Raw genomic sequence first — 1,153,433 nt, 5'->3', positions numbered from 1 at the left:
CCTAAAATAAAACTTCCCAAAGTTTTGGGTGATCCTCCTCATATACTTTCACTCCTTGATCACAATAGTTGAAGAATTTCCCAAACCCAGCAAGAAGCTCCAAACATTTTTTGAAGAGTTTAGAATCCTTACCAGGGCTTACGACCCCAAGGTGCCAGCTTCATCCATTTGTGCACTTGAGTGGGACCTGGTAAAGCCCAAAAATGGATGTTGGAAGCAGAATGGCATAATGCCAAGGTGATATTTGAGATCCTCTCTTTCCTTTTTTTTTTTTTTTTTTTTTTTTTTTGAGATCCTCTCTTTCCAACACAAGTCCTCTTTTGGACCAGGAAAAGCTAGCAATATACAAATAGGTTTTTTAAAAGCCATTCCTGGAGCCTTCCCTGCCCCCGTGGACTAGCTTAGGATTCAACATGCAAATCAGAGAAAGAAGAACCAGGGCACACTTAAAAGTCCTTTTGGAAGTGCTTTTCCTACACATTCTGGATTCCATACATAAATGAGGCCACCCCACCTGCACTAGCTGCCCTGTTTGTAAATGAATTATCTCCTAAGATTCATAGGTTAATAAAAAGACAGAAAACAGGATGGGAGGCCATGGGCCTGACTGAACTCGTGACCATAGTAGAGCATTTTGAAAGGACTTTGGACCAAGATTATAACCGGAAGTCTACCAAACTAATAGCCACACCAGCTACGACAGTTCAGGGCTAGAGATCAAAGTAACACCTAGGCCTCCCACATCACATCCTCTAGGGCCCCATCATCAAAAGTCTATCCCAGAGGCCGAAGTCTCTTTTGTAATCAACTGGGACACCGGAGAAAAGGTTGTCCTCAAAGATCCTGTGCAAACTCCTCAGTGCCCCCCAAGGAAGGGCTCCCAGATGGACTCCTCCCCAAATCGATGGGGTTCTGAGGCACCTTCTGGTAAACCACTAATTAGAAATACCCTTACACAGCCAAGGCAAAACTACAATGAACTTGCCAAATTCTGGTAGATACTGGAGCTACTTTAAACCCGTCTCATAGAACAACAAATCCCTGTGAGTGAAGAAAAAGTTTCCATAGTGGAGGTATCAGGTAAAGTCCAGAGGGTTTTCTTCCTCAACCAGTACAAATGATTCTGGGACCTTGCACTGAACAGCATCCTTTTCTGCTGTGTGATACGGCCCCTCCCAATCTATTGGGCAAAGACTGCCTTTCTAAACTAAGAGTGGGATACCTGGGTGGCCCAGCAGTGGAGCATCTGTCTTCAGCTCAGGTCATGATCCCAGGTCCTGGGATCAAGTCCTACATCAGGATACCCGCAGGGAGCCTGCTTCTCCCTCTGCCTGTGTCTCTGCCTCTCTCTGTGTGTCTCTCATGAATAAATAAATAAAATCTTTAAAAAATAAACGAAAAGAGCTAATACACTTTATTTACAAGGGAAACGTCACCTTAGAATTTCCTGCCAACCTGACTCTGATCTTTTATGTTCTTTACAATCTGTCTGTGATATAGAAGGGAAAGGATTCCAACCAAAAAAATCCCCTAATTTAATTAAGGTGCCCAAAACTCTGTGGGCTGATTCTAATATTGACACTGGGAAAATAGCAAGTTTAGAGACTATAAAGATTCAGGCGGATATGACTACCCCTCTTGCAAAATTGTCTAAATATCCATTACAGCCTGAGGCCACACCAGCCCTCACACCAACAGCAGAAGCCCAGGGTTGACCACTTCCTGTATCAACCCCTGTAACACACCAATTTTGCCAGTCAGAAAACCTAATGGTCAGGGTGGCCATTTGTCCAGGACTTGAGAGCCACTAAAAAGAGACTTGGTTCTCATTTCCCAGTTGTCCCAAACCCAGACACCCTCCTGTCACCAATTCCACCAGACTCAGAATGGTTCACCATGGTGGACCCTTGTTCAGCCTTTTTCAGCATTTCTGTGGACCCTAACAGCTAATATCTGTTTGCCTTGACTTGGAACAATCAACACTATACCTCAGGAGCTCCAGGAGGCCCCTTCTTATTTCTCCTGAGTGCCATTGAGAATGAAGCATCCCCAGTTCCCCAGGAAATCCACCCTCTACAGTACAGGGACAGCTTCCTGCTGTGCTTGGCTTCCCCAAAACATCATCTGTGAAGGATTCCACGTACTTGTTGCAACGCTCAGCTAAAAATGGACATCAAGTGTCTAAAGAGCAATTGCAATGGTCTCTAGACACTGTTAATTACCTAGGTCATTATCTAAGTGATGAAGATATCCAGCTGTCCCCAGAAAGGATTCAGCTAATCCAAGAAAGTCCAAGGCCTATGACTAAGTGACAGCTCCATGAATTTCTAGGCCTGGCTGGCTATCATAGATTATGGGCTCCTGATTTTCCTTGATTAGCTTCCCCACTCTTTGAATTTACTAAAATTCTAGTCCCTGGAGCCCTTCCATGGGAAGATAAGGAGGAATAGGCCTTTTTAAGAGTCAGCTAGAGCTATAAGAGCAGTCTACCCTAGGGCCACCTAACTCTTCAAACCTTTCACCTTATTTGTGTGTGAAAGAGAGAACCTTCTCCTGGGGATGCCCACATAAGAATGTGGCAGTGAACACCAGTCTATTACCTATTATAGCACACAACTGGGCTCAGTTGCTCATGCTTATCCCAACTACCTTCAGGCTACAGCCACAACCACAAAGTGGTAGGAGCCTCAGTGGATCTAACCTCAGGAAATGACTTTATTCACAGTTTGAAGGCTTCTTAATTCTGAACTGAAACCAGTGCATCTCTGCCAGGACACTAACCCTCTAGGAAATCCATCTGCTCTCACCACCTAAGCTGCATCCTACATGGTGCAATGTTTAAATCTTGCCCATTACTACCCCTGCCTGATAAAGGCGAGCCCCATGACTACCGGCTAATGACGTCCTGTTTTGTGACACGACAGCTTGATTTACCAGACACTCCTTTGACTAATCCTGATCTATTTGGTTTGTTGACGGGGTTTATTGTAAAAAATAAGAAAGGGAATTTCCAAGCTGGTTATACTGTTACCACCCAATATAAGCTGCTTGAGAGAGGAAGTCTCCCACGGACTGAATCAGCCCAATATGCAAGCTCTGTGCCCTTCCTGGAGGGTGCCAAGGATCAGAAGAACAAATTGTTAGTACTTATGCTGATTACACAGTATGTCTTTGGGGCCACTCATAATTTAGGGATGTTATGGAAACAAAGGGACTTCTGTCCACTGGGATCCCAATAAAAAATGGATATCAAGGAAAGAAACTTCTTACTGCCATTCTTTTACCTTCTGAAATTGACGTCATAAAAATTGAGGCTCACACTAAAAAGACTGAACCTGAGCATCACGGAAAAACCCTAGTGGATGGTCATGCAAAGGCAGCAGTGACAGACTCTGTGAAGGTTGTATCATAAGTGGATGAAGTCCACTCTGCTTCTTCAAAAATGGCCTCTCATTGCCAGACCGTTGCCAAATGGATATCCTTGCAGCATGTCAACAATCTGCTCCCAAGTCAGAGAAGTCACAATAGACCCACAAGATTTGCCAACTTCATAAACAGCCAGGGTTATGGGAAAATCAAGACAGCTGCTTGGTTCTTTCTGGCTCCCTGGCAAATGCTACTTTTCGGTTTTTGCATTCCTTCACCCATCATGATGCATTTAAGACAACTCAAACTATAAACATTGGTGGAGAGACTTCTATAAAATTGCAAAAACAGTTTATCATCCATGTCTGACCTATCAGTTTCATAATCCTATAAACATTATTTTTGTCCCCAGAGGCCTCAATCCCCTTCCCTCTGGACCCTGGCCATCTGCAACTATATCTCATCCAGTTGCCCCCTCCTGTGAATTATCAGTAGCTCTTGTTACTGTAGGAATGTCTTCTGGAGGGGTTGGAACCTTCCCTGCCACAAGGCCCGTGCTCTCTCAGTGGTAAAGAAATTGTTAGAAAGTACATTTCCCACACCTGGTATACCTTCCTCAATCTCCAGCCATGGAGGCACCAACTTACCTGGGCAAATCATACAATCCTTAATAAAAACCTTGCAAACTCCTTAGAATTATTACTGCCCCTACCACCCTCCATCATCAGGCAAGGTTATGAGAACTAATGGGATCCTTTAACTTAAAATCTCTAAGCTTGCAGGAAATACTAGTCTCTGGACTCCTCTGGCCTAACACATCATCTGTAACCTTGTGGACTACTCACAGTACCGCCTTGGGGAAACATAAACTCACTCCACACTAGATAGTCAGACCACTATCATCAGTATACAACCTTCTGTGGATCCCTGTTGTGTCATCCTAGTGTGAGACACTGCTGTAAGTCTTTAACATATTATGCTAAAGCCTATCATCAACAGGTTAAAGAAGTCTCCCCAGATCCCAATCAAGGATCCTTTGGGTCACAGTCAAGAGCATGATGAGTGTGGTGAGTGGGTATTCTGGAAACATCATCAAAGGAAAGAGGAGACATCATCAGAGGAAAGCAGCTCTTGAACCCTGGTGGAAGGGACCTTACCAAGGGCTCCAGAACACTGACACTGCTGCAGAGCCAAAGGACATTGAGCCCGGGTACACATCTCATGGCCAAAGAAGGATTTCCCTGACTCCTGGTCCAGAGCAGACCCTGGAGGCCTTGAGGCAAAATTGACAAGGTAGAGAAGTAGCTGACATCGAAGTCCACAGCTTCTACCAAAGAGACCAGTTCAAGATCTCATACTGGAATTGAACATGAAACCATATTGTCCTCTTTCTCTTTTCCTCTGGCATGGACTTGGAGAGATAACATCTTCATGCACATCTCTCAGAGCATTTTAAGGGGAGTAGCTCTCAGACTGCTGGATTTGCCATCAAAGGTTCCGATGTATCCATGGTCCTGGAGACCCCTGGTTTTCCCTGGAATCAATTTCTCTTCCATCCCCAATGTCACTGTGAACCATAATTCACACCCCTTGGAAGTTCCTTACCAAGTTCAACTCTTAGAGCCAGAACATCCTGTGACTTATTTTTACCATTCTCCAATTATATCTCTATGTGCCTAATCAGACACAGACACCTATGTAAACCATAGCATGCTTGCTCCTCGCATTGTTCTGATTACCTAGTATGGATGAGTTCCTTTGCACTAAATGATCTCACCAGAAGCACTCACCTCTGCATGGTATTTAGAATGACTCTTTATTTCAAGCTCGGGGATTTTCTTCTCATATGTGCTGCAAACCTATCTGACCCCTGGCTTGAGCAATAAATGCAGTAATCCTTAATGGCAGTACCTTAGCTGAGGTGGCTTGTGACCTGATTGGGTTTATCTTTGTCCATGGTAGTTACCATGGGCCTGTGAATATCTGGATAGTGGGCTCTTCCTACCCGTGCCCCCAACTTTGCACAATGATCTGAGTCATCTCAGTAGCCAACTCCCCTGGATTTTACATCATTAAGTTAAAAGGGAATTCCCAGGAGGCATTCATGACTCAGGACTCACTCCCTTTGGCAGGGCCATACTCCTCTGGTTAGGACTAAATGTAAAGGAGAACATGATCAGAAATGTCTCATAAGTCCGGAAAATATTGCAGAATTTGTTGCTAAGACGATAGCTGCCCAACAAAGATCCTTAGACTCTCTGGCTCAAGTTGTTCTTGACCATAGGATAGCCCTCAATTATCTTTCAGCTGAGCAAGGATGTGTCTGTCCATGGCCAACACCACCTGCTGCACCTGAATTAACACTTTTGGGGAAGTTGGCACTCAATGACAGAAAAATACTTAGCTGCTCCAAGTTATTTGGTTTTTAAAAAGTGAATCCATCAGAAAGGTCTTTCTTTGACTTATTTTAAGAGTTTGATTGGCTTGAGTCTTGGGGACTTTGGCTCTGCAGTATACTCCAAACATTGGGAATTATCTTGACTGTAATAACCATGGTCATCTCCCTGGTGTGTTGTATTCTCTCAAAAGGTTTAAATGTGTGTTCATACCAATAATCATCAAGCAAATATCTCCTTGAGGACTGAAACACCCAAAAAAATAAATAAATAGAGGAACAAAGAGAATGGCCAAGTTAAAAACTATGACCTTAAAAAAAAAAAATCTATGACCTTGACATTGTGATCTGTGACTATCACAAAAATCAGGCAAAATGTGCCAGGACCTGTGGTCACCATACAGAGGATGGACAGAAGTTGTGAGTACCACAGAGCATAGCTGAGAGTGGCACTAATGCCTTCAAAGTTGATCATATCTCTTAGTTAAGCTGAGAGTCTGATCAAAAGAGGGGAATTGTTAAAAAGGAGACAATAAGCCCAAAATGGAGTCACTTGTGCTAAGTCAGCAACCAAGACTTAATACCTATCCTAACTGCAGTTTCAGCCTCACCAGGAATGTGACCTTTAGCTCATAGACCTAGAATTACCTGGTCAGCACCAGTGAGGTAATCTACCCTGTAAGCCCTTCCGCTCCCCTCAGTAGGGTGACCTTGCCTGAAACAACACATTCTTTGCTAATAATTTCCTTTTTCCTCCCCTGTTCCACCTCTAAAAACCTTCCTTTCCTACAGCTTGGCAGGGCTCCCTTCTACTACAAGATGGGATAGTGTCTGATTCATAAATCACTGAAGAAAGCCAATTTGATCTTTAGGGATACTCAGCTGAAATTCTGTTGTTTAACAAGTGCAACAAAACAATTATAGAATTCATCAGCCCTGGGGCATTTGGCAAGCTCTGCTTTTAAGAACCATGACACAGATAAGGAAAAGCAGGAATGGTGACTCAACCGAGAGGGTCAGTGTTGCAAGCAGTGTGAGATCAGGCTTGGTTGTTTTTTCCTTCAATCTTCACCCATGAACTTGTGTCTTGTTAGTCTAACATAGCTTCTAAAGAACTGGATGTATGTCCCCAGCATAATATGGAAGAAGATAAATCTCCTCCTTTCTGCTGATGACACAGTTTAACTGCCATGAACCAAGAATGACCTCTAGGATTTAACCACAACCAGGAAGAATGACTCCAGTTGAATTACCCCAGACCTACAGTCATTGTCTTAGTAGACACTCTCCAAAACTCAATGGGATGCTGCTCTGTAAGTTCATGAGCAAGTCAACTTATAAAACTCAGCCATCCTGGCTGGTTCCTCAGGGTCCTTAGCTTCTCCAACCACATAAAAGGAGGGGTCTTCAAGGTCTTCTTGGACCTCCCCAGTGACAGCAAGCAGTAAGACTTTCTCTGAAGACATTTCAGACCTAGACTGTCTGGCAGACTCAATAGAGCATAAAACTTGGGCTCTCATCAAAGACCACATTTAAAGTTATTCCAGTTTCAAAGATACTTCCTAAGAGAAATCTTAGATTTTTTTCTTCAAAGGCCTCCCCATGTTGAGGACACCAGCCTCCCCCTCCTTGGCATTGAGAGGCAGGATTGGTCCTGCTGCCCTAATCTCTGGACTCCCAAGTGCATGGACTTGTTCCCTGTCAGATACATGGAGTTAATTATTAATTAAATGCAGAGCCCAAGTCCTTCTCAGGAGCACAGACAAACCTCCACCACTGAGAGAACTAAGGACTCGTTTTAGACACAGGCTGCCCCTTCTTCCTCGTGCTCCTTTTTTTTTTTTTTAAGATTTATTTATTTATTTATTTATTTATTTATTTATTTATTTATTTATTATGATAGAGAGAGGCAGAGACACAGGAGGAGGGAGAAGCAGGCTCCATGCTGGGAGCCAGACGCGGGACTCGATCCCGGGACCCCAGGATCGCACCCTGGGCCAAAGGCAGGTGCTAAACTGCTGAACCACCCAGGGATCCCCCCTCGTGCTCCTCTTATATTTAATATTTGTGTCAAGTTAGAATATCAGGCTACATACCTGAATCACGTAAGTTTAACTTCATCCAGAGGCCTCACTCCTCAGTTACGCTTTCATGCCATGCCTAGTCCTTTCATAAAGGTCTACTATAAGAAATAGTCATAAGAACCCACAAAACAAATAACCCAATTTAAAAAATGGGCAGAAGACATGAACAGACATTTCCCCAAAGAAGACATCCAGATGGCCAACAGACACATGAAAAGATGCTCACCATCCTCATTATCAGGGAAATGCAAAGCAAAGCTACAATGAGTTATTGCCTCACACCTGTCAGAATGGCTAAAATCAATAACACAAGACGCAACAGGTGTTGGAGAGGATGTGGAGAAAAAGGAGCCCTCGAGCACTGCTGGCGGGAATGCAAACTGGTGCCGCCACTGTGGAAAACAATATGGAGAGTCCTTAAAAAGTTAAAAACAGTTATTGCATCCAATAACTGCACTACTGGGTATTTATCCAAAATACACAGAAACACTAATTCAAAAGGATATATGCACCCCAGTTTTACTGCAGCATCATTTATAACAGCCAAGCTATAGAAACAGCCAAGTTTCCATTGACTAATGAGTGGATAAAGAAGATGTGGTATATGTAATATATAATATAAAATGGAATATTGGGCAGCCTGGGTGGCTCAGTGGTTTAGCACTACCTTCAGCCCAGGGCGTGATCCTGGAGACCTGGGATTGAGTCCCACATCGGGCTTCCAGTATGGAGCCTGCTTCTCCCTCTGCCTGTGTCTCTGCCTTTCTCTCTCTGTGTGTCTTGTGAATAAATAAAAAAATAAATCTTAAAAAAATAAAATGGAATATTATCCATAAAGAATAATGAAATGTTACCCATTTGCAACGACATGGATGGAGCTAGAGAGTATAATGTCAAGCAAAAGAAGTCAAAAACAAATACTATGATTTCACTCATATGTGAAATTTAAGAAACAAAACACATGAGCAAAGGGAAAAGAGAGAGAGAGCGAGAAAGGCAAACCAAGAAACTTTTAACTGTAGAGAACACACTGATGGGGGGCCGGGGGGGAGTGCACCTGTCATGATGAGCACCAGGTGCTGAATCACTATATTGTACATCTGAAACTAATATTACATTGCAAGGTTAATGATACTGGAATTAAAATTTAAAAAATTTAATAATAAAAAAAGGGAACAGTCATAAGAAAACAGCCCTGGAGTTTCTTATAAAAACACTGTTGAGACTTCATCTCATGTTACAAACATTCTCCCACACTTGAAGTCCAAGACAATTTTATTTTAATAATTAACTGCCAGAAAGCATTTGGTCAATCCCAAGGAATTGAAATAGTTCCTATTTTCTGATAATGGAGACCATGACATAATGTTCCCCCATTTTTTTCCTCCATCTTCTGGAATGCTCAGAACCAAATTTAAGACTCATTCCACAAGTGTTGCCTATTCTCCTGCACATGTTTTCTTCTTCCTCTTTCTAATTTATTTTGCTATGTGGTTAACTTTGGGGCATAGAGGCCCTACATCACAGACCATCTGTTTTGAAAATAGATACTGTATTTTCAAAAGTAGTCATTAACAGATGCCCGGGTGGTGCAGTTGGTTGAGCGTCCGACTCTTGGTTTTGGCTCAGGCCATGATCTCAGAGTCATGAGATTGAGCCCCGTGTCGTGTTGGGCTCTGCGGGGAATCTGCTTGAGATTCTTTCTCTCCCTCTGCCCCTCCCCACATTCAATCGCACATGTACTATCTCTCTAGAAAGAAAGAAAGAGTCATTAACAGTAACTTTGATGTACCCAGTGGGAAGAAAGAGGCAAATGAGATAGAGGAACCCCCTGCTTCCTGCAGTACATTTGTCCTCTGCCCACAAGAGATGGCTCTGCCGCTGTCAGGTCCTCCTGCCTCTGCTTCTCTCCCCTCACCTCCTCTTGCCCTATCAGTCCACCTTTTTATCACTGAGGCCCAAAGCAGAGCCAAGGTCATTTTCGTTCCCTGATCTAAATTCACACTGGAGAACATGAGTGCACGTTTGCTTCCAGAGCGTCCCAAGCCAGTGGCCCAGGATGCTCACTCCATCAGTGGCTCCCGTGGATCTCCCCAGGGCTAGTTGTGCCTCGTCTCCCAGGGGTGTGCAGACAGTCAAATGGAAGAGTGGGCTTTTGTCGGGGCTTCCTGGCCAAAGCCCTTACTCAGGTGCAGCAGCCCATCCTTGCCCAGTGTGAGACCAGTCTGTGGGACACACTGACGTTCCTCCGTAAGATACTGAAATGTCTTACCCCTAAAAGGTGACCATTAGCAAAGGGCATCATGATAGATGGTGGAACATCTCGGAGCTAACTGTGTAATTACAAAGTCCTTTCCAAAAAAAATAAAAAATAAAATAAAATAAAATAAAAAAAAAAAAACAAAGTCCTTTCCAAGAAAATAGAGCGAGTCTCTAATACAACCTCTACGAACATTCCAGGAAATATGTTGGAAGGTTCTAGGCAAGGGGGCGGGGAGGTAAAAAGCAAACATATCATTACCAGAAAAACAAAACAACCCACTAAAGGATCATAAACGCACTCGGTGGCTCAGGCTTGCCTCGCCTCCAAGAGAGCTGGTGCGTCTGGAGGAAGAGGTCACAGAGCCTGGTTTTGGTTGTTCCACAAACCCAACCCCATGCCGCCCCCAGGACTCAGTAAACAGCATGACTTGGAGAAGGAGAAAAGCAAAAGTGGGCGTCAGTCGTTTAAGCAGAGGGGAAGGAAGGGCAAGGTCACTGAGCGCAACGGAGTTGACGCCGGAGATGCCTAACGCTCGGTCTCCACTGCTGAAAGGCAAGAGAAATGCAGTGTAAAATCACTCGGAGGGGGAAGCCCCCTCTCGCTGGCAAGAGGCTTGAGGGGGCCTTAGGGGGCCCAGCTCCAGCAGCTTCACCCCGTCAGAGGCTGTGCAGGTCGGTACACGGTCTGTACTGAGGGGTGGGCAGCTTTGCAAATGGAACTGCAGTTCTGCAGGAGAAGAGCCAGAGCCCTGGAAGGAAGACCCCCTGGGGCCTAAGGGATGAGGAAGTCCCTGAGGGGTGAGGCCCTGAGGGCTCACCCCTAGGCCCAGCCATGCTCCCAGCTGCATCCACCTCTCTGGCCCCTTACCCACCTGTCCAGGTGATCACTGAACTGCAGCCTCAGGGGGAGCTCCCAGGCCAGGCGGGGAGGGAAGTGGGGCCTCTGGGAACACCTCCCTCCGCCTAGCAGGCCGGGCTGGGCTGAGCTGGGTGGGCTGGGTGGGCTGGGTGCTCTGGCTCGGGATCCAGACCCAGGCTGATTCCAGTCACAATCAAACCGAATGGATTTGACATCTTTCCTGCAGGCCAGCGTGACCTGGACCAAGTCTCTTTTAATGGTCTTTGGTTTCCAAACACCTGCCTTTCCTCAAAGTGACTTCATAAGGAAAAGAGAGAGGAAAGAACAGTAACACACAACAAGAGATTACTTCATAATAGCAATAATAACAGAGGTCGGGGCTCCTGCTAAAACCTACATCCCTCCAATGGCTCCCCTACCTCACTCAGAGAAAAAGCCAGACCTTTCCAAAATCAGCTCCTCTGTCAGCCCCTCACCCTTTCCTATTGCTCTCCTCCCACTTTTCTCCAGCCACACTGATTTCTGCTGTCAACCTCACTTCATTTTTTAGAAAAAGATTTTATTTATTTATTTGAGAGAGAGAGAGAGAGCACGAGAGGGGGAGGGACACAGGGAGAAGCAGACTGACCGCCGAGCAGGAAGCCAGACGCAGGACTCAATCCCAGGGACTCCAGGATCATGACCTGAGCTGAAGGCAGATGCTTCTCCCACTGAGCCACCCAGGCACCCCTCAACCCCACTTTCTAGGCACTTGAATTTGCTCTTCCTTCTCCCTGGAATGCTCTTCCTATAATCTTCTCATGGGTCCCTCCATCACTTCCCCTCCCATGGCCGCTATGTCTAAAATTGCACACACACCGAGATCCTTCCTTCTTACCTGTTTTTCTCCTCAGCCCTCAGCACGATTCAACACTTTACCTCTTACTTGTTTATTTTATATCCCCAACCCCACCAGAGCACAAGCTCCGTGAAGAAAGGGATTTTGTCTAGCCTTATGTTCATTTCTTTCCCGTTGTTGAATTCCTGGCACCTGCAACAATGCTCAGAACATGGTAGCACTCAGGAAATATTTGTTAAGCAAATGAAGACAATTATTATAGACCTTAAATATGAGGGCACATTCTTATCATCGTGGTATCTGGCCACTTGGAGCTGTTTGTTTTCTTTGGTTCTAGGCCATTGAATATTGTTGCCCAGAGAGCCACCATTGTAGATTGGAAAGTCACCGCCTGAGAATCAGAGAGAGCTTGTTTCTCACGATCTCATTGACTCTGTGAGACTCAGGTAATCCCCTCAAACTTCCCTGGACAAATCCTCACTCAACTGTAAATAACAATTATAGAAACAGTAACAGCTATCACTTTTGAGCACTTGCTAATGTCTCAGACACTGCGCTGATTACCTCCTGAGGTTCCTGTGGGAAGCACAGGAGGCAAATACTGCTATTATGTCGAACTTGCAGATAAGATAAATGAATTCTCAGAGGCAGTAAGTCCTTTACCAAAGAGTGATAGCAAGGCCGCCAGAAAGCTGGGGTTTAAAGCAAGATAGTCATACTCCACAGTCCACACAGTTGTTACTAGATAACATGATTTCCCTCGGAAAGAGGCATTTGAGCTAATAACCCCTGTTGCTGTAAGACTTTCTCTCTACCCACCAATTCATCTATCCATCCACCCACCCTCATATCCATCCAATCATCTATCCGTCCACCCACCTACCTGTCCATGCATCAGTCTATCTGTTCATCCATCCATCCATCCATTCATCCAATATCCACCCATCCATCTGTCCATCCATTCATTCTTTCACCTGCTGACCTGAGGGCCATGAGTTATTGATGATTTAGTAAAATACATCCTTCCAGTCAGAGAAGCCACTCATAGTGCATGCTCTACTGGCAGTCAGTTCCTGGTGACATTTTCGTACTCAAAGAACAGTACTCGATGACTCCATTAGCTATACCAATAACTTGGAATTTAAGATGACAGAAAACTGGACAGAAAAACAAACAAACATAAAATCCAACCAGACAAGAAACACAAGAGCTAACATTTGGTGGAGGGGAAGCAGAGAGGAACTGTCACATTTTCAAGCACAGAGAGTTTGGGAATTGGCCATGCCTTCCGATATATTCCATGTCTGAATTTCTTTTTAAGTAAAGATTAGTAAAAACACAAAATGTAGTTTGAAAGGACAAATAAAAACCATTAGCATCCTCTGCAGATGTTTATTACAGGCAGTTACAAGCACATACTCTTCTACGTCATACTGCATGCTCGGGGGAACCCCAGGAAAGTAAAAGCCGTACCCTGGAAGAGCTTTCATATCTTGAAAGGAGATAAAACATATTCTTTGGCATAAAAAGTTGGTGGGGAAGGGTACCAAGGAGTGGTACAGACATCAAGGGTGGAGAAGTTTACATGTCAGGAAGATTGCACGTGGCAGTGATAGGTCTATACGGAAGGGAGAAATCATCTGACTTGGTCCCTCAGAAAGGAAAGCCTGGCTCCCCAGGGGCTGATGGTCAAGTCCTGCCTGGATGGCATCCCTGCCAGCCTCATCCTTTCCTATAGTAGCAGGCTCAGCAGCCCGGAGAACTGTCCCCTGGAAAGCTCCCTGTCACCACACATTCAACCCTTAAGGCCAGGGGCATGAAAGCAGGGTGCCTACTGCATCTGCATCCCATGAAGCTGAGCCCTGGCCTGAGGGTGCCCCAGGAGCTGCCCTGAACCAGGAGTCCTGGTGCTCACACCAGAGTCCAGGGCCCACTCCGAACCCTGTGCTTTGCGTACATTAGCTGGGATTCTATTTCACTTGTTTTCCAACCCCTCACCAAGTTCCCATTATATCCTGCCAAAAGAACACAGTGGAGTTCAAAATAACACCCTCACCTACTTCCATGAAGACATTTTTTTTATTATTTCAGAGTAAATGAAGCTATTAAAGGATGTGGTAAGATGTTTTTCCTACCAGACTTAGATTCCTTTAAGGGCTGGTATCTTCATGTCTTCTTGCAGCCCCTAGGCCTGATATATTCTGGCCATTTGAGGGCATACTGCAGACATGCGTATTTTTGTTTGTTTAGTAAAACAGCTTTACTGAGATTCACATACCATATGATTCACCCATTTAAAGTGTACACTTCAGTGTTTTTTTTTCTTAGTGTATTCATGGGTAAATGCAAACATCACCATAGTGAATTTTAGAACATTTCCTCCACCTCAAGGAGAAATCCTGTATCCTTTAGCTATCGACACCCTATCCTCTTATGCCTTCAGCCCAAAACAACCACCAATCTACTTTCTTTCTCTATAGATTTGCCTATTCTGGACATTTTGTACAAATGGAACCATGCAATATGTGGGGTTTTATCATTGACTTCTTGCAATTAGCATGTTTTCAGGGCTCATCCATGTGGTAGCAAGTATCAGTGTTTTATCCTTTTTATGGCTGAATATATGCCATTGTACAGATGGACCACATTGTGTTCATCCATTTAGCAACTGATGGACGTTGTTTTTTTGCTACCTTTTGACAATCGTGGGTAATCTTGCTATAGAACTAACACACAAGTATCTATAAGGACATTTGTTTTCATTTCCCTTGGGTATTTACCCAAGGGTGGAATTGCTGGGTTGGTATGGTAACTCTGAGTTAAGAGTTTGAGGAACTGCCAGACTGTTTTTTGAACCGGCCGCACCATTTTACCTCCCCACCAACCGTACATGGAAGTTCTGATTTCCCTACATCCTCACCAACACTGGTTACTGTCTGACACATAGATATGTCTTGAGTGATGTCCCAGGGATGACTAAGGTTGAGAGACTCCCACAGGATATATGAAGAAGTGGGTTCAGACTCAAGGTGGGCATCATTCCCACAGTCCTCAGCCTTCCCTGTGTCTCCAGTGTGGCTGCGTGAGAGTGACAGCCCACCTGACTTCTACTGTGTATTGGTCCCCATCTTGAGATCTTATCAGGCTTTGCTTACTTTCACCATTCCCCATTTCTGGACCCCCTCCTCCTCGTCTGTCCTCAGACCTCAGTTCACACCTCAAGGCTTCCTGCTTTTGAAACCCCCTTTTGTGCATTCAAGCCTGGGGCAGCCCTGACATTCCCCTGATTGACACACTGAGGACACAGACAAAGACACGCACAGTTCTACCTGATAAATCAGCAAGGTGGGTCTCCCCATTTGACTCCTACCACCCCAACCCCCCTGCCACACACACCCTCTAGTGGAGACAGAATGAGCAATATGGGAAAATCAGCACATGTTTCCATCTGAACAGGAGATGGCTAACAGCTCTGTAGCAGGATGAGATCTGAGCAGATCCAGGAAGAATGAGAAGTAGAGGTTACAGGGACTCACAGCCAAGTGCACTCAGTGTCTCCATCTGCCCATGAAATCAGCGTGTGGCAGAGGACTTCAGGGTAGGTGAGCACTCTCAGAATCACGTACTCCACTGTAGCCCACCAGGAGGAGAGTCAGCAGAGATTGCTGAATGTATTATTTTGCAAAAGGAATTCAAACTTTCGGGATTTTAATATCAACTCATGTTTCCCTTTTTAAAAACCATTAAGGCTGATAAATTTTTTTAATAATAGTTTTGTAATTGATCTCTGGTTCTATTAATCTCTCTGTACTAACAAAAGTTACAAAGAAAAGTTGGCTGGCACTCTCATGCACCGTCCCACAGTGACCAAGGCCGCCTGCAACCTTAGCTGCCCTATGGAAAGTGAGCAATCTGGAAACAAAGAAGACGGTCTTAATCCATGAGAAAATTTTGCCACCAAATTTCCCATGAAATATCCCTTAGAGTGGTAATTCTATAGGACGGTAATAGGTATGAAATAACAAAAGAGCCCTCTGCGCAAACAAGCTTATAAATCACAGATTAAAAAGTTTGAATAGGCTTATTTACTGCAGCATTTTTTGTAACTTTTAATACTGCAATGTGAATTATGAATCTCCAGAAGGAGAATATAATATGTGATAGTTCCCAAACTCACAGAAACCATATTTTATTTTATTTTTATTTTTTTAGAAACCATATTTTAAAGCACATCTAGAGGTACATTTCACAGAGCACACCTTCAGTCTATGGCATACAGCGGTGCACAGAAAGCACACATGGTTCAAGTTCATGACGCCTCCCAAGTGAAAGGATGGAGGATGGGTACTCCCTGTGTGTGGGGCTCAGCTCGCCCGTCCACTCTGCCTCTATAATATGATTGCAGAATACATATTCTGTAATTCTATTGTTTGGAGGGTACTGATTCACTGATTTTGTTAACTTCACGTGGCACGATTTATACTCATGTATTGCCTTTTGCTGTTGTGTTTCAAACACCCGTTGTAAAGAAACTTGGATTTGTTTTTGCTTTGCTTCCACAAAGCATTTGAGAGTAATCTCCCCACCCCTGGGATCTCTACAGGGCCATTCAGAGTTGGAACACTGGATGGTGACATTGAACTCTGTGCCCAGTCACTTGGCCGCTGTGACCTTTACATGTCATTCCCAGGAAGGCATGATGGGGAACTGTCAACACCCAAGAGAAGCTTCGTTTTTCTTAGTAAAGAACAGAAGGCAGAGTGGTGGCTCTAAATGCTAATTGCCATTATGGTAGCATCAGACCAACTCCACTGGGCCCCAGCCTATGAGGAAGAGCTTCCATTTTGATGAACCCAGAGAAATCCATGTGAAGAAACATGGAACTCGTGAAACTGGTAGAGGGCACAAGCCTGGGGAGAGAGTTCAATACAGTAAAGGACTGTCTTACTGTCTTACTTTCCTGGGGCTGCCCTGACAGAGTGCCAGGAACTGGGTGGCTTACAACAGGAACATATTCTCTCGCAGTTCTGAAGGCCAGAAATCCAAAACCAAGCAGTTGGCAGGACCACCCTCATTCTGAAGGCTGACAGGACGATCTTTCCTTGCCTCTGCTTAGCTTCTGATGATTGTCATCAGCCTTGGCTTGCAATTATATCACATCTATCTCTGCCTCCATCAACATATCACATTTTCCCTGTGTCTGCGTCTGTGTCAAATTTTCCTCTTCTCTAATCACTGGTAGGATTACCAGTGATTAGATTGAGGCTTACAATATTCCAGTGTCACCTCATATTAATTTGATTGTATCTTCTAAGATTCGATTTCTGAATGAAGTCCCAGTCACCAGCACAAAAGGTTAGGACTTGAAACTATCATTTGGGAGGATATAATCCAACTCTGTGCAATGGCCAAGACAAGGTCTATAAAGAAATGATAACTAGAGCAAGTGTCAATACACAGAAATAAATTGAATAGTGATCATTTAAAAGTAATTACTTGGAAAAAAAATAAAAGTAATTACTTGGGTTCAGAAATGCATCTAAATATGTAGATAATAAGAAAGATATAACCTGAAGAAACATGTATGTGAACATTCTTAGATCTTCCTGAGATTTTGGAGGACTGCAAAGTTCCTATGAATTAAGTCTACAATGTACTTGCTAAAAGTGCCAGCTTGACATGAGCACAGCATCTAGATTAAAGGGCATTGTCCCTTCAGTTCTCCCTCAGAAAGTGCAAATTCTAAGTGCCAGAAATGTCTAAGAACACCAAGCCTTAAGAAAGACACTGGCAGGCTGGAGGGTGTTCAAAGGGCATCTCTAGGAAAGCCCCCAAACCCATGATTCATGAGAAACAATAGAAAGAACAGGTGAAAATATGGGAGGGAAATACTTCAGGAGAACAAGAGAGCCAACTTCAAATATTGGTGGGCAAACATGCGGGGCGGACTTTGGACTAAGTTCTTATGCCTATAGAATAATATATAATAATAATAATATAGGCTCAGTGGCAGCAGGGAGGTGGGTGTGGGTTCGATATATTACCCAGTTTGGAAGCTGTTGGCATAGATAAGCATTCAGGTGGAAGGTGGGTGAGCCTTCATGTGAGATTCATGTGAAAGAGAGCCTTCGTCTCTAAGATCCTGTCATCATTCTTGGTTTCAGGAGAGAATAAAACATTGCTGGAGCTGGGATGTCTACCAACTTGGCCCATTGGGGCTCCTGGTACTTGTCGCTCACACTCTGGGCTCTCTCCCCAGAGAACCGCTTTGGATGACAGCCTGTTGGTTCAAGGGGCCCAGAGGAGCCAGTGTAATTTAGCAAGACAGCCAAGTCTCCTACTTATTTGAGTCTTTTATCAACAAAAATGAAGGTGAGGGAGCAGATCGATAACCCAAAAGTTCACGTTTAATACTGTGGATGTTGGGAAATTCAACTGAATTTTGTTAAAACCAATCAAGTGCCCCTTAAGGACTGTATCTCCAGGCTTGGGGCTAAACATTCTGCTAAAATAATCAGTATAAGCTCCCCCCAACCCTGACTGATGAGGAAGGGATGAGGATGGGGGCTCAAGGGAGGGATGTCGGAGGTAGGGCGATTTCCAGCAGTGCCCTCACAGACGGCCAGGAGCTCAAGAGATCTGGAAGCTACGAAGATTCCCAAAGACAGACTGACGACATAAATGCATAAATAATAAGCTGGATCCACCTGAATGTTATCACCTAGCTCTTATCTGTTCAACCTACTGGGACTTAAGAAGGTTTTATTTTTTTTAATTTTTTAATTTTATTTATTTTTTCCTTTTTCTTTTTAATTAGTTCATTTATTTATTCATGAGAGACAGAGAGAGAGAAAGAGAGAGAGAGAGAGAGAGAGAGAGAGGCAGAGACACAGGCAGAGGGAGAAGCAGGCTCCATGCAGGGAGCCCGATGTGGGACTCGATCCCAGGACTCCAGGATCACACGCTGGGCTGAAGACGGCGCTCAGCCACTGAACCACTGGGGCTTCCCTCTGAGAAGGTTTTAAAAAGTCATTCCATCCTAGAGAAAGGGACTAATCCCAACAGTCTGAGACATCATAGGGGCATAAATACATGATCAAAGGAAATGAAGGAACGAGAGTGAGTGCGTGAATCCCTCCCTCCATGGGCTAGAAATGGTGGAGGTGGGAGCATTGAACTGAAGAGAAGAGGAGGCTGAGTCTCTGGGCTCACATAGGACCTGCCCGGTGGCTGCCTGGAGCTAACACGTCCCCTCGGTGACCTCTGGCTCGGACACCAGATGTGCAGAAGGGCAGACAGGTGACGGACAGGAAGTCGGCAGCCACTTGTAGTTACTCCCTCTCAAACAAGACGTCATGGGTGGGCTTTGGTGTATTTAAGACAGGGAATCTACACTCGTGGGCTCCCCTACTTCTCATTGTCATTTGCTTGTTCTTGTCTCTGCCTTTTTTAAACTGTCTGCCCCCTTGCCCTCCATGCGCTTCTTTGGGCCAAAGCAACAGAGCTTCTCTCTCTTCCAGGTGGACAGTGAACCCACTGAGGAAAGGCTGCTGAAGGCCTCCCCAGGGCACAGGGCGGGTAGGTCCACTGTGCTTCCCCCAGCTCATAGTTATATTGCCTTTCAGTCAGAGAAGGAGGAATGATAATATTCATGACCTGTAGGGTAAAGAGAAACAGACCCTGGCCTTGCTGGGGGTGGTGCCCTAGAGGGACACAGGTCTCTGGGCAGACAACGCACCAGACGCCCATTGTCCCAGTGATCTGGCTCCTGTGCACCGACCTCAAGGAGCCTCCTGGGACGTGGGCACTTGGGGATGGTCTGTCTTCTGTGACTGTGACTGTGTCTCCGGAGCTGGATTCAGAGGCTGGATTGCCAAGACCCTGTCTTACATCTAGGTTTTCTTCCGCGAAATGTTCACCCCAGTGGCTGTTCATTATTTAGCCCTCACCTTGGGGCGGAGGTAGATGCCTGGGATCTGGAACCTGAGAACAGTCCAGATCACTCACAGGCCGCATGACCACCCTGGACAGTGAACCAGTCTGCCCACCGCACTCACCCCACTTGCCGGTATCAGCGGTCCTGCCCGAGGCCGCTGGCCTGGGCGTCCCAGAAGCCTACTTTAGATTCTCCTTCTCTCCTAGGGTCCGTGCACAGGACAGACAACGAGGAGAAGAATGTCACACTGGGCCTGAATGTCCTACTCTTGGGCTGAGGCTGCCATTGGAGGTCACGAGCGATCTGGGAAGGAGCTTCAGAGAATGGAGCCTGGGCTGGTGGCGGCAGAGACCTGAGACCGTGCTGTCCAGAGGCAGAGGGAGGATGTCCTGATGTCCTCAGCTTATATCCGCAAGTTGGGTCTCTGAGATTTTGCCCTTAGAATTGCCCTGTGTCTTGAGCTAGGACACTGACCTCCCTACACCTCGGCCCTTCTGTTTTGGAAAGGATGAGCCTGAGAGGTAGTGGGGGTGGGAGGGGTGGTCATTGCAGCCCTGACTCAGTGTCTGGAACAGAGCCGGGTCCCTGTGGCTGCCCTTACCTCCTCCCATTGATGCTCTAAATGTGGGGTCAGCACACATTTTCCGTTAAGGGCAGACGGCACATATTTCTGGCTTCCGGGACCCTCTGGCCTCTGAAGCAATTAATCATCCCTGTCATTGCAGCGTGAAAACAGCCATAGACAACCTGTAAACAGCTGAGTGTGGCTGCATTCCAATAAAACTTTATTTATAAAAACAAAGGATGGGCTGGATTTGGCCCACAGGCTATAATTTGCTGACTCTTGCCTTAAATGAACTCTACCTCTCCCCGGAGTGGGTATTTTTTCCCCTTCGCCTTCTAACCACATGCCCTGCGGTGCTATCTAAATGCATCTCAAGCAGGTGTACTGGGGCTACCAGGTCAAGTACAGGGCACCCAGTTAAAATTGGATTTCAGAGAAGCAACCAGTAATTTGTCTAGTAGCCCCATAACCCACATCTCGCGTGGGCCACGCTCAGACATTCGGTGTTACCTGGGCACCCTCTATTTTTATTTGCTAAATCAACCATCCCCTAGGTGCATGGGACGTTGGTGTGGGAAGCAGCACGCAGTGTGAGCATGGCTGCAGAGGAGCTTTCTACCAACACCCCAGGGGGTGCTCTCTCCCTCGGAGCCTCGTCGTGGGTTTAGTGGGGCTGGAGATGGGGGGAAGGAAGTGTCAGCTGGGGAGGGCAGGGCTCGGCCTCCAGCCCCTGTGACTTCACAGGTCATCAGCCTGGGGACGTGAGCCAGGCCGGCCAGCCCAGCTCGCAGCCTCGAATGACCCCGACCCCCCCACGGGCCTGCTGAGCCACTGTCCTCGCTGCCCAGACGGGCAGGGCCCATTCCCTGGCCAGGTTCACAGTCCAGCAGCAGCTTCCGACTTACAGATCCTCGTGTGTGTAACAGCCGTACCCGTGTGCTCTGTTTCTGAGCCACGGAAGGGTCACGAACCCTCTTACCACCTCTGCTTATTCTTCTCCATTAGTGTTGACCTAATGATTTCAACGTGCCATGCGACTGGTTGAAAACTGTGATGTTTAAAAAATAACGAATTATAAATACGCTGGTGAGGAGACTGGAAGCCTAACGACACATTTCAGTGATGCCACAACTCACCTCTTCACTGGTACAGCAAGGTTGCCGGGGAGATGCTATTATGATTTCCACTTTTCAGTTGGGGAAACTGAGGCATGTGTCCATACACAGGTGCACACAGTCAGCAGGGGAGGCAGGCCTGGAACTCACCGGGTTCGCCACACTACGCCCTCAGAAAGTTGCCTGAGCACACTCACGGTATTTTTCTATACAGTATCCTGCTCCTGATAGTTTAACTGTGGCATTCGCTTCTTTGTATTATTATACAAAATGCTTAAAACGTAAAAGGAAAAGGTTACCACCAAATATAATTTTTAACTTCATGGTTTATTACCTCATTGCTGTTCTTACATTCTGGAGAGACTTCTGTGCCCATATGTGTCTATATACGTAGGTAAACCCTTGGCAAATATATGTATTTAACAAAATTGAGGGCAGCCCGGGTGGCTCAGAGGTGTAGCGCCGCCTTCAGCCCAGGGTGTGATCCTGGAAACCCGGGATCGAGTCCCACGTCGGGCTCCCTGCGTGCAGCCTGCTTCTCCCTCTGCCTGTGTCTCTGCCTCTCTCTGCATCTCTCTGTGTCTCTCATGGATAAATGAATAAAATCTTTAAAAAAATTAATAAAATCGAGACATGCCCCCTTAACTTTCTGATTTGCAATCCGAAGGCCTCCTGCTCGTTAGCGGCCCAGCCCCCGGTGTACGCACAGCTCCACGAGGCTGGGGTGCGGCCTGTCCGGTGCGGAGCCGCATTTACACCTGCAACAGAGTCCGCGGGGTGGAAGTGGGTCCTCCCTCCTCTTCCCACGGTCCGCAGTGCGCCGGCCCCGAGGAGCTGCAGGCAGGCCGGGCCCCGAGACGGTGCGGCCCAGGGCCCACTGCGGTCATGCCGCCACCAGGTCCTTCTGCGATCGGTGCTCTGGGCCCACGCGGGCAGTGGGACCCACTGCCGCCCCGGCTTCCTCGGCCCACTCCCATTCCCACTCCCACTCCCACTCCCACCCGCTGGCTGCTCCCTTCAGGCCTCTTTCCTCTGTCCCCAGGGTCGGTGTCCCCTCACCGCACAGGCCTTCTCTGACCTGGACCACAAGAAGCAGGGTGCCACCTGTGTCGGCCTCGCCACCACCTGCCGGTCACCCCCGGCCTGGCCGCCCAGTCCCCAGAGCTCCCGACCTCCCCTTCTGCCTCTTCCTCCACACGCCATCTCTGCACAGGAAGGTCAAGGTCCCAGACGCTGCACCGGGGCTGCGGCCCGTCCTGCACTCATGGGCCGCAGGTCACAGTGACAGCAGCGGCCGGCGGATGACAGGAGCCCGGGGAAGCACCAGTTCCCAGGCCTGCTGTTCGGGTGCTGTTCGGGGTCCTCAATCACAGGGGCCCCGCTCACTCGCCAGAGTAGATCCCCCGACAAAGGGACTGGGGGTGCGAGTGGGAGAGGAGAGCCAGGCAAGAGGGAAGGGAGTGCTCAGCCCATCCGGGGGCTGGGGGGTGGGGGGTGGGGGGAAGCTGCTCCCTGTGAAGGGCTCGCAGGACAGAAGCACAGGAAGGGCTGCTGGGCCCTGGGCCCAACCCGTCCGCACCCGCCCGCTCGGCCCTCGTCCAGGGCTCTGAGCTCCGGCGACAGCGGCACAGGCAAGAGCAGGGCGCCCGGGGCCCACTCTGTACCCGGAGTGTCCGCGACGCCCCAGCGCCCGGGTCTGAGTCCCACCCAAGAGTCGCCGCGGGGGAGCAAGAGCAAGCTCCGTAGGCCCTCAGGTCGCTGCCCCCGCGCAGCAGGCGGGAGCACGAACCTCTCCAGGTGCATTAGGTCACGACATAATTGACAAGGCCTGTCGGTTTGCATCGTGTGTTCGCACCTACTCCCCCAGCCCCGTCTCCATCCACTTCTCTGCACTGGCGACTTCTTCTTGTTTATGCCTAAATCCTAGTTCAGGGCTGGGAAAACAGCTCAGTTTTGCTGAACCCCCGGCCACATGGGCGACAGCAATCTCGTGCCTCCATCCAGGCCAGAAACCCACACTCCCACAGCACCCCCACCCCCGCCTGCCTCCATCCCACCCTGTGCTCCGCAGACCCCGCTGGGAGGCTGCACGAAGCAGGTGACACTGTCACCAGGCCACCCCAGTAGGGCCCGTCCTAATGGCGGGTTGGAATTCGCGGTTTAGACAAAGCTTCTCCTTCTCCAGGAAGGTGCCTCAATCACAGGGGCCCGCTCACTCGCTGAGAGTAGATCCCACGACAAAGGGGGTGGGGGTGCGGCATTCTCAGGGGTCCCCTGCACCCCCCAGCCCAAATCAGGGGAAAGTGCCTTCCTCGGCAGACCTCGCCCCGAGCTGCCTTCCTCGTCACAGAGCACAGGGGCGCCTTTCCTGGAGCTGTTTGTTTTCTCCAGCGCGATGCTTATTGAAACCAGCATTTATTTTTCTGACGGGAGCCTGAAAGACGGGAGGGGACCGTGGAGACCACGAAACATGTCGCAGTCACAAAAGCTGCAGGGCCGCCTGACGTGCTGACTATACAATCAATCTCTACGTGGTTTACTCCATACACAGAGTCTGGAACAAATCGCAATATTTAATGCACAATTATGGTTTTCAATAAATTGCTCCCAGATGGCTCAGGAAAACAGCATTAAGCAGAAAACAAGAAATGATCAGATTTTAATGAATGTTTGTTTCCTTTGCCTTGTTTCCTTCATAAACCCTAGTTGAATCTGTGGTTCAAGAGTGAATCAGCTGCAGCGACGTGTGTGCGTGTATCTAAGCAGAAGGCGTCAGACACACGTGTGTGTCTAGTCCCCACGAATGCAAATGCAACGAGCGTACATGGGTATCGTGCAGCTACATGTATAAATTTCATTTATTTGGCACGTTTTATGTATGAGGCATTGCGCTCGATCATGTGAACCACATTCCGCCCCACGGGGCAAGAAAGAGGAGAGTGTTCCCATTTTAGAGACGAGACCGTTGAGGCTCTAAGAAGTTGACCTGTCCAAGGTCACCACAAAGCTGGTGCTAGAAGTAATACGTGACCCACGGCCTGTGCCCTCTCCACGGTGTCACATCGCCCCTGAATAACAGTCAGTAGATCGGAGGGACAGAAGGTGTGGCATTAGACTCCAGGGCAACACGCCGCGCTGGTGCACGCTCTTACGCCTTTGAACTCTGTCCCTGGGGCATCTTGTGCTCCCACACCTCTGCACGCTGCACCTCTGCACGGCCAGCTGCCTCTCATCGCACTGAGTTTAAATAAGTTTAAATGTCACAATGTCACATCCTGAGCACCAGCCTCCTCCATCACGTCAGCCTGTTTATTCCCTCGTCACAACTGTATTCCTACTTAATGATCATCCCGCCCACCTTAAAACATAAACTCCATGAGGTCCGGGTCTTATCTCTGTGGCTCATTGTTAAAACCCTGGCACCTAAATGTTTACTCAATAAATAAGCTGGAGTCGCATTGGTCTCTCCCGGGCCGTACACTCCACGTGCGAGGCTTCTGGGGACGCATACAGACACCCCTCCCGGCGGCCTCTGGGCCCCTCTGGTTGAGGCAAGGCTGATGTGAGCCATGCCTCCCTCTCCACGTGGGTCTTGCGTCCAGCATTCTGGGCCCTCTGTGTTTTTCTTGCCCTGAGAAGTGGGCACATGTGGGGTGAAATGCTGGCAGTGAACACCTGTGCCAGGATGTGAGCAAAACCCTGCTTCTAATCATGTCAGATTGAATCAGAGGGAGAGGCTGCTCCCGTGCAGACTCGTGCCTCCTCCTAGCTGAGAACAATGCCTTAGCCCCCCCATCAGCAGCACACGTGTTTGTAATTAAGCACCACATGCATGCAGGCAACGTGTGCCAAGCAGCCTGGATGGGGTGATTCCTACCACACAAAACACCCGAGCTCAGGTGAGTGCTTGTGGGCATCCTGAGGGCAGGTTTTCCAGGGTCACATGGACATCTCTGGGGGTGTTTTGCACTAACTGTGCCAGGTCCACGTCTGTCCCCATGGTGTCTTCTGGCACCCGGAGGACAGGTACAGATGTGACCCAGCAGCTTCATATGACAGCTGGTGTGGCAGAAAGAGCAAGCTCTGGGGGCCTGATGAAACCAGGTGTATCTTGACCCTGCCACTCACAGGACGTGTGACTTCGGACACTCTCTTCACCTTCTGAGAGAAGAACTTGCTCCTCTGCTGAGTGGGTGACACAATTACGCCCTCAGAGATGTGCGGTGAAGATCATACCACCCAGGGCCTGGTACCCATGACAGGCCGACTCAACCCTAATCCGCTCCCCCAGGTATAAAGCACCTGTGGAAATGCCAGGTATGAGCAGGTCCACAAACAACCACATTTCCTCTCTGTTCTTCGGAGTTAGAAACTTGTGCTCTGTCACAGAGAAGGAGCCCAAAGGCCCACACAGCGTGACGGTCAAGTGACTGCCCATTCCCTGCTGAGTCCCCAGCAGAGAGGACGACCACCCCCTCACACAGCCAAGGAGCCCAGTGCCTCGAAAAGAAACAGAGAATCAGGCTGCTTTGCAAGGTCAGGGGTCTCCAGACTGTCCCTCGAGCCACCAAGGAGGGAAGTAAACACAAGTGCGTTTGCTTTCTATGCTGACTTCCACCCCAGGTCCCTCCTGGGAGTCTGGACTCTGACTCACCTCTGCAGCCTGTCACCTCTGCTCAATGATACAGATGGATGGCTCCAAGCATGCTCACCTAGCAGGCTCTCTGCCCATCAGCTGCTTCCAGGACTCAGTGGTGAGCCCCCGGATTCCAGAACCATGAGAAATCTGAAGGCAGGAGAGGGCAAAAGGCTAATGAGGGCCGCTGCTTTAGAAAAGTAAGCAATAGGAGCGAACCTGGGTGGCTCAGTGGTTGAGCATCTGACTTCGGCTCAGGCCGTGATCCCGGGGTCCTGGGACCAAGTCCTCCATCAGGCTCCCAGCAGAAAGCCTGCTTCTCCTTCAGCCTATGTCTCTGCCTCTCTCTGTATCTCTCATGAATAAATAAATAAAATTAAAAAAAAAAAAGAAAAGTAAACAATAACAGGAATAACTATTGTTTATTATAGCCATGAGAAGGTATCAACATATGATTATGGATCAACTCTTACTATGTGCAGGAACGTTCACCATCATTCTTAATCCTTGCCACGGTCTTCTGAGGGAGGTGCTATCATGGTTATTCTCACTTGATAATGAAACCAAGGTCAAAAGAGGTCAAACAATCCACATGATGTTGTCTATGTAGCAGGCAGTAGACATGGTAAGATTTGATCTTGGGCACCTTACCTCTCCAAGCCCAGTCTTCAACCAACAGAAGCCATGTTTTGTGGAAATTTGTTGGAAACACAGAGTCTTGGGGCCCACTAAGACCCACTGAATCAGAATCTGCCTTTTGATACGATGCTAGGTGATTTGTGTGCACACCGTGGAGGAAGAAGCTGCCCCAAGAGTCAGACTCCAGAATCCATCCTCTGAGCCACTCCCACGCTGGGCTCCCTCTTGTACACACTCATCCACGTACCAAGTCCCTCAGTCATTCCTTCTTCGGTACATGGTATTGAATGCCCACCACGTGTGAGATGTTCCGCTGGATTCTGGGAACACGTATAATGTGAAAAAAAAAAAAAAAGCCTTTAGCCTAGAATCCATTTCACTCCAAGTGAGGCAACAACAGAAAATCCTCTCATCTGTGAAAAAGTAATTACCTAAGAAAGTATAATGACATTCTACTCGGAGACATTGTTACCTAACTTAGTTTAAATGCTATGAAAAATGCCATATTGTCTCATCTTAATTTATTTTCAACCTATGGTAGCACCAGCCACAGATCTTGAAATTATAAAATACATTTCACATGAGTGCTAAAAAGAATGATAAGAGTTTCATGGAAAAAAAAAAGAGTTTCATGGAAAAAAAACAAACACAGGAAAACAGGGCCACCATCTTGAAGACACTTCCAACAGCCAGATCTGGAACAGTGTGAGCAAAAAAATTAATGATATCGATGACTCATAACCCACAGAATAAAACAAATATCTGTTGGCTCATACTGATTTAAAGAAATAATTACAAACATAATTAAGTGGGAGAAGACCAGCTCTTCCTTACTCTACAGTTTGAATTAATGAATGCAGAAGGAATAGAAGATAGAAACAGGAAATCGCCATTTTGCAACAACACAGGAATAATTGTCACACACACAAATCGTTGATGGTTATGAATACTAGCGGGCAAAAGGATAATGAGAAACAGGATATTGAGTAGTCTCGAGTTATCCCACACAAAATACCTACTAAATGCACGCATACCAATTAGTAACTTGACGGTGGAGAAACTTGGCAGATACCACCTTAGCCAAGTGATCCAGATTAATCCCACCAGCAATGAGACGTATCGACGCTGTGTGCCTCCTGCTATGATTCACTGCAAAGGACCATTAGCGTTCTTGCAGTATTCTTGCCAAAAGTGCGTAACCTCAATCTAATAACGAGGAAACAGAAAAACCCAAACCGAGGAACACTCTACAGAGAACAAACAAAACGAATAGGCCAATACTCTTAGAAATAATACTGACATAAAAATGTCATAAGAGACAACGAAAGGCTGAAAGAAATGTCCCAGATTGGAAATGGCTAAGGAACATGGTGATAAATCCTAGATTGGAAAACGGATCTCTAGGGACAGTTAGTAAAATTTGAATAAGCTTTGCATATTAGTTAATAGAGTTATATCAACAGTAAGTTCCTGGTTTTGATAACTGCAATATGATTTTGTAAGACCTTCACATTGGGGAAGTGGGGAAGAGTATTCAGGAACTCTGTGTACTATTTTTTACCATTTTGTCGTCCTAAAACTTTTTAAAAAATAAAAAAAAATAGTTTTGAATATGTGCTTCATGTGAGTAGACTCAAGAGCTGCCAGACTGAGCGGCCTGACAGGAGCCTCGTTCATGGCAATTGGGAAGACGCCAGGCAGAAACGCAGAACGGCTCCAGGAGCTTTTACAGAATCGTTGGATATTAATTTGAATTATGCCATTAAACAGATGTGCTCTGTGGGGCATGGACAACTTTTTATTTCGTAAATGTCTAACCTGCTGCTGCATCAGATGGCATCAAATTAATTATACAGAGTTATCAAGGGACGTGACATAACAAGCCATGGCACAGCCATACATCATCACGAGTCACGGCAGAGGTGCTGCCAGAGTGGGGATGCTTTCTGCTGCTCTGGGACCAGACCCAACCTGACGGGGCGTCCGATGACTCTCCACGCAAGCCCAGAGCACATTCCTATGCATCTGAGAACTTAAATGCGAGCTAAAAGTAAAAGCACCCCAACAGAAGACTTTTATCTAAAGTCACCAGAACTGGATCTTTGATAAAGTTCAATATTCACTCTTAAAAATGCAAAGTACATATGTGGTATGCTTTATACATACATATTATATATTTAAATACAGTATTGTGTATTTAGAGAACAATTATGTGTGTGTTTTAATATTTTATGCAGCATATGAAGGAATAAGACCTGTGTGTCTATAAATGTGGGAAGCAGCAGTCTGGCTGGATGGAGGGAGGGAGGGAGAGGGAGGGAGGGATGGATGGATGGATGGATGGATGGATGGATGGATGGATGGATGGATAAATGAGTGGATGGATGGATAGATGGGTGAATGGATGGAAAGATGAGTGGATGAAGAGACGGGTGAATGGATAGATAGATGGATAGAAGGGTAGATGGATGGATATATGGGTAGATGGATAGATATATGGATATATGGATAGATGCGTAGATGGATGGATAGATGGATAGATGGGTGAATGGATGGATAGATGGGTAGATGGATGGATAGAAGGGTGGATGAATGAATAGACAGATACAAACAAATAGAAAAAATAAACTACAAAGAGAAAGTACATTATGCTTTCTAAAAAAGTTAAAACAATGAAATGTGTTCTATTATCTACCTTGTTCTATTAGGGTGACAGTCACTCTCTTTCAAAAAACATTGCTTTATTGAAAATCTCTAAGATGCCATGAGTCCCTCCTATCCTGAATGTTAACCCCTTAGAGAAAGCGTAACACAAAATTAAATTCAGACCAAGCTTCCTTAATGGTTCATGCTCAGGTGCCTCAGTCAAACAATAGAAGCACTAGACGTACGTCTCAGCAAATATTTGCTGAATGAAGGCATGAATGGATGATTCAGAAAAATAGTATCCATCCTCATATTTGAAATGAGGGTTAATACAGAAGGAACTCACATAAAACATAATAAAAAAAATAACCTTTCATGCAAAGCGGACCATGAGTTCTCACATCAACAAATAAGGCTGAATGTTTTCCTAATCCAATTTCTATTTACACGTGGTCATCCCCCGTCCCTCCGTCGGTTCATCTAGTATCCACCCATTCTTTCAGTGAATGCTGAGAGACCGCAGGCCGGTGGCCCAAGTGCTGTCTAGACTAAGGGAAACAGGGCATAAGCCCTTTCCAAGGAGTTCAATGACTTTTGGGAAGACAAATCTGTGCATCCACAGCCCTGGCCATCAACCACTGTAGGGACTGTAAGGGGGCGGAGCAAGCCAGACACAGGCCTAAGGACCCGGCTGCACAGATGCTTCCTGCCTGCTTCTGGTTCAGGGCTGCAGAATCTTGAGTCTCATCCGTTCATTCACCCCACAACTATTTTGGGGGGTACCTGCTACTATCAGGTGCCCAGCAGGGGCCTGCAAATCTGCTACGGTTGGTTCTGTATGGGAGAGGCAGCAATCACAGTAGGATGAGTGCTACGGGGCACATAGGGGCCACTCGTCCAGGTGGACAGACTCACCAAGGGAGCTTTGCCTGGATGCCTCTTGGGATCTTTAATTACCAGAATGAGGCTGATTTCAGAGCTGCTAGTGACCAAGGACTGCAGGACTGTTGCGTCGTCTCTGGGAGATACACCCTCTCTCTGTGCCGCGAAGAAGGCCACAGCGCACTACAGCTCTCTGGGGGTGGGATAAAGCGTCCAGTGTCCTTTCCCCTCCCACCCCCACCCCCCACCCTGCATAGTGCCCTGCAACTTCCTGAGAGATATTCCTCACGGGAACAAGGGCTGATGAGCTGGGCTGCATTATCTCTTCCTGCCAGGGGGCCACTCCAGCCTCTCTTGGCAGTAGACACCTTGGGGAGGAGGTCTCTGCCCAGCTCCCAGCCGCCCCCCTCCTTTGGGGTCCTTCAGTCATCGGCGTGAAAACCCAGCCAGGCTAGACGTGCCGAAGATCAGGCCGGTCCTCAGACTGTGCTGTGCAGGCCAGAGGAGCTGACGGAGCCCGGGAGCACAGGGCCGGGAGCAGGGTGGTGGTGGTAGGGAAGACAGGATACGGAGGTAGAGGTGGACAGACAGACGGAGACACACAGACACACAGAAACAACAGCAAGGAGAGCCTTCCCGCTCCTGGCCGTCGCCCTCCCCCCAAGACCTGGCTGCAGCGTGCCTGGGGTGCTCCCGACACCCCCACCATCTAATGTGAATGTGGGTTCTTCACTCATAGCCCAGGTGGGCTTTCCTTCCCGCCAGCCAAGAGCCCATGGTCGCGCAGGCCTGGCACAGCTCCCGGCGGACTTGCCCTCACCCAGCTCCACGCTCTACCCTCTGGGACCAGGGTAGCAGGCCCTGGGCTGAGCTTGACCCCGACTTGACCCTGACGTGACCCCGCTGCTGGGCTGAAGTCTGGCCCGAGGTTCCTCCTTCTCTGGCCCCCACCCTTTACCTCGTGGGCTGTAAATCGGGCCCCGATGGCCTTGACTCTGACCTGCCCCTGACCCACTGACCGGAACCTTTGTTGTCAAGTGAGACATGCGCCTCCCCCTGTAGCCCAAACTTTTGGGTTTGTTGGGACCTGGGGCACAAGAGGGCCTGGTAAATGCGTGGTTCCTTTTGCAAACCCAGGCAGCCTGGCTGATTAATGCCAATAACCGAGGCCGTTTTAATGAAACCTTTACCTCCCAGGAATATTTGCACAAGCTCCGCTTCACAGCTGAGCAACAGCAGACACACATGCTGGCCTGGCGCGCGCAGCCCCAGCCCTCTTGGAACCCGGGCCAGGGTTTGAAAACCAGCAGAGGCTGCAAGGGGGTGAGCGCCAGCTACCACGGTGCATCCCGGCTCCGCGGGCCCTGCTGAGTCCCAGGGGCTGAAGTCACAGGGGAGGCAGGAGCTCACGGAGGGGAAGCCCGGGGAGGCTGGAGTCACCGCAGCGCCCTACCGGCTGCGGGAGCGACACAGAAGCCCACAGTGCTCCGCCCTGGCCTCCCGCAGCCGAGACCCTCCACTTGGGCACGTTCAAGGCAACACAGCTTCCTGCACCCACGTTGCTCCGGCTGTCCTGTGTGTGCAGAGGACCCCTGGGAGCCTAAGGAAAATGGGGATTCCCAGCCCCGCTACCCCCACCCAAGGATTCTAGTCCTCGGTGCAATTCCCCCGGGATTTGTCACAATCACAGTCAGATGATTAGGCTGGTGCTCAGGCTAAACTTGCAGAAACACTGCCCTGAAACACTGCCCTGTCAACACAGCCTGGAACGTAAAGGCAGAGTCCCAGGGTCCCGGGGACGCCTGGCAGGAATCCCGCTTCCTTAGGTTGTGCGTATCTCAGTGACTCCAGCATGCAGAAATTCCTAGTTCCAGCCTGCTGATGGCAACCTTTCTATTTTCCAGGGAAGACACAGGGTTTCTCCTTTTTCTGTATTGCTCTGACATGTTTCTGGGGGACGAGGGTGAGCAGGGCGGAGCCAGGTGCTCCTGGAGCCACATCCCACCTTGCAGCGGAAGCCCAGCCCCGGATTTGAGACGCCCTAATGAAGGCGTGTCAGGATCAGCCAAATTTGGGGCCTCCGGTCTTAATTCTCAAATAAGACAGTCAGGGCAGCTCGCAAGATGATAAATGGTCTTATCAGCATCACCAAATTGTACAGAAAGAATGCAGGAGGGCCCTTAACAGGCTGCCTTAGGAGGAAGCGCACATCCTGCAGGGAGTCCGGGATCTCTGGGTTTGAATCCATTTTTAATTATCCTAAAAAATTACCAGACTAAGCGGGGGCACCGAGCAGGCCATTGCTTCCTCCATATTAATGTAGATCCACCCCATGTATCCTGGCTTTCTGTCCTCGCTGCCTCCGGGCCGAAGTCGGATTGCAGAGTCTCTGAAACTCATACAGCGTTTCAGCAAAGCACACTCCTAGATTCAAGGAGCACAAGGCAAATCCATTTATTTTTAAAAATTAATTGTGGAGGCAGGATTTTGCAGAGCAAAACCAGACCCCGAGTGCTTGGATTAAAATCCCAGGCCGGGTGGTGTTATTTGGCTGGGCAGGCTCTTTGACCTTGGGACTCAGGCTCCTCATCTATGACATGGGGATCAACACAGCCCCCACCCACCGAAGCATGGGAGGAATTGCAGCAAGCGGTGCTTCCAAAGCACCCCGCACGGTGCCCTGGGCATGCACAGTGCCCAGGAGCGGTGGCCCCGTGCCGTGACCTGGGTGCGAGCCGGGACTTGGGGTGCCCCCCATTGTTTTACTTCCTCCAAAAGTACCCCTGGGCAGCAAGACTATCACGGGCACGATGGGAAGGGCTGGAATGAGGCCAGGGAGGACGAGATGCTGCAGAGAAGCCGCATAAGCTGTGTTGCTAAGGTGTCCTGCTCGGGACGGAAACTGTGGCCTCGGTCGTGCATGGGAGCCTCTGAGAAAGTATGGAGTGTTTCAGGAATTGTCCCCCAGGGATTCAGGCAAAGGATTCGTCCACTGGCTCTTTCCCTCCCCGCACTGTCCGGTTGAGAGTCAGGGCCTAGGACCCTAACTCCTAGGTTACTAGCCTGGCCAGTCAGGTCCTGGCAGAGTCTGCCCACTGGGGAAGCCTCAGACAAGAAATGAAAGATGCTCCATAAACATCGGGGTGCAGGTGTCCCGGCGTTTCATTGCATCTGTATCTTTTTGAAAACTGTATGGAGGTTCCTCAAAGAGTTAAAAATAGATCTGCCCTATGACCCAGCAATTGCACTGCTGGGGATTTACCCCAAAGATGCAGATGCAATGAAACGCCGGGACCCCTGCACCCCGATGTTTCTAGCAGCAATGTCCACAATAGCCAAACTGTGGAAGGAGCCTCGGTGTCCATCGAAAGATGAATGGATAAAGAATATGTGGTTTATGTACACAGTGGAATATTCCTCAGCCATTAGAAACGACAAATACCCACCATTTGCTTTGACGTGGATGGAACTGGAGGGTGTGATGCTGAGTGAAATAAGTCAATCGGAGAAGGACAGACATTATATGGTCTCATTCATTTGGGTAATATAAATAATAGTGAAAGGGAATAGAAGGGAAGGGAGAAGAAATGTGTGGGAAATATCAGAAAGGGAGACAGAACATAAAGACTCCTAACTCTGGGAAAGGAACTAGGGGTGGTGGAAGGGGAGGAGGGACGGGGGTGGGGGTGACTGGGTGGCGGGCACTGAGGTTGGCACTTGACGGGATGAGCACTGGGTGTTATGTATGTTGGCAAATTGAACACCAATAAAAAATAAATTTATTATTAAAAAGAAAGAAAGAAGAAAGAAGAAAAAAGAAAGAAGAAGAAAGAAAGAAAGAAAGAAAGAAAGAAAGAAAGAAAGAAAGAAAGAAAGAAAGAAAGAAAGGAGCTCCATGTGCCGGAGGCTGTCAGATAAGGTCACCTGCAGGTGAACATCCCACAGGGGGTCACGGGGATGTGAGTCACACAGTGCACACTCAGGAAGCCCGGGCCCAGGCTTCCTAGACTTCCGAGACTGTGAGAATAAAATGATCAGAGCTTGCAGTGGATGCCCTGAGTCAAGGTGCCAAAGATGTAGCCGAGGGGAAGAAGGCAAATACCAGGAACTCACATCATGCACAAGACAAGGGCGCTGATGGCCATCAGGGCACCTCAGGGTCATGACCACGCGGTTTCCTTCCCCAGGCTGGACGCTCACAGCCGGACTCCGAAAAGCAGCCGCACCTCGTAGCTGGTCTAAGGTGCTTAACCATCCCTGAGCGATTTAGATAACGCGGCCCCTGGTCCCGGGCGGCGGCTCGCCACTGAGGACTCATCTTACGACTTGAGGTACCGTCCACAGCAAAACGTCGATGGTACTGGACCAACAAAGGAAAATGCTGGAAAAAGACAAGGATGCTGCGACACGCCCACCGGCTGTGTTGCTCCCTCCGCCCTCGCTGAACACGCGTCCCGACAGGCCCGTGTGGGTTCGTGGTGCACGTTCAATCACAGCAACGTTACTGAGAGTCCAAGATCGCGGCCGTGATTCGCTCAGCAAGACCCCAGGGGCCTGGTGACGATCGTTTCCCGGGTGTCACTTCCATCTGTGCTGCCATTCGTCTTCGTCTGGGTCCAGATCCGATCCTCTCGAGCTCTGGGCGCCAGCTAATTTGAATAAATGAGACCAGCGCCGGGGACAGGTGGGCGTCCCCGTCATGCTGCCCGCGTCCCCCGGGCATGGATGCCACCGCGGCCCCGGCGGGCCACCCTCGCTCCCGCGCGGCCACCAGACGGGTGCAGATGCCTGGGCCCCCGACGGCCAATCACCCAACAATTAAGGGTCGGGTCCGGCCTCAGCGGCGCCTGATTCCCTCGAAGTCTCTGTGACGGATTAAGTGTTTATGGCTCCCCACGGCCGTCGCAGCCTCTTCTTCCTCGGGCCTGCTGTTAAGCTGTCAGGATGAACAATGGGCCCGCCTCGGGTCGCCCTCAATGTCCGTCAGGCTCAGAAAAGCAGACGGCTATTGTCCCTCTTGGCTCGGCGCCCATCCGAGGGCAATGCTCCTTTTTCCCCTGTGTGGTCCTCATCTGGCTGAAAACAACTTTCCAAAAAAAGCAATTAACTCTCCATTGAGATCCGTAAACCAACCTCTCCTCCCGTCCTCTCTCTAAAGACGCTTCCAGTCCGGCCCATCCAGTGCGTTCATGAACCGATCCACAGGAGCGGATTTGGTTCTAGAAGATCTCACGGTCGGAGAACCCAGGACCTCAAGCACAGCGGGGTCCCTTAGCGCCCAGGACCCCACGCGGCTGGTGGAAAGATGCGCGGGTCTCTGGATCGCTGCCACCCTGTCACTCCAATGTCTCTGCTTTGCTTGCCCGGTCGGGCTGTTACTTCTCAAGAGCATCTTTGTTTGCTTTTTGCAGGGCCCCCGCCCCGAGCCACAGCCACACAGGGGGGCTTCCTTGGAAATACTTGCCAGCGATCGCCGTCAGGGGCCGCGTCGATCAAATAGCAGATCTGAGGGATCCAGAGTGATCAAATCAGCCCCGGGGGGGCCACCGTGCCGTGGCCGCCTGGGCCCTAACCTTGGACCGCGCAGCATGGAAGTTTCTCGTCCCATGGTCACCAAGCACCTGCGAGGTGTTGGGTGCAAATCGAGACGAGCTCTAAGTGCAAGATGTACGCTGAATTCAAACACATAATACTAGGAATAATAATATAAAGAAGAATGTAAAATATTTCGCTGGTAATTTTTATACAAAGGATGTGTTGAAATGATCATATTTTGGATCTACTGAGTTAAATAAATTATATTATTAATTGCACCTTCCAAAAAAGTATCTTAGAGATTCCAGAAAGCTTAAGGTTACATAGGTGGCTCACATTGTATTTCTTTTTTTTTTTTTTAAGATTTTATTTATTTATTCATGAGAGACACAGAGAGAGAGAGGCAGAGACACAGGCAGAGGGAGAAGCAGGCTCTGTGCAGGGAGCCTGATGTGGGACTTGATCCCGGGTCTCCAGGATCAGGTCCTGGGCTGAAGGCAGGCGCTAAACCGCTGAGCCGCCCGGGCCGCCCTCACATTGTATTTCTATTGGGATGTGCTGCTCTGGACCTTTCCTGAGAGCCCATCTTCTGCCCCAAATGCCTCTCAGAGTCAAGTAAGAAAGGTGCCCACAGGTTTGTGCATCCTCTGGGGCAGAAGAGAGTGGTCCATGGCTGACTGGCCATGGACGAGCCAAAGGGCAACCAAAGGGTATTTAGCTCAGCCAAACCTGCCCAGGTAAGAGCATAGAACGGCCACACCTGTGTAGCAAAGGCCTGTGCATGTGTGTGTGTGTCTATGTGTGAGCAACAAAGTAATTCAGTCTGACTATCCTCCCAGGGAACCAAGAGCTTTGCCTTGTTTCTAGAAAATCGTATCCACAGCCCCTTGGGTGTCATTTCTGGATCCAGCTCTGGGTTGTGTATTAGTTTTCTGAAGCTACTGCAATCAGTTACCACAAACTTGGGGCTTCAAACAATACAAATTTATTCTTTCACAGTTCTGGAACCCAGAAGCCCCAAATCAAGGCATTGTCAAGGCCACACTGCCTATGAGAAGACCAGGAGACAACCCTTCCTTGCCCCTTCTAGACTCAGGGGGTTGCAGGTATCCACTGGCCCTGGCCCTGGCCCTGGCCTCCACCTGCGCCAGGCCCCCTCCTCTTCTGTCCCTGTTGTCTCCCTCTGCTTCACCGTCCTAACGACACTTGGCATTGGACTCCAGCTCCTCCTCTCAGGATCCTTGACTTAATCACATCTTTTGCCATATAAGGTAATACTCACAGGTTCCCGGAATGAGGGCATGGACATACACCTTCCCTGGGCCACCATTAAGCCCATTACAGGGAGTGAAAATGGACCATTGGTAGGGATCCCCGTGGAGAAGAGAATTGCTGACTCCTCATTGCCTGAGTCTATTTGGGATCCCAGAAGTCAGATAGCATATTGCCCCTCTTACCTTCAGGCGCTTTTTAATGCATTCTGCATTTTACTTAGCTCCTATCCACTTTAAGTAAAAGATCTAACAATTTCTCATTCCAGGAATTCAGCAATAAAGTGCTTCAAGCCAAACTCATTCTTATAAATAGATGGAATTATGTGCACATTTAAAGCGTACAGATTACTTTTCCAAACCATCCCTGCAAGAATGAAGCCAAAATGCTCCCTCAGGTTGGTTGGGAGCTACTTAGGTTGTTTGGCTGGAGGCTCTTCCTCTGGGACTGTGCTCTTCCCAGACCCTTCATGGATCAGGCCTCAGCCATGCTCCTCAGAGAAGCTGCCGCCACGTGCACGAGAAAGCCCCAGCACCTGGGAACTGGGTCAGCTCCCGACCTGCCGGCAGATCAGAAGCCCTGGAGATGGGAGTCCCAAGAACTGCACTTCTAATAAACTCCTCTGGTGGTTTCTATTAAAAGAATGTTTTAAAAACCACTACCTGGGGCGGAGGCCTGGGGGGCTCAATTCATTGAGTATCCGGCCCTTGATTTTGGCTCAGGTCATGATCTCAGGGTCATGAGATCCAGCCCTTCATGGGGCTGCAAGCTCAGTGTGGAGTATGCTTCAGATTCTCCCTCTCCTCCTGCCTCTGCCCTTCCCCTTGCTCTTTCTCTCTAAAATCTATAAATAAATAAATTGTAAAAAAAAAAAAAAAGAAAGAAAGAAAGAAAGAAAGAAAGAAAGAAAGAAAGAAAGGAAGAAAGAAAGAACCATTGCCTGGGCTTTTCCTGACCTCCACCTTTGAGGGAAGCTGAAGCTATAGGGCCGGGATCAGTCACAGCTTCTGCCAACGCAGGAGAAGCATAGGCATGAAATCATAAATCACATGGTGAGAACTTTACTGGTGCAGCATCTCTCTTTGTTGCTAGTCTGTCTTTCACACCCAACATGTGCTAATCTCCCTACTTAACAGAGAAAGAGAGCAGGCCTCTGAAGCTGAGCCCACACCAGCCGTAGTGACAACCCACAGGGCACAACATTCTTTGGCGTCTCCTCATGGTAAGTGCAGAGCAGATGGTCAGCTTTTCAATTTCAAGCACAGATACCGAGTTCCCTTTATAACCTATTACAAACATAAGCAAGTCAATTTAAAGGAAAACATTAAGAAGACAATAAAGAAAGGTAAGATGAGGAAGGTGGCAACTGAGGAAAATACTTATTAACCAAGAATGTCCAGAGAAACAGAATCAAATACACACACACACACACACACACACACACACATATCTACATCTATGTACATATAAACACACAGAGGGACGTATGTATAAATAAGTTATTATAAGGAATCAGCTCACGTGATTACAGAGACTGCGAAGTCCCAAGATCTACAGTTGACAAGCTGGAGCCCAGGATGGCCAGTCGGTAGTTCCAGTCCAAAAACCAGCAGACTCAACACCTAAGAAGAGCTAATTTTCACTTTGGGTTGAAAATCAGAGAAGACTGATGTTTGATTCTAGGCAGTCAGGGAGCAGGAGCTCCCTGTTATGGAGCCTGTTTGTTTCCTTTGGGTCTTCAGCTGATTGGCCGAGGCCCACCCACATTGTGGAGGGCAATCTGTTTTCCTCAGTCTCCTATTCAAATGTTAATCTTATCCAGAAACACTCTCACCAACACATCAAGAAAAATGTTTGACCAAATGTCTGGGCGCCCTGTGGCCCAGTCGAGTTGATCCATAAAACTAACCAACACATAGACCAATGTAACACAAGCAATCTGCTGTGTCAGAAGAGTGTGTGTGTGTGTGTGTGTGTGTGTGTGTGTGTGTGCATGTGAGCATTTAGGGATCAGCAGCTTGGCCCTTGGGGCTCACTCTGGCAGAAGTAGTTAATTTTCAGGTTGACCAGATGGTCAGACTGAGATGTTCATAAACGTCTCTCCAGGACAACCTGGTTCAAGAAAGTAATGGACACTTTGGTTCTGACCCATAAATATCACCTTAGTCCCACTAGGCTGGTGGATCCATTAGACCAAACTTCCTCCCAAAGCTCTACCTTTCTGACTTGCACCCAATTCAGCTGTGTAACTGGGCTGAGCATTGGGGACTGTTAGGCGAAGAGTGTAATCTTTTAAAACCACAAATCCACTCCTTTCACTGCTCTGCTAAAACCTTCAATGTCTCCCTCTTGTTGCTCAGGGAAGGATCCAACTTCCGCCTGTGGCCTCCTGCACCTGTAAGGACTATTGGCTCACTCTTGCTCTGTTGCTGGGCTAGTGGCTCCTCACTCCCTGTGCCCCACAGACACTATCCCATTTTCTCCAAAGGTCAAATTGTCAGGCCTTTTCTATAAAGGGCCAGATAGTAAATATTTTAGGATCAGTGGCCCATGGAGTCTTGTAGTAGCAGACAAACAGCCACAGACAATACATAGGCATATGGGCCTGGCTGCATTCCAATAAAACTTTATTGACAAAAGAGGCAGTGGGCCAGATGTGGTCCACCAGCTGATGTAGTCTGCTGATCCTGCTCTTCTGACTCTGGGCATGTGTGTACTCCTGCTGCTGCTGGTGTGGCCTCTTTCTTCTTGCCTGGCTAATTCTTGATCTTCCCTAGGTTTCAATAAATATTCCTTCCCCAGGGAACTCTTTCCTGACTCTTCAGAAAAATCTCTTTTAGGGCAGTTATCACAGTTGTAGTCGAAGTGTGGGTGTGCATGCACATATGTGTGCAATGATCCAGTGTCTGCCTCTCCAGGAGTCTCCAGGGACAACCTACTTTGCTCACTATTACGTTCCCAGCCTGGCACCTGGTGAAGGCTCAATTAATATCTGTCAATCAAATTAATAGCTAAATGAGTCGTTGACCAGAACAATGAGTATATACATGAAAGCTAGGAAGATTTGCATTCTTGATCACCAAGCTTCACAAATGAAAAATGGATACATCCTTACTTTTCTCTAGTCAGCTCCCTCCTCAGGCAAGGCTATTGGGTCAATGCAATTGGCTTTGCTTTCTTTCCTTTGGATGCGATTTCCCCCAGGGAGCGTGTGCATGGCTCTTACCAAGTTTACCTTCCACTCATCAGCTCCAAGGCCTGGAGTGAGTTATTGAGAGTCTCTGACCTTCCATTTGCTCATCTGTAAAAGCCATCATCACACTCACCTCACGGGGCTACAGTGAGGATTAAGGCGGTTGACCTTCAGTGCCTGGTCATTGTTGTTGTTGTAAGTGCACTGCTTCCCGTGATTTAGAACTTCGGCATTTCCCCTCTGCGTGGAAAACCTACAGCAGTCACTGGAGAGCCCAGGAAGCTGCCGACACCGTCAGATGACAAAGGCAGACATGTGAACAAGTATTTTCTCTGGGAAGAATGTAAACATCCCATCTCTCCCTTCTTATGAGCAGCATCAGACCTAAGTAAGATGTTTTTCAGGGAACATGTTGGGAGAATTTGATATCAATCACACCAGAGAAAATTCTGGAACAATCTGCAGTCCAACATTATGGGGCTGGGTGGATAGATCATTGACCCATATAGCTAATGCTGTGCAATGCAGATTTGTTTACCAAGTGTCTTTAAGACCAGAAAATATTTAAATTGTAATGTTAGACAACAACAACCCAAAAAGATTTTAAATTACCTATATTGGGGGATCCCTGGGTGGCGCAGCGGTTTGGCACCTGCCTTTGGCCCAGGGCACGATCCTGGAGACCCGGGATCGAATCCCACGTCAGGGGTCCCAGTGCATGGAGCCTGCTTCTCCCTCTGCCTGTCTCTGCCTCTCTCTCTCTCTCTCTCTCTCTGTGACTATCATAAATAAATAAAAAATTAAAAAAAATAAAATAAAATTACCTATATTGGGACCTCGTTTAATGTATTCAAGAAGACATTGCAGCAGAGCAAGATATTTATTAACCAAGTCTCTGCTCTGGTTAGCGACACTGCAATTGGTGTGTGTGTGTGGCTGTATGTATTCATTTTTCTGTATTTTCCAAATTTTCAAAGCAAGTATGACATGAGTGATCAAGAGAGAAAAAGTTTGACTGATTTTCATTTATGGTTCCCTGGACAAAATCATATGAAGATGCACATCTTCCCAGTCTTTGAAGCCTACCTTAGGCTTTAAAAGGTTAAAATTTCTGGCATCAGAACCCCACCTTGACTTCAGCCTGTGAAAGGTCCAGCCACAGCCACTGGCAGATTTCAGACCTGGCTGCCAGGCACAGGTGAAGGCGTCAGTCCACAGTCCATAGCCTGATCTCCGAGAGCCACTCTGCAGGGAAGGGCAGGCCACCAACAGGGACCTTTGAACTGCTCTGTTCCCAGCTGCCTGTAAAGGGTGTGGGAGATCGGCTGCCCTATTCCAAGTTGCAAAACTACCCCTTCATAGTCGTCATTATTCAGGTCTTACACTCACCACCTCGCTAAACTCTCAAAACCCACCAAGGTCTGTGCTGTATTGTCCCCATTTTATAGATGAGGGAATTAAAGATCAGAAACCTTCAGCAAATTAACCAGGAGTTGGATCTAGGCTCCATTCCCATTAAAACACTCAGCCGCTAGGCAGAGACAAACGGACCCTCTCCCCTTGACCTAAAGCCTCCATCCCTCTGCTGGACTCCATATCAATTTCCTTAATTACCACCTGGATTCTCTTGATTGGATTTGTCCTAATGTGGGGTCTTCAGCCCATCAACAAATATGTGTTGCAAGCCTGTGTTCCTTGTGACACTTGGCTAGGCCGGGGGTTCTAGAAGGTGTTCAGTATGCATTATAGCTCCTAGTCCTTGCACAGTGGCTAGTGGACCAGATGTAAAGAGCTGTGTCCAGAGGTGGTAATTAAGTCATGATTCCTGCATGAGCTCAAGAGGGGCTGGCAGCCCGCAGGTCAGATGCAAGTTCAGCCTCTTTTAACCACAACTGGCCACAATCTATGCCAGGCAGACAGGCTCCACCTTGACTTGGGAAGAGCCACCACATTCCAGCTGGTGGGAAGGGCAACAAACAGGAAGTGAAGCAGGAAAAATGCAGACAGTGTAGGAGGAAGGATGACCACGAGGATGAGTGAGGAGACCTTAGGGGAGCGGGGGTGCCTGGCCAAGAAATGCCGATGGGGGTGCTCAGTGTTCTTCCCACGCCACCTGTGGCCTCTAACCTAGGACACGCTAAATTGTGAGACAGCTGAGCCCGGGGCCACAGGCCTGTTCATTCGGGAACATCCTTCCGGGCATTTGCTCCAGCTGTCCTGCTGATTCTCTCCTCTGTCAACCACACTCCAGGTCGTGGTGGGTGGGAAATGACTCATTAATAAGCATGGAGGGCTAAGCCAGTTCAGCCCGAAGGCTGTGGTATACAATGTGTTTGAAGAAACCACCAAACCAAGACACCCAACCCCGTGCTCAGAAACTTAACCCATTCATCTCCACTTTGCCCCACTGCCTGGTTCCAGATGTGCTCCCTGTTGCTTCACATAAGCTGAGTCTCCCTGTGGGTTGATGGCTCCCTTGCCATCAGTATAGCTGCACCCAAGGACCCCCACAGGGCTGCTGGGCAGGGAGCTCACAACAGCTGGGAAATCAGCCAGATCCAGGCTTGACTCCTGTCTCTGAAACCATGGCTGAGGCCACGGGCCATGGAGCTTGGCCCCTCGGTGACACAGTTCTCATCTGTAAAACAGAATGATTGTTCATAGGGGATGGGGTTGGGTTAGTTGCAATAAACATGGTGCCTAGAGTACAAAATGTAAGGACCTACCCTCAGGTCTGCAGGTGTGGAGAGCGAGCCTTTATTTTGTAAGCCTTAAATTTTATATCTTTAAATTAGGCAGCTTTCTTGCCTCATCTTAGTCTGGGTCCTGCTTGTGGCCACCGTTGCATGAGGCCCAACCACTTGCATACCCTCACTTCATGCCCATAAAGCTGGGCTGAAAATCCTTCTCTAGTCTCCTAGGTAATTGCCTACGACATTATTTTGCTAATGGAAATTCTCAAGCCATTGATATAAATTGATGTGAAATCCATGTAGAGAGCCACGGCCAACATTTGAAAAATTGAAATAGACATCTAGACTTGCCTGGAGTGGAGTAAATAGAACTGAATACCAGTTTATATGCTTTTCATAAGATGCTTCCTTCAGGTGTACATACGTGTGCGTGTGTATGTGCACTAGGTTGGATGTAAATTGTATTTCTTACTACGGCCTAGGACACACCTGCTCCTCCTGGCCTGCTGGTCTGCACCTGGCCAGTCCGCATCTCATCCCGAACTGCCTCCAAGCACACGATGTGCATCAGGGGTTTTTGTGTGCTTTCCTCCCCTGCGGGGCCTCATACCCTCAGCAGCCTGTTTCTGGGGGATGATCATGACCTACTGGACTTCACCACTGTAGGTTCTGGCCACAGTCATGGCCACAGCCCAGCCCATGGGATGGAAGAGTCAGACCTGTGGATGAAGCTCAGCCTCCAGGTGGGTTGAGTGGGATCCCTGTTGTGGTCCAAGCCCTGGGGGAGGCCATAGTGTGGGACCATGGAAGGTGAGTCTTAGGAGTGACAAGGTGAGAGCCTTGCCCCTACCCTCGCTGCCTTGAGGAAATAAGTGGAGCTGGCTCAGGAAAAAACATCTGCTTCCTCATGCAGCTGGAATTATGCCTGGAACTCCCACTGGGGAGGAAGGAGATGCCAACCTACATGGTGGGACACAGTCCCTCTCCTGGGGATTAGATACAGTTTCTCACCTAAGCAATAGTAAAATACTGTATGTAAGACACCAAGGTGCTGAAAGCAGCCAGGACAGGAAGCCTATGTTTCCTGAGTGCCGAATGCAAGCTTGTGTCCCTGCTATTTCATTCCATTATCAGAAGAATCTATGGTATGAGCGTTGTTACATCCATGACACATAAAATGGAAATTGCCCTACATTTTTAGGAGTTGGGAAAGGGAGTCGTACATTCATGCACGCTTGACGCATTCCTTTATTTATTCAACAAATAAAGATGAAGCAAGTATTATAATCATGTGGTAGGCAAGATACAAAATATTTCAAACATTAAATGCCCTCAGGATGTTCACAGTCAAGTTTGAGAAGATGGGTGTGTAACATTTAAGTGTATTCAAGTCGTCGATGTTCTTTTGACTCAACGTAGGATGTCCCCTGGGGGAGTGAGAAATTCTGTCCGGAGAGGGTGGCTGGGGCAGGGAGGGAAGAAGGTAGGACTGCAATCCTCATCTGGATGAGATCAGTTTTGACTGGAGAACCAACCAAAATAGGTTCACGTAGCAAGGGCATTTGCAGAACAAAATAAGCAAAGAGGTAGGAGGGTGAAGGGAGGATCAGCCCTACAGAAGGAGACCATCTCCAAGAGATGGGTGAGCAGCAGTGCAAAGTGGGCCAGGATCCCAGAGGAAGATGGTGGGTGGTGGGTGGATGGGAAGCAACTCACAAATCCCTAGGTAAGTAGTTTTATGAAACAGGCCCTTCATCCTCATCTGCCAGGGTCTTAATCATAGATGTCACATTTTCCTTAATATCCAACTCAGAGGACCACCATTCTCAAGTGTTCCTGAGAATCCAGAGTTCAGTGAAGCCTGAGAAGTGCAAGGGGGCACCTGAGCTCACCCTTGCAAGACAGAAGGTGTGATGCAACATCTGTGGGTGCTACTGGCTTTTGAGGACTGTGGGGATCATCCCTATGGAGAGTGTCTGCTTGTTCCATTTTCCTACAGACACACCTGCATCCATGGGGCCTAACTACAAGCAGGGGAATGCATTCCTGGGGCAGGCCAGTGGGGGAGAGCCAGAGAAGTCTCCCAAGTAGGTGAGGTGACCAGGCACCAAAAGCAGTCATGGTCACATTCAAGGAACGGGGACAGGTTTCCAGGAGGCAGAGAGCGTTCAGCGCCTTTAGCTCCTCTCCACTGTTGAACTGTTCCAGACGCAATCTGATTTTTATGCTAAAGACTCGTGCACAGAAAATGATAGGACTTCAGGCACTCATTAAAAAGTTTATATTCTTAGGGGTGTGTGGGGATGTGTGTGTGTGTGTGTGTGTGTGTGTGTATATATATATATACTCGAGCTGTTGGAAATATAAACATCTTGCATATTTTATTTGCTTTTCTTCCAACTCAAAAAAGGCCTTCCTTTCGGTTTGTAATCTGTAATCCCCTTGGAAACCCACGATGTAATCTGATAGAGAAAACTAAAACCCAGCAAGGTTTCACAGGATCCTGACTTGGCTTTTCTTGGAAAATGGCTTCTCCCAAGATTGCTTTTGTGCGTTTTTACAAGGCCATTTTGGAATACTGAATATGACATTTGATTGGGCCTTCCTTTAGAAAGGTCAGGTTTGCTTTAATAATGGTACATGTCATTACTGTGCGGAATAGGAAAATACTGGCCAGTTGACAGACCTGAGGCAGAATGTATTTTTTCAACCATTTGATTAAGACCTTCTAGAAATGGCAACCCAGCAGTGTACATAAATATTGGAATGTGGTAGTAATTATAATGTGTGAACAGGACAGAAAGGTTAATTTGGCTTCATTTTGACACCTGAAGGTGTCCAGTGAAATGTCAGTTTAAAATGTCCATATAAAGCCATGCTCCCTTCAACTTCAAGTAAGACATACACATCTGATATTAGCCAAAAAGCCAAAAAGCCAAAAAGCCACAAAAAAAAAAAGAACAAGATAACTCAAACCATATTCCATTATCTACTCTCCAAAGACTGATATCCTAAAGAAACACCATGTAAAAACTCGGATTATTCACAGAGTTCCGAAGTGAGATGACTAAGTTCGTAAACTAGACCCAAAGAGCATCCAAACCCCTTGTTGTTATGCAAGACAACACAGTCTCGGTGGCCAGGTGGTTGTGTGGTTGTGTCTTCCTGGACACTGAGCCCCTGGAGCCCGAGTGCCCCTGGCCTTGAAGCACTCCATGGATGCTCTACCTGGGGCCACCCGTCAGATTCACTACATTCATTTCGTGGCTGCATGCCCACTCTGTCCTGGCATTCCCCTACGGCTCTGCATGCTCCCCTGTTCCTGGAACTTGAACCCCAAACACCCATGAGTTACATTCTGGCAACCAGAGAAAGTGTAGGCCTGAAAAATGCATGTGGTTCTTAACTCTGTGGCTTTAAAGGATGCCTTTCCCTCATGACTCCATAAAACTCTATGGGCCGTGGCCTGCTCGCTGGCCAGCGCCTGCCTTGTAACACAGATCATGAGGCCTCAGCAACAAAATCATTCACGGTCCTATCAGAGGCATGAAAGTCTTATACAAGGCACACCCATGTCTTTTTCTAGCCCTGACCAAATCACGCACTTGGCTTTCACCAGGAGTCACCCCAAGGAGAGTAGAACAAGGACAGCCTAGATCAATGGCTGCCTTCAATTTGTCTTTAGAACTCCTGTAGAGCTCCCAAATCCATCAGTGGGCCAGCCAAGAGCAGCCAGCTTGCCGTAATGACCCCCAGGTTCTTCTCTCCTGAAGAACAAGTGTTCAGATCGTGTGTCTGTGGAAGCCCACCATCATGGGAGAGACGAGAACTAGCACAAGGGGAACCATCCTCAAACTGCAGGGCCAGGCAGCCTGCCCCTGGGGTGAGGGACTTGTCATCTGATGACCAGGGAAAGTCATAGCCATACTGTGATACTGTGCAAAACATAGGGACTTGGGACCCACACATTCCTGAATACTGGTCCCAGCTCTTCTATTTACCAGTCATGTGACCTAAGGCAAGGTGCCCACTTCTATGCCACAAGATGGGAAACTCTAGCCCTTACCGGGCTTTTGTGGAAACTAAATGAGAAGTTAAATTCAGTGATGCACATACTGGTACTCACCAAATGTTTACCCTCTTCCCCGTAACTCCCACTCCAAAATCAAGTCTCCAACGCACCGCTCACCGATCTGCGCAAACACCGTCGCACCGCCAATCCTATGCAGGTAACCCTAGAGAGCATCTCCAAATTGCCCCATGAAGAACACAGATCCACACGCTTACCACAGCAGGCAGGACACTTCTGTGTGTTTGCTTTGTGTGTACAGAGCACTCGAGGCCAAAGAGGACCGATCACCCACCGCTACCTTCCCAAGCAGGTAGCAGGACGCCTGAGTCTCTGGGGCACTTGGAAAGAGAATTTAAGAGAATTTCACTTGAGTACATAGCCTTAGAATGTGCAATTTGCTGTGCAAATATTTGCTTGGAGTCTCCCTAGAGTGGCGTGTTAGAGAGGGCGGCTGAGCAGCGCAGGCATCCTGCTCTGGTTTTCTTTCCTGAGCAAACACTTCGCAGTTGTCTGACACTTTGAATTGTGTAAACCATAAAATTAACAATGGCCCAAAGATCAAAGACCAAATTGGACTTTGCAGAGCAAGTAATAATACACAGGCCTCGTTCTTAGGGTGGCAGATAAATCTCTCCATCTAGGCACAGAAAAGAAGACCGGGCTTGATACATCTCTGCTGACTCCTGAGCAAGAGTTGCTCCCCAAATTTTGAGAAAGTATAAGGAATTGTTGTAGGTATTCACTTTTCAAAAATCAAATTTTCAAGTAACATAAAAATAGAAGTAGGTGTATTATTTAAGGACCTGAAAAAAATCTTTGTTAAATCAAAAATTATACTAATTTTCAAAAAAAAAATTATACTAATTTTCAATTACAAAATGCCTAAGGGGATAACAAAAGTAATAATAATACAATTTAATGTAACAGTCCATTATTTGACATCCCCAAATTCCCAGTTTTGAAGGGATTACATATGGTGTGTTTACCTCTGCCAACTTTCAGTACAATTCTAGGAGATTTTATGATTGGAAATCACAGCATGTAATAAGCAAATACATGATTAAATTAAGCATGGCTCTGGATGCTTACTGCTAAGGAAAAAACTCAAATAAATAAAGGGAGAAATAATTTCACACTAAATAAAACATTCGACAAACTTTACAAATCCTTTCCTCTGCTCCCAGAGAGCCCATTCATTCCTGGTTCCAGCACCCCCGAGCCCGTTGCGCGCCCCAAGACTTGCACACGCACACGGGGCTGGCCCTGCTCTGGGGCTGAACTGCCGCCAGGGTCACAGCACGGCAGGAGCTGTGCTCACGCACCAGAAGGACCAGATGTGCAGACGGGAGCCAAGCTAAGGGGGTCCAGGTCACTTATCCAGTCATCCAGCCTGGCTGAGTACTGGGAGCTGAGGGGAGTAGGGGGGGTTGCAATGAGATGCAGCTCACAGCTCCTACCCTCAGGGATCTTACACTCTATCAGGCTGATAATGCATAAATAAATAAATAAAGGAATAAAGTCAAGACAACAGTAAGGAATTGTGAACATTCACGGAGATTTCTCTGTGCCCACCCAGGGTTGAGTGTTGTGCAAGCATGAACCCATTCAGGCCCCCTCCCACAAGCCCTGCAAGGCAGACATTTCTCCTCTTCAGTTCTTCTCTCTTCAAGGCCAAGAGAAAAGCCTTAGCTCACCTTTAGAGACCTCACAAGCTTCGTCCTGTTCCCATAGCCCTGGATTCCTGACTGCCTTCCCTTGTATAACATATATTTTAGAAAGCCACCTTAAATCACTTTTAGAATGTGTGATACTTTTACAAGAACTTGTTTACCAAATTCAGCATGTCTGAACTCAGACTCTTTACTATTTCCCTCAAATCTGCTTCTTTTCTGGATTACCCTCTTTTGGTTAATGGTAGCTGCCGTCCCCAGAGCTCAAACCCTGCTGGAGTCTCAAACCCATTCTCTCCCTACTATGTCTCCCTCCTCTGCCTGAGTAGACCCGGTCACTGTCCGGTCCTCCAGCAGCACCTCCTGACTCGCTCTCATACACTTTTGCCATCCTGGGTAGTATCTAGACCATTATTAACCTGGGAAGGGGACATGTTTTTCCAAGTCCTCCTCTCTACAACGTTTTGTACACTGTTGCCATAATTAGTTTCCTGAAGCAGAGTTCTCATGACATCAGCACCCATATCTAGCTTCATGTAGCTTTGGAGCCTGTCCCGTACATAGACTCATCTACATAAACACCCTCCCGGCCTCCCCTCCATTCATCCGTCCATCCAACCATCCACCCAACCATCCATCCATCCATCCATCCATCCATCCATCCATCCAACCATCCAGATGGATCAGGAGCCCTTTCTCTGTGTCAGCTTAGCATTGAGTGTTTTGAAAGCATTAACCCATTCTGTCCCTACTTCCCAATCTTGTGAAGAGGAGGTTTCTCCTCTCCTGAGGTGGCAAGTACTTTATCAGATTAGAGAGATAGGGCATGGAAAGTATGAGGGACTCAGCCAAGGCCACTGGCCACAGGGTTTAACCTCTGTGGATTGGAGCTGCTATTAACTAAGATAGGGTAATCCAGAAGAGAAGCAGATTTGGGGGAAATGAAAAAGAGTTTCAGTTTAAACGTGTTGAATTTAGTCAATGAGTCTTTGTATGTCTGGACTTTGAGAGCAAGGCTGAAGTTTAGATCTGGAAGCAAATTAACAGGGTAAAAAGTAATGTTGTCATGTTAAAGAGACCACCAAAGGAGAGGCTAGAGAAAGAAGTGAAAAAAGGCCCAGAAGGCAAATTCGGAGGCATCCCAAATGTTATGAGTTTAGAGCAAGGGTCGGTAACCTTTTTCCTGTAAAGGGTCATATAGCACCTATTCTAGGCTTTGAACGCCGCGTATCTCTGCCCCAACTACTCAACACTGTCACTGTAGCGGGAAAGCAGCCACAGACAAGGTATAAGCAAACGTTTGTGTTCCAATAAAACTTTATTAACAAAAACAGGCAGTGGCTCGATTTGGCCTGCGGGCCATAGTCTGAGGACCCCTGGTTTATGGGATGAGATGAGGCATATAGCCATGAGACTCAGGGGAGGGGAGTAAAGGGAGGGCTGCAAGAGTGGGGACCACCGTGCATTGGGCACCCCCTCACTGGTGCTCTGCACACCCATCTGCATCTCCATCTCCTGCGTGTCTCACACGGGCCCTGCCTTCGTACAGATGAACAAAGCAGAATTAAACTGCATGAGATCTAACTGGGATGGTGTGTGGGGTCCAGGGTCAAGTCCACTCTGTCCTCTGCTAACGGGCAGCAGGATGGTGCAGAGACTCAAAGAGGAAGGACTAGAGAGGCAGCAGGAGATGAGATCCTGCTGACCAGAACAGAGAGAACAAGGAGGGCTTCCTCTCTGTGTCCACAGAACCTGCTCCTCCTGGGCCTTTCCACGGCCCCCACAGTTCTGGGGGCATTGCATGGGGCTCCCCTGCACAGGAGCTGGATTTCCTTGGGGCCTCCCAAAAGAACTGCGAGGACAACATTGACTTGCAGACACTTCACTTCCTCTTTCCTTGCCTCAGACAAGAATCTTGTATCAGGGAGGACCAAGCTTCTCCACTTAAAAATACCTTGCTAGGGACACCTGGGGGGTTCAGTGGTTCAGTGTCTGCCTTTGGCTCAAGTCATGATCCCTGGGGTCTCGGGGATTGGGGTCCCACATTGGACTTCCTGCAGGGAGCCTGCTTCTCCCTCCGCCTGTGTCTCTGCCTTTCTCTCTGCTTCTGTCATGAATAAACAAATAAAATCTAAAAAAGAAAGAAGGAAAGAAAGAAAGAAAGAAAGAAAGAAAGAAAGAAAGAAAGAAGAAAGAAAGAAAGAAAGAAAGAAAGAAGGAAGGAAGGAAGGAAGGAAGGAAGGAAGGAAGGAAGGAAGGAAGGAAGGAAGGAAGAAAGAAAGAAAGAAAGAAAGAAAGAAAGAAAGAAAGAAAGAAAGAAAGAAAGAAAGAAAGAAAGAAAGAAAAACTCGCTAGAGGGACCTGGAGCATGGCACTTATGGGCTGGAAAGTCCACACTGGGGCCAACAGAGAGGTGAGCCCAGGCAGCCCTGAGCCACTGGCTGCTCCAGACCGTAGCGTATTGGGTGTCCGGGGCACACAGCAAAGGGTGTCAGAGTCAGCCTGCCCACAGGTGAGAGGTAACTAGTCACCTCGGGTCACCCTGGGCCACAAGCCCACCCCAGAGCCCTCTCTGAGCCCCTATGGGACAGCCCAGTCCATGGGAGGTACCCTGCCTTCCTTCTAGCAAGTTCTTCTCCTCAGCCACCTTCCTGCCCAGCAGGCACTTTGATGCCTCCTATGCTGCAAGCCCCTCCCGAGCCTACAGGGTAATAAGCAGCTGTCATGGTAGGAGCGTGCCCAGCGACAGGGGTTATAGGCACCTGGAGGGGACCATCTCCATGAGTGGGGCCAGAGGCTCAGTCACAGTGACAGTGGCCCACCTTTTCTCTCTGACCAAGTGGGTCACCTCAGCTCCTGGCCAACTCAGGAAGGCTGCTGTAGAAACGTCCATTGCGTTCTCGTCCATCTGGTTAAAGCAGGGGCACCAGGGGAGGCCCAGAGGCAGGCTCCAGGGAGGGAGGCGCCAATCCCAGCCCTCAGAACTCCCCTCTGTGCAATCACAATACAAGAGAAAAACTGATTATTTTTCAAGGCCTGGATGAGAGAAAGGAGAACGATGCTCTGGGCCGTGAGGCCTCCGCTGGCTGGGATGTGCCTCAGATGTCGGGGCTGGCTGGGTCCTCCTCTCCGCAGAGACCGGATGGACCCACTCCCCACCCAGGAAGCTGCAGTAACCCCTGGGTGAGGATGTTTCTGATCGAGTCCACAATAGCCAAACTGTGGAAGGAGCCTCGGTGTCCATCGACAGATGATGGATAGAGAAGCTGTGGTCTGTGTATGCATGGGATATTCCTCAGCCATGAGAAACGACAAATACCCACCATTTGCTTCGACGTGGATGGAACTGGAGGGTATTATGCTGAGTGAAATAAGTCCATCAGAGAAGGACAAACATTATATGGTCTCATTCACTGGGAGAATATAAAAAATAGTAAAAAGGAATAAAGGGGAAAGGAGAGAAAATGAGTGGGAAATATCAGAGAGGGAGACAGAACAGGAGACTCCTAACTCTGGGAAAGGAACAAGGGGTGGTGGTAAGGGAGGTGGGCGGGGGGATGGGGTGACTGGGTGACGCGTACTGAGGGGGGCACTTGGCAGGATGAGCACTGAGTCTTATGCTGTATGTTGGCAAATTGAACTCCAATAAAAAATAAAAATAAAATAAAATAACATGCTTTAAAAAAAAGGATGTTTCTGATTGAGAATCAGGGGGGTTAACCGTAGAAGCTGAAGGAGATAGAGCTGAATCCTGACCCCAGGTGAGGGAGGCAGGTGCACTGTGTCTTCACGGGCCCTGTGAATCTGGAACGTGCAGGAAGATAGGGGTTTAGAAATTATTCTGTGCTGTCCCGAGAGCCGATTCATTGGAGAACACAAACTTCCTCCCTCCAGGGGAGAGGGTGTAGAGCAAGAAGGGAAAAATAGATGAAATTTCGAAGTACTTTATACTGAGGGGTGCAGATGGAGGAGAAATTCCCCAGGCTTTGCGGTCCCCGAGACGGGCTCAGCGCATACTCACTTAAACACACGAATGAACAATTGAAGGCACACGTGAGGGGTGCACTGGAGGGGCCTCCATTGAATCTAAGCCCAAAATTGACCACCTTTCACGGTGGGCAGGTCACTCCAACTCACTGGTACTTGCTTGTTTGTTAACCTGCAGAATGCAAATAGTAACTGCACCGGGTACGAGAAGGAGAGAAAACTGGACCCTGGGTCGGGGTCCGCTGCCTGCCTGTGCCCCTCCTGGGCCGCGCCTTCTCCAGAAACGGGGTCTACCTGACTGGGAGTGTTTGAGGTCCCTTCCCACTGACATTCCGGGGCTCTAACCCCTCAGAGGAACTCGCAGGGCCTTGGGGGTGTGTGGTCGGTGGGGAGGGCCAGTCCCGCAGGAGGCGGCCTGGGGAGGCCGCAGGCAGGCCTGGATTCCCGTGTCTTGGCTCCAATCCGAGATAAGAGAAAACATTCTTGCTTTTCAATCCTGACGGGGACTGACAGGTTCTGCAGGGTTCCCTCTGCCCATGTGGAATGCAGAAATGTCGGCGGGAGGCATTCCAGAACCAGCCCTCGGAGCCGAGAAGCTCCTTCCCCTGCTAACTGCGTCTGAGGGCGCAGCGCCTGGGCCGCGGCTCCTCCTGGGGCTGCTCGAGGAAGGAGCGTCCGCCGCACGCTTGCCCTCTGGCCAGAGGAAATCTCGAAGCTTACTTCATGCAATCTAAAGCTAGAAATACAACATTGAGATTCTCTACATCCCAATGCGGTGCTTATCTCCTTCTACACGAAAATCCTAGATAATGGGACTTACAACGGCTCGTAGATGAGCGGACTCAGACTTCCAAGGAAAACGTAAGGACCACCTTTTCCAACCACACAGCCAATGGAGGAGGCAGGACACTCCACCAAAATTTAGAACTAGAGAAGAAAAACGAATGGTCCCCTAAGAGCGAGACTATAACATTTACACACATTAAAAAAAAAAATTTACACATAAGAGGACACGCCTAAGTGTTGTGCAGAGCCCACGCTTGGTGGGAGACGGGCCCCGGTCGTCCTCGCCTGTGAAGCCCACTGTCCTTCCACCTGAGGACAGGACATACATACAGCAGATGTCGGGGGGTAGCCTCAGAATGCAGAGAGCCACCAGTGGGGAGAGCGTGTCCCTCTTCAGAGCAGGACAAGCCCCGGGACCCACTGTGGGCATGGATTGTCGGGATCTCTCAACCCAGTGACGTGAAATACAGCAGGATTGTGACGGGCGAGGGCCTTGGGCTCAGACTGACCCTGTGTGCCTCCGAGTTCCAGCAGCCTTGGACCTGCTACTTCATCTAAGTCTCATTTTATGTATATAAGTATTATATATATGGATATTATATTTATGGATGGTTGACCCATATATGTTATATGGACGGGTCAACCATCCATAAATGTTATTAAACACACACACATACACACACACACACACACACACACACAAGGCTCACATCATTAGCCACTTGGTAAACCACCTTCCAGATTATAAGTTGGCCTCATCTCCAGGAAATGAAGGCATGGTCAGGTGCTCCGCTCCGCAAGCCCCACCCTCACGTGACCCCAGGAAAATATCTTGCTTCTACTTCTACGTGGAGCCACATTTCAGAGAGGCACAGGGCGTCCTGCTTGCGGGGCTGGCCGGGGCTCCGCTGCAGCAGGGACCTCTTCCACTCCGAACCAGCTCGACCTGCTAGCGCAGAGATCCCAGGTGCGCGGTCCTCCTGCCCCCCAAAGCCGCCTCGGAAATGTCCTTCTGCAGCCTGACGGTCGAGCCATCGGAGAACCATTCCATGCACGAGGGACAGGACCTGTGCAAGCCCCTCAGCGGCACAGCACCCCGTGCCCTCAACCCCCCTGATCCCACAACCTCCCGAACCTCCCGGAACCTCCCTTCACCCTCGAGGAATTGCTTAGAGTTTCAGGCATTAAAAAAAGTTTAAACTGCAACTTTGGGCCTAAGTAGCCGATGTCTCGGCAAGATCTCAGATTCTGAACCAAGTGCAGCAGAGCGAGGGGCGCCCAGCCAGGTGTCCTGGGCCCCAACGGGTGAGTTATAAAGGGCCACGTGGTTGCTTTCCACTCGTGAAGAATAACTTGCTTCCAAGGGGAACATTCTAAGCAGCTCCCCGATTCCCAGCATCGGAGACGGGAGCTGGGAAGTGAACGGAGCGTCAGCTGCCTGCTGCTGGTGGTCTGCCGGGTGGTCCCACAGCTCCTGGGCTTGCCCCGCGTGGATTTCTGTAACAAGAATGCCTGTCATGCTTTGGATACGCCTTCATTTGGATTCGGACCAGTTCAACATGCTCAACCGCACATCAGCATTCCTGGGGTGTCTTGGTTGGGGACACGACCTGCTTTCCCCCCACAGATCCCACAGAGCCCACCCGGGAGCCTCCCTGGAGGAGCATCCTTAGCACCCACAGTTCTGTGGGCAGGGTAGGGCCCCATTTCCAGCTTGGGGCCCACCCCCAGGTCTCCCAGGTCCCCTGGAGCCTGGGCATGCAGGGGAGAGGGCAGGGGCTGCGCCAAAAGCCTACGAGGCTCGGGAGGGAGACGCACCTTGGAGCATCAGGAGAAACACACTACAGCTCTCCATCAGGTGCAGCTGTTTCCTCCTGGCGAGGCCACAGCTGAGGCCCCTGAGAAACTGGATCGCCTCCAGGGCCTTGCGACAACACCCTACCCCAGCCGCAGTCAGGGCCCCTCCCAGCCCGGACATCGCCCTGGAAACCGCGATGATTCCCCAAACATCATCCCATTCCCACGGCATTCAGGAACTCTCTGCGGAGGTAGGTGGGGACCCCGTGATTATTTTTACAGACGAACGAGCTGCAAGACACGGCGGGCACGTTCTCCGCCGCAGGCTCCGCGATGAGCTGAAGGACAGCTACGGCTCTCCCCCCCGCCCCAAAAAAAAGAAGAAAATAAATAAACGGGAAGAGGGAAAACCCAAATTCTCAGGGCAAATTAGATGTTTATTAATCATGTCGTGGAAGGAAGCAGCAGCGGCCTCGTCTCCACGGACGGCTTTCCTGGTGCCCGTGCGGAGGCCAAGCACCTCCGGGCCCGGGATCACACCCGCAGCCCCGGCCCCCACGTCCTGGAGAACGGGCCAGATAAGGAGAGGGCGGCAGGCGGCAGGCGGATGTTCAGGTCTGATACAGGCTGTGGGCAGGAGCTGGGCGGGGGGAGCAGAGGTGGGGGTAGGGGGGAGGGCCCCCGAGTCACAGATAAGCCCACGGTTCTGATGCCAGCACGTCGCCAGTGAGGAGCCGAGCCTGCCGTCCCCATTGCTTACTCACTGCACATGCACCGTGTGTACTTACGCCTTGCGGACATGAAGCCCCAAAGGGAGAGCACCCTGTTCTGAGACAAGCTCCCCGGTAGGTGGGTGACCCCGCCAGGAGGTGCTTTTGTCACCAGAGTGTCGGCTCTCAGGGCCTCGGGGTCGGAGCCCCAGGATAGTGGCTGCAGGAGATGGGCCGCCCACACCAGTTACACCGACGGGTCCCCGACCTGGAACCGAGGCCTCGGCCCCGAGCCTTCCACCTGAGTCCTCCGTGCTGGCCGCCTCGAGCCCAGAGGCCCCGGGCCTGCAGCCCGTCCTCCTCCCTTCCGTCCCCACACACACGCGGGGCGAGGCCTGCTGTGACCCGCCACGGAGGGGCCTGGCCTGGCGCTGGCCTGGGCTCTGCACCAGGGCTTCCACCCGGGCCTCCAGCTCCAGCCAGCACCCCGTGACATCAGGGCCTGGTGAGGGCACCCCAGCTGCCCCGGCCCCTGTCCAAGGAAGGGAGAAGAGCCGGGGGGACCCCAGAGACTTCCCCCTCTCCACTTTCTGTCTGGAAAGGACTTCACACCTACCCCTGGAGGGAGCGAAGAAGCTTCCATAGCAGGCTAAGAAAGGACTGCCTGGAGCCGGAGCAGCCGCGGTATCAAGGGCACAAAGGATCGAGCCCGGCTCATGCAGTGGGCAGCAGGGACTCAGCACAGCACCCGCAACATGTGCAAAGGTCCTGGGGCAGGAATGAGCTTGCCAGGGCTAGTGGTGAAAAGAAACACAGCAAGTATGGGAAGAGGGACCCATGGGTGTTCAGATGAGAGTGGGGGTTGGGGTGGGGGGACCCGGTGGGGCTGGGATTGGCCATGATGATGAGTCAGGATTTTATTCCATTTTATTCTAAATGCAAGGTTGACATTTTAGAGGACTTTAAGGAGCGAGAGGACAGGATAGGAGTTTTTTAGAAAGCAGTACTCGGGCTGTTGTGGGGAGACAGGATGCAGTGGGTCAGCTTGGGAGTGGGGAGCACAGCTTCGCACCAGGGTCCCCGGCACGTGGAGAAAAGTGCAAGGGCAGAAGCACGCAAGATGCATTTGGGAGCGGAGGCCGGGCAGTGGGGTGGGGGGCAGAGAGGTCACAGGTCCTGCGACTCTAAGTGGAGCCACTGAGTGGGCAGGGGCTGGGGAGACACAGGGGGATGAGGCAGGAAGCCGCAGCAAATGTCCCCTGTCCTGGGACTTGTACGGAGCAAGGAGGAGGAAGACGGCAGACGGTTGGCACCAGGAGCTCCAGGCCAGAGGCTTGGGCCAGGGTAGGCTCTGGGCGTGGGCAAGGTCAGGAAGGGACACGGTACAGGGAGCCTGGCTCCTGCTGGGTCCTGGACAACCGGGTGGCATCGCGGGGACACCAGGGCCGGCACAGGTTCTCCCTCACGAGGGCACCGAGGGCGGCCGGGCCCACCAGGTGCATCCCCGGGTGGAGACCGAGTGACGGCAGAAGGAAAGGACCTTGTCCTCATGCGTCGAGCATCCCAGGTAGGGTCGTAACTGCCTCACCCTCCGCAAACATCCACCCTCAGAAGCTTCCAGAACGAGGCTTCCTGTAGCAGGGCAGGCAGGCTTCTAGTATCTCCATCAAATAAAAGGCACAGAGAGATGGGCTGCCGTCCACCAGCCTGACTCTTGGGCTGGCCCAGCTGCTTACCGGGCTGGAATGTACCGGAACAGCCTACCACCAGCTTCCCCTACGCGGGGGCGATGCCAGGGCCGCGACTGGGCCATGCAGCTGTGCCACAGCAGCACGGAGATGGCCTTACTCCGAGAGTGATACTGAGGTCCCTCCGCTCACACGCGGTGCCTAGTGCCCACAGGCCACACTCAGAAGGTCTCGTAATCCTGGTAGAGGAGAAAGGTTCAAAGTGCAAATGTCCGCTGGAGGCGAAATAGTGGCGGAAATACAGGAACATTGTTAAGCCAGTACTATCATCACTAATCTACTAAATTCTGAATTCCTGCTATGTGCCTGGCACAGGCCACCGTCCCCAGAACGTTCTCAGTCCATCCCTACAGACACCCCGAGGGGCGGACAGCATGACCTCCCCCTACAGAGGAAGAGGAAGGGCAGCCAGAGAGCTTGGACACAGTCTTCTGAAGGGAAGGCAGTAGGTTCAAACACCTGCCCCGATCCCCCGAGCCCCACGCTCCTCACCACGATCCCCCGGGCCCCACACTCTTCACCACGATCCCCCAGGTCCCACGCGCTTCACCACAATTCCCCGAGCCCCAAGTTCTTCACCATGATCCCCCGGGCTCCACACTCTTCACCACAATCCCCCAGGCCCCACGCTCTTCACCACGATCCCCCGGGCCCCACACTCTTCACCACGATCCCCCGGGCCCCACGCTCTTCACCATGATCCCCCGGGCCCCACACTCTTCACCAGGATCCCCCGGGCCCCACACTCTTCACCACGATCCCCCGGGCCCCACACTCTTCACCACGATCCCCCAGGCCCCACACTCTTCACCACGATCCCCCGGGCCCCACGCTCTTCACCAGGATCCCCCGGGCCCCACGCTCTTCACCACGATCCCCCAGGCCCCACGCTCTTCACCACGATCCTCCGGGCCCCACGCTCTTCACCACTCAAGGGAAATGAATAACTTGCTGAGGTCCCCAAGCAGTGACAGCACAAGAACCTGGATTCTATTCTCGTGGGAGAGAAGGTTGGGGAGAATGGGCTGCAGGGCACTTGGGTGGGCAGGATTCATAACTACAGAGAGATTTAGACTCAGAATACACATATGCTGGCTCACTTTTTGCTTCTAGACCCTCTGAGAGTTGACTCCCAACCTGCCATTCACAGCAAGCATGAATCAGGCAGGCGGCGTCACCGCTCTGGCCAAGTTTGCTCATCTCAATGCAGAGAGGGTGATAACTCCACCCGCCTCCAGTCCACGCTGACCAGAAGGTCCTGGCACATGGCGCTGCTGGTGGGGAGCAACTTGGTCCTTCCACGACAAGCCCAGCCCAAGGGCCAGGATTTATGAAACTGTTTTGTTTTCTTTTTGAAGCAAGGTCAACTTAGTTTTATAAGCACTTGCTTCTCAGAAACTGGCAGATCAAGGTGTCTCTGTGTTCACTTTTTTTTTTCTCTCAAGTCCATGGAGACAAGAATAAAATCCCCTTCAAAAAGGATCCACACCCACTTTCTTCTTCATCAATTCCAGTAAATCAAAACCAAATAATAATATGCCCCAAAGTAGCAGTGCCTGATGGGCTTGGAAGTGTAATGGCCCGAAAGTCCTCTTTGTCTGGTTATCTCTCTCATTGGTGCTTCCTAGAAGTCCATTTGCAGAATGTTCCTATTGCACAAACCATACCATCAGCAGGTCTCTGGGGTCTCTGTGGGGTTGGAAACCCCACCAGGGAGTTTGGCAGTCTCAGGATGGAGAGCCACAAGGATGTGTACTCCAGCCTTCTTGCTAACAAGCAGCAGCCTTGATCAGCCCTTGACCTATATCATCCTGGTCCTCACCCCCGAAATCAGCCAAAGAGGCTGCCAGCGGGGTTGGTGTGAGAACCAGGTGCCCCATGAGTGAGCTCCCCTCACCCCTTGTAACTGCTCAGGGAGGACAGAGGACCTGAGAGCAACAGCTCCGAGCCTCTATTTCCTCAGCTACAGACTGCATGGGGAAAACACTATAAAGTTTCCAATATCCCATGATGCACCAAGTAATTCCAAAATCGCTGACCTGAGAGTCCCAGAATTTTGTGTAGCTTAGAGACAGAGTTCTGGCCACAGAGCTGGAAGCCCTCAAGCCTGACCTCTCTGAGCAGTGCCACCCGTGGAAGCCACCACGTTCCTTAGCACCAAGCTGCATTGCCCACCAGGGGATGCTTGATCCTTCAGCTGATTTGAAAAAGAACGAATAAGAAAAGCCAGAGTTGCTGCCACAAAGTTCTGCACCTTCCCCCTCTAAACCTGTCTTCTGGCCTCAGGAGATGGGTTCCCATCCTGGTGGCGCTTCTCAGCATCATGCCCCATGCAGGGACCTCCAGCCCAGCATCTGTGATGGGCGTGCAAGGCGTCTGGATGCCAGGGAAGGGACATGAAGTGTCCTTGCCTGGGACACACAGTTTGGTAGATGTGAAGGTACAGAAGGGAGACCATGTACCCCAAACTCTTAAACCAAGCACCTCCTTCACCACATTGCATGGCCTGGAGGAGCATATTTTCCTGCTATATTATAGTATTGCAGCATAGGGTGCAATTTGTAGCACCAGCCTTGCCCCCCCAGGCTCCAGAGACCTGGCTGGCGTCTCAGGGCCTACAGCCAACTTGGGTACAGTCAAAGAAAAAAAAGGAGCAGAAAGGCACAACAGTCTCTTTACATAAAATAATCCCACTATGGTCTCCTAGTGCAGAGATGGTGCAGAGACGGTGCAGAGACCAAGTCCCCATAGGAAACTAGTGTGCTAGCCCTACTCACTTCAGCGCAACAAGTCAGGAAGGAGCCGGGTTACTAAGGTGGCAGGTCCCCACTACATGGGACCAAAGACCAACAAAGAAATGGAAAATGGTTAGATGGTGTTATCAATATGTAAATTCAATAACTAACCTTTGCGGGGTATCTTATATTTGAGTTTCTTATAAACTTGGTTTTGCGATGGGAGAGTATTTAGCAAAGTTTCGTCTTGGCTCACTCATCCTCCCAAGATGCTCATGCACCTCTGCCTCTAAAGGAGATTTACACACGATACCAAACATTCAGAAACTGGATTACAGGTGCTTCCCATTCGACATACCAGCATCGTCTGCGATGCCAAGTCATACTGCGTGAACAGTATTGCAATTCTCTTGACAGAAAGCACATTGCTGAGGACATTGCTTGGAGGGAAAGGGATTACATGAAACATATTTATGTAGGTCAAGAATGTCTTAAGTGAGAGCCAAAGGCAATTCCATGAATATTGTTTTTGCAAACCAAGTAAGACGTTCTGGGTGGGAGAGGGGGGAGGGTTGCCAGATAAAATAGAGGATGCCCGCTTAAGTTTAAATTCAGATCATTAATGAAGTTGTTTTGGCATATTTCATGGAATATTTAGGACATACCCACACTAAAAAAATAAAAATTAGTCAATGTTTATGTGAAAATCAATTATCTCCGAGTGTCCTGTTAGTTTGTTTGCCAAGTCTCATGACCTTAAGTGGAGGCCCTGACAGTTGTACCATGGAGTAACCTCCTTTACCCCGATCCAGCCACTTCGTTGCTTCTTTTAGGAACAGGTGATCTGTTTCTCTGTTTGAATTACTACCTCTTACACATTATGGTTCCAAACTAGATGCTTTGGTTGTCGACATTTGTGCTTCATGACCCCACTCTCCTATGGATGTTTCATTGACTCTTCATTGCAATCAGGTCCTACAAATAATTGTTGAATTGCATAAACCCCTGGATCTACCCTAGTATTTTGGGGAGGGAGTTGCTTTATAGAAATGTGGAGTTTTTTTTTTCCCAATTTGTCCATAAGGTTTGTATGTTGTTATATTTTTCAGAAGAAAACTTGAACAGGGCTGACATGTCACTGACGTGCTAAGGCTGCTGCACGTTGCTTAGTGTTTCTCAACATGAAAACTGAGTTTGTTAAATTTCCAGCACAAAATATTTGGCCTAGCTGTTAAGTTCTTGGTTACGTGTAACAGAATCCAGACCAGCCTAGACGTACAATGGGCGAATCCACTGAAGTGTCGACAGCCAGAATACAAGGATTATTAAAACAAGGTTGGAGGCGGCACATAGCTTCCAAATCTATCTGAATCACCTAATCTATCAGTCAGAATCTCTGGCAGTTAGATTCTTGACCAAAGCATATGTTGAGGTATCTTGGGTGATTGTACCCTGAAGCCATCATTCAGAACGTGGCTCAAAGCAACTTGTCTTGTCTACACAGGCCAGAGCATTCCTGGAGATAAGCATTACCAACTGGTTTCAGGATCCTTATACCATTACCAGTTGGTAAGTAGCGTGCAGTCATCCTGCAAATAGTGGAAATCATCAATCGGGATTTGTTTGGAAGTCCGTAAGGTTGCTCATGAAAATGCATCTAAGTGAGTGTACGGTAAGTATAAATTCTCTGAAGATTTTACACAGGCAAAGTCCACACAGTGAATTCCGTACCGTCACAGACCCTGAAAGTCACGGGCTGTTTCCCTCGGCTCTTACTCACCAAATCCTCACCTTCGTCCCCCCTCTCGTGTCTATACATGTTTTGCTGTTTGGATACCCGATTAATACACACTCATCAAGACAGAGTGGAAAACAGCCATACGCAGAAAGAAAAAAGTGTGTGTATGATCCTACCGCCCACAGATAAAACATAACCACAGTTTAAAAAAGTGGGATGATTCGATAGCCCTAGATTTCTTACATAAAACGTGGGCATCTTTCCATGCCAGGTAAAGATGTTTTCATGGACACTTGGCATTTCATCATAGGGAGAGCCGTAATGCCTTTAACTACCTCCTCATTGTTGAATATTTTGGGACGTCCCATTTTTCACTGTCGTAATCAATGCTGTCAAAGGCATCGTTCATCACTGATGCTGAGTCTTTGCAAAACATCAAATATTCTAATAGTTTGTAACTATGGTTTTGATTTTATCTCTGACCCCCATCAGTCATGTAGGAATATTTTATTTGGTCTTGCTTAGTTTTAATTTTCCAGGGCCTGCAGTATCCTGTTTATATTTTCATTATTTCTCTCAAGTTTTACTAAATTGTGGTCAAAGAATGTGGATAGTTCTGTTTCTCCTCTTTGAAATTCATTGAGTTTTTTTTTTTTTTTAATAGTTAAACATTAAGTCTACTTTTGCGGATCCAGCTTATTTAGAAGGTGCTGGATTCTCCCTTCAGAGAGCACATCTCTTGACCCTTAGGTCCCAATTCAGAGTTATTAGTAGTATTCAATCCTCACTCTCATTTTTTTTCTTCCATGATCTCTTAAAACCCAACAAATGGTCTCCTACTTCTGTTTATTTCTGGCAAGCCCTAATATAAAGTCAGAGTGCTCTGCTGCTGCCGTTGGGTATGGCTTGAAGGTCCAAGGCAGGCGACCTCTGTCGTCTGCATGAAGCACATCCTTCCAAGGGTTACGAATCTTTCTTGAGGAACAAAAGTCACCCACACACAAAAACATCACTGTGTCTCCTCCATGGCAATTCTAATTGTTCTAACATTGCTCTGCCATGTTTTTTACCTCATCCTACAAACAGATTCTAAACATCACCTAACTCAGTTTTTGGAATTCTGATTGACTTTTACCTTTTATGACACATTTTAAATTCTCTTACGGTTTTACTTTTCTCTAACCATTTCTTCTTAAATCTGCCATTTCCTTGTTCATCTCTGCCTGGCCATGTCCTAATTCCCTTCAGACTGGGCAGAGTCTGTAAAAGGGGAAAGAAGATGATGTCTACATTTCCCTCCTGTTTCCTGTAGTAAATTCTTCAAAATGTGTTCTTTGCCTGTTGGTTGCAACATGAGTTTGCCTCCTTCTGTGACGCTGCAGTCTTCCCACGGGTAAGGACGCGGGTCTGGGCCATCACAGAAAGCTGTCTGACCAGAACAGCATCCCTGGGAGTCACTGTCTGGGCCCCTCCTCCCTGCGGGCACATCACTCACCCCAATCTTCAGCTGGCGAACAAGCCTCTGCAGATTTATACAGATGGTGCTGGGTCTCCGGGCTGACAGCGAGTGTGGCCTTGCTGGGTCCTTTGGTCTCTCCCTGACGTCTTTGTTCATTGATGAAATCCTCACATAGAGACCCAGGTGTTCGTGTCTGGCAGTCTGTCCAGCCAGGCCAGCACTCCAGCACCCAGAGTGGCTGTGGCTGGCTTCCTATCTGCCAAATTGGAGGATTACTATTTCCCACCTCGAGTGAGACTATGGATCATGAACGTGCCCCGTGAAATCAGAGGATCCTCCTGGGTCTGGAGGAATGGCTTGGAGACCAGCTCCACATCAACTGGCTTTCCATCTGGCCTCCCTGAGGGTCGCTGTGGGCAGGGCAAAGGAACACAAAAGGTGACTCCACCTGGGCCCAGTGTCACCTGGAGTGCTATGTCCCAAGGCCGGTTGTGTTGAGCTTCCCTCAAAGACCACCTACAACACCCACAGCCCTCACTGACTTCTGGGGAAAGATGACGTGCCTCCCAGGACCTCTGCCACCTGTCTCACCTACACCACACCCAGCAGTAAGCCCTCAACATTCAGGGCCAGGGAGCCCCCCACCTCCACGACTCTCAGCGCTGGTGGCGTTTGCCCGACCTCATTTTGTCTTACCATCTACCTTGGCCTCAGAGAGAGAAGCTGCAGGGTTGGCCTTACCCCCATGGCAGTCACGCAAGCTTGAATTCTGGCCCTTTCTAGCGATCTCAGAGCAGACCCTTGGTCCTTACATCAGCTGTAAGATACATGATGAGATGAGCACTGGGTGTTCTACTATATGTTGGCAAATTGAATGTAAATAAGATCTTTTTTAAAGAAATAAGATAAACAGTTGGCCAGGACAGGAGCTTCCCCAGCTCTGTGGTTATCAGGGCAAGTGCGTGACACGGCCTTTCCACGCTGTGCTTCAGAGAAGCTTTTGCAGAGTTACTGCTGCTCTGCTGCAGGTGGAACACGGCCTCTTCTTGGCCTGGCGCGGGCCCGTGAGCGAGCGCTCAGACCAGAACATTGCTTCTTCTTTTAATCATCTTCAACAGGCTCGACGTGGCATGTTCTCCATCCCAGGCACGATATAAAGTTTAACAGAAGTATAACTTGGCAAACGTAAGAAATGCGGAGAAAATGCTAGCTAGCCGTCTCCCAGCCAGTGTCCGAGGACAGCATGTGGCTGGATGGCAATAACATTCGGGTTGGTGCCGTTACGAGCTGGCGACGTCACCGAGCTCTCTCTGATACCATCCGCCCCACAGCCCTGTGATCCCTGATACACACACAAGGCAAGTGCGAATTTACTCTGGAAGCCATGGAAAAATCACTACTATTTCTTTACCCAAACGGGACACCTCTCAAACTGTTTATTCTCTAGCTACCAAAATGCTAGCTTCACCGCCAGAGAATCAAAGCACTTAAAGGATACTCTGCCAAATTGATGCTATGACATACAAACATAAGTGTTGTGGGGTTTTTACTTTCCTTAATTAAAGATCTCCATGGAGAAATAAACAAATACTTTCTATTCAACAACATTTAGATAAGAGGTTGGGAATGCATCACCATCTGAGCTACAGGAACTTCTAAATGTCAGGAGGTGTGTGATTAATTTGGAGTATTCCTCGGTCTTCCTGGGTGATCTCAAGCAAGTTTCCATGCCTCAGTTGACTTTTCCAATCTGTAAAATCTTGCAGGGATGTTAAGATCAGTCAAAGAACGCCTATAAAGTGCTTTGAACTCCTCGAGTTAGACATTAAATAAATACTCAGTGTTATTAGAACTCCATTGGGGCAATAGAATGTTCGAAATGGGACTTTATTATAAATACTCCCTGAAGTTTGCCAAGAATAAATTGAATGGGCAAAGCCAACATACTTGGCTGTAACTTAATCCAAACTTGGCTTATTTGCCAAAACTTGGCATCACGATGCATGAATAGGGAACTCCGCAGTGAACATGAAAGGGTTCTATTATTTGGAGCCAACTGTTTAGCTGAATTTCCATACCGTTCATTTATTTGTTCTAGCCTTTAAATTGCTGCAGTACAGAGGAAAGCAAAAGTATAAAATAAAAATAAAAGTTCCATGGGCCTGTTTGCATTTTCCTGCAGTTAAAGCGACAGGATGTAAACTGGTTTAAATATCACAAAATCAACCCCCATGTTGATTGACGAGGATGGATAAAAACCAAGATCCCCTTTTCTTAAGTTCCCACAGCAAAAGCTACAGCAGCACTAAACTGCCTTTGCATGGTAATAACTACGTCCTCTGAGTTGATCAGAGAAAGCTATGTGTACAATCAAATTAGATGTATTTTAAAGTCTAATACCTTATAAAGAAATCGTGATTTTCTGCGAGTTGGAAGGAGGTTTAGAATTGCAAATTCAAAACGTTTGCATTGCCTCAAAGCGTGCATTATGATTTTGGAGTCTTTATAAAGACACAACATGAGGCAATCACCATTCCTAAGAAACAGGGTATTCAGGCTCTGTCAGGAGATCAATCAGGGGAGATGGCGGGGTGCACCGAAAACCCCAACCGATCTTGGAGTCAGGATTTTTCCAGAGTCTGGCCTCACCTCTGTCTTGAACTAATTGTGTGGGAGAGTCAGTCTCCGCCCCGCACTGCCCTGTCCTCAGCTGTAAAAGGACAGCACAGATGCAACCACCTCTCTTGGAATGGCCACTTCCCTCAAAGGCATTCCGAGTAAGGATGCGGCTGAAAGGTACGTTCCAGGAAGGAAACAGCCCCCAGACTGATGCTCAAACCTCCACATACCTGAGAGTGAAGGTGTGGGAACAACACTCTCTAATCAAACCCAATGTCTAAGTTTTTCCTTCCTCACCTGCTCACGGGGAAAAAGAAATGACTTTATGGTCATTAGACTCTATTGGCCACTTCCAGCAGCAGACCTCAGAGCCTTGTGTCCCCGGTTTTAATTCTTGCATCCATGATACACACTTGGGGGTGTTTTTCCAGATATGCTTACCAGGGGATTGGGTTCCCCCGTGATGGATGGCAGAGGTGACCAGAGAAGAACCTCAGGATTGAAAATACAAGTCTCATAAGTCCGGGGTGGGTAAGTGGGGGGGGAATACCAGGTCCCGGAGCAGCCCATCAGGGTTTCCGTCTTGAACACATGCTTTCGGCAAATGAGAAGACCATCTGAACGTTCTTACTAATCTTAGGATGGAAAATAAACACCCGCCAACACAGCCTTCAGCAAAATACGGGAATTGGAGCCACACACAGCCCCGCAATGCATCCTCCCACCTTTCCAAGCTGCCTTCCCCCGGCCCCCGGCCCCCGCCAAGCCTCAGGAGAGCGGACGGAACCCAGAGAGTCTGAGCTCTGCCTGGGGTCTGAGCCTGGGCCGGGCTGCCGGGTGCAGCAAAGTCTGCAGATGCACACGGCCCTCAAGAGAAAATAGACACAGATGCTGGAACTTAGGAAGCGCCTGGTCCCCCGGGGAAGTGAAGCTGAGGTCTGAGGAGGCATCACCGCCCTGCCCTGCCGGAGGGGAGGTGAAAGAGCGGAGTGTGGCCCACCCGGGGCCCGGTGAAGGAGAGGGGCCTCGGTGTGCCCCAGCCCTGCCCAGCTGCCCAGGCCAGGCTGCGGGCTGGGTGCCCACCCAGCTCTGCTGGCTCAGGGGTGCTGGACCCAAAGCCCGTCCAGGCAGCTCATTAAACACAGGCTCGCCGTGAGGACTGAACGAGATCATACCCCAAACACGCAGCACCGGGCCCCAAGGCGCCCTGGGCGGGTGTTGCCTACTTCTCTTGCAAAAGATGCAGATTCCCACACCCTCGGTGGTCCCACGCCCACACTCGACCATCGTGCACCATTGCATCGTGCAGGGCCTCCCGGCCGGGCTCCATACAGCAGCCGCACAACACTCTGGGAGTCCTGTCTACTCAAGGTCATCCTACCCACCAACGTTTAACATCGAATCATCAACCCCGGTTCCTTCGTGGAGCTTTGCAATGATGCAGTAGCAATAATAGCTGTAAAATAGGAGGGGGAAGTTGTTATCTGGTTTCATTTCCCCGTGTGAACTAAGGCTTCCCGACAGCATCCTGTCCTCAGGCCGCCGGAGGAAACGTATAACATCCACCTCATTGTTCCAGCCGGTCCTGGCGGTGGGCTAATCTTGGCATAAATACCACTCATCCCCTCTTCCGCATCCTTGCCCAGAAAGGTCAGAGCTCACTGGTGTCAAAGCCGAGGCATGGAGATTGCTAGCCCTCGTCTGAGCTTGGGGGGGAATGTGAGACACTAAAACCAGGAATGTTTTTCCTTCTTGCGGAACCAGTGGTGAGATGTGACAAGGATGACACCCAACCAGCTCCCTCGTGCGCACGGCACACACTCACTCCCACGTGCACGATCACAGACACCCAGGTTCACACTCAGGCATGCACTGGCACGTGCTCATACACAAGGTTGCACACCGAAAAGTTGTGCTTACAAACACATGTGCACACCCATGCTTGCATGTACTCACATATATGCACACTCAAAGGTGTACACAGACTCACACTCAGAGACACGTGTGCAAACACAAACTCACCCACGTGCACACGGACAGGCTATAAAGCTGCATGCTGACAATATGGGGTGACGGCCCGAGGAACCCTCAGGTCACAGAGGAGCTTATTTGGGGATGCCCTTTGTCAACGAGATATGGGTTTGTTGGGCAAGAAATCCTCCACCCTGTCCCTGACCTCCCCAGACTTTTCCCACGGCTACGTGTGGCTGTAAAGGACAGAAGTCCTGCAGGCAGGCCACTGGCAAGCGGGCCCAGCATCACTGTGGCTGCAGAGGGTGAACCTGACTGAGTCCTGGGACACCGAGACCTGGGTCCCCACCCAGCAGAGTGCACGCACCTGCATGCACCTGTAGGCACATGCACACACCTCCACGCACATGCACACACATGCATACACATGCATGCCTGCACGCACACACACACAGAGTTCTCAATCGCATTTGCTCAAGCCCCAGGCCTGGACCTCGGCCTTGGTTTGCAGAGTTTCAGCTGCATCTGGAAACTTCCTTGAGTCCCAATCCACTTGGAGGAGGCTCGAGTTCCTTGCCGTTCAATGAACCTCCTTTTTTCTTAAGATAAAACTTGGCAGCACAGTAAACACCTAATACTTTTATTATCTATGGAAGACTGACGTTCCAATTTCAAACCCACGTTACAAACTTTTAGGCAGCAGATTTTTAGCATTTTAACGGTGAAAGGAATTCCACTGTCCTGACACAAAGGGCTATCGACTTACTCCGGATCAAACAGCAAGACTCGTCCTGAGATGGGCTGTCTCGCCCAGGCTGAGTGTTGTGTCTGCGCCGGTGGCTTCTTCCCTGACCGGCTGGCCGCCACTGGCAGGCCCTGGCTGCGCTCCCTGCCGGGGTCCCAGGGCACAGCCACCACCCTTGGCCTCCACTTCAGTCAGCGTGGGCATCAGAGCCTCCACGTCCCGCCTGGTTACAACGTGGGGCTCACATGGGAAGACCATCCAGAACCCAATACTGTTCCCACCAGCCTCCAAGTGCAGCCACCACCACCCCCATCTTTGTGCAGCAGAGACCCATCTAGCACCCACCGCACTGGCCTAGGACCAGGGATGCAGAGCAGTGAACCGGCAGCGATGCGATTCTGTGCTGACTGCCGCCGGGGGCGGGGGCCGTGGCGGAGGGACACATGGGCACACGGTGCCCACAGAGGGGGGAGGAGGGGCCGTGGGGAGTGAGGGCATGTGAGCGGGTCCTGGCAAAAGAGCAAAGGTGCACACCTTGCTCACGCAGGCGTGGAGATGCTCTCATGGGATTATCTATTATATGAAAAGGTCTGCATCCCTTTGCTAGGACGGACGGCTAGACCCACAGACCGGGGGCCTCAACAACAGAACTCATTGTCTCTGGGTTCTGGAGGCCAGAAGTCCAGGACCGAGGCGGGTGGGCAGCTGCCTTCTCCCTGAGTCTTCACATGGTCTTCACTTCATGTCTCTGTCTCTGTGTCCAAATTTCCCCTAACACTAAGGATGCCAGTCCTTGGGTTTAGGACCCATTGGGATGACCTTATTTTAACTTGATCATCTCCGTAAAGACCCCATCTCCAAACAAGATGACATTCTGGGGACTGTGACGCCAACATGTGAATCGGGGGAGACACAAGGTAACCCATCCCAATGTCCAGTCGTGACGACTAGACAAGTAGGGGTAAATTACGAGCTGTTAAAAGGTGGCGAAGAACACTCAGGGTAGACGTGTGTGGGTTGCGATACGGAATGATGATGCCCAGGAGAAGAGAGCTGAGGGCAGGGTGTGCACTCGGGGCAGAGGTCCCAAGGGTTATTTGGTGCGGCTCCACCACGTTCATAACACGCGGTGTCACCACTGCGCTAGACCCTGGAGCTCCGGCCTCTGCCCAAGCACATGTCAGGGCTGCACAAACATCCCGCCCCGTTCTCTGGAAGCTGCAAAGGCCACCAGGTGTCCACGGGTCCCAGGGTCCCCGGGCTGCAGATGCCCTGTGCCTGATCCAGCGCCCCACCTCCAGCCCGCAGAGGAGCTGGTCTCCCTACAACCCAGACACCTGCGCGAGGAGATCCGGGAGGTCTCTGGGCTGCTGTCCAGCACCTGCGTACCTGGCCCGGGGGCAGGACGTTCATCCTCAGGCAGCGTAGAATGTGCTGAGGGGAACAGGGCCTGAAACTGGGCACTCTTCCTCCGGCCCAAGGGTGTCCTGTCATGAAAATCCAGGCTCTCCAGGGAGTCACCAGCCCAGTGTGAGGGACAGTGAGCCGTGCCATGAAGCCATCAGCGTCCACCTGACAACAGCAGCAGTCTGGTGGGTTGGGGGACCCCGGGCTGCGGTCCAGCCATGAGGGAACACTGACGTGACTCGGGGAGGGGGACCCTGGTGTGATGGGTGATGCAGGCGAGGGGACGGCCAGCCCCTACAAGCTGGAGAGGTAGGGCTGCCATGTAAAGTGGCAGGACATCCTTGTCTCTAGAGCTGGCCATTTGGCTTCATCTTTGAAGGCAGATTGCTACTGTGTTTTAGGAAAAATAATAATAGGAGACTCCGACGATCACCGTGCAAGAGAAAGTCAGAATCCTTCCCGGGGAAGGGGTGTGGGAGACACCAGGGCCCGACTGTGGTGTGCGCAAGAAGTGTTGAAGGCTGCCTTTGTTGCGGCCTCATTCATAAACAGGGAAGATGTCAGGACGGGGGCACCAGTGGGACCGTGGGGGTGGGGAGGAAGCACGACTGCCCCCCGCAGTGCTTGGGAGTGTGGACTTTAGGGAGGAGGGCATGGTCCCGGCAGTAGGAGGCACCCCAAAAACACGGCAACAGAGGGAGAGCTGAGGGCAGATCGAGCCAGTGGGCCCCGGGTGTGGAAAGGAACAGCTGGAAGTCCCCGCCGAGTTGACTTTCCTGCATCACAATCTCCCTGCTGGCCTGGCCTTCCGTCAAGTTGTGTGGACGATGGCAACTCTGTCTTTGCTGTGCTCTGAGGAATGAGTAGAAGGGGCTGTGGGCTTGCAGCACGGGCTGGGGAGAGGCCCGGTGTGCAGGGTGGTGAGCAGCCCGTGAGAAGTCAGACTCGAGATGTTCAGATGGAACCTGCAGAAGCGGTGAGCCCAGGCTCAGGGGCTCCAGAGCAGTGACCACCCGGATGGTGTTGGAACTTGAATCACCAGGGGCCCCCAGAATGCAGTGGGTGCACAAAGGGTGAAATTCTTATGATTTGGTTGTTAAGAGGCCACTCGGGCGGCCTGAGCATGTGGTTCTGGGAACAGGGCCTCCAGGAAATGGGGAGCTCTTGCCATTGTCCAAAGTGCTGCTGGCCAGTGAGAGCTGGGGGCCGTGGACAACAGAGCTGGTGCACGTTGTCTGTCGGGATAGACCAGTGATAAGCCATCCCCGCACTTAGGAGCCTGAACAAAGGGTCACGTCTCACATACAGGCAGGTCCACTGAAGGACAACGGAGGGCTCTCGGTCACTCAGAGCACCAGGCTCATGGAGCAGCCTCCACGTAAAACTGGGCTCAGGGACAGAGACACCTGGCAGGCCCTGCCCTGGCAAATGCTCAACTTGGAAATGGTGCAATTCCGCTCACACATGGTTCCCCCCCGACCGGGAGGGCGGCAGGGGTGCAATCCCACAGGGCTCTGGGAGGGGGCGGGATGCTGACAGCCCCCCACACCCCTGCTGCCTTCCAGCCAGGAGCTGCCCGGCATGTACCTGGCCACCTAGCTCCTCCCGGCGGCTCTGGAGAGGAACAAGGTGACGCCAACCTCATGCACCCCCTCCAGCGGCTCGCTCCGTCTGAATGGGCAGGAAGGTGCCCCAGCGGTGCAGAGCTCGGGTTCTGCCAAGAACACAGGGATGTCCACATGGTCAAGCTGTGTGGCTGACTGGCCTGGAACAGAAAAACCTGCTGCCTGAGTCCTGGAGAAGCAGGTTCACTCGGGACCTCGAGACCTGCCGTGACCCGCAGATCCCTCACAGCAGCACCTGAACTTGGGCTCAAGAGAGAATGACTCAGCTTTGATTTCCTAAGGAGAAGTCCTCAAATGAAGAACCAAGAAAGATCTCCTTCATTTTGAACCGTTCCTTTTCATGCTTTCTACTGAGAAGAGCAACCCAATTCTGACGGTAAATGTGGAACATCTCTGCAGAAGCAGGACTCCCAGCCGCGCAGTAGCGTCTAGACCCCCCGCAGAGGGTCTGCAGATTCCACCCAGGCCGGGCACCCAGGGCCTCAGTGCGTGCCAACCACCCCCCCTTCCTCCCGGGGACCTCTACAGTTTGCTCCGGTGTAAACCAGCTCCGACCAGTGCTCAAAATTAGTAGCTGCCACTGGGCTGAAACCAGCCCCCCAAGGGTGTTCTGGGCGCCTCGGGTATTTTAAAATTGAGTTGGCTGCCAATATTTTAAACGTCATCTTAATTTTAAATATTTATAAAACAGTTCCCGTTTTCAAAATTCCAGATAGCTGGCTTCCTCTGAAAACCCCAGTGATCCAAACTTACGAGGCCCGCAGCCCAGCCAGGCAGCAGTCAGATGGAGCCTGGGGCCCATGTCATCACCATCCACACCACCCACCCCTTCAGGTTACCCAGCTGGCCCCAACTCATCGAAGGCTGTGGCCCCCGGATAGAGGGTGTGTGTTGTGAAGACGAGGGAATGCAGCCGTGCACCTGAACCCCAGCTCCAGCACCTAGACTCATGTCCAGCCCTGGGGAGCCCAGTGATGCTCGTTGAATGAATGAATGAATGAATGAATGAATGAATGAATGCTGACATTGAGAAACATATTGAGCCTTTGAGCCAGGGACCTGGGCTAACCCCTTAGCTCATCCTCTTCCTAGTTTTCTGGGCCATTCGCTTTATAATGACATACATCAAGTCTGCTGGGACATGAGGTGAAACACAGGTGGCAGGGCCCAGCTCAGCAAGCCATGAGGGTCATCCCCTTGTGACTGGGGTCCTCCATCCATCACAGCCCATCCTTGGGGTCAGTGGTGTCAGGGACCCCACTTGATCCCGTCCTCACACCTGACCCTGGATCACCCTCCTACCTTCTTCTTCCACTTTGTGATCACCCCAGAGCCCCCAGGATAATCTCCCTGTGGTCCCATCTGCCAGCTAGCAACCTTAATTCCCCTTTGCCATATAACCTGGCACATTCGCTGGTTCTGTGGAGGACGATGGGGACACCTGGGCTGGGGGGGGCTCTCTTCAGGTGCACCCCGGGCACCCCCCCCAGGGAGGGATGAGATGACGCGGAAGTCCTGCCGCCGGGTTTCCATTCTGGTGAAGCTCCCCGCTGAGCACAAGCGGTCACGTGCGGGCACAGCTTGCGTCACAGCAGAGCAGCCAAGGTCAGTCTTCAAGGGCACTAGGATGCCATCCGCTCACCCAGTGGGAGGTGCTGTGACAGGGGCTCAGGGGAAGAGGATGCACGGGCCGAAGCCACCCTGAGGGCTGCCGGGGAAGCCGTGGGGCAGCTGCCCACGCGGTGCTCCCCCGTGGCTGGCATGGAAAGAGCACAGCTCCCGGAACCGTGGGTCTGGGCAGATTATTTCACTTCCCTAAAACTTCACTCAACTCGGCAGCAAAATGGAGTGGAGACCGGCCACCTCGTCGGGGTGCGGGGAGGGGGACGAGATGGGGCACGTGTGCACCTGGCCGTCCCCTGTCCCCGAGCTGTGCCGAGTGCACGCCGGTCACCAGGGTCGGCTGGCTTTCCACAGAGACCACGTGGGAGCAGTCCAAGCGTAGCCTCCTGTCTTTCCGCCTGGGGCTTGCTCCCCCGCGTGCATCCCCGAGGCACAGACCACTCCCCACCCCACTGCTCACCACGCATCTTTAAGCTTAAAGGAAGAGAAAGGCGGCCTCCCTTCGGCCTCCCTTCGAAAACCATCGGAGGCCGGTGTTCCAGGCCGCGGGAGGTTTCTGAGGCCTGCACCTCTGCGGGGACCCCGAGGCCAAGAGCCCCGGCAGCCAGGCCCGCCTCACTCCAGCTGTGTGGCTCAGACACCCGCTCCACCCCTCTGATCATCGCCGACGGCACGGGCTGGACCCCACGGCTCACCTTGGCCCTCGCGCGCTCCGCGCACCACAGGACACCGCTGGCCTTTGTGCTCTTCCAGTTCAGACCAAAGCCTGGCCTCCCGGAGGCTCGGCTGAAACCCTCGGCTCCACGCCGTCCCTGATTGATACCCCATTGCTGTGTGTGGCCAAAACAAAAAAACAAAAAACAAAAAACCATGATTCACCCAGAAACCACGCTCCATGATAGACAAGTTCAACTGTTATAACTTGTTCTACTTACTTAATAAAGCTTGTAGAATGCTTAAACCCATCTGGATGAAAGCAGCGTGATGAATGTAAAACATGATTATCACGGCAACGCGCACACCCTTTAGCCAAAATTCCGGGGTCCCACCCGCCGGCGAAGAGCATCCCGCGGTGCCCTGGGTGTCCAGCCGCTGGAGGCTGCTGTGCAAACAGACGTCCTCCCGGATGGTGGGACACCTGCCCGCAGGGGGCAGGCCGGGGAGGGGGGAAGCAGCGCGGCTCTCCGCAGGGACACTCTTCACCCCGCGTGGGGTCCGGGAGAGCGCGGGGCCCGGGCAGGCTTTGCGCGCTCGTCAGCCACGCGCCTTGGCGATCAGGGCCGCGGTTTGGGCAGCCTTTCAAAGCCGCCCCCCGGGAGACCCTCAAAGCCCTTCTCAGCCGCGAGCAGGATGCTCCGTGTTTTTATTGCAGGGCGATCCAGAGTTCCTGCGGGATCCTGTAAGCCAGGAGCGCGCGCCGTCCCCACTTGTGTCCTAAACTTTACAGGCCCGGCCGCCTGTCCCCCCCTTGCAGGCGAGCTTCCTAGGCTTGGCCGCGATCGCCGGTCCCCCCCGACAGGCCGCTGAGGCCGTTCCAGCGGGAGGACAGCCAGGGAGGCCTGCTCGTGGCCTGGGAGTGTCCCGCAGGTCCCCTCCTGGAATGTCAGCCCCCACTGGCCCCGCACGCCTCCCACCCCAGCGTGAACTTTGCTGGGGCCAAAAACTCAACTACACAGGAACAGGATGAAGCGGGGGCTGGAGACGGTAAGTAAACAAAGAGCACGATGGAAACCTCAGGATGTTCTCAACTGTGAACCGAGGCAGTGCCAGCAGGTGTGGGGGGGGGCTCCCAGGAGCCCTCCCTCGGGGAGAGCTAGCAAGTCGTCCTCGGGGAGCCAAATCCGGCCTCACCGCAGCTTTCGTGTCACCGTGGCACACCTCCCTCTGCAATCACAGACTAAGTCCCATCTCTTAGTGAATGCATGCCCTCCCGGGCTCGGACGACAGCCACCGCACACCCGGGCTTCCCTGCACGCGGATGAGTTCCCTCGGTCCCCCTGGTCCCTCCCGCTCTGGTGGCTGGCCACCTGCCCATGAAGATGTGGGGTGAGAGGCGCTTCTCCTGGGCACCGTGGCTTGAGCTGCTCTCTCCTTGGAGCTGTCTGATCTGAGACTGGAAGAGATTCATTAGTAGGAAGGCGCTAAGTGTCAACCTCGGGACCATGGATGCTCTGGGCTGGATCGTTCTTTACGGAGTTGGGGGGGGGTGCTCTGTGCACCGTTGGCTGTGTCGCAGCCTCCTGACTACCCACCAGGTGCCAGCAGCCCCTCCACCCAGCAGGGACCAACCAACCACGTCTACAGACACTGCTCATGCCCCTTGGGAGACAAAGTCACCTGGGTGAGCACCGCTGGGGCGGGATGTGGACTAGGATCCTTCCACCTGCAAGGTCCTAACCTTAATGATTCCATGAATCTCCTACCTTTTCCCGGATCATCTGCTCAGTTCAGACTGTGAGACTACTAAGAGCAGGAGACTGGTTCAATTAACCAGGACAGCAACAACAAGAACAACAAATTTGGTATTTTGAGTGTCCTCCGCGAGTAGTACAAGGATTGTGATGGGTGAAGATGAGGGTGTACCCACGCCCAGTCGCCACGAGATGCGGGAGCAGGAGGGTAGTGAGCCGGGCGGAGGGGAGGCCACGGAAACAGGGTTCCTTGGGGATTTCCTTTTGGCCCGAGAGCACTCACAGCAGACGGCCTTGTAAATGAACTTCACAAACTGTTCTTTGTACCTGGAGATGATGGTTTCCGGTCATTCCAGTCACAGGAAGGGGGAGGAGCTAAAAGGGCCAAGGTTTATATGAAATGGGATCACTGGGGCTTAGACTTCTTCAAACAAATGGTTGGTGGACTAAAAAACAAGGGAAGATTTTTAAAAATTGACAGCCAGCCTTCAGATGCCTCACTGTTGGTTTGAGGATGCCCAGGAAAGCCTGACCCAAGGTTTCAGCATCTGATTCTGATTTGCAGGGAACTCAGAAATCCACAGGAAGAAAGCACGTGCCCCACGTCTCCCATATCATGGAATTTCATTATCAGAGCCCTGAACACAGGATAGAAAGCCAAGGATGTAATTCCTTCCTCTCGTTGCCTGCCTGAGGTTTCTCAAACACATCTTTTTATGTCGACTTCTTCAATATGGGTAAGAATGGTGGCTAGGATTGAAATGAGTGATTTTTAAAATAAGTTTCTGCACTGTTTTTATTCCTAAAATCGATGCACCTGGACCTTGTCCGTGACAGCCACACGGGTGAGGGAGTCAGGTCCGAGTGTCAGGACTGGGTGCCAGCCAGCTTCCCCACCTGCTGCCCCCAGGGGCTGCCTCTTGTCCCAGGAGCTCACTCGTCTCGGTTTTAAATGCCTGTTGAGTCTGAGCACAGAAAGCAAGAAGCTTCTGGGTTCCCAGAGCTCAACGGAACCAGGGTGTGAATGAAAGAATCCCAGCTGTGAGTGCTACTGATAAAACAATGCAGACCCCAGCCCTAGATCTACCCCACCCCAAAGTCTCAACGTGTTCCCAAGCCCCTGAGAAATGACCCACTCTTGCCATCAGAGTCACTAGTGGTGGAGAAGGGCTCCGCACCCAGACTATGGTCTATTCTAGATGAAGCAGTGGTGCAGCGGCATAGGCTAACAACCTCATGGGTGGTTGGTGTGAAGAGCCCCGATGTGTAACTCTTGCCAAATGAATAATCCCACCGTGGCCAACTCCAGGCTGCCCACATGAAGTCAGCTACCTCTCCCGATGGCTGAAACTTTAACATTCACCTCTTGGAAGCAAGTATGAGCCACCTCTGGCACGCCACTGAGTCCGGGGCTCTTTCTCCTCTGCAACACCACCTCACTTAGGGCTCCTATGTACCTTATTTACTCTTGCCTCATAAATGCTGAAGAATCAAAAACATTTTTTGGCAACAGAACCAGACAACCTGGCTCTGGGAAAAGACAAAGGGGAGTTTGAGCAAATTTGAGTTGGCTTTTTTATATATATATATAAGAGACATGGTAGCTGCAAAAGAGTGCAAGGAACTTTAATGCTCTCAACTGCGAGCCCCAAAGAACACACACTGTACCCAACATCAAACGCAGCCAGATTTTTATCTCTCAGAAGAGGGAAAGGTGATTTATGTTTCTTTAACTCTTCTGAACAAGGGAGTAGCCTGCCTCATAAAATGAGGCTAATCTTTATTATATATCAGGATTGCTTTTACCCAGTAATTTTTTATTATGGTTGAATAATGATAGTGTCTCCAAAAACAACTGACTCTACTTTACCTGCCTTCATAAAATGATTTTATAATTTTAGATTTCTCTTTAGGGACAGGAAGAAGGGGGGGGGAAAGTAACTTGGTAGATTGATGTGCAATATTAGGGTCATTGTTTCTTATTTAAAAATGACCGACCACTTCTGATGATGACCACAGGTTTGCAACATATAACCCATTAGAACTCCCCAGGGCAAAGAGAGAGTCTGAATAAATGGGGGAACTCCAGGACTCACCTTTAGGAAGAGAAATGGCTTTGTAAATGCAAAAGAAACTCAGTAATAACCTAGAAAATTTAGAGAAAGACCTTTACTGTAACACACCCGATAACTTCATATAAACATCCAAAGCAACCCAAAGCCCCTTCTTACTCGTGCTGTGCATTCATGGTTATTCCAAATGGCAAACAGCTGGAAAGAATTGAGGAGAAAAACAATGGCCATTCATTCTTCAGGATTTCCGAGGAGACAATGTGCACAAGTTTATCTTGATGGCCATTCTAACTGGGTTAATTTGTAATCCCTTCACTTAACCCAGGGCCAGGGCAGGGGGTAGTCATGAGGGGTGGGCAATGGGACTTGAGAGTGACTTCAGAGTTAATTGCTGGGCTCCTTCTTAAGCAAACTCACTGAGCACTCATAACTTGGAACCAGTTCAGGTCACTCTAATTTGCTAGACATGTCCGCTATTATCCATACTTTAATGTACAAAGGCAGCACAAGAGCCAAAACAACAAGGTGGTGCCAAGACTCAATCACCATTAATGTGCATATGAAAGGTCAGTGGGCTGCATAGTTCAGATACACCGAGCAGTAATCCGTCATGTCTAGTGTAACCCAAGGACTCCCCGAGACAGCCCGTAAAGCCATCTAAATTTGACTGTTTATGAAGGTTAACCCAAGAGCACTGATTACAGCCACGGAGTTGACACACATAATTAGGTTAGAAAAGCTCTCTAAGTGAAACCGTAGACAGAATCTTATAGAAACAGATGTTTATCCAACTAATGCTGTTGGGTGAGTGCCATGTGGCCATGGCCGTGAGATGCTCGAGTCCGGAACATCCTTTTAATGTCTTGCCTAATTGTAACTCAGAGGTTTTGGTTTAATGGCCAACAATTGCACTGCCCCGGGACCAGCCAAAGGCAGCATGAGAGGCCATGTCTGCCTGGTGCCCTGTTCCTCACACCTCTTTTGCGGCCTTGGACTTAAACCAGGCAAAAGACAGACCGGGGTCTCCCACAGAAAGAACCTGGCAGAGACAGCATCCGTTGCAGGGAAAAGAGAAGCAGCCATCCTGATATCAAAGCAACATGGCAGTCAACCCACAACTCCAGCCAAAATGCCGCTTTCTCCTACACAACTGGAAGAAGAGCAAGTCACGGGGGAGGACCCCTAAGCTGGGGAAATGGGATAAGCCAGAGGACGCAATGTTCAAGACACCGAGTGAGTGGGCCCCCTTATCTTCTTACCCTGGGAGGGAAAAAGAAGGGAGTGGTGACTGATAACCAGGATAGAGCTCAGAAGGCAATACCTGCCCCGCACCCTCCCACCACTGCCAAGGGGTTTTCTTTCTGAGTGACAAATGGGAGAATCCCCAGCCGCAACTCAGCAGAGAGGAAGCCCTTTCCCTCACCAAGGAACACATACCGGTAACCAGAGCAACTTGAGAAGCAGCACTAGTCTGTGCATGTGTCCCTGAGGATGTGTCCCTGAGGTCCTCGAGAAATGCAAACTCCCTTCCCATTCTGATTCGTTGTCTTCCTCTCCCTGCAATTTCACAGATAACAGAAGTCTAGTAATATTAACATAAAGTGTGACACCCATGGTTGCTCTTCCCCTTCCATCCCCAAACTCCCTCCTGCATTCCATTCTTTCCTTGCTAACTGGCCATCCATCGGACAGTCTCTGCGCCCTCATCCCACTACTGCACCACCACCAATTCCCATCGGTTCTACTTTCCAAATCGCCTTGAGTCTGTCCTCCTTGTCCCATCTCCTCTGCGGCCACCTGCTGCAGGCCTCTGCACTGGTCTCACGCTTGGTGTCCCTCCCCCCATGCTTGCCTGCTGCACTCCATTCCCCATGTGACAGCCAGAATGATCCGCTTAAATCCTTATTCAATCAGGTCATCTCCCTGCCAAAACCCTTTTATGGCTTCCTACTGCCATTTGGATGACATCCAAAACCCCTTTCATGTCTAAAAGCACGATGGAAAGTAATGAAAAGTAGTACAATTAGAGACCATCTTAAAGAAGCCGAAGGGGTGGGCGTCCCAATATCCTGATACGAGCTTATTATAACAAGTTAACATTAAATTGAGGAGCAATAAGTGTCCTAAAAGCTAGTCAAAAGTGGAACACTTTGGGCATAATTGGCATTTTTAAACAAAAGGTGCCATGAAAATATATCTGGAGAGAGCTCCCAATGCTAAACCCAAGGATTTAACTCAACCCTTGTCTAATGATGGGAAACCCATTCATCATGATTGGTGTGATAATGAACCTCTCTGCGCGTCCACGGGGCATAATATGGACTAATACGTGGCTCAAGCAAGACACTGTTGTACATGAAAGTGCTTTGTAAACTGCAAAGGGCATTAACCAATCTTAGATAGTCTAAACTGAAAGCTGTATTCCATTTCCACACTGTTTGTATTGCCCCTCTGTTCTCAAAACTGAATGGAAACATGTCTGGGGGAATAATTGAGGTCATCGTGGTCAAGGTATTTTGCTTCTTGGTGATCTAAAAGTGTTTGGTGAGTTTGCTCATTCTAAAAAAAAAAAAAGAAAAAAGAAAAAAAAGAATATACAAGATCTGTCTCCCAGATATCCCAGTTCTTAGGCAAAGCTGAGGCACGTGTACGGAGGGGGATGCTGCAAATCAACGGAGCATGAGCTATAGGTTTTACAGCAGACTTGTAAGTGGGGCAGCATCATTCTGTCATGAAATTGAATACGGAGCTCTGTGAACTTAGTTCTTTGGGAATAATGAATCATTGATCCTTCCATCAATTCAGAAGAGACATCCAGGTAATGATCAAGGGTCTACTTATTGCTTTTGGCCTTGAACACAAATCAAGAGCATTTACAATGGAAAATGGTCAACTGTGTAATGAAGCCAAAGGAAGGACTTTGTTTCAACGTTGTTGGAAAGTGATGGTGTGTGTCCTTAATCCAAACCCCCCTTCTTTGGCCTCCTGACTCTCTTTCACCCTTCTCAGTTCTCTGCCTCCCACATCTTGCAAGTAGCCATGAGGGTCTCTACTCCTCACCTGCTCAAAGCAGGTGCCCAAAGACACTCTGGACATTTGAAACTTTAGAACGTTGATGTACAGGTAGGTGTCCTAACCCAGGGCTACCTGTGTGGTCATGCAAGTCTGTACAGTGCACATTCCAGTGAACATCATGTTATGACGAGGGATTTTCTACTGCATCCTGGACATCTGGGTAGTATATTAGGTAATCTGGGTTTTCTGTGAATTTCCTATTTTAACAGCACACACTCAGTCTACATTTAGTACACAGGTCCTGGCCTATACATAAGGGATTTAGCTCCAGTGACAATTTGGATTGGATCCCTTACAGTGCCATTCTGGTCTACTTTGTACACTGCTCAAAGGTCATGTCCTGCTCTCAAACCTTCTGGTGTGTTTATTCAGGTCAGTTCCATGTTTGAACAGTTAGATGTCTGCCCAGGACTTCTTATGCAGGGTTTAAAAATCCCTTTCTTCAGCTCCCTCTCATTTGAAATTCTCCTTTCAGTCTCTAAGTTGGGAGGGTGAGGGGCATCAGCTTCCATGAGAGAGGAAGCCTAGAGTCTCCTGTTTGTGTTCAATGACACTAAAACAATGAGGAAAGGAGTGCATCTCCAGGTCTTCAGTGGCTGTCCAGCGTGGGGGACAGAGGTGGGTATCTGCACTCCCCTCTCAGGCTCAACTGACACCAACTTGGGGTGGGAGGTGGGGGGGGGAATCTATGGTATTGGGTTGGGGCACAGGGATATTGCCAAAAAGTTTTCTGTCCTCCTGGGATATGTTTCCCAGTCTTTTGGCCAGAAAGAGCAAGATTGTCTTGGTGTTTTTGTTGTCTACTCCTCCTGGCAGTTCTGAGTTTTCAGGATCCTGTAGCATGCAGTCTGGGATATATGGGACACACACACACACACAAATTTTAATAAAAAAATTTTAAAAGCCAGAGAACGTATCACCATGTTATTCCTCAGCCCTGAGGGTCCTAGTCAGTCCTTTTTTTTTTTTTTTTAAGGTAGGATAAGAGATTTTTGTGCTGGAACTGTTATGTATCTTTTTATCTTTTAAAGATTTTATCTATCTATTTTTTTAAATTTATTTTAGAGAGAGAGCTAGTGCGAGTAGGGAGAGGAGCAGAGGGCTCATGGAGCCAACTACAGTGCTGGATCTCATGACCCTGAGATTGTGACCTGAGCCAAAAAAAACAAGAGTCAGACATTTAACTGACTGAGCCACCCAGGTGCTCCACTAGCCAGTCCTTTTGACATTCAGAATCATCTTGGGATCAATTACCTATTACCTCTGTCCAGGGTTTTGTAGTACTTAGCAGGACCAGCAAAGAGAATGAATATACACCATCTTTTCCAGACTCAGAAGTCTAACAAACTTTTAATTTTGAAGTAATTTTAGATTTACAAAAAAGGTTGCAAAATATACAGAGAGTTCCTATGTACCCTTCACCCAGTTTCCCCTAATATTAACATCATACATAACTAAGACACACTTGTCCAAACTAAAAAATTAACATTGGTACATTACTCTCAATTAAACTCAGATTTTATTGGATTTCACCAGTATTTCAGCTAATACCCTTCTCAGAAATGCTTTTACTCATGTCTCTTTAGTCTTCTCTGATATGTGATCCTCTGTCAATACCTCTTTCCTTTCTATGATCTCATAGACTTGAGGAATGCTGGTCAGGGACTTTGCAGTGCCCCTTAATTTGGGTTTGTCTGATATTTTCTCATGATTAGTCTGGGATCATGGATTTGGGAGAAGAATCCATGGAGATGCAGCAACCTTCTCATATCAGGACTGACACAATATCAGTGTGACTTATCACAGGAGATTCTAATTTTGATCACTTGATTAAGGAGGCATCTGTGAGGCCTCTTCACTGCAGCGTTGGGATTTTTCCTTTCCATACTTTATTTTTTGGAAGCCAGTCATTACATCTGCCCACTTAAGGGTAGAGGATTTTCAGCTCCATTTCTGCGAAAGGGAGTTTTATCTCTCTGATTTGGAATTCTTCTGCAAGGAAGACTTGTTTCTTCTTGTTTCTTCTCCCCCATTTATTTATTCAATTCTTTATTTACACCATGGTAGAGTCATATGTCCTTACTTTCTGCTGTATGTTATAATTCAATATTACATTATCTATCAAAATTATTCTAACTTTGGGCACTGGGGCCTCTTTCAGGTCATTCTTCCTCAGTTCTAAGGGCGAAACTGAGGAAGAAAGTCCAAACCCTTTGTAGGGTCCCCCATAACCCTCCCCACACCCTTCTCCACATACACCCTAACATTCATAATGCATACTGAAGTGGGGATCTTTGGCCATATTCAAAGTTTCAAAACTATCTTTTAAAATCAAAATGTATTTAATCAATCTTATAACTAAAGTGAATTCTTCCCTTGGTAAACAGAAATCAACTTTGACTTTCAAATACCTCCAAACATGAAATTATCACTACACTCACATGAAATTATCACTACACTACTGCCATGAGCTTTGTTGAGCAGCAACTGAAGTACTACCCTTACACCAATCAGAGGAAAAAGATGGTGCAGGAAATTTGCTTTTATATAAGTTACATTTATAAAACATTATCCTAAGGGTGCCCAGGTAGCTCAGTCAATATAGCAACTGACTCTTGGTTTCAGTTTTGGTCGTAATCTCAGGGTCATGAGATCGAGCCCGTACAGGTGTTGAGCACAGTCTGCTTGGGACTCTCTCTCCCTCTCCTTCTGCCCCTCCCCCCTGCTCTCTTTTGTTCTCCCTATAATAAATAAATAAATATTTTAAAAATAAAAACATTTTCCTAAGAATTATAATTCTACTGAGCTTCCATTTGAGCATTTGTATAATCACTTAACTATAGCATCAAGATCAAATAAGGCAAAGTCAATATTACTCTCGAAGAGAGATAAAACTTTACTGTTTCTGGATCAATAGAAGATATTGTTAAATAGCACTAAGATAAACACTGTTGTATAATCTACAAACAAGATGGAGTGAAAACAACAAAGATTCATACTTGTATAATACATATTTATAAAACACCATCCTAAAACTTATGAGTCAAGTCTCCATTTGAGATGTTATATAATTACTTGACAACACTAAAAACAAATTTAAAAATGTAAAATTATTCTAGAAGGAAGATAAAATTCTTGCTATGTTTTTGGATGATCCCAGTGGACTTGTTAACAACAGTAAAGATACTATAATTGCACTATCTACAAATAAAATAAAACAGAATCAAGTAATTTATGAGTCACATTAAATAATCTGTGGTTATAAAACATTATCTAAAAATAATAAAATCCTATCAAGTTTCCATTTGGGCCAATAAAAACTAGTAGTAAGACTAAAAAGAATAAAATAAAAATTATTTGAGTAGAGAGAAAAGTGCCTCGCTGTGATTCTAGGTCTTCAGAAGCAGCCTCATTGAAGGTGGAAGCAACTCAGAATCAACTCATTTCTGCTTTCAGGCTGTGTGGACAGTGTTTAGTGTAGACATATTCCTCTGCACCTCAGGAGATGTACTGGGCAAAGTGGGCCCCTCTGCAGGAAAGACCCCTGGGCACTTTCTCCCTGCTGTTCTAGAATCTGGAGAAGGATGGAGTCCTCTACTCAGAAGCTGTCTCCCATCTCAGGGCTCCTGGAACCTGTACCATCTGACAAAGGAGGATGGAGCCCGGGCCAGCAGCAATCCATTCTTTGGCAAGGCTGGATCAAAACCATCCTCTCCTCCTTTTCAGTGAATGGTTGCCATGTGGAGATGGAACTGACCTAGTGGAGGCTCTTGCCCCAGGGCCCTGAACTCTGGACCCCCACCAGCCACAGCTGAGTGCCAAATGCCCCTTCAGCAACAACAGGGACAGATGGATACTTTAGAAACCTTTGAAATTCTTCCCTAATATTTTTGGTCTCAGATAAGCACTCTCTTTTTTTAAGTTGTGTGGGGTCTTTCAGCCAAAAGAGCACTCAATGCATTATCCTGAGCTCTTTGTCTCTTGGAAAATAAGCTGTCTTGGATAATAGCCAGTGAGTGATTCCTTCAAATTTTTACACAAGAACTTTGGCTTGTATTTTATACATGTTGTATGTGACACCTTCACATGTGTGACTCCTCCTATCATGTGCTTTGGAAGACTCTCCCATACCCTGTCAAGGTATGGGAGATTCTCTCCAAATCAGGTAATTAGTGAACATTCTTTCTTTTCCATGATGCAGTTCAGGAAGGTACAGCCTCCTCCTTCAGACTGTGATTTTCTAACTGTGGCCAAGTTTTGCCAGGGTAGTAACCTCTTGTATGATCTTTAAGGGTATCGATTATTTCATCTGCTTCAGTTAATCTAGTACACATTTGGATTCTTTTTTCCTCAATACATAGGTATTTAACTTGGCCACGTCAATCTCTGTCTTTAGGATCCTTTCATTTACCTGTGACAAATCCCTGTAAATCATATCCCTGTAAACGACTCACAGGAGACTTACCCCTATGAACCCTGTCGCCTTCCTCCTTCAGTCCCAGAATCCAGCTCTGTACACAGATTTGAACCCTGGAATCAGTTTTCCTCAAAGTGCAACCCAGTTTACCAAACTAGTTTCCCTATAGCACCCTTTTCTGCCCCAACATCCATGACTCTGATTAACATCTCTCAAAAACAGCATTTCAGGGCACACATTGGGAAAGGTAGATATGGTGAGATACAATCATTGTAGGGTTTAACAAGGCATGTGAACTTGGATTTGGGTACCTGCCCCATCCATGTAGAGGACATAGCACAGCACCTGACAACCAGACAGTGCTCAGTCTTGGAGAATGGGTCTGCTCTGTTCCTTGGCTTGAATATCCTGTAAATGCTCCCAGCCTTCTTAGGGAAAGATTCCTAAGATCTTGTCTTTGTCAGGGAAAGATTCTAGCCCTTCTTGAATCCTTTGGATCGACTAGAACCAGGTTGTTTTGACCTTCAGTTAGTGGCTTTCCACTTATGGCCTCACTCTCTCTGTGAGCCCTACAACCAGGAAGTTGACAAAGAAACTCCAGCATGACTTTGCTGAACCTCTGGTGTTAGCTGGGCATGCAAAGTTCTTGAAAGTCAGCAATCCATCCCTGCAATAAGAAAAGCTGGATGTACTGAATATTGACTACTTTTCTTGGGGCTTGAACTCATGACTCTGAGATCAAGACCTGAGCTGAGATCAAGAGTCAGAAGCTTAACCAACTGAGCCATCCAGGTACCTCTGAACAATTACTTTAAACACAAATGGTCCAAATGCAAAAGATAAGGCAGAGACTGTGAAGTAGATTAAAAGGAAATAAAGGGACTCAACTATATACTATCTATAAGAAACACATTTTAAATATAAAGACCCAAGTACAGGGATGCCTGGCTGGCTGAGTTGATTAAGTGGCTGACTCTTGATTTTGGTCAGGTCATGACCTCAGGGTCATTAGATCGAGACCCACATGGAGCTCTGTACTCAGTGGGGAGTCTGCTTGAGATTCTCTTTCTCCTCTTTCTGCCCCTCCCACCCCCATTTATGCACACACATGCACAGTCTCTCACTCTCTCAAATAAATAGATAATTTTTTAAAAAGACTCAAATATATTAAGTGTTAAAGAATGAAGAAAGATATACCATAGATATAATCTAAAAGCTGCTACAGTGGCCACATTAGCCTCAGACAAAGCAGAATTCAGAATAAGGAAGATTATCAGGAATAAAGAGAGACATCATATAATGATAAACAATTCTTATGGAAGACAGCAATCCTAAACATGTATGCACATAACAATAGGATGGCAAAATCCACAAAGCAAAAACTTATGGAACTGAAAGGAGAAATAGATAAATTTACAATTATACCTGGAGACTTCAACACTTCTCTCTCAGTAGTTGATAGACAAAGCACATAGAAAATAGGAAGGAAGTAAATGACCTGAATAGCACTATCAATCAACCTGGTCTAACTGACATCTGACATCAGAGTATACATTCTGTTCAAAAACACATAAAAATATTCACTAAGATAGACTATATTCTGGGGCATAAAACACACCTTAACAAAATTTAAAAGATAGAACTCACACAAAGTACATTCTCAGACTATAACAAGATTGAGCTGGAAATCAGCAACAGGTAGATAACTGGAAAATTCCCAAATAATTGGAAATTATACAATACTCTTCTAAATAACTGATGAGTCAAAGACGTCTCAAAGAAGTCAGAAAAAAATATTTTGAACTAGGAGAAAATGAAAATTAAATAAAAATTGTTTGATGCAGGGAAATCAATGCTTAGAGGAAAATGTATAGCATTAAATGCATACTTTAGAGAAGTACATTTAAAATCAATCATCTAAACTTTCATCTTAGTAAAATAAAGAAAGAACAAACTAAAACTAAATGCAAGTAGAGGAAAGAAATAAAAATTAGAACAGAAATCAATGTGATTTACAATAGAAAAATAGTGGAAAAAAACAGGAAACCAAAAGTTGGTTCTTTGGAAAGACCAAGAAAGTTAATAAAACCTCTAGCCAGGCTAATCAAAAAAAAAAAAAAAAAGATAGAAAGAGAGAAGAAAAACTAATACCAAGAATGAAAAAGGGATAAAAATAAATAGACATGCAGATCTATGAAACAGAAGAGAGAACTCAGAAATAGACCCCCATGAATTTGATCAACTGATTTTCAACAAATGTGCAAAGGCAATTCAAGGAAGAAAGGATAGTCTCCAACAAATGGTGCTAGGAAAATTTGACATCCATATGCAAAATTTCAGCCTTGATCTACGTCTGCCACCTCATATAAAACTTAAGCCACTCAGTCATAGACCCAAAAAAAATGTGTAAAACTGTACAGCAGTTAGAAACAACACAGGAAACAAATCCATGGCATGTGTTAGGCAAAGAGGTCTTAGAAAGGACAATCAATGAAAGCACAATCCATAAAAGAAAAAGGGAAAAAACTGGACACCATCAAAATTTCAAAACACTTGTCCTACGACAGAGAGAAGACAAGCCACCTACTGAGAGGAAATATTTTTGAGTCATGTAACTGACCATGAACCTATATCAAGAACATATAAACAACTCTCAAAATTCAACAAAAACAATTTTTTTTTAATGGACAAAATTTAAACAGACTTTTTGCCGAAGAAGATACACAGATGGAAAATAAGCACATGGAAAGATGCTCAACATCATTCTTCCTTAAGAAAATGCATATTAAAACCAGAATGAGGTATCATTACATGCTTACCAGAATGATTACTTTTTTTTTTTTTTTTGAACTGACAATACCAAGTGCTTGCATGGATGCAGAACAACTGGAACTCGCACAACATCGCTTGCGGGAATCAAAATGAGACAGCTTTCCAAAGCAATTTGACATCTTCCAATAAAGTTAAACATACTCTTCCCATATAACTCAGCTATCCACTCCGAAATTCTTACCCAAGAGAAATGAAAACATATGTCCACACACACACACATACACACACACACACAATGTACAGGAGTGTTTATGTGTTTATGACATCTTTATTTCTAATTGGCAAAAGCTGAAAACAACTAAAGTTTCCCTCAGTGGGCAAATGGGAGAACAAATTATGTTCTATAAAACGGAATATTGTCCATCAGTGAAAGGATCAGGCTAGTGATACACAAAACAACACAAATGTTCTATACTAAGTGAAAGAAGCCAGACTCAGAAAACTACCTACAGTATTATTTTCTGTGTTTGCTCTTTTGGCAAAGACCAAAATGTAAGGACAGAGAACAGATGGGTGTGACTACAAAAAGCAGCTGGGGGGATGTGGGGAAGGGGCCGATGGAGCTGCTCTCTATCCAGATTGCAATGGTGCTTGAATGGCTACGCATTTGCCAAAACACATAGAATCATACAACAAGAGTGAATTTTACTTTATGTAAATTTTTAAATAACTTTTGGAAATCAAGGCCCTTTGTAAGTGTCCACTCACTTATGCACTGTTTTGTTTTTTAAAGGTTTTATTTATTTGACAGAGAGGCAGAACACAAGCAGGAGGAGAGGCAGAGGGAGAGGGGGAAGTAGACTCCCCACAGAGCAGGGAGCCTGATGCAGGCTCCATCCCAGGACCCCGGGATCATGACCTGAGTCGAAAGCAGATGCTTCACCGACTGAGCCACACCAGCACCTCAAACTCGGTATCTACCAAGTGACTATTCTTTAACGCAGACTTTGCTGGATTCTGTGCAGTGGCAAACAAGATAGATATGGTCTCCACTCTCTAAACGCATGATTTGGGAAATTATAGTTGGTAAATTACAGCCCAGGGGCCCACTCCGGCCCCCCACTTATTTTTGTAAATAACGTTTTATTGGAGCACAGCCATGCCCATCTACGTATGCATTGCTATAGCAGAGTTTGGTTGTCACAGAGGCCTCTGGCCCACAAAACCTAAAATATTCACTAGTTAGCCCTTTAAAGAAAATGTTTGCCAACCCCTAATATAGGAAGCCTCAAACTTTATATTAACCTCGTGTCTTTTTGGAGCCTGTTATAGTCAAGTTCTACACAGAAAATTTCTAATTGAGTAGGTTTACAAAGTCTACAGTTTTCTGGATGGTTCTAAAGCAAGTGGTTCTGGACCTCAGTTGGAAAAAGCTACTTGGGAAATACAGACATGAAGCCAAGAATGGCAATTGAGTGAATCTTGTTTGCAGAGTTAAACTACAATTCATACGTTAAACTCAAGCTTGACAGCCCGGCCCTTTTAGAAGTTGCTTCAACTATTTGAAGGTGGCACCCTCTGGGTAAAACAATATTTTGAAAACAGATGTTTCAGAAGAATTATGAGCATGGGGTTATTTTGCTCACCTTATCTCTCGTTATGAATACATATAAAACTGTTCAAGAATTTGGTAATAAAACCACACATTATTTTCAGTTTCAGTCTCAGTCCAGCCCAGCCAGGGTTCATCAGCGAGACAAGACAGCCCCTCTGCAGGGAGGGTAATAGATGTCTCCACCTGTAACCCTGGGAGAGGAGGGGGCCCGGGGGAGGCAGGAGGCTGGGGCAGGGGTCATGGGTGTGCTGTGTGGGGTGGGGGAAGACATGTTAGAGAACCAGAGGTAGTTTGGCAGAGACTTGCCAACAACGCTCACTGCACAACTACGCCCACTTCTAGAACTTTCCCCAGCAGCCCAGCCTACGAAAGCTCCCTGTCCCCGCTTGGCCTGCTTTACCCCACCCCTCTTCAGAGCATGAAGGCCAATTCCTAGCTGGGCCCAGGTGTCCCCACACTCTCGCAGAACATTCCATGAAACAAAAGATCAAAGCAGAAGACTGAGCATCTTCAAGGAGCAGAGGATGTGGGTGTGAAATCGTCACTGCCCACGCAAGTAAAGGTGCTTCTGAGTTTCCTAAAAGCTAGAGTGGAAAACAGAATAAACAGACCACAAACTACTGATTAGCAAAACGCCCAGGTCATGAGCAGCAGCTTGTCGTGAAATGGGAGAAGGATCTGGAGCAGAGGTAGTACCTGTCTTCCTGGATGTGCTCACCCACCTGTCTCCACCAGCAGCCTCAAGGGGATCTGCTACTAGTTGACATCCATTTGCTTCAAAGGACAAGTCTGGCAGTCAATTTTGGGACTCTGCAGTCAGCCCAGAGTAATCCAGGGAATTCTGTAGGCTTTAGGGCCCTAAGAATAACTCTTCGAGAGCATTGCAAGATGGGAATACAATTGCTTTTATTAGTAATTAAATGACATCATGGCTGGGAAGATTTTATTTTGAGAGTGAAGCTACCCACAATGAAAAGTGAAATTATTTTTGGTCTCTTGTAGCATCCCCTTGATGGCTTATAATTCTGAAGTCTCACAGAACGTAGGAACTATGTCCAACACATAAACATTAACTTTTTAAATACTACTTACTTCGTGAATATATTTATCTTGAACTCGGCATCTGAAGCCAAGATGGCTTTGCTCTATAATTAGTAATGAATTCTTGTCTGTCTTCTTCCAATTATTCTCTTTCTGGTTATTATTTGACAGAAGTTGTATGTCCCACAGGTGTCCCATCTGACCTTTCTCATCAGAGCCCATGACTGGGAGCAGTCCATCATGATGGATGGGGAAGAAGATGAAGGGAATGCATTTAGTGCGTCCAGAAAATCCAAAGATGAATTTCAGACTGGAATGAAAAGAATCCCCATTGCTCTGTGGACAGTAGGGCCCTAGTGAGGCTAACAGAGATTGATCCTAGGCCCTCGCACAGGAGCTGAGAAAATCAGAACTCCAGGAATCCTCTTCTCAATTAATAATGGTCATGATAGGAGCAGATGTGAAGACAGAAAAGAGAATGTCAAACTCTAAACGCTGAGAGATAAAACAGCGGCAGCATGATTTCTCGATATTCTCTCTGTATTCTAGATCACACTCATAGTCACGGTGAATTTAGAAATGTTTACCCTCAGGACAACGTCCAGAATATATTATTAGCTGTATAAATGTGCTATAGCGTTTATGTCTTCAGTCTCAGAAAAGAAACACTGGCATCTCCTATGCTGTAAAACAGTCACCGTCTCACATCAACACACTCACCCAAAGGAAAATAAGAAAAAAATCACCCAGATTCTCCATTAAAATCCAAAATGGCTCAAATCATCTTGAGAATCCAAATGATAAAGGAAGGAGTCACTGAACGCGTTTCAAGGAGAAAAAATAGAAAGTCTCAGAGGACAGCTGTGTGACAGGGACGTGTAGTCGATGAGACTTCAGGGGTACAGAGGAGCTGGGGTTCCTCAGGGGCAGACACAACAGGCCAGCTGAGCTGGTTCCAGAAGGAGAAAGATCCTGGACCCCCAGGAGGGTGGCCCCCACAAGAGGCCGCCTAGGGGTCAGGGTGGTGGACTTCAGACCAGTCAGCTGCGCCCCTGCAGCCATGGGGGTGTGCTGACACCCAGAACTGAGGGCAGGACATCCCGGGACAGTGACCAAGAGACGGAGGCTGAATAGTGGGCCTCTGGTGGGCAGAGAGCAGGGCCTGGATGGGAGGGAGGACCAGGTCCCAGGAGGAAATGATCCTGGTGTCAGCTGGGCCATCCATCTTCATCTTAGCTGCCCTCTGGCTTCCATCAGGAGGCCAGCCCTTGTGTGTGTAGCCTGGGAGGGTGTGTATGCGTGTGCACGAGCGTGTGCACTGTTTTCATTTCCTGGGGCTGCCATAACAAATTACCACAAACGGGATAGCTTCAAACAACAGAAACTCTTGCAGTTCTGGAGGCCAGAGTGTGAAGTGAAGGGGACACCAGCTCAGGATGTGTACCCTTCCTGCCTCTTCCAGCTTCTGGTATTCCCGGCCTTCCCTTGGTGTGTGACCACCTCATCCAGTCTGCCTTCGAGGGGTCTCTTAGGAGCACACTTGTCACTGGATGTAGGGCCTACCACATAAACTAAGATGTTCTCTTCACCTCAAAGACTCTCCATAAATCTATTACATTTTTCTTTTTTTTATTAAAGTCACATTCACAGAGACTTGTGATTAGGGTGTGGATGTACCTTTCGGAGGTCGTCGTCATCCAAACCATGCACCTGTTTAGTCCATGTTTGTTTGTTTGTTTGTTTGTTTGTTTTTAAGATTTTATTTCTTTATTTGAGATAGAAAGAATGAGAGAGAGAGAGCAGGGGGTGGAGGGAGAGGGAGAAATAGACTCCCCACTGAGCAGGGAGCTAGACGTGGGGCTCTATCCCAGGACCCTGGGGTCATGATCTGAGCCGAAGGCAGACGCTTAACCACTGAGCCACCCAGGCGCCCCTGGTTAGTCCATGTTTTAATGACACCTTTTGCTCTACTTCCTCATGAATGTCAACAGAAGCGACAGGCTCCTGTTAGGGGGGCTGCATCTCAAAAGGTGAGGGGAAGATCAACTGGGAAAGTCTGGAGACCTGCGTGGGGTCCTGTGTCCTGATGCTCCTGTGATCTCTGGAGTCACTTGGTCTCCTGAATGACACCTCCCAGCCCACCTGGACTTCTCGGAGAAGGGCCCAGAGAGATGCTCCGTGTTTGTCTGAGATGCCAGGCAGGGAACTACGAAGAGCTCAATAAACGTGTTCTGGGGCAGCTAACTATTTGGGCTACAGGATTTTAAACTAACAGAATCATAGAAAAAAAAAAATGAGGTCCAAACTCCAAGGAATTCTTAGGAAACCAGCCCATAACACTTCCAAGACTGTTTTCTCTCCTGATTTGAACAATTCATCTTTGTGTTGAACACACAAAAAAAGCATGTTGCTAGGCCAGGCTCAGGCTTTTTCTTGGAAAGGGCAGGATTCAAGTGAACCCCGAGGCCGATTGTGCAATACTGCTGAGCCAGCGGTCATGACTCAGCACTCCAAGCAAAGCCGGGGCAGGAGGACCTCCCTGCCTCCGTCTGCAAACACATTGCTTTGAAATCAAGCCCATTTGTCATCCCATCGGCTATTTTTCCTTCACTGCACCACTCAGGTTCAAATGACCCTTCAGAAGGCCCGGGCCGGCCAGGGAACGTGAAAACATCCCTCCCCGATGTGGAGGGGGTGGCTCGCATGGTGGGGGCAGATGTGGCGCAGAGCAGGAGCTCTGGTGGGGCCCGGCCTCACTGGGGAAGAATGTGCACGACCCAAGCACTGAGTCACTGCTTCGGTGTTGTTTTTCTGAACCTCTGAGACATTTTGGAAGCCACTTACCCGCCCCTCCCCTGGAAAGAGTCCTGCTGGACGTCATTCTGGTCGGGTGGGTCTCCAACGGACACACGTGTGGGAAGACTCCGAGAACTTTCTGAGAATTTCTGAACTTTCTGAGATGTATGCGGGCCCCACCCGGACCTGCCGAAGAAGAAACCCCAGGCTGGGGTGCCCCAGCCATGTGTTTGGTGGTCTTGATTTTCATTTTATTTGAAGGTTTTTATTTGAAGGTTCCGCAGGTGACTCAGATGTTTGCTGCTTGCTCAGAGACACTGAGTCCCCAGACCCAAGGTGACCCTCCAGGACACGGAGCCCAAGGGCACACAGCGAGCTCACAAGGATCCCAATCCTTAACCCCCCCCACCCAAGTCCTCCTTTCACATGCCCACGGACAGCCCCTTAGGGGAGAATCCAGCCCCATATGTCTGAGAATCCAGAACCCCTGCCTCGTCCTGGCACGTTGGTCCAACCCCGACGGAGGAATCAAGGAAACCGTGCTGTTTGGAAAAGAGGAAAGCACAACCAGCTTACACGTGAAGGCGTTTTATGAGGCGGAAACTCACCTGCTGAGAAAGCTGTGGCCTGGCCAGGAGGAGGTGGACACACCAGTAAAATCTCCTTCCATAGATTTCAGGGACCTGGGGGGACAGGTTATGGGACAGCTGAATAAAGCGGATTCATTCCGCCCACCAGAGCTGGAGCAAAAGCAGGGAAATGACCTGGTCCCCCTCAATTAGGCAGGATTACGGGCAGCACAGCTTGACATGCAGGGTGCCAGCAGGCTCCCGCCAGCGCTGGGACGTTATGGGCTGGTGGGGGTGGAGGGAGCCCCAGGATGCCAGCAGGCTGGAGCCTTAGTCCCGGGAGCACCGTTCCCAAGGCGACCAAGCTGCGAGCACACCCACAAATAGAAACCAGAGGGCAAGAGCCCTGTCCACTCTGAGGCTCCCTTCACACCCCCCCAGTTGTCCCAGCATGCCTGCCTCTTACAGGGGTTTACACTTTGCCCCAGGATCCAACTAAGCTTCTTTCACCACATTTTACTTATTCATTCATTTTATAGATTTTTAAAATTTATTTATTCATGAGGGACACAGAGAGAGAGGCAGAGACACAGGCAGAGGGAGAAGCAGGCTCCCCGCAAGGACCCCAATGCAGGACTCGATCCCAGACCCAGGGATCACACCTTGAGCTGAAGGCAGATGCTCAACTGCTGAGCTACCCAGGAGTCCCTGTTTTCTTTTATTTTAGAACAGTTCTCCACCTACCACCCTTTGGTTTGCTTGTTTTCCACAGCACTGAGCAGAGTCTAGGCTGGTCATCTGGCATTCCGGATTTGCCAGATCATTTCCTCTTTATTAACATTTTGGGGAAGACCGCCACGTGGGTGTTGTGGCTACACATAATCTCTGTCTTGATAGACAGTCTGCTACTGGGAGCCCCTCCTTGCCTGCTCCTGTGCCATCTCACATGTTCCTACCAGCCCATGAGCACCCCCTCGGCTTCTGAAATTAAATGTTCCCAACTTCACTATGCCTCCCGGCAGGCAGCACTCTCCAAAAACCCTGGTTCCCTTTAGCAGAGAATGGTATTTAGAAACCAACATTTGGGTGCTAGGTGTGCCCATCAGGAGTGCCATGTCACTGCACCTTGGCACTGTTGGTGACAGGTAATAAATAAATACACATTCTACTCTGATACTCTAACTCAACCCAACGCCACAGGCTCCTCCTCATCTCCCCCATTCCACATTTGTGGCTCCCTCTTCCACCGTGAGAGCCCCAGACCCCAACATGAGCAGATTGACTTATATTGTCTATCCTACAATACTTACAAAGTAATTTAAAAATTATGTAACTACAACAGTCATGCCATTATCAATAACAAATCTAATTAGCAAAGTTCAAAGCTATTTATATTGAATTTTCTCTTGTATGGTTAGAATTACCAATTTGACACACAGTTAAATTAGTTTATGTCTTTAATACTAGAGTTTGCTTTTTTGTTGTTTACCATTTTGTATTAAACTCTATTTTTGAGGGGTGCCTGGGTGGCTCTGTTGGTTAAGCATCTGACTCTTAATTTTGGCTCAGGTCATGATCTCAGGGTTGTGAGATTGAGACCCACATCAGGCTCTATGCTGGACGTAGAACCTACTTAAATTCTCTTTCTCCTTTTCCCTCTGTCCCTCCCTCCACCCTCTCTAAAAGAAAACAAAATGACAACAACAACAAATTAAAAATTTTTTGAACATTAGAATACACATGGTGCAAAAATCACAATTATATACAAAATTATACTCAACCTATCTTCATCCCTTCTCTCTACCCCATTCTTACCCAGTCCCCAAAGATCACCACCTTGACTACTTTCTACTGTATCATTTCTGTGTCTCTCTTTGCACAAATATGCAAATTCAGTCATCTAATCTTATTCCTCCTTTCTGGCAGTCTTTTGCACCTTTAAGATCTATCCTCACCAAATCTGGAAGTCATTCCACATCAACTCCTGAAGATCTTCCCCATTATTTATTTTACTGATGCACATTATTCTGTTGCTTGCTAAGCCATCCCATTTCCTTGCCTCCCTCATGTGGAATTCCCACCAAATATCAACTGGGAAGGAGATCATGGGGCTAGATGCGGTTATGGAAAGGGGGGTTAGAAGGGAGACCAGAGAATAAAGGCAGGTCAAGTAACTTGATATCTACCTGTGATAAAATTCGACACAGCATGCCCTCCCTGTGGAAAGATGGTTTCAGCAAGACAAAAATGAGAAGGGGCCCCGTAATGTCCAAGCATCAGGGTTTTTTGCAGGCTCAGGAGGTGTCCAGAGAGCACCATTGAGAAGAGAGGTTTCAGGGGCTGTGCCAGAGACATGGTCTGACTCAGCAGATTAATCAACGCCTAGATACAAAGTCAGTTCTGCAAATTAGAATGTTAAGGCATGTGCATAGGATGGCACACACAGAGCCCACAGTGACAGGTTAAAATGACAGTCACAGAAGCAGCCTTGCCCTCAAGAGCAGGGATTCTCAACCTGGGTATCTGTGAACTCTCTGAAACTCCCTCCAAAATGTATGCGTGGGTTTTAGTGGGGAGGGGGTCGGAGGCAGGCACGGTTTTCATCAGGTTTTGAAAGGAGTTTGTGACTCACGCTCAGACGTTCAGTTTTGTTAAAAAGTTAAGAAACACTGCTGTGAGGGCCAGGAAGCTAACGGAGGAGCAGATGGCTGCAGCCATGGCGTTGGCTGTGCTCAGCCGATGCAATCAGTGAGCACGAGCGTCCTGGGCTTCATCTGTTACAACCGTGGGTGCTCTTTGCATACATTATCTCAGGCATCCTTATAATTTTAATTAGCCCTGTCCAGAGGCATCAATAACAACCCCAAGGCCATGAGCTTGGCAAGTGGTAAAGCGGGGCTTTGAGCCCACACATGCCTTATTCCAGAGGCCACATGCTGAAGCCAGCAGCATATGGCTTCTCGCCAGTCGGGCCACTGCTGACGCACCGCACCTAGTCCTGTGTACTTTACTTAGAGACCAGGTGGGAACATAGCTAGAAAAGGGCAGCCTCATGGCATGAGCGCTCACAACCCCATCACTGCAAAGACCAACCAGGTGCTCTTTCACACTCACCTCTCCTCATAACCACAGCAGGCTGAGCCCCCTGCAGCCCCCACCCCACTGCCAGTGTCCACATCACCAGGCTTCCACATGCAGAGGAAGCTGCTCAGTCTTCAGCCCACCCGGCCCTGGTGGGGGGTGAGGGGGCTCTGCTACAGCCTTGCCCTGGGCAGCTCCAGCTTCAGCTCTCCTGTGGCCAAGTCACCTTGAGAATCCAGGTCCCCTTGTAGGTCTACATTCTGCTTCTCTTGCCCTCTGCCCAAGGCAACCCACCTGGCCCTTACTCCTGCCTGCTGGTCACTCCAGGAAGCTTCAGCCTCTCCATGTTGTGCTGGCCCAGATCCCTGCCTCCGTCCAGAGTCCTGCTCTTGTACACACATCATCTCCAGCACCGACTCCACCACACCACTCTGCCCTCTGGACACACCATGTTTTCTTCCAGATGGAATTCCTCCCAGAGCCTCCAGCTGGCTCTGCTGTTCTCAACAGCACCTGCAGGTTTGTCTTAGACACATAATGTCCTCAAAGATTGTGAAATGAGCTCTTCTTGCAGAAATGCATCATGTTAGCAATCAAGAAATTAGTGCCAAAAGTGGAGTTAGAGTTTATTATTTTTTAAGTTCATTCTAAAAATATATATATAATATGCCCACATTGTTAAAAGCATTGCATCCTGCAGAGGAGAGAGTGGGGCATCCCCGCATTGCAGGACTGCCCAGCCGGTCCAGAGTGCCTCATGAACACTGACACCAGTAGGTAAATACACATGATTGATACTGAGGTGTCCAGGGAGAACACAATTAACATCAAATGGAAAGAATCCACTCATTGGAAATTATAGCAAAATGTTGTAATTCCACTTTCATTGGACTGCATTTTTCCCGAAACTGGTCTTTTTCCATGGCTTTTCTCTAGGGGGAACTTAGGAATATTTTCCAATATTTAATAAGGACTCATCCCCTTCTTAAAGACATCCTTGTGTTTCAAATCTGATGTTTGACCTCACTTGAACAGATGAGATTTTCCATTAGATCCTTTAGAAAAAACTTGGAACCCATGTGTCTGTCATCAATCCTGAGATCCTACCTCTTCCGATAATACCGCCACTCAGCTAGGTGGTTAGCAGACCCATGTACAGCCCTTAGCATGTGCCATTTCTAAACATGGCAAAGAGTAATGTCTATGGCACACACCCCTAGGTAGAGGCATGACCCTATAGAGTTAAATCTGTGAAGACGGGGTTCTACGTGTAATTTAAAATTTTCTAGAAGTAAAATTTGTCTCTTATTTTATGCTATCTCGAGAAAAAGAAAGACATACAATGCTATGGTGAGAAGTTTAACAGCATGGGAAAAAGCTGAGTGACAAGTGACAGCTAGTGGGTTTCTTTTGGGAGATGATGAGAATGTTCTGGAATCAGAGTGGTGATATCTGCACAGCTTTATGAATATTAAGAAAACACACACTGATTTATACAATTGGAAAGCGTATAGTTTATAGCATGTGAATTGTATCTGGATTTTTTTTTTAACAAGATAAGAAGATAAGAAAAGCCACAGAACTCTTGCGCCTTCCCACGTTCTCATTGCTCTCACTCCAAGCTGCCCATGACTTTTCCCCCTCTTGCCTGGGACTCAGATGGAGAGAAAGGAAGCAATTACACCGAGGAAAGAGAAAAAAGCAAGGTAAGAAGGTAAGACAGTGTTGCAAGAGGAGCCAAAGCAGCCGTCATCGCTTGGAACTGGAGAAGAGTTGAGCAGAAGGTGAACATCCTGCCCCCTCTGCCTGGCCCGAAGCCCTGCCTTGCAGCTTTTGCATCCAGCAGCTTTCACCAGGTGGCCGCCACGCCGGGGCCGGTGCACCTGCCCGGGCGCTGGAGCGGGGCAGTGGGGACGGGCAAGAGACCAGCGGATAAGCCACACAGTGCCCATGCCCTGGGGTGCACCATCTGCGGGGGGAGACCCTGAGGACGGAGGACGGAGGAGCCCGCCCAGGGAGACGCTACTGAGACAGAAGCAGAGCTCAGAGTGGATGGAGCAATGGGTTCTGCTGGGGCCTCAGGAAAGCTTTCCAGAGCAGGTGCATCTGGGCAGGGTCTTGAAGGATGATTAGAAGCCCTCTGGAGGCCAGAGGACCCAGGCAGAGGGCGCACTGGAGAAAGAGAGGAACAGAAAGCAGGATGGTGGAAGAGGTCTGGAAGGACAGGCCGAGAAGGGCTTGCACCCCAGGCTGAGGAGGGCATCCAGCAAAAGGCTTTCAGGAGGTGTAAAAGGGGGGTGCTCCGATGCTGGATCGGGGAGGAGGGAGCAAGACGCCAAGGGAGAGGACTCCGTCCAGCTCTCTCCCGGGGCTGCTGGCTTCACAACAGGAATCTCCTTTTGGAAAAGAGGAGTTTCTGGTGGCCGTGGAGACATCCCGAGGCACGCGTGGGCTTGGAGCCCAGGGGACAGGACAGCTGCACAGAAACAGTGGGCTCAGCCTGCCAGGAGCGCGGGGCCTGTGGCGGGGACGGTGGGAAGAGAGCTCGGGACCGACCCGCAGAGGATGGAGAGAGGGGGGCAGGCCACAGAGAAACTGCAAACGGGAGAAGGAACGTCCCCAGGCGATGAGGGGAGGTGGAGAGGCGGGGAGGGATTGCCCCGAGGGGCGTCCTCCAGAAAGGGGGGCTCGCGGGAATTACATCAGATGCGATGGCAAGGGGGCCTCATCTAGGCTGGACGCCGCCCCCAGTGCTAAGGCCAGCTCTGATCTCTGTGCTCCCCAAATACGCTTCAGCTCCTCCCAGAGACAGGGTTTGCCTTCCCCTTCCTCAGTGTAAAGGATGAGGCCTGGACAGACTCCTCACCTGTCACCCGTCGGACACGGGCCGGGCCGAGCCCCGCACGCTCGCCCCCTGCATTCTGCTCCCCACACGCCGAGCCCGCGTCCCTGAGCCAGGCTGGTGCTCCCGACTCAGGCTGTGGAGGACCAGGTGGCTCCAGGGCTCCGGGCCACAGGGAGCCCCTCACAGACAGCGAGCTGCATGGGCCCGAGCCTAAGTCGCAGGAGATGCTTTCCGGGGGCCCTGGGCAAAGGCAGGATTTTCTGCGTCTGGCAAAGCATCTGATGAGGGAAAAGATGAGTCCACACACGCACACATGCACGCGAGCCGTAACCTTCTTGCTACCCCTCGCTAAGCCCCAGTGGTGGACTCGCTGCTCTGGCCTGGATTCTTATTCCTCCAGGCTCCAGGATCCCAGACCACCTGAGTCGTTCCGGGTTTCAAACCTCACTTGCTGGGGATGCCTGGGTGGCTCAGGCGATTAAGCACCTGCCCCCGGCTCAGGTCATGATCTCAGGGTCCTGGGATGGAGCCCCGCGTCGGGCTCCCTGCTCAGCGGGGAGCTGCTTCTCCCTCCCCACTGCGTGTCCTCAATCTCTCTCTCTCTCTCTCCCAAATTAATAAATACAATTTTTTAAAAAAATAAACCTCATTCACTATTTGAACAAATTGGTTAGACTTTGGTCTGAAGCTCTGATCAGATCCCCACTTAAATTCATTCTTTACTTGAAGGTCTCTGCAAGGCCCGAATCTGCCAGAGAACTTTCCACAACGGAGGTTTCCTGCCTGCCCTGTGGGCTCAGAAGTGATGAGTGGTTGGGATGACAAGCAGCCCTGCAGCTCCTTTCTCTCTGCTCTGATGTCCCGTCAGGGCTCGCCCTGCTGAAGGGGAGGCAGCTCCAGTCCCCCTCTGGAGCCTCCGCTGAACGAGGATCCCTCCGGTGGAGCAGATCATGGATGTGTCCAGGCATTACGTGGTTCTAGAGAGTTCCGGTGACCTGAGCATATGATCAACCTCACCTAAGTTCTCAAAGACTCCCAGAAAGCATTTGAAATCCAGAAGATTCTGACTCAGTTGGTCTGGTGAGACTCAGGAGGCCACAGTTCTAAAAATGCCCCATTTGTCCAGCCAGGTGCCCAGGAAAAGTCGTTGTGACCCCAACCATGACCGCCGGCCTCCCTGGGCGCCTCAGCTCCTCCCTCTATCACATCAGCAAGACAGAAGCTGATGTCAAGGTGCCAGTGGGGTGCACTGTTTCAAACTGCCTCCTAGTTTGGGGGCTGAACTAATTACCGTATGAATCTACACACACACACCCGCCCCGTTCATCCCACAAGAGTTGATGGGACTTGCCCAAAGTCCCCCAAATTTTTTACAATAAAATAGTAAAATAGCAAAGGATTAAATAAGTTTCTCCTCCCTGGCTCCGAAGAAGGTCCACCCCCTGGTAGAGATTACTGAGATTCTGAATGAGCAACTCCAGAAGCGAAAGCCAGAAGGGGGCCCCCAATGGCTCCATAAAGCTGCAGGTAGGGGGCAAAGCACTTATTTGGGAGCAAAGGGGAGGGAAGATTAAAAATAGTAGGAGCCAGGAGGGTCAAGGCCCTGAGCCAGAGGGACTCTCTCCCTTGGGCTTCTCATCATCCCAATGGGGGATGGGACGGTGTGTATGAGCTTCCAGCAGCCACTGTAACAAAGCACCACAAACTGGGTGGATTCACACAATGGTGATTTTTTTCTCTCTCTCACAGTTCTGGAGGCCAGAAGTCTAAAATGTAGGTGTTGGCAGGGTCACGGGGAGAATCCTTCGTGTGTCTTCCCAGCACCAGGAGGCCCCGGGCGTTCCTCAGCTTGTGGCCACCTCACTCCCATCTCTCCACACGGTCTCCCTCTGCACGTCTGTTTGTCCTCTCCTCTTCCCATAAAGACACCAGTCCTTGGGTTTAGGGCCCACTCTAATCCAGGATAACCTCTTCTCAAGATCCTGAACTAATCTCGCCGGCAAAGAACCTAACTCCAAATAGGGCCGCATTCCCGGGCACCAGGAGTTGGGGTATGAACCTGTTTGGGGGGACGGAGGAGCCACTATCCAACCAACTGCGGGGGGATTACCAAGCCACCCCTATTTTAGAGATGAAGACACAAGAGGAAAAGCTCAGGAGCTGATAAAGGCACACAACTGGCAGGAAGCAGAGCCCAGAGCGGCCGTGTGCGCAGGTGTGAGCGTGTGTGGGTTCTGGAGACAGAGAAAGACGTCTTCCACTTCCGATTATATCCCCAAAGCAAAATCGAGCACCCAGAAATGGCACGGGTTTTGAGCCTTCTAGAAGCAGAGTGCTTGGGCAGACCGTCTATCCCTAGACCACAGGCCACCCAACCAGAGTGCGGCCCACCGACCCCGACCGCGCCCGCGACGCCAGAGACAACCGCCACGAAATGGGACGACACGGTTGCAACGAACACACTCCCCGGCTTTTCTCCCTGAGCGAGCAAGGATGCTTCCCGGGCTAATTAACAAAGACTCCCTGGCGCGGGTCTCACCTGGGGCTCCCGAGACACCCTTAATTTATGAGGATTGATCATAAATCCTCATTTAATGCAAATCATCCCTCAGCTTGTGGGGAATATGTCAGCTGTCACAGGCGCCCAGGGGCTTCGCCTCCTCCTCTGCTTGGAGAGGAGGCGCATGAACCAACCTCTGGAAAAATCACAGAAATCCAGGAAGAGACGTCTGAGATTCCAGACCACTGGTCCAAGACTGAAGGAATGACAGCAGGAGACATGGCAGTGGCAGGACCCTCGTCAGCCTGCACGTGCCACGTACTCAGAGGAAGAGGGCGGCGGGCGAGAGAGGACAGTACGGAGAGTTAATTAACCTGCCAAGTGGATAATCCGTCACCTGCATTTCGGAGCCAAGAAGAGAATGACGGGGAACAAAGGAGAGCGAGCGCTTAGGAGCCGTCCCCTGGACGCGCGAACTCGAGACCGGAGAGACTGGGAGGCCAGCGGGAGGCCAGGCCCCCGGCCCAGCTCACCCCAGCTCGCCAGAAGCACAGGCCCCCCATTCCGGGAGCTGCCGAGATGCCCCTGACTGTAAGCAGCTCAGCCAGGACCGCTTCCTTCCGAAAGCGGTAGCCGGGGGCCGCCGGGTGGGCCGGCGCGGGTTGTCGTACTAGGGGGCTCAGGCTACGCTGGTCGGGCCGAGGGGTGTCACGCAGAGCCCGGGGCGGCGCAGTGGAAGTAGCACAGCTGCTTCTGCAGAGAGGCCCAAACATGAGGAAGCATAGATTAATGCATTGGAGTTAGCCTCTGATCCTCCCAAATGAAGGTTCCAGAAATGTAAAGGTGTGGTTATATTTATCTCCAACACATGGCTGGCACGGTTGCAAATTTGCAGAGCTTGTCGGTTCTCCGTCCTTCGGGCCTCAGGGACCCTGCTCCCGCCCGGCTCCTGCACTCACGCCCTAGGACCCCCCCTCCGGGTCCCCCACCCCCCCCCACCACCCAGAGCGATGACCTGCAGATTCTAAGCCCCATCCCACTCTGGCCGCATGGATCCCACTCTGCAGACGGAGCTGACCCCCTTCTGCCTCCTGTCACCTGGGAGCCCATCCCTGTGGTCCCCGGCAGGGATAGCAGCCCCGCTTCTGGCTACTGCTTCCATGAGGGCAGGTGCCTCCCTGAGCCCCCTCCACAGCCTCTGAGCCCAACAAGCAGGCCCAAGTCCTGGTGCGACCCGCAGGCCCTCCACAAGCCACGTCCCCACCCCAATCGGCATGGTACCTAGCAACCCAAAGCCACCCCCATTCCGGCCCAGCCCCACTCACCTGCCGAGCCCCCCATGCACACCCCTCCCCACCGCCTGCCTGACCATCCTGTAAAACCCTTTCCGACGTCATGTCTGGAAAGCCCTCTCTGCCAGCTTCCAGACACGGGGTCAGCTCCTTCCCCCCTTCACACCCCTCCCTGTCTCAGGCCCCTGTGCCTGGCACCAACCCTGCCGTCACCTGCCCCTCCACCACCGTTATCCGCACGTCTCCAGCCCTTCCACACCTCGGCCGGGAGCCCCTCCACGGAAACCCATCTCATGCCTTTCCAAATCCCAGAGCCCACTGCTCTGCTTGGCCTGGGTGTGTGGGGCACAGTCCCCGCCGCCCAGCCTCGGGAACATGTCGTGTCGACAGCGATATGCGTGACAAGAGGCGCCCTGCAGCTCTCTGGGCTCCCTCTGAACCCCACAACCCCCGTCAAGCCACAAGAACAGCAGACAAACCCAGACGGAGGGACAGACGCTCTACGAGCCACCTGACGGCCGCCGGACGGCACTCGTCACACACCCCTGCCCCAGGCAGATGTGAACCACTGGAGATGACACCCACAGCGAGCCTTGACCCTTGTTCCGTGGCCACGTGGGGTGTCTGTACTGTGGGGCCAGCTGGCTATGGGGACTCTCGGGCACAGGGTGGAGCCCAGGAAGGTGTGGCCACCCCGCCACCCCGTGTCCCGGCCTCCCCGGTCTCCAGCCCGAAGGCGCGTGGCTGTTTCAACAGTGACTCGCGGCCCTTGGAGAGAAACCCGGAGTGTGCACTCGGGTCTGGAAGACTCTGCTCGGTGTGGCCCTGACTCCCCCACCCTCCTCACCGCGGGCAGCCACGCGACACCCCTTGCAGCCCCCAGCACCCCAGACTCCGCCCCGTAGGCCTGCCCTCCCTCCGCCAGGCCTCCTCTTGAACCCGCCTTGGAGCAACCGCCCTGCCCACCGGGAAACCAGCATCCCTCCAGCAGGGAGGGGGCTCTGTCACCGCACCCATTGTCGCCCTCAGTTACGGTGTCCTGCCTGCTGCCTGCCGCCCCCTCTCAGGCCCCTGTGAGGCAGGGATCGCCGACGACAGCCCCCACGCAGACCCAGGGCCCAGCGGCTCCCTAAGGCTAAGGGAGGCGACGGACGCAGGATGCTGTCTGGAACGCAGCGTCGCAGGGAGACCGTGTAGACTCCGGGGGCAGATACACGGGATCTGAAGCGGGACTTTGAGAAAGTGCATGTGCTACAGAGCCTCCTTCCCCATAAAACTGCAGATAAAGACGCCACTTAGTGAGGTTGTCAGGATTAAATACGACGGCGCGTTTGAAGAGCCAAGGGCCGTGTCTGGCACCGAGCGAGATGCTCATTATCCCCTAATTTTTTTTAAAGATATGGCTGAGCCAACAGTGTGTGTTGTTGCCATCCCTTCCCAAACCAATTTCATTGCTCTCATTCTTCCACACCCACCAAAGGGCCTCGCGTTTTATCTCCACCCCAAGTCACCAGAAACAGCACATTCTTTAAAAAAAAAAAAAAAAAAAAAAAGTCAACTTTCTGCCTTGCCCACATATCCTGAGGTCCAAAAAGATAGAATTGACAATACTCTTGGGAAGCAAATGTGTCTTTTTTCTGCTGCTTGAAAATAAAAGGCAAGTCGTACAGCTGCCCCCGAGGTGACGGTCGCCGGCCTCGGTGGCGTTGCCCGAGCAGGGCTGCTGTCAGGGGTCGGGGCAGGGCGGGAGGGCGCGGACAGGCCCGCCTGAGCGGATGACAAAGGCGGAGAGAATAAAAGCACGAAGCCCAGCCGGCAATCCCGTCGTTGCTTTTAAGCTTACCCTGGTCAGATTATAAAAAGAACAGAATCCTTTCCCTGGTGATAATTATAACACTTACCCCCAAAATGACACAAAATGGGGGAAAAGGCATAATTTATTACAGTGAAGACAAAGTCCGTCGGGGGAAACAATGAGCAGAAAGGCGAAGAGACTGGACTCCCCCAACACACCGCGCGGCGGAGGCAAAGCCTTGAATAGGGCCGCGGGGCCTGGCACCAGCCTGCCCAGGAGGGAAGGGGGTCACACAGCAATTTGCCCCAGAAGAGGACGCATAAAACAGGAGAGAAGGCAGCCCTGCCGGGGACCCCTGTCACGGCTTCGTGTCGAGGTGCTGGGGAGTCCGCGATGGATCGCCGGGGTGCGAGGGGCCGTTGTGCAGGCGATAAAGAGACGTCTGGCGACGTCCCTCCCCGCGAGGGTGGGCCGGGCCCTTCTGCCCGGCGCTAGGCCAAGCCAAGCCTGAGCCCGTATTTCCCGAGCAGAGTCGGGGCACCGATCGTGGGAGTGGCAGGAACACTGGGGTCTGTGCTTCTAACACCCGGGCTGCAGGTCCAAGCCCCAGGTCCGTGACCACGCTGGGCCCGCGCCGTCGGCCGGACCACGCTGCCTGACTTCTGAACTCAGACGTGCAAAGAAAGAACCCAGTCCCCTGCCCAGAGCCTGGACTCTGGGAAGGCAGGCAGGACAGCGGGGGACAGCGGGGGACAGCAGGGGACAGCGGGGGGACATGGGCGCTCCGGCTCCGCGGCATGGTTACAGCAGCTTCTGGTTTGGGCAGGCTCAGCGGAGCAGGCTCGGCCCCAGCCCGAAACACCTCAACTTCTGCAGGAGGCTGAGTGTTGGGGGTCGAGTGGTACCCCCCCCAGTATATGCCCACGTGCTGGAATCAGAATGTGACCCGATTCGGAAAAGGGATCTTTGCAGCCCTCCCAGGCCCACGTTCCTACAGGCAACGGTTCCCTGCTCCCGCTCCCCGCACGAAGGCCCCCCGGCTGCATCCGGAAGCTCTGGGTCAGCCCTCGGTTGCCTGCTCCAGGCTGGGGGACGACCGACAGCCGGGCCAGCCCACGGCTATGGGGTGGGGGTGGGGGGGACCAGGACACAGGACAAATTGTTCACGCCCCCTGCAGCCTTCGTGGAGGGTCCAGGCCCACAGAGTCTGAGAGAACGTCTGCCCTGAAAGTCACCTGCCCTGGGTCACCCCCCTCCCCCGCTGACCCACCTGACACAAACCCTCCCCAGGCCACCTTCCATCATCTCCCCAGGCCCCCACATCCCAGGACGAGCATCGAGGGGACAAGGGGTGAAAATGCCAGCAAGTGTTTCCTTCACACTAATGTGCAGACTTTTGCCTTCCGGAGCCTCCCCACGGCCCCCAACACCAGAGCTTCCTATTGACCCCGGTCTCTTGACGGACCCTGTACCTTCGGGGTCGTCAGCACAGGGACAGCTGCAGACACAGTGTTGCTGCCAACCCCTTTCCCACCACCGTCACGTAGTAAGCCAGCTCCGTCTCCCCGGAACGCGACACCAGGGATGATGAGACGGGCACCGACTTTGCACAATCCTGCCTCCTTCCCGGGGACGGGGAGGACCCGCTCTGAGGGTGGGGAGGCACAGGCGTGCAGATGTCAGGGGGCCGGAGCCACAGCAGGAGGCATCACAGGCCAAGGCAGGTCTGAACCATCCCTCCCCTCTGATCCCAGGTGGCTGGCCCCAATCCCCGTTGTATGACACCAGCTCCCTCCTCAACAGAGGGGCGCACAGTTGTTTTACCCTGTCCACGCCCCCTGGGGTAGGGGTTTGCTTCCCAGGACCCACCACAGAGACATGATCTTCACCCCTCGTCAGCGAGCCTCTACCTGGAAGCCACTTTTCCCTTGGCTTTGTGGGCCGTTAGCCAGCCCTAAGGCGGCTCTTGGAGACCAAAAGCAAGATCTCACATAGGCTGGGGAAGCCCTTGCGCCTGGGCCTCCTCCTCCCTGAGACCCCCCAGGCCACCATAAAGAACGAGGAGGACAGAATGGGGACTGCAGGTGCATCCAGGTAAATGCTCAAGATCGACAGACGGGAAAATAGAACAAAAGCCGATGGGCAAAGTTCACGTCAAGTGGCCCCGTCGCCCTCCTTCCAAGCGTGCCACCCCATTGAAAGATGACCCGGGATCCTTGGCGTTGTGGGTTCCAAAGTCTAGGCTTCAACCATCTATACAAGGAATCTGCCAAAGCATCCCTCCGACCCCGGCAGTGGGAGCTGGTGGCCAAGGGCCTCGCTCCGCTGGCGACGGGTCTGACCTCGGGCGGCCCCGGGGAGGCTTAGTCCCCTCCCGGCTCACAGGCAGTGGCCCTGGGGAAACAGCTGTGGATCCTGAGGATGCTCCTGGGAAGCACAGAGACAGGAGAAACTGCCTCTCGGCCTGACCTGTGATGTGTCCCCCGTGTTGATTCATTCATCGTCCACTGTCGCCTTTTCTGTGACCTCAGACTGAACTCAGGGAGAAACTCGTCCCTGTGCCTTCGGGGTCATCCAGAGCACTGGGGACACCACTCCCTGCAAGTGCAGAGCGTTCGCTCCACTATTACACCCATTTTGCAAATAAGGAAGCTGATCCTCGGGGCGCCTGGGTGGCTCGGGCGGTTAAGTGTCTGTGTTCCGCTCAGGTCATGATCTCAGGGTCCTGGGATGGAGCCCCGCATCGGGCTCCCTGATCGGTGGGGAGTCTGCTTCTCCCTCTGCCTCTGCCTCCCCCCCTCCCTCTGCCTCCCTCTCTCTGTCAAAATAGATGAATAACATATTTAAAAAATAGGAATGCCTGGATGGCTCAGTGGTTGAGCATCTGCCCTCGGCCCAGAGCGTGATCCTGGAGTCCCGGGATCAAGTCCCACGTCGGGCTCTCCGCAAGGAGCCTGCTTCTCCCTCTGCCTGTGTCTCTGCCTCTCTGTATGTGTCTCTCATGAATAAATAAATAAAACCTTTAAAAAGTAAAAAAAAGAAAGCTGAGACTCAAAGATCTGAAATCACTTTGTCAAGATTTGTCACACAGTGGGGTCAGCTTCCTTCTTGGGCATCCTGACTCCTGTTCCAGAACTTATTCAGTTATTTGACAATGTCCATCACGGGCAGACTGAGCCAGGCACAGCCTCGGGGGGGGGGGGGCACATACCAATGTGCAAAATGAGCAGAAGCTCCTGCCCCTGGAAGCTCGCACCCCAGCCGGGAGGGCAGGTGCTGACGGGACGTGAAAGAGCAGGCCGGACGGTGGTAACAAAGGACGCCCAGGCGGGCGCTGAGATGCCCTGCCTGCTACCCCGAAGGTCTGTAACGTTCCTTAAGCAAAGATGACTTAGCCCTGACCCACCAAAAAACTTATGCAGAATTGCAAGAAGTGCAACTAATCGGGAGGGCTGTGTAGCTGAAACGGGAGAGGAATGGTCCCGTCAGCGCTCCCTCCTTGCACCCCAGGCCATCCCTCGCCCCCAGCCGCTGGGGAACGTCGGCCCACCTGGGGAGCACCAGGATCTGTGGATCCCAGAGGAAGACTCAATGCGGTGGCTGGGGCTCAGCTTGGACACTTTGGGCCACTCCACGGGGCCCCCACCGCCAGCTGCCCACTGAGAGCCTGGCCAGGCGCAACGGGGAGGTGGACGGCGCCCGAGACCCACCACCATGCAGAGCCGCCTCCAGAGCTGGCCAGACTCCCTAAAGAGACCCCACAGGGGCTGCCCCCCTCCCACCTTCCCCACCACTCCGAGGCGCCTCCCTATTAAGAGAGAGGTCCTGAGACCCTGGCACCCCGTGAGAGAAGGGGGCCCCTCCAGGGTGCTTTCCTGGAAACCGATGACGGTGACAAATGGCCCAGGCCATGCGCCACATTAGCAAGGGTCCTGAGAAAGGGGGCCGCCCGGACGGCCTCCCGCCACCCCATGCACACACCCATCGTCTCTCTGCAGCGGAGACAGAGGGGACCCTCCGGAGGTAGGCGAGGCGGGCTTCCGAGCAGCGGGCCGCGGGGACCCTCCGGATTCACGGGACGCCTCTGATTCTGCATTCGCAGGAGGCCGAGCCATGGACCGGGACCCTGAAATGCGGGGCTGGAGCTGGGGGAGGCACCCGAGAGCCCCCCTGTCTTCCGACACGTGTGCACCACCTGGAGGAAGCCCACCCCCACCCGAGGGCGTGCCCCACCCGCGTCTGCCCGTCCCGGCTGGCTTGTGCACACCTCCCTCCAGCTCAGGCCAGCCCCTCGCCTCCTCCGCCCCCCTTCCCCGGGCCGAGCCCCTTTCTGGGCTTGCACGAGGGGCTCGCTTGCGAACGCCTGACAAACTGGATTAAAAAGCTGGAAACTGTTAAAGGCAAATGGGCATCAGGAAGCCTGGTCCCGTTTGCACCGGTTTCCAGTTGCGAACAAATGGGGAGGCTGAGGCGGCAGGCCCCCGGGGTTAGGGAGGCCGAGCATCCGTCCCTCTGCCGGCACGGTGGATGCTCGTGCCCAGGCCCCCAGCTGCCTGGATGGCCCTGACGGAACCAGGTGTCGCCTCCTATCTGTGACCCCAACACACACAGGCTCAGGGCCCTCATTCTGTCCCTACCTCTTCATGCCACACCTCCCCCCCAATCCCGGCCCCTGGGCCTTCCACACGGCACAGCTCCAGGGCACCTGTGATGTCATGGGGCAAGTAGGTGGCACCTTGCAGTTATCTGGGAATGCATCTGCCCCCCTCCCCATCCATGGTGCCCCAACCTGTCCACTGGGGCCCCTTAAGCACAGGAGTCCCAGCTTATTCATCCTGCACCCCAGGACCCACCTGCGCTTGGCACCCAAGGGGAGCTCAGCAGGGCTCGCCTCGACCCCCCAGCCCCTGACATTTCTCCTGTGGGGTTCCTCCTCACTTCCGCTGTGGTCCGCCAGCCCCAGGCGGCCTCTCCCCCGAGGACGAGGGGCTGTGGTTGCCTTAGCTGCGCACCTTACGAGCTCAATCAGCGTCTGCGACAGTGAGCTATGGAACGGCACATGTCACAACGTCACCATGAGACATCCCGGCTGCGTCTCAAGCCCTAGACTCCCAGTCCTGAACGCAGCACGCTCCCTCCTCGTCCCCTAAATGCGGCAGCTGACAAGGCGAAGTCGCCGACTAGAACAGGCCAAAATATTGTTAAACCAGGAAGCTGTGTCGGAGGCCAAAGCCAACCAGGAGAAGCCTGGGACAAAGCTGGAGAGCACGTCCGTGGTCCCCCGTGCCAGCAGACGGCATCGCCATAGGTCAAGAAGGCTCAACTTCAGAAACGGGGAGCCGGCACACCTCCTCCTGCCCGCAGCATATCCTGGGATGGTTTCCAAGTCCTCAGCCTCCTGCTCCTCCTCCAGAACCTGCTCCCCAACCCACACCAAGTAGGCTAGCAGCAGGCTGCAGGGCAAAATGTCTATTCCCCCCCCAAAAAAAACGGAGAACACGGGGATGTGCTAGACCCTGGGACCTCTCAGAGCTGGAAACTCAGCCCCACTTCATGCACATCATCTGCACGGTCCAAGCTAAGTGGGTGAACGCCTCCTCTCGGATGCCTCCTCGCCGGTGACGGGTGACTGGGACCTCACCACCACCAATTCACGTTAGGCACCGAGGACCCGAGACACCTCTACACTGGGTCAGTCTCTGGCTCCTCGCCCTGGACCCCCTCATCTGGGAGGGCACAGAATGAGTTAAACCCATGCCCATGGGTACCACCTCCAGGCAGCCCTCCCGTTCCCTGACCAGTCCTGCCCATCAGCCCGACACACCCGACCTGTCCCCTCCCCTCTTCACCTCCGGCCCTGGGGATCCAGGGCCACACTGCAAATGTGATCTGAGCAGGGCATGGCTCCAGGAGCCTGCGCGTTGACGTGATGGGCTATTTCCGTCTCAAGGCCCAGGGACATTTGGGCAGCCACCCCACTGTCCTGACTCGCTCTATATTTACAGCCTGCTGTCCCTCTGTCATTTGTGAAACCAGCTCTCTCAACTGTCCTTAGCCAGTGGGGCTTTTCTGTACCTTAGTGTGAGACTTTGAAACAACCACCGTTGTCTATCTCTCGAGATAGCTGAGTATCGTAGATCGAGGACACACACGGACAACACACACACAGGCGAAATGGAGAAGCTACCAGCACATGAAGGACACGCACAGCCCATTGCCCCGATTCCTAGAAACAAGATGACTATTACACTCGAGCAAGCTTTTGCACAGAGCCTCCTAGAAGACAATGCAAAAAGGGGAAGCATGACAGGTTTCCACGGGCAGCTGGAAGGAGGCACAAGAAGCCTTGAGTCAAGACCAACATTTTCGTGGCAGGAATTCAAAAGAGACGTATGTGTCATGTATTTGCTTACGTGAGCGCCCTTAAGAACCATGATGGGGAAAATTGGTCACAGGTTGGCCTTTCTCCCAATCAGATGAGGGGAGGAGAAGCCGTCGGGCGCTCACGCTGGGATGCAGAGGCCGCCGCCCCGTCCAGACCACAGTTTGGTGCGTTCGGAGCACTGGGTGATCCAGCCCCCCGGGGCTGCTTGGACCTGGAGCTGCTTCCAGCAAAGTGAATGCCCGGCACGGCCCGGGTCAGGTGGGAGTGCACACCATGGGCAGCTGGAGTTTGCATCGGTGACGCTGGCGGCAGGGCAGAGCGGACGGGAATAGGATGGGGTCAGAGGGCACTGCGCTGCGTGACGCGGACCACAAGATGTGGGCTTTGCCCCCCAGCCCGAGCGGCCTCCCACTGACCGGCGTCTCTGCAGCCAAGCACAGAGCCCCCGGGAGAGGGAGGCGCCTCGAGGGGCCAGGAGGGGAGGCCAGGCCTGTCCCACCCTCGGGACCAGCTGCCACTGAGCGAACAAGCCCCTGGCTGGCTCCACACCCCACCAGGCGGAGGATTCAAGGCCCCAGAGGGCCCCTCAGACCAAGTCAGAAAATTGATTAGATCCTAGACGACGGGCGGCATCTGTTTCCATCCTTTCTTCCTGGCCTCCACGCTGCCTCAATCACGGCTTTTCTTTCTGGTTTATGTTTCTCGTTTGTTTTCCCGAATATTATTTTCTACTTATTTGTATTGGTTTCAGGCCTAGTTTACAAATAAGGTAAGCGGGAGGCAGGGTGAGGAGAGTCTCCACCTTCGGCCCCGGGACGGCCTTCCGTCCCCCTCCTCCCAGGAGAAAGTCTCAAGCACCTCCAGTGGTGGATCCCCACGAGATGAAACGCCCTTCTGGACCCTCCAGGACTCAGATCCGTGAAAGCGAGGGTCCCGCAGGCCAGGGGTGCTTCCCGTCCCCGATCTCGAGCTGCTTGGTCTCTGCCTCGAGCTCACGGAGGTCCCTCTGAGCGCCGGCAGCGGGAAGCCAAGAAGCCCCAGGTCTCCGGGAGGAGCCATGAGGATATAAGGGAGCACGAAGATCACAGGATCCAGGACTGGAGTATAAAGGCCCCAGGACTTTCAGAATGAAGACGTGACTGGTCGGAAGGGAAGAGAAGGGACTCAAGATAGACGGTGGCCTCCTTGTTGGGTAAAGAGAGGACAGGGCGGTGGCCAAGGGAGCAGCCCCTGGCAGGCCGGAGGTGGGGGGCCATGGAGCTGAGTGTCTCACTCCCCTGACAAGACCTGCGGCTGTGCCATCCTCAGTGGCTGGCTCCCCCTCACCCCCTCTCAGCAGTGACATCACTGGTGTCGCCCCATCTTCCTGCACGATTCCTCGTCCTCTGAGCCCCTGCCCCTGGACCACCGCCCCCCACCCCAGGCTCTTGGAGTGCTCCTCCTTGGTCCATTTCTGGGACCTTACACCAGCCCCCCATGCTCGCCCTAAACCCTGCACCCCTCCTGCCACGACAGAGGCCCAGCCCACGGCAGTGTCCACGACCCGGGGCACCCGGGAGGCTGAGTGTCCCGAGTTAAGCTCCCCTGAGGCTCCGCGGCTAGCAGGGGGCCGTCTGCACCCGAATCTCCTCCTCTTACCAGGACACCCCACCGATCGGATCAGGACCCGCTCCCAAGACCCCGTTGTGCCTCGATGACCCCTTGAGGATCACCAAACACAGTCACGTTCCGAGATCCTACCTTCAACACACAAATTAAGGGGGAGACAGTGCAGCCCCGAACACAGCCCCTGAACAAGCACCTGCAGAGGCCGTCCTCCCCTCCTCCCCTCGCTGAGCAGCGTCTTCCCAGCACCGCCGGGGGGGGGTGGGGGGGGCGGCGGGAGCACCTTCGCGGGCCTCTCATGCCCCCAGCACGTGGGTCAGGCTCCTCTCTGTGTAATTGTCCTGCTCCCACCCGGTTCCTGCAGGAAGCAAACACTTAAAGCTCTTCCCCATCCGCCCCAGCTCCTTCTCCCCTCCTCCTGCCCACCAGGGGCCCTAAAAAGGTGAACAAACTCTGGGGCCGAGGCAGGGGCTGCTGCTCTGGCCTTGGCCCTGGGCCCCAGTCCCCACTCGCCCCTGACGCCTGGAGAAACCAAATCGCAGCTCTTCTTTCCGGATCCCAGCAAATGCCCCTCCTCCTGGGCCTCCCGCACTGGCTGGGGTTCCGGTGGGTCCCTCCTTCCCAGGTGCACCAGGGGTGCTTGGTGCCCACCTGGTCTCCCCCGCGGCCCCGAGCAAGGCGGTGCGCACGCTCATCACCCAGCAGCTCGGCCTGAAAAGGCCGCCCGGTTCACCTTTGCACGCACAGCGCCTCGGGGCCCACGGTAGACCCCCACCCCCCACCCCTCACACACACCCCTGCCGGGTACCGGACCGGCAGACAAATGATGGGTTCAACGAGCAAAGCTGCAGCTTGGGGTCGCTCCTGCCAGAGAGTACAGAGAGCTTATTTTGCACTACCTTGCAGGGCCTGAAAAATAAATAACTTTCTCAGGAGCCTGAGAAATCTGGTATCAAAGCCCTTCCCGGGGGAGGGGGGCGCCGACACCTGCAGGTTAGCGACCTGGCGGCAGAGTTGTAAGGTGCCCCCAGTCCCCGCACCCCCAAAGGCCCCGCCGCCTGCTGCGGGGACAGGGCCGCCCCTCGCGGGGCCCGGGCTGGACCTTCCACTCGGCCTTTATTTGCAAGCAGATGCGATTAAATGTGAAGGGCTCGGGCGGCCCCCGGGAATGAACAGCCTGCAACAGAGCCGAGCTGGCTCCCCGAGGCCCGGGCTGGCCCCTCCGAGGCTCCGGCTGCAACCGGGGGACCCTCCAGTTGGCTCGAGGTAGGAAAGACTCCGGGAGGACGGGGACTGGGTCCTGAATGATAAAGGGCTCGCTGCTTGGCGGGAGTCTTTGCAGGAACGAAGGCGCGGGCCTCCGTGTCTCGTCTTCTCCTCCAGAAAGTGGGATGAAGCCCAAGCCCTCCGGTCGCGCTGTCCTGCCCCCCGCCTGCCAAGCCCCCATGAGTAGGGGGCTTTTCATAAGCAAAACTGGCTTGGCTTCAAAAAAAAAAAAAAAAAACCCCAATGACATAGGAACAAGGAGGACGTGTTTGATGACGGCTGGAGTGTGAGGGGCCGGGGTTCCTTCCAGGAGGGTAATGGGATGGATTCAGGGGAAGCCCTTGGAGCCCTTGAGTGATTCCGCGGCAGCCGCAGGAATCCCCTCCAAGGGCTTCGCCTTTTCTCCGGGCTCAGTGCAACCTTGCACAAAGCTCCTGCTCCAACGGCGGCCCCGGGGCCTCCGAAACAGCAGGTGGAGGGGCCCACCTCCCCGGGAACCCGTTCCCGTCCCTGGCACAGGTCATGCCCAGCCTCTGGCCCCGATTCCCACAGACATTTAAAGACGCTGACCCCAGGGCCCCCGGGCAGCTCCTCTGTCATAGGTGGGAATCTTTTCATTTCTTCCTTCCTTCAGAAATTGCTTGAGGATGCGCTTGGCGCCAGGTGCTATATCCAGGAGGCCCCTAGGGTACCCCCCCGTCGAGAAGTCAGGCCAACCCCTGAGCTGTCTCCAGCCCAGCCACCTCCTTCCCCTCTGACACCCACCGGCCGCACCCCTCGGGATGACCAGTCACCATATGGTCAGGGACCCTCTGACTTCCCGGCTTCTGTCCCCTGCCTCTCCCACTAGCTCTCCTTCTCCAAACACAAGGTTCCCAGCCTTACCCCCTCCCACCTGGCAGCAAGGTGGTGACATAGCACACCCCCGCCCCACCCAGGAAAACACCCAAGCCCTAATCCCTGTAATCTCTGTCTCTGGACATGGAGGGGTTCTCCTGGAGTGTCTGGGAGGGCCCTAAATCTCATCATAAATGCTCCTACAGGAAGGAGCCAGAGGAGGTTGGGCCCCAGAAGGGAGGGGTCACGACCGTGACATCGCAGGCAGACATGGGAGGGACCATGAGCCAGGGAACAGGGGTCTCTAGTAACAGGAAAGGCAAGGAAACAGATTCTCCCCGTTAAGCCTCCAGAAGGAGCCACCTTGAAAACACCTTGATTCTGGCCTAAGGAGACTGACCCCAGGTTCCCGACCCCCCAGAACTTTAAGAGCATATTGTTTTGACCACTGAGGTCGTGGAAATTTGTTCCAGCAGCCGTACTGCCCTAACGCGTGCCTCTTCCCTCGGGTGGGGCTCTCAGGGCACGCGGGCCGCCCCATATTTCCCCAGGTCTTTAGTGTCCATCAGCTCCCTCCATGGGCCAGTATCGCGGCGTGAGCCTCCGTCAGGCCCGGGGCCGCCGCTGGGAGCAGAGCTGGCAAGAACTGCCCTGGGGCCTGCCCCGTGAGGTTGTCTCCCTGCCACGGGGCTGCTTGCACGTGTGCGGTAACAGGGAGCTCAGCCCCATCCAAGGGATTTCCATGTTATCCTAGGTCCGATCTTGCTGCTAGAAAGTTCCTTCCTTGAACAGAAAATAACTGCATGGGAATCACTTCTTCTAACGAGCCCTGAGGAAGTGAGCCGCCCAGGGATGAACGCCACACTGGGTCTTCATGCCTCACTCCTCACTTGTGTGAAATGCGGCTGCCGCGGAATCACTCACCCCTGAATCCATCCCATTACCCTCCTGGAAGGAACCCCGGCCCCTCACACGCCAGCCGTCATCAAACACGTCCTCCTTGTTCCTATGTCATTGGGTTTTTTGTTTTTTTTTTTTTTTGAAGCCAAGTCAGTTTTGCTTATGAAAAGCCATCTTTTTATTTAAAAAAAATTAATATTATATTTATTTATTCATGAGAAACACAGAGAGGCAGAGACACAGGCAGAGGGAGAAGCAGGCTCCATGCAGGGAGTGTGACGTGGGACTCGATCCCGGGACTCCAGGAGCACACCCTGAGCCAAAGGCAGATGCTCCACCGCTGAGCCCCCCAGGCGTCCCGAAACCCCATCTTCTTAGCATGTCGTAAGTATTCTCCTCCAACTATGGCATCGATCCCATCCATACACTCCGCCGCTGCGTGTCATCAGAAAAAAAAAAAAAAAAAAACAGTTCTTCTATTTTGGGGCAAAGTTGCAAACCTCAGGGATACGTCCTTGCACGTGACACCTGCTACTCCCAGGCCTGCCCTGCCGGGGGCCGCTGGACGCACATCCCCACGCCCTGCGGCCCACGCCTGCCACCACTCCTCGCTGTGCCTCAAGCAGCGCCGGCTCCCCAAGCAAGAAGCGGTTAACACATCCCAAGCCTCGTCACCTGGAGGCCCAGATATCAACCCCCCCGTGCGTGCATTCCACGAGCATTAGGGTACCAGGCAAAACCCTCCCACAGGGATTCCGCAGGAGACTATGGAGGCGAAGAGCTTGCTAATCAGGACGCCGGCCTGCACCAGGGCCGGTGAAGCTTTCCTTCCTTATCGCTCTCGGGAGCACGCACTCACCCACCAGCAGAAAACAGACCTGGGGAAGTAGAGGCCTGCTGCTCATTAGACACAGCGCCTAGTACCGCTAGGAAGCCAAGTGTGGGAGGACTGAACGGAGACTCAAAATATATCACTGGGGTGTTGATCCAGAAGGGGGCCCTGAGATCCCTCCAGTCGCCCCCACCGCCAAGCAAAGCACCTCTCGCCCTTCGGGTCTGCTCTCACTCGTCGCTCACGGGCTGGTCCCAGCCCAGAAATTAGGAGATGAGCCTCCCCGAACCGTCGTTGGCTGAGGTTGGTGGAGCTCTACCCATGAGCGGCACGGGGCGCCTCATGCCCCATCCTGAGCACGCGGGACGTGGCCCCGCCGTGACCTGGCGGGATGCCCTCCGCACACCCTGCAAGTCACCCGCCACACCTGCGTCCCCGCCTGCGCCCTCAGCCCCCGGGGAGGTCTCTGCTGAGGCCACCGAGCATCCTCCCAGGCAGAGTCCGTTGCTCCCCGTCTTCAGAACACGCCCCGCTTCCTCGTACTCCTTTTGCCCCCAGCACCTGCCACGGTGCCTGGGATGTGCAGGTGTTCAGTAAGTATTTGCTGAATGGATCTGAGAACAAATGAAACTCATGTGAACTACAGCAGATGTGGGACTTCGGCAGCCCCGGGTCCCCCACGTGGCACGCAGCTCACCCTTGGGCATTGCCAAGGGTCCACACATCTGCGTTTCCGAGTTGTTAGCAACCACCCCTCGATGCCATGGCCCTGCGACAAATGTGTCTTCCCCTATTCTGTCCCGGCAAAGCCCTTGGTGGAGCAATAAGGAAGCAAAGGGAGCTTTTCGAGGGCCGCCGTGTGCCGGGCACCGAGGTAGAGCTTTCAAGGCATCATCTCCCTCAGTCTCGTCCAGGAATTCCCAGTTGGTCTGCACTGGGTTGGACAGTGTCCCTCAAAAACCCATACCCACCCAGAACCTGTGGACGTGGCTTGGTTTACAAGTGGAGTCTACGGCTGCAGGCCAGTTAAGCCGAGGCCACGCTGGGTAAGGGTGGGCTCTGAAGCCCATAGGGGAGAATTGGTGTTAGGGACCGAATGCTTGTGCTCCTCCCCCTGCAAAAAAATTCGGATCCCAAAATCCTAATCCCCAGGAGATGGTGTGTGGACGTGGGGCCCTTGGGAGGTGATCAGGTCATGAGGGTGGAGCCCCTGTGGATGGGATCAGCGCCCTGGCGAGAGGCAGCCAGAGAGAGCGAGGCCGGAATTGTCAGAAATAGATGCGGGACCTTTGTAGGCCCGCTGGTCTGTGGGTGCAGTCACAGCAGCCCCGATGAAGACCACGGGGATCCTCGCGGGGAGAAGAGGCCCGCAGAGCCCCCGGGGGTGGGAGATGGGGCGGGAGGGGCTGCCGCCTGGCCACCCCAGGCCTCTGCATCTCCAAGCCCAGGAGCTCTCGGGGTGACCAGCAGCCCCCAGAAGCTGGGAGAGAGGCAAGGGGGGGCCTCTCCCCCGCAGGTTTCAGAGGCCACGGGCCCAGAGACACCTTGCTTCAGACATCTGGCCTCCAGACTGTGGGACAACACATTTTATTGTGTTAAGCCGCCCAGGCCATGGCCCACTGTTACTGCAGCCCTCGGGGACGAACCTTCCTTCCTTCCTTCCTTCCTTCCTTCCTTCCTTCCTTCCTTCCTTCCTTCCTTCCTCCCTCCCTCCCTCCCTCCTTCCATCCTTAGTAGTGAAGGCGGGGAAGCTGGTTACGCAAACTCGCACCACTCAGCAGCGGAAACCGTGCCACCTGCGGAGCCCAGCCCGAAGCGAACGCGATCTCTTCTCCTCCTCCCTCTCCCTCTACCTGTCCAGGTGGGTTTATTTGCTATTTATGTCATTCTCGCTTGGGCGCAGGGATGCGAGCCAGGTGCCTGCAGACCTGCACAGGTGTCGGACCCACCGCCCAGGCTCCGCCGGGGATGGAGCAGGGTGGGTGAGAAGTGGGACCTCAGGGGGTGCACGCTCCATCGTCCCATGGGACTTTGCTGACAAAACACAGATCCAAAGGTAAAACAGGATTTCCAGTTCCAGATGGCGAGGGCAGAGCACTAAAAGCCCAAGTGCAAGCCCCGCTGAGCGCAGGCCCTGTGACGAACTGGGTCCCACCCCTGATGACACCAACCCAAGGCCGCTCAGGAGAAGGGCAGGAACATCTGAGAAGCCTTCCGTGTGCCCAGCTCTGTGATTTAAAACCCTTGCCTCCCATTTCCTCCAGGCCCTGGTGTGACTATAGTCATTTTCCCAGATGATCCCACTGAGGCTCCCAGCAGCCAAGGAAGGCGAGCCCTTCCCGGACGCTGGCATCGTCTTCCCACAAGTGCTCAGCTCCCCGTGACGGCCCAGCCACCAGCCAGCCCACGCAGCTGATGGAGAAGAAGGTGGCTTCCTTCCAGAGAAGGTTTGGGGGAATTTACACCAAGAAAGATGCAACAAATCCAAAAACCACTGAAGCATAAATAAAAAGAGTCACAGAATACGGTGGAGAGGCAAATATTCGCACCAGAAGACCTGAGCGGAGAGCAGGGACCTCGGTGGCGGCTCAGAGCTCTGCTCCAGGCTCTCTGGCCGCTGTGACAAGGGGAGGGCATGACGATCCCACAGCCTTGGTTCTGGGACCGCCCGCCCACCAGGACAGAGAATGTTTCTCCTATGGCAGAGCCGCAGAGAGGACGTGCCACCTGCGTCTCCACGGGAGGGGCACAGAACAGCAGGATGGACTTCTAGAACTGGGGGATGGCAGTTTGCAGAAACAGGCAGAGGCTCCCAGTCCAGCTGTTTCATAAAACCACGCTTTGGGTGAAAACGGAGGGCCCCACGGCAAGGTGACGGTGCAGTAGAGAAACAGTGACCAAGGGGGATCAGTCTGCCAGGCCGGCCCTGACATCCTCAGCCCTGAGACCCCGGGGTGGAGGGCCCCTGGGTGGACTCGGGAGGGAGTCAGCACGGCCTCTCTGCCCTGGACGTTCTCTGTCAGCGGAGAGGAGACGGAGACGCCCGAGCCATCGTGGGCTGAGTGACGACACCCATGGACAGGTGGACCGTAGGTGCCTCTCCCCTCTGCTGCTCCTGCATAGACACCTGCACCCACTACCTCCAGATGGCAAAAATCTATTTTCAGCACAACAAATGGTTTCAAAATACTCCAAATATTATTCCCTTCTTTGAAAGGATGGTGGGTTTTTGTTTCAGTTGAGATAAGGGTATGTTGCTGACATCATTTCATTGCTTTTTTTTGTTTGTTTGTTTTTTCTGGGTAAAACGTGGCAGGGAGATGCTCATTTGGTGGCCTTGGCCAATGCCAACCTTGGACAGACCTCTGGAGAAAAAAAATCAACCCAGCAGGTGGTGTGAAGGACTCGGATCTTGCAGTCAAGCGTGGAGAAGTGAAGGAGCAGCTGCAGTTGGGTTTGGAGAGCCAGTGGCCTCTGTGCGGGCTTGAACGCTCCGGGTGGCCTAAGCAAGAGGCGGGGCGGCAGCCAGATGGGCAGGGCCCCTCCCCGCCACCGCGGGCCAGCGCTGCGCCCCCCACGCAAGCCCAGCCTCCTCCTGTGTAGATCAGACCATAATGGTTAGAAGGCCCTGAGGATAAGCATCGAGGCCCCCACCTGGAGCTGGAAACACATCCTGCTGGACATCCCTTCCCTCCCCACCCAGCCGGGCTTGCCCCCACCGCACGCACACTCACGGGCACACACCCAGTGATGCAGACAGAGCTCTGGACCCTTGGGAGAAGGCAGCGAGGCAGATAGGAAGCTCTTTGCGGATCCATCTCAGCCCAGAGTCTCGGCGTATGGAGCAGCTGTGGGTCACAGGACCCGGTCTCCTGATCCAGCTACAGGGCGCAGAGAGCTGAGACCAGGAGGAGGAGAGCAGAAGGCAGCAACCTGCTTCTGCCATGCGGAATAAGGCCCGTCTGCGGTCAAGGGGGAGCCCCAGGGTGAGTGGCACCAAGGATTCCGGCCACCCAAGGGCTTCCTGTGTGAGCCATGAGTGGACACAGCACTAAACCCTCCTCAGGGGAAAGGGAGGTACAGGCAAGAACTAAGGGGTTTTTTTCGATCTGTGTAACTGATCCCAGAGCCTGGAAGCCTCTGGATTTGCTTTCAGAGATCTGGACGTTTCCAGGACCCACACCAACCTTAGCTACAGAACTTCCCCATGTCGGACTAGGTCCCTTGCACAGAGGTGGCTTCAGAAAGGTGGCAGGTGAGCAGTCCCTTAGCTTCTGTGCATAAGGCCATTCATAGCAGAAACCAGTCGTTACCCTCAAACCATCCTTCCAAGAGATATAAAAGAAAACTGGAACTGTTAATAAATAAAGATCATTTGCAGCTTTCCCTTGAGTAAATGGGTCACCTCATCTCTCCTGGGCATCCTGCTCCGGCCCAATCACTCAGCATCCACGTCCGAGAACTCTAGGCCCCATGCAGGTGCTGGGGCTGGTGGAGAGGGAGGTTCCTCAGGGGACACGCCGTCTGACACAGAGGGAGAACCACAGCAGGTGCCCACCACAGTCGGACACTCTGTTAAGGAGCAGTGAGCTCAACCCTATGGGCTTCTAATACCAGACTTCAACACGACCAGCAGGCAATGGCCAAGCTGTCTGGTCCCCAATTCCCCATGACTATGTGACCCAATGGGAGCTCCCCCCAATTTCTGGCTTCTTTAGTGCTGGACCCCCAGAGTCAAGGCAGCTGACAAGTGTCACCTTCGGAGCCAACCCTCTGCTGACCAGCAGAGCGTCTGTGAACACCGTGTTAGAAGGATTTCAAGCCAAGCCTGCAGGACTCAGTGTCGGAGGGAAGCCGGGTGGATAGGCCGTGCCTGCCACCGCCACCACCAAAGGCCTTAGCGATGCCCCACGTTCATCCCCAAACCTACAGATATTTCTGTTCAGCTGGCTTCGCCTCCCTAGCTTGACCCAAGCAAATGGCCCAACTCCTAAAGAGCTCCTCTGACTCGATACCACAGCGACCTTGAGAGCAGGGCGGCCTCCACCCCTCCCGACTCACCGCTGGGTCTGAGCGTGCAATAGGAGGCCTGCCTGGCCCCGGGGTACAGCTCGCCTGAGACTGTTAGCAAAATAAATTTGGACATAATTAGTTCGCTCAAGCCGTCCACCGCCAAGAAACAGGCTAGAAGGTTTGGGCTGATTCATAATTGTTACTGACACAGCAGGTAATTAGTGTATAACGTTGAGCAGCTGAACCGTAATTCCACTGAGCTTACATCACAAGACCGAAGCATTAGGAAGGATTACTTTCAAAGCGCTAGTAGCTATCGCTGAACTTCCACGTGCTCTCACCTGCGTTTGAACCAAGTCCAGGACCAAAGGCTCGCTGCCACCCTGACGTGGCTCTACGAAGGCCTGGTGGGACCACAACTCATGAGGATCGCTTTAATGAAAAACCCCAACGCTGAGCCCAGGACTGCGAACACCTGCATCTGGGAGTACCCTTTCCCCTGCTGGCTTCCCCCACCGTCCCTCTATGAGGGTCTCTGGTTGCAGCTGTCCTTGCTACCCTCTGCCCAAAGCATGGCTTCCCTCCTTGTCTCCTCACCATCAAGACTGATGAGTCCATGGGGCTTGACTTCCCATATGCTGTTGTGGTTGTCAGTACCTTTTATGAGAGTGACCAGAAGAAAGAAGCCCCTTCTTCTGGGGCTTTAGGAAGATCTGGTCTTCCTAAATCTGCCCCTTTAAGACCACAGATGGTCCGTGCATTCTATTCGTGTACCTTTGGGGTGTGTTCTGCTTGTAAGAACATGACATCTGTCCCCTGGGCACTAATTTCCAAAATAAGTGGGTACGCTACAGGATTAACTCCCAAGTTCCTGAACAGCCCTGGACATGCATCGTGAAGAGTCAAAGACACCCACTTCTGTTCTGCTCGCTTCATGGGCTAATACAAGTGGTGTCACCCCAGGAGGAGCTGGTTCTGCTCTTGCATTGTGTGTGTTCATACCTAAGGCATGTAGACAAGTGCCTGGCTGTGAGTAAGTGCCCTGTGAGTCTTCACCTTCACCAGCCAATCACAAACCACCTCTTTCTAATTCATCCCAAGTCACATCAAGGAGAAAATCCATCCTACTCGACCATAAAGAAAAGAAGGTCTTGGAATTTAGCAGACTGGAGCTCCAAGGCTAATGGCATTTCCCTGGCCTTGCTGGTAGGAGAGATCAGAGGCATGCCATCTTGCAAAGTGGACCGAGAGCCTGAGGGACAATGGATGACAAGTCCTCATCACACCATGGGCACCCCATGAGTTAGGCTATTGTCCCCAGGGACCTGGTGGCACAAAGGAACAGCACCTTCTCCCATATCTTTATGCCTGGAGCACAGATCTTTCCCACCTCACTCAGGGTGCATCTCTCATTTAGTGATATCTCGTTAAGGAGCTGTCACCTAAATCCTTCATTTTATTTTGAAAATCAGCATTACGCAAACAAATGGGGGGGGGGCATCATGGCTCCCCTTTTCATTGTTTTCTCACTTTTCTGTTTCTTTCCACAATAAATCCAAAGTAAATCACAAACATAGACAATAACTTGATTTTTTTTTTTAAGTAACAAAAGTGAGAAAGGAAAGAAGTCAGGTGAGCTAAGAAGGCGGCTGCAATTATCACTTGACTCTGAGTCTTGCATTTGAAGACGGCAGTTGGAGGCCGTAGGCTTCATCCCCCTCCACTCTTAAGAACCCCCCATTGGTTTTTCTTTGAAAATAGAAGAGAAATTCTGTAGCGGAACTGGAAAATAATGCTGGTGTCACCGTGGGTAATAAATAACAAGGACTCCCTCCCTGTAGGTATGTCGCTGATGGGACAAGGACCCCGTTTGCCATTAGGAGTGTGACAAAGTCATGCGGCAAAAGAACAAGGGCCGGAAGACGTTACTGCAAATATCTTTGGAAAATCCAATCTGTCATCATACTATTGACTATCTTACCATCGCCTCTAGTATTAACATTTAAGGAACTAGTTCGAATACGTGGTATGGAGATAATTGTTTAGGATTCATCTGTATTTCAAAATAAAATTAATGAGGAGCCACTGGGTGACTTTTTATGAAGTATAAACAGGAGGTAGCCCCCCGACCAGTGAGCAGCAACACGCACAAGTGTGAGGCTGGCAGCTCGACTGGGTCTTAGACTGGTCCTGTGGTCTTTGCACCATGTTCTATGGCCGTGCCCTGGGGCTCGCTGGGTAGAGGCAGGGAAGAAGGGAGCCTCCTTCTCCTGACTTACACCTTAACCAGAGTAGCTGTGATTTTTCTCTTTTTCTCTGTATTTTGTTTCACCTGAACCACGGTCATGTATCTCAAAAATGTTTCAACACCATGAAGCTAATCCAATCTGCCTTGTTTATAGACAAGGAAACTGAGGCTGGCCTCCATGGGACCCGCTTAAAGTCCCAGAGCTGCCTGAACACCGAGCAGATCCCAGGGCTCAACTCTGTACCCTTATCCGGGGATCCTTGCTGAAACATCGGGCGGCCCCCACACCCCTGGGCTTCCCCGCATCTCTGTAATCGGGGTCGGTCACATGGTCCACTGTGGGGCCCTCACCACACTTCTGAGTCAGCAGGTGCTTTTGTTATCACAAAACATAAGCTGGAATTAGAACAGCAGAGTCACACAATGCGGCCAGACCTGACATTTTCCTCATAGGACTGGATGGAAAAAGGAGAAATTAGATCATTTTAGATTATTTCAGAAAATAAAATGCAAAACAAACAAGCCTGAGGATAAGCACGGCCCTTGGGTTCTGTTGGATCCTCAGAGGCCTTTCATTTCTGCTCGACTTGCTAAACAATGTCAAGACCCAAGAATGTCAGTGACATCTATTACTGGAGACTACGATGGGTTGTTTTCTTTTTTTTAAAATGGTTAAAACCTGGATTGTTATCTCCTGTTTAGCTTGCAGAAATGTCAGGACGTGCACCACGTGAGAGCCAGCCAGCCCGACACACGCCTCGGACAGGCTCGCAGTCCTGGTACTTCAGATCTCTCATCTGGAATTCATTAAATGGTAATATTATTAAGCTCCTAGTCAAATGGAAAAAAGAGCTGTATTCATTGGAAATGCGAAGGTATTCGAATGTCAGCAACCAGGCCGTACCTCCAGGGACAAGGTTTTCTTGAGAGAAGTGTTACCACAGCAACAAGTCTGTTTTTCTGGTGATTTCACCATTTCCGCATTGTTGTCACCAAACCTCACCGTCAAAAATGATGTGGGATATGTAACAACTCTCTGTGTGGGTGCAGCACCTTCCCCCCGCGGTCAGCCATGGCACCCCAGCCCCCAGCCCCAGAGATGAGCAGGGCACCTCTCGGCAGGTCAGACGGGGTGGATGGACACGGCTGAGGTCACCCAGGTGAGAAGTGGGTGAGTTCCCTAGAGTTGGTTCTAGAACACTGCTCCTCGGTCTCCTGGCTGAATGCACCACCCTGGGTTCCCCCTCCATGACCCCTGGGCCCCAGATGCTTCTGCTACCGGCTGAACCGGGTTCCCCAAAATTCACGCGTTGTAAACCTAACCTCCGATGTGGCTGTATTTGGAGGCAGTGCTTCTAGGGAGGTCATTAAAGTTAAACGAGGTCACAAGTGGGGCCCTAAGCAGATAGGGCTGAGGCCTCATCAGGAATGAGGCCTCTCTCGCTCCCTCCTCCCACCCCACGTACACAAAAGAAGGGCCATGTGCGGACACAGAGAGCGAAAGCGGCTGTCTGCAAGCCAGGCAGTGGGCTCCCACCGGAATCCCTGTTTGCCAGCATCTTGATCTCCGACTCCTGGCTTCCAGAACTGTGCAAAAAATAACTACCGTGTAAGGCCCCTGGTCTGAGAGCTTTGCAGTGGCAGCCCAAGCTGACCAGGAGCTGAAGGCCTTCGAGGGCCAAGGGAAGGAGCCCAGGAAGCAGGGCAGGGGCCCTTCCTGAAGAAGCAGAGCAGGTGGGAGTGCAGGTGTGAGTGCGGCCTGCAGGGGCGGGGCGTGCGGTCACTGCTCTGCGCAGGTGGCCTCGGGGCCTGAGAGCAGGGCCAAGCATAAAGCCTGGGCCACGGCGCTCCCCAGCTGGGGGCAGAGTCCGCTGAAGGGCAGCAAGGCAATGGGCCCCACTCCTGCGGGCGGAAATGCGGAGCTGCAGACCCGGTGCTGCTCAGCGATGCCGTGGGAGCCGGGCCAGCAGCACCCCCCCCCGGCCGGAGGCAGTATCAGAAGGCAGCCAGGGCCAAGGGCAGAAGTGGCATCCCAGCAGCCTCCCTAGGCAGTCAGGCCCCAGTAGGTGTCCCTCCACTCCGGCCAGTGCCAGGAGGATGCCGAGAGGGCCATCTCGACCCCTGGGGCCAGGGCAGGTGGAAGGAAAGAAAGTTGGTGGGGGCAGGCTGCTTTGTGCAAGCTCCTGAGAAGACACCGGAGGGTCCAGAGAGTGGGCAGGAGCCCAGCCCTAGGGCTCAGGCGGCAGGTCTGGACCGGACATGCAGAGCAAGGAGCGCACTGGCCCACAGAAGGGATGGGGACCAACATGTGACGAGGCCAGCTGTCACGGTGAATTGCACCCCCACCCAAATCCGTTTGTGGAAGCCCTGGCCCCGGACCTCAGAACGTAGCCACACTGGGGACGGGGCCTTTGCAGAGACGCACGAATGAGGCCATTAGAGAAGGCTCTGCTCCAGTGCGACTGGTGTTCCTGCGGGAAGAAATGTAGACCCCCGAAGGACACCAGGAGGGGCAAGCACAGGGGACATGCCAGGTGAGGACACCGAGGGAAGACGGGCATCTGCGCGCCGAGGAGAGAGCCCAGCAGAAAGCAACCCCGCGGCACCCTGACCTCCGAGCTCCAGGCCTCCAGAACTGGGAGGAAGTGAGCTTCGTCAGGGAAGCCCCGTCGGGGGCACCTTTACCGCAGCCCCGGGGCAGGGCCACATGTCGCCCAGGGACAGTGGGGATGCTGCAGGGGAACACGCAACGGACTTGGAGACAGTAAGCCACAGAGAAGGGCCACTGAGCAGAGCCCCCCACGCCCTGCAAGCTCCGCGGCACCTGCTCATGTAGACACGCCCCAGGGCGGGCACCTGCACACGTAGACAGGCGCCCAGGAGGAGGCAGGATCGGGTGGGGCCGGTTCCCTGCAGAAAGCAAAGGCTGTTTCTGTGAGCAGGAGGCGAAGCCAGGGCCTGGACTGGGGGCCGTCGGGCGAGGGCCGACTCTGGACACAGCAAGAGGACGTGCTCTTCCCGAGGCTTCAGGGTGAAGGGCAGGCGTGACAGGCAGCGGCATCAGTGCAGGGCAGGGGTCCAGGGAAGATTTTACAATTTTATTTTATTTTATTTGGGGTAAAGAGCATGCATACGGCGTGGGCAACTCGAGACTGCTCTTGTGGAAGACGGGGAAGCAGCGCGTGGCTGGAATGGGATGCATCCTACACCATCCGCAGAAAACACCTGGCCTGCTCCGCCAGGACGCCAAGACCCCAAGGACAAAGCCATTAAACACTCAGACCCCAGCGGATGCGAGCCAGACACGGTGATGCCCGCCCTCCCCATCAGGCAGCCGTGGGAATGTGGATGGAAGGTGTCGAGCGTCAGAGGGGCCCCAGGGTGGCTCAGTCTGTTAGGCAGCTGACTCTTGGGGTCGGCTTAGGTATGATCTCAGGGTCATGAAATCGAGGCTCCTGTGGGGCTCCATGCTTAGTGCAGAGTCTGCTTGAGACTCTCTCTCTCTCTCTCTGCCCCTCCCCTCTGCTCACTCTTTCTCAAATAAATAAATGAATCTTTAAAGAAGAAAAAGAAGAAGATGAAGAGAAAGAAAGTCACCTGGGTGGCTCAGTGGTTGAGCATCTGCCTTTGGCTCAGGTCGTGACCCCAGGGTCCCAGAATCAAGTTCCACATCAGGTTCTCCACAGGGAGCCTGCTTCCCCCCTTGCCTGTGTCTCTTATGAATAAATAAATAAAATTTAAAAGAAGAAGAAGAAGAAATCGTGCTTCAAAGGACGTGATGTTTTTCTCAGAACTACATCGATGCAGGAAGGGATGGAAAGAAAGGCTTGATGCCTATCTCCTTTCACCTCTGATCTGGAGATCCGAAGGTCTGAAGACCAAGGGCAAGAATGCGCCTCGAAGGAGCCAGGCCACAGGGGTCATGGCCTGGGCTGCAGAGCAGAGGGACTCATGAATTTGGAGGCTGTCACGGGTGGACCGCGTCTTCCCAAAAAAAGATATGTGGAGGTTCCATCCCCAAGCCCCTCAAAATGTGACCTTTCCTAGAAATGACTTTGTTGCAGATGTTCTCAGTTACGATGAGGTCACACTGGAGTAGGTGGGTCCTCGGTCCAGCAAGAATGACCCATGTCCTTAGGACAAGACAGCTGCGTGAGGCCAGAAACACAGGGAGAACGCTGTGTAAACACAGGGGATCTGAAGGATGTGCATTCAAGCCCAGGAACGCCCAGGACGGCTGCCAAGGATTGAAGCCGAGGGAAAGCAGGGCAGGTTCCCCATGGAGTCTCCAGGGAGCGCACGGCCCTGGGGCCACCTTGATTTCAGACTCTCACTCTCCAGAACTTTGAAACCACAAATCAGGAAACTGCTGCAGGGAGATGGGCTGGCGAGCTGGCACATTTGGGCAACAGCCATGAGCAAAGCCCCGGCCAGAGGGTCAGGAGCAGAGGCAGTGAGTGAGCTTCCTGGGAAGACGGAAGGGGCAGGGCGGTTGGGGAGTGGTGGACATTCCAAAGGGGATGAAGGGCATGACCTTCCTGCCACCCCTGCAAGGTCATCTGCCTGGATGTAGCTGTGGGGGCTGGAGTAGGAGTTTGAGGAGCCAGAGGAGAGCCAGGGACATCTGACAGGGAAGGGAGAGGAAGGTTCTGAAAAAGGACACAGTTTCGAGGGTCTGTATTAAAAGGCATCCGTACACTTGGCACCAGTCTACATGGTCTTGGGATTTTTCTCCAGGAGGAGCTATACTGGGATGGGACGGGATGGGGATGTGTGTATCAACCCTGGGCTGGGAACCTACAGTGTGGACTCTGTGGAGGAGCACGACCCAGCAGGATTTTCTTCGATGAAGGAAATGTTCTCTATTTTTTTTCTTCCATTTAAATTCAGTGAATTAACATAGAGCATATTATTAGTTTCAGGCGTAGAGTTCAGGGATTCATCAGTGGCACTGAACACCCGGCGCTCATCACATCCCATGCCCCCCTTCATGCCCGTCCCCTAGTTACCCCATCCTCCCACCCACCCTTCTCCAGCAACCCTCATTTTGTTTCCTATAGTTAAGAGTCTCTCATGGTTTGTCTCTGATTTCATCTTATTTTTGCCTCCCTCCCCTATGATTCTGTGTTTTGTTTCTTAAATTCCACATCGGAGCGAAATCATGTAATTGTCTTTCTCTGATTGACTTAGTTCACTTAGGATAATACCCCCCTAGTTCCATCCACATCATTGCAAATGGCAAGACTTCTTCTTTTTTTTTTTTTTTTTTCCTGATGGCTGAGAAATCTGCAGGGTCCAGTGGGAGAGCCACGAACCACACATGGATACTGAGTGCTTTAACACAGGCTGATGCAACTGACCAACTGAATTTGCTTTATTTTCACTGACATAAAAGGAAATAACCACAGGTAGCTCTCGGCTGCCACGTTGGATCCGGCATGCCGTAGGGCAGAGAGGGAAGGCAAGGCTGGTTCGAGCCAAGGAGCACGCTCAGGGAGGTAGGACCACAAGGTCGGAGGCCAAGTTGGACGCTCATCCGGGCAAAAGGACAGTCTGGAATCACTACATTGTTTCTTTATTAAACGTCTCAAGGGGGAAATTGGTGAGGGCCCAGAAGTTGGTGGGCAACGCCTTGGACATTTTTAGGGGTGACAGCTGTGTTGAGACATAAATGCTGGAAACTATAATCTTTCTCTAACACCATGGTTCTTTCCTCATTTGACACAGGCCTCCATGCCCTCCAAGCATCCTGGGCTTCTCTTACTTGTGAGCAGCTTTCTGAAATGTGTAAAGCCTTCCCAGATGTGCCAAGGAGATGTGTCCCAGAGAAACTACAGGCAGGTATTTTCTTTTTTTTTTTTTTCTTTTATTTTTTTTTAAATCTTTTTTTTAAAATTTTTATTTATTTATGATAGTCACAGAGAGAGAGAGAGGCAGAGACATAGGCAGAGGGAGAAGCAGGCTCCATGCACCGGGAGCCTGATGTGGGATTCGATCCCGGGTCTCCAGGATCGCGCCCTGGGCCAAAGGCAGGCGCCAAACCGCTGCGCCACCCAGGGATCCCTGCAGGCAGGTATTTTCATGGTGCTTCATTGTTTCATTGGATCCTTCCCCCAACGTTTTAAAGAAAACCCTTAGGAGGGATAAGATGCCTGTTGATTAATTAAACTGTATAATAAGTCATTTGGCCTCTCCTGGGCCTTATAAAGCTACAGATATTCCATAAAGGAGCTCCTAAAGGAACTACAGTGTCTGGAGAAAAATATTTAACCACCCCGAATCCTCTGCTAAGTTTCTCACTGGTTTTCTTGAGGACAAAATGCATTTTTGGAAGCTTGGCAGTTTCCCTTTGCTCAACCCCCTCCCCATAAATTCTTGGATCCTTAAATGGGGGAGCCATGCTCCCTAGGCATATTCCAGAAAAGCAAGCTGGAACACGATCTCCAGGCAGAAAGCACCCAGTCCAGACCTCCAAACTCAATGCAGAGTCTCTTCCCCTACATAATGTCATCTCCTGAGCACCACTGACCCAGAAAGAAGCAAAAAATTCACCCCTCTGGATGCCTGGGTGGCTCAGTAGGCATCTATCTGCCTTCGGCTTAGGGTGTGATCCCGGGGTCCTGGGATCGAGTCCCATATCAGGCTCTTCACACGGAGCCTGCATCTCCCTCTACCAGTGTCTCTGTCTCTTTCTCTGTGTCTCTCATGAATAAATAGTCTTTAAAAAAATTCACGCCTCTTCTCAAAGCTCCCTAAAATGTCCACCATGGTATTTACCCAGACACAAGGAGGAAAAAAGAGCTGTCTTACAAACAGCCACACTAAAGAATTCTAAGTACAGAAGAAAAATAAATGTTGGGAAATCGATACTTGTGCCAATAATGGAAAGATGTGCCTGCTGATATGTTTGAGAACAGCTGACACACTGTCCTATTAAGAGAGGAGGACACGGGGATCCCTGGGTGGCGCAGCGGTTTGGCGCCTGCCTTTGGCCCAGGGCGCGATCCTGGAGACCCGGGATCGAATCCCACGTCGGGCTCCCGGTGCATGGAGCCTGCTTCTCCCTCTGCCTGTGTCTCTGCCTCTCTCTCTCTATCTGTGTGTGACTATCATAAATAAAAAATAAAAATTTATAAAAAAAAAAAAAGAGAGGAGGACACGGGCCACAGGGCCAGGCACCAGGCTCACACAACCCAGGGGGATGATGCTCTGTGCCCCAGATGCCAGTCACTGGCCAAAATAAATCTACAAGTGTAAAAAGCCCGGGAGGAGGGAGTAGCTGCCAGGTGTTCCCAATGAAAAAATTCACAAAATGGGGACACCTGGGTGGCTCAGCAGTTGAGCATCTACCTTTGGCTTGGGTCATGACCCCAGGGTCCTGGAATAGAGACCCACATCAGGTTCCCCACAGGGAGTCTGCTTCTCCCTCTGCCTGTGTCTCTGCCTCTTTCTGTGTGTCTCTCATGAATAAATAAATAAAACCTTTATAAAAAAAAAAGAAAAGAAAAAATTCACAAGATGAATGAAAACTCACCTTGTGTAATATTTTTCCTGGATTGACAAAAGATACCCGGTAACCCTGTGTTGAGGCCGGCTGTGGTCTCTGCTAGTGCCAGAGCTGGGGTGCGTCTCAGGGCCCCGGGACTGTGTGACCCACGTGCCCCCAGACCCCCACGACCCTGTGCCCCACCCCGTGCTCCCCACCCCAACCGCTGTGGCTCAGGGAAAGAGAACCCTTTGTGGGCAGCAGCTACTCCTCCGCTCTGTGGATTTTTCATACCTAACCCCTCAGTGCTCTACTTTTGCTGCTTCCCCTTTATTCAAACATAATTGACCAAAAAAAAAAAAAAAAATCATTCAGCGAACCCTCATTAAATACCGTCGTTTTTATTCTAACGTAGTGGTGATGATGTCATTTGAGGACTTTTGAAAAACAACTTTTTTCCCCCTCCAAACCTATGAAGTCGGCCTCGCCTCTTGAAAGGCTGAGTGTTATCTCAGTAAAATGAGTATCCCCAGGCGATGTTTTCAGAGGCAACGGGCTGGTCAACCGTACACAGGTGACCAAAACGGCAATATTTCTCTCTAGCCAAACAGCCCATGAGGTTTCTCTTACTAAAGCAACATCCAGAGCTCGCCTTTGGCTCCTGCTGGTAAAAATCAATTTTAGCGCCAGCACAGACCGCGGGGTCTAGTGATTAATGGAGTCATTCTGGATGGGGTGTTTGGTAGCATAGCTAACGTCTCTCATGAGCTGCAGGGCTAAACACAAGTCAGTCACTCTGGCTTGTGAGTTCTGTTCTCAGCAGGAAGACGAGACCGTTCAGGAGGATGTTGGGTGGGGTGTGCCCCTCTCCTTCTGCAAGTCACCTGCCAGGGCCTGGGGGGAGGTGGGAGTGCAAAGCAGCCTGAGGTCGGTCAGGAGGCTTCCCCATCACCCGTCTGGAGCAACGGCCCCGTCGCACCGCGTCCCCAGGCTCAGGAAGGCACAGCACCGACGGCCCAGGTTCCGTAGCGACCACTGTGTTGTCTGCAGATCTGTCCAAGGCGCGGCCCCCCACCAGCCAAGGCTGCTCTCCACACAGACCCTGCAGGTAATTTGAGAGGAGCCTGCTTCCCCCTGGGACTGTCGCCAATGAGTCCTGGCATGATTTGTGTTGTTTGGTTTTCATTAGGGAACAACCTGCAGATAGTCGCTTGCAAAAACGCAGCCCGCCCCGAGGATGGATGTGGCAGGTCTCGGCCCACGTTCTGAGAGCTTCGTGAAGGTGCATAAAGCAGGCGGCTGGGTGGCAATGAGTGAAGTCTGCGGTCTCTCAAAGGGACGGGCCTCTTTCGTTCATTCCTTACCCCAGCAGGTGCGCGTGGCCCCTCTGGGACTTGGGCACCTATGAGGATGGGAAGACGTCAAGATGAGCCGGACGGTCTCCTGTTTGCTGTCCATCCTCCCAACGCCTTCTAGGTGAGGAACACGGCAGAAGCTGGAGGACACGCAAGTGAAACAAAACCCAGACCATTTTCCTGTGTGTCGCGGCCGCACAGGTGGACACGGTGCCTCGCCCTTCTCTGTCACACCTGAGATCGCATCAAGATGGAGCATCAGATGCGCTAGAGGCTCAAGGACCAGTGGTTAGTGTGGACAGTGTGAACAGGACCAGTGTGGACAGCGGCCTCGAGAAAGCCTGTGGGGTGCATTCGGATTATGACCCCTCAAGGAATTTCACCTCTTCCAGGAAGCCGGGGGCAAGCTGGAGCCCCATGCCTTTGTCCAAACCGAACCAGCGGACCTCAGGGCATGCTGCCTGCCCACCATCACTTCCTCAGGCCCTGGCGAAGACCCGAGGGTTACGTGAGTTGAGTCATCATAGGTGGGGTCAAGAATTTGTTTTTTATTTCCCCCACTGTTAACAATATTTGGAAATACATGAATTCCCCAAATATTATGCATGTAACCACAGGGTGGGGCTTTAGAAACGAATCACAAGGGGCTATGAAAATGGAAAAGAACTTGACATCTGAAATGTAAGAACAAACAACCTCTAGTAAATCTGTATAAAGAGAGTGATGATACGGAAAGAATTCTTCTTCGAGGGGGCCAAGAAGAGCGCAGGGCAATCCGCCGCGTCCGGATGAAGTTACACCTGCCAAGTGTGCTGATGGGGGAACGAGCTAATCCACGGATGCGGTGTGACGACCTCCGAGGCCCGCCTGCAGGCACAGGCATTCCCAGCCGTGTCCAGGCCTGCCCCTCACAGGCTTCCTCACCCCTGCCCCCCACAGCTGTCCCTTGACGGGACTGTCACACATGGCAGCAAGAGTGAAAGAAGAAGCCAGTGGGCGAGAGGACGGGGAGCCGGCGCTGATGGACAAGTGGGAGCGCTGGCCTGTCCCAGAACTATCTTGACCACCTCTCACTTGGAGAGGGAGGCCAGAGTGGAGTCCGTATTCTAGAGGAGAGAGTCCAGCTCAGAGGGGCTGACTCGCTTGTCCAGAGCGGAGAATTTGAATCTAGATAGGTCTGACTCCTAAGCTCTGATGCCATCTCCAAGCCAGAACGGGCTGGAGAGAAAGCAACAAGCAGTTGGCAGGCAGAGGAAGCCAGCTTTGGGGGACGGGCAGTACTTGATTCCAGAGCCCCACTGTGAGCTCGGTGGTCCATCCCAGGGAAATCCCAAATCAAAGTCTGACTCATTGAGCTCCTGGCTTCGAAGACTCGAGCTGGTGGAGGAATCCAGTGAAGACTGGTCCACTGGTGTCACCTGGCCCACCCTAAAGCCCGGGACATTTGGAGAAAGGCAACCCAAAGTGGAGGCGAGCACACGTCCTGTGGCCCAAAGCCAGGCCTGACCTCCATGATTATGACCCTCTCAGTCTTGGCCAACTTCTTGGAGCTGCGTGAACATCCCAATGGATCCGCTCAGTCTGCACGTTCCCTACTGGAGGGAAGGGCTGCCAAAGAGAACAGTCATTCAATTGTATAGGAAGTCAATGAGCCTCTGCGGGGCCGGCGACGTTGCCAGGCACCGTGCGAGACCCCGGAGCCACAGAGGTGCAGAAGCCGCTCCCCCCAAGAGAGGCCAGTTCTTGCAATATGATTGAATGAGAAACTGTTAACCACGGAGAAATAGGCAAACGCTCCGGCTGCTGACCATTCGAATGTATGGGTATTTTCTGGATCAATTAATCTAAAGTAGACACCACACATGAGTGAATAGCTCACCATAGAAATGACTGTTGAGGCAAAGCCAAGCTTTCTGATCAGAAAAGCAGCTAAAAGCTTGGCCTCCCTTCTCTATAAAGGATCTTCACCACGGCGTGCAGCCTCTGATTAGCCTTCCCTAAAAACGCTATCAAGTTTCAGAACTTTTGGGATTTTATACCAAAAACGAGCCACGTGGTTTGGGGGTTTCCGCCTACATCGCCTACCATATCTTTATGGCAGCGACCCAGCCTCTAAGAATAAGCTTTTCATCCATGTGGCGATCAATATTATTTTTATAAGTTGTCAGGAGAAAGAATGAATTGCCAGCTTAACAACCTCTGAGTAACCTTAGAAGACCGAATCTAGCTATCCGAGAGAGAGGAAGGGAAAAATGAACCTCCAAGTAGAAATTGATGAACTTGGCCTGGTTTTAAACCTACTTCTTCATCTGCCCTTCCTTTTGAGCAGAACCCCAAAGGCCCTATTAAACTATTTTCAAACGCTACTCCTGAATGGCAATCTTGTTTGGCCTTTGGATAACTTCCGACTTTGGCCAATTCTGTAAAATAAACGTGCATTTCATCAGGGTGCCTGCTCTTGGAAACGAAGAATCGAGGACTTATTTTCAAATCCACAGCTCAGAGGGAAGGGAGGAGAAACAGAATTCTTTTGTAAATTGGGTTTGGGTCTCTGGCAGTGCTGGCCTGGCTGTCTCAGAACGCCCCCTGGGTCCCTGACACAGTCTGCGGAGACCGAGTCCTTCTGGAGGCAGCCTAGGGGAGCGGCCCCAGAACCCGCCAGGGAGGGTAAATGCATGAGGCTTAGGTTCCGATTCAGGCCTCATGCATTTACCCTCCTCGTGCCAGCACCTTTATGCATGAAACAAGGGTGATAACAGCATCTCCCTCCAAAACCCAGATGGAGACCAAGTGATAGGCTTAGCCCAGCACTGAGCACCTGCACTGGAGTCTCCTCCTGCCACCTGCTGCCAAGAGCTCAGACCTCAGACCGTGGTTGGGCTGCGTCCACTCCCCCGTCTCCAGTGGTGGCTCCCGTGGCATTCACTGCCGAAGCCACCAAAACACCTAAGCTGGAGCAAAACTGCCAGGAACTCCTGCTTTTAAATGCTAAGGAAACAGTAGTTTTTTGGGTTTTTTTTCAATTGTGTGGGCCTCATACTACCGTATAAGTCAAAACACATGGAGTTACTTCTTGTGCCTTTTGCACAGAGAAAAGAAAATCCATATACAGTTTGGTATCTTAGTGTCCAGGTCTCTGAGCAGGAAACCATTTGACACCGTGGGAAGCCCACATCCGAGGCCTCCTCCTGCACAGATGAACGTCTGTGGACTGCGATGCCCTATCTGCAATCCCCTCCGAAGTAGCCACAGATGCACGTGCGTGAGACCGTACCTTAATCCGTCCAAGCCGATGGTGCTCCTGCCTCCACTGTGACTGTTACCGCCGCGTCCCCTCTGCAGGCAATGTAACGGAGGGCAAGCTCGGAGTGCCGCCCATCGTCCACGTGTCGGTTCACCAGCTCCGCACTGAGCCAGGCTCGGAGCCGGGCCCTGGGCGAGCAGGGACGGTTCCCCATCCAGGGCCCTCGCGTCTCGCTGGGGAGACAGGAAGTGAAGGTGGGCAGGATGAAGCACGAGGGAAGCCCAAGGGGGAAATAACGTCTGCTGACGGCACCTGCCCCATCGTGAGGGTGCACGTCTATCAGGCATCGTGCCATGAGTGTATACGCTGTCTCTGGTGTAATCCTCACAAGCCCATGAAGAAGAAACCTCCAGTCTCTACCTAGTAGAGTCAGAGAAACTGAAGCTCTGAGAGGTTATGTAACTTTTCTTGAAGTCACACAGAGGTTAAGTGGGGACTAAAACCCAGCTCTAGTAGAACAGAGTTGGGAGTTTTGACCATTCTTTGCTTTGTTTTTAAATATTTCACTTATTTCTTCATGAGAGACACACACAGAGAGGCAGAGACACAGGCAGAGGGAGACGCAGGCTCCATGCAGGGAGCCCGATGTGGGACTCGATCCCAGGACCCCGGGGTCATGCCCTGAACCAAAGGCAGATGCTCAACCACTGAGCCACCCAGGCGTCCCTTGACCGTTCTTCTACACGCCATCTGTTTCACCTATGACCTCTGCGTTGCCAGCCACACCTTCTTCTAGGTTGTCTGCTGTTCATAACCCCTGAGACACTTGATGGTAGAGGGTGGGAGGTAAAGGGAAATACCTATATGTGAAGTATTATCAGTCAACTCCTGAGCTTTCTCTACAAGGAAGTGCTTGGTGAGCTCAGCACGATTTGGCGCTCTGAACAACCCCGGAACTCAGTCTGAGGAGGAGATAGGGTCACTTATTAAACATAACCTATTCAACTCATTTGCAGATTCTTCTGTGCAGCCAAGCTTAACCGCGCGAGGTTAGTAAGGGTGGCGCGGAGCCCTGCCCAGCCTGGCTCCCGCTCGCTGCGGGCTCCACCCAGCACAGGGGGCTTCCAGTTCAACGGGAATCACCACTCGCAGGAGCCCTGGTCCATGAGAGCCGGAGAGCCCCGAGTTTTGCAGGTCGCCCTGTCCTGCCTGGTGGTCACGCCCTTGCCGTTGGATTTGGCGGCCAGGCCCGCTGCTCAGGCTCCCCTCTGTGGAGAGGTTTGTGCAGCCTAATTGCCTTCCCGGGGACTAAGAGGCACTTTGTGGATCAGTTCTAATCCATGGCCTTGGGCTCTTCCTAAAGTAGTTCCGAGTGGGTCCACACACTTCTCAGATGTCTCCGATGACTTGATTTTTCCATGTGAGGTTGAGCACGTGATACGTTTCCCAGGTTGGGTGGAAACGTGCCACACGCGTTTGCCGGGATGCTGGGCAAGCCGTTCACGGAGGAGACCATTTCCTCCTGTTGCTTCCCAAAGGGAGAGCTGCTGATTTAGCCGTCCAGGCCAGAGCCTCTGCAGGACACGTCTTCCTGCCACTCAACAGCAGTGCTAGCCCCTCGGGTAAAATCAGCTCCCCCACAGCCGTGCCCAGCCCTTGAAATGCAGGAAAGCTCTATCAAGGTCCCCGAGACGACATTCTGCAGGAGGCTCACCCACGGGGTGAGTCTGGGGACCGATGGATGTGCCAAGGCTGACTTCCCTCTCGTGCACCTCCGGGATGCTCACACTTACATCAAAACAAAGAAACAACTCAGCTCTTGGGCTCTGCGGCCCCTAAAAATCCTCCGTGGGCCTGTGAGTCCAAATTCTAATCTGAAGGATGATCAGAATCACCTGGAAAATTTTAGAGTGTGCTTTGTAGGGTTCACTGTGGAGCTCCTAAAGCAAAACAGCCACAGGCGGACCCCAGGAGTCACTCCTGTTTCCAGCCCTCCCCAGTGGGCATCCCTGTTGCCAGGCTTGGAAACCCTGCCAGGTTCAATATTAGTGCTGCAGGCTAACCCAGCCAGAAATACATGTTCTGTAAAGAATGGGCTCCACACAGCCACCGAAGCTAAGAAGGTTTCTTTGCTCCAAGACTCCCTGAGCCTCGGACCCTCTCAGGGGCAGGTGAAGTTCCCACCAACACAAGGCAGCACATCCTAAACCTGTCTGATCTGACCCCAGAAACCTCTTTCTCAAGGAACGCTCCAGGACTCTGGTGGGGCTGGGCACCCCTGGAGAAATGTCGCCAGGACACAAAGAAGCAGACATCCCCTTCATTCGTCATCCTCAGCATTAGTCCTGGAGCTCATGCTGCCCGGAGCTGAACGCGGCTGAGACGCGTTACCCTGAAACCAATCCCGACGATCCTGCCGGCCGACCTCAACCAGGACACCTGCGCTTGCTGCATCTGTTTCTTCCCCGTGCAACAGAGCTGCCTGAACCCCACAGTCTCGCATCTGAGAAGGGGGAGTCTGTAACCTGTGAGCGTCCCGCCTGGACATCCATGCAGGTCTGGTTATGAGGCCGGTCGGTGACCAGGCGTAGCAGCGCGGACTGAGCAGCCCAGAGATGATGAACTGTTGAAGTCAGCCTCGAGGCAGGCCACCCGTGACCACACCTCATTACTCACTGGCCACTCGGGGCCTCCCTGGCTGGATTCCGCTCAGGCCACCGGGGCGTGCTTCCTTCCGCAGCACGCGTGTCACGCGCCGCCCCAGACCGCTGGGTGCCTTCTGTTAGCACCACTGCCTTTGGTCCCCATCAAGCAGGTGTGAGCTCCTGAGTCCCAACAAGGAGGTGTTTGGGGTCGCAGGGGTCTCCATGGGCAGCATTAGAAATAATGTGATGTTGGACCCGTGGTGTGACAAATACTGGAATTGACTCAGAAAAAAAAAAAAAAACAGGCAAGAAAAATTTTGAGTGCAAAGAGGAGGGACGGGGAGTGAGAATCAGGGCTGCTCCCACACCCGCCCTGCCCTCGACAGGGGACTTGGTCAGTTCGAGGAAGGACTCAGGAATGAGGAGGAGACCGTGCCAGCCACCGAGGGACAGTACACAGCTCGGCAGCCTTCGGAAAGGTGCCGACAGCACTGAAAAGCCATTCGAGGACAATGAGGCAGCCCAGCGCTCAGGATCGGGGAGGGGACACCACCCCTGGGCCCACGGGGCCATTGAGGAGGTGGGTTCCCCAAGCCAGCAGGTCAAGGCCACCCGGCAGGGGCAGCTCCGAGGCCCGGCACCATGCGTGCCAAGGAGGAGCACAGGACGGAGCCGCTGCAGAGCCGCTGACCGGAGCAGGGAGGGAGGACAGAGTGCCCTGGCTTCTCCCTCCTGCCCCCACTGTCCTGCTGGGGCCCCTGAGCGGCCCAGGGTGGGGCGGAAGCCAGCTACCGGGGGTCCCCGGAGTGCAGAGCACCAGGGCCAAGTCTGACGCTTGCAAGAGGGATGAGTTGGTTGGATAGAGACCAGGTAGGGGACCAACCAACCGATGAAACCGAGCTGAGGGCCCCCGTGGGAGGGTGACGGGTGGCGGCCGATACCCGGGGAAAGCAAACCCATCAGACGCTTGCCTGCCCTTCCCGTGGGACGCAGCAGGCCCTGACTTACCCCCCACGCCCCCGCCATCAGTCAGGGTCCACTCAGGAGAAGAAATTTGAACAGAGGAAGTTTAATACAAAGGGTTGCCAACCATAGCAAGGCTTCACTGGCATATCTTCCAAAACCCTCCCTAGGGCGGCCTTGGAGAAAACTCAACCAAACGTAAATAGACACATACGTATCGTCTTTTACTTTCTATCTCCCAAGCCCATAATGAAATCCGACGTCCTGCAGAGAGAGAGAAACCAATAAGAAACAAATTTATTTATGCCACAAACCCCAGAAAGCCTTAGAAACGAGCTGCCGGGCACCAGCAAAGAGGGCAGGACGCGCGCGGCCCAGTGGTGCGGCCTGCAAGAACCAACTGTCGCACTTCCAGAACTTTTGTCCATCAGTCACTAAACACAGCCCTTATTAAAACTAAATCATATGAACTTCAAAATGAATGCACCGTACGAGAAGCAGAGGTAATAAGTACTCAGGACGCGCCACATCCCGACCCTTCTGTTCCGTGACCGACGGGACTGCGTCCACCCGCTGGAGGCGCCACGGACGGACCCTCCCTCCTCCACTCTGCCTTCAGCGACATCCCACGGGGAGCGGGACATCGGCCACGGTGGGAATATTTACCCCACGGGAACCAATAGATTCTAGACATCAGGACCTTTTTCTTTCCTCCCAGGAGCCAATTCTTCGACGTTTAGCCAAGACACCCCTGGGTGATGCTGAAAACATGGTGATCTTAGACACCCCTACTTCGAAGTCAGGAGACCACCCCTTCCCATCAAGAGGGAAAACTAGGTGCCTCCTGGGGAGACACTGAAGCGGGGTCTGGGCCCCAGGGCGGAGCAGCAGGTGGTGAGAGACAAAGGCTGAAGCTGGGGCAATTGAGCAAAAGTCATGATGGGGTTGGGGACACTCCCCCAGCCCGCTTCCCTACCCCCTTCTTCTGCTCCCCTTCTAGAATGCCACAGACCAGGGCTACGCCTCCCAGGCAGACGGGGCGGGGGTGGGGGGAGGGGGGGGGCTCTGGGCGAGGAGGCCAGGCTGGGAGGAGAGCCCCGTGGGCTCTGACATTCAGGTGTCCTCCCGGCCACGTGGTTCTTCTGCGAGGTCGCTGCCACCAGGGCCCTCCTCGCCACACAGCGCGTCCCGTCGGGCCTCCAGCAGCTCCTGTGAACCGGGAACAGATCGCCAAAGACCTGTAGCTGTTTGAGGGAAAAACCTGGATGTGAAACATAGAAACCAAAACCTGCAAACGGGGACATAGGAGGAGAAAGGTGTGGCCGGAGGAGCAGTGCACAAGCCCTGTGCACGCAGGGCTGGGCTGGGAACCAGGAGCCGGGCTGGCGCTGTGTACACCTGTCTGCCCACCTGGTGCGTGGGCAGGAGCATCCCTGCAGGGGGGCCGACTCGTGTCCCCTAAACAACACATCCACTCAGCTCGCGACCGGGGGCTTCCTTGAGAAGGATCTTCTCAGATATCATTAAGGGTCCTAAAGGCAATGACGGGGAGAGGGAGGGCCTGTAAGGACAGGGGGAGACCCAGAGATGCGGAGAAAAGAAGTCACGTGAAGCCAGAGGCCACAACTGGGGTCATGCAGCCCCAAGCCAGGGAAGGCCTGGAGGTGGAAGGCGTGACCGTCCCTCAGATCTGTCAGGAGCAACCGAGCCTGCCAACGCCTTGATTTCAGACTTCAGGCCCCCAGGAGTGTGAGACAATATGTTTCTGTGGTTGCAAGCCCCCCACTATGTGGCCCTTTGTTACAGCAGCCCTAGAAAACGGCCTTGCCATCAGCCCGCAGGAAGCCGTGTGCACCAGCCGCCTTGCCCGGGCTGTAGACGCGCTGAGCCGCGTTCAGATTCCAGATCACGGCGGGAGGGGCAGGCCGGGGGCCCCCACAAGCTCCCTCGGGCCCCGTTTCCTGTCTCCGAGAAGGGAATGCACACACGTGAGCATCCTCCCCAGCACCCACCTGGCTGGCTGGGGTGGGGCGCGGCGGCACACAGAGGTGTCCTCCCGTCTCTGCGAGGGGCCTGCACACCGCAAGCGCTCAGGAAGTTCATTACACCCTGTGGGCTATGGACTGAGTGTTCCTGCCCCCTGTCCTGAAAAAATTCATATGCTGAAGCCCTAAACCCCCACCCCCACTCCCAGTCTTGCTGTATTTGAAGACAGGACGTCCGAGGAAGTGACGAAGATGAAATGGAGTCATAGGGATGGAGCCCTGGTCCGCTGGGATCAGTGGCCTTGTTAAGAAGAGATGCCAAGGGCGTCTGGGTAGCTCAGCGGTTGAGCATCTCCCTTCAGCCTAGGGCGTGACCCCGGGGTCCTGAGATCGAGTCCTGCATCGGGCTCCCTGCATGGAGCCTGCAGTGTGTGTGTGTGTGTGTGTGTGTGTGTGTGTGTGTGTGTCTCATGAATAAATAAAATATTTTTTTTTTAAAAAAGAAGACATGCCAAGCACTTGGCCCCATCCCCGCAGTGTATACAAAGAAGGGGTCCCGTGAGCACCCAGCGAGAGAGCCGCTACCCATACACCAAGAGAAGCCTCACCATGCCAGCTCCCTGCTCTAGGGTTTCCAGCCTCCAGAACTGCGAGAAAATGAGTTGTTGTTTAAGCCCCCTCGGTATCTTGTCACAGCAGCTCCCCCGCCCCCGCCCCCTGTCGCCCTCGCCGTGGTTGTCAGTTCTCCCCATTGAGTGTCGAGCCCCAGGGAGGGAGCGGGAAGCAGGAGGGGAAGGGAAGACGCAGATGGAGGTGCTCTGGTCTCTGTCCTGCCTGAGCCATCGGGGCTGCGCCCTCACGTCCCCACGCTCCCTGGCTTTGGCCCTGTGACCTCCAGGACATTTCCAGTCCTCTTCACCGACCCGGAGCCCCCCATGCCCAGGACACCAGCTCAGGGGCGCAGGTCAGGTCTTTGGCAGGCCGGTGCACGGCCCAGGTAAGAAAGGAAGGGGCGGCTGGGAGCACTGCACGGGGGCTCCTCCTGCCACCCCGGGCAGGGCCCCGATTGCGGTTTGTAGGTAGCAGATGCTCGAACCCTCGGCCTAAAGACCGTACGTGAGATAGGGGGGAGAGAAGACCACGCAGACGCAGACTCTGGGCGGGCTGGGGGAGCTGGTGGGACGCTGGCACTTACGGCGTGGTCTCCGTCCCTCCGCAGCCACAGCAAGGACCCGTCGGGCCACCACGCGGGACAGCCAGCGGGGTCTGGCTCGCAGAGAACCGCCTGTTCCTTTTGGAAACGGGGCTCCCAAGGTACATTCTGGAGCTGCTGAGGGCGGAGTGCAGATTGCCCGAAGCCTCACTGGCCGCTCCCCTGACTTGCTTGTCCTCAGGCCTCATTTTCTGTCCCCGGGACAGGGGTGGCCATTAAGATGTCTAATTCCCACTTGGAAATATGCTCCTATCACACAGTCGTGGGCGATGCCAGCACTCATGAACTTCTGGCCGCCCCTCAGATGCCTTCACCTCCCCATAACACATGCCCTCTCAAGCGTGACGGCATCCCAGCGACATGCCGAGGCCTGCCGAGCCCCCTGGGGCTGCCTGCTGGAGCCTGGCCGTCCTCAGGCTGGGAGAGCAGGACCCCTTCTTCGGAAGCTCCCCCGGTTCCTTCTGTAAAGCATCACTCTCGGGGATCCCCGGGGCCTCGGCAGTTTGGCACCTGCCTTCGGCCCAGAGCGTGACCCTGGAGACCCGGGATCGAGTCCCACATCGGGCTCCCTGCACGGAGCCTGCTTCTCCCTCTGCCTGTGTCTCTGCCTCTCCCTCTGTGTCTCTCATGAATAAATAAATAAAATCTTTTTTTTAAAAAAAAAAAAAAAAAGGATCACTCTCTCCGGTGGGCGCTGTTTCCAGAACAAGACCACTGGATCCTTCTCACCGCGCCGCCCTCTAACGATCCCCCTCGACGTCTCATTGTCCACCTCTCCCCTTCCAGGCTGGGAGCGTATCAAAAGGAAACACAAAGCCCTGGCCATCTCTGACATTTTAAAGACAAGCACAGTGCCTGGCACACAGTGGGCCCTCGGTAGAGCCCGTCCGATCTGCGACTGAATGAACAAGCGCATGGATGGATGAATATATTAACGGGAACAAGTGTGGGATAAATTGCAGAGAAAGCCGTCCATCGGTTGCACAGCTGGGCCACTGACGACTTTTCATTTATACTTCAGGCTCCACACGAAATTCAAATTCTCATTACAGTACCGCATAAAACACAATCCGCACTTCCAACAACGACCCTGAGAAATGCGGCGGCGGCGGGAAAACCTTTAATGCGTTCTTCCTATTGATTACAGCTCTGCGAAAGGGAATGAAAAGATCAGCTTCAAACGCTTTCCTGTGAAAGGCTAAAAGGAAGCAAATCCAGCATGGTATAGCGAAGCCCGGGGCCCTTTCAGACATGCGGCGGCCACCGACACGTCGTGTTTGCGGCTCGCCCCATGACATGTTGCCGTGCCAACATACATTCTGAGTCACCCAAGCAGATTTAATGCCATTGCCACAATGACTCGCTCTTTGCTGTTTCTCCTAAAACTTGTTAAAGGGAAGATTCCGACCTACCTAGGAAATGATTTTAATCAGTTTAGTTCCGGAAATAACTATGGAAATTCAGATTTTTTTTTGTTGTTGTTGTTTTTTTTTTCTGTTCCATTCGGTTGCTTCGGAACATTATATTGTGACCAACCGCTGACGGTCACCGCGTTTTCCCGAGAAATGACATGATTGGCAGCCGTTCTGAATCCCACATGGAAAGGTCTGAGTGAATAAGCATATGAAAAGCCAACCAAGAGGCAGCTTTTGAAAAAAATAAGAGAAACACCAAAATTGCCCATCGCTCTTCTCATCCCATACAGATGACCGTCCCCTCCTTCAGTAAGAGTCCTCCCCCGGGGCCACTTATCTCGGTCCTTGGGAAGCAGGGCCCTGGGAAATCCAGACGGAGGCCGTGTGTACGGCCACATGCAGCCACACGCAGGTGAACAGAGAGTCACCGGTGGCCGTCAGACAAGCCTGGAAAGACGAGAGTGCGCCAGAGTTCTGATCACGGGCCTCCCCGGCTTAGGGTGGGGTTACATCCCAAGAAACTATAAAATCGTGGCAAATGCAAACTGCCTACAATATGTCAGTCAGTTTCCTATCACGCCTGACCCAAGCCGCTGTCATTCCGTATCAAGGGCTGTTGGTGTCGAGATTCGGGGCTGCCGGCGAGCCCTGCACATCTGTGCACCACCCAGGACGTAAGGGGCTTTTCCCTGGCAGTTCCCAGAGCAGGACAAGGGGTGGGAAGTGCTTTCTTTATAACAGTGGCAGGTCTTCTCAAGCATTTAGTACCCCCACCCCCGGGGGACCATCACCCCAGATGGACTGAAATCTCAGGGCCATGCATCCACCCAGAGACGTCCCTACGGTTTAGGAGCAAAGCCCAAACCCCTAGGAGGAGACTGTGGGGACCCCCCTGCACTCATCAGCCCTTGCACTCAGCCCCATCTGGTGAACATTCACAGCTCCCCATGTGTCTGTCCACTGGGGATACTGGGCTTAGCGTGGATGGGGAGTCGCCTGGACCCCAGGGAGGGGAGGCCCAGGGAGACAGAACCACGTGCCTCCTAAATAGACCCCATCCTCAAGCAGCTGCCTCCTGGGGGGCGCTCCAGAAGCAGCCAGCCTGGCGATTTTCAACTTCTTGTTACCCAGTAAGAGATCTGAACGCAAGTGTCCGCCGGCTCTCGGGCCAGGTTGCCCTGAGTCTCCCGGGAGGGCTGAAGCCGTTATCCAGGGGACAGATTTATTCCTTGATGCCCCCAGGATTTTATGTGTGGTGTTTTCAGCTGCAGGTCCCAGGAGGCTGCTGATACCCTGGCGCACGTGGAAGGGGTTCACTAGCGACGCGAGCTGCCGTCTGCTCGGGCCCCCGGTGCAGGCCTGTTGCTGCCTTTGGAGCCCGGTCCGAGGGAGACGCTGGAGCCAAAGAGCCTTCCCCCGTCTCCAGGGAGGTGGGGGCTCCAGGTCGCTTCTCTCTCCACCCCACGTCCCATCCTCTCCTGCAGCCCAGCCACCTTCCTGGGTCCAAACGCGTCGTGCGCTGAATTACTAACAACTTCACGACCGTCTCGCGGGGCTGGCATTTTCAGGGATCTCTCCCTCCGAAACGATGCCAAACGAATGAACCTCAAAAGGGAGAAATGTCAGCGTGAGGCTCTCTGGACTCTGAATTTGAGGAGACCCAGGGATCTTCTGCCCCAACCTTCCTCCCCCTAGAGCCCACCTCATACCCCAAACCTGGCACACAACTCCTCCCAACTCCACACCCACATCCACGTGGGTGGGACAGGATTTCTTTAATATTAACGGATCATCCGTTCCCCTTCCACGGAGTTTTGTGCCCCTTGACCTGCGCCTTCACCTTCCACCTGCAGTGCCGCAGTCCAGCGCCGTTGCTCGTGGGAAAGGTATGAGAGCCAGAGATCCAAGGAAGGAGGGCTTTGGGGTCCGGATTAACCGGGGTGATCTGGGGCAAGTCTTCAAGCCCCAGGCAGCACAAAGAAGGGGGTTGCTAGGAGCAGAGAGAGCTTAGTCACCGCAGCTTCCCTGGGATGGAGCTTGCACCGCAGAGACCCCACAGAGGTCGAGGGCACCACGTCCTGGGGTCTGTGGGCAGATGGGCAACCCCCACAAAGCAAAAGGTGGCTGCGTGGTAGGTCTAGAATCAGTTCAGCCTCTGCACGCCCTCCCTCCCTCCACCCCTCAGTGCAGGAGGGGGCAGCTGGGTGAGTCAGAAACCAGAAAGGGGCCAGGGCAGTCCACCATGGACCCGAGGACCCCACGACCCAACGTGAGGCTGGAAAACAATAGAAGGAGACACTGCGATAGGGTGACACAGAGGAGCCCTATGGCCGTGCACATTTCTGAAGATGATGGCAGGGACAGACGGTGAGGGCCACCCCCGACTCTCCTCCCCACATCACCCCCTGCAGAGCTTGCCCAAAACCCCAAGGTGATTGGGCAATTGTGGGGAGCATCTCTGAATTGAGTCAGGGCCTCGAGATAGAAATCGAGTTGAATGACTTTCTCTATCACACCTACTGCACAGCTGAGCTTAGGGCTCGAATTTACTATGTGGTGAGTGTGTTTCCCTCTGAACTTAGACCCCCAGGAAGCTGGGAGCAAGCTGCAATCCCTTCCTATGGTCAGGAACACGTGTCTGGGGGCATGACTCACTGGTATCCTGCTCTCGCTCGTCCTGGCTCTTGGGATCCTCACCTGTGGTTGGGCTGCTGTCCCACTAACTACACTACTGTCATCCAACCGGAATCCTATTTGGAACAAGGCAAGGCGCACACGCACCTGAGAACACGTGTGTGCATCAAGCAGATATTTAGATATTTAATTTATAACCCTGGTTTCAAAAGTGTCAGCTACAAGCCCTTTGAGGAAATAGGAGCCCCTCCCACCACCACCGCAGCAGGCTCGGTCCGTGGGCTCTGGGGGGCTGCTGGGGGGGGTAGCCCACCGCGAGTCTATGGGTGAGCCAACATGCACAGGGACTTTCCTATACAGTAGCAGCCCCCAAACCCACAGGGGAGAGTGGAGCTCCTGGCCGGGGTCCACCCTTGTGTTGGCAAATAGCTCTCCACCTGCATCAGTCCCATCGGAGGTGGAGATGCTAAGGGCAGCTTTGGGGAGCCGGGTCCTCCCCATCAGATCCCGCCCGGACGCACCTGCCCGCTAAGGTCTCCACCACTCTGTGGTCCCACAGAGGGTGAGTGAGGCCACAGCAGAATGGGCCATTCCCAAAGTGCTCTTTCCAGCCACTCATCAAGGGGGAATTACTTGGTAATGCCCAGGCTGCCGATTCGCTCACCCCATGGCCTCAAGAAGAGGGTCCCTGATTGGTTTTATCTTTTAAATGAAGAGTTTGTCCCGTATGCAGAAAGAGAAAGCAGGACTTATACCACAGGACCTTAGCAGGGGAGCATCAAGGGGCTGTGACATGTGGCCCTGGGAGCACACAAGGTCATGCACAACGACATGAGTCCTGAGCCCTGAAGGATTCCGAGCCAACAGCAGGTGAGAACCTCCCAGCACCAATGTGGTCTTGAAAGCCACACCTCCCAACCACCTCTTCCCTGCAAATACATTGCATGACATAAAAAAAATAAAAAATTAAAAAAAATTTTAAAAAGCCAAATCCAGGAGGCCTGGGTGGCTCAGTGGTTGAGCATCTGCCTTCAGCCCAGGGCATGATCCCAGGGTCCTGGGATCGAGTCCCACATCGGGCTCCCCACAGGGAGCCTGCTTCTCCTCTGCCTGTTTCTGCCTCTCTCTCTCTCTCTCTCTGCATCTCTCACGAATAGATAAATTTTTTTTTAAATTCAAAAATAAATAAATAAATAACCCAAACCCTCAATACGTTCGAATGTTTTCCCCTTTATGTCATTTCCACAAGTGAACCCCTGGGGTTTTGCCGTTATGGTGGCGCCCTTCTCTTATACATATTAGGACAACCCATCGTGCCGTATATATTTGTACTGTTATTACCACACATGCCACCTAAATGCCAAACATGCTTCTAACACTGAGACGCAGATGCCTTTTTTAGGAAAAACAAATCTTTATTAAAAAAAAAAAAAGAAAAATAACTTACAAATTGAGAGAACTCTCCGAAATAAGACTGTTCAAAACTTTGTGCGCGGCGCTGCAGCCTGGAGAGGTTCCGCTTCGTTTCGCATTTTTAATGTAACTTTAAGATACAATTAATATCACAAACTGCTTTACAGCGTCCTTCTTGTCCCATATCCCATGCAGGTAGCAAAGCACCACACAGATATAAAACTATCGTAAATAAAACATTTCAGCCCAGACCGGCATATATTTATATATTTATATATTTATATTTATATATATATATATATATATAAAATTTCAAAACAGCTAACAATTAATGTCATCCTTAGTCAAAACTGAAATCAAACTAGTCTTAAAACTACAACGCTCTGAATATATGTCAGCGTATGTATATGTATCGTATGTGACAGCGCCCATACGATTTTTATAAAATATATTTAAACTTTCAAGTACATTTATAAGGTACGCCGATAATGAGAAAATAAAGTCTTAAAACTTAAATACAAGTCACCAAGTAAAACCTCCAGGGAACACAGAAAGTCCTATTTTACAGAAGTGCAGGCGAGCCCGCCACGCAACCGGCTTGGACGAGTAAGTAGTAGGGTCACGCAGCACGGCCCATGCCGTCAGGACGCACGGCCCCGTGACAGCCACCCCGGCAGCCGGACAAAGAGGAGAAGGGCCCACGGTGGCACCTGCTTCCCCACTTCACGCGACTCAGGCCTCAAGCCCCAAGGCGCCTTGCTTGAACTCTTGGAGACGATGCAACCCAGCGCCGTGTAGGAAGCGCGCACGCTTGTCCCCGAGGCCCCGCGGGGCCTGTCACTTGGCGTTTTGCTCCAAGGCGGAGTACTCCGTCTCCGACACCCTGGAGGCATCGATGAGCTTGGTGAGACCCGTCTTGGCAGAGTACTTAAAGATGAAGGCCTTCATCAGCTCGTATCTGTAGTTACGGTTGATGAAGCTGTAGAGCACAGGGTTGACGCAGCAGTGCACCAGAGACAGGCACTGCGTGACGTGCAGAGCCGTGAAGAGGAAGTTCTCCAGCTGGCAGGTGAAGGGGATGTAGTGAAGGATGGAGAAGATGTCCAGGAGCACCACCACGTGGTAGGGGAGCCAGCACACGAGGAAGACCACCACGTAGGAGAAGATGATCTTTCGGCTGCTCTGCTTCTCCTGGTCGCTGGACGCGGAGATGGCGCGGGCCAGCAGGCAGTAGAAGACGGCGATGACGCAGAAGGGGATGGCGAAGCCCAGGACCACCGAGACCAGCTCCATGCTGATGAGCCACTCCTTGACGCTGTGCTCGGGGTAGAAGGAGCGGCAGTAGGTCTCGTTGTTGGACGCCGACGTGACGGTCTTCAGGTAGTAGGTGTCGGGCAGGGACACGCAGAAGGCCAGCAGCCACACCAGGACACAGACGGCGCGGCGAACCACCTTCTTCCTGCGGCTCGACGTGCTGGCGAAGTAGGTGATGGAGAGGTAGCGGTCCACGCTCATGCACGTGAGGAAGAAGATGCTGCCGAACAGGTTGATGGAGAAGATGAGGTGCGTGATCTTGCACGTGAGCTCCCCCATGGGCCACTGGTTATGCTGCACGAGGCTGACCACCCAGACGGGGATGGTGACGACCACCCACAGGTCGGCGATGGCCAGGTTGAGGATGTAGCAGTGAGTGTCGTAGCCGGTGGTCTTGGCCTGGATGTTCACCCAGACCACCACGGAGTTGGCGATCATGCCGATCACGAAGATGAAGATGTAAATGAAGGACAGCGTGTACAGCAGCACGCTTTTGTTGGGCATGTTGGGGCACAGCACGGTGTCCACGACGATGCAGTCGCTGCTGTTGCACGGCCAGCTTATGTCGGAGAAGTTGCCTGGCTCGGCGTAGTCGAAGAGGTGCAGATCCATGGTGCTGCGGGCAGCCGGCGAACGGCCTAGGCAGGAAATGAAACAGAAAGGACGGAATGGAAAAGGGGGTTCACCGGGGAACACGGCAGGCGCCCTTGCAGCGCTCCACACGCTCAGCCGCTCTGCTTCGCTCGTGGCGTCTTCCACCCAAAGGAGAAAAGGAAGCAGCAGGACAATGACAGGACACACGCCCAGCATCCAAGCCCCTGCGGCGCCCGAGTGAGAGGGGGACCGCCCTCTCTATCTTCTTATGGCTGTGTTCTCAAGACCTCACCAGCCCGGCTGTGCCCGCAGCGTGAGATCTGCCCAGACCAGGGGCAGGGGGGGACGTCTGACAGCCACAGCGACGCTGACGCCCCGCTCATTCTCAGCAGGGGACACTGGAGCCACCTTCCCCATACCCCAGAGAACGGCAGCAGCGACCATCTGTTCCTGGCACTGCTCTGGCCCCGGTGTCCTGCTCTGGTGTCTTAACGAGAGGGCCTCAGATTCCAAGGGTGCATCCAAAATGTGACTCAGTGCTTTTTTACCTTCCTGCAAAACGTGCATGTAAACCCGGGTCGAACAGGCCACCTTCAGTTCGCCTTCACGAAGACCACGTGAGACGTGAGACGCGGTCAGCCCTGCAGCCTGGCTGCCGCCGCACGGCCCCCCGCCCCCCGGAACCCGGAGACCCTGGGTTTGCCGTGGGATTTTCAACTAAGGGCAACCAACCAGCTGTCTGGCACTGTGGGCCACTGCCTCGTGTCTCCTTCTTTCATTAACCCAACTGCTTCAACAGCAGCTTGTGCCAAGACCCAGGGCACAAAAATCGCCACCTGCTGCAGTTCTGGAGGGGCAGACAATTGTCTCCACTGTCTTTCCTGCTGACCTGACGTGAGGCCAACACTCTGAACTGTCACCATTTTGATATTAACAGAGAAATCAGCTCCGAAGTACCCCTGTGCCTAGAAATGATCATTTCTCCCCAAATGCACCGGCTAGGAGAGCTTCCAGGGGCTGTCTTCTACTGCTGCCCCAGCCACTGGAGGGCCCCGAAACCCCTCCAGGACATGGCCCTGGGTGGGCAGCCCACTGTGCGACCACGGGAACAAGGACGCCCTGCGGAGAGCGACCTCGCAGAGGAATGCTGTTGTCCTTCCTTCTCACATGTCACAGGTAATAACTGACCCCAAGTCGAGCTTCTGCGCCAAGTTCATTTAACGTGGATTCCAGGTCACACAGAACTCCCTGGAGGATGGGCCACACGGGTCCACGGGTCAGCGCCCAGGTGGCTACGCTAACGGTATGAGGACACACAGCCGGGAAAACCAGCCACCCCGAGACCGGACCTTCCTGGGTGGGAATCCTGACTCTTTCCTCACCGGCGTTGAACCTGAGACTCGCTAACCTGCCTTTGGCTGCATCCTCGAGACACCGGCACCATCTCCCAGAGGCGCCCAAGAACCGAAGGGTCCAAACTGGAATCTAGCACACAGCAGGTGCCCTGTCGCTCCCTCCCACCCCACCCCCATCCCTTTGGCAAAAAAGCACAGCCCCCCTTAATTCTTGCTCCACGTTTGAAGCCAAGTCTCACTGCCTAAGTAATACACGTCCCCGCCCGGAGGGAGACGGAGGGGTGTGCAGAGACGGGCAGTCTGATACGTTGGCCTTCAGGATAAATGCACAGGAGCCCTGACAAGTGAGATGCTCCCTGGTCTCCCAGGACCGGCTCCTGAGCCTCGAAACTCACAGCAGGTGACCTAATCCTAAATCTCAGGTAGCAGGTAGCGGACATCACCTGCAGGCTTCTTCTGGGCAGTTCTCCTCTGGGGGTTGAAAGTGGCCACTGGTCCCTCTCCCGGGGGGAACCTCACCAGGTCCCCGTGGCCCCGCTGCTGAGGGGAGGAGGCTGGGCCTCCCCGGAGGTGCCCGCAGCAGCCGGCTGGGCCCAGAGAGCACCCCACCAGGAGGAGCCCATGCCCTGTGACCACCGCCTTGTGCAAGACCAGACACACCAGCAGAGGAGGGCACCCAGGGAGACTCAGCATGACCACGTTTAGGACAAAGGAAACTGTCACGTTATGAGACTTCGGACCGCCTCGTCCTAAGTGGCAGCTTGAAGAGCCCCAAAGCCCATGGGTCCAAGGGGCAGCAGAGGACACCCTCGAGGATCCACGGCTCCCTGACCCCCTGGACTGGCCTCAGGGTGGGCAGCCAGCCCCAGCCCGTGCTCTGAAGCTACTCCTGCCACCTCGCCCCCGCCCGGCCACTAACCTGCCCGCAGCTGGCCCTCCCCTCCCCATCCCACGAAGCCCCCAGCCCCAGAAGAGAACAAAGCAAGGATTTCAGCTCCGCTCTCCTATATATGGCTCAATGTGGCGACCCCCTTAATCCCCCCATTTCCTTAACATGAAACACATCTGCAGCATGGGCTGCTTTATAAAGCACTTTGGCCTCATGACCTCACCTGACTCCACAGTCCCTGTAGAGCGGAGGGGCTGTGCTGGAGGGCACAGCCCGGGCCAGGCAGGGCCCCTCCCCAGCCCCATAAGGCCAGGGCAGACACAGCCACAGAGCCATCACGGGGCCGGAGAGGAAGGAATGCCCGCCCCCAGGGCCCCAGGACCCCCAGCCCTGTTAGCCTGACAGGGTCCAAGCACCCCCAGCTCTTTGCTCACCACGAGGAGACAGGAAGTGAGCTCGGGCCTCCTGTGCTGCTCAGCGGAAGGCGCCGGGCACTGTTCAGTGTGGACAGCCGGACCCCTGCAGGGCCAGGGTTGTATGAGAAGTTACATGCCTCTCACACCCCACCCTTTTGGAAATTACTAGGTCAAGATGTCCAGATTGGGGCGCTTGGGGGGCTCAGCGGCTGAGCATCTGCCTTCGGCTCAGGGTGTGACCCCGGGATCCCGGGATCGAGTCCCCCATCGGGCTCCCTGCATGGAGCCTGCTTCTCCCTCTGCCTGTGTCTCTGCCTCTCTCTCTCTCTCTGTCTCATGAATAAATAAATAAAATCTTCCAAAAAAAGTAGAATCAAGTTGTCCAGACCGACCCTCTGGAGCTGCCAACCGCTCCAACCATGGCGCAGGGAGGGCTCAGGGCCCATCCTTGGTTTCCTCCTCTGCCCTCTGGGCGATGGAAACCTGAATAGTGATCACTGGGCCTCTGGCTCCCCTCCCTCCCGGGGCCACAGTGGGGCTCTTCCAGCCAGGGCCGAAGGGGAGGGCAGAGGCTTCGGGGCTCCCGGGTGGAGCGGGCAAGCCCGCTGGCCCAGAGGTCGGTGATCTTCCAGCACCCATCAGCCCGGGAGCTGAGGGCCGAGGCCGGGGCCCTGGCCACCGCCTCCCCCAGGGAGGACCCCCGGCACCCCCTCCCAGGGCAGGGCGGCTTTCGTGGCCAAGAGGAGGAGGGAGACAGAGAGGAGCTGAAACAAAGCACAGTCTTCAGAGGCCCTGCAAATCCAGACAGAGGATTTGGATTTGGGAAACCAAACTCACAACAGCTTAGCCCCCTGCCCCGTCATTTCAGTATTTTTCATGCATTTGGTTTTGGAAACAATCAAAGGCCATTTCCAGAGAAGATAAGGTTTGACAAAGACAACCTCATCTTATGTCCCATGTGGTCTGCAGCAAAGGCCCGTGGGCTCGAACCAGGGTCCAGGAGGGCTGGGGCCGTCCCCTTGGTGCAGTCCCGCCGATGGTGTGCGGCCGCCCCCGAAGAAAGGACCTTCCTAATCTGCTGGCCGAGATCTTAACAAGTGGCCCTCTCACAGCCACGGATAGGGCAAGCTACGGAGTGTCTACCCAGGCCCCCCTGGTTTCCACAGGCTGGCGACAAAACCCGAGGGTGGAGGGGTGAGGGGGCGGCCGGCGAGCGACAGCCCAGAGCGCCCAGCACCGGAGGCCCAGCTGCCCTCCAGCGAACGCAGGACACAGCCGGCGGACCGCACTCCCAGGGAGTCCAAGCCGACTGAAGACCACCCCGACCTGGGGACACCCCTCAACCCAGCCGCTCCGGTCCCCTCTCTGCTGGAGGAAAGCCCCAACTCCACCCCGCCAGCCTGGGGCCAGAGCTTGTAGATTCTACTCTATAAACTTCTGTATTATTTATTTGACATCAAGAATGAGGGAGATTTTAGATTTTGGAGGGAGGGTTCACAGAACAGTAACGGATCCAGTTCCATCATCCTAGGGCGCTGGGCACCCCTGTCTCCCCTGCATGCCCTGAGCCCCGCCGACTGCTCCCCTCGCCAGGGCTCCCGGTCTCTCGACTCCCCGTCCCGCACCCGGACCCTGGGAGCATCGCCAGGACCACGGCCTACGCCTGGGGTCCGCACAGGGCCTCAGCCACCCTCCCGTTCCCGGGGGCAGAGGGGCTCCTTGTGGTCACTTGGAGGACCTTTCCGGGAGATGTGCCTCTCATTTCTCAGGTGCGTGTGCATCTGCCAAGGATCCCTGACAGCGACTGGAGTGCAGCACGTGGTGTGAGATTTCGCTGCCTCCCAACGGTGGCCTGAGCTCACCGGGGGCTGGGGGTCAAGCCAGAATTAGAAGGCCCCGAGGTCAGTCTGCACGGGGGGCAGTCGGCCTGCAGTAAACCGCCCGCTCACGGGCCCAGGGACAGGCCCTCCGTGACAGAGACTGCCAAGCAGTCAGGCCTCTGGCTGGCCCACACCGTAACTGCCTTCGGCATGTTTGCAAATCCACATCGCAGACAGGAAGATTATTCTGCACCAGCCCCTTAGCTGCTCCTACACCAATCAACGCATCCTGTTTCTCCCCCTGGTCCCCTACCCAGGCCACACAGCTCTATTATGTGTCACTGCTCCCCCACAGCTGAGACCCAAAACACCAGCGCCTGAGTCCTGCTGCACAGGACCACCGCAGTGGTCTGGGGGCTGCGACCTCCTGCCTCCCTGGGTCCCCTGAGTCCTGCACCCCCAGCCAGCATGGTGCTCGGCGGGGCGCTAATAAAGGACAGTGGAGTGCAAAAACAAAACAAAACAAAACAAACAAACAAAAAAACCACACTCCATGTTCTTCCTGCCCAAGCCCTGCACCCCTACGATGTCTTCATCTTTGCATGAAGCCAGCACAATACAGGGGTTCAGGGTGTCCACAGTCAAGAAGTCAATAGTGATCATCAGGCTGCACCAAGCCCAGTGGTCTGAGGCCATCACTGGAACAGGAGTCCAGAAGAGACTCTTCCGAACTCCCCCTCATCGAACTGAGACAAAGATCACCCTTTTCATGCCCCAAATGTCTGTGGAGCCTCCCATGAGGGGACCACTGCTCTGGAGGCCAAAGAGCAGAACCGCCATGCACCATCCTCAAGGACTCACCAGCCAACTGAGAAGGGCAGGAAGGCAGCAGGGCGGTGGTGGGTGCCCCTGGAGCAGGAGGGTGAGGAATTCCCACTCACGTGGTTTATGGGGGTCATCAGGGAGGAATGCAGGGGTGAGATGATCAATGATAGAGACCATGGAGAGGGTCACCGGACGAGGCTGAGGCCAAGCTCCCCACAAAGGAAAGGTAGCAGGTGACAAGAGTCAGGGGCAGGGGTACAGGGAGTGAGGGAGTCAGGCTGGGCCTGCCCACACAGAGCCGCAAAGGTTTTGAGCAAAGGAGCAGCTTATGGCAAAAAAAAAGGCTCTTGAGGGTGTAGGGGGACACAAACCTGGTAGAAGGCATGCAGTGGGGGCCTCTGGCGGCAGGGTGCAAACAGGCCTCAGGAACGTGCTTGCTCCCAGTCCCCACTGGTGCAGATAAGATTACATGGGACCAGGCGACCAGGACTAGGTACCAGGTCGCACAGTGAGGGGCCTCCTGGGCCTTGGGGCTCCTTAGGACCTCTCCTACAGGTGACCTTTCTTATTGGCCTTCTGTGGTTTGGGACCTGTGTCCTCCCAGGATGGAATTTCCCGGAGCAGTTCACTGTTGTTCAAACTGGATCACCTTGCTCAGCCTCCCGCCGCTGCACACCTGCACACTGAGGCCAGGCCAGGAGAAGAGAGCCGCGTATCTCGGTTTGTGGCTAACAACGGCCCTCCTCACTTCCCCAACTTTTCCAGACTTCACCCAGTGGCAGCCATGCTCTGGCCTCTTTGCCAGTCTAGTTGGCATGCAGTTCAGGTCACGAGAACTCACACCACATCTAAAAAAATCATTAGGCAATTGCCCATCACTGGGGTCAGGGTTTTATTTGTTTGCTTTTTGGTTTTTTGGGGTTGTTTTTGTTTTTGTTTTTACAGATGCTGCATTAAATCTATGGGCAAGTCCAGAAAAGCTTCAGCCCTGGCAGGCTCCCTGCAGCCATCTGCTAGGGCTGACAGCAGACTGGGGAATGGTCTGTCCTCCAGTGCCAAGCAAACAGAATGTGTCTTGACTGCACATTCAGTTGCAGACTACGAATTATTTCACACAAGCAAGGAATGGCTCTAAATCATTAGAAAACTCAAAAAAATAATAATAATAATAATAAAGAGAGGAAAAGAGGGGAAAAAAACTCCCTACCCTGAGTCATATATAGGTCACTTATCCCTGGAGTCCTCAACCTACTTCCTGTTAACACATGGGGTGGGACATCCTCGCCCACTTTTAAATATTTGGGGGAGAAAAGGAACCCCACATCCAGAAACCCGATCTGGTCTATTGTGCTCAGCTGCCCACAGGGAAGCAGTGCTGTGCCCAGAAGGGCAGATCCAAAGATCCACGTCACAAAGGCTGCCGTCTGGGTTGGCCGGGTGTAACCAGAACCCCAGTTCCCACCCAGCTCAGGACCTGGACGAGGCAGTGGGAGGTCAGCCAGGCTCTCGGCCAGACACAATAGAGTTCCCAGGAGAAGGCTACTCAATCTTGGACTCTTCTAATAAAACTCGGGGAAGAGCCCCACAAAGGTATTTGTTACAATTAGAAAATGTGAAGATGCTGGCTATCTGGCTGACACAGCCCCCCCCCACCCCCACCCAGGGTCCTCCATGCTGCCCACTGCTCCTCTAGCTGTCCCTTAGCCACCCGGGTGACTCCCAGTCCCTCCACCCTTCAAGCACTAGGAACAAAACAGAGTCGGCTCCAAACCTACCTGTGGCTCAGCAAAATGTTCACAATAAAAATATTTACTCCCCTCCTCACTTTCATCAGGAAAGCATCTACTTTTTTCTCCAATTCTAAATCACTAGATTCTTCGGTTAAAAAAACAAACAAACATCAAATATTCCCTGTAGAAAACCATCAAATACAGACTCAGATAATTCTCCTATTTTTCCTTTTCTTCTCTCCCTCCCTCCCTCTCTTTCTTTCTTTTTTTTTTTCTTGTTTGTTTTTACTCTTAATAGAAACTGTGTGTCCCAGGACTACAATTTTCTGGACTTGAACAGCACTTTCCGTGACCTGGCCTTGAGTTTCTCTCTAAACTCTACCTACGTGCGTGTAACTCGACTAGAAAGGTGCTCTAAGACCGTTCTTCTTCCTAAAAGTAAAGCTAAGTTCAAACCCTGTACATTTTAGTTCCAAAATCCGTTTGCGCCCTGCAAAACCACCGAAAAAAATCTAAAGTCCTGAAATCCTGAAGGTTTTTCTCCCCCTCAGTTTACTCTTGGGGTTTCTAGAGTGACCGTCTGCCGGTCTCAGGTTTGAGTAACTCCAGCCAGCTCCCTCACGCCTCCCTGAAAACAGAAGCCCCTCTGCCTAGATGAGCACACAAAAAGCCACTGTTCCTGATTAAGTAGGTTTTTTTGTTTGGATTTTTTTTTTTTTTCACCCAGAAAGCCTATACTTTGCCTGTTCTGGGTCTGATTAGAAACCATAATACCTTCTCAATTCTCCCAGGACTTGCTGTTAATAAGGGGAAAACTCACCTCCAAAGTCCTGACTCAGTTAAGCACCAGCATGTTGCCTTGGCTATACTCTCTGGAACTTTTTTCAAACTATGATTGCAATGCATGCCACTTTTTAAAATTGGACAGGCAGCAAAATGCAGGCATTTCTCAATTTTCTTTTGCTCTATCACCCCCACCCTTACCCACCACCACCCCCATCCCCAAGAGGCTGGGGCATCCAGCTCAGCAATTGTGCACACATTCAAGTGTTTATTGCACAGATTGGGGGGGAAAAAGAGCAAATTGTTTCCAAGCTAGAGCTCCCATGTGCAACTTTGCTTTAGAGAAAGGCTTTGCATCTGGGGAAGCTCGTGCGCTGATGGGAGGAAGGACAGGCAGTTTATCCATTTAAAATCTATAGAAAGTTAAGCACAGACCCCAGCAGCCTCCACTTTCTTTTCTAGGCAAGCCTATTTGATCTCCGCATTTTTGCTGGAATAAATAAAAGGACACAAAAGCAGCATCTGCGTTTAAAAAGAAAAGAAAAAGTTACCACATTGAGACTTTGCAGAATGAAGTTTCAGGGGATGTCAGCGCACCAAATACCCCTCCAAGAGCTGTAAACCATGTCAGGGGCCCCTCCTGCACTTCTGGAAAACCTAATGATCCCGTCGTGAGCAAGTGAATTGAGAGAAAGAAAAAGAAAGAAAAGGAAGGAAGGAAGGAAGGAAGGAAGGAAGGAAGGAAGGAAGGAAGGAAGGAAGGAAGGAAAAAAGAAGGAAAGAAAGAAAGAAAAAGAAAGAAAGAAAGAAAGAAAGAAAGAAAGAAAGAAAGAAAGAAAGAAAGAAAGAAAGAAAGAAGAAAGAAAGAAAAAGAGGAAGAGAGACAGAAAAGGAGGAGGGAGCCGCAGAGGGAGCCAGCCAGTCTGACTTTTACAACTTCTCATTCTCTCTGGAAGTTACAAGTCTTGGCTAACCACCCACCCCTGACCTCACTCCAAAGTTCTCGCTGTCAGTCACCCCTCCAGTCTTTCTGCATGCTAACGAAATCCAACAAAAGTCAGGTTTTACCTGAAGGGTATATTTAAATTACAAAAATCCTAGACTTGTGCCTGTGCCTTTTTCCCCCCCAAACTGCCAGTTACACTTACCTTCCGAGAGCACAATAAATATTCAAATCAGATTAGCCAGGAAGCCATCCAAGACCCAAGACCGAGCTGCCTTTAACACTCACCCTTAGAGCTTCCAGGCTCCCAGGAGCTGGTGCTCCCTCCCGCCCCAGAGCCCTGGATTCAAATACATTCTGGAATCACAAAGATTCACAGCACCCTTTAGGGGGGGCTTCCCTTAAGGATGCCCCCTCAAGCAAGCTTAGCCCGTCCTTCAATGACACCTGTACTGGCCAGTCCATCTGTTTCCCCTCACCCCAAGGACCCACGCGTGGAAGAGGCAAGCAGTGAGTGGTGCCAGGCGTGCCTGATGCCAGCTCCGGGCCAGCAGGATGGACGGTGCGCATTCCTGCTGAGTCCTGCACTTACCCGAGCTGAAAGGCGCACGGCTCTGGGTGCCTAAAGCCAACACACTGCACGAGCGCTGGTTCCACGCGTGACTTAAGGCCACCCGGCCTCTTGCTTTCCGCAGCAGAGCGCGGTGGCCCCGGCTTTGCAAGGCGCTTTGCAGCGCGCAGCGCCGTGCTCTGGGGAAGCAGACCTGCAGCCACCAGCGCAGCGACTCAGGAGTCCGGGCTGGGGGGGTTGGGGGGGGGGGACCACTTAGCTCCAGGCTGGAAGCCCTGACCTCCGTGCACCCCCCCTCGGTGCAGGCCGGGCTGCGGGGAGCAGTCGCCTTACCTCGCGGCGGGGCTCGGGCTCGGGGCTCCCTGCGCGCTGGCGGCGGCCTCGGCTCCCCGCCTCGGGGCTGAGCGGTTTGCAGCACTGAGCTCCCGGCGGCCGCCCCGCGTTATATACACCGCAGGCAGGCGCCTCTAGGTGGCAGCTTTGTAACCCGCATCTGCTCCCTCCCTCCCCGCCCTCCCCCCTTGCACACGTGCATACACACACACACACAAGCATGCATGCACGCGCGCACACACCCACGCACCTCTCTGTAAACCCCGATCTGTCCTCCCCCCCCCCAGCTCTGCACCCTCACAAAGCGCCCTTGGGGGAAACCCCAGCCGCCCTTGGCTCAGCAAAGGTCTGATGAAGCCCCAAGGTCCGGCCCCCACGGGGGAACATGTGTCAGCAGAAGAAAATCTGCAGAGAAACCCTAGCGCTTTGCAAAATCATCAAATATTTATCTGGTCCCAGGTATATCTTTAATAATCCCATTACCACCCAGAGTCCCTTTGAATGCCTCTTAGCTCCAGGGAAGACTTTGTTCCCAAGACAAATTGCTCTGACCTTCTGAACTTCGGTGTTGATTTATTTGGCCTGGGTTTTTCTTTGTCAATTCCTCCAAAACAGAAGTAACTGTTTTGTTTTTTTTTGTTTTTTGTTTTTTTGTGGTTTTTTTTTTTTTTTTTTTTTTTTTTTTGGTATGAGTGATGGATCGGCACCATGTTATGTACTCCGACGGGGGTGGGGGAACACCTTTGGAAACATATTTTATTATTATTATTATTATTATTATTATTATTATTATTATATTTTCTTTTATTTTTTGGAAACGGATCTTAAGATTTTATTTGAATACTTTTTTTGTAAAGGATTTCAGGTCCAAAGTCCTTGAAAATCTAAATGATGCAGTGTTCTCAAGTGCCTGCCCAGTGCTAGGTGCACTTGAGAGGTATCATAAATGCCTTTTGATACGGTCCTTTTTTTTTCTTTGAGATGAGTTTAGCAAATGTTTTTATTTTTATTATTATTATAATTACTATTATTATTATTACTGAGATCTACATTCTTATCAAGAAGTATGTACCTAAAAGTTCTGCCCACTGTGCAATTCAACCTAAGAATGTGTTTTCACCTCGAACACCCTATTTAGAAAAAAATCGACCCATAAAACAACGGATGTGAACTTTCACTTTTAAAACCGTGCTCCCTGAGCTTTCTCCCCTAGGGTGACCTGAGTGCACCGTTTGGGCTCTGGGCTGTTTTCTGCCTCTAGTGGGGTTTGGATGGGGCGCATATGCCTGGAGGCACCCGCATGGGCCCACTTTCTCCCCAGCTCAAACTTTTTGAGATTCTTTTTATACTTCTTGCTAAAAATAACAGCAGACAGCCAAATGCCAAGCCTGGAGGACTGCGGAGGTCAAACTCCCCTGCAGGCTGCAAGGCCCGGGTGTGGAGAAAGCCCTTAACAAAAGAAATACTCTGCTGAGATCAAAGCTTCCCATTTTTCTCCTGCGGCGGGACACCAAAGGCGAGCTCGGGGCGCGCACCTGCTGCCCCGGGGCTCGCGGAGGGAGGGGGCCCCGCGCCCTGCCCTGCCCTGCCCTGCGCCCCGGTCCCCGGGCACCCAAACCCCACCTCGGGGCGCGCGGGGCGTGCGCTGCGGGCAGCGGGTGCGCACGCCCAGGACCTAGGGCGGACCGACTGCAAGAGGCTTTTCCATGACTTTCCCGTCCCGGTTTCTTCTGGTGCGTGACCCTGTGTCTGAGCCTGATGGAAACGTGCGCCCCGGCCCGCGAGCAGGGGTCTCCTCTGTGACCCTGATGCAGGCGCTTCGCTTTCTGGTTTCCATGAACTTGACGGTCCCTCCTCTGGAGAGCGCGCGTCTCCTTGGGCACCCTCGGGGCGCGGGAGCCAGCACCCAACCTGCCCGAGTCCGGAGGAAGGGAAACCCAAAGTCGTTGTTAAGGAAGAAAAAAAAAAAACTCGCCGGGTTGAGAGCACCCCGGACCCCGCCCCAGCTCGCTGCGTGCGCCCCAGCCCCGCCCCTGCCCCGGGCCGGAAAAGAGTCCCCCCCCTCCAGGGTCTGGAAGCCCCGCTTTGTAAGGGGACCAGATCCCAGGGTCCCAGCCCCTAAAATATCTCTTGGAAGCTTCTGTGGGTGGAGTTCCCCCAGCTTTGGGGAAGGAGGCTTCTGGAAGGGAGGCATTGCACAGCACGGGGAGCTCGGGAGCTCGGTAGGAATGAGTTTGGTTACTCCATCCCCCATCCCCCCCTCCAGGAAAGGCTTAGCCAGGACCGGGCAGCTGTCCCTAGCATTGTCCCAGCTGCCTCAGGACCCGGTTCTCTAGCCCTGAGGACTGGCTGCGACCCAGGGCAACGGGATTTTCAGCCAAGCTCGCCCCTCCTTCCCCCTGTAAACCTGCACCTGGGAGTTTGGACTGGGCCCAGCGGACTCTCGGCCTCTGACCTGATTTCCTGCAGATAAAATCCACACCAATAAAAAATAAATTTATTATTATTTTAAAAAATCCTTATAATAGAAGCCTCTATTCTTGCCTGGTTTGGGGCCGCCCAATGGGCCTGCAGCCTGAGACCCCCCCTGCCCTTTAGAAGCGCATGCACCCTGGAGAGCCAGCCAGGGCCCTGCTAGGCTGCGTCTGGGCTCCTAAGGGAGCCCACTCCGAAGGGGGTCAGCGTGGATTCTGGAGGCTGCAACCGTGGCTGAGGTGCCCAAAGGCACCATCGGCCTGAGGACAGAAGGCTCACTTTGCACAACCTTGGGTCTTCACTCGCACCTCAAGAGTATCACAGGAGGCATGACTGAGGCCTGGAGTCACGCCCCTGGAAGAAGCTGCATCATCCAGGCCCCCACCTGGTGACAGTCATCTCAGCTAGCCCTAGACATCCCCTCCTGAACAACAGCCCAAAGCCCCTTCTGGGGGTGGGGGGGAGGGAAGAACCTAGAAGTTAGAAGTGAGACGGAAGCCCCCCCCAAGGAGGTAGGCTCCCCCAGCCTGGGCTCCCTCCTGACTTGGGCTCCAACTTAGACACCACGCCTCCTTAGGCAGCTTGGCCTTTTTGAATATGAAGTTCCCACCTTTAAAATAATTATAATAGGGGTGTCTGGGTGGCTCAACTGGTGAAACCTCCGATTCTTGATTTCTGCTTAGGTCATGATCTCAGGGTGGTGGGATGGAGCCTGGCATTGGGCTTCAGGCTCAGTGCAAAGTCAGCTTAAAATTCTCTCTCCTTCTCCCTCAGCCCCTCCCTATCCTCTCTTTGTCCTCAAATAAATAAATACAATCTTTTAAAAAATAAGAATTCTAATAAAGCCTTCTATTCTTGCCAAGTGCTTCTCAGGATTAAATGAAAGAATGCACATTAGAGACACCTCACAGGTCCCAGAGCCGCTACTTCTCTTTCTCCTCCCAGGCCCAGCAGGAAAGCAAATTCCAGTGACACAGCGCATTCGTTTTTGTTTTTTTTTTTTAAAGGAATAAAAGATATATAACCCAAGGCTTGTAACATTTTATGAACTCTTTGGTAGAGTCCAGACAGGTTTCATAATAATAGCTAAATCTGAGTGTTTGCTCTTTGCTGATCTAAGTGTTTTGCCTATACTCTTTCATTTAACCTCTACGGTGACCATAAAAGTGGCACTATTTTTGTCCCACTTTTGTAAGTGAGGAAGCTACGGCCCAGAGTGGATAACCTGCCCAAAGCTAGTGAATGGACGGGATTCAAACCCACGTTTGTCTGACTTCACAGCACGTGCAATCATCTGGTGCCACAGGAGGACAAACTCTTAAAGAGAAAAAAAGAAAAGCCATCGCAAAATATAGATCAGGCTGTCTTAAGTGGGGCTTCCTAAAAGCAGCACCGCAGATGAGAATTCGGGGCAACCCATTTATTAAAGAAGTTCTCCAGAAGAAACTAGCAAGGGAAGGAAAAACACAACCAAAGGTTCAATTCTGGCCAGGCCTCAGCTGCAGCTGAGCCTTCGAAGCCTGCAGGACACCCTGACTTCACCCCCACTGCAGGCCAGGGTGCCGGCTTTCATACTCCTACACCCTCCAAACCCTGGATCGGGGCCTCTGGGTGAGAACGTAGCCTCTCTATCTTCCTGTTCCCACCCTGTGGGAACCTGAGGTCAGTCTCTCAAAGATACATTCCACTCACAAGCCTGGGCAGTAAACCCACATTAAATGGACACACAGACACACAGGGAGGTCCAATGGATCCAAGAGCAATGCCACTAGTGTCCACTGTCTAATCATCAACGGCACCTCTTACATCAATTTTGACCCAAATAAGAGAATACTCCCTAATTAATACTCAGATTATCTTGTTTCTGCCTCAGGAACAAGTACTTGACATTTTCTCTACCTAGAATGCTCTTCCCAATGATTGCTGTATGGTTATTTCCTTGTAATTCTAATGCTGACTTAAATATAATTTTTTTAGAAAAACCTTCCTTTACTGCTCTGGCCCATGACAGTTACTCTGTCATTATCCTATATACTTCATAGAACATATTGCCACCCAAAGTTTCCAGTTTATTATTTGTCTTCTCCCCACCAGCATTCCTTGAGGGCAAGAATGTTGCTACTCTGCTCACTGCTATACCCCCATTGTCATCAAACAGGGTGCTTGGCACACAGTTGGAGCTCATAAATATCAACTGAATGAATAAACTTAAAAGAATCTCACTTTTGAATCAGGTTCTTATCCACCACCACCCCCATATTTCACTCACTTTCTGCCTCATAGAAATGGTTGAGAAGAGCAGTTAGGAAAGGACCCCAAAACATGTTTTAGAAAGACCTAAAATATATACATTGAAATAGGCAAAAAATGTGAACAGGTGCTTACACAAGGTTATGACCCCTAAACATATGAAAAGTGTGCCATTTCCTTAGTCATGGGAAGAATACAAATTAAAACATGGTGCCATTACAACTAGACACCCCCAGAATGGCTAAGATGAAAATTAGTGAATGTTAGCAAGGCTGTAGAGCCACCAAATTCTCCCACACTAGTGCTTCTCAGACTATTTGGTGAAGGACCAGCGTTGTTTTTTTTTTTTTTTTCTTTTCTCTCTCTCTCTCTCTCTCTCTCTTCTTTTTTTTTTTTTAGATTTCCAATGCAATGCACACCAAAACATTGTCCAACTGAGCATGACTAGGGAGGAGCTCCTGCCACTGTGTGTCATCAAGTAAGTGCAACACGTGAAATGTCTATACTGCAGCCTGTCACACAAGGTTGCTGACCATGTTTTTGCATATCACAGGGATATCACATTTCTTTAAACTTTTCTAAATGGTTTCTCACTCTCAATTTCAAATCCTACTTCTCTGAAGACTAGCAGCAAATAGCTCACAGCCCACAGTTCAAGGGATATACGCCAATGGTGGAAGCATAAATTGGCACAACCATTTTGACAGTATTTACTAACGTTGAACATACACATACCTATGACCTAGCAATTTCACTGCAAGGTGTCACTTCAAGGTATATACATTGCACCAAATGAAAGACACAAGAATGTTTATAGTAGGATTATTTATAATGACTCTAGACCATAAATACCCAACATTAGCAGAAAAGACTATAATAAATCAATATCCCTCATGAACATAAGGATAAAAATCCTTCAAAAAAATAGCAAATCAAATATAATATATACCATGACTAAATGGGGCTCGTCCTGGAAATGCAAGACTGTTTTAACATTTTAAAATCAATATAATTCACTTAGTTCACAAAATAAAGCATTTGAAAACTTCAAAATCAATTTGTGATAACAACCTTCAGCAATCTAAAAGTAGATTTTTATTTGATTTAATTCTTCACTTTGGTATAAGGACATGTATGAATTTGAAATAGGGCATTGTGAATATTTAAAACTAACATCATACTTAATGGTGAGAAGAAGGAGAAGATATTCATTTTCACCACTTCCTTTCAGCATTATACTGGTGGGTCTAGCCATTGCCAATAAGGAAGATTAAAAAAAATGAAGACATATGGGTTAGAAAGTTGTAAAATCGCCTTTATTAGTGTTGATGTGATTATTTACAGGGAAAATCCTGATGAATCTGCAAAAGAACTTTAAGAACTAAATGGTAAATTTAGATAAGACTCAGAATACAAAGTCAGCATACAAAAGCCAATTGCATTTCTATGTATCAGCAGCAAACAATTAGAAAATAAAATTGTAAAATTCTTTTATAATAGCACCAAAATCCAAAAAATATCTAGGGATAAATTTAACAAAAAACACATGAGACCTCTATCACCACAGTCCTCAGAGAAAGAAGAGTAAAATAAATGGAGAGATATACCATGTTCATGGATAGGGGGATTCAATACTCTTCATTTGCCAATTTTCCCCAAATTGGTCTATCGAGTCAATGTCATTCTAATCAAAATCCCAGAAGATTCTTTTGTAGAAATCGGCAAGTTGATCTCTACATTTTTATGGAAGTTCAAAAGAGTTCAAAATAGCTAAAACTGTCCCAAAATGGAAGAATGTTGGACGATTCACTTTGTGATTTCATGACTAACTATAAAGCCATGGCAAACAATCTGGCGTGGTATTGGCATGCTAGGCAAATAGAGCAAGGGAGCAAAATAGAAACTCTAAAAATGAACTCACGTGCAGTTTATTGATATTCATCAAAGGCACCATAGCAATCAGCAAAAGTTAAGAATGATTATATTACTATATCATAGTAGAATCAAATAATTGTTGTTAGAGGGGTAGAGATTAACTGGAAGGGAATTTAATGGGGTGATGGCAATGTCCTATCTATTGATTGGGTCAGTGGTTACATTGGGTGTATATATTTATCATATCACCTGTTCACTGAAGAGCTGTGCTTTTCATTAAATTTTACCTCAATTTTAAAAAAGTTACACAATGTAAGCATAGAGTAACACCATTTATTTAAAGTTTTAAGGCGCTGACATAAAGTACATATTATTTATGGGACTATGCAAAAAGCCTAACTAGAGGTAAGAAAGGCTGCACACCAACTTGAAGACAGTGGTTGCTCTGAAGAAGGAAAGAGAAAGGGGATGGGGTGTGATACATAGGAGTACCTACAGTCTCTACAGTATTTTTTATTTCTTTAGGCAAAATATTCACATTTGTTAGCTCTTATTGGTTGAGAACATGGGTATACTTTATATTACTTGCTGTTCTCTGTTTGAAATTTTTCATTTTAGCTTTTAAATTTTAAGAAAAGGGGAAAAAATTGAATTGAAAGTTCTGAGTGAAGCATTGCTTTCTCTCCACTTCGTTGTGAAGTTTGACACAGAGAAGAATGTTTTCTGATCTCTGAGTGAGTACAGGAAACTTCTGCCATGAGAGTATATCAAAGTATGGAGGGCCTAATGAGATACCAAGCATCTCAGGTCAAAACTAAGTCTCATTTTTCTGAAACTTTGGCAACATTCTAAAGTACTGTGATTTCACACTCCTCAACTTCAATATATAGATTTTTAGCTTCAAAGCCTAAAAATGATTCAGCCCAAAAATATCTAACCTGAAGATAAAGAAATATCTGAATATAGCTAATAAAAATTATTTTAGCTGATTCGAGTTTTGAGATTACAAATTTCATATATGCTAATAAAGTCACATGTTTTCATTTCCACTTATGTTTGAAAATACCCCTAAAAACCTTAAAACACCATGTGGTGTCAAATTAGCAAAAGAGACTATTGTTCCTATCTTCTTTCTTTCTTTCCTTCCTTCCTGTTTTTATTTTTTTCGTGTATTTCAAGTATTTATTTACTTGAGAGAAAGAGAGAGAGAATGGGGGGAGGGGCAGAGGGAGAAGGAGAGACAATCTCAAGCAGACTCCCCACTGAGCACGGAGTCCCACGTGGGCCTCAATCTCACGACCCTGAAATCATGACCTGAGCCGAAATCAAAAGTCAGACACTTAACCAACTGAACCACCCATGCGTCCCTATTTTTATTTTTAAATACTTGAAAACTTGCAGAAACTATTCAAGTGAGGGGCAAAAACTCTTTCTCCATGAACCAGTTGAGCCTAAGTTGTTGACACGGTGCCCCATCACCCCCTAAATACTTAAGTGTGCATGTCTCACAAACAGGGATATCCTCTTTCTTTATCCAAATGCAACCATCAAAATCAGGAAGTTAACACTGATGCATTCCCACCTCCAAGTCCCATTCCAGTTTTGCCAATTATCCCAATAATCCCTTTTGCAGAGAAAGGATCCTCTGAATCGTGTTGCTTTGAGCTGCTACGTCTCTTCCATTTCAATCAGTCCAGCACACTTTCTTAGACTTTCCTTGATAATTATAACCTGGAACTGTCTGAAAATAACAGGCTGATTATTTTATAGATTGTCCTTCCATCTGAGTTTCTCTGATGGTTCCTTTTGATTAGGTTCAGGTTATATGTTTTTGGTGAGAGCTTCACAGAAGTGAGGGTGTGTTCACCCAAACAGTGAACAGTGTCAATTTGTTCCATTACTGATGGTGTTCACTCCGATCTCTTGATTCAGAACTGTCAGGCTTTTCCACTAGAGTTACTCTTTTCTCCTATGTAATTTTGAGGGTAGATCATTTGAATCTATGCAAACACTTCATTCTTCCTCAAACTTTCCATTTATTCATTCATTTATTTACTCATATTTGTACAAGCTTGTGGTTTCCTGTCTCAGTGAGTTATACTCCATTACTCTCAGTGTTTATTTTGCAGCTCAGATTTTCCCTGACTTAGCTACTGGGAGCTGCATCTGTGTCCTTTTACTATACCTCCATCATTTTTTGAAACTTCCATTGTTTACTGGCACAAGAAGATGATCCAGGCTCAACCTGCACTTTCTCTAACCCAGCTGGGAACCAGCCTTCCAAGGAGCCTTAGTAGTGGTATTTAGAAGCCAAGAACTGGGTGCAAAACGTGCTTACAGCTAATGTGCACTGCAACTCCCTTCTCCTCAGGGACAATCCTGGCTTCCATTGCCCTTATTATGGTAATTTATTTGATCATTCCCCCTGTTGCTGCTGTAACAAATCACGTTTTCTTACATTTTTGGACATCACCAGCCTGAAAGCATTGTTCCAGTGGGGATTCTTCCCTTTTGAAGGCTTCAGGGGAGACACCTTCCTGCTTTTTCCAGCCTCTAGAGGCCACTCACAGGCCTTAATTTGGCCCCTTTCTCATGTTGTTCCAACCTTGTGTTCTGTCCTCCCATCTACTCCTACTCCTGACTCTCATCTCCTGTCTCCCTTATATAAGGACCCCGTGATGATATTGGACCTACCTGGATAATCCAGATAATCTCCCTATTTTAAGATCCTTAGCTCAGGGAGATCCCTGGGTGGCTCAGCAGTTTGGCACCTGCCTTTGGCCCAGGGTGTGATCCTAGAGTCCGGAGATCGAGTCCCATGTCGGGCACCTGCCTTTGGCCCAGGGTGTGATCCTAGAGTCTGGAGATCGAGTCACATGTCGGGCTCCCAGAAAGGAGCCTGCTTCTCCCTCCTCCTCTGTCTATGCTTCTCTCTCTCTCTCTGTCTATCATAAATAATAAATAAATAAATAAATCTTTAAAAAAAAAGATCCTTAGCTCAATCACATCTTGCCATAGAGGTAACATTCATAGGCTTGAAGGAACAAAAGATGTGGACATCTTTGGGAGGCCTTGTCATCCCCCTTCCCCTTATGTGGACATCCTCCTCACTCTTTCTGGACCTCAACACTCACTACAGGACTGACCTGTGAGAATGCCCTGCTCATCCCATCCTGAGTCTCCACGGCTTCCCACTGTGGGAAGGACTTAATTGCTTTAGGATTGAATTACTCAGGAAGAAAACGGAAGAGATGAGGAGGAACAAGATCTTATTTTCTTATACACTTTTTCTAAAAATCATTATTAACAACAAATTCTCAGAGTTACTATTTAAAATTATATTAGCTTGGGATCCCTGGGTGGTGCAGCAGTTTAGTGCCTGCCTTTGGCCAGGGCGCGATCCTGGAGACCTGGGATCGAATCCCACGTCAGGCTCCTGGTGCATGGAGCCTGCTTCTCCCTCTGCTTCTCCCTCTGCCTGTGTCTCTGCCTCTCTCTCTCTCTCTCTCTCTCTCTCTGTGTGTGTGTGACTATCATAAATAAATAAAAATTAAAAAAATAAATAAAATAAAATAAAATTATTTAGCTTCTACAGAAACCCTGTATCAAAGAAATGAGACAATGACACCCTTGCCTTTTTTTCTTTTTTTTTAAGATTTTATTTATTTATTCATGAGAGACACACACACACACACAGAGAGAGAGAGAGAGAGAGGCACAGGCACAGGCAGAGGGAGAAGCAGGCTCCATGCAGGGACCCCGACGTGGGACTTGATCTCGGGTCTCCAGGATCACGCCCTGGGCTGAAGGCGGCACTAAACCACTGAGCCAACTGGGCTGCCTTTTTTTTTTCTTTTTTTCTTTTTTAGTGTCAGGAAATGTGGAGTTGGTACTCTTTGTTGGTGGTTGCCAGAAACCCAACTTGAACTAGTTGACTCCTATAACCAAGCCAAGGCAAAGAGGCACTGGGGCTGGCCTCAGGGATGGTGGTCACCAGGGACCCCAGTAGCACCAGGTGCTTTCTCTGTGTCTGCCATCTCTGAGTCCCTCTCAACTTGGAGGCATTCTCTTTGGCTGGAGTCAGGGCTGGATGGAGGCAGCTTTCTGGACTCATTAGATCTTAGCTTCATCATCCAGTGTGAAAAGAGATTTCCCTTTCCCACCACCATTTTGAAAAGTCCCATTTCTGACATAGATCCGAAGTCACTCCTTAGATCACTCACTGTGGCCAACAAGACAAGTGCTCCATTCTGTACTATCAGAACACATTTGGAACAGGTTTCGGGGGAGAGATGACCAAGTCTTGAAAAGAGACCCAGATCTGTGACAGTGCATTCATCCCCATGCTTGGTAGAGTGAAAAGGCTCTGAACTGTCAGAGAAGTCATAAGACGTGTCATTTACAGGAGACAGAAGCTTTGGGGAAGAAGCAAAGCAGAAAGACTGGCTTCCTGTACTTGAAGAGCTTGTCTTCTGTTGGGTGACAGACATAAGGTGAAGCAGAGCCAGAACTGGAGCTGGAAGGGGGCTCAGGGCGAGGAAGGGCCGTCTGACCAGCCCAGGTGGTAGGCGCCTTGCCCTGGGTGTCTCACAAGCTTGACAACCACTCAATGGGGATGCAAGGATTGGGATGCAGTAGGGCTTAGAAAGTCCCTTCCGAACCTGACACTCGGTGAAACCCTGCTGCAGGCTTACCGACTCACGGTCTCTCGGCTGCAAATTCACCCTTTTTTTTTTTTTTTTTTTTTGCTCTTCTGTAATGGGTCTGAGCCCCTTAAATATTTTTACTGTGTCAGTTGGCATGATGTGTAGTTCTGTCAATGGAGGAGGCCAGAGGGGTGTGGCTTCCTAGTTTGGGTGTGCCAGTTACGGGGTTCCCTAGGGCCAGGGCAACCAGCAGCAGCCAGCGGCCTCCCCCAGCACCCTACGTGGTTTTGTCGCAGAAACTTGGTGGGTTTTTTGGTATAAAAACTGGGCTGCCTGTAATGAGACATTTCCTCCAGAACTGCCCCAGAGGAAAAGAGTTCTGGTTAAGTCCTGAGACTGAGTCACCATAGCAACATCTCTGGCGTCCAGGAAGCCCGGGCCAGCCGCCCTCTGCTGCGAGGTGCTGGGGGGATGGTTGCTCTTACATCCGCCAATCCTGTCTTCCTTAGGGCTCTCTTTACTGCTTGCCGGCCCTTCTCTCCCTACTCTAATCCTCTGTTGTTGTTAATAATGCTTTTCTTTTTAAAGATTTTATTTATTCATGAGAGACACAGAGAGAGGGGGGCAGAGACACAGGCAGAGGGAGAAGCAGGCTCCACGCAGGGAGCCTGATGTGGGACTCAATCCCAGGACCCCAGGATCATGCCCTGGGCCGAAGGCAGACGCTCAACCCCTGAGTCTCCCAGGCACCCCATTAATAATGCTTTACATGACACCTGCCCTGTTGAGGTCTCTGTGTGGTGTCTCTCCTGTTTAGACCCTGATGGATGCACCCCTCCTTGGTTCTTCGTGCCTCATCTCTCCCTCCCTTTCAGAGTGTATCACCCGCTCCTGGATCCAGGGGCCCGTCATACAGATCTGAGGGCAAAGGCCTTAATCATAACTCATATTATTTATGTAAAATGTTACAAAGGGTTAACAACCCCTCAAAGGTAAGGGAAGGTGTCATAATCACTTATCTTCCCAGCAGGGGAGAAGGGACAGGTCCCCGGAAGCTTGTCCAAACTCCACTTTCCCGCTGTGGAAGTAAGTCCCACCCAAGATTCAGTGCAGCTCAGATCCCCAGCCGTGCCCCGGGGTTGCTCCGTGGGACACTGTGTCCCACCCCTGGGAAGCAGAAACGTGCAAGCCCCATCCTGGGCCCTGTCTAGCAACGCTGCCGAGGGCAGGCGTCAGAGACCGACACGCTTGGCACAGCAAGGCGGGACGAACCTCCCACGGCGGCTGCTACCTGTTGAGATGAAATCATGAAAATGAAAGAGAACACTTTCATTTTCTGAAGGTCATTTTTTTTTTTTTTTGAGACTCTTTCCACTCCCTTTGCTGCTACAGATGCTTACAAACCAAACCGCCTGGCTGCACAGGCCCAGCCCCTGCTCTTTCAGAACCGCCCTGAGCACGGGCCCAGGCCCCCACATGAGCATCCTCAAGCACATCCATGGGCGAGGGCCTTCCTCATCCATCTCAGATGTTAAGCAGGAGCTTCTCTATCCGTGCCTCAGTTTACTGAACTGGGGATTCTGTTGGGAGCCACCACTGGGCCAGACTACAGCCGGGCGGGGTTCCCCGTGACTGAGACCCTGGGGACCCTGGGAGCTCCCTCTCGCTCTTCTCTACTGGCTCCTCCGCATCTTGGGCTCATCCACCTCTAGGCTCTCTTTAAAGGGTCGCGAGAATGAATATGCCCAAAGGTCACCGGTGGCTATCTGCACGGGGAGGCGGGTGGGTGTCCAGGGCTCCCTTTGCCCTTTGGATCCACGCCCTGCCCCCGTCCCGCTGGGAGGCTGAGCTGGCGTGGGGCCCACGGGCTCAGGGTGCTCCAGCTTCTGGGGGGATGAGGCAGCTGGCAGGAGGGGAATGTCACCCTGCTGCCACCCTCTCCCCAGGGCGCCTCACAGAGCCCCAGCTCCACGCAGCTGGACCCAGCTCAGGCCGCCCTCTTTCAGAAAAAGAATCCACGGTTGTGAATAGAAAACACCTGGGCCACTGTAAACCCCCAAAGGTGGGGGGGCGGGGGCGGCACCAGAGAGGACTTGAAGTCAGAATGGGAAGAGAAATGTGTTTACCTGATGGCCATTGGAATGTGTTACCTTGGGGGATCCCTGGGTGGCTCCTCAGTTGAGCATCTGCCTTCTGCCCAGAGTGCAATCCTCGGGTCCCGGGATCGAGTCCTACATTGGGCTCCCTGCAGGGAGCCTGCTTCTCCCTCTGCCTGTGTCTCTGTCTCTCTCTGGGTCTCTCGTGAATAAATAAATAAAAACTTAAATAATAAAATAAAATAATAAAATAAAATAAAATAAAATAAAATGTGTTACTTCTACAAATGTTCCAAGTGATAGGATGCTCTGAGCAGCCACAAGGGCCTGGCCTCTCCTGGTGCCCAGGAAGAGGCCTGGGAATAGGCCCCCATTAAGGCTCCCTGACTTTGCCATGACCCCTGCTTCTGGCTCCGGGGACCACTCGGTGTGGCAAGCTCTGTGTCACCCACCGTCTTGCTATGTAAGCCCTTTGTAAACCCATGCGCTTCAGATTACCCTGTTCTGATGATGTCATCATTGTTTCTGTTTTCTTTTTTTTTTTTTTAAGATTTTATTTATTTATTCATGAGAGAGACAGAGACAGAGGCAGAGACACAGGCAGGGGGAGAAGCAGGCTCCCTGCATGGAGCCGGATGCGGGACTGGATCCCAGGGCCCAGGGGTCACGCCCTCAACCACTGAGCCACCCAGGTGCCCCCATCGTTTCTGTTCTCTAATTTTTTTTTCATTAGGATATTTTTTCTTAATTTTTTATTTAAATTCAATTTAATTAACATAACCCGCTGTCTTGCTACGTATGCCCTTTGTAGATAATGCACTTGGGATTACCCTATTGTGATGATGTCATCATCGTTTATACGTTCTAATTTTTTTATTAGCATTTCTTTAGTTTTTTATTTAAATTCAATTTAATTAACATAAATTCAATTTAGTTAACAAATTAGTAGTTTCGGGTGTAGAATCCAGCGATTCATGCAACACCCAGTGCTCATCACATCATGTGCCCTCCTTCATGCCCATCCCCCAGTGACGCTATCCCCCACCCCTTCCCCTCCAGCAACCCTTCCTTTGTCTCCTAGAGTTAAGAGTCTCTTATCTAATTTTTTTTAAGATTTTATATATTTATTCATGAGAGACACAGAGAGAGAGGCAGAGACACAGGCAGAGGGAGAAGCAGGCTCCATGCAGGGAGCCCGATGCGGGACTGGATCCCGGGTCTCCAGGATCAGGCCCTGGGCTGAAGGCGACACCAAACCGCTGAGCCACCCGGGCTGCCCTCATCTAAATTTTTGACCAGAGCAGACATTTATAATTTCCTCCAAATAAAATAACCTCTCCAGCACCGACACAGAAGTTGCTTTGGGAGACTGCAGCTCGTAGCATCACCGGGGTCAAAGAACAAAATAGAGGAGGAAAAGCCTGGGAAAACACACCAAAACTCTCGAGGTGGTTTTCCTGGGGGCGGGGGACGAGGTGGACATTCAGTCACTTCTGGGTTTGCTGATTTCTGCAACTGTTCACCCTGTGAAATAGAAACAAACTGAATGAGCTAGATGGCCGTGGGGCAGGTGGAAAGGGCTCCTTCCTCTGCCTGCCTCTGACCCTGCGGCCACCGCACACACCAGAGGACAGAGTCTCTTACCGGGAAGGCCTCCCTCCCTCCTCACTCCTCCCCTTGGGGTTTCGCTGAGCACCTTTACCCTTAGAAGATAATTGCTGCTTGTTCTGGGAAATCCCCCGGACTCCCCCACAAAAACGTGAATGCTCCGAATCAGGGTATCGGACAGGAAACCCAGCAGAAAGTCCCCGCAGGGGAAGAGACCCATTTCCATTACTAACAGGAGGATAGAAAGAAGAGTTTGATAATAAGAATCAAAGCCCGGGTCCAAATACTGGTTCTCCGAGTCCCAAAGCAGGTGGGACTGGGGGCCCCCGAACCCTGACCCTGGGCGCCCAGAGGGGCCGGGACAGGGCAGGTGGGGACCAGCCTCCCTCGGGCCTCAGCTGCCGGAGTCAGAGGACCCGGGGCACAGGCTCCAGGGAGACGGGGTCTTGGAGGTCGTGCTCAGGTGTGAGTCGGTGCTGGTGGACCCTGAAAATGAAGGCAAGCAGCCCAAGGCACGTTTTCCTGTTGCAGACCTTCCGTTTTGCCTCTTAGAAGCCGTCATTCCGGGGATTAGTGGGGCAGGGGAAGCAGGTCCCCACACAAGCTGTTTTGACGTGGGGTCAGTGGTACGTGAACCGGCAGGTGCCTGGGTGCCCTCCCGCCGCAGACACGGTGCACTTGGAGGGTAAGCTCGCGGGCCCGCCCCCGAACGTCAGCTCACAACAGTGTGCGGGGCTCCGTGAGCCCAGGCGCCTCTGAGACCAGCTCTCGGGTGGCAAGAGACCTGGGGGGCAGGTGCATCCTCCTGTGCGGGGGGCAGCGGGGGACCAGGGTGGGAACTCCCGTGGCGGAGGAGACATAGTTCCCGAACCAGGACTCAAGCACCAGGTAAGGCTTAGCAATGAGACCTCAGAAGCCACAGGAGGGGGCAGGGGCTGATGACTGCAGCCACCTGCTGGGACAGCCAGGTAGGGACTACACGACATGTCAAATTGGTTTGTTTGTTTGTTTTTGTTTTTTTTTTTTTTAGCAATAAACGTTAACGACCATAACAATAAGTAAATATCGAGTATTTACTCTTGGACAGAGACTGCATTTATCTTTGAACCTGGTAACCGCCCTGCAGAGGGTATCAATACCCTCATTTTACAAACGAGGAACCTAGGCTCAGAGAGGGGCCTTGTCTTGCCCAGAGCTGTGCACAGCTGTTAGGAGTCATTCAGCCCCCAGCCTGGTTAGGGAGACTCGGCCCTTTGCTACGGGAGGACTGATCTTGCCTGGAGCTGGTCTGGGCTTCGGGCTCACCCTCGGCCTCACTCTTAGCAAGCCACACTTGCTTCGCCCTTAGCAAAACAGTCATACTGATGTGGATTCCCTCAGAGGTAATGCCATCAATCAGCACAGATTTCACTGCCCCGTGATGCGGAGAATGTTGACTCGGCTGGACACCGACACACTGTCTTTAACCTGGTCCAGCCAGAAAACAGGTGCGGAAGCAACAGGGTGCCCATCCCACCCCCAGGTCTCCTGCTAGGGCCTCATCTGGCAAAGATACACTCTGGCATTCCAGGCCCACTCCTCCCCACATGGAGGCATGAGGATGGTGTCATTGGTTTCTCCTCACACAACGCCCCCAACACCACACAGACTGGCCTGGGAAAGCTAGCCCCTCCTGTGACCATGGGTATGGGAAAAAAATGAGGTATGAAGAAGGAATCCACACTGCTGTGGTCTGGCTGGCAGCTGCAGAGCCGGAGCCCCTGATTAGCCACTTTTGAGGAGCACTTGTCAAAGGGCCAGTGGGCATCCCTGATAGACGGCGCTGGATCGGCAACAGATGGTCCCTGCCAGCAAAGTCACACTGTGCAAGATTTCATCAGGAAGGCCAGAGAGGTGGAAGCCCCTCAGGCACATTAGAGAAATCAGTGATTGGCAAACATGATCTGCCCATGGATCCTTAGAAATAAGTGGATTGAGACATGGTCTATAGCCAATTTTCTTCTACCAAATGTAAGACATAATGTCCACATTCAAAAAGCACCCTCAAAAAAAAAAAAAAAGCACCCTCCAGGGAAGTACTGGTCACTACAATAATTTGTAGCTGCCATTACACAAGGGCACATCAGAGGTGGCTCATTCCCTTGCCCTTGCAGCGTGCACGGGGGGTCATGAACCTTGCACCAATTCCCCCCAGCCCTCGCTTTCACTCTGTTCCTATTCTGACATCCAGAAAGGCAACCAAGGGGGAGGAGGCTGCCATGATGAACATCTTCACCCCATTATAACTTAGTGAAACATTAAGTCACCTGAAAAACCTGCTGGCAACATGCCTCCCAGTGATCCAGATCCAACCGTTGGTCAAGACACCCCAAGGAGAAAAGTCCTTGGGAGGCATGGACATGTCAGTGTGCCTCCAAGGATGAGAGCCTTCTCATTGCAGAGGAACAGAGGGTACCTGCAGTCCCCCTCCTGGCAGGTGCAGGGGACAGATGGGACACTCAGAAGGGTGGCTGAGCGGGGACCCATGAAGAATTATGAGCAGCCTTGCAGAAACCAGCCAGGGACTGCAAAACAGTCTGGGGCCAGCAAAGGTGGAAACACCCCCTTGGCACAGCCCCCCAGGCCTGAAGAGTAAAGGCAGGGATGAGAAAAGAACCTGAGCCCAGCAGAGCTAGACCCACAGGAGAGGCTTGCTCCATAGAAGCTGTGGGCTCAGACAAAGCCCTGTCAGACAGGAAGAGAGCGGGGGCAGAAACACCTCAACCTTTGGAAACATCTCAACTAAATGGAAAAGAGAAGAGTGTTTCTCATTTTAGATAAACAAAATTTATCAGTCTGTGTTGGGTTCTTAGTAACTCACTGAAGCAGTCTCAAATTCCCCCAAAGTTGAACTATGATAACTAAGGTTCTAGATTTAATTAAACAATCCTAATTTTTAACCAAAAGATGATCAAGTTAAAGTTCTAAGAATAGCATAAATGTGTGTGCCCTTGTTGTTTGTTTAGGAAATATATTCCAGAATGAGGATATGTCTGCTTTAGATACATGTAAATGAGCTTTTAATAAGCTCCTTGGCAAGAAACTCATCCAGTAAGTATAAATTACAATTAAATAAATACTGAACTGGGCTGATGTGAGTTTTTATTGGCTGTTATGTCAGAAAAAGCTGAAGTCTGCAATTCTCAACAGTACTCTCTGATCTTCCCGTTCATGAATCACACGGGGCCCCCTTCTCCAGGTGAGCAGTTCCTCCTGTCCAGAGGTTTGCAATGTCCACTCTCTGTCCTCTAGCTGGATGATTTGTCCAAAAAAGATGGGACAAGGGACAATGCTGGGAGGTTAGACCAGAGTCCTCCACACACAATGCCACATGCTCTGTAGAATGATTAAGAAAGATGGTGAAGAGGGGTGCGTGGGTGGCTCAGTTAGTTAAGCATCCAACTCTCGATTTCAGCTCAGGTCGTGATCTCAAGGTCATGAGATGGAGCCCCACGTTGGGCTTCACACTGGGTGTGGAGCCTGCTTAAGATGCTCTCTCTCCCTTTCCCTTTGCCTCTCCCATCCATGCTGGAATGCACGAGCACACTCTCACAAGAAGAAAGAGAAAGAAAGAAAGAAAGAAAGAAAGAAAGAAAGAAAGAAAGAAAGAAAGAAAGAAAAAAGGAAAGAAAGAAAGAAAGAAAGAAAGAAAGAAAGAAAGGAAGGAAGGAAGGAAGGAAGGAAGGAAGGAAGGAAGGAAGGAAGAAAGAAAGAAAGAAAGAAAGAAAGAAAGAAAGAAAGAAAGAAAGAAAGAAGAAAAGAAGACAATGAATCTCAGGCCTGGTTAGAAAGGGATAAAAATATATTCCTTGACAATTCATCATAACAGCTCAGACTTTATGCAGGTTTGTGACCTAATTTCTCCCACCCTTGTGGCCCAAAAACATCTTGGTTGAGAAGGTGGTATGAAGTAGACCTTCCTGCAGCAGGCAGAGTGAAGCAAACACAAATGCTCCCTGGAAGAATATAAGCCAGGCCTCAGAGCTCCCTGAGAAGAAGAGCACTGGTCTAGAGCTCACAAGCAAAATAAACTTAGAGGGGCATCTCGGTGGCTCAGCTGGTTAAGCATCTGCCTTTGGTTCAGGTCATGATCTCAGGGTCTTGGGATCAAGCCCCAAGTTGGTGTGTGTGTGGGGGGTCCCTGCTCAGCAGGGAGTTTGCTTCTCCCTCTGCCCCTCCCCCCATTTGTGCTTTCTGTCTCTGTCTCTCTCAAATAAATAAATAATAAAATTTAAAAATAAAAATAAACTTAGAAAAATCACAAAGCTCATGAGGAAACAACATACCATGAACACTGAGTCAGCAGAAACAACAAATGGCAGACCCAAACCTGCAAAGACACAGATACTGGTCTTACTGGATACAGACTGGAAAATAGGAATGAGGAAAACCAAAGATGTGGAAAATGGGAATGGCAGATGAAAAGATATGGGGGGCGCCAGTGGAAGCGGCCACTACATGTCTAATGGAAAATCCAGGACAGATAGAAGAAAAGCGATGACGTACTAATTGGGGGCAACAGATCTGAATTTTCCAGAACTTATGAAAGACACAAATCCACAGGGTCGGGAAGCACGACGGATCGCAAGGAGAACACACACAAAACGCTCAACACCCAGATACGTTATGAAGAAATTTCAGAACATGAAAGTCAAAAGTGAAGATCATCAGGGCAGCCCCAGAGAAAAGACAGACTAGCACAAAGAAATGGCAATCGGGCTGAAATATGACTTTTCAGATGCCGGAAGAACAGAAGCCAGAAGTCAGGGGAATCATATCTTTAACATGATGAAAGACTGTAACTGTTAATCTGGAATTGTCAACCCAGGACAATTTTCTATTAAGAATGAGTACGAAATAAAACTTGCTGTAATTGCATTTGACTCATGTGTTTAAGTGCACAGTTGAGTGTTCTCTAATATATTCATAAAGCTTTGAAACCATCACCAAAATCCAGTTTCAGAACATTCTCACCATCCCAAAAGATGCATTTAATTTTAAAGGTTAGTTCCAAGTACTCCTTTTCCCAAGAATATTTTGACAATAGCATATCACACACACACACACACACACACACACACATCTAATGTCAAAAAATGTCTTTGGGGCTGTCAAAAACTGAGATTTCTACCAACAAACCTCCTTTAAAGGAAGAAATAAAATTATCCCCACCCCCCAATAAAGTATCTGATATGTAAGAAGAAAGGATGAGCAAAGAAAATAAAAGACTGTGTATTCAAATTCTGATCATGTGTTTGTGGAGCTTATTCTTTATGGATAAGTAATATGTATTCTTTTCTAGATAAACACAGAAACAAACTGCCTCCTTTCGGAGCATCTCCCATTTACAGCCAGACTTTAGTAACTATATTTATATATTTATGGTATGATTTGAAATATAGTAAAATGAAAAAATATATAATATTTTAGAAGTGTCACTATCTTAGCATGGAGATACTCTGGGCAATTTTTATTTCTTTATTTACACTCTAATAGTTTTTCTGTATTTTCTAGAATCATCATTGCTGAGGTCTGAAACGATGAAAGGAGACATCCTGTGCCGTCCATGTAAGTGTGTGTCTGTGGCCAGGGAAGAGGTAGGGCAACACATCCCACCAACACCCAACTTCCAGGCCCCAGAATCTGCACCTCCAGAACCACTGCATGGGTGGGTCTACCTTTTGGGGAGCAGGCTCCTGTGTGAAAAGTCAGGGAACCGATGCAGTGTTAATTTACAGTGAGAATAACCACCTCCAGGGTCAAAGCACTTTCTCTCCCTGTGAACAACTAATGGAAAGAAGCCAAAATACAATAAGAAGTTCTCCTTATTGGGGTGCATTCAAAACAAAGGGAGGAGGTTAAGAGACCCCACTGCATTCTAGCTATAGATGAACATAACTATGTGTCCTTCTCAACACGGCACCAGGTGACCCAAAGGGTCCCATCACCAGCTCCCTGTCCCATGCACAGCATCTGCACGTTTCCCCCACCCCCAGCGAACTCCACCTACCCCAGGGCTGACCAATATCCCCTCTTCGGTGAGTGTGTAACCCTCACTCAGGAGGGTGGCCACCCTGGCAGGCCTGGGCACCTTCACCAGGAGGGCCAACGGCGTTGCCCAGCCTTGCACTTCACAGCTTAGATCTCAGAGGACACCTTTACTCCCTTAAATCTAGGTTCTCACTATGACCACCCAGGACTGACGTGTCTTATTAAATTTGTAGTGGAAAAGTTAGCTGTGTGTTAAAACAACACGTGGAATAGCCCCACCCGGGCACACAGAGACTAAGAGACGGAGAGGAGATGACTGGCCCCTGGAGTCAAGGCCTCCAGCAGATGGGGCCCAAGGAGCCATCCTTCCAGAATGAGCTCTGACCCAGGCCGAGTGCCCCTGTGGGCGTGCCAGTCATCAAAGGACCCGTGTTACCCACGACTCAGTAAGAAATAGCCTTCGTGTGGCAAGTTCAGCACAGTTGACCAGGTACCTAGTTTCTCGTGAGACCCACGCAGATTCGGGTGTGACCCTGAAATGTGCCTGCCGGGTGGCGCTTCACAGGTCACAAGGGGCCGCCACGCGTTTTCTCCTGCGACACATGCAACGCATCTCCGAAAAGGAAGCAAAACTCTTGTGGTCAAAGTACAGCTCCCTCCTTTGTAGTCGTGCTGAAAAATAACCCAGAGAACAGCTGCTCCAGAGCTTCATTTCCTTTCTCACATGCTATAAACCCGAGGCTGTGCAGTTCTCATCACGCCGCGAGCTTCAGGCATATGAAATTCAGCAGTGATCGACTCCGCCATGCAAATCACTTCATACATAAACATGGCTTCTCTTTCTAGTAACATACAAGTATTTGGCTTGGACAACGCCACCAACTTGCCCCGGGAGAGCTGTAAAATCTATTCCCAGGGGTCTTAGTTTCCATCCCCAGAGACAAGAGAGCCCATATCACATGCCATGAAATCTTCCTGTTGGAGAACCGAGCTATAAAGTGGAGCCTTAAAGGTGGGCTGTCCTGAGGCCCCAGTCTCCCCGGAGCCACCCACCCCCCCATCCGTCCCCTGCTCACTGGAGGAGACAAGTGTCAATGGGGGAAGGGGAAGTGGAATCTCAGGCCCCACTGAACTTCCTGGCCTTTAATGGTTTGACTCACACTCAGAAGAGAAATTTTTGTTTCAGCTGGCCCCGATTTGCATGCATTCCGAATATTTTGTCCATCCTGCCTACCACATCTTGAACATCATTATCAAAGTATTCATCATATGGCTCCAGCACCCTGGTTTCATGACTGCGGGGTGTCGAATGAATGAAGCAGCATCCTCCTCTTTAACAACAGTGGGGGTTGGTTTCCAAGGACCTGCAGACACGCACAAAACGATAAAGACACATCACATCGAAACACTGAGTATGGGTACAACCTTGAGATGGTACATAAACCGGAAGACGTGGCCGTTGTATTTCCAGACAGGGTGACAGAGGGGCAGGCTGCGAAAACCCAGCAGTGTGGGCATTCCGGAGCTGAAGGATACTACACACGAGCTCCCTGGTTTGTGGGGGTGGTGGAGTCCCTGAAGACTGGGGTGTCTCTCTCACATCCTTCAGTTGCAAGAAACAGAGGTGCTTTCAGCCTCTTTACGCTTCCGTCAATGAAGAATGTATAGAAAAGACCCAGAGAAGCCCCTGGAATTCAAAGGAAGCCAGCACTAGCCTCCTTAGGGACTGCAGTGGGCAAGGAATGCCAGCCCTGAGGTGCTGGGCCTCCTAGAGGGCCTATGTCTCCCCTCCGCTCTGCTCTGGTGGCTTGCAACCATCTGTAGACCAGATTCCTCTTCTTTGGGGTGAAAACCAGTGGCCCCGTTCCCCTATAAATATGTCCAAATGTCTCCAATTAAAATAAAACAAAATCCACATTGTGTCTTGTAGATTTCTGCCATAATTTCTAAGTTCCTTAAAATAATTGCCTACACGCCGCGTCTCTACTTTCTTCCAAATCTGGCCCAGGTCTCTTTCCTGAGCATCAAACCCACAGGAAAGGGGTCTCTCTTGATGTACTTCTAATTTGTGGTTGAGCCAAAAGTCTTCCCCCTAAAATCTGCTCCGCCTCTTCTGCTCCCCCAGCTCAGTCATAAGCCCATCATTCATCCAGCTACACACGCTGGGGTCACCTTCGCCCTGTCCCCTCCATGTCCACTGTCTATGCAGGCCCTCTTCCCATCCATCTGGCCTTCCCTGGGTCTCTCTTCTCTGGCCTCAGCTCTATGCTCCCAGTGGACTGCCAACCTGCCACCCTGCCAACAAAGGAAGCCATCAAGTGACAGAGCTCTCCTGTGATGAGCCACAACACAACTGAGTGGCCTCCAGTGACTACGGCAGCAGTGAACACCTCCCCACAGCCTGGGCCCCTCAGTGTCTATATGAAGCTATGGACCCCGCTCCCAGGGGATGAAAAACTCATGCCCATCTGTACCCCTTACATGAACAAGCACAATTCATGGATGGAATAATACGGCAATTTTATTTCGGGTACCACTGTCTCTTCAAACTGACTTTGGGAGGCTGATTCTTTCCCTGCCCTTGGATGGACTTTAGGTCATAAAAATTTAGGGCCATCACGATTCTGGTCACATCCAACCAATAAAAGTGCCCATACCGGTCAGGAATTAAAATGTCTGGTGTGGTGATTTAATCAAAATGTGGGATTTCATCTCAAGTTACTCCTCCTCACCAGGCTACGCCTACTCATGGCTGGGCACCTACTTGGGAGGTTGGGGGCTTCACTCTCTTCCCACACAGTGTGTGTTTACCCATCCACCCCCTGGCGGCGGGGTCCGGACACACAGCACATGAATAACCCCGACATCTTCTCTTCATCTCCAACCCCTTTTCTGTAGCCTCAGTGTGGCTGAAGAGTTAAGAGAAGTAAGACAGCTTTTGTCTTCACTGCCTCCTGCATGGTGGCTTCAGAACCCCATTAAGAAATCGGGCACCCATTTTTGGGTCATAGTTGAAACTGAAACAAAGTGGTCCCATCTGGGACACCTGGGTGGCTCAACGGTTGAGGGTTGACTTTGGCTCAGGGAGTGATCCCAGGGTCCTGGGATCAAGTCCCGAATCGGGCTCCCCGCAGGGAGCCTGCTTCTCCCTCTGCCTGTGTCTCTGCCTCTGTCTCTGTTTCATGTATAAATAAATAAAATCTTAAAAAAAAAAAGTGGTTCCATCCATCTCACAGAGTCCACACCACATGAGCCCTGTCCTTCCAGATGGGCACCTGCCACTGCTCCACATGCCGAGCCCTGGTGAGATAGATCCCTTAAGGCACAAGGCTCCTTTCATGCACTTTCTCTCCCCTCCACCCAAGCAACCCCCTTTCCTGTCCACTAGGATAACCCCCCTCCTCGTTTTCTACCCCAAGCAGCACTTCATCTGGAAAGATTTCCTGATTTCTTTGTTGCTTTGATAAAGCATTTATCACACTGGACTGTGCTTGTTTTATTTCTCTCTCTCCCGCAGAAGACTCATATTCCTGGAGACCCACAAGCATCTTCCTTGCAGCTTCCGCAGTCACCACGCGGTGTTAGACAAGTAGTTAACGAGGCAACAGAAACCTTGGCCAAGAGTGCAAAGAGGCAAGGCCTGCTCTGGGTTTTTACAGGACTCTCCTGGGAGGTTGGGGGAAGAACCCCACTCCGATGCTCATGCACCAGCGCCATCCCAGGTCGGTACCGCTGTCCTTTCAAGTTTGCACCATGTATAAGAAACGTCATGTATTTTCTCATTTATCTGGAAGCTTAACTCCGACTGCAGTGGGACTTCTCTTGAAACACCACAATGCCGCTCGCCACTCCTTCCGAGCCCAAAACTCCTGTAAAGAGGATTTTAAGTTTCTTACCATTTATTTGCTTCGATGGTATAGAAGACCTAGGAAGTAGCCCAAACTCTATAAGAAGATAATTATTGAACTACAGCTGGTGGGGGGATCTCCAACACTTTTTTAAAGATTTTTTTTTATGTGTTTATTCATGAGAGACACACACAGAGAAGCAGAGACACAGGCAGAGGGAGAAGCAGGCTCCCTGCACGAAGCCCAATGCGGGACTCGATCCTGGGATCCTGGGATCATGACCTGAGCCAAAGGCAGACGCTCAACCACTGAGCCACCCAGGCGTCCCTCTAATACCTTTTTTTATAGTGTGCCTCAGCATAAACAGGCATAGCAATTTTGAAAGCAGAGGGTCCTTATCTTTTGTGATTGCTGGAGTAGATGAGCGGTGTGAAGGCGGAGGTGGATATCTACAGCCCAAGGGAGGCAGCGCTGGCCACGGCCACCAATTAGATGCCATCTCTGGAGGATCCCCCTTTACAGACCAGCTCCAAGGTTGCTCTGGGGTTAGACCCCATCACAGCGCTCTGAGAGTGCGAATAGTGCAAATTGATATGGTGTATCCTATTAATACAGCGTGCTCCGGCAACTCTGTCTCAAGCAGTAGATGTCCATTCCTAAGACAACCCCCTGAGGCAGTGTGAGCCTTTCTGCACCACATTCAATGGCCCATGTGAAAACTCAGCCACTGCCTTGTCACCCCCCAGCAGGAAGGTGGAACCCAGTGATGTGCTGGTAAACGTTGGTCAACTTTGGGGGGGAAAAAAGGCCTAGTCTGTAGCTCTTGCCAGTTTCCATGGTGTAGATGCTCGCGTCACTGCTGATTGCAAGCTGCCTGCATGATGTCATGGTCTGTAGAGCTGGAAAGAGAGGAGGAAAGGTGACTGTGAATTGACTGCACAATCCTCGTTGGGCCCTAAGTCTTCATCACCAACAGGTGCCAAGGGCTGGCCTGTCACTCATCTGTGTCGTCTATGAGCCTTGGGCCCTCGGTGTGTACGCGGTACTGTACTGAGTCTCACGGAAGTCAGAGCAGCAGATCTTCCCTGGGGGCTGAGATACAAGTAATCTCTTACAATAAAGTATCAAGGTTTTCAAGTATTGACTATAGAAAAATAGAGATTTTCCCGATCATAAGGAAAGTCTGTGGTTTTCATTCAGATGCACATTTCCGAGCAGGGGAAAGCAGGGTGGACCCCTCACAGCTGCAGGGGAGTGGCTCGGAAGGCCAACAGGACTATGGAAGCATGTCAGACGCGGGACACCACCGGCCCCGCTGGCCACGTGCTCTGTGACAGCAAACCAAGGCTGACAACTGGGGGGACTGACACGGACCACCTGGCATTTGTCTGCCGTGGCGATGTTTTTGCAGCAGACGAGAGAGAAGACTGGGAGGTAGGAAGTTAAAAATGCCAAGTGCATTTTACTTGTAAGAGCTTCCAACAGCTTTTTATTTTTCTAGCACATAAAGAGAACAACATTGACTGCAGGGAGGGAGGATAAAGAAGCAGCATTCTGGAGCGACCGTCCTCAAGAAGGCCAGAGTCTACGCTGGTTATGCAGAAGCCCAAGATGCACGCAGGAAAAGAGGTGGGTTTCAATAAAAGTGTAGATGAAGCCATAGGTAGGCACCCATGAGGAACTGTGCTGAGAGGTTTCCTCCCATTGTCCTGCTTAGCTTCTCCCGGAAGGCAGAGTCATCTGGGATCCCTACTCAGGCACCAGGGACCTCAGGACTTACCGTAAGGCTCCAGGAATCAGGGCAGGGGGCATGGCTGTAAAGAGATGCATGAAGCAAAGGAACAGAACATGCCAGAAACACACACATGCTCCATAGATTTTCACCCCAGACTGCAGAAAAGAAGGCCTTTTCAGAAAAGCGCTGGGGAGAGAAGGAAGCTCCCCACTCCCTTACTTTACACCAAACACAAAAAGGAATTCGAAATGGAGCATAGGCCTAAATATGCAAGATCAGCCTATACAACTTTTATAAGAAAATAGGAGGAAAATTACGTGACTCTGAAGTAGGCAAAGATTTCTTAGAACATAAAAAGCACCATGCAGGAAGATACTTGACAAACTGGACGTAATCGAAAAAGTAGAGCCTGCTGCGTTCCCATCATTAAGGAAGTGAAAAGGCAAGCCATGGACCAGGAGCTAGCATCGGAAAAGGACTAGTATCCGGAACGTACAAATAATTAATGACTCAGTAAGAGGACAAACAATCTAACAGAAATGGGCAAAAGAATTGGGCCGTTCTTTTTGGAGACAAGAAGGACCATGAAGCACAACCAGATTAGCATCGGAGAATTGCAAATCAGATACACGATAAAATACCATTTGGCAACTGCTAGGGTAGCTGAAGTCTTAAAAGGACAGTTCCAAGTGGTGGCCAGGGTGTGGAACAGGTGCCGGCCTCACGCGCCGCTGGTGCTGCGGTCTGCGTGTCCCCACCCCGGGACGTGCATGCGTGAGTCCTCGCCCCGGTGTGATGGTGTTAGAGGAGGTGGGCCCCCCCCCCCCCCCCCCCCCCCCAGGCCAGCAGGTCCTGAGGACGCAGCCCTCCTGAGTCACGCTCATATGAAAGAGGCTCCACGGGGTTCCCCAGCCCTTCCCATTAGTGGAGGCCACAGGAGTAGGACCTGCCTACAAACCACTAAGAGAACGCTCGCCCGAGTACAACCACGCTGGAGCCTTGATCTTGGCCTTCCAGCCTCCTGAACTGTGAGGAGGAAAAAAAATTCTGCTCTTGCTAAGCCACCCAGTCCGTGGTCGTTGGTTGCAGCCGCTGGAACGGACCAAGGCGGCTGGTAGGAGTGCAACGTGCCACCACCGTTTTGGAAAAACAATTTGGCATTTTCTTACAAAGTTAAACTCCCCCCTTAACATTGGATCCAGCCAATCCACTCTTAGGGTTTTACCCAAAAGAAGTGAAAATATATGTGTCCGCCAGGAAGTGATGCACGTCAAAACACACAGCAGCAGCTTTAGTCATTATCGATGAGAATTGGAAATAACTCCAAGGTCCTTCTCTCAGAGAGAAGACACGAAAGTTGCCGTATGGCTTGATCCCATCTAGGTAAAGTTCTGGAACCTGAGAGCTTACTAAAGATTCCTGCAGACTTGATCAGCGAGGAAAGCCGGCACCGCCTGCCTGGGCTCCTTTGCCCTGCGCCCTATAGGGTTGCCCAGTTTAGCAAATAAAATCACGGGATGCTTATAATGTCGTCTTTCGACTTCAGATAAACCACAGATAATTTTTTAGTGTAAGTATGTCCCGTGCAATATTTGGGATATACACCACACACACACACACACACACACACACACACACACACACACATCGGATATACTTAGACTAAAACATTACTCATTGTTCATGTGCAAATCCAAATTAACTAGACATCCTGTTTTATCTGGCAGCTCCACACTGTGGTTTCCTGTGGCCTTTCCAAGGGCAGGGCATCCACGGACCCAGAGGTCCACGAGGCTCCGGCCTAACCGCAGCCACTTCTCAGAGAAGAGGCCAGAAAATGAGCGTGCCCCAGACCCCTTTCGGCGCCCAGGCCCCTGCCCAGGCTGTGTCGGTTTTGCCCTGGATTTCTCAAAAGCTACAAGGGTGGCAAGCCTTCCTTCCTGTCCCTGCAAGCCTCAGGTGGGGGGCCTGCCCTCCGACCCCACCCCTACCCCACCCCGGGAGGGCACAGAGCTTCTCCTACACGGGGCCGAGCCCAATCTCTGGCCTAAATGGATCCTTTGGACCACTTTGTCGTTATTTCAAATTGTGACAATGTGTCATTACTGTGTCCCCATTTTCTGTGGGTTATTTGGGTCTGTTCTGCTTTTCTTTTCCGGAGACGTCTAAAGCTCCCCGTTACCTTACAGAACACACTCAAACACAGTTAATCAACTAGAGGACTACGGCACACAAGGTTTTTAGCCGGTTTCCAAGAAGTCAAATACCAGGTGTGACAGCCCTGATATTAACTGCGCCTCACAAGCAGGGGAAGTCTGATCTGTTTATGCTCCCTTTCACACTAGTAACAAAAGGAACCCTTTGAAGGAAAACCTGTTAAGAGTTGTTTGGGGAATTATTTTTTAAAGTACCTTTTTTTTTTAGAATACATGCTTTGAACATAAACACTTTCTTAATACTTTTTTTTTTTTCCTTTCCCCTCTCCTGGCAACTAAAAGAGGGCATAATTTGCAAGAGTTGATTCCCTGAAAGAAGCACATTCACTTGCTTGAAAGAACATGAATATATATCAGTGAGAGAAAGGAAATTTGACAAGAAAATTATACCTTTTGGGGAAAGCACAAAAAAAAAATAATAAGGTGGTGGAAGGGAACCCTTTGAACATAAAATTAATATGCATTTTCCCTCCCCCTGCTCTTCTCTATGAAAAAAATCTCTAACCCTGGCTCATAAATAATAGTTGCAAAAAGATAAAAAAACATAAAATTTGAAAGTAGGATGCATTAAAAAAGCAAAAGGAGGAATTCAAGCTATTGCAAAGGCCGAGTGGGACAGGCCTCACCGTCTCCAGGGGTGCTCTGGGCTCCAACCCCCGCCCTGGCACCTTTGGAAGTGACATTGGGATGGCCCAACCAAAGTGGGTCATGGATCATTAAGATGCTCATAAAAATCATGAACCTGCTTCTTGAAACTGCACACACCTTCCAGACCACTGCAAGAGGTGCAGACCCTAGCCCCATATTTCCTCACGGAGCCCAGGTCTGGAGCTCTGGCACAAGGCATGACCCACGTCTCTCCCACTGCCTGCCCCCTCCCACTGGCCTCCCTGGCATCTGGCTCTTAGGGCTGAGGGGGTGCCCCTGGCGCCTGACCACTGCCCCCCCTTGCAGCCGCAGTCAGCAGCCTGGGCAGCCCCCTTGCTGTTTCTAGTGTGAACGGGAATCCTAGGACGTTTGCTGCAGTGTCACACCACCCGGTGACACCACATGGTGAGAAATTTGGGGCTGGAAATAGAGACGGGAGTGAGAAGAGCCCCACTGTGCATTCAGCAGGCGGCCCTGGGCAAGGCCCTGGTCTCTGAGTTTCTGCAGCCTTGTCTACAAACGGGAGTGATGGTGGCAACGCCTGTGCTGAGCACTGACAAGCACTGGGTGAGCACTGGGTGAGTGAGCACTGGGCGAGCACTGGATGAGCACTGGGGAAGCACTGGTGAGCACTGGGCAAGCACTGGGTCAGCACTGATGAGCACTGGTGAGCACTGAATGAGCACTGGGCGAGCACTGGGCGAGCACTGGGCGAGCACTGGGTGAGCACTGGGCACTCAGGGAAGAGCCTGGTGGGCGGCGGGCGCCCCAGAACGCGCAAGAAGCCATCTGTCCCGCTGCCAGGCAGTTCAGATTGGCTGACATTCGCCCGGGACGACCAGGGCACATTCGGACGGCGTGATTTGCAAAATGCAAAGCATCCCCCTGGGAAACCCACTCTTGTTCCTTCATTACTACCTCGCAATACCCAGGAGGTGGGAAAGTCAAAAACATTGCCCCCGCTGTGAAGATGAGGAGGCTGGAGTCTCCGATTTTCTTCGCTCCCTCACCTGGTGCCTTGCCCTGGGTCCAGACCCCGAGCCGAAGCCCAGGACCGACGACGACGGCACCCCGGCGACCCCACGTGACAGGCACAGGCCACCCAGGTGCTACCCGTGGACTTCCCAACGGCCCGGAGGCTGCTCGGTCCTGACACCAGAGGCCTGGCTTGGGATCGGGCCCCAGAGCCGCACCAACGTCCCCTCCTGGGACCCCGCCTCTGCAGCCCTGTGGCAGCTACCGGCTTCCCGCGGGTGCCAGCTTTCAGCACTTGGCTTCCCCAGGCCTACGACACCTGCCTGTCGCCCATGCACAAAGCCTGGAAGGACCGGGGCAGCGACACCCGTGCGGTGGCCCCTGACAGTACGGAGCAGGGGCCCCCGGTAACTGCTCCCTCTTCTGTCCACGGGGAGACCATCCTCCGAGGCAGAGTCCACGCGGCTCCCAAGAGGATCCCCGTGAACGGACCCCACGGCCCACACTGCGGTGGGGGCCAGCGCGGGGAAGTACCTTCTGTAACCTTGTCTACTTGTCCCACGTCAGCCCCATGTCCCCGCACTGCCGTCCCCGCTGCACTGTGCCCACGTCCTTCCCCTGCCCAGCAGGGAGAGAAGGTCCTTCTCTCGGAAGGAAATCCAATGAAAATACTTCCATGTTGTCCCTAATCTTCAAAAGTCACAGGGTAATGGCTGCATCAGGGCTGTCAGTGCAATGCATCTGTTTTCTTAATATTGGATATTGCTTCTCTACAGAAAATAAATTTGTTTGGATAGGGGCACCTGGGTGACTCGGTCGCTGAAGCCTCTGCCTTGACCTCAAATCATGATCCCAGGATCCTGGGATCAAATCTCGCATCGGGCTCCCTGCTCAGTGGGGAGTCTGCTTCTCCCTCTCCCTCTGCCTGCCTCTGCCCCTGCTCATGCTCTCTCTCTCTCTCTCTCAAATAATAAAATCTTTAAAAAAAATTTTTGTATGGTTAGATTTTCCCTTTTCAAGAGAAATTCCCAGGAGTAAGCAAACAAACAGATTCAGTATTCTAGGTCCCTTCCCGTGGGGGATGAGGGATGTACTCACGTCCCTTGACCACTCATGGGGGTGACCATTTCTCCATTTTATTTACAAACGGTACTTATCCTTGTGAGAATGTGCACTCACCGTCTTGCCCATTTATTCACCAACTGCTTGATGCTTCCTATCAATCTGTGTGGGTCGCTGCAACCTCTGCCCACCTATCGAGTGTGAGAGCCATTGGTGGGTCCATGTCTACGGTGTGCGTTGCACACGCGCGTCCTGTGAAGCCTTAAGCAAGTTAACTCCATCATCTCCTGGTTGGGTTCAAGTGTTCTAACCCACAGGACAGAGAACTTTGGGACATGGAAGCCCTCGGTCCTGCGGCCTGTCCTCATTTTGTAACCCCCAACAATACCATTACCGTGTTCTAGTCTAGTTTTTGTGTAACCATTACATTTCCTCTTATAAAAAAGACATGGCCCACCCATTTTTGATGTGTGGGTTACGTTTAACATTCAATGTTGAGGATCAGTCATCATTCCATGTACTAGAAATCCTATGTTGAGAAGATTTTATTAGAAAAATTTTAAGTAATGCAGATGGCTATATATATATATATATATATATATATATATGTATATATATACATAAATACACACACACGATATTTGGTAGGAAACACTGGGTGAGAAGTAATTTTGCCTAGTTGAAAAATGACGAGCTGTTTAAACATAAAACATAGCAGTTCCCCTTTTGTAACGTAGCCTTGTGTTTTTCTTCAGCGCACAGTGTATTAGAACATATATTGTATTTTATCTTGCGTGTACTTACTGGTGACAAGACTTCAAGTGTGACAAAAGAGACCAGAGTGAAGGACAGAACGGATCTGCGGAGGGAAGCATCTCCTTGGAGAAACTGAGCTGATGGGGAAGCCAGCTGTCCCTTGCTCCTGGCAGCTTTTCTGGAACTCTGGCCCTTGTAAGATCTCGCTAACTTTGGATTCTGGGTATGTCCTTGGATCTTCTTAATAACAAATTCCTCTTTTGGTGTAAGTTAATTTGGGTGAGATTCTTTTACTTTTACGGTGTGGTTCCAGTGGGAACTCTACAAGGCTTTCTCAAATTCAATCTTCTATCACGTGAGGCTCTGTATAGAAGTCAGAGTATGGGCTGGCTCTGCTACTCACTAGCTGCGTGATTTTACAAAGTCATACGACCTTCATTTTCATATTTACATGGTAACAATGATAAAGCTTGCTTCATTATGAGGACCAAATGAGATATATGTGTGTGCGTGCATATATACACATATACATACATACATACATACATATATATATATATAATGCTTATCAACTATAAAACACTACAAATAGCCATTTGATATTATTTTGTCCTCAAAACAACTCTGAATTTTTTTTTTTTTTTTTAAGGAAACTACCATCTCAGCTGTTCTCTGGATGAGGACCTGAGTGGTGTGGTGCCGGGGTCACAGACCAGTCCTGGCTCAGAGCTTGGCTCATGGAAGTGTGGGCAAGTCCTCACTGGTGGAATTAGAAAGGCAATGCATACCATGAGCATGTCTGAAGGAATTGAGGGCTTTCCTTTCTGGAGAAAACACAGGTAAAGCAGTAGGTTGTAGGCAGGGCCTCAGATTCCCTCATCAGACCCATCCGGGAGGAGACCCAAAGCATTTCAAGGCACTTCTAGCCTCTTCTTGGCCAGGGTGTTTAGACAATTTGTGTTTAGTGCAATTACCGATATGGTCGGGTTGGAGTTTGCCATTTTGTTCTTGGTTTTCTATTTTTTTCCACATTGTGTCTTTCCCCCTTCTCTTCTTGGAGAGGTCTACAGACCAGCAGCAGAATGGAATCCCATAGAGAGATACCCTGTGAAGAGGCACCATCTCAAGAAGGGAAGACCAGGAAGAGGTTGATGCACCTCTCAGATTTTCAGGACACAAGAAGACACACAAGACCAATATTTAGCCCTTTGCCACCTGGACTATGTCTATTTTACAAAGCTAAAAGAGATATTTTTCACTTTAGTAAAAAGAATGGTTTTAATTATTCAAACTGTGGGTGTCAGCTCTATTTTTCTGGTTGCATGGGAAAAAAATGTTATTTTGGCAAAGGCTCCAAACTCTTTTCATCAAACTAAATATTCCTAAAAATTCAACAGTGTGAATTATTTCTTCCTTGAAAAATGGGGAAAAAAGGCAATCACCGCCACAGATCAGGTGCTATAACTGCAAATACATGAAGATACCACACCACTCAGGTTTGGAAAGAACCCAACACCAGAGGGTTTTTTTTAAAATATTTTATTTATTTATTCATAGACACAGAGAGAGAGGCAGAGACACAGGCAGAGGGAGAAGCAGGCTCCATGCAGGGAGCCCGACGTGGGACTCGATCCGGGGTCTCCAGGATCACACCCCAGGCTGCAAGCTGCGCCAAACCACTGTGCCACCAGGGCTGCCCAACACCAGAGGTTTTAAGACTCCAGCCCGGCTTATGTTTCGGAGTGGTGGTGCTTTGTCCCTTTTTCTTGCCGTGCAGTCGTCAACACGCACATTTGTGACCGACACATAACAAACAACTCGGTGCATGTGAAAGGGCAATGCCAGTCCAGGATGATTCAGGGACAAGATGCAGGAGGCACAGTCCTGTTGAGCTAAGTCAGCTCAGTAAGAGATGGGAGGCTCTCAAAGAAATGCAACAACGTCCAATTAAGGTGTTTTCTGTCTGTCCTAAGCACTACGATAAGTCAGTGTGGCTTTGGTAGTAACATAAATACATAAATCATTAGTGCGCTTCCCAGGGCTGGAGAAACAGGAAAGGGACCCTAGGCCTCAGACCCTCTGGCCACACGTAGAGCAAGGCATGTTCAGTCACACGCAGACACAGGTCAATAGTAAGGGGAGAGCGATCCAGAGGGAAAGATTCTGGGCCCTAGAACCTTCTAAAGTATTTGACTCGGGGGGCACCTGGGTGGCTCAGTGGTTGAGTGCCTGCCTTCAGCTCAGGGGGTGACCCCGGGGTTCCGGGATTGAGTCCCGCATTGGGCTCCCCGCAGGGAGCCTGGTTCTCCCTCTGCCTGTGTCTCTGCCTCTCTCTGTCTCATGAATAAATAAAAATAAATAAATAATTAATAAAAAAATAAATAATTTGATTCGGACAGAACCACGCTGACGAGACAGACTGAGGGAGAGTCCTGCCCCGTGCCACCAGGCAGGGCCGGAGACACCAGCGCGTGGGAACAAGAGGACAAACCCAGGCTGGCTTGGGGTGAAGGCACGGCTGCCCCCGACGGCCTCAGGTTTGCGAGCCAGTGAGCATCCCTTCTTGCTAAGCCAATGTGAGCTGGCTTTCTGCCATTTACAACCTAAATAAATAAATAAATAAATAAATAAATAAATAAATAAATAATGAACAACAGCCCTGCAGGAGTTCCAGTGAGGGGGCGATTGTGTGAGGGAGCCAGTCGGAGGGGCTTGTGGCGACCGTGGGGTTCACCAGGTCCCCTAGGAATGGGGTGAAGAAGGGGGAGGCGGAGAGGGGCAGTGAGGTTCAGCTGCCAAGCCACGAGAGAGCCAGACACTCGGTTATAAAACAAGTCACGAGGATGAAAAGTAGGGCAGAGGGAAGATAGTCAAGAACGTTGTCATAAGGACATCTGGGGACAGATGGGAGGACGCTCACGGTGGCGGGTACATAGAACTGTCAGATCACACCCTGTCCTGCACCTGAAACTAATACAATATTATATGTCTATGATGCTTCTAGTACAAGATTTTAAAAACAAACAAACAAAAAAACCCCACAAGGAGTCATTTATGACCTTAGTCAGGCACGTATCACTCAGGAGAAGGTACTTTGGTGGAGCAGAAATAGAATTAAAATTTCGTTTTCTAGGGGGGTCTGGGTGGCTCCATTGGTTAAGCCTCCGACTATTTTTTTTGTCTATTTTTTATTGGAGTTCGATTTGCCAACATATAGTATAACACCCAGTGCTCATCCCATCAACTGCCCCCCTCAGTGCCCGTCACCGACTCTTGGTCTCAGCTCAGGTCTTCCTTTTTTTTTTTTTTTTTAAGATTTTTTATTTATTTATTCATTAGAATACACAGAGAGGAGAGAGAGAGAGGCAGGGACACAAGCAGAGGGAGAAACAGGCTCCATGCAGTGATCCCGACGTGGGACTCGATCCCGGGTCTCCAGGATCAGGCCCTGGGCTGAACGCAGCGCTCAACCGCTGAGCCACCGGGGCTGCCCAGCTCAGGTCTTTCTTGATCTCAGGATCGTGGGCTTGAAACCCCGCCCTGGGCTCCGTGCTGGGCGTGGAGGCTCCTTAAAACGAATTGTTTTTCTTTTGTTTTCTAAGAAGAAGGCTTCAGCATTGAGAAAGAAAACGTGGTAGTTCCGTGCATGTTTTGGTTAATCTTTCATTGAGGAGATTAGAAAAATCCCTCGTCTGATAAACAGCCTGAAATTCCAAGTACTCAATCCTACAGGAATTCATGGTACAAATTTAGTCTTAATTATAGCATCAAAAAAGAAAAACCTAACCAAGCGGGAATTTTTAGCCTAAGCTGAGACAGGGCTGAGGTTGTTATTAAAAGCGTTCCTAGTGTGTTTACATTTAAGTAAAAGGTACCCCTCTCTGAACCCGGAGAATGAGAAAAGCTATCAATAAGGCCTCTTAACTTGTTACAAGTTCAAAGCAGGTCAATGTGCAACTAATAATTCCATCATTCCTTGATTTATGCTGCTCCATCACCAGTGTTTATTGGAGGCCGGGAGCAAGAGCCTTCCTGCCATCTCCCCGAGCCCGGGAAGCAGCCTTTGCTCTGCTGATGGTACCTGAACCCCACTCCACTTGCTTTGGTCAAAAGACCATTGCACCCCTAGATCTATCTGCACCCCAAAGGTTACCTCCAGCAGTGAGGTCAGCAGCTAAGGATTCCCACAGGTCACCCTAAAGGCCACTGGTCACTACTGTGGACTTCTAGATTATGTCTGATGTCTGTGTCTTTTTTTCCTTTCTTACTGCAAAGCAAACACAGTCTACAGAAGTGTCTCTGAGAAGGCAGAAAGCCTGGAGAGCCCCCCACTCTGCTGACACCATTTCTGGTTGATCTCAGGCGCTCAATAAATGTTTCATAAAGGAATTTGGCCCAACCTGCTTAGGAGGGCCTCCCGGGCACCAGCAGCCCGCGCTGCTGCATGAGGATGGCACTCAGCCTTGTAATAGGTGGCACTTATGGTGGATCATCTTCACTTTATTTTTTGGTGAAAAAAAAGTGAATTTGCAAAAAAGGCAAACTCTAGTTAGAAAGTTTCTAAATTGGTGGGCCAGCGAAGTAAAGCCCAAAAGATTATAAGATAAGCTGGAACCGGTTAACTTCCTACAAGAAGCAAAGGTGCAGTGTGGGCTGGGCAGGTGATGGGCTCACTTCTGAATGAGGAAGAGGGAGATATCTGATGTGGGACGTTTTCCTGCACACACGCATGTGTATCTGCACGCATGCACACATTCACATACTAAGCCTCTTACACCCCCAGAGCAGTGTCCGTTCTGCAGAAGCTTTCCATATGCATGACTCACATAAGCAGTGTTGCAACAACCCCAAGGAGGACCCAGATTTTGTATAGTATCTGCATGTTTTCAAGCTGGACATGAAGAGGTCTATCTCTCAAGTAATGACTACAAATTATTTTTTCTATTAGCCAAAGTGGTTTTTTCCTAACTACCCAATTTAATAACCTGGGGCAGGTTGAGTTCTATAATAAGGACCCAGAGATGCCCACAACCTTGGTTGAAATGGCTGCATCATCCCCTCCCCTTGGTGGATGGATGCACACCTGCGATGGCTTAATGGCTCCCTGGATCAGGGTACAACCTAGAAGCTCATCCATTATCGTCCACTGTGGTTCCCTGGTGGCTGTGCAGAGGGGAGCTGCGATGTGCAGCGACAGAATGAGCTTGCAAGAGGAGGCCGACTTCCAGAAGGGAATGCAGCCTAGCCGGCACTCAATTTCAGCTTTGCGGGACCCTGACCAAAGAGCCCAGTTGCCTGTGCTGGGATTTCTGATCAACAGAAACTGGGAGACACTGAAGGGGTCCTGTTCTAGGCCCAGGTTTATGACAATGAGTTATACAACAATAGGAAATTAATACAGATTCATTTCCTATGATTTTTATCTAGTTCTCCCTTTTTTTGTCGTCTTCACCTCTGACCTCTTATTTTCTCCACTTACCTCTGCCTGAATCCTGCACCCATTACATTATTTAATGGTAATACAGTCCCCAAGTTACAAGAAAAGGGAAAGAGGACCTTAGTTCTGCTTCTTGCTAATTCATCCAGGCCTTGAAACAAGCAGAAATAAAGGCAATCCCACTCATTTCTCAACAGGTGAACATATAGGATTTGATCTGGCAAGTGATTGTCCCAAACTCACACACTGGCCAGTCTGAAAGAGCAGAGGGGCAAGGCCTTTGTGCTACACTCTGGCCCGGAGCAAGCCAGGGCTTCTTTCAGAGTCTGAGGACATCTGGCATCCAACCTCCAGCCAGGGAAAGCAGGTGTCTCAATTCATATCAGCAGCATGGAGAAAAGAGCAGTAGAGCAAGGCCTCTCCTGGCTCATCTCCTGTCCTCTGTAGCTGTGTCTTCAGGCTTCTGGGACATCCCTTCTCATCCGTCCCAAGGTCTCAGGCATAGAGGAATATGGATAATGACTCTACACTCGAGCCATAGGTGAAAGGTTTGGACATTTGATGCTGAACCTTTCTGCACAAGAGAATTAGAGATGGACACATGTTTCCAATGACTTCTTGATGGGAAGTGGAGAATTGCAAGGAGTACTTGTGAACAATAACACCAGTAAATGGAGAAAACGTGAAAAAAAAAGTTTAATGAAATAACTGAAAATGAATTTGAGCATACATCATTCATTTAAGTCCTAGATTAGAATGATTTCATAGCACGGTATCTCATGCATGACCCACCACTTTTCAGAAATGATTTTCTAATCCAATCTGTTACAGTCACAGAAAGGTTATCAGTACTTCAAACGTGGATGCTGCTGTTTCTTATTAATTTTATGTTACTATTATTGCCTGTGTCATTAAATCTAGATGTAGGTAAGGCAAGAAAAGAACAGATGTTAAGAAAATGGTCCTGAAGCAAACAATATAAAGGAAGAGTATCTGTCAAAGAAGTGATCTATCGGTGCTATGGAAGAGGGAGCCTGAAAGTTAAAGGCAATTATTTATTAAAAAAAAATAATCATAGTTCTGTCCAGCCCTGATGAATTAACTAGTACTGTGCCAGCCCTCCTGCTGTACACAACAAATTGGAAACAAGTTGTGTTCTAACCGTTTTTCAGGTGTTTCCAAACAATAGGTGGTACAGAACCCAAGAGAAGACAAAGGCAGAAGTGATGCAATCATCTGCAGGAGGAGGTTGAGGAAAGACTCGGGCTGCTGTCCTGCCCACACTCTCTCGCTTGCTCACTCTGGCAGAGTCCAGCTTCAGTTCTGTGAGCTGCCCAGTGGAGAGGGCCATATGGGAAAGTACTGAGGAAAGCCTCCAGACAACAGCAACCCAGGGCAGATTCCCCAGTCCAACAGCTCACAATGAACTTAGTCCTGCCAACAGCCTCCCAAGTAAGGGAGGGACGTCAAGCCCACCCCCAACCCCACAACTAAGCCATCGGATGAGGCCACGGCACAGCTGACCCCATGAGTGCAGCCTGTGAGGAGCCTATGGGCAGAGATACCACTGTGCTGTGTGCAGATTTCAGACCCACAGAGATGCTGAGACAATAAATGTGTATTGTTGTAAGCCACCGAGTTCTGGGATGATTTGTTGCATAGCAATAGATAGCTAATATAGAAGACAGAAAATAAAGAGAATTAATAAAACCCAAGGTTGCCTCTTTGACTATATTAATAAAAACGATAACCCCTAGCAAGACTAATCAAGGGGAAAAAAAGAGAGAAAACACGAATCACAAACATTAGGAATGACAAAAGGAATATCATCAGTGATCACACAGATATTAAAAGGACGGAATGGGAATATTACAACCAATTTAACATCATAAATTCCACAAGTTGTATGACATGATCAAGGGTCCTGAAACATACAGCTTGCCAAAATTGACTAAGAAGAAATGGAAAATCCAAATAGCCCTCTATGTATTAGAGACATCGAATTCTTTAAAACAAACTTCCCACAAGGAAAATTAGGTCCAGAAAAATTCTAGTAAATATTTCAGAAAGAAGTAATAACCGTCTTACACAAACTCTTTTTAAAAATACGGAAAAAAGAAATATTCTCTAACTTATTTTATGAGGCTAATATAACCTATGATAGTAAAAACCTCACACGGAAATCAAGAGAAAATTAGGGATGCCTGGGTGGCTCAGCAGTGGAGCGTCTGCCTTCGGCTCAGGGCGTGATCCTGGAGTCCTGGGACTGAGTCCCACCTCGGGCTCCGTGCAGGGAGCCTGCTTCTCCCTCTGCCTGTGTCTCTGCCTCTCTCTCTCCATGTCTCTCATGAATAAATAAACAAAATCCAAAAAAAAAAAAAAAAGAGAGAGAGAGAGAGAGAGAGAGAAAATTAAAGACTGACAACCTTCATGACCGCAGATGCAAAAACCCTCAACAATGTCTTATATACGTAATGTTGCATTGTATAATAAGGATAATCCATCCAGTGGGGCTTATCTCAGATATCCATTCAGAAATCAAACAATGAATTTCCCTATATTAACAGAATAAATGGTAAAATCGTATGATCGCCCCAAAGATTCAAAAGACACCCAATGAAGTTCGACACCCACTCGGAAAGACACCCACGCTTGTACAGACACTGGATTCCTGAGAAAGGTGTCACAGCAGGGCAGGAAGAAAATAGTCTTCTCATGAACAGTGCTGGTAGATTTGAATATCATGCAGATAAAAACAAGATTTAATCTCTACATCAGCCTTCACAGAAAAACTAATTCTGGATAAATTATAGACCCAAATGTGGAAAAATAAAACAATGCAGTTTCTGGAAGACAACGTAGAAGAATATTTCATCACCTTGAAGCAGGCAAAAAAATTCTTAAATAGGACCCAAAAAAGCACCAGCTATAAAGTAATACATGAATATATTAGGCTTTATTAAAACTAAGAAATTCTATTCATCAGAAGATACCATTAAGAGAGAGAAAGGCAAAGCATGGGGAGGGAGGAGTTATCCTCAATAAATATATTAAACATGGATTGTGTCAGAATACATAAATGTCTTCTAAAAATCAACAAGGAAAAGAGAAATTCTAATAAAAATCAGGCAATGGTTTCCACTGGCGTTTCACAAAAAAAAATAATAATAATGATAAATAAAAAGGATATCCAAGTGGCCAAAGAGAGGCACATGAAAAGGTTCTCAGTACCGTTACTCACCAGGGAAATGCCAAATTAAAACCACAATGAGATGATAATACCACAATTTCAAAGAAAAAGAAAAAGATAGAAAATTCCAAGTATTGGTAAGCACATGGGGGCAGCAAGAAAAGCTGAAGAAAATGTTGGTGCGACCACATTGGGAGCTATTGGGGCAGCATCTGCTGAAGTTGACCATACCCGTACCCTGCCATCTGGCGAGGGGCGTGCTTGTGTACTAGAACATGCGTGCAAGAATTATTCACGCGGCTCCTGGGTAGTTCAGTCAGTTAAGCATCCGAGTCTTGCTTTCGGCTCAGGTTATGATCTCAGGGTGGTGGGATCGTGCCCCGCATCTGGCTCTGGGCTCAGTGGAGATTCTGCTTGTCCCTTTCCCTCTGTTCCTCCCCCTGGTCTCTCTCTCCTCTCTCTCTCTCTCTCTCTCTCTCTTTCTCAAGTAAATAAATAAATAAAATCTTTAACAAAGAAAAAAAAGAATTATTGATGATAATCTCAGCCCGGGAGCACCCCAACTGTCCGTCGGCAGTAGAATGGATAAACTGTAGTCTGATCGTACAGTGGGATACTACACAGCAGCGAAGACACGTTGCATCTACGTGCAGAGACGGGGATGCATCTCACACTCACGAGTGGGTCCAAGCCTGACCCGAAAGAGCACACGTGGGCTAACTCCATTCACATAAAATGTATACAGGAAGGCTTCCTTTATAAGGGAAAAAGGAATCTTTGGCATCAATCGGGCAAGTGGCTGGGGGAAAGACATAGGGTGAGCTTTGGAAGGACACAGAGGAACTTCTGGGAGTCTGCTCCTTTGGGTCTTATCTATGTACTTATTATATGACTATTTGCAGATTGAGAAAATTCATTACTTAAGAGTTGCACCCTCTTCTGCACTTGCTACAATAAAAAGTATTTTAGGGACGCCTGGGTGGCTCAGCCTTTGGTTCAGGGCGTGATCCTGGGGTCCTGGGGATCGAGCCCCATATCGAGCTCCTTGCATGGAGCCTGCTTCTCCCTCTGCCTGTGTGTCTGCCTCTCTCTTTATCTCTCATGAATAAATAAAATCTTTAAAGAAAATTTTTTTAAGTATTGTAAAGGCTGTAGCTCTTACTGTTTCTATCCACATATCACACGTTAGGACAACTAAAAAGTCTGAAACAATGTCCTTGGCATAGAAAAGCAGAAGCCAACAGCTCCCTGGATGGCTCTTAAGGCTTAAGCTCAGCACGGCCTCAACAGGCTGCCCTGGGGATCTGAACCAGACACCATCCCGGGGCCCTGCCCTGGGACAGGCCAATCCCCCTTCTCAGGACTACTGCTGCACTTCTAGGGTGAAGGGACAAGCCAAGAGATGACCGGAAGACAGATGGAGGACGAAATGTGCATGTGAAAATCTTATTAGCCCTTTGCCTGATTTCTTTTTTTAATGGAGATTATATTTCTATTAAGTCTAGCAGTGAGCTGCGATAAATGAAGAGATTAAATCACTATGTCCTCTGCTGCGAAACTGCAGCCAGGGCCACCGGCAATTCCAGTCTCTAACTACCTCCCGTTAATGTATCACTTTGTTTTACGAACAATGCAGCTGTTATTTGCAATTAGCTTTCTACCCTGGGTATCAAGGACTATTGTTTTATTATAAGCATTGTGAAAAATCCGCACAAGGGGAGGGAAATGGTTTGAGAGTCCAACAGAAACAAAACAAAACAAATTGGACAGACACGTGCTGGTTATTCAGAAGGATTTTCAAAATACGGGGAGACAGTCATTTCTGAGGCGGTTTTAAGGCTGAATTTGTCAATGGCTTGTGGAAATCATGTTCGTTTTGAAAGACAGCAGGTGTTCAAACAATGAGAAGTGACCTCCTTTGCACCTGGGTTACAAAAGCTGCCTCAAGTGTTTGTGAAAAAAAAAAAAAAACAGGATAATAATAATAATTTCTAAAAAACATCCTGCCTTTGGCTAGTTCCTTTTTACTTTTTTCTCACACTGGACAGTTTTATTTATAGATAATAAAGCAGCTTATAAGAAACACATACACACACACACACTCATTTCCCCGTGGAAGTGATGTTTATTTGACGTAAAATAGCTTTGCTGTTTGTATCAGCTGTTGTCTTTGGAATTTCATCCAGAATATAATGTTCGGATTACTAATATCCACTTTAAATCTGTTTACTAGCATAGGCTCAACACAATCCATCAAACAAGACTCATTTCCAGTCCAATATCCTTTGATATGTTATTATAATGGGCTGGAGAGAAGCCAAGTTTCACAACCCCAACGTCGTACTGTTTGGGCGTCGGAGCCGAGTTTATAACTAATACTGTTATTAAGCCAGTATCTATGCTATGAGCGCTCCGCTGAACAACCTGTATGGAACAGATCCTTGACATCCGGGATTTCTCCCGAGATCACTGCAAACTCCCAAATTAAGAGTACTGCTAATTGAGATGTGGATTTTGAGCAGACATCTCAGCAACCCTAGGAGCTTAAGGGATTAGCTGCCACAGAACAGCAGGTGGGTTCTAATTTGTGCCAAGTGCCCTGCATCCATTATTCATTTAATTCTTATAATAATCCTTTGAGGGAAGTAGGACTGTCCCTGTCATCAGTTCTAACACGTCACTAGCACGGGAGGTTGGCGAGGAGGAGTCAAGAGTGCGAATGCCGGGTCTTGGGACACCGAGGGTCTGCCGACGTGCACTTTCCTAACTGGGAACCAATGAAACGAATGCTCTATTCATTTCCGGTTACGCCTGCAAATGTAACAAGCTTGGCACGTCACGGATGTGCTTTTGTACCGACGTAACACCAGACATGAAAGGTGATGTGTCGCAGCAGAGGGTCTGATATCTGACATTTTAAAATGCAACTCTTGGGCCCAATGACATTCTACACTTAGAAGCATAGAAAATGTTTCTCACATCTAAGGTGAGGAGAAAGCCTTCGGATTGGATTTGAACCTGACACCTTTCCGCGTTTATCCGTCCGGCCTGCACGTCCTGCAGACCCCCGGGCTTACCCAGACTCCTGTGGGGGCAGCGGCCAGAGCCCAAGGCTTCCTGTCCCATTGAACGGCGGCCCGCTGCCAGCACTGCCCCGAGTCCAGCACTCACGCCGCGACAGCCTCTTCACAGGCCACCTACACTCATCTCAGAAGAGAGAAGCGCCGACAGTGCTCAAGTGCTGAGTTTTCGGGAAAACGTTTCATGAGCTACATCTCCCAAACGCTAAGTACACAGCGACACACCACCCAGCTCCCTAGCACATGGCAACTTAAAACCATCCCAGCAGCCACGCTCTATGCTCTGAATGATGGGGGGCGGGGGGGTTGTGGGTGATAAGCACAATCCTCACTCGGGGGTCGGGGGGAGCTTTTGGGGAAATCCCTAAATGGGTGAGGGCGGGAAGAGACACCAGTGCCACTGGCTGGCTCCGGCTGGAGGAACGAAGGATGTGCTGTCTTCCGTGGGATGTTACGGAGAACATGCCAAGACTTGCCAAGACTGTGCTCTGTGCTGACGCCACCTGGCCCAGGAAGTGCCAAATGCCACCAGCCCGAGTCCCAGGCAAGGCCCAGTGTGCTGCGAGAACAAAGGGAAAGGACTGGCACCCGGGAGAGAAAGCAGGGTGGGGGGTTTGAAGAGCCGTCCAGGCACATCGTGTCGGGGGCCAGGGGAGGAGAGCCTTCTAGACCAGGGTTTAAATGTCAAGTGCATGCATTTGGCTTTTTTTTTTTTTTTAAGATCTTATTTATTCATTAGAAACACAGAGAGAAAGAGAGAGAGACAGAGACAGAGACACAGGCACAGGGAGAAGCGGGCTCCATGCAGGGAACCCAACGTGGGACTCGATCCCGGGTCTCCAGGATCACGCCCTGGGCTTTCTTTCCATTTATCCTAAAAACGAGCTCACGCCTCCCTACTGTGCAACAGCTTCCGTGTCCGGTTATCCCTTTCGGGCTGCTCCCCTGTCTTCTCTCCCTCGCTGAGCTCGGCTAGCTGGCTAGTGGCTGCTCCAGCTCAGCGGGCCTCAGCGCCCTCAGCCCTCTTCTTGCAGAAGCGCTTCCTGCGTGATGCACCCAGCGCCACCTCCGGTTCTGCTGGTGGCCCGGGCCTCCTTCCCGCCCCCGGCACCGAGCCTGCAGCATCACCCTTGATTTTCCCTCTCAGAGCCACACCATGCAGCCTGGGAATCATACTTTCTCACGTCTTTACACCTTCTCCTCCATTCTCAGCCTCCTGCTTAAAAAGTCCAACTAGGGATCCCTGGGTGGCGCAGCGGTTTGGCGCCTGCCTTAGGCCCAGGGCACGATCCTGGAGACCCGGGATCGAATCCCACATCGGGCTCCCGGTGCATGGAGCCTGCTTCTCCCTCTGCCTGTGTCTCTGCCTCTCTCTCTCTCTCTGTGACTGTCATAAATTAATTTAAAAAAATTAAGCAAAGATGGAGCTGCTATTGCTAGAATAGAGAGTAGAAGAGGAAAATTAAAAAAAATAAATAAAAAATAAAAAGTCCAACTATATATATTATAAATATATGTACACACACGCATATACAAACATATATACACATTTATACGTGTATATATGTGTACACAGTGCTAAATATATACACAGCAAGTTTGATGTCATATATATATGCTATTCCAAGTGTGCAGTTTGGGGGCATTAACTATATTCTGGATGCTATGCGACCATCGGCACTATTTCCAAAGTTTTTCATATGCCGACCAGAAACTCCATACCCACTAGGCAGTAATACCCATGCCCTCCTTCCCCCAGCCCCTGGTGACCTCCAATCTGCTTCCGTCTCTATAAATGTGCCTGAAGAGATGCCATATTAAGTGACACCACACAGTATTTGTCCCTTGGTGTCTGCCCTATTTCACTCAGCCTGCGGTCCTCAAGTCTCGTCCACGCCGTAGCGGGTGTGAGCACGTCATCATTCCTTCGTGTGGCCAAGTGGCGTTGCACAGCACGTTCACTCCACATTTCGAGTATGCACTCTCTGGTGCTCCCTGACCTTTAGGGCTCCATGATCACGTCCTGTCTCCTGCTCAGCTGAACCTCAGCAGCTCTGGAGCAGCCACACACCTCGGGCCAACCTGCTCTGCCCGCCGGTGAGCGCACACACTCCCTGGCCCCAGTCTGTGACACCAAACCTGTTCCCAGGCCAGACAGAAACATCGACTCTCCAATGGTTGTACCCCCACACTTCTGCTCTCCCCATGGGGTTTCCTTTGCCTGGAATGTTCTTCTGTTTCCGCAGGCCACAGCCCTGCTCATCCTCGGCGTGGCCAGCTCAGGCCCCACCTGCTGGGGGAACACGTTCCACTTTCCCAAGGGCACCTAGACTCACAGACGCCTTGACGCCGTGGCATAGGGCCCCCTCTGACCTTACTTCTCCTCTGCTCTACTCTTCGAAGGCATAATTCATATCAGGGTCAGCTTTTTCCATTGCACAGCGTCGAGTGCGGGGCTTTGTAGAGAACCAGCACCAATAAGCATTTGCCCAGGGGCGTCTGGGTGGCTCGGACGGTTAAGCATCTGCCTCTGGCTCAGGTCATGATTGCAGAGTCCTGGCATGGAGCACTGACTCGGCCTCCCTGCTCAGCGGGGCGCCTGCTTCTCCCTCTCACTCTGCTGCTCCCCCCACCATGCTCACTCACGTGCGTTCTCTCCTTCTCTCAAATAAATAAAACTCTTAAAAAAAAAAGAGCATCTGCCCAATTGATTTCATACATATCAAGACGGGTATGAAGATAGATGTCCCCAGATACCCAGCAGTCGGATTATGAGGCTGGGTAAAAAGACATTTACATTTCATATGGAAGAAAACATCAATTGCTAGGACAAAACACAGCAAGTGTCAGAAAGACATTGATCAGGTTAGAGGAAATTGCTGGAAAGGCGAGTTGGAATCACGATTTGGGCGTTGGATGTCTAGCAAAGCACAGAGTATGGTCACTAAATAAAATGGACTCAAGCATTTTCACGGGGGAGAGAACCTAAGACCATCGAGGCGTGGCAGGATGGGACTGTGGGATGGGACTGGGCAGGCCAGAGCCCGGGCTTGCTCTGGGACACTCAGGGAGCTAACTCCCGGGGGGCGGTGTCGCCAGTGTTCCTGGGCTGGACGCTCGGTCCAGCTGGGCTTGCCGGGGACAGCTTGATCTTCGGGTGCAGCGCACGCCTATCTTGCTCTGTTTCAGTCTGGCCGTCCCTGGGAAGGATGTGGGATGGGGGGGGCGTCAGCGAAGGAGGAGGGCGAGAAGGCCGGGTGCTTGAGAAGGCGCTTCTGGACGTGGTGAGCGGTGCCCCATTTTGACGCTGGGTCGCCAGGAGCTGCTGTGGGGTGCTGCATGTCAGATGCTGGCCTTCAGGGAGACTCGGGTGGGAGTGAGGAGCCCACCCCCACCGGCGTAAATCTAGCTGGGTAGTCCCCGAGCGCTGAGAGACCCGGCCAGCGAGTTCTGCCAACGGGCTCCGAGCGGCCGGTGACTCGCAGAAGAGAAGAAGGCCAGGCGCTGGGCCAGGGGACTTCATGTGGATCAGCAAAATGACGTGCCTTAGGGAAGGCACCAGAGCCGAGCGTCACCTTCCTGAGTTCCCTAAAACACAGGGCACAGCAGCCGAGCCTGATCCTAAACTCCCGCCGTTGCTCCTCGCCCTCGAGGGCGGTGCCGTCGGTACAGCGGAGCTGCGTGTTGGCAGATCCTCGGCTCACGGAATCATCGAGAGACCCGAGCCAGATGCCGGGGTGGCAGGGCAGGTTTATAACTTGCCAGCTGACGGAAGTTCAGGCACGTCTTGGGTGCCGTGCGCGGGCTCCCTGGCTTCCTCGTAGTGAACATTCCACCTTGGAACTGGTTGGGGAGGCGAACACACTGGGCGACACAGGTGGCTCAGCGGGAGGGAGACACGTTGCGGGGGTGGGGGGACGCCGGGGGACCACGAACATCCCTCCCGATGGACAGCGTGATGCTGACCACCTGGCCGGGCAGCCACCACCTGGGGGTCCCGTGTCCCTGGCTTCCGTCTGCAGGAGCTGACCAAGAGCTGCGAGGCAGAGACAGCAGTCACAGGGGAGCAGGACATCTCTCGCGGCCGAGGACCTGAGGGTGCCTGCCCTGTGTCGGGGGACAGGGTCGGGGGCCGGGGGACTGACGTGTTCACAAGGCCCTCCCCTGAAGGACGGCTGTTCTGCTCTGCCCGGGGCCTGGATGTAGAAGGGGAATGGTGAGCCCTACAGAACCACAACGAACTTTCTAGAGAGACCGGGCGGTGCCCCGTCCCCGGCAGTGTCGGCTGAGAAGGGGCGCTTGAGAGAAAGGAAGGTCCTGGGCCTGCAGCCTCTGACACGGCCGGGTGGACAATGTCTGAGGCCGTTCCTCCGGGACGTGAGCCCGTGGTGAGGAAGCCTGAGCTCCAGGGATGGCCACCGCCGCGACTCCTGAAGGCCCAGTGCAGCCGGCTCTGTCGTCTTCTCCGGCGGCACCGTGCGGGGACTCGAGCTTTCTTTGCTCAGCACGACCATCAGCAAATATTGGCCCCAATGACTTGCATGTGTGAGAAGCTACATCTTCCCAGACACCTGGCAGTCTGCTTCCGAAGCGGCCGGAATTATCACCTACTGAGGACCGGGTCACCTCCTCCACTCCAGTCTACCTAAGAAGGCAGCATTGATCTTTTTTTTTCCTTAAAAGATAAATGATTTGAGAACCACTGATTTTAATAACGTTCGCCCCCTCCGGCCCAGAAAACAATTTTTTAGCAGGTATTAATTAAGACAGTTGTTGCTGCCAACAAAACAATGACAGACCGGGGTAGAGTCTTGCAAGTGAGATTACTGGGTGGTTCGAAGGCCAATTCCACCATCTGCTGGAGTGTGGCGTTGGACGTGCTGAGCCTCCCTCAGCCTCGGCCTCAACGTGTCCAAAATGGGGATGAAATCCGTCTCGTAATGTTAACAGGAAGGTGTCGTGAATGAACGTGTATGTCAGGTGCTACAGAGTCCCCGGCGTAGGGTAAATGGTCCATAAGTGTAGCAGCTGCAAAGCTCTTGGGACATAATCAGAGAAAACTAGATTAGTTCTCCTGCTTTGCAGACTTTGGGACACCTCGTTCCACTGTCTTCCCACACCGAGGACTTGTTCACCGACTTCCATCTTTTGGTTGCTGGATTTCACCCTCGAATCGAGCTATTTTCTAGAAGCGCGTGAGTCATGCCTCTTGCTGAATGTTGCCTACATAGCAGCCTGCTTCCAGGCTGGCAGGGGCCTGACTCGGTTCCTTGCTCCACTGCTCTCTCTCTCTCTCTCTCTCTCTCTCTCCTTCTCAGAATGCAGGTAAATCCTGATTTCTCTAAAACAACAACAGCGGTCACATTTCCCAGCTGGCCCTTTTGCTATCTCCTCGAGATGTCACAGAGTGAGGTTGTAATGTCTGGAGTCGCAGCAGGCTTTTTATGACCATGAGGGCAGTCACCCCACATCTTAAGGATGACAACTCCAAAACATGAAAAGACCATCAAAGACGGGTGAGGCCACCGAGCCACTGAAATAACCGGCTCCCAAACTGTCTCGCCCCTATTCTCGTTAAAGGAGACTATACCTCCTCATTGTTTAAGCCGTCAGACATTGGGTTTTCTATTACTTGCGTTTGAAAACATGCCAGTTCATACATGAGTGCTGCATCCCCTGAGGGCTTTCATATCTGGGAATATTAACTTCAGGGAGTAGGAATATCTTGGGTCACATTTTTCCCCAAAAAACCTTTGTAAATGTTGCAACCTTTTCATCTGACGTTGAAAGCTACCGTGGAGACATCTGAGGCCACCAGGTCCCCCTGCCACTCCTCCCTGAAGTTCAATCACACATCCAGGAGATCTTTGGTGTTGGTTGTTCTATACCAGCTTTTCCTGGAACACAGTGAGCACGTTTGATCTGCAGATTTAGTCCTCTTCTTTCAGAGATGTTTCCTTACATCTTTGGGAAAAAAGGACATTAATATTGGAGGACTCTTTTTTTGAAGGAATATCAACTAACCTCTTCCTAATTGCTCAAATGACACAGTTTTCTTCCTGTACATTCACTGTAGCTGATCCAAGCGTTTCCTGTAATGGTCTTTGGTCTTTCCAATTTGGTTTCTCTACTGGACATTTCTGATTTTCATTTGGTTGCCTCAGCTGTATAATCTCTCTCTTCCCATTGTGCTGTTTTTATCTTTTCTCCCAGCCCTTATTCTATTAAGTTAGTGTCCTCGATTAATTTATTCTATAACACAGGACACATGTGAAGAGTTTTCTTCTATTGGGTTACATTTTCTTCCACACTAGATTCTTCATCTCCCTCAACCATCATGTAATTCTTTTTTTAAAGATTTTATTTATTTATTTATTTATTTATTTATTTATTTGAGAGAGAGAGAGAGCACTCAAGTCCAAAGTGGGGGTGGGGAGAGGCAGAGGAGGAAGAGAAGCTGGTTCCTCCCTGAGCGGGGAGCCCTGATGTAGGGCTCGATCCCAGGACCCAGAGAACATGACCTGAGCCAAAGGCAGATGCTCAACCACTGAGCTACGCAGGCGCTCCTCTTTTGTTTTCTTTTTTTTCCCTTCTCTGGTTATCAAAGTCTTAGATTTGGATGCTGGATTTGTTGCTTCCATCTTATTAATATCTAACAGGGATTTGCTTTTTGTAAATTTTCTGTTCAAATACAACGTGAGCAAATTCTCCTTAGCTGCTCTCTCGGTATATTCAAAGGAGCTTGAGAGCTGGAAGCTTGCACTTTGATCTACTTTCCAATGACCCGTATCCACAGTGTGGATTAGGATTGATCCAGTGGATGTGTGCAAGCCCTGGGCTCTGTTTGCTCCTAAGATTCTGGGAAACTTCTACCACCACCCCCGACCCTTGTTAGAAGCCCATCCTGTTTCTGTGGCAAACTGTCCTTGGATTTTGAATCTTTGCCTCTTATACGGTGCAAAGTCCTAAAAAAATGGCAAGCCCTAGTGATCTGTTCTCAGCTCTGGGCAGGTCCTGTGGGCGGTAGGGGCTGTTCTCTACTCCCAATAGTTTCATCTCCCCTGGATTTCCCCAGGTGGCTTCCTTCTGTGCCCACCTTCCCACCTCACTTTGCAGATTCATGTCTTCTTTGTATCAAAAAGCATTCGTGAGAAATCTTGGTATTTTCTCTCCTTGGTTTCCTTCCCTAGTGGAGATTTTGGAGGAACAGGGGTGGGATTCGGATGCCATTCTCCGCTTCTATTTCACCGAGTGCCATTTTTTGAAGTTTACGGTCACAAGGTCCTACTCGATTTTTTTGTTTGTTTCCTTGCTCCTTTCTCTTGTTATTGTTGTGGCTGCTGATTTTTGCTGTTCTTTTGTCCATTTCATTAGTAATTGTGGGAGAGAGGCTCTGTGATCCATCACGCCGTCATTTTCATGCGGATGTCTCTTCTCCGTGCTTTTTCGACTGCATGGGCTCTGAATATATTCCTGTAGGAATCGCACGTTAAAAATTGTTGTGTGTGTGTGTGCAAAAACAATAAAATTGCAAATGCATCTCAATCATTACTAAAGATGAAGAAAGGACGGCAGTGAAAGCAGACACTCACAGCAGCTTGCTAATAAGGAACTTCCACATAGCGTCTTCCATTTACAGCACACTAGCTCATCTCACTTCCATTTCGCCCCAGAAGGCGCCCTGCATCCCCAGAACCTAAGTCTGCGCTTGGGCGGGAGAAGTCCTGGCAAGTCCCGAACAAAGGAACGACTGTTGTGTCATTTTACAGATGGGAACACTGAGGCTACAAGCATCAAGGCCGCACATGGGAAGGCGGATGAAAAGGGGGCAAACGGGGACTCGGGGGGACGAGGCGCCGGCGGAAGGGACCGGGGCTGGGCCCCGTGCTGGTCCGCGCGCAGGTGAGCTCCTCCGCATCCTGGTCCCTCGCTGGCGCTGGACCAGCATCCCGCAGGCGCCGCGCGGTGGTTGCCATGGGAACCAGGCCGCCGCGCAGGCGCGTGGAGCTCGGGGGGGCGGGGCGGCCGGCACTGCGCAGGCGCGGCGTCCCGGTTGCTAGGTTCCGCGACGCGGCCCGCTGAGCCCGGCCTCGGGTGGGGAGGGAACGTTCGAGCCCACCTGGCCGAGCCTGCGCGCGCCTGCCGGCTCTCGCCTTGTCCTGCCCGGAGTGACAGGCTAGCCCCGTCCCCCTCCTCCTTCTGGACGCCCCTGGTGGCGTCCCGACGCCTGCAGCCGGCCGCCCGTCAGCGGGAGACGGGGGAGCTTCCAGGCGGGCGAGGGAAAGAGGGAAATAGCAGCCATGTCGAACGCGTAAGTGATGGGCGGCCGGCTTATGGCTGGGCGGGCTTCGGCGGACGGAAGGGCGGCCTGGCCCACTTCTTGTCCTGCTCTCCTCCCCCCTCCCCTCCCTCTTTTTACATTGCAGCAAAGAAAGCTGGGGCTCCGGATAGAGTATCAGCCTCCTGGGGACCGGGAGGGCGTTCGCCCAGGCCTCCCAACGCCCCGTCACTGCCTCCCCCCACCCCACCCCGGGGGTGAGCTCCCGCAGGCCCCTGGCGGTGCCCTCGCTGCCGTCTTTTTGGAAAAGCAGCATCTCCAGGACGCTCAGTCCTCGCCTGCCCTTTAGTCCCTCTTGCGCAGCGGCATAGGGGCTGCCCTGTGGGAACTCCCAGGTGCCCTGTGAGGTCGAGAAGGAGCTGCAGGACGCCCCCTTGCACCACGTGGCTTTCCACCAGGGAACCCCCATCGGGTGGCCGGGGTACAGGAAGGAGAGTTCCCCGGGTGCTGTGCTGTCCTCATCGTGCCCATTGCACACGTGTGGTGGGGCTGATCTGTGGGCGCTGAGGGTTTGAAATAGGGCAGGACACCTGAGCTTCACAGCACCCCTCTACACAGGGCCTGGTAACATTGTTATTCCCATTTCACAGCTGGGAAACGACACAGAGAGGCTAAGTAGCTCACACCCAGCCAGCAGACGGGCCAACCAGGCGCCGCAGCTCCAGCCTGCAGCCGCGCTATTAACTAACCGCAGGTTTAGGCGACAAAGTAAGAGCAGAGAGGCCGGGGCACCTGGGGGGCTCAGCCATTGAGCCTTCTGCCCAGGGCATGACCCCGGGGTCCTGAGATCAAGTCCCACGTCGGGCTCCCTGCAGGGAGCCTGCTTCTCTCTCTTTCTGTGTCTCTCATGAATAAATTGAAAAAAAAAAAAAAAGCAGAGAAGTCAAGGCCTTACTGAGATTTTGCAGGTGGGGACGATCCCTCGGGAGCTCGGTTTTGGACGTGTTGAGTTTGAAGTGCCCGTCGGAGATCAAGTAGGCACTTGAATATTCAAGCATTGAGTTCAGGAGAGAGGTCTACTAGGTATGAAGTATAGACTCGACAGGTGTTGGTATGCAGATTGGCTTTATGGACACGGAGTGAGCGTAGACAGAAAAAGGGTCCACGGATGAAGGCTGGTGTCATCCGGTGGTAAGAGACTGGGACGCAGGCACCAGCAAGGGGATGAAGGTGTGACCAGTGAGGAGGAAGCGAAAGCGCCGTGTCCTGGAAGCCAGGTGAACAGGAAGTAGTGTTTCTGGGAGGGGGGGAGTGAAGGATTCAAACGCTGCCCAGACGAGTCAGAGGAGAACCGAACTGGGCCATGCATTGAGCAACATGGGGCCCCAGCGTGCCCTTGACCCTTGTGGGGGATGGGGTGGGAAGAGTGCTGAGAGTGGGAGGGGACATTTGGAGAGACCCTGTAGACCCGGGAGCATGGCCAGCTTTTTAAAGGGGTTTTGCTATAGCTGGTGTGGGGAAGCGGGGCCAGGAGACAGATAGGAAGCAGTGACATGTAGCTTTGCTAAAGGGCAGGACTTGGAATGGACCGGGGGTCAAAGAAATGGGATAGTGTGGAGGAGGAGGGGGGACTGGGGTGATGTTGCTGGTGGGGGCATGAGCCCCAGCCAGCGGCTCCAGGTCTTGGCTTCTAGGGAGGAACTGAGTTGTTTATCACAGGGGAGTGAGGAGGGTAGAGTCTGTCGTAAATGCTCTTCATGGGGTAGACACCCCGTGGGGGCCTGGAAAGATGCTGTAGGAGGAGACGGTGGTGACGCTGAGGGGCGGTGGTGATGCCACCCGGTGAAATGGGGTTCAGAGCTAGGGGGTGGGGTGGGGAGAATGATCTGGAAGTGGCAGTGAGGAGCAGGGACCTTGACCCTCCAGCTCCGCAGTCGTCGGAAGAGTCTGGTGGAAAGGGAGCCTCTCCTGTGAGGGCTGCACGGGAGGGCAGCTGGGCCTCCCTTAGGCAAGAAGGCCAAGGGAATATTCTAGAAAGAGGACAAACAGCTGCATAGTATTGGGAGAATCTGGAGATTTATCCTGTATAAAATATCTTGGGAAGAATTCCCACTTTGCGAGATTTAGATATTTTTCATCGAAGCCCATGATGTCTGAACAGTCCGGTCTTCCGCTCCCTCACCCACCCAGCCACAGAAAATCTGCCAAGCTATGGAAATCGCAGGCTGGCCGTGTTCAACTGTCACGTTCAGTGTTCTCCACCCACGGTCCTCCTGACTTCAAACTCTGAAACATTTCTTGGTCATACGCCCAAGTCTGAAACCAATCACGCACTTCAAAAAAAAAAATTATAAGTAACCTCATGGATAAAATACCACCTTCTCTTTGCAAGGTGCACTTGCGATCCCCAGAACACTTGCACATCTGTGATCCCAGCCCGCAGTCATCCTCGGGGTGTCAGAGAGGTGCCGTTAGCCAGATTTGCCCCTTGAGGAAGTGAAGGCACAGGACGTTGTGGCCTGAGACCACCCACCCCAGGAGACGATGCTGATGCGAAACTTACAGCATCTTACCTTTAAAACCCTCCTTGCGGGACCCCTGGGTGACTCAGCGTGGGACCGCTGGGTGGCTCAGCATGGGACCCCTGGGTGGCTCAGCGTTTGAGCATCTGCCTTCGGCTCAGGGCATGACCCCGGGGTCCTGGGATCGAGTCCCGCATCGGGCTCCCTGCAGGAAGCCCGCTTCTCCCTCTGCCTGTGTCTCTGCCTCTCTTTCTCTGTGTCTCTCATGAATAAATGAATAAAATCTTTTTACAAAATTAAAAATCTCTTTAAAAATAAAATAAAACCCTCCTTGCTATGCCCAAGAAAAATAAAAATACGCACACAGGGATGTTCACCGTGGCCTCATTCCCAACAGCCGCAGAAACAGCCCCACGTCCATCAGCTGGAGTGTGGACAGCAGGCTGTGGTGTGTACATGTCGGGAACATACTTGGCAGCAAGGAGAGGCACGTGTGCACTTTGGAAGGGTGTGCTGAGTGCAAGGAGCCAGAGCGCAAGGGCCACCTACTAAGTGGGGGGTCCATGTATGTGAAATGCCCGAGGTAGGCAAATAGAGTAGAAATGAGGTTAATGGTTGCCAGGGGCTGGGAGGAGGGGGCGGGGGACGGGGTGACAGCTGGTGGTTACTAGCTGATGCGTGATGATGCGGGCTTGGCTGGCTCACACGGCTGCCTGATATTTCCGTCAACCAGTCACCAGCCCCTGGTGCCCCCAGCAGGGCCCTCTGGGACAGCGGCAGGTGCGGGAGGAAGAGGCTACCACCCAAATGTGGGACTTGGAAGGCTCGGGCCTCCGGGAGAATCGTGGCTCAGAGTTCCAGCCAGGGCTCCGCGGAGCCACGGCCCTGGAGGGCTTCCTGCCTTGACCCCGAGTGGAGCCCGAGATCGCGCTGAGCTGGGGCAGCAAGGCTTCCCCGGGCTGGGTCTGCCCCCAGGCCGCGTCCACACATTCCTAAATTCTGGGCATGTTCCGTCCATCAGTTTGGGTGTTGTGGCCGCTGGTGGAAGCATCCTGTACCCGACATCCCTCATCATGATTGGTGTGGGTCTTTGTGGGATTCAGGCCGCCCCGTCTGCACCCCACGAGGCAGCCTCCCTGGGGTCTTGCACAATCTTAGTGCTTCCTGGCTTTGAAGTCTGATAAATGCCCCTGATTTATCACTACGGATCCCACCCCCACTTGTAGAAATCATGGCTATGATTGACATTAGTCCCAAATTCTCGGTAGTATTACATCTGCATGCCAGTCTCAAGAGTCTGCTTTTCTGTCCTGTCTCTCCGGCCTCTGCCTGTTGTGATCCTCCTTGCAGCTAGCACTCTAGAATTTTCTTCAGTTACATCTTGTGTGGCTCCCACCGTATCCATTCTTAGATATTTAATCAGTACGAGAAAGAGGGTTTCGTTTTTCGTATTTTTCTCTGTGACTTTTTTTTTTTTTGTGGCCTTTATCAATGTCTTGCAACTTTGCTGTACAGTTGACTTCTTATATCTTGTTGCTGATTTCCTTGGATTTTGCAACTGTGTCATTGACAAGCATTTTCTGAATTCTTTTGTATTAATCCCTTTTCTGTCTGCTTCCTCCTTTCTCATTGCCGTCTTTTAGGTTTCTGGTGTGCCTCCGGAAAGTATTTTTGGTCCATGGTGTTCAGCATTTTGAAGGGCTGACAGCGTCCGTCCTTTGGGGGTATGTGGACGGTATTCTTAATCAGGCCTATGCCATAAATTAAATTCATTGAGCATTTTCTTGGCATCTGTGGAAATAACCTTCAGTTTGTGCTGTTCTGTTGCTGTATTTAGCTCAGCTTGTCTTTCTGCTGAATGCTCACAGATTCCTGGGGCGACCTCTTCCCCGGTCAGAGGGAACCACTCTTTTGATCCGGCTCAGTGTCCTGTTTGCCAAGTGGAATTTTCAGATCTGAGCTCTAAACAAAATTAGCCTGTAATTTTCTTCTGTAATGCTGTCCTGACAGGCTTAGGCCAGAAAACAAACCACATGGTTTTCTGTTTTATGTGAACATTGGTTTCACAGCTGGTGTCATTCGCCAGGTCAGGGGACACCTGGGTGTGCCCCGTCCCCCAAGTCTGTGCTTCAGTGAACCAGGCACACACTCAGTTTCTTTTTTTTTTTTTTTTTTTTTAACATTTTATTTACTTATTCATGAGACACACACGGAGAGAGGCCGAGACACAGGCAGAGGGAGAAGCAGGCTCCCTGCGGGGAGCCTGATGTGGGACTCAATCCCAGGACTCCGGGGTCACCTCTTGAGTTAAAGGCAGGTGCCCGACCACTGAGCCACCCTGCTGTCCCCCCACACTCAGCTCTGGGCACCCTTCCCGGCTTCACCTCCGCCGCTGGGCAGATATCTTGGTTTCAGCCTTTCCCAATCCTGTCCCGTTCACCTGCTTTCTGAAGGCGCAGCCGGCCGAGTCGCCACCGTGATGCCACCTGATGCTGGCACGAGCCAGAAGGTCCTGTGATGGGGTCGTCTCTGAGAGCCGCTTCGTCTGCGCCAGATGGCCTCTAACATCCCCCCTACAAACGTTCCCTCTGCCCAGAGTCATCTGGCAGCACGCTCTTTCATTGGCAGTAGTTTTTAAAATATGTCCCAAGCTTGGAGACCCGTGACTGCTCGCAGCCCGGGGGCCACCCGGGGCAATGCTCAGGATCCGAACCCAGCGGCCTCAGTGGGGAGGGGAAGTATGTCTTCAACCGCAGATCTTTGCCCATCGTGACTGTGCCACGTGATTTGTCACCCCATTTGCTCCACCCTGACAACAGCAGGCCCCCAAGTGGCTCGGAGCGTGAGCCCTGGAGCCACCAGACTTCCTGGGACGCAGGGCAGCGTTGCTGTGTGTGAACGGCAGTGAGGGCAGCACCTGCCTCTCCAGGGGTTGGGGCCACATGAGCCGACAGCTGTCAAGTACTTAGGACGGTGACCGGCCTTACCTACTCGCAGCCGCTGCCACCACCATCATCCAAACCCAAAAGGCTCTTCATGCACCAAGAGAAGCTTCTAACCCTTGGCCAAGGACATGAAAGTCTTTCGTCTCTGTTCCAGGAACATAAAAATAAGAGATGAGAAAAAAAATTTTTTTTAATGTCTTATTTAAAAATTTTATTTTTTAGCGGCACCCAGGTGGCTCAGCCGGTAAAGCATCAGACTCTGGATTTGGGCTCAGGTCGTGATCTCAGGGTCCTGGTATGGAGCCCCGGGTGGGGCTCTGAGCTCAGTGGAGAGTCGGCTTGTGCCCCTCTCCCTCCGCTCCTCCCCGTGCTCATGCACGCACGTGCTTCCTCTCTCTCTGAAATAATTAATAAATCTTTTTAAAAAGTTTTTAATAGTTCTTTTAAGTTTATATTGACCACACACTAATAATGCATTTATTATATTTAATAGTGTAATATCCCATTTTAAAATAAAATGAAAATATTTTAAATCGAAAAACTAAAGATTTGGAATTTTTTTAACGCAAATTGAAAATCTCTGCACCAGGAGCAGAGTGGGAGCACACAGCAGTGAGCAGGCCCATGCACAGGCATGGACACTGTGCTCTGGGATTGCTGCCCCTGGGGGACCTGGCTCCTGACTAGCCCAGAGGACTGCAGCTGGACCCCCACGAATCCCAGTGAGATCACCCTTCCCAGCAGGATGGAGGTGGAGCACAGGTGCCCACAGCCTGCCCACAGCCTGCCCTGGGCCATGGTAAGATACCAGCTTCTCAGATGGAAGGCAAGCTGAGGAGCCCATAGGCACCCAGTTTATATAAAGAACCCCCATAGATTTACCCCACAGATACAGATGCAGTGAAACGCCGAGATGCCTGCACCCCGATGTTCTTAGCAGCAATGTCCACAATAGCCGAACTGTGGAAGGAGCCTCAGTGTCCATCAAAAGATGAATGGATAAGGAAGACGTGGTCTATGTATACAATGGAATATTCCTCAACCATGAGAAAAGACAAATACCCACCATTTGCTTCAACGTGGATGGACCTGGAGGGTATTATGCTGAGTGAAGTAAGTCAATCAGAGAAGGACAAACATTATATGGTCTCATTCATTTGGGGAATATAAAAATTAGTGAAAGGGAATAAAAGGAAAGGAGAGAAAATTAGTGAAAATATCAGCGAGGGTGACAAAACATGAGAGACTCCTAACTCAAAAAAAAAATTTAAAAATAATAAAAAATTTAAAAAAACCCAAAATAAAAAAATTTTAAAAAATCTAAAAAAGAGAGAGAGAGAGAGAGACACCTAACTCTGGGAAATGAACAAGAGGTAGTGGAAGGAGAGGTGGGAGGGGATTGGGGTGACTGGGTGACGGGCACTGAGGGGGACACTTGGCGGGATGAGCATTGGGTGTTATGCTATATGTTGGCAATAAAGAAAATTTTTAAAAAAGATGTTTTGAAGATAATAAATAAAGAACTCCCGTAAATTAATAGAAAGGCAATCCAATTTAAAAACAAGGAAAACAAATGGATAAATAGTCTGAGGAAGAGAACTTGCAAACAACCAACATGCAGGTGGGTATTCAGTCCCACTTGCAACCAGACGAACGGACATGAAAACGTTGAGATCAAATTCCTCACCCATCATCCGGGTAGGAGTTATGATGATGTATTTTCTGGTGGTGGTGGTGGCGGTTCTTTCATTTTTGGTCAAGGTTGAGATGGTGGCACAGTGCTGAATGATGGTTCTGAGCTCGGAATCACATGGACTGGGTTCAGACACTGACCCCGCCCCTGAGGAGCAGGCTACCTCCCCCCACCTCAGTGGGAGTAACAGGAGCCCGGTTCATGGAGCATGGCGAGGACCTAGCACACTTAGCACAGGCCGCAGCGTGGGGTCGATTCCAGTACGTGGTGCTTACAGTTTCTCAGAGGGAAGCGTGGAGCATGAGTGAGGAAGGACAGGTCGTAGGACCAGAGCAGAGGACCTAGAGGGGACGCCTGGTAATGACCTTGGGAAGGTCAGTGAGGGACTTCCAGTGAAACAGGGTGCGTTGAATGAGCATCGTTATTTCCCGCTCTTCCTGAATCACCTCCAAAATAGAGGCAACAGAGGATGTCAAAGGCTATAAACACACAAGGGCCAAAGGGACATGAGAGCCTTTGACAGGAGATGCCATGAAAACGGAAAGAAGGAAAGCAGATAAGATGAGGGGGACGAGGCAAGCCAGAAGACGTGGGACCCGTGGGCCAGCAGAGGGGCAGCGAGGATAAAGCCCACCTTCCAGCAGAACCCTGGGAGAGGGGGGCAAGGTCCGGTCCTTTTGAGGTGGGGTTGAAGGTGGTAGGTCTGCCTAAGGGGCATTTCGACCCCAGAGAGCAGGTGCCCAGCTGCCCCCATGCCAGCAGGCAGCCCGGGTCCAGGGATGCCACACACAGGTGAGGGTGGGGTTGGGAGGCCAGGCTGACAGTGAAGAGGACACGAGAGCCCTCCCTCCCCTTGACCCACTGGCTGCATCCAGGCAGAGACTGAGCCCCCCTGACCAGCACAAGATAGACCTAATGGGCTGTGGGCTCCCCCCTCATTCCAGGGAAGCAGCCAGGATCCTACCCACCCACGTCCCTCCCCCCGGGAGAGTTAATAAGCCTCTTCCCAGACACACTGAACTTTCCAGTAGCTTTTCATCTGGTTGTTGGATATAAAGAGAGCCAAAACATCACCCAAAATGTCAACACCACCAAAGAAGTCTGCCTTGGATATATTGCTCAGGGTCCGGGCAGGAAAAGGATGGCAGGCTCAGCAGGACAGTTAATAGAGGGACCGGCCGAAGGGACGTGGACAGGGTTCCATCGAGGAACCAACGAGGGGTGGCCTGGCGTCCCGGGGCTGGCAAAGCAGAGCAGCCACCACCCTGAGCACTCCCAGCCGGGTGCTCACCAGGGAGGCCGTGGGAGAGGACACCCTGCATCTCACTCTCCTCCGACTCGACCGAGGGCGCGGACCCCGCTCATGCGGACCCGGGGGCCCGTCTCCAGGGCCAGCCGTGCCTCGCCTCTCCTGCCCTGCGCCGTGGTTCTCGGGTTCGTCGTCGCTGCGTAGAGCTGTGAGCCCTTCACCCTCCCCACTCTGGGGCTAGTCCACTGCGAATACACCGCGGTGCGGTTGTTTGTTCTTTTACTCCTAAACAGTTGCGCTGTTTCCCTGTTTGGGCTATTATAAAGAAAACGCTCTTATGTTGATTCTTGATAGAGATTTCTAAGAGTTTCTCTGGGGTATGGTTGTTCGTTCACAGGGTCGGCCCGTGTCTGACTTTACAAGGTAAGCGCAGAATCACGTTCCAACGTGGTGTTGCTCTATCTCATGCCCCACCAGCTGTGTGTATGGACAGGTCAGTGGAATATTCTGGCTCACAGCTTATTCATCTCTGAAATGGGTATGATCAGGCTGGTCTTACGGGTACGGTGAGGACTCACTTTTGTCATTTAGGTGAAAGGTATTTTTCAAGCTACATATTTGATAGCAAGAGCGGTAGTCTTGTGCAAAAAGCACACGCAGCTCAAAACAAGACGTAAATGGTCTAAAGGGAACTACATGCCGTGTTCTCGGTTCACGCTTGATGCTGTGTCATGGCAGCTATTCCAGCTGCCCGTTTTGTATGGCTCATGAAGGAATTTATGCTTATTTTCTGTCTCCCCCCCTTCCCCAGAATGTATAATAAGATGTGGCATCAGACCCAAGAAGCCCTCAATTCTTTGCTTGATAAAGAGTCCCAGAACATGATGGAATCACAAAGAAATCAAGTTTTCATCTTCCAAATGCTGGCCACCTTCTACATAAAATATGTGCAGATCTTCAGAAACCTGGAGGATGTCTATGACCAGATCGTCCACCCGCAGAAGCGAATACTGATCCGAAAAATCCTGGATGGAGTGATGGGTCGCGTCCTGGAACTGAAGAATGAAATGGTTGAATTGGAATTAACCGAGTTTCACTACTTTGATGACATCCTACAGGATCTAAAGTTGGCTCCTGTAAGTACTCAACTTCTTCTCTTCTCAGTTTCTTATTGTTTTAAATAAGCTATGGAGGCCTGGGGCCAATTTCCTAGTGACTCTCTAGACGTAGTTGCCAGTTGTTGGATGAAAAGTTGAAGCATTGCCCTTAGTTGGACCATGCGGCCATGGACAAGCGTTGGATTCCTGTAGTTTTGGGCATAGACACACCTTCACACAGACCTTGGGTCCATCGGACACTGAAGATGTTGTCTTCCTTGTCACCATGGTATCTGCCCAGGGATGTTGGCTGGAGCAGGCCAACTCTTTGATAAATACCCTGTGACACAGTCCCTCCCGAGTCCCAGTCCGAGTGCCCACTCTTCTGCTTCCAAATGAGATCTCCCTCTGGACTTTGTTGCCCATCATCTTCTTCAGGATGAGCAGTCTATTGGTTGCCAGTTCCTTACTCCCAGGTGGATGCATCTGCTCCTCTGCTTTGGGTCTCTGGTGACTCAGGCATTTTTGGCAATAGGCCTTTGAGACTCAGACAAGAAAGAAGGACATCCTGCCTCTCCCTGATGCCCTGGAGCTGTGAGCACTGTGCCCCCCGACCTTCACTGCCAGACACCCAGAGTCTTCTGATGCTCTGTCTGGCCGAGTCTGCCAGCGGCCAGTGGACAGCTCACTTCAGTGTCACAGTCCTATGAGCCCCGTCTTCATTCTGAAAAGAACATTTCCCTAAAATAAGATTAAAAGGAGACAGTGTTCAATTTTCTACCTGGCATTTTAATGCTTCTTCTTTTGAACATACTCAAGATTCTATAAAGGTTATGTTTCTTTCTGGAATAGACTTTCCTAGCGTTATTATTGCACTTTGTTAGAATGGACTATAAAGAATAGCTAAAATGATTGCAAATGTTGACAATCACTCTGGAACTTTTATGTTTATTGCATTCAGTTATAAGAGCGTGGATTAAAGCACCAGATTTTTTTCGGTCAGGTGTACTTTACTCACCCATGTGAGTAGATTGAGAACAACTGAGGATAAACATGAAATAAACAGTCATTAAATCATATCCCTAAGTTGAATTAATAAAGCAATATTAAGTGTGTTAATTTAATTCAGAAAATATTAAATAAGATTCTTGAAGTTGAAGAAGACATTTATGAAATTTGTGTCATGGGCTCCTTCAGATTTTCTTTTTTTTTCTTTTTTTCTTTTTAAAGATTTTATTTATTTATTTATGATAGACATAGAGAGCAAGAGAGAGAGAGAGGTAGAGACACAGGAGGAGGGAAAAGCCATGCCAGGAGCCTGACGTGGGACTCGATCCCGAGACTCCAGGATCACACCCTGGGCCAAAGGCAGGCGCCAAACCACTGAGCCACCCAGGGATCCCCTCCTTCAGATTTTCTGATTCACCTAGATCATTTTTTCAGAGCCCATGAGTACTGAAACGGGTGACAAATGAGTGACAGTGTCCAAGAAGCCTTCCTGCTGGGAGACTCTCAACTGTGTTTTCCACCAGTTCTGGAGCATGCACCCTGAGCCACGTGATGACACCTGGGCCCAGGTGGTTAAGGGAGTGTGTCCAACAGCAGCAGCATGGACTCCTGGGCCATGCTGGGCCAGGGAGACACACATGTACCAGCCCTGGGAGCTCCTGCAGGGCTCAGTTCTGCGCTTGAGGGTGGAAGCCTGACCAACCAGCACCCCTGGGTCTGGGCCTCTGTGGCCACCACCCACACAGTGCACAGCTCCCTTCTGTTTTGTTGGGCTGGCCCCCAGCTATCTGTACAGTATGACCCGCAGTCTGACCACAGCTCGTCAGTCCAAGGATGGGTCCTGATGCTGCACCAGGCAATCCTTTCCCAAGAGATTCTGAAACCAAGACAGAGAGGCGAGTGTCTGTCTTGAAGTCTCAACTACAGTCTCCCAAATTTGTAAGTAGTTGGAGCCTTAGCTCTCAGATGCTCAGAAGAATGAAGAAAGCTGCTCTTCAGAGTGAAAGAGGGAGAGAATGAGAGGGAGAGAGAAAGAGAGAGGCACGGAAGAGAGAGGACAAAACAGATTCACCAAGAGGAGGAGTAAATGGCAGCGTCCTGAAGGCATCTTCATCCCTGGACACGTCCTTGCTGATGACAGACTCTCTGCTGTGTTCCTGTCCCAGATCCACAAAGCCATAAGTCTGTCCATCGTGTACCCTCAGCTACACTAATCAGAAGAGCGTTTCTGCCGCCTGCCATGTAAGGAGCCTTCCTAATGTCGAGAAACGTGTAAGGGAGAGAGAGGGAGTTCCTCTGCTGGAACAAGTTTCCTTGATCTCACCCTGCAGAGGATGGGAAACCACCAGGTATCCGAGATGGACACAGAGTGTCACGTGGATGGAGGCCTAGCAGCCGATACAGGTCCTCTCTCTTCCATTCTCAACTGTTATATTTCCTCCCCCTCAAACTCTTAGCTAATGGACCAGATGAAGCCATGTCAATAAAATGTCTTAAATGTTAGAAGAGCACATCATTTTAACACACTTATTAATAAATAAAATCTCAACATTAAATAAAAGTAGAATCATTCTCTTCTGACTGCCCTCCATTCGCAGGCCACACTCACTCTGTGGACCCTGGAAACTCACCTGAAAACTCCCATTAGTTTAAGAAGGTTTGGTTTTTAAAAACAATTGCCACCTAGTACTGATACTGTCTCACCAAGTCCTAAAAAAAGACACTCCTTTATGGTTATAATGCTTGTTTAAGGGAAGGCCTGTTCAAACTCCCCTGGTTGGGAGAGAGGGTGTGGAGAGTCATGCGAAAATGGGAAGAAGGGGAGTTGACCCTGAAGACCAGAACCTTTGCTTTGCTGGGCCAACTGGTCTACCAGAAGGCAGCCAGGAGTGTCTGAGAGTCTAGGACAGTGTTCCTCAATGGGGGTGGCCAAGGGCCCATCCCACACGCTTGAATAACACTTCTACACCCCCGATAGTTGACCTCGGGCTGATAAATAGTTGTGTGACCTCTGCTAAGTGAAATATTGGTCATATGCATAAATGAAACATAGAAGTTTCTATTTATGGCATAAAAAGCAAGCTTCCTAATAAAGCAAATGAACTTTGCCAGTAATTTTTGTAATTTCGGGTAATTTAGGTAAAAATAAAAACAAATCATTAGGAAAAAAAAATGTGATCATTTACATGCAAATAATTAACGATGCTGATGATAAATTGTTATCAGGCTTAATTCAAAGATCTCTATGTCACAATACTTTGCTATCTTGCATTATTATTTTAGGTAGGCTGAGATGGTATTATATTTATTTAAAGACATTCATTAGGTTATTAGTCGATTGAGGATTAACTGATGTGAATTCTCAAGTTTTACTGAAATGATTAAAACAGGCCAAGGTGATGGTTTTTCCCCGTGATTTTGTGTCTCCTTAGCAGTAATGAATCCTCTTCATACCACTGGCCTCATCGCCTCTTAAATAAAGATGGGAGATGAAGCACATCTCTTTGATGTGCAATCCTTACTGTATATTATAAATAGATTTGAGTCCTGGAGTTGTGACAAAAATAACAATTGTGACAAAATTGTGCCTTTTTGCTTATTTTTTCTCCTCTCTAGCAACAATTAGATATTCCCATCCCCAAGTATTTTTTGAAGGAGAAATTGGAAGTAATCAAAGGAAGGGAGAAAATTCTTGCTCAAATATTAACCAGCACTGGATTAGATATACCCAAAAAGGTTTGTATATCATTTTAATAAACATCATTCCATAATCTATAAAACCTTTCTCTGTGGCTCCTAATTGTGCGAGAGACATTATTTTCAGCAGGTGGAAACCAGCACCCACGCCTCCTGCTAGTCGGCATGTAAGAAGTTGCTTACCTTCTGGATGTATTTTTGATGCTTCGTGACCATTATTTTTCAAGAACTTAGACATCAAAACATAATGCTTTGTTGGTTGAGTCGGTATCTCCAAGACTGAGCAGATTTATCAGCTCAGATTCATTTTTCATCTCAGACACCTTGAAAGTCAGAAGCAGAATGTTTTCCTGTGAAATAATTGTTAAGATAACGTACTGGTCAGTCTTTTCCTTCCAGATTTTTCCATGTGGCACCTCCACACCCAGCTTCTGGCGAGTCTGCTTATGCATTTCGGTGGCCCTCGCTGCCTCCCGCATCTGTGCCTCACATCCCCGGCTGGTCATTGCCCAAGCAGGGAGGCGGCAGCTGGCCGTCCAGGCTGGGACGATTCAGAGTAATTATCCATCAGTGACTCTGCTGAGGCCACAGGTGCAGCCCGGTGCCTGGGGAAGCCAGCACGTATGGGCTTCCTACAGATAGGGTATTGGCAGCCTGGGTCCTCATGCCAAGAAGATTCTGGGAGCCACCAGAAGGGCAGTGGGGAGGGAGAGGATGTGCCCTGTCTGCCTGCCGCAGGAAGCAGGTAGGGTGCACGACTGTATGAGGTGGCTCTGTGCTATCTCTTGTGCACAGGCACACTCCATGCTGCAGGGAGGGCTTGCTCTTTTCCCTACAACCCAGCCTGTCAAAATGGTACTCACTTAGCAGAGCCCGACTTGATGCAGCATCCCTTAGGAAACCTGTCCTGACCCAGTAACTCAAGAGGGCCTCTCCCTCCTCCGCCTCTCCCCTCACTGACCAGCCCTCCCTCTGCATTGCATTCCTGGAAGTTGTCTGGGGCTATTTCGGGGAGGGGGGGTCATCTAGCCATCCTGGCACCTCTTGGTGTCCTCAGTTCATGCATCACGCAGAAGGAAGCACTCAGCACTTGATCCAGCTCCCCCAAAGGAATCCCCTGGAGCAAAGCATTGATGAGCAGTAGAGAATTCATGGCGGATTTTATGGGGGAAATGGAGGAGGGAGGTGACATTGTACACACTACAGTCAAACCCCCAAAATTCCTCTTTGCTGCTTCTCCTTTCTGGTGTCCCTCTCCGCTTGTGCAGAGTTAGCAGCAGGAAGCTTGCTTTCTCAGCAGCCAGCCCTAGCCGGCTCCACTAGGTAGAGAGCCTCCCACCCCTATCTCAGCCTCTACTTCTGATAGGCCTAACGTCAGCAAAATGCTGGGCTCTGGACAACCACCTTCGACTTCTGGGTGACCTTCCCATGCCCTTCAGTGCCTCATGAGACTCCACTTTCACCTTAAGCTGCTTATTTCTTGATGATATATGCAGCATATACCGCCCAAAAGAATTTTGAGATGCGATTATTACCATCCAGTCCTACATCTTTAATGCTTAATATTTACTCTAAGGCCTTCCATAAATTTCAAAAATCTTTGTCTTTTTGAGTAGACCTCTCAAACCCTCCAAAGTGCTCGGTAAGGGCTGTAATGATTTTCAGAGCGACAACATAAAATCTAGAAGGAAGTAAGTACGATAATAACTAGTGTTTGCAGGACACTGGCCATGCGCTTGAGCGCTTGTACGTACCTTGTCTGATCCAAGGCCAACATGATACCCATTGCACTCTAACACGCCGAGGGAATTCTTGGAGATGTGCGCTCACAGCATATCCAAGGTGACAAGATCCCACGGAAAGCCAACGTCTGAGGAATCGTTGCATGAAAGAGGGAGCTCCTAGTGATGGTAGATGCACCATGGGGAAGAGGGTCAGTCTTGCTTCAAGCTGGCTCCACCCCTTACTGACCGGGGGAACTCGTGGTGACTCTGTCTCTTGTGTCAGCCACAGTCTTCTTCTGAACTCTTGACTGGTCACAGGAATACCTGCCTTGGAGGTTGCTTTGTGAATTTGCCAAGATTGTCTACGAAAAGCATCTGGCTTCTGTAGGGTCTCGGTAAATGCCCCTTGCCTTTCCCTGGTCCTTCCTGTGCACTGTCCCCCCCACCAGCACCCCGGGGCCATTACAGAGGAGACATCATCCTGAGAATCAGGGACCCTGGTGATGAACTGGAGCACCCCGCACTCGGGATCTCAGTGTCGGACATCATGTCCTGATAAGGACATCAGCCTATGACTTTCTGATTCCAGAGGCCTCTCACTTCTGTCTCTGTCCCTGCATGAGGCTCCACTGAGCCAGGCCCTGTGCCCAGCTTCTCCCTCGCCCTGGGACAACAGACAGGCCCACTGCTGCGCCCACTCAGAGCTCTCGCAGGGCTCTGAGTGGCCCAGCAGCCTTGCTCCTGACCCTCCTCAGGAAATGGCACAGCCTCACACCTGGCCCTGCCTCCCCATGGCCCATCTGACATCTCCAAAGGCAGCATTTTACTGCACCAGCCCTGGTTTTTGTCCAGTCGTAATCTTCCCATCCCATCTGGATGTTTTGAAATGCAGATTTGTAATTAGTTGAGGACATTTCATGTATAAATTGAATATGCCTAAAATGATGTTAACATTACTCATATTTACTAGATCATCCCGCAATTGATTTTGAAGTCAGCATTTTACTTCATGTGTGTTTTACTTTTTAAATTCTCATATTAAAGATATGCTTTTAATTTATATGTTGCTACTATTAAGTTAATAAAACATGGGTAGCAATTTTGAGCTTTATTGAATCCATTTTATTGGCATTCCCAGTATAATGTGCTGCCAACCTAAAATATTGTGGAACTAATTAGTATTTTGTTTGAAATGGTAGAGGAAAGCTTATGGGGTCCTTAAATATGGAACCAGAGCATGAGCATGGCACGTTATCAAAATTCACATAATTAATGAGGAGTGTGGTTAGTATTAAAGCACCGTCAGACTCTTTATCAACGGTTTGGGAACTCTTAGCAAGGTTGCCTTAGAAGTAAGCATGTGATGCTTCTGGGATCAACCGATGTAGTTAACGTGTTTCAACACTGATTTAACATGAATGTTTCCGCAGAAATACAGCGTGAAGAGTATCCCCCTAGAAGAGGCTGTTAAGCTAATCCAGATCTCCGAGAGAGCACGGCAAGGTCGCCTAAGAGCGATGTTCATGAAGCAAATCTTCCTTCGAGAACACAGATCAAAGCAAGCCAAGATACTTGGCGAGAAAGTCGCCGACGTGGGAGCCGCCGCGCTGCAGATTCAGAAGGTGCGAGTGTGGTGCTCATGGAGCTGGGGCACAAGTGTGTTGACTCGGCCAGAGATGCACCCCAGGGTCGGGGGTGAGCTCTGAAACCCCAATCTCCAAAACCCTACCTTTACTAGAACAGGATTTTGAATTCCAGGGAGATTTATTATCTTACCCTGGGGAAGCTGTTACCTAAGCTTGGTCCGGTTTTGGTTTTGGCTTGTGGTCGTTTGGGGGTTTTGGGGTTTTTTTGTTTGTTTGTTTGCTTGTTTGTTTTTAGAATTTATTATAAGTAGGTATAAAATTCTGGGCATTTGGTTCAAATATTTTTAAAGATCACTGATAATTGTTGGAAAGAAATATAAACCCTCATGAATCTTTACAAGTGTATTCACACACAGACGCAATCACAGAAGGGGCACAGGACCAACACCTGCTGGCTTGCGTACTGTTCACAATGCCCGTGGCCATCACCGAGCGCCAGGACGTTGGTGTTCCCTTTAGACGTGGGCCTCACGGGTCCTCCCCAGATGAGCACCATGGGTTTGCACCCCTGAGGGTTTGCACCCCGTCTTTTCCCAAACGGAGGCTAAGGTTGCTTACAGGAAAATGAGGAAGCTGGCCGTGTGGGGGAAATTAGAATGAGATGAGAGGGAAGGAAGGCACCAGGACGCAGACCCCAGCCAGAGAGTCGTGACCACCCCATCCCCGCTGGGGTCTGAATGGGGACGGGGGGCCGTGGGGGCAGAGAGGCCAATAACAAACCATTTCCTTTCAAATTTCTGTGAATATGGGAAGTTCTAAACCAGCGTCTTGAGTTCAGAGCTTGAGTTGTACCCGTCCTGGATGTGACCGTGTTAACCTTTCCCCACATTACAGTGGAAACTTTTCTTTGAGAGCTATGAAGTGCTGCCCTTAGATCTAGCCCCACGGTCCTGAAATCTGGAAGTTTCTCCTTTTTTTTTTTTTTTTTTTTTTTGGAAGTTTCTCCTAAAGAAACCCAAGTAGGGGACTCTGGCTAATGAGAATTATAAAGTCACTTCTTTCCTCGCCCCACCCACCTTCCTGACATATGACATGGTGCATATTTAAGATGTACGTTGTCGTGATTTGATATACGTGTCTACTGCGAAGGAATTATCACCATAAGGGTGACTAAAGCATCCATCACATCGCATAATTACCAGTTGTTGTAATGAGGATGCTTACGATCCACTCTCTTAGCAGCTTTCGAACACACAACACGGTGTTGGCTACCGTCACCATGCTGTGTACGGAAATCCCCAGAACTCATTCATCTGGTAGCTGGAAGTTTGTACCCTTGGGCCACTTTCACCTGTTTCCTCAACCCGCCCCCCGCAGCCCCTGGCAATCCCGAATCTGCTCTGTTTCTGAAGGTTCAGTATTTTAGAGTCCACGTGTGAGTGAGATCATACAGTAGTCGTCTTTCTATGACTTTTTTCACTTAGCGTGCTGCCCTACAGTTCATGCATGTTTCACAAATGTCAGGATTTCCTTCCTCTTTTGACTGAATAATATTCCATTATACACACACACACACACACACACACATATGTATATCACATTTTTTATCCATTCACGGATGGTTTGTTTCCATGTGATATGTTGTAAATAATGCTGCAGTGAACATGAGGGTACAGATATCTCTTCAAGACGGTGATTTCATTTCCCTCAGATAGGTATCCAGCGTACGATCCCTCCGTCATAGGGTAGCTCCATTTTTAACTTCTGGAGAAACCACCACAGTGTTTCCACAGTGGCTGCTCCAGTTTGCATTCCCAGCAGCAGTGCACGAGGGTTCCCCTTTCTCCACATCCTCCGCAACACCCATTGTCTCTTGTCTTGTGGGTCAGAGCCACTCTGACAGCTGTGAGGCTGTCGCTGGCCCAGCAGTGGGTTGCGCGGTTGGCAGATGTGCTTCCATGGTCTTGGACGAGTGTGGATCCTGTCTGGTCCCCAGGTGGATGGGACAGCCTCTGGCACCCCTTGTTTTTTCTTTAAAATCTTTGCCCATGATCACAGAAGAAAAAATATTCCATCAATGCGCACATACATGAACGGCCTTGACTGTGTAGTCATCGCACTGTTTGAAATGGGAGAAATCATAGGACAATGTTTTCCTTTTTTATTTTTTTTAATACATTAGTCAAGTAACCTTTTATTTGTTTTTAGGTTTGGCGAGGTTTCCATCAGTGTAAGAAAACCAAAAAACAGAGAGAGGAGGAGATGATATTCCTGGGTATGGTAAGTTCCCTTACAGGCTGGATATGCGTATGGTTAAGTCTTGTGTCTTCCTTAGAGAGTTTTTGTGGGAAGAGAGGAAAGAAAAATAAGTGACCAATGACTTAAGAGAACGGGATCACCTGTAATGTACGGGCGGAGCAGGCCTGCGTCCGTTTACACGTCTCTTAGAATATGTGGACTGCTCTGAATGTGGAAACGAATAGGACGCCGCCCCCGCGTCATGTCTGCACTGCCCTCTGTTAGCATTCGTGGTCAACAGAATGGGCTTGCACCGAGACAGCTGGCTTTTCTCGGGTGACCTCCACGGTGACTGCTCCGCCACAACTGGAAGCGTGTGTGTTCGTTATCTGTCGCCGTGGAACAACATTACCACAGTTTAGCAGCTCAAACACACACTCACATCTCAGCTTCTGTGGCCCAGGGTCCAGGCTTCGCTCCGTCGTCCACTCGGGATCTCGCAAGGCCGAGCGCAGGGTGACCCCCGAGGCCCTCCCAGGTGCAGTCCCCGTACAGGCTGGTGTGGTTGTTGGCGGGACTTGGTCCCTCATGGGCTACAGGCCACAGGCCTGCTTTTCGCCAACTGTCAGCTGGAGGCAGCCCCCAGCCCCGCGCCCCGTGGGCCATTCCGTGTGGCAGCCTGATCGGTCCGAGCTAGCACGGGAGACAGAGACACCTGCAGTCTCCAGCTGCGTGCTTCGCCTTTCCCTCTTTGGGTCCCTTAGAGGCAAGCCACGGGGTGCACCCTCACGCAGGGGTGCGCACTAGCAGGGGGATGATTGGGGACCCTCTTAGCACCTCTTTCTGTGCAAAGGAGTGTTTTGCATTCCCTGCCCCATGCGAGAGGCCCTGTCCCCACCCTCCCCCACCCCCAGTCCCTCCTGAACACCAGCCCCAGCTCCCCAGGCCAGCCCATTCTCATCCCTTTTAGAAGCTTCTGCCTTTCATTCCACCGAAGCCCACCCACCTGCAGGCCCCACAGCCGGGCTGTGGCTCTGTCCCCCGGGGCAACTCAGAGTGTGTCTGCTTCCCCTTCCCCTTCCACCCACGAGCCTCACGGACGTGCAGGCAGCTCTCGGGCCCACGCGCCAGCGCTTCTCAGAGCTCATTCCTGCCACAGATGGCCACCGTTCTGGCGGGCCTGGTTTCCTCGCTGCCTTAAGGGACATCACGATTTAAAAGAAGGCCTGTTCTAGCACTGAGTTGGTGCACTGGCATGATCTACATTATTTAGCGCCCCATGTTTAATGCCAGGGATAAAAACACTGCACCAGTGACGTTGATAGACACTGTGACCAAATCTTTGCAAATGCTGATCCCATACCAAGCTCTGCTGAGGCTAAAAGAAGAAAAGCAAATGTGAATACACTGTGTGTAATCACAGATACCGATATGTTAAAAAAAATGATTAGACAGTATCATGAGTGACTAAGGTAACAAATTAGAAAATACTGAACAGAGAAGATTATCTAGGGAAGTCTAAATATCAAAGCAGACCAAAGAGATAAAATATCCCAAAAACCAATCACTACAGCGAGTGCCAGAGATTTTTTCCGAACGCCCACGTTCGTTTGGGTGCTATGAGGGGCAGGTGCCAGGCTGGACTTAGACACGCAGAATATGGGGTCCCTGGGTGGCTCAGCGGTTTGGCACCTGCCTCCTGGAGTCCCAGGATCAAGCCTCACATCGGGCTTCCTGCATGGAGCCTGCTTCTCCCTCTGCCTGTGTCTCTGCCTCTCTCTCTATCTCTCTCTCTCTCTCTCTGTCTCTCATGAATAAAAAAATAAAATCTTAAAAAAAAAAAAAAAGACACGCAGGATATTTACTGGGAGGAAGAGAGGGAGGAGCAGAGGGGCCAGGGGAGCTCCACCAGGAGGCAGGGGTGAAGGAGAGGGGTGTGGTGGAGGAGCCACTTCCAAAACAGAGGCCAGCACCATCTTTAAAAATCTATGCTGTGGATCCCTGGGTGGCGCAGCGGTTTAGCGCCTGCCTTTGGCCCAGGGCGCGATCCTGGAGACCCAGGATCGAATCCCACATCGGGCTCCCTGCATGGAGCCTGCTTCTCCCTCTGCCTATGTCTCTGCCTCTCTCTCTCTCTCTCTCTCTCTGTGACTATCATAAATAAATAAAAATTTTAAAAAAATCTATGCTAATAAAAGAGAAGAGAGGGGCACCTGGGGGCTCAGCAGTAGAGCGGCTGCCTTCAGCTCAGGGCATGACCGCGGGGTCCTGAGATCGAGTCCGGCATTGGGCTCCCCGCATAGAGCCTGCTTCTCCCTCTGCCTGTGTCTCTGCTTCTCTCTCTGTATCTCTCATGAATAAATAAATAAAACCCTTTTAAAAAGAAAGAGAAGAGAGAATCAGGAATGGGGATGTCTGGGCAAGGACCCAGGGCCGAGGGCAGCTCAGAGACCACTAACGGGGATTTAAGTGGGCACCCACCTGCCTGAGGACCATCTGTCTCATCACAAACATTAAAACCCTTATTCCTGTTTGCTCAGAAATCCTGACCCTTTGCAAACTTCTTTGCTGAAAAAAAAAAAAAGAAGAAGAAGAAAGTGAGCAAAGTTTACAGTATGTCAATATTCCTATCAGAGTAGTTTTATAATTGTAGATTGATGCCCAGAAATAGTTCATACAGTTAAAACATCCCACTGTGCATCTTTCAAAGTGATGTTCAGAGTTTCTCTGTGTCGTGCAAATTGTGAACACGTAATCCTATTTTTTACACTTTGACTTATTCTTACATCTTTCTAACATAAACTACATAAATACATAAAATGTATTTTATGTCTAAAAACTTACAGATAGGGGATCCCTGGGTGGCTCAGCTGTTTAGCGCCACCTTCAGCCCAGGGCATGACCTGATCAATAGTCAGTTAACCCACTGAGCTACCCAGGTGCCCCATGGATTTTTATGATTGAACACATTTGCTGGGTGGCATATTATTTAGTCATAAAAAGAAAGAAATCCTGTCTCACGCTATATAGCATGGGCAGATTTTGAGGCCATTATGTTAAGAAAATTAAGCAGTCACAAAAAGATAAATACTGTGTGATTCCACTTATCTAAGACACCCAGAAACTAAGAGAAACAGAATGGTGGGGTCCAGAAATCGAGTCCCACATCGGGCTCCCTGCATGGAGCCTGCTTCTCCCTCCGCCTGTGTCTCTGCCCCCCCCCCCGTGTTTCTCATGAATCAATAAAATCTTTTTAAAAAATAAATAAAATACAAATTTATAGATAAAACACATGTTCAGAATGTTATGGGGGGGGCAGATAGGAATCACAGTTTTAACAATTTGTAGCTCTTTTAACTGAAACTTTATCTAAAAGACGCTGAGCTCTAGGAAACAAACTGAGGGTCGCTGGAGGGGAGGTGGGTGGGGGGATGGGATCACTGGGTGACGGGCACTAAGGAGGGCACGTGATGTGATGAGCACTGGGTGTTATATGCAACTGATGAATCCCTGAACTCTACCTCTGAAACTAATAAAAGAAAAAGAAACTTGAAAACTAAACAGTATCAATTCATACTACCTTTTTCCAATTCTGTGTACCTGTTATCAAATGTGTATCTCAAGAGGAGAAAAAAATCAGGATTGAAGATTTTTCCTTTCTTTCTATTTACAACAGTTAATGTGCTCAGAGAATAATAGAAGAAATGAAAAAAAAAATACTGTAATTTGTACTTTTTTAACCAGCGTAGGGATGTGGGTTTCATCGTATTACTCTTTTCTTTCTATGTGTAAGTTATAGTCGCTAATACTGCACTCGATCTTCTCGCTTTTAGAAAAGAGAAATCAAGGGGTCACCAGTGTGTGGTGGATCCAAGAGTAGGGAGACACGTCAGATCCCGTTTCTGTGATTGACCACGAACTTGTCCATTTAGGCCATGTTTCCATCAGGGCTCCTAGTATGAAAATGTTAGATTTTCTTTGCGGAGATTTTAGGATTTAATTCAGTTAAAAGATAGTATTGGTGATATTATTAAATATAGAAAAAATATATATAATTTAGTCCCATATTCATGATATTGCTGTGCAGCTTTCATCAATTTTATGACAGCGCGTCCTAAGTAACAAGCGACATGGTAAATACACTTCTTTTAGGAATGTCTTCTACCTCCCTTCGGCCCCACATCCTGGACCACTACACCTACAGCTGTGGCCTCTGTGCATCTCCTCCCTTGTCAGCACAGAATAGAAAATATGAATTATTTTGCTTGAGGAAGGAATTCAACTCTGTGTTCTAGATGTTTGGAAGGGCATGGTCTCCGGGTGAAGCGGCCTGGCATCCCTGCACATGTTTATAAAGTCTCAATCGTGACATCCAGCCTTTATTATCTGAAAAAAAAAATGTGGTAAATCACCCCTGAGTATGCATACATGATTTAAGAAACGCCTTGGTCTTGATCATCTGCATTCTTGATTTCCCTTTGGTCTTTGAATTTAAAAAATAAGTCAACATTTATTTTTGGAATTGTGACCCCTGGGGACTGCAGCCCATCTTGGACCCGGCAGTTGTTTGGGCATGCTCTGAGAGCCACATGGTGGTCTCTCTTCCAGCTGTCGCAGATCGGTTTTTTTGTTTGTTTGCTTGTTTTTTTAAGTAGGCTCCAAGCCCTGTGGGGAACCCAACACAGGACTTGAACTCATGACCCTGAGATCAAGACCTGAGCTGAAATCAAGAGTCAGACAGTTAACCCACTGAGTACCCAGGTGCCCCATGGATTTTTATGATTGAACACATTTGCTGGGTAGCATATGATTTAGTCATAAAAAGAAGGAAATCCTGTCTCACGCTATATAGCATGGGCAGATTTTGAGGCCATTACGTTAAGAAAATTAAGTAGTCACAGAAAGATAAATACTGTGTGATTCCTCTTATCTAAGACACCCAGAAACTAAGAGAAACAGAATGGTGGCTGCCAGGGGCTGAGGGAGGGGTGGGGGGCAGATGTTGCCCAGTGGGTATGGAGTTTCAGTTTTGCAAAATTAAGAAGTTCTACAGATCTGTTTCACAACAATGTGAATACACTTAACACTGCTGAACTGGATCTTTTAAAATGGCTAAGGAGATAAATTTTGTTGTGGTCTTTTTTACCATGATTTTTTAAAAAATCTTTTAATTCACCGGGACATTGAAATGTACACTGAAATGTACTGAAATATTCGCTAGTGGTCAAAAATACAAATTAAAGGGATCCCTGGGTGGCTCAGCAGTTTAGCTCCTACCTTTGGCCCAGGGCATGACCCTAGGATCCAGGATAGAGTCCCACACTGGGCTCCCTGCAGGAAGCCTGTTTCTCCCTCTGCCTGTATCTCTACCTCTCTCTCTCTGTGCCTCTCATGAATAAATAAATAAAATCTTTTTTAAAAATACAAATTAAAAATTAACTGACATACTGCATTTCCTTAAATCCTGGTGTCATCGATTGTAAGATGCATCATTATTTTTATGTGCCTTTAAAGAAAGAAAATACTGTCAAATAAACCAAAACATGACCTTGATTGTAAGGTACATCCATCCCTAATTTCGGATATATTCAACTATGAAAACTATGCATCTTAGAATTGATGGAATAGGGTAAGGTCTTCCTATCTATAAGAAAACAAAAAAAAAGTTTTTTCAGGTTGTGATTATTGCCAACTTGAAATAATTGAGAGTGAGAGGAGACACTCATTCTCCTGCACCATGAGTTACATCAACTCAGCCTTTCTAAAGGACCATGAGCCAGGTGCCACAAGATCTTTAACATATTTATTTTTTTAATAATAAATTTATTTTTCATTGGTGTTCAATTTGCCAACATACAGAATAACACCCAGTGCTCATCCCGTCAAGTGTCCCCCTCAGTGACTGTCACCCTTTCACCCCCACCCCCGCCCTCCTCCCCTTCCACCACCCCTATTCGTTTCCCAGAGTTAGGAGTCTTTATGTTCTGTCTCCCTTTCTGATATTTCCTACCCATTTCTTCTCCCTTCTCTTCCCTTTCACTATTATTTATATTCCCCAAATGAATGAGACCATATAATGTTTGTCCTTCTCTGATTGACTCATTTCACTCAGCATAATACCCTCCAGTTCCATCCATGTTGAAGCAAATGGTGGGTATTTGTCGTTTCTAATGGCTGAGGAATATTCCACTGTATACAAAAACCACATCTTCTTTATCCATTCATCTTTCGATGGACACCGAGGCTCCTTCCACAGTTTGACTACTGTGGACATTGCTGCTAGAAACATCGGGGTGCAGGTGTCCCGGCGTTTCATTGCATCTGTATCTTTGGGGTAAATCCCCAGCAGTGCAATTGCTGGGTCGTAGGGCAGGTCTATTTTTAACTCTTTGAGGAACCTCCACACAGTTTTCCAGAGTGGCTGCACCAGTTCACATTCCCATCAACAGTGTAAGAGGGTTCCCTTTTCTCCGCAACCTCTCCAACATTTGTGGTTTCCTGCCTTGTTAATTTTCCCCATTCTCACTGGTGTGAGGTAGGATCTCATTGTGGTTTTGATTTGTATTTCCCTGATGGCAAGTGATGCGGAGCATTTTCTCATGTGCGTGTTGGCCATGTCTATGTCTTCCTCTGTGAGATTTCTGTTCATGTCTTTTGCCCATTTCATGATTGGACCCTCAAGTTTATGGTCAACTAATATTCGATAAAGGAAGAAAGACTATCCACTGGAAGAAAGACAGTCTCTTCAATAAATGGTGCTGGGAAAATTGGACATCCACATGCAGAAGAATGAAACTAGACCACTCTCTTGCACCAGACACAAAGATAAACTCAAAATGGATGAAAGATCTAAATGTGAGACAAGATTCCATCAAAATCCTAGAGGAGAACACAGGCAACACCCTTTTTGAACTCGGCCACAGTAACTTCTTGCAAGATACATCCACGAAGGCAAAAGAAACAAAAGCAAAAATGAACTATTGGGACTTCATCAAGATAAGAAGGTTTTGCACAGCAAAGGATACAGTCAACAAAACTAAAAGACAACCTACAGAATGGGAGAAGATATTTGCAAATGACGTATCAGATCAAGGGCTAGTTTCCAAGATCTATAAAGAACTTATTAAACTCAACACCATAGAAACAATCTCTAACATATTTAAATCCGTTGCCCCTGCATTCTATTTCTGTCTTAAGGAAATCGTCAGAAATAGAGATTATGTACATGGAAATCTCCTACAGCGTTCTTTTTAATAATGAAAAATTGGGAATAAAATCAATTCAGAGTAGGGAAGTAGTTAAATAACTTCTGGTGGACCTACATTAACACAGTAGTATGTCACCATGGAAAAGCATGTTCATAGCTAATTTTTTATGACATTAAAGTGCTCAAAGTGAAAATTCAAGGTGTAGAATTACACATATAATACAATTTCAACTAAGTATAGTCACACATCTATGCACATGCAAAGGGAAGAAAAGATACCAAGTTCAAATAGCGCCCTTTTTTTCCACATGGGACCTTCAGAAGATTTTGTCTCTCTGTATTTGTATTTTCCAATATGCTTAAATTTTACGTCAATAACTGGAAGCAAGCACACATTTAAAATGAAAGCAAATGGCTGTAGAATCATATCTTTTTTTTTTCTCCTGAGATCTCCACACCATTTGGTGCATATGGATGGGGAGACAGACATTGATATAAATTTGTTTCTCTGTCCCACCCTTCAGAGGCACACAGATGCAAGATGTCATGATAAAAAAACGGTGGTTAACTCCAACTTTGTACTTTCAAAACCAAACTAGCAGTCAAAAGATTCCATCTGAGATCATCTAAGTTTGACATGAAATTTTACATTAGTAGTTTGATTCAACAATTTCCTTTTAATTTAATTCAGCAGCCATTTACTGAACATCTATGTGTAGCATGCCAGAAACCCAGGAATGGCCCAGCACCCTTTTTCAACCTGAAGTCTTAATTGCTTACACTGATAGCACACAGAGATAGAATTACATGTTTATTACTGTAATTTTTCTGTTTTATTTTGGAGTTTATATTTACTCAGCTGAAATCAAAGAAGTCTGTATTAATTTTTTCAGCAGTACAGGGTTTGGCTAGTATAAAAAGACCACGTTGTCTGTTTTGTGTTAAATGTGACTTTCTTCAGTTTGCCTTTTTTATCAAGTATGTCTCCTCCTGGTAGTGTGCATTCTATTGAGATTTTGCATCATTGAGAAATATATGGATTCAATTTATAAAAGAATGATATCTTCTGTTCTCTGGCTGATAACCATAAAAATCCATTATCCCAAATCCAAGAAATGTTTTCAATTGAATATATTTTCCACCATATCACTAATGAAGATATTGTCCACTCACTTTAAAATTTCATTTTTCCATTATTTCACTTCGTGACATCATGCCAATGAATAAACCATTGTCTTATCTGATCAAAACAGTATTTGGTATGTTTGGGGAATCTTGGCATGTTTCCAGGTATTTAGTAACTAAAACCAGAATTAGAGCAAGAGACAATATTACGCCTTCCATTCCTGGTTTCTTTTACCATTGTCATATAAATTATTTTTTGATATTGCCATTTTAAATATTTATATTCTAAAATCTACAAAAAAGAAAATAAATAGCACTCTAAAAATTCCTGTGCAGTTATTTTAATTGGCAGAGCCAATGGAGTGGATCGAGTGGAAGGAAACTTAATGAATGTAATACATTTCCTTCTGTGGATCTCTTTGAAATAATTTGTCCTACGGTCATGCCCATCATATATTTTATGTTACCCTGGAGCTAGCAATGTTTTCATTATAATAAAGAACACTGGGGGACACTTATTAAAGGGGAAGAACTGTCACTTTGAAATGAGTCAACTAAGTCCTCAAAGCACCATAAAACCCAGCTCACCTTCAGATTCTAACATCCAACAAACTATATTATAGATTATTTGTTGGTCAATTTGGTCTTTCTTTTTAACAAATATCCCAAAGCTGGAGCTTGGGCACCCAGTAAGCTCCCAAAAGGCAGGTCCCTCAAAGGCTCCCCTTGGGAAGGCGATGCTTCTGGTGTCCTCAGTGGTCATGGGCTCTTCTTTGGGAACTGTTGTCAAAGCCAAAATGAGTGAAGAATCAAAATGAAGTGCTCCTTATGGTCACACTTTAGTTCCAACCAAAACCCACGTCATCCTTTATGTTATCATTAAGAACCCCCTGTTACTAAGATTTCCTCATATGTTTTCTTTTAGAAGGGTTATAGTTCTTACATTTAGGTCTTTACTCCATTTTGAGATCTTTAAAAAAAAATATGTGGTATGAACTGAAGTTCATTATTTAAACAAATGGATGAAAAAAAAAAAACAAATGGATGGCAAATTGTTCTAGCACATTTGTTGAAAATATGGATTTTCTTTAGGGGCACCTGGGTGGCTCAGTGGTTGAGTGTCTGCCTTTGGCTCAGGGTGTGGTCCCGGGGTCCTGGGATCAAGTCCCATGTCAGACTCCTTGCAGGGAGTCTGCTTCTCTCTCTGCCTATGTCTCTGCCTCTCTCTCTGTGTCTCTCATGAATAAATAAAATTAAAAAAAAAAAAACCCACGTCATCCAACGCGGTCATGTACATAACTCATTACAGTTGTCTTCAGATGACGTTTGTTTCTAGAAATGAATTTATTCCCCCCAAATAGGATTTGTCATCATATGTGGGGTTCTGTTTTGCCTTGTTTTAGTTTTATTTTGCTTTTTAAAGGCAAATGAGCTGTTCCTTAAGTGTCCCTAGGGGAGGCAACATCTTAGAAATGAATGCATGTCTTTAGGCACCAGCTTTGGAGGGTTTGCTCTGCCATGTTAATAAGGAGCCAGGCATCAGGGGTGGCCAGCTGGGAATGTGCACCCAGCTCTACCACGGGGGCTGGTGGAAGTCATAGAGCAACATGCTTGTTACCCTCTCCCAAGCCTCAGTTTCTTCTTCTGTAAGAGCAGGATGATGCTACCTATTTCACAGAGCTGTTAGAAAAGCTTCAAGAGAAATTATAGGTAGAGGGCCTGTCCTGGAGCTTGGGATGGGATATGCCTTCAAGGAATCGTGGCCAACACCAATCATCGTGGAAGATTACAGTACATCGTCACAACAACTGAATCGTGAAGAAACGTGATAACTTTTCCATGGAACAAAACAGAATATATTCCAAAATAAGTTGTTGGATAAAATACACACGCCGCCGATTTCCCAATACAAACTCTCTTGGCCTTTGTTATTTGCTGCTCAGATTTATGAACTTGAAATTAGTGTGTTAAAAGTAGGATCTCAAAAACAGTGGAGTTGGAGCAGCCCGTGGGGTCCAGGTCTAATCCGCAGCCACCTCCCCACATCAGATAACTGTGAGAGGAGAATTCTGAAGACCCCCGAGGCAGTGGGTGCTGCCCACACACCACCCACGCTATGTGTGTTGCACCAGAAAAAAATTTCACAAACCAAGAAAGGCAGTGCCCCCACTACAGGTGTGCATGAAAGGCTCTTAGGCAGAGCATGGAGGTCAGAACTGGAGGCAGGACATCGTTTTCTGTTAAATGGGATCTTCCAGTCTAGTTACTTGAGAACTTTTAGTTGGATTTTAAGTTGTTACTGTTGTGATTCTGCTTTACTCTTGTCCCGGATCCCCAGATCATCAGAAATTACATGATGAAAAGAGTTCTTTTCCTTACCCTCCCTTTGTTACCTGATCCCAGGATTCCTATACCTCCATCCTAGGACAGGACGTTTGTCTGTATCTATCTTGGATTAGGGCCCATTACATAGTCTGTTAATGCAGCCAGTAGAGTTGTTAAGGCTGAGAACTCTGGAGCCAGCCTGCCTGTGTTCAGATCCTGGTTCTAGGATCTGTGGGATCCTAGCTGTTGGGAACTGGGGTGGCGACTTGACTTGTTTGTGCCGCGATTTCCACATCTGCAAGATGGAGATGGTCTTAGCACCTTGGTTGTAGATTTGTGTTGATTCCTCAAGAAATTGCTATCTGTAAAGCTTTTAAAACAGTGGCTTTCACATTGCACATGGGGAACACTAGGTGAGTGTTAGCTGTTGCTTTTCCTCAAATGGTTTAATATCATGGGTTTATTTGTTCACATCATTCATGATCCAAAAATACTTACTAATTGCCTTTTTTTAATCTATTTAAGTCAGCAAAGACTAAAAGGGTTAATGTCACCATATTGGCAAAGTGTCGAAAGACAGACTCTGTCCTACACTGTTGGGATAATAAATCTAGTAACATGTTTGCGAGGCAGACTGGCAATATCTATCAAAATTACAAATGCACATTTTCTTAAAAAGTATGATCTATAATACCCATAAAAAAACCATTTTCAGACAAGATGCATTAAGCCAGAAGACAAAGCCATGCATAGAGGGTAAGAGCAGAGATGCCAGAAACAGCCCTCGGGCCAAAGCCCCAGTCTCCCACGGAATGGCTATGTGATGCTGGACAAGCTCCTTGACCCTCCAGAAACTTCAGCTTCCTCTCATATAAAATGAAGATCAGGGACATCTGGGTGGCTCAGCGGTTGAGCATCTGCGTTCGGCTCAGGGCATGATCCTGGGGTCCTGGGATCGAGTCCCCCATCGGGCTCCCTGCATAGAGCCTGCTTCTCCCTCTGCCTGTGTCTCTGCCTCTCTATCTCTCTCTCTGTGTCTTTCATGAATAAATAAATAAAATATTTTTAAGAAATAAAATAATAAAATGAAGATCATAGTGCCACCTACTCATAAGTTTATTAGGAGGAATGAATTAGTTAATATTTGTAAATCACTTAAAATCATGCCTCATTCCCAGAAGTGCCATCATCAAAGTGTTGATTTTAAAAAATATTTTTTTAAAAAGTAAGACACAAAAGTAGCAGCTGAAGCTTCCATCACTAATCAGTTGGAAACTCAACTTGACCATTCCGGCTCCGCTCCTAATTTAGCACATCTTAAAATTACTAAACCATGTTTAGAAGTTAGGTTCGCGGGCTGGAAAAAAAAAAAAGGAAAAAAATTATTATTTCATAGTTTTGCACTCACTAAACTTGCAGCATCCTAAAACCAGGACCTACCATCACCACTCTGAGCAGAGGACCCAAGAAAACCATTGGCTGTGGCTCTGCGTACAGTCTTTTCCCCACTTGTGCTGCTGGGTTCGTCTTTACAAGCAGGTATATTTGTATAAACACAGACGTGCAAATAGAGATGCGTTGCTCTAAATGAAATGATGGGACACAATGGCTTATTTTCATAAACTAAGGAGCACCCCACACACCGTCTTGAAATGGCCCAACCGCAGAGCAGCTCCCTTCACAGCGTGAGGCATTCATTCCGTGTGCAAAATTAGAGCAGGAAACGCGTGGTGGGAGTGGGGAGCCCACCGAGCTGCCTCTAAATGCTTCCTAATGAACCCCAACCCACGCTGCGTTCAGTAGGCCTGGCGCTAATTAATCTCTGCGTGGACGACAGCAAGAGATTTCACAGGATGGCCATTTGCTTGGAGGAGATGCTTCCCCTTCCCCTCCTCGCTTTGCCCTCAGTGACAACAAAGCCCCACAAGGAAGCCACACCGACCCCCACGCCCAAGACGATGGGCTTCTGGAGAAAGTTGCCGGCGTTAAATCAGTCATCTGCCCATATATTTGTGACTGATAAATTGAACAGATCTTCATGTGGACAAATGTCCATTTTATCTGACTTAATTTGAACAAGGATTTTTAAAGACAAAGCCCATCAAACATTAGATAAGCATTTTAAGTTAATGGACCGTGGCGTCCTATTTCCCCACAAACCCGGGAAGCATCATCAGATGTCCTATTTTAACAGCAACATCAATTATTAATATGTATATTTTTGCTGACAGAGGACCTTGCTATCAACGTAGGTTTCGCTATCCCGTTCCGGGTCATTAACTGTGGAAAGCTTGTAAATATAATGGTTTATTCACATGGGAAGCCTTCATTAAGATGCATTATTCTACAGCTGATGTATTTCAATATATAGTGTATTATCATGTTCTCTATTTCCCTCTAATATTCGTAATTTATTTTTAAATGAGTTGCTGTTTACGCGGTGAGTTAACAAATTTGAATTCCATATGACCAAAGTTGCTAACGAGGAAAAGATGTTTTAGCCCAAAGGAAAAGCTGCTCATTAACATAGGACCTAAATATATTATAACCTTTAAATTCAAAAGCGACTAGAGAAAGAAGCTACAAATGACCCCAAATGTATTTTTTTTTGTGGGAGAAAGTCTATATACCAAGAACCATGCATGAATACACACATATTAACGGCACAGCATGGTGTAATAGGAGAAACATAGAACGGAAAGAATCTGGAAACCTTCCTGCCAGCTTCTTCATTAAGGTAGAATGACTTGGGAGGGCCACTTAGTTACGATCCTCAGTGTCCTCATCTGTTCAATGGGATGGTCACGTCCTCATTTCTGCCTCCAAAATGGATGTGAACATCAGCAAGGAAATGTAGAAAGAGAATGCAGAGGACAGAGCACCACGCCACTAGCATCGCATTAGAAAAATCCAGCAAGAGCTGAGAGATTTCTCTGCCCACTCGGAGATCATGGAAGTGCTAGGAAGTGGGAGGAATGCTTCATAGTGTCATAGAGCTATTGCCAAAACCCAAATCAGAGCCACTTACTCATTGCTTCATTTTTTAGGGCATGAAAGGGGGAAAGACCAGCTACACTATAGTTTATCCATGTACATCTGCCAAAGAAATCCGCTCTGAATTACCATAAGAGCAACGTTATTGGGAATAAAGCAATAGCATGCGATTGGTTGACAGAGTAGAGGATCAGAAAATGGATGCAAGACCTCAAAACACTTTTGCACATTCATCACAGACAAAGAAGAAATTTGGGTCATTCATAGTAGAGATCTATTTTAACATCTTCATGAAAACCATGAACTTTAAAATAATCATTGGAGAGATCCGATAAAAATTGCTCTGTGCATTATAAACTCCCACTTCATACATTTAAATGCAAACGCTATCACCTGGAAGATATAAGAGTTGGGTATTTTTTTAAATGATTAGATAAAGAAAATTTCTCTCTGTGTGTTTTGGCACAAGATACATAATATAGCCATGCCCTGAACACCTGCATAGGGAGGGAATTTACTTCATTTGTTCTTAACATTGTTCTTTCAAGTGATCCTATAATTTTCATTCTAGATTCACTTTTAAAGTGGTTTTAGCATTTTTTTTCCTACCATGAATGTTGTACGTTTTCATTATTCTGAACTCAGATCATTGGATTAGTTCCTTAGACTTTCTAAGGCATATTTTTAAAATATTATATGTATAATTTTTTTCATCTTTTTCACCGACTTTGTGTTGTTAAGTGGGTGCTGTATTCTAATGGCATCTCAAGTGTGGTTTCTAGTCGAGAAATTATTCCCAGAGATTCGTAAGTATCTCTTGGAAATTGTGTGGTGTGTGACTGTGTGTGCGTACATGCATACTTGTTACAATTATGTATTGCATTCATGTGGAATTCATTTTGATATAGGGCATCAATTGAGTCTTTAAGAATATCTTTTTTCTAACTAATTGATTTCAATTTATAATTTTGTTAGTGTCCTTTGTAACTAAGGCAAAATTTTGTCCTATACTTGAATTTTGTCCTATATTTGTTTCAAAGCTTTTGAGATGAACTTTACTGTTTTTCTCTTATCCTTGCAGTTTTCTTTGTACAGTAGCCCCGAGCATCCCTGGGTTCACGCGCTTAGACGTTAGCACACCTGACCTTATGGTGACAGTCGCCATAACAACGGCAGTAAATGCACTGAGGGGTCCCTCTGGGCCAGGCTCTGTAGCAGAGCCTCATGTACAGTGTTCCACTGAGTCTTCACAATCTGATGCTGTACTCGTCAAAGACGAGGAAACTGAGCCACGACCATGTCACTGACTTTTACAAGGTCACAGAGGTAGCAGTTGGCTGAGCCTCATCTTGCACCCAGGCTTCTGTCCCAAACCCCAGAGCATGGCTTTGGGTCAGATAAACCAGGAGTTGTTTCCTGCCTCTGCCATATGAATTTGGGAAAGCTAATTAGCCTCTCTGGTTCATTTCTTTGTATTATACAAATACCTGCCTGACAGGATTATTTAGGGATTGAGGGTTCACTTCTGTAGTGTGAGTCTGTACTTCCTCAGCAAACAATATCTACATCTTCTGTGATTCTTCTATTAAACAACTCCTCCCTTTCTTCCTCCTCCTCCTCCTCCTCTGCCCCCTTCTCCTTCTTTGTCATCACTTAGGCTTTGCAGGCCAGACAATCTCTGCCACAACCATTCAACACTGTCCTTCGACTGTGAAAGCAGCCACAGACAGTATGTAAATGACTGGGCTTGGCTGGGATCCAGTATAGCTTTATTTACAAAAACATGCATTTGGGTCCAGTTCGACCTGTGGGCAACAGGTTACTGAACCCTAACCTGGATAATTATCAGAATCATCTGAAGATTTTCCAAAACTACTAGTTTCTTCATCCTTCCTCGCTCCCAGGATAAAACTGGGAATCTATTTTATTTTTAAGCTCTCCCAAATTTTAAGAAAAAAAAAAAAGAAAATTTGGAAAAAATGACTCACCAGTGTATTTGAGGATATGTTGCATCTAAAAAAAAAGTCCCCAAACAAAATGACTACTAAAAACAAGAAAGGAGCAAATATATTATAAATAAGATAGAATTCCAAGGAAATGAAAAGAAGGCTCGCAAAGGCAAAACAATAACCCCTCCCCCAAAAAATATTAAATATTAATCCCAAATAATAAATGGACATAACTGAAAACGAATTTTTTTAATTTTATTTATTTATTCATGAGAGACAGAGAGAGGCAGGGACATAAGCAGAGGTAGAAGCAGGGCCCCTGTGGGGAGCCAGGATAGGGACTCTATCTGGTGACCCTGGGATCAGGCCCTGAGCCAAAAGCAGATGCTCAACCACTGAGCCTCCCAGACATCCCTGAAAACCAAATTAGTTCTGGAAGATAAAGCTCAAGAACCCACCTATAACATAGTGCAAGTAGGTAAAGGGGAGATGGGACATATAAGACAAAAGTTCAGAGTTACAGGAGATTATTCTGGTGGCCTGGCATTTTATCTAATATTTGTTGCAGAGAGAGAAGTAGGGGGAAAGGAAGTAACAGAAGGGAAATCTTCACAGATGGAAACATAATTTTTTACGTTGAACGGACCCACCAAAGGGAGAATATGGTGAGTGAGGACCTGCCCACACCTAGACGCATTTCAATAAACGTTCAGAGCTCTGAGGACAAAGCAGGAGCAAGTCACTGGGGGCTCTGCATGCTAGATGTCCCCTCCAAGGAAGCTGCCACGGTGCCATTCAGGTGGGAAGGGCCCAAGGAGCACGTCAGAAAGGCAAGCACTGAGAAGGTTCACGGCAGTGTGCATCCACTGTGACTCTTACACTCATGGGCACATTTCAGCAAAATGAAAACAAGAAAGATGAAGAGTAAACTGAGAAATCAGAATGACCTAGGGTTAAATTTAAATAGCATCTGCTAATTTCCATGGTGTAGATATTCCCATGATGGCCCATTCAAGCTAGTAGCGGGAATAACCCCTTTGGGAAGATAGGCATCCTGGCACACCATCATATAGTATTTTCGCCGTAGAGATACAACAAACATAAAGAACATCAAGAACATTGACGATATACTAAGACCCAGCAAACTAATTAGGAAGTAATGAGTTTGGAGTATGGAGAACTTTGTAATATAATTTGCTTGATTGTAAGTTTATGCAACTTAGCATTTTTAAAATGGCTGTATTTAACTACCAGCTTGCAAAATTCTAGAAAATGTGTCAGTTGGCTCTCATGAGCTGTCGTGGGCTGGCTCCAGCACACCACTCAATATGCCCTTCATTTGCTAAAGGGCCGGGGCTGACTCTGTTCTTCTTAGAGCCCAGATCCTTTATCTGTGAAGGAAACAGTCCTTAAGCTTGCAGAGGCACCACCACCTCATACTTGTTTGCCTTCTCCAAGTCCCTTCCAGTTCACAATGTCCATCCAAACCCATGTTGTGGTTGTCTAGGTTATCTGACCTTGTTCCCTACTATGTGGTACATTCCTCTTCTCTTGCCAACTCCATTTCTTTGGAGATTCTAGAGAATGAGAATTATGTCTCAAAATGACTTGGATTGTATTTTTGTTGTTTTTGTTTTGTTGTTGTTATTTTTAAGTAGAAAATACCCAACGTGGGGCTTGAACTCACGACCCTGAGATCAGATCAGGAGTCCCATGCTAGACTGACTGAGCCAGCCAGGCGCCCCTCAAAGTGATTTTGTGTTTTCTCCTGCTACACGCCTAGAGACGTTTGGTGATAGACCAGTGCTGTGCATTTGATTGGTGCTTAATAGCCAGCTTCTGTTGACTTGCTAACCAACAGATTTTGAAGGAAAACATTCTAACAAAAAGATGTTAGCACCGAATGTGCTGAATGTGTGGGGTCATCTGAGAATTTCCTACTTGGGAGAACTTTAACAATAGAAAGGATGTTTGCAGAGTTGGGTTGGAGGTAGCTTTTCTTGAAATCAGAGCACCCAAACTTTTCACCAGTCTCACTTCAAATACTTTCTTCCTCTATATTCTTTGCTCTCCCATCAACCTTGAAGATCTGCAAAAGCTTTACTTTCTGGAATTTGAACAGTATTTTTTCATCATGTATTGACTATACATTTTTCAAGCTAGCTTCCGCCCCCCAGGTTCTGGGAAACAGTAATAAGGGATCTCCATCTTTCCTCCCCATGGTGGTGAATCGCTTCCTCGGATTTAGATCTGATTCTCTTGTTTTGTATGTATTTCTCGTAGGCCTTGATAAGGCAGCATCAAAGATGTTGACATACTTCATTGGTGTCCGATGCCCTTTACCAGCACAATAACCTTTATGATCTCAAACCTTTTTTGCTTGTGTTTTCAGAATCCACCTCCTCTGTTTAATGAAGTCAGTGCTACAGTCATCCAGGCTGAAAAGGTGGCCTCTCTGAGGAATGAGATGCAGATAAAGCACGAGACGAACTACAAAGAAGCCTTGGTTACAATCAAGGATGACCTGAAATTACTAGAAGGTCCAGATATCAAGGAGAACCTTCAAGACCAGATCCGGCATTGGTTCATCGAATGCAGGTAAATGCCAGCAGCACAGAGCTGTATCCTGACCGTCTCCTCTATAGAGGTTGAGGCTCTTATATATTTTCAAGCACCGCAGCATGTCCATATAGATTCATGGAGCTTTGGGCTTTGTGTTAATAGAGTGAAATGTCAAGGCTAAGCATTCAGGAACTAATTTTTTTTTAATGAGATTGCTTTTTGGGCTGGTGTTTGGTATTGGTATTTTTAAAAATAAGGGCCATAGGATGCTCCTATTATTGCATGGAATTGAATGTCATGGATGGATTTCATGGGTCAGGGTCTGTCTGGAGCCAAGGGGTCCAGGCACAAGCTGGTCCTGTGGCCTTCCCCTCTGGGGTCTGGTCAGCCTCTCCACTTGCATGAGCCTTGAGATTCTCAATCACAGCTCTGCTCTGTCAGAATTCTCTGAGACAGGTGCTTAATCTGTGACCTGTCACAGAGGCCCTGAGCCTCCTTGAAATGTTGGGTGGATAGTAGTTCTGGGGACAAGGCCCCCAAGCCTTCCTGTATGAAGCATCTTTTTTAATGCTCCTAAGTGAAATGTTAAGTGATTTAAAGCTTGCTTACAAAAGAGCATTTTTGGAAAGTATTCATTTTTAGAGAAGCGCACATAGTAGAACAAACACTCAGGGAACACAGAAATTTCTACACAGTGGGACAAACATTTTGTAGAAAATTTAATTAGAGAAATTTTTTAAATCTATTTTATTTCAAGAGGGGAGACAAGAGGGTGGATTGTAGTGATCAATCCCGGGAGCCGTGGGGCCCAGACCTGGCCATCTGTTCCGTTTAACGGGTAATGTGCCACATCCCGTTGGGCTCAGAGATGCTCAGATACCAACTTTGGTTAGCTTATCAGAACTGGAGAATGTAACTATCTGCAACAAAAAATGAAACTTCTTCTCAAAATATTACATTAAAAATATTCATAACCATGGTGAACAGCCTCTGAGATGACCTCCAGTGACCTCACCTTTTGCTCCTTGTAATGTCCTCCCCTTGAGTGTGATCTAGACCCAAAACATCCTTCTGAAGGAAAAACAGGGGCAAAAGTAATGGAGTGTCACTGCCTTCTGGCCTGCCTCTCTTGCCCCCCCCCCCACCTCCCACTCTGAGAAATTCGGCTGCCCTGCATTGAGCTGGCCAGGAGAGAGACCCATGAAGGAAGGAACCAAGGGCCTCACTCCAGCAGCCTGGGAAGTACTAACTTTTGTTCACAGCCACGTGATGACCTTGGTTGTGGATTCCGCCCCCCCCCCCAGGTGAGCCTTCAGATGAGACCACAGCCCCAGCTGACACTTGGTCTGCAGCCTGGTGAGAGACATAGAGGCAGGGGAACCCAGTGCATCCACATCTGGTCCCTCCCCACAGAAACAATGACCACATAAACGTGCATTGTTTCTGTCACTAATGTGTTCTGATATAACATGTTATGCAGCAATAGATATCAACTATCTATCAGTTACTTTTAGAACAATTTAGAAACATCTCAGCCATCATATACCCTCTTGCGGTAACTTTGTATGGGATTCAAATGTCCTGTTCCCTCAATCACACTTAAGTTTTATCACAAACTTTATGAATGTTTGATATAGCAATTAATCACTTTCAGCTGGGGAGTTCTGTCCTTTATTATACAAATACAATTTTAAAATCCTGATGATTTTTAAACCTTCAAAATTGATTAAACTGGTGAGCTTTTCTTTTTATATCTTTGTTGTCAAGGATATGTTATAGCAAAATGGGACATTTTCAATGAAAAGATATTTAAAATGCTCGTATTATTTCTGTGCCAAGAATGATCATAACGAGGTAAATAAAGCTCTTAACAGAGAGGGAGGCATATATGTGCACATTGGCTCTCCTTTCTCCATCTTGTTCTGTCTGCCCTCCATTCTGGTCACAGTTTCATGGGTATAGTCAGAACTTATCAAACTGTACACTTTATGTGTCTATATATATATATTAATTATATATAATCCCATTAAAATGTAATGGTGTTATATCAGCAAAGATATCAGTGTTTTCTAGTTCTTAAATAGCTTGTTTTTCTGTTATCCAAATATCAAAACCCAGTATTCCCATCACTAACTTCCCATCCTTGAACTGTCCCCTCTTCTGCTCACAGACTAAGAAAAACTTAGCTTTGCCCATCATAGGTACTCAGTGTCTTCTGGTTTGAAATAGTCCCTTTCAGGTTAACTGTCTGTTTTGAGTATATTTGGAGTCAATGCAAATGCCTCTCAAGAGTACTGTACCACTCTTCTCCTTATGGCATCTGACGACAAAGGGAAATTAAGCCCTCACGCCAACCACTGGGGGCTGGATAATGAGTGAACAATGTCTGGGCACGTGCTGTTGTCCATGCCCTGGCCAGGTCCCACAGGATTGCGGTGGAGTTATCTGGCCCAACACAGGGTGGCCATCCCACCTGGTCCTTGAGGGCTTCCTTCTGTGATTTCTGCCACAGGCCCCCAGTACTGAGCACCCGCAATCCTGGCCTCTTGTTTCTGAGTGCACCTTTGCGGGGATGCTGGTTCTTTTGGGAACCCCACGTCCCCCAGGAGCACAGGTGGTGTCATGCCCAAGCCTTGGGGCATGGGCAGGCTCCTTCAGACCCTCACTGACTGAGTCCCCTCCTCCTCACTGCCATCCGACCAGCTCCAACCCCATCCACCATGCTGCCCACAGCAGGAAGAGAAGCACAGCCCAGATGTTCCTAGATTCTACTCAGCCACTCTGGGAGTTCTGCTAGGGTCTCAGCATTCACCTCCTCCCTCATCAAGAGCCCTAGAGGCTGAGGCTCAAGGACTCAGGCAGTGTCCTCACTCATCCATCTCCTCTTGCTTCCTCCTACCCCTCTTCTGCCTCACTACCTTCATTTTCAAGTTGAGACTCTTTATGAAAACCGTCCCTGAAGAGTCTCCAGAATTCCTCCCTGTCTCCTGCTTGAGTTCCGACTAGCCCTGCACCCACCATTCCTGCCCCTGAACGTTTGCATAATGATTAAGAACACAGACTGGAGACCAGTGGGTAGCCTTGGGCAGGTCATGTAGTTTCCCGGTGGGTCGGTTTCCCATCTGTACCCTGAGGACAAGACTCACACCTACCCCCCAAGGGGCTGTGAAGAAACACAGGTTGCTTAGACCTCTACACTAGGCCTTTACTGTTTCTATGGTGCTGTAGCCACGTGCTCACTCACGTGTCCCTCCCCCAGTCAGTGGCAAGCCCGGTGAGGACAAGCCTGGAGCCGAGAAGGGAGTGGTGTATGAACTCCACGTGTAAGCAGTGAACCGCCAAGCCACGGTCTCGCAGCGTTCCACTCTTATCCAATTACATAATTGTGTCCAGAGGAAATATACTTGGGGTGATTTGGGGGCGATCGTGGAAATTTAGGCGGAAAGGCATAGTTTCGAAAGAAATGAATCTTCTGATGAAATCACATAGTGAGAATGATACACCGTGTGTTCACGAACCCCAGTCATCAGGAAGGTCCCTCCCCTTCTCTGAGGGCTGCAGAGAATAGGTTTCCACAAATACATTTCCTGTAAACGAAACGATGCTTTACGTTTTAAAGTCCAATTTACTGGTAGGTGACAAAACCAAGTCGAAAGCACCGTGTACAGTTATAACCCCGAATAAGCTGAAATCTATAAAATATACCCACACACACCCACATATTCATACACATGTTTAACTTATTAAACATGTTTGTATGTGCATGGAGAAATTTCTGGAAGGATACACTGGAAACTGTTAGCATGGCTACGTCTGGGGACTGGTGTGGTGATATTACTTTTTATTTTATATTCTGTGCTATTGGGAGTCTTTTCTTTAAAAAAGTATTTTTATAATAAAAAAAAGCCTCATTACAAATATATTAGAAAGCAAAGAAAGAAAGCAATCCATTTGAGATAATCCAAAATAAATATTTAAAATTTTAAAACCCTAATTTTCAAAAAAGTAGGCTAATGTGATGCCTGCATTATACTCTTGGAGATCATCCTTGATAAAAGAATAGGGAGACATGAGGCTCGCAGTAAATGTGAGGTGTCTTTGGAAGGCTCACGGGAGACCCAGGCAGGCCCTGGTGTATGCTGGGGGGGCCCCTTCCATCGTGCCAGGGGCTGCAGGCTCCCCTGGAGACCCAGGCCTCGCTGGCCAGTCCCTCGAGAACACTTCATCCCAACGTCACTGACCTGAGGTTTGGAGGCCAAGTTAGAGCAGCTCCACAGGTGTGCTGGGTATCATTCGCAAAGACATAAAGATTCCTCTTTTTTAAAGTAACTTCGCTCAGTGCTCATCCCATCAAGTGCCCCCCTCAGTGCCCGTCACCCAGTCACCCCATGAGCACTGGGTGTTATGCTCTATGTTGGCAAATTGAACTCCAATAAAAAAATACAAAAAAATTTAAAAAATTAAAAATTAAAAAATAAAGTAACATCGGGTCAAAGGCAAATTTATTTTCTTTTTCTTATTTTTAATTTTTATTTTTTGCAAATTTATGTTCGTAATTGGATTACATTCATCTGATGGACTTTGATAAAATCCTTTTCCTTGCTTTTTCAAATCAAAGACAAATAAAAAGCCAAAACCATCTTTTGAAACATAAAACTCAGTCCTCAGGCTAAATTCTGAGAGGACACAATGACCGCTTGAAAGGTTACCAGAAGTTACAATTAATCTAGGCTCCCACCATTTAGAATACGTATTCTGGGCTCCTTTAATCAATACTTAGAGCTGCCAAAGTGGACTTGGTTTTTAAGTCATTTTTTGAAATACTTTAAAGGAATCGTGTTTTGCCAATGTTAAAAGCAGCACATGCTTGAGTAGAAAATGCATGAGACAGGAAAGGGTTTAGAGAGGAAAATTAAAACCATTCCTGATCTCGGCAGGCCGAGGTCGCTACTGTAAAAGTTCTCGGTGAATCTCCTTCCGCATTTTTGTGTCACGTAGGTACTTAATTTCACTTCTATGAATCTTTTTTTAATTTTTTGAAAATTAACATTGGGTCTTCTCATGCCCTTAAAATATTTTCCAGAAGATGTTTTTAATGATTGCTTAGCCTTCTAGAGCACAGGTGTACTAGTGGATGAATCGATGACGGTCTTTTTCATCTTTTGCCAAATTGATAAAAGAAAAATCCTCTTGGTAATCTTTCCATTTGAATCCATCTTATTAATGGGGGGGAGGGGACGGACTCTTTTGGGTTTTGTCCGTAGCATCTCTTCTGTGAACCGTCTTGTCCTGTATGGTTCGCTCTGTGACGTCACCCTTTTAAGCAATTTCTAAAAGGAAGTCACCTGTGTTACTGATACTAAAGCTGTTTCGGTTACATTATTACGATACTGACTTCTCAGTTATCGTGTGCCTTTGATTTTTTCACTGGCCTGAAAGAAAGCCAGAAAAAAAGAGGAAGAGAGACACAGAAAGAGAGAAATCACACGGCAGTTGAGAAGCCATCGCCCACTTTGCGTGCCCTGGGTGCCTCCGAGCCCCACCCTGGCCACGTGCACCGGGCGGTCACCACACCTGCCACCTGCGGTGGCTGAGGGTGGCTAATGAGGCAGTGCAGATGGAACACCTGGGCCCCAGAAATTCCTTGTTGACGTTATGATATTGTAGGTATATTCCTATTTTCAATGAGATTTTCTCCAGATACCATTTTCTGTTATTATATTCTGTTATTATGTATTTTACTTACATACATATTTTTTTATTACTGGAATGTAGTTGACATAAAATATCATGCTAGGTGTGCAACATAGTGACTGGACAAACCTGTCCATCATGCGGCGCTCGCCACAGGTGCAATCCCCCTCATCCCCCGCCCCTCAGAGTTACTACAATATTCTTCACTGTACTCCCCAAGTTGTCAGTTGTACGTTGTATAGAATTTGCACCATCAGCTACATGAACTCTCAGGTTATTTCTAGTTAGTTTTTACATGATTCTCTTGGATTTCCTTGGATATGTAGTCATGGTAAAGATGTGGCTGATTCTCTCTCCCTGTCGCCCTAGTTACTCTTCTGGCTCCTTCCCACCCAGGGGAGTGGAGGACAAGGGGCGGGGGAGGCTCCAGGCTCCCTGCTGTATTCACCTTGATGCTCCTTCCTGTGCTCTTTTTCCCTTCGTTCAACACTTAGGCTCCAGGAGCTGAGAACCTTCCGGATAGTCAGAAGGTTTGTTTATTGGGTCCTTTGGTCCAGGCTGAACTAATCAAAATAGCTGTTTTTGTCAAATATTGCCATCTTGGGAACACGGTTTCGGTAGGTGGGTGCTTCAGTTGCTTGTCAAGGAAGCACCAGCTCCTTCTACCTAACTTTCCATCCCTCTTCATACCCTCCAAGCCCCTGCTCAGATGTGGCCGCCCACTGCCCTAGCTCACCACTGGCCTCCCTTTTAACTAGAACCATTTGCAGACTGGATACATTCAGTGTGTATTAATCTCAAATAATAATGATAACATTTATTGAGCATTCGGTGCCAGGAGCTCCCGGTGCTTCACACGGTAATTGAACCCCTGCATGAATTTGCTGTTGCTGCTGTAACAAATTACCACAACCTTGGTGGCTTAGACCAAAAGAAATTTATTTTCTCCCATTTCTGGAAGTCGGAAGTGTGAAATCAAAGGTGTGTGTGGGCTGGGCTGGGACTCCCCACCCCACCCTGCCCCCAGAGGCTCTAAGGGAGAATCTGTGTCTTGCTTCTCATAGCTTCTGGAGGCGGCCAATGTTCATCACAAGATGAAGCTTGTGGCTTCATCTCTCCAGGCTCTGCTGTGTGGTCACCCTGCCTCCTCCTCTTCTGAGTGTCCTGTGTTCCTGTCCCCTGAGGGATGATTGCATTTAGGGCCCACCCAGATAATCCAGGATAATCTCCCTGTCTCATGAGCCTTAATTTAACCACATCTACAAAGACCCTTTTTCCATGTAAGGTACCTTTACAGGTCCCAGGGATGGCGACCCCATATCTTTGGGAACCGTTACTCAGTTGACCATAACCCTCAACAGCTATGAGAGAAGCAGTGTCCTTTTCACCAACTGTGGTAGCATTCGTGATGAAGGAGGGAGCTACACAAGTTTGCTCTAGACCAGTCCTGGCCCATCGGTCTTTCTGCGGTGCTGGAATCGGCCTGGCTCCTCATAGTCCAGGTAGTAGCCCTAAGCCACGTATGTCTATTGAGCACATGCAAGGTAATTAGGATGACTGGGGATCTGCATTTTGTATTTTATTTTATTCTAATTAATTCAGATTTAAGTTTCGATAGCCACACGTCATGAGTGGTACCACATTGGACAGTGCAATCATAGGGACACTGGCCTTCAGAAAATACCTTGCTATCGTTGGCATTTCTCTTGGCGTGGGACCTGTCATAAGCTGTCATTACATTTCAAAATCCATCAATAAGCTTGATTTGACAGTATCATCAAGGGATCTTGGAAGTGCCCTCCTGCAACCCCTCAGGATTGCAAGTGAGAATGGAGCCCTTGGGCCCATGGGCTCCCATCACCCGAGATGCAGCTCTCTGTGTCATTGGCCTCAGGGGCATCAGGACACCTGAAAACTAGGGCTGACCCCAAGCCTTCGGGTCTTTGCAAATTGTCCTGTTAAGGAGCATTGCCACTTCCTCTCCACCTAAATTTTGTTACGCAGCGTGTGGAAACTATGCCTGACGTCCAGCTTATCCTTCAGTACAGAGAGTAACACCCCAGACAGAGCGATGGCTCTGGGATCAGCCCAGTGCCACTTCTCGGATTAAAGCAGACTCCTTTCAGTCCACATACTCCTAAGGGATCTGGAAGAGATGTAAATTAGGTAGACTTAGTCCCTTTTCCAGGCCAGCACACGGTCAGTTGGAAGGGAGGGTTAAGAGGGAAGGCTCTGGGGGCTTGGGATGATCTTGGTCCTCAGCAGGGTGGGCCTGGCTGGGAATGTAGTAGACACAGTCACTGTCTTAATGTTATTATGTGATCTTACCAATGATGAACATACACATTATAAATCACACACATGGGGGTAGAGGTTGTACAGCCAGGCAACATGGGTTGAAACCCCAGCTCTAGGACTTACAGGCTGCGTGACCTTGCTTGAGCCAGTTACTTAACCTCTCTGGGCCTCCCATTTCCTCACCTTAAAATGAGGATTATTAATAGCGCCTAACTCACAGGTAGGACGACAGAGACTAATTCATATAAAATCCTCGGAGCCTTGTGTGGTGCACGTCACACCCTCCGTGATTATTTCAAGCACAGAGGGAGGCCTTTATTTTCTACACACAAAATTTGCAGTTTTCCTTCCTGGGGAGCGGGGCCGTCATATTCCCAGCTGTAAGCATCTTTTCAAAACGCTGCATTGCAGATCTCCAGAAAGAGAGACTGGCTGGCGGGGGAGCGGGGAGAGGCGGGGCTGCCGGGGGTGGGGGTGAGGGCAGAGCCGAGGGGTTAATAACAGGGCAGGCAAACAGAAATTAGACAGCATGGAATGTGCTTCAGATCCCCAGGCGGAGCAGTGACACGTCTACAGATCACCAGCAAATGTGCATTCTCTCTGGAAGAGGTCTTGGAATGCTTTGTTTTGGGGCTGGGGGTGGGGTGGGGTGTTGTTTCTTTGCTCATTTCATTTTTAAAATTAAGATATAATTGAAATGCAGTAAAATTCGCCCTTTGGGGCACAATTCTGCAAGTTAAGCTTTGTCGCTTTAAGGTATCGGGATCCAGAGGGACCCTTCTCTCGCTCCCCCGGTTAATGCCAATCTGGGCTCCGGGAGCTCACATTGGAGGGGACTCTAGAACCTGTGTGGCCATACCCACTGCCCAGCAGAGCCCTGGGCCATGAGCAGAAATTCGCTGAGGGTGAGTGGTTTGGATGGAGGTAGAACACTGGTTCCCTGTTGGCGTGGGAAAATCAATGTCCTGTCCACACGCGGAGAGCTGTCTGGGTCCCTCCCCACTCTGGCCTCCAGCGGTCTCGGGCCCATACTAGCCTCCACCACGACCCTCTCCTTCAGAAGCAGGTCCATTGGTCCCCGCCCACGTGCCCTCACCACTGCTCCCACACGAGAAACTGCTCCAGGATCTCCCCATGGGTGCCCTTCGGGGATCCCAGGGCTTAGAAAGCCTGCAACAGTGGCTCTGTCGCATGGCTCAAGAGAGGCAGGGCTGGAATTCCTACTCAGGTCTCCGGATTCCAAAGGCCATGATGCTCCCACAACACCAAGCGTGTCTCCTGGTTCCGAGCATTCCAGAAGCAGGAAGCTTGTCCCATGTGTCTTGACTCCTTTGTGCAGCGTCATTTTGTAGGAAAGGATGACGGTTGTCCGAGGCCGCCTGGCTCGTCAGACACCACCTGGAAACCCAGGGCTTTCCTTATTTCTGGTTCCTTCTCTCTCCCCTCCTCCTACACATCTGCACAGTGAGCACGCTGATGGTTCTGTGCTGGGAGAAGGAGGGAGAGGAACCGTGGGATTCTAGAGACCTGGGGTGCCCCGGTTATTTTATAGATTCCAGAGTGGGCTCAGAGAAGCGAGAAGTTGGCTAAAACCTCGGTATTTACTGGCAGAACTGAAACCCGGCTGCATGAAGACTTGCAGAAACATGAATGTCTTGTAAAACCAGAACTGGTTTCAGGGCAGGGTTCAGAACTGGTGCCTCTGAGGACTTTTAAAGACAGAGAACAGAAATCACTAGAAGGTGCAACAGCAGATCTCGGCTTGTTCTTTCCTTTATACTCCAAGTTTCCTACACGGAGCATGAATGACTTTCAGAATGGACAAAGAAGGCTCCGGGGGACGGGGAGAGGCTCGGTCACGTAGGGAGGGGAGTTTGCATCCTCGAGGAAATCCTCAAGAGCAGCTGTGGTCTGGAGAGGGGATGGGAACACGGGCAGGTGACTCATACCGGAAGGTGCGTGACTTTTCTGCGTCTGTTTTGGGTGCGAAACACATCAGGTGGAGCCCAGGACGTAAGAAGAGGTGGGATGGGAAAATAAGGGCCCGGCGTTACCCACCGAGGCCCCGCGGACAGGTGCACCGTCCGCCCCGCCACGTGAAGTCACACGGGTTGTACCAGCCATCCCGCTACAGCAGATTCAGAGCACTCAGCATCCAAGGGTGCTATCTGGTGGCCTATCCGGTGGCCCATCCAGTGCCCATCCGGTGGCCCATCTGGTGCCCAGCCAGGTTGAAAGGCAGGCCTTGAGGCTCTCCGGTGAGTGTGGTGAAGAGACGCCCTTTCCGTGGGCCGGGGACCCCTCCAGCTTAGACCCCTGGCCCCCCGGGCCCTCCGCTCTGTGTGCTGCTCTGTCTGTCCGACTAGACCACAGACTTTTCAGGGGGGACCACAGGCTTTCCTGGGGCACAGGGCCGTGATGTCTTCATCTGGTCCTTTCCCGACCAAGCACGAGGCCTGGGATTCAGCAGAGGGAATACGCGAGTCAGAGCTGAGCTAGTGGGCAGGGAATGGCTGAAGGTCCAGCTGAAGGTCGTAATTAATATTGGGCCAGACTGGGGATCCCTGGGGGGCTCAGCAGTTGAGCGCCTGCCTTGGGATCCGGGTGTGATCCTGGAGTCCCGGGATCGAGTCCCGCGTTGGGCTCCCTGCGTGGAGCCTGCTTCTCCCTCTGCCTGTGTCTCTGCCTCTCTTGCTCTCTCTGTGTCTCTCATGAATAAATAAATAAAATATTTAAAAAAAAAAATATTGGGCCAGACTGTAGTGCCTCTCAAACTGGAGCCTGCATCCGAATCAGCGAGAAAGCCTCTTAAAACACAGGGTTGCTGGGCCCCACCCGTCAGAAGGTCTTGGATGGGAACTGAGAGTCTGCATTTTTTTTTTCAATTTTCAACACCTCTCACTCTTTTTACTTTATTATGTGTGTGTGATAAAGACACTTAAGATAGGATCTGCCGTCTTCGCAAATGTCTAAGTATACGGCGCAGTGTTGTTAACTGCAGGCCGAGTGCCGCGCGGTAGATCTCTAGGACTTGCTCATCCATACAACCGAACTTTCTATCCTTGGACTGAAAACCACCTGGTTTCTCCCCACCGCCCCCCGATCCTTGACAAGCACCATGCTACCCTCTGCTCCTAGGACCTTGACCATGTGAGATTCCTCGTGCAGGTAGAATTTTGTAGCATTTCTCCATCTGTGTCTGGCTCATTTCACTTAGCATCATGTCCCCTAGGTTCATCCGTGTTATTGCAAACGGCACGATTTCCTTCTTCTTTACGGCTGAATAATACTCTCTTGTGTGTTTACACCAGCTCTTCTTTATCCACATACCCAGTAGCAGGTGTTTAGGCTGTTTGCGGATCTTGCCTACTGCGAGAAATGCTGCAGTGAGCACGGGCGCGCTACGAGAAACTTCCTCCCATGTTTCTTCCCTGGACTCACACTCGCCTGCCACACTCACAGTAGTTCACAAGTTCACATCACCTGTGCCACCAGGTGTGTGCATTTTCCGCACGTCGTGCAGTCATCCTCGCCACCAGCTGGGTGCCCCATAATTCAGCGTGGTTCTGACACGACCCGGAGATGCACCGGACCCCGCAGACTGAGGGCCGGGTCACACGAGCCTGCTTCCCCCACCGCAGATGCCATTCGCGAGTCTCGGGGTGTCACCTGTACTTCCGACCCATCAGCTATCAACTGGGGTTCCCAGGACTCCCCCCTTCGGTTCAGTAATTTGCTAAGACAGCTCACAGAACTCAGGAAACATGCTCACCAGTCTGTAGCAAAAGGAAGACAGGATCATCCAGATGGAAGAGCTGCGCGGGGCAAGGTATGGGGGAAGGCGCGCCACCCTCCCAGCACCTGCGCTCCTTCACCAACCCCGACTGCCTGCAGACCCCGTACTTTGGGGGTTTTTCCGGAGGCTTCATCGCATAGGCCTGATTGATCATTAACTCAATTCCCATCCCTTCAGAGTGGGATTGAAAATTCCAAGCTTCTCATGCCTCCGTCTCCCTCGGGGTGAGCCCCAGTCAGCAGCCCACCCGACATCATTTCAGTAGAACAAAAGGCGCTCCTCTCACCCAGGGATTTACGAGCCCCTGTGTGAGGAAATGGGGTCAAAGAACAAACACTAGAACAAAGGATGCTCCTAGGCGCTCTGATCACTTAGGAAATGACAAGGGCTTTAGGAATCTGTGTATATATATTTGTTCTATTATTTCAGCGTGCATACAACTCTGAGGTCCTCATTTCATCTCCTTTGGGTATATACCGAAAAGTGAGAACGTGTTTTTATAATGGCCGCACCAATTTACGCTCCCACCAACAGTGCACAAGGGTTCCCTCTTCTCATTATTTTTCACCTCCGGTGCCAGGCATGCTGACAGGTGTGAGGGGATAGCTCACTGCGGTTTTGATTTGCATTTCCCTGATGATGAGTGATGTTGGGCATCTTTTCATAATACCTGTTGGCCCTTTGTGTGTCTTTCTTGGAGAAATGTCTATTCGGCTCCTTGGCCCATTTCTTAAACAGGTGATTTTCTTTTTGATATTGAGGTACAGGAGTTCCTCGTATATTTTAGATGTTAACCCTTTGTCAGATACATGGCTTGCAGATACTTTCTCCCATTTTATAGGTTGGCTTTCATTTTGTTGATTGTTTCCCTTTGCCATACAAAAGCTTTTTTTTTTTTTTTTTTTTTTTTTTTTGGCTTAATATCCTCCCCCTTGTCTATTTTTGCTCTTGTTGCCTGCATTTTTGGTGTAGACTTTGAGTTTCTAGCAAGCCCCAGGGTGATGCTGATGCCTCCACTCCCAGGGCTGTACTTTGAGTGGCCCTGGGCCAAAGTTACTGCCACCCTTTGCACACCGTCTAGAGAAGGGGAACGTGTAGGGAATCACGTGAAGGAGTAGCAGAGCACCAGTAAAACAAAAACCAGTATTATCCTGGGAATGTGAAAGCCCCCAAATCTACTGACTGAGGTCACTAACTGAGAAAGTCAGATGACGTTGGACCATATGCTTTCTAGTGCTTTCATACACAGTGACGGAGGACAAGCTGAGTGTTCTTTGGATCGAGAGCCTCTCTGTTCTAGCTAGCTCTTAACTTCCATGTCATATGGTGACGTATGTCAACGTGTGTGTTGCTTCGGACAGAAATCATCCTGCCTTTGTGCTTCACAAATCTGCATTTGCCTGGGGGCACCTGGGGGGCTCAGTGATTGAGTGTCTGCCTTCGGCTCAGCTCATGATCCCAGGGTCCTGAGATCGAGTCCTGCATGGGGCTCCCTGCAGGGAGCCTGCTTCTCCCTCTGCCTGTGTCTCTGCCTCTGCCTCTCTCTCCCTCTCTCTCTTTCTCTCTCTCTCTGTCTCTCATAAATAAATAAATAAGATCATTTTTTAAAAATCTGTATTTGCTACTTGACCAAAGAAGTTCAGAGAATCTTCAGAATTAACCTTTATGCCCTAAAGCTGCCCTTTTCTGTGATTTCTTCTGTTGCTGTTTATAAGTGATTTTTTAAAATGGCACCTAAGAAATGAGTTTAAAACATACACATCTGTTTTGGCTAACTTACACTTTTCCTCCTATGGCCTACCCTCCTAGGCTTTCCAGAACCTTGAGATAGACAAGGGAACACTTTACTCCTTTAAGTGAGGAAGGGTTGGTGGAGGAAGACGCTGGGGTTTTGAAGTATGAGTGTGTGAACAGAACCTGATGGCAGTCTGTTTGAACGGGAAATCTCCACATTCCTTCCTAGAGTGACCAGCTCTTGCCTAGGTATACATTTTTCTTCACAAATAATTATTTAAGACAGAAAGGTGAAATATATGACATATATAGGCTATATGTGTCATTTTCTCAACTGAAGAGTAAACCAGAATCAAAAGAGTAAATTGTGCAATCACTCGCATATTGCTTCTTTTAATAAAATAAGAATGGGCAGAAGGTAGGGCGGGGAGGTCCCCATAGGATTCAGGCATGAGCAAAGGTAGTGCTTTCCAATCAAGAAGGAAGCTTCCGTCTTGAGTGATAACTGCTTATAATATCCCACTAATAAGTAGAAACATCAGTGAATAAATCAGATTTTGTAATGTGCCACCATGAAACTGCCCTGCTTTTTGCACACTACTTTTTCCTCCTCTCCTTTGAGAAACGGTGAGCCCCTCCGTCTCCCAAGGAGGGCCTTGGTAATTAAGTCCATGTGCAGCCAATTGCCTTTATGGAGTGTAAGTGAATTTATAGGCAGCAAGTGACACTTTTGGGGGGCTTCTGTGCAGTGGCACAAGCTGCTTTCTTTAGAACACAGGAGAAATTTATGAGTCTGCTGACATTAATGGAGGTAGCTGGATGACTTGGTGGGGGGACCAGCCGGAAACCCCTCCACCCATATATTTTTCATACTTGATGAAACACAGATAAATCTCTGTCCTGGGAGTCTGAAATGGTGGGACCCATTGAAGCACAGTGTCAGACCTCAAGGGAAATATTTATCATTTTATAGTTCTGCTTTCTAAATCACTTCAGACTCTAGAGCTGGTCATTTTCACGTTTATGCAAGAATTTTTGACAATACGCATAAATTTTTAATAGGCCCTAACGTTACCAAACGCTCGGTACCTCACATTTGCTAACCAAACGATATAATAAGGCACGGGTGTTTTTCTCCACAAGCTTCCTCAATAAAAGCGTTATAAAGTCAGATGGCTACGTCAAATATATTTTTATAAGAAAGTAACATTAATCACTGAGTAGATTCTGTAAGAAACTAACATTGCCTTTCCCCACCAACTTCCGCCACATATAAATCTTAGAGTGTCTAGAGCTGAAAGGAACTTTGGAAATGGTCTAATAGCCACGCCATACTTATTTTTTAACAACTGAAGGAATAAACCTAGTTCGACTACACCGTTTGGCAGAAGAAAGTGAGCTAGGTCCCCACAGTGACCAAGCACTTCGCTTGCACCACACAGCTAACCAGCGGCAGAGACCTGGCTTTCTTCATTTCCAGGAAAATACGATGCTCATGATACATCTAGCCACCCAATGCTTCTCTATTGCGTCTTGAGCTTTATTTTACATTTTTATCACTGGAACCTCAACCGACAGTTGCTTCCGACAACTATCGGCTCAGTTGCACATGAGTCCCGAAGGTTCTGGAGCTGCTCCAGCCCAGGCTCTGCGTGGGCAAGTCACTGAAACTTGCCGAGCCTCAGTTTTCTCCAAAATCCACTGACAACAATACTAGTACCTACCATGTAGGACTGTTGGAAGCATTACACGGGAAGATGGTATCAAGTTCTGAGCACAAAAGTGTTAATAATGAGTATACTATTATGGAAGGTTCTTTGCAACTCATTTCAATACATGTACTAGATGAGGTTATTGAAAGATTACACTGCATTTTCAATGACCATGAGTCATCACACCGAAGATGTTCAGGATACAGGCAAGAAGCAGCAGCCGATGTAGGGAATGGACCTGTCCCTGGGACCCAAGGACATCGCCCTTTCCAGCTGGAAAGGCCATCTGACTTGTAGTAGTCTCCCCTGGTTCTGTGGAATCATCAAGTTTGTCCAACAAATGCCCTATCTTGAGGCTGACTTGGGTTACATTGTATAGAAGGCAGTGCAATCATCTGAAAAGGGGTGGGGGGGAAAATCCTGGCTGGGAAGTGCTGATAGAAGCTCCCCAAATGTGCTGTTGGTCCCTCCTATTCTATCCCACCTTCTGACAGCCAGAGGCCCAGAGCCCAGGCCTGCATTCCTGGGTCTTCTCTGTCTCATCCAGGCTTCATTGACTCCCAAATATGAGTCCCCAGCCCCGAGAGACCTGGAGATTGGCAGTCCCCTCGGTATCACTCGGATGTCCAGGGGACCTCATAGGCTCTGCACGTCCAGACCCTTGTTCCCTCAGAGCTGCCCCACACAGCTTTTCCCATCCCAGCAGATGGAGACCCCACCCTGCCCATGTCCTAGCCACAACCCTGACTCTGTCCTCTCAGCCCAACTTCTATTTCGTCAGAAAATACCATTGGCTTTACCTTCAGAATATGCCACAAACCCACCCACTGCTTAGTCCTCCGTCTTTGCTGCCACTGGGTCTGGTCTGAGCTACATCAGCCCCCACCTAGACTGCGTGGCCTCCTCACTCATTCTTGCAGTCACCCTTGCCCCCCAGACCTGTTTCAGCGTATTCACGATCTATGGCTGCTGACAGTATCACTCCAGCTTACAAACTTAGAGGCCTCAAACCACCTCCATAGAAGGTCTCACCATTGCAGTGGATCAGGAGTCTGGGCTTAGCTGTATCCTCTGTTCAGGGTCCCCCAAGGCTCGTCGGTTTTCAAGCTCTGTGGCTGCCAGCAGCACGCGGTTACTAGTGGGACCTCGGAGCTAGCCGGAGTCACCCCAGATCCTTGCCACGTGGGCCTCCCAGTCTGGCAGTGTGCCGCATCAGAGCCACCAAGGGAGAGAGTCTGAGAGCAAGGTGGGAATTACAACCACACAGAACAATCAGAGAGGTGACATCCGGCCGTCATGCTTGCTGTATTCTGTTGGTTACCAGCCAGCCACCAGTCCCACCCACACTCAAGGGGAAGGAAACACACAATGGCATGAACACAGGGACTGCGGACAATCTGTCCACCACAAGGAAGAAGAACCAGCCTTTAAAACCCTAAGGCAGGTCATGACCTTGCAGTGGCTTCCTTTTCACTCCTGGCCTCACAGTCCTGCAGCATTGATTGTGACCTGTCGCTCCCAGAGGCCCAGATCAGCCCAGGGACCCCTCCCTCCTCACAGCAGGTGCTGTAGGGACTGCAGGAGCCCCCTGCCCAGGAACTCTAGCTCCCAGACCGGTCCCAGGTGTGTGCTTACTTGCTTGCTGCTTCCCCAGGGTCTGGGAAAAGGGAAGTCAGAAGCATGTGATTATGGAGCTGGATCTTTATTCTGGACGATTTTTTTTTTTTTAATTACATATCGTGGGGCACCTGGATGGCTCAGTCAGTGAAGTGTCTGCCTTCGGCTCAGGTCATGAACTCAGGGTCCTGGGACTGTGATCAGTGGGGAGTCTGCTTCTCCCTCTCCCTCTCCCGCCTTGTGCATGCTCTTTCTGTCCCTCAAACAAATAAATAAAATCTTTAAAAATAAATAAGTGTAAATAAAATTACATGTCATGATTTTCTTCTTGTCCATCTCTAACCTGTTTGCATTTGGACTCTTGTCTCTGGCTCAGTCATTATTTCAGGGAGCATGTTTAGATTTCCAACTGGCTCGAAATCAGACCACAAATGTTTATTCCCAGAAACATAAATAGTTAAGTGGTAGGAAAATTCAATGTTATGTGTACCAATAAAAGCGATATGATCATCTCAACTCATGCAGGAAAATCATTTCATAAAATCACCCACTTCATATTTTAAAACTTAAAAACAGAAAGGCAAGGATTAATTTTTGGCATAACATAGTGCAAGCTGAATAGAAATAAAACCTTTACAGCTTCTACTTACTGCTTTTTTTCCAAGTGCCTCGAACAGTGTCTGGCACATAGTAGATACTCAATAAATAAGCTCTAAATCAGTGAATGAATGAGTAAACAAATGAGTGATAACATCCAGTATTTTTTAAAAAAACAAAAGAAAGCCCTGCACTTAATGAAGAAACACTGGGGGCCCCTGGGTGGCTCAGCAGTTAAGTGTCTGCCGTCGGCTCAGAGCGTGATCATGGGTCCTGGGATCAAGTCCTGCATCGGGCTCCCCGCAGGGAGCCTGCTTCTGCCTCTGTCATGAATAAATTTTTTAAAAAATGAAGAAACACTGAAGGTGTTCCCATGAAATGAAAGGGCGGTATGGATGGCCTTCGCCCCTAATAGTCATCTGTGCCCTAATAAAAATTGTTTTCAGTAAGATGACATGAGAAAGAAATAAGAATAAATATTTTAAAGAAAGTGGCAAGATGTAGGTTTTAAAAATCAATGTTAGACTAAAGATGGAAGAAAAATATGCAAAAATTTAAGAAGTCTATAAATGTTAACAGGATGGAATAAAAAGAGACATGAATAAATGGCCAGATATGCCACGTTCCTGGTTAAATGGAAAGAGGACACATCTGCTCTAGGTAATTTATAGAGAGAGGTTTATTCCAATTAGAATCCGAATAGGCTTATTTATTGAACTTGAAAACATAATTATTAAAGCCATTAGGATTAAAACAAGAGAAAAACGACAGAGAAGGGCAAATGGCAGTGTGTTTTCAAGTATGTTATAAAGAAAAATAGGGACGCCTGGGTGGCTCAGTGGTTGAGTGTCTGCCTTCAGCTCAGGGTGTGATCCCGGGGTCTCTGAATCGAGTCACACATTGGGCTTCCTGCGAGGACCCTGCTTCTCCCTCTGCTTGTGTCTCTGCCTCTCTTTTTCTGTGTTTCTCATGAATAAATAAATGAAATCTTAAAAAAAAAAAGAAGGCAAATATAATATACTCAAATGAAAGCATAAACATAAGATCAGTGGAGCCAAGTAGAGGGCCCAGGCCTGGACGAGCAGATGGAAATTCATAGCGTATGATAAATTAAGTAAAGAGAAGTCATGGGAATACAAACAACATAGTTACGATAACTAGATTGATTTAATCATTAAGACCAACAAGGAGTAGAAAACAGAATGGAGAATTTAATCCTCCTAGAGACAGGTCACAATGTTCTAACTTAAAGAAACAAAAATACTGTCAAAGAACATTGGACTAATTCTGTTGTAGAATTTACGAAGTCTGTATAAAAATCAAACCCTGAAATAAGACATAAAAGGAAACCAAAAGAACAAAAAAAAAAGAAAAAAGGAAATCAACCAAATATGACATTTGTTTTTATTGTAATTTATTTTACTTGATTGTTTTGTTGAACTGCCAACGTAATTCCCATATGTCATGGCAAGAAAGCTCTACTAACACGTGCAGAGAAGAGCTTCATGGCCTTCCTCCGTCCATTCCCACCGCCGTGAGCGAACCCAGCTGCACCTCGCTGGGTCTCAGCTGCCCGGTCTCCACGCACCTGCAGACAGAAACACACCCGGGAGGCTCTCCTATCCCCTCTTGTCTCCAAAATGCATGTCACTTCCCAGCCTGGTCTTTCCCCTTGATGTCCTATGAGCAGATTAGTCTCTGTGACTGCTGAATTTACTCATGCATACGCGCGTCTACGCAGTGCCCGCAGCAAAGAACAGATGGAGTCAGGTCCAGGAGCGGAGTTCCACCATGAGGCTTTACCATGATTATATAACCATTCCCCAGAGGGTGATTATTTGCAGGGTTTTATTGCAGTTTTTTTTTTATTATTATTTACAGTTTTTGCCAGTACAAACTGCACCACAGAGTACGTCTGCTTTCATTTCTGGGAGGCGTCCCAACAGTGGAACCACTGAGGCAGGCAGTGTGTGATTGTGGAAAGTGTTCAGGGCACACGTGACAGCGAAAGTGTTAGGAATCCTTTGTGTAAGGGTGGGTGCAAACGCGGTAAGCGGTTGTGGTGAACAGGGGCACCCGGGGCATCCAGGCACAAGTCCAAGTCAGGATCTGGGCTCTTCCCTTAAGGAACCATTTGTCTTGGGAATAAGTCGCTTGAACTCCCACGTTTCCAAATTCCCTTCTTTGCCAAATGGAAAGAAATGCTTATCTCGAACCATGTCTGTAAGGATGAAATGAGAAATTACTTTGTGAAAGGCATGCGTGAAGGTGCTCTGTAAGCACTCACTCAGCAGGCGTGTGAGCGATGAGAATTTCTGCGACACGAGTGGATCCAAGAAACGAGGAGACACAGATGCACGTGGCACATCGCAGAGCGTCCACCCCATTAGCAGCCCAAGAAATACAAACTCACATCTGGCTTCCATTTTTATACTCAAACGGGTCAAAACCCCAAAAGGCAATATGGTGAAAGCATCAAGGAAGGAAGAGAGCTAACGCATCGGGGCATGAGGTGAGCGGCTCGCCGGGGACGCCGGGCCCCACGGAGTCGGGCTGGGATCTCCCTTCCTGGCCCCTCGGCCAGGGCCTCCCGTCAGCAGCCCCGGGAGATCTTCCGGAGACCCGGCAGGCGTCCAGGAAGGCCGCACCACCCATGCCCTGGACTAACCTCTCTGATAAAATTTAGCATGAGGAAATACCTAAAAGAGTATTTGTGAGATCTGTCAGTGCACGTCCTGCGGCTATTCCACGTCTGGAAAAAGCACCCAAATGTCCTGCAACGGGAGCTGAGACAAGGGCTCAGTGATCATATTTTCTCAACAAACCGGGCTCCGGCCTGACAAGAGATCCTTTTTCTCTTCCTGGTGCGGAGGAAGCGGACTGCACAAGGAGATCGGAACAGCGTGGCATGTTTGAGTGTGAATTCTCTTCTTTCGGAAAGGGTCCAGGGCTGCCACCACCCCGCGTCCCCCAGAGCAGAGGCGGTGGCCCGCGGCGGGTGGTGGGTATGCCCAATTGTAATCTCTCCCACTGAAGCTAAGGCGACGTGGGCAGCCCGCGTGGGGCAGCTGACCTCCCAGAACGCGCTGCTGCAGGTAGCAGGAGACACCCGGGATGTGTGACCTGGGCTGGCTCGGGGTGCGTGGCAGCTCCAGACAGGCCAGGTGGGCTCCACAGGGTCCTGAGTGCGGAGGCAATTTCTCTCCCCCAGTTCCGGCCTCCACCTCCTGACCATGGAGCCCTGGTGGAAGCAAATCTTAGGCACAATAAAGAAATGGCCTTGTCACCCTGCCGGATACAGGGCTGGGATACTTCCCACTTGCCCCATGAAGCTGGAGAGTGGGCAGGAGTGGCCACTGGCCTCGGGGCAGAATGGGGCCTCGGGTCCCCTGTGCTTCAGACAGGAGCTCCTCTCTTAGGCTAAGAGAAGCTCAGAGCACCTGCCGTACCTGGACAGCCGGGGACAGGGATTGGAAGTGGGATCATGGACCAAGGATTTGGATGCGGGTGGGGGCCAATCAAGTGAGCATGGATTAGGACCAGTGGGATCGCTTTACTCATGTGAAGCCCATAATGGAAGCTCAATTAGAGGAGAGCAGGTGTTATGGGTGCAGACCTCGCTTAGGGGCCAAAAGGTTGTAGACTGTCACCCTAAATAACTGATGGTGCAACAGGATTGTTAGAAGAGACTGGAAGGAATGTCAGACCACCACAGCTATCCAACCCTGGCACTGCTAGAACATATCATCACCTAGAAGATTAGTTCTCTGGCAGGGATGCAGACTCAGTGGCTCCTCGGCTTCCTTCTTTGGTAATATTCCAGGAATGATCAGTCTCAGTGATACGGAAGTGTCGTTTATTTTTGAGAACTATTGAACAGCCTCTAGAGTTTGATATATATCGCACAGCGTTCCTACATCTTTCTAAATATTTTTAGAGAAAGGGTTACATGAATAACCTCAAATAAAGCCTATCTTTTGGAACTTGGACTTAAGACAAGTGAAATTTTGTTCCACAAAGCTGAATTCTTGCTTTAAAGCAAACGTGACCGCGATGGGATGTGCCCGCATTTGTTTGCGGGTGACTAAATGCTAAGACTCAGAAATATCTGACAAATCCATTCATCCCAAGCTCCTACCTGCTTCTCAAGCTTTGTGTTCTCGGACAGTTTTCCCCTTTCTTGCCTCTACTTTTCCGTTTTGTTCTGTGGACTTGGGTGAGAGGAGAGAGGCCTCGCCTGCATGGTTCAGGTGATCTTTCATGCAGCCATGTGACGAGTTCCATTATCTGCATCCTGTGCTCCGTTAGGTGCTACACTGAAACACCTGCTCTGGCCTTGCCTGTTGCAGTGATTGGAGGACAAATGGAAGTTGGGGTGGCAGCAGTTGGGGGGGGCATCCAAGAATAGGCATCGTAGCACAAGCTGTGCATTCACCTGGCCAATCAGCAAAATGATGAAAGTGCAAAGATAACCCGATGCCTCTGGACTCAAGATTCGAAGTATAATTGAGGGAAAGCTGTGACTTCAATAATTATGCACAGAGACCACATATTTAACACAACAATTTTGCAGAGATTGTTGTGTTAAAACTTAAGTAGAGAAGATCCTGGCATCTATTTAAGGGTTTTCCAAACTGCAAAGAGAAACTAAAGTAATTATCCAAAAACATCCTTGTTCTTCTCCACCCCAGATACACCTACCTCAGCTAGGCCTTTGGCTGTCAGATAGGAGGAAACAGGTTTTGTTTAGCCAAAAATTCTCTTTTATACAAGATAGTCAGGGAAGAACTCTCTGATACAATGACATTTGAGCGTGTGTGTTATCTCCTCGGATGAGCATGTCTCTGAGGAAGGACAATCCAGGCAGACCAAGGAGCAGCTGGGAGTAGGAGAGCAGAAGGAAGGTGGTGGGGCTGAGCCAGGGAGGTGCAGAGGGGCGTTTCTAAGGCCACTGCAAGTGGAAGAAGCATGTAATTTAATGTCCAAACCAGGCCTCTTAAGAATGAAAGGGGGTGCTGTTATTAATTGCCTATGAACCAAGCCTGTAAGCAGGGACATAAAGTTAACCTGTCCAGACACCATATAGACATTGATTTCACTTTGAGGGAGATGGCTGACTTTGAGTGGAGACAGGCATGTTATGGCTTCAGTTTTGAAAGGATCGCCCTGGCTGCTGTGAGGAGCGTAGTCAGAACAGGAGCAGTGGGCTGCAGGGAGACCAGTTCCTCATAGTAAGGCAAGTGGAAATGGTGGTGGCTGAGACCAGCACAGGCAATGACAGGCAGTCAGACCACAGGTGTGGTCAGAAGGTAGAGCCAGCAGGGTTGGCGGGTGGACGAGGTATGAAAGAGGAGAGTTCAAGAGCGGGATTCTAGGTTTTCACCCTTGGAACCACTAGAAGAACAGTTCGCATTTTCTGAAATGGGGAAATACAAGAACAGGAAGAGGTTTGGGGGGCAAGGTGAGAATGAGGGCTGAGTTTGGGCCCTCTGAGCATGAAGAACTCACTGCACTTTGCAGGGGGATCCTGGGCAGGCAGTTGAATGGAGGCCTGCAGTCCCAGGGGACAGATGAGCAGGAGACGAGGTGTTGGGAGAGGTGAAGCATGCGGTGAGGTTTGAAATCATGAAACTGGATGAGACCCTGATGGCCGTGCACAGAAAAGAGCCTAAGAATGGAGGCCTGGGTCCCCCGGCACCTTCAGGTAGGGGAGACGAGGAGGACCTGGCCCAGAAGGCTAAGCAGGTGGTCAGCAGGGACAGGAGAGCACAGAGGGAATCCAATTAGCCCTTCATTTCAGAAGGAAGGGACAGTGGAGAGCTCAAATACCGATTACAGACCATGCAGTCTGAGCTCCTTCTGTGTGAGGCAGAGGAAGGGGCCCTAAAAAATGGAAGGTCAGTGAGAGAGGCAAGAGGAAAGGAAGCCAAGGAAGAGAACCTTCCAGAAAAGAGGACTCGGCCATCTGAAAGATCCACGGAGAGCAGAATGGAGTGGTAGAGCATCAGGGGAAGTTAGCAGCAGCGAATTCATCGCCAAACTCCTGGATTAGCTTCCTAGGGCAACTGTAACAAGTACCATGACCGGGGCAGCGGAAACAGCGAGAATTCACTCCCTCACAGTCTGGGGCTCCAAGTTCAAGACCACTGCTGTGATGTTGATCCAGTTGCTTCCATGAGCCGACTGTGAGGTAGGCTGTTCCAGGCCTCTCTCCTTGGGTGTGGTTGACCGTCTTCTCCCTGTGTCTTCACACAGTCCTCCTTCTCTCCTCACATGGTCCTCCCTCTGTCCTCACACAGTCCTCTCTCTGTGCATGTCTACCCTGGGGTCCTAATTACCCCCTTTTATAAGGACACCAGTCATATTGGATTCACGCCAACTCTCTCCATCCAGTATGACCTCTTCTCAACTAATGCTATCTGCAATGGCCCTGTTTCCAAGTAAGGCCACATTCTAAGGTCCAGGGAGTTAGGACCAAGCTAGCCCATCATGGAGAGCAGGGAGTCCCTTCCACCAGTGACAGAGGAGACCAGCCATCTCTACCTGATGGCAGTGCCCCACTCCCCTCCCCTAGGACACATTCAGACAACCGGTTGCAGATCCTGGAGAGAGGTGGGTAGGAGAACTTTCCAGGCCAAGAGCCCATCATTTTGCAATTCCAGTTGTTTGAATAATGTCAATGTTCACACCATGAGTCAGCCCTAAGCACAGCAGTGGGTTTTCTCTATGGGCCCCACTGGTGTTCAGATACCGTGGGTGGTGAACATACACGTCTGCCCAGGTGAAAGGACAGCCTCCGCCCCTGGTGATCCGGGGACTGCGGAGAAGGCAAAGATAGGAATGAAGTGCCCATGCGGGGAGCAGCATCCAACAGAAACCAGATACGTTGTTTCCACTTGTAATCTTTCCTGACACCATGTCATTGGAGGTCCTCAGTCACTCCCTCGGAAGTCCCCAGATGGACTGTCACCTGCAGCCGATGCTGTCAGCGCCCAGCTATTTCTGCCAGGAACACGATGGGGGCCAAAAAACATCCTCTCCCCTCTCCCCAAGTCTGAGGTTTTACAGCTCACAGGGTGCTGAGCTCAGAGCGCCAAAGCCCTCATCACCTCACAGCTTCCTTATGATGCGCAGCAGGAGAGATCAGCTGTGTCCCGGCTCTGGCACCCTGACTTGGGAGAAGGAGGCCCTGGCCCCATCTGTGCCATAGCACACAACTGAAAATGTGAGGCTGAAACCCAGCAGCCACGGAAACATAACATAAAATTCAAAACGTGTTTTGTCTCAGTGTGCGCTAGGTGACTAAGTCACGGACAGGAATAAGAGGAGAACCCCAATCAGTGCGAACCCAGGGCGCATCCGGAATATCCCAAAGCAGGGAACCCACCGCTATGGGGACAGAGGACTCCTTGCCAAGGGAGGGAGAACATGTGGTGGTGTGAGCACAAGGAAGTGTGTGTGTGTGTGTGTGTGCGCGCGCGTGCATGGTGCATGTGTGTGCATATATGTGTGTGTACTTGCATGTGTGTGCAAGTATATTGCGTGTGTGCATGTATGTGCATTATGTGGTTATGTGTGTACATGCAATGCACACACGCAATGCGCATGCACACACATGCACACACACAATGCACAGACGTGCAAACACACACATGCACACACATATACAATGTGCACATGAAGGTGAGACAAGCCTATCAGGCTACACTATCATTTCTAGATGTAAATTTTAAAGTTAATCTTTTACATGCAACAGTTGTTGCATTCTTCAGGGTCAAGACATCCAATTTCAGATTATCATGAATTACTTAACCTAATGTGACCAAAAAAACTAAACATGTTCTTTTATCTGTTAAAAATAAATATAGTTAATGCTATTCTCGCAAAAAAAAGTACTACGAATCATGTAATATTAAATCTTACTATAACGATTGATGTGTAATATAATTAAGAATTCTACTGTAGAAATGGCACAGGGAAATCCTCTCAGTTTTTAGTTTATGTAAGTTTCTAGGTTTGTTCTGCATCCTCAAAAACACTCAAGCTTCAAAGCGTGGAAATAAAATTAGACAGTGGAGCTGCCTGTAAAGGGGGCCGTCAGGGGAATGGGTGGGTGCACAGAAGAGAGAATGCTCGCGCTTTTAGTCCCAATGTGTTCATAGTTTTTATCCAAGACCTGTCAAGGCCAAGTGAGGCACAAAACCAGACTGACTATGGTCAGGCAATTTAATAAGAGTTGAGATTTGAGTCTTGTGGACAAGCAGTGTCTGAGGTGAGCTATATGTACCAGCCGTGTGACTGTGGAAGGTGAGGCATCGGGCCAAGGGCTGACGTTTTAGTCTTCAGATCACTCTCTCACATCACTGCATCCAGACTCTAGTTGGTACTAATCAGGTGTTTGTTGATTGGATGGATGGATGGATAGATGGACGGACAGATGGACGGATGGATGGATGGATGGATGGACAGACGGACAGGTAAATGAGTGCATGTGGCCACCAAAGTAGCTACAATGATGGTCGCTTCATCGACAGAAGGGCACACTTAGTGTGAGGTCGCCTCCAGCGTCCTTGTCCCTGCATTTGTCCACACATGCCCCATTGTGTTCAGTTCCCTTCAAGACAAAACTGGGGACCTATGTCATGTTCCTACCGAACGAGCCACAGGAAACCCCACAGACGGGGCCTGCTGGCTCCTCGGCACGAAGCAGTGGCCCCAATTCAGAATCCTTGTGGTCTTCACCATCATCTGCCTTTAGCAAAAAGTTTAATTTAACAATATCCTTGAGGACACTGTGAAATATAATTGTATTAACTCTTGACCCTTGACCACACAGCTTTGTAGTATTCTATGTGACATAACTGGAAGTGCACCTGAAAGCCTCGGGCTGCACCCCGAAGTCCGATGGCCGTGAGGAAGCGCTCCTGTGAGGTCATCTGCTTTAGGCTGACTTAGCCACTTTCCGTGGGGAAAATAACTGACAAAAAAAATAATGTTTTTGAGAAATGTTTTTGCAAGAATGAACCAAATGAGCTTGAAAGAAAAGCTCCGACATAGCAAAAATTAAAATTTTAGAAATCTTGTAATCACCTCTGTGAGCCTGAGAGCTTCTCATCACTTAGACTTTCGGTTTTGAGAGCAGGGGAGTTATTAATGAATGTGATTTTGATATGATGAAATGTGCCAAATGTGAGGACAGATTTTCTTCCCAAACTTCAACCAAAACAGCATATTGCAGCAGAATGAATACAGAAGCACATATGAGCGTGCAGCTAACTTCCATCAAGCCAGACGTTAAAAAGACTTCAAAGATGCAGAACAGGAACGCTCTTTCACTACTCTTTTTTTTTTTTTTTGGTTTTGGAAAATATGCTAAAAATGCTATTTATGTGAACATATAATGAGCTTATTATTGTTATCTTTAAGCGAAGTTAAAATGTGTACGTTAGAAATTTCTTGGTTTTAATATCTGTTACAGTAAACATCAATAGCTATAAATCACATAAACAAAAGCTCTTTGAGATATTTGGAAATTTTCAAGAGCATAAAGGGCTCCAAAGGCTGAAAGTTTGAGAACCACTACTGTGGTCTCATCTTAATCCTTAGATTCTCTGCTTCGGTGGATTCGTGGAATTTAGAAATCATTAACTACCCATCCCTCCTGAAATTCCTCAATATTAAATTGCAAAGTCTGCTTTTTAAAATGTAGAAATTAGACGGTGGCACACATGCACAAATTACTACCTGGACCCCACAGGCGATGGAGCCTCAGCCCTATGGAAACCTCAAGCGGGCCCGTGCGTCTCACGCACTGTTACTAAATTTGTCTTCACCAACAACTCCATCCTTCTGTTTAGTTTCAAAACCCTGTGTTTATCTTAAGTTTTAAACAGGAAGAAATGATTTGTGCTTCTGTCTTCATTCCTAACTCAGGCACAGAGTACCTCAATAATTTAAAAAGAAAAGGGGGTGGGAGGAAAGGGAACAATCTGTTCTAGAGAGAGGGGTGTCTGTCTCCGAGTCACAATGACCTGGAGGAAGCAAACCTCTAGGAACGTGACCGGGTCCTGCTGCTCCTTCGAGGCAGGGTGTCCGGCCCCATGGGGCAGGGAGCCTCCCCCGTCACCGCCCTCGCCCATCTCAGTGACCATGCGCAGAGCCAGCCAGTGGGACTCTGAGGACAGAGTCCATTCCTACTTAATTTCCCTCTTTTTCTTCCTCAGGAACTTAACTGGCATGTTTCCTGAGTACCCTAACGTGGAAGAAGGAGGGTCAGCAATTATCTTTTCCAACAAGACTCCGCAACAGGTACGGAGATGCTGGAGACATAAAACACGAATATACTATAATCCCGTTTCTGTAACTGTACACCTGATGGGCTCCTAGTGTTGGTAGGTTTGGGTGATTCTCCTGCAAATATTTGCATGGAGATATTTTGATGTCTCATCAATTATGTATTTTTAAATTTACTTCAAAATGAATTCATGCTTTCTCCTGTCTTACCTTTGAGAGAGATGTGATAACAGAGTATTTATCACAGAAACCAAGAGAAAACTTGCATCGTGCTCAACAGCAGAGCACTAGAAGCATTGCTATTAAAATTATCATGAAATTCATGCTAATATACTCCAGCTGATATACTGGACTACACAAAACTCAAAAAACAAAAAATATCATAATTGGAATTAAAATCATGTGAGAACTGGAGAAAATATTTGCAACATATGGGATGATAGCTATCTTTCATATATAAAGGGTTCTTAGGAAATATTTTTTATTTTTTATTTTTTATTTTTTATTTATTTATTTATTTTTTATTTATAATAGTCACACAGAGAGAGAGAGAGGCAGAGACACAGGCGGAGGGAGAAGCAGGCTCCATGCACCGGGAGCCCGACGTGGGATTCGATCCCAGGTCTCCAGGATCGCGCCCTGGGCCAAAGGCAGGCGCCAAACCACTGCGCCACCCAGATATCCCCGGTTCTTAGGAAATATTAAGAAAAATCTGAACACCTCAGTAGAAAAGGAGGCAAAAAAAAATGTTACCTTGATTTTTAAAACCTTTAAACTCACTAGCAAAAAACTTAAATCTCTCTCTCTCTCAATAAATAAATAAATAAATAAATAAATAAATAAATAAATAAATCTTAAAAAAAAAAAAAAGGGCAGCCCTGGTGTGCAGCGGTTTAGTGCCTCCTGCAGCCCAGGGTATGATCCTGGAGTCCTGGGATTGAGTCCCACACTGGGCTTCCTGCATGGAGCCTGCTTCTCCCTCTGCCTGTCTCTCTCTCTCTCTCTCTCTCTGAATAAATAAATAAATAAATCTTTTTAAAAAATTTAAATATAAAATAATGTTCCTATAGCTCTTTTCATCTATAGGATTGGTAAAAATTTTAAATCCTGGTAATCACTAGAGTTGCTGAGCATGGGGAGAGAAGTCATTCTCCTACATTGTGGCTGGATACATAAATATATAAATTAGTGTGACCTTTTTGAGGGACATAAACCAAGTAAATATCAAATGTGTATATTACTTTATCCATAAATGCTATTTAAGGAATTTATACTAAGAAAATAAGACATGTGGCCATAGACTAGAGACAACAAACTTTTTCCATGAAGGGCCAAATAGTAAATTTGTGAGGCTGTGAAACATACGTTCTCTGCCATAACTATCAGCTCTGCATGAACTACTCATTCTAGCATGAGTGTAGACACAGACAGTAGGTAATGAATGAGCATGGCTGTGTTCCAATAAAACTTTATGTACAAACTAGGCAGCAGGCCAGATTCGGCCCATGCAATATGACTTGCTCACCGACCCCCTGCCGTAGATGATTGAAACAGCTGTTGGTGGCTGCCCCGTTCATCGCATTGACAAAGAAAGCAGGCTACTGTTCACGAGGAGGGAACTAGTTTAGGAGCATGAAGCACTACACAGCAGTAAAAGCTCTGCTGCAAGTCAGGGTCTCTCCATCTCAGCACTGCTGACCCCACGGTCAGCCTCCTGACCCCCCACAACCCCATGCACCCCTGAGTGAGCTGTCACGATTAGAGAGACGTGCTCTTTCCCCAGCCCCCTGTCAGAAGCTGATGTCAGCTCCTCAGCCCCCACTCCACCCTCTGGCAGACTGCTGTCCTCCTCAGAACTCAGTGACCATGTACTGTCCACCCTACCATTTGGTAGTTCATCAAGCCCTCTCCTGAGTGACTGTCATTTCAACTCGATGTTATTTCTCTTTTTTACATGGTTAGGTCTTGTCCCTGCAGCTAAATTGTCAGACACAAGTTGTGTCTTGAAAGCCCAGGACCAGAAACCGAATGCATTCCGTGTTAGTTTAGAAAAGGTAATGATTACAGAATTGAGAGTGTTGGTGCAATTTCTGAATTGTGCACAAGAAACATTCAAAAGTAAGGTTAGTCTACTAAAAACAAAAGAAGATGAAGATGTCTGGCTAATACTTAAAATAAAACAAAGAAGGCCACAAAGCAGCATGACTTGTAAAGACAGGTGATTGAAGAGTACGAACAGCATAGCAGGATGAACCAGTCCCCCCACACGCTGGGTCTGTGATTTAGATGAGCTGACTCGTGTACTGTACCTGCAGCAATAGGCATGGAAATCCCAAAGGAAGTCATGATAATTGTTACTAGTGGGAGCAGGAGGATGAAGAGACAGACCAAGCATGACCATTATGGCATGTACATAAATACTCAACTTTATGTTTGTAAAAAGCAAGCAATACAAACACCTTTTACAAAGTGAGCATAATCACGTCGATATCAATGCTCCAAAAGAAGACCAAATACAAATAAAATCACAGATTAGTCTTCCTTACAAGTATTAATGCAAAAATCAAACTGAAATATTAGCAGACCAAAACCAGCAGCACACTAAATAAGCAAAACACTGCAGTCACATGGCATTTATTCCAGAATGCAAGAATGTCTAGGGTTGAGGATGTCTGTGAATACACTGCTTCCTGTAAAATGATCCAAAAAAAGAAAAACATAAGTTCATCCCTGTGGATGCTGGTGGGGCATTTCACGAATTCAGCATCCATTCTTGATTTTAAAAACTAAAACGAAAAAATTAGAAGATAGGGATAGTTGTTTAACATGACAAAGTATTTCTTAGTTCAAGGTCCAATATTATGCTTAATGAAATTTGCTAGAAACCATTCCACCAAGGTCATGAAAGATACAAAGATGGCCATTGTTACTGCTCTCCCCTAGGATCCACTGAACACTATTGGACACGAGCAAGAACATAGAGATACAGAAATTGGAACAGAGGAAGCAAAATGATCACTCTTTATAGGTACGCTCTACACCTAGAAAAGCAAAGAGAATAAACTGAAAACTAAAGAGTGTGAGAAGGAAGATGGGGAGTAAGTTACAGAGAGCAAAAGCTTTTATGTGTGCAAACAACAGCTAGATAGAAAATACAACAAAATGGTCCATTTACAAACAGCAACAACAATACAAAGATAAAGCATCTAGGAACAAACATAATAATAAATGTGTCTTCTCTGTGAGGAAAAGCTTTAAAAAATGTGAGGGATGCAAATGGAAAGAAGGAAAAGCATACTGTATTCTTGGGTAGGAATACTCCACACACATCTCATAAATACATCACATCTCCCAAACATCAAATGCACGTGTGATATGATCCAAACAAAAATACCAAAGGCATTATGTTGGGGGTGGAGGCAGGCCACATGGAAGGTGACCAACCTGATTCTAAACTTCAGGTGAAAGCAAATACACAAGAACAACCAGTAAAATTCTGAAAACACATGTAATGAAGAAGAACTAGCCCTGCCAAGTATTGAACCATGCTATTAAGAACCCATTGGCACAGACAAATCACTATAAAGACAGATCAGTGGAAAAGAAAAGAAAATCAAGAAATGTACCCAAATACAGTATGTCAATTTAGTACATAGTAAAGATGGCATCTTACCTTTCTTGGTAAGGGGAATGTGTAGAATAACCACATTGTCATCTGAAAAAAAAAGAAGAAAAGTAAATCTCTATTTCTTTATACCTCACCCCAGGATGATTCTGGATAGATCAAAGATTTAAATGCCAAACAAAACAAAACAAACAAACAAACAAACAAAAAAAAAACCTAGAAGAAGCCAAGGAAGAAATGCTATACCCTTAGAGTGGGAAGACATTTCTATGTCTGTTGCACAACCCAGGGCTCATAAGAGGCACAAAATGAAATTTTAAATGGCACACACAAAAATTTTCTAACCTGCATGGCAAACCGACCCCAAGTGAAGTCAAATGACAGATGACACAGTAGGATAATTACTTGTAATAAGCACCACAGACATGAGATCATTTTTCTCATATATAAAGAGCTCCTACAGCTCTATTAAAAAAAAGATCAATAACCCAATATTTTTAAAAAGCCAAAGGATATGAACAGACATCTCTCAAAAAAGAAAATGTAAATGGGTTTGAAACATAATAAAAGATGTTCGACATATAAAAAGATGATCAACCCCACACATAGAAATGCAAATTAAAACTATACTGACAGACAAAATTGATAAATTGAACCTCATCAAAATTCAAAACTTGCACTTCAAAAGATACCATCCAGAAAATGCAAAGACAAAAACAGACTGGGGTAATACCTGATAAGAGATTTGTATCCAGGATAAACAAAGATCTCTTGCATCTGAATAAGAAGTACAATTCAATCAAAAAATGGGCAAAAGACTTAAATAGACAATTCACAAAGGAGAGCTAATTAGCACATGAAAAGATGCTTGGCATCATTAGTCTTTCGGGAGATAAAACTACTGTGAGACCATTTCATTCCCACTAGGATGGCCATAATCAAGAAGATAGGCAGTAAAAAATATTGTGGGTGTAGAGGAAGGGGAACTCTCCTGTGGTGCTGGTAGGAATGCAAAATGGCGCAGCCACTTTGGGAAAGGCTTGTCCATTTCTTTAAAGTTAAATATAAACATACCAAATGAGGCAGCAGCCTGCTGTCAGTACTCTATCCAAGAGAAGTGAGAACATGTCCACCCAAAGGAGTTTGTACACGAATATAGGAGCATTACTCGTAATAGCCAAAAAATTGGAACAGAATAAATATCCATCTATCAACCAGTCACTGGATAGGCAGATATGGTGCATCTAGACAATGGAATATTATTTGGCAATAAAAAAGGAAACACCAATTGAGATACGCTACAACGTGGGTAGACTCAAAACCATGATGCAAAGGGAAAGGAATCAAACATGAGAGACCACACATTATATGATTCCATTTACAGGAAACATCCAGACAAAGCAAATAGAGGCAGGGAGGAGATTAGCCATGGCCTGGCCAGGCGTGAAGGACGAGGAAAGGGACTGATAGTGGACACGAGGGATCACACTGGGGTGATGGGAATGTTCTAAAACTGATATATGGTGATGGCTGCGCAACGCAGAAAATGTACTAAAAATGATTGAATCGTACTCTTGGAATGGGTGAATGTATAAAATGTAAAATATGCCACAATAAAATTATAATAAATCATTATGAAAGAAGAGAGGTGGTGGGCCAGATTTGGCCTTCAGCCCCCACAGTTTATTGAAAATATGGTGGCTGGTTTAATAGGGCAATATAGTGCACTTCTCACTTTGGGAGGTTTTGCTATAGCTGAAGAGCATGAGCAAAGTTAATTCAGCACTGGCATCTAAAAAAAGAAAAAGAACTAAAACAACCACAGTGACATACCATTTCTTCAGCCGTTCCGTTGGCAAACATCACACACTGTGTCACCCTGTGTCAGAGCATATGGGGAAACAAGCACTCGCCCGCATGGCTGGTGAAAGTGTAAACTGGCACAGCCCAGTGGAGGCAGTTTGACAGTATTACAGCTGCACATACCCTCGGTCCAGCAGTTCTCCTCTTAGGAATTTATCCTGCAGATATGCTCACATACCTGCAAAGTGATTTTTGCATGCATTTCTTTGTGCAGCATGATTAGTAACAGCAGACGATTGGAAACAACCTAATTCCACCGGTAGGAGAATGGCCAGATAATCTACGGGACACCCGTAAAAACAGAACAAGGAAGCCCTTTAGGTACTGCTATGACAAGTGGCCAGGGACATTATTAAGAGGAAAATACACAACAAGGGCAATGTGTACGATACACTGACATGGGTATAAAATGACCAATCGATGGTTACATCATGTATTTGTATGCATGCATGTGCACATATTTGTGTGCTTTGGAAGATTTTGCTAGAGTTGAAAATCAAGAGCAAAACAAATTCAACACTGGCCTAAAAAAAAAAGAGACAAACTCCACACACTATTTTCAAGTGTGTGAATAGCAAGCATAACACATCGGAGAGTGTGTGTGTGTGCGTGTGCAGTACACGTATATTTGCATATAACTATATTAAATATCTCTGGAAGCACCTCCAAGGTATTGAAGCTCCTTTAGAAAGCAGATCTTGCTGGTGGGCTCACAGCATGGGAGCAGAACATTTCACGACACGCTCTTTTGTAAGTTTTGAATTTGTGGATCAGGTGAATATATTTATCAAAGTCTTAGTAAACTAAGTCAGGATATAGAGGAAATAAGTAATACAATGGAGAAGGCTTTAAAAGATATGCTGAATTGTGCCACAAATGAGGATTCCTTTTTTTTGTGTAGCTGCTCACATTTTATGCATCAGGTCATTTTTTAAAAATTGTCTGTATATTTTTCTGAAAGCTTCCAAACATCCGAAGGGCCAAAAAAAAAAAAAAATGTTCATGCTCCCTACATGCTCCAAACATAAAAGTCCTGAGTAGCCCCAGTTTGGTTCTGAGTTGAAGTGAGCTTGATCCCCAAGGAAAACACTGCCACTTGAACAAGGGACTTTTAATTCCATCTAAAGACACGCTTTTTATTACCAAATAATGTACGCAACACATACGTCACTTCTTACCCTCGCCAGCACCCTCTCTGTGCCTCACCCCACCGAGAGCTTCACTGGAGCCTTGGGATGGGTTGGCCTCTGGACAGTGGAAAGGAGACACATGACTAATGACTAGAGTGTTGTTTTTAAGCCCAGATGGGACCAGAATATCCTGCTCTTGTTCACAGTAAAGCTATCTGTTATATTTTTTAAAGTGCGAACTAAGCTCCTAAGAACAACATAGGTATAAATATAAAAAAATGTAATACTAGAAAATAAACGTCTGCGCGGTAGTAAATCACTAATAAGCCGTAACAAGTAGACTTGACCCCAGGAGGGTGGTTAGTTCGACGTAGTAAAGGTGAAAGGATACTAGCCCTTTTGTTTCATTGCATACTCTGCTCTCCAGAGATTACCACTGAATTTGGTGTTTGTCATTCCTTCATATTTCTTTGTTCTTTGATTACATATGTATCCTGAAACCGTAGAGGGTAATTTTTCTATTTAACTGTATGTATCTTGTACGATAGGATAAATTTACGTGTGTCATTCCGCATCTTGCATCTTTTCTTTCTCCGTTGTGAAGGTCATCCTGGCTAGCACCTGTTCGAATCCCAGTTCAGCATTGGCCAGTTGTGTGTCCTGGGCCACATGGCTGACGTCTCTGTGCCCCCTTCTCTTATCGATAAAACGGGCTGGTATCAGCTCCCATCCGTAGGCCGCATTTAGCAGTAGATGAGTTCATCTTTAGTACCGTGCTGGGCTTACCGTAAGTCCAATGGATGGAAGCACTGACTTGATTTTAGGAAATGAAACTAGGAAACTAGAACCCAGAGAAGTTATGCTACTTGTCTTGGTCACATGACCGGTGATGGGCAGAGCCCCGGGGTCTAACAAGAAATGGGTCCCATCACCGTCACCCTCATATCTCCCAGAAGTCGTGGCTCCCCACCACAGCAAATGGGAGCTCAGCAAACATCCTTGTACAGAACAGATCATATGGTTTTTCATTATATGGTTTTCATTATATGGTTTTACTAATTCTCCAGTGATGCTGATCCGATATGAACCAGGTATTTCTTAAGAAATATTTAAAATTTGGGGAGCATAAGTGGGATTTTGTCACTGCAGGACATACAGATTTAATCACAGGTGAAAGGAAGCAACCCTGAGAAGAGATGCATGATCATTTACGGGAAAGCAAAGTTACTGTAAGATCAACTGTCACGCAGAGTCCAGGCAGGAGTCACAAGGTGTCCTCAGCTCCTCTGGGGAAGAGGCGTGGGCAGGCCTGGCACACAGGCTGCGGCAGAGACACCAAGGAAGCCATGACCTCCCTCATGTTTATATTCATAGGAGCCCTGGGGACCAGAGCAGCTCTGAATTGGGGGGCAGAGGGGGCTGGGTTCAGAAATGTCCAACCTCCCTCAGCCTCCCCATCATCTGCCCCCACCCCGAGATCTGACTGCGGCCTCACTGTTGAATCCAACCAGAGGCAGGTGGCAGGAGGTGATGTCCCCAGAAGGGTCGGCCTCAGACCCAGAGCAGGGCAGGGAGGGAGCAAGGACAGGTCAGCACAAATACGTCCTCCAGACAGAAAAGGGGTCCTCATCTTGATAGGGGTCCATGAAAGTGAGAAGTTGATTTTGTATTTCTTGCCAGGTCACTGAAGATATTATTGCAACCCAAGAAGAGGAGGAGAAAAACAAAAAGAAAAAGAAGAAGAAGGCAAAGAAACCCAAGAAACCTAAAAAAGAAAAGGAAAAGAAAGAGACAAAGGAAAAAAACAAGGTAAGGGATTTGGAATTTTAAAAGAAATTTTTTTTTCTTTTAGGTGGATTTCTTGCTTTCAATCAATGCCATCGCCTCAAATCTCCTGAGATTGCAGTCATTTGTTTCCTAGGAAACCGTTCTACCAACTGTTATTCAATATTTTTTTATGTTCCTCGATAACTGGTCATCCTCTTCTCTGTGACTTATAATAAATACCTATTAGCATAAAGGTGGTTTTCGTGACTTCGATACTTTATGCATTTATTCACATATGGGATAGCTTTGAATTTTTATTCCTCAAAATAAATGATCCCCCTCTTCTTTCCTCAAGGGTAGAGATCAGAAAAAATGCTCGCAAACCAGGTGACCACTACAAAGTCAACATAATCTTAACTACTTTAACCAAAATGTGTTTGTTCAAGTTTATCACTTTTTGTTGACATATTGGATGTATTTTAATGGAAGTTTTTGTTTCTTACTACCCAAAGGATAAAAGGATATCAGATTTCAAAGAGTGTCACTTTGGGCCAGGCCTCCCCTCCTGCAGTCGGGAGAGGATGAGGCGGTGGGTTTACCAGGTGCTGCTGTCACGGGGCAGGAACTGGAGGAGTCTTCCTCCAAGCTCGTGGACAGGTGCGCGCTCCCTGGACAGCGTTCTCTCAGCAGAAACTCCTCCATGGGAGATGGCTGGAAGCTCGCATCACCCTAAAGCATGATCATGTTTCAAGAGGCATTTCTGCACAGACGGATCCTCCTTCACAGCTGACCAGAACTCTGACCTGAATCGACTCGGAAGAATGGATCCTTAAGGGGTATGTCCGTGTGTGACTCTGTCCAGAGGCAGAGATCCATCTCTTGCTCAGGCCGTGGCAGTCACACTCCTCGTGTTCCAAGAGGTGCGTCCGGGAGAGAAACGAGACAGGCTGTGTCATCAAAGACAAGCGACTGGACCAAGGAGTCAGGAAATTGTGAGCAGGGGAGAAAGGAGGATGGTGGATATACAATGGCAACACCCAAACTCCACAGAAATGCAACATTTTGCTTTTATGAAAGCCAACATTTTGTGATGAAAGCCAACATTTTGCTAAAAATCTCTTGCATGAGGGCACCTGGGTGGCTCAGTTGGTTGAACATCCGACTCTTGATAATGGGCCAGGTCATGATCTCAGGGTCCTGGGATGGAGCTCCAAGTCGGGCTCCGTGCTCAGCCTGGAATCTGCTTCTCCCTCTCCCTCTGCTCCTCCCCACCCCCTCTAAAATAAATACATAAAATCTTTAAAAAAAAATCCCTTGCACTATTGCAGGCACCCAGCTGGAGGCAACTGCCCCTTTTGCAAGGCTCACCTCCTGCACCATGATAAGCAGAAATCTTCCAACTTCCCCCACCTGTCTTTGTCCCTTTCCTTAACCATGTACCATTGCTGTGAACAAAAGAAGAGAGACCTCTTACTGCTCGCTCTGGACACAACCCACTCCACGGTAGTCCCCAGCTACCCAGTGTGTCATGCTGACCCCTCACCTAATTCCTCCCCAGGAATTGTTCCGGGTCTAAAGGAGCCGCTCCATGCAAAGTCCCAGCACCCTGCCCAGGGAACTGCATCCAGGGATAGCCATGTTTGGGTACAAAGACCCAGTCCCCTCATGGGACATCTCTGAATGGTTCTTCTAGGTCCTGGGCTCCCCGTGGGGTCAGCTGACAGCTCACATCCAGTCATATCACATCTCAGTTGCATCAACTTCTCTGTCCGGTGCTGCTTGTCTCCCTTCTTCCCTGTGGGTGGTGTTCCCAGTAAACCACCTGCACAGCCTCCATCTGAGCATTTCCAGGGAATCCAGCCCATGAGGCCACCTGTTGCCCGACTGCTGGCCCCAATGCTTCTAACTTGTTGCAGAAAAAAATAAGACGGGAGCTTACCTGATACGGTTAATTTTTAAAGCCCTCCTCTCACTTTGCAAGATAATTTTGAAGCAGTGCCTAAGAATAAGGACAATTGGAAGAATTTCAATTTTATTCTAAGCATTCTCTTCCACTAAATATGCATTAGGGAGTTTGACACTTGCTAATTAAAAATTCACTGTTAATGAAGCTTGTTCCATAAAAAATCTGAAATTATCAGCTACACAATCTGGTCTTTGTTGAGTGAAGGTATTTTATTAACTAGCTATTAAAGAGTCATTTAATGATGAACAGTTTGGGACAAAAAGCAAAGTTTGAGTGTATCAGCATTTATGAAGTAGTTGCAAATGAAGGATTAAATCCTTCAGAGTTACTTAGAACTGAATTTATTCATGAAAAGTACAAGTCTACACGGTGATAACATAATCAATGAAAGAATAAATGGTAATCGCTAATGAAAATTGATATCATCACATTATGTTCCTACTCATTACTTAGAGGTCAGATCATCTTTTCTGTTGACTTTTTAAAGTCTTACTCTAGAAGCAATCCCAAAGCCTCCAGAAGCATTCGTGAGATGAGCTATTCAAATCCTTGTATGAGAATTGCTATTTGACCAGAAGAAAAAGTCATCTATTATTCACCCTGGTTAAAGGGTAATGCAGGGGAGACAGAAAACTAGTTTTGTTTAGCTTGCATAGATACTGACCCAACCCCAACCCTATTTCCCACTGGTGGCATAGCTGGGAGGTTATCCTTCAGGTATTTTTATAAACTTGGTCATTTCTCAATTGCCAGTGCATATATAGTCAGAAAACTTGGGAAAGACCTCATATTAACAAAAAACTGAGGATTCTCTGGATATTTCCACTCACCTCCATAAATGGAAAATAGACGCTTGTTAAACTATCACCCAAGTACAAGCTTCATCAATCCGCAAGATGGCTACAAGTGAGCATAAGTGGCCGAAGACAAGGCGTCGACAAGGGTCAGGCAGTGAGGGGATCAGAAGGCTGGACGGGGACCGGGGACTCCAGGCAGTATTCCAGGCAATGGGTGAGCCAGAGAACCATAGGACCATGTCAGGGCAGGGATAACAGAGGCCAGGGAGGGTGTGTGGTGTGGGGCTGGGAAAGAAAGCTTGGAGCAGCCATGGATGGGGCCTTTGGGTGCTGTGCAGAACCTTCCAGAGAAGACAAGAGTCATCCTGGGGGTAGTGACTTGAGCAGACCTGAGTTGTGTGAGTTGTAGTCTAAGGCCTGTGGTTTGTGGCCAACGTTGGGATGGTCCGTGGGTGAGGAAGTGACCGAGGCAGGGAGACAGGTCCAGGTGGTGACCACCATGAGACAGGAGGCAGGCTCAGTGCAAGCCCAGGGCCCACACAAGGACAAGTGTGGGCCAGGGGTCGGAGCACCTCAGAAGTCTGCATCTTTCCACATGGGAGGACGCATTGAAAACCAAACATCATTCACAAGGTGGAGAGCGAAGCAACTGAGTTCTGTTTCCCTCGATTTTTTCTGAAAGTAATGAAGAAGGAAAGGTACATCCAGCTGGTGATGCGAAGATCTGGGCTTATAGTCACCAACACCCGTCCCTGGCTCACAAAGACCCACCGTCACCCTTTTAAGATTGCTTCTCTTCACACTTCGACCCTTGCCTGGGGTCACCTCTATCAGCATAAATGTGTGTCAGAGTGACCTGCCCAAAGCACCTCTCTAGTGCAGCGGGCACGAGCCCCCCTTAGACACTCTGTTATTCAGAATTATGAGAATCAGTGAGTACCCCTGGGTGTCTTGAGACGTTTGAACCTGGAGATGCCTGGGATGAAGTTTAGGGGTGAGAATTTGTAAGTTTTGCAGTCCCTGCTTGGATTTCCAATCTTCGGTGGGGCTGGCAGCCTGAGAAAAGAAAGGGCTGTTATGGTGGGTCTCCATAATCGTGCACAACATTTTAAAATAAAATAACTGTGGGAGCACCTGGGGGCTCAGTTGGTTAAGCGTCAGACTCTTGATTTCAGCTCAGGTCATGATCTCAGGGTCTTGGGATCAAGCCTCATGTCGGGCCCTGCACTGAGTGGAGTGATTCTCTCTCTCTCTCTCTCTCTCTCTCTCTCTGTCTCTCTGTCTCTCTGTCTCTCTCTCTCTCTCCTTCCCTCCCTCCCTCCCCGCCCCTACTCACATGCACTCATGCTGTCTCTCTTAATTAACTAATTAATTAACTGTGGCTGGTAATCTTACATTCATTTGACCATTTCATCAAAAATTTTGCAAACAATTTAACATTGAAAGCATGAAAGTTTTCAATTTTGTATCTGGATCCATCTGGAGACCTCTATTCTGAGATGCTGAAGGAGAAAAGCAAAGAGATTGGTCTAGGTGTTTTCACCTCACCAGAGCTAGTAAAGGAAAAACATAGAAACACCCTAAACACTTTCAAAGATGAGCTTCCAGGGACACCTGGGTGGCTCAGTGGTTGAGCATCTGCCTTCAGCTCAGGTCGTGATCCCGGGGTCTTGGGATTCAGTCCCACATCAGGCTCCCTGCGTGGAGCCTGCTTCTCCGTCTGCCTGTGTCTCTGCCTCTCTCTGTGTCTCTCATGAATAAATAATTAAAATCTTTTTTTAAATAATAAAGATGAGCTTCCAAAAATTAATCATTTCATCCCCTAGATGAGAAAATGAACATCTACCTGTACCTTATATAAAAATTCTCTCACCATGGATCATGGACTTACATGTAAAACTATAAAACTTTTAGGGAAAAACATCTTCAGGATCAAGGGCTCAGCAAACAATTCTTACACTTGACACCAGAAGCATCCATAAAAGGAAAGAGTGATAAATTGGACTTCATCACAATAAAAATTAAAAAAAAAAACCTTATACTCTGGGAAGAGGATGAAAAGACCAGATACAAACTGAAAGAAAATATTTGCAAGCTATAGATGTGACAAACGACTTGCATCTAGAATATATGAAGAATTCTCGAAATTTAACAGTAAAAAAAAATTCATCTTTCTTTTGGATCTTTGGTTTGCAAACCATCTCTAAAAGATAAGGACATCCTCTGTTAAGAATATGTGATGGTTACCCTACAACCCAGCAATTGCACTGCTGGGTATTTACCCCAAAGATACCGATGTAGTGAAACACCAGGACACCTGCACCCCAATGTTCACAGCAACAATGTCCACAAGAGCGAAACTGGAAGGAGCCGATGTCCTTCGATGACTGGACAAAGAAGATGTGGTCTGTATACACAAAGGGATATTTCTCAGCCCTCAGAAGAGATGCATACTCACATTTGCTTCGACATGGATGGAACTGGAGGGTATTATGCTGAGTGAAGTAAGTCAATCGGAGAAGGACATTATATGGTTTCACTCATACAGGGAATATAAGAAATAGTGAAAAGGACCACAAGGGAAAGGAGGAAACTGAGTGGGAAAAATTAGAGAAGGAGACAAACCATGGGAGACCCCTAATTCTGAGAAACACACAAAGGGTTGCAGAAGGGGAGGTGGGTGAGGGGATGGCGTGACTGGGTGACGGGCACTGAGGAGGGCACTTGATGGGATGAGCACTGGGTGTTATACTATATGTTGGCAAATTGAATTTAAATTAAAAAAGAATATGTGATAGAGGGGCGCCTGGGTGGCTCAGTTAAGTGTCTGCCTTCAGCTCAGGTTATGATCTCAGTCAGGGTCCTGGGATCGAGCCCTGAATCAGCCTGCTTCTCCCTCTCCCTGCCTCTTCCCCCTGTTTGTTCTCTCTCTCTCTCTCCCCGTCAAACAAATAAACAAAATCATTTAAATATATATATATGCTAGAGAAGAAAGCTAGCGTCAGGAGGACATTCTCTGCCAGCCAAGAGCCATCTCTGCAAATGTGCTTTCGGTATCAAAGTCACAGCCCTTGTCTGACAGTCGCTTTAGGAGCCAGAAGAGGAGCCCCATGCGATCCATCCTTGCACCTCTTTTCTCTTTGTTGTTTTTCAAGCCATGTGTTGAACCACTTGGGCCTATTTTAGGTGGATTGTCTCTGTCCGGAACTCGTGATCATGTGAATCCTAAAGTCTTCTCTACGTCCACCTAATGTCGTGCTAAATCCTGGCAAGAGCCTGGCACCCAGATCCAGCACCACGAGCTGTAAAAGGTGCCGTTTGTCTGCAGCGCCACCCAGCCTTTCCGTGACCCCCACGCCTCCCCTCCCGCCGCCTGGCCCACGGAGGTGCTGCTCCACGCTGGATCACTGAGCCAACCACGTTCTCATACCATCTTAGGGGGTTTGCAAACTAAACTTTGTACCACTTCACAAAGAGGGAGAAGCACGCGTTGCGGATTTCCAGAGGCTGTTCTCAGGAATGAGGCCATCATCGTAGACACGTCCTCTCCTCCAGCCTCTTCTGACATTCCAGCCAGCTTGACGTCCCTACAAGGACTCAGGCTGGGATCAGCTTCCAGAGCTAAGAAGGAACCCGATTGTCAGACAAGCCCAACGTGTGGGGTACCCCCGGAGAGGCAACTGAAACGGGGGTGCCACAGTGAACCTGCAGGCAAGGCTGAATTTCTAGAACCATCCATGCCCTGGATGGTGGACACAACGCTCCCTGCTCAGACTGGCCAGCAGGGAATCTGCCCGGGTGGGTGGCCAGGGGCTGGACCTTTGCTCATAAGCCAGAAAGAGCACGTGTGCCTTGGCACAGCCCAGGCATGAGGATGTGTGCGTCTCGTAACTGTCGCATCCGGGTCAAAGTAGGCCTGTAATCAACAAAAATATCATTTTTCCTCAACAGGAAGAAGATGAGGGATGGAAAATGTCACCGAGTGTGTTCCTTCCCATGATGGAGGAAGGAAACAACGTGTACAAAGGTTGGTGCAGGAGAATATGGGAAGGCAATGGGTTACCCGTCCGCCCAGGGTGACCCCTGGCCCGAGCACCCGGCCTGTGCGGGGAAGAATTAGGTGCTCAGCCAGGAGAGGCTGCAAACGTGCAGCTCATCGCCAGCACCTTCTGTCCGTCTCTATTTTAAAATTCCTTTGAGTCGCCGAAAGGCACAGAATCAGTAAAAAAAAAGCCAGATATGAATAGTACGAGGACGTGATCTAAACCTCCATTCTGTTTTTGAACCCCTAGGACCTCAGCTGAACATTCTCTTGCTGGGAATGAAAGGGATTGTCCCGGATTGTTTAAATTAATAAATCAATGCCTTATGGACAATGAAATGTTTTAATCCTGTCAGACCAAGACAGGTGTCTGAAAACCCACACATGATTCTTCTGTCCATTGTTCAGCATAATTAGCACCGTGGCTATCATCTGAGTAGAGCTGCAGGTGTAGGCATTGGTCTTTCGGGCATTTCTATTACAATTTACTGGAACAATTGTCCACGTCATCCCAACACAGAATGACCTGCCACGATGACCCTGGTTATCGGTACTCTTCGGTAATCCCTAAAATATGCGATTAGGACGTGGAGTCCGCCTTGCGTATCCTTCCTTCCTAATTCTGGTCTTATCTGGGCAGCAGGCATATTTTTTCATTGACTCATGGTTTTTACCCTAATGAATTGAGCCTCACCCTAAGCAGCAGTATCAGCGTCATTTCAGGTTTGAGATGCTCGCTGTATAAAATGAAAATGTCCACGTGCCACCGAAAATGCTTCCACCAAACACTAGTGGCAAGCGTCCCACCCTGCATGCAGTGCTGAGCTCGGGTGGAAGCCCAGGGGGTAGGTGACCCAGCAGGATTTGGCAACCGCTGTAGTTGGGGGAAAGGTCAAAGCAGTGACCTCCTGTTGTTAGATGCCCAAGACACGCAAGCCTTTGTATTTCTCATGCTCATCTCGTTTGATCTTCAGGACAACTGTGCGGGGCGGGGGGCGGGAGGGAGGGGTGAGTAACAAAACTATACCCCTATGGCAGGTGCTGGTAGAGTATTTTTTTTAACATTTTATTTAAATTCCAAGTTAGTTAACATATTGTGTATTATTAATTTCAGGGGTAGAGTTCAGTGATTCATCAGTTGCTTACGACCCCCAGTGCTCATCCCATCCCGAGCCCTCCTTGGTGCCGGTTCCCCCAGTGACTCCATCCCCCCACCCACCTCCCCTCCAGCGACCCTCCCTTTGTTCCCTAGGGTTAAGAGGCTCTTACAGTTTGTCTCCTTTTCTGCTTTTATCTTATTTAATTTTTCCTTCCCTTCCCCTGTGTTCATGTGTTTTGCTTCTTAAATTCCACGTATGTAAAGTCATATGGCATTTGTCTTTCTCTGACTATTCCACTTAGCATAATACTATCTAGTATCTATATTCCATGATAGATAGATAGATAGATAGATAGATAGATAGATAGATAGACCACATCTTCTTTATCCAGTCATCTGTCAATGGACATCGGGGCTCTTTCCATAGTTTGGCTCTTGTGGACTTTGCTGCTATAAACACTGGGGTGCAGGTGCCCCTTCGAATCACTGCAAACCACAGTGCGGAGCAATCACTGTCAGACACACTCACTCACTGGTGTATTCATTCAACCACCATTGTGTCCAGTACACCAGGCGTAAGGCTACTGTGGGGATACCAAGGTGGCACGTGCCATCAACATGCTTACAACATACTGGGCGTGGTGGAGGTGGATGGCGTGGGGACAGTGGCATAAGTTGAGTGCTTTTGCAAAGTAGGCTGGCAGCAACAACATCCAAGGTCCAGCTAGGAACCACATGCATCACACTGTAGGGTCATGGGCATGCCATGGATGCTACTAGAACTCAAGTATGTCTGCAACAAGAAGGGCCCCTTATTCAGACCTGCTTTCTGCCACATTTCTTTTGGTCTTTACGGCCACCGCATGGCTTCATATTCTACTGGTCTATCACCAGCTTCCCAGGTTTGCACCTTCGAACCCATCAGGTCATTTGCCAGCTCATGTTCTGCTGAAGTCCTCCCTCCTGGAGCCCTATCACCTGTCATCCCTGGGCCTTCCTTCATCCTTCCTGATTGTCAGTCCTTCATTTTGGTGGAGCCCGTCCTCCCCCAAGGTGTCCTGAGAAAGAGCTACCGCAGGGGAGCTCTAGACGCCAACACACTTAAATATGGTCTCAGGCTTATACTCAGGTCATAGTTTCCTTCGGCATTTGGAAGGCCTGGCTCTCTTCTCTGAAATTACTATCAGGAGAGAATAAGGGGAAAGACAGGAAAAGCCCTCCTCTGCCATAACAGGGAGTCAGATGCTCACGTCTCAAACTCATAAATCAAGAAGTAGCAGTATGGCCGCATGACGAGCATGGAACAAGAGACAAGCAGCTCGAGGAGCGCTCGGGAAGCTAGACGGCTTCACACCCACCTCCCATGGGTGTCCTGTTCCACCAGCGAGCCAGGCACTCTCACCTCAGGGACCTGGTGCTGTCTGTTCCCCCTGCCTGGAGTACTGGTCCCTGCAGGCCTTCCCTGAGACCCTTGTGGGCTCACAGTCTCCAGCCTCACTCTGTGCCCACCCTGTTTTACTTACCTCGGTCTGCAGGGGATGTGAGTGTTCCCAAGGGATTGCCAGGGATTGCCAGGTCCCAGAAGGCAGCGCCTCGCACTGTCTGCCCAATCTGATAGCAGCACCTGCCCTATAATCAGGCTCAGTCAAGTCATGAACTAAGTAACTTATGAATGAATCAGATTTGCAGATAACTCTGAAACCATTCCATGAAATTTTATTTTAAGAGTTTTATTTATTTATTTATGAGAGACACACGAAGAGAAGCAGAGACACAGGCAGAGGGAGAAGCAGGCTCCATGCAGGGACCCTGATGCGGGACTCGATCCCAGGACCCCAGGATCACGCCCTGAGTCAAAGACAGACGCTCAACCGCTGAGCCACCCAGGCGTCCCTCCATGCAATTTTAAATGAATGAATGAATACAGGAATGAATGCCATTGGGCAATTTCACTGCAAGGCAGAGTTAGACAGTTATGCTATAATCCTTTCCATATTCTCCAACTTTGTCTAAAACAATGTGCATGTATTATTTTGGTAAAAACAAAAACTAACTTGGGGGAAATCTAATGTTCCCGTGGGAAGCCGAGTCTTGCAACCTGCTGATCCACTCAGGAAAGCTCTTGAGACTTTCCACACCGTCTGTGTAATATGTTTCCATTACGCTGTTTGTATAATATCTGTTTCCATAAAGCCTAAAAAAAAAAAAAAAAAAAAACAAGCAGTGGTCATTTGGGAGCAGAAATCGTGAAGTGCCATTTCCCTAGCTGGATTTGTAGCGTTTCCTGTGTTATCTTGCCAGGTTTCTGGTAATTTAAAGAAATTAAATGTCTTCATCTTAGCATTTTTTTTTCCTCAAAAATCCAAGGTTTTCCTTTTCAAATAAAACATTAGCATTTTAATCACTGCCCCCCCCCCCCACGTGAGAAACTGCCCCAGCCTGCTTTTCACATTCTCGGGATGAAAGCTTGTGGGGCAGTTGTTGTGCTTTGAGGGCCCTGAAAAGCTTCCTGCATTTGTAAATGTCCATGAAATTCTTGAAGGGATTGAGAGGTGCCCTGTGCAAAAGTGTCATGAGAAAAGCAAAGTTTCCTCGCAAAACCAAGACCATTCAAATGGCGGGAGAGGGGAAATCAGCAAAGGCCACCAAGCACTGCTTTATTCGCGGGACACAGTTACAACTCCAGAATGAGAATGTGTTACGAGGTGCCATTGCTTTTACATAAATAATCGCCTCGTGTTCCTTTCTGTTAAATATTCTGTGTCCCTTTCTTTAGGAAATGCACTGTTTCCAGATTTTAGTAAGTCTGTCTGGTGAAAAAGCAAAGGAGCTCCCTTGCAACAGCAAAGGATATTTTTTGCTTTAAAATATCTTAATAAAAACAGGTGAGTTTTGCTGTTGGAGATAGAATGATCGTTGCAAGGGGGAAGCCTGCTAGACAAGAGTGATCAGTAAATGGCACCTTTTAGAGACATTTAAACACTCCGTAGTATTTTCAAGGGAGAGAGTTTACAGCTTCAAACACATACGGAAAAGCATTATTTATACATGTTAAAGTTTTCCACAATTTAAGCTCGTGTGCTTTTCAGCAAATGAACTGAGAAAGAACAATTACCCTCAAATGAGTGAAGTGCAAATTCGCTCTTCCTTGGGTGTACACGCACCTTACACAGCGACCGCAAAATCCACCTGCCAAGGCGGGGTGGTTCGGGGCCAAGATAAACTTTCAAATAATGACTTAACACGTGTTTTATGTCAGTGGGCTGGTGTAGACAATTTGTGCAACGCCTAGTTTTCATTCCCTGACTCGAAAACACAGGATAGGCCTCTCTGGCTGGCACTCAGTCATGGGAGTGATCGTTTAAAATAATAAAAATTCAGGTCCTAGCTTTCTGGCAATTACCTGTGTGCCCACTCCTGCCACGAGTGGCCTTCATCAGTCTGATCACCTGCCCCGCCCAGGTGATGACATCCTCACCTCTAGGGTCATCTCCGACAGGCAGGCACCCAGGAGAGGTCAGCAAGAGAGACCAGAGGTGCCACATCCACTCCCAGCCCCATCATCCGTCGCCATCATCTCTGCCCCAGGGGCAGGGTCACCTGTCACGTGGCCACCCCAATGGGGAAAGCCACATGGGTGAATTGGCTCTATGAAAATTGTACCATGTTTGTGACTTGTTTCCTGTCTATTTCTTATAAGTCTACAGTGGCCACCCCAAGAGAAACTGGCGTCCTTTGATAATCCTCGTTTTCCAAAATCTGTTCCCCCAGACTTGCGTCACCATAGGCTGTGACCATGGCAGAGACCCTGGCTAGCCAGCCCCTGGCACAGCCCTGCCCAGCCACACCCCCTCAGTTCTCCAGTGTGAAGCCGGGGAAGGCTGAGAGCCCTCGCTGGACCTGGATTCCAGACAGACTCTATTCTGGCCAACATCCCATCCCATAGGGAGTGAGGTGGGCCTGCCTGACTGTGTGGCAACACCTTGTGGTGACCATTCCCAACTCTGGAGATTTCCATGCCAACCACCAGGAGCATTGTAGGCTCTTCAGCCTGGGGCTCCCACACTTTTGGAGAATTGGAGCTGCATTTCCACATCCCATCTTCCTATAGTTTTCCTGTCCACAGGATCCTGACTGATCACCTTGAGACGACAGCCACTGGCCCTCAGGCATCCATCGCTTCCACTTTGCTTCCACTTTTGCTGTGCCCAGAGCAGACAGGTGTCTGCTCTGGGCACAACTGTCCTGCAGAGTCCCTCTCCCCTGAGGAAGTGGGGATTGTCAGTAAGAAGGATGAAGACCATAAGACCAACAGTCAAAAGCGGTACAACGAGGTTTCCCCCTGGCCCCACCACGGGCTGCGTCCTATGGGCTGGCATCGGATGGCCAAAGACCTGCCCATTGGCCAGCTTTGAGTTGTGCATCAGAATCTCCTTGCTGTGCTGTCCATCTGTCCAGGATCTGCAGCTTTTCCTGGGTCACAGCACATCTTGTCCCTTCTTCATCTCTGGTCCCTCTTGCTGACCTCAGACCCTGGGATTGATTTGGCCCTCCCTTCTCATCTGTTTGCCAAGGCGTCTCTCCAGGAACCTTCTCTACTCTCCGTCTTCACGGTTGACACTCCTTGCTCTCCACAGCTCCCAGACATGTGTTGGTGACTGTGACTGTCCCTCCCTTCTCAGGCAGCTGCATCAGGAGGACTCATTCCTGGCCGGTCTCAGGATCCCCCTGCTGAGCCCATACGGGAGGCCATGGTTGAGAAAGCTCTGCCCATTCACGTGTTCACCTGCCCCCAGCTGCACCTTCTTCCCAGGTGTTAGCCTCTGCCTCAGACAGGTGTTGAAGGTTGAGGAGCCGCTACCCGGCCCCCACGGCCCTCAGTTGCCTCCCCTAGTTGAAGGGCATTGCTATCCTAAGGATGAGCTCCCAGGGAAGTGGCCAAGCCGGGTGGTGGTTGCACGTTGAGTTCTGGCAAGTTCCTCCCGTTGTGAACACAGATTCTGGGAAAACGTCTCATTTCCCAGATGGACAAGTCTCATTTTGCACAGGACACCACCCCATGTCCCAGTGCCAGGATCCAGCTGATCTGTACCTTGGCACGCATTTGGAATTCCCCTCTGAGAAATGAACTTTAGTTCCGTTTATTCCAGCGACACAGAATTATCCTTATTTCCTCTAAGGTCACATTTCTCTAACCATTCTCCTAACTGCCAGGCCAAGGCAAAAAGGGAAATGGAAAACATGTATGATTTCAAACACATCCAAAAAGTAATTCAAAAATATAGCTGTCAGGGGAACGTCAAGGGTACTTGTATGTTCAGTGCTGTCTTTTAACAAGGGGCTGGGGCTAATCACTGGTGGCTTCAGCCAGCAGTAAAATCTTTCCTATTTTAGTGAATCGTTTGAATAATGAAAGTAATATAAAACATATTACAAAAATAGTCATCCCACATTTGTCTAATTATATAATCCCACAATTAATGTATTATTTTTACATGGTTATAATCATTAGAAGAATACTACTCGTGTCATACTTTTTATTTTATGTTTTCACATTAGCAGTTTTCTTTATTTTTTAGGTTATTATGCAAGCACATTTTTCCCATTTGGGAAGTTGAGGGAACAGAACACATGAGTCCCATCACTCTGCCATCAATAAACTCTTGATTATTTTATCCAACCTTGTATTCCATGCAATGCTTTACATTGCAATAACTATTTTCGTTCGTCTTCATGTTGAAAAAAAAATTCATTTTCTTTTTCTCAATCCTTCTGGACCACAGACATGTGGAAGAATAGAGACGAGTCGTGGAATTTCCCGCAGGACTATGACCCGGAACTGATCAAACAGGAGAAGCGAAAGGAACTAGAGTCCGAGATCAGAGTGCAGGTAACACCGCACTTAGATTTGCGCGAAGACAAGTCATCAGTGGCAGCCATTGGGCTTCTTCACCATTTCCCATCAATGATCGGCCTAGATTCTAAGCTATTTTTAAACTTCACAAAGAAAACACAAGGCACACAAAGTCACTCATAAGTGGTGTGTTTTGTACTCTCCTAGGTGGATGAGCTAATGCGACAGGAGCTCAAAAACTTAAAACTGGCTGTGAACAGAGAAAAGGAGTATCCGGTCAAAGTGGGAAAGAAGAAAGGTAAAAAGGTGAGTAGCAAGCCAGCATGGGAGGGATGAGGTAGATGCAGATTTGAATCATGAGCAGGAATGCTGCCCAAGCCCCAGAGTTGAGTCCTGGGTGCTGCCTGGCACACCCAGGTGGATTTGCCTTGTTCCACCATGTAGCCTTCAGGGACATGACCTCATAAATGCAATACATTCACCAGTCTCAGAGTAAACTGCTCACTGCAGATTTGCATTACCCAAACCCCACATGAAGGATGAGGACAATGAGGGGAGCCAGTAATGTACCCAGAATGCCTCCTCTCTCGTCCTGTAGGTAGATCTGTAGAGGAGGCCAGCGGCAATAAGCAAGTTCTTTGTGAGTAGGGAATCAGACAAATTGAATTTTAGATTGCCACCAATCCATCTCAGGGTGTTTTGGGGTAACCATGTAAATCCTGATGTTCAAAGTTCATTTACTAAGGCCCTGTGAGATAATAGAAGATATATATAGGTCCCTGGCTCCGGTTCCTGGCACAGAGCTCCTGAAACCCTTTTAAATCACTAAGTCATGAGAGTAGTTGGAGCATATGTGTTCTAATGAGACAACTCTGGGTGGGCTCCCAGATGGCTCCTGTCTGGGGGCCGGTCACCAGGTAGACCAAGGCATGATTAAAAGCTTCGAATTTCCAACCCCACCCCCAACCCTCCAGAGAGGGGAGAAGGGCTGGGAAGGCAGCTAATAATTGATCGTGCCTGTGTGAGGAAGCCTCCATGAAATCCCAGTAATGTCAGGAGGGTGAACACTTGGATGTTTCAAGAAGGTGGCACAGCCTGACTCCGCAGGAACAGAGGACCCTCCCAGACCTTATCCTAAGGTCTGGCCATCAGTTGTTACCCTTTATCACATCCTTTAATAAACTGGTAAGTGTGAAGTGTTTCCCTCAGTTCTGTGAACCACTGTAAGAAACTAATTGAACTCAAAGAAATGGTTGTGGGAACCTAAGAGTTTTAACCAGATTTTTAACCAGGGACTTGTGTTTGGTGTCTGATGTGGGGGTAGGGGAGCAGTCATGTGGGACTGAGCCCCCAACCTATGGGATCCGATGCTATTTCTAAGTAGATAGTGTCAGAATTGAGTCAAATTGTAGGACTCTCAGCTGGTATTTCTTGGTGGGGGAACCCCCCACGCACACACATACCTGGTGACAGAAGTGTTGTGTATGTGGTATTCACGTGGGAGCAAAGGACACACATAGGAGGAAAGAACTGGTTTTTTCCTAACCTAGGCCCCTACTTCCACTTTCATTCCAGAGCTAGCCCTGCCATTGGGGCCAGAATCATCCAGGAGGAGGCCAGACTTTCCTTCCCTGGCAGGGTCAGCAGGTGCATAAGGCAACCTTTGCCTCTTTGATGGTTTTCTCAAGGTCCTATGGCTGATCAAACCTTCTTGTGGTTCACATAATCTCTTAGAGTTTTTCACACATCCAGCTACATGAGTGTCTAGTTCAGCCAGTCCCTTTAGCATGACGCCATCCTGATCCGTTTTGTATTGACTACAATTTACAGTTTCACAGTTTAACTCTGACTTACCAGTTTGACACCTGAATGTCCTTCAAAGTCCTCCTTGAGGACACATCACTGAAGACTGATGAGGGTCGTCTGTAGGTTATTCTCTCACCAATAGGTCTTATCGGCATGAAGAAGTGATGTTTTGATAATTGAACATGGAATTCAAGCCAAACAAAATGGGAAATGCAGAGAGGAAGTAGCTGTACTTTCTCTGGCTGAAAATAGACTTTTTCCTTTTACCCAACACGTATCATTGTCCAGGCCCAAGATAAGAATTGGCTTCCTCACCCTCCTGCATGACTGCCTCCTCCATTCCTTGTAGTCTGGTATCTGCCCTTTCCATGTCATGGTTCATCATATGTCACAGGGAGGGGTTGCTGTGAATTTCCCTCTTGGAATTAAGCTGGTTTAACATTCAATGGTGTGCTCAGAGTATCCCAATAAATTGATGGTAACTGTGTAACTATGGAGTGCCCCAAATTCCAATCCAATGACTTAGGTGTAAACTTTGGACACATATGTTGGATGTGGTTTTAATTTCAAGGCTGAAACAATTAACTATACCAAGTCTCATCCTCAGGAAGACCATTAGCATAAAGGAAATAGTCAACCCTGAACATAGAAAGAAGAAGAAAAGGGATTCAGAAAAGGGATTCAACCCTGAACATAGAAAGAAGAAGAAAAGGGATTCTGATTAGAATCAGGCAGTATTAATCTGTCAGCACCCAGATAAAATTACTTGATCAGAGACTATCCGCAACCTGAAACTTCCTTTCAAAATACAAACCTATTCTTATCACTACATGCTGAAACCCTTCAATGGCATCTTAATCCTCTAAGAATAGAGATGACAATCTTCAGCCAGGCTTTCTGTCCAACCTGGCCAATGTCCACTTCCCCAAGCTCTTTACCCACTCTCCCTTCTCACCTGTGCTTCAGCACCCTGAACTTCCTCTTTGTCCCTCAAACCCACTGTATTCCTTCCCACCACAGGGCCTTTGCACATGTTGTTCTCTTTCAAGAACTATCTTTGCTCCCATGCTCCCTAACCTAGCTAACTCCTATTAATCCCTTAAATCTCAGTCCAAGCCTTCCTTCCTCAGGGAAGCCTTCTGGGCCATCCATAGTAGGTCTGCTTTCTCTGCATACATATAGCACTGTATACTAGGTCTTCCAGGTGCTTTATCACAGTTTTAATGTTATATTTATTAGTGAGATCATTTTGTTGGTATCTGCCTTCCTGAATCTACTGAAGGACTATGACTGCAGGAACTGTATTACTGTCTTTTTTGCTTGCTCACCATTGTAACTCTTTCTGGCACAAAACAAATCCTCAGTACATATTATCAAATAAATTAGTCAAATTGAGATCCCATGCAGATTGATCCCTGTAAGCTAAATATGTGCCTCAAGATGTCACAGTATAGCATCAATTGTCCAGCAGTTCACAGCATCCAGCCACCTCCTTTCTGAATCCATGTTCACCAAGCAACGTTCTGATAAGTTATTATAGTTTCCTGATGATTTTTCTATAAGATACGAGTCTACATGGTCTGTTTCTCTTGGCAATTGTATATCTGATTCTAAATTCACCAACTTAGATTATTCCACTTTCCACTTTCTCCTGTTATTTGTAGATCCAAAATTAGGCTTGGGAAACAGATTATCTTTATTAATTTTTTTCATTCAATAGCATTTATTGAGTACTATATGCCAGGTATATTTCAAGTCATTCAGAATAGATAAGAGAACAAGACAGACAAAGCATCTGTACTGGCAAGAGCAAGTTTCCAGATCTGTAAGATTGGATAACTCTGGATGTGCTGTCATCCTCATGATGACATCACTGGGTGAGGTCCTGCCTCTCAGAGGCCCTCCTTTCCTGAGTTCTCCTCCTGTTGTAATCATGGAAGTTTTAAGAATATAGGAGTTCCTGGAGAAGCTAAGAAGCTCCTTGAGGGTAAAATCTTTGGCTATTTTTTGCATTTGACAGAGAGCTAGCATATATAAATGGGAAAGGGAGGAATGCCTTATTTAAAAATAAATTGAAAATCTACTTTGAAAAGAAACAAATGAACATTCTACAACTGAAAATTGCAGAAGCAGAAATTAAGAACTCCTTGAACTGATTAAACAACAGCATGGGCATAGCAGAAGACAGATTGAGCTTAAAGACCAGCCAATAGGAAATCTAAATGGAAGTGCTGAAAGAACAAGAATGTAAAGAACAGAACAGAGAATAAAGAAATTTGGGACATAGTCAGTAGTTGTACTGTATGTGTAATTGGAATCCCCCCACCACCACCAAAAAAAGCAGGAGAATGGGAAAGAAGCAATATATGAAAAAGAAATGTCCATGAATTTTCCCAATCTGATGAAAGACATGAAGCCACAAATTCAGGAGCCTCAATGAGGTCAATGAGGTTTGAGTAGAACAAACACAAAGAAAACTACATCTCAGCACATCATGGTCAAAATGCTGAAAAGTTGAAGATAAAAGGCAAAATCTTAATAGGTTTGTTTTCTTCTTTTAAGACACATTTCCTTCAAGGAAACAAAAATAAGAATAAGAATGACTGCTGACTTTCTCAACAGGAACTATGGAGCCAGGAGGCAACAAATGGCATTTTAGAGATTGGAAAAAATTAACTGCCAACCTAGAACTCCGGACCCAGTGAAAACATCCTTCAAAAATGTAATGAAATAGAGATGTTCCTGGATAAACAAAATCTTAGAGAACTTATCAGCAGCAGATCCACAATATGAAAATACTAAAAGAATATTTTTCAGGCTAAAGGAAACTGATCCCAAATGGAAACAATGAAGTGTAAGAAGGAATGATCAGCTTTTGAAAATATAAAACACTACTTTTAGAATATTCTGTTTTTTAAGGGAAGAATAATAACAAAGTCTTAGGTATTTATATAACATGTAGAAATAAAATATATGACAACAGCAACTGATAAGGTAGGTAGGGGTAAATGGACTTGTAAGGTTATTGTGCTGTTCAGGCACCATAAAGTGCTAGTTCAAGGTAAATTATAATAAGTTAGTGTTATATTTTGTAATTCTTTAAATGATACTAAAATGTATAACAAGAAGTAATAATGAAGATAACATGGGAAAATAAAAAATACCTGATTGATTAGGAAGACTACAGGAAAGGAAAAGGAAAAGGAAAAAGAACAGATTGTACAATTAAAAAACAAATATTGGAGGGATCCCTGGATGGCTCAACGGTTTAGCACCTGCCTTTGGCCCAGGGCATAATCCTGGAGAACCGCGATCAAGTCACACATCGGGCTCCCTGCATGGAGCCTGCTTCTCTCTCTGCCTATGTCTCTGCCTCTCTCTCTCTCTCTCTCTCTCTCTCTGTGTGTGTGTGTGTGTGTGTGTGCATCTCTCAGGAATAAATAAATAATTTTTTAATAAAGTAAAATAAATAAATATGAAGATGATAGAATTAAACTTAATTACTGGTAGAGGGATAGATACATAGATCGACAGAACAGAATGCACAACCAGAAGTGAGTCCACATGAATATTCCTGACTGATTTTTGACAAAGGTACAAAAATTTAAGGAAGAATAACCTTTACAATACATGATGCTGAAACAATTAGATAACCACAGACAGAAAAAAATGAACCTTTACCTAAGTCTCATACATTGTACAAAAATGAGCTCAAACTCGAATGCACTTGAATGGAAAATTTACAACTATAAAACTATTATTAAAATATAGGAGAACATCCTTGGGATCTCAGGCTAGACAGAGTTCTTAGAATAAATAGCAAAAGCAGAATTCATAAAAGGCAAATTTAGACTTGATCAAAATTAGAAACTTTTCCTCCATGTAAGATTCTAAGGAGAACATGAGAAGACAAACTAAAGACTAGGAGAAAATATTTGCAAACCACATATCTGAGGAAGAGCTAGTACCTAGGGCATATGAAGAACTCTCACAACACAACAGTTAAAATGCAATTGATTAGAAAATGGGCAAAATACACAAGGAGGTATGGCACTGGTGTGGCTGTAGAGAGGGCAAGAGAGCATGGGAAAAGATGCCATTAGCCATGAGGGAAATGCAAATTAAAATCACAATGAGAGGTCACCACACTCCCATTAGGATGGCATCACCAATTGCTGGAGAAGATGGGAAGAATCGAGATCACTCATACATTACTGGTGGGAATGTGAAATGGTATTGGCACTCTGAAAAGCAGTTTGGCACTTTCTTTGCAAACCAGATATGCACGTACTATACAACCAAGCAATTGCACTCATGGGCATTAATCCCAGAGAAACAAAGACACACACACACACACACACACACACACGCACACACACACACCCCTTCATTCACAATAATTCAAAACTGAAAACAGCAATAAAAAAAGAACAACCGTTGATATATAGAATGACCTGGCCAGATTTCCTGAGAATTATAACAAGTGAAAAGCAAAAAGATATGTACTCTGGTTTTGTTGATACAACATTCTCAAAAAGACAAAATTATGGAAACGGAGGAGAGATTCATAGTTTCTGGGGGTTAAAGATGAGGTGCTCATGAGAGGGAAGGGAGTGGGTCTGGAAAGGGCCCCTTGAGGGGTCCTGGTGGAAATAGAAATGTTCTGTATCTTGACTATTACATTGTCAATACCAGTGTCTTGGTTGTGACTTTTGGTTCAGATAGTTCTGTAAGATGTTACTTTTGAGAGAAACCTGGTAGATGGTACTCAGGATCTCTGTATTATTTCTTACGACTGCGTGTGAACCTACCATAGTCTCAAAATAAAAAATTTAACGTGTAAACACCTGAAAATCATGAAGTATAGCTATGTGCAACCACATTAAGTGAATCTTAAGAACATGATATTGGCTAAAAGAAGCCATAGGCAGTTTATATTGTGCAATTCTGTGGACCGCAACAAGCAGTCTGAATCCACAGTGAAGTCTACCCACAGTCTCTCTCTCATGATCCTTTCCAGGGATGGAGAGAAGACATTCTAGATGTTGATTCAGGCAGTGTTTATATGGTTATATGTAAAAAAATAAATGCAAAAGTCAGTCAGCCTGCACACGAGTATATTCACGGTGCATAAATTATACTGCAATAAAAATAATGAATGAATGTAGACATGGACGTGGAGGAATGAAAGATGCTAGGATAGTAAGAAAGTGCCCGACGGTCAGTCTGCATGACGGGGGAGCTTGGGCGGAGGCCTGAGAAAGAATATGAGCCAATAAAGGAAGAGAGCCCCTGGAAGAACTGCATCCACCATGGTGGTGAACTTTAACTTCATCCCATGGGCGATGGGCAGGAACCAATGGGTGCTTTAAACAGAGTAGTGAAGCAACCAGCACTGTTTTGAACAATCATATTCCAAGCACTTCCCTCCGGCTATCCCAGTGATCAGAATGCAGAGCCCCCTGGGATGCAGATCTGGGGCTGAGGCTAACAGGGCACGAGATTGGATGTCAAAGACCAGCACAACTTGATGGCCTGGGCACGCGGTGCTCTCATCCTTTGTAGGTGAGAGCCCACAGGAAGAGCCAGAATGCTCAGAACCTGTTGGGAATCAGGCCTTGTGCAGGCTTCGCAGTGGTGACCTCACCATCTACCCACCCAGGGATGTGCCCACATAAGCAACCTGCAGTTTCCCAGGCCAAGCCTTCCGTCCAGGAAAATGTGGCAACCGCATGTCCAGTGTGCCACAGTGGATGTTCCCATCCCATTCCCTGCCACCACTAACAAAACCAGCTGTTTTTCCTAGTATCTAGAGCTAATTTGCTCACTTGTTTTTACTAAATTGTTGACTGTTTCCATTTTTTTCCAGAAAAAGAAAGGGAAGAAAGGCAAAAAAGGGAAAAGAGGGAAGAAGGACAAAGATCTAACAGCTGACAGGTGAGGTGTGCCCTAGTGCTGTTGTACTGCACGTGGAGGGCTCCCCAGAGCAGAGCGCAGGTCACCACAGAAGTCCACGGCCCCAGCCTAGGAAAGGCACCCCTCTCTGCCCACCGCACCTCCTCCCGCCTCAAAGTGCTGGGGCCGCTCTGCAGTCCTGCATGAAATGCAGCCTCCTAGGGACACCTGGGGGACTCAGCAGTTGAGCATCTGCCTTTGGCTCAGGGCGTGATCCTGGTACCGGGATCGAGTCCCACATCGGGGCTAAGCAGGCTCCTGAGGGGAGCCTGCTTATCCCTTTGCCTATACGTCGCTTCCTCTCTCTCTGTGTATCTCATGAATTAATAAATAAAATCTTAAAAAAAAAATGCAGCCTCCTAGCCTGCAGAGATGTACGGCAAAGGATGTACGCCATGGTCACCTCTGAGATTATGTGAATTTTTTAAGTTCATGGGGATCCTTTTTTTTTTTAAGATTTTATTTATTTATTTGAGAGAAGGAGAACACGAGCACAGGGAGAAATAGAGGGTGAGAGAGAATCTCAAGCAGACTTCCCACCCAGTGCAGAGCCTGACGCAGGGCTCGGTCCCATGACCCTGAGATCGTGACCTGAGCTGGAAACAAGAGTCGGACACTTAACCAACCAAGAGGCATCCCAAATTTCATGGGGTTCTTAAGAAATTGTTTAAGAAATAGCATCCTGATCCAACTTTTGAGGGAGCACTGACACTCCACGAGGGCAGAGACTGTTCCCGTTTCCTGCCCTGTCCCAGGCCCGGCCCACTGAGGCACTTCACAGATGCTCGTTGAAGGGAAGGACAGAGTTTTACCATGTCAAGGGATGTTTCCATTTCCTTGAGCTCTGCTGTCCGAGCTTTGATACTCATGAATCATTTTTAAATGCTCATTTTTTATGCTGAAATGACCCTTCAGTGCTTTAACACTGGAAATAAATAGAACCTGGGTTTTCTGATAATTTCAAGGAATGTAGTGGAATCTAAAAAAACAAAACAAAACAAAACAAACAAAAGAGATGCAGGAAATAAGCTAGTGGCCACCAGCTGGGGCAGGGCTGGGGGACAGGTAGAAAAGGGGGATCAAGAGGCACAAACTTCCAGTTACAAAATAATTAAGTCAATAGGATGTAATGTACAGCATAGGGAATATAGTCAACGATATAGTAATAACTTTGTATGGTGATAGATGGAGACTAGACTTATCGTGGGGATCATTCTGTAATGTATAAAAATACTGAATCACTAATAATCTAAAACTAATAGGATACTGTGTGTTGATTATACTTCAAATAAATAAATAAATAAATAAATAAATAAATGTCAAACAAAATACAATCCCTAAGAAAATGTCAGAAATCATTCTGAAGGTAATACTTTTTCTCCCATGGGTTTTATTAACGGGTGTCACATATTGCTCCCCTGTTTGGGAGTGTTTTCTAGTCATCCCCTGCCTACCAGGGATACATTCCCAAACTACTTGAGAGTGGATCCATGAGAAAGGAAGCCAGCTTAGAAGCATCCAGAAGGAGAGAGGAGGCCAGAGCACACCAGAGCTAGTGCACATGCCTGGAGCCTGGCAGGTAGCCCCTGGAAAGATAGCCAGAGGGTGTGTGGGCTTTGGCTCTGTAGAGAAAAGGCTCGCACAGGGTACCCATAGAGGCAGGTTTCCTCACTTGAGGCTCCATCATCTGGGGACAGGTTCAAAGTCAAGATGCTAGAGCTGACTGATGCCTAAGAGGGGCCTAGTCAGCATCCTGAGAGTCAGGTGCCTATTCCTAGGGCACCAATCCCTCCAAGTGCCAGCACTAATGCCTCCTGGGGACCCAGGGAGCTCCCTTCCCTAGACAGGGGTCCAACCTATGAATGCACACAGTGCCACAGGACACAGCTGTTTTTTAGTAGCTTTTAAAACCCATCTTTCTCCTTTGCTCTTACATTAGCCCCAAAACCAAGTACATCTTTCAGGCGAAGAAGATTATGCTAAGTGCCTCATCCAGACACAAACCAGAGCTAAAATCAAATCAACCAATATGACCTGACCACTAAATTAAAGCTTTTCATTCACATTCTCATGCATATAAAGATGAGTTTACCAAATAACAATACAGTTTAACAATACAGATCACACATATGTAGCTCATGAACAATATCCATTAGACATTGAATATGTTCTTATACTTGCTTCTGTATAATTGAACTACCGTAAATGGGCCAAAAGTGGTTCTCTAGTGAAATAAAGAGAGACCAGGACTGTTTTATTCACTCTTGTGCCCGAAAGTATAGAAATAACTGGCTGTCTCATTCCTAGAAGACTTTTCATTTCAATTTTGGAGACCCTACATCTCTGGACTAAGGCCAATCCCACCAAGACACTCTAAGACAACTTCCATTTTTCTCATCGAGTTAATATCAACCTGAAACCAGTACTTTTATCATATTTAAGGTAGTTTTAAAGTTGAAAATGTTTTATTCCATAACAGAAGTTTATTTCACTGGAAAGATCCAAATACAGGCTTGTGTTCCAACCTTCTTCATGTATTTTGTTTTGATTGTTTTAGAGAATCTTCTTCAATTTTATGTTAGCATTTTATGCATATATTCTATGTTTATTATTAAATCAATATTCTAGTTTAAAAAAAAGGACAGTTGGTACTTTCTTGATACTGGTCAGATATTATTATCCCAAATCCCATTACAATTAAAACCTTCTTAATTCAACACAGAGTTTTAAATGTTATTTTAATTTAAATACTATTTTAAATATATTTGAAAGAATAAAATTCTGGTCAATTGAAGAATGGGGTCATTGAATTAATATTTATCCCAATGGTATTTGGCTTAAATATAACTGATATTCTTGCTCACATTAACCTGGATCATACAACAAAGAACTAGTGAAATATAGTTAATATATTTACAATCCTTCATTCTAAAGAAAGACTCGGGTAGAACTAAAGCATAAGGCCCCTAGAAATGAAAAGGGAATAGGCAAAACATCTCAAAGGATTAAACTCAATATTTGAGCTTGACCTATCTAAATTCCTACAAACCAAGCCCCAGTTAATTTCACTGGGAGTTTCAATCATTAAGTGGGATACTGTCTTGATTTTTTCCCTCAATTAGTATAAATTACCAGTGGGCTGGCTATATGCCCAAGGACCTCTTAGGGAAGTGGTTTTGACATCTGTAAACACTAAGGAAAAGTATAACATCCTCCAAAAAAAAAAAAAAAATCATCACACTCACTGTGTTAGACATTTGTCTTTCGGAGTAGAATTAGTTCCCCTATAAGCCTTTGTTCTTTATAGATATTTCTCCTAAACTATTATGCTATTGGGTTAAAAAGGAAACATCAATTTCACAAAGGATTAATGATCTACTACGGCTTGCAGATGCTAACTGAATGTATAATTGTGGGCCCATTGCGCTACTATTATTGGGCAATTTCTAATTCATATCTGTGCCGTCACAAGGACTAATGAAAGGGCACACTGGAGGAGCGATAGCTGGTCTCAGATGCCCACAGATATAATTCTTATTAATGGGAAACGTCAGATGTACACACGGATGAGCAAAAGTATTGTTTTTAAAGCCTAATGTGTCCCTCAAATTGGAGAAACGCTTCCAAAAATCAACTTATTTGCATAGATACAAATGTGCTTAGAAATAGATCTGGTGAAAGTTCTCTGTGTATGTGATTAACAGAAATGCTGATTTTATTGTCTGCTCATGGAATAGCTGGTCTGCTTTATCACCAGGACCATTGAGTCTCTGTATAAGGAACTGGTGGAAGAAGGGCTGCTGATCCAGGCTCTGAAAGTTAACCTCTCTGATTACATCGGTAAGATACACCAAGAATAACACATGTATGTACCACATATGTCGCCCCTTGGGTTGCGAGGTCCCGACAGCTGGAAATAGGATTCCTTTGCGTTTCTGTCCAAACCAAAACCTGGCCCCCGTGGTGGCTTGTGGTTGATTTTGGTTGGCCCGAATTGATTTTAATTCATTCCGTGCTGTGAACGCATAGGTCCAGCTCGCTCCTGGCTCTCTTTGAGCCTACTAGCAAAGTTCCTTGAGGCGTTCTGGCTGGCATAAGCCAAACTGAGGAAAGGAATTGTTCACACTTTCAGATTTAAACAAAATGCCCCAGGGAACAGCACCTGGCATTTGCACAACACACAGTTCTTAGAGGAGGAATTCCTACCAGAAAGGGCCACCACAGAAGTAGCTGAAAGGAAGGAGGGGGGACATTTGCTATCACCATCCCCAACTAATGTTTTCTCTTAATTTAAAAAAAAAAAAAAAAAAAAAAATGATGACCTGAAAGCACACTTAAAACTTAAAATTCTTAGTAATCATAAATAAATAAATAAATAAATAAATTTAAAAAAATAGATAAAAATTTCTTCCTAATCCCAGCACCCTGAGGCAGGTATAATGTTCCCTTTCCCTCATATATGAACCAGAACATTCTCTCACATAACCACAAAAGAATAACCACACTCAGACAACTTGACATTATTACGATGCTATTACTTAATACCTAGGAAGCGATCTACTCCCCCAATTGTCCTAATACTGTCCTTTATAAATGTTTGTCTTTCTGAATCCAAAGTCCAATCAAGGACCGTGGCTGCGGTGCTCCTATCTGGTTAGTTGCCTTTCCTGCCTTTGATCTAGAACAACCTCCAACCCAACATCCTTCACACCATTGACAGTGTCAGAGTCCGAGCTGTTTCACAGACTGTCCTTCCACAGACGTGGTTTGATGGTTTCCTCGTGACTGGATTTGGGTTAAACATTTCTGAGAGGCAGACTCCACAGGTGATATTATGTCCTCAGTGTTTCACGCTGGGAGCATGTGTGTCCCATCACTGGGGACATTAAGTTCCATCACTGGCCGAAGATCTGTTCCCCAGATTTCTCCACTGTCAAGCTTCACTTTAACCTTTGTAGTTAATGAATAACCTGGGGGGAGGGGGGATTCTTCAAAGCTCTGGAGAATCTGTTCCCAACTGGCTTAAAGTTTTTATCATCCACTGATGATTTTTGCCTGCTTTGATTACTGCTAGGGGGGTTATAAAATGTGGGTCTTCTATTTTTTTTCATCCTTACTATGTTTAGTAGGTGCCATTCTTCTAGAAAGATATGGCCTTCCCACCCTCTTTTTAAATTGTTGTGGCATCCATGTAGAAACATGGAATCTCTATCTTTTATTGTATTATATTGTACATTGACTTAATTTTAGCCTGTAGGAACGAGAAGGTTGACATTTCCCTCTGATCAAAAAAATGATTAATCCCTTTGAAATAAAGCCACATTTCCTTCTTGAGGGTCTGAAGGAGCATTCATTTTTCCTAATAGTAAAAGAATTTTGCCACAACATATACTGGGTTATATATTGGATTTCTATTTCTTTTATGTGTTTCTTGTTCAACTACTAAAGGGTTTTCTCCTGGATTCCATTGATTTTGTTCTGTTAATTCTGTTCATGTGAAAAAATGACATTTTTCACAGAACCCTGACCCTTTCCTTGTGATTGAGATCTCTGACTTCTCCTCAACTGCCGTCTCTTTTGACATTGTGTCTTTTTGTTCATCGCTGAATTTCTAGTGTTTATACAGTACACGGCACAAGGTGGAGTCTCCAAAAATAATGAACCTATTTCTCATCTTCTGTTTGATTTCTTACCCATCTTGGACTTTGCAATGATCTGTCAGTTTCCAGGCAGCATCTTTATGACACCAAAGGCCAAAGTGACTACAATCAGACACTTAACAGTGAATTCAAGTGAAAATGACCCAGTCTAATGATAGCCATTTTTCCAAAGAGGACATCCAGATGGCCAACAGACACATGAAAAGATATTCAACATCTCTCATCATCAGGGAAAAGCCTCACAACCGCGATGAGATACCACCTCACACCTGTCAAAATGGCTAAAATTAACAACACAAGAAACAACAGATGTCAGTGGGGATGTGGAGAAAGGGGAACCATCTTGTACTGTTGGTGGAGATGCCAACTGGTGCAGCCACTCTGGAAAACAGTATGGAGTTTCCCCAAAAGTTAAAAATAGAACTACCCTATGATCCAGCAATTGCACTACTAGGTATTTACCCAAAGGGTACAAAAATACAGATTCAAAGGGGTACCTGCACCCTGATGTTTATAGCAGCATTATCAACAATAGCCAAACTATGGAAAGAGCCCAGATGTCCATCGACAGATGAATGGATAAAAAAGATGTGGTATATATACAATGGAATATTATTCAGCCATCAATAAGAATGAAATCTTGCCATTTGCAATGACATGGATGGAGTTAGAGAGTATTATGCCAAAAGAAGTAAGTCAGTCAGAGAAAGACACATACCATAGGATTTCACTCATATGTGGAATTTAATAAACAAAACAGACTAACATAGTGGAAGGGGGGAAAAAAGAGAGAGAGAAACAAACCCTAAGAGACTCTTAGAGAACAAACTGAGGGTCAATGGAGGGGAGATGGTGGGAGATGGGCTAAACGGGTGACGGGCATTAAGGAGGGCACTTGTGATGAGCACTGGGTGTTGTGTGTAAGTGATGAATCAATGAACCGGAAACCGGCATTGCACACTGCATGTTAACTAACTGCAATTTAAATTAAAAATCTGAAAGAAAAAGAAAATGACCCAGTCTAACAAAATCAGTCATTCTGCCACAGGGGCTTTTCCATGTTTTCCTTATTTTTTTTTTCCCTGGTAAGATCCCTTAGCTTGAAAGACAGCAGTGGATCGTGCCAAATGCCCACATAAAAATAGACAATGCATCCAGACAGCAAAGACGGAAACCTGCAGACAACATTTACACCAAAACTAAATGACAAGGTCTCCCCTCAAACCTCAAAGTACAAGCCATTAGGGACGCAGAACAGAGGAACACCGAACCAACCAGCAAGCACTCACCGGGAAGCTAAGGCAGCCACAGCATCTGTGACCGGGAGGGGTCCGGCCACCTCAAAACACACCACCGTGCTTTTAATTTATCTGGAAACAACAGAAGAGGGGGCTCTATGACTTTTAAAAAGCTACCCGGAGCCAAACTTACTTCTAAAAGTATAGAAATGCTGTCTCATATAAAATTAACGTCTTGGAAACATCCAAGATCAAAGCCTATGCAAAGTTTCTATCAAAAGGAAAGAAGGAACAAATTAACATCACAAAAAGACATGTAAATGGAGCCCACTCTTTCAAGCAAGCTAACACAATAAGAAAATTACAGAAGAAATGTAAGAATACACGAAATGGAATTAGAAAAACTCAGAAATGAGCTGACGAAACTCAAGGAATATTAGAAATAAAGAGAAAAAAATAATTTCAGAAGATAAATTGCCATGCATGCAAGAATGAGTAAGTAATGCTTCGAGAGAAATAAAATATGAAAGACAGAATGTGGGATCCCTGGGTGGCGCAGCGGTTTGGCGCCTGCCTTTGGCCCAGGGCGCGATCCTGGAGTCCCGGGATCGAATCCCACGTCAGGCTCCCGGTGCATGGAGCCTGCTTCTCCCTCTGCCTGTGTCTCTGCCCCTCTCTCTCTCTGTGACTATCATAAATAAATAAAATCTTAAAAAAAAAAAAAAAATGAAAGACAGAATGTCCCCTCCCGGACCTCCTCGCCCTTTATGGAATCCTTCTGTGCCTCAGTTTCCACAATTAGGGGAACAAGAGCAGCTCCGGCCTCATTAAATCGCTGTGAATAATGAGTTAGGGGATGAGGCCTTCGGGATATGCTTGGCCTGGCGCAGAGCTAGCTATTGTCCTGCTCTTGCTGGTGGCGGCGTTCTCGCCCAGCCTTTGGCGAGCTCAGGGCAAAAATACAGGGAGGATAGTATTAATCATAAATTAATATCCCCCTAGATTAGCTGGCCCCACTCATGGTTCAGCCACTGGGCTTTTGGGGGAGCATTCTCCCGAACCTGGAGTCACTGTGTTGAGACCCTCTCCTGGGTGTTCAGAGCCTGCCCTACAGAGGAGAAAACTCAACATCATAGACGGCATGACTTACACGTGTACACATGAACCCCCCCACCCCGTCCCCCAAAGCTTCGGAGTAGGTGATGCCCGGGCAGGTGCACCGTCTCAGCAGCGCTGTCACAACACGAAGTCAGCCTGGAGCCGACTCTCTGCTGACCTTGTCCTGGAAGCTGGGTGGCCTGCGTCCAACCCAACAGTCTAGAAACGGGAAATCATTATTATTTTCATGTCTTTTTGTGATGTTAATTTGTTCCTGAATCCTAAGCATGCAGCACGCATCCCGGTCCCTGTCGTTGGAGGAGTGGAGGTGGCTGGATGTCCACCAGCACGTCTACTCTTGAGCCTCGGCCCCTCATCCGCCAGGAACGTATTTGGGAAGCTACAACTTGTTAAAAATTGCTCGGTTCTTCATACCCTTTTTATGCTACGTGGCGCAGAATGGAGTATTAGAGGCCGATTGGCACCTTTATTTCTCAATTACTTTTTGATTTCTCGTTATTTTTTTCCCTGCTCTGATGTCCCCGTTCTCTCCCATTATTTCACTCCTTCTGTACCAGTTTGCTAGGGCTGCTGAAACAGGTGTCGCAAACATTCCGTCACAGCCTGCAGGCCAGAAGCCCAAGATCAGGGTGTCGGCAGGGCTGGTTCCTTCTGAGGGCCTGAGGGAGAAGCTGTTGCTTCGCTGAGGCCTCCATGCCCCCTCCCTCCAACCCCGGTCTCTTGCTCCGACTGCCAGCCCTCCTGCCCGGCCGCCCCGCTGTCCCCGAGCTCCTGTGACACTCTGCTGCGTCTCCCCGTCCTCACGTCCACTCCACACGCCCTCCCCGTGCCCACGCCTGTGTGCAGGTTGCCCCTTTTGGTAAAGGACACCAGTCATCATGCACTGGAACCCACCCTAATGACCTCACCTTCACTGGTTATATCTGCAGCGGCCCTATTTCCAAATGAGGTCACATTCTGAGATATCGGGGATCTGGATTTCAACATAGGAATTGTAAGGAAACACTGTCCGACCCGCAACATGTCCCCTGTTTCTTTTCCATCCACTGTTGTAGGCTTTCTGGCCTTTGATCATGCCTTGGACTTAAAATACCTTTTCCTCCACCGTTTCCCTCTTCCCTCTCTGGCGGAAGACCTGGTATCCATATAGGGAATCCTGAAGTTTCTAAGCTCTGCCTGCGTGGATGGGAAGAGCCTTATGGCTTCCACGTCCGGCGACTGCCAAACGCAGCCACGCACTTCCAGGATGAGAGTCAGCCCTTGGCAAGTGGCCGGGGCTGGTCGTGTCCTTCGTGCCATCAGAACCAACACCCACTAATTCAACTTAATATGATGTGTCTAAATAAAATCTGTTAGGTTCTAGAAAATATGGTGCATCTGGATATTAATATGGATTTATTTAAGCAGGAAAATTGGGGTCACTTTCAGATCACCTCCAATGTCATGTTTACAGCAATAAGCCCTGGATTTAATGGTGGCTACAGGATCTCTTCCAGCTCTAGTAAAGGCAAAATTAACCACTCTCCTATTTATTACCTGTTCATTAAAAAGCGCGGGGATCGGAAGCCACAGTGGAAGCTTTCACTATCACTCATTCTCTCCAAAGTCCCTTGCCAAGGACTTTTTTTTTTTTTTCATGTAAGAGCCTGCCCTCCACAACAAAACAGCCAGCATTATCTGGTCCTTAATTCTAATTGGCTTAGCATTCAAAAATGCTTTAAAAGCTTTTATTTCGCATACACGTAGTGCATTATATTTGACATACATACAGAACATCAAGAGCTCTGCAAGATCCATACCTCTTATAGAAAGAAAAAGTCAGAGAAAAAATGATCCAGACACTGTGACTCCTGCATTGAATATTTTTCCTTCAGATTCAGGTACAAATCAAGAGAGAACCGTATGAGCATATAAAGGTCCCTCCTCATGACAAATGGAGACAGGCAAACTAATTTTCTTGGTGACCTTATCTAAATTACTTAGAAAATAACACTTCAGATTTATGACTAGTTACAATTAAGACCTTTGATGCCTTCTAATTAAACCTGTAAAGATTTATCTCTGTATTATTCCTTTGGTAATCCTTCGAAAATGATAAAAATGTAAATGAATATTACCCTCAAAAGGAGATGTTTCTATTTATCCTAAATTAGACTCATAGCCTTCCTTTCAAATGATTGCGTTTTAGGTTCAGATTTACACGGCTCCAGTACAAATTCCACATGGATCTTAAATAATTTATTTTTAAAGTCTGTGCAAATGTTAGACATAATCGCTTCGAGTGCGAATTAAATAAAGCCTACCATGTTTTAGTCTACTTTGCATGTCCTTCATCTTAGAACTTTGTGCCACTTCACGTGTTTGATATTTCACAGGTTATTTTTTTAGAAATCCCGGGAGGTTAGTGTCATCCTCAGCAGACTTCCCTGTGACCGTAGCCAGGAGAGCAGTGCTATCGTGACGGGATGGGTTTTCCTCCAGGCCTTTGTCTGAGAGAAGATGTGCTCTTCATGACTCTTGGGAACACCATTCTGTTTGCTCAGAAGTGTTGACTGTGCATTCTGTGTTAGTCTTGCAAGTGCCAGAATGATGCAGCTCAGACCAGCCCAGGCTCCCACTGACTTATGCTCTGTTTCTGTTCCGCTAGGAGAGTACAGTTACTTGGGGACCACTCTTCGCCAGGTGTCCATAGAACCCATGCCTTCGCTCCTGGATGTCAGACAGCTCATCGCCCTGTACGGGATCTTGCCACTAGGTAAAGACTCCACACACTCGTGCTTTTCCAAGGAGCAGGGGTGCCCTTGCTTGCCGCCTTTGGCAGCCTCGTCCCGGTGGAACTCTTCGTGCTGACAGTTTCGAGGGAGGGTAGTTCTCTGGCCACCCTGCATCCCGAGAGCACAGGAGGTTGGTGCTACCCGGGGCGGGCACGTCGGCACCGCTTTGGCGTGCCTGCTTAACATTCTGGACTGAAGGTCCCGTCGGCAATCATCCGGAGAGATAATAACCCAAGCAAGCACCTGCAATTAAAATTAATCAAATTAGACAAAGGGCTAATGTTAGGCTTGCCTTTTACACACAGGCTTCTGTTACTCGGCCCTTAACAAGGCTGGCCTTTCATGAATCAGTGAAAGTGTATTTCATGCATCTGAAGGATCAGGGCTCCACCGGTTTTCAACGACATCCACTCTGACTGCTAAATACAATTCGACTGTGATTGTTCGGGCCAACGGACCAGAATTCTGCAGCGCGCCGACAGGTGCAGGAAGGGCGGGGCTCTTTGTCACAGAGCTATCTGCTGCTTTCCTTCGCCCTTATCATTTTAATAACTTTTTTTTATGTGCATGACCTGAGTCATCTGGGGCAGGGGCAGGAACCCCAGCCAGGCTTTGCTCTGATGGCAATTCTGAAATAGAAATCATGTTTTATTTGTTTGACTGGCTTTAAAACAGTATGGGAATCGTTTGGGCACTTATAATACTGTTCCTCTTTGACCTAGACCTACGGGCAAGAAATAGTTCATTCCTCTTTTTAATTTAATGCTGAAGTAGTAAGTGGAATTGGGAGTCAACATAAATTTCATATATATATATGGTATATATAAAATATATCATAAATAAGTATATGATACTTTGGGGGTCAACAAAACAAATATGCAATATTTATGAGGCCCATGCCAATAAAGTAATTAGCCCCCAGCCCTCATCACAGCATGATGGAAAGCAGTAGAGCAGAAAGTGCCAAGACCCAGCGTGTTTTTCATGGGACTCCTAGGACATGAGGGGGGCGGTGTGTTTGATCCTTGGCTTGAGGATAAAAAATGATGGATGTGGCTTCCAAACTGGCTTAAAAGCATCAGAAGAAGGATGGTCGAGATGCATCCCACTTGAGCCCTCCTGTTGTCAATGCGGATCCTGCAGTCGCTATGGGCTGCCCACCTCCCCCAGAGCCACCGGGCCTCTCTTCTCAGGACCCGTATGTGTGTTTGCAAGACCCAAAGAGGCCAGACGGCCAAGTACGTTCACAGGTCTGCTTTCAAGTGCTTCCTTTAAACTTCATAGATCTAGAAGGGTACCGTTACTACAAGGGACGTGTTTGTGGGCCCTGGTGTCCAGGTCACCACTGCCAGGACCAGCCCACCCAGCCCCTCTGCAGAGGGCCCTGAGGACACACCGTGAGGCCATTGTGCACCCTGGGCCAGGCAACGCAAGCACCTGGTGGCCTCCAGACCCCCAGGAGCCTCAGCCAGGGCTCCCAGGAAGAGGTATGAGCTTTCCAAGCCCCCTGGGCACATGAGGGAGCACCCAGGATGCATCTGGTCAGCATCCCCCCAGTCACCCTCCCAGAAATGTCACTGTCCCACAGAACATGGAGGGAGGAGGGCACTCACGGAGCAGAAGCAGGGTGCGGACAAGTTTTACACGCATCGTTTCAGTTCCCCACAGAATCAGTGGAGGTGAACATCCCCACGCTTACAGATGAGTGAGCCTTTCCAGGATCCTGAGGAATCTCCTCAGAGTCCGGGGTCAGAGGGGTGGCCGAGCAGGGTTTAGGAAGGATGCGGATCACCAGCCCCCTTGTGACTCTTCAATCCTCGGGAGCCGAGAGCCGGAAAGGGTAAATGCGCAGAGGCCCCGACAATCCCTCTGCCTCCCAGCAGTCCTGCGTATCTGTTAAATCTGCTGTTGAAAGGCGGGGTGAGCAGGAGAAGCCGAGGCCCGCGTGGCGAGGGTGCCCACACATCCGATCGGCTGTGCAGGGGCCCGCGAGGCCCGAGTGCAGAGGCCTGCCGGGACCACCACCTCCCCCTCTCTGAGTGACCCCGGTGACCTCGTCTTCCCGGGAGTGAATGGATCCCCCCACCCCGTCCTGCTGCTTCCCTCCTGCTGCCCCTCCCCGGATTCCGTCCTCGCATGGTCCTCTCCGTGCTCCCTGCTTTCAGCCAGCACTCTTGGCAGATCTGCACCCCCAGCCGCCCCCCAGGGACCCCTACGGGCGGCATCAGTGTCCCTCCCCAGCCTCAGCTGCATCGCTGGTAACAACTGTCCGCCACTCCCCACTGCCTGCCTGACTTCCCAGCCCTCGTCTCTGCACGTTGCCCTGCTGTCCCCTCAGAGGCCAGCTCAGGTGCCACCCTCGCCCGGAAGCCGGGCCTGAGCCCCCTGCACCCCGCCGCCCCCGCCAACCTGACCTGGAGTTAGGTTCCTCTCTGAACCTTCTGTGGCTCGCTGGATCTCAGCACTCTTAGCCTCCCTTCTAGTCACGTCTGCTCGGGTTCAGCTCCCGGCCCGGCCATAAGCCCTGCACAGCAAGTCTGGACCCCTCCCCGCTGGAACCCCCTCCGGCCCCGGGACCAGGGGCTGCACGGCCTCCCGACGGACGGTGTCTGTCTCCCATCATGAGACAGAGAATCTCCATCACCGTGTGATGGTATCGTAGCCCTCGCCGGCCCCGAGTAGAGCGTGCCTATGCCATTGCATTTTCAACAGAACTCGCTCGAAACCGGTTCTCAAGTTTATGTTAGGGAACCATAAAAATTGTTTCCACTCCTTTGCTAAATTCCCTATATGTTTTCAGTTACCCCAGGGGGAGAAAAAGGCACAATAATAATTGTAATAGGAGTATATTTGCCGCCGGTCAGAGATGCCCAGTGGCTGACCGAAGCCGAGTCCCATGATAGTAGACGTTGTGACCACAGCACTTCCCAGGATCTCATTTTATAATTGCTTAGTGCAGCCCCGCGCTCCGCTTGTGTTCAGGACGACAGAAGACACTCAAGCCCGAGCCCTGGAGGACGTGGACAGTGCCACGGCCTCTGAGTGTCTGCGTGGTGACTCGAGGCACCCCGCAGCCCCGAGTCAGGTGGACTCTGTCCCCACTGCCGGGCTGGGACCCGGGGCCGAACTGCACCCAGCTCTGGGTTCTCTCCTTCCCCTCCTGCGAATCATAACGAACATTCTCAGCCCCGCGCCCCGACCGGCTGCGTGTCCACATTCCTTTCCCTAAGCTTTCAGAGAATGTCACACCACTGCTGACAAGCAGAGAAATCTGCGGCCCCCCCCCCAAAAAAAAATGCCAGAGGTAAGTTATGGCAGGAATGTTCTTTAGAATTATGAGTTGGAGGAAATTCTAGGGTGAGGGGCAGCAGGAAAGCCACATACAGAATAAGCAAAGAGATCCTGTGGTCCCACCTGGAGCCCTGACCTACAAATCAAAGGTGTCACGGGCCAACTAAGACGGTGAGGTGTGCCTCCGGGTAGAAATGCTTTGGACACATTCATCACTGTTGCAGAAACTGGGGTCACACCCTGCAGGGACAGCCTTGAGGGATCCCGGTCTCAGCGCCCCTTGGCTTCTCTGCGGGATTGTAGAGCCTGTGCCTCTGCATTTTGTAGGTTCTGCAACGGTGCACGAGAAAGCTCCTCTGGTGAAGTCCCTGCTGCTGGCAGGGCCATCCGGGGTAGGGAAGAAAATGCTGGTCCACGCCCTCTGCACGGAAACGGGCGCCAACCTCTTCAACCTGTCGGCAGCGAACATCGCTGGGAAGTACCCTGGCAAGAATGGCCTGCAGATGATGCTGCATGTGGTCGTCAAGGTACTTGTTGCATTTCTTGGTTTCCAGTCCTCCTCCCTGGTTCAAATCACATGTTCAAATCCCGCCGTTAATGTCCTTAAGCCAAGGAGCAGGGACCCTGGCAGATGGTTGCCTTAGGCTGACGCACCCATCTCTCCTGAACTCCCCCATCGCATCCTGCTGTGAGTCACTTCATCCTCGTCTGGCCGAGCATCCCACAGAGAGAAACAGCTTCTTCCTTTGTGTTAACCATCCCTGCTCCGCTGTCCAGATCAGCCTCCTCCCGCCACAGGAATCCTTCCTGAAATGCCCCTACCTGTCACTGAAATCATAAGCCACGATTTCTCTCTCCAGCTCCCTCCTTCCTTCCATAATGACGCCAGCCACTTGCATTTTGGGGTGATCTTACACGCATGGTGTGAGCTGCCAGGGTATGGTCCGTTGGGCACATCCGCTCCCCACACAGGTGAGACGGGGGAGCCTGCAGGAAGCTAAACTGACCACAGGGGGAGGTAAATGCTCCATGATTTCGGGGCTGGAGGATAGGATACCCTAAAAGATCCATGCACAACCCAGCCCCGTGATCTTAGGCGAGCTCTTCCCCTCCCTGCGCCTCTCTCGTACCACCAAAATGAAGCAATGATACTGTCAGCTCTAAAAGCAATGATTCTCTGATATTATTTAGATGTGGGTGATGATGGTAATGGGTAAGTGTTAAATAGGTAGGTGACAGACACATCGGGACACAATATGCATATATACACATAAGGATTAGCAAGTTGTCAAGCACTTGGATACAGAACACTCATCTTTAATATTAAAACCTCACAGGACTTCATGGTTATTTCTTTGAGTTGGTTGTCCTTATGCTGTTCTATTCCATTGTAGTTGCTAGAACGCCAGATAAGCCAGCTTTGACTGCACAAAGATGCCCACCTAGCAAGGACTGCCCCGTACCTGGGGCGAGGTGTCAGCTGCGCATCAGCTCGGGGCCCGGAGGCACGGATAAACGTGGGCGCTTGCCTGCTGCCCATAGGACTGCTTCCTTCCCCACGTCATGCTGACAGCCACAGTGAGGACGTGATGGCGATGGGATTTTGTTCTCCTGGCCACATGATCCCCACCACTGCGGCGAGTCCTGACATGGCCCCCCTCCACTTTCCCCACCTGCTTGTCCTGCAGGAATCCATGGAGAGAGAATTTTGAAGAGCTGGGAGGTGGGAGGGGAGGAAGGCGGGTCGGGAGTTAAAGACCACTAAGCTGTTTAGGAGAGTGCCTCGCCTCGTATGGACCAGCCGTGTCGCCTCTTTGTGTTGTTACATTGCAGCCCCATGAAGAGTCCATCCTCATCCCATTTACAGATAAAGACCCTGGGCCTCCAAGAGGTCCAGTAACTTGCCCAAGGCCATGTGGCTGAGCTGGGGTTCAAACCTAGGTGCAGCTCTTCTTTGCCCTCCTGCACCATTTTTATTAAGGTAAAAATTATATATGGGGAAATGCAGAGATCTTAAGTGTACATCTCAAGTGCAAGCTTTGAAAAATGTACGCAACCGTGTAGCCACCATTTTCACGGGGTTGTTGGTCCTCATGTAACTTCTTTTTTGAAGTATCTATCAGGTCATTCACCTACTTTTCACTGTGTGGTTTGTCTTGTGATTTGCAAAAGTTCTTTGTATACTCTGGATGTGAGTTCTTTGCCAGACACACGTATTGCAAATATTGTCTCTTGTTCTATGACTTGCTTGTTCATTTTCTAATTTTTTTTTGTTGTTGTTTATTTGTCCTATCACCTACTGCCATAGGGTGTTGAAAGCTCCCACCGTGATCATGTATTTCTTCCTTTCATTCTGTTGGTTTGTGTTCACAGACGTTAGGAGCTGTGTCCACATTTAGGATGGGGGTGACCTCCTGTTTGGTTATTTTATCATCATGAAATGTCCCTTTTTTGTCTCTGGCAATACTCCTTGTCCTGAAGGCTACTGGTCTCATACTATTAGAGCTACATCAACTTTCTTGATAACTCTTTTATTTTCAGTGTCTTTCTGGTTATGGTGCGTTTTCTGTGAACAGCACATAGGTGAGTCTTGCTTTCTTATTCACCCTGACCAGATACATCATTTATTTGGAGGCTTTGCCCATTTACACTAAATGCAGTTCTTCATATGGTCGTGTTGAGTCCACCATTTGCTATTTTGTTCTCCACTGCCCCATCTCTCCTTTTATTCTTCTGCTTGTTCTTTCCTGTTTCTTTTGGGGTAATGCTATACTTTTTATTACTTAATTTGGATTCGTTTATTGTCTTTTTAGCAAAGCCTCTTTCTTATTTTGTAGCAATTGCTCTACAAATTACAATAGTCATTTTTAACTTAGCACAGTGTGCACCAAGTTCATATTGTACTGTTTTACACAAAAATGTGAGAACAATATAATCCATTTGTTATCCTGTGACCTTTAGGTTTTTATCATACATTTTACATGTAGTAATGTTATAAACACCATGATAGAGTGCTATTATTTTTGCATTATTTTTAAGACTATTACAAATGCAAATAGTCATTTGTCTCTTAAAGAAATTAAGGGGGGGTGGATTTAGCATTTGTATTTACTCTTTTCAATGCTCTCCATTCCTTTCTACCAATCCAAGTTCCCACCTGGTGTCATTTCCCTTTTAGCTGAAGGACTTACTTAGCATTTTTCTCAGTGCAGGTCTGGTGGCAACAAGTAGTTTTTAGCTTTCACTGGATTGATTGATTGATTGATTGATTGATTGATTGATTTTTCAATGCCTTTATAACACCTCCATTTCTGAAGGCATGTTTTGCTAGATATAAAATTCTGGGTTATAGTTTTCTTTCCAAGCTTTAAAGATGTAACTCCATCATCTTCTTACCTCCTATTTCTGATAAGAAGTTATCAGAAATTCAAACCGTTGATCTCCTGTGTGTCATGTGTTATTATTCCCTGAATGCTTATAAGTATTTCTCTTTATTTTGGTCTCCCTCAGTTTTACTGTGATGTGCTGGATGCTCTTGTTTTTCCTCTGTACTTAAACTGCTTGTGGCTCACTGTGATCTTTAAATCCATAAATATATGTTTTATACCCAATTTCAGAAATTTTGGCCACTGTATCCTCAAATATCTTTTCTGCCCCATTCTCTCTCCTTTGGATGCTCTAATCACGTGTATATCTGACTGCTTGATACTGTTCCATGAGTCACTCACGTCTTATTCTCTCTAGCTTCCACATTGGATAATTATTATTAGTCTGTCCTCAAGTTTACTTACCTTTTCTTCTAATGTTGCCCATCTGCTCTTAAGCCTATCTTGTGGCTCCTTTTTTTATTCTAACATTTTGTTTTTCAGTTATGGGATTTAACTTTGCTTATTTTTATAGATTTTTATTTCTCTATTGCAATACTCCATCTGTTCATTCAACATGACTATCTTTTCTTTAAGTTCTTGAACTTAAGAGGTGCTTTATAGTTCTTGTCTGCAAATTCCAATATTGGGTCATCTTGGAGTTTGTTTCTATTGACTTTTTTCCTTAACCGTGTCACATTTTCCTGTTTTTTCATATCATTAATAATTGTTATCTGTATATTAGACATCGTGGATGATATGTTGTTGGTACTCCAGGCATGCTGGGCTTTGTCCTGACAAGCAGCTAAATTACTGGCTGATGAGCTTGAGCTTGCAAAGGTTTTGTTTTCCATTTTGTTATTGTAAGTCTATTTTTATTTTGCCCTCAGTCTAAAGTGAATCTTTTAGTCCTAACACATCATTTTTATTTTAATGAGCCTTAAGTGGGAAGACTGGAGCGTTTAACAAGCACCTTTAACTTGGCAAAGGCTCAGATGTGTGCTTTTAATTTCCCAACTGTTGCTCTCCACTGAGCTTCTCAAAATCTTCTAGCACGCAAGCATGTTTCTGAGACTAGCCAAAGATGTGAACACAAGTTGGAATTTAAAGCCCAGCAGCCTGGCTTGTGGCCTCATATGCTTACCCACTGAGCTCTAAGCACTAAGTGCTTCAGAGGAAAAGTAAAAGAAACCTATCCTCTTGCCCCAACCCTGGGGAGAAAAAAACCCTAAATTCATTCATTCTTAAACATCTGATTGTTGACATTGTCAAATAACAGACAGAAGCACATAAATATTAGAATATTGGCATTTCATAAGCATCCGTATATACCAGAGCCTGTTCTAGCTCCTCTCTATGTATTAGCTCATTCAACCCTCACAACAACCTTATGAAGTAAGCACTATCATTACCCTTGCTTTACTGATGAGGAAACTGAGGCGTAAAGCATTTAAGTAATTTTCCTGGCTAGCAGTGCTTCAGTGTGAGCCCACACCATCTGGGTCCAGAGCCACCAAGCGTAATAACTGCATTGTTCTGCCTTTAGCTGAAGTAGAGCTGAAGTAAGCCTCTTCTCCCTCCTACCAAATGGCTCACTTGCTCCTGGCTCGACTCTAAAACAGAGCCAGTGATATGATCCTGAGGTTCTCTCTTCTCAAAAATAACTTCTCAAGGAGTAATTTTTTTCTGCTGCTGAGAGGTCATCTTGATATCAAGTAAGCTATCTTTGCATTTATTAGAATCATTGCATACTGACATGCAGGCCTGCAAAATGCCAATTGTGAAATTATGAAAATGTGGAACAGTGTGTTTATCCACCCAGGCCACCCCATGTCAGAATGCCTGACACATACCTCATTAAGCCTCACCTTTACCATGTATATAACTGATTAATGAAAGACACAAAGGTCTCAGGAGTGGGAGTCATTCAATTAAAAATCATGTGCAGTGAGGCCACTGTGTCCTAGCATGACTGACAGAGCAGCTATCTGCATTGCAAAGAGATATTTGCTTTTAATTAACCAAAGAAAAGCAGGAAATTATGCCTGTGCTGAAAAATCAAGGGCAAGAAGCCATAGTGTATTCCTGTGTTATGTGAGCCAGAGAATAGGCTGTGGCTTGTGTGCGGCAGACTATGGATCTTCAGCATTTGCCGGAGAAGTGAAATACAACAGAAGGGCCTGTTACTCATCATGTCTCCTTATAAAGAATTCTTATCCGTGAATTAATCTCTGGGAAGTCAAGAATGTGATTCTTAGGAAACCGATCATGACTGCACACTTCTGGCTGGTGGCACTTAGGGCTTCACCCAGCAAACTCTACATGCATGAAAATGTAGAAATGCACCTCCGATTTATTTTCATGGGTTCAAATTCCAATCCATTTTTATCATTATTTCTTATGGGTTCCTTTGTTTCACACACAATAATTCTAATAGATTAACAGCTTAGATAAGGAGTTTCTTGAAGAAATGCGTTTACTGTACAAGTAAACCACTATTGTCTAAAACGCCCTCCCAGACTAAAGCTACATGTGGAAAAGAATACACACCTACTTAGCAGGGAAATGTTAGAAATATATCTAACAAGAAATGTGATAAACGATTACTATTTAATACATATTTTGTGGACAAAAGAAGTTATCAAGGAGGAGCACCAGGGTGGTCCAGTCGGTTAAGCATCCAACTCTTCGTTTCAACTCAGATCGTGATCTCAGGGATGTGGGATAGAGCTCCGCATTGGGCTCCATGATCAGTGTGGAGTCTACTTAAGGTTCTCTCTCTCTCTCTCTCTCCCTCTGCCCCACTCCCTGCACTCTTGCTCCCTCTCTAAAATAAATCTAAAATAAATAAATAAATTTTTAAAAAGAAGAAGAAGAAGGAGGAGGAGGAGGAGGAGGAGGAGAAGAGAAATCAAGAAGGTGAGGCACCAGCCTCCTCGGGTCTTCATGACATTACATCAGGATGGAAAAGCAGGAAGGGCTTTCATCTGGCCTGAAGTCTGGCACATGCTAAGGGGTTTTACACACACTTTCCTTTTTAACTGCACCAGTCTCTGATGAGGCTGGAATTTAAGTCTCCATTTTGCAGACAAGAAAAGTGAGGCTGACAGTACTTGCTATGACCCAAAATTCAAATTCAGGCTGGCATCTGAATTTAAGTCCACTTCTGACCCCACTGAGCTGTCCCATGGCTCACGACTGGCCTCCAGGGGAGGGAAGCTTCCATCCTTCCCAGGCTGTGGCTGCTGTGACCCTCATGGTAACCCAAGGGCAAGGGCATTCCTGGGTCAAAGTGTCTGATGGGGACACTTCAACATGAGAAGGTGAAGAACTAGAAGCTACCGCATACTGTTGGCACCCTGGCAGGTTTTGACGACTTCCAACTCCCCCCTCATCCAACATCCCCTTCTCCTGACCCTCTGTCCTTCCCATGAGAAGGGGAAGGCAGAAGGGAGGCCAGCAGAGCCAGGAAGGCAATCCAGGCAGAGAACGCCTTGTCTCATGCTCTGGATCTTGGGAGAGATGTCTTCTCCTCCCTGTGGTCCTTGAGTCCTCCCTCTCTTCCAGTGTGGGCCAGACTTAGAGGGAGGCCGCCCCTCAGACCCGGCGTCAGGTCTAAGCCGCAAGGCCCATACTGGCTTGCATATCTGGACAAAAAGGAAGCCGTGATGTTGTTCGAGCCTTGGCATCACCCACCAGGGGCTCCTGGTTGGGTTCACAGCCAACAGCCTATGGCCGCATGCCAAGGGTTCTTGCCCAGATGTCCGGGAGTCAGGTGATGGAGAGCCCAGCCAATTATGTTTCTATAGCTCATGGAAGCTTATACTCCTGGTTAACAACCCAAGCAAAGGTATTTTGCTGTGTGTGGATGATTTTTTTAAAAAAAAACACACATATGTAATAAATGTGATAACTATGGGAGTCGTCTTCACAAAGTAGAATTCAATAAGGATAAAGCAAACACCTATCACACCTGACCGCAAAACACAGATCTGCTCCCATGAAAGAAAGGAAGGAAGGAGAGGGGGAGTGAGAGGAAGGGGGAACAGAATTTATGAGCTCTGATGCAGCACCAGGTATGAAAATAAAAGAGAGGGGCCAATGATGCTAAGTCCTGAGTGAGTCTGCTGTCACAGGGCCAGGTCACCTTTCACTGCATTATGAGGAAATTTCAGGTTGAGGAAGGCAGTGCACATGGACACTAAAACCTTTTTTTCCCTAGCATGGACATTATATTTTAGAGCAGTTTTAGGTTCACAGCAAAGGTGAGCTGAAGCTACAGAGAGTACAGTGGACTCCACAGGGAGGGAGGGCCCCAGACCGTGGATGCCTCAAGCGTCATCTGTCAGTAAGGGATGTGCAGGCGTTCTGTGGGCTGTAAATCACCATAAATATGGTGTCCATCTGCTCTTGTTCCAGGGAAGGCTAATGGGGATGGGCTAGGACCAGGGTCAATCCACAGGTATTAAAGAATTGTTAACCAATTTGGAAACACCAAAATCAGGGAAGGTCTCGAATGTGGCTAGAATGTGCCATGGGAAGTTGAGGACGGCCATGCACATAGGCTTTAACCCCGTGCTGCCCAAAGTTGGCTCAGTCAGTGCAGTTTGGTGTGAAACCATTAGCCCTAGTATGGCTGGAGTGAGCTGGGGAGGAGAAGGGGTCCCAAAGGGAAGTCCAGGTGGTTTGTAAGCCTAAGGCCTACCAGCATTCAGACAGCTTCCGCTTGAATACAGCCTGATGATTAGTAATAGCATCAATGTGTTCCTGTGGCTAACACTCACTTGATTCTCCCCACAGCACCTGCCACAGGCTATCCACTGGACCTGTATCTTTGCTCCTTCCTGGTCCTCTCCTCTACCTCAGTTTACCCTCTTTTCCATACAGGGTCAGCCCAGCCAGGCTTCTGATTCTTGAGTACACCTCTGTCCTTCTTTTGAGTATCATTTATGGTTTATCCCAGCTAACATCCAGTGAGGACTTGAAGTAATTTCTGCAATCTCAAAAGAAATGCAAGGAAACTGAAATTTTAATTATTTTTAAATAGTGGAAATACAGAACAAAATGCCTTTAGATGTTAAGTGTTTAGACAATCCAAGTGACTCTAGTCTGGGAACATGAGCCTCCCTCCTCCCCTAGTAATGCACACCTCTCCAACTCCTCCCCAACATGGCAGCAGCTCACTGGTGGCTGCCTCCCTGTCCCCAGCAATTCCTATTCAGACACAGAAACTTCATACTCTATGCAGATAGAGACCATATCTCTCAATCCCCAGACACTCCTGTCTCCCACCACTGAGCTTGATACATCACAGCTTGATCACACCACAGCAAGTGATTGGATGGATGGATGGATGGATGGATGGATGGATGGATGAAAGAAAGGAAGGATTTGTGGGTGGGTGGACAGATGGATGGATGGATGGATGGATGGATGGATGGATGAAAGGAAGGAAGGATAAATAGATGGAAAGATGAGTGGGTAGAGGGATGGGTGGATGGTGGATGGATGGATGAATAGATAGGAAGATAGACAGAAGGAAAGATGGAAGGGTGGGTGTGTAAGTGGATGGATAGATGGATGGTGGATGCATAGATGGATGGTAGGTGGATGGATAGATGGATGGTGGATGCATAGATGGATGGTAGGTGGATGGATAGATGGATGGTGGATGCATAGATGGATGGTAGGTGGATGGATAGATGGATGGTGGGTGCATAGATGGATGGTAGGTGGATGGATAGATGAATCGTGGCTGCATAGATGGATGGTAGGTGGATGGATAGATGGATGGATGGATGGATGGATGGATGGATGGATGGATGAAAGGAAGGATCAGTGGGTGGGTGGATAGATGGGTGGATGGATGAATGAAAGAAAGGAAGGATGGGTGGGTAGATGGATGGATGGGAGGATAGATAGAAGAAAAGAAGGAAGGGTGGGGGTAGGTGGCTGGTTAGATGGATGGTGGGTGCATAGATGGATGGTGGGTGGATGGATAGATGGATGGATAGATGGTAGGTGGGTAGGTGGGTGGATGAATGGGCAGATGGCTGTGTGGGTGGGTGGATGGAGGGATGGATGGTTGAGTGGATGAGTGGAGTGAATGGCCCTTTTCAGTTTGATAAACTGAGACTCAACCATTGGGAAAAAAAATAGCTGGTTTTTTTTGTCAAGTTCTCTAAGGCAAGCAAAATAGGACATTTTCAGAGAGAACTTCCAAAGCTTCCAGGAGTCACTTGGGTAAATCATATTAGTAATTCAAGCATGCCACACACAAACAATTTTCATTGTGGGGCTATCATATTGTAACCCAAGAGAATCTAATCCTGATGGTGAATGTTTGACAGCATTTCTTTAGAGATTAAAAAAAAAAATTAAAGCCAAAAAAAAATCAAAGCCATAAAACTCTCATGAAAGGAGAAGTCTTTAATTGTTTGATAGAGCTCCCCAGAATATGAAAAAGCACATGTTGGTGGAAATTCATCTTCCTCCCAGAATTGACATGAAACTGAAAACCTGTGGTTATATTTGATAGGACTGAAGAGCCCTCTACTGGCAGCTGAAATAAACTGTCCTGTGTAACTTCCGGAAAGTTCAATTATGAATTAATTACATCTAATTGCCCATGACCTCAAACTATCTGTGGATAGTTTAAATGAAGGCTTTTCATTGCTAAATGAAAATTAAAAGAGCAAAGGATACCATTTTTCATTAACAAATTGGCAAAGAGTTTTTTATTGTTTTATTTTTATTGTTAATACTCGTTAAGTGTAGAAAAACAGGTACACCTATCTACGGCTGGAGACACTGTAAGCAGAGAATCTCCAGGAGGGCAGGTTGACGATGAAGGGGGAAAACGTGAAAAACACAAGCCCTGAGACCCAGCAGCTGTGGATGTGGCCTCATTCTAAGGGAATGACCCTTCCTGCACCCCCAAACTCTTTGAAGCCCTGGTTAATTTTGTAAGAAGGCAGAAACCTTCCAAAGGTTCAAGAACAGGAGTTTCGATCAATATATTATGGGACTTTGTGTTAAAATGATGTTGGAGAACTAAATTTCATGTTGGGTGAACCAGAACGTAAAGCAGTGTTGGGAAACAATCTGATTTTGGGAAATAATGCACGTCGAAGACGGTCTGTAAAGACAGGAAACGTCTGACAATTCACTTGAACAGAGGAGGCAAAGAGTCTGTGTGCCTCAATAGGCATTCTGAAAATTTTGCTAATGAATACTGCTTTTGCACAGCAATAAGAAAGGACGGAATTTCCACGAATTTCCATGTTCTCAAAGCTTGGTCTGTCCGCCCTTTGTATCTGCCAACCTCCCTTGTCTCACAGACGTGCAGCCTGCGCCGGCGGCCATCCTCCCTCTCGCTCCCTCGGAGGTCATCCTCTCCCGACTCCCCTCCCATCCCACGCCACCTCCCATCTCCGTGCTCCCCATCCTTTTGTGAGAACGCTCCCTGTAGGGTCCCTGCAGTGCACGCCTCAGCCGCCGTCACCTGGCTTCTGTCCCCTCCACGCCCTGCCAAGGCCCCCAGTGACCTCCAGACTGCCAGCCCCTCGGGCCAGCACTAGCTGCGTTCCCCATTCCCCTCCTGCACCTCGAACCTCCCTGGGCTCTGGGGCGGCCCCCCTCTACCCTGAGCCCTCCGGCTCCATCAGCGTCCTCACCCCCTGGGCCCACTCCATAGCCCTCGCCGGGCCCAGCCACCCACCTCCTCCACTGTGAGCTCCTGCCTTCCGTTCCCACGTGCCCACCAACCAATTTCCCAGTTCCCCGGGAACAGCTGCCCAGCACCTCATGCTTCACACACCCACCGGTGGGATTTCTCTATGACACAACTGGGATCAAAGTTCTTGATTCAAGTCCCTCAGACTCTCCATAGCCTCCAGGATAGAAGCAAACTCCATAGGATGGCCACGGCCTTTATGATGCCTTTGTGACCTCAGGCAGCCCCACGAGGGCACACTTAGCCCTGCTCCCTGGCTCGGGTCTCCAGCATGGCCAGTGCGTTCCCCTCTTCAGGCTCTGTGATTTCCTAGAAGCCACTAGAAGCTCAGTCTGCTTGGATCTTTATCTGCAATCTCCATTCTTGGTCACCTGCCTGATCCACTTGTCCCTCTTTCTGTCATTAGTGGGCCTTGCTGACATCCCATTTGCCTCGGGCCGCCCTCCCTTCCCACGGGCAGGTCCTTGAGGACAGGGACCCCAGCACCACGCACAGCACCGGGCACATCAGAGCTCCTCTAGAAGCGCTAGTGAAGCAAGAGTCACGAGGACCGCTCTCATCCTACATTCTGGTGGGAATGGGCATCGTGTCTACCACGGCCACAGGGCCTTCCAGGCCCAGGGGTGTCGTGCAGACAGGTCCCACCCTGGGGTCCAACCTTTGTCTCACGCTGGTGGGTGTGTTACCCTGTTGTCTGCCTCAGCGACCTCCTGTGTTAAGGGGGACACGCTGGGACACACTTGGCACCATGTGCAGCACGCGGTGAGGAAGGGCAGAGGCGCGGCGGTGGGAGATGGAGGCAAATGATTATTCCCTGGATTGTTCTTGCCCAAGAACTCGCTGGGGAAACCTCTGCTGCTTCCTTTGGTAAGAACGGAGCCCTTCCAAACCACGTCGCCACCAGGGTCCTCCACACAGCCCTGTGTGGCCCCAGCGCAGGTGCCCGGTCCCGTCAGAGCCATGCGGGCACAGGTGCGGGTGACAAGCACAGGAAATGCAGAACTGGCCTGGGGCCTGGGGTGGTGGGGCACCGCCAAGTTCACGGACAGCTGTCCGCCCGCACAGCCCGTGCAACGCCGATGACCAGCATGATCCTAAATCAGGTGCTGGAAGTAAGAAGGACGCTAAGTCACCCCGAGCTGTGGGGACGCCAGTCACCGAGGCTCACGTTGCTGAGAGGCCGAAGGAGGCGAGGCCCAGGGAGGCTCCCGATGCTCCCCTGCGCGTTTCCATCCAGCCGAGCGGCGCGGAGCACGGAGCCATGAGTGGGAACCGTGGGAAAGCTCCCGCTGGCCGCGCGGACACGGGACAGACAGGGTGGGGGGGACACCGAGGCCCGCTGCTCTCGCCGCCGCACGACTGGCCCAGGACCGCAGACGACGCTGGTCTCTGTAAGGACCGTCCTGCGGCGCCCTCCTGCCCTGAAGCTGCGATCTGTTTTAAGAGGGAGCGGGGAGAGTAAGACTGTGCCTTTGTCATGATCAAGTGTCTCTTTCCTAAGAACTCAGAAGCCCGCATCTCGTTTTCTTATTCTCCTCGGGGGCTAGGAAGTAGGGACGCTTTGGGCTTCCAGGAGCTCAACAGTGGCCGGGGGAGCCCGCCCTGCGGCCCCACGCAGCAGGCCTGCCAGGCAGCGGAGTCAGAGGGCCCACAGCCCGTGGCCCAGAGAAGGGCAGCTGCCCCGGGGGGCGCCCAAGGGTGTGGCTCCAGGACAGGGGGCACCTGCGGGTGTCGGTCGAGCTTCCCGCAGACTCTGCAGCTGCAGCCCCACGGCGCCTCCCGCTGCTGCCCCTTCCCAGCTGCGTGCGGGTGGACAGCTCGCTTCGCGTCCCTCTGCCAAGTTTTGCCGTCCATGGTCCCGGTTGAGCAGAGTGGCACCTGCTGCCGGGGCCGTGGCGTGACTGAGTCATCAGCAAGGGGAGGACGGGCCGCGTCCCTGTCGGCCTTGTGCAACCCATGAGGCCCTGGCCAGGCACATGGCTGCTCCCCAACTCACACCCGGCCACGCCGCCTGGGAATTGAGATCACAATTTGCGATTCTAGATTCTTAAACTCTATGGCTCTGTGTCTAAAAACTAGAGGCCTGTGGCACCTGAGGGGCTCAGTCGGTGAAGCATCTGCCGTGGGCTCAGGTCACGATCCTGGGGTCCTGGGATCGAGTCCCACCTCAGGCTCCTGGCTCAGGGGGGGAGCCTCCCTCTCCCTCTCCCTCTCCCTCTCCCTCTCCCTCTCCCTCTCCCTCTCCTCTCCTCTCCCTCTCCCTCTCCCTCTCCCTCTCCCTCTCCTCTCCTCTCCTCTCCCTCTCCCTCTCCTCTCCCTCTCCCTCTCCCTCTCCTTCTCCCTCTCCCTCTCCCCCCTGCTCATGCTTCGTCTCTCTCAAATAAATAAAAATTTTTTAAAAATCTTTTTTAAAAAATGAAAACTAAAGGCCTACCAAACAGTGGTCGGCTCGTCCTGCTTCCTTCCTGGACATGCTGGTGAGTGTGAGACGGGGAAGGCACACAGCCAGGCACCCGGATTGAGTTCCATGCACGCCTGTCTTTAAGCGTGTGCAATCTGCTCCCCCTGGTACGTGATGCTGGGGAAACAGCCATGGCCACAGTGCCCCCGGCGATTTTTCCACCATTTATTAAACACCTATCTTGGTTACGACTCACACCTGCTGCCTTAATGATGTTTTAAGAAAGATAAAAATAGGAGTACATAACACTATATTTGCTGTGACCGGAGACGGCTTTGATCCATCACAATTTTGCACAAAGCACAAATTGTTGCAAAAATACCCGAACTTTGCTATCCTGCGGGCACTTTGAAGAGATTGTTCGGCGCGTGGCAATTATTCACGGGCCCACGGTAAGTCCCAGCGCCGTCGCGAAGCCCTGCCTGCTGCTGCGGGGGGAGGCTCAGAGCCACCTCCCAGGCAAAACCTCCGCCACAAAGCACAGCCCCACGGAGGTGAACAAATGGCATCGCGGGGGCCCTTGAGCTGACACAGCCTCCCTCCTGATGAGCGAGTCTGAATGAACCTGGGAGCAGCAAGTAGGCTGTAATTAAAACTCGAGGCCCCAGTGCCCGTGTGTTTGCAGTGGAGAACCATCGGTTTATTTCAAGCCACCCTGACTCGAGGCTCCGGGTCCTAGAGCAGAATGTGCGGCCCTGGCGTGTGTCCCGCGTGGGAGGTGGGAGGGGAGGCAGGTGGCGCCCCGGCCCTGCTGGTGCAGCGGAGCCCCCCCAGCCCCCGGCCACCCCGGGGAGCCGCGTCGGGGGCGGGGGGCCACCACACCCTGCTGTTGGTTGGGGACCGGAGACACATACACATGCATTCACAGCCAAGGCTCTCTTCCCGGCAGGTGGCCCGCGAGCTCCAGCCCTCCGTGGTCTGGATCGGAGACACAGAGAAAACCTTCTACAAGAAAGTCCCCAGTGCAGAAAGGACGGTGAGGCTTCTAGATCTTTCTTCACTCGACCTTTTCTTTCCCCCGCGGGGACTCTTACCAGGGACTGTCTCCACTTTCCAAGAACGTCCTCTTGAAGGGAGGAAGGGAGTGAAGGGGCAGCCGTCTCGTGCTGTGTACACGTCTGTATTTGAAACCCGTCAGTGGTCTGATTTTACGAGGAATAATTTAGGGGAAAAAATGAAGGAAAGTATGGAAGAAGCGGTGGGGGGAAGAGAAGCTTTGGACCATGCATGTGACTCAGAGGTAAGAAACAATTCAGAGAATTTGGCTTGGTTGAAGCAAATGGCACACATAGGAGTTATTATTAGGATTTCCTATTGTTCATAATAATAAATAGCAAAGGCCTGAAATTTATGAACAAAGACCTTTGACAGAACTGCTAAGTGCCTGCGTTTGGGGCCCCCAGGGAGCCCGCTCTCAACTCCTTCCTTCCTTCCTTCCTCTGTTTCTCTCCTTTAGAAGAACCCTCCTCCCCCCGAACTTCCCCCCCCCCAACAAATCACCAGCAAATTTCCCACAAGTTAAAAAAAAAATTGCAGATACACATGATTGTTATTCCACATCAATTTGCACCAAAGCAAATAGTGGTTAACTGTGAATTTCTGATTAAATTCATAAGGATTTTAATCACTTTCGATGCTTATGTATTATACATCATTTTTAGCAGGTAGAGATGATTTGGATAAAGAATGAAAGCTCCGTCTTTTCTTCCCCCAAATGAGCCTTGATTGCCCTGTCATTTCAGAAACTCTTAAGAGGGCTCATTCACTATTAAATCTGGGAATCTGGGAGTTCGCTCCCTCTGCTGGCCACGCTGCCGCACATCCGTGAACACAGAAGGCAGGGGTTCCTATCAATGAGCCGGCTCAGAGACCTCCAGAGACGTGCAGGGCGAGTGTCGTGCCAGGTGTCACTCACCCAACGTCGTCAGATAACGGGCAAGGGCTCCGCACGCCCGCACTGGGCATCAGCCTGGGGAGCTAGGAGCCGGGACTTGGGGCTCGTTCATTCATCCTGTGTGTCTGTGAGCAAGTATCCTAAGCTCTCTGAGCAGCCACTTCCTTGGCTACGTCGTTACAGGGCTCCAGAGAGTGCAGCCTACAGTTTACGGGGCGCCCCAGCGCTCTCGGCCGTGACCCCGCGCCCCCACCCCGCGGGCTGTGGCTTTGCTCTCAGCAGTCCTCTGCACACCTGAATCCGTGCGGAACAAGGCGAATGGGAAAGCTGGTGTGTAAGAGAAGCCAGAGGAGTCCCGGGGGAAGGGCCGATGGCCTGAATGACACACGGGCTCAGCAGCCACCTCCCACACCGCCTGAACCCCCCCACTACTGCTGATTCCAAGAGCCTCAGCCCACGCTCCGGTTCCTGCAGGGCCCCGGATGCATGTTCCTCCAGCAAGAAATTAAGGCCTTTGATGGCAGAGACTTTGCAGTGGACGAATCGGATCTCTCTCCTGTCCAGCTCTGCATTCGAAGAGCCCGTCATCTGCAGGGGGACCTAACTGTGCTAACGCGCAGGAATCACACCCTCAGCTGAGTCCCAGAAGTCCAGAGGGACAACAAGCAGAGGGGTCCTCGGGTCCCCTAACATCCCCAGGGCCGGCTGGGTGGCCCGAGCCATCCCAGGCACAAACAGGGCCGTAGGAGGAGAGTGCCGAGGTGAGGGGGGATCGCTGTGCACATCCCCCAGCTGTACATGGGAACGTGGTCCCCACTCTCCCCCCATGTCCTGGGCCTGCCTTCCTGGGAATCTGGGGCCAGGGCGGACCCAGCTCTGCCCTCCCTCCCCACTCTCAGCCTCTGACTTATGCCCCTACCAGGTCCCTCAGCTGCCAGGGCCAGAGCTGCCTTGAGCACTGGCCACCCCAGGGAAAGCCAACAGCCTTCCCCCTCCCGTGCTCCAGCCTCTGTCCCAAAGGCTCCACGACCCCAAAGGCACTGAGGCACAGAGAAGAAAGTCCATACCTGCTACCATGTCCACCACCCAGAGCTACAACACAAGCAGCACCCCGCATGTGAGGGGTCCCGGAATCTCCCCCTGAAACAAACGCCTCCCTCACAGTGACTTACTCCCCCCTCGATGCCTCATCCTTTAGGTTAAGGCTCCCAAGGTGGTAAAATGTACGAGGATCACCCCGTCCTGAGCAGCAAAGCAAGAGAGAAGTCCAGACTGGCCGTGATGTCTACGGATCTTGGGGAGCTGAGCTCCCGGGGGCAGGGACCCCAGGCCCCACACCCAGGACGGCTGGGAACAGAAGAAGAGGTTCCCAGGGGCACGACTCCTATGTCGGGGAAGCTCCCAGCAACTGGTGGAAGGAGCCAGTTCTTCCCCCGTTTTGCACAAGAGCACAAAGGCGGCAAGAGAGCCTCAGCAGGCCGGGGAAAGTGCGGGGACCCAGAAACAGGTTTGTCTGAATGCAGAGGCCCAGCCCCCCCGTGCGGAGGCATTGCCAGTCCACCCTCCCGCGGGCTTCCAGCCACCGCACCTCATCAGCCCCCGGCCGCTCCAAACCACGTCCTGCGAACTGCCCGTGGGGCCTCCGATCGCAAAGCCCGGGCGCCCTGCTCCAGAATTCCTGCACCGCTGCCCACTTCCCCTCCGGTCGTCCTCAACACCCCGAGAAACCCTTCACCTCTAGACTCTGGGGAACCGCCAAGCCCCCCGCGGGCCCCACCCAGGCCCGGGCCCCTCCCCTTCTCGTCCTCCTGGGAGCAGGGCCACCCTCCCCACCGTCTGCGGCTCCAACAGCCAGTCAGCTGTTTGGGGACGACGCGAAGACAGCAAAGAATGAGACCAGACAGGCGGCGGCTGCATTTTCTGCACCATTACCCTTCGTTCCTCCATCCAGCAGGAGCCTTCCCGACATCGCGGGGGGCCCCCACGCGGGAAGCTCTTGCTTTGTTGGTGCTGGTGCAGCGGGGTTTTGCGGGGCCACCTCAGAACGGCAGCTGGAAGTGGCCGCGTGGATGCTAAGTGCTAATTGGAAACTGCCCGCAATAACACTGTTGTGCGGGGCCTGGCGGGACCAGCCGCAGGGGCGGTGGCCGTGGAGGTGGCCAAGTGACTGTGGCTGGCGTGCCGGATGGGCGCCAGGGTCTCCGTGCATAACGGGGGGAGGGGGGGGCTCTGAGCTGGAGCCGGGGGCGCCCGAGTGCAGGGGAGCGCTGATGGAACGGACCTGCCTTCTCTTTTCATCCCCTCCTCCTGGGACTCCACCTCACCAGCAGCAAGGATGGCACCCTGGCTGCGGCCCAGGATCAACATTTGTTATCCAAACAGGCTAATTAAGTCCAGGTGTCCCTGCCACTTCGGGACATGCAGGTAGCAACACCATCTGCCTCTGAACCAGCAGGCCACGCCGCCGTCACCATGGCAACTCGGCTGCGGGGATGGGCTCGGACCCCGCAAGCTTGTCTCTCACCAGGCAGAGTGGCCCTGGGATCAGTCCTCCTTCCACCAGCCTTTGGGCAGCTCCCACGCGCACCCTGCACATCCCAGTCACCCACCACCTGCCTTGTTCTCCAGCAAACGTCTAAAAAGACCGGTCTATTCTCACCACCCTCACTCACTCCGCAACCCGCCACCGTCTGTTTGCTGCCCTCCAACGCCATGGAGACTGCCCTCAAGAAGTTTTTCTTTGACATCCGTTTTTCCAACAAACACTTTGGTTCCCTTGCTCTTCCTTTATGCCGTGTTCAAGATGGATACATTCCACCATTCTGTAAAACCCTCTTCCCTTAGCTTCCATAGCCCTGGCCGCCTCGTACCCCCACCAACACTTTTCTCTGAGTCTCCTCCTTCCGTGTCTTCTTCGGTGTCTCATTCTGTGTCTTCTGTGTTTCCATCCCAGGCCCATGGCCCATTTCTATCTCCTTGCCCTCGTTGGGCACCATCTCATGTCAAGAAAAATCACACCCAAACCAACGACTGCCTCACTCCCATCCCCAGCCCAATGCTCTCCCAGAGGCTCAGATGCAAGTATCCGTGGGAACCTCCCTGCACCCTGCTGCAAAGCCTGCCCAGACTCCTCTCCCTCACTACCCGCTACCCAAACTGCTGCTGCTCCTGCATTTTCAAAAGGTTGGTTTTATTTGAAATAACCACTCTTCATCAGAGGGCTTTGGATTCACTCTGGTAAAAAGAGCCCCAAATATCACCAAACTCTCCAAGCCTCACCTAAGTGCAGTGGATTATTTCCTGGCACAGGTATAGACATTCCTATGAGGTCTCTTCTCCTAGGATCTCAGCAGAGGGCTTCCTTCAAGGGGCATGGCACCTAGAAGGCATCTTCTCAGAGCTAAGCAGATGAAGAACTATCATCTAATACAATGGAAACTCATGGGAGCTTTATACACAGTCATTTTGAGCTCTGTTGGCAAATTGCTAGTTTCCTCTCAATTGCAAAGCCCCCAGTTTTTCTGTCTCTTCCTTTTAAAAACCTGTGTCCTCAATAGGGCAAAACTGACATCGTTTCCCACCAGCACTTGTATTTCAGACTAAAACACCAATTATCCCTTACTAAGCTTATTAGTAAGCACATTATGCACATTATGCCGTGCAGTCCTCACAGCGTCCCTGTAAGTTAGGCTCCATGATTATCCCCATTTCTCAGATGTAGGGACTCAGGTTCAGAGAAATTGAGCAATCTATTCAAAGTCACACAGCTGTTAAGAGCAAAGCCAAGACTGCGATAAAATATATCTGTATCAAAATCTATGCATTTTAACATTTGCCATATCATCTACCTGTTATTATGGAGGGCTTTTCTTTTCTTGGGCTTTTCTTTTCTTTGATGAGGAGGGGAGGGAGTTTGCACATAGGCTGACCCCCAGGTTAAGTTCAGTATTAAAGAAAAGTCCCAGGCCCCTGGGTGGCCCAGACGGTTAAGCCTCTGCCTTTGGCTCAGGTCCTGATCCCAAGGTCGTGGGATTGAGTCCCACAGTGGGCTCCTTTCTCCACAAGAAACTTGCTTCTTCCTCTGGCTCTACCTCCCTCTCTCTCTCTTTCTCTCTCTCTCTCTCTCTCTGTCTCTCACAAATAAATTAATAATTTTTAAATAAAATAAAAATAAAAAATAAAGTGCCAGCAAATGCCCCTCCCTGTCCCAGGACAGCCCAGTGTCTGCATCTGAGAGATGGCAGGTTTCTAAAAAGACTTAGGGTGGGGATTAAGGAGCAGCCCTTTCATGAGCAGGTCTTCATCCTCATTGTCAGAGCTATCTGTTTCTAGGATTCCAGGAACTCTCATTCTATCATCCCTCTCCTGTGCTTTCCCCTCTTTTAAGCTCCTCTGTTCTCCTGGGTGGAATCATGCAGGGCCATTGCTTCCTCCTGGTGGAGCTGGAGCAGGCTCCACATTCCTGTGGGTGCAGGCGGAAATGATAGGAAGATGCCTGGTGGTCTGGCCTCGGGCCCAGCCTCCGGGATTTATTTTGCTGTAAAAATTCCATCTCTCCCTCTGCTGTGAATTACATTATAATAAGTCTTCTCTAAACCGAATCCAACAATATAGAAAAAGGATTATACACCATGACCAAGTGGATTTACCCCGGGTTTAACATCCAAAAATCAATTAATGTGATATACTACTATATCATTGGAAGAAAAGACAAAAACCAAACCATCTCAATACATGCAGAAAAAGCATTGACAAAATCCAACACCCTCTCATAATAAAAGACTCAAAAACATAGGAAGAGAAGGGAACTTCCTCCACCTGATAAAGGACAAATACAAAAAAGTCCACTGCTAACATCATACTTATTGATAAAGTATGCTTCTCCCTTAACATCACCTCTTCTCTCCAGCATTATACTGGAGGTATAATTAGGGGGAAAAATGAAATAAAAGGTATCCATGTTGGCAAAAAAGAAGTAAAACTATTTGTATTTGCAGATGGTATGATCTTAGATACAGAAAATCCTAAGGAATCTACTAAAAAAGCATTAGAACTAATAAATAAGTTCAGCAATGTTGCAAAATACAAAATCAATAACCAAAAGGCAATTTATTTCTATACAGTTGCAATGAAAAATCAAAAATTAAAATTAAACAACCATTTATAATAACACCGAAAAAAATAGTTAGGAATAAATTTAACAAAGGAAGTACAGGATTTCTACTCTGAAAAATACAGAAACGTTGTTGAAAAAAGACCTAAAAAAATGGAAAGATACATCAAGTATCTTGAAAGTATCTTAATACTGTTAAAATGGCAAGAATTCCCAAACTGACCTACAGATTCAGTGTAATTCTCATCGAACTACCCTCTGGCTTAACTGGCAGAAATTGACAAGCTCATCTTAAAATTCATACAGAAATTCAAGGAAACTTCAAGAGCCAAAACAATCTTGAAAAAGAAGAACAGAATCAAGGTACTTAAGCTTCCCAATCCCAAAACTTACCACAAAGCTGCAGCAATCAAGACAGTGTGGTGCTGGCATAAGAAGAGACATATAGATCAATAGAATAGAATTAAAGTCCAGAAATAAACCCTTACGTTTACCGTCAATTGACTTTTTGACAATATAATATTTTCAAAAAATGATGCTGGGACAATTGGATAGCCAAAAGAATAAACTTGGGCCCCTACGTCACACAGTATTCAAAAATCAACCCCTAAGGCACCAAAGACCTACAAGAGCTAAAACTCTAAAACCCTTAGAAGAAAATAGAAGCATAAATCTTTGTGGCCTTAAATAAAGCAAGAATGTCTTAGATATGACACAAAGAAAAAATAAGTTGCACCATATAAAAACTAAAAATTTCTTTGCTGTAAAGGACATCATCAAGACAGTGGAAAGATGACCCATAGAATGGAAGAAAATACTTGCAAATCATAGATCGATAAGGGACTTGTATCTAGAACATATAAAGAACTCCTACAACTCAATAATAAAAAGACAAATGACCCAGTTAAAAAAATAGACAAAGGATCTGAATATGCATTTTTCCAAAGAAGATCACAAATGGCCGATAAAGACGTGAAAAGATACTGAACCTCATCGGTCATCAGAGGGACACAAATCAAACCCCTTCATATCCACTAGGGTAGCTACATTTTTTTAAGGCAAAAGAATATGTCTTAGATATGACACCAAAAGCTAACTATTTTTAAGAAAGAGAAAAGAAAAGCACGGAGACACCTGAGTGGCTCAGCGGTTGAGCTTCTGCTTCGGCTCAGGGTGTGATCCTGGGATCCGGGATTGAGTCCCACAACGGGCTCCCTGTGAGGATCCTACTTCTCCCTCTGCCTGTGTCTCTGCCTCTCTCTCTCTCTCTGTCTCTCATGAAAAAATAAATAAATCTTTTTTTAAAAGAAAAGAAACACACGTAATAACAAATGTTCACAAGATGTAGGGAAACATGAACGTCAGCCACTTTGGAAGGTAGTCTGACATTTTTCTCCAAAAGGTTAAACATAAAGTAACTATGTGATTGAGCAACTCATTTCCCCTGCATGTGCCCAAGAGAAATGTTCGGTGGCACTATTCAGAACAGGCAAAAAGTAGAGACGACCCAACTGCCCATCAGCTGATGATTGGATGCATAAAATGTGACCTATCCGGACAATGGCCATTGTTCAGCAAGAAAAGTGAAGTATGAACATAGGTGAACCCCCAAAAATACTATGTGAAATGAAAGAAGCCACAGACACGCACATACACACGTGTACCACATTTTGGGTGATCCCATTTCTATGGAATATCCAGAATATACAAATCCGTAGAGATGGAAACTGGACAACTGGTTGCCTAAGTCTGGAGGAGGAGTTTGGGGGGTACCATTCAGGGACTGCTACTGGGCACAGTCGTCTGGGGGTGATGAAAATGTTCTAAGATTGAGTGTGAGGCAATGTTTGCACAACTCTGTGAATATATTAAAAACCACTTGATTGGAATTCCTGGGTGACTCAGGGGTTGAGTGCCTGCCTTCGGCCCAGGGCCTGATCCTGGGGTCCCGGGATCGAGTTCCATGTTGAGCTCCCTGCGTGGAGCCTGCTTCCCCCTCTGCCTGTGTCTCTGCCTCTCTCTGTGTGTCTCTCATGAATAAATAAATAAAATCTTTAAAAAGAAAAAACACTCGATTGTACAGTCTAAATAGATGAGTTGTATAGTATGTGAACTCCCCTTCAATAAAACTGATATGGATATATCACAATCATATAAATCTAATAATAAAATATGACATAACACAAAATCATAATAATCAATATGTATTTTAAGCCTCCTTTGCAGCTCTCAACCGGGATAGGCCCTTTCCCAGGACGGGAAAAGCCCCCTGCACATATCCTCCGGGAGGGAGGGGACCCCAGCCGAGCAGAGTGGAGCAAGAGTCTGGAAGTCAGGGTCCTGCTTATTAACTCTGGGACTCAGGATGTCACTTGGTCTCTCTCGGCCTCAGATTCTCGTCTGTGAGTGAGGGGAGGGCTGTCCCCTCCTGGGGAGGTCCCTGTCGTGGAGACAGAAGTACCTGGAACACAGCAAGCCCTCAGCAGCTGCTGCTACTAGGATCATCCAGCTAGAAGATGCATAACCAGCCTGGACATAAGAAGTGGGAAATGCAGCGTCAACATCCTGCCTTGTCCTTGGACATCAGCGGAAGCCCCCAGCCTCCTGCCTCGGTGGGGCCAGAGGTCACCGCATTTCTGCAACTTCCCATTGGGCTTTCCTCCTACCGGCCCCTGGGCCCCAGGGCTCCTGCCCTCTCCCACCCGGCCTCCCTCCTGCACCTTGTCAATGTAGACGTGGAACTGGGCCTTCTCACTGGTCAACAGGAAAGAGAAAGAAGGATGCCAAGCACTGCTGCGGGCACACACGGCCAACAGCCTCATGACGCGGAACGGTCCCCCCTGGGCTTCAGAGCCATGTGCAGCTCCCCCAGGCACCCCTGCCCTCCAGGGTGCTTGGGCACATCTAAGTCCCCCTCTGCTGTGCAGAGCAGTTGGTGGGCCCAGCCCTGACTCCCAGCTCTGCTGGGTCCACCAGGGGCCTCCTGTGGGACACGGTTCCGTAGCACACGGGCATCCTTGTCCCAGAGGCTCTGCAAACCGCCCACAGCACCGTCACCCCTCCCGCCAGCGGTGGCTCCGACACCCTGCCACTCACTGTTATTCCCGAGCATGGGATTCATCAAACACCTGCTCCCCACCCCACCCCTGACCCCTGGTGTCACCAGCCCTCCCTGCCTCCAGGGCTGTCCCTGAGCTGGGCTGTGCAGGGCCACACAGAGGCACCGGGCCGGGCAGCAGGGGCTGGTCTCTGCGGGGCACTCACGGTGAGCTCGGACCTGCTCTGCTCCAGGAAAGCCGGGCTGGCTTCTTTCCCTCCTGCTCAACGTTCAGATTCTAATTGGCTCAATAGCCCCCGAGCCAAGTGAGAGCAAAAGCAGCCAAGGCTGCGCTCGGGGCTCCTCTGCGGAGGCTCTCTCCATCATCACCCCAAGCGTCCTCCTCCTCCCCACGCCTCCCCCTCACAAGGCTGTGCCAGTGCAGGCTAATTGAAAGCTGGTGCATTGCCATGGCAACGTGGCCAAATCTGACCCCCGCAGGCTGGAAGTCATCCTCCCTGGGGTACCTCGCATCTTGCTCCTCTCCATCATTAGCGCGCGGAGACTTGGCTAAAATAATACAGGTTCAAACTCTTTCCAAACTGCTTCACAGAGAGAAGTGTCACACTCTTTTGTAACCAAGTGCTTTTCAGAGACGTGAGATCCAGACCTTTGGAGGCTCACTGGCAGGGCCAGCAGCAAAGGCTGTCTTGGGTTCACCCTGGAACAGTTCAGAGGCCTCGCTCCGGCCAGCTCCCTTCCACCTTCCTAGGGTCGAGGTACTAGAAAGGTCACTCAGGTCCTACCTTCCTTCCTTCCTTCCTTCCTTCCTTCCTTCCTTCCTTCCTTCCTTCCTTCCTCCTTTCCAAATCTGAATGCCAGAGGTGGAGGAAAGGAAGAGCCTATAATTCAAGCCACCCCGACCAGGATGAACTCTGAGAATCATGATTCCCAGAGCTTTGAGGTCGCTCTAACAAACGCCAGCCACCATGCATTCTACAAGTAAGTGTCCTTCCATCCTTAATCCTTTTCCTTGGAGATGGGCTCATTTTCCCCCCTTTCTCTCTTTCTCCCAGATGGACCCGAAACGCCTCAAAAAACAGCTTCCAAAAATCCTGAGACTCCTGAAACCGGATGACAGGATTCTGATTGTAGGGACAACCCAGCGCCCCTTCGATGCCGAGCTTCAATCTTTTTGCAAAGTTTACCAAAAAATTATTTTGGTTCCCAGACCAGACTATGCTTCTAGATTCGGCAAGTACCCCTAAGCCCCTTCCTGTGCGCGGTGACTCAGGGTGGGCCGGGTAGCGTTGGCTTGCAGGCGTGTGACACCAGAGGTGGGTGGGGGCCCTGGTAAAGCAGCCATCACCAAAGGTGGTGGAGGTGGAGAGCCCATGCACCGGAGGGAGCTCCTGGACATTGGCAGAGCCTGGGCCGTAAACACAAACCACCAGGTCGTAGGGGCGAAATGTGCTTGTCCATTCTGTTGTTAACATCCTGCTTTTTACCCAAAACAAAAGGAGACTGGACAGGGATTATTACTGGGGGCCCAGAAGATGACAAAAGTCTTTGTAGGTGCTAATTTTTCTTTCGACAGGGGGATCAGGATGAGGTGTCTTGAACCCACGGTGACGGTGTCTTTCTCAGAGAGCATCATTCTTTCCACTGGTTGATTTTTTTCTTTCTTCTTTTCTCTCTCTTTTTTTTTTTTTTTTTTTTTTTTAGCTTTTCATTCTCGAAGTATTAGTCTAGGAGCATGTTGACTTACTTAAAATAACCATTAAAGATAAGACCTCCTTTTTCAGTTTTTTTCCTCTTGAACGAATTCAAAATCTCCTTCTTTTGAAACATATTTTTAAGTGAGAATAATACCAAAAAAATGACCCTGGAAGCAGTGCAGTGAAACCGTAAAGAGCCATGAGATGCAAGCTCTGAGCTTCTGAATCCCGGCTCTGCCGCGGGATGACTGGATGCCCTTGACAGCTCAGTTGACCTGCTGGCCTGCACTGTTTCTTCTGTGAAGAGGACTGTTAAGTCCCCAGGGCTGTTGTGACCCTTGTCTGAAGTGGAAAGCACAAACACCCAGCACCAGGACCGGTTCCCACAAGAGCCCGGGTGGTGCTGGGCAGGGAGGAAGTCAAGATGGCGGCCATGGGGATGGAGAAGGAGTACGTGACCCGGCAGCAGCTGGCCGTGGTGGTGCGGTGCTGGTTCCTATGATCCGCTGCTGTGTAACCAACCATCCCAGTGGCTTGAAACAACAAATGATTCCATCTCATGGTTTGGAGGGTTCATGGGCTCAGCTGACAAGGTCTCCTTGAAGTACCACAGGATGTCGCAGTCAGGTGTCAGTTTGGGCTTCACCTGAAGACTCGACGGAGCTGGACCTATGTGGTCGTTCACTCCTGTGGCTGGAGTTGATGCTGAGACCTCAGCTCTCAGCCAACCAGATAGCCTACACCTGACCTTTCCATATGGCCTTGCACAGCACAGTGGCTGGGTCCCACGGGAGAGCATCCTGAGAGCAAACCTTTCAAGAGGTTCTGACAGAAGCTGGAAAGATTCTTGTGACCCAGTCTCAGAAGTCACACAAAGTCCTTTTCACCAAACTCTACTGGTCAAGAGCAAGTCCCAGGCCAGCCCAGATTCAAGGGTAGTGGAGTACACAAGGATCAGAATACTATAGTGCGGCTCATTGAGGGGTCGTCTTTACCTCTCATGGGGGTGGTGATGATGGTAGTGGTAGTAGCAGATTTGGTATAGAGATGGTGATGGTGGTGTCGGTGTTACAAATGGCAGTGATGGTGGTGACAGCCTGGTACTAGGGAAGAGGAAAGTGGTCACATGGGTGGTGGTGGTGCTGGTGGTGGTAGTGGTGGTGATGATGGCAGCCTGGTACTAGGGAGGCAGTGGTGGTGGTGGTGGCAGTGATTCGGTGGTGGTATGGACAGGATGGTGGACAGAATGGAGTAGTGGTAGAGGTGAGACAGCCTACGGTGGTGGTCAACATTAATAAGAGTGGCGAAGATGACCAGGTCAGACTTGGTTTCTATTCATCCTTCTCTAGTCACAATAGCACCCCCAAAACAGAGAGACTCTGTGACGCTTTCTGGTTGGTCTTAAGCTTCTGTCCCATGTTATCTGCTAAAGAACAACCCTCTACCCCCCACATGGCATAAGCTCCCAGCTTACCAACCACTCCATGTGCAGTGGGAGCTCATTTCTGTCTTGATAAACCGTGATCCTGGCTTCACAAATCAATGCTATACACAAAGAACAGGAGGACTTTGATCTCCATTATTTTTCCATCATTCTAGCAGCTTCTCCATCTCCCAGAGCCTCCAGGCCCTCTGCTGGGTCCTTTGCATTCAACCAGCATTAAAGGAAAAGAGAGAAGACAGTAGAGAGTCTCTCACAGGAGATTTTAGGGACAAGACCCAGAAGGGCCAGCTGTTGTTTCATTCATGTTGCATCAGCCAGAAGGACTCCCACAGCCTCACTGAAGTTCAACGGAGCAGGGATGTGCAGCCCCACCAAGGAAGGGTCCGACATGTTGCTAGGTGGGCGCCAGAAGTCTCTGCCCACTGAGTCTGCACAGAGCATCCCACACTCTTGGCTTTCCCGCTCTCATTCCTGTTGGTCAGATTTCCTCTCTCGATCCAAGGGTTTGGTTTGGGTTGGGTTGGATTTATTGCCGATCTGTACTTTAAGCTACCTTAATGGAATAAGATAGGGTGTTATTCGTTTTAAGGGACCAGATCATTATTCTTGACTTTGGATTGAATAGTTTCTATTGTTTGACAAAACCATAGGCCTTTTAAAAATGAAGCTGTTGATATATATAACAAGGACAGTTGGGTTTTGGGTTTTTTTGTTTTTTTGTTTTTTTTTTTATAAAATGCGAGGCATCTGTGAGGACACAGATCACATTACAAATTCCAACCTGAATCTCCCCGTGGCGGCATCACAGGGGAGGAAGGAGAAAGCAGCCTCTCACCTGTGGGCAGATGATAAACCTGCACACAGGAGTTCTCTTGGGCCCGGGGCTCTGTCCACTAAACCACACGCTTCTCACATATTTCTTCCATGGTGGGTGATTTGTTTAGGTGGCCATTCTTGCTGACATCATAAATGCTGTCCAGCGTTTCCTCCAGTGACCTTGAAGTTTTCATAGCCACAGTGGCTGGGACATCCATCTTAAAGAAAGACTGTTCCTGTCTTCGCAGTGATCAAAAATGGTCTCTTCCAGCCCATAAAGCATGGGCTGCAAATCCATAACTTGGGCCTCTGCTTGGCCATCTATCTACCAGCAGCAGGGTGCCGAAGGTGTCGGGGAACATTCACGATCCCGCTTCTCAAATCCCTCCAGGCAGGCAGCGGGGGGATTACCAGCACCAAGAAGGGAAGGATGGGTCAGCCTGAGGAAGCACAGTCCTTAAGGTTTACCGAGTAGAATGCCATAGCTACCTTCTTTCCCCAAATCAAGCTGTTTCCTTCAGAAAATCCACCCGCAAAGTTGATTAATGCCTCTTCTGGTCCCCAGAAATCCCTCTGGGCCTCCTCTCGCCATATTCCTAATGCTTCCTGCTCTCGCCTTTCTTCCCAGGGGTCTGTTTCACTAATAACCCAATTCATCATAGGCCCCCACCCCAGACCCAGTGTCTGGTCGGATGAGCCCAGTCCACGTCTTCCGATTTTTCTGGAATTCTAGTCCTCAGAGACCACAAGCTCATCTAAATCATATTATCACTTCCTGTGCTTTTATAAAATCACGAATTAAAAAAAATGACTTTTGAGATACTACGTCATCTCAAAAACACAGCTGGGAGCCAGGACAGAATCAGTTTGGAACGTCAAAAGCAGAGAAGGGGATCCAAAGACCAGATTCCCTTCAGTCTAAAGAAGGAAAAGAGAATGTAGATTCGTCTGAAGAAGTGAGGAGCCTTCGCATCCAAGAGAAGGAAGGTAAAACACAGCACTCATCTGGAGAGCCGCTCCGCTGCCTTCAGCACGCTCCATTGGCTGATCCGGCCCTCCCCACCCCACCCCTTCGTCGGTGGTGCTTTCGTCCTCTCCACCTGCACCACTGGGCCAAAGACTCTCAGCAGCCGTGGCTCCGGAGCTCAATGAGCCCCCCAGGCTGTGACTCACTCAGCACCTGACTCCCCTCCCAGCCCCTCAGCTGGTGGCTTTGTAGAAGCAGCCAAAGCTATTCTTTAAAAGCCAAGTCTAGTTCATCAAATACGAGAAGTCAAAATGATTCTCTTTCCCCTTCTCTGGGTCTTGAGAAAGCTGTGGGCAAGAGGCCAAGTCCCACCATAGCCCTGACTGTCTCCACGGCTTCCCTCCATTAACAAATGGGGAACTTTGCGGGGGGGGGCGGGGAATCAATGATTTGTGTATTTTGAGAACCCTTGGCGAAAACTCTTCATCAGTATCATATCATACATTTTAAGAGTCAATAGTGTGTTGACGTGTACTTGCTAGACCAGAGTAACTGTAGTTTTTTGCTCTGTTTTGAAAGAATCCTTACTTGTAGAGACACTCCTCGTGCTGGGAAGCTGGAGGGCTGGGCTCCCGTAGTTTAGCAGGGAGGCAGGGATGGGAGCTGAGGGTTGGTCTCTGAGAGCCTTGCCTTCCCCATTTGCTTACTGATGGGTCCCCTCCACATCACCAGTGAGAAGCTGGCCTGGGGTACACAAGGCTGCCGCTGTCCGAGTCTCCAGCTGGGGACATCGACCGGGTCCTCGGCTGTAGGGGCAGTGCCCTGTGCTTCAGCATAAAGCACGCTCCCTTCTCCACTTCCAGAGTCACCATTCAGACTGTTAGCACAGTTTTTTTCAACCTTATAAATCTGGACAGGGGCACTCTAGCCCCAAGGAATGATGCCACCTGGTCGTTGTTCTTATTTTTCCCATACATTGTAGTTCCTAACCCTTCCTCAGTTATAGCCGGGTAGGGGTGATCCTCACCTGCTACAATCTGTTTTACACAACGATCCTTTGACATATTCTGTGTTTAGGTATTAATGAGCATTAGGAGACCTTGGTACAAGGTGGAATGACTGATTATGATTACAGTAACAACAGTAACACGGCTACAGAAAACAACGCACCCACCATATGCTAGAACAGGGCTGTCCCAAGCCCTGCGTGTGCACCCTCGTCTTTATTTCTCACCGCAGCCTGAGAAGTGAATCTGTCTATTCCCATTTTATAGGTGAGCCTAAGATGGATTCAAGCTCAAACAGACTCACCAAGAAAGCAGCAAAGTAGATCCAGGGGGTTATATGTGCTTTGGTCAGTTGGGTGGCCCACGTGGCCCTTGATACCTAGCATCACACAGCTGGGAGACACAGAAGGCCCCCAGAGAACGTGCACGCCTTCCAGCAGCTCAGCTCCCCATGAAGCCAAAGGCCACCACCCCTCCCATCACCACCAAAGTGGATGGTGGAGGTGGATTGTTAAAATGACTCATGACTAAAAATCCCACTCGACAGTGTGGTTCATTGATACATGGCAGCTCATGCTATCCCTGAACCGTAATCAGACCGTTTCGTTTTATCAAATATTTTTTGGATCAACGTATTTGAGTGAGCTAGGCATTTAACAGACCTGACAGTGTTCAGATTATATAATAATGGTCATTTTTTTAAAAAAAATTTCAAATATTCCTCAAAGGAGGTCAAAATGCTTAGGAGACATTTGACCAGACCCTCCCAGCACTCAGAATGGCTCTGAGACAGGCGGCCTTGGCAATGCCTCACCTTTCTCACTGGGTATGACAAAACAAGCCACGGTGAATCTCATGTACTTCCCCTCCTTTCTGGAATGGAGGTAACTGCCTGAGTGTCATATCATTTCAGATGCTGGGTGGGAGTCCACTCTCTCTCTCAAGTTCAATAATTCCATAATTCACTTTCACGACATCCCAGTGTTCTAAGGAGAAATCACTCTGTTACCCCAGGTCCCATTCACCCAGAGGACAACGGGTGTACCCACCCAGGGGGCGCTCAGTGAACTGCTGTTTACAGTTGTTGGGGGAATAAGGGTCAAATTGTACCCACAGGGACCTGAGCCCCCTGGTGATGAATGGAAATTGGAATCTGCATTCCTATTCCACATGCAAAAATAATGCACCAAAACTTTGTAACTAAAAAAGAAAGTCAAACTCTTACTCATACAAACACTCGGAAAAATACAATATTCTGATGCACAGAGTATATACCCTCCCGTGTATACCCTATCTGAATTTCCAATTTTGAAAGATTTTGAACGACTTTGAAGATATCACATGAAACCTGTACTGAACCTGCTTTCATTTTTCCTGCTTTTGTGGGCCTAGGACCTCAGGACCATTGATATGTTTGTCTCATGGTTGAAAATCACTCCAAGGGGGGAAAAAAAAGTATTTAGCTATGTGGCTTCCTGCTCATTTGAATTACAAATAAAACGGAGTGTTCCTCCTGTGTGTTCCTTTCTTGATGAGATGCAACCTTGTACCAAGAACTAGATCATACCGTTTTCCCTGTGGTGACCCTTGTTTTTTGTGTCTTTTTCACCATCTTGGATACAACAGTTTTGTGGAAACAGATCATCCAACGCAATGGAGGCATCATTACCAATGCCCTGAATATCAGTTGCCTGGCAAAGGTCACCGATGGCTTCACCCAAGGACACATAGTCCAGGTGGTTAAAGGTGTGCTCACAGACCGCAGAATCCGGCAGCAAACGTATAAACCGCTCACGGCAGTGGAGTTTATTGCGATGCTAGCCAGCATGAGTCCGGTGTACCAGGAGGAAGAAGAGAGCTTTAAGGTAAATGGAGGGCCTGGGTGGCCACTTGTCACATGACCTCCTCCCTCTGGTTCCTGAGTTTCATGAATTTGTCATATATATTGAAATGTGGAAACTTGAAATTTTTGATCAAACATTCTTTCCAGCCTTGCCAGTAAAACATGTGCCTTCCAAAACTTAGGAACAACTGTGGTCTGTGACTTTATACATTAACAGCCAAACTGCAGAATTTTAAATAGCAGGTTTGAAACCACTGGCTTCAAACACACACACATCCACACACATGCCTGCACATGCATACACACACAGATGCCATACATACATGTATGTACACCTTTTCCTGGTTCTCACTGGTTTTAACCTCATATTTCATGTAATAGAACCAGTTTTGCATAAAGAAAACCATTCCCTAGGGACGCCTGGAAGGCTCAGTGGTTGGGCATCTGCCTTTGGCTCAGGTCATGTTCCCAGGGTCCTGGGATCGACTCACACATCAGGCTCCCCGCAGGGAGCCTGCTTCTCCCTCTGCCTGTGTCTCTGAATATCCCTGTGTGTCTCTCATGAATAAATAAATAATATCTTTAAAAGAAAACCATTCCCTAAGTAGTGTATTTCAAGCCCGTGCTGGTTTTGTCCCATATTTGCTGTGGCATGCTTCATTTTTTTCAGCGTACTTACAGTAGGAAATCACAAGAGAACTCATCAAAGTTTAAGTTTTTCTAATTTTTTAATACATTTTTGTAACGTTTGTAGAATTTTTTAGATCTAGAGGAAATCAAGAACCAGCTTTTCCAAATCCCTCTTTTACAGGAGGAAAATAAGTTGCAGAGAGCTATGTGCCTTATCCAAGCAAATCTACATTAGAGCCCTAGATGCCCAGGCCAGCGGGCACGCCTCACACTCCTTCTAATCAAAATGAATATGGTTGTGTTCACTTTCTGGACCTGGAGGCAGTTTCCTTGGCCAACTGGGAAAACAAGGGAGGAAAATTCTATCCGTGCAATTATACCCACCACAACATTGGCCATGCAATCATCAGAAAAAGAATCAACATTCTTGTCTAAACCTCGTGTGCCTGGAAGTCTGCTTGAGATTAGGAAAATTTCCCTCTGCAATGTATTACTTTTCCATCAACTCTAAAAACCATGTTTCCCTCCTGCTTTGCCACTAATTTTTCAGTACAAGGTGGAAAAGAGTCATGCTGATCCCTGAAATAATAACCTAGCATGGGGTTTGCGATCTTTTCCATAAAGAGCCAAATACCAAATATTTTAGGCTTTGAGAGCTCCACAGTCTCTGTCACAACTATTCAATCCTGTATCACAGCACAAAAGCATTCACGCACAGTATGTCAATGAATGGACGTGGCTGCATCCTAATAAAACTTTATTTGCAAAAATAGGCAGCGGGCCAGATTTGGCCCATCAGCTATAGTTTTGTTGACCCGAGCTCTAGCAAAACTGCAAGAAATTTCCCAAATCAAGATGGAGCTTCTGCCCAGGATTTGAATTAACGTTCTTGTTAACTGTTGAAACCTTGTTAAAATTCATTGCAAATATTTATCCTCTTCATGCAACATATCCTATTCTTTTCCAAAATTCCCAATTTTTTCTTTGGAAAATTATCATTTTCCTCCCTATTCTGAGGAGCTAGGTTTAGAGTTTTAAAACCTGTGCTTTCTCTTAGCTGGATTTTTAACTTTCCAAAGTGATTTGTAGAAGTTTTTCTGTCATGGGTACTTTGTGGTCCAGTAACTATAGCTGATCACGCTATTCAAGCAAAGAAATGCTACCCTGGATAACCTGAGATGAGAACATATATGCTTCTCTCTTCCATTCTTGGCATATTTGATCATTTTTCTTTTTTTTAAGGAAACTAAATCATTTTTCCACCATCACTACTAGCCCTCTCCCCTCATCAATTTCTGCTTATTGTAGCTCCAGAGCTTGGCACAGCACCTGGCCCCAACTCGATGTTCAACAACCTTTTTTAGTGGCAAATTTATTGAGCAGATGGAGAGATGGACTGGCACTGTCACACCAGGAAATAATGTGACTCTGTGGCTCTAGTTGCTTGTGATCAGGCCAATCATTTCTGCCCTGAGAAATTTGACCTACCTGTGCTTCTGACAATGTGTCACACTGGGATCTTAGAGATTCTCTGAACACATTGTACCCTATTCCATAGACATGATGGAGAAAATATTTAAGGGTAATGATGGTAATAATCATAATAATGTTAGCTAATACTTATTGACTATTTATGTGCCAGGCACTCTGCTATAATTCATTTAAACCTCATAATCCCCCTATTTTACAGTTGAGGAAATCGAGACATAAAAAGATATGGTAGGCAGAATAATGGCCTCCCAACGGTGTCTACATCCCAGTCCCTAGAACCTGTAAATATGTTACATTACATGGCAAAGGGGAGTTAAGGTTGCAAATAGAGTAGGGTTGTTAATCCACTGAACCTAAAACAGATTACCCTTACTTATACTGGTGAGTCTAACATAATCATAAAAAGTGAAAGAGGGACTCAGGAGAGAGAACCAGAAAGTTAGCAGCATGGGAAGGATGCATTGGTATTCCAAGTAACCCCATGTTGCTAGCTTGAAGATGAAGAAGGGGCCACAAGCCCAGAGAACAGGTGGCCTCAGGAAAGTGCAAAGGATGAGGGAATGCATCTCCCCTGGAGTTCCAGAAAGGAAGACAGCCCGCAGACACCTAGATTTTAGGCCAGTGAGATCCATTTTGGACTTCTGATCTTCAGAACTGTGAGATAATAAATGTTTTCTTTTATATCACTAAGTTCGTGGTAATTTGCTACAGCAGAAAAAAAAAGGTGGGGGGAGGCAAAGTGACTTGCTTCTAGTCATACAGCTAAAAGGAGCAGAACTGAAATTCAAACCATAGTCCAAAGACAATTTTATTACCCGTATTCTATACTGTGTCTCAATAAATTAGAAGTTCATCACCTAAGTCCTTGGCCACCTCACCTTACATTGAAAACAGAGCCAAAGTGAAAGGAAAGATGAGAAAAATCCCCAAGTACCAGAACCAAAGGTAAATCTCAAACACAGGGACAACCATGTGCCTGGCATGCAGCACAGAGAAAAGTCAGGGCTAGGAAACAAAAAGAGACTAGGGGCCAGGGAAGATAAAGTGGCAATACCTGCTGCTTCTGTGACCGGATCTGTGGTATGTCGACATCACCAAGGAGCATTCACTTCAAAACATCATTACAAGAGGTGCTTCTGGATTTGGCTTTAGAGGATTGTGTAGAAGCAGCTGCAGTACTGTGAGGGAGGGAGAAATAATGAGAGAGATCGAGACCACAACAGAGCTTCCTACTCAAAAGGAACCTGAAAATAAAAATCCCTAAGACATTTTAGGAAACCTAGTGCTAAGTACAGCCTGGCAAAGTTGTTGAAATTAATATAATTCAGATGTTCAAAAAAAAATAAATGAAGGCATCATTTCCTTTTTAAAATTTTTTTATTTAAATTCAATTTGCCAACATATAATCTAACACCAGTGCTCATCCCATCACATGCCCTCCTCAGTGCCCGTCACCCAGTGACCCCATCCCCCTGCCCACCTCCCCTTCCACAACCCTTTGTGTGTTTCCCAGAGTTAGAGTCTCGTGGTTTGTCTCCTTCTCTAATTTTCCCCACTCAGTTCCCCTCCTTTCCCTTATAATCCCTTTCACTTTTTCTTATAGTCCACGTCTGAGTGAAACCATATGATGATTGTCAGAAGGCATCATTTCCAATAGAGATGTACAAAGTTTTGAAACAAAGACAGGCAGAAATGGAATAAGAAGACATAATTACTGGGGAAAAAATCACAAAAAGAAAGCTTAGAAACTAAATATACAGTAGTTAACTTAAAATGGCAAAAAATAAAAGAGGTAAGATATCTAGACTAGACAAGCATGGTCAAAGAGCAAATTCATGGACTGGAGGATGCTCCCTCCCAAGGCAGCACAGAAAAACAAAAAGGCAAAATCTATAAACTGCAATTAAGAAGCTTTGAAGACATTGACATCTAACTTTTAGAAGTTCTAGAAGAGGGATCCCTGGGTGGCGCAGCGGTTTGGCGCCTGCCTTTGGCCCAGGGTGCGATCCTGGAGACCCAGGATTGAATCCCACGTCGGGCTCCCGGTGCATGGAGCCTGCTTCTCCCTCTGCCTGTGTCTCTGCCTCTCTCTCTCTCTCTCTCTGACTATCATAAATAAAAAAATTTTTAAAAAAGAAGTTCTAGAAGAGAAAAAAAGAAATGTCAGAGGAACAATTATTTGAAGAAATATTTGCTGAAACTTTTCTTGAATTAAAGACATGAGTTCTTAGAGTAAAAATGAACTCCAAGTGGCCAGCAGAACAAATAAAAATAAATCCACATGCACATGCATTATTGTGAACCTAAGAATAAGATAACAAGCCAGTCTTCAAAGATGCCAGATTGCCAACAAACAAGGATGTTGTTTGGGAGTTGCCAACTTCCAAACACCAGTGGGAGGCCAGGCAGCTCTTTGACAGCAATCTATTTCCAGAAGACAGTGGGATCGTTTCTGCAAAATGCTGAAGAACAGTAACTGTGTACCTAACATTTATGCCCAACTAAACTAGCACCCAAGAGACAGGAGACAATAAAGACATTTTAAGACTTATGAAGACTAAGCTAGCCTCCCACTCAGATCAATTCAGAAATATCCAGTAAAATTGAAGATGCTCATGCCCTACCTACCAGGAATTCTACATATATGCCCTAGAGAAGTTTTCTCATAAGTATGCAAAGAGATATGTACGAATTATGAATTTCACCATTGTTCCCAATGAAAAGTTGGCAATGGTATATGCCCATTAATAGGAGAATTGACAAACAACAAACAACTTGTAGTGTAGTCATTCAGTGAGATATGATTACTACTATGAAGTTTGTACACTAAAATGTTTCTCAGCTTTCAAATGAAAAGTGAAGGTTGAAAAAAAATGCATTCACAGGACCAGTTGTAACCACAAAGTGCTTTATTGGTATACTGGCTGCATGTTTTCGACAGTCCCCCTCTCAGTGTTTGTGTGGCCTTCCATGGCTCCCACATGGCCACCAGTCCAGCTTCTGGTGGCCATGTGTGAACCACGGAGTATTATTCACAAGAAAGCCTATGCCCTCAGGAAGATTCTCTAAAAAGATAGGTGACTTAGTTGAGCTGATCAGATTTGGCCTGTGATTCTCTGATGTACACTTCTTGGGGTGGAAATTTCAAGTTGTGTCAAAATACAGGTTGGAAAACGCCTTGAGAAAGAATGTGTACTAAATATACATTAAACGCCCAAAGTTTAATGGCTGTTTGCCACTTCCTTCTTATCAAGCTTTTCTTTGTTTTAAAGAATATTCCAGTGAATTTGTGCCATTTTGATATTTTCCTAAACATATGTTTTATTTCAGGACTGGTATGCCAAAACCCCTATGGGTAAAAAGCGAGCCTTGGCGCTAACAGAAGGGAACATTGAAAAGGAAAAGGAAAAAGGGAAAAAGAAGGAAAAGAAAGGAAAAAAGGAGAAGAAGAAAAAGTAATGCCTTTCTGAGGAACCATCCTTGAGTGTCTCAGGGATGGAGGTGGTCCTGACTCGCCGGGGAGAAGGCTCACCATTGCCTGTCTGAAGAAGACTCAGGCCGACGCCCGGAGCTCGTCAGCCCCTGCATTCACTCAGCTCTTTAGTGGGCTGTACACCAAGTTCGATGACCCTCACCATTGTTTGTAGAGTTTGTAATTGTTGCTCAAACTGTGTAAAGTTTGTGTGTAACCAAAATCCACGCCACACACAATCTTTCCATCTCATCAGTGCTAGTCGCCAAATTTCAGATGCGATAAAAACTACTCTAATTTGACAACTAGTAAGTAACGAGTCTGTCACCAGCACTCCGGCTTTTCATTAATCCATATATACTGTATATTCTCTTGCACATATTTTAATACATTAATTCTTTGCTCTATTAATATATTTTATATAATGGAATAAAAACTGTTATCTTTGAACTGACTCAGTAATTCGGTTGTGGAGCTAAAAAAAAGATGTTTAAAATTAATGAGTTTGGGGCTCCTGAGGGGCTCTGTCAATTGAGCACTTGACTCTTGATCTCAGCTCAGGTCTTGATCTCAGGGTTGTGAGTTCAAGCCCTATGTTGGGCTCCACACTGGGTGTGCAGCCTATTTTTAAAAAATTAGCTAGTTTATTAATCTTCTGACTTTGAAGATGGGGGAACATAGGTCCAGGGTCACACAGTGGACATCTGGGACAGCAGGACTGAAGTCATCCTCCCTCCCAGCTTGGTGCTCTTGAGAAGCATGGGAACATGGACATGCCAACGGCCAGATGAAAAGTATCACATAAACATAGGGTCAACGTGGAGAAGAGGAAGCCTGAATGAAGAAGAAATGCTAAATGAAAACAAGACTAAGGAATAGAAAACTAAGAGTCAAAAAGATAAATTTACATTTGATATGAATATGAACGTTTGTTTGGTGGAAGATGATAAGTAACCTGTGTCCACGTTGTGGTGAGAACGCCATCAGAGGAAGCAGACTTAAACTAAATATATTTATTTTTCTAAAGATTACTTATTTATTTTAGAGAGAGAGCACGAACAGAGGGAGGGAGGGGAAGAGATTATCTCCAGCAGACTCTCCACTGAGCATAGAGCCCCATGCGGGGCTTGATCTCACAACCCTGAGATCACGACCTGAGCCGAAACCAAGAGTCAGAGGCTCAACTAACTACACCACCCAGGTGCCCCCAGACTTACACTGAATTTCATCTGAAATTTAAGAATATCCTAACTGACAGTTTGGGTCACACCACCGAAGGTTGTAGAATCTCCTGTAGACTGAGCTAGCTCTCCGGGTTTTCTTGGATTTTCAGTAGGTTAGCTCTTCAGTACCCCAGACCGTGTGTGCTTTCCAGGTGTCTTCTGGCCACCAGCACATCCCCCTCAGCCTGTGTCTGCATGGGGGACAGGCACAGATTAGGATGGAGAGAGACAGACTCAGGCCCACATGATGGGGATGTGCTCTGCACACACCCGAAGGCAATCTCCTGAGTCTGCCTTTGTACATGACCTCAGTTTTCAGACTTTCCTGCCTCAGACTTGCCTCCCTTCCCCTAAGGACCCAGGATTTTACAGACGGCGGGCCTGCACCCCGCCCCACTTACTCACTTCAGACTGCATCTGATCAAGGCCCAAAGTAGCTTGAGAGATGGGCAGACTTCCCGCCCCGTGTGTCCTGGTCAGTGGGACCGAGACCCTTCCTATCACATAGCAAGGGAACCAGACTGGTTATGGCCCAAGAAGAGACTTGAAGGCTCTAGCATTTGATGCTCATTACAAAAGAGTAGGGCCTGTATTGTCAAGAAATGAAAATCATGGGGATCCCTGGGTGGTGCAGCGGTTTGGTGCCTGCCTTTGGCCCAGGGCACGATCCTGGAGACCCGGGATCGAATCCCACATCGGGCTCCCGGTGCATGGAGCCTGCTTCTCCCTCTGCCTGTGTCTCTGCCTCTCTCTCTCTCTCTCTCTGTCTATCATGAATAAATAAATAAAATCTTTAAAAAAAAAAAAAAAGAAATGAAAATCATGGGACGCCCGGGTGGCTCAGTGGTTAAGCATCTGCCTTCGGCTCAGGGCATAATCCTGGAGTCCTAGGATTGAGTCTCACATCGGGCTCCCTGAATGGAGCCTGCTTCTCCCTCTGCCTATGTCTCTGCTTCTCTCTCTCTCTCATGAATAGATAAATAAAATATTTTTAAATAATAAATAAATAAATAAAATGAAAATCATGAGAATCATAAAGAAATAACCAGTATTAACATGTTACAAGCAGAGAGAACCATGGAACTTGGTCTTGGTTTAATGACAAGCGCACTTGGTCAAGAACTCATACAAACCTGTGCTGCTGAAGCTTACCAAACAATAATTAAAAGTGTAACAGATACGTGTGCATTCCGGCAGCCGCCGTCCAGGAGGATTTCCCAGAATGATCAAAATGATGGTCCGTGTTGGTGCTCGCCCACGGCAGTAGCCAACAGTCTACATGGGCTGCTAAGCACTTGAAATGTGGCTGGTCCAAACGGGAACTGGAATTTTTATATAATGCTAATTTAAGTAGCTTCATGTGGCTTGGGCGACTAATACATCGAATAGTCCAGCTTCAGAGTAATTGGTAAGGAGAGCCTGCCTATGGTCCCGATGTCCCCTGCCTCATGGCGCCCTCACATTGAGACATGGCCTCCCCTGGTCACACCATCTCCTCCCGGTGCTCGCTCACAGCACTAGATTTTCTCTTGAGTTCCCCATGGCTTGACTCAGCCAGCTCCGTCTCCTGGTTCCCAAGAACAACGGTGCTGCCTCCCACCCCAGCGAGCTCACAGATGCTCTCTGCTCTGCACAGACAGCCCCCTCCCCCCATACACCATGACCAATTCCACAGGAGCCTGACATGCTGTAACCCAGCACAGGTGGTATTCACCCCACAGCTCCTGCTTTGGATGGGTGGCAGGAGATGTGAAGATACGTGCATATTTGCTCACATATACATTTACTCCACTTTTTTTTTTTTACACAAATGATTATATATAGGTTTACCCCCTTTCTTTTTTGACTTAATAATATACCTTAGGTATTATTTTATATTAACACATATAAATCAGCCTCATTTTATGTCAGCTACATAATGACCCACTTTATGGATCTAGCATAATTTACATGGATGGATAGATGAGAGATAGATAGATAGATAGATAGATAGATAGATAGATAGATAGAATATAGCATAATTATTTATACAGCATAACCAGTCTCCAATAGACATTTAGATTATGTCCACCCATTTACTGTTCCATCAGTGCCACAATGACCACATTTATATACTCTTCTTTCTCAATATTTATGGGGGGAAAATCTGTGGGATAAATTTTTAGAAGAGACATTACTGGATCAAATTACCTGTGCACTTAAATGAGTATCTCTCACCAGGTTGCCCTTGAAAGAGATGCCCAGGGGCATCTGGATGGCTCAGCTGGTTAAGTTTCTGCCTTTGGCTCAGGCCATGATCCTGGAGTCCTGAGATCGAGTCCCGCATGGGGCTTCCTGCCCAGCGGGGAGTCTGCTTCTGCCCCCACCCCTCCGTGTCCCTCCCTCCACTCCCCACCCTGCTCATGCTTTCTTTCTCTCTCTCTCTCTCTGTCTCTCTCTCTCTCTCTCTCTCTCAAATAAATAAATTAATTAAATCTTAAAAAAAAAAAAAAAGAAAGTGGCGTGCAGCACACCTGTCCTGCAGGGGAGTGCCCATTATGTTGTCATGCACCAGGCATGCTACCAAACTATGATCCTTTCAGCGGTCGGTGCATAAAATCCCAAGTCCTTGGGAAAGATGATGCAGCAACGTGCAATCTCCCATTTCTAACTGATAGAGACATGGGGGAAATGATGTGAGGACGGAGAAATACGAGGTGTGTGGGGTGGAGGGTGGCGGGGCTGGCAGAAAGAAGAGCGATAGGCTCTTCTGGGGAGTTCTGCTGGGGCCTGAGCTATTCCTGGGCCATTATGTGACATTTAGCTCCTCTTGAGCATGTTCTTAAGTGAAGGGGACAGTAATTAATGTCATTAACCCTCATTAAGGGAGGCTTCTATGGAATGGAATCTGATTAAAGTGGAATTAAAGCTCTTGGTGGCTCTGCACTCAGCCTGCCCTGAGGAAGGAGCAGGTTTCAGGGTCAGAAGCCTGATAACATGGCATTTCCTTAAAGGTGTCCCCGAGACCACCGGGGCTGACACGAACACCCCAGGCTAGAACTAGCAAGTTTAGAACACCCTAATGCTACTTGGAGGCTCTTCCCAGGCCCACATCCCCACGTAACACAAAGGCAGTGATTGTGGTAGGCGTCACAGGGCTCTTACACAAGAGCGACACTATTTTCGGCCACTAATGACACTAGAGGACCCAAATCTCCGAGAGAAGTGGCTTCCGATGTCCTTGAAAGTCCACACTTGAGGAGATGCATGGGGTGATGCCGACGACAGCAAAGGACAGTAAAAGACAGTGGGCTTGGCACCAAGTGAGGAACCATCTAAGCTGACATCTAAGCTAAGTGACATTCGGAAAACTGGAAGGACCTTGGCCCAGAGCAGTGTCTCCAGCCCCCGAAACCCCTTGGTTGGCACCATGGCACCACCCAGGCATGCACGGTCCTGCAACAAAGCCGTCTCATTAGAATCCACAGCCGCAACAAAACAGCGTTTCTTTGCTCATTTTCTGAGTCTTGAGCCGAGCGCCGCGTCTATGTGGCCCCAGGGTACAGGGTGCAGCTGCTTTGCGGCATGAATATGATGGGTGCGCAATGAGGGTGCAATGGGTGTGCCTGGCCAAGAACCCGAGCCAGTCTCGGGGTGAGGCTGGCCGCTGCCTGGCCTTGTCCCCGCAGGGACCCCCTCTTTGTGCCAGGAGGAGGGAGGCCCTGGGTGGTTCTCCCCCACACTCCGACCTGTAGCGGGGCTCTGCCTTCTCGCCCGCGGCCACGAGCCCCATCCCTGCACGGGGCACCCCCGCGCCTCACTCTTCCTTCCGGCCCAGGGACTCAGATCTTAGGCACCAAATCCCTGCCGTCAACCCCCAGTGGCCTAGAGCAAAGCCCTGGGCACCCGGGGCGAGTGTTTCCCCAGCTCTGGCCCCGATGGCAGGCTCTGGCCTCTGCCCGCTGGGCCGCCCAGAGGAGGAAGGCCGGCCGTGGCCAGAGCACCTGCCGGGGCCGGCACCACCTGCGCGCTCCAGGTTCCATTGCTTCTGAGGCCCCAGGTAGGCCCTGCCCAGCAGAGCAGGTGCTGCAGGGGAGGCCCCCAGCGTGAGTTAGGGGAGGGGGGGTGGGAAGCTCTACCTCAGGGGGCCAGTGAAACAAAGGGTCCCTCCAGAAGCCTGGGGCTCTCTGCAGCGCCCCCCCACCCTCCATCTCCAGCCCTCACTCAACTCTGTTTCCCTTGCTGGGGCCGGTTTGGGGGGCCGGTGGACCTCCGTGCCCTGCCCCTTGGATACCCCGGCTCCATCTCCAGCCCGCCCCCCACCCCAGCCCGCCCCCCACCCCAGGCTGGAAGAGTCTCCAGCCCACTGGGAGGGACATGGCTTCTGAGAAGCAGTGCAGGCCAGGCCTTGGGGCGCATCCTAATTCACAAAGCAGCTGAGTGACTCTGGGCCAGTCCGGCCACACACACACACACACGCACACACACACGCACACAGCATGTGTACACACACACAGCTCACCATGCACATGACACACAGTGGGCATATAAACATAAACACACAGAGAGACTTAGAAACACACGTATACATACGTCCCACACATGTCAACACATAGACATACACACACACACACACACTTACCCCACACGAACACACACTCATGCACGTACATACAGCACACACACCTCCCACAAGCCCGCTGATGGCACCCAAGGCTACTGCAGGGACCGGAAGCAGCAAATGAGATCCCCAGGCAGGTGCTCCTGGCCCCAGAGGGCGGGGGCGGGGAGCTTACACCAGTGAGTCTGCCATGAAAACATCCGCTTCCTGCTCCTCACAACAGGAAAGGCTGAGCAGAACCCCCTATGGCTCCCGTTCAGCTGCACCTGCTGGGGGTGCGTAGCGCAGGAAGGACCAGGAGGACACCGTGGATGGTCACCTGCCGGAAGTGCATCTCCGCTGAAAACCAAAACCATTATCCCCACCTTAGACGCAGGGCTCGGAGAGGTTATAGGACTTCCCAAAGCCACAGAGCTGCTCCCCAACACCACAAGATCACGCGTGTGACTTAGAGAAGTAGGATGGAGACTGAACACGGGGTGATCTGGGGCCCGTCCTGTGGGGCCCCGGGAAGCCACGTGTGTTTCCTCATGCATAGAAGACCTCGGGGGAACTCCATAAAAATAAAGATCCCTCTAGCTCTAAGTTCCTACTGCCCAGAGATAGGGATTTGTAAACCCTTGACCTGTGACAGTCATCGGGGTCACTTATGATAAAAGGACCATGGCCAGCTTCACCACGTCTTCCAAACAACTGGGCTCCAGATGCATCCTTGAGAAGGCACCCAAAATATCACAGCTCTATGTCATTGGTGTGCCACCAAGTGGTCAGCGTATACGCAGCAAATGGCACCAGAGTGCCAAGATTTTTAACCTAAGAAGATGCAAGAAAAAGGCAAACAGCTGGAGCTCAGAGCTGCTCACCCCAGGGCATCCTCTTGTGTAGGAGGCAGTCCCAATTTCCCCATGCCACCTCACAACCTTCCCACACATGGTGTAGCCAGTCCTTTGGGTGGTCACCACTCCGGAGTGGGTGTTGTGGCACCAAACAGTGACTTTAACTTCCCTCTCCCTGCTGAGTGCCGAGGGTGCTCGCTTTTTTATATGCTCAGGGACCATTTGGATCCATTCTTATAGAAAACCTGGTAAGTCTCATGCCCTATCTTTGTCTATCTTTTCCTTCACCAGCTTTAGAGCTTCTATGCTCTAGAGACACTGTTTGCAGGTGTGTGGGCTGCGAATACTGTCACCCGCTCTCCAGCTTCCCCTTTCACTGCCTTCATGGCGTCTGGATGAACAGCTCTTGAAGAGAATGTAACTAAGCTTATCAATTTTTTCTTTGTGGTTACACCTTTTCATGTCCTGTGTCATAGCTGGTTGGGTCTTTGCATCCTTTGCTACAGTCTCTCTGTCCCATTTGTGTCCTATTGCCACCACGTTCTAATTCACTTGTTCTGACATGTCTAGTAATCGATGTTTTGAGTGTCAAACCAGCCTTGCATTTTCAAATAAAAAGGTTGCATTTGAAGTGGGTTTTTATAATAATTGTATTGTCTTTGTTAATATTTTGCTTGCAATATTTCCAGCTATGTTCTTAAATAAAACTGCTCTATAATTTTCTTCCCTCACAGTGTTCTTGGCTTTTCGTTTCAGGAGCTCATTCGATCAGTAGAAAAAGAATTCTTTCTTTTTATGTCTGCAAGAATTTGTGCAAGATGAGCATTACATCTTCTTTAAAGTTTTGGTAGCATTACAGGCAAAGTGAGTTTTCTTTGTGGAAACAATTTCAGTTTCCATTTAACCTCTTAAAGTATTGTAATGCAATTCACAATCTATTTCTTCCTGTGTCAGTTTTGGTAAGTTGTATGTTTTAAAGAGTGCATTTAATTTCACATTTATTGACATAAAGCTGTTTCCAGTAACCTCTTAAAATCTTTAATATCTGTAGGACCTGACGTAGATTCCCTGATGTTAGTTATTTATGCCTTTTCTCCTTTTCCCTGGCTCGTCTCTTCAGGACTTCATCATTTTCAGAGTCAGCTTTTGTAAAATTTTTATTGTATTCATTTCTGAGCTTATCTTCACCACTTCTTCCTTTGCACACTTCATAGGGGTTAATTTGCTATTCTTTTTCTAACTTTTTGAGGACCACTATCTCATTGATGTTTAGCCTTTTTTCTTTTCTTTTTCTTTCTTTTCTTTTTTTTTTTCCTTTTTCTTTGGAGCTAAAAATTTCTCTCTGAAAATCGCCCTTGGTACGCACCATGTTTAAAAGAAAGAGCTCCAAGGATGAAGTATGATCAAGGTGATGCATTTTAGGGCACACGCACGTACATGTAGAATGAGAAGGGTACGCACCCCCAGGAAGCAGGGTATAAGAATGTTTATTTTCCTTGTCATTTGCAGTTTTTCCCAGACTTTTCTCATTTACTGCATACCACAATTAATTACCTAATGCATTTGCAGTTAATTAACTAATGCATTTGCAATTAGAATAAAATATTTTTTGAAAAACTAGGATGAGCAAGTGTAAATTAAAATAAATGAGATCAAAATCTAAAAATGGAGGCTTGAGCATCTATACTGCTCTATGTGAAAGCAAGTTAGAAAGAAAATAGCTCTAAAATGCCATAAATTTAAAAGATTTACTAAAGCAGATTCTATAACTCTTTGCCCTGTTGTCAATTTTAATTACAATTTTTGTGCTAAAAACCTTATCTCTGTATATGTCCTCAGGGAGTTCATCTGGAATCATATGATATGTTTTTATTTTTTTTAATAAATTTATTTTTTATTGGTGTTCAATTTGCCAACATATAGAATAACACCCACTACTCTTCCCATCAAATGCCCCCCTCAGTGCCCATCACCCAGTCACCCCCACCCCCTGCCCACCTCCCCTTCCACCACCCCTAGTTCGTTTCCCAGAGTTAGGAGTCTCTCATGTTCTGTCTCCCTTTCTGATATTTCCCACTCATTTTTTCTCCTTTCCCCTTTATTCCCTTTCACTATTTTTTATATTCCCCAAATGAATGAGACCATATAATGTTTGTCCTTCTCCGATTGACTTATTTCACTCAGCATCATACACTCCAGTTCCATCCACATCAAAGCAAATGGTGGGTATTTGTTGTTTCTAATGGCTGAGGAATATTCCATTGTATACATAGACCGCAGCTTCTTTACTTATACAATTTATATACACTTCACTTATGGACATCTTTTGATGGACACCGAGGCATGGAGCCCTATGTGGGGCTTGATCCCAACACTCTGAGATTAGACCAGAGCAGACTTTTGATCTGCTCTGGTCTAATCTTTTGATGGACACCGAGGCTCCTTCCACAGTTTGGCTATTGTGGACATTGCTGCTAGAAACATCGGGGTGCAGGTGTCCCGGCGTGAAAAGCAAGACTTAATGTGTGGTCAGATTCTCAGGACAGCAGCGGAGCTATCTACCTGCATGTGCCTTTAGGCTGTTTGTGGTTTGTAAAGATCTTTGATGAAGTAATTCATTTTACTTCTGAGTGGACCTTCTTGGGCTATTAGCTCTTGCAGTGTTAGAACTCAAAATGTCAGTTCAGAGTGTGAACTGTGTTCACTGTGTTAGTTTGCTGGGGGTGCCATAATAAAGCACCATAGACTGGCTAAGTGAGAGAAATTTATTATCTCATGGTTCTGGAGGCTGACGTCAGAGATTAAAGTGTCAAAGTAGTTGGTTTCTGGTGAGGGGTCTCTCCTTGACTTCTAGATGACCCTCTTCTCCCTGTGTCTTCACGTGGACTTTCCCTTGTGTGTATCTGTGTCCTATTCTCTTCTTTTTATTTTATTTTTTAAAAAGATTTTATTTATTTATTCATGAGAGATACACAGAGAGAGGCAGAGACTAAGGTAGTCTCTAAGAGGGCTAAGGGCTAAGGTAGAGCACTAAGCAGGCTCCCATAGGGAGCCTGATGTAGGACTTGATCTCAGGACCCCAGGATCACACCCTGAGCTGAAGGTATGTTTTTAAAAGCACTGAGGGCACTTGATGGGATGAGCACTGGGTGTTATACTATATGTTGGCAAATCGAACTCCAATAAAAAAATATACAAAAAAAGAAAAAAAAAGAAAAAAAGCAGATAACAGGGGTGTCTGGGTGGCATAGTAGGTTTGGTGTTGGACTCTTGGTTTCTGCTCAGGTCTAATCTCAGAGTGTTGGGATCAAGCCCCACATAGGGCTCCATGCTCAGTGGAGAGTCTGCTGGGGGATTCTTTCTCTCTCTCTCTCAACCAAATAAATATTTTAAAATAAATAAAGGTCAGATTACATTGAACAATGAAAAATGTGAGTTTTAAGGAATCGATTGATGATGAAAAATTTCATGGGAAACTAGCATGCTTTACTTCAGCTAATAGAGGCCCAGGAAGTAAGGGGGCAGACGCACCTTACAGTCTCTGCAGAGTAGAAATTCTAGAGGAGAAGGTAATAGACATGGGAGGGCTACATAGTTTCCTGGTAACCCCCACCCGCATCCCCAGGTAACAGCCACTGTCCCCTCCAGGCCTGGCTTGGCACTATGTCGTTCTCCAAGACCTGTGGTTGGGCATCCAAGCGTGAGCTGGCCTCCAAAAAGAGACCCAGGAGCCAACATGAAGCCCCAGTAGCCCCTCTAGACACACACATCCCTACTCACCTGCCAACCCCACAGTCCAGCTGGCCCTTCCCATTCCTTTTGTTCTCTGTGCTATCTTGACTCTGAGCCTAGTAGTCTCATATCTGCTAACCTGTGACCACTGTCACCTGCCACGGCAACCCTGGGGCCTCAGGGACCCCCTAGGAGAGTGGGACTGTTGGATCAAAACAGAGCCAGTTCGGCTCTGGTCTGGAGAAATGTGAATGATGTGGGGAAGATGGAGGACAATCTCGTCCTTGACAAGAAGGCTGGGAGGGAGGACCAGCCGGGAGGCAGGTGCAAGGCACCCACCCTGAGCCTTCTGATCTGGGACAAGGACAAACAGTAACACTTCACCCTAGGTATGGAGTAGCATGGCCCACTTCCAACCCATCTGCCGTGGGATGTGGTACTTCACCCCACCAGCCAGGCTCCAATGTTTATGAGGCTCTGAGGGTGGGGAGCTCTCCTTATGCTGCACCCCAGTAGCAGTAGGCCTGCACGGAAACTGATACCAGCCCAACACCTAGGTCTCCCTATGTACACATGGAGGGTGGAGGGCTGTGCTCATCTGCCCAGACCCGCAGGAGTCCTGGGAGCTCCTAGGGCCCTCTGAACACAGTACGTCATCCCCACAGGTGAGTTGGTGCTTGATCAAACAGCCAGAGAAAGGATGGCATCCTCCCTCTTGAAAGATTTTACTCCACATGGAAATTAATTGATCCTGCATGAATTCTGCAACTGGCAGATCAGCTGACGGGGAACGTTACCTTTATACAAAATAGTTAGCCTGCCACTTCAAAGGGTTCTCTAAGGTAAATGCAATTACATCTTCCCCAACAAGACATCCAAAATACCCACGTTTGGCTTTTGTGTGTGTATTTATTCTAAGCACAATGCCCACGTCCTGTGACATTAGTATTTCTCTTCGCATCATTGAAAATATGAGTACTTTGGAACTAGTTGGAACAAATTATAATGCACCCAGCCAGGGCCTTTTGTTACGCAGCTCTTCAAAGGGGGGGCCTGCATGGACCTCTGAAAGCTATAGATCCACTGGAGTTCATTTGAGAACACTCTTACCCAAGTTGGCCTTGCAAATTATTTCTGCCCTATGCAGAGTTTTTATTTTCCTCATGGCATCAAGCGACTTTGGATCTTGCATAATAACATACACCAGGGAAGGATTATTGTGCCATCGGATTAAATAATGCTTATGGTAATGAGCTGATGGAAAGTGGAATGACTGAGGTTTTGTGTTTGTCCCTGGAGCGTGGTGGTGCCACGTCCAGTGGGCGGGGAATTTCAGGACTGCCGAGGCGCACTTTGCTCCTACAGAGGCTGGCCTGTGCCATCTCCCAAAAGCTCAAAATCTGGATTTAAGAGTACATTTGGGCTTGGTGAGGCCTATTTCTAGTTTTTCTCCTCTTTCCAGGAAAGGAAGGAATGATAGGTCTTCCTGAGCTCAACTGATACTGAGATGACCCCAGAATGACAGGATTCTGCTGCTACTTCGGGCCTGGCTTCCTAGGTTGGACACTCCACCCAGGCCCTCAGGCAGACCCAGCCTGTCTGACCCAGCCAATCACAGATCAACCTGGGGTAGCCACCCCTCACCAGCAGTACCAGAGAGCCGACGACCCCTGCAGAGATTAGACAAATTCTTCTCACTCACATGGCTCCTCAGTGGCCAAAGACATCCAATGTTGTCTCTCTGCAGAGACAGCAGGCATGCCAGTCACCTGCCGCAAGGCCTCCGTCCTTGAAGAAAATGGAAAATTCTCTCATTTCTCAACCAGGACTTGGAGAGTTTGATCAAGAGGTGTACCATTTGGTCACCAGCCCAAGGGCCAGTTGAAGGGGACGCCAAAATAATACTGGGATCACAGTGCCCTCAAGTGGAGATTTGTAAGCACTGCTCTAGCTCAAGGGGCAGGGGCCGGCACTAACCAACTTCAGCCTTTACCCCTCCCCCTTCCGTGGATTGCGATCTATCTTCCCACGTGTGGTTATGACTGCTGCAGCATAGGACAAAGAGGGGCTGCTGGAGATGGGTGCTCCATAGGGCTCTTCTTGTGCGAGATGCTGAAGAGGCAAATCCTTAGCTCCAAGAACCCAGGAATAGATGAATCCATCTTAACATCTCCTCTTGAGTCCTGAACACCCTAAGGGACCAGACGTTTCGTGTAGGCAGTACTGCGTGCACAAGGCGGGAGGAGGACAAGACTATCTCTGAAAACAAACACTTCACGTGAAGATTCCATTGCAAGCTCAGTCCTCCCATCCTCATTAAGATGCTCCACTTTATTACAGGGGCATGTGTCGTAATGGTGGAGAGAAGGGGTGTAGGAGAGAAGGGGGTTATGCAGTAAGGAAAGGGGTGTTACCTATTTTAACATCTATGAAAATTTACACACAGAGTAATAGTAGCAAGTTAAGGTTGCAAAGACTGGACTTTTTAAGAGATGAATATTAACCAGACAGGCTTAAGATCAAACAGATTTAGCAGAGATGCAGAACAGAAAACTGTTCCTTCTCCTTCTGTCCTTATCAGAACTAGGCTTGGCTTGGCTGGGACTTCTCCAGAGCCAAATTAAGTGTATTTGTCCATGATTTTCTTTTTGTCTTGGCCATTATATTGGACTACGACCGCTGCATTTACCTTATCACACCACCATCACTGCCATATACAGATGCATGTGCACAAGTGTGTGCACTCTCACACATCTCAGCTGACATACATGATTTGGAAGTGCTGAATCCTAATGACTTCCATCAAGTGTGGATGGAAGAGCTAAAGCCCCTGCAATAGGATGCATTTTTTCAAAGCCATCCTCTTGGTTGCCTTGATGAATCCCTATGAAATGGAGGTTGTCTTGGTGATAAAAAGGAAGCCAAATCAGGAGGGTGGAGGAGTTATTAGTATATTGGGGCCAATAAAATCTTGAAAGCTGGCTACCTGGAGACACGTAGGGGACCTCATAGTGATTTCATCTAGGTATCTTGCTGGCATTGTTAGGTCAATAAACTCTCCTAAGACTTCTGTGAGGGTGACCTGGAGGTGCTGGCAGGTGAAATTAGATGCCAGTGTCATGTGCCCCCCCCCCATGGTGTCTAAGGGTCAAAAAAATATTGCTAGAGGTTAACAAAATGTCCTCAGACCCTGCCCACCAGACCCCATCTCTGCCTGGGGTCCCTGGGACTTAAGGAACACAGACGTAAGTGGCAGAGAAGGCCCACTGCACAAAACAGATGGCTATTAAGTAAGAAGAGTTCATAGTGAACCATAGCAGATTGGAAAGTGTTTATCAATAGGAAACAGACTGCCAGGGAGGGAAGGGGAAGGAAGAGGTGGTGGCTCATTAAAGTCACCTGAAAGGTAAAGGATGAATGATCCAGCTTGGTCTTAAGGGACTTGCACAGCACAGGTGCATGAGAGGGCTCCCAGCAGAACCCAGTGCAGTTGCTGTGTGATATGGTCACCTGCAACCTGAGCCCCCTGCAGTGGCCTGCACTGCTGTGTCCTTGAGCAGTGCCTCTTCATGCCAGATGTGCACTTGAATCTCCTAAGAATCTTGTTAATATGCAGATTCTTTATCAGCAGGTCAGGACTGAGGCCTAAGATTCTGCATTTATGACAAGCTCTCAGACGATACTGATGTAGCTGGTCCCCGAAAACATTACTATAAATACATCATCTTGGGCTCCACCCCAGACCTACTAAATCAGAATCTGCAATTTATTGCATCGCAGGTGACTCAAATGCACATAAAATTTCAGAAGTTCGGGACGCCTGGGTGGCTCAGGGACGCCTGGGTGGCTCAGAGGTTGAGTGTCTGCCTTCAGCTCAGGGCCTGATCCCAGGATGGCTCTCTGTGAGAAGCCTGCTTCTCCCTCTGCCTGTGTCTCTGGCTCTCTCTGTATGTCTCTCATGAATAAATAAATCTTCCAAAAAAATTTTCAGAAGTTCTGTTTTAGGTACCATTTATGCACTGAGAATCAGAAAGGGGGCAAATCAGAGATAATTGTGGGCATTATTGCCATTAGATAAATACCAAATGACCATATGAGCAAGTCACACTTGGGAGCACCTGAGACTAAGTATATAGCCATGTGCACTGCCTATCCATGTCCAGGTAGACAGCCATCTGCCTAGTAGCATCTTCAGAATGATGCATTCACACCCTGACAGAAGAAATGTCAAGATAATGGTTCCATATGGTCCCATAGCATACTCATTTCAAAGGGACCAAGTCACAGGTGCTCAGGTATTTGCCAGAGTGAAGATAGTAACTGGGACCCAATGGACATGAATCCAGTAGCTGAGAAGTGGGCTCTCCTGACATTTAAGACAGGTTTTCCCGAAGGCAGGGCCTGCAGGAAACTGACTTTCTGCTCAAAAAAGATTCTGACTCACGAAGACACCCCTCAGAGTGCTCAGATCTTCCCAAAGATCGCCACTGTGGGGAACAGAACAGGTGGGGCTGTGTTGCAGGCTGCGACAGGTGACAAGGTGCTAGAGGCCACTGGCTTGTGTGGCCGTGGAGACCAACAACTTGAAGGAGACTTGGCCATTCTGCCTGGTGGAGCTAAGAGCTAATGATTATTTTCATGATTAAGAAAAGCTATAGAATATGCTAAAGACATGGGGGAAATGGGAAAAGGGGCTCAGAAGGTACAAACTCTCTGGTATAGATAAATAAGTCCTGGGGATGCAGTGCATTGAGTGGTGATACTAGTTAATCGTACTGTATGGCATATTTCAAAGTTGCTAGGACAGTAGATCATAAAAGTCATCATCAGAAGAAAAAAATTTCTATGTATGATGACCAAGGTTTGCTAGTCTTACTGTGGTGATCATTTTGCAAACATCGACTCCTTATGTTACACACCTGAAACTACTATAATGTTAAATGTCCCTTATAGCTCATGAAGAAGGACGAAGAGGAAGAGGAGGGGAAGGAGGAGGAGGAGGAGGAGGAGGAAATGTTAGTGACGGTTCTGCTTGGCCTCCTCTCAGCACAAAAGCCACAGGACTGGCCAAATGCCCGGTCCGCTGAGCCCTGGGCTCCCAGCTCAAGACCCCCCGTCCCGGTTCACATGCACAGTATACTTCCTAGTATATGTTCCTCCCCTGTCCTTCTCCCAACTGGGAATCCATGAGGTCAAAGGTTTGAAAACACTTTATTGGCTCCTTGTTGAATCTTGATCACGAGCGACACATTTTTTCACAATTGAAAACAAGTGTACAATCTTCACTTGCACATGCCTAATTGTCTCTAGGTAATAGGAAAAAATATGGAAAACTTTATTGGGAATAGGTATAATTTATACATCTCTTTTTATACACTTCACTCAAAGATGATACTGTTAAAATCGATAGTTAAATCTGGAAATGGTGCCAATAGAAACCCATTAGGTCGAACCCTATTAGATGGGCTTTCCTCAACCACTTTGACCTACAAAAGCACCAATTTCATGGGACTGGACCGAACAGATGCCATGAGCTGCAGCAGAAGCATCTACTCTTCCCCCTTCCCCTATCCTCACCAAAAAAAAGGAGAGAAAAATGCCAGGGAAATGCCAGATTTTCATCATACCACCCATTAAAACATTATATTAAACATGAAGTAACCAAGCACAGTGAAAGGTAATCACTAGTACACTTTGGTGCGTTTTCTCCCAATTTTTTTCAAAATGTTATACTACCATCAATCTATTTATACTAATAAACATATCTCAGTAGAGCTGTTTATAAATGAAAGAATGCCACAATACCCCATATCTATTTTCTAAGGAGCCATGTGGTGAGCAGACAATTCAATGAGTTTTCACAAACTGAAGCCCCCTGTGTAAGCAGCACCCGAAGCCCCTCTCCAGTTACCACCCCCCTCCAAGCGTAACCACTACCATGATCTCTCCCACCATCACTTAGCTTTGCTTTGTTTCAAACCTTATATAAAATCACACTCTGTGTACGCTTGGTTCTGGCTTCCTCCACTCAAACGTCCTGCAGGGATCATCCACCCCGTGCATGTAGCTGCAGAGGGTTCGTTCCCTCCGGACTGTCCCGTGATGTGAACATGTTTATTTTTTTTTTAAGATTTTATTTATTCATGACAGAGAGAAAGGCAGAGGGAGAAACAGGCTCCATGCGGGGAGTCCGATGTGTGGACTTGATGTGGGACTCCAGGATCACACCCCAGGCCTAAGGCGGTGCTAAACCGCTGAGCCACCGGAGCTGCCCCGTGAACATGTTTATTTAACTATGCTACTGGCAGGGTGCGTCTGCATGATTTCCAGTTCCTTCTCCGTGTTACAAAGAGCATTCTTGTAGAAGACTTTTGGTGAAAGTGTGTGTGCATATGAGCCCGACATACGCCCAGGAGTAGAATTGCTGGGTGTATGTTCTATTAGGTGTTTTCAGTGTTAGTAGATCTTGCCAAACAATTTTCCAAAGTGGTTGTTCCGACTTACACTTGACCAGCAAAGTACCTGAGTTTCCTGTGCTCCACACTCTAACCTACGCTAGGATTGCGTGGGTGTGTGTATGTGTGTGTGTGTAATTTGTTGTTGTTTTAAACCACTCTGGTGGCTTGCTATTTGCCATTTTCTCTTTTTTTTAACCCTGTATTCATCCACGTTGCGCTGTAATAACAAAGCTATCACAGATTCAGTGGCTTGTGAACTAATCACCTCCCAAAGGCCCCACCTCCCAATACCATCACACTGGGGGGTAGATTTCAACAGAGGAATTCTGGGGGGAGGGGGACTCACACTTGCAGTCTATGGCAAACCCCAACTGGTAGAGTATTACCAACGTCACCAAGAACATGAAACCATCCCCAAGATCTCCCTCTGCACTAACTCAGGTCATCAAGAGGCTAAGTAAGTGGACAAAAGGGCTCCAGCCCCTGCAGAAGTGATAAGGGCTGTGCCCTCCTAAACCTCTGCTCTTGTTACAGCTGTTTATGGAAAGTCTCCCTGTTTTGCATCGAATAACAGTGAGGCCGACACCCACGCGACCGCTTCAGGTTCTTTCACTACTGCGTTCTCTATCCTGAGGTGTCTACTTCTGTAATCTGCTTTTGCTCAGGAAACCAGATACGAGCTAGAGCTTTGACTGCAAATGCCATCACGTGGCTCCACTTCTAAATGAAAAATACATTCGAGACCCTACATGCAGGTAGTTGTGTTTTACCATTTCTCCCTAAACATCTGCAAATCTCAGAGAGAAAAGCCCCCCATTCCTTTACCCATTGGTGTTTCCTTGTCTGCCAAGTCAAATGCTGACGCTGGCCAGGCTTGTCCCGATTCCTTGGTGACTTTACGGGCACCCTGAGCATCAGAATGAACGGGGCCACCCTCGGGGGGAAGCAAACGTCCGTCTTAAATGGAGTAAACGACGTCTGACAGCTCAGCTCTCTCCTTTTTTCTATTAACCTTTTTACTTTGAGATAATTGTAGATTCACATGCAGTTGTAATAAATAATACAGACAGATCCCGTGCACCCTTCACTCTGTCTCCCCCAGGGGTAACGTCTTACAAAATTATAGTACAATGTACAGCATCGCAACAAGAATACTGTCAAGGACACACTCCACTGGTGCTGTTCAGATCCCCCAGCTTCACTTGTAGTCATTTGTGTGTCTGGGTGTGTGTTTCATTCTATGTGATTTTTTTCACATCCACGTTTCAGCATCCCCCACCACACTACGGACCCAACACATTTCCATCTCGACCATCCTTTGAGTCACCCTTGTGTTAACCCCAGGCCCCTCCCCGGCCACCTCCTCCATACCCAACCCTTATCAACAACAAATATATATATTGCTTTCTGTTTTATTTACTTTATTTTTTTTAATTGGAGTTCGATTTGCCAACATATAGTATAACACCCAGTGCTCATCCCATCAAATGCCCCCCTCAGTGCCCGTCACGCAGTTACCCCATCGCCCGCCCACCTCCCTTTCCACCACCCTTTCCAGTTAGGAGTCTCTCATGGTTTGTCTCCCTCTCTAAATGTTCCCACTCATTTTCCCTCCTTTCCCCTTATAATCCCTTGCGCAACAAATCAACAACCACGTTACTGCCCGTGTCAACAGTTTGTTCCTTTATATTGCTAAGGAGGGCTCCACAGTGTGGATGAACCACAGCCCACTTACCACTTTCCTATTTAAAGACATCTGCGTGAAATGACAAATACCCACCATTTGCTTCGACGTGGATGGAACTGGAGGGTATGATGCTGAGTGAAATAAGTCGATCGGAGAAGGACAAACATTATATGGTCTCATTCACTTGGGGAATATAAATAATAGTGAAAGGGAATAGAGGGGAAGGGAGAAGAAATGGGTAGGAAATATCAGAAAGGGAGACAGAACATAAAGACTCCTAACTCTGGGAAACGAACTAGGGGTGGTAGAAGGGGAGGAGGGCGGGGGGTGGGGGTGACTCGGTGGTGGGCACTGAGGGGGGCACTTGATGGGATGAGCACTGGGTGTTATTCTGTATGTTGGCAAATTGAACACCAATAAAAAAATAAATTTATTATTTAAAAAAATAAAGACATCTGCGTTATTCTATTTGGGGTGATTCCACCTCCCCCCGAAAAAAAAAACTGCTACAAATACTTGTGCAGAGGTTTCTGTGTGAATGTTAAGTTTTCATTTCTCTGGGATAAACGCCCCAGAAACAAAATCTCTGGGGTCTGTGAAAATGTCCCGTTTAGTTTCACAAGAAATTGTCATTCTGGTTTCCAGAGCGGCTGCATCGTTTTAAATCCTCAGCAGCGACGGCTGAGCGCGTCAGCTCCTCTGCAGCCTCGCCAGCATTTGGTGTTGTCACGATTTCTTACCTTAGCCCTCCTGATATGCGTGCGGAGATATCTCCTTGTCGCTATAATTTGCGTCTCCCTGATGGCTAATGATGTTGAACCTCTTTTCCTGGGCTTATTTGCCATCTGCATCTCCTCTTCGGTGAAATGGCTGTTTGCGTCTTTTGCCCATTTTCCCTTCTTTTAACAAAATTTAATTAACTAAAAAACTCAGTGCTGCTTTTAGAGGCATAGAAAGCATGCATCCCTGCCAGGGGGGAAAAATCAGAGATGTGCATCCTCAAAGCATTCACAGACCTGCAGGAACAGCCTTTAGAATAAGCTGCACTCACTGAATATTGTCAAGATGAGCATCCAAGCACATACGCCAAACCCTCGATTGTTCCTGCCAGGTCTCTGAAGGTTCTGGAAGAATATTTCTATACGATGCTCTTCAGCAGATTAATATCTGTACTTATCCGGAGGGGGGTGGGTGTGTTCACCACGTGGCTAATGGGTCCAGGAGGCGCCGTTGGGATGCGGTCCTAATCCTAATACCCCGCGCTGACTCTAATACACTGTGCTAGTAGCAGCATATCAGGATGCTATTTTGGTAGAAAGGGACACGGAGGCATGCCTGGCCTACGGTTTTCCAGACCACAGTCATTTCTTCTCTGCTCTCTGTTGCAGCATGTTGGAAGACACCTGGGTGTTTGAGAAAGTGAGCCGATCGGAGTTACTTTGTTCCAGAGAAGCCCCAGCTCCGGGGACACGAACCTTCTGCAGCCCCTCTGAGCAGGCGTAAGGGCCCACGGTGGAAACCGGGCCCAAGACCTGCTCCCCGCAAGTCCACACCCGGGTTCGCAGCAGTGGTATTCGCGAGAGCTGAGAAGTGGAAGGAACCCAGGAGCCTGCCCACAGAGGAGCGGATAAACAAAATGTGCTCTAGCCATATAACGGAATGTTATTCAGCCTTAAAAAGGAAGGAAATCGGGGATCCCTGGGTGGCTCACAGGTTTAGCGCCTGCCTTTGGCCCAGGGCGTGATCCTGGAGTCCTGAGATTGAGTCCCGCATGGGGCTCCCTGCATGGAGCCTGCTTCTCCCTCTGCCTGTGTCTCTGCCTCTCTCTGTATCTCTGTATATCATAAATAAATAAATAAATCTTTAAAAAAAAAAAAAAAGGAAGGAAATCCTGTCTCTTGCTACCATAATGATGAGCCTTGGAGACCTTAATACTAAGTGACATAAGCTGGTCACAAACAGGCAAATACCATATGATTCCATTCCCATGAGCTCCTAGCGTAGTCGAAGTCACAGAGAAAGTCGAAAGGTGGTCCCCAGGGCTGGGGAGGGGCGAATGGGGAGCTACAGTTTACTGGGTACCGAGCACCTGTCTGGGAAGATGCAAGAAGTTCTGGAGCCGGATGGTGGGGGTGGTTCGCGTAACAATGAGAGCGGACTGAAAGCCACTGAACCGCGCACTTCAAGATGGCTAAAATGGCAAACTTTATGTTGTGTATATTTTACCATGATTTTTTAAATGGGCTAGTTCCTTTCGAGCACACTTTGATCCGCTCTTCCCGGTTACAGCCCTGCTTTGATTCCCCAAACCTCCAGGGAAGAGCAAAGCCTGACAACCTGGCCACCACTTCTCATTACCTGACAAAGCAAAGACTGTTCTCCTGTTTGCCAGCAGTTGGGTCCAGCTTGATTAGATCCTCCTGGCAACACTCCTCTGGCCTTTGGAGCGGCAGGAAAAGCTGGCTTTGGAGCAGGGATTTAACAGAAATGCAGGTCTTGTTGGCAGAGGAGATATTTGCTGATTTTTTTTTTTTATCTTCGCCATACCTGGTGGACCCGCCTGGGGGGATGCGAAGTACGAACCTGTTCAGATATCAAGGTCTTCCAAACTACAGTGGGCCCTAGAGGTCATTTAATCCAAGCCCACCTGGGGAAACAGACCACCGATCACAGCAGGAAGGGACAGACCCAGGCCACCACCCCGGGTCCTACAGCCAGCCTTGGGTATTTTGTGCTGTTTGTTACGCTGTCCCCCCAGTGAGGTTGTCACTACAGTTCAAGAACCCTGGGAGGACAGTGCCTGGACTTCTTACCTGTGGCCACTCAGGGGTAGGTACTGAGCACTGTTGTGCACATGAGCCATTAGCTAAATAGATCCGCAGTCTCCTGCGAGGAAGGGGAGAGACTCCATACTCCCAAAGATCCCAATATGCCCACCGTACACACAGGGTGCCACGTCCATGCCTCACTGAACAACGTTCACAGAATCATAAAGGAACATTCACTGCGTCCTTGTCACGGGCCAGCACTGCTCCTCGTGTGTCAGTGCACGAGAAGCACTACATTGCTCCCATGGTATGGATGAGACAACTGAGGTGCAGAAGCCCAGTTAACTGCCCAAGGTGCAAGGCTGGTAAAACGTTACCCCCGACCGCCTCCAAAGACTAAGACGCAAGGGGCTTTGCTGACCGATTCAAATCCCAGGTCCTTGTGGTTCCACCCCTAACGACTAACCCCACTCCGCCTTCCGATGGATGGACAGCATCCTGCTGGGTGTGCCCTGTCACCACCTGCAGAGCCTCTCCTACCAGGCCTTTGTGAGGAGGAGTGTTCTAAGCCTGGGTGGGAGCAGGGCCAGTGACCAGTAAGAGGACTGACCGCTGGCCGCCGCTGACCTCTGCTGGGAGGCCTGGACTCCACAGCCACATCCAGGGGCCCACAGCCCCAGCAAGCCACCTTGGGCAGGTGCATGCATGGCCAGCGATGGTGGGGGCAGGGGGTCATCCATCCCATAGGCCTATGGGGGAATGGGTTGAAGGAGCTGGGGTGGATTTCAGAGCACCCTGAGACATCCTCCCCAGCTTCCCACTGAGGCCAGTTGCTCTTCGGCCACCCTAGACCAGAGCCCCCCTTCATCCGAGGGAAGAGTTTCCACCTCACCTCTCCTCCATCTTCCAGGTATATCCAGATCCCAAGATCCTGCCGACACGTCCACTGCCAATGCCCCGGGGCCACACCATCCACTCCCCCTGAATTGCTGCAGTAACTTCCTACTTGGGTCCCTGGTTCTATCCTCATCCCTGCAGCTGCCCCGAGCTCAGCACCAAGACTGAGTCATCTCTCTGCTCCAGACCCTCCGCTAACATCCCGTCTCCCCCAGCAGAGCTGCCGGGGTCCTTACAATGACCATCGCACCCCTCCGAGCCGCAGCTCCCATTCACTCTCTCACTGAACTGCAGCCCACTGCCTCCTGGCTGCTCCTCACACACACCTAGAGCGTTCCTGGATTGGGGACCTTCGTACCTGCTGTTCTGCTAGTCGGGGATGCTCTTCCCTCCGCGGTCTGCAAGGCTCTCTCCCCCCCCCCACCTCCCTCCGCGTTGCTCAATGTCACCTCATCAAAGGAGCTCTCCTAATCACCCACAGCAAACAGAGGCCATCCTGGGCACCCACACTTCCCACCCTCTTCTTGTCCTTGGGGGCCCCCTACACCCTCTGTCTCCCATACTGTGGACACTCACCGAGTGTGGGGACCTCTCTTCTTAGGTTCGTGACGGTGCTTCCACCACCAGGGCTGGACCAGAGGATCGCTGGTCAAGTTCGTGAATTGATTGGTCAGCCCTGATCACCCCTTTACCCTCCCCCCTGGCCTTGCTTCTGCCCAAGTGTCCCTACCAGGAAGCCCCCCCTCTGTCTCTCCAAACCATGCTCTGCTCTAAGGCCAGGTTCACTCTCACCTCCTCCTGAAGGTCTGCGGAATGAATCTCAAAACCACATTAATCTTTCTTCCTGGGAACTCCTTCACTTACATCTCTACCACCTTTCCCTTTGGTGTAGTTCATTAAAAACATTCTCTGGATGTATGACTGGTTGTCTACTAGTCTTGTCGACATGTTATAAAACCTAGGGGAGGAGAGATTGTGTAGTTTTACTGTTCCCACACTCTTACAGGGTCAGGAACAGAGAAGGCCTTGAGTGCAGATTCATCCAAGGTACTAACTCTTTATTTTGCCCTGACTTCTACACATGGGTGGTTCCCAGACCCAGGGGAGATGGATTCCCACTCGGGGAGAGAGCGACCCTCAGCAATGAGTGGCCTGGAACCCTGCAGCCCCAGACCATCTGGCAAGGCACGGAGGGAGAGAGGCCCCCTGTTCTTTCCCGGCACACCTTCCTCCCCGCAGTGGTAGACCCTGGGAAGCAATGGGATTCCCACTGCATGACGGACTTGCCCGATGGCCCATGAGTCTGCAGGGAAGCAACAAATCAGCAGAACCGCAAGTTCTCATGTGCACGGGAGGCTCCTGCACATTTGTATGAAACCAGTGTCCCCTCCTTTCTATATTCCCTCTTCGATTCCACTCAACCTTCCCTTAGGGGATTCTGAACCACCCACAGAAATTCCCCCAGCTGGGCATGGACAGCCACCACCCTCTTGGAAAGATATCCTAGGTGACCTTGGTTGGTGCCTGGAAATTCTTGATCCTGGGCGTCTAATTTCCTCCAGACACAGAGACCTCAGAACCCTTCTGGAACGCACTCCAGCTGGACCCTGCCGTGCTCTCCTCCAGGGCCCTCGCCAGCTGCAGACACAGGGGTCAGGGGCGGCGGGGAGGCGGTGCAGGGAGTGCAGCCAAGAACACAGTCCACATCCTGGAATGGCAACCTCTCAAAGAAGGTCGAAATCAGCCAGGATGGCAAGTGGCAGCCCAATTTAGAAGATAAGATACCTGGGGAACGGCTGCACGCCTCCGAGGCTCTACGGTAGAAAGTACAGATAATTCTGATTGTTGACTTGCGCTCACTTCCCCTCCGCCCTCCTCCCCTCTCGCCACCAACGGAGAGGGGGCTTCAAGCCAGAATACATTTGAATGGTAAAATAATTTATGCTTAATTAGGGTGCTGGATTTAAAATTAGAAGTTTAAATGCATAATCACATGGATTGTTTAATCTCATTGTTTTGCCACTCATTAGCCAGTCTTTTTAGATGTCTGTGACACCGGGGCCTGCCCCCTGTTCCGAGGCTCCCCTCCTGCTCCTTTCTGTAAACTGTGCTAAATTAATCCGCCTAAAGTACCACTCTGGTCATTTCACAAATATCCTCTAAATAATTGAATAACCGCTCATAACAGCCAATCCCTGGCACCCGGGACTGTGCATGCTGACCCATGTCCCCTTCCCGTGACACCCCGCCTGCACACACACACCTTCCAACCCTGCTGGCCTGGTCTACATACCTAGTGGTCTCTCCATGTCCCTTTGCTCATTCTCTTCCTCCATCTGGAAGGGAGCCTTGCTATCCATCAAAATCCTCCCCCTTCTGTGAGAATCCATTCTCCCCACAAATTCTCTGATTATTAGAGCAAGAAGTCATCTCCCCACCAATAATGGTTGGGTTGACCAAGTTCCCTATTATGCATCCTATCTGGCTGGCCCTGGAACCAGGAACCTTGCTCTACAAGTCGTTCTGTAGCCTAAAATAGGGGCTCCCGGAGATGATGCTTTTGGATTAAAGATTACTGAGAGGGAGGCCATGTCTGTCCTTCACCCCTCCTGAGAACAAGACGTTGTGAGCTCAGGGCAGGATGCTTCCTCCACTGTAGGTGCCACTAACACTCTCAGGCTTGCAATGCTGTCCACCAATTTTCTCCATGCTCCTGATCAACCTCTTCCATTAGCCACAGCAAATATTTCTGATTTTCGCTGCTGTGTTCATACTCCCTACCCTACCCCCTCTTCCCTCTCTCAGCCACAGACTCTTACTCATTTCATCCAAAGACAAGATACCTTTAGACCTCCTCTCTCAGGAATCTGGACTCTGGGAACAAATGTAATTGGTCCTGGGGGCATCTCTCCCACCCTCCCTCCTCAGCATCAGGAATTTTCCTGCTTTTCTGCAACCGGAGTCTTTTTTTTTTTTAAGATTTTATTAATTTATTTATTCATGAGAGATACAGAGAGAGAGAGGCAGAGACATAGGCAGAGAGAGTAGCAGGCTCCATGTAGGGAGCCCGATGCAGAACCCGATCCCAGAATCTTGGGATCATGACCTGAACCAAAGGCAGACACTCAACTGTTGAGCCACCCAGGCATCCAGGGATGGAGATCTCCTAAAGGCACAGTTATATCCCATTATCTCCCAAGCCTCCCAGGTCATCAAAGGTGTTGAGGCAAGTAAAAGACCAAGAGGCTGTCACTGGAGGTCATGTTTGATAGATTTTCTTCGGCCAGAAGATTTCCAGGGCAAGGTGAGAATACAGTCATAATTCCTACCACTCTGGCCATTTGGCTGGACTTGTACAACCAGAGTCTTATACTCACTCCCATCACCAGCCTTTGTGCTCATCACTGGCCCCAACTCAGGGTCCTCACCAGCCCCTCTGCTCTGTCTCCAGCCCTAACTCCATCACTTACTTCCCCTCTCCAGGGTATTTTCAGTATTTCTCTATATATAAGGTTTTTACCTCCTAGAATATAAAATGCTCAAATCTCTGCATCTCACCATTAAGGTCCATCCTTGGGAAGGTTAATTTTATGTGTTGACTTGATTGGGCCCACATATGTGGTTAACCATTATCCCTGGGTGCATCTCTGATGATGTTTTCAGATTAAGATGAACACTTGAATCCCAAGACTGGGTAAAGACTGCCCTGCCTTGTGTGGGTGGGCTTCATCCATTCCTTTGAGGACCCGATAGGGCACAAAGGCATGGGAAGGGAGAAGCTATTTTCTCCGCCAGAATGGTTGAGCTGAGACGTTGGTCTTCCCCTGCCCTCAGTCTGGAGTTTGCCCCAGTGGTTGTCCTGGTTCTCAGGACTTCGAACAGACTGGAAACACACCACCAGCCTTCCTGGGTCTCCAGTTTGCTAACCACGGATTGTGGGGCTCCTTAGCCTCCATGATCATGTGAGTCAATTCCCTGCAATAGATCTAGAGAGCTAGTCGGGTGATTGGACTGTGTCACGGCACCAGCTGCGCACCCTCAAGCTTCCGTCTTGTAAAGGAGATGGTCTGGCCTGTGGGTCTTTACTATTTGTGCTGGAGGCCAGAGGCAGAGGTCTTCTCCCCTGGGCTGGACTTGGCATTAGCATCTTGTCTTCTGCTGATCGACCCCCCATCTAACCAACTCCTTCTCGGATGTATTGATTGATTCAGTCATTTTAGAGCTGAATCTTGTGGATGGGAAAACCATTCTCCCTTTTTACATTTTTATATAGACTCTATCTACTGTGTGTTCTCTTCTGAAAGACATAGATGTTCATTACACACAAAAAAAAGAAAGAAAACCACACAATTAAGTGAGCAGAATATTCTTCAAGTCTTTATATTTTTTTTTAAAGATTTTATTTATTTATTCATGATAGCCACACAGAGAGAGACAGAGAGGCAGAGACACAGGCAGAGGGAGAAGCAGGCTCCATGCAGGGAGCCCGACGTGGGATTCGATCCCGGGTCTCCAGGATTGCACCCCAGGCCAAAGGCAGGCACCAAACCACTGCGCCACCCAGGGATCCCTCTTCAAGTCTTTAAATAAATGTGTGTTTTTATAAATATTGGTTCACAATATGCATTGTTTTGAAATAAGATGTTCACCAACCATAAACTGTAAACAAATTTCTATGTCATTAAATACGCTACTGTCACAGCATTTTAAAGGCTTTGTACAACTCCACTGAATCAATGTACCATAACTTATTTACCCAATTCCCTTTTGTTGGATATTTGAGTTGTTTCCAATCTGCAGAGGTTCACCAAGTGGACCCTCCCAAAGAGAAATCCCACCGCAGAAATGGCCTGCAATTCTCCCAGTGACAGTATTTCAGCTTCAACAATTTTAACTAATATCCCCTGAGGACTATTTCTCCACCATCTCCCCCAACCCATTGGTCTGTTAATTCCCACACGGCACCACACTTCTAATCATTGTCCCTGTGCACCTTCTGGGGGAGCTTGCATCTTTCGTTCCTCAAAGTTTCTTAAACTTGCCCTTAAAAAAAAAAAAAAAATATATATATATATATATATATATACCTTTTTCTAGCATGATTACAAAAGTAATTATTACATTGTGGAAAACAGAAAATATAGATAAAAATCTAAAATACTTATTTAGAGATAACTACTGTTAGTATTTAAAATCTGTCTTTCCAATCTTTCTCTAAGCATAAAATCATACATACTTTACCCAAAATAAAATCATGCTATACATTCTGACCTCCAGAAATTTTATACCCACCAGGAGTGTTCATAAATGCCCCTTTTCTTATAGTCACCTCAATACACAAATACGTACATTTTGAAACTTTGTCAGTTTAATATCTTTTTTAATTTGCATTGTTCTGGATGTTTGTGAAGTTTAACATTACTTTCAGCAATTTATTGGCATTTAAACTTATTTTCTGTGAAGCATCCATCAACATTCTTGACTGTTTTTGCCACTGGAGATTTGGAGTTGTGCTTATTGACTATTAAGAAGTCCTTTACATATGAAGGTTTGATTGTCTTTCATATTTCTCACAAGGTCTCTCCCCAATTTGTTTTTTAGAGCTTTTTAATATTTAGGAGTTTAAAGTTATTTGTTTGGGCAAATCTTTTTTTTTTTTAAGATTTTTTTTTTTTTTACTTATTCATAAGAAACACAGAGAGGCAGAGACACAGGCAGAGGGAGAAGCAGGGTCTCTGTGGGGAGCCCGATGTGGGACTCGATCCCAGGACCCCAGGATCATGACCCGAACCAAAGGCAGACACTCAACCACTGAGCTACCCAGGTGCCTCTGGGCAAATCTATCTTCTTTCAGAATTTGCCTTTATTTTAATATTTAGAGAGACCTTTTGCATCCTGAGGTAATAAAAATATGCAACTCCTATTCTCCTTTAATGGTCACATGGTTTTATTTTCCCTACTTAAATTTTTAAATCATCTGGGATTTCTTTGAGTATATAATGTGACAGATTTGACATTTTATTTTTCAATGATCTCAGCTCAAATTATTGAAATCCTTCCTTTCCTGGTGACTTAAGTGCCTGATTTCACATTCTAAATCTACTTATTGGTTCTGTTTCTGAACTTTCTATTCTCTTCCACTGATCTTCCTTAGATTCTTCTGCCACAACCACACTTTTCAATTTACTGTAGCTTCTTGGACATTGGAATGAATTTATTTTTCCAGGATTCTCTCCTCCACACCTTGCCCAATTTCTAACTTTACTGGAATATAAGTAAGCTATTATCTTTTTTTTTTTTTAATTTTAGGAGCGCAATAGGCCAGCTTGACGAACATTTACGGAAGTTCAAAAGAATATTTTTTTCAGTTGGTTCACTTGGGTTTTTCAAATAGCTGCCTCATCTGCAGATAATAACTGGTCATTCTGATTTATTTAAAGATATTTATTGAGGAAGCCTGGGTGGCTCAGTAGTTGAGCGTCTGCCTTCAGCTCAGGGCATGACCCCGGGGTCCTGGGATCAAGTCCCGCATCAGGTTCTCTGAGAATAGCCTGCTTCTCCCTCTGCCTGTGTCTCTGCCTCTCTCTGTGTGTCTCTCATGAATAAATAAATAAAAATCTTTTTTAAAAACGATATTTATTGTTCTTATTTTTTTTTCTATTTATCACACTGGCTAAAACTTCTCAAGGAGCATAGAATACTGTCAGAGGTCCCCTTGGCCTCGTGCTTCCACATGCAAAACTTGAACTTATATAGTGCTCCTGGTCTCCCTCTCATCTCATAACTTTTTTCCTGGAGAACATTTTATTGGTATCTTTGGGAAAAAGAAATAGCTCCCGTGGCTCAGCCCCTTCTGGATTCTCTACAGGTCTGCCTATCTCAGAGGTTATTCTGATCTCTCTGCGTCCTGGGAAGGGTCAGCCCTAGTTGGGTGTGGGCGGGGAAGGGAGGGTCAGAGCTGCCAGGGACTGTGCATCTTGCCTAATTCAGGGATTGCTAGCAAGCTTCTCTGGCTTCAGATCTGAAGCCACCTTCTTCAGTTGGCTTTATCATATTGAACCTGACATTTTGAGCCGCATCTGTTTGATGCCTCCATTTGATTGATTCCAAACTGAGACAGGAAAGAAACGATGATACTGAGCTTTCCTGTTTTGTTCCTGATCATAGTAAATTTATCTCTATTTCAGCATTAAGTGTGAGGTTAGTTGTTACTTTTAGAAAGATAACCTCTATCATGTAGGAAAATAATCCTTTAATTCTAGCATACTAGACTTTTTCATCAGAAATGGGTCTTAGGCAGTGCCTGGCTGCCTCAGTCGACAGAGCATGGGACTCTTGATCTCAAGGGACTGGGTTCAAGCCCATTGGGTGTAGAGATTACTTAAATAAATAAAAGGTTTTTTTAAAAAAGAAATGAGTGTTAGATGCTATAAAATGTTATTTTCGCATCTATCGAGGTAATTATATTGTTTCTCCTTTGATATATTATGAGATAAACTATATTAGTAGATTTTTAAAGTTAAATTTTGCAATCCTGCAATAAACTATTTGGTCACATGTATTATTCTTTCAATGCATTGGTAGATTTGATTTGTTGATATTTTACATGGAATTTCTGTAATTGTATTTGTAATTGATGTTGGTCTACCTTCCTGCTATGATTGTTATTATATTTGCTATGTTTTATCTGGGCCTTTTGTAGATATTTCTTTCACAGAATTTTTTAGCTTCATCAAAAAAATTGATGTATGTTGGTTTTCTGTCCTTTCCTTATTTGTATTTCTTTTCATTTTCCTTAAAAATGACTCATTTCATTAAAACTTTCATGTGAGTTAAAATATATTTTTCTCAAAGATTTAAAACTATGTTCTTTCTCTAGAGATAGCCTCTTTTTCCCCAAGATTATGTATTTGTACCTGTTCTTTTAGTATTTTATTGCTCTTGCTAGAGGTTTTCTTTAATAATTTCTTTTCAAAATAATGTTGAGTTTTTAGATTATCTTGGGTATTTTTCTATTTATTCTATGTCTTTCTTTTCTAAATATATTGGTCCTACATTCTTGCCTTTTTATTTTTTTTCATTCTTGCCTTTTTAGTTTTACTTTTATATTGCTGTTAAGTTGAACACTTAGTTCCTCTATTCCCTTCTTTCTAGTTTCATAATAAAAATACTGAGGGCTATGAATTTTCTTCTAAGGATGGCTTTGGCCACCTCCAGTAAATTTTGTTATACCTTGTCCTTGTCATTCGTCTGAAGAAATTTCTTATCACTGAAATACTTTTGTTTTTAATACCCAAGTGCTTTGATGATCTTCACTTGTCCTAAAGATATTGTTTTTTTTTAAGAATTATTTATTTATTTATGATAGACACAGAGTGAGAGAGAGAGAGGCAGAGTGTGTCACAGGCAGAGGGAGAAGCAGACTCCATGAGGGGAGCCCGATGTGGGACTCGATCCCGAGACTCCAGGATCACGCCCTGGGCCAAAGGCAGGCGCTAAACCGCTGCGCCACCCAGGGATCCCCATAAAGATATTGTTATATTTTCATTTTATCCACTTGTGGTCAGAGAATATACATACGTTTCTCTAGAAATGTATTACTACTTTCTGTATGGCTTTGGATATGAACAAATGTCTGTGCATCAACAAACACTGCAAGGACATTTGAAAAGACTATGTGCTGTCGATTCACATACCACAAAGTGCACTATATATCTCCTATGTTTATTTGTTTGTGATATAATAGTGGCCCATCCAGGACATTGGGCAGTTTCCTACTGATTACTTTCCAGTTTCATCTTGGTTGAGAAATATTTACCTTCACACCACAATTCCATCACAAGTCTCTTGTCCACCTTTCCACTAGGTTGCCTATCTTTTTCTAACTGATTTGCAGGAGCTCCCTTTTCAGTAAGATTTTGGGCATTCAGACCACTAAGAATGAGTTTCCCACAGGTGACAAGTCAATGAGAGGGAGAGGAAAAAAACTGGACAATCTTGGAAACACCAAATATCATCCAAGCCAGATGCTGATTGGCCAATTGGTTGACCTTTAGAACACTGGGTCTAGAAGATGAGCTAAGCCCTGAATCAGTCCCCATAGAGCTTCCTAATATTCTAATGGAAAGTCAAGTTCTCCATTTGTCTACAGGAATATTTTCTTCCATTCTCCACCTCCTCTAGCCTATCATTTTTTGTTTTCAAAGCATGCAAAAACTCTCAGCAAAAGCTCTTCCGGATATTTCTGTCTTGTATCTGTTTCAGCTGCTTTTTTCTTTGAAACAGTCTATTCCTATCTTTTTTATATTATGAAGTACAGATGCCTACAGAAAAGTTCACACACATAGACAGCATAACAGTTCAATGAATTATCACACACACCCCTGTAACCATCAAGCAGTTGAAGAAGTAAAACACTGCCTGAAATTCCTGTGTCCCTTCCCATGCACTACACTACCTCCTTTTTCTCTTGAAAAAAAGCAATCACTGTCTTGACTTCCCTCTCTATAGTTTACCTTTGCCTGTTTTTAAATTTTATGTAAATGGTGTCCTATGGCATTTATTCTTTTGTGTCAACTTTCCTTTATTCAACATTATGCTTGTGAGTCAAGCACTTATTGCAAGTGACTGTGGTATACTCCTCCTCATTACTCTAGCTTTTCCCCTGCAGGAATATACCACATTTTATCTATCCATTCTACTGTTGATGACATTTGGATTGTTCCTAGTTTAAAATGGCTGATGTAGGACCCCTTTCTGAAACATGCATGACTGGCCTTCTAAGAAGCCACTGCTGCCTCTGTCTGCATGTGCCAGACATCAGGAATGGAGTGCGACATGAGACACTGGTGTTCTGGGTGCACTGTGGTTCTCAGGGCCTCTCTTTGAACCTGTTGATGATGCAAAATCAACTCCATACTCACCTCAGAGCTCCTCTCTGCATTTCCTTCCAGTCACTCCCACTGTAAGCTGGTCAGCCCTTCCTCAATCTTGCCTGGTCTATTTCCTTTTTTTTTTTTTTTTTGAGATTTTATTTATTTATTCATGAGAGACACAGAGAGAGAGGCAGAGACACAGGCAGAGGGAGAAGCAGGCTCCCCACAGGGAGCCTGATGTGGGACTCCATCCCCAGACCCCTGGATCATGCCCTGAGCAGAAGGCAGACACTCAACTGCTGAGCCACCCAGGTGCCCACCTGCTCTATTCCTCACAAGAGTTGCTCAAAATTTTTGTCATGGTGATGCACTCTGCACTAAGTTCAACCACTGACATAGATTTTTTCTATTTTTCTCCTTTTCCTTTATTTCTAAGATTATCTGAGATGGGAGGAGTTAAGATTTGAAAGCAGATTACCACCTCAAACTGTTTTTCTGCATCCCCAAAGCAACTACACTATCTGCTTTCCATCGGTCTGATTTTCACATTTACTTCTCAGAAGGCAAACATCTCACCTTCCATCATTGTGCTTGATGGATGCTTCACTGTCACCCAATCAATGGCAGTGATACATGTAATTAGCTGTTAAGACTCTTTAAAAGCCCGGTGGTCCAGTCTCAATACAATGTTTGGCTTAAGGGAACACCATCCAGCTACCAAAGATTTTATCTGTCTTTGTCCACTTACAGCATATATGACAGTTGCTCCTAGACCTTTGTCTCCCAAAGTTCCCCAAATACTCGTGTTCCCTGCCTTGCCCCTGTCCCTTTCTTCTTCCTTCCCACTGTTTCCTCATCTTTTCTCACAAGACTCCATCTCAAAAAAGACAAAAGAACAAAAAGGAAGGAATAGGGGAAAACAGAATACAAGAGAGCAGAATGGGACCTGCAGGGAGGGGGTCAGGCGGTGGAGAAGCTCGACCGGGACTTTGAAGGAGCACACTTAGACTGTGCATATTTGCATCTTAGCTTTACCTCTTGGCAGCCATGTGCCTGCAAGCAAATTGTCTCACTCCTCAGTTTCTCCCTCTGCCAAGTGGCAATAATGATAGCACTGCCTCGAAAGATTGTTACGAGGAGAAAATGAGTTTATACATGCAATATCTTTAGAAAAGTGCCTGGTGTGTGTCACGAACCATATAATCAGTATGTAGTATATAGTATGTTTCACTTCCAGCACATGGAGAAGTGGCTGGCACATATGCTTGGGCTCAAAAGTGTTGGGAGTTGAATGAAACTCATTTGTTATTTTGTCTGTGAGGGTTTCATTAATGGAAATGTCTGCATCTCCAATTGAACAACTACATCCTTGTGCCATCATAAATCATGCTCCAATAGAAAAAAAAAAAAAGAGAGAAAAACCTTGCAAAAGTTGCAAATGGCTTTCATCACATCTCGTTTGTGCCCATGTCCCATTGCGTTGTTTCAAGCCTTCGAAAACACAAAGGAAATGAAAGGGGCCTCTGTTTTCTCCTTGCACAAAGAGCTGCCCATAAAGACCACATAACAATGCCACTTTACAAAGTGGCTCCCCATGGCCTACTAGGTTGATGGGCAAGCAAGTCCTGCCACACAACGGTAAATACATTCACACAAATGTCCTGGTTGAAACCATCAAGCCTGAAAAGCTATGAGAGACCCATTAAAAAGGCATTTAGGGGAAACTTCAGCCAAATTAAAAAGCTTCCTACCACAGGGAGAAGCATCTGTGTTGCTGGAGCAGGGAAGTGGGAGACTCTGGAATCGGGCTGCAGGAACCAGAGAGAGAAGAATCACAGAATGGTGAGAGATGGGAGGATGGCTTGGGAAAGGAGCCCCAGTGCAACGCTGAGCTGAGAGGGTCTGCAGCTGGATTTAAAGGTGAAGTATAACCCAATAGACCCCCAGGACTAGTGGGGAACTTGTGTGTCAAAGGAGCAGCTCTCCAGAACCTCAGGAAATAACAAGGGCATTTCAGGATCAAAAAGGAAGTCAGTCTCAGAAGTGGATCCGATCCACTTTATGGTCACTTTGAGTTAATCCAGATATGCCCAGTGCTTGCCCCTTAGCCTGAGGTCACAATGGGGTCTGGGGATTTGGAACTGACCATTTCTCCTAGACCACAACCCTCCCTTGGCAACTGACCCTCACTGATGTTCAACCCTAACATGGTGCTGAGACTGAGTTAGACCCACACGGTACTCCTTTATTCAACAAACATTGTGATTTTGCTGCATAATAATTCAAAACCAAAAATATTTATTTTTTTAATCTGCACAGCTACACCAACTTCTCTACCAGCCTGATATCATTTGGATGCAAGCTCTCATGACATAAAAACCTCCAGATAATGTTTGTGCTTTTCTGTAAGGATCTGTGTTATTAGTTCTCAGCTAAACACATTTGTAAACAAACTGACAAAAGTCACATACAATATATCACTGAAAATATATGAATTATGGTGCCCTCCAGTGATTATTTAGACATTAAAGTAGAACAATGAAGCAACCTTTATCTGATTCAGAGAAAGCCAGTATCTGTCTACCATTGATTGCTTAAATACATTCTGTACCTTTCAAGGACAATCACTGATGGAGGTAGTCACATATAAGAGTTCCAAGAAGTTGGAGGGCGCAGGTATTGGTGCTGAGCTCCTTTCTTCTCAAATAATAGCCAGGTTGTAGGGCACTGAGGCAAGGTGGGCAGTGGAGAGGGTGGGTCACATGGGCGAATCAAAAAAAAAAAAAAAAGAAAGATAAAGAAATAGAGATTAGAAGATTTCACACTGAAATAAAGAAATTCATGTTGCCTTAAATATAATTTGTGTTAGTTACATTTCAATTCCTAATTTATACATAGCAGGGTTGATAAAGAATTACATTATAACAAAATTAGCCAGAATAATTAGCATAGTATATGTGCTACTGATTAAACACCCAGCAGATAGCTTGGTAATTAAGATCAGCGAGTGCCATATTTTGAGGCTTTGTCATCTTATTATCTGCCTAACAAGTGCTTCATCTTTACCTCCCTTCTGATTTGAAGTTTGATAGCAATCTCTAATAATTCTTGGGGTTTTTTTTTTTCTTTAAATTACTGTACCGAAATTCCAATAATTTTCCTATGGCCACTAGTCTCACTCTCTTTGTATTTGCACAAAATGGTGCTGATGTTATATTCTTTCTAACTGTAAGGCGTTTGATATGCCAAGCATTTGTGCTTGGAAATTCAGGTTCAAAAATCTCTCCCAAAACTCATCATTCTTTGGCCGAAGGAAGAATCAGAGGCCAACCACACTCTGCAAGTTGGTCAGACATCTGAAGTCTGATCCATTGAGTTAAGATCTCCTTTTTGGGCAAAACCCATTGCCAAGGATTCCCAGAATATCTCTAGCAGGGTCCATTTCCAGTCTCTGTGACACCGGAAGGCAGTCTCTCAAGTGGACATGGCCACTTGCTCATTGATGACCCCCGCCCACAACGCCACTGCTCCTCCTTCAAGGAGTCTGGCGTTGGCTGCTGTCCTTGCAACATACAGTGGGATTTCATCATGGAAGGCAAGAAGAGTTCAATGGCCAAAGACCAGAAGGCTTGGAGAGTTCATCACATCCCTTATTACAGGCTAAGCCAAATATGCTGCATCTCTGTAGACTAAACCAGGACGTTTCCATGATTTTAAAGGTAGAGTGAATACACTACGTATCAACCCAAAATACTTTGAGCTGCAAGCCATTGAAAACTTGTGAACAGTGCTTAAGGAATAAAGACAGGAAGTCTGGTGGCTGGCGGTCCAGAGCTGAAGCAAAGGTCCAGAAAGGTCATCGAGAAGCCATCTCTTCCCCTCCAACTGTTCCATTCCCTTCAGTATGTTGGTCCTTCACTCTTGACTGTCACCTCATAGCTACAATGCAGCTGCCACATCTCCACACACTGTGTCCATGTTCAAGGGAAGAAAGAAGCACCAGCCACTACTACTTCTCCTTTCAATCAGTTTCAGGGGCTGGTGTTGCAAATCATAAGGTCAGCCTCACAGGCTTGCAGTACCCCTCTGGATCTCCCTCTTCATCTCACTTCTGCTAAAAGAAGGCATTGTTCCATAGGACCAATGAGGGCTCTCTTTTAAAGTAGTGTCCCCTTTTCATCTTCCCCCACTTGCCAACATCTGCACTGCCCCATCTCTAGAATAACCCTGAACCGAGACCTTCAGGAAGATAGATTCCCAGGGCCCTGTGGAGAAAAAGGCCACCAGCCAATGCCCTCCCCAGCAGCTGCAACAGGAGCCAAGATTTGTTCTATTTATAACCATGCCCACAGTGCCCTGCATGACGCAGCTGCTACCTTTGGACTCAGTTGAGAAGAAGAGAAGTTTAGTCAATACACAAACAACATTACAATGTCCAACTCCGATCGCCTTCCGGATTACCCGGTCAACTCAGATTTGGTGAAGAGATTAAAGTCTGCCCTGGACACCAAGGATGAAGAGACAGTGAGCCACTTGATCTGCGCTGAAGTGAGGCACGTGGACGCCGTGATAGAACTGGCCAATGACGACTGGATGAAAGACCCCTCTGCTCAGCTCCCCGCCAGCGTGCTCGTAGGTAACCAGGATGTACCTGACGCTAAATTCCCTACCATGAGCGCATGCGAGGGGTGGGCCACTCCTGGAGGTGGAAGGCTGAACGGTTGAAAAAGGCACATGAGCTGTGCTCGGCTGCCTGGTCCTTGTTGATATACATACACACATGCTGCGTATAGTGCGTGTATCCGTGTGTGTTGCTGTGCAACAGCTGGCGCGTGATACAAATAATTCAAAAAGGGGGAAAGCACTCCGTGGCACCACCATCTTCCCACAGCATCTGTTTTCATTTCTCCACTTCTGCATGTGGATATGTCCATGCAATTTTGTGTTCTGCTCTGTTGGGTTGATATATCTAAAGTATTTTCCGCGGTGCTAGGTCTTCTTAATTTCAATCACCTATCCAGGTGATGAATCACAAAATACTTAAACCAAATGCCTACAAGAGAGGAATATTTGTTTACGTTTTTTGCTCCTACCAATAAGGCCATAATTAGCATCTCTATTAGCATCCGAATGGCTTTTCAGGTTATCTCCTTAAAATAAATCGCCAGGGGCAGAATGATTGGAACAAGGACAGAAAAATTACCAAACTGTTTTCCAAAAGAAAGGGCTTCTATTTCCTCGACAGTGAGTGTGTGTGTGTCTTACCACACCCTGAACATTGCTGGTGATGCGTATTTATTTATCCTTAAGCCACCCACTGAGTAAGTGTGCCCTGGTCATCGCGCACCGCCCACCCGCCCACAACGTCTCATCCACAGGGTTTTTGGTTTTGTCCGTAGACCTCTTCATAGGTGACGTGTCTATTCAGGTGGGCAATCTCTCCCCATTTCTTTGTATTTTGGGGGAGGTCATTTTGTGGATCTTCTTTGTGTAACATATGGAAATATGTTGCCTGATGCAAGATTTACTTTGAATTTCATGGTGTTGTGTTCTAGCTTGTCAGACGTGCTTGACCCCGACAAAATGCACGGGGCTCCTCTCCACCTGCTAAACGGAGTCCCTCCTGACATACATGTATGTGTGCATGCACGTACGTGTACACCTGCACATATGCACCCACACACGCAAACTCATGCTCACACGTGCAGGAAGTATACCAAAGAGGAGTATGCATGGATCATTGGTGCTAGCCACTGGGACTTTCGTGCGATGAAGAGAGGGTTCCAGATCGGTCCTGCAAGGGGGTGACAATCCCTCGACTCCCTCAGGACATGGATGTACTCCCAGGGCCGCCTTTCACCATGGCCTTAAGCAAGCTGCTTTAAGGCTATAGAGAGAAACCATCCCCTGCTTCTTCTTTTCCTTGGTTTTCCTAATATCTATGGCCACGATCAGGGTGAGGGCCCAGGAGCCACGAGCCCAAAGAACAACACACGTTTGTTCTGACCCCAGCTTTACATAGACAGGCACCGTCATCTCCCCAAGTGCACCCAGTGATGCAGGAGATTGCACGGGGGTAGGAGGAGGGGACTTTGTAATCATAAACTGCAATTTGATCAGGAGCCTTGAGCTCTGTGTTTTGCATTTGCCTCCCCCCTCCCGTGGCCCCCCGCAGAGCCCCTCTGCACACTGCCTGCCTTGTGCCTGCCTATGAGGCTGACCTTATAAGTTACATCACCTGCCCAGTGCTCTCTGACTCCTACTGGGTGTAGCTAATGGAAAGTGCTCAGAGGAGCAGGAGAGGTGGGATATTTGCTCCAGGGACCCTTCCCTGCCAGATCTCTGCTGCGATTTGGCTTCATCCTTGTGCCAAAGGCTCAGCCCCTGGCTGACATCCTTTACCTCCCTACTCACCCCTTCAGGCACAGGGATGAGGGCTCCCACTGTAGCTGTGGCCACCCCTCATTGGCTTCCCTGAATCCTGCCTACCTTTGTTATACTTCGTGGTTATGACATCTGTTTTCTGCTATACTTAAAAGCAAGTCCCCCCTCTCCACCTCCCCCTTTACAAAGCCATCCCAGCTCATTGGGGATCTTTGTATTTGGAATCTCCCATTTAAAATATCATTCTTTTCACCTTACTAATTGCCCAGCACCATCTGTACTGTCCCCGCACCATAACTTTGCTGAACTCTTGAAATCAATGAAATTTCTGTTAGAGTTTCATTCTTTCCCACAAAGAACCCATTACATTCTTAACCATATTTGTATGTACTTCTCCCCATCAAACTGCCCCATTCAGAAGGACAAGAACAGTTCATTGCTGATGACATGTTTTAAGGTCTTGGGTTAGTTCGAGGTTGATTTCAACTCAGGGTGATTGTAACACTGAATGATTAAGGCACATCTTGTTACCAGTGACTCTATTTTAGGGAAAGCCAGCCGTCCTTGAACCCGAGGCAGAGAGTGCAGCATGCTCAGTCTTGTGTTCTAGGTATGCCGCTCCAGGCACAATGTGAAAGTAAGACTTGAAGGAAATGAGAAAGGGAAGGAGAGCCTATTTAGGAGGTGACTCTCCAAGTGAGAGATGACAAGGGCCTAAACCAAGAGAACAGGATAAACACAAAGATAAATGACAAAGATGAGAACTGCATGGGTACCCACCCATGGGAAGGTCTTGGTGACAAGTAGAGGCTAGTGCCGCCAACTGAGACCAAAAAACCAGAGGGACCTGATGGTGACGGTGTCCTGAGCCTATGCAGTGTGCCTGGCAGTATGGAGAGTGGAGAATGCAAACAGGAGTAACACACGGGATGCCTCCTAGGCTCACGGCCCAGGCAACGTCAGCGCTGGGTGGCTATTAAGGGTCTGAAGAAGCTCTTGCCGTGGTGTGGGATGTTCCAAAAGGAAGCTTGGGCTCTGCCACCAGTGAGCTGTGTGGCCTTAGGAAAGTCACTTTCTCTTTCTGGGCCAATGACATGAAATTCAATTAAGGCTTTCCAAACAGGTCCATGGTGGAATGAGCTTGGGAGATGCTTCCTGCTGAGTCACATGCTCAGAAATTGGCACAACGGTATATTAAAGGCTCAGTGTGGTTTTGCCACCAGGGGAATTGGCAGTTTGTATATACTTTTTGGGAACCACTGGCTTGGATCAATGTTGAGGTCCCATCCATCTCCGTGCTTCTCTGAGGCTATGATCCCAAAGACTCATTGTCACAGCTTGCAACAGAGCGTGGGTTCTTTTTTGCTGAGTGTGGGAGCAAATGAGCTCTTTCTCCAGGCAACTGTGAGTCCTTGGGGACCATTCTTGGCAGGAACAAGAGCTGTTTGGATTTAAATATACATATGGGGTCTTTAGAATGCTTGAAGAGTGGTCAGAACTTACAGCAATACCTTGAAATGCAGCCCATACTGGGAATGGATACTGTGAGGAGTTTAAATCCTCCAGGGGAAGAATATGAAGATGGGGAATGGGGCTGGGCCAGCGATGACCAACACCAGGAATGCCCACTCAGGCCGGGAGAGGTAGGAGCCAAATGGCATGGTGGCAAATGCATTTGGGGGAGAGGAGGAAAGTTTCCATCCCAAAGATAACCCTGGTTGGCAGGTTTTTGAGTATTGTTCAAAGATGACGACTTGCAAAAATAAGAAAAAGAAAAGTAATCATTCTCTCTTGTGTGCTTGTCAATATGAACACACAAGGACCTTGTATCTGTCAGTGAAATCACCATGTTCATTGCACTGTGAACTTATTATTCCATCAAATGTAACACGCAAAAATAATAATAATTTATTTCATTGCATCCACGTCAGTGTTACAATAAAAGCATAGAGAAAGAGAGGCACCAGCTGAGAAAATGGTGGGAACGGCTTTTTCTGGAGAAGTCTCCCCCAGGCGTATATGGCCCCCCTTGATGATGGCAGAGGTCAGAGGAACTTAAATTTTTAGCCCAAGCAGATCATGGGGCAAAGTGCAGAATGTATCCTCCCTACACAGTTGGCAGAGAGACAGGGGAATGGTCATCAACTGGGATTCCCCTGAAGACACAACTCACATAGTCCCTGCAGGGCCATCTGCTCCCCTGCAAGGATAGGCTTGGGATGGACTGGGAGTGGGCCATGGTCCGTCTCTCTCTCTCTCTCTCTCTCTCTCTCTCTCTCTGTCTCTCTCTATGACAAACTGAACAGGGCTGAGCACAAAGCTCCTCCGTAATCAGCTCCCTAATCTGACCAACAGGAACCTCCCACCAAGCTGCACCCAAATTCTGGGGCACATGAGGACTTCTTCTGCTCACCTAAGCTACTCCCTCCTTCCAGACCCTGCTCAGTGGATGGCTTCTGCCCTAGGGCCACCTCTGCCCATCTGGCCCACAGACTCTCTTCCCTCCACAAGGGCATGAAGCCCTCAGTCTCAATTAGTTACTGAAACACAGGCCTTGCTGGGCTAGTTGTTATATGGACTAGATATTTAAAACTTAAAAACAGCTCCTTGCAGATGAGATCCCTGTCTAACACTTATTGGTATCCAGAGCCTAGCACATGGTCTTTGCCCTGAGAAGGAGCTCAAGGTCCGTGTGTCCTGCCTGACATGGACAGGCTAAATGCCTTTGCTGACATTTAAGGTGAGTGGACACAGATCGCCTTCCCACAGATACTACTAGAGTTAGTCTTTCTACAAAGAAACATTTAATTTTACTTTCTGCTAAAACCAAATCTCTACTGTTTAATATTAATGACAATTGCATCATTTGTCCTTGCATCTCTTCAGTGCCCATCAGCTCACTAACCACCAAGAACATGGGAAGGGAGAAAGGATGGCTGGGGGATGGGTGGTGAGACCCATCTTGTCCCCAAATGCATCAACTGTACAATTTGGTAACTGGCGTAATCAAACTACTTAAGAAACAACTGATTACTAATTGCTATTATTAAGGATGTCAGCATTCCATGATTTTGCTGCTGATATATTATATACAAGTCAAGATGCTACTTGAATTCTTGATTGAAACAGAAAACTAGAGACATTATGTTGTGTTTGGGGTAATGGTATTTAAGCGTCTGGAGGCGAGTTAAGAAATACTAATTGGGTTTTTATTAAGAGATCGCACCCAGCAGCACATATAGGTGGGGAATGAGTGTGGGGAGTGTGTGATAAGCGTGTGCATACATGTCAAGATGGGGTCTGTTTGTGGAATATAACCCTTATCCAACCAGCACCCCTGCAGACTTGACACCAAGTCCATCACCACATTAGGGCAACATCCACCACTCCTTCCCTACGTATGGAGGAGAATATAACCCAGGGCAAACCAAACAGTCAAACATCAGTCAAATGAGCACAGCCCCTCCCTTGTCGTATTCAAGCCTACAACAGAAGCATGCACACTGCTGGTGGCTCTGAGATTTGATGTATTGGGGACAGCAAGAGACTAATACTGAGATGATCCAGGTTCTTCCATTGGCTCTACCACTGCCTCTGTGGTCTTGAACTTGTCAGTCCATCTTTCTGAACCTTAATATCCTCACTTTAAAAAAATGAGATTGGTCAGGCCATCTCTCAGGGTCTTTATAAATTGCACTAACTAAGGTTTTGAGACCATTGACTTGTGTTTGTGGAGGACATTTAAAAAATCCCATCTCCTTCATGTGTTGCATCCTAACAGAGGCCTGTGTAGATCCCACCCCACCTACAAAGAGATGGCTAACGCCACACCCATGGGAGAAGGAAGGTGTCTCCTGGAGTGCTGGTAGTTTAGGAACTTGGCTCAGGGCCAGGCTATTCTAATTGTTGGGGTGAATACGTCCCCAAACCAGAACATGTTAGAACTGGATCACCCCTAAGTAGAAGCAACAGAGAGGAATCACAGGTAGTGAGGACCTTCATGAGGTACATATTTCCCAAGGGCTTTTGTATTTCCCACTTACCCAGCTGAGGAAAACAAGGCTCTAAGACGTTGTGTTACACACCCGGGGTCCAACAGCTGGTAGAAAGTATAAACCCAATGCTCTTCCCAGCATTCCATGATCCCAGCATTCCATGATGTGTATAGTTCTTCCGTCCTACATCTGCATTTTACAGATGGGGACACTGAGGCTCACATTTGTTCCTCCACTGATCAATAGCCAGTTAGCAACAGTGTGTAAACAAGGTATGTTTCCTGAGTTTCAGGCAAGTGCTCTTGATACCTATCCACCCAGACACATTTTGCAGGAGCAAATTTCCCCACTGAAGCTGCATACAACCCTTTGATTTTACCTTACGCATGCATATACTCACACCCACACACGTCAATAGCATGGAGTCTCTGGCTTCAAAATTCAAATATGAGTATTAAGAAAAGACATGGATGAATGAGTGGGGTCCCTGGTTGCAGAATAAAAACAGAAATGGCAAGCAGGAGGTCAGTGGTGACAGGGAAGCATAGACAGGGAGGCACTCCACCATCTCGGCTGCACACCCTGAGCAGAGAATGTGGGGGCAGGGAGACCCTGCTCAAAGCAAAATGAAATTAAACCTTTCTAAGTACTTATAAATCAGCACCTAATGACACTATCCCACCACCAGCCGGAGCATTGCTCTTATTACTTTGATTCACAAGCCAGGAAAAGATCCGGAATTATGCACAAATTATTGTCCCATCTTCTTAATTAACACTGATTGCAAAATTCTTGCTAAAGTCCTTGCTAACAGACTCAATTATGCGCTGCCTGAATTGATTCACCCAGATCAAGTGGAATTTATTAGAAATACACTTTCCTACAATAACATCAGATTATCTTTGAATATAGTTAAATTATTTAGGAATAAAATGGCTCCAGCAACCAGCCTGTGCTTTAGATATAGAAAAATATCTCCCACCACCTAGAATAAAGATATTTCTTTGCTTTCAACCAGATACACACCCTAGGCTCTCTTCTTTCCCAGAAGCAGGTTGAAGCACTGTGATGAGATGAGATGCATGCCTTAGAGCTAATGGTCCAGCTTCAGAGCATATGGGGCAGGAAGAAAAATCCTACAGGGTCACGTCTCAGCTCCCCCCAGTATGGATTGTCACTGCCTGTGGAACACAGTGAAATTGCAATTAGACTAAATCAGGATATTTTCAGAATCAAAATTGAGAAACAGGCTAATAAAGAAATAATGTATGCTGATGACATACTTCTATTAGCATCACTCCCAAGCACACTGGAGAGTTTTGAAAGAACAAAAAGAAATGAGGATGATAGCAAAGAGGCTTTTCTCATTCCCAGGAGGATGATGGTTCCTGCAATGGTGTGTTCTGCTTAGGAAAAACATTCCTAAGGCACTAATTGGAAGTAGCAAATGCACTACCTGTAGCCTGGTTCTCCTTCCCAGTCCCATTGCCCATTATCTTCCAACACCAAATTCAGCAACTGGGTATAAACAGGGGATGGATTTGTCCTACTCACCATGTCCTGGCTCGCAGTAGGTACATGATAAATATTAATAAACCAAATAGCATATGGATGACACTAAAATTCTCTTGGGTTAGCCTTTGATAGATGGATATGTTCTTAATAGGCTGGGATTGAAAAGAAGGGAATCCAAATAAAAGGAGCAGAGTGAGCAAACGTGGAGCAGACAAGGTCATACTGCCCTGTGCAAGGAAGAGAGACCTGCCTGGAAAGGAGAGTGTGTAAATCAGAGCAGAGGAGGAAAGTAAAGGCAAGTAAGTTGGGATAGTATTACGTGAGGCCACAAATTCTAGACATAAATGTTTACACTTATTTGGAAAAGGCAGTGAGGATCCATTCAACAATGGAATGAGAGCATCTAATTTGGAAAAAAACAAAAACCCTTTTACATAGGAAGGATGGCAGTGGGGGCCAAAATCTACTCATTGAATCCCTCAGGCCATACAACACTCCGACCTCTCTTGAAGCTAGAGTTGGCCTTGCTCTAGTCAACAGTGGGCTCAGCAGTAGATCCAAGATGACAGAAGGAAGTCTGTGAATTTGCAAATAGATCAACAAAAAGCATCCAACCTGAAGAACAGAAAGTAATGTGATGGAAAACAAAATGAACAGGGACTGTGGGACAGTTTAGAAGATCTAATGTACCCAACTAGAGCCCAAGAAAGAGAGAAGGAAGTAATGGAGAAGAAAAAAAATATTTAAAGAAATAGACACCAAACATTTCCCAAATTTGATGAAAGACATAAATTTACAGATTCAAGGAGTTCAGCAAGCCAGAAGCAGGATTTGGGGAGGGAAATAAGTCAACTGTGTGCCAGGGTACCTCGATGCTCTGCGACTATGGTTGAGTTGAGTTTGTCTTGAGAATAGAAAGGAGGTTCACTGGAGCGAGGGGAGGGAAAGGCACACAGAGAGCAGGATGCAATAACAGTTTCCTATTCAGAAGTGCATACCTCTCCCTTTCCCACAAACCTGTAGTGGCTCCCTACTGCCTACAGCAAAGGTCAGCCAACCTTGACCTGAGACCTGGCTACCTGTTTTTTACAAGTAAAGTTTTACTGGCCATGCTCAATCATTTTCATATTCCCAATGACTATTCTTGTGCTATCATGGCAGAACTAAAGAGTTGCCACAAAGACCATAGGACTTGCAAAACCTACATTTACTATCTGGCTCTTTACAGGAAAAGTCTGGTAACTCCTGTCCAATAGCTTCCAGTTCAAATTTTATAGCAAGTGTTCAAGGGCCTGAAGGACATGCCAGGAGCTATCTTACCCCATCACTTGCTTCTCCCAGCATCCTTTCACCCACCCTATATTGCAGTCAGTGATGGATAACAGCACTAGTGAGAGCACAGGTGATGCCCTGCCAAGTGTTTGCCATGGAAATGACAGTAGGCATTTAAAAACATTGATAGCAGGCAGCCAGGATGCTTAGCGGTTTAGTGCTCACTTCAGCCCAGGGCATGATCCTGGAGACCCAGGATAGAGTCCCACGTCAGGGTCCCTGCATGGAATGTGCTTCTCCCTCTTCCTGTGTCTCTGCCTCTCTCTCTCTCTCTCTCTCTCTCTCTCTCATGAAAGGATAAATAAAATATTTAAAAAATAAAATAAAAACATTGACAGCCACTTGACAATTAATATGACAGTGAAGATTCCTGGACTTTTTTCCACTGTATTTTTTCTTGTAATTAATTTTAATTGTATTTTTTAAAAGAATCAGTCCATGGCAAATTGAGACAAAAAAAAAAAAATCCCAGGTCCTTCAGTAGTTGAGAAACTCTCTCAAACCACACCCTCAGTGATACCATCAATCCCTTACGCCCTTCTTGGCTCTTGGGCAAGCCACCTCTCTGCTCTCCTGTTTTCATCACCTGTTCTAACAACACGTCCACCCATCCTTCCGAGTGGCCCCGGAGCTTCAGGGGCTCACAGTCTAACACTGAGTGGAGTTTGCCCCACAGGGTATTTGCAGAGCATGAACACCTGTGAAGAAAGGGAGAAAATCACCCTGGCAGAGTAGAGGTTGATCTGTGACACAGGCCCCACAGTGCCATGCGTGGCCAGCTCTAGGGGAGCTCTGGAGCTGAGACCCTTCTCATAGTTTTCCCACATTGGGTCAAGATGGCAGGACCTCCCCATCTTCCACAGCTGAGACAAACCCCAAAGGGAAATAAGACCTCCCTAACAGCAGGGCCTGGGTGGCCTATTTCCATGTCCACCAAAGATCTAGTCTCTACCACTCACCTCGGCTCTGACCTCCCCTGGGCATGCTGGCTGCTGCTTCTTTTCTACCCATATCTTCTCCTCTGCCTGGCCCTCCTTCCAGACTGCACCCATGCCTCGTGCAATGCAGCCCTGAGGCTACTCCTTGCCTCTTGCTCAGCCAAAAATAATGGGATACAGTCCCTCGCTCCCACCATAGGTATAGGAAAGGAAACAGACACCCTCCAGGGGACATGAGCCATTCTGGTCCTTCAGCTCCCTCTGTGCTTTGCACAGATGCCACCTGTGGAAAAAGCCTGTCCCATCCCTACTTCCTGTCACAATAACGCTCTGCTTGATGCATTCTCCCCATCGGACCTGTACCTCTCGTTAGCACCAGTTACTGGTTGCCTCATCTATCTCTCCCACCAAGTGCAACACTTCCTAAGGCAAGGACTTTACTCTTTGCCTCTGTAGGCTGCTAGTACCTGAAAAATCCCCTGTACTTATAAGCTCAATATGGAAATTTACCCTTCCACTTGTAAACTAAGAAGCATCAGTTGTGCCTGTTTTCCAAAATTCAATTTTTTAAAAATCTTATTATTTTAACTTGCATCTGAAATCCGTGGAATTATATATTGTGTGTGTCTTTAACAGTCATTTATATTTTTATAATGCCTTTTTCCTATCTTTCTGTTGGAAACCCAAAGTTTGCATTTTTCTACCAACAGAAAAATAAGTGAAGTCGGCTTTAAATCCATCAGATAAAACTGGCCCCAGTCTGCTCCACGCAGAGCCGCAAAGCAACCAAGCAAGCCCACCAGGAGCCCTCCCTCCTCAACCACAGGATCAGTCAAATTCTCGTTTCTGGAAGGGATATGAAGGGTGACAGGACATAATGATCAGATCAAAGCAACTTCAAGAGAGAAGTATTTTGCTCCCTGTGTGAGATTCATAAAAAACAATCAGTCTTAACATGCAATTTGTCTCAAGAGGCAGTAGCTGCAATTTTATCATGTAATTAAATCCCCATGACAGTCGTAAAGAAACTTCGTCACCTTTATCAGGGAAAGCTTCGATAATATGCTTTCCAGCAACGTCCCCAGAGTCTATAAATGTCCTTCCAGGGCTATTTACTCGTGGCTGTGCATGCTGAGGACCTGGCTGCTCTGTTTCACACTCCACCACAGTGGATATGCAGCACTCAAGGGCACCTTTGTTTCTGAGCTTCCAAAAAAGCCCTCCTGGGCTATGGATGAAAGCAGCACTTGACCTTTGGATAAGATCACATTCATAATGAGAAGTGACTTCGTTGTTTTGCGTAATCCACTTTGGGCTGGGTAGCAATGTCGGGGAAAATAGGTTATCGAGGTATTTCCCCCACCCCCCCACCCCCGCCATATTGTGTTCTTCTACATGATGGGAATGAGATTTCTTAATAATGTGGAATCAGTACAGACAATTTAAGTCATTATTAATAGATACACTTGATCTGAGGAAGTAAAATGTTTTAATGTTTTGTTAAATGAGGTGTGCTGTGCTAACATTGTTATTCAGAGAAAAGGTTGAGATATTTTAACACTTTTTTATATTAATGTCTGTGTGACTAACTCTGGTGGATGGGTGAATGTGTCCTGGAGCTCTTAAAAGCAGAGCCTTACACACCCTCCTAGCTTATTATTCTAAAAACTTTTTTTTTTATTTGAAACAGCTACAGGGAGTGGGGATGAAGGAGGAATGGCCTTTAGAAATTAAATGGGAGAGTGGGGAACCAAAATAAGATAAAATGATCTACAGGGAAAGTAAATTCACTGTAAGACCTTTGCTATTGGCCAAGCGGTATAGTAATGCGAATATTCTAGGGTCTAATGGGAATTTCATATGTGGCCATTTACAGAAACGATTCGTGTAGGAAGTATGAATTGACCAGGCTAACAATATACATTCACATATTTGAGAACATGCTCAGAATCTCACAATGTCCACCTGAGGAATGACTTCCTGCCCTAGCTTGTCCATTTACTTGGACGCTTGACCCCAGAAGGAAGTTGACATTTGCCCAATGGCACAGGAAAGCATCCACCCATTTGGCTGTCTCCAAGAACACAAAATAATGGCAGGACATCTTGCGGCCTGGGGAACTCTACCTTGGGGCCTGAACACATGGAAAGTCTCTGTCCTGGAGAAACAGCCTGACCCTGTAATAAAATCCACATTTCAGGCTCAACTAGATTCTCCCACTAAGTACCACAGAGCTCATCCTCAGATACTTCTGAGCAAAAGAAAATCATTCATTGATTCAATGGCAGGATGCAAAGATTCTGACATCACTTGAGAATAATAACTACCATTTATTCAAACACTATCATTTGTACATCTCATAATTTCAGGGTGGATTTTACTTTTCCATCTCATTTGATCCCAAGACCAAAACTCCTTCTCACTAACTACCTACCCTTCAAGGCTCTGTGTTGAGAGCCAGTTTTTCTGTCTCCTATGGCTAAAACATTATAAGTCCCAAAAATATTCTTTGCAAAATTACATTTAAGTCCAGTTGACTACCTGGATAGTTAGTAGAGAGATTTAGTCCATTCACTGGGCCGTCCAGATAGAAGCTGGGTATCCACCCCTATTAGGATTTTTGTCCTTCTTTTCCCAGGATTACTTCACTGTATGCAATAAAAGGCCACCACAATCAAATTTGTTTAGTATTCTGAAATGCTCCAGAGATACAAGTTAAGTTCCTCCATCAAACAGGTATCGTTTGATAGCTCTTCTGAAGAACTAAAACTATTAAGCGTGTGATTTGGAGAAAATTATTTTCATCAGAATTCCTCTCTTTCAAGAAGGGCATTGTTTGCTCAGAAGAATTTCCTGGATCAGGTCCCTGGAGTTGAGGCTAAAACTGGCAGGGATGAGAGAATGCCTGAAACCACAAGGAAGGGGAAGGATGGGGGAGGAGGGACTTAAGTGGTTGAGCCAGAGACAGAGGAAGTGTGGACAGAGGAGAGAGGTAGGATATGGTGCCAGATGCTTCATACCCTCAGGATAGTCACCAAACTCCCTGTGTGATGTTGGTAGTGGACTTAAAAGCAAACAAACCCAACCAAAAAACTAAGGAGCTAATTTTGTGCCTCAGTCTGGGGGCAGGACAGAGCGTACACAGTCTGAGCAAACAGGGAGCCATCGGGGTTCCAGGGAGGACTCTGGGTGCTATGAAGCCCGGGGTCCCAGTGAGGAAGGAAACTCAAACTGACATCTGGCTGACATGAGCGACTCTGTAGCCATATGCTTTGAATGGTTTAAAATAATGTCAAATAGGGCAGCCCAGGTGGCTCAGCGGTTTAACGCCGACTTCAGCCCAGAGCCTGATCCTGGAGACCTGGGATCGAGTCCCACGTCGGGCTCCCTGCAATGGAGCCTGCTTCCCCCTCTGCCTCTCTCTCTCTCTCATGAATAAATAAATAAAATCTTTTTTAAGATTTTTTTAAAAAGTCAGTTTGCTGCATTTATGTCACCTAAATTTGGGTATAAACATTAGCAATAACACCACTAACCTCAGACCCTAAAATCAAGAAAAAGGCAACTCTAGTACTACAAACAGGAGCCCCCAGCAGGGTGCAACAGTCTCAGCCACCTGACCCAGAGGACAAAGGAATCCTATGTGCCTGGGGTTTTAATGTTACCTTGGGGCATCAATTGAATCAGCCCATTGCTCTGGCCTGTTGAGATTTTTCGTGACTGTGATTGTGTCAGGCTCTATGTCAACCACTGTCAATCTGATATCCACCCTTCCATATGTTCACATAAATCATCCACAGGCATATATCATACGAGATCAGAATGAAACCCTTATCTACACATTAGAAGCACCTTTGGGGGTTGGGTGCGGGTATTCTAACAGACCTGATGCCCCGGCTACACTCCCCAACCATGACACCAGGACCTCTCAGGTTGAGATCCAGACAACTGTATCTTCTTAATGTTCCCCAAATGGTTCCATCTTCGAGCCAAGATTTAAAACACTGGTCTGCAGATATAGATATTATTTCTCAAGTTAGAGTTTTTAGCAAGGTTTTCCTAAAAGAAGACCCATATTTTTTTTTCCACCTTCTCTAAAAGGTTTCCAGGAAACTTTCTTTTTTTTTTTTTTTTTTTAATTTTTTTTTATTTATTTATGATAGTCACACAGAGAGAGAGAGAGAGAGAGAGAGAGAGGCAGAGGGAGAAGCAGGCCCCATGCATCGGGAGCCCGACGTGGGATCCGATCCCGGGTCTCCAGGATCGCGCCCTGGGCCAAAGGCAGGCGCTAAACCGCTGCGCCACCCAGGGATCCCTCCAGGAAACTTTCTACTACAGGTGGAACTATAACCTATGCCTCATCCCCTCTACATATTAATGAATAATTCCACGTCACAAAGGAAAATTATCTTATGCACTGTGACTTGTTCCTAGTGACCCACAGAGATCCAAGTACCTGCACTCCCTTTTCTAAATGTTCCCAAACCATCTTTCTCAACCCTTTTTAGGGATCTTGCCCAGCATTGATGTCAATTCAGACTTTGAGGAATCAAATTCTTTATTTGAAAACTAAAACTCTAGTCTTTCTGGTTCTTCTGTTTTCTCATAATTCCCCAAGGATTTTGATAATCATATACACAGCACATACAAATTCACTCTTGGAAAAAAGTTTTCATATGGTGGTATCCCTGGATGGCTCAAAGGTTCAGGGCCTGCCTTTGGCCCAGGGCGTGATCCTGGAGTCCCGGGATCGAGTCCCACGTCAGGCTCCCTCTGCCTGTGTCTCTGCCTCTCTCTCTCTCTTTCTCTCTCTCTCTCTCTGTCTGTCTCTTGTGAATAATTAGGTAAAATCTTTAAAAAAAAAAAAAAGTTATCATATGGACTGAAATAGGCAGAGAGGATAAGGTTTGAGTTGTATCTTCAAGCTTATGCATTGGCTTTGACTAAGCTGAGAAGGGTGAGAACAATGAAAATGAAATTAAAATGGCCTGATCCAAGCACGGTATAGGTGGAGAGAACTGCTGTGCAATGAGCAAGAAGGAATCCAGTGCTGGGGCAGGAAATAGTGCCATTCACCTGTCACTAAGGGACATTGTTCAGCTGGCCGGAAAGAGGACTAAAAACTCCTGTGTGTTAGGATCCTGTGGTCTGGGCTTTTTCCCATGCGATCCTTGGTGGCAGGATTGCTGTATTTTTTTGTCTCTGTATCCCCAAAACCTAACAACACACCCTAGAGCATAATATTCCGTGAATTCTTATTGAATGATGAACGAATGGATTGGTTTACAAGTGTTTGTAGGTTTTTTGTTTTTTATATTGTTTTTTAAGTGTAATAATCACACATATGGCTATTATTGCTCTTTAAAAACAGAAACTAAACACTTTTGTTATGCTCCTGAAGTAATCTACATGTCCTACTCGTGCTGTCTCCCATGAGCTATTTTTAAAGCTCTCACATGTCTGTTCCTGGACTACTACTCTCAACCCACAGAAATCAAGCTTGGATATTTAGGGCACTGTTGACAAATATAATGCATGGAAAGCTAAATTTAGCACAGAACACAGGCCAGAATGGCTCTTATCCCTGGACTCACCTCCAATTTTCCCACCCCTTTTAAAAATAACCCATGACAAAAGAGTTCAGGAACAAAGACATTCTCCAGTTTAAAGTGAAGCATAAGTTGGATCATAGTGTAGCTGTGTATGAGTAAGTCCTTCAGAAAGAATCTAATCACAATCAGTCTGAGAAAAATAACATGGCAAATGGCTAAGCTTATAGAAATGAAAATCCAAAGAATTAATAGAGCAACTGCATAGTATGTAAATGAAGTCAGGAGAGGGCTTGGCTTTATTCTAGTGTCTATATAGTGCTGCCTTTCTTCATTTTCTGATGCACGTGTTTCTTATGTCCGATGGAGGCTGTGCATTCCCTACAAACATGGTCCATATATTCTTTACCACAGCATTGTCCACAGTACCCAGCAGTGTTAGAGGCACATAGGAGGCCCTTGAAAAAATCTTGGCTCTTCCACAGTTGACACTGATTCTATCTTTGCTACTGATCTGGAGACAAGAGAGACAAAATTTAAAACATGTAAAACGAAGTTTCAAAGAGCCCTCTTATGGATCAGTTCTTATGGATTGAGAAAAACCAGTATTGTTAAAATGTCCATAACACCCAAAGCAATCTACAGATTTAATGCAATCCCTATAAGAACATTTTTTAATAGAACTAGAAAAAATAATCCTAAAATATAGAGAGAACAGCAAAAAAAATTCAAATAGCTAAAACAGTCTTAAAAAAAAAGAAGAACAAAGTTGAAGTGGAGGTATTACAATCCCAGACATCAAGATACAATAGAAAACTGTAGTAATCAAAGCAGTATGGTACTGGCACAAAAATAGACACATAGATCAATGGAATGGAATAAAGAATCCAGGAATAAACCCATGATTATACAGTTAATTATTCTATGACAAAGAAGGCAAGACTATCCAATGGGGAAAAGTCTCCACCAAATGGTACTGGGAAAACTGGACAGCAACATGGCAAAGAATGAAACTGGACCATTTTCTTACACCATACACAAAAATAAACTCAAAATGGATTAAAGACCTAAATGTAGGGCCTGAAACCATAAAATCCCTAGAAGAAAACATAGGCAATAATTTCATTGATATCAATCAGAAACATGTTTCTAGATATGTCTCCTATGGCAAGGGAAACATAAACAAAAGTAAACTATTGGAATTACATCAAAATAAAAGACTACTGCATAGCAAAGGAAACCATCAACAAACAAAAGGGCAACCTACTGAATGGGAGAAGATATTTGCAAATGACATATCTTATAGGAGGTTAATATCCAAAATATATAAAGAATTTATAAAACTCAACACCAAAGAATAATAATCCATTAAAAATGAGCAGAGAACCTAAAAAGACATTTTTTCAAAGTAGACATACAGATGGCCAACAAGCACATGTAAAGATGCTCAACATCACTGATCATTAGGAAATGCAAATTAAAACCATGAAGAGATACACTTGTCAGAAGGGCTAAAATAGAAAACACAAGAAATAACAAGTGTTGGCAAGGATGTGAAAAAAAAAAAAAAAAAACAACCCTGTTGGTGGGAATGCAAATTGGTGCGATCACTGTGGAAAATGGTACAGAGGTTCCTGAAAAAATTAAAAGTAGATTCACCATTTGATCCCGTAATTCCACTACTGGGTATTTACCTAAAGAAAACAAAACCACTAATTCAAGAAGATAAATCCATAGGGCACCTGGATGGCTCAGTTGATTAAGTATCTGCCTTCGGCCCAGGTCATGATCCCAGGGTCCTGGGATTGAGCCCAGAGTTGGGCTCCCTCTGTCCCTCCCCCTGCTTGTTCTCAATCTCTTTCTCCATCTTTCTCTAATAAATAAATAAAATCTTTTTAAAAAAGAAGATATATACACCCTATGTTCATTGCAGCATTATGTACAAAAGATATAGAAGCAACCCAAGTATCCATTGATCGATGAATGTATGAAGAAGATGAGATATATAGATATATAGATATACACACACACACACAATGGGATATTAGCTATAAAAGAAAGTGAAATCTTGCCGTTTGCAGCAACATGGGTGGATTCAGAGGATATAATGCTCAGTGAAATAAGCCAGTTAGAGAAGATAAACACCACATTATTTCATTCATATGTGGAATTTAAGAAACAAAACAAAGAAAAAAAAGACAAACAAAAAAAAAAGACTCCTATATGAAAACAAACTGGTGGTTGCCAGAGGAGAGGTAGGTGGGGGGTGGGTGAAATAGATAAAGGGGATTAAGAGTACACTTACCGTGATGAGCGCTGAGAAATGCACAGAATTATCAAATTATATTATATACTGGAAACTAATATAGCACTGTGTGTTAATTATACTGGAATAAAAAATGAAGCGCCCCCATGAAGCCTTCAATAGACAGTCGTCTGAAACTTGGTAAGGCATCTTGACATGTGGGGAAAGGTAGGGTGAAGCCCACAGGTCTGCGGTAGAACCCCAGCCCCAGCATCCGAGTCCCTGTCCTCAGCCAGCCAAGGGTCCAGGTTACCACCAGAATTCCCTAAGGGAAAAGGGTAGCAGATGGCCAGGAACGAGAGGATTTTTTTTTTTTTTAATTTATTTATGACAGTCACACACACAGAGAGAGAGAGAGAGGCAGAGACACAGGCAGAGGGAGAAGCAGGCTCCATGCACCAGGAGCCCGACATGGGACTCGATCCCGGGTCTCCAGGATCGCGCCCCGGGCCAAAGGCAGGCGCCAAACCGCTGCGCCACCCAGGGATCCCAACGAGAGGATTTTAAATGGAGTTGGGCAAATTTCAAGGACATCAATCCATTGGTTCTTTCACCATCTGCAGGGAGGACCAGATGAGAACCACAGTGACAACACTGTGGTAGGTACTAGAACTCCACGCAGATGGAGAAGCAGGAAAAAAGAAGGCCTGCCCGTTTTCAGGCGTCTGCCCTTGTGTGGAGAGCTGTCTTGGAGATAAACAGATGTGTTTGTCTCTGGAAGTCGAATCTATATAATCACAAAGGGGTGGCTGAGCACTCTGGCCTGTCAGTGGTCACATGATGCTGGTCATATCAAGTAACCAGGATCACATCGGAGCCCGCAGGAGTTATAAATACACCACCACCGAGCCCCAACGGGAGGACAATTGAGTAATGACAATAGAAATAGCTCACGCTCCATAAGACCATCCTTGCCCTTCCTGAAGAACTTCTCTGAAGTCAACGGCATTGCAATGGAGAGATGGTCAGAGCCAGTTAGAGGAGAACTTCAAATCTTTCAGAAGATGGACAAAGAGCCTCAAGCTAGAGCCGGGTCCCCGGTGCTGGAGTACCATGCTGCCTTGGTCACGGGAGACCTGAGCCGTCTGGAGCAGCTCATGAGCCGGTTCTTCCAAGATGCCAACGTGGTGTTTGAGATCAAGAAGGACGAGATGGAGTGGCAGGTGAAATCCCCAGCCACATTTGGACTGTCAGGTACCCGTTGGCCTTTAAAGCTCAGCTATTTATGTGTAGGGAGCTACTAACTAGCTGGACGTGTAACCCTGGTGTGTAGGCTGCTCACACGGGTGCTGCATTTAACCCACGCGAACCAAGGACGTCTATACATGAAATTTGGTTTGTGTGATGCTTTCGACGATGGGATGCGAGAAATCAAATTGGAAAGGCCAAAGTGTGGATGAGAAGTTGCTCATCCGATGCTGGAGGTGCCTCTTGTCAGGGAGCACTGGTTTGGGTGCTGATCCTCCAGTGCCTGCCTCTGGCAGCCGGGGAGGCAGGTCCCCTGGCACGCAGCTCTGTGCTTCTATGAACCTGTGAGCAGCACGGCCACAGCAGGGTGGCTGGGGCCCAGCGAGCGTCAGCAGAGGGACAGCCCTTAGCAGGTGCTCCTCCTGGAACCCAGGGGAGCCTGAGAAGGGAGAGGGAGGGGAAGAAATCAGAGGCCCCCACGTCTGAGTGCATTCTTGCAGCCTGAACTCTCTGCTATGTGCTGGGCCGGCAAGAGACTCCCCCACATCAGGGAGAGAGACACCCTCTTCCCCCACCTGGGAGGAAGAGACTTGGGGACCACCAGGCCAGGGCTTTCTCGGCCGACACTCCACATTGGGCACCCTTCCCCCGGGGTGTCCAGATCCAACACATTTACCAAGAGGGTTCATGTGTTGGAACCCACAGCACCTCTGCCAGCCCAAAAGGATTTGAGACTGTGGTCAGCGGGCCAACCGCCAATGTCCCGTGTCCCATGTGCCTGACTTGTGGGTTCAGACAGGGAAAGAATGCGGAAGGTCGGCTTCCAAAGAACGGACATCATCCTGTTTATACCTACACGGGGGGAAGGAAATAAACCCCAAACTGTCAAAGGACTAAGCAGCCCATAGCAACCAGTGAGGCAGCGGGGGCTTCCTGGAAGGCAAGTGCAGTTCTGGTCTGGGCCACAGCACCCCCCAGCTCAGGGGGTCCCGGAGCCTTTCTGGGCCTCCCCTCCTTCATCTGTCCCAGACAGGGGCACACATTCCTCCAAGGAGCTGGGTGGTGATTCGATCAAGAATGCCAACTGCCTGAATGCTCGAGCAATGTTCATTTTTTTTTAAACACTTGCCTCCCAGCCCTGGACACACTCACCCATGCTCAAATGTTGCAATTTCAGATATGTATTAACGTTAACCCAGGGTTTGAATCCAAAGGCTCCTTCCTTTTTTTCCACCTTACTCTTTCCACCCCTGAGCTCTGCTGGTTTTCTATGGCACGCCGGAACCGCAGAAAGTTGGGGCATGCTGACCAAGGCGGGAAGCCGTTGCTGGGAAGGGGCAGCCCTGAGAGCCAGCGCTGGCCTGTGGCCTCCCTGCAGATGGGGAAGAGAGGGTGGGTGACGCTCGGGATGGCCACATACCATGCTCGTTGCTGCTCCGCCGCCCCACTGTCCCTGCAGATGACCCAAGCAGCAGAAATGACCAAACACTGCTTGGCAGCAGCACTGTCTCTCATCTGAGGATGAGACATCCTGGTGGCCAGTTTCCATTCCCCCTGGAGGGAGCCATGGGCAAGGGGGTACCCTGGCACACCAGGTTCACAGTGCCAGTCTGCCAGCACCTAAGAACATCCAGGAGGGAACACTGGCCCCACCCAGCTCGGGTCCAAGGACAGCGCTGGCACGAGGAGCTGATGTTTAGAGGGATGGGCCACATGGGGAGAATCCTCCGTCCCTGTTCCTCCTGGGCCAGGGAGTGGGGATTATAGGCAGCTGATTCAGGCGTTCTGTTCCAGACAGCTGCCTCACAAGGCAGGTTTTCCTGAAGGCCTTGTGGCAGCTGGTCACCATCTCCCAGGACCTGGACAGGAGGGCTGGCCCTGAGCCATGGCTGAACCCAAGGGCCTCAGAGACCTCTTCTTTCAGTCCATGGGAAGTCCCAGGAATCCAGGGTGGGTGAACAGAGCTACTGGGGTGGGTGCAGTTAGGCTGGGCACGTGGTGTGCAGCTGGGGAAGGGAGCACCTCCTTCCTAGCCCCCCACTCACCAGTAGGTAGACATCCTGGTTCGGGAAAATGAGGACAGTCCAAACCAGGAGCTGGCCCCCGTAGGAATGTAGACCACGGCTGTCACCAGGGACTCTATGCATCCATCCCCCTCCAAATCAGACCTGGGCTTCACTGGGAAGGGGAGAACAAATCCGTGCAGGCCCACATTACCAGGCCCTCCAGCCACCATCATCCAAGGCCAGGACAATAGGCCCCACATCCCCCACCAAGTGCACAACAACCCTCAGGCTGGGCCTTAGGGACTCGGGGCAGGCTGGAACCCCGCACCACATGCAGGTAGGTAATTATGAGTGGTCTTTCAAAACCTGCTCAGCATGGGTCCCAGGAAGGAGGTGGCTTGTAAAAAGGGTCTCCTCTGCAGCTCATTACAGCCATGGTATCGATTCTTCCATCATTATCAGAAGGCATTCCTGCCATGTGAAATCCTGTCCCTTGAAGTGTATTCACCAGGGACTGCTTCCCCCATTTCCACGAGCGCTCCTGGCCGCTAACAACCTTCCACGGGCCTTTTGAAAGCCCAAAGTTTTCAGACAAGTACAATGTATAGCACCTGCTCCATTCATCCACCAAGAAAGAGCAACCCTATACGCGCGCACGCACACACACACACACACACACCCCTAAAAAGCGCAAAGAAACAAACCAGAATTGTGCTGAATGTGGACACCACATCAAAGAGAGCCTCTGAAACCCAGCGCTTCCAAGAGGACTAAACTTTCTAAGGCCTTTCCTTGAGCAACCTTGGTGCGGCGGGTCAGTTTGTTCTGTCTGCTGTCTTCTCCTGTTAATGATAAAGGGATTAAGTTTGGGGTTCAACGGGAGAGAGCCGGATTCCAGAAAAATCCACAGCGCACTTTCCTGCCCCAAGCAGTCCCTAATTCAGAGCCTGGAAAATGTGAATTCCTGGCTTACATTCTCCCGCCATCCACCTGCTGGGCCTCAGATCCCCGTGGAGTCCCCAGTCACCCCTATATTTGGCACCTCTAGCTTCTCCGTACCTTCCAATCCCTCTGGCTCAGTTTCGGCCCTATTAACCTCCCTTTATTCCTTTACTCCCCCTGCCGGCTCCATCTCCCTCTCCTCCGGGTGCCTCTCCTGTGCCGGGTGACTCTTCTCTTCCCATTCCCTACGCTTGGTTTCCCCTCAAGATCTCTCTCTGCCCCTCTCTACCTTTGTCTTCCCACGTCCATCTGCCTGGGGTGGGAGATACATATCCACCTCCCCTTATCTGTGGAACTCCCTGGGTTTCCCTGGGTTTCTTGGTCCCAACCGTCTGCATCTAAGATACCTCTATATAGTCTATGTGCATCTTGATGCATCTACACCCCAACGAGGTGGCTACTTCTAAGAGGTGGTTTCACCCCATTTCGGCCTCAAGGGACCCCCCACTCACTTTACCTCTCCTTTCCCCCAGGCCTCTGGACCCTGGAGTACAAGCGCGAGCTCACCACGCCCCTGTGCATCGCCGCGGCCCGCGGCCACACCACCTGCGTGCAGCACCTGCTCAGCCGCGGCGCGGACCCCGACGCCAGCCCCGGAGGCCGGGGAGCCCTGCACGAGGCCTGCCTGGGGGGCCACACGGCCTGCGCCCAGCTGCTGCTGCAGCACGGCGCCGACCCCGACCTGCTCAGCGCCGAGGGCCTGGCGCCCCTGCACCTGTGCCGCACGGCCGCCTCGCTCGGGTAAGGACACGCGGCGGGGGCCCGGACCCCGGACCCGACCCCGGACCCGACCCCAGAGCCGGCCCCGCCCCGCCCCCAGGCCCTGCGCCCGCGCAGCCCGCAGCCCCGACGCTGCTCCCAGCCTGGGCCGGTCCCCCAGGACCCGGGCACACCCCGCGTCCTCACGCCGCCCAGGATCCGCCCCGGGGCTGTCCTCCCCACCTCCGGACCCCGCCCCCAGGCCCTGTGGCCCGCGCGCCGCAGCCCACCCAACTGGCCCCGCGCCCCGCCCCCACACGCGGGACCCCGCCTGCACCCCCGCCCCGGTGCACCCCAGCCCCGGTCACCCGGCCTGGCCCCGGGCCGCCACCGCCCTTCCTCCCTGCCCCGGCCCCGACCCTGAACCCCGGACCCCGGAACCCGGACCTACGCGAGCCCCAGCCCCTGCCCCGCGACTCAGATCCCGAACCCCTGAGACCCCGGACCCCGACCCCACCGCGCCCCCGGGGAGCACTGGCTCCTCCTCCCCGCGCAGGGCCCGGGACCCCGCGGCCCCCGACCCCCGATCCCCAGACCCTGATCCCCGGACCCCGACCCCGCGGTCCCCGGCCCCAGACCCCAGACCCTGACCCCACCGCGCCCCCGGGGAGCACTGGCTCCTCCTCCCGGTGCAGGTCCCGGACCCCGCGGCGCCCGGACCCCAACCCCTGGACCCCGGACCCCGACCCCACCACGCCCCCGGGGAGCACTGGCTCCTCCTCCCCGCGCAGGGCCCCGGACCCCGCAGTCTCCGGACCCCGCAGTCCCCGACCCCCGGACCCGGTCCCCGACCCCCGGTCCCCGGCCCCCGGCCCCCGGCCCCATCCCCGGCCCCGGCCCCGGCCCCCGGGAGGGTGTAATTAGCGCTTGATTGCGAGCGGGCGGGAGGCGCCACACCGAGGTAATGAGCGCGGTGATCACAGGCCTGCAGATGCCGGCGCTGAAGAATGCTAAAAGGCCACTGGCGGGGTTGGAGGCTGAAAAATTAGGGTTTTTAATGATAATTTTATGCAGAATAATTGTCACAGTGTGACATAAATGGTTAGCTCCTCGGGCGGGGCCTCGGGGTCCCACTGGAAGCCGCGGAGTCTGGGCCGGCCCAGCCCCGTCCTGCAAGCTCTGAGGCCCCGGCAGGGTCTGTCCCCACGGGGCCCCCGGGGGCGCAGGAGGGCGGGGAGGGGCACAGGACTCCTGCATGGGCTTCTCAGCTTGTTGTTGTCATCCTGACACTGCCTAGTCCAGGCCCTGGGGGTTACATTCCCTGGCCTTCTCTCCCTGGGATGAGGATTAAAATAAAATGACATGTTAAGAGCAGGCAGGCAGGGCTACAGGGCTCTGGGTGACCCACCCAAGCAGGGGCACCACCTTCCAGTATCACTTGAGAGGAAACCAGGGACTCAGAAAGGCACGAGGGCCACCGCGTCTTCAGAGTGTCTGAAGGAAACAATATTCTAATATATATATTTTTAAGTAGCTTTGCTCTGCTTTACTGGCATCCCGTAAACTGCACATGTGCACAATCCGGTAAATCTGGAACTACGTAGGCCTTCCTGGAACCATCCCCAGGATCAAGACAGCGCACCCACCCATGCCCATCAGAAGGTCCCCTGCCCCACTGCTCTCTCTCCTTCTCTCCTCTTCCATTATCCCGCCGATCTGCTTTTTGTCGCTATAATTTCCTCTGAATTTGCCAGACTTTTCTGTTTTGCCTGGCTTCGTTCATGGAACGTAATTACTTGGGATTCATCATATTTTTTTCGTGGATCTATGATTCACTCCTTCTCATTGCTCAGTGGAAATACCACCCTTTATGTGCGTGTATCCATGCATATGTTGAAAGACGTTCGATTGTTGCCGGTGGAGGCTATTACAAATAAAGCTGCTATGAAGGTTTGTGAATTAGCCTTTGTGTGGGTGTTTGCTTCCATTTCTCCTGGATGTACACGTAGGATTGGAAGGGCTGGTTCCGTATGGTAGGATTAAAAGATCACCTTTTAAGAAACTGCCAAACTGGTTTCCAAAGTGGTTGTGCAATGTCACGTTCCCACCAACAGGGTTCTGCTGCTTCACATCCTCGGTAGCACTTGGTATGGTCACTCATGTGGTCGTTCTGATGGGTGCGTAGAAGTATAGTATTGTAGTTTTGATCTGAGATTCCTTAATGACAAGTGACGTTGAGCATCTTTTCCTGTACCTATTTGATACCCATAGATCTGCTCTAGTGAAGAGCCTGTTCAAATCTTGTGCCCATGTTTTTCAATTGGGTTGTTTTCTTCTTAAATTTTGAGATTTCTTTATATATTCTGGCTAAAAGTCCCTCCTCAGACATGTAATTTGTTAATATTATCTTCTAATCTATGGATTATATTTCCTTCTCTTAAAAGTGTGTTTTGAAGAACAGCAATTCTTCATGTTGGTGGAATCTAGCTCATCAATTTCTTTTTCTGTTAGGGATTACGTTGGGTTATTATATCTTAAAAAAAAAAAATCTTTGCCTAACCCACCTAAGATCACAAACATTTCCTCCTGTATTTTCCTCTATAAATTTAATAATTGTATATTTTACATCTAAGTCTGTGACCCATTTTTAGTTAATTTCTGGATACGGTATGAGGTATGGATTGAAGCTTTTTTCTTTGCATGTGGATGTCCTATTGTTCCAGCACCACTTGTCAAAAAGCCTTTCCTTTCTCTGCTGAACTGCCTTTGTACTTTTGTCTAAAGTCAACCGACTATATACATGTGTGGATTTCTTTCTGGACTCTCTTGTCATGTACACACAGGACAGGACAAGGTCTGACTGTTTCAACTAGTAAAGACCCAAAAAGCCACCCTTAAATTCAGATCATTTATCACTTACAGACACAGTGAAAAGAGGAAGAGTCAAAGATGCCAACTCCTCATCCCACACACCAGGAAGGACATCTCTAAATGAAAGGGGCTAGATGATTCACAGTATGAGTCGTAGGACATCCAGTGGCCGAGCAGCCAACTATAGACCTCAGCCGAATGGCCTTATAGTCTGCAGCTCTATTCTGAGGAGGCAAGGCAGGAAGTCCCAAACCTCATCAGTACCCAAAAGATGCTGACAAACTATCTCATGATAGGGAGGCAAGTGGCAATGGTCTTACAGCAGCACCTTATAAGATCCCCATCCATAAAGATCACAGGGTGGCCTGCCAAGACTTAGATCAGCAGTGGTTCAAGACTTTTGCTTGCATGGCCTATGTGGATACACGCAAGGTTGCCAGGGCTCCATGACAGAGCCATTCCTTATATTTTTATTCTATTTCATTGATCTATTTGTCAATTTTAACACCAATTCACATTGTATTGAATACTATATAGTTCTATAAAAAAAATTCTTGAAGTCAGGTAGAAGGTCTCAGGCATTGCTCCTTGTCAAAGTTGTTTTGCCTACCCCAGCTCTTTGCATTTCCATATAAATTTTATTTTTTTGTTTTTTTAAAGATTTTATTTATTTATTCGTAAGAGACACACAGAGAGAGAGGCAGAGAGACAGGCAGAGAGAGAAGCAAACTCCCTGTGGGGAACCCGATGTGGGACTCGATCCCAGGTCTCTGGGATCATGCCCTGAGCCGAAGGCAGATGCTCCACCTCTGAGCCATCCAGGTGCCCATCCATATAAATTTTAAAACCAGTTTGTCAATTTCTATTTTTAAAAAAAATCCTGCAGGGCTTTCACCTTGTTAAACTCTCTAATTGTTCTCCTAACTCATTGTGAATTCCATAAGATTTCTATGTAGGCAGCCATGTGATCTTTGAATAAAGTTTTACTTCTTTTTCAATTGATGCATTTTATTCCTTTTTCTGGCTTTATTGCACTGACTAGAACCTCCCGTGCAATGATGAATAGAAGTGGTAAAGAGCAGAAAACTTTTCTTATTCTTGATCTCAGAGGAAAGCATTAAGTTTTTCACCATTAAGTATATTAAACATTGGATTTTATAGATGAACTTTTTCAGATTGAGAGAGCTACTTTCTATTCTTGACTTGCTGAGAGTTTGTATTATGAATGGATATTGAATTTTCTCAAATGCTTTTTCTGCACATTTAGAAATGATCATATGGTGTGGTTTTTTATTCGGTTAATATGATGATTTACAGTGATTGTTTTTCAAATGTTAAACCAACCTTGCCTTCTTGAGATAAACTACACTCCATCTAGAGTATTATCCTTTTTAATAAATTCTTGGGTTTGGATTAGATGGAAAATTTTTTTAATCTTCATTTATGTCCATGAAAGGTATTTGTCCATAATTTTCTTTTCTTGTAATATCTAGCTAGTATAAAAATTGTTATCATTTCATTCTTAAATGTCTAGTAGAATTCATCACTGAAGCTATCTGGGTCTAGAGTTTTCTTTGTGAGAAGGTTTTTAAACTATTGATTCAATTTCTGTAATAGCTATAGTTTGCTACTTGAAATATTTCTTTCTTTTTGAGTGAGCTTTGATAGCTTGTATCTTTCAAGAGACTTAGCTCTTTCATCTACATTGTTGAATTCATTGGCATAAGTTGTTCTCTATTATCCTTTTAATCTGTAGAATCTAGAGTAGTATCACCACTCTCATTCATATTCAAATTCATTATATTGTTTCCTTTATTTTCTTCCCTGATCAGTCTTGCTTTTGATTTTATTGATTTGTTTGTTTGTTTTTATAAATACACAAAGGCTTTATTATACACTTATGTCTAATTGAAATCCGTGTAAACAGTTACATTTAACACATTCTTTATGCACTATACTTGAAAATATAAAACACCAACCTAAAGTGCTTCTCAGATTAAGCCATTTTTTTTCTTTTTTTTTTTCTTTTTTCTTTTTCTTTTTCTTTCTTTCTTTCTTTCTTTTTTTTTTTTTTTTTTTTTTTTGGCTTTCTTTGGCACCGTAATAAAATGAAAAAGAAACGTACGTAAAAAGAAAACCATTAGGTGAAATTTTTAAAAACTTAATTTACCTATCATACTTAACATTCCCAAGTTTTACTGTTTTCCATTTCACTAACCTCCCCTATGGTCTTTATTACCCTCCCTTCTTTGATTTTCTTGAATTTCGTTTGCTCTCCTTTTTCTAATTTCTGAAGATAGAAACTAATGTCATTGATTTGATGATTCTTTTTAATTTTCTAATATAGGCTTTTGGTGCTATATATGTCCCTCTATGTATTACTTTAGCTAAATCCCACAAATTTTAATGTGATATTTTCACTTTTAATCAGTTTTAAATTCTTTCTAATTTCTCTCTTGATTTTTGTCTTTGAATCATAGTTGTGTAGAAGTGTGTTATTTAGTTTTCAAATATTTGGGTATTTTCCAGATATCTAGTATTGATTTCTAATTTAATTGCATGTGATTAGAGAACTTACTTTGTATCACTTTACTCCTTTTAAATTTGAGTCTTATTATCCAAAATATATTTGGTCCTAGCAAGTGTTCTGTGTACACCAGAAAGGAATTTGTATCCTGCAGTTGTTGAGAGGAGTATTCTATAAATGTCAACTGAGTCAAGTTGCCTAATGGTGTTAAGTCTTCTATAACCTGACTGATTTTCTGCCCACTTGATTTACAAATTGTTGAGAGATGTTGAAATCTCTGACTACAATCTTGGATTTGTCTCTCTACAGTTCTATCAGTTTTTGCTTCAAATATTTTGAAGCTTTGTTATTAGGTACATGGATGTTTAGCAGTTATGACCTGTTGAAGAACTGACCTCTATGAAAAGATGTGTTTTTAGATTTTATTTAAAGTCAAGTTAATTAACAGACAATGTAATATTAGTTTCAGGGGTAGTGTTGAGTGATTCATCAGTTGCATATGACACCCAGTAACATTCTTTGCTCTAAAATCTACTTTGCCTTGGCGTACTTGGGTGGCTTAGTTGGTTAAGCATCGGACTCTGCTCAGATTGTGATCTCAGCCACATGTCAGGCTCTGCACTTGGTGTGAAGTCTGCTTGAGATTCTCTCCCCCTCTCCCACTGCCCCTCTCTACCCTGCATGCTCACTCTCTTTCTCTCACTCTTGAATAATCTTTAAAAAATAAAATAAGTAAATTTGAAAAAATAAAATCTACTTAGTCTCATATTAATATATCTAGCCTGATGTGAATATAGATTTCTTCTGAACAGTGTTATCATAGCATATCTTTTTCTAACTGCATTAGTTTGCTATTGCTGCATAACAAACCACCACAGGGGAGCCTGGGCAGCTCAGTCTTTTAAACCCCCAACTCTTGATTTTAGCTCAGGTCTTTATTTCAGGGTCACAAGTTCAAGCCCCATGTTGGGCTCCACACTGAGCATGGAGCCCATTAAAAAAATCACCACAAACTTAGAGACTTGAAACAACACACATTTATTACCTCAAATTTTCTGTGGGTGAAAAGCTTGGGAATGGCTTAGCTCAGTTCTCTACTCCAGAGTCACTCACAAGACTGCAACCAAGACATCACCAAGCCCTGGGGTCTCATCTGAAGGATCAACTGGAAGAGAATCTGCTGCCAAACTCATATGGTCATCAGCAGAATTCAATTCCTTAGGGACTATGGACTGAAGGTCTCCAGGGTTTTTTTTTAAGCTTTATTTATTTATTTTAGAAAAAGAAAGAGAGTGCTTGTGGGTGGACAGAGGAAGACAGAAAATCAAGCAGACTCTCCACTGAGTGAGGAGCCCAACACAGGGCTGCATCTCACAACCCTGAGATCATAATCTGAGCTGAAACCAAGAGTCCAATGCTCAACTGACTGCACCATCCAGGCACCCCTAAAATTCTGTTTCTTCCTGACAACAGTTTGAAGGCCAGCCTCAGTTTGTGTCTTTATATTTAAAGTGGATTTTTTGTAGGCAGCTTAAAATTGGATCTTTTTAAAAAATCCAATCTGAGGGCAGCCAGGGGGCTTAGCAGTTTAGCGCTGCCTTCGGCCCAGGGCGTGATCCTGGAGACCCGGGATCGAGTCCCACGTGGGGCTCCCTGCTTGGAGCCTGCTTCTCCCTCTGCCTGTGTCTCTGCCTCTCTCTGTGTCTGTCATGAATAAATAAAATCCTTTTTTAAAAAAACAATAAAATAAAATAAAATCCAATCTGATAGTCTCTGCCTTTTAATTGGAAGCTTAAAGCATTTACATCTAATGTAATTTTGATATGGCTAGGTTCAAATCGAACATCTTGCTATCTTTGCTATCCATTCTTTGTTCCCTTTATCTTCTTTTTCTCTACCTTCTATATTAATTGAGGTTTTTTTCGTGATTCCATTACATCTCCTTTTTTGGCTTATCCTATACAACATTTTGTTCTGTTATTTTAGTAGTTGCTTTGGTTTATAGTATACATCTTCACTTTGCCAGTCTGCTTTCAAGTAATACTACTACACATAGAGTACAACAATATACCTCCACTTCTCTCCTCCTAGCCTTTGTGCTACTGGTATCACATATTTTACTTCTACGTATAAGTCCCACAATGAATTATCACTGTTTTTGTTCTAATAGTCAATCATCTTTTTTAAGATTTTATTTATTTATTCATGAAAGACACAGAGAGAGGCAGAGACATAGGCAGAGTGAGAAGCAGACTCCCTGCAGGGCCCCCGATACAGGACTTGATCCCAGGACCCTGGGATCATGACTTGAGCCAAAGGCAGACACTCAACCACTGAGCCACCCAGATACCCCTAGTCAATAATCTTTTAAATATACTGAAATAATAAGAAAAAAATTTTTAGGTTTACCCAGGGAGTTCCTATTTCCTATTTCTAATTTATTTCATCCTTTTTGAAAATCAAAGATTTAATCTAGTATCATTTTCCTTCTGCTTGAAGGGCTTTCTTTAATATTTTTTACAGTGAAGATATGCTGGTGATGAATCCTTTCAGGGTCTGTATATTTGAAAAAGTCTTTATTTCACCTGAGTGTTTGAAAGGTGCTTTGTTAGGTAGAGAATTCTGAGTTGGCAGAGTTTTTTTCTTTTGGTGTTTTAGACATAACTCCACTGTCTTTCAACTTGCTTTTTTTTTTTAAATGAGAAATCTACTGTCTTCTTTATCTTTGTTCTTTTGTAATAATGTCCTCTTCCTAGCTTAAATCTTTTCTCCTTATCACTGATTATAAGCAATTGGATAATAATGTATTTCAATGTCATGTTTCTTGTCCTTGAGATTCAGAGGGTTTCTTCGATCTGTAGGCTCATACTTTTCACCAAATTTGGAAACGTTTTGGCAAATATTTCATCACATTTTTTCTGTATGATCCCCTCTTCTCTTATAGGAACCCTAATTACACGTATATGACACCATTTGACCTTGCTCCACAGGCTCACTGATGCTCTGTTCATTTTTTTCTTCTATAATTAGTTTATCTTTTGTTCTAAAATACCTGCTCTACCATTATTCCCATCCAGTGTATTTTCCATCTCAGACATGGTTTTCAACTTTAGAAGACCAACACATTTACTTAATATGTTCTCTTTCCTCTAGCTTCCCAAACATGAAAATCGATGTAATAAGTGTTTTACCTATCCACTAATTCTATCATCTAGGTCAGTTTTAATTGACTGAGTTTTTTTTTTTCTTTGTTTATTTCACCGGGTGCTGGATATTTTTGTATCCCTATCCATATTCTTGATCTCTTCTCTGGAATGTAAAATTACTTTGAAATACTTTATAATCTTTTTGGGTCTTGCTTTAAAAGTTTGTTAGGCAGGAGCAGAGCAGTATTTAGTCTAAGATTAATTTTTTCCCCACTACTGAGACAACACCCTTCTTAGTACTGTAACCCATGACCCATTATTTTTTTTCATATATATAGAAATATATTTATGGTGATTCTAGGGGATTCGATAAATAATAAATCCCTAACATGTATACCTAATTCTCCATATGTGTGTTGTTGTCAGGTTTTTTAAAGAATGTCAGGGGGCTTTTTTGGGTATATATTTTTATTGGAGTTCGATTTGCCCACATATAGCATAACACCCAGTGCTCATCCCGTCAAGTGCCCCCCTCAGTGCCCGTCATCCAAGCACCCCATCCCCCCGCCCACCTCCCCTTCCACTACCCCTTGATCATTTCCCAGAGTTAGGTGTCTCTCATGTTCTGTCTCCCTCACTGATATTTCCCACTCATTTTCTCTCCTTTCCCCTTTATTCCCTTTCACTATTTTTTATATTCCCCAAATGAATGAGACCATATAATGTTTGTCCTTCTCTGATTGACTTACTTCACTCAGCATAAAACCCTCCAGTTCCATCCACATTGAAGCAAATGGTGGGTATTTGTCCTTTCTAATGGCTGAGGAATATCCCATTGTATACATATACCACATCTTCTTTATCCATTCATCTTTCAGTGGACACCAAGGCTCCTTCCACAGTTTGGCTATTGTGGACACTGCTGCTATAAACGTTGGGGTGCAGGTGTCCTCATGGCCCATTATTTATGAGGTTTTACACTCTGGTTGATGAGGACAGGCACTATTCCTGAACCTGAACATATTATGGGCATGATTCCCTCTAATCCTTTTGGGGGGGGGCTATTCCTCCAGTCGACCAGTTCCCTCACACATATGCACTAATCAGTACTCAAATGCATACTCAAGGGGACCCTCTGGAAAGTTCTTTCTCTGTAACTACACTCTCTGCCCAGTATTTCACCTTGCCAACACTACGTGCCTTGGCCTCCCCAGAATCCTAGATCCACCTCCTCAATTCTGGGAGTCCACTGGGCTCTGTCTGGGATCCCCTCATGAGCCCCAGTCTAGGAGCGCAGAGGCCCTTTGAGAAGTCAAGCAATTCAGTGTTTACCAATCATGTTGCTAAGTTCAAACCTTGTGATCCATTTTTATCTTCAGCTGCAGGCATTCTCCACTTCCTAGCTTAACTTTAGGGGAAGCTGAGTGAGGGGCAGTTGGAAATTCTCTGTGCTACCTTTGTAACTCTTCTATAAATCTAAAATAGTTTTAAAATAAAAAGAGTTTTTAAAACTGAGTCAGCTTCTCACACCTTAGGCTCCAACCTCCCACTTTACAACATCAGAAAAATATTGCTTTTTACTAAGAAGTGAGATAGAAACACCTACTCAGAGTACAAATTATTGTGAATCCCATCAATAGCTCTTCCAATAAGCCAACAAGCTCACATTTGGATATCATGAAGAGCTGAGGTATATGCAGACCATTAGAGCCACAGCTTATACACTGTGTGATTGAAAGTAACTTCCTGGCTTGAGTTAGTTTTTCAGAAATCATACAAGTCCAGAACATTTCTTAATAAGGACTTTTAAAGTGCCTTTGTATTAATGTGGAGCTTTTTAAATCTCTTGTCTTTTGTCTTCCTCTTTATCCTCCTCCTCCTCTTTTTCTCATTTCTCTCCTGCCTCTACGTGTCTCTCTATGTGAATCTTTCTCCCTGGTGAATTCATTTGACAGTCTTGACTTATTTAAATCCTGGTGATTGGGGGAAAGTTTGAGATAAGTGATGAATATACCAGAAGTTCAGGCAGAACCATGCAACAGCTGACTTAGAATCCCTTCGATATCAATGATTATAATGGGAAATGCTGGCAGATTCCATTGAACACCTCTACAATAACATAGCCAACTACCTTGAAGGATAAAAAGGTAATAGATGTCAGAAAGGGCTTGGGGTTTCGACCACAGCTTTTCAGCTCTAAAGAGTCCCCCTAAAGTTAGACTCCGAGGAGGTCTGGCTTCAGGTAGTATAAACATATTATCACTTTGACAAGAAAGAGCTACTTTCTCCAGAATCTTTTTATACATAGTAGATTTTAGGTCATCCTTAATTTTTTTACCGTACAGTAGAGAGGGGGTCGTTGACCTACATACAGAGCCATTTCATTTTCTTACTCTTGATGACAATGGTCTCCACACCTAGGGACCCACTTCTGCTCCAACCCCTTTTAGTCAGCAATTCACCATGGGTGCAGGACTTTAAAACCTTTGAGTCTCTGAGTTCCTGGGATTAAAAAAGAAAAATTATCTGTGCTTCCTTCCAACCAGCAAGCTTCAGAATTCAGAATTCAACACACAAAAAGGGATATCGAAGCTTTAATCTAGGAGCCTTTTGAAGAGATTTTCCCAAAAAGAAAAGTTCCAGTAAAGTTACTCTCTTCACGTTAGTAGCCTGCATGTCAGCCTCGCCCTATTTATTATCAGACTCCTCTCCTTGACCCTTTTTTAAATTCTGAAATAATTAAAATGAGAAAAGAATTAGGAAAGTCCTGATTCTTTTTTTCATCTAAAGTTATCTTGACTTAAACAGAAGTGAGGAGGACTCGCTTCCTTCATGAACATATTTGTAAAAAGCGTGCGTGCATGTTTACTTTTTTTTGGCCCCAGGTAGGTTCATTGAACTTGATAAAAAAAAAAAAATCATAAGCCAGCATTGAACCTGTGAAAGCAGCTAATTACCTTAAAAATCGTTGAAGAAAGTCATGAGACAATGCTTTTCTAGCTCAGACCAGGCAGGCTGAAATCTGAGCAGAGAGAACGTGGGTATTACTTTTCTTTCCTGAGGCAAGAAAGGCACTTTCTGCTCAGGTTCAAGCATGGATAACTGTTCAAAGTACTCACACCAGCCCCAAAAGTCTCCACCGGATAACAGGAAGAAATACCTACCTGTACAAGGTGCCAGGCTCACAGGCATTGATACATCATCCAGAAAACTGTCTGCTCTTTCCACACCCTAGATGAGTGAGTGATTTATAGAGGGGAAAAAACATGGCCTGACCCAAAAGGAATTATGAGGCATCATAAGGATACTAAAGAGCAAGGTGTCAGAAAGCAAGGTGTCACCCCATCGAGTGGTCTGATTCTGTGCAGAACATCACCCATTCCTGAGCACTTGCAACTGTCTTACTGCCTACAGTCCTCCAGCAGACCTGCAAGGCACGGTTATCCCCAGTCTACAGATCAGGAAACTAAGGCTCATCGAGGGCCCGCGTTTTGCTAGTGAGGTGGCACACAGTGGAAATTGTCAAAAGCCAAGTCTTGTTATAAAGACAAGTGCTGAACGATGACCTCTCCCTGGTTCACTTAAGTTCTCTTCAAAAACTGTGTATAGTCCGGAAGTAGCTCTGTTCACCTCTAGCCACCACCTTTCAGACTAGTTCCATCACAAGTTTATGCCCCCTCCTTGACCCTGGATGGCCTCTCAGGCGTATTTGTCAGCTTTCTGGTCACTTGTCAAGTCCTATTTGAACATCTACAACTCATTGTCAGGAATGAAAAGAGGTAATGCAGGCCAAATCAAACCTTTACCCTCTGGGCAAAAGCCTTGATCAAACACTTCAAGAAAGACATACAAATGGCCAATAAGCCAATGAAGAGGTGCTCAACATCATTAGTCATCTGGGAGATGCAAATTCAAACCACAAAGAAAAACTTACTCTTTCACACCCAATAGAATGGCTAAAGTCAAAAACGCTGACAAATACTGAACTTTGGCAAGAATGCAGAACTCTTGTACGTTGTTGCTGGGAGGGCATAATAAAAAATGTTTGGCAGTTTCTTTTAAAGTTAAATATACACCTGCCAGCAATTCTACTCCTAGATATTTACCCGAGAGAAATCAGAAAATATGTCCTCAAGAAAACCTACACAATGATGTTCATAGCAGCTCTATTCACAAGAGCCAAAAACCAGAAATACCCAAATACCCGTCCATATCAGTAGAGGAGGGAATTTGAAAGTCGTAGTATGTCCATTCAATTAAATATGACTCGGAAATAAAAACGAATGTTACACATGCAACAATAGGATGAATATTGGAGGCATCATGCGGAGCAAAAGAAGTCAGACACCAAAACGGAGAAAATTCTAGAAAAGACAAGACTCAACCATGAGAGAAATCAGAAACCAGGTTGCCTGTGGGGGGTGATGACTTAAGGCAAACACAACGGAACTTCTTGGAGAGATAGAAATACTCTACGTCTTGGGGGGGCCTGGGTGGCTCAGTCCGTTAAGCATCTATCTTCAGCTCAGGTCGTGATCTCAGGGTCCTGGGATGGAGGCCCTGCTCAGTGGGGAGCCTGCTTCCCCCCCTTCCTTCTGCCCCTCCTTCCTGCTTGCTTGCACAAACATGCACACACTGTCTCTCTCTCTCTCTCTCTCTCTCTCAAATGAATAAATAATCTTAAAAAAAAAAAGAAATATTCTACGTCTTGATTGAGACGTTACACAGGTGTATTCCTTTGTCAATATGTATAGAACTGTAGTCTTACGACCTGTGCATTCCTCTGTATGCAAAGTTTCCCTCACCTTAAAAATCCATCCATACATGCATTCGTGCGTATATATACACACACACACATAAAACTTTTCTCTCATCCGATTCAAAGTTCTCCCACCTTATTCCTACCCCTCCTTAAAAGGGGAGTTGAGTCTTTTCCTTCTTCTTTTGCCTATTCTTCATTCTGCTCATCATTCTGATGTTTCTGGGCCTTCCTCCTCATCCAGTGTATTGGGACCAGGGGAGGAGAGAGAGGTTGTCCATTTCTTGTTGAGGAAGGGACACAAGTGAAGCTTCTAGAAAGTCAGACACTGCTGCAGGGGCAAGGGAGGCAAACAGTGGAACTGACGTCCCACTGTGCTCCTTCAATCATTTCTGTTTGCCAAGATGCAGGGTTTCGCTTGCAATCTGGGGAGAATTTGCCCAAAATATCATCACAGCCACAACCATCGATCACTTCAGAAAAAAACTGAAGTGGTGGCCATAGCTCCAAGAGAAACCATAAGGATGGGAATGGCCGGCCGATCTCTCTCTCAATCTTCCCCCTACCCTTAAGGATTTGTCCGTTCACATCAGCCATTTCGATTGTAAACACTTATGCCTGTTAGTCTCACAGCTTAGCATCCCTGAAGAAAGAGAAGAAACCACAGAACAGAAAGGGGCGGGTGGCAGGTCCCCGAAGGAGAGCCTCAGCAGAAGGTCCAGGGAAATAAAGTGGAACTGCTCTTCCATCAAAGTCTTGGGGCAGTGGCTTCCCCGTCCTTCATTCGGAGCCAGCTGGGGAGTCTAACCCCGGGAGGGAAATCCCTTGCAAGGGCTTCATTAGAAAACACGGCTCTATTTTCCTCCCAAGTCTCTTCCCCGTGGCCCCTGCCCCCCACAGGCTGGCACTCGCCCAGCGCTCAGACGGTGGCTCCCACCCCCTTCCCACGGACCTGGCCTTGGGGGTCCGGCCACCCTACCCTGGGGACGTGTCTCCAGCCCATCAGCCTGCATGTCAGCTGTAAGGAGGAAACATAGCAGCAATGATGATCCAACCAGACTGGTTCATAACACTCACCGCGCACATCATCTGGTGTGAAACCCCCTCTGCCTGTCAGCAGTCGTGGGCAGCAGTCGTGTAAGGAGGACGGTGAAGGGCACCGGGATTGTCCGAGGGCTCCGGCGGCCCCCGGCGATAGGAAACGCTGCTCAGGAGGCAGATGCTTAACACACCAGCGAAGTGCCTAGAAGCCCTGTCTCCCCGCGAGGAAGATTAAGTGATGTTTCTGAATCTTGAATTTCACGTGATTTTGGAGAGTGCCTCCTCTTTGTCGCATCGCTCCTTCGGTCCGGTGTCGGGGGGTGGCTGGACCATGCTATTATCCAGTGACGACTGGAGTTCACATCCCAAGCCGGATGTGCTGGCTGTGGGTGGGCTCACCGTCATCACCCACGTCCCTACCCTCGAGATCATCGCCCAAACCTCAAAAACTGAGTCCAGCTGGGGAGAATGAGATCTCGCGTGCAGAGGTGCTAGCACGCCTGGGTGAGAAGCAGGCTGCTGTCCCCGCCCCGCAGCACCAAGTCCACAAGGCCGATGACCTCCCTCGCCTTGTCCCTCCGTCTGGGTCCTGCCCCAAGTCTGTGTAGAAATTCTCGTGAAGTGCTCAGACAGCACACACTTCTCCCTGCCTTGAGGACAGTACCGTCCACAGCACGCACGGTGTTCCCTTTTACTGAATGAGTGAACGAATGCATGAAGCACTAACAGAAGAGTCCAGAAATAACTTCTGGAAGATGCCTCGCACAGTGCCTGGCACGGAGAGAGTGCCTAACAGATGATACCAGGAGGAAGAGGCAGCCGGCGGGTGGCATGGCTGAGAGCTTCGAGCCAGGGGAGGAAGACTTGGCTCTATGGCTCTTATGCAAGTCACTGGTCTTCTAAGCCTCAATTTTTCCACCCACAAATGCCACCCAGAGTGCAGAGTTGTTGCAAAATCTGCAGATAACATTTTTTAAAAATAAATGTTAAAATCAAGTACTCGGGACCTCTCAGCTCATGTCCAGGGGCTGTGAGATCCCACTTTTGAGGGCCTTGTGTAAACCGAGTAACGAGGAGGAGGGAGGACAGCTCGGATGAAGGGAAGCCTTGAGCAGGCGCTGTCTCACGGGATGCAGGGAGGCTTGGCAGGTGCTGTCAACCGGGACGGAGCGAGTAAACGGCAGGAAAGCCCAAGTACTGGTGTGGACTTCCACACCTGGGAGGTGACCACGCGAGGCCTCAGGGTGGGAGCCGTGTGTGGGACATGGGCTCCCCACTTAGAAATAAGTTAAGATGACGTGAAGTCAACAGCCTTTGATAGGCTCATCTCTACTAACTCCTGCCTTTTGGCTCAAGCTCGTGTTCTATGTATTGTGAACCCCGGGCCCCTGTATGGGCCTGTCCCCACGATCAAAGACGGCGATGAGGAATGGGGGGTGTTAGTGTTTGCCCAAGCTGCTTTGTATCGGAAGCCGTTCAGACAGCACAGTGTCTCCTTAATCCCTGCAAGATAGAGACGAGTGGTTCTGACATCGCCTAGGTGGGCTTATACCCCTGGCTCCCCACAGTGATGGCCCCACCCCGGCCCCGGGCCTTCCTGATTCGCCCGTCAGGAGAGTAGGAAACCTGCTCCCCGAAGCTGCCCCGAAGGAAAGGACTCAGCCGAAGCCGCCGAGTGGCCCACACAGTCCAGCAAAAGCTCGGGTGGTGCTTTCCTCGCTGGGCCATTTCTTCTTCCACCCGAGACACTGAATCCACAGGCCAGGTCCGGGAGGTGCCCCAAGACTGTCATCACTTACCGCTCCGCTTCTCACGGCCCCTGCCCGCTCTTTCAGGTTCTCCTTCTCGGAGGTACTGGCCATACATACTTTCTGAGATGGTGGCTTGCACCTGGACAGAGAGCCATGGAAACTTGGAGCACGTTCTGGGGACCTGGAAAGCTCAGCTGACGTTCTTAAAATCCACAAACTGCTGCGGCCGGCGGGGGATGGGTTTGTGATAGTGGGCCTCTCTAGATGTTCCCTTCTCTAACGCCGATTCATTATGGAAATTTTGAAAATACAGGCAAGGAAAGAGGACATAAAAGCACCCCTCACCCCATCATCCATAGGTAAACACATTGGCCTGTATGCTCCTGGGCTTGCTTTCTCTCCGTGCCTGTATGTGTCTGCTGTTTTTTTCTTTTTTAAGAAAAACAAGGCTGTTCACTGCTGTTTTGTACCTAATCTTTTCACATAACCACCGCAAATAGCTTTCCATGCCATTAAACAGGCTCCCACACCTTCATTTTTGATGACTGCCCAGTGTGAGCCACCAGACATCTGCCTCCCTCAATTGTTTGTGTTAGTTCTCTCACACCTGTGGTCTGCGACTTACATCATTACCTGCTCGAAGGAAGTGCCAAGGCTTAGCCAATTAGAAGCTCTTCATTAAAAACGAAAAAGGGCACCTGCAGCCCTCCAGAGGGTGGGTGGGTGCCCTGGTTCTTCTGAAGGGTATGCCTGTTGCAAACAGCAACCCGGCCATCAGCCAGTTAGGCTCTGGACGTGCAAAAGAGCCCGATTGTATTTCCCGGGGGACTTCTTTGGAGAGGCGGGGCTGCTTTAAAAAAAAAAATAGGAGAAGGAAATGTTTTGTGATTGTTTGTGAGCACACACAGGCTCAGCGGCAAAATGAGACAGAACCCTTGATTTCTAACCTCCTGCTGCACTGCTCGAAATGCCTCCCAGAGAGGCAAAGAGGAAGCTGCTCTGAAGCACTCTGATTGTAAAATTTGCATCCTCTCTTAGCTGGTTATTGTCCCAAAGGACATTTCACATCCAATTGTACTTGTTTGTAAAGATTTTTCACCCAAGACAGACCACTTCTCCAGATACTGCTGATAGGGAGGCTGGAGAAATAGACAGGATTTAAAATACTGGGAGTCCCGGGGTAGAAATACGAATGGATTTAAGGACACCAACTTCCAGCCTGGAAAGTGGGTGATCTCGTTCGGAGCCCGGCCAGGTAAATAACAGGAGAAACAGCAGCAGCCCGGAGGAGAGCTTGAAAGATGTTCATTAACGAGCTGCGTTCGTGCAACGTGCTTTCAGGGAATACAAATTGTGGGCTAGCTCTGCCGCGGGCACCAAGCACAGAGATGAAAAAAAAACAAAAACATTTCAACACTCAAGGAGCCACCAGTCTTAGGAGTCAGATGTGCTAATGAACATTTGAAACATGGTGTGATAAATGCTATGCCCGGGCACTTAATGCCCGAATATGACCATACAGAGGTGTGACCCTCTGCTGGCGGCACTGGGAAGGCGTCAGAGGGGAAGAAGAGGGGAAGTGAGGAATGCATGCGTGGTGAGATGGGGTGCAGCACCCCAGGAAGAGCAGCATGCCAAAGCCGTGAGGGCACGACACAGCAGGTGTGTTCTAAGAACGACACATAGGCAGGATAGAAGCACAGGATAGAGCGCCAGGAAATAAAGGTGAGGCCCAGGGGAGCTGGGGCAGGCCGCATCCTGGGTCTGGAGGCGGGGAGAGGGGCTGGGGGAGAGGAGCCGAGCTTTCTGCAGTGGGCAGGAGGAGCCCTTGGCTTTTCAGCTGGCGCATGTGTGATTCAGGCTGGAAAGGCTCTTTCCGGGTGGTATGGAGCGTGTTGGATGGGAGCAGGGGGCAGAGTAGGAATCTGGCTCGGGCTCAGGCAAGAAATGGTGTGGGCCGTGGAACGCCTGGGTGGCTCAGTGGTTATGCGTCTGCCTTTGGTTCAGGGTGTGAACCCGGGTCCTGGGGTCGAGTCCTACATCGAGCTCTCCACAGGGAGCCTGCTTCTCCCTCTGCTTGTGTCTTTGCCTGTGTCTCTCATGAATAAATAAATAAAATCTTTTTTGAAAAAGGAAATGATGTGGGCCTTAAGGGCAGTGCCAGTGGGAGCAGAGGGAGGAAGCCACCCCAGTGATGCTTAAGGAGGTGGAGTCCACGGCGCTGGGTGGCCAGTTGAAATGCAGAGCAGCTGGGTGACAAGGAAAAGGCAAAGAACAGAGCAAGACCCCCTCCCCACGTCCCCGGCCCGCCGAGGCAGGACAGGACTACATCTGGGGCCAGACCATCAAGAGGGCTTCCTTCCTAGACATATGGGGGAAGGACGGTTGCAGAAACAGATCCTAGTGGGTGTCAGGGTGGACTCGTGGGCAGCAGGCAGGCTGGGTGGCCGCTCCTAAGAGAGCCCGAGGTCTGGATGAAGCAGGACCCCAGGGCTGGCAGAGACGACAGGAGAACTGGACAGGGAGCAGCGGCTGACGACGTTTGGAGTCGCTATCAGAGGGCAAGGAGGGAGGAGCAGGCCTTCATCACTGGACTGTTGGGCGAACCAAATTTCCCGAGGCCATTATTATTATTCCCGAGGAATATATAAATAAAACCTTTATATATATATATATATATATATATATATATATATATATATATATATGAATTTCATTGATTTATTCATGAGAGACGCAGGCTCCTTGCAGGGAGCCAAGAGGCGGGACTTGATCCCGGGTCTCCAGGGTCACAAGCTGGGCCAAAGGCGGCGCTAAACCGCTGAGCCACCCGAGCTGCCCAAATAAAATTTTTTTTTTAATTTTTTTATTGCTGTCCAATTTGCCAACATACAGAATAACACCCAGTGCTCATCCCGTCAAGTGCCCCCCTCAGTGCCCGTCACCCAGTCACCCCCACGGCCCTCCCACCTCCCCTTCCACCACCCCTAGTTCATTTCCCAGAGTTAGGAGTCTCTCATGTTCTGTCTCCCTTTCTGATATTTCCCACTCATTTTTTTCCTTTCCCCTTTATTCCCTTTCACTGTTTTTTATGTTCCCCGAATGAATGAGACCATATAATGTTTGTCCTTCTCGGATTGACTTACTTCACTCAGCATCACACCCTCCAGTTCCACCCACGTCGAAGCCTATGGTGGGTATTTGTCGTTCCTGATGGCTGAGGAATATCCCATGTATATACACAGACCACAGCTTCTCTATCCATCATCTGTCGATGGACACCGAGGCTCCTTCCACAGTGTGGCTACCGTGGACATTGCTGCTATGAACATCGGGGTGCAGGTGTCCCGGCGTTTCCCTGCGTCTGCATCTTTGGGGTCACCCCAGCAGCGCAGTTGCTGGGTTTGCAGGTGCGCTCTCACTGCGCTCTCACCTGCGGCCCCTTAGCCAAGGTTGCGAGCTGCGTCCACCGTCTGTAACCCCGCGGGCGGGGCAGGGGGGCGCACAAGCTCAACGTCGCGCCCCCCCACCCCACCCCCACCCCGCCCCCAGCTCAGCCTGAACCCCCAGGCCCCGCCCTCCAGGGAGCCAAGGGCCCGCAGGGGTGGCGCAGGCGAGGGCGCGGGGAGCGCGCGGGGCTGGTGCGGGAGGGGGGGCGCGCGCGGAGGGGACGCCCCGGGCCCCCACGGTGACCCGCCCCGCCCTCCCCGGCCTCCCCGCAGGTGCGCGCGAGCGCTGCTGGAGCACGGCGCGTGGGTGCACCGCGTGGGCGGCGCGGGCCGGGACACGCCGCTGCACGTGGCGGCGCAGCGCGGCCTGGACGAGCACGCGCGCCTCTACCTGGGCCGCGGCGCGCGCGTGGACGCGAGGAACGGCCGCGGCGAGACGGCCCTGAGCGCGGCGAGCGGGGAGCCCGGGCGGCCCGAGGAGCGCGCGCGCCGCCTGCACCTGTGCGCGCTCCTGCTGCGGCGCGGGGCGGCGGCGGACGCGCGCGACGAGGACGAGCGCAGCCCCCTGCACAAGGCCTGCGGCCACGCGCGCGCGGGGCTGGCGCGCCTCCTGCTGCGCCACGGAGCCGACCCGGGCGCGCTCGACTACGGCGGGGCCTCGCCGCTGGCCCGCGCGCTGCAGGCGGCCGCCTGCGCCCCCGAGGCCGCGCCGCAGCGCACGGTGCAGGCGCTGCTCAACCACGGCTCCCCCACCGTGTGGCCCGACGCCTTCCCCAAGGTAAGAGGGCCCGGGGCGGGCCTGCGGCCTCTCACGCTTTAGGGGGCCCCGCAGCACCCCCGCATCCCGGGGCACTCGTCGGGATGCAGCCCTCCAGGTGCGGCAGGCAGGCGGGGAGCGCATCTCTCCCTGGCTCCCAGGTGAGGCCCAGGCCGCTGGGCTCGGGGCGCACTTGGAGGCTCGGGGACGCCCAGAAGCCCCGAGGCCAGAGTCACTAGGAAGTTCAGTCGCCCCCTTAGCTCCTGCGGTGGAACAGACGGCCCAAGCAGATGACCCTTAATCCCAAGGTCGTGCGCTCCAGCCCCCAGCTTGGGTGTGGCACCTACTTAGATAATAATTTTTTTAAGATGTTTATTTATTCCTTAGAGACACAGAGAGAGAGAATGGCAGAGACACAGGCAGAGGGAGAAGCAGGCTCCATGCAGGGAGCCCGATGCGGGACTCAATCCCAAGACCCCGGGATGATGCCCTGAGCCACCCAGGAGCCCCTTAAAGAATAATTTTTAAAAGAGAAAATTGGTTACCCCGGGGACACCAGGCACTTAGTTGGGTGACATCACGGCTCAAAATGTTGTGGCAGCTTATCTTTCGGTGTAATTGGTAGGCAAAGTCCGCCCAGTGTTTGATCTGAAACGAAATGTTCAGTCGGACCACCTGCCTCGCTAATGAGATTAATGAAAGAGCTTGACGCGTTTGCAGATCCCCGTCGTTCAATCCAAACCACCACTCGTGGGAAATAGGCCGGACACCTGAGGTTCTCCTTCCATGGGTTTCAACCGGATGGAGTGGCCGGTTCAGGATCGGGGCGGCATTGGGACCTCAGCCCCACTCTGCAGGCTTGACTCTGAGCCGGCCTGCCACTTTGTCCACATGGCAGGTCTATCCTGAAATGACAAAGAGGAAGAGTAAAGCTTGCCGGTCAGAGAAAGTATTTCAAAGATGGGAAATGTTTCCAAATGTGGGTTGCAGTAAGAGTTGATCTTCCCAAAAAAGACTCCATGGAAGGGAAAGATTCCCTTAGGTGTCAAATTGGGGGTGCTCGATTTAAAAATTATCCCGGGACTCACTGATCATGTGCAGGAGACATACCTTGGCCTGGTAAGTTTTGAACAAATGGCTGAAAAGCTTCTGCTTTAGAAGGACAGCGCTCTGGATGGTCTGAAATAGTGAACTGCACCCATCTCTCTCAAATGCCAACATTGCCTCGGAGATGCATGCAGAGTAACGCTTGTGTCTATTAAAACATAGGTGAAAGGGGGAAAAAAAAACCACCCGCACGACTCCCCTGGGTGTGTCCTCACCTCACAAACACTGTGACAGGGTTTTTCTACCCCTCCTAGTATCTTTGAGTTCTCCGTGGCACTCCACTAAGGTAGGATTTCAATATGACAGGCTCTTGAAAGGGAAGAAACATCAGCACTTTTTTATATATCCTCTAACACTTACCTCTGTAGCCATCATTTACGTTGTAACGTGCCCCAATATTAGCGGTCTTAGTTCATCAACTGATAAAATGGAAATGGGACACACCTGCTACCCCTCCAGTTCATGCCATGTTTGCATTAAATCAAGATGCTCACTTCACCCCTCCTGGCATGAAACTGCATAGGGAAGGAACAAGAAACAAGCAAAACAAATGACTTTATGTGATGGACCAAAAGTGAAAAATAGGGGTGCCTGGGTCCCTCAGTCGTTTGAGCATCTGCCTTCGGCTCAGGTCATGATCTCAGGGTCCTGTGGTCGAGGCCCCTACCCCGTTGCATCAGGCTCCCTGCTCAGTGAGGAGCCTGCTTCTCCCTCTGCCTCTCTCCTCCACTGGTGCTCTCTATCTCTCAAATAAATAAATACTATCTTTATTTTTTTAAAAAGTGAGAAATATTTGGGGCCAGTTCTTTAAAAGAAAAAGTCAATATATTTCAGGTGTGACTGAAACAGTCATGTGTTAGGCTTGGAATCATGCAGTCTGTGTGATCTTCGTAGACTTCCAAGTCCTAGGTGCAGCCCCACGGACATCATCCCTGGAGATAGGACCTCTAATGTCTGAACTCGGTCCTCAGAGCTGTAAGAATTACCCTAGCTTGGCCTCAAGATGCAGGGCAAGGCTCAGTGCCTCCCCTCTGGGCCTCCAGGGGCTCTATCCTGGGATTTCCCCACACCTGTGAGCGAACAGGTGAATAGAGCATGGTCAGTGGGGGCTGCAGGCTGCAGGGAAGTTTGAATTTGGAGGTTGTTTGTTATAGCAGGGACCAAGAGGCTATGAGAAGTGCTTGGCTCCTGGAAGTGAAAATGAATCTCTCAGCTATTTAACACCATTGGGGAAGGAATTGGAGCTTCCTTGAAATATCTTAATATTTGGAGGTGTTCACACAAAAGCATTGCCACCATTGTCACACACATACACACACAGACACACACACACCTACACACACACGTAGCGTGGTGCCTGCACCTGCAATCCCTCAATCGGTGTTTGTTGAATGAATGAAGGGAATTTCAGCAACTCCAGGGCACAGGGGCCTGCCAGTTACATCTTGGGGAATGGGGATCCGACTTCTCTACGCTGAAGTCCCCCACACCTCCAGGGGGCATCCACGAAGGACTGCAGATGGGGCCCAAGGCCACCAGTGCTCAGGTCTGGAGCAGGTTTCAAAGGGGAAGGCGTTTACCATCAAGCACCCAGCATCCTGTAAACAAAGATCCAAGCAAGTGTCCCTGTTCTTGCAGCCCCAGGACAAACAGAGCAAACTCGGGAAATCAGGCAGCAGCGTGTCCCTCCCCCCACCGGGTCCCCGCAAGTGGTCCGCCGGGGAAGGGGTCTAATCGCCACTCCGGACATCAAAGGTACAGACCCGACTCTGCTCAGCAGACTCGGGGAGTGCGCAGCAAACACTGAAACGAGCCACAAAGATGCTCTGCAGGCAAGACTCAGCGCCGTGGCGGGGCGTACACAGAGGCACCAGGGAATGTCACAGAGCACGCCGTCCGTGGGCAGCAGCCGTGCTTTAAATAGATGTAAAGAGACACCCACGGAGCTCAGAATTACTGAGGCAAAGGTTTCACAGCGAGCTTATGACATAAATCACAGCTCCCCCATGCCCAGACAAAGGCACCGTCACCGCGGCAGGCGGACTCGAAGCATCCATCGGAGCCGTGCGCAGTGCTCTGCCCCGAAAATCAAAGTGGTGTCACAGCTTGGGAAGCAAGCATGTTGACAGTGCCAGGCCTTTCTGCCCGGCTGCCCGCTAGTTAACACCGGAGTCAGACGTCGGGGCGCAAGGGCAGGTGCAGGCGGCAGCCAGGTTTGGATTCTGGAAGTTGTCGGATGGGGCCTGGCCTGCGGGAGGGCAGGCAGGAGAGCAGAGAAACACACACCCGGGGACCCAGGCGTGTTGTGCAACTGTCACTAGTTGACTGTGAGTCGGATGCTTGGTCTGGAGTAACGGGCTTCGCTCACTCGCTTCTCGTGCCCCTGGCCTGGGCGGCCTAAACCCTTCAGACTCGGTGCAGGAGCACGCACTCGTTCAGCAAGCATTGCTAGGAACCCCTGTGCTCGCCATCGGAGTCAGGGTTGAACCTCGGCACGCCTCGGGGCTGCCTTTGCAGAGCTGCCAGGAGGACAGCCTTGCTTCAGACAACCACACACCCAATGTGAGGGAGCCATGGCCCCACAGCGACACAGCCCAGGCCCTCTGTAGCTTGAAAGTGCCGAATAGAGGGCCTGACCCAGCTGGGGCCGCGGGTGGGGTGAGAGGCTCCCCCCAAGCACTTAGTGAGCCCAGACTTTAAAGACTAAAGACTCAGCTGTGTGAAGGAAGGAGGAAGCACCATTCCAGGCAGGAGGAACAGCACAGGCAAATGTCCTGGGGCCGAAGGGGCACTGCCATGGGTGCCGTTGAAAGATGGCCCAGTAGCTAGGAGGAAGCAGCAAGAGGGAGCAAGAGGCAGGGGCCTCGAAGGTTAAGGGTTTTAGCCTTTGTCTTAAGCACAATGGGAACGTATTACATCATTTTAAGCAGGAGACTGTGACGTAACCAAATGAGTATCGCGGATGATTTTTCTGCTGAAGTGCAGAGAGCATGCCAGGGTGGGGGACCGGCGGCAAAGGCAGTCCGGGTGAGGCACGCACGTAGCTTCAACAAGGCGAGATGAAGGCGGGCGGCGAGAATGACAGATTCTAGAAACATCAGCAGAGCTCAGGTCTTGCCTCGCCTTCCGGGCATCGACTGCGCTGGAAGAATGGACCTCGAGTTTTTGTGTTTTCTTTTTACCTGATTGCAGAATTAGGCAAAGCGACCTCGCAGTGTCCCCCAATTTCACGAGCTTTTTCGTGGGCGAACCCCAAGGTTGCGGTAGTCAAAAGCCAGACCCCGTTTCCCATCTGGGCAGAGCTGCGGGTACCCCCCTCCCCAGCGGCAGGGGGAGGCGAGCTCTCGTAAACAGCTCACCTCTGTTTTTCTTGCTCTTGTTTTATTTCTCCATCTACATATAGAGCAATGTGCCTGTGCGATTTTTTTTCCCCTTAATTTTCTTTCTGCCGCCTCATTAGCTGAGGAGAGTGTGCGTGGACCCTAATGACACCAGGATGTCAGGGTAGTGGAGCAGCCGCTTCTCCGCAGACAGCAAGGAGGCAGCGGAGATTTTTAAACTGTGTTGGCATAAAAATAATGAAAGCAGCCAGCTGCCTGGCAAACATGAGGGGGCACAGTGCCGGGGGATCGGGGAGGGCCTGGGAGCCCCAGAGAGGTGGAACAGAGGAGAGACAGGAAATGAATTTCCAGAGACAGGCAATAAGACTTGGTCACAGTCTGTGACCCAGGGAGGAGGGGCCCGGGTGGGGGGCGCGTCTGCGGAGGGAGGGCAGCTCCTCCTGGGGGCGGGGGGGGGGGGCAGTGCGGGAGGAGCCTCCCCTTCGCATGCAGTCCCCAGGGACCATTTAACATTTTGCAGGGAGAATGGAGAGGGCCAACCGCAGGGTCACTGGCAGGGTGAAGGCGGTGGGGGGGGGGGGAGATCTGAAGAAGGGGGAATGGCTTAGACTAGGTCTGGAGGGGCTCCAGCGTGAACCCCTCCTCTTAATGATGTGGTTTCCTCCCAGGGCAGAAGGGAGACGATTGACACCAGAGACTGCCATGCTCCAGGAAATGGCATGATAGCGGTGGCTCATGTGAGCCAGAATTATCCACACGTCGAGACACACTGTGCGGTGGTGAAGGAGTAAGGTTGGGCGAGGCTCGGGCGGGAAGGCGCTTGCCTGCCTGGCCCTCCCTCTGCCCCCCGGTGTCTCTCCTTCTCTAAAGCCTGCTTATGTCCCACTCTGAACAGACAAAAAATTGGGACAAAAAAAAATTTTAGGTAGGTAGGGGGCCCAGAGATGATCATCCTTACGATGGCAATATGATTACCAGCTTCTAAAGGGCAGCTGTTCCTGTCTTCGTTCTCTAATATCTGCAAAGACAGGCAGGAGGAGGGAAGGGAAGACGGGCAGGGAGGGGGAGGAAAAGCAAATCCACAGCACCAACCAGATGACCTCACGTCTGAGCCAGGGGGCTCAGGCTCCTCGGCTGCACTGCCCTAAGTTCTCAGGCAATCAGCAGACATTACAAAAATGTTTTTAAAGTCGACCAGGCAGGAGAGGAGGTCTTTGGAGATGCAGTGCAGGCTAGGAGATGCAGCAAAGTGCAGAGGTGGAAATGGAGGAACCCGGGTTGCATAGCAACTGCTAACTCTGCTGGGAAGAGGGTAGGGGAAGAGGCCTCCCGGTGGGGCCACAGTCAGCAGGTGGATGTGGAAGCAGAACAGGGCTGGGCATCGTCCTCATGAGCTTTCCTCCACTCGGCCTCTCCACCGTCTCCCAGGTGGAATGGGAACGGCACCACCACCAGCTTCTCCTGCATATTGGCAGACCTCATGTCCGGATCTTGCCTTAATCCAAGATGAATAGGGAGGTAAATAAATGGATTCACGATGAGGGAAAGGGAGGCAGAAAAACGGAAAACAGGGACAGCATCCAGAGATGAGAAAGGAAGTCCATGCCTCTCATCGGAAGATCCAGAAGGAAATCTGAGAACCCATGTGCCGGGTGTGCCATCATCTACAGAGTGAAAGAAGACAGCCTCTGAGTCCCTCAAATAGAGCCCGTTATGGGGACAAGGCAGTAGGATGACGTGAAGAGGAAGACGGAGGAGACCAGGTTGTAGTAGGTGGTAGGTGGAGAGCACGTGAAGGGAAGGAAAAAGCAGAACTGATTCGTAGAAGGAACTGAGCTGGTGATGGAAGCAAGGGAGCTGTGCTGTTGGCACGCGTGCCCTCAGATCCACTCCCGGGTGTCCCCCAGCTCTGCTCTGCATGTGGACGGGGTGGGGGCCGCATAGCTGGACCTCTCAAGCTGAGCTCAGAGTCCCTACCGGCCAGCTTCTGGCCGGCTTCTGCTAAAGGAGACACCGTGGAAAGCTAGGTGTGGAGGGTACAAGAAGCCAGGGTGTTTCTCCTTCACTTTCTCTGCCTTGGTAGCTTTGCCAGCAGCTCCTGCATGTCCAACGCTCCAGCACCCAATGGCACCCTCATGGTCACAGCCCCCACTGGCAGCCCCTGACTTGGCTCCAGCCTCCGTATCTCATATAACAAGAACTGGGGGAGCAAGGATAGGCTTTGGGATTGGTTGTTTCTGTGTCCCCATGATGCCATCAAGGAACCAGATTTTTCCAACCTCAGTGAGTCAGCTTTGTCCTGAGAATGGCTCATCTCTTGGTCATAAGGTGGCTTCCAGCAACAACTGGGCCAGCCAGCTTCATATCCAGTTGCCTTTCTCTGGAAGCCCTGAAGAGGCCCTCCTGTGTTTCGCTGGCCCCAGCTGATGTAAACATGCACTTCCCCAAACCACTGATGGCAAGGGGAATGGAGTTGTCGTGACTGGATTAAAGGAATCCTTTGGAGTGTTGGAAAGTCAACCACAGTGTGTTCACTGCAAAGGAGGGCTAATGTTAAAAGCTCTTCCTAAGTGCAGGAGAAAAAAAACAAAACCAAGAAACTAGAAGAGAAAGTGGTGGTCATGAAGAGCAGAGGGTAGAAAGCTAGCCTACGGAAAAGTGATACTATTGAAGAAGAGCCTAGAGCCAATGGATCAGAAATGGTGATCAAAAACATAATAGAAGAAAACTTAGCTGCCCTAGAAGTCTTAACTCCTAGAAGTTGAATGGATATTCTCTGCAAATCAGTGATGGGAGACACATTCCTTCTTCTTTTTTTTCTTTTTTTTAAGATTTTATTTTTAAGTACTCTCTACTCCCAACATGGGACTTGAACTTACAACCCCAAGATCAAGAGTTTCACGCTCTATCAGCCAGGCATCCTGGGAGACACATTCCTATATACGTTCTAGCAAAAGTGTTCTGAAAAAACATGAAAAAAATCTTGCAAACTATCTGAAGAGAAAACAGATTATTCATAAAGTAATAAAACTCAGGCTGGACTCTGATTTCTCTGCTACTATATTATCATAAGACAAGGAAATACCATCTTTAGATCTTTAAAGAAAAAGTTTGGGTGCTAGCCAAGATGGTTTTCATTTTGATGGCAAAACTAAGACCTTTTTAGATATCAGGGGTTCATAAGACTTGCCTTCCATGGGACGCCTGGGTGGCTCAGCAGTTGAGCATCTTTAACTCAGGGCATGATCCCAGGATTGAGTCCCACGTCAGGCTTCCTGGATGGAGCCTGCTTCTCCCTCGGCCTGTGTCTCTGCCTCTCTCTCTCTCTCTCTCTCTCTCTCTCTCTGTGTGTGTGTGTCTCTCATGAATAAATAAATAAAATCATTTTTTAAAAAAAGACCTTCCTAATGCATCAAAAAATACTTCTATTTATTTGATTATTTAGTCAACAAATATTTATTGAGCACCAACTATGTGTCAGCAACATACTAGGTGTTTTGGATACATGAGTGGACAGTTCAGGGGGGGAAATATTTCTGCCTTCATAGCACTTACATTCTAATGGGAAGACAAGCTTTAAACAATGAGCATAATAAATGGGCCAATAAAGTGATAAAGACTAGAGAGAGAGAGAAAGTGGGGGTGAAGGGGGGCAGTTGCAGTTTTAAGCTCAGTAGCTAGGGTGGGTGGCTTTGGCTCAAGACTTGAGAGAGGTGAGGGCATTGGCATTGCAGGGGTCCAGGGGAGAAGGGACCAGCCGACCCAGTATGCAGCCTGAGGCCAGAGTTGGCCTGACCTGTGTGCAGAACAAGGGGACCAGTATGGCTGATGGTGGAGAGAGCTGGTGACAGTAGGAGATGAGACCAGAGGTGGAGGAGAGGCACAGATGGTGTGGGGCCTTGGAGGGCACCGTCACGACTTTGGCCATCAGAGGGTTTTGAGCAGAGTGGCAGGACCTGATTGACATTTGATGGGGACCCTCTGGCCTCTGTGCTGAGGAAATATGTCAGGAGGAGGAGTGCGGAAGTAGAGGGACGACTTAGGAGGCTGTTGCCAGGATCCACGTGAGGGGTGCTGGCGGCGAGCACAAGGGAAAGGCTCTGATTCTGGATGTTTTTTGGAGGTGGAGCCACCAGGATATCTTGGCAGATCGGATGTGCAATTGGAGAGAAAGACGAGTCAAAGATGACTCCAAGGCATTCAGCCTGAGGGGCTGGGAAGATGGATTTGCTGTCGGCTGAGCTGGGAAGGTTGTGGGTTGTGGGTAGAATAAGAACTTGGGGGTTGTTTTGATACCAAGTAAGCAGTTGGCTCTTCCAGCCCAGAACTTGAGGGAAGGATTTGACTGACCTGCAGATACATTTTGAGCACTGGTGGCATGTGGATGGTATTTATTGATTTTTAGTCAAGTATAATTAACACCCAGTGTTATATTGGCCTCAGGTGTACGATAGAGTAGATTTTACAATTCTGGACATTCCTCAGAGCCCATCACGATGAGTGTACCCTTAATCCCCTTCACCTACTTCACCCATTGCCCACCCTCCCCTCTGGTAACCACCAGTTTGTTCTCTAGAGCTAAAGGTCTGGGTTTTTGTTTGTCTCTTTTCTTGTTATGTGTTTTGTTTCTTAAATGCTACCTATAGTGAGGTAATATGGTATATTGACTTATTTCACTCAGCTTTATACACTCCAGCTCCATCCATGTTGTTGCAAATGGCAAGACTTCCATCTTTTGGGTTTTTTTAAAGATTTTATTTATTTATTTATTCATGAGAGACCCAAAGAGAGAGGTAGAGACACAGGCAGAGGGAGAAGCAGGCTCCATTCAGGGAGCCCGATGCGGACCTCGATCCCAGGGCCCCAGGATCACGCCCTGGGCTGGAGGCAGGTGCTCAACCACTAAGCCACCCAGGAACCGGACTTCCATCTTTTTTATGGCTGAGCAACATTCCATTGTGCACTTGTACCACATCTTCACCTACGGATGGTCCTTAAAGCCAGGAGACTGGATGGGACCACCAGGAAGTGAAAATACACAGAAAAAGAAGAGGAAGGAGAGCTGGTTAAGGGGTGTTCCAATGTCAAGAAGAGAGAGAGAGATGAGAAGACCACCGAGGAAACAAGAGGAGTCAGTGAAGGAGGTGGAATGAGAGCATGGCTTCCTGGACACGAAGTGAGGAACATGTCACAGAGATGTGGCCGACCCAGCCTGGCCGAGGCAGAGCACTGACCACCCGAGGTAGCAGCCATCAGTGCTCTTAGCCAGGGCGGGCTGCTGAAGGCCGGTGGGATGGAAGAGGTGAGGGGAAAGCCCATCCCAGGGATGGGAAACTCAAGCCTGCAAATGCCCTCAACTCCACTTCCTAACGGTCTCTCGGGATCTTCCTCCTCTCTCCATCCTGGTGGCCACCAGCTGAGTTTTGGCTACCACCCATCCATCCTAGGCTGTGGAAATGTCCCCTGGGCTGGCCTCCCAGCCTCCAATATTGCCCCGGAAATTGTTCTCAGCGCTGTAGCCATGGTGATGCTTTGGAAATTAAAATCTGATCCTGTCACTCCCCGAGGTGCAGTCCCCCAGGGCTCCCCTGTGTCCTCAAGGTCATGTCCGCCAACATTTTCAGCTCCTGCTCACCTCCAGGTTTGATCACTGTTTTCTCCACCTGGAACACTCTTGTCCTCAGAACCCTCCATACTTTTGTGACTCCTCCTCCTTAGCCAGGTCTTGGGTCCAATGTCATGTCCTGCAGAAATCTTCCCCTGACCAACTCACCACCCACAGGAAATCCATATCCGACTTAGGTACCATTTCTAGTACGTTGTGATTCCCCCACCATGACACTGTGGCACCTGTTTTCTATCGTCATTTTCTTTTATTTGGGACAGTAAAATTCTGTGAAGGCAGAGCTTGCCACTGTATCATGCAGATGTAACAATATCCCCAACTTCTGGTAAGAGTTTGGTAAATATCTGGGATGCATGGCTTCCTGGATGGGGGTGAGCAAACCACCCAGTGAAAGAGAAATAACTTTAGTAGTTAAAAGGCAGGTTGTAAAACTAAATACTACTACCAAAAATTATTTCTGAAGGAGATACATAACATAAAATACAATCTTGTAATAATGGTAATCTGGGACTAAAACTCTAGATGTTATTTTTTTAAGATTTTATTTATTTATTCATGATAGACACAGACAGAGAGAGAGAGAGGCAGAGACACAGGCAGAGGGAGAAGCAGGCTCCATGCCGGGAGCCCAACGCGGGACTCGACCCTGGGACTCCAGGATCACGCCCTGGCCAAAGGCAGGTGCTAAACTGCTGAGCCACCCAGGCATCCCAACTCTAGATGTTATTAAGGAAAGAGAAGAATTGGTTATGAGAGGAACAGGAGAGTAGAGACAATGCCATGTCTAGAACACAAAAGATACAGTGTTGATGTTTAGGAAATATAAGCCATTATTTTTTATTTTGAAGGTAACCACCTAATGGTGGTTTGGAAGGATACGTGCTTCCAAAATATAAAAATACAAACCTGTGAAATGGAAATCAGACAACAAAAGAAATGAGCATAAAAAACCATAAAGAATAAAATGAGGGGCACCTGGGTGGCTCAGTTTGTTGAGCATCTGCCTTCAGCGCAGATCGTAATCTCAGGGTCCTGGATTCGAGTCCCACGTCAGGCTCCCTGCAGGGAGCCTGCTTCTCCCTCTTCCTGTGTCTCTGCTTCTCTCTGTGTATCTCTCATGAATAAATAAATAAAATATTTTTTTAAAAAAATAGTTATATAATTGCAGAATAGTTAAGAAAGACAGAACACTGTGCCTCAAAACGTATGGCTATGACCATACCTATGTTCAAAGGAAAATCCACACCATTTTAAAAGTTGCTTGTATTATGACTCGGAGGGAAAAAATGTTACTAAACTAACTGAGCAGTCAATCCAAGGAGGCAGAAAGAAACAGGCAAAGGAATTAATAACAGTAAATGCAAAAATTAATGGATTAGAATATTTTAGGGGCGCCTGGGTGGTTCAGTCGGTTAAGCATCTGCCTTCAGTTCAGGTCATGATCTCAGGGTCCTGGGATAGAGCCCCTCATTGGGGTTCTGTCTCTCTCAAAATAAATAAGTAAAATATTTTTTTTAAAGATTTTATTTATTCATGAGATACACAGAGGGTGAGAGAGGCAGAGACACAGGCAGAGGGAGAAGCAGGCTCCATGCGGGGAGCCCGACATGGGACTCGATCCCGAGGCTGCAGGATCAGGCCCTGGGCGGAAGGCAGGCGCCAAACCGCTGAGCCACCCAGGGACCCCAGTAAAATCGTTTTTTAAAAAAGTTTAGAATATTTTAAGAGAGAACTGGTCAACAAAAGCCAACAGGGGATTCCTCGAAAAAAACAAATTAAAGAAATTCCAGCAAGACTAAACAAGGAAGAACATTAAAAATACAATTATAGTGAATTTCAAATGAAAAAGGATGCTTACTCCTCGATATAGTGAGGGTATCTCCCCATCCAGATTTACTCTCCATCTGCTTGGACACATTGAGAAGGTTCTGGGCCCTCTGCCTTCCTGGGTTTCACCAGTACAGTCTCCAGAAGACAGTGGGCAAAGGGGCATGAAGTCAGAGGGTGTCTCCACGTGGGCCCCTCACTGCCTCAGGCTGGTTGCATGTCCCCAACCCAAGGTCACTACTCCTGATAGCCCACCCAACTCTCCAATCTTCAGGCCCAGAGGTGGAAATACCTGTGCTTCCAGCTCCACTTTAGACCACTGTCCCTTGACATCGCCTGTACTCACACCTGGCTAAACAGCCCCTGTATCAAAAAAATAGAATAAAATAAAATAATAAAAATCAATAAAAATTTTTTAAAAATTATCCTGGAACAATCCTATATCAACGTGTCATCTGTTTCCTACTGGAACCCTGATGGATACATATGCAATGCTAAATTTGTTTAAAATGAAGATTGTTGCCATTTGCAACAACATGGATGGATCTAGAGACTGTAATGCCAAGTGAAATAAGTCAGAGAAAGACAAATGCTATATATATGATCTCACTCATATGTAAAGTCTAAGAAACAACAACAAATGAACAAAGAAGAAAGGAGACAAACCAAGAGACAAAACCCCTAACTATAGAAAACAAACTGGTGGTTACCAGCGGGCAGGTGGGGGGAAGGGTGAAAGAGTTGATGAGGATTAATAGAATAATTATCATGATGAGCGCTGAGTAATGTATAGAATTGTTCAATCACCATAGTGTACACCTGAAACTAATATAACACTGTATGTTAACTATACTGGAATTAGATTTTTTAAAAAATGAATAACATAGGGATCCCTGGGTGGCTCAGTGGTTTAGCGCCTGCCTTCGGCCCAGGGAGTGATCCTGGAGTCCCAGGATCCAGTCCCACATCCGGCTCCCTGCATGGAGCCTGCTTCTCCCTCTGCCTGTGTCTCTGCCTCTCTCTCTGTGTCTCTCATGAATAAATAAATAAAATCTTTTAAAAAAATGAATAACATAAAATTAAGATTGTTTTCGAGGGAAATATGGATTTAAAATTGATTCAAGAAGAATTCAAGGGACGCCTGGCTGGTTTAGTCAGTGAAGCATGTGACTCTCGATCTCAAGGTTGTGACTTCAAGCCCCACATTGGGCATAGAGATTACTTAAAAATAAAATCTTTTTTAAAAAAGGAAGAAATCAGGGTGCCTGCGTGGCTCATTCGGTTAAGCATCTGCCTTGGGCTCAGATCATGATCCCAAGGTCCTGGGATTGAGACCCACGTCAGGCTCCCTGCTCAGCAGGGAGTCTGCTTCTCTCTCTCCTTCTGCTGCTTCCCTGCTGTGCTCTTTCTCTCTCCCTCTCTCTCTCTCTCTCTCTCTCTCAAATAAATAAATAGAATCCTAAAAAAAGAAGAAGAAAAAATCGAAACAAAATAGACCAATAATCATGGAAGGAAGTGAAAATATCAAATTATTACATGCGGCTTCAGGCCAGGCTTAGACAATGTTAAATGCAAGATCTGTTGTGCCTTCTTAATTCCAATAAGTATGTACTTTTAAAATCTTCCAGGATATTAAAAAGATAGAAATTTTCTAAATTGACTAGTTGACATAAAGTGATACTAAAACCTAACAAAAGTAGCTTAAAAAATGAAATGACAAACCACATTTAGTTCTTAAATACAGAAATCTTAGCAAATTGAACCTACCATTTTATGCGGAATAGTAAAAGAGAGTCTGTGCCATGAAGACAAAAATGGGTCAATATAAGGAAATCCTGTATCAACTTGGTTAGAAAAAGGCAAAAATTACAATTAAATCCTTAAATTTGTAGTAATTTTTAAGATTAGAAATATACTTCCTTAATTTAGAACAGATTATCTATCTGAAACTAATATCCAAGGTTGTATTTATGGCAAAACATTAGAGATAATCTTATTAAAATTAGGAATAAGATGATGAAACCTGCTATCAATATTGTTATTTAACATTGAATTTTAGGGGCCCCAGGGCGGCTCATTCAGTTAAACATCCAACTCTTGGTTTTGGCTCAGGTCATAATCTCAGGGTCCTGAGATGAAGCCCCTGGTCGGGAGGGAATCTGCTTGAAGACTCTCTCCCTGTGCCCCCTCCTCACTCACATTCTCTCTCTCTCTCTCTCTCTCTCTCTCTCTCTCTCTCTCTCCCTAAAATAAATAAATCTGTAACATTGGACTTTATAGCTCTGGTCAATGTAATAAGACAAGAAAAATAAATGTGAAATATTTATACAGAGAGAAGAAAATGCTATCATTTGCAAAAATGACTATCTGACTGAAAAATAATATATCTACAAATCAATGCAAAAAAAAAATGAACATATTGTAGAAAAACTGAGCCAAGGATGTAATTTAGCAATTTACAAAGGAAGACAAATGGTCGACCAAAACAAGAGTAAATATGCCATATTGTGATTCGGGTAGGGGGAAAGAGGCACTCTCTTTTCTTTTTTTTTTTTTTTTTAAAGATTTTATTTATTTATTCATGAGAGACACAGGGAGAGAGAGAGTCCCCATGTGGGACTCGATCCCGGGACCCCGAGGTCACGACCTAAGCTGAAGGCAGACGCTCAACCACTGAGCCATCCAGGCGCCCCTTCACAATTGATTTTGAGGGGACAAAAATCAAGTTTCAAAATAATAGGCAAAACAGCCCACTTTTACCTATATATTAATTTTTGTCTAAATGCGAAAACGTGAGTACACACAAAATGCTAATAGTGCTTATCTCTAAGCAAAGAGATATTAATTTCCTGTTTTATTTTGATATCTTTTAAAGGGATTTCATATCTGAAGGAAGCTCAGCAGGTTGTGAATGGAGCAACCATACTTAGTGATTTAGATCATTCTTCTATTTCTGTTCAGAGAGCCCCAGTGAGCTCAGCTGATGGCCCTGCCTGTTAATTGTCCGCTTAGATATTTGGTGCCTGATCTTAAGAAAATTGCTTAATCTCAGTTTTCTCAATGAAGAAATACTAAGAATAATTTTAACAACACTTGGTAAATCTTAAACCTCAAAAACAGAAGACTATGAAGTTGCCCTGCCCCTCCCCAAAATCAGATCTGAATCCATCTTCCAAGTCCAACCACTAATTTATGAAAAGCAGAAGAGCATCGTGTTCCAAAACCCTACAGGGAATACAGTGAGCAAAATCCCAACACAGAGGAACTCTGTGGGACAAATAACCTCCTGTTATTTGTTGCCTCCTGGGACAAATAACCCAGTTTCTTCAACAAATAAGTAACATGACACAAAAAAGTGAGTGATCTGATCATATCAACCAATCTCAACCCTGCTGGCTTTCTTCGGGTTCTCATTCAAAGAACTTTTTTGTTTGTTTGTTTGTTTTTTATATATTGGCATTTAAGAGAAATCTGTGAATTTAAACACTGGCCATATATTAGATGATGCTAAGAAACTTGTTAATTCCTCAAGTCTTATAATGATGTGTTTCTCTTAAAGTGCCCCATGAGAGTCTCACTGAAATATTTATAGATTAAATGACAGGATACATTGCATTGGCTTTAAAATAATATGGGGGGTGGCGGTGAAGGGCTGTGGGATGGGGCAGGGCTGGCCATGGGCTGATGGTGGGTACTTGGAGGTCATCATACCATCCGGCCTACTTTTGTGCTCATTGACATTCACCATCCCAAGAAACTTATTTTTTTAAAAAGCAGATAGTGCTCTCATCTTCATGATGAAACTGACGAACCTGAACTTGTAAAATTTGCTAATACGACAACCGGAATCCTTGGCCAGTGGGGACTGGAAATAAGATAGAGAGGCCAAGCCAGGGGGAAATTTGACAACAAAGCAATTCTCCCTCAGTGTCCCGACATATTAGAAAGTTGACATGAGAAATGGTGAGCACCAACCTTGGACCAAACTGCCCCCCACACCTGGCCCCCAGCAGAACCTCCTTCCTTTGCTCTGGACAGCCATCCAGGGGCCAGGAGAGCCCCTCCTGGGCAAGGTGCCCAGGCAAGGTGCCCAGACTTGGGATGTGCAGCCGTCCCCACGCTAGGCCAGGCCCCTTCCCAGAGCGCCCACTTGTGCTTGTCTGGGAGCTAACTCCATGGCCCTGCTGTCCTCGTACGGTGAGGGCTGTTGTTCCCCATGTGGCATCGTGAGGTCCCACAGCCAGAAGGTGAGACCCCCACAAACCCCCATATCTGCGGGCCCTTTCCCCACCTGGACTCCAAACCCAGTAAGCTTGGTGTCCCACCGCTTCCACCCAGGTGCTGAAGACCTGTGCACTGGCCCCCACAGTTATCGAGACTCTCTTCAACTCCTACCCTCAGCTCCGTGTATCCGAGTCCTGGAGGGAAGTGATTCCTGAGGAAGTATTTCAGGTAAGGGAGCCGGCCCGTCCCTGCAGCCCCGCTGTGTTTCTGCTCGTGTGCGCAGTCCTCCCAGGGCGGCGGGAAGTGCAGAGCACCTGAGGAAGGGCACGGAGAGGGCGAGTGCAGGTGTGTGTGAGTATTGCTGCTTCGCTTCTGGAGGAATCACGCAGCCAAGAGCTGTTGTTGCGCTAGGGGTGCTGTTGGCTGCAAGGAGCAGAACCCCGACCCTCACTCGGCTGGAGGAACGTCAGAGCTTGAGTAACGCCCCCATCCCACTGGAGAAGGGTGGGTGCAGGGAGCACCTGAGCCCACAGGCTCTGCTCCTGTGTGTCCTCTGCCCACCCACCCCAGAGCCTAGATGTGGCCGAGGCAGCTGCAGGCACCTCACAGGGACCCAACAGAGTCTGCAGTCACTGTCGATTAAGAAACAGGGAGGGCCTTTTATCCCCCCAGAAGCCTCCAGAAGACTTCCCCTCAAGTGTCTCATTCACTTGAGTTGGGGCTTATTGCGCAACAGCAGATGCACTGGGCGGCGCGGGGAGCAGAGCGGGATGGGAGATAACCCATATGGGCTGTCTCCCCACCCAAGACGGGCTTCCCTCGGACCCCACGGGAAGTGCGCCTCCGAACACTATGCGCACCCTCTCTGTGGAGGGCGCTGCTTGCCTGGGGCCTTGGGGCCGTCGGCCCAGCACCTGAGTTTACACCCCATCTGCCTTCCTTCCAGATGCACCAGGCCTTCTACCAGTCCTTCTTTGCCTTGGCCCACACCCCGCGCTGTCTGCAGCATCTCTGCCGCTGTGCCATTCGGAAATTATTCGGCAAGAAGTGCTTTCACCTCGTGCCCCTGTTACCGTTGCCAGAGTCCCTGCAAAATTACCTCCTTTTGGAACCAGAGGGTGTTTTGCACTGAAAACCAGAGCGTTGGGACCAAGGCTCCGGATCTCACTGCTGCCCTCCGCGGAGGCTTGCGCGGAGGCAAGCCCGTGAGGACGAGGGGCAGACCCGGAGGGCACCTCCCACGGCCCCTGGTGGTTGCACAGACCCTGCTGAGCCTCCCGGGCACTTTGGGAGGGAAAGGGTAATACAAGGCCTTTCTGCCTCTCAGGGTTGCTTGCAAGGCTCCAGGCTGTGATACCCTAGTAGTTGTATCGGAAGGTACTCTTCGACAGAAGCTGAACTAAAAGGTACCCCTGTTTTCCCTGCATGGGCTACCAGCATCCATGCTGCCCCCCAGCCTGCAGACTCTCTGCCTCTCAGGAACACCCCACCCCTCCTGGAGCCTGGCCACCTAGAAAGGCTCTGTCCCCAGCACATGTGCATGTCCACACTGAGAGAGGACACCTGTTCCCGTAACAGGGACACGCCCCCCGCCAGGAGCCCCCTGGTGCTTCCCAGCACATTACAGTCCAGAACTCCCCAAAGGACATCCCGGGGATGGCGAGCCCAACGTTGTGATCCCTTGTGAGTCTTCTCTCTGACACCCTCACCAAACCCCAGCTGATTCGGCTGCGGCCAGCAGTCCAGGAAGCCAGACGCCGGGAAGAGACAGGTTGGTAGAGGTTGGCCATCAGCCCAGCCTGAGCATCACATACAAGAGCGATGTTCTGAGGTCAAGGACTGTATAGACCACGTCTTTCCTTTTCTGTATTCTGGTGCTTTGATACCTGGGACCTTGCTCACCCTGGAGGGACTGTCCCCACCCAGGGTAAGCCAATTCCTAGAGACAACAAACAACTCACCCTCAAACATGCTTTTCAAATGCAAACCAACCAATCCAGAGCTCACACCCCCAACCACCTCCTTCACTGGCTGTCGGAGTTGCACTACTAACCACCTCTCCTAACTACTAACCACCTGTTGTAACTGTCCTGGGGCCCGGTGCCAGACAGGTGGGGACAGCCCTGATACCCAGAGCCTGCTGAAGTTACTCAGACTAGCTGATCCTAAGCCCGACTATCCTGCCTGGTCGTTCCTTCCCTGGAAAACACAATAGTGGCTTCTGTCCCCATCCCCTCCCCCAACCTCCTAAGCAACCCTGGTGCTTCCCCATGTCCCCCCATGGTACCGTGTGCCCCTTCTCTTGGGAATGGTGAGTAATAAACTATCTTTTCAATGGCAGTTGTCTCTTGATCTGTTGGCCTTACCAGACCTCAAAGTTTCTATTAATATCCCTTATTTTTTTTAGAGAGAAAGCATGAGTGGGGGAGGGGCAGAGAGAATTTTAAGCAGATTCCACACTCAGTGCAGAGCCCAACAGGGGGGTCAGTCTCATGACCCTGAGATCATGACCTGAGCCAAAATCAAGAGTTGGGTGCTTAACTGACTAAGGCACCTAGGAACCCCTACCCCTAGAATAAGAACTCATGATGATCATTCTCTGAGGATGAGCAGTGAGTCCAGTTTTGCACTTTGAGCGAGCACCAGGTGCTGCTTAGACAAACCTAGCAGGGTGGGCCAGGGCGAGCTGTGCCTCCCATTGTCTCAGGCTGGAAGGTGTGCAGCCCGGTGACCCCTGCAGCACAGGTAGGATATTGCGTGCACCGTAAGGAAGCCTACAGAGGAGGTGGAAGGGCCCAGACAGGACCTACCCCCAGTGAGGGCAGACATCCTGGAGCAGGGAGGGAGCTGAGCCTTGATTTTAACACAGTGGGCCAAGAGGGTGATAGGACCACATCCCCTAGCACCTTCAGCTGACCCACCCTTTTTTTTTCTAAGATTTTATTTTTATTTGAGAGAAAGAGAGTGGGGAGCACAGAGGGAGAGAGAGAGAAAATCTCAAGCAGACGCCCTGCTGAGCGTGGAGCCCAATGTGGGGCTCGATCTCCTGACCCTGAGATCATGACCTGAGCTGAAACCAAGAGTCAGACGCTTAACCGACTGAGCCACCCAGGTGCCCCCTGCCCACCTCCTGCCCTTTAAGAGAAAACAACTCACCTGACCTAGAAAAGGCCTGTGTACACATGGCTTCGGGACCCTTCACACCCCCACCCAGGCCGATGGCAACATGCAGGAAAGTATAGGGCGTGATGAGGGGACAGAGATTCATCCTCCTGGAGGGGAGGGTCCCCATGCTTTGGCAACTGAAAAGAAGAAAGGACGGGACAGCATGGGGCAGATTGGGAGGGCCTTGGCTTCCAGACTAGGGATTCTGAACTCCACCAGAGGAGCCATAAGGATCCACCCAGCAGGTGAGTGATGTGGTCACAGCGGGACTCTGGGGAGATTGCTTTGTCCCGGAGAGGCATGCAGCACGCCGCAGGACAGGCGGGAGCCCACAGTGACCCTTGAGATGGGGCCGCCCCCAATCAAGAACAGTTACTTAACAGAAATCGGATGTGATCTGCTCAGCTGGAAGGTACAAGTATCTGCACCCCTCTTGTTGGGTCAGGATTCAGTGAGAGACCTGATGGGAGGCAGGGCTTCTCCAGCTTGAGAAGGATCTTGTTGAATTGCAGATTCGGACTCTGGAGGTCTGGGGTGGCGTCCCCACTGAGTGCAGAGATAGAAAAGCCCCAGGTCCAAAGCCAGCCCAACATAGGAACTCAATAAATAGTTCCTTCTGTTGTTATGATTGCACTATTTTGAGAAGAAAATGGCCTGATAAAGAGGTAAGAAGTGGAAAAGCAAAGTCATGTTATTGATAAGAACAAAGAAGAAGGGCAAGAGTACAGGGTAGGTGAGAGAGGGAGCCCTGTCCTCACTGCATTTTGCAAACGACAACCTGAGCAGACGTGCTGTCCTGACAGGACGGAGTCTTCGGCCACCCTCTCCGTCCCACCCACCGTGGAGAACAGTCGGGTTGTATTTGTGAAGTGCATTCACATTTATAGATGTTTTAGAGTCTGGGAAAAAGAACTCCTTTAAAACATACTGATTTTACTTTTTTTAATATTTTATTTATTTATTCATGAGAGACACAGAGAGAGAGAGGCCGAGACACAGGCAGAGGGAGAAGCAGGCTCCTTGCAGGGAGCCCGGTGCGGAACTCGATCCCAGGACCCAGGACCAACGCCCTGAGCCAAAGGCCATCAAGGCGCCCCCACATACTGACTTTATATTTCTAAAATTCTGATGAATGATGATCAATTATTAGATTTCCCCAAACACGTTTTTTCCCCAAATGGCACACGATTCTCACAGGGAAGCGCGGATGGCTCCCTATAGCTGTCCTGGAGGAATGGTTCCTTTTTCGTTATTTTCACCTCCAGGAATTTTCTCTGAGCGTGGAGATGTTACCGGAAGAGCTAATCCAGAAGGTTCCTCGGGTTTCATCACTCACGCACCGAGTCAGCCGCTTGCTCATCGCTTTGACCCCAGGGACTGAGCCCGCTCGGCTGGGGCTGCAAGACGGGCTCCTCCCCTCGGGCGCCCGGGGCCCAGCGGGAGCCCCACTGTCAGCGCGGCTGCGGGAGAGACTAGCTGGCCCACGCGGGGCGGGCCCTGCACAGGCCGGGGCCCTCGTGGCCGCCTTCCTCCGGCTTCCGCTCCGCGTCGAGGGAGAGATGCTCGTTTATCCCCAGGGCAGGCGGAAGCTCCGGCACCTCCCGGTCCACCCCCGTCCCCACTGTGTCCTCCACAGTCATGGAACCTTCCAGAACAAGCAGCCCCACCGCACCCCACCAGCCACAAGCACGTGCCGTGTGGCCGGTACCTCTAGTCCAGTGCTCCCGGTCACCCTGGACCCATGTGCGACAGGGACAAAGCAATGATATCAGTACTTTACTGCCTCCAGCTCATCCGGAACATGACATGGCAGCTTCACCAGAAAAGGTAGAAAATAAACTGGCACTAGAAATTCATGCCAGGTGGGGATCCCTGGGTGGCCCAGCGGTTTAGCACCTGCCTTCGGCCTAGGGCGTGACCCCTGAGTCCTGGGATCGAGTCCCACGTCGGGCTCCCTGCACGGAGCCTGCTTCTCCTCTGCCTGTGTCTCTGCCTCTCTCTGTGTGTCTCTCATGAATAAATAAATAAAATCTTAAAAAAAAGAAAAAGAAAGAAAGAAAGAAGAAAGAGAGAGAGAGAGAGAGAGAAAGAAAGAAAGAAAGAAAGAAAGAAAGAAAGAAAGAAAGAAAGAAAGAAAGAAAGAAAAGAAAGAAAGAAATTCGTGCAAGGGACGGCTGGGGAGCTCAGGGGTTGAGCGTCAGCCTTTGGCTCAGGATGGGATCCCGGGGTCCTGGCATCAAGTCCCACATCTGCTTCTCCCTCTGCCTGTGTCTCTGCCTCTCTTTCTCTGTGTGTCCCTTATGAACAAATAAATACAATCTTAAAAAAAAAACTTATTTTGATGACTGTATCTTGCATGTTCAACATGTATTAGGAAGTTCTCAAATCAAGGGGACTTACATAATTCTCCATAGATAAGAAAGAGAAATAGGGGGGAGGGGGAGGACAGGACCAAGAGGAGGGAGGCAGGGAAGGAAGGAAAGAAGTCAGCTAGGTGAAATATCCGAAAAGACATTCTACTTTTTTTTTTTTAAGTTTTTATTTTTAAGTAATCTCTACACCCAAAATGGGGCTCGAACGCACAACCCGGAGATCAAGAGTCGCATGCTCCACCGACTGAGCCAGCCAGGCTCCCCGAGACGTTCTACTTTAAAGCCAGAATTACCCTGGCTGACTTCTCTTCCAGTGAACCAAATGTACCTTGGTATTTTTTTTTATTATTATTAAAGGCTCTAAAAATGTTTTCCATTCTTAAGCAGTTCCTGTGGACATCATTACTTTTCTCTTTGGGCAGATTACATAAGCCCAATTCCACAAGCCCTAAATTGGTTTCTTTATAACCTCATATTTAGTTTTTAATGATGGAGTCACACGGTTCAAAAATCAGAAGGTAACAAAAGAGTAAACGCTGTTTCCACTAAAAAAAGATAACAGAGGAATAGTTTCCTTCCGCTTTTCCTGAGCGTCTTTGACGACACTACTTGTCATCCGGCCACTGAGAATTCAGAAAATACACAAGTGAGGTTCCCCACCAGCAGTGGTCCCGAGGACGTGGGCCTCCATGCATCCTGGCTGTGCCCCGCGCAGGGCAGACTGTCCTCAGGACGCCGCCCGCAGCCCCCAGGCAGTCAGAGCACGGACGGGGCACCCCGGGACGTGTTAGGTCTACAGTTCTGAACCCGGCATTGGGCCGGTCTTCTAGGGTCTTTGTGTCTGTTTAATTCTAAGTTACATGGTAATCCTCAAGGCAGCATGTTTTGAAGAAAATCGAAACCACTGACTATTAGGAAGCATTTGCTAAGCCCAGTAACTATCTATAATTGTCACATTTCCAATCTCCGAAATCACCCTTTAGACACACGTCGACGGGGCAGGCTGTTGAACTTCTGCAAAGAACACTTAACCCTCCACAAAAACGGTATAAAATACAGGCTTGGGGAATGAGCTGGTCTGCTCCAGCGACCGGTCCCGATGCGGGGGCAACCGAAGGGAAGCTTAATCACTGCAATTGCAGATATTATTAGCTTGCCAAGTGCTTTTCATCTCTTAAGGGCTGCCCGAGGACCAAGTGATAAACCAGGGATATTGCATCTTTTATTCCATTATTTCAAGAATACATTACTCCTTAGTCAAGTTTTCGACGCACACTCGGGCTTTTCCAGAAACGCCCAAGTTTCAACTGTGATCAATACTGCATCTCACTTGTTGGATTTAAGTATGCTTTGCAAACTCCGGGATTTTGTCTCGAAACTAAACAAAAACTAATTTCGGGACGCCCGAGTGGCTCAGCGGTTAAGTGCATCTGCCTTCGGCCCAGGGCGTGATCCCTGAGTCCTGGGATCGAGTCCCACGTCGGGCTCCCTGCATGGAGCCTGCTTCTCCCTCTGCCTATGTCTCTGCCTCTGTGTGTGTGTGTGTGTGTGTCTCATGAATGAATAAATAAATAAAATCTTAAAAAAAATACTAATTTCATTGAACTGCTGCAACAAGCCCGAGGTGACATTTCTAAAGCCCAGCAGAGGATTCCAAGTATTGAAACTCCTTTTCATAGAGTCCTGCAGGTGGCGCCATAAGCAAGCGCTCTTACCCTGGTCCACCAACCCTCTCTCCCCAGAATTAAAGAGAAGAAAACAAGATTTTAGTTCACATGAAAAAGGGGGAGGAGAATATAGGAAAGCTATAGAACTGTGACGTATCATATAGAACTGCGCTGCTATAATAAAAAATTCAGTAATTAAAATATTGATTATGGAATCGCCTACGTCCTTTGTATTAAATGTGCACATTTTATAGGCAATGTGTTTATAAATAAATATAATTTTAAGATGACTCTTTTATGACGCCATAATGACAGCCCAATCCTCATTTGTGTGTTAAACGTGTTCTTTAACAAAATTATACATTCGCCGTGGCAATGTGACTAGCCCAGCTTCCAGCCTCCATCTAATCTAACAGAATGGTATTTCTGCAGTCCTAACACTCTGTTTAATCACGCCAATAAAAAGAGTAGATTTCTTTGTAATGCAATTTGTAAGCAATAAACATGATTGAGAATGCAGTATTTGCTGTCGACTATGTTTAATGCAGGGTTTTAATTTGGTGTGTAATTATTCATTCGGTAGGTACTTTTTCCATTCACATGCCTTTGCCCCGCTCTAAAGAAAGTTGGTAAGTTTGCCGAACACTGGGGAAACGGGGTCTCCGCGTACTTTATGCAAACCAGAGTTGGCTGCAGACGTTATGGAAAAAAGAAAAAAAAATTTTTTTTTATCTGCTAAAGACAGGAGGTCACATTAGCTCGTAATACAGACACATAAAAATGTGATTATGGGTTCTAAACAGAACGCAGTAGGCTCCTAGTTAACACAATGAGATTTCTAGGAAGTGATGCATAAATTCTTCAAAAATGACACATTTCTCACGTTTCATTCCAATTAAATTACTGAGGCAGCTAACAGCGATGAGCACAAAGTATGGGGGTAAAATGAGGGTTTCTTCTTGTAACTGTATCGCTGTGAAAGTATATTTTTATGAGAAGCAGTTAATATTAAGCTATTATTTTTCAACTGTGCTGGAAGGGATGTCTCGAGCCTTCCTTGCCGAGCTCTCCCCCAGAAGAGTCTGCTCCTTTGTTTCTTGGGTGCGCTGATGGGAAGAGAGACCTGCTGGGGACCGCACCCCCCACCCCAGCTCCCCCACCTCTGCCCTGATCTCTCTTTCTATGGGGTCAGAGGGGCCAGCCAGGAAAGGGGGGCCCCGGGGGCCTGACCCCAGGCCCCAGATTGGGGACCAATCGCGGATCCCTGGGGACTCCAGGGTGCCCTGCGCCCCCACTGGCTCCCGCAGCGCGCAGGCCTGGGGTGCGAGCAGCAGGGCCGCACCCTCCCGCGCTCCACCAGCTCTTGAGGCTCAAGCCCCGCGCCCCGTGCAGACCTCGTGGGTCCCCCGCGCCCCGCGGCCGTGCAGGGGGGGCTCTCAAGGGCTGGCCTGGGGGCTGGGGCTCCAGCTCTTGGGGCAGGTGGGGCTCGGGGGCCGCTCCCTCCCCAAGGAGCCCCGAGGGGGGCCGGGCCGCCCCGGGGGCAGGGGGGGAGGGACGTCGGAAGACAAAAGGATGCGCAGCTTTAAATGCAAAAAGATGTTTTTTGAAAGCCTCGTCCTGGGGTTTGAAAGGCGCACGGAGGACAGCGGCAGAGCGATCCCAATCAGAAATGCGATTTGAAGTCCTAATGAACTTGATTGCGTGAACATTTATAATCCCCCATGGCCCTAAATGAAATCAGATATAATCAGAAGATACAGGGAAGGGAGTGTTTACAGCCGACGCCGGGCGGCTGCGGGACGGGGAGATGCGGCTCCGGTATTGATGTCGAAAATGATGGATAACGCGGGAATGGCAAATATACTATTTGTCTAATGGCTCGGCAATTAAATTCCCCTGTAAATGACCCATGCCTCATTTCATCCTAATCTATGGAATTTTGATTGAATTCGTCAGCTCTAATTGAAAAATACTGCACTTTAATGTCTGCATTGCAGTTTCAGGACGAGAGTGGTTTTAATGAGACAGTGCCCCCCTGACCCGGGAATATTTGAGACTTTTATTCGGAATTTAAAGCCAGAAGATTGCTCAACTGAGCGCCGCGATTTCCTCTCCTGTATCCACGTCCCTCTAGCTCCAGACGCGATTTAATAAACGCACTTGGGGATCAATGCGCGCCCCCCCGACCCTCGCGCCAAAGGGGAGGCCCTAACCTGGAACAGGACCCGGTGGGGGGGTGGCCCTGGGAGGGGGGGCGCTCGGAGGAGAGGCTGCCCCCCTGGGGGGGTGGCCAGGTGCTCCGCCCCCGCTGCTGCTCTGGTCCCCAGGGGCCCAGCTGCAGACTGAGGGCCCCCCCACCCCCTCCTTCCTGGGCCAAACCCAGGCGTCCCCCCTGGAGGAGGAGGAGGAGGAGGAGGAGGAGGCCCAGCTGCCTGCGACCTGGGCACCCCAAGAGGGGGCCGGCCCCCGACGCGCTTTCTATGCAAATGGAGAGGCGAAGCCATCCCTGAGAAATTAGCTACTTGCTGAAGCATATTTACTAGATTGAAATGAGTTAAAGAGAAACATTTTAAGTCGTTTAAACGAGATAATTGGGCCACATTAAAACCAGAGATGTTTGCTCCTCTCCAAAAAAAAAAAAAAGGCCGGGGGTTGGGGGGGCGGTTAAAGCGTGCACCCGCGCGCGCACACACACCGGAAACGGGGACCCGAGGCACCTGCTGGTTAGAGACCCGGAGCGCGCGGGACCCGAGCCCGCGACCCTCTGCCCCCGCTCCGAGGACCGATCCCGACCGCGGCCCGCAGGGGGCGCCCTCGAGCCAGGGTCCTGCACCGACCGCCGAGCCCACGAGAGGAAACCCGCGGTCACCCTCGGTCCTGGTCGCGCACCCGCGTCCGGCCCCCCAACCGCGTCCACCCCGGCGCCCCAGCCCCGTTCAAAACTCCGGCGGCGGGATCGCGACGGGAGCCCTGGGGACCTGGAGCTTGGGGGGAAGCAAAGTGCACGGGGTGCCTACCCTCTCCCCCAAAGAGTTGGGCATTTAGGGTTTGTTCAGCGCGAGAACAGAATTTAGAGCTTTTATTTAAAGTAAGGTGATCTAAAATGCACCGAGGCCATCCCGCCCTGGTGCTCAGCCCCGGGGGGGGGGGGTGAGAGCTCCCGGGATGGGGGGGGCGGGAGCTGCCTCTGCACCTGTCACCCACCGAGCGGACCCAGGGGTGATGCTTTGGGACCTCCCCCCTCCACCCTACCCGCTCCCCGAGGCGTTCAGTGTGTTAATACTACACTGCATCCTGTTCCCTCGGTTTGGTTTTAAATGCTCCAAAGTAGGGATCCCTGGGGGGCTTGAGCACCTGGAGATCCTGGAGACCCGGGATCGAGTCCCGCATCGGGCTTCTCCCTCTGCCTGTGTCTCTGCCTCTCTCTCTCTCTCTGTCACTCATAAATAAAATCCCAAAATAATAATAAATGCTCGAGAGTCGTGATCCCAGGCTGCCCTCAAACTGATGCTCTCCCTCTGCGCGCGCGCGCGTGCGCCCCTGGCCGCCCCACGTCCCTCCCGCGCCCTGCAACGCCCGGGGCTGGCGGCTGGGCGCGCAATCCAGCTACCCTACCAAGCAATCACTCTGGCCCAGGCCTCCTGCGGGATCTAATTCGCTCCCCGCGACAACCCGTGGCAGAAGCGCTTTATTAATTACCCCCGGGGCGGCTGGTGGGAGAGAGCCGGGGTCCTGCCCATTACGCAGATGGAGCGACAGAGGCTGGGCGATGCGCCCATGCCAGGCAGGCCCAGGTCTCAGAGGGTCTCTATCCCTCCAATTCCAGGATGAGTCAGAGTCAGGAGCACTCGGGTTCTAAAGAGAGTCCAGGTGGGGTTTCTATGATCACATCCAAAATTGGAGATTTCCTAACACTTTGCGCAAACATGGTCTGATTTTTCCCTCTGCTCGTTTGTGACAAAGGCTTCTCTTGTGTCCTAGACGTTTATAATGGGCAGAAATGGGGACTCTTTTTCTTATGCAATTGGGGGGCACGAAAAAAAATAAATAAATAAGCGTTTCAGCCCTTCTATCCCCAAGAAGGGGTGCCGGGGATCCATCTACTCCCCTGGAACCGCGGAGCCCAAACAGGCTCCAAAGCAGATGCCATTACTCCCATGGCCCATAGGGGGCGATGCGGATCCCCGAGCGCTCTGCACACCCAGGTCGCTTTTCAGGCGGTTAATCCTTTGGAAACTGTGAAGCCTCAAAAATGTTTCCTGTCATTCCTTCATTCATTTATTAAAATACGTAATACACATTTGGGTTCTGTTTACAGATAGGAAATAGCCTTGTTACATCATTACCTTGACAATGTGAAATTTCTGTTGCAAAATACAAGAAAGTATTCAGTCCATTACATCTTAAAGTATAAATTTCCAAATAACATTCAATAATACAGAATGAACTGAATTTGAATGCTGTTTGGGTTAGAATGAAGTTGAACTTTTAAAAGTCTCTCATTTCTTAAGTGTCCTGGGGTTTTTCTTTCTTTCTTTCTTTCTTTCTTTTTTTTTTTTTTTTTTTTTTGGTTCTTGTTCTTGTTTTTTTTTTTTCCTTTGGTGGTGGTGATGCATGTTTGTTGCAATTTAAGGGGGTCTGAGAGAAACTTAGAATAGGTGGAAATTATAATAACCAAAAGATAAGGGAGGACTATCACAGCACAATGACAAACAGGTTCTACAATACTCATCTTCTCAAAAACAAAATTATTGAATAAAAGGAGAGGACATGGTGACCAAGGTGGGAGGAGGAAAGTCCCCTGAACTCAGTGAATGCATCAGATTGGTCACATGATGTCAATCACCCTCACTCTCTGCGCCACCATGATCAATTTCTGCTGCTTCTGAAGCTGCACGTTCATTATTGTCCCAGACTTCAGAGAACAGAAGGTTTGTCCGGGTGGAGACAAGCAGGATTGCTTCTGGCTTTGGCTCATTTCCCAGCAGAACCTAGTTTTTCACACATGCCCAGGGGAAGGGGAGAGCTGGAGACCGAGGCCTATGAGAGGCCCGCTCCCCAAACCCTGCCCCTGCCCCACTATCAGGCCTGCCATCCCACCCTGATGGCTGCTCTGCTGGGACCCCCAGAAGCAGCCCCCAAACCCTTCTCCTGGGGTCCATGGCAACATCCTCACAGGCAGCCCTTACCTCAGTGTGGTCACCCATGTGAATAACTTCCCCTCGAAGGATGTTTCAAAGTCACTGTGGAGAATAAACACTGGATAGTAAGGTATGAGCAACATGCTTTCTCTCTGTTCAAAGAAAGGAAGGAAGGTGGGAGGGAGGGAAAGAAGCAAGGAAGGCAGTCACTCTCAACACAGACACATGTACAAGGGCAACATGCCCCACAAAAAAAAAAAAAAAAAAAAGTTTTCCTTTCCTACAAAATCCTGAAGTTTCCCCTAGGACAGTAATGGGACAGCGTTCGAGTTTTCTGGATTTTTCCTGCTGGGCCTCAAAGAGCTCCTCTCTCCTCATTCCCTTTTTCTCCTGTGTGATGGACAAGTGCTCTAGCAGTTTGGCCCCTGGATGAAAACACTTGGGGATGCTTGAGTTTGCTCTCCATCCTTGCTCTTGGTTTCCTTTTCCCCTACAGTTCAGGGACCTCATGGTTACACGCATAAGGGAGATAACCGTTGGCCGCAAAGTCAGACAAACTCAGTCTCCCTGTATTTTTCCAGATGACAAGCAGGGGAAATTCCAAGTCTCTTCTGTTTCGGAGGCCTGGCAGGTCAGCATCTCCAATGATTTCTGCAACCACCACCAGTGAGGGGCTGTAAGTTTAGGGAACCTGAGGGAGCAGGGACAATGAAGAGGCCTAAAAACAAGGATGCTCTCCTTCTCCTACCACTGCGAGCTTCCCAGGCGGTAGCAGAGAGCAATCAAGACGGGGGCGTGCACGATGTAGCCAGGGAACGGTTTGAGACTGTCCCCGCCTGGCAATACAGGTGCCTACTACTCACATTTCACTTCGCAAGCCTCACCCAAGGAAACTGGCTCACACTCCCTCATGGCCGATGGCCAACCGCTCACCTCAGGTCCTTGAGCAAAGGGGACAGGTGAGTCAAAGAGGATGGAGAGGAGTGGTAAGTTCTGTGGCCAGTCTCTACTGACTGCCCTCCTCCTGGACGCGGGTGCTCAGCATCTTGTCAGCCTCTCAAACAAGAGTCAAGGATGCACACTGGGGTCTTTCTCCAGTGTGGAATGCGTCCATCCCAGTGGCTCTGGAGCCAGCACCTTTCCTTTCTCGGTTCTGGAAACTGGGTGCTCTGTTGTAAGCAAAGGGTCCCTGTCTGCCTTTTTAGAAGGGGTTGGCCTCTATTGTTAACTTCCCAGAATCAAGGGCTAATCGAAGGGCTCTTCGCCCCCAGCAGCACACACCCCTGGCGCCCTCTCTTTGGGAAAGCCTGACATTTCAAGGGGCCCCTCTTTGCACCCCTGTCCCTAGAAGAAGTCAAAGCTGTCTTCTGGGAAAATCTCAGTGGAGGTAGGTTGGTCAGGTACACACATACCCACCCACCTGGAGCTTTTCTAGGTGAGCTGACCGGGAAGGGAAATTTCACTGAGACCTTTTGCCCTGAACTCCACAGGAGTGACAGAGGCCATTCTCAGGCTCCCTCCCCAGGTAGCCAACGTCTCTCCCTCGCGTTTGCACCCAAAGCCTCCCTGGAAGCCGGTGTCCTCCTCTCTGGGAGACGCTTTCTAATCGGAAGGAGCGGGGAACCAAAGCCCACGCGCGCTCTGGTTTGCAAGTCTTTCTGGAAGGAGCAACGGAGAGCGATGGCTGCTTTTGATTCGGGGACCCCGGCAGGAGTGAAAAGTGGGAGGGATGCTCCTCCAGGCGGGGCGGGCAGCTGTTGATCCCAACGCTCCCTGGATCGCCCCAGGGTGGTTTCGAAGGGGTTAAATGGATGAAGTCGAGGTGAACCTCTTTAAAAGACCACCGGCCCGCAGGGGTCCGGGCTGTCGGGGGTGGGGGGCCCTGCTTTGCGAGGCCCTGGGGAGGCAGCCGCGCGCGAGTCCTCGGCCGGCCTCCCCCGACGCACGGTCCCCTCCCGGGAGCTGGGGCGCACGGGGCGCACGGGGCGCACGGGGCGCGCCGGCCAAGGGCGGCGAGCCCGACGCCCCCGACCTCAGCGTCCATCCGTGCCCGGCCCCGGGCCTCCCCGGGGAAGCCCCCCGGGCCCCGGCCGGCCTGCGCCCCTCCTCACCCCTCCGTGCCCTCTGCGCGCCTCCCAGGCCGCCCGGTTCGCGGCCCCGGGATTAGCATATCTGTGAAGTCCCGCAAACAAAGCCCGCTGTGCGGGGAGATGAAAGTCGGGCGCCGGGTGGCGGGGGGCCGTTTGAAGTCCCCGAAAGGTGGGGCCGCGGGAATCCGCGGGGGCAGGTGGGAGGAGACAGGTGAGCAGCGCCGCGCCGCCAGCGCCTCCCTCCCCAGCGCCCAGGGCGCGGCCTTCGCGGACCGCGCGGCCTCCCGGACCCCGCGCGCCAGCCCCGGCCAGACCCAAGGCGGTGCCGGGTCCCCCGCGTCTCAGCCTCAGGCTCCCACCTGCAGCCCTCAGGCCCGGCCTCCGCCTGGCAACCCAGGGGCGGCCGGGTGTAGGCCCTGCAGAGGATCCCCCTTGCTCCCCACCCCGACCCCCACCCCGGGTTGGGTGCTCCCGGGCGCCCGCGCCGGGCTTCCAGGACCATCCAGGACCCCCAGTAGTCACGCACCCCCCACTCCAAGCTGTGGGGCTGTTCCGAAAAGCAATGAGAACTCCCTGCCCGCGCCTTCGGATGCCTCGGCCGGGGGTCTGGAGCTGAGCCCAGGTTGGGGGGGGCCAGGTCAGCGTGTCCACGCCCGCAGCCCCCACATTCCCGGGCGGTGCAGGAACCCCAGACTCTGACCCCTAGATCTCACGAGGGCACAGCTTGCAGGCCCCCAAGCCGTGGCTCCCCCTGTCCCCCACCCCCCACCCCTGCACTGGGGTGGGGAGGGTTAGCGCAGGTGTTAAGGGTCAGGTTTCCGGGCCTTCAGGCCTGCGGAGAACATTTTCCAACTCCCCTAAGAAAATGCAAAAAAAAAAAAAAAAGTCTCCTCCCCTTCACGTTTCTGGTTTGTGGTTTTGTTTCTGCTACTTTGAGGGTGGGGGATAAAAAGCAAAACTTTCTCCATAAGAATGTCGCAGCACACACAGTCCCGCAAAGTGCTTCTTCTTCAGGGCGCTTTAGAAAAAACCCCCTGTCCTGCTTTCTGCATGGTCAAGGAGGAGAATAATGAAACCAAAGACTTTCATTTTATAAACCACTTGATCTTTGCTTGGGAAACTCTATTAATTGAATGGGTTTGCCTTTTTTGCCAGTCCCCTTTATCATTATTTATGGGCTTTAAATTGTTTAAAGTTCCCTTGACGTTCAATTTACAAGTTTGGGGACTTTTTTTGTTCTGCCTTTTGTCCTGGAGAAAGACATCGTGTTGGAAGTGCTTTGAAAAGCCAAACAGGAGAGGTTGGCAATGAAAGGGAAGCGGGCGAGATCCCTTTTAATTCCGTTCTGTTAGTGAATGGCTCTTTTACATAATTGCAGGAGCTATTTCAAAGCCAGCCAAGGGCTGACTTCACTTAGAACCACATGGAGTCTATTTTGGGCTTTCAGATTAAAAAAAAAAAAAAAAAAAAAAAAAAAAAAGGCTGAATAAAATAGTTAAAAAAGATGAGGCTTCAATGCTTTCTGCTACTTGCAAATTGGTGTGTCTGATGGGGAATTTTACACAAGCACCCCTTTGTAAGCGCGTCTTGGGCTTGGGAGGGAATGTTGTGGGTTTGCTGGGTGTGAATCCCAATTGCCCTTCCATAAATAAAACCCATCCCAAGCTATTTCCCAACGATTGCCAGGAGCAAGAGCTGCTGCAATGACCGAATGATCAGGCCACTCAAAGTCTCTATAAATAAAAACAACACGGTTGCCAGAGAAACCAGCCTGTCTCCTGGGACTGGGTGGCGGGCGGGAGCACCCAGCCCGTTGGGTCTGCGGGTTCCTCTGCACCCATGGAGATCCGGGGCGCCCACGGCTGCCCCTTGTCCACAACCGCCCTCTACCTCCACCCTGGCGGCAGCAAGAAAACGCGCGGTTCACAGGGCTTCCTCCTCCGGGCTGGACGCGGCAGGCCAACGCAAGTTTGCTCCATGAATATTCATTTACTTGTGCATTTAGCATTTTATACTCGGCCGCCATACACCTGCATGCAAACGTTGACTGGGACAGCCCCGAAGCGTGGAGACAACTTAATTACCATCACTTTTACTGACGTCTGAGGTTTTAAGTGGCTTAATGCGATCTTGACACCAGCTTGGCACCGCCGAGGAAAGTGCCCAAGGGGTGGGCCAACTTCATCCCCACGGGAGCCTTCCTAAGGGGAGAAAAAAAAAAGTTCGCAGAAGTTAACTAGAGTTTGGAGGATCCAGATGTGCCTGCAGTGGGGTCCTTCCTTTTTCCCACTCCGAGGGAGCTAGGGGTGGGGAACCTCCGAAGGCAAAGTTGCAAAGATCTGTGCCGGGTGGAACCCCCCCACCCTCACCCCCCGCACAGCCTGGGCCGAGCTGAGTCACCCCAAGGGCTCTGCCGTTTGAGACAGTCCCAAGGTGAGCAGATAGGAATCCGGAGGCTGGATAAACCAGGTACCTGTCGCTCACTACCCATCAATCTCTCCGAGGAGTCGAGGAAGAACTCTAAGGGCTTTTATTACCCGCAGTCCCCGCGCTCCGAACGCTTTGCAGGTAGCTGAGGTGCCCCGAATGAATCTTGTTAATCACGGCGAAACACAAGAATCCTTTTATGACGCGAACAGTCGTTTTCTGAGCAGTTAAGCATTAGATGAGAAAATATTACTGCGTTGCATCCGCGAAAAAGCACACTAGTAAATAAAATTCATATTGATGAGAATTCTCTGAACTCACTAATAAAAGAAGATTAGTATTATAACCCCCGCAGTCAATACTTTCCACAGCAATTTATGGATGCAAATAATATGCCATCAAATTATTTCAAGTGTAGCTATAATTCAACGGACCTAAATCTTCTTGCTGAACTTTAAATGTAGAACTATCACCAAAATAATCAAAGGAATCTCTGTCTCTCGGAGGGTAATCAGGCGACGGAAGCCCCTAGAACAATATTTTTATGGCGAAATAGCAAAGTGCATGGCAAAGCTGCCTAGGTAAAATGAGTAACAGCCTACACAGGCACGCCAGTGTCAAGCGCCGAAGAGACCCGGCTGTAGCAACGTAAATCAAGCAAGGAGTCGAACAATTTTTTTTTTTTTTTTTGGCCCTTAGTATTGAAAAAACAAGGTAACCAGAGACTGTGTGCCTGTAACTATCTCATAATGAGAGGGAGTATTTATTATGCTCATAAAGAAATCAGCCTTTTGCCCCAGGCTTCGATTTTTTTTTCTTCTTCTCCCTCTCCCTCTCTTTCCTTTTCTTCTTTTTCTTCTTTTGTAGGAGTGCAGAAGGAGGGAGAGAGCTTAGAGACCCCACAGACACCTCCTGCCCGGCGGATGCCAGCGGTTCCCCCTCGCACCCGCCTAGGCCACCTCGGGGTCTGGGCGTGAAGGGAGTGCAGGCAGTACAGTCAGCAGCGCCCTAATGAATTCCTTTCAAACCGCCTGCCGCCGGAGCCATCTATTACTGCGGCCTGGAGTGGGGAAGCGCGCTCGAGACGTCTTTGTCCGGGTGGGGAGGGGGGCGAGCGGGACCGGGGCGGCTGGCGGCGGGGCCTGCGAGTTTCCCCATCCCTCGGGGAGGGGGGGTGCGCCGGGGATGCACCCTCCTCGCTTCCCTCCGGGGGCCCTTTGGATGGGCAGTGGGTTCCCGGCCAGACTGCGCGGCTGAAGAGGTGGTCTGGAATTAAGACGTCCCCCCTCCCCGGGGGGCCTTGGGGTTAGAGCGAGAGAAAGAAGAAGAAGAGCGAGAAAGAAGAGCTTCAAAGAAGAGGGTCGATAAATTCATAAAGATCGATTTATCTTTATCTCCCAATTAAATGTGCTTGTAAGTGATACATAACACACGTCCAACACGGGCCAACTCCCCAACCACTAGCTCCTGGCGTGAGCTGATTTTTAATGACTGATACAACAATGCCCTGCTCTCCTCCCCCCCCCCCACCCCCCCAGCCAGGTGCTCGGCGGCCGCTCCGGGAGAACGTCTAGACCCGGGGAGTTGGAGCCGAGGCCCTGGAGGCGCGTGGAAGCCCCGCGCGCGCTGGCGCGCACTGCACCGGCTGCCCTCGCCACGAATGATTCCTTCCTTCCGTCCTTCCTTTTTTTTTCTTTAAAGGAGAATCCAAGAACTGGAAGTTCCTCTTTTTTGTCACTGAGAAGGGGTGATGAGCATCCTCCCTCCCGCCCCCTCCAGGTCCCACTCCCTCCCCGGCCAGTTCCCAGACTCCCAAATTCTCACGTTTTACCATTGTCTGGAGGGAACCGGCTCCATCCTCAGCAGGCAAAGGGGAACCGCGCGCCCTCGAATCCTCGCGCAGGGAACCGGGCGGCGGCGCCGGGGTGAGCGCTCCCTCCGTTCTCAACGTGCCTAATTAGCGCCTATTTACAAAACGCAGCTTTTATTTGAGCAAACATCATAAAGCTTTCATCAGGATAATCTCAACGTTAGACAATCCGGAGGCACCGCGACTCCCCCCTTCCTCCCCGAGGATGGAGCCAGATAAAGGACTCGCTCTATTATCATAATTATCGTGGCTTGTTATTTTGGTGCGCGCGGGCAAAGTGGGTAAATAGGTGCGGTGATTACGAACGTCGGTGAAAAACGAGAAGGGGAGCGCTCGCAGGAGGGCCCAGGTCGGGATGCGGGAGCCTGCGCGCTCCCCGCCCCCGCCCGGGCGCGCGTGGCTGCGACCTGCCGGCTCCCGACCAGCGCCCCGGGGGCGGATGCGAAGGGGCAGGACCTTGTTCCCAACTCCGGGAACCTCTGCTGGGCCGCGGGCGCAGCAGCAGCAGCAGCAGCAGCAGCAGCAGCACCCAACGCTGCGTTGGTTCCAAGGGGCTTGGGGGGGGAGAAAGCAAGCGCCCTGGGCCCGGTCGCGGCGGGTCGCAACCCCGGAAGCTGCCCTCCACCAGGCTGGCTGCAGCTTCGGGGCCGAAAGCCCCTTTCAAGTTTGCGCGGCGCGGGCCCGGCGCGCAGGCTCCGACTCCCGGGCCCGCGCGCTCCGCCGGTGGCGCCCGCAGCCTGCTCGGGGCCGGCCCTGGCGGCGGGGAGGGGGCGGAGCCCCGTTGCGCCCCGCCCCCTCCCGGCGCAGCCAATAGGCGGCGGCGCCCGGCCCCACGTGAGCCGAGCCAGGCCGGGCAGCAGGCAAAATGTGAATGAGAAAGAGGAGCGCGATTTAAAGGTGCTGGCGGCGCCCGCCGAGGACAAGTGCGCCGGCTCCGCGCGCTCCCCGGCGGCCCGCGGGAGGCGACGCACGGCGGCCGCGACAGACGGACGCACCGACGGCTGCGAGCCGGGGCCGAGGGTGGCACACGCGGCGCGCGCGCGGGCTCCGACGGGGCGAAGCGGCGGGTCCGGCGCGCCCGCGGGGCCCGGGGGGGCCCTCTCCGCTCCGGGGCGCACGGCCGCACCCCGCGCACCGCCCGCTCGCGCTCGCGCTCGCGCCCCCGCCGGGCATGCACGCGGCCCGGGACTGAGGGTCGGCGGCGCCTGCGTTCCGGGTCCAGGGTCCCGCCCGGCCCCTGCCCGACGCGCCCGGCTGTGCTCCCGGCGCCCGGCGGGCTTCCTGGCAGCGGCGCGGCGCGGCGCGGGGACTTTTCGCCCCTCGCTGGCCTCTCCCGAGCGCGTCTATGAGCGCAGCGTTCCCGCCGTCGCTGATGATGATGCAGCGCCCGCTGGGGAGTAGCACCGCCTTCAGCATAGACTCGCTGATCGGCAGCCCGCCGCAGCCCAGCCCCGGCCATTTCGTCTACACCGGCTACCCCATGTTCATGCCCTACCGGCCGGTGGTGCTGCCGCCGCCGCCGCCGCCGCCGCCCGCCCTGCCCCAGGCCGCGCTGCAGCCCGCGCTGCCGCCGGCGCACCCCCACCACCAGATCCCCAGCCTGCCCACCGGCTTCTGCTCCAGCTTGGCGCAGGGCATGGCGCTCACCTCCACGCTCATGGCCACGCTGCCTGGAGGCTTCTCCGCGTCTCCCCAGCACCAGGAGGCGGCGGCCGCCCGCAAGTTCGCGCCGCAGCCGCTGCCCGGCGGCGGCAACTTCGACAAGGCGGAGGCGCTGCAAGCCGACGCTGAGGACGGCAAAGGCTTCCTGGCCAAGGAGGGCTCGCTGCTCGCCTTCTCCGCGGCCGAGGCGGTGCAGGCGTCGCTCGGTGAGTCGGCGGCGCGCGCGACCCGGGCGCGGGGGCGGGAGGGGGCGGGGGCGAGCCAGCTCCGGGCTCCCGCTGGGGCCGAGCCCCCGCGCGACCCCGGCCCGGGCCTCCCCCTCCCCCCCGGAGCAGCCGGGAGGACGCGGCCGAGCTGCACCGCGAGGCCTCCGGGGGGCATTTAGGGCCGAGCAACAAGCTAGGGCAGGGGGGCCTGGGGGTGCATTTCGCTCCCGGGACCAGCTGTCTGGCGGCGACTTTGGATGCGTCTGTCCCCCCCACCCCCTCCCGCCTCCCGCCTCCCGCCTCCCGCCTCCCGCGCGCCGTGACCTGGGGTCCCGGAGAGGTTTCGGCCTTTAGGGGTAGCGGACTGGGCTGCGCGTCTCCGCGGTGCGTGTGCTCGGGGGCGCCCAGACCTGTTAAACCCCATCACTGGGCTTGCTGCTTGCCCCGGAGAAGCGGATTCCGGGAGGCTGTGCGTCTGCGGGTGTGTTGGGGTTCCTGGTGGGAACTTCTCCTAGGGCTACAAAACTTCCCTTCGGCCAACATTATCTGTCTCCCCCCCACCCACCCCCCCCAAAAAAAAGACACGGTCTGGGATCTGTACGTCCCCCGTGCCCCCACTTTGGCTGCGGTGTCATTGAGGTTCAGTAAATTTTCACCGTGGAGGGGGGGGGGCAAGATGGATCATGAATTTCCCTGTCCGTCCTCACCCAGCCCCCACCCCGGGGACAAAGAGGAAGCTCTCCTGGGCCTCACGCCTCCTGTTCCTTCGGCCTTAGGCTGCCGGAGGCTGGGAGGATGCAGACGTGGCCTGGCGGCCCCTTGAGTGATGGTTCTGGGCAAAGGGCCGCCGTCTGTACTGTCTCCTCTCCTCCTTTGAGCTTTCTCACGCCCCCCCCCCCTTCTCTGCCCCTCAAAGGCCAGGAAATCACAATGTGTTAATGTCATAGAAAGACAATCCGCTAAGGGGGGAAAGGCCCAAGTGACGGTGGGAAGGGGAGAGGAAGGCGAGTGTGCGAAATGTAATAAAACGCCGTTTGGTTTTGCTTTCAGTAGGGGCTGTCAGAGGGCAAGGGAAAGACGAGTCAAAGGTGGAAGATGACCCGAAGGGCAAGGAGGAGAGCTTCTCGCTGGAGAGTGATCTGGACTACAGCTCGGATGACAATCTGACCGGCCAGGCGGCGCACAAGGAGGAAGACCCGGGCCACGCGCTGGAGGAGACCCCGCCGAGCGGCGGCGCCGCGGGCAGCACCACGTCCACGGGCAAGAACCGGCGGCGGCGGACTGCCTTCACCAGTGAGCAGCTGCTCGAGCTGGAGAAGGAGTTCCACTGCAAAAAGTACCTCTCGCTGACCGAGCGCTCGCAGATCGCCCACGCCCTCAAACTCAGCGAGGTGCAAGTGAAAATTTGGTTCCAGAACCGCCGGGCCAAGTGGAAACGAGTCAAGGCTGGCAATGCCAATTCCAAGACAGGGGAGCCCTCCAGGAACCCCAAGATCGTCGTCCCCATCCCCGTCCACGTCAGCAGGTTCGCTATCAGAAGTCAGCATCAGCAGCTGGAGCAGGCCCGACCCTGAGGGCCCAGGGAGAGCCAGGGCCTGGGCCACCGTGGAGAAGCCACAGCTCTGGAGGGAACCACGGTGGCCTCTGCTGTGTTTGAAGCAAAACTCAAAGTCACACCCCCCCCAACTTTGGACATCCCAAGCACATTGAGAGTATATTCATTAAAAAGGCTTAAAAAGACTGCTTTTGAAGGGGCTACAGCTACACCCGAAGACACACTAAATATTTATTATACTATCCTACTTTGTACATAGATATCTATATAAACTGGATCTCAGCTGCAGTATTTTGAAAGTTATAGGACCAAACAACCCAATAATATTCTCCACTCACATTCCAGAAGAAAACAAAACCTCTGCTGTAATCCGCCACGCATAGCAGCCACCTTTCCATACTTTTCCAAAGGTAAACATGACACTCAAGAACAAACCATAGGGGTTTACGCTCATTTTTGTTTCTATCTTGGTGGGGTTTTTTTGTTGTTTTTTCGTTTTTTTAGTTGACTGAAAAGCAGATGTTTTTGGGCAGCCTGGAAATTTGCTTTGCTTTGGTTTTGCCTGGCTTTCTTTCCTGGGGTTGCACATCCTATCTGAGCCATGTTTGAAGCACGTCTCCGTTGTGTTTAATTTATTTCAATGTAGCTTATTTTCTTATAAGTTATGACATTTAAACAATCGCAGTCTTGTGAATAATAAAAAGGAAAGAGAGAGAGAAGAAAAAAAAAAAAAAAGGCCAGTCTCTGGGTGTCATAAGTGTGTCCAGATTCGACTGCTTCGAGGGCACTGCGAGAGGGTGGCCAGGCAGCTGGTCTGGGGCCAGGACTGGATGAAAGTCCCCTGTCCTGGTCTCTGCAGGCTGGCTGGACATGAGCCACCCTGCACCTTACCAGGTTTTTAATTGGAGAGCAAGAGCTCTAGTTGGGTTATAAATTTAAGGGCGCCTCGTTTTCATCTTAGAAAGCTGACATCTCCCCTATTGCACGGGTCTAATCAATACCTAGGAGGCTGGCGAACTTCGGCCAGACGAGGAGGCGGGCGCCCGCAGGAGGGAAAGCGAGTGCGGGTATTGGTGGCGTCTCACAAACTCCTGATGCTCTAACTGGACCACAGCCAGGGAGGAAACGCGTTTCCCTCCAAACATCCCCGGTCCGAAAAGGAGCGGTGCTCGCTCCCCGAGCTGGGCCGAGCGCCCCTAAGTCAGGCTCCGGGCGTTACCCTGCGGCGGGGGCAGAACCCTCTCCGGGCGGGGTCGGAGGGGCGGGACCCGGCCGCCGCCCCACCCCAAGGGCTCTGGGGCCCTCGGCGGCACAAAGGGGGTCGGGGAGAGGGATGCAGGCCGGGCCGCCGGGGCGCCTGAGAGCGGGGCAGCTCTGCGGGGCGGCCCCGGGGCGCGGGAAGCGCGTGCCCCGGCCCCCGCCCCACTCCCGCCCCCGCGCGCCCCGCGGCCCCGCGCGCCCGCTCCGTTCCCGACCCCGACGCGCGCGGCCCGGCCCGCTGAAGGCCGTCGTGGACGGGCCCGGGGTTCGGGGGTGCTCCGGGGCCCGCAGCGGGCGTGCACCTGCAGCGCGAGGGCGGAGAGGAGCGGGGCGCTCCCGGGCCGCGGCCTCCGGCGAGGGGCGCAGATTCCGGGCAGCGGCGCCCCCCACGGCGCGCAGCCCCACGAGGGGTCCCCGCTTACAGCCCGCCCCCTCCCCGCGGCGGAGGGCCTTGGGGCCAGGCCTGCGCCCGCACTTCAGGCGCAAGGCGAGGGGCCCTCTGCGCCGAGCCACCGTTGCCCGCCGCCTTCCCGAGCTTTCCAGCGGCCCGACGCGGCCCAGCCTCGGGCTGTGAGCACAATAAAACAGTGGCCGGTCCTCCGGAGGCCTCGGGGAGCCTGGGGGCTCCGTGCTGTGCCTCACGCGGAGCCCGGGGCCTGCGGGGGACCACCCCGACCCCGCCAGGGGCCCGCGGGGCGCGCACCCGGATGGCCCGTTGGCGGCACCTGCTCCAGGCCGGTTGCTGCTGGGGCATCTGAGGCTGGCGGAGACGCCGCCCCCGCCAGGTCCCACACCCCCACCCACACCCCCACCCACACCTGAGCGCCGCAGCCCCCGCGCAGGATGCATCCGCACCCCCGCTCTGGGGAACAGCGGGGTCCCAGCCCCAGGAGCCGCGGCCTCCCGGGCGGGGGGGGGGGGGCGCCCCTACTCGGCCCTCCAGCCTGCACGCAGAACCCCGGGTGCTGAGAGCGGGGGTCCCCGCGGCAGATTCTGGAGGGCGCCCACTTCCCAGAGACCCTGACTCCATAACAGGTGTAGCTCGTACCCATGGTCTCCAAAAGCCCACGGTAGGGATGGAAGGCCCAGAGCGGCCCACAGCCTTGGCTGCACCAAGGGGAAAGGGGAAAGTGACTCCCCCTAGAAGCGGGGGGCCACCTTCAGGGATCCCCCCCGGGGAGGGTGGGGGGCACCCAAGCTGCGCAGCCCTCCCTGGCTGTGAGGTCTGGGCCCTCCGGATGCAGGAGGGCACCCTTGCCCCTGGGCTCCCCCAGCCTTGCCGGTGGCGCCACCGCCAGCCCCTCTGCCCTCTCGGAGAGCTGCCCCCCTCCTCCCCAGCCCCCGAATGCCGGGGCGCCCCGAGAGCCGGGTGCGGAGGCCGAGGCCCGAGAGACAGGCCAGGGGAGGAAGATAAACAAGCGGCGCTTGATGGCCGCTGTCATCATGGCCGTCATCATGGCTTTCATTTGGCTGCCTAATGAGTCACATCACAGGCAGAGAGAAAAATTGTCAATCGCCCGGGCCCTAATGAATTTTTTTGCAAATTGTAATCAAGCCAGGCCGTCTCAGCTGGCTGATTAATGAGACCCACGAGGCTCGGCCAGCACCTCAGCTTTTTATTCCATCCCGTCCTCCCTGCACTAAATTAACAGCAACTTGTCTGAGCTTCAAATTAACTCCCAATGATTAATTCTGATGGGGGGGTCTGAAGAATAGCTTGTTCTAATAGGCTCTGGCCTGAGATGCTGTTGGAAATTAATACACTTCCCCTTTGGCTGCCGGCTTTAATCCAAGGTTGGGTTTTGACATCACTATATTTGTTGTTACAATAAATTCCACTTACATCTGCAGATCAAATAATTACGCTTGGGAGCTCCCGGCCCTGCGCCCCCCAGCCACCCGCTAGAGCCCCCCGGGGCTGCTGGCACCCCTCGACCACCAAACGTGGGCAGGGGTATGTAACCTGGGGGGTGAAGGAACAGCCAGGCTACCCCGGACCCTTTACCCTAGCTCCCCAGGGAGTTGAGTGACCTCCCCCCCTACACACACACACCCTTTGGAGAACCAAGGGTACCCTGAAAACGTCTACACAGTCCTTGAGCAGAGCCCTCTTGAGATTGGTCTTGGGCCCCAAGCAACCTCTCCCACCCTCCCTGCAGGAGCTGGGGGTATCCTTGGGGTGTCCTGGGCCACCAGAGCTTGGATCTTCCCCAACCCCAGTCCACGGGGGGAATTTCTGGGATTTAGCATATGCTTCTACAACCAGCTTTTGCCCCCTACTCTTCAGCCCCCTGAGTGGTTCTTCCACAGGACCTGTTTCAGCTGAAGAGAGTGGACTGGGGTGGGGTGGGAGCCCTTCGGGGCTGGTGTGCCTCCCGAGATCGCCCCGAGTCTATGGCTGGCTGAGCACCAGCAGTTCCCACCCGGCCTGTAGCTGGCCTGAGCACCTGCATTCCAAGACGCGGTTTCTCTTCGGGGTCAAAGCCCGTTTAGCCTCGCGTCTGTTTGTTCGAGCTTAATTGGCTTAATCATTTCAGCTGTGTCTGGCAAGCCCACCACAGGGCCTCTGGGGCTGCTCCCTCTGCCCTGGGGCCTGTCCCAAGCGGAGTCTCTTGCTATCCCCCCTTGGCAAGGGCTTCTGGATACGCCGGAAGCCAGGAGGGTCACTTGGTGGACCTCAGGATCTGGGCACCACCTTCCTTGATCCTGGGCCTTCCCAGATCCTATCTGTCCCCACCCCCCACCCCACCCCCCACCCCACCCCAGAAAGCTGGAGGTGGCTTCCGGCAGCCCCGCAGTAGAGTCCACCTCAACTGGCTCTCCTCCTCCGGACTGTGGGATACTGTGGTGACAATGCAGCCGAGTGGCCTGCCCACGCGCAGCCATGGCCTCCCTGGGAGGGAGGCTCCTGTACGCCTGCCTCTGCTTCTGTCCCCAGAGACCTCGGGCCTCTGCTCAAGCACACGGTCTGAGCAGGCCGCCTGCCTGGACCCTCTGCAGTGCCAGTGAAGCTTCCTGCAAGGCCCAGGCTGTCAGGGCCTCTTTCACCGGCAGCTCAAGGCTCCGGGCCGGGGCTCTCGGGTAGCCAGGCTCTGGGGGTCTAGGGGAAGCTGCAGTCTGGGGTCTACTGGGAGCAGCCCCAGGCAAAGGGAGGAGGCATTAATCTTCATTTTGGGCCCTTATGGTGTAAACAGGAGAAATATGATCCTGGTAACCTAACGTGAATGCAAATCACACCGTCAGAGTAATAAAGCACCTGAAAGCCCGACACACAAAAGCAACACCATATGTATGAAGACAACCTGCATAAATTATAAATTACATCATAAAAATTGATTGCCTATTTGAATAGTTCCAAAGTGAGACACCTAAGCTGACTTCCGCCCTCCGTGGCTTTGGGGAAAGGTCAGGGAGCGCATTCCCCCGAGTGGCCGCGGACGGGGTGACGGCCTAGGGTCTCCCGGCAGCGCAGCGCCGCGGACCAGCCTGGTGGCACCAGGGACAGGGATCGCACTGCCAGCTCTGAGCCACAAGGAGGGGACAGGCCCACAAGCACAGGGGCCCTGTGAGGCCCGGGCCACTGGGGCGAGAGGCGTCCCTGGGGCTGCTGTGCATCAGGGCCAGTCGGGGTCCTGGAACCCCCCTCCGGCCACCCTTCCTGACCCCCAGGCCAGAGAGGTTGCCCCTAAATCCCAGCCCCTGCGGCTGGCGCGTGCTGCTGCTGCCCAGAAGCCGCTGCGATTCCAGCTCGGACCCAGAGGTCCCGAGGGGTGCCTCTGCCCCAGGAGGGCTCTCTGTGGCCGCCCGGGTGTGGGAGTGTGCGCACGGGCGGGGTGTGGGCGCGGGGAGTTGTGCGAGTCCCTGCCCGTCTACACCTGCCTGGCCAAGAGGCCCAGGCCCCTGGAGGAACCGAAAACGCCCTCCAGGGCGCCTACCGAGTGGAGCGCCCACTGTGCCCTCGGGTCTGCGCCTCCAGGCTCTTCTGACTCGAGGACCGAATCCACCGCCCGCCACCCCTTGGAGGGGCCTGCGCCCCTGGGGTCCACCCTGCTTCTTTCCCGCTGCGTGGAGGCCCGGAGTCTGGCCTCTGGTCCCCACACCCCGCCCCGACCTCCATGTCCCCCCACCCCGCTGGGCCTCTGCGATCTCCCCCCCACCCCGACCACCCCCCTTCTCAGCTTCGGATGACCCCCTCGCCGTACACCACCCGCCCCACCCATCTGGCCTTTGAGCTACCCCGAGCGCGGACCCTGGGCGCCGCCTTCCCAGCCCCGAAGGCCGCACCCACACCCCCACCACCCCCACCTGCACCCCTTCCCACCGACCCCAGAGCTGGAGCTGTGCGGGGTCAGGGAGGGAGAGCCCAGGCCAGGGCCGCGAGGGGAGCCCGTTCTGACCGAGTCTTCGGAGCCCCATGGACCTCAAAGGAAACAGGAGCCAGTGGGGTCGCACCCCCTCCCCACAGCTCGGAGCCCCACGGAGGCAGGGAGGCCATCGGTGGGCGCCACCACCCATCCCGCGACTCTCCATCTCCACCCTGGGCGACCTTGCTGGGGTAACTCTCCGGGGGCCTGCGCCCAACACTGGGGGCCCTGACCCACGGTGTGCCCAAGGCTAGAGAGAGCGGCCTAGGGTCCCCGCTAAGGCCTGCGTCAGGGCCCAGCCTTAGGGGCCCAGGTCCCGCTGGGCGCCCACCCTCCCTCCTCCACCCGCCTCCATCTCCTGATTTCCCGCCACTGGATCCCTCGGGGGCCTTTGTCGTGCCGGTCTGTCTCTGGTGTGGCCGCGCGTCGCCTTAAAGGGCCCGGCCCCCCAGCTCGGTCTCCGCGGCCACCGGAATGACAAAGGCTGAAATGGGATTACACCAATCTGATCCCATTAAGCCTCCCTCCCCCCTTCCCTCCCCCACCAAGCCAGGCCTGGGCTCCGGTGAACTCAGATCCCCTGCCCGGTCCCTCACCCCCGGCCCCCAGCCTGACTTGTGCCCTAGCACCTGCAGTGGCCACCCCGCAGCGAGCTGAGCGCCTTGGGGGTTTGGAAGTGGCTGCTTGACCCCAGGGTGGGAGCGCGGCCCTGGCTCTGAATGACAAAAGGCGAGCCTGCCCCAGCTCGGAGGGTAACCCTTGGTGTGGGGGGTGGGGGCGACCGCACCAGGCCTTGGACGGGCCTCCCTGCAGGCAGGCGGGATCCGTGCAGCCCAGGCTGTCTGTAACCAAGCTGGGTGATTCAGCCTCGGAGCTTCCAGGACAGCGGCCCCACCGTGCCAGCCAGGTAGCTGGGGCCTAGGGTGCGAGTAGAATCAGCGATGATGTGGCCCTGTACTCAGCGCTTTCCCTGCCCACTCCTATCCCACAGTCGCTGGGGAGGCAGGGGTGAGGTCCCCTGTCTGCAGAGGTAGTGGCTGGACCACTAGGAGAAAGGGGGCCTCCAGCAGGACAAGGCTTGCCGTGGGGTCTGTTCCGGATCTCTCCCAAACCTGATCTCTGTCTCTCCACAAGCCTTGGGTGCTGAGGACAAGACCACTGGCCCCCTCTCCGGGTCAGGGGCCTGTTGGGGATGGGGTGGGAGGTGGAGGGCGGCAGAGGGAAGGGCTTCCAGGCAGCCCTCTTGCTGGTGGTTATGGGATGGTAGGGTGGGGAATGGGGGTGCTTTGGTCCTGTTTCTAGTTTCCCTTTTTCTTAACAGAATCCAGCATCTTTATTTGGAATTGGCCAGATGCTGCGGGAGAAGGAGCCCAGAGTAGTGCAAAGGGCACAGGAAGGGGGCGGGGTGCAGATCCTAGTAGAGACTCCCCTCGGCTAAACTGGACCAAACCAGTTCACCCATCTGAACCTTTGTTTGTTTCTTCATCTGATGACTCAGCCCAAGGGTCGAACCTTCCAGAAGTCTTGGTGTCCGAGATGTCTTGGTCTCCGGGGAGGTTAATGATGTAACACAGAGGAAGTGAATGGTAACATCAGGCCACGGTAGCAGCCCAGCTCCAAACTCAGGCCGCCTGGGCTCCCATCCTTGGGCAGTTAACTCTCCGACCTCAGTAGGGAGCCTCCTCTGTGCACTCCTGAGGACCCTCTCAACCTGTGCGGTGAGACGGTAGCCCCAAGGCCGAGAGCCCCTGGGCGTGGCCCTGCGGTTCAGGAGAGCCCTGCTCTGGCTCATTCTTAGTCTTCTGCATGATGCCAGCAGGGGAGGTCTCGGTGGATGTGTAAATCATGACTAATGACGTGAAGTCTCATTTCAGAAAGGCCTTCATCATTTCTAATATTTGCAGTGACTCCTTTGCACAGACACCCATCTCCCTCCAGAGGTGGGATTCTTTAGGAAGCTGGTAGGAGCCTGAGCATTGAAAAACTTAGAACGTAAATGCTGTGGGGTCACCACCCTCGGTCAGAGAATCTCCAAGTTGTGAACCCTCTGGCTAGACTCATCACTTGGGGCTCCGTGCCATCCGGAGAGCCGACCTTCATGGGGTCATCGGGAACACAGCGAAGCAGTCATTTCACAGGTATGTATGTGATTTTTTACTTTTAGGCTTTAGAGTATTGATCATCTTTTAAATGTTTATCAATAGTTTTGAAGTGGAGTCCCATTTTCCATGACCATGGCTGGACTTTTCTCGCCAATAATTTTCATATTTCAGCATTTTGAAAGCCATAAATTGCCAGAAAAGAATGATAATCGCCCATCTTTAAATGAGAAATTGTTAATTTGGGATTTATAAAGGACTTTCCTTAATGAATAATAGTGAAGACAGATTTGTCTTCCTGCCTCATTTTGCAAAGTCACATTTGTAAAGTCAGAAGATTTCCATTCTTCCCCCTAATTACTCTCTCCCTCCAGGAGGCAGGTCTGCAGCAGAGTAGAGGCCGCCCTGCCCCGGGGATGAGGCCAGTGGACTCCAGCGGTGCCCTGGGTTCCCAAGAGCACCTCTGGAGGCCGCCGTCTGCCTCCCCCAGCACCACCTGTATGCAGAGCACCTCCATGCGGAATGTCCGGCATTGGTGGCTCAACAGTCTTTGTGGTGGTGTGGCACTGTCCCACGAATGCCAGAGGTGCCACCCAGTCACGTGACAGCCAAAAGTGCCCGCAAGGAGAGGGGAGCTGTCCCCAGCTGAGACCTCTGTTGGCACTGTGCTAGGCATGGGGGACCCGACAGGAGTCTGGGTGCTGTCCACACCGTGGGCCCTCGGCGCCAAGGATAAGACAGCTACTTCCAAACTAATGGCAAGGCCCTCATCCCCAGCCAGCAGACCGCCGTGGGGTGAGCAGAGGCCTTGAGCCGGGCGGAGGCCGTGGGATGAGCAGGCCTTCGCCAGCACCTCTCCCAGCTCCCCAGACAATGAGTCTGTGGAGGAGCAGCTCCAGCCCCCGCCTTGAATCCACGCAGCAGAGCTTGCATCCAAGACTGTCCCAGACAGGCTGCCTAGAGCTCGGTGCCCTCTGGGGTCACCCCAGTTCCTCCACTAAGACGCCACCTTGGCTCCAGTGTTCCTGCTCCACAGAAGTCACATCCGCTTCAGAAGCTAGAGGAGCCACGTCACCCTTTTGAGCTGAGCAGCTGGGCTGGCTCCTGGGGAATCACAGTTCTCGGGCCACCTGGGCTTAGAGCCCACAAGGAACCCACCCTGTGGGCAGCGTCTCTCTCTTCAGAGACAACTCCTGCTCTGCAAATGTTGAGACACCCTTGGTTCAGTGTCCCACTTCCTTGGACTCAGGACAACAGTGCCCTCGGGGTGTCTTGGGGACATGAGGGCCCCCGTGGTGGTTGTCCCCGGGCAGCCCTGAGCTCGTGGGGGTGTGTTGGCCCCGCTCCCCACCGGGTCATGTGGGCCTTTGGGAAGCTTTCTCAAAATGAGTCGATACTAATACTAATAACACTAATGGTCCTTCCACCCCACATTACCCTGCTCCGGCCACCCGACAGCCACATAAATGGAGGGGTGTCCAGCCTCATTTGGAGACATTTAGCCAAGTCCTTGGTGAGGTCAGAGCCCACAGATTCCAAGCAATTCAGCACATTAAGCCCGTAGCCGGCCAACATCCCCACACTTGCACTGCTTCAGCTGGAGGAATTTGGTGATGCTTTCAGGGAACTTTATCATTGGCATGATTTCTTCTTGGCACAGTTGCCTTGGTCTTGGAATACTGATTTGGTAATATGAGCCCCTGTGCCCCCCAGGCTTCAGGTCAAATCTCCCTGTCTCTTCCTCCAGGTGGGAGACATACCTGATGTGGAAACATGGGAGGAGACCGGAGTCAGCTGGACACCAGCCAGTGGCTGGTGAGAAGACAGGAATCAAAGCTGCCAGTGCTCCCCAAATGAATTGATTACCTCCATGTGCTCCCAACCAGCATTCCAGAAGATTCATCTGAAAATGAGCAAAGATTCCAGGGTACATCTGAAAAAAACCAAAATGATGAATGTGGCTGGGGATTTTTTAAGGAGAAGCATAATGAGGAGAGGCACTTGCTCTAATAAAAGCAAACAACAAACGTCCATGGGTGATGCGCCCTCTTCTGAGCACTTGACATTCATTAATTAATTGAATCCTCACAACAATCCTACGAGGTAGGTATTATGTTTAACTGTATGAAATGGCTGGTAGTTGCTAGCATTTTGGACCTATAAAGTGGCAATTTTGTATTATTGTCACCCACATTTTACAGATGGCAAAATGTGGTGACACAGAGAGGTTAAGTATGGTCCCAAGTTCGTCCAGATACCCTGGCTGCACGGTTGGTGCTCATGAGGTTACATTATATAATTGACATCTTCAGAAATAGAATCTAGAATACATGAAGATTTAATCTATGATAAAGAAAGCTCCACAAACCTGTGGGCAAAGAAGAATTATTGCATATACGGTATTTGCTAAAACTGGCTAATTGGGGAAGAAGATCTTCACCTCCCACCTTACCATGGATCAATTACAGATGGATTACAGAATTCAGTGTATAAAAGGAAACCTTCAAAACCTAGGAAAGAGGATTAGCTAAATAATTATCTGCTGAGTGGGGAGGACACAAGGAAAGAATAGCAAAGCTGTCTATATAAAAAACGGAAGCTCCTGTTCATTAAAAAGATCATAAAACAATTAAAAATACCAGGAACACTGGGAAAAATACTTGTCAGAAACATGACAAAGGGGATTAATATGTTTCCACATCAATGACTAGAATAAAAGGGAAAGGAAGTTGGGAAGGGGCATGGATGGGCATTTCATGGAAGGTGAAAAGCAAACTCATTGATCCCACACATATTTATGGGGTCGCATTACTTGTCAGACACTGTTCTGGTCTTTTTGGGATGTAGCTGGCATTCTAGGGGGTGAGAGTGACACTAAACAAATCAATAAATGGATGTCATATAATACCAGGTGTTATGCAGGTGATAGGAAGGAAAACAAAGCTAGGTAAAGAGGTAGAGGGTGGGAGTACTATTTTAGATAAGGAGGTCAGGGTCAACCCTGTTGATAAGGTGACAGTGGGTAGCTCCCTGAAAGGAGGGAGCAAGAAATGCACAGATCTGGGGGAAGAACATTCTAGGCAGAAGGATCAGCAATGAGACTACTGTGCCTGGATCAAACTGGCAAGGAGTAGAAGGAGAGTGGTGGCTGAGACAATGGGGTTGTAGCCAGACATCTGATGATGGAAGGCTTCGGAGGCTCTGGAAGTAGTTAGGATTTTATTTCAAGTGATACAGGAAACCATTGGAGGGTTGAGAGCAGAGGAATGCATACTTTTTTCTTTAATTGCTAATAAACATATACAATGGATCAAATTCAAAGAGATATAAATTAAGACCAAAATGAAGTAACACTTTAATCCTTTAACCAAGTTTTTAATATAAAAGTAATATAAGAATTTATAATAGGAAAAGTTTGTAAGACCAGACACTGATACAGTACAGTAAGGTGGCATCATTCATGGCTGGAGGAAGCACATCCATTCGATAAATAATGATTGAGCAGTCACCCTAAGCCAGAGAGTCTTTAAGGAGCTAGAGAGATGGCTATAAACAAGAGAGACAAGGGATCCAGGTTCAGAGATAGGGCACATTTTTTTTTCTCTCAGTCTATTTTAAATCTGTAAGCAACAAACTTTACTATCAAAAAATGAATAAAAAAACCACTGTTACTACTTTTAGTCAGCATTGTAACTAGAGGTTGTAACCAAAGCAGTAAGATAAGAAAAATGAAAAGGTGTAAGGATGAAGAGGGGGAAATGAAAGCATACATTTTTTTTTGAAAGCATACGTTTAAAAAAAACAATAAAAATATAAGATAAGGGGCTCCTGAGTGGCTCAGTCGATTGAGTGTCTGCCTTCAATTCAGGTCATGATCTCAGGGTCCTGAGACTGAGCCCCACATCAGGCTTCCTGCTCTCCCTCTGCCTCTGCCTCCCTCTCTCTCTGTCTCTCATGAATAAATAGATAAAATCTTTAAAATATATGAGATAATTGGGGAAAATTACAAAAATTTTCTTGAGATACATTAAAGAATATAAAAAGAAATGGAGAGAGACACCATGATTGTCGATGGAAGGATCCAGTGTCATAAATGTGTCAATTATTCCCAAACTGTTTTATAAGATTCAGCGTCATTCCTTTCAAAACCCTAGGAGGATTTTTAAAGAATTTGGGTTAAGAATAAACATGATACACCTGAAGAAGAAAATACAAGGGTATATCCTATAAGATATCAAATTCTAGTAAATGAGGAAATGTAGTATTGCCATCAGAATAGACAAATTGAACAGTGAAACAGAATTGAAGGTCCAGTGCATATAATACCCCATGTATATGTGTAAAATTGATTTATCACAGAGTTTTAAATAAATAGTGCGGAAACAAGTGATTATCTCTCCAGAAAAAGTAAAACTGGGGACGTTTGCCTTTGGCTCAGGGAGTGATCCCAGAGTTCTGGGATCAAGTCCTGCAACAGGCTCCCCGAAGGAACCTGCTTCTCCCTCTACCTGTGTCTCTGCCTCTCTCTCTGCATCTCTCATGAGTAAATAAAGAAAATATTTTTAAAAAATTAAACTGATGCTTCCCTCACACACCACACACATAAATTACAATTAGATTAAAGATATTGATGTAAAAGACAAAATTTTAAAAATAGAAGCAAATATAGAAGAATATTGTTTCCAAAAGATTTCTTCAACAGGTTACAAAATGCATGGCTCATCAAATTACAGCATTTTTTTTTAAGCCACAAACTAGAAGAAAATCTTTGTAAGGAATTGGTATAAAGAACAATAAAAGAGCTGCTACTAATGAAAAAGGAATAGATTAATCAGTAAGAAATAAGAAAAGTATATATTTCATAGATGAGAAACATGATTGGCAAGTAAATTTATGAGTATATGCTCAATCTAATTTGTAACCAGAAAAATTTAATTAAGGCCACTATGAAATATCATTTTACATCTATCAGATTGGCAAAAAATTTGAAAGCCTGACAATACCAAGTGGGAGCAAAGGTGTGGAGACGTGGAACCCTCACGTACAGATGGTGGGATGTAGATTCATACAGCCATGTTGGAAAATGACTTGTTTATTGTGAAGTGAAATATGTGCACAGCCATGTGGCAATTTTATTTTTTAGGTATTACTCTAAAACAGTGGTGTATACAGACTAAATATATAAGGAGTAATGAGAAACTGATGGTTTTAAGGAAACCTATTTAGTTAAACTTCCAAATGTCCTCCTATCTGTTCTGCTTTCACCAAGGCATCCTGTTCCACTTTCCCTCCACCACACCCAGTCTTTGGTGCATCACTCCAGGTTGTAAAAAATATTGTAGACTGTCAGGCAAAGGTGCAATGAGAGATTCTGGTGTCAACGTTATAAAAGAGAATGTCCCATAAACCTTCTGCAAGTCGGGATCCCTGGCTGGCACAGCGGTTTGGTGCCTGCCTTTGGCCCAGGGCGCGATCCTGGAGACCCAGGATCGAATCCCACATCGGGCTCCCGGTGCATGGAGCCTGCTTCTCCCTCTGCCTGTGTCTCTGCCTCTCTCTCTCTCTCTCTGTGACTATCATAAAAAAAAAAAAAAAACCTTCTGCAAGTCAAGTAGTTTCCGATTTATTGTTTTCAGAGACACGGAGGGGAACCAAATCCAGTTATTAACTGGAACATTGTTAAAAAATACTGTTTAACAAGTAGAGAAATAAGATCACAGGAAGTTAAGTTAAAAATAAATTTTAAAAAAGATTTTATTTATTTGCTCATGAGAGACAGAGAGAGAGAGAGAGAGAGGCAGAGACACAGGCAGAGGGAGAAGCAGGCTCCATGCAGGGAGCCCAATGCGGGACTCAATCTCGGGACTCCAGCATCACGTCCTGGGCAGAAGGCAGGTGCTAAACCGCTGAGCCATCTAGGGATCCCCATAAAAAATAAATTAAAAAATTTAAACATCTCTGCATGGCAGAGACATGTAATAAGGTGACCAGTAAATGACCTTTCAGGATGCAAGTATTATGATTAAATTTTGTGGAGAAAATGAATGGAAACGCAACTTCAAAGGGGAGAAAGGGAGCAATGTAAGCTTTCTGAGCTTCGAAGACCCTAGTCATGTCATTTTAAGTGGTATGATGCCCCATACAAAATTGCTATGGTGCTTGTATTCCACTGGACGTATTGCTACTCTTATCTGGTTTTAAAATTGAAGTATAATTAACATACTCCGTTATATTAGTTTCAGGTGTATAGTATGCAATTCAATCCAACAATTATATACATTCCTCAGTCCCACCAGCGTAATCATAGTCACCACTTGCACTGGACATATTTATTTTTATTTTTTAATTTTTTAAAAAGATTTTATTTATTTATTAATGAGGGACACACAGAGAGAGAGGTAGAGACATAGGCAGAGAGAGAAGCAGGCTCCATGCAGGGAGTCCAATGTGGGACTCGATCCCGGGTCTCCAGGATCACGCCCTGGGCCAAAGGCAGGCGCCAAACCGCTGAGCCACCCATGGATCCCTGGACAGATTTTTTTAAATGGTATACCTTGAAGAGCTATCAGAGCTAACTCTAAAACGAGACAAATAACAGTGTATTTACTAGCCATTCACAATCAGATTAGTTATATTCCTTCTTTGTATATTTGACAAAATTCCTTATTTTTTCCTTTTTTCCTTATAGAACAGGAATGACGTTAAAGACAGTGTACTTGGAATGAAATGAAATAAAGCTATGTTATCTAAAGAAATGCTATCATTTTAAAATGTTAATATTTACAATGTATCAAAATTCTATCCTTTTCAACTCTTAAACCGATGATAAAAATCTGAGGTTTCAACTTATTTATTTATTTTTAAAAGATTTTATTTATTAGAGAGAGAGATAGCAAAAGAGAGAGCATAAGGAGGGGCAGAGGGAGAAGCAGACCTCCCCCCGCCCAGTGAGTAGGGAGCCTGAGGTGGGGCTCAATCTCAGGACCCTTGGGTCATGACCTAAGCCAAGGGCAGATGTTTCGCTGAATGAGTTACCCAGGTGCCTAAGATTTCAGCTTTAAAAAATGGAAGAGGAGGGGCTCCTTGGTGGCTGTTGGTTAAGTGGCTGCCTTAGGCCCAGGTCATGATCCTGGCATCCTGGAATGGAGTCCCACGGTGGGCTCCCCACTCTACCAGGAGTCTGCTTCTCCCTCTTCCTCTGCCCCTCCCCACCACTCGTACCCTCTCTTTCACTCTCAAATAAATAAAGTCTTTTAGAAAAATGGAAGAGGATATATAATTCTTCAAATTCTTTTAGAGAGTAAGAGAGGGGAAACTTGGAGACCTTGGGCCTGCAGGAACTCTCCGACACCTGCACCGGAAAGGTGAACAAGAATATTCTTGGCAGCCTGCATGGTGATGGCCAAAATCTGGGATTGCAAATCAAGAGGAGAATGAATAGTAAACTGTGGTCCATTCACATTCTGGAATAGTACAAATGGATGAACTTCAGTGACACACAGCATAGAGAAATCTTGGAAAATCAGTAAGGTGGAAAAAATAGGCTTTCGGATTTATAAAGCTCAGAAACAAACAGAACGATGTGGTATATGACTAAAGTATTTTTTTGAAGATTTTATTTATTTATTCATGAGAGACAGAGAGAGAGAGAGAGGCAGAGACACAGGCAGAGGGAGAAGCAGGCTCCATGCAGGGAGCCTGACGCAGGACCTGATCCCGGGTCTCCAGGATCACGCCCTGGACTGAAGGCAGACGCTCAACCACTGAGCCACCCGGGCGTCCCACTAAAGTTTTTTTTTTTTTAAGCAAGGAGACAATTAGCACAAAATTCAAGATAGTTATTACCTCTGGCAGAGGCACTGGGATAGTGAGTTACTTTATTACTCATTTTCTTTTTTTTTTTTAATTTTTTTTTTATTTTTATTTGTTTATGATAGTCACAGAGAGAGAGAGAGAGGCAGAGACACAGGCAGAGGGAGAAGCAGGCTCCATGCACCGGGAGCCCGACGTGGGATTCGATCCCGGGACTCCAAGATCGCGCCCTGGGCCAAAGGCAGGCGCCAAACCGCTGCGCCACCCAGGGATCCCACTTTATTACTCATTTTCATAGCTGATTACATCTATTTCATTCATCTAATTTCAAATGTTCACCAATTTTTATTTTGAAAATCTTCAAACATATAGGAGAGTTGAAAGAACAGCAAGCGAACATCTATATACACTTTGCCTACATTCTCCATTTGTTAACAATTTATTTTTATTGCTTATGGCTGTGGAATCATTCTAAACCTTCATGTACCTTCTGAGAATAAAGACATTGGCCTACGTTACTTGAACCATCATCAGTCTAAGAAGACTGACAGGAATTCTCCAACAGCATCTCATGTCCAGCCTATATTTGGATTTCATCAACCATCTCACACTTTTTAAATAAATTTTATTTATTTAAATAAATAATTTAAAATTTATTTAAATAAATGTTATTTATTTATTTGAGAGAGGGAGAGCACAAATGGAGTTGGGTGGCAAAGGGAGAGGAAGAAGCAGGCTCCCTGCTGAGCAGAGAGCCTGATGCGATGTGGGGTCTCAATCCCAGAGGATCGAGATCATGACCTGGGATTGTGATCTGAGCCAGAGGCAGACCCCCAACCTACTGAGCCACCCAGATGCTCCCCCCCATCTCACATTTGATAACTTCATGAACGACCAGCTTCCAATCAAGGTTCATTAAGTTGCCCTTGGTTATTATAAATTTTAGTCTCTCTTACTCTAGAATTATGCACCTGACAATGACTTTTTAAAAAAATATGTATTTATTTTTGAGAGAGAATGAGAGAGAGCACAAGCGTGAGGGGCAGAGGGAGAGGGATGGAGAATCTCAAGTAGGCTCCACACTGAGCACAGAGCCCAGTGTGGAGCTCGAACTCATGACCCTGAGACCATTACCTGAGCTAAAATCAAGAGTGAGATGCTCAACCAACTGAGCTACCCAGACGCACCCTGACATTGACTTTTTGGAGACTTCAGGCAATATTCTTATAGAATTCCTTCCTGACTAGCATTGTCCAAGTAGTGTTTCACTATCCTCTGTGTTTCCTACAGGTAATTAAAGTCCTTGGGGCGTGGGATGGCTCTAGGAAAAGAAAAACAATGCATTTTATTGCATAAGAGTCTTTCATTTTTATGTACTCAAATCTGTCAATTTTTCTAAGCTTTTGGTTTTTATATCTCCATGAGACAAGACTTCTCCAGGATTATAAAAATATTCCACCTATTTCTAGTATTTTTGTATCTTCTGTTTTTACATTTCGCCTCAATCTATTTGGAATTTATTTTTGCATATGGTGGGGTAGGAGTTGAAGTATACTTACCCCTAAAGGCATAGCCCATTATCCCTCCTCCCCCCATTAAATGGCTCATACTTACCGCCGATGTGACGTGCTACTTTTATCATGTCCTATATTCCCATCTATCTCAGTCCATTTTATAGAACCCAGGAAAACTCAATCTATTTGTTACGGGACAAGGAAGAGAACAGGAGAGGGAACAACATGTGCAAAGATGGGAAGGCAATCAAATGGCACCTTCTAGAAAAAGCAAGGCCAGCGTGCTTATGGGAGGGTGGCTTGTGGAGGGGAGGTCGGAGGAGGAGTGGAACAAGATCACATGGCACTTATGCAGGATGAGGTAAGCAACCAGATTTAATTCCAGGGATGCCAGAAGCCGCCAGCATTGAGAGCACAAGTATTTCAGGAGCTGACTTACATTTTATTTATTTATTATTATTTTTTAAATAATAAATTTATTTTTTATTGGTGTTCAATTTGCCAACATACAGAATAACACCCAGTGCTCATCCCTTCAAGTGCCCCCCTCAGTGCTCGCCACCCATTCACCCCCACCCCCGCCTTCCTCCCCTTCCACCACCCCTAGTTCGTTTCCCAGAGTTAGGAGTCTCTCATGTTTCTGATATTTCCTACCCATTGCTTCTCCCTTCCCTTCTATCCCCTTTCACTATTATTTATATTCCCCAAATGAATGAGACAATATAATGTTTGTCCTTCTCCGATTGACTTACTTCACTCAGCATAATACCCTCCAGTTCCATCCACGTTGAAGCAAATGGTGGGTATTTGTCGTTTCTAATGGCTGAGGAATATTCCATTGTATGCATAGACCACAGCTTCTTTATCCATTCATCTGTCGATGGACACCGAGGCTCCTTCCACAGTTTGGCTATCGTGGCCAGTGCTGCTATAAACATCGGGGTGCAGGTGTCCCGGCGTTTCATTGCATCTGTATCTTTGGGGTAAATCCCCAGCAGTGCAATTGCTGGGTCGTAGGGCAGGTCTATTTTTAACTCTTTGAGGAACCTCCACACAGTTTCCCAGAGTGGCTGCACCAGTTCACATTCCCACCAACAGTACAGGAGGGTTCCCCTTTCTCCGCATCCTCTCCAACATTTGTGGTTTCCTGCCTTGTTAATTTTCCCCATTCTCACTGGTGTGAGGTGGTATCTCATTGTGGTTTTGATTTGTATTTCCCTGATGGCAAGTGATGCAGAGCATTTTCTCATGTGCGTGTTGGCCATGTCTATGTCTTCCTCTGTGAGATTTCTCTTCATGTCTTTTGCCCATTTCATGATGGGATTGTTTGTTTCTTTGCTGTTGCGTTTAATAAGTTCTTTATAGATCTTGGAAACTAGCCCTTTATCTGATACGTCATTTGCAAATATCTTCTCCCATTCTGTAGGGTGTCTTTTAGTTTTGTTGACTGTATCCTTTGCTGTGCAAAAGCTTCTTATCTTGATGAAGTCCCAATAGTTCATTTTTGCTTTTGTTTCTTTTGCCTTCGTGGATGTATCTTGCAAGAAGTTACTGTGGCGGAGTTCAAAAAGGGTGTTGCCTGTGTTCTCCTCTAGGAATTTGATGGACTCTTGTCTCACATTTAGATCTTTCATCCATTTTGAGTTTATCTTTGTGTATGGTGCAAGAGAGTGGTCTAGTTTCATTCTTCTGCATGTGGATGTCCAATTTTCCCAGCACCATTTATTGAAGAGACTGTCTTTCTTCCAGTGGATAGTCTTTCCTCCTTTGTCGAATATTAGTTGACCATAAAGTTGAGGGTCCACTTCTGGATTCTCTACTCTGTTCCATTGATCTACGTGTCTGTTTTTGAGAGTTAGAACAAATTATTTTAAGATTTGTGTGGAATCAGAAAAGACCCCGAATAGCCAGGGGAATTTTAAAAAAGAAAACCATAGCTGGGGGCATATCAGTGCCAGATTTCAGGTTGTACTACAAAGCTGTGGTCATCAAGACAGTGTGGTACTGGCACAAAAGTTGACTTACATTTTAAAAGGAGGTTTGATGAAAAGGGCAGCGGCAGAAGCAGGAAGAGCAGCTTGGGGCTTTGGGAGTAACCTGGTGCTTGGATGTGTGTGCTGAGCTGGAGAGGATGAGGAGTAGGCTGGTAAGGAAGGAGAGAAGTCCCCCACGGCCCCTGTGCATTTGGGGCACGGGGTACTGGCGAGGGGTGCTGGCGAGAGCGAGGTGCTACATACTAAGATGAGGCATATATGAGGGAGGGTTATGTTGGGAAGGAATGCTGAATTTTTGTTGTGGGAAGTGCACTCGAGGTGACTCTTAGGTACCAGAGGCACTGTGGTTGGCCAACCCAACGCCTCTTCCCAGCCCCTGTTTTCTCTTTCCCACCCACAGAACAGAGGCTGGAAAAGAGAGGTACCATATTTGCTCTTGCAATGTTTCTGCATACGGCCACATGACCAAGTTCTGGCCAATGAGACAGTTTTTTTTTCTTTTTTTTAAGATTTTATTTATTTATATGAAAGGGAGAGAGAGTGAGCCAATGAGCACAGGAGCAGGGGGAGGGGCAGAGGGAGAAGCAGACGCCCCACTGAACAGGGAGCCCAATGTGGGGCTCGATCCCAGGACCCGGAGATCATGACCTGAGCTGAAGGCAGACGCTTAACCGACTGAGCCACCCAGGTGCCCCCTCAATGAGACAGTTGTAAAGGGAAAATTTGCTGGAGAAGGTGGAAAATCTGGGAATGGCTTTGCTTTCCTGATCAAAAGGGTAGATGTGGCTTTTGCCATCCCTTTATCTACCGATGTGAATGCAATGTCTGGAGCTGGGGCAGCCATCTTGCTAACAATAACAGCATGAAAGAACCTGATTTTTTTTTTTTTAATAACACTGCTGAGTCACAGCGTCAGCCCTGGACTGTCTGCCTCAAAATATTTTCTGTGATACAATTCAATCTCTTTAATGCTCAAGCCTCCCTCTGATACTTGAGTGTTCTTTTATTTGTAGCTCCGAGCACTCCTAACCATGCAATGGCCAAATATCTACTTAGCAGTGGGTAGAAGAGTCTAGAACTCAGGAGAGAAGGACAGCTAGAGATAAATTTGGAAGGCAGGGGCAAATATTGAAAGGCTTGAGCCTAGAAGAGATCATTTAGGGAGGTCCTATAGGTACAGGTCCTGAGCCCTGGGACACTCGATATTTGGAAGTCAAAAGAGGAGGAGGAGCAGCCAGCAAAGAAGACCAAGAGGGACAAGAGTGTGTTGTGTGTGTATGTATGTACGCACAAATACATCCTTGCTTCGGGAGTCACATGCTAAAGGTATGTGCACTGCTCTGCAACCTGAACATTTTATTTAGCAGTATATTCTGGAAACCTTCCCCTGCCAGTACCTTATTCTTTGTAACGGCCAATTATTAGTCTACTACATGGAAATTCCATAATTTATGTGTATTTATTTATTTATTTGAGAGATAGCGAGAGAGAGAGAGCACGAGCAGGGGTGAGGGCCAGAGGGAGACGCAGACTCCCCGCTGAGCAGGGAGCCTGATGCAGGGCTCGATCCCTGGACCCTGAGATCGTGACCTGAGCTGAAGGCAGACGCTCAACCAACTCAGCCACTCACGTGCCCCATGTGTCATTCACTTAATAAGGACTTTCCTCCTATTGCTTATAAATGGAGTTGGTAAAAGAAAAAATAAGGGAATTGGTATGATTAGCTAACCATTTGCAGAAACAGAAGATTTTCACAAATGGAAGAGAGATGAAAAGTTTGACTGTAACAAAGTTCCAGAAAGCAACAGGAGGTGTCCTAGAAGAGAAATGGAGGTTTCTATCATTATGGGTGAGGAAAGACTTCTTTTTTTTCTTTTTAAAAAATATTTTATTTATTCACTCATGAGAGACACAGAGAGAAAGAGGCAGAGACACAGGCAGAGGGAGAAGCAGGCTCCCTGTGGGGAGCTCGATGTGGGACTCGATCCCAGGACCCTGGGATCACACCATGAGCAGAAGGCAGATGCTCTACCACGGAGCCCCCCAGTGCCCCGAGGAAGGACTTTCTAAGTGTAGTAACCAAGGGCTTGTCACACGTGTCCAAAATCTGCACATTAAAAAATTGCAAAGTTTAAAAAGGAAATGAAATGAGAAACATTTAATAACATGTGACTTGTAGGGGGTAATGCCCTCCCCGCTTGTGCATCATTAAGAGAAAGATAAATACTCCAAAAGAAAAGTGAGCAGAGGACATGGAGAGGGGACAACTACAAAATGCCAAGTGTCTTTAAACATAAAAAGATAAAACACTACTGCAACCCAGCAGTGTTGAAATGCAGAAGAACCAAGAGATCCTCATTTTTGCTTTTAAAATTGGAAAAACTTAAATAAAATGTTTAGTCCCGTATTGGGGAAGTGCTGGGAACCAGGCAGCCGCATTCCTGGCTGGTGAGTGTTTAAATCATATTAGCTATTTTTTTTGACATGAAAAGTTGTTCATGCTCATTTAAGTTTAAAGAAGTAGGTTATCGTGACAATTAAGGGCTCCGTGTGATTATTGATTGGATCTTGGATGAGAGGAAAATCAGCTATAAAAGACATTATTGGGACAATTGAGGAGATTTGAATATGGACTGCATATTATATCATATCAATGGTAACTATCTGGGGAGTGATAATGGTCTTGTAGTTACGACAGAGAAAGTCCTTGTGCTTATTTATTTAAGGGTGAAAAATCATGATGTTGGTAATTTACTTTCAAATGGCTCTGCATAGTGTGTGTGCTCATTGTCATCTATGTATCGTCCTATATCGTCTGTGTGACATCTATCTGCAGATCACCAAGATGTGAAAATGTTGGGACGCCTGGGTGGCTCAGTTGGTTGAGCATCTGACCTCGGCTCGGGTCATGATCTCAGGGTCCTGGGATCGAGCCCTGTATGGGGCGGGGGCATGTCCCTGCTCAGCGGGGAGCCTGCTTCTCCTTCTCCCTCTGCCCCTCCCTCCATTCATGCTCTCTCTCTTTCAAAAATATAAATTAAAATAAATAAATAAATACATACATACATACATACACAAATAATAAAATAGATCTATCTTTAAAAAAACCCATAAAAGGGATCCCTGGGGGGCGCAGCAGTTTGGCGCCTGCCTTTGGCCCAGGGCTTGATCCTGGTGACCCGGGATCGAATCCCACGTCGGGCTCCCTGCATGGAGCCTGCTTCTCCCTCTGCCTATGTCTCTGCCTCTCTCTCTCTCTCTCTCTGTGTGACTATCATAAAAAAACAAAACAAAACAAAACATAAAAGATGTGAAAATGTGAATAACTGGTGAATGCAGATGAGGTTTCTCTGAGTGTTTGCCGAAATATGCCTTTCTGTGGGCTTGAAAAACTTCAAAAGAAATACTTGAAGGGAAGAGTAGGCTACAAGATAGCTTGAAGAACATTATTTTGTGTTTTAAAGATCTGTTTGTTGGGGGGTGGGGGAGAGGCAGAGGGAGGAAGAGTGCGGGGCTCACAAGCAGGCTCTGGGCTGAGTGCAGGGGCGGTGGCGGGGCTCCATGTCATGCCCATGAGCTCACACCTGAGTGGATTCAAGAGTTGGTTGCTCAACCGACTGCCCATATGTTGACTGCCCCACCACCCAGGCACCCATATATTTTTTTAAAGAGTTTATTTATTCATGAGAGACACGGAGAGAGAGAGAGGCAGGGACACAGGCAGAGGGAGAAGCAGGCTCCATGCAGGGGGCCCGACTTGGGACTCGATCCTGGGACCCTGGGGTCACGGCCTGGGCCAAAGGCAGGCTCTCGCCGCTGAGCCCCCTTGGCGCCCCGGATTAGGGGGAATCTTAACGTTGTATCTGCTATGGCTTATCTGGGTGTCCCGAGTTTTCTGTGGCAATTGTGACGATGGTGCGTTTTGATGCTTCCTGGAAGCTCTGTAAGGACCAAACTCAGGTCTAAGTTCTTTCCCCGTATTATTAGGCCATTGAGTCCTCATGAATTCCAGCATGTGCAGGTGAGCACTGGGGCCCGGGGCCGGGCTCTGGGTGCACAGCCCGCCCGTCACCATCATCGTCACCGCCGTGTACCCTCCCCTGCGGCAACTGGCAATGGCTCGGGTTCGGGGAGTGGTTTTCCCGAGTGAGGCTCAATGGAAGGGAGTGGAAGCGACCAGATGCCGAGCATTCTGGAAGTGCACACACCGCAGGCTCAGGCCCCGGGCCACTCTCCCAGCCGGCGGTGCACAGTCCCCTGCACAGACGGCACAGGCACCCGCAGCTGCTCTGGGCCTCCTCCACCGAGCATTTCACACCCCTGAATGCCTCAGCCCATGGCAGTGGGATGCCAAGTCCCCATCCTCCCTGGTCATGTGTGTGCGTGTGCATGTGGGTGTGTGTGACGTGCATGTGGTGTATATATGTGATGTGTGATGTGTATGTGTGTGACGTGCATGTGGTGCATATGTGTGATGTGTGATGTGTGTGCATGTGGGGTGTGTGTGTGAGACGTACATGTGGTGCATATGTGTGATGTGCGTGCATGTGTGTGTGACGTGCATGTGGTGCATATGTGTGATGTGTGTGTGCATGTGGGGTGTGTGTGTGATGTGCATGTGGTGTATATGTGTGTGTGATGTGTGTGTGCATGTGGGGTGTATGTGTGTGAGACATACATGTGGTGCATATGTGCGATATGTGTGTGCATGTGGGGTGTGTGTGTGATGTGCATGTGGTGTATATGTGTGATGCATGTGTGTGGTGCATATGTGTGGAGGTGTGTATGATGTGTATGTGTGTGGTATGTGGTCTGTGCATGCATAGTGTGTATGTTTGATGGTATGTGTGGGTCTGTGGTGTGTGATGTGTGTGTGCTGTGCATGTGGCAGGTGATGTGTATGTGCATGTGCATGGTGTGTATGTGTGTGGTGTGTGTGTGTGTGTGTGTGATGTGTGTCTGTGGGTGTGTATGGGGTGTGTCTATGTGTGTGGGTCTCTGGGGTGTGTGGGGTGTGTGGGGTGTGCGGTGTGTGTGGTGTGTGTGGGGTGTGGGGTGTGTGGGGTGCGGCGTGCCCGTCTGGGGCCATGACACGCGTGGCCAGGAAGCGTCGGCGGCGCGAGTGGCTGGAGCGCGGTCACCACCATATGCGAATAAATAAGCGCTAATTGCCTGCCGAGCCTCTGGGTGGCAGGTGCGGCTCCTGGGCCACATTTATGGGCCAATTAGGCGCCTTGCTGGCCCCGCGCGGTGATGAACTGCGGCGGCGGGCACGGCTGGCACGCGCGGCCGGGCAGGGGCACCTGCGGGAGCGCGCCGGGCACTCGCAGGAGGGCGGCCCGCTGAGCTGGGCACGTCCGCGGCCCGGTGGGCGCCCAGCAGGGTGGGGGAGCCCAGGGTGCACCTGGGAGCCCGGGCGGGGCAGGTCCTTTCCACACGCGCTCCTTGGTTCAGGGCGGGCCCCGGGGTGGCGGGCGGTGGGGGGGCACCCAGCAGACCCAGGGCCCGGAACCGCCGGAGGCGCAGGATGGGGGTGGCTTGTCCCATAGAGAAATGCACGGCGAAGGCCAGGGAGGGCGCCACGCGCAAAGGCAGGGAGACCCGGCTGGGGGGACGGGGCTGGGGGGATGTCTCTCAGAGGGACCTTTCATCTGAGACCCCAAGGGTTAGAAAGAGTGAGCCGCACACAGTGGGGTCCTCCCAGGGGGAGGGAAAGGTGCACAGAGGCCGGGAGCAGGCCAGGCCGGGACGCTGGGGCAGGGCCGGAGCGGTCGGAGAGTGGCAGAGGGGCAGGAAGAGGCAGGTGACGGGGACGGAGCGGGGGGCAGCACAAGCCGACAGTGGGGACCACCTTTAGAATGGCGGACCTGCTGTCAGAAGTGGAGTTGGGGTGCCGGGTGGCTCAGCTGGTTAAGCTTTGGACTTGATTTGGGCTCCGGTCATGATCTCAAGGTCTTGGGATCCGGTGGCGGGTGGGGGTGGGGTGCTCCTAGCTCAGCGGGGAGGCTGCCTGACATTCTTTCTCCCTCTCCCTCTGCTCCCACTCGGGCTCCCCCTAAAAAATACCTGAATGAATCTTATTAAAAAGAAAACAGAAAACAAGGGGGCACCTTCTTTGCTAAGGGTCTGCCTTTGGCTCAGGTCATGATCTTGGGGTCCTGGGGTGGAGCCCTGCATCCAGCTCCCCACTTGCAGGGGAGACTGCTTCTCCTTCTGCCCCCTTCCTCTGCTTGTGCTTTCTCTCTCTGTCTCAAATAAAATCTAAAAAAAAAAAAAAGAAAAAAGAAAAAGATGTAGGGAGCTGTGAAGGGATCTCACACAGGGAGTAGCGAGATCAAATCCCCAGGACTGTTGGGTGGAGGGACAGGAGCAGGCAGAGGGAGTAGCTGTGATCCCCTGGGGGAGGGGCTGGAAGGGAGAAGCACCTGGGAGGGGAAGGGAGGAGGCCAGGGGTGCTGGGTGGCCAGGCCTTCTAGAAGCTTCTATGTGCAGTGGGCCGGCAGTGAGTGGTCTCTTTGAACTTTGTTCCTCAGATTCTGTGAATTACGGTTTGCTCTTGGCCTGAATGTTTCCTAATTTTTAATCAACCTGTTTCAGGCATTTACTTAATCAATTAACCAACCTTTTCTCCGATTTTAGTATGAGTGAAAAATGTATTAATAAAAAAGAAAAAAGCCACTATCTCCAAAGTCAACGGCAAACCACGAGCTTGCAAATATATCTCAAAATAACTTTTTAAAAATACTTTCTTATGGAGAAAAAGTGGACAGTAGAAGGAGTAAAATAGACACCATCCAGAACTCCCCATGGAGGCGGCGCTGCAAACATTTTGGATTCTTTTTTCTTCAAAATGAAATAAAGATATAAAAATATCTTTAAGAATATTCATTTTTTATTAAGAGAGTCTTAGGTATATCTTCTGTATCCTAATTTTAAATTTACACGGTATCCCTTCCTCAAGCGATAAGAACACATTCGAAGTGACTCACCTTTCCGGGACTGAGTTAACTCTCCCCCTCCTGTTGGACTTTGGGCTCGTTCCCCATATTTTGTTATCACAAATGCCATAGTCACGAACATCTCTTACGGAAACGTTGAAGTCGTCGTGTTACTCCTCGGCCAGATTCCTAGGCATCGTATTCGTTCATGGAATCAACACATATTTACGGGCTGGAGCCGTGTCTGGGCCTGGTTCCTGGGCCCGGGGGCGGGGGGAGGTTTTCAGAGCCTTTGCACACAGATCCATATGGCTTTGTGGAAATGCTGCTTCTGTTTGACTTTGTTTCCCCCAATGGCGTGTCGGTGTCAGTCTCACTGTAGCCGGGCCAGCCCTGAGCACTATCACTTAAAAAAAAAAAAATCTTGGCTGTAAAATCTAGACCTTCAGTCTTGTTTTGTTTTTTTAAAGATTTTATTTATTTATTCATGAGAGACACAGGGAGAGAGAGAGGCAGAGACACAGAGAAGCAGGTTCCCTGTACCGGATGCAGGACTCCTCCCGGGACCCCGGGATCACGCCCTGAGCTGAAGGCAGACGCTCAACCGCTGAGCCACCCAGGCGTCCCTCGTCTGGCTTTTGTTACCTGGCCGGTCGACAGAGCTCCTCAGGGCATCCGGTGCATGCACCTTGGCTTGCACAGGTGAGTGGGCGCGAGGTGACCCCCCGGGGACTGGATGGGCCCCTCGGAGGCCGACTCAGGAGCATGGGATGGAAGGAGGGGCCAGAGTCTCGGCGGGGCGGCGGGAGAGGAGGAGCCGCGGCAGGGCCGGGGCAGCCTGCGCACTGGCCATCTCTGCGGGAGCCCCCGCGTGGGTACTGACGGAAGGCGTCTGGGGGGCCGCAGGGTGCAGGCTCGGAGACCCTGCGCTGCCTGCCCAACGCCCGCCCCCCCCTTCCTTACCACCAGGCCCTGCCCCAGCGAGCCGCCGCGTCCCCCGGCCTCCTTCTAGCCCCGAGGGACCTTGTTCCCGTGTGGCCAAGGAGGAGGTGCGGGGTCCATGGGCAGTCATGATAGGCTTAGGGGACACTGGATGGGAGAGGCCTATCCAGCTGTTTCTCTCTTTCCTGCGTGGAATGCAGATGCGGGCGGTGGAAGGGCCTCATGCGGGTGCCCGGCGGTAACACACGCCCACGAGCCACGGTTGACCAGATGGTCCGGGGGAGGCAGGGCCCGGGTGCCCTCTGATGGCCTTGCCAGCCCTGGCGCTACTCAATCCCTTACGCCATTTAAGCCATACGTTAGCAGAGGCCAGAGAACCAACACGCGTGTAAGTGGAATTGGTTCCTCCTAAAGCGTGGAAGAGGAATCTGGTCCTCCTTTTCCCCGTATCCCCCAGTCCGACCAGTAAGCTCCGTGACGTTTTGCATTTGGCCTGCTGGCTGTGGTGTGACCGCGTTGCCGGCGGCCGTGTGAGCTCGTGCGGCTGGGTGGGATGTGCTGTGGTGTGACGGGCTGTGCTGGCACACACGGGCCATGAGGCACGGCGGCGCTGTAGGGTCGCCGTGCCATCGGGAAATCTCCGCAGGAGACGTAACTACGGACACGTCCTGGGACCATATGGCTTTATATGCATTGCCCTGCAAGAGTGGGTGAGGGGGTGGGCCTCTGGCTGTGTGCAGAGAGAAGCATCTGGAAGGTGTTCCCCAAAATTGCTGACTGTGGTGATGCCTGGGTGGTGGCAGTTGGGTGTTTTAATGTTCGGAGTTTGAAGGTAGAGATACGATGTATCTTGTGTGAGAAGAGTGGGATACTGTTAGTGACGGGAGTACTGGTGAGAGCATTCTGGAAGGGCTTTCTTTCCTAGCCACCTGCCGAGTCCTTATCACACACCCGGGGTAGCGTGGTCCAGCGCAAAGATACTTCACAAGCGAAGCCATGGCCCCTCAGAGTTGCTTGAAGATGCACAAGTTGGAAGAGATGCTCCTTATCGTCCCCTCACGCCATGGCCACAGCACGTATGTGCCAATTTCCTCACGTGAGAGGCTGCCCGGCCTAGCACGTCCCTCTCCTCTCTCTCCTCCCCGGAGCACACAAATCCCATCTGCCAGGACAGATGACTGACACCCCCTGGCACCCCCAAACCCCAAAAAACCTCCGCAGAAGCAGTGTAGACATATTTTCATTTCTTTATTAGAAAGAGGTCTCTACACTATAGCCACCTCTCCCCATTACTTTACACATTTCTCTTTTTCTCTTTTTCTCCCCCCTTAGAATACTGTACAGCGGACACAAAAAAATCCCAATGCAGGAAAATACAAACTGGCATATTTAATCAAAACAAAATCATATGAAATAACAAGCAAAGTGAAATGTCTGTCAATGGTTTTAATTACAGTACAAACAATATAAATAAAGCATCATTGAGTCATTGTGAAACAAACTTGCTGAATGAGGTAATATAAAAACAACCGAAGGAAAAAAAAAAAGAAAAAAAAAAAAACCAAAACCCCAAAGAAACCAAACCCACCTCTAGATAAACCCCAGGCCGCTCTTCCATCTTCTATACATCACTATTTACAGAAACAGAAAAATGTGCTGCGGGGGGCAGAGACTCGGTGTCCCCTGTTTCCCTCCCAGAAATGCCTCCCTCGTCACCTTGGACCCGCTCGGGCTCCCGCTGGGAAGCACACCAGCTGCCACACGAGCACCCCCCACCCCCGATTCAGGGTCACGGGCAGGAGAGTCGGGGCCACGTGGGGCAGGAAGCACTCCCGACACCCGACGGCCGGGCCTGGGCCTGGGGAGGCCGCTCCCTCCGGGCCCCGTGGAGCGGCCTCGGTCAAGGGCGCAGGGCACCGTCCCCAGCACGTGGCTGCTCAGAGCAGGGCAGGGGTGGCAGCCTCAAGAGGCGCACGTGCTCAGCACAGAAGCCCAGCTGGGAGGAGGGAAACGGGGGTGCTCCTGAGGTTTAAGGAAGGCAGGTTTTCCAACCTGGAGCCGCGTGACGAGCCGCAAAGCCCTTTTACGCATCCCGCTGCCTGGGCGCCTGAGCAGCCCGGTGGCCCCCTGCTGTGCACCCGGGGGCGGGGCTGGGGCCGGAGGGTGCCCCGGGCTCCCGCAGGGTCAGCAGGCGAGCTCCCGCCCTGGCTCCAGCTCCGGCGCCCTTGGGCCCCTCTGTCTTCTGTGGCGGGATGGCGGCCGCAGGGCTGGGAGCAGTGGTCACCAGCTGGGCGCCCCCCCGGCCTCTGGCAAAAGGCCTGTCACTCGGGATTTCTACCCCCGGGTGCCCGGCCAGGGGCGGACAGCCCCAGGACGTCCTTCCTCAAGCCGGGACACGCACCACCTTACACGGGGCATCAGGCACGACTACGTGACCTCCTGGGGGTTGGTGACCCGCCTCGTTACTGGAGTTTGGGCCGGCCCAGATGCTGACTTCCCGGGCACCGTGGCCACAATCTGGTCCGGGGGATCAGGGCACACTCTGATTTAGGGGCAGCTGCTCCCGACACCTGAGCGTTCCGCTTGGAAGATTCCTCGAAGCTCTTACGTCTTATGTGGTTCTTTTCTTTCACCTGCGTCTCAAGGTGAAGGACACGGAGTTCCTGCTGACAGTGAACCCTAGGCAGCCCTCACTTTGGCAGGCGAGTCTCTATCATATGGCACCCCCCGGGCCCTCGGGGGCGTTCTCTACAGAAGCCACACACCAGGCCAGAGTAGAACACAAGCCCTGGGCTGACCTCTTGCACCATGCACCCCCCCCCCCCGACGAAGGCGGCTTGCCCTGCACGTACCCTGCAGTGCCCGGCACAGGGTGACACCTGCTAAACCCCCGAGCTTGTCTGTTGCTTGGCAGGGGCAGCTCACGGCGGGGCGCCGCTGGGCACACCTGCCTCCCCCTGCCCGCCTCCTGGCACCGCAGGCCCTTTGGATGGGATGGGGGCCCTCGGACAAAAGCATTTTTACCAACCAGGTGCAAGCCCCAGAACCAAATGCTGTCGTTTGACAGCAAAATCAGCACCTGCCGCCCCCCCCCCCGCAAGTGAAGTGCGGAAATGAGGGGTTTTCAAATCTGCCGTCCTGAATCCTTGCTTCGGGAGCGTGTTTCCCACGCTTGTGAAACTCAACTACTTCTGGAACTTGGGCGTTTTAAAAATCACAGGCTAAAAACCAGACTTTCTGGTCTTATAGCATCCTGTGCTGGTGGAATGTCCTCTAATTTCCCCTCTGGCCCACACGGAACAACTGGAACTGGAAAGAAGTGCCAAATCTAGGTTCAAAAAGCAGTAGGCATCCAACATTCAATAGGGAATCCATTAATATTGTTTAAAAAAATCTATGTAAGGACAGCCTTTCTCCTCTAAGGGGAAGAACATGCGTGTGTTTGAAATACGAATTCTAACCTGTTCTGTGTCCTTTCTTCCTGGAGGGGAAGGGGGAGGGGCCCAGTGTGGGGGGTGTGGACCCCCAGAGCCGCCCTGCTGTTCTCTCCTCTCCAGGGTCCTGGCCATTCTGGGTCCCAGGGGTGCTTTCCCGGCAGCAGTGGAGAGAAAAGCCAGACACCACTCCCGTCTACTCCAGGGACCAACCCACGCCCCCTTCTCTCTTCTGCGAAATTGGAAGCAATTCAACGTGTTGACTGAAAGGCCACCTGATTTAGATGCTTGAACCGCGAAGGAGCCGTCAGGGTGCAGGGCACGGAGCAGAGTGGGGGCGACCCCACCGCCAGCCCCCTGCCCACTGTGAGCACCACACCCCGGGGGCCCTGGCCGGGGTGGCGGGGCCCACGCCGAAGACTCACTGACCACAGGCCTTCCAGAGGAAAGCCACTTGGGAATTCAAGAAAGCAACACGTCGATAATGGTCCAAAGTGAAAAATCCGAGCCTGGATGCCAAAGGCCCTTATGTAGCTTTTGGTGAAGGATGAGGGTGAAAATCACTTGAAGACAGGACTTCACAATGTGTGAAACCCACGTTCGAGGAGGGAGTTAGAGATAAATTATATTCCCTGGGAAAGAAAGATGTGTATCTTCAGCACATTGCTATTTGAATTCCTTCCTGACTGGTTTTCAATTTGTTTGTTGAAGGACATAAATACAATCCAGGGGAGTTCTAGAAAGTCACACCGACCTTGGGGGGCGCGTGAGGGATGGAAATAGAGCAGATGGGGGAGGGCAAAGCAGCCGGTGGAGGGGTAATGGATTTGCTTTCCAATTATCTTTGCCTTTCGAGAAGTTTTGGAGGTCTGAGCATACTTACTTTTGGAGCCTCTACCCTCCCTAGGTGGGAATGTGGAGTTATTTCCAGAGCATTCTAAATGCAAGGAAGGTTTGGCAGAGCTGGAGCCTCAGGGATCCACATCCTTGAGCGCAGTGCGGGCTGGGGGCCGGGCAGGACCCAACGGCCACCCTGGAGGAGAAGAGGTGTTCACCAAGCGTGGGCCCAAGGGAAGCTGAACGCCGGCCTTGACGGGGAGGGAGGCCGTAGAGCCCTGAGCCCCGTCAGCATGGTGCTCTCCAGCCAGCTCGGAGAACCCAGTGTGGGGAGTGTCCCAGCAGCCTCCTGGCGGCTTCTGAAGGGACGGAGGCCTGTCTACCACAGGGTGTAGCAGAGATGTGGTCAATGTTGGGCCTAAGGTGACCTTAGCGAATGCACGAGGGTAAGACTCAACGTTTTCTTTGTTTCTGGGAAATCGAACTCTGACAACAGGAATGGAGGATAAAGGTCAGGACGTGGGCAGCGTGGCTCTCCCCTCGGGGGAGGGGCTCTTTGGGAGTAGGGGCTCACAGAGAGCCTCACCCCCTCCTCTGACACTGCTCCCAGCACATGGGGGTGGGGAAGGGCACCGACTGGCTCGGCAGAGGAGAGGCCCGGAGGCTCGGGGGGCTGGCAAACATGCTGTCGCTGACTCCCTAGGGCACTGGCTGGAGGATGCGCTGCCAGCGTCGAGGGGCAGCCTTCCAGGCACGTGCCCTGGCTTTGGGGCTATCAGCATTCCTGTTCCTAATGGACACTCCCATTTCCTGAGCATACAGCCCCTGGCATTTATCACATTGGTTGGAAACCAACTGGTCATCAGATCCTGCGAGACCACCCCAGTGTCACTGTTGTAGAAGAGGCCCAGAGCTGGGTACCTGGCCAAGGCTACACGGGAGGGGCAACAGAGCCCAGGGAAGCCAGGTCTGCTCTCCCCTAATGAAGTTTGTGACCGCTCCTCTGCAGATGTACAGGAAGTGTGCAGATGTTACAAAACTGGGCAGACTGGTCTGTAGGCCAGACGGCAGAGGCTGGGTCCAAGCAGACCTCAGCAGGCTAGACAAAACTCCAGAGGACAGGTGGAAAGGCACGGCCGGCACAGGTCCTGGGAGGGCCACCCACTGCCTGGGCTCAGGGGCAGAGAATGGGCTTGTAGGATTCTGGTCAAGAGCAATCCCACAAGGGCGCTCGGCAGCCCTGTGATCGACAAGCACCCCCACTGCCTTCCCCTGCTTTCTGGGGTAATTATATGCAACGTGCTTTTACTGGGACACATGGAACTGCACCTGCTCATGGGGTCAAAGACTCATGAAAATGTCACTTGTGCACCCTCAGGCTGCTCATCTCCTGAGACGACAGGAGACGGAATCAAGGCTCCTTCCCCTGCAGGAACCCCGCCAGATCGTGATGCTACATTCCCTGGTGACCACATGCACCCGTGCCTTCCGCAGCAGGTGACTTCAGGTTAAGGGAACTTTAATTCTGAATAGAAAAGGCTATGTGGACTGTGCAGTGGTGTCTTCTCATCACCGTCACTTCACGGAACCTTCCGTGGCGTGGGAAAAAACAGTGACAACAACACGACCCCCTTCCCAAACTGGTTGTTTCTAATGCCAGCCCTTGGCTTTATCTTCCCCACCTTGGTGTGAGAGCAAGGCTTTAGGATGGAAGTGTGAGCACTGTACAGGCGAAGAAAGGCCTTCTGGTGTGACGCCGAAATACAGATTAGCCACCGGTCACTTTTATTTGGAGAACGACCCTTGAAATCCACCACCACCTCTCCCCTGTTGCCCAAACTCAGGCTCAGGAAAGCCGGCTGCCTCCTGGAGCAGATCAACGTTGCTAAAAATAGCAGAGGAAGGGTCAAGTTTTCTGAGAAGGAATCCATAAAGTCCCCATGCCGGAGAGAGAGAGAGAAGAGAGAGAAAAACCAAACCAAACCAGACCAATCTAGCATTCAGGTTGTGAAAGGCTACGTGAAAAAAAGTCGTTTGGGAAAATATTATATTATAAACACATATAATAATATGTACACACTCATACACATCTCAGAAGCCTTACAAGGAATTTTCCGTTTCTTTTCAAAACGAGGCTTTGCTATATGATAGAGCATTCCTAGAGCGGGAATTAGCTACAATGAAATAATTTAAGAATTTCATTTATACTATATCTGCGTTCACTATGTAAAGTCTAGGCTAAAGGCTGTGCGGAGGCGAGTGTGGATAGCTGGGTTAGCACAGTAACGTGTTCTTCAAAAATAGGCAATGACATTTTTTTTCTATTCACATTTAAAATAACTACACAGTGATGAAACACAGAATTAAAAATCGGGGCTGGAGGGGAGGATTAGGGACCTGGTGTCAAGGCTCTCAGCCTCGTGGCTTCTGTACCTATTCCTGGAGCCTGCTGGGTTCCACGCAGCTGAATCAAGGTTACAAATGTCCATGAAACACTGACCCACATATAAATTCAGTGTAAAGATTTATTTTTTTTCCCCACCTACTTAAATTTTTTTTTTAAAAAGTGAAAGAAGAGAAAAACTCTTAGAAAATAGAAGGTTTAATATATGAGAGCAAGGAACTTGCCTGGAGGCTGCCGGGAGGACGTGGCCCTGCTCCTGTGCTGACAGCGGTCCAGAGTCGCCTTCCCAGTAGGATGACCTCTCCCAGGTCACACCTGCTAATGGGCTCTAGGCACAGCCACCCCTTCTTGTTTTAAACCCAAGGTGTCATGACCTGGTTTACTGCGTTTGCCCACCATGCTGAAGGTGGCTGGGGTCTCAGGCAGCCACAGACACAGGGACGACGGCAGGCCAGGTGACCCAATGAAGGAGAGGCGGAGGGCCTGGCCACCAAGTCAGGGGCCAGCCAGTGCCACAGAACCGTGGGTGGCCGGTCAGGACCCGCCTCCGCAAAAGCACCCGGGTCTGGTATTCAGAAAATCATCCCCGGCTTCTCCGCGGGGCCCCTTCCTCTGGGCCTGCAGAAGTGGTATCAGATCTAAATAATGAGAAATCACATGCCTCCTTCCCCCACTCTCTCATAGGCATCTAAGTGTCTTTTTTTTTTTCCTTTCTCGATTTTAATAAGCAAATTGTACCACCGTCTTCTTCTGATATGTTCCTTTTTAAAAGCTGTCGATCACATTAATGGAAGTGTTTGCTGCTGGGAGTGTTTCCCAGGTACAATGATCTGTAACCCTCTTATTTCAACTAGTTGCATGCTATTTGTTCACATCCAGTTCAATTTATAAATTAACAGAGGTGCCATTTGTCTGTACAAAAATCAATGCATATTTATGAACTTCTTTTATTCAAATAGATTTTCACAATCTTATCTAAAGACATGACACAGAAGCCTGTGTGACACTCCGGTGTGGCTCGGGACTGGCCGAGACAGCCACCTTAGCAAAAGGGAGTGAAAGCTCTCTCATATTTGGGGGTGTGGCGGGGGGGTGGGAGGTGGAAAAAAAAAAGCATTTTATGCATTGACTTAGTTCACTACATGGCCTCAAAATGTTATTATTAGCTTGAATTTATGATTTCCTTTTGAATTTGTGACTTAACTCTTATTTATTTTTTCCATTTTGTTTTTGCACCCAAGGAGACTCCAGTCAAATAATACTCAGCAACTGGTTTCCCCTCTTTGGACTGAAAAATTAAACAGATACTAAATTATGACAGTGAATTTAGAAAGGAGGGCTCCAAGGGCTCGAAAGAACATGTCTGGGATAATACGATGCTTCTAAGAAGTATTGCAATCACATCGTGGCAATCATCAGAGCGTGCTGCGTAACTACCTCCTCGGCTAATATGCTTTCTTCTCGGTGATGACTAATCATGTTCTATTAAACAGCGGTAATGCTGGAAGAACTCAACTATACAAGTGTAATGAAGCCAGTATTCTCCCCGGACAGATTAGCCACAACTGATTTGACACATACCATCATAGGGGCTTCAAACCTGACAAACTCTGCTTGCTTCTGATTTATGCCGTCAAGCTCCTCGGAGAGGAGATGAAATCCAAGTGTTCCGTTTGGTAGAGGTGAAATGTACTGATGTGCTTAACTGCCAGTTAAGGAGAGTTACCCTTCCCCTTGCTCCTTGCCCACCCTCCCCCTCGCGTCCCCGTCCCTTGTGCCGTGCTCTGTGTCTACAGGGCTCTGTGTCAACAGGCCGCCCGACGCGGGGGGAGGGGGGGAAGGGAGGGTCCCTCGCCGTGTGCTATCATCAACAAACCAAGGCCCGCCGGTGGGTCCTGCTTGTTGTTAGGGGAGTTCATGAAAAGGAATCCGTTCGGCAGCCTCCTGGCCTCCTCTTCTGCCCCAGGGAGGACGGTCAGGTTTTGTGATTTGCGCGTGGAGTGAGGGCGGGTGGGCGGGCAGCCACCAGGAGGAGAGTGGGGACGTGATGGGACTCACGTGTCGTGACTTCCAAGAGGGGGTATGAGGCTGTGGGTGCCCGGGTGCGGCGGGCAGATGGGTGCGTGGTCCTCAGATGATGGTGGGCACCCTCCCGCTGCTGTTGTTCCGGTTATTGTTCTTCCGGGACAGGTTGGGGGTGGCCATGAGCACGAAGCGCTCGTCGGGGCAGCCGTACTGCAGCAGGACGTCGATGCACTCCTGGCTGGAGGCCTGCCGGGCGTAGGCCAGCGCCGTGTTCCCGTGGGCGTCACGGGCCATGACGTCCACCCCGTACTGCGGAGGAACAGAGGGCCGTGAGGTCACCGGTGGGAGTACGCCCTCCCAGGGACAGGCTACAGATGTGAACTGGCTGGGGAGGGGGGCAGCCCCACGGCGTGTTCTCTGAAAGACCGTGCTTAACAACTAAAAGGCCCTCCTTTCTGCAGGAGACCAAGGATAATTCTAATGTTGCTAACTCTGTTTTGATGTTCCAATTGTAAAAACATAAAACAACTGCATTTTGATCTCAGAAGCGATTCTTTTCCAGTGTAGGAAATACATACGTAACACACAAGAGCACAGGGACAGTGGCTACCCCCGCACTATCCGGGTCCTATAACTGGCCAGGGTTTCCCTCTGTCCACCCCCTGCCCCCCCCAGGGAGTTCTCTGCTGCCTCTGGACCCCTGGATGGGGACTCACGGTGGCCGCCACGGTGGGGCATGGACTTCTCTGAAGCAGCCCTGCTCCTTCACATACTCCCTTTCCTGTCTCCGTTCGGGCATCATGACTAATGCTTCCATAGAAATGTAAGAAATCATATTCCTAGAAGAAGTTACCAAGAACAGGCCAGAAGAAGCCCTTTGACAAAGTCCTACCGTATCAACCATCACACTCTGGGCCCAGTATTTTTATGTCTGGTAAAAGAAAAACCACATACATAAACTAGCTGTGTCCCTGCTCTCCGCCCCCGTCCAAAACAGAGATGATGGGAGGGAACAAGAGGGACACCTCTGCCTGGCTTGACCCAGGGGGGTCATGAGAAGCACGAACTCTGCAGACACCTTGGCTCCTTGCTAGCGGAGCGTGTCCCGCTCACTACCTTCCTCCCTTTACTCAGTCCTCAAGCACAAGGGGCGTCCTCACGTTCGGGAGCTGGGGAGCCAGGGGCCTCGGTCCCGGAGCCCTCAGTGCCCCAGCCCTGAGGCCTTCCATCTTCAGACCTGTACCCTTCCACCAGAAGGATGCCCGCAGAGCAGACAACATGCCCGTGGCAGCTCTGCTCCATGTGCGGCACCTGGTGACCTACCCAGATCAGGAGCTGCGCCAGGACCACATTCCCCTTCCGGCAAGCCAGGTGCAGTGCTGTGCGGCCGTCGCCCTCTCCGCACGTCTCATTCACCTCCTCCCGGGAGCCGTGCGCCAGCAGCAGGATGACAGCCCGCAGGTCCTCGTCGGCGGTGGCCCGCAGCAGGTGCTGACCAAGGGACAGCTCCGTGCAGGGAAGCGGCGCCAGGAAGAGTTTCTGCTCATACTTGGCCCGGATCCACCGCTCCTTCTCTTCCCTGTAAGACCCAACCACACGGGTGCAGTCACAATCAGGAAGGGCAACCAAGGCCGAGACCCCTCTACCCAGAACCTGTGTGGTTCGGGGGCGTCCGGGAGGAAGGGCAATAGCAGGAGATGGGTATCTTCAGGGAGCACAAGGAAGCCCCCTGAGGGACAGGTTGATTTTTCCCAAAGTGGGGTCCCTGACCAGCAGCATCAGTAACCACCTGGAAAATTGATAGAAACACAGATTCCCAGGCGCTGCCCCAGACCTCCTGAATCGGGGCCTCTGGGGGTGATTTAACAAGCCAGGTGGGGGGTTCTGATGTCTGAAGGTGTACACAGAAGCCCTGGCCGTAAGTTCACAGGTTTTTTTTCTGTTTTCGCGCAGAGCTGTGGCCAAGAAGACCCTCCTGCCTGCCTGAGATCTGGGACGATGCAGGGCGGATGCCACAGCCCGGGGGTCTGTTCTGTGGGGAGCAATGACAGCGTCTAGCTGGGACTGCAGGACATCACTGGAGGTTAGGGGCAGGATGGCCAGTGGGCTCCCCCATATGGGTGTGACCTTGAACTCTTAGCTTGTAACTCCTCACCCTAGAAGGGAGTGTGTGAGCCCCCTGGGGGCTCCCAATACTTCAGTTAAGGACCATCTCGCTCCAGGCCCACGTATGAAACCAGACACCCCAATGGGGGGAAGGTCTGGAAGAGACAAGCAGACTAACTCAGCTACTCTCTGGATACCTGGGGAAGGTCAAGGTGTTCCAGGGCCCAGCCCCGAGACAAGGCAGGCGGCCCAGGCGGCCAGAGGCCAGAGCTGAACTAAGGGCGCAAGAGGGGAAGACCCCATTCTGCTGCAGCGGCTGCCCCTCCCCCTGCAGCGTGGCCTGCTGGGAGTGTGCCCCCTGACCTGGGGGGGTGTCAGGGTCCAAGCTGGACAGGATGCTGCCTGTGACCTCTGGAAGGAGTGCTGGGCATACGGGCGGGGGGGGGGGGGCAGAGGGGGGCAACGGGAAGAGGAGGTAAAGAGAGAAAGAAAGAAACCAGCTGCAAGGTGTGTTGGTGGGTTTTCAGTTTCTACAAATGGCCTGTGAGGGGCACTTAAAGCAGCCCCGCCATCCTCACAGCTCTGCAGCACCGCCAGGGGCCAACAGGAGCCGCAGGAGCAGGAAGGGAGGTTTCACAAGCAGCTCTTGAGGTGCGGGGGTCTGAGGGCTGAGTGAGGTGAGTGAGGGTGGGGGCCGAGCCTGGGGAGGGCTCCCAGGAGGGTGAGCCTGGCAGAATTGTTTAGGGGTTGAGTCTGGGGGGTGAGTCTACGGGTGTGAGTCTGGGGGTGCGAGTCTATGGGGGGCATGAGTCTGGGGGGCAAGTCTGGAGGGGGTGCGAGTGCCCTGGGGTGCAGGCAGGTGGGACGCCCTTAGCTGGACTGATGTGTTTTGATGAGGACCAAGAGATGAAAGGACAGCCCTACAGAGGAGTGACTGTCATTACTGAGACAAATAATAACACAGCTTCGCAACTGCCCCCTCCTAAAATCCAGCGTTTCCTCCCGGGGAAGAGTCAGGGTACATAGCTACAAACTACACAGAGAATCACTTAGGGCCTCCGTGATACTCTAGAAAGAAAACTCATTAACCATGACATTTTTTCTTCCGAGGTACAGAAAAAAGGCCTTGTTTACACCTTTTACCCGTGTTTACATTGTTCCTAGTGATCTAGTGTCGGGTTAGCCCTAATCTGTTTTTAAATACTTAGGCAAACAAATACTTCCAGGAGTAAATCTGGATTAGTTTTGCTTCACTTCCTGGTACATGCGAGTGACCCCAGAGTGACCCCCGACCCTTTTCATGCGGAGATTTCCAGGACAAACACTGGGCTGCAGCTGAGAACCTGCACCCGCACTGTGCGCCCTGTACCCCGCACCCCGGGACTCTGTGGTGCAGGCAGCAGGCACCCTCTCCCTACTTGGGCCAAAATACAAGCACAAAAGCATTGGGCAGGACAAAGGCAAAACACTCCAAACAAATCATGTTTCTCATGGTGTTAAAGAAACCTTATTTAAAATGTATTTAACATACGTTGATGCATTTCATAAATCACCAAAGAGCAGGAGCAAGACGTGAACGAAATGAAAAGGGACAGTGGTGAAGGATATGTCCAGATTTTCTAGTTCCAATTTGCTAACTCTCGTTTTTGGGGCAAGCATTAAAATCAGAGCTGTTTTATTCTGCTCTGGTGGGTTTTAATGCACATTGCCAAATCACCCAGGGATAAAACAGAACCGAACATGTAACTATTGCCCTCAATGTAATTATCCAATTCTCTTTTTAATATTCGGATACCCCAGCCAAGGACTCGAGACAGCCCACAGCCTCTGAGTCCTCCCTGGCGGCTGGCATGTTCTCCTGGGGGAAGTGTGTATCTTTCTGGCCTGGAGCCTGGTCACCCCACACAAGCTCCCCTGGATTCACGAACTCAACATGCTTCTCAGTGATTTGTCCTGTTTAAACTGTTCCTTGGTTTTCAAATTCGGTGCCATTGATAATACATAACAAAGGTGGATCCCAATTTTATGGGGATGAATACTATTTTGGGAGCTTCTTCAGGAGAAAGGCTCTGATGTGATGTGTATGAAATTAGGAACAGGTTCTCGGAGAGCGTTCCGGCAAGGGAAGGCCTGAGGCTTGAACTCTTCCCAGCTGGTCCACCTGTGACCCCCGCAGAGCTGGAGCAAGGTGACTATTAACCAACAGGCCTTCAGAACCTCCACCAATACAAATACAGAAAGCGGGCTTGATACTGGGGGCGGTTCCCTGAAAGGCACAGTATGAGGGCACAAAGCCTCCAAGTGGCCTTCTAGGTGAGGACTGCCTCTTCCAGCCTCACGTCCACCTGCACCCACCGCCCCCAGAGATGTTTTAATGCATGGCCTTTCTCATGTGAAACCAGAGCTCTTCACCAAAACTTCTCTGTTTAAAACCAGATGCTTTCCATGCTGGCTCCTGGGTCTCATGCATGCACTAGGAACACTTTTTAGCAACTGAAATCCAGTTGATAGGACTGGAGAGCTCAGGAGGGCACGGAGGTTTTGCTGATTCAGAGAGCCCTATCCATGCTCAAGCACTTGCTGTTACCTAGAACCCAAGTCCTGTGGTCACCATGCAACCTGACAAATGAGGGAATGAGGGGGAAACCTTCACCCTGTGCCTTTCCACAGTAGCCACGGTGGGAGAAGAGAATCGCCACAGAGCTACAAGGCCCTGGTTCTTGGCAATGGAGACACGGCATCTACGGGCCTGCTCTGTTCCTCCTCTTGGTGTAGACTTCTGCACCCTCGGTGACCCCTTGGGCTCTGGCTTCCTCATCTGTAAAGTGGGCACAGTGATGTTTACTGTGGGCAGGGTGGTTTTAGAGCTGAGGCCACATGTTTGGAGGGTGTGCCAGCCACAGGAGTTGCCCTGCAAGAGGCAGCTGTTGGTGCTGCTGTGATGGAATCAGCATCTTTACGGATGCACAATCGCTATCTGGCACCTGTGAACTCACCTGTGGGGCTGATGTGTGTGACAAAGGGGACTTGATGGCCTGGGGGCCTGTGAGGATCAAATGCCTGCTGGATGCTTTAGGTTTCTTTTTTAAATATTTATTTTTTATTTTTTTATTTATGATAGGCACACAGTGAGAGAGACAGGCAGAGACACAGGCAGAGGAAGAAGCAGGCTCCGTGCACCGGGAGCCTGATGTGGGATTCGATCCTGGGTCTCCAGGATCACGCCCTGGGCCAAAGGCAGGCGCTAAACCGCTGCGCCATCCAGGGATCCCTGGATGCTTTAGGTTTCTAAATCTGGGCTGTCGTTGTGTTCAGCAGGGTGAGGTGTGGGCGCTCGGCCCAGGGTCCTGACAAACCTAGTGGCGTCCTGTGACCACCCTCCACAGTCTACCACAGGCCAGAGGGGCTCGGGACGCTGGGCAAGGGGTGCTCAGCCAGTCTGAAGGACCTCATGGCTGTCAGGGTGTCTGGGGTCAAGTGTGGTTAGCCCCCATCCATGGCCTAGAGATGCCTGAAGTCTTCCGGGGGGCTAGGGACTGAACTGTGTCCCCCAAAATGTATATGCTGAAGCCCTAACCCTGGTGTGTCTGTAGTTAAGGTTAAGCAGGATCACAGAAGTGGGGCCCTACTCCAGTGGGACTGGTGTCCTTACAAGAGGAGGAAGAGACACAAGGATCTCTTTCCCTGTGAGGCCACCGTCTATAAGCCAGGAAGAGCTCTCACCAGAAACCGACCCCAGCACCTTGACCTTGACCTTGTGACCTCTAGAACTGTAAGAAAATACATTTCTGTTATCACAGCCATCTGATCTGTGGTATTGTTCGAGTAGCCTAGTCGGACTAATGTCCTGGACAACCACAGTCTCCATCATTGCCATCTAGCTTCTGTGCCAACAGTTAACATGTGAAAGATGGACACTGGTAATGACTGTTTCTATGAGAGTATTCGCTCTAAAACCATTTGCCCTAAGAATCCAGATGCCAAAGCACAAATGTGCTAATTGTTACTCTTATGTTCCAATCTTACTTCTGGGATCCCCCGCTTGTCTTGGCTGAGCCTTTCATTTTCCCCAAGGAAGGCCAGTTCAAGAGCAGCGTAGCCAGCAGTAGATCACTTCACCTCATTCCAATCCCCTGGAGGCCCGCTGCTCACAGCCTCCGTTAGCTAATGAGCTAAAAAATGACTTATTGGCACGGCCGGCCGTCAGCAGAAAGAAGGAGGCCCAGCTCCTCATTTGAGCCCCGTGCTGACACACCTTTAAATAAATCAACCACACGGGAGCGAGAGAAAATGAGAGAACAGGCAACTAATCAGGAGAAAGACACTGACCCAGTCCCCCAAAATAAAGAGAAAAGATACAATCGAAGGTGCCATAGTAAACATTTTCTTCTCTTCCTGCCTGAAATGAAACCCCCTTTATTAGGTTGCCCTCCACCTCCTCCTGCCCCAGGGCCAGGAACTGCTTGGTGCCCAAGCCGTGAGCCGGGCCAGGTACTGAGCACAGGATTTGGGGATCAGAGGACACGTGGAGCCCCAGTCCCTGGAGCCGTGCATCCACAGAGTCTATCAGGGTCTCCCAGGCCAGGATGTGCTCTGGTCCTGCTGTCTGACAGACAAGTCTTTGCCACACTTGTCCTTGACATGGCCAAGGCTCTGCGTGCCCCTCAAAGATGATCCCTGGGACGCATCCCACCTGCAGCCTGCATATTTTAGGGCTTGCCGGACATTAACAACCCCCGGCACCAGCAAGGACCACTTGGCACAGTTGATGAGGTGCAGCCTCCAAGTCCTGGGAGCACTTGCTGTGGCGATGCTGAGGGTGAAGATGAGATGAAACAGGCTTTATTGAGAATTCCCAGTCACACCAGGCTCTTAAAGGGACCCCGGGCATGTTACATGTTTTCACAAAGGAGCTATGTACCAGATGCTAAGCAAAATGCACTTGATATGGTAGAGTCGTGGCTGTATTTTGAGAAATCATGACAAAACGGAAAGGCCTTTTTCTGAAAAGCTTCAGGGAAAAAAGAAAATAGGGACAGTTTTGTCCCAAGTTGCAGAAGAGGTGAAAGGGCACACAGTCTCCAAAGGACAGCTCTTCCTATTTTGAAGCAGAGCAGCTGGACCATGAAGAGCCAGGGAGCCTGGAGCTGGCCAGGCAGGATGGGCTGTGGGAGGAGGACGCTACGAGCTGGTGGGCCACAGGGAGGCTCCCAGACCAGCCTTGGCCTTTAAGATGGGCCTTGGGGACCTACTGTGGCTGGGGCCTTGGCTGGGCCACGTTGGCCTGTATGGAGACACGCTGGAGTGGGCAGCAGGGCCTTCCGGACTGAGTGAGTGCCGAGGTTTGTGCCATCCTGGCCGGGGTGGCACCAATAACTCCTGGGGCCTATTAATCTAAGCCAGGTGATACACAGAGATGGCAGGGGCAGCGAACTCAGCGGATGACAGGATCAAGGTTAGAGTCAAAGGATGATCAAGAAGTGGGCGGGCCAAGGACAGAAATGAGCACTTATGCTTGCAAAAGAAAATGTGCACGGCTGGGGTTGGGGGGAAGTAGAGCTTCATTCCAGTGCCTGGGACTGCTTGGTGTGTGCGGGCTGCACCGGGTCCTGCCTTGGGTTACGGGGTCCAGTCACGGAGTCAGGGCCGCTGTGCCCAGTGCAGGCAGCACCACTGCAGTGTTCAACTCCTGGGGAGGCAGGAGGGTCGCTGACTAGCCAAAGGAGATTGGACAGAGGTGTCTGGAAGCCAAGAAGGCTGCCAGGGCAAGATGTGGATGGTGCTGATGATTACTACGGCAAAGACATTGATCAAGAGGGTCATCTGTCCTCAGAACTGGACGGGTGTCCTGGGAAGGGCTGGGCATCCCCAGCACCTCGAGCTGCCCAGGACTGGGCTGGCACCTCTCTCTCCCCCCGTGAGCAGATACGCGGCCACAGGACAGCCTCCCGCATGAATTCGCCAGACCACCGCCCTCCACATTTGCTGCACAAGCCTTGAGCCTCTCATCCTTTCTCCACCACTGTTTACAACTCCGCGTGAGCCAAGCATGGTTTTTGGTGAGCAGCCTGTGTGCACATGTTGATATACAAGACAAGAGTCACTATTAAAATGGCTTGACTTGGGGTGGCCTAGGCGCTTGGTGGGTTAAGTGTCTGCCTTCGGCTCAGGTCAGGATCTCAGGGTCCTGGGATGGAGCCCTGCATCGGGCTCCCTGCTCAGAGGGCAGCCTCCTCCCTCTACCCCTCTTCCCGCTCCTGCGCTGTCTCTAATACATAAATAAAATCTTAAAAAAAAAATGGCTTGACTCTGTCATGCAGACTAGGAATGCAACCACGAATGTCACAGCTCCCGTTTGGTACCTAAGGTGAGCCACAGTGGGGGGAGGACAGTTGTTCTGGGTCCCCCACCTGCAAGGGCCAAGAGGCCGACCCCGGGCCTCACTGGCTGGGCTCCTCCTCCGGGCTCCACTGCCTCCCAAACCAGAGACCTGACCCCAGGTTAGCACCTGCACAGAGGGCTTTTGGGCGGGTGTGTGGTACTGCTCTGCCCATAGGCTCTCTTTTGCTACCTCAACACCGGATCCTTCTCTGTGGGGAAGGGTTAGGTATGAGTCCTGTAAAGGACAGAGCTGTTAGGGACAGAGCTGCACCACCCAACCGGACGGCCTGGGCCACCTGCTGGCATCTAAGTTTCATCAAGATAAAATAACAAGTCCACTTGGTTCCCTAGACAGCCCTCACACACTCCAGGTGTGCAGCAGCCACACGAAACTGGTGATTGTTGTCTCGGACAGTGCACGTGATCTAGAACATTCCCACTGCTGCTTGCATTGGACAGCACCCTTCTAAACACTGCCATTTCTTCCCTCACCAAAATCATTAAAAATACAGAAGAGAAAGGAGAACACATAAGCAAGAAAAGTGAGTGCAAAAGAACATGCCAGATACCAGGACCCATGATGGGAGCACCACGGGGTGAGGGGCCTGAGCGCCAGTGCTCCCCAGCAGCTGCATCCCAGAGAGGGAATCTCGGTCACTGTCAGGGAGGTCCGTGGGGGGACCCAGAGAGAGAAGGAAGAGCCAGGCTAGCCACAGGCCACTGTCCTCAGAGAAGCGGCATCTTGATGCGGTGCGCCCGTCCCTGCTCCCCACGCATCACAGAGCTGCGAGGATGCAGTCGCATGGAACTGCCATCGGCTGCATTTTAAGTCTGGCAGGGAGGGCTCAGCAGGCTGCCAAGGGGGAACCAGGTTAATGGGTTGGATTCCCAGAAAAGGCAGTTTTTAGCAAATAACCACAAAGCTTCTGACTGGCTCTCGGCACTGCTCTGCGGCAGTCCAGGACACAAGTCATGCGGGGCACAGACACGGGAGTGGTGACCAGACGCCACGCTGGGTCCTCACGGACCCGTGATCCTTGGGGGTGTCACGAGCGGCGCTCCCTGGAGGATCTGGCCGTAGCCTTCCACTTCGCATGAAAGAGGCTTTCTGGATGCCTCTGTACGACATGGACCAGCAATGGCCTTTCCTGAAAGCCTCCTCTGTGTCAAGTCGAATGTATTTGTTTTTTATGGGAATCCCACCCCCCAAACGTTAAAACACCGAGGATTTTTTGGGGGGAGCCTGTCACTTGTCACATTGTTCTTTTCGGAAACATCTCTCTTCCCTCTTCATAGGCTGGGTGAGGATTTGGCAACACTCATTTTAAAAGAGATTCTGGAGCAAAGTATATGCGAGCGAAGGACTGTCCTTGGTGGTGAGGAGGAGACACGCTCAGCTTACGTGGGGATGGGGACAGAGACAGGAGAGGAAAGACAGGGCTAGCTAGCAGCAAGGAATTTCCAAAGCGTCTTTCTGCCTCAAGCAAAGCAGGAACGGAGGAGGGAGGCATGGAGGGGGGCTGGTGCAATATGTTAGTTAAACAGGGGGCTTCCTCTCTCTGCAGGGGAAGACCTCAGGCCGCCTTGGGCCGAGCACTGAGCACTTGGCTGCCCCTGGCATGCATGCCTTCTCCCCTAGCCGCGTTGCTAAGGGAGGACGGCCAACAAAGACCGATGGATATTTATTCCTTAATTACCGAAAGCTTTTAAGAAACTGGCCACTGTAAATCCCGTATGCAGAGAGCAGGAGGCAACGGGCAAGGATTTATGCTCATGGGGCAAAGACAAAATAAATATCCCGCCTGACTTCTGATCAATATTATGAGTGTTTTTTGCCAACCTGCAGGGTGTTTTATGAGCTCGGAGGAACAGAACAGAATCATTATTAATTAAATAAAGTCAACTGTATTAGGCTTATTACTTCTGTGAGTCATAGTTAAATGCGCCCAGCTGCAGGTGTTGGGGGCGGGTGGCTCTGGGCGCAGGTGCTGTCGCGGGCAGCCCGGGAGGTAGGATCATGTGCTCAGGGGCTCTGCACACCCGGTGCAGGCTGGCTCAGGTCAGCTTCCACCCAGAAGGCTGTGGATGGGAGTGCTAGCGGCATGAGCAGAGCTGGGTCTCACACACACACCTGCGTCTGGGATTCAGGCCTAGACCTGGGGCCCCCGTGGCTCTGCTGTCATAGGCACAGGACACCTCCCAACACCTGTCTGCTCGGAACGTGGCCAAGCTATAAGCCACAGGGCAGGTACAATATCACCCCTCTCAAGTTTTGGGACAAGCTGCAGAGATTCTCCTTGGCAATCTCAGAATAGGCATAAAGGAGAAGTCAAGCTGGGGCATAAGCTTGAGTTGGCCTGGGAAGGGGGAGACATTCGGCTAATTATGGACGAGATCCAGCTCCATCCTCACAAACTGTTGTCTACGATGTGTCAGGTGGTCGCAAAGAAGAGACCTGGGCATCTCTGGGAGGGCCATGGCTGGCCTGGGAGCCCTTCTCCTGGGCCTCTACTGCCCCTCTGGAGAGGCTGGGTGATTTGAAGGCATAGTGACTCTGAAGTTTAAGGGGACATCTGCTTGAGAGGTAAGTTGTCAATGATGGAACAAAGGCGGGTGCTGCCTTACTGGGCTGGGGGAGCCCTGTACTGCTGGGCTGATGTCCAGCTGGGCCTTCCTCCTCTCGTGGAGTCCACTCAAAGGAAGGCCTCAGTCTAGCTTCCCATGGGGACACAACGGCCTATAGAACACATGGCCCCCAGGCAGCCACTCACTTGGAGCTTCCAACCATCCATCTGGGGCCCAGCCCATGCTCACTGTTGTAGGCAGGAGCATTGGTGGGGCCTCTCCTGGTCCAGTCCTGCAGGATCTACAGATGCCATACTCCTGCCACCAGCACCGTGGCCAATGAAGGTGGGGTCACTGGCCCAGCCTGCGGCCCTCCAAGAGTGACCTGAACTGCATTCTCAGGCTCCACTCATGGGAACTTAATCCCAGAATCAGAGAATCTGCTCATGCTGACTTTCTGGTCCCTGGAATCACAGCATGGGCCCCAGAGCCCATCTCTTGCCAACCTCTAACTACCCACTGGGGAGGTGACCGGTTATACAGGGTGGGTGTGGGGGGAAGGAGAGGCAGGGCCTGGCCTGGAAGAAGGGAGCCCAGGCACAGGGGGTGAAGAGGAGGGCGCTGAGGGCAGCTCAGAGCAAGTATGACTGTTAAGAAAATCTTTCTGGAAACTCTGGATACCAGGAGAGAAAGGCGGAATGCCCAGACTATTTCAGAAGCAGCCACAAGGTTTTTATTTTCAGATTTCTCCCCATTTTCTAATCTATTGTAAAACAACACAGCAAAATGTAGGAAGTTAAAGGAAAAACCGCCTTGACCCACAAACTCTTACCAACCTTGTGCTCCCATGTCATGTTCCACTCCCAGACATGTTAGCTTGTTGGGATTCTAGTAGACACCTTTATCATTCTGTGCAAAGCTAGTTTGACAAATTAAGTTTGTGAATTAATTTGCAAACTGAGCGAGTGTTTTCATATTGTAATCATGGCGAAGCTACAGTAGCCACGCACACACTGGATGTTTCTGTACTTCAACATTAGGAAAAAATGTGAACTGTGTGAGAGCATAAATTCCGATAAATCTGTGCCAAGCGAGAGGGAGCCTGAGCTAGTCAGGTGAGGCGGTCCTAGATCCCGCGTAATGTGGCATGAAACGGGACGCGCCTCGGCAGCCCTCGCGGCAGCCCTGGTGGTAGGACCCCCATCACAGTGAATTAAGTTCACCATAACAGTGGCTGATGGGATCCGCTTTGGAACATATCGCATCATAAACAGATAAGGGAAGAGAAATGGTCCTTTCTCTCCGCTCGGAATAGTGTAAAATGGATTGAAGCCTCTGCTCTATGTGCCCCGGTGCCCTTTAAATGCCAGGGAGTGGAACCTCTGGGGCTCTTCTTAAACACAAAATCAAGGGACAAGACGGAGTAATTGCAGAAGGCCAAGCATGACCCGGTGGCTTCTCAAAGACCTGTCCCCTAAGTGGTCGTTAAACACGCAGAGAGAGCGGGAAGCCTGCAGGTTACAGGCTGGAAGCACGTTCGCAAAGCAACGCAGAGCTCTGAGCAGCTTTCTAGTAAGAATTGCCAGGTGGCTCTAAAACTTGTACTTTTCAGTAATGGTATGTTTTATAAAAGCATAGAAGACAAATGATTTTGAACAATAGAGAGTCTTCTCAATCTTCTTTTCCTTTTAATTTGGGTGTGTGGAGATGGGAATAGTCATGTGGTTTCTCAACAGCCAAACAAAATAAGGATAACAAGAACGGAACAGATTTTACAAGAGGAAATGCACTCCAGAGGGTAAGCAAATGGAAAAGGCATTGAAAATGAATTTGCATGTTCATTTTTTTCAAAATAGGAGAACACAGGAACGTACTGAAAGATACTAACCAGATCAGCCACCAGCTTGACCCACACGCTTGGTAAAATATACTTAACTGTACTAAAACCTAGATGTCCCTCATTGAGAAAAACCCAACAAATGGGTAATGGCTGTTTCTTCTTTCTCAAATAATCTTAAATGTTGAAAATATTAGGCCCAACTAGGGGCCTATATCCTCACTAGGTACTTTTTTTTTCTAAGTTTGGTCCTGTGCAGGTGCAGAGGTGATCTTGAGAATGATTCACCACAGTGTATTTATGAATTCTCTAGAGTAAGGAAAGCATGATTCTTTAACAAGCTAAAGTTAATTCTTTCATGAAAATCCCCTAACATCTAACTAATTGGATCAGGAGGCAGAAACTGGTCAGATGTTTTATTTTCCACAATTGACACAGCGTTTAACTTGCCCAGTTGTCATTCTTTTTGATAACGTGACATTAAAATTCTGTCCACCTTTTTCCTGGGGAGGAAATCCTAAAACACTGGTACAGAGAAGACTCCAGGGGTTCACTAGCCCAGGCTGGCTTCATGGGGGTGCAAACTCTGCAGACACACATAGGGCCCTTGTCCCAGGGGCCCACGCTTGGTTTCATGTTCTCCTGTTTTGAAATTCCTGATGTTACCAAACAAGGGCCTCACGTTTTGATTCTTCACTGTGCCCCACAAATTCTCTAGTTGGTCCGGGATGGTCCAGTTGCTTTAGATTTCTTTATTTATTTGAGAGAGAGAGAGAGCACGCAAGTGTGAGCAGGGGAAGGGAGAGGGAGAGAGAATCTGAAGCAGATTCTGTGCTGAACACAGAGCCCAACGTGGGGCTTGATCCCAGGACCATGAGAACATGACCTGAGATGAAACCAAGAGTTAGGGATGCCACTGAGGGTGGCTCAGCGGTTGAGCATCTGCCCTCGGCTCAGGGCGTGATCCTGGAGTTCCAGGATCGGGTCCCCCATAGGGCTCCTTGTGAGGAGCCTGCTTCTCTTTCTGCCTAAATCTCTCTCTCTCTCTCTCTCTGCATCTCTCATGAATAAATAAAGTCTCAAAAAAAAAAAAAAAGAAATCAAGAGTTGAATGCTGAACCAATTGAGCCACCCAAGTGCCCCCTGGGTAGTCTGGTTGCTTTAAAGTTGGTGGCAAAGCTATCTCTGGTCCACTGAGAAATGTCAGAACATGAACCATTTAGAAAAAGTAGATTTCTCTGAGATAGCCAACACTATTTAAATGTGTCAGAAATCTAGAGTCTGGGAAGATAGTAGGGCAGTTCCTCTAAAGATTAACCGTAGTATTACCATATGACCAGCAGAGCCACTTATGAGTATATAGGCAGAGAAACTGAAAGCTGGACCCTGAAGAGATACTTGGACACCCACTTTCACAACAGCATTATTCACAGCAGTCAAAACATGGAAGCAACCTCAGTGTCCGTCAGCAGATGAATGGATAAGCACAACGTGGTCTATCCATATAATGGAATATTATTCAGCCATAAAAGGTAACGGAATGGGATTCTCTGTCCCATGCTACAGCAATGATGAACAACAAGGACATTATGCTGAGCAAAGTAAGCCAGTCACAGAGAGACAAATATTATAGGATTCCTCTTCTATGAGGTACCAGAAGAGTCAAAATCCTAGAGACAAAAGGTAGAATGGTAGGCGCCAGGGGCTCGGGGAGGGGGACGGAGAGGCAGTGCTCAATGGGGTCAGAGTTTCCATTTGGGATGATGCAAAAGTTCTGGAGAGGATGGTGGTGATGGTTACAAAACAATGTGAACATATTTGATGACACTGAACTGTACACTTAAAACTGATTAAAAATGGTAAATTTTATGTTACGTATATTTTGTCACAATTAAAAAATAGTCCAGAAAAAATAATAGTCCGGAACATGAGTGCTATCTTGTCCTCCCCATGTGACACCACTGTGTGATACTCATGTTGTGTGCCTGTATCATGACGGCCGCTACTATTACACCCAAGCAACTTAACACCAACATAACTCTGTTATCGACAACACACAGTCCACACTCAGTTTTCCCCAAGTGATCCCCAACACCCTCGAGAGCTGAACCTTTCTTCTAGCCAGACTTCATTTGATGAGGCTGCGCCGCACCTGGTCGCCCTGTACCCCACATCTCCTTTCATGTGATGGTCCTCTCAATCCCCTCCCCTCTTCCTGGTCTCTTGTGACATGGGTAATTTTGAGGAGTCCAAGAAGCTTGTACTGTACAACAGTCCCCAATCTCGTTTTGTCTGAGTTGACTTGGGTCGCTTATTTGTGGCTAGGACACTATTCAGGTACCCCTGCTCCCCTCCCCGCCATCAGGAGTTACAGACTGGGGGGTGGTCCCACTAAAAGGCTGAGTACAGGTGAAGCAGCAACCCCCAGACCTGTCCTCTGTCCAGAACCTTCTCCCCTTTATGACTAACAAGTGACCTGGATCCCTCGAGATTCATCCTGGAGGCTGAGGACACCTGCAGAACTTTCTAGTTCTGTTCGTTCTTTCTCTGATTGGTAGTTGCCATTTCCTGTAAAGAGCCAACCCACCCCCCCATACCTCCTTCTGGGAATATTGCCAGAGACCCACAGGTGTTAAAATATTCTGTATGTTCTAAAACCTACTACCAGTGTTACTCTTTTTGAGGCTTACACCGTTCCAGGACTGGCCACCGGGAGCCTCCCGGAGCTGCCCGCTCAGGACACGTCACCCCTCGTCCCTGACAGCACTGTGCTTTCTGGCACAGCAACAATTCCCAGCTGCCCTTGTACTTTCCCAGATCTGAGAAGAGCCACTTCCCGACGGAGTCCTGATCTTTATATAGAAGCCATCATTTATTTTGCTTTATTTTTTTACTTACATTTTGAGATTTGCATGTAGTTTAAGGACATAAGGTGGGGAGAGCCCATGTCCCCCTCAGCTAGCTTCCCCCAACGGTAACATCTCGAGAAACTACAGTACAGCCTGACAACAGGCAACCTTGACAGCGATGCAATCCAGCCATCTCGTGCAAATCCTCCCAGTTTTACTTGTAATCTGTCGTACCTGTTTGTGCACCTGCTTTAGTTCCAAGCAATCCTCTACCTATTTCCAGGTCAGGTTCCTGCACCCACCATCGCCATCACAGTCCATTTGGGGAACATTCCCACTCCCGGGGTTCCTCTCATTCACCCTCCTGTAACCACATCCCCTTCTCTGTTCCCTCCATCCCTCACCCCTGGCAACCACTAATCTGTTCTCTATCTCTATAACTCTGTCATTTCAAGAATGCTCCATAAATGGAATCATACAGCATGTAATCTTTGGGGATGTGCTTTTTTCATTCAACATAACTCTGGAGATTCCTCCAGGCTCTCGTGTACGTCAACAGTCCACACCTTTTCATTGCTGAGCAGTGTTCTGTGCTACGGGTGGACTACAGCTTGTGTAACCATCCCGTTGAGGGATGCCTGGGCCGTTACAAATAAAGCTGCTATGAGCTTTATTAGTAAAAAGGTTTTTGTGTCAACTTAAGTTTTTATTTCTCTGGGATAAATGCCCAGGAGTGCAGTGGCTGGGTTCTATCAGACTCGCATGTTTAGTTCTGTAAGAAACTGCCCAACTGTTTTCCTGAGTTGAAACTATGGGTTTTTAAAAACATGATTTGATAAAACTAAATTCCATTATGAGAGAGGAAGTGAGAGAGACAGAGACCTTACGATTTAGAGGAACGTGGCATTGTCTGTGTGTGAACCAGAGCACCGTGTGCTGGGTGACCCCGGCCCACTGGAACCTCCATCCACATTCCTTCAAAATTCCTGGACACAGAGGCACAGAAGAGACCAGTTTCCTCTCTGCAAGTAGGTGAGACCCAAAACTGAGTCCAGGTGTGCAAATTGTGTGTGTGTGTGTGTGTGCACGTGTGTCTGGAAGGCGTGACTACAGAGATGGGGCATGGGTGGGGGGGGTCGAAAATGCATTCATGACATACGTGTCATGAACATGTACAGGTGGGGCCAGTACATATGTGGGACACCCCATCTCTGCTAGGTTTTGTAGGGAAAAAAGTGATGAAAACAAAAATCTGGACAACTGAAAACACATTGCAGAAGGGTCTCCCACACCTCACTGTCCTGAGGTCTCGGCCAAAACGGGGGCGTTGCGCTGGTCTGGCAAAGCTGTGTTTGCCTTTCTACACCTTTCTTCCGTTCCTTCCCAGTCTCTTTGGGGCACATTTGGAAATTATTTAAAAAGATAAAATGACTCTAATCTGTTACCAATTAGAAGACACATGTGAATATTATTTTCTAATTTGTGACTCTTGAGTGTGTGCGTCTCAAACACCAGAGAGAAGTAATTGAAATAATTATGTCTGCTCCTGAATATTTCTATTATGTTCCTGAAATAAGAGGGTAGATGTGTCCTCTTTGCATGACGTGCCTGAGGGTTGAATGTATCAATAGGAACATCAAAGCCCTGGATGTGAGCGACCACAAAACTGCAATTTCCAGCCAGCCCATTGGTGGCCTGAGCAGCTGGAGCCCGAGATGGGGCTGGCAAAGGGGGCAGCAAGACAGCACCAGCCATCGGTGCTGGTGGAGAACCAGAGGGGAATGTGGGCAGGGGTGTGGAGGGGGGGTGAGGGGGGGCCTCCAACTGGACGCGGGCCCTTCCCTGCAACTCCATGGGTCCTAACTTCCCAATCCAAGGGATCGTTTGCAGCTGGAGGCCTGTGCTGCATCAGGCAGCGGCCTGATTTATAACACGAGCAGCGTGCACTTTTTTTCTTTTAAACCTAGTTATAGTGCGACTTGAGTGACTAACTCCTGAAAATTGGTAATTTCTTGGTGGTTAACAGTAGAGAGTCCACCAATGACAGGCGAGGCACGCTAATAAATTTATAGGGCGTTATATGCCAATTAGACCTCGTCAGCCATTCAAAAGGCAGGGATGCCAATCAGGTCATCATTCCACAAATGCACTCTTTATTGCTGACATTCTTGCAATTCAATCCCCCATTTATATGTTTGAAAAGCAGCACATTAATGCTGACTGTACAGGAATCTGTAATTTTCAGAGCGCCTTTCTGGTTAAACAACCTTTCTCTCCCTTCTAGGCAAACTTCTCTTTGTTCTCGTGTAGTAAACAACGACCCGAGATGACCACAGCATCTGCAGGAACGGGATTCATGTCACACTTCAGCACCTCGACCCTAGCAGAGCCAGCACCCTGGAGATGGGGAGACCCAGAGGCAGAGAGAGAGGTAGCATCGCCACCTGCCCAAGGAAAAAGTGTGGAAGTTTGCTCCTTCCATTAAAGCAATGGACTAGACTAACTTTAATTTCGTATGTGTTTTTTTGGGGGGGAAAATTCACAAAGTGCATGATCTTGAAGAAGTCAGCTGCCAGGAAATGGACAACGTGGACTCAGGCGCTGCCACCCGGCCCTCCTGGCCATTTCCAGCTCCGCAGGGCATTCCCCGTGCGGCAACCGCCCTTCTCATTCTGTTCCTCCAAGTGATGGGTGTTGGCATCCCTTCCACCTCTGTACTTTGAAACATATGATTCTTTTTTTTTTTTTTCTTAGATGGAGTGAGGTATTTGAATTTGATTACTACCATCATCCAATGCCCTATTAAGCATTCATTCTTTCAAGAAATATCAATTGAGCACTCACTAGGAGTTAGGCACCGCACCGAGTTAGGTTCTGGGCTAGAGGCAGACGGATAAATAAATACAGCACAATGGGGAGAGAGCTGTACTTGTGGTAGTAGCCGCTGCTATAATTTTGCAGGAACCAAACAAACTGGGTAAGACGGAGAATCCTCCTCCTTCGGGTGTTTATTACATAGACAGCCCTCGGTTTAAGTTCACCAAATTTAAAGTGTAGCCAACCCAGATGAGAAAAGAATGCTTCTTCCTATAGATTAAGAACACATGATGGGGGCGCCTGGCTGGCTTGGTCGGTGCAGTGTCTGATGCTTGATCTCGGGGCTGGGAGTTCAAGTCCCGGGCTGGGTGTAGAGCTTACTTATATAAAGTCTTAAAAAAAAAAAAAAAAAAAAAGGACACATAACGCATCAATCAGGGTTAGCACACCTACAAATTGTAGACAGATTCACTAAAACAAGTATTTACGTTCACAGACGCATCCACCCCGAGATACACTTACCATCCACTAACTTATAATAGTGCACGCAGCCTTTCTGGAAATGCCAGCCCACTGACACATTTACCAGAGCGTCTCATGTTTCAAGATGGTGGTCACAGAGAGGTAACACCAGGCCCAAACTCCACACGTGCTTGCTGCTTAGTGGGCCCTTCCTTCTTCCAGCAGAGCTGGTCACACAGCCTTTCCTTCAGGGTGCACAGAAACTCCCTCAAAGCACAGCACGAGAAAACTCCTTTGCGCATTCTGAAGGGAAAGTGCTTACGGACTCTCTGTAAGGTCAATAAAGGACACCACCGTCCAAGGACACCCAGTGCCCTGTGTAGGAATCAAGATGTGCAACCGCACATAAGCATCACTCTGAGAATCAGCAAATGCAAGAAGAGGACCTCTCTGAACCATTCCACTTGCTCCCAAACAGGTCTTCCGTAACAGAGAACTCAGTTGTGTTAAGTCTCTGTCCCAAGAGGTGCATCATCTAGGGAAGGCAGACTCTCAGCACGGGAGAGGCGAGAGGCTGGCACTACACCAAACTGTCCCCAGCTATCAGGTCTCCTGATCTTTTCCTAAGGGCCCCTTTATCCTTTCTAAACATCAGCTGCTCTCCCAGGACTGGCCTTTCCCCTTCCCTTCCCCTGTGAAGATAGTAACTAAGCTTGCAAACCATCCCTCCCTTCAGTGTTCACTCCTTTCTGATGACCTCCATGCAGGTAAAATTAAAAATCAATAAACCTGTGGGATGCCTGGGTGGCTCAGTTGGTTGAGTATCTGACTCTTGATTTTGGCTCAGGTTGTGATCTCAGGGTCCTGAGATGGAGCCCCGCATTGGGCTCTGTGCTGCTCTCCGCTTTGACCTTCCCTTTGCTCCCCTCTTTGACCCTCTTCCCTACACTCTCTCTTTAAAAAAAGAAATCAGTAAAGTTGTATGCCTTTTCTCCTGTTTATCTGTTGTCAATTTAAGTCACGGCAACCACCCTGCCACCCACCAACTGCAGCCACTGGACCTAGGAGAGTGGAGAAGCTCCCACCCCCCACTCTTGGCCTTGCTGCTTTAGTGGAGCAGGGTTCTCTGAGACCTGGCAAGGCTGGGACCGGGACCCAGGACAGGGAGTGTTGCTGGAGTCCAGGGGTGACAGATGGGAGTGAGGTTCAAAATTAAAGAACAGCAGCAAAGTTCCCCAGCTTTCTGAAAATGACCTTTATGGGGTCTAACCCCAGAAGAGACTTGTCAGTCCAGCAAATCAACAAACTGGACAACTATGCCTCTGTGACCAGTCCCTCTGGCCAGGGGACACCGAGCACGTCTCGTGTGCCTTCCCTGATCCTGGCCTGGGCTTGGTGCTGATGTTGAGTCTGACTTGCCATGTCCTGTCACCTCTGTGGGAAGGCTGACTAGCCCTCAAGGTCTCCCCGCACCTCGGAGCAGGTGCAGCATCTCAAGCATAGAAGACAGTTGCCAGGCCCCTCCCAGCAGAGGTGGTTGCCCTATCACCTCCCAGGGCTGGGTCTAGAGTCCTGGGTTATGATTAATTAGTCTCATTAAACTGAGGCCAACTTCCCCTCAGTTTGGTCCTATGTGGACAAAGAAAGCGACTGTCTGGTTGTCTCACACATCTGCCCCTGTGATTGGCCTTAAGAGACAAGCCGCAGCACCACGCGTACACAGCGACAAGCTTTTTAAAATGCCCGTGATCATGGTATCAACCTTCAGGAGGATCCTCGTCCCCAACATCAAACGGGTCCAGGGGGTGGACGAGCCATAAGGTGGCTATTCCTGGAGAAGCAAGCTCTGAGAGGTCCTGTCTGGTACTGTAGGCTCTCTCTCAGGAAAGATGGGAGGGAAGATTCTGGTAGATTCGTGACCAGGGGCAAGTGGGATGTGTTAGGATAGAAAAGGTCAATGCTCCGGAAAGATGAGGTTCTCTTTTCTTGTGGTCTTTTCTTGGGGGAGGTGGTGGTGGTGGTGGTAGTGGTGGTGGTAGTGGTGGTGCACAATTCTTTGAGTGAACACAGGACGACCCCCCACCTGGGGCTCTGGCTCCGTGGCTCCCACCTCGGCCCCTCAACAGCACTGAATGCCCCGCCCCCTGATGGGCTCCATAATGAGAAGTGCTGTCAATCACAGCTCCATTAGCCTGGACAGACTTTCACTTCCTGAAACAATTTATTGGATCCCCAGAAGCAAACGGGCCTTCTTCCTTTTCAGCTCTGCTTTTAGGGAGCTATTCAGAGGGAGTGTGTGTCCCTTCTGTTCCTGCTGAGCGGCCTTTGTTTTCCTTCATTTACTCATGAAAACAGTTTCCTGACTTTACCCTGCCTCCTCCGACCCGGGTTTCCGAGTGTTTGCCAAACTTCGTCCCCCCACTGCTCCGCTGCGCACAAAACCCGCCAGCTGTTTCCAGCTACTGAACCAGGGAGGGAGCTGCAAATTTTATTTGCAGATGTTTGGAGGGAGGTGGGGGGGGGGGAGGCACATACTTTAAGAAATTAAATTCAGGTGAAGAAATAGAGAAATGAGGCAGAAGGGTGAGAGGCAGAGACGTCCTGAGTCAGGGGCCTGGCCTTCCTGCAGTCCCTCCGCTCTGGCCAAGAAGTTAACGGGCTCTATAGCAAATTAAAGACGCCTCAGCTCAAATGTATCTTCAGCGTATCTAAAATTTTGGGGACTGTGTGCACATTTAGAAGGTCCACGTAATGAACTGACAATTGTAGTTTTTACTGTGATGATGTTTCTAACTCTGTGAAAAATCTCATGCAACTTACAGGAGACCTGCCGGCCAACAAGTTTAAAAGGTCCCTATATCTCAGTCTCTGAGTAGAAAAAGATGATCCAAAATCACATAAAATAATATTTTTCCTCTCCAGCTCTTCTTAAAGAATAACATGCACCGTGCAACCACACTTGAGCAATAAGGCAATACCCTTCAAGCATAAATCAGTTTAACTCTTAACCTGGGAAAACAGACTGAAGAAGGCAGAGTTATGCTTCGCCTTCTGAGAATTTCACGTCAATAGCAAACGGGGGGGGGGGCTGGGGGGGGCACATTAGGGCCTCAGAGATCGGAGTAGGGTAAAATTATGCAGCCACGTAAGAAATAATATCTATTAGGCTAATTTAATCACTGAATACTTTACAGATGAATTAGAATTTAGAATCCAATTATTTCCAACATTCAGACTGTCAGAGCCTGTTTCTAAGCAGAAGGAAAAAAAGGGGACGATTAGGGCAGGTTTTAAAGACTCAGCGGATGGAATGGACCCTCTCCGGCTCCAAGGCTGCAATGAGAGCAGAGAAATGACAACAGTGATCAGGGTTTTTGCCATCAGCCCACCCCAACAGGCCCAGTGAACCCAAGGCCAGGACGTGGGATTTGTTATCCCTGATGGACAGTCATTGTCCCTGCCAGGAGGGGAGCCTCCTCAAGGGCTGGCATGCTTCACAAAGGAAGGCGGTCAGGCTATATCCTGGGGTGGCCCTTGGAGCAGGGCAGCTCCCCAGGCCTGGGAAACCACAGGGTGTCCTCAGGGGCTACCGCAGGGGCCTGGTCATGCCCTGGGCCTGCCTACCCCTCCTCCAGCAGCCTCCTAGGCTGTCCTGAGGGCGTTTTTTTTGTTTTTTTTTTTTTTTTTTTTTTTTTTTTAATAGACAGTAAAGGCTGCCAGGGGATGATGCAAAGAGAGGTAAGAAGGAAACAGTCAACATAAAGCCTTCCAGGCCTCTGGGACCTATAAGAGCTGGTTCTCCCACCCGGGATGGAGTCTGTTGTTCCATGAGGCCCAAGGTGAGCATCATAGACCCTTGTAGCCAGAGTGGAAGTAGCCTTGTAGAGTGTTCCTCTCCACAAAGATCCATCTGCCAGGTTGGGAGGATCAAGGGTATGTGTGTGTGTGTATGTCCTACAGGAATACGAGAAATTTCTGATTTGTACTTCAGTGTTCCAAAGGGAAAGAACTGGGTATTTCAGCTGCCCCCCACTCTCCATTTGTATCGATGCTTCAGGCAGTAGTGGAGTTGGGCAAACAAAAACTCTTACAAAGGATATTTGAGTTATCACTAGGAAAACAGATTTGTTCCGGGGCTTGCAATTACTTGAATCCAAAGAGGTTTCTCTAGAAGAAAATGCCTGAAAAACATTTTTTTTTTCCTTGAGAACAGAAATCTGCAGAAGACCTTTGCATTATGGCTGTTTTGCAATTCTCAAGAATCTCCCATGCTCCCAATAGGAGAGTGGGAATGTTAGGGAGGAACCTCCACTTGTAATTCATTCCAGAACAATCTTTACAGCGTGAAATGAATGCATGTACCGTGCATTTAAATTTTAATATGCCAGCGGGTCATGGGGCTGGCCGTCAGGACTGAATACACTTGTTTAAGTTTAAGGGCCGCGCGGACCCCGCCTATTCAGGAAGGCATGACTAAAGCCAGCCACCGTTAGAGCCATTACCCGCTGGGGCCTCCCTAGCCCCATTCCCTGGCGGGAGGGGAAATTTGGTGTTTACAGGCCATGGGGGTTTTATGATGGGGGTGCTTCCTCTCCGGCTGAACAGACAGGTCCAACCCTACAGACTTTGTGAGTTCTCCTGCACATTTTCTTCCACCTGGCACACAATGCGTCCTTATTATCTCTTTAATTACTGAGCTGGACCGCCCTGCTCCCTCTCAACTAGAACCTTTGTGTGTGCCTGTGTGTGTGTGCGCGCACGCATTCACATTTGTCTCTTTGATTCATTTAATTGAGGGCAGGGCATTGGATAGGATCTCAGAAGAGGCATTCCTTGTTCTAGGATGATTTATTACAGCTCTTGAAAACACCTGTTCATCAATTTATCCTTTTGTACAAAACTCAGACTTACTAACCAGTTCCTTAAAAAAGATCTTCCTATGTAAAACATGAAGTCAAAAAAAACCCTCACATAATTATGAGAAAAGAAACTGTATTTAAGAATCATAAAAAAGCCTCCCTATATTTGGGTGATTATTTCTCTATGTATGTACACACACACACAAAGAAATGATTATGTGGAATTCCAGTGATGATTTCTTAGTAATGGGTATTCTCTATGTGGGAAAAGTAAGCTGGTAACTGCTTGAAAAGGAACAGGCTCTTTGAAGCAAAGCAATGGGAGAATCATTTGAGTCATTCAGGCATCCATTTCAATAGGTACAGACCAAAAAAGTCACTTCCTTATGACATAACCAAAATAACTCTTTCATTTTTCCTCCAGAGCAAAAGTCAGCCTCCAAAGTCCTACTATCGATGTCATGAGCCCATAAGGAAAACAACACTTATATGTTAACAAACTTAGCTCTTCACAGTGACGTCTGCATTATTGGCAGCACACAGGCTGACTGAAACACCCAACACCAAAGGTGATCATCACCTGCCACTTCCCCCCCCGGTCCACAGGCTAGTCTAAACGAAAGATGAGGCCTTTGCTTCCTAGGCCAATCACCACTGCGGGTCAGCTATCTGCCCTGACAGGTCCTTCTGGAGCAGTCTTCCTTTCTGGAGGGGATGGAGTGATGTCTTCCCCACCCCTAATCCTGCCTGGGTGCTTAGGAAGAGCTCTCCCTCCCGGAGAGATCACATGGGCAGCAGCCTGGAAGCGGGACCTGGTCGGTGAGCTACCGCCACATGCCTAATTAATGACCCTGCTGGTCGCAGCTGGAAGAGCTGAGCTGGGGGTGATTAATTAAATTAGCTGGCAGAGGAAATTACAGTGGAAAAGCCAAAGTTTGATTGCTCCATAATTAACCGCAGTGCAAATAATATCTGCATCTATAACTTCCAGCGATGAGATCAGAAGCCAATTGAATTTGGCACTGATTGAAGCTGTAAATATCCTGTGGCGAGAAATGATAGGTTTGTTCTAGAGGGAAAACTTACAGAAATGGACATCTAGCAAATGTGATCATGGGAAAAGGGCAGCAGCAGAAACGGCAGGGAGGAAGCCTTACCTTTCAAGCTGCCTCTTTTCCAACATGAAAACAACCCACTTTTTTTCATATCTCTTTTGGATTAGTGACGAGGCGTGCTATCCTATACATCCTGTCTCCAAATTTCAGGTTTGACTTCCCATGCATGGAACCTATGTTAGGGTTCCATTTCCTTTCCTTGTCCCAGGGATTAAAACTCGACTCTCCAACAATTTCATAGGCCGATACAGGGGGACCACTTTCATCTCCCCTAGAAAGAGGAATATTCTATGTAGACCATCAAATGCCAGGGCTATGCTGCTTTTCTGGATAATGACATTTTTTCCTTCTTTGTAACAATTTCATGTTCAAAATATGCTTTCATTAGCAACAGGATTCTACTTGGGAGGAAAAAAAGGTATGTTATATAGATAATTGCCTGGTAGAAACCTGTATAACTTTAGGTAGATGGAAACATTACATTTCCTACCAATCACATGTTTTCAAGTAAGTTATTCCAAGGTGGAAGGCATGCATCTCTACTAAAGAAGCTTTGATTAATGACTTAGTGCCTTTTGACCCAGAGGTGTGACATCTGCATGGCAACTGGTCAACTTTTTACCCCACTCTAGACACATAAAACCTCAGAGTTAAACGGAGAGAACAGAGTTAAACGGCAACATTTTAAATGCTGTATACTTCAGAGATCCGTCCCAGGGCTTTTTTCATCTGAGCTTCACAACCACTTAGTAGGTAGATAGGGCAGGTAGTGTTATTATTCCCCTTTTATTTTTAGAGAGAGAAACCATACAAGCACAAGTGGGGGAGAGAGAGAATCTTAAGCAGGCTCCATGCCTAGTGTGGAGCCTGACATGGGGCTCAATCTTAACAACCCTGAGATAATGACCCGAGCTGAAACCAAGAGTCAGACAGACCCTTAACCAACTGAGCTGCCTGGGCACGCTTTTTTTTTTTTTTTTTTCCCTAACAAGAAAGTTAAGACAGTCAATAGTACGGAAGAGTCTGACCCGCTCTCCTGCCCGATTCTACACGGCCTTCCTTGCAACAGATGATACCCTCAGTACCCCAGACTGCAATATGTCCACAAGCATCATATCTGGGGAGAGTCTCATGCAGACAGGGTCATGTCTTTGGGGAAGGGGGGCTGGAGGGTGTGGGCCACAGCATCTAGTGAGGACAGAAGAATGTGGTAGACGAAGTCTCCCCAAAAATGTCTGTGTCCCAAGTCCCAGGAATATACTGGCTCACGTGGCAATAACACTGGGAGGAAGGAGAATAGCAGGGTGCAGGGCCATGAGGCAGGGTGAATGGGAGGCCTTTACAAGCAAGTGGACTCCCCCGAAGCCTTGACGAGGGACACAGCCACGTCCACCCATCTGGGCTTCTGGCTTCCAGACTTGCAAGATAATATAAAACTATTTACTTTAAGTCAGTGAAATTGTGGTAATTTGTCTCAGCAGCAGTGGGAATCCAATACCCATGCTATTGGGAAGAGAAGGTGTGGATGAGACACACAGAGATTGAAGGTTGGCTGGCCTTGCTGAGTCTAGCCCTGTGGACTGGATGTTGGGCAGCAAGCGGCCTCATGGCCACGTGCTCTCATGAAACCCTCTGCCACAGGCCCCCAACCTTTCCTCACTTCCTCCCTGCTGCCCCTCCTGCCTGAGTAAGGAGGATTCTGGACTCTCATAGAATCTAGACTGGAGACATGATGAGAGTGTGTCTGACCTTATCTCCCAACCTGTTGGGAAACCAGTCTTTTTTTTTTTTTTTTTAATGACATTTTTTTTTATAAAGATTTTATTTATTTGTTCATGAGAGACACACAGAGAGAGGCAGAGGGAGAAGTAGGCTCCTTGCAGGGAGTCTCATGTGGGACTCGAACCCAGAACTCAGGATCACGCCCTGAGCCAAAGGCAGATGCTCAACCGCTGAGCCACCCAGGCGTCCGGGAAACCAGTATTTAGTGGTGGCTGGCATCTCTGCTAGCCTTTCCAGCAGCACTGGCTCAACTGCCTTTGTTTCCAATGATCCTTCTTCTTCTTTTCTTTTTTTAAAAGATTTTATTTATTTATTCATAAGAAACAGAGAGAGGGGCAGAGGGAGAAGCAGGCTCCATGCAGGGAGCCCAATGTGGGATTTGATCCTGGGTCTCCAGGATTGCGCCCTGGGCTGAGGGTGGCGCTAAACCGCTGAGCCACCTGGGCTGCCCTCCAATGATCCTTCTAAGAACGTGCATGCGGAGCTCCCTGCACCACGGGCGTCTCCCTCAGAGCAGAGGCAAACGTGCTTTTTGTCCATTATTGGGTTCTCCGAACTCAGGGCTCTGCTCCTGCGGTGCAGCCCACTGGCATGCCCCGATGTCCCCCGGCCCTGTCCCATCACCCTGCAGGGACTGGGCAGAGAGGGCTGGGGAACCCACGCAGGTACAGATACTGTGGCTGCAGATTTTGCTCTAAGGGATAAGCTTTTCTTTGTCCTGGGCCCCAAAAGAGGCAGGCCAACTTGCCAGAGTCAGGAACAATCTGAGACCCAACGCACTTTCCCTCTCTCTCCCTGCTTCCCCCTGCCCTGAATGCCAACCGTCAGCAGCAGCGAAATACACCTTTGTGCGTCCTCTGGGCTCCTCTAACACACCTGCGCGTGGGCAGCTCACTCTTGTGTGGCTGCCTCCCTCTGTCCCACCGACTTCCCGACTGCTGTTCCCTGCTCGTCTCCATCGCCCTCTGCCTGCTTCGGCGTTTCCACGTGGCCGGTCACCAAACGGTTTTTACGAGTGGGAAGACGCAGAGGAAGGGAGAGGAAGGGAGAGGAAGGGAGAGAGTCTCAGGTAGGCTCCGCGCGGGACCCCACCTCACAACCCCGAGACCACGACCTCAGCGCAAGTCGAGAGGTGGTCGCGCAGCCAACCGGGCCACCCAGGCTCCCCCAAATCCAACAGCTTTCAGCGTCTGTGTCCCCTCCGGGGTGTGAGACCCAGGAGGGCAGGCACCGTGTGTCTCCTGCGGGCTGGGGTGCGGATCAGGCTGCGGCCCTGGGTCCTCCGCTCCTGAGCGCCGCCTTCCGCTCGGGGCGTGACCCCGGGGTCCCGGGTTCGAGTCCGGCGTCGGGCTCCCTGCGTGGAGCCTGCTTCTCCCTCCTCCTGTGTCTCTGCCTCTGTCTCTGTGTCTCTCATGAATAAATAAAAAAAAAAAAAAAAGGAAGGAGAGGCTGGGGGCGTGGTGGCGGCGCCCAGGGGTGAGGGGTCCCAGCGGAGACCGGGCGCCCGGCCGCGAGGGCACGCACTCGGGTCGCTGGCGGCCCCGGCGGCCGCACGTCCGCAGGGAGAAGGCTCCGCACACTCACCGGTGCTCCAGCGACGCCCGCCGCCCTGAGGCCGCGGAAGGCCCGCGTCGCCCGCAGTCGCCGTGAGGCAAAGGCCAGGGTCCCGACCCCGACCCGACCCCGAGGCCGCGGCGTCCACCGCCCGACGCTCCGCCAGATCCCCGAGGCGCGGGCGCCACCTCCACACCGCGCGCTCCCTCTGCGCCTGCGCGCCCGAGCCCACGCGCTCACGCACGCACACGCACGCACACACGCACGCTCACGTCCGCGCGCTGCCGGCCCGCGCCTTGGCCCTGGGGGAGCCTGACTGACGGACGCCCCGCCCCGGCGCGGCTGGGGGAGCCCGGGCCTGCGGGACACCTGCCGCCCGTCTCACCCGGCGCCGGCCTCCGGGCGAAGGACCGCGGGAAGGACGGTGCGTGGGGCCGGGCGGCGCCGGCCTGGAGGGCGATGCGGGACAGAGGGGCGCCCCAGCGTGCGCGGCCCTGGGGGGGCGGCTGCGTCCTCAGGGGGACCCGCCGTCAGCCCGAGTCCGCGGGGTGTCCCCGGTGCGCCCTCACAGTCGGCGGGGTGTCCCGGTGCGCCCCTGGAGTCGGCGGGGTGTCCCTGGTGCGCCCTCACAGTCGGCGGGGTGTCCCCGGTGCGCCCCCACAGTCGGCGGGGTGTCCCGGTGCGCCCCTGGAGTCGGCGGGGTGTCCCTGGTGCGCCCTCACAGTCGGCGGGCTGTCCCCGGTGCGCCCACACAGTCGGCGGGGTGTCCCGGTGCGCCCCCGGAGTCGGCGGGGTGTCCCCGGTGCGCCCTCACAGTCGGCGGGGTGTCCCCGGTGCGCCCTCACAGTCGGCGGGGTGTCCCCGGTGCGCCCCCACAGTCGGCGGGCTGTCCCCGGTGCGCCCACACAGTCGGCGGGCTGTCCCCGGTGCGCCCTCACAGTCGGCGGGCTGTCCCCGGTGCGCCCTCACAGTCGGCGGGCTGTCCCCGGTGCGCCCTCACAGTCGGCGGGCTGTCCCCGGTGCGCCCACACAGTCGGCGGGCTGTCCCCGGTGCGCCCTCACAGTCGGCGGGCTGTCCCCGGTGCGCCCTCACAGTCGGCGGGCTGTCCCCGGTGCGCCCTCACAGTCGGCGGGCTGTCCCCGGTGCGCCCTCACAGTCGGCGGGCTGTCCCCGGTGCGCCCACACAGTCGGCGGGCTGTCCCCGGTGTGCCCTCACAGTCGGCGGGCTGTCCCCGGTGCGCCCACACAGTCGGCGGGCTGTCCCCGGTGCGCCCACACAGTCGGCGGGGTGTCCCCGGTGCGCCCCCGGAGTCGGCGGGGTGTCCCCGGTGCGCCCTCACAGTCGGCGGGGTGTCCCCGGTGCGCCCTCACAGTCGGCGGGCTGTCCCCGGTGTGCCCACACAGTCGGCGGGCTGTCCCCGGTGCGCCCTCACAGTCGGCGGGCTGTCCCCGGTGCGCCCTCACAGTCGGCGGGCTGTCCCCGGTGCGCCCTCACAGTCGGCGGGCTGTCCCCGGTGCGCCCTCACAGTCGGCGGGCTGTCCCCGGTGCGCCCACACAGTCGGCGGGCTGTCCCCGGTGTGCCCTCACAGTCGGCGGGGTGTCCCGGTGCGCCCCTGGAGTCGGCGGGGTGTCCCTGGTGCGCCCTCACAGTCGGCGGGGTGTCCCCGGTGCGCCCTCACAGTCGGCGGGCTGTCCCCGGTGCGCCCTCACAGTCGGCGGGCTGTCCCCGGTGCGCCCTCACAGTCGGCGGGCTGTCCCCGGTGCGCCCACACAGTCGGCGGGCTGTCCCCGGTGCGCCCTCACAGTCGGCGGGCTGTCCCCGGTGCGCCCTCACAGTCGGCGGGCTGTCCCCGGTGCGCCCTCACAGTCGGCGGGCTGTCCCCGGTGCGCCCTCACAGTCGGCGGGCTGTCCCCGGTGCGCCCACACAGTCGGCGGGCTGTCCCCGGTGTGCCCTCACAGTCGGCGGGCTGTCCCCGGTGCGCCCACACAGTCGGCGGGCTGTCCCCGGTGCGCCCACACAGTCGGCGGGGTGTCCCCGGTGCGCCCCCGGAGTCGGCGGGGTGTCCCCGGTGCGCCCTCACAGTCGGCGGGGTGTCCCCGGTGCGCCCTCACAGTCGGCGGGCTGTCCCCGGTGTGCCCACACAGTCGGCGGGCTGTCCCCGGTGCGCCCTCACAGTCGGCGGGCTGTCCCCGGTGCGCCCTCACAGTCGGCGGGCTGTCCCCGGTGCGCCCTCACAGTCGGCGGGCTGTCCCCGGTGCGCCCACACAGTCGGCGGGCTGTCCCCGGTGTGCCCTCACAGTCGGCGGGGTGTCCCGGTGCGCCCCTGGAGTCGGCGGGGTGTCCCTGGTGCGCCCTCACAGTCGGCGGGGTGTCCCCGGTGCGCCCCCGGAGTCGGCGGGGTGTCCCCGGTGCGCCCTCACAGTCGGCGGGGTGTCCCCGGTGCGCCCTCACAGTCGGCGGGCTGTCCCCGGTGCGCCCACACAGTCGGCGGGCTGTCCCCGGTGCGCCCTCACAGTCGGCGGGCTGTCCCCGGTGCGCCCTCACAGTCGGCGGGCTGTCCCCGGTGCGCCCTCACAGTCGGCGGGCTGTCCCCGGTGCGCCCACACAGTCGGCGGGCTGTCCCCGGTGTGCCCTCACAGTCGGCGGGGTGTCCCGGTGCGCCCCTGGAGTCGGCGGGGTGTCCCTGGTGCGCCCTCACAGTCGGCGGGGTGTCCCGGTGCGCCCTCACAGTCGGCGGGCTGTCCCCGGTGCGCCCTCACAGTCGGCGGGGTGTCCCCGGTGCGCCCTCACAGTCGGCGGGCTGTCCCCGGTGCGCCCACACAGTCGGCGGGCTGTCCCCGGTGCGCCCTCACAGTCGGCGGGCTGTCCCCGGTGCGCCCTCACAGTCGGCGGGGTGTCCCCGGTGCGCCCTCACAGTCGGCGGGCTGTCCCCGGTGCGCCCACACAGTCGGCGGGCTGTCCCCGGTGCGCCCTCACAGTCGGCGGGCTGTCCCCGGTGCGCCCTCACAGTCGGCGGGCTGTCCCCGGTGCGCCCACACAGTCGGCGGGCTGTCCCCGGTGCGCCCACACAGTCGGCGGGCTGTCCCCGGTGCGCCCTCACAGTCGGCGGGCTGTCCCCGGTGCGCCCACACAGTCGGCGGGGTGTCCCCGGTGCGCCCTCACAGTCGGCGGGCTGTCCCCGGTGCGCCCTCACAGTCGGCGGGCTGTCCCCGGTGCGCCCACACAGTCGGCGGGCTGTCCCCGGTGCGCCCACACAGTCGGCGGGCTGTCCCCGGTGCGCCCACACAGTCGGCGGGCTGTCCCCGGTGCGCCCTCACAGTCGGCGGGCTGTCCCCGGTGCGCCCACACAGTCGGCGGGCTGTCCCCGGTGCGCCCTCACAGTCGGCGGGCTGTCCCCGGTGCGCCCACACAGTCGGCGGGCTGTCCCCGGTGCGCCCTCACAGTCGGCGGGGTGTCCCCGGTGCGCCCTCACAGTCGGCGGGGTGTCCCGGTGCGCCCACACAGTCGGCGGGGTGTCCCGGTGCGCCCTCACAGTCGGCGGGGTGTCCCCGGTGCGCCCACACAGTCGGCGGGGTGTCCCCGGTGCGCCCTCACAGTCGGCGGGCTGTCCCCGGTGCGCCCTCACAGTCGGCGGGCTGTCCCCGGTGCGCCCTCACAGTCGGTGGGGTGTCCCGGTGCGCCCACACAGTCGGCGGGGTGTCCCGGTACGCCCTCACAGTCGGCGGGGTGTCCCTGGTGCGCCCTCACAGTCGGCGGGGTGTCCCGGTGTGCCCCCACAGTCGGCGGGGTGTCCCTGGTGCGCCCTCACAGTCGGCGGGGTGTCCCGGTGCGCCCTCACAGTCGGCGGGGTGTCCCCGGTGCGCCCCCACAGTCGGCGGGCTGTCCCTGGTGCGCCCACACAGTCGGCGGGGTGTCCCGGTGTGCCCCCACAGTTGGCGGGGTGTCCCCGGTGCGCCCCCAGCATGTTTCAGCCCGTCCAACCAAAGAGTCCCAGTGACCAAAGCGGAATAACCAAGGGACGGCTGGGCCATCGGATGGATTAGAGTGACACCTTTAAAGAGTGCTGTCAAAGAAATACCTGACACGGGGGAAGGTTCCAGAGATAATGCTAGCCTGAAAAGGGCTTTACAGTGGTATTTTTACAAAAGGATTTCATCTATTTATTTTAGAGAGGGGGGAGGGGCAGAGGGAGAGAGAATCTTCAACAGACTCCACCCTGGCATGGAGCCCAAGGTGGGGCTTGTCCCAGGGTCCTGACATCAGGCAGGACATGAGCCGAAACCAGGAATGGGGCGCTCACCCGACTGAGCCACCAGGCGCCCCTGCCTTAAAACAGTTTCTAGGGGCCTTTGGCTCAGGTCATGATCCTGGGGTCCTGGAACCCAGCCCACGTTGGGAGGGAGCCTGCTTCTCCCTCTCTCTGCCCGTGTGCCCTCTTTCAAATAATATATATATATATTTTTAAAAGGTGTTTAAAGCATTCTTAAATAAAGTTTTACAGAGGAAGACGTATGTCATAGCTAAGCTCTGGCTCTGACGGGACAGAATCACAGATGTGCTGTGTGTGTATTTTCAGCTCTCCACAGAATGCAGTCCCCGCTGACCTTCAGTAGGTTTCTCTTCAGGAAGCGTTGCATGGTCATGGCTGGGATGTCACGGTGCAGAGCTTCACCCTCCCGGGTTTGGGTCGTGGTGCACATCAGAAAGGAGCCCCTCAAATTTCGTTTATTTCAGTTCTCAAGCACAACTCTTCTTCCAGGAAGATCTGTTACCACTCGCTGGAATTAAAATTCACAGGAGCGCATCTTGGAAATCAGGGCTTTGTTTGATACGGCACCCTGGCTCCTTGCTGAGAAGGTCTGGGCAATTCACAACCGTGTTTGAAACATTCAGGAAGTAGATGTTCTCAAGACTTTAAAAACAACAACACAGAATCTCCTGATTGTGAAAAGAACCTCATTTCCACTTTCTAGATCTTCCTGAGAAGTGCAAACAAGGGTGAGTCTTGGTGAGGAGCAGAGCCGCCCTGCAGTGGTCTGTCCGAGGCCTTGTGGTTAACTTGACCCCACCAGCCCCAGGGCAATGGCTATGCACTTCTCATTGAGGCTCCCTAGGAATGCTGTTCTTCTCCAAACACATGTCAGATTCTTTTTTTTTTTTTTAAAGTTCATTTATTATTATTTTTTTTAGTAATCCCTCCCCTCACCATGGGGCTCGCACTCACAACCCCAAGATCAAGAGTCATGTGCTCCTTCCACTGCACCAGCCAGGTGGCTCCATGCATTTCAGATTCTGAATCACTTGCCCTGACACAAGCTTTCAAGGTTCCGCGGTGGCATCTTCATGGCACTCCAGACGTTGGCACGGCTGCTCCTGTGGGCAGAGGCCCCTCCGGAAGTGGTCAGAGATGGAAGTGATCTGCGAGGCCTGGGACAGTGTGGAGTGTGCTGGAGACAGGCCTGCCGCAGGGCCGGAGGACAGGAGTTCCTAGCAGGGGCCCACGGAGGGACCTCAGGCCATTTCAGCACTGAAGAGGCCCCCAGCAGGTCCCACATTTACCAGAAAGGCTTTGAAAACCAGGGAAAAGGGATCATGCTTCCTCCTGGCAGGCTGGAATACCCATCACTATTACGGCTGCAGCAGGGGACCCTTTGTGGCCTCACCCTCATTGATGCAGCCTCTTTGTCTTGTGTTTTCTTCAGTTTTCTTAATAAACCAGGAGCCCCCTGTGGTGGGGGAGGGCATTAAGTCTTTTTTTTCTCCCCCTCACAGCTTTATGGAGGTGTAGTTTACATACCATAAAATTCACCTGTTTTAAGGATAAAATTTAACCATTTTTAGTAAACCTAGAGAGCTATGTGACTGTCACTGCTCTTCAGTTTGAGAACCTCTCTGTCGCCCCTGGAAGATGCCTCCTGTCTACCTGCAGCCAGTCCCTGGTTCCACACCCAGGACCCAGGCCACTGTTCATCGGCTTTCTCTGTTTACAGATTTGCCTCTTCTGGGCATCTCACAGGAGTGGAATTGTGTGCTAGGCAGGTCTTTTCTGTCTGGCTCCTTTCACTGAAAACTCGACTCGTTATGTTCATTCCATAGAGGATAGTTAAGTAAACAAAAATAGGAATTGCCAATAAAAGACACATCTGAAAAACTGTTTCATCGAAGTCATCTTTGGTCACCATTCAACTAATTTATGTTTCATGAACTTTCTACACATGTATTTTGACTCATTGTGGTTCAGAAGTCCCTGCTGTGTTTACAGGTTAGGTTTTGTGTAGATTTGTTTAGTAAGAGCAAGCGGACTTTTGTGATATTTAAAATGAAATCCCAAGTTTAAACTTCTGAATATTAGGAACAGCCTGTGCCATGCCAGATAGAAACTGATTGTGAACGTTCCAGAGTTCATATGGGAATGAACCCCTTGGTGTCTTTACATGTTAACCTCATGAAGAAATTGTCCCATTCTGAAGTGTTAGGTGATTCCATGGAGAATTGGAAAGTCATTCCTGTATGGCATCATGGTTCATACTTGTCTAAATCATACCAACAAAACAAAACAAAACAAAAAACCATACAAAAACATCTCTAAGCTTTCTGTAACTGATTACAAATGGGGAGGGAGAAAAGACAAGTTCACAGACTTTACAAGCTAGAAGGGGCTCCTCTGTGGTCTTCTGCTCAACACCTGCCTTTGCAGAGTGACACAAAGTTAACTGACCTGCACTGATGTGTGGCCCAAGCAGGCCAAGAATCTGCAGATTCTCACCAGAAATCTGGAGCCTTTATGACGTCCAGCTGCTGCCTTGCACTCAGCAGGTATGGGAGTACTACTTTGGAAGGACTTTACTATCAAGGACGTCAGGGCAAACCTCTAATGAAAACTGTCACTGGATCTTTAATGAGAAGGAGGGTCGTCTATTCTAAAGGACTGTCTGGAAGTAAAAAATCATGGGCTACCTGTTCCGGGGGAAGTCTGTAACCTTCTCCACAATCTCCTTCCACCTTCCTTGAGTGCAGCCCTGGGTTACTTTGGGAAGCTTGTGGCTGATTTTCCTGGAAATGAGTCACTAGGTACTTGCATCAGCTGATCAGTCCTGGGTCAGTGCTGGGGCTGTGGAGCCAGGTCTGTGTTTGGGGAAAGGGGGATTTGAAGGTGGTGGCTGTCAGGGTCAGAAAGACTGAGGGAGGAGGCTCTGCTGGCCCAGGGGAGCTGGGGCCACATGGTACTTGAGTCTGGGCAGGTGGCCCTCACACAGTTCTTGGAATAGGCTGCAGCGTTGATATACACACGTACTGCTTATTGACCCAGGTATAATGAAGAGGTTTTACATACTTCTGGAGCTTTGAACAGGCACGTGAAGCAGACATTCTCCAGACAAAGACACCAAGGTTGTGAGAAGCTAAGGGACTTGTCCCAAGCCACGTGGCTAGTGAGCGCAGGAGCCAGCATTCAAACCCAGGTACTCTGCAGAGGTGGAATTCTTGCTAACATTGCCCTGACTACACTGCTCCAACCAATTTATCCAGAGAGAGCGGTTAAAGCTGCTGGGAAATTTAAAATGCAACATAGCTCACCTTGTATGTCTGGTTAGTGTTGGCCGGGCTGGTGGTGATGATGGGTAAGAAATCTGGGGAAAACGTGACTGTTCTTGGAGAGAAGAAACCAGTTTTTGAGCCATGGAAAACCACAGGTTATGGATTTTTTTCCCCTCTTGTGGGTAGGTATTCAGGTCCCTCCTAGAGCTGGCCAGGGACACCCATCTGGAAGGGAATCATTAAGGCCAGGAGCACCGGCATTTAGCGATGATTCTCAGTTCTTAACAACGGTGGTAATTCCAAAATCTGGCTTAGCTTTTCAAGATGAGAAGATCTCTGATTTTGTATGTCAGCCCCACAGAGACCTAACACTCCAACCTGCTCTGCCGAGAGCTCGGAGGAGACCCAGCAGGGCCAGTTAGTAGAGAAGCTCCACCGTGACATTAGGAGAAACTCCCCTGCATCCCTTGTCAGTTTTTCTTCCTGATTTTGTTATTAATACTCTCACCTTTAACTGACCCTTTCTAGACTAACAAGCCCACATGGCTCACTAGGCCATTAGAAGTCAGTCAGCCTCAGATGAGGTGGCACTTCCATCCACGGTGGCTCACAAACTCCCTGGCTCACTGTGGAGCCTCACATGTTTGCTGAGCTGGTGTCCCCCATGCATACAGGACACACGCCACGGTTTAGATAACACGGCTCTGGTGTGGGTCTGGAAGGCCATGGCTGACCCCGCGCTCTGGGATGTACGTATCCACGTGGTCAGGCCCAGCTATCCTGGCCTTTGCCACGGCTGGACCAGCAGTCTCCTGCGGGCAGCGTCAGCCTGTCCTTGTGTGGGGACAGTCCCTCTTGCAGAGGCCAGGGTGGGAGGTGCTCCAACGGGAGTCACTTGTATGCACATTTGGGTTCTGACTCGGGAATGACTGTGCCAGGAGCCACAGGCCCCTCCTGCTGTCACAAGCCAAACCCTGGGGGACACTTGGGAAATCCCACACATTGACCCTGAATGACTCTCTGATCTTCTGGACACATTCTTCGGAAATAAGGCCACTGATGTCAAATGAAGCAGTGCTGTCTCCAGAGCCGGATGGTCGGGGTGACCTTGCCTGGTCCTCTCTCTGCTGACGCCTTGTACTCTGGGAATGCTTTATTTACTGTGGAAACATGATTTTTCCCAGCTTCACTTAAAACTTCAGATCCTGTCTTTTCTTTCTCTGTTGCTTAAAATGTGTGGATTTTTTTTTTTAAATCTCATAGCTTTATTGAGATGCAATCCACATACCATATGATCCACTCATTAAAAGTATACAATTCAATGGTTTTCATATTTTCACAGTTGTGCAACCATCAGCACAATTAAGTTTGGCACATTTTTATCACCCCAAAAAGTGATGGCGCTCCTGTTAGCAGAATTGCCCATTTCCCTCTGCGTCCCCCTACCCCCGCCCTAGCCCTTGGCAACTCGCAGCCCATTGTCCGTCTTCGGAACTGCCTATTCTGGGTGCTCCATACAAACAGAAGCCTACAATATGGGGTCTTTTGTGACTGGCTCCTTTCAGTGAGCATAGTGTTTTCAAGGTCATTCATGTTGTTATGTGAATCAGTACATCGCTCTTTTTAGGGCTGAGAAACAGTCCATCGCATGGACAGACCACATGGTGTTTATCCATTCCTGAGCTGATGGATGTTTGGTTTGTGTCCGCTTTTTGACCATTTGAACAACGCTGCTGTGAACACTGGTGAGTAAGTTTTTGTGTGGCCGTATGTTTTCGTTTCTCTTGTGTATATGCTAAGGGTCGAAATCCTGGATCATGGGATAACTGTGTTTACATTTAACCTTTTGAGGAACTCATGATGTTATAGTCGCTCCTTACCTGACACCAGTCCTTTAAGATTAGTCTATTTAAATGTGGCTCATTCTCATTATTAATCACGCAGGTGGCGGGGACGTGGTGTTTTGGATGACCCCCAAATCCAGCCCGTGGGATCAAAAAGAGAACAGCCAGGTTCTCCTCCAAGATTGGAAACAGAGATCTGGGGAGGGCATGCTTCACGGCTGCGCAGCTCAAGTCCAAGTACCGCGTCTCCTCTAGCTTCATGGCTCCTAGCACCAGGCACAGCCAGAGGATGCCGGGGCAGCTCAAGTCCAAGTACCGTGTCTCCTCTAGCTTCATGGCTCCTAGCACCAGGCACAGCCAGGGGATGCCGGGGCCCCAGGTGTGGGGGAAACAGCCGTCTGAGATGAAGCCTACACAGCCAATAGCGTGATGCTCACACCCAGAATCTGGACATTTAGAGAAGGACCTGAGCTTAGGATGCCTGTCCTGAGTTGCCACTTGGCTTTTTCCAGCTTTTAAAATAATGACTTATAGTTGATCCTGAGCAAAGTTAGTGACCTCAGCCCCAGACAACTTGTAATAGGTGCTTACTACCCTACTGTCTGTCTTCTGTTGCCTTGTGACCTGGGATGGAAAACGGTGCTTCCCCTGGCTCACTGCCACCCCTCTCCTCATTCCTGGGATCTGTAAGTAACAATACATCTTGTGGCTCTTGTCAGGGTGCATTGCAACTTGCCTTCAAACAAAACATCTAAGGTTTTCTCGTCCCCCAAATGGGAGCTTGGATGCTGAGGGAGCCACATGCTACCCCCATGTGAGGGGGTCATGCCTCCTTACTCAGCAAGCCATAATCTGCATATTATTAGTTTAATACACCAGCTACGGGCCTCTGGACACACCAGGCAAGTGCACCCTTGGGGTGCACCAATCTCATGTCATCTGAGAAGCATGGTCACTTACATGATGCTCATGCTAATAACGTAGTCCTTCTAGTAGGGCTTCAATCTCCTAAGTCTTTTTATAAGAAAGTAAAAATTAGCAATTTGGGGTACATTTTATTTTATTAAAATGCTTTTGATTTAACATACTGTGACTATCTCTCTGTTACTATATTTCTAGTGGCATCATTTTTAAAGGCTTCAAAATACTTCACTGTTTATACTCTGTACTATAATGTGCATTTTATGTTATATAAATAGATACCTTATTCATGTACAAAATAAATAATGTGTCATCAGCTATTTTGGAATCGTGCTTTAAAATTTTTAACTTTGCAATAATCGTGCAATGAATACCTTTGCAATGAAATCTTTTCTTATAGCCTCATCATTTAGAATAAATGATAGACGTGCTGATAGGTCAAAAAGTATGTCAATTTGAAGGCCATTTATACATATTGCCAAGTTCCTTCCAGGAAGATTTTGGCAATTTTGCCAATTTTCACTGTCACCAGTGGGGAAAGGGGAGTTGGGGGGGGTGGAACATGGGCACATTTCCATGAAACCCTGGATAACAGTAAGGATTGTTATTTTTAAAAACTATCTTTTTTTGCCTATAAGTTGTCACATACTGATTTGAAGCTAATTATTTGATTTCGGTAAGATCCACCCCATTTTATAGGACCACACACAACTTGCCTTTCCCTTTGCTGGACCAGCCAGCATTAGACTGGTGGCCGTGATCTGGAACATCCACATCTCAGGGGTGGTCCCTGTTTGGCTTTTGTGACCACATGGGAAAATCCCGTACAATTCCTGAGTCTCACCTCATAGGTTCGGAACATGCAGGCTGCAAAGAATGAGGAAGATGTCCCTCTAAGAGGAAAGGCTGCCTCCCCAGAACTGGAGGGGAAATGTCACTTGATTCTCTTCTTCAGATACGTGGCCACTTGCAGTCTTGGCCATAGAACTGAGCACACAGTAACATATACTACTTTATGTTATGTCACAATAATTGAATTATCTTTTCAGAAATATTCCTCTTGTCTGTCCCAAAGGGGCTGACACTGTACTGCGTATTACAGTAGATGAGGATGGAATGTGCTTATCACGGATTCAGAACGCTGTAGCAAATATGCGTGCACACTACCATTTTCACATGAGCTTGCTGAACTAGACCCCAAACTATCTGAACTCTTAGATTTCCCTCCCTTTCCTAATGAAAGCTAAGAGAGGTGATATTTACCTAGAATTCTGACTATTTAGAAGATTTGGTATTCAGCCTTGCGTTACATATATTTGTTTACTTTTCAAAATCTTCCTGTGGGGCAGGTACTATAATTATCCTCACTTTGCAGATGGGGAGAATGAGACACACAAGAGGTCAAACAGTCCAGGATACATGATAAGTCAGTATAAACCAAGAATTGAACATGAGTCTGACCTTGAACGTTGGCTTTAGAACCGCATCCACCGAGACTGTATCTGACATATACTAAAGCTCATAGGTCTTGGTGATTAAAAATTTATAAAATGGGAAAAACAATGGTTGATCAGAAACTATATTCTAGATATTCTTTTGAAAGAATAAGGAATGCAAAAAAATTATATACCACTGATAGAGCCATAACACTTTCCAGTGTATTTTTTGAGGAATAGAAGTCCGTCACAAAACCAGTACATATCATAGGGCAGCCCGGGTGGCTCAGCGGTTTAGCACTGCCTTTGGCCCAGGGCATGATCCTGGAGACCCGGGATCGAGTCCCACATCGGGGTCCCTGCGTGGAGCCTGCTTCTCCCTCTGCCTGTGTCTCTTCCTCTTTCTTGCTCTCTCTGCATCTCTCATGAATAAATAAATAAAATCTTAAAAAAAAAATAGTATATATCATAAAATACTATACATAAGTTTCTAGAAGAGGCAAAATGAATGTGTCCTGATAGAGATCAAATCCATGACTGCTTTTTAACAGAGGGATTAGCTGGAAGTGGTACAAGAGTGAACTTCCTGGGGTGACAGAGGAATACAAAAGGAGTGTGAGTTACACAGGTGTATGTGGTTGTCAAAACTGGAGGGACTATGTCTGTGTTCATCAGAGATCTTGGCCTGTAGTTCTCTTTTCCTGCATTGTCTTTATCTGGTTTTGGTATCAGTTGATACTGGCCTCCTAGAATGAATTTGGAAGTTTTCCTTCTTTTGCTTTTTGGAATAATTTGAGAATAGCTATTAACTCTTTGAGTGTTCAGTAGATTTTGCCTGTGAAGCCATCTGGTCCTGGACTTTTGTTTGTTGAGAGTTTTTTGATTATTGATTCAATCTCCTTGCTGATTATTGGGGTGTTCCAATTTTCTGTTTCTTCCTGCTTCAGTTTTGGTGCTAGTATGTGTCTAATGTCTGGGTTGTCCCAATTTTTTGGTAACAAAGTAGGTTTAGAGGGAATATATCTCAACACACTAAAGATCATATATGATCACATATGAAAAACAGCAAACATCATACTTAATGGGGAAAAACTGAGAGCTTTTCTCTCTAAGATCAGAAACAAGACAAGGATGTCCAGTTTCACCACTTTTATTCAGCATAGTATACTGGAAGTCCTAGCCACAGCAGTCAGACAACATAAAGAAATAAAAGGCATCCAGATTGGTAAGGAAGAAGCAAAGCTCTATCTGCAGATGACATGATACTTTATATAGAAAACCCTACAGACTCCACCCAAAAACTACTAGAACTGATAAGTGAATTCAGTAAAGTCGCGAAATACAAAATCAACGTACATAAATGTGTTGCATTCCTATACACTAATGATGAAGCAGCACAAAGTGAAATTAAAAAAATCCCATCTGTAAATACATCAAAAACAATAAAATATCTAGGGATAAACTTAACCAAAGAGGTGAAGCCCAATACTCTTAAAACTATAAAACAGAAAGGAAAGAAATTCAAGACGATGCAAAAAAATGGGAAGACATTCCATGCTGATGGACTCAAAGAATAAATATTGTTAAAATGTCTACGCTACCCAAAGCAATCTACAGATTTAATGTAATCCTATCAAAACACCAACAGCGTTTTTCACAGAACTAGAACAATCCTAAAATTTGTACAGAACCACAAAAGATCTCAAATAGCCAAAGCAATTTTGAAAAAGAACGGCAAAGCTGAAGGTATCAGATTTCAGACTATAATACAAAGCTGTTGTAATCAAAATAGTATGTTACTGGCAAAAAATAGACACATAGATCAATGGAACAGAACAGAAAGTCCAGAAATAAACTCACAATTACATGGTTACTTATTTTCAACAAAGAAGGAAAGAATATCCAACAGAAAAAAAGTCTCTTCAATAAATGGTGCTGGGAAAACTGGACCGTTTCCTTTCACCATATACAAAAATAACCTCAAAATGGATTAGATCTAAATATGAGACCTGAAACCATAAAAACCCTTGAAGACAGCACAGGCAGAAATGTCTTTGACATTGGCCATTGCAGCATTTTTGTAGATTTGTTTCCTGAGGCAAAGGAAATAAAAGCAAAAATAAACTACTGAGACTTCATCAAAATAAAAAGCTTCTGCATAGCAGAAGGAAATAATCAACAAAACCAAAAGGCAACCCACTGAATGGGAGAAGATATTTGCAAATGCCTTATCAGATTAAAGGGTTAGTATCCCAAGTATACTGGTTACCACAAAACCAAATAATCCAATTAAAAACGAACATTTTCTCCAAAGAAGATACCCAGATGGCCAATGGACATGTGAAAAGATGCTCGACATCACTCATTGTTAGGGAAATGCAAATCAAAACCATAATGAGACATCATCGCACACCTGTCAGAATGGCTAAAATCCACAATGCGAGAAACAAGTGTTGGCAAAGATACGGAGTAAAAGAAATCCTTGTACACTGTTGGTAGGAATGCAAACTGGCACAGCCACTGTTGAAAAGGACCCTCCAGGGTCCTCAAAAAGTTAAAGTTAGAACTACCCTATGATCTAGTAATGACATTACTGGGTATTTACCACAAAAATACTAATTCAAAGGGATATATGCACCCCTATGTTTACCGCAGTATTATTTACAACAGCTAAGATATGAAAGTAGACCAACTGTCCATCAATAGATGAATGGATAAAAAGGATGTGGTTTACACACAAACACACACACAGCAGAATATTCTACAACCATAAAAAGAATGAAATCTTTTGCCATTTGCAATGACATAGATGGAGCTAGAGTGTATTATGCTAAGCAAAATAAATCAGAGAAAAATCCGTACCATATGATTTCACTCATATGTGGGATTTAAGAAACAAAACAAATAAGCAAAGGAAAAAAAAGGAGAGAGACAAACCAAGAAACAGGCTCTTAATTATAGAGGACACACTGATGGTCACCAGAAAGGACGAGGGGAGAGGAACTGGTGACGGGGATTAAGGAGTGCACCTGTCGTGATGAGTACTGGGTGTTGTATAGAAGGGCCAAATGACTACATTGTACACCTGAAACCTTTATTACACTGTATGTTAGCTAACTGGAATTTGAATTTATTTGTTTAAAGATTTTTGAGAGAGTGAGCACATGGCAGAGGGAGAAGCAGACTCCCCACTGAGCAGGGACTAGAGGGACCTTGCTCCCCCCACCCCCCGCCCTGATCCTGGGATCATGACCTGAGCTGAAGGCAGACATTAACCCACTGAGCCATGCAGGTGCCCTTGGAATTTAAATTTAAAAAATTAAAAAAAAAAACCCACAACCTGGTGGACTGATCAAACACTCAGCATGTGTGCGATGCACTGTGTGCAATTTTTACCTCAAAATAAATTTTTATAAATTACCCCTCCCCTGCCTTACTAAATAATCCAATGATTCCTACAACCTCAAAAGGAGTCTTTTGGGAGGATCCTCTGTTTTCCATTTGGACTTTTAGAATAAGGCATGCATATTTCTGGCCTTTGCATGCTCGTGTCAGCTCGAACATCAAAGCTTCTCATAGTCTCTGCTTTAGTAAATCGATCTGCAAGGCGGGTGGCCTCCCCAGCTTGGGAGGGTGGCCATATGATGGCAATGGAGAAAGCAGGGAGAGCCAATGCCTGGATGCGACCCTCAGACTCAAGACCTTCCTTGGATGAGGGAAACAGCTAAGGAGAGCAGGGTTTTTCAGGATGCACAGCCAAGCCACGCTTGGGGCACATCCCCTCAAGGTGCTGAGCAGTGACGTGGACATCGCTAGACGCACACCAACCACAGGACAGCTATTCCACAGAATGTAAGCAGAAGAGCCACAGGGAAAAGCCCCAGAGACTCAAAAGTTCATATTTGAGAGCAAAAGGAGTATTGCAGGTGATGGACCCTCTCATGGCTTTGGAGGGCCATGCTAAAACCGCTGCTGGGCTGGGGGCCCCAGGTCTTTCTCTAAATAGGCAGCCCAGCTGGTTATGGCAGGGCTCTCAAACTCAACACTAGGCAACCGTCAAAGATTCCTCCTTTTAAAAGGATGAGTGAGATGGACCGTTCCAGCAACAATTGGACCCACTCCCCCGCCTTGGGAAACAGGACTTCGCCGTCAATCTGGATGTTAAAAGTGTTCCTTTTCTACTTGCTCTGCAGCCCCTGTGGGCCTCCCTTCGATCACCACCCAACTGCCCACGGGCTGGCCAAACACCATTCCCATTCTTGAGAGCCTGCCGGAGCGTTAGCAACATGTCAGCAAAGGTTTCCAGGCTGTCTGCGAACAGAACATTTAGGGTAGCTTCCTTTGATGGCTGCTTCACAGCCAGATGAAAACCAGCCACGAGGGGAGTGCATTTCAGAAATAAAGCGCAGCCAGTGGATGGCAGAGTAACAAGCAGGCGCAACAATAGGGTGGCCGGCGCCGGAGGAACCGTGCCGACACTCCTAACTCAAAGCCGACGCGTGGGCTCCCCGCGCTCGAGTAAGTGATTCAGCCTCACCTGGCTCGACGATTTCCAAAACCACACGTGCAAACATCAGGGACAGAGCCTTTTCAGCACCGCCGAAGCCAGGGGTTTTTCGGGAAGCCTGTCATTAAGCTGGAATGCTGCGTCTGTCTCACCTGAATGTTATCCATGCGAGGAGACGAACCACCTGACTGTGGGTCTGCAAGAGGCGCCACGGAGGCGAGGCAAAGCGCTGTGGGTTCATCTGTAGGCCTCCACCAGCTAACACAGACTGTCCCTGCCCACCCGGAGGGACATGTGGGGGGGGGGGTGTCAGCACTCCGCTGGCTCTGCCTGACTCTCATCACCCCCCTGCCCTGGCAGGGACCCACTCTGGGGGCCTTAGGGGAGGGTAAGTGTCTGGAGGGATGTTGGGAGGTTTAGGAACAGGTGTAATGAGCATTTACAGATGAGGGGCAAGGCCCAGGACTCGAGTACAGCTGTCCCGTTCTGTGGCTGCACAGCACACCCCTTCACCCACACGGGCTGCTCTGGGGCCTGGGGAGAACAGGGAAAAGCAGCCCAGCAGCCCCTGCCAGCAGCTGCCACTCAGGGCTCTGCACAGGCCAAGCTCACCTTTCTGGGGGCACCAGGCTGCTGCGTCCCTGGAGAATCCTTGAGAGAAGGTGGTGGGAGTTAATCGAGACTCCCTCCCTCTTGGCAAAATGGCTCATTTGGCAACAAAGCTGCGTTAAAGGGGGCTGTTTAAGGAGGGTGGGAAGTGACTCTGGAGCAAAGCTTGGTCTTCCCTTTGCCATTCACCCTATCGATAGCCAGAGCTGCAGCCCGTCTCCTAGGGGGCAGCCTCCACCCTCCTGGCCCTGCTCGGCCACCCCTCACACCCTGCAGGGCAGATCAAGGATGTGCCCTGTGCCCGTCCCAGAGCTGCAGGTCTGCTGGGAGGGGCTGATAGTTCCCGAGTCCTACCCACTCAAGGCCATCAAACTGCCCAGCATCTCGGGAGACGGGGCCAGAGCGATGATCAGGTGGCCTAGACTTACCCAGGGGAAAAGCAGGAGGTGACCTCCACCCTTCAACCAAGCCAGAGACCAGAGACTACAGCAAAGCAGGTAGATAGATTGGGCTGGAAGGGTGTTCGAAGGCACCTGATCCGTTCCTCTCCTGCTGAGCCCAGTGCCGGTCCTAATCTTGTTCACATGTCCTGGCAGGAACCCATCAGGATGGGAGGGCAGCCCCGGGGCCCCAGAAGCCTGTGAGGCAGTGACTGTCCCAGACTCTGAGGGCCAGCGAAGTGCATGCTTCTTTCCAAACAGCCTTCTACAGGCTGCCCACTTCTATTCCCTCCTCAGGGCCTGGTGGCCTTGGCACTGCTGACATTTGGGGCCAATAATGCTTTGTGGAGAGGCCTCTCCTGCGTATTGTAGAATGTTCAGAGCACTTCCGGCCTCTGTAAGACCTCATATAAGCCCAGTGACCACGTACGAAGCAAGAAGCAGTGGCCTTCATGAATCACTGTACATTGATGGTCATCACCAAACATGTGGGCCCAACAGGAGGGATTTTCTTCTTCCAACTGTAGGACATTTTATGACTTCACAGAACATTCCGGCCACGATTACATTTCAATCCCTTACCATTGCTTTGCTGGCAGCAGAGACTCGTATCCTGTCAGCATTGACTTCACCTGGAAAGGGTGCTCTGCTTTGTCACAACTGAGTCTAGGAAGAGGCATCCTAACTTTATATGGGGGGAGCTGTCACCTCTACCAGGACGGCCGGTGAAGTCATCCTCACATGCCGTCTCACTACGTGGTACAGCCACTGGCTCTTGTTGCACTTTGGAACACAGGGTCGATCCAAGTGGATTGGAAAAAAAAAAAAAAAGCTCATACATGCTTTGTCAAGATGAAACATGGTCGTTAGAAAACAAAACTGAGGACAGCCCAGGTGGTTCAGCGGTTCAGCGCCCCCTTCAGCCCGGGGTGTGATCCTGGAGACCCGGGATCGAGTCCCGCGTTGGGCTCCCGGCATGGAGCCTACTTCGTCCTGTACCTGTGTCCTCTGCCTCTGTGTCTCTCATGAATAAGTAAATAAAATCTTAAAAAAAAAAAAACTGATTTAGACAGCACTGTAATAAGGGAAACGAGAACTTTTAAATCACAGGTAATTTTTTGGGAACTATATGGTTACCTGTGACAGAAAATGATGTAATAGCCACACCTTTTTTCCTGATGCAAAATCTGCTTTTTCTTATGCATTTAAGCAGTTTTACTGTTACTGTATCCATGCTGTAGTACTGTCCTCTTCAGTCTTGTGTTACTGTAGCCATGTGGAGTCCACTGTCCCCACTAGATTAGAGCCCCCTGGATGGGATCTGGATCCCATATTTGCCTCCCACGGTCCCAGAAACACTGCTTCCTACCCAAGTCTTCAGATACCCTATACCTTACACTCTTCTAAACTGTCTTCTGAGGTTTTAAACAAGTTTGCATTCTACACAGCTGTAAGCTGCAAGGGCACACAACAATGCCCGTCACATTCTCCAATTATTGGCATTCACTCTATATTGCATATGGAATATTCCATTGGACTGATACTCCCTGGGGCCTTTGACCCACAACTTCCACTTCCTTTTTACTGCTATGTGTCATAGACCTAACTTTAGTTTTTTGGGAAAGATAATTAATAGGTAATATAGTCTTGTAAATATTTACTGAGCATCTACTGTGTTTCCTCTGGAACGCTATGGAGTATATGGTTATCCTGACTTAATGCATTTAGAAAGGTACAGTTTGGTATTCTAGAATGAAAACATATTCATCTGAGTTGATCTGCTGCATACCCCAGGAAGAAATCTCCCGGGTAAAGTGCTGGCTTCCTAGGGGTCTCTGCTGGAGTCTGTGAGAGGGTGCAGGCGGTCTGTGGGGAAGGGCTGAGTCAGCTCCGTCTGAGTAGCATGGGTTTACTTTGTTGTTGGCTCTACCATGTTCCTCTGTAGGAGTGCTACCCGCAGTCACTCTGGGCAGAGCGATTCTTCCTGTTTGGGCTTTAGTATTACAGGCCCCGACGGTCTGTTCCAAATATCTCCTGGCCTGAAAAACCACTGGAGCAGTGGGAAGGCATGGCACAAGGCTGTGGTCATTTGTCCACAGAATTCCACGCTTACAAGCCATGCAGTCGACTTTTCTTAGGGGCCCCTTGATGGTTAACTCCATGAGCTACTCCTGCTTCAAGTCTGGGTTAGATTATAGGCGAGTCATTTTGCCTGCTGGGGGATATGGGTGGGGAGGGGTGTCCTCTTCTCTGATTTTTAGACTGGTATCTCCCAAGCTCATGCAGATTGTGAGGATCCATGTGAAAACATACAGGGAAGCACTTGGAGGGGTCCTTGAGGAGAAAGTCACCGGTAAGTCATCACAATTATGTATTTGTCCTCCAGGGTCATTTGTATTAGATCATGCACATTAGAGATGCTTTTTATGTGAGTCCATAAGATCGAGTGATGTGTACTCCAGGTGATGTTCGTCTTCTGGACCCCAAGTTGATGAAATTTTGTAGGGGTTATAAATGACATTTAATTATTTGAAGCTTTAATGGCACTGCCCCTGCTGTTCCTACTCTCTGGGACCACAACCAGTTTTTCAGAGAAATCAGGACTCTACAGTGGGGGAGGCTTGTTCTGTCTGCTGGTTTTGGAGGGCATGCCCCTGAAGCCCAGAGATCCTGCTCCAAAGCCATGACAGGACAGGCACAGCTGGGCCGTGGCCATGTTGGACAGGCTGCGTGACCCCTTCTCAGCTTCTTGTGCAGCTTTTACCTTTGCTAATGTGAGATTGAGCCACCAGGGTCTTGTGACTCAAGTTACCGTGTTTGTTCTGCTGGTCCGTTGATGGCCTTGGCCTTTGTCCAATGGCCCAGGGAAGAACACTAGTCCTCGGACTGCGGATGCCCGTCGGTCCCAGGCTCCACATTCAGTCTGGGTGAGAGTACACATGATGGGACACCTCTGGGTTGGATTCTGGCTCCTGCACTCAGGCCAGTTCCCTCGTCTGTCACAAAGGAGAATGATGTTGGTGTGTCATGGGGATTCCATGACACAATGGCTGGGCTGTGTCTGGCCTTGCACAGGTTCCCTGAGGGCCCTGGCAGGGATGATCACTGATTCAGACTTGATCATTCACCTGGACATGAGGCACCACTTTCTACCTGGTCTCGCTCTCCTTTGGTCTATCCTCCCAAGTGCAAGGAGTTCTGGCTCACGTGGAACCACTGCTCAAAGCGTTACACTGAATAAACTCCTTCACAGTCACCCTATGACAAACTAGGAGCAGATGTGCTTGCCAGGCCATCCTTTCCCCCCTACACATGCCTCTGTACCTTTGCCCAGAATGTTCTTTGTGGTATGTCCTGCCCCATCTTTCTCCTTTGAAATTCCTCATCTTTTTTTAATTGGCATAACTTGTATGCCTTTAAATTCATGCTTTCATTGTGTACAATCCAGTGGATTTTAGGATATTTCAAAGTTGTACAGCCATCCACACCATGAAAATCCAGGTCATTTTCAGTATGCCTTCCCCCAAACCACTCCCTATGCCTCACTGCCCTGCTTCACCCAGCCCCCAGCAAGCACTAATCTACTCTGTCTTCGTGAATTGGCCTATTCTGGTCGTCCTGTATAAACAGAATTCAAAGTGTGTGGCCTCTTGTGTCTGGCTCCTTTCACTTAGCGTGATGTATTCAAGGTTCACTCAAGTTGTAGCATATATGGTACTTTATTCCTTGATGTATGAATAACGTTCCACTGTATGGGTAGACCCTATTTTGTCTATTGGTTCATCAGTTGATGGACCTTTGGTGTTTTCTCTTTTTGGCCATTATGAAATTGTGCTTCTATGAACATGCATGTGCAAATTTTTGTATGGATATGTGTTCTCATTTCTCTTAGGAATATACCTAGAAGAACTGCTTGATCACGTGGTAACTCTATGTTTAACTTTTTGAGAACCTGCCAGGCTGTTTTCCAAGGCACACTTGTCATTTGCTATCCCACCAACAGTGCATGAGAGTTCTAACTTCCACATCTTTGCCAACACCCACCAATGTCTGTCTTCTTGATTATAGCCATCCTCGTGGCTGTAGTCTCTCAATATGGGTTTGATTTCCATTCCCCTAGTAAGTAATGATGCTTGGCATCTTTTTATGTATTTGCTGGCTATTTGCACATCTTGCTTAGAAAAATGTCTCTTCAGAGTCTTGGCACATTTAAAACCTGGGTTGTCTTATTATTCAGTTGTGAACATTATTTACATGATCTGGATGTTAGATCCTTATTAAATATGCTTTTAGACATCATCATCCATTCTTTGTGTTGTCTTTTTACTTACTTGGTATTATTCTTTGAAGCACTGAAAATTTTAATTTCTGCAAAGTCTAACCCATTTTTCCTTCTGTTGCTTGTTCTCTAGTTGTATCTAGGAAACCATTGCCAAATTGAAGGTTGCAAACACTTATCGAGGTTTTCTTCTAAAAGTTTATTAAGTTTCAGTTTTTATACTTAAGTATTTGCTTCATTTGGAGCTAATCTTTGTATATGGCATATATAGATAGGGATCCAACTTTATTCTTTTGTATGTGGATATCCAGTTGTCCCTGTATCACCTGTTGAAAAGACCTGCCTCCCCACCGCCCTGTAGAATTATCTTGGAATTACAGATGAAGGGATCCCTGGGTGGCGCAGCGGTTTGGCGCCTGCCTTTGGCCCAGGGCGCGATCCTGGAGACCCGGGATCGAATCCCACATTGGGCTCCCGGTGCATGGAGCCTGCTTCTCCCTCTGCCTGTGTCTCTGCCTCTCTCTCTCTCTGTGACTATCATGAATAAATAAATAAAATCTTTAAAAAAAAAAAAAAAGGAATTACTGATGAAAATCAATTGACCATAGATCTATGGGTTATTACAGAACTCTCAACTCTGTTCTGTTGATCTATATGTCTCTCTTATGCCAATATCACACAGCCTTAGATTATTAAACTTCTTTTTTTTTTTTTTTATAGATTATTAAACTTCTGTAATAAGTTTTGTAATAAGTTTTGTTTGTGGGTCCTCCGACTTTGTTACTCTTTTTCAAGATTGTTTTGCCTGTCTGGGGTGGGCGGGTCCTCTTACATTTCCATATATGCTGTAAGATCAGCTTGTCCATGTCCATTAAACACACACACACACACACACACACACACACACACACACAATGACAGCTAAGATTTTGAGAGAGAGATTTTGCGTTGAATCTATGCATCATTTGAGGAGTACTGATATCTTAACCATATTAAGCCTTCTAGACCATGAACATGGGATGTGTTGTCATTTATTTAGGTCTTCTCTAATCTCTTTCAATGATGTTTTGTAACTGTCAGTACACAGGTTATTCCTAAGTATATTTTCTTTTTGATGCTATACTAAATGTAATTTTGTTCTTAGTTTTATTTTGGATTGTTCATTGTGAGTATACAGAAACACAACTGAGTTTTGTGTGTTGATTCCATAACCTTCAATCTTTCTGAACTCATTTATTAGCTCTAGTAGCTCATCGTGGATTCCTGTAGATTTTTGATATATAGGATCATGTCATCTGCCAAGAGAGATACTTCTTCCTTTCTAATCTGGATGACTTTGGTTTCTTTTTCCGGCCTAATTCCCTGGCTTGAACTTCCAGTACAAAGTTGTAGAAGTGGTGACAGCAGACATCTTTGCTTTACTCTTGATCTTAGAGGGAGAGCCTTCCATACATTATCAATCAGCAGATGTTAGCTGTGGGCTTTTCACAGAGGCAGGCTGAGTATCCTTTTATTCCCAGTTTCCTGAGAATTTTTGTATCATGAAAGGGTACTGAATTTTGTCAGATTTACTTTCTGCATTTCTTGAAATGATTGCTTACTTTTTGTCCTTTATTCTGTTGATGTAGGTTTTTTTTTAAGATTTATTCATGAGACACAGAGAGAGAGAGAGAAAGAAAGAGAGAGAGAGAGAGAGAGAGGGGCAGAGATACACGCAGAGGGAGAAGCAGGCTCCATGCAGGGAGCCTGACACGGGACTCGATCCTGGGTCCCCAGGATCACGCTCCAGGCTGAAGGCAGCGCTAAACCACTGAGCCACCAGGGCTGCCCAATGTCGCGTTTTACATGGATTGATTTTTTTTGTGTGTTGAACCAACCTTGCATTCCTGGAAACAATGACATTTGATCATAACATACAATCTACTTGTACTGGGGCCAGACACAGAGATGTCCTCTGTGGGTGGTAGCACCTGCTGGGTTGGCATACTGGATATACCAGGCAAAGAGGTAAACAAAGGTAAACAAAGAGGACAGACATCTGTATCTCAAGAAATGAGGAAGTCTAGGGACTTGGGCTAAGACAGTGAGCAGACTCCAGGAAGGGTTGTAGACACTTGCTTATGCTGCTTGGTATAGACCAGTGCTTCTCAAATTTTAATGTGCATAAGAATCACCAAAGGGTTAAGGCACATCACTGGGCCCCACCCCAGGGATGCTGATTGGTTAGGTGTGGGGTACGGCCTGAAAACATGCACCTCTAGGTGATGCTGATGCTGCAATAAATCGCTTTACAGATATATAAAGCAAAATAAACAAAACCACATCTTCTCTATCAGCAGACCCTTGCCAGAACCCAAGTGGGCACGGGCCACTCGTCTCTCCCACTGTCAGTCAACATGACTCTGTGATTCAAAGCTGATTGTGTATCTTCTGGATAAAAAGGAACCCCGGAGGGGGACCTGGGTGGCAGAGTCAGTTGAATGTCCAGCTTTTGATTTAGGCTCAGGTTGGGCTCTGTGCTCAATGGAGAGTCTGCTCTCTCACCTTCTACCTCTACGCCCCCTCAAGTAAATAAATGAATCTTAAAAGAAAAAAGGAGCCCAACAGACTTTGTAAATATTGTTTTCTTTTAGCATTAAATCTACACGATCAAGTGGGTGGGAATAATAGCTAGTTTCATCTTAGAAAGGAGAACATGCCTTGTTTTTTGTTTTAAATAAAAAAATTTCCTTAAATGCTGGTCATGGAATCCTAACTAGAAATCTTCTGGCCTGCCTGTGCATTTCATCATGCAGATAAGAATGTGATTGTGAAACTTTTTGGAAATATAAACTGAACATTTTCAACAGACAATGTTGGGTCAGGGATATGGACAGAGGGAGGCTCAAGCAGGAGGATGTAGTTAAATGAAATGTTGGGGCTCGAACCACACATCTGTGGTGGCTGATCCATATACTTAGGGCTCTCAGGATTAGTACCAACTGCAGAGAATTAAGACTATGGAATCATGACTGCATGACTTACAAGATCAGGTCTGCCACATAAATGCAAACTAAAACAAATGATACTTTATCATACCTAAGTTACTATGAGTGAGGCCACTGAATTTCATGGGTGAGAGATATGGTGGCTTTGTGGTCATATAATTTTACACTAGTGATATGTGTGTGTATACACACACACACACACACACACACACACACACACACAGACACCATGCTAACAAGAGTGTGAGCTGAGGCCCTGGGGAGGAAAGGGATGCTGGTATCTCTACAGGCAACAAGGGACCGCTGGGATCTGGCCCCCATGAGGCTGAGCAGAGCAAGGACAGGGGCAGCAGAAGGGTCAAGAGTAGGTTCCAGGGGCAGATCTTGAATTCACACGATCTGTCCCACAGTCCTGTGTGTGACCCTGGACAAATGATGCAACAACTTTAACTCCACATTCTTGCTTGGAAAACGGGGATCATCCTGAGTCATAGGCTCTGTGCTAAGGAAACGCACATAGCATCATGAAGCAGAAAGGTTCCCTAGGACAAAGAAAGTTTCTGGTGCAAAAGAATCAAAACAACACTTTAAAGACCCTTTGGAAAATGCTCTATCATTGTAGGAATCTAAACTGAGGCAGTTGTTTTAGAAAGAATTCATAGGCCCATTGTTTAGAATGTCTTCCATGATACAGAATTCAAGCTCCAAAAGGTTAATCTTAGCATGACATTATATATGCTCACAAATGGGCAGAGGCCCAGGTGTGCCCAGAATACCCAGAGACTGTTGGTGCTGGCCACTGGCTTGCATTTTCATCTACTACTGGTAATAAAAATTCTTAGAAATAAAAAACTCCTTAATTGTCTCCATTGCTACATTTCAGAGAGTAAACGATAGGGATTTTCAACTCAAGACAGCTCCCTGGTAGCAACACTGGCTCCCAGGACACATTTGGTTTCCTGCAGGATCAAATGAATACCGGGGTTCATGTGCAGCAGGCGGCCACAATACACCAAGAACATTACATTGTCCATCTGGTTCAAAGCCAAGTGGAAGGTACAGTTCTCTTGTAAAAAGCAGATCCCGTTTTACTTTACCAAAAGGAGAAAATCTTCTTAAATTCGCCTTTCTTACAATTGGAGCGAGTCTTAACAAGAGCTTAATCGGAGACCACTACAGCTGAGCATAAATTCCCGCCAAGCTCCCCGACCTCGGTTTACTGGATGAACTGCTGTATCTGTTGTCAACTGTAATCTATAGGTATTATTTTTGAGGCAGTGTTAATGCACTTCTCATTTGTACATTTTCCTAATTGGCCTAATATTTATGGTGGAATATTTCTGATCCGGGAAGAGCTCCGGTAAACTCCAGCATATTTAGTAATGTGCTAATGAGGACCAGCCAGCTACAGAGGGGTGCTAAGTGAGTTACGGATCTCGAGTCTGATTCCAAGCTGGCCTGCTCGGAGGAGTCACGAAAATATCTTAAGTAAAATCCGAAGTCCCCAAGCAGCTGTTGGGTTTGCAGAGCCACGACCATATAAACTTTACTGGCACTGAACGTCAGAGTCCTGCACGCAGATGGCGTGCCTGTCAACCCACAGCTCGTCCGAGCCTGCCTCTGTCCCCACTGGCTCAGGATACTGTCCCCGCCTGGACGGGGAGGGCGGGCCGCTCTGCCGGCTGGGGCCGGGGCATGCCCGCTGACAGACACACCACGATGACAGAAATTCACTCTGAGTTGCAATTAGTGGCACTGTCATTTTCGGGGGCTCCTGCCAATTAATTAAGCCTGTCAAACAGCAAAACCACAGCGCTCACATGATAATTTATATTGGAAGAGACGAGCCTCACGCAGCACAGCAGCCTTCCTCCACAACCAGGATTCTCCCTCAGAGCACTGAAATAAATACGAGAAAATAAATAAAACAAAACAACAAAAAAGTGCATGGGCGGGGGGTCGGGGGGCGGGTGTGTGCTCTGCACGGGCAAGAAGAAAGTTAAGCTGTCCTTGTTATAATTGTTAACTCTGATCGCCGGAGTAGGAGACAGGCTGATTAAAACTCCAAACGAGCCCCCAGCTCCCTGAACCCTCTGCGTCCGTCCGGGATGATAGAATCAGAGGAGTTTATTCATACCATTAAGCCCCAGAGAACTTAATTGAAAGAAGAGCACAGCCCGGACCTTGACAAGCGGGAGGTCACAGTAATTGCTGCCGGACATATTTAACATTAAGATAATCAGGCCATTAATTACCCTTTGGATCATTAAATCAGCCAGTTGCAAAATGAAATTTCTGCCTCTATTACTCACTTGAGAGACCACAGGGGTGGCCTTTAATTTATCAGTGAGCTTGAGATACAAAGGCTGGGGGTGGGGGAGGGCAGGCGGGGAGGGGGCCGCGCGCGGCGAAGGCGGCGGGGGCAGGGCATCAATCGGCCATGCTTGGTGATCGTGGCAAATTAACTAGGTAAGATAACCTCCGCTTCCAAAGGCAGAAGCTGGGGGTATGTAAATAGATGAGGGCAGACAGGGAGATCAGAGTCTGCACACCACTTAGCAGGATAATAAAGGAAATCATCCTTGATTATCAGTGCTAATTTGGACACTGCCGGTAGCTTGTTATGCGTGTTCTGAGTAGCATTTAATTAATTCAATTGCTTGTTAATGAGGGAAGTGACATGTGGGGAGCAGATGCCACCCAACTGCAGATGGGTTCTGGTCATCACTGCAAAGTCCTTCCCCCCCCCCCATTCCTCCCCCTGCCCATTTTTTTTTTTTTTTAAAGAAAGAAAATAGGAAAAGGTGTCAAGCATAGAGGAACACTCAAAAGAGACAAAACACTGACCTCAGCGGGCCAAGAACTGTTGAAAAATAATAAGATGAGATAATCCTGGGGCTGTGTGGGTACTCGTGTTCCCTGAGGCCACATTTGGAACAGTGCATCTTTATGCCAGAAATTTGAGCCTGAGATTACTATATTGTGATCTTATGATCAAACCTAACGAGACAAAGACGTGGCCAAGTGGTACTGCTTTTAATATCTCAGAGTTAACGGTAGGGATCCAATTATTTTCAGTTTGGATACATTTCCCCTTTATCAATATCTCCATGTGCATAAATAAGATGAAAGTGGCGATCCCAAATCAAAAAGGACCGGAACTCGTGTCACTGGGCAGACTTGCTCCATCTGGAAGTCCGCGGCCAGTCTCTCCCACGCAGATTTCTGACGTCCGGCCCCAAATCTTCCTCCCGAAGGTGGCATCTTTTTATAGGTTAAAGACAAGAGGGGAGTTTAGACATGCAGGTGACAATGACAGAAAGAAAAAGAATGCTCAAAGAGGCAGAAGAGTGTATCCTAAATCAGCGACTCGGCTCCCTTCCAAGTGGGATCAGAAGGAAGGGGGATTTCAGTTGGGCTTAGAGCTTCTCCCAAGGGCTCTTTGACAGAATTGAAAACACACGTCCAGGCTCCTTTGATTTCTGAGACCAAATCGGCTGGTTTTCCAGACCACCGTGTAAATAGGCTACCTGCCCTGAAACGCAGCCGCAAGGGGTCCCTGAGGACCGTTGCGGGCCAGATGCCCCCCAAAGAGACCCCAAGGTGGGAGACAGGAGGACAATCTAGGCAGCCGAGCAGAATCTGGCTTTTGCCAGGAGAAGCATGTACCAGGGGGCTCTGCTCAGCCCTGGTAGAAAATCACGGTCACCGCAATCTGAGAGGCTCCCAAAGTGAAACAGGGACAGGAATGGAGAAGAAGGGTGCACCACAGTGACACAGAGTAGCCCCCTAAACACCGTCGAGGGGCTGAGGTCTGCCCAGGCAGCTTTGCTGTGTGCCACAAACATGAGAGCCCCAATTTCATCCACAAACACACAAGCAATACCAAGGCCCTGGGGCAGCAAGAGTAGGGGGCGCAGTAGTTCCACGTGGCCCCGTTCCCATTTCCCCCCCATTCACTTGTTCCTTCCTTCCTTCACTCAAGAGACACAGTTTTGCTGTCTCAGCCTCTAAGCCTACTATTCCTTGACTTGAAAGGGTCGCCAAAGAGCTCCGTGACTTCGCCCTACTGCTGCACCCTGTGTCCTAGCACTGGAGCCGGGGCCCTGCCTGGTTGCTCCAGGCCCCGTGTCCAACTGCACGCAACACACTGCGATCCGCACACTCATGTGCTATGTGTCACCAAGTCCTCGCCCTGCAGACAGCCTACAGCCCCTGTGTCAGCCCCTAAAATCTAGTAAATCCCATCCACTGTTACCACAGCTCTCCTGCTTCAGCATCCGCATTTAAAAATCGATATTTTAAGTGTGTGCTTAAATGGTATCAATAGCAATTAGAGAGGGGAATTCTGATTCCACCCCAGATGTAGTTAATTGTTGTAGCATCGATATTCCTCTACCATGCTCCCCTCTCTGAATTAAACCTCCATTACTGAGGGGGGACGAAGGGCATCCTCTCCCCTCCTGTGACAATAAATTTAATATCGAATGTACAGGGAAAAAAAAATGGCAGTTGTTGCAGAATCCATCCAAAAAGATTTTTTTTTTTTTCTTCCTGGGAGTAATTAAAAGATGCTTTTCTTGACTAATGATTCCCCGGTTTAGGAATGGGAAGTCAATACTGCTTCACTGCCGTCAGCTTCGATTGATCACAATGCTGCTCAAGTTTGAACGGCAGTTCTCAGGGCAGCTGAGAATCACTGGAACCAATTATGAGCCGTCCGAAGCTACCCTAATCAGGGGTGCAGGGACAACAAGCAGAAGGGCAGCCAGCTGGTCAAAGGCGCCTGTTTTCCTAACTCACCCGTGGGCCTGGGTGACACCAATATGAGGTGGTTTCAGGGGACTGGCTATTTCTTTGGAGAAAGATCTGCTCTGTTCCACTTCCCCGTGGTCCTAAATATGTGTGTGTCCATACATGTGCGCGTGCGTGCTTGTGTGTTTGGGGGAGGAACGGCACATCTCTAATTATATTCCACTGTCAGAATGAATCTTCTGAACAAGATGGAATGGACTGAGCTTCTCGGGAAAACAGCTGGGCCCTTTTCCAAAGAATTAGACTGGATATATTGCACTTGGCCCTTCCTTGGATAGGAATAAAAATTTATTAAAATATTTCTTTTTAGTATTACCTTAGGGCCACATTAAAAGACCCCTCCAGCTGCTTGTACTAACAATCACAGGTTCTGCAGAGGGATGGGAGGCAGTGGCGGGAGGGGGCGTCTTTCCTTGTTTCGGAGAGGCAGGATCCAGGCTGCGTATCCATTCTCCTGTGGCAGCCTGAATTCCACATGGAAATTCTAGCTCCAACTCTGAGTTTCTGATTTCTGTTTGAGGAGACTGCATGAGCTAGTGAAGATGGTGGGTGTCTGAATTATCGTTGCACTATTATGCTGACATGTTTCTTTATATTTTTGACAGTGGATCTACAGTTTTCACAGGATCTACCAGGACCATGGCCCTCCAACCAGCCTCCCTGCCTCATCTCCATCCCTTCCAACAATGCCGCTGGCTGCCTTTAGCTGTCCTGGGAACAGGGGGGTCACACATGAACATAGGAACCCACACCTCTGCCCACCCTAGGATTGCTGTTATAATATGCTGCAGGCTCAAAGGCTTGTCCAGGCCTTTGCTCTGCTTTGGCCTTATTGTCCCCTACCCCTCCTCATTTACCTAGAGGTCCAGCCCCACAGCTGGTGACTTCCCAGTTTCTATACTTCCCCAGGGGCCTGGACTTTGCCTAGGCCATGCCATCCCCCACAACTTACTCCCCATGTCCCTAGGCCTGGAAATTGCTCCACATTTTATTTTTAATTTTTTTTTTAAAAGATTTTATTTGAGAGAGTGAGTGACCAAGAGCAAGAGAGAGAGAGCATGTGCATGTGCACAAGCTGGGGCAAAGGCTAAAGGAGAGGCAAAGGGAGAAGCAGGCTCCTCGCTGAGCAGGGAACCCGATTCGGGGCTCCATCCCAGGACCCTGGGATCATGACCTGAGACGAAGGCAGGCGCTTAACTGACTGAGCCACCCGGGGGCCCCCACCCCACATTTTAAAGTACAGCTCAGATGCTGTTTTTCCAGTGACACTTCCCTACAGTGGCTGTAAGAACGCCCACCGTGCAGTGAGTTCTCCAGAGTCCTGGCGCCCTCAGCTATGGCCCTGAGAACATTCACCAATTACTGTAGGGCGATAATCACCATTTATCACTTCTTTTCTACAATAAAGTGCTTAGTGAATATTTGTTGAATATTAATTAAAAACGAAGCTCCCCGAGAGAATGACGAAAGGCACAAAGAAGCATTCAATCCTCAAAGGTGTTCATCTTCTGTGGAAACGCTATGACACAGCATCGTTGTCACCACAGCCTTGGAGAGGGCCGCAACTCAGCGCAGCTCTGGAGGACAGTGAATGTGACCCAAGAAGAGCTGGGATTTTGCTGCGGTCCCTCCACTTGTGAGAAAGGAAGACTCTGAAATGTCTCTAAAATATAAAGATGTGACGTGTATAATGCTGGAGAGAAGCGAAAGTTACACACTCGGGGGCTTACACTGAATACGCAGGGTGAAACACACACACAACCCTCACGAATGAAGATGAAATTCATATAAAATATTTACCAATTAAAAATATCAACCCATATCTTTGTTATCGAAACACCCTAAACAGTGGCTAATTATGACAGAAAAACAAACTTTCCCAATTCAGGATACAAAAAATAATATATATGCTCCTTTTACACATACACAGTAAAATGCATGATTAATTTTTTCCTAACTTATTTTGATGTTCTCTGCACTCCTACATTAAGCGCGATCCAATTCCCATCATATTTCATCGTTAGACCTAAATGTCCTCCAAGGAAACTATGAAAAAATAGATATTAATACGCAGATTTGTCTTGAAAGAATGTTCCTAGCTGATGGTCTGCTAATTTCTATGCTGGTGTTAAACAGATCCAGATAAAAGATTTAAAGGAGTGTATCATTTCTTCACTTTGTAAGAAAGTTGCCCACATGGGTACCGCGTAGTGGAGCTCATGCGCGAAGAGCTTGCCAGCAAACGGAGACGATGCCAGACAAACCTGCTCTGGGCGCCTCTTGCTCCCTCACCCCCTCCCCACAGGACGCTGTACACGAAGAGCAGATTAGAACACGCCAGCTTCATTCTCTAAAGTGAACCGAAGGTGGCACCACAAATTCATTTTTCAGTGTTAATGAAACAAAGTCCACCGACACTTCGCACAGGGTTGTGGCTTAGCGCAGAGACCGATTTCTTACTCCTCGCGTGGGGCCCCACTGCAGACCGCCATGCGGACTCTCACGCTCTCATCACCAGCAAAACAAGCCCGAGGAATTTAAAAAGTGCTAAGGACAGGGGACCCTCTCTTCTCCCTTCACCTCTTCACACACACCAAGAAGTGGATAGTGAGCCCCCAGCCCCCTCCTCCTGGGGGGCGGCCACCGGGACGGGGTGGCCCACTCTGCCTCTGTGAAGGTTTTCTCAGAAGACATGCCATTTTATCACCTCTTAGGTACATTAAATATGTATGTATACTCAAAAACGGTTTATAATAGCTGTAAATGAAAAATGAGAAAATAAATGGGCTCAAAATAAATGCGTTTTTTACACTGGGTAACAATTAACATTAATGAGGGAGTCACCATACGTTACGCTGTTAGTTGGCTGATTAAATGTGTTAGAAATATATTTTAGAAAATAAAATATATTTTGTTACTGCAAACTCGCTTATTGTGGGTACGTGGGGGGTGGGGAGGGAAACCTACTGAGTAGATGCACATCAAAGATACAAGAATAACAATATTAAAAGAAACAAAAATTCATAATTAGTGTTAACAGCACAGCTTACTCCTATTAGAAATGTATTAATTAAAGTGATATATTCATCAGGTTGGAAGCCTAATACATTTCTAAGAGGGGGAGAGGAATCCCCAAGGTGTAAAAACAAACATAAAAAATTAAGGAGCCTGAATCATCCATGTCTGCTGAAAACCAATTTGAAATACAGACAATTCCTATAGGTCGCCTGGGCAGTTCCGGGGGAGGCTGTCACTGGGGTCACTTCCAGTTGCCGACCCGCTGACAGAAAGCCCCAGAGCCACCTTCCCGCGTCCCTACCTTGTGGAGTCCAGCGAGGGTTTCGTCCGCCCCTGGCTGCTCTCTTCCCAGACGCTGTTGGCCAGCTCATTCCCAATGGATGACATCACCTTGATAAGCTCGATGGGCCAGTCGTCGAGGTCCAGCGACCGGACTCGAGAAAGGTGCGTGCCAAGGTTCCGGTGGATCCCTGAGCACTCGATGCACATGAGGGCTCCCAAGTTCAAACTGGCCCAGTTAGGATCTGTGGGAAGAGGGACAGGGTGCCACATGCGGTCAGACCATCATCACTCATTCCAGTTGCCCTCAGGATCTCTGGAACCAGAAGGCCAGTTAGTTACTAGACTTCACGTCGGGCGGTCCCTCCCTAGAATCAGGGGGCCTGAAAACGCTCCCCGGCCAGTACTCTATACTGTGTCAGGCATCTTGAAAGGTTTGACATGCTAGGGGCACCTTTTAAAAATATGGCTCCAAAGCCGAAGACTTTCCTGCACGATAAACAGGTGCAGGCACTGGTTCGGACAGAGAGATGCACTTCCTAATACTTGAACAGCAGCGTCCTCGAGAGCACAGATGCACGTGGAAAAGAGCCGTGTGCGATCATATGTGACCATGGTGGCTGCTGACAGAGGGAAAGACAGGGAGTGCTGGAGAGGATTTCCAAAGCTACGACGTCCCTGGTAACCAAGCCATCTCCACAACCATAGGCACATCCGAGTTTTCATTAGTCACACGAGGGACGTGTTTGCAAATTTCAAGCACGAAGGCAAGCGTGCTCTGATGAAGACATGGTTTCTGGTGATCTTTTTAAGGGCAACCTCTGGAGTGCTCTATTGCTGCTGGCAAGATGGTGGGCAGGGTCTACCGGTTAGGTTATGGCCTAGCTGGATCAACCCTGACTTGCACAATGAATGGCGATGCTTTAGGCTGTGATCGTGCACCAAGGACAACAGATGAGCTTAGAGAACACAACTGGAACCCTTGAGCTGGATCATTCCCTGTGTGCAAGTGGCCGGCAGCGCTGGAAGACGGAGAACTCAGGCCCACGGTTGGCTTCATGCCAGAACCTACAGCTGATCTGTGAAGACGGAGCTCACCTTGACAGCCAATGGCTTTCACCACTGATAGAAGAAAGTAAGGCTTAAATCATCCCAGGGATAATCAATATTTACTCCAGGTACATGTGAAGAGTCAACAAAAAAACCCAGAAATGACCTTGTCATCAGAATTCATCAGAAACCAGCCAGCCATTTCTTTCGTATCTGATACTCTGGAAGGTGGGATGGATACCATGGGGGGATACAGGAGAAGAGAGGTCTGTGACTCAGACAAGTTCTGGTCGGGAAGAGGAAACGTGTGTCCCAAATCAGAACAACAATAAAAATAAATAGAATGAGGAAATGCAGAGTAAATGCTGAAGGGTATAGTCAAGAGAATAAATGCACAGGCCGTGTGGGAACGAAGAGGTCACCCATAGCAGGTGCAGGAGGACAGGCTGCATGGAGGCTGGGCCTCGGGCTTGGGGGGGATCAGAGAGGGTGGGGTGGTAAACAGTTTGCGGAACATGCGCCTCTTCCTAACCCAATTTCTACACTGGCCACCTCTGAGTCTGCAGCTCCCAATCCCAACGTGGCCTCTACCCCCACCTTTCCACAGGACAGGGTAGCCAGAGTCACCAAGTCAGGCAAAATCCGAAGGACCAACGTGTTTAGCCGTCATTTTACTCGACCTCCGGAGATACCATCTTACAACACTGCCTTTAGATGCCTTTTTGGTCAATACCCTCCCTGGATTTTTCTAGCACTTGTCTAGCTCCCCCAACTTGATTTCCTTCCCAACTTTTTCTCCTGAACCCCTTACCTCAGAGGGCCCTGCGGGGTCATCTCTTTCGATTCCATACTCTCTTCCAAGCAAACTCTACCCAACCCACAGATCCCATTAGGACCCAACTGCTAACAACTATCCACAGACACCGCCTGCTTCGAGCGAACACAGATATGCTCCTCTCTCTGAGCAGCACGTGTAACGACCACTGTACGTCTGCATTTGGAAATCTTGCAGGTACCTCCCTGTTACCATTTCCCTCTGTGAACGTCATCTTGTGCCAGGCACAGCTCCATCGCAGCACATTCAGGCCAGGAACTTGGGAACTGATTCACCCAGGTATTCAAGCCGGGATCCTGATCCTTCCATCACCCTCTGCCCCCCCTCCCCAAGCCAATCACCAAGTACTTCAGTTTCTCGATGTTCATTCCCTTATTGTCCCCACCGCTCCCCCCTGCCCCTGTCACCAGCTGGAAGCAGCAGCCTTCCGTCCACGGCCACACACCTTCTAACGTCCCACAGTCCACGGTCTCCTCGGTGAGCCTGACTGTGTCACACCTTAACTCAAAACCCCTCTGTGGCTGCCACTCTGCCATCCAGATCTGGGCTGCAGTCCTGACCAGCAGGATCAGAAGCGAGCCAGTCTCTCTCTCAGGAGCACTTCAGTTCCCTGACACCCCTGCACCACGTACGTCCCTCTGCCGGGCTTCTCTTCCTGCAGGCCTCGGGACGCACCTGGCCTCCTAGGGACTGTCCCCCTCCCAGTGGCCTCACAGCAGCCTTCCAGCTGCTCCTAGGAGCCCCTCACAGTCATGGGCCTCACTTCCCAAAACCCTCCCTGCAGAAGGGCAGTGCCAGGGGCCCCGACCTCGTTCATGGCGTCACCTCAGAGCCTGCCTCAGGCAGAGGAGGAGGAAGGACTGAAGGAATGGCCGAGCTAGAGCGGAGGACCCGTCCCGTCCTAGGGGCCGGCTGGGGCAGCTAGGTGTGGGACATGGACTAGGAGCCAGGAGGTTCACGTGCCCACCTCCACCCACTGCTGAGAGCCACTGGTGAATGCTTTTACACACTGTCCCCACTGTCGCCATGAGCCACTTGCCTCAACGTGGGAAGGTCCCCCTTCCGGGTGCCAATGCCCACCTCTGCAGCCATTCTCTGGGCTATCCTACAGGCACAGAACCCCAACGGTCCTGACCCCCGATTGGGAACCCAGCGCACTGCCACCCCACCTGCTGCCCCAGGAGCTTCGGAGACCGTTGGTGTGGTGTCCCCTGAAGGAGGACATACAGGACACGTTTCAATGACTACACGCAGATCTCTGTGAAAATTAGAAACACTGAAGGTGGAGGGAAGTGAAGTATTGCTGGGACCTGCCATCACCTCAGTAAGACCAGTGGCTGCAGGGACATGGCCTCTGAGTGTCCTGCTGCTGGGGCCCAGGAGGGACGGCCTTGCCTCTGCTCCAGTAGGTGAGAACAATTTCTGAGCAGGTGGCAGCAGCATCTAAGCACTGCGAGCAACACTGCGGGGTCACACACCCTGCACCCACCAGGATGCATCGGGGCAGGCCCTGGGCTGCCTCCTCAGGCCGACAGGTGGGGCCAGCATGGCCTTAAAGCCCTGAATGGTCTCCCATGTCCATTCCAGTGCAGTGACCCCCACTGCCTGTCCACACAAGCCTCCTGCCTGCCTGCCCCTTGCAAGTGTCTTCTGTTCTCCAGGCATCGAGTAAGAAACGAGGCCAATGATGCCCAACCCCGTGGGGCTGTCCTGGGGGTTAAGTGTCGGGCTTCGATTCCATGGGGTAGACCAACAGTGAACAACCTGGAACAACACACAGCATGTTGGGTAAATGTGTGCTCTGGGAAAACCCCGCTATGGAGCACAAGAGGGACACAGATCTTATCCGTGTGTGTGATTTAGACCCCGTGGTGGTCAGGGAAGGCTTCTCCGAGGTGACATGTGGGCAAAGATCCAACAATGTCAGGCTGATAGTTACAGAATCTGCAGTCTCTTTTTATACCAGTAGGAAAAGGCAACAGGAGTGAGAGGCTGAATGTGCTCCTATGACAGGTTCTGCTGGGACACCCAGAGACTAGGGGGGGAGGGGAGCCCCTTCCTGGGGCAGGTCTGGAGGCACAAGGGTAAGACACGCTCCCAGACATCTGGCAGGATAACGGGAGAGAAGGCGCTTACAGCGTTCACACAGCACGGCGGGGGGAGATCAGCTAGGGTGATTTCCATCCAGGGCAAGGGGACCAGCCGGGAGGGCGGGGTCAGCTCCGGCCCGGGGGGCAGGAGGGCCTCGTGGATGAGGGGGCCCCGGAGCGGTGGGAAGGCCGCACTGCCTCCGTGAGTCTGTCCGCGCCAGGGCTCCAAGGTGTTGGCTTCTCAAGGGCTCCTGACGGGGGACTTTCCTGACTCTCCTGCCGGAGGGCTGGCAACAGGTGCCCTCAACAGACTTCCACTGTCCGAAGGGCCTGGCCACGCTTTATCTTTACGGCAGATTTCCCAGAAGCACAGATGTCCTGGGGCTGCAGCTCCTCGAGGGATGGAGGCTGTGGGTTTCCAAACTGACTGCATCAGCGGCTCCCTCCACAGACGGCTCCCCCGAGCTAAGGAACCTCAGAGCCCATTCTGGAAAACCGTTCTGGGGTCTCCCAGGTGTGCAGACAGGCGGCTCCTGGCATTCTGGCACATTCTCAGGAAGAATGAGGGGTGGGTGGAGCAGAGTTCCTACAGCTCCAAACCCCGTGTGTCACGGAAATCCCCAAGCCCCATCCCCTCTGCCCCAGGGGGACACAACTAAACTGGGGGGACAACGTTCATAAGCCAGTCGGAAGGGCCGAGAGAGGCGGCTGTGGCCCCTGGAGCCCAGGACTGTGGAGCAAATGGCCTCGCTCTCACAGGGACAAAGGCCGATGGACGGGCCCACGCCCCTAAGTCCCCCTCCATCCTCTCCTGAGATCCCTTTATAACCAGGAAAGGAACAGGCTCATTTAAAGATGTGTGTAATTATTAAAAAAAAAAAAAAAAAAGAAAAAAACAAAACAAAACAAAAGACGTGTGTAGAGTACAAAGAACGAAGAAAGCAAATCTTTGGAACTACCACCCACTCCGATCGTGGACAGCTGGTATTTTTTATCTGTGCGTATTTTCATGGAAGGAATGCACTACACAAAAGACGTCTTCTGGCTTCTGTTCACTTGACACATACGTAAGCACTTCCTATTAAAAATAATTCTTCGTGTTGGAACGCAGCATTTATTAGCCAATTCCTATGGGCGCCTTCCCTCTTGCCACCTTTGTCCCCGACAGCGCGTGGAGGACAGGGGCGCGTGCTCTGTCCCGGCTTCGGGGCTGCGCCGTCACAGCGGAGGGCACAGCCGCTCCCCTCGGTTTGATCCTGTCTCCCTCCGTCGGGCCACAGCCAAGCGCTGTCCGCGTGGACGGTCCTCGTCGGGGCCGCCCGTCTCCGGGGCCAGGCTGGCGGGGCCTCGGGGGGCCTCTGCCGAAGCTCCGTGCAACGAGAAGGGACCCCGGGGACTGGGCCCCTCGGGCTCTGCCTTCAGACAGCTGAGGGAACTGTGGAAGGCGGAGACCTCCCCGAGCAGCCCGTGGCCGGGGCGGGGGCGGGAGCACGCTGGCCTCTGGTCCGCGCTCCTGGGGTCCGGCGGGCCGTGCTGTGCGAGGGGCTCCCGGAGAGGCCCGCGGGCGCGCGTGGCCCCCTGTCCCGAAGGCGCCTGGCTCGGGCGGAGGCGGGCCCTACCCTCTGGGTTGCGGTTTGATAACGTCTTGGAAGCGAAAGGAGCAGAGCCACGGCACGATCAGGCTGCAGCGGAGAACACACAAAGCTACCCGGGACCCAGAAAAGTCATGTTCTTATTCTCAATTTCTCTTTTCTCAAAAAAAAAAAAAAAAAAAAAAAAAGTAAAAAAAGAAAGCCCTTCAATCAGTAAGAATAACAAAAACCCGCCGAGGCTGTACACCAGCCGGAGGCCCCAGGCCTGGTGCCCAGGACCCGCGTGGAGGGCAGGGTGTCCTTTCCTGTGTTAGGGCTTCAGCAGCAGAGTACAGAAGCCCCGATCCCACTGGCGTCCAAGGAAGCCTCCCCTACACTGGTGGCCTGGCAGGGCCACCCCCTCCTGCCAGAAGCCCCTGGAAGCATGAGGGGGGACCTCCCAAGCTGTGACATCGGGGGCTGCAAGGGCGTCCTGTGGGCTCCCCGGGAAGGTGCAGGCAGGGCCAGGTCCCTGGAGGAGGAGTCAGGCTCTCCGGGGCCCGGCAGAAAGCTGCAGCCTCTTCTTGGCCGCGTTTCCTCTTCAACACCCAGAAACAAGAGCCCTTCCTTACGTTTAGTGTCTGGCCATTACGCGTACTTGCACACGCCAAGATACAGGCCAATTTCCTCAGACACAAGTGCTCACTATAAAACAATCAGACGACCCCCATCACCAAAGATCCTACCACTTGCAGGGATGCGTGGGGTCAACGTTTCTGGAATGCATCCTCACGGATCTTTTCCACCTAAATCCCTACAATGATTCACTAGGTCTCCTTGACTCACTGCCTAAATACCTTCTCATTTCCAGAGCATTGTAAGATTTCTCCATCTCAATATAATATTTTTTTAAAAAATATATATAACTACTTTTAAATTTTCTGCTCTGTAAACAGCGTCGTGATGAACACCTCTGACGCTACAGCTTTGCGCCCCTTTGCTCGCCCCCATGGCCCTGGATCCCGGAGCATGAGCAGGAGTATGGGGCACCCATTTGTCTGGGGCTTTTCATGTACGTTGCCAAACTGCCCTGGGGAGGTTTTACAGTTCGCTGCCAGCGTGTGGGTGGTACACTGCCCAGCATTTTCACCAAAATTGGGTATTTTGATTAAAAAAAAAAAAAAAAAAAACCTTTGCCAATGTGTCACCTCCTTGTGTCTTTGATCTCTGTCCCCCGTTGTTCTGGTTCTCCGAAAAAATACAGCAGGGGGGCAGGGAGCTCCGCCTGCGATTTCTGTGACCCGGGATATCTAAAGCGACCCTTCAGACCCTCCACTTCCTCCCTGTCAGGGGCCCACCTCAGCACCCACACTCTCAGTCACGAGAACTAAGAGCCCTGATGTTTAAGGACTGGGAGCTCGAGACCTCTTTCTCCTCCATAATCCACTCTCGGCCTCTCCCCGCACCCTCCGTCCCTGCACAACTACTCAGGGGCCTCCCCTCCCCACTACCTGACCCCCACTTTGGGGGTCCCACGACCCCCCTGCTCCCAGGAAGGACTCCTGCCCGAAAGTGACCCACGTACCACGAAGCCCGTGAGCCCCGGAATCGGGCCTCTATGGGACTCGAGCTGTGTGGTGAGAACGACCTTAGGCACTTCTGATGGAGGCTCGAACGGCTATAAAAACTCTCCCTTAACAACTTTTTGATAAAAACGCACACTTAATACTAACTTCATTTCAAGACACATTTTAAAAGTAAAATTAAAATATTCAAACAAAAGAAGACACTTAAGGAAGAGACCCCCTTCTCTCACTTGGAGGCCACAGACCCTGGCCTCCAACCTCTCCCTTTCCTGCCCCGCAGCACTGGGCTCGCTCAGAGGAGGCTCCCGTTCCCCTTAATCTGACATCCTGAGTTAGTGCTTGCCTCTTACTGTTTGCTTGACCATCCTTCTCAGTGGCCGCCCCCTCCCTCCACTCCTCAGGAGGTGGTGGGGCCAGGACAATCTCCCCAAGCACAGCGCAAAACCCTTCCGACCCCGCTCTGAATCTCCAAGGAGCTCCCACTGTTTACAGATGCAGATCAAGGCTTTCATGTTCTCCACTTAGCACCCTCACCTCCTGCCACACAGTGCCCTCACCTCCTTTGGCCCCAACCAGCCTCCAACCTGAGCAGCAGGTACTCTTTCCATAAATGTACAAACCTCAGCCACTGAGCTGCATGTCTTGCTGCTCCCCTGACTGCATGACTCCCTCAGTCACCTGTTCAGATCTCGCCGGCTTCCACAGCCCCCTGTAAACACCAACTTCTGCTCAAAGTCTGCCTGAGACGAGAGAGAGAGCACACACAAGTGGCAAGGAGGCCGAGGGAGAGGGAGAGGGAGAAGCAGACTCTTTGCTGCAGGGAACTGGATGTGGGGCTCGATCCCAGGACCCTGAGATCATGACCTGAGCCAAATGCAGGCGCTTAACTAACTGAACCACCTGGGTGCCCCGGGTCTGTTTTTTAACAACAACAACAACAACAACAACAAATATATAACTGGGAAGAGTTTACTGAATGCATCCAGCACTGTGCGAAGGGCTGGGATGTAGAAAATTAAAGTCTGTCTTTAGCCTCAAGGATAACAACAAAATGACTTTCTCAGAGGGAGCAGAGTATTACGTATTGGACAGTGGGAAGCATGAAGTAAAACTCGGTTACTTCAAGGCAGGAAGCAGTAATTACGAAGTCTACCAGATTCCACCATATACTTTATCCTACGATGAATTTCTAACACACACACACAGAGAAAAAAAGAAAAGGAAAGAAAAGATAAAGACCAAGACCACTGGTTGCCAAAATCTAGAACATATGATTTTGGAATTAAAAGTCATCACGTCACATAATACATCTTACGTGCTGAATGTCAGAAATGGGTCCACTGCAGCGTGGGCCTCTCAGAGCATCCCATCTCCCGTGAGGAGGGCCCAACCCCCCTCTGGCCCCCCTCCCAGCCCACACTTACTCTGGGTGTCGCAGTCCACGCAGTGGGAATTCCCGCGGATGTTTCGTATCGACTGCAAAGCCATGGCCTCACTCTGGCTCGTCAGCCGGGACTGGGCATACGGGAAGAAAGACAAATACAAGGTGTAAGCACCTGGGAGACATTTCCACATCCGCTAGTAATGTCAGGGCAAAATTCAACCCTTTTCAGCAGATGCAGGATGAAGACCACTCGAAGCAGCCACTCCTCTTCAGGAAGAAAGCACAACTGACGGAGAATGTTTCGTGCTCTGCGTTAAGACCTACGGGATGAGGTGACTCTACCAGAAACGAGGACGGAAGTAAGTTCTGGATCATTCGTGAGTGAACACAGACCCACCACCCCCGCCGGAGAATGGAAGTGGTTAACGTGCTTTGTCGTGTCTGCTTGCTGTGAAGACGGAAGAATGGGAAATAATCTGCTTATGAGCCATGGGTCAGGGCTTAATCAACACCATGAGACACAGCTCATGATTCCTCGCCAGGAAACCACATCCACACCACGCTTCATGCCTTAGAGATGCACTTTTCACATTAAGAGTATCTCCGTTGCTATGCAACAAAGTCCCTAACTAGGGTGGGGGGCAGGAAGGGGCATTTGTTCTTAAATTGATGCTTAACCCCTCTTCTCTCTACAAGTTAAAGAAATTCAGAAGGGGCATAAGAACAATATAAGAATTGATAAGCTATGTTGTGATCATCTGTACTTACGTTTTATTAACATCATGGGATCTATTCTTCTAGCCTGTTTTTAAAAGCACACCTGTACACATACATGTACAAAAAAAAAAAAAAAAGCCAGCACATATTGCTTTGGAATCTGTGCTTTTAGCCTAATGACACACTGTCACTTCTCAATGCCACCAGGTGTTCTCTAACACCAACATATTGAGCGGCTGCATACCACTCAACGTTAAGAACATCTTTCTGGAGTTTTTTTTTTGATGGACCTTTAGGTGGTTTCCAATTTTTCTCCACTGTAAATAGTGCTATAAAGAACTCACTTGTTGCTAAATCTTTGCCTGCATTTGTCATTACTTACTGGTGACAAAGTTTTGGAAACAGAAGTGCTAGGTAAAAGGCTATGTGCTATTTTTTGAGCTAATTTTTAAAAAGTGAACTCTGTGCTCAATGTGGAGCTTCATCTCATGATCCCAAGATCAAGAGTCGCACGCTCTGCCGACTGAGCTAGCCAGGCACCCAGGATATGTACTATTTCTAAAGCTAACGATGCACACGTTTAATAATGGCTAAACCCAAAAAAATTTTAGAGGACACTTAAGATAAGCTTGATTTTTAGGTCAGAATTCGTAAATTGAATCATCTCATGTCAGATTTGTTTGATGTAAAACAATGGATTGCTGGGGCACCCGGGTGGCTCAGTGGGATAAGCATCTGCCCTCAGCTCAGGTCGTGATCTCAGGGTCCTACCTAGGACTGAGTCCTACATTGGGCTCCCTGCTCAGTGGGGAGCCTGCTTCTCCCTATCCCTCTGCCTGCCCCTCCCCCTGCTTGACCCTCTCTCTCTGTCAAATAAATAAATAAAAATCTTTTAAAAACCCAAAGGATTGCTTACTACCTAAAAGTATAAATTGTAATTTGTTCATTTCTACTATCTAATTAACATAATACATTATTAAGATTTTATTCCGTTTGGTTAGATATCCCACTATTCAAAGTGTATTTAACAATTTAAGGTTGGCAGCTGGAGTATGTGTGTCCGTGCACACAGAGGAACGTGCCTGTCTCTCTACCTGACTTCTATAGCACACGTACACATATGTACGCACGTGTACGCCCACGCCTGAATTATCCACAGGCAGCTAAAATTTCTTAGAGCTCATTCTCAATGAGTCTGTATTTTCCCTCCAGCTATCTCTTGGATGTGATTTTCCTGCTGTGCACTCTGCCATCGATCCAGCAAACTCCCAAGGTAAACAGGTATGGACCTGTCTTCCCCGGTGCTCAGGGAGTCCTCCCAGGGAGAGCACCCCTGAGCCCACACAGCTAGCAAAGGGAACAGCATTTTAGGCTGGTGTGTCAGGCCCAGATGTGATGCTGTTTTCCCAAAGAGCTGGGAAGACTCTGGTAAGGGTGTGAAATGGAACAAAGAGATGGGGGATTTAGCTCTTCCCGAATCGGGAGGATGTGGCATGGGTTCGAGTCTGACGTGAGATACTATGACGGTGTGCACACTTTGGAGGATGTGTCTGCTCAGCCACATGTTCTCCCCACTCCTGTTCTTTTTTTATTTTTTTTAAATTTTTATTTATTTATGATAGTCACACAGAGAGAGAAAGAGAGAGAGGCAGAGACATAGGCAGAGGGAGAAGCAGGCTCCATGCACCGGGGAGCCCGATGTGGGATTCGATCCCAGGTCTCCAGGATTGCGCCCTGGGCCAAAGGCAGGCACTAAACCGCTGCGCCACCCAGGGATCCCCCCACTCCTGTTCTTAAGCTAGGCTCCGTGCTTGGTGTATGACATGTGTCGTCAATCCCCATCTGCGAGGAGACCCAGAAGCTTCCTTGCACTCACTTCAGGAGCCTCGTCCGTGGACGTGACTCAGTAAAGCCAAGGTTCTCAGAAAGGAAAGGCAGGGATTCTCTCCACCTTGGGTATAAAACATCTTTAAAGAAGAGAAGCAAATTACATTATAATAATAACGGCTGTGGTCTGGTTTACCCTGGTGAAGAGGGTAATAAAGAAAGACACTCCATCTTTCTGAAAGATAGACTCCCTTCTTAATGATGAAGCTGAGCATAAATCATTGGCAGAGATTTCTCCAAATGGTCACAAAATGAAGTTGCAGGTCGCGGGGCGGTGCTTTCTCTCCTTTCCTAGTTGGAGAGAGTGTGAAAAATCGAAACGCTCTTTGAGCCTCTACAGTGTCCCGGAGAAGCGGTTGAGACCTCCCAAGCCATGAAAATCCCAAGCCATAAAATCATGAATGAGAAGAAGCCGTAATGGGAAGAGCGACTTTTCTATGAGGAGTATCCCTGGCAGGGCTCTAGGTAAGGCGGCTTACGGGTGTTTTGTTTGGTTTCTGGCTAAACAACTGCAAAGGATCACCTCCGACTGCTGAACAAAACACATCTGGGGCTTCGCCAGCGGAGGGGAGAGAATGGACGGGGTCTCCTCCCCCAACTCCCCGCGCTCGTCTTGGCGCCTCCGCTTTGCCTTCGCGTCCGGAACCACAGTCGGTGTTCCACCTCGACACGGGCTTGAATTTTGTGCACTTGTGAGACGAGAACAGTGCACCTTTTAAGTCTGCCTCTCCTCTCCGGAGCGTATTCCACGCCAAACAAAGTAAATGTGGCCGCGTAAGCCCCAAGGGTCTGAGAGATCCCGTCATCCACCATAAAAGGGTCAATGCTCTCTATCTGGGATTAGCTGAGCGTCAAGATTTAAAACGGGTTCCGCCATAGGGCCGTGGTTGGCGAGGATACTAATACTTGATACGTATCGACACAAAGTGTTTTTTATTCTTTTCAATTATTTAGCTTTCCGCTCAGAAGAATAACTGGGTCTTGTCAGTCACACACATCATATGATGCTCCCCTCCCTCGGGCATTACTCGGGGCCTCCACTTCCCTTTAACGATCAGTGGCTCTTGATTTCGGGGGGCAGCCTGCTAAGGGTCTTACCTTATTCTTGCTGCTCTCACATGACTGTAAGCTGGCTAGGATCTGGCTCTCGATGGCTTGGACCCACGCATCCCGCTCTTCATATGTGGTGGCTTCAAAGTGCCACGTCTGGCCAGTGAGGGACACAATGATAAACTCAAAGTTTTCTTCTTGTTCTGAAACACAGAGTGGTGGGGATGAAGAGTTTAGCTTTCATGAGACCGCGGCCCCTCCGCCAGTCCTCGGTCATAAAAGTGCCTTTGGGTTCAATCGCGCCTGCATGGGGCTGCAGCACACACAGGACCGGCCGACTACACAGCGGAGATCTGAATCCACAAACCTCCAAACACTCAAGACGTGGCTCCTAAAGCCAGCGTGGTTCAGCTGGGTTTCAATCAATGCTCAAGGGATGAGGAAAAATGACAATCAGCGTGTGATGTCAGTGTCTCTGCGCTGGGCACAGAGGAAGCAACTCAGGAAAATGACATTGTCACTCGCGCCACCGAGGTATCTGTGGGGTGAAAATTAAGTTAATAGCGCTAATCTCGGGGTAGAGTCTTGATTTCTTTCCAGCAACTGCCTGTAGACCCACAGATCCACCAGCAGCAAGTGGGGATGCCTGCGGGATTCTGTTCTTGAACAGCAGAAGACCCACTCCAGGGAGGAAGGCTCCGATTGCATCATCTTCTGCCTGGAGGGTGAGCGCGGATCCAGGGGACCTGAAGCGACTTCACGACTGCCATGGGACGACGGTCTACCCCGGGACGCGTGGGACCTGCAATCAAAGCCTGTCGAACCACTTGCCACGGGGGAGTCTTGGGACCCATTCTTGGCTCCGGCTCACTTCCTTATCCTTAAAATGTGGGAAAGGCCGCCTACCTCATGGTGTGGTCCTCTGGCTTGGTGGCATGTGCCGCTCAGGCTGACATGGCCTAGACCATGGGAGACCCTCTACTTGTCCTCCCCCGCCCCGACTGCCACAGAGACAAAGAGACAGGGGGAGCCACATATAAAGAGCATGACCAGTTACCAATAACCACGGAGAGACCTCGAGCTGGAGTTTTAGGCACAACAGCTCACTCGATCCGTGAAGCAGCCGCGTTACCATCGCCCGGTGAGCAGTTGTGGTTCCTAATGAGAACCACCTACGAACTACTGAGCTGACCACTGCCTGGGTGACCACTCTGTCACTCGCATGTGGCCACACCTACTGCACCAAGCCCCGCCCTTCCACACCCCTGGCTCCCGAGCCCCACTCAGGGTGCCCACAGCCTGACCTCGCCCAGCGCCCTGGGGCCCGGGTCAGCCCCGCCGCCTTCTGGGCCCCTCAGCCTCAGCCACTGCTGCTGAGGGATCCCTCCCACCTGACTCAGTGATGCTGCCAAGCCCCACACCAGGGGTGGCCCCAGGCCCCAGAATGCCCAGCCAGCTCTGGGGAACCGCTTCCCTGAATGACCATCAACTGCTTTGGAAACAGGGCCATGTCGCCTTTACGTTTAGAACCTTGACGCATTCTGGGAACACTATTGTGCCGTGTGTAAAAACACTATTTTAGAGCTTAGTCCCCTGGGGACCTGGAACCTGCTCTGAATGGCACCTGAACGAGGGAAGATGGGCCCATCCACTGGCAAAACTGTTGTGGAAGGCCTCCTGTTAATGTACCCGGTCCTGGGGGAACATGAATAGCATTTGTCTGACAGGAGGGTCCAGGGCTTCCCCAGCTTCTCAAAGGTCTGTGACAACCCTGGAGTTGTTAAAAGCTCCTGAGATGGGGCTACCTTGTGGGGTGCAGATGCCGAGTGCAGGTCGGGCCTGGTCTCAGCTGCACTGATGCCCACCCACCCCCCAAAAAGGGGGCCAAGCTGGGCTTCTGTGGAGAAGACCCAGGAAACCTTGGGAAAGGGGCTGAAGGGGGGTGCCCCTTGAAAGGCAAGGGCAGGACCCCTGGAATGGATCGCGAGACACAGGGGCCTTAGGGGTCTTCCACTTGCTTGCAGGGGACGTGAGCATCCCTCACTCACGGACTCTCTCTGGCTCGAGTTCTGGAGAGACAGTGATAAGAGTTCAGAAGTGAGGGGGCCATCAGAATTTTACCTCAATCTATTGTGCTCTTGAGCCTGAGAACAAATGAGCCCCCATGTTTACGTAGAAGCAGAACAGTGAACCTGCTGTGGAACAGGGAGGTGGGGGAGGATGGCGAGGGGTGTCCATTGCCCACCCCCAACCCCCGCCCCCACCCCAGGATGCCCTTGGACACTCATGGCCTTGTTGGGATTTTCATTTTTAAAACCAGCTGTGGGGGCATCTGGGTGGCTCAGTCTGTGAATTTTGGCTCAGGTCATGATCTCAGGGTCGTGAGATCAAGCCCATCATCGGGCTCCACTGCTTAGTGCAGAGTCTACTTGGGATTCTCTCTCTCCTCTGCCTCTCTCTCCAAATGAAATCTTAATCATAAAATCTTAAAATCATAAAATCTTAATCCCTGACCCCCCAAAAAACCCTAGTTGTGACTTTCAAACAGGTCTCTCCAGGACTGACCTGTATCATACCTTGCAATTATTGTCTGAGACACTACATCTGTGGATTTTTTAAGGCCCAGCTTCTTCATCTACAGGGTTTTATATCCTAACACTATAAATCACAATCTCTTCTATACTGAATTTTGTTAAGATAGAACCTCGAATTCATGTACTTTGTGTAAAACCATCCCAATGAGCTGACAGACAAGAAAGAATGACGTAAGCCACAGGCGGTTGGGAAAACTCGCTAATTCACGGGTGTAGTGTGACAACTGTTGCTTCTATTTACTGAACAGGCTCACACTTTTCTTAATCTGTGAAATTCAGATGCACAACAAAAGATCCCCCGGATCAGGATTTACTGGATCTTTCAGTTAAAAAAAAAAAATCACACCCATTAACTTCCTAGTTTAAATTTCTGCACAACTAGGACGCTTGGGTGGCTCAGTGGTTTAGTGTCTGCCTTTGGCTCGGGGCCTGATTCTTGGGTCCCAGGATCGAGTCCCACGTCGGGCTCCCTGCATGGAGCCTGCTTCTCCCTCTGCCTGTGTCTCTGCCTCTCTCTCTGTGCCCCTCATGAATAAATAAAATCTTAAAAAAAATTTTTTTTCCGCACAACTGGTCCCACAAAGTGTTCCAGCCAGAATCATGAGCTATAACCCCTGGAGCTAAGGGACAGAACGGAGTTTGCTTCACACCGACCACGGGTCAGTCACATGGCTGCTGGGCACTGCACAGGGGTAGAGGGGAAGGGTTCCGGCACATGGGAGACATCGTCGGGGGGTGGGGGTGGCTGGGGGCTGGCGTACACATACCCTAAGATGATTTGGTACAAAGCAGTGAGAACGATGATGGGGGGTCTGTGGCACAGAGACGCCAATATTTTTTGTTTCGTTCCACTGCAATAGCTGTTAGGGAGCGTTCTCCACTGAAACACTGGTAATAGCTGGTGCAAAGACCAAACTTTCAAATCCAGCCGCTACAGTGCAGTTTGGCTTTGCCCTATTAACTATGTTAAACAGAACTTACCTACGCATACAAAATCTGCTCATGGGAACAAACATATTTAAGTGTTCACGGAAACATCCGACTGTCAGACTTCATTTCTTGCTATCCAAATCTACTCTCCCTGCAGCATCTCCTCTGCGGCTTCTCACTTTCAAAGTCAATCCCGCTACTTGTCTTCCGCATCTACTTAAACTGGATGCAAGTTTCCTTTTCTAGCATCTTCTACGTCTCCATTTGTGTCTGTACTTGCAGAAGATTCTCTCCCTGAAGGAGCTATCTGCAGATGAAACAACCAACTGGGATGCCACACCCTTGAAGGGTTCAGTCCCTTGTTGTGTGTCTTCTTCAGAGGGAGCCCGGAGGATATTGAGCCTCCCAGAGATGCCCTGTAGAGCCTTCCTACTCTGAGATGCTACGGGAGGGATGCAGGACACTTCTCATTTTTTTTGTAACAGAGAGCTCTGAGCAGCTGCCAGGAGTCCGTGCAGAGGTTCCCAAGGCTGGCTTCAGGCTCTTGGAGAATGAGTGCTGCACTCAATAGCAATGTCGGCCCTAGGGGAAGAGGGGGTGCACTAGGCATGCTTGCCATCGCCTTGCCATGCTCAGCTAGTTTCTTTCTAGCTTGTAAATCACAGCATCTGCTTCCCCTCCCTGGCTCTCCCTCACTGACCACCAGTGAGGTGAACATATACCCCAGGTGTAGTTCACAGCCTCCCGATCCACCCCTCACAGGCTCTGAGGGTTCATTTCCTTCCAAGGCATGGACAGTCACTTCTAATATATGTGGACAATTCTCAGATTTGTATCTCTGACCCCCAGATCCAATCATTCAGGGATTTTAAACATGCCCACAGGTATTCTTTAAATATTTTGTCTTCACATCAAATTAACACGCATGAAATAGATCTGTTATGATCTCCAAATGCTCCTCTTTGGTTTCCAGTATTTCTGTTAATGATTACAATGCTATGTCTGGTCATAAACCTTCAGAGTCACCCCAGATTCCACTTTCTCCCTCTTCCCACCACCACCTCATTAGTTACAACTCTGCTTATTAATATCCCTGATCTGTAGGATGCTCTTCATCCCCTACTTTTGGCCCTTACTTGACTGTTTCACTGGCTCTGGCTCAGCTGGAAGGGTCCCTCAGAGTTTACCACGCAATAAATGTGTGCCACACTCCTCCCAGGTGAGCACTCGTGCACCGGCCTGGGCAGGCCTTCCAGAACCTCTTCCAAACATACTGCCCTGTAATATGGCAGACAAAAATGTGCAGGGCTTCCCCATAAGACATACTTGTTGTTGCACCGACGGCCTAATCTCCAAGCCTCTAGCCTACCCCCTCTCCCCCTCCCCAAATCCCCAAGAATTAAGAAACCACACAGTGAGCATTGAGTGCTACATGCCTACAAGTGAACGTCACCCTCAGGGACAAACACCTTTGGTGGCACAAATAAGGTCATAATAAGGTGAGAGAGAGAGAAACTCAAGAGACACCCCCCCCCCCCTTCCTTGCCCCACCACTTGGCAATCAGGACGGGAAGGAAACACCAGTCCTACGTTTGCAGAGCCTCCTTGGCTCCTGGCATCTCCCTGCAAGGGAAGAGCATTCCACAAACATCAAGCACATGAGAACTCAAAACCAAGGACACTAAACACACAGGAAACAGGACAGTAGATTTAGATCCAAAGGATTACAGATGCAGAATTTAAAATAACTATGCATGAAATGTTTAATGAAATAAAAAGATCAATCCTGAATTTTTGAGCAAAAGAAGACCATGAAAATCGATCAGGCCAATCAGAAAAAAAAAAAGGTAGATGTTTTGAAAATTCAGATTATAACTGTTAACAAAACAAAACAAGCTCTATGCCCCCCAGAGGGTGAAGGAGGAGCTGGGGGTGGGGGTGGGGTGGGAAGTGAAGAGCCAGGAGACAGACCTGGAGAGACTGGTTCAAACAGACGAAGCCTTGAGAATGCTGTGAACAGAAATGATGGGGAGTATGGAAGGTGTGACACACGTCTTACTGCTGGGCAAACAGTGGGAGCCTCACACGACTGTGAATGATGGTGCTCTAGACATGGAAAACAACATGTACCAGGAAGGATCACAGCAGTGAAAACCACACCAAAAAGCTTCTGAAACTGTGGAAAACCAAAATTTAAAAAGGCCCTTAATAACACAAAGCAAGAAAAGGCCGATTGCCCTTAAAAAAAATGGTAGCTCTGTGGATGAGGGACGTCTCAAGAACAACAATCCAAGCTACAAGACGGAGGGATAATATCCTTGAGCCCTGGGAAGAAAATAATGTCAATTTAGACAGGGGACCCAGGAAAACCTTCTTCTTCTTCTTCTTTTTTTAAAGTTTGTTTATTTATTTATTCTTGAGAGACACACAGAGAGAGGCAGAGACATAGGTAGAGTCCCAGCTCCCTGCAGGGAGACCGGTGCGGGACTCGATCATAGGACCCCAGGATCATGACCTGAGCCCAAGGCAGACGCTCAACCACTAAGCCACCCAGGCATCCCAGGGAAACCTTTTTGAAGGTAAAAAGTGGAATATATTTTGTGTAGAAAAAAAAGCAATGGAAAGAGCCTATTACCAATAGACCCTGGTTAAAGAAGCTACTAACAGATATGCTCCAGAAGTGTCTAGAAAGAAGGTCAGAACTGGGGAAGGACTGGTGAACAGGTAAATAGATAGAGACATGCATCTAAAGCAAAAATTATGTTACATACTACTACTGAGAATAATGTCTCATTTGAAAGTACCAGAGACAGGCTGGTGGGGTGAGGACATTAGAGCCAACATGTTCTTGGGTGGGGATGTTCTAGAAGGGGATGAAGAATGAACCTTGGATTTTGGCAAATCAGGCACACGTGATAGAGGATTAGGGTAAATCTCCACAAGGAAAGAACATGCACCTTCCAAATCAGAAGGGGGAAAACAGTTAAATAAGAAAAATAAATTGACTGAAATATTTTATTGAGCTAGGAATAGAAGGGAACCCCCTTACATTGGGGGAAAGAGTACTTTTTGAACCCCATGGCATCATTGTACTTAATGATGAAATGTTAGAAAAAATCCGTATGAGTTAAAGGGTGCTCAAGGCAAAGATGCTCCCTGTAACAGCCTGTGTTCAACCCTGTTGGCCAATGCAATAAGACAGGACAGAGAAATAAAAGATCCAAAGACTGGAAACCCCCCAAAATTTATGGATTGCAGGACTATTTACATAGGAAACCACAAGTAATTTATAAATTCTGAGAAATAAGAACAACAGTTAGTAAATGGACAGTATATAAGACCAATACAAAGAAATGTTAGTTGCATTTCTGTACACTAGAATAAAACAAATCATATTTAAATGTATCTGTTTGCAAGTATCTTTCTATCTGTGGGATGGGGAAGGACAGATTCAAAGAACCATGAAAAAGCTGAATTAACTTTATTGTCAAAGTAACAACAACAACAAAAAAGATCACTGGAACATGCAGTCACTCATAATGAGTGGTAAAGAGCAGACCCCACCCTGCGTTTTAAGGTGACGGATTAACCAGGGTGTGCAAGTGGCCAGAGTGAGTTTCACGCCTCATCCCTGAGATCCTGGCTGGTCTGCTAATTATAATAAAAAACCAGTAAGGCTCAACAAAGTGAAGAGCAAATGGATGCAAGACACCCTGTGACCCAAGCCTGGTGGACATGAGCCCTTGGGGAGAGGTGTGGGATCAGCAAGATAAGGCTGATGAGTAGCCCGAGCAACCCTGGAAAGCACAATTTAAATTTCACGATCTAATGAAGAGCCCACTGTGCAAACACTCAAAACTCTGATTCATCTGAGACAGTGTGCTTTGTGGCCACCCGTGGGATGACTTGTCAACCCAGAAAGGCACAGAATTACAGAAGTACTGAAGCCATGAATGAGGCCAAAGTGTGGCGTCACAGCAAGTGTGGTCACTGTGACATCTGCGTGTATGGTTTCTAAGGTGTCTGGAAGCATGCACGGAGGCCCCATCAGTCACAGGACAGGTGTGAGCTTGGCCCTCAGGACCTGTCCTCGAGGTGACGCACTCTGAGCAGTAGCTCGACATGCAAACACTGACAAAGACCTCTTTGGGGAAGTTTCCTGTGGTAGCCCAGCCCCTGGGCCTAGGTGCAGCAGCAGGTGCACCCTCCAGTCCTGCCCACGCAGCCTCCCGCAACGACTCCCAAATAAAGAGATGACGATGCCCTTGGTGCTGGGCTGGCCTCTGCCAGGTGGGCCATGCGGATGGGGCTCCTTGCTGAAATGGAAACGCAAACATCCGGGCTACATGGAGGAGAGGGGTCCAGCTCCTGCGCTGTCCTGGGAAAGAGGCACCCCCACTGGGGGGAGGCACTCAGCCTTCTTTTAGATTTTGGGCCCTGGTGAAGATGTCTTGATAAGGAGCTGGGCGGCTGGGATGCCTCGCTCCCCGAATAAGGCGTTGAGACCTGTGCACGGGGTCCACCTGTGGTCCTCACACTGTCACCGCAGGGGGTCCGAGTGATGCCTAAGGCATCACGCGCTTCCCCAGATATTACTGTCTTTGTGTGGCCTTATTTTTTCAGGGAGGATAATATGTTAACACTCACAGATTCATTTAGAATCTCAGAACTGAATTATATCTACACCATGACTTTGCTCTGCCTCCCAAGATTAAAACAAAATAAGAACAAGCATTACAGAGCAAGTGTGTTTTTAATCATGTTACGTATAATTTCCATGAAGGGATATTTTGTTTCTTTGTAATGAATCTACTGCATGGAATAATAAATATAAAACACAGTACTGTTGAGCCCTAACTCTGTCAGAAAAAATACTAGGATCTTATCAGCATTATCTCATAACATTTAATTATTCTTCTCTCTGTAAAGTGGCCAGCGATGCTCTTTGTTTCTTAAAAACAAACATTTAAAGGAAAGGAACTCTCAGGGGGTGTCCAGCGGGGGCTGGAAGGGTCTCCCTGCTTCCCAGTGCCTTTTTACTGCTACTTTTCCTTGCTACTGATGTCAGAAGGGCAAGGTGGTGGGTCTTTTATTTTTAATTTTTTAAAAATATTTTATTCACTTAAGAGTGAGAGTGAGCGAGCGAGCACGTGTGCACAAGTAGGCAGAGCAGCAGGTAGAGGCAGGGAGCCCAATGTGGGGCTCCATCCCGGGACCCTGAGATCGTGACCTGAGCTGAAGCCAGACGCTTAATCAGCTGAGCCACCCAGGCGACCTGGTGGTGGGTCTTTTAAAAGCAATTTCTCAGCAATCTCTACTCAGCTGGTCACATCTGGAGAATGCCAGGGGACGACTGGCTAGCGGAAGGCATCGCCCTGCTATTGTCACACCTCCTGTGACATGACGCCCTGGATGTGGCAGTCCTAAGCCGAGGTCTGTCCAGCTGCCTGTCTTTGGTGATTGGCCAGCGCCGGGAGGAGGGACAGTCCCATCTATACCAGGACAATCAGAGCACGGGACACTCCTGGCTGCTGCGCTCTGTTCCACTGGGGTGGGGGCAGGGGGCTTGGGTGTCGTTTCCTCCTCCAGGTTTCCATACCTGGGTTGAGGCCACAGTGCTCCTTCCTCTCTTACCAGAGACCTGTCGAGACGTGCCCCACGGGTGCAGACGTCTTTGCCCGCTCCGTGCCAAGGAAGAGGTGGTGGATGGGGCTCCCACCTGGGCAGGTGAGTAGGCTGCTGACCAGCAGGGTGGAGCAGGACAGGAAGCGCCTGATGCCCCAAATGTTCCTGGGCGCAGGGGCCCCTCTAGCCAGCTGTAGCCACCCGTCCTGTACTTACTCGCATGAGCCCATCCATCTCCCTTTTTTGGCCTAAATCTCTTTAAATTGGGTTCTGGTCATTTCCAAATCCAGTCCTGACTGATCCTGGGGAATAAAAGACGTCTCACTCTGGGGGAAGGCACTAACCTGCTAAGTGGCCACCCTACTAGGTCAATACCTAGTAAATCTCTAGACTCAGCCCTTGAGATGGCAGTGACTATTTACAGCGATTAAGTAAACAGCAGATTCTTGGGCCCAAATATCTTCCCTTCTTCTGCATGGACAAAGGAATGAATATTACGCATGAATATGTTCCTCCTCGTGATCTGAAATGAATTTCTATCCGACAACCCGGCCTTATTCACATCACCAATGGACCAGGAGGATTCCATCACATAACGAGGGGACACTGTGATATTTTAGTTATATGCAACTAGATACAAAATAATAAAAACAGTAATTGGCAGTGCGAGGCCAGTCAGAAAGACAGATGGAGAATTACTCCTCCTCATCACCCTTATTTAAAATGTAAGGAGTGAAAAAATAAAATAAAATGCAAGAAGTGGGCACTCGGACCCCACGAATGTACAGTTGCTGTTTTTCCTTTCACGTGGTTTCCTTTCACTAATACAGACGGATTCTTAGCAACAATTACGGCGGCTTGTATTTAATTCATCCTGTAAAACCAGAACTCAGGTGGCCTGGAAGGCCTGATGACACAGATGCCATGAGTGTGCTCCTTAGCCTTGGACGCACCCGTCCCCGGCACATCCCGTCCCCGGCCCCTGGACGGGGGAAATCGGAGCTACCGCGCCCGCGGTCCAGGATGAAGAACTGTGTTGTCGCGCGGCGTGACATTCCGGGGCTGAGCTGTTGAATAAAGTTTTGTGATTGGGCTCGCAGGGATTTGAACAGTTTTCCGTGTTTAACAGTTAGCTGCGGAGAGGTCCACTATAATAGTATTTTAGCGCCATGAACCTGTCGAAATCAACCTGCCCAATTATTCCAAACGACATTAATAACACCGGATATTACACTAATTGCGTCCAGTTTCTATGCAGACGAGGCCCCGTGGGGCTAATTTTGCCTCCTCAGGGGCAAGCAACTCAGCCATCAGACTGATTTCACGAGGAATCCCTCCTCATTACACAAGTCTGGCCTGTCAAACTTTTTTTTTTTTTAAAGGTTAATGGGCCAATCAGTCATCAATTATTTTTGCAGAGTCTCAGCAGACAAAGGGTTAAAGGACTCCAAGCAGCTGCAACTGTTCTACATTTGGAAGCCGTTGGCAACAGGAGCCGGCCTGGACAAGGGGTGCGTTTTGGGTGAGCGGGTGAGAGGGGAATAGCTGGACAGACGTGCGCCTGTCTTCAGGGCCGGATCCGGAGAACGGAGCAAGCCGCACGGTGTTCTTGCAAAGGCCCAGGCGATCCTGGACCCTCGGGCCCAGGGGACGCACGGTGGCTCGACACTGAGAGAGGCATGTGTGACATGGGCGAGGATGTCGACCAGATCTGTTTCTCCCATGGGGTGAGAAGGGCTCAGCGTGGCTATAGCGGTCTTCACCGGCCGGAGGGGAGTCTGAGTCCGTCCTCCCGGCGCCTCTACGAACCTGGAGCCGGGACCCCCCGAAGCTCAGCTATCCGTGAGGCTAAGCGTCCTTCCCGACATAGTTAACGACAACCATGTGATGAGGACGTGTGATCTAAACTGCAGGGATGAGACGCTCTGCACGAAGGAGGGACATGTCCACTGGCAGAGGCCGCTGGTAGGAGTCCGGGGTCCACAGGGCCCAAGGGCTTCCAGGTGGTCACCGTTTCTAAGTGATCCAACAGTAAAGTAGCCAAGACCTGCAGGGAGACGGCTGTCCTCTCCACTCCGGACCTCTGCTGGTGGAGAATTGGGACTTGTCTTCGGTAATCCGGTGCCCAGATTAACATGTTACAGTAACTTAAACGTCTGGCCAAGTCATTTTTTTTCCTTCTCTTTACCAAGTGGACGTAGCAATGGGTTTCTCCCAGTTTCTGCCTGAAACTCCACGTTGTCTTTTCTTTGCATCCTTCCGATTTTGGGGTCCTCTCCAGGAAAGCACTTCCCTCTCCTGCCCTTCCTGCTCGGCCACCTGCCGCCTGGGAGCCACCAGCTGCCCATCCCACCCTTTGATCTGAGCTTCAAGTGCAAGGGAGGCAGCAGGCTGGATTGGGATGACAGAGGCGTGCTGTTCCTCCCTTTCTTTTGCCAGGAAAGACATCCATGACCGATCCCGAAGAGCCTGACGTAGCCTCAGAATCCTTCCTAACGCAACCCTACACATGGCCATTATCAGTTTGTCAAAGTTGGAAACAGAGAGGGGATGCATTTGTCATTATGCCACCTCCCCGGGTCGACCACGATCTACATGCTCCGAGATTACTCAAGGTTATGTCACACGTGGCCCTGGGCGTTTACACTAATTTTTTGAGCCTAAGATAGTTCTGTGCCACCATAGGCATGTGGTTTAGGTATTCTGAACAATTATGAAAACCACACATGTTTAAGGTTTCAGCCAAAATATAAAAAAGTCAGTTTTTATTTATTTTCAATATTCCTCCCCTTTTCCTAGGACAAAATAAACATGAAGGAGAGCCTAAAGAATATGGTCCAGGACTGCGCAGAACCAAGACCCACGGCCACTAAAGAATACATATGAGAACACTCCCTCCTCCTCCAGGAGTTAATTTTGAGCAGAAAGGGGAAAAAGCATTATTTCTGGCCATTATGAACACACACAGCTCATGGTTCTCAGGTAAATATTTTTGCAAGCTCTGAATTTGGTAAGTATCTTTGTTTAGCCCAGAGTCCAACAGAGGTGTTGTACTGTGGCTCAATTTAGGACAAGAGCAGAATGAATTAATTCTGCGGAGAAGTGAGTCCCCAGAGGGAGGTCACAAAGTTAGGGATGTTTACCACTGTTGTCACGGGAAGATTCTCATGAAACACAAAGGAGGTTTTATTTTCCAAACACATGAGAGACTAGCGCTGGGCGAGCGGTCTGTGAGCCAGGCACCACGGAACCCCATCCTGTTAGCTTTGGTTCGGAGCCCTGGGGTGCCAGGCATTTCGGAAATCAGCAGAGTGCCCAAGACAGAGCTCCGGGAAAAGTGGACCGTCAGATCCCGAACTGAAACACTGCAGGATGGAGAAGACGGGCAAGTTAACGTGTTCCTGGCTCTGGCTCACTCTGGCTCACAGTCCGGGCACCAGACGAGAGCCCGGGGCCCAAGCTCTTGGTTTACTAAGAGCAGGACACGCAGACGCATCTGCTGTAATTTATCTGGTTTCCCAAGCAATGCTCTGCACGTGTAGCGTCTGCCACTCGTTCTAAGTTACATTCATCCCTTCCCAGGCTCCCCGCGTGGTCCCCGGGGCCCCCCAGCCACCGCTCGCTGCGGGGACGGTCAGCGGTATCGGTCACCCTTTCAGAAGTTGCGGGCTGGACAGACAGCAACCTCCCTTCTCTGCCCCCCTAAGTCAGTTCTGACGTTAGTTCCTACACTCAAATCTTCATCTATACGCAGTTCTTAATCTGCGCCCTTCATCACCGACCAGTGTCTGCTTTGGCCCATTCTGTCCTCGAGTTCATTCAACAGGCCTGGAAAGAAAGGGTCCCGCGGATACTCTCCCCAGACTGCGCTCTTGGAGTTCTCTTCTGATTGAATAAGTCTTTATAACAATTTAACAGTGACCCCTGTGGCCACCCTGACACGGGCCCAGCTCTCTGGTCAGGGCTTTGTGGGGGTCAAGTAAGACCTTCTTCAATTATCCTTCGAGGTAGGGCTCACTGTCTCCATTCTGGAAAAAGAGAACTAGGCAGGGGAAGGAGAGGCCACGCAAGTCACCTGAGTCCACGCAGCTGGGAAGTGGCAGGACTGGGATCCGCTCCAGGCATCTGCTCCCAAAGCCAAATTTCCACATTTAATGATTCCTTTGAGGACGACAGTGAATGGAACGGGGGGGGGGGGGGAGGGCGGAGGGGGGCTTTAAAAGTCTGGAAAAAAGAGATTGGACTTTAAATGCCCTCTTACACCTCCAGGTGGATCTCTGCTCCTCGCCACGTAAACGTTTCTCAAGCTCCGAGGTTTCCTCGAATGACAGGATCTGTGGCACTCCCGACACGACACAAGGACGGGAAGCGGCGGGCGTGGACGCTGCGCTACCTGCCGCTGCATATGCTGATCACCGCCTCCGCGCCACCTGCACAGTGGGCACCGTCTCCGCAGTCCGCAGACGGGGGACCGATGTACGGCGGGAACCCCGGAACGAGACCCAGACATCTGGCTCGAGTCTGGGCTCAGCAGCACTGTCCACACCGCCGCTCACAAACACAAGGTCTGCGGGACTTCTGATGGAGAATGCAAGTGTGACTGCAAGTACCTGACGTGCTCACAGTGGAGAGCCCTGTGTCTGAGTGTGGAAGGCGGCCTCGCGCGACGGAGCCCTGGGGTCGGGGCTGGATCCAGAGGTCACAGGACACAACAGCTGGTCACACCCACGAAGGCCGAGCAGCCTTGTTTCCCTCCCTGCGGTGACAGCTGTCTACGGAGGCCGCGGCCCGAGCGGGGCGTCCACACCTCTCTGCTGGAGGCCGTATGTGCTCTGTGCTTGCTACGGAGCCCATGCCCAGGGTTCAGGCTGCGGCTCCGACCAAGTGCCCAGCCCACTGTCCACCTGCCGGGGTGCTTTCCCGGGGCACGTGATCGCCCCTCCCCACACCTCAGTTTCTCCTTTTGTAAAATGTGGAGGACACAACGTCCCTCGGGGGTTGCTGGGAGTCACAAGGCGGGATGCCACCAAGTGTTCAGTGCTGCGGTCACTTGTGGCTCTTGTAGGATCCTGGGGACCAGGAAGCCTTTCCTGACCACCTCAACCGTGTGGAGCTTCGCTGTCCACTAACCCACAGGGCACCCCGGGCCTCCTCTGGAACTTCTCTTCCCTCACTGTGTGCCAGGGCCTTTGTGTGGTGTTTCTGGCCGCCCGCAGGCCCTCCCTCCCCTTCCCCCTCCGCCCTGGACCCACACAGGGCAACGGCCTGGGAGCCCAGCAAGCTCGTCACTCCAGGTGTAAGCACCCGCAGGTCATCTACTGGCCTCAAGCTGAAGGAGACAGATGTCTTACCGGGAGCTCAGGGGGTGGACAGGCGGTGGCAGTTAGGCCTGCTCAAGTGGACAGGGACCGTCCTGGCTACCTGGTGCAGGGGCAGCCCCAGGTGGGGCCTGTTCACACCCACAGTGCCTGGGATCTCTGGGTCCCTCCATTTGGCCCACTGTGGTGCACGGAGGCGTGCAAATGGGTTTCACAGGTCTGTGTCTGGGGTAAGATCCGTCCACAGCAATGCACTCCCAGACAGGGTTGAGCGGGGACTTCAGGCTGATACTGAACCTGGCCAGGACCTGGGCGTGAGCATCATCTGTAGTGCAAAGTGGCTTGTTCGGCTCACAAAACATGGGCGGCCCTGGAGGCCCAAGAAACACCCCCCCATTCCCCAACACACGTGTCCTTTACCCATTTATGCTTCATCACACGTCCTGTTAGAGTCCCTGTGTCCCCACCTCACGGGGGATGGTAATCCCACCTGACTCCGGGTGTGCAGGGGGAGACGGCAATGGGTTCCCCACGGGCCCACTTTGGGCTGCTGCTGCTCACACACCATCCGACAGGCCTTCCTCCCACGTCGTCCACCTTCTGCCCGGCCTTCTCTGTTCTTCCTCGGAGAGATGCTGACCATGGACGTGAACACTCCCAAGTGTGGCCTCAGCTGCCTGATGCTGAGGTGTTCTTCCCTTGGGCTCGGAGGCAGCGATAGGCTGGAGAGTCCCATCATAAGTAGGTCTTCCATCCCATTTCACAAACCTCTGAGACGGCGAAACGAAAGTTCGTTCTTGTCGAAGGAACTAAAATTTCACCAACTTTGGCAAGGAGTTGAATTTTTATGAAGTAAAAAAGATGCAAAAATTAGTCCAATATATATACATAAAAATCAGGCTTCTATCTCAGTTTCGGAGATAATTAACCCGAATAGACAGAAAAAAGTGGCAGCCTATTTTGGTTTGTTTTCTAATCTTGTGTGTGTGTTTCCCTAATTAGTTTCGTGTGATTTGTTTTATCCACTCCCGACATCTATCCTCTGACCCTTTCCACGAGGATCCAGGAGTAGGTCCTGGAGTTGAGCTATCTGGGCGCACGATCTGCCTCCAGAACTCCCAACTTCTCGTCTCCAGCATGATACCTACCAGCGAGGTACTGTGGAGATCAGCTGAAAGAACGCAGGCCAGGGGTCAGGAAAGAGAGGACACAGGAGAAAAAGAGCATCGGAGTGAGATCACCAGGTCCAAATCCCGGTCCTGCCCACCTCTTGCCAAGCCGAGCCTCCAGGCAAGCCCGTAACACCTGAGCTGCATTCCCTGGGTCTGGAAAAGGGGACGTGGGTGCCCCGGTCCCGGATCACGCTGAGGACCGCTGGGGAGACGTGGACGCACCCCTCAGATGGCGCCTGGCTCACGGCGTGTGCCCTCCCCTAACCCCCGAAACTCAGGTTCTCTCTCCCCCTGGGACTCGGGAGTCAGCTGTGCTCTGGGGCTTTGGGGGGCACCCCGGATATATTACACAAGTGGTCACTTTACAAAATGCTCCCCCTGGGGATGGGTACATTCAGTGGAAACACTCGAGGCCTCAGGTGAAAACAAAACTTGGAATGCTTAGGATATGAATTTCCATAAAGGATCCTCTTAGAGACAGAGAATATGCGATGGCATCACACAGCGAGAGACTGGGGATCAGAAAGGCGTTCTGGTAATTTACAGAATTACATGAATTCGGGAACACACTCCCAGAAGAGATGTGAGAGGAGATGGGGTATAGACACAACCTTAAACCCAAAGTCAATGAAGAATGATCACGTCACTTAACTGGAGATTCACAGATGTAACAACTCCACGCCGGATGGAAATGAGAGAAAATGGGAAGGAGGATTTGCCTTTGCCCACGTCCCCAGGACTGCCTTCCGGAGCTGCTGGCAATCGAGTAACGGGGCCTTATCTGGTGTTTATGGACTCCAGGGAGGCGCCCATGTTCCTGTCCATCCCCAGCCAGGAGCACTGGGCAGGGCAGATACTGCAGATTACCTGGTCGGTCAGGCTGAGAAGGTGCCCCTTCTGCACATGGTCACACCTGTCGTGGGCTGCAGCCCACCGGTGTCTCCAGGAAGGGCCGTCAGCAAGTCCCCAGGGGAACTGTCTGCCTCCTTACAGCCAACCAAAACTTTGTACACGACCACACGGAAAACCAGACATCACTTTTTTTTTTTTTTTAAAAGGCCAGAGGTCAATAAACAAATTTGGTGTGACAAATGCATACACACACACGAAAAACATACCTGAGAAGGACACAGGGAAAAGAAATGATATGCAGCCTAAGTTGAAAAACACACACTAAAAAAAGAGTGAACGAGTATACTGAACACCCTTTAAAATACGACAAAAAAATGATGCATGTGACTGCTGTTCCTAAAATTCTATTATTTTCCTCTCTCGTTTTGTCTTTCCTGAATGAATGCCTTGAAAGGAGATATACCGAGGGGGTCAAGCTCCACTGGTACCTTACCAGATGACAATTTCCCCTTGAAGAATGAGAAAAAAAATTGTGATTAAAAAATAGGACTTTAACGAGCCATCGTGGAAATGTAGTTTTGTTTTCCAGATTCATTTTTTTTTTTTTTCCTCCTGGCTGAGAGCAGGGCTTTCAGCGGCAAGGCAGGAGTAATTGTGGAAGGAAGAAGAAGAGGATGGTGATATAAATCAGCAAAGGTTAATGATCGGGATGTGAAGAGGGGGACTTGTTTACAGAAATAGCGTGCAATTTAAAATTTACAAGAGATTTAATGCCACTGCTTGGCAATCGCTAAAATCAACAGCCCAGAAAACAGTGACATTAAGAAAAATATTACAGTTATAATCATCCCCAAATAAGTCAATTAGTGTTAGGGCACGAGCTTGCGATTACTTGACCCATTTGGCTTGCACTTAAGTGAAAAAAAATGTCCCCCTATTATACCAAGATCGCTGGATTGTGACCTATTTTGCATCGTACGCCTTGTACACCAGCCTCCCTTACAAGCGCTTGGGCTGACGGTGGTTTTCCTTTGCCTGGCATCAAAATAATGCTGACCCTTGACATTTGTAATCATAAAAAAAAAAAAAAAGGCAATTTATAATTGTGTTGTTCAAATGAAGGTGGGAAAAATTCAATCTGCTATTATACAAAAGCAGTGGCGGCTGTCTACGGTGGAAAAAGCAACGCAAGTCAATTTGTGAACTTTGGCACCAGGCGACCTTTAGAAACACAACAATATACTGAATTTACAAGCAATAGCAGCCCATGCAAATGACCCGGGCCTGGCTGCCTCTGGATTAGAGCCGCACACAGCATTATGGAGTATGCGTCCACAAAACAAATTAAGACTGTTACTTAAATGTCACGGCACACTATTGTATTTGGCTACAGATCATTACACCTGATACTCACACTTTTAAAAACTGTAATAACTTGGGAAATATTACATTGAGTGCCCGCATGTATAAAGGCAGAGGGGGAAAAAAAAAGAGGAGAAAATAGGTTTCTGAAGTAATTTAAACATCGCTACTCTAGGACTGAAGCGAAAGGTCAAAATTTAAGTAAGCTGAAAGGAACACGGATGGCGAAAGCAAGCACACGGACGGAGATGGAGGCGGCGGGGATGAGCCCGCGGACAGCGAGGGGCATGCGGCTCCGGGCGGCGCGGCGTTACCTTCGGTGTTGGTGCTGCTGCTGCTGTAAATATTTCGCAGGCTACCAACACGGTTTAGTTTCCAAGCCTTGCGTTTGGCTGCATCCCGAGAGCAGGGGAGGGTGGGGAGGGGGGAGGAGAGAAAACAAAAAGGAAAAGAAAACAAATGAAAAGGGGAGAAAAGAAATGTCAAAGCAGCTTGTGACGTCAGCCCCCGGCCCGGCCGCGTCCCCGGGAGGCGGGTGGGCGTCCCCGGGAGGCGGGTGGGTGCCGGGCCCTCGCCCACCCCCACCGCCCACCGCTGTCCCCCTCGGAGCTCAGGAGGGGGCGGGGGGGCCGGCCAGCCAGCGTCGTTAGGTTTGCACAAAATCAAACAACCAGGCAAGGAAGCCCATGCATCCCTCTGGCCCTGCGGGTTGGACACGGGGCTCCCCCCAACGGTGCCACGCCGGCTTCTCCTTGGCCAGCGGCCACGAGCCCTTTGATTTTTGGCAAAATGTTGGGAGCGTGTCACATGAAAAGATGCCCTGGTGGTTAGCAGGTCACGTGTGTGTCGCAGAAGGCGGGTCTCGAACGCCCACCGCTGCCCACAAGGAGGACGCTGCTCCCCAGACCTGTTCTGATCTGACAGTGGCGGCACCGGCAAGACTGCCAGCATCCTGCTGCCGGCAAAGGCCGGGGTGCCTCCTCCTTCCCATTGGGGTGCTAGAGGCTCTGAGTGGAGCTCTGAGGAGCCCGAAGAGCGCCCGCCTCAAGCTCTCAGCTCAGCCCGCGAAAGCATCCGAGAAAAGAAAGACAAATAGCGAGTTACCCACAGAGGAACCCGGGGTTTGGGAGTGAAATGCAGAACGAATTTCAGTGTGCAGTGACTGGGGTCCCCGACCTCATGAGGCAGGCTTCCCCAGGGACATGTTCTCATCTCACCTGTCCCCCCAGCTCATACACTCAGGACTGCAGACACCTGGCTCCTGCCAGCGCAGAGGAGACGTTTCATAAACAGCGAGGAGCTAAGTGGGGAGGTTCTTGCGGTGCAAGTCTTCACGCCATGTAGCTGGAGATGCAGCCACAGACCGGAGGGCTGGGGGGCCCCCCTCGGGCACACACATCCCCGTTGGTGGTGGCCAGTCACCCACGTTCCTGAAGAACGTGCACACCGGACCGCCCCTCCCTCTCCATCTCCACCGCCAGGAAAAGAAAGTGGTCAAACCTGCCAGTAGGCCCTCCTTGGATAACTGTTGAATGCTGGTAGGAAAGAAGAGCTCACCTGGGGAAGGCAGGTGCGTGCACTGCCACACGTGTGTCTGAAGCTCACCTCGGAGAACCAGGGTGACCCTGTGGCTCACAGACTGATCCAGAAACAAGGTACAGGCTGGCGAGTGATCCCTCGCACACCAGCCACTCCTGACTCACGACAGGCTGGTTGTTCTCACCTGCTGCCTGCGGTAGTGCTAGAGCCCAAGTACTCAATCTCGAATGGCCCGGGGTAAGCTCTGGGTGTGCCCAGTTCTGGCGGCCAGCGCACGACCCACAGTGATGACCAGGTCGTCCCCACGAGGAGTTGCACTGCACTACTGATCGGAATCTCGAGCACTTCGGTGCAAACTCGATATATTTGGAGGGAGGATATAAGGTACATGCAAGAAGCGGGGACGTTTAAGGAAGCAAGTGCAACCCTGAAACACATCCCGTATATTCAGGATACAAATTTTATGTTAACGATGAAAGCAAAAAACAAGCTGTAGCTTAGCTGTTACCTGATTTAAAACGAAAAGAATAAGCCAGAACTCAAACGCCTAAGAAAACCAACACATAATTTAATAAGGAACGTAATCTCTGCAGTACTGGGCATTTAAGGTCGGTGATGCAGCCCTTCCACAGGAGATGGGTCTGAATTCAACCTTGCACGGGTGGAGATGCTCCCCCACCCCCCTCCAGGGTTATGGACCACCTCCGAGGTACCTGTCCCAGGTAACATCCCACCTGGCAAAGGGAGCTAGCTGCAGGTACCCAGCAGCGCAAACGCCGAGACCTCAACACAAAGCAGACCAAACTGGTCACAGCTTTCAAGTGTTTAGAAGTGTTCGATGAATATTTATCCGCTTCCTCAGGTATAGCGGATGCTTTCGTAGAATTAATTGTGTGTTTAATTATCCCAACACATGAAGCTCTGGTTTCTTGGCCCACGTTTCACAAGTTCTGGAAAGTAGTAGCCACCAAAGAGGCCACAGGCTCCTCAGCAGACAACTTACCGCCTTCTCAGACATTTACATATAAATAGGCAGAGTCTAGGCTGGGCACCTCTCTGGCAGGGAGGAAAGCTCTGGTGCAAACCTCTTCCCTCGCCTGCTTTACACCTTGCATTTTTCATGCTCTGATCGCCCATTACCGTATGGCTGTATAAGCAGGAAGTGAGCTAACAGCCTGGTTTTCTATTAACCTATTGATGAAATAATCAATTTTAATGTGTAAAATGTCATGCCTCTTTCTTCCTCTTAGACAAATGGACTTTTTCTGGAGGATACCAAGGTCCTGATACGTGCATTTGTCTCCTGGGGCATTGATTGCTCTAGGTCCACTTGTTCAGAAGCTTCTCAAAGAGAAAATACAATCGTATTATCATCGATAAAATCTCCAGTTATGTGTGGTGCTGCTGCCTGGACTCCCTTCTAAAGGACACATAGAGGCTCCAGCAAGCCGCCGCAGGAGCATGACATCCTGCTGCCACAGGCTGGGCACCTCGCTCCGCGCCACCATTACACACCATGCCCACCTCTGCAATAAGTGGTGATGCTTGAGGGCTTCAGGAGGACTAGTTCTGACCTCTAAATTTTCTGGGTAATCTTTAATTAGAATTTTTTTTTTTTTTTATTTCAGGGATACAGTTTCTCCCATTTAAACACAGGTTAGGGGATCCCTGGGTGCTTCAGCAGTTTGACGCCTGCCTTTGGCCCAGGGTGTGATCCTGGAGACCTGGGATTGAGTCCCATGTCGGGCTCCTGGCATGGAGCCTGCTTCTTCCTCTGCCTGTGTCCCTGCCTCTCTCTATGTCTATCATGAATAAATAAATAAAATCTTTTAAAAAATTAAAAAAATAAACACAGGCTAACTTACTTTGATTTTTGTGACTAGTGTTACTCGTCACAAAACTACTTTTTGAATGTCAGAGCTTCACATCACTTGGACAGAAAGGCAGCAGCGCGTGAGCATGCCATCGGGGCTCTCCATTCTGGCTGTTGTGCTCACTGGATACGCAAGTCTCTTCTCTAAACAGTTTGCAGTGCTTCCCAGAGCTACTTAAACGGTGTGATGTCTCGGCACGGTCTTAAATGTTGAGAACACAAACGCAAATCTCAAAGGACACACAACCCTCCAACATGTCATTTCAGACGTAATGTGAACTATCAGCCCCAGATGCAGATGGTGAGATGGAGCTCTTTTCGGTTTAGCCTGTGAGTTATGGGACTTTCTGAACCCCAAAACTTGGGTCGGCAGGTGAGCCTGGGAGCCTGGGGAAAGGCTGCCAACGCCAAGACAGCCCTCTCCCCATGAGGGCAGCAAAACGGGCACCATGAGCTCAGGGCGAATGCCAGACCGTTATGTGAACACCATGGCAGGAGGCGGTATATGGGACACACGGCTGAAGGTTGAGAATTAAAACAGAGAAGGACGTGGAACTCATTATTACACCAGTTGGAACGTGTTTCGTAAGGATTAAAAGGACCAAACTTTTTAAAAAGACAGGGTAAGACGGCAGCAGGGACGCATCCTCCGAGCTATACTAAAAGTTGAGTGCCTTTTGCTAACAGCGGCATTGTCAACTCCCCCCTCAAAGTGACAAAGGGCCCTCTGGCACATGAGCCCTGCAGTTATCATTAGCAAAGTGAATTTATAAGGTGATCTTTGAGTTACAAAGAAAGGTGAACAGAGGTGACTGGTACCTCTGGTACCCACACCCTGATGTTGACAGGTGTATTGGCATATGCACTCCGGATGTCTACTGACATGGTCCCCCCACGGAGGGGGAGATCCACGTTCGGAGGTGACGGATTTTCTTGGGGAGTGGGGGGACCGCACTGGTAGGCGGGGCAGGTTGTGACCCAGCCCACTGGGGTCTCGAATGCTGCTTATCCGGAGTCGTAAGTCCAAAGAGAAGAGAGGCTAGCATAAACTTCAACTCGCAGAGTATCTCTTTAAGGTAAGGCCTGATAGTTCTAAATGATGAATTCTCTGTCCACCCGGGTGTCCAAAATGAGGCACGGTGCAACACTCGACTCCTAATTACTAACAGACAGTCACGATCTTTTCAAAGGAGAGCGAGCGAAGGGGAGAACGTGCAAATTATGGCTTTTTCCTAAGTCAGAGTGGCTGGAATCATTTAGAGTTAACAACTCCCAATTATGACACATCTCCCTATTTCTGCAAGCTATTCCTTTTCATAGGAGTTCACATGATGACCATGAGGGACTCAAAAATTTTATTTTAAAGGAAAATTTGTTATTTTGTTGCTCTAAGCAAAAAAAAAAAAAAAAGTAAAAATAAAAAAATAAACCTTTTCTTTTTTTTTTTTTTTAAACTGCAGCATGTGAATGGATGGCTGAGAACTGATCACACGCAGATTTTCCAACGAGAGAATCTTCCGGCTAGCTCTTTATAAGTGGAATAAAAATCCTCCGCAGTCTGTTGGCATGCTCAAACGAGCAGGGTTTCATCCTGAACTCTTCCTCCGTCATTGCACCGGGAGACCACAGACCTATATTAATGTCAGCTCCGGTCTCCTCCTGACAGCACTCTTTGTTGATTAGATAAATATTCCTCAGATAGCTGATTAAAAAATGATGCAGCCGTGAGGTTGTATGTCCAAGCCCTGCCTGCCATGTTGGATGTTCAAGTGCGCCTGAATTACATCCCTGGCGTGAGCTGACCGGGGCGGCTGAACGAGGCTGGCGGTAGCCCTCAGAATCAATTATGAGAACTAATGGGATCTTTTTTTTACCTACACGGAGGAAGGGGCTGGGCCGGAGAAGGTGTGTCACTCATTTCTAAGAATGTCTTGTCTCCTGATGAGATGAAGAACCCCCTCCCCATTCCTACGAGGGATTGTAAACTTGGACCTCTCAGAGAAGCCAAATGATAGCCTTGTCAGATAGCACCGCTCCCCGTCCACACCAGGCGCGTATTTTATTTATTTTTAAAGATGTCATCGGTGTAAATGCCACTGGTGCAGAGGGGAGTGCCCCTGCTCCTCGGGGCCTCGGGGACCGGGACACCGGATAAAGAGCATCCCCCCCCCAGGGGCCCCCCGTGGGCGGGAGTGGGTCTTGCTGGGGTTCTGTGTCACTTCCAGTTTAGCACGCCTGGTACCCCGTGATCTTTTGTCGGCGGCGATTTCATTGTGAGGTTAGAGATTGGAGATTTCTTTTGTGCTGGCCATTTGAACGTTCATTTGCTCAACGAGACTGTGTAAATGTTCTGTTCTCTTATAAAAAGGCAGTGTTTTTTTTTTTTTTTTTTTTTCCAGAAGATGCAACCCCGAAGATTCCTACGCGATGTGAACTCACTCCTTTAGCTGTGAAGGGGCTTGACATAACGGTCGCTTCCCAGAGGCTGCCACACAGAGAAGTAGTCACGTTGAAACGTCCATTAAAAAGGCCTTTCAGAGGATTAAACAAAACCAGAGGCCAGGCAAATATAGGACATATGTTCAGGAAGCAAAAAGAACTTCGTCGTTACCAGTTTCCAGCAAGACTGGCGTTCTTTTCGTAATCGGGAGCGCCAGGACTCGGAAGATAAAATACCCAACTGAAGAAAACCCGGAAATTAAGTCACTGACCCTTAATTAGACAATTTTAATTCAATTTCCAATAATTCACAATGGCTTTCTTTACAGCAAATACCATTTCAGTAGTGGTGGCTTCTTTAACGCCGCTAGGAGTTGCAAGCTGCCGAGGGCTTCTGCATAGTGGTTAATGCAGATGCACACAGAAAATACCATTAACCCCAGAAAACAGTGAAAATAAAAACTAAGCGAAAGCTCCGGGATGCGCCATAAAACCAGAAGTTCCAATTAGGTGGAGAGCTGGCTTTCCTCGTGGCCTAGAAACACACTGCGTTGCAGAGCAAGGGTTCAGGTGCACCCAAAATTAATTGGGTATTTCAGTACGATGCCAAGAGGATGACTTTTAACAGTGACTAAAATAAAATAAGAGCTGAAGCCGCACACACCTTTGTGATAAATCCGTATGTAGATTTTGGGTCTGGCACTTTCTCAGATGGAGATGAGAAACAGGTCAATACATAACGTTAACTTCTTTCCCTGTCTTCATGGAGCAGCTATTCATTTTGAGGAGGAAAGGCTTTGTGCGTGTGTGTGTGTGTGACTTGACAGGATATTACTGACAGTGGGACCCGAGAACAGACAATGGGCATGAAGTGCCCTGCTGGCTCCCAGCTTTTCCTAGCTCTAGTTACTCCGTGAACGGCGTTTCGTATTACAGGACTGGATACTTGGCATTCCAAACAGAAAGAAGCAAACCGAATTCTCACTTAAGACAAAAAGAGGTTCGAGGGAGTTTTTCCAAGCTGGATGATGTGTGCGAAATACACCTTTTGTGAGATCGGGTCAGCTGTGTTCCCACACGGGCAAGCAAGGCCGCATCTCCCGGCCCCTCTCCGAGGGCCGGCCCTAGAGGGCCAGCCCAGGGCTCGGGGAAGCGGGCGGCAGGCGAGGGGCCGGCCACGCTGGGAGGGCGGGGGAGGCTGGGCACGGGGCCACCCTGAGCTTCTGACCACGGGAAGGAGTGATAATGGGAAACATTCATCCCCCGCCTCCTACCCCCGCTTTTCTTCCTTCATTTTAATTTCTCAATCTCCTCCAAGAGAATGTATGCAGGCTGTTCTTTCGATTTTTTTCTTTTCTTTTTTTTTTTTTTTTACTCAAAATCTTTCTCAACAATTCCAGAAAAAATAGTTTTTTAATAAAACTTTAAATTGCGCTATCAGATTTCAAAGGCGATGACCAGTTAAAGCAACTAATCAAAGGCATAATTATTTAATGACGGCTGCTCGCGCTCCCTCGCAGGGCTGTAATTGAGGGTCTGTGATCACTGGACCACCAGCCTCCACAATGGCAGACGCCGCATTTGATCTACCATCTTTGTAGTTGACTTCCTACACCTGCCCGAGTGAAACGGGACACTTCAGGGTTATTCCATCCGTCACAGTCCCCTTCGACGTGGCCATCTGAATCCGAGAAGACCGGTGAAAATGTCTTCTAGGAAACATTTGCAACCTTTGGCATTTAAGAACTCCTCCGGAAATTCCCAACAGAATTCCGATCTGTAGCTCCAGAAACCACAGAAGCTAAGATACGTGGGTATCTGTGTAGCCAGCCGAGGAGGAAGATCAGTGTGGAAAACACAAGAGTTCTAAACTTTTGATTCTTCTTGCTATCGTGACCCGCATGCCTTGAAACACTGGCTGGCTGCTTTCCGTAAAACTGCTTCCACCGTAGCTCCACAACGTGGCAGCTCGCCCCTTGGCTGCTTTGCGTGAACAAGCTCACGATTATCTCAGGAGGGCCCGAGAGAGGGCTGTACTCACACAGCAGAGTAACAACAGGGGTCTCATTCCTTTCTGTAAGAGTAACTTAAATACACCAACTTTATTCAGCCTTGAGCAAGAACATACTGGAACACTGCTTCCATATTATTGCAGAAACAAAGCTAATTTCCCATTAGTTTAATAGTAAGAACGGACCATGACCAATCTGACTATCCTTTCCATCGTCCTCTTAAAGTTCTTATCCATGTATGTGCACAGTTACCCCAACTCACAAGTATGGCTTCTACGGACACTGATATTACTTCTGAATGTAAGGCGTTAGGTTGACCATAGTTTTCAAGACTGTCCTTCCTAACAGCTGCGTCGTGGAGCTAGCACATATATCGTATATATCGTAGTTGTGTCTCATTGTTAGGCATATAGTTATTTCCAGTTTCACGCTACTAAAAATAGTATCTTATTTGACTTAATATAGATACAGATGGTCACATACAGAAATGCTTAGAGGTAGGTGTGTACACACACACATACACACACACGTCGCTCTTCTCTGCGGTATCTGCTGACACAGCCCAGGAGACTGGACGACCAGTTGTTACAAACAAATCCAGCCCACGGCTCTCGGTTTCAAATACCACACTCCAACAAAAAGAACCGGGTCTCCTTGGAGAAGTGGCTCATTCTACAACTGGGGCAGGAAATGCATAGAGTGAGCCTGGGGCATCTCCTGGTTCTAGGAAGTAAGGAGGCGCTAGGACAAACAAGCAGACCCACCCTACGTTGCTGGGGGAGTGTGTGTGGGGTGACAAAAGAACCTGGGAGCCAACTGGAAGGACTTCCAGAGGCTGAAACTGGAACATTCTGAGCACAGAAATAAGCAAAGTGGTACTGGATTATAACCTAAAGTATATAGGAAATATCCAAGAGTCCATGCAGATGTAACAAAATAAGCAAATAAATAAATAAATGAGGAGAAGAGGGCAGCCCCGGTGGTGCAGCGGTTTAGCGCCGCCTGCAGCCCAGGGTGTGATCCTGGAGACCCTGGATCGAGTCCCACTGGGAGCTCCCTGCATGGTGCCTGCTTCTCCCTCTGCCTGTGTCTCTGCCTCTCTCTCTCTCTCTGCGTCTCTATGAATAAATAAATAAAATCTTAAGAAAAAATGGGGAGAAGAGTCGAACCTCCCACAAGGAAGAATCCCAAATAATTTATGTTGATACATGACCCTAGAGGAAGAGGAGCTTAACTCCCCACTCCTCAGTGAGGGCTGCACAGAGGCTTCTCAAAAAGGGCTGTGTGGACTTGGGGAGGCGATGGGCGTAACTTCACAAAGAGCCAACCTGAGAAACACAACCTCAAGCCAGTGATGACGGCAGCATTGATGGCAGTGGCAGTACAGTCCCTTGATGGGGGTGTGATAAAAACAGCACTTAAAAAAAAAGACTTTATTCATTTTGAGGAGGGGAGCAGAGGGGGAGAGGGAGAGAGACAAGCAGACTCCGTGCCAAGTGCAGAGCCTGATGTGGGGCTCGATCTCAGGACCCACTGGAGGTCACAGCCTGGGCCAAAGTCAAGATTGGGATGCTTAAGCAACTGAGCCACCCAGGCATCCCCAACACATGGCACTTTATCTCGGGTCTTCCTCCTAAAACCACAGCCCCAGACTCATCCTAAGAAAAACATCAGATGAATTCCAAGAGCAGAGTGTCCTACGATATACCGATCAATCTTCCTCAAAACTCTCAAGGTCATGGAAAACAAAAAAAGTCTGAGAACATGTCCAGGAGGAGCTTAAGGACACAACAGCTACACGTCACACAGCATCCTTAATGGCATCCTGGAACCGAGAAAGCAGTAGGTAAAACTATGGAAATCCTAAACAATATAGACTTAACGGGATAGTGTATCAATAGTGGCTCATTACTACACCATGCTCATTAAAGACGTAAATAACATGGGAAATTGTTGTGCACATGTGGGCACGTGTGTGTGTGAGGGGAGAGGTCATTTGGGAATTACCTGCCGTATCTCAACTTTTCTAGAGATCTCTAGAAACTCTTCTAGAGAAGAAAGTCTATTAAAAATACTACAAGAAGCATCTTTGGGCAGAAATGGGAGTATTTTTCTCCCAGTAATTTTAACTGTTTCCTCAGAATGAAGCTCCATGAAGGACATTACCAAGGGAAAGGATTATCCTGTAGCTTGGAATATGTACAGAGGACACTATTACCTCATTGTAAGACATCACTTATTCTCACTAAACTTAACGTTTACAAATTAAAGACCATTTGCAATCATTGTGTGGCATGGAGAGTGTGTGTCACACATGCTCTGCAAATTCTTAACAACCTCAAAGCCTGCTGCACCTGGCAGTTGTGCTGAGAAGCGCGGTTTAATTTCTGATTGTGAACGTGAGTCTCAGGATGTGTTTGTGAACTGATGCTCTGTGGAGGCAGCAACTCACCAAGGCCAGTGCTTCCGGATACGATGCTGTCTCCTTGTATTTCGTTTGGAATTAGGAACCTTGAAATTACATTTTTTCCCCCTTTAGTGAGTTACAACATATATTTAACAAAAGTGTCCCTTGTTTGAACAATTCTCCAAGTTTATTTTCAGGATTAACTTCTAAGAGTCCGAAAAGGAGTTCGATCCATTGAGAGAAAAAAAGTCTCCCCCCACCCCCCGAATTTAGACCTTTGCTTGTCGTCAGCACAAGAAACTCACCTTTTAACCAAAAGTGAAAGAGTTTAATAAAATTAATGACCAGGGTCATTTCAGGAAATTCAGGGAGACCCGTGCAAAGGTCTCTGCTCTGGAAAAGTCTGAACCCCAATTCCCAAGGGTCAGGAGACAAAAGCAGCACCTTTTCTTAAACAGAGGAATACTGAGAAAGTTATGCAGGAAAGACAAGTTTGTAATCACAAGTGCATCTGCAAAATATTGTCCCAAACAGATATATTTTACTCAGGCCTCAGACATGAGGTGCAATTGGCTATTCTCACTGAAGCCCATTTCCTCTGTAAAAACCCCAAACTGCAGAAGAAAGGAATGCTAAAGTGGCTCATTCCCCAGAAGAAGGGAGTTCACGGCCTTCTGGTTTCCAACCATCAGTTTCATGAATGAATGTGGAACATATGAATCTGTACCCCATATGCATTATTTGAGGGGGTTTTCTTTTATTATTTCTTTTTTTTCTAATTCTTTTCCAGAAAAAAAAAAAAAGATATTTTTTAGAATATGCAGGACGTGCAAACTGCCGAGAAAAAAGTATCAGGACGGCAACGGGCTGCTCCCTTCAGAGAGGAGACGTGGTCACAGGGACTGGTGGGTTTCCGTGGGTCAGTGGCCGAAGCGACCAGTGTGGTGAGCGTCTGCTGTCTTCCCAGGGGGCACACGGACGAGGGAAGGTAACGGAGAACAGGGCTAAGGAGGGAACCAAGGCTGTGCCATCTGGCAGAGGCACAGGTGGCCACGGTCCCCTTCCACCTCCACCCCACGGCTGCCACGAGGGGTGAAGGGGACTCGACACCGAGAGGGCCACAAAGTCAGCCTGGGCACACGGCGGCATCCTGCCCTTACCGCGTACGTGAGATCGACACTGCTCCAAGTATCCAGGTGCCCGGGAAGGAAACCTCGGACGGCACACACAGGGTCTCACGCACACGAGGAAGACGGGAAGGGAGGGCGGAGGAAGGGATCTCAACGGACGGGCCTGGACTGGTTCGATCGACGGGGGAGAGCAGACCCTCCCAAAGGAGCGGCCTGGGAATGTTCCAGTTTGCCAGTGCAGAGGTTTTTACTGGTTACCTCGGAGGCTGGCTCCACCGCGGAAGCTGGAGAACTTCTCCAGATTGCTGCTTCTTAATCGGCTGGACAACTTAACAGGTATCAACATGTGACAAGCCACTAATCCCTATCGTGTGCAGTTATCTCGATGTGGATGCTATGGGGACTGAAGGCACGAGATTCGGTCATGGCCCTTGCAAAAGTATACTACACTCAGGGGAAAAAAAAAAAGAAAACACAGATCAATCTTAGGATGATATGGAAATATTTTTCAAAGTAGTGGAGACACAATTCAGAATGACTTCTAAAATTATAATATTTTAAAAAGTCTTGGGGCATCTGGGTGGCTCAGCCGGTTAAGCATCCGACTCTTGGTGTGGGCTCAGGTCACGATCTCAGGATCGTGAGACTGAGCCCTGTGTGGGTGCTCAGCACAGAGTCTGCTTGAGATTTTCTCCATGTCCCTCTGCCCCTCCTGCTTGTGCTCTCTCCCTCTAAAATAAATAAATAAACCTTAAAAATCTTTACTAGGGGCACCTGAGTGGCTGTCAGTTTAGCGACCAGCTTTTGATTTTGGCTCAAGTCTTGATCTCAGGGTCGTGGGATCAAGTCCAGCATCCGGCTCCGTGCTGGGTTGTGGAGCCTGCTTGGGATTCTTGCTTTCCCTCTCCCTCTGCCCCAGCCTCACTTGTGCGCGCACTCTTGCTCTCTCTCTCTCGAAAAAGTCTTCACTAAAGTCTTCACACATACACGTGTACACACACACACACACACCCCTCCACTCCCAGCCAAGTAGAGCTCCAGCAGAATAATCACGCAGGGTCTCCATGACACATATATAAATAAACTGAGCTATTTATTGCCTCTTCTATGTTTAGCCAGTGGTAGAATTATATTTTCTGATAGACTGGAACCGAATGAAAAAAAAAAAAGGCAAAGATCCCTCTCTCGGTGGTCCTCAGTTTAATAAAATAAGCAGGCCCCTTCTGATGATCATGATTTGGCAACATTCTAGAATGACTCTGCTTCATGTGAATCACAGTATCCGCGCACACCGACTGCTGTCTAGGGGGGCCCACACGTGGACTGTGGGCCCCCGGTGTCTCCAGAGGGTCGGTTACCTGCAGGCCTGGAGCCCCGGCCCCGCCCTCTCTCCTCCCTCCAGGTGAGCTGGGCACTGGACCGGGCAGCCAGAGGGCCCTGCCCCGCAGGCTCCCGCGGACGTCGAGACTCAGGTGCGAGCTAGAACACCAGCACTTCACTTCTCTAATCAAGACGGCTGACATTTAAATTAAAAGGCAAAAGCATTTTAAGTAAAACACCCAGTGGGAGGTCAAAGCAAAAGGCGCACCTGTTTGCTGATCTCACCGCCGCAGTCGGAAGGAACGTGTGTCAAAGCGTGAGCGGAAATCAGGAGGTGCACGAGAGACGCTATCTGTGACCTGTCAAGTGGCAGTGACCCAGCAAGGGGACGGGCGGGAGCAAGGGGCCCGGACCTCGGGGACGGACGGGGCCAGGCGGCGGCCCAGCCAGCAGCAGCCCTGGGCCGCGGCCCGAGTGACAAGGGCTGGCTGCTAATCGTTGATTGAATAATGAAACTGAAACAACTGATAAAAGGTTTCAATCCTGAGAAAAATGATTTATCGTTTTTCAGTTTACTGGCACCGCTATTTGTGTGACAAACGGCTGGCAAGCCCCCCGTTAATCTCCGCACACCTCCAAGCCCGACGTGCTTCGGCTCGCGCAGCCAGATAATCAGCAAGAGCTAATAACCCCGCCGCGTGGAGGCTGTGAGGGCGAAACACCGGTGTTTTATCAAGGCCCATCTCCGAGTCAATTTGCACAATGGATTTTTTTGGGTGATGGGCAAGGGAGAGAAGAGATCGGGGGAAGAGGGAAGCGCCAGGAGAACAAAGATGGATAAGCCTCGCGGAGAGGCGGCGACGGACGGAGCGGGCAGGAGCAGGGGGCACGCGGACTTCCCATTGGTCCGGCGAGTTCGGAGATTTTCTCAATGGCAGCATCGGATCCGCAGCGTCCCAGGGCCCTGTCGAGGCTGTTTGTCATCCGCCAGCCAGCCTGCCTCGTGTCCACACCACGCGAGCCTGCTGCGAGACCTGGGTCTCCCCTCCTGCCCCCCACCTGCCACGGGAGGGGGTAGGGAGCGTGGCTTTAAGTGAATTCGAGGTTTCCCTTATAAACAACACTCAAAATGACACGTGTCTTGCCCCGGCACCATCTGCTGAGGCTCATCCTCATTCGGAGCGGCGTTTACTGATGATGAAAATCAAATGCATTAGGGCAGCCCGGGGGCTCAGCGGCTTAGCGCCGCCTTCCGCCCAGGGCCTGATCCTGGAGTCCTGGGATCGAGTCCTGCGTCGGGCTCCCTGCAGGGAGCCTGCTTCTCCCTCTGCCTGTCTCTCTCTCTGTGTCTCTCATGAATGAATAAAATCTTAAAAAAAAAAAATCAAATGCATTCAACATACTCTCTCCCTGAGATGTTGACGTAACACGGAAACCAACACACCCTGGCGTTTTGAGCCTTGTACTCCTGCCTCACGCCTGTGTGTGTGTGTGTGTGGGGGGGGCGGTCAGAATTAAAGAAGAGAACGCATGGAGTGCAATTAGCGGATAGCTCGGCAGACAGTAAATAACAAATGGTAAATATGACGAGAATTTGTCTTTCGAGTTTCCAAACAGTAAGAAGCAAACCTCCGTTTATAATGTTCTCCCAAAAATCAGTAAATGCAAGATGTACATAAGCGCCAGCGCTGAAAGGCTGCATCCTCTCCAGCCACTATCACGCGGCAATGAAAAAGTCGGGGAATGGTCCCAAGCGTGACCTGCTTTCGGGAATACAGAAGGACACGCGCGTGGAAAAGATGCTAAATGCAAGGGATTCAAGCAGAGGTCGGCATTCTCTAAGATCACCTGAAATGAGAAAATCCAAGTGCAGAGTCACTAAAAAGGACACCTAAGAGAAGTGTGTAGTATGATTTCAGGTGATCCATAAAGTGAGCCGTAATTCCCGCCTGGAGCTCTATGGGAATCGGGGGCTGGGGGCCACGGGGCAGGCGTCTGTACCAGAGTTGTCCTGGGAGTGCGGCCTTCCAGAGCTGAGCAAACACCCAGGACCTGTGTGCCGCTAGGAATGTTCTGGGTTTTCACGTGGGTGAAATCCCACATGCTCACGAACTCCCAAACTAGCAGGGAGGAGGCGTTGGGACATCCCCGGTGCTGCTGGATAAGCAATTAAAACACCGTACTCCCGAGGCGCCCGGCTGGCTCAGGAGGTGGGGGCGCTGAGACTCCTGATCTTGCAAGTTGTGAGTTTGAACCCCACGGTAGGTGTCGAGATTATTTAAAAATTTTCAAAAAATCTTTAGAAAAACAACACTGTACTCTTTGATTTAAACATTTCCCAAAAATGTGTTCCAGAACAGAATGATGGTCCTGAGGAGTGAACAAGAGTTTAGACAGGTATGGTCACATGTGCCTGGTGTCAGTTTAGGTTAGTGAGATGAGGACTTTATTTTCCTTCTTTTAAAGATTTTATTTATTTTGAAAGAGAGAGAGAGAGAGAGTGCATGGCGGGGGGGAGGGGGTTGGAGCATAGGGAGAGGGAGAAGCAGGCTCCCTACTGAGCAGGGAGCCCCTTGTGGGGCTTGATCCCAGGACCCAGGGATCATGACTTGAGCCGAAGGTGGAGGCTTGACCGACTGAGCCCCCTGCCAGGCGCCCCTTGTTTTCCTTCCTTTAAATGGAGGGCTTCCGAGAGCCTTCAGTCTGCTGCTGTACATCTAAAACTCCCAACAGGGAAACAAGACCATGCGATGCTCCCTAAACTTTTTTCTCCAGAGCATCTTGGTGGATTCATGCTCCATAACACAAACTTTTGGGCTGATGCCACGTAAAACCAACCTGCACAAAAGGAATACCTGGGAAAACCAACTGGCACTTCCACGTGGGCCCACGGAGGTTCTCTGCCTCCTTTTCCTGGTGAACCACACGTCTACTGCACACCATGCATGCGCGTGCATGGTGCTGGGCTTTTGGGGGACACCAGCAAGCATCAGATTCGTGTCCTGTCTTTTGGAGGTTTCAATATAGTTGAAGGGCAAGACTAACCCGTGTGGAGTGTTTCTAACGAACGCATTATGGACACAGGACGAGCTGCCCCAGGCAGAAAGTAACTGTCACCCCAACAGTGTAGAGTCATGAGGGAAAAATCAGTGTGCTCCCCTCGCTCCCCCCAAAAGGGTCAGCCTTTCTAACTGCACCGCTGGAAACTAGGGGCGCTCCAGACTTCCTGCTGCCAATGCAGAGGGAGAACAACCCCGCCGGAGTCTCTAAGACGCAGAGTCCATGTTAAAGTCATCTCTAGACCATTCGTAGAAAATCCACACCTGTAAAGTAAGTCATGTTTCTTCGCTTCTAATGCACTTTTGCCACTATTTTAATTAGGGAATTCTCAATGTCTTTTTTTGGGGGGGTGGGGGGTGGGGGGAGTGGACTTCGGATTTCCAATGTTAAAGGCAGCCAGGACGGTGCAGCCAGCCTTTGGTTTGCCTCTGGGGCCGGACAGACTCTGTGCAGGAGGCAGCGGGTGGCGCTCAGCTCAGCGGGAGATCTTACCGGAGAGGGGTGTGAGGGGTGGGCCCTGAGGCAACAGGCCCCTTCTGCGTGGAAATGGGTCCTGTCCCCGCCAAGGGGCTACAGGGGTGGCCGCTCTGCCGTGGGCAGGGGAACAGCAGAAGGCAGGTGCTCTGGGTGTTGGGGACTCAGCCTAAAAATTGTGGCCAGTGCTGTTTAGAGGATACGCTCTGATGGCTACTGTCCACATTTGAAAAAGCGCAACTGACCCAGGACCCCTCAAGTCAGGACCTAGAGGTGCCCTCGGCCCTTCTGGGGGAGCCCAGAGCCTCTCCACATACACTGCAAGTGATGTGGCTCCCAAGACACTACTGTGGTATAAACAAACCGAATCCCCAGGCAGAAGCGAGGGGCAGGCTCTGTCCTCCGTGCTCGGGGACTCCCGATGGTCACCTCATTTCACAGGTCAGAGCACTGACGCGAGACGGATGAGGAACCCCGGCCTGGCCACGCTGCCCGTAAGAGGTAGAGCCGAATTCAAACCCAGCAGGCCCGGCTCCTACCTGCCTGGTCCCGCGACTTCCACCATCGACCCTCTTCACAGACGGCCACCTCCTGCGGGCCCGATTCGCCACGTCCTTTGCAAAAAAAAAAAAAAAAAAAAGCAAACACAACCGCGGAGCTGGCACCTGAGGGAGCGGAGCGGGATCTGGGCCTTGCCATGCTTCCCGCGTCGCTTTCACAGACGGCGAGATGCTAAGCGTCTCTTAAAAGTTTGATTCTGTGCAGAATCTTTACTCACCCCCACCCCCAACTTGCAATTCAGTTAGACGTTATAGGAGACGATCACAGCAAGAGGAACATTTCCTGAAGTCGGAGCAGTGAGTAGAAATAAAGCCCTTCCAAGAAATAATCCAGCAAAAGACAAATTTCTCCTTCGTTAGAATAAGGGGTTGCAGAGGGAAATGCCTTAATTACCCGTGGAGCAGGATGACCTCATGTGACTGTCTTCATCTCAAGAGCACGGGTAAGGGGAACACCACCTATTAAGGGCGTGTCTTTCTCCTACTGTTGGAAAACTTCTAATGCCATTCATCCAACTCTGAAAATAATTCCATGCAGAATAAAAAACTTTTTTTTTGTTTGCATTTCATCTTCTTTACCTTAAGCCGCTAAAGTGGTACACAGAAAAACTGTCATTTTTCTTGAGCATCCCTTTGGTGGGTCTCTGGACCACCTTTAAAAACAGTACAAGTTCTGGTTCCTAGAGCTGCTTGGCAAGGACACACCCCATAATACTGGAATACAACTGTATGTGGGGAACAGGCTAGGAAATAAGAATCTATTTCTGTATTGACTCTTCTATTAAAGAATGGAGAGAGAAATATATAGCAACTCTCAAAAATTAAATGAAATTATTTCTCCTGTTACTTAACCACGCTGACCCCGGGGGACCTGCGGCTCCCAGCCTCACCTCCACTGGGTCTCCTGAGTCTTCCAGGCCCCTTTGCCCATCACAGAAAATAACCCTGCCCCCTGATGGTCCTGAGTCCTCCTGCCCTGCTTTACCTCGTTCCGCTGCGTTGATGACAACCTGACGCATCATGTATTCATTTGCTACCTGTGGCAATTTTTCCATAACGGGAACAGCCATATGTGAGGTTTGTGTGCTCTCCTAGGACCCTGCCATCCTCCAAGCAAGAGACAGTCTATTTCCTTACCTGGAACCAAGGTGGGACGCTGAGACCGAATTGACAGATTACAGTAGAACAGACACTGTGTCCTCGGAGGCTCAGGCACAGGAGGAAACAAGGCTTCCTCCTGGCTGCACAGCTCCATCTCCTACGATGCTTGGTGGTCACCACGTCGGGAAGAAGCCCTGGCCACGTGGAGAGGTTGTGTGCAGGTATTCCGGCCGACAGCCCCAGCAAAAGTCCTCACAGGCAGCATCAACAAGCGACAAACATTCCAGAAGTTTCCAGCCTCTGGACTTAAGTCTTGTAAGTGAGGCCCTAGACACTGGAGCACAGACAAGCTGGACCCTATCCTAATACCTGAGCCAGAGACTGCAGGGAAGCCTCTTTGGGGACACTGCTCTGGGGGGCAGACACCGCACCTGTTGGCCTGGGTGGCCGGCGGAGAGGAAAGGGAGGGACGATGAGGGCTTTTCAAGGGGCACGATGTGTCCCAAAAATAGCAGCTTCTATTCAAAAAGAAACTGTGGTAACAAAACAGGCATCTATACTTGAGCTTTTATGGGTCTGAAATTTGATTGAAACCAATAAAATAAGTAGGATAAAGATAAAAACAGTATAACGAACGGGGGATGCATACAGCAGACCACGTGGGGCAGTTTAATGATAAAACGCTGTAAGAACGTCTTCTGGGGGCGACCAGGTCCTGGGGTGAGACCACATGTCTGCACCTTGTGACGCTGGTCCTACATGCGGCCTAGCTGACCTTTCCCTAAATGTTAGTTCTGAGCCGCATGTGTGTCACCTGCAGCAGAGGCTCTCTGGGGCCAGATCCCCCCCGCCCTCCATCTCAGCTCTGAATCAGACATCGGGACCTTGTCCAGGGAGCTGGCCAGGTGGCCACTCCTGCTGCTTCTAGGCCAGAGGAATCAGGTGGCTCCCTTGCCTGTGGCACCCACCTGACCCTCCCACGCCTCCAGGCCTTTCCTGTGGGGACAGACGGTCATGTACATCTCTGATCCTCCCATCCTTGAGGCTGTGTCCCCACTATACCCCCAGAGGCTGGCACGACCCGAACTCTCCAGATCCTGTTCCTGCACCTCTCACATCTCCCCCGGCGGCCCAGGGACTCCTGTATGTTCCACATCCTCGTGATCACATGGGGCCCTCCTTGCCACTGCTTGTGGGCACAGGATGTGCACCCTCGGGCCTTCACTCTGGAGGCTATGATCTTCCAGCTCCATGTATCCTCCCTGATGGCCCACCCGTCCCTCAATGTGTCACCATGTAGCTGCGGACCCCACTGCTCCTCAGCTCATCTGTCACCTACCCGATACACCAACTGAGATGTGGTTTCACGAATCAGGATTTCAACCAGGACCCCGTGACCCCTGAAAGGCCACACACCCCTGGACAGTGGGGGTCCTGGTGGGCAAGGCTGTCTCTAGCTTGGCCCTGGTTCTCAGGAATGGCTCAGAACAGCGTCCTCTTGGGAGAGGATGGCCAGTAAGTGTCTGTTATCAACCTGAATGAAAGATTCTTGTGTTTCAAGGACAGAGGAAAGTGCCAGAGGTAACACGGTGTGTAAGGAAGGACCTGCTATCACTCCCATCCTGAGCTCAATGTTACCAATAACGATAATAACCCCAAAGATATAGGAGAGGAGGCCTCAGAGGACATAGATTCCAAAGAGCAGAAGAATGAACGACTGCGTGACTACAGAGAGAAGCATGCAAACACGGGGCTCACAGCAATCGGACGCGTTCCTTTGTAAACCTGAAGTTCGAAACGATGCAAAGGCAAAGATGTGCTGAGAGGTCACTAGCTTCACGGACCCACCAGGCCACTCATTCCTGGGAAGTTTTGCAGGCACGCCAGCGTTTTGCGGATGAGGGAAGAGGCTGGCCTCTGCAATTGAGCGAGCCCAGTGAGCAATGGCTGTGCCGCGACAGGCAGACACGTGCGTGGACACAGGAGCGCATCCTCTGGGGATGCTGCCCTGTGGCTCTGAGTCTGCGTGGCTGGGAGAAGCCTGTGGTCTCGGACGCAGAGATTTCCAGCCAGGTATGACCCAGCCATGTGGTGGGCATGGGGAATCCACCCCACTCACAGACCAGTGAAAGGAGCTTTTAACTAAAATCATCGAGGGCTTTTTAAAAAGAAAAAGGGAAAAAATTCAAACACACGTTAAAGTCATATATGGCTTTGTAACTAAGAGGGAGACACAAATTAATTCTCTCAACTGTGGGAGGTCCTTCAAGTCCACGGTGCAGATGAGGAAAAAAAGGAAAGTCAGAGAACAATGTAAGGAAAGAGGGGATCCAGCTGCTCTTCGAAAAGCAAAGCACGCTGTTACATACACAGTGCAAAAAAAGCAAAGAGAGAGACTCGGGTATTTTATGCCAATGTTTGCCACAGCATTACATGACAGCCAAAAGTGGAACGGTTCCAGTGTCCACCAATAGGTGACCACAGAAGCCAAACATGGTCTGTGCACTCGTGGAACATTACTCGGCCTTGAAAAGGAAGGGGGAGCTGACATGTGTGCCACATGGGTGAGCCCCGGAAACAGGGAGTGCAGGCATGAAGGACATACACTCAACGATCCCATTTATGGACCATGTTCATCACGGGCAGATCCACAAAGTCTGAATGATCTGCAGTCCCTCAGGGCTGGGGGAGCCCTTTGGGGCAAAGAAGTTTTGGATATCCCCAGCGGCGATGGTTGGATGACACTGTGACTGTGAGGTCAATGAGCTGTAACCTCAGAGAGGGCAAATTTTATGTTACATATTTTCTCATGATAAAAAGTTAAAGAAATGAACGTGCAAGGAAAGAGAGGAAGTAGGGAGAAAAGTCTATTATAAGGTGTAGATGGGAAAAGAGGGAAAGAGAAAAAGAGAAAGCAGGAAAAGTCCCAGATAAAAGAAGATCAAGAAAGAAAGATCAAGAGTGAAATGAGGGGGAATCCTGGGGTGGCTCAGCGGTTTAGCGCCTGCCTTTGGCCCAGGGTGTGATCCTGGAGACCTGAGATCGAGTCCCCCATCAGGCTCCTGGCATGGAGCCTGCTTTTCCCTCTGCCTGTGTCTCTGCCTGCCCCCACCCCGCCGTCTTTCATGAATGAATAAATGAAAAAAAATCTAAAAAAAAAAAAAAAAAGTGAAATGAAAAGAATGAGGGACAATGGGAGGACAGCTGGAAAGGAAGGATGGAGTCCAAGGAAATGGTGAAGGGAGCACCTGCCCCTCACCTGTGGAGCAACGTTGCCTGGATGGAGCCCCTCCCAGCCCTGGTTCCCCCCTCCCCCCTGTCCCCGAAGCATCTCTGTTGCAGCCCCTTGGTCCCACCCTGCGTGGCCCCGGCATCCCGGGAGCTCCGAGTCTCCCCGAGGGCACACTTCCTCCCACGGAGACCACCTGCAAATGCCCTGCAGTGGTGAGCGCCTTTCTTTCTTTTTTTTTTTTAAAGATTTATTTTTATTTATTTATTTATGATAGACATAGAGAGAGAGAGAGGCAGAGACACAGGCAGAGGGAGAGGGAGAAGCAGGCTCCATGCAGGGAGCCTGATGCGGGACTCGATCCTGGGACTCCAGGATCGTGCCCTGGGCCAAAGGCAGGCTGCGAAACTGCTGAGCCACCCAGGGATCCCGGTGAGTGCCTTTCTTGACGCAGACCTTGAGTGCTCATGGGATGTTCCATCACGTTCACACAATGTACTCGCTTGACCTCAAGGGTGTGGAGAGGGGGGTTTGGAACACTTTGGGGTTTGGAAAAAAAGTTACACCAAGAACTGGATTTGGCCTATAAATTAAACGGCTTCAAATCACATTTAGAATTCTTCAAGCGAAGGAACTTGGGACAAAGAATCCTCTTGGGTAAACTACTCTGATCTGCTGTGGTCAGAAGGTAACAAGTTACTGACGCCAGCAACATATTCACCTTCAAGTGTTCAAAAGGTGAGCAGACCAAGGCCACCATTTTGGAGGAGACGGTGGCCGGGGGCTGGCGTCGTCTCGTCCCTTCCATGAGTGCTCACGGTGGGGGCGTTTCTATGCTGCTCAAGGCCGAACAGCCAACCCATGTCTAGGTCCCTCCGCAGCCCCCACTGGCAGCATCAGGAGGCGGCGGCCCACACCTGTCCTCAGCACGCCCCGAGAGCCAATGACGACACAGGTTACGCTCACTGTTACGAGCTGTTGGAGAAAATGGTCCCAAAGCATCAACCACCACCTGAATCCTTCCCTTCCTCCTTGTGTTGGAACTTTGAGAGACTGAGCTCCCAACAGTGTGGGCAACCAATATTGGTGGGGGTGGGGGGTGGAATTCAAGAAAATAGTTGGTCTTGAATTGTTTACATCAATTGGCCCGTTAGGAGTAAATTACCTGTTAATTACAAGAGCTACTCTGCACTCACAGGCCAAACTCTCTGACTTTATTGACTCTTCCTCTTTAATTGTGAACATTAGACTCACTTGTTCAGTGAAGATTACCAGGCTGAAGAGTCCTCCTACTTCATGCTACACTCTTCTAAAATTATGGCCTTTAAAATGTGCATTATTTGCTGGGGATTTGATATTTTCCAGTTGTTGCAAAAATATATTTTGTCAACCTGTTGACATGTAGCCATGGGTAAGAAGACATAAGTCTTCAGCAGCTTGAATAGTAACTTATCAAAATCGAGGAATGTCCTTTTCACAGCCTATTATAAGATCCTTTAATTTATATGAATTTAGGCCTTAGGAAAAGTCCTAGATAAGCCACAGTTTGGAGTGGGGATGTGAATAAGAGGCACAGGTCCCCATGGGGGTTGAGAGGCTACACACAGGGCCTGCTATTCTGGCTGTAAATGATGGTCAACTTTTCTGTTTTGTGTTTTTCTCTTTTAAAGAATCACCACTGGGACGCCTGGGTGGCTCTGCCTTCGGCTCAGGTCGTGATCCCGGGGTCCTGGGATCGAGCCCTGCATTGGGTTCCCTGCAGGGAGCCTGCTTCTCCCTCCACCTCTCTCTGTCTCTCTCAAGAATAAATAAATAAAATCTATAAATAAGTAAATAATCACCACTAAATCTGCATGGATAGAAAATAAAATATTTTCTAAAATATTTTAGAAATAAAATATTTCTAAAAATTGAGAAAGGAAAAAAAATCCCTCTGTGTGCACACGTGCACAGAACAGGGAGTGAGGGATTCTGTTAAGCTCTCCTAGGGCTGTTTGGTAACCTTGCCTACAGAGAATCACGGCTTCTGCAGAGAGCCACTGAAGAGGAAAATTATTCCCACCTGCAGAAAGCAAGAACGCTCTAAATGAAAACCAAGTAAGAGAACAAAGCTACCTATTTACTCAATTAAGAAGAGTCAAGTCAGGTTTACTGAGGCACCCCGTGGCTAAATGCCACAGTTCACATCTCCGGTGTCAGTCACCTCCACGGCTAGAGGTGGACTCGAGACAGATTTCTAGAAACTTCTCCTAAATCCCTCCTCCTCCCCCAGCTTTGGCATGTCCAACTCTGAGGTCCGTCCTGCATATTAACATGCACAGGACACGTTCAAAAGATATTTCCTGTCTGATGATTCCGAGACCATCTACACATCCAGAACCTGGATTCAGAGGCTGACACAAGGAAGCCAAAATCCTGGCTCATAACCGTGTTCTCTTATGCACATTACCATTTTCTTAACTGGGTTAGCTTCAGAACGGACAGTATCGAGTGATCATTCTGGTAGGAAAAAAAAAATCCCATCCTTTCAAGTATCCCTAGGCTCTGAGATCAGTAAAGGCAAGTACACAACTACAGAAGCCACGAGCTAACAGCCCTCTCGGGCTTCGGGTGGCAGAGCGTGCCCAGCTGGGCCTCGGTGCCACGCGCGCCACAGTTACCTGCGCCGAGCCAGCCAATTGCACGACGAATTGGCCACCTAGTCCCCTGCAGACGACGATCTCTCTGGGTAATTAATGCCTCCTGGCCAAGGCGGAAGCTAAGTGATGGAGACCCTCCTCGAAGCCTGGAGCCTCCCCCGGAACCCACCTGGGACCCCGCACGCGGTGGCCACGCACTCCAACTGCCCTCCACGCGTGCGCGATGTGGGTGCGCGGCGGCAGGGGACGGGGGCCGTCTTAAACATCATCAAACGTCGTTACCATTAAGCGGGAATTAGACAGAGACAAGGGAAGCCGAAGGATCGACTGGGAGTTCAGGTGCTCTAAATGGCTAATACGTCCATTTTTCACCTGAAGCCCTCTCCAAATGCAGTTTTGCTATTAAGCAAAACCCAAAGAAAGGTAATCAATTCTAACTAAAAAGCACTTATCCTGGGATGATGGTGTGCAAGGCACTTCAAACCCCTGGCTGCCTGCCAGAACCCAGACAACAGCCATCAATGTTTCTGACTATCCGAGAGCACAGGGGCCATGCATAATTGACTAGAAGATGGGCTAAAACTGTGCCCAATCAGTGTGTGATCAAAAACGCGTGGAATATTCAGCACCACTTGATTACATGGAGGCTTGTCCTTTCTCTCTCCTCATGAAATCTCTTCAAGGTCCAGAGTACTGTAATAAGATCATTACTGTCAAGCGCTACGAATCGCAGGCAATGAGTCTTGGGATAGGAAGTCATACTTCACAAGCTCCCCTGGTCTCTCTCTCTCTCTCTCTCTCTCTTTTTTTTTTTTTTTTTGTATTTTACTGCATGCAGAGGCAGCAAGGCGACAAGGTGGCAGATAATGATCACATCACTGTGTGGCAACTAGAAAGGCACTTTTAAAGAAAAAGCAGAGAGAAATCAGCTTAAGAGAAACTAAAACATTTTCCCTTTGCTTTTTTCCCCTTAAAAAAAATTAAATAGAATTAAACTGTGTGCAGTTGTCGCTCTTCATGAACTCTGATATAATGTCATTGAATTTAACCATTTGAGAGATTTTCATATCGCAGCAGAGCCCATTACCCCACAGACAAATGGCCAATTTGCTCCATGTCCCGAGTACAAAAGAAGCCCTTGATAAGTTGTGTGTGCGTGAGTGGCGACGCCCGGGGTGGGGCTCGCGGCGCCTGCCCCTTTCATCGGTGAGGCCACCCCGGGCTTGGGGCCTGGCACCCACGGCACAGCTCAGACGGCCAGAGATGGACTTGAAAGCTGGAGGGCATTAGCGGAGATTACTAAGCAAGCAGTTTACCTGGAGCCACACCTGCTCGGGAGCCGCACTCACATGCTGCGAGGACACGGGGACACGGGAGCGCGCCACCATCAGACCTGGCGGACACTCGATTAATGCTGGAGTCCAGTGAGGCAGGGGTTCAAGCACATGCTGGGGGCCCCAGGGGCCTTCACCACCGCTTCCCTCCGCCCTCCATCTTCAGACTGCATCACTCCCCCGTCCCCCCTCCCAAAAGGGGATCATCCTCAGAGCGAACCTAAAACCACAGATTCGATGCATCGGAGTTAAACATCCCTCCCCAAGTTTTAAAAAGTTTCACGAGTGACATTGCCTTGTCACAAACAGGAGATGGCCCGTCCTCGAGTCCCACATGTCTCAGCTTCTGCAGAGTAGCTGACGTAGGGGGTCCCAAATTTCACTGGAACGTACCAGGGTCCATGTACACACTCGGGAGAAGAGTCTGCCAAGACGCTGTGCCAGCACAGGGGTCCTGAGGAACGATGCTGAGGCCACAGGTGGCAAAAGAATTGCTGCCTCTGAGGGTTTCTTTTTTTTTTTTTAAGGTTTATTTATTTTTTAGAGAGAGTGTGCACGTGATTTGGGGGAGAAGGAGAGGGGAGAGAGAAGAAGAAGACTCTCCATTGGGCTTGACCCCAGGACCCTGAGATCACGACCTGAGCCAAAACCAAGTGTCAGAGGCTAAACCCACTGTGCCCCCTGCTGCTCCCCCTCACCCGGGCTGCCCGCTGCCTCTGAGTTCTCCAAGGTCACGGTGGGAGTGGCAGGCCCGGCTCTGCCCAAGGCTCCTCCTTGCACCCCAGCCCCTAAAGTCCTTGCCGGTGGACAGCACAGGGCCCAAGCAGGAGTCTTAGAGTCCTGAGGCAGACCCCAAACTCCTATCACCTGCAGATCCGGGGCAATTGCTTCACGGAACTTGCCCTTCATCTGTGAGAATGGAGACAACACCGTGAACACCACCAGGTTCTTTGGAGGCTGCAATGAGTCATAGACACTGTACCATCCTGGCCTCCCTCCCTCCCACTTAATGACACGTCCTGGCAGGGGACCCAAGGCCCTGAGAGGGAGGTGTCAAGAGAAGGTAGACCTGTCTGTAGACCTGTCTCCAACCCGAGTGCCTGAGGCCATGAACTGTCGTCTTCCTTCACTGGCACAGGAGGGCACATCCACACCCACAGGTACGAACAGAAAGTCACAGGTTGTACAGGCTGGATGTTCGTGTCCTTCTAAAATTCTTCCGCTGAGGCCTGAGGTGTTCGGAAACAGAGACTGTGGGAGGTGACCAGGCTTTGTGTGGAAAGGGTGGGGCCCTGGTGATGCACTCAGTGGCCTTAGAAGAGGAAGAGCAAGCACATGCGTCATGGAAAGGGCCCGAGGACACCTGGGAATCGGGTCCTCACCGAGAACCAGCGGGGCCTCCCTTGCAGCCTCCACAACCATGAGGCGTGAAGTCCCCTCGACACTGAGTGGGAGGCAAGGCGCGGCGTCCTCAACTAGAACGTGTGACATGGAAACAGCCAGGTGCCCTCAAGTCCCGAGGTGCCCTAGATGGAGCGGCTGATGAAGAACGCACCAGCGTCTGAGGCCCCCAAGAGATTCGTCACATCATTCCATCTTTCTTCTGAACATTACAGTTTGCCTCCTGTACTTTTTGTGACAAAATACATGTAGCAAAGTAAGAGTATGAAAAGCGCCCAGGCAATGGGAATGGCCAGGAGCGCAGCGGCTGAACAGCACCGGCCCTGCCCCTGCGGGCTCTGGGGACCACAGTCAAGCAAAGCGCATCACAGCCGGCTCTCGATTTTGTCAGAGAGTGAAGTGATAACCAAAGGTCCTGAAGCTCTAGGGGCCCGAGAACACCAAGGAAAGGACTTTGAGGCATTATCTTCTGGTGACTCAGTGTCCCCAGCTGGGCAGCATTCTAATCCCAGGGTGCCCAGAAGGAAATGTGCCATCTTGCGATCTGTCAGCGGGGCACTGGAGGCTGTGGGCAGCTGGCGCACCTCCAAGCTGAGGGAGAGGAAGGGGTGCTGAGGTCCATCCCAACCTGTACTTTGGGACAGGAACCTTGAGAGGAGTTTGCACCTGTCATAGGGGAGTCCATGCTCGTGGATGGCAGGAGACTGAAGAGGGCGACTTGTGGCCCATCCTATGGGGAGTGTCCCCGGGAGCCCCAAGGTGCCTTATAACAAGACGTATCACCGTTCACTTTGTGTATTCCCCCTCCTTTTCTGGAGCAGCAGAGATTTCTTCTCTATGTAACGGGACATGAATGAACGGCTCGCTGCCTCTGCAGAACCTCCCTCAGGGACCTCAAGGTGCCAGGTGCCTTGGGTTCCCTGCACAGGCTGCTCGGCAGCTGCGGCCTGGTGGCGGATGCACGTGCTCACCTGACAGTGGGCTTCCTGAAGGCAGGGGCCACCTCAGTCACTCTCCTATCTGGCGCCAGGCAGAGCTCTTGCCATGCACCAGGTGATCAATGCACTTCCAGGGAACTAAATCTCACTCTTTAGTTTGTGTGTACTTGGGGGAAAAAAAAAAAAAAAAAGGAAAAATCCTTCTCTTGTTTTTGGCTCATCATGATGGGGCTTCTCTGTTCTGACTCTTCCTGCTGCGGTCGACTCATCTTTGTTTATTTCTGACCCGTCGACTTCCACAAAGGAGCTGTGTGCGCCTCCAGCTCGTGCGTGTCGGGAGGACTGCACCCTGCAGGATGGCTTTTGAGTCCACTGTGCCCCATCTATAATGTCAATGTCTAGAGTAAACCCAGAGCTACTCAAATCCAGCCAGTCTGTTCTCGTGGGAGCTGGGGTTGCAACCTGAGCAACTCTCTTTGGAAAAAATGATCCGGTTTGTGGGGTGTAGTGAGTCCCTCTGAAAACGTGGCGCCCCCTCTAACTCCTGGCTCCAGGGCGAGGAAACCCGGCCACCCCGGCTTCTGCATCGGAGTTACCATACTTCAGGAATATCTTCCAGGAAGAAGTTCCAAGTCTTGGTTTTTCATATTGATTCGGATGGACTGCTCGACTCAACGAGTCAGACGCACTAACTAGTTTAATAATGAGGAAGCTCGATTATGAAGTCTTTATTGTTATAAAAAAATGCTGGTGATTGTGGAGTTTTTGTGGAGTCAATTATGGAGGTTTCTCACTCCTTGTGTTTTGACTCAAGGCAGCTGCCAAAATTAGAACGAGGGCGGGAACTGCTGGAATGTTCTTGAAGATTACAAGCAGGGAATCCAAGGTGATGTGTGCTAGTAATGCCAGCACAGGTTTTGTGAACCTTCTCCTCTCCCCCTCCAGACACCTCTGATTAATTCAAAATTAAGTGAGAAAACCCCACGGACAGGAAACAAACGGTGAAGGCAATTCCTTGGCCCTGACCTCAGGCTGGTGACATGCACCATCACGGGCACCACGGAGTGACTGGTGTGCCGGCTGTGGCCAAGGAGAGAGGAAGGATGAGAACATTTTGGAGATAAAGACACTTCCATGACAGAAGAAACACCCCCCCCCCAATGTCATGTGCCAAATCCCCAAATTACCCAGCGGTGCCCTCAAACTGCATGACGGCCAACACAACCCAACAGTCACAGATGAATGCAGCTTCAATGCCCCTGGGTCTTGCCTTCTTCTAACCCTAGGTGTGCAGGAACAAGACTGGACGATGCTCGTGTATGGTTATTTCTTCCCCAGAGGGCCCCTGAAACCTCAACTGATAAGTAAAATGTTTTTCTCTTGAGGTAAAAGGCTACCTAGCTCATCAGGTACAGCTACACCTGTTTTCGTAGAAGCTAAATGAAAGCAAAGACAAAACTCCATTTGGCGCCAAATTCAGTCAATACCGCTGGCATTTTAAGTTGCAAACAGAAGACATTTAATGAAAACGTGATGCTTTCTGCAGCGTCTTATTACGTACGGTGACCACACAGACTCAATCCGCAGAACGTAAGGCGGAGAGGTTCAGCACGCCAGCTTCCCGACTCCCATGACTCGACGCTATCCTGTCCTGCTCCGGAACTACGCACGCACACCTCTTTTTAAACGTGGGTTTCAAAGGTAGGTAGTCTCTTGTGTGTGTCTTATCTCCAAGTTGAGGCTCGAAGGGCCTTTGGTGGGCAGAGAGGAGCCGAGTCTTACTTTTCGTGGCTCCCACGGAGCCGAACACGTAACGCTTCCTCTGTGCTGGCTGCTCGATACTTGATGAGAGAATAAAATGACTCGCCAGGTTCTTCAGTGCAAGAGGGAAGGGCAAAACCCCATCTGGGCCGACCTCTGCGTCACAGACTTCATGAAATTTGTCAACAGGCTCAGGCCTGGCCTCTGATTGCTTAGTGAGTGCAGCCAGGATGGGCCGTTCGTTCGTTCTTTTATCCAAACGGAGAGAGGCCGTTTGTGACTTTTCCTCCACAAGATAGTATTTCGATATCATCCAGGATCAACCATATAGTGGGGTTCTATAAAGACCCAGAACGAACCAAGGGATGGAGATGAGAAGGAGAAAATTAATTCCCTTCTGAGACCTTTGGGACAAAGCACTGTGAACCCAAGGCAGGGAGGGAAAATACAACAGGATTTCTGTATAGCCTCTCATAGAATAAGATTGGGTAAATCCAGACTGGCTCCGCATTTTTAAAGAAAGATCTTTGCTACACAACTTCTAGATGTTAGGATCCATATAAAAGTCAGTATCTTTACGTAGAATCTGAGAAATATCAAGGAAGCTACTCTGTCTGCCCCACTCCTAGATTCAAAAGCCGCTCCACATACCTCAAAGACTTTCTTTTTGCCTGGTGGAAAGAGCTTGAGGCAGAGAATCAAGAGACTGTTCTGTCGCCTACCAGCAACCTGACCCTGGACAAGAAAGCCACTTAACCTCTCTCTACTTCCACCTTTTCACTGGGGAAACAGGGAAATTAACACTTGATGCAAACTTGCATGAATGTTATAGAACTAACGAGAACCACCAGATTTGGGACCACAGAAGGAGAACGCAGGGCTCTCTGCTTCATTGCTGCAACGGTAAGCTCACTACCGGACCCTGGGGAAGAAGACGCCCAGAGACTTATCGCGACGCAGAGAAAATGCCAAAGCACGGCAAGTCGTTAAAGATCCGTATAGTTCCCACTGCCCGGGGGTTTCTGGGCACGTGCCCTTCAACTTGGTTCTGGCGACAAATCCAGGGCCCTGACAGCTGGTGCCCTTCCAGAGCCAAACTCCACTGCAGCAGGTGCTGTGGCCACGGCAGGGGACAAGGTGCCTCCACCTCTTAGGAAGTTTTCCTTTTAATATCGGAACCGAAATCCCTCTCCTTGGAAGCTTCAACCCATGGGTCCCAAAGAAACCCACCTGGGCCCCCCAGGACAGGCGAGGGCTGTCCTTTCATCACGTGAACATGGTTCATGTGCCCCCATGCCCCGTCCTTCCCTACAGCTCTTGTAGGTACTTCAAAGATTGCCTCCGCAACATGGGCTTCAGTCCCCACGCTCGTGCTTCTTGCCCACATCTGAATTGACCTTCCTTGGTCTATAATCATCCTAGAGTACAGAGCCCAGATCTGAATATACATTTTCCTAAATGTAATTAATTCTGAGCAAATCAAATCCAATTTAAAATCAAGATCACCAATATTTTAACATCCAATGTTCTCAAGGGTCTATTAAATAGTACAAGTAGAACTGGGATATATGGATTTAAAACAAATGTAATGACCACTTGCACCTTTTTTTTTATGGCATGGCTAGAGGATGTTGGCTTCCATGAGGCTCGTTCTTCTCAAAGTTAAACTCGATGAGAAAGTGTCCTATTCCTGCTCAAAGTTAGCAGCCTCAGATACCAGCCCCGGGAGCAAAGAGGCATCCATCACCTTCCCGGGACACTGTGTTTTCAATGACATACGATGTCACTCTCACAAAGTCCGAGCTCACCACTCTAACTTGAGCCTCACACTTCTTTCACACCACAACCAGGGGGCTGGAGTATTTTTCATTTTTGACTCTTTTTTTCTAAAGATTCATTTATTTTAGAGAGAGAGAGAGAGAGAGAGAGAGAATCCTGAAGCCGACACCTCATTGCACACAGAGCCCCATGCGGGGCTCCATCCCATGACCTAAGCTGAAGTCGAGAGTGGGCCGCTTCGCTGACTGAGCCATCCAGGTGCCCCTAATTTCTGACTCTTTAAATGATACTAATAGTTACAGAAAAGCCCAGTGACTGGCCTGACCCTCCAAACATCTCCTGCGCTCACACATATACATGCGTAATCAAGTTAAGTTGGAACTCAAACTTTTTATAAAGATAAGGAATCATTTTATGTTTACATTTATACAGATCACAGTTTCTGTTCCTATAATTTATTAGATTGACTCCGTTCCTTTTAAGTTATAAACAGAAGCACATGGCCGTTCAACTTAGGTTCTAGTATCTTCGGCCACCGGGTGCAGAGTTTAATCATCGTTCTTCAGCACGAGGACCGCGACAGCTGACCGTGAACGCTGGTACAGCAGGGAACTGGCTGGACAGGATGTCCTTCCTTCCGTCAGGAGCACTGACAAGCTTCAGGTGGACGACAGCCACATTTCTGGCTTTTGAGGCAGCATTAGACCGAGGATATTCTACTTCTAGCTCGTACTTTCTGAACGAGCAGGTCACCAAGGTAAAAAAAAATCTGGCACCAGGATCGTTGGCTTGGCTGGGGAGTGGAACAGAGGTGCACAGAGGCACTCAGGAAGCTGGGGGCAGGCCCTCAGGAGACAACGGCCGATAGCACACACCCCTGCCCTCTCAAGAGCCTTCTGGTCTACTGCACTCATGCCAGGGTTGGGCACAGGCTTCCCCAGGGATTTCTAGGAGGCGCCATCAAAGGCATGAGCAGCACCTTGCTTCTTTCTGGGGCTTCCTCTGTACCTTCTGTCTCTGCCTTGGATATGGGCCCGTGTGGCTGGTGCCCTTTGGCTTCTGCTTGGGTTTAGTCAAAGAGGGGGCAGGTAGGAGATCAGAGGCAAGGAGGGAATGAAGTCAGGGCTGTCCTGCTGGTCCCTCTCTGGGCCACCATGGGCCAAGTATGTCCTTCAGCTAAAGGCCATAGCTCCTGACTGGAGGCCTTGCCCAGACCTGCTCTCTCTCCGGGTCCTGATAGCTGGCCCCTCCGCTGCCCGTTCCACTCCTGGGGCTCTGCACCACCCCTGTAGCTCTCTTCCCACACCTCTGCAGACGGCCCCATGGTAAACTCTCCTCAATGACCCAGCTTGAGGGGGCCATGTTCTCCCCTGGGGACCCTGACTGAAGCAGCGTTCAATGGAACTTTGTTTTTCTTATACTCTGAAGAGGTTTGAATCTAGTCATCTGTTCCAATGGCTTATGTCAAAAACTGTATCATTCAACTACTTTTCAAATGTCTCTAGAGAACTTTTTATATCTACAACTCCAAGTTTTCGCCATGAGGTCAGTCAGCAGAGAATACAGTGGAAGCAACCAGTCACAGTGCTTTACAGGAAAGAGAAATAGATATATTTTCTGATAATTAAAATTGAACAGTATCCTCTAAAAATAAAACCAATACAACTACCTGTAACTTCAAGAATGGATGTTTAGACAGTTTACGCCATTTACTTGAAGGAGCTAATAGCTGTCAAGACTATTGCAAAATATTGTGTATCATTGAATCTAAAATGACCTTAATTGTAGGTCGTTTCACGACTTCAGAGATGTTAAATAGTGAAAAAAAAATGCGTACCTTAGAAATAATGAAATATAGCATGTCTCGCAAAAAATGACTCATTTACTGTTTTGTATGTAACCTTTTCTAGGGTGAAATGATACATTTTCTTTTTACAGAGAACCTGTTGCCTTATTTCCTCCTGGAAAGATGTCAGGGCCATTGGTATCACAGACACAATAATCTGTTAACTAGGAATCGAGGGGCGGCTTCCCTTCTGATCACTGGTGTTGAATTTCTGAACACACGTCAACCATTACTCATCGTCCATGCTTGAGACGCTGTGCAGATTTCCAATTTGGGTGTTTCTATGGTGCCGGGGAAGTCTGTCTTTCTGTGTCACCGCTGCAGCAGTGAGGCCTTTTAATCAACGGGTCCATGGTTGTTTGTGCGTTAAGGATCTGTCTCAGTCCTTATACGCTATTGCTCAGAGCCCAGGATACGATCCCAGTAACTCAGAAAACAGGCTGGGAGCTTCTCAGGTGTCCTACAAGCTCACGGATACTCCTCAAACTTCCTTCAATTCACCACCGGCCGACTGGGACGCTGGTTTCAAGCAGCAGAGTCCAGTTAGACACGCAACCACTGATTGTTTATTAAGGCTCTATCTTACTAACGTAGTATTCTCGACGTCGGTAGGTGGGTAGGATGTAATTAAGAAGTGTCAAGGGATCCCTGGGTGGCGCAGCGGTTTCGCGCCTGTCTTTGGCCCAGGGCGTGATCCTGGAGACCCGGGATCGAATCCCACATCGGGCTCCCGGTGCATGGAGCCTGCTCCTCCCTCTGCCTGTGTCTCTGCCTCTCTCTCTCTCTCTGTGACTATCATAAAAAAAAAAAAAAAAAAGTGTCAAATACGTGTAGTGTACTTACAGGTGGACCAGAAAATCAGTTTCTATCAAGTGGTCCTTTTGAAAAAAGTCATCGGTGAGAAGCATGACATACCCAGTGAGATGTTCATCTGTGACTTGGACTGGAGGCCCTTCCCTACAGCAAATCGTACTCTCCCCCTGGGCACATGTGGCACATGTCACCCACCCAGGTGAGGGCCCAGGCTTCTTCCTGGTTTTATTCCAAACCTCCCATTAGGGTGGGGTGTGGCCACATGTACATGGCCAGGGCTGGGAGCTCTTTGTTAACGGGCTGTTTGAAAGAGTCTCCAAAACACTTGGCATCAGTAGCTGACTCCTTTCTACCGCGAAGGTCAGTAAAGTCTGGGTGGGTGCTCAGATCAGTGATCATTTATTTTTCATCACTGATGATACAACAGAATCATCCCCATTTATCGTAACAGGAGAAAATCGGTTTTTATTGGCCAAACTAGTTAGCAGGGAGCCTATGGGAGGCAATATGGTAAGAAATGTAAAGAAGGCGGCTTTCAGACTCTTCCCTGTTCCGCCACCGCGAGAGCCCCGGAGCCGCTGGACACCCTCAACCTCCAGAACCACGCTGCCCTCAACTCACAGAATCATGTAAGCAACAAACTCCGCGCACGCACCGTAAACAATGTTCCTTTCCTGCTAAAGTAGGCATTGTGGGCTTACGGGCTCGTGGCTGGAGACCAGGAGGGAATAAGCCACTTTCTGTAACGCTTCAAACCGTAGTTCTGAACTCAAGTAGAGGATTCAGGAAGAGCACGGCAGAAACAGAGAAAGAAAAAGGGTATAAGTTACAGAAGTATTTCTGGCGCGTGTGGAACACTTGTTGAAGACCGACTCTTTCCCTATTGATGGTGTCACAAATGACAATTCCTGTTAAATGATGATGCTACGAATTTTTTATTTTCCTTTGAAGTATCTCTTCAGCTTATTATAACTGCATTAATTTTGTCTCTTGTCACGTGTGTGTGCGCGCGCGCGTGCATGCATCTCCACTTTGCATCTGTGGAATAAAAAAGATAAATCCATCCGAAGGCGCCACTTCAGAAAGCTCCCATCAGGCCATGACTGAGAATAAAAACCAAGGGCTCAACAGGTCAAAGGAGAACCAAGATAAACCGTGACAAACCGAGACAACTGGAATATAAATAGAGCCCACGGAACAAAAAGAGCGGACGGACGCCCACAGAAGGAACGTGGATCAGGATGTGTTGCCGAGAGCCAGAGGTGGGGAAGCTGTCTTGTGAGAATCAAGGCCAGCCACTAGCAGGAAAGACGGCTAGGACGGGAGGGGCCCCCGTCGACCCCGGGTGCGGAGGCAGGGCAAGACCCAGAGGTGCTGTCACCCCAGGCGCGTCACAGAGAGACCACGTTACCTTCTATGGGACGGCGACTGCCAGAGGCAGGAGGGCTGACCTGGCTGAAGGGTCCTGAGAACCGGGGATGGGAGGGCTCCGAGGGCCCTCTGGGGCCACCCCGTGCGGTGACCAGCCTGGGGGCCACCTGTGGTCCTGAGGGCATGCGACTACCCCCAGTTGGAAACATCAAAAGTAATTTCCGGGAACGCAGACTGTCGCCCCGAAGTCCCCGGGAGACCTTACCTTCAGCGGTGCCGGAGAGCCCGTCGGCTTTGAAGTTGCTGGTGCTTTTCTTCCTCCGGTGTTTTTTTCTGTTGGCGTGAGGGGAGGGGGGCGGGTCGAGCTTGGGGCTGGTGGTGCTGGAGATACTTGGGCTGGAGCACACGGAGTCGCCCAGCCCCGTGTCTGCCATGGGACCGGAAAAGGCAAAAGAACGCACAAGTTAACACTTAACAGAGTGGACTTTGCGGCAACGCGAAAGCAACGTTCCTCCAGTACCCTAAGCGGCCCCGCCAGGCTGGGCAGCCGGACGGCACGGACCGGAGGCCCCGGGGCACCCGCGACAAGTTCACGGGGCCATTCGCTCTCATGTACCACCTGCCATTAAAAAAAAAAAAAAAAAAAAAAAAAAAAAAGGCCTTTATTTCTGGATTGTCTGTAGGCTGTGGGGAATTTCAGGTTCTCCGCTTTGCAGGACTGGTGTTCTGGAAAAGCGAAGTGAGGAGTCCATGCTTTTTGCCAGTCTATTTTCCCTTCGCACAATGACCGTGATACATTAGAAGAGAAATAAAGACATCTGAGGACGCACGCGAGGGTGTTTTTGTGGGTGGCTCTGCTTCGGTGCGTGCACATAGGAGAGCGGGAATCCGACTCTCCCCTCCACCCGCGGCGTCACACATGACTGCGCCATCAGTTTTTTATTAGGGCAACACGGCACGCCGCGTCTCTCTCGCCATAGCAGACCTGCCGATTTTTGATTCACTGAAGCTATTTATAAAACTTTAAGACCGGTGCACCAAATGTGCTAATTCACTGTAAGTGAAACTCAATTTAGCGTGCCCATCTTTCTCTTTATCAAAGAGAACACCGGAGCCGTGCTGAAAAGAGCGGGGAACGAACACGGAATTCCACCGGAATGAGAGAGTCCTCCCAAAATGTGAAGGTGAGGCACCATCCAAACACCTGCAGAGCCTGAAGAACTCTTCATCTCATGAGTCAGCAGCTCTGTAAACTCCAAGGACACCAAGCGCTCAGCAAGGCTGTCCGGTCAGTCACCGAGTATTTTATGAGCACCTACTGTGGGCCATCCTTCTAGGTGCTTGGGATCCAACACCGAGAAACACAGATTAGGATTCCCCCCAAGTGGTCACCCATCTAGACGCAGTAGAAGGTGCTAAAGGGTCAGGAGAGGGAGCGGGACTGCGGGGAGGCCTGGCCACCCCCGGGCCCCTGAGGTTGGTCAACGGGGTCCACTGAAGCACTGTTAATTAACCATTTTGAGGCGTCTCAGGAAGGGTGACAGTTGGGTGTCTCAGGGGCCTTCCCTCCGCAGAGACTGACGTCCCTCCTCTTCCACCAGCCTCTCGCCCTCCCGGGCCAGGCATCTGGTAAACCTCTCGGGCTAACTTCACCCGAGGCACAGCCTGCAGGCTGGAGCCCCCCCTCTGCTGCTTCCGTGGCTGTTCTGGGCGGGAGACCAGGCTGGAGAAGGCTGGGGCTGCCAAGAGGAGTCTCTATTCAGAGTCACCCCTTCTTTTTGGCCTGCCTCTGCAGCTTGCCCTGGCCTGGTCCTGCCCACCCCCCCCCACCCCCCCCGCCCCCAGGCCTGGGCCAAGCAGCTGACATGTCTCTCTCCTTCCAGCACTCCACCTTTCTTTTTCAGACATTTTTTTTAAAATACAATACTCATCTAAAAGTAGCAATTCTTGCACGTATTTTAAAAATACTACATCCCACTGGGTATCAGGTGAAAACTGTAAATACTCCCTCCAAAAAAGGGTTATTCTAAGTAACATGTGCACACAATTTCAGAGGGTTCAGAGACCGCCTGGTGTTGCTAAGGAGTCTTGGGATCTGAGAGCATCAGGTGGTCCTAAAACAACCCTCATACGATGTTACTCAATGCTCACACCTTAGAATCAATTATTTTATTGTTCATTTCCGTATCTTGTGTGTAGGCTGCAAGTCTTCATGCACTCTCTGACCTATCCTCTCTGACTATTCAGTGTAAAGGCCCTACCCTGTGTCAGGCATGGTGACAGGCAATGGGGGAGCAGCTGTCACAGTGACCGTCCCCACCCCTGACGAGCTGAGCCCTCATCACGGAGGCAGACGAGGAAAACGGGCAAGGACAACGGGCCTCTGCTCAGGCAGGGCTGGCCTTCTGCTATTGCCCTCTGTCCCTTGGGCATCCACTCAATTCAACGCACCATTTTCATTCGCAACTGTGCGTCCTAATCCTCACGTCACTCCACTGCTGTAATGCTCTCTCCCCAACTAATGTTTCTCATCTCTGACTACGGATCCCAAAGTTGGGCTTTCTGCACTCGGATGTCTGTCTGTCGGCTGGATCTAACTGGCACGCTGATTCCCCGGGGCAGCTAAAGATGCCCATGTCCCTGCGCAGGATGCTGAACGTGGAGTGGCAGGCACCGTCATCACACAAGCATCCCCAGGTCCCTCCCCTCACCCAGTACTTCTTTTTTAAGGCATGCACCAGTATTTCTTTGCAAGATGTTAAGAATCTACTCCTGAGTTACATGTCGTCACAGGACAGCCGCCACACACGTGTGGCGGCTCTACCTCTGGACTATTTCCTTCCAGTATTATTTGTGTGTCCTGTAACAGCACATGGTCTTGAATGGAATGGCTAAGTCATCCTGGTGCCCCACGCGGCAGGGCAAGTCCCTGCACAGTTATCCTTCACGAGTGCCCTATTCATTGTGAGCACGTGACTTCGTATATCCACCCAAGTCAACGGAAAGGACGTGAAACGAGGAGGGGTCAAAACAGAGCCTCAAACTTTCAGACACAACAACGCACGACTAGAAGCACTGGAGGGGGGCCACCCAACAAGACCCACCAGATACGTCACATCGTCTGTACGTCCCACTCTCAGAGCCTTGGACTCGCCTACAGAGAAACTACCCAACACTTTTGCAGACACTTTGCTGAAGGGCTACATGGCCACCCAACTTACAGATTTTTGACAATTTTAAAACACTAAAGGGAAATCCATGTAATGTTTTCTCCCCTTAATGAACTATCCTGTTTAATCAAGTCACTGTTTCCTTTTCTGTATATGCACAAAGCACTTCTCTAACAACCTAATTTAGAATCGGACTTGGGAATGACCTTAAACTCACTGGCATACTGGTCATGATTCACCTTCCTGGGGAACAGAATGACATGTGACTGTTTCTAGGGATTTCCCTCCATTCCAGATGTAGAAAATTGTTCCTAAAATCATTAACAGAGACCTGGCAATTTCATTCCCAAGTTTTTTGGTATCTTGGAATATTCGTAATTGAGAGAGAAATTCCTGACCCACTTGAAGCAAGTAGCTGAGTGGCATCCTTGAGGAGGAGCCACATGGCAGCAAAGACACCCCCTTCCCTCCGGAGAACCATCAGCAGCCCCTCCAGCCTTCTTTTCCACGGGCACCCTTGAACATCAGGGGGTCCATTCACCTGTGGCTCCGCAGCCCCACTAACCCACTGGCTCTCAATGGGAAACCCCTGCCCAGGGACGTCTGGTAACGCCTGCAGATATTTCTGGTTATCAGACTGAGACAGGTGGAGGTGCAACAGGCATCGAGTAGGAGATGCTGAGAAACACCTCACAACACACAGGACAGTTCGCGACGCAAAACCCCAACAGGTCTAAACTGTCAACAGGGAGAGACATACGGGATATGAATTGTTCCATTCCTCATCAGCTGATCGGTCTCCTCCTGGAGTCCCCGTCGGTACCGTGCAAACTCCCTCATGGGAGCAAACCTCTCAGAACACTCGTGTCATCTGCTATGATGTGGCTCTCCCCAGGGGACACACCTCCCAGATGAGGGCACTGGTGTCCCACCCCAGGAAGCACACAGGTGGGGTAGTTGTTCTCCCCGCCCCTGGGCACTGCTTCCTGACCACTCTCCCTCTCTCCAGCTCTACCCCCTTGAAGCGATGCCCACTGCCCCGCCTGTGAGCCTGCTCACACCACTGACCCCTGGCATCTGCCCCTTCTTTGCTCACTCACTGTTTCAGCAGCAGCTCACCCTGTTCTCACTCAGGAGGGACAACATCTGGCTCCTCCCAGGTGCTCACTTCAGCGTCCTGGCCTCTCCAGCCTCAGCCTCCACCTCGCTAAGCTCCTTCCTTCCCTCCAGCTCTCGTGGCCCTAACCCAGGCCCGCCACGGGGAGCCAGCTCCTCTGGGGCTTATGTCTGTCTCCCCTGCTCCGGGGAGCCACCCTCTGAGGGGTGATCTGTGGTGCCCTCCTTCCTCTACCTTTCCTGACCATTAGACCAACTTCCACCACCCCCCCTGCTCGGCGCCTGGGCCCAGGCCCTGCTGGAGGCACACAGCCTCATGCCCGCTGGCCGCCTTTACAAGTAGGACCCCAGAGCTGGGCTGGGGCGGGAACTCCGGCCTGCCCTGCCATCCACCACATTCCTGGAGTCAAGCCGCTCCCCACTCTCCAGGGGGCCGTATCACACCGCCTGGGGTCTCAGTGCCCCACACCTCACTCCATTCCCCACAGAGGTGTCATTTTTCATGTTGCCAAAAACAAAACAAAAGAGAAAAACCAAACCCAAAAAGCAGCCATCAGACAAGAGCATCCTCCTTCCTATCCCTGGTCCCCACAGACCTGGGGCCTACCCCCCTGCCCCCCCACGCTGGGAGCCGAACTCTTCCCCATCTTGCCCCTGGAGGGACCCTGCCCCCCGCCTTTCATACCCTCTCCAGCCTGCATCAAACGTGCTGTATCATTGTACTGCCTCCCGTTTCTAACAAAACCCTCCGTGACCCCATGCCCTCGCCCAGCCACCACCTGATTTCTGATCCTCTTTAAAGCAGAGCCCCCTGAGCCTCTCCCTTCTTTGCAGCTTGTGTCTGGTCATGGCTGACCCCGCTCCAGTCAAGTGCGCCCCACCGGCCGCTGCCATGCCCTTGCTGGGGCCGCCAGCACCGCCACAGCCCCGTCAGTGGACAAGCCCCAGCGGGACTGTGCGGGTCTGGCCTCAAGGTCCCCTCTTCTGTGCAGAGGCCAGAGTGAGCTTGACGTGAGTCAGATCACAGGGACAGCAGGAAGGTCTGGGTCTTAGAAGCCAAAGGGGAGGCCCCTGGAGAGGCTTCCCCCACTCTGGCCACTGCCCACGAGGCCATCCAGTCCCATGGCCTCATGTGCCAGGGGCCACTTACCACGTGTGACGCTCCACCACCCACGGGTGTGGTCCCTGCTGACAAGTGCCTTCCTGGCGGGTGCGAGCCTTATGAAGGCAGGGATTTGCTTCAGCCTCTTAAACGGGACACAGCTGGGAATAGATTTGGGATGAAAATGGGAGTTCCCTGCACACTTTGGAATTCAGTTTTCTAACGAGTTGACCTCTTCGAGACGCGCCCACACAGGTGGACGGCGCTGCTTTCCGGTGTGTAACCGAGAAGCGCTCTGTGACGTGGCTGTAACACCACGGGCATACTCGAGTTTCCAGCAGTCGGGGGCCTGTTGTCAGGTAGCACCTAACTCCACGAAGGCAGCCTATTTACACCGAGACTACTTCCCTCCGAGACGCCTTATACACGCCACTTACGCTTCACGAGCACTGAGCGCTCTACGCGCCAGCTCCAGCCAGGCACCTGGGGTTCATCACAGAACAAAGGGCAAAAATCCCTGCCCCCGGAGCCCATTTCCAAGGAGCAAAGGAATGCCTATCTGACTTTTTGCGTGATGCCTCCACAAAAAAGCGTTTTCCTGGGGCCATGCTACTTGAATAGAGAAGGGGGGGGGCTCATGAGCGTGGTGAGCACGTCAGCTGTAAGTATGTGTTCACAGTGTGTAAGTTCACACAAGTGCCCCTGCGCACAGACAGGAGGAAGCAAGAAGCCGTCTAAGCCACCCCCTGGGTCGAGCGGGCCAGCGGCCCTAGGGCTCCCCTCGAGAGACACAAACGTGACTTGGGACCACTGCTTGGGCCATCAGGACTCAGAGACTGAGTGTGTGATGACAGGGAGACAAGGTGCCACCGAGTCAGGAGAAGGCCCTGGTGTCGGGGAGACACATGAGCCCTAACCCAGCCACTGGAGGGAAGGATGGAGACGAGCTTTTAGGATGACACGGGGTTGGCATGAGGAAAACAGAAAAGCAGGACCACCGTTTGTAAGGCCTGTAAATCCTATTTCAGACAAGGAGGAAGATGGAGAAGGTAACTGGTGTGCACAAAGCACTTGGGATCCACGAGTCCTGCCATCTGCTGTGCGCAGGGCCCAGGTCCCACCCAGAGGAATACCCCTGCTCCCATTTAGAGACGGCAAGCCAGTGCCAGGGCCAGTGACTTCCCATCACCCTGCAGGGAAGGTGGAGCTCCATCTCTATGGTCTCCTCCACGTCCATCACTGCCCCCATGCCCCGCGGCCCCCTCGGGCTGGGTGTCTACTGTGGGTGGCAATGGACACAAGTAGCTGGAAAAACCAGCTGCTCAGGCCGGGGGTCGGGGGTGCAGGCAGAGCTCAGGAGTGTAGGCCTGGGGTTGGGGTGCCTGGGGTCAGGGGTGCAGGCTTGGGGTCGGGGAGTACCTGGGGTCAAGGGTACAGGCCTGGGGTCGGAGGTGCCCAGGGTTGGGGGTACAGGCCTGGGGTCGGTGTGCAGGCCTGGGGTATGGGTGTGCAGGCCTGGGGTCGGGGGGTGCAGGCCCAGGTCAGAGGTACAGGCAGAGCTCAGGGGTACAGGCCCAGGGTTGGGGGTGCAGGCATAGCTCAGGAGTGCAGACTTGGGGTCAGGGGGTACAGACCGAGCTCAGGGGTGCAGGCCTGGGGTTGGGGGTGCAGGCATAGCTCAGGAGTACAGCCCCGGGATCGGGGGCACAGGCATAGCTCGGGGGTGCAGGCCGAGCTCAGGAGTGCAGGCCCGGGGTCGGGGGGTGCAGGCCCAGGTCAGGGGTGCAGGCATAGCTCAGGAGTGCAGACTTGGGGTCGGGGGCACAGGCATAGCTCAGGGGTGCAGGCTGAGCTCAGGAGTGCAGACCCCGGGGTCAGGGGGTGTAGGCCGAGCTCAGGGGCACAGGCATAGCTCAGGAGCACAGGTCCAGGGTAGGGGGTGCAGGCCGAGCTCGGGGGTGCAGGCTGAGCTCAGGAGTACAGGCCCGGGGTCAGGGGGTGCAGCCCAGGGTCGGGGGCTGGATGGCAGGCGAGGCCGGGCTGCCGCCAGAGCAGGGTGCGTATGCCCAGCCTGGCGGCCTGGCCAGGGGAGGCCCCCCTACAGCGCCGGGCGCCAACCTGGCCAGGGAGCCACAATCGTGGCACGGGGAAAGCAGCGCTGGTGTTACGCGGACGGAGCCAAGGAGCGGGGGACCCTGGAGGGGGCGGGGGGGGGGGGCCCGGAGGCTGGCGGCGGGTCACGCGGGGAGAGCTCGGTTTCTGGGCGGCTGGGCCCTGAGCGGCGTATTAACGCCCCCGGCTCCCGGATCTCGAGAACTCCCCTTCCAGAGTTGTTTAACATTCCTCCGGTTTAAAATATGAGCAATCAAAATGTACTAGGCTTCCATGCTGTGCTTTTCCATTTCCGACGACTTCTCTTGCCTGACAAGGTATCCCTCAAAGTGAAGAGGCCCGGAAAGCCCGGCCGCCGACACTGTAAATGAGCCCCAGCCGCAGCCCACGGACGCCATCCGCTCCTGCCATCCGCTCCTCCCGGCTGAATACAAATAACGCATTTTATTTTGTATCAATTACTGGGCACCGGGACGGCCGACGACAGAGCTAAGTACGGGGGGGGAGGCGAGAAGAGAGGCATGCCAAATTAAAAAAAAGCCAGCGCCTCATTACTCCACATCTAAACCGGCTTTGACGGAGGGACGCGGGGTCCCCGGGCCGCGGGGCGCCGAGCCGGGATGGGCCGGGCCGATGGGTGCTCGGCGGCAGCCATTAGTTCTTCCCAATCGGGCATCAATGTTCAACGCACACCCCAAAAAATATATAATATGAGCAATAATGATAACAATCTGCAGTCTCTCCAGGCTCCGGTACGTGAAGTATGAGTCAAAGACGCGCCTCACTTTTCACTCGGAGAGCTGACAAGCATGACCGGAGGGGAATAAAATAACATTCCGTTCGCATAAATATCAAGCAGCCTGCTTGAGACGGATGGCCAGGAATGTATTCTTAGCTATCATTCCGGCAGACAGGCCCAAGGACACTCATAACTTATTTTACAATCATTTAGTTTCAGCTCAAGTGGAAAACGTGACAACTTATCTCTGCTGACAAGATGCCATATCGAACCTTACAATTAACTCTCCTCCGATTATCTGCCCAGCCGATCATTAGCTGGGCCATTTCTGATGAACTGTTGCGGGGAGCTTGCCTCGGTGATAGCCGTCACTGCCAGGTGTGTAGATAGGTTTTTGATATCCTGGCTGATATTCAAATACGCTGGGCTCCGTGCGTGTGGCTCTCGAGGCCCTGCCGCTCCCAAGTGTCTGGAAAAGCATCTGCTGGGGAGGGAGGGGAGGCGTCCTTCGGCCCTGTGCTGGAAAGGGGCACCCCAGAACCACGAGGGGCCCGCAACAGCTATTGCTCTTACGGCTGCCGCTGAGCTGGCCGTCCCCGTGCACGTCCCTGGTCCCTGCCGAGGTCAGAGGTCAGGCCCTTCCCGGACTCTGGAGGGAGCACGTGCCCACCACGCTTCCTTAGTGGGCTCGGGTCTGGAGCGGAGACGCCAAGAAGGTGCTGCGGGAAGCCACCCCCACCACCAGAGGAGCTGCTAACGGTCCCCAGGGGGCTGGCTGGCTGTCCGTTTCCCATGTGTCGAAGACAGATATGAAAACCTTAAAATGCGTGTTCGTAGGAAGTACGCACCTCTATAAAAACAAAGGCGGCAGGAGAAAGGTAAAGGACAAGTGCGTGCGTACCGGCCCTCCTCCTCTCCCGCTCTCACATACTCATTTGGCAGAATTAGGTGGCATATATTCCTGAAAATCTTTTTTATTTCCCCTTTTGGGTATTAAAAGAATACAAAATGATCAAAGACAAGGCTATTTGTCGGTGCTGGGCTGGGGGCGGGGGGCATCAGTGGAGGGCAAAGACCTTCTGAAAACCCAAGATGAGGTCACGCAGGAGCCAGGGAATTAAAACACATTTCCTTCGAGACAAGGCCAACCATATAAAGCTCATTTGGATCTTTAAGAAGGGCTCTGTTCTTTCTGAAGCTCAGAGAGATGTGCGGGCTGGTAAATAAAGAACAGGCCACCTCTGCCATCCAAGGAAATCACAACATCCCGGCCTCTGTTAAAAGGTGAGTGTGAAGTGAAGTTCAAAACCTCGCCCCTTCTCACAGTCCTTTTGACGGGAGCTTTCAACAGGAGGAGGTTTACAATCTCTGAAGATGTTTCAGAGACTGGTACATTGTCCGGTTCCCTTTGCCGCTCACGGCGCTCACGCAGAGGTACACGGTGTCAGAAGAAGGGGCAGCAGGGACACGATGGGGGTTCGAGGAAGATGACATGTGTTGGGGGAAGGAAGAGACACCACAGTGTTAGACTGAGTTACAAAGTGGGGAGGAAAGGGATATAATAGGAGGGGCCAGAGTGGAGAGAAAATGTGGGGGAGAACCATCTCCTACCTGGGCCGCGCTCCATCGCACCAACATGTCTCTGTAAATGAAGCTGAAGGCCTGGGACTGATCTTCATTTACGTGGAGCCCTTACTGACTGAAATGTGTGTCTGTGATAGCCTTAAAAAGATAAGCACAAGGCTGATCACTAATCAGGGTGCAGGATTCCTTTTTTTTTTTTTTGAGATGATGAAAATGTTCTAAAACGGACTGTGTTGATGGTTGCACATCTCTGTGTATCCACTAAGACTCCTGAATTGTACACTTTGAGCGAGCGAGTGTATTGTTAGGTGAGTTTTATCTCAACGAAGCTGTTAAAAGAGAGAGGGAGAGAGAGAAAGAAAAGAGGGGGGATGGTCATTGCATTAAATGCTATGACGCAATCGAATACGGAAAGCAAAAGAAGTCAACGTCATAGTCTAGCAAGATGCACGGATGGGATCAGGGTGAGGGTGAGGAAGCAGCCTGGGGGTTGGAGGAGACGGACGGCCTGGGCCTCCAGCCACCTGCCAGGACCTGGCTCTACACTTCAGGTGAATGCAGACCCTGGAATGTTCCGTCCTTCTTGGAGGGACCTGTCCCAGTCTTCCCCTCATCCTGCGGAGCCCAGCACATGGCTGCAGGCAGGGCACCCTTGCTCCTCTTGTCTCCCTAGTTATCTCTCATGCCGGATGGCCAGCTTGCATTGAATACCACCATCTCATCGTAGGGGATGAAAGGTAGAGCATGTTGTGGTCGAGTGAGGCCGACAGCCTGAGGAAGTCAATGTGGGGACATGCTGGGAAGGAACATATTAGGGAATGCAAGTCAGGGTTTTGTACTTGAGGGTATAAATCACATTGTTCTCTACTTGATTTTTTTAGCTGAATTAATCCAGCGTACTCCGAAAAATGGAAAGGCGCTCTGAACAGTGCCGTTGGGAAGAAATGAAATCATTTCAAGAGACGTCTGTTTCTTCCCAGCCTTCTCTCTTTTTACATAATCAGCCACAACCATTTCTCAAGTTTGGTGCTTACGATGAGTGACTGACAAAGAGATCCCGGTTCACGTGGGAGAGGCTCCACTGGCTGAGCAGGGCTGGGGGAGAGCTGAGCATGTCTCAATTAGAGAAGTTAATTAAATGTACGTGGCTCCCTCTCTGATAATGTAAATTTCTCATCTTTAGGAATTTAGCTGTTTCTATGAAAAGTCACACAGAGTCAAATTACCAACTGCTGCACAGAAAGCATCCTGTCAGGGCAGGAAAATCTATGGGTTTTTAGTAGGTAAGGCCGGGGGGCGGGGGGGGGGGGCGGCGGCTGTCCAGGGTCCTGAACGGGTTCACTCAGGGCATTGTGTTCAAGGTTCAGCCATCCCCAAATAAGGCTGCTTCCTCATGACACATCCCTGCTCTTAACCTGCTGGCACCATGTGGTTTGAAGAAATAGAGTGCTGGTGTCTTCAGCTTTAAGAAAATCTGATACATAGACACCCAGACTGAAAAAAGAGGTAATTTGGTTGGGACATATCGCACTGCTCCAGTTCAATTGTTTAAAACCAACCAACCAAAAAAAAAAAAAAAAAAAAAATCAAGAAGAACAGAATACATTTCTTACTTCGCTTAATTGTTTCTTTCCTGCTTAGGATGGATTTCAAATGTTGACCAAAACCAACACTTCTGCATATTTTTAATATTTGGAATTATGACATTAGGGCAGTTTTCAACATGTGGGCACAAGAAAATACATATTTGTGGGGCTCTGGATATATGCTGCTAAGCTCTGTGCCAGTCTCGCCAGCAGGGTGTGAGGTCGTCCAAACCACGTCCTTGACGCCTGCGTACTGTGTGCTGCCCGGTTCGCATTTCAGCTCCTTTCCTGCCCACCTCCGCGAAGCAGCCATGGTCCTCAGAATGGCCTATATCGAGTGGCATAAGATGGAAGCATATCAAGGGCAGGGAGAGAACCACAATGTGTTCCATGAAGAGGAACTGGCACAGCTGAAGAATCAGAAAAGCAGCTCAAAATCCTAGCCAGGCCACTGGGCTATATGACCTGGGATGATTCAGGTCCATCAGCCTCAATTTCTTCACATGTAAAATGGGCAAAACAGCCCTCCTGAACACCTGCTCATGCCCCAACCTGCTGTTTCTCCATCTTGGTCAACAGCACCCACATCCTGCTGCTGCTCAGGCCAGAGGCCCTGGGCCGTCCTGATGCCTCCCTTCCTCTCATATCCTACACCCCATCCAAGAAGACACTGAGCCACACTGTGCTTCGGCCGTGTGCTCAGCGTGGTGGTGGGCCAGCTGCCAGACAGGTGGATAGACGGCAGAACTGCTCACCAGCATTTGGCTCTCTTCTAGAGTTCCAACAACACCAGTACACAAAACACAGCTCCCGTCCTAGAGAGCTTCCATTCTAGTGCAAAAATATTACCAACAGACACACACACACGTTCATAGGCATCAGAAGAATGATGGTACGTGCTGTGGACAGATGTGAAGCACAGAGGGAGATGGGGAGTCTGGACGGAGTGTGAATCCTGAAAACCACGCAGAGCCACAAAGGGTAGTCAGGTGTCCTAAAACAATGATCATCCCGTAAGTGGAAACCAAGGGCTCTCAACACAGAAAACTACACATTACTGGTATCAAAATATTATAAACGTAGGGGGAAAGTCTGGTAACTGTCAGAAAGGATCTTGGGAGATTTAAGATAGTCCATCACCCCAACTAGACAAACCACGGTGCTGGTAACAGGCCACTCGAGGGTTCCTCAGTGGTGGGAGCGCCAGGGCCAGATGAGCTTCACCATGACCTCTGGACCCTCTTCCAGCTCCCTCTGAACCCAGGGCTCTGACCACCGCCTTCCCTCGGAGTGCTGGGATTTGGTCTGTGGTGTTTCTCTCCGTGGTAGTGTTCCTCTGATTTTCTAACTTCTTTATATGAGCCAGTTGGGCACCAACCAGCAAAACCGGGGGCTCAGTAAAAAGGTCTTTGGAAAAAAAAGACTGTCCCAAGACACAGTGGACAGCACAAGGAATGTAAGTGTGAGTCAAGGTTTTCTGAATGCCGCAGGAAACAGAAGTCCAGTCTATCTAGAATTGTACGTTTCAGACCTGGAGATTTTTAAATATTATTTAAAGGCCGGCTGAAAATTCTGTATTAAGTATCCTCACAGTTTTGAGTATTTTGCAGAATACATTATTTTACCATACGAAGATGATAAATTATATCTTTTTAAAAAGATCTCCACTTAGCCTCAGGCATCCCCTGTAACATTTTCTTACGTTTCAAGTCAATGGTTATTTTCGTTTTGAACGAAATCAAATGCTAATTTGCAAAGTCAGAGAAATGATATCTCATCATTTAAGATGATACTTGAAAAACTTCTCGTTCTGTGTGATTTCACTAGTCTCTCCTAAACCGTGGGACAGGAAGCTTGATTATGAAAAGGGACCCTGACGGTTCCCAAGCCTTTATTGATGGTGGGTGGCACGCCACCGTCAGAGGGGTGAGAGCACTGTGGTATCAGGTGCCTCAAACGGAAGGCCCGGCCACTTGAAAGAGAGGCCCCACAAGCCTCAGAAACTCCATCCCCTTCCACCACACCTGGGCCCTAACAATAGCTCCAGTCAATGGGCTTGAGGCTACTGTGTGGGGCTCCCTTGCTCCCTGAGCCACGCAGCCCACGAGAGAACTCTCAGCGGTTGGGTTCCATTGGTAATCCATCCACAGGAAGCCTTGGAGCTGATGGAGGGCAACCGGCAACCACTCAGAACCACAGGTGATGACTGACGCTCAGCACTTAGGGGAGCATGACCTTGACTACATATTCAGGGAGTGTGTACATGGACATGTGCAGACTCCATAGTTACTGATCTGACAGATAACCACCCGATGCCTGTGTTGTGGGGTGTGCTCGTTCTGGGTTAGGCCCTGGGGAAAGAGCAGCAAACAAAACAGAAAGACAGGATGGGTTTAAAACACAGAAACAAATAATAGTGCAAAACCCTAATGGACTAATCCAATTGCAATTCCGCATCGCTACAGATGGATTTGTGCGGATGCAGAAGATACCAAAATACGTGAACCAAACTTTGCATCAGGAGCTCCCTTCGGTACCTGTTCTGTATCGGAATAACTTTTTAACAAAATAAACATTTTTGGGGAAAAATCTACAAACAGCCCCCTCTCCATATTTAGATGTGAAAATTTGTCCCATGGAATTTTTTTTTTTTTTGGCAAAGTATGAAATGACTCCTTTAACAGCCACTGAAAGTATATTTCTCTTCCTGCTGTTACAGAATTTTGCTAACCTGCTGCTAATGACTAATGACTATGCTACATATTTTATGTAGATTCCAAGGCTGGGGTTGACCTCTAACTCTTCTGCCTGAAAACCAGATATTATCAACCCACTCATGTCTCTAACTAGTGGCAGGTGAGCCGCGGCAGCACACTCATTTGAATAAGGAAGTTGAGACGGTAAGGTCATCCGTTTATTGAGTCCTGGAATCAATCTGGTGTGACATTAATGAGAAGATGAGGTTAACGACTTCTTACTTTTGACACACTATTAAAACACTGTATTTAAAATATTTACCAGGTCACAAATATGTAGCAGGTCCAGATGGCAAACGAGGAGATCCGAGTGGACTGTTTCCCATCCAAAATCTATAGTTAAGATTTCTCCTTGTTGCAAAGGAGACCGTATCTATCCTACGTTGGGCAAGCTCTAAAGTTCTAGGGGTGTAAAAACAGCCCAGGCCACGAAGGGATGAGTGGGCTGGCGTGGTGCGACGCATCTGAAGGCCAAGATTCTGATCGTGTGACATAAGAGGATACGGTTGATTTTGTGCTAGCATAAAACGAGTGACTCCCATGGGTGGTACCCGTGAGAAATCAAGGTGTCCCCAAGCTTAATGAGGGTGACGCTCTCAGTTTATGCCTGTTTCTCACCATAATTATTAACACATGGGCACCTCAATCTTTTTTTTATAAAGATCTTATTTATTTACTTATTTATTTACTTAATTACTTGACAGCGCGCACACACGTGCGCACATGAGCAGAGGGAAAGGAAAAGAATCTCAAGCGGACTCTGCGCTTAGCATGGAGCCCAACGTGGGGCTCAAACCCATGACTCTGAGATCATGACCTGAGCCACCCATGGGCACCACAGTCTTAATCCCGCTCTGCAACCATTTCCCAAAATGAGAAAAAGAACAAAGCTCCTAGGAAACCCAGGAATTTTGACTATTAGGATTTGGGCAAGTAAGAGGTTTCATGAAAATGGGAAGAATGCCTCTGAAAAGCTGCCCTGAATCTTTGTGCTCTGTGCCACCGAATCTCCTGACAATCTTGTGTCAAACTCCAATCAAGAAACCCACCTGGACTAGTAAGTACAGGAAAAGTTTGTAACGTGACAGATCATTTTAACCGGACTGAAAACCTGTCAAATTTTATACTTGGGATAACTGCCTTCACCGATAACCCCACGGATAGAGATACCAGGAGTAGTATCTTCGTTCAGAACCGTAGACCGAAGCTCATTTCGCTTCTGAAGTGCAGTTTAAAGCACAGCCTTTTTCAATGGATAATAATATTGGTCAAGTGAGTGGCTCTTATTTTGTCTTTTCCCCCCAAATGACAAATCGCTGTCATCTCTAAAATCAATGGTGGTGTGTAAAACCTAGATTGAACTTGCTTCTGACAAAAAGCAGTTAATAATTCAGCATTACTTCTAGAACATTCTTTTAAAGAAAAGAACAGGCTTCATTGCTGCTACAACAGTTTTATCGTCTTACTTCTACCAATTGTCTTGGAACTTGGGCTTTGTCCTGGCAAAAAATAAAATAAAATGCAACATGATAAAGTGTTCGGAGAGTCTGAGTGGGATCTGCTTTGAGTTAAAGCATTTTCTTTATCGTGGCTAAAAATTTTGTCAATATAGTTCAATCAGACACTATGGTTGATCTTTGGGGAAATTGCTGTAAAATAAAATGAAAGATAAGATTGTGTTCCCAAACATAATAACTGACATTTTTCTCTTTTTCCTTAAGCAGAAGCCCAGCCCCCTGTGGCTGACGGAAGGGTCAGTGGAGGGTGCAGCAGCCCCAGCACGAGAAGTGGAATCTGCCGCTTGCTATTCATCAAAGAATCGCTCATTCCCATTCTTCCCTACTGCTGCCTTTTATCCCCTGGGGTGAGGTTAAAAGAAGCAACTACCCACCAGCCTCCCCAACCAGGATGTGGGCCTCCTCCCTGCCTCCGCGGCTCTGCCCGCCCCCTTCCTCAGGAATACATTTCTTTTCCTCTTCTCCCCCCACTTTGGCAGAAGGTTCCTGACGAGCCACAATTTTCTCCTGAATGCACTCTTGCCAGACATCCCTGCCCACACACCCTGGGATGGCCCACCGTCCAGCAGTGGCCGGGGCTATCTCCGGTCTTGGGGATTCTACGGCTCTGGGGGCTGCGGGAGACTCTGCGTTGCCCCCAGGAAGCAGGGCTTCCAGGTCCTCTGGACATGGGGACAGAAAGGGTCTCTCATTCCACGTTTATGCAGACCCCAGCATCACCCCACTTCCCTGGGTCTCATACTGCAGTGTACACGTGTCCGGCCCCAACTGGCTTTTACCAGTAAACACCTCCCTCTCTGCTCCCGGTGGCCAAGGGCTCTCGGGAGCAGCCCCACTGCTGCTTCTAGAATCCTCTCAGACTCCCTGGCTCTGGCCACAGAAAAGAAAGAAATGGGTGTATATATTTTCTGCTGTGAGATTCAGGTTCATGTTCTAATTCTAGATCCAGGGGCACTTCTCCACAAGGAAAGTGGTCTCCCTCTTTTGAGCACACTTTGTCATTCGGCTCGACCCGAGACCCTGACCTTCGGGGGGCGGGCAGCTGTCCAAGGGACAGGACATCCCACGGGCCGGGAGAGGCAGCCTGGCAGGGGCAGCTCAGCTCTCCCGCGTGGTGCGCGCAGCGAGGGCGACTACGTCGATTTTGCTCTTAGTTTATGAGGCAGAGTGGGAAATAGAAAAAAAAGGAGATGTTGGTAGGAGTGAAAAGACCATGGCACCGACAAGCTTAATGCAAAATGGGCACAAAGATGGAATTCGCTAGGCATGCTCAAAGTAACAAACCCATATAGCCTTGGCTACGCGGGGGATTTAAGCGATCTGCTCAATTGTGAAGAAAGAGAACAAAATGATGACATGGAGACAGCGTGCAGAAGAACAGGCTGAGATGAGGCATAATTAGGACTTTCACAGTGTTTTCGAGCCCCTCTGGGGAAGCACGGCCCTCTTGTGCAGCGTTACAGCTACGCTTCTTACGAATTCAACTTCAATACGCATTTGCAGGAAGAAATTAGAAGCGAGATTACACACACAAAAGTAGGGGGTCTGTTGATATCTGACTTTTCACCCGGGACTTGGCAGAAACAGGTCTGCTGGCTCGAGCCGGGCTTCGCGCCGGGAGAGGAGGGGACGGGCAAGAGCAGGGTTCAGAGCCCTTGCTCCTCGCCCCGGCAGGCGAGGCTAAGCATGGACTAGGAAACCCTGGATTTGTTCAATATAATTAAACTCTAGGCTGAGGCGCATCCTACTGCAGCCGATTCCAGTTTGTGGACGGCACCACTCACTGCAGGAATGACGTCGGCCCGGTGGGAGACGGAGCCAGGCTCTGCAGAGCTTCACCACCACCCACTTGCTGTTTGGTTGGGTCTTTCCATGTCTCTAATTCTCCCGAGTGGCATGTGGCACAAATGGGGGTGGGGACAAAGGCGTCCCGGCTCTCCCACTGCGGCCCCCAGGGCCCCGAACCTCCCCCAGCCCCTCCATAGCCAGGCACGGACCACTTTCTATCACCACAAAGACTCACTGCTCTTCTTTTTGGATAAATTAAGGTTTCGAAGTGAATATATCTCTACCTACAAGTGTTGATTCGCAAATGTTGACCTCTTAGTTTCCCTAACTACAGAATTCATATTTGAAATGACTTCATTTAAAATGCTTTGATGCAAATAGTCCGCATTTACTGTTGGAAGACGAAAAGAGAATGGGAAAAAACATTTACGATCTTGGAGATGTCGGCAGTCTTTCTATTGAGGTGACTTTTACACATGTGCGTGCAGGCGGGCGCGGAGGCAGGCCGGCCCGGCCCATGGCTCGGGCTCCCATCTGTGTGTCACCTGCATCACACATGACGCCCTGCCAGCTGTGTGACCGTGGGCAAATTGTTCAAACTCTTGAAGAGTCCATTTTCTCAGTTAAAAATGAGGATAATGACGGCACCACCTCACAGAGCCATCCAGGACGTTGGATGAGCGCTGTATGAAAAGCACCCAATCCAGGGCGACCATGTAGCAGATAGTAACAGCCAGCTGTTCATCCCATTATCTAAAACCTGAGGGAACGTTCGCTGGGTGGACACAGAGCAGGGTGGCAGAGGGTTCTAGGGCTCGGGAGCTGAGCTGGGAACTTGGCCATGTCCCCACCCCCCCCCCCATGTTCAGGTGGTGGAAGGTGACAAAACAGTAGAGGGGGAAATCACAAAGGTGATGAGGGGGGCAGAGGAAGTAAGGCAGGGAAGAGGGGTGGAGGTCACCAAGGCCGCATGGGTGAGGCGGTCTCTGCTGGGGCACCAGGGCGGGGACAGGTCTCCCAGTGCAGCTCTGGAAAAGGCGCTGGTGGGATGGACATGCGGGGTGGGCCGCAGGAGGGCGAGGCTCGGGCCCCTTCACGGGACAAGGACTCCCAGGAAGGTCTTTCCAGAGACAGTGGCCTTCTCGTGGCTCTGCAGCACCCCCTTGCAGGGGCTTACCACGATTTACGTAACCAGCCCCCTACTGCTGGTCAGAGAGGTTGCTGCCAATTTACCAGCTGTTTTTAAACAGAGTGGAAGGTGAACATATTTACAGCTAAAGTCAGTTAGGATATAATCCAACTTTGGAAATGAATAAGAATACAGATACACACGGAAGGGTGTAGTCTCCCCAAACTGAAAACTTAGTACATAGAGTTGCTTGTTTTTTGGTTTGTTTTTTTTTTTTTAAAGATTTTATTTACTTATTTGACAGAGAGAGAGAGAGAGAGAGAGAGAGAGAGAGACAAAGAGAGCACAGGCAGGGGGAGCAGCAGAGGGAGAGGAAAGAGTAGGCTGCCACCTGAACAGGAGCCTGATGCAGGACTCGATCCCAGGACCGCGGGATCATGACTCCAGCTGAAGCAGATGCTTAGTCGACTGAGCCACCCAGGAGTCCCCAGAGTTTGTTTTTAAAGCAAAAAAGTTTCTCTGCATTTTCATTTTTTCCTAAACTACAATGTTTAATAATTAGGGGGAAAAAGGCAAAGTTATTATTGCAAAAATTAATGAAGGCAAATGGTAGTTAGCCACTCGCCAGAGGGAAGAAGTCAGGCTTACCAAAATGGGTTGACACATGCACAGCCGACACCAGTGTGACACTGTGTTCTAGCCAAAGGACAGACGTCACATCCATTTACTGGTGGCACTTTTATACTAGTGCCTCTATCATCTATGTGTCTAAAAACTAAAAAAATCTTTTTTTTTTTAACTTTTTCTTCAAAGATTCTAACCCATTTATTCATGAGAGACACAGACAGAGAGGCAGAGACACAGGCAGAGGGAGATGCAGGCTCCCTGCAGGGAGCCCGATGTGGACTCAATCCCAGGACCCCGGGGTCACGCCCTGAGCCCAAGGCAGAGGCTCAACCGCTGAGCCACCCAGGTGCTCCCCCACACAAGGGGTTTAATAATTGCACCCCAATCAAAGAATATTTTAAATGAAAAACAGACTAGGGGACACCTGGGTGACTCTGTGGTTGGGCGTCTGCTTTTGGCCCAGGGCGTGATCCTGGAGACCCAGGATCCAGTCCCATGTCGGGCTCCCTGCATGGAGCCTGCTTCTCCCTCTGTCTGTGTCTCTGCCTCTCTTGGTCTCTCTCATGAATCAATAAAATCTTAAAAAAAATTGAAAAACAGACTATAAATTAACACAATTCTAAGGAAAAAAAAGGAATATTGTATGAAATAATTTCTTCTAAAACCGATTAATTGTCCAGGAACTTGCGTAAGTGTGACCTGATTGCTAACACTCTGGGTTATAGTTTTTCAGCGGCCGCAGAAGAAAGTCGCGTATAAAAACCAGGTGCTGGCTCAGGTAATAACCCACACCTTGACTGCTTTAGATGGTATCATATGATGATAATTTTTCCAGGATGTGTGGTCTGGATGGATGCTGTTGCTGTACAAATCTCATCTGGGGGCCTGACCCACGTGTCTGGCGGGCGCTGCCACTGCCTTCTGATTGATAGGGGCTGACGTGCCCCCAGACTTCAATTTCCCTCTGCACCCCCACCGTAAAGGCATCTCGCATGGAGTGGTGAAGTAGTGCTTCTGGACACAGGCTTTCCTGGACATTCTGAGGTCAAAGAAAGCAGTCACAAGATTTCTGAGGTGTTGTTTTGGGAAGTAGAGATGCTTATTTGACTTTTTTTACACGGAGGCAAAGCTGGATATGAAATGAGAGTCAACAGCTGGTTGAAAGCTGAGTTTCTGATCTTGGAAATATGAGCCTGCCGTTTCGGAGTACGTTAAAAAATTCTGTTTTCTTGTTATACTACACGTAGAAAATATTTCTCAAGTAGTAATGCTTATCTCACAGTTACGACTTGAGGCCAGCCAGGGACTACTTATTCACAAAACTATGAGAAAGGGAGCGCCCATCTGCAAACTGGCAAGGCTGTGAGCCCGACCACGGCCTGCAGACCAGCCACCACGGGAGAGCACAAGTCCGCGACCACGGCAAGATGGCAAGCCGGGGCGTGGGAAGCGCATACCACGTTCATCGATAACGCCGGCCCCCACGCTGGATCTCAAATGCAACTGCAATTATTTTCCTGTAAGTCAGTATACATTTTAAGACTCTGCCATATACACAAGAAACATTTCCCTGTGACTGTAGTAAGATTTTAAAAACCCCACTGCAGAAATAATGTAGCAATTAAAATGGCATTTATAACTACATATGTTTAAAATGTTTCTTCATACAAAAGGATAAAATTTTAAGTCATTTAAAATAACCATCTGTTTCCTCGTGATATAAAATTTTTAGTATCATTGTATAATTAATATTAATATCACTTTCTGTTAATAATCTTTTCTGTCAGATAATAAAGCAAAGATGTAACAAAAGATACAGTCATTGAAAGAAGTAGGAGGATGCAAAACCAAAGCAATATACAAAAGCTAGAGGAGGACATACAGAGGGTTTGAGGATGACGCTGATCAACCACCACACAGCTGCATCGATCATCTATCTACCTACCTACTTACCATCTATCACCCTACCTACTACCTACCCATCTCATCCTTCCACACATCCACTTTATCTCTTATCATCCATCCATCTATATCTATCTATCTATCTATCTATCTATCTATCTATCTATCTATCTATCTATCTATCTATCACTCTATCTACCTACCTATCTCATCCATCCACCCACCCATCTGCTCACCAGTATGTCCATCCATCCATCCATCCATCCATCCATCCATCCATCCACTCTACATGATCCATCTACTTCTAACCAACTCACAATTACTTATATTTTTATAACCATTCCTCCCACACTCTTACTTCCATTCCTTCCTTTCTTCTTGGCACCTAATTTTTTTTTAATCCCTGTAGGTCCTTCCGTTTTTGTGTAAATTCTTGTAAATATTAAGATACTTGTACTTGTAAATTCTAAGATAGGGAGCATGGAAGACACTGAAAAAGACTCAATCAAGTTTTATTCTAAAATGAACAAAGTCACCAGGAAGACAGCACTACTAAAGTTTCTTAAGCTACTTGATTCACAGCTTGAGAACCTGAGCAAAACACCGAAGTACAAAATGAACATTTTTCCTGGCTCAGGAGGGATATGAAACCATGAGAAAAAGTCCCAGATTGCTGATCTGAACATCAGATATTTTAACGAGGCAAACACAAAAGATCACTTAAAGTTTTCTTTCTAGCTGGAGTAATATATATATTTGACAAATCTTCTTGTACTGCTCTACTATGTACGATTGGATGCTAGGGTATTAAATGATGCTTTCTATGTTTAAAAAAAATACCCTAAAATTCAAAGTTTGCAACTAAAACTGCAGGGACCCCAAAACAAAAATAATAAAGCACTAAAATAATTTCATAAGATTTTCGACTTCTGTATTTTAGGAAGCTTTAAAATTTTTAACAACACGTTGTTGTGTTGAGGCCAACATGAAATGATGTTACTAAAAATTTCCAGGGGATGAGAAACACAAGTCTCAATGTCAATTCCACCAGAGACTTCTAGCCTTCCTGGAGAATCAGGAGCTGCCTAGACTCAGATGTCCCTTCTCCTGGCGCACCTTGGCCCCACCTCTCCATACATGCGATGAGAACCCATGCTGGCTTGAAGGGCCGCTTGTGAAGTCATATCACTTTTCTCCTGAAAACCACAGGAGCACCCAACTGCCCAGGGTCAATCCCAAGCCTTCTAGGATTCTTGCTCTTATGCTTCATGATCAAATTTGAACTCTTCCAACCCTGTTTGATGTCCCGCTATTCCCTCTGTCATCCCACAACACTCCCTGATGCCTTGTACCCTCAATCTTTGCACACTCTTCCTTCTGCACGGGGTACACGCATGCCCCTAGCCTCCTGGTTGTTATCTGCATTTAAGATCCAATTAATGAGGAATGCCTGGGGTGGCTCAGTGGTTGAGCGTCTGCCTTTGGCTCAGGGCCTAATCCCAGATTCTCAGGATCGAGTCCCACATAGGGCTCCTTGTATGGAGTCTGCTTCTCCTCCCTTTGCCTGTGTCTCTGCCTCTCTTTCTGAGTCTCTCAAGAATAAATAAATAAAATCTTTATATTAAAAAAATCCAATTAATGAATCGGTCTTCCGTGGGGCCACTTCCAAATACATACGGGGCACCACTGCATGTGGTAACAGTGCTTACTGTGTATTTGCTGAATGAATGAATGAATGAATGAACTTTCATACTTTATGTTGGAAAAATACTTCATAATTTACACATTTACGCCAGACCTGATTTCAGAGCCCAAGCGTTTATGTCTTAGTCACCCTTAACCCTCAATCTACTTCTCACCACCTGACAAAGCATATTTCAATATGTTTACTCATTGATTACCTGTCTCTTTTCCTTTCCCCTTCCACAGACCCAGGAATTACCCGGATCCCTGCTCTCCCACCAGGCCAGGCAGCGGCTGGTACAAAGTAAGTGGGCAATAAATATTTGTGAAATACATGAAGTTAAATAGAAAATTAAGTAATTCCTGTGAAATGCACCTAATCTAGATTAACCCTTAAGTAAGCACGGACTTTGCTTGTGATTCCATAATGGGTTGAGATAATTGAATTACGGTAAGAAATTCAGCTTTAAACTCTAACTAGTAACCAATTGTAAAAACACGTACAATGTGTTTTCGACGGTTCGCTATCCATGCTCTCTTCAGACCTGGACACATCCTGGTCAACATGCTCTGTCCTAGGTTAGGGGCGTCAGCTCTGTTAGCAAACAGTTTCTAGAGCACCACACAAAGCATTTTGTTTCAAAGGGGAAATCTTAAAAACTCAATGAATTTTATCACATCAGACTGGGGCAGGCCTTGGCGCTTCTGCAAGCACACGGTGCCAACCTTGTCACATGTGGCCCGTTCTTCCCTGGGGATGCTCTGTGCCCATCCAGGTGTGCTCACTCAAGGACTCAAGAGCGAAACCAGCAGCTAGGGAACAATAGCAAACACTGGGGCTGTGTGTATGATGTGGTCCCAGGCACTCATGAAGGGAGGAGATAAGACGACTCTGAAGACTCTTGTGAAGTTACTTTCTTACAAGAAAATAAGACGAGGGATCCCTGGGTGGCGCAGCGGTTTGGCGCCTGCCTTTGGCCCAGGGCGCGATCCTGGAGACCCAGGATCGAATCCCACATCGGGCTCCCGGTGCATGGAGCCTGCTTCTCCTTCTGCCTGTGTCTCTGCCTCTCTCTCTCTCTCTGTGTGACTATCACAAATAAATAAAAATTAAAAAAAAAATACTAAAAAAAAAAAAAAAAAGAAAGAAAACAAGACGAGATGACTCCAGACAATACAATGTGGTCACTGGCTAGACAGTGACAGGAGCAAGGACACTGCTTCTGACTGGGCAGGAGACAAGCAGGTGCACCGTGGAAGCTGGATCCTAGTAAAGCCAGGATGAGAAGGGAGTCTGGGCAGGGCCTGAAGGAGAAGCGAGGAGCCACCTGGGGTGATGCACAGGCAGGAGCTCACCCAGCTCTGAGCAGAGCAGTGGGCTGGAGCCAAGGACAGGGAGATGGGAGCAGGTGGGACAGTGGATAAAGGAACATCAGGAGCCAGACCAGCTGGGGCCTCGTCAGCCAGAAATAAAACATCAGGAACATAGTCTTGTAACAGGGGGAAGCCACTGCAGTGTCACGTGGGGGGAGTGGCAATCTGATTCATGTTTGTTTTTTTTTAGAAGATGAGTCCGGCCAACCTCAGGGAAGGAAAAACACATGGTGGGAGATGAAAGAGGGCCAACAAGGCAGAGCCGTGATGGGACCCGTGGGCAGAGGAGAGGCAGGTCAGTGGGCAGCCTGGTGTGCATTCAGGAAGAGTGGAGAGAACCAGCAGTATGAGCTGATCCCTCGAGGTGAGGCTAAGAGGAACTGTGCGTGTGGCCCGAGCTCCCAGGAGGATGAGATGGTGGATTTCAGAATGAAACCTGGAGTTCCCCCTTGGAAATGCAAGTGGGAGCTGGTTAACAGTCCTCCAAAGTAGGTGGATGGTTACCTGTGTTCAAACGGAGGACAGCGTGGTCCAGCTGGGCATAAGAACTTGGCAGCCTCTGTGTCTAGGACTAGGCCCTCTGGGGGGTGGGGGGCACGCAGGGAGGAGAGAAGGTCTCTGTGTCCAGAGCAACATCAAGGATCTGAGGTCTGACGATGATCCTGACAAATCCCCAAGAAAATAGCAGGAAAATGCAGAGAATGTGTCATAGGAGAAGCCAAGAGAAGTTTCCAGCAAGGAGATTAGAAAGGGAACCAAGGAGCACGCCACGGTTGACAAGGTGAGGGTCTGGCCACAGAAGAGAGCAGTGGTCTCTGGCTGGGACGGGTCAAAGAGGAAGTGGCCAGGGAGTGCTTGGGGATGGTGGGTACGGACAGCTGTCCCAGCAAAGCGTGTCAAGAAGGAAAGCAGGCCAAGGCTTCGAAGCTGCTGAGGGCCCTGGCTGGTGCCAGCAGGAGAGACATTGGGACAGGTATGCATGGTCTGAGGCAGGATCTGACAACTGGGGAGACCCTGGGGACACAGGAAGGAGACAAGAAGAATATAGGAAGAGAGTCCTGGGACCCGGAGCACTGAGGGGTCCAGAGGTGGAGGGCATGACGCTGGCCACGCTCCCTTGTGCAAGCAGGACGCAGAGCAGACACAGCAGCCCAGGTACAGCTGGGGTGGGGGCGGGGGCAGGGGCCTGGGCAGGGGGAGTGAGCCTGCGTCTTCCCCTATTTCCTTGGTAAAGGGAAAAGAGGGTCATCAGGGGACGGAGGAAGTAAAAGATGTGAGAAGAACAAGTTGGAAACAATCATTTTGAAGTCTTATGCTGCGTCACCTTACTTTATGCTACTTAGTGTCAGGACCGTCACCAGGATCTTTCCTGCCACGTGGAGTCACTGCTCTAGTCCAAAGTGCTCAGGATGCCGACAGAATCAGGCTCACATTTCTCATCGTAGCCGTGGTTCGCGACCCCCTAGAAGATCTCAACCTTGGATGCGCTGGGGAACGTTCTGGGGCTCAGGTTCGCTCCTGGCCAAGAGGACACACATCGCCAGCCCTCGGCCCCAGGAACTGGTAATTTTAAAAAGCATCCTCGAGCCCAAGATGTGCAGCCAGATTTGAGATCCCCTGTCCCCCTGTCCTGGAGTCCACCCTCCCAGTTCCTCAACCCCTCTCTATCTGATGTGGGCTTCAGACTCGTCTCTACACCCCTGTCCACTGTGCTGGACACCTCCCAGTGTGGCCTTCTGGAAACAGGGCCCCACAAAAGAAGCCTGCAGGCCAGGTGCATTTGGGTAGAGGTGAGCAGGGGAGCAGGTCAGAGACCTCCCATTCCCTCAGGGCAGTTAAGTGGATGAGCAAAGTCTAGGCCGCCCCCCCCGGGGCTGGGCACCCCACTGCAGCACTTGTACATGGCTGGTTCGCTGAACCTCAACTTGAGATAGGTCTTCTCAGTTTCACTTTGTGGCCCCTAAGTCTGGAAGGTACCATGATTACACCTGTCATCGGGTGTTGTCCACACAGACTCATGTAGGCAACAGACAGACCTGCCAACAGACAAGGCCATCCCGGGCTTGCGGGACCTTTGCTTCCTGGCATGGCGCTCTCGGGGGCAGCCGAGCGGGTGGTAAAGAGGGCGGCGCAGTGCCTGAGACACCATCCGGCCCTGGCCAGCTGGGTGGGGATCATTCTAGGTCTTCATCAGAGGGGCTCTCATGCCTGGCAAGCAGCACTGAACATCAGAGCTGCTGGTAGCAGTGAGGCGGAGGGCAAGTGGCCAGCCTCGGGCTTCTGCCTGGGGAGAGGGTTGGAGACCAAGCTGGAAGGCCTGCAGGGACCAGACACTGCCTGGGGTTGGCTGCAGTAACTCCTCCAAGGCAGGAAACAGGCTGCCTTCTCCCTGGGGGGGGATTACTTAGCTCATGATGGAGGACAGCTTGGGGGCTTCAAGACGGGACCACAGACCCACATTTGCATTGCCTAGCTCACCCCGGCACTACTGACATTTTGGGTGGCATCGCTTTTTGGGGTGGGGATGAGGGTGCTGCCCTGTGGTGCTGAATTTAGCAGCCTCTGTGCTACTAGGTCTCAGGAGCACACCCCTCTCTCTGCCCCTTAGCTGCGACAACCCCAAGTGTCTCCAGATAGAGCCACATGTCCCTGAGGGTGGGGAGAGGGGACAAAACTACCCCTGGTTGAGAAATCGGGTCCAGAAGAAGATGCTGAGGGCCAGAGCAGGCTAAGACACTTAGTGCAGGTGCTATAGCACCGGGCCACAGGATCCCTCCTTCTCAGCTGTTTAAAATGATTTCTAGACTTCTGCTGGGGAAAATGAGGACTGCCAGCCTTCAAGCATGAAATCTACTGCTCCCTGTTCTGATATTGGGGGCAGTGTTTTCTCCGGTCAGCACCTGCTGCTAGAAATAGCTGGCAGGAGAGGACTAAGGAGATAAAGTACAAAGTAACAACGTTTTGATTGAGAGGGGAAAAAAAAATACACCTTTCCCCCCCCCTGTGGCCAGTTACCCTAGGAAGCTTCTGCTTTCTCCTTGGCCACATGCAGAGAGAGGAAAGCAGGCTCTGAGCACAGAGGGAGCCGGGGTCATCCCTTTAATTAGGCCGAGCGGCCCAGCGAGGGGAGCGGACCTTGGCGGCTGAGACAGGGTGTCCGGCTTTGAGAGATGAGAGCCCACGGGCCCTTTAACACCGCGCTAAGCTGAAGGTTGATGACAAACCCCAGGGAATGCTTTTTGAATGCCAGCCAGGACCGGAGAGGAACTGATGATAAAGGGGAGAGTTCAGGAGAAACCAGAGAAGGGAAAACATTATTTCCTTTAAAAGCAAGCTTTATAGAGATAAACAACTTCTATGGATACAATATTAAGAATTCGAGTCTCTTTTAAAAAAGACAAAAAAAAAAAAAAAAAAAAACCCTCCCTTAAAACCGCAGAGGGGGAAACTAGAAGCTTTGGAAATCAGAAAGATCTGGGTTTGAATTTTGGCTAATTATTAAGAGTCTTGCGTTTCTCAGCCTGTTTGAACCTCGGTCATCAAACGGCGACGGTGATTCTCAGAAAGTGAACATTAGACACAGAGAGGCCGCGGACAACAAAGGCAGTCCCCACCTTGACCTCCTCCTTTCCACCCTCACGAAAATCCTGCAAATGAAGCCTCCTGGTCCGAGCGGCGGCGTCACACTACCACCACCTGCTGGAGACAGGCCGAAATTGTCAGCATAATCGCCAAGGAGAGAAAAAAGTGCTCAAACTGTACCAGTTAGAATGGATGGACGGACTGTAAACATCCCAGCACCCGCTTACAGCACCCTCTCTGCCCCCGAGGGGATGCCTGGCCAGCCTCGGGTCAGCGCCCAGGACGGGAAAAACAGAGAGACGTGTGGGACGTACAACTAGCAGAGCTGAAACTTGTGTGTTTCATCTCTATGGTTACAACAGCCGTGCCAAAAAAAAAAAAAGTTCATAATGAGAAAAAGTCTTTAAAAACCTCAAAGGCTTCAGACTCAGGATCAATGGTCCAATAACAGATTCTGGTACATACTGGCTGGAAGGTGCATGATTCAACTGTTGGAGGGAGACACACATGTGCACACACGCCTTCACGGAGAAGACTGAGCACGGTGTGTGTACTTGGCACTGTCAGGGTGGCTGTCCGTGGGCCGGGGGTGGAGGCAGGTGGAGGCAGGGTCCCAGAGACGTGCTTTAGAGCCATTTGAAGCAATGCAATATTCACGGCGATGGCCAGCCAGGGCAGCAAAGATTAACTGTTGGAATGGAGCAATCGGGGGACGGGGTGGAGCCATCAAAACAACCTGACAGCCCAGGGGTGGGGGGAGCGTGGCTGCCACGGCAACAGCAACAGTTGAGGCCCTCGGCCCTGGGCTGGCACTGGGGGGACACACGGCACCGCCGGCCTGCCCGGCTCGCTGAGAGGCTCAGGACGCACACAGGACGCAGACGTCGGCGCACACCTTCTGCACAGGTGTGATGCATCGAAACACGCATTTTGCCTTGGAGCGAGATATGACAACCAAGCATCTACAAACGACCCCCGGGGGTCCCCTGCTACCCGCGGTACTGTGAACTCTCGGCTAACACTTCTAGAGAAAATTACCTACAGAGAAAAATGATTAATCCAAAGAAAGAAATTACAGGCTCCCAATAAGACTCACGGAAACTCTCAGCCAATAGTTGTTGCAGAGATAATTGTTCTGAATCTATCAATAAAGCTAAGCTGCCCCTTCATTGACTGCAAACAACAATTTCTTTCACCCAGGATTATAAGTTGGTGTTCACAGGCTCACTGCTGCCATTACGGTGATAAACAGTTTAAACCACAACAGGGTCTGACATGTAGATCAATTCTGCCTCCATAAAGAATCTACACAAGAGGTTCCAGGACAGGAATTTACAGCCACCAGTTTTTATTCCCTCTTGCTGCAAAAATTACTTCTGTCAAACACTTAGGAGAGTGAGGAAAAATGTAAAAAAATTAATTTTTCATGTACTGGCGGAGCAGCCTCTTCCAATGCAGAAGCTCAAGATGAATACGTTTCCGCATTTAAAAAATTATGCCGAGCAGCATGTGGTGCTTCGCCGAAGAGGGACCCAATCCTCCGCGCTGCTCGCAACCGGCAGACAGCAATTTGAAACCCTGAACTGAGCTGTCTGGATTTCCTCTAAGGGCAGATGCGGGTCTCATGTTAGCAACGCCAAATTATATTAGACATTTAATTTTAAACCTCAGGTACTTAATGTAAAACCTTACAACAGTAATAGTCATAAAGCAGTGGGGCATTCCATTTCACAGAATGGATTCTTCTTCTCCTCCTCCCTTAATTTAACCAGAACCTCTTGTTTTGTAGTTTTGCACGCTACAAAGTAATCTATCTAATTAGGAGTTGCTCACAGCTGCTTAAAAGAGAGAAGCCCCCAGGGTACCTGCGCCTTCGGAGGAGAAGCCTTTCAGAAGTTCTCTGGAGCCAAAGTCTTAATTTAGTGTGGACGAGGGGGCAGAGAAAAATTGACTCCCAATGTTTGTTGTTATTATGTCTTATAATAAAAGTGGATGACAATGGGAAGGCAAATTCACCAATTCAGGGGCATTTGGATTCAAAAGCTGCTTAGCTTCTCTCTGTCCCTGCTGCTAGCACAGTGTAAGCTTTTGTGACGCTGACATCCAGACCAGATACTCGGGGGAGGGGGGAGGAGAGGGGGCGAACAAAATAAAATGATTAAAAAAAGGAAAGAGGGTGGGATTTGTATCAACCGCAACTTGAGAAGAAAAGAAAAAAGCATGACAGAAAGCTCTTAATCATGTTTGTTTCTTTTGTGATTGTTTCCCGGCGCGGCAGGAAATGTTGATGTCCAAGTTGAGGTCTGGAAATCCATTCATAAATGCGTTTTCTTGAAGTCGCCTGTCAGATCCGATGGCCCCGACGTTCATTAAAAATTGCCGTGGCTCTGGCGACGTGATGGATCACGCAAGGCAGGGACGGCGCGCAGCAGCAGGAGCCAGGACGCTACGGTCACTGTAGGCGGGGACAGGGCTTCTCGACACCCAGGTGGACCAGCATATGGGGGGGGGGTGACCTGGAGCTCCCACCGAGCGAGTCCCGGTGGGCCTGGCTGGCTGCATTTCTAGCCAACTCCCGGGGCTGCCGAGGCCAGAGCGCTGGTTGTCAAACTTCAGCGTGCACATCGTCCCGCGCAGGGCTTGCGAACACGGGCTGCCGCGGCCTGGCCCTGAGCTTCAGATTCGGTGGGTCTGGGACGAGACTAGGAATGTGCACCTGCAACCAGCTCTGGGGGAGCAGGGGGGCGGGGGCGGGAGGCGGAGGTGGGGGGCGTTGGCGGCGGCGGGTCTGGGAAGCACCGACGTGTTCTCAAGGTTGCATCCGGGCCCTTACCGGAGTGGGACTTTGGACGAGCGACGTGTAGCGGCGTCTCTTCACCCGTCAGGTGGAGCTAACATCAGTATCGACTCCCTGAAGATGAAAGGAGATCTTCCACACGAGGCCCTCCGTAAATAGCTCCCGTTACTGTTACTGCTGCTGTTTCTCTTTTCAACCTCCCCTGGTTGTGACGTGCAGTCAACCCTCAGAAAACAGAGGCATAAAGAAGGATCGCGCAAGAGCGTAGGAATCCTCCTCCTGTCCAGCATCCCGCTGTCTTTCCGGATCTTTGCTACTTAAATAATGCCAGCTCTGAGCCTTAAAATTAAGATGCGAGTTATTAATTTTGCCGTTCAGACCTCTTGGTCCTCTTCCGGTCCCGCCTGCACCCATTCTGCTGACACAGAGCTCCCACTGGCCCCTTCGCGTCACGGCGGCTCTGCAGCTGCTGCATTTCCCCTTTCCCTCCTCCCTGAGCCCTTTCCAAACTGCCTCAGTGCTTATAATAACTTCCTCTTGCGGTTTGGCACCCAAAAACCCCAACTGGTCTTAAGCGCTGCTCAAGTTTGATTCTCTCTGAGCGGCTCTCCTTGTCTGACTGTCCCTAAACCACGGGGGCTCTCCCGCAAGTTCCCCGTCCACGGCCCACGGCGGGGTGACTCAGGGCCAGACGGGAGCTCCTCACCTCCCGTGTTCGGGGTCCAGGCTCTGTGGCCTCAGGGAGCCTGACTAGTCTTTACTGAACGTGCTGTTGGAATGAAGAATGGACGTGAACAGATGAGAAACCACTTTATCGATATAAAACAGCATTCATGTAGGCAAGCTTGGTCTCTTAGAGGAACTTTCTAAATGTGTGCGCAGGGACCAGTGCGATCATCTTCTGAGGAATGCCACTTCCAAGCAAACGGAGGGGCTGGAAATAACGGAGTCCTGTGCTCTGGTGCTGTGAAGCGCCCACTGCACACACGCCCAGCCAGACGCAAAGACCTGCGACCCAGGGCGGGGAGTTACCTGGTGAGTCTTAGTCACAGGGATAACTGTGCAGGTTTGCATAGAACGGACTTAGATGAGTATACCGTTTCCCATGCCTTTTCTAGAAAATATATATATATTTTTAAAGTAGGTTCCGTACCCAGCGTGGAGCCCAATGTGGGGCTTGTACTCAGGAGCCTGGGATCAAGCTCTGAGCTGAGATCAAGTGCCAGATGCTTAACCAACTGAGCCACCCAGGTGCCCCTATAAGTAAAGGGGGGCAAAGATCGGAGGTGATGGTCTCTCTCTGGAACTTGCTCTTTTATCCCCCTTCTCCCCAAATAGAACTCCCACAGCACCTCAGGAGCAGAACTCAAACGCTGTCACTCAGGCCGTGCTGGGGGCTCCTCAACGCAGAGGAGGAAAGTTCTAGAAGGTCCCTGCTGGACAAGGCAGGGCCAAGGGGGTGTGCCTAGCAGGCTCTGGAAACCCCTCTGCAGAAAGGCAGCGATGGAGTAAACCCAGCGGGCTAGTGATACCGACCGAAAACATCACCTCCATTCAAAGCATCTGATGATGCGGTAATTAGGTGAACTGCTTGCTCCTCCTAAGAAAACCAAGTCGCTGTGAGGACAGCAGCAGACACTGAGCTACAGAGGCCTCGGGCCAGGTGCTGGGCTCACACCTAAACCCCGAGGGAGGGAAGCACGCCCGTTCCTCAGATGAGACAGGCTCGTGGAGGGAGGATGGTGGCGATGCTCTGAGAACAGGCCGTGTGATGGGAAGTCCCTTCCGGGGCAGGGGACGGCGGTGAGCACTCAGACGTCACAATTCCAAGGGACCAAACTCCAGGTGCTTCGTCTTCGGTGAGTCCGACCCCCTCCCCTGGGGTTCTCAGGGCATCGCAGACATCTGCTGCCTCCCACGTGTCTTCCCCTGGGTGAGGAAGGAGCACCGGGCCGCGCCACAAGCTCTCCCAGACCCACGCTGCTCCTCAGACTCCGTTTCTCCTCCGCACCTTAGTCTGGAGATGTCCGTACTGAGAGCCTTCACTTGGCAGGTCTGCCAGAGGGAGGCGAGTAACTAGAAATAAGGATTATGTTTACCCAAAGCAAACGTCCTGCTGTAGCAGCTGGTAGGTCTATAGGGAAGACCTGATGCTGAATCTTTTAATTAGAACAAATTATGCTAAAATTACTTTAAAACCCTGCCTGATGGATGACATACAACAGTGGGAATTCCGTTAAATACCGGTGAACAGGCCATAGACAAGATGCCACAGGCAAAGCTGCAAAGCCAGCGCAGCCTCGAAAGTCCGTAATTCATGATTCCTCACAAACATCAAGACAGCTCCCGACGTCCACACTCATCTCCCAAAAAGCTGCCCACACTCACCGAAAAAAAATAAAAATAAAAATAAAAAAAATAAAGAGGTGGGTGGCAGGGGAACTCTCCAAAATGTAGAGGGTACATCAGGAATTTGGGGAAAATAAGGAGCATGAATGATGTGTTTTCCTTTCATGAAAAAACACACATACCCCAAGCCCTGGCGATGTGAAGTGTGCAGCGGTGGTGGAAGCGTGGCCCGGGTCCCACAGGAAAGCGTGACCCCAACGTGGGTTCTGCATTATTGCTCGCCTCCTGTCACGGGACCGTGGGAAAGCCACTCTGCCCCGTGTGCAGCCTCACTCCCCAAATCTGACAGGCCACCTGCTCCTCCCTGACCAACAGGAACACGTGGGACGGTGTGCGTGAGACCTCGGTCAAGGACCAAATGCTCCTGCACGGATCAAAGGGGACACGCGCACCGCTCACGCGGCCGCCCCACGGGGCCTGCACTCGGGGCGCCGCACCCGGCCCCTGGCTCACACCGAGGACCGTGGGGGGCCGCGGGTCCGTGGGGCTGCGCCCTCTCTTACCACTGCTGATGGCCGAGTTTGCAATGACCGTAGCCTCACTCCACTGGTCGGCACTGGAGACTGAGTAGGAGCGCTGCTGCATGCCATCCGGCCGGCCGCTGAAGGAGCCCAGGCTGACGCCGCTCGCCATCTGAGACCCAGACGCACTAGTGACATTCCCTAGGAATAAACAAGTCAGGTGAACACCACCTCGGACTGCAGACCCCAGAAGCCAGCACGACTTAGTCTAGAGGCCCAAGTGCTTGCACACGGTGGGTCGTAGCACCGGGAGCAGCTGGCGTCCTGCCCCAGTGGAAGATGGAAGATCCGGGAGGACAGACACGGTGCAGCAGATCTCCGGGGGCCTGGAAGCGCACTGCCAAGGGCCCTAACCGCACAACACGATCCTGAACGAAGACGGCCACGCAACGCCGCCTCTGGGTGGAGCAGAGGTGAAGACCAAGACCCACTTCTGGGAGAAGCCGCGGACCCGCAGGCCGGCGAGACGGACCCTACAGGGGCCCCCGCCGTGCCAACGTACCAACGGAAGTGACGATGACCACGGATGGCAGCCAGCTGCCTGGTGCCCGAGACGACGTTCACGGTGAAGCTATAGTTTACGATCAGCGCGGATCAAAGCTGCGAGACGGGACATCGGAGGAAACGCAGGCTTAACCCAGGTACGTGTACCCTTACCCCCAAGGAGGCCAAGCAGGGCGACACAGCCGAAGCCACGCGCGACCACACGGGGCGGCGAAGGACGGAGATACGGTCCGAAGCTCAACATCGGAATGAACGATTTTCGTCTCACGCCAATTTCAGACCTCAAAAGCATGGATCCAGCGCCCGTCTGAAGCCCGGCCCGTCATACCTTGTGCAAGTGAATTGATTTGTTGGATGCGGATCTTCAGAGATACCAGGTTGGTTTGGTTTTGAACTCTCCTCTGATTATTTTAGTTTGGAACCAATTAAGTTCTAAACTGTTTTAATAGAAGGCTTTCCTAGCACAAGGTTTTACGTGCAGAGACGGGATCCGCGGCTTCCGCATCTGACCAATTACCAGAATTATCCATGGAGCTTTTTAAAAATAGAGGCTTCAAAATATTTGTATTTTGATTCCGAAGGCCTGGGGCGGAGTGGGGGCGCGGCGCTTAAGAGAATACACACTTTCCACGGCACTGTGGTGGTCCTGGGGGGCCGCCAGAGGTAGGGAGCAGGACTCCGCTACGAATAACCCACCTGACTGTGTCCCGTAGAGCACGGGCAGGTCACAAACTCACCTACTGAAATGTGTATGTGAGCGATGCAACAAACAAGCGGCCAATGGAGATGAGTGATTTTGCTTCAAAAAATATATTTCTATTTTAACAAATGCTACCGATTTTTTCTTTTCTTTTTTTTTTTAATGCTACCGATTTTATGCTGTTACTTGACCCGGGCACACTTCGAATGTCATGAGCAGCTCTTTCTAGGGAGGCCTATCCGATTCCAGAAAAAAAGCCAGAAGAGTGACACCTCGGGAACTATAGAGTAGGAGGAGGACACAGATCCTCCTAAGAGTGGTTCTCAGATCAACGGCAGCAGCATCGCCCGAGAGCATGTTAGGAATGCAGACCCCCAGGCCCCACTCGCCTCACCCCTGCTTTTCCAGAAGATGCTCAGGTAACGTGCGTGCACGTGAAATTCTGAGTGCACCTGCCAAAGCTCAGACACCAGAGAGGACTACGAACATGGAACAGCAGCTATGACTGGAGCTCTTCACCACCCCGGACTCCTGATGGCAAACATGCCTGAGGGAAGCACGCAGGACTGCAGGTCAGGAGCCTGGGTCTTGGCTCCTCTGTCTACAGCTGCAGCGTCTTGAGCCAGTTTAACCATCTCCCTCCTAGGACCGAGGTGCTGATATTCGGGCACGCTCAGGCCCTAAAATCCTGGAAGCACACATGGCCTGAATGACAGAGCTGGCTGGCATTCCCAGAGCCCCCCGGAGGCCTGGGAGGATGGCCGGGCATCTGGCAGTAAGGGACACAGCTCAGGCTCCTCGGGGACCCTCTATGTTTAGGGCATCCTAAAGCTGTTTCCTGGATGGGCTTCTCCTCCGCCAGGCCCCTATTACAACAGGGGCTCAGACCACTGCAGGGCAGCATCTGGGGAGCGGATGAGTGCTCCCACCGGGAAGCTCAGTGTGGGTCCCCCCTGCAGCCTGTGTCCGTACCTGTGTCTTCCTGCTGCCTTCCTGCCACATACTTCCTCTGTCCTGCTCTCCTGTCGGGGGGTGCCCACTGGGGCTGCAGCCGCGGGCTTCTCGTCAGGCTCCACCATGGGCAGCAGGTGTGTGAGAGGGGCGTGAAATGGGTTGTGTGTTCCCAGGCTCCCTCCATGAGCAGTTACCTGAGGCTGGCTGTCCCCGGGGCTGGCTGGGAGACCCCTCCCCTTGCCCCACGGGGCCCACGCTGGACTCTGTGCCACTTCTGCTCGCCCTGGGGCTCACATCCCTGACCCTGGGCCCGCCCTTCCCGGTGCAGATCCTGATCTCACACACCTACACTCAGAGCCACGCTGGGGGCCAGGCTCCCCTCCTCCGGAGCCCCAAAGCCACTTGTACTTTCATCACATGAATTCTCAGCACACAAGGGCTTCGGGGCCTTGCTAATATGTTTATGGTAGCGGAAAAGAGAAAGATGGAAAGAGGTCAGAGAGACAACGAGAAGATCCACAGAAGCTGTGACCCCACTGCCGAGCCAGCCCACGGGCACACCTGCCGTTTGGCAAAAACATCAAGGAGATCATTCATGTCCTCCTTTTGCTGCCCAACCCCACCTGTGACAAGTCACCATCAAGTGGGCTCTGTCCACAAAAGCTCATCTTACACCAGCTCTAGGTACACAGGCCAAAAGCACCTGAAGATCCCAAAACACCCTCACTGTCTCTGCCTTTGGGCCGATGATGACAGGACGACACGACGACACTTGAGCCCGCTGCGCAGCTTCCCTTTGAGCAGTGGCTCCCGGAGGACGACCAGCCTAAAAACCTCCTGATACACTTCCTTGAGAAAAGGCAGAGGGAAGTTGCCAAGTGCACCTGTCCCCGACTACGTGAGGCACAATCCCAGGGGCACCCACAAGCACACGGCACAGCCACGTCGGTCTGAACTCGGACTGGAGCGTGTGCAACGTTCTAATGGAGGTTACCGGACAAAGCGCTCATCTTAGGTGGACAAACTCTCCATCTCCAGGACAAACAGCCACTGTGGAAAGAGAGTAGGTTCCCTGAAACGTTCACACTGAAGCAAATCTACGTGCCGGTGGTGGTCATGGGTCTGCAGCTGGTCCCCTGGTTCTTAAACTTCTAGCTCTGGGTCAAAGGAAATTTTAAGCACAAGTTCAATATATAAAGCTGCTGGGGGAGCAGGTCTGGGGTTTGGCTCCTGAGGGGATCCCCCAGCTGGGCCGTGTGGCGTGAAGAACCTCCTGGCCAGACTGTGTGCTCCTGGTGTCGGACGTGGAACTAGTGCAAGACCCAAAACAGCGGTGAGGGCTTCTTCGGAGAGCCGAGCCTGAGGGCCGTCCAGCGTGTGAGGCTCTCCTCATCCGAACCACGCTCAACCCCCACCCGTGGACTCACGATAAACTATATGACTGAGCTCTGGCCACGTGAATGTGTGTATATGGACACACGGTCCCAAAAGTAAAATTTTAAAAAAGATCCGTAGACTTGCGGCCTGGAGTCTGGGTTGCGCTCAGAGATGCCTTTCTGCTTAGTAGTCAATGGTCTCTCTTTTAAGGTAGAATTTGGGAGATGTCTTCCTAAAAATCTGTGGTTTCTGGCATCATTTGAAAAATAGGAGTATCTGGCAGCAGTGGGCATGTGTCTGCATGCTCTGCATCGGCGGTGCGGCAGCCAGGGCACAGGCCCGCCTGTCTGCCCGGGGCCTGACCTTTGCTAACTGCGAGTTACAAAATCTTTCAAAAATATGCATAAGAAGAACTTCGTTTCAGAAGTAAAACGTATCTGGTTTTCTCGCAGGAGAACAAATCTCGCTTTAGTATATATTCTATTTTGACGTCAGTTATGACTCTCCTAAATATAAGAGATCAGTAAGAGATCCACTAACTGCAGCGTAACAAAATAAAGTTATGAAGGGCAAAAAAATCCTGTTTTTGCCCTAAAACAGATAGCTCCAGGATCCACACAAATAGGCACTTGCCTTGAAATGTAAACACACGAAGACACAGGCTTTAGCTCTGAGGCAAACCAGTGGTCCACGGATGCGGCCACGGCCCCGTGAAAGCAGTCTCACTGGCGGGCGGTGGCCCGTGGAGCATCTCGCTCCGAGTGAGAGCCGTCCCGGCCCAGTGGTCACACTCGGGGGCATTTCTACTTGCTCTGAGTGAATCCATTAGTCAAGAAACCAACAGCCCCCCAAATGTTTCACGAATATCTTAAATAATGATATAGATTTAAAATCTAAATACGGTATTTTATGTCAATCTCGGATGCTTATTTTTCAACACACACACACGGCGCCCAACAAGGCTAATGCACAACTGCATTTCTGTTCCTGAATAGATGTCACTAACTGTCACCGGTCAGGCAAGGCCCCTGCTTCGTAGACTGTATACGTACGCGTCCAGCAGCATTTGGCCTACGTGTTACCACACGGCGTCGTTCTCACTGCTTTTTCTTTTTTATAGATTTTATTTATTTTTTTGAAAGAGAGAGAATGAGCAGGGGGAAGGGCAGAGGGAGAGGGAAAAGCAGACTCCTTACTGAGCTGGGAGCCCCACGCGGGACTCGAGGGGACCCTCGAGATCGTGACCCCGAGATCATTCCGCCCTGATCGAATGCAGACGCTTCACTGACTGAGCACCCCAGGCACCCCTAACTGCTTCTGCAAATACCTCTGAAGCAGGTAAGGAAGAGGCTAACCTTAAAGTCACTTTATTTCCTCTCCAGGTACTCTAGGGCCGTGTCTGCCAATGAACGGCAATTCATTTCACATTAACAAGTTATTAATTAAGGCTGTGGATCCGGGGTTCTCGTCTGGGAAAGAAGCCCACGACTCGATCTGGCTTTCTGGCTGCCAGGGATCAGAAGGCCAAGACCAGCTGAGATACAGGGTGGTGGGGGGTGGAGGGGGTGGCCGGGGGTGTTGAACACCGGGGGCCGTGCCCGGACAGCGGGGTGAAGGGCTCCGGCAGGTGCCCACCTGAACACATGTGCGTCCTGCGGAATTTCATTCGTGTGGCTGAGAAACAAGATAGCACACCGAGGTCTAGCAGCCTGGGGGAGAACGCAGCACACGGGCGGAAACCACTTTCTTTGTAGGCATGCCCGTCTCCTAGAGAAGAGATTCCAAAAGCTGGATCGAAGGTCCTCTCTCTCGGGGATGAGGAGGAAAGTCTAAGACTTGATCCCACCTCATTAAGCTCTACGCCGGGGTCAACAGACAGGAGGGAAACTGATGGGACACCCCTCGACCCCCACCCCCCACCCACTGTGGGGCCTGAGGACCAGAGCCGCAACCCCCCGGAGGGTGGGGAGAGGGGAACCTTCTGTTCTTTCCTGCCCTTCCTCCTCCTCCTCCCCACCTCCCTCTCCCTGTGCCCCTACCGGAATCCCCACCTGCACCCTTATTGCATCTAGGCTGCTCCTTGGATCTTGTGTTTCTTCATGTCGTGTGGCCCAAGCAACGCCACCAGGCACCCTTTTGTTCCGGATGGCCTTTTTAGGGATGTCTGTATGGTAAATAGGCTTGGATGATAGAGAGAAAGCTCTTCCTCCACAGGAGGGCAGATCTGTTTACGGTCGCCTTCCGTGGCGCTGGTCAGGTAGGCTTGTGTGCGTTCCATCAGAGAAGACTGAGGTTCCCTAAACTCGGGTTCCTTCTCTGTGATGCAACCCACTGTACACTGGTGTTCCCTGGCCCTTGGGGGAACAGGTACATGACAAGGGTGACACTCTGGCCACTGTACTACAGCTGTGATACCCTCCCATGAGTCCTGAAACCAGGACTCCCGTCATCTAGGACACCAGCAGGCTGGCCCGTTACCTTGCTAGCAGGTGCCTGCCGCCTCCTCTAACCCTGACCTTCCTGGGCCACCCAGTCTCCCCACACTGAACCCCTGGGCACAGGGACGGAAACCAGAGTCTGTGCCCTGCAGGGAGCTACCGGGAGGTGCAGAAGGTTTCGGACAAGCCCACATGTGGCCAAAACACAAGGCTGAGGACACAAGAGCCATGAGAAGGTACGAGGGGCAGGAGAGAACCCCTGGAAGGTTCAGGACAGACTTCACGGAACACCGCAGATTTCTTTCAGATTTTGGACACGGAGGCCCCTCCCTCCAGAACAGTATGGAAAGAGGAGTCTCACGCCGTCCCAGGACAACCCAAACCCTCTTCTGACTGACTCTCCTGACTGTTTACTCAACGGTCCAACAGGAGTCTCTCTCTCTCTCTCTCTGTCTCTCTCTCTAGTTTCCTGTTTTTCCTTCACCTCAGTCCAGTTGGAAGTCACACAGACGTGCCTAAACACCAGCGCCAGAAAGCCCGGGCCAGGATGCAAACAGCAGCATTCCTCGCTGTGGCCCCAGACCAGAAACGGCTGGATGTCTGTCGACCACGGGCGCCCCGTGGGACGTCCTCACGGTGGAATCCCACACACCAGGAAGGACGGGTAAAGCCGATGTGGCCACAACAGGAGGGACTTCACAGACTGGGTGCGCAGAAAGACCAAGCCAGGCACCACCCGCTGTGAGCTCACCCAATGGTTCACACCCAACAGGAGTGAGAAATCTGATGGTGAGCACCTTCATGGGGGGGTGTGCACGTGCGTGTGCATGTGTGTGTGTGTGTGCGCGCGGGCAGCAGGGACAGGGGCAGGGGATGCCACGGGGCCTTCTGGGCTGGCGGCCACCTGCTGCTTCCTGACCGGAGTACTGGCCACCTGTATACGAGAGTTGTATACAACTTATCCCACCCACCCACCCACCAAAAAAGCTAAAAAGGAGGCCATGTGAATAGCTCGTGAATACAGAGGCCCAGTTCAGCAAGTAGGAGAGACGGAGGTGAGTGGGGCGAGGGCACAGGTGCACCAGCATTAAGTCTCAAAGAGGGACCCAGCCCTCTGTGCCTTGAGATGCAGCTTCCATGGGGGGTGGGTGGGGGGCAGGAAAAAACCTCTTTGCGATCTGTCTCCAAATCTCTTCCCCGGATAGTATCTGCATTACCAGGAAACACATGGGGGACTACCTGGCCTGTTCTGAACTCAGAAAGAGTGTTTCCTCAAATACCCCGACTCCGACTCCGGATCAGCTGGCTGCCCGCCTTGATTAGCGGGGGGCAGCGGCATTACCATGCTAATCCACGGAGTCCCAGCGCCATCTCCTTGATATGGATATGTGTGTGCTTACGGCCGCCCTGATTAGCGCCAGCTTCCATGTGTCAAAAGCGCCAGATTCTTCCCAAGGAATAATTTTAGCTTTACTTATGCCCCTAAAGTGTAAGAGTTGATTTGAAAAGGTACTTACCTCCACCATATGCTATTTTTCTTAAAACAATTTGCATTTCAAAGTGACTATGGCATTTATATCTGAATGAATATCAGTATGTTGCCTGAACTGATCTCAAACGAGCATGAAAAAGATGCTGGTTTTCTATTGAACGCGAATGTTTTCATCCACCAAATGACATCAAAGACCGAGTTCCCGCTTTTAAGCTATAGGCTTATTACATAAAAAATAGCTTGCTCTGGTTTTTAAAAACATACTCTGAAATAAGGCTTTTCAAAGCATTCAAGTAAAGATTCGTCAACAATCCTTTCTTTTAAAATACGAAATTTCGCTCACTGCCCGCTCCGTTTGGTTCATCATCACAAACAGAGCTCGGCCTTCTCAAAGACTCGGAGTAGAAAAGGAATAGTTGGCATTTGGACGACTGGTTAAGTAGCTTAAAAAGGAGCAGCAGCGCTTGGCAATGGGTGACAGACCGAAGTTTCCTGTGACTCGCGCGAGGCGGGCGCAACCCAGAGGGTTTACGAGGACAGCACAGACGTTGGTTTCCGTTGAGCAATCTTACACCTTTTTAAAAAACAAATCGTAATTCCCACACAGGGTTGGTAGGAGCTCCCCCTGCCCCCAGGGGGAACCTCCAGGGGAGGCCTCCCCCTTAGAAACCCACGGAGACCACTCTTGGGGGTCGATCCTCATTCCTCCGGGGCCTCCGATGTTAGAGAAGTTTGGGGCGCGAGGCGGCCTCACAACCTCCCGGAGCACAGCCCCCCGCTGAGCACGCAAAGGGAGGCCGGTCTGCTGGAATCAGAGAGGGGCGACGGAGGCTACTCTAACGGCCACACCACTTCAAAATAGGCCTTCGCCATCTGTTCGTCCTCTAATTATAAACCCAAAAAGAATATAATTCACAACACTACCATAAAAAGTGAGATAGGGATGATTTAAGTGCCCATGAGCAGGGCCGTTCGCCGCACTATTTGCATTGGAAATCTGCCCTCCTTTTTGGCAACCAGGACTTCAGGCTAAGAGGATTTTTTCCAAGGACACATTCGGTATCTTAAAGATGTAGGCGTCCGGGATTCTGCGCTGGGGTAAAATGACACTTGTTTCGTTATCGAGTGCTTTCAACACACCCACTATGGAGGCAGGGATCGCAGGCTTCTCAGACGGCGACGGATCCCTTTGTTGTGACAGGTCTTCCACACGTGCTTACCAGGGAAGAGAGAGGACGTATGGAGTCCAGACCCGGCGCTAACAGAGGATGCGATCGCTACTACACACAACAGCGTGGCCATGCTCAGAACTACAGTCCCAGAACCAGTTTCCTCTTATTTCCTAAAATGCAGAAATAGATCACTTTGTTCAGATTTCTCCCTGTTCTGATTATGATGCCAAGGGTGGGGGGGGGGGGAGAGGAGGAAAAACAATGAATCTTTTTTTTTTTTTTTTGTGGTACAAATGTCTTTAAAACTTACCTTGCACGAAGGATGTAAATTAGAAATCTTCCCAAAATCTCAAGTAACAGATCAACTCGTTATTGGACGTGAGCGTCAATTTTTCTTAGCGATGGCCACAGAAATGACGTGATTTTTATATTACACGTCTTTCTTATGACTTCCTAACCATCTTCACACTTATTCCATAATCTTCATGATCATTTTACATGCACAACATCTCACTGATTTAATGCAGACCATATTTTATACTGCTATTTTCTTACCTTTGGATAGTTTCGTTTCCAATTCCTCATCAGTGTAAACAACACTGCAGAGGACATCTTCTATTTAGACTTTTCCTTAGGATAAAAATCCCAGGAGCGTCATTCCCGAGTCAAACAGCATTAGCATCTTTCTGACTTGTGATGTTGGTCGCTGATTTTTCTCAGGCCGTTGGCCGAAAGAAGATGGAACCGGGCATCTTGAAAACAATTCAGTTCATGGTTTATAAAATGGATGGAACACTAATGATGATGACAATAATACGCCCCATGTGGCTGATTGATATAAACATCAAATTGTATAAAGCGCTTTGTAAACCGCAAAGCCTTTGTGGGTATTAGCTGTTATTAATTTCACCAAGGGTGAGTTTTCCTTTGCTCTACAGTTTGTTTTCTAATAAAAGCTTAAGATGGTGATACTGCTAATTTTGTTGGCCTTTAAAATCTCCAAGGTCTGACTGTCTCCCTTATGTTTTTCTCGTGATGAGGTCTCGTGTGCCCCCTGTGCACGTCTGCATTGTGGCAGTCATGGTGATGATGCACGCTCTCGAAGGTTTCCTGAGCACCTACTGCACCGACCAGTAGGCTAGCGCTGGGACGATGTGAGGACACTCCTACCACTCCAGGTCTTCCAAAATACCCAATGTGTTACGACCAGTTCTGCCCAAACTGTCAGAGGCACAATTTATAAAAGGAAAGAAGGAAATGAAATCATGAGCTTGGGACATGGTGCCAGCGGTGGATGAATGGTGTAACCAGATGGCGAGGAAAGGATGGCGAGCCGGGGAACCCGTGGGCCGGCTCACACCCTGCTGCCGGGCTGCTGCTGCTGCATCCTGAGGATGGATGTTATTTGGTATTTGGGACAATTCAAGATGAAAATAGTAAGCACGTCAGAAGGTGGGCTTTCACTGAAGTGATTATATTTAGAGATCAGTCTAAATATTTATTCCGAAGACAGAGTCTGTTTCCCAGTTACTGTGAAAACAATGCCTGCTCTCTGCATCTTGGCCACTTCCACCTGCTTCAGGAACACTTGCTACTGCAGACTCAGAGGCGCTTCCTCACCCAGGGCGTTCACCGAGCTTGTGTGGCCACGACCCGCTACGTATGCGGGTCACACAGACGAGCGTTATGCGCAATGCTCGATAATGAGGTACATTACACGAAAAGGAAAATAAAACGAAGGGTTTTCTTTAAAGCCACAAAATATGATTACAACGCTCACGTAGTAACGTCGTGTACAACACAGAGCCCGAGGCGTCCACAGCTTGGTCCACTATACTCGCAACAACTACAACCAACGTGGTTTCTTCCTTTGCTATGGACGACATGATACACACAATAGGTGTTTTGCCCAAAATCCATCTTGAGAGCAAGGTTTCTCTGGCTGTCAGCACATTTACTATCCCTTCAGGGAGGAGACCGCCGTGGTCATGGGGGCCTACGCTAAGAAGAGCTCACTTCTCTCTCTCTGTTCTGGGCCCATGAGGTCAACTCTTACAGAGAAACTACAGTCGTGGTGTGGACGTGGGCTGCTTGACTGTGGTCAGGATGGGCCTGGCTTTCACCACTCACCAGGAATATTCCAGAAAGACAAGTGTTCTCTATACTAACAGTAACTACCAAACGCTGGGCCACAAGGTTCAGACACGCAAATGCCAGGGCTACTCTGAAAATTCTCTGCCAGCGTGGGGACGGGAATGCAGCAAGGAGGCCAATCGTGGGCTTGACTCTAGCACACAACGGCTTTCTCGAGCCCCAGGCCAGCACTCAGCCACCCTCCTGAGGGCCGAGGTCCTTCTCAGGGCCTGTCTCTGCTCTAGCTCTTCCTGTGCCGACCACTTGCTGGTCCTGAAAGCATCATGAGAACGGCTGAAACACTGCTCTTCACTGAGCACACGTTTCTGAAAGGGGGCAAAGAGTTTCTAATGCAACTTTTATTTCCTTATGGGGATATGTGTCCCCATGGCGATGGACAGTGCAGGGTCCCTAGTGTTTTTAACTGAAATCATCAATGGGGCACCTGGGTGGCTCAGTCGGTGAGGCATCTGCCTTTGGCTCAGGTCATGATCTCGGAGTCCTGGGTTCGAGTCCCGCATCGGCATCGGGCTCCCTGCTTGGCGGGGAGCCTGCTTCTCTCTCTCCCTCGGCCTGTCCCCCTGCTCGTGCTCTCTCTCCGACAAATAAATACAATCTTTAAAATAAAATAAGCTGAGATCATCCGGATCAAGGTGTTTTTTTGCCAGTCCTTACAGAAAAGAACACTGCCCCTTAGAGTTCTGGTAACTGAAGGAGGTTTCCTTAAACTGGAGAGTGTGCTTCTGTCTGACGCCTGAACTACCCCCCAGGGGTCCTGCCCACACGGTGCTACGTCACAGGAAAGCGAAGAGCACTTCCCCTCAGTGGTTTCCCTTCCACGTCACTTGGTGGGCGACGCTCAGCAGTAATGACTTAATGATAAAATAACCGTGAGGTCACGAAACCAGGAAGACAAGTTAACGGTCTACACCTCAAAGAGCTCGCGGTTTCATGACGGAAGCGACGGAATGGACACTTGCCTACACGTCAGCGGGACAAACGTATCCACGCGGAAAGAGCGGGCAGCAAGGATGCGCTTCTCACAAAAGCTGAAGGTGCTGAAACTCCTCTAAAGAACCGTAACTTTGGGGCCTCCTGGTTTCAGACGCAGCCAACGATCTGACGTCTGGGTCCGAGCAAACCCCCGCCCCCAAACAATGGGTTGCGAAATAGCCACCCGACGGCCCCGGTGAAGCCCGGTCCCCGGAAGCTGATGAGCACGGGATACGGGGTTCTGGCTTGTCTCTGAGCAAACCCATCCTCTTCCAGCCAGGCTTCCATTCGCGAGCGTCCGACCGGGCGGCGGCACCCAACGTACGAACCGGAGGCTTGACGTCGCGAACCAGGTCCCGAGTGCGCGACGGGAAGGGGTGACCGAGGCAGAAAGGCGCCCCCTCCTCCCCGGGGGGTCCCCGCCACGGGGCCCACGACCCGGGAGACGCACGTGAGCCCCACGCCTCGCCCCGGCGCCCGGCCCAGGCCCAGGCCCAGGCCCGGCGGCCTCCCCGCGCTCTCCAGACCATTTGAAACTAAACAAAGAAAAACTTTGTTTCTAGGAGACAACAGCGGATCCGGGTTGGATGTCGCCGCTATTTATTTATTTATTTTTTAATAGCTATTACCACTGTAACAGCAGCTTAGCGGCTCGGCGTCTGCAGTGTGAGCAGTTTTGATAAACAGCCTCTGCGGGCCACACAACGGGGATAATGTATCCTTAAGTACCGCCAATGAGCTGCCATTCTGCACAGCCAATTACTTCTGTGCGTCTGTCACTCAAAGGAAAAATGGCTGAGCCCATTAGATCAAACCTTTGTCACTGTTCCTAATGCACTCTTAGGCCTCATTAATCTCCGGGAGCAGCAACAGAGCCGTCGGTGTCTCATTGCCCCCCCCGAACAGGCCCACGTGAAGCCTCTCATCTCTCCCCCAAGTGCACGGCGTTAATCAAGCTCTCCTTATTACCCCAGTCCCTGTCACGGCGGAGAGCGCGCTCCCTCTTAAATGCTCTCATTATGACCCATCTTTAGAGCCGGCTAAGTGGAAAAAAAGAGAGAGGGAGAGAGGGAGAAAGAGGACGGGAGAGAAAGAGGAGAGGAAAAAGCAAGTCCGATCACATTAATATTCATGACAATAATTAGTATTCTAGGTCACTGAATATTCATGCTATTAGTTTGGTTTTTTATGGGTTTGCTGGATGTCCTGATTACTGAAGTGTGGAGGCAAACAGCATGGTTGAGACTTTAGATGTCGACGGCGGTTCAATACTCCAAACACATCGAGATCCCCGCCCCCCACCCCCCTGGAAAATCAGCCTCAACCCTCCCGGCGGCTTTAATATTTTGAAACCGCTGGGGGCCCGGAGCGGAGGGAGGGAGAGGGGGGCGCGGGCGAGGTTTCCCGCTACAAAGGCCCACGCGTCGCTCTGCTTGGGATAAAAACACCGTCACCGGGCCAAATGCCCAACAAAGGCACACTCGCGGGGCAGGGAGGTATCGGGCATCTCGGAACAGAATGTGGCAGTTTGGGAATAGAGATGGGGGTGGGAGGGGGGGCACGGAACGGGAGCCCCGTGCCCACGGACACCCCGGGAAGTCCTGCAGAGCATCTCTGCCCGCCGCTCCCAGCATCGCAGAGGGAATGCTGTTGGGGGGGGGGGATGTGCACGGGCTTATTGTGTCCAACCCACGATGGCTGCACACGGGCGACAGAAACAACAGTGCCTGGCATTAAACAAATCTATGCAAAATTTCTGTCCGTTCTGAAGCTCCTGCTTCCTTCTGTTCACCAGTGACAAGCACCACGATAACCATGGGGCCCCACAGTGTCCTGGAGACTCGCCCTGGGCCACACCCCCAAGAGCCACGGCAGGTGCATCTTCCCACCGTAACGGTGAGGAAGTGGATGTTCACAGGGACACCCGCACGAGGTCCTAGGACGGGCAAGGTGGGATGCAATGTGGGGTTTCTGCCTCCCAAGGCCCTACTGTGGATCATCACTGTTTTCCTGTTGTCTACCTAAACGTCAGAGTAACGTTCAGACCTGACACGACTCTGTTCCATCGCACGTGGATACAATTCTATCCAACCAGCTTGGCTAAAAACTCACATCAGAAGATATTTTTGGCCACGTGACTGCCTTCCCTGGAAGTATGCCTGAAGTCCCCATCGGGCGGATTCTCCAAAAGGTGGCTTCTGGTGAGGATGGCGACGTAGGTTCCAAGCCGCAGTGGTGGGAACGGCAGATACTGGACATCCTGAGCGAGCGGACTTGGAAGAGAGAGACGTGATGGGGAAAGGGGATTTGAGCAGACCTCAATAAATGTCTTCTGGAGTCTTATTCTTCCTCTTTTTTGCTGGAGTAGATGCTTAAGCAAATTTTTCAAAAAGTCATTTGTTTCTGTATCCTTGTACGTCATTTAAAAAAAATTTTTTTTTTCTACTTTCACACAGTATTGATGGTTTGGCCCCACATTGACGTCTAGGTTCAAAATGACTTGTCCTTAGAAAGGAATTCTTCCATTGTCTCTTAGCCTGTGGTGTTTGCTCTGAGAAGCCCACAGGCTGGAAGGGTTCCCTGCCCGAAGGTAAGCACCCAGGTCTCCTCCGATCTGGGACGCATCCTGGGATTCCGTGTTTACGGAGCCTCCTCTCCCTTCCAACTTGACATGGACTCTTCCGATGGGAGGCACCATGTCCTTCATCGCCTCCAGCAGGCTTGCTTCTGTCACATGTACGGTCACCAACAGCACCCTGGGCCATGTTCTTCAGAGCATTTAATCTATCTACTGAATCTTTAAATTTCTAAAAAAAAATTTTTCTTTTATAAATTTTTTTGGACTCTTTCTCCACAGGATTTTCATATAACCTTTAGTTTGTTTCACTTTATGAACACAATAATTAATCTCTTCAGTTTTCCTCCTTCCCCAAATATCACTCTCCTTCTTCTAGGATCAGTTGTCCTTTTGTTTATCTTGGTTCCTCTCATTTTCCCCGTTGGTTACCACAAACGCCTTGGTTGCATATCCATGAACGAGAGCCGGCGGGTCCATGGGGCTCTCCTTGCTGCCTTTGGGTAGATGCAAAGCCCATGTTGACTGGTAGGTTCAACGGTGCAGGGCTCGTGGGCAGACTGGTGCGCCTCAGTTATGTCCCTCATGGTCCTCACCATTTACTTATGTCTCTCTGTGATGGTACCTAAGCTGCTCCCTTCTCTCTCAGCAACAGCATCCACATTAGATTGGAGGTGGGGACGCCAATGGCCGGCTCTTCCTCAATGCGTCCCTCAGCCCACCCTGCCCGATTACACAGCTGCCCGATGGAGTGTGGGCCACCCCACCTTCCCTGTGGCTCTTCTGCTCCACTTAACCTGTGATCCCCCAAGGGAGACCCGGGCTCAGTTATCAGTACACAAAGCAGCTACTTCGACATGTTTTTCCTCCTTTTCCCCCCAAGCACAGGGCAAAATTTGACATCAAGATCATCACACTTCCAGCATTTCAATGTATGAAATGGAGTCAACATTCTGAGTTTGGGGAAGCACCTCCCAGTACTGGGAAGAACAGAACCCTCCCCCCCCAACCAGTGATTTTCTATCCAGTTGCCCCCACTTTGTCCCTTGAACATCGATCACCAACTCCAATGGTCTTATCTGTTTATCTTCTGACCCCTCCGCCCCCTCCAGAGTGCAAGGCTCCTGAAGGGAGGACCCTGTATGGCCCCTGAAACTCCAGAGCACTAATTGGGGCTGAGCAAACATACTGCCGACCCAGTAATGATGGTACATGAACGATACAGGAAGCAAAGCAGTAGGTATCCAAATCATGAAACTGGTTGGTTCGCTAAAAGTCAACGCTAAAAGTCAACACTGACACACAATTAGGCACTGTAATCTTTGAAATGTGAGATGCATTATGATCATATACTGGAAAATCAAGAGAAACATCTGAATTAATATCCCCACTGACAAGAGTTTAGTACGATGGCTGGACACACAAAAAAAATAAAAATTATGAGCTTTCTTATTTCTTGCAAAGCAGATGTGATAATAACCCTCTTCTTCCCTTACCCCCTCCGGAAAAGATTAGCCTCCCATTTCATCAAAAATTATAAACTAACAGAATGGATCAACATGATACATCTAAACGAAGAAAAGTGCCAAAATTTTACAGAGGGGTATATATTAGGTTTGAATAAATTGGGCAAGACTTGTGTTCCAGGACAAGAAACTCAATACAGTAAAGATGTCAGTTCCTCCACAGTTAACTGATAGATTAAAAGCAATGCCAATTAGTCACAATGAGATTATTTTTCAGAGGAAGGAGATTTCAAGTTACTCTGAAGTTTACTGGAAAAAATAACTGAGTGGCAACAGCCAAGAACAATGATAAAATGAGACAGTAATATCATTACCAGATATAAAGTGAATCATAGATCTAAGACACTGTGGTAAATTCATAATGGTAGTAACACAACGTGGAGACAGTAGGTCAACTGAATAGATTCTCAAGCCCAGCAACAGTGATTTTGATTAAATGAGTTAGTTGTACAATAAAGGTGACACACACAGTCATAGTAAACAATTCAACAGAGAAAGGACAATTAGTTACCTATTTGAAAAAGGAGTTTAATTAGATTTCCTACTGTGTATAATTGACCCAAACAAATTAAAGGTAGATTAAAGGCTAAGTATTTTTAAGAAAGAAACAACAATAAAATTGTAAGACTCAGAAATACGTATATATGAGCTGTGATCTGTTTTCAGGATTATTAAAGGCTTTCTAGTCACAGAATTAAAAGACTGATGATGTCATTATATGTATATATTCTTGGTCAAGTATTAAAAAGGGACAAACCTCCATATGTAAATAAGACCATAAAATTTAAAAAGAAAATAATAAACTGGGGAAATAACTGCAGAACACATTATAAAGTGTTTATATCTTTAACATATAAAGAGTTCTTACGTATCAATAAGAAAAAGACAAGCCTGGTACAAAAATGGGAAAAGACACATCTAAACAATTGCAATGTAAGAAATACCTGTGATCAATAAGCACGAGATGGTCGGTCTTAGTACTAACTGAGGAAATTCAAGTAAACAAAGCCTGAGATATTTTTATTGCTTGTCGGATTAGTACAGATTCCAAAAATGATAACAGCAATGCTAGCAAGTGTGTGGGGGTAAAACGGGTACTCACTTTAGAGATGGAAGGTTATTTGTATAACAACTTTTCTAGAAATCAATTTGGAAATGCATATCAAGAATCTTCTAAGTGCTTATATCCACTGAGTCGCTTTGCTTATGGACATTTATTCTAGGACAGTAACAAGTGTTATGCACAAGGATTTAGGAACATGCACGTATCACACCTATGTAAATGAGAGAGTTACTAGAAGGGAAGGCACAAAACAGTGACCTGGTCCAGTAACTGAGATAAAAAAAACAAGTAAAAAGGAAAAGCATAAAAAGAAACAATCTCCACATCGACTTGGGCCTCCAGAACAAAACAGCAGAATTGAAATGAGCTGAGAAAAAAAGACGCGGTTAAGTAGCACGTGAAATTCTTTGGCAAACAGTGCAAAATATAGCTAAAATAATACCTATTTTTAGGTAAAAGTCCACGACTTAAAGCAACATCAATTTACTTCAAGCTAAATTCACTGTGTTGGAACTCTTCCCGTGAGAGGGCACCCACGGACAAGGGAATGGGCGGCCACCCACCCCTGACGTCACCTGCACGCTGAGACAAGGGTGCCATGTCCCTGGCACTGTGCTCCTGAGGACGTCATACCCCCACTTCCACGTCCCTACTTGTGACCTGAAAGGGGGAAAATCAAGCAGGCTCCCGTTAAGAGGAATTAACTTGGCTGATGGTTGGAAGAATGTACTGTCATGAGCTGTGTGAGCATGGAAAGGGATCCCGGCACGGCCCCAACTCTCCCATCCCCCCAATGCAAGGGCATTAAAGAGAAAGTAGTGGGTGCTGAGACACTCCTTCTCCTTAAGCCGAGGCCCAGGACATGAGCTGTCCCATGCACAGGATGAGGTTACACAGCATTTTCTATTTTCTGTTTACCAAACATTACATTTTCCTTAGGAAAACAAGGAGCAGCTCAGCAGCCAAGATTAAAAAACCCAAACAGCAAACATAACATGTCCAAAACTTCCTCATATCCCTGAGGCGCTTCTTCCCTCATCCTAGTACAGGGCAAATTCTCGTCCTTTTTTACACCCAGCACAGGCACCGCCCAAGCCCTGAGCCTGCCCTACCTCCGAGGGTAGAGCGGACACGTGGCCCGGCCCCTGGGCCTTCAGGCCCCCTGTGCACTCCCCTACCGTAGCCTGCTGTAGGGCACTGCATTTACTTGTCTGCTGTCTTTCCTCCCCACCAGAGGGTGAGATTCTCGAGAGTAGAGATGATGTCTTCATCTTCTGTGTCCCCAGAGCCCAGGACCATGCCTGGCATACATCAGAAATGCCACAAATGTTTGTTGACTTGAATAAATAAATAAATGGATGGATTTGACATGGTGGGTTAGAAGGGAAAGTGGAAAATAAGTTAGTTTTAAGGTGTCTCCCTTGTGTGTAGGTTCTGGAGATGAGGGACTCCATTCCACAGCATACACAGCTCCTGGCACAGAACAGGTGCTCAATAGATACTTCTTGAATAAATTAATAAATACAAAGTAATGAAGACATTAGCTTTTCATTCAATACAGAACTTCACCCCCAACCACCCCCCCTCCCGTCCCCGCCCCTGGGCCTTGGACACTCCTTTGCTCTCTTACCCCAGAGTTAGCACACCATCCTGAAAAGGGAGATTTCATGTATGCCTTAGAAGGAAGGTCAGCAGGTCCTAAGAGACCTTATCACCATTCAGGAATGAACTGATAGCTCCTGTAGCAGAAAGCCCAGTCTTCTTTTGATTTCTAACAACAGCTCATGTTTGCATCGTACTTTATGAGTTTCCGAAAACTTTTTTATGTGTTATCTTACCTGTCATCACATCTCTGTCACATACGCAGGCCAGGCAAGATGCACCTAATATGGCAGTAAAGCTTGGCTAAGTTGGTTGTTCAACGCCACTTGGAATCATGAAGTAGACCCCAACGGACCCCAGTTCTGGCCCCTTTCTACTACCCTGCTTTCACCAACCAGTGCCGCGTATGCCACAGGACTGTGGGGTCAGCACCATCCATCCCCCTTTAAAAGCACCTGACATCTCAGAAGGGAAAAATGCAGCATGTTTAAGAAGCAAAGACCTATGCCAGAAGGTACCACAGGACAGTAATTTATTTTGTGAAGACTGGATGTAGGTCAGAGAGAAGAAAGGGACTTTCTGCTGGAGATAACAAATCCGTGTGTTGAAGGGTGTTAGAAGGGGGACTCAGGCCTGTTCTCTGATAAGTAATCACTGGACGGTCAAAGCCAGAGGGCAACCATTTGCAAAGACTCCTTCACAAAAATGAACCGTGACATTTTGAGTGGCCTGCAATTGCACACAAATGCCAGGGATTTCAAAACACATCTAGGTTTGAGAAAGCATTTTCTCTGATCCTGAATTCCTGAATTAAAGAGCAAATTCTCTTTTCAAAACAGAGTAAAGAAAATTAAAGTCGTGTACAACATAAAACCAAGAGAATTTAAAGTTTAAGTCCACTGGTTTCGTTTAAATCTTGCTCCAAATAGCTCTTCCGGTTTTAAACACTTGGTCACTACAAATACGTGTTAATCCTTGACACTTTCACAATTCATTTACGTAGTTTTAGAAGGCTCTTAAATCCTCAATCACATGTCAGACTCTCCTTCCTTCCGACTACACACCTCTGGGAAGACCTCATGGTCTGGTTTGTGCAATCGTGACTCAAAATGGCGCCACGTGCTGGCTGGTGGTCACGGAACCACAGGCGTAGGGGAAATGACCACCCACAGAAGAGACACCATTTCTAAACCTGAACGTACAATGTTAATGGCTCAAACCTCACTTCACCTCCAAGGCTCCGCACTGTCCTGCCGTGACCAGCGGCATCTACCGCTGCTGTCACACTGGATTCTTGCGCGCGTCTGCCGTGAGCTTACCTGAATTTGGTGAGATGTGTAAACTGCTCATGTCCTTGGACAGGCCGTTGGTTTTAGGGCTGGAGATGGGCGCGCAGGCTGACGTGGCTCGGGGTGGCCTCTTCCCTGGGACTTTCACAGTGGTTCTCAGAAGATCAATCTCTTTACCATGAACATTCTGCATGTAGTCCTGTTCAAAATGTTAAACATCCAAGAGAGATTAAAAAGGAGACCTCATACAATCTAGGACACAAGGTTCTATCAGACGCCACGAGTTGTAATCCTATGACCTTTCCACTGTGGCGAGCACTTTAAAAATAACGAGGTTTTGATCTGTCTAGTATGGTGGCATCATCATTACGCTGAAACCACAGCCTCCGTGTCCTGAACTAACCCAGACCCTGGAAATGCAAGGAGACGCAGAGAATGCTTCCATCGGGGGGATGAGAAACCAGCTGGAGAAAATAAGTGTCCGTATGAAATCGTATTTTTTAAACTGCTGCTTATTACATAGCACACTAGGACCCCAGGCTCTTCCTCCAAGTTTCAGGTAAAATTCCAGGCAGTAGGAAACCGTTTTGTAACAACTGCTCTGTCTCAGCAGACGGCAACATCACCAGGCACCTAGAGGAGAATGAAGCTGTCTGGTGGGAGCTCAGGTGGAAACTAACTATAAGGTCAAGCATTTCACTAAGGATCAGGAAGTGCCCAAGGAGTTGGCGGTGTGGTGTTGAGCAACCACGGAGCTCATGGAAGGATGTGTAGTAGCTGGATGCTGAAAAAGAAGACTTGGAGTGCTTGGTTCTCAAGCATCGTGTTTCTCTGAGTGGTTTACTAAACCCGGAAAAAGTGTCTTGCTGTTCTCCTCGTTCGGCGGTGAATGACTAGCAGGTGACAGGGAACCACAGGGAACCGCAGCCTAGGCTGACAGTGATGGTCTGTGTGGAGGTCACCTGACGTTTCCATGTGGAATAAAATTTCATCTAAGAGTTGGATGCTGAGCGGGAGAACAGAAGCCAGGGGGAGGGGCCTACTGCTGAATTAGGAATTACCAGGCCTCCAAATGCAATTTCTGGGCAAAGTGTCCCCTGTCTTCACAGACATGAAATCAACCTCGCACATCAAGAAAGGACGTATTCTCAAACTCTTGGATAAATAGCGTCTTCAGCGTTTTAAGAGTAAATGTGAAATGGAATAAACATAGTCCTTCCTCAGCAGAACCTTGACAGATTCCTTTTACAACATAGAAGGGAAAAGCCGATAAATGTGTAGTGAGCATAAGCCACTTAGTTCTTAGGCCACGTAATTCTAGAGCTGCCAAACGAACCAGCGTGTGAGCTGCAAGGGACCCGGGGAGGTTGGAAAAGGGAGGTGTTTGCTGGTGACTGCTAGCCAACAGTCCAGCGATGCAGAGAGAACCAGATAAGTTCTAGAAGCAGAGTGTGAGGGACAGAGGCCCCAGCCAGTCTGTGAGATGAGGAATGTCTGCCAGAGCGTGTCATGGAAGCCCGAGGGCGGGGGGGGCAGACAGTGGCGGGGAGGCTGAGACGAGGATCCCAGTGGCTTCTGGGAAGCAGGCCATAGATGGTTTAATTGAGGGATGATGTTCACATTCTAACTGGTTGGTGGGGTTGAGAAGCAACTGTGGGCTCATCAAACAGCAGGACGACCGCTGACAGAAGCCAATCACACAGAAAAGGAAGCAGAAGCACAAGATTCCAACCCAGGAAAGGAACCCAAATGCGGGGCCTCAGCACAGAGAGTGCAAGAAGAGGTGTCTTCTCTCCGCCGTCTGCAGCAGGGAGGGCCAGCCCTGAGTCGAAAGCAGAGACCTCACCCGGCAACATAAGCACGTGCCAGGTGGAGGGCCATACGGGAGCCAACCCGGACCAGGAAAGAGGATGCAGGTATTCTCAGCAGAGGAGGAAGGGCTGGAAGAGGAACCAGAATGCGAGGGCATGGCCACGCTGGGAGACACGTTCTGACGGAGAAACGTGCAACTCGAGAAGGTTTAAAAAGCACCAGCCCAGGAGGAGAAGATGCTACAGGGTCTCTAGTGACTTCCTAAGGATAGAACTCAAATGGTCAATTCTTAGCAGAGAACAAATGCTCAAAAGGCCACACGGGGCTGGAGCCAGGAGGAATGTGAGACTGAAGACCACCGGAGAAAGGAGCCGGAGCTGCACCAAAGTGGGGCAGATACAGACCAGCTCTTCACTGGGGGTGGGGAGGCTGGGCCTCCGTCAGCAGTGGCTACACCATCCAGAGGACAGAGTGGCCTCCACGACTCTGCTGTCAGCCGCCGCAGCCGGGAGCAGAGGCCCCGATGCACCCTGATCCTGCAGGACAGGCTGGCTGGACTTCGCCTCAGCCATCTCGACAGACCCAAGCCTCCACAGTCAAGATGCTTGGGAAACTCCTCAAAATACAATCAACTGTGAAAGAACTATGGGTTTGAAAGGACGTGGCTGAAAGACACAGCAAGTTGTTACCATTAGATTAGGTTGAAGGCTAAGACGGACTGGAAAAGAAACAGGGAACCTCATGACTGAGCTCGGGGGTGTGGAGGATGGTGAACGAGAAGCAAAAAGGACAAAGGAAGGGATCCTTGGTCAGTGGAGGGCTGAGGGTCAAGGTCACTTAAAATAAACACAAAAAAGGTTGTTTTTAAACATCTTGAATTTACTTCCATTAATACCCACCAAACACAGGCCAAGCTAAGCTCCGACATCAAAGTTAAGGCTTGTTCGTAATGAATTCATGCTCGCATAGTTACTCTTTCAAAAATATCAACTTGCTATAACTTTCTTCTTTAATGCCAATTCTTAACAAATTAAAATACAATAACAGGAGTGTAATTGAGCATTTATTGCTTATGGGCTCTAAAATGAGGCTAATCAGATAGTGACTAAGCCCCAGCATGGGATCTTTTAATAGGCATGTTTTAACATACAATAACCAGGATATTTTATTTAAAATTATTATAGAAATGTACCAAGTGTCTGCTCTTTGGATTTGAACGCGGCAAGGGAACACATTTATCTCTGGCTCAGCATGGGCCAGGGAATCTGTTTTCTCGCTTGAGTTGGGCGCCGACACTTCAGAGGAACTAGATCTAAAAAAAAGAACCAGGATATATAAACTCGGTGATTCTTGTAGTGCAAGCCCCTAAGATTCTTGCAGTCCTTACAAAATGCATTTCCTAATCCATAAAAGCCCTTCAACGTGATGCTTCAGAAACAGGTGGAATGCAAACATGCGCGAACATGCGGCTTCGAGTTTCTCCCCAGAGGGAAACGACACTGAGTTTCGTTTTTGAAAGAACCCAACCTTTCATCTCACCCCAGCTTGGCACTTGAGGAATTAAAGCTAGGACCACTAACCAATGACGCCTCCTCTGAAGTGGGACGTGCAGCCCTACGAGGTCTGAGGTAGGGACCCCGGACCTCGCTGGGTGCAGTTAAGACAGCAAGCTTGATTTTGATATGCAAATGGTGCAGATACTACCCTTCTCGTGTTCCTTGTAGAAAATGCTGATCGATGATAAAAGGGGAAAAAAACCCTTTAACAAGGCATGAGGGTAATTCAAAGCCAAGTACTTTTAAACAGCACTTAACAAGTCCCTGGGGCCCACTCAAGAGCCAGGCCCCCCAGAGGTGCCATCTCCTGCCCCTCAACAGCTTGAAAAAGTAGTAATTGCAAACCTATTTGCATTTTTCTTCTCAAGTTGTCCAGGCTCGCCGTGCGGATTATTTTTTCCAAGCAGGCGCTGGAGCAAAGGGACCCGTTGCTGAACGTGCGGATAGCTTGGTAACTGTGCGCCGCGTCCCCCTGCAACCCCATTCTTGCACCTTTGCCATCCCTTGTTTTTTACCTCTCGCTCCTAATTATGTTGCATCTATTGCCGTACACTTAATTAGCTGCATTAATGTGATTTCTTTTCACATAGTCAAGCAATTAAGAGCTATGATTGAGTTTCATTCAATTAGCCTCAACAAACATGCTAATTGACGTCCCAGATGCAAATGAGGTGCAATGAGAGAAACCTGCTAGCAATTGAGAGCCGTGTCAGAGACCCACAGCTTCCAGCTTGCTGACAGAAGCACGGCTTAAAGCGGCTCCCACCTTCTGGGGGGCTGCCTTCAGAGAGGGCCGTGGAGTCATTAGTGCCGCGGTGTATGGGATCTCTCCCGATACCGAGAATTAATTGATTTGCGGCTGCACAATCCTGTCCTCGAATCTCCCGGTTACGCGTGAACAGGACCTGGAGGTCATCAACTGGCTGGCGCCAGGCTCCGCGGGGAGAGTAAGGAAGCCCTCACCCGGATGCCACAGGAGGCTACTAACGCAGCCCAAGAGCGCTCCCCAAAAGTGCAGAGGGAAAGGTGTGTAGTCCTGTCTTGGCCGTCTCAGAGCCCTCTACGTGCATGATGGCCTATGTGGTTCTCAGTAAATGGTGAGTTCATCTTAGTCAGCTCTGGGGCATCTGGCGCTTGGACTTAAGCTCAAAATACAGCAATCCATCAATAGTCCCTAAAAATACTCTTACTATATTGATTCTCACTGCCTCCCATCCCGACATTACCTTTGGCTGTCTGCTGAAAGATGGGTCTGCTTGATGTGTTCACGGGGGTACCGAAAGCAGTTAACAAGATCTTAAAGCCAACCCCAAATGCAGAAGCGGTATGACTGGCATCTCAGAATGAGAGCATCTGAATAAGACACACGGCTTTGAGACTCTACTCTCTTCAAGTACAGATAATGCAATCAACGCTGCTCCGATTTTACCCATACTTTTTAAAAAGTATGGAGACTCGTTTTCATAATTAAATGATGCGGGGGGGAAAATCACAGGTTTTTGTTCCAATTAGGGTTTCCCAGTAAGTTCTGGCTTCTAATTGTACATAAATGCTTCGAAATTTACTATATTAACACATAAATGTATTTTGTCTAGGTTAGATCATCGTCAGGACAAGCTGATACTTGCCGTGGCATTTCAGATTTTTCCTCTTTGCATGACCTGCTTGGTAGTTCTCAATAGGGTCCCCGATGCCCTATCCAGGGGTTCACGGCTTCGGGGCTATTTTCAACACATCCCAAGATACTGTCTGCCTCCTTCAGTGTTGAAATTTGTTTTTATGGTGACGAAAGCTGCTGGCCAGAGCACGAACTCAGGAGTGGAACCCAATGGTACCAGCCCCTAACTGTCATTATCTACTGCCATGCTTTCTAAATTTAAAAAAAAAAAAAAAAAAAAAAGGAATTTCACTGAGCAATGTTCTTGGGTGCCTGGGTTGCTGGGTTGATGAAAAGTCTGCCTCCAGCTCAGGTCATGATCTCAGGGTCCTTGGATTGAGTCCCGCATCAGTCTCCCTGCTCAGCGTGGAGCCTGCTTCTCCCTCTGCCTCTTCCTGCCCCCAGCTTGCGCACTCTCTCTCAAATAAGTAAATAAATGAAAAAAAAAAAAAAAGGCAACTACTGATTCTTAACCATTTCAACCCTGAGTACATATGCATCTTTTAAATTTTCTAAGTAATGACATGACAAGCACATGTGGGTATCAGTGCCACACTCAGAAGCTGTCTGTCCTGCTGAAACATACTTCTGTGATTGTTTGAGTTGCAAGCTGAACTAGCCACATTTTTGTCAGGACACATTTTTACTCAAAAGAATGACTATGTCAGACATTAACTATGATTATTCAGTCTTGGGCCTTCGGCTGGTATTTTCTTGAAAATGAACAAAGTGAGCACTGCAGGAAGAACAGTGGACAGTATCTGTAGCTAGCGTATAATTTGAGCTTCCAGTGAGGATGAGAATCTTGGCAACTTGTATCTCTCCCCATGAGCCTGACACTTTCCAAATACTGATGCTCTTTCCTGACAAGATGGGCAGTGATATAAATGAAAGTAGCTTCTGGATATTCTATGATGAAAAGTGTCACCATTTGAAATGCAGCATGCCTCTGTTAAACAATATTTTTCAATTATTTACTTATGAGAGAGAGAGAGAGAGCGCACACATGTACACACAAACGAAGAGGGGCAGGGGGTAGGGAGAAAGAATCTCAAGCAGACTCCTTGCTGAGTGCAGAGCCCAATGCAGGGCTCTGGATCTCGGGACCCTGAAATCAAGACGAGTTGAAATCAAGAGTCGGACACTTAACTGAATGAGCCACCTTGGGGTCCCTAAGCAGTATTTTTGAAATGAGCTATGTGTGGTGTCACATGGAAGGATGAAAGGTCATTTAACCTGCAAGATGGTTCAATGGATTTTCACTGAGCAGAGAAGGAAATATTTAGTGATACTGTTTCAGGTTCCATGCTGCATTTTTAATTTATAATAAACTGTCACGTGTTGCGTCTTGATGTAGCGTCCTAAAACAACATCCACAGTAAATCTAATGGCTCTTAAAATACTCCTCCCTCTTCAAGCTAAATACCTATATAAGGTGAGGTTCTCTTTAATAAAAACAATGTATTGCAGCAGAATGAAGGCAGATGGCAGGTATGACAATCCGGCTCTCTTTTATTAGCCAGATATCAATGAGCTTTGGAGAAACAGTTAACACAATCCTACTCTTCTCAAGATTTCCTTTCGTTGTGCAAAATGCATTTTTCCTAAAAATGTTATTTATGTAATAATATTCCCTAAGGGTGGTTTATCACGCTTTTAAATAAATTATATGATTTTTCTTAGTTTTGATTTCTAACATGGTATCAATTAGATAAAACCCACAGATGGGGTGACTGGCTGGCTCAGTTGGAGGAGTGTGCGACTCTGAATCTCGTGGTTGGGAGTTTGAGCCCTATGTTGGGTATAAAGATTACTTAAATAAAAAAAAAAACTTAAGAAGAAAAAAAAAAAAGATATAACCCATGGAAACAAAAACCCTTTGGATTCCTCGGTAATTTTTAGAAGGTAAAGGAGTCCTAAGGCCAAAAGGCTCAAGAACCACTTGTCCAGTTGAATGTTCACAAAATGGCCAGGGGCTACGAGTGCACGTGGACTTTACACATGCAGCTGGGGGAAGGCAGCAAGGGCCTGGTCTATGCAGAGAGAGTAGAGATGCCCTTCAGATTTGTTTGTCTTTTCCTGGAGGAAAGGTTTGACTCATTCTCCTGATTTTCACTATATTTCATGAATGTCCAGGTTCAAAGAGGGACAGTAGTTTGTATAAGTTCTATTTTTAAAAAATCCTTACTTCTGGGCTCAGGGGGAAAAAAAAGTATGTAAGAGAAGCCATTGTTAGATGCACTGCTATTCCCAACTCCATTTAATACTATTTTCAAAGGAAACTAATCTATAAAGAACACATAATACCGTCCATTCAAAGAGACTAAGCAACTGTTCGAGTCGAACATTTCTGAATAATAAACAATAGGCTCATCTGCAGTGCCAGGCACAGAGGAAACCGACACCCTAAAAATACTATGAAAATATCGTAAAACTAGGAGAATCTTCTGGCCATGTCCTTTCAGATCACATAACTCAAAAGAAGACAATCTCTCCTTCTCTCCAAAGGACCAGTCACAATAGCGAGGTAGGAGGCAGCTTCAAAGTAGAAAACCCTAGGAGAAATGATTTTTGTTTCCCCAGACAGCCAACAGAATTCCAGGGTTTCGCTTTCGGAGTCGCCTTTGTAAAGACCGCTCAACCAACGCTCAACGTGACGTGCGGCCACCGCGGGAAGAAGGTAACCCAGCAAGGTGGACGTCTACTGGTGGCCGTGACAAATGCAACAGCAAACCCAACAGTTATGACAGGTGGTTCCTCGGTGACCAGAGACATTACAGGGCCCGGTGACCACGTGAGGCCTGGCAGGGCGGCGGGCTGGGCAAGGATCACGGGGAGGGGGGCATTGGGGTGACGCGCGTCACGCACCGTGGAGGGCTCCGACACGCGGTCACGGCCGACCTCTGCGGCGGCGGAGCACCCACCACGTGAGGGCTGAAGTCCAACATCAGCCCTGGGGAATAGGTTATTATAATATAAATCAAAACAGCAGAAAACTCCAAATTGAATTATGAATATACTTTTTGCTTCCCGATTGTCTCGGTCTTGACTGACCTAGTATATTGAGCTTTACACTGCAAGAAAGATTTTCCTCATTTTCGGTTAAATTGAATATTACCCAGTTGTAACCCATGCGTGCCCAAACCCAGCCCGCACGAAATGAATGCGTCGGGGATGAAAATGGCTTCCTGTCCTCGCGGTCACCGAAGGCCTCTCCCGAGGGCAAGCCTGAGTGAGATTTCACCGCGCTGAACTCCGAGGGGCCGGCCCCGCGCCTCGGCTATGTGAGTACTTTAATAAATAATTACAGCTTGAAACAGCTGGACCAGCAGCCGGATCTGGGAAGTTCTGAGCGAGACAGGAACGCTCGTCATAGTGATATTAGATCTGAAGCTCTTTAAAACTCCAGACTTCTTGGGATGAATCTGCTAGAACAGAGCTCTTAAAGAAGCGGATTTTAAGACAGAAGAGCACACAGTCTGTCCTGGGGGGGTGGGGGGTGGTGGAGGCACTACTGATCGTCATCCCTGGCCTTCCACCATTTGACCCCGTGCAGGACAGCAATCTCCCACATCCATGGTCACCGACCACAATGCTGGAGGACGCGCCGTCACACCTGTCTAGTTTCTTCTGCTGCCTTGCTTTTATAGGACTTACTCTGTTTCCCTGATGTTACAGCAGCCGAGGTGGCTTGTGGTGCTTTGATCAGATTCATTTCTCACAAAGAGCAGTCAATTAACGTTCTGATTTCCTTCCTTCGTTTGGAAGTCTGCAGAGGACAAAGTCGCTTCCTTGTGGCCAGAGTTACGGCCGTGGGGACCCTGCCCGGGACCCTACCTCTGGGATTCAGCAGCTGTGTGCTTGGGGCCTGCTGCTTGGTCCCCGTTTCCACGTCTTTAAAGCCAGGAAGATGAGCAGTTCCCGCCTCCTGGGACCATCTGAGGATGCTCGGAGATCATGTGCGAACTGTGTACGAGGGAGCCAAAGCCCTCCACAAACGACAGCTCTTTCTACTGCTGTCCAGTGAAAATCCTGAATCTCTGCCCCCTGATTCTGTGTGGGCATTTCCTGAGCTAAACATGTTCCCACCTGACAGGATAAGCCATGAAGGGTGACCTGCAAAGCGACTTTTCACTTCCCAGCACAGGAAAAAAGAAATCGTGTCCTCTTGAAAATGTGTGACATGTTCTACTTTTAATTTTTCTCCCTCTCCTCTTTCCATCCTTCTTTTTTCTTCTTCTTTTTTTTTTTTTGGTTGGGGAGGCAAGTACACAGTAGTCAGACATTTTTATTGCAAAATGCCGTCTGGAAAAGATGCAAAACAAAATTGCTAAAATGCAAGGGAGAAAAATACGGGGGAAAAACAAAAGGCCCCCTTCCCTTTGCTTATTGAGTTCAAAGGCATAACATGCAGCACCCTGCAGCAAATGGGAAGCCACACTAATTTTAAAGCCATAAAACGCTATCAAGTGCCCTGCGGGGCAGGACTACACTGAAGCTAGTGGCACCTAAATAAGACATGGTTCATTTACTCCGCAGCTTAGCCTAATGTAATCATCAGCGGATTTTCGCCTAGAGTTGTAACAGGCAAAGAGCCGATGCAGCAGAGGTGGCACTCCCAGCCATCGAGGGGGCCGCCGCTAGATTGCTGTTGATTAGAAAATTTTTCAGTTTTGACAAGCACTTAATGAACATAAATCGCACCTTGATTGGTTTCCATTTGGGGCCACGGGCCCACCTGAGAAGAGGCAGGGCCTCCACCTCCACCTCCTTCTTCCTTGCAAGACCTTCGCAACAAGCCAGCAATTGGGTTATGAGCCACAGAAGAAAATGTTTATAAAATATAATAATGGAATTCAATTTCTTGGTGGAAGCGAAAGGGTATTTCCTCACGACCCCCCACGTCCATCCTCTCCCGCGGAGAGCTCTCAGTAGGGACTAAGGTCAGGGGAGAAAACCAATGGTCTTAATTTATTTACTTTTTTGCAAGAATTCTGGCTACAGTTAGGAACACCAAAAAAAAGGACAAAAAATTGACAACAAAACGAGATGGACTGGGTGTTGTGCACCGATGAGACAATGTCCCGTCGACTCCACTAGAAGCTTTTGAGACTCAAACCCACAAGCTATGTGGTCAAATCTGCATATTTACAGAAACACGTATATACACGTGTAGTATTTGTTTTTAATTAGAAAAGAAGGCAGAAGGTTTTTTTTTTTTTTTCAGTGTAGAAAAAAATAAGTTAGGATCTGGGATATTTGGTGGTTTGATATTTTAAACAAAATATGAAGACTTTTCTTGGCCTGGTCATGCCCTACTTATGCACAATCTGTGATTGACATGAAGACAGCTTGTACCACAGTGAGCAGGCGTTTGGCTGTTTTATTTAAAAATCCAAACACTTTACAAACCCTGAGAGCTCTATAAAATAAACAAGAAATTCCTTAGGCAGAAATAAGTCTTTGATAAAGAATCTAACTTTTTTTGTGTATGCACAAAAGGTCTGAGTTTTTCGGTAGTCATTCTTTCTAACCAAAGTTGTAGATATTCCCTGAAAATATTTATACTACCTTGGAGGGATCCTTCCATGGGTCTGACAGCGTTGATAGGCGGAGAAATCATTCATCACAATGTCTGAGACTGGGTGAATGCCCGGAACAGCTCCCAGGTCCCCTGAAGCAGAGGCAGGGCAGCCCAGGGCACCAGGGCCGGGTGGGTTCCTCCGTCATTCTCTCTATTCAGGACTGGGCCCAGAAAATTCCCCAGTGGGCCCTGGTTAAGACTGGACATCTCTGAAATTCAGCGTTTCTCTCTGCTTCTCGCATGTTGTAGTTTGGACAATAAAACCCGATGCTTGGAAGAGGCATCAGCACACCCAGGTTCAACACAGCAGCATTATTGAGGAAGCGATCCAAATGCCCATCCGCAGAGGAATGGATAAACAAAATGTGGTACAGACCCAGAAAAGATCATTGTTCAGCCTTAAAAAGGGAGGAAACCCTGTACTGTGCTCTAACATGGATGGCCCGACCTCAAGGATATTATGTTTAGTGATATAAGTCGGTAACAAAAAGACAAATCCTCTATGACTCCACTCAAGTGAGGAACTCAGAGCAGGCAAATTCAGAGACAGAAGGTAGAACGGTGGTTGTCAGGGGTTGCGGGGAAGGGGATGGGGCTTAGTGTTTAATAGGGATAGTCTCGGCTTTGCAGGATGGACCGTTTCTGGAGATTGGGGGCACGATGCTGAGGATACGCTTCACACCACTGAACTGCACACTCAGAAACGGTTAAGATGGTTAACTTTTATGTTGTATGTATTTTACCACAATTAAAAAGACAAAACAAAAACCTTGAGCTCCTTTCCCACCTTGAAGACCTTTTTTTTCCATCTTTTCTCAAGTGGAGCCTGGATAGGACTGTGACATATTTTCGTGGCTTAAAAGCATCGGGAGGTGGCTTCCTCTGCTTAGGATTTCAGGAACTGCAGGCCTGTAGGTGTGAGGACAGCCCGAGTGTGTGGCCCATCGAGCCTCACTCTTTGACAAGACAGCGCCGATGTGGAGGAAATGCAGCTGACAGGACCCCAGGGGTCTCTGTGCCAAGGGCTCCCAGGCTTGGGAGAAGGAGGCCACCGGATGAGCAGAGAGAACAGAGACGACTGACATAGCAAGGGGAAGGCACACGGGCAGGTGCACCCCAACAGGCCTGGCTGAGGAGTGTCCCTCAAGACTGCACGGAAGGATGAGCAGAAGTCAGTCTGGCGAGGAGAACAGGGGAGGACAGCTACATGTTGGGGCCCGGAGGCCAGAGGACAAGGCAGGTGCAAGCCACTGGAAGGAAAGTCCAGAGGTGGGGGGAGGAAGGGGGGTCAGAGCCAGTGCACAGGGAGGCTGCAGGCGAGGCCTGGGGGTCCCACGGAGGCGTAAGGCCCCCCTCCTCAGCACAGCGGGGAGCCTCTCCATCATCGACACATTTAAAATAATCAAGTGGCAGCAAGTAACTAACATGACGAAAAGTACACGGCGAAGTGAAAGGATCACAGGGAGAGCTGCCCCTCTCTGCACAGCGGACAGCGGCCGAGTTCTGGAAAACCTGGTGGGCAGGGCGCCGCACCCGCAGGCCGGAGCAGACGTGCGGCCTCGAGCCCAGGAGAGGCGGGGGTTTGGGGAATCCACCTCCGTCGGTGGGACTGCGGAGGTCCTGGGGATGAGCTCCCGGGGAGGACGGAAGGCGGGGACCAACACCCCGACCTGGTCACTGCGGTGCCGGAAATCACGAATGAGTGCGGGTTCCCACGGCGCATCAGAAGCAATCGGCCTAGGACGCCGATGGGACAGCTCAGAGATGAAGGCAGGAAGGAGCTGTAAGATGGGCGGAGGTAAGGATGTGCCGAGGCTGCGGAGATCCACCTCACGGGACTTCCCGCCGTAAGACAAGTTAGGTGGAGTTCTGTGCGTGTGCACCTAGGCCTCTGTTCTTCTATCGTGACGTAGGTGCGTGTCCTTACTTTACTCGTGTCAACTGCCTGTTGCCAGCTGCCCGAAAGCCCCTCTTGGAACGAGGCAGAGCGTCAAGCGCGATCTGAAGCAAACAAAATCCCTGCACGGAGCCTGTGGAGGGGCTGCTCCCACCGTGGGCCTGCAAGGCCAGGCGTGCCCGCGGACCCACGCTGCTGGGATAACTGGACAGCGATTACTGCGATTACTGCTGCGGCAGGCAGAGAACGCTGGCAGACCCGGGGCACAGCTTCTCCCCCAACCTCAACAAGGCCCCACGGACCCCACCCCCAGGGCGCACCCCGTCAGTCCCCATCACAACTAACCGGGGGTTTTCTGCTTCCCCCGGGCTGGCGCCGGCCACTCTAGAAACTCCCACTGCTTACAAACCCGTTCCCCTTCTCCTTAAACAGGTGGTCAGACTAGAAGAGCGGGGTTCACTTGTGGCCAGAGTTCCAGATCTCTGCTCCTCAGGATCCAGTTTCCTAACCGGCGTTCACATGGATTCTATGAGGACGTCAGCAGTGTTTTAAGGTTTTACGGCCTTTGTAGAACACTGTTCTCCCCACCTGACATCTAGACTAGACTTCCCATCATCTACACTCAGGGAGGTCTAGTCGTGCACCACGGTTCATTTTCTCCACTGCGTTTTCAAAGGAGAGCCAGGACCGTCACCCGTGAGGATCCCAGCCCAGGCAGCGGAGGGGCAAAGACACTGCACAAGTCGTGGGACTTGAGTCCGTGTGACACACAAGTAGCGGCCTGTGTGTCTAGCACACTCTAGCCCCAGGCCAACGTGGGATCAGGGCACGGTCCCTGTCCTCTGCTGGACTATGCTGGACGGGGCCGTACAGACTGGAAGGCAGCAGGAGAACAGGTGGCCTGCATGCAACCAGGGAGGACCTCTCGTGGAGGGAGGCCAGGAAGGGCCGCCCGCACGATGGGCAGCAGAGTGGACGTAGAAGAAGCCAGGCTGGGAAAGGACACCCAGGCCAGAGGAGGGCAGCCGGCAGCAGCACTGCGGCTTATGAAGGGGAAGCAAGACCAAATAACTGTTCATCACAAAATTCATTACGCTTCCTACAGAGCGTGTCACACAGCACGCATGTGACATCGTTCTTCCTAGTTGGGGCGGGGGGGGGGGGGGGGGGAAGATCTCAGGGCTGTGGCTCATTCCATGACTCAAAGGTTCTACATCTAGAAATCTGGGCTTCAAATCTACCTGCGCCGTCATCTAGACTCAAGCTAGTGTGACTTCGGCAATGTCTTGGGGGAACCAATGCAGTTTCTCTCTGGGAAGAGGACTCCATGTTCTCCACCTCAAGCCATGACGTCCACCTCAGCAGGTGCGCGAAGCTCGCTGAAGGGACGGATCACAGATTCGCAGTGGATCGTCAAGTAAAACGCCCTTATTTTCCACGAGGGTTGTATTTTTATTTTTTAAAAGATTTTATTTATTTATTTATGAGAGAGACAAAGAGAGGCAGAGACACAGGCAGAGGGAGAAGCAGGCTCCATGCAGGGAGCCCGACGCAGGACTCGATCCCGGGGTCTCCAGGATCACGCCCTGGGCCGAAGGCGGCGCTAAACTGCTGAGCCCCCTGGGCTGCCCAAGGGTTGTGTGTATTTTAAATGATGACTGCTAGTGGGTACAGGCCACAGTGCTTCTCACTACCTAAGTATCTTCCTTTCTTCCCAGTGTGTTATTTCTTTTGAGAAAGAGACCCACTCAGGAATTCATCCCAGATCTTTTAGTCATTCTTGCATCCGTAATGAAGGGGATTTTCTGTCTGATTCTGAACCTGAAAATTTACTGAAATCAGCATTCGGATGTGACAATTCAGAGTCCAACTTTGACTCTACCAACATGGAAAAAAATAAAACAAAACACAATAACCGAACAAGCGTCAACAGCACAGAGAAGCAGAGGCGCTGTGTGGCAGGGGCGTCTCGGCCACTTGGGGAGGCCTGGAGCCACCTGGGGAGGTGGATGCTGCGCGAAGGAAAGTCCAGCTCTGTACGTCAGGGAGAAAGGACAGAACCATGGCTCCTTCCACCCGGGGCCACATGCAGAATGGGAACGAAATCCCAGGAGGAGGTTTTCCCGCCCGCGTCAGCCAGGTGGGACTTGCCGGCCGCCCACATCCTCAGGAGGAAGGTCAGCCTTCCTGGGCGGGGCCCCTTGAAGTCCTTGGCCCGACCGAGTGGCCAGGAGCTCACGCTCAGGAATCCGGCGCACACACCTGTCAGCCGTGCCCTCGACGGTGCTCTCCCGACACGGAAGATGAATAGGTGGCGATGCTGGACTGTGAAGCCCCCAGGTCGGAGCTCTTTCTCATTATCCCCTCCATTTTTCTATCAAGGTGCTCCCCGAGGCTCAGATTTAAAAGTCCACAGAACAGGCTGCCCTTTGCCCATCCCGACTGTGATCCAGTGAAGTGTCATAAACAAGACAGTCATACCTACCTCCCCCCAAGAAAGTGAGGCAGGGAGGGCTTTTGAAAGATCTTACAGACATAAAGGTCCTCAGAGAAGCAAAAACCCAGGCTGCAGAGCGGCTTCAGAAGTCGGCCTCACATACTCGAGTCTTGCTGGTTTAGGGCTGTGTTTGCAGAACACCAGGTGGAGACGGGGGGCGGGGGGGAGGGCGGGGGGGGAGCCAAGTGGGCCAGCCCTGGAGGGAGGGTGACCACGCTGTCCTGCTGCTGCTCCAGGATCTCTTCCAAGGCTCTTCACAGGCCTCCCCTGGCGTTAGCACCGACGGGCCTGTGTCCTGGGCGGACCACTGGGCCAGCCCACCTGAGCGGTGACAAACCCAAAGCAGCTTCGTTATTTTGGCCGAGCCTGCCAACTGGGATCAAAACTGGGGGTTATGGGTTTAACTTAATTAAAACAGCGTCTGGAGAAAGAGGCATCAAGTGAACCGTGTGTCCCGGGCCCCGGGCTTCACCTTCCCGTGTGACCCAACGATCCTGCCCAGCAGCTCCAACCCTGGGGTGGGCTTCTCCTTAGGGCCCAATGGACTCCATCAGCTCGTCTGCTGAGGTGCCGGTAATGCCTCTGGCGCGACCTCCAAACACACGGTCGTCAAACTTCCCACCCAAAGGACTCTTTCCCCAGATTTCCCGAGTGGACAGCGTCCAGCTCGTTTCTCAGGGTCCGCCGTAAGAGGCCCGTCCGGCAGCAGCGCTGAAGAGCATAGACGTGTGCTCTGAAGCACAGGCAAGTTCCCACTCGTGTGTAGAAGGCGGGATGGCCCAGGCCCAGTGCACAGCAGCTGCTGCCACGCTCGGGCACAGGGCCAAGGTGTGACACGTGTGCGTCCTCTCACCCAGAGCCTGGCCGAGGCACCCCCCGTCCTGAGAACCGCAAGGGCTGAGACTCACCACCACTTCCACCTCCTATGCCCCATGTCCTGGTCCTCCCCACAGAGGGGGCCTGGCAATGCTTGACGGGATGCACAGTGAGCAAACCTGGGGTGGGAGGTACCAGCACGATCAATGTTCAGGAAGCCGCCTCGGTCTGGGGTAGGCTGGTCCACCTTTCTCCTACTTCCTCCTGGTTTCCAGAGAGACCGTCACGTCCTACGATGGGGCCACGCACAGGCATCCCGGCTTACAGACCGAGGTTCTCTCCTCCGTGAGAACAATGTGCAAGGTTTCCAAAAGCAGGAAACACGGACGGCTGGGGTGAAAGGCTTCCTTCCAGAACGTGTCTCTGTCACGTGGGGAAAACCTGCCCTAAACAGATGACGGGCGAGGCCCAGCTGTATGTCACAGCCTCTGAGGGGGGGGCTGGTCTCCTAACTACTCTGTGCCAGGCCTGCACTTGGGGCTCATGATGAACAGACACTTCTGGGGATGATGCCACCAAACCAGGAAGAATGAAGCCTTGGAAGAAGATGGGGCTGGGAAAGGATGGGAAGGAAAGAAGAGGAATCCAAAGGAATGGGACCCGCAGTAAGTGACACTCCGGGGCCACCACCCAGTGAGGTCCCTGACAGATGACCTGCCGCCTGGAGAATTATGTCTGAGCTCTGAGAGACGGGCAGTCCTCTGAGAACAGCTTCAGGGAGCTTCCCCGGGAGCTGACCCACTCCGAGCACACGGCGAGCTGGCCGGCCTCACGCCAACCCCACAGGGCGCTGCAGGGCCCGGTCCCCGTGCCGCTCACGCCTGCTTCCAAAGCCACAGTTTCAAAGTGCACGTCACTCGGCTGGGAGGCCGCAGGCCCGGCCCACAGCTGGGACCTCACGCGGATGGTCTGTCCTGTCAGGAGGCTGGGGGTGTTTGCTCTCACATCACAGCATTGGCTCGGTATTGAAACTTGGGGTTCGTCTCTGCAGGATGACCTTTTCCATAAACATGGCCACAGACACCTGTGTAATGAGACTGTCCCAGGTTCTTGAAGGATGGCAACTCCCCTCTTCTGGGAGATCTTCTTTAGGCGCATTCAATGAAGACATTTAAGCTTCCAAGACTTTTTTTTTTTTTTTGGTGGCAAATTTAGGAAATGGTCAGTCTCCTGCTTTCACGGTGTCCAGAGTGAGCTAAAGCCAGAGCCGGCTGCTGCTCCAGGATCTTTTCCAAGCAAAGCTCTGAGGAGATCGGCACTGCCCAGCTCCTGCAGCAGCCAAGGCATCGTCCGGCAAGTTAGGAAGCGAGAAGCCTGCGGGGACAGTGCACGCTCTACCTGCCCCAGGAAACTCCTGCCCTGGCCTGTCTGTCTGTCTGTCCAGGAGCGCTGGGGGGCTCGGCTGGGACTCTAATTTGGCCAGTGAACACCTAGTCCTGTGGGGGGAGGTGATGCCCTGCTAGGGGCCGATACTCCAAGGCAAGCTGAACCTTGCATGAGACGATGAAGCGCCCTCACCGTGCCGGCCTATTTCCCTCTGAACCTGATTCGATCCCTCACTTGGCCCCAGGTGCAAGAACCCCACCAGCTCCTTGGGTTCACCACGATCACCATGTTGAAGGTGGCTGGTGGTGGAGTCTGGGTCCAGCCCGAGGCGGGCCGTGAGCAGCACGCACGTGCGCGAGGAATACGGGGGAAGAGAGCTGCAGGGCAGCATGTTGGTTTTCAAGGAGCTGCCACGTGGCCCTGCACAGTACCTATTCGAATCGTACGTGGTTCGTGCATCCCCTAGCCCAGGGCTCTCAAGCCCCCACCGCTCACCCCAATATGGAAGCATTACCGTAGCAGACTCTCATCCTCAGAAAAGCATGCCAAGCTCCTTTTGGGTAAACACGTCACCTAATCATCGCAAGTCAGTGCTATGCACCAGCAGCGGGCTTGGTTACTCCGCTGAGAAACACTTAATCTTTGTAGAAAACTCTATTTACAGATATCAGATTACTTAGCCAGACTCTTTCCCTTTGCTCCCTGGAGAGACCTGGGCTGTGGGCTACGCTATTTTGGATCCGTGCAGATGACAACAGAGTGACACTCCCCACTTATGAAACCCAAAGCCACCAACCCGGGCAGATTTCCCCCGTCTTTAACCCCTCACAGCAAATGTACCTGCGTAGGCTTCCAGCCATAACACAGCCCGGAGATTCCCAGGAAGTGGGGTGTCGCTGCGCGATCAGTGTAACTGGTATCATTGGGTTCGGTCACCTTTTAAAAGTTCCTAGACTAACACAATTGGGACGGTCTTCATGGCGGAGAATTTTAAGACTTGAATTTGCAACACATCTGCATGCTCCCAAATGTGTCACGAGAAAAAGTCCCGGGCATCCCTTTCATGTGTCTTCCCATTCTGAGCCAAAGACTGCCAGACAAACTCCGCGGTTAGGGGGCTGGAGCTCTCGGACAGCTCGGAAGAGGACGTGTACCTGCAACTCACTTCCTCTCCAAACTTCCATCCGAAGCTTGGTTGTGAAAATAGAGTCAAAGGAGGATTACGGGGAAGGCCATGCCATCTCTCCGTGCTCCAGTAATTAAAATCCACCCCCAGACTGCACTACTCCCTTAGGGAGGAGAGTACCTGCACTTGTAATTTCAGTTCCCAGGAGACAAGCATTAACTGAATTGCACTTTAAAATGATATTGGCTCTTGCTTGTCCTATAATTATAGCAAAGCCCTGCTTTTCCAGGCTCTGACAACACCCGTGCACGTGTACACATGTGTGTCCACGTAAAGGAATAGGCGAGCGTTGAGGGGCATCACAAGAAGCAGCTCATGTGGGAGAATTTTCAAATAATTGATTGTGATTATATTAATTGAAGGGTTGGAATGGGAAGGGAGTAGGGATTATCCCTCCTACAGGAACTTTCTGGGACATACTGCTGTCACAAGCTTTTTCCCTTGGCAAGGAGAAGCAAACGTCCCTCTGATCAAGCCTGGGCTTAGCAGGCAAGTGTAAGGTAGCTTGGAAGGCTCATCGGTCAGACCTTGCTTTGTCTGGTCAGTGAGTCCTAGCAAGAATATTTTGATTACGCTTCTCTCTCTAAATAGCACAGAGTGACCGGGTCAATCATCAGACCTGTGCTCTCTGACATGAGCCAGCGAGAGGGCAGCTGACGGGGCGGCGCTGGGGAGAGAACCCAGTGAGGACCCGGCCCTGCTCTGGTGCTCCGGCGGAGGCTGACGGGGCTGCACGTGGCGTGGGAGCGGTCACAGGCAGGCCTCCTGGGACTGGCATTAAGTCTCTGTTGTGGAGGCCACCTGGAGAAGCAACCTGACTCTATTCCCAAATCAGCCAAATTAAACCAAACACAAAGGAATTCGCCTGGTACCGTGAAGATTTCCATCTCAGAAGTCTACCTGGGGGTAAGGCATGGGAGGCGTTCCCGTCAACATCAGACACAAGTCAGGGGGGGATCCCTGGGTGGCTCGGTGGTTTAGCACCTGCCTTCGGCCCGGGCATGATACTGGAGTCCCGGGATCGAGTCCCACATCTGGCTCCCTGCATGGAGCCTGCTTCTCCCTCTGCCTGTGTCTCTGCCTCTCTCTCTCTCTCTCTCTCTGTCTCTCATGAATAAATAAATAAAATAAAATTAAAAAAAAAAAAAAAAGTCAGGGAGGCCTAATGAAACACCTGCCTCCTAACATGGTTCTGAAGGCTAAAGCCACTGCTGCAGGACACGCAGAAGAAGGGATATTCACCCCAGGAAGCAAATTAGACAGTAAGCATACCACTTGTTACCTGTAATTCTAGAAAACGATAAATACACTAGGACACTGATGAATTACCTAAGACATTAAAAAAAAAAATCGAAGAATTTATTTGCCAAACGTTCATTCTGGAGACATTATTAAACCGATTAGGGCACATCCACGCTAATGTCCATGACTGGGATGTAACCGTTAGCAATGGTGGCACACAGGCCTATCTGCTGACACGGGGAAGGTGCGTGCGATCTGTCAGTGTCCAGGGAAGGGGGCGCGGGCGGTGCACAGGGGCGCGGCGTGGTCCTGGAGGATAAAGCACTGACGCACAGCGAGCGGCCTGGAGCGCACACCCCGAAACGCTAGCCGTCGTGTTCCCCGGGGGGAGGGGGGAATTGTGGGAACGACTTCCTTCAATCTCCTTATGTGTGACTTCTTACCCATAACTAACTGTGTAATTTTTCAAGTATTTAAACATTTTTAAATTCAAAGCTTACCATTTCGATACAATCCGATGAGCAGCTAACACTAGATATCCCCCTTTTCGTTAAGATTATTTATTTGAGAGAGAAAGAGAGGGAGAGCGAGAGAGAGCGAGCGAGAGAGCAAGCACGCACACCACAAGCAGGTGGAAGGGCAGAGGAGAGGGGGAAGCAGGCTCCCAGCGGAGCAGGGAGCCCAGTGCGGGGCTTGATCCCAGGACCCTGAGACCCTGACCTGAGCCGAAGGCAGACGCTTCACTGACTGAGCCACCTGGGCGCCCCAACGCTATATATTCTAAACTACACTATTTATCTACATCGAGACCAATGAATATGCAAGATTCGTGGGATGTGCTGTTAGAGAACTGTGATTAATACTCCAGCTAAAGATTTTATCAAGGCTTCCTAAGAAATCTCACGAATGGGTAGGATGTCTGCATTTCCCCCCAAAATAAAACTAATTCTGCTTTTTAATTCTGTCTTCCGTATGTCACCGATACATCGCATTTTATTAACACGTGTAGAAACGCTTCTCTTACCTTACAAATGGGCGTGTGTGTTTATCTGACAATAGAAACTGAGTCACAAACTGTGTTAAACTTAACTGTCATGCTCAGCTGCTCAGAGCGGAGTCCTGGGCTCTGATCTAATTGTGCCCTTTATTCTGGATTTTCAGATACGTGCTCGCTTTTCTTTCTCTTTTGCTTATCTGCTCTTGTCTTTCTACTTTCACTGGAACTTTACCTCATCCGTCCCCTTTTTTGTAACTCCTTGCAGAGTCAGAACCAGAGATGGGCTGTCAAGGAGGGGGAGGGAGAGACACACGGTCTGACGAGGGCGAGGGGCGTGCTCTTTATCTCGTGGCGGAGCAGGAAACCCTCGACTCCTTCGACTTCAACCAGAGACCAAGGCCGGAGGACCCCCACCCCCGCCACACACGCAGCGTGGGAGCTGAGCTGCGGGCCTGCCACCCGCACGCCAAGGGTCCACACTCACATGTAAACTTGGGTGGTAGGTCAGCACGCCGTTGTCGCACAGGGTCACGTACTTCTTTTTCCACTCCTTGTTCAGCGATTTGCCGCTTCGTTTCAGCAGCATGCCCTAGGAGCAAAAAGGAGGCAAATATTCATTCATAAATATAAATGACAAAGTCTCGTGTTTTCTTAAAAAGGAGGCACACAGGTAACTTAAGGTATTTTAAGCATTCATTTTCTCCTGTCATTGTTAAAACGGAAATCACTTATGTTTAGTTTGGTAATTTGGCTTTTCTCCTCTATTTTATGCGTGACATGTATGTTCGACCAATTTCCGTGTGTGTGTGTGTGTGTGTGTGTGTGTATAGATCTTCACCGTGTGATGCTACCGAGTGTCAGAAGATGTGCCATCGGTTCAACAAATACGACACCAGCCACCATGATGCACAAGGCACCTTCTCTACCTGAGTGAAGACACCAGGGCTAAACGTGCAATGTTTTAAGAAAGGAAACCTAAATGTCCTTTTCTAAAAATAGCATAGTAATTGAATTCCAAAACTCCTTATATTTACAAATAACAGCGTTTTAATTTACAGCTCTTCACTCTGGATTTTTAATTGATTAAGAATGAAATTCCGTTTGTAAATTTAGCAACAGCATTCAAAAGATAAATCGTATATATAATGTAATCCATCTTTAACAAAGCCATCTTATGGCTTTTTTTTTTTTTTAAGATTTTATGTATTTATTCACGAGAGATATAGGCAGAGGGAGAGGTAGGTGCCTTGCAGGGAACCTGACTTGGGATTCGATCTCAGGACCCCGGGGTCATGACCTGAGCCAAAGGCAGATGCTCAACCACTGAGCCACCCAGGCGCCCCTATCTTAAGGCTTCTTGATACTCGTTTGGAATTTGAAGCCAGTGCACTGAAGTATGTTTGGCCCAGGCCTCCTCTGACGACGGATGGAGCGTGCTCCTGCTTGAACTACCTGGGCCCAGCAAACCTCCCACATCATCTGCAGGCTTTTCTGGGGTGAAACCTCATGCCTGGCACTGAGCTGAGCCTTGGCTTGGGGCCTTCCTTCCCGGGTAGGGCTCCGCACCCTCCCACGTCAGACTATCTCAACTTGTGCTTCCAGCTCTGGATTCTTCAGCTCCTGACCTCACAGAACAAGGGAAACCGAAGAGTCTCCCACTTGCTCTCCCTCTCACTGTCCTCTTAGGAGCCCCTAGGATGGTGGCTATGACTCAGAAGGCACAGGAATGATGCTAATTAATTCACCTGGACCGAGGCCCAAGCAAAGTTCGAGTGTGAGAAGGAATCTAACAGAAGCAGAGGTGCCCATGAGACTCCTCGGGAGCGTTCAACCAACTTCCTCCGACCCCCTAATTCTGCTGTCCCCTCAACAAACCACAACATGAGGTAAAATCAAGGGAACGCTTTTATGTGATAATTAGGTTCAAGTCCCTAATATTGTGACAATACTACTCTTTATACCAATTTTCACAAATGTAATGGAAGCCGAGCCAGCTGGGAAGTCTGACAGCCACTGAAACATTGTTTCTGGGGGAAAAGATTTCTCAGGTTGAAGACACTCACAAGGGACCCTTTGGAAGATCATCCCTCTGCACGTTCTTATTATTTAAAGAAAACACAGCGTAACTCAACATACCCTGATTTCTTAGAATCCGAGAAAAACCAGTCTAAAGCAAACATAGCACTGAGACCAACATGAGAGGCAGGTGCAGGGGAACCAGGCCGGTTACAGACCCAGGTGAGTCCAGTTCCCCTGCACAGTAAGGACTCGGGAGAGGGCCAGGCACCCTTGGGGATGTGACAGTAGATAAACGATCCCTTAAAATCATCCAATTTCCCTCTCCGGCAGATTTCTAAGATTTTTAAACTTAGCCTAACAAAACTTCACAGGCGTCCTCCTGTGGGCTCGCATTTTTCCAGCATCTGTTTCAGATGGAATTCCAACAATACCAGGGGCTGGGGGTCACCTCGGTGTCACCGGTAGCTGAGAGCTGCTCCAGGCTTCAGAAAGCTTCGTCCATCTGCACTCAGACAAAAATGCAGGCTGAACCCCCACTTGGCCTCGGGGCTCCACGCAGATGGACCCACGCAGCTCCTGGCTAGATCGTGGGCACTTTCACGAGCAAATCCTATATGCACAATTATCCTCTCCCCAGTGGCGGCCATAGGGACTTACTCCTACGGGGATAAAGGGAAACTGTCTAACCAGGAAGCAAGGAGGAGATGGTGCCATCGGGGAACTAAATTAGGCTGACTTGGTGCTGGGGAAACTGAGTGTCTTGGTGAAAGAAAATAAAACATCCTGAGAATCTTTAAAAGATTCTATGGTCCACCTTGCAGGATAATCTCCGATTATGATTCAAACGCTGCAGAAGCCAGCAGAGCTGAAGGACACCCCGGTGTCCCAGGAGCTATGCCTCTGCCCTCTGGCGGGGGCCCCAGCTGGGTTCATTACCCGACCCCCCAAGATTTCTGTGCCGATGGAGCTGCTCGGGTGCCCTGCTCCCTGCACCTGCCTCTCTGTGGCTGATTGAAAGAGCCCATCCTGGGAGGCGGGAAGAGATGCGTGCTCTCCGCTGAGCAGCCGAGGCAGCCGCAAGGTGAAGTTTTATAATCAGAGGCTCAATCAGATGACAAATGACAAGACTCAGCAAACAGCTCCTGTGGATTCAAAACGTGTTCTCTCGTAGTTTCTTTCTTTTCCTTTCTTTGAGGAAGCGAAGGCCAAACACTGTTTTTTTTTTCAGAGTATTTGTACCAAGTGAGAATCGGGGAATCTCAGAGTACACACACCAGAAGGTACACCACTCAGTCCCTGAATCTGCTAGACTAGTATTTTTTCATGGAATGTGCCCAAAGTCATCCAGGCCTTCCTGGACAGCCGTGTGCCGGGGAGCCTGCGGGTCCGGACAGCGGGAGCTGCAGGAGCCGTGGTCTGCGGCCGGAGGGGTGAGGATGAGCCTGGTTCATGGTTCCGGAGCCACGCGGAGAGACGAGGCCCCCTCCGACAGTGCCCTCGCTAGGAGGAACGGAGGAGGGCCACCACGAAGCCACAGGGAGACATCCCATCCGGTGGCTCCGTCCCAGGAGTTCCTTCTTAGTCCCAGACTCTTCCAGGAGCTAAAGGTTCCAGGTGCTGTGCTGCCCACCCCCCGAGCCCCCAGGATCACAGCATCCCCCAACACGCCCAAGAAAGAGCGAATGCACTGTGGCCCCGTGGGACAGACTCGTATCACTGCAGCGGGGCTACTACCATCCTGGCAGCCCCCTCGCACTTCATCACCCACACTCCTGCCATCGCGAACTCACATATCGTCTACTTAAGCACCAGGAAAATGGGAAATCTAAAAACAGTTCATTTTCAACTTTTAGAGAACACGAAGCCATGGTCCCACAGCCAGAAGATGACAGAGGCCGGAAGGCTCTGTGCCAGAGACATGCGGGCAGGCAGTTCCCATCAGCGAGAGCAAATGGCCCTTATGATTCTAAGTCTCTTTGATTCTGCGTTACCCAGGGCAAAACGGCGAGAGGACGTCAGGATGCATACTTGGCCCATCTTTCAGATGCCACTTCTGAACACGCGCAAACAACCTCTTGCTTGAGACCGCTTCTCGCTGACCAGCTACCGCAGCAGAGACATCATTACAGTTTGTGTCTTATTTTGCTCGTATGTGGCTTATGCATCTATTTCTAAAATTTGCTGTTTCAAAACAGTATCGGGCCCCCTGCTCTAAGAGCCTTACCAGTACTAAGCCACTGAGCGCTCACAACCTGACGTAAGCGGTTACCGTGATCATCCCCATTTTACAGATGAGGCCAAGGAGGCTTGGTTTACCTAACCTCCCCCGCACAGCCAGCAGGCAGCTGGTCTGCAAGGTTGGCTCCCCGGCACCACGCCGCCAGGTAGTCACGCCCCCCGTGTAAACCGTCCCACACCGACTCGGGATGCCGGGGGCTCACTTCAACCAACAGAAGCAGCGGAAGGGATGCTATCTACGCTGGGTTTACATGTTAAGAAATGTTGGCAGCTTCTAAGCTTTGGGAAGGTCTGAGGGAGAAGCCATGCTGTGCTCTGTGGTCTAGAGTCACTGAATTATGAGAAATAATGACTGTTTTTCTGAAATCACTAAGGTTTGGGGTAGATTCTCAGGCAGTGGTAGATGAGGAACACAGAATTAGAGCCCTATGCTGCCATAATAAAATCCTCAAACATGGGCCGCTGGCTTGGCACCGGGGCAGCTGGCTGAGGCTGCAGGAACCCAACAGCTGTGGACGGAGATGAGGATGACAGAGGGGGGGAAATGCCACCCGTGCATGGACAACGGGGCCCCCAGCCATGCACAGGGCAGAGCCACCAGCAGACCTGCTGTCTGCAGAAACGGCTGGCCTCAGGAGCCCAGGACCTGGCGAAGGAGATTTCTGAGCAGAATGCTCATGTTGCTGCTTCTAACGAACTGGGGTGGGGGGGTGGGGGCGGAGGGGGGGGGTCAAGGGTGCTCCGTTTTTCAGCAGAATTGGAGAAAATATCCCCAATTTAAACAGCATGAGAAAAATCATTTCTCACTCCCAGCTTCTCCTGCCAGGAGAAAACTCAGGCTAAGACTTGGTCTGAGAACAAAGATCTAATCCAGGGGACGCCAGGAGATGTGATCTCAGGATGAAGACCCAGCAAGGTTGCGGCATCGGACCCTCGTCTTGAGAACTCAAAGATTTAAGGCAGGGCCTCACAGACCCTTCCAATTAGACAGCATGTGTGGACCAGAGACGAGGACCTGTGGGCTGGCTTTTGTCTAATGGAATAAATTACAATTTGATACAAAGGACACCCACAAGGGTTTTAAAGGAATTGTACCTTTACAATTGTACCTTACAATTTTTGGACTAAAAGGCACAGAGCACATCTAGAATGAAAAGGGGCCTCTGACCCTCACACGAAGACCAGCAGGAAGCAGGCTGAGAAAGCCACACAGCTGCAAAACCAGGCCATTTCTTGGGGAAAAGGAAGGTCGCTGAGATAGCAGAGCCCCAGGCCCTGGAGGACGCCCCCCAGGAGAGCACATAAGCTCTGTGTCCAGAGCAGGGTGACTAGCCACATGTGCCTGGCTGGGTTAAGAGCTGCTATGGACCAGGAACTGTTCCATACTGTTCCCATCTCTCTCCTCTTTGGCTGAAGGGCACCTGCTGCAGTGCCCCCACCCGGGGTCAGCACCGGGCATGTGTGTGCATGTGCGCCTGCATGCTGTCAGGGAACCCTGGCTCTGGGGTTCCGTGGTCTTCAGATGCCAAGGGTCATGTCCAAGGAGCCATATTTGTGTGTGCACCTGATGCAGATGACAATCCCTGACTTCAAGCCTGAGATGGGCGCCACCACGGGATGAGGTTTTGAGAATCCAGGGGCAGGGTGAGGGGTGCTTTGTAGGTGCGAGGGCAGATGGAAGTAGCTAGTCTCCAAAGACTATCCTCAAAAAGATCTGCTCCTGTGGGGTCCCCAGGCCTTCTGACTCAATTTAACCCACAGAACGTGGTGGAGATGATGCTAGGTCTGCTCTGGCTGAAGCCTTAAGAAAGTCTGATAGCTCCTGTTCTTACGCTCTTGGGAGCCCTGAGTGGCCTCGTAAGAATGCTGACTATCCTGCTGGGGACACAATGAAAAGGGAGACCCCAAGGCTATGTGGAGGACAGCCCAGGTGCCAGCTATAGGACTGCTAGAGACGTGAGTGAAGAAATGACCCTGGCTGCTCCAGCTCTAGCAGGCATCTCTGGGGCGAGGATGTCCCCGTTATGCCTGGCCCCGATTTCCTGACCTGCACAATCATGAGAAATAATAAAATGGTTATGGCTTTAAACCACGACGATTTGGGTCAATTACCAGCAACAGGTGACCAGCGCAGCGGGAAGAGCCAGGAATAACGGTCTATACCTGTAACCCCAACGCCAGGCCGCCTCCCTGTGAATCATTTTGCCCTCCAGACCGATTTTAAAGCTTTGATATCTTTTACTTGTTTGCATAGTAAGAAACGGAAGGGCTCTGTGACCTCTCAAATGTTCCTCTTATCTTACTTGGAAATGGCACATGTTGATCTAATTGCTACCTCCTAGTTAATTTACTGGTGCATCAAGAAAGACAGGGATTTTAATGATCGACAACCAGAATACCAGGATCTCAGGCAGACGCTTTCTGCTTTTTTTTGCTCAAGGAACTTTTCCTGTGGTGGAGCAAAGGGTAGGATTGTCTTTTGGCTGCAATCTCTTTATTAGTCATGTGTATTCCCTGCCTAGTCCCAAGAGGTCACTGAAAGCCAAAAGCAATGTTAAGTGTACAAGCTTTAAATAACTTACAAAGTTAATGTAATGAATGTAAGTGCGATCTGAAATCCATCACTCAGTGCTTGCTGCAGCCCCAAGCTGTGATAAAACACCACTCATAAATTTATATTAAAACTCTGCTCGATAGCAATTATTTACCAACAAAGATTTACTGACTGCATGAGAGACTTGGGGTCTTAACCAGGCAAATCAGTCTTTGTTTTGAGTGTGAGGGACCAAGGGACGCGGGTGTCTCTGAGCGCAGAGCTCGTCAGGACACATGGGAACATTTAATGGCCAAGGTCCTATGGAACGAGGTTGTGGGGGGGTGTCAGCGCCATGTGAAGCTGCAGGCTGGTCCTTGTGAAGATCAGACCACGCTTTCTCCCGAGGTGGCATTTCTCATCGGCCTGGACAGCGGCTGGAGGCCGTGCGCCCGTGACTGAACATAAACGGGAGCACACGGCTGGTCTCGCAGTGACACAAACTGAATTATCCTGCTGCGCCAGAGGGGGTGCCAACAGCTCCCTAATTAGTGAATTTAAAAACACGAGTTTGCCCGTGGTCTAAACAAATCCACACAAGTCCAGAAAGCTTCGCTGTTTCTGTACTTAAGAAAAAAAAAAAAGTGATATCTGAGTCCTTTTTTGGTTCCTGGAATAAACACCTGTTACAGTTCCTCAGGGCTTCATGATTCACATCCGTAATAGTTTTGAAAGTTCTCATCATAAAAGGTTTGTATGTATTTCTAAAATGCTGCGGAGAGATGCTGGCATCTTTAACAGAGATCCAAAGAGTATGCACTCTAATCAGTCTTCACATTTATGTTTATTACTTTTATTCTAATCAAGGTTTTTCCTGTAACATGGATTAAACTTGTGGTTTACTTGAAATAACTGACTTAGAAAATAAAACATAACCAAACCACTTGGAGGGGCACCTGGCTGGCTCAGTTGGTAGACTATGCAACTCTTGATCCTGAGGTCGTGAGTTCCAGCCCACATTGGGTGTGGAGCTCCCTGACAAAAACAAAAACACCCCCCCCCCCCCCGCAAAATAAACCAAAAACCATCCCCCATCCACCACCCAGAAAAGCATGTTTGGGTGGGTGGAGGGTGGACACACTTTACCATTAGAAATTGGGGAACGCAAAGGGGTGGTACCAGGAGCAGGGACGTTCTTCTCGCCCTTCAGGGGCTCCCTGCTGTCCCTCTGAATATCCTGCTCTTCCAGAAGGAGAACTTACTGCCCTGCCCACCCCTTATGCTAAGCTGTCCCTTGCAAATAACAGATGCACACTTTCCAAGAGCACACCTGGACTCGGATGTGTGGGCGGTCACCCACTGCACACCTGTGGTGAGGGTCAAGTCTGCACAGGCTCGCCCCCACGGCCCCCATCACTGACACTCGGCCCTAACGTGGGCCAAGGTCACATGCCCTGAGTCACGATGTGTGATCCTGAGCACTTGGTTCACTGCTGTTAAGCACGGTCTCCCAGTCCAAGGCACCTGGCTAGGGACTGTCGGTGCTGGGAATCCCACAGGACCGGGGCCACCACAGGCTGGCCCGTGGGCCAAGTCTAACCTTCCGCCTCTTGGTGTGAATGTGGTCTAACGGCAACACGGCTACTCTTGCTCGTAAATGCTTCCACTAGCTGAGCTCAGTAGTTGCAGGAAAGCCCAAAGCACTTGCTATCTGGCCCTTTACAGAAAATGGGTGTGGGGGGATCCCTGGGTGGCGCAGCGGTTTGGCGCCTGCCTTTGGCCCAGGGCGCGATCCTGGAGACCCGGGATCGAGTCCCACGTCAGGCTCCCGGTGCATGGAGCCTGCTTCTCCCTCTGCCTGTGTCTCTGCCTCTCTCTCTCTCTCTCTGTGACTATCATAAATAAATAAAAATTAAAAAAAAAAAAAAAGGAAAAAAAAAAAAAAAAAGAAAATGGGTGTGGAGCCCAGCTCCAGGACACGAAACTGGCCAGCAGCCATTCATTTTATTCAAAGTGCAAATTCTGTTCTTTCTCCCTGGAACGCCCCCCTTGCATCCTCCCTTTCCTCCCTGCCATCCTGGTGGACACCCCTCTTGCCTTCAGCCCTGAGCTGCGGGGTCATGGGCTCTGGGCTTTGAGAACCTCTAAGCATCATCCAGACCTTCAGACACTGGCTGTCATGAGCTGAATTATGTCCTCCTCAGATTCCTATGTGGAAATCCTAACCCCCTGTGCTTCTGAATACGACTGCATGTGGGGGAGGTCTTTAAAGACGAAGAAGGGATGAATGGGGCTGTGAGATGGACCCTGATCCAACCGGCTGAGTGTGCTTATGAGAAGATGGAATGAAAATAGAGACCAGGCCCCAGGAAGAGAATGAGAAGGGTCCACCTACATGTGTGCCAAGGAGACAGGCCTCAGGAGGAAACCACTCTGACCTGGATGCAGGTCTCCAGGACTGAGAGGAGATACACGTGTTGTCTGAGGCACTCGGTCCACGGCACCTTGTCGTGGCAGCCCCAGCAGATGAACGGGGTGGCGTGTGACGGGGCTGCAGGCTGCTGTAGCACAGGGAGGCCCTCCTGCCTGTCAGCACATCCACACAGCAGACGGGACACTGCTGGCTCTCCCACACGTGCCCCACACATCCCTGGCCACACCTGTCTCTGCAGCTGTCATGTCCCTGCCCACGGGACCTTTTGCATCCCAGTCCCAACTGGATGTCCTTCCCTTGAGTGTCTATCAGGCACCTCGAACCTCCAGTCCCCAACTGGACACATGGGTCATCTCCCTCTGTGGCCGGGAATTCTGTGGGCGCCTGGGCTCCCAGATTCCCTTACTGGTGCCCGGTGTGTGGTTGGTTGGTCGGTCCCGATAATAATCACCCTAATTTACAGCCATTCCTTGTTCTAAAACGTCTCCAAAAAAATCTGAAGCGTCGTCAAAAGCCAAGAACCAAAGATTAAAAAACGGGGAAGGAGTAACATCCTGCCACTCAATTAAAATGCCATCAAGTCGAGTCTGGACGCGGGAACCCCACGTTACAGGGTCTAAGAGGGAAAAAAAAAAAAAGAAAAGTGCGACAAAAATGACAAGACCACAGACCCACCACGGGTCAAACCAGCTTGTCGTCCAAGGTGCAGAAAATGTTCTTAAGTGAAAGTAGTAAATCAATGACCTAATCATTCACCGTGTGCAAGAAAATCATCCCAATTAGCTTGCTTCCCCAGATCCTCCTCAGATGCAAAACTTGCAGCAAAGCCACAAACGTGAGGCCTGGCTGCGGGCTTTGGCACGAGGAGAAGCACCAATTGGGCCAGCACACGTGAGGCCGGCCGCAATTACAGGCCACCTTAACTTTCTTCCCAGTTTAAAGGGTTTCCATAGAAACAACGGACCCCCCCCCCCCCAACCACTGATTTTTTTTTTTTTTTAAGTAATATTTGTCTCCCTCTCCCTCCTCCAGAGGACCTATTATACCACAAATGGAGGCTTTTCTCCCAGCTTGTTCGGAGCCGGGAGGGCGTGGGGGAGGGGGCCGAGGAGCAGGTTCTGGATCTTTAACCAGCTCCCTGGTGACCCCCTCCCCTCGCTGGTTAGTAATATTTCTGTTATTCCGCCGGGCTGTAGGGTACAAAGGGTTACACTTTAATTGAGCTGTCAGCATCTCCGACAATCCTAGAAAGCCCCGATTATGCACGGCAGGGTTAGTGCCACACTTGTTATTGTCGATGCCCTATTTGCGAAACCCAAACCTGCGCCCCACACAGGTCAGCTCACCCGCGCGACCTTGCTGTCATTAGCCGCGTCTATTCCTACCTCACTGCTGAGAAAATCACACGGCGCGGGCTTCAAAGCGCCGGCCGGGACTGGATTCGACCAGGAGCTAATCACCCACAAATCCAGCTCAAATGGCAATAATTGGCTAAACCGGTCCCCTCTCCAGAGCTCAGCAGTAATTTGGGATAATAAAGAAAGGAATTATTCAGCTAACTGCCCCGAAATGTATGCTTTGTGACCGACACACTTCACATTTTAATAATGATGGACACAGGACCCGATGTAACAGCGCGTCGCGCCGAGTAACGACCCCAAGAACAATGACGGCGGAGGGAGAAAAGTTGGTTGGGTTTCTCCCCCTTTCGGGCACCGCGGCGGCCGCGACGAAGGCCGGGCACGGGCGGGAACTGAGCGCCGAGACCCGGATCCGTTCTGCACACGCGTGGGAAAATACGCCACCGAGGCCGCTCCGCGTCGGGCCACTTCCCGCCACCGCGCCGCCCGCCACCTCCCGCGGCCCAAGACAAGCAGAGGACGCCGAGGAGAGACATGTTTTTCCACCAGGACTGACAGATCCCTTCTTGATTTTTCCAGTTAATATTATCTCTTGATCACCTCGTTTTTCTTGCCTTTCATCCTGCCCCTTTCTGTCACTAGGTTTGCAGCAGCAGCAGGGGTGACAATATCTGCAATCCACAGCTGCGCGGGGTGGGGGGGCGCCCCTGCGAGTGGGCCCCTCCTTGGCGGTGGCCTCTCCCCCCACCACGGCTGCCCTGGGGGCCAGGATGCCACCGGCTGCAAAGGGCTCCTGGTGGCCAGCCGGGAGGGCTCTCCTTCAGCTGAACGAAATGAACCTGAGCTCAACCACCCGTCTAGGGAGCCCGCGCCCCCGGGGTCACAGTGAGGCCAGGGAGGGAGGGGCCCCATTCCTGCCATGCCGGGCACCCGCACAGTGACACAGGGACAGGGCACAGAGGAACCTCTATGAGAGCCACAGGAAGAAACCTGCGGCTGCTTCTTTGTTTACGTAAAGCATCCTGAGCCCCGCATCACCACAGACACCTGCACAGGCCCTGGCACCTGTTCCTTAAAGTACATCCGAGCGCCAGGCTTATGCGCAGAAGTGGGGTTGAGGATGAGTCCAAAGCTCACATGTCAGGTAAACTATGGAGAGGATTTCAGGTCTACGTAAGCTATTTAGAAATCTTCTGCATGGGTGACCCATCTTTTCTCCACCTCCCTCTCCCTTCCCAGCCGACACCTGTAAATCCGTTCTCCTGGGAATGCACCTGTTCTCACTCCAAGTTTCTCTCCCATGTTTCTGCCCCTTGCTCACCTGTTTGACGCTTAAGGGCTGCCATACGTGGAGCTTGCTTCTCTACGAGTTACACTCTTGCACTAGAAAATCTCATCCCACTGCGGACAGCACTACCTGGTGTCCCACAGGTAGAGCAATCTCCACCTGCTGACACCTGAGCTCCCCACCTCAGTCCCCCCAGGGCTTCACCAGTGCTCCCCGAGGAGCCTGATGACCCCTGAGCCCACGGCACCCACATCACACTACCTCCTCCCAGCCGGCTGCCATGCCCCATCACTCTGGACATGCTCCATTCTGAGGGCCCCTGCGAGCCCCATGTGACAACTGGATTCCACCCTGGTCGGTTCTGAGGTGTACCCCTGTACATGGAAATATCACACCTGCTCCTGAAAGCTTAGTATGAGAACTTTTTACGTTGATGATATGTTGAAACGAATAGATTTTAGACATAGTTGCTAAAACAACAAATTAGAATTAATTTCACATTTTTTCCCCTCTTTCTACTGTGGACCAGTGGTTCACATCCTACTTCTATTTCTTCTCTGTCTGGCTCCTTAGCTTCTGCTTCACTGGCTGAACAATGGCAGAGACCGTCTTACCTTGCCCATTTCTGTTTCCTGTAACCTGGCAAATAACAAATGATCAGAAAAATGCCTGGTGAATGAATAAACAAAATGGCTGAATGATTATAACCGTCACCGTGAATGACAAAACCTTCCGTGGAGAGCAAGTAACTACACGCCAAGAAGACCAGGGAGGAATAAAACCCAGATCTGAATCCATGTCACGTGGAGGGCTCCAGGCCTACAATTGTAGCCGCACGCATATGCCTTGTGCTATGCGGAAAAATTGATCTGGAATAGTCTGCTCATACAGAGATCTTGGCAGAGACTAAATCAACACAGTCTTATTGCACATATTCTAAATGTAAACCGCTACTCTGGATATGGGGGGGGGGGGGCATATACAGAGAACCACCACCCAGGACCGGGCCCTCGGGATTCATCGATTTCAGAAATGAAGATGTGGGCAGAGGAAGGCAGTGCGAGCCTAGAATGGGAGGGAATGATGACTCACTCTCTTCCTGGTTAGGATAAGAGAAAGGTCGACGGCAAACACCCATGTTTCAATCTTAGACGAGTACCTAACAGGACTGGCATCCGCTTGGCAAATGGGCTCCCACTTCCCTACCGTGAACTGACAGCAGACAGCACCCTCCACGACGAGCCTCAGAAGCTTTCTCAACACAGCACTCCAGGTAGCCTCTACTCTAAATTAGCGCGGCACGGAAGAGGAGTCCCACAGGCTACGTCCTGACCTGCAGAAACATCCCATGGGCATATGAGCAGCTCAAAATACTTCTGCTGCTGCTGTCCCAGTGGTGACAATGATGACGACCACCACCATGACCATTCTGCAGTTTATTGGATATTGAGTAACATCATAAAGTGATTGGAAAAAAAATTTTTAAAAAAATGCAATTGTGCTTCTGGAAAAACAAAGCAAATCTAGTCAGCGTCCTGTCCTGGGGCTCTGTGTGTGTGGAGCAGTCACTGAACACCCAGGGCAGCAGGGTCCCTGGTGGTCTACATAGACTACATTGTTCGTTTTCTCTTTTTTTTTAAGTATTTTTTTTTTTGAGAGAGAGAGTGTGCCAGTGATGGGGAGGGGCAGAGGGAGAGGGGAGAGAGGGAGAAAGAGAGAATCTCATGTAGGCTCTACACTCAGCCTTACCTGGGGCTCAATCCTATGACCCTGAGATCATGACCTGAGCCAAAGTCAAGAGTTGGATGCTTAACTGACTGAGCCAGCCAGGTGTATGGTTCCTTCCTTCCTTCCTTTTCCTTCTTTCTCTCTCTCTCTTTTTTTTAAAGATTTACTTATTTCAGAGAAAGAGTGAGCTGAGCTGAGGAGGGAGGGGGAGAATCTTAGGCAGAATCCCCACTGAGAGCAGAGCCCAGTGCGGGGCTCGGTCCCAGGACCCTGAGATCACAACCTGAGCCAAATTAAGAGTCAGACACTTAACTGACTGAGCCACTCAGGTGCCCTAAATGCTGCTTTTCCACCAAACATCCTCTACGAGTGTCTTCTCAGCTCCAACTAAGAGACTCTGAGAAAGACAGAAGTGTCTCTGCCATCAACAAGGAACACATTCCCAAATTATGGAGTAAAATCAAATCGTGCCCGTGACAGCTTACTAATATAAAAAGTCTGGATAAAATTTCTCAGCAATAGTCAAAAATGCACCTGGGGAAACGACCACATAGAACAGACTAGACCTTATTTCACCCCGAAGTCCTCCAATGCCAAAATTGAAAATATAAAAGAAGACTAAGTAGTGTTCAAGAAATCTGATTCATCCCATTAAAAAAAAAAAACAAACCAACCAAACAACCACCACAAAACAAAACCTGCTCTACTGGGCCCACTACAGAAGTTGATTGTTAATCAGGACAATTTAATGATGAAACACTGCAAACATTGTGTCAGCAAGTTAAAAATGGCCTTGTTGTTTCAATATAAGAATCACTTAGTATATACTATATATAAAGTGTTGTATTTCATGCCCCATTTACTGTAACATATTAGTGGGCTCAGTCATCAAGTAACAACTGTTTCCTTGCGGGGGTTCAGATATTGGGGAGGGGGTCTGCAGCCGGAGAATAGCCCTTGGAGTTGCAGACGGCTGTACGCACGTACGGAGACCTGGTACCGTTCCTTTCGTAGGCCCATCAACAACATCAAACGATCGCACACCTACATTTTTAGCGAATACAAGCTTTAGTGAATACTTGTTTTTTTAAATGCAACTAATTGAAACACCATCTGACATGTTGCTCTTCGTTTAACTTTTAAGCTTATTCAAAAAGAAGACTGGCTAGCAGAGCCTCCCTGCAATTACCTGAATGATTCACTTCACTATTAAAACGTTGGAAATATTTACTAGAAAAAACAGATCGTAACTACCACCTCTCTGCAAAGCAAAAATGAGTCCAGTCTTTACTTATAAGCTGTATGGAGTCTCAGTCACTTTGCACGTTAAATAAGAAAACCCCAAATTGAGAATCAGACAGACGGGATAGTTCACCTGTTGGGACCCTCGTTTATGTAACACTCCTCTAGATACTGTTAATATTCACCTGTGATGGGAGTGGAGAGGGTACAAGGAGATAGTGGTGACTGGACACCAATTTAATCAGAAAATGCTAACTCATATAGTCCTCCTTGAGGTAGTGGCGGGGGAAAAAGCAATTGCAACCCATGGTTTCAAGTCAGTTAAAACGCGGTTACGGGAATGCAGCTTGCAAGCTCTACGGAGGAAGGACTTCCAGCAGAGCTCAGAACTACGGCTTCCTTTCTGCCTCCGGTGCCAGGATGCTCACAGTTGTTGTTCTGAGTGTAGGTTTTCTGGCATAAATGCCTTTTCCTTCGTTGCCTGGCACTTCACTCTCTATTGTTTTAATGAGTGCCTGGGTTTCTTTTGGTGTAAGGTACATGCTGGAAGGAAGAGGAGGAGGAGGAGAAAAACAATGCAGAAGCAGGGTTAGCCCTCAGCTTAGCATGACTCAGAGCATGAGAAAGCAACGAGGACGCTGGCTCGCGAGGGGAAGTTGACCTGTGTGGTTGGTGATCCCAGCCCGGTGGCTTCCCGAGAGCCGTCCACAGCAGCCACACGACCTCTGCTCGGTGGTGGTGGACGGCGTCGGTGCGCAGGCAAGACCCGAGCTGTCCTAGAACCTGAGCTGTTTGTGACTTCTTGCTGCCCAAAGAGGCGACGCTCCGGGGCGGAGGCATTTCAGGCTTTTGAACTGCTTGCAGTGCTGTGAAGGGCAGGCAACAGCTTTTCAGACAATAGTTGAGAACTTGTTCAGCAAAGCTTGGGTTTTTTTCCTTCAAAGGTTGAAATTTGTTCTACAGATAAAAGTAATGCCTTTGGGGAAAATAACTGTAAGGCATTTGTGACAAATGCAAGTCTCTCCAAGCGTCAACCTACTATTGTGTCAAGGTACAGTCAGCTATGGAAATATAGTTGGGACATGGGAAGCCAGAACTTAAAAAAAAAAAAGAAAAAAATACTGCTCAGAAAAAAAAAAGAATCAGAAACTAGAATGGGCTGTTCCTATCTGAAAGCTTGGGAGACCCCAAGAAGTTTGTATTTAGAGGTAATGTGCTCCTATTTTAAAAGAGGAGGGAACCAAAAAAGAGGGGTTTATCGATTTTAGGACGTAGGCTCTCATAGGACAGGTAACAGCCGTTCTTCCCCAGGAACACAGAACGGTTGGTTCTCTGGCCTTGGCAAATAATTCCTTCCATTTAACTTCTTTTAAAACTTCTCATGGGTGGACAGGGAGTTAATAAAAGAAACAATATGTATAAGAAAATGCAAGGTGCCCAGAGTACGGCTAATGGAATTTGATGCTGGCTTTAATTTTAATGAAGAAAGTTGCCAGTAGCAACAAAACTGTCAGCCGCCGCCGAGCACCATTAATAAAGATGGAGACGACATTAGTGCCCGGCATCAGTACAAAAGGTTCCCCTCGCTTCATGCTGTGCTAAATTGGCTGCCCAATTTTTCTTAAGTGTCCATTCTATTTAGAAGACAATTTATTAATTTTTGCCATTCATTGTCAGTTGACAGGCCATCATTTTGTAGCCCGAATTTTAGATGAAAACTAATTGAAAAGACTGGCAGTATTTATGAGGGGTATTATTTGTCAATTACGGCAGCAAATACTCCTTGCTACCACCAACTTTGATGCCCCTGTTCTCTGGGTGTGAGGCCTGTTACTGCTGGCATTAAAATATGAGTAAGTCTCTCCCGGCTCATCAGCTCATCAATTTCATAGGCATGGAAGGAAACCACCTTTCATGTTATAGGGACCTTTCATGGTAGATGGATACGTTATAACATTTGACAAAGGGGAAGTACACATCACGTAATGAGCACATATAATTGTGAACACAAAATATAATTCATTGTGAAATAATTCCTATTCATTACTTCGTATCAACCTCTGGGGTAGCAGTCTCAGAATTCCTTGAAAGGTCTGCTTTCTAAATTTTGCATAGTTTTTAAAAATACTCCTCTCCTAAATTATTCTATCTTAAATAAATTCAAGTAGATGGATATATTCCGAGTGTCAATTTGCCAACTTGAAGGCTCAAAGTCTTCTGAAAAAGAAACGATAAGCCTTATCTGTTACAAGGGAAAAACGCTTTTTGTTGGTAAAAAGCCCTCTAGATCTTTGCAGCTATCAAGTTAGATCAATGCTTCTCCAAAAATGTTATGCTCATACTCTATGGCAGTATCTTCATTTTTCAACTGCTACCAAAACGCTGGACAATGTGCATCAGAGCCAATCAACAGTTACATGCTTATCAGCCAAAGGAAAAGTAAATGAATTATCATCTTTTCTGCCCTACTAAGTTTCCTCTCTCTAGTCAACGTTGACAACGGTATTTATTAGAGACTGCTATTGAACCTGAGTTATATCCAGTTTGAATTTATACTAAGTTAAAGGTCTTAACCATTAAGAGACGCTTCCCCCTCCAAAATGGCAAAACTAAAATAAATGCCAGTACAGCCGTGGTGCCTCGTCAGTGAAAATTCCCTGAGATCACCCAGGCAGCAGTGCCGACCGGAGCTACACTCACCTAATGCATTCAAACGGTCTAACAAAAAACATGCACACTAGCACAGATCAAAAGGCGTATTTCAGGAGGAACTTCAGCAGACTTCTGGGTTCTTCAGTGCTTTTAACTGGAAAACCTGTCTTTATACTCAATTGATTCCCAAATGACTTCTGTGCTGAATTCCTGGAGATCAGTTACAGACATACATAGAAAACGCTTGTCTATTCGTCTTTCCATATCACTAACTGACCTTGTAGAACTGAGAGCCAGTTGGCAAACCGACGAGATGCTCGTCCGCATCCTTCAGGCGTGGTGCACACGCGGAGAAACAAAAGGTCTGTATGTGATGTGTACACACTCAAGTTCTCGTGTGTCCCTACTCTTGTTTTATTTAATTTTTTTTTTTTTTAAGATTTTATTTATTTATTCGAGAGAGAGAGAGTGAGAGAGGCGCAGAGACGCAGGCAGAGGGAGAAGCAGGCTCCATGCAGGGAGCCCGACGTGGGACTCGATCCCTGGGCTGAAGGCAGGTGCTAAACCGCTGAGCCACCGGGCCTTCACTGTTGTTTCTGTTTTAAAAGAAATGTCTGCAAGGAGGGTGCATGCTTCTCAATGGATGTGCTCCGGGCAGTCTAGGAGGGTCGGGGACAGGAGGAGGAAGGACCCTGTGTCTTGAGGTCTCCTTGTGATACTCGGGGAGGCTCCAAAGAGCAGCATCCTGGGAACGTACTGCCTCTCCAGGGAACTACTGGCTGCTGAGTGAGAATCTGGGGGGGCTTCCAACGAGGGCACGCCAGCAGGAATGCCTGGCTCCCACATAAATCTGGGCCCATGAAATAAGATACAACTGAGCTTGTGTGTCTCTGCTTACCTACAGCCATCGATCTCCTCAGGCCCCGCTCTCACACTGATGATGCCCAACCAGACCGCAGAAACCAAGTGGCTTCTCAGATGCCAGAGCTCATGGCTTGAGCCGACCCTTAGCAAATGGTCTTCAGGGTTCAGCCTCAAGCAGGCAGCACTACCTGATGTTTTGGAATTTTTTTTCTAAAGATTTTATTTATTTGACAGAGAGAGCACAAGCAGGTGGAGTGGCAGAGGGAGAAGCAGACTCCCCACTGAGCAGGAAGCCAGATGTGGGGCTAGATCCCAGGACCCCAAGATCATGACCTGAGCCCAAGGCAGATGCTTAAGGAGTCAAACCTCCAGGTACACGAGATGTTTTGAAGTTTTAATGGTTAACTATGGGCCGGGGACATTTTTTTGGTGGCTGTGCTGTACCCTACCCGGAAATCACACGGCTTTTAGGCATCTAATGTTGTGTGGGCAGTTAACCTTTTCCCACCTTGGCCTGCGCACTGTGGCCCAACACGAGGCCTTACATCAAGGTCATCGCCTTGCCATTACACATTTTATCCCCAAAGTCACAAGAACTGGTTCAGCATTAGACTGCAAGGTGGTCCACGTGGTGCTGCTCACAACTAGAGAGAACCATTTCCAGGACTTCTGTTTGGGTCTACTGCTGGCTTGGATGTGGAAAGGGTACAGAACCACAAGTGCCTGCGTTTCACACACGGAGCACAAGAATATGCCCAAACCCAGGAATATCAGAGCCAAGAGGTGCCTCCTGCTGCCATTATTTGGGGTCACTCTTGTACTTCAGTGAGCCAATAAACTCCTTCCTCGCAGACACCAGGTAGGCTGGATTTTCTGAGACAAGCAACTCAGATAATTCTGGGTGAGCCAATAGGGGATCCAAACAAACCTAAGAGAAAGAGCGACAGCCTCAGGAATGCTAAATTCAGATGAAAATTTTAAATGTCTTTGGTACTTCTGAGACAAGACAGACTTTCTGAAAATGCAGTAGCCTCTAACCACTGAGAGAACCCCAAAGAGTAAAGAACCCCATGTCTCTACAGCATCATGGTCAAGGAAGTATCCTTGCTACCCAGATGTTTGGTCATCCATTTACAAAACCATGTCTCCAGTTCAACTGGACATCCTTGGACCTAAAGTGAGAGAGGTGGCTCAGCTCTCCTGGTGGTCCCAGTGTTACGGAGGCAAGAGGATGAGGTAGTAGCTTCGTACTCAGAGTATAGGAACCCAGGGGCGCCTGGATGGCTCAGTTGGTTAAGCATCTGCTGTCAGCCTGGGTCATGATCTCAGGATCCTGTGATCCATCCAGCCCCTGCTGGGCTCCCTGCTCAGCAGGGAGTCTGCTTCTCTCTCTTCCTCTCCCCCCTGCTCGGCTCTCTCAAATAAATAAAATCCTTAAAAAAACCCAAAAAACAAAACAAAAAACCCCCACAACAATACAGAAAGCTCAGGGTGATGAATCTAAAGGAACAGAAGACTGAGACTCTACATCTAAACCTGGAATCACTATTTTTAATTTAGTATAACTCAAGTTAAAGGCTTTGAAAATCTAAGCTAAGCTAAGCTTAGAATTAGGTTCAAAAAGTGAATAGTTTTGTAACTGATTTAATAACTATGTCTGAAAAATACTGATGCTATTTAAATAAAAAAAGAGAACTTAGAATTTCAGGTGATGTCTACTTTTGAATCAAATGTATTACTGATTGAATTTGAAATGCCTGCCACACTACCATTTATTCCTTGATACACCCAAGCCACCACGTTGCAGGTAGACCTTTCGCCAGCTGTCCCAGAGCTGGCCAGACCTCCCTGCTCCCCTCCTTGATACCGCCCCAGCACGAGCGTCAGGCAACGTCAACTTTCCACACGGCTGGCCTGAGAACATCACAAAGGACTACCTTCATCTTTTCTTCCTTTAAATCTTTTCTGCTTTTCCTTCACACAGTTGGAAAGGGCCCATTAGTCACCCTAGTTTACAATAAGGAAGGTTGAGATTTTGGAAGCGATGACCATGGAAACCAAGACAGACAGGCAGGATCTCCTCTGAGCCACCCAACACGCCAAGCATGTCCCAAGGGGAGAGCTGACCACCGCGGCTGGGACCACAGAAGTGACCTGAACTCCCAGGAAGGCTTCACAGGATATTGGCTCCAAAAAGGAGGATGTCTAAAGAATTGTTTCTTGCTATTTGCTCCATTGAAGTGTAGGTGGGAAAGAAAGGGGGGGAAAGGTAGGAAAATAAAGTGAAGGGGAAATCAGCCATTTCTGAGATCCTACCATGAGACGCCTATCACGCCACCAGGTCAACGGAAGATGCCAGTGAAGTTGAGATGAGGGATGTTACTTCCCAAAGTCTTGGCTGGTATGTGGAAGTGTCAGGACTGGGCGCCAGGCTGGTGGGTTCAAACCCCTTGTTTCTGCCAGTCTTAGGCCCCGCCGCATCTCAATCAGCTGGTGGAGGAGCCTGTCACCTTGCATCAGTTACAGCAGATGACAGCAGACTAGCCAGCTGACAGGTGAAACCCACAGGGTGGCCCGGCTGACCCCGCTGAGAACAGGCCTCAGGTACAACAAGGGGATGAGAGTGGGGCAGGACGTGCAAGAGCTCTCTGCTGTGCACCGTGTGGTCTGCATGGGGCCATGATGCATGATTCAGAGGCAGGTGGAGGAGGACCACGGACGGGCTCCATACACGGTGCTCTCCGTCTGGACTGAACGAGGAACTGGGTCTACACTGTCCCAGCTGGGACAGGAGCTGACAGGGCTTGATCACTGGTCTGCACACTGGGTGTGTTGGAGGTGACCCCGACAACTCTGGTCGACAGGGCAGCTCCACTGTCTCTAGCTGAGTAATTCGGATTCCACATCTTGCTGTCAGTCATTCCAGGAGGCTACGCATCTAATTCCTTTTGCTTCTCCCACAGAATGCCCAGAACGGGCAGATATACCTTATCTGCTTCACTTAAAAACTGGAGTCATGAGGTGTGGCTCATGGCAGCGCCCAGCACTGCTATGCTGGACGCCCTTGGAGAAGAGTGTGCGTGTGCCAGGAAATGTTTGCTAAGAGCGATCTTTCTCAGACGAATCCTGAAGACAGTGGGTACCTCTAACCAAACCCAACAGGAACCGCCTACTGTCCTCCACTAACCGTGCATCCGTCTGTGGGTTTCTCGTCTTTTCTCCCCCACAAAAGTGAACTCGTTTGTTCTACAAATTTCAGCACTTGTAAACGCACTTATCATACTTTACTCCCTAAATGAGGTTGAATAATATATTCAGTCTGATTAAATTTTCATTAACATTCAAAATCATTACTCAGTCATATTGTCTGGTAAAACATTCTGGCTTCTCAGTCCCCAAATAATTGCCACCGGGTCTCGAGAAGCGATGCCTGCTTTGGGCTCACAGGGAAAGCCAAGGCCGGGGCCTGGACTGTCTAAATCGGACGGCAAGTGCGCATGGGCAGAAGGGTCACGTCCTCTGACCGGCTGCATCCCTGGGGCGTCGGGGGGCTTAGCTGCACCCACCTGGGGATTAATCAAAAGCAAAAACTCAAATCACAAGGAAAGTGGCACCGTAAGCCGAGTTTCTCCAACTCCGCGTAAGAGGGTCGCAGCCCTGTTGTGTGAAAAATTCTTCACTTCCCTTGTCCAGACACAAGATTTCTAACCTTCAAACAGAGAAGGCAGAGACGTGCCCTTCCTCGCACGGTCTGTAAGACGCAGCGAGGACGGATCCCCTCGCGCCGTCTCTGATGCTCCTGCCTTACGTGTTTACCGCAGCTCTTACCCCAAACGCGCAAAGCTCCGATAAATGGGATTTTAAAGAAAAAGGAAAAAAAAAAAAACCCCACGGGCTCCTCAGGGAAAGGGCAAATGCTCATTGATTCCCTTCCTTTGTGGCGTGAATCGCCGGGCTATAGAAATTAAGGGGTCTTTGTAAGTTGCCCAACTTTCCGGAGAGCCCTCCTTTCTGTGGCTCTGCCTCCTCTAACCTCTTTGTTGGGAGGTGTCAAAGGTCTCCCCGAGCTGCGGCCCGGCCGGCGCGCCGCGCAGCCTGCGAGCTATCGGCCGATCTGGAGTCCACCTCCGAGCGACTCCCGCCGCTAATTCATCACGGCCCGGACAGCTGGGCTGATTGCGGCCCCGCCAGCACAATGCGGCCGCCGGCCACCCGCGGCCCTGGCCAGGGGAGGGCCGGCGGCTCGGGCCCGCGCGGCCGAGATAAGTGCTGGCTGTCAGCGCAAGGACAAAGAAGGACAGGCCCTGGGGAGAGAATGGAGATAAAAAAAAAAATCCTCACAACTGCTTGATCTGATGAGGGTTATGGCTAATTAATTATAAACTCAATTACCTAACCCTTACTTCAGCAGTCTCTACTCATTAAGAGATAAAACTTGACTGACGGCTAACTTTCTCCCTCGCACACGGACGCACCCGGCAGGCCCGCGCCCCTGCGCCCCCACGAGCACCCCGCTCCCCACCTGCACCCCTGGAGGCGCCCATGCCTGCGGAGGTGGGTGGCTGGTGCGATGTGTGGGGATGGGGGGGTCCCCTTTCCCAGCAGGGCCCCATAGTCTGTGTGCCAGGGGGACTCCCCCACTCTCCACCCTGCACCCACCTGCGGACGCGGGTAGGCAGCTGGCACCATGTTCCAGGGCTGCGGGTCCCCTTTCCCTGTTGGGCCCCACTGCACATGTGCCAAGGGCCCCCCACACCCCTGCGCCCTCGCGAGCACACAGATTCCCACCTGCACCCCCAGAGGCACCCACACCTGTGGACGAGGGTGGGCGGCTGGCGCAGATGTGGGGGCCCCTTTCCCAGCGAGGACCCACTGCGCATGTGCCATGGAGCCCTTCGGCTCCCGCTCTGCACCTCGAGGCACCCATGCCTGCAGACACGGGTAGGCAGTTGGCGCCATGTGGGGGCAGGGGTCCCCTTTCCCAAGCGGGCCGCACGGTGTGTATACCAGGGGGGCTCCTCTCTGCACCCCCACAAGCACCCCGCTCCCCACCTGCACCCCGAGAGGCACCCAAACCTGCAGATATGGGTAGGTGCTGGCGCCATGTGGGGGGAATCCCCTTTCCCAGCAGGGCCCACGGCACGTGTGCCAGGGGGGATCCCGCTCCCGTGTTGCACCCTGGCAGCACCCAGATGCATCACGAGGGCCACAGCGTGCGCCCCTTGCCCCGGCTCCTCGGGGCTCCACAGCACTCGAAGTACATCTTCCAGTGTGGGTGTGCACTCGGGGGGAAGGGCCGCGGGAGGGCCCTCCTCTTCCCGACGTGGGCTCCCGCTCAGGAGGCAGCACAGAAGGAGCCCACGGGCAGGCCGTGATTTTCCATACGCATCTCCGTCTCCCCTCGAAACTCTGGACAGGCCTGACCTCCTTTTTCAGCTCCTAGCACCTTGTCTGGGAGCCGGCGGCAGCCCACAGGCCTGTCTCATCAATAGGCTCTATTCAGCGAAGGCTGTTAATCTCTCTCGCCCTCTCCGCTTTGCCCTCTTTAATGTATTTTCATGTCTATAAGTTCTTTTAATAAGCTGGGAGGGTCCGGGAGAGAAATACTCCAGGTTTCCTTGCTGCTCATCGCCAAAACCGCCTCTGGCTACTGCAGTCAGACACGCTGGTGGCGCATCCAAACACAAGGCCTCGCCGGCCCGCAGCTCAGCAGCTCCCTGCACCAGCAGCCTGGGAAGCGCCTGCCACCCCGCGGTCCTCAGGTCCCGCGCTCCCGCAGCGCGCTTCCCGGGCTGCCTCTCGGTGGCTCGAGGCGCGCACTGCTGCGGACCTCCGGGGTGCAGGGGCCCATGCACCGGGAAGGGCTGGGCCGATCTAGCTAACGCTGCCCGGGAGCCCCGGGTCGGTGCTCAGCACCCCTGGGCGGGCCAGTCACCCTGCCTGCAGCACACCTGCGAGCCCACGGATCCTCAGGCGTGGACCTGCCAGGAGTGGCTGGGGCGGCCGGGCTCTGCAGGATAACCATCTGTAAGCGTCTACACGGTGCATGGCGGCATGAGGCCCACCGTGGGGGGGGGGCGGGGGGGGGGGGGAGAAGCCTCGGCGGTCACGGACGCGGGTATCAGCCAGGGTGTCACGAATGCACCGGGCCCCTTCCGAGTGCCCCCAGGTGCTTCCTTACAAAGCCCTCCCCGCCAGCAGCCTCAGGTAAAGAAAACCCTCGCCGTCATTTTTCAGACGCGGTCTGGGAAGGGAGCGGTGCCTGGAACGGCTGCCCGGCCGGCGAGCTGATGTGTGACGCGGGCAGTGCCGCACGGGGCCCACGCCGCACAGGGGCTGGGGCGCACGGCCGCGGTCCCCGCCCCCGGGCAGGTGATTACCTTCAGAACGGGAGGAATGGCACTCATCCCCAAGTGTGACTACGGGACGGGCAGCAGCGAACGACTCGTGGCTGTTGATGTTTCTATCGCACTTAAGTAAAACACAGAATTTCTCAAGTGCTTTCTGCACGGGCGAGAAGGGGCGGCTCTTCCTCCGCGAGTCTCTGCTCCTTCGGCTCACACACAGCCACCCGGGCTGGCTCCATGGTCGCCGCGCCCACTTGCGTCATGCCTGTGTTCTCTGCGTCCCGAGGAGGAAGAGGTGCAGCTGATGGCAGCAGCCCCGTGGGGGGAACGGGGACCCCCGCAGGCTGCAGCTGGGGTGGCAGGGAAGCCTGGGCGTTCTCAGAACGTTCTAGCAGAAGCTCCTAGACCTGCACTGAAGGGGGCTGTCCCACGGGGTCAAGGCAGGGCAGGAAAGGTGCACCAGAGCAGGTGGAGGGGCTCAAGGGGCAGGGGACTGGGTACACTGAGGGCCAAGAACGCATGTTCTCCTCCGACCCCAGGGGCAGGGAGGGGGCTGGAGGGAGAGGCAGGAAAGACCACGAGTCCTGGAGATGGGTGAGGCGGGGGGCCAGGGAGGCAGAAACTCCAAGCCCCGCAGGTAACCAGCTGCAGCAGGTAGTGCCTGGGCCAGGTGGGGCCAAGGAGGGCATCGTTTCTGTGTATTTGGTCACATGCTGAAAGCCTGCTGCCCACAGGGGACGGTCCGCAAGCCTATGCCACGGGAGGAAAGCCCGCTAATGCAAAACGTAACGTCAGCTTGTTTACATCATCCACGCCACTCCAGCGGAGGAATCACTTTCAGATTTGATTGGAAACGATGAATACTTGGAGAGACATTCAGAAAAAAACCAGTTAATTATAGTCATATGTGTGGTCATAATTGGCCCTTGTTGGCCAATAGAAGGAAGACATTTGCAACTTTTCCCAGGAAATTATATTCTAAATCCTTCACGAGGTGGACCTCGTCCTTTTTCTGAGAAAACTTGATGGCAGTCTTTAGTATTCACTGGCATAATTAGGACTGCAGTTAATTTCATTAAATTCTCTTGCTGCTAAATGAAGCAGATTATGAGACATCTTTTACTGCAAGGCGTGAAATTACAGCCTGTCAGCTGCCAATGGTGGGGTGAAACTAATGAATTACAGGGTAAATAACCAGAATTAACCAGCCAATTTAACATAGCGCCATGGAACAAAGTCATTTTTACTTAGAGCTCTAAGGACCAACATGGCCAAGGCACCCCTAAAACACATGTGAATGGGGGGGGTTCAGTACACTGAAGACCCCAAGTCCGAGGGGCAGGCGGGGCAAGGACAAATAGCCATGCACACAACCCAAAACCCTGATATTGGAAAAGCATTAAGAGCCCAAATGAGAAAAACACCTCCAAATATATACAAGAAGGGGGAAAAAGAGTTACGAAGATGCACCTGTTGAGTTCCCACTCTGCTAGAGGACCCGTTAAACTTTATCTGCTCGCGGGGTGATCGCGCGTCTGTCTACGCAGTGTGGGGGGTAGAAGAGAGCTGTAACACCCCACAAGTGGATGACGTCATCAGCATTATGCTCACGAGGGAGGATCTCACCGTGGTCGTCGCAATCAAAGGACTATTATGTTCACTGTGAGTTATTTTTCCCTCTTGCGAAGTCCAAATCCCTGTTGAGACCATGCTTACGTTCCTCCTTTTCTTAACCACGTTCTGATATGGCACCGACAGGGTAACCGCTCCAGGGTAAGGATGCAACTACTAGCCTATGAGTAGGACTCTGCCCACCATCCATTTACCAAGTGCGGACTCTGCTGGGGGAGGGGGTGGACGTACGGTGACTTGACCATTCCTTCACCCTGGTGAGCCACGCTGATGGGTGAACACACACTGCAGATCTTATAGGACTGACCAGGAAGTGCTTTATGTCCAAGGTTTTAACACTCCCTCCCCATTGTACTGACCATACTGTGAACCTATAAGACCTTATCATCTGGGAATGGGTATTAAAGGCACCTGAAGTCCCGATTTCTTATACTGACCATGTGCAACATGCTGGGAACGAAGTGACTTTGTGGGATTTTGGCCTACTTGGTAGAAGAAACAAAAGGCGGAGTCCCAGGGAGGCCCGGTCCAAGCTGTCGCGAGACGAGACGCCAGGGGTCAGGCCTAGCGTTCAAGGGTCACCATCTCGGGCCAAGAAACCTAGAAGGGCACGTCTCCTGATCTGGAAGCGTAACTGCAATGGTAAATGGTCCCGTTAACACCCTAGCTGGACTACTTCAGTTAGGAGTATTCACGCATATTGAGAAGGTTTCTTGTTTGATAAAATGACAAATCGCTATGGCCAGCACGGTTTTACGGTAAATCTGAGTCTCTCCAACCCTGCTGTATCTTTTCACAGGTGCAACCTGCTATAGAGAACGGACTTCAAGCTACGTACGTGTGAGGGGGTTCCTGCTAGGTATGAACGTAGTACGGCACACGCACACAGCGCTACGCCACTGTTTCCACTGCGGCTCATCTTCCTTCTGGACAAAATTGAAAGCATGAGTGGTGTGAATGCAAAGAGGGCTCTGAACTTCGGGGTTGTGGAAAGAACCAGAATGGCCACACCCGAGGGCAAAAAAAGGTGATCACATGTGTTTTGGTTCCAGTTTCCCTTCGAAAGCAGGGGGTTTTTTTTGTTTTGTTTTGTTTTGTTTTGTTTTTTTTCCCTGAATGGAATCATCTTTTCACTTGATCTCGGCCGAAACCAAAAGGCCGAGAAACTATCTAAACTGTCTCTTCTTCCTTGGTTTTCAATTCTTTGACTTGAACCGCCACCCAGGGGGCACCTGGTCTCACAAGATGCTCCTTATTTCAACACGAGATTCACGATGCCGCAGAGTTCTGGGGCGCCGGTCGGTCCCCAGGGGTTTGCTGCCTGCACAATGGCCTCCTCTTATTTGGCCCCTGCTCAGCCTGGGGAATGAAAACTGGTCTGCGGTTCTTGGGTTCTGGGGAGGCCACGGCCCGGTGGGAAGCACTGGGATCCTTTCTGAGAAGACACACGGCAACTCCTACATTCCGTGTGGGCTTCAGGGGGTCTATGAACTTCAGGCTAAGAGCCTACAAATGGCCTTCCTCAAGACCTTTTTCCTCTGAGTCCTATGTCCAAATTTCTGACCATCCATTTAACAGGATGTCTCTTTAAACTCACCCATATATAGTCAATAAAATACGGTTAAGTATGAGGGAAAGTAAGTTTGGGCATGCAGTGAAATAAAGGTTTCTAGAAAAGAAGGGGGACATCTAATCTTGGCAGAGTTGGTGTGCTGGGGTCCCCCAAGGGGTTGACAGCTCACTCAGAGGACTGCCGGGACTCAGCAGGCAGCCGTGCCCGAGGCTGTGGTTTATTACAGCACAAAGATGCAGAGCGATGAGCAAAGGGAGAAGGAGTATGGAGTGACATCCAGGGGGAGCCAGGCGCAAGCTTCCGGAAGTCCTGGGCCACCCCGAATTCCTCCAGCAACGACTGTAACAACATGGGTGAAATCTTCCAGGAACACTTGTCAGGCAGCACGGGGACTTCACTGGGGGCTGGTCCCGTAGGCACCCTCCAGCCTCCCAGGAGGAGAGCAGGTGTTCAGCCTCAACCATGCTGTCTGCACACAGGCCATGCTCGTCAGTCCTGGGGATGCTGGGGACCCCCCAAACTCCCAGACACCAGCCAAGGGCCACCTCCCAAGTTGGCCTTCCCAAGGATTAGTGGTCATGTGGAAAAGTGGGCTGGACATGGTGAATGTCCAGGAATGAGTAGGGAAAGGACAGTATGAGGAACCAAGGAGACCCTGGCTCCTGATGTGGGTGACTCCGTGGATGTCACTGACAGACATGCAGCGATAGGCAGCCTAGTGGTTCAGGAAGAGGAAGGAGAACAAAGGTCTATGATAGATCAGGCCAGAGGTGACCCACGGCCAAGGCAGGGCACCCTCAGCAGGGCCAGGCCGAGGGTGTGCCCAGCTCCCTGAGCTTCTCCTGGGTGCCATTTTCCTGTTAAGAAGGGCTGTCGGGCATAGCATGATTTTCTGTGTCTGTCTGTAAACACCTGCATTCAGAGGGGTGGGCACTGCGTCTGTCTGGCTCCAGGTGAACACGGCCTCCATGTGTTCTGAGCTGCTCTGATTATAGAATTAGCCTCATGGCCTGGTCTGACTTGGCACATGGCTGGGGTGTGGCCCCCTTCCTGATTCTGGGACAGCCTAGCTCTTCAATGCCCCAGGGCTCCCCAGCATGCCTGGTTCTTGGCATCAAGCTTCAGCCTGGTGTGTATTTCTGTTCCTGTTCAGGTAACCTGCCTGACATGAAGCAGGGCCCGTGACCTGAAAGCTCCTTGTTGATTGTTCAACAACAGATCCCAGCTGCCAGGCCAGATTCCCCACTAGATCCTGGGGACGCCCCCAAACAGTAGCTGTCACTGGTGCCCAAATAAGAAGCGCAGTCGAGTGAAGGAGGCAGAAAAGATCGTGAGTTGTCATTACCCACTGTGCTACAGTGTTTGCGTGCGGTGGGCCATTTAAAGAATTAAGGGATGGGGCACAGAAAAAGGGCCGTGGAGGGGAAAGCCAGGAGGGCTTCTGAAGGGGAGGCAGCTCTGACGCCAGTCTCAGGCCAGCCGGGTGGAGGAGTGGTGCTTGCCGGTGAGGCAGCACATGGGCTGGGATGTGGGTAGTGGCTGGGCCGGAGCCGGAGGGTGGAGACGGGGCACGCCGGCCTAATGCTGTGTTAGACGCAGGAGATCCTTGGGACGGTGGGGACGACCCGGAGTGGAGACCAGTCCTGGAGGGTGGGGGCCGTCTCCAGTCTACAGTAGTGCTTCCACGGGCCCCTACAAGTGCTCAATTCCATTTTTTGGAATCAGTTGCCAACATTTACAGATAAGATTTGATACACAAACTCAGATTCCTGGCTTCCCTTAAAAACTAGGACCATCTGGAAACACGGGTCACAAGATAAGGAGTGGGAGTGACTGCTGCCCCTATAGTAGGAGCTGCCCTCCCCGGGACCCAAACCCTTAAACCTCACCCCCAGAACGCACTCCTCCCAAGCGCATCTGTGCCCCTATAACGCATTGTGTTTGCAACCCCTGCATTAAATATTTTGATTCGTTCGGCCACAGACAACCCAAGTCCCAGCTATCCACTGACATCCTGGGGTCAGGTGGGAGAGTTGTGCAGGAAACAGTACTTAGGGGACCAGGAAGATCTCCAAGGGCTATGGATCCTGGAGTGGGTAGGCTTAAAACAGAGGTCTCCTCCGATTCAGGGCAGAGAGGCGCCAAGGGCCGGGGGCCCAGAGACGGGCACCACAGGCTCTGAGGGGGACACGGAGGGTGAGGTGTAGCAACCCCAGGGAAGAAAGTCACGTGGGAGGGAGATCCACCACTGCCATCACGTGCTGGAGGTGTCAGGCTGTGGGAGGAAGAAGGGGCAGTGGCCCCAGCAAGTACACTTCCACGTGGGAGAGTGGGGTGTGAGCACGAGGAAAGGTCAGGAGAGACGGCCTGGGAGGGCCGGGAGACACAGGGCAGGGGGAGGCTCGGAGGGGTGGGCAGGTGCTGAGCCAAGGCCCAAGGCGCAGGAGCGTGGGTCACTCCTTTGGCCCTGAGGGCTCCACCGGGGAGAAGCAAGGAGGGGCACAACGGGACAACATACCTCTCCCTTTAGCTTGGAACACCCGCATCCCTGATTTTATAAGAAGCTTCACATCCGAGATGTCAGACATTTTCAGTTCACTGAGTGGAAGGGTAGGAAAACGCTGAGATACTGGGAGCACTGCTTGCAGACAGTGGAGTCTTTGTAGGTTCTTTCCTAAGGACCTCTTCCAGGGATCACGTCTTTAAATTCACAGGACTAGGGAAGAACCAACTGAACCGAAACACGGTCCTCCGAATATAAAACACACACGTGTGGCCGGTAAACCACATGCCGCCTCATTAACACTTTAGGCACATCTAGCGGCAGACCGGCCACCCTTCCAAGCACAGAGTACAGGGCACCCGATCACACTCTCCGTGACGACCACAACGTGAGGTGGGAAAGTTCACCGTGTCCGTGGGTGACGACGTCCCAGGCTCTGCTATGGCTCCCGTGGGTTGCTGCCTGCATTCGAAGGAAATGCTAATTTCCTTAGAGGCCAGGAGACCCACTGGTGACCCCCTCGCCGCCATCCTCGGTCTCAGATCCCTGAATTCCATCTGCAGGGCGCTCGTTAAGAGCTCTGGCTCCCGAGCACCTAGCATGGGCTCTGCAGCTAAGCGGTCACTCCAAGCACCCTGAAGCCGCCTGGCTAATGAGGTGGCAGGACTTCCTTGCTCTCCCACGTCCAGTCGTTGCTCTTGAGCCAGGATGTAAAGAACAGAAAGGACGGGCTGCCTGGGTGGCTCAGTGGGTTAGATGTCCAACTCTAGGTTTCTGCTCGGGTCATCATCTTGGGGTCATGGGATCAGGGCTCCTGTTAGGGTCCACGCTCAGCACAGAGTCTGCCTGAGATTCTCTCTCTCTCCCCCTCTGCCCCCCACCACTCAGGTGCGTGCTTTCTCAAAAAACAAAAACAACCAACTTAAACCCCCAAAACAGAAGGGAAGCCAACCGACCAGGTGAGCTCCTGCTTCCAGAGAGAGGGCCCATCCCCCACGAGCGGCACCTTGTAGAAGTAGGTACGTCTGTCCACCATCATCGTGGAATGGGGACCAAGATTCCTTTTTAAATACAGAGACGCTTCCTAACGCAGGGCTCTGAGATCTTCAAGTCACTGACGGAAGCGGGAGCGCAGGTGAGACCAAATAACGGCGCCTGGAGCCCTGGGGGGAGGGAGAAGGTGGTGGGTGCACAGGTGGGGACGGGGACCCGGGCAGTGGCGAGGAATGACCAGGTGAGGCTGTGAGAAGGCACGCGTGCGTGATATAATTTATTCTTCCAGCAACGAGAGAAGTCAACAGAGAGTCACAGCCATCGGGGAGACGCTGGCCCGCGGTGGAAGCCGACGCATCCAGAAACGAGAAGCTGGATCGCGACGCCTCACACGTGGTGAGTGCTTCATAAACACCAGTAATTATTCATCAACTGCTAAATGGTAAGCAAGTAACTATTTAAAAATACATGTAGGTCTACTCAAGGGATCCTGAGCGAGATGCTGGGAACTCTTCTGCACGGAGCCTCACTGCGTTACTGCCGCGTGTCCATCGGTAACTTCTGCGCTGATTTTTCTTTCTCACCAGTCAGGCTGCTTTTAAGTTGTCTACCCTCGCTGTCCCGCATCCTCCCCGCTGCTCATTATTCGACAGCCCACAAGCTAGCTTCCTCTCCATCGAGTCCCTGGCAGCATCCATGGCCTCGTCACTGCCCACCCAGCAGACAGCTTTTTGTCCCCTCCCCCTGGAAACAGAAGCCAGGTCCTGTTTCCTCCCTGATGGCACAGTCTCTCAGATCCCCACGCCTCCACTCCCGTCTCCCCATTCGGGCTCTCCTCCACTTGCTCGTGTTCCTCAGATGCCACCTCAGCCCTCTGCTCTCGTTCTGCACGATTCCTCCATCCTCTTCTGTCTACACTCGCCTCTTCTCTGCTAACGGCCCCCAAACGTGTACCGTCAGCCCAGGACTCCCCCAGCTGTAGAAACATCCACCTGATAGCTTGCTGGGCTGTTCCACGGGGGATGTCTAGACCACGTGACACCCACTGCTTCTGCGGAGGTCCCATCCCTCCTGCCTTCTCTCATCCCGCGACTGGGCCATCTTCTGTGACACTGACTGAGCCAGAAATCTCAACACCATCCTTGTTTCCCCTTCATCCTGCACACCTGTCAACCGCAGCCATAAATTCTCCCAGATACGACCCCTTCCCTCCACCGCAGCCACGGCCCTCAGGAGCCCTCCCCGGGCTCCCCAGGCTGTCTCACTTGGATCACTGCTCTGCCTACCTTCTCACCGGGCTCCTGCGCCCTCGGATCCGGCCTCTCCGGCAGCCGGAAGGGCAGCGCTGAACTGTATCATGTTTGATTGCTGCTAATAAAACCTGGGCCGATGAATGCTGAGTTTTGACCCATCATTGGCAAGGCTTCCAAAGGGAGGAGTTAGAAAAGGAGCCCAGAAGGAGGCCAGAAGAGAGAGGAAATGTTTCCAACTCCTCCTGGGCAAAGGGGCAAGCGTTGTGGTGGACCAGCAGTTTCCTCTCTCCCTGCGTGAATGTCACTACGCTGTGTCCTCTAAGCCATTTCTTCTCTTAAATGGATTCACAGTGGTTGAAGCCTTCGAAACGGTTGCCAGTAGACAGCAGCTTATCCTCCCAAAGGACTGACCAACAACAGGTGTGTCACCCCGGGGCGTCTGCTTGACGTTTACCTGACTGTAAGCCCGGGGGGGGGGGGGGGGGGGGCGGGGACTAAAAGTGTGGCTGCAGGGGGATGGTGAATTCCCCGAAGATCACAATGTGGTCTGATTACAAACATTCCTCTCAAATGTTTTGAGTAAACAGCTAATATACTCTTAGCTGGAAAATTATTTTGCTCATAAATTATTTCAGATTTTAATTTTCCCCTTTTCTGGTTATGCCGCCTCCCTTCATTGACTTTCTCATTTTAAAAAGAAGTTCATAATTCTTTATAAGTTTCTCTCATCCTGTGTTGGTGACATCTATTTCTGAGTGGAAATCAAGCTACAAAAATGTCTTTCAAATGATGATAATCTGCAAATAAGGAACGATTTCATGTGTGAAAGCAAAAATACTCCTTTCGCTAGGAATCCCAGATAGGAGACACAGAGCAGCCTTTAGGTTTCCCTAAAGTGGTGGTTCTTAATGGGGTAGGATGGCTGTGAAAACGGACTGGCAACAAACCTCCCTCCCCACAAGCCAACTCACAAAGCCTGGGGTCTGGCTCTTCCAACATTATGTTGATGGGAGTGTATGCGTGTATCTGTATTGTGCAGAGACGTGCGTGGATATGTCTCCAAGATCAAAAACAACTGGTCCAAGGGCTTCTCTGAGGCCCTTGTGCAATATTTAAATGGAAAAGCACTACCTGTGTTCTCAGATACTTTATTCCCAACTCATCCTATTGTTTGTAAGCTTCCTCCACAAAAGATTGCTTCATGTTAACTGTACATTAAGGTCCCTGAGGAAACACCCATGTGCACATCTTCTGGCATCCAGACCCGTGTCACATTAAATATCAAGCACTGCAGATTTGTTAAATACTGAAACATCAACATGTTACCTCCTGAATAAATCCCATATTCACTAGAGGAAGCTTAAAGATGCCTTTATATTTCAAACTTGAATTCCTGGGCGGCAAAATTTAACCAGCAACTCTTAGAAACTGGATTTCTACTATAAATCTGAAAAAAACAGTACTTATTTCTAATTTATGCTTTAAAAAAACAAGTCTTTCATTGATTAAGTTCCAAGAGAAAAGGCTTTCTGTTCATGAAGTGTCATCTATAGTAAACACTCAAAAGCGATGGACGGTGCATATAAAATGCAGAACTACAGTGAATGCTCCGTTCTGGGTTTCCCCGGCACTCCCTGTTGTAGCACCCGGTAGAGTCTGATACATACCGTAGTTACCAAGACAAGCTGGCTTTCCTGCTACGTTGTGAGTTCGTGGACTATATTCTCATTCGAGTCACTTGTGTTTTGGTAACTCGTGATGGTGGCTAACACACACACAGTCCACAAATGCCACCTGAATTTATTTGCAGTTAACCTAATCATTTCATTGTATTTTGGAGCAATTTTGAAGTACTTAAGTCTTCTAAACTCAACACATGAGAAAAACTGCAAGAATGAATACTTCAGAAAGCACGGCTCCTATTCCTCATCCTAATATATGAAATGCTGTAGCAAGTAATTTTTCACTAGCAAAATTATGGTGAAGGCATAATAGTGACCAGCGGTGGCCTATTCTTTGACATTCATCAGATGTCTCAGCTTCCATTTAACATGTTTACAGCTTTATAAAGTAACTTTGCCACTCCGTCCTACCACTCCACTGAGGCTCATACTCCTCATCTTCCATTTCTATGGTCACTTAAACTTTTTTCATTTATCTGAGATTAAAAATAATACCTTTATTGGTGGAAAGGAAGCGTCTCCTCCCACAGGTAATTACTGTGGTCTAACACAGTTGAGTATATGGTGTTTACTTGTGTTTACATTTATGTGGCTACAAAGATGAGGAGGATGGTGACTGCTCTTTCTGGATCTGTATCCCCCCGTGCCACCTGCTGTACAGAGGTCACCGATTCTCCTACTAATGCATCCAACAACCGTGCAAGGGGCTGCTGTCATTCCTACTCTACAGGCGAGTTAACTCAGGTTCGGAGGGAGGGGCAGCATTTGCCCGAGGTGCACAGCTGGTGTGTGGGGTCTCCCTGCAAGCTTAGATCTTTGCGCCTTCGGGCAGTCCTGCCCCTGAACGACAGTGTCAAGGTTCACGTCAGCGTTGTGTATTTCAATCCTTTATACAGAACATTCCATTTGGGTAAACCCTCACTAGTGCTGCTGCTGCCTTTTTTGTTTGTTTTTAATGTAACACCATTACCATATTTAACCTGAGCTCTTCCTCAAAACCCCTGCACCCACTAGCCATCCACCTGCCTGGTTCATGGCCTCCAGTTTTATACCAGCATTTTAAGTATCTGTAGAGGTAACTGTGAAAATAAATGGTCAGTGGGGCCACACGTTTCTTCCCTTCTTTTTGTGCTGACACCTCTCTTGCTTTGGTTCTATTTTTCTGTCCCTGAGCTCTAACCAAGGAGGCAACTGTAGAGAAAACCCCAAGGGGCAAGATTCTTCTGGAGCTGTTGGGATGCAAACAGGCCCATCGCACCAGCGAGGCAGGGGGCTGCCTCCATCCTCTCTCTGTAAAGTCGATGAGCCCTGAACTGCTGGAATCAGCCATCTAAACTGGTTAATTTTAAATGCCTGCTCTTAGAAGCATGCTGTGCATCTACGTAGTCTGAAATTAGGAGACTCCAGGAGCAGGAAGACAGTCTGATGGACAACAGAGTTCAAATTTCCGGCCAGGCGACTTGCTGCGTGTGGGCTCAGCATTTACGTTGCTACTTGGCCATAAGGTATGAAGGGACTGAGTTCGGATGCCGGTATTCTGAGGGATTAGAGTGCACTTCCCTTAGACTGCTCCCGTGGGACCTCTCCCCCTGGCATCCTCACCAGGTTCCTCAGGGACCTCGGTTCACTTGGGACCACCTGCCGCGGGGCCCTAATTTGACTATCACACAACACGTACCGCTTCTGATCCCAGTACCTTCACCATAGAACTAAGGCAACAGGAAATTTCCAACAAAATTTGTAGCATCAGAAGTTTGCTTCATTCAGAAACCGGCTAAAGGGCTTTAGATGCTTGCTGTTCAGTTGACTCTTTTGATTGCTTTGCCACTATGTAAATCAATTTGTTAATGTTCCTTACAAAATGCATGAGCCAGTTATACTGACAAACACACAAAGCTCATTCGTAATTAGCAGTTAATTAGTAAGAAGGAACAGATGCTGTTAGAGTTTCAGCAGGCGAACAGGTTCTGTAAACAATGCTTATAAATCTAAATGAATTTATTAACCACAATACAACTGTCAACATTTTGTTGGCAACCATACAAAATATGGCGCGGAATCCCCAAAATGTCTTTACAATGTACATTAATGATCGTGGCGATAGCCACGGCCTCTCCCGTCCCTGGCTGCCTCTTCTCAGCCACTCTCCCTTTGTCTCCCGGAGACGCCGTGCCTCGGTCACTCCTTCTACCTAAATTGCTCTTACACGCCGATGAGTAAACCACAAGAATGTTCCACGTGGTGTGGACTTCCCGCATATCGACGTGCAGCAGCACGTCCAGCAGCAGCAGGAGCCAAGGACCCAGAGTCCTCCAGGAACGCCCTGTCCGTCGGGAGAGCCAGATGTACATCCCCACGGCCTCCCCAAGAAGTTAGTCCAAGGTGCCAGGTTAACTTAATAAAGGAACAGAGTGCTAAGAGGAATCGTGGGGGGTGGGGTATCCAGGCCTTGGACAGACATGGGCGGTTCCCAGGGAGAGGGACCGGAGGGGTGGCATCTCACAGATGCCAAGTTTAGGTGCTGGGTAAGGTCGAAGGAGGCAGCACGCTCCAGAGCCTCTGTGCGGAGGGTGGGAAGGCGCCAGACACACGGCGTTGGGAAACCAGGAGGCGTGGGGAGGCTCTGAAACCAGATCAGGGCTGGTGGTGGGGGGCAGCTCTGGGCCCCTGGGTGCGGGGCAGTGAGGCGTCATGGAAGACTCTCAGCTAAGTGGTAACAGAATCGAATTGGCCTTTTTGAAAGCAGCCGTTGGCCTCAGTGTGGGACTCTGGTGCCGGGGAACACGGGCAGGGGGGCTCCCCCCTCCAGAGTCTGTCCTGCAAGCCAGGAGAGCAGAGCAGAGCAAATGGGGAGCAGGTTCTCCGGCGAGGCACTTCCTGCTGAGGTATGAAGAACGGGGTGGGGGTGTGAAGGCCGGTGCCACCAAGGTCTTAAGGGCCTCTCTTCTCCGCGGAGTTTCTGAGTTTGGCCACAATTAGTGCATCAGAGGCTCTCATGCGGTTATATAGACGATTTGTCAAGAGTCGTGACTTAGAATCTGTCCTGCTTACTTCAAGAGATTTCCATGGGGCCCCTGACGGAGGCGCTGCACCCTCTGCCCCTTCGCGGAACCTTAATATCCCGCCAAGCCCCCAAGAGCGAAGCCTCCCCCACCAGCCGCCTGTTTGATTTCAGAGCTTTTCCTTCTCGGCTGACCTTTTATTTAAATGATATTTCCCATCCTCTAGTGGAGACCTCCTTCATAATAGTCTGCAAAATGCATAGTTGGTGAAAATGATTTCCGACTCCAGCAGACAGGGCCCCCCAACATTGACACTCCCGACAAGGCAGGCGTGGAATTGACCATTGTCGTGATGGTGTGGCCTTGGAGAAACGTGGGAACTCTGCACCCCCCTCCCCACAGTGCTCACTGTCTGGGTGCTGCTCAGCTAGGTTCACCGGCCCTGCGACCGGTCTGCAGCTGTTCCAGCGAGATGACATCACAAATCAACATGAACACAGATCCAACATGGAAAGACCTCACCACGCTCACCCAGGCCATTAGGACGGTGTCTACAAAAAAATGTGTCATGCTGACAGCAGGCCATGAAACCACTGTCATGAGTTGCAACCAGCACTTTTTAAAAAGCAGGACAGGAGGGAAGAGACTGAAGTACAATGCACCTAGTAGCTATTATTTCACAGAACTTACAACTATACATATGCACGTGCATAGAGATCCTTCTACAGTCACAACACATATGATCTATTTTTCACTTAGCATGTGCTAAGGTCAACAAAGTCTGAAACATCTGGTAAAAAGAGGGCTAGCTTAGTGGTAATTTTTGTCACTATCCCAACATAGGAACGTGGCCAAAATGAGCTTGTACAGTTAGTTACTTGCTCAATTATATGCTGGAGTGCTGAATGCACATAAAAATGCAATGTGAGAACCAAGTCACTGATTCCCTCCGAGAGGAAACTCATTTGAAAAAGCAGAGGGATGTGTGCGGTACCAGCAGGGCCCCCTCCACACTCCTCTCAGCAACCCTGGCCGTCGGTCAGCCTCCCACACAAGATGCGCTGAGCGGGGCACCGTGGTGCTCGGCCCTCCGCGCTGATGCACCGGCTCCCAGGACCTGGCACCTCTCAGCACCGCAGGCCTTTCTGCCTGGCCCCTGGGGTGAGGGCCTCTGGGGCCCTGGGGCACAGGCAGTCGCCTCCCTATGCAAGGCCACTCTCCTCTCTGCCTATCTACCCCTTGGCGGGCAGCCACCAGACTCCCGGAGACCTGGTTTCTGGGGCCTCTGCCCAAGTATCATTTCAGCCAAGGTGTGGAGCTCTGGAAGACCCAGGGCACAGGGGCTGTGTCTGGACCACGACCCCGAGAGGGGCCCCGAAGACCCCAGCTTCACACATCCCTGTCATCTGGGCCACTTGCCACAGCATGAGCTCACAACGCTGGCCCCTGGACACCTGACCCAGTGCGGATGAGCCAGGGGACCTTGGGCAAGTGACCTCACCTCGTACAGCCACCTGAGAGCTCTGCAGGACCACACGACAGAAGTAAACTGGCACCAGCGCCCCGCCTAGAGCAAGCTCTCCAGAAGCGCTGGTGATGAGCATTACTTCTATTTGTCTCACATTCTCTTTATTTTACCCCCTTGGAAACCAACTGCCTTCCTGATAACCGGCAGCTCCCATTCCTTGGGGACAGAAGGAGGGGCGGGGAGCACTGGCTTCATGCCCCAAGGTCACCACAAACCGTTCCTCTCCACTCCTCCAGAAAAGTCCTTCTCCCACCAGATTTTAAAGCTTAGTTCAAAACCTGCAAAGGTAACTCATTGGGATGCGGCATGGATCCCACCAATGCAACAGAAGACAAAATTCCTGAGACACTGGAAGTTTACAGGACACAATAAAGGTAGCATTCGGATCTACGGGGAATGGATAAACCTATCAATTGTCGAAAGCTTAACTAGCTGAAAGAATCAAACAGCTCAACAGTAAAAGGATGAAGTTTTCTATCCCACCCATCCCAAGGATGAACAAGACTTTTAAAAACATTAATAAAAGAGGACACACGAGATTAAGATTTGATGCCAAAATTTTGGAAAAACTTGTCTATGCCCAAAACTATTGTGAATAAAATCGAAGCCAAAAGGTTAACAGGAAAATGTGTAGTGTGTCTACAAGCAAATGGCTAATATGCCTACTGAACAGGCCAATGATGAGAACACCCATAGAAAAATAAGCTGACAATTAAACAGGTGTTTCACACACACAAAATACAGGTAGCCAATAAAAATAGTTTGTAAAACTGGTAATAACGGAAGTTTGTATTTTTCGAACAGGAAAACGTAATTCTAAAATAATCTATAAAACTCATGAAGATTTTAAAAAACACACATGAAATACCCAAATGTGGTAGAAAGTATGTAGAAATATCATTTTTATAAGAGTGAATTACATTTTTCTTCTGGAGAATAATTTATGGAAATATGTACCTGAAGACTTAAAATTCTTTTGCTTTTTGACTAAACAAATTACAAGTTGGAAACTTACGATAGGGAAATCGGGGAGTATAAAGAATAAGTGTGATCTGGCTGCGTAGACGTCCCTGCGTCCCTTCTGCTGTGCAATCACAGGAGCCTGGGGTGCAAGTGGATCTGTGGAGAACGTGCCCCTCAAGGATGCCTCCGAGGCTCGTGGGCTGGAAACCGGAAGCAGGTTCCAAATGGCCTATACGGTGTGATCTCATTTTATAAATATAATTAAAGACACACCCGTTACTATTCCATCCATTCATTCAAGGAAGGCTTACTGAGCACCTACTACGACATTACTGTAATCAGGATTCCTTCTCTCATGGAGCACAGAGCAGATGGGACGAACCAGGGTGATGCAGGTGTCCCGTGGAGGCCAGGGTGGCAGGAGAGGGTCTGTGTAAGCACAGGGGATGGGGAACAAGGGGCATTGGGGGAGGGTGGGATAGAAAAAGTTTCAAGAGACCATGAATTTACACAGGAATCTGAAAAAATACGGTAACCACTGTTAGCTCAGGAGTTAGCATCACGGGTTACCTTTTTTTTTGGGGGGGGGTCCATATAAGTTTTCTAATTTTGATATGATGAGCCTGTATTACTTTAGGGTTTTTGTAGTTTGCAGAACAATTCCATCCAGCCACCCCCCCGCCCCCCGAACTACCCCATCCTGGCCATCTCCCAGGATGGGGTGGCTCCTCCCCATACTCAGGGGAGCCTCTTCTCCGCCCCCTTCCCTGGGCATCAGGTCCTCCCTGTAGCTCCAAGCCCTGCCAAGAACAGTCCCCCCTGCCCACTTTTCAGTCTTCGAGGCTCACATGTTGCTCCTGCTGACACCCTCACCCAGGCTGCAGGCCCAGGGTCCCTCTGCAGTGCCCGCCCCAGTTGAGAATCCCTGCACCCAGCAGCCTGCCTGCTGAACACAGCAATCCTTCCTCTCCCTCTCCAAAGACACCTGCTCTTAGCTTTCTTGTTCTCTTCCACTCAGTTCCCCAGCCTACGGGCACCCCTAGCCCCACTACCCTGTGATCAAGTCCATGCCTCAAGAATCAGATGGGACGTCATCTCAGCCAAAGAAGATCCTGCCTTTAGGGGAGGGGCAGCTTCCCCCCTGGATACTGGTCTGCACTGTGTGCTGGGGGCTCACCTGCCTTCTTATCCAGGGGGTAGCTACCTTCTCCCCAGGCTCAGACAGGCTTGGTCTGCACATGGTTACTCTAGACGATAAACACAGAAGCAAACAGGCAATTGGTTACTCCCCCAGCTGTTAATTGCAGATGTTGACAGTGACACAAGATGGGGAGAATTATTTCTCGGAAGAACTTTTGCACGTTCCTGAATGCTTATTAATTAGCATTAAGTTTAGAATGCCTATAATATATAACTTGTAAAAGGTTTCACCCATTCTCAATGTAACACAACACATAAAGTACTTGTAAGAATTACACACGCTTCTCAGCAATTATGTAATCAAGAGTTGATGATTCTGAGGATGCATTTACATACCGTGTATACTGGCAAGAGTTCTACTAACCTCCTAAGAAAAGACTGTTGGGAACATTACAGGCAACCCAAAGAAGCCCACCATCACAGGGAAAGGGGCACGTCGATATGGACACAGGGAACACTAGAGGGTTATTATTAGAAGGGGAAGCAGAAATGATGGGGAGAATGGGAAGGCAAGCCACAGGCTGAAAGTGTCTGCGTCAGACACATCTGGTGAAGGGGTATCATCCAACTTGTATGAAGCCTTCTTAATGATAAGAAAACAACCCAAGAGAAAAGTGAGATTTGGACAGAAACCTCACCAAGAAAGATACAAAGATGGCAAATGAGCATCAGAAAGGGTGCCCGGGGGCACCTGGGTGGCTCAGTGGTTGAGCATCTGCCTTTGGCTCAGGTGATCCCGAGGTCCTGGGATCAAGTCCTGCATTGGGTTCCCCGCAGGGAGCCTGCTTCTCCCTCTGCCTGTGTCTGTCTGCCTCTCTGTGTCTCTCTCATGAATAAATAAATGTAAAAAGTCCTTAAAAAAGAAAAGAAAGAAAAGAAAGAAGAAAGGTTGCCCAGCATCACAGGTCACCAAGGAATTGCAAATTAAAACCACCGCTGCACACCTGTCAGAATGGCCATAATCTCAAACACTGACACCACCAAATGCTGGTGAGGACGGGGAGCAGCAGAAACGCTCCCTGCTCGCTCGCGGGGACGCAGAACGGTCTGACACGAGGGATGTCGGTCTGGCAGTTTCTGGCTGAACTAAAGCTATTCTTACCATGCCACCTGGCAACCACACCCTGGTCTCTACACAAGTGAGTGACAACTTAAATCCACACCCAAAATCTGCACCCAAATGCTTGTCAGAGCAGCTTTATTCCAAGTGGCAAAAGCTGGGAGCAACCAAGATGTCCTTCAATAGGTGAAGGGACACACAGACTGTGTTTCGTCCGGCGATGCAATAGCACTGGGCACTAAAAAGAAATGGGCTATCAAGCCATAAAAAGACATGGCGGGACCTTAAATGTGTATCACTAAGTGAAAGCAGCAATTCCGAAGAATCAACATGCTTTATGATTCCAAGCACATGACGTACGGTTCTGGAAAAAGCAAAGGTACAGACATGATAAAAAGGTCAGTGGTTTCTGCAGTGGGGACGGAGGGGCGAGCCGGCACAGAGTGGAGGATTTTCTTCAGGGAGGGACACCATCCAGGAGGACACTGTAGAGATGGATACACGTCACTGTGCATTTGTCCAAACCCACAGGTCGCAGGCACCGAGAGAGACCCCGACGGCAACTGTGGACCTTGGGAGGCGATGACGGGCCACGGCAGGCCTGTACGCTGTGGCCCGGGTGCCGGCGTGGGGGCGGAGGAGGCCGTGTGCGTCTGGGGAGGGGGGCTTGGTGGGACGTTCTGTGCTTTCTGCTTGATTTTGCTGTGAATTTAAACCTGTCCTAAAAGTGAAAATCTATTGGTGATGGTGAAGAAGAAGAAGAGGAGGACGACGGGGAGGCGGGGGAGGAAGGGGCAAGAGTGGCTCAGGGCCAACCACGTCAGGGCCCAGGCTGTGAGCCACCAGCAGCTCCCATCACCACGAGTGCCTGGGAACTCGCTGCTGGGGAACCCGTGGGGACAGATCACCGCCACTGACACGTCGTCCCGGTGCCTCCGAGCGCCCGCTGGCCTCCCGGAGAGGCGCGTCTCACGAGGCCCGCACAGCCCAGCTCCCCCACTGGGACCCGAGTGTCCCCCGACCTCCAGCCCCGGGTCAAGCACGCTCACCTCCAGGAACGTCTCGTCGCCCCGAGGGAGGCTCTGGGGGTCCCAGCTATGGGACCTGCTCTCCAGCGGCCCTGGGAGGAGAGCCTGAGCGTGTACGACCAGAGGGCTCGGGCCTTGCTGGGACCCGCCAGATGGCACACGTTGCCTCACAGGACTGCGAACGTGCAACTGGTCGTCAACCCGCTTCATAACCAAGTGGCCTGGTTAAGTGCAGCTCGGTTCTGAGCGAACCACCCAGATGGCCCAGGCCAGGCCCACCCGCCTGATGTCGCCACGGAAACCTCCAGAGCCGGGGTGGCTCCCTGGGCCTCCCCACGGGCCTCCCCACGGGCTCTCGCTGCTCCCTCCTGGGTGGGCTCCTGGCGGCCTTCCTCGGACACTCCTGCCGCAGCCCCCACCCCCCCGCTACGGCACCTGCCAGGCTCCGCCCTGCGCACTCCAGCGCGTCCTGCTGCTTCCAGCGTCCAGGTAGGTCTGTCACCGTAACCGTCACTTCCCACAGTCCCTCCTCTGGCCCCCAGCACACGTCCCCTCTCCACGGGCCCCAGCCCTCGGTCACGGGTGCCCCACGCTCCGGGCTTCCTGCCCAGCGCGCTGCCAACTCCGGGCGCCGAGGGGAGCCCCCTGTCCATCCCGCAGCTGCCCCGCGGCCCCGCACAAAGCCGCTACCCAGCACGGCAAGGACGGAGGTCCTCATCAGGCTCCAACACCGAACCCTCGTGCAGTGACCCCGCCCCCCAGAGGAAAAGAGGCAGAAACGACATCCCTAGTCTGAAAAATTACAAAGCGTTTATCATCAACACGAGAAAAAGAAAAGTCTCGTCAGCATAAAAAGCTAACGTCATGACTGATCTTCGCGGAAGGGCAGGGTAACGACCAGACTGCCCCTCCCCTGCCCCGGGACGCTCATGAATTACCTGAGGCATCAAGTACCTACCTGGCCACCACTGACTCGGATGCCATCGTGGCCCCTTCTCGCTCAGGGTTCTTATTCAAGTTAGAACTTGGTTAACACAACACAGGATCTCCGTCCTGGGAAGACTCCCGCCTTTGGAAATCAAGGTGATGGACTGCCCAGGCTGCCTCCGTGATATAAAGGACACGAAGAAAATTACTCCTTGACCAATAAAATGGAATTCTGACGAAGGTCACAAGGGCCCAGTCTCCCCTTCAGGAAATAAAATGCACCATCAGTAACAGCCTGGCTAGGATTGGTCCTACAGGCCCGACGGACGGGACTGGCCAAGGATGGCCATGCTCTGGGGCGAGCCCTGTGGCACAAGGAACTCTGGAGAACCCAGGCTGTGGAGAACGTCCTGACACTACCACCCCACCTGCCACCCACTCCCTGTCCCAGAGGTTGAAATACCAAGGGAACAACAGAAAGTGTCTCAGGTTGGCCTCTGCACACCAGTGCATGAAACTGCCTCTTGAACCATGACACCTGATCTCTAAAACTGCAGATCTGGGCCTCAGAGCAATGGAGTCTCAAGACATGGGTCTTGCAAATGAAGACACATGCTCCGCCCTCTCTTGGAGGTTCCAGTGCCAGGAAGAACAGTGAAGGTGCTAGGAGTCCTGACAAAAGGGCCCTGTCATCCTGGCGTGGCCCAGCTCTGCTCAGCTGTTCGTCTCCCAGTGACACCCGAGTGACATGTGGACCTGACAGTCCTGGAATGCTCTTTGGGAAACTAGCTTAGGTGAGCAGAAGCTCCCAGAATTCTCTCCTCAGCCTTCCACTCTTAGGGCAACACATTCCAAAGGAGACCCAGGCCTGGATCCCTCCTTGGACTATCCCCAACTCTCCATCTCCAGAAGTCTATCAGCTGAGGCACACATTCTACCAGGCAGGTCCTCATGGAGCCTCCCAAGAACCTTCCAGAACAAACGTGACTCTTGGGAAGTCACATAATATCTAAACCCCAGCAATACCCATTTCCAAGCTGTGTGACGTTGAGGAAGGGGCTTAATTTCTCCAAGCACTCGTTCTGTTTGTAAACTGGAATTATACTGTTAGCCACATAAGGTGGTTGTAAGGATTGAGATTTTTTTTCCCCATTCAATAAATATTTATTGAGCATCTACTGTTCTGGAGGCTTAGGATATACCAGTTGCCAAAAAGATGAAAACAACAACAGCAAAAAATCCTGGCCTTGTGATGTTGTGACACACGGATGGGTAAGGCCCAGGTAACAGCATCCATTGGCTCTTATTTGATTATTCTCAAAGTGTTTCCTTTTCTGGCAAATCTTGTGTCCAAGGAAGTACCCGTGTTATGCCCATTACTTTCCAGAAACCCAAGAACAAACCAGAAAACACTTGTTCTCAAAAAAGGCAAAAATTCAGGATGGTTATCCACACTGACCTTCCTTTGGGATACTTGTCGTAATCCTGCCAAACGCCCCAGACCTAGTCCTCGGGACCCACGGCAGCCCAGGCCTTAGTCCCGGGGAGGCCTCCTGCACCCGGCAGCAAGCTCACTGAGCCTACCTGCTCCAAACCTCCAGCTTCCTCAATTCCTTTTCCTGACGGCCTCTGCGCTCCCATACACACTAGCAATTCCCCAGCTGGTCCTCTGCCTGGTGGCATGGGACACACCCCTGCTGAACACCCCCTGCTGAACACCGCCTTCCATTCCTGAGGCTTATGCTTCTCAAGTATCCTGAAAGTACAGGCAAATGATTTTTTAGGGAAATCCTCCACGACAAACCTTGGAAGTGTAATTCATCTCCTCTGACAGGATGCAGCGATGGGCTTATTCTTGGAGCCCGCAGCTGGTGTGACACCCACTAGTGACAGCTCGCAGAGAGCGGGAGAGAGGGGTCACGACTCCGGACACTCCATTCTCACCCCTCCTTTGGGGGGCTGTGGCAAAGCATCCTGGCAGACTAGAGAACTTTTAAAAGTCATTGATAAGGCTCATTAATGTATCAAAATGTCACCTACTCAGTGTGAACCGTTAAAAATTATTAGTACAAGGATTAGTAGAAATAGTCATTAAAGTGCAGAAATATCATGAGAAATATCATGGAGAAATTTTCATCACCTTGGAGCTTCACGGCCAGCCCTCACGCCCTGCTCCAAATCTCCAGTCCTGCATGGCCGGAGATGCAGCCTGTGGCTCCACCTGGGGTACTCAGGTCAGGGCCCCGGTAAACAAGCGAGGTGACCCAGTGGAACAACAACTTGGCTCAAATATTTGGAGACAATCAGCAATTTAACTAAGGACAGAAAGCACAGTCCAGCATAAGATATACTTATGAAGCTGAAGACAAAAGTCACGTGCATATTTAAAAAATAAAAGGTATAGAGCTGCGTCCTTGCAGTCTCTCAAGGGGATGTGTTCCTCTCCTCTGCCATTGGGGAGAAGCCCAATTCAAGCACAAAACTGCCCGGGGTTGTGAACTGCCCCCCGCCCCCAAGCGCCCTACTCGGGGGTCAGTGATGAGACCGATGGGGACCTGGTGCTGGATGCTCTCACAAGGGAACCGCCATCCACGCTGCCTGAAAACTCAGGGCAGGTTGATCTAACTCCACCAAGGCTGGGGGCTTTGGGGGAGCGGGGCCTAGAAAACAATTGCTTCTGGGGTGGTTAGCTAAATTTTGGTCATTTTGAAATAACAGGGGGAGGAAAAGTGACACAGATAGGTATCTCCCCGGGAAGCTTCAGGAAGTAACTTTCAAGATGGCTGAGTTCTAGGAGAAAACCTTTAAAAATAAGGTACGGGGGACTGACGCAACGGGTATGGAATTAGAAATAAATAAGACCACGGCGTACGATGATGAGGCCGGAAAGGCACCCGTGAGCCTTGGTCAGGTACCAGGTCTGCCCAAGCAGCATCTCCTGGCAAGGAGCGCGCTGCGTCTCAGGGGCCCCATCGACCAGGAGAATATGAGAATGAGGAAAACACCAGCCACCCCATTTACGGGCGGCGAGAAGGAATGTGTCTGGAGCGCAGAGCACACGGAGTGTTCCTTCTCCGTCCACTGACGCCAACATCCAGCCAGGCAGCTCTTCGTCAATGGCCATGCCCCCCAGTAGCCCAATTTAGCACGCCTCTTCTGTTCCCGGGTGAAGCTAGATTTGGGATGGTTTTCATTTTTCGGGATAAACGTTACTTTTTACTGCTGTAACTTTGTACTTTTTAATAGAGACCAGGCTAAATGCAAACATCTTCCCCTTTTCCTAACTGAACATAAATCACTAGCTACCATACATTTTTAAGAGCAGACACTGAAACGAGCATCGCTGCCTGGAATTGAGCAAAAGCGTGATGATGTTTTTAAAACAAGTAGGAGACGGTGCGGGAGGGCAGCAGAAACAGACGGGCCTAAAACTATGGTAGCGGTGTTGTCCGAAAAGTCTCTGATGTTCCCTCTTGGCCACAGGCACAGCCAAGGGATGCAAGCAATGTGTTCTTTACCGTAAAGATGAGGCCAGCGTGCTGGCAGCTGTCCCAAGGGTGGTCAGGTTCTTCTCTGAAAAATCCAAAAGGACAACAGCTTCTGCCTCCTGCACGGAAGCAGCAGAAATATGTGCGTGGATGCCAACGTCATCGCCCGTGTCCGTCAGCCAGCAGCAAGGAGGGGGCCGCCCCCACACGGGGAGCCCCCGGAGGCTCCCCCTGCCAGCCTGGGCCTCACGGCCGCGCCTCTCGGACCCACCGCTCAATCTCCACGGGAGAAACGGGTCTCATTCTCTTCCAATATCATTTCCAGGAGCAATCTGCACTTTTCTACAAATGGTCTTTTGTATGGTTATTCTTGCTGAATTGCAAACAATAAGCCTTTCATCAATCAAGTCTGCCAAATCTCCTCCACTGTTGATAATAAAATGAGGGCTTCCATTAGGGGGGAAAAAAAAAGAAAAAAAAAATCAGAGCAACCTCCTCAAACGCAAGACATAAAAACACACTTCCTTTTTGCGGAAATTATCCAGTCTCACGAATGCACGCACTGGTTACCTTGATGAGTACACATAAAACAACAATATGCTGGTTGTAGTTAAGGCAGGTATTTTTTTTTTTTTTTGGTTCTGCAAATATGAATGTGAGCGGTCTGATGTAAGGATGTATCTAATCTAAGTGTGAAAAATATTTTCATTGCTCTGGGAACAGTCACTGTTAACTGGATGCAGCAACAGAAAGGGGGGGAGAAAGAAAGAAAAAAAAAGGCAGACCCAAGGGAATTACCAAATCAATTAACAAGTAATTCAGGAACTAATTTCTATATTGCCTCTTAGCACAAAATTGTATCTTTAATTTCTCCTGCAATAAGCATCTCTGTGATGGTCCTAACACACACTGCCGCCGTAAATGAGTTTACAAGGATCTCTTTTTGATTGGCTCTACGACATTATTTCTTCACAGTTCAATGCTACTGTAGCCAAGTGCTCTGAAATATTTAATTATCCTGGTAGCTACCAGTTACCAATTTGCGAGACCCACAGTGAGTACAGTACATTTTAAAGAACTAGTAATCAACTAATTAAAACCACAGTGAATTCCAGATACTCCAATTACAAACAACCGCTGTGGAATACACTTAGAGGCTCCCTGAGACCGGGGAAGGCGCTCTCGCGGGAGGCCTGGCTGTACCGTGGAGCGCGGGTGCCGCCAACCGAAGGCTCCTGGGCGCCTGGCTGTCGCCCTGTGCCTGGCTTTTTTTTAGTACAACCCAGGAGGGCACGCTGGGAGCTCGGCAGTCCACGAGGCCATTAAACGCGAAGACGGCGTGTTTTGGAAAGAGGCACAGGACGAGGGTTTGAATCCTACCTTTGCCTCTTCCTGGCTTTGGGAAATCCTGTACTTGAGCCTCAGTTTCTCATCTGTAAGGCGTACAGAGTAGCACCACAGCGTCTCGGGGGGCGGCTGGGGCCCCAGGGAGGATGCTGGATAAAGAAATCCCCCCACGGTGATTTGTCCACCCTTAGGAACCAGATCCTTCCAAATGCAGTACTTTTTACTGCATATGAGGAAGAGTCCTCATTTTTACAATAGGTGGATCAAACAGTATGGAGAAGGGCCCCACTGAGAACGAATGGCCAGTCACAATACAGTCAAGATGTGTGCAAACATTATTTATCTCTCTACATTTTTAAGCCTAAGGAAGAAGGAAATGCCCAGGATGTTGGTGTTAATAGTGGAAGGAGCAATGGCGGGAGCATCTGAAAGGATGGGACCTGGATCGTGTCACATAAGGAGGGGTTACCCTGGGCAAGTCATGTAACCTTCTCAGGATTCAGTTTCCGTAACGTGTAAAAGGTGGGCCTCCTCCAGCTTTAGAAACAGCACGTTTATTATGCTAAGTCCAGTATGAGCCCCAGCAGAGCATGTGTTTATTTGGGCAAAAAATGGGACACTTGGAGAGAAAAAAGAAAACAAAAACTTCTTATGGTTAACACATGGAATTTGTATATATTAATACGTCACATAAAATATATGTGTATAATACATACGTACGCGAGTGGCCATGTCTTCATTCTCTAAGATAAATTACTTAACAAAAACATGTGAAATCTCAAGTAGAACTTCAATTTTCACGAAAAAAGAAAAAAAATCTGCGGGCAACCTGGGAGGCTCAGTGGTTGAGCGCAGGTCTGCCTTTGGCTCAGGCCCTGATCCCAGGGTCTTGGGATTGAGTCTGTCATCAGGGTATCCGCAGGGAGCCTGCTTCTCCCTCTGCCTATGTCTCTGCCTCTCTCATGAATAAATAAATAAAATCGTTAAAAAAAAGATCTGAGACTAAACCCAAGAGATCTTGCTTTGCAGGAGAACCTTTGTGAAGCTTCCTTCCTGCTTTACACCAACCTGACATGGCACCTGAACCACAGAGGTGCTGGGCACTTGAAGCATTATTCGCTCCTAAGATCTGCCAAGAACCTACCACGTGCCCACCCTTCGAGGCCCACGGCCTCCGGTTCCTCTTGAGTTTGCAAACTGCTTCTCCATTCTCACCAGGTCCACTCACTCCCAATGCTCACAGCTCCTCCTCATCCCAGGGCTCCTTCTACCCCTCCTCAAAGGCCCACCAACTTTCAAAATTGTCCTCACTTGCCCCTTCCCTCCAACACAGGAGGGAGGAAAGAAGCACGCACTTCCATTAATTTACCATCTAAGAGCAGTGAAGATCTGAAAATGAAAGAAACTGCTGGAGGGGAGGTCGTAGGGGGATGGGGTCACTCACTGGTGACGGGCAGGAAGGAGAGTGTGTGATGTGATGAGCATTGGGTGTTACATGCAACTGATGAATCACTGCACTCTACCTCTGAAACTAATAATACACTATATGTCAATTAAATTCAAACAAAAATTTTAAAAAAGAAAGAAGAACATTGGGACAATCTTAGCGGTCCCTTCAGGTTGTGAGATATTTTTGCATTGCACTATTACGATCAGGCCAGTAAGTATTTAAAGGTACTAGTATATATAACTACTGCTCTTGCAATTTCCTTGGTTAGAAGAAGCATTTCATGGTATTTAAGACTTCTAACTCCCTCAGTATAAAGGAGGGGAAATTTAGCTTTGCTCTATTTACACACACGTACACGCAACTGTGCGGCACCCAGGGCATTTTATCCAAGACAATGTGCATTTATCAGAAGGAAACTGTCTTCATCTTTTAAGACCTACTTATTGAATACAACTTACATCATTAAAAATATTTTTACAGACCACCAGCATGGTCTCTTAAGTATTTCCCCAAGATATCCATCCATTCATGGTCGCCAGAGGGAAAAATAATCCCTTCCAACAGGGAAATCTAGCAGACCCTACTTTCACCAAATGGCCACGGTGACCGTGACAGTGGCTGTCACATGCCCCCTGTCGAGGGCACCGAGGCACCGAACACCCTGTGGTTCTCTAACCCAACACGCGTAACCTCGAAGGGGTCCCCAAGCGGCAGGCAATGCTGAGGGGGGCTGTCCAGTGCTCCCGTGGCATTCCCGAAACGGCATCAAGGTCACGGAAGGTAAGAGAGACTGCAGAGCAGCGTGAGGGTGCAGGTGACCAAGGGGACCAAGCGACCCCGTGCAGGCAGGGACCCTGGGCTGCACCCGGGGATGGAGCGGAAACGAGGCTTGCGGTGGAGCTCGGGGCACCACTGTCGCCGTCCTGGCTGTGATTGCTGCGGCCCTGGAACCGCTGGCGTCAGGCGGACCTGGGCGCAGGGCGTGTGGACTCTGCACTGCTTCTGCAGCTTTTGCAAAATTATTTCACAACGAAGAGTAAAAAATATTACAGTTCTCCTTTATGCCCCACCTCATTTCTTGTGTTCCTACTCACCCAACCTTAAACCAAATATACAATTATTTTCACGTTGTGATTATTATACAGTTTCAGGCTTTCATTTAATATTTTATGAGCCCCTTTTCACACCTCTCAACAGTCTCCATAATGAAAGTTCTAGAGGCTGTCTACCCTAGCACGATTTAGTAACCATCACTAATTTAATTCCTCGCTTGTTTGGGACAGCAGTTCCTGGGATTTTGATATTATCAATAATTCTGCTATGAATATTTTTGTACACTGAAGATCTTCTTTCTCCTTTTCTCTTGGTGAATTATTCCTCTGGGATAAATTTCTAGCAGAGAGATTAATGGGCGAAAAAGTGAAGAGATTTTTTTTTAATGTCGGTTATGTACTGCTAGATTACTCTTCAAGAAGACCAGGCCAACTTTTGGGGACACGGCAATCTGCTTCTAAAACTTTCTCTTTAAATTAACTTTTGCTAAGAGTAGGATTTGATCAGGCTTTGCTAGTTATGATCCTAAGTATAAAACGATTTCTCATTGTTTTAAGTTTCTAATACTTTAGATATCCACAAAGAAAGGGCAAATCCATCCACGTTTATTTGATTCCTGTGGTTTTTCATTTCCAAATCATCTCTTGCAGGTTACTTATAGCCGCAGTAGTATGTCTGTATAGCAGATACATTTATAGATTTCCATAAAATTTAATATATTTTAAAAATAATATGAATCTTCTTTCCACAGAATAACTTTGTGAAGATTAACATATTCTGGTTTTTAGCACAAATTATAGTCACAAAGGCTCTGGTTGATGTAGAATGAAGAATAGGTGATTATAAAAACAGTCCACTGTTTAAATTTTTATAAACAAGGTACATATGAAGATATTTACTTAAGTGGAATTTCTTCTGTATGAATATTGAAAAGTAGCAGAGCAGTTTGTGAGGAAATCGATTTCTGCAAATGATTTTGGTCACTGATAATGGTTTGATTCTTTGAAGGTTAACAACTGTACCTCTCGTGTTTTACCTAAATGTAGCACTCTATGTACGTGAATCAAAATTAAGTGTAAAGAACACTGAATTAAAACTTATTCCACTTTCCAAAAATATTAACAACGTTGAGTGCAACTTCTCCAATGGAACACACTCTTGACAGCAAACATGAAACTTTACACTAGTGACCTACTCGGTCTACTCGTGTCCCTGCTCAACACCGCAGGAGAGGAGCTCTGCCCGCGAGGCGAGCACCCCTCCAGAAGCGTGTGAGCACACGGGGGGGGGGGGGGGGGGGCAGATGCACGAAGGATGCACATGCTGATGATCATCAGACAAAAGGACAGTAAAATCCCAAGTCCTGATGGAGTGTTGCGGGAGGGAGGAGGGAGACAGACACATCTCCTTGAGGACAAGGTAAGTTTTTCTGGAACAGAAGGCATCTGACTTGGGGCCCAAAGACAGGAAAATTGTGACAAGCACAGATTAAAGGGACCCATACCAACCAAGGCTAGGAGCCACGCGTGTTCAACGAGGGAAGGGAAGACGCAGCAAGTGACCAGATCAGGTCACAATCTCTCAAGAGCCAGCCCTGACCGGCCGGTCAACCTCTGGGTCCTGAGGCACACCACCACGTGGGTACCAGTCAGCTTGGGTGCCAGACAACATGCATTTGAGGACAGCCCCCCATAAGGAGAAAATACCATGTACTTGATTTCTGATCTGGTTTGGAAAAGATAGTCATTGTAAGCATGGATTAAATTGGGGGAATAGGGCAGGGAAGACTTTTCTAGAAACATACTCTACAGGACTCTTGGATTTAAATCCCAGCTCTGACATTGGTTAGTGCAGGAACCTCATCTGCTGTAGGACTTAGCCTCCCTAAGCCTTGGATTTCCCATCTGCTGTTGGCAGAAGGTGTGCCCGAGCTTGGCAGAGAATTACATAAGGTCGTGGGATTGAAGCATCTAACAGTAGCGATGCACAAGAGACGCTCAGGAAAACGGCCAGCACGGCTATGGTAAATCTAACACAATCATCATCTGGTTAACTGTGCGGACGTTTTAAGCAGGTGGAAAAGTGAGCCAGTAAGTACAGCAGACTGTACGTCTCCCTGAACTGGGGAAGTCAAGGTTTGGGAAGGCCCTGATGTGTTGGTATTTTTTTTAATGTGTCTCCAAATATAACACATATATATTATATATATGTTATAAAGTACCTACGAGGTTAGGTACTTTATAACAGTGTCTAACTACGAATATATTTCCCAAGCCTAAACCCTTCCATGCCCATTTTGTACTATTTCACCAAATCTCTACATATTCAATTACAGCTGTCTGCTTTGATACCAACGGCTTGAAGACCTGGCCATCAGGAAGTCCGCTGGAAAGAAGTTCCTTTGAGAGATGCAGGAAAGGTAAGGGTGTTTTTGCCACGCAAAACTATCTGATAAAAGCGTCACTGCCTGGGGGGCGCCTGGGGGGCTCGGTGGGTTAAGCAGCTGCCTTTGGCTCAGGTCATGATCCCAGGGTTCTGGGATCCAGCCTCATGCTGGAATCCGTGCTCAGTGGGGAGTCTGCTTATCCCTCTGCCCCTCCCCCAGCTCTAACAAATAAACAAAATCTTAAAAAAAAAAAAAAAGCAAAGCACCTCAGTGTGATGTCTCTCCTGAGACAGGGACTGGGAAGACTCACAAGGTCACCCTCTCCAGCTCTGGAGCAAGCACCAAGTACGAGTGCGCTGTGGGCTGCGGACCCCCGGGGACACCCGACGCACAGGCTGGTAAGGCCCCTGGAAAAGTGTCCAGTCCAGCAGCCAAAAGCCCCACAGAATTCCACTGTTGCTGCTTTTATACCAAACGTGAACTTCGGACGGCCAGGGTGATTCTTCCTGCTGGGAGGAGAGGAGCTCACTTGTTTTCTAAACTCTCTATTCACAAAGGACAAAAGCCAGCTTGGGAGAAGTCCTAGTCTACGCTCTGTGTTCTCACGTGTGGAGAAACCGAGTCCTCCAGCAGGAACTACTCAAAGCAGCAGAAATGAAATTAGACTGGGAATCTAGGATTTTCCCGGGCACCTCGGAAGACCTGTTTCCAGGCAGTATCTGCAACGTGTGGACGGCGGTGACGGGTTTACAGCTGCCACTGGTCACCTGCACGGGGAGATCTCTGCTCCCACCACACCTTCCGTTCAGTCATGACAGGTGTTCTCTGGGCCTCTTCTCTTCTACCCGGGATAAAACACGCAGAGCTGTGGCTTTTTAGCACAGTGACAGGGTAGCTAAACTTGTGGACACAATTGATTTTTGGGGGGTTTTTTGGAAGGCCAGGAGCCATGTGTCACATTAACCCCAGAACTGCAGGGACGTGCTGAATAAACACGCTTTTCCTGGCCTTTCCCAGCTGCAGGCCTGACATTCGCCCACGGTCCTGAGGAGCCGCCCCTGCGTGGGAAAGGACCCACTGAAATCACAGATTATTTCAGCTTTTCTTTTTAAAACCGATCTGAAGGGTGTCTGCTGCCGTAACAGTTACAAAACGCTCCGCACAGAGAGGGAGCTACATGCTTCGTGAAACGATGTGTTGCCTGAGTCTTAACTTCAAAATTCTCACTTTACTACAACTCAGGAGGATATGGGCTAAGACCCTCAAATCAGAATGTTCTGTGCGTTTCTTATCCAGTACACGGAGCCGCAACAAGTAGGTTCTTCCGATTCTCAAACGTACGGGCAGGAACACGGCGGCCTTACCTTGAAATATTAGGAAGGCCCGAGGCAGAAGGATATTATAGGGGAGATGGCTGCAGGTGGCCCTTGGGGTCACATGCCCCTGAGCTCCTGCCCCAGCTCTGCTATTAATTAGTCCCACGTTATGGGCTAAATTCTGTGCCCCCCAAATCCAGATGCTAGAGCTCTAACTCCCGGTGTGACCGTCCTTGGAGATGGCCCTCGGAGCTAATGGAGGCTAACTGGGGTCCTGAGGAGGGGCCTGTCCCAGGGTGACCAGTGGCCTCAGTAGGGGAGGAAGACACACCAGGAGAGGCCAGCCGAGGACATGGGGGGAAGGCAGCCACACGCAAGGCAGGCGTCCTCACCGGAAACCGATCCTGCTAGTGCCCCGACCCTGGGCTTCCAGTCCCTAGAAATCAGCGTCCGTTGCCGAAGGCCCTGGGCGGCGGTACTTTGTTCGGGACGGCAGCCCCCGCAGCCTGACACACCGTGTGACGCTGGGCAGGTTACTTTTTTCTTGAAACTTCCTTCATCTCTCTCTGGTGCTCAGAAATAGTAAGTGTTGGCGACTGCTAACGCTCTGATGGGTTAGAACTACCCGTCATCATACACCCGACGGGATAAAGCGGCAGGAGGAGGAAACCCTCGGATTAGGGAGCACGGTGGCGAGTCGCTCTACACAGGCAGGGCTGCTCTGGTGCTTGGTGCCACTGCCAGCAGGTGCTGTCCCCGGGGCTGGGGGGGCCCGGAGCCCTGAGCTCTGTACGGTCCTAAGTCTCACACCCCTTTGCTGCTACTTTGTGGAGACACGGCCCAACGCCCCCAGCTGACACGGGGAAGCCAACACCCCTCCCAATACCCCCTCAAAGTCAGCCGGGGCCTTTGATCACGGGGCACCCCAGCCTTCAGGCTCCTCGCACCTCTCCTTCCTGCTTGGCTGCTCATTCTGTCCCCCACTGCCTCCTCCTGTCTCCAACCTCCATGGCCCTCTCCCTCCTCACCCCCACACCTTTCCTGAGTCGTAGAATCCACCGATCCTCAGCTCCTCAGACTCCCAGGGTCCTCCCCCCCCAAACCTCCATCACCACACTCATCCACCAGGCCTCGGTGGTCATGGGGTAGGGTCTCCACCGTGCGTCTGAGCCCAGCCTGGCTCACCGTCGTCTCCTGTTTCCCTGCGCCGCTGGCGGGGTGCCCAGTGCACGTCTACACAGGGGAGCACGCGACTGCTACAAGCTGACTGCGTCTGCTAAGAAATAATGCCTGGAACAAATACCGTATTGATTCAACCAGACACAAATAAACTGATTTCAGGCCCGCGTTAGCTTTGGGGAATCTTCCTCTATTTTCGAGTGCGCTTGTGTCGCTGAGCTCGTGGGGAATTGGGCTTCACCATCACTGCTGAACTTTTAAAGAAAATAAACAATGTTTTGCTGAAATGAATCACTTAGTCAGATATTATCCCAGCTCCTGGATTATGGATACACAGAGGACACATTGAGTCTTATTGGAAAGAACATTATGTCTGCATGGCAGTTGATAGTGTACAAAGCGCCTGAGCGCACATGGCTTTGTATCACCCTCCTGCAGCCCATGCCACCAAGGGAAGTAGCATTTTAAATTGCTTCGCAGATTTATATTTCAATGACAGATTCTGTATTTTGGTTAATGCAATTTCTTCATGCACTTTGTTTAGACCGTACCATCGTCCACCTACGCTGCCAAAGTTGGGGTCCCGGGGCGGTGAGGGTGTGTGTGTCCTACTCAGTCCAAGCCGGACGACTGTCAATTCCTACCCAGGCACCCAGATACTCTGAATTGTTTTTCCAACGACAGTATGATATTTGAGGAGTCAAATTAAAAGCCTGTGATGCACCCACCTGACCCATTAAATTAATAATCGTAATTGGCTGAGTCTGTCGTGAACCAGGCCAGATGCAATCCTCTCAGGGAGTCGTTCACCCAAGTGAGGTAAATTAGCTTTCAGGGCACTGGGGTCCACGTCAGTAAATTATCTGCTTCTGGGGAACTAAATGGGCCCCCGATGCCCGGGCAGAGCTGATTTGCCACATGGGTGAACAGCGTATTCTCAGGGCGCCTTTGGCTCACCTTGGCTCCTCTGTGGTCAGGCCTGACAGACATGAGCCATGGGGCTGACACCTCGCAGACGCTGCTGGGGGGGCGGGGCGGGGGGGGGGGCGGTGTGGGGCTGTGCTCCTGGGAAGAAGAACACAGTGCTCCTCTCTCTCTTCCAAATCCCCCCCCCAAAACTGCAGACCGGACTTCAACTTTGTTTCCTCTGCAAAAGCACTGGCTGAAGCTGACCACCCATGACCGGAGTCAAACTTGGAGATGCTAAAGTTAGCGTCATGAGGTAGTTTTTGTTTCGCTGGCGCCACACCATCCACCCCCACCCCAGGGTGATCCCAGGTACCAGACAGCACGGGTCAGGGCCTACGGTAGGCTGGCCGAGGGGATTAACTCCAGGGGTATCTTTCACTTAATCGACAATTGCTTCTTTCTACTCAGCTGAGAATCAAAACCACGCACCACTTCAAACAGTTCCTGGGCCTGACGGTGGAGTGCTACCGGAAAGTTCCACGTGGGTCGGCCCTTCGGCTGAGGGCTTGGGAAGGGTTTTCTGGTGGCTTCAGGTGGTTGTTGGCAAAGTATCTGCTCTCCCTGACTGTCCCCTCCAGAGGGGACCGTGACATCCAGGTTCGAGGTCAAAATTAAGGCTTAGAGACAGATGTTCTGAGGGCACGTCACGGCCCTGGTGTATCGATGGGGTATCCATCCCAGCCTACGTGTGCAGACCTCAGCCTCGGCGGTAACCTCGCAAGCCCGTGGAACAGAAAGTGCTCAGCCAGATGCACACACAAGAACCAATGGCCCGGTGACTCCTGAGTGGCCACCGCAGCAGCCACCATGCACAGGTGGCCCACACACGCCTCTCTGCCTGCCTCTCGTCAATGTCCACGGAACTAGTTTCTCTCAAAATACCACCCAGTTGATGAAATGGATAAAAAAAAAAAAAGCCTTCAGGAAGCAGGAAGCAGATGCCGTGTTTTGCCCATAAATCTCTCTAAAAGTTCACGGTGAGGCCTGCTGGCACCTGGAGCTTCTGTACACAAATGGGCAGGCGAGGGCCCCCACTGATGACCGCCACAGGCCCGAGGGGCCGCCGTGAAGGCAAGGGGTCCCTGCCGCAGCCCGACTCGTGGGGGCGCCGTCCACTTCCAGAACCTTCCGTCCTCACCATCCCCGGACGCCCGCCTGCCTCCGGGCCCACGGCACACATGGGAAGGGCGGTAAGGCCGGACGAACGCTGGTGGCCGGTCTCAAGGGGGACGACCAGCCTCCCACGCAGAGGCAATACATGAAGCAAAGACGGTATTTTTTTTTTTTTTACTCTTCTTCATTCCTTGGAGCCTGGCCGGAGACGACACACGCCAGTGAGGTGCTCGCGTGTCCGTCCCGCCGAGGACAACCTGGATTTTCAACTGTGTGCGCACGACGAGGGAGGCCAGCCGGCCGGGATCTTAAAGATTCAGAAACACCCTGGCGTAGGTCACGAGGCGGGAGGCGAGGTGAGGCCACCGGGTCGGTGTCTGCGGGGCGAGCGCGGCGGCGGGAGGCGGAGGCGGAGGCGGCCGGGAAGGGGAGAGGCCAGGGCTGAGGCTGTGTATCTGTACCATAATATAGAGATTAAAAAATGCCAAAGGGAAAGAAAGAAAGGAGAGCACACAGCTGCCGTCCCCCAAACAGACCTCCCATCTGCCACCCACGATTTGCATGTCACCTTCTCCGGGCTCATTTGTACTTCATTAACTGCCATTGACTTAACAAGATTTATGCAAATGACACCATAGGAGCTCCCTAACTCCCACTGCAATCAAGTGATTATGTATGTACAACTCTCCACAGCAATGAAAAATTAATACGTGACAAGCCCACTCGCCGCTGAGCCGGGCCTCTGGCTTTTTTTTTTTTTCCTTGCTTTGCTTTTTAATTTTTATTCGAACAGACCTTATCTTATTAGTAAAAGAAAAAAAAAAAAAGAAAGAAAAGAAAAAATAGAATTCTCTGAACCAATTCTCCTCGAAGGCCCCGAAAGGACAAAAAAAGGAGAGGTGGGCTCCGGTCCTCAAAAAAAAAAATGAAGTGGTTTTGCAGAAAATCCATGATTTCTTGATGAGGGATTTTTAACTGGGGAGAAAGGGAAGAGATGAAATCCTTGCCTATCGTGATCCAGCTGGTTCCCACGCTGGCAGAAGAGAGAACTCTGCTCTCAAAATGAAGCAGCTGTAAAACGTGAGCAAAACATGGTTAAGATGATCCACCAGAACGCAATCTGTACAAACGTGAGTCTGGCCGTGGAGCGTGTTGAAGACCTCTGGGCCTGTGTCCTAAACCAGCTGCTACGAGATTCCTGTGAGGAAGAGGAGGGAAGAGTCTGCAATGATCAAAAACACTGGCTGGTCCAAAACCCAGCACCAGCCCCAGGAAGGTCGCGGGGCTTCCAGGACGCTTTCTCTGCCACCGGGCAACGCACCCATGAGCCGGGGCATGGGGCTCCCAGGCGCAGAGCAAGCCTTGAACGTGGAAGAGCCTGTGTGTGAAGAGCCAGGGCTCTGTGCCGGGCAGCAGGGCGCGTGGCAAGGGAAACCACGGCGGGCCGAAGCGAGCCCTCCCACGCTGGGGCACAGGAGGGCGGCTGCAGTGGTCCCCGGAGAAACGTGCTGTGGCTGGCCGTCGTAGCAGTTTCTTCTACACAGGCAGAGGGTACTCGTCTGAGGTCAGGGCCCACGTGTTTAATTTGTAACACGTAACTTGCCTTCTAAGCTTTCTGAAGGCTTCTCCCCAACAGGCCACGGAGAGAGTGCAGGCGCTGGGGCAGGGGGCTGAGGTCCGGATCCTGGCCCCATTGCTTCCTAAACGGCCTGGTCTGGATGCTCACCTTGCCTGGGTTTCATGCAAAGCAAGGATAAAACTGCCACCTTACCTGTGGCGGTGTGGAGGGTTCAAGGGGACACTATATGAAAATATGTTTCCTCAACAGCAGTGAGCATCGAGGACGTGCCAGCCATGGGTTCCTTCCTCTGCGGCCCTGCTCCTCGTCTCTGCTGCCTGGAGTCACCATGCGGGGAGGGTTAGGAACTCAGACTGTCTCTAATGATCTCGGATCCCTTATAAACACGGCACACGCGGGCGTGCGAGATAAATCTGTACGACTATCTGTAAAAGCCCACATCAATCCCTGCAACCCACAGAAAGGCTCCAACAAAGGTGCCCTGAGCATGACTAATTGGGAAATCCAGTTTTGCTGGAATTTAAAAAAATTCTCTCTGGCATCTTCACATCTTGGCATTTCAAGGGGCTCTGATGATCACACAGGGCCCATTTCACAGATGAGGAGTCCGAGGCCTAGATGGTCCTGCCACGGGGGACTCTGATCCAACAGGTGTGCACTTCTGGGAAGGAGTCTGCCTGTGGCTGCCCGTGGGGGACAAGGAGCTTCGGAGGACAAGGAGCCATGTTTGCTCCTCTACCATGATTCATCGGGAAATCAGACCATAATTTAGATTTCGACGAGATTATTTTGAACATTCACAATTGAAAGGCTTCCAAAGACTGGATAATACTCATTTTACGCTTGATGGTCAACTCCAATCGGCACACATATTGAAAACCCAGCCTGCAAAGCGGGCCCCCTCTGCAGATGAGCAGGGTACAAATTGAGTGAAGGTTCCAATTACACCAGGGGCCTGCCCAGCCCGGGTGGAGGGCGGCAACCTCCTTCCCCCAATTGACAATAAGCTTGAATTAAGGACAGTCTAGAATTAAGTTTTAATATTCCCAAAAGGAAATGTCCCCGGACCAGTGTTTTAAATGAGAGAAAAGGAGTCAAACGATTTTCATAATTCCAGTCGAAACAGCATCTACAGAAAAACCACCCATTAAAATCACCTTCGGTGGATGGTTTGGTGTATAAATAAAGGCAGACAAAGAAAATAATAAGTAACTACGTGCATGGACTTGGACAGTAACAAAACCACTTCAGAGGGAAGATGTCACCCACCAGCAAAGAGGAAGGAAGAGGATTTCTCCCAACGGTGCCCTGAGCTAGTCCACACATCTGTGGCCCGGGATCCGAACGTTTCTGGAGTCCCTGCTCCGGACTCATCCAAGACGCCATGGCCCTCTCCAACCTGTTCCCACACGTCCTCGCTGAAACCGCCAGGCCCCTGGCTAACACTGCATTCCTGCTGGTTTCAGACGGCCGAAGTTATATTTGTGCACAGACTCCAGCCCTTTGTAAGGGCGGCCGGTGCCAACCCGAGTTCATGGAAAACCGTCTAGGTGCCCGCAGTGGAAGCTGGCAAAGAGCAATCACCCAGAGGGACAAATTGGTCACAGCCATGTTCTCAAGAAGCAGAGCTATTATCCTGCCCACAGATTTTTTTTTTTTTTCCTCTCGAGCAGAATGCACTCTAAATCAATTGGACTTCTTTCACAAAGTAAAAGATGCTATTTCCAAGAGCCACAGTGCTGGGTCGAAGTCTTTATTTTTATTTTCCTTGGAACTATAATAGCAAAATACATCACGTGGTTTCCCATTTTACTTGAGACATAAAGTAATTTGGTACCCGGTTTCTGGGCTAATGAAAACCTATTCCAGGCTAGCAACATAGGCCAAAACAAATGCTTGAATTCAAGTCCTGTTGTGTAATGAGGAAGTTTAATTAAGGCCCCACATTACAGCTGTAAATGTTCCTTTATATAATAAGGTCTAAATGAAACTGAACCTAATCAAAGTTACAATTCCTTCATTAGCAAATTACAAACAAGAGCGCGCAGCTGACACACCGGCTATGATTATCACAACTAATTGCCTCGTTGTTACAAACCAGCCTGAAACAGTGTTCAGATGTCCGTCTGCGAGAGCAAATTAGGGCCACATCGGGCTATTCCTGTGATCACAAGGGGCTCTTGTACGGCGATCTGATTTACCCCTGTCGACTGGCGGCCAGCGGCCCAATCAAAGCCGAGCTACAAAGGCAGCCTTTGAAGCCAGCTCAGCCTCGAAACACACTCCATATGCAGCGGGCAGACTGCACTTCATTAGATCTGTTGTCACATTTTTCCCTCTTCTTATTCTAATGATCCTATTTTAATACACACAGGAACCTCTTCTAATTGATGTCAAGTGAGTGACTTCTACATTCATCAACAGAACACATCAAACAAACCTTGGCGCGCGAGCCAGCATCATAGCAAGGAGAGACCGAGGTGTGTCTCCAGCTCCAGGAAGGGGAGAAAAGGGGGAAGCAGCGTACCTGTTTAATTGGGATGGCTCGACCGCTCCCGATGCTGTCCGCTCGGCTTTCCAGGCCTTTCTTCTCTTTGTCTGGGTCACTCCCTTTCCGAGACTGCAAAGCAAAAATAAAGTTAGCATTTGGGTAAGGGCTGCGGCTCGCGGATCTGCAGGCCTGCCCTTCCCCGGACAGCTTCTGCGAATCCGTACGGAGAGGCCGCGGGCGAGGTGGGCAGGTGCCCGGGCGCACCCGAGGAGCAAGCTATTAGGTACTTGGTTTCCACCGGCCCATCGTTTTACGGAGAATTTTCTAAACTTTTCCCCCTACTTTTCCTCCGCAAAATTATCTTTTAATTCTTTTTTAAAGAGCTCAAAATTCAATCACTAGGAACCAATGGACCGTATAGGAAAGTAACGCCCAACAGGAAAGCAGAGTCTCAGGCTGCCGTTAACCCAGCCGAGGAGAAGAGGCCTCCTTGCGGCTTGTAGGGGAAACCTATCACAGAAGTGCATATGCTGGCTTAACGTCTGAAGGATTTTTAAATTCTATTAACGGCGGAGCTGAACAATTTAACAGCGTACCCTTCATTCGTATCAAGGTGCCGTTAACGGTTTTGGTTTTTTATTTTTTTTAATTGCTTCTGGGTGGTTAAAAAGCAGCACATTCCAAGTCAAACTAGCATACCGTGCCACAGAAAAGAACAAAGGGAAAAAAAAGTTGAAAATCTCTTTTTCAACGAAACTCGGGGTAGAAGGAGAAGCCTCGTCTGCCCAGCGCGCAGGACGGCCTCGGACGCCGTGTGGACCGCCCGGGAGCGGGTCCAGCGCACGGCCACTCCGGGAAGCGGAAGGAGGAGCACCCCGGCTCGGTCTCATCTCCGGATGGCATGAGAAAGTGTGAGCACAATGATTTTCTGACAGATTTATTTTATTATGAGAGAAAGATCTGAAACTCGTCCTCCTTAATAACTGTGCTGACAAGTGACAACTTCACTCCATTACTTTTCAATGGGAACATTACTCACGCAATATTGAAAATGGAGAAATATTTTCATGTGCTTTTCAAATCTGAGATGATATATGAAATGAACAGACTTCGTGGTGTCCGGTGCTGCAGTGAAGAGCTAATGAAATCCAGTTTCAAAGGGGTGTGAGACAGAGTGGCGGATTTTTTTTTTTTTTAATATTAAAAGGGGGCAGTGTCATGGGGTGTGCGAGAGAGAAGTCCCCATGCTATAAACTCAGATGTGGCACTTCAAAGAGCACGTGTGCTCATTAGGAGACAGGCCACTTTGAGGAGGAAAAGAGCCGACATTTACTGAACACCTACTATGTGCCACGCACTGTGCACTTTTTTCCTGAAGGATGGCAGATGCCTGGAATGAGGCAACAGGAGAAGAAGAAGCAACAAGCAGGACATTGCAGAAAAATGTAAGACTGAGTCTGTCCGTTTGGGCTAAGAGGAAACGGGAAACGGGAGATACCAATTCCTTGTCATGGATTTTAGCTACAGGGTAGGGCTCACTTTTCTCTTTAATTAATTCTTTAATTAATAATGTTCAGTTAGAGCTACGAAACAGCCCTCAATCCTCCTTTCACCACATTGTAATGCACAGGCAAGTTGGAACTTGAGCTTTTTGTCTGTAAAATAAGATTCGAAGCTCCCAGTGATAACATTAAAAAAAAATATATATATATATATTTTTTTTTAATCCATAGGGATCATTAATGAGATTCTTGGAATTTGATGAATTCCAAATCTCCAAACTTGAAAATGCACCTTCATTATTCTGTGTTAACCAGAACAATTAACAAAACAAACATAAAGAAATTAACATCTTCCTCCAGGCAGCACGTCTGCCCCCACGAGTCCGTCTGCTGTCCAAGCAGGGCTCCCCAATTCCCGGGACGCAGGCCGCCGGAGAACCCAACTCAGTGTCCGATCACACACTCTGACGTGAACAGCCCTGAAAGTTAGGGAGACGTCACCCCAAAATGGCAGAGAGAAATCCCCCGATGAGCCTGGGGCTCTGGTGGGGGAGGCTCAGGGTGCGGATGCTTCAGGGCAGGAGCCGGGCTGAGCTGCTTGCTGGTCAGGAGGGCCTGTCGCACCTGCCACCCAAACGGACACCCAACTACCCCCGGACGCATGAATCTGCAGGACGACCACCCGAGTCTTCCACCAGCTTGGGGACCACATGGCCCATGGCACGTCCTCCAGCTCGTGCTGACACCGCTCCGTGACACCCTCTGGTACAAAGCGGCACGTGTATCATGAGTGACAGTGTGAGGGGACCAGCCAGATGTGCGCAACTGTAAGCTAACAAGAGCTGACCACGCTCAGCACAGGGGTCAGCGGCGAGCCCGGGAGGGACCCCGAGCCTCACCAACACCGAATACAGAAGAAAGAGAGGTTAAAGACAGTCCCGTTATCACCTGCTCCTCTGCACAAATGTTTATCCTCCTCACGTGAGGCAAGAAGCCACGGAGGGACACCCCATCAACCACCTGTCCACGGCACAGGAGCCAGGCCTAAGGAGCCCTCGCCACCAAACAGAAGCCTGCTTTTCCCCCTCCGACCCACAGCTAGCCTCTGACTAGGACACCCTGTGACCGGACCCGTGACCTCCTCCGCCACAGGCACTGCTCACACGGTGCTGCTCACACCCTAACCCTGCTGCCTCATTTTCCCGGTGAGCTCCTAGCAGTCTGCACAGTGAGGCTCCTGGGTATGCCCGGCTCCATTTCATGCTATCGGTGGGCATGCCAGGGGGAGCTTTTAAAGGGATCATGGAAGTGACAGTTATTTTAAAGTCTGACAAAAGGCAAAGTAAGGCAGTGCCCGGTTACAGGACACGCACTACAGTTAAGCTTAAGATGTGGATGTGGATGATAAACACCAAATTCAAGGTAATGCTGATCCTCAGGTGCGGGGCGGGGGGGGGGGGGCACTGTATTCAGGAGGCACACCTAGAGGGCTTGACTTTTACAGAGAGGTGTTATTTCTTAAAGTAGCAGCAGCGGCCACAGCAAAATGCAAGTGTTTGATGAGCTCCAAGGTCAGTATGTACATGTTTTTTTTTTTTTATTCCTATGTATGAAAATATTTTCTAAAAAAATTAAAATAAATTGCTATAAACCTAATAAAAATTAAAAAATAAATTTTATTCACATGTACATTTGGACAACTACAGTAAATTAACTAGCCTAAGAACCTATATTGTAAAACCAAAAATTGAATGGGCATAGCCTTTTAATATTTTTCTCAAGACAATGATTCTTTTTCAAAGAAATCAGCAAAATAAGATTATAATGTAGTTTTTTACTAATTCCTACTGCAAATAAAATTTGCTACTACAGGGATCCCTGGGTGGCGCAGCGGTTTAGCTCCTGCCTTTGGCCCAGAGCACGATCCTGGAGACCCGGGATCGAATCCCACGTCGGGCTCCCGGTGCATGGAGCCTGCTTCTCCCTCTGCCTATGTCTCTGCCTCTCTCTCTCTCTCTCTCTCTCACTGTGTGCCTATCATAAATAAATAAAAATTAAAAAAAAATTGCAACTACAGAAGCAACATTAAGTTTATTCTAATTTGTGATGAGTGCACTTTGATTTTTGTCTAAAAATGTGTATATATGTAAATAAACATCTGGGACTGGGAAACATGAGCCCAGAGTGGTACATTACAGGTCTACTTTACAAAATTTATAAGCGCAGTATTTGAAAAATGATGTGTGTACTACTTAATTAACTCTGGCCTCTTCAAGACGGTCTAATAAATAAGGTGGACAGTGCCCCTTCGTCTGGGTGTTACGGTCCCAGCCTGCATGGATTTTTACTCACTAGGATTGTTCGGCATATGGCACATCTGTCCTCCTCCTAGACACTTTTAAATAAATACACATTTCCCCAATTTAAGCCAATAATTACCAACAATTGCCAGGGATGAAGAGTCTATGAATTTTACATATTTAAGAACAGGGCAAACTGGTAATAATGAGAATTTAGTTTCTTAATTGCTACAATTTCAAAATTAATTTGCCTCTTCTCATTCCTTGGATGACACTGACATCTAGTGGAGTTCATATTTCTAAGATCTTTAGCTTAAAAATACCCACGCATCACCATCAACATCACCACCCCACCACCGTTTTGTTCAACGTCAAACCCAATAATGACCCACATTTGGGTCCTGCCCAGGATTTTACCCTTTTTCCTTAAACACCATGACGCAAACACACTGTAGTGTTTGCTTCTTTCATAACTCCAGATTTCTGTCCCCGTTAAGAACAGCTGCACAGCTGGACTCAATTTCTAAAATGGTTTACTCTCAAACTGTTTTCCAACATTTACAAAGAGAGTAAGTGGGGATAATGCACAGGTCCACAGGCCGGCTTCTGCATTATTAGACACGTTAATTAAGACATAATTAATGGGGATTTTTCAGTAACTGTAAGGATGAGTTTCTCTTGGCTCCAGCACCTGCCCCGCCCGGCCCGGACGGTTGGGGTCCTGGCCTCTTCTCGGATGCCTGCACAAGGGTACACTCACTCGCACTCGTGCATGCCCCCAATTAGCAGGAAGGGGGCCGCTTATCCCTCACTCCTCTGTTCTCCTCTTGCTCCTCCTCCTTCTCCGCAGACAGCAGAGGGAAAGGAAGTATTTATTAAGGAGTTAATATTATTTTTGATTCTTCCTGCCTTAGAGTTTTCTCCTTTGTAAGTGATCTGGGTGGTTACAGTTACCAATGGACAGAGTCTGGGATAATATTTTCCGGCACATTCCAACTCCAGAGCCACCCTTTAAAGGGTGAGAATGGGGATGTGTGCAGCTCTCTTTATAACCAGCCCTATTTTTAAAGATACTTCCTGGCTTCTCACCTCTATCCTGAGAATAGAAACCAAAGCCGATGACCAGTACATGAGGCCCCCGGAAGGTGTTCTTTCTTCCCACCAGGCCCTACAGGTGTGGCACAGATGAAGAAGCTTCCCTGGTCCATGTTAGAAAGCCGTCACTCCTCCCTGGTATTCGGGCATTCTGCTCACTGCCAACCCTCTCCGCACCTTCGGGAACTGGATGCTCAGGTCCACGAGTGACAAGTGAGCACAGAGCCTGTCCTGCGGGTGACACCTCCCCAGCCGAAAGGCCCTGGCCTGGGTGCAGACCAGTGCTGCCGGTGTTGGGCGAGCTGGGAATTGCCATTACTCTTGGCATGTGAATAATTTCACAAAGCCTCTTAGGTCACGTATGATTTCATGACCCAATCACACATCCACCTGTGTTTTGTAGAAAGCTGAACACCCTCCTCCCAGTCAGTCACACGGTCCTACAACTGCTTTGGCTCAGGGCTGTCAGAGATCCCCTTCACAGCCACAACAGGTAATGATGCAGAATGGAAATCCAGGCCACAGAGACCCTTTACCCCCACGGGGGAATCTTCCAGAAGCACCACTCACAGAGAATGCTGTGGTCTGGGTCTGGTATGTCCGGTCCTCACTCTGCATCCCCCAGCTCTGCGTCCCCAGCAGCAGCATCTGCCGGAACCCACGTGGCAGAGGGCACTCGGCAAAGGAGAGGGCTGGTCAGCGGCAGATCCTGGCAATTAGGACTCTCCGACGGGACAACTGCCTCGAACATGGTGGGAAAGGCGTGGGGGTCTCCTGGCTTGGCAGCCACGTACAGCAACAGGAACACCCTCTCTGAGTGAGGCAGCAGGTCAGCTGGGGCTCCCAGCCACCCCTGCAGAGCCCCCCTCAGTTCAGGATGGGAAATCCTGACTTATCTGCTCCAAGTCAGCAGACACCAACCGAAAGAAGTCCAACGGTTTCAAACAGGGTACGACGGACATGAGGGGCCGGCGACCCCTTGCTCTATCGCTGACCTGGGCTGGGGGCATATTTAGGGGCAACCCCAGCTTCTACCCATGACGGGGCTGGCTCCCAGTTGTGACAACTCAAACGTTCTCCAGAAACTGCCAGATGTCTCCAGGGAGCAAAAGCACTGGTTTAAAAGCATATACTTCTAATGCACAGGCCTGGTCCCAGGAGGGAAAATGTTTTCTGAGGTCAAACGATTCCAGTCACATGCCAGCAGTCTTGCCTGCTGCTCTGGGCTCAGCCTCAGAGCCGCTCATGACTGACTGGCGATGTCTGCTGGGTGTGAGGGCAGGGATGCGGTCGGAGTATGTTTGTCTCCTCGCTAGTGCAGGGGTTCTCTGCATCCCAATCACCCAGGAAGCTTTTAAAAATTGCACACGCCTGGGGTCCACGTACAGATTCTGAGTTCATAAACCTAAGCCCAGAAGGCTGATCTATAGGCAATGTAGAATGCTCTACAAATGGCTCTGAAGAAAAGTCCAAGTGGAGAGTCTCAGGTCGAAGAGCCTCCTAAAAAATACTGAAGGCTCCTGGCGCCGAAGCCAATGCCCCTCACCCCCACACCCAGGGTAAATCCTCAGGTGCCCCAGCCCCAGAAGAGGGTATCGAAGGGGCTGATTCATCCCACAGGGAGGGTTAGAGGCACACGCTGGGAATTCTGGCACAGTTTTGTCATCTTGTACCCAGAGTGACAAGTCGCTTGCTAGAGACCAGGACCATCACGAGATAATAAATACCTTCGTACAACCCCTCACTCTTCATCTGCACACACGTACCTGAACTCCCTGTGCCCTGAGAAATTCACGTTTTACTCAGTACCCAAACCTTTGCTTCTCATAACTCTGTTAGACTTCCACAGAAATCAGTGCTACGCTCGTTAATTTAGTCTGGGTTCGAAAATAACACTAAACCATCTGGCAACTAATAGATGGATCGTGATTGAGGTTTTCTGAAATCACTTCAATTTCTTCCCAGGGAAGACACTCACGGTGAAAAGGTTGGAGCGGCGCTTGGACTGCTTCCGGACAGGTGTGGGCGTGTTGGCAGTGGGGGGGACGTCGATTCGCAGTTCCTTCTGGCTGGTGCTTGGCGTCGACGGGACGGAGGAGGAATAGTCGCTTAAGCTCCCGCCTCCATTACTGGTCTGGAACAATGAAAAACCAAGGTTTTATTAACAATGGACTCCAGGAACCTAATGTCACCACCTTTGAGGGGTCATCAGGGACAAGTCAGCAAGTCACACTGAAGAGGTGCCTGCATGACAGGTCGGAGAGTCTCTCTGCCTTGGCTAGTTGAAACACTGGACTCATTCTAGAAGATACCAATCATCTTGTATAGTTGTTTTTTCTAAGAAAAGTCACTTGAGGAAAAGAGGTCTCTGTCATTCGATTTAGTAATTGGCAGGAGTTAAACTGTCATTCTGTTCAGTTTCCTCTGAAAGATGAAGGGGTTGGCTGAACTAAATGAGCTCTACAGCTCCTTCATGGCTCTAGATCAGATGCGGAAGGAGCCCTGATTGGCTCAATAGAACCCAACGCATGCTCTGAAAATCTGAAAACTTTGGGAGACATTTAAAGATTCACAGAACATGAAAGACTCCTCCAGTGGAAACATCCACATCCTTGACTCTACCTTCATAGGCTCCCACACTGTAAAAGCAATCACTTCCGGACTCCCCTAAGGAAAACAACAGCAACCCTACCAAACCCTCTCGCCTTTGAAAAAGTCCAATATTGGGCAGCCCTGATGGCTCAGCAGTTTAGCGCCGCCTTCAGCTCATGGGTGTGACCCTGGAGATCTGAGATCGAGTCCTGCATTGGTCTCCCTGCATGGAGCCTGCTTCTCCCTCTGCATGCGTCTCTACCTCTCTCTCTCTCTCTCTGTATCTCCCATGAGTGAATAAATAAAATCTTTAAACAAATAAATAAAAAGGGTCCAATATAACGTTAGCCTGCCCAAGAAACGCTAATTGAAAACATGCACAGGCAAAACCCAAGTCAATGGTTTCCTTAGCAGGCTCTGGGTTTGGTTCTTCAAAGTGACAATTATTCTGTTTGCTTCCAAGTAAATAATTTGCCAGAATATTACTCTGGAAAAATGGAAACTAAGGGAGGTGGTAATTATAATTGAGACTGCTACCAAATTTAAGCATATAGGGGGATTAGCTGCTCAGGTTTACCCACAACCATTCAACCCATGAGCAGACCAGAACCAGGGCGGATGCAGGGTAACTGCAATCACCAGCAAAGGCAGCAGTGCACACCTCGAGTCTCTGCCCAAGCCAGCATGCCTCATAACACAGGCAGCATGAAGACGGAAACGCTGAAAAATGATTCCCATAAAATCCACTTGGCCACAGCAGTTTCTCAAGGAAATGTGAAGTCAATTATGAACATGCTGTTATTTATAAAGTTGAAAAGGAAAAAAAAAAAAAGATCCACCTCAGAAACGGCTTCGAGCACCCTTGGGACCGGCACGCTCCCCGGTTCCGATGTGCCTTGCCGCCCCACGTACCTGGCTTATGTGCACGGCGGACACCTGCGCGGAACAGACAGACGAGTGGCTGGGGGAGTTGGGCAGCGACTTGCAGGGCCCTATGGACAGCTGCTGCTTCTTCCTCGTGGCCACGATCTTCTGGGCAACTAGTGGGCAAGAGACAGAAGGGATCAATGTGAGGCTGGTCTCCAAATACAGAGCACGTGGCAGAGACTGGTACCTGTCCCCGCCGTCCACCATACTCCCTCTCTCCGCAGTAACAGAGCTCCTGATGCTGGGCTGGGTGCGGGACCACGATAAACATGGCATTGCCCAGAGCCTCGTCCACTTTGTCCCTCCGCATCCCCAGCTAAGCATGGCCATACAGGCAAGTGCTGGCCAGCGGGATGACCGCCGAGGGGTCATGTGGCAGCTCCCAGGAATCTTCCCTGAGAGGGCTGCCCTTGGCCCCTTTCGTCCTTCTGTCTTTTCCTTCCTGCTGAAGATGCACAAGTGCGAGCTGTAGCCTCTGCAGCCATGCTGGGGCCAGGGGCCAACGCGTGGTGGGACACAAGACAGAGGGAGCTGGCCCTCTGGCTCTACCAACGGCCTCAGAAGCCTGCCTGGAATGCCTCAGAAGCCTTGAACACCAAACCAAACAAAAACACACACCTGTCCTGTTCAAATTATTCTAACTTTGTCATTTTCTTTTTTTCCCCAGTCACTTGCAGCAAAAATAACCCTAAATAAGACAGGGTAATTTAGCTAAACCGGCCCTCCCCACTTGGAAATTAAAAATCTATTTTTTTTTTTTTTGCACAGCCTCAGGAATTCCTCTTAACTTTATAAGCTACTGCACAGAATTATATCCAAGGACATGTAATTATATCAAAGACCTTATTTAAATACATTACTACGCACATTGGAAGTTTATCTTAATCAATACAAATCTAAATTCAACCAGCCATAACTTCTCTTGGCAAATAGGCTCACTGATAAAGCATGCGGGCTTTAATTGGAAAGGAAGTCCACGATAAGAAAACTCTTCCCACACCAATAGGTGTCACTGCAGAATAACTACAGCTTTTGTTTGAATAGATGTGTGTCTTTGGGGACCGGCTGTAATGAAGTTCAATGGTGTTCAATCCTCGTCTTGGCCCCGAGAGCCGCTATTTTTAAAGACACCCGTGCAAAGGAGCACATATATCGCCGTCCCCGGCGATAGGCTGTAACACTGAAGCAGCACGCGCGGCGTCCACAGCTTCTTTTCCAAATGAACAAAATTTTAATAGGGAACTGGTGTGTCCGCAGCTTATGGCTTTCCTATAAATGAATGATCGTGTAAATATGATGAAGCGAAAACGCAAGATGTAAAAAATGGCTCTCAGAGATGAAGCAGCAGCTTCATTAGTTACATCCCGCCTCCAACGGGCCTCTTATCCCGAAAGGATGATATCAATTAATTTATCTTCCCGCAGTGTATTGATCACAAGCTTCATCAGCTAATCATGTTTAAATTACAGAGGAATATCGCAGCATTCTGTCATTTCAGAACCATTGGCGTATCGATCCAGGGTCTTTGAAGACGTATATTAGAACATTTTAAAAATCATTATGTGAACTCAAGAAATAAAATCTAAGCTCAGATCCAACAGCCGCAAAACAGGTCCCAGGCAGGCAGAGTGAAATCCAAAGACCCAAAGTCATGGCTGTTGGGATGATTGCAAATGCGCTTTGCTTTTTTTTTTTTTTTTTTTAAGATTTTATTTATTTATGCATGAGCAACAACAGAAAGAGAGAGGCAGAGACACAGGCAGAGGGAGAAGCAGGCTCCATGCAGGGAGCCCGACGTGGGACTTGATCCCAGGTCTCCAGGATCATGCCCTGGGCCGAAGGCGGCGCTAAACCGCTGCGCCACCCACCCAGGCTGCCCACATACTTCTTTTTTTAAGGGGAGCAGGCGAAAGGAGGTTTTTGATGATCAACCCAGATGCATTTTGGTTTCACTCTGGCCTCTGAGTTGCAATTCTGCTGGATGACTATGCACACTTGCATCTTCAAGCTTGCAGAGAGGACACGGAGCCAGAATGGAACAGGGCTAGGCTGTTGGAGAGCTTTATAGACATTTTCTATAGATGTTTTCTATGCTAAGGCAAGATTTGAGAAACTTTCTAAGGCAAGTCAAATGTGTTATGAAATCTTCATTTTATGAAAATACAAATACAAATGAGCATTCCACCTCTCCTGGCTGGAGGCTGGTGGGAGTGAGCTCATGGACCCAAGAGAATGTAAGGCTTCTCCCTGAGTGACAGCTATACAAAGCATTAAGTACTAAAATTGTTTAATTGTTCCACCCCATTAATTCCATAAACTGAAGTGAGAACTTCTTAGATCCATAGCATCTTATTTTCACTAGAACTTTTATTCATGTTTGTTCTATTTTCCCATTTCCCCATAATTTTTAAGTCTTCCTACCTCAATGAACAAATGGCAAAAGGAAATAAATTACAAATATTTAGTTTTAAAATATATAGCCTGCTGGGCTCCACGCTGGACATGGAGTCTGCATAAGATTCTCTCCCTCTCCCTCTGCTCCTCCTCCTGGCATTCTCTAATAAATTCAATAAATAAATAAATCTTAAAAAAAAAAAAAGACTGCTTTAGAGCCACAGGATGACCCCTATAGTAGGGGATAACTTAATGATGAGCAATGAAAGCATGAGACTCAAGAATAAAAATGGGAGGGTGGGGGAGGAGGAGGCAAAGTGACCGTCTTATAAGGAATGGCCATCCTATCCTCCCCGCCATAGTGAAAAACCAAACCTATCCTACGGTTAACTGCTGCTGTTGTTACTTGCCAAATGCCCCAAAGAGGTGACCTGAAGGGTGATGTCTCTGTGTGCCTCACTTTGATACTTTCCAAGATAAACTGTTCAGGTGTGCAAAAGCAAGCATGACCACTGCCTGCTAACATAGTGTCATGCTCCATCGTCCCTAGGATGACCTTGCTAAAAAGTCTGCAGAGTGATCTCACAGGAGTCAGCCCCAGGGTGGCTAGGATGGATGGATGGATGGATGGATGGATGGATGGATGGATGGGTGGATAGATAAATGGATGGGTGGGTGAAGATAAATGGATGGGTGCGTGGATGGATAGATGAATGGATGGATGGGTCTCCCTCCTCCAGAACAACTCACAGGCAATGGAATGCCAGAGGGCGGCACTGCTTTCCTAAACCGTAATCACTAACTACTCATGATATTTACAACACTGAAATGTTAACTGACCTAAAACACGAATATTACCCTCAGATTATAGTGGCTGGACAACTGCTATCGAGTCTTTGTCTACACTTGCTCATTCAACAAATGAAAAATATGTTTTAAATAAATACATGGATGTGAATGGATGAATTAAGACACACACAATCACGAGCTGAGAATCTGGAATCTATCACTGGGAGGTGCTGTTTTCTTAGTTTCAGAGACATGAGCTACACCTAAGTCCTGAACGGTGTCATCACCATATAGTCAAATGTTTGTTTTACCCAACACTACTGACCAATTTTATTAGCTTCCTAATACTTCAGTACTGATGCTCTGTGTTGTTTTAAGTCACTTCCTCCACAATTTGGAAATTTTATTTGGTTGAGCATCTGGCTCTTTTCCTTTTTTAAGATTTTATTTATTTATTCATGAGAGAGACAGAGAGAGAGGCAGAGAGACAGGCAGAGGGAAAAGCAGGCTCCATGCAGGGAGCCCGATGCGGGACTTGATCCCAGGACCTCAGGATCATGCCCTGGGCAGAAGGCAGATGCTCAAACACTGAGCCACCCAGGCATCCCTGGGTGGATAACATAAAAGATATACCTATGATCAGGGCATAAGGGGCGTCTGGGGGCTGGTAGTGGCCCCTACTTGATGTGATTGATGACTTGGGAAATTTTTTTTAAACCACACTCTTAATTGTACTTTCATAAACATATTTCCATTCTTCAATTAAGAAAGAAGTTTATTCAAGTACTAAGGCAACACTTGAGTTACACATTTACTTTCTCCACCAATTAAAAATTTCCTATTGGAGAGATGATCGATAAATGGCACCCTTTAAACAGTGATTAAGAAAAAAGATTGATAGTTCCAAGTAAGACTCCATTAAATTGGCATGATACCCAATTTCTGCTTTGGCTTTAATTTTTTTTTTTTAAATCATTCGCACCAAACCAAGAAAAGAACAGCGTGCGGTCACAGTGGGAGTCAGGAGTCAGGCCTGCCTCTCACCCGCGCCGTCTCCGCCTGGTCACCGAGGCTGACGTCTGGACAGTGGGCCGGGCGGTCCCATCCACTAGGTCACCCGGTGTCACGGCTGAGGCGGAGAGGGCGGGGGGGGGGGGGGCTGGTGGCAGCACCGGGGGAGGGGTGCGGTGGGTGTGGCCCTGCCGTGGCGGCAACAACGCCGCGTGGCCACGGGACAGGCCTGCCCGCCAGCATCCCCGGCAGGACTCGGCGTCTTCCGCTCTGTACCCGCCCGGTCCCCATGACCCTCGCGTCTTACTTGGATCACAGGGAAGGGCCGGCGCGGTGCCTGCCCCCGGGACGCTCGGCCGACGCTGGTTCAGTAGAGCAGGTTGGCCATCGTCCGTCTCCCGTCAGCCGTCGCCCAGCAGGGGACCCCCAGGCCTGCTCCTCTGGTCCGACCACCGCACCCTGGCTTCCACCTCCTCCCCTCGCACAGCCGGCCACGGCCACGGCCACGGGACGGACTAGAGGCCACCATCCTACCGGACTTCCAGGCAGCACGTGGTGTGGCTGACGGTTCCCTCCTTGCCGGGCGCGTTTCCGTCCTCCCAGGACACGGACTCGCACTGCGCCTCCTCGGCTGCCACCCCTGCTCCTCAGCCTCCTTCGCTGGCCGGCTCTCCACGCGTGGGTGCTTCCAGGCTGCCCTCAGCCCCCTCTACCTCCGTGCCCCCCACCTGGAGTCTCCCCCACCTCAACACCGACGGCCCCCGAATCTGCAGGACAGCCTTGCTCGGAAGGCCTCTTGCATTCCAGAACCATGTATCCATGACCAACTCCACTTCTCCCCTGGGACGTACTTCGAAGTCTACATGGCCCAAGCTGAGCCTCGCCCTTCTGCACCAAACGCCACGACCGAACCCCCAAACCAGGGACGGAGAGAGGGGACACGACACATCACTGATTCTCGCACCAGAGCCTCGCGTTCTTCTTCACTGCCACTGCCCTGGTCCGAGACCTCGACCTCGTTCTCCACGGCCGGTTCCCGCAACGGCTTCCGAGGCAGCCCTGTTCACGGCGGCCCCCGAGCGCCCCCCGCCCTGCAGGCCGTCTTGCCGGGGCGCTGTCCTGCTCTCGCTTCAGCTCCCGGCACACGGACCTTACAACCGAAGCTCCTCAGCGGGATGCACTGTCCACGCGTGCCATTTCCTTCCACAGACTCCCTCTGCCCACACGCTGCTGGCCTCTTCTCAGGCCCCCCGCAAAGGTGCCGGACCCCGCCGGGAGGGGGACTTAGGTCTGGCAACGAGCTTCCCTTCTGAACCCCCCAGTGCGGGGGCCTGTGCGCTGGGGCTCAGCGGGGAGCATGGGGCTCCCGCGCTGCCTGGAACCCGGTGGGCGACACAGTCTGACTCTGGCTTCCACAGAAGGAAGTCCGGGGAAGCCTCATCTTCCAGCACAGCTTGACCAATAAAGAATAATAATTTGACCTGCGAGGGGCCTGGGTCTCTGGTCTTATTTCTTAATCGGTTCGGAAGCCCAAGGAGGACGGGATCCCTTCCAGACCCAACGCTGCTGCCTCCCAGCCTCACAGCCAAGCCACACGGAGGTCACGAGGCGCCGTGGCTCTGAAGCCCAGAGCACAAGCTGTCACCACCATCCAGTGCATACCCCCCTCCACTTCGTACGCCTTCTCAGAAGCCACACCTGGGGCCCATCTCCCCTCAGCATCCAGACCTTCAGCAGAGGCCCTGCACCCCAATACCCTCAGGTGCCAGTACAGCTACTTCGGGAGTCTCCCCACGCCGAGCCGGGGCACCGCTGCATGTGCAGGAGCAGGTAAGCACACATGCACGCACACGTGCTCACTCCCGGTGAGGACCGTGCCGTGCCGTGCCGAAGGGCTCTACTTTCCACCCCTGGATCCCTCGCCTGGCCGACAGGAATCACTCAGTATACGACCGTGTAATAAATTCCCCAAACCAGATGTGTGACGCTTCACGGCAGGTCTGGCCTCTCGCTCTCTCACTTGCAGAAAGATGCCGGGGGCCAGGGGCTGCCTTTGAGCTGCTTCTTGCGCGGCACAGCCTGGCTTCTGCAACATCCTAAATTAAGCCTTTTTGTTTCATTAATGATTATGACATTTTTGGCATAGTCCAATAAACGTCGGTAAATTTAATCAGCGAAATATCTCCTCCGGTTTAAATGATTTGCTTGAATTAATCAATTAACAAGAACTTTTGAAGTGGCACCTGTGAGCCAGCAGAGACAGGGACAGAAGCAGGGGGAGAGGAGGGACGGACGACCCGGTGTGTCACCTCAACGAGCTCCCACCCCAGGAGCTCCGACGTTTCCATCAGAGGTCACCGGGCCACTGACCTAACGGCTCCAAGGCTCTTGTGGGCGGCCGTCTTCCCCACTCCCTCTGTCACTCGTGATTCGCTCAGATGCCCTACACGGGTCCTGAGCGTCCAGGCTCCGAGGCGGCCTGCCCCTTCACCTCGCCCCACCCCAACTCACCGCATGCTGCAAGGGATGTAACGAGCCGACTGACTTTGCAGTGTTTCGCTATTCAACGTCCTACGTTATTACACCCTCTACAATGTCAACTTCTGCTACCTTAGCGCCACCGTATACACAGCGCAGCCTCTAGCCCCGCGCACTGAGGCTGCGTTGGGGAGCAGAGGGTCGCAGGGAGCGGGAGGAGCCAAGGTGGCACTGCCACAGCCCGTGGATCTGACGGACACAGAAGAGCCACACGGAGATGCCAAGTGGAACGTGTGTAAATTGGGCCAGAGGTGAGGAGGACGATTCATCTGCTGGGGAGAGAGCTGCGTGCAGGACGCTGAAGCCCGTAACCGGGGGAAGGATAGAGACAAATGGATGGAAAGCCCAGCCTGCGTGAGCAATGTAAGACGGCAATTTAAGCAGGAATAAATCTAATAAAAATAGGATTTAAAATGTTTACAACAGACACACTTGTGTAAAAAAAACAAAAAAACAAAAAACAAAACCACACAATCAATTAGCATGAGAGTCTAACTTTACTCCACGGGAGTATTTTAAAAGCACAGATGGAGGATGAGGTCCCGGCGTGCGGCACGTTCGTCTCCGGAGCTGCCACCCGAAGGTAAGGTCCGGGGCACCTCTCCCTGAAAGGCTCTTCAACCAGAACCCCAGGGAGGACTCCCATAAATAACGCACGCCACCAGGGATTGTAAATCTTCCAGTAACAAATAAAAGATCCTCTAATGTCTCAACTCAGTTTTAAATTACAGCTCAGTGATCATTAAACTATCTTATTAATTAAGAAGAAATTAATTACCAAATTACCAAATTATAGTTCTGAATTTGTGACTTCGTGAGGAATGAAAAGAAACCTGAGGTGGGATTTCTCTTGCTGAGAAAATCTTGGAGTTGGTCAATGTTAAGGGAGGTGTGTTCGGTATGCTGGTAGCCCTACATCCGTCTCTTAGATTTGTTTTCTTATCACCTGAGTTTTGTTTTTTTTTTTTAATTTTTAAAGTTTTTTTTTTTTAATTTTTATTTATTTATGATAGTCACAGAGAGAGAGAGAGAGAGAGAGAGAGAGAGAGAGAGAGAGAGGCAGAGACACAGGCAGAGGGAGAAGCAGGCTCCATGCACTGGGAGCCCGACGTGGGATTCGATCCCGGGTCTCCAGGATCGCGCCCTGGGCCAAAGGCAGGCGCTAAACCGCTGCGCCACCCAGGGATCCCTATCACCTGAGTTTTGAGTGTAGATGGGGCTACGCCAGAAAACAAGAGTGGGGAGGGGCACGCATGAAGGTATCTTGGGTCGTCTGACGCTTGATGACATTAGTGAACCAGAAGGATCCACGGTCTGGCCTGGCACCTATGAAGACCCTGCCAACTGGGAAATACAGTTCCCTCATCTTCTAAGACGAGGGGTCGACTCCACGGAGCTCCCGACTATTCTGGAAATGCTAGATACCAAGCTTTCTTTACCTTCCTAGGACCAACGTGTACCTGACAGTCAACACGCGCTGACCAACTGGGTACCTGAGTGAACACATGAACCCACAGTGGGGTTGGGGGGAGTTATGAGAGAAGGCAGGAAGAGCTTAAAAGGGCAACTGGAAACATCTCTAAGGATCTCGTATGCAAAGAGGAGTGGCCAGCGTGAGCTTTATCCTCGAGGCAACAGGGGCCAGTGAAACCACTCAAGGGCCGGAGACAAGCCCCAGGCTTTGGAAGAACACCTGGTGTGGTGTGGGAGCCGCAGGTCACTCCATCCGGATGTGGGGCGCGCGGGGGGCGAGGGGCTGTAGCAGAGCTGCTGTGGCCTGGATGCCAGAGCCTGGACACGGACCTCCAGTCTTGAGACTCATCTCTAAAACTGCTGTCACTCTACCTTCATACTTGATTAATGCTTCCACAGGGTATTGAATACTAGGTGGACCTCACATCATTTGACAATTCAAAGCTACCCGAAGGAGTTGGTTCTTTTTTTTTATTTTTTAAAGATTTTATTTATTCACAGAGACATAGGCAGAGGGAGAAGCAGGCTCCCTGCGGGGAGCCCGATGTGGGACTCGATCCCAGGACCCCAGGATCACGCCCTGAGCCAAAGGCAGACGCTTGACCGCTGAGCCACCCAGGTGTCCCCAAAGGAGTTCTTCTAAGGTGATTGAAGCTCAGTGATGTGTTTGGGGGGAACCTCTACAGTTTAAAAACCTGCAAAGCGGATTTAGTCACTTGAACTATTCTAAGCCAAGGTTCCCAAAGCCTGAGTATGTTGATCCTTTTGAGAAAGACCCGCCTGGACCCCATTCCTGTTCTCTGCCCTACGTCAGACCTTCCCAGCAGCACAGGGGACCCGCAGAGAGGAGCTTACTGTCCTGGGTCTAGCGAGGCTCTCCCCCCACCCCCCTGCCACTACCTGTGACCTCCCCCCGCTGCTCTCGGGAGCGGACGTGTCCCATTCATTCCAACCCACCGTTTGCACCAACGCAACATTTATGGTTCCATAAACAGGCCTGCTCATTTCCACATTTCTGCCAAACAAACCATAAACCACCAAACGGTTTCCTAATTATGACGAATATTAATAAGAAGGAAAGGGACCCTGTAACTGAACAGGTCATAAAAATAATTTAGGGGTGGGTACGAAAGAAATGATCTTCTACGCATCCACTCTCTGTTTCCTCATCAGTGAAAACCTGGCTTTGGACAAGAATCAACTGCTGGCAGCTGTGCCCCAAGCGAGTCATCAGGAGAGAGGATTGGGGTGGGGGGTAGAGGGGAGATCCTCTGATGACTTTTCTAACGTGTATCTGAGCGTAAACCACGACAATATTTATTATTATTATTTATTAAAAATTATTATAATTATATTATTATTAATAATTATATTATTATTTATTAAAAATTATTCAATATTTCAATATTTTTTAAAATCTCAAATCCAAAGCAGGCTGTGGTTAAAAAGCCAAGCTCACTTCTGTTTCTTCTGGGGAAGCTCTCAAGTTTTCTAGGAACTAATGAAGTCTGAATTCTTAATCTGAGATTCAGTTCTTGTCTGTATTCTTTTTATCTCGTTGTATTAAAACAAATTTATCTTCATTTATGTCGCAATTACCTATTAGGGTTGTTAATTTGCTGGAAATGAAGCTATTGTTTAATTGCTCCTATTAATCGGGGGATTTAAATGCCGAGTGTAATAAACAGTTACCTTCAGGACGGAGCAAAGTCATGGCTGCTGACATTAATTTCAGAATGAGGGGAAATTTCTACCATGTCCAAGGCGGCTGGATTCCCCACTTCACAGAAAGTCAAAGAATGTAAAATGAAGAGAAACCTGCGCTGAAATGAACACGGTTGATTCGATGTTCCTTTACACACGTACCTAATTTTCATCTCAAGTTATTATCTGTGGTCATGGAGACATCAAATCTTCCTGCAGAAAACTCACACCTGTCTTTCACGACACCACTGTCCCCGAAGGTCGAGTCCCAAAGGGCAGCCGCCAACAGGAAAGCGAGTCCCACAATCGCCGTGGACACCAGGCCGGCAGGGTGGGAACCACGATGCTGACTGCCCACTGGGTTCCAGGCTCCCAAGGACACAGGGTCCCTGGGTCCAGACCCACAGGACTGCAAATGTTCACTTCTCTGGTAAGTGTCAACATATGCCAACACCACATTGTCAAGCGTCCTTCGGCAGGTGTTGCCAACAGCCAGGCTGACCAAGGGACTAGGCTGGGGCTCCGATCGGCTTCGATCAGCATCTCTCCCCTAAGAGAAAAGGCAGGCATTGCAAATGGCACTGCCTGGGGTCCCCCGCAGAACTGCATCTCAGGCTTTGGTCTGTGCCGTGCGCCAGCACGACAGGATGGTCAGTTCTGGACCTCCTGGGGGATCCCTCCCTGACCATGAGCCGTCTGGTCTTCCCTCGGATCCATGCTCATAGCCATGTTCTCTCCAGCTGATGGACCCCACCAGCACCATGCTCCGGGACCTTCACCACGTCACCCCTCCTCACTGTGCAGGCTCCTGGCTGGCTGTCCTCCCTGCACGTATGGGGTGCAGGCTCCCTCCTGGCTATACGCCCCTAGGTCTGCACCAGGCTCAGGGAGACGAGGTGCTCCCTCCCCAGCTGGAAGGGCCTCTTCTGTGTCTCTGGCTGGGTGTCCAGACAGGAGGTTCAGAAGGGACACCATCCCACCCAGCATCTGGTATTAATGTGATGCTCGGTGCACACCCAGAGAAGTAGGGACGGGCTTAGGCCCCTGAGAGCCCCTGACACCCAAAGGACACTGGTGCTGCTGTGCTGCTTGGCTCCCAGGGGCACCCAGTGTCTCCAACGGGAATGGGCACCAAAGATCTGAGTGATGCCTCTCAGGAGGAACAGAGAGGGAGAAGGAGGCATCCCAGCTCTGCTCCCACCTCCCTCCACCACAGGTGAGGTTGGGATGAAACCGTGAGGCGTGTGTGACCCAGAAGGTGAGGCAATGAAACCAGTGACCCTGGTCATGCCTGAGCATTGCCCATTCTCTGCTCACTCTGTGGGGTTGGCGCCCCCACAGAGTGAGGGGGGGGGGGCGTGTGTTGGGGGGGCGTGTGTTGTGTGTGTTGGGGGGGCGTCCTCAGAGACTTTACCGCAACCCTACTCACTCCCTGTTTCTTTCCTTACATCACAGAGCAGCTAGTACACGCCAGGTAACCTGCCGGATGGGGAGAGATCCTAAGAAGCTGTTGTCACCATCACTGACAATGGTGACACTGCAGCCAGGATGCCCAGCATGGCTTCTGCTGTTGGAGCATCCCACGGAAGAGACCATTCAGGCAACTTCCCATGACATTTTACTAAGGTGTCAAGAAGCAGTGCTCATCGGTCTTGGCCTAGAACCCCGGAGCCCCTCACTCCTTGTCACAGAATTCAGCAAGACTTTCTGGGCACCAGTGTGTCAGATCCGTGACAAGCTATGTGAGCATGAGCAGCTTTAAAGGCACAAAAGTCCGGATAATTCTCAAAAAGGGAAATGCTGAGAAATTACAAATCTTGCGGGAATGCTGACGAATCCTTAAAAGCAGGAAGCATTTGGAAAAAACGATCAGAGAGGCATGAAACACGAGAAGTGTCAAGCCTGCCGAGTGAGTGGTCAGCAGCGTGGGATGAGCATGGGTTCCAACAACCATGAGGCTGGTGTGGGGCCTCTGGCTCAGCTCTGAACCAGGAGAAGGTGGGGAGTCTTAGCACCCATGAGCCGGGGGACACGACAGAGTGGCTGCTGGCCACAAACCCCAGGGCTCTGCTCCGAGCATCACCAAAGTGAGATGCTGGGTGGGGGGAGCTGGTCCCCCAGCAGGTGTGGAGACCTGGACGAGGGCTGGGATGCCATTTGGTCACCTGGACCTATGGACAGGGGGCTTCTCCTTCGGGATCTCTCCAGCTCAGAAGTCAGGGCACTTTGCTCTTAATATGCTGCCAGGCAGCATTTTATTCACTGTCCACGTAACATTCAGTATGATTCCTCCCCTTAATTGAATAAATAATCATGAAGACAAGTTAGCAGAGCTAGAGAGTAGCTAAGGTAGGTTAGGTTAATCTGAAATGAAGAAAAATGTTCAAAAAGTGTAAATTAAAGACCTTCCAAAGAGGGAAGCTTTCTGGACTAGATCACGAGGATATTCCCACCGAGACCTAAGTTCGCATGGAGCTCAGCACACACTTGGAAGAGGAAACATTCCAAGTGCTACAATTAAACCCCGTGCAAAGCCGTTCAAAAGACCAAGAGATGATTAACTTTCTCTCTCACTTATTCTCAAGTTGGATGCAAATCAGTGTCTTTCAAGACGAGGCACGTGAATATCCCAATAAATTGGCAATACAACTTAGATGGCAGGCAGGATCTGAAAGATAAATGGCTTAAACAAAGAGGGGAAAAATGAGCCTGTCACTTCTTCTCAACTCATCAAGCTGTCTTGCGGAGAAAGTTGATGATTCCAGAGCAGAAATGTCTCTGACACCCCCTGAAGGTGAAAGCTCATCCCGGGATCCTTCCCCCTGCCTGGTGAGGCTCCGCGCCCTTCCTGCTGCGCCGCGTACATCCATCCACCCTTGCTTCGAAGGTGAAACCACGGGCCACAGAATGTACTAACCCAGTTCACAGGGGAAGTGAGAGAAAGGCAGACTCGGGGTGAGGGTACAGACACACTGCGATCCCCAGGGGTGTGGGGGGCACAGGATCCCACGAACATGGAACCGACGCGAGGAAAGACACCGCCGTAAGGATCTTCGAGCGTGGAAACGGGGAAGGAACCACAAAGTATGACAGACGCATATTGCTGATTATGCTAAGTTATTCAGGCCAAAGAAATCACACAAAAACTTAAAGCCAGACGAGATGAGGATCAACGAGGAACAGACAGGGCCCAGAACGAGAGAACGGGCAAGCCGTCGGAACCGCGCACAGGTTCTGAAACCAGAAACAGTGAGGTGCAATCTCCGGGTGGTTTCCTTTTTGCAAAAGTTAACAGAGTTTGATTAATATTGGCTTAGCCCAATTCATCGGGTCTAATTTACTTCCTGCTTGAAGATATATGTTTAAGGAAAAAAGGAGCTTAGGAATTTCTCTAATCCCCCCGTTTGCCACAAGCGCATTCTCCTTCAGAGATCTTTTAACTTTCAAGAAAAATGGACTTATCTATCACAACTGAAGCTGTTTTCCTATTTCCAGAAATAATTATCCTTACAACAATCTCCATAAAAAAGACATTTCCCTCTTAAAGTGGGAGAGGAGATGTCTTGGTTGGAACCAGAGAAAATTATTCCTCTCCCCCGGCTCTGTTAATAATGAGCCAATGGTGGTGGCCCCAACGCGAGAGGCCTTCGTACAAGTGACAGTGACACACAGGCTGAATTATACAATGTAGTGTGATGCAATTAGGAAGAAGGATGACATGACAAAACAGATTTCCACTCGGTCTTCAACGGGACTCCGTGCATTAAGTCATTGTAACGCTCTCCCCGCCGCCCATCAATTATTATTATGTAACGGACGCTACCACCCAGAAACCCACCCTTTCAAACATGCAAGATTCCTTTGGGCATGTCTTGCCTTTTGTGATGTTCTAGGATATTAGGCAGTGAAGTTATATGCATTCGAGGGCCCAAGTAAAGAAATGATATAACAACTATTTAATTAACACACAATTCTGGAGAATTCTTTTCCATAGGTCGTGGTTACTGAAGAGTTAAGTAGATCACGTAGAAAAACTTTCTGTAAGTTTTCTCTTTTTTCTTTAACAAGAAATTAAGTTTATCAATTGCCATTGTAATTACTCACAGCACCTCAGGTAATTAAAAAGGATCTAAATCTAATTTTATTTACATTTAGAATACCGGAGGTCATCGCCGATCAAGATTTCACGTTTGTGACTAATAATGTTTAAGTGTTAATTAGAGTCCAGCAGAGAATACGGATTGATTTTGAATTTGTAATCTGCTGTGATTTAGTGACGGTGGGGAAGTCAAGCTATCCCTATCTGTTACCGCCAGTTTCTCTGAATTATGGAAATTCTTAAAAGAACTGTGCATCCATTTTAATTCCAGAAAGCCTCATCTTAAAAAGGTGAGAGCTCACAATACTATTGCACACCTCCACCTGTGAGTGGGAAAGTACTTCACGTGAGATGTAGTTTCTCTGGACCATTTTAATGTAAAATACTCGTAATGTAAAATAATATTTTAAATGGAAGAGCAACTATTTTGAGTTTTCCTCAATTTTTAAAATGCAAATTCTTAAAAACCTGCACAAAAAAGTTGAAAAGAATGAGTGAATGCCCAATTACTTACACACCACCTAATTCCCTAACTGTAACATGTTGTTGCTATAGCTGCGTTATCACATACCCATCCATCGACCCATCCATCTTATTTTTTGATGCATTTCTAATCCGCTGCAGACACTAGTTCCCTCCACCAGATACATTTCAGCATGCGCATAATTAACTCATTAACTGTGCAAGGTTCCTTTTGAGATTAAATGTACATACCATAAAATTCAAGAATCTCAGCTGTGCCTTTCCACTGGGAGTTGTGACAAGTCCCACAACTGAAATCACCACGAAGATTCAGATGTTTCCATCCCCTGGGAGGGCTCCTGCATGCCCCCCCACATCCCTTCACTCTTGCTCAAATCCAACCTTCTGGGTTTCCTGGCCATAGATTACCTTAGCCTTTGGCAGAATGTGACATAAATGGAATCCTCCCCTTCCTGGCTCTTTACTGAGTCATGTCTTGTAGACACAGCCACAATCCCAAGTTTGCAAACTACATCACTGGAGCACCAAGATACTAGAGTCCTGGGGAGGGACATTACCAGGTCTTCTTCTCATCCCACTGAAACACGATCGTCCTTCCCTGCCTTCCCTTGCAGGTTCCTAGAGGAGATGGTGATCTTCTAACCATGAAGAACACTGACACCGAATTATCGACTTTCTGTGGTCCTGCCAAGGATGAGAAAGGGACTACGTACCCATATCTTTAGAACAGCAAATCCATTTCTAAATTTATTTGACCCGGGGTATATGCATTGGCTGTAGATAGATTATAAAATGACCCTTTAGATCATAAGTTCGAAGCCCTTTCTCCTTTACTCAAGAGCACTGTGTTGACCCACCCTAAGAACACATCATCCTCAAAAAACGAACAAAAAACTGAGGAATGCTATCCTTGATGACACCATGGCTCAAACTTGCCAAGAAAAACGGAGTTAGAAAAACCCATGGTGGACACATGGGAAACAAGTCATAGACTCACAGACTCAATTCTCAGACAGCAACCAGCAAGCAGGTCATGAAAAGTTATCATTCGTACCCCAACAGTTTTAAGAGGTTAAAAACTCAAAAAACGTTCCACACAAGTGATGGCACTTCCAGCTGAGGACAGTCGCCTCCTCTCCGACACCTACTGTACCACTGCAGGATACACAGATTCTACTCTTAAGACCGTAAGCAAAAGGCACACCTAACAACTATATCACCAGGTGTCTCTTAGGGTCAAAAAACATGAAAATTAAATCTGCAATACTGCTGCTTCAACACCATTCAGGGGTAATATTTAAAGAGAAAGGAAGTGACTGTGACTTTTATTTATTCAAAGAAAGTAGATTTTCCCCCTGAGCTCTGCAGTTCCTCCACAGATACTGCTACTCATTGCATTTTATCTAATAGCAATAAATATGTTTACAGACAAGCTTTTTGAGTGAAGCTTTTGGGAATTCATTTTAAGGCGGGGGGGGGAACCCAACGTGGATAGATAAAAAGAGCTCAAATGTGTGCTAGTTAAGAACTCAAATCATTAGTATCTACCTCAAGAATTAAGGAAATTAAAAGGAATGTTCTCTCTTCACTGCAGACACTCAAAATACACCTGTGAATGAGGCGTGTAAGTAAAAGGCAAGTTTCAGCCCAGGAAATGTAATATGCTAAATAACGCTGTGAAAGCAAGTTTAGAAAATCTGAGTATTTAGTACCTTCCTCCAAAAACAATGTAATAATGTAAGTGAGAAAAAATAATAGCATTGTCTTTGTTTTCAAAAACAGATTTCTCTTTTGGTGGGCAAAAAGACAAGGAGAAAATGTTAAGTTTACAGAGGCTGAAGCCAGCCTTCAAATGTATTAAAGATGCACCCAACAGGGGCTTTGATTCAAATGCACATGAAGCAGAAGATGAGGCTCTTGCTGCTCTGGACCTTGACCTGGCCCCTCTGTCCACCCCCTATGGCTCTCCTGGGCTGCAGCGGGGCCCTGAGCAAAGAGCCAGTCACCTGCCTGCAAACATCAAATCCACACACGACAACAGCTGGCCAGCAGACAGTCAAAGGAATCTCATTGCAGCCCGCGGTCTAGAAAGTAAGGAGAGCATCACAGTGGCCGCGACTCACAAACATGTAGCTTTGAGCCACCCTGACCCTACAAAAGACGGGCCAGAACGTGTCACAGATGAAAGGCATTCCGACAAAGAAAAAGACATCTGATGAGAAGAGTAATTTACATCCCACGAGCAAACTGGCGACTGGGAACAGCAATTTGCTGGTTTTTGTATTTTCCGAAACCGCTTCCGTCGGCCGTGTGCAGTGGGCTCCAAGAAGCACGTGAGGCTACCTGTCCGGAGAAGGCTTGCTTGCAGGTGCCCGAAGACCATCAACGCAGGAATTAACAAGAGTCCACCGGAAAGATGTCTGCATTCGGAAAGCATGATTTAGTCTCCTATAAAGACTCAACTCTGCATTTGAGACTTTCTGGCCTTTATAAGCATTTAGCTGTCATAACATCTATAACTCAGCCCAGAAAAGGCATCATAGAGCGTTTATTATAAATCTTACAGAACATATAAGGCCCCTTTGCACTTTAATCATTTGCTAACAGTTACAATAAGATTGTATTAAAAATTTAAACTGCCCTACTTAAGCAATTTACCTTCAAACGGCCATTTCCAGGGAATGAATCCAAGGGATATGAATGTCGAACCCTTGGTCAGATTTATTGCACCAAAGAATATTTCTCCTGATACAGCTCTGATGAGTGAAGGCTAATGACTTTAGTTTTATTACTTTTTAAGCACTTAATGGGGAAATTTAGACATTTTCACAAGACTGAGCTTAAACAAGAATGGTGCATTTAAAAGTGGCAGGCAGGGAAAGCTCTGGGAGATTGCTTTGGACATCCCCAGATTTAATACAATCAGGAAATTTTAAGGCAATGACTAATAGCACAGACTTGCCTCTACCATTATTAGTATGGGGTTTGGGTTTTTTTGTTTTTTTTTTCCCTACTCTCTTAAATATTTCGGAGAATATTTAGCAAAAGAGTTAGCCATAGAGAATTTTATTATACGTGTAAAATTTTAAAGCCATTTAAAAAACTCCACAGTATTTAATTTTTTTTTTTTTTTTTTGGCCTCACACTTGTAAACCAGCTACCGTAAGGAGGTCACAAAGGAAATGCCATAATTATCTCTGTGTAATTACCCAAGCCCTGGCAAGGAGCAACTGTTTCTACCACCAACCATACTGTCAGCAGGAAAATTATCTCTGAAATGTTCAAAAGTGCATCTAAAAGTTTTCCTTTACTTGAAGTCATTTTTCCCCCCAACTTAAGCCCACAGCTGTGATCCCTCAGATTTCAATTAATGCCGAGGCAGTAATCCTATCAATCACCGAGGACTATAAATTTCTTATCTTTCTCATTAGCTACACCGTTGCACAGCTTAAATATAAACATACCTTGCCACAGGACTGTAAATTATTCGGCGCCAGCAACTCTACCCACAGTCAGAAGGGGTAGGAATGATTGGAGCAAATCCGTGGTGCACTTGCTACACTAAAGCTGATTTACACTTCTCAAAAAAATAAAAAACCACCGAGATTCACACTGACAGCGGATCTCTTTGAGTTTGCTTATTTGGCTTAAAACTGGTAATGACCTGTCTTTATTAGTATTACTAAGTTTTATGTGCAAAATCCAATTTTCTGGGGAAATATATTTTTTGCTGCATCTGCCAATAATATCTGCTGCGGTTACCTGTAGCTATTAATTTTTTTAGACCTAAATTCTTCAACTTACTTTGAAAGCTATTCAAAAAAAAAAAAAAAGGGGGGAAAAAAACCCCACCACCCAACAATCTTCTTGAAATAAAACCGAGCACACCTGTACCCTGTACCAGGACACAGCAGAGGCGGGGGCTGGGAGGGACAGCGCCCCCAGCACCTGCCGCCTCCCTCCTGTTAACACCTGCGTCCGAGCCTCACGCGACCGGCCTTATCATCACGTTTTCCCTAATGAGACCGCGTCGTCCGCTCCACAATACACACTTTGTATCGTCCCATAAGGGCAGAAACTTCATGAACCATGAACCGTGCGCTCCGAGCAGGGCCAGGGAGGATTTCGCGGGCGCGAGGGACGGGCCCTGCCAGCAGCTGAGCACGCGTCCTCGGGCTTCCCGGCCGATCCCGGCCGATCCCGCCCACCTGCACCTCGCCTAACCCAAGGGGCTTGGGGCTTCCGAATGAGAACTGATGCGGTGCAGGTGCAGGACCTCCCTACCTTCAGCCCGCTGGGCTCCCCGACCTCAGCCGCAGGAAGCCCGGGCCGGTGCTGCCACCTAGTGGCCCTGCCGGCAGCCCGGGCGCCAGCCTGGGACCCGCAGGAGGCGCGGGGCTAAGGCGGGGTTAGAGGCGCGCTAGGGAGGCCCAAAGCTCTCAAGAGCTCGGGGACACTGGGCCGGGACGAGGGGCCAGCCCAGCCTCGGGGGCACAGAAGTGGCCGCCGAGAATCACTATCTGTGGGCGGATGACAAACACCCAAGAGAAGCTGTGGCAAAAAGCCAAGCCAAAAACGAACCCCCGACCCGACACAAACCCAGAAACGAGCGTCCAGCCCGGGCCGCCTCCACCCAGGACTCTGACGGCGGGTGAATTACACTTCAGTGAGATCGGTATTTTAAAAACTCAGTTCCTAGGTCGCCTGGGTGGCTCGGCGGTTGAGCGGTTGAGCATCTGCCTTTGGCTCAGGTCCTGACCCTGGAGTCCCGGGATCGAGTCCTGTGTCGGGCTCCCTGCAGGGAGCCTGCTTCTCCCTCTGCCTGTGTTTCTGCCTCTCTGGGTGTCTCTCACGCAATGCATGCATGCATAAAATCTTTAAAAAAATAAAAAATTAAAACTCAGTTCCTCAATGTTTCTGTAAGGACTTCCTTTCCCAAGTTCTCTTGCAATGATTTATCAAGTTCCCGAGGACTCTCTGTGAATGACTCCATTTGGATTCTTGTATTTACCGATCACCTAACAAAGGTGCTGCCAACGAGGGGCACGGGTGTCCAAGCCAGACACCTGGGTCCCGATCTCAACTCTGCAACTGAGGACTTGGACAGCTGGACAGGGATCTAGCCAGTCCGCGCCTCAGTTTCCTTATCCGTATATGCCACACAAGGGTCACCATGGTGCCGGGGAACATGGTGTGGGGACATCACACAGATGATGATCATCGTCATCCGGGTTCTGTTGTCAGGATCTGCTCTAGGCACTGAGCCATAACTCACTCACCACCCGGTCATCACTTCCGTTTACCAACTGAGGACACTGGCACCTCGCCCAGGTCACAGGGCGGGCCAGCCTGCCATCGGGGTTCCCATCTAAGAGCTGAACTGGGAGGAAAGAAACCTCTCCTGAGACGGTGGTGCAGGAGCTGAGGGAAGGGGAGGCACCCAAAATGTAGGTGCCCAGACTCCACTCGCAGACGGGTCTTCACGCCCAGGGCACTGGGGAGGTGAAGAGGCATCAAGAGTTGCCTCTGTTACACGTGTATTTAGAAAGCTCCTCTGGCCACACTGGGAGAAGGACAGGGGATTGGGGGGCAGGGGGGGGGGAGGACACCAACAAAGTGTGCAAAGTGGTAGGAACCCTGGGAGGGGCAGGGGCTCGGCCCAATGCACCGGCGGGGGTGGCCATACCAGACGTGGGACCAGACTGCCATGCAGTTAAACCAACCCACCCTGAGGACCCGTGGACACGGGGAGGAAGGCAGAGGAGTCAGACCCACCTGGCTGTCTAACCGAGTATTGGGGTAGATGCACAGGGACCCCAGGATGCAAGGGGCACCTGTGAGCCCGAAGTGCCTCTAAGATGCCAAGCAGACAGGTGATGAACAGGTCTCAGCTCGGCTGCCGGAGACCTAGAAGCCTCCATTAAACCCCCACATGATCCTGCCTAGGTCAGAGGGGAAACAGGAGGAGAGAAGCCAGCCCAGGACAGAGCCAGGAGGGGTCACGGAAGGCCCCGCCCCAAGCCCCCATTTTACTGGGAACATTTCCGAGTATGATAAAATTTAACCAAGAGTACAAGGGAGCAGCGAAGCTACCGACATCCAACAAATGCAAGTATTTTCTGTACCTGGTTTTTTGTTAACGCAGTGAAGTCAGAGACATCATTTCCCCTCAGCCCGAAATATTTCAACACGTACCTTCTCAAAATAAGGACATGTGCCTACTGGGCCGTCCTGCCGTGGGAGTGGCTGGAGCACATGAGGGGACGCGCTGCAGGACGGCCACGGCAGGGCCCCATGTTGGGTGCTGCGTCGGCAGCCGGGGCACCACCAGGGCCTCGCAACACAGAGCTGCAGAGGAGACCGGGGAGCTTCTCGGCTGCAAGAGCGGCTTCTGTTGGTCTCCAAAGACGGGAGCTTTGGCGTCAGCTGATGTGGAGGGAAGGGAGGGCTCGACCTTGGGCAGAGCGAGCTCTTCACACCGGTTTCCCTGGTTGGCCGCAAATCTCTCTCCAGTACGAACAGCTCAGGAAACCCGTCTTTACGTGCATCCTCTCTCTGCACAGTCCAGGCCGTCCTCTCCAGGGAGCAGGTGCGTGGACTCCCAGGTAAGGCACTCCCCCGAAGCTTACCTAGAAGGCGGCTCAATGCACCAGGAGCCCACAGGTGTGGAGGGGAGATGGGACGCGGGGGGGCAGGGAGGGAGGACCTGTCTTCAGGACGGCTTCTGGCTCCCACCACACTGCCCCTGGGGACACGGGCCGTCCAGAGCCACTGCCAGTGCCTGAAGCCCGCCGGGGTGCCAGGTCCCGCAGTCGGAACCTCGGCTCCCCTCGCTGCCATCACCCCTGCAAACCAGCCTTCCACTGAGGAGACCCTCCCAGAGAGCGGCTCCCGGTCACAGCCAAGTGTGGAGACCAGTGTGGCAGACGCCAGAAGTCGCCAACGCCTCTGAGCAGGAAAGAGTCATCATCTGGGCCACAGGGAGACCGGGAGCAGGTCGCCCGTCTGCGTGCGGAAGGCGCGCCGATGCCAACCCACCCCGGCCACGAGCTTTACAAACCAGCCCGCCTCTGCTCTGAACCGTATTTAGGTTGAACCCACCATATGCCAGAGATTTTGAAACAGAGATTCAAAGATTGAGACTTTTGAAACAGATCCACGTCTGCTCTCGTACAGCTTGTTAAAATAAATACTCTAAAGGGGATCTCGAGTCCAGCGTGTCCCCAAAACAACATGAACCCAAGTCTCCCTGGGGGTCCGACACCCCATGTCCATACTTTTCTGAGAAACTCCGAATCTGACACTGGAGGAGAACCTTGTAAGGACCAGGGTTGGCAGGTGCAATGCCAGGCCCCGGGCAGCTCAAGGGCCTGAAGAGAATCAACAGGCCGTCTTCAAGTTAAACCACACTGTCTGTGTGACACCAAAGGACAAACAGCACCTCCCTGAAAAGAAAAAAATCACGTCCCAAATTCCTACAATTCGTTTCTGACATTTTTCTCTGAAATACGTCCAGCAGACGACGGCACTGATGGATCGCAGCAGCAGCGGTTTCGGCCCACACCCCGGCCGGCGTCCCAGGTCCCCAGGTTGGAGATCCGGCGGCCGGACTGCCTTCACCTCGGCCTCGGGGAGGACGGTGCGGAGCTCCGCCGGCTCTCGGAGGACGGAGGACCCAGGTGGTGACGCACGCCAGGCACAGACTGCCGGAGCAACCTGTGCCCACCTGTCCTGTCCCCAAGACGCTACTTTCCTTGTTCCGATGCCAAGAATGTCACGACATCTGCGGTTTTTAGAGAACGATCTTTGTTCTTCTCCCAAGAAGACTGTACTTTTGTTGGTTTAAAACGGTCCAGTGGGGGATCCCTGGGTGGCTCAGCGGTTTGGCGCCTGCCTTTGGCCTAGGGTGTGATCCTGGAGTCCCGGGATCGAGTCCCACGTCGGGCTCCCAGCATGGAGCCTGCTTCTCCCTCTGCCTCTCTCCCTCTCTGTGTCTATCATAAATAAATCTTTAAAAAAAAAAAAAAAACGGTCCCATGACTGCTAGTTACTGCAGTGGCCAGGACACCACGGGAGGGGACGTGGGCACAGGTCTCCTCCCTCCGAGGGTGACCCACGGCGCACGAGGACAGCTGGGACGGAGGGATTTGTGCGGGGTCACGGTGCATCACCGGTCCGTGCCCGCGACAGGACCCGTGGGCTCCCGCACCCCGCTGACCTCCCTCGTTTGTGCCAGGAGGCTGCTGGCGGACGCGACCGCCTCCACCCATGACACCGATACGACCGCTCGCATCCCGACGACCCGGGCCTCCCTCCCATCACTCCCAGGATCTTAAGGAAGGGAATCCTTTCCATGAAAACAAACAAACCACTTTGGCTCCCGGAAGCTCTGACTCTCCCCGGACTGACGCTGTCACGCCAACTGTGGCCCCTCGGGGTGCTGGGGCCCAGGGACCCGCCAGGACACACGAGCGAAGGGACGCCGCAGGACGGTCGCACCACTCCGTCACCTCCCTGGGATCTGCCTCCCGCGGCGCACACATCTCGCTCCTCTGGATTCTCTTCCACAGGATGAAAAACGGTTATAATTACCGGAGAACTACATCTGTCTTCTACGGCGAGACTTCTCTGAAAACACCAACACAAGTTCATTCGAAAGCTCTGACTGGAATCCAAGCACCGCCACAAAGATGAAGGCGGCCGCCGTGGCGAGCGTAACTGAGAGCAGCCTAGCAACTGTTTTAATCACCGCATTTAAACCGGGCTCTACTTCAGAGCACCGGCGATACTTCCATTTTAAATGCTTCATTTCTCCATCCTGGATCGCTTTGCCATCAGCAGTTCTTAGGCTCTGATTTTTGGTTCTTACGTGCCCACTGGCCTACTAGTCGTGCCCAAGTGTGCGCGGGTCGGGCAGGACGGGCGCCCCCCCACACGCGCTGTGCACCTGTCCGCAGCAGCAGCACCTACGCCGTGGAGGCCCGCCCCGACCTGCGGAGCACTCCTGTCCTCTTCCCCAGACAGGGGTCGGGATGACACCGCAGACTCTCCGAATGGCTGCGTTTCTGTTCTGTGCATTTTCCAGACGCGGGTTCCTCGTTGGACGTCCTCTTTAGACGTGCCCCCATATTCCGGGGGGAAATGTGCGCCGTATCCAGAGAAAAGCCAGCTGTTATTTGAACGTTCAAGACCTAGTAAGTTCATGGACCTGGATATTTAACGGCAGGGTCGTCTATCAGCGTGAGCAAGACTAAGGAATCCAGCTTTTGCTCACGTGCTAACTCGTAACTCCTGTCTGTTGATGCTGCGTATTTTGGTTAAGGGCCCCAGAACAAGAGCCTGGTGGAACTGACCAGCAAGTGAGATAAATACTTATTTTCAGGAAGAAAAAAAAAAAAATCTCTGATGAATTTTGTTAATATTTTCGAGAAATACATCTTCTTGGCTGCGGGTATGAGAAAGGAAACCAGCGTCTGTGCTCAGCGAGTACCCGGCCATCTCCGGGAACAGCAGTTGGGGGAACGTGGTTCGCCCCCCACTTCCCGGGTCCTGGAGAACCATTCTGAATGAGTCAGGTTAGAGCTTATAGCCGGTTAACCTGCTTCCCAAACCCAAAGGGGAAAGTGGGGTACGAAAACCTGGGTGCAGGGAACCAGGGTGGCTCAGTCGGTTAAACATCTGCCTTGGGCTCAGGATGGAGCCCCGAGGGGGGCTCTGCGCTCCGGGGAGCCTGCTCCTCCCTCCGCCTCCGCCCCCCACCCTCACCTTCTCTATCACACATGCTCCTTTAAGGAAAATCTTAAGAAAAACCGGGGGCTGTTCTACACCTGGACGGGCGCGGAGCTGTCCGAGGGCTCCCGGCTCTCCCTTCAGTCTACGCCGAGTGGATGAATCTTACAGTGAACACGCTTTTGCTCACAGTCACGCCGCCCTCCCAGGCTTTCTGCTGCTTTGTAACAGGCAGGCATTCTCCTTCCCAGCCCTCGAAGCGAGGGACGGCTGTACTTGGGTCATGATGGGCATCCCCGGAAGGAAGTGGAAGAGGAAGGCGTCCCCACTTCACGGCTGGGCAAACTGAGGAAGTGAGCTGCTGCATGGTCACGGGTGGTGGAAAGAGAGCCCGGCTGCCGGCTGCCCCCGGCCTTCATCCACGGGCGCCCAGGAGCGACGCCTTCCCGGCCACTGGACTCAGCAGGAAGCGAGACCACGCTCTGCACCCACTGACCTTCACGGAACTCAGGGGCAAGTCCGTCAACAGAGACTCCACAGTTTCTCCGGGAGTCACGTCCCTGGCCACGGCTCAGCCTACGTGGTCAGCAGCCAAGGTACAGGAACACCCGTGCCTGGGACGTTCATTTCCTTCGCCTACCTTCTCAACACAACAGCTACGGAAATCCACCTGCGCTCTGTGGTTTGGCTTCCAGACCTTGGAGGCAGGTTTCACTGTCCACGCTGCCGCTTTTGAAACCCAAAAGGCTGAATGGTAAAATACAAAATATAGTAAAGTTGCTAAAACTTTACTATAGAGAGAACATGTTCTGACCCTTAGACTCACATGTGAACATCTTCCTAACGGTCCACCAAGCACCCCTCCAGCCGGTCTGTGCCGTGTAGACCTGAGGTTACCTTGGCCCGTGTGGCCACAGGTCGGCGGTCCAGTTATCACGTAGCGAGCAGGCTGGTGGACACACAGTCCTAACCCGCTGGGGGGGCTGCCTGGCCACCCTGTTTCTCTCTGCTGCGAAGCGTAAATACCTCACCCAGCTTCTTGCCCAGGAGATGTGCATCCTGCGTCACTGAAATGGACCTGGGTTCTGTCTGGAGCCACTGTGGAGGGACATGGGGGCCTGGGACCAGGTCCCAGTGAAGTGAGTCGGTGACAGGCAGCACACAGGACACCCAGAGAGAAGAGCGGCCACCCTGAGCAACACTAAACAAAGCCGGGTGTGGAGGTCAGGTGTCACAGGACGAAAGGGTGTGTGTGTGTCAAGGCCACCAAGTGAGGACAGCATGAGGACAGCGACTGAGTGAGGCTCCTGGATTCCGGGAGAAAGGTCACTGATGACGATGGAGAAACAGGAGGGTGGAGGGGTGAGGGGTGGGAGGCAGGAACCACGGAGCCCCCTGGTTGCACGAGGTGTGACAGAACCAGACAAGGGTACCGGGATTGCAGAGAACAGCCAACGGGCAGGCTGCCCATGTGCCCGGCCTGAGCTCCTGGGTCTGGGACCCGATGCTGGTCGTCCGTCTGCCTGCCGGTGTCAGCACACTGGGTGGAGAGTAAGCAGCCTTCTCGCCCCCCACCTGCCCTGGAACGCTGCTCCTGCTGTCCTGCGCCGGCTGTCACATGGCGGGCCCACGGGCTCCTGCTGATGCACCTGCTGCAGGTGTGCACGGGTGCAGTGGGAGTCTACTCCCCAGAGCCCAAGGCTCCTCAGGCCCGTCTATGGCCTCTGCGGCTGCTGCTGACCACATTCCTCGCGGGGCTCTCGGGCCTTCTGGAGTCACCAAGCCTCTATCCATCCCTCGTAGCTTCCAGGGGCCCCGTGAACAAGGCCCCACAGACTGGAGGCATGACACGATGGAAACATTCTCGCCAGGTTCTGGGGACCGAGTCCTGATTTGTACCACTGGCCAAAACGGAGGTGCGGGCAGGGCCGCGCTTGCTCCAGAAGCTCTAGGGGAGAACCTGCCGCTTGCCTCGCCCGGTGTCTGGGGGCCACCAGCATGCCCCGGCTGCGGCTGCATCACCCCATCCTCCCACCTCCCCCTTCACGGCGCCCTATCTCCATGGGCGGCCACATCTCTGCCTCCATGACAGGGGTTCGTGCACTTGCACTCAGGGCCCAGCCAGATGATCCGGGACCATCCCTCACGCGGAGATCCTCGCCCACATCTGCAAGTCCTCAGGCTCTGTTCACAGGCTCCAGGGACGGGGTTGTGCTGTGAGGGGGGGAACCACAGCTTGCTCAGCCCCCCACCATCTCAGGACGTGGCTCAGACACTCCTGAGCTTTGGAATCTGCTACTTCAACACAAATCATCCTCACAGTGATAACCCAGCAAAGCCATTCTTTTTCTATTTTTTTTAAACCATATCTATCGGCTTTTCTAAGTACTTTTAACAAAATTCTAAAATGATGGAGTCTTATTCTAAGTCCTGCCTTTCAATTTAAGCCTCAATTTTATTTCTAAATCTTGTGTTTCAGAGGGCTTTATATTTGGATTAATGAGTACATGAGGTTTAGAATTGGGTCTTTTTGGAACCTGGCCTAGTTTTGTTGATTTTCCCCAAAAAGGGGGTGGGAGTAAAAAGGGCCTATCTGGTCCTTTGTAATTTTTGCCTACTATACATATTTTTTTAAAAGATCTTATTTTAGAGAGAATGAGAGAGAGCCTGAGCAGGGGGAGGGGCAGAGAGCAGCAGACTCCCCACTGAGCAGAGAGCCCATGTGGGGCTCGATCCTGGGACTCCAGAATCACGACCTGAGCTGAAGGCAGATGCTTAACCAAATGAGCCTCCCAGAAGCCCCTCTAACATGCATATTTAATGGTATCAATTCTTTATCTCCCATAAGACATCTACACTACAGAGACGGACTCCTGAGGCCTTCACGCAGGGACTTCTGGAGGCAAAGGCCACTGGAGCCAGTTTGCAGCCACAAGTTCACTGGTGGCCAGGGATGCAGGAGAGGTAGTCCGTGCACACACAGTGGGGAGGGGCAGACACCTACCCAGGAGTACGTCCCTGTGCACCTCCCCGTGCACCAGGTGGTCTGAGCAGGCTTGCGAATGTCACAGCTGACGACACCTGATCTGAAAGGTACGAATCTAAGATGCTCTAAGCAGGAAGCGGGCATTGCTGGTACCCAACAAGGTCCTCAAGAGTTATTTACAGAACAGATCTCAGGAAGGGGAGTCTCAAGCCCTCTGTCTCTGGGCTTGGTAAATCCATGCAAGGTGTATACAAGTTCTGAAAGGTACGCTGCCAAGTTGTGAAAACACAGGCTTTAGAGGAAATGAAATAACAGAGTAACTATTCTGAGGTCTTTTTAAAGCAGGCTACTTAAAAGGACATAAAGTCCCAGTTTTGTTTTGAAAGCCGACTCAGAAGGCATTCAATAAAATGTTTATTACTAGGCAGTGGGATCACGGTGGATTTTAATTGTCTCTTTTATAGTTCTTTTTTTTTTTTTTTTTTTGAGAGTTTATTTCCTTATTTTAAAGCAAGAAAGAGAGAACACGTGTGCATGAGCTGGGGAAGGGGCAGCGGGAAAGAGAATACCAAGCAGACTCCCCGCTGACTGCGTCAGGTCAGGAGGCAGACTGGGGGCTCCATCTCACGACCGAGATCATGACCTGAGCTGAAACCAAGAGTCAGACACTAAACCAATCAAGCCACTCAGGTGCCCCTAGTTTTATGTAGTTTTATAAACAGGTGTTACTCCAATGGAGAAACGAAACACCTCTTTAAATATACATAAATAGGGCAGCCCAGGTGGCTCAGCAGTTTAGTGCCGCCTCCAGCCCAGGGCATGATCCTGGGGTCCTGGGATCGAGTCCCACATCGGGCTCCCTGCATGGAGCCTGCTTCTCCCTCTGCCTGTGTCTCTGCCTCTCTCTCTCTGTCTCTCATGAATAAACAAAATCTTTAAAAAATAAATATACATAAATAAAATGCACATTTATGTATATTTTATATATTAACAGAAACAGATATGAAACACAAAACAAATCCACGCAAAGGATGTGATGCTATCTTAGCGGCAGAGGGCAATGCCCTCCTGCCTCCCAGGGCTGCCTCCCTGCCTCTGTCCCTGACCAGTTAGGGAAGTCAGGGAACAGAAAGTGCTAGTAAGGACCTTGGGCTGGTGCTTCTGCATGGTCACCTGACCAGGTGAGCAGTGGCACATGGAGCTGTCCCTATTCATTTGCTTGGGGTTTCTCGATTGTCCCTCCTTACATGAGCCATCGTATTCTATAGCGATTAGGGTAACTGTATTATGCTGAAAGATTTCCTTTGCATATCACTTCATTTCAAGGGCTTCCTAATTGTTTCCATCCAGCACAGGCACAGGAGCTGAAGAACTACCTGTCTGTACTCCTCTAATCACCATCTGGGGACAGAGCCCAACCAGGAGAAAGAGCACAAAGCAAACGAAGGCATGGTGCCCACCGCTGTCCCCCTAACGCCAACCCTGATGCACCATCGGGAACGGCATGAGGCGGCAGCGGGAGGGAAAGCAAAACACCCACCAAGAGATCCAATTCCTGATTCCCTGGGGATTTTCACTCACACTTGCTCTGAATGACCGGACTCGTGAGGGTATTTGCTGAGGTCTACGATCAGGGATAGATTTATGTGTCTATGATCAGGGATAGATTTAGGAAATCAGGGTTTTTCCAACAGTATTGCGGCAGCAGGCTTTCCTTGTTCTGGGGGGAAAAAAAATCCATCCTCCGGTTAAGCGATTCCTCTGCAGGAATTGGCAATGGCCTCCTTCTGTGGGTCCCGAGCACCCCAGTGTCTGGCAAGTGGCTAAATGCAGAAATTACTGAATGCAGCTGAAGCATCCAGAACCTGGAGCACCAGAGCTGGTCAGACCCCCTTCCTTTGGCACTAACGGACAACTCTGTGAAAGCTGCCCCTCACTTGGATGAAATCCCCCGAGCACCTCACTTCTCTTGTTGCTCAAACTGTTCTGCCAACGTTCATACCATTCCGGGGGCTGCAAGCTGGAGGGCTCTCCGAATCACAGGTTACTTCCTTGTAGATCCTAAACGCCCAGTCTGTAAGTAATCTGATAAAAGAAACCATCTGTATCGAGTGCGTGATTTGACAGGCTTCTCATCCGAGGTACCAGAAGTGCAGTAAGTCCCACCGTCCACATGAAGAAACTGGAAACATCATGATCTGAGGCTCAGTCGGTACAGCGTGTGACTCTTGATCTTGGGCTTGTAAGTTTGTGCCCCGCGTTGGGTGTAGACATTACTTAAAAATAAAACCTCTAAAGGAAAAAAGTTGTGATCTGAGATGCTACAGTTTCTACTGCAATTTATGTAGTGGGGGAAAATAAAATGTGAATGGATGGATGGATGGATGGATGGATGGATGAATGGAAAAGAGCAGAGAAGAGCCCTCAACCTTGGGGAAGGGGGGGGGAGGGATGCAAAACTCAAAAAATGAGACTTTTCTCTCTAGGTGCCCCAACAAGCCCACTGCTGGGCGCCCGGGGGAGCGGCAGGTGCGAGCCCTCTGAAGGGTCCTCCCCTCCTCAGTGATCACAGCCACTCCACGCCTCAGCACTTCCAGGAACACGGCTCACCTCCATAAGAATATCTGCGTTTCCCTAAACTGAGGGGACTCCCGTCCCTCTGCCCGATCCCATCACTGACCTTCCTCATCAATACCAGGCTGCCCGCACAAGCCACGGCGTCCCAGCAGGGGAGGCGACAGCCAGGCAGAGAGGCTGATGGCAAAGCCTCCGCCCCAGCATCGGGCCGGGGACGCACCACCCTAAAGAGGGACACCTGGGCTGTCACCAGACCCACAAAACCCTTGATGAGTTCTATGAAAAGAGTACAGGGAACTAAATATTAAGTCTGTTTATTATTTGCTAGTAAAAACAAACAAACGGCATCTCCTTTGTCAATTTTTCTTTGAATTTTCCCTAAAGTTACATACCAGGCAAAAAGCAAAAATAAGGGATCTGGGTCCCTCTAACCATAGAATATATCATTCCGACTTTATTTTGTCCTCCTCCCCAACCCAATGAATGAAACTTTACTTCTGCGTCCCCGTACTGCTGATCCAGGAACTTCACACGCTTTATGGAGTGTATCTTATTACGGGTCTAAATGATCTCTTAAACCACTGTGTTAGTTTTATTAGGTCTGTATTCTCCGCAGCGACAGCAGAAGGGAAAAATATGCCGCGCGAGTCCTCCTTACGGGCGCTTCTGATGCCCCCTAGTGGCTTCTCCCTAAACTGCCAAATCAAGTGCTTGAGACCAAACCAAAGGTTTCCTTAGCGCGAGTTCGCACCGGGTGGACCCCCTTAGAGATGCGACCTCCCGTGACCCACACACTGCACCACGTGCAGACGAGCGCCCGTCGGGAATAACCCATACGCTGACCACAGTGTCCCGTTGGACCCCGAACTCTCGGGGATGACGTGCCTTCGTTTTATTAAACATGATCATAACGGAAAGGAGCATTTCCACTTATTGCCGGGCCTCAGACTCAGTCCGAGGCTCTGGAGCCTCCAGGACAAGGGCAAGCCCGTGCCGCCGAGGGGGACGGACCCCAGATGCAGCTTCCGCTCTGTGACCGAGCGTGCTGTCCGGCCGGGCCCTGCGCGCTCCCCTGCGGGGCTGGGGGCTGCCGAGCCGTGACGCCCGACGCGTCCGTGGTTCAGGCAGGAGTGAATTTAAGAGCAAGAGAGACGCGGGTATTTCATCCAGTACCAGGATCGCGGTGCAGGAGCGTGTCCTTGCGCCCACGTGACGGCACCAGCGTGCAGCGCTCTGAGGTTTACACACCAAGGAAAATATGAGGGAACTTCCGGAAATTGCAAAAATCAGACACAAAAATTATCCATGAACCGTGGCTGCCCCTGCAGTAGAGCTGAGGGAGGATGGGTCACAGCGGCCCTGCAGGTGCCTCAATGGGGCGCCACCCCACAGCCGGAAGGGAGGCTCACGGTCCCAGCCACGCGGCGAGGCCCCATCCACTCGGCGAGGTCCCCCTACCTGGTGAGGTTCCCTCCACCTGGCGAGGCCCCATCTAGCCGGCGAGGTTCCTCCACCCGGTGAGGCCCTGTCTACACGGCGAGGTCCTTCCGCCCGGCGAGGCCCCGTCCATCAGCATTGCTCATGGCACCAGGCCTGGATGATGCAACAGCTAGTCAATCCTCCAAATTCTTTTCAGGTTCTCTTTTCTTCTAGGACAGGCCTGCCATTTATTCATGTCCCCAAGGCACGGCCAGCCCCCCGGGGACAGCATAAGGCTGTGGCTGAAAGTGGTGGTGCCTGAACGCACCCTAAAAAATCAGGCCTCCACCACACCGCGGCATTACTGACACCGGAGCTCCACCTCCTGGGGCAGACACCCTGTGCCAGCGACACTCAGGACATGCCAGCCGGAAAAAGAATGCATGCTTATTATGCTTTAATTCTCTGATTTTCACAGGGACTTGCAGGGCTTCCTGGATTTTGACATTTCAAATAGAAAACAATGAAATATGATTTTTATGCTCCCCAAAGGGAGAGGTGCTTTGAGCACCCAGCAAAGTCTGGTCCAGATGAGGGCCCGGGCCCCCACTGCAGAGGGATGAGCCCCAGCGGCAGGACAGTGGCACCCCGGCTGCACCATGGCCCCTCTGGAACTGCTTCTGTGTGGAAACGAGGGTGGGTGTCCAAGGCCCCTTGAGCCCTCCAGAGCACTGACAGGACATGAAGCTCAGGCGAGGCCCAAAGGCCAAAAGCCCACCCACAGCAGGTGTCTGTCTCTCTCTAAGGCGACACAAGGCAGTGAGCGTACTGGTAACACCCCTGGCCAGAAGGGACAGACACAGTGTGAGGATCCCCCCCTTCACCGTCATGGCTACACATGGCCCAGCCACGTCTCTGGGCCGTCTGCCCTCTGGGGAGCTGGGGTGCTCCAGCCGCAGAGAACCCACCATAAACACCAAGGCCACGTCTACACCAGCAGCAGGGCACACCTGCTCCCACGTGTCTTCCCAACACATCAGACTTCTGCTCGCCCAAGGGACTGACTGCCATCTCCTAACAAAACTCCCAAGTGCGGAAGGTGAGCTTATCTTCACATGAAGCAACAAACCTACTGAAAATACCCCATGTGGCCAGGGTACAGAAAAAGGACACCTGCTGGAGGGGGGGCGACTCCACGGAAGGCTCACGGGGCAGTGAGGACCACAAGCCACAAGGCTACACGGGCCACTGAGCCTGCAGTCTCCCCTCCACGGCGGTCTCCTAAAGAAAGGACTAAGGGGGGCAGCCCCGGTGGCCCAGCAGTTTAGCGCCGCCTGTAGCCCAGGGCGTGATCTTGGAGACGCTGGATCGAGCCCCATGTCAGGCTCTCTGCACAGTGCCTGCTTCTCTCTCTGCCTGTGTCTGCACCTCTCTCTCTCTCTGTCTCTCTCTGTCTCTATGAATAAAGTCTTTTTAAAAAAAAGAAAAAAAAAGAAAGAAAGGACTAAGACAGAGACAAAGATTTAGGTAAAGAGTCATCCACTCAGGCACTGATCCTAAAACAAACACATAAATGGGGGTGGACGGAGTCCCTAAATGTCTAATAGTGGATTGGGCCAAAAGAGAGTAGTTCTAGTCACTCAATGGAATGCAGTGAGAAAATATATTGCAGAAAAAGTACTGACGTGAAAAAGTAGGTTGTACTATGTCACAAGCCCCTATGATCCACTTTTTCCAAACACATGGGCACACACAGCCATACCCCCCCGCCCCGCCCCAACCTCAACGGTGACAGCCACTGGGTTGTGGGATTATGGGTGGTTTTTACCTCCATATTTCACGTCCTTTAAAAATCATTTCTTTAGGGTCAGCTGGGTGGTTCAGTCGGTTAAGTGTCCGACTTTTGGTTTCAGCTCAAGGTCGTGAGATGGAGCCTCGCACCAGGCTCTGCGCTCAGGGTAGGGTCTGTCTGGGATGCTCTCTCTCCCTTTGTCCTCCCACCCCCACATTCTGTCTCAAATAAATAAGTAAAACTTCTTTAAAAAATCATTTCTTAAGCCAATCTCACAAAATCCAACTTAGCCGTCAAAGTTTCTAGAGTCTATTCTCCTTCAGACAAACAAGTGTACGGTCCACCCTTCACAGCTGCCTTCTCCCTAAATCAGGGAAGATCCATCCAGCTGTTGGGATGTCACCTTCTCTTCACAAAACTTCCAGTGACTCTGCACTACCAAGCTGACCCCGGCTCCCAGAGCCTGGCTTTGCGGGGGGGACGCCCAGCATCTGCACCAACCTGATTCCCCGCTGTGGAGTATCAGTGCAAAAACATCGGCATCCATGGGGTAAAGCTATGCGTTCTGGTGCCAAAGACCTTCACAACTTCCTCCTTGGAGGATGACTCTTCCTTCTCTCTTGTGAACGGAACACATGGGTGCTGCTAACCCCCAGGCATGAGCGGACAGTCCCTCGGTGAACGGAGGCCACTAAGAATCTGGTTATGTCCTTACTCTCTTTGGGAAGAATGTTCTAAATAGGAGACTTCAAAATACATTGGAAACATCAGCCATGAAGTGTATTGATTTCTGACCATCCTATTTAAGCAACATTTTGATCAGAGGCTGGGGACAAGGAGGTCAAAACGTACATCATTGTTGAATCATTTTAAAAACATCAGGAAGACGGATGCCCGCGTGGCTCAGTGGTGGAGCACCTGCCTTCAGCCCAGGGTGTGACCCCGGGGTCCTGGGATCGAGTCCTGCAGGGAGCCTGCTTCTCCCTCTGCCTGTGTCTCTGCCTCTCTCTCTGTGTCTATCATGAATAAACAAAATCTTTAAAAAAACAAAAACAAAAACAAACCATCAGGAAGAGAATGGAGCGGCATTATGAACAGATTACGAACAAAAATAAAAGCCATTTGTACACATTAATGATACGTCAAGCTAATTCAAGCTGCCTCAAGTCATTAACGGGATCCTGGGGCAAACCCCAGCTACGACGCCACAGCGTAGAGAAGGAGCAACGCAACCGTCTTCTGTGTCTTTGATAAAGTTAATTCTAGGAGCAAAAGACAGGAGTCTTGACGAGAAAATCAGAACAGAGCACACTTACTCAGAGTGTGCGAACGGCAGTGTCACGCTGGCAGTGCCAGAGTTAAAGCGGCGTCTACGGGCACACGTGAGCGCTGGTGCCCCAGCACGGCGGCCAGGAGGGAAGCGCAGTGGGAAGACCTTCCCGACCCAGCGTGCGCAACTGCCAAAGAGGATGACAGCCTCCACTGACACAACAGTCTACAAAACTAGATGAAGTACGAGAGACTATTTCTCATCTCTTGTTGTTTGCGCCAGTATCAACCTTGGTATCAAGATTTTAAGATGACTTCTCTGGAGGTTATTTTGGAAAGAGTCAAAAAATGGAACGATCCTCTCTCCACCCAAAACTAGTGTAAGAATTACCAAGTTCCACACCTGATTCCGTGTTGTTAAGGCCGGGAGCTCAGAGCGTGAAGTATGAATCACACCCATGATGGAGATACTCCTCCCTACCCAAACCCTTCCACGCTGGATAGGTGATTTTTAAGCAAATCAACAGATACACAGAGGAGTTAATCCCTCTGTAAACGTCCAGCCTCTGAATAGTTCAGTGGATGAGAGAGAAACTCTCAAACGTGGAAATTTCTAGGCAAAGATTCCAAACAAGAAACCAGCTAATTTCACACTTGCATCCAAGTTCATAACAGTATCTTAAAAATCCTTGGATTATTCCAGGGTCATCACCTTCAACAAATTCTCAAACGAGTCCTGACAATGTTCTCTTATATCCTGCTCATTAGTCCCACCTCAACACAGTCCCCATTTGTCAAATGTGCTTGGAAAATACTTGGCTGCAAATCAGCTGCCAAATGTCTGGCTTGTCTTTACAAGAAGCTCTAGAATCTTATTTTTCCCCCCAGAAAATAATAAATCAAAAGTTTTTCTTGTTTTTCTTTTGGTTTGGGTTTTGTTGTTTAGCCTCTGAAAATACGGCTTACTACAGCCAATGTTGATATTTTAGCTGCAGTGTTATTTCGTTTTGTGATTTAACCCCTGGTATAGAAGAGTTTATTGGGTTAAGAAACAAACTGAATTTAAAAAGGCACAAAGGATACTGACAATGTCATGTTTTATTAAGAAAAAAAAAATCCCTGTGAAACATGCATGCACTTCCCCATCCAAACCTAAACCAGGCTACAGCACCAACGGGAAGACCCAGCCAATCCCAGGCCTTCTTGCTCACTGTACACATACCCTCCCCACCCACAGGCTCTACCCAAAGTCTACTTCATGTCAACACCAAAGACAGGTATCTTTTTTTTCTTTTTTTTTTTTTTTGACAGGTATCTTTTCTTTCTTTCCTTCCTTCCTGTTTATTTTTATTTATTTTCTAGATTTTATTTATTTATTCATGAGAGACACAAGAGAGAGAGAGGCAGAGACACAGGCAGAGGGAGAAGCAGGCTCCCCACAAGGAGCTCAATGCGGGACTCGATCTCAGACCCCGGGATCATGCCCTGAACCAAAGGCAGATGCTCAACCACTGAGCCATCCAGGCATCCTGTTATCTTTTCAATTTAATGAGCGGCTACAAACAACGGGCCAGATGTGGTTCTTCTGGAGGCAACTTGCAGATTCTAATTTCCATGGGTTTGGACCACGTTGGAAGCTGCCAGGCAGTGACAGCCAATGACACTCGTGGTTAATGAGGACAGCAGAGCGGCCACCCAACAGGTCAAGCCCATATTACATACGACTCAGCTGATCACCTTCAGAGGAGCCTGATGAGCGTTTTCCTTCTCTTCCTTTCTCCTATTTCGGCCGCACGCAGGCAACTTTCTCATGTCATCCTTGTTCTTAGAAAGTTTTAAAATATGAAACCCCTCGAATTTAAGCATAAAGTTTATGTTTTGCCCCATCGTAACATGAACTAACTACCCATCTGTCCCATGAAATCTTGAACGTATGACATTTCAATGCAGCGAGGAGAGGGCCGTGAGTGTGCACTAGGGGCGGGGGGGGGGTGGGGGTGGACATGGGGACAGTGACGGACACAGATGCGCAGGGAAAAGGAAAACCGCAGGCGAAAAGGGACACGTGGGCCCAAACTGACTGTACCGAGGAGGGCCTGTTAGACCTACTATCTCACATCAGAAGCCCTTAAACTAGGACATAAATAACTACCAGTCATTGTTACAACTGATAAAAAGATACAAATTAACAGACACTAAGTGACTCCTTGGACATGAAATATATAAAGACCCAACGGACACACACATATGGCCTGCTTTTAAACATGGAAAGTCTTATTTTTGAAAGGACTCCTTTGGAAAAAAAGTCCACAAAGATAAAAATAAATGGACTCCAATCTACTCTGTAATATAATAAAGAGGAAAAAAAAGGAGCAACAAAACAAATAACGAAATAGGGCACCCCAACAATGAAAATTAAGCTGGTTCCAAGCAAGCATGGAACAGGGCTAATTGACATATCCTTTAACAGCACAAAAGACTGTGGTGTCAGCAAAACAAAATGGCACAGGATGATGCAGCACTCGGGAGCAAAATCCCTAAAGATTGCTCCCACTTAATGATGCTCTAACACATGCAATTAGGTTGTACAAACCGGGCTCATTAATACAGCTACTCTTGTGCCGGACACTCCTGTAATTAGGACCGAGCAGCTGCAGATATTTAACGTGAAATAGGACTCTCCGTACATCAGGATATCAGTCTTTGGAAGCAAAGGCAGAAAGCAAACGGAGGCTTCCTGACTTACAGAAAACCCGTGGGCCAGGCACGCAGCCTCTCCTGGCTCAACCCTAACAGCACAGGGCACAGGGAATGCAAGGCCAGGTGAGCCATCCGCAGGCAGGGGGCGGGGGGGGGGCAGCTTCTACGATAGTGCTTTCCGGAATGTGAACTGCAACACGAACGTAAAGAGCCAGTGTGATGGTGCTGGGAGACTGATGTGGATCCTTCTAGAATGGGATGGTGCCATCAGATGGATGCCTGGCCACAGGACACTGCGTCGAACTGTGTGATGACAGGAAGCCCGAGCATGCGTTCCGGCTGTGGCAGCACCAGCAGTCAGCACACAGAACCCCTCTAATGCTCCTGCCCAGCCTCTCCACCCATACGCACCTCTCTACCCACAAGCACCTCAGAACCCTTCTAATGCTCCTGCCCAGCCTCTCCACCTATATGCACTGCTCCACCCACAAGCACCTCAGAACCCCTCTAATGTTCCTGTCCAGCTTCTCCACAATATGCACCTCTCTACGTACATGCACCTCAGAACCCCTCTAATGCTCCTATCCAGCCTCTCCACCCATATGCACCTCAGAACCCCTCTAATGATCCTGCCCAGCCTCTCCACCCATATGCACCTCAGAAACCCTCTAACGATCCTGCCCAGCCTCTCCACCCATACATATGTACCTCTCCACCCACATACACCCCAGAACCCCCCCTCTAATGTTCCTGTCCAGCCTCTCCACCCATATGCACCTCAGAACCCCTCTAATGATCCTGCCCAGCCTCTCCACCCATATGCACCTCAGAAACCCTCTAACGATCCTGCCCAGCCTCTCCACCCATACATACGCACCTCTCCACCCACATGCACCCCAAGAACCCCCCCTCTAATGCTCCTGTCCAGCCTCTCCACCCATATGCACCTCAGAACCCCTCTAATACTCCTGCCCAGCCTCTCCACCCATACACACCTCAGATCAAATGGTCTCTTTTTCATATAAATAATGTGGAGCATCGGGCAGCCCCAGTGGCGCAGCGGTTTAGTGCTGCCTGCAGCCCAGGGCGTGATCCTGGAGACCCGGGATCGAGTCCCACATCAGGCTCTCTCTCTGTATGATGCCTGCTTCTCCCTCTGCCTGTGTCTCTGCCTCTCTTTGTCTCTATGAATAAATAAATAAATAATCTTTAAAAAAAATAATGTAGAGCATCTACCCTAGAATGAGCTGTCCTCCACGTGAGATCACTGAACTATCCAGTTATTCTTGATGACACAGTGGCACGTCCCAGCAGTCTTGGAGAAAGTCAGATAGAAAGACGGTAATTTGTGATTTGTCTAGAACTTGGCTTATATGCATCTTGACCAGGTCTGAACAATTATTTTCAGAGCAAAATGCTGCATTCAGGTTTTCCTACTGTCCTATCAACACAAGCTTAGGAAGGTAAGAAGTTAAAGCTCTAGAGGGGAGTATGCGTTCATGTGTAACAGGATGCTTTCGGTTGGGATTTAACAAGTGGTAACAATTTTAGAATATACGTGTGAGAATACTAAATTCTGTATACAAGACAGCTGGTGGCCTAACAGGAACAACCCAAATATAAAACCACACTGTGTTGTAATACAGACAAATCTCGATCAGCTCATTATAGGAGACGGAGGGGGGGGCAGGGGCATAAAGTAGCTTCGATAAGAGAAAATTAAATATTTTGTACCACTGTCAGGTTCCACACATTCTTTATGAAAGGGAAACCACTTTTCTTTATATATCAGGGATCTTTCAAATCTCAAACACCAGTCAGATACCAGAATTTGAATATCATAAAATATACACCCCCCTTGGAAACTTAGGGCATCTATTGGCTCTATCCCGTAAAACGTCAACACGAACAACTGATTCCATGTCACGCTTAGTTTGAAAACGTGAACTCCGCTATGATACAAATCATGACGCTCATCATACATCCATTACCCGATCGCGGTCATCAAAGCAAAACAAGCTAGAAACAAGGACGTTCGGCGTAGGTTGAGAAATTTCAAAGTGTTTGAAAAAGAGAGTGAAATTCCTCATTTCCAAACTCCGGTTTCAGGGAACTAAAATTCCCAACGCTCCGTCGTGAACACTGGGGAGGCGGCGTGCACGTCGACGGTCCGAGGGGTCCCCTTACACACACGGCTGTTCACTACCGCTCAGCACTGCTTGGGCTTCTAGGGGGTGAATTTATTTTTGTCACTGAGTTCTAATAATTCTAGGTTCGTCCCTGAATATCTAGGTCGAAAGAAATCCCATCACCTACGCTACCCTCCTTTACCTACCCAGAGGCTCCGCTGGAACGGCCCGGACGACACGCCCGGCAAGGGCTTCTCCCACGCGGCTGGTTTCTTTAGGGAGCGAGAGAAGCTCTTCTTGAATAAAAAAATCCTAACACCCGAGAAGCAATTCTCTCTGCAGAGAACCAACTTTATGTTTCTGTCCTCCTTTATCTTCATGAATCCAGGCCCTGTGAGAACAAGTGACCAGCGGCTTTCAAAAAACTTCCTGCCAAACTTCAAAATCACCACGGTAAGAGCCTGAAGTCATTAATCATCCAGACACGGGTGGCGGCGACCGGAACTGCCCACCGCTGGACAGACTCGGGGCGGGCGGGTGGGCTGTGCGCAGCCCGGGGCCGCCTCCCCCACTGGGCCGGCCCCTGGGGCCCGAGCCCCCCGCAGGGCTGTCCTGGGAACCACACAGAGACCCCGCGGCCCAGAGCAGGGAACCAGGGGTGCGTGACTGCTCAGAGGTGAATCTTTCATCGCAGGAGCCCCCAGAGAGCTGTTCCATGAGCCACACAAACGCAGCTAGAGGAGCAGGACTAAGGACGGTCCCGACTGCTGCGAGCAGGTGACAGCCACCTGGTCCGTCGCACGCGTCCCCCACCCTCGGGGAAGGTGCAAGCTTAGGTTTGTGGGTGCTGGACTTCCACCTCGCAGAGGCAGGGGCCCTCCCCGTACCTGCCCTCTTCTCATCCCTGAGCCAGAGCCAGAGGTATGGCGAGTGCAAGGCCCTCGGGGGACGGAACCAACGGCCCTCCCTGCCTCCTGACGCCCCTGGTGCCAACAGAGAGCCTCCCTCCTGGATTATTTTCCGAGAGGCACCTGAGAATGACGCTCCAGAGACAAAAATAAACAGACGTTCTGCTTCTTCATTAATTTTACAATTTGTCACGATGCCTGGTGTGGCTCAGCAGTTGAGCATCTGCCTTCAGCTCAGGCTGTGACCCCAGAGTCCCGGGATCGAGTTCCACGTCGGGCTCCCTGCGTGGAGCCTGCTTCTCCCTCTGCCTGTGTCTCTGTCTCTGTCTCTCTCTCTCTCTCTGTGTCTCTCATGAATAAGTAAACTCTTAAAAAATTTTTTTTTTTTTTACAATTTGTCTTCAGTTTCAGGATACTAACAACTCAGAGTTAAAGAAGCAGACTACAGTCCTTGGCATCTTAAAAACTAAACCCAGACAGCCGGCTGACTCGAAAGCCTGGCTGGCAGGGGCAGGTGGAGGTGGGGGTCTGGCTTTTCTTCTTTCGGTGGTTAAGGTAAATGCTATGCAGAAACCACACGTACTTTCTTTTTCCTTCTAAAAGGACAGAAAAAGCACATAAACAAAAGCAAGCCTTGAGGCCAAAGGAAGCCAGAAAGAGAAATCTGAATGACCAGAGTCTGTGAGCGGGTGGTGGGCCTGCTGCCCGCGCCCTCCGCCAGCCTCCCCCAGGGAAGGACCCACATCACGATGTTTTAAGGACACAACAGGTAAGGCTCTGGGCTCCTGTTCCCAAGACAGGCGCCCCATCCAGCCCCAATGCCTTTGTCAAGCTTTGTAATTTTTCTGAGCCTTGATTTACCTCCAAATCTCACAAGGTTTTGGTTTTTTTTCCTTATGGAGCAAAATGGATTGTTCTTGTTCATGACTGCTAAGTCCTGAGCACAGTCCCCAGTCGGTCAGCAAATACTCTTATCACTAACAAAGAGTCCACGGCTTAATAAAAAGACAGACCTTGTAATTACCTGGCAAAACACGTAGAGTAAACCCTCATTTTATTTTTAAAACTTATCCTCATATAGACGGAAATATTTTAAGGACAAAAATCATAAAAGACACAGAAAATGTTGTGTCATGGGTTTCAGTCCCTGTCTGACTCCAGACGCGGGCAGGGAAGCCCAGTAACCTGTTGGGCAATCCCCTCGCATAACTCACTCTCGAGATCATCATGTACAGGCTCATTTATTTACGGAAAGTTCACGTTTGCAATAAACGCACAAGTTACACAATCACTGTGGAGCATAAGGTCATCCATACAACTAAATTCTGCAAATATCCATCAGAGACCAGCAAACCTTCCGCAAAGGGCCAGAGAGGAGCCATTTCAGGCCTGGCGGGGCCGTGACATTTCCACGTGAACCACGGAACTCTGCTGTGGTGACAAGGCCAGCCCAGCCTTGCGCCTGGGAAAACACAGACACGGGGGGTTGGCCAGGTGGGGCCCGTGCACCCAAGCTTGGGGATCTTCACCTGTAATGGCCCCACAGGGTCTGGGCTGCTCGGGGGGTGGGGAAGGGGGGCAGACAGTGCACCTGCCCCATTGGGCGCCCCCAGGAACCCCACGCAGCTCTGCGCATGCTCTCCGGTGAGGCTAGGCTGACCAAGGGCTCGGGGGTCCACTCTGCAGCCACCAACGTCAGCCAGAGGGGAGGCAGCCTAGGAGCTACTCCCTGCGACTCCAGGCGGAAATCGGGAGCCTTTGCAGGGAGCATTGGTCTTCTAGGCCTTCTAGGCTAGCAGGGTCTCTCTGCCCCAGACCTTCCTGGCCCCTCTGGCCCACAGAGCCCCTCCCTTCCCCCCAACCACCTCCCCTACTTCTTCATCCACCCTCTCCCCCTCCCTCTTCCTAGCCCGGCACTTGGCATCATGATCACGTACGTGAATGTCTCCCCGTTAGGGAACCCTCCTCCTCCAGGGGGGCTTCCTGCCTGCTGTACGGCTGTTCCGGGGGTGGATGATCACTAATGAATTCAGCAACAAAGAAACAATTCCTAAATTCTGCTGCTGGCTCTCAGCCCTGAGTCTTAATGTGGGATTGGTTTTGTTTTGTTTTGTTTTGGGTTTTTTCTTTTTTGGCCTAAATTTTTGACGCTCTTTCCTCTTTCGGATTATTCTCTCCAAAGCCTAAAACATGAAATAGGCTGTTTATATAGTCGGGTTTAAATGAAGAATGAGGAGCTACAGTGAAGAAGAGATGGCAAATGCGTTAAGTGTGACACACCACGTGCAGAGATAAGCTTGGGAAATGCTTCCCTCTGTGCACAAAAATCCTGTGCACACACAGGATTCACCATAGGACTGTTGGGTCTTCTGAGCACACCCACGGCTGAGGGGCACCTCTGGAGGCAGGGGGCGCCCAGATTCGCACCACGGCCCACACATCAGGCCACAGGTTCCGTCGCTGCACAGACGGGGACCTGCTCTAAGGGAAGGGGATGGTGACCCGCAGCGGGGAATATTTACCGTCCTGAAAGACCCGCTCCACGTTCAGCCCGTACGTGGCACACGTCTCGTAGTAGGTGCACCTCTTGAGGTCGCTGGAGAGCTTCCGCGCCCTGGCGTCGTCGATGACCCGCGGGTTGGTGGAACTTATGGCATCTGCAAGAGACGAGCAGAACGTAGTGACACGATGACCATAAGCAGCTGAGGACTTCCCACCACTTAATGTCTCCAAGTAGCTCAAAACCTGCACCCTGCTCCTCGTGCTGTGATGTGTTTAAGAACCTGGAGTTTTTAAAGCTTAGTTTAGGGACACCTGGGTGGCTCGTGGTTGAGCATCTGCCTTTGGCTCAGGGTGTGACCCTGGGGTCCTGGGATCGAGTCCGACATCAAGCTCCCCGCAGGGAACCTGCTTCTCCCTCTGCCTGTGTCTCTGCCTCTCTCTCTGTCTCTCATGAATAAATAAATAAAATCTTTGAAAAAAATCCACAAAAACCTATTTTACCCTCAAAGTGATGATCTCAAACATTCAAAATACTCATCATTTGTAAAACTTGGTTTCAGAGGATCCCGCTTCTGAAATGGAGGTAAAGTGATGACCAGAAAGGAATTAAATGTGGCTCTAGAGGAGGATACTTTAAAAAGGAAAAAAAAAAAAAAAAAAATCACATCCCAGGCTCACTCTTTGCAGGTGACTTCTGGAGCACAAGGCACCCAGCTCACTGGGTTCTAGCTGCACGATTCCCCAGGTGCAGCCTTTCACCTGTTCAGTCAGTACCTGCCCACAGAGCCGCCCCGATGCACCTGGTCCTGTTCCGGGCACAGGGCTACCCCAGGGAACACAACAGACAAGGCTCTGTGCTCCTGTGTGGGGAGGGGGGCAATCAGGCGGGCCGGGGAGGGAGACCTAGAACAACCTCGACTGTGAATGGAGTGTGGCTGCGAGGGCGACGTCAGGCAGGGCAGGAGGCCCTACGGTCAGTGGTCAGTGCAGAGCATGCTCGGTGAGGCTTTCAGGGCCGCCCCACCCGCGGGGAGGAGGGGGCGCCTGACCAGCCACTCCCTGGGAGCAGAATGCCTGGGGCAGGGGGCGGCCAAGCACCCGGTATGTTTACGGGAGACTGAGGCAGGAGTGGGAAGTGAGGGGGGCAGTGGAGGGCCGTAAGCAACAGGGCCGCTCCTGGGCACACCCACTTCCCACGGGGTCCAGGCACGGATGCGGCCGTGTGCGCAGCAGAAAAGACGTGGGCACCTGCCCCCTTGCCCTAAAGATGACAAACCAGGCTTCTTTATCAGCTCGGCGTCCGAGAGGCCTCCAGCCATCCCGCCACGCGTTCTCGCGCCTGGTGGAGACAGCAGGTGCTTCTCAGGGACCTTCCAACGGGAGGCTTTCTCGGGGGCTTGAGGTTCCGACGCCACGGAAACACCCAACTGCTTTTGAAAACAAACCCACCGGCACGGTTTTCCCCGCTAGTCAGAGGAAGAGCAGCACAATAGATGTCTTATGAGACCTTTTAAATTTGGGGTATTTTTGGGCTCAGGAAGTGCATGCGACATTTAATTTTATAAGTATAAAAAAAGTGGCATCTTGAGGGAATAATTTATTCATTTTCCCCTCTCTTTGTCTTACTTCCTGTTTTATTTTTAGCCCGTGGAATAGGCCTGACCTGACCGTTTCCCTTTGAGAAATCAAGACTAACTCCGATTCAGGTCTCTTTCTCCGACAATGGCCTGTGCCACCTCAATAGATGTTCTAGAACATTCCCTGGCAAGGTCCCTTAGAGGGATTTCTTCAAAGAACATCTTGTCCTGTCTTCTTGCCTTACAGACTTGGGTTTCACAACACTTAAGGAAAAGAAGTATTTTTGAAAGGTGCAGGCATCTTTTAAAAAAAAAAAAAAAAGGAAAACAGTAAAAAACGAAGTAAAAAAGAAAACCGAAAACGAGGTTGAAATCCGTAATTCTTCAACACTCTAGTATAACGTCCCTCCAGGTGCAGCGACAGGTCGAGGCGAGGCCGTGGGGCCCCCGACCGCGTTTCCGCCGGCCTGGTCTCCCCCTCCACCCGCAGCTCCGCGTCTGCTCACAGCTGCGCCTCTCCCTGCGATCGGCGTGAGGCGCAAACCTTTAGGAAAGAACCAGCGTAACAGACGTCCCGTCACCGCGGCCTCACGAGTGTCCGGTCCGCTCCAGTCCCCCGCGCAGCTCCCGGCCGCACCCGGAGAGGACGCCGGTCCTGCGAGGAGGCCACACGCCGCGGCGCCCTGCAGGCCCGGGCCTAACTGCTCATCCTTCCCACCCCCGACCCTCCCACCTCGGGGCCACCGACCCAGGCGCCCGGCAGGGAAAGCTCGGAGGCCCCAGCGCCTGTAACCGAACCACCTTGTACCTCCGGCATCACCCGCGGCCCGAGCGAAAGCGCAACCACCATTCAGGCTTCCCAGGAAGCAAGGCTGCGAGCAGTTAACATGGGCCTAGGAGTGGAACCTTCCAGAAGCCCACACTCACTCCACCCCCTGGGCACTGGGGCTTCTGGGACACCCTGGAAATGAGAGGTGTGAGGACCGGGAGGACCCCTCGGGTGAGGAACACCCTCCGTGATAACAGTCGTGTCCGGTTCACTGGGGGGGGGGGGCTACGCTCAAGCGTGAACGAAGTCCCACAAACGGCCGTGAGGAGCCTGCGGCGTCCACCCGGCACCCAGGCTCCCTGGTTCAGCTGCTGTCGCCTCTGGCCCTTCCCGACAAATGCTCCGCAGGTGCGCAGGGACGCAGGGGAAGGGCTGCCCAGGGCCTCGCTCCGCAAACGCCAGCGGCCCCGGGGGGGAGGCGGGCGTGTCCTCCTTCGGCTGCTCCAAGGAGGGGAGCAGAGGCGCTGCTGGCGCCCAGCCACGCCCTCGGGGACAGCCACGCTCTACGGAGGTGCGACAGACACAGGAAGGCCGCCGCTCACCAGGGCGCGCCGATGCCAGGGCTGCGTGGTCCCAACCGCCCACTCCAGCTCCAGGACCGAAACCACGGCTGCACGAGGCGACAACCGCGTCACACAAGCCCGCCGGCCGGAGCGACACAGGCCCTGCTCCCCAGCACGGCGAGCCCACGGGGAAGCGCGCTCGGCCTGAGACACAGACCCCCTGACTCAGACAGCTGGCGAGGCATGGCTGCCAAAGGCTCGCTCCACCACGGGGAGCCCCCCCCCCCAGGGACCCCCCACCCCCACCCATGAAGAGGGCTGACAAGTGTCAGGACAGCCCCGCAGCAGAACAGAAGCACGGGCGCCGCCCTGTGCCACGACGACCAGCAGAGGGCGCCCCGGGCCCAGAGAACCTGATGGTCCACTGGGAGGTGGACTCCACCTGCTGCCGGGCCTGGCGCGGAGGCCCCCGTTACGGTGCGCGGAAAGGGGAGCGGCGGCCCCCGACGCCGACACTGTACAGCCAGGACGCGGAGAGGATGCTTTCCATCGACTCCATGCCACTTCCCGATCTCACAAGACACACACGCGCCCCCCGCCCCCATCCTGGGGCTTCTCCACGCAGATTCCCCGCAGGGCAGCGGGTTCTGTGCCTGAGCTCGTGCTCTGCGCACCAGACCCGGGACCAGGCGCACGGCCGGCCGTTCCTGCTTCTTCAACGCAGCTGGTTTCTCATTCAGAAAGGTCTCCCATCCGGGGATCCCTGGGTGGCGCGGCGGTTTGGCGCCTGCCTTTGGCCCAGGGCGCGATCCTGGAGACCCGGGATCGAATCCCACATCGGGCTCCCGGTGCATGGAGCCTGCTTCTCCCTCTGCCTGTGTCTCTGCGCCTCTCTCTCTCTCTCTGTGACTATCATAAATAAATAAAAAATTTAAAAAAAAAAAAGAAAGGTCTCCCATCCGGGCATGGCAAGGCAGACAGACGCGGACGGTATGGACGGATACGGCGTGTGAACCCCCACAACAGAAATGAAGGCACAATCCAGTTTTTCTGGACAGGATTCCTTTCTAAGGCACCCATACTGCTGACAAAGCAGTTTTTAAAAGTAACCTGCCTGCGGTTTTTAAAAACTTTCTACGTGGCTTCCTAAGACCCAGACGGGAGACACCAGTGTATCAGAGAATCGGATCGAGGACAAGGACTTCAGGGATGTCGCTTTGCAAGAGGCCAAGTTTTAAGAAGCCCAGCAGAAAGCAGGAAACGTGCTCATACAGGATAATCCCAGGCTCTGAGGCACCTGCTAGGTGAAGGATTATATACAGATCATAACACAGGACAGGGAAATAAAAGCAAACTCTGCCCTAAGAAATCAGCAAAATTTTAAAGATGTACCAAAGTTAAAATCAACCACCTTTTAAACTCCTTATGAATTATCTTACATAACAAAGAATGAAAGAATTAAGAGATCCTATTACAGAAAAAGAAAAAAAATAGATTTCTGTTTTCCCTAGAGCACGTGGGAAGGGGTTGTTTTACTCTGCGGGTGCTGACCATGCGACTTCTCCAGAGGATCGAACCAGGAAACCGGACAGTTTCAGGTTCATGGATTCTCATTGGAAACAGCCCTCGGTTGGAAATTATTTCTTCTTTAATCATTTTCAAATCCCTTCACACCAAACCTATGGCCCTGAGTCCACTTACTGCCCAACCGCCGGGGTCCTATACTCGGAGGCTGCGCAGCCGGCACTCACCCTGGGTCCCCACCAGAACCAGAGGGATCTCGCTCGTGTTCCGATAGTTGGCCATCCGACTGTAGTAGTGGTAAACGGTCTGGAAGCTTATCTCATCCTCCAGGCTGAAGACAAATATCACAGCGTCCACCCACATGGCAAACTAGGGCGAAAAGAGAGAGGAGAGAAGGAGCTGAGTGACAATCGTCGGAGAGAAGGGTGGGGACAGCGTCTTCGGGAGCACAGGACGCGTGGTCGGCCGTCCCCTGCGCAGGATGGGTCCGATGCCTGCCTTCGGCTGTCACACGTGGCTGTGGCGTCACTCACGTCCTCCTCATTGCACACCTGGAATGGGACCTTCACCCCCTTCCCTCCCGGGCCACCCCGGTCTCCTCAGGACACAACCTGGGACGTGCTTCCCTACAGGAATGTCCCCCCTCGGCCCCAATCCAGCCAGCGGCAGTGCTCCACACGCAGGGCAAAGCCGGCCTCGTAAAATTGGAAGACAGGCCCTGACAGCGATCCCGAAGCTTTGCATTTCACACGGACCCCCTTCCACGGAGCGTCCAGGAGCCCTGCTGGACCCCGGCATTGGGGGCGGGGGCGCTCCTCTTCTGGGCTCCCATGGCCTCCACCCAGGCTGTGGTCCACCTTTGGGCTACAAGAGGAGGCTTTTTTTTTTTTTTTCCTAAAGATTTATTTATTTATTCATTCAGAGAGAGCGAGAGAGAGGCAGAGACACAGGCAGAGGGAGAAGCAGGCTCCATGCAGGAAGCCCGATGTGGGACTCGATCCCGGGTCTCCAGGATCACACCCTGGGCTGCAGGCAGCGCCAAACCGCTGCGCCACCGGGGCTGCCCAAGAGGAGATTTTTGTACTAGAAAGATCACCTGCCACTGAATTCTTTTTTTTTTTTTTTTTAAGTCATCTCTACACCCATCCTGGGGCTTGAACTCCCAACCCTGAGATCAAGGGTCGCACACTCCACCAAGTGAATCAGCCAGGCGTCCTGCCAACGAGTTCTTAAAGGCCTCTCTGAGGATGTTATTACTTACGGTCCAAGAAATTTACATAGCTACTTAACAAAATTAGCAAAAGTCAGGGAGAAACATTAAAATCCCACAACAGGGCAGCCCCGGTGGCGCAGCGGTTTAGCGCCGCCTGCAGCCCGGGGTGTGATCCTAGAGACCCGGGATTGAGTCCCACGTCGGGCTCCCTGCATGGAGCCTGCTTCTCCCTCTGCCTGGGTCTCTGCCTCTCTGCCTCTCTCTCTCTCTCTCTCTCTGCATCTCGATGAATAAATAAAATCTTTAAAAAAAAGGGATCCCTGGGTGGCGCAGCGGTTTGGCGCCTGCCTTTGGCCCAGGGCACGATCCTGGAGACCCGGGATCAAATCCCACGTCGAGCTCCCGGTGCATGGAGCCTGCTTCTCCCTCTGCCTGTGTCTCTGCTTCTCTCTCTGTGTGTGTGACTATCATAAATAAATAAAAATTTAAAAAAAAAAAAAATCTTTAAAAAAAATAAAAAATAAAATAAAATCCCACAACAACCTGACTCGTGCCATCCTGTCCTTGTCTTACCTGCATCCAGGTGAACCTCCATCACATCTACTTTTGGGGGCAACTGTACGGCCAGTACGTACCATCTCATTTGACACTCCTAAGCACCCTGTAAGGCTGGACCTTGGGAGTGCCTGGAGGGCCCTGGAAGCTCGGCCGCCCCCCAGAGTCCCACAGCAGAATCAGAGCAGCTCAGCCGGGCACCCGGAGACCCTCCTCTTTCCAAGTGGAAACGAAAAGGTCAATAGTAACCGTCATCAGCATCATCCCGTTTACCTCCTCGGAGAAGCGGCGGTGCCCAGGTAAGGCTTTACCAGCCAGGCGTCAGCTCCGACATATCTGGGCGCATTTTGGGTGGGGTGAGCTCTGATGTCACGCGTGACGGGAGCTCAACGCGCAAGCCCAGGGGCAGGGGCAAGGGGCTTCGGGGCGAGCCTGTAGTACTCACCTGCGCCTCTGGAGGACCCCCCTCATCTCTAATCAGCAGCAGGTAGCTCTGGCCGTCCACCACGATCTCTTTCTTGAATCTGCCACCTGCCACACACAAAACGCCTCGTTACACGGGGAAGACGGGGTGCTAGGAGGGCAAACAGACGTGGGCTTCGCTTGTGGAAAAATACACCCTAGGCTGTCGCCCTGGAGGCCACTCTCTCAGTATTTAGGACCAGCAACCACTGGACTTTAAAAGCAGTACTGAACTCAGACTTTTAAGTATTTGTCGTTAAGGACCCGTGTTCACTTCTGGTGAGAGTCCACAGCCTCCCACGCAACGCCAGGGGCGCCCGTGGCTGAGAAGGGCAGGATTCTAACACAGGCTTTGTTTGTAAATGCGGGAGTTCTCTCCCACTGCGAACACGTTGAGGCAGAGTTCAGAAACAGAGAGCGCTGAAATGATCATTCTCTTGTTGGGCTCACGAGACTGCAACCCATTTTTCGTGTTTAACAGGTGCCTAGTCTACGACATTTTGATAAAATTCGAGGGCCGCGAACCTGTATTCTCCTCAAGAGAAACCCAGTTTTTGAAGGGAACACACAGAACATCATGGGGATGGTGTTTCCGTATTCACGGGGCACGAGTACGGGGGATGCTGAGCTACTACACACGTGTTAGACAGAACTACTGGATGGCATCTCCGCACAGGTGGAGACAGAGCGGGACAGCTGGCGGGGGGGGCGGGGGGGGGTTAGAGAGCGCGCCGTGTTAGCGAGAAACGTGTGTGCGTGTGTGTGTGTGTGCATCTGCGGGAAGGCGGCTGGCCCTCGACATCTCGGCCCTGCACACACCCAGGTGGCAGGGACGCGCCACCGGCCGGAGCCTCTCTCCTCGGGAGCGCCCGGACCACGCTGCTCTCGGACACGGGAAGCAGGTCCACTTCGGGTCCCTCCGCCATCTCCAAAGCCAAACCACCTTTCGAGAGCCTGGGCTCTGCGTCCACCCGCTCCAGCTAACCCTCACCAGGATCCCAAATCGTGCGGGAGAGACGAACACATCAGCGCCTGCTCTCACTCTCACAGTCCCTGGCCTTCCAGAAACAGCACCTAAACCCCACGTACCCGCACCCCGGAGAACCACGCCGGGAGAGCATCCCCAGCCGCTGCGTCGTGCACTGCGGCAGGCGGGGGGGGGCGGGGTGACACAACCTATCCAAGCGGGCACGCGTGTGCACACACACAGATGCTCATGCACAGAGGTGCACACACTCCCGCTCTCCACTCCTTCCTGGGCACGTGAAACACACTTGTTCTAGTTGGTGTCCCGTCTGTTCAACCACAAAACCTGAAGAAAACTTTCCAAGATTCACACAAAACCGAGAAAACTTTTGTTCTGATTGATCCCTTGCATGGCGGGCACAGCTATCACAAGGCAGGGGGCAGAGAACGGCCATGGGGGGGGGGGGGGCGTGTAACAGGTGTGTGTGCCCGCTGGATCCAGACAAGCGGAGGTGTGCTTTCTGCACCTCTAGGAAGACTGGCAGACGACTCAGGGGCCCCGAATCACAGAGTCCTCGTAGGTAAAAAAAAAAAAACCACGGCACCCTTTGCCAGCTGGGCCGTCGTGATTATAAAATGAGCTGGGAAACACCCAGCACCCAGCAGAAGCCCCAAGCCCCAGTGTGTCTCAGCCACGAGACTCCGACGCTGGGCCGGCTGCCTGGGCTGGGCGGGTCCCGGCGCTGCCACACACGCCACCTGGGGGGCTTCACCTTCCTTATTCACCTCTCTGTACCGCAGGGTCCCCAGCTGTAAAACGGGACCCCCACCACCCGGGAGCAGGTGCCCACCCACAGGGCAGCAGCGCTGGCGAGCATTACTAGCATGTTTCAAAATTTCTGCCAAGAGTTTTCACTTGCTTTTAGAAAACATATATCTAACGTTTAACAGACCTACTTACAATAGAAAAATCTGCCTATGTTGCAACAATAACCAGTATCATTTATTTTTTAAGACCTTTAAAAAAAGAGATGCTGGAAACCTACAATCTCTTGGCCAGAATGAACGGAATTCAACCTTTCATGAAAAACAAAAAAAAAAAAACAATGTTAGATGGGAAATCTATTTCTTACTTTGGAGAAAACCTTTCCCTTCCCATCTCGTTCCTGGAGATCTGACGGGTCACACTGAGGGGGACAAGGGGAAAGCCACAGGAATTTGTGTACAAGTTCACAAATCTTTCCTCTGATTCCCGGTAGGTCAGTCTAGGCACCTGAAGGAGGGTGACAGGCACTACAGAGCAGCCCGAGGTAGCAGAGCGCCCCAGACCAAGTCCGTGGACAGCAGATCTAATGCAGACTTTTAAAGCTCTCACATCACAGGAAAATACTTGTGCTCTGAGTTAAGTGATTTCAAAGTAGTTCCCGTGATATCACATCAGCTGGGCCCTCCAGTGGCAGCGACTGGTCTGGGCAGTACCCAGAAAACATCCTTTTAGCAACAGAGTCCTGTCTGTGCTCAGGAGAAAGTGAGGAAGGGAGTTTCTCAGTGGGCACAAGGGCTGATCTCTGGGGCCTTTCAGTGGCGGCACAGGAGGCGTGAGGATCCAGCAGGTACTTAGAAAAACCTCGATAATCATTAAGCATCCCCTGATCTGTCAAGTAGCTAATTATCACATCCCAAAGAGCAGCATTACTCTCACGCGGTGTCCCACTATTACCTCTGTTATGGGTCGAACTGTCCTCTCCCCCACCCCAAATTCATATGCTGAGGTCCAAATAAGATCAGAACATGACTTTATTTTCAAATAAAATCAATGCAGATGTGATCAGTTAAGACGAGTTCATACTAGGGTACGATGGGCCCCTTATCCAGTGACTGGTGTCCTTAGACAAGGAGAAATTTTGGTGAAGATAAAAGCAGGAGCTTTACAAGCCAAGAAGCCCCAAAGATGACCTCCAAACCATGAGAAGCCAGGAGAGGCCTGCAACAGACCCTCCCTCACAGGCCCAGGAGGAATCAAGCCCACCAACACCGTGACCTTGGGCTTCTGGGCTTCAGAAGGTGGGAGCATCAACCGGCGTGGTGTGGAGCGCCGCTGATCTGTGGCCCTTCGTTACCGCCGCCCTCGCGAACTGATACAACCTCCAGAGCCTCACGCTACACCTTCACCCACAGTGAGCTCACGCACGCTCTCACACTCTCTCCCGCCCGCCTAGCTTATCCCTATAACATTTCAAAACCCCCTGTATTCCCTCCATCCTGTTTGTTGAAATCATCCAGGCTTCCCGGGGAGGTTTCTGCAGGAGTTTCCTGCTGCCTCACCCCTGCAGGCCCACGCCACAGCACTCCACAGCCCGCAGGTCTGACCGGGAGTCCACCCTCTTCCTCTGCACCCTGGGACCCTGCCTCTCCGCCGGCTGGCCCTGCACCCCCAGCAGCTCCCGGATGTGCCAGCAGCTGAGGGCATGCTGGCCACACGCACCAGGTTCCTCACTGGACTTTTTTCTTTTTACTATAGTTTTTCATCTTTACTTTGGCAAAGGATGAAAATCATTTTTGAGTTTAAATTAGCCTTTGTATAGCACATTATTGCTCTTCTCCGTAAGAAAGAGGAGGGGCATCGTCCTAGCATCTGCTGAAGCTGCAGCTGGGCTCTGGTGCTTCCCGTGGCTGCAAGCTGGCCTGGGGATGGTCAGCGATCACAAGCCGTGGCTCAGGCTAGGACACACACCAGGGACTGGGTCTCCTACACTCAGCGTGCAGACATTCTTGGCTGTGAAAACCTTACTAACACTTGCCTAAAATGTTCTTCTCCATACAGCCCCAAGATAAGATAAAATGTCTGCAAATTTCATTGTATCATAATTATTTAAGACAAGTGGAATGAGAGGGATACACTGAGAAAGGCTATGAATTCATTTCTCCCTAAGAGAATTAAAAAAAAATTAATCATGAATGTGCCAGAGATGTTTTGAAGTTAATTTTGCCCTTTAAAGTTTGACGAAAATACCAAAGTCCATAACTTATTAACAAGGAGGTCGTGGAGAAGCTTTGTACTGTGACATTTAAAAAGAATTTTGGGCCACGTTACTTTTTCGCTGGGAAATAAGTCTCATCGGTAATGTATTAGTTTACAAAATTTAACTGAGTCAGATTTCATTTTCTCTGCCAATTTTTGTTTAAACTTACGTTGTTTAAAAATAAAAACAAAAAACAAAAAACACCCAACAGTAACAACTATAAAAATGCAGCAGCAGGAGGACTAATGCGTGGTGCCCACCAAGTGGTTCCACGGGTGAAAGACTCGGGGTTAGGACTCGGCCAAGATGAGGTTGGACATGGTACTTCCTCAAGCAGGCCGTGGTCTCTAATGACTTCATTTCACCCAGATCTAAGTAAAATAACAAAGGAAGATCGGGAAAGAAGTCAAAGTTCCAGGTTAGGACGGCAGATCGGACTTCACTGTGGCTGCATTTCCTTTCCTTTATTCCTAATAAAACAAAGGGGGAAAGAGTAAGCAGCAGGAGGAAGATAATTCACCCTCCACTGAGAGAAAGAGCGAAGCTTCACAGAATAAAACCTCAAAAACAGTGGCCTTCGGATAAAAAGGAAGACTCCAGGGCTGGGCAGGCCCCTAATCCCACCCCCGGAGTGAACAACAGCCCCCGACGGGCAGGGAAAAATGGAAGAGGCAGCACAGCCTTATCCTTGGCCCTCTGCAGGCAAGGAGGACGCCAGAATGGAAGGGGGGCCCCGTGGGGAATACAGTACAGATTCCAACCCCCGCCCCGCGAGTGAAGGGAACCCCATAGTTGGACATGTGCAAATTTACAGGAAAGGCAGGGCCCGGTCTGTGACTAAGAGCAGAACCCTGTGGTTCGGAGGCGGCTCCCTCAGGGCGCGGAGGAGAGGGATGGGCATTTATACTGTAACTCCCCAGGCACATAGCATCCAGCCTCAGGTCCCGCGGCCCAAGCGTTCCCACCTTTTTTTTTTTTTTTTTTTTTAATTCATGAGAGACACAGAGACACACAGAGAGAGGCAGAGACTCAGGCAGAGGAGAAGCAGGCTCCATGCAGGGAACCCGACGTAGGACTCGATCTCGGGTCTCCAGGATCACGCCCTGGGCTGAAGGCGGCACTAAACTGCTGGGCCACCCGGGCTGCCCCATTCCTGGCCTTCTCGACAGCCCAGCCGTGTCTGTGTCCCATGGGAACCCCAGAGCAGGGGCAGGACAGCACCCGTCCCAGCAGCGAGAGGGTCCCTGGAGGAATGGGAAGGACAGCAGATACCACAGGAGGTGGGAGGGAGACAGGCAGGGAGCACACAAAACGCAGGAGCCAATGCGTTAGAAAACAACTCAAAAAGCAGAAGGAAATCCCTGATGATCGTTTCCCTCTCTAATGCATGTTAATAGTAGGCTTTCGAAACAACGAGAATGCCAGGGAGGAGAATCTCAAATAGGAGGTGAGGTGGAAACCCCTAGAATGGAGAACCACAGCGACATTTTGGAACAAATGAGTAAAATTCGAAAAAACGTAAGGAAGAGAAGAGACAGTGCTCAAAGCTGCGAGTCTGACACAGAGGGACGGCTTGAAACAAACAGCTGGTGAGATGAGAACAATGGAGGTAAACTGAGGCAGAAGTGAGCGGACAGGACAGACCCACCTGAGAGAAGAATAAACAGGGTCGCTGACAACAAACTCCCCCCCCCCACCCCCAAGAACTACAAGACTCTTGGGAGATAAAAATACAAAGGAATTTTCCAGAAATGCAGAGAGATCTGAATCTGCAGATCAGAAGACCGCAAGATGTTCCAGGAAAATGTGACACAGACTCTCATCATCACTTTAAAGAAGAGAAAACAGAGGCGCTGGAGGAAGACTCTTCCTGCCAGCAAAGGTGCGGCGGCCTCTTATCAAGCAGCAGGGCTTCAAAGCTACTCAAAAGGACTTCCCTTCAGCGAGGCTTCAAGGCTTTTTAAAAATGGATGATTTAAGCATTTTTATGTATACATAACGGGCCGTGGAACTGAATCCTAGTTAACAAGGAACAAGTACGTGATCCGCTCCACGAGACCAAGAACAATGCGGATCTGGCTGTGTCGGTAAACTCCTATGTAAACGCAGAAACCCACCTTCTGGAATGTTAGCGGCGTGGCGGCTTTTAACCTGGCCTTTTCAAAACCCTGTCCTGCATGTGTCTGCACCTGGAGTCTACACGGACAAGCACCTTGCTTGGGGACGTGTCCTATGTTCTCACGACCAACAAGCCGGGCATGTGTGCAGACTGTGGTCTAGAAGTCGGTTGAGCAACACCAAGTAGTTCACTAGCTGACTCTGGGGTAAGTCGCGGCACGTTCAGTGCTTACTGTGACCTGGGGGGCCTCTGTCTAAACAATCTGTGGGCTGAGAGCAGCTGCTTTCATTAATTCAACACCAGACGTAAAAGCCCAACCATTCCTCCTACTTGGGTACTTGGGGTCTGTTTAGTGGAAGGGCCCCTCGAAACAGCAAACGGGTTGGTGCTTTTTTTTGTTTTTTTTTTCCAAGTGTCACTCATGCAGCTCAGGTTTTCTTGACCCCAAGCCAACAAAACCTAAATTAACTGGATGGAAAGGCAGACGTCACGCTGGAACCGGGGGAACCTCGGGCTCTGTTCTGCGTTAAGAGGAGCTTCACTGCCGCCTCCGGGGAGCAGCAAGTGCCACTGGCGGAGCCGTGATGCCCCAGAGGCCGGCCCAGGGGCTCAGGGACAACAGGATATTGCTGCTCAAACAGAAGCTGGAAAACTAAACGTTTCAGGAAGTGGTTTGTTGCTCAACAGTCAGGATTTCCTCACAGCTTAGCTTCCAAGAGCTTTGAGGAATACATAAACCTGGAGGTTTAATACATGAAACCTATGGAGAGTTCTCTCCTTCAAACCATCTCTTTTGAAGACTAAAATAAACACAGCAACTCTGGGCAGGTGTGAGGGTTGGATTATCCAGGCCAATCTCCAATTTTCAACATCCAGCGACAGACCTAGTATCACTCTCATTAAGTGATACTTAATGAGCTTCTCCCCGCCCCCAAAAAAACACTACCTAAAATTGCTTTAAAACACTATTATCCCCCCCAAAAGTTATCTGTAATTAGAACTGCAGCTCAACTTTTGCAAAGAATAAGATGTGCTCTGGGTTGTCATGGACTCCAGAAGGCAGGCGGGGGGGGGGGGGGGGGTGGAAGAGAGCTCAAGGGTCTCCAGGACTCCCCACCTGGGAATAAGGGGTCCGCCCTCTGGAAAGAGGCCTCTGCATGAGAGTGATTTCCCTCCTACCTGCCCTCACCGCACGCTCCTGAGTGTAATGCTGACCACCCAGGCCTCTTCCAGCAGGTCCCCCCTCTGGGATCACGAGCCAAGGCCAACCCTGGCACTTGACCGGCCCTTTGGCTCAGAGCCCCCAGACCTACTCCGTCTGCCCTGGCCCCACACACTCGGGATTTTCCTGCAAAGCTGTTTGGGAAGCTAGAATCCAAAGCCCCAAAGCTCACTTATGTGCCTCCACATAACTCAGGATGTTCCCCAATAACTTGGCAGCTGTTCCAGGGGTCAAACACCCTGCGGTGGACGGCATAGCCCGGCCCACAGTATGCACAGTGACCCGAGGTCTTCCCAAGCGCCCTGAGCCCGGCTGATGAGCTATAAAGTTGTGATGGTGGGTGGTGGTGCTTCCAGGCAGCAGCGAAGGGGAAGAGACGCAGAGTGGCCCACCCTGGGCCCCACGGGGCCCACACCCTGAGTGGTGCCCGTGCCTCCTGGGGCCTTCATTTCCTCGTGTGCAACCTCAGGTCATCAGAGCACCTGACTCACATCGCCACGGGGAGGGGGCATGAGCTAGTCCACGTCAGCTCCCCACGGGGTCCTTAAATGTCACAAGCTCCTCGCAAAAACCAGCAAGTAATTGCTACAGTTACGATGACGACTTTACTATTTCCAAATGCAAACTCACACTTGGAGGCAGAGTCTCAACCTGCAAATGCAGTGACAGGGGAGCACACCAAGGAGGGGGTAACCGGCCAGCGAAAGACAGCGCTCCCATTCCTACAGGAAAAACCAAGACTCTGCCTAATCCTTGGTCCCAATTCCACATGTTCTGGAAGATCCAGGAGAACAAGTCAAGACAGCTCAGGAAATTGGAAGTCTTCGGCAGTGCTTCTTAAATTGCTCCACGGGGAAGATTCTCTATATCTCTGCTGACAAGTCTGGTCTGGCTTCCATGGGAGCAAGTGATAAAGTAACCAAGGGACAGAATGTATCGGATTTGCACTCGGGTGATACCACTGGGTTCCTACTAGCAGCAGGCAAGAGCCTTGCTGGGAGTGAGCCTTTCCCAAGTGCTTCCTGCCAATTCCACCCTCCCTCCCGGCACTGGGTCCACCCAATCGTGGTCTTCGGAACCACCACTGGTGTTTAGCAAGCCCGGTCACACGCCACGCACGGCGCTGGCGCCGGGAACAGAGGCCACGAGGCAGAAGCTCTGCCCTAATGCAACTTGTGCTCAAGGGCAGCGGGCAGGACGGGAAATGGACAAGAGTCGGGCCTGGTATGGGATGGACGGCAGGGAAAGCTGGGCACCACCAGCCCCTACAGGCCCAGCCCCCAGGACCCATGAGCGGATGGGGTGGGCGGTCCTGAATCTGCATTCTACAGAAAACAGTCCTATATAATGGTGGACCCTGCTCTGTAAAATCTGACTTACAACCAAATCTGTAAACTGTTTATTGAAACTGTTCCAATGCCCACCGCTGTGGTTGTACTTGAACATTCCAGTACCTACGGCTGCCCCCGAAATAGCTTGCGTGGTGAACTTAGTGAAATACAGTCTTGCACATTTGTTCCTTTGCGGGGAAAACATACTTGTGGTTATTTTTAATATTCTGCACATTTATTTTAAGCATCAAAAAAGGTAAACTTACAAAGAGTTTTATAGCTTGGGGCACAGGAGCCAAGCTCTTCGCCCAGAATATTTAAAAACAAGGCTTCCTTGACCAGTGACACTACCCGTGGCCTGACACGTGTGTCACGGGCCGGAGTGCGAGAGCGTGAGGGGGAGCCTGTCGGCAGCGAGCAACAAACAGAAGCTGGATGGTGGGCTAGTCAGCTACCAGCACGCAGGCAAATGGTCTCTCAGTCCCTCAGATTTATTGTTCTCAACTGGTGCAGTCCATGTGAAAATAACTTTCCGTTAAAAAAATAATCTGGTGCATAAACCCTATTTTTAAATATGCAATCCTAGAATCAAATATGGAAAGTAAAAGGCTTTCAGAATTGCTCACTCACGGGGCGCCTGGGTGCCTCAGCCGGGTTACGTGTCCAACTCTTGATTTTTGCCTAAGTCGTGATCTTGGGGTCGTAGGATAGAGCCCCACGTCCGGCTCCACGGTGAGTGCACAGTCTGCTGGAGAAATCTCCCTCTCCCTCTGGCCCTCTACCTCTCACTCTCTCTCAAAGAAAGAAAAGAACGGCTCACTCACTTTCTCTGAATATCAATCAGATGTCTGCTTCAAGAAATCATAAAAGGCTGCTCACTGTTAGTCAAATCCAACGATACATCGTAATGAGTTGATGTTTCTACACACCGTGGAGCAAACGATGACCAAAGGGCCAGATAATAAATAGCTTAGGCACCGGGAGCCATGTTCTTCTTTTCTGTTGGGTTTTTATGGGCCTATTTATTTTTATAAACGTTTAAAAACGCACGCCTCTTCCAGCTCACGGGCAGTCACAGCCTGAGCAGGCGAGCCGGGCTCCGCTCTGACGTCTCCTATGCCGATGTGCAGATTGATATTTTCCACCATCTCTCTGGAGACTCTGTGGAACTGTTACAGTCCTATGGAAACGCTGTATTTACTTCAGTGGAAGGCGTCCAGGAGGTTCTGTCTCCAGCCTAGAGGGAGCTCTGGTCCGGGAGAGCGCCCGATGCCAGCGCTGAGCGGGCCCCAGGGGCCGTCCCCACAGGTGTGCGAGTGCATGTGTACACGTGCGTGCCTGTGTCACCGCCTCTCAAGCTGACCCGGCAAGGCCCAGGAAGCTCCTGCTACCTGGAACGAGACGGGGCTGCCTCGGACCCCGGCGCACAGCCAGGCCCCTGCCCAAGCCGGACGGCGCACCAGGGCCCAGCGCCTGGACGGCACCAACGCACCCTGTGGCCGGAGCTAATGAACGGCTCCGGAGGGCTTGGAGGTCACGGGGACCCCGCGCTCCCTTCTATCAGCACGTGAATCAGTTCCAACCTCCAGAGGCTGTCGGCGGACTCCTCCCGCTTGTCCCTACCTCCCTCTCCAAAGCCAGGCTCATGCAAAAGCCTGTCAGCAGCCCGGGTGCGGCCTCCCCAACACCCTTCAGAGCGCTCCTATGTCAGCCAGCCACCAGCAGCCCCCACGAGGGCCTCTTTCCCACCTGGGCTGCCAGGGACGGGCCCAGAGTGACCGGCCTGACCCCTACCAGGCGGCGCATCCACCGCACCTGGGCTCTGTCTCTCCCACGCTTCCCCCACGCTTGTTAGGGGCGCCAGACCTCCCTTCCTCACTCAGCCTGAACCCGCTCCCCCACCTCTCGGAGCACAGAGGCAGGAACAGGCCGCAAGGTGGCTTGTGTGCCGCCCCCCACCCCGCCTTCCGCTCTCTCCACGCCATCCACACACTCAAGTGGCCCTCAAAGAGCAAGTGCGATTTTTTTTCTTTTGCCTGTGATGTTATTTTTTAAAATTGGCAAAACAGTTAACAAAATAAAACGGGGCGGCGGGGGGGGGGGTGCTCGGGAAAGGGTGACGAATGCCGGCCACACACGCTGCTCCTCAGGACCCCATGAAGAGAAGACCCAAGCAGCTTCCAGATCCAGGGTAGGTGCCATCTACTTATGGCCCTTCATACTCCTCTTGTACTAGAGCCTGCCTCAGAGTCTCCCAACACACTGCCTCCAGGAAGCCAGCCGGGATGGACAAAACACTACGCCAAAGCTGAATGGTTTCCACGTCTGGCCTGGGTTGATCATCAGTGAAGTCATTTGAACCATATGAAACCGTCCCCCGTAGCAGATCACCGGGAGATCGGCATTGCGCGCAGGTGCGCACACACAGCTGGGCTCGATGGAGCGAGTGGCTGGTCCCTACAGAGGCCCTGCCCTGACTCCAGCAGGAAGAGGTGACCCGGAGGGGCGCTCAAGGGCACTTTCGTTATACCACCGATCCTCTCCTGTAGTTCTGGCACTTGGCCCCCGTTGCCCGCTGCTGTTACCTCCCTCATCACCACGTCCTGGCCCTTGGAGCTTGCCAGGACGCCAAAGGGGAGCTCGCACTTGGGAGCTCTAAGATCAAGCAAGCATGGTCTCGCAGGGTAGAACATTTTCTTCAGACAACGTCAACCGCTCCGTCTCTAATCAGCCGTAACTGAAATGTGAGCTCCATCCATTCAAATTAATACCGGGCCTCCTCCAGAATGTAAAGCTCTCCACCTTGACCCATAGCCAGGCAGGGAGCTTCTCCCAACCCCTGCCTTCCCCCACCTCCTCTGTGCACCAGACACGGGCCCCTCACCCCCTTCTCCTCTGCTCACCCCAAGGCTGGCCTCAGCCCAGCATCTCTCCCTTTCTGTACTGCCTTCCACGGAAAGCCTCTCAACCTCGGTGGGCAGATCGCCTTAGCTAAGGATGTGACAAGTGTCTGGTCTCTCCCACTTCCGAGAACCAATAAGACAACTGAGGGGGAAGGAGGGGAGGGGAGTTAAGACAACAGCAGGGAAGGGGATGCAGAGAAACGGCTTTGTGAGCTGATACTTTAAGATCCAAGCAAATGCGGAACATTCCCAAGTCGGCTGTCCTTGAAAATCAAGAAGGGAAAAAAATGCCTGAAACACTTGAGGTCTGAAGCCAAAGCCAAAGTGACGGTAGGAGTCATAGTGGTTTGCCAGGGGGAGCACTGGGGGGAGTTCAAACTGTGCCCGGGCCGCTGCCACACTGAACACCCAGACAACGGGTCTGTTAGTGGGGACAGAGCTCTGCATTACGAGCGTCCTGTCGGTCACCATACAGAAAAAGCATGGGACTCAGCAAGGTGACCAGAGCCGTGTGGGATCTTCTGCTGGAGCCACTGAGAGAATCAGCTCTCCTCCCCGTGTCCCAGGGATACTGAAGGTCACATGGTTGTGAGGCCACCAACAGAATGCTGGCCACCCTCTGGGGAGACACAGCTGAACACGAAGCCCACCAGGGCAGGGAGTGGGGACAGACCATTCCTCGTGCGCTTGTGTGGATCGGCAGGGCCTTTCTAGAGCTGCATCTGTCCCCTTGGCCACTCCCAGGACACGAGCTAATAAATCCCTGCTCTTCTATTTAAGATCCTTGAAGTTGGTCATCTAGGATCCAGGCTAATACAATGACCACGCATCCTGTGGCTTCCAGATCAGAGCAGGCCGCTGCCTGGACCGGAGTCGGACTTGCTCTGCTGCCACTCGGACTCCCTGGGACGGGAGCCAGCTGCCAGCAGGAGGACAGCATCGAGGCCAGAGATGGGGACAGATGCAGCAATGGACCAGGGTGCTTTCACGCCGGCTGGGGGCCAGCTCTGGGGCATCCAATGATTACTATTTAATTTGCAACACAGACAGCATGCATTTAAAGCAAAAAAAACCAAAACCAAAACAAAAACAAAAAAAACCTTGGTATTAACATTTCTCTGGGAAAAAAAAATAATCTGCAATGGCAAAAGGTGAAACTTTCTGGACCCTCATCTCCCTTCTTCCTAGTAAAGAAAGGGTTTTGTAACAACCTGCGACATCCTGAGAGGTCTCAGGAAAGCCACAGCTGTGTCAACAGCGTGCACGGTGCTATTCGGGGGCTCTGCATCACACGGCCTAAGTGAGCACTTGCGGGCTGCAGGGGGATCCTGGAGCTCTCCCCCGCAGAAGCCAGCATGCCCTCTTCGGAGCGCTCACAGAGACCCGTTCAGCCAGGTGTGAATCACTGCCTTGAATCAGAGTTTTGGAAACACAAGGCTCTTCTCTCTGGAAGGTGCCCAGCTCTCAGTACGCCCTCGGTTTCTTGCTGAATTAATTATAACACCATGGGAAGATGTGTTCTGAGTTCCAAACGACCAACTCTGAAACACATTTTGTCCTGCCAGCTTGGTCGATGCCAAAAGCATGACGACCTCCTTATTCTTGTTTTACAGCTTGCTTTTCCCTGCTCAAAACAAAGTAATAATGTGCTTCTCTGTTATTCCTTGTGGCTCTAGTATTCATCTCAGTATCCCTCACCTGTTCCGGACGACACCCCCAACCCTCAACACGGCTTACATATGGGAGGACAGAATTAAAAGCAGGTGGAAGAGAGCGAGAGGTCAACGATACTTCCCCAGCCAGCGGTGGGCTCGAAAGGACTCGAGAGGGTCAAAGACTTGACTTGTGCCTGGTCTATTAAACCTACCTACCGGCAGGCTGCTCGTCCTCTCCAGGTTTACAGATAATCCTCATTAAAACATTATCAAGTACTCATAATCACTTTGTCACAAGTAACATGGCAAAATTATGTTGGAACATTTAAATGGCTAGATTTCAAAACTACTCAACTTTTATTAGAGTTTACAGATTTTTTTCATTGGGACATTAAACAGCACAAGAAGACGTGTTTAGAAATAAGCCCTAACATCTGTTGAGCAGTGGTAGCTGACAAAAATTTTTTTAAGTTTATTTGATTTGGAAAGGGTTTCGGGGGCTGACAGCTTAAATGCATTTCATGTGTCCCAGAAAATACGGCTAAGTGTTTACCACATGGTTTGTTTCTAAGCAACTAAGTAAACATTCACTAAAAAAAAAAAAAAAAAAAAAAAAAATCTCAGATACATGTGCTCCTGAGAACATATCTCCTGCCCCGAGACAGACACATCTGCTGGGCAACAGCAGCTGCAGGCAGAGTCCTGAGGACGGGAGGAGGGGAGGGACAGCCAGCTTGCAGGGACCTGACCGCCATCAGGCCGCCCTTGCTGCCAGGACCGGTGAGCACAGACCTTTCCACCCACACGTGACACGGGCAGCCAGGACCGGAGCACCCCGGCACCTTTCACCCTGTTTGGTTCCCACAGTTCCTTGAAAAAGTAGCTAAGAGCAGTTAATCTTATAATCACAGGAGGGAGGCTCCATGGACATTCTTAGGCTTGTCTCTACCGACCTTAAAATCTTCCACTGAGGGCAGCCCGGGAGGTTCAGTGGTTTGGCGCCGCCCTCAGCCCAGGGCCTGATCCTGGGGACCTGGGTTCGAGTCCCACATCGGGCTCCCTGCATGGAGCCCGCTTCTCCCTCTGCCTGTGTCTCTGCCTCTCTCATGAGTAAATAAATAAAATCTTAAAAAACAACAACTTCCACTCGGCCCAGAGGACAGCCGAATCTTGGCTTTGAGAGCTCGTGGGCCCTGCTCTGTCCACCACCCTGCTGGTGGCTGCTGGCCGTGAGCTCTTCCAGGCTCCAGGTCCTTCTGCACGAGCTGTCTGCGCAGCTCAGCAGGGCCCACGGCGTGAGAGAAGATGAGTAACGCGGGGACGTCACAGGCACAAGGTTTCAGAGCCGTGACCCGGTTTCTAAAGCTCAATGTCTCGAGGACACCACCGTCTACAACCTCCCAGGGCTCAGGGCAGGTGTCTGCCAAATTCCCACCGACGCCAGATGGCCTAGGTTCCTCTCTTTCCTCTTAATTTTCAAGGGGAGAGAGTTAAAAATCGTGAGGCGGTCACGGGGGGTCTGTGGTGGGGAAGGTGGGGTGCACAGTGAATAGCAGGCACACACACGAGGTGGACGCTCCCATTCTATGCCCAAACATCATCCACGATCCTAATTAGCAGCCGCTGGCAGGGCTCCGAGAGCAAAGGAGTCATTTTCACCTGCTTCTCTTCACGGAAAGTGAATGACAGCTGTGAAATCCCCATCAGAGGCGTGAAGGTCACAGGCAAGCTCGGCTAACCTGTGAAGTTCCAGCACACCAGCAGGGAGCACCACCTCCAGGAAGAGCTGGGGTGGGGGGCTCGTCGCTCCCGCTGCCCCCAAGTGGAACGGGGCCACTTAACCGCCACGTGTGTAACACACGTACATTCGTGGGGGCACGATTCCGTTCCCTAGATGTTCGCATCCTAGCCCAATACCTGCCATGTAACCTCATCTGGAAATGGGGTCTTTGCAGCTGTGACAAAGATTGAGGGAGCAGAGTGGGCCCCGAGTCAGTGACTGCCGTCCCCGTGGGGAGAGGGAAACCTGGACAGAGACACGAACGCTGGGGGCACAGACCACAGGGAGGGGGAGCCTACCTGCCAGGACGCACCCACACGTGCTCAGAGCCTCCAGGAAGAGCCAACCCCGCCGACACCTTCATCTCGGCCCTCGGGTCTCCAGCGGGGACAGTAAGGTGCTGGTGATGTCACCATGCAGCACGTGGTAATTTGTTATGGCCCTCGAGCTCACTCATTCACACACACGACAGAGTGCATACTTCCCTGCACAAACACCTCACTCCTTGCATTACTCTGATGGAATCACTGGCTCCCGGCTGAGTTACCCACTTTTGCACTAATCCACTAATTCAAAAACACACAATATTTAAATTCATCCCCAGGCGCCTGAGTGGCTCAGCGGTTTAGCACCGCCTTCAGCCCAGGGCCTGATCCTGGGGTCCCGGGATCGAGTCCCACATCGGGCCCCCTGCATGGAGCCTGCTTCTCCCTCTGCCTCTCTCTCTCTCTCTCTCTATTCTCATGAATAAACAAATAAAATCTTTAAAAAAAAATTCGTCCCTCATTTAAACCACATTCTTTAAAATGACTGAAATCGTGTTAGTCAACTCTCTTTGCTACAAAAGCATCAGCGAGAACGGATCACACGATTAAAGCACAACAGCTGTTATCCTCGGAGACCCGGCTGCAAGGGATCTGATGAGAAGTACGTTCCGGCAAAGTCTGGGGTCATCCCGCACCAGTTTCCTACGGAGACCCCTTCCAAAAACAGGGCCTTCCCCACCTTAAACTGCCAGCACTGTAACGTAAAGATCCCGTGGCTGTGGCAGGCCAGAGCGACACTAAGAGACATTCACATGCTGATTAAGTCAAGGAATGGCCCTATGAAGGCAGGACAAGAGCTCCAGGGAGCCCAGCCTGTGCAGATCCCATGGCTGGGGCAGCGTAAAGCTCTGTGCCGCCGGACATCACCGGCACGTGCGGCCGGGGCAGCGCTCACTCCAGCAGTTGTACGAAGGAGGCCAAGTGAGAACTGGAGAGGCGTCACCGCGTGCTGGACATTCACTCCCCCAGTGTGGCCCCACTAACCTGACCCAATGTCTCTGCGAGTCGTCGCAGGTGGGGCTGATCTGTGCTCCATCAGCCACCTGTGCAGGCGGGACGGGACCACATCGTTCCCACGCTCTGCGCAAACCTGGGCCACGATTCGGTACGTTCCAACTCCAGAACGTTCTGAAGGTAAAGCTTCTCAATGAAGCAAGCACACGTAGTCGGTTGACGCTGACACATGTGACAAGAACTGAGATCGCTCTCCAGCTACAGGCTCCCTAGAAGAATTCCAGTCCCAGGAAGAACTCCAGTGTGGCCAGCGAGAAACTGAGGCTTTCTTCATTCACGTCCTTTCAGAAACCACCTGATTCTCCTGCCGCTAGGAGACTCATCCAGGCAAGTGGACAGGAAGGGGAGTCAGTTCTCTGGCCCCCCTACGAGAGGCAAGGACGCGGCCACCTGCCTGGTTCCAGGAAGGCACGGGGATGGCCCCAGGAAACAAGATTCAGGGGGGCTCAGGGGTTTCCAGGCACACAGCGGCACCTGTCCCACAGTTCCTTCTGCATCCAGAGCCCATCCAGATGCACAACCACTCAGGCCCACCCTCGGTGCCCCATCCGTGACCTGGAGTCACACATGAGAGGATGGGTGGGCGGGCTGAGCCCCTGGAAGATCATGGACAGTCTTTCCCCTGATCCAGGAAGCCGGGGACCCTGGGCCACACGCCCCACTGTGAGGGATGAGACTTTGCAGATGAGGAAAGGGATGGTTTTTTGGCGTACTCATGCATGCTTCTGCACTTTAAAATAGTATATTTTTAAAACTGTATGCAATGCCATGAAATTTCAGTAAAATGTGTTAAACAATCAAAGAAGTGGGTTCATTAGAGACCACAGTTTAAGTCACCCCACTGAGTATAATTTTTACCTTAAGTATGAACATTACAGAAAAATGTCTTCATGCTCATCGAAATACAAGGGCCCCTTGCAAAGAAACCACAGCCCCAAACGGGATGGAACAGACCAAAAATAGTACATGGGAAGAGAGCAAAAGCCACAATAATGACAAGACAGCACTACACGGGGAAGCAACCGGCGTCCACCACTCAGGGACTCCCGCAATGACCACACTGGACACTGAACCAGACACGAGGGAAGCCAGAGCACTGGCAGGAAACCAGGAGCCCAGACCATGCCAGCGGCGACCCCCGAATGAGATCGGGGCACCTAAGGTGAGTGTGGGCAGATTTACTCGAAAAGGTGATCATGTGAGGTCAGGCTAGCCTGTCCCTCAGCATCTGGGGTCATCATCCTATGTAACATGTGACCGCAACAAAGCAGAAAGCCCAAGGAAAAAGCTCCGACTCTTGGGGTGGAATCAAAACGACTATGGCTAAAATCCATGCTCAGACACCAAAGCAACAAATGCAACGCCAGCACAGCCCAAGCATAAATCCCAGGGAGGAAGTCAGAAGGACCTGGAACCTTCTCTCCCCGTCCCTCTCCAGATCGTGCCACTTCCTAGCCACCTGCATACATCCTCCACTGGATGGCCGCACTGCTTCTCTTGGATTCCCAGCTAGAAGCCTCCGCGTCTGACCTCTCTACCCTCATCTCCGCGTGGACAACGAAAAAGCGGGCCTTTCCCTGATGTGACCACCGCGAGGCTTGGATGGTAGGGTTGCAAAAAAATTCTGCAAAAGGACGGCAGAGCCCCAGAACGCCAGCCTTCCGTACTCTTCTGAATGGTTACACGGTCTCCAGGACGAGAGTTAAGTACTAGAACAGGTGTTACAGGGAACATGAGAAGCTACTCAAGACTACTGCTAAGAAGACATCTAAGGGACAAAACAGGGTGAAATGTTTAACTTAAATAAAAGGATAAAATGAAACAAATCAGATGGCACACAAAACGAGGAGGGAAAGAAACACTACAGTGCGAAGTTGTGCCTGTCCTCTCTCTTCAAACAAGACAAGCGCTGCCATGAAGAAAATGTATAATTACCTGCATCCATATCTGCAAAGAATGGAACAGCCAGTAAGAAAAAGAAGGAACCAGAAATTCAGTGTCTCAGAGTTGGATTTTTAAAAGGTTATACGGAGAGAAAATATTAATTCAGAAAGCCGCCTGTGAACTCTATGTTGATTAAAGACACAGGGACTGCATGGCTTCCTGACGTTTACCATAATTTTATTTAAAGCAAAAAATAAAACATGAGTATGTTAACTGAAGAAGCAAAAGCCTAATGGCAAAAGAAATCTCTTACTCTCATGCAAAATGATTCTTAAATGTTTATAATACAATATATGGGGGAAACATACTCAAACATATGGTGGTGGTCTCCTAAGAGGCTCCGATCTATGACCGGGTAGCAGCAGGTACAAGTTACAGGTAAACTCGATATCCAGATCAGAGAATTGTCCGAGCAATATTTAAAGGGGATGACACTGCATTGACATTTGAAACGCCAGGGCTATTAGATAAGAAATAAACTCAACAGCATTTCAAGGCTCTGCTCTACTGTTCCAAATGCCAAAGTAAACATAATCAGTTAGCTACAAATACTATGGGAGAAACAACATACCTAAGGATTTTTACTGCTTTTTGATAGTTTACTCTTTTTCTTGAAATGTGCTGCATCACGGTCGTGATTTAGAATACGCTACAGAAAAAATTTAATAAACTCAATACTCTCGAGCTCGAGACAGCCTGCCAGACAGCATACCTTCGGGAGACTCCTCCTGGACGTACGTGCCGGTCAGATACCGGTGTACCAGAGCCGACTTGCCACTGGCCAAGTTACCCACGATTCCCTGAAACAAAGAACCGGATGACCGTTCAGTATCATTACATCACACGAGTCGTCGATCTGCAAACGGAGAGAGGTTAACATGTGCCGTTAAGTGCAAGCACGATCATCACCCGGCATCGGGGGGAAGGCCCTGAGCCCGGCTCATTAAACCCTCCTCCTGAAGTCAAAGGGGGTCCCCAAGCGCTCAATTTCCACCTCCCGCTCTCATGGGCCCCGCGGGCTCGAAGAGCGCCCACACGGTTTGGGCACGCACCAGCGGCGGCCTTCCTCCATGCCCTCGCCTGCGCCCGCACTGGGGGACCTCACTCCCTCTCCCTTCCCTGCAAGCTGCCCAGCAAAAACCCCCCTCTCCGTATTCTGATCTTTTCCTTTCCCACCAGAACTTTCCTCTCTGCATTAGAGCATGTTGAAATGAATTCTTTAAGAAATACAAAACAGGAGCCCTGTCTCTGGACGCGGGTCTCCTCCCACGAGAGCCCGCCTCCCCTTTCCCACCGGGGCCAGGCTCAGGGCCAGGCTTGCTCCCTCCCGGTCCCGGTCCCCACACTTAGTCTCAAGTGCTGATCCTAGAGCTACAGGGATGCTGCCCCAGAGGTCAGCAGGGACTTCATTTCTAGAAGCACTAGCCTTTGTCTCACTCCTGACCCAGCCCATCACCAGAAGCTGTAGACGAGATGAGCCTTCCTCAGACTCTCTGCCCTCGTGGGCTCCTTCCAGATCTCCTGGTTTCTTCTAGATCCTCCACTTTCATGCCCCCGCTGTGCCTGTTCTACCCCCAGGAAGCTACTGATCCCCAATCTCATCCTCCAATACCCCAACCAGCCTCTCAACCCAGAAACATGGAAGCCACCCCAGATGGCCACCCCTCCCAGCGACGGAGCCCCTGCACTCATGGGCACCTTCCCCGTCACGCTGGGGCAGGCCTGCTGTCTACTGGATCACAGGGTGAGGGGACAGACCTTAGCTGGTCTCTGCCTACAGGCTCCCCTCTTCACCCTCCAACACCAGGGAGATCCTAGAAACTGCCTCATCCTGGCCTGTCTCCAGACACTTGCACCCTTCTCCTCATCAACCACCTCCTGAAATACTATTCCTGCTCACTGGTCAGCAAGTGTTCAGGTGGCACCTCCTCTGAGAAGCCTTCCTAAATGCCAGCCTCAACTGGACACCTCTCCTTGGGGCCCTCCTCGTGCCCTCCTCATCCCGCTGTCTCGTGACCTTTATTTTACCAGCATCGCTGCACAGGTCTGACTGGCGATGCTGATGATTCCTAAAGGGCAGGGTCTGGGTCACCTTGTCTGTGGGTGCCAGCGTCACCCCCAGCCTGGGCGGACTCCCACCAGCACCGGCTGCATAAAGGAGCCAACAAGTGAATGGTCCAGCACGCGTACAAACAGAGAGAGGCTCCGCTGCTGCGGCACAATGCCAGGCGACGTGGGCAGATCCTAAATAAAGATGTTTCCCCTCTCGAGGTGACTCATGTCTTCTTTTTACCTGGGGCCTCTATAATCTGAGAATTTCTACCTATTAATTATTCTTTTGCTCAAGGGCACCTGCTGTTTGTCAGCTTCATGCTGAGAAAATCCAAACCAGTATGCCACAGAATTAAATTTTTAATTAAGATTAGAGTTTTCTCTTTCCTGAGGAGGAAAATGCTCCGAATCGAACACGCTCAGTCTGTGCTTTGTGTCTGTGGCAGTACCTTTCCTCACACGCCAATGCTCTGCAGAGAAGGAGCTCAGCCTCCAGGAGGAGATAATCAATCAGGCCTGGGGAGGCGGGGGAAGGCCCGCACTACATCTGAACGGGCATCTCACAGACCTCCTCATATTCGCACCCCACGGGTCTTATGCTAATTGGAAATGCGTAGAACCTAAGAGCTGGGGGCACGAAGGAATAAAACAAGGGGGAAACGCTCTCGAGGCTGTGAAGCTCCACTGGGATCCACAACTGCTACTGGGTGTCAGGGAGAGAATGGAGCCAGCCCGGCCGTGGTCTACAGGCTCCGTGGTGAGACTCGTGGGAGCCGGGGGAGGCGTTTGGAAGAGTGCCCACAGCCTCACCTATGTCATACGTCAGGTGGCCAGGGGCTGTCACTGTCACCGAGCCACAGGCCCTGCGCCCTCTGGTAAGGCCACGAACGGTCAGGTCCCCACGTCCCACGGGGGCAAAGAGTGCCCTCTGCCTTCACATTGATGTCATCCCGCACCTCACCACTTACCTGCTGCACGTGCAGTGTGCTGAAAAGAAGTCAGGCTGTCAGTGAAAATCCCCGCTGGGAACTCCATGAAAACCCACAACAGACAGGCTGTGACCAGTTGCTGACGCTCCCCCTACAGGCGGGCTGTCGAGGCTGGATCTACTCTCTGCCCGGCGACAAGCACCGAGCACCACCCAGGTACAGCCAGCGGCGTCTGGGCCCGAAAGCAACTGGTCACTGATTATCTGACCACAACACGACTTCAGAAAACATAAGGCATGGTACCACCACCCCTGAAAAGAAAGCAAACGCTGACATTTTTCCTCTGACAGATTCCAGAAGATTTATTGCAAGATATTACATAAAGAGTCCATTTGAGGCTCGCGATTATGTCATTTACTTGCTGTGTTTGTCGAAGAGAGTCAGGGATTCCGAAGGCGCTGACCTAAGGGGCCACCTGCCTTGGGGGGTGTCGTGTCGAACAATGGACACACAGGCTGCCTCTGAACAAAGGGGCGCTTTCTGCAGAGGGACAGAGGGGGGACCCGCTGGGGCGGCCAGTGAGGAGCCGCCGGCCCTTCCCGGCGGGAGGGCGCCGTGACCAGAGCCGAGCAGAGCCGGTGTCGGCCGGGATCTGTCCATCCACGCGCAGCTCAGGGGCAGGACACACACAACTTCCTGTGCACGGATGCAGAACCACATTTCCTCATCCACGGGACGCGGCCAACCCTTCAGCACATTTGTGCAAACCTCAAGACGGTCACGTTTTGGGAACACGAATCCACGGTGGCTCTTGATGTAATCACCTCCTACACCTCTGAGCGTTCACTCCAGGGAATTACACGCTTTTGAAATGCCAGCAGAAAACCAGTTTTTAGGAGTGTGCAGCCTCTACCACAGGCTGGTATGAACACGTGGGCTCTAGCAGAACCCTCGACAAACTATCAAACTCGGGTCTAAACCAGAGGGTTCGATACTCAGCGATCACAGACTGTAACACGGTCAGAAGGGAGCCCCTAGCCTCGGGTGGCTCGTTCAATTTCACTTAATTAAATTTAAATGAGAATTTTAAAATCAGCTCCTCAGTCACACTGGCCACACTTCAAGAGCCCAGCGGCCAAGTGGCGCCAGCAGCTAGCGCCCTGGGCAGCAAGACAGGAGGGTCCCATCCGTGCATGAAGCTCAGCGGGCAGTGTTGATGCAGAAGCACTAAGCACAGGTTCAAATCCCGGCTCCACCACTTGCTAACACTGAGGCTCTTGGGAGTTGTCAGGACGCTGAGGGCAATTCCTCCTCTTGAAATAGGGGGGTAACAACAGGACGTGGTTCAAGGGCAGTGGGCTGGCGAACGGGAGGTGCTTGTGTGATGCACTGACAACACGCCCCGTGCAGAACAAGCACTTGACAGCACGGTCCGTGTCCTCATCACAACACCATTCCCATTTTGTTTGCTCCGACTGCAGAACGGAAAGGCACTGTGGCTGTTTTATGAACTTGAGGCTCTATCTGCAACTGGCAAATCTTCCAGAAAAGCTCCCCATAACATTATTGCCAACTCTGTAGCATTCATTCAACAGGCACTTCCTGAAGGTGTCCGCCCTATGGCATCAATCCTGTGCCAGGTACAGCGGTTACAAAACACGAGAGAGAAAGAGGTGGCTGTCTCAAGGCCAGTCTTGCAGAACCCTGGCTTCAGGAAGGGCCGTGGGATCAACAGACTCTGTGTCTCCCAAGAGGAAAGGGAGCTGCCAGCAAGGCTGCAGGGAAAGGTCAAGCTCTGGCGGGAAGGGCGAGGAGAAATGAGGAGGAGGTGGGCCCTGACGAGGACGCCCAGCGAAGGCAGAGGGATGGGCATGTCAGCTGGGACCAGAGGCCTGCAGACCACCTGCAGACCTCAGTGTGTCTTCCCACGTCATCCTTTCTTCCTTATGTTTAAAAACATGTTTTTCCTGGTGACAAAAGTCATATACACTCTCTTCAAAGTATGGACGTTCCGTATGGCTCCATCTCCTCATCTCAGAAGCGAGAAAGCTGAAGGGTCCTGCCCCTGCCCCAGGTCATCCACAAAGCACCACTGAGGTTGGGGCTAGTGAGTGTCCAAGGGCCTCTCGGGTGGGGTCCCTGGCAGACAGGCTGGTGCTGCCAACAGCAACATGGATCTCGGGAGAAAGACCGTATACACACCAGTATACGTGAGGGGCCAGGGAGAACCAGGCAGGCCTGTGTCCAAGCCACATGTCACTGGTGGCACAGAACAACGAGGGCCTGTCTGCAGGCATTGTATGGTCAGGACCCACCACTGGAGTTCACACAAGTATACACACATGTGCATATAAACATATATACGTATACATGTGCGTGCACACACACACCACATACAAATATACATTTGCACACACCATACACAAGTATACACACATGCACGCATATGCAGATACACACATACCACATACACAAATGTGTACATACCTACACAGATATACATACACATGCCACACACGTGTACATACACATATACACATATAAACGTTTATACAGACATATGCACCAAATCCAAGCATACGACACATATACACATAAATGTATATAGGTATACACACATGCATGCATACACACATCACACACGAGTATACATGCAAGTGTATGTGACTGTATATATACACACACATACATTTATATGTGCATACACACAGCACACACATAAATGCACATGCACATAAATGCACATATGTAGACACATGCATACATACCACACGTGTATGGAAATATATATATGTATACGCATATAAGTGTATATACCATACACACACGCCACAAATGTACATATACACCGACACATGCATACATATAAATACATGCACAAATATATATACACATATACACATAAATGTATATATATATACACAATCACATACACACCTAAATGTATATGTATACACATATATGCACATAAATGTACATGTGTATACACGCAGGCGTGACACACAAGTATACATACGCATGCCCAAGTATACACACATATGCGCATATATATGTATATATCCACACATGAATATATACATACACAAATATATGCATATGTGCATATATTTATACACATACACACACGCATATATAAACACACGCCACACACAAATATATACACACATACACATAAATGTGTATATATACACCATACACGTATATACACCATACATATACATATATACAAGTGTATGCATGCACAGCACACAAATATGCACATGTATATGCATCTATACACAGATATGTGTGTACCACAAATACACATCCATTTATGCATATAAATGCATATACAGGTGCACATACATTCACGTACATATATATGCACACATGCCACACACAAATTCACATGTACACGTGTCAAATATACACATTTACGCATAAGTATACATACGTACATAATATATAGCACAACTATATACATGCATACAAATACATATGCACACATATGCATATATATGCCCCCAGCAAATGTCCAAATATGCATATATGCACACATATAAACAAATCGTGCATATAAACATGTACACATACACGTGCCTGTAAATACACACACACACACACACACACATATTTCTCTCAAATGCCACTTACATCATGACAAAGAATAGGATTATTTAAAACTCATACTAGTCCCTTCCTTCTACCCTAAGGTGGGGAACATGTAGTGGAGGTGTGGTTGCAAGAGAAGTCCTTTTTATGTAGAGCAATTTAAAGCTTTAAATAATCTGGATGAAAGAATATTTGAAGTTTTTAATTAAAAATAAAATCTTTTATGTTATTACTTTGTAACACAGTAAATGACCAGTCACATTTTTTAAATGATGAATTCCAAAGTTTGACCACTCATCACAGAAACCTTCCATGACATCCTGGCAAAGGATAAAGTGGGCCACATCTGTGCACCTGTGCAGGACTCTGTCTCTCTCTCTCACATACACGTACACACACACACATATACATCTGCAGCCCCAACAGAGAGAATGGCGGATGGACCCTGCCTTGCATGCACAGGGCCGCTCTGGCAGGCTGGCTGCCGCCGGCTGTCCCAGGCCCACTCAGGGCTCCCAGTCCCAACCTGTCAGCGACACTTGGCCTTTCCCAGGGATACACCCAGGAGTATGCCCCACGTGTGGGCCCCAGGGACAGCCAGGCCCCCGGGGTACGCAGGCCTGGGCGTGCTCACCAGCCTCATGACACCTTATACAGAGTCCTGCTTCCTGCAGCCGAGGAACCACAACCATGGAGGCCAGAAAAACCACTCACCACTTTGAGCTCCGGGACAGATCGACTTAACGTCCATTCCTGGCTATTCACAAAGGCATCTGTAAAATAAGAGGTAAAGCGAGGTTAGATTCCACAACTCACTTCAGTGCAGAGTCAAAATGCCCCCATGTGCCAGCCCTTTCCCAAACTAGAAAAACATTGAGGATGGTGGATGCCCACCTCCTCACACTACTCCCACCCCGTCCCTATCCCAAGTCTGTGTCTGTCTCCTAACCCATGATGTACAGCTCGTCCAACAACCCCAAGGGGCCTCCAGAACTCAGCTTTTCCCCCTTTAAACGTCCCTGCCTGAGCCCCACAGGCCCACGCTGTCCAGGGGGCAGTTACGACCCTCATGATGCTGCTTCACTCGCAAGCGGGAAGATCAAGGAGGCCCCTGGCTTTCCAGCAACTGACCCTCTAGCCGCCAATCAACTTCCGGTCTTTCAGTTTTTCACTAAGATGGTCTCGTCTGAAACCCCACCAATGCTGCCATGGGGAGAATGACTGAATTTTAAAAATCCAAGTGTTCAAAATACAACAGCCATTTGTGGTTTAGAAGACTTTGTGGGGTGGGTTCCAATACTCACAAACATATGATACGTTAAAGATCCAGTCAAGACTCTAAGACATCAAAAAGACAGGGGGTTCCCAGCCACCGTGAGGCCTTCTGCAGAGCCCAGCCCCATTCTGGCCAGCAGACTCAGGGTGGCCTCCCCTGGCCGGCCCCCTCTGCCCCTCACCTCACGGGTATGGGTCAGGTGGGCTCACCCAATACAGATGACTCAATGACCTGCCTCCCCATGCCTCTCGCTCACCCCTTATCAGTGAGACCCCAAAACACCGCCCATACTGCGCACGTACGATGGAGCTGAGCTCCCAAAGAGGTGGCAGCTGTTCCCACCACAACCAGTCGAGGGCGAACACCATTATTCCAAATGGGGTTCCCTATTTATTTTCCACAAATTCAGAACTATCACCACTCTATGTATGTCCAAGAAGAAGTAAAGTGATTAACAAAATACCTAAAAGTCAAGGCATGCCATCGTTTTCAAATAAATACATGATATTTGAATATCACAGCTGCTGGAATGGAAGCAAAGGGCATAGTCCTGGCAGTTCTGTTGGGGGTTCCTACACAGAAGGATAAGAAACGTGTCTGAAGGGAAGCCAGGCGAACACGATCCACGGAGACAAAAAAGGAAGTAGGCAGCCCCCCAACAAATCAGACCCTGCCAGCCCTGCAAAGACACACCAGACATGGCACAGCCCATCACAGAGGACTCTGTGGATTGGGAGAAGACAGGTGGCCTTCAGCGGCTGGAGCAGGCATGTCCAGTCACCTCCAAACTGATAAAGGGACTGGTGTCCCACATCAGAGACGCGAGACTCTGGGGGACCCGGGTGGCTGGCCAGCAGGCAGAGAGGGTGGGCAGAGGTGCATCACCAGAACTCAGGAGGCAAGACATTCGCGAAAGCAAAGGCGAGAGCAGCTTCTGCTCCCCCGTGAAGCGAGCACACACAGGGCTGTAGAGATGCTGGAACACACAGGTGGCGCCTCTTTGCTTGCAAATACATCCCCACTCTGATGCCATGTTTGTGTTCGTGGCAAGAGATTAATAAAATAAATGCTTCACTGACGACAAAAAGAAAAACAAAAAACTCATCTTCCATTAAAAAGGAAAACTATTTTAAAAACTTTCATCACTGGTCAGAACCTAATGCTGCCTCAGACAAGGCGCAATGAAAAATAACCACAGATCTGGAAAGATGGACATCCCAGGATGCGTCTTGATCCTTCCGTTGGGAACTCTGAGGGCCGGAGGCCGCGGCCCCGACCCGGGCGAGCGGACCCACCTCAGGGCGAGCAGCCCCAGGCCAGGCCAGCTGCCCTATTTCCTACTAAGTTCCCAAGGGCAGCACCACTCGCAGAATGAAGGTGCTTTGGGGGCCAACGCCTGGGAGTATGTGCCTGTGTCTGTGCACAAGCGTGCACACATGGATGTGTGTTCGCAAGTCAGCTGATATCAAGTCACAGAAGATGTATCTCATTTTCAGAAGAGAGCATTCTGTAGCCCACTCAACTCCCTTGCTTGGATAAAATAGTATTAAGAAAGCACATTCTCAGGGATCCCTGGGTGGCTCAGCGGTTTGGCGCCTGCCTTTGGCCCAGGGCGTGATCCTGGAGACCTGGGATCGAGTCCCACGTCGGGCTCCCTGCATGGAGCCTGCTTCTCCCTCCTCCTGTGTCTCTGCCTCTCTCTCTTTATGTCTATCATAAATAAATAAATAAAGCTTTTAAAAAAAGAAAAAGAAAGTGCACTGGAGGTGAAGCATCTACCTTCAGCTCAGGTCATGATCTCTGGGTCCTGGGATCGAGCCCTGAGATGGGGTCCGCTTGAAATTCTACCTCTCCCCCCCTCTTGCTCTCAAATAAGAGAAAGAAAGGAAAGAAAGGAAAGGAAGGAAAGGAAAGAAAGGAAGAAAGAAAGAAAAGAAAGAAAGAGAAAGGAAAAGGAAAAGGAAAAGAAAAAGAAATAAAAGAAAAAGAAAAAGAAAAAAAAGAAGAAAAGGAAGGGAGGGAGAGACAGAGAGAGAGAGAGGAAGAGAGAGAGACGAGGGAGGGAGGGAATAAATGCATTCTCATGCACTGTCTTCAATGCTACGAAACTTGATTTTAAAATAAAACACGGCAGGGATCCCTGGGTGGCGCAGCGGTTTGGCGCCTGCCTTTGGCCCAGGGCGCGATCCTGGAGACCCGGGATCGAATCCCACGTCGGGCTCCCTGCATGGAGCCTGCTTCTCCCTCTGCCTGTGTCTCTGCCTCTCTCTCTCTCTCTCTCTCTCTCTCTCTCTCTGTGACTATCATGAATAAATAAATAAAATCTTAAAAAAAAAAAAAAAAACACGGCGGTCACCACTGACTGCTCTTAGGCTGTCAGCAACACTGGGGCCCCTGGGCCGCTGTCCCTGTGGGGGTGCAGCCCCAGCCGCCTGGTGCAGAGGGTAATCCACACGCAGTCGAGGAAAGGGAGACATGCAATCACTTCTTACCATTAACAAGGCAACAATTCGAATGACCTTACTTAAATTTAAATCAGGATATTAAGAAAATCTCCAAGAACCCCAAGATGAGTTCCAAGATGACTGTGAAGTAGTAAGAACTTTTTCAGGAGTAAAAAACCCAAACTATCAGGTTGTATGGGGCAGAAGTCGGGAGGCAGGCGGAGGACACAGCCCTCCCGGGGATGGTTAACGCGGATTCCCGGGGCTGGGGCCCTGAGGACGCAGGGGGTGGTCACATGCAGAGGCAGGAAGCCACAGTTACTCAATATCAGGGGGAAATAGTATTATTAATAGAAGTTAAAATTCTTAGCCCTCACTGTGCGATTGAATCAGTAACACAATATGTAAAGTTGAGGGAAAACACAGCAAATCCCCGCTGCCAGAGGGGTCTGGGTCCAGAGGCCAGACGCACCTGAGTTACTGCTTCAGCGCTCGAGGTAGCTCTAAATGACGCGACATGGGCGCCAGCACAGTTCCTTCCAAACTTAACCCTGCGCAAGAAAATACAAAGTCCAAGAACCCTCAGAATGTCCAAGTGCTCTGCAAACACAGGTGCAAGCACAGTCACTACCAGGCCCAGGGCGGCGCTCCCACAACCGAACTTCCAAAGGTCAGGAGCATTAGCGCTCACAAGAAGGGTGCGGATTCAAAATACCTGCGTGGTCAATTCAGGGCTGTCTTTAGCAGGCTTTTTTATTTTTTGGCTTGCCTGTATTTCTTACAATCAACTTTCGTCAGTTTTAATAGTCTGGTTAAATATGCTATGAAATAAAAGTAGGTGGGCCCGTGCCCGGATTGCATTCCATGTAGGGGGAGGAGATGGAGACGCGAGCGTATTTATGCCACAGTGTTTTATCCCGTTTGGGTGTCCCGCACTCCTGAGCGGTCAGCCCGTCTACACAGTGCACGTCTGTGGAGAGCGGCTTCAGGGCTGCAGCATGAAGACCGCTGGTCCTGCTGCTGCCCGGGTTCCTGCCAAGTGCAATCACCTCCACTTACTTCCAGCAGATGCCTCACCAAGAGGATCCACTCGGTGCCGTAACAGGGGCGGAGGCTCCCAGTGCCAGTGTGCTGTGGTCAGCTCTACTCAGCACCCCCTACACTCCTGCTCGACCTTCTGAGGGGTGAGCAGGACTCGACTTCCTAGCTCTGACCCTGCACTGCCGTTGGTGGGGAAGAATGTGGGGATTATACAAACACCGAGGAGAAAGCCCCCTCCTCCAAGGAAAGCGTGCAGAGGCCAAAGGTGCCCCTGCACCTGTGTCAATCTGGCTTCCTCCTCCTGGGGCGCAGGGTCTGCCCTTGAGTCTGCAGATCCGCAGGCTAAGGTCCAAGTCCAGCTCTGCTTGAAAATGTAAGCAAGAGCTTCCGTCCACACGTCAGAGAAACGAGCCTCCGATTCTGAGCTGCCCTGCACTCCCGGCCCCAATACTGGCCTGACTACACCCCCGTATTACAGCACGACGGCACGCAGCCCGCTCGGCTCGGAAACAGACCGGACCCCCCAGAGGACACACACAGACCAGGGCCCTCGGCGGGTCTCGGGAACGCATCTTCAGCGCTTGCCCCCAGACATCCCAAAGTCCGTCCTTATTCTTTTAAGAGACACAGCCACAGAAAACTCAAGGCTTATTTCAGAGAGAAGCTCCTCTCCCCACAGTACAAGCTGCTTTTCTAAGAAAGCATGAAAAAAAGCGAAGGGGCAGGAAGGCTGTTTTTCCAGAACCTTCCAGGCCACCTCCAGTCACACATTAGAGACAAGACTCTGGACCCCAAGGGATACAAATACCCACTGATGCCGACAGGTAGGAGAATGGACCTATAAGCATCTGGGCCAGGGACCCACAGGAAGAAACAAGACAAAAACCAAAACCCAAACCAAAGCTATCCAGTTGTTTACTTTTATTTTTATTCCAAGTAGAACAGATCGTTTCCCTTGCCTGGCTGCTCTTGAAACTCGAGCGGACTACTCATCGCTTCGTTCTCTGCTTGCTCCTAACACTAATTGAGGAACTCGGCTCTGGGTTTGCCCTCAAAATACTCACATGCGAACCACAAATGTAACCAGGAAATTTAAGGCCCTCATTATAGGATACACAAAATATACGCTCCAACTTGAAAGTCAGAGATGTCCCTTTTTGGCAACCCCCCCTGTACGCTGAAGAGCAGGAGCAGGAGCACAACGGGGCACAGGTGGGCGGGTGGGGGCGCCTGCCTGGTCCCGACTGCTTCGTCAGCTCCGTGCTGCCCGTCAGGGCTCATGACTGATCATCTAACTCCTAATGGTAGGAACACACGCGAAGAAAGGGCCCGAGAGCACATGGGCACAGGAACTCCGTATTAGACTTTAGAAAACCCGGTTTTATCTTTGTGCTGTCGTATTGTGTCGCAGCACCGACTCTTCCACGCTCTTGACTTGAACTTGATGTATTAAAGGCGAAAATTCGGGCAGCCCAGGGGGCTCAGCAGTTTATCGCCCCCTTTGGCCCAGGGCGTGATCCTGGGGACCCAGGATCCAGTCCCACGTCGGGCTCCCTGCATGGAGCCTGCTTCTCCCTCTGCCTGTGTCTCTGCCTCTCTCTCTCTCTCCCTGTGTCTCTCATGAGTAAATAAATAAAATCTTAAAAAAAAAAAAAAAAAAGCGAAAATTCAAGTCTTGAAACTGAAAGAATTTTGCAAACCTGCTAAAAATTACACCTTGTCCTTCAGCATTTTTCCTCCGACATCCCCGAGTTCATTTAAATGCAGGGCACGCATGAAGATGGCCACAGCCCACATTAGCCCTCTGGTTCTAGCAGGAACCAGGAACGCTGGGGTAAGAGCCAGCAGTGCAAGCACCTCTTCCTCATGTCCCGTTTCTGCTGAGCCTGGACCAACCAGTTAGGTTTTGACCTCAGAGAAAAGCATCAAGCTGTGGGGCGACCCACTTCGAGCTGAAAATGAGCATGCTTTGTAAGAATAAACACGCAAATCTACTGGCATAGCAGTAAATCTCAATGAAAATAATTAAGCGGGATCCTGGGGTGGCTCAATGGTTTGGTGCCTGCCTTTGGCCCAGGGTGCAATCCTGGGGTCCTGGGATCGAGTCCCGTGTCGGGCTCCCGGCATGGAGCCTGCTTCTCCCTCTGCCTGTGTCTCTGCCCCCCTCTCTCCCTATCATAAATAAATTAATTAATTAATTAATTAAAAAAATAATTAAGCATGATATTATTAGCATATCAGGTGGGGGGAGGCTACAGCTAAAAACGGGAGGCATTTTATTTTCTCCTGGCCCTCCAGCCCCCACCCCTCCCACCGACACGGATTTCCTCTTGCCCCTAACACCAGTGGGAGAGAATTCTCAGAAGCACAGGCGTTAGGAGGAAAAGCACACATCTTCTTTACAAAAGACAATTAAATTTCGTTGCCATCCAGGCAAACAATGCAATTTCCCCATCACAACTAATTTGGAGACAAATGATTCCAGTAATAAAAAAAAAAAAAAAAAAGAAGAAGAAGAAAATTGCCCAGAGTACATGTGACTTTACCACTGTCTACTTAACGAGTAATAACAACCCTGTGCATACACAGGAAATGAAGCCCATAGAGAAAACAAAAGATGGTGTTGTGCTCGTGTTCTGTGATCGAGCATGCTCTGGGCCCAGGCTCAGGAGCCACCAGGGCAGCCTGTGGGCAGGTCCTCGCTGCTCCCGCTGCAGTGCCAAGGTCAGCAGTGGCAGATTTTAAATCCCTCTCTCTTTACTGTTGCTCAGACCTCCTCCTCACCCCACTCTGCCTCAGGCTCATCAGCCCAGGCTCATCCTAACAAGAACCTCAGGATCTTGACAAGAAGTACCAGTTGTTGAGGATGTGGAGCAAAAGGAACCCTCGTGCACCGCCGGAGGGAATGCAGACTGGTGCAGCCCCTGGGGGGAACCCTATGAAGGTTCCTCGAAAGATTAAAAATAAAAATGCCATATGATCCAGTGATTCCACTACTGGGTGTTTTCCCCCGAAGAAAAACGAAAACACTAATTCAAAAGGGTCCATGTACCCCTATGGTTACTGCAGCATTATTTACAAGAGCCAAGACAGGGACGTGGCCCAACTGGCCGTAGGCAGGTGAATGGATAAAGAAATGGAGACTAATCATCATAAAAAAGAATGAGATATTGCCATTTGCAACATAGGGTGGATCTGAAAATATTATGCTAAAAGAAAGATCAGTGAGACACAAATACCATATAATTGCACTTACATGCGGAATCTAAAAAAAAAAAAAACAGAAACAAGAATCATAAATACAGAGAACAAATTGGTTGTTGCTGGAGGGGACGGCAGTGGGGATGGGTGAAAGCACTGAAGGGGACAAAGCAGTACAACCTTCCAGCTATAAAGTACACAAGCCACGGGAATAAAGCCAATAATGCTGTAATAACGTTGTATGGGGACAGATGGGACCACACGGGTCCTGGAGCACTGAGCAAGGTGCAGACTTGACCAAGCACTACGTTGTACACCTGAAGGTAAGGTAACATTGTGTGCCACCAATACACTTTCAGATTTTATTTATTTATTCGACAGAAAGAGCAAGCACACAGCAGAGGGAGCAGCAGGCAGAGGGAGAGGGAGAAGCAGGCTCCCCACTGAGCAGGGAGCAGGGAGCCGCTGGATCCAGGGTTATCTCAGCGCCACAGCAGAGTGTTTGGTAGCATGCTATTCCTGATCGTTTTGTTAAATGAATAAAACAGAAATACAAAGACTTTTTCTTTTACAATTTTATCTGACAGAGACAACACAAGAAGAGGGAGGGGCAGAGAGAGAAGCAGATTCCCTGCTGCGCAGGGAGCCCGACATGGGACTCGATCCCAGGACGCTGGGATCATGACCTGAGCCGGGCAGATACTTAACTGACTGAGCCACCCCCCAATATACTTCAATTTAGAAAGAACTTCAGAATCTGCATTTCCAACAAGCTCCCCACAGGAGTTCTTGACCTAGTTATTCAGCTTTATAAAATTTGCTAAGTGGATGCTGCAAATGTAAAATTCTAACTGCAGGGGACGGGAGCCCTGTTTCTCCCACCTGGCCCACCACCCTGATGTTCAGGGCTCACGGCAGAGGGAACTCAGTGCCAGAGCCTCGGAGCCTGAAGTCCTGGCTGGGGTGGCCTTGAGCTTGGGTGACGACTTCCTGAGTCTGACCCTTGTTCCCTCCTCAGTAAAATGCAAGCATTTCCCTCCTACGGATTCCACGAGGACCTGAAGCCATGATGGAGCCTGTGCCCAGTGAAGGGCCTGACCACCCACAGTGGAAACCCTCCTGCTGCCTTGGAGGGGGTGATAACGAACAAGGCTTCGGTGCCCTGTTCCTGGGGTCCCACAGCCACTAGGGTGGACACACACTCCTGTCCAGCCACAGGGGGGACTGATATGACATGTGGCTAAGAAAGCACCGGTCCAGCAAGCACACCACAGCTACCATGGTGCAAAAAGCATCCTAAGTCTCAACTGAAGAAAACCGGCTAAAAGATACCATCAGTTGGTTTCAATCCCAGTCCAATTTACATTATGTTGAATCAGGTGTTAACTGCTGTTTTACAGATCAAAGGTGGTTGAAAACTGGCAGCTTCATATGGTTCTACCTATGGCAGGCACATAAGACCGCACAGGCAAAAATCATACCCACACGGTGTGATTACTAATACAGATCAGAAGTGCTGCAGAATTCTGAAATCCTGAAAATCCCTCCAATCACAGGAACAGAGCAAGAGGACAAATAGGCTAACCCAAGAGCTCTTCCAAGGGACCTGAACCGCAATAAAGCTCCACCTGCCGGAACCCCACCTCCCCAGCCCGTGAGACTCTAGCTACCCAAGGACCGGGGAGGCCAACCCGGCCTCCACTTAGGCTCCGGTTCCTCTTCTTGCCCTGAGCCCTCCTCGGAGCTGAGAGCTTGCAGCTAGAGGCTCACCAGCAATCATCTCACGCTCTCATCTCTCACTGCATTAAACTCGCCATCCTCTGGCTGGTGGGCTCAATCCCCAGCAGAGCTACGGACTCTGATTTCTGCTTCCAAATTATCAACCGGAAGCACAGCATGCGGCCACAATTAGAACTTTATGGTCTCTCCTCCCCTCCCCTCCTGATCCTGATCCCATTTGGCTCCAGTGATCACAAATACAGGTTCCAAGCAAAACTCGTGAAATTATACACAGGGTTTAAAAAAAAAAAAAAAAAAAAGGAACCTGACATTGCAGGTGAGATTTTTAAAACAATGCATTATCTCAGGGATTGAGATGCCCATTTAAAAACCTTAAATTTGGCTCAGCGGTTTAGTGCCGCCTTCAGCCCAGGACCTGATCCTGGAGACCCGGAATCGAGTCCCATGTCGGGCTCCCCACATGGAGCCTGCTTCTTTCTCCCTCTGTGTCTCTGCCTCTTTCTCTCTCTTTCTCTGTGTCTCTCATGAATAAATAAATAAAATCTGGGATCCCTGGGTGGCGCAGCGGTTTGGCGCCTGCCTTTGGCCCAGGGCGCAATTCTGGAGACCCGGGATCGAATCCCACATCGGGCTCCCGGTGCATGGAGCCTGCTTCTCCCTCTGCCTGTGTCTGTGCCTCTCTCTCTCTCTCTCTATCATAAATAAATAAATAAATAATTAAAAAAAAATAAAATAAAATAAAATCTTTAAAAAAAATTTAAAAAATCTTAAATTTCACAAGGACTTTAAAAAAAATATTCTTTTTAGCAACAGAAAAATGAAGGAGCCTTTACTTTTACTTTAAAGCATGTGTAATCCCAAAACATAAATCGAAACAACAGGAAAAAAGCAAACACATCTACACGGAGGAAGAGCACTGCTGGAGACCCTGGCTCCCACGGCGGCATCATTTCTGTGCTGAGAAAGGAAGTTCATGTCCTTAATAAAATAAAGAAACCCATTTCAATGCAGCAGGAAAGAGCCATGCCACAAACTGGTTAATTCGCTGATGACTCGCAAAAAGGAGGACTTAACAGAAGCTCACTGGCACCATTTGCCAGAGTAGGATTTAATTTCTTATTTGGAAATCTTTGAATCTCTATAATAAATGGAATAAAGCATAGACCGTTGGGATACCAGATTCATGTTCAGGTTCCTTGAAAGTTCAGGTTGCTTTTCAGTGGCCTCAAAGATCCACAGACAAAAAAGCTCCCCCCCACCCCACCCCACCCACCCCACCTCCATTCATAAGCTGTGCCCAGTGCAGGGTGACAAGCAGGGCCACCAAGATGCCCCAATCTCACCACCAGGCTCACACCAGCAATGCCACCCCAGGCATCTCCCCCCACGAGCCCTGGTGTGACCCAAAACCCTTTGGGGGAATTACTGGCCGTTAGTGGGACCCTTTCTTTTCTCCTCTAAGGAGCCCCCAAGGCAAAACTGCTGCCACCCAGATGAACTCTGGGGAACTTGCAAGGTTTTAAGCCTCCAGAGGATGAGGACTCCCTTCCCTGCACCGTCCTCAACAGCGTCCCTGAGTGCTTCATGGCACACCCTGTTCCCAAGCCCAGAGAACACCTCTGCCATGGCTGGCGGGGAAGGAACAGCTCGGAAGACTGGTGTCTGAGGGTGAGAGAAGGAGAGGGTGTGAGGACCTGGGCGTGAGAAAGGAGAGGAAGAAGTCAGATGCCCACCCAGAGCCTCAAGGAGGACAGGAGAGCCAGCCGGGAAGGGCTCTTCTGTGCAGCTCCAGGCCTCTGAACACCTGTGTCTCCTGCTTCCGACAGTTTATCCAAACAAGAACTTGACAATCCCACAGCCCATACCCGGACTCCATCAGATCCCCAAATTCACTGTTACAGAAACCAGGGTGCTGCTGCCTGTCGTGCCAGCAGATGTCTTTCTGGGGCAGCTTTGGGTCCCCAAGCAGGATAACCCTACATCCCAGCCCGTGTCAACCTAAGACACAGAACACAAGGTCTGTCCCTAAATGGTGTCTCAATGCTGGGGTCCCAAGAACTGCCCACACACGGGCCCCAGAAACACCTGCTGCGGCTCCCTTGGCACTTGTGGCAAAACATCACACCCTGCTGTCTGCTTACTTCAGCAGGGTCTCCCTCCTAGTTTTAACTCCCAAACCCCGACAGCGAGGGGCGAGTTTAGACACCATCAGTGGGAGCCAGTCAGCTGCAGGACACACAGTCCGACGAGGCCTTGTCTGCTACCTCGCCTGCGCAGGAAGGACGGCACACCTTCCAGGCCGTGAAAACGCCATCGATCAACAACGGTTTCCAAAGTTGGGTTTTGAATTACGCTAACCCTTAGGGTAGCAGAATGCAACCTGGGCGTGGCTGTTCACTTTCCGGAGCCTAGTTCACAGCAATGCAGAGTAAATTCTGGCCACAAAATGCTCCAGAGGTTTTAGAAACAGAGAGAGACTCAACCAAGTGTTTGGGGAATCCCACATAACCAGTGGGAATTCAAAGGGGGTCACAAAAACTTCAGGGAAAAAAAAATACATCCAACTTCCAATATCTATCAGGGTGGCAAGCAGAAATGTTACAAAAAGCCAGGCCAATCTCCCCAGCTAAACCAACTGCTGCCACCCCAAACCTTACCTTCTACTTCAGGCTTTCTACACCAAGACAAGCCCAAACCAAAGACACTGCCCGTGTCTGCAGGTCTCCCGGGTCCTGGGCCCCAAACCAGTCAGACGCAGCCTGTCCCACTCCCAGGCAGTAAAGACTATTGAGCAAGGAGAGCCGCACTCTAAGGGTGGGGATCTCAGGACACCTCGCCTCACCAGGCTCCTCTCCTTCCTTCCCACACAAGCCAGGGGTCACAGCCCGTCAGATGCCCGCAGTGGTCCAGGCCACCAACACCCACTGCATGGCCCCCACCTGCCACAGGGGAGATCTCCCTCCAGCCCCTCCCTGCCACCAGGGGAGCTCTGCTACCCCAGGATCTTAGCACAGACCATACTTCAGGAGGACCGGTGGCCGGGCTTCGGTGACCAGCTCCTGTGATGTTAACAAGAACTTTAAATGTAGGGCTGGTGAGATGAACAGTTAAGAAAGAGTAATGGCATCCACTGCACAGGGCTTCTGTAGGAAGTGTCCCGACACAGTGATCCCTAGCAACACCCGGGCCACGGCCCCACGGCCACCACGCCAGGCGTCCTGGCCAAGGACACTGGGTCTCCTGCCGGTGGCTCCTGGCACTTCTAAGAAGCAGCAGAACCTTGTCTCTCAGACCAGTCAGCTTCTACAAGACTTAAAACTGTGAAAAGACTTTTTTTAAGGATACTTGAAAACATTTTAACACCTCAAATCAAACTGCAGGATCCTTGAAAAGGCAGATGTTGAAACAAGGGCATGTGATAAAAAGGCAGCAATCAGAAATTACGAGGGAAAACAGCATCGGCAGGTTAAATTCACAGCCGCTTTTCTGAGATGGTTTACAACTGCTTCTCTTACGGAGCTTTGCGTGGACCCAAGGATTAAGGGGGAATTTCTACCGCGCGGCTTAGATGCCAGAGGCAGGCAACACCCACTGTACTTGTGGAGGTGAAGACGAAGCTGAAATAGGCAGTTTCCCCTGGTTAAATCAAATCTGAAGAAAATCGAGGAGAACAAGCCCCAAGGTGTGCAATTCGTATACAGGATGTGTCAGTCCTGAGCTGGAGCGGACCCGGCCAGGCAGTCTGAATTCCATGAAGAAATGTATGTACATGGCCAGTGTGCATTTTTAAATTCATGGTGCAACTGATGTTTCTGATGAGGGATGGCTTGATCTTAGAGAACAATGAATCCGGAAGAGGACAGAGGTCGAGCGATCAGAATTCACCTGTTCCCGGGAGCCCTGGCGGGGTCCCTGGGCCCCACGGAGAGAGAAGGCACAGAGTCCACTCTGTCACCACCGCCAAGAAACATCACTCCCTCTGGGGCTGCGAGGAGTCCGTCGGGTCAGCCGCTTCTCCAGGAGCTTCGGGGGACAGGTTCGCTGGAAGGTGGGGACGCTTGCTTCAGACCTACGCTCTTCACCCAACAGCCTGGCGATTTGGGGCAAGTCATCTCGGTTCTTTGGGCCTCAATCTCGTCGTCAGGGGCCTTCTGGATCTCACATCCTGGGCTCTTCTCTTGCAGGAACAGCCTTCTACCCACACAGCCACGAGCGCCTCTCACCAAAGTGGACCCACACTGACCCCCAGGGAGGCTTCAGAGGACCCGGATCTTTCCCACGGCCTCGTCAGGGCCTTCCACTAACATAACCCTCAACCTAATGTCGATAAAAGCAAGTCAAAACAAACTGGAGCAAAAGGGGTAGTTCTTTTGGGCGGGGCGGTGGGGGGACAGGGCTCATCTTGGGATTAGCCTGAATGATTCCTCCCCACACAGAATAAATCTGCAGCCCAGGGACAGGAAATGGGCAGTGATTTCACGGTGCCACAACCAATTCTGTGGCTGCCTTACATGATTAAGATACTGCCCATTAGCTCGTGATGCCCGGCAAATCTAATCATGGTCCTGGCAGTGGTCTGCTGTGCCGGCCAACATCACGGATCCGTCTCCCTCTCCGTGGGCTCGCTTGAGGCCTCACATCTAGGACTATGCTGGCAGCCACAGAGGACAGACGCCAGGGTCACCTCCACTGTCATACTTAAATGCCCACTGAGCACTCCAGGACCCCATGTGACCGGGGTCCCCCTCTGTCACTGACATCTGGGGTCAGTGCAGGTGGCGGGCAAGAACTGGAAAAGCAAACAAGGGTGCCAACCTCACCGTCCTCCAGGTCAGGGGAGCGCCCATTGTGGGACTGCCAGGCCTGGCCCCCCAGGCCTGCTCCTTCTCAACCCTCCTCTGTTCTCAGCACAGAAGAATCACACAGAAAGGGACGTGACCATGAAGTCCACGCAGATGGGCTGGTGACGGTCATGGGCATCATCAGCACCTCAGCCTGACGATGCCATGTGGCACCTCCGAGTGTCCACCTCAGCCTGCTCGTGAAGCCCCCTGGGAAGGACAGTCGCCACCCTGCTCATCTGCTTTGTTCCTCGGGCCTGGTGCTCTCACGGTCCTGTGCGCGTAGATGGTCTCCTGGTACCACCTCTCCCCTCTATCCCCCAGCACAGTGTCCACGCTGCACCTGACCCTGGGCGCCCTGCTCCGCTCAGCAGTCGCTGCTGTCATGGCCTGGGGGCGCAGGGGCACGCCTCACCCCACAAGCTACTATGCCCGGCACAAAGCCTGGCCATGCATGAGAAAGTCCCACAACAAATTAAATAGAATACAGAATACACTGAACATAAAGACTGCATTACAGGACACGTCAGCTGAGCCCAGGGATGTACACCAGGTATTTAGTTAGATGGACAGCATACCAACAGCTGCAAAGGTTGTCTGGAGTTCTATCCAACCGATCATACAGCAGAGGCTTCTCCGAGGGGCGGACGCAGGGGGATTTTATCTCTTTCAGTGATTTGGGTCCTGTTTTCTCTGCTGAGGGCACATATTATTTCTGTAATACGAAAAGGCAGTAATACTTTCTCCGGAGTAGCGCCTTTGTTCTGCGTCTAAGAACTATAGTGTCAGACGCCTCATCCTCCTGGTGATCAAAGAGGCAAACCATGGAGGCTTTAAAGGTCAGCCTCACCGTCCGGGCATCACAGAGCATGATTAAGAAGGAAACACGGGAGAAGGTCCCCACCAGTTCTGTGATGCTCACTCCTCAGACTATGAAGGTCAGAGATCCCAACCTGGTCATGAATTTGCAAAGTCCATTTAATAGTAAAATAAGAGACATGAGCTCTTGTGATGTATCTGTTCCCCAGCTCTGGGCCGCTGCTTGGCCACCCTCTCCCTCCCCCGCAATCAGCATTCTCTGCCCACCTGGTACAGCTCGCGGTCGCTTCAGCAAACATGCTGCACCAGGAGGCTCTGCTGGGCATCCCTGTGAACACCGTGCAGGTAAAGCCAGCCAGATTTGGGAAGAAGGAACCGGAGTCCCCACGCTTCCTGGTGCCGACCCACGTCTAGTAACGTGGCCTAAGTCTGAGGAGTGTCCGCTGTCTGACCACACCAGGAACCAAGCAGGTGTACAGAAGCAGGCTTCCTAATCCTTGTCTTCATTATTCTTTATGCTACTAAACCTTAAAGCTAAATGGACAGTTACCTATACTCCCTTCCAATATCAAATAGCGATCTCTTTCACCTTTTATGAAATGTTCGATATATTTTACAAAATTAGGAGACATTCAAACTGCTGTATTTTCCAAATGGGAAAGCCATCAATTACCGCCTGCTAGGGAGCAACACATAGGACCTGCTCCTACTGCAGACAAACCAAAAATATTTCTAGTAGACAGATGTTCAATGCAAGAATTAAAAAAAAAAAAAAAAAAAAAAAAAAGCTAATTCAGGGGCACCCGGGTCGCTCAGTCGTTGAAGTGTCTGCCTCTGGACCAGTCATGATCCTGGGGTCCTGGGATCAAGTCCCGCATTGGGCTCCCTGCTCAGCGAGGAGCCTGCTTCTCCCTCCGCCTCTGCCCCGCCCCCAGCTCATGTGCTCTCTCTCTTGCTCACTTGATCTCCTTCTCAAATAAATAAAGTCTTTAAAAAAAAAAAAAGGCTAAGATCAATTCTCAACTTGGTAGGACTGGCTCTAAGTACTACTTCTAAGGAGGTTATAAGGAGTTTTCAGGATTATTTTTGCACGACCACATGGGTGGGGCTCTATCCTTCCCTCTGCCCTCAGTGCCTGGCTGTGGAGTGCTGGTGGCTGAGACTCCTCCAGTGACTGCCCTGGGAGTGAAGAGTGGGGCAGCCCAAGGATGTGACCCCTGAAAGGCACACAGATCAGTCATGGGTATGAAGGCCCGGCCCCCTCACCTAACTTGGGACACTGAGAATTGTCCCAGTCCAGTCAGACTTTGCCGACCTCCTCAGGGTATCTAAACCCCTCTGGTGGCTGCACTGCAGCCCAAAGCCACCCTCCTCCCAAGAGCAGGCCTCAGGAAATGCCCTGCATGCTGCTCTCCCTGCAGAGCTGGCTTCTGGAGGAGCTGACCTCCCACAACGGCTGTACCCAATGGGAAATGCTGCAGAACATACACAGAGCTCCCACCACGAAGATTCTCAGCCCACAGAGCCAGACCCAGGGAGGCGCTGAGTCTGACACAGGGAACACAGGTAACAGCACTTCCCCCGTTCACGGCACCCGGCCAGTTTCCTGACGTAGCCGCCCACAGCACGTACTACTGCTCACTCACTGACTCACTCATTCACCCAGGCTTCCTGCAGCCAGGCCCCATGCCATGAATTACGGAGACACTCATGACCAACTCCAACCTGATGCTACCCTCGGGAAGCATCAGTCTAGAGTAGATGACCAACAAGCTCACAAAGAGAAGTGTGAAGACAGACCATGAGCATGCTAGGCAGGAGCACAAGAGCTCTTGTCTGGGGGGAGGCTGGCTCGGGGAGGGCCAGCAGAAAGGCTTCTCCGAAGCGCTGGGCATCTACACGCTGGCACACAGAGGAAGAGGGGCAGGCCCCACTCAGGAGGGGGACGGAAGGGAACGGGATGAAGCATGCCTTGACATCACGTTGTTGGAGAGGTCAGATATTATCGTGTTGGCAGTGGAAGTCAGCTGGTGGCTTTAGGCTGAAAAGGTGACATAAGTCACACGTTTTGCCTGATGTGCAAGACCGGGCTGCAGAGGACAGGTTGGAAGGCCCCTCCCACTCCTGCAGACCCAGTGGTGGAGGTATGGAAGAAGGAAAGCAGACAGGAGAGGAGTAGAGGAGAAGAGCAGCCCTCTCAGCACCACTGGGGCGGGTTGGGGTGGGCACTGAGGGACCAGACGCAACAGGAGGCCAGGTGTCTAGCTGACGGAGCAGAGGGAAGGTGGACAGCAAGCTCAGATCTGGGGAGAGGCTAGAGGCGCAGGGGTGGGGGTGAGGGGAACCTACCCAGAGGCGTCTACACCTACCCATGATGGTCACTGGCCATGCAGGGCTGTTCCCATGGAGCCTGCCAAGGAGGCCCCCCTCAGTGTTTGGCTTAGGATACAAAGCCCCTGGGGTAGATGCGCATATCTGGTGTCTGAAGTCATTCTGTTTCACTGATTTACAACCTCCGAACAAAGCTTTATGGTTTTGGTAATTTGGTCTACCTTGCAACTAGCTATCATGATGGTGTTCAAGTCTTTGAAGTTTCCTAACATGCTGCAGTTTAGGTGTACTAGGAAATTTACTTTTGCATCCCCCCCCTTCCTCCAGCTCCCTGGAGCTCATCAGCCCCTGGCCCCAAGTGTGGTAAGTGCTTCATCCCTGCGGGTGGGGGGGCGGGTGAGGGGGCACCTGGAAGCCACACAGACAGGGGAAGGAAGGGGCAGTGCAGCACCTGCCAACAACTAACCATGCTTATCTGACCAGCTTAGACCAAGCGTTGCTCTGTGGTGGGGGGAGGGAGGTGGAAGGTGAATCAGAGCCAGCCACAGACTCCTGGATGCCTCAACTTGAGGCTGGAAGCATATCAGTTTACTTTTGTTTGCTACAATGGAAATGGGTGGAAATTCCTGCCTAGGAGAGTCAAAGGCCCACCTGTCCCCTCCCTGGATGAGCAGCAGCAGAGCCATCTGCCGAGGCGCCAGCCTTTCCCAGGGCAGCAGTGGACCCTACAGCCTGGACCCTCAGGAAGAGGAACGCTCGCCTGGGCTCTGCCTGGCCTGGGGAATGGGATCTGGGGGGAAGGAGAGGATCTCCTAGTAGACAACCCCCAACGCAGGGCTCCAGCCCTCAGATCTGAGCCCTCTGAGATCCCCAGCTCACAGCCTCAGCAGAGGAAAACCAGCATCAAGTGATTTCCAAGAAGGCTTCTGGCATATTTAAAATAGCAGCCACGACTCCATGCTGAACCCTCAGGCTCAGACTCAGTGTTTACATGGCTGAATTTAGAACTCTCAAAATAAAATCATTGGTCTGGACTTCTCAAAACCAATATTACTACTGGACCGAAGGCACGGGCTCCAGCAGGGGCTAAGAATACAACATACTTTGCTTCTTGCTTATCGATTTTATTTTACACTAAACCTGTGCCTCAATGTCTCAAATGTGCAATATCAAATCTAATCGGGGCTCTGCCTCTGGAACCAAACATGAGCCTGCAGGCCAAGAGGGAAGGAGGTGTGGGTGTATGGGACAGGCCCCACTCCTGCACCTGCCTGCAGCCTCAGGAGCCCACCTGGTCCAGGCCTTTCAACAGGTACTGCTTCTACCTTCAGAAAGACAGGGATTATGGTTGGGAAGCGGGAGGGCCAAGGTCCTTCTAGCTCTGACCTTCCAGGTTGTTTTGGAAATGCATACTCGGGTGCCTGGGTGGCTCAGTCAGTTAAGCACCTGCCTTCAACTCAGGTCATGATCCTGGAGTTCCAGGATCGAGTCCCATATCAGGTTCCCTGCTCAGCAGGAGTCTGCTTCTCCCTCTACCCTCACCCTATTTGTGCTCACTCTCTCTCTCTCTCACTCTCTCTGGGTCTTTCAAATAAATAAATAAAATTAAAAAAAAAATGCCTATCAAGTCCTCTGAGCATGAGAAGTGAGGCCACTGCATTGGCCCCAGGTGTGGGTCAGGTAGCCCAGATGCCTCCTCACCCAAGGACGGGATAAGAGAAGCACCTTTGGGCTCATTGATGACAGGAGACGGGACTCGTGTCAGCAATGCCTGAAAGCCAGTGAGGAGGGAGGATGAGGAGTCTGTAGTCACCCCTGCATTTACAATCACATCACACTCATCAAACACATGCAAGTCTTAGATCTATCCACCATCACATAAAATCAGTCCAAGGAAAACAAGAAGAAGCATTTAAAAAAAAAAACCATATACCAGATAAAATACCTAAAAATAAAGCCACCAAGGAGATGAAAATATCTGTAGTCTGAAATCTGTGAGACAGTGATGAAAGAAACTGAAGACAAAACAAATAAATGGAAATATATTCCATGCTCATGGATTGGAAGGATCAATACTGTTAAAATGTCCATACTACCAAAGCAATCTATAGATTTAACGCAATCCTATCAATACCAATAGTATTTTTTTTTTAATTTCATTTATTTGAGAGAGCGTGCACCTAAGCCAAGTAGGCTGGGAGCAGCCGAGGGGGAGGGAGCAGCAGACTCCCTGCTGAGCAAGGAGTCTGATGCGGAGCTCAATCCCAGGACCCTGGGATCATGACCTGAGACAAAGGCAAACACTTAACCAAGTGATCCACCCAAGGTGCCCCGAAATACCAACAGTCTTTTCCACAGAAACAGAACAGTAACACTAAATTCGTATAGAACTGCAAAACATCCCAAATAGCCAAAAGCAAACCTGAGAAAGAAGAACAAAGCTAGGCGTTCACAATCCTCAAGTTCAGGATACACTACAAGGCTTGAGTAATGAAACAGTATGGAACCGGCACAAAAGCAGACATATAGATCAACAGAACAGAGAATCAGAAATAAACCCAAGCTTATATGGTCAATGAATATATGACACAAAGACCTGATTATACAATGGAGAAAAGACAGTCTCCTCAATAAATGGTGCTGGGAAAACTGGACAGCTACGTGCAAAAGAATGAAACCAGACCACTATCCTACACCACACACAAAAATAAACTCAAAATGGATTAAAGACCTAAATGTGAGACCTGAAACCATAAGAATCCTAAACAAAAACACAGGCAGTAATCTCTTGCCCATTGACCTCAGCAAGGTATTTACGGAGAGGTCCTCTCAGGCAAAGGAAACAAAAGCAAAAATACACTACTGGGACAACACCAACATAAAAAGCTTTGCACCATGAAGGAAACCATCAACAAAACAAAAAGGCAGCCTACTGAATGGGAGAAGGATTTGCAAATGACATATCCAATAAGGGGTCAGTATCCAGAATACATGAACACCTTAGACAACTCAATACCAGAAAAACACATAATATGATTAAAAATGGGGAGAGGGGGCAGCCCCGTTGGTGCAGCAGTTTAGCGCTGCCTGCAGCCCAGGGCGTGATCCTGGAGACCCAGGATCGAGTCCCAAGTCGGGCTCCCTACGTGGAGCCTGCTTCTCCCTCTGCCTGTGTCTCTGCCTCTGTGTGTGTGTGTGTATGTCTCTATGAATAAATAAATTAAAAAATATATATTTAAAAAAAATGGGGAGAGGATCTCAGTAAGTATTTCTTCAGAGGAGACATACAGATGACCAATGGACACATGAAAAGATGCTCGACATCACTCATCATCAGGGAAACACGAACCAAAACCACAATGAGCTCACATCTGTCAGAATGGCTAAAATCAAAAACACAAGAAATAAGTGTTGGCGAGGATATGGAGAAAAAGCAACCTTCATGCACCACTGATGGGAACGCACACTGGTGCAGCCACTGCGGAAGCAATATGGAGGTTCTCAAAAGATTAAAACTAGAAATACCATATGATCCAGTAATTCCACTACGGGGGCATCTCCCCAAAGAAAATGAAAACACCAATTCAAGAAGACAGATGCACCTCTATGTCTACTGCAGCATCATTTACAATAGCCAAGGCAGGGATGCAATGGGAGTCCACAGGTATGTGAAAGGATAAAGATGTACACACATACGTGCATATGTACACACACACACACGTGAATATTACTCAACCATAAAAAAGAATGAGGTATTGCCATCAGCCACAATGTGGATGTGAATGGACACAGAAGGTATTATGTTAAGTAAGTCAAGAAAGACAAAGACCATATGACTTCAGTTATACGTGGAATCTAAAAAACAAAACAGGGATCCCTGGGTGGCGCAGCGGTTTGGCGCCTGCCTTTGGCCCAGGGCGCGATCCTGGAGACCCGGGATCGAATCCCACGTCAGGCTTCTGGCATGGAGCCTGCTTCTCCCTCTGCCTGTGTCTCTGCCCCTCTCTCTCTCTCTCTCTCTCTCTATCATAAATAAATAAAAAATTAAATAAATAAAATAAAATAAAATAAAATAAAATAAAATAAAATAAAATAAAATAAATAAATAAAATAGAAAACAGAGGTGACTGAGTAGTTCAGCTGCTTAAGTCAGTTGGTTAAGCGTTCGACTTTTGATGTGGGCTCAGGTCCTGATCTCGGGGTTGTGAGATCAAGCCCCGTGTCTCAGCATGGAGCTTGCTCGTGAATGTCTCTCTCTGTGCCTCTCCCCTCCCATGCGTGCGTGTGTGTGCTCTCAAATAAATAAAATCTTTATAAAACAAAACAGGGATCCCTCGGTGGCTCAGCGGTTTAGTGCTGCCTTCAGCCCAGGGCATGATCCTGGAGTCCCGGGATCGAGTCCCACGTCAGGCTCCCTGCATGGGGACTGCTTCTCCCTCTGCCTGTGTCTCTGCCTCTCTCTCCCTCTCTCTGTGTATCTCATGAATGAATAAATAAAATCTTAAAAAAAAAAAAAAAAAAAAAACATTCATAAATATAGAGAACCAGTCATTGCCAAAGGGGAGGTAGTGGGATGGACAATGTGAAGGGGGTTAAGAGGTACAAACTTCCAGATATAAAATAAGTAAGTCACAGCAATGACAAGCTCAGCATGATGAATACAGTCACTAATACTGTGATGACGTCATCTGGCGACGCGGTAACCACACTCGTCGTGGCGAGGAGTAGCATACAGACTCATCCAATCACCACACTGTACACCTGAAACTAATCCAACACTATGTCAAGCCTACTTCAATAAAAATTTTTAAAAACCAAAACATTGTAAATACCACTAAAGGCCCTGAAGTGCTCAGTAACAGGCCAGAAAGCAAAGAATCCAGCCTGACATCTCAGCTCTGAAGACTCCCGGGCAGGGTCCTGCTGGGGCAGCAGCGGCCCAGCCTGCCACCCTCGGGGCCACGGGCGCGACCGGGCACCACAGGTGCACAGCCGTGCGGGGCCATCTACCGACGTCCCATCCTCGCTCCAGGGCTGCTCCGAAGCAGCCCCACAAATGCCAGGGCCCTGGAAATGCTACCGATCTTTCACCAAGTTTGAGATGGGGGCAGCGGGTGGGGGAAGACCCCTACCTGCCAACGCAGGGGCCATAAGAAATTACGTGTCTGAAATGACAATGGAAGGGGAGGAGGGCAGCCGCCAAAGTGACCTGAGACCTCCGGACGCCGCACGGGACAAAGCCACCGCCACCACCATGCCGTGCTCCTGCTGTGGCTTCAACATATCATCATTTTCCTGCACAAGCCTCTCTGCCTCCTCTCCCCGAGGCCCAAACCGTGAGGTCCTGGGGCACATGGACACACACAGCCTGCTGGTCTCTGCAGAATAACGAGGGCAGCGATACTGGTGTCAGAGACCCAGAGGGCCCTCGGAGGGCGGCAAGTTCCCAAGGTGCCAGCCCATGGGGTGTGCATTAAGGACATGCTGCCCGGCGCCCAGGGCCACCGGGTGCGACAGGGCACAAAGAGGGGTGCATCCAGGATAGGCAGCGGGAGGGGTCATCTGCCAAAGGCCACACGGTGGGTTTCTGTTTGTCTCTCTTTAGAGAAGCATCCTACTGACCTATGAGTGATATGATAATCCACCTCCACCTCCCAGGGTTGTTGCTGGAATCAGCGATGCACCTTGTGCTTCCAAGTGCGCCAGCCTGCAAACACTCCAGGGTGTGGCTGCTGCTGCCGCGCTGCCACTGCCTTATGGGACACAGCAGCGACACGGGTCTAAAAATAGCATGACCGGTTCCACTCCTCAAGTGGCAGTCGGGTGGCAGGAGCACACACTGCAGGGCAGAGCGTAGGACGAGGCCCGGTCTGGCCGTGTGCAGGCTCTGCTCCCCTGAGCTGTCACCTGAGCAACCCGAAGGTCATTCCCTGCACTGCTAGGCACTCCGGAGGGCCATGTCCCCAGAATAAAGAGTGGCTTTCCTTCCAGTGGTGGCAACTCCCTGGGCTAGTCACAGGTGCACGAGCCATCACACGCACAGTCACAACACACAACAGAAGGGAAAGCTTCCAGTCCCCACCACCACCTGACTCTGGAAATGCGCCACCGCAGAGCCCAGCAGGCCCGGGGTCTGACCAGGTGGGATGGGAGAGTCCTGATGGTGGCCTGAGTGTGCAGGACACACTAAAGACCCGGGGAGGGGGGGCGGTCCTAGAAATGTGTCTGAAGCAGAGGGGCGGGCAACACAAAAGGCGACTGAGCCCCCCGCCGACTCCCGGGGCTGGCAGGTGCTTCACGCCCAGGACCTCAGACCCCAGCAGGCACGGGCAGAAACCCACCCCTAAGACGCAGGCCCCTCGACCGGCAACAGAGCGGCAGGGTCCAAGGTGAATGACCTCTCATGGATTTACGCGGCATCGTCCACACAGATCACGCTGTCACCCCAAAGGAACACGCACTACAAATGAGGGTCAGGCTTCCGAGCCCGGCACGGGGGCGCAGATCTGGAGCGTGGACGGGGTCCGCTGCCACGTGCCACCCAGAACGCTACACCAAAACCGCCGCCTGATGGAAATGCAGAATTTAATCTCCTGCCTCAGGATCTACATCTACCTTAAGACTTTAAGGAAAAGGAAATGCCACAAAAATCTCCTGCAGTGTAGAAAATTAACTGCCTTAGGAACGTGGATTTGTCGGAGAGCAAATGGCCAGGTCCTTCTGCTGAGAATGATAATCATGCTCACTGCAGAGCGAGAGCGAGGGCTCCTCCAGTCTCTGGACACGGGAAGCAGAGGCCAGGGGACGCTGTCGGGTCAGCAGTGCCCACCTGGCCTTTGACCTGCACGACAAGGGGACAGTAGCCAAGTCACCAGGCCTTTGGGATCCATTGGGAACTTGGTCATTCAAAACGCCTTCCTGTGAACCAGAACTTGCAAGTGCTTGTGACCAAACCCCCGTGAGTACTGTAAACATGCAAGTGCCCTTCCCAAGGGGACAGCACAGCGGACTTGAAGCCTCGGAGCATCACGATACCACACTGTGAACACGCGCAAACCAAGTCAGACCCCCTGCAGGCTTGACTCACGTCTGTGCGTGCAGAGAACAGGACACTCCCGAGTCCTCGCATTCTGGACCTGCTCCCCCCGTACTGACCGACTCTCAGAACTCAGTAACCCAGCTGTGCCACAGGCGCACCACTTCCTAAGCACTGGTCACGGCTGGCAACGGATACAAAATTAGGTTAACTGCATCAGGCTTTTAGGTTCTACTGCATTTGACGTTCAAAGTTGTTTTATTTATTTATTTTTTCAAGATTGATTTATTTAGTTTGAGGGGGGTGTGCTGGAAAGGGGCAGAGTGAGAGGGAGAATCACGAGCAGACTCCACACTGAGCACAGAGTCCGATGCGGGGCTCGATCTCACGACCCCAAGAGTCCTGTACTCAACTGACTTAGCCACCCAGGGGCCCCTGGATGTTTACTCTTGAGATCTTTTTAGTTTAAGAACAGGTAGGCGAAGCCTTCAAACTTGAATGGGTCCGGAAAGAGACAAACGCCTTCCTATGTGGCTGTGTGTCTGGCTGCGTCAGGAGAAGGGGGCAGACAAGGCGGCTAATTGCACTGGGAGAAGCGAGCTCAAGACCACAGCACTGGACGGGAAACAGCGTTCCTCCAGAGCGTGTGCTCCCCTCCTGCGGGGAGACTCGTGCAATAGTCGGGGTGAGTGTAGGAGGAGCAGCAGACTGAGCAGCTGGGAGGAAAAGAAGAGCGTGTGGCCACCGAGTCCTGAACCGCAGCTGTGGGTGCTGGTCACCCCACCCGGTGCCACGGCCCCGAGTCAGCCCAGTGTACAGACGGGCAGTGCGCTCAGGGTGATGCAGTGAGTGACGGAGTAGGACTCTGGGCACAGCCTCTGGGGGGCCTGCAGCCTCTCTTCCCACTAGCCCGTGCCTTTCCTGACGAGGCCTGAAGGTGACACCCTGCATGAGAACTGTCAGAACAACACTCCCGATAAGAGGATGACAAGCGCCACGGGCTACCTACCAGAAGGCACACTTTGAGCATCAGAACCCGTCAAAACGTATGTCAGCTGCTGCCATGCAGAGACAAAGCCTCGGGGAGGCCAGACCTCTGCCCTCACCTGGGTCCCCTTTACACAGCCCATGGGGGCATCCATCACACAGCGCTGCCCAAGACTGGTCCAAATGAACAGACCCAAAGGCACTGCCTAATCCCGCAGCTTCCAGAGGGGCTCCTGGACCCTGATTCATGGGCATTCACGCTCCGCACACGGGCATTCAGGCTCAGGCCCCACTCCATCCCACCACCACTGGGCTCAGGCTCGACGCTTCCGCCACAGCCAGACCAAAGCCCTAACTTCTGCTCAAAGCTGCCCAGTTTTTTTTTTTTTTTAATTTTTATTTATTTATGATAGTCACAGAGAGAGAGAGAGAGAGAGGCAGAGACACAGGCAGAGGGAGAAGCAGGCTCCATGCACCGGGAGCCCGACGTGGGACTCGATCCAGGGTCTACAGGATCGCGCCCTGGGCCCAAGGCAGGCGCCAAACCGCTGCGCCACCCAGGGATCCCTGCCCAGTTTTTAATCTTTGAGCCCCTGTCCACGGACAAAGCAGATTTTCTCCACCTTACGCATGTACCTCAGCACCTCTCCTCAGTCGTATGGGTGAGGGTCCCTACAAGGAAGCCCAGCCCTGGAGCCAGCTCCCCGCACTCTCACCTCTTACATTTAAACCCAAAAGGCCTCTCACACTAGGATTTCTCGCAGGTACTAGTGATGAGCATGTTCTATGTTCTAGCAAACGGTCAAGCTCGGTGCTTTTATCAAGGCAATAGCACTGTTCAGAGGGTCCCTGACGCACGAGGCCGCAAAACCAAACGAATTCAGTCGAGCCCGTGCTGGTAGCGACGTGCGGTCCAATCCTACTCGGGTCCCAGGCCGGCAGCGGCTCCCAGGGAGCCACGGATCACAGGGTCAACAGCCAATACACTCGCAACCGTCCTGCGTCCACGAAGACACTGTGTCTGTCACTCCCAGTATTCAGCACGCTGCACGAGACAGTCAGCACTTCATCATCACACAGGCTTTGCGTCGGACGATCCTGCTGAACTGCAGGCCAAGGAAAGTGTCCTGAGCGCACTGACGGCGCTGGGTTAGCCTATCAGATGCATTTTCGACTGAGGACGTTCTCAACTTACAACGGGCTTATCAGCACCTTGCCCCTTGCCCCACCGTTAAGCCCAGGAAGATCTGTACGTAAAAAAGCGAGTCAGAACGTCGGCTTGAGAGCAACACAGGTCCAATGACACCATCTGTGTCATTACAGTTGGGAAAACCTAAATATTACGAGATACTGTGGAATGCTCCAAGTGATCTTTATTACAAAATACTTCACCGAATAAACTTGACGAACATGTCATACCAGGGCCATATCACCACCAAGAGCACGATCAGTCACTAGAACGGGAAGGGGGCGTCTTCCTTCAGGGACACGGGGCCCTCTGCTCTTCACGCAGGTCTGTCGGGCTGCCAGCCCTCCGGGGGGGAACCAGGAACAGGGACAAGGAAAGGCTTTCTGAAATAAACACGTCCTTGGCTTGGATCAGGAATGACAGGAATCCATATGCGGCGGCGAACAGTGAAATCTTCTAGTGACATGAATAAAGAAGGGGGGGGGGGGAACGACACCATAGAAAAAAAGAGGACTGCTCTCCTGGCTTCTGATTTGAAGGTGCTGTGGCAGTCACTGAAAAAGCAGCAGCTAAAACTGCAGATTGTGAGAAACACAGGGTGACGTACTGAAGACAAAATACGAGGTGGATTTACACTGGCCGTAGCCTGGGGAGGGCACTTGTCCCACCCGGGGAAAGGCACATCTCATAGCGCATCTGTAAATCCAAGCACATCCACATATTCGGTACTTTCTATCCCTGGGTCTTTTGCAAAACCTCTCAGAGGCAGTAATTGTAAAGCAAAGCCGATGCCGTGGAGCCACACGGCTTAGCACGTGTTCTCACGCCCAGCTCTGGCCTCGGCGAGAGTTAGCCAGGTGGGGGGTAAACGCCTTCCCTCAGCGCAGGAGGCCGATGGGGCTCAGGGCAGTTACGTGACACATGGGGGCACGGTGCTAGCCTGCGTGTCGCAGCCAAAGCCAGACTAAACCTACCCCACCGACTCTGCTTCTCCACACAGCAACCGACAATCTCCCAGGCTGCGTAGAACATTCCTTCTCGCCACCTCTGTGGGATCACTCACATGCCCCTGAGTGGGGGCACCCAGAGAAAGTGAGCAAGGAGGACATGCTCTGAGGCCACGCTCAGACATCTGCCACCACCCTGGTACAAACAGCATCAGGAGCTCCAGGGGCTCAATGGCCCAACAGGAACCCAGGAAGTTCTAGCTGGGGGACAGGGGGACAAGGGGACAGGGAGGGAGACTCTTTCTGGGCAGCAGAGCTCTTATCACCTCTCAGATCAGCCAGGAGAAGAGAGCAGGAGCCCCAGTGGGGGCGGGTTTGCAGACAAGCAAGAGGACGAAGAAATTCCTTGGAGCTTGGGAGAAAGTCACTTCCTACGAGAACACCAGGTACAAAAGCATCAAAATCCTAGATCCTGAAGGGACTCTTGACCTTAAAACTGGGATGAGGCTTTCTAAGCCCCCAAACAAACCCAGCACCCCTTCCGCATACCCCTGCCGGCCGGCCTAGGCTCGGACACCTCCAGGGATAGGAACTTTTCACGAGAAGGTGGCCTGTTCCACAGTGTGAGGGCTTAGGAAGTGCCTATCTACTTCTGAGGCAAAAATCCCTTTCCCTGGGAGTTTCCCTCGTCAGTGCTGACTACTGGGTCCTTCTCATGTCTGCTTCTCAAATACTGGCAGACAAGTCTCCATGCTCCCACGCTTCCCTTTCAAATTAGAAATCTCCAGCGTCTTCAATGAACTCAGCTTCCAGAATCTTCCATGAACCAGATCAAGAAACCAGATTCGGTCCCTACTCTTGAATACAGGAAGGATCAGAGTCTCAGACGGTGGGGATTCTAGTTTGGGAACTAAAGGCATCAGAAGAAGGAGGCTCCAAGTATCTGGGAGCTACGGATGAGCTTGCTGCATGGCATGGAAGGAGACAGAAGCAGCCTCGCTCCCACACCAGCAACTGTGCCTGCTTCTAAGGCAGCGGGACGTGAGCTGTTGGAAAGCAAATCACAGGTAAGCATCCCTAAGTCCAGAATCCTGTTTCACATACTTCACAGACCGACTGGTGTTTGGCTGCTTTAAAGCCCCTGCTAAGGGCACCCAGGTGGCTCAGTGGGTTAAGCATCTGCCTTTCGCTCAGGTCGTGTTCCCGGGGTCCTGGGAAGATGGAGCCTCACGTGTCAGGCTCCTTGCTCTGCAGGGAGCTGATGCTCTTTCTCTCTCTGCAGCTCCCCCTGCTTGTGTGCTCTGTCAAATAAATAGAAACTTAAAAAACAAAGCCCTTGCTAAATGAACAGGAAGCTACAAACTGGATAAATCCCAGCTATTGCCCCATCAGCTGAAGAAGTGGCATCTAAGTGAGTCTGATCTGGGAGAGAACTGGAGAGAATGGGAGCCGCACCAGAAAGGCTGGGGGCATCGTGCAGGGACTCCACATTCTGGAGTTGGTCAGCAGGGACCTCTGAGAGCAGCCCAGGCAGGGACAGCCACAGAGGGGACACAAGACTCCCTTTGACGACCATCTCAAACAAGTGAGCGTCTGCTCCAATGACCATGTCCCACTGGCACTCAAAGACAATCCACCGAACCAAGGGAGCAGTCCCGCGTGCTCACCCAAACGAGCGGCACACCGTGGCCTGCAAAGTCTTGCACCTTCTATCACAGCAGAAACAGATTCAGGACTTGGTACGACCCCCAGCAGAGGACTGTGCAGGAAAGGGACCTTCACTTTCCCTTCACTCCTGCCGACTGAAATGCACCTTTTATAACGATCTGCGTTTGTTAGACAAGGAGAGGCCAAAGGATCCCTTTCACAAGCCTCTCACTAAGGCGCCCGGTGCAGAATGAGTGAGCAGAGCGGTCTACTTTCCAACCCAGAAAATCTGATTTTCTCCATAAGCTCTGAGTCTTTAGATCCATCAGTGATGTTAGAATCGAAAACCAACTACAAATAATGGAAATAACGAGAGATTATGGACGGGGACCAACATATGTTTAATTATAGAGGCATGTATGTTAATCCTTACTTAACAGGAGTGAAGAGGACTGATGTGAATGCCTCTGTCAACTGAAAAACCTAACCAGACACAGAATTTCCAGGGCCGTCACCTACAAACATCGACACCCACAGCCGACTCGGATTTGAGCTGAACAAAGCCCAGAGCAGAACTATGGCGGGCAGATGGTACTTCTCTCAAAATGATCCAAAGACAATAATCTCCCTTCTTTTTGCTAATCTGTTGACCTTAATACCAATTCTGTTCATCACCTGGGGACAGAACTACAGCTGTACATACTTTCTCTCTCAGTCACTGTCCTTTATAAAGAAAACCTTTATTTACTCTTATTTTACTGTGACATCATTTTAAATTAATGACTGTTTCAAATCATGAAAGAGAAAAAAAAAAACAGCCTAAAGGAGATTTCCTACCATAAACAAAGCAAAACTCATTGTGGAAGCTGTAATGTCCTTTCCTATGCTTGATGTTGGTAATCATATAGATTTTTTTTTAATATTTTATTTATTTATTCACGAGAGACACAGAGAGAGAGAGAGGCAGAGACACAGGCAGAGGGAGAAGCAGGCTCCATGCAGGGAGCCCTATGTGGGACTTGATCCTGGGACTCCAGGATCATGCCCTGGGCCTAAGGCAGGCGCTAAACCGCTGAGCCACCCAGGGATCCCCGCTAATCATATAGATTTAAGGAACAGGAATGACTTCTTAGATGTTAATTACAGAAACTCCAACCAACCTGCTGGTGGAGAATCTTCTCTTTTAAACTCCTAGTAATCCTACAAGACCCAAAGCATTTTATCCCTCTGTGAGGTCTTCATTAACTCCTTCTCCTGCTCAAGAGCAGTTGCTTCCCTTGTTGTGTCCCCTAGTCCTCTCAGTAATCTCACTCACAAACATTTATTGGCTCTTATTAGTCCAAGAGCCATGGCGCCTGGGTGGCTCAGTCAGTTAAGCATCTGTCTTCGGCTCAGGTCATGATCTCAGGGTCCTGGGATCGAGTCCCACATCAGGCTCCCTGCTCAGTGGGGCGTCTCCCTCTTTCTCTCTCTGTCTCTCCTCACTGCTTCATGTGCACGCACATTCTCGTTCTCAAGTAAAATTAAAAATCTTAAAAATAATAATAATAATAATAATAATAAATCCAGGAGCCAACAAGCACAGTACTCTTAACTCCGTGGTAAAAAGAGAAATAACATGGGTAATGCCCAGGAGGGATCCACTATTAGAACTGGCAAGTATGTAAATGAGGTTATTACTACATACTGGGATTACCAGCGCTCTAACGGAGGTATGTTGTGCAGAGAAATACAGTAATACCTTCCCCTAAGTATCCCATGAAAATTGTGATTTATTAGAACTTCTCCATCCCCCAAAAGACTATCGGGACTCCAGTAGACAGGACTTATGCTTTAATTAGCTCTAGCTCCTTCCTCCTGTTCATAACATACCACAGAAACCCAATAAATATCTGTTAATACAACAGAAAACCAAGACAACTAAAAAGGGGGGGGGGGGTTAAGTATTACCGGTGGTTAACAGTTGAGTCTTCTACTTCCAAACAAAACACATTTATTAATTATATAACCAACCAGATTTTGTTGCAAGACGCCAATTGATTTGGTAAGAAATTTTAAGACCTCTCTTGCAGATGTACTTTCAAACATTTCTTTGGTGTCAAGATATTCCGGGCCCAGGCTGACCTAAAGAAAGGTGCTAACAGGTGGGTATGCTGAAACATGGACTCCACATTGAGGAAATTAATGCAGCAAGACACCGTCCAAACCTCCAGGGCCTGCCTAGAGCGTCCCTGGCTGACCTTTGTCGAGGCAGCTCTGCCTGGATCCCAAGTGGGCTGCTCTGTTCTCCAGGAAAGCAATCTGACCTTATACAAAAACAATGAAGATTTTCCTAAATTACCATCTAGAGTCATTTATAAAAAAGCATGTGATTTCCCAAATACAGAGTACATAATTAGTTTAAAGTGTTTCAAACGAGAAACTCTGAATTATACTGTATCTTTAAAATCACGTATGTCCTTTTCAGCAACATATCAAGTTAAAAAATAAAAATGTACCAAGTTATTTCAGTAATTTCTATTTCATTTAATTACTGCTTCCTCTCTTTCTCCTCTGAAGGTTCCCCCCCCCAAACTGTAAAACAGTCTATCAAGCTGCACAAGTTGAGCGACAGAAATGAAGGAAATCAGAAATTAAAGAACAAAGCCACTCGTAAAAAACGTGCTGTCAAAAATCAGCTATAAATTACTAATTTAAAAAGCTAACCTCAGTCAGGGTTATCAATGAATCACTTTATTGCTGCAATCAATCCTGGAGGACAGCAACAGAATATCCCGAAGACACTTGCAGCCCTACATGAGCACTGCCTGCAGCTGGTTCCAGGGAGTACCGGCAGGCAGGGGGATGCAGACAGCATGTGCCAGGAGTAACACCCTACAATATAATCAATCACTTATTAGATCTTTTTTTTTTTTTTGCATTAAGTTATACTTGTGTCAACAGACTCTGCCCTGCTACATGGGTATCACGTAATAGGAAACTGCCCTTGATCCGACACAGAGGGCTCGGAAACATTCTGGGGCCTCCAATGGTTAGAAGGGGGGGAATCGGCCATGAGTCTCTGGGAAGCAGGTGTGTAACAGTCAAAGGAAGCAGAAAAGCCTTAGTAGGGATTAAAAGGTACAAGAGAACCATCCTACAAAAGCAGGTGCTCCAATCTTTTCATCTTAATGCCTTAAGAATACAGGAAAAACCATATATGCACGTGATGTGTAAGCCTGTGTGTTTTAAAAGACTGTCGTCCTTCCCCACTACTAGTGTACGTACCTTGTCTAAGATGAACCACGCAATTCTAAGAAGCCAAGTAAACTATCTGATGTAATAGTTACTTGTTTTTTGAAGTTATCTTCCCATAGCCAATTCACAATTTAATAGCTGAAGGAGCCGAAGGAAAGGAAAACCTGCCTCAATGACAAGCGTCCTCTCATTTCCTTTATACTTGAAGGAACTTCAAATTTTAATACATTGGGGCCCAAGACTTAAAGAAAGCTAGAGATGCTATTCATGATGTATATACTGCGTTTTGGTTTCAGAATAGTTCTGAAATCCACGAAGGGCTGAAGATGGAAGCTTTATTCACAAATGCTTAGAAGACTCTTAACGGCAAAGCATATTTATCATGCTGAATGTGAGCATCTCAGGCTTTGCTGCACATTATTAGTGTCTGACTGCAGAAGGCTGCCCCACTATCCATGCGGTGTTCTGTAACACACAGCATTTTACCTTCCTAAGATCCGAATTTTCTAAGTCTTGCAAGCCTACCTGGCTCCATGGTTTAAGAAAGACTTTGTGGACCTGTGCCCTTGGACACAGGGAAATTGAGCCTGGGTTCCACTGCACTGAAGTGTTATTACTTCATAGCATTTTACCTTAAATTCAAAACCTCATTTAAATAGCACCTAATTCTGAACGATTTATATCAGAGGAAGCAAATACAGAAAAAGGTAAACAGTGTAATAAAGGGGCTGCATGCACCTTTGTAGTAAGAGCCACGGACCTTACCAAACCCCCAAAACACAGACCTTTTTCCAGGCCTTAGAGCCAAAGGCAGGTGAGAGATGCGGCTTTTTCTTTGATTACCTAGAACTTCAGAGTAAAGTGAGGTCCTGGAATTCGGACTGTGGGTGCTATAACCCAGTCCATTCACATTCAGTTCTTCCACACAACCCACAACGCTAACTAGTGATATGTCTCAGACCAAAGTAATTCCACCCCGAGAGGGGCTGGCCACAAGAAACAAACAAACCAGGCGTCATTATGATTATTACTATTATCATCTTACACCGCCCTCGAGGGAAAAGTTCCAACACACTCCACACCTATACTTACCAAAAGTATTATCAGTCCATCTGACCAGGGCACAAATATCCAAACCCCAATATTTCTAACTTGCAGCAATAGGCAGCACAATGAAATGTGTTCAATCTAAATCATGTGTGTGCATTTCCCATCACCCGCCACCCCCACCACGGTACTTGTCTGGAACCCAAGCAGCTAATTACTATTTTCACCAAACCCAGGAAAACAAAGACCCAGCCTGCTATTATAGGTAGAACCTGGCCCTGAACTTCAGGAACACAAAGAACAGGAGTAACAACTTGACACAAACCAACTTTAACAAAATAACTCCTCATTTTTTTAGAATGGTAAGGGCAGGCAGGAAGGGATGGAGTCACAGTCCCTTCCCAAACATTCCAGAAGAGCAGATTAACCCCCAGATGTGCATGGCAAGTTAAACTAATGCAAGCCTTGCAACACGTAACTTTGCGTCACAACCTTACCAAAATTTCAGATTTTAACTCTACTACCCTGTACTAGATGCTTAATTTCAAATATGCTCTAGCACATTCTGAGGTTCATCAGAAGCATGTTACAACATAACATTACGGATCTTCATTTTACCTTAAGAATGCTTTGCAGAGGTGGGCGATTTCTTTGTAACAGCTGTTTGAATACTCACCCTGGGCAGTCAGCTAACCTGTGAAACCCCCCAGGGAGGAATACTCTCTCCCGGTGTGGTCAGTCACCAGCTGAAAATCTCTAATTAAAACCCCATGCTGCAGTGCTTCACCTACCTCCTCTCTCGCAGCAGCAGCAGCAGGGTTTGCTAATCAGCACAGGCATGTTACTAACAGACTTCTCCGCGGTGACTGTAAGGGGACAGTATCTCTCTCCACGCCCTCCACCTCCAACAAGAGCAGGGTGTAACAACCCAGCACCTCCACTCAGCCTTAGCCTCTTCCCTGTAGGGTGATGACCCTGCACTCTCACTCGGAAGGCATCTGTATTTTGCAACTTCCGACCTCCAAACACCACCAGATTATCCAACGCTTGCAAGAGAACACGGTCACACCTCCCTTCAAAACCTCTCCTAATGAGGTCCCTGTCGGAGGGCACAGGACAACGGGGAAGTGAAGTTTCGGAATAGGCTTCGGGGTTGTGATTATTTATTTATCCTCCCTGTATGGTAGGTTGCATTGCTTGCACACAGAATCCGGTCCCAGCCTCGCCCTCCTGCTAAGACACCGGAGGCTGTGTGCGGGGAGAGGCCTGTATCCCTGACCACCGGGGTGCAGCATCTTTAGCAGGAACCCAAGAGAGGAGAGCTGCCAAACCATGGCCCTCACAGATGGTCGCGCCTACGAGAGGGGGGGGGGGGGGTAGGCTTGGGGAGGGAGGGAGAAAGCAACCAGCCGAGAGGAAGGCTGCTGCTCCAGGCCGTGCAGCAGCACCTGTGCAGCCAGCCAGCGGCTGCAGGGCCGAGTCTCCCGCGGCGCACAGGTGCCCCCGGCCGCCAGCGCACAGCGGGGCCGGCGAGCTCTCGGCAACGCGCAGCGCCTGCCGCGGACGCGCCCCGTGGGCAAGGGGGAGCTCCGCAGTCCCGCGTGGCGGCTCCCGGGTCCGCGCGCACCTGCCAGGCCGGCCAGGCCCCCCGCCCCGCCCCCCGGCCGCGCTGCCCACCTCTGCGCGGGGACCCGTCGATGCTCTCGGCGCTGGACGAGTGCGCGTCGGCCGGGGCCCGCCGCAGGCTGCTGAAGTAGCCGCGGGGCCGAGCGGCGCCGCCCCGGGGAGGGGGCCCTGCGCCGGGCGCGCCGTCCCTGCGCGCGAAGATGCCGCTGAAGAAGCGCAGCAGGCGGTGCTCGGAGGCGGCCGCGGCGCGCGCGCGCTCCAGCCGCTGCAGGTCGCTGTTGTCCAGCGTGCGGTTCTTGCTCTGGCTGCGCTCCCAGCGCTCCAGCTCCGACAGCGCCGCGTTCTTGCTGAGCACCTCGCCCACGTCCAGGGTGTTGCGCTTCTCCGCGGCGGGCTGCGCGGGCGCCGCGGGCTCCGGGGGCTCCGGGGCCGTCCCGGGGTCCGCCGCGGCCTCGCCCCCCGGCGCCCAGCCCAGGCTCCCGGCGCTGCTGTGGCGCCTCCCGCGGCCCGGGGCCCGACTCCGCGGCGCCTCGGGGCCGCCCCAGTGCCTGCAGCTGAGGCTCCGGCGCAGGGGCGCGGCCCGGCCCGCGTCCGCGTCCGCGTCGGGGCTGCCGGGCGCCGCCTCGGGGGCCGCGGGGTGCGGGGCGCGCGCGCAGGGCCGGAGCCGCCCGAGCTCCAGCTGCCCGGTGCTGCGGGTGCGGAAGGTGCGGGAGGCCCAGGCGCGCGGCCGGCGGCCCTCGGGGTCCTCAGCGGCCGCCGCCGCCGCCTCCTCGGCCTCGGCCTCGGCCTCGGCCTCCTCCAGCAGCCGCCCGGGGGCGTCCGGGGAGCGCGCGGGCCGGGGCCGGGGCTGGGGCCGGGGCCTGCGAGCGGGGCGCGGGGCGGCCAGCGGGTCCTTCCTGACCATGGTCACGGAGATGCGGTAGACGGTCTTCCGGGGCGCCCCGCGCGGCATCGCGTCGGCGGGCGGGGGCGGGGGCGCGGGCTCGCCGCCGTCCAGCAGGTACATGTCGCCGGCGCCGCGGCCGCCTCCAGCGCGCCGCCCGCCGGGGCCCCGCCGCCTCCAGCGCGCCGCGGGCCGGGCCGGGGGGGGGGGGGGGGAGGGAGGAGGGGAGGGGAGGGGAGGGAGGGAGGGAGGGCGCGCCGCGGGGCCCACGCCCCCCGCCGGCCGCGAGGGCGGCGCTCAGGCCGCGAGGTCTGCGCCCGAGGCACCCGCCGGCCGGTGCGCGGCGCGGCCCGAGTGCGGGGGTCCGGGCCCGGGGCGCCGAGCCATGGGCGGGGCGGGCGGTCAGGCGCGGGGGCGGCGGCAGGTGCGGGCGCGGCGCGCGGGGCCCGGGGCGGGCGGCGGCGCCCGCGGCTTCATTGTCTCCGGCGCGGGGCCGGCTCGCGCCTCCAGGCCTCCGCGCCCCGCTCTGCGCCCCGCAGCCCCGCCACTCCCGGGCCGGGACGCGGGCAGCGGCGCCGGCTGCAGCCGAGGGCGGGCGGGCGGCGGTTTAAAATGGAAATGCGCGCCGGGGCGGGGCGGGCGGGCGGGCGGGCGGGGGCCGGCGTGGAGCGACCGTGGGCCGCGCGCCCAGCCCGGCGGCCGAGTCCCGGGAGCGCGGCGGCGGCGGCGGGAGCGCGGCCCGCGGACACGCACAAGCGCCGGGCTGGATCGCCGCCGCGCGGACCGGAGCCTCCGGGGGGCCTCCCGGCCCGCGCTCCCCCTGCAGCCCCCGGGCAGTGGCCTGCAAAACCGAATCTGCGGGCCGCCCCTCACCTGTTTACCTGGAGGGCCGCAGAGGATGCAACTCAAGCAGGGACTTCCTTAAAAAGCAAGGCTTCTCAGGTACCGGTTACTCACACACTTGTGCTTGGGAGGAACAAGTGCGCGCTCCTCGGGACGGAGAGAGCAAGGAAGGGCCGAGGGTGGGAGCTTCCCGGTGATGCTGCCGCTCCCATCGCTGCCCTCCGAGGACCATGCGGTTTCACTCCTAAAAATATGTTGCAGGACAGCCCGGGGGGCTCAGCGGTTGAGCGCCTGCCTTCAGCCCAGGGCGTGATCCTGGAGTCCTGGGATCGAGTCCTGCATCAGGCTCCCGGTATGGAGCCTGCTTCTCTCTCTCTCTTTCATGAGTAAATAAAATTTTTTTTAATTATTATTTATTTATGATAGTCACACAGAGAGAGAGAGAGAGAGGCAGAGACATAGGCAGAGGGAGAAGCAGGCTCCATGCACCAGGAGCCTGATGTGGGATTCGATCCCGGGTCTCCAGAATCGTGCCCTGGGCCAAAGGCAGGCACTAAACCGCTGTGCCACCCAGAGATCCCAATAAAATCTTAATAAAATGTTGTAGGGGTATTTTCCCAATGTGTGGGAAAAGGCGGGGGACAGTTAACAGGTAGAAGAACACTGGCTCAGAGCAGGAAGAAAGAAGACTCGCCTGTCTAAGCCTGTCCACTTCCTGGCCATCTCAGATTTTCCACCTGGAAGGTGGGGATGCAAAAAAAAAAAAAATCAAACTTAAACTCAGCATTCCCACCAGGACTAAATGAGCTAAGACCTGTGTGACAGGCATGGTGTGCTAAGGGCTAAATATTGAACACTGAGTTTCTCTTCCACCAAATATCCCCACTTGCTATCACTTGGCTCTGTAGATCCTGGTTCTTGGGATGACCTGATGCCACACAGTATTGTCATATAGCTGATCAACCCATTAGTTCTTGATGATTTCCTGAACATAGGGGTTTCTGTTTGCTGGCTTAGAAGTTTCCACAGCAAGAATGTCATACATATTATGACTATGGTGTCCACTCATTAAGCTGGATGCTTACACAGGCTTCTCGAGGCCTGGAAATGCCAAAGACACATGAGAAAAGCTTTTGGGGGGCAAAGTGCTCACAGCAAGGCATCATTCTGGGATTCTATGACTGTTTGCAAGCCCTAGTTTCCTCTTTCACCAAATAGTGAGTTGATGGCACTGAAGGGGATACAAAGATGAATGGCGAGGTCTCTTATGAAGGAGATTATGGCTTAGGATTCCTGGATTTTACCTCAAAGGGAAATTATTCAGATTTAGTGAGATAGATCAGAAAGCTTGCTAGGGTGATCCCATTCCTTTTTTTAAATTTATTTTCAAAATTTATTTATTAAATGAGAGACAGAGAGAGGCAGAGACACAGGCAGAGGTTAGGAGCAGGCTCCACATAGGGAGCCCGACATGGGACTAGATCCCAGGTCTCCAGGATCAGGCCCTAGGCCGAAGGCGGCGCTATACTGCTGAGCCACCGGGGCCGCCAGATCCCATTCCTTTTTAAGAAGATTCTTCAGAGCAGAGGATTTTTAGAACAGGGAGAACACTCCATATGACACCATAATGGTGGACATGTGTCACTATACATTTATCCAAACACATAGAATGCACACCAAAAGTGAACCCTAAGGTACACTATAGACTCTAGGTGATAACAACATGCCCTCATCAGTTTAGCGATCGTAACAAACATACCACTCTGGAAGGAATGTAGGTAGTGGAGGAGGCTATGCACGTGTAGGGGCAGGAGGTATGTGGGAACCCTCTGTACCTTCTCCTCAGTACTGCTGTTCACCTAAAATGGCTCCAAAAAATAAAGCCCATTAAAAAAAAAAAAACAGGTTATGGGACGCCTGGGTGGCTCAGTGTTTGAGCGTCTACCTTCAACTCAGGGTGTGATCCAGGAGTCCTGGGATCCAGTCCCACATCAGGCTCCCTATATGGAGCCTGCTTCTGTCTCTGCTTGTGTGTGTATCTCTCTCTCTCTCTCTCTCTCATGAATGAATAAATCAATCTTTAAAAAAGATAAAAAAATTTTTAAAAGGTTAAAACATATCTGACCACCCCCAGTGGCTGTACCTAACTGCCACAATCATAGGGTCATTGCAAGCTCTGGCACCCAAAGGTTCAAGAGGAACACCTCTGACATCTCCGCAAGTGCAAAGTTAGAGAACCCTCCCAGGACAGATCAGTCTTACCTTCAGTTTGGATAAAAAGCCCTCTTTGATTAGACCCGGGAACCAGCAACTTCCAGAGTGGGATAATAATCAGCTATTACAATGACATTCCCTGAGCCCAGCAGGTTACATGGATGCGGAGGGCTGAGAGAGGGTGGGTGCCTTCCCCAAGGCTACACAGCTGGCTGCTGAGAGCTGAGCCTGGGGTCACATTGCCTGTGCCCATCATCATGCCACAGAGGCGTTTTCTGACTTCGTAAGCATCAGCATTTACTTTGTTGACCAGGAAGAGAGAAATGTGCGAGTACTACTGAGCCTGGCACTAATCAAATGTTAATGATCTCTACACCTAGCAAGTTTCCATTTACTCATTCACTTCTCTACTTGTTCATTTGCTCTTTAAATACACGCCGGACACCTACTGCAATACGACCCGGTGAGAAGACAGTCTCTGTCCTCAAAGAACTCAAGAAGCTGTGAAACAGTGGTCTTTTCAAGGTCTTGTGATTTAACATAAAGACAGGGAGGGAGGTAAGAGGGAGGGAGACAGCAGTGCCTTGCCTGTGGGTCTGCAGGGTGAGCACCACTAGCATCGGGTGGGGTTTACTGTTTGATAGATGTATCTGTGTGGACAGAAAGGTCAGGCCGGATTTAAGGGGAAACAATGGAACTCGGCCATGCAGAGTGGCAGGGACCTCTCTCTGTGAGGGGCCCTGGTGCGATCGGAACCCAGGACTCCTAACTCAGCCTGGGATCCACTCTCACTTTTTAAGACCAAGGCAACCTTCAAATGTTGAGATGCATTTTTACTATGAATTCAGCCCAGGATTAAGACATAGATCTTCTTGTTATCTGAGCCCAAGGTAAAAAGTAAAAGAGAATTCCTTAAGCGCTTGAATCTTGAATGGCTGGTGTCTTCCGACTCCTGCCAGTTGGGCTGTGTACAATCCAGCCCAGGGTTTGTACTTTGCTGTCGGAGGATGCAATCTGCAGAGTAGAAGATTCCATTTGATCCACCTTAGATGACTCCAAAGCTCAGATGGTGTTGAATGAGGGAACCTCTTTAAGCCACAGCCCAGATGTTCACTGCCCCCTCAGTGCTTTCACCTCCCCAGAAAGCATTTATCTCTGACACCAATCACAACGATTCCACACCAGGTCTGACAGCCTAGCTAGAAAAACCGGGGAGAGAGACCCCTCTCCCCACTGCCCTGGATACATGGGCTCTTCCAATGCAAAGAATCAGAGGCTCAGATAGATCTTGTCACTCCAAAATCTAAATCCCCTTTTACACAGCCAGACCAGCCTTTTAAAAATAGAAACAGTCATGCTCTATGTGTTCAGGTGGCACTATGCTTTATTTTTCTGCTGCTTTTGAAAATGACCCCTCTAGACAAGCATTTCTTACAATCTTTTTTTCTGTGCCTTAGAATATATCACCATTTTGGCTTATTAAAAAAAAAAAAAAAAAGCCTGTAGTTGATCTCACTACTCCATCAAAACCAAATAGCTGGCAGGCAGGCAGGCAGGCAAGCAAAGCCTCGACGCTGCAGAGGGTGCAGTGCGTGACACAGAAGGAGTACAGAGGGGTCCAGGGATGGCGGGCACCCTTATGCATACCCCCACCGCATCGCCTCCTGCAGCTGGCCTCGCTCCCCCATTCTCAGTTTATGGGACCTTCTGGCCACCCTCCCATGACCCCGTCCTGGGCCATTTCTAGCTAACCATAATTTAAACATCCTCCACGAGAATATTATTTTCAAGTGTTACTAGAGCCTTATTTAAAGGAAATCTCTGGTAGTCAGCTGAGCCATCTGCTACACAAGCCGACTTTCCAAGTAACAGAACTTGCCAGCTAGTGATCACATCCACGGTATCTTAGCAGAACCACGTGTGGGCCCCCGCAACCGGCCAGCGGCTGACCTTGCCCAGGCTCTGCACACCCACCCCAGGAGCGACAAAGCACCTCCCCCAGTTCATGGCATACTTTAAAGACCACTTTCTGGCAGCAGGGTGACAAAAAGATACAGATAGAAGCAAAAAGAAAGGCATTTGTGCTAAACCAACACTTCCCTGATTGACCTTTAGGCTGGAGACTCAAGTCTGGTCACCAGGGGAGGAAGGCTTTCTGATCCAAGATCTCCCGTGGTGCTGGGCCTCTGTAGACTGACGACTCTGCGATCATCCCTGCCTGCGCTGGGGCCCCATTAGGGGCCCCATTTCTCTCATTGTATAAGCTCGAAGTTAAAAGAGGAGCCATGAGGGCAGCCCGGGTGGCTCAGCGGTTTAGCGCCGCCTTCAGTCCAGGGCCTGATCCTGCAGATCAAGTCCCGCGTCAGGCTCCCTGCATGGAGCCTGCATCTCTGCCTCTCTCTCTCTCTGTCTCTGTCTCTCATGAATAAATAAATAAAATCTTGAAGAAAAAAAAAAAAAGAGAGGAGCCATGAAAGAGAGAAGGACCTGTCAGAAAGGGGCCAGTGTGCTCGGTCGCTAAGGCCAGGACATCCTGAGTCAGCAGGAAGAAAGAGGTCCCTCCAAGCACCTACATCCTACACCTACACTTTTCCTCAAGGACCAACAATGATGCCGCCGCTGCCAACAGAACCTTGCATGGTCCTATGTGTATGAATACACAGATCTTGTAAGGCAGCACTTGTGCTCCACACTCTTCCATTTTAACAGCACCACCACCAGGCCCCAGACACAAGGAGTCAAAGGTCAGCAACTACTCATCAAATCCAAATCTTGGGGCGCCTAGGTGGCTCAGTCAGTTAAGCATCTGCCTTTGGCTCAGGTCCTGGGATTGAGTCTAGCATGGGGGGGGGGGGGGGGGTCCCCTGCTCAGTGGGGGGCCTGCTTCTCCCTCTCCCTCTGCTTGTGTTCTCTGTCAAATAATTTTTTTAATCTTGAAAAAATCAATGAAAAAACACTAAAAGAACAAACAACAACAACAAAACAAATTTGGTTTAGTCAACTTCCCATCTGAAGGCATCCGTAGATCAGACAATCAGGCAGCGTTGTGCAAAGCAGCCAGGACATGGGCACCTCTGTGGGAAGGGTGAGGCAGAGGAGTGAGAGGCTCTCTCCCACCCCTGATCCACAGTACCCCAAGCCCAGCCCAGTGCCCCACAAAGGGCTTCTCTGGGGAGCCCTCCCCTGATTCTGGACCACAGATGAACACTGCAAGATGCTGATGCTCAGTGAGCACACCTGTGTGGGGGGCAGCTGAGATGCTTGCACTTTGCTTGCCCAGGATTCTTGCAAGGCAAATACAAAATGTGGCTCTGAGCAGTCTGTGACCTGCACTATGACAGCAAGAGGCCCACCTGCTCATCCATTTTCTGCTTTCCAGCAGGTAGACGGCAGCATGAAGCACACCGACTGCACCCAGAGCCTTCTGCTCAGTGATGGGGGCACTGGGAGGTAAGGGGACTGAGAAGTGTCCTAAATAACCCTGACATCAGCAGAAAGTATTTCATGTATTCATTTGGGGAATATAAAAAATAGTGAAAGGGAATAAAGGGGAAAGAAGAAAAATTGAGTGGGAAATATCAGAGAGGGAGACAGAACATGAGAGACTCCTAACTCTGGGAAACGAACTAGGGGTGGTAGAAGGGGAGGAGGGCGGGGGGTGGGGGTGACTGGGTGATGGGCACTGAGGGGGGCACTTGATGGCATGAGCACTGGGTGTTATTGTGTATGTTGGCAAATTGAACACCAATAAAAAATAATTTATTTAAAAAAAAGTGTTTCATGTGACAGGAAGGATGCAGGTAAGCAGGTGGCAGAAAATGGCTATTTCTAGCTGAAAGATTCAAGAAAGCCTTCAAGAAGGAGGTGGCGTTTGGCATTCATGCAGGCACAGTGGTCGGCCTCTGCGCCCCAGCCACTCTGGGCTGGATCCTCCTTCATGGACAGTCTATCCTGTGTATCGCAGGATGTTGGGCAGCATCCCTGGCCTCCCTACCCATGCCAGTGTACCCCTCCCCAAGTCACGACAACCAGAAACATGTGCAAATATTGCCCGTTGTCTCCTGGGGAGCAAAAGGTCACTGGTAGGAGAACCACTCACTGCTCCAAAGAGATAAGCAAGGTGTGCTCGTGTGAGAAAACGAGCAGTGACTCCTATGTCTTTCCGACTTTTTGTTTTATTATTTTTTTGATGCAACTGTTTTCTCTTGCCTCTGTATATGATTACTAAAAATCTCGAGATAGGGGATCCCTGGGTGGCTCAGTGGTTTGGCGCCTGCCTTCGGCCCAGGGCATGATTCTGGAGTCCCGAGTTCAAGTGCCGCATCAGGCTCCCTGCATGGAGCCTGCTTCTCCCTCTGCCTGTGTCTGTGCCTCTCTCTCTGTGTCTCTCATGAATAAATAAAATCTTTAAAAAAAAAAAAGCTCGAGATAGTCCCTCTGTTAAAAAAAAAAAAAAAAAGCAGCAGCAATTATTTCCAGGAATCCTTCCCAAAATTGGGAGAACACCAACCATTAGAGATGAGGCCACTACCAGTCCTCATTCTGTGAAAGACAAATCATCAAGTACAACTAGTTTAAATCAGCAAGTATCATGGACATGATTAAATGTTGGAAGGGGGGATGGGAATTTTTTGTTTTACCCACATTCATTATTTTAAATTCAAAGCAACGCTGTGTTGGTTTTCATCAGAAAAGACCCTAAGCACGGTGCCTGAAGACTTCGGGCCACGAGCCGCGTGCAGAGGAGACAGGCCGGCACTGCCCAGGCCTCGAGAGAGCACCGGGAACCGTGACCTCAGGGAAGCTCACTGGCTTGCCCTCTGCGGAGCTCCCACCGCCAGGAGCCCCCGCGGGGACTTGTGCCCAGGGCTGGAGCGGCCTTGCCACACTGTCTCCCGTTACTCCCCACTGGGTCAGGCTGGCACTGCTCACACAGTGTCTTCGAGAGCAGGAACTCCGTTTCCACTACGGCGAGCTACGGTTAGAAGAAACCCGAATCCAACGCACTGTACAGACAAAGCAGCCTACTTCCAGGGGAGCAGGAGAGAGATTTCTCCACACACTCTGGCACCGGTGAGCCAACAGGAAGCACGTAAAACCAGGCTGAAAGCTCACATGTCCTTCCATGGGCCAAGGAGAAAAACGTCCTGATTTTAAAAATATGCCACCAAGAGTCCCTTAGCGAACAGATTCTCACTCCCAAACAAAGGAAACGGTCAGAAATTTCTTGGGGGTCTTTCTTGCTACACGCCAGGCACAGGTGACTCAAGATAAAATTAAAACCAAATGCATTAAGCGTCACTTTGTGGAAACAGATGCAAACACCACACTTTGTGGTCTGTGTGGCGACCACAGCCTGCGCCACCGATGGTCACTCTGGAGGTGCTGGGCACTGGCTGAGGCCAGAGCATCTCCTCGCCGGCCCCACTCCCCCCGGGGATGCTCTGCTTTCCTCGCCAGCCTCCAGCCCTCTGGGGAGACGCAGCTGAGGAATCAGAAGGATTTAATCAAGGGTAACACACAACTGTGCACCTGTCCCTTGGACAGCTGCAAAGAAGCTCTGGAATTTGTGTGGAGAAAAACCAAGAAATTCCTCCCAATTACCTAATCTTCCCAGTCTTCGAGTGCACACAGGACCAGGCCTGTCTGGCAGCATTTTCCTCGGCAGGACCCACCAGAGGAGATTCTTCTAATGATACCATCTGCACGAGCATCTTCCTACAGCCGTTACAACCAGAACACTGGGAAGAGTCTAATAGCGATGCCGCCCCCACCCCCCACCCCGAAGAGCCTCCCAGAGTGGAAACAAATACCACAAGCTGTCAGAGAACAGCCACCTGAGTATGTCGGACAACTTCTGGATGCCTACTAAGTCTGTCTGTAGATGCACCGACCCCCCCCCCCCCAAGATTCGTGAAGTCCAGGGCTTCTATGAAAATAAAAAATCTTGGCCACAAATAATGCCCTGGGAATTTCTGTCCATACCATTAGAAAGCTCAAGAAAAGCCTATTTTGGCAGAGTTATCACTTCTGCATCCCATTTGGGAATTGGCTGCTGAGGTATCTGGAAATCTTTTATCTGTGCCCAGGGGACTTGAAGGTTTGATATATTTCTCTCTAAATGTGGAAAACAACATGACTAAGATGCCTGTTCAAAGCCCAGACACACTCCCTCCCCCAGTCAGCAGTGGGGGGCACGTGACCACCCTCCTGCCTCTAGTAGCCAATGTGTCACCGGCCCGGTTCCCTGGGGTGGAGGATAAACACAGCACAGGCTCTGCTAGCAGCAGCCACCCCCTCGCTAGTTACGATTTGCATAAGTGCTCCCGAGAAAGAGAAAGACGAGAAGTGGGTCATGGGGACCAGTTCTGACACAGTAAGATGAAACAAAACATCCGCGTCTTCTCATCTGCTTGCCACGCACGGCTCATCAGCAACCTGCCTGCGGGGAGCAGGGGTGAGACGCCCCGGCCTCCTCCCCGCGCCAGGATGTCTGTTGTGCTAGGCTGGCCACCTGGCTCCAGAATCTTCCACGAGGGAAAGTGGAGGGATGACAGCAACAGTGCCACGGCCAAACAAGCGGGAGGGCTCCGGCATCTCTGCTGACCCCACCCCCGCCCAGCATCGTCTCTGTTCCTAGGAGTGTTGCTGCCAGCGGCCACGTGGCTGCTTGGGCACCAGCACAAAACTTCCCGAATCTGGAGAAGGAGGTTCACGGCCCCTGCAGAAACTACTGCCCGTGGGTCAGCGGCAGCCCCCAAAGACTCCAAACTGCAAAGTCCTACAGCCATCGAAGACACTACTAGGTGGCTTGGCAGTGAGTGGACGCAGAGAACTGGGATGTACGTGCTGTGCCCCGGGGCCCCTTTCTCCCTGTCCCCGCCTCACAGACACCCCAGAGGAGGTGCCTGAGGGGTGCGGCATCCCTGTGGAGGGCCAGGCCACACCGTCTCCTGCACTCAGGTGGTCTTTCCCTTCACTAGTTCCCGCGGCCTTCTCCCAAGGTCATGCCCTTGAATTACCCAACACTAGCCACCCCACTATCTTAGCCCCTAACTGTCCCCCTCTTGGCCCACAACCCTCCACGACAGCTGTCCTCTTTCTAGCACTTCCACTCCTGCCGTCAGGAGGCTCGTGTAACACCCCCTGGCCCTCCCGATCTGCAGGCCTGTCTCTATCCAGCACAGGCCAAGACACCCCTGTCTACTTCACCTACGGCTGTCAGCCCCTGATGCCTGACACCCCACCTGGGCCCACCCCAAAGGTGGCACCATCCATACACTCCACTCCGCAGGATGGGTGCTCCTCAATATGTGTCCATGGAGCAGCCTGGACCTGAGACTCCAGCCTCCCACCCCTCCCCTCCGCATCTCTAGGAGATTCTTGTGCGTGCGCAAGTGTGGGAACACTGAGTGTACATCCCGGGGCCCCAGTGCAGATGCTCACACAGCTGAGGGGAGTAGCACCGGCACCCTGCAGCCCTTCCCTGCAGCCCTGGTCCCCCACATTCCCATTCCAATGATCTGAGCCTCCAGCCTGCCCTGAAAACATGGGGGTACCACACCCCCGAGCTGCTGCACTCTGGGCCTCCCAGCCATACTCGTCGCTCCCACTCGGAGTTGGCAAATGGACCGTGTACATCAATCACGATCCTCTCCTGTCCTTCAGCCAGCACTGAAAATACTCAATTATCTCCCACTTAATAAAAAACAGAAACAAAAGCCTCTCCTCCCTGTGTGTGCCCTCCGGCCCCCTCCCAAGCTCCTCCCACCTCCCTGAAGAGTGCACTCGGCTTCCTGCCTTTATATTCCATCCTCTTCATCCTTCGCTGGGTTCCCAGAGCAAGGGGACAGCCAGCCTTTCAACCCTGATGGAAGTTTTAGGCCACGTTTCCACTCAGAGAGTCCCTGTCAGCTACAGAACAGAATGCCCACTCCTTAACTGGCTTGCCAGGCCCCCGAAGGTCCCCAGCCAGCCCCTGCTATGCAGGGTGGCTAAGGCGCTGAGCTCTAACGCCAGAATGATGCAAACCCTGTGTGACCTCAGGAAAGTGACCTTGAGTCTCTGAGTCCAGTTTCACTTGGCAGTAAGGACGTGATGATAGCGGAGATGTGACAATCAAATGTGATGATGCATATGAAGCATTTGACCCAGTGTTTAGGACAAAGGTGGGCTGCCTGCTGCCTCCCAAGATCCCTTATTCCAACACAGCCAACTCCCATCCAGTCCGGACCGTACCATACCCAGTCTCCCCACAGCCTCCTGCTGGGGCTTGCAGGATCAGGGGAGTCCTGCTCATCGCTAGAGCCTAGGCCACCCCTTCCCAGTATCAGTCCCCCTGCTCTGACCCAACACTTGCCCTTTACATAACCACCTCCTCTAGAAGACCAGGGTCCTTGACACAGGACCAACATCTTTATCTCTAAACCTCAGGCCTTATCAGTGTTCTGCTTAATAAACGCTGCCTGGTGCTTAACTTTACCCAATCCAGGCAGCTGATTCAAGATTAATTCTGGAAGGGAGCAGTAGTGCCTCAGTCATGTTGCAAGTAATAGCAGAGGTCAGCTAACACCCCTGTTTACACTGCTACACCACACAGCAGCCCCCCACCCCCCATAAGTTTATCTACAAAGTCTCTAGCAACTAGGGAAATGCATGGAGAGGACGGTGATTCATTCCTTCCCCTGGCCACAAAAATCCTCCACTGCGGCTGATCTTGGGTGGCTGCCCCTAGAAAGCATGCCCCTCCTTCGGTGGACTTGAAGCCATGTCTGGGGGTGGGGAGTTTCCAGAAGTGTGAATGCCTAGGGAAGCAGTGGCTTCACTTCAGAGCTGGTCAGAATGGAGGGGTCTAGAGCCTGGAGGAAGCTCTCCAAGGAGGACTCCTTCCCTGCCTACCCCTCTAGCCTGGGTCATGCTGATGATGCAAAAGCAGCAGACATCCCAGGATAGGGGTGGTCAGCTGGTTGGCCAAGACTCAGCTAGCGAGGGCTACCTGCAGGGCACTGGGCCTCTACTGACCTAGAAGGAAATGCATGCCATTGATCCTGGTGCTCAGGACACTCATGAAGAACTTGAAGGGCACCTGAGCAGCTTAGTCAGTTAAGCGGCTGCCTTTAGCTCAGGTCATGATCTCAGGGTCCTGGGATTGAGCCCTGAGTTGGGTTCCCTGCTCAGCGGGGAATCTGCTTCTCTCTCTCCTTCTGTCCCCTCCCACTCAACTCATTCTCTCGAAAATAAAAATGTTTAAAAAAAAAAAAAAAAAGGGAACCAGAACCCTTGAAATAACTTAGAATTATTTACAAGGAGAATAATAATGGGCCTATCCTAGAGTTAATCCAAGGATCTAATAGCCTGGTCCTTGGCACCTGGCACTTTAGAGGTTCTCAAAATAGGGAGGCCTGGGTGGCTCAGTGGTTCAGTGTCTGCCTTTGGCTCAGGGCATGATCTTGGGTGCAGGGACTGAGTCCCGTATCAGGCTCCCTGTGAGGAACCTATTTCTTCCTCTGTCTATGGCTCTGCCTTTCTCTGTGTTTCTCATGAATAAATAAAATCTTTTTAAAAGTTTTTTAAAAGTTCTCAAAATCATGTTTTCATTTTTCAAACAGCACACTGAGGGAAGCTGTCAGGAACTGCAGTGGGACCCTGCACAAGGCATGGATGGCACTCTGGGAAGTCATCCACAGAAAGGGCTACACTTGTGTGTGCAAATACCACCCCACTGTACCCTGACTGTCAAAGAATTTCCAGAGAAGCAACAGCTAGCACTGGACATTTCTGGGCATGAAACAGTGACATTGGGCAACAAGATGTTCACACAAAAGCACTTTTTCTCGGGAAGAATGCTCTAGGAAATCAGGAGTTCGTGTGTAAGGAAATGTAACCCTTGAGATGGCCATTTACCCAAGTACGCTACCCAGACTCCCCACCGTCTCACGCCACTGCTCCAGAAGGTTCCAGCATTCACACTATGCCCCTGAATGCCTACGGCAAAGGGATAAACGTGGGGCCTCAGGTGCTCACACCACTTCTGCACCACGGAGGTGGCCTGGGTCCACACTCTGCCAGCCTGGCCAGAGGCAGCCTCACTCCTAAGAAACAACACACAGCAGTGGTATGGCCAGGCTTGGGCAGCCGTGCAAGTAGCATACCTTCGGCTCACCTACTGGCTTACAGGAGAGACAGGAAAGCATTTTACACTGACTGAAGATTCACAAGTCCAAAAAAAACCTCACTGTATGGGGCTATGGCCTACCTGAGATGGTCAGCCTGGGCTTAAAAGGCACCAGGCCATCAGCAACCCCACCATCAACCCAGACCTTCAGGCACCTCTACCTAGAGGCCCCAGAGGCCTGCCACCCAGACCCTCCCTCTGCAGCTCACAACCCCCCCCCCAAAGGACCTCAGGGCTCAGCCAGACCAACCCTCAGCTCCCCATTCCACCCCTGGCCTAGGTCAAGGCCAAGCCCAGCTGGAGGCACCTCAGAGATATTAATTCAGTTTACTCCTCCAATGCTCCCAAGAGGTAGGGATTATCGCTATACCTCTTTTTCAGATACAGAAAGCTGCACAGAGAGGTAGCAAGGGGGCCCTGGGCCTCACCATAGGGGTGGAGCTGGACTGGAGGTCATAGGCTCATCAAATCACCAAGCCTACCCAAGGGGTAAGGCTGACACCACCACCCCACCTCCCCACCCCACCCCACCCTGCATGTGGCCTGCCTCTAAGGAGAGCCCAACCAGGTCTCCGGATATGCAAAGGGAGGCCACAAAGGCAGTCAGAGTGCCAGGAATAAAACTATGAAAGAGCTTTGCTGGAGAAAGTCAGAGCACGTCCTTCCTCTGGGCTTGAGGGGCGGGGGCTGGGGTGGGGGTGGGGAGGGAGAGAAGGGGGAAGGGAAAGGAGAGCGAGTGTAAAATGCTTTGGGAGCAGGCGGACAGAAATGGTGGCACACACACACACACACACACACAAGTCCCTGGCCAACTTCGGAGGCACAGGGCACTGAAATCTCCAAACAGACTGGGGGAAAACCAGCTCCTTTTTTTGTTTTTTGTTTTGTTTTGTTTTGTTTTTATCTCAAGGACAGGTACCAGTTCTGAGGTCATATTACCCCTTCAAGGGTTCCTGGAAAGAGAGTAAACCCTGTCTACCCTTCTCATCCCACCCCCTCCGGCCTCAAGCTGGCTTCTGCTTCCACCCAAGACTCCAGGGCAGCCCTCCCAGGAACACCAGTGAGGCCCCGAATCGCGACATCCACTGTCCAGTCCATCTGGTGGGCCCGCCTCCACCTGTGAGCCCTCCTAGGGCTCCCCAGTGCCCTCTCAGCCCTCCCCCTCCTGCCCTTGACCCTGACCCTGGAAGGCCAAGGGAAGTCTGCCAATTGTTGACCTCCCTTCCCTAAAGCGGAAACACTCACTTATAAATAAGCCATAAATTCTTACCCTCAGACACATTCCGGATATAATTAGATCAGTACAAAGGCCTGGGCGCTTGGAAAACGGAGCCCTTCTCAGAAGACATGTAGACCTTCTGAGGTTAGTCAACTCAGTACCTCCAAATGTAGCATTAGTAGCATTATTTCTAGAGCAGGACCCTCGTCACCTCTAGTAACAAAAGTCATTCTGTTAACAGAAAAGGTGCACACAAACAAGCAAAAACGCTCTACGAGAGGAACAAAGGAAAAATTTCCATAAATATTTCATTGGTTTCAATGACCCTATCAAGACAAACATTTCAAAGTTCATCGTCTGCTCCGGCTGCCTTAACAACGTATTACAGACTGGGGGGTTTAAGCAACAGGAATTTATTTTCACAAAGTTGTGGGTGGAAGTCTGAAGTCAGGGTGTCAGCAGAGCTGACGCCTGCTGAGGCCTCTCTGGCTTGTAGACGGCGTCCGCCCCACGGTGTCTTCACGTGGTGGTGCCTCCATGCCTCTGTCCTAATGTCCTCTTACAAGGACACCAGTCACACTAGATTAGGGTCCATCCTAGTGACTTCATTTTAATTTAACAACTTCTTTAAAGACCCTGCCTCTAAACAGTCATGTTCTGACATACTGCGGGGTTGGGGGCTAGGGATCCGACACAGGAATTTGGGAAGAACACCATTCAGCCCACGACAGCGCCATCGTGATCAGCAAATAACAATTCTCTCTCTCTCTCTCTTTTTTTTTAAAGATTTATTAGAGAGAGAGAGAGAGCACGAGAAGGTGGGAGAGGGGGAGAGGGAGAGGCAGGAGCCCCACTGAGCAGGAAGCCCGATGGAGACTCAAAGAGTCTTTGACTCCTTTCTTGTGTGCCATTATGTTAAACTATTATTAATATATACAAAATCAAGATTTTAGGTTTGAAACTCTCTTTGTTTTCAATGTAGCTCCAGAAATGAGGATATGACTGCCCTCCAAAGAAGGTATATGTCTTTTTCAGACCTGAATATCTCTTTCCATAGTGGTAAAAGACATCAAGATAAATGAAAGCAATATCCTCTCCCATGTGGTATTCTCATTAGCAATCATGAGCAGGAGCGCGCCCCCAGGCCAGTGGGAACAGGGGCTGCAGTCCTGGGTCTGGCTGAGGTCTTTTTTTTATTTTTTTTTAAGATTTTATTTATTTATTCATGAGAGACACACAGAGAGAGGCAGAGAAACAGGCAGAGGGAGAAGCAGGGTCCTCGCAGGGAGCCCAATGCAGGACTCGATCCGGGGACCCAGGATCAAGACCTGAGCCAAAGGCAGACGCTCAACCACTGAGCTACCGAGGCGTCCCTCTTGCTGAGGTCTTAAAGAACCACTTCTACATCCTTGCTGGGAAGAAAAAGACATGCCAGGCACCTGCCTTCCTGGGACACAATGCTTTCTTCAGTTGCCCAGCGAAGTTTGTGCAGCCCTGCTGGTCACTTACTAGAAGCATCGGAAGCTCTGACAGCCTTGCCTCACTTTGCACTGACTGGCCCCACCTTCTCCCTTAAATCTGCAGACCAAAGACCAAGCAGGAGCTCTTGCCAGAGATTCATCCCCCCAGCAGGACAGGGCTTCACTGCCCCTCACTGGGGCAGAAAAAAAAAGAGTTCGGAAATCTCCACTGAAGAAACTCAAGCAAGAATAAGCCATACTTTTTCAAATGTATCACAAATATATACATATATGTATATACACAAACATCTATATATGTGATACTGTAGATTACTTCCCCACAAAGTAAGGAGTCCTGCTCCAAGGAGACCAGGAGAGCGAGACGAGAGCCACCTACTCTGCTCTTCTCAGATGTAGCTGCTGTGCTGGGGACCAGACACACACACACATACATACACACACACACACACACACACACACACACACGCCACCTGAGAAACATCATCACTGTTACTAGCTGCTCAGATAAAAGCACTCAGGACTGTTCCATTATCCCCATCAGCTTTCATTTTTGGAGCCTGGGGGTGCGGAGTATTAACAGTGGTAAAATAAAGGGGAAAGGACAAAAGTAACTGAGAAGTGAGGCCATCGAGGCTGGAAGGTGACAGAGCCATTCAGATATGACGCTGGGACTCCCAGAGAGATCCCCAGGCATCGTGGGCACTACCATTCCTAGAAACAAATTCAAGACACGTCACTTTCTGGTTTTGTCTCTGTCGTGGCTTCCACCTACTCAGGTTATTAATACACACTGCGAAGAAAGCATACACCACACACGATGGCCGAGTATGACCTCCCAGGGGAATAAAGTGCTTTACGGAACAAAAATGGAGGCAGTGACCCTTCTATCTTCCAGCTTCTGTACACTTAATTAATTCCATGTTCTTGATTCCAACATGAATAAATTTTCAAGGCATATGTCTGCTTTTAAATCTATGCTGACCTTGTATGGAATGCACAAATGTTTCTGTTAACACAAAACTAAAAAAAAACACAAAAAACAAAAACTGGGGATCACCCTGGGTACAATAATTAATATTCCTTATTCATGAATAGCTTTGTTTGAAATTACATGATTCAATCAGAAAGTCATTTTCTTTCCAAGTTTGCTGGGCTTCCTCTATGAATGCAAATCACACTGACAAAGACACAACATAAGGATGGAAAATGCACTTCTTACTCCTTATAAATGTTTAAATTTGCTCCCTATATAGCCATGAGAAGCAGCTCAGAGATTCTGATAGAATATGTTGGATCTTTTTATTCTAATTTTCTTGAGACCATTTGCCTCCATGAAAATACCGCAGAGACCCACGATGGAGACTTTTCAGAGGAAATTATCATCAAGCACTGTCCTATGGGAAGGAAAGAGAAGGTCCTCAGAAAGCCTTTGGGGGTTAAGAGGAGAGCATGTCACCTTCAGGACCAGTCCCCCCAGGGAACTACTGAGTACCAATATCCAGTTCATGTCACTTGTCATGTGTCATTGTCCTGAGATCATTTCATCTCTGCTAAACCCACACACGGATGTCTGTGGATGACCTTCAACTGGGTGCACCACTCTTTATTCTGGTCTCCGCAATGGGACAGTGACGTACCTATTAAAATCATTCTTCTCATCACACCATCCGCAGTGTATGTGATGTGGTTTATGGTGCCCCTTTTCAATCCATCATGTATTAAAATTTTCAATTGGAAAATCTGTTTCCTTCATCTTACCATTGTAGCTACACAGTTAAGCAACCCCAGCTGTCCAGGAAATGCCACCGCAATGAACACATTATTGGGCAGAGAAGAATCAATTGGGGCTCCTGTCAACCATTTCACACGCTACACACAGAGGCCCAGGGAAGAAGGAGAAAGAGCCCCCATGACATTAAAGATGTCTTATGAACAAAAGCCCTCCTCGCAGTCCAGATTAAAGTACACAGCTAGAGAACACGGATTCTCATCTCCTCTCGCTTTACTGTTAAGACTTCTCTCCCGGTGCTTTCTCTGTATTTTCTAAACTTGACTTGTATTGCTCTGGCGTCATGGGCCTCAGTGAATTAAGGTCTTGCATGGGAGTGGCATGCAACTCCCCAGTGAGTTAAGGTCTTCTCAGGTCTTGGTTTTAGGGGTCATGAGTTCAAGCCCGCACTGGGCTCCACCATTAAAATTAAAAAATAAAATTGACCTGCATTGTTTTCTAAAAGAAAGGTTATTTTTAATTTTTAAACTTGGATTTAGGCTGGCATTTCAACAATTCTGTTTATGCTCTGAACGCAATACAAACTGATTTAAAAAGCTATCTTCACATCTATTTCTGTGGTCTGCTCAGGGGACCACCTTTAAAATCCTCTTGGAAAGTTTCCCCTTTGGTATTGAATCCATCCAATAACATGCTGAAGTTGGAAAGAATCACAGAGAAGAAACCAGTGAGTCTACACCCCTTTTCCTTAAGAAACAAAGCAAGAGGGGAACCCACAGCAGCTGGGTCCAATTTCCTTTTTGCAGAGGAGGAAAAGGGCTCTGAGAGGTCAAGGACTTGCCCAGGGCCAGAGAGCTAGTCAGTGGATGGTGAAGGATGTGGAGTCAGGGAAGCCGCCTCCAAAGCCAGGCTCTGCTCCTTCTTGGTGCTGTGCTGCCATCCCACACTTGTCGTGGGTGGAAGAACTGGTATCTTGCCCACCTTTTTCCACCCTGGTGCTGAGCCCTCTTCCCTGAGTGTTCTTGAGGTCTATGAAATGACATTGGGGGATCCCTTAACAAAACGGAGGCATGCCATGCATCCCCCCTCTCCACCCCCAGTAGATCTCTGTTCCCTTCAGGTTTGATCAGTGCTGTCACCCCCCAGACATGGGATCAGCTCACTTGCTTAGGGCAATTCCTCGAGGCTGGGTGAACCAACAGGGACAGTGTAGGAGACAAGGGGTCTCAGGGATACAGGGACTCAGGGAGGGCCTCAGGCCAGGAGGGCAGGATCTCAGCCCAAGGTAGACAGAGGCTGGAGGGCGACCAGATGGCCCGGGTGGTATCCTCCATAAACGTGGAAGCAGGGCTCAGCCACAGGGGTCAGGTGGGCTGCTCCCAGGAGGGCAAGCTTGAGGCATGTCCATCCGGGAACCCACCCCAAAACCCTTTCCTCTGCCATTTGAAAGAGGGTTGGTGAGTCTCTTGCCCAATCAGGGTACACTGTAAATAGGTCAGCCGACCCCCTTTAGTACAGTGTATGGTTAGCATCCTTCTATATTTCTTTCCCAATTAAATAATTGTCAAAAATATCAAGTTCAAGGACTCCTGGGTGGCTTAGCTGTTGGACGGCTGCCTTCAGCTCAGGTCGTGATCCCGGGATCCAGGATCGAGTCCTGCATCAGGCTTCTGCGAAGAGCCTGCTTCTCCCTCTGCCGGTCTCTCTGCTTCTCTCTTTCATGAATAAACAAATCTTTAAAAAAAAAAAATCAAGTTCAAAAAACAAACGGTGCCCTAAACTTCAAGCATTTCATACTAGAAGACACTCAGTGTGATGTAAGACTAATTTTCATCAAAAGAAGACATTTTCAGAGATAGTATCTTTCCTTTAAATATCTACCCATCCCTATAGGCTGTTTTATATCCTTTCCGGAACAAGACAGGGTAAAAATATAAACCAACCCATCAATCACTGTGAAAATCTATTTCTTTCGCTTAGATTCCTAGAAGCATAATTCCCAGGTCACAGCGTATGAACCTTTCATTGATTCAACATTTCCAAACTGCTTTCCAGAAAAGGTAAACGATTTCAACTCCATCTTGGGGAGGGTGAGGGATTCAGTGCTGCCCACCCCTGCACCCTTACCCACCCACACACAAGCTTCTGGTAACTGTCCAGCCCACCCCAACGATAAGGTTGTAGAAATGGCTGTTTCTATGTCATTGTCATTAGTGGTTTTAACATTTGCTTATTTGCTCGAATACCGACGTCTCAGATTATCTAGTTTCTTGTCCCTTCCATTTGTCTGTAACATTCACTGCAACTATGTTTTCCTTAACTTGACAAAATGGAGATAAGAGTACATCAAAAATAAAGAATTTTAAGAATATTGCCGATGTGAAGATTCAGGGCACAGTTTCCTCAGCAACAGCAAATCTGTCTCCCATTGGCATTACCCATCCAGCAGTTTCCATCTTGTGCTCTCTGGGGCACATGCTAGAATAAAGTTTTTCTAGACTCTTAAGATACAGCTGAAACTAAGCTCATAGGTTTATAATTTGCAGGAACCACACTTTTTTCTACTTTGAAAACTGGTACTCGTTTTCATGTTGAGTTTTCTGTGTGCTGTTTGCCAGGTATTCCTCAGGGCAGCAGAGTGGGCAGGATGGAGGGCAAGCTCCTGTGCAAGAACCTCCAGGGCCTCAGAAGGCACTGTGTGCCACAGCCTGAGACTGTGGAGTTCATGTTCCTTGGTCTCTGCTGTATCCCCAGGACCTGGAGCTGCTTAGAGAACTAACATATAAAGGATGGACAGGTGGGTGGGTGGATGGATGGATGGACGGATGCGATGCATGGGGCAACGGGACATGGAAAAAGAGGGGAAGGGGGGGAAATGGATGAATGAACCCACAAACCCACCCAGCTCGCAGAGAAGCAAGGGACTCCATCCCAATCCCTTTACTCCTCCAAGGTCTGATCCATGCTGATTTTCATCTTTTTCATCCAAAGATCAAGCTCTAATCAAAAAGACATTTTTCTGATTGCCTACCACCTTGGTCATCCAGTTTGATTTAATGAGTTCTGTTACTTCAGAAACTCCATAAATTAACCCAAGCTAGAAATTAAAAAGCCACTGCTTTGATAGAAGAGGCACTCCAGAATAAATAAGAGAAGCTAGCCCATGATCTAATGGAAGAGATGAAGTATTCCTAACTGATTTCCTTTTCATCAGCCCATGAACCCTAGGCACATCCCAGATCCCTGAATTAGTGACACGTATATTGCATAAATATCCTCTAAACTCATGGAACTTCTAAGGCTGTGTTTCTTGGCATGTGGTCCCTGGACCAGCAGCATCTGCAGAGTACAGGGCATGTGTGTTAGAAATGCAGAGTTTGGGGGCGCCTGGGTGATTCATTCAGTTGAGTGTCCAGCTGTTGGTTTTGCCTCAGGTCATGATACAGGGTCCTGAGATCCAGCCCTGCATGGGGCTCTGAGCTCAGCAGGGAATCCGCTTAAAGATTCTTCCCTTTGCCCCTCCCCCCACTCTTGCGCACAGGTCCTCTCTCAAATAAATAAATAAACCTTAAAAAAAAAAGGTGGGGGGGCGCCTCGGTGGCTCACTTGGTTAAGCATCTGCCTTCGGGTCAGGTGATGACCCCGGGGTCTTGGGATTGAGCCCCACCTTGGGCTCCCTGCTTGCTCAGTGGGGAGTCTGCTTCTCCCTCTCCCTCTGCCACTTCCCCTGCTTGTGTTCTGTCAAATAAATAAAACCTTTCAAAAACATTCTTAAAAAGAAAGAAATGTAGAGTCTAAGGCCCCACCCCAGACTCCCTGATTCAGAATCTCTGGGGGGCAGGACCCAGGAATCTGCTTCAAGAAGCCTCCAGATACTTCTCCGCACAGGCGTACAAAGCACCACTCTAGGGCACAGAGTGTTGACATCTTTTCTGACATTTCAGATGTAACAGATTACATTTTAGATAAACAATTGACTCAAATGTCTTAAAGTGACTGATTTAGTAAAAAGCCAAATGTTCTCTCTTTCCCCACCCTCCCACATATCCCTCATTTTTGGAAGAAGGGTACATCATTTAAAGGATCATTAAAGCAACACATTTTAAAAAGACATATATAAGTGTGACAGGCTTTTAAAGTGTGACAAAGTCAAGAAGAGAATGGAAAAATTAAAATCTTTGAAAGTAGAGACAGAACTGCACCCAAAAGGTCACTAGGACTTATTTTGTCATAGAAAAATAAAACCTCTCTGCTGGACTCACTCCCTGATTTAGGAAAAACTGACGTTCCCCCTCCACCCCACAAAGTCCTCCAGGAGCTCTCTGCCCAGTGACCGCACGCACCTCCTCCCAGGGCTAGAGGGGTACCTCTTCCAGAGAGTCCTCTCCCCATCTCCCTAAACAACAATACAACTAAATTCCAATGCACATCCAGCACAGGGGTTTTTAATAAACCTTCTAAAAGTGTTTACCCTCCTTTGGGACTCTCACAAAACTCACACTGTCCTATGTCCTCCAAGAGCCAACCAGAGGAGCCACTGTACTGACCTGGTGTCAGCAGGGCGACCACAGCTGGGACCAGCAGCTCAGGTGCTCAGAGCGCCACAGGCAGTAGGGGGTGTGCATGTTAGATACACTGGCACTAGGTCCCCAGCAACATCCAGAGTGGGTACCACCACCCTCCAACTTTTTCAAACAACAGGCTAGCGGCTTAGGGGAGAGCCATGCAAGTCACACAGGAGGGAGGAGGGGAGGGGACATAAATTTGATCTCAGGTCAGACTGGCTCTAAAACCCCAGCTCCTGACTTAATGAAAAACATGGAAGAGGAGGAGGAAAGATGCTCTGGAGGCCAAGGGCACAAGCCAACAGGCACAGGCCAACACGTCCCTCCCAGATTTCGGCTTCAGCCTGCGGTGAGGAGAGGCTGTGCTTCTCAGGCTGTGGGTGAATTCACAATGCATGGGACATCTGGGGGGCTCAGCGGTTGAGTGTCTGCCTTTGGCTCAGGGCATGATCCCGGGGTCCTGGGATGGAGTCCCGCATCGGGCTCCCTGCATGGAGCCTGCTTCTTCCTCTGCCTGCATCTCTGCCTCTGTGTCTCTCATGAATAAATAAATAAAATCCTTAAAAAAAAAAAAATGAATTCACAATGCAAATGGAAAACCCTCTTTCCACAGAAGGAACCATGCCACCAAGGGAAGGAGATGTAAGGGCACCCCCCCCCAAGCTTTCAACCCTGAGTTAAGGTGCTTTCATTCAGGCAAGTTCATAACTGCTGTCTGCAGGCTCTTCAAGGGTCCTTACTCTGCAGCTCTCCCTCTTCTCCCCATGAAGAGGGACTGGGTGCCCCCCCTCCCAATGGCCCACCCCTGGGCCCGATGCACACTCACAGCCAAAGCCTTCTCCATACTGGCCCACAAGCATGCATGGCTTTCGAAGAATAATGTGGGAGGGGCTGGCCTCAAGATTAGAAGTCATCTGTGCCAATCTCGTCACCCTGGTACTCCTGAACTTTTCTGGTTATACTGGGGGAGGCGGAGCATTAACTGAAGGGTTTAGTTCTTCTGAAACGGCACCCATCTGCTCTAATCCAGCCGGGGGGGGGGGGGGGAATCCCAGCCCCCACCACACACACACACTGTCGGGTCCTAAACAATAAAATAATGATGAGGTCAGACCAAACCACGGCGGAATTCCATTCCAGATGTCAGAGTCCACGATGCTAACACCGGGGTTCCTTTTGTAGACCACCAGCTCTGGAAAGCCCTACAGGTTCAAAGGCCTCCTGTCAGAGCAGAGACTTGCACATCGCTAGGTGCCCTCAAGTAAGTATTTTCTCCCCACTCAGCAAGTCACTTAAAAACTTTAATGGCAGGTAGACTGCGACCGTTGTCAAGATAATAATTACAAGACTCATTCGCACGTGGTTGTGACCAAACCATGAGAGCTGGCAGCTCAAAACACAAGCAAACACCCCTCTTTGTGCTGCCGGGCTCCTCTGTCAGGACTCTGATGCAGGGTTGACTCCCAGGACAGGTGCCCTTGCGTGTCCCACCTCCTTCTACATTGGCCAAATCCATCTCGGTGAGCACCTCGGCACAGGTTTGCAAGGCCACCTGTTATTTTATGTACGGCTAATGATATTTCACCCTTCACACTACCCTGCATGCCTTGTGGCAGTCGGCACGCACGTCTGAGATTTGGAGCCTGCATCCCAATCAGCGGTGCCCACTTCACTTCAATGTGCTCGGCAGAGGTCCCTCTTCAGAGACAGACGATGACACGCTATCAGAAAATATTTCCATATAAGCCAATCTATCAAAAGTCTCCATGGACAGGTCATGGTGCAGGTGGATGTGGCACCACATGGCAGGACCTCGCCGCCACAGTCCACTGCGCTGCATTTCGGGTTAGGTGTCAGCCCCAGAGCCCTTCAGCCAACGTCTTCTCAGAGATGACCTGTGCACTGCATGTGGGGCTCGGCCTCACCGCCCTGCATTTATTCAACACACGTCTGAATGATTCTCGCCCAGTGGAGACACTACAGGCGATCATCTCCAGGTCAGGGGATTGAGACCCTGCGAGGAGACCACTGATTCCAGAGCCGAGAATGATCATGGGTTACTCTCTGAGAAATGGGGCAGGGGGTTCTCCTCTGTGGCTGCAGGGTGTAGACTCCGTGGAAACGCCTGTGTAAGTGCCAGCATGTCCAGGAGACAAACATCAACAACGAACCCTCAGCAGGGGTCCCCGGGGACACACACGTATCCCTGAACATGCCACATGACCGTGAAATGGGAAAGACAACGCAATGGCAGCGTGCGGTTTCCTCCTTCCCACTCCTCAGCATTATCTCATCTGGAAGAAATCTAACTGTGCTCCAGGATTGTTTCTCCCATCCTCTCATCTTGCCTCCAAGGATTCCATCCAGTACTTCCCAACCACCTGCAGTGGAAGCAGCTCAACTAGCCCTGTGACATCTGCAAGGCTGAATTTGCACGGCTTCTAAAGCTCCCCATTTCCAGACACGTGAACCCCGCTCGGCAGCACAGCACCTCCACTTCAGTGGCTGGGGGAGCAGCCTCCTTGCCCTTTCCAGACCTCCTCCTGCACGGGCACAAAACCTGGGCAGCACACCACGGGGCCCTGTCATCTGCTTCCTTTGATTCATCAGTTTTCCCTTAAAGGACGATCACAGGGCGCAGAGGAGCCAAACGTGCATGCTGGCTCAGATACCCGGGAACCTATTTACGAGATAGCGTAATGGGGAAGATAAGCCGTGTTTGACGAAGTCTGTTGCTACGTTATGCTTCAACAGTGCGCGTCTTAGTTTCTGGCTTCCTATCCAAAGTCAGGGAAATAGGATTGTACTCAGACTGATCCGCAAGATAACCTGATCTCCTGGGGCCCTCAGATGGAGAAGGTATATTCCTAGCACTTACCCAGTGAAGATGCTCTGGGTCTTACTCAGTAACACCAAATAAGTACATTCCCCTTACGTTAAACAGAGTTAGTTTCTTCCATTTCTTCCATGTCACTATGATCACTCTTCCTTGAATTAAAGAACAATTCAGAGAAAATCATGAATGTCCTTTATACTTTGCAAGAACCCATGTGTTCATGGGCACCCTCTCCCTGGGCCTCGGTTCCCTCCCCTGTAGCTAGAAGGCATAGGAAGAAGATGGTGGTTACTAAGATCTTTCCCCAGCCCTCCTGGGGGAATCTGATGCAAAGCCAAACTGATCCTCGAGTCACATTTTCTTCCTTCTAAAAGCAAGACTTACATCTGTGCTTCCTCATAAACACAGCCCTCCACTGCTGTGACTTCTGAAGCCAAAGGACCTTGGCTGCAGGACCAGCAATGATTCACCTCGCCGTGAATCAGCCGAGTGGAGGCCGGGGCGCTCCTGCCCTCACCGGTGGGCCTGCCTTTGGACAGCTGGCCCCTGTGGATGCCTTTGCCGACAGCTGCTGGGACACATGGAGGGTGGGGAGGACAAGTCCAAGCACGACTGTGCACGGCGGTCCTGGCAAAACCAACCCAAATCTGCACATGGATGCCTGTCCTGTGCCAAAGCTCTCCTGGAGGACTGAGGGGGCAGTCCCTCCAGATAAATGCAGAAGGCTCTCATGATCTTGAGGCCAGGCTTTTCTTGGTCAGGAGACAGCTCTTCCAGTCGATGCCAGTGGTCACAGCCCCAGGAGGGTACGTGCGGAAGGCCCCAGCCACATTGCTTTGTAAATCCTCCCCACCAAGTGCCCCGAACCTCAGTGATGAAAGAAATGCACGCCGGGGAAAGAGACCCCACTGTAGCAAGCGGCCACCAGGTCTTGGAACAGGAGTCCCCGGTGCTGGGGGTGCTGAGCTGAGTGGGGAGACATGCACCACGGACGGGGATGCTCTGGGAAACTTTGGGAAGCAAAGGAAACAGGAGCATGCGCTGCCCTGGGCCCACTTTGGGACTCCACGCTGGGCACTGGATGACGGCAGGCACAGCCCGTCAGGAGTGAACAACCTACTGCTCATGGAAAGGAAGGGATAACAGAAACGCAGGCAGAGGCACGGCTGAGAGGACCCAGGGCCACCACGGAGATGCTGAGCCTGGAGACGAAGCTGCCCTGCAGAACGCGCTGGCCATCGTTTCTGCACCGTGTTACCTTAGGTCATCTCTGCAGAGAGAGCAAGGTTGGAGGAGGACACGGGGAAAGGAACACAGGTAAACTGCCAGATTGGTGAAATCAGAGGTTGGGGGGCGGGGATCTTTACTGATGATTTCCTATACTGTGGTAATGGTGTAGCAGCAACACTGCGAAATAAAATGTGTATTTTTTTTTTTACAGGTAGAAGACGATGTCACAGGACAAGGGAGAAAAGTGAAGCCTTTGGACAAAGAGAGTACAAGCAGTTCTCTGAGGGACACTACCCAGCAGGCCGCCCTGTGGGGAGGGAAGGAGCCCCACGACGCACCCAGAGAAACACTGACGCAGCCAGCTCAGCGCCTCCAACTTTCTGACATTTACCAAAGTGCTGCTAGCATTTCGGCTCTGGAATGAAAAGGGAGGCATTCTGTGGAGACAGACAGACACACACACACACACACACACACACACACACACACACGCAGAGGGTTACTTTTCTAATTACAAGGTTCCGTAAAATACAACTGGGACACATTTTTTAAAAATCCACGTTTGGGGGACATACACATACTTGTGTATGGTTTGATTTGTCTGCGTTTGACTGTAGGATTAGAGAGTATTTTTTTAAAGTTCAAAAGTGCCATTATACATTGTTTCGGGTAATGTGCAGGGCTGCCTGACTGCATTTCTGTAATTGGCTGGTGGGCAAGGACATGTGCTTTGGGTGATTTACGGAAAAAATACCCTCCAATCACAACCCAAATTTAATTCCCTGAGGAAAAAAAAAAAAAAAAAGCACCATTGTAGGTGCGGGCCTCAGGCTGGTCATTACAAAAATGCCCGGCTCGAGACTGTGTTATTAGACCAGAGCATAGACAGAGGTAGACTTGGCTTCACCACCTGCCTCGACACCCCACGGAACAGACCAGGACTGCTCCCTCCGCCCCAGTTCTCCTTCCAGTGGAAAGGAAGGAAGGAATCTGCAAAATGCCCTCCGCCTCAGCCTCTCAGGCCAGCTCACCAAAAGGGAAGCTCAAAGGGCTTGCCTGCCAAGGTTTTTAGAATTTGCCCCCAAGCCATTCTTGAAAGGTTGGGGGGGGAGGACACAGAAATAGTGGCAGGTAGCAGGGCCTGCGCTCCGCCCCCCTCTGCAGCCCTCCCCAGTTAGACAGCTTAATTACAGACCCCGCTTTCGGGGCTGGATGGAGCAGCCGGTAGACGACCGGGAAGCGCAACTCCTAACTGGCCTCTAATTAGGCCGAGCCTGTCAGTCCACCGGTGGGGGAAATGGTACTTTGGAGTTTTGGGATTTCTTTGCTTCTGGGCTCTGAGACGGGGACTCGGGACCTGGGAGGTAACCCACGGTGCATTCCTCTTCTGGAAGATCATCCTTCTGCGCCTGTGCCCGGCCAGCCTCTGCCGACCCTTGAACTTCTGCGGGAGGAACGACACCTTCCCTTCTGGCCTGGGGCCATAATGGCCATTAGGCACCATTTTTCTTTCTTAACTGCACAGTAAACCAGTCAGAACCGTGGGAGATGGGCCAGCAGGAACCAAACACAGGGCAGGAAACGTAGCAGCATCCCGGGCTCGCACAGCACAATGTCCATGTTTCACCCGAGAATCGAGCAGAAAACAGCTGATCCCTGACCCGTCATGACTGATCCCTGACCGGCCTGGCTGTCCACGATCGGCCACCTGTCAGGGGCCGACGGCACCAGGGAGTGATGGTGTCAGCGCACCCCAGGAGGGAAGAGGTTTCCCGTGAACAGGGAAATGGAACTAGGTTGCCCTGGAGGCTGATAACCACCCCCTCCGCGGACCAAAAATCAGAGACCCTCACATGGAGGAAAACCATAGGTGCTTTTTGGGCAACCCTGCGTCTCTGAACCTCATATGGGACGAGCCACAGCCACAAAGACCCCAATTTCCCAAAAGGGAAACTGTCTATTCCTGACATTACCAGTTTCTGAGTATTTCAACACCTGACAACTAATCAAAGAAAGTCCTAGAACAGTTTAACCTGCCCTTATAATGTTTTTCAAGCTCTGAGAAGCGGCAATGAATGGCCCAGCAAGATGGGGCGAAACACACTATTTTTGGTTTGCAGACAGAGCCGTATGTAGAGCAGGCCAAGCTCGGCCATTCTCTAACAGTGAGAGAGGTTCTGTGTGATCCTAAGACGGCACACACGTCCTCTGCGCCCAGACACACAGACGACCCAGCCAGTGAGGCCGGGGAGCACCGAGTGGACGGCGGGGCCCATCCCACTGCACATGAGGTCATCCACCATCGTCCACGCCTGCTCCGGGGCCTCCCCCTCACCGCCCAGCGGTCACTGAGCAACACTCCTGGACAGAAACAAATTCCCTCCTCAGCCTCCTCGTCCCCTGCCCACCCTGGAAACGCTGGGATTCCCCGGGCCTCGACCGCAGGCCCACTTCTCATGCTGCGCAGTCCTCCCGGATGAGTTCATCCACCCCCAAGGCTTGCTCTCTGTCCCTCCATGACCTTACAGTGCTCCTGCTCGGATCTGGGCTTGGGGAGGGCCACCTGGCCAAACAGCCTTCCGAACAACCCCACTCAGCCACCCCCACAGGCACTTCACACTCCACATCCTGGGCCCTCCCAGGACCTGGGAGCTCGGTCATCCATCCAGCCCCGAGCCTCACCCCACCCTGCAGTTCAGCCGGTGTCAAGTCCAACCAACCACCACTAGGACCCCAGGCTGGGAGGGAAGGTGTCATTCTGCCTCACCCTCCCTCCGGAATCTCTCCAGATTGGCCCCCTTCCTTCAGCCCACTGCTGTTCTTAAGACAATGGTTCCCAACAAGCCATCCTGTCCCCCAGGGGACACTGGAGTGGACGGCCTAGAGACATTTTTGATGGTCACAAGTGAGGAGGGGTTGCTACTGGCATCTTCCGGATCCAGGGAACAGGGATGCTGCTAAACATCCCACGAGACGCGGGGCAGCCCCCTAAACAAGAACTGTCCAGCTCACCATGCGTATCGCGCCAAAGTCGCGCCTAAAACACTGTTTTAGGCCAACATCATTGGTCTCTTGGATTATTGCAAGCTCCCCGACTGGTCTCCCCCTTCCAGTGTCTGCTTTCCCCCAGCCCATGGTCGACAGGGGGGTTGGGCCAATCGTTGAGCCCCAAGACACAGATGACCCCAAGGTTCTTCTTCTCCCAATGCTGGAAGGCAAAGCCAATGACTTGCAATCTCCCTACTCACTGATCACTACTATTAATACTGGGCTATTTTCATTTTTGATCTATTATCTGTGTATGCGCAAAGATTTTTTTTTATTTTTAATGTTTTTAACCAAATTGAAATAATATTTAACCTACCATTTTATAACTTGTTTTAATTTAATTACATGATATTAGCATTGTCACATATCACTCTGATGTTTTTAATCTTTAGATTCTTCACAGTTTTTTTATCTGGGAGCACACTCCAATTTTCTTTACTGTTTGAGCCAATGTTTATGGAACACCTACCATGTGCTGGTGCCGGACACCAAACAGGATGAAGACACCAGCTCGGGGGCTCCCATTCCCAAAGCTATAGCCGTGACACTGTCACCCTCACCCATCACAGTCGCACTATCTTGGGGCTGAACGTGCTCACCTAGTCCAACTTCCTGTTTGACAGCCAAGGACATTATGGCCCAGGGAAACAGAAGGGACATAGCCAGGCCATATGGCTAGGACACGGCACAACCAACCAGCATCTACACTTCCTGGCCACACCTCTGTAACATGGTACTACTTCACCGTCCCATCCAGAAAGGTCTGAAGATACTGCCTCTGACCCAGAGCACCTCGCTTCCCATTCCCTCTAAAAATAACTACATTCTGAGATACCACGAGGCGCTAGGTACCTTACGACCCTATGCGGCAGGTCTAATCCTCACCGTACAGATAAAGAAACGGAGATCAAGGGCAACTGCCACATAACAGGAACACAATGAGTCAGGGGGTGTTTTAGTTTCCCGGGGCTGCTGCGTGTCAACCCCACACTGATAGCCTAAACAACAGAAATATAGGGTCGTACAGTCCTGGAGGCTGGAAGTCCGGGATCAAGGTGTGGGCTGGGCTGGTTCCCTCAGAGGCCGGGAGGGGGACTCTGCTCCGACCTCTGCCCCGACTCTGGCGGTCTGCGGGCCATCGTGGGGGTTCCTTGGCTTGCAGGCTCTGCCTTCATCTTCACGTGGTGTTCTCCCCGTGGGCATGCTTCGTCTCCAAATTTCCCCTCTTTGTAAGAACACCCGTCATATTGGATTAGGACCCACCCTACCCTAGTAGGAATGACCTCATTTTAACTACATCTGCAGCGAAGCCTCTTCCAAGTACGATCACGTTCTGAGGTAGTGGGGTCAGGACTTCAACATATGCATTCTGCGGAGACACAACTCAGCCCATAACGAGTCGTGATACAAGGATTCGGCCAGGGTGCCCCACCACTAAGCCAGCAGAGTTCTGGGAAGACTGACGTGGAGGGTCCCAGAGGCCAGGGGAGTGGGCACCTGGGCCTGCAGAAGGGGAAGATCTGAACACATCTCCTGCTTCTGGACAAGTCCTCTTATGTCCCCGACACTTACCCAGAGGCCTCACGACTGGACATCCACTTCCCTTCCCACAGCCATGACCATGTCCACCATCAACGGGCTTCCCCTTCCCATTCCTTCTGAGTCCAGCAACCCCACAGCAATGCACTGAGGCATGTGTTTACCCTTCAGTACAGTTACTGCCAAAAGCACAGGGCACCTCTTCTCTGCAAGAGGCCCAAAGTCCTGGAAAGACACCCCAAAGATTCAAAGCATTCACTGAAGGAAAGAAAACCACGGCTGAGGCGGATGGAAACTTCAGGACCAACCTTTCTTCAGAATCCTGTTCTCCATAAGATGAGATCTTAAAGCACAGAAAGGTAAAAAAAAATGTCCTACCCAGAACAATGTTCTTTGAACATCCCCACCTCCCTCAAGTCCACGTCCCCGGGAGGTGGCTCCAGCAGCACAGCTCTGGGAGAGACCCAGGGAGAGCTCTGCAGAAGGCCCCACGGACAATGCGGACGACGCTTAGGTACAAAAGTCACTGATCTAGTTGATTCTCTCCAAAACTAAAATCAAAGTGCATCCTTTCTTCGATTTTGTTTAAGTGCCTCCTTTCTTCTACCTTCTTGTTTCTCAGAGACCTAATTCACTGTTACCCAATCATTTTCAATAATCCCAGAAGCTGGAGTTTTCTGAATGATGGATGAAAGCGTTAATCCACCTTCCATCCCTGAAGACTTCTCAAATATTCAGGGCAACCTGTTTTTCTAGGCAGGTCTCTAACCAAACAAATCCCATGAAGCAGAGAAAAGGAGAAATGGAAGGAATGAATACCTCCTGCATTTTCAGGGAACCTGGCGGTGACCACAGTGTGTTCATGGAAGTTTATCACTTCCTTCCTGAAATCACGTTGGGTAGGTAGCCGGGTAGCTATTCTCCTTTTACAGACCAGGAGACAGAGGCTTGGAAAGGTATGGCAACTCACCTACTGCCATACAGCTGGGCTACAAGATCAAGACTCAAACTCAGGACACCTGTTACTTATACCTCAGGTGCCTCTTGACCACCAGGTCCAGGGGCAGGAGGCTGCACAAGATTCCCTGGCCGGAAGAAACATTCAACTTCTGGGGGCGAGCTGGTCCCGGAGCTGAGGAAGCGTCACAGAAAACCCACACGGATCCGAGATCATACAGCTGACCACCACCACTGACAATTCAGACGATCTCAACACCATGAAAAGATATTATTTTGACCAACATAAAAGCCCGCGTTCTTGGTTTCAGTTGCACAACTGAAGTGGGAGGGAGTGTGGAGAAATGTTGAGAGGAAAGCCTCACTCCGAATGGGAACGCCGAGGAAGGGCTTGCTGACATTTGCAAACATACCAGAAAAATTCCCCAAACCCCCCTGCCCCGGGAGGCATCTCACTGTGCACCCATGCAAACTCAGGCATGTCCTTCCAAACACATATAATAAATTATTACCAGAACTGCAAGAAGAAATTCAAGAGACATAATTGTGGGAAAAGCCAGAGAAAAGCCCCACAATCTGTCGAACAGACACAGCTGCTTCTTTCCATCAGCGACCAGCCCAAGCGCAAGGGTCCACCCACTCGAGGATGTAGGGAGATCAGGGGAAAGGGCCACAGCTTCCGGGGGACAGGCTCAGGCAAAGCGGAACTCAGAAGTCCTCCAAGGTCACCTGGAGTGAGGGGCTGAGACTTCACAGCTGGCTTCTGGTTTTTTTTTTTTTTTTAGGAAACAGAGATGATGCCCCAGGGATCATTGTGCATAGGTAGGGCCAGCCAGGTGTTCCAACAGGGCTTCTTCCATTTTCCAGCCACGAAGCACCTTCCACTATAATACTTGCTGATGTGAAGACAGGACACGTCTTACAAGCTACACACCAACATGCCACACAAGGAAGACCGAACAGCTGAAGGCTGCCCGTCTCCTGGTGCTGTTTTGCAGGAGACACACGACCACCTTGACAGAGAGGGCCAGGTGCAACAAGGAAGGTTCTCGTCCGCAGCCACACCCTCCGAGTGCCTGCCCGATTCCAGCTCACAGAACCAGCCGTGCGGGCCGCGGCCGTCAGCAGGTGGATCCAGCCCCCCCACCCCACCCCCAGGCCCCTGGGTCTCTGACAGGCCAGCTCGCCAGAGCTGCACCACACACGCACTTGACACGGCTGCGGCTGGCACTGGGGCTCCGGGGGCTCTTCAGAGCACAGCGCAGGTGGAGGGAAGCCTGGGGGTGCTGGGGTCCCCCGGGGCCCTGTCCATCCCCGGCAGCCAGAGCATGGCCAGTGGGCGGTGGCCGAGAGGTCTCCCCGGAATGCTGCTCCAGGGGTAAGACCCGCCAGCTGAAAGCCACTTTGCTGGTTCACCTGAGGACGTTTACCTGCCGGGCGGCTTAGCCCCCAGGGCTCACAGAGAATCTTTACTGCACATGTGACTCAACACTCCCAAGGAGCAGCAGCTTTAGCCAGACTCCCAGGTATTTCTCTCCCGCATGAGTGAAGTCTCCAGGTGGGCTGGTGGCTCCAAAAGCCCACACCCGTCCCAATTCCGATGTGACCGTCATTGTCTGGGTCCGATGTGCACACAGGAACAAAGCGGGGGGGGGGGGGGGGGAATGGGGGGGAGGGACCCACCCACTGTCTTATAATGAGATGTGCCAAAGGCTGCCACATAATAACTCCACACCCATGGGCAAAAGGGGTTTACTCTGGACAACCGGCTGCGGACCGGTCCTCAACAGGACAACCTGCACCTTGCTAGCATTTCCCCTCTGCCCCCTGCCTGTCCGAGCATTTGCCCACGCACCTTTCAGTTTCCCCAACGACCCTGGTTCATAGATACCACGCCCCGCTTCTCCAGCAGAGGACAGCAAGACAGAGAGGTTCAGTGACCTCAGGCTCCTCCAGACGCCAGCCCAGGGAGGCTTTATGGGAAGCCCGGGGACGGCTGCCCCCCAGGAGGAAGTGGCACAGGGGAGACCTGGCCCCCCGCAAGGGCGCTCCATGAGCCTACGGGCCTCCAGCAGCAGGGCTCGCCCGCCACAGCAGGAACAACCAGGACCCCCGTGGCTTGCTCCTGGGGCCCAGGCCCCCTCCCGACCAACAGTTCCCGGGAAGGGAGGGAGTGGCCCCCACCTGGGCACGCCCTCCACCCAGCATCCATGTGGCTACTTCCCACCGCCTGGGGACCCAGCATCCCTCCGACCCCCCGGGCCAGGCTCCATGCGTGGGTTTTCCCTCGAGTCTTCAGGGAACCCCTTCGCCGCCCCGGGCTCTGACAGCACGGCAATCATCAAGTTTACACGTTAGAAGGAAAACAGAGGGTTTCAGCGAGTTTATTTGCAGGAGCGATGAACCCCGCCGACCTGGGTCGCCCCTCGTGCCAACGGCTCCTCCGGCGGGGTGGCCGCATAGCCAGGCTGGTGGCCCCCGAGCCAGGCACGGCCGACACATTTGCATATGAAGGAGCGAGTCTGGAGGCCCTGTCAAAATATTTTTTGACAGGCCAGAGACGCGTTTTATGACACGATTCTCAGTTAGCAGAGAATGTGTTCACAATATGTTTCCGCAATCTGCCCATCTCTCAGAGGCGGGCTCTTTGTTTTGATCAGGCTGTGCGCTGGCTGTCACTCGGTTCATGCATTATGCAGACCCGGCACCGGGCTGGGGCAGCGCAGGGACGCGGCTCAAATAATCAGGAGGAAGGGGGGCGGGGGGGGGGGGGGCAGAGCGTTGCCATGGCGGCGCGAGGGAGGATGGGGGGGATGAAGGACAAACGCCCCGTCTATGCCGGGTGAGCCGGAAGGCCCGACGACAGGGAATAATAAGCACAATTACTTAATGGGAGATGGAGATGCAGCGCATCCCACTAATTCTTCATCAAATGCAGACAACGGAGAGGATGGATTTGCTGGATCGCACCATGATGTGCAAATGACCTAGGACGTCAGGCTCCAAAACCCTCTCCCAAACACCTTTTAAAAAAATCACGCACAGAAAAATGTTTAGGGAAAATTTCACTAAAATACAAACAAGGATGTAGGACAGGACTCCGAGTTCTCAGAGACATAACTTTTCTTTCAATGTGTTTTATCTGGCACAAAACCTTTCTACGGTTCTCTATTTTAAAGTCTCATGTTAATGTAGGACTACTCTAATGGGACAAAAAAAAAATAGAAGTGCCACGAAATATTCCATATAAGTGGTGACACGACGAACGTCTGCTCCAGAAGATGACACCTCGATCAACGGAGTGTCGTCACTATCCTCCAAGTGATGGTCATTTGCTGCCTTCCGTGAAGTCCCTCACGTCCATTATCAACAACAGTCACCCTGCTGGACAACTGGTCCCCGTGCCTGGAGACACTCCTCCTGCGTGTCTGTCCCATTCTCCTCTTCCTTGTCTAGAGGGTTCGGCTGTGGCCGCAGCATCTGAGCTGTCCTCGTCCTCCTGGCTCCCCACGTCAGGTCACACTGCACCTCATCTGAGAGCCCTCCCTCCCTCCAGCGCTTCCTGCCCTTCTTCCCTCGGGCAGTGGCCCGTCCACCTGCAGGGCCTTCTTCTGACAGACCCAACCCAGAGTCCAGGCACAGCACTCCTCCTCTCCGGGCCCACCCCAGCCCCTGGGGCTCCGGGCCCCGTGAATACTTCTTCCACCCGCCCCTAAGAACTCCCCCAGCACAGTCACTCACAAGGGTCTTGCCCTCCCCTCTCCTCCCACCAGACACAGCCCCACCTGGGGCCAGAGGAGACTCACCTGCAAGTGAGTGGAGGACTGGACCATTTTCCTGAGCCAGTCCAGGACACGAGGTGCCTACCTGGCTCACCTCCTTTTCCAGCAAGTATGCCATGCCTTTCCCAAGTTCACCTCCAGTGACCCTCTTCCTCCTCCACTCGAGGAGATTCCAGGGCATATTTTTCTATTCTGACCTCATCTTCATCTCCTTTTGGCCAGAATTCAAAGGGACACAAAAATATTCAAACCACTGAGAAAAATCACACACACACACACACACACACACACAAAATTCCATGTTCTGCAACATGAGCCCGAAAATGGCATCATCTCAAACAGCACCACGTGCGGCTAAAGCCCCAACCAGAGAGCGAGTGTCCTACTATGACCATCCTGGGATTACCTGAGGCTGCTGCTGCCACCCCCAAATGATTGGCAGAACTGGACCATGATGGTGAGCAACAGAAGCCACAGATGGGCACACCCAACCTACAAACCCCGAACAGCCGGTGGCCCCGGGACACCCATCATGGAAAGACTGCTCCCCTTACGAGAAAGACCGGATACCTTCCTTAAAAAGGGTTCTGCAGTGTCATATTCAGTAGCAACAATGCATATTATATCTTTTCAACATACACAGTCTGAAGTCTTGCTTTATGAGAACAATAAAAATAAAACCAATATATCTATGGGGTGGTTTGCCCAGCTTTGCTGGATTTCGAATATTAAATCTATTAGAACAAAGGTCAAAAACTAGGGCCCTTGGGCCAAATCCCACCCACCATGTGTTTCTGTAAATAAAGCTTTACTGAGACACAGCCACACCCATGTGTTTCTGTATTTCACACTCTAACAGCAGCTCAGAGGTTGGAGGACAGGACAAGACAACCCAGGAAGCCTGTAACAGTCACCATCCGGTCCTGTCTGGACACTGCCTGCTAACCTTTGCACTAGAACTGGTCGCCTCCACCATCCTTTGCTCTTTGAAAAGAAATTGTTAATATCATTCAAGTTACTTCTTTTAAGTAAACTCTGCACCTCACGTGGGGCTGGAACTCGGGACCCTGAGATCAAGAGTTGCATGCTCTACCAAGGAAGGAAGGAAGGAAGGAAGGAAGGAAGGAAGGAAGGAAGGAAGGAAGGAAGGAAGGAAGGAAGGAAGGAAGGAAGGAAGGAAGGAAGGAAGGAAGATATTATTTATTCATGAGAGAGACAGAGAGGCAGAGACACAGGCAGAGGGAGAAGGAGGGTCCCTCCGGGGAGCCCGATGCAGGACTCGATCCCAGGACCCCAGGATCACGACCTGAGCCAAAGGCTTTCACTCGACCACTGCGCCACCCAAGTGCCCCAAGTTACTTCTTTTTAAATAATTCCTTTATGTAAGTTATATATGCTAAGGAAAAAAATATGTAATTCCCTTTCGAGTTGACATTTTTAATGAATTAAAATCTGGTAACTTATCATCACAAAAAGTAGCTATTCTGTTGAGTTAATAACAGTGTCTTTCCAAAGCAAAGTTTTGTCCTCCTTTGGACTCTCAGGCCTACCATTCCCCACACAGGTAAGAATACACCTTTCTCCCAGATACATGGAGCCAGCCCCAACCCCAGCCCCATGGGACATGTGCAATTCTCCTCCAGCTGCCCCAGCCAGGCTCTCAGAGGCCCGTGGCACACAGGTCATCACACAAAGCTCCCTGTGCTCCCTGATGCAAGGCAGGCATCCATCCCAGAGCCTGAGATCTGAGCTGTCTAGACGGTATCCCAAAATGTCCAAGTCTATAGTTTACTGCTAGATTTGGAGATCTCAAAGTGATGGAGGAAGAGACAGGCACCGCAAGTCTCGACCCAGCACCCAGAGCAATTCTCAGAGCCCATCCATCAGATATGCCCACAATGGTCTGGGGGGCTAAGAGCCTAATTCCCTGGGCAGGACGTGGGTCCCCCTGGGCCCTCTCAACACACTATGCAAGCACTTAACAAGTGTAACACAGGTACACACATTTCACGGCACATGCATACACAGCAAGAAAGAATTTTTAAGCATGTAAAAAAATTGTTTTAACTCTTTAAAGAGATATATGTAACTATGAAATAATTCAAGTTCTAAATGGAATACTCTATAGCAGATAAAATGGGGGGAAAAAATAGAACAATCTGCAATGACGCACTTTTGTTTTTCATTCAAACTGCAGAAGGGTGTCTCCAGCATGTTACCACTGCAGGTTCTTACCTCTCACACTGAATACCAGATGCTGTCTGAGGACACGCGTCACCTTTTAAAAGAGACGTGGATGGTAAAGACAAAGCCACCGTCAACAATGGAGAAGAGCAGCGATGGACCTTCCAGCATGTCTGCAACTTTCTCTTTCAGAAACATAAACACACACACCCTTTTGCAGAAAGAGAAAATATGGTAAAACTTTCAATCAGGGAGATAGATAATAACACCCATCATGGTCTTCTCCTTGCACTTGGGTGTTTGAATCTGTTTAACACTTTCAAAAAGTACAATACGAGGGTCTCTCAACGGTTAAAAAGTTTCCTTCCAGCAAGGTGTCACTTGGGATGCAGGCTGCAGAGCTGATGTTTGGCCACTAGCCCCAGAGTGGGCTGGCCGTATTTCAGAGTTCTTCTGTTAGTAATTAGTGGCGAGAGAGTCTCCCGGGGCCCCGCTTTACGGACGCACTTGCTGTGATCTAACTTATCCATGAGGCAGCTTGCGTTGGAATCATCTTTAAAACGGAAACAAAATTTTCCTCTTGGGTACTATACCTTATTAAATATGACCTTTTGTCATATTACAAATACTAAGCATTTCACAAATATTGAAAAAACACTACAGTACTCAAAAAAAAAAAAAAAAATTCTGTCATAGCAAAGAATGACCTAGGGTGGCAGAGAGTAGAGATGCATCATTCATTCAGAGAAAACGTCTTAAGGTGGGGAAGGGAAGCAGGGAGGTGGGGGAGAGCCAAAAGACAAAAACTACACCCCAAATGTGTCGTTGGGAGGCGTCCAGGAGTGCAGTTTGACGGTCCTCCACCACCACATCCTGGCCTTCCACTCGTGCGCAGCCGCACTGGGAGGCCCAGGTACCTGCTGGGAGCCCCGAGGTAGTGGCGTGGGAGTGAGCAGCGCAGGGAGCTGAGCAAGGGGCTATGACAAAAGTCTTGACCCAGGACAGCTCAGCACACCCTGAAACCTTGAAACAGCAACTTTCAATGCCGCCACGTGCAGAACAAATGGCATCTAATAAGCCACCATTTCCAAATTAGCTCATTTTCTGTCCCCAAAACATGTTTTGCTAATATTTACACAAGTTGGCAGGAGGCAAAGCAAATCTTGCTCCATAGGCTGCCACCCGGAGAGCTCTGTGTGGTGCACAGACCACAGAACGTGCATCCCTCCCCGGAGTGGTCAGGCCGTTTGGATGCACTGCTTGTGCAGCTCTGCTGGAAGTTCCAGGAGATACGCAGAGGCCCACGTACATAAAAATATCAGAGGTCTGGAGGACGCAGGGCAATCCACAGGAAACCAAGCCACTGGGGATCCCTGGGTGGCACAGCGGCTTTGGCGCCTGCCTTTGGCCCAGGGCGCAATCCTGGAGACCCGGGATCGAATCCCACGTCGGGCTCCCGGTGCATGGAGCCTGCTTCTCCCTCTGCCTATGTCTCTGCCTCTCTCTTTCTCTCTCTGTGACTATCATAAATAAATAAAAAAATTAAAAAAAAAAAAAAAGAAACCAAGCCACCCTAGCATACACTCAACTAACTGACGGCATCGCCGTTGCCGCCCTACTGCCCCCAAGCCCAGCCCACCAAGACCTATGCCTTCCCAGGTCCTGTGTCCCCTTCCTGGAAGAGCTGACCGGCAGTACAGACTAGAAGCATCACGGCTGCCTCGCTACGCTGACCGACCCGCGTGTGTGTGCGGAGGTGTGCGCATGTCCTGAAGGCTCACCATACAACCGGGCTTCCGGTAAAGGACTCAGGGCTGAGGACAGAGGCCAGGCCGTGTAAGTGCCCGTGAACACTACGTCCAAATGACTGAGAATCAGTCACACCTATGTGAGTGGCCACGGCACAACCGCCTGCTTCTGGCCCGGCCAGGGGCTCCCAGGGTCACAGGTCTGGTTTTCAAAACTGACACTGCCCAAGGGGTCAAAGCTGACTTTGGTTGAGTCTACGAATCAGAACAACGAGACTACCAGACATCAGTTACAAAAAGCCCACACAGTCCTCTCCAATGACTGTCTCCAGATCACGCTTGCCTGGCTGTGCGGAATGGGTCCAGGAACAAGGCACGGGTGCGCACACGGGTGAGAGGAGAGCGCCCGCCTCACAACCCCAAAGGGGCCCCTGGGGGATGAAGATCCCGCAGACCACTGACTGGTCAGAAAGTACACGAGATCATTTATTAGCTCGGGCCAGAACCTGCTGACAGTCCACACCACAGCCAGTGCTCTACAAAGCCAACAGGAGAGCCAGGCATGCCTGGCAGATACTGACCATTCTGGAAAGTTCCTTTCTCAAAGCTGGGAAGAACACGAAGAGAAACATCAGCTATTGACTTGAGCTATTTTACTAAATCTTACTTAGTGCAGGAAAAACAAAAACATAAAACAAAACAGAACCCCAAGCCAAACCAACCAAGAACGTCTGATCGTCTTGGACGGCCGTCCCGTGTGATCTACCAGCCACACACCAAGGGAAGGTTACGGTATTCTACAGCGATGAACAGGATTTCACGTGGGACAGCAGCCCCGAACACCAGACAGGGCGTGCATTTTAAATTCTGCTTCATGTGCTGCAAAAAAGGGCAGCGTCTGTAGGAGGCCCCAGGAACTGTCCCCAGGGCAGGCCTCTGTTCCTGAGCTGCACCCTCTCCACCCCCACGGAGCCAGGCCATCAACTGCTGCCCCTCAGGGGTCACAGGCGTGCCCCCCTCTTCTACAAGGAGAGCGGCTCAGAAGTAACAGCCTCCGTCTTCACACACGTGGCATATAAACCCACAGCAAGGAGCAGACCCTCCCAATTTCAAACACAGACGCAGGGGATGACCCATCCTCCTGTCAGAGAGACCAGAGGGGTCACCGGCATTAAGTCGGAGAAGCCTAGGGAAGGCACAAAGCACAAGGGCCTTGCCCCGTTTCCAGGGAAACGACACCAGAGATGCAATGTTAGATGGGATCCCTGGATGTAGGTAAAAGGAGCTGGGGTGCCAGGCTGCGTACCCGGCACTGCTCTACATGCTCGCGTCACTTCCCCCCCCCCCCGCCCACTCTGAGAAGGAGGGACCAGGACATGCCGTTTTATTGACAGATGAGTAAACTGAGGCACAAGAAATGAAGCAACTTTCCCAAGTCATCCAGCCAGTGGGGGAGTACAGCCAAGACTCAGATGGGCCCCCCGGGCTCCAGAAGTCACAGTGACCAACCCCCCAGACCTCATCACCTCTCCATCAGGAGGAGAGGATACCAATGACTCGTCACCAATGAAGGTTGATGCGCTATGGTTCAAGGATGATCAAAAAAAAAAAAGGATGATCTACCACAAATGAGAAGCAGAGCAAATGCAAGATTCAATCACCTGCACACCTAACAAACGTGGACAAAACCCACCAGGGGCTGGAGCCTCACCTGGGTGCTGGGCACACGGCACCAGATGGCCCTGGCGGATCTTAGACTCCATCCAGTGAGCAGAGAGGAATGCAAGTAGCATGTGTGTGCTGGTAAGTTCCACGGAGAAACAGGTGACAGGGTGAGTGACAGGGGCTTTGGCGGGGGGGTTGGCGGGGAGCAGGGGAGCTGGCCATGAGGCTTCTCCAGGGATTCCTGTGTGGAGGCTGGAAGGGATATTTGTGGGGAAGGCCATCAAGAAGTAAGCGCACACAACACTAAGAAGCACAAGAGGGACTCTGACATGTTGAAGGGACAGCAGAAAAACCAGCGTGGTGAATAGCAGGTGGGGGGCGGTCAGAGGAGCCAGAGGGCGGTATGGGCACCTCGAAAGCCAGGGGAGCTTCTGTTCAGAGGGGATCACAGCCTGAGGGTTCTGAGGGCTCCCCCTGGGTGCTGTGTGAAGCCAGTGTCAGGGAGGGCAGGAGCCGCGGCCAGAAGACTGCAGCAATGACCCTCCCCACCCCCCACCCCCCCCAGCAACGCGGCTGCCCAGGGCCAGGGCGCCAAGAACGGGTTCCTAGAAGGTGAGGAATCTCGGCACGGGGCATGGCAGGGCTTCAGATGGGAAGGAGGGCGCCACAGGCAGGCGCTGCAGAGGCCCGGGAAGGCAGCACCCCAACTGAGGGTTGAGCAACGAGGGCGAGTACGACGCGTTTCTCCTGGTGAGCCAGCCCACATCAGAGGCCTGGCACACACCGAGGCCCAGAAAAACCGAGGCAGCACTCAGGGCACACATCCTGGACGGAGGCACAGAGTGAGGCAGAGCAGGAAGGATCACCCGCCTCGGACAATGGACATGGGCCAACCGGACAGTGACCGAGATGCCCGGGGACAAGTCCCTGTGAGCAAGCCATCGGTGTCCAGTAGCTGCTGCAGCACATCACCACCAACTCGTAGCTCATAACACGGATTTCAGATCTCACATCCAAAGTCAGCAGTGGCTAAAATCAAGGTGCGGGCAGTGCTGTGTTCCTTCTGGAGGTTTTGGGGGCAGAATCCATTTTCTTGTCTTTTCCAGCTTCTGGAGAAGCAGCCCCTATTCCTTGGCTTCTGCCCCATATCTCCTGAGACTCTGATGCTCAGGCCTCCCTGTTAGGAGGAGCCTTGTGATAACACAGGGCCCACCTACAGGACCTGGCTAATCTCTCCATCCAAAGGGCTTTAATTTCTTCTTTCTTTAAAGATTTTATTTATTTATTTATTCATGAGAGACACAGGCAGAGGGAGAAGCAGGCTCCATGCAGGGAGCCCGACGTAGGACTCAATCCCAGGACTCCAGGATCAGGCCCTGGACTGAAGTCAGGTGCCAAACTGCTGAGCCACCCAAGGATCCCCCAGGGCTTTAATTTCATTACATCTGTGAAGTCCACGTAAGGTCCTTGGGGGCCGTTTTTCTACCATACTTACTCCCCTGGGGTTTTGTTTTGTTGTTGTTTGTGAATATTAAATGAGATTATACATGCCATTCAACCAGAGCTTGATAAAATTTAAATATTACTATCTAGAGCTTATTAATAATAGTGATTAGTGGGAAGCTTGGGTGGCTCAGCAGTTAAATGTCTGCCTTCAGCCCAGGGTGTGATCCTGGGGTCCTGGGATCGAGTCCCACGTTGGGCTCCCTGCATGGAGCCTGCTTCTCCCTCTGCCTGTGTCTCTGCCTGTCTCTCTCTCTCTCTCTCTCTCTGGCTCTCATGAATAAATAAATTAAAAATCTTTAAATAAAATAAATAATAATGATTAGTAGACACTACTAAAACTAAGTCCTCCAATCTTAAACATTTACGGTACATTGTCTACATAGAAGCTTAATAATGGATCTTATTAAAGATACAAAGAAGAAAATAATTCAAGCCCTTTTAGTCCATAAATCTTTTACCTTGAAACTCGTTAATTTGTGACTGAATCATGCTGCAACATTTTTTTAAGACTTAATTTATTTATTCATGAGAGACACAGAGAGAGAGAGAGAGGCAGAGACACAGGCAGAAGGAGAAGCAGGCTCCCTGCGGGGAGCCCAATGCAGGATCACGCCCTGAGCCAAAGGCAGATGCTCAACCGCTGAGCCACCCAGGTGTCCCATGCCCCAACATTTTTGCATCCATGTAAAATGGGTCTATAGGAAATTCAAAATTAGAAAAGGAAAGGCACTTCAGGAAGCCAATTAAACTGACAGATCGGGGTGTAAACCGTAAGAACAGAACAGGTGCCCAATGATGATGCATTGAGCTCAGAATTGGGGTGGGGACCACAGAAGCCACAGCTCTAGAAAATCACCCACAAAAACCTACTGAAAATTTTCAGCCCCTGTGGTTCAGTAATGATGACAAAGAAATCGTTAGTATCCCATGAATTTGGAGCTCTGGGTCCCAACCACAACACTCAAAAGCCACCGTTTTGAATGCATATGATGGTTTTACAAATCAAAACTTCAGTAATGGAAAAAAAAAAAAAAAAGGAGGGGGGTGAGGAGGCATAAATTGCAGGCTGAAGACTGAATTTATACAACCCTTCAAAACGTATATGTGCGATCAATGATGTGAGCCTTCCAAATGCTGGTTTTCTCAAAATTAGACAAGTCACATGTGGTTGATGGAGCCATGAAATGTTACTGAAGCCTTGGAACTGGACCCCCTCATACCCCACTCCCAGCCGCACTCCCTCCAGAGACTAGGGCTCCCAAATCACGGTCTTTGTACTTAAATCAAAAAGGAAGTTCACACATATCCTAAAACTAGTCCTTGTATTCACTTAGGTAATAAAAAGAAATCTGATTTGAGAGAGTTTTAAAAATAAGCAAACCTCTTGAAGGTAAAATGTGTTTCTACCCAAAACCTCTAACCAGGTCACAGATTTGAGATTAAGGACTCAAGAGCAAAATACTCTTACCAAGAAAGCGGCGGCGGCAGCACGCTGCAGATTTGGAATTCATTATTTCAACCACTATACTACCTTCCTCTGAAAACTCCAGTGTTTCAAAATTGTACAAAGAGTAACTTCCCATGCTTTGGACAGAACAAAACCCAATTCTCTGGACACATGAACCTCGTTTTTAAAAATCATTGTTTCGATTGCCCTTGTTCATTTATTCACACATATCTCTTCTGGGTTTTAGGAATGTTTTTCCCACATTATAATTAATCCTGAAAATTAAAGTCACAATCCCCTGTAAGGCCACTTCAGCATGCCAAAAATGAAAGCAAATGTTTCCCTTCTGCACTGCAAATTCATAAAATGTGAGCCCTGCCCAATCCCTGGAGAACTGGTGTGACTTTGACTTTTTAATTCATTCTAAGCTAAAAAAAAATAAAATAAAAATTAAACATTCACATTTGTTCATTTTACAAGCATCTCTAGGGAAGTTAATGGCATTTAAAATTACACAATATATCCCCCCCTCACTTCAAAGATGAAACAAAAAGGGCATCTTTCCCAAGCTTTTGTCAAACTGCAAAGTCGTTTTTATTTAAAAATAAATTGTATGTCCAAAAAAATTTTTTTTTCTTTACTGTTAATCTTACAAATCTGTTCAGGGCAAAAACATTTATTAAAGGTCTCCTCCATGCTAGGCACAGAGTGATGTCACACTGACCACAGCTGGGCAGGATGAGACCCCACATGGGGCCAGAAGCCATAAACTGATGAGGTCTTCTGTACACTCAACACATGTGTTTTATTTAATGGGTTGAATTAATCCAGGGTTAAGGGTTGGCAGACAAAAGTGGACCCTGCTAGGTCAAAGGCTACATACGTTTTTAAGGCTCTTATTACATTGCGTCAAATCTAACATACAAGGGGCTACTCCAATTTACATTCCTTCCATTAATGTGAAAGGGGAATACTAGGGCCTGAACGTGTCTCCCCAAAATGTGTAGGCTGAAAACTAATGTATTAGGTGTTATTAGGAGGTGGGGCCTTTGGGAGGTGATGAGGTCGTGACAGCAGAGCCTTATGAACAGGATTAATACCCTTATAAGACAGATCCAAGAGCACCCCCTTGCCCCTCCCTGCCATGTGAGACATAACAAGGACTCTGCTACCCGGGAGACGGCCTTCACTGGGCCACGCTGGCGCCATGATCTCAGCTTCCAGTCTCCAGAACTGTGAGATTTGAATTTCTCTTTTTAACCACCCAGCCGAAACAGACCAGACAGGGACCCATTTCCATATGCTTCTGCTTACACAAGGTCTTTCCCTGTTTCAATATTCTACTTAACTAGGTTTAAAAAAAAAAATCACCCCATTTTAATTGTTCTTTAGTAATGCTAAATACATTTACATACTATTGGTTCCTTTATTTCTTTTAATCAATCTGTGCCCATTCCTTTCATTGGAGAATTCTTCTTATTGCTTTATAAGAACTCTTTACATATAAAAGACAACCCTTTGCCATATGCTGTAAATATTTTGGTTTTAATTTGTCTTTTAATTTTGCTTCAAGTGTCTGTCATGTTCAGATGTCATTCAGTTGTTTAGATGTTATCAGGCAAACTTCTTTTATTGTCTGCCTTTGATGGCCATCCCAAGAATATATGACTTTTGAGATTTGTTTTTGAGGAAAGGATTCCGTCTTTGGAATAGCTATAGGCAAAGAGAGAAAAACAATAATTTGACCTAGTTTCACAATAACCCAGCTCCCCAAGAGAGGCAAAATGCATAGCTATCCTGTGAAGTCAGGAGACCAGAGCACAGCTGACCCTGCTGCCTCAAAATACTTTCTCTTGGCATAAAAAATAGGGCTACAATGGCTCAGGGCAGAGAGTAATGCCAAATGTACATCTGATCCATGTTTATGGATAAATTTAGGAAAAATGTAATAAATTCTCCGCCTAGAAACACTAGAGAGATAATCCTTTGAAAAAATATCTTGGGCGGTGAGTAAAGAATGGGATCCCTCCAATTTTAGGTCATTTTAGATCATTCCAATTTTAACAATCCTGGCAGGCCTCTCAGTGGGGTCAGTTAAAAGACAGTACGACGCAGAGTGAAAAAAGAGCGGACGCTGTCATCAGATGCCCTGTGGAGCCTGGTTCTCGGGCTCCCAGTCACGTGGCTCAGACACCACTCCCCACAGCTGGACCATGAGGAGACTACACCTGCCTCTGACCAAATGGAGCACCAGAAGCTCCATGTCACCCCCTCATCCTCTTTACAGAAGATGCTGCAATCATTTGCATTGCATTTAGAAAAACAAGCCACAGAAAACCACTCACCTCGCACAGAATTCTTTATTTGAGCACACCACCCACAGGCAGACACTGGCTTGGCCTCGGTTGTTTGGAAGTTAGCCCTAGGATTACAGAGGCCGAGGGAACTGAATGTGTTGTAAGAATATCACATGTGGCATGTGCTCTAAGTAGAGAAAACATCTCAGCTAAACAATGAACAGCCACAAAATCAAATGTATTCCTAAGAGGCAGAGAAAATGGAAAAAGATAGCACCTCGTGGTACCCAATGTTTGTTGTATTTTGCACAAAAGAACTCGTGGTGCGCACTAAGGCAGCAGATCCAGCCTCTTCCCCCACCACGTGGATGCTTGTATCTGTCTGCCCCTGTGCCTGGCACATCCCAAAGCCCATGCCAGGTTGCACAGGGGTAGGGTGGGGAGGCCCAGACTCCTGCAGAGGGGCCTGCAGTCCTCCCAGTGGGAGGCTGACGGAAGACCTTACACCAGGAAGCCTTCAGTGTCAATGACTTCTCCCCTGCTCACAGGCTTTTATAAGAACAAAGTCCCTAACCTCACAGGCGTTATAGGGACAAAGTCCTTAACTCCCACTCCATGCTTCTTGCATTCTCTATCCCCAGGAGCAGCTGCAGCAGCCTCCTTCCATGTCCTCAAATATGCCCCTCCCACCACAGGGCCTTTGCAGACACTGGCCCCTTCCGGATGACAGGCACTCCTCCCCCCAGCTAAGACCTCGGGGAAGAGCAGCAGCTCACTGAAGTCTCCCATCTCTGCAGGAGCCCATCCTGATCCCACTTCCGGCACATGTGCCTCACACTAGCCACCCATCTGATGGGTGATCACACTGTTAACTTTATGGTTAATAGGGTGCCTGTGGCCAATGCTGCCTTTCCTTCTAGAGTCCAAGGCCCCCAGAGGCCAAAGACCTTGTCTGCTTACTCACCAGCACCAACAGGGTGCCTACCTACTGCATCTGTAGGTGTTCAATAAATATCTGAATGAATAAATGAACAGACATCGACAAAGAAAATTTAGGGGTTTCCACAATCATCCAGCCAGAACACACATACGTGCGTGTTTAGGCATATATCTACTCGTATACATATATTTTTTTTATCATAGTTAGAAAATCATAGCATGGACTTTGATTCATCCGTACATTCCTAAATGACAAAGAACTCTTGCTGGCCACTGCTGGCCAGGTGTCACCTCAGCTCCCTACACAGCAGATGGGCAAGGACACCCGCCGACCGCACAGCATCGCGATATGCTAATCCGCTGTTAATTACAGCCTCTCCTCACAACTGCCCGAGGAGGGCCCGTTCTATGGGGAGGGCTGTGCCAATTAGGCACATCCACAAAGGAATATTTTTAAACGATTGCCAGTTTATTTCAAATACCCCTTTTAATGTATCGGTAGATCACCTGGAGTAATAAGCAATAAAGTGGCTCCCTTTACCTGTGATGTGTTTTCGGTTTTCCTTTTCCTGACAATTTCTAGTGGTTTTTAAGAGAGCGCAGGAGAAAGGGGGAACGTCCACGGGCAACAACGCTGTCAGGTTTAGCTAAACATGCTTTCCCTAGCCTTTTTTCCTCCTTCAGAGGAACGTGGTGGTACCAGTTTCTGAATCCCCGGTTTCTTCAAACAGATGTAATACTTCTCATTAAAGGCACTAGAAAGGTTCGGGGGGCAGGCCTTCCAACATACGCACTGAAGGGAAACAAGCTGAGGTTACAAGTTGCCAAATTATTAAGGCACTTGTGTTCCTAAGGCTGTTTGCTTCAGACTCTCACGTAAAGAGTAAATGGAAAGCGGTTCCTTTTTTTTTTTTTGTTAAAGATTTTTTATTTATTTATTCATAGAGACACACAGAGAGAGAGAGGCAGAGACACAGGCAGAGGGAGAAGCATGCACCATGCAGAGAGCCTGACGTGGGACTCGATCCAGGGTCTCCAGGATCATGCCCTAGGCTGCAGGCGGCGCTAAACCGCTGAGCCCCCTGGGCTGCCCTGGAAAGCCATTTCGATCCAACTTCTAGTTTATTTGCTCGCCTCACCCTGGGAAGCAGGGCCAGGTCCTCGGAGCTGCCCAACAAGAACACCCCTGGCCACGAGGAGAGATGCGGAACATGGGAAGGTGAAGGACACCACGAAGCCCCGAGGTCACAGTCTCACAGGGAGGCAGAAACTGGAAACTCGGGGCTCAGGCTGATGCGTCCACAGGAGCACAGGGCCGACAGGACGAGCCCATGGGCGATCTAGGGGCCGGACTCTCTGGCCAGCCCACCACACCCCAGTGACCCCGGCTACGGTGGTGGGGAACTCCCAAACTCTGTCCCTCGGAGCCACGGCTCCCTACACGGGTTCCGCCGCTTGGCAGGTCCTCCCGGGGAGTCAGAGGGAAACCCACAGGGAGTCAGGCCGGGCTCCCTTAGCACCTGAATGTGATTAGCTATTAAGTGTGTATTTGTCAGTTTGAATAAGCACAAAGGCAAAGACCAATTCATAGATCATCTGGAGGGGTCCGGGCACTCGAGGTGCCCCTGAGATCTCATTACTAGCGGCAGGAGCCCCAGCTGACATGAATTATTTACTGCGGCCCCGGCCCTTTGATTATGCACATGCGTTGCACGCGAGAAGGTGCATCTGGGCCCCACTTTAAACAGGCCAGGATCCAGAGGCACCCGCTCCGGGAGGACGGCAAGGTGCGCTCAATTAGCAAGGCCGCTGACGTCCCAGGGAGATGAGAGGCCAGCGCCGGGATGAGACTGTCCGATCCCTCCCTCCCAGCACGGCCCACCCGTCCGAGGCCCGCGGCCCCGGCCCACGAGGGGCTGAGCTGCGCCGAGGGGAAGTACGAAACAATGAGCAATTTGGGAGACAAAAATCCTAAAATTAAGCTCGGATTATAATTGGAAAGTCAAGCATGTCTGATGGTTCTCCAGTGAGTGGGCCGGCTGCAGCGCAGAATAATTTTCCATAATTATCAACATCAACACTGGAGGAGGGCGAGGGAGGCCCAGTGCTGGGGTTTCCGACCGGGGGGGGGCGGGAGCCCCTGCCCCAGGCCCTGCGCCCACGAACACGGTGCACGACAGCCGGCATGTGTCCCAAAACCGGGACAGAGGAGGGAAGCGCTTCTTTGCTCTGTAAACATATTTATGTGAAAACTCCTACAAAGCTACAAAATTCAAATCTTATTTATAACTGATGAGTCCTCTTTAAAGATCCGAAGACATTTACACCAAATCACGGCTTTAGCAGGAACTCAAGGTTGTGTTTTGGTGTAACCGTAACTGCCCGCACGGCTGCTCTCGAGCACGGGCTCAATCCCCGCTCATCCGGGAGGCGACCCCACGAGCCTCGGAGCCCTGCTCAGAGGGCACAGCACGATCCTCTGGCTGCACCAGGTCCGCGCCCCAGCCCTGAGCTCCCCCGGCATCACCACCGGCGTGCTAAGTCTTGGCTTCGAACCCCCCACACTCGCCCTCACATCAACAAAGAAAACCACCACAAATAAGACGGGAAAGAGGAGGGGAAACCACCAAGGCTTCTGTCACAAGCATCCTTCAAAATGACAACGCTCCGTGCGCCATTCCTCCGCGTGACCACCCCTTCCTGTCTCTGGGTGACCTTGGAGGAGCCATCTAACCACGTAACCTCTCTGAGCACGGGGACCCCCACATCTGCCCCACTCCTCCAGAGGGCAGTGGGAGGCCCAGCCCCACTGGGGGTGGGGGGAGAGCCGGCGGCGGCGGCTGCTGCAGACCCTGGGGGGCCTGGCCACCCCTCCCTGAGGACGCACCCGGGCCGCTCCACCTTCTGAGGACCACACCCAGTATAAGCCCTGCCAGGCCCTCTCAGCTGGAAACTCCGATTAGCAGCAGCTCCGTTTCCAGAGCCAGATTACAAGGGGAAAAACCACACACCATGGAATTTTACAGAGTATCGCCAGCCTGCTCTGATTCCGAAGGTCTCCGACACGGCTGGCCAGCGCTCCTTCCCCTATAACAAGGAGAAGGGACCTAGAAGTGCACCAGGCAAAGACTATCACTGGGATGTTCCAGAAAAGGCAGCTGTGATGTCAAAGCACCAACCAGCAGGGGCGCCCGGGTGGCTCAGTCTGTTAAGCAGTCTGTTAACTCTTTTTTTTTTTTTAATTTTTTATTTATTTATGATAGTCACACAGAGAGAGAGAGAGAGAGAGAGAGAGAGAGGCAGAGACACAGGCAGAGGGAGAAGCAGGCTCCATGCACCGGGAGCCCGACGTGGGATTCGATCCCGGGTCTCCAGGATCGCGCCCTGGGCCAAAGGCAGGCGCCAAACCGCTGCGCCACCCAGGAATCCCTGTTAACTCTTGATTTCGGCTCAGGTCATGATCTCAGGGTCCTGAGATCAAGCCCCAGGTCAGGCTCCACACTCAGCGGGGAGTCTGCTTGAGATTCTCTCCCCCCCTCTCCCTGCCCCTCTCCTTTACTCTCTTCCACGCACCCATGGTCTCTCTCAAACAAATCTTAAAAGAAAAAAAAGTACAAGCAATCAAACTACAGAGCTACACAGTTCAGATGCAGGACTCTAATCCCGACCCCATCTGCCACCCCACAGGCCAGGGTGTCCGTCAAGGACAGGCCCAGCCAGCTTTTCTGGCCCCCCTGCGATTGGGACACAGCGGGCATTGACACCATTTACACAACACGTTTCTATACCAGGTTGAGAAGATGGGGGTGCACTTTGGGTTTAAATTATTTTCAAAAGGTCAATTATTGTTTTGGTGGGAAACACCTAGATATTATCTATCCTTTTATTTTAAGATTTTATTTATTCATGAGAGACACACAGAGACAGAGAGACACACAGACACAGGCAAAGGGAGAAGCAAGCTCCATGCAGGGAGCCCAACATGGGACTCGATCCCGGGTCTCCAGGATCATGCCCTGGGCTGAAGGTGGCACTAAACCGCTGAGCCACCCGGCTGCCCTTATCTATCCTTTTAAAACTCTAAAATGCAACCAAAACCTCAAAGAGTATTCCCAGCACAGCATCTTGGGGCTTGAGGCCCCAAACCTCCAGCAGCACACTGTCTCACCTCCCAGCTGCTCCTCCATCTCTAGAAAGACGCCCTGGAGCAGGATCTTCAGAGCTCTGAGGGGAACCACATTGACCCCTGAGTTTGCCAGCTGGAGGAGGCCTCAAGTCCAGCCCTTTGGGTGGCAGGTGAGAGGGGCTGAGAGAGACCCTGAGCCATCCCCACTCCCCCCAGCGAGTCCCCTCATGCCCAGCAGGCCCTCCTCCTGCCCTGGGCTCTGTGTGTCATTCCTGAAGGGAGACAAACAGGACCACACATGACAGCAGGGATGCAAGTAAGCAAGCAAGGAGACTGCCGCGTGGCTGGGCACATGGTATGAATGAGGTGAAGCTGATGGCGGACAGCATCCAGGATGTGCTAGTGTCGACTGGCTTCGTCGTGCACTGGTCTTCTATAACATCTCCCATCTCTCCCATCTAGGGCCCTCCCCTGCATAGGAGGGGACAGCCCGGGGCCCAGGGAGAGATGGTTCTGGGCTTGGAGACACAGGAACTCACTTGGGTGCCAACTGCATGTGACTCGGGGACCTGGGAGAGCCCCTCACCCCCCTGATCCATTTTCTCATCCGCAGGATGTAAACAGGATTTAATGCCCACGCTTCCTTCCTCCCAGCCTCATTGGGCAAATGAGATAATGTGTCTGAAATCGGTTTGTAAGCAATTGTAATCTATGGTAAAAAGTGCTGCTACTCTCGTTCAAGCTTCATGGCACCAACGAGTGCTGCTGCCATTATTCCCCCAGGATGGTTCGCGGCTCCCTTGGTGATATGCAGGGGTCACAGTGATGCTCCATTACCATTAAAGGAAAAAAAAAAAAAAAACAGCTAAAAACAGCTAACTCTGGATGCAATACTAAGGCACTGGGAAGCTGAACCCCGCTGATGGCTCAATCAAAGCAGGTTGGGGGTCTCTGAACTATTGTCCATCCCTGAGAGGATGGACAGCTACAGGGTGAACTGTGTTCATCTCGGGCAAACCAATTTTGCTTTCATTAAAAACCGACACGCTACCAAGTTCTCAGCCTCTCGAGTGGGCTGCAGTAGAGAACGGCAGCCCGCTCTGTCCTGTCTCCTGCACCAGATTCACCAAGACGTTGAAAAAGGCCACTGGTAGAGCCGCTATCAACACATCTGGACAGCAGTAAGCAAGCGGCAGACGGCAAGTAAGCAAGCGGGCCCAGCAGAAGCCTCACTTTATACCGACAAAAGGCTCAGAAAACAGCCGATCTTGGTGATCGCTCATCAATATTTACTAGTGTCCAACGAGTCCTCTGCAGACCTACAGACCTATTAGCTTGTTTTGTTTTCATCATAAAACACATGATATTAAAGTCTAGAGAATTCTCAAAAGTAGAAGGAAAAAAAATCTAATTCCAGAAGGCGAACACATCTTTGTGTCTGCAGCGTTGAAGCAACCAGAGCTCTCTCCACGGGCCAACCTGGAGCCTGAGCCACAGGAGGAAGATGTGCGTGCCCGTTACCATGGCAACGTGGGGCAGAGAGGATGTGTGCTGCTTCCGCTACACTCTTCAGATCCATGGCAGAAATTCTAGAGTCATCAACTAATTGCTGGTTGGGAAGAAATGTTGCACAACAAAAATGTGCCGAGCAGGCTTAGCTGGCCATTTTTGGAAAGCAGTGTCTTCAGAGACTTCCAATTCCTGATATAAAGCCTAAAATTTTGAAATTTCTGTAAATGTGCGTCCATTCCTTAAATGCTGCTTCCCTTTCTCCCTTGGAGTGTCCTGTTTGACTAGTTAGGTATCCACGCTTCACAACACGGCAAGGAGAAAATAGCTGATGTTGATAAAAATGAAACGATGCTGAATGATATAGTGCTGCATGATGCATCTAGAAAGGTTAAGAACCGATTCTAGGAAAAGACCACATGTGGCAAAATCCAGCAGCCTTGGAAGAGGTACAGAGTCCCAGAGCCTGGCCATCCCCATCTGTAAAACAGGGATGGTGATAATACTGATATTTTTTAAAGATTTTATTTGAGAGAGTGCGAGAACGAGCGAGGGGGGGGGCAGAGAGAGAGGGAGAAGCAGACTCCCCGCTGAGCAGGGAGCCCGACATGGGGCTCCAGCCCAGGGCCCTGGGATCATGACCTGAGCCAAAGGCAGACGCTTAACGGACTCAGCCACCTAGTCACCCCCTATAATACTGATGTTATTGAAGGTAATCTATCTGAAACACACAGCACAGAACACGGAGAGCCCTAGTGTTAGCCCTGCCTATTCAGTGTTATTGTTATCATAGTTATTAAAAATTATTTGCCAGAGGAAATATAAAGGTACAACCTGACACAAAAAAAATGGCATAAAGACAAGTGATAAGCAATATCCCTTTTACGTACAGAACTAGAGAAGGAATGACAAATCTGAACAGAAAATTTTTTTAAATTCCATTCCAGATGCCAAGTTGCACAATTAAAGCTTGCCTCAATTCTGAGGGTAATGACTGTAGGTCTTAAGAGAAAAAAGTGAGCAAATGAAATGCATGGCTACAGAGCTTGTAATAAGCCCCACCTGCCATGCAACAGTTTTGTGATCTAAATTTTTAATGAGGGCTCTCTTAATAGTAAGCTTTCCAAAAGCAACAGAAAAATAAAATGGGGAATAAGCAGTGGAAGGGGGTCTTGATCTCATGAATGCCAGAAGAAACCAGAGTAACCCAAGTCTGGTCTTTCTACGGGTGTGTGTGTGTGTTCGTGTGCACGTGCGTGAAAGGGAGCCAAGTACAACCATGTTTCACTTAGAGATGGGAAACCAGCCCAGTGCATCTCTTTCTGACCAAATGGGATTAAACTAAAGTGATTTACTACCTAGCAAGAATCCTAGTGTTCAAATCCCCCATGAAATCCTTCACGGCTGCAGCACCTACAAGCAGGACTTTGCAGATACGGGAAAATACTTCACATACGTGCAGAGACATTGTGGGGATTGAAAAACATACTTTATTTCTTTAAAAAAAAAAAAATCACTGAAGGGACACCTGGGTGGCTCAGTGGTTGAGTGTCTGCCTTTGGCTCAGGTGGTGATCCGGGGGTCCTGGGATCGAGTCCTGCACGGGGCTCCCCACAGGGAGCCTGCTTCTCCCTCTGTGTCTCTGTCTCTCATGAATAAATAAAATCTTTAAAAAAAGAAAATCACTGAAAGTTTCATAGTTATAGAATTTAACATGTTTTTTTACACAAGAGAGGAGGTATCTGACAAAAACTGCCTTCTCTGGTGTATACTACAAAGACAGTTTTAAGTACTCTATGACTTATACACCAACCCAAGCACCAAAACTGTTTTATATTTATTCTACGGTAAGTTTTTCAACACATTCGGACTGCGTGCAATGAAGCAGTGCTTGCTACACATCGGGGCCCAAATAGACAGAGACCCTGACCTCGGGAGCACACAGTCTTGCAGCGGGGGCAGCTCAAAAGCAAATGTAATAAGAAGCACGTTCAATGTTGACTACTGCTCTGGGAAGGAGGAAGAGAAGAAGGGGTGGGCAGGGAGGAGACACATCACAGTGCTGAATGGGGTGGCCCGGCCACGCAAGCCCTGGAAGGAAGTGAAAACCACGGAGGAAGAGCACACCAGGCAAAGGGCACAGCTGGATGAAAAGCCCTGAGGTTGGCACATTGGAGAAATGGCCAAGAGGGCAGCATGGCAGGCAAGGTCATCAGGGAGACGAGGCTGGAGCAGGGGCCCCCAAACTTCTGTCACGGGCCCGAGTACAGAGTTTGGGTTTTATGAGCCAAAAGACATGACCAGTGGTATTATGTAGGTCTCTGTCCCAACTACCCAACTCTGCAGATGTCACCTGAAAGCCATCACAGGTGACGGACGCATAAGCCAATGGGTGTGGCTGGGATCCAATGAAGTGTTACCTACAGACACGGACACTTCAACTTCACCAAACTTTCACAAAATACCTGCCCGCCCCCCAAGCTTACAACTTGAAAAAGCCATTCTTTACTCAAGAACCATACAGAACAGGCACAGCAGGAAGGATTTGGACTGAGGGCCGTAGCTTGCCAGGGGGGCCCCTGCCAGGAGCTTCGAGGGTCACCGTAAGGTCCCTGGTGCTTATCATCAGTGCCATAGAGATCACAGTTGGTGCTAAGGCAGGAGTAACATGATCAGAGCTGGATTTGAAGACTCACCTAGAAGCTTTCTGAGAATGGCCCACTGGCCACCGGTGGGATGAAAAGCAAGGACACCAGATAATAGGCTACTGCTGTGAGCCTGGAATGAGACAGTGGCCACCCAGCAGAGGTGACAACAGGACTCCTCATGCCCCCCCCCCCCCAACCAGGGAGTCCCAGCTAGACTGGACAGGGGGTAGTGACAAACGAGAGGCACTAAGATGACTATTAGGTTTGGGGCTTGGCTGGAAAAATGCCGTGACTGCCGGCTGAGCCGCGGGGGGGGGGGGGGGGGGGGGCGGGCGGCGAGGGCTGAGGCAGGGCAGAGTAGGGCAGGGCTGAGGTGGTGTAAGAAGGGTAGGTGGGGGGGAGGGCAAGGAGGGCAGGGGGAGCAAGAGGAGCAAGGCAGGCCCTGCGGGGATTCAGGTTTCAGGCCGGGGCACACTCAGCTGAGCCTGCGGCTGACCACCAGGAGCAGAGCCGCATTAAGACTGGAGAACGGTGACCCAGTGCACGTCCCTCAGGGGCAGCCCCCGAAATCAGGCGCTGACAGTTACACAGGGAAGCAAGGCCATGTCCACCTCAGGGGGGATAAAGAGAAGCCACAAACACCGTGTGAGGTCATCCAGGCTGGCTCTGCCACGAAATGAGCTACAGAAAGTCCCATTCTCACCAGTTTTTGCACGTGGGGCAGGGACCTGACCCCACATCTGCTGAATGAATAACTACAAAGGGTCAGGGAGCTCCCTGAAGGCTGTTTGTATTCGGTTTACTCCCTGAAGGTGGTTTACTGCAGCTGCAATTTGAACCTAATCCCTATTCGTCCTTAAAATTGTCCAGAAGAGGGCAGCCCGGGTGGCTCAGCGGTTTAGCGCCGCCTTCCGCCCAGGGCGTGATCCTGGAGTCCCGGGATCGAGTCCCGCATCAGACTCCCTGCATGGAGCCTGCTTCTCCCTCTGCATGTTTCTTTCTCTCTCCCTCCCTCTCTCTCTCTCTAATAAATAAATTTAAAAATCTTTTTAAAAAATTGTCCAGAAGAAAACTGTGTTATTTTCAAAGGGCAGTTCAAACTCCACCTGGAAACGGGAGCTTCCTTGAGTCAGTTACACAGAAGGACGGTCCTCACTGTCACACCCACTGTGGCCTCTGCAGCCTCCACGTCTGGGGTACGGGCACTGGCTTCCACCTGAGACACCCACACACCTTTCCGGCCTGAGCTCCAGCAGGTGTGAGTGCACAGGCTCTGCGGGTCACGGAGCAGGTGCTCCCCGGAATATCCTCAAGATTGGGCCCTTCCCATGCAGAGAGAGGAAGAGAGAGCTCAGAAGCGTCTGGCCCAAGCAGAACAAATGGGGACGGAAGAGGGAACCATGCAGGAGTGACGTCCACAAGCCCTCAGGTCTCTTTTCCCTTTATTCCAGCTTCACGGAGATGCAAAGGACGTGTAACCAAGTAAGTGTAAAGTTCACAACCGGATGATCTGACACACGTATGCACTGAGAAATGACTCCCATCGCGGGCTTAGTTAACCCCTTCACCCCCTCACATGATTACCTTTGGTTTTGTGCTGAGAACATTTCAGATCTACACTCTTCACTTTCAAGTATAAATTACAGCCACCTGGCTACACATTCGATCCCCAGAACTTACCCACCTAATAACTGAACACCTGTACCCTCTGATCAGCATCTCCCATCCCCACCCCCCCAACCACTGGCAACCACTTTCTTCTCTTTTTCTACAAGTCTGGTTTTTGATTCCACATGTAAGATCAGTATGTCTCTCTCTGACTGACTTCACTTATTTAGCACAACACCCTCAAAGTCCATCCGCGTTTTCACATAAAGCAGGACTTCCTTATTTTTTATGGCTGAATAATATTCCACTGTGGGTGTATATATGCCTTACTTCCTTTATCCATTCATCTGTCCACGGGCATTCAGGCTATTCTGTAGGTTGGCTACTATGAATAATGCTGCGGTGAATGTGGCGATGCAGCTATGTCTTCAACGCCCTGTTTTCATTTCCTTTAGGTATATACCCACAAGTGGGATTGCTGGATCTTATGATAGTTCTATTTTTTAATTTTTTGAGGAAGTTCCGCTCTGGTTTCCATAGTGGCCATACCAGCTACAAAATGGGGACAGGAAGAAAGAAAATACGCACACCCCACTCAGTGTAACTTACTCCAGCCCACATACCCTCGGCGGCTAAAAACACACACCTGCCTGGACTCTGTCAGCATTTGAGGAAGGGATCAGCTGCAGTAGACCAGGATGTCTTCTAGAGACAGCTAGAAGTTTCCATCTTGTTAGTTTCAAGTAGGTTTTCCACAAATAAAAACAGAGGAAGAATTTCAAATGGATCCAGTACAAGTACCCAAAGGTATCTAAGTAAATGCATATTTACCTGCTCGGAGGAAAACACTGAGCTCATCTGTGTATACTACCACACAGGGAAGTATCAACAAGACAGGCTCTCGGCTCACTGCACCAGCCAAATATTTAAAGCAGCTAAGCCCATCCACAGCCCCAAATATTTAGATGAGTGAACCAAGAATTCATTTTTCGCGTGCTTTTAAAATAACAGCACTTAATCTGGTGCATGTAGCAAGTGAGAGGAGGTGGGGCCCTAGCTCATCCCTCTGCCCACAAATGAGAGTCAAATTGCTCCTCTCCCCAGGGATTTGGGGCTCACAAGGGAGGAACCATCCTCTAGGGACGCTGAGGGTCCCTTTGACACGTCTCTCCCACCCACCCTGGACCACCAGACCCACCTGCCCTGAGCATCACATGATTCCAGGGGAGGCAGAGGGCTCCCGATCTCATGTCCGCAACTGGTGACACCCTCCTGAAGCCTCCATTCTGCCTGGGCCTCTGATTTAATTATCAGGAGCATGCCGCCCATGTCCTTAGATGATGGATTCACCTGTGTGAGTTTCTCTCTGCTCAAAAGCAAGGTCTCCGGCTGCCAAATCCGAGTTTCCTAACAACTTTTTTTTTTTTTTTTAATTCATGAGACAGAGAGAGAGGCAGAGACACAGGCAGAAGGAGAAGTGGGCTCCATGCAGGGAGCCTGATGTGGGACCCCAGGATCACACCCTGGGCCAAAGGTAGGCGCTAAACCACTGAGCCATCCAGGGATCCCCAACAACTCTACTTTTTTTTTTTTTTGATTTTATTTATTTATTTATGAGAGACACAGAAAGAGCTAGAGGCAGAGACACAGGCAGAGGGAGAAGCAGGCTCCATGCAGGGAGCCCGATGTGGGACTCGATCCTGGGTCTCCAGGATCACACCCCGGGCCAAAGGCAGGTGCCAAACCGCTGAGCCACCCAGGGATCCCCACAACTCTACTTTTTAAACATGGTCCCTTGATCTTAACGGGCAATGCCTGGGAGCAATACTCCCTGAGAAGCACCTGAACAGGGTGTCCTAAAACACCTGCACAGCAGACTCAGCCTCAGGAACCTTCAGGGCTTATGTGCGTTTTCATTTCGATTAAATCTCTTTAAGAACTAAAGACTTTGCTGTGAGTGCAGTAGAGGTATCTGGAGAACTCAGACACCCCAAACTCAGAGCCCAGCCCCCCCCACTACCACAAGTCACACCTGAGCTACAGCACAAGCACATCAACTGTCACATTTAAAATAAAGTGGTTCCTTCTGTTATTGCATTTAGTTTAGTAACTGAATCTGTAGTTGATTACCCAAGAATGATGAATATAAGCAGGTAAAATCTCACTTTGCACAATGCATTGGGTAACCATGAAATAATAGTACCAGCCAGTGGTGAGGCAAGGAGCACAGGAACATTTTTTTTGGAAGCAGTGCTCGAATCAATTGCTCTGGGGTTCGGGGCTCTCATCCCAGGAGAGAGAGTAATCATCCCACAAGCAGGAGAGGAGGAAGGACCCAAAGAGCAGCAAACCAAGGAGGGCCCACAGGGTGGTCAGGATACACAGCCAGGAGGCTTCATTGCGTGTGGACTGTCCATGGGGTGGTGCCAGGGGGTCACCGCCCTGGACAAAGTGCTCCACGGGCCCAAGGAGGAAGTGAGCCTCACCCTCATCTCTGGGAGCTGTGTCCGTTCCAAGAGGGTAGGCAGTCCTGGCATGCACAGCCATGCTACGTCCCATTGCTGCGCTGGCAGTGGGGTGCAAGGATGGCCAGGAGGTGGCCCCTGGCCTTGAGGCATGGTGTCAGGAGAAGCATCATTCTAATGGAAGACCTCTGGCCCTGGAGTCTGGAACCCTGATTCTTTTCCCTCCCAGTTCCCTTTACCTGCTGTACTACTCAGGTTCAGGCTTACCCGAGCCACTGTGACAAAATCCCACAGATGGGGTGGCCTGGACAACAGAAACCCATGTCGCACAGTTCTGAAGGCTCAGAGTCCAAGACCAAGGCATTTCTGTTCCTTGAGAGAGCTCCGTCATGGCTTGCAGATGGCCACCTTCTTGCTGTGTCCTCACGTGGAGGACAGAGGGATAGAAGCAAGCAAGGCCTCTGATACCTCCTCTTAGCAGGGCACTGTGCTCCCATCACCCAAGCTCCATCATCATGACCTAATGCCATCGTGGTGGGGGGCTAGGGCTCCCACATATGAATTTGGGGGACCCAATTAAGTTATAGCACTGACCTGAGGAGGCATCACCGGTTTTCCTGTCTCTAGGACTGGGGTGGGGAGAGAAGAAGTGGGATCGGTCCCCAAGGTTTCCCCGAGATCTAAAATTCTACAATTCCAAGTATCAATTTAACAATTACTATGTAGTTACACAATCTCATCTAATACAGCTGTACACCAGGGCTCCCGGGTGCCCCTTCCTAGGTCCCTGGCTTCCAGCCAGATACATAGACCCTCTCCTGGGACTCACAAGCAAGTCTACTTCATCCAAATCCCCTCCCGAGGCTGTCTCCCATCTGAGCACCTGTCCGGAGTTCCAACTTCCAGCTCAATCCCCTAGAGAGAGGGAGGTGCTTGCAGGGTTCCTGCACTGCTGTGTGCCACTTGCATTGATTTGAGATCAGAGTAAAGGCTGTGCTGGTGGGTAATTTCCAAGGAACCACAGCACCCATCAGGGCAAACCACTGCACTCACACAACCATTTTCAAGAACACAACCTCACAGGCATGGGAAATGCCTGACCTGGGTATACAATGTGCGCAAAGCAGCATGTCAAGGCTCCCTTCTGAAAAGAAAACATTTTGACCTTGTGCTTCCCCATAATATTTTAATAACCTGCCCCAGTTTATGTTGATTTATTCTTAAGTGGTCCTTAGGAAGGCAAATAAAGACAGATTTTTCTTAATTAAAAAAAAAAAGAAAAACCAGAACCCTTCCAAAATAGACTTTGCCACCTCGCAGAGCCGTCGACAGGTCATTTTTTTCACATACATCATCAGCTACAAGTCTCTCCCCGTATCTGCGGTGGACTGATCAGTGGCTCTCTCCTGTTTACGTGTCTCACTCCCTCCATCTACTGGTGGCTGCTGAAAACGGGTCCTCACAAAGCCCAGGCCTAAGTTTTAAAACAATCGGCACTGACAAATCCACGTAGCATTGCTTTACTTAGGTAGAAATGACAGCACAGTGTGGAGTGCGATCCTTATTTAACAAAACTAAAACCATATGAGCAAATTAAGGCAACAGTGGTCCCACATGCACAAGCAAGCTGAACTGTATGTAGACTTTGGTAACTCGTCCTGAGAATGTATTTTGGCATTCACGATGGACCCGGGGTGTCTCAGTTAAGATCATGATTCCTGGCCCCTCAGAGGACGTGCTTCCCTGGTAAAGTGTCAGCTCTAGGAGCCGGTGACAAGCCCTGGTTTCCCCTCCACTTCCCCTGGGTGCTGCACTGCCCTTTCGCCCCTCTTCCAGGCACTTCTTCAAGGCTGCCCCTTACTCTCTGAGACCTCTTTTCTGGGGAAATCCGAGCGGGCCCTCCTCTGGGCTCCGTACTCATCTCACCGGGGCCACCCCTTGCCCCTAGGACCTTAGGCACAGAGATGTGCCTCTTCCTCTTCATCGGTGCTCAACACCAGGGTCTCCTGTGTCCAGCCACCACCTCTCAAAAGAGTGAGACTACATTTCTTTAAAATTATTTTAGTGTTCTTATAACCATGTTTGTATCATAAAAAAATAATCTAGGACATTACACACCATATTCCCAATTCTTTACAAAAACATGAGACGCTGGTGGTGGTGCCTGGCACGTTCAGAAGCTCCACATGTCAGCTAATAGAAAAAGTACACCCGCCAGATAGAAAAATAAAATCATTTTAAAAGTCAGGACAGTAGAAAGACCAGAAAGTCAATCCTGGGTCTCATGGAGCAGGAGGGGGACAGAGGAAGAGAGATTATGGCTGATTCCAGTACTTTCTTTCAGGTTCAAATAATGAAAATAATACGTAAATAGGAAAAAAATCAGAATGCAATTTCACGGAGAACAGCTAGTATCAGAGTTAAGTTTAATCACCGGAAGGGGGCAGCATCTTAAAGACTATGGAAATGCTTGCTCTCCTGTCTCTCCAGCAAGAGGCTCACGTACTAAAAAAGCCCATTTGAGAACTAAAAATATGCCAGATTCAATTTAAATACCTCAATCTCCAAATCTCCACTCCTTTGCATCTCTTAGAAATATTTCTTACCGCACATGAGCCCACAATTAAAATAAAATTGTAATTAACATATATACCTAGGATACAAGTTGACCTGGATAGTGGCTCGTGCTTTTCCTTACATAACTGTAGAGCTCTCTTATGTTATTTGAATACACAGTTTTTTAAAACCTCAGGGCCAAATCAATGGGTATATATATTTAAGCATATGTCTATGTGTACAGAAAAACATGTTATAAACACATTTATCAGATGTTGTTTGCTTAAAGACAGAAAATCTTCAAAATATTTTTTAGCGGACCACATCAGAAACATTTTAAATGTAAACCAAGAAGGAAAAATGTGACCGAAAACAAACATAACTTCTCCCCCTGCCCCAGGGAAGTTTAATCATCTCACTGTACTCCATTTAAAACTGAAACAGATTTTGAAATCTAGCTGTTTCTCTGAGTGTGGTCGGTCTCGTATCAGAGCCGGTCTTTGGAGGCACCTGTGAGGAACACCATCCTCCCTGCACAAGGAGGGCTCACGTTCACCCACCCATCACTTCCATCAGCTGCACAAGGCTCTATGAACACAGCTGGCCTGGACCGTGCTCAGGAGCCACAAGTAACCCCAAGTCACCCACAGGCTGAGGGTGGCACCCCGTCACCACCTGGCCATCCACACCTGACCAGGTGAAGATGTGCCTGAGGCTTGTTCTAGAAGCTCAGTGGTCCTCCAGACCCCACGCCCTCTAGGTACAGTCCCCAGACCTGTTCATCTGATCATCACTGACTGGCACGCACAGCCTGCCTCTCCTTGAACCAAGTCACACCTGCCTTCCTGGGATCCCAGTACCCCAGGAGCCTGCAGGAGTTATACTCCCTTCTATTTCCCGGCTGGTCTCCTCTGCTCCAGGAAAACAGCCCACCCAGTACCCTCAGCCCTGAGAGGCCATGGCTTTCTGGCCGCTACCTCCCTGAACAACCTCGGCCAAATGCAGCCTTCTCGTCGGAAGCCAGAAAGGTGCTGAGGCTCACATGCTCTGTCTCAGTGTCCCTCCTGGGCGTGGCACACCTGTAAGCTAGACAGGCCTGTTGGGAATCACTCATACCCAATAGGGTGGCTCGGACTCCTTCTGGAGCGCCCTGCTCCGCCAGCCATCTCCCCACCACAGTCCTCGTTCTCAAACCGTCAGCCCAAAACCAGCCTCTTCTGGAAGCTACCCTCCAAAACCACTGGAAGACAGGGTCTCCTCCAGAACCAAGGGCCCCCACACTCTGTGACATGGTTTCAAGGCCCCTTCGCCATCGTGCTCAGTCTGTAAACTATGGCTTGTCTCCTGGTCTTCAGGAGTGAGGTTTCCAGATTAAAGGCCACACCCCAGCTGGTCAGAGCTATGCAGGCTGAACCTTAGCTCCTTTGCTGCAGGGCAGAAACAACAGGCACAGTTTCAGCCACCTCAACGACCTCCCTGGACACGGCTCCCTATGCTGCTTGGCCCTGGGGCCCCCAGGACCAGGGATGCTCCATTTACTCCCACCTCCGACCCGCAGCAGCGTATGTGGCACAGCACATGGGACACACAGCTCCTCTGAAATCACATCTAGACTACGGAAGAGAAGGATCCTCTGAGCCCAGACCCGTCAGCCTCTAGGACAGGTCCAGGGCCAAGATGACGTGTTATTTCCTACTCAGTTCCATCAGAGAGCCAGTTCTTTCTACCTCTGTCTGCAGAATTCTCGAAGAATCCTGATCCTACAGGAAAGGAGTCCCCTGGACAGGCTGTGGCTGAGGGCAGAAGCGGAGCCTGGCTGGTGACATCAGGGAAGCCTCTCCAACACTGCCTCCCAGTGGGCCCGAGCAGACAGGAAAGCCCTGGGCTGAGGCTCTGATGCCTCCAACACCCACGCAGTTCTGGGCAGGAGCCCTGCCCCCTTTGCATCTCATCCCAAAACAACACATAAGAATTGTTTTCCAAAACCACTTTTGGCTTCGTGGCCAGACTCAGCCTCCTGCCCATCTTGCCCGTGGGCATTCATCACCGCCTTCAGCACCTGACTCACACGTCAGGGACGCAGGGCTCCTTCCTCACAGCCAGGACGTGCAAATGTGGCATTCGAGAAAGTGTAAAGGATGAGCACCAGAGGGTTCATCACATTTCTCTTTGTGCAGAGAGATTGTGGTTGCTTTCTCTTTATGTTTTTATACTAAAAAAAATTATAATAACTAGTTTTAAAACTTCAAACCTTAAAAAAGTTCCCCTTGAGTAAAACTTGGGGCAGGGGGGAGGATGGCAAGTTAGAGAAAAAGAAAGAAAAGACACTTCCTAATCCCTATCCCCACCAGCACCTCCCTAAGGCCACACCTCATTCTTCACCTGGACTCCCCAGAATCCAGTGTCCCCTCATTGGGAGCGTGCCGCCTGGGCCCGACCTCTCCTTCCTGGCAATACGTGGCAGCACAAACACCAAGACGACTATTGCTTCCTCCCATCATCTTCACTCCAGAAAAATGTGAAATATAAAGACCGCTTTCCCAAAGGGAACATGACACCAATAGTTGGCCCTACATCTTCCCTACAAAGAGCCAGGAGTTACATCTGAAAAATTCAGCTGGAGTGAACTCCAACTCGAAACTCAGCCACTGAAAGAAAGGCGTCTCTCGGGGCCTAAGGGCGTCCACCAGCCTCCCAGAGGGCCTGAGGGCTGCACCCAGGAGGGGCTGGTAAAGTGCCTCTCGGAGAAAGGGGCCCTCGGGAAATCTGACAGAGATATTACTGTGGACTGAATGTGTCCCCACAAAACTTATGTTGAAACCAAACCCCCAAGGCAATGGTGTTAGGAGGTGGGACCTCCAGGGGTTGACCAAGGTCCCACATGGGGAGTCCTCATGAACAGATTCGAGACCCCTGGAATGTCCCTGGTCCTTCTTCCACGTGAGGGCACAGGGAAAAAAAAAGGGGTTAGGCCCATGAGCCAGGAAGCAGACCCTCACCAGACCCCACACCTGCTGGCGCCTTCATCTCAGCCTCCAGAACCGAGAGAAACGTTCTGTAAGCCGCCCAGTCTGTGGTATTTTTGTTACAGCAACTCCTAACCAACGGAGACAAATATATTCCACGTAAAGGAAACACAGCCGTATTTCCATAAAGAAAAGCAAGAAATCCGAACTGCCAATTACCTGGGGGCTAGTTAAAATTCTGAAATAGGCTAGGAGAAAACAGGCCACGTAGGACCCTCTTGCTGGAAGAGTCTTTCAAGGGTCCCATCAGTAATATTAATCCCTAACACGCTCTGTACCGGAGCCCAGCTGTGTTCACTAGAGCCTGTCGATAAACTGTACTTGGTAACGACACGGCACGCTCGATCTAGAACTGACACTAATCATCTCCGAGGAAAAGGTGGATTAAAAAAGAAACAAAAATAACAACATACGTCACTCGGTGAATTTAAGGAAATCCAGAAATATTCTAAGGAATGTAGGCATTTGAGTGAACAGGGCATAACCTAGCCTGGCTGCTGGGTGGACTGTTAGTAGTTCTACTAAAAGCCAGTGGTTGTTTTTACTAGGATTTCACTACCTAGAAGGGGTTGAGTGTCAGAGGCTAGGCAGGACCAGGTGTGTCAGCAGGAGTGAGCACAGTTCTGAGGCTGAGGCTCCCGGCCTGTGGGCATCGAGAACTAGGGTGAGGGCTGGGGGGGCGGCCGTCACATAAAGGATGGGGTGCAGCGGCCCTACATTGTAGAGAAGTGCTACTACGGAAAGAAATTCCAGGTTTCCCTTTCATTTCTGTATTTCATCCACGATGAATTCTGAGAACTACCCGTCCCCGTGATAGTCTTCACTTAGTGGCCCAGGACAAAATCCCCCGGCAGAAGGCCGGGCTCCAGGAGCGGGGCGGCTGCGGGGTAGCAGCGGGCCCGGGGCTGACGGCCACAAGCGGCCTGGGCGGCTTCCTGACCGCCCGCAGCCTCCAGCCCCCTCCTCCCCTGGTGACACTCTCTTGGGTGAGTCAGTGCTGCTGGACAAAGGCAACGACAGCCTTCCAGTCCTCTGAAGAATGCCGGGCAGCTGCGGTCCCTGATTCTCCTCCCCTCCGGGTGCCAGCAGCTCCCTCTGCTTCGAGGGGCAAGACTCGGTCCTTTGATTGGAAACGGCCTCCTCCGTTTCCACGGGCTGGTGCCTCCGTAGATCACTCCTAACAAGCAGGGAAGAGGTGTCTGCTCACTGAACAAGCGAAAAACGTGATTCTAGGATTACTGTCATGTTGCTATTTGGGGAGGACCTTCTCCCTACAAAGTGCTCAAAAATTATTCAAGCCACTGACTCATCCACCGATTGATTCACCGAAGAATTTGGTGAGCATTTCCCCCATTAAACCGCACGAGAAGCACCGAATGACGGAGCTCAGCAGAGCAAGTGTGTGTGTGTCCCCAGGACTGTCCCTCTGCCCCGCCGCCCCCGGAACGTGCCTGTCCTGGTCTGGTCACCTGTCACACACGTGAGCTCCTCCGTGGGGAGTTCTCCAAGCTGCACGCGGCGGCACCGCGCATGTCCGTGAACTCCAGGCCAACGGAGCACGTGCCCTGGAAGCCAGCGGACGCCTGTGCCCCTGGCCAAGCCCCCCACTTCCTCCTGGGGCTGGGGACGACAGGACAAGCCATCCCGTGGCGGCCTGTTTGGTTCACATATTGAAACCCAACTCTGTAGAGCAGTGAGGGTGTCGCAGGAGGGTCCTCACACTGACAACACGAACCCTAAGGGCCGTGAAGCCAGGACCCAATGGCACTCAGATTCTCCTAGCCCCGGTGCCACACACGGTGGCCTTCCACCGCCTCCCCCACAGGACGTGGTCCGTGCCTGGGGGATCCCTGTCCCCCCGCACACAGCCTCCCCTCCAGCCTCACCATCTCCTCCCTCCCGCTGCCACACCCCCAGGGCCCCAGCAGCTACGCCTGCCCTCTGGAGCCTGCTTGCACCCTTCCACTTCTAGAAGCGAGTTTGCAGAAGTAAACAAGGTTGGCCTGGCCAGTGCTGGGTGCAGGGAGCCTCTGCCTCTCTTCCAGGTAATATGCCCACGAAGGTGGCCTGAGGGCTCACCCCACCCCAACTTGGCATGGCGTGTCTGCGTGAGTGCACCCACAGTGCAACGCTGACTCATACTGAGCCTGAAGTCAGCTAAAACCCTTATACCCACTGTCTTCCAGGTGTTTCTATTCAGCCACCACTTCCTCAACAGGTGCCTGACTCGCAGATTAGATTAACTAAGATCGCAAGCCTCCCCCCGACTCCGGCCCCACATCTGATCTGTCCTCAGAACCTATCCAAATACACTCCTCAGCACAGGCTACAACCTCACAGTGGGAGAGGCACGAAGGGTTCACAATTTTGTGTGCAACAGACCTGAACAGAGCTCGTCCTTTTATTTTTTTATTTTATTTTTTTTTTAAAGATTTTATTTATTTATTCATGATAGACACAGAGAGAGAGAGGCAGAGACACAGGCAGAGGGAGAAGCAGGCTCCATGCACCGGGAGCCCGACGTGGGACTCGATCCCGGGTCTCCAGGATCGCGCCCTGGGTCAAAGGCAGGCGCCAAACCGCTGCGCCACCCAGGGATCCCCGAGCTCGTCCTTTTAATGTGGAGTTTCTAGAAAGGAAAATAGGTATTTAGTAGAAATGGACTCACAGTTCTGTAGGATCTTTTTAGGTCCTTCCTCCAAACCTACCTACGATCATTAACGTATTTCTGTGAATTTCACACTCAATCCATTAAGAACAGAGACAATCTCATGATCAGATCCTGTGTAAATCTGGGAGTCAAAGCCTAAGCCTCACATGTCAGCACCTGTGTGGGCTCAAAGTCCCACTCTCACTGAGCGCCCATTTCTTGATAAGAAAACCTCATTCCGGGATCCCTGGGGGGCCCAGCAGTTTAGTGCCTGCCTTTGGCCCGAGGTATGATCCTGGAGTTCCAGGATCAAGTCCCACATCGGGCTCCCTGCATGGAGCTGCTTCTTCCTCTGCCTGTCTCTGCCTGTCTCTCTGTGTCTCTCATGAATAAATAAATAAAATCCTTAAAAAAAAAAAAAAAGAAAAAAAAAAAAAACCTCATTCCAAACCTCACTGGGTTATTATCAGGAGCAGATCATGTAACAATACATGCAGAAGTGCCGTGTAACCTGGAAAGGCACACGTGTGAACACAACAGTTAGCAGGGGTTCGCGTGGGGCTACATTCGACCAGCCGGCAAAGGACCCACTTTAGAAGAAGAAAAATCGCCTCACACACTGAGGCTGATTCAATGGTTGTCTCTTGATTTTTTTCCTCCCACCCCACAGGTGAGCTGTTTGGTTTTACTCCCTACTGCCGTTGTTGGCAATTATTCAAGTACCACTGGCAAAATAGCAGAGGCCAAAGAAGCCAAAAAGGGATGAACACAAAGAGGAAAGAAGGCTATCAGTTAACAAAGCGATCCTAGATGAACGGCTCACCCACATGCTGCATGTACTCGAGGACGCCCATAAACACGGCCACCCAAGTCCCTGCTCTTTATCACACAAATGTCACGTATGCTAAGAGAGAAGGACCCGTGGGTTCATTTTTTTTTTTTTTAATTTCAGTTCCAGCACAGTTCACATCAACGTACCATAGTTTCAGGTGTACAACATAGTGATTCGACACTTCCATACATCAGCCCGCGACCCTTGGATTCCTTTGACGCTGCCTCCAGAGCACACCCGTCAGCTCCAGGGGGCTCCTACGCAGAAGCCAATGCCGGCGCGGCAGAGGCAAAACAAAATAGCAGCTCTGCCCTACAGCAGGCAACTGGCCAGGATTTCTATATTCTCAGTATTGATTAAAAAAAAAAAAAAATAGGGCAGCCCTGGTGGCTCAGCGGTTGAGCATCTGCCCTCAGCCCAGGGCATGATCCTGGAGACCCGGGATCGAGCCCCGCGTCGGGCTCCCTGCATGGAGCCTGCTTCTCCCTCTGCCTGTGTCTCTGCCTCTCTCTCTCTCTCATGAATAAATAAATAAAATAAAATCTTAAATAAAAAAAAAAAAAGAAAACAAGTAACTCAAGTACGTACACCCATCTGCATGTTCAGAGCAGCACTATTCCTAACAGCCAGAGGCGGAAACAACCCACATGTCCAACAGCAGATCGGCCGTTAAACAAACCGCGTACGGGCATTCGGTGGCGGAAATACGCAGCCATAAAAAGGAACAAGGTCCTGACACCTGCTGCCACGTGGAGGAACCTCGAAAACATCATACTGAGTGAAAAGAAGACAGACACAAACGTCCACGTGCTGTAGGATTCCATCCATTGGAAACATCCAGAACGAGGAGAGGCCACGGAAACAGCGCAGGCGGGCAGTGGCCCAGGGCCAGGGGCGGGGGTGACTGCTAACGGGTGCAGGGTCTTCTGGTGGGGCGGTGGATGGAGCTGCTCTGGACCCCGACAGCGGCGGTGGCTGCACGACACTCGGAATGTTCTAGCTGCCCCTGAAGTGCTCACTTTGAAATGGTTAATTCTATGTTCCGTGAATTTTGCCTCGATCGATCGCTTACAAAATGGCAACAACAAGACGGGCCACTCCACCTGCTGGGAGGTGCCCCCGAGCCGCAGGAAGCCTGCAAGGGAGGGTGGGGGGAGAGGTCTGGGCCGCAGGGTGCGGGGGTGAAAGGTCGTCTCACCGGGACACACCAGCCCATAAGCAAAGCTCCCTGTCCCAACCATGGCTGCTTCAGGACCGTGGCCTGACTGCCCCCAAACGCTCCTTGTCTGGCCTCACAGTAAGACCTTCAGACGCTGCTTTGCAAGGAGAAAACAGAGCCCGGCTCACCAGAAGCCAGCTGGTCGCCAACAGAGGAAACCCCTCATTCCTGAGGTCCTCCCCAGGCCGGCTGACACGGCGTGTGCCCCTACGTTTTATTAGAGCAAACAAGCCGGGAACATAAGCACGTCACTGTGACAAGAGACGAGGAAAGCTGTTTCATGGTGATAACTCGGCTTCCTGATTTTCTTTCCAAGATTATTAAACCGGGTACCTTTTAACTTTGGCCAGTAATAATAAAACCCTTCTAATACTTACTGTCAAAGGAAACAGAAATAAATTACACACCTGTCCCTACGTACAGATACACGGTAGAAATATCTGCCAGGCAGACAGATACAAGTACACGATAGAGTTAGAATTCTGACCCTAACTGCTGAAAAACGACTGGGCTTTAGCACGAGTACTTTTAAAAATCCAGGACTCTCGTCTTTTAAACTGGGGCAAAAACATACATAACACGAAGTGTACCATTCCAACCCTTTTTAAGCGTGCAGATCAGTGGCATTAAGAACATTCGCATGCTGTGTGCTCACATCAGTGTAAAGGTCACACTCGCATCCCTGACTCCTCACCAAGACACCAGGAGTGGTGCAGGCAGCAGGCCCCAGTGTTCCCGGGTCATTGGATGCAAAGGCAGGTGGGTCCCGGGACCGAGGCGTCCTGGTGCTGGGGCTCTTGGAGAGACGACCAGCCTGAAGTCACCATGATGGCAGCACATGGGATGGTCTCAGGTGCAGGCCAGGTGCCCCTGCAAACAGTTACCCCCCTTCCCCCTGCAATAGGAGCCTCCCCTCAACAGCCCTATTCACACCAGGCCTGGGTTTGGGTTTTTCCAGTCAGTACAAAGGCAATCTATCAGGTCTCAAGCCCGCAGACATGAGGCTTTTGTGCAGGCCTGAAAGAGGGATTACATTTCAGGAATAGCCAACCTACTCTCCCTCCTGGAGGAGGCAGCCGACAAGTCTGCGTTGAATGCACTGTTTGTTCGTGGCTCAATTAGCCGAGCCATCACTGGGTGGCGGCACATGCTCCCCACTTGCTGAATGTTCAGAATGCTCCCAGTTAACTGGCCCCACACAGAAGTAACCGGGGGTGGGGGCAAGGGGGTGGCAAATCGCCTGCTTGCCCACCAGCCACGCAGAAGTGCTCTGGGCCCCCACTGACCCCAGCAAGAGATGTGGGACCTACTGACTTCCCTACAAACACAGGAGGAGTCCGCAGACGCTCAGCAACGGGCAGCATCCCCTTCCACAAAGGCTCTGGGCGGAGGGTCATGAGACCGGGATTAAATCAAAACTCCAAGGCCATGCTGTGCCACATGGAAGCTACCAGCCAAGGTGGCTTCCGCGCACTGGCAATGCAGCTGGTCCAAACAGGGACGGACGGGCGGTGAGCAAGCCGCACACGCTGTGATCCAAAGGCTCGGCACCAAAAGAGAATGTAAGGTACCTGCTTACTAAGTCCCACGTAATCTCCAATCAAAAGGGCAACAAACACGGTGGGTACGTTGGGTTACACAGAAGGTATCGGTACCATTGATTTCACCTGTTTCTTTCACATTTCTATGCAGCCACTGGAGAATTTTCCAGGGCTCGTATGGCTCACATTCTATTTCCACTGGACAGCCGTGCCAAGTGACCTCAAGGAAGTCCCAAATTTGACAATAATATATTCTTTCCTTGGGGAAGATGTGGAAGCGGAGCCGGGCATTCAGGCTGGGAATGGGCGATAGGAGGCCGGTGGAAGGAGGGCAGGTGGCAGGACCAACCAGAAGGAGAGGCCCGGGGACAGCCCAGCCCCGCAGGGGGCCCTGGAGCCTGTGTGCCGGTGTGCACCCCCCGGGACGGGATGGGACGGCGGGACCTTGGTGCCTGAGTGGTGTGTGTGTGCAGCGGTGGGGGGCCACAGAAGGGTCTCTTATGGGTGTCCTCTACAGGAAGACCAGTAAAACGGGAAAAATTCAATTTTCCCCTCCTTCTGTGTAGGAAATGTGCAGCTTTTCCCTATTATGTCTTTCTTCCCTGTGTGTCTCCTTTACCTTCACACAGAACACTTCAATTCTGACACTTCAGGCCAACAAATGTGTGGAGGTGTTCCCCACACCAAGCAATTCTCTGTGACACCAGCTGGGGTGGGGTTGGGGGTGGGGGTCCTACAGTTTAACTCAATTCTGACATATCTAAATGGAGACCGTGTCAGATCCCACGTTAAGGGCTCAGTTCCCCGAGACTGCCTGCCTGCCCACACAACCACACACGTACACACAACTGTGTACAGACACACAGATATGCACACAACCACACATGCACACTCAACCGTACACACACACCACACACATATACTTCAGACACCAGCAGTGAGCCCGTGATGTCACCTGACCAACCAGCTATGGATCAGAAGTTCCTACCACCCTTTCCTTAGGTTTGATTAATTTACTAGAGAGGCTCCTCAATCTGAGGATCAAGATAGTTGGTGTTTACCAGAAGGAAAAGGACACCAGAGACAAAAGACAGTTAAGACAGACATACGTGTGGAAAGAAAAAGCTGAAAACGACTTTTGCAAAACAACAAACAAGAAAAAAAAAAAAAAACACAACCTTCCATAATAGTAAATATGCAAACCTGCGCATCTGTGCTTCTCCCAAAGGCGGCTCCATTTCGCAGGTTATAGGGACACAGCCCAGGCTCAGAATGACAGGTCTGAGGATCACCCGGGTTGAGCCCCTCGCCTGCCACTGCACGGAGCATGTCGCTCACCAAATCAGAGAAGTGACAGGCACAACAAGGGCGACGCTCACTGATATTTTCTTCAATAGTCGATCACCAAACTGGTCCTTAAGAGGCTCAGCCTTAATTATACTTCCTTGGACCTGCCTCCCAAACCTCGCAGGCATCATATCCTACCTTCGTGATTTTTGCCACCATCAAGTACCACCTCTGCTGTTCACTTTTTCAGGCAACATTAAATCTTTCACATCTAAGATTTATCCTAAGTACTAATTACTCATAAACTCAAGCTTTTGATTTCTTTCTTCTCTGCATCAAAATACAAACACAAGGGCGCCTGGGTGGCTCAGTGGGTTAAGCGTCTCCTTCAGCTCAGGTCATGATCCCAGGGTCCTGGGATTGAGTCCCACGTTGGGCTCCCTGCTCAGTGGGGATCTTGCTTCCCCCTCTGCCCCTTCCCCTGCTCTTGCTCTTTCTGTCTCTTGTTCTCACACAGAATAAATAAAATCTTTTAAAAAAATAAAATACAAACACAAACAGTCAGCAAGTATTGCATGTAACACCAGTTCAAGGAACCTTTACAACACGCTACATTTTATTTAACTCCTGAGCAGGTGAAAATGCACTGAATCCAACCCAGCTCTTCATTCTGTAAGGTCACTTATCAAAAGTTTAGATCCTAGACCAAAGATCTCAGAAAACATTCAAAATCAGTCTTGTTTGACCTCATTTCATTGCTTCCTCCCTCCTGGCTGACTCGGCTCACCACCGCTCTGGACGTGCATCTTCAGAAGGCAAAAGACGCTCCCCTAATCGAGACATGGGCACGGGCTATTCGGTAGCTGTCATGCCAAAGCAGATCTAAAAGGAGAATTCTTTGCTTTCTGAAGAGCTTGGAGAGAACTTTCAAATCAAGAAAAGCAGAATCTTCAGAGGTGGGAAGTGTTTGAAGAGATCTGAAGATATAACCTGATAAGGACCATCAGAACGAGAAACTACACTGTCATAAAGGGTTCTTTACGGGTGGCTGTAATTTATTTTCTCTATCAGATGATGCATCTTCACTACTTACATTCTGCAAAACAGTTTACGTGTTTAGCAAACCAAAAAAAAAAAAAAAAAGCAAAACTGCACCATACATGCAATTAAATCAGTCCATTTAGGTCCATTCCATTAAGTAAAGGAACATATTTGGTTTTTCTGTTCAGAACATTTTAATGCCCATGGCCGGGAGTGGAGATTAAAGAGGTGTTTTTAGAATGACTACCCAAATGACAGACTCAGCTGTCATGATCCAGAAGAACCAGAGAGTCCATCCAGCCTGGAGTTCCTGAGGTCTCGGAGAGCATTTGTGCAAATACTGAACACCCGACTTGGACTGAGTGCCACTAAGCAGGCTGCAACGTGTGAGTGACGTCTCTGCAGACGCCAGACCTCTGAGGCCAGGTCCACGTGCAAGTCAGTGCGCAGGACGCCAAGGTACTTGGACCTAGTCTTCACAAGAAGTTAACAAACAGCTGGGGTTGGTGAAGCCGGGGCCTCCTGGTCAACACGGTAAAGGTCAGACTGAAGGAGAGGTTGTGCAGGAGTGGAGGGAGTTGGATAGAATGCCAAGGGGCCCGATGATCTTGCCTGGAGCCCAGCCTCCAGCCTCGGAGCTGGCCCGTCCCAGCGACAAGGCTTGGGGGAAACTGGATCTCAGAAATTCATATTCCACATGGTAACAGCGATCTTGACCAACGGTGCTGACTTGACTCTGCAGATTCACCTTGGGGGGGGGGGGGGGCCTTTCCTCCTAAAACACCTGCCAAGCCCACCCACGCCGAGGGCAGGTGGCTAGGCTGCCCACACCCTTCCACACCCACCAACGGAGAACGTAGTCCTCAAGAGCCTCACTGTTGTTCCAATCCTTATCCCCACCGTACTTAAACTGTAATTACATCATTTAATTAAATATTATGCACATTGATTCAATGGAAGTTTTAATAAGAGTCAGTATAATTACATCATTTGATTAAACATTACACAGATTGATTAAATAAGAATTTAAGTAAGAGGGTTTTTTCTTATGAAAATTAAGTTGAATATTTTAGGAAGACTTGATGAAGACAAACTGCCTTTTAAAAAAACAAGGTTTAAGTAAGTATACACAAGAGAACCTTCAGGAACGGAGAAGGAGAAGGCAAAGGGCTAGCAGTGGACGGCACATGGTTTCTTATTTATTTGCACGGATCTGCTCCTGTTCTAAAAGGAGGTCAAGCAGAATGTCTGCTCACGGCCCTCAACACCCGTGTCTAGGAGCCCCTGCAGGGCCAGGCTTTGGTGTTGTGCGCTGCTGCGCTCCAGGCTCTAGCACATCTTCAGCACACAGTAGGTCCTTGAGAGCATGGCTGACGTCAAGGACCAGACATACGTGACGGTCTGGCTCTGGAGAGGAAGCTGCAGTAGCATTTCAAAGACTGTGAGGTGACTTCTGGCTAAGGGGATGGGGAAGGAAGTTGCTATACCCCCAGAGAGAGATCTGGGCTGTGGTGAGGTGCGGAGAAGAGCGCGGGAGGGAACCACTGGAGGGAACACAGCAGCACGAGCCAGGATGTTGGGGATTGTGGGGCAAACAGTGCAAAGCAGGGAAGATGCGAGAAGTCTGGAGGGCAGGAAGGGGTGTGCAGCGGGACCTAGCTGATGCGCATCACTCCAGCCTCCTGGAGACATGCAGCAAGCAGGGCCCAGGTCCTGCGTTCACACAGCCACACAGGTGACGCTGTGGATGGGGCCCAGACACCTGCAGGGGAGGCCTCCAGGCCACTGTCTGCACAGGAGCTGCAGGACAGCACTGTCGGGGGGGCACTTGCCTGGTGATGCTAAGCCAAAGCAACTTCTACATGATGTCCTGAATGCCTTTCCTAGAATTACGTGACTGTGAAAAGCTGAGTCAAGCGGCACACATGCAGGTGAGGGCAGCTGTGCAGAAGGGCCAGTCGACACCAGGACGAGGCAGAACATGGACCCTCAGGGAAAGCAGAGCAGCATCCAAGGGCGACGTCTCCTCCCCGCCATCCACCCCAATGGTTCTCAGGGATGCTAAGCGGTTAATGCCTTTTCACGGCAGCTGTTGAAGAAAGTGCAGTGAAGCTCAAATGCAAACAGAGGCTGAGCCCACACCAGTGCTGGAGCAGAGAGGAGACCATGGACCTCTGGGAGGCTGCTGGGCCTCAAGGGAGGTCGCTTTTCCTTTATCGAGTGCAGACACCACCCTGGGGCCCTGTTGGCCTCCTGAAGCCAATCCATCCTTCCATTTTCTAAAAAAGTTGTCATTAGAAACAAAAATTCACAACTTCCCTGTGACACAGAAAGAGCTTTCCAAGTAAAATAAATACTGGAGAAGAGCCCGTAAATTGGTTTATATGCAAAGAAAGTTCAGGTGGCTAATACTTTAACCTTAGCCGGACCAACACCGGCCAACAGAGCTCTGCGACGCTGGAATGTTCTCATCTCCGCTGTCGAACATGGTAGCCGCCAGCAACACGCGGCTGTTGAACAGTAACAATGTGGCCATTGCCACTGAGAAAGTGAATTTCTCATTTAATTTATATTTAAATAGTTCCATGTGGCTAGTAGCCACCATACTGGCACATGCAGGTCTAGTTACTACAGAAATGCATCTTAAAATATTTTACCATAAATAGTAAAACACGTGATTTCCTGACTAATGCTACTTTGCTAGGTACTGTCCTGATCATGCATCATCACACTTAATCCTGAGACAAATGTTATCAGAGGATTGCCCTAGTCCTACTTTATGAAAGAAGCATCCGAGGTTCAGTGAAGCTGGAATCTAAACAATCTTTGAACTTAAAAGAATCATGGGATACCCTCACAAAATTAATTTTGAAAACCAGGGTCTAACACGATGGCCCAAGATCAGCACTTAATAATCAGTGGCCGTAAAACCACCACCAAACTCACCTAGTAAAGAACCAAAAGAATTTTCAGTTAGTGAATCACTTCTTTCTCTAAATCCTTGCAGAGCAGGAATGAGAGGCTGTGCTGACATATAATGTGCTTCCTACACATAAAAAGGGGACCCAAATTTATTTCTGTGGTTAAGTCTCCATCCTTCTCAAGAAGGGGCTTTCCCAGACACTAAGGAGGAAGGTCTGGCTGTGACATTCCTCCAGGCCATGGGGAGGAAGACCAGCGCTGATGAAGAAATGTCCCATCCCCATCCAGGCCTCATACATCGATGGCTTTCAATGGGGTGGGGGCTGATTAGCAGGACGGTTGTCTGTGGGGAGTCCAATACGATGTCCTTCCCCACCAGGACGGACAGCACCCACCACCACCCCAGGACAAGCACTGCGTGGACAGCACCCATCGCTGCCCAGGATGAGCACTGCATGGACATCATCCACTGCCACCCCAGGATGAGCACTGTGCAGACATCACCCATTGCTGCCCCAGGACAAGCACTGCATGGACAGCACCCACTGCCACCCCAGGACAAGCACTGTGCAGACAGCACCCACCGCTACTCCGGGACGAGCAATGCATGGACAGCACCACCCATTGCCGCCCCAGGACAAGCACTGGGCAGACAGCACCCACCGCTACTCCAGGACGAGCACTGTGCAGACACCACCCACCACCATTCCAGACAAAGCATTGTGGACAGCACCCAGCCGCCCCAGGGTGAGCACTGCATGGACATAAATACCAAAAACCCTTCTACTCAGGCTTAGCCCAGCAATAAAGCAAAGGCTCAGTGGAAGGGAAGTCTGCAGGCTCGTCTGGATAAAGGAAACGTAGTTCCCCATTGCTTTCTCTTCAAAAAGCACAACACTTCAAAGACATGGAGACAAGGAAAGAGAGGGACTAAGTCCTCAAAGAGGCGAGGGGAAAGAGGACCAGTTCTCTACGTACCTCCAGGCCAGTCACACCATTTTCCCCCTGAGAAACACAGTGCTGCTTTTAATGTTTAATTCTGTAAGTACCTTAAATTGATACTTCTGTGATTGACGAGGGATGAGAGAGCGCCAGTCCTCTGGGGGCACTGATGAGCAACGGGAATTCCAGGCGCAGGCAGCCCAAGGAATTGGGCTCTGAACATGCTCTGAACTGGCTCCGAGCGAGGACCAGCATCTTCTGAGCCTCGTCCAGGTGAGAGGGTGAGCGCCGCACACCTGCTACACAGGTACAACCCTCCAGCGCCCTCCCTTCTCTAAATCACCTGAACCTGTGCACAAGGGTTGCTCCCAGACAGTTCTTATGTGGGGAGAAAGGCAGAACTCTGATCCAGAAGCCTGACATTTTGTCCTCACTGCATGTGGGCGCCAAGAGTCAAGCCTCAGTGTCTCTACCTGTGAAGCTGAATAACAAGCCGGCCTCGGAAGGCTGCTGCGCAGAATAAAGGGATGCCTGGCCCTAGGCAGGTATCGCAAAGTGGTCGTGTTACTGCCCTAAGGGCCTTCCTCACAAAGCCAGGCGTACTTACTCACGGGCCCCAAAGGTGCCCACTTCCTAGTCCCAGGGCCGGTGGGGATGTCACCTCACATGGCAGAGGGACCTCGCAGGTCTGATTAAGTAGCTTCAATTAAATCTGGGTTGTCCAGATGGGCCCAGTGTAATCACCAGGGTCTCTACTCATGGGGAGCAGTAGAGCCCGGGTCAGACAAGGGCAGTGGGACCACGGGGCAGGACAGGGACAGGCTGGACCATGTGACACAGCTGGCTCTGAAGATAGAGGAAGGGCCCCAGGGGGGGACGCCGGACTCCGGAAGCTTCCTGGAAAAGACAAGGAAACAGATTCTCCCCTTAGAGCCTCCAGAAGGAAGGCAGCCTTGTGGACATGTTTAAGGACTTCTGACCTTGAGAACTCCCACAAAATAAACGTGTGTGGTTTTAAGTCACTGTGTGCCATGACCGGTTACGGCAGTCATAGGAAACGCACGCACAATGGTCTTCCTCTCACGGTCTGCTCCGGGACGGGGGTGACCCACATCCTCTCCCCAACACACACACAGAATTGGTCCTTTCCTGCGTCTGGGCCACAGCTCTGCCCCTCCGACCAACACTCCGCCAGCCCACGCATACGGACGCCCATCACGTGCTGAGTGCTAGTGGCTTCGGGACACGCCAGACGTTGCCAATGAGCCTCGGCCTCGTTCCTGGCACAGTTAGGTGTTAACTGTGGAATCCAGGTAGTAGGTATACAAGCACTCACTGTAAAATCCTTTCCATTTCTGCGTTTGAAAATTGTAATAATAAAACATCGCAATCAATAGTTCAGGCGGATAACATCCTTTGAAAGTTTATAAATAGCAGTAACACGAAAAGCTTTGGTATTTATAGTTCCCAATGGCCTTTTAAGAACATTTTCATCAGAAATAACTAAGAAGAGGGTGTATTCATAGTAACATTTGAATATGTGAATGCCTGGTTAGCTCCTTCGAAGAATCCCCTTCCATGTGTCACACCACCGACTACAACGGGAGGGCAGGCAGCTCTGTGGCTATACGTACGACACTGGAGAGCACTAAACACATGAGCCTTTTAAAATGATCCCCTTAATTCCCTTCAACCAAATACCACAAAGCTTAGCAGGGCTCCTCTACGTTGGTTTAAGATGCTGGCAGGGGGCCGATGCCAGGCCCTGGGTGAGGATCTGGATGGATACCTGCTCCCGAGTCTGCTCGTAGCAGGCAGGCCCTCGACATGCTCTATGCATGAACAATACAAGAACCTGAAGTTTGGGAGTGGGACTTGATGGCATTCTCAAAAGTACCAATACTGGCACAGAATTTGCAGAAAGCTGGTCTCAGGTACTTGGCCTAAGCAAATGGATAAAAATCCTCCCCCCACCACAGGCACCAGGAGGCCTCCCTGGCCCACTGCATGTCAGACAAGATCAATTTCTGTGGAAAATAATGCTCAGGAATAGTAACAGCAGCCCCCAGAGTCTAACTGCTCAAAAGCAAGGCTCAAGGCTGCAATTTAAACCTGGTTCGTCGGTCCAAGGAAGGCATCACGTGATGTCACATCTTGGTCATTAGTAGCTGGACCACTTTAAGATTCAATGGATATTGGCCAGGGTCAAGATCATAAATAGATTTTAAAAGGTTGTGTGGGCTGAAAAAAGTGTGCAGGATGAAAGGTAATTGCCAAGAGGAAGACCTCCTGACTTCTCCGGAGATGACTTCTCCTCAGCAGAGACCCACAAAGCAGCAGCAACACACATTCTCTCACATGAAGAGCCGTGAGTTTGGAAACCAGAGACTCACACCAATCGGCTTCTCTTTCTGGCCACGGGACCGAGGCAAGCTTCCCAATCTGGCCCAGCCTCAGTTTCCTTACCTGTGAGTGGGACACCACCGCCTCCCTCCTCGGGGTTATAATAAGGATAAATCAAAGGTCACTCTGAAGCAGCTGGCACCGTGCCTAACACATAGGCACTCAATCAGCACTAGTTTCCTTCTCTCTCTCCAGGCACAGGCTCCTTCCCAATGCACAGCAAAGTTAATCAGAATAAGAGAATATGACAAATTCCTAGAATTTACCCAGAAACCCCAAAATCACCCTCCTCAGAACAGAGTCCATTTTACTACAACATTCTAAGTCCCCAGGGTCACAATGTATACAGAGAGAGTCCTAAAACTACAACTTCCTGTCCAATTATAAAAATAGAGCAGTGTTTGTTGAAGATCCTGGATCCAATTACGGTACCAATTTCCTCCGCAGAAAGAGCCCGTGCATCTTAGTCTGTGGCCATGCAGGGGGAATCAAGGCTGATCAGCCAGGCTCAGGAAGCTGGACATGGGGGCCGGGGGCCCTGCAGTTGCCGGGGCAGGAGTTAAGGCAGATTGATGAGGTGCATAGGGTGAGGCAACAGAACCAGGCACAGAAGGGAAGGGACAGGACAGGAGGCATCGCCATCCTGAGGCACTGGGACACGGAGTGGCTCTAGGGCTGAGAGGTCTGGCCAAAGCCGAGCAGCCAAGGGCACGAATCGGAATCTGGCAGGAGGCCCCCGGAACCTGCAAAGCTCCAAGGTGCACAGGAGATGTGTGCCAGGCCCTGCACCCACACTCACACCACAGCCACCCCAGGAGGTAAGTGCATGCTGCCATCCTCCCCTCATTTTACAGATGGGGGCACAGACACACCCTGACTCGCCCAAGGTCAGCTGGCTGCCAAGGAGCAGAGCTGGGACAAGAACCCAAGCAGTCTGGCTCCAGCGGCCTGAGGTTTTCGCAACAGAAGCTACAGGGAAGAGGGTTTCAAGGAAAAAAAGGACTGAAAGCCCCTGGGTCTGACAATGAGGAAGGCTGCTGCAAAGCTCCAGGCACAGGGAGAGAAGTGAGATGGTGGGGGAGCTGCAGGGCGGCCTTCGGGGTTTAGGGGTGGCATAGGGCTGGAAGCCCAAATGAGGACATGCTGGGGGTGGCGGGGTCTAGGGGACCCAGGCCATTCAGGAAGGATACACCCTGCTCCAGAATGCATGAAACCACCCCCACCTCCTGCCCCGGTTAGTGAAGAGCAGCGTAACAAAAGACCTAGCATCCCTTCCTCATTCCTCAACCCCGCAGCGGCAAAAAATACACTCGTGTACTATAATCACTTGATTACAGGCCATAATATGTTATGATTTGACTACAGTGCTTGCTTATTATGGCATGAGAAAATAAAAGTATCGTTTCAATTATGCCTAATGTAACCGATGAATAAAGGAATCACTTTCAATCGTGGGGAATAGCCTTAAAAGTTAAACACTCCATTCAAGAAGATCACTTGAGATCATCTTTTACCTGCAAAAACGCAATACCACACAGACCCCAATCTCTAAGCTCAAGTATTTCATCATCTTTTGTTGAGAGTTCTGTGTGTCCGCCCATTTTGACAATGTCCTGGTATTAGCTACTGTTTAGAAAAAAAGAAAAAGAAAAAAGAAAAAAGAAAAAACCCTCAAGATAACCCGTGGAAGAGCCATCAATGTGGGCTAAAATTAAAAGCCTTGTGTTTTACAAAACATGACAAAAGTCGACTCGGGAGGGCATAAAGGAAGTTATGTTTCAACTTGACTGGAAGTCAGCAGCCTTCCTCTGCAAACAGAAGCAGCTTACGCTCAAATCTGTCAACAGTTTTTAAATCAAAGGCCTTCATTTCTGCCTTGAAAACTGAGTCAATTAAAGCTGTAATCCAAAAAAGGTAACTAATGAGCCTTTATTTAAATTCAGATATTTTTTCCAAATACTGACTTAGCTATTTGATCCTCTCAACATTCCCAGCACATCCCCAGGCGGACAGATGGCTGTGGCCTGGGGCCCTGACGAGGGTCGGCCCAGCACCAGGGCAGGGCCAGGCAGGCCAACCCAGGCCCCGCACCCCCTGCAGGATCCCCCACCCCTCCCAGGTTAGCAGCCAAAGGAAGCGCGAGATAAAGGAGGCACCTGCTCACATGCCGGAACCAACTGAGGGACTCAGGACAATTCAAACATGTCAGGAAACCTCTAGGTGCCCACCCCTACCCCTGCCCCCAAAGCAGCAGGAGAACTCAGTGAGCCCTCCCTGCCTGGCCCCACATGCCCTGGCAGCCCTGGAACTACAGGGTTTCTAAAGGTCACTCATTTATGGGTAGTTTAGAATCCAGGCCACACAACACTGGGAATGGTGGCTAAGTCCACTGCCAGCCCACTGAGACCCCGTGGCCCACAGTGAGGCTGAAATTCTCTGCTCACACGAAGAATCCAGACTCGTGGAAGTGGTACCAAGGCAAGACCAGTAAATCCACCACAATACGGTCGTGGGCGCCCTGCAGCTCCAACCTCAGCACTCTCTCACCTGGCGCGCCACCTTCTCCTCCCACAGACCCTCTCCACGTGGCCCAGACATCAAAGTGGCAGCGCGCACACTTCCAGGGATCACTCAGGCCCCTTGTTTGCACTGACAGTGTGGTCAACGTTTTGCAGTGACTTCTCAACAGAACACAAGGATCTCTGACAGAGGGCAGAGTGCCTAGCAGTGACCTGACGCTTCCAGGAACATCACCTGTCTAGTAGACAATGTAACACCTGAAGTGTAAAGCGTCCGAAAAGCTAGATGTGTTCATTTCCTACTGTGGCTACACTCAGTGGCTTAAGACAATTTATGATCTTACGGTTCTGGAGGTCTGACGTGGGTGTCCGACTGGGGCTGCATTCCATTCTGAAGGCTCCAGGGGACAATCCATTCCTTGCCTTTTCCAAAAGCTTTTAAAGGCCACACATATTCTTTGGCTCACAGCCCCTTCTCCCACATCAAAGCCAGCAGCATCACATCTGATGTGATCATTTTTCCAAAGTTACATTTCTCTCTCAGACTCTCCTTTTCTACATGTAAGGGCCCTTGTGATTATACTGGACCCACAAGATAATCCAGGATAATCCCATGTCAAGGTTCTTAACCACAATTGCACCTACAAAGTCCCATGTGCCATATAAGGTAACATAATCCCAAACTCTGGGGATTAGGGCATGAACATCTTTGGAGGTCATTTTTCCGCCCACCACAACAGTTAAAGATGAGGACAATTTTAACCCTCATGTTTATTTATTTATTTTTATTTTTTTTAAGAATTTATTTATTCATGGGAGACAGAGAGAGAGAGAGGGAGAGGCAGAGACACAGGCAGAGGGAGAAGCAGGCCCCACGCAGGGAGCCCGACGCGGGACTCGATCCTGGGTCTCCAGGATCAGGCCCTGGGCTGAAGGCAGCGCTAAACCGCTGAGCCACTGGGGCTGCCCAACCCTTATTTTTAAAAATGGATTTCAGGGGCATCTGGGTGGCTCAGTTGGTTGAAAATCCAACTCTTAATTTTGGCTCGAGCTGTGACTTTGGGGTCATGGGATCAGACCCCCAAGGGGTTCCATGCTCAGCGGGGAATCTACTTGGGACTTTTTCCTCCCTCTCCCTCTGTCCCTACCTACCCTGTGCGCACATGCGCACTCCCTCTCTCAAAAGAATAAGTAAATCTTTTAAATTAAATAAGGCATTTCATCATATGCACGAGGATGGTCCTTAAAGCACTGCTTAGAACTGGGGAAAATGGGGAGGAAGCCAAGCAGAGCCGCACTGAACAAAAGTCTAAGTAAACAAGTGATGGCAGAGCCGTATGAGGAAATGACACCGGTCCCTTGAAAAAGAAAGAGATCTGAACACGCTGAGGTGGAGGGCCGCCCAAACACACTGGGAAGGGAAAAAGTGAAGAATTACCCCTATGTCACTCCGTAGACAAAAAAATAATAATAATAACTCAAAATAGATTGAAGGAGAGCATTACAAGAAAACATAGGAGTAAATCCTCATGACCTCAGATTAGGCAGTGATTTCTTAAACAGGACACCAAAAGCCCACACAACCAAATAAAACATAGGTAAACTGGACTCTTGAAACACTTGTGTACATCGGAGAACACCATGGTGAGAAGACAAGCCATGGAATGGGAGAACTGACGTGCAAATCACGTATCTCCTAAGAGCCTAGCAATCCAGCATATACAAAGAACTTTTACAACTCAATAAAAAGGCAAATAATCCAATTAAAATATGGGCGGAAGATCTGAATAGGCATTTCTCCTAAGAAGGTGTACAGATGGCCGCTAAAAACATGAAAAAGGGCTCAACACCATGAGCCATCAGGGAAATAAAAATCAAAACCACAATGAGACACCACTTTACACCCACTAAGATAGCGGTAATGAAAAAGACAGTAACCAGTATTAGCAAGGATGTAGAGAAATGTAAACCCTTCTACACTGCTTGTGAGCACCGATTTATAATAGCCAAAATGTGGAAACAACCCAGTGTCCACTCAGGAATGAATGTTTTTAACAAACGTGAGCTCCGCCCTCCCTTCTTCCCTGTATGAATTCTCTCTTAAAAAGAGACACGCTATACCATGGATGAACCCTGAAAGCATTTTGCTAAAAAGCAAATCCACAGAGACAGAAATTAAATTAAAGGTTGCAGCGCCCGGGAGGAGGGAGAAATTAAGACTGTCTGCTAATGGGTACAGAGCACTCTTTGGGGTGACAAAAATGTTCTGGAATTAGAGAGTGGTGTTGAAACTCTTTGTGAATAGCCCTGTGAATATACTAAAAACTGCTGAACTGTACACTTTAAAGGGCTCAAATGTATGGTCTGCAAATTATATTTCAATGAAAACTATTATGTTTAAAAAGTAAAAAAAAAAAAAGTATATATTGCACAGAAAATGCGCAGAACCACCTCCAAGAAACAGCACATGGGTTCCCTCTGGGGATCGGGAGGAGGGCCATCCTTTACCATCCTATCTCCTAGCTTTTTCTGCATGAGTACACATTACTCTCGTAATGAAAACTTGATTTAAGATCTTCTCAGAGAATAGTACTTAGAAGTGGGGACACTCCCAGCATCCCAATCAACTCGCCAGCGCAAGGCAGCCACGCGCCCAGCGGTCCAGTGATGCTCCTTGGACGGCCCTCATTTGCTGGCCACAGAGAAGCACGTCTAGATGCAAAATAAGACATCAGTGCTCACCTCCCTGGACACCTTTCAGACGGTCCTGGGACACTCACAACACCCCCCTCATCATAGTCTCATCAATTCAAAGCTGGCAAATAATCCTAAGAAACCTCAATGAATGTGTAATAAACCTCTTTTTTCTAAAGACAAACAGACCTGTCTGAGGCTATGGTAGTGATTTCCCAGAGCCCATCTGCGTATTTGCTCGACTTCTACCCACCGCACCTTGGGGCTTCTTAAGAAATCTATTTGCACAGAGTCTTTACGGCTGAGAGCGTAATTGTAGTATAATATAAATCACGGCCGTTCAAAGTTGCTGCGTCTTTCCAACCCAACCCTCCAAGGCTGTGTCCTCTGCGAGGAATGCGGCGCCATCCCAGCATCACACGGCTCCCGTGGGAAAAGCAGCCGAGGCTTCCTGGAACTCAGCGCGAGGGAAAGTGGGCTGGAATCTCCGGGGCGCTCTTCCTTCTCCTGAAGGCAAAGGCTGGAGGGTGGCGGGGTCACGGCAGAAAGAGAAAGGAAGTTGATGGAGACGTGAGAACATTCCGGAAGGGCTCGGGTATTTTCAAGGGTTTGAGAGGCTGTATTTCAACACATTGGGTTTTCCTGGGCACACGTCGTTCCTGGGATCCGTCACACGCACTGGAAGTGCCAGGAGAGGGGAACTGAGGCAGACACACGCAGAGGCCCACAGAGAACAAACGCCTGCCAGGGGCCAACGGCAGACGTGTTTTCGTGGTTAGCAAGGAAGAGGCGCGCAGAAAGGACGTTCGGGGCTAAGGAGTGGTTTGAAATAAGGAGGAAAGAAGTGGCTAAAGTCACGGGACACAGATAGGCAAGGAAGACAACACAGAATGAAGTCAGAAAGAAGTCGGGACATGGGGGATGAGGCAACGTGTGTCTGAAAGAGACGGGCTCTTCGCCCTGAGGGGGGCGACAGCATGAGGGGGCAGTGGGGGCCTGTGCGCACACACAGCAGCTCACACTCATACACACACACACACACACACACAGGCCCCACGGCCTCCAAGGACCTGACTAACCACAACCGTGCACACTTACTGCGTGCCCTCCATGGACAGAACCACCCTTTCTGTGCAGGGAAGGCCTGGTCCCTCCACCAGGCAGCCCCCATGGCGTGCACCGTGCGCCCACTCAGAGACCGGCCGAGGCTCACGAGCACTGAGCACATGACAGACGGATGACGCGGGGACGCGGCCCAGAGGCCTGCCTCCACAGCAGCACCCCCATTCATCACCCAACCAACAGGGGAGGCCACCTGGTCGTGACCAGAAGCCCACTGGCAGGAGGACGGGCCCACGGAAGGCCCCCGCGGGCCTCAGTCTCACCGGGCAGCGACCGTATCTGCAGATTGAAACTGCCTCTGCGGGGGAGCCCGGGGAGCCCCGAGAGCCAAGGGAGCCCGAAGAGGCCAGGGAGGCGAGGGAGCTGAGGGAGCTGAGGGAGCCCGGGAGGTGAGGGAGCCCAGGGAGAAGAGGGAGCCCAGGGAGCCTGGGGAGGTGAGGGAGCCGGGGGAGCCTGGGGAGGTGAGGGAGCCGGGGGAGAAGAGGGAGGCGAGGGAGCTGAGGGAGCCCAGGGAGCCAACGCGAGCAACTCCACATCGTGGGCCCAAAGGCACACACGAAAGGCTGCCAGAGCAGGCCTCGGAGCTGCTGGGCCCTGGGGGCCTCCCGTACCAGGGTCCCCGCCCCGTCTGAGAAGCCCCACTGGGCCTCAGTTTCTTCATCTGAACAGCAGGGAACGTTCTGGAACAGGACAGTGGGGGAGTAGCAGGCCCCTTCGGGTCGAGCACCTCGAGCTCCTGGCACAGAGAAAGGCCAACACATGTTCACGGCTCCAACATTTCTTGGTTCACGTTTCCATTAGTTCTCGAAAGCCAGGATCCCTGGAATGAGCCGGGATTCCATTCCTTTCACGGAATCGAAACGGCCTCAGGCCCCTGCTGCCGCTGCGGCGTCGGCGTGTGTGGCCAAGTCGCCTGCCCGGGAGCTGGGAGCTCGGCAGCCCGAGGAGACCCCACGGAGGCCGCCGCCCAGAGGAAAAGGCGCTTGTGAGTCGCAAGGAAGGAGTCGGGGCCTGGGAGGCTCTGGGCGGCCCCGTGGCAGGCGGCGCAGGTGCCACCGTCCCCTCCAGGCCCCAGCTCCTGGCCAGGCACCCGCGGGCACCGCGCCGGACGGGCTCCGCTCCAAAAGCCAGCAGGAAGCAGACCAGGTGGCGGGGAGTCCTTCCCACCAGGGCCCTGGCAGCTGGGCAGCCCGGGACCCCCCTTCTCGCCTCCACGCCCAGTCTCCAGAAAGCCAGCGGCCCCGACAGTGTCCGCCAAATGCTCAGGGTCGTGGGACCCAAACTAACCCAGCTCTCGGTTCCAATCTGACTTCCACGTTCCCAGTGGGAAAGCAGAGGACCGCACGAGCTTGCGTCAGGAATTCAGCCAAAACAACCTTCTGGAAACACAGACACATAAGGCATAGCGCCCATCCGCACGGGGCAAGCGCACCTGGCGCTGGTCTCACTTTCACGTCTGGGCCCGGCCGCAGCTCAACCGTACCAATCTAGAAAAACCGATTTCTAGAGTCAAGGCCTCCGGGCCTGGCAGAGAAAACACTACCGCACTTTCTAAGGCAGCTGGTAAGTTAGCGTCTATCCTGGTTCTATTCATTCATTCGCGTTAGTTCACTTAACCACACGTATACATGTGGAGGGAGGAGACACAGGCGTTCAAAACAAAGCCCCCTCCCACCGAACTCTGGAGGAGGCTCTAGACTCCCGCCCTCTCCAGGCAGGGTCTACTCGGGGGGCACCCAGGGGCCATCTGAGCGGGCAAAGGTGGGCCTCTCTACTGCAGCCCTTCCTGGGGTTATGTCAGCCCAGCCCTCCCCCGGGGAAGTGAGGCTCCCCCATGGCCCCTGGGGCTGCAGCCTGAGTCTGAGCCCCAGCCCCTCCTGCAAGGCCCAGGTGTGGGCCAAGGAGGCAGCCCGCCCCTAGGGCCACCGGAGCAGCGGCTGAGGCCTCAGGTGCAGAAGGCAGGTGCAGGCCAAGGACAAAGGAGCCCTGGGCCCTGCTCCCCACGCTACCAACCTCACAGTGGGCCCTGCTCCCCACGCTACCAACCGGAGAAGGGGCAGCACCTCTGCTGGCCAGCAGCAGGGGAGAGGTGCGGGCGGGCCCCCCGGCAGGCTCCCCTCACCAAGCACATGTACACACACACACACACACACACACACACACACACACACACATACTCACACCCCTTCAGCCTCAGCCCCGTCTCTCCTCCCCTGGGTGAAGCTGCAGCCCCTTACCCACCGCCAGTCTCCCTCACAGCTCCTCTGACCAGCAGCTCCCACGTGGCCCACGATCAAACTGGAGGACAGAGGGAGCCAGGCCTGGGAGGCCTGCCTGCCGGTCTCTGTGGCCTGACCCACGTGGTCTGTCACACAGAATAGGTGCCCAAGCACTCAACGACCAAGCAACTGTCCAACCGATGACCCAACCAGAGCTGCAATGGCGTCGGCCACTGGCCACAAGCCTCTGACATCTGGCATGCCACCTGCACCTGGCTTTTAACCTCAGATGCTCAGAGAAGGCAGCGACCTCCATCCAGTTCTCTTCCTCCAGCATCTCAGTCACCTGTGGCTTCACTCGGGTGAGGCTGCCAAGATCAAAGCAGTAGTTCACACAGGTGCTTTGGGTCACTTCCTCCCAACTTGCCAAAAGTCTGTCCTGAGTCTGACGAAAAGACCCCAGAACAGACTTGCTTGTGCACAGCCCAGTCTCTGAACACAGCTCTCCCTCCTATTGCACACCTGGGGGTAGCAGGGGGCGGCGGGCACACAGCATAAACTTCCTTCACCTGCAGAGGCAAGCGCCCCAGCCCCCGTCCAGCCCAGGAGGCACCTGTACAGTGTGCCACCTGGACACGCGTGCGCCCATTTGGCAGACCCAACACACCACAAGCGTCTCCCTGAGTGTGTGGCCAGGCTTCAGACACTCAAGCTGGGGCTGCTTTTATTCAGAGACCGAAAATGCAAACCCGATGGGCACAAGTGGACAGCAAGCCAAATCGTCGGGGCTGTGTCACCAACGCTTCTCAGCTGAGCAGACCCAACGTGCCAGTGGAGAGGCCCACAGAGCAGGCCACCAAGCAGTCTGCATCACGGAGGGACACAGCGTGGTCTGTTATAATGCAGGCAAGCCCCTGGCTCGTTTAAGGAGAAATACTTTCCTCATTAACCCAGATTCCTAAGGAAATGATCCATCTGGAGAAAAGAATCACAGAGTCTCAGGGAGATACCAGAGCCCCAGGCCACGCCATCGCCCGACTTCCCACAGGGCTCTCCCAGGGTGACCCCACGGTTCCAAAATGCTTAGAAACCAAGTGCTCATACCAGGGGAAACCACCTCCCCAGACCCCCCCTACAATTTTATTGGCTGGAGAGAAAGTTTGTTTGGCATACTCAAAAAATAGTTCCAAATGGCATCAAGACTTTTATGAGGCCCTTGGAACCTCCAACCACAGGCGTGTAAATGGAACACTCTTTCCTCCCTCCCCGAAACTGGAGGGCTCCCTGGTGGTCTCCCGAGAGGCACGGGGAGCAGAGGCCCAGGTTAGCTTCTGGGTGGAGGGGCCAGATTAGGGCAGTCTGGTCCTGGTTTGCTTGCCTTACCGGAAAGGTCCACACGCTCCCAGGACGCCCCCCAGATGGTGCCCCTCTCTCACCCCAGGGGATGTAATCAAGAGTCCCAGTCACAAGCAGACTTCCCACATAGGAAACCCAAACAAATCATGAGGAGCCGCTAGGCAGGCCACACTCTGCTTCGGCATAAACACACAGGCAGACCGACCCATGCTAATTAAAACGAGATGCTGAAGATCAGGGTTCCTAATTACGGGCCAGATTAATGCACTGTCTTACAGGCTCCCTCCTCCTCCCCGAAGCCTACCTTCCTCTACACCCTCCTACTTCTGAAAACCACCTTCCCTGGAGCCCTACTGCAGGTCTGCTGCAGGACTGGACTGAATGTTCACTACCAGTTACCTTCCCTGAATTTCTGGCCAGAGGGGACTCAAGAGAAGAAAGTCTCTGTCCACCCAGTAACAGGCGCCTGGGGCTGGCCTTGGTTCAGGGCAAGTGGGCTGGGCTGCTGCATGGATGGTGGCTCTCTGAGCCCTAAGCTGAGCTGCCTTCCCACATCAAGTGACCTGAGTTGAGACATTTTCAGGGGGAAAAAAAATGCTACTTCTACTGCAGAACATAGGGTGATCCACTTAGGAACATCAAACATGCTTACAGGTGCCCTGAATGGCTCCTCCACCTGCAGCCCCACCACACCTGCTGGCGGCCCTGCCCCTGGCTGACTCCAAATCCAAAGCCCTAGGAGGTGACCACCGAAAAACAGGCCTACCGTGTGGCTCCACATACAAGCTGTTATCCAGCGTCTCCAGGGACCAGGCTCCATCCCACACACAGATCCCCCTGCGGATCAGTACAGGAAGATGTGCTCATACAGCACAAGGTTTCAACCAGTCCTTTTAAAACCGACGACGACGAGGAAGACTACGGTGACTGTAACAGCAGTAATGATTCATGAAGTACTTACCATGTACTAGTGTTCTGGAAATCTGTCTTTCTACACTAATCCTCACAACACAGCAAGACAAGTATTAATGCTACCTGCTGATGAAATAAAACTGAGGTTCAGAGAAACACACATCTAGGGGGATGTCACACTCACACCCATGTAAACTCTGTGTGCGCGTGTGCATGTGCACAGTGAGGACCAAAGTGGGCCCCGACGCTCTGTACTAGCGTCCACAGAAAGGCCGTTGTTGCACTGCAGAGCCAGCACCTGGCTCAGGTGAGAGGGACATACGTGGCCCCTCACTTCGGGTACTACATTCTGCAGCTGCATTCCTATAACTCAACTCTCTGGACTGCAGGCCCGGCTCTCTCCTGCTTCCTCCAACTCTACGAGCCCTCCTGTCCCAGCTCTCAGGGTGCGAGTCTCTCTGCATCCACAGGAACTCTATCTCTGCCACACCCGGCTCCAGACCCCCGACAGATGCTCACCCTTGTCCGTCATCCCCGCAGGTGAACCAGCTGCTCCCACCCCACGTCCCCACACCCGACAAATGGGAGCTGCACCTCTGACATTTCTGGTGAGTCAATGACTGAATGAAGGAAGGATCGATGGAAGCATTCCACCCTTTCCGGAAAGTCCTTTCCCCAGGGTTCTGCACTGTATCCAAAGAGCCGGTGGTTCTGCTTGACCAAGTGACTCCACTGGTCTTCTGGCCTCCACCAACAGCAAACATTAAACACACAATGAAATCCCATTTGCATTATAAGTACACCAGGGAAGCGTTCCAAGCCTGGTTTCCTAAACTATTTCCAGTTATAAAATGTCCCTTGATAAATTTCTTGGCTCCAGCTTCTCTCTTCTCCCTGCAGTAACTGTGTCTCTCAGTGCCAGCAACATGCAGAATTTAAAGTGGATCTAAGCAGAGCCGCCCAGATGCATGTGGCCAGAGGGCAGGTTAGCAGCCCGTTCAGGCGGTTCTCAAACTCATCTGTGTAATGCTTCCCCAAAGTTCTGTTCCAGTGGGGATTGGGGCTGGATTTAAATCATTCACACCAGAATTCTCCAGGAGGCTTTGCACACTTCCTGTACCTTTTTAGACGCAGGTAGAATAAACCGGGAGAAACGGCACGGGGCCTCTCCTCCCTCCCGAAAGCATGCACTCAGGCTGGAGGAAGGGTGGCAGCTCCCCGGGTTTCTGCATCACCCCACGTGCTGGGGTGCACGGTGCTCTCTGCAAGTCCTGCTCAGAGCACCCTCCCCTTTCACCCCCCAGACCAACTGGTCATGGGAAGAGAAGTGAGCCCCCTCCACATCCAAGACTCTCGGGGTGTAGCCTTCCTTCTCTAGAGGTGCCCCACTCAGAAATCCTTGGCAAATGCCCTCCAAGAATGTGCCTAGGAAAGAAAATCCTTTGAATCAGTCTCACAAACGGGCCCAAGAACCTGTCTGGCTCCTCTCCCTCCACCTTCTCAGAATCAGCTGGGGAGATGCGAGGCCTGGAACTTTCATTTCCAGAAGGCAGGAAAAGAAGTAAATAGGGCTCCTCAGAGAGGAGGGGGAGGGAGGCAGACATCAGGACAAGGCCGGACCTTTCTGGGGCGTCTCACCTGCCCCGGAGGTGGGCCAGTGGAGCAGGATGCTCCTGCCCCATGCATGGAGCACCAGCTGCCGTGTCCTGTCCCACAAAGTCAGCCACCTTCCTCTGACATACATGCACTTTTAAGAAACACTATTTTAGCACCAGACTCAAGATCCACAAGAAGGATCAAGGTTCTTCATCCCATTCCAGCATCCTGCCTCCAGCTCCTGCTTCTCAGGTATGGGCCAAAAGACAGTCAGTCCTAAAGTCCTGCCAAGCCCTCAGCACCACCAAGGGAGACACACCCTGCCGGCTCCCAGGGCCGCCCCCGGCAGCGGGGGTGGGGTGGGGCCCATGACCTGGCGCTCCTGGCAGCTCCCACCCAGGCTGGTGCCATCAGTGGCACTGGGGACGTGGGGATGAAAGGACAGAGCCCGATCAGGACCTGAGAAGCCACTTGGAGCTCTCGGCTGACCTCTGTGGGTGAGCAGCTGGCAGCAAAGGGCTTCAGTTCCATAAAGGGCTCAGAGGGAACACCAGGGAAAGAACCATATGGGACGGCGGCATCAGGCCCAGACACAGGGACAAGCGGGCGTGACTGAGCAGGGCCGCCAGACACTGTGAGGATAAGAGCCTTGGGCCACCAACCCGTTCACCTACCCAGCTGCAGGCTCTGCCCAGGCCCTGCCCACCTCCAGCCAGCACTCCAGAAAAATCAAGTCCTGTTCCCACCTCTACCCAGATTTGCACAGGCCCCAGATCACTACAGCACCAGCCCTACCTGATGCCCCTAAAAACTCACCTGACACCACGAGGACAGATACAGGACATTCACCATTTCACACACAACAGACCACAAGAGTGAACTGCATCCACGAGAGTCCACAAGAGCCGAGGGCCAATCCTCCATCACGGAGGCCCGCACAGGTCACTTCTGGTCACCTGAGAAACCCATCACATCTCATCGCCCTGCACCTGGGCAATGCCGGTCCTTACGGTCACTCCAGCGGCTGTCTGTACCCTCCCTCTGGCAAGTAGGAGCTGCTGAAAGCTCAAGGCCCAGCCTGACACAGGGAAAGCCCAAGCAAGCACTGCCCGTGGCATGCGAGCCTAAAAGCTAGCTAACAAGAGGTAGCACTGCAAGTGCCACCAGTTCCAGGTGACTTTATGAGGATAAAACTTGCTACAAATGTACTACACAAGGTGTCTGCAGCACAGTCTCTGCACAAGGCTGTAGTAAGGGGCCCCAGCACATGGCCAGGTTTGACAACAGGCTTCCCCGGGCAGGTGATGGTCCCCCTTAGCTGGTGGCAGCCCTGAGTGCAGTCAGGAATCCCTCTGATGAGGCGGCTTGGAGGAAGGGTGGGTCTTGGCTGCAAGGAGTAGAGAAGGAGCTGCCCGTTCCTGAACCCACAACGGTCCTTCTCTTTTTAGGCCCAGCCTGGAATGCTGGGGAGGATGGTGTCCTTCCTTGCCTTCTACACAAGGGACACCACACCTGCAGCGTAACCAGGTCACCATGTCCGCACCACAGACCAGAGAGAATGGAGCTGCTACTGCCTCCTTTCCTGACTCCCTCCACACAGGGTGAACCATGTACAACAAAGCATTAGCACGAGGGATGAATGGGGCAGCCCGGAGCTTCTCGACCGCAAGGCGTCCGGCAATCACGTGGGGATCCAAATGCACTTAGGACTCGAGCACACATCTTCCATTTCCAAAATGCTCCCAGGGGACAGGAGTCCTCATACTGTGAGCTGCAACTAGGGTGTTGTCCATATTTGCTACCTTGTTTCTTGAATTTAACAATTCTGAGTGGCTTACATGGGGCTTTCCTATAGAAAAGGCTAAGGGTGCTCATAAAACAGACTCACGTGAGTGCTCAGAAATTATTAATTTCTGTTGCTGTGATTCACCAGATGCTAAAATGCAAACAGTACTAGGCTCATTTTTAAAAATTAGATTGTGGAAAGGGGCTTTAAAATAGTAATTTAAAGGGAACAAAAGCTGCCCACAAGGCATGCAGAAAATTAACGGACAAACTCAACTTGTACCAGGAAAGCTGGGAGCTAGGACAGGCTGGCATAGCTAAAAATAGAGGCTGAACGTGAAGCATTTCGTGCAGGCTGGTGAAAACCCTGCATCTCCCCTAAACCTCTATCACAGCTCTCCAAACAAGGGGCCGGGGCGAGGGCTGTTCTCAGGAGTCCTCAGAGAGCCTGAGGCTTATGCAGTGTGCAAACCTGGACGCTGTCCTTCCAGAGGGAGGCAGATGGCAAGTGGGCCTCCTGCCAGGCTGCACTCACTGATTTTCCCCAACTGTCTTGCTCTGCTCCAGCACTCCTTGCTTGATTGCCCTGCCTACAGGGGCCTCTTCCAGACCCCATTCCTTATACAGAGAAGAACTTCATTTCTTTAGCGTCCCTTCCTCCAAGAACTGGGAGGTACACAACACCAGAGGAACAGGAAGCCTTGAAATATTTAGCCACCTGGGTGAGCTCCATATATCCTGAGGCTGTTTCTCCCTTTCTGCCCAAGCCCCAGAATCCAGTGTGTTCCATCTGAACTAAGCCATCATGCAAACTCCTTGGTTTCTCTCTAGGGCAGGGGTCAAGGCATTTCTGCAAGGGTCAAGGCATTTCTGCAAAAGCAGCCAGTGGCAATGTACAAACAGAAGAGTGTGGCTGTTTCAATAAAACTTTATTTACAAAACAGGAGTGGTGGGATGGATTTGGCCTGAGAGATGCTGAACCAGCTCTAGAACAGCCCTAATCAAACACATGGAAAATCTGAGAATGAAATGTGTGCACTTTCATATGTATAAAGACCAGAACCAGACTCCCAGTTGAAGAGCCCAAGCTTTGCTGCAAACTTAGGAGCTTGTGGACTTCTGTATACCCAAGTGTTTTTGCAGGCAAGTTGCGAGAGAGGGGAAAGAAATCTTCAAGTCAAGGAGAGAATCTCAGTATGCACCACCTGCAGTGTTTCACCACTGGAATCACACAACAGAACACGGAGACTGATGGGGAGCAGTAAGTGCCTCCAGACCCAGGCATGCCAAGGCAAGGTCGCCACCATCCCCAGGAAAACAGTTGTCTTGAGTACGGAGTCAACCGGTGCCTAAAGCACTGGACTTTCCTCTCTGCTCCAGAATCTGCTCCAGGAACCTTATAACCATCACTCTGTTTTCTTGCACTAAAATGGACAGAACTATTTCTCATGACATTTGGGCAGAAATGGCAACAAGGGGGAGGCTAACCTTCTCCAAGGCCTGGCTAACAGGTATCCATCATACCTGTCACTGGTGTGTAGGTATTTCCATAGAACCGTTTCAAGAAGAGGCTACTACACATATAGATCAGCAGAGAATTTTATTGAGGTCTTTTTGATGCACAGACACCCAAGCATCCACCTGTTGCCTCCACCCCCAAGCCTACCCCCACGCCAACAAATTCACCTTCTCATGGGAACCACATGAAACAAGTCCAACACCATGGTTGAAAGGGCTCACACAAGCTGAGGTCACCCAGGAGGTTGGCATTATAGGGTTTGAGTATCTCCTAGGAGAAACAGACTCCTTTCCACATTGGACATGGAAGATGCACATTCTCGATGGCATCGTTTCAAACGAGCCCCGTTTTGAATCTCAGGCACACTAGACACACTCTGTGAAGAAGGCAGGGCCTAGAAGTCATATTAATGCAGACAAAGGGAACCCAGGCAGACAAGAACAGCGAAGGCCCTCTCACCTTCCAACGGATGGGCTCCTGGGGTTCGCTAATCTTGTGTTAATGGATTTCACAGCACCCACAGGTTCTACGCCAGGCTGAAAAAAGGGCCTCACAAGTCTGTGGTCTCACTCATCTGTATTTAGTTTTCCTAGGGCGGCTGATGGAAAATGCTGGAAGAATGTGACTCGTTTCTCTTATTGTGTTATAGGTGCTCCAAGCAGCAACCCAATGTTCACAGGACCAGGACTAGGAGACTCACAGAGAGTCCCAGGTTCTCTTGAGCTTCCAAGAGTTTGAGAAAACATTCAAGAAGTCAATAAAAGCAGCACATAACTCCCCGGAGGTTAGTTTGTTTTGTTGTTGTTGTTTTGTTGTTGTTGTTGTTTTTTCAAGAACTGGAGAGGAAAAAACCAGATATGTGGCAGAGATTTGCTCAAAGAGTTCTAAAAGCCTTCTAGAATCGTAAGTGAAGGTATGCAACTGGCAGTGGGTACCAAATGGCTATGCTAGCTCCCCAGGGCGGAAGAAATGGGGTCTGACTCCCAAGCCTGCTGCTTCCATCACTTCTCTGCTCTCCGCCAGTGGGTAGAGAACATCCCTCCATGGTGTCGTCTTACACCACAACCCTAAAAATGTGTGTTTTCCCTGAGACACTTAAAGGTTCCTAGAGATGAAGTCTCTTTCTCCCGTAGTTCACCTCTGCACAGCTCCATGGCTAACGTGGCAGCTGCCTATGGATTCTGAGCTAATGACCCATGATCCCACCTTCTCACTCTACTTCCACAAACTGCTTGGTTTTCTTCAATGGGCAGGATTTTCCATAACCTTCTTTAATCTGTTTCAAGATTCACATCAGTATCTAAATAAAACCTTCTCATTCTGTCCAAGAAAGTGAAGAGCACAGTGAAGCAAGCTACAGGGCAAGGTAGTGCTCACAGAGGGGTCTCCAATCAGCAGGTCCTCATTCGGGTCCCCACGAGGGCCCTCTCACGGTATGGGAGCCAAGGACGAGTGGGGGGAAGGCAAGCCATCACTGTCACCCCCGAGGATCGCCCTTCAATCTCCCCATAAGCTTCCACCCCATCATCACCATCAGCTGCTAAATAATCCGAGTCTTGGACAGAAACCAAAGTCATCTTGGAAGGACCCCAGCCCTGTTTCCCAAAAGAGATCCGGGACAGATGCGCAGATCCCAGGCATGCTTCTGGAACCATTATTCTTTCTCCTGACAGGATGCCAGGAAACACCAGGAGTTCAACCTGGTTAATTGAAAACCAGGCTACTACTTCCAGACTACAATCTCCACTTTGCTTGTCCCCTCTGCCCCTGAAAAAAGATCTGTAAGCTTCTTATTTTCCATTTCACAGGATAATCCAGGCCCTAAAGAAGCAGGACAGCTCTGATCAGGGTAGGCAGGGGGCCTGCCGTGCACTCAGCCTCGGTGTTCCCTGCAGCCTCAAGCTTGGCTCAGAGCAACACTCACACATGATGGCAAGGAGACAACTGAGGTATGGGAGGTATGGGAGGTATGGGAGACAGCCCAGATGGGTTTGGCCTGCTTTGGTGACAGCTGTCCCCATGTCCCCGGATTCCTGCCCTCTGACCCCCTCCATCACAGACAGACCATTACACCCAGCATGGAAATCACTGCCCAGAGAGTGAAGCCTGTGCTGAAACTTGAAGAGTGAGAAGGGTCAGCCAAGACCTTGGGGTGGGGGTGGACATCCAGGACCCCAAGAACAAAGACCTGGAGATTAAGAATCGCACTTTCTAAACCTATTTCATTATTACCCAACCTAAGAAGTCTTTTCAGAATTCTTTTCCTAATCATCTCCCCTGTGAAACTTTAGCAGCAGAGATACGCTGTACTCCTGTTTGTGTCCTGTGGCCAGGAACCATTGTAGCATTTGGGACTTTTTCACCTCTCAAGAATGGATTTTCACCCCTGTTGAGAGGTACGGAATAAAGGGGTTCCAAGCAGCTTCCAGTAGGGGACTTGCTCTGCCAACTGGTGGTCACCTGCCGTCTGTAGCCCACCCTGTCCTCCAGGGTCAGGAGAGGTCTCCCAGGCCCTGCCTGCCCCACCCGTAGCAGAAGCCCTACCTTTCCCATGTTCTGTGTCCAACAAGCAGGCAGCAAGTGCCAACCAATGCTTGGTGCTTTGGCAGATGACGGGGTATGTAAACGATGGTCCCAGGCCGCAAGTGCTTTCAACTCTAGCAGAGCAGAAACAGTTCAGCTCTGTCCACCCTAGAGCCACAGCCAACAGGGCCAGAATTAGAGCGTACTACTGCAGGAGCAATCAGGGCCAGCATCCTGGAGGGGCCCCAGGGCGGGTACACGCTGCTTTCCCCAAGCAGAGGCTGCAGGGACAGCTGCAGGGGACGAACTGCAACTAACTATAGGGACATACACCTCAAAGGCTTCAGAAACAGTTCCTGGATCTGACTAAATCGGATCAGGTGCTGGGGGCAGAAAACCTCATCTCCTATTGCCCCCTGCTTCATTATCAGCAGGCGCAGAGATCCGGACAGGTTTCACCTTTGTCTCCAATTTCCTCTAAATAAATCTTGAACTCAGATTTCCGAGGCTGGCCCTGCAGCACTGTCATCAGGATGGAGGCAGGGCTCCTCTTGACCCTCACAGCCTTGCAAACACCATCCCCTCCCTGCAGCAGGCAAAGCGCTCAGACTCGGCCGCATGGTTGAATGAAGCTGTGTTCACTGATGCCCTTCTTGAACACATAACGCTATTCTTGACATGGGATGGAAGAGAGAAATCGAAATGACCTTAACCAACAGTACCATGATTAATAAGCCCTTTGAACCCCGGTGGGTCACTGGAGTCAGCTTTGGGAGTGCCCACCTCCCTGAGAGCACAGGATCCTAATCCCCCTAAGGGACTGATCTACACAACAAAACAGCAGTAACTCAGGGGAAAGAGGAAACCGTCTGATTCTACCCCAAAGGATGCAGAAGATACCTCCGTTCGTGTGTTGAAATGACTGCTGGTCTCATTAGAATATTGTTTAACTCAAGCCAACATTTAACAACTATACTATAAGAACCTCTATCCACAGAATACAGGGCCATTGAGAAGAAGGTAACATGACCCTGGCTGGCCCAGCCTCACCCACAGGAAACAGAGCAATTCTGAAACCTGACACGAAAGGTTCATAAAGTCGACCTTCCAATAGGAAGACAGACTTTCCCGTTTAATCAACTGGAAATTCAAGTTTGACAGTCACAGCACGGGAAGGCCTTAAGCAAAGGGCTTCGTGTGATAAGGAGCTCTAGGCATCTTAATGGGGGTGGGGCTCAGCGGAGCGCCCCCACTTTCACCAGGCCAGGCAGGCACTGTGCCACCCTGGTGGGCAACAGGACCTAACTCACAGGGGAAAGGGCCAACGTGCTCAGCCTCTGTGCTTTGAGACTTGACTTCCAGAGAACAAAAGCCTGTTCCCAGCCACAGTGACTCTGAAAAGGATCCTATTTCTACCCATGGAGGCTGGTCAAGCCCCAAAGAGCATCCTCCTTTCCTTCTAAGCTTACATAACAGGAACTACACACAGATCCATGTAGAGGGGAAACAGGTCCGTGGCAATAGGGACTCGGAGCATTGCTGGGTAGCACGGAATCCCACTGGGTCGGGACATTCTTCACGAGGGCAAACGGCAGCTTCCCGTGTCCCTCTACCAGCTTCATCCTGTCCTGCCACAGAGCCTGATGGGCCACTGCACGGACAACTGGACTGGAGACCTCTGCCACTGGCTCCCGTCACGTTCTTGGTACCAGCAGAAGCCCATCTGAGCAATGGGTCATCACTCATGCAAATGGCCATTCAATGCGAAGTGTTGGTAAGCCCTGAACACTCTCAAGCTTACACCTCAAGAAAACACACCCCCAGTCACTCTGCTGTCAAACACACTTCGAGTGGAGGAGAGGGAGGCAACAGGGAAGCCAGCACACACGGAACAGGGCAGGACCAGAGCCAGAGGAACACACACGCACTGTCACAACTGTGGCAGCGAGGGAAGAGCGGTGCAAGTGCCGAGCCCTTGGTGGGATGTCATCTTAGATCTGTCCTGTGCCCTCCTTCCTGAGCCTATGTTTCGGAGGGCACACGCCACCGCTGGATATCCCAAAGTACACCTGCCAGCACTGGTGAGGGCTCCCAGGGGCGCCTCCTCCACACCACCCAGCTCCTGCCGCTGCTCCTCAAAGGCGTGAGGCCTGAGCTCACTGCAGGTGCTCCTGGCTGAGGTCACATCTACGATTACTCTGTCAGGGGTGCCAAGCTGGAAAATGAATTAAGAGGAACTGGAAAAGGAACAAGAGGAGCCTAATAGGATCTGACCAGAAGAACACTTTCTGCCTTCACAGGAGAGCTCCTTTTCTCCCCCGGAGCATCCATTCTGCTGAAAAGTGCTCAAGAAACTCCTAGAAAATGGAATCCAGTATCTTCTCTTGCTCAATCTGCTTGGAAACAACATGTCAAATGGTACCAACAGATCTACACAAGAGGAAGCCACGTCCCTGGGTGGGGGTGGGGGGGAATCTCCCAAGGAGGAGGTGCGGTGGGAGTGGGGATACCCAGACTCCAACCCTGGAGCAGAGCCTGGCCCTGCCTCCCTCCAAGGTGAGCCACGTTCACGTCCTGCTCTGTTGTAACATGGTCCACATCCTCTGGAGCTTGCTGGTCCTTCAGAAATATACTTTGTTTCTCTAAAGCAGGAAAAATGACCTTTCTAAGCAGGGATGCTCCAGGCAGCCTCTCAGAGGAGGCCAAGCCAGGGCAGCACTTTAGACTGGAAGGACAGGACAGAGGGTAAACTTGAAAGGAAAACCGACGGGAGGGCAGCCTGGGGCCAGGCCAGCTGCCGGGCGTGGTCTCACCCCAACTCTCGGCCTGAAGGGCAGAGCTCCAGCAGGCACAAAGATCCCTGTGGTACAGAGGTGCTCAGGCCTTCAAGCTGTCAGACCCCTGGGCACAGCTCCAGGCCTGGGTGAGGCCCCGAAAACCACCGCAGGCAGCCCCAGCCCCTGTCCTGAAGCTCAGGCCAACAATCTTCCTCCAACTTCTCACCAGGACGCTCCGAGGGCCCGTCGTTCCCTGCGGAAGATGGAAAGCCAGTAATTCTCCCCATGCTCAGGGACAGGGAATGTCGGCCAAACCGCCCGGCTGATTTAACGATCTCCTAGTGAGCATGCTCCTCTGCAGGAGTGGACACCTAACAGAATGAAGCAGCTCTCCTCTATCCCACAGAACGGCTACATTGTGACCGCCCAGCTCAGGCACCTCCCCTCTCGGAACCTGCAGGTGATACTGACCCTTTACCTGGCCCAGCCTGCCCCCGGGGCCTGTCACAGGCTTACCCCTGTGGGAAGGGGCCAGATGACGCCTGGGGAAGGACACTGCCTCAACCTACCCAACAGGTCCCGAAGAAAAGCCAGCCCTCAGCCAACGGGTAAACAGCTCCAAATCCCAAAAATGAAGGACAAATCCCAACTGCAATTTGGTGCCCCCCTGATTCTGGTGGTCTAGCTCCCAGAGGTAAAAATAAAATTCAGAGACTGTCAAAAAGGCTATGAGGGCCATTAGTGGGACAACTGGGAGCTATAAATAGAGCCAGCAAAGTAGAGGGTGGTACTGGCTTAATGCTCCATGGCCAGCGGTTACTGAGAATTACTGCCTCATTTCTCAGGGCACACATGTGGCCATGTCTGGTGCTCAAGTGTCCTAAAGCATCACCAGTGGTTCAGTAAAACAAACCAAACATACATTTACATAGATACAGATAAGGTGAAAGCCAGAAAGAAAATCAACTTTCTTTTTTAAGATTATCTCCTATAAAACATATAGTTTTATAATCATTTCTAACAATTTGAATGGACACATTAAACTCCTGTGTATCATCAGGTAGGTGAGGAGGATTTAAGAACTCGGGGCCTTCTGGGCACTGTGCAACTGTTTCCTTTTTTTTTTAAGATTTTATTTTTTTATTCATGAGAGGCAGAGCGAGAGAGAGGGGCAGAGACACAGGTAGAGGGAGAAAGCAGGTCCCACACAGGGAGCCCGACGTGGACTCGATCCTGGGTCCCCAGGATCACACCCTTAGCCGAAGGCGGCACCAAACCGCTGAGCCACCCGGGCTGCCCTGTGCAAATGTTTTCAACAGTGAACAGGGTATTGCTAGAAAGACGAGATTTTACTTTTCCGTGATGGAGCCTGGGGACTGACAGGCTCTTCTGATCTGATAGAGAAGCTGCCTGAAACCGCAGGAGGAAATGAGCCATATATACCGCTTCCTTTTCATCTACGGACTCACTTCTGCTCCACGTGTCCACACAAGGCAGGCTCCCTGAAGGCCAAGGCCACAACCCAGGTCTGGCACTGGCCCTTATGCTCAGGATGGTCCCCGCTCTCTGGGATCAAACACCTGACCCAGGATCCCTGATGAGTGGCCCGCAGGCCCTGCTGTTTGAACCACACTCCGCTCCCTGGCTCCTGCCCTGCAGATGAGTTATATACAAACGTCAAAGACGCTGAGCACACCAATGGTTTGAAGCCTGAAGAGCATCACCCTGCTACCACAGAGAACAGCAACTTCCTTCCTGGGAGAGAATGATCGTTCACAATCAGGGTCCTTGATCCATTTAAGACACTACATAACATCCAGCGCCCACCGGGGAAAAACAAAACAAACAAAAAAAAACGACATGTCCATTAGAAAGAGTAAGACACAGCCACAGTGGTGGTCATGCTGCTTAACCCACAAAATGGAACAGTACACGGAGCAGGAGTGGAGGGACCACAGCTCCATGTACTGCCACAACTCGGTAACAAAAACGATGGTAAGCCAAAAAAAAAAAAAAAAAAAAAAAAAAGCACAATCAGAGCACCACAGACACATAAATCACATTTATGTAAAGCTTACAAGAACAAGCAAAACCGAGCAATACTCTATTTTAGGATACATCTACTAAATGATAAAGCTGGAAATTAATAAGGGGAACTACAGGGAACAATGAATGAGACTGAGGCCAGTAGTGACCAGGGGGGAGGATGGAGGACGATAAATCAAGGGAGAAGGGGTGCATGGAGGACCCCAAAGGTCCCTGTTTCTTCCACTGGATGGGAATGCAGGCGTCCACTCTCCTAGCCCTCAGGCTGACCCAGTGCAGTGTCCCCTCCTGTTTGTGAGGGGTCGTCTATATGTCCTGAAGCAGAACTCTGTCCCACAGATACTGTTAAACACAAAAACTCAAACATAACTGTTTGAGTAAGAGACACATGCTTAGGTAAGAAAAAATTTCCAGAATAGTCCAAAGAAAATTAACTATAATTACTTTTGGTATTTATACTCCTTAAAAACAAAACAGACAATCCATGAGCAAGTATTATTTTTATTTTTTTTTAAATGCTCTTCAAACCTGTGTCCACCTAGACTTTGTTCGAGCAACTGAATGATCACACAAAGGACCATACTGGGAGGAAAAAAAAAAAAAAAAAAGGCTGCAAACATCCTTCCAGGTCTGCAACTTTTTTTTATTCCAGAAGTCATTTATTTCTGCATGAGGTTTATGAGGCCCCCCGGAGTTGCCTCTTCACTTATGCTGTCCCAGTCCTGGGAAGAGAAAGAGATAAACGCCCTGTCTCTACGGGCAGCTCCAATTTCTCCTGTATTTTTAATCCCTTTATAATGGTCTCTGCATCCCACTTTAATTCATCTCAGGCTTTCTCATTGTCTACTCTCTTAGACACCGTAAGAAGATTTTGTAGAGATTTTCTCCCATCTCCTCTTCCCCTCCAAAGAGAGCACACCCAGGAGAGTATGCAGAGGCTTTCTGGAGTCTTTAAGTATCATTTGCTTTCCTGATAACCAAGCTCTTTTCTCTTTTTTGATCTTATTAAATAAAAATGACACTCTCTCAACAGGGATGTAGAGAAGGACGACGGTGAGAACCGGAGTGCCCCCCACTACCCCCAACTGCCAATCGCCGTGCGTGTCCTGCTCCCGAGGATGCTGTGGCAGGAAGCAGGACCCAGTGATCCTCAGCCTGGACAGAGACCCAGGAGGTCCGAGGTGGGTCCCCAGGTGCAGGCACTAAAGCAGCTTCCTTACCCCAGACTGAGAAAGGGCTGTGTTTCCTTTGCCCAAAAGGAAAAAAGGTAGAAAGAAAATCTACGTCCCTTTGTGGCTCTTCTTTCTCATTCCACATCCACGTCTCTCCTAGCCCCAACATGCCTCCCCCCAAACTAACACATTTGCCCAGAGACCCCAGAGGCCCCACGCAATGCCTCACTCCAGCATCTTTAAGCTTCTCTTCTCAGAAAGGAATGAATAGTGTCTTCAGGAAGAAGTGAAGATGAGACCTATCTCTGCTGCCTCTGCCCCAGCGAGGGCCCCTGGAGGCTGCTGCAGTGATCTGTGCCACCTCATACCCGGGTCCCCTCCCTCCCGTGCGACAGGGGAAAGCACAGGAAGGAGGGTAGAGAGAAAACTTACAGAAGTGGGTGCAACGTGAGAAATAACCACTCGTGGCAGCTGGCGCCCTAAAAGGGACCAAGAATGGGAAGCAGGAGAGACTGCATTCTAACTGGGCCAGGAGCCCCTCAACAAGCAGCCCTGGGCAGGGACAGGATGCATCTCCCATCCCTGTATCTCAAGAGTTGGCAACGTGTTAAATGTAAAAATCCCCAAAAATCACCTCCTGGCTCAGCTGAAGATTCCAAAGCACTGTTCCTGCTCTATGCCCTTCCGGTCATCTCCTAGCATTAACAGTTCAAAGCATCATCAATTTCAGCCACAGGAAGTAACATCCCTAATCCCAGGAGGAGGTGCACAGAGTAAGCTACTAGATGCAGTCAGATCTTTGCAGGCAAGCGCGGCACTGCAGGCGCCCTTCCAGAACAGCGGAGATCACCACTGTCACAGGTTTGCTGTGCTTTCCTACAGCATCCGCAAGTCGGTAGGTTAAAACACAGATCATGCTTTACTGCAAACAAAAAATAAAGGATTTAAGACTTGCACTTTAAAAAGTGGATAATGAGGGATGCCTGGGTCGTTCAGTGGTTGAGCATCTGCCTTCAGCTCAGGGCCTGATCCTAGGGTCCTGGGATGGAGTCCCGCATCGGGCTCCCTGCATGGAGCCTGCTTCTCCCTCTGCCTGTGTCTCTGCCTCTCTGTGGGTCTCTCATGAATAAATAAATAAAATCTCTTTAAAAAAAATTAAAAATGGATAAGACATGGTTTTCTTTCTGCCTTCCACCAGGAAAAAAAAAATGGTTTAAAATGCTATAATAAAGTAACAGTAATAATTTTCCACTTATCTTAATGATGTTAAAACACTATAATCAACCAATAATAAACTTAAAAGGGGCGCCTGGGTGGCTCATTCGGTTAAGCATCTGCCTTCAGCTCAGGTCATGATCTCAGGGTCCTGGGATCGAGCCCCATTTCGGGCTCCCTGCTCAGTGGGGAGTCTGCTTCTCCCTCTGCACCTCCCCCCACCTTAAATAAATAAGTAAATTTTAAAAACGTCTTCCCTGTTCTTTTCTCCTAAGGTAATCCAATTCTTCCCCACTGGTCAATTCCAGGCCCTTCTCCAGAATACTAAATCCTGTACTGAATGACACACATTTTAGAAAAGTGTCCTCAGAAAGGAAAAGGCATCCAGAGGAGGGGACTCTGAGGAAAATGTAAAAAGGGGAGCCCTAAGAGGAGGATGAGGGCTGCGAGACGGCTCAGGGTAGACCCAGGGACGGGGATGGTCCTTGCCGTGGGAGGGACCACCGGTGATAACCTGCTCTGTGCACCAGACAAGGGACAAAGTGGCATATGAAAATATGAAACCTGTGCACAGAGAACATTCCAGAGAACAGCCCCTGGGCTTGGGAGCATCTCCATCCTCTGTGCAGAGGCGCGTGCACACACAGACACACACAGACACACACACACAATGGCTGAGGCTTCCTTCTAAACTGAGGGGGGGGGGGGACACATACTCAACAGTCAGAATATAATCCAATGGACTGTGGGACCAAATAATGCTCATCACATAAGATGCTCCATTTTCTTCAACAGCATCACCACAGATGCAATACACCTCAGCTGAAAACTGATCTTGCCCCTGCCTCAGGAACTCAAGATTTTACATTGTATCAGTTACACCCATTGGTACCACCAAAAAGGCTCAAAGCCTCCAAATAAACCTGTAACCCTATTTTCTTTTCAACAACATGACGATATGGATCAGACTCTACAGTTGTTCTCTGAATTTACCCTGAAAAGAGCAGGGCATAATCTGAGATTTAGCATGCATTTTCAATGTGCAACAATTATGACCAAACCAGGCATATTAGCTACTGCAGAAAATATGGAGAGCTGACATGAAGCCACTTAATGTGGCTGGTACAAACATTAGAAGAAAGGCTGCTCTTTTGGGAAAAGCATGACAGCTTTACTGATGACAGGCACAAAGTTTAAAATGTGGCTGACCTAATGCCACAAAATGCCGAAAAAACAAGGAGGGCAGGAGAAAAACAAAAACAAAACAAAACAATGCAAGTGCCTTCCAGCATGAGTCTCCCCACATCACTCAGTGACTGGGGCCTTAAACCATCCGTGACTCTCAGCCAAGGTGTCCTAACTGTTAACAGAACTATTGGGCAAGATTCAGAGTTCAATCACTTGAACTTGAAAGCTCCTATAGTAATCTTAAAAGTGATCATTAGAATCAAAGTGATAGTTTTCATTCATTCACCCAAGCCTCTAAGACTGTTCCCATCAGACATGGGGCAGGGAGGGGGGCTGTAGGGGACTGTGGCTGTAAGTGCCCTGCCCCCACTTGCAGCCACCCAAGGGCCACTGAGGGCCACCCACTCACTGCCTACCGTTCACTCACCCTACACGGGGCCTCTACCCTCCCGCACTGCTCCTCTGAACATGTACAGCCCTTTCCCGTGGCTTCTAACATGTTCCTAAAATGCCTCATTTTAGGCTCCCTCTCGGGGCTCTGCCCAGAGCTCCCACCACCCCAGCCGGCCCATGTCTCCATCCCTCTTTGCTCCCTCCCTCCAGGTCAGTGGCCAGATGCCCCCCTCAGCCATGCCTCCTCTCATGACCCCCCTATTTCCACACCCCCACCCACCTGCACACATACACCTCCCCACTCTTCCCCACTATGTTCCGCTCCTTATCTGCATATCACACCATAGACAGTGCTCAGTTTCTCATTTATGTCTTCTAAACTGTGCAGGAGGGAGGGATGGAGGAAGGGAGGGAGTGGATAAACAAAGGCACTATTTGGGCTTCCATATCTGCCCAGATGTCAGAGAAGCAAGGAGCTGTTAGTCTGTCATGCTGGAAGGCTGGGGGGAAGGACAGAAAAGCCGCAGAACAAGGGAGGAAAACAAAGTTTCTAAAACCTACGAAAAGCACACTTGATGGGATGAGCACTGGGTATTATACTATATGTTGGCAAATTGAACTTCAATAAAAACAAAAACAAGCCAAAAAAAAAAAAAAAAAAAAAAAAACTAAGAAAAGCTGACACACTGCCCGAACCAAGCACACAGTTAAAAATATGTATGTGCTGGGGCACCTGGGGGTTCAGATGGTTAAGCATCAGACTCTAAATTTCGGCTCAGGTCTTGATCTCAGGTGAGATCAAGTCTTGCATCAGGCTCCGTGCTCGGTAGTCTGCTTGGGATTCTTTCTCTCTCTCTCTCTCTCTCTCTCTCTCTGCCCCTACCCCAACTCATGCACACTCTCCCTCCCCCCACCCCCTGCTCTTTCTCTAAAGTAAACAAATCTTTAAAAATATATATATTTACATGTGAAACTTGGGTGAGACTCTCCTCCGGATGGAGCTCTGCCTACACTGTTCATGGAGCTGCACTTACGCACCAAGCTACACCGCGCAGGGGGATGAAGAGAACAGTACCTGTGGGACACACACCTGCACACCCATGCCCATGTGCACACACACACACACACACAGAAGCGTGCATACACACACACACACACACACACACACACACACACGGGGCTCCATGTGATCGTGCTGGAATGAGAGGGGGCCACAAAGAAGGTGATTCCAAGTCCCATGGGGACCTAAAGGGAGACAGTTTTCAATGGACATTTAGATCCATTGATCTGTCCTTGAAAGATTATTAGGACTTTCACTAATGGAAATGGAAATTTTTTGTTCTTAATGGAAAAAAAAAAAAACATCAGGAGCAAGGAGAAATGCAATGCGATTTAGTAATAGAAGCTCTAAAAGATGAGCCACTTACAGAGACAAGCAAGTAACAGGGTTAGAAGCAAAGGCCTAAGTCCTGTGTGACAGGCCAAAAAGGCCTCTGTGGCCAGCCAGGGCCCTGAGCTCCAAACACACATGCCCCAGTTGGAGAAAGTTCTGGAAAGTGGACCACTGCCCACAAGAGCATACAAGGGGAGGCAAGGGCAACATCCTCCCACCACAGTGGCCTCACGCTGGACTATCAGAGCTCAGAGCTCACTATGCACACAGGCTCACTAATCGGGCAGACCAGTTCTGCTAAAGGCTGCACACAATCAAGCCCCAGAGAGGGCAGCCTTTGCACGCGGACCCCCCAGGCTGCTCTGCGGCTCTGACTGCACTAGAGGGGGGCCAGACATACAGTCCCACCTCTTCCTAACCACCTTTCTCCCTGAAAGTTCACAAGCATGCTCTGGGGATGGGGAGCAGCACTGGGGTCGCTGCCCACCCCCTCTGTGGCGTCTCCTGCAGGGACACAGGCACAGCTCTCGAGGCGGGGGTGTTCATATGGCGGTGGGTCCTTCTCCATCTGCAGACACACCAGCAGAACTCCAGGGGAGGAGAGTGGGAAGTGCTGGAAGGCGTCTGCAGGGAAAAAGCTCCCTGGTTCCTTCCCTAAGGCTGTTGCCTGCTTCCCACTTGCTTCCTGCCTGGGTTTCTCTGCACCATTCCGTAGAAGGCCAGTGCTGCAACTGTTAACTCATCCACGGGCCCTGAATGTGGCAGAATGAGGAAAGCAAATGCCCCAACAATCTGAGACAGAGAAAGCTGCCACGGTTCCTGAGCATTTACCTATACAGAGGGTTCCCAACACAGCTCTCAGGACAAACTACCTGGTCACTGGACCAGGAAACTGAGGCACAGGGTATCGCTGGGATTTAATTAAGGAAGCAATCTGGGGCCCCTGGGTGGCTCAACGGTTGAGCATCTGCCTTTGGCTCAGGGCGTGATCCTGGAGAGCCAGGATGGAGTCCCACATGGGCCCCGTGCATGGAGCCTGCTTCTCCCTCTGCCTGTGTCTCTGCCTCCCTCTCTCTATCTCTCATGAATAAATAAATAAAATCTTAAGAAAAAAAATTAGGAAGCAATCTGGATGTGATATTATGATGAACCAGAGTAACAACGTATACGTGAATGTATGTGTATAAATAGACTTCTGATCTGATTAAGTTTCAAACATTTACCCAAAAACAAAAACTTGAAAAATAAAAAATTTAAAAAAAAATTAAAAAAAAACATAAACTTGGGTTATGGAGACAGAAGCATCAGCGCAATGAGGAGCCAAGGGATGGCGGGGCGGGGGGGGGGGGGGGGGAGCAGACGGGCAGACCTCAGAGCTCATAACCGGGAGAGAAATACTACCACATTTGCACTGGCCTCCCAATGCCACTTCTTGAGCATTCCTTTTCATTAGAGCAAAGGACAAAAGAACAAAGACCAAAAAAACGTAATAAAGAGCCTGGCTGATGATTTTAAAAACTGGAATAGGATGTTTGCCATGCATTTAATCTGAGCCAGAGTGTAATTTTGCTCAACATTCCAAGCAAAATCTTTGTTTTGATCCTTAGCACAAAATGCCACCCGGTTTCTAATGATCTGACATGCGCCTATACAATTTTAATTATCATACAGTAAACTCATGAGTAATGGATGTACACATTTCCCTAAGACCATTCTCCACTTGTCTAATCCAGAAAAAATTACTCATTAAGCTTCCTTACATAATTTCCTATAAAATCCGCGTGATTTCCTGCCTACCACAAACATCTGGATCTTCATTAATTCTAAAAAGAAAAAAGTCCAAACCTCTTTCATCGGAAGGTGGCTGACTGTGGTTTTTAATGAACTTGACCATTTTTGAGTTTTAATGGACTACGAGTAGATTGAAAAAATAACTTTTTTGGAACAAAACATGCACCGTAGAGCCCACAATCTTATAGTATCTCTGATGCTCATAAACCTGGTCGTGGCTCACTCTGCAGCCCTTCCCTCTTACCAAATGGGCACCACACATAGTTTTGGGGGGATTCTTCCCTTTCCAAGACCAGTAGCAAAGCAAAGCTTGTTTCTGTTTGCTCCAAACACCATCATGCCCAGTCCAAAACACTGAGGACACACACCAAAGAGAGCAAACCATGTGTCTGCCAACTTCCAAGAGACGCCAAGTGTAAGGGAGACCACAGCCACCACTCACCTGCTCCAGGAGGGACCAAAGCCACACACAAGTAAATGTGTGTGTGTGGGGGGGGGGGGGGGGGGGGGGACCTGGGTGGCTCAGCAGATGAACCTCTGCCTTTGGCTCCGGTATGATCCCGGGGTCCTGGGATCAAGCCCCGAATCAGGCTCCCGGCTTCTCCCTCTGCCTGTGTCTCTGCCTGTGTCTCTCATGAATAAACAAAATCTCTATTTAAAAAAAAAAAAAGGAAAGGTGGGAACACAGACACCCCACACACACAAGTAACCATGGTTACTTGCAGATGGAAGAGTTACAGACAATTTTCCTCCTTCTTTAGAGTGTCGCACATTTTCTATATTGAGCAGGTTAATAGGTTAGTAACCAGAACAAGAGTAGTAGAATTTACTCCCTGCAAATTCTACTTTTTGGGTTCAGCTTTTTTTTTTTCCTGTTTTCTCTCTGTCCCATTTAAAAGTCTAAAAACCTAAACAAGCATCTGCCAGGTGTCCAGGTTAGTGGAGGCACCCACCTGGCAGGGCTGGGGCTCCTGCTGGCAGCACAGGGGCAAATCTGGTCAGAGAACCAGTCTGCCAACCCCTTCGTCCCCTGAGGGATGCTACATGAACAAGGCACGCGTCATTACAGCATTTCCAGGCAGACAGTGGCAGGTGACACAGGAGAGGAGGTCATCATAAGTCATAGGGTTCAGAAAGAGTGTCCAGGGGATGAGGACAGGCTACACCACTGCCAAAAGATAGGTCGTGTCCCCAAAGCCAAGCAGGAGGGGACGGGCAGTCAGCAGATGGGAATGCTGCACAGGGGAGAGCAAGCAGGCCCCCTCAGTGCCCGGGAGCGGGGGCGAGGCTGGCTGCACAGGGGGGAGGGGAGCCCACAGGCATCAGTCTGGACCAGGAGAATAAGCTGGATTCCAAACTCAGCCGCCCCATACTGAGTCTAGATCCATGGTGCACACCCATTAGCCGGCCTGTGCCAATCGCCCCACATCACTGTCCAGCTTCTCATTTCCTAACTGTACTTTTGAAACAGTGGCATGAGTTAGCAGATGGTGCCAATAGCCTGAGACTCGGCAGGGCGCCCACCCAACCCTGAGGGGAGAGCTGAGCCCCAGTGATGACAGGTACACTCCCGCTCTGGATGTTGGGAGAAGAATCATATGCAGGAAGAAACAAAGAGTAAGGGGACTGCTGGGACCAGCAGAAAAACGCGCCCCCACCCAGAGATATGCACATCCCAATGCCCAGATTCTGTGACTGTTACCTAACGTGACAAAGATAGGACTAAGGTAAGGATCTTGTTCTAGAGTGTCCCGATGGGCCCAATGTAACCATGAGCATCCTAACAATTTGGCAATGGGAAGCAGGGGAGAGAACCAATGGGTGGATGGAAGCAGAGGTCAGAGAAAGTCTGCCCTGGAGGATGGAGGACAGGCCGTGCGCCAGAGAACACAGGAGAAAGGCAAGGGCATGGGCTCTCCCGTGGTGCCTCCAGAAGGAGCACAGCCCTCCCAACACCTTCACTGTCGGCCACATGCCCTCAAGAACTGTACGAGAATAAACGTGTGCTGCTATGTTGGGGCTTATTTGTCACAGCAGCAACAAGGAACTAATACCGAGGCCACAGGGACCCTGTGCACACCATGTAACTACTCGCTACAGGAAGCAAAAGGACAATCTTTTTTTTTTTTTTTTTTTAGATTTTATTCATTTATTCATAGAGACGGCAGGTGGGGGGGAGGGGGCAGCAGGCAGAGACACAGGCAGAGGGAGAAGCAGGCTCCATGCAGGGAGCCTGACATGGGACTCGATCCCAGGTCTCGGGGATCATGCCCTGGACTGAAGGCAGGTGCTAAACCACTGAGCCACCCAGGCTGCCCACAAAAAGACAATCTAACGGGATATTCCATCTGGCAGGAGACAAACCAAGAGCACACACCCCCACTAACGGACTCTCGGACTCTGACATGCCAACACCAGGAATTGCCAGCATTTGCTCAGTCCAGTAACCTGGTGATAACCTGGCCCAAATTTAACTAAGTGCCTCGTGCACTCTGGTCACAGGTACTTTGTAGCTCACATCCATCCAGCACCCGTTCTTCCACAGAAACTTCAGACTGCAGCTGTGTCGGCCTCCGTGACAGGTGTCTCCACACAGAGGAGGGGCATGGGGCGGGTGGGTGCTGCCCTGCACCTTCCCTGGGCTCAGGCGCCGCTTCCTGCCTCCCCAGCCCTAGGGTCCCAAAGCCACACTGAGACCTAAGACTCACTAAGGACCTCATACACTTCCCCTTGACTTTCCAAGCCCTGGAAGACAAGGGTTCCCGACCGGCCCCCGTCACCCAGGGAGGCACACAGCGTCTGCCCAGATGCCGTGCCGTCACCGCTGTGTGCCCTCCCCAAGGGCTCGGGAGGGCGGCAGACCCGGGCCAGAGCTCTGTCTGCCCTGCTTCCTTCTCTCCTCCGCTGCTCCACCTCTTGCTCCTGATGCTGCCAACAGCCCTGACTCACAGGTCAGGCTGCGGGGGTGAAATGCATGACGGTCCCAAAGGTTCTCGAGCACGTGTGCACCTTACAACCTACTTGGGGGATCACCCAGCTGGGGACAGATTAACTAACACAGGAAGGAAAACCCCCTGGATGCAGATGCCTACTCTTCCCTCCTGCTCTCAGACTCCGCAGGAAGGGAGCTGAACTCTTCTGGCCCGAGCCCTCTGGCTTCTGTACTAACTCCCTGGAGCTGTCCAGTCTGATGCTGGCTGTGGGCTGTGTACCTCTCTCCCTTGTCTCAAGGACACTTCAATCTCTACCCACAGGCTCTAGGGTCAGGCAGCCTGGACACCAAACCTGGCTTCCCCATTCCCCAACTGGAGGACCCCACATGAGGTTCACATTCTCTGAGTTTCTTAATCCCTACAATGACATGATAATTTGGATTTTGTGGATTACTGTAAGAGGTAGCCAACGTACACAGAATTCTTGGCACACAGTAGATGCCCACTAATTGCAGCTACTACAACCATGAGCACAGAGCAACCTCTGGCACATGCTACAGAAACACTAGTTCCCTGGAGAGGACTTAAAACAATCACTTCCCACAATATAAAGAATCAGTGTTCTAACTATGACAAGGCAATACTGGGGCCTTCTGGCAGTCCCTACCACACTCTCAAATTGCAGACCTGAAAACACCCACAACTCCATAATCAATATTCTTTTTTTAAAGATTTTATTTATTCATTCATTCTAGAGGGTGTGTAAGCAGGGGGAGAAAGAGAAACTGAAGCAGACTCCACACTGAGCAGAGAGCTTAACATGGGGTTCAATCCCACAACCATAGATCATGACTTGAACAGAAACCAAGAGTCGGACACTTAACCGACTGGGCCACCCCGGCGCCCCTCATAAATAATATTCAATTTAAGGCACCTGAGCAACTGAAGGCTCAGGTGGAAGGGGGAGGGGAAGCAGGAGGAGGGAAGACTCCCTCCACCCGAGGCTTGCAAAGTAGAAGGATTAACTCCTCCAGCAGCCAGCACCTACCCCTCAACAATGCTTGGCAGGGGGAGCCAAGAGGAGGCATCCTCTCTCACTGGAAGGTAAATGGGTACAAACTTTCTGGAGTCAATGCAACAATACATTATTTTTATTGAAGAAAATGTTGACAGAAAAATGACCCATCTAGGACATCACAAGAAGTGCTCAATGCAGGGCATCTGGGTGGCTCAGTGGTTGAGCGTCTGCCTTTGGCTCAGGTCGTGATCCCCGGGTCCTGGGAGCGAGTCTCACGTCTCCCAACAGGGATCCCACTTCTCCCTCTGCCTGTGTCTCTGCCTCTCTCTGTGTGTCTCTCATGAATAAAGTTTTTTTTTTTCAAAAAGTGCTCAATGCACTTATTATGAAAACATCATTTACTGTATTGTTCAGGACACTGAAAAGTCAGAAGGAACTTCCATGTCCAACAAAGTGACCAACGAAGAAATGTCCACACATTTGAAAGGATGACAGAAGCAATCTGGTGGAGATGCTCTAGGAGGACCGCTATGTGTAAAGACATCCTAAGAGCCTCTGTCCAAAGATGTGAATGGAAGCAAGATCCTAAATGACATATGCAAAACCTATACACTGCATCTTAAAATGCTAGGTTTGGGGTTTTTGTTTTTTTTTTTCGGTTTCTACTTTGAATAATCCTACAATGAACACAAATCATAAATGTTTAAAGTAATGGTCTGTTTAAAAAGAACAGGTTGGTTGTCTTTCAGGAATTTTCCCACTTATTACTAACGTCTTCACTGAGGTCCACTTAGACACACACACCACACCTCCACGCTGGGACTGCCGCCTGGCCAGTGGCTCGCTAGGGAGGCCAAGTCCTCCCCTGTGGCCACACGCCACCCGCCGCATCCCGCATCCCAGGGACTGTGCAACCTCCCAGCTCCTGCCCATCACTGTGACGTGCAGACCAAAACATGAGGTTGACACAGAAGAACTACTATTTCACGTTCACTGGAGAAAGTCCTAGGAAGACTCCAAGTTGGACAGTATTTCCACTCCATGAGGAGAACAAGACTGGACGACCCCCAACCCTAAAGTCTGCAGAGAGATGCCTCCCAATAGGAGCCACCATGGTGGCTCCACTGTCTCATCCCATCAGCAGAAGTCTGCGTGCATATTTCCTGGACAAACACAACCAGAAGTCACCCACTTCCACCTATGATTTGAGAGAAAACAGTGTTCCTTTAACTTTTAGGCTCATTATGCATCAAAACTATTCTCAACCTAAAGAAGCACCACGTAAAAAAAATTAAAAAAAACATAAAAAGAAAAAATAAAAAGCACCACCACGTGCCTCACGTTTCCAACCTCAGGATGGTGATGGCCTTTTACACCTCATTCCTACTGTTCACACCCACATCTGCACCTGCTTCTGGTTTTAATTTATGCACAGCGATCTCATAAAGATCCTACTGCTTGTTTTTTTTTTAAATGTTATTTTTAGGATTTTTTTCTATAAATAATTCATTCCTTGTTACCCTCACTTATCCACAAGACTTTCTTTTTTAATGTAAACAATTTTGTGAGACAGGATTACAAAGATATTCTGTATTTCCAAATGATTTTCTTGCTGAAAAAAATTAAAATCTAATTCACAGTCCCCAAGTAAACAGAGATAAATTATCAACAAAGGCAACAGCCATGCCCAAGCCTGCCCTGGGAGAAGGGGCAGGCTAGGGCACCCATGCTACAAGGAACGCCATCTGGGGACGCTCATCATAGCTGGTCCGCAGGTTTACATCCACCACAAGAACCCAAATGTGCCTGGGTTCATCTGCCTGAGTGGCCATCTGGGGGGCACCTGGGGGGCTCAGCCGATTAAATGACGCCTTAGGCTCAGGTCACAGTCCCGGGATCGAGCCTCACCTGGGCTCTCTGCTCAGCGGGGAGCCTGCTTCTCCCTCTCCCTTTGCTGCTCCCCCTGCTGGTCCCCCCCCCCCCCTCGTAAATAAAATTTTTGTAAAAAGAAAAATAGCCATCTGGCTGTTAGCTCTCAGTCTACCCACTTTATAAATCAGTCCCCTCTCTCATTACAGAGACGTTTGTTTATAATCGCATCAATATCTCAAGCTTCAAAGGAGGCACTGACATGAAATACAAATTTAACATTAAACAATTTCCAACCTGAAAAGGGGGACGTAAATGTAGTGATCAATCTCAATTTTCTTTGCTAAATTTCAAGCCCGCCCCATCCACTCACCTTAAGAAATTTAAACTTAACCCTGACATTTTAAGGTGATATTCACATTCTGCTGACTCAGGAGAAATGCAAAATGCATTTTAAAGCTTTTATTTTGTAGTGAAAAATCCTACTTTGCAACAGAGACACTGTACCTAGAATGTGAATGCACATTTTATCTAGAACTTAACACCTAGTTAGCCAGCCGTAGACAAGAACGGACCCAGGAGACCCCTGACCTGATCCCTACAGAATGCCTCCTTCCCGTTATATCTGGTCCAAGAAGGTTGGTTGCTAAATAAAGTGAAGGACGACACGCAGCCTGTTGTCTTGTTCTCTCTGATGCACGTCACCTCCTGCGCTCGGGGAGCAGGAATTGTTAGGCGCCTCTCCAGTTACAACCTTCTGTTTTCCTACTTGGTGAGCCGAGAATATTTGCGGGGAAAGTGAGGTGTGTACTGCCAACCAGTCCCTTGGGAGGTGCCTCTGGGGATGAGGGTGGGGCTCGACACGTCAACTGGGGCCTGGTCAGAACCACAGGGGCACTGGTTTCTAAAAGAGGTTTCGAGCAACCACCCCCCACATCTTCTACTGTCTAGATTCTCAGCGAGAAGCCTCACAACCACCCACCAGGTCAAAGCCTCCTAAGAACATCTATTTTCACTCCTACAACACAAGACACTGCAGTTTCCCGACGCCCTGTGCTTGTACCATCAAACCCAACAACCATGCAGGGCATCTGGGGCCTGGGCCAGCCCTCACCTCACCTCAGGGCAACCCACTGGTTGGTTCCAAGCAGAACTTTTTTTTTTTTTTTAAAGATTTATTTATTCATGAGAGACACGCAGAGAGAGGCAGAGACACAGGCAGAGGCAGAAGCAGTCTCCATGCAGGGAGCCCGACATGGGACTCAATCCCAGGTCTCCACGATCACACCCTGGGCTGAAGGCGGCACTAAACCGCTGAGCCACCTGGGCTGCCCCCAAGCAGAACTTCTAAACAAAACCAATGTCTATGGGTGTCGCTGGGTTCAGGGTCTGCTGCGCGCACTGCAGGGACCCAAGTTCAGCCAGAGGTCATGTGACAAGGGTGCCCCCCCCATGACTGTGATAACGGTGCTCACCAGAAGCACAGACTAAACAGCGCCTGTACGGTGCCAAGCCCCATGCTCAAAGGGGCACCCCCTCCAGGGCTTTTCACCCCTTTCAACACTCATTGCACAACTCACAGGAAATGGGTGGAATCATCCCCGTTGGATAGGTGGGGAAGTAGAGGCGGATCCCGTGATCCTCCTGCTGAGGTCACGCAGTGAGGCCAGTGGGGCATCAGACGGCCACCTCCCCATCTACACTCACGGCAGCTCCTTTCCTGTGGACATCAGGACATCAGTCCAGCCTGCTCTGCAGCGGGATGAACACTTGCTGTTACTTCCTTGCACAGCATGAAACACTTCTCAAAATAGGCTTATGACGGTGAGGAGGACTAGAGATGGGGCAGGGGAGCTCAGCAGACGGCCCCCACCTCTCCCAAGAGCCGGCTTCGGCAGGATACCATCCACCGCGGGTCTGGATCTAGTCCTAGTCACTGATCCATTGGCTTACAGGAACCTGCTCCCTTCCCTGAGATGCAGCGGAGGTGGGCAAGAACCAGCATAAAGAAAGGTTTTCTTCCCGAGAGCTCCCCAACAAGCAAACAGAACGAACAACAGAATTACAAACTCAACTTTCCGCAACCTCTAAGTGTAAGTGGATCCAGACCGTGACGGCTACTACCATCAACGGGAAGACAACGAGAAGATGTGTTCCTCCTGACGAAGCCCAGCCACCACCCAGGAAATTGTCCACCAAACAAACCAGAAGTGAAATCAAAACAAGCCTCCAAAACCGTCAATTTATGGGAAAACACAGAAGACATGTAAGTAACCCCAAAGGGATGCAATTAAAAAAAAATCCAGACTAAGGAAACACCACAAGATGCAAACGTATCACACGGGAAGAGGGGAAAGATGGCCACAGGACCTATTCATTAGAAGAGACCTAGAAGGATCAGCCAATCGCACTGTGTAGACATTAAATGGATTCTGATCCAAACAAGGTGAAGGACAAGAATTATGGTACTCCGATTTCCAACTGGACACAAATGGGGTATTTGGTGATATTAAGGAACTGTCACTTTTTTGTAGATTTACTTATTTGAGAGCACGGGCACACACAGGGGTGGGGTAGAGAGAGCAGCAGACAAGCATACTCCCTGCTGAGAGGAGAGCCTGCCGAGGGCCTCGATCTCAGGACCCTAGGATCATGACCTGAGCTGAAACCAAGAGTCAGACACTTAACCAACTATCGAGGTGCTCAGGGGCTATTACTTTTTTAAGTGTGGTAATGATAACGTGGTTGTGTGTGCATGCGTGTGTGTTTTAAGTTCTCATCTTCTGAGACAGGTACTGAAATATTTATGGATCAACTGATAGGGTGTTGGACTGGCCTGAAAATAACATTAATCGGTGGCAAGGTATATGGAGGAAATAAGACCAGGCGTGGGCTGATAATTACCGAAGCTCACTGATGATATCTGGGAGGTCATTTTATGTATTCTTCACGAGTTTGAATTTTTTTTTTTAAGTTTTAGAAAATAACACCACAAGGGCACCTGGTTAAGCATCCGACTCTTGATTTCAGCGCAGGTCATGATCTCAGGGTCGTGAGTTCAAGCCCCGTGTGGAGCTTACTTTAAATAAAAAAACACTGCAGAAAGTTCAAGTTAGACTTTCTTGTACCTTCTCTCACACACACATATGATTCTCTGTTTTCTATGCATATAATTGCACCTTCCAGGGAGGGTGGGAGTGAATTATCATTCAATACCCTTGGTCTCAAGGTCCCACATCTATAAATTGGCAATTGTATCCATCTTTGAGTTGCTGTGAGGATTAAACCAATTAATAAATATAAGCTGATTAACATGATTCATGTCACATAATCTGCAAATTGTGCTAATTAACAGTGCCAGTTTCCAACATGTCAAGGCTTTCGGCTGCCGCCCCCCCCAAACAGGGTGGGGTCCCCTATTGCCACAGCTGGATGAGGCCCAGGGAGAGGACCCTCCCCTGCACAAAGGAGGGCAGTCAGAGTCACCAGCTTGGAAACAAAGTGAACCTAAGGATTATAACTGCTGGCTGTGTCACTGTCAAGATATAGGAAGTATTATCATTTTGAGGATTTATCAACTGAATCATCGCTCATCTTTTTTTCTTGGTTTGGTGGGGGCTGAAGGTTGTTTCCTATTCAACACTCCAAACTTTACATACTCTTCTTCTCTTTGTCCAACAGCAGGAACACCAGCCTAAGGGGTGCTGCAGAAGCTCGGCGCCCCTCCCAAAGGCCGGCTGCAGGGACAGCTGACACAGGCTGACCTGCAACTGCCACCCTCACTTCTGTGTCAGAACGCGGAGGTCAAAGCCAAGCCCAGATGCCCAGGGGCTCAGGGCACAATCACAAGACGTCTTTAGAACAGAACTGAAAGAGTATGGGACTTGGGCTGGTGGCCGATTTTATTTCTGTCCTCTTTTAAAGTTCATAATCAAAAAAAAAAAAAAAAAAAAAAAAAAAAAAAAAAAAAAAAAAAAAAAAAAAAAAAAAAAAAAGATAAAGTTCATAATCAGAACTCCTTTTTTAAAAGCATTCAAAGATCACCGCCGGCAGACGAAGAGTCAACGCCACCGACCCAAATTGTGGAGACTCGAGATAGGATTCAATCATTCAATCAGTCAACTGATTATCGGTATAAACATTTCCACCGTTCCTACCTGGATTTCATGACACAGCTATGGAAGGAACTGAACGTGGCAGACAGAATGAGGCAGGGCAGTGGTCTTCAGGTGAGACGAAGAGGCACCTGGATATTGTTTCTGGGCCCACCACAAGCCCAGGCTGCGGGGCCAGAGGAGCTGAGGCCTGGCTGAGCCCGCCGGCCCTCTCCCCTTCCAGCTGGAGCAGAACTGCTGCTGTGACAACCGCAAGAGGTGCCCCGAAATGAGCCCTCACCCCCAACCACTCCACTTTTCTTTAAGCCAAATTTCAACCAAATTTTATTGTTTCACAATCTGTTCTATATTTTTATTTTATTTTTTTTAAAGATTTTATTTATTTATTCATAGAGACAGAGAGAGAGGCAGAGACACAGGCAGAGCAGCAGTCTCCATGCAGGGAGCCTGATGTGGGACTCGATCCAGGGTCTCCAGGATCATGCCCTGGGCTGCAGGCGGCGCTAAACCATAAACCACTGCGCCACCGGGGCTGCCCTGTTCTATATTTTTAAAACATCGTTCTGATCTAAACACAGTCTTTCAAATTTTCATAACATAACACCCTAATGGCTTTTATATTTTCCCACTAAAAATGAAACCTCTACAACTTCAGTTAAAATGAGGTTATCATAAACATGGGAAAGTACAGATGTCAGATAAATACAATTAAATATACGAAATAAATAAAGACATTACGATAGAAAGATATCATAAGAAATTACAATAAGGGTGGTTCAGTTTAGGTCCAGAAATTCACTGTTCCCTGGTTCCATCCACTTGGGAAGTCCGTGCCTGAACCCCCCACCCACCCACGCGGACAGGATAGACAATCTGAGTGAATAATGAAGCACCTGTCATACTGCAGCACCAAGTGACCTGGGGAAGAAGGTAGGAGCAGGGAAGGACATGGTCACAGATTAATCTATGCCCCCTCCACCATTCCCACTCCTATGCTGAAGCCCAAACCAACAATGTGGCTGCACCTGCAGGCAGGGCCTCTCGGGAAGCAACCAAGGTTAAGTGAGGTCATGAGGGTCCTAAGTGTGGAGCTCTAATCCAGCAGGACTGGGATCCTCAGAGGAGAGAGTCACCAGGGATGGATACACGCAGAGAAGGCCACCTGAGGACACAAGGAGGTGTCCATCCATTAGCCAAGGAGAAAAACCAACCCAGCCGCCACCCTGATCTCAGACTTCCAGCCTCTAGCACTCTGAGACAATCAACGTCTGTTGCTCAAGCCTGCCAGTCTGTGACAGTTTATGAGGACAGCCCTGCAGACGGATACAGACACCAAGCTCTATGCATACCCCACAGCGTCCCCAGCCAATCAGGTCTTACCCTGCAGGATCCTGGATGCTTCTGCCTGCAACTGCCCATCAACAGCATTTGCATGGTTGACTTTTGGGTCAATCACATTATAGAAGGTGAATCCTGCTGTGGCGACCCAGCTGGTGGAGGACAGCCCGACACTGCCTACTCCCTCAAGCTGAGCATCCACACTGCTGACCCCCATAATATGGAGATGATCTTAAGTCTCCCCGGGGGAGCCAAATGAATGCGCATCCACCAAAGAGACATCTGTCCGAGCGTCTCTGGGTGTGATGGGAGGTGTGATGGGAGGCCGGTAGAGGAGATCAGTCAGGAAGAGTCCTCGGAGAACAGGAAGACAGTGAGGCTCAGAATTCAGAAGACCTCCCCAAGGCACACAGCCGGAAAGCCAGCAGCAGCACCAGACTTCCCTCAAAGACTCTCCCTGCGACGCTACCTACATAGTCAGGAAGCAGAAAATGCCATAAGGAAGGTTCAAATAAAAGACTCCTGAGTTGGACAGCTGAAAAGGGCACAGCATCTCTGTTTTGTCTGGGGAGCAGAGGACACCCAGGACGCCCTTCCTTCTATAGGGCATTCAGTACTGCCCGGCATGCACAGAAATGGGGTGGCCCTGGGGGACAGGAAGACAGGAGGCTACAACAGGGCAGTCTGGAGAGGAAGGAAGCGCGGCCAAGTGCACGCCCGTGGGAACCACGCGGTCTGCCAGAGTGGCAGCAGCACACACCACGCCCGCCACCTGTCACAGTCCGCAGGACACTGGTCTGTGAAGCCCACACACAGCCCAGCAACGTCTCCCCACACCTAAGTGGGCTCTTGAGACACCTTGTCACTGGCCCACCCCCACTCTAAAAATACCCACTTCCACTAGGGCTTAAAAGGCGACACCGTCCACCAGCGTTTTCCCAGGTTCCCTGGAGGTTTCATTTCCGTCCTTCCTATTTGCAAGGCGTCACTCGAAATGTCTGAAGCTACTGATGAGTTTGCCTGTGATGTTTGTACATCTTAAAGATTAGTATCTGTGTCAAAAGTCACCAAGGAACCCATCACATTGTCTTTTAAAACCACAAAGTGTCCAGCTCAACAGAATTTTTTGAACAGAATTACGAGGAAGTGGTGGACTTTGGCAGAGGCATGAAATCACGCTCGTGACTCAGGATGAGCATTTCGCTGCTGCCCAGAAGACCCGAGCCCATTCTCCCAGCTTCTGGAGACAGCTTCTCCGCTGGCCTTCCTGAGCCTGCCCCTCCTCTCTGCTACCGTCCTGGTGGGGCCGTCAATCAAGGCCAGGAGGCCCAAGTGGTGGCCGAGAAAAAGGCAGTGCCTCAAAGACTGGGGACTTGTGCTTGCTCCCTGGACCCCACCAGTGGACCCGGCTCAGTCCATCGCCAGGGCTGGTTCTTAGGCTGGCCTCCCACACCGACTCGCCCCCACATCTGCCCTGCATGAGCTAGAATGGGATCCTGATGTTTTCAACCAAGGACCCAACAGACCAACCTACCAAGCTCACCAGCTTAAAATGTAAGCATATTCTGCTCTAAAAGCAAAGACTACCTGCTTAGGATAAAGATTGCTTAAGTTTAGGAACTTTTTTTTTTTCTTTTTTTTTTTTTTTAGTGCCTACATTCTGAAGGCAATTCCCAAAATGGCAGCCACGGCGACCTCAAATTCCCGGTTGCATAGCCTCGCCGACTCATTACTATGACCATGGGCCTCTTCTCTGGGGTATCTGGGCACTAGACTATGTGATCACACATCGAGCGTGCACCTTGTTGCTTCCTGTGGACTCAGGCAAGGGATAAGGCCTTTGACGTCCTTCTGCTGTCAGGCAGTCAGGCTCCACGGAGCTCTCGCCACCCAGCAGGCCCTGGATGAGATACTGGGGTCCAGTCCCATGACCACAGTCCCAGAGCCCTTTGAGGCCACGCTGGGGAGGCTGAGTGATCCTACAATTGGATGAAGCACACAGGCCACACGCCCAGCACTGGTGTCAGGAGCCTTCTGAGTGACCTCAGAGGCCCAGTGGCACTTGACCTGAGGGATACAGGTATCATTGGGTTAGGAGAAGAGACATGCCTGGGGCAGGATGAGGAATGCCAGGAGCCTGGGGTAAATGAGGTGGCCTCCAGGGAACTGCGTGCAGGGATAGTGCCCCCAGGGAGGGGCAAGACCAGGCAGGCCTGTGGCCCAGGGCCCCGGGTACTAAATAAAGTTAACTTCTTTTTCTTTATTTACCCCATGACTCGTTCTCAGAAGGGTTAGGGGTGAGGTCAAGGAATTTCAACTTCCTTCTGAAAGCCTGCCGAGCCATTAGAGGCTTTTAAGCAGGGCAAGGCCTGGCCAGATTTGTTTTGGAATCTATTTACGGGCGAGCCAAGCTGTCAAACACGAATTACCACATCAACGTCCTCGGACATCTGAGCACAGATGCACAGACAAGCTGGCACACACGGAGGGAGACCTGATGGGATCGCCTGGGCTTCATCACGTAAATAAACACACGTTCCTCACTCACACACATACACACACATCCAAGATGCAGGAGAAGCACACAACCTGTCAGGCTGAGCATTAAACATCTCAATAGGATCCTAGGAGTTAGGCTCTAAGATCATTACTCTATTGGAAGAGCTCAACGTTCTCTAGAAGGTCTAAAGTGGGGGGCTGTGTGGTGTGGGTCCCAGGAAAGGCCTGAAGACCGGCCTGACCTCCCGGGCGGCACATGTACAGGTAGAGACAGCAAGGCTGGGGCTGGCACACGGGGGAACACGAGGAGGGAGAAAAGGATACCCCACACACTCTCAAACTGCATGAGCTCTGATTGTCTGGTGTTGAGAAAACGCTGGTAGTGAAGCCCAATCAACAGGCCCAATAAACTCCAAACTAGATCGGAAGAGGAGTGACCACACCCGGCATGAGATGGCCTGAGCGGGCCCATGTGCGCCCAGCTCCATAACCACGGCCGACGAGCATCTCAGAACTAACGCTTTCACTCATGTACGTTCATTTCCTGGACGGTGGGGGGACGAAGGGCAGGTTCCCTGGCTGGCGCAGAAGCTCTCGTGTCGCTTGAGAGCTGCCGAGCACGGCAGGCAGGAGCCCAGTGAGGCCAGGATGTACGTCCAGTCCTGAGGTCTGTCCTGCAGTGAGCACCACAGCACATTCACATCCTGACTGGGAAAGCAAGGTGGATGGGGAAGGACATGCAGGGACTGTTATTGCTAGGTCACGAAAACCACTTCTCATCCTTGGTATGCTCCCCCAAAAGTAAAAAAAAAACTGACACCCCAAACTCCCAACCAAGACACAAGTCAGCTCTCCAGCGCTTTGCTGATGTGGCATCAGGGCAGGAAGCAATGCGGACAGGCCATCGTCTCCCGCCGCTCCAGTAAACCCCACCATGAACATTTCCATAAAACTCCGCAGGAGCAAAATCCACTCTGAGGATTTTACACAGGGTTTCCCCCTCGACCCTGTAAGCAAAAGAATTAAACTCTCCAGAATGTGGAGTTGTCAAAAAGACTTAAAAATAAAAGTTTCCAGGTTTACTCTTGGCCAGAGAACAAGTGAGTAACTTCCCTGAGCCAAGCAAAGGTTAATAATCAAAGAAGTTCGTTAAGGCTGTCCTGAGCTCAGGCTGCCAGGCAGTTAGTCACAGAGACGGTGGAAGCGTGGAAGCGCTGACTCCAGCAGCTGGAGGCGGGATGGGAAAGTCACACCCCCACGGGAAGCCGGTTTCCTAGAAAACTTGGGGGAGAAGGAGCCCATGGGGGCTCCTGCAGCCCCTTACTCCCCCCTCCCGTCAGCCTCCCTTACAAGGAAGTCCTCGATCCCAGTGAGCCCACAGGGACACACACCTGCAGGTGCCGGGTAAGCCTCGGTCAGCACAGGGCTCCATGTGCCGATCAGGGGCTGGGAGGAATCACGGAGGTGCAGGGAGCTGGGCCCCTTGGCAGCATCCTTCGTCACCACCCACCAGATGCCAAAGTTGTGACAATCAACAATTTCCCCAAACACTGCAAAGCTGCCCCCTCCCCCTCGCATTAAAAACCACGGTTCTTGGCCAAGTACTTGGAGTTACAACAAGCCAGGAAATAGGCCAAGGGTCACAAAGTGGCAGAGGACAAGAGACCTCACTCCCGAGGTCTGTCGACAGCCTCCGGCCCACCTCATCTCAAAGCCCACGCCTCGTGCCTGCTGAGGAGGCACCTGCAAGGCAGCTCTTGGACTTTACCCAGATGGTTTTAATGTTTAATCTCCTACTAGCACCCAAATGGGTCTGATTAAGAGCATGAATGTGTGTGATCACAACTCCTCTCCCTTGGGCGTCTTCACCTGGTTCCCACTGGGCCTCTTCCCCCACCTGGGCCTCACCCCCGCACCCCCTTTAGTACAAGACCCTCACAGCCGGTGAGACACAGATGGCACACGCTCTTTCCGAAGGACAGGTGCCACCCGAAGCAGTCACTGCCAGTGGCCCACTGAGCCTAAGCCCTACGTGGAGGCTCTCACGCTGCTGGCGGAGCATAAAATCAAACAACTGATTTGGAAAAGTTGGGCGGTTCGTTAAAAGTCAGATATATACCCACCACATCTTCCGGGCGCTTCACTCCTAGGTATTTACCATGGGACTCTGAAAGCAAGTACCCATATGAAGAACCGCACTCGGGTGTTCACGGCAGCTTTATTTGTAGAAGCTAAACCCTATAAACACGCTCAATATCCATCAACCGAATAAACTGCAGTAAATCCACATAATATGATACTAGTCAGCAATGAAAATGAACACCCTGCCGATATACCCAACAAGCTCACCGAATCTCAGAATCAGCACAGTGAGTGGATGAAGCTGGACAAATAAGGAGTCTGGAACTGCATCACGTCATTGCTATCAAATTCTAGAAAATACAAATTAACCCGGAGACAGAAAGCACATCCAGGCAAGCAGATGGGGGCAGCAGGAGGGCTGGGTCACGAAGGGGCACAGGGAACTATGTGGAGAGATGGGCACGTTCTGTATCTCGACTGTGGTTTTGTGGGTGTGCCTATCAAAACTCATCAAATTGTAAACCTGCCTCACGTGCAGCGCCTCGTACATAAATCTTAACTCTCTGAAATTGAATGTGTGCAGAAAGAACACTACTGTTAAAGTTCACCAGCAATTTTTTTTTAAAGACTTGAGGGAGAGCGCAGCGCGCCTGCATGAGAGCACAAGAGGGAGGGAGGACCACAAGCAGATTCCCCACTGAGCATGGAGCCCAATTCGGGGCTCGGTCTCAGCACCCCGAGACCACCACACGAGGGCGCGGGTCCTGCCAAAGCACATGAGAACCTCACAGGTGGGCACACTCAGGAAGCAGTGCTGCACACCGTCCCCCCCCCCCCCCCACACACACACACACTGCTAGGGAGGAAAGGGGGGCACGGCCTTCCCAATCACCCAGCTGCAAAGCCCCATCGCCCCTCACGGAGCCTGCGGCCCCAGAGGCTCTGCGGCCAGCTCCCCACACAGGGGGACAGTCAGGCCCAGGACAGGGTAAGAATCCAGACCACCACCAAATGCCCCTGGTGGGAATGCTGTAGACAGACCACCAGACGGGCATCAGAGAACCCGGTCCTGCAAAGTCAACCACCGCACGAGCCGGGTGAGTCACGGCCTGCTCCCCGGCCCAGGCCCGGCATGAAAGAGGGAGGAGGGTGCCAGCTGACCCATCCGCCCCACACCTGTGGCGCAAAGCAGCTCCTGGGCCGAGCTTCCCAAATGGAAAACTGGCTCCGCCCCCCCACTGAGGCAGCCACCAGGCCAGAGCACTAGCTCTGCCACTCCAGCTCAGCCACCTAACTTTGCGTGACCTGGGGCAAATCCCTTTGATTCCCAGGGTATCAATTTCTCCCTATTATGCTAATTATAGCCCAGAGGAAAAGTAACTTCTATTTATATGTGTTAAAAATTAACTGCCTGCTAGCATCTCCATTATTAAAATGTCACGGAATTCCTGTGGCTTAAATTTAAGAGCTCTCTATCCAACCCACCCAGATTCAAGGTGCTGCAGATTTTCTGAACCTGTGTGAATTTTCAATGGCGTGCCATTTTGGAAACTATCCCTGTCGGGGACCTCGAACCTGTCACTGCAGGCAGCCAGCCTGCCACCCTGTCTCCTCCTCCCGCAACCGAAACCAGCAGACACCAGCCAGTGTCCCAGCATCACCAAACCTCAGCAACGGGATAAACATGATCCAGCTGCTTTCCTTTTCTTTATAACGTCAGTGATAAACACAAGACTGGGTGTAAGCATGAGCTTCGAATCACAAACCGGGATCTGCAGGAGGTGCAGACAAGAGGGAAGGCCCCCAGGGCCTCTGCAGACCTTGGTCTGATCGGAGAGGTTTCCTTTCTGTTTTATTAAAACATCATGACTGTGACTCCTGAGTTCAAATCTTAACTCAGCCAGCTCAAGAGTGTGGGTGGATCCAGGCAAGGCTTTAAACTCTAGGCCTCAGGCTCTTGACCTGCAAAATGAGGGTTCTGCTTACTACCTGTGTCCAGGGGGGAGCTGCATAAAATGACACAAAGCATGTTGGAGCCCTTACCACAGGGTCCCACGCACAGCACATGTTCAATAACCAGCCAGAGCTGTTACAGGTTTTACTAAGTGAAGAAAGGGAAGCAACCAGGAGTGTGTTCATGAAATGTCTCATAGAAATTTCTGGAATCCAGAGCAGGAGCAGCTGTCAGAGATGCCTCCAGGCAATGGTGTCATTTACAAGACAAACCTGCTGCCGGCCTGGCTGGGGGAGCAGAGCTGTGCCCCAGGCCTGCAGGGGGACACCCGGACCCCCGCACCAGCCACGGCCCTGCTAGCCTCTCCCTGGACGTCTGCATGGCGCTCTCAGGCCGCTGTTTCTGTCCTCTCTTCCTTAAAAACGAATCTGTAGCTAAGGTCTGGGATGAAGAGCCGAGGCGGGGAGGCTGAGGCTCCTGGGCCAGTCAGCTCCAGCGCTGGGCCTGGCACACAGGACTGCTCATAACCAGCCGTCAACCGCCCGCCTGACAGATTCCCGGCAGCTGCCTCATCTGGGGCTTTCCAGGTACAGAAGCTTGGCGTGGAAAAAGACCACGAGTGGTCACCAACTAACTCCCCAAAGAAAGAGCAGGAACGAAAGAGCAGGAAGTTCTGAGGAAGGGCTCAGCGAAGAGGTGGCCCAGCCCAAGTATGACCTTGGCGGCCTGGGGCTTTTTTTTTTTTTTTAAGATTTATTTATTTATGATAAACATAGAGAGCGAGAGAGGCAGAGACACAGGAGGAGGGAGAAGCAGGCTCCATGCAGGGAGCCCGTCGTGGGACTCGATCCCAGGACTCCAGGATCGCGCCCTGGGCCAAAGGCAGGCGCTAAACCGCTGAGCCACCCAGGGATCCCCGGCCTGGGGCTTTAGAGAAAGAATCAGCAAGCGGCTGTTCGGGCTCCAGCTTCCCTCAAGCTCAGGAAAAGGCTGGAAGCTAGCCTGAGATCACAGTGCTCGTGGAGAAACCATCAGGAAGACGTAGTCTTGTCAACTCCATAAGCAGACGGTTGGGGTCTCAGGCTGACGTGCTGTCCACCAGCCCCTTCCTCCCCATCTCCGGGGAGTGCGGGGGGAGGAACGACCTGCGTGGACCTGGGTCCAGAAAGCAAGCATTAAGTGCCAGGCCTGCGGTGTGGCCTCAAGGCTCAGTGGCCCTGCTCCCGTGGACGCAGCCTCTGACAGGTTCTAATCAGGAATGTTCCCAGTGGCATCCTTTCAAACCAACAAAGAAGCTTTTAGTCAAACAAACTCAGGTTTCTGATTACAAGTCCTGTTTTGATGTCCAGAAAGCCCCAAAAAGGCAAAAAACATACCATAGTTTAAGTCATGTTTTTCAAATACCGGAACCCAAGCTCCAAAAACCCCAGTATCTAACAGGACTTATGTAACAAGAGCCAAGGTAACAGTAACCATGGAAAGTGGATCTTCCAAACACAAGTTCCTGGAAAAGTTCACTGCAATTAGGTTTACGTGGTATCTTCCTACAGAATTTGTAGGCAGGGACTGTTTTCAGAATCAACATGTGGCTGCAGCAGAGTGAGGACTGTTCTCTGGCGCGAGAAGGGGTAGACCCCAGTGTAGACAGTCCATGCATTTCTCCACCGCCCACCCTTCCTGTGGACAAGCCTCTGCCAAGTGTGCCGGGCTGCTCTCGGGATAAATGAGGGGAAAGACTTCCTTGTGCGTGTACACACACACACACACACACACACACACACACGGAGCAGAGGGAGGGATGACTAGCGAGTCCGGCTAGGCGGGGTGGACAAGGCAGGCATCCCTGGATCCCTGAGAAGTAGGATTTAAGATAAGGCCTCAGAACAGAACATGAGAGATTCCTAACTCTGGGAAACGAACCAGGGGTGGTGGAAGGGGAGGTGGGTGGGGGGTGGGGGTGACGGGCACTGAGGGGGGCACTTGATGGAATGAGCACTGGGTGTTATGCTATGTGTTGGCAAATTGAACACCAATAAAAAACAAAATTAAAAAAAAAAAGATAAGGCCTCAGAATCCTCGGAGGGGGCCAAGCCGTAAGGAGGCTCTGGGCTGCCTGTTAGGAAATGACCAGGTGAATCGTACAGGCAAGAGTTCTGGAAGCGCCGTCCACCATGATCACACGTGAACGAGGCTGGAGCCTTCTTTTATAAACCGAGCTGCTCCACCCCAGACGCCGTGTTCAAAGTTCAGCTTTTCCCGCTCTGGGGAGAAGCCTTCCCACCCGGTGAGAAGGGAAGGAGTGGGGAGAAAGGGGGACACGCGGAGCCACCAAGCTTCTCTTCCAAAACTCAACCCCTCGCTGAGCGACAAAGAGGTGACAACCGAGCCATTCTGCCGTAAATTCCCCTCGCCTCAAAGCCTGCTCACGCTGAAGACGTGACAGTGACCAAATGGAAAGGCAAGCCCGAGCTCTGGCTAGAGATTCTGGACACACGGGCCCATTCAAACCGCGATCTGGTGTGGAGACAAAGGCCGGGCCGCGAGCGAAGATGCTGCAGTCCCGGGAAGGGGGGAGGCGCGTCCCACCCGCCGGCAGAACCCGGGCCGCCCGGAGAGGACTCGGGAGAGGACTCGGGAGCCGCGGTGGAGGCTTCCAGAGACGATCCGGGAAGGAATCTGCTGATTCAGTGCCCCCCCACCCCTCCGCAGTGCTCCGGGCCAGCCCTGGGCAGGATGTGGGGAGCACTGCAGGGGCCAGGGGAGGAGGAGGCGGCTCGGGACTCTAGCAGCCCACTGTGAGGTCACTGCTGGCTCAAGGACAACCCCGAAGACGTGCCCCATTTGGGCCCAGTTGGGAGAACAGGAATTTGGGGCCAATCAGGTTCTATAATTAACACTGCAATTAGCGCTACACAGACAGGGATCACACTGTAATTCAGCTCCCCGTTCAGGGCCAAGAAGACTCCAATTTTGGAGGCTCTCCCTCAAACTCACGGACCAGGGAGGTGATTTAGAGTTTAATTAGACTTCTAGGATCTGCCTTAAAACCTGCCGTAGAAGTCATACACACAGCAGACTCGTTCCTCCCACCGGCAGCTTTTACCACAAGCCCGACAAGGACGGCGACACCGTCCCCAGGTCAGACAGCTGCGCACTTAGCCACGAAGTCTGGGGCGCAGAGTGTGCAGGGCGCTGGAGAGGACCAGCCCGAGGTTCTTCCCCGCAGCCCTGCGCACGCTCGGGTGTCAGACAGATGCACCCGAGTTACACCAGGCACCCAGCGCTAGTTTTTCCACATACCACATGGGTTACACACACACACACACACACACACACACACAATATGTTTCCTTCCCGTTACTGGATATTGCTCTACTGAGTGGGGTTTCACTCTGGGTTTGCTGGAGGAGGAGCACTATGGATGAAACAGTTCAACCCAAGGCCTAGGGGCAGTCTCGCTTCATCTGACCATCGCCTCCCCACCCTTCCACCCCCACCTCCACCAGACTCCGTCATTTTGGGGAATGAGGAGCAATGGATGAGACAAGGGCAGTCACCTCAGAGACAGGAGGAAACCTTGAGATCAAAGCTCAATCTCGTGGATTCTAAATTGAAGGCCCAAAAGGACACGTATCCCAGGAATCTCATGGCGAGTCACCGAGGCAGGAGCCTGTCTCGGATCCCCAGGCCAAGAGCTGTGGGTGCACTACAGGCCGCAGAGTCACACGGCCCTGATCCTCCATGACATCACTCTACTTCCAGGAAGTGGACGCAGAGGAGCTTATTACACAAGAAAACGCCTGCCTTCCACATCAACACATTGGCTGCTCCTAAAACCAGTCTCCTAAAACCCCCCAAAACCACCGAGGCCTCAAGAGGGGCTGCCCTCCCGAACACACACGCGTGTGGGGCCGCAGCACTCAAGTCAGGGTTCAGTTCAAAGCTTCCTTTTGGGCTCACGTCTGCACTGAATCAAGATTAACACAACGAAAAGCTGTCCTTCCAAAGCACTAATTAAACCAACTCTCCTGCAGAATGACACCCCCTCCCGTTCGATCCACACTCGGTAAGCACCTTGCCCCCGCTCTGAGGGCGCCACACGTGGGATCTGACGCCATGACCCCGTGACTGGCACCCTTTCCAGAAAGCCTCTGGATTCCAAGCCAAAACTGGAAAACTGTGCATCCTACTACACAAGAAGCTAGATAGCCATCCTCTGATGGATGGGGAGATAGACCGCACTAACAAGTAGAGAAGCGAGGCAAAGGGAACGGAACAGTTCCCTCTAAACGTTCTTTCAACTCTTCTGTTTGAAAATTTTCATCACAAGACGATAAGGAAAAGAAAGCCTCCTCGGGTTGTGGCTAAACTGCAAATTTCATCTCTTAGTCACAAAACGCCTGGTTTCTGTGAATCCCAGGCCCTAGACTAGTGGCATATCCCCCTGCAACAAGCAGACCCAGGAGGAGTGCCTGAGACCCCACACAGGTGGGTGAGGGCTCCCTCAACTCGGAGGAGCAGCTGCCTCTTCCCACACTCTGCTCCACACAAAACGCCCCAATATTCACACCAACAAGTGGAGGGCGGCCGGATCTCCCCAGACCAGTAAGACTGTACCACTCTATGATTCTTTTATCTCTAAGCAGGCAATCTGCAAAATGAAATACCTAAGTGCACAGCAACCCACACCCCATCAGAAAGAAAAGGTGGAATCTAGAAGAACACAGGCTCTTATGTCTAATTCTGGAATTCTAAGCCACTTTCTGGAATGGAAAAGCTGTACTGCCATCACGTCCACCCTCCCTTGGCGTCCAGGCAGGGCCTCCGAGCCTCAGAGAGAGAAGCACAAAACACACCTGCCCATGATTTTATCACCACTCAACATTCTCCTGGCCAGCTGGGAATTCAGGGAAAGATTGTGGATTTGTGGGGCCTGAACCAGGAAAAATCCTATAGATTCAGACTGTGGACAAAAAGAGATATTAAAAAAAAAAAAAAAAAAAAAAAAACTTTTTTATTCTCTAGTATGAGATGACCAGAAAGGCAAACATAGATCGAGAAACCTCAGTAAAACTGAATTTTTTTATATGAAAAAAAATGGAAACTTTGTGTGAAGACAGTGTGGTTTCTTTGGGTAAAGTGAGAGTTTCCCAAGACCTCCTGGAATCGAGATGACAGGGTGCCCTGTGAACAACACCCTCCCCCCATGTCATTAGTTTCCCACCTTCTGGGGCTCAAACAGGGCATCATCCAGGAGCCCCGGGGCCTCTTCATGGCACCCTCTCTACCTCCCTAGCCCACTATACACCTGGCCCAAAGCACACACCTGTCCTGTTTACACATGGCAAATGGCCCACTCACCTCTGTACTCCTAGCACCTGGCTCTGGAAGTCTATGGATTCAAGCCATTAGGTGAAAATTACACACACCTAACAGACTCAACCTAGACTTAGGTACAGATATGAATGTGAAAATATAAATTTAGACGTAGCTGGAGATGGATACATCAATCAAGCATCGTGGGCTATGCACTCCGCAATGCTCTGAAAAATGCACAGTTGGCCAGGAGACTACCTGGTCGGTCAGACAAGCAGGACCTCCGAGGCCACCACAGTCCAGGGTCTGTGAGCAACAGCTCAATCACCCAAGTCCCCCCGTGGCCTGATGCAGCTCCTGGACAGATGCACACCAGCCACACTCCCGAGAGTGTGAAATGGGAGCCACACTCCTATTTAAAGTTTGCAGAGGAGGAAGGGGCCACAAGACATCCCAGATGCCTGCCTCTGAGCCTGTTCCACAGCCTGCAACTCCCTGATCTATGTAGGCAAACCAACCCCATAAGGACAGGGCCCTCTTCCACAAATCCCAGGTAACGGCTGTGCATGGCCAAACACCCCCTGCCCAAACATCAGGACATCTTTAGATGGAATCCCCTCAACCAGGCCCCACTCTTGTGTCCCCAGGATCAAACCTCAGTCTCTCATTCCCCACCCCACCCCCATCCTGAGGCTCACAGACCAGGCCTGCATCTCCATGAGCACCCACCCCTTGGAGCCGGCGCTGTTCCCACCTTCCTGCCAGGCTCCCACCTTCCCCCATAACAGCCTGGGTGTCGTCCCCACCTCTGAGCCCTCCCTGACAGTCCCCACGACTGCACCGGCCCTTGCCACCTCTAGCCCACAGGGCCACAGTGGAGCATCACAGTGCTCCCCTCCCCAAGCGGAAATCCATCATCAATAGCTTCCCACTGTCCAATAAAAGTGCTCCGGACCTGCTCTCTGGGGCTTGCAAGGCGCTGCTCCATCCTCCTGGACTCCTCAATTCTCTGCAGACTGAGGATTCAGTCCAGATGTGTCAGTCTCGTTACCCTCCAGCCGGAAAGCCCTCCACTGCCTGCTTCCAAATTCGGTTAATCCCATTCCCTGCAAGGCAGCCCTCCCTCTCCCACATGGCCTTGCACTACCGTGGCCAGTTATCTCAGTTTGTACCCCTGTGTGGCCTCCTGAGCTAGATCTAAAGCGTGCTGGGAGAGGGGCTCAGGTCCCACATGTCTGTGTTCCCTCTCCCACCCTCGATTTAAAACTGCCCTTTGCCCGTATTGTAGGTGCTCAACAAAATCCCGCCTCTTGATTCTCACACTAGCCGCTTCCCATGCTAGACGGGGAAGATAAACACCGCCCTCCCACCCCCAGCCCTCAAAATAAACATTTGCTTGGGTGAAGCCACTGGAGAAGCTCTTACCGCACACACACCCTTCCATCCTCAGGAGCTCCCAGGCCTGGCCTCAGTCATTGCGGCCTTTGTGGAGGAGGATGGGCAGCTCCAGGACACAGCAGAAGGAACAAAGACAATAACCCCTTGGGAATAACACAGTTGGCAACACTTAGCTTTTTTTTCTTTCCTGTCTTGCACATAATTGCTACAAACAACAGAAACGGAGCAGTGCTAGTATGTAACTGTAAGACCACAGAACAGTTTAGGCCCAGAGTATAAAATGAGTTTTCCTTGCGAATGCCAACACAGATCCAAAGGTTAGCTAACACCCAGGGTGGGGTGGTGAGATGGATTCTGGGCTGGGCAGGGCCCCTCCAGGAAGGGGACCCCAAGTGATTACTGACTTGCCGAGAGCCAGCGAGGACAGCCGGAAGGAGCCCATTCGGGCCTCAGGGGGACTGTGCCATCGAGTTTTAAAGAAAGTACTTCCCCGTGAGGACTTCACTCACACAGCTCCCTTTACAGAGCCGTAACTATTCAACTGACGTCTAAGACAGTGCCGGAAATTTATTAGCCACTTAAATGTTTATGAACAAACAACGCAGAGAATTAAAATCAAAGGAGGAAGGCGGTACCTACTCCACCTGAGTGTCATGAACTGAACGTTGACCAGCAGCGAAAGGTCTCTCCAGATAGGGGCTCCCCGCGCCCCTGTAGACAGGTTGCACGGCTGGCTGTGTCCACACAGGTAACACAGCACTGCTCCCGACTCCCAGGCACCAAAGACGAGAGCCACAACGTGCTCAGCGGCGCTGCTGGTACCAGCCGAGAATAGGAAGCCACAGACGTGCCCTCCGAAGGGAGAAACAACCAGTGGACCATCGGAACCCCAGACTTGGTTGCTGACCCTGACACCGGGGCAAGGCTCCTGTCCGTGCATCTGGCTCAGGTTTACCCGCCTGTCGTGCAGGTGCAGGCCATGTTAGGAGGCGGAATCACGGCTCATAGCAGCACCCCAGATCCTCAAAAACCACCACAGAGGGTGGGCGGGCAGGCTTTCCAGAAAGCACCCTCCCTGGAAAATATGCCAGTTCTCCCCTCACAAAAAAAAAAAAAAAAAAAAAGGGATGACTGGAAACACAAACAGCTGAACCTCATGACCATCGGCTCCCTCCAAATCAATTCTGTCGTCATTACAGAAACCAGCAGGTAACCAGCTCACCTGCAATACCGCACCTTGCTGGCGCCACCGACCGCCCTGGTGCAGGGAGCACGCTGCTGGGCTTGTGCTTAAGATGTAAAAACTCCACCAGGAAACCAAGGTGGGCCTGGTTTTGTCCCAGGCATCGATAACAAACTACCTAACTTCTTCCGTTCCTCAATACTGTTGGAATGTCCCTGTCAACTGACGCTCCTCGAACCTCAACCACATGGACTTCCTAAAGCCGCCACTCCGCCTTGACGACTACCGTCTGAGAACACGGGAACGGTGGCTTCGGGAAGGCTGTGTCCTGAGCTGGAAACCGACGTGGTGCTGTCTGCGAGAGCCTGGTGAATGTTGACATTTCTGAGACCAAACATAAATCGTTTGCGGACATGGCCGGTAATTATTTGAATTCTTCTCCCAGAACCATGAAAAGTGTTTCCCACCCTTAAAAAATAAAAAATAAAAAGCTGCCTCTAAACCACGATGCTAATGACAACCAGACGGCATGAGCAGCTTTAAAGAGGAGACAGTTGCTTGTGTAGAAACACTGTACAAATACTCCAACACTGAAGCCCAAAAAAAGACAATCCCCATCAAACAGCGGGAGAAGTGTGAAATTTGCAAATGAGCCCCTGGTTAAACAAAAACACCAATCTGTTCCCAGACAGCTCAGGGTGGCCACCTGTTCCGGGCTGGTGGCAAGTTCTGATTACCAGTGGAAGAAACAATATCTGAGGGATGACAGCCCCCTCTTGGGCCCGGGCCCCCACCCTCGAGCCTATATTTAGTCTGCTCTTTATGGAAAATGTTCCGACCTCGCACACAGACAAGCTATTTGGCTGGTTATTCAAAGGGTCCGTTAACAACCTCTTCTGGAGGGCGTGGTACTGCTCTCCTTCCCTCCCAACCCCCAGAGGCAACCAGGACACCCCCTTCCGGCCTTGGGCAGTTGTGAGCAGGAGCACAGGCAGGGCTGGGGGACTGGGCCCAAAGTGCCCTGCTCCCGGATGGGTCGTCACTGCATCCTGGGAAAAGTCACCCCAACGCAGCCCTGCGTGCGGGCTTCCCACACCATAAAGCCAGAACCAAAAGTCCCTCTCGGCCCCTCGGCAGCACACAACTCCCAGGAGAAGGGGGCCCGCCGCGGCACATACAAAGCCTTGCCCTGGTCCCCTGTACAGAAGTAACAGATGCTGCCGAGATTGCAGATTAACATCTGTAGAGTGCATTCTGCTCTCAGAGAAAGGTACTTAACAAAGGGAAGGAATTACGTAGCTAAGCACCAGATCAGAACCCCGAACCCTGGATTTTGAAAATAACTAAGCCTGATCCGCTTTGCCAAACTCAATCACTTAAGCAAAGGACTCAAAGGATCTGCAGTGTTGAGGGTGGGGGCGGGGGCCACGGGTTTGCATGAAGGTGGAGAAACATGAGACAAGACCGATCAGTAGTTAAAACAAGCCAGAGCGAGACTCACCAACCATAAACACCTGCGGGGTACACAGGGAAAAAGAAGGCTGCCAACTAAGGGATTTCAGTCTTAACCAAATAAAAAAAGTGTGGTTTGGACAAAAAAAAAAAAGAAAAAAAAAAAAAAACACCAGAGGTGGTAGTAAGAGGGCCACAGGTTTTGTTGTGAAGGTTCCTGCAGCTGCTCGAGCCGCTTCTCCCTTCTGACTCACTTCCTCAGCTCCCTGTCAGCCCTCCCGGGCTGCTAATAACACGCAGCTCTCCTCCTTCCCTGAAATGCGCTTTTAGCTCCACACCAGCGATAACAAAACACATCATCTGACAAATTATCATATCAAGTGAATATCCAAGAACCCCATCGAAATACACGGGAGACTCCACTAAGTATGAACAATCTCCAAAGGACTGGCAGGCAAGTCCACAGAGCAGCAGACTGAGACTGAAAGGAAATGAGGCATCAGCTGGTCCTAAGTCCCCCCACGACCCTCTTGATAAGGTCCCCTCCCCCCCCAATCTGACCGCTTCCCTCACAGGGCGCTCGGCCTCATGGAGGTAGAGTGAACACAGACGTGAACCCATTGGGACCTGGATTGAAATCCTTCCTCCACTAAGTTTAAGCTGTGTGGCCCGAAGCAACTCCCGGGCCGCTGGCCCTCACCTGCAACCTGCATGAAAGACCACACGCCGGGGGCAGGGCCCAGAGAAGATGCCCTTCCGGCCCGAGCTCCTCCACCCACAGCGACACTTCTCAAAGTGCGGTCCCTGGACCCACAGCACTGGCAGGCTCTGGAAACTCGATGGAAAAGCACATTCTTGGGCCTCACTCCAGACCTAGAGAGCTAGAATATTCGGGGGCGGGGGGGGACAGCACTCTGCCTTCCCGAGCCCTCCATATAATGTGACTGCACTTTCCACTTTGAGAACCAGAGGTCTCCATGGTACACTGAAGATACATTATGGGCCACCTATGTCTGAAATTCACTTACACCAGCCACAAAGAAATACCCACCTTTTGCAGATAGCCTGGCCGAAAAAGGTGCTAGATTCAGCAAACAGATCCTTCCCTTCCCCTAGCCACACTAAAAAAAAAAAATCTCATTTCCACCCCCAAGCATCACATGGTGTTTAGTTTCCACCCAAGCTAAAACCCATCAGATCCAAAAGGTGCCCAGCCCTAACATCCGTACTCTTGTGACAAGTCTCAAAATGCCCTCAACTTCTGCCAGAGGATAAACACTATTTATATTACCAACGAGGAGCAAAAAGACTCAAAGCCTAGGGAAAAGGTTAGCCCCTCTGGCAAGTGAACGAGTCAACAAACAATTCCTGGGCATCCTCCAAGGGCCACACAGGACACACTGAATCTCTGAGGACAGAAAAATTGAAAAGGACCCCCTTTTTCTGCCCTCAAAAAGCTCCCAGTCCTTCAGGCTAGAGATGAGCCAAAGGACACAGAGCAGGGGGGCCATCAGTCTGCCTGGGAAAGGTGGGGGAAGATGCTGCCCTCAGCCAGGCCAAAAGGAACACCTGGATTGCAGAGGAGTTGGATCCTGGGAAGGCATGGAATTTACCCTGGAAGCAACCAACAGCCACCTGAGAATTATTTTTAAGGAAGAAAGTGCAATATTTTATATCAATAACTAAAAGGCCCCATACCTGTACCCTTTGATCAAATCTGAAATATTATGAATTCAGTTGATACTGGCCAAGAAAAATTATGCTCGTCTGTGGCAGGAAGAAGGTATTTATTCCCCACACATGTACACATGCAACAACCAAATTAAATCATTTTCTATATGAAAACCAACTCTTACACGTTCCACCACAGTCAGCAGCTTCACAGAGAAGGTAACAGTCCCGGTTACCTGCAGCATTCCCAAACCCTTTCTCATCTTGGGGAAAGGAAACCCATGCTTGGGATGGTGGCACATACGGCCTGGGGAAACCACGAACAACCAGGAGCTCCACTCTGTCTCGTAAGGAGCTACCGAGCCGGCGCCGAGGTCAGACCAACCCAGGTCAACTCTCTTGGGCAAGTGTCCTACACTTTCGGGACCTCAGAGGTGGCATCTGTTATGGGATCATCACAGGATGAATTGACATGATGCATGCAGGGACAACAGATGCTTCACAATGCGGCTGGGTCATAGGATTAAGTGGCCCCTTTCCCCACCTACCCAGGTCCCCCACTTCGGGGGCTCAGTCCTGGAACACCCCCGCCCTGTCAAAGTGCCCTCACCAGAAGTATCAGGCAGAGCTGTCCTACTAAGGACTGGGCTCTTGTGCCTCCCCAGAGGAAGCCACACAAAGCACCTGTGGGGCCGGTAAGGTGCCTGGTTCCCCTAATCTGCCACCTGGTGAGGGTGGAGGCAAGAAAGCCGGCTGGGGGGGCTCAACCACTGCCCCAGTGAATGAGCCTGCTGCATTATTAGTCCCAACACAGTTCTGTGGCTGGCAAGCTGAATTACAACGTGCAGTTGCTAATAGAGGCATTATCCCTAAAAGAAGAACAAGCTTTATTTAACAAGAAAGGCAGCTGACTCATTTACCTCAGTCCCATCAACCCCAGACAGATTTTTTAAAGGAGAACCAAAGTGGGGAAACCCAGACAACCTGTCCACACTGGAGGCAGCAGGTCCCAGACTCTCGTTTCCGGGTATGGAGAACACCCGTGCTGCAGAGCTACATTTCAGGGCCTGCCGCACGCCTGTGGGACACCCCAGGACTCTGATCAGGTAAATCTGAGAACAACCAGCAACGCTTCCTTGAAATCCAGAGATTTAGGAGAAAAAAAAAAACCTCTCAATGTCTGAAATAAAAATTTGAAAGAAGTATTTTTGACAAGGTATTAAAAAAAAAAATCTTATTTCCCATGCCCGCAAACAGGGTCCAGAGACATAATCTTATTTGGGAATCTTGGTGAGCTCTTTCAATAAGATGTGCACAATTCAGCCCATCACTAAGAGATTTTCCAATTCAGACCCATTTAGAATCACTTTGAAATGAGCTTTGAGGGGCACCTGGGTGGCTCAGTGGTTGAGTGTCAAGCCTTTGGCTCAGGTCATGATCCTGGCGTCCTGGGATGCATCCTGCATCGAGCTCCCTATGGGGAACCTGCTGCTATAACATGCTTCTCCCTCTGCCTGTGTCTCTGCCTCTCTCTGTATGTCTCTAATGAATAAATTTTAAAAACCTTAAAAAAAAAAAACGAACCCTGAAAGGATGTGAGCTAACCATCCTTCCCTTTGACAAGGCCACACCTCACCCCAAGAATAAAAATTCTTGAAAACACCAAAAAAAGGAAAATTTTAAATAAATTATGGCACGGCCAAGTGCTGGTTATTAGGCCAACGCAAGAAATCTTATCTCCAAATTTTTTTGTGACATTGAAAAGTGCTCATAATATGCTAATCAAGAAGCTTTGTAACATATAAATCCAACTTGGGATATGTACCCACAGAGGTGGGGAGAGCCTAGCTGGATAGCCTCTGAAATGCAGACTGTTTTCTGTTTGGTGGGACAACTGATCTTTAAACTATCTGCTACGATGTGCATACGCCTTCCTGATTGGAAAGGGTTCTACTTTAAAATCCAGAAAGACATATTTTGCTCCTGCTGTGTCATCCTGACCTGCAAGGTGCTCAGCGGGGCAGATCTGTGTATGTCTGAGTTACTATGACGCTCCGGGCCCATGCTCACTTACAGCAAGCACTGAGTTCCTTCGAACAATGTCTGCAGTCTCTGTACCCCACAGCCACTCTCTTGGTTTCCATCTGAGTGAATAACGCACACCCCACACAATTACACAAAAATTGTTTCTGCGCAGTGTTCTTTCCATAGCAAAAATGTCATCCTGCCACAATTGAGCAATCCTCTCAATTTCCAAAACACCAACAATATAGACCTAAATCACACCCGTATATTGAAATTGGCACAGAATGACATAACATTCATTTTCACAAATGAACTTACTCTTTCATTAGAAGGGCCAGCGTAAGGTGGTTTGGGAGGCCACAGACGTGGGCTCTCTATTCAAATGATCCTTTGGTTCAGACCAGACTTTGAATGACCTCAGTCAAATGTTCAGGAGGTCATTATCCCTCCCTGAACTGCCATCCTTTACAACATGAAGATAATGAAGCTGCCCCACATTCTCACAGGGTTGGTACAGCCACACAATGAGATGATGAATGCAAGAGTATTTCTGCTGAAGTTCTACACAAATGAAAGGTGGTACCACTGCTGATAGTAACGCAAAGAACAGAAACATACTTGAATGGTGCTTAAGCTTCATTACCAGCCAAACACAACACAGACGTTCCTTTTTCTAACATAAAAATAATAGCATCATCAAAGCCCCAAACAAGATTCATTCACTGATTGAGCCTTATTAAAAATGACAAGTATTCCAGCCAAGAAAGGGCTTATCTTGTCACATGGTAAAGGTAGACATCAAGCTACCAAAAACCATCATCTAGGAACCACATAATGTTTTTGTGTGTGTGTGTGTGTTTTTTTTTTTAAGACAGAAAGAAAAGAAAAACGTAACCACATACTCTTGCTAGAAAGTCAGATTGCTTTGCTCGAAGTGCTCGAGACCCCAGAGCTTGGCTTCACGAATGAAAAATGGAAACGAGGCATCATGAATCACACTCAGCTAGAGGTCTCAGCACAGCCACTAGGTGCTCTCGACCAGGTGCATTCAATACTTGCTACTAGCTTTCAAAGTGTTTCATCAGACTTCTGATGAGAGCCACAAAGAGACAAGGAAAACAAGAACAGTGCCCCTTTCCCTTTGACCACAACAGAGCCAGTGCTCAGGCACTTGGAGGGACCTTCGTGCAAAATCACCTGGCCATCAGCAGATGCATGCAGATCCCATGGCCTCCCGCAAGTCTTGCTGGAGGTACACGGAGACTCTACCTCTCAGGGAATCTGGAAGTATCTTAAATTGCCAACAAGGTGGCCCTGTGCTCTGACAGCCAGGTCCCTCACAGGCTCCAGCACTGCTCAGATCCTCCCAGGGAATTAACAAGTCCCCTATGGATCCAGGTGGCCAATCAGCAGCCTGGCCAGGACGTTGTTCAAGTCCACGGGGCTGCCAAATGCCAAGGGGATCGGCAGTATAACATCCACCTTCCCCCATCTAAGTGGCCAAGTGTCAAACCAAGACACTTTGGGGTTAGTAATTCAGACTGCGTGGTGCCAAAGCAAAGCCTTCCTGTGGCCGATGCCCTCACAGATGGAGGGGAGCTGGGCCAGTGCCTGTAGCCAGGCTTTTGGACAAACTCTTGCCAAGCCTTGGAACATTCTCAATGTTCCTCAACAGCGGCCCCAGTGGCCTTTGCTAGGACAGTCTGTATCATGGCCCACCCTGCAGGCCTGGTACCATCTCTGGCCAACAGAAAGGAAAAACTGCTGACTGAGTGTGTGAGGGGGAGGGGGGGTTAGAACTCCACACGGCATGCTGACATCCCGCCTTGTCCCCCAGGTGGATCTTGGCAGGGGACGGGGGGAGGCCAAAGGGATAGAGCAACGAGACAATCCAGAAGCTCACCAGCCGAGAAATAAGAGCCGCTTGAAATCCCAAGAGAACACAGGCCCATGGGAGGCAGAAGTCGGCTACACATCTCCTGCAGGGTCGCAGCCTAACCTGACAAGCTGGGCCTGGGAAACTGAGCCGGTGAGGCTGAGCGACCACTCCCCCGACCCGGTCCCCTGTCCCCTGTCCTCCTGGTGGGTGGGAGGGCGGGGGCTCTGCTTCTCACCCGGCGCAAGACTTTTGATAGAAAACACTCTACGGAGACCAGGCTTTGCACACAGGCAGGTGGACATTCACCTGGACACGACACTCCCTGCGCCCGGGCTGGCTGTCTGCAGGGGGCTCGATACAGGGCAGGGCCCCACACGCAGGGGACGGTCCTGTCCCGCCTGAACACGCCGGCCTGAGCCCCCAGCCCAGCAGCGGCGGCGGCGGCACTTCCAACACGTCGTCAACGTGTAGCCAGATGCTCGCCCGGGCCTGGTGACTGTCACGGGTCCGGTGGCACCAAACTCCCCCCCAAGGCACCCACCCACCCACCCACCCCAGCTGCCACCGGGGTCACCAGGGCGGCCCAGGGCGCAGCAGCATCCAGCCACCTTCACGCAGCGCACACGCCGCTGCCCATGATGGAACCAGGGCTGCCGCTCCACCGTGGAGCTGCCGTCGCCCGGCCTTGCAGGACGCGAAGCACCCGCAAAGCTCCCTCCGCGGGGCAGCCGCGTGCCACGGCCCGGCGCGTGTGTACACGCGCGCGCACACACACACACACACACACACGCGCACACACACACACTCGGGCGCGCGCGCGCTCCCCCGCGCTTTCCAGAAGCCCCGCGGCGGCCCGGGCCTCACCTTCGATGGCGATGACGTGCTCCCGGATCTGGTTCTGCAGCACCGGCTCCTCCACGCGCTCCAGCAGCTCGTAGATGGAGTAGATGTTGGGGTGGACCGACTCGAAGCGCTGGATCTCGGCCCGGATGGCAGCCGAGTTGGCCAGCTGCTGCTGGTAGTTCATGGTGCAGGCGCCGCGCCCGGAGCCGCGCGCGCCCCCCGCCGCCGCCGCCGCCGCCGCCGCCTCCCCGCGCCCCGCCGAGCCCGGGGCGCCGCAGCCCCCGGGGAGCCCGGGCCCGCCGGCGGCGGGCGCAGGAGGCGCGAGAAGAAAGGAGCGGCCGGAGCAGGCGCGGGGCCCCGCGCGCTCAGTTCATGGCCGGGACGCGCGGCCGGAGAGCGAGCGGGCCCCGGCGCCCCGGGTCAGCGGGCCCCCATGGAGCGCGCCGCGGAGGGCGCGCCGGCCCCGGAGGAGGCTCGCTCGGGCGCCTGCCCGCGCCTCGGCCGCTTCCCCCGCTAGGCGCTGCCCCGCCGAGCAGCCATTAACGCCCCGAGCGCCGGGGCCGAGGGCCGCTCCGGGCGGCGGCCGCGCCGTGGGTCCGCGCGCTGCGTGTGCGCCCCCCGGAGCCCCGGGGCCCCCCGCGCCGCCGCCCGCCGCCCGCCGCCCGCCGAGCCGGGACCGAGCCGGGACCGAGCCGCAGGCGCCGCGCAAGCCGCGGAGCCCGCTCCGAGCGCCGGCCGGCCCCCTCCCCGGCACGCAGGGCCCCGGCCCACGTCGGCCCCGCCTCCGCCCGCGCCCCGCCCGCCCGCGCGCGCGCCCGCCCTCCGCCGCCCTCCGCCCTCCGGCCGCCGCTGCGTCCTCCGCGGCGCTTCCCAGCGCGCCGGCTCCCGGGGAGCCGCGCCAGGCCCCGCCCCGCGCCCGCCTCTGCGCTCCCTGGGACTTGTAGTCCGCGCCGCGCCGCGCCGCGCCCCACCCCGCGGGGACCGCCTGGAGCAGGGCGCGCGCCGGCCCGGGCGCACCGCAGCCTCCCCGCGCGCCCCCCGCGCACCCCCGCGCGCCCCTCCGCGCCTCCGCCGCTTTCCGAGCCGCCGGCCACCGTGCCAAGGACCGTGGCACGCACCGCGCCGCCGTCCCCCAACCCAACCCGCAATCTTCTTTTTTTTTTCCTTGCTTAACTTTTCGCCTCTTTGGAGAGTGGCATGAGCGCTTCCTCTTGGATGAAATTCATCTCAGCTCAGGTCTTTTTTTTTTTTTTTTGTCTTTTTTTTTAAGATTTTATTTATTTATTCATCAGAGACACAGGCAGGGGGAGAAGCAGGCTCCATGCAGGGAGCCCGGTGCGGGACTCGATCCCCGGCCTCCAGCATCGCGCCCTGGGCTGGAGGCAGGTGCCAGACCGCTGAGCCACCCGGGCTGCCCTCTTAGATGAAATTGCTAAGCGAAGGCGAAAAGCCTCCACGAGTGAAGTTTGCACGGGGTTGGGGGGGGGGTGCGAGGGGGTTGTTAAAAGACCACGGAGGCTTCCCAGGCACCCTTGCCCTTTAGGTTGAAAAGGTTGAGGTTTGGGTTCTACGGATCCTTGCCTGTCCCCCACGCACCACGCATCCCCACACACACACCCACCGCAACCCCTGCAGGACCTCGCGGAGCTGCTCCGCACTGCAGCAGCGGCCTGGGCGCGCACAGGGCTCTCCCCGCAGACTCGAAGCAAAGGGATTGGTGCAGACGTGCGGAGCCCCGGGGCCAATCAGCGGCCCCATAGGGCCTGCTTAGTGCGCGCCGGCCTGAGTCCCTGCCCCCACGCATCCGAGAGGGCTTTTGGAAACAGAACTCCGCCGCCCAGGCATGCCTGAGCAAAGCCAGCCGAGCCTTCCCCGGGTTCACCTGCAGCCTGCGTAGGGCACCCTGATATCCAGCCTCTCTCTGGTGACCCTCTCTGGGCTCACAAATCCCCCAACCATCCTCGGCCTTCGGAGCCTTTGCTCATGCCCTCCTCCCCATCCCCAAGTCCCAGCAGGGTTCCTGACACACTTAGAGCTCCTTGCTCCATCTGTGATATGCCTCTGGCTTTACACTTACTGTAACTATAATAACTGAGATGCCGGCATGTGGCCTCATTTTACTTAACCTATCAGCAGGCATTGGTCACCCCCTCTCTTGGAAACCTCTTCTTCTCCTGGCTGCTGGGATAACGTGCTCATATAAGGCTTTCCTACTACCTTCCTGGTTTCTCAGTCCCTTTTGTGATTCCTGCTTACTTCCCTAACGTCTTAAATATAAAAGGCGGGGGTGGAGGGATGGTGTTCATCCTTGGGCCTCTTCCCTTCTCTATTCTCTGTGCAGTGACCTCTGTCCTTAGGCTTTGAATATCAGATGCAGGTTAATGAACCTGATTCATATCTCTTGCCCAGACCTCTCCCCTGAATAACAAATTCATATCCAACTGCCTCCACATCTCTTGGATGCCCCCTGGCCATTTAAATCCAAACTCTCAGGCTGAACTTTGGCTCTCCCCTCCCCCTGGCCCCCCCTGAAATCATCTCCATCCCAGTTTGGGGCGACTTCTGGCTTCTCTCTGCTTCTCTCTGCTCAGGCTAACAACTTGGTGCCGTCCCGATGCTCTCATCTCATAACCAAATAGTGGCAGGTCCACCTCCAAAAGATCCAGAATCTCACTTCTCACCACCACTCTGCTGCCACTGCTGAGTTTCTATCATCTTGCCTCTCTGGGCTCTTGCTAGGTGATTGACCTAGCCACTGATCTCCGTGCCCCTTCCCTTGTACCCTTACTGTCGATTCTCTATAAGGCAGCTTTGGTGAATCTTTATGAAACCTAAGTCAGGCCATGTAATGCCTCTGCTCAAAACCCTCCCATGACTCCCATCCCACTCAGAGTAAAATCTAGCTCCTTACTCTGGACTCTGAAGCCATATAGGCACCGGTGCCTATCAAGAGCTGTCCAGGGTCTGAGCATTCCCCGTACTTGTAAGCTAACAAGCTAGCCTGCCTCAAGTTCATGGATGCTACCAGAAGACATGAGACTCTTGGGTCGGAAACAAAGGACTTTTTATCATCCACAGCAATAGCAGTAGGTAGAGCATAAGCATTTTCATGCACCAGGTCACCTAGCCCCCATTCCCACGGGGCAATGAGGTCCGGAGGCACACATCACATAGTGGGTTGCCCTGTAGGAGAGGAACCCTGAGCTTAGAGCACCCCAATCTTTTATATGGGAAGTAAGCATGTCTGCCCTTAACTGTGAACAAGAAACACTATCTCTATCTCCCAAGGCTGTTTGCCCTAAAGAGGATCTTAAAGAGATGGTTCAGAGCAGGGCCCCTGTGTGGCTCAGTCAGTTAAGCATCCAACTGTTGATTTCAGCTCAGGTCATGATCTCAGGGTTGTGAGTTCGAGCCCTGCTTGGGCTCTGCACCGAGTGTAGAACCTGCTTAAGATCCTCTCTCTCCTTCTCCCTCTGCTCCTCCCCCATCCATGCTGGTGGGTGCACATGCTCTCTCACTCTCTCAAATAAAATAAGATGGCATCCCTCTTCCCCAATCCCTCTTCCTCAATACCTCATGTCTCACTTCCTTGTTGTGGCAAGAAAAAGGTGCCCATATCCTAACCCCCGGGACCTGTAAATACGTTCCCTTACATGACAAAGGGCTTTGCAGATGTAATCAACTCAAAGATATTCAGACGAGGACATCTTTCTGGAACATCTGTGTGGATCCAGTGTAATCACAAGGGTGATTCTCCCTTCACGAGAGGGAGGCAAGTGGGTCCATGTCAGAGAAGGAGATGGGAAGACAGATGCAGGAGTCAGAGCGAGAGAGAGAAGTTGGAAGTTGCTATGCACTGCTGGCTTTGAGGATGGAAGAAAAGGCCATGAGCCTGGGAACATAGGTGGCCTCTAGAAGCTAGAAAGGCCAAGAACATGGGTCTTCTTCTAGGGGTTCCAGAAGGAACACAGCCATATTGACCTGCTTCTGACTTGTAACCTCCAGAACTAGAAGGTAATCAATTTGTGTTTACACCACTAAGTTCATGCTAATTTATTCCGGCAGCAATAGGAAAATAATACACTTGCTTTATTTTGGTCTTAGCACTTCTCTCTGAGACAATACATAGTTTACTTGTTTATCTTAGGTATAGCCTGTGTCCCCCACTAGAATGTAAGCTCCACAGAGACTGGGATTTTGGTCTCTTTTGTCCCTAATTCTATCCACAGCACCCATAAGAAGTGCTTGACACAGTAGATGCCCAAGAAGTGCCTGCCAGGCGAATGGCTTCCCAACTAAATTGTAACTTCCATGAAGATGAGACCATCTTTCTTCTGCACTGTGTTTGGTCATTATAGGGGCAATAAATATTCGATGAATTAATGAATGAACAAACATCTCTCAAACAGGAAGACTTTTGCCATGCCATGCACATAGCTAGGTAATCAATAAATGTTAGCTGCACTGAAATAAAAGTTAGTTTTTCTAGCAACATGAGACCCAGTGGCATTCACCGGAAGATTATTTTAGATTCATCTTAAGTGAATACAGCCAAGAATCCTGGCCATTTTTGACATGCGAGTCCTTCCAAGGATTTCAGTTTATGAGTCACTATGACAGCAAGCTGGCCCTCAAAGTATTGAATTTCTCCTGTGACCAGAAGTATCAAGGAAAGATCTAAGGATCATCCCATTCATTCATTCATTCATTCATTCTCTCATGTAGTCAGTCAACAAATCTTTTTTTTGTTTACCTCCTACATCCTGGGCAGGGTGCTACATTCGAGGAATACAAAGATGAGAGAGGTGATACCTGCCTTTCATGAGCTTACATTCCAGGGGACTATCTGTAGAAGTCCCCTGCTTTTAGCGTTCAACATCTGAATCCACGTCAGAGGCCATGGACAGAGAGTGAGGGTAGCCACAGATGAAGGCATGAAGGCATGAAGACCACCCCCTTCCACACACACGTGGACACAGGGTTCACACACAAAGACATTCGGTGGCTGAGTTAGAGTCGGGTGAATAATTCTGGTAATTATTTACTGGTTGATTAAAAGTGTGAATTAAGGATAATTCTTCTAGTGTCGAGCCATAGACATACGTGTTCCCCTCAGTATGGCAGTGTGAATTGTGTGGTCTGCAGGAATAATTTTACAGCCATAACCTTAAACCTCAAAATGCTCCCCATCCCCTAGACCTACAAAACTGCCTTTATACATAGCTACATTCCACCTAAAATTATCTCTAAGAAGTTGTTTTCAGAAAATTCATGAAGCAGGGGCACCTGATTGGCTCAGTCGGTTAAGCATCCCACTCTTGGTTTCAGCTCAGGTCATGATCTCAGAGGCCCGGGATTGAGCCCCCATCATGGGCTCCCCACTCAGCAGGGAGGAGTCTGTTTCTCCCTCTCCCTGGCCCCCTCCCCCTGCTCATGTGCTCTCTTGCTCTCTCTCTCAAATGAGTCTTAAAAAATATTAATGAAGCATTACGTGCCTTTGGACTTTGTGTGTGCTTTATCCATTTGCTTCTGCTTGAATTGATTTCATTAGATTACATTTGTGGTTGAAGCGTTCTGGGATTTTTGTTTGATATGTGTATGGGCTGTACTATGACAGAGGTCAGTTCATCTCATGGGGTCATCTGCAGAGGGCCGTAGGTAGTTTTGGAGAATTGGTGTCTACTAAAGGCTCTGGGTTCCTGGTGGAGATGGGGAAGAATCATATAGGGGTAGGAGAGAAGAGCAGGACCAGGGGGAGGGGAAATTCAGAAAGAGAAAACATTAAATTTCCTGACCTTGCATTTGCCTATGGGTAGATGTTCCCCTCTGGGGAAATGACTCTATGATGGAGACCAGAACGTACCCACAGTGTTTGCAGTTTGGACCCTTGGCAGATCTTGGCTGGGCTCTCCACGTCCGCTCACCTTTACTCCATGGAGCTCTCATTCTCCACCTGGCACCATGCACTGGACCAGACAAGTATGTCTCTTAGGGATGGTGGAAGTTCAAGAGAACTACCCCTGGTGGGCAAGCATTATTTCAAGGCATCTGCACTCCACACCTGCTGACATCCTTGCGGTCAAAGGGAGTCACAAAACCGAGCCCAGAGTAAAGGGAAGAAAGTGCTCACAGCAGGATGGCCCTGGGAAGTTGCTGGTCAAGTGTGGATAAAGCAGCACCTCCTGCTGCTGGGAGGTGGCACAGAGCTGGTTCCTAGCCTGGTCTACCATGCCATCCTTGGCCATGCAACCGAGCTGTCCTGCTGGGATACCGTTCGTCGTTCAGTCTTTGGCCCCAGAGAGAAAGCGGTGACATGTCACAGGTGGTCAGGAACATCAAATGAGATGCGTGTCACGGGATCCCTGGGTGGCCCAGTGGTTTAGCGCCTGCCTTTGGCCCAGGGCGCGATCCTGGAGACCCGGGATCGAATCCCACGTCGGGCTCCCGGTGCATGGAGCCTGCTTCTCCCTCTGCCTGTGTCTCTGCCTCTCTCTCTCTCTCTGTGACTATCATAAATAAATAAAAATTAAAAAAAATTAAAAAAAAAAAAGAGATGCGTGTCAGACGCTTTCTCAACAGAGTGAGGTTATCTTTAAGCCTTGGTTTCCTTATCTGTAAAAGAGAGATTATACCACCTCAAACACAACTCTCCCAAGTTCACATGGCTATTATAGGTGACTGAATCTGGATCTATTCTACTCCGCTTCTCTAAGGGAAGCACAGAGGGACGGCATCCCCGTCTTCTCTGTGTGCAACTTCCCAACCATCGAAGGCAGAAAAAGCAGTGAAGCGGGGTGTCATATAAAGCAAGACCACTTCTGCTCGTCTTTTCTCCCGCTTCAGCCTTCTTACTGCTCCTCCCACTTGCCGTTGGCCACCGTGTTGGGAGGAAGCTTAAGCCACATGGAGAAGCCACTTGTGAATAAAAGATCCTTCAGGTGGTTCCAGCTCCCCAGCTTCAAGTCTTCCTGCTGAGGCCCCAGATACAGTACAGTGAGAAAACCCATCCCCTCTGTGCCTTGTCTGAATCTCTGACTCATAGAAGCCCGGAAAGATGATGAATGATTATTGCTGTTTCAAGCCACTAAATTCTGGAGTACTTTGTCCTGTAGTAATAGATACTGATAGAGAGCCAATCCCTGAACCCTGTGAAAATGTCTGAGCATCGTGGCAGACATGTGAGAGTACAGGTGTAAGACATTTTTGTTTCTTGGTTCATCATTCATGGGGCCTTTGCCCTGAACAAGGGACCCCTTGAGGGAGAGCCCAGTTCCCCATTGTCTCTGCCTATCAGCTCCAGGCAGCCCTTCTCCGATGGCCATGACTCATTGTCTGAAGCAGCATTATTAGTTTTCTATTGCTCCACAGACTTAGTCCTGTAGGTCAGAAGCCTGCCTTGGGTCTCATCAGACTATAAAATCAAGATGGTGGTGGCTGCACTCATTTCCGTAGGATCCACGTAGGATCCTTTCCTTGCCTTTCCAGCCTCTCCGGGCCGCCTGCACTCCCTGGCTTGTGGCCCCTTCCTCCATCTGTTTTGCAGCCAGCAATGTTGAGCTGAGTTTTTCTCCCATTACATCTCTCTGACCCCCTTTCTTTGCTGCTTTCTCTTGCATTTTGGAGAATGCAAGAGAACACTTGTGATTCTATTAATCCCACTTGGATAATCCAGGAGAATTTCTCCATTTCAAGGTCATTTTATGCACTTATTCTAAGTATAGCGTTCAGTGACCTTAAGTAAAACCACGCCATCCAATCTGCAGAACTTTTCTGTCTTGTAAATAGGAATAACATATCCATTAAACAACAATTCCCACTCCCCCTCCCCCAGCCCCTGGCGACCACCCTTCTACTTTCTGCCTGTATGAATTTGACTCCTCTAAGTGGGATCATGCAGTATTTGCCTTTCCATGTCTAGCTTATTTCGTGGAGCGTGATGTCCTCCATGTCCACCCATGTGGCCCCATGTGGCCGAATTTGTTTCCTTTTTAAGGCTAAGTAACATTCCATTTTATATGCACACATACATATAATGGCTGTTTATATCACATTTCTTTACCCATTCATCCCCCAGCAGACACTTGGGTTGCTTTCATCCTTTGACTGTTGTGAATAATGACGCCATGAACATGGGTGTGCAAACATCCCCTGGAGACCTTGCCTTCGTTGTCTTTGGGTGTATTTATCCAGAAGTGGGATTGCTGGACAAGCCAAGTCCTTGTAACAACATGTCAAAGCAAAACTCAAGTCTGCTTCCAGGGGGTCGCAGCTCCTAAGATTTGTGCCAGGGAAAAGTAATTGGCAGGCGGCAGTCTGAGTGTCACGGAATCAAGCTGTGCAAAGGGACCTCAGAGTCCCTTTTCTGCACGGATAAGAAAGGCCCCGTGCGTGAAGTCACTTCCCCAATGTGCACTGCTTGTTAGAAGCAGAACCAGGAGCAGCATGGAGCCTGTGGAAGCCACCAGGTCCCAGCCCCATACAGGGGTGGGAATGAACAGGGCTACAGACACAGCAGGTTTGTGGTGTCGGGTAGCTCAGAGCAGAGGGGGGGTCCTGGCCCCAGGGCAAAAATCCACTGCCCCTTCCCTGATGGCCATATAGCCACCCAACAACTGTTGCCCTGGAGGGTTTCCACGGGCCCAGCTGCTGTCACCTCTTTGCTTTTCCCAAATGAAGGTAAACGGCAAAGATGTTTTATTCTCCTAGCAACCCCCTCAAGCCATCTTCCACGTGCCACGAAAACACTGGTCTGTGTTCATGTCAGTACCTGGGGGTGTGAAAATGCATCTACCATTTGCACACTGACTTCTGATTTGCAGCATCTTTTAAAGTGGGGGTTTATGGAGACACGTGCTCACACAATTGTGCAAATCGTCTCTATGTGTCGAGTGCAGAATGCATGATAATTCTGAGTGTATGCAGTTTTTCTCTCATAAAAAGGGAGATTAATTTGCTTATACACATTCTGTGCACAGATTAAATAGCTGGTTTTATACACATGGCTTTGGCTGATGAACAAATGAGACATTGAGAAATCAGATGCAAATGAGTAGTTTACAGACACTTTTGAAATTATATAATCGTCTCCCAGATCATGTGAAAACCAAGTAATGATTTAGAATGGATCTACTGAGGCAGCTAAAAGGACGGTTTCTGTGATGTTTACCAACTGTATTTCTCTCATCACACTTGTCATGTATTTTTGAAAGCATCTTCATGCTCTTCATTTGAAGATTCCCTGCTACCATAGCAGGGGGTTTTGTTAAACTTTAGGATTTCATATATTGGGTAATCCGTTCCTCCCGGCGTACCCTCTGAATGTATGCAAAACATCAACCAAAAAGGATTGCTTTTCTGTTCTTCGATTTTCACTGGGTTTCCAAATATAGGTTCAGTTTAAATATTTATCAAATTGCCACTGAGTACTTGGCACCTTTGGATGTTATCTCATTTAACCTTCTCAGACCTTGCAGGCTGGGTCAGGGGGTGGTGACGTGCCCACAGCGACGCGGAAGCGACACACTCAGAATTAAAGACTGATTTTCTATTTTCTGAGTGTGAGCACATGTGCCTTCCTTTCTAACCACAGCATCTCTCCTGATTTTAAAAACACAGCAGAATTTTCATCAGCGTGATCACAGAGACATTTTGTGCTGTGTGGAAGACGTGCCCACTACAAAACCTATCTGGAGCGATGGGTACGGTTACTGCGCAGCTTCCAAGAGCATTTTCTTGCCCCACCCTTGCTCTCTCATCTCACCAGGCACGGCTTGGGACTGTGAGCTGCTGCCTGGCTAAGCTCTGCGACCCACCCAGCTCAGCACACCAGCTGTAAGAATCCCTTCCCACTATTGCGCCCGCTGTCACACCCCCCCAGAGTGTGAGATGAGGCACTGGCACGTGCCCGGCTTGGATCCAGGGCATACCTGGTGTGCAGCACGCCAGGCAACTTTCCATATATCTCCCAAGATGGTAAGACTGCTTTGGAAAAGAACAGCAACTACTTGTTTGGACTCCCCTCCTCCTTTTCCTAGACCCAACAGTTGTCAAACTATGTTCCTTGGAACCCCCAAGCAAGTCCACTGGTGGGATGGGGGATGGTCTGAGTGCACTGAATTATCCCAGCTCCCCTTGTGCCCAATCCAGGTTCCTTGTACATAGAAATTCCCCTTTATCTTAATATGTGAGGTTCCCCCACTAGATTCACTTTAGGGGAAAACTTAAGAAGCAAGAAGCACCAGCACAGGGCATCAAAATGCTTCCTAAGTAGTTAAATATTTTCTAGACCTGTGACACTTCTTCATTATCATCTGTGGGCGTTATCCGCTTGGAGCATTTTTGCTCTGCTCCTCGTGGAAGGAGAGAGTAAAGAGATGGCGTGGGCAGAGGGGGAATTGGCGAAGAACCCTCCCCTTTGCTTTTCCTTTTGACACCACCCTCAGCTTCTACTTTCCTTCCCCATTCCCTCCACTGACACCAGAAGGGTTGCTGACGGAGCACTAAGTTGTGGTTCTGCAAACTGCAGCCTGAGGACAAGATCCCAACCACAGCCTGTTTCCATACGGCCTATAAGGTAAGAATTGTTTTTACATTGTAATGGTTTTTAAAAAGTCAAAGAAGCCTATTTCATCACATGCACAAGGTATATAAATTTAAGTTTCAGTGTCTGGATAAAGTTTTATGAGAACACATCCGTATCGAGTCATTTGCATGCTATCTATGACTGCGTTCACACTGCAGGGTTACGTAGCTACGACAGAGACCACAAGGCCCACCAAGCCTAGACTACTTCCTGTTGGGCCCTCTGCAGAAAGGGTTGGTTGACCCCTACATCACTGTTGGAAGGTTCTACCTGCTTTTAGAGGGGTCTCCAGAAGATGTTACCTTAACAGCAAACCTCTAATGGTAACAGCACAGGAAATCACAGGATGGGTCTGGAATGGAAGTCAGGGGGTCAATAATCTGCACTCCCTTGGAGTTTTAGCTTCCCTGTGGGGGAACCTATGGATACAAAAGGAAAGGGTAGCAAGGTAAGTACAGAACTTTCATCCTGATGCCATGGGGCTGAGCACACAGGAATTGTACGAATATGCTAACAGTATAGACCAAATTTTGGCAGCTTATTTCTAAATTTCACTAGTTATGTCGTACCAACGAGGCCTTTGAAGTAGTTGTATAACCAAGAACATCATGCAAAGCTGGACAGAGCTTGATGGGTGGCCTTGGCATCCATCCATCCAATATTTAATGTATGTAGATGCAAAGCTGGGCTTTCCAGGGGAGTAAAGAAAGAGGTGCCATGGGGATATCATGAGCCAGCCCTAGTCTCCATTCTCCATGGCTATTCAGTTCCACCCCAAACCTGCATCAGTTATCCAGCAAAAAATTCAGCTCTGGAAGGCCCTGGAAATCATTCCGTAGAAAGCAGCGTGGCGACTATCTGACTGTCTTTGGGTTTCTTACTGCAGTGCAGTCATACTCCTTCAGGAGCAGACCTGGAGATGAGGATTTGAGTGCAAGGAGGTGATCTGAGAGGTGATCCCAGGAAGCCCCACAAGGGGTGCTGGCAAGTGAGATGGGGAATGGGAGAAAGCCAGTGTAGGGTGTGCCCCTAAGAAGGATGCTGCTATAGGCATCAGGGGTTCAGATCCCCAGGGTGCTCTAGGAAACTGTGCTGGGATCACCTAAAAGGATGAGGAAGCTGGGATATCTGCTCATCAATCCACTGAATGGTGGATTGGCTATTCTCTGAAGCCTCATTTCCCTGACATTTCTTTCTTTCTTTTTTTTTTTTTTTTAAGATTTTACTATTTATTCATGAGAGACAGAGAGAGAGACAGAGACATAGGCAGAGGGTGACGCAGGTTCTTCACAGGGAGCCTAAAGCAGGATTTGATCCCAACATCCCCTGGATCATGACCTGAGCCAAAGTCAGACCCCCAACCACTGAGCCACCCAGGCATCCCAGTTACCTGGCATTTCAAATTTAGCACACTCCTGTGATCACAGGAATCCTTCAGGTTCCCACAGGGAAACTCCATCTATGTGTTTAGGCCGTGAGCCTAGGGCATTGGGAAAGGCACCAGCCATGTTCTCTACACCCTTCTCCACGCACTGGACAAGAATCCTGGGAAGAGCACATTCTCCACCTCGGTTCATTTGCAGGGGTGTTTTGGGTCCCTTTCAGTCTGCTGCTTTAGGAGGCCACCCAGTTGTCCCAGCTCCATCCATCTCTGGGGCTCCAGGAAGGGGAAGACAGCCTCACAGTCGGGGAGAAGGTGCTGGGGCACAGTAAGCCATAGAGATCCTGCCTCAGCCAGGGGTCAGAGGTCTGGGGTGCCCCAAGCAGTGCCACCAACTTCCTGTCACCAGAGTAAATGACATTCCTCACCTGGGCTTCTGTTTCCCAACTTGAAAAATGCAGGATGGACCAGAGGACCTATAGCCCAGCACTTCTCAGATGTTCATATGCTTACAGATCACCTGGAGCCTCACTAAAATCCCAGGTTCGGATTCAGTATAGGCTCAGGGAAGGCCTGAGATTCTTTGCTTCCAACAAATTCCAGGGGGAAGCCATTGGTCTTGTTTGCCCATCTCACGTTGAATAGCCAGGCTGTGGCACACCTGTTCACCAAAAATCTCTGGGTAACCAGGACGGTGTAGGGATGGGGTCTTGCAACTTACATAGATGTTAATGGGAACATTTTTGTTGTTGCTGTTCTAATCCCTGCCATTAAATTTCTCTCTAAAATGTTTTAGACCACAGCTCTGTTTTTGGAAAGTCATGGTATTTTTTTAAAACCAGAACAGCTTCTAGAAGTTTCTCAGAAATGACTGCAATCGCTGTGTCTTTCCCTCAAAGACTCTGGGACTCCAGAGGTCCTACTTGTGTTTCTACTTGTGTCATTTATCCCCACACTACCTGCCTGGGTTTACTAAAAGCACAATGTCACTCCCAGGTTTATAGGGTAAAATGTCCTAATTGGGGTGAGGTGGGTTCTCGCCAATTCTCCCCACCCCCCACTCCCTCTCCACCACCCCCTCCTGAACTGGAGTAGAACTTTGCGGTCCTTGACTTCTGGCAGCAATTCTGACCCTGGGAAGGTCACCTGCCGCCACCTCGCCAGCAGACTGGATCACGGCCTGGCTCGCTTTCGGCCAAACTGCTCTTCCTGGAAGTGGTGATGGGCTCCACCAGTCTTGTGCCTGTGATTTCAGCATGCCAGACCTGTGCACAGCACTTCCAGATGGCTCTTATTTATGGATGAGAAAACAGTGGCTTAAAGCTAGCCTCAAGTCACCCAAAGGTCAATGGCAGAGGCAGCAGTAGGACAAAATGTCTGGTCCAGTGCCCTCTTCACAGAACCATAAAACTAACCACAAACAGAACCTTGCACATGCCAGTCCTGCTAGGTTCAAATTCTGGCTCTCCCTGTGTTCACTGTGGGGCTCGTGTGAACATCCTGTCATCTTCAAGCCTTGGCTCCCTCATCTGTAGAATGGAGTTACTAAAATATCTACCACATATGGTATTAGGATGATGTTTCTGGGAATCGGCTTTACCCACAATCTTCTTAGTAACATCAGTTACTAATTTAATGCACACATGTGAAATTACAACAGTTTCTCATATTCTCAGACTCCGAGTGTGTCTAACTGAGCTTAGAGTAAATATGCCTTCTGCAATTGTATTCTTTTTCGGGTTATGCACGTTCATAGGCTAGGTTGGGGGTAGCATAAACACGGGGCGGGCCGGCCAGTCAACAAATGTTTATTGAGCACCCATTCTTTCCAAGGCAGTGGGCCACAGATTTGGGACACTGTGATAAACAAAATAAGTCACTTCCTTCCTAAACTGTCCGGGGGGTCGAAGGTAAGCAAATACTGTCTCATGGGTACTTAAATCATTTCAGGCGTGTGCTCCCGTGGACTTGAGATAAGTTACACTTTACATCAGCTTCAGTGTCTTTGGACCGAAGGTTGGGCCAGATTTCCATTTTCCGTTTTCCCAGCTTCAGGTTCTTATTACCCTGTAGCACCTGAACTTGCCTTTGACCTTGACCTTAATGGCCAAGATGAGCTGAAGTCCTAAAGATGGGTTTGAGGAGCAGAATATGGTTGGGTTATTGGCAAATGATAGCGTTGTTTGTTTTAAAGAGAGAGTACATGTTTGCACAAGAATAGAATTGAAAAATCTTGGATGATAAAAGGTGTTTTTTTTGAGGTTCTATGGGAAGAGATGGGGGAGATGGGGAGAGGCTCACTGATAGGTAATCTGGTCAAAAACCTAGAGAGAGAAACAACATGACTAATGGGGCAGTCTCATTAAATTTTATTATATGACGTGATTTAAAAAAAAAAGATATGGCATTCTTTTCTTTCCATGGAAAATCAGTAAAATCTACATTACTTGCACATGTGTTGGACCTAGATATGAAGTTTTTATTTTGGATGGAAGGAACGATGAGTCTGGGTGGGGAAGCGAGCAACAACACTCAACAGTTCTCCCATAGGTACAGGGTGTGGTAGGGTAAGCGCATGGTCATGCCATGCTTGCTCTGCAGCCTTAGCCACCAGTTCTGGTCTTGGGGGCACCACATGTCCTTTCAAGAAAAATCCCTGTGGTCAAAGTGTTGATCCACCTAGGTCCTGTCCAGTGCTGACTGCCCAGGACATATCAAAGGTCCAACAGAGGACAAGATGACACATTTGCAGGCATGTTTTCTCCATCTTACCTTGAAAGGAAGGGGCCCTCTTGTGTGGGATGATGGGAGGGGATGGGGACTGAACTGTGGGGAAGGCGATGCAAAGTAGACTCATCTTTGTGACACTTACTCCTTTGACCTCAGCCTGAGCTCATGTACCACCTGTTGCCAAGGGGCTGGTGACATCAGGAGGCCAAAAATGTTTTTAGAGATTCTCTAAAGCAAATTAACCTGTCTTCATGAAGCTATACCAAGATGCCAGGGAAGCTGGAAAGGTTCCTGGTGGTGATATCAGGTTAAAGTAAGGTCCCAAAAGATCAGTGGTGGGAGAACCTGAAATCAGATGACTGCAGGCATGTTTGGGTCTAGAATGTAATAGCCTCATTCCCAATTTGTATCAGCTGAGCTCATATTCAATGATTATCGTCTTGTAAACAAGCTGGGTGGAATGGCCATCCAGATCTCAATAGGAAAACTGGAAAGCCATCCCCACTCCCCGGTTTTGTTGACTTTATCCCAGATTCCTTTAAGGTCAGAGCTAACATTCCCGTCCCATATACCACACTCTGGCTTTTCTCCAGAGAAGTGACTGGTGTGATCTTGTCTCTATGGATGAGCTGGGCTTAGATGGTCCAGGAGCTTCCCTAGTGGCAAGCCTGCTGCTACGGATGGAACTGTGTTCCCCCTGAATTCATTTGTTGAAGCCCTATCTGCCAGTGTGACTGTATTTGGAGACAGGGGTTTTAGGAGGTAATTAAGGTTAAACAAGATCATAAGGGTGGGGTCCTAATGCAATAGGATTGGTGGCCTTATAAGAGAGCTCTCTTTCTCTCTCTCCGCCATGTGAGGACACAGAGAGAAGGGGCTCATCTATAAGCCAGAAAGCTCTCACCGGAACCAACCCACGCTGCCACCCTGATCTCAGACTTCCAGCCTCTAGAACTGTCAGAAAAGAATTTCTGTGTTTGTAAGCCGCCCATCTATGGTATTTTGTTATAGCAGCCCAGCTGACTAGGATAGCTAAGGCCTCCCTGGCTTTGTGGTTGCATCTTTGATCATCGAAAACCATTATAACCCACCTGGGAAGCAATGTGGAGATACGTTGCAAAAATGTGTAGGTCTTTTGTCTTGTGATTTGGGTCCTGAGTATTTTTAGGAAGTAATCTGTTAGGAGGAAAACACTGTATACATTGGAGATGCTCACTGGAGTAACATCTTTCAGGTTACCAAATCGGAAGTGTCCGGCGATGAGCAACCACCCAAAACAGGAACAGGGTGTCGTCTTGGTGAAATAATGGACTTGTAGCCCATTGTAACTATAAGTAGGAGTGCCACGCAGAGATGTGCAAAATACAGTTAATATTACATGGTTTAAAATGGCAAAATGTCATTTTGGGGGGTATGTTTTAATTAGAAATGTGGAAAAAACATGCATCCAAGTGAAGAAAGAGAGGAAGAGAATATGTCAAAATAAAATGAGTTAACACAGGGTGGTGGGATGTTAGAGAATGTGAAAAATTTAAACATTTTCCCGTGTCCTGGAAGCTCCATTGTTTCCGCAGAGAACAAAACAAGGCTGCTGCTTGTCAGCTGACATCCCCAGCAGTGCCTCTCGCCAGCCTGTCTCCTCCAGGCTGTTTCTAGACCCACAAGAGGTCTTCTGAGCCTCAGTCCCAGGGGCTCTGTGTGATGATAGAGAACATCCAGTTGTCCCAGAATTGCGTCTCTGCAGCCGCATAAACTGTCACAGCCGTCCCCAACAGCCTGCTCTGCGCCTTTCCATTAACCTGGCACCTGAGTTCCCCTCTGGCTAATAGAAAAACCTCTGTGAAGCCCGGAGCCAGGAGCAAGGTCAATTTTCCACGGCGTTACACGGGCCGGCTGTTCCTCTTACTGGGTTGTCACATGATTTACTCTTGAAGACAAAATTCCCTGGAACCAGATCCTTCTCTGAGTCAGAGCTGGAGCCTCTCGCCGCGTATCCGGTAGCTGGAGTTAGGTGATACCTGGCCTGGCGTTTTGACACTGAGACATCAGGAACGGGGTGCTTTTGCTCCACGGTGGCAACAGCAGCAGCTCCCGTGTGCAGCGCGTGCTGGGCCACTTTGGTCTCAGTCTCCAAACTCATCTCGGTCCCTTTGTCTACCTTACGTGGGGGAGATATCATCTTTTGGGAATTAAATTTAGGTAAGAAGTGATGGCTCTTTTCCATTTATGCAGTGACTTTATCATTTTTTAAAACTAGATCCTTTCTGGGGATCCCTGGGTGGCGCAGCGGTTTAGCGCCTGCCTTCAGCCCAGGGCATGGTCCTGGAGTCCCGGGATCGAGTCCCACATCGGGCTCCCTGCATGGAGCTTACTTCTCCCTCTGCCTGTGTCTCTGCCTCTCTCTCTCTCTGTGTGTGACTATCATAAATAAAAATAAATAAATAAATAAAACTAGATCCTTTCTAAAAAAACAAACAAAAAACCCCAAACTGGATTCTTTCTAATATAAACAAATGAATGCATAAGGTAAAAAGCTCCAAAGCACAAAAAGATCTAAAGAGAAAAAAACAAAAACAAAAACAAAACAAAACAAAAAAAAAACGATACCTATCCCCCAGCCCAGTTCTATTCTTTGGGAGCAATCATTAGCAGGGTTTTATGTCCCCTTAGACCCGTGCATATTTACACGTATGCAGAAACTATATGTATATTTTGTATATCTGAAAACAACAAAAACCCAAGTTAGGACCATACCATGCACTGATCTTGCCTTATATTTTCCTGTTAATTATGTAACTCAGGGATCTTAACTTATCAGCACATATGTTTTTTTTTTTTAACAGCTATGTTTTTAATGGGTGCATGATACCTCGCTCTATGACCGTAGCATGATTTATTGAAATCGACCATTTAATAGACATTCAAATTTTTGTTTTGCTGCAACAAATAATGCTGCAAGTGACCATATGCAAGTACATAACTTTGCACACACTTCCAAAGTTATTTGCAGGAAATTCTTAATGATGGAAATACCAGGCCGAAGGTAATGTGCATTTGGAATTTAGATTTCTGCTGACAAATTGCCTCCCAAGTGGTTGCTCTAGCTTACTCTTCTACAAACCATGTATGAACCCACCAGATTCTCCACATCCTAACTCACGATGCATGCAAACCTTGTAAAAATATTTTTTATTTTTACTGAGATACAATTGACACACATCATTGTCTAAGTGTAACGTGGATAGCATAATGGTTTGAATTACATCTATTGTGAAATGATGGCCATGGTCATTTTAGTTGCCATGCATCATCTCTTATAGATACAATAAATAGAAAAACAAAAAGAGAGAAAGAAAAACAGTTCTCCTTGCGTTGAGAGCTCTTAAGAGCTACTCTCTCTGCAGCTTTCCTGTCTACCCTACAGCAGCGTTGGCTGTCGTCATCATGGTGTGCGTTACATCTCTAAATATCTTGTATCTGGAAGTTTACCCCTTTTGACAAAGTAAAGTTTACCCCTTCCTTCAGTAACTCCCTTCCTCCCTCCCTCCTCGCCCCTGGTAACCACAAATATGACCTCTTTTTCCATGAAGTTGGGTGGTGTTGTTGTTTCAGATTGCAGATTGGAGTGAGGTCACACAATAGTTGTCTTTCTCTGCCTGATTTATCTCACTTAGCCTACCGCCCTCAAGGTCCATCCGTGTTGTCACAAATGGCTGGATTTCCTTGTTTTTCGTGGTTGAATAACATCACAGCTTCTTTATCCACTCATCTGTCTGTGGACACTTAGGTTGTTTTGCCATCTTGGCTGTTGTAAATAATGCTGCAGGTATCTTTCCAAGTCAATGTGTCTGTGTCCTTTGGGTATAGTCTCAGAAGTGCAATTGCTAGATCGTAGGGTAGCTCTGTTTTTAATTTTTTGAGGACCCTCCATACTGTTTTCCAGAGTGGCTGCACCAGCGTGCATTCCCATCAACAGTGCACAAAGGTTCCTTTTGCTCCACATCCTCGCTGGCATCTGTTATTTCTTGTGTTTTTATCTTAGCCATTCCGACAGGTGGGAGGTGTTATCTCCTTGTGGTTTCGCAAACTTTTACATTTTAATCACTGAGTTTTAAACTGGCCTCTTCCATTATCCAAAGACAGATGGTATCATTGTTATTTAATTTTAATTTGCATTTCCTTAACTATGAGTGATGTTAAGTGTCTTTTCCTATATATCTTTGGTTCTGTGAAATGCCTGGTCCATGGAACGTTTTTCTGTTGGTATTTTTCTTATGGTTTTATTAAGAAAATTAGCTCTTTGTCTGCTTATGGGTTATAAACAAATCTTCTGTTTTTTTGCTATGTAAAACTTAGGTTATTTTTCATACAGAGAAAATGTTAAATTTTTACTTGCTGAGTTGAACCATTTTTATCTAATGTCTACATTTTTGAACCATTTTGAGATCCTTCTTCATATCAACATTTTAAAATTTATGTTTATTTTTCTTCTAGTGCTTCAGTAAGGTAAGTTGTAACATTCAAACATTTGAACCATCTAGACAACCTTGTTTGACAGAACTTTCTGTGATGACAGATATGTCCTGTGCTGTCCAGTCTGGTGGTCACTAGCCACATGTGGTTCTTCCCCACGTGAAATGTAGCTAACATGATTGAGTAAATGAATACTTACTTTAAATTAATTAATTAATTAATTAATTAATTTACTTAAGAGAGAGTGTGTGCACAGGCAGGGGAAGGTGCAGAGGGAGAAGGAGATTCCCCCCTTGGGCCAAGCCCAACACAGGGCTCAATCCCAGGTTCCTGAGATCATGGCCTGTGCCAAAATCAAGAGTAAGTTAACTGACTGAGCCACCCAGGTGCCCCTCCTTTTAATTAATTTAGATTTAAACAGCCACACATGGCTAGTGGCTACCATATTACAAACTATACATCTAGAATTCACTTTGGTGTTGAGACTGTGGTAAGGAGGGGTACCTGGAGAGCTCAGTCGGTTAAGCACCTGCCTTTGGCTTCAGGTCATGATCCTGGAATCCTGGGATTAAGCCCTGTGTTGGGCTTCCTGCTCAGTGGGGAATCTGCTTCTTCTCTCCCACTGTCCCTCCTGCCCCTAATCTCTCTCTTAAATAAATAAAGAAAATCTTAAAAAAAGACAAAAAGATTGTGGTCAGGATCACTTCCCCTCTCCCACCAAATGCCCTACCAGTTGTCCCAATATCATCTACTGAATCTTTTTCCCTTGATTTGAAATGTCACCATTATCATATGCTGGGTTCCTGTGTGCATTGGAGTCTATTTTTGGACACTCCACCTGACTCCATTGATTATACGGAACCTCTATATCTGAAAAGAACTTTCAGAGAGCTTCTCTCATTACAGTATCTCAGAGCAGTAGGATCACTGAACAGAAGCATCTATTTGCCAGCCTGAGCACAGCAGATGGTAATTCATTCCTTGGCATTTCCTACGCTTTTATATACCATTTCCATCTATTTTCACCTTAATATTTAACATCTAATATCTACATTAACAGTAATGCTAGGCTTTCTGCTCAGCAGGGAGTCTGCTTCTCCCTCTTCCTCTGCGATCTTGCTCTTGCTCTCAAATAAGTAAATAAAATCTTAAAAAAGAAAAAAACCTGATGAATTTGTATGACTGTATGGTACCCTCTCTTCTAGCCCTGCCATTATGGGTGCTGACCCCATCAGGGCCCTTCCGTGGAGAAGGGTCTCCCAAACCCAGCCATCTAAGCTTCAGCCCAGGGCAGCAGGATGGCCAGGAGTTTCTACAGCTCAGTCCCCATCCAGGCAGGGCACAGCCAGGTAGCAACACTGTAAGGAATGTCTTCTTGGAGCTTTCTGAGGTTGGAGGTGGAAGTCATGAGAAACAGTTAGCTCCTGCCATCCCCACAGCACGACTCTTCCCTATTCCTACCGTTATCCCCAGTACCCTCTAGTCTTTGCCTGGAGAGCCTGCTCACAGTATTAGGTTTGAGGAGCAGAACCTAGGAGGTCAACTCAAGATAAGTCCCATGGGCATGTGTCTTGAAGGTCTACTTTAGAACCTGAGGTTACAATTGCCCTCAGGAAGGGGTCCTCCCTGAAATCCTAAGACATCAGAGAAAAAAACCAATCAAATATGCCTGCCCATGAACACCTCCTTGCATGGCTTTCGGATCGTCCCTGATTTCCTTTCCCTTCTCCCTCTCTTCCTTGTGGCATGTCCTAGCTCTCTTCAGAACAGAGAGTACAAGGACAACCATCAGGGAACAAAAAGAGACATGAAAAAAGTTGGCAGGTTACTATACCCTGTTGTGCAGTTCTTTCGGGTTTCGGTGCTGCAGGCAGCGGGGTTGGGAGTGCTGCTCCCTCTCTGGCAGAAGCTGACTTCACACTGTGCACCGCAGCTCCTGTGGGAGGAGCTACCCGGCTGGCAAGTGGGGGGCATTGGGCACCAACCATGGAGCACAGGTGCACAGCAGACATGCAGCGGTGCCCAGTGCCACTATAGGGTCTCCCCGTGGGAACAGGCAGCAATGATGCTGCGTTCAGGTGAGAGGTATCTATCTAATTAATAAGACTTTAGAGAAGACCAGTCTGTGCTCCACGCTGCACAATTCCACAGATCTGTGGCCAAGTAGGGACCACACAGCCATCATGGGCCTAGCTGTCCTTTATTGAAAAACCACAGAGCCCAGTTGAGAGGCGGTAAAAGGGCTTCAGGAAGGAGGTATCTGGTTCCACGTTCCTTTCCCTCAATTGCTTGTGAACGGAGAAAATTTCTTCACAAATGAAAAACAATATTGAGTTTTGAAAATCAGGTTAGAAGGCTTCTAGGCTTGTATTTAAGTACCAGGAACCCAAATCTGTCCCCGGAGCCAGACTGCTCCCTTTGTCAGTACTGGACCACCTGAGCATGGCTCCATTTCTACTCCGCTCTCCGTAGGTGTGTGTTTCAGCATCCTCTCTCTCGGGTGGAACGATTGTTTTGTTTGCCCCACGTCCCCTGAGGAGTATTGATAACGAGCTCCCAAATGAGTAGCAGCAAGTGGGAGGAAGAGCATTAGGAGATGCGGGTTCTGATCCTGGTCCTGGGTGCACTTCTGAGCCCTTTTGCATTGGTTTCCTGGGGCTGCTGAGACAAAGCACCACAAATTGGGCGTTGTAAGACAATAGAAATTCTTTCTCTCACAGTATAGAGGCCAGAAGTCCTGAATCAAAGGTGTCAGTGGGGTTGTCTCCTTCTGGAGGCTCAGAGGTCAAACCTTCCATGCCCCTCTCCAAGCTCTCCCAGTAATTCTTGGCATTCCTTGGTTTGTGAACATATCACTCCCCTCCCTGCTTCTGTGGACGTGTGGCCTCCTCCCTGTATATGTCTCTTGTCTTCCTCTTGTAGCGACACCAGTCTTACTGAAAAAAGGATCTACCCTACTTCAGTATGATCTCAACCTAATTTAGGTCTTAATTATATCTGTGAAGACTCTATTTCCAAATAAAATCACATTCACAGGTACCAGAGGGTTAGGAATTCAACCTATATTTTGTGGTGGTGGGAGGGGCACAAGTCAGCCCTCAACATGCTCTAACCCCGGCTCCCACTGTTCGAATATTTACTGGGAGCATCGTGAAGAAGATCTCTGGTGCCAGGCTTGGGCTCGTCCAGGTTTCCTGGTCATACCCAGCTAGCCTGTGCATAGCTATATCCTCCCCAGCGCTCTTGAAGAGCATTCTGGGCTCCTGATGGCAGACCAATAGATGTAATGAGTGTTCTTCATTTGGTCACAAAAACCTCAAACTGATGCATGAAAAACAAACGCAGAAGGCCACAGTTCGTAATCGAACTAGTAAGATCTATTTTTACCTCTTATCCACAAATTGCAAATTCTTCTTAACCACTGGCCTTTGGTCTCATTGAATGACGGTAGCTGTACCCGGGATGTATGTAGTTCTTCTGAGATCTGAAATGAGTTTCCCTGTGAAAGCACACACTTACCACATTTGTTCTGAATTTTAGTTACTTTAATTCTGGTCACCAACACCCATGCTGTTTCCTGTGCTAACAGACCAACGGCTTTGCTCTTATCTTCGTTCCCTGGCAGCATGACTCTGGGCTGTGTCCCCAGATAGGGTGTAATTTCCACCAGTGTTTATGGAACATTGCATTGATCCTGCCTCCTCCATCTGCCTCTCACTGTGTTCAGATTGGGAACCTCAAACTGGCCAATCCTGGCGGTCACCCAAGAGGCACACGCGGGCCACCAGCCTTCTCTGCAGGGTCACCTCTTCGTTCCGTTTGCACAACTCAATCACAGTCTTCCCACCTTGCCAATCTCTTCCAATGGCTGGATATTTCATTAGGAATTGCTGATGTTGAATTCTTCAGGCCTTGTCTGGAGGAGATGCTGCTAGCAGCCTGCCTGAAGTCGAGGTTCCACAGTCCGTGCCCGGGAGCTGTTAGAGCAGAGGGCCCAGGGTGTCAGCATCCAGAACACAAGAACCTTAGCCTTCCTGTCTTCAGAAGCGGCCCTGCCCTTGAGGAAGCCTGGGGCGGCCAGTCTAGAGGCCGTCTGCCTCACTCCCTGGAGAGGGTCCCCTTCCAGGCTTCGCAGGGCAGGGTGGGGGAAAGAGGCATCCCTCTCCTTGGTGTAGCTTTATACCACTCCCACTCACCTCACTACTGGATGTACCTGGTGTTCTAATTCCCAGACCTTCTGGGGCCTCTGCTTCTTGGTTCTTAGCTCTCACTACCTGTTTAAGCTGTCTCAACCCTGCTGGGTCATGGTCACTCTTTGGTCTGTTTCCCCAGTTCCAAATCCTACTGCTATTGCCTAGACTTGCATTTGTGCTATTTGTACACCTTTCAAGTATCGTTCCACTGTTGCATGACACTATTTTTAGAATTTTATTTATTTATTTTTAGAGATTGAGAGAGCAGGAGAAAGGGCAGAGGGAGAGGGAGGGAATCTCAAGCAGACTCTGCACTGAGCGGGGAGCCCATGTGGAGCTGGATCCCATGACCATGAGGTCATGACCGGAGCCAAAATCAAGAGTTGGTTGCTTAACCAACTAGGCCAGCCACACGCCCCTGCATGACTCTGTTATGTTTAATTAATCAACTTCTATTTGGATATTCAAATTGTTTCCATTTTGTTGTTACAAAGAAGCTGTATTGAACAGTCTTTTTTTTTTTTGAACAGTCTTATATGTACATGTTTATACAGCTCTTTGACTCTTAGAATAAATTCTTGTAAGAGAAATTGCTGTATATACATATATCCATATCCATATATGTATATATGATACATATGTATCAAAAAGTATCAAAAAGTATGTCAAAGTTTCAAAAGTATGTATCAAAAAGTATGTCTACATATGCTCATCTATATACTCATAAACTCATATGTGAGTGTATATATATATTCATAAGTATTATAGGCAAATGTATTATATCCATATGTATTATATATGCATCCATGTGTAGTTTATATACTTGTATATTATATTGTATATTATATTATATGTATTATGTAATATATTATATACTTATATACTTATATACTTATATATAAGTTTATTATAAAATTTGGAATATATTATAATACATATTATATAATATATGATTATATATACATATATACTTATATAAGTTTATATACTTATATATTATATATTATGTTATAATATATATTATATAACATAATATATAATATACTTATATACTTATATATAAGTTTATTTTTTTTTTTTTTTTTTTTTTTTTTTTTTTTTTTTTTTTTTTTTATTTATTTATGATAGTCACAGAGAGAGAGAGAGAGGCAGAGACACAGGCAGAGGGAGAAGCAGGCCCCTTGCACCGGGAGCCCGACGTGGGATTCGATCCCGGGTCTCCAGGATCGCGCCCTGGGCCAAAGGCAGGCGCCAAACCGCTGCGCCACCCAGGGATCCCTATATATAAGTTTATTATAAAATTTGGAATATATTATAATATATTCACAGATCAGAAACAGTGATCACAGAAACATATATATAATATATATGATATATATTGCCAGAAAAGGTTTTGGTACACAGCTTTGCTTTTCTTCCTTTTTTTTTTTTAAGATCTTATATATTCATTGTGAGAGAGGGAGAGCATGAGAGTGGGATGAGGGGTAGAGGGAGAAGCAGACTCCCCTCTGAACGAGGAGCCCAATGTGGGGCTTGATCCTGGGACTCTGGGATCATGACCTGAGCTGAAGGCAGACACTTAACCAACCGAGCCACCCAGGCTCCCTGCAGGTTTGCTTTTCTGTCATTAACTTGAGGGTTTGGGGATCAGACTGCGTGGCCTGAAATCTCAGCTCTTCTGCTCCTGGTCTGTGTAATGTTACTCAGCCTGTCTGTGCTTCAGCCTATCTGTACTCATCTGTGAAATGGGATGATAGATTGCCTTCCTCCTGGACCAGTAGTGAAAACTCAGTACCGCAATATTGTAAATATTCCTGTAGGGTCCTGGCATAGAGCCCAGCACAGGGCCAGACCTCAGTAAGGGCCAGTGGCCTTTGCTTTCAGGGTCGGCAAATGGCACTCCCGTCCCTCCTCATTTCTGACTAATGGTGAACTGAGACAATCAGCAGGCAGAGGCCTTAATGTTACCTTTATTATTGACAAAGCCAGGTTCAAGAATGGCCTGCGAGCATCCTGCCTGCAGGTGAGACTTGGTATAAGCTGCAAAGGGAGAGAGTGAACCTGTGCCCCACGGACACACTTTATCCCGTCCCACCTTGTGCAGGTCTGGGAACAGAGAGAGAGGGAAAGACAGACTCTGAGGGGCACAAGATTTCTATAGGTTGTTTCATGCAGCCCAGTCTCTTTATTACCCACAAAACTTACCTGCTGGGGGGATCCCTGGGTGGCGCAGCGGTTTGGCGCCTGCCTTTGGCCCAGGGCGCGATCCTGGAGACCCGGGATCGAATCCCACGTCGGGCTCCCAGTGCATGGAGCCTGCTTCTCCCTCTGCCTGTGTCTCTGCCTCTCTCTCTCTCTCTCTCTCTCTGTGACTATCATAAATAAAAATTAAAAAAAAAAAAAAACTTACCTGCTGGGGCAACGGTCGTCCAAGCTCCAGGTCTCCGAGGAGGAGACCAATGGTATGTCAGGGTAGGGCTGCACCCCACTCCCCACAAAACCAGGCTCTGCTCTTGTATGGATTGTCTTAGGAACTTGGAGAGCAGTATACTCTGCTCCCAAATAGCTCTGAAATCAGTGGGAACACTGCATTGAGTTAAATCAACTCAAGGTCACTTTTTTCCCTCAAGGCCACACACTCACTCCATGTTCTGTTTCCCTTTCACATTCTATCCAGTCACGATGTTTGACATGGCCTGCCAGAGCTTCTGCAGCAGATCAAGTGACATCCTAAAGATTCTCCAAAAATTGAGGCAGTAATAAGATTCCTCATATGTGAATACTAACCCTGTCTTCATTAAGAAGTTTCTGGGGATAAAATAAAACTAGAAGATTAGGTCCTCTTGCCAGTAAAACCTCAGAGAAGTGGGAATCCAGAGGAATAAAATTTGGATATAATTTTTTTTTCTTTTTGCCCTTGTGAGTTAAAAGTCAAAGAAGTTAAAGACCAGAAATCAAGCTCCCGTTTCTAATTCCTCTCTGGTGCAACCAGACACATTCTTGATGGGATGTGCAGCAGACGGAGGGTTCTTCATGCAACTGGGCTCTTTTCCATTGGAAAGGGCAGGGGTTGCCAACTTGGCCACATGGAACAGTCAACTGGTGTCTTCCCTTCCTGGGGCTACTATAACAAAATGCCGCAAATCGAGGGGCTTGAAATAACAGAAATCTTTCTCTCACAGTTTTTGAGGCTAGAAGGTCAAAATCAAGATGTCACTAACTAGGGTTAATTCCTTCTGGAAGCTCTGAGGGAGCAAACTTCCAGAAGTCTCCTAGCTCCTGATGGTGCCTGGAAAACCCTGGCGTTCCTTGACTGATAGACGCTTCCTTCCATCCCAGCTCTGCCTCTGTCTTCACATCGACTTCTCTGGGCTCTCTTGTATCTAGTCTGTCTCTTATAAGGACACTATTTCCAAATAAGGTGACATTCTGAAGTCTGGATGCCCCACTACACCTGGAGAGTATGTACAACTTCCACACCTGTTCATTCAGAATCTCGGGTGAGACCCAGGTATCAGTACTTTCTCAGGGCTGCTCAGGTGATTCCATTGTGCAGGAGGTTGCCCGAGTCTCTTGAGTGTGGCTCTTTGAAATAATCCAAGAGCTGAGAGGACAGGCATAAGAAAGCACCCATGTCACACCCACTGCCCAGCCTTGCAGTGACCCAGGTACATTAACAAAAGGTGTGGATGGAAACAATCTTGGTTTCACCCCCTCCCCCCACAGGTGCCCATCAGGCTGTGTCAGTTGGCTGAAGTCCTTGACCTCTGAGTTAAATTCAGTTGGGAGAAATATGCCTTGAGACATTATTACATAAGTGCTGTATTCATCTCATCTAGGAAGAATCCACCTGCACATGTGTGATGTGACACTGCTGCCTTCTTGCAGAGCATAGACATTCATAGTCTGAGACCCGTTCCCAGTCTCGGGTTTTGGTGCTTTGAGGCCATGCCCTGAGCTGCCCCACTGGGAGTGCTCCCTTTCCAGGGCCTGATGGTGAAGCATCTGGTGGCACGGGCATCCCTCTGCTGTCCCACTCTTCAGAGGGCCCCTTGAGTTTCCAGCAGCTCGGGCCCCTTGCTGAATGGCTCCCTCTCCTTGTCTCATGGGTGTTGGGTTAGGACTGTTTGTCTAGCCTGAGTGCCTTTTCTCCTTCTATTTCCTTGTGGCTTTTGTTCCTCAAATTATTCCTCCATATAGTCTTCTGAGGCTGTCAGAGCAAGAAAAAGGGAAAAAAAACTGCCCTAGGTCTGTAGCAACCACCCACTGCCCATCTCCTTACAGCCCCCTTTCCTGAGCCGCATCATTCTGCCATCAGATAGCATCTCAGCCAGGCCTGGACTCGACCTGTTGTTGTCCTCTTGGCTCAGGGCATCTTGGCACCCTCATTCCTGGCGCTTGTCCTCACAGGGAGCACACACTGGTACCACATCGACCATGTCACCCTGAAATGCACCCGAGGGGGCTGCTTTGAGCGTGTGACACTGGTCTGAGTGGCCTTCTCTCAAATCTCTTCAGATTTTCTCTAACCATTTGAAATGTCTGCCTGACCATGAATGGTGGTTTCCCAGTTGCTTTGACCATGGATTCTGATGCTCTAAGTACCTCCTCCAGGAGGTCCTCCTGGCATAGCTCCTGAGAGGGCAGATCTACCAGATTTCACTGGGCTCTATCACTGTTTCTGATCTGTGAACAACCAAGATCACTATTTCCTTCTAAGAAGAGTTAGAGCTTTCCTGTTTATACCTGTCTCTCCTGGCCTGAGAGCCCAATACTTATCCTTTCAATATGGTTTTGGATGTCTGCTAAAATCCTGCCATTCTCCTGCCTCTTAAAGAAATCTCTCTCTCTCTCTCTCTCTCTCTCTCTCTCTCTCTCTCTGGTTTAATCCTCCCAGTCTGCCTTATTTTATTTTTATTTTTCCAGGGCTACTGTTCTGACTATAAGCCTAAAGCTTTCTTTTCTTTTCTTTCTTTTCAAGTGTCACTCTGATTTTTCCTTGATTTTCTGAGCAAATGTGATCCTTAGAGGCAAAGGCATTCCTGGCTTTTGGGTTTGCAAAGGTTTCACTGAGCTATTTCTCTAACCTAAAATGACAGCTTTTGTTTCATGAGAGACTCCTGTTTCTTTTTCTTTGTTTATTACTAAAAATCCACCACCTCGTGCAGGTGAGGCTGTTCAGGTCCCTAAAATCTAAAGCCAGGAGTGGGGCTTTTGCAATGAGCATGTCTAGAGCCAACATGGGGCCCTGTGGGGAACCACATGATTAAAGCTTCGTCCCTCCAGCTGCCTCTACAGCTGTGCTTCCAGAATGAATCGGATGGCCAGTGTCTCGCTGCCCATCTCCCCAGGCTTGTCACCCACATAAAAGCTAGACCTAACTCCCTGCAGAATTCAGCTAGCTCCCAGTTTAAAACCAGAAACTGTTCTGACAGCCAAAGTCAAGGTCAAGGTCAAGCCTTAGCCTCACCTGTTATACAGGTACTGGTATGCCTGTTTAAATGTCAACTGTGTCTGCATAGCTCAAGGTCAAGCTGTACCAGCTGACACCCCACAGCCGCCCAGGCAGTTCATATTTGGCTAATGCACCTACTCGGTCCCAGTGGCACCTGCCCTTGCTGAGGCCTGGGCTCTGTGGCCTCCTACCACCCACCTGAGTTGGCTAAGGCTAGGAGCATTTGCTAAGGTGTGCGTAGCTTGTGCTCTGTCAAGGTCAGAGCCTGCCGTCCTTCCTTTTGAAAAACAACACTGCCCAAAGCTGTAGTGACTCACCAAGATCAAATCTCACTTGGACGGCCTTAAATCTGCTTGAAACTGTTAATATTCAAAATCTGCAAGGCCTATCCTCACTACAACCTCAATTGACCTGTGTTTTTTGTAATCCAAAAGGTACTCCTGGACCAGATCATGGCTTAGGATGTGCACCAGGCTTAGACCTCCCTGCTCAACCACAGGCAGAGACAAGGAATCACAGCCCTCCACGTATGTGACAGTGGCCCTGGAGCCTTTGGGGCTGGGAGGAGGCAAACCAGAGCATCTCCTCTTTGCTGTCAGGAGGAGGATGGGCCTGTGGTGTATGCCTCTTCTCTTCACCTGATTTTCCGATCTGCTCATGGACCCCAGCTCCCTTGGGAAAAGTAGGAGACAGGACAAGGAACTGGAGTGTTTAAGGGAAATTCCTCTCATGGAAACCAGTGTAGCAAGGGACAAGCTTCCACATGCTATTACTATTATATGATTAATGAGGAGGACTTGACTGCCTTTGGGAGGATTAGCGCTATTTTGGGGTCATCCCTGGTAAGTCTTGTGTTAGCTTGTATAACACAGCAGGCCTCATGCCACGTGAGTACCTAACCCCTGTGATTTCAGTCACCCTCATGTGTGAATTCAAATCATATGCAGCTCTTTTTACCTGAAATGCAATGAGTTTCTGTGGATTGGTAGAGCTCCAATGTTAACAGAGTGTAATTTTAAAGACAAAATTCAGCAGAACATAAGCATCTTGATTTATCTGAGTCTTTGCCAGTCAGAACATTTGGAAAACTGGCAATTGGAATTAGGTCATTTAATTTTATTTTGTATCCTTGGTTTTATGAAGGACAAAGGTGATATACTTATTCCTAATGGACGATGAGCCCTTATATCTGTTTTAAGTCATGGCACTCCAGGGGGAGCTCAAGTAATGTGCCCCCTGAGATGTATCTCTGAGACCCCACAGCTACAGGATGGACTGAGGGTTTCCGGAGGATTGGTTTTGCTGTCACTTCTGTGACACTGGTTGCCTCTCCATTGTATCTACCTAAAGAAGGTGTTGAACTGGGATCAGAGGTACTAGTAGGAAGTTTTATTTTATAGAGATAGTTAGAGCTAGTTAGAGAAGTAGAGATGTGGATACACACATGCGTTGGTTGCTATATTTACATACATTTTTATTTTTTAAAGATTTTATTTATTTATTTATTCATGAGAGACACAGAGAGAGAAGCAGAGACACAGGCAGAGGGAGAAGCAGGCTCCCTGCGGGGACCCGGATGTGGGACTCAGTTCCGGGACTGGGATCATGACCTGAGCCAAAGGCAGATGCTCAACCGCTGAGCCACCCAGGCATCCCTATTTACATAAATTTTAAAAAGGTTATTTTCATTCCAGTTAGTTAACATATAGTGTTATATTAGCTTCAGGTGTACAATATAATGATTCATTCCTTCCATACAACAGCTGATGCTCATCACGACAGGTACACTCCTTCATCCCCAACACTTGTTTCCCTTCTCCCCCCACACCCCTTCTCTCTAGTAACCATCTGTTTATTCACTATAGTTCAGAGTCTGTTGATTTGTCTCTCTCTCTCTCTTATTTTTCCTCTTTTCTTCTTTGTTTTGTTTCTTAAATGCCATATATGAGTGAAATCATATATGTCTTTCTCTGTTGACTTATTTTGCTTAGCATTATACTCTCTAGCTCCATCCATGTCATTGCAAATGTCAAGATTTCATTCTTTTTATGGTTTAGTAATATTTCCTTGTATGTGCTTAGTGTGTATATACATACACACACGCATATATATAACACATCTTCTTTATCCATTCATCAATCGATGGATACTTGGCTGCTTCTATATATCTTGGCAATTGGGATCCCTGGGTGGCACAGTGGTTTGGTGCCTGCCTTTGGCCCAGGGTGTGATCCTGGAGACCCGGGATCAAATCCCACGTCGGGCTCCCGGTACATGGAGCCTGCTTCTCCCTCTGCCTGTGTCTCTGCCTCTCTCTCTCTCTGTGTGACTATCATAAAAAAAAATATATATATATATATATATATATATATATATATATATATATATATATCTTGGCAATTGTAAATAATGCTGCTGTAAACATCAGGGTACATGTAACCCTTGCATTCTTTGAATAAATATCCAGTAGTGTGATTGCAGGATCATAAGGTAGTTCTATTTTTTACTTTTTGAGAAAACTCCATACTGTTTTCCACAGTGACCGCACCAGTTTGCATTCCCACCAACAGTGTGCGAGGAATCCCCTTTATCCACATTCTTGTCAATACCTGTTTTTTCTTGATTTTGATTTTAGTCATTCTGACAGGTGTGAGGTGGTATCTCATTGTAGTTTAGATTTGCATTTCCCTGATGATAATAATGATGAGCATCTGTGTGTCTGTTGGTCATCTACGTGTCTTTGGAGAAATGTCTGTTCATATCTTCTGTCCATTTTTAATTGGATTATTTGGTTTTGGGTATTGAGTTGTATAAGTTCTTTATTTACTTTGGATATTAATCCCTTATCCACTATGTTCTTTGCAAATATCTTCTTCCATTTTGTAGGTTGTCTTTTCATATATTTCTTAGCTCTGTCCTCTGAGAAAGCCTGGAAGCAGTGACACCCCAGTAACAGTGAACATACCTGCTGCTCATATCTTGTCTCCAATAGAAGGAACCAAGGGAAAATGGTTGGACCCAGTGCTGGGGAAGGGAAAATGCAAGATGAGCCTAGAATATCTTGTGCCAAAAAGTAAGGAAATACTTAAGAAAAGATCAGAACCTGTCAAAAGAACATAGGAGCCAACCTGAAGGAGCCCCAAGTGGCCAAAGTGGAAATGTTTGAGAAACAAAATAAATGATGATAGTATTGAATTCTAGCATGTAGAATAAAATAAAAAGCCACCACTATTTTGTACTAGTATACGTAAATAATTGAATAATAAGTACGTAATTGAGGGAGAAGAGACAGCTCTTCCTCAAAATAGAATTTTGATTGTGAAATAAAGACAAAAGAGGGAAATAAAGAATAACCATCAAGCAAACACCGCAGTAGTAATTGTTGCAGACAAGATCCCTGACAACTAAAGTTAGAGGGAGAGTCTGAGAAGTAGGGTCTGCAGAGTCTCAAAGATCTCCCCCAAGATTCTTATCCACTACCAAAAAGGGAAAGTTAGTGAATTTATGATGGGAAAACTCAGCAAATGCCAACTTAACCAAAATGACCAAGGGAAATGTCATAATTAATAACATGTACTGGTGTCATAAACTCCTTGATGAGATGTGTTGAGATGTAATGTCTTTTTTGCCATGTTCTTGCCAAACACGTACTACCTTGCTCCAATCTTGAGGAAACATTGGCCAAACCTTAACTGAGGAACATTGAACAAAATACCTGATCAGCATCCTCTCAAAGTGTCAGAGTCCTGAGAGACAGAAGACTAAGGAACTGTCCTATACTGGAGAGGCTAACTGGAACCAGCAGCTAAATGCAGTACAGATTCCCAGATGGGACCTTGGGATAGAAGAGGGGTACTAGAGGAAAAATCAGTGCAGTTCTAATAAGGTCTACCATTTAGTTTATTTCCTGTTCTTGATTCAATTGTAGTTGTGTTAACAGGAGCTGGAAGCAGGGTATCCTACTTTTACAACTTTGTTTTACATCTGAAATGAATTCAATGAGTTCAAAAGGAAAGCAGTCTCTCTCCCCATCCAGATCCTGATTTTGTGGGGCCTGCAGCTTATACAATTTTGGAGGGCCTCATTAAGAAGAATACAAAACTATGAATATAAAATTAGGCACAAAAATGAGTGTTTATAAAGAGTAAAGAAAGTGCAACCGATTTTTGATTGCACATAATTTTGTAATTAAGTTGTTCTCATACCACGAACGCTGACTTCTAGAAAAGTACTACTTTCAGTGAGAACCTTATTTGCTTAGGCCATTTTGCTGTGTGGGCAACAACTTTGTGTGCCATTTCACCCAGAACCATCAGGCTTTGTAAGGACATGATACATCAGATACCCAAAACCAGGATCCAGGAGTTGGGGTGCATAAAATATGTATCTTTATTCCCAGATGTGTCTACTGTTTCTGTTACTGATGCAGGTTAGTGCAACTTACACAGAAACTCTGATAAATTCTATTTACACGATTCTGTGGTAAAGGAGAAGCTATGGTCCATTTACAGCTGTCTGTGTGGCATTGTAGATATGCCCCTGATGGGAGTGAGAGGGCTTCCATGTTTGCAAGGCATCCACGAGAACTGAATTCTCAGCTTGTAATTTTATATATATAATGTTGGAAGGATATTTCAGTCTAGCTCCTGATTCTTATTTTAAACTTGGTTTTGCTCCTTTATGTACATCCTTGTGATGCTGGGAACAAAAGGATACCTTCATTTAGAGAAGTGGCCTCCAGGGTAGTACAACAGGAGAGTCACAGAGAGGGTGATAGGATTATTCCTGGCAGCCATTCCCATGCTGAGATGGCTAGAATTACCATAACTATGCATAAAAGTAACCACAAACCAGATAAATATATCCACTAAACCCCAACTAAATATAGGCAACTTCACTCTAACACCACTGACCTGAGGAGAAGGTGACAGAGGGGAAGGAGAGAGACAGAGAGAGATCATAAGTAACTGTGGTTAAAACATCTTACTTTTGCAAAGTTTTCACAGACATATACAACCATGTCAACATATCACTTGGCCCCTCCCAGGGTCTTGGGAGAGGCCCTTGTAAACCAATGGCCCCAAAATGTAGACTCATTGGCTTCAGCTGAGTCAGCTTCTGGCTGTCCCCCTCAAGTGAAACTACAGCTTTCTCCCACATTCCATTCCTCATTCCCAAATCAGCCCCTCCCAGACCTTTGGCCAGAAAGCTTTTGCTGCCTCTGTTTCCCATCTCTCTCCTTGCTAGTCCCACATTATGGGGACCACCTTCTACTCTTTGGCTTCCTTTGTTCTTCTCTTCAAAACACCATAAACAAGAATCCCTTCCCCACAGAAGCTAGAGACAAGGAGAAGACTTTTGGTGACCCTGCAGTAGGATTGCTTATCTCCATTCTACACTGTTGGTTTAGTTTCAATTATGATCATAATTCATTACTGATGGTTCGTTTGTACTGAGTGCCAGGTGATTCCTGTGCATCATCCCAAATATCCCCAGTGACTCTATGAGACAGGCAAGAATACTGTTGAAATTACTCAACTTTGTTAGGGCATGAGCAATGGTTGATCAAAAATGGACTTGGGGTCAGCCCTGGTGGAGACCCGGGATCGTGTCCCACATCGGGCTCCCTTGTGTGGAGCCTGCTTCTCTCTCTGCCTGTGTCTCTGCCTCTCTCTGTGTGTGTCTCTCACGAATAAATACATAAAATCTTTTAAAAAAATGGACTTGGCTCTGGTGATAAAGAAGAGAGTTGCACTGATGTGCCAGGCATGAGCCCTTTAGTTGTGGAAGAATGAGGGAGAGCCTGGGGGAGGGGCAGGAAGAGCTGACATGCAGGGTTCAGGCAAATTGATGAGGGCAGTAGCTATTCACCCACTGGAACAGGAGTCATTCAGCATTTTATAGCCTTCCTTGTGCCAACAGCCATGGAAATACCAGTCCTGGAGATAGGAATTGATATTGGCATTCTTTTACTGAGGAGATAGAGGTTGAGAGAGGTCAAGTAACTTGCTTCAACTCACACGATGGTAGGTAGTGGAGACTGGAGTCTGCTTAGTTTCTTGACCACTGGCCCCAGAGACTCTAAATGAAGGGCCTTCATTCTCTGCTGTGTCGTTTATTATATCCCTTTGGGTTGTTGCACAGGGACGTACAAGCAGGTGGAGAGCTAACCCCATGACTTAAAGGAGCTGAAATATAGCAAGAGCCTCTTATTGGGAATCATCTGGGCCCTGGAGTGGACTCATGGCACCTGGAGGGGCTTTCTCACCAGAGGGATACTCCCCTCGACCCCTCAGCCTCTGGATCATTGAAGGCCAAACTAGATTTTGTATAATTGTTAAAAAACAAAAAGCAGAACAAAACAAAAAAACAACTGTAAATATTTCAAGAGTATCTGACAAAAATTAACAAGAGAGTCCCTTCAACATGATTTCAGCCAGTGTGAGAACACCTTTCCCCAAATCCTCACTAGCATCAGTTACCTCCCAACTGTTCAGTCTTTGGTAGTTAGGTGGGTGAGAAATGGAACTACATTGTTGCTTTGACTTGCATTTATTTATGAGTGAGGTTGAACACTTTTAGAGAAGTTTTAGGAAAGTAATTTAGCTATGTTCTCAAGTCTGTGCTCTTTTACACATGAATATTACTTGCAGAAATGTATTGTTTATTCTTATAAAGGAACACAGAAATTTATAATAATAATATTCAACAATTGCTGAATGTTTGCAACATGCCAGATGCTCTTCTAAGTGCTTTATATTATGATCTCATTTTATCCTTACAATAGCCTATTGGGAGGTACTATTTTTATTTCCATTATTCAGATGAGAATATTGAGATAGAGATTAATTATCTTGCCCACAAAACACAAAGCTAATTTATTATAGCACTGCATACAATCACAACATCTAGACATTACTTACATAGCTAACAATTAGGAACTGGCTAAATAAATTTTAGAATAGCTATTCAGTGCAATACCGAACAGATGCTTGGAATATTAACATAGACACTTATTTACCTACTGATAAATAAAGATGTTTAAGATACACACATCTTTACAGATACAGATAGTATATATATATACACGTAGATATGTATCCTATGTGTATATACATAGCACATACATATATTTGGTGCAAAAAATCAAGTGGAAAATAGTATTAGCTGACATAGATAGAAAAATGTATATGTCATAAATGTATCATGTGGGGGGTCTGCTTCTGTATGTACAGGCATGAACTACAAAGATATATAAGAAACCTATATAAGACACATAGCCTACTTGTGGTTACTTAGGGAGCATTAAGTGTTGGGATGGAGGCCAGAAACCTTATTTTTCACTTCATATACGTCTATAAAGTTTGATTTTAAAAAACAAAACATGAAAAAAAAAAAAAAACAAAACATGAATACTATTTTATTTATTTATTTATTTATTTATTTATTTATTTATTTATTTTTATGAATACTATTTTAGAAATTTTTTTAAAGTATAAAATTATGGGTTTTTATTTATTTTTTTTAAGATTTATTTATTTATTTATTCATGATGGACAGAGAGAGAGAGAGAGAGAGGCAGAGACACAGGCAGAGGGAGAAGCAGGCCCCATGCTGGGAGCCCGATGTGGGACTCGATCCCGGGACTCCAGGATCGCGCCCTGGGCCAAAAGCAGGCGCCAAACCACTGAGTCACCCAGGGATCCCCCAAATTATGTTTTTTTTTTTTTTTAAAGAAGATTGATTATTTATTTCTTTATTTCTTTATTATTTGTGAGGTAGGGGAGTTGCAGAGAGAGGGAGAAGCAGAGATTCCCAAGCAGAATCCATGGGGAGCACTAGGCCTGACATAGGACTCTATCCCATTACCCCAAGATCATGACCTGATCCAAAACCAAGAGTTGGATGTTTAACTGACTGAGCCACCGAGGCACCCCCAAAATTATATTTTAAATGGATATAATGGTCTCTATCTCATGGAACTGTCTTAAGAACTAAATGAGATGGCAGGGAAAGTGGGGAGCCTGTGCCCAAGTCAAGGCTGGGTATCATGACTGCTAGTCCTGAATCTGATACATAGCTTGGCCTGGAGCACACAGTACATCATTATCGATTGCAGAGTGGGGTTCAGGAGCCAATTTTGCACCAAAAGGCTCCTTGAGCAAGGACCCTAACTGCTTGAAAACTAAGCTTCTTTTTAACTAAAATGACATAAGAAAAATAGCATCTGGCTTGTATAACTCAGGACTGTTACAAGGATAAGCATGTCATAGAGAAAATAATCATAGATTTGGCCCCGAGAGCTGGGTTAACGCCTTAGCTCGGGCATGTGAGCCCAGAGACTGTGTGGGAGTCTCGGGTTACTGTGAAGATCATTAGCTAATGCACCCAAAAGAATGCCTGTTGTAAACTGTAAAACACTACTCAGAAATTCCAGGGTTTTGTCTGATGTATGTAAAAGTATCGTACAAAACAAACCACTGAATCCCTGAATGCAGCTACGTGGATCAAAACCAAAACCAAACAAAATGGACTCAAAATAAACTTAATCCTTTTAAAACCCTTTTATTCTTTTCAGAAAAAGGTAGGGGGGAGGAAGGGGCTTCTGGATTCTGCTTAGGATGGAAGAAGGTGGAGAGGACAACAGTGCCGCACTCTAAAAGTGAGAGGCAGCCAGGAGCCTGAAATCTGGGGAGACACTCATGGCTCCATGAGGAGCAGGACATGAGAAGGATGGGGCCAGTGTGCAAGCAGCTGGGTGAGTCTACCCAAATTTTTAACCGATTGTCAAGGCTGTATGTGGGCTCTTCTGAGAGCACAGAATCCCAGGGAGGGGCAGACACAAGGGGCGTTGGCACCCAGTCCTGGCTCTTCTCCATGGACCTCACCAATGCATGGTGCACAGAGAGGGGTGGGATGGGAAGGGGTATGGGACAAAACCTTCCTAGCAGTGGCCTAGGCCTGGGGAGAGCAGCTGCTGCCTCTAGAGGGGCACCCAGAGGCCCAGCAGGACCTGATTACATGGGAAACAGGAGCCTTAAGGTGTTTGCGTAGGGGTAGCAAACCCAGTTGCTCCCTAGGGCACAGGGAAGACCCACTGAACCTGGAGGGAGGGAACAGGAACAGAAGAGCCCTCTACTCCTGGGAGGAGGGTCCATTTCCCCTCAAACTTCTCCATCTCTCTCTCTCTCAAATATAACATATATGTACTTCTGTAATGTGAATGTGCTATTTTGATTAAAGCTATTGCTAGAACAAGCCAGCCAAGTCTCCTTTGCCAACAGGAATAGAAGTGACAGACTCTGATATTTCAAACCCTTCAGGGAAGAGGCTGGTGGCAGCGCCAGCCTCATGCCGTGGGCTGGCGGCGGAGCAGCTTTCTGCAAACAAACTTCCTTCATGCAAGTGAGAAAAGGCACCCGATGACCTTGAACCTTCATGTTTGCTGGTCTAATGATAAGTTGGAAGAAAGACCTTCTTTTTGCCCTTCTGCTGTCAACTCAGGGCTTGACCACCAGGCCACCCATGCCCCGGAAGCCACGGAGTGTTGGAGGTGATCTGGGTGGGCTTAGCGGGCTGGTACCAAGAGGTGTGAAGCACAGCCCGCATCCCCTGGGCATGAGCTTGTTCACCTTAGCGGTCCCTTGAGCCTGAAAATGAGGGAACAAATGAGAGAGAGAGAGAGAGAGATTGAGAGAGAGAGAGGGATTCTCCAACACAGGAGCCATGCTTTGCCTTCAAAGGAAACAAGTTTCTTTCTCCCTCCCAGGGCCCAGGCTTTCTCCAACCTCCTCATTTTTCCTTACCTGGAAATCTACAGACTTTTTAAAAAGTTTACTATTATTATTTAAAAATATGGGGTACCTCGGTGGCTCAGTGGTTGAGTATCTGCCTTTGGCTCAGGGCATGACCCTGAGGTCCTGGGATCAAGTCCCACATCGGGCTTCCTGCAGGGAGCCTGCTTCTCCCTCTGCCTGTGTCTCTGCCTGTCTCTGTGTCTCCCATGAATAAATAAATACAATCTTAAAAAAAAAATAATGTCGAATCCTTCCTGACCACCTGGCCAACTCAGCTCTTCTGGGTCTTGCTGTCTCTAATTTTACTTTTCAGTTCTTCCGCAAACAGAAAAGTTAACATCAGGTTTTCCCATCAATAAGGCCATGGGAAAAAGAGGTGCCGGTGCTAACTTCTGAGCTGTGCATTGAAACAACACTTCCCAAACACCGTTTCATGGAACATGGGGAAGTGTTTGTGGTTATTCTGTGGTCAGAGCACCCGGTAGTAAGACAACAACAAAACTGGGGGAACAAATCATGAATATTGGTGATTCATGCAGAATCAGTGTTAGTATTTTAAAAGCATCTGTGGAGGGATCCCTGGGTGGCGCAGCAGTTTAGCGCCTGCCTTTGGCCCGAGGCGTGATCCTGGAGACCCAGGATTGAATCCCATGTCGGGCTCCCCGTGCATGGAGCCTGCTTCTCCCTCTGCCTATGTCTCTGCCTCTTTCTCTCTCTCTCTCTCTGTGTGACTATCATAAATAAATAAAAATTAAAAAAAAAGCATCTGTGGATAAGTTTTGCAGTAAAGAAGCCTGTTTAACATTGTTACATGTAGAGTTTTCCAAACTTATTCGACTCTAGGAAGAATATTCTTTTCTTTTTTTTTTTTTTAGGAAGAATATTCTTTAAAAAATTCCCATTCAGTTTGAAAACCTCTGAATTGCATTGAATAAATTTAAGTAAATTTATGACTGGGCCTACTTCCTTACAAACAGTATAAACACAAGCTTGAGTCTGCTACAGGAAGAAATGGCAAGCCTCCATTGGAAGGCTTCCTAATGGCTCCTCTCTTCTTCTAGTGTGTCATTTGCCCTTTGGGTCCTAGGTGGTTTGTTCCTTAGTTGGTTGGTTTATTCACTCATTCATTCATTCATCCACTCACTCACTCATTAATGAATGTAAATCGTTCATCAATGTGCTAAGTACTAAGTACTAAGAGAATCCAAATGTTTCCCTTAGAGTCTCTGCCCTTAAGAAGCTGTAATCTACAGATGAAGGACATGACAAATGGCTCCACTAAAGAGCAGAATAATATGAATAGGATTGATTAATCTATTAATTAACCTCATAATTGAGTGAATATTTATCGAGGGCCTACCGCGTGCACTCAACCAATGGAGGCACTGGGGAAATGCCAGTGAGCAAACTCCCTGCCCTCATGGAACTAGCACTCCTTTGGGGAGACAGCAAACAAATAAGTAAGTAAAATGCTGGTATGTCAGGTGATAGGTGGCACAGAGAAAAGCAAAGTAGGGACAGGAGCACCAGGTTGGGTGGGTGCGAGGTTTGGGGTGGTTGGAAGAGGCTACATCAGGAGGTGACATTGAGCAGAGATGCAAAGGAGGAGAGGAAGAAGTTGTTTGCTTTCCTAGAGAAGTGCTTTTGGGCAAGGGACAGAGTTAATGGTGGGGCAAGTGCATGCGGTGGGTGGGGGACCTCTTTTCACTGACTAGAATTCTGTGTTTAAGAACAGCCCTACAGGTGAGGAAAGAGAGTTATGTGTCCTTCCCTGGTTTGTTACAATTTCCCACAATTGAACAAGATGTAACCCACCAGATTGTGCTTCCTTAAACACTGCTGGACCTTTCCCTGTTTCCTTCCAACTATGGTTCTCTAGGAGTGGTCGGTCCAGTGGGTTGGATGTGGCCTGAAACACCAAACACCCAACCTACATGGGCATAGACACAGTTCTCCTATCATTGCAGCCCAGAATGATATTTGGACACATGACAGCCCCATCCTTGAACTTGTAGTCAACTTCTGCAACACAAACTGCTGCAAGGTCTTGTTCATCTGTCCTGTAGAGGTGGGGGTGATTTCAAAACTCACAGTTGAATGTTGCCTGGTGACAGGTCTAAGGACAGGTTGGTTGAATGATTAGAGATTCAAAATTACCCCATAAGATAGAACAATGGGTGGAACTAACACAATCTTTCTTAGAGATCAATTTAAGAAAGATTGAAATTCCATGTATAAAGTCAAAGCAGATCTTCTGGTTCCTGATGCAAACATGTGTTCAAGAAGTTGATTCATTCTGCTTGGGCTTCTTGAATCTTTTGTTCCAATTCCATAAGCAGCCTGGAGAAAATGTCATAGCACTAAACCTTTGTGGTTAAGTATTGCCTCCCTTCCTACCATGACAAGGGGATGATTTACAGGCTGGCTTTGTATATGCGAGTATGTGTGTGTGTCCGCATAGACCAAGGTGGTATTTCAATAAAGCCTTTTCTAGGCCTGATTTTCTAATGGAAGGACAGTAACTTCACCAGACTATAGCTATCACCACCTCATGTTAGCCAGGAGTGTTTATTAGTTATCTATCGCTTCATACAAATTATTACACACTTTGTCGCTTAAAACATCCTGTTTATCATCTCACAGTTTCTTTATATCAGGAATTCTCTCATGATTTAGAGGGGCCCCCTGCTTAGGTTCTTGCAAGGTTGTAATCAAGATGTCATCTGGGCGTGTTCTCATACGAAGGCTTGGCTGGTGAGGAGTCCAGGTTTCAGCTCATTCAGGTAGTTGGTAGGATTTATTTTCTCGTGGTTGTGGGACTGAGGGCCAGAGCTTCTTGCTGACTGTTAGCTGGAGGCCGTGCTCAGCCCCGAGAGGCCACCTGATGTTCCCTGCAATGTGGGCTTTCCCAGTGTGGCCACTTACTTCATCAACCCTCATTGAGAGTCTCTAGGTCTGGTCTGTTTAGAGTCTCATATAATATAGCAGATTCATGGGGTGACATCTCATCATCTTTGCATATTCGGGTCATTGGAAGCAAGTCACAGATATTGTCTGTACTCTGGTGGAAGAAATTGCGTAGCCAGCCAGCACCAGAAGGCTGAGATCATGAGCATCATCTCACAGTCTGTCCACCACGGAGCATATCCCCTGGAGGTCAGCTGTCAGGAGATGTTCAAAAACTCATGTCTCTGACAACAGCCCACCCAAGTATATTGAGAAAATACCTCTCCTATAAGCTTATTGAGAATAGAGACCCTTCGCCTATACATTCCTGTATCTTCAGGCTCTAGCTCAGATATACAGTTGGCACTCAATAAGGCCTTTGTGAAATTGAATTACACGGAGTGAACTGGTATACATGATAGAATTTTGAAGTTACTGGCAAAGGTGAGCTGCTCTGGCAAACACTGGTGGTGGTGATAAAAGTACGGTACATGCCTAATGATTTAAAATAGAGAATGGATATATTATTATAGAAAATTTAGTATGTTCCCTGAAACTTTTAAGATCTTATTAAATCATTGTTTGTGAGGCAGTTACTTGGAGCCAGCAAGTATGCGCTTCCAACAGGTCATTCTGCTCACACAAACAAGCTTTTTTTCTGATACACAGACTGGAGGAGCAAATGACAAGAATGTGGGATCCCATGGACATCTCCAGGAGGTTCCTAAAATCTTCATGCTATTGTCGATGAAGAGCTCACGAATGGCCCCGGATTATGGTCTGTACAATCATGTGTAGCTGTTGAAAAATTGTACTCACAGAATGTTGTATCATTGACCAATGTGAATGTAAAGAATGGGTTTTTAAAATTTTTTTATTTTTACATTTATTTATTTTTTAAATATTTTTTTCTTTTTTAATTTATTTATTCATGAGAGACACACATACAGAGAGAGAGGCAGAGACATAGGCGGAGGGAGAAGCAGGCTCCATGCAGGAAGCCCGATGTGGGACTTGATCCCGGGACCCCAGGAGCACGCCCTGGGCCAAAGGCATGTACAAACTGCTGAGCTACCCAGGTGTTCCTTATTTTTACATTTTTTAAAATTTATTTTTTTTCATTTTTTAAAATTTAAATTCAACTTGCCAACATATAGTATAATACCCAGTGCTCCTCCCATCAATGCCCTTCTCAATGCCTGTCACCCAGTTACTCCATCCCCCCGCCCACCTCCTCTTCCACAACCCTTTGTTTGTTTCCCAGAGCGAGGGGTCTCTCATGGTTTGTCTCCTTCTCTAATTTTTCCCACTCAGTTCCTCTTCTTTCCCTTATGATCCTTTTCACTATTTCTTATATTCCACGTATGAGTGAAACCATATGATAATTGTCCTTCTCCAATTGACTTATTTCACTCAGCATAATACCCTCCAGTTGCATCCACATCAAAGTAAATGGTGGATATTTGTTCTTTCTGATGGTTGAGGAATATCCCATTGTGTATATAGACCAGATCTTCTTTATCCAGTCATCTATTGAAGGCATCGTGGCTCCTTCCACAGTTTGGCTATTGTAGACATTGCTGCTGTGAACATTGGGGTGCAGGTGTCCCATCATTTCACTACATCAGTATCTTTGGGGTTAATACCCAGTAGTGCAATTGATGGGTCATAAGGTAGCTCTATTTTTAGCTTTTTGAGGAACCTCCACATTGTTTTCCAGAGTGGCTGCACCAGTTCACATTCCCACCAATGGTGCAAGAGGATTCCCCTTTCTCCATATCCTCTCCAACATTTGTTGTTTCCTGTCTTGTTAATTTTCACCATTCTCACCGGTGTGAGGTGATATCTCATTGTTGTTTTGATTTGTATTTCCTGATGAAGAATGGTTTTATATAGAGCTTTACCTTGTTCTGGTCAATATTAAAAAAAATCCAAGCCCCTCACTCATTTGTGGGATATACTCCTCTTTTATGGACTGTCCTAGTCACAGCTCTTGAGCTGAGATTAGCCATGGAACTGGATTTGCACAAAGCCCCCTTCTTGGCGATCATGAACACCAAGATGGCCTGTCTCTGAAGTTGCAGCATGTCCACTCATTAGCTCTTCCTTGTTGCTTAGCCTATAATTAGCATGGCAGTTCTTCTTATAGACTTAGCTGCCTTCTTGGCAGTGAACTTGTTGCAACCAGAATTTTCAGAGGCTTTGCTTTTAGCCGAATGAGACATCCAATGGACACCAAGTTCCTTCATATATTTCATGCCACATTTGGTTTTTGTAATTTTTTTAATTTTTATTCATGAGAGACACAAAGAGAGAGAGGCAGAGACACAGGCAGAAGGAGAAGCAGGCTCCATGCAGGGAGCCCAATATGGGACTCGATCCTGGGTCTCCAGGATCATGCCCTGGGCTGAAGGCGGTGCTAAACCACTAAGCAACCGGGGCTGCCCTGTAGCGAATTTTTGATGTTGAATGACTTAGGTGTAGGATGGAATCATACCCATCCTCTGAAAGGCCACCCTCTCCCATTTAAGATGTTAGTCCCAGGTGTTCAATCTTCTCTCTTCCTCCTCCCTGCCCCAGATTAGTTCCTACTTCTTTATGGGCACACCTGGGGCCTCCAAATCCTACCTAACTTAGCCAACAGGGTTCAAACCAAGCTTAGAAGAGCTCCCCTTAGGTTGGAAAATGAGAATTCTTAATTAAATGATGGTGGACTATTCAGGGCTAAACGTCAACCTTTTCTTTGGACAGTTACACAATTATATCCCTTATAAACATTTAAACCTGCAAAAAAGGTCATGAATGTACAAGGAAGCATTTCAAAGTCACGGTGGAAATTATGTTCTGGGCTGTGCTTTGATTTTTGACTGGGAGTAGGACACACAGTTGAAGTAATGTCCCTTCTAACTTTGGAAGTTGTTTTTATAAGTTCCAGGAAAGTCTTAGCAGGTCCCGGGCAAGTTTGACTTTTCTCAGTTGTGTTCTCTACCAGGGGAGAGAGCCTGCTTCCTTGGGAGAGAGCCCGCCTCCTTGGACTAAGTCCCATCCTGTGAAGTTGGAGTGGCATGAGTATTGTTCTTGGCAAAGCCCAGCTTTTGTGCCCTTAACCACCGTGGTCTTTCCCTTGGGCCCCTTCCAACAGGATGGTGTGGGCATACAGGTGCCAAATGACCCAGAAACAGGAGGCGAGTGGAGTACAGAATGGAAATCTACCTTATATCCTGACGTCCACACAAACAGCTCGACTCCACATGCGGGGGGGGGGGGGGGTTGAAGAATAGCAGAGGAAGAAAACCTGCTTATGTTCACATCATGGAACAGTGTGAATTCATTCTCACAGTTGAATTTTCTATATTTAGGCTCTTCCTTCATTGCGGGAAACACCTGCAGGTCATTCATGCTCTATCTCAAGGTGCTGATCTCCTTTTCCTCCAGAAATCAACACATCTAGGGGTTGATGTGCTATCACAGCATAAAAATAGTCTGACACTTGCAATCACTGAAATATGCTAAAGGGGTGTAGAGGAGTTGTACTTGAGAGTTGGCACATTACCACATTATTGCCTACTGGATTGGTTTGAAAATTTTGTATTTCTTTTCTGTATGAGTCACATATGTTCACTGCTGAACTATCAGAAGACACAGATAAACCAGGAAAAAAAGTGGGAAAAGTACTTGTTATCTCAGTGGTGGCAACATTTAATGATTCACTATGTGTTCTCTTTTTTTTTTAAAAATTATTCATTTCTTTTAGAGAGAGAGAGAGAGCACACAAGCAGAGAAATGAGGACAGGGAGAGGGAGAGAATCTCAAGGAGACTCCATGCTCAGCATGGAGCCAGACATGGGGCTCGATCTCACAACCTTGAGATCATGACCTGAGCCAAAAATCAAGAGTTGGCGGCTTAATCTACTGAGCCACCCAGGTGCCGCATTTGCTAGATGTTCTTATGGAATGTTCTCTATTTTATGTATGAATCAATCACACATAGTATTTTATAATCTGCTTTTTTACTAACCAAAGCATCATGAATAACTTTCTATATCAACTTATTTCTGCAACTCTGATTCTGATTTCAGTTCCAGCGTGTGGATTTTCTCCTCCACATAGCCACACAACTCTGACACCAGCTGGGTGTCCTACAGTTTAACTCAGTTCTGACACTGGAGACAGCTTCAGATCTCAGATCCCACAGGTTAAAGGTTCAGTCCCACAAGACCACCTGCCTCCCCACCCCTCTTCAGGTGCCGATCATGAGTCCAAGCTGTTACCTCTGCTTCCGATGGACTGGCTGCAGAGGTTCCATTAATTTGCCAGAGCTGCTCACAGAACTCGGGGAAGCACCTTATTTACTAGGTTACTGGTTTATTATAAAAGGATGTAACTCAGGAACAGCCAGATGGAGAGATGCACAGGGCAAGGTGAGCAGGACCTTCTGAGCTCTCTGAGTGCTCCATTCTCCCTCTATCTCTGCGAGTTCCTCGACCTGGAAGCTCTCCTAACCCTGTCCGTTATGGTTCTGGGGAGGCTTCATGACATGGCACGATTTTTTTTTTAATTTTTATTTATTTATGAGAGAGAGAGAGAGAGAGAGAGAGAGAGAGAGAGGCAGAGACACAGGCAGAGGGAGAAGCAGGCTCCATGCACCGGGAGCCCGATGTGGGATTCGATCCCGGGTCTCCAGGATCGCGCCCTGGGCCAAAGGCAGGCGCCAAACCGCTGCGCCACCCAGGGATCCCGACATGGCACAATTGATGAGATCACTGGCTATTGGTGACTGAACTCAATCTCAAGCCCTCTTTCCTCCCGGAGTGGGAAGGGGGATATTAAATGGTCCAAGCCTCTAATCACAGGGTTGGCTCCCCTGGCAACCAGCGCCCATCCTAGGTGCTCTCAAAGGCCACCTCATTAACATAACAAAAGACATCTTTACCTTCCTTCCTTAGAGGAAATGCCAAAAGTTTTAGGTGTTTTGTGCCAGGAACTAGATGAAGACCAGGTCCATGCTTCTTATCAATCCTAACATCACAGTGCTGTGTACTTTTTAATGGCTGCATAGCATTTCATCATATGGATGTGCCATAATTTATTTGATCGGTCTCAATTACTGCACAACTAAGCAGCTTCTAGTCTTTCACAAATATTCCTGGCTGTGCATGTTCAATATTTTCCTGCTTGCTTTGTATCGTAGACACACGCAATTGGATGGCTCCTGACCTCCTGCTCAGGGCACTCTGTCTTCATTAAACCATTAGAAACATTTTGGGTTATTATATTTCCTTCTTCATTCCGTCCCAAATTTCATTCCATCGCTCCTTCACAGATCCCTACTTTGGAGTAATTTACGTGCGTGTGTCCTTCTGATCTATTTTCTAGGTCTTTAGTTACACATACATGTAATTGGGGGAAACATTATATGTCATCTTGTGGGTTTTAAAACTCGCATTTCTTAATTTTCATTCAGCACCACAGGTTGAGCTTTCCTCTAGCTGGTGTCCACGGCGTCTGCTCCCCCCTCTGCATGTCTGGAGAGCATTTAGTCTTGTGTGTGCACTGAGAATACGTACACTCTCGTGTCTTTCCCGAGAGCCCTGGGAAGAGTCCTGAGGGAGGCTTTGCTTACTGGCTTGAGGCTCATACTACCCTCGGGAGTGAGGAGAAATGGCTCCTTGATTTGAAGCCACACAGAAATTCCCCAGAGAAGAAATAGTTGCCCAGAAGAGGACACGCAGGCTGGGCAGATGAACGTATGTCCGTATTTTAAATTTTTCAGTACATACTGATTCCAGAATGGTGAAATCAATTTGCATTCTTAGAAATAGTCATAAATGTCTATTTCTTGGCATCTTCCTAACAGTAGGTATCATCATTTTAAAGAATTTATGAGTTTAATAGGCAAAAGATGACCTCATTATTCATTCAGCTTGGATCTCTGTGATTACTACAGGGGTTGAGCATATTTTCATATGTTTATTGATCATGGGCTCTGGCAGGATGGGGCATAGTGGAATTGGTTCCTTGCTTTTCCTTTTTTTTTTTTAAGATTTTATTTATTTATTCATAAGAGACACACACACACAGAGAGAGAGAGAGGCAGAGACACAGGCAGAGGGAGAAGCAGGCTCCATGCGGGGAGCTCGATGAGGGACTCGATCCTGAGACTCCAGAATCACGCCCTGAGCCGAAGGCAGACTTTTAACCGCTGAGCCACCCAGGCGTCCCTTTTTAAAAATTTTTAAATGTTTTGGTTCCTTGCCTTTCCCAGGACATTATACCTAATGGGTAGAGAGGAGGCTGGCCCGTTCTCCGGTTGGAACACCCAAATCTGAAGCTGGGGTCAGAAACCAGGGCCTGTCTGTGTTTCATGAAGTGAAGCAGGGCCTGTTCAGCTGGATCCTGGGGATGCTCTTCCTAATCTAGCTTCACTCACCTGGTAACTAGTGCCAACTCTTCCCAGATCCCTGCGATAGCTCATATTGTCATTTGGAAGTTGCCCTGAGCTCCCATATTCTCCATCTTCATGGAGACTGGGGGCTGTTGTCCAGGCACCATTTGAACTAGAGGCTGGATGTTTTTAGATTCCAGGATCGGGGGAACCTCTCCTTCCTGCTCAGTCTCACTTGGTCGTGGGCGCACACTTGTGGCTTTGAAGCTTCCTACTGGAGACGCTGGGCACCCCTTGGCCCTTGACAGCCCCCTAATGCCATGTGTCACACGCACCCTGGAAGCAAGTCGGTGTGGGTCAGGCGCTGGGGCCTGGGAGACACAATCTCACCCCGGGCCGATCCTGTGCGGGCTGCCTCCCCTTCTGCACCCGCGAGGCTACACACCGGAGGAGGAAAGCCACTCAGCGGCTCTGCACCTGCCCACGGACCGCCCTCCTGGGGGCCTCCGGGTCCTGCGATCCTGCCCCAGTCCCCGCAGCACTGGCCTGCTGTGCTGGCCGGCAGGGAAGCCGCCCCCACCACCGCCACCATGGGGGACAGAGCCCTCCCCTGGTGGCCCTCCTCCGCCTGGTGGCACCTGCATGCATCTTCCTGTTTCCCTCCTACCTTCTGGGGGGAGCGTGTCCTTTTGAGGACACGGATCCCTTCCCTCGGATCACCAGGGAAGGTCCCTCTTGTCAGAGGGAGTGGAGCTGCTTTGTTCCACCCTGGCTCTCCCCCGCCCCCTAAAGTGGAGTCTAGGCAGGCAGGGCTCCCCGACGGCCAGGAAAGCCGGAGACTCTAGAGGAGCACCTGCAGTCCAGGTCCTGGGGGAGCTGACAGGCCAGTCACCACCCAGGAGCCCTGGCCTTGGCGCAGCTGATCCGTGCTCCAACTTGGGGCTGGGTTAGCGTCTAGGTCATAAAACAGATTCTGGGGGAGTGAGCTGGAGGTTCTGGGGAGATTGAGAGGAGGCCGGACTATAACCAGTGCTTAGACCTGTGCGGGGCGGCCCTCCATTCCTGCCGTGTGTCCACAAATGTAAGGGGTTTGCGGGGTTCGGAGATGCCCGGTTCTCCACATCCTCTATCTGACTGTGTAGACGTGGGACACCCACCCCAGCCTTCACTGTGATCCAGGGGTTGTTACGTGTGGACAGGGAGGACAGGCAAGGGGCTTGTGTGGCTCTGATGGCCGGGCTGCCCCTTTCTGGGGGTGATGGGAGCACGGAGCCTGCTGGACGGAGAATGGTCTGCTGGAGGACTGGTCCCTGTGCCGAGGGGCACGTGGGGCAGAGCAGACGGCTTTCCAGGAGACAGAAGGCCAGGTTCCCCAGGGGAGGTCGTGGCCAGGGAATGCGATTCGAGGCCCAGTGTACGACTCAAGCAGAGCGCTGGTGGCCAAGTGTCTGCTTGCTCTGCTGGGCGAGGGACAGGCGAGGCACAGGGGAGACCTCACTGGGTCATGGACACCGGATGTGCAGGCGGCCGGAATCGCCACCCTCACGTTCCGGATGTGCCAGGAGGTGTGGGCACTGCAGTCATTCTCGAATGTGCCTCGTGAACCCTGGATGTTGAGAAAGTCCAACTGGTGGACCTCAGATGGGTTCCCATAGGCAAGTTACTGTGCCTTGTGGCCTGGGGAACCCACGTCCAGGGACTCGTGTTTTACTTATGACCTCGTGTTCTTACTAATGAGGTATCAGCAGCCTTGAAGATGAGTATTTTTCAACTAAAACTGACATGTTACTAGCATGTGCTGAGATTCCTTTTGTTGGTTTCTAGGAAAACTGGCTGCCATGGGGTGGTACAAATTTCTACCAAGCCTGTGTACACCTAGATTATCGAGATCCTTATTTTGGGGGGGGCAGGCGTCTTGTTTTCTTCTTAAAATGTTCTAATTGGTACATAATCCCTGTGACCCTCAACTGAGCGGAGTGATTGACTTTAGCTATTTTATTAAAAAGGCAACTTTAGGGGCACCTGGGTGGCCTAGTGGTTGAACATCTAGCTCGGGTCGTGATCCCAGGGTCCTGGGATCGAGTCCTGCATCGGGCTCCCTGCAAGGAGCCTGTTTCTCCCTCTCCTCTGCCTGTGTCTCTGCCTCTCTCTGTGTCTCCCATCAATAAATAAATAAAATCTTTAAAAAAGGGCAACTTTAAGACCCAATTTACATAGGACACCATGCATCTGTTTTCTAATATACAATTTGATGACTTTTGTTAAGCGTATTATCATACAACCTCCATCCCAACCACAGTGTAAGATTTATCCATTGCTCCAGAAGGTTCCACTGTACAGAGATGCAAGGTTCTTCACATCCTCTATCCACCTCTGCAATCGAGCTCCACCCCAACCCCCCACGCCTCCAGGTAACCACTGATCTGATGCCCATCACCCCTGGTTAGTTTTAGCTACTCTGGATTTCATATAAATGGCACCATCCAGTCTGCACTCTGGTGTGACCAACGCCTTGTGCTCACATCCAGGTTGTTGTGTTTCTCATAAGTTCATTCTCTCATTGCAACAGCCGCTAATGTCACTTTTTAATTACACATTATGATGATCCGAGCACTCTCCTAATGTTTGGAAAGCCGTGGGCCGTGTGTCCATTCTCTCTGGGCACTGATATGCATTTCCTCAGTTATTCTTTTGAGTTTGCCAACAATTTTAAACATGCATGCAAAGCAATAAATGTGGCTTACCCCTACCTCCCATTGCTAAGCCAGACGTGGTAATATGTCGCGAGTACTCGTGAATTTGGGATATTTAAATAATTCGTAATACACGAGGGGAGCATACTAAAATTTCTCGGTTGTTTTAGTTTGTAGGCCATTATTTTACCCTGGAAAGTCATGTGTCAGAGCACATGCTCTTCTCTAGTTTGGTAATAAACCGACTAACTTTCATCTCTCACTTTCTGCACAGGTGGAAACCCTGGCAGAGTCACTGTCACCCTCGGGTGTTTAAGAACTCCTTCCGAGACACCGAGAGGCTCCACATGGTGAGGGCGCCCAGGCCCTCATCTCCCATCCTTCGCCTCTATCCGGCCTCCCATCGTTTGTTCTGTCACCGAAGGCACCTGATGCCTACACCTGTGTTTTTCATATTATGGGTCATGACTCTCCAGAGGTTGATGGGATCAATTTGGAGGGTTAGGATCTGCATTTTAATACAGCGAAGAGGGATAGAGAAAATGAGAGAGCGTATTGTACTGAGTAATAGTATGCTACGTAATGATAGCACACTAACAATAGATAATGTTTTATGTGTGAGTCAGGATGGACTCTGTGAACAGAAGGAGGGCATAAGAGGCCTGTCTCAATGTGGCAATGGATGCCTTGGATGGCTGGGGAGAGCCCGCGGGCCCGGCAAGCTGGCAGGCCCCTGGGACCCCTTCTGGCCTCCTGCCCTCAGGAGCAGGACAGGAAAAGCCTCTCAGACTCTTCCTCTGCTCCAAGTGCCCTTCTTCCTCCAAGCAACCTACCCAGGCCTTGTGAGGTACCCTCCTTCTCCTGCTGGTTGTTTAGACTTGGAGAGTCTTAACCTAAATGCAGGTGATCTAACCTGAGCTCCAAATCCTCCTCAAGGACCCAGTTCATGCAGACGAAGCTTCGGGACAGAGTCCCTGACTCTGGCCCCAAGGGAGAGTCCCAAGTTCTACCCAAACGATGGCCACCGCGTGTTTGGTGAGGGGTGCGGCACTCGGGGTGGCAGGGATTCTCCGGGCCTGGGCCTGCTCTCCGCACACACCCAGCAGGTAGCACACAGGCTCTGCTCTGGCTTTGCAGGAGACTACTTCCTGCCACCTGTTCATAAACACAGTGTATTTGGATACGTGGTTTCCTCCTGTTCAAAACTATACGCCCACTGAGGCCACAGATGCTACCTGTTTATCTCATCTTTCCCGACCCCACCAGGGACCCGCACACAGCAGGCGCTAACTGAGTAGCTGTTGAATAGAACCGGAAAGTCAACATGAAATGTCCTTCTGTCTCACAACGGGCTATTCTGTTCTCTTTCAAAATCTCCCTCGAAAAAATAAATAAATAAATAAATAAATCTCCCTCGAAAGCTACACTGCAGTCATCCACACGAATCGCGGGTCTGTGTTAGCTTGGGCTCTTCTCCATGCAGTGAACCACTCTTCTTCTTCTTCTTTTTTAATAGCTACACCTCCTATTTTAAACCTTGCCTTCCTACTGAGAAAACAGCCCCAATTTGTGCAACAATTCCTTGCTGGAGAGGTGGGTGTGGGTGTTGGGTGGAGCAGGGGGAGGGAGGAGGTGTTAAAACTCCACGGGAATGGGATGCGTTGAAATAATTAAGGGCCAGGGTGGTGGCTGGGTCTTCCCATTTAATTATGTGACTAAGAGTACTGGCTCGATGGAGCTCCGTGCGCAGATGCGCCAGCAGGCCGGCTGCAGTCACAGGAGCACCAGCGCCCAATACCGAGGGTGTCTGTGGGCCGCCACTCTCCTATGCCTGCACCAAGGAGACGACGCAGATGGCCACGAGGCCACCTGAGATGGGGGAGGTCCTGGAAATTGAGAGAGTTAGGAGGCAGCCTGTGTCCAGCCTCTGACCCACTGAATGACTGGGGCAGGTCATTTCACATCTCTGCAATTCAATATACAGGGTTGGATGAGTGACCCGGAGGTCTCTTTCCTGGCAGGCATCTTGAGCCTGTGATTTCCAACATTCTCTACTTCAGAGGCAGAAGAGTGAGGAACAAGACCCAGATTCCAGGGCTCGGCCATGGCTTAGGTCAGGTGGGCGCTGCTGAAGTTGTCTGGGCACAGTGCGCAGGTGCAAATGAAGGTCTGGCCTGCTCCTTGGCATTCTGAAATTCTCAAGCCATCAGAATGGCTAGTGATATAGTTTTTCCAGTTCTTCAGCCACTTAGCTATTGAGGGCATTTATGAAAATCTCCTAAAGTGTGAGCAATTAGGCCAAAGATTTTTCTACTGGGGTTCGGCATCGCACATCTCACATACAAGCACACGTCCCCAGAGCAACCATGCCTTGGAAAGGCAACATGTAAACTTGACAGTGGCCTGATGAAGTGGCTTGCTGCCATAATGGAGTCAAAGATAAGGTACGTTCAATGTGAGCAAATAATATCATTCACACTCAAATGATAGGCCATGGTTGTGGGAAAATATTTTGCATCCGTACAGCTTCACAGAGGACACCCGATTCCACCCTCCTCTCTCCCACCTGATGTTCCAATTTTCTCCACAAGGGGTGAGCTAAGCTGGTCTCCAGCTCAACATTCCTCAGACCTGTTGGGCAGCAAACAGACTCACCAGGGAAACTTTTTCTTTTTTAAAGACGCTCACAAAAAGTATGCCATTTGGAAAAATGCATGTCCCAAACTATAAAATCAATACAGTGTTTTGGATGTTAGTGTGAAGGTGAAAAGTAGTAAGACGAAATATATTAAATGTTGACGTGTTCTTACATGGCAATAAGGATAAGCACAAGACTTCATGGAGTGAGAACTTCAAAAAAAATGTTATAAGGCATCTGTGTTCCTTAGTAACTTTTGAGACCTGGAGGACCCCAGAAGCAGGGAGCTGTACTGTTCACATGACATCACTTTACCAAGTGTTGGGGTTTCAGGAGACGTCTTTACCATGAGGTACACGGGGTTCTTAGAAAACAACTTAAAACAACTGTTGCTTTAAAAGCCCATGAGCTATAAAGAGAAAAACAGGTGCTTTTGCACAGCTGCAATGGGGTGCTTCAAGTGCTTTGCCCAGAGATCAATATGTTGTCTTAGCCTGGGCTGCCATGATGGAAAACCATAGACAGGGCAGCTTTACATGGTAGAAATGTATTTCTCACGGTTCTGGAGGCTGGAAGTCCAGGGTCAAGATGCTGGCAAGGTGGGTTTCCAACTGAAGCCTCTTCTCTTAGATTCTGGGTAGTTGCTATCTCGCTGTGTGTTCATGTGACTGCTTCCTGTGCAAAAGTGGAGAGAGATCCAGAACTCTGGTACTTGTCACTGCATCATGGGAGCCCCCTTCCCTACTGGCCTCCCAAAGACCGCTTCTCCAAATACCATCCTCCTGGAGGGTAGGGTTTCAAAAGATGAGTTTGGGAGAGGGACACAAACATACTCCATAGCATATATTTTGTGTATATATTGTGTAAGTGCGTAGACTTTCATACACATATTTACTCAAAAGATAGACATCTTTAGACTGTTGTCTTGAAGACCAGCATCCAGAAAAGTCAGGAACACATGGACATATGGCCAATGTGAGGGGGCTTCCAGAGAGGAGGTGAGTGGAGCTGAAGGGACAGGTTCCAGCAGGCAGTCCGGCCTGGCCTGGTAATGGGAATTGGCGGGCACCGGCTCCATGACCAGCTCTGTACACCGCATTGGGAGGGCATGGGTCGGTGGGACTGGCAGGACAATGCTCTTTCCATTTGTCCATGAGTTGACTCTGGATGAGAACACTCACACGAACCACGGGACAGCCATCTGGGAGAGCTCTGACAATCACACTTAAACAACCAGAGCCATATATAGTAGAACAGTAGGAATTCCGAGAGGCTGTTTCTCACTGTTAGATTTCCTGCTTCGTTCCATGTGAATTCTGCTCAACCAAAGTTTTGCTCACTTCCTCTCAATCCCCAGATGCTTTGCCAGCCTGGGCTCGGCTCACATATCAGTTTCCCTTTGGAGGGAAAGACGTGGGCCTCCTCTTTAACCATCCGATTCTTCTCTTCCCAGCCTTGCCTCATGGAACAAGTTCTCCATGACCTTCCCAGAAAACTCAGCTTTCCAGGAACCTGACCGAGCACACAGCACATATTCCCTGTACCAGCCGAACCACCTTGCCAATTTTTTGTGCCGTCCACACTGAGATTTTGAGGTCTTTAAGGTGAGGGGAAAATATAATCCGATCCTTCTCTGAGCTGAGCTTGCTCAGCTGTGGAGAACCAGGCTGGTTTGCTGTGTTTGCTGATTGCATCAGCCCCCAGGTCTCAGCCTTGGCCAAACAACTAAGTAAATGCAGTCAGAAAGTCCTTTCCTACATCCAGGGGCATTTTATTGTTGTTGTGAAACATTATGAAATTCATGACACTGTGCTATTACAAAGCTCTCCCCAGCCAAGTATTAGAAGGAAGAGAGAGAAATCAAAATTTATTGACCATCAAGTGATAGGTCTCTTTCAATATATTTTTTCATTTTCACATAAGCCTATGAATTAGGTATTTGTTTTCCTTTATTACAGATGAGGAAGCTGAGCCTTATGGAGATTATGTAAATTGCCCAAAGCCACACAATTAAATGACAGCACAGGGAATAAAACAAACTTAGGGGGATCCCTGGGTGGCGCAGCGGTTTGGCGCCTGCCTTTGGCCCAGGGCGCGATCCTGGAGACAGGATCGAATCCCACGTCGGGCTCCCGGTGCATGGAGCCTGCTTCTCCCTCTGCCTATGTCTCTGCCTCTCTCTCTCTCTCCGTGTGACTATCATAAATAAATAAAAATTAAAAAAAAAAACAACAAACTTAGGTTTGTCTGCTTTCTATGTTTCTTTTTTTGTATATTAAAGAGCCTTCCAACACATTGTATAGATCCAACTATATATTTTTTAAAATTTTATTTATTTATTTGAAAGAGACAGAGAGGGAGCGAGTGAGTGAGAGAGAGCACATGGGGAGGGGTAACTGTAGAGGGAGAGGGAGAAGCAGCCTCCCACTCTGAGCAGGGAGCCTGACACGGGCTCTAAGATCATGACCTGAGCTGAAGGCAGACTCTCAACTGACTGAGCCACCCAGGCACCCCATGACTGCATTTAGTCATGGTAAATCTCAGATGAAAACATCCTCTTTGATACCAGGAATTAAATAGATTAATGGGTTCTCAGAGCTTCCCTCCTTCACAGTGTGCAGCGAGTCTTTACCTGGCTTGATAGCTATGACTAATGTCTGTGCTCTGTCTGGGCCCAGCAATCCTTTATCTACCCAATCTGAAGTGATGTTCTTTAGCTCCTTCACATCACTTCTTAAGTCAAGAAGTCAGGCATTTATTTAGCGTTAAGAAAGAACTTTAAAAAAGAAAGAGCACATGAAAAGATGATCAGTATCTTTAGTCATCAGGGAAATACAAAGCCAAAACCACAATGTGGTATGATGTCACACCTACTGGGATGGCTTTGATCAAAAACACAGAAAATAGTGGTGCCTGGGTGGCTCAGTCAGTGAAGCATCTGCCTTCTTCTCAGGTCATGATCTCAGGGTCCTGGGATCGAGCCTTGCATCAGGCTCCCTGCTCAGTGGGGAGTCTGCTTCTTTTCTCCCTCTCTCTCAAATAAATAAGTATAATCTTTAAAAAAAAAACCCACAGATGGGATGCGTAGGTGGTTCAGTGGTTAAGCGTCTGCCTTTGGCTCAGTGTGTGGTCCTAGAGTTCTGTGGGATCAAGTCCCATATCAGGCTCCCTGCATGGAGCCTGCTTCTCCCTCTGCCTATGTCTCTGCCTCTCTCTCTCTCTGTCTCTCATGAATAAATAAATAAAATATTAAAAAAACTCAGAGAAAATAATAAGTATTAGCAAATATACAGAGAGATTAGAACATGCATACATGGCTGGTAGGAATGTGAAGTAGTGCATATACTTTGGAAAGTAGTCTGAGGGGGGTTCCTCAAAACACTAAACATAGAGTTACCATGGGACCCAGCAATTCCGCTCCTGGGTATGTACCCAAGAGAAATAAAAATATATATCCACACAAAACTTGCAGGTGAATATTCAAAGAAGTTGAATTCATAATAGCCAAAAAGTAAAAATCAACTAAATGTCCATCAATGGATAACATGAAATGTGGTCGATTCATACACTGGAATGTTTCTTTTGGCAGTAAAAGAGAATAAAGTGCTGCTGCCTGGGTAACCTTGGAAATCGTGGTGCTCAGTGAAACAAGTCAGTCACAGAAGATAATATGTTGCATTATTCCATTTACATGAAATGTTCAATATAGACAAATCTATAGAGACGGGATTAGATCAGTGGTTCCAAGAGTTGGAGGAGGGAGAAGTGACTGCTGAGGATAGAATATCTTTTTCAGGTGATGGAACATTTTAAAATTAGATGGTGGAGATGGTTGTAGCTAAACATGCATGTACCTAAAACTATTGAATCATTTGAATGATTCAACTATTGAATCATCACTATTGAATCAAACAGGTGAATTGTATGGCATGTGAAATATAGATATATGTTATTAAACAAACAAAAATTAAAAAAAGAACAGGAAAGAAGTAAGGAAGAAAAAAGTTCAAAGGGTATTTCTACTTCCTGTACTTATAGGGCATGGATGGGGTCTGGTTCATTCAGGGAACTGGCCTACTAGCAGTTTTTCAAGGCCTCCAAGGTCCTCTTCAACAGCATGCTCCTATGCATCCTTTTCTCCTTCCTGGAACGTGCTTCCCCTTCCTGGCTGCTTGGCAGACCATCCAGCCCACCATCAGGGCCCTGCCCCTCCACACCCACACTTCTCTGTGCTTTTCCTGGACCAACGTGGCATGTTGCCTCACTCTGTTCTCCGCGTACCCAAAGACCGTGCTCCTTTTGGACCTGTCGCTTGGCATCGTGGCTCCTGCCTATCTGTCTGTCTTCCTGATGACCCCGTGAGGCTCCTGGAGGGCTGAGACACTGTCACATTTGTTTTTGAGTACGCAGCAGCTAGCACAGGGCCTGGCAAGACAGCAGGGACGAGGGAGATGTATGTGGAGTGGCACTGCGCATGCCTATACAAACACAAGCAGAATTTACTGAATTTTTCTTTAGCCAATTTCCTCCTTCCTGTTACATTTTGGACAAGCGATCAGATATACATGTTCCCATTATGGTTGAAAAAACAAACAAAGCAAAAACCAAGTTTGACATTTAGGCAACTGGAGACTTGGCCACCTGGGGGCCAAGAAAGGCTGGCACATTCTGCAAGAAATTCAGAATGCCAAAAAGTCAAAGGCAATGACCGTAAAAATAGCAACCTACCTAGTGAGATTGGTATATTGTGGCTGTGTACAATAAACAAAATAGATTTAACTTAATAATTAGCTAATTCTGAGAAAGCTTGGTCAGAATAGCAAATGATTTCAAGGAAGATAAATATCTGCTGCATGGCAGCCAGATTAATTTGTTCACAATTTAGATGCATTCTATAAAAGTTCTTGAGAGTATTGATGGGAAATTCTGATTGCTAATTGATCAATGCTGGTCTTTCTCAATTACATCGGTATTACTGAGGAATTTTGGCTGCAAAGCCCAGAAAGTCACATGAGCTGCTTAAGCAACAAAGGAAATTCATTTATTAGGCATAGGGTCCTTTCTGAACCCATGGCCTGGAGGCTGCTGGTTTCGGGGTGGAAGGGAGCCAGGCCCTGGATCTTGATGGAACCTTCCAGGAGACCACTCTGAAGGACTTTGATTTTTCTTTCTCTCGGTTTTTGCGTCAGGCTTTCCACTGCTGCAGAAGGCCCACCTCTGTACCCCACTCGGGAGAGTTCAAAATGGTGCCCCCAACAGCTCCCATATTGGCCTCTGCTCCATCCAAAGACAAGTGTGAGGCTGAGGTGGAAAGCCTCACTTCCAAATTAGGTATATGTTAGACTTAATCTTGGTACATTTTGGGTCAGTGGGTCGGCAGGCTTTCAGGCCCTGAGAGCAGATGGGACTCAGGCATGAGCCCAGGATGCAGCAAGGGGCTTTGAGCTTGAAGTTGGGCTGTGGCTGGAGCCCAGCTGAGGGATGGGGGCACGAGCCCAGCTTTCAGGAGCTCCCCCACTCCCACCTCATCCCAGCCGCCACGAGCTGGGGAGCCCCCGAGGAAGCGGGCTGCCCCACCTGCCTCGTGGGAAACCAACCGTTGTTGAGGGTTTGTTTGCTCCTGAAGCCGAGCTGGGACCATCGTCCCCCAGACAAGTCATCATCTACAATAAAAGGAAGACTTGGGAAAAGGAGCAGAGGAGAATTGGGGAGCGGCTTTTAGTATTTACACACACACACACACACACACGCACACACGCAGACTCCAGGTTCCCAAAAAGGAATCCTAGAAGTGTCTAGAAGGGGGTTCTAAGTCGTGCACAGGCCCAGGAGTGTGAACTTCTTGCCCGAGGACTGTGCACACTAACTTAGCTCGAAAATGAAAAGCCCAGAACCAGCGGATCCTTCTCAAGATGCCAAAGTCTGTCATTTCCTAGGAGAGGGGCTGATCATTCTTAGGGAACGCCAAGAGAGGAAGAGGAAGGAGGAGGAGAGGAAGGAGAGGAAGGAGAAGGCCTGGGCTTCGGGCACCCTGAGACTCGAAGAGCAGGAGAGCGCTGGAGGTAATTTCGGAAGGAAGGAGGGGGCCGAGCCTGAAGACTCAGCTCGCAGGGGTCCTGCTGGCAGAGCAAGGGTTTGGGAGACTGGGGGATCCCCCCTTCCTACGGGCAGGACCCTGGGCAGGTGGGGTGGCGCTTGTGGCCGTGCTGCACAGAGCTCCTCATCCCGAGTGCATCCTTCTGTGAAGCAGCTGCCACCACCAACGGGGGGCTGCTGCCCGGAGTCCCTGGGGGGCTCCCCGAGCTAAGGGAAGCTCTCGGGAGCCTGCGCAAGAAGCTGGCTGTGAGCCTGAGGCTGCAGATAGCTCAGGGTGGCGACCGCCGTGGAGACGATGCTGACGGAGTGAGACCCAAGCCAAAGCCGGAGGGCCGAGGGTTCGTGCAGCAGCTCTCCTTTACCCAGGCAGGCCCCGCTGCGGAGATGATGCTCCCCCCGAACAACATCACAACATCCGACATGCGCCCTAGGGTCCGTTCCTCGCTCCGTCCCTGAAATGCAAACACGAAGCCCCTCAAAGTGCCCTTCCTGGAGCTTTAAGGCCAAAAGACAGGAAGCCCTGTTTTTATGAAGAAAACCACCAGGGCTCCTTCGCTCCCTAAGACTTTGGATTCAGCTTAGCTTGATATAGATTTGAAATGAGCCCTTCCATTAAATAAAAACAACACGGGGGGGGAAAAAATAAGACGAAGACTGTAAACCCTTCATGGAACATGTCATTGATGTGACCTTGGAGGGCTGATGGCCCCTATCAAAAGCTCGGTTTTTGTTGTATGGCCAGTGTGGCATTCGGACAACACTAAAGTGGCTTCTTGCTTCCAGAACCGGTGGTTTGAGCGAGCATGGCATGTATAGAGGGTGTGCAGCGACCTGACTTACAGTGGATCTCTTTCTACAATTTAATGTTCTAGGCTAGAGGGTTGTTTTATACTGGTTTTCACATTTTAAAATTAATACCTTATACGGTATAAGATAATCAGAGCATAGAAGGGCATAGCCTGAAAGGTAGAAGTCACTCTCCCCATCTCAAACACAGTCTATTCCTGAGAAAGTTTTCCTCACAGAGCTTCTCTTTAAGTATAAGCGTGTAAAAAAAAAAAAAAAAAAAAAGAGAAAAGAAAAAAAAGATGACAATCAGGATTATCCTGGGCCTATTCTTCAACAATCTGCCTTTTATATTTGAAAATAGACTTTCAATATGTTACGTGAAGATATACTTAAAAAATTGCTACATCAGGTGAATACATGTGAATAATTTACTTAAATATATGGTTTTCAGAATTTTTCAGTTGCAGGGGCGCCTGGGTGGCTCAGTCGGTGAAGCGTGTGCCTTCGGCTCCGGTCATGATCTTGGGGTCCTGGGATCGAGCCCCACATCGGTCTCAGCAGGCAGTCTGCTTCTCCTTCTCCCTCTGCCCCTACCGCTGCTTGTGCTCTTTCTCTCTCTCTCAAGTAAATAAATAAAATCTTAAAAAAAGAAAAAGAATTTTTCAGTTGCAAATAGTGCTGCCAGAGACACCCAGGTTGACAGCTTCCCACACTTGTGGGGCTTCATCTGGGAGGAGAATTTCTAAGTCAAAGGGTATGTGCTGTAGAAACGCTTGGAGATTTTGCTGACTTAAACTTCTAAAATATAACACCAATTTGCACTCCTGAAAGGGTATGTCAATGCAATTTATGTATTCATTGATGCATGCATGCACTCAGTCAATCGATTAATCAATCAGTCAGTCAACAAAGTACTTATTGGGTTGCCTTTTATGTGTCGGATGGTCTGTGGATACCGTGCTGAGGGAAACAAAGGTGACAGAGGTGTGATGCCGTGACACTGTAGAGGGGAGAGGGATGTGAATCCTCTAATTTACTTTTTTTTTTCTAATTTACTTTGGTAAATGTGACAAGAACAAGTGTGAGGGACCACAGAGTAGTTGGTAACATCTATGTTGGGGGTGACCACTCACGCTGCTTGCAGTAACGACCAAGACTATCTAACACACAATATTTTAAAAAATTGGGGTGGCCCGGGTGGCTCAGCGGTTTAGCGCCTCCTTCAACCCAGGGCGTGATCCTGGAGACCCAGGCTCAAGTCCCACGTTGGGCTCCCTGCATGGATCTTGCTTCTCCCTCTGCCTGTGTCTCCGTGTCTCTCGTGAATAAATAAAATCTTTAAAAAATAAAAATTTATTTATTTACTCATGAGAGACACACACACACAGAGGCAGAGACACAGACAGAAGGAGAAGCAGGCTCCATGCAGGGAGCTCGATGTGGGACTCGATCCCAGGACCTGGGATCATGACCTGAGCCAAAGGCAGATGCTCAACCGCTGAACCACCCAGGAGTCCCTAGCACACAATATTGAGATCTTTCAAAAGCTAACAAAGGAACTCTCTGTGTTCTGTTTTTCTCCCCCTCCCCCCCCTTTTTTTTGCCTTGATTCATATTTATTCCCTTTTTTCTTTATCACCAAACACCACTGAGCCTGTCACGTTTCTACTTTCCTTCTTCATTAAATAGGACCAACTGTTGATGACCTGTCTTCCCTTTTACTATAAATCATTGTGCCTTTATCTTTATATGATGTTTAGACTTTGGCTTCCCCCCCCAAAAATGTTATTATTTAAAGAATCATAATTGTAGTAAAATATACATAACGTTAAATGTACCATCTTGAGTATTTTTAAGTGTACAGTTCAGTGGCGTTGGGTAGATTCACGTTGTTGTGCGACGTCTCCAGAATGCTTTATCTCCGGAAACTGAAACTCCATCTCCATCAAGCAACAATGCTGCATTTCCTCTCCTCCAGCCCCTGCAACTATTATTCCACTTCCTGCCTCTGTGAATTCCACTCCTCTACGTCCCTCATATGAGCGGTGTTCTTTTTTTTTTTTTTTTTTTTTTATTTATGATAGTCACACAGAGAGAGAGAGAGAGAGGCAGAGACACAGGCAGAGGGAGCAGCAGGCTCCATGCACCAGGAGCCTGACGTGGTATTCGATCCAGGATCTCCAGGATCGCGCCCTGGGCCAAAGGCAGGCGCCAAACCGCTGCGCCTCCCAGGGATCCCATGAGCGGTGTTCTAGTGGTGTTTGTCTGTGTGACTGGCGAATTTCACTTACCATGATGTCTTCATCCATGATGTAGCAAGGGATGGGGTTTCCTTCTTTTTTAAGATGGAAAAACACTCCATTCGTTGGATATACTGCATTTTCTAGTCATTGTCAGTGGACGCTTGGGTTGCTTCTACCTTTTGCTTATTGTGACAGTGCTGCTGTGAACCCAGGGGTGCAAATCTCTCTTGGACACCCTGCTTTCTGTTCTTTTGGGTGAATGCCCAGTAGTGGGCTTGCTGGATCATATGGAAATTTTGTTTATCCTGCTGCACCATTTTACGTTCCCATGATAGTGAGTGAGAGTTCCAGTGTCCCACAGCCTCACCAATATTTGTTGTTTTGTGCTTTTCTTTGAGAGCAGCCTTCCTGATGGGTACGAGGTGGCTTCTCATTGTGGTTTTGATTTCCATTTCCCTAATGGTTGGGGATGCTCAGTATCTTTTCATGTGCTTGTTGGCCATCGGTATATCTTTGGAGAAAGGTTGGCTCAAGACATATATCCATTTTTAAGTTGGGTTGTTTGTTTTTATTCCTTTCTAAGATAAGAATATGCAGAAGCAAGTAGATGAATTTTGAAAGATGCCATTGGAGCTTTTATTCTGAAATGATAGTCTCAACTCCAGGCCTTGGGCAATGTTCTCAAACTCAGAAGAGTCATTTCTCCTACTCAAAGTTCAAAGAATTCAACACCCACAGAGTTGTTTTCAGAGCATTGGCTGCAGGCCAAAAGGGCGAGCGTTATGTTCCTCCAAGGGCTTTATGTTCCTGCAGGGTCTCCTTCCGGTTGGGAGGCTGGGGAGAGACCACTGGGCCGGTCTGCTTGGACTGGAGGGTAAGTGGTCCAGGAAAGGGATGCCTGATAAAGTGCTCCTGGGTTTCCCTGCCTCTGAGACCCTCCCTTACTACCTTGCTCCCTAGTGCTCCCTCCTGTCCTCCTCAAGGGTCCTTGAGAGCAATTTCTGCGAGGACTTCAAGGGTCCACCCAATGTGTCCCCAATCCTCACTGTTCCTGGCCACCCGTGTTGGGGAGCTGCTAGGGACTTGGGATCTGGAGGCCCTAGTTAGCCATTCGATGACCATCTTCCCTCGGTGGCAACCAGAGCAGCTGCGCTTCTCAGTTTTCATCCCTGATTCTCTGGTTGTGACCTAAGTCTGGAGAGGCACGGAGGTCTAGCTCATGACAAGAAAGAAGCCTTGACTGCACGCTCACCACGGGCTCTTGTGGAGGGGCTGGGAGTGGAGGCTGGGCCTCTGCTGGAGCGCGGGGACTCCCAGGAGGAAACAGGGTCCCCCCCCACTGTCTGTGCTGCCCCCCCACCTTCCCTTCCTTCCCTCTGTTCCTGCTGCCTCCCTGCTCTGTCCTCCTGGCCCTCACGTCCCTCAGGGTCTGAAGCCGGAGACATTCCCACGGCCAGCAGCCCTTTCCTCAATATGACTGGCCAGTGCTCACGGCATCACTTCAGGTTCCTGAGGTAGGCCAACAAGACTTCTGTTCTTTTTTTTTTTTTTTTTAAAGATTTTATTTATCTATTCATGAGAGACACAGAGAGAGGCAGAGACATAGGCAGAGGGAGAAGCAGGCTCCATGCAGGAGCCCAATGTGGGACTCGATCCTGACTCCAGGATCCCGTCCTGAGCCAAAGGCAGATGCTCACTGCTGAGCCACCCAGGCGTCCCAAGGCTTCTATTCTTAGGAGAGAGATTTTTCCAGAAAATGAGATTGGGAAGGAAGAGGGCACAAAGGGCTCCCACATAAGATTTGAAGGAAGTGCTGCACTGGTTTAAAAGGAAGGAAGGAAAGAAGGAAGGAAGGAAGGAAGGAAGGAAGGAAGGAAGAAGAAAAGGAGGGGACAGAGAGAGAGATGGATAAGAGGGAGAGGGAGAAGGAGGAGGAGGAGAAGAGAGGAAGGGAAGGAGGAAGGGGAGGGGAGGGGAGGAAGAGGAGAGAGGAAGTTAAGAGGGAAGGAGGGGGGAAGAGGAGGAGGGGGAAGGACCAGTGTAGAGCGATGTGTGAACACCATGACTGTCAGTGTTGGGGTCCAGCCAGGAGAGGGGTGACTTGGGACCATGTCATGGGAATTCTGGGTTTTGCTCCATCCTGGGAGTGCTGGTTTTTTCCTTCCAGAGGCTGGAACAAAGCACGTGTGCAAGGCTTCAAGGCTCTTAACCAGGATGTTCCTTCTCAGGAGGGGTGGCCTCTGCATGTTTAGGACGTCAAACCTTGGCTTCCGCACAATTTCCATGCGTTGGGGCCTGGGGACCACACCAGCCTCCCCAGCTCGGCCCCTGGTTCCCAGCCCAGCCAGTCCCTGGGCCCGGGAGAGCTGCCCCCACGTGGAGGGCCACAGTTGGGGGTCCCTCACCTCGCCGCCCCCCCAGGGCTTGCAGAAGAGGCAACAAGGCGCATGGAGGTTGTGCAGCTGGGGTGACTTCATGTCCCCACTCACAGCCCCGTGGACGGGCGCGCGGCCCGAGGAGGCCGAGGCAGCCCCAGAGCCTCCAAGGGGCAATTCTGCATGCACCCCACGACTTCACCCTTTTAGAGTTGGCAGTGACCCCGGTGGTTACAGTTTGGGGTGGAAATGGGTGGGGGGGACTGGGAAAACAGTTCTCCTTTTGGTTTGAATTGATCTGTGTTCCCGCCCACCAGAAATTTTTACAATAAGCATATTTCTTTTTTAATAGGAAACTGCACGTGGAGGGAGTCTTAAACACGAGGCAGGTGTTATGGGGGATTACTGTCATCTAGAGCAGGAGCCTACAGTTCTAGAACTGTCATTCCGGCTGGAAGCCGTCGGGGTGGAGCTCGTCCACCAGGGAGCTGGTGCCCCCTTTCCGGCCGGGCCCCGGCCGGGCTGCTCGCCAGCAAAGCTTCCTCTCGGCCCGTCTCATATTTAAACTGTGCTTGTGAGACTTACAGTACTTCGCACACCTCATGCCCACCCTGTGACTTCGGGACCTGCGCATTATTTTTCTCATTTTACAGTTGAGGAAACTGAGACCCAAAGAGATTAAGTGACTTGCCGGCACCAAGATATAAAGCAAGTGCCAGAGGCAGGATTTGAGATAAAAATCCTGTGTGTTCCCTCCTGTATCTGGACCTTACACACTCGTCTACCTGCTTCCACAAGAGCAGGGCTGCCTAGATGGGCTTTGTGTAGTAGCATCTGTACCAGGAGATGCGGTCTAAATATTTTGCATCTCTGACGATGTGTCTCCCACCCGCCTTTGCTCTGTTCCCGGGGGTGGGGGGGTGGGGTGGGGTGGGGGTATTGAGGCCTGTGCACTCCTTCCACCACTATACTTTGCATCTGGAGGCTTCCTCCTCCTGAGAGCATTTGCATGGAGGAGAGTTTTGAACTTTAAGATCCAAAGGAAAGAGTCTCAGAGATGGTGACATTCCAGGGCGGAGACAGGCGGGTGTTACGGGTAGGGACAGGGCCCAGAGCTTCGGTTACCCGGAGAGTCAGTCATACTACCGTCACATGGTGCTGTTGTTACAGGCATTCACTCAGCCAGTTAAAACATATTTATTTATTAAAAAATTTTTTTCAATTGGAGTTCAATTTGCCAACATTTAGCATAACACCCACCGCTCATCCTGCCAAGTGCCCCCCTCAGTGCCCATCACCCAGTCACCCCCACCCCCCACCCACCTCCCCTTCCACCACCCCTTGTTCGTTTCCCAGAGTTAGGAGTCTCTCATGTAAAACATATTTATTAACGGCCTGCCATGGGTTGATACCAAGATTCCATTTCACATATGAATCGGTTCATTGAATAGCAGTTCACGTTCACAATAGATGGGTAGGGGGGCTTTTCCAGGGTGTACCTCGTGTTCTGGTGATGTCCTGATTGACCAGAGCTGTGCTGCTTTCCCGCAGGCCTGGTGAGGCGACGGGCCGTTCCAGTTTGCCTGGTGGTGTGGGGTTCCTCGAACGCCGGACTTTCCGTACAGTAGCTAGAAAGATCCGGGCAACTGAGGGTGGGTGGTCAGCCTGTGACAGAAGCACAGCTCGGGCCGAGAGGCCTCCTCACTCCTGAGACCGTCTTTTTCAGGGCCTCCGAGAATTAGCTGACTTTAAATGCCTTCTTTAAATGGATCGTGGTTGCTCTTTACTCTGGAAGTATTTATGTGCGTGAGAAATGTTTCGGATTAAACAAAGAACCAACCAAAAATAGATCCCAAGATTGCTTGCCTATGAAGTTCAGATGACAGTTTGAAACAAATGGTCCCTTCCAGCGGTTACGGATTGTACTGGGTAGAGCGGTGTTCCCCCTAAATTCATGTCTACTGGAAGCTGTGAGCGTGACCTTCTTCGGAGATAGGCTCTGCAGACGTGACTGGGCCAAGAGGAGGTTCTCCTGGAGGAGCGCGGGCGCTAAATCCAACGTGAGTGTGGTCCTTCCAAGACCAGGGCCATTCCGACGCCAACAGGAGGGAAAGCCACGCAGAGATGGAGACAGTTTGAAGTGACACCTGTACAGGGTCAAGGACTGCCAGGACCACCAGCACCATCAGAAGCTGGAAGGGGTGAGAAAGGACTCTCCTCTAGAGCCTTCGGAGGGAGCGTGGCCTGGCGACACCTTGACTGCGGCTTCTCCCCTCCTGAGCTGGGACAGCATACATTCCTCTCGTTCTAAGTCACTCAGTGTGTGGTCATTTGTTACAGAGGCTCTGGGAAACTAACACGAATCAGGTTTTTTTTTTTTTTTTTTTTTTTTTTAAAGTGAAAAATTGCTATGTGGGTAATTTGAAGAGGGACTCGTTGCTGTTCCTAATGAGAAAATGTTCCCCTTAGTGTTATGCTCATCACCCTCGCAGATGCTCCCAATGACCGTGGCGTGCATTTTGCGGTATTAATAGTTGTTTCCTTGTCTCTTCTTCTTAATTTTGGCCTCTTCAAAGCCTAACAATGGGTCCGATCAACAATTTATTCTTTCTTTTGTTTTGCAAGATTCATGAACATGTTGTTCTCACACATCTGGGTGGTGGGGCTGACACAAAAATTTACGCTTAATAATATTCCTTGGATAAATAAATGACTGTCAGATGCAGGCTTTTTTTCCTTCTCTTGAGCAATCTATGATCATGGAAGCATTATTTTAATCTTATCTATGCCACAGAGGATAAATGACCTTATTTTAAGATAGATACTGACTTACTCTGGATACAGAAAATTGGAATTAGGATGCCAAACTTTTTTTTTTTTTTTTAAGATTTATTTATTCATGAGAGACACACAGAGAGAGGCAGAGACACAGGCAGAGGGAGAAGCAGATTCCCTGTGGGGAGCCTGATGCGGGACTTGATACCAGGGCCCCAAGATCAGGTCCGGAGCTGAAGGCAGACGCTCGACCACGGAGCCACCCAGGTGCCCCTACTCAGCATCTTTCAATGGAGTCTATGCTTTCATCAGTCTCTTTTTGGTCTATCCTCATTCAATACAGTGGTTAGAAAGCTGAAATTCAGGGTAAAGGGAATTTTATTGTTTAGGAAAGAAAGGGAAGCACTTTCTGCACTTTTCTAAAAAGAAAGGAAAGTCACTTTCTGCCTTTGACACCGAAACAGAGTTTTGTTACTTATTGCCCAGTAAAGAAACTTAAATTCTGTTTAAAAACAACAACCAACTAATCTCGTTTAATAATGTTCTTGGCGAGGGGTGGGGGGCAGGGACAGGAGTGGTTCCAGCCAGGAATTCTTACTTTCATATCTGTATATTGCTTGAATTTTCTAAAGCAAGTCTGTATTACTTTTGTGATCAGGAAAAGCAATAAAGAGAAATTATTTCCTTGAGGGTAAAAATGTTGGGAGGGAATGGGCCCTTTTAGAAAACAATTTCTGGGAAGCTTTATGAAATTTCAGGTGAGCTTTTGTTGCTAAGGAGTTGCTAAGGAACGTCAAGTTTCTAATAGAAATCTACTGAGCAGTGATCCATGGGTGGAAGCAAATGCCATACTCCTTTCATGGGCTGGAGAACATTCTTTCCTTCTGATTGGAAATGACCCGGGCAAAGTTCACGGTTACCGTACCAGGAGAGAAAGTCTACTTCGCCCTTTGGAAAGCCAGTGCGAGGGGTTAGTGCCAATGGAGTGGGAAATAAACCAGAACTCATCTGGGAACACTTGCCGCAGAGCTTGGCGCAAGGCAGATGCTCGCACATCTTCTATCTCACCCCCAAAATGGAAAGTCCCTGGGGAGGGGGGGTGGCTTCTGATAAAGATGGGAGGGGTGGGGATGCAGAAACTAGCCGAAATATTCGTATTCAGCCAGCATAAGCTTTTTGTCATTAATCGGTTCAAAGCCAGGTTTAGCCTTGGAGCACTGGATTCAGGAAATAGAGAATTACAGATATATTTTACAGGGGTACATTTTAATCTCCGTCTCAACATAATAGGGTTGGAATTGGTTCATGATAGTTTAGGAATACTGATAAACGTACTAAATTAAAATGAGACATTTTTATGATTTCAATCATTGATGGAGAAGGAGAAGGAGAAGGAAGTCGACTATTTTGAATTTGGGGAAATTTTTCTTCAATATTTCCAAGGGTTTCAGCAACTGAGGTGGTGGCCAGTATCCGCATCAAAGCCCATCTGTTACTTCATGTTGTGGAGGGCCAGGCTTGCCTGACCGGGTTGAGCAGTCTGCCTCACTGAAGCCGTGAGGACTGGGAATGGTGTTGGGGAAGTGACAGAGAGTCTCACGCAAGGGAACCCTGAAGAAAGCCGAGATTCAGGTGATGGGGTGGTCAAGTACTTAATGACAGTATTGAACTTGGGATAGTGACATCGAGGGTATAGGAGCTCAGCCTGAGATCAGGGTCATAAGAAGCAAGAAAATAAGTCACGGTAAGTGTTAGGGATGCTCCCAGGTTTTCCTGTTTTTGGCTGGTGTCTATGTCCTGTGTGAGCTGAGCAGGCTTAACACGAAAATACAAGGAAGGTATAATTCTAGTCGTTCTTGACTGGGGCTCGGGCGCTGGCTTCATGGAAGGGCTCTATGGGAATGTCTTACATTTGTTTGCAAGATTTTGCGCACATGTGTTCTCCTCCATTTTTGCCCTGTTCTGCTGTGGCTCCCACCTGTTGGCTGATGCCCCCAACGAAATCGCCTAGCTCCCTTGGCTGACGGTTTCCGTCATGGTAAGAGATGTACCAATGCCCAGGCTTCCATCTCCAGTGCTTCCAAAGCAGATGGTTCTTCATGTTCTTCTGATCTCTTATCTGCTTCTCCCCAAGCCAAAGTCTTCCCTAAAGCCCCATTACTGCGTGTTTGTTTCCTGATGCTGTTGTAATACATGGTCACAAACACAGACGTGTAAAGTTACACACACTCTTTATCTCATAGCTCTGGAGGTCAAAAATCCAAAATGGGTCTCACCCAGTAATATCGAGGTGTTGGCAGGGCTGTGTTCCTTCTGAAGTCTCCAGGGGACACCTGTCTTCTTCTCCAGCTCCCAGAGGCCCAGCCTCCTTGCCTTGTGTGTGGTCCTCTTCTGTCTCCAAAGCCAACAGGTCCTCTTCTGTCTCCAAAGCCAACAGGTCCTCTTCTGTCTCCAAAGCCAACAGGTCCTCTTCTGTCTCCAAAGTCAACAGGTCCTCTTCTGTCTCCAAAGCCAACAGGTCCTCTTCTGTCTCCAAAGCCAACAGGTCCTCTTCTGTCTCCAAAGCCAACAGGTCCTCTTCTGTCTCCAAAGTCAACAGGTCCTCTTCTGTCTCCAAAGTCAACAGGTCCTCTTCTGTCTCCAAAGTCAACAGGTCTTCTGTCTCTAAAGCCAGCAGGTCCTCTTCTGTCTTCAAAGCCAGCAATGTCCAATCACATATTGCTCACATGGCATCACTCTGGCCCTGAATCTCCTGCCTCCCTCTTTCACATTTAAGGATCCTGGTGATTATATTGGACAGCCTCAGAAAATCCAGGATAATCTTCCCATTCTGAGGTCAGCTGATGAGCAATCTGAATCCCCCTTTGCCGTGTAATGTAACACAATTCCAAATGCCAAGGATAAGATGTGGACATCTCTGGGGATGGTTATTCTTCCCACCACAGTATATAAAAGTCTCCATGTGTAATTCCAGATGCAAACAATTCGAGTGGGAAGCACTACTGTCTACCCTAGAAATCTGGCATCTTTTGGCCAGCCCATATTTCCCGTCACGCTCATAGCTATGCTTGTTATTATTACATAAAATGTACCCTTTTGTGGGACAGAGCTACTGTTCTGCGTGTCCAGCTCTCTCCTGTGATAGCATTTCCCTTCCAGTGTGTGGTGGCCTTGAGTCTCCAGAGTTAGAAAAGTCAAGGTCAAGAGCTAACAAACATGGACCCACAGACCCAGTCTCCTGTGAGAACCTGACCCAAGCCAGGCCATCCTACACACCTGCCTGGGGCTTCCCACACCGCACTTGAGGGAGTCTGTCTGTCTCTGCTGGTGGGGGACCTAAGATATGCATCGTGCTGGGTGCTGGCCACTGTGTTTCCAGCCTCGTGGGGAAAGCAGCCCTGGGTAAGAGGGCATGAGGCTGAGTGGCAGGCAGGCTGCGATGACAGACACGTGGCTTCTGAGCCTAGGTTCCAGTGACTTCAGCTGTGACCTGCCTTTCCTGTGCTCTGGCTGAACAGCATCTCCTCCGATGATGACTCTACCCATCCCCCTTCCCCAAATTCTCCCTTTGACCTAAGCTAGTAGGTGTGCATAGCTAACAAGCACACTGATCTTCAGTAATATCACTTATATATAGAAATAGAGACTAGGGGTTTTATGGGGACCGGTAGTTAATAAAAAAAAGGTGTCTGCTAAAGGCAGGAGGAAAAACAACTGCAGCAGAAAACTAAGGTATTTTGAGTGTGAAACAGAAAAGACTAAAGAAGACATGAAGAAAGGAAGCAGAGGGGCACCTGGGTGACTCAGTGGTTGAGTGTCTGCCTTTAGCTCAGGCCGTGATCCCAGTCTAGGGATTGAGTCCTACATTGGGCTCCCTGCAGGGAGCCTGCTTCTCCCTCTGCCTGTGTCTCTGCCTCTCTCTCTCTGTCTTTCATGAATAAATAAATAAAATCTTAAAAAGAAGAAGAAGAAAAAGAAAGAAAGAAAGAAAGAAAGAAAGAAAGAAAGAAAGAAAGAAAGAAGAGCAGAGGCAGTGTGGACCTGGGCAAGCGAGCCTGCCTTCCTCCAGAGAACCGGGCAGTGATGTCTCAGGGCATTAGTGTGTCCAAAATCCTCTGACAAAGATACTCCATTAATGTTGTTTTCTGTCTCCCTTTCTCTCCAAATTCCATTCCCTGACTTTCAGTTCATAAAGAACGATTCTGAACCTAGGCTAAGGCCACAGACCAGAGGGGAACTGGGCTATATCAGATGGTGGTGACCTACAGGGCTGCCCTGAATGTGACTTCAGAAAACCCTCCTTCTGGGGCTCATCTCCCAAGTTGAGAAAGGTTCTGTAAGATGAAGATGTTCCAAGTGGGACATCGCACGTGAGGATCCAGCCCAGACGTGGTGGTACCTTGATGGCCGTCTTCAGAATTGTAGAGATGGAAAGTTGCAAAGTGAAAATTAAAAAAAAAAAAAAAAAAAAACGTGGGATCCCTGGGTGGCGCAGCGGTTTGGCGCCTGCCTTTGGCCCGGGGCGCGATCCTGGAGACCTGGGATCGAATCCCACGTCGGGCATCCCGGTGCATGGAGCCTGCTTCTCCCTCTTCTCTGCCTCTCTCTCTCTCTCTCTCTACCATAAATAAATGAAAATTAAAAAAAAAAAAAGTTGCAAAGTGAGAGAAATCAAGCAGGTCATGGGACGGAGGGGTAGGGTGGGTGTTGGTTAGAGGGGGGCTTAGTGGAGCAAAAACAGAGCTTTTATGAAGGGGCTGGAAGGGGGGTGCAGGGCCAGGAGATCACAGGGAAGAATGGATTCAGACATCTTACCCCAGCCTGAGGCAGGGTGGGTATAGACGGGGCAGACGGTGAGCCATTCCAGGTTTTTTGCTCACACAGTCCTCTAGCTGGTGGTGTTCACTGGCCAAAAATTTATGAATGTCCTTGACCCCTTGCCAAGTGGCCCGCAGGTACTCCTAAACACAACGGAGTCTCCCCAGTGACTGGTCCATGTCTGACCTCACCGCAGCACCTCATGGCGGGGAAGGTACGGGGTAGTGAGGCAGCGCTCTGGGTAAGTGTGGCACAATCAGTCGGGTGATGAGCTGGCTGGGGGACAGGGCAGCAAATGATCAAGGTGAAAATCATTTGCAGGAAAGCAGTTTGGTAGAAAGCACATTGGTCCACACGGCCATTTGGTCGAGACAGCAGTTCTGTTGCTAGCGGAAGCCCACGGTGTTTTGAGTGCTGGTGATCTTGTACACCACAAAGATGGTTTTGCAATAGTGTTTTGGTTAATTTTTTCCAGATTTCTTCCCTCATTCCATTTACCGAACATTTCAAGTTCACTTCCAGTGAATTCTTCTTGGTCAGATGAGCTGGAGCTGGAGAGCACACGTGATCTCGACCTTTTGCTCTAAGACGGGGTAGCATCTGAAACTGGGGAGAAGACAGATGCCAGAGCTTGGAAAAGAGGACGGGAAGGGAATGCTGGCTCGGGGAACGAGGCGCCGAGGGGCCTCCTGAGACCGGACGGTAGAGATCGAGGGCCCCAGGGCCCAGAGCATCACGGGCCGGGGCCGAAGGCTAAATGGTCAAGGTGGCATCTTTCCAAAATCGTGGCTTTGGGAGACGTTAGGCTCTCTGCCCCATGGGGAGCATCCCGGGGTCGGAGGATGGTGGAGGGGGTGCCTGAGCACTGCCTTTGGGAGAAAGGCAGGCGAGGCTGATGGAAATCAGAAGGTTGGAACCGGTGTTCCAGAAGGAACCAGCCAGTGGAGTTTTCCCGTGGTGGGAAGGGTGGGGAGGGGAGGGGGCGCACCGTCTGCAGTCCCGGCTTCTCCTGCCCAGAGAAGCGGCCGGTCTCCGGTCAGCCGAGCGCAGGGCCGCTCTCGAGGGCATCGGGCTGCGGGCTCCGCAGGCCAAGCTGCCGTCGGCGCACGGGGAGCGGCCTCCTTCAGATGTTTGCTAGCCCTTTGGTTTTATTTACTTTGATTTGATGAATTCCAAGCCAGCCCCGTCCTCCTAGCTTCCCCAGGGTTGTGTGATTCGTGCAAATGCATCGCGGCTTCTCTGCAGGCAGTTCGGTGGCAAATAGCTCCTGGCAGCGGCCCGAGGACCAGAGCTGGTGGGGGTAGGGGTGGGGGGTGGGGGGGTGGAAGGCTAAGGGGGGGCGCCCTGTACCCTCGGAGACGGATGTGCATAAGTCAAAGTTTCAGCAGAACTGAAGGCTACGTAATGAAGACAAGATTCTTCTCCTACTGCAAGCCCTCAATTCTCCTTCCCAGGGGAAAACTCCTGTTATTTCCCAGGGGATGCACTCTTGCTTGTGTGTTCTTCCAGAAACTTCCTGGCGTGTATTCATTTTTTGAACTAGCAATCAGCCCCTTTCAGACAATTGTTGTCCTCCTCCTGAAACCTGGCCACAGCACTGGGAGAGGGGCAGGGGTGTCGCCAGCAGAGGGTCGAGGGGTATCCTCCCTGCAAGGACGAGGAAGGAGATGACCCAACGGGACGAGTCTAGGGGGTGACTTCCAGCAAGGGCAGCCGCCCGAGCTAAGCCAGCGGGTTCCGTTCTGCTCTCTGAAGGCATCGATATTTTCACTCGTTGCCAGTGGCTGCCTTTCTGGTCAAAGGTATCATCAGACTGCCAGCCAGGTCGGAGGAGCGCTGTGCTAGCGACGGTCAGATGCCACCACCGCATCTGAGCTGAGAGCCTTCCTCTCCTTCCCTGTCCCCGGGGAGGCCCGGCTCCTCACGGCTCCTCCTGGCCTGCACGCGGGCCCATGGTAGCTGCCTGTCCCGTCCGTGGATTTATGGCCCGGAGGGAGAGAAAGCGTCGTTGACAGTGCATGGTGTTCCCAAGCTTCATTATTTTTATGACAGCTGTTCGCGTAAAGATTAAAATCCCAAGGAATTTTGAACACCCGCACCCCACCCCCCAAATCAGGCCAGACCGAATGCTAGAGTAGGCACTTGTTTGTTGATTTTCCTCTTAATTCTGTGCAAGTCAGCTATGAGTTATGTGTACTGAGGGAAACCCAGTTGATATATTTATACATGGTGGTGCCTAGAAAGCCACATCTCCACAGTATTTTATATATTTACAGAAAACAAACATATGGCTTGGCGGTGTGTTGAATGTAGATCCTATCTCTGTATTTCTACTTTATGTCTGTATCTCGAACCATAGATTATTAAAATTGAAATAAACGGGGGGTGGGGAGATCATCCTTCAACTGGTAGACTTCAGGTCTCTGGTTCATTTTTAGGTGAGGGAAACAAAAATGTAGAGGCAGTGAATTTGCTGTAAAGTTGGTTTTTCTTGGTTCTCTTCCTCCATCCACCCTAGCAAGACCCGTTCCCTGCCCTCTCTGTACCCCCAAAGATTAGCCCCGATAGCTGTGTCTTCTGGGGTCCCATCTGGTTGGCTCTGATCACTAGGGAGGCACTGGCATGAGATGAGCGGGCAGGAAGAGAGAGGGGCTGGGGTCCTTCTTGCCACCCACCCACTGTTTTGACATCTTGTCTCTGACTTTTCATGATGACACTCCCTTCCCTGGGGTTTCAGTTCTCACCTCTCTTCCTTATCCCCTTGATCCCCTTGGCCCTGGGGATGGAAACGCTGCCCATTGTGACAAGGCACTGGGTTACCCACCATCCCTTGGGTGGTCCCCTAGCCCTCCCCTCACCTCTGGGCAAGGTAGGGCTCTTTTCACTGGAGTCTCTTAATTTGAACTGTGTTTCCTGCCATCATCAGAAGTGAAGGTATCCTGAAGAGTGATGAGTCCTTAAGTGATCTAGTGTCATTATCATCATCTTTTTATAGATGAGATATCCAGGTAACGGGAAGCAGGTGTCCTGAATTCTCAATGCTTTTTTTCTTACTTCTGCGTGTTGACTTACGGGCATCCATGCCATGAAGCACAGTGCTTGGTACACATTTGTGGAGTGAATTAATGAATGCATACACAATGTAATTAATATCTGCAGAAAAAGCGAGAAATTCTGAAAAATGAACCCGTGATATTGTCTAATATTTGAGCAAAATGTATTCCTTTTGGTTTTCCTAAGATTGGAAAATAATGTTGATGAGCAAAAATGTTGACACGAAAATGTTTTTTGATGAGCAAAAAAGTGTTCTAAGAAAGCACAAAGGCCATACAAGGAGAAACATTGTAATATAACAGATATATGATCTCATTTGTGCTCCAAGCTGAGGAAGCATGGCCAGCAGATGACATGTATTATGTGAGGCAAATCAGAAATTGCTCTTCTGAGTAGGCCAACCACAAACCACAACGGGAGAGAGTCTGTGAAGGTTTTAGAAATCTTTTTGTTCTATTTCCTCATTTTACAGAAAGAGATACAGTCTAGAGGAGTTAAGTGAACAGGGAGGAGGGGTGATTAATGCCCCCCAAAGAGGTCCACATCTTTTTTTTTTTTTTTTTTTTGAGGTCCACATCTTAATCTCGGGAATCTGTAATGTCATCTTACCTGGCAAAAAGGCAGTTTGCAGATAGGATTGAGTTAAGGATCTAGGGATGGTAATATTATCCCGGACTACCTGAGTGGCTCCACATCATCATGAAGTTCTTCTATAAGGGAAGTAGGAGATCAGAGCCAGGAGAAGGAGATGTGAGGATAGAGCACGAGGCTGGAGCGGCGTGAGGAAGGGCCGTGAGCCTAGGAGATGGAAGAGGCAAGGAGATGGCTTCCACTCGGAAGCCTCCGGAAGGAATGTGCCTCTACTGAAACCCAATGAAACCTTGACTTTGGTCCTCCTGAACTGTGACATAGTACAATTGCATTGTTTTAAGCCACTAGGTTTGCGACAATTTGTTACAGCAGTGCCATGGTCAGAATCCTGTCTCCCCCAATTCATATGTTAATGAGTAAGACTCCAGTGCGACTGTATTTGAAGATGGAACTTTTAGAAAGTCATTTAGGTTAAATGAGGTCATAAAGGAGGGGCCTTGATCTGCTAGGATGTGTCTTTATAACAAGAGACACAAGAACACTCTTTCCCTCACTCCCTCCCTCTCCCCTCCATGCGCTTTCAGAGGAAAGACCATGTGAGGACAAAGTGGCTGTCTGCAGGTCTGGAAGAGGGCTCTTGCCAGAAACCAGTCTCTGCTGGACCTTGCTCTTAGGCTTCTAGCCTCCAGAACGATGAGAAACAATGTCTGTTGTTTAAGCCCCGTTGACTGGGGTGTTTTATTTATCATGGTGGCCCTAGTAGACAAATGCAGTGATGTAGTATAGCTCAGAAAAGCCAGGGTCTTTCCTAAGCTTTATCATTCATGGGCTGTGAGATCATGGGCAATCACATACCACCTCTGAAAATCCAGTTTCTCCACCTTTAAAATTGATGCTAACAGTATGGGGCTTTGAATACTTCATCAGAAGGCACTAAGAGACTAGTGCAATAAGTAAATGTTCTTTAAAAATTGTACCAAATTGGGGTACCTGGGTGTCTCAGTTGGTTAAGCGTCTGCATTCGGCTCAGGTCATGATCTCAGGGTCCTGGGATGGAGCCCTGAGTCAGGCTCCCTGCTCAGCAAGGAGTCTGCTTCTCCCTCTCCCTCTGTCCCTGCTCATGTGTGCTCTCTCTTTTGCTCACTCTGTCTCTCGAATGAATAGATAAATGAAATTGTACAGAGTTACACAGTTGTAGAGTGTCATATTTTCATAATCTGGAGGCTTGGGTGGTGCGTTATCCTCAACTGCCTATCAGGGAACCTCCTAGCAGCTGGATACCTCATCCACTAAAAGACAGATGATGCTAGACCACATAAGGACCCATTGCTATCCAGACTGTGTATACGCAGCCCTGCTCCTCTGATATCCACACCAGATGGGGACACTCAGGTCTCAGGTCCCCCAGGAAGAACTTGGTGTCAGGGTCGCTGGAGGAGAGCATGAACCTTTATGACAAAGAAACCAGAGTTGCCACATCAAGGCTCTAGTTCATGGAAGTCATGCTTTATGGAAGTCCTTAAACAATGACTTGGGAATCCAGCTATTTGGAAGACAGATTTGGCTGATTAAAACAACTTGTCCAGTCAAAATGCTTTTGTTAGGAGAGCATTAGCCATAAAGTCACAGAAGTTTCTCTTTGGGTATATTATGGGGTACCTAGAAAACTGGAGGGCACCAAAATGATCCAAGTCCTACAGGAACTCCAAAGCAAATAATTATAGAGGTATAGATGACGAATAGAAGAAATTTCCAGGGATCAGAGGCAAAACCAAAACAAAATAAGCCTGATGCAATCACATCAAATTAACAGTTTATCTTTTTTGTTCAAAACATACACTGAAGTTGCACGACTTGATAATAAAAAGATAAACAACCCAACTTGAAAATGGACAGTGGATCTGAATAGGCATTTCTCCAATGAAAATATACACATGGCCAGTAGCACGAGAAAAGATGCTCAGTATTATCAGGGGAGATAGCACTCCACACCCACTAGGATGGCTGTTATAGAAGAGACAGATATTACAAGAGTGGGTGAGAATGTGAGGAAATGGAGACATTCATATATCGCTGGTGGCAATGTAAAATGGTGCAGCTACTGGGGAAAACAGTTTTGCTATTCCTGAGAATGTTAAACGTAGAGTCACAGTATGAGTCCACTTGTAGGTCTATACCCAAGAGAAGGAAACACTGAAACACATATGTCCACACAAAATTTTGTAAATATGAATGTTCTCAGCAGCGTCATTCATAACAGCCAATAAGTGGAAACAACCCCAAATGTCCACAAACTGATGAATGGATAAACAGAATGTGGTATATCCATACATATTATTTGGTAATAAAGAAAAAGTACTGACACAGTACAGTTCATTTGTCTTGATCGTAATTACAAGACAAATGAAACTTGAAAACATGATGTTAAGTGAAAGGAGCCAGACACAAAAGACCACATGCTGTATGATCTCATTTATATGAAATATCCAGAAGAGGCAAACCGATTGAGGCAGAAAAGACATCGGTGGTTGCTTAAGAACTGGGTACTTGGTGGGATGGGTTATGGAGAGCAGCTGCTAATGGATATATGGCTTCTTTGGGGGAGGATGGAAATGTTATTAAAATTGGTTGTGGTAATGGTTGCACAGCTCTCTGAATACATGAAAAACTATTGAATTGTAGACTTCAATAGTATACTTGTAATTGTGCAGCGTGTGATTTATAGCTGGATTAAACTTGCCAAAAAGAAAGTGCACACCATTGTGAACAGATTGGTGGTTGCCAGAGGTAGGGGTAGGAGTGGGCAGGAGGAGTGAAGGAGGTCAAAAGATACAAGCTTCTAGTTGTAAAACAGATATGCCATGAGATGTAGTGTACAGCATGGTGACTATAGTTAATGATACTATATCATATTTTTGAAAGTTGCTCAAAGAGTAGATCTTAAAATTCCTCATCACAAGGAAAAAAATTTTTATGACTATGTAGAGTGATTGGATGTTAGCTAGACTAACTGTGGTGATCACTTTGCAATATACACAAATATTAAATCACTATGTTATACACCCGAAATTAATGTTACATGTCAATTATACTCAATAACACATTTAAAAAATGTAATTAAAAAAGTGCACTATAAAGTGAGAAAAAATAGATAAAAGTGAGATAAGAAGTTTGCCTTGTCTAAAACTGAAGAGGAAATCATGTTTAGAATATGTAAGGACACCTGCACCCCGATGTTTCTAGCAGCAATGTCCACAATAGCCACACTGTGGAAGGAGCCTCAGTGTCCATCGAAAGATGAATGGATGAAGAAGATGTGGTTTATGTATACAATGGAATATTCCTCAGCCATTAGAAACGACAAATACCCACCATTTGCTTTAACGTGGATGGAACTGGAGGGTGTGATGCTGAGTGAAATAAGTCAATCGGAGAAGGACAAACATTATATGGTCTCATTCATTTGGGGAATATAAAAATAGTGAAAGGGAATAAAGGGGAAAGGAGAAAAAATGAATGGGAAATATCAGAAAGGGAGATAGAACATGCTCCTAACTCTGGGAAACAAACTAGGGGTGGTGGAAGGGGAGGTGAGCGGGGGGTGGGGTGACTGGGTGATGGGCACTGAGGGGGGCACTTGACGGGATGAGCACTGGGTGTTATTCTGTATGTTGGCAAATTGAACACCAATAAAAAATAAAAAAATTAAAAAAAAAGAATATGTAAGGAAATACTGCTAATTAACAGGTAACGAATATGAATTGGCAATTTATTGAAGAGAAAGCTCAAAGAATAGTGATCATATGAAGAGACACTCTGACTCCTTTGTAAAAACAAAAATGCAAATTCATACCACTGTGAGACCTCACTGTAAATCTACTGTGTGTGTGTGGTGAGTGGGGGGCAGAGGAAGCCATCTGGAGCACCCATCCCTTCAGGGGTGGAGAGGGGGAACGCGATGGACACACACCTACTCCGGGGCTCTGAGCGGCACTGAAGAACAATGCAGAAGCTCACTTGGCAGCACGAGTATATCCCAAGCACTCGGTGCAGTGTGAAAAAGCAGAAGCAGCAGCTATTCGAGGCAATCTTGCACATAGAAGTCAAAATAGGGGTACACACCAAGAAATATGCACTGTTTAGGGATACATTTAAATTGAACGATGCCCGGTAATGCCTTGGCAAGGTGGCCTTGATGAGGTGGGTGAAATAGGAATGTGAGAGGGACAAAATGAATAAGTGAAATGAGAGGACATAATTTTAAAAATAATTCATAGGGTTCTGCTCTCCCAACCCCCCAGATAAAGCAGCAGGGGAAGCTGTTCTAACCGCCCTGAGCAGGCTCTGATTTCCTGAGCTCCAGTGGCCCCTCCGGAGCTCTCTCCACCAGGCAGCTTCCAGAGCTCTGGAGCTTCTTTTTCGGTTGGTTTGAGGAGGGAACCGGGATTCTGAATTAACGGACTCACTTTGTGATGGCCCTTGCTCAATCTGAGAAACCGAGCAACACAGATCTCATCCTCCCAGGTCGGGACACTTCTTTTCCTCGACAATGGCTGTGGGGTTTGGCTTTGGTGTGGCCTGTGGCTTCTCAGCCGCCCTTGCTCTGCTGGGATCTGCTGCGTGCTTTGTGCTCCCCGAGAGCTGGCCAGGGCCCGACTCTGGCTTTGTCTGGCGGGTGTGGCATTAGCCCCACACCCTTTGTCTCACTAGTTTCCTTATGGCCACCATCCCAACTCAGTGCTCACAGCTCCTGTGGCCTCCCCCGCAGGAGCCAAGACAGGGTGACATCTCTTGTCTTCACTACAGGTGACAGCATGTCCTCTGGGACTGGATCAAGAGCCGTGATGGGCACAGACAGCCTCCAGGAGCCCTCTGCCCACCGCGGACACCCTGCCCTCTGTGGTTTGCATGGCCTGGGGGAAAGTGCAAATAAGGGCTCCTCCTTGCGGGTGGCACCCACCATCCTGGCAGAAAAACAATGGGCCATCATTTGGTCATACAGCCCCAGAGCCAATCGGAGAGCATGAGGGAATTCATAGAGCAAGAAATGAAATGTCCCCTCTCAGAGCTGCCAGGCCAGATGACATGCCCCTAACAGTCACCACTTTATTTTTGAAGATGGAGCTGCATAATGCACATCCCGGAATCGAGCCCATCACCCAGAGAAACAGAGGCCTTTTCTTTCACAGGCTGGTGACTTCATTATACATTCCAGGACCGCGGGAAGCATTGGGGAAGCCTCTCTTCCGCCAGGCCTGGGGACAATGGCTGGGAAAGTAGGAAAGAAGCACGAGCAGGGCCCTGGACCAGATCAGGCAAGAGAATTAGGTGGGAGAGGGTGAGTTGCACGTCGACAGCCCTGATTGCCACGCTGGTCATGTCCAGCCTCACCAGGGCACAAAAATGCCCTCAGTGTGAAGGAATCAGCTGGGCTGGGGGCTGGTTTCCCTTCCCACCTCCCCTCGGGAGAGGCTTTGCCAGAAAACAGCAGGCTGGGCTCAGCAAGATAGGGAAGGGTGGGGGTAGGCTTCTGTTGCCCTTGGAGTTTGAGTGACCTCGTTCTGGAAGCTCCCAGAGTCTCCCACCTCAACGGGAGATCACAGTGTGCCCTACACGGGATGGTTATGGGGTTTAGTCACATCGAGGGCACAACAGGCCTCGCTAAAATAAGAGTTAGGCATTAACGAACTCTTCCCAAATGCTTTATGCTCTACCCGGGGTTGGACAATTAGGCCTTAACACCAGTGGATACCATGTAACAGTTTGCAAAACGAATCCCTAACATCCATATAACACCACGGTCTACTGTCCATCCGGTCCACGTTCCGATTCCATCTGCTGTCCCAGTACGTCCTCACATGCAATTAGTTTTTCTGATTCGAGGTCTGGTCCAGGGTCACTCATCTCACCTGGCTGTCCTGCCTCCTTAAAGCCTTGAATCTGGAACCACTCCTCATCCCTTCTCCATGTTTCATGACATTCACAGGTGATGAGGCTTGCAGGCCAGGTGTTCTGCAGAACCTTCCTCCAGTTGAGTTTGTCTGGCTGCTTCCTTGACATGAGGGCCTGGTGGTCTATTCTGGCAGGAAGGCTTCACCTCCGAGAGCTCCTGGTGTCAGTTCCTTTAGCCCGATGACATTCGATCCTGTGGCTGTCACATCATTACTCCAACCCTCCCTCCGTGGATGGGCTTTTAGATTGTTCCCGGTGTCTGGCTAGGGAAAGCAATGCTGCGGTGACCCTGACAAGGAGTGTGTTCAATGTCAGAATGAATGTGATCAAGGAAGGAGGGAGAAGAAAGAACAATGCGGGAGATGTTTGAGTTAAAGGGACCTGGGTGTGACCCCGGAGGGAGGGTGGCTGGCTGATGTGGGGGGTGGGATGTGTTGGTAAAATATACGATCGTCATGGCTGCAGTGGGGAAAATGGGTTGGGGAGGCAGGGAGGTCATTTTGAGGCTGTACAGACGGCCCAGGGAAGAGAGATTGGAGCCCTGAAGTCAAGCCGTGGTGGTAGGGATGCAAAGAAACAGAACGATTAATAAAAATTTAGAACAGGTACTGATGCATGTTATGGCTCGGACAAATCTTGAAAACCTGATGTCAAGTGAAAGGAGCCGAACACAAAAGGCTACAGTTGCATGATTCTTTTGCTATAGTCCGTCCAGAATAGGCAAATCCATGGAGACAGGAAGCTGTGATTAGTGGTTACCAGGGGCTGGGAGGAGGGTGGAGTGGGGTGTGATTACTTAATGGACATGGAGTGTTTTTCTGGTGTGATGAACTAGAGAGAACTAGAGAGAAGTGGTTGCACAAGGCTGTGAATGCACTAAATGCCCCTGAATTATACGCATCAAAGTGATTATGTGAATTTCGCCTCCATTAAAAAATGTGGGAGGTATAAAACATCAAGACCCAGACTTTGATGGGCCCTGCAAAGCGAGGGAGAGGACAGAGAACGGGCTCTCCCCCAGCTTTCTGGCTTAATACACGGGGGAAGGGGATGCCATCACTGAGATGGGACTCTCAAGGAAAGGAGCAGCTCAGACTAGAAGAAAATGATGTGTCAAGATGTTTAAGAAGCTTTGAGATGGTAAAATGTCACATACATACAAAAGCACACAGAGGAGGGTAATGAAACCCCTGTGCCCATTACCCAAAATCAGCAAAGGCCAGTCACATGGCCAATATGGCTTTTCCTATATCTCCATCCACCTCCTGCTTTCATATGATTTTGAAATAAATCCCAGACATGGTATCCCATCATCCATTACTAGTTCAGGAAGTCTCTAAAAGATGAGAAAAATTCAAAATGTGAATATTACAACAAAAAATTTAAGAGTGATTCCTTAATATGGTCACAGTCAGCTACTGATCGAATTTCTGTTTCCTTATTTTTAAAAATTTATTTATCTATTTTTTAAAAAGATTTATTTATTAATTTGAAAGAGAGAGAGAGGGAGATGGAGTCTGCCTGAGCGGGGGAGGGGCAGAGGGAGAAGGAGAGAAAATCTTAAGCAGATTCCGCATGGAGCATGGAGCCTGACGTGGGAGTCGATCTCAAGACCCTGACGTCACCACCTGAGCCAAAACCAAGCATCAGATACTTGACCGACTGTGCCACCTCGGTCCCACTCATTATTATTATTATTATTTATGTTTTCTTTGAGTCAGGATCTGCATAAGATCCATACGTTGTGGTTGAATACACATTGTTTTTACCTATAGATGATCCCTACATCTCTCTCTCTCTCTCCTGGTGTCTGTCTCTCTTTTCCTTACAATTTATGTTTGAAAAAATGGATTATTTGTCACATAGCATCTCCTATGGTCTGGATTTTGCTGTTTCCCTATGATGCGCCTATGACATTCTTCTGTCTTCTGTATTTCCTATAAATTAATTGATGGTTGAGTCAAAGCTTGATCAAATTGGAGTTCAATTCTTTAACAGGTAATGATAGATTCTTCTATCAGGAGTAGAATAATACCCCCAATGGTATGTGTGCGTGTGCATGAGTGTGTGTGTGTGGGGTGTGTATGTGATGTTAACAGCTGTTGATGATTAATGTCTAGTTAACATGGACAACCTGCTCCCAAATTCCTGACCCTCAGAAACCATGAGAAAATAGGGGTGCCTGGGTGGCTCAGTCAGTTGAGGATCCTACTCTTGGTTTCGGCTCAGGTTGTGACTCATGGTTGTGAAATCGAGCCCCTATTAGGTTCCATACTCAGCAGGGAGTCTACTTGAGATTTTCTTCCTCTGCCCCCGCCCCACATCACACACTCTCTCTCAAATAAATAAATAAATAAATAAATAAATAAATAAATATCTTTAAAAAAAAAGAAACTATAAGAAAATAAATGTTCATTGTTACTTTAAGCCATTAAGTTTTGGGATGATTTGTTATCAGCAATGGATCACTAGTACCGTGAGGTTGAATCCATATTAAGAAATCCATTAACATAATCCATTATATTAATAGAAATAAGGATAACAATTTAAAAGTCATCTCCAAAGATGCCAAAAAAACAAAGCATTTGACAAGAGGCAATATCCACTTAATAAAATAAGATTTCATGGATACTTTCTTAATAAAAATTCAGACACTCAAGTAACTGAGTCACCCAGGAGCCCCTCATGGATACTTTCTTAATAAAAATATTGTATCTCAGGCCCCAAACCAGCACCTTACTAAATCAGAAAACACTCGAGGATTTCCATTAAAGAGAGCAATAACACAAGCCTGCCCTCTGTTTTCACTGTTATTTAATGACTTTGGGATGACTAGCCCATGCATTTTGATAAGGGAAAGAAATAAAAGGCATTTGTACTGGAAGGAAAAAACTGAAACTATCTCTATGTGTAAATGATATGCTTATATATCTGGAAAACACAAAATAACTGATGGAAAGCCATAAAAACCAGAACTTAGTGAAGCAGCCACTTACAAAACGAGTGTTTATCTATCGATCCCTTTATGTACAAACAAGACAAACGATGTAACGGGAGAGAAAAATCCAATGTGACAGCAAGGAAGAAAATAAAACAGCTGGAATGAACTTAAGAAATGCCTCAAACCTGCCCGGAGGAAGCTGTAAACCCTCCTGAATCAGGAGCAGGACTTGAACATGTGGACAGACACACACATGTGCTTACGTAGAAAATGAAGATGTTACATATTAATTTACACCTGTCATATAATCCCACCCAAAATAGCCACCGTTTTTGGTTTGTTCCTTTTACTGGAGTTAAACTATTTGATTATAAAGTTCCTCGGATGAACCAACCAGTGAGAACAGTCCGAACGGGCTTTCCCAGGAGGAACGCTGGCAGTGGGTTGAGGCCCCAGGGAAGGCTGGTATTGGAAAGGCCGGTGCAGGTGAGAGGTAGGGGATGAAGCCGGGGAGCTGGAGAGGGAGGGCTGGGGGAGGCCAGGGAGGAAACTCCAGGGGGAAGAAAGAACCAGTAAGGAGAAATGCCACAGGAAACAAGTACGTGGAAAGCGAGTTCCCAAAAAGGAGGTGACGAGACCAAGCGGCTGAGATTCTGAATGTAGCACCTCATCTGGGTCCGGCAGGTCAGGTGTGACCAGCGGCTCGGTGCTGGAGCTTGAAACCTGCGTGTGCGAGGTGGACGCGTGAATGAGATCACAGCAGGTAACTCAGATGTTTTGGTGACTCTCCTGAACGTTGCTCTGTGGCTGTGCACACGTAGCGTCTATGCACACACATTGCAGAGAAAGGCGGTCTTATAAGTGCACCATTCTATGATCGACTTTTCTGCTCAGCAATAGGCTGGGAAACCCACGAAGTCACACTGTAGTCACCTTCACACAACAAAAGTCTAGTCTGACTTCACACAACAAAAATGTGGGGGAAGTGGACTGAATCAGATGGATTTGTTCACTCATTTACATATCTCACAGATGCTTCCCGTGTGCCAGACATTATTTGGACACTTGAGGTACGCAGTGAATCAAACAAAGCTCCCCCCCTTATGGAGGTTCTGTTCTAGACAGAAAATAAACACCAAACATGGTGGGTATGTAGAGGAAGAAGGTGCTTTGGGAAAAAAAGATGGATAGGGGAAGGGGGGTTCAGGAGGGAGGGTGGGTGGGTGGCAGGTGGCAGTTGTGGGAACAGGGATGGTCAGGACTCATGGGAAGGTGAGGTGTGAACAGGGCCCGGAAGGAAATGCAGGGCAGGGGTGCTATTCATGGGGAGAGGTAATGATGGAGGTGGGGGGAACAGGGGAGGGCTGGGGAGGGACACAAAGATGACATTATTTCCCTGTGTGAGAGTCAAGGTCCCTGTTAGATGTCAGAAAAGGGGATGTTCAATGGGGGCGCTTAGTGTGTAGGTCTAGAGCTCACAAGCAGTGTTTGGCCTGGAAGAAATGAAGATTAGTGAGATTATGCAAAGCAAATGGTCCTCAGGCTTTAGCACGTGCGGGGCCCCAACCCCAGAAATTCTGACTTGGTGGGTCCAGAGTGGGGCCTGAGAATTCGCATTTCTAGCAGGCTCCCAGTTGATGCTGTGGCTCCAAGGGCCATCCTTGGGGAACAACTGGGGTAGAGCAAAGGAAGCCGAGTTTAGAGTTTGTAGAATAAAGGAGAGTGGATGACCAAAGCCTTCACGGAAGTATAGAAGAGCAGAGGACGAACCAGCAAGAGCAGACCCCAAAAGCCAAGTGGGGGAAGGTCTCAAGGAAATGGGAGAGGGCCGCAGAGTGAAATGCTCTGACAGATGTGGCGGAGACAGGCTTGCTCAGTCTGGCCGTTGAGGACCTTCCCGATATCTGTTTTTTAGTGGTTAGGGAAGAGCAGAGGGAAGAAGCTAGTTCTAAAAAAGCTAGAGGTCGGTCTGATGACGGGGGCGTGAGGTTAGGTAGGGAACAGGAGCTCCTCTGTTTCTTGGTGTTTCCTTAATTTCTGCCCCTTGACACTGAACAGGGACAGAACTTTTGCAAATCATCACTACAGAAGGACAGAGTTTCTACTAGACCGACTGGTTTAGGCATGTGTTCTTTAATGACAATTGTTGTAGCTGTTGGAAGGGACGTTTGAGGTGAACCTGCCTATAAAGTGGGAGCAAGTGTCTCATATTTGTAGGATGATAGTTTCCCAGGAGCACCAACTGCTGCTTATATGGTCACACACACACACAAAATCGATGCCCTGGGCACGGCCCTTCAAGAGCACATTCAATCAGTATTTAATTACACCATATACTGATAGAACATAAAATATGGGACAATGTAGCAGAAGCCATTAAATACACAGCAGTTTAAAAATGTAATTTAGCAATGAGATCCATCCAACCAGAAATCACAAAGCAAAATATCGGTGGGTCTTACTATGCATAACAAGACTTTAGTATCCTCAAACATATCATATTCAAAAATGAAAGGTGAACAACAAATAAGAGAATCTCAAATATATGTATTTCTTATATATAATAAAGGGCGAATATTTTTGCAAGCTTGAAAAATTCCTTGAAATTGGTGAGAAAAAGAAAAACATTAAAAAAAAGATTTTATTTATTTATTTATTTATTTATTTATTTATTTATTTATTTATTTGAAACAGAGAGAGAGGCAGAGGGAGAAGCAGGTTCCATGCAGGGAGCCCGATGTGGGACTCGATCCCAGGTTTCCAGGATCAGGCCCTGGGCTGAAGGCGATGCTAAACCGCTGAGCCACCCGGCTGCCCCCTTTTCCTATTTTTTAAGATTTTATTTGTTTATTCGTGAGAGACCCACATAGAGAGAGAGAGAGAGAGAGAGAGAGAGGCAGAGACACAGGCAGAGGGAGAAGCAGGCTCCACGTAGGGAGCCCGACGTGGGACTCGATCCCAGGACTCCAGGATCACGCCCTGGGCTGAAGGCGGCGCTAAACCGCTGAGCCACCTGGGCTGCCCAAAGACAAACACTATAATGGATAAAAGACAAGTAAAATTCTCAAAGGAAGAAGAATTAAAAATTGCCAGTAAATATTTTTATAAAGATTTTATTTATTTGTTTTAGAGAGAAAGAGAGAATGAGAGAGAGAGAGAGAGCATGAGTGGGGGGAGGGAAAGGGAGAGAGAGAGGATCTCAAGCAGACGCCATGCCCAGCGTGGAGCCCAATGGGAGAATCGATCCCATGACCCTGAGATCATGACCTGAGCAGAAACCCAGAGTCAGACTGAGCCATCCAGGTGTCCTGCCAATAAATGCTTTTAAGAATACTTCTTTATTCATAGCTCAGGAATAGTAATTAAAGTAATAATCAAATTTTCACCTTTAAACATTGACACAGTTTTGGTTGTTTATTTTATTTTATTATTTTATTTTATTATATTATTTTATTTTATTTAGTGTTAAAATATAGTATCCTGACAGGAGAGTTGTGTGTTGTAGAATTTCCTGCAGGGGGACGCCCGGGTGGCTCAGCAGTTTAACACCTGCCTTTGGCCCAGGTCGTGATCCTGGGGACCTGGGATCAAGTTCTGCATCAGGCTCCCTGCATGGAGCCGGCTTCTCCCTCTGCCTGTGTTTCTGCTTCTTTCTCTCTCTGTATCTCTCATGAATAAATAAAAATAAAGTCTTTTAAAAAAAAAAGAAAAGAATTTTCCTGCAGAATAGTTCCTGCGGGAACTATTTTTAATTCTTCAAGACTGTAATATGTTTGCAAGAGAAAAAAATTGGAAGTAAACTAAACCTGCAATAATGGGAAAGTGATTTTATAAATTATGGGGCAGCCTTAATATGGGCACCCTCATAATTCTGGAAGAGGATGGTAGAGAAAAAAAAGGACGGTATAGAAGAAAATGGGTTGGGGTGGTGAGTGACCCTTCTCTTATCTGTTTGGTTCACTGGTCCTGCAAGATGCAGCTCTGGGCAGCCACCTCTGGCTTTCAGGGAGGATTAGCCTCTCCTTTACTCTGATGAAAGTAGGATAATCATTTTCTTGGCGACCCCGTCACAGTGGACAGCGGTGATTTATCCCCATTTCTGTTATTTGTAGCCGACAATGAGCTTTCTCATTCCAGAGCTGTGTCTTCTTAATTTCTCACAAATCCCCTCCCTCATCCCCTCTGCACCCAGCATAGCCCCTGACCCAACAAAAGTACTCAGGACGCACGTGCGGAGTGAAGGAAGGAGATGAGATGGTGCCGCAGTTCGTAGCAAAGCCAGAGAGCACAGATCATGGAAGCCAGAGTCCGCAGACTGGCCTGTGCTTGCAGGCCTGACTCGAGGTGAGAACCAGCTGGGGTGATTCTGAAAGAAATGACTCCCAAGCCCCACCTCATACCACGCGGGGCCTGGAAATCTGCATTTTAAAGTCCTGGCACAGGTGTGAGTGATGCTGCCAAACCAGGTGAGGCTCAGGAGCTGCCTCGGGGAGGCCCTGGGCCAAGCAGGTGCTGCGCTGGGCCGGCTGGAGAGGGAAGGAGCCAGAGCAAGCATGCGCAGGTGCGTTGGGCAGCTGTTTAGAGTCTGTAGGGGTGGGTCCAGGCGAGCTTCTGGTAGATTCTGACCTGGGGCTGCTTTATCCTCCCCTGTGACTCTAGGAGGAGGGTTTCCAAGGAAGCAGGACTGTGGGAGCCAGATGGGATTTCTGCTAGAGCTGAGACATTGGGGCGGGGGCCAGGGCAGGGGGAGGTCGGTGCATCCATCCTCATGAACAAGTGTGGGTGACACAAGAGGAAACGGGTTGTTTGGAAGCTACAGGTCCCAGAGTCAGGGGAACAGAGAGAAGGCCTGCCTGGTGGCGCTTACATTACACCACACACCTCCCAGCCATCGGCGACCGCCCGCGCCTACCGTGGCGTGCTTCAGAACCACTTTTTGCCTTTGGGTTTCACGTAAGTGACAATTTTAAGTAGAGCGGTTGCAATGTTTACTGCAATTGCAACACAGCCTCTGAATAATTAGTTGTGCTTTACCTGAAAATTTTGACCTGGCATCACAGGTTAGTCTGGTACAGTTTCCTGCTGCAGAAGATGAATCACTTATGGCCCCGGCTGTTCCCATTCCAGGGACAGCGCCACGGTCGAGTGTCCTGGGATATCAGGAGGAGCGTGGGATGCCCACGGCTGGGCCCATCCTGTGTGTGGATGCGCCATTCCTGGGGGACTGAGGGCCCACCGTGGCTTTCGTGGGACTCCGACACCTAGACCTAGAAAGGTCAAATGATTCGGTCAAGCCTTGAAATAGGATGACTTACAGTCTTTGGAGGAGAGAAGCTGATTTCTGCTCAGTTTAATTCTTGCCCAAGAAACCGCTTCATACCCCTGGGCTGGGGTCAGAGTGAGCCCAGAAATGTGGCAATGGCAGCTTTGCCAGAAGGAGGGGTTTTCTGGAGTCTCCGGGTCTCCCTCCCCGGGGAGAGCAGCTCTGTGATGCTCAGATAGCCGTCAGTCGCCAACGGGATGAGGCCTGTAGACTCTGAATCAAGTTCAAATGCTAATAGATTGCCAGCCAAGACCTCCCCGGCCCAGGCCTGGCTTTGCTCTAGACCTGCTCCTTCTCTCTCTCTCCCTCTCTCTTTCTCTCTCTCTCTTGCTCTGTGCCTTGCATGACCCAGCAGCCAGGCCAGATGACCCATGTCCCCTGAGCCTGCATCGCGACCCCTGGCCTTTGCACATGCTGGCGGGGCTCCTCGGGAGCCCCTCTTCCTCTCTGGCATTCGCAGCCCTTCAAGGCCCAACCCAAATGTCAGCTTCTGCAAGCCACCGGCCTGTATCCGGTAGCTGGACACAACCTCCCCTCCCTCCAAACCCCCTCTGACTTCTTTCTGTTCCTTGTTCACACCTCGCCTCACGTACCCGCCGCCCTGCCTTGGCCCCGGGCCTGAGGTACGCTCTCCCACCACCGAGACCGTATCTTGCTTTTCTCTGGTGCCGGTGCCACGTGTGCAGGGCCGGTGCATGCTCCCCGGGCAGGGCGGGGGCTCTGGAGGTGTCTGCCCCCAGGCCTGAGGGGAGAGGAGCCCCGTTTGCGAGATGGCGCAAGGACGCTGCAGAGGATGGTGGGGGGCTGCGCCGGAGGAAGGTTTGAAAACGTTTCCCAACTTTTACCAGGCTGATTCCGAGACCTGGTGGACTTGGTCTCCCGAGCGCGCTGCCTGCGTGGGAAAGGACACGGCTGGATCTTATTTCCCTCTTTTATTTATAAACTTTCGAGCAGGGAGGCAAATTGTTCACTCTAAACTACTCACACGTTTATCAGCTTCCCTCTACTTCCCACTGGTGATGACTCTCGAAAATGTGATAATTTGCTTGCTTGCAGGATGTGTTTAAACTGTGATTTTGGAGCTCTTCGTGATGACACTCTCTTCCTTGCTCGTGAAATGAGCAAGAACCTACATTAGGGAAATTCATTTTCTCTTGCTTCAATGCAAATTCTCACAGATTGAGTTTGCTGCTCCTTTTCTCTGCAAAACCTAAAGCCTGCAAGTGACGGTGAAGCCTTAGAAGTGCGTCTGTCCTAGAGCTCCCCAAATCCAGACAGCCTCTTGCTTTAGCCGCCGTGGGTATTGACAGATGCTTCTCCGCGTGTTTCTAGGTTTCCTCTGCTGTGTGATAACGCACATTTTCCTTAAGCGCCATCCTTGTGCCGAATCCCTTGGTAAATGGTGAGCCCATGAGAATTCCATTACGAACCCGTCAGCTCTCCAGCCCTGCCTCACTTTCCCACAGATGCATGAAGAGGAGGGTGGTCCCTGCTGGGCCTGCTGGTCTCCTCCTCTGCCATGTCCTCACTGGGACACCTTGGCGGCTTGTCTGAGGGGAAGCACCCACGTGTGTCCATGCCTCGTTGTGGTGCTGTCACCAGCGCACCACGCTGAGACTTAGAAATCCTTGGGATCCCTGGGTGGCTCAGCGGTTTAGCGCCTGCCTTTGGCCCAGGGCATGATCCTGGAGACCCGGGATTGAGTCCCATGTCAGGCTCCCGGCATGTGTCTCTGCCTGTGTCTCTGCCTCTCTCTCTGTGTCTCTCATGAATAAATAAATAAAATCTTAAAAAAAAAAAAAGAAATCCTTAGGTCCTTCTGTGTGGCTCCTACTGGCCATGTTCCCCTGATACTTTGGATGGACAGAACATAGGCACGGAGGAGTTGCAGGTCTGCGGGAGGTGAGGGTGTTTCCAACTGGTGCACTAGTGGTGACGTGACGACTGCTCACTTTCTGGATGTATTTGAAGGTGGGTTGATGTAGTCTTCTGGTGGATTGGATGAGAGGCAGGAGAGGAAAGAGGAATTGAGGTGGGAGGCTGTTGCTTTGGCCTTATCCAACTGGTGGATGGCTTGCCCTTCATGGCTGTGGGCTGGTTGGGGGAGCAGCAAGTGTGAGATACTAAAACAAGAGCTCTGGACAGGTAAGCTTAGGAGACATCCACACAGAGGTGAGGAGGAGGCTGATTGGTACATGTAGAGGGAAGTCCCAGGATGAGCCTGGGGCAGGATAAACATGCTTCGGAGCCAGCTGGCCATTGGAATTGGCAATGGGAGATCATTAGTGACCTTGACCGGGGTGGTTTTGGTGGAGTGGTGGGGAGAAGATGTTGGTGGTAGGGGGCGTAAAGAGCATGGAGGACCAGGACATGTGGACAACTCTTTCCAAGGACTTTGCTGCCAAGAACAAGACAATGGGTGGGGGGGATGTGGCATTGAGAGGTCATCAGGTGTGTTTGGATGATTTCTGACATCTTGGCTCCTGACCCCGCCCCACCCGCTGCTTGTTCCCTCTGGTGCCATCATGATGGCGGGTGCCCACAGAAGCCCAACCTAGGACAGGTGTTAATGTGCATCCTTGCACTTAATGAGGCACCTCATTAAAGCTGACACAGCCAACCATAATGATGCCTTGCGTCACAATTCAAAACCCCCTGACTAAAAATAACAACACTGCAGAACCCTTACCCAGCGCTTTGCCAGCTAATTAGCTCATCCTGAATGTGCCCCTTAATGACTGATGTATGCATCTCCCTGGTGAGGCAAGCACCAAGCTGAGGAAGGAAGCACTGCGATCTGCTACCACAGAGGAGCCGTACGGAGCCCCAGGTTTGCAAAGCCTGGGCCTGGCCTTCCCTTCCCAACTGCTGATGCCTCCTCAGGCCACAGAGTAGCCCCTGTTGCTGTTCTGCTTTTGGCTGCATGGTCCAGAAGTTGCCCTTACAGGGGGAAGGACGGCGGGGGCAAGAAAGTGCTTCCATAGTCTGGGTGCACAGTTGTGGGAGCTGGAGCCTGGGGCATGGTTGGAGCAGATGAAGAATCTGGAAGTCTGGGGTGTGAGGATGGTTTGCATATTCTTGCCCCTCCTCTGGTGCTTGCATATTTCTACCCCAGCCCACACTTCCTAATAAGACCAAAGGATGAGGTTGGGTGCGGGTTTTAAACATCCATGCGTTCAGCATTTGGTTTGAAAGCAAAGTGTCTTAAAGCAAGTCTTCGGGTGGTTTCCCTGTGTCGAGGCTGTGAAGGGCCGGGCACATGCCCTCCTCACCCACCAAGCCCCTCCGGACTTTGTCATTCTCCGTAGCTCGGGTCACAGGGCTGTGGTTCAAGAAGAAAATGCCACTGATTCCAGTGAGCCAAGAGCTCACCGCTCTCGCTGGGCAGGTCAATGGCCATGGATGACAAGACGGAAGACAGTGGATGCTTTCCCGTCCTGCTGGGAGAACGTTTCCAGAACAAAACAGAACTTTACTACTTATTATCTTCCCAGGTTCATTGTTAATGGCAAATAATTACAGTCCTACTTGCCTTGGAGATAGAGCCGAGAAACTCTTCCACTGCAAGTGAAAAGGAGCCTCCACCGCCCCCCGTGTTGTCCATGATCCTTGGGGCTCTACTGCATCCTTCCATGCTCTGCTCTTGGGGCAGGGGCCGGGGCATCTTCCAGCATCAGCTCTCTTCCCTTCCAGGTAGCCCTCCCCTTGAAAGGTGGCCTGTTGACTGAGATCCCCTGCCCCACCTTGACTCTTCTCCTTGGGCCCTGGGAACCTTTCCTGCCGGTGAGCCTCGGGTGGTGGTGAGGAAGGTCTTTAGGAGAGGCCCGGAGAATGTGACTTCACCCTCTGAAGAGACAGGTGAGACTCACACATCAAGAATATCATTCTTAAGCAAGTAATGCCAAGCTTGTTATGCTTTTTTCTCAGATTTTATGCTAAAAAAAACCCCCAAAAAAACAAAAAAACCCAACAACAACAACAACAAAAACACAACCAAGGTCAAACAAGGTCACCCCAGAAATGAAGTGCTTCAAGCAGGAGAGACATCCTGCATCTCTCCTTCCCTCCATCCTGCCCTCCCTCCCTTCCCCTTCTTGCCCTTCCTTCCTTCCTTCCTTCCTTCCTTCCTTCCTTCCTTCCTTCCTTCCTTCCTTCCTTCCTTCCTTCCGTCTTACATGGCTATCTTCAAGGACAGGTTATAAAGAAACTTATCTTTTGCATCCTAAAGAGGGAAGAAGGAAGTTAAAATCAGACTTTTACCACGGCCTTGTAGCTTTTGTTCTAAGGTCTAGGTAGAGTTTTGGAAGCTCCCCCACCTGTATACTGGCAGGGACACTGATGGTCCCTGCAGGGCTCATGGGTGGGTCACTGATGAGGCCCTGGATCATCCCATTCTCAGTCACAGAGTGACAACCTCTGTCACTCTCTGAGACGCTCTGGGTCTCAGGCTTCTCTCAGCACTGAAGGTCCCTATCTTCAGGCAGACGTTGGGGTGATACAGCAGCTTCGGGGCAGAGCATGGGTCGAACTTGTTAAGGGGATGGCGGGCAGAGAAAATCCTTTTACTGGATTCTGTCCGTGATGTTGAGAAAGGTCCATTTCACTGAAATCAGCACCACTGATGTGACGGGGGCTCCCGAGAGGAGGCAGTGCCTGGCCAGGCAGATCAAATGTGTCAGCTATGTCAGGAGGAAGACTCGGTCTCGGGCCCTTTTAAGACGTCAAAGAGGGTCCTGCCATCCTTTCCCCAAGGCCATGGTTAAGTGAATGGCATAGGAGAGGCCACGCAAGTGATTCTTCTAGGACATAAAAGTCACTCTAGGTGACCGAGATGGCTGCTGTCCCCAAACTGGAGAAGCAGCCATTGGTTGTTAATGGCAGTCTTCTTGCTGGTCGTTTCAAGCCCCCTCCCCCACCCAGGACCCCCCCCCCCCCCCGGGAAAAGACCGCGGGGAGAGGAAGAAATATGGTTGACCTCCTACAGTTGGCTGACAATTTGACAGAGACAAACCATTTAGATCGCAGATCCTTGGCCTCCGAAGGCAAATAGGAGTTTGCTAAATTAGTGGAAATGTTCACAATTATAAGCCCAGTAACCACCAAGGTGGAGAGCACAGAGTATTTAATGCTTATGATTCTCACCTCCCCCCGCACTACTAAGTAATTTTCTGGCTCGTGAAAAACAGGCTGTGATGAAGATATTAGGATGATTTAGGTGGTGACTGATGAGATCGGGCGTCCGTCCTTCCATCAATCCTTCTGCAGCCATTAGGTCTGATCTTGAGCGCTACTGACCCGGAACAGGGACATCACATCTCCTCTGCTGCTTTCCCACCGAGCCTCATAAATTCTGCATGTGGCGTTCGTGCCGCATCTCCAGCTTCTCTTGCTGCTAAGGGCTCGTGTTCCCCGTGGTGGGTTGGCGAGGCAGTCTCAGCGTCAGTCCCGTGGACACTGGTTCTGTGGGGTGTGCAAGGACAGGATGGGGAAATACAATTATTTGGGGAATGCCGGCGTGGACAGGTCGTCTCATTACATGACTACGGAGGGTCCTTAACTGTGCAAATGTGCGTCTTCGAGGGAGGGATGGAGGATGTAGAAGGCCCTTCCCATACCTACCTGCCGAGGGCAAGGAAATCTTTTGGGGGAGAACACACCCCGGGACTCTAGTGCTCAGGTGCATATTTTGGGAAATGTTGCTGTCAAAGGAATGGTGGAGTCTCAGCCATCTTCCAGGCCAGCGCTGTCCGACAGCAACATGATGTGAGCCACAAAGACAAGCCACAGCCGTGATTTTAATTTTCCAGTAGTCCCATGAAAAATGAAACTAAGTGAGTGAAATTAATTTCAATAACATACTTAATCCTCTGCTACATAATATGAAATTATGCATAAAAATACAAACTCTTACATATAAATATGGATCACGTATACAATGACATATGTAACTTGTATCAACAATATTATCGTTTCAAGAGGTAATCAATATAAAAGTATTGGTGTTTACTTTTTTTTTTTTTTTTTTTTTTTCACAGTCATCAGGATCTGGTATGTGTTTGACTCTTGCAGCACCTCTCAGACTAGCCCCCCTTCAAAGGCTCTGTAGCCCCATCGGGTGGTGGCTATCATATTGGATGGATTGAAACTCTATCCAATCCTGGCCCAGTGTAGGCTCCCCACCCCATGCACCAGCTACAGAGGCCATGCAGACTCAGTGAGACCCCTTTAGAGGTACAGCGATGGGGGCTTGTTGCCAAAAGGGGTTTATGCTGCGTTGGTCTTTGGCATACCCCTCACTACCTGCCTAATGTCCCACTGTGATCTGAAGAATCTGCTACAAGATTTCTGGAGCCAGAAACATTTAGGGGTGTGTGGGGGGGAGGTGTTTTAGAGCAGGTTTCTGCCCAGTATCTGATCTCTAGTCCTAGCTAGGAAGAGTGATCAGATAAGCCAGAAGGAAACTGTAAATATCCCCTTGACTTTGGGGTCTGGAGCCTGGAGCGTCCAACTCTCAGCATTTCCCCCTTAACTCCTGCTTCTCCTCCTGACAAACGTGCCCCCGTGGCTGCGGCCCATACTCCATGCTGCCACCTGGGAGGGAGGCTGGGGGCCAAGAGTGGAAGGGGCCATCACCATCCTTTCCCTTCTCCTACCAGGAGGCTCTGTCCTGGATCTATGATTCTGGGGGGGTCTCGCCCTCTGACCTGTCTGAACCTTCTCCTATTTCTTTCACATCTGCTTTTGATGCCCAACACACTTCTCTGAGGAGGTTGGAACGGAGCCCGGGGTCACGACATGTAACTCGCAGGTCACCTCCTTCTACCTACCTTTCCGGCCTTACGGACCCTGTAAGGTCTGCCTTGGTAGGTAGCTGCTTCCGCTCATCGTGTCTTCCGTGCTGGGCACTGGGCTGAACACCCAGCAGGGATGGTTTCTTTTCATCTACAGCAGAGTCTGAGATGAGTAGGGCACCACCCCTCACGCCACAGACGAGGTCACTAAGATTAGGGGCCAGGGATGTGGCTGGTGAACAGTGGGGCTGCGGGGAGGCTCAGTCCTGTCTGACGCTGGACAGACGCCACGCGGAAACACTCTCCCCTCCAGCTGCCCTTGTCATCAGAGCTCAGCCTCGGGGCCACACGGGCCACGATTGTGGCCTCTTGCAAAAGGCAATCCATTATTAGGCCTTTCCTACATTTTTGCTTGGCGCAGTGGCTTTCCTTCCTTCACTGGGAGACGGGACAATGCAGAACAGGTTGCTGGTCACCATAATTTCTTTAAAACTGACACCTGCCCGGAGCTAAGGCCTGCACGGTGGCCCCTTCCCACTGCACAGTGGGCCCTTCTGTCACTCCTGGCCCAGAGTGCAGCCGTGGTGTCACCCAGACGGAAGCGTGTGTGTCTAAAGCAGGCGCCCAGGAATGGAAGTGGTGCATGGCACGGATTCTCTGCGCAAGGCCGGGGAGGACGTATTAGTCTCCAAAGCACGTGTGTCCAGACACAAGATGCACAGAAACAGCCATCTCGTCTCTGTAGGGAAGCCTCACTCGGGAACCAGGGCTGAGAGGCATCAGAGCACCTCCATGAGCCAGCCCTGAACCGCAGAGGGTGCCCGGGTGGGTCTCCTGTGTCCTCAGCCTGGGGGACTGGGCATGGACATCTGCGTCACCAGACCTGTGCATCTGGCCTCTGTCCAAGCGGCTGAGGCTTTTGCGACACCAAGAGCCTCATCCCACTCAGAGATAATGATAGTTAATGCGCTGGGTTGACATCGTTGTTTCTTCCCACCTGTTGCCTCTGATGTTTCTCTAAAGCGGCAGCTCTGAGAGCATCCCTGGACGGCAGCAGCTCAATGGATATTCGGGTTCCCGGCCCCACCCGGCCCCAGACCCACCAAACCAGAAACTCTGGGTCTGGCACTCAGTGCCCTGTGTTTGACCAAGTCTTCCAGGCCTGCACTGCCCTGGGTGGCTGCCGCTAGTGTGGCTGTGGCAAATGAACACTTGAATTGTGGATGGTAAGGTGCACACGACTTTTTTTTTTTTTTAAGGATTTTATTTATTTATTCATGAGAGACAGAGAGAGAGAGAGAGAGGCAGAGACACAGGCAGAGGGAGAAGCAGGCTCCATGCAGGGAGCCTGATGTGGGACTCGATCCCGGGTCTCCAGGATCACACCCTGGGTGGAAGGCGGTGCTAAACCGCTGAGCCTCCCGGGCTGCCCAGTGACTTCACACTTGGTATGAGAAAGATACCTCCGATACCCCATTCAATTTGTTTGTACTGGTGACATGTTGAAATAGTAATATTTCAGATACATTGAGTTAACTGAAATATATAATTTTTAAAATCAATCTTACCTCCTTCCTTTTACATTCTTTTAGTGTGGCTTCTAGAACATTTAAAACCACCTAAGTGGGTTGTTCCAGGTGATTCTGATGCATGTTGACACGTGAGGACAGACACCCTAAAGCTTAGGGCTTGGAGAAACTTGAGAAATGCCAGGACATCATTTCTAGGAGAACGGGGCCATGAGCCACAGGCCAGGAAAATGAACTGATTCCCTGCAAGGACCACAAGCAGGTGGGATGGGAGCGCGAACTTTCGTTTCATATGCTCTGGCATCGGCTTCTTGTCATTATGCTCTCACCAAGCTCCCTAAAGCAAACAAATAGCCCCTGCCCCTCAAAGCCTCAAACCAACAAACCAATGAACAGCTAGGACTCCAGGGCCGGGGACGGGTATCTGCTACATTTCGTTGGAAGAGGAGAGGAAGGAAAAGCTGCTTTCACCTCTGTGTTCTAGAGATCCCAAATACTCAGTAGCTGACTTGTCTGCAGGTGCCACTGTCATGCTGCTGCAGAGGGAGAATGTGTGCATGTGTGCTGCACATTGGTCCTCTTGCTTTAGAACAAATGCCTTTGGAGCATAGGTGGAAGTAGGGCAATCTCGGACACTCTGATCCTTCCTGGCGGTCAATCATCGCAGCACGCTTAAAAGGAGCAGCTTTGTTTGCTTGTGTGTGTGTGTGTGTGTGTGTGTGTGTGTTTGGCATTGGTGAGTGAACTAAGGGAGAAGGACGATCAACTGAGTGCATGCATGGCTAAGGTGGACATTGCCATCAGGGATGATTTAGGAATAAGGAAATGGACACCTGGATCCCAACTAGGAAGGACAGCATGACCACTTGAGACGGTCTTTCTGCATTTACACGATTCTCTCTGTCGGATGCAGAGATTTCTTTTTCTTTTTATTCATTTATTCATGAGAGACAGAGAGAGAGAGAGGCAGAGACACAGGCAGAAGCAGAAGCAGTTCCCCGCGGGGAGCCCCATGCGGGACTCGATCCCAGGACCCCAGGATCACGCCCTGAGCCGAAGGCAGGTGCTCAGTCACTGAGCCACCCAGGCGTCCCTAGAGATTTCAAGAGCAAGTCCTTCAGGCTTTGGGAGAAAGAAACCCAGACTTTCGTAGATGGGAACTTGCTCAGTGTGCATCCACCAAAGCCCTAGATGGAGATGCAGAAGACCGGCCAGTCCAGGACAGCCATTTTCTTCTCTTGATTGCTGACCACTTATTTATTTAGAAAATATTTTATTTGTTTATTCATTCATTCATTCATTCATCAGAGAGAGAGGGAGAGTGCGCCCACGTGAGCGAGGGGAGGGGCAGAGAGAGAGAGAAGCAGACTCCCTGCTGAGCACGTAGCCAGATGTGGGGCTTGATCCCATGACCCTGAGATGGTGACCTGAGCTGAAATCAAGAGTCAGACACCCAACCGACTGAGCCACGCGGGTGTCCCGACTGCTGCCAATCTAGAACCAATTCTGTAAAATCCTCCGGCTGCCAACATTATGTCAGAGGACAGTATAGACGGGGCAGACTGGGTTCCCAGTATGAGCCCATCTTCCAAGCTTGACGTTCCACGTCTAGGAAGCTCGGTGGTGGGACAGTCGTCCCCAGCTAAGCCGAACCTGCCATCCTGGAGGGCCTCCCAGGTTTGTATTGTCTCAAACCACATGTCTTAGAATTTTCCAGAGAAACAGAACCAGTAGGATGTGTCTTTATAGGGAGGCTTATTTTAAGCGGTTGGCTCATGTGATTATGGAGCCTGACAAATTCAAAACCTTCAGGGTTGGGCTGTCAGGCTGACGACTCAGGAGAGCGGGCATGTAGTTCAAGTCCAGAGGTGTCTAGCGCAGACCTCCCTCTTGCTCCAGGCAGGTCAGTCTTTTTGCTCTCTTCCGGCCGCCAGCAGATGGGATGGGGCCTGCCCAGGTGAGGGAGGGCGATCTGCTTCGCCCAATGTCCACCGATTAAATGTAAATCTCACCCCCAAACCCTTCACAGAAACATCCAGAATAATGTTTGATTGGATCTCTAGGTACCGGGTGGCCCAGCCAAGTTGCCGCGTAAAATTAACCGTCACTCTGTATAACCTCGTGTGATGCTGACAGTGTCTTGTTTCATCCCTAATGTTGGAGGGAAGGGAATGGGATCAGTTAAGTTCCTGGCCCAAGTGCCCTTGGCTTGACCTCCCACAGCTTGTGTTCTGTCCCCACGGGGAGGAGGACGCCGCCGGCGACCCAGCTCTCCTGACAAATAAGGAGTGCCGGGGGGCGGGGGGTCCAGCTTTGCTTCCGAGCTGGGCCGACGACTTCTGTTGCAGAAGGAAACCGTGGGAGCCTTCTCCCACTATTTGGAAAGCATGACGTCAGTGGACCATACTTTTTCAATTGTAAGCATTTTTCTACTTTAACTTTGCTCCAAGCTTCGGTGCCTGCCTCTGCTTCTCTGCTAGTCGGTGCCAATGGGCCATGTGGGCCAACCTGCAGAAGCAAGCCCCCTGTGGCAGGGTCTGGAACTGGCAAGCCGCCTCCTCTGGAGCTGGCACCTGGTGACCTTGGCAGGTTACCTAACCTTGCTGTGCCTCACTCTCCTCACACAAAAATTACCCCTTCAGAGGGCTGTTGGGAGGACCCAGGACTTTCCTATCCTGCTTGGTTTGGGAGCCTCTCATGTCCATACCTTAGCCTTGTTTTCTGGGCTGAGGGCCCAGCACTGGCTGTGGTTGGGAGCTGGGTGGCAAGAAGCACCCACAACGACAGCTCATTCCTCATGTGGTGGCAGCCGTGGCCTGACAGTTCCTCCCTCGGGTTTTGCATCCCACCCCTGGTTCTCCCATTACCACTGAGGGGTGAGACCCCACTGGACCTGCTAGGCGCCCATGCATGCAACGGCCTGGCAAAGGCCCCGTGAGAGGCGGTGGGTCAGAAGGCTCCTGAAGGCTGGCGTATTAGGATGGATTTGCCACGTGGGATCTGAGGGTTCGGAGTGCCAAGAGGGTATTCCCCTTACGAAATGGAGAGGAAATGCACAAGGAAGGGTCTGCTGGCATCTCTGAGGAGCTTGACGGGGCCATCCTCTGTGGCCGACCCAGAGAGGCTCCCGTGGAAGTGGGGTGAACAGAGTGGTTGGAGTCTTGGACACCTAACCAGCAGAGACAGGTGAAGGAAACTCAGGGATGGGTGCCAAGGCCTTTGTGGCAAGCCTTGGCCCTGGGTGGTCTGGGTCCATGATGACTCGAAGGATGACAGTTTCCTTACGGGAGAATGAGATGGGCAGCCTATGACGGTGGTGCTTGATTTCTCTGATAAAACGTTGTGGGTAGGCTTGTGACCCCAGAAAGATGTGTGGAAGTCCTGACTCCCCCTTTGGTCACCTGTGACTGTGACCTTATTTGGAAATCGAGTCTTTATAGATATAATCAAGTTAAGAAGAGATAATACTGAATTGAGGGGAGCCCCAAATCCAATGGCTGGTGTCCTTACACGAGGTAGGGATTTGGACACAGAGACACAGGGAGATACCCTCCCAGGGAAGAAGGCCACGTGATGGCCGAGGCCGAGATTGGAGGGAAGCCTACAAGCCAAGAGCTGCCAATAACCACCAGGAGCTGGAAGAGGCCGAGAAGGATCCCCTCTAGAGCCTTCAGAGAGAGCCTGGCCCTGCCGACACCTTGACTTTGGGTGTCCAGCCTGTGCAGCTGCGAGGGAAGAGATCTCTGTGGTTGCAAGCCACCTGGCTTGTGGCCGTTGGTAGGGCGGCCCTCAGAAGCTAGAGCAAGTCAAGAACCGGCAGCAAAAAACTGCCACCTGCTGCTACACCGAGGACGTGTGCCCTCATGCGGTTTCTAAATCCAGGTGAGCTCACAGTGGGTCGGTGGGAGTGCAAAGCCCCTGGTCCATACATGGGAGACACGGGCCTGGAAGCTGTCCCTTCGCTGAGACAGGCAGTACACGTGGCACAGTAGAAGGTGCCCCGCGGAAGCAGCCGAACCACACTGGGCCGGGCCTGGGTTCAGGTGCTGCTGCAGAGCCTCAGTGGTGGTTGGAACCACTGCCGCTGCTGGGCCTGCTGTGGTGGCTGCTCCGGGTCCCACTCGCCGCTGGCACGTGGGCCCCAGGTGCACACCTCCTTGCTTCCCTGTCGTGGCTGTGGTGTGCCGGGCCACCGGCCTCTCGGGCTCCCAGAGGTGCAGTGTCACAGGCAGGGGAGGCCCAGCCCCTTGGGCGAATCCAACCAATGGGAGACAGGGCCAGGAGGCTCACTTTCCTCTTGGCCCCCACTGGGACAGGCACTTGTTTTTAGAAACTCACCAACCACAGGGAATGGGCTTTGGAAAGGCCTTGGCCTGGGGCCAGCTCCCTTCCACTGTGTCCCTGCTCTGTCTGTGCAGGGGGTGGCACCCTCCCTGAGCCTCAGGAGCACAATTTGCTGGCAGTGCCCCCCACCATGGGGAGAGGCGGCATGGGGGGGACACCTGTGGGGCTACTTCTAGACAGTCTGCCCCTGATGGACCCACCTATAGCTCTTGCACCTCCTCCTCTTGTTGGGGATCCCACCCTCCTGGGTGGGGAGCGCTGAGCCCTTTGACGCCTCCCTTCCCCACACCCCCCCAGCCCTTGAAGCCAGAGCTGCGGAAAAGCATTAAATTAAAGTAAGTTGGTCTCATGCATTTGAAAATTAGGACTCTCACTAGCAGAACTTGGGTCTTTTACAATTTTTCTGTGTCACCTGTGACAGCGATGGAGTCCTGTTCAGTCTGTTCACCCTCCCGATGCCCTATCCCCGCGCCCACGTCACACATCCCTGATTTAAGGTGAGGTGGGAAGGTGTCAATCAGTCAGTGGCTCAGCCGTTCGGTGCCTGTAGGCATTATCTCGTGGGGTGTCTGTCTCCGGCAGATACTCTTCCACTCGGTATCCTGGTTGCTGTTATACCCACCCGGCTGTTAAAGGAGACTCCTCATGAGACCTCATTACAGCTCTCTGGGACAGAGAGCCCAGCCCGACTTTGGTAAAACCAAGGCCATGGAATATAATTAACCTAAATAAAGCTTACTGGGGCCATGGCACTCATCCCAAATGACGCCAAAAGAAATAATTCCTGAGACGCCTGGGTGGCTCAGTGGTTGAGCATCTGCCTTTGGCTCAGGGTGTGATCCTGGGGTCCTGGGATCAAATCTGGCATCCGGCTCCCCGCAGGGAGCCTGCTTCTCCCTCTGCCTGTGTCTCTGACTCTGTGTGTCTCCCATGAATATATAAAATCTTAAAAAAAAAAAGAAAGAAAGAAATACTTCCTCCTGTGTCTCTCTTCACATTATTTCCTACGGTCGACATCGTCAAAAAAAAAAAAATTAAACACACACAATCCATAAACCTAAGCAAAACTCCACAAGCCACCAGATGTGGGGTATAACCCTCAGAGTCTAGACAATGAAGCCATACTGGCAGCAAGATGAACAAAGAGAAATTGTTTTTATAGCCAAAGACTCTCTTCATATTTTACTACATTATTTATAGTTTGGGGAGGCAGGAGCCTTCACAGAGAGCTGCCCTTCCAATGTATACGGCGACCGTAATGTAAAAATCAACTCTGACTTTATATCTACTTGAATTTAGGTTTCCATTTATTATGGAGGCAATAAAACACTCAGAAAAAAAAATCAAGCTTGACATCTGATTAGAACGCCCAACCAATTCCTGTAGCCCTTACGTACGCCATGTAAGACACGAGTCTACATTTTTAATTAATGCTTCAAAGAATTCCATTGGCCGCCTTCCACTGCCTTTTTCCTTCCAATACCCTCAAGGTGCCAATCTTGCCCATGTCATAGCATCAAGGTAGAAAAGAATAAAAGTGCATAAGTCATGCGACAGACTCCACCATTTGGAAATGTAGCCTTTGTCAGAATGTTTCCTCGGGAATGTGACGGGTCTGCGCTCATCTCTGCAGATTATCTGGCTTCTTCCCTTTGGACCAAAGTTTCACTCCTTAGGCTCTGTTGACATTTTGGGCTGAGTCATTCCTTGGTGTCGGGGGTCCTGCGCATGGGAGGAGGGTGAGCAGCATCCCGGCCTCTACGCCTAGAGGCACCTGTTCCTAGCACCTCTCCATCCCCCACTGGGATCATGGAAAATGTCCCAGGTGCTGCCAGATGTCCCCGGGGGGGGGGAGGGGAGTCGTGACCACTGCTCTGGACGGTCATGGCTGGCATGACAGCTTCCGGTGCCCTGCCCTGAGAGAAGGTAGGTTTCAAGGTCAGTAGGGTCAATCCCTTTTTTTGCAGGATTTTCATGGGAAAAGTGGAGAGGAAGGACCAGTCCCTTTCCTCCTCACTCTCCTTGGGTGGAGCTCCTCTCTGCCTTCAGGGCTAAACGGTCAGCGTGAAGCCAGGGTGGAGAGGTGGGGGGTGGAAGGGGAAAGAGGGAGCCATGTTTTATTTCATATCTGTAGCACCCCATGGTTTCTGGCACCTGGAGGGTGCTCGGTGATCTTGGTCCATCCCCTGAGCTTGAGGGGAAGTTGTGCAAGTTCCATCTGGAAGCCTTCCCTACGCAGCAGCCATGGCGTCCCTCCTGACCACTCGTGGTGGCGTCCATCCTCATCGTGAGCAAAGGGAACTCAAGACCTTGGGGTAAAGCCACCCAGCAGGTGTCATGTCTTTGACCTAACTTGATAAATATGTTCCATACTTGCTAACTTCCTTCCTACTTCTGGATGTTTCCATCCTTCTTTTTGGTAATAATCACCGACTGCCTGATGGTTGGGCTCGATGGTTGACTGGCTCGCTGAAGTGACCTCAGTTGTTCCAAGGACATTGCTCAGTATGGCCCGGGCCCCTTCCCTCGTGGTGCCACAGCTCTGAGTATCAATCACGGGTGCACGTTCGGGCGGGTGGACTGCAGCCGTCACTCCCGTGGTGAGGCGATGCGCTGGCATTTAAAGCATTATACATAGCACGGAATTATTTTTTTTCTGTAAATATGTGGTAATATATAAAGGAGATTGCAATGACGCGTTTGTGTATACCATGCTTGTGTATACTAATGCATCCTGTGCTGTGATTAATGGAACAGTCCCACGGCCCCGCAGAAGGCAGCGAGCGTTCTTGATCTGGGCCAGGTGTGTGTCTGCTGACGTTCGTCTTGAGACCGAGACTCCACGTGCACATCTGCAGTGTCGACCTCCCTCCCGAGGCCCAGCCTGCAGGCCTGACTCCGCAATGTCCAACAGACCTCCGCAACCTCTTCTGCTTAAAACTGACTTCTGGATGCGCTCCAGCAGCTTCCTCCCGTCTCACCGATGGCAACTTCGGACTCCCAGCAGCCCTTCCAGAAGACTGGGAAACCTTCCCTCCCGTGCCTCTATCGCTCCTAACATCAAGGCATGAGGAATCCTAGCGACGCTGGGTTGGCTTCAGAAATTCTACAGAACCCGACCCCCTCCCAGCACCCCTTTGCTCCTGCCCTGTTTTATGCTGCTGCTGTCTTTCTTCTCTGTGACTGGACTGGTCTTCCTGTTCCCATCCCTGAGTCCCCATCTCCTCCTTGTCCCCTAATCTTTTCTCAAAGCAGTAGATAGACTGATCCTTTTATTTTTTATTTTATTTTTTTAAAAAGATTTATTTATTTATTTATTTATTTATTTATTTATTTATTTATGAGAGAGAGAGAGAGAGAGAGAGAGAGAGGCAGAGACACAGGCAGAGGGAGAAGCAGGTTCCATGCTGGGAGCCCAAAGTGGGACTCAATCCTGGAACTCCAGGATCATGCCCTGGGGCAAAGGCAGTTGCTAAACCACTGAGCCACCCAGGGATCCCCTAGACTGATCCTTTTAAAATTAAGTATGACCAGGTCACTCCTCTGCTCGGGAGCAATCTCCGTGGGATGGTCTCCCATCTGATTAGAATAGAAGCCCAAACTCTCACAGTGACCTCTGAGACCCACCCATTACTCCTTGGCCTCATCAGCCCCATCCTGCCCATTGCTCACGGCCACCCTAGGTGCCTGCTGTTCCTTGTTTGGCCTGCGATGCTCCTGCCCTGATAACCTCACTCTAGGACCTGCCCTGCCGGTCTTTGCTCAAACAGTGTCTTCCCAATTTGGCCCGCGATGGCCACCCTACTGATGCCTGAACCTGCTCCTCACCCCGGGGGAGTCTCAGGCCCCGCACCTGCCCTGCTTCCCCCTATTCTGTTGTGTTCAACGTCTCCCAACCTTCATGCTGCTCTGTTCAAGGCCCGTCTGTCCGCCAGAAGGTGAGACCCTCACCGACAGGGATCTTCCTTTCTTCTGCTCCATGATGCATCACAGCACCAGCCCAGTCTGGTACACAGCAGGTGCCCAATGAGTGCTTGTTACATGAATGTACGTTTTTGGATAGATCTCTCATTTCTCCTTTCTCAGTTCCCATCTCATGTTTCCCCTAGGGTTCTGGAAACATTTTCCCATGTGTTCTGTTGGGTTACGTTTGCTCTCCGAGGCATACAGTCTACTGTTTCCCACCCCTGCTAAGTGAAAATACTCAGTCATCTTATTCTCCACGTAGGTCTCTTTTTGATTTGAGATGGTGTTTTTTTTTTTTTTTTTCCTCTTTTTCCTTCAGGATAGCCTGCTTTGATTTTAAGGATGTACCGTCCTTTCGAATCATATTGAGAATATGGTTGAGTTTAAAAATGTGGGTGCTTCTACTTGCAGTACGGCTTCCGTGGGGCTTCCGTGTGATGGCCTTGTTCGTCCCTTTGCAACTGGCAAATCTGTTAGGCCATTATTTTCTCCAATCTGCTCCAGGGGTGCCCGAGTTCTTCCCTCCTCTCCACCTCCCTGCTGAGGCTGTGCTTTTAGAGCTGGAGTGCTTCTCTCCTGGGCAGTTGTATCTTCTTTTATGTGGACTTTCCTGCTCCCGCTCTGGCTTCCCTCCAACCTATGCATGTGCCCCGGCTTCCGCTTGACCTCCCCAGATCATAGCTCAGGTCATGTTATTTCCTCTGCTCAAAGCTTTCTTGGCAGTAAAACGAAACCCACATTCCCTCTTTTGGTGGGGATCCAATGGGGGGTTTGCTCCAACTTCCGAGTCCTTTCGGGGTGTCCTGCTCTGCACATGCTGCCTCCCGCCGCACCACGAGCTCGGTGGATCCGGGACGCGCCCTGCACTTGCCCACAGTTGCTCGGTGTCCCCTCTGCCTGGGGCACCTGGCACCCCAGCTTCGCGCATGTCCCCTCTGCCTCCTCTGTTCCCCGTCCCTGCTCGCCCGCTGCAGCGGCCTGTGCTGCTTCCCGGTCCCCCCATGACGTCCTGCACACTTACCACACTCTACCTTCGCTCAGGTGCTTGCGTGGGTGCCTTTTTGCCCCAACACCGCTTCTTTGCTCGCTGTACTCGCGTGCATGGCCCGTGGCACGACAAGACAGGGCTCAAAGAAGGATTTGTCGAATGAGTGACGCTCACATAACCGCAGTAGGACACCCCTGAGAGCCGTGGGGACCGCCTTTTCAGACCAGGGGTGGCTAAGAGCTATAGTTACGAGCATGACTTTTCCAGTTCGACCGACTGGTGTGCCCTCAGTGTCACCAAGCGATGGGATCTTGTAAGAGTTACTTAACCCCCCTGGGCAGCAGCTCCCTAAAGATAACCACTGGCTCGCAGGGCTCCGGGAGCTGGGGCAGGAAGGCCCTGCGTACAGCACTTGACCCGTCGCATGTGCTCTGGAATGTAAGTACTAACGTTGCAGCACTGTCCTTCCTTCTAAACACAAAAGCAGGCCAAGGCAATTGACCCCTTAGACTTGTGCCTCCAGAGTGAGCGGGGGACGGAGTGCAGCCAAGAGGCTGACACCAGGCGGCCGGCCAGGGCTCCTTACTGGCCAGGGGACCTTCCTGCACAGGCGCTGCAGGATGCCCCGTCCTTGCCCGAATGACCGCGTATTCAACCTGGCTGGGACCTCGGGGGCCCCTCGGGAGTATCTGAAATACAGGAGGGCAAACCAAAGCCCGGCTGGGCACTCCCAGAGGCGCCTCACCGGGGAGCAGACCAACCCGCCCCCCATCCTGCTCTCCGAGGGCCCTGCCAGCCGGAGCCACGTGCCACGTGCCCAGGTGCATGTCCGCTCTCGTCTGTTCAGGCCTCCTCCGATGACCTACGCTATGTGGCCAGGGGCCCAGGCCGGCTCTGGAGACTCTCCTCTGTGTTCACCTGCAGCACGACGCTGTCTTCCCAGAGGCCCCCTTGCTTGAAAAAGAAGCAAGTTTGCTCTCCCAAGACAGGCATTGATTTATCAATAATATTACAATAAATCAGCGTGGGCTGTGGTCATGGTAACAAAGCTAGAAACTATTGTTCTTTTTATCTTATTTTTAGATGTTCTTAAACGCAGCACCATCCTTAATAAAACGAAAAGCATTTACTTTAGAACGAACTCATAATGACTGCCTGGAATCGCGAAAACGCTAATAGCTGAAGTGACAATCTGTCTCTCAAAACCGTAACGCGGGTCTCGTTTCCTGTTCTTGAGCAAGCCTCCCGGGATTGCCTAGCACCCCCGACGCCGGGCTGCTCGTTCGTGCTCCACGCAGGGTCCCAGCTGGCCCTCCTGAGGCTGCCTGGCCGGGGCTGCTGAGTCACAGAACTTGGTGAGGTTAGAAGGAGGAGTGAGTCACCACCTTCGAGAACACGACTCCATCAGGTTTCCTAACAGACGAAGGGAAGAGCGACAACTTATCAGGGAGAGGTTGAAGCTTAGTAATAAAGACTAGGATTAGGGTCACCCGGGTGGCTCAGCAGTTGGGCGTCTGCCTTTGGTTTAGGTCGTGACCCTGGGGTCCCGGGATCGAGTCCCCCTTTGGGCTCCCTGCGTGGAGCCTGCTTCTCCCTCTGCCTGTGTCTCTGCCTCTCTCTCTCTGTCTCTTATGAATAAATAAATAAAATCTTAAAAAAAAAAGACTAGGATTAGGGAAAATGCTAGAAGGCGGGGACAAGCTTTAAGATGGGGAACACTTGGATTGGGGCCCTGTGTACAGGTTGGGGTGGGGGCTGCTTCTGATGAGTTCTGCTCACGCCTGGAGAGGCAGTGCTGGGGAAGCCGCAGTGGCGCATCTGGGACACCCAGTCTCCGCCCCAGCTGGGGGTCCTGGGGGATGAGGAGTACTCCAGAGGGGGTCACCACCAAAGCAGCATCCTTGACACGGAGCCAGGTGGTGGTAGGAACATCCTGTGAGGGTGCGGTGAGGTTGGTGGATATGTTTTCAAAGGAATGAAAGTTCCAGAAGGCAGGATGGGGAAGTCCTGAAGGAGGAGGAAGGTTGGGGGAGCCAGGACTGGGCAGAAAGGGAGATCAGGGCAGAGTTGGCTGGGCACGCTGGAGGCCAGGCTGGGAGGGCGGCCCTCAGGTCGCTGTGGAGCATAGTGGGGGTACAAGCATTAGGGGCTCCCCACGCATGCCTTCCCTGGAGCTTGGACGGGATGGAGATTTAAACACGGAGAAATGAGAGAGGAGGCCTGTATGACCTGGATGTATGGGGGGTCCTGGCAGGACAGGTGTGCCGGCAGGTCGGGTTGTTGGTAAAGGGCCGTTTACAAAGGTGTGGGAAGGACGCAGGGAGAGCTCCAGGGGGAGGAGCACACCCGGGACAGGTGCCGGCGGAGAGCTGCTGTTGCTCCCAGGCCGGATGGACAGAGGACGGGACTGGGACTGGAGCCCTCCCATGGGCTCAGCTCTTGGGTCATCAGGTGAGGTGGGCAGCCCGCCCTGCTGACTCCATCCGGGGGAGCAGGGGCCACCCCAGCCCCCCTGACTTCCTCCTCCCACCTCCTGCCTGGGCTCCCCTTCGGCCAAACCCACCAGAATCCGAAGGCCAATGGACCCCTGGAGGTGGTCTACACCTGCCAGCCTCCTGGGGCCGAGGATGGGCAAGGAGGGGAGAATGGACAGGGAACCGCGGGGGCTCAGCCGACTGAGTGTCCACTGGCTGTTCGGTGGTGGCCGCCATCAGCCATCCTGGGCCACCACCTCCTTGGGTATTTTGCTCAGGGACAGCTCTACTTTGTCTTGGTCTGAAGAGCCACATAAGCACCCAGCCCTCAGCCCTGCTTGCCCCTGCCTCCGCTGCTCTGCCCGAGGGAGCTGGTGCGAAGTGAGACCAGGAGTGAACTGCTGGTGCCTCCAGGGTCCCAGGGCCGGGCCGTCCATCCTCTGGGTCTGTGCAGCGGGCGAAGCGCCTAATGTCCCCAGGGTGTCAGGTGCATTCTTTCCTCCTCCCCATTTCTGGACTTTTCCTTTGCAAAGGAACATGTGAACGTGAGCCTCAAAATATGCACCTGAAGGAAAAGCAAAGCTTGCTTGGGAGAAGGAGAGTTCGCCTCGGCTGTGTGACCCCAGGAAGGAGGGGCCTGAGCCGCAGAGCGCGGTGCCCCCAGCCTGCCTCGCTCGCACCCCGTGTGGCCCAGTTACCGAGGTCTTCCTCTCCAGGAAGCAAGAGGGGCTTCTGGCTGAGAGGGAGCGGTTCTGATATTTCAAGACCTAATGTGTTTCTAGAGAACTGATGAAAAACCATGGACTTTAATCTACCCTTAAATTGCATTTGCCGATGTTGCTCAGAAGTGTGTTGATTAGACACTTTCTATTTCCAGAGAAGAAATTCACCCCTGAGTTAGGTCCAACCTGGGAACATGGCATTCAGAAAGGCAACTTGAAAAAAACATGGGAAAACCTGGAAAACAGGGTTTTAGGAAGAAATCTCCTTCTCCGTCATCGCACCGCTTCCTGGGACGCCGTCTTCCCGTGTACACACACAGTCGCACACACAAACCACGCTGCACACACCACACCACACCCTCCGCCGCACCACAGCACACACACTCCCCTACACATCGTACATACACACCAAAACACATCAACACATGCCACACTGCGACACACACGTGACACCACACATTCACCCCACACATACCATCTGCGCCCCTCACACACACCCCTACTCCGTGCCACACACATGCCACGACCCATCCACACACACACACCACCACCCCCATGCACACACCACAGCATACACCCCTACACCACACCACGCACACAGCAAAACACCAACACACACCACACCGCACACAGATACCACCCCACCCCACACGCACACACTGCACCACATATACACATACCATATACCACACGTGTACACACACACACAGGTACCATACACCCTACACACCATGCCACCTGCACAGACATTCCACAGTATGTACACATAACACGCACCCTGCACACTGCACAACATAGCACTTAAACAACCGCCTCTCTCTGCCTCCCCTCGTCCCTTAAGTCAGACTGCCTGACAGGAAATTAGATTTTCAATATAGAGTTGACTAATTTTCTCTTATAGAGCAAAGGTGATCACAGGGGAAGCTGGATGAGCCGGCCACGGATGAGACCCTGGCAGCCGGCCCAACCCCCTAACTAGATGATCCATCGTGATAGGACAAAGGTATGCGCTCATGCTGTATTTGCTGAAGCTCAGTGGTGGCTTGATCTTCCCTTCCTCCTCAGGTTCTGCAGCTGTGAGTGTGTGTGTGTGTGTGTGTGTGTGTGAATGCATGAGAGTGCACGAGCAACGGTGTGTCCATGTGCATGTTTGTGTGGAGACACATGTGAGTGCATGAGGAATGTGCCCACATGCACGTTTGCGTGGGGACACGTGTGCACACACAAGGAGGGTGTGTCCATGTGTCTGTTTGCGTAGGGATGCGTGTGAGTGTGTGAGGAGGGTGTGTCCATGTGTGTGTTTGCATGGGGACGCGTGTGAGTGTGCGAGGACCATGTGTCCGAGTGTGTGTTTGCATGGGGACACGTGTGAGCCATGTGTGCCCATGCTACATGTTTGCGTGGGGATGTGTGTGAACATGCAAGGAGGGTGTGTCCACGTGTGTGTTTGCATGGGGACGTGTGTGAGTGATGTATGCCCACACTACATGTTTGCGTGGGGCTATGTGTGAGCACTCGAGGAGGGTGTGCACATGTGTGTGTTTGCGTGGGGACGCGTGTGAGTGCATGAGGAGCATGTGTCCACATGTGTGTTTGGATGGGGACATGTGTGAGCATGTGAAGGACCTGTGCCCATGTGCATGTTTGCGTGGGGAACGCGTGTGAGTGCACGAGGAGGGTGTGTCCACATGTGTTTGCGTGGGGACGTGTGTGAGTGCATGAGGAAGGTGTGTCCACGTGCGTGTTTGCCTGGGGACATGTGTGAGCGTGCGAGTGACGTGTGCCTATGTACATGTCTGTGTGGGGTCGTGTGTGATCATGCGAGGAGGGTGTGCCCACGGTGTGTTTGCGTGGCCTGCAGGGGGCGGGGAGGACAGGAGTGAGCCCGTGGGAGTGGCGCTGGGCGGTCGCACGCTCGTCATCTGGGTGACCTGCCTTCCGAGACACGCGTGAGGACATCCCGCCACCACGGCCCTTCTGCCAATCCGCGCTGGGAGGCTGAGACGCGGCCTGGTACCAAACTTCCAGAGACTCATCCGCACCGTCCGGCCCAACCAGGGCCGTTCCCGCTGAGACACTTTGGCACTCTAGTGTGTGTGGGAGCCACGAAGGCCCGGCCACAAACCGTCCTTGTGGACACGGGCATCCAGCAACCGTGGGAACGTCCAGGGGCCGCCGCGGGGAGTTTCCAGTGGGGAGCACGCGGGGTCACCGCCCACACGCGCCTGGCCTTTTGTGCCCCTGGCACTGGCTGCTGTGGCCGGCTCCAGGGGAGCCTCCTCCAGGTTCCTGGCTCGGGGCGCAGGGCGGGGGCGGGGGAAGGAAGGAGCAGGGGGCAGGCTAGGTGAGCCTTAGCATCACTGGAGAGCTTCTTACCACGCAGAGGGACCGGCCCTTTCCACGACGTGCTAACTCAGAATTTCCACAAGCGGGCCCAGCCTGGGTATTTCCGAGCAGCTCCCCAAGGGAGAGTGAGACAAACAGTAATGTGTCTTGAGGTTTGGCTGTGGTTTAACCCAGCTCACCAGGGGAAGGGAGCAGGGGTTTGGGGCAGGAACTCCATCTTGAAGGATGGGCTTCTGTTGGCTTGTGGCCTGTCTCTTTGCTTGTGGTGTGAGATGCTTCCTGCTACTCTTTGCCTCATTACACCGATTCATTCTTTAGGCCTCATGCTATGCTTTCTCTCGCCCCATTACCTGGGTCCGGTGCCCCTTCTGTTCAGTCCCAAAGCAGCCTGACGTGTTTCTATCATTATCTCTAACCTACAGAGTTGTGGTTCCTCCTTAACCTATCCAAGGTTCTCATCACATAATACGAGGGCAAGGATAATGTTTTGTTTGCATTATATCCCTAGAACCTGGCAGAGAGGTTACTCATTGTGAAGGCTTATTATTATGAAGATTTTCTGGCAGGAACTCCCCTTCCCCAGGCACAGAGCCCTAGAAAAGAAGCAGATACAAGAAAACAAAGGACAGGAAACATGATTAACACCTGAAAGGCTTCCCTTATATCCAGACTTTGACCTACAATAACGGCACTGCGAAGTGTATCCGTCAGCTATGTCTATGATAACGCTGTGTAAGAAAGCAAACAACAATATCTACCCTTATGCTCATGGGTTCACTGCAGTGTGGCTGGGCCTCAGACTCAGGCCAGCTCTACCTGTCTCATTCTGGCTCTGCGGCCAAATGGGTATTGGCCACCAGAGGCGTTCTCCTCCAGGTAGAGATCAGAAGCTTCCAGAGACCACATCAGGCTAGGAACCTCTGCTTGCATCATGTCCACTAAAATTTCACTGGCCAGACTCAAATCTCAGTGAGGCAGGCTCGTATATCCCATTCACAGTGTGAAGGGAAAGAATGAACACTTTCTAAATAATGGTTTAAACTACAAAATAACAGTTCTTTTTTTTTTTTAAGATTTTTATTCATGAGAGACACAGAGAGAGAAGCAGAGACATAGGCAGAGGGAGAAGCAGGCTTCCTGCAGGGAACTCGATCCCAGGACTCTGGGATCACAACCTGAGCCAAAGGCAGATGTTCAACCACTGAGCCATCCAGACACCCCAACTTAGTTCTTATTATCTTAAGATTTTGATAATTTCCTGCTGAGTAGGGATAACAGTAACAACAGGTCATGTTTTTCAGGTCCTTATTATGCGTCAAATGCAGTTCTGTGGACTCTGTATATGTTTTCTCAGTAAATCCTCATAGAAATCCTGGGGAGTAAGCACACCACGTGTGTGGCTTGCCTGAGACACACCACTGGAAGAAGCAGATGTGAACCCAACTTTCCGAACTTCCCCCACCCCTCGCCCAACTAATAGTCTCCTCTTCTTTCTTTTTCAAGCATGAGGTTGGGTAAACCTTTCATTCACTGCCAGTGCTTTCATCTTGGTGCATATGATCTGGCAGCGGTTATGTGGGGTGGGGGCTGGGGGGAAGAGGGAGAAAGAAACTCTAAAGGGAGGCTGAGGGAGTTGCTGAAGCATAGACAAGGCTCAAAGCCAAAGCCAAGCTCTCCCGTTTCCTTACCTTTTCTTGAGCTAATCCAGAACCAACACACGTCTTTCCAAAACGACTAATGGCCGATGACCAAGAATGTAGGATGTGACAGATGGCAGGTACCAGGATGTTTAGTCCAACCTCCTCATTTTACAGATGAGGAATTGGAGCCTGAGCAAAGGGAAGTAACTCGCCCAGGACATATGGCTCATTAATGGCAGGCCGAGATGGAAACTAGATTTGTAATTCCAAGTGGAATGCTTTGTTTTCCTCCTTGCTCTGCAGGAGCCAGGAAGGTGGTATTGAGTACCACTGGCCTGGGAGGGCTTCCCGGTTAATTGATCATGACAGACATTCAATTGATCCTAAAGAACCAGTCAAAGCATTTGCATAGTTAAGTCCAACAAAGCAAACAGACTGAAAAATTCAATTTACAGCTGCTTGCTTGGCATCCTGTAGGCACTGCCTTGATGGGTTTTACATAACATGCAGCCACCTGGCATTTGTATATTCCCACAAATTACTTAGCGGCAGTGATGTAAATATTAACTGTCAGTAGCCTGCTTTATTTAACAGTGAAGAAATGCAAAATCAATGGAATGATAGGTTTATGGGGGCAAAGTTACCTAGAAATGGGGGCTTCCTGTTAATATTTTTTACATATTTAACATTTGTTCTTTTTAATAGCTGTCTGTATGTAGGGAGAGTGAGATTGTTGAGTTGCTTTAATTGTATTTTTGTTTTAAAGATTTGTTTTATTTATTTGAGAGAGAGAGAGCATGCACTCATGTGCACGAGCTGTGGGGAGGGGCAATAGGAGAGAGAATCTCAAGCAGAAATCCCCGCCCCTGCTGAATGCAGACTCCTACACAGGGCTCAATCTCATGGCCCTGAGATCATGATCTGAGCCGAAATCAAGACTCGATTCTCAATCCAGTTGGGTGAGCCATCCAGGTACTCCTGGTTTAATTATGCTTTTTAAAAAGATTTTATTTATTTGTTTATGAGAGACACAGAGAGAGGCAGAGACACAGGCAGAGAGAGAAGCAGGCTCACTGCAGGGAGCCCGATGTGGGACTCAATCCCAGGACCCCAGGATCACAACCTGAGATGAAGGCAGATACTCAACCACTGAGCCACCCAGGAACCTTAATTGTGCTTTTTAAGGGCGGAGGAGGTATAGGGAAAATAGAGTGAAGAAGCCTGCAAAGTTTTAGATACTTGTTCAGGTGGCGAGATTAAGGCTGTAGAAAGATAAGTGATTAGAAAAGAAACATTAAAAATGGCATCGAAATCATGTTAAAAATTACTTCTAGCACAAATCAGTTTC

At 49.8% G+C, this 1,153,433-nt stretch overlaps 5 protein-coding genes and 5 long non-coding RNA genes across 37 annotated transcripts; 7 read left to right on the top strand and 3 right to left on the bottom strand.

Moving 5' to 3' along the window:
- Positions 1-68,832: 68,832 nt before the first annotated feature.
- Positions 68,833-97,973, bottom strand: LOC112669955 (uncharacterized). Its single transcript, XR_004817419.1, has 5 exons — positions 97,752-97,973; positions 94,416-94,490; positions 74,304-74,438; positions 71,948-72,074; positions 68,833-71,212 (listed from the first exon to the last, which is right to left on the bottom strand). It is a non-coding gene; the product is annotated as an uncharacterized LOC112669955 (long non-coding RNA).
- A 51,336-nt stretch (positions 97,974-149,309) lies between these two features.
- Positions 149,310-160,997, bottom strand: ACKR3 (atypical chemokine receptor 3). Of its 3 annotated transcripts, XM_025463558.3 has the most exons (3): positions 160,902-160,988; positions 160,590-160,796; positions 149,310-151,280 (listed from the first exon to the last, which is right to left on the bottom strand). In XM_025463558.3, exon 3 carries the CDS (start codon positions 151,252-151,254, stop codon positions 150,166-150,168), a length of 1,089 nt encoding a protein of 362 aa, XP_025319343.1. In that variant the 5' UTR covers positions 151,255-151,280; positions 160,590-160,796; positions 160,902-160,988; the 3' UTR covers positions 149,310-150,165. The 3 variants fall into 3 exon arrangements, with proteins under 3 accessions (XP_025319343.1, XP_025319342.1, XP_025319344.1); XM_025463557.3 differs by lacking the exon at positions 160,590-160,796 and having other exon boundaries at positions 160,902-160,997; XM_025463559.3 differs by lacking the exons at positions 160,590-160,796; positions 160,902-160,988 and adding an exon at positions 159,606-160,003.
- Positions 157,999-159,654, top strand: LOC118355285 (uncharacterized). The gene is made up of 3 exons (XR_004817418.2): positions 157,999-158,131; positions 158,570-158,680; positions 159,517-159,654. It is a non-coding gene; the product is annotated as an uncharacterized LOC118355285 (long non-coding RNA).
- Positions 160,998-212,894: 51,897 nt separating the features above from the next.
- Positions 212,895-359,201, top strand: IQCA1 (IQ motif containing with AAA domain 1). Of its 3 annotated transcripts, XM_025463554.3 has the most exons (19): positions 212,895-213,139; positions 222,327-222,651; positions 226,237-226,356; positions 229,472-229,663; positions 231,836-231,907; positions 249,858-250,063; positions 277,699-277,783; positions 286,067-286,195; positions 292,868-292,943; positions 299,841-299,947; positions 300,119-300,217; positions 307,587-307,654; positions 311,430-311,512; positions 318,337-318,444; positions 322,082-322,281; positions 336,205-336,291; positions 346,436-346,613; positions 352,938-353,176; positions 358,606-359,201. In XM_025463554.3, the coding sequence occupies exons 1-19, from the start codon at positions 213,129-213,131 to the stop codon at positions 358,732-358,734; spliced, it is 2,514 nt and encodes an 837-aa protein (XP_025319339.1). In that variant the 5' UTR covers positions 212,895-213,128; the 3' UTR covers positions 358,735-359,201. The 3 variants fall into 3 exon arrangements, with proteins under 3 accessions (XP_025319339.1, XP_048957252.1, XP_025319341.1); XM_049101295.1 differs by lacking the exon at positions 226,237-226,356; XM_025463556.3 differs by lacking the exons at positions 336,205-336,291; positions 346,436-346,613; positions 352,938-353,176; positions 358,606-359,201 and adding an exon at positions 322,615-323,046.
- A 35,978-nt stretch (positions 359,202-395,179) lies between these two features.
- ASB18 (ankyrin repeat and SOCS box containing 18) lies at positions 395,180-456,502 on the top strand. Its single transcript, XM_025463553.3, has 7 exons — positions 395,180-395,459; positions 396,625-396,627; positions 413,916-414,035; positions 417,511-417,778; positions 437,554-438,058; positions 454,277-454,390; positions 455,109-456,502. The coding sequence occupies exons 1-7, from the start codon at positions 395,255-395,257 to the stop codon at positions 455,292-455,294; spliced, it is 1,401 nt and encodes a 466-aa protein (XP_025319338.1). The 5' UTR covers positions 395,180-395,254; the 3' UTR covers positions 455,295-456,502.
- Positions 456,503-474,175: 17,673 nt separating this feature from the next.
- GBX2 (gastrulation brain homeobox 2) lies at positions 474,176-477,052 on the top strand. Its single transcript, XM_025463549.3, has 2 exons — positions 474,176-474,762; positions 475,813-477,052. Exons 1-2 carry the CDS (start codon positions 474,240-474,242, stop codon positions 476,334-476,336), a joined length of 1,047 nt encoding a protein of 348 aa, XP_025319334.1. The 5' UTR covers positions 474,176-474,239; the 3' UTR covers positions 476,337-477,052.
- Positions 477,053-504,469: 27,417 nt separating this feature from the next.
- On the bottom strand, positions 504,470-1,037,475 carry AGAP1 (ArfGAP with GTPase domain, ankyrin repeat and PH domain 1). 20 transcript variants are annotated; one of them, XM_035721563.2, is made up of 20 exons: positions 1,037,077-1,037,468; positions 857,505-857,563; positions 850,931-851,018; positions 850,210-850,221; positions 831,919-832,004; positions 829,933-830,074; positions 825,293-825,427; positions 782,756-782,883; positions 781,230-781,385; positions 774,391-774,483; positions 712,418-712,522; positions 691,334-691,502; positions 671,468-671,626; positions 638,257-638,418; positions 603,280-603,357; positions 585,161-585,315; positions 581,499-581,589; positions 572,965-573,187; positions 513,264-513,519; positions 504,470-512,249 (listed from the first exon to the last, which is right to left on the bottom strand). In XM_035721563.2, the coding sequence occupies exons 1-20, from the start codon at positions 1,037,237-1,037,239 to the stop codon at positions 512,046-512,048; spliced, it is 2,664 nt and encodes an 887-aa protein (XP_035577456.1). In that variant the 5' UTR covers positions 1,037,240-1,037,468; the 3' UTR covers positions 504,470-512,045. The 20 variants fall into 20 exon arrangements, 19 of the variants coding, with proteins under 19 accessions (XP_035577456.1, XP_035577459.1, XP_035577473.1 ...); XM_025463529.3 differs by lacking the exon at positions 504,470-512,249 and adding an exon at positions 512,543-512,779 and having other exon boundaries at positions 1,037,077-1,037,475; XM_025463528.3 differs by lacking the exons at positions 504,470-512,249; positions 1,037,077-1,037,468 and adding exons at positions 512,543-512,779; positions 892,251-892,640.
- On the top strand, positions 540,558-550,892 carry LOC112669949 (uncharacterized). Of its 3 annotated transcripts, none has more exons than XR_007405995.1 (4): positions 540,577-540,691; positions 544,848-547,731; positions 549,435-549,552; positions 549,752-550,892. It is a non-coding gene; the product is annotated as an uncharacterized LOC112669949 (long non-coding RNA). The 3 variants fall into 3 exon arrangements; XR_007405994.1 differs by having other exon boundaries at positions 544,848-547,989; XR_003142680.2 differs by lacking the exon at positions 544,848-547,731 and having other exon boundaries at positions 540,558-540,691.
- Positions 826,692-847,375, top strand: LOC112669950 (uncharacterized). 3 transcript variants are annotated; one of them, XR_003142682.3, is made up of 3 exons: positions 826,692-828,026; positions 831,502-831,772; positions 845,176-847,375. It is a non-coding gene; the product is annotated as an uncharacterized LOC112669950 (long non-coding RNA). The 3 variants fall into 3 exon arrangements; XR_003142683.3 differs by lacking the exon at positions 845,176-847,375 and adding an exon at positions 832,417-832,620 and having other exon boundaries at positions 826,692-827,849; XR_003142681.3 differs by having other exon boundaries at positions 827,514-827,849; positions 845,176-847,374.
- Positions 1,037,476-1,099,332: 61,857 nt separating the features above from the next.
- On the top strand, positions 1,099,333-1,103,050 carry LOC118355491 (uncharacterized). Its single transcript, XR_007405992.1, has 2 exons — positions 1,099,333-1,100,970; positions 1,102,184-1,103,050. It is a non-coding gene; the product is annotated as an uncharacterized LOC118355491 (long non-coding RNA).
- The last annotated feature ends 50,383 nt before the right edge of the window (positions 1,103,051-1,153,433 follow it).

The sequence above is a fragment of the Canis lupus genome, chromosome 25, assembly GCF_003254725.2.
Source record: "Canis lupus dingo isolate Sandy chromosome 25, ASM325472v2, whole genome shotgun sequence".
Taxonomy (NCBI): Eukaryota; Metazoa; Chordata; class Mammalia; order Carnivora; family Canidae; genus Canis; species Canis lupus.
The sequence above is the reverse complement of the archived record's forward strand: the minus strand, read 5'-3'. Positions and strand labels throughout refer to the sequence as shown.

Bases quoted from the DNA above. Each gene is read 5' to 3' on its own strand.
- ACKR3 (XM_025463557.3), bottom strand. From the start codon at position 151,254: ATGGATCTGCACCTCTTCGACTACGCCGAGCCAGGCAACTTCTCCGAC.
- IQCA1 (XM_025463554.3), top strand. The intron at 222,652-226,236 runs GTAAGTACTCAA...TCTCCTCTCTAG, and splicing joins AGGATCTAAAGTTGGCTCCT to CAACAATTAGATATTCCCAT. The intron at 226,357-229,471 runs GTTTGTATATCA...ATGTTTCCGCAG, and splicing joins GATTAGATATACCCAAAAAG to AAATACAGCGTGAAGAGTAT.
- ASB18 (XM_025463553.3), top strand. From the start codon at position 395,255: ATGTCCAACTCCGATCGCCTTCCGGATTACCCGGTCAACTCAGATTTG. The intron at 414,036-417,510 runs GTACCCGTTGGC...CCTTTCCCCCAG, and splicing joins AGCCACATTTGGACTGTCAG to GCCTCTGGACCCTGGAGTAC. The intron at 454,391-455,108 runs GTAAGGGAGCCG...CCTTCCTTCCAG, and splicing joins TTCCTGAGGAAGTATTTCAG to ATGCACCAGGCCTTCTACCA.
- GBX2 (XM_025463549.3), top strand. From the start codon at position 474,240: ATGAGCGCAGCGTTCCCGCCGTCGCTGATGATGATGCAGCGCCCGCTG. The intron at 474,763-475,812 runs GTGAGTCGGCGG...TTTTGCTTTCAG, and splicing joins GGCGGTGCAGGCGTCGCTCG to TAGGGGCTGTCAGAGGGCAA.
- AGAP1 (XM_025463529.3), bottom strand. From the start codon at position 1,037,239: ATGAACTACCAGCAGCAGCTGGCCAACTCGGCTGCCATCCGGGCCGAG. The intron at 581,590-585,160 runs GTAAGACCCTTA...CCGTATGCCCAG, and splicing joins GTGAGAGCAGCAAGAATAAG to TCCCGGCTGACGAGCCAGAG. The intron at 512,780-513,263 runs GTAGGTCACCAG...AACTTCTTCTAG, and splicing joins TGGCGCAGCTCCTGATCTGG to GAATATGATTTCTTACATTT.